At 43.5% G+C, this 1,153,433-nt stretch overlaps 3 protein-coding genes across 6 annotated transcripts in view; 1 reads left to right on the top strand and 2 right to left on the bottom strand.

Annotated features, from left to right (window-relative positions):
- The first annotated feature begins 201,669 nt into the window (after window positions 1-201,669).
- Window positions 201,670-733,285, top strand: OXR1 (oxidation resistance 1). 4 transcript variants are annotated; one of them, XM_075825829.1, is made up of 17 exons: window positions 201,670-201,846; window positions 324,440-324,514; window positions 486,420-486,607; window positions 672,768-672,850; window positions 679,830-679,937; window positions 681,273-681,386; window positions 681,578-681,730; window positions 686,015-686,199; window positions 688,660-689,426; window positions 694,616-694,787; window positions 698,031-698,193; window positions 714,641-714,721; window positions 722,608-722,733; window positions 724,009-724,161; window positions 725,308-725,403; window positions 729,740-729,813; window positions 732,526-733,285. In XM_075825829.1, the coding sequence occupies exons 2-17, from the start codon at window positions 324,498-324,500 to the stop codon at window positions 732,659-732,661; spliced, it is 2,616 nt and encodes an 871-aa protein (XP_075681944.1). In that variant the 5' UTR covers window positions 201,670-201,846; window positions 324,440-324,497; the 3' UTR covers window positions 732,662-733,285. The 4 variants fall into 4 exon arrangements, with proteins under 4 accessions (XP_075681944.1, XP_075681945.1, XP_075681946.1 ...); XM_075825830.1 differs by lacking the exon at window positions 714,641-714,721 and having other exon boundaries at window positions 201,671-201,846; XM_075825831.1 differs by lacking the exons at window positions 201,670-201,846; window positions 324,440-324,514; window positions 486,420-486,607 and adding an exon at window positions 649,651-649,981.
- Window positions 733,286-753,744: 20,459 nt separating this feature from the next.
- ABRA (actin binding Rho activating protein) lies at window positions 753,745-759,143 on the bottom strand. The gene is made up of 2 exons (XM_075827992.1): window positions 758,446-759,143; window positions 753,745-754,225 (listed from the first exon to the last, which is right to left on the bottom strand). The coding sequence occupies exons 1-2, from the start codon at window positions 759,141-759,143 to the stop codon at window positions 753,745-753,747; spliced, it is 1,179 nt and encodes a 392-aa protein (XP_075684107.1).
- Window positions 759,144-1,138,567: 379,424 nt separating this feature from the next.
- Window positions 1,138,568-1,153,433, bottom strand: part of ANGPT1 (angiopoietin 1) — a 284,383-nt gene continuing 269,517 nt past the window's right edge. Inside the window, exon 9 of the mRNA XM_075827991.1 lies at window positions 1,138,568-1,138,967. Within this exon, the coding sequence (XP_075684106.1) occupies window positions 1,138,807-1,138,967 (161 nt within the window). The 3' untranslated portion in view covers window positions 1,138,568-1,138,806. The remainder of the gene's footprint in view (window positions 1,138,968-1,153,433) is intronic.

Below are 1,153,433 nucleotides of genomic sequence, written 5' to 3'. Positions count from 1 at the left end.
AATTACGTCCATAATTGACGGACGTATTTCGGCCGCAAGTCCCGGACCGAACACAGTGCAGGGAGCCGGGCTCCTAGCATCATAGTTATGTACGATGCTAGGAGTCCCTGCCTCTCCGTGGAACTACCGTCACGTACTGAAAACATGATTACAGTACGGGACAGTTGTCCTGCAGCGAGGCAGGGACTCCTAGCATCGTACATAAGTATGATGCTAGGAGCCCGGCTCCCTGCACTGTGTTCGGTCCGGGACTTGCGGCCGATATACGTCCGTCAATTACGGACGTAATTAGTGTGTGTGCACATACCCTTAGAGGAATGGGATTTTCAAACTTTCATCTATATAATGATGCAAAAATTCTCGAAACACTAGTGGTCGACCTTCCATGACAAAGCGTGGAGCAGAATAAAACCTTCACCTAGATTAAAATCTTAGGGTATGTTCACACGGCCAAATTTGAGACGTATACGAGGCGTATTATGCCTCGTTTTACGTCTGAAAATACGGCTCCAATACGTCGGCAAACATCTGCCCATTCATTTGAATGGGTTTGCCGACGTACTGTGCAGACGACCTGTTATTTACGCATCGTCGTTTGACAGCTGTCAGGGTATGTTCACACGGCGGGGGTCCGTAACGGCTGAAATTACGGGGATGTTTCAGCCTGAAAACATCCCCGTAATTTCAGCCGTACCGACATGTGCAGGCGCTTGAACGCCGCGTCAATTACGGCCGTAATTAGCGCTGCTATTCATTGGAGTCAATGAATAGCGGCTCCAATTACGGCCAAAGAAGTGACAGGTCACTTCTTCTACGCGGGCGTCTATTTACGCGCCGTCATTTGACAGCGGCGCGTAAATATACGCCTCGTGTGAACAGACAAACGTCTGCCCATTGCTTTCAATGGGCAGATGTTTGTCAGCGCTATTGAGGCGCTATTTTCGGGCGTAATTCGGGGCAAAAACGCCCGATTTACGTCCGTAAATAGGCCGTGTGAACATACCCTTAAACGACGACGCGTAAAAATACAGCCTCGTCAAAAGAAGTGCAGGACACTTCTTTGGACGTTTTTGGAGCTGTTTTCTCATAGACTCCAATGAAAACAGCTCCAAAAACGGACGTAAAAAACGCCGCGAAAACACCGCGAAAACGCAGCGAAAAATGCGAGTTGGTAAAAAAACGTCTGAAAAGCAGGGTCTGTTTTCCCTTGAAAACAGCTCTGGATTTTCAGACGTTTTTGGTCACTTCGTGTGAACATACCCTGACAGCTGTTAAACGACGATGCGTAAATTACAGGTCGTCTGCACAGTACGTCGGCAAACCCATTCAAATGAATGGGCAGATGTTTGCCGACGTATTGGAGCCGTATTTTCAGACGTAAAACGAGGCATAATACGCCTCGTATACGTCTGAAATTTGGCCGTGTGAACATACCCTTACCCTGCTAGCAATTGACCTTGGACTTGGCCTACCTAGGACCATTGTCCCCACCACTGAACTCATTCTACCAGTATGAAGACATTTCAGGGTATGTTCACACGCAATGGTTTCAGACGTAATTCGGGCCGTTTATGCTTCGAATTACGCCTGAAAAAACAGCACCATTACGCCTCCAAACATCTGCCCATTGCTTGCAATGGGATTTACGGTGTTCTGTTCCCACGAGGCGTAAGTTTACGCGTAGTTTTTAAAATATGGCGCGTAAAAAGATGCTGCGTCAGAAGAAGTGCAGGTAATTTCTTGGGTAATTTTTTGAGCCGTTTTTAATTTACGCCATTGAAAAACAGCTCAAAAAACGGCCGTTTAATACGTCGCGAAAAACGCGAGTTGCTTCAAAAACGTCTTAAAATCAGGAGCTGCTTTCGCTTGAAAACAGCTTCGTATTTTCAGACTTTTTTGAGTTTGCGTGTGAACATACCCTTAGGGTATGTTCACACGAGGTCATTACGTCCGTAATCAACGGACGTATTTCGGCCGCAAGTACCGGACCGAACACAGTGCAGGGAGCCGGGCTCCTAGCATCATAGATATGTACGACGCTAGGAATCCCTGCCTCGCTGCAGGACAACTTACCAGTACTGTAATCATGTTTTCAGTACGGGACAGTTGTCCCGCAGCGAGGCAGGGACTCCTAGCGTCGTACATAACTATGATGCTAGGAGCCCGGCTCCCTGCAGTGTGTTCGGTCCGGTACTTGCGGCCGAAATACGTCCGTCGATTACGGACGTAATGACCTCGTGTGAACATACCCTTACTCTTAACGTGTTGTATATCCTATGTGGAAAGCATGCCTTAACAATGGCTCTGTGCTCCACCACCAACAACATATCTGTAGCTTCACAGATCAGGTTACCTTACGTTGTCCAATTTTTTAAAATATCTCCAGACATAGAGCGTACCTGTAGGTATTTATAGAAATTGGACAATGTAAGGTTAAAGAAAGTAACTTTCTCACTGATTTCAGATGTTTCTACTAATGTATGATGGTGCCTCATCCTTCATTCAAATGACTGGCATGTAGGGGGAATGTACTGTATGGTTTGAACGCTGGGGGTAAGATGAACTGGATCCACAGTAATCAGCTGATTTCCCGACCATCTTCTCTTTAGGGTATGTTCGCACGCACTAATTACGGACGTAATTCGGGCGTAAATAGACGCCCGCGTCAAAGAAGTGACCTGTCACTTCTTTGGGCGTAATTGGAGCCGTTATTCATTGACTCCAATGAATAGCAGCGCCAATTACGTCCGTAATTGACGCGGCGTTCAAGCGCCTGCACATGCCGTTACGGCTGAAATTACGGGGATGTTTTCAGGCGGAAACATCCCCGTAATTTCAGCCGTTACAGACGCCCTCGTGTGAACATACCCTTAGGGTATGTGCACACGTAGTGACCAAAAAGGGAAAACAGCCCCTGATTTTCAGAAGTTTTTTGAGCAACTCGCGTTTTTCGCTGCGTTTTTCGCTGCGTTTTTAACATCCATTTTTGGAGCTGTTTTCATTGGAGTCTATGAGAAAACGGCTCCAAAACGGCTCCAAAAACGTCCAAAGAAGTGTCCTGCACTTCTTTGACGAGGCAGTCATTTTACGCGTCGTCGTTTGACAGCTGTCAAACGACGACGCGTAAATTACAGGTCGTCTGCACAGTACGTCGGCAAACCCATTCAAATGAATGGGCAGATGTTTGCCGACATATTGTAGCTGTATTTTCAGACGTAAAACGAGGCATAATACGCCTCGTTTACGTCTGAAAATAGGTCATGTGAACCCAGCCTTAGGAAAATGGTCTTGTATTGAAGTAGTTAGTTTATGACCAGGCACAGTGAGGGTACGTGCACACACAAACTCAAAAACGTCTGAAAACACGGAGCTGTTTTCAAGGAAAAACAGCTCCTGATTTTCAGACGTTTTTTAAGGAACTCGCGTTTTTCGTGGCGTTTTTTTACAGCCGTTTTTGGAGCTGTTGTACTATAGAGTCAATGAAAAATGACTCCAAAAATGGCTCAAAAAGTGACATGCACTTCTTTTTCGCGGGTGTCTTTTTACCCGCCGTTTTCCAAAAATGAGGCATAAAAAAATGCCCTGTCGGAACAGAACTCCATATTTCCCATTAAAATCAATGGGCAGATGTTTATAGGTGTTCTGCTACCGTTTTTTTCAGGCGTTTTTTGAGGTGTAAACGCCCCGAAATACGCCTGAAAACACTGCGTGTGCACATACCCTAGGGCTGGGTTACCACGTAGCGTAAATGCTGCGGAATTTCCACAACAGAATTCAAAGTGAATGAGATTTAGAAAATCTCATGCCAACGCTGCGTAAAAAAACGCACAAAGTTTGTGCGGAAAGTGTTCTGCGGTGCGTTTTTCAATTCGGCAGCATGTAAATTTATGCTGTGGGTTCTGTGCGGAGACGCTGCGTGTTTGGCCCATAGACTTCAATGGGGAGCAGAAATTCTGCAACAGATTTATGTTATTGCAGTTTTTACAACGGAAACGCAGTAAAAACCGCTGGAAATCCGCAGGTGCACATATATTTTTAACACTAAATCCGCAGGTAAAACCACTGCGGAGAAAAACCCTAAGGGCACATTCAGACGTGGCAGAATTGCTGATGAATTCCGCTGTGGATAGTCCACATTTTACATTTTTACATTTGTTTCCATTTAGTTCAGACGATGCGGAAAACTCCGCTGCGGACCATAGGCTGCGGTGCGGAATTTTCCCTCCGCAGCATGCACTGTCTGTTGCGGAGAAGAAGCGGAATTTCACTGCGGATTTCAGCCTTTGCAATGCAAAAACTGAAATCTGTGGCAAGTCCGCTGTGTTTTCTGCAACGTCTGAATTACCTGTCAAATATGCAAATGTTGGTGCAGATTCGTTGCGTAATTGCCCCAAATCTGCACCAACATTTGCAGCGGAAAAATTCCGCCACGTCTGAACATGGCCTAAGGCTGGGTTCACACAGTGCAGATTTGCGGTAGATTTTGCATGCGTTTTTTAAGCCAAAACTCGGAACGGAACCTAAACAGAAGAAATATATAAAGCAAGGTCTTTTAGGTCTCCTCCCCTGGATCCAATTCTGGTTTTGGCTTACAAAATGCAGGCAAAATCTGCAGCAAATCTTCACTGTGGGAACCCACCCTAAGGCTATGTTCTCACACACAGAATATGCTGCAGATTTTCTGCAATATAAAATCTGCAGCAGAATCTCTAGAAAAAGGCCGGGTTCCCACGCTGCATAAATGCTGCAGAATTTCCGCAACGGAATTGTGTGCGGAAATTCCACAGCGTTTACAGTATCAGCACAGTGAATGATTTAGAAAATCTCACGCCTTCGCTGCGGAAAAAAAACGCGTTCTTGTTGATTTTCCGTTGCGGGTTTTCCCCATTGAATTCAATGGGGATCAAAACCCGCAACAGAAAGCCAGGCGTTGCGACTTTTGCAGCATAATCGCAGCGTTTGCGCCACAAAAATCGCAAGGCTGGAAGAAGAATAAAATCATACTTACCCTCTTCCCTGCATTTCGGCCTCCTGGGATGACGTTGTATCCCATGTGATATCCCAGTGTCATATGGCCTACATCGTCATCCAGGGAGGCCGGAGCAGACGTCAGAGGATGGAGGGGGTAAGTATGAACGTCCTTCCTCCGCAGTGGAATTTCCGTCCGAAAATTCGCACCACAATGTGGTACAATTTTTCAAACGGAAAGTATTGCGGGTTTCAGGTCAGACACGCTGCGTGATTTTTATGCAGTGTATTTCTCCAGTGGGAACCCGGCCAAACGCTGGTAAATCTATCACAGAAATCCGCACCAAATAGTGCGTTTTTCCTGCTCATGTTGCTGCGGAAACGCTGCGCTTTTTCCGCAGCAGTTTTACCTGCGGAATTAGTGTTAAACATTGGTTATAGCAAAGTACATGTGCACCAGTGGATTTGCAGCATCTCCGCACGGAACACGCAGCATAAATTGACATGCTGCGGAATTGAAAAAGGCACCGTAGAACGCTTTCCGCAAGACTTTTGTGGGTTTTTTTCCGCAGCGCGGGCATTTGAGAGATTTTCTAATTCTCATTGACTTTGCTGCTACTGTAAATGCTGCGGAATTTCCGCACAGAATTCTGTTGCAGATATTCCGCAGCATTTACGCTATGTGGGAACCCGGCCGTAAGCTTTTTTTTGTACATGCAGGTTTGAAGGCTATAAGTTTTTTATCGGTTATTTAAATATTTTTTTAATTTTTTGGGTGATAATGTGGGCCATTTTTAGATTATATATTTTTTTACATGAGCAAAAAAGCGTGTCTATTTTTTTTCTATTTTTATTTTACTAGCATAAAGTGCCTCTAAAATACATTTTCAAATTGTGTCCCCCTTTTTGTTACAGTAATCTATATATAGGGTATGTATCACCTTCCATACCATGATCTGGGTCTGCTAAGACCCAGCAGCTCCTGCAGCTATCCAGCGTTATGTGGCGTGTATTCAGCGATCAGGAAGGTAGAGACCGTAAAAAAACTGTCTCTGCCTTTACTATGGGGAGTATGGCTGTCTTCAACAGGCTGCTTTCCTCTCTAGTGAGCAGAGGAACATTAACCAGCACATGCAAGTTTTATTTGATAGTTTACAATACACAAAATCTTCCATTGGCAATATTTGTATAAACATCGTATTTTGATGTCGGAATCTGACGATTATATAGAGATAAGCGGCGTTACATAGGCACCGCTTATCCCTTCTTTTAGAAGCAGGCTGTCACAGATTACTTTTTGCAGGAACTTACTTCTACTGAGTCAACCACCGATGAACTGACATATAATAGTGCGTCAGGTTCTTCAGCAGCCGCGGTGTGTATTATACGGTCCTAATTTATGTCCCTGGCGCTGTAAATCTTTTTGAAAGTGATGTGGGAGTTTAAGATGTATCAATGGTGGACAAGAATCTCCCACTTACTCTTCAAAAAGAGGTTCTGCAAAAGCTGAGGTGTGTATTATAAGGAATAATATACTCCGTACTGTAAATAATAAAGAATATTAGGAGCCACAGTTTTGGGATCACTCAGCCAACTGCTTTTACGAGGTCAGTGAAATCTTTGGTGACTTCTAATTTTCTTATAATGTACAGTAGGGGACACTTCACCCTATATATCTTCTATAGGTATAAATTGTACTCCTGCTCCACGTCGAAACTTTGTAACTCATAATAGAAATAAACTAAATCAACTAGAAACAATTACAGTGAACGCTGAAATAGAAAACACATTCAATGTTTATTTTGGGTATTTTTGGATTTCTCCAGTGATTTATTGTACAATCTTATCAATCACTTTCATATGGCACAACGGTAGATTCCAAAAAATAATAAGTTAGGATGAATCATGACGGCATATACGAATAATTACCCACTTATCATAACTAGGGTGGCCGCCATTGCTTGCGTTATACTGTCACCCGGTGGTGGAAAGCAAGACATATTTCTACATTTATAAGATACTTTGTGTATTATATATATATATATTATAATTCTATGTGAAAGTGAGTGGGTTGAACCTTCATTAGGTACTAGTAAAATGTAATCTATATATCTTAACAGAAAAGACACAAAAATTAAGAAAAAATATATTTCCCAGAAACGGTTGTTTCCCTGCTACGGGCTTTATGGAATATCTAATGAAAGGTTCTGGTTGTGCCAAGAGCTATTTTAGCATATCGGTGGGCCCAGTGCAAAGATGCCATTAGTAAGCCCCCCTAGCTACAGTAAAATAAAGTGGGCGTGCAAAAATGCATCCTAGCACATTATGTAGCATGTTGTGCAAATATTTGTTTTCTACCCAAATAATTCCTGTACAATATGTGCCAGTCACAGATGCCCCATAAGTGCTTTAGCTTGAGATGACCTCCCCAATTAACTGCCCCTAGAAATTGCCACCTAAGTGCCAGCCAGAGGTGCCCCTATGTAGAGGCGTAGCTAGGTTCTCCTGCACCCGGGGCAAAGATTCAGATTGGCGCCCCCCCCCCCCCCCCCAACTTATTTCCCAGAATCTCATTCCCCCTCGCCATGTTTGCTTTCTCTACCAATCAATGAGGTGTAATTGTTTTTCACAATTTTTTTTAATGTAACTCGAGTATAAAAGCATTTCTACATTTTACAAGCGATATAGTTCTATAATGTAATTAACATAAAAATAAATCAAAAGAAAATAAATTAAAGAGCCCACACACAGCCCCCTGTAGATAGCGCCAAACACAACCCCTCTCTTGTAGATAGTTCCACACACAGCCCGCTGCCCCTTTGTAAATAGCGCCACACTCCCCCCCCCCTTGTACTTAGCGCCACACTGTGAACAGACCGGTGAGCGGTAGCCTACCGCTACCACTCTCCGCTCTGCCCGGTGTGACTTACCGGAGGAGCCGAGGAGGTCATGCGGTGCAGGCAGCGGCGGAGTTCCTTCAGACTAGGGTTGGTTACCGCCAGGTTGGATGGCGCCCTGTGCGCCCCCTACACAAACCAAAAATGAACCACATATATGGACATGCTGGAACATATATACTGTACATACATAAAGACAGATATTTAGACATACAGGCAAATATACATACACATATTCTGGAATATATACATACAGGTAAGTATATAGACATACAGACACATATACACACACACACACCGGCAGATAAATACACAGACAGAGACAAATACAGAGACATATACAAATACATAAAAGGCACAAATATACAAGCACAAAGACACATTCACAAACAGACCTATATATACACGCACACAGGAACATATGTACACAGCACAGATAATGTAGTAGATGTTACCTGCAGTCCTATGTAACACCACAGATAATACCACAGTGATAACTCTCTGGGTACAGATAATGTAGCAGATGTTACCTGCAGTCCTATGTAACACCACAGATAACACAGTGATAACTCTGAGTACAGATAATGTAGTAGTGTTACCTGCAGTCCTATGTAACACCACGGATAACACAGTGATAACTCTCTGAATACAGATTGTAGTGTTACCTGCAGTCCCATGTAACACAACAGATAACACAGTGATAACTCTCTGAGTACAGATAATGTAGTAGTGTTACCTGCAGTCCTATGTAACACCACAGATGACATAGTGATAACTCTCTGAGTACAGATAATGTAGTAGTGTTACCTGCAGTTCTATGTAACACCACAGATGACACAGTGATAACTCTCTGAGTACAGATAATGTAGTAGATGTAAGAGACAAACACATGCAGAGACACAGACAGACACACACACACACACACACCACACACACCACACACACACACACACACACACACTGTAACATATACACATACTAAGACAGAGACACACACTGTATTCACACTACACACATATACACACAGACACTCACCATGTCTCCTTGCTGACAGGTCAGGACGGGCTGTGTGTGGGCGGAGCTTCCTCTTCTGCTCGTCGGCTATAACAGCAGAGCACAGAGTAGAGGCAGATGCAGGGAGGCTGCAGCACGGGAGTGGACCTGTCCCTTGACCTGAGTCTGGTCCACTCCCTGGCCGTCACAGAACCCAGTCAGAACGCCACTATGTAAACATACGGGGCGCCTATCAGCAGCGATCAGCTGCTCTTCGGCGCCCCCCCTTCCCTTGCGCCCGGGGCACATGCCCCGCCTGCCCCCCCCTAGCTATGCCCCTGCCCTATGTAGTGCCTCAGATACCACCAGAGTGCCTGCCGCTGAGAAGTCCCCTAGAACCTAGAATGAATGCCACATAGTTGCACCCCAGAGTGCCGGGCACCCTATGACACAGATGCCACCAGTGTTCACTCTATACACTCTGGAAAGGAATGAGTTAAAACAAAATTCCAATCCCTTTGGGCCCACTCAGCCACCAGGACCCAGGTTAGACTGCTACCGCTGCACCCCCTATATTTACACCCCTGCTCCCGGCCACGCACTGAGCAGGGAACTGCAACAAAGGCCCATTCATTTGAATAGGATATTATTGCAATTCTGCCATAGGTCGATATCCCATAGCATTCTATAATGATAATACCTCCTCAATTTCGTTTTACACCGAGGAGGGTGAGTAGCAGTACCAGACTATACCATATGTACGAGAGCGGTGATGTGTCAAGTATTGCCGTGAAAGGGCCACAGGGCTCCATTGAGTTTCACTGACCCTTCTTTCTGTTGATTATGAGGGTACTGGGGTCCCACTGGTCACACTATTCTAAGGATTTGCAGCAGGTCTACACAAAATTAGGGATTTACATTCTAATTCTGCCAGTGATAGCAGCTAATAAAGGGGGGGGGGTAACGCTCGTTTGCCTGATAATTGACCGGTGTAAATGGACCTTAAAGAGGCTCTGTCACCAGATTTTCAAACCCCTATCTCACACACAATACACACCCACTTGTACTTAACTTTAAACACGTCCAGTTGTACTTAAGAAAGGCTAATTTGCATAAATATAAAAATGCTCATAACTTGGCCAAAAATGCTCGTTTTTGAAAAAAACAAAAAACCTTACTGTAATCTACATTGCAGCGCCGATCTGCTGCAATACGAGATAGGGGTTTGAAAATCTGGTGACAGAGCCTCTTTAAGAGTGGAATTTAAGCAATAAGATGCCCACTTCCCAATTATCTTGTCTCTTTGGACCCTGCAAGGGTTTGTTCAAACCAGACAACCCCTTTAAGGGTTTATTATGTAAGAGTTGCTCTATGTTATCCCAGAGTTTACTTTACTGATATCATGGCACTGTTAACATGGTGTCTCGAATCTTCCCATGGTACAGTAATTACACTGAGACTGTTGATGCAGAAAAGTAATTTCAGACGAGTGCAGAGCTGGTAAATATTGAATAAGAATCACTTTCTTTTAAAATCAGGCCTAGCAAGTGAGAATACATAGACGTAACATGCGATTTTAGACTTTCTACAATCTCACGGTGTTCCAAAATTATGTTAATATATGAGCGGCATTGTATCTTAGCCTAATGCCGGTAAATATGTTTTTGGAACTCTGTGAATGCAATTATACCTAGGCTGAATAATACATAATGTTCTAATAGAAATAATCATGACAATTGGTGACGACGACGGATTGCGTAACTCATTCATTTCAGAAAAAATGTAAACCTATATCTACCTATAGAAAAGCTTATATTTATTACAATAAGTAATGGTCCAAAATATTTTTTAATTTATTTATTTCCTATTGCTTATATAGCCTAACATATTCACCCAGTGGCTCTTATTGTCTTATTTTCCTTTCTCGGACACATTAGGGCCAATTTTATAAAAAGCAAATGAATCTATCAGGATGTTTTTGGAGTGTGGAAGGGGATCGGAGAACATGGAGGAAACCCACACAAGCATCAGGTGCACATAGAAACTCCGTGCAGATCTTGCCCTTGGTCATATTTGAACCCAGAACCCCAGAAATATCATGGCCAAGGCAGAATGAATTGTTGGCACCGGTTTGGCGGCAATCATCCAGGGCATATGAACCCCAGCCCTTTTGTTTAAGATGCCTATAATAAAAAAAAAAAATAAGCAATGGGCAGAAAAACCATTCCAGAAGTTTCATTTTTTTAATCTTTTTTTTACATTTCTTCAGTTTTCTCACTCAGAACTATGAAAGGGCGATCCATCTTCACCTCAACAACTAGCGAAACACACAATACAAATCCATGAAAATTAATGTAGTTTAAAAATACAGATTCAGATCTGTGCATCATAGAGAAAACCAAGTGATATAAATGGGCACTGTGTAATGCTTAATTTCCCTTGTGGTGGCCCTGCAGGAAAATGGAACACTTACGGGCCGATTCTCTCACAGGTTAGAGCTGATCGCTGGCATCTCAGCATGGAGATACTTTTTGATCTACTTATTGTCAAGGGACCCTTCTACAAGAAGTCTACAGGATCTTCCTCTAATTAGACATGTTCCTGGGCACCCATCTGTCCCTTCCTCAGTAGCAAAGTTTTTCAAAAATGTGTTCAACATTTAAAACTTTAATGTATATTATGTTTTCTGCTTAACAGTTTCTTTTCATCGTTTTGGTTTAAAAACCTTTTTTAAAGGGTAAGTTCAGCTTCACATATTATGACCACATTTTAGGGTCCGTATTATAGCGCAATGCTTAGACCTCTCATGGTCCTAGAACCATAAAACCCTATGGTGATTTAAGTTCAGTTCAGTAGAACTGTGGTGGGACCAGGTGGTGTGTCTGCATTGCGGCCATTTGAAACCTGCCTAAGGGCTCATTCACATCTGCGTTCCGGGTTTCGTTGTTCTGCTCCATCATAGAAGCAGAACCGCGAGAATACCAGAAACTCTGGGTCCGTTGCATGACGGAACGCAACAGCGTCTGACGGAACCCGTTGACTTTATGGGTTCCATGGGGTCTCTGTCATGGTTTCCATCACTTTGCAGGACATAATAGCGCAGCATGCTCTGCTTTTTTGTCCGGAAACTACCAACGCAACTGTGAACAGTCCTTAATGAAACTTTTACCACAAATACATAGTATAAATGTAAATATTTTGAGCTAATTATATATTTTTTTCCATTTATATACATAAATATAACAGGTTTCAAAATTCTGCAGGTTGCCCTTGGAAACAGACTTCGCTGTATCTTCAATCTGATGTCAGATGTGAACTAAAAGGTTAGTTCTAATTGTTAAACTGTCATCTGAGCGCCCACAATACATTGCTCTCTGGTAACAGGAAAAAAGTAGAAATCTAAATGTAGCTTTAGACGTGAAAATAGAAGAAACGTCATGTAATTGGAAAAGTATTTACAATATTACTCAACATTTTACTTAGATTTGACTTCAGAAATGTTAGAAAAATGTTGTTCCTGTGCAGTTTTCCTGTAAGATGTAGAGGAATGAGCAGAATCAATATAAAGTTGACCTGTAAAAAAAGTTTAAAATCGAACGCAAGGAATATAAATACCCCAATAGAAAGAAGCCCAGTGGAGAAAGTTTCTGCAGTCAGGAGTGGTCATTGATACATCTAGACATCTGTTTGCTATCAGTGTTTCCATCTATCAGGTACCAATTGCTCGGAGTAGAGGGTGTTGTGATATATGTCGCAATAACAAAGAGGTAAAAATCTTATCTTCTATTGATTTAAAGGGTTTTCTTTAGAAAAAGTAGATGTCATTCCAATCCTATTGTATCCCAGACAATCAAGACACCTCAAAGAAGAGCAAGTCTCCTGGCTTTATAACAATGTGGCGGGGAGACAGTTTCCTTACAACTATATACGTTTTGGCCTATAAATGAGGCATTTCTTAACCCCTTTAGGGCCGAGACAATTTTGGGTATTAAAGGGAATGTGAAATGTATTTCACATTAGCTTTCTGGTTTTCCTCAATCATAGGAGCAGAACAACGAAAAAATAAAAGCGCCAGATCCATTGCATGACAGACATCAACGGCACCCGATGGAACCCATTGACTTTAATGGGTACCATCGGGTTTCTGCCATGGTGTACGTCAATTTGTCCGGCATTTCTCACCGGATCTACGATGGAGGTTCCTAACGGAGCCTACAAAGCAGATGTTGAAAAAGCATGAGTCTGTAGAAGAGAAATAATAGGGCAGATTTACTTATAGCGTCTTAAATTTAGACTGTAAATGCAACAAATTTGTCTCAGTTGCTTAACCCCTTAATGACATGTCACGTACTGGTACGCGGCAGCCGTTAAGGGGAAGTATGGAGCGCGCTCACGAGCTGAGCTCGCTTCATACAGAGCGGGTGACACTCTGTTACACAGCCGACAACTCACTGCAACGGGCGGAATCAAAGATCACTTTGATTCCGCCCATTCAACACCTGAAATGCCGCGGTCAATCGCGACTGAGGCATTTAAATTGTTAGAATCAGGGAGTGCCCCCTCAAACACGCCATCACCCCCCCCGGCGCGGCACGATCGGCCGTTTACAGTGGTTGTTACGGCAGCCTGGGGGCCTAATAATGGCCCCCAGGTCTGCCATCATTGTATTCCTTTGAAGCCCTGACAGGAGACTGTCAGAATCATGATATACTGCAATACATTAGTATTGCATTATATCATGCAAGTGATCCAACGATCGAAGCTTCAAGTCCCTTAGGGTATGTTCACACGGCCTATTTTCGGCCGTTTTTCGAGCCGTAAACGCCCGAAAAACGGCCGAAAAATCGGAAGCAGAACGCCTCCAAACATCTGCCCATTGATTTCAATGGGAAAACGGCGTTCTGTTCCGACGGAGCGTCTTTCGTGGCGTTTTTTTACGCGTAAAAAAACGGCCGTGAAAAAGTAGTGCAGGACACATCTTGGGACAATTTTGGAGCCGTTTTCCATAGACTCTATTGAAAAAAGCTCCAAAAACGGCCATAAAAACCGGCGCCAAAAATGCTGCGAAAATCGTGAGTGGCACAGAAAACGGCTGAAAATCAGGAGCTGTTTTCTCTTGAAAACAGCTCCGTATTTTGAGACGTTTTTGACTCTGCGTGTGAACATACCCTCAGGGGGACTAAAAGAAGAAGTAAAAAAAACTGTTAAATAAAGATTTTTATAATGTTCCAAAAAAAAATAGTATTAAAGGTTCAAAAACTCTGTAGAATAAGAACCTGTAGAATAAGGTGAAAATGTAGTTTTTACCGCCTGATGGACGTCGTAAAAACACCCCACATATAACTTTTTTTCAGATTCCCAGTACATTATGTGGTACAATAAATGGTGCCATAAAAAAAACTACAACTGGACCCGCACAAAACAAGCCCTCATACGGCTAAGTCGACGAAGAAATATAAAAGTTATGGATTTTGGAAGGCGGGGAGGAAAAAACGAAAATTAAAAACTCAACTTGGCCTAGTCTTTAAGGGGTTAAGCTGGATGTTAAATTTGGCTCATCTTTAGACACTTTTGTCTAATTTTAGACCACCTCTTGGTTGGCTAACTTTAGACCATTTGTTTTTTTTCTTTTGCAGTTTAGCACAGTCAAGCACATTTTAAGCCACACCCCTTTTGGCTAAAACACGCACTTGGCGTTGGTGTTACAAAAAGTGTCTAAAACACTTTAGAAATATGGCACACGGCATATGCGCCAGAATTCTGTCTCAAACTTGTTTGGTTTGTTCTATTTTTTAAACGTTGTACCTGTTTTTTTTTTCTTTATAAAACCTTCCCTGGAGGTGGCTAAATTGGAAACACACAAAGCGCATGAGAACTGGACCATGTAGCAAAGGAAGAAGGTGTTCTGGTGTGATAAATCACCTTTTCTTTTTTTATCATAGATGTGTCCTTCCTTCCCATTTCTCTCATCTCAACATATCATGAGTTGTGTGGCGCGAGATGACCAGCTTTTCACGAAATCCCTAGCCGACAGCTTCTCCTCTTTCATTTTATTTTCTTTTTCTTCCTACATATTTTTTTGGGCAGGATGTTTTTTGGACTGTCTTCTTTTCTGGGATTTAGGAAGGTTTATGGCGTTTTAATATTCTTTGAAGTTATTCTAGATGCATCCTTACGAGGAACACTCTGTTTTCAATGGTCCTCCCAGGCTTCCGTTGAGTCTGGACGGATAACCCCCGTTCTAGGTTGGCTGTTTGCCAAAATTAGCCGTTTATATTATAGGAATATTGAAGGGAGCATTTTTATCCAAATGAGGCTTTTTCGTGAGTAATCAGCTATTTGATTATTAAGAGTAATGCCAATGAACTTCAATTTTATCTGTATCCATACCTATTCTATATATATTTATTTATGGTTTTATTAGAATCCCTACATTGTAAGTTAATTTATATTTATTCTATTGTACATACCGGTGTGCTGACGGCAAGAATGACTATGTCGCCTTATACCTGTGTGTATCGTGTCTATACCGAACAGGAGAATTGTTTTTCATTTCCCAATGTTTATACAACCACTTGTGAACTTTGACCCCAGTGCCTGTATATGGATTCGTGGCTACAAAAACAACTGTCAGGGCGGGTGACCATCATTGTGTTTTTTTCAGCCTGATGAAGAGACCGGTCCGGTCTCGAAACGTGTAGCTTTCCACATTTTAACCTTTTAAATACACAGCATTAGGCCTCATGCACACGACCGTATTTTTTCCCATCTGTAAATACTGGCGTAAATACGGGTCCGGTGTCACACGTATTCGACCCGTTTTGCACCAGTATTTACGAACCCGTGCCCGTAAATATGGGTCTGGTGTCACCCGTATTCCACCCGTATTTACGGGCACGTTTTTGGCGGCAAAATAGCACTGCACTAATCGGCAGCCCCTTCTCTCTATCAGTGCAGGATAGAGAGAAGGGACAGCCCTTTCTGTAATAAAAGTTAAAGAAATTCATACTTACCCGGCCGTTGTCTTGGTGACGCGTCCCTCTCTTCACATCCAGCCCGACATCCCTGGATGACGCGGCAGTCCATGTGACCGCTGCAGCCTGTGATTGACCTGTGATTGGCTGCAGCGGTCACATGGCCTGAAACGTCATCCAGGACGTCGGGCCGGATGTCGAGAGGGACGCGTCACCAAGGCAACGGGCGGGAGACCGGACTGGAGGAAGCAGGAAGTTCTCGGTAAGTATGAACGTCTTTTATTTTTATTTTTTACAGGTTTATACTGATCGGTAGTCACTGTCCAGGGTGCTGAAAGAGTTACTGCCGATCAGTTAACTCTTTCAGCTCCCTGGACAGTGACTATTTACTGACGTCGCTTAGCAACGCTGCTGTAATGACGGGTGCACACATGTAGCCACCCGTCATTACGAGAGCTCCATAGACTTCTATGGACTGTCCGTGCCGTTATTACGGCCTGAAATAGGACATGTTCTATCTTTTTCAATGGCACGGGCACCTTCCCGTGAGAAAACGGGAAGGCACCCGTCGCCAATAGAAGTCTATAAAGCCCGTTATTACGGGTCGTAATTACGACCCGTAATAACGGGAGTTTTTACGGTCGTGTGCATGAGGCCTTAAACAGACAATAAATCCACTTTGTGGTTGTAGACCTGAGTCTATACGGATTATCGCCAGTGATTACTCACCAGTGAAACTTGCCAAGTACATATCACTGGGAGGAACAGCGCCGATAAGTGGGATTTCCTTTTTCTCAAACTCTACATGATCTGCCTAACGGAACCCTACGGGTCACCGAATGAATCCCGGGCTGCGAACCTCCAGATATATATCTACATTCAAGGACGTTGTGCCCCCAGCACAACGCCATCAGGTGAGCACCATTCATCTTTCCTGATACCACATTTCCAAAAACCTTGGGATGATGCACCATGTGCACCATTTATTTTTTATATCTTTTTTTATATACAGTGAAGGAAATAAGTATTTGATCCCTTGCTGATTTTGTAAGTTTGCCCACTGTCAAAGACATGAACAGTCTAGAATTTTTAGGCTAGGTTAATTTTACCAGTGAGAGATAGATTATATTTAAAAAAAAATGAAAATCACATAGTCAAAATTATATATATTTATTTGCATTGTGCACAGAGAAATAAGTATTTGATCCCTTTGGCAAACAAGACTTAATACTTGGTGGCAAAACCCTTGTTAGCAAGCACAGCAGTCAGACGTTTTTTGTAGTTGATGATGAGGTTTGCACACATGTTAGATGGAATTTTGGCCCACTCCTCTTTGCAGATCATCTGTAAATCATTAAGATTTCGAGGCTGTCGCTTGGCAACTCGGATATTCAGCTCCCTCCAGAAGTTTTCGATGGGATTAAGGTCTGGAGACTGGCTAGGCCACTCCATGACCTTAATGTGCTTCTTTTTGAGCCGCTCCTTTGTTGCCTTGGCTGTATGATTCGGGTCATTGTCGTGCTGGAAGAACCAGCCACGAGCCATTTTTAATGTCCTGGTGGAGGGAAGGAGGTTGTCACTCAGGATTTGACGGTACATGGCTCCATCCATTCTCCCATTGATGTGGTGAAGTAGTCCTGTGCCCTTAGCAGAGAAACACTCCGAAAACATAATGTTTCCACCTCCATGCTTGACAGTGGGGACGGTGTTCTTTGGGTCATAGGCAGCATTTCTCTTCCTCCAAACACGGCGAGTTGAGTTAATGCCAAAGAACTCAATTTTAGTCTCATCTGACCACAGCACCTTCTCCCAATCACTCTCAGAATCATCCAGATGTTCATTTGCAAACTTGAGACGGGCCTGTACATGTGCCTTCTTGAGCAGGGGGACCTTGCGGCACTGCAGGATTTTAATCCATTACGGCGTAATGTGTTACCAATGGTTTTCTTGGTGACTATGGTCCCAACTGCCTTGAGATCATTAACAAGTTCCCCCCGTGTAGTTTTCGGCTGAGCTCCCACCTTCCTCAGGATCAAGGATACCCCACGAGGTGAGATTTTGCATGGAGCCCCAGATCGATGTCGATTGACAGTCATTTTGTATGTCTTCCATTTTCTTACTATTGCACCAACAGTTGTCTCCTTCTCACCCAGCGTCTTACTTATGGTTTTGTAGCCCATTCCAGCCTTGTGCAGGTCTATGATCTTGTCCCTGACATCCTTAGAAAGCTCTTTGGTCTTGCCCATGTTGTAGAGGTTAGAGTCAGACTGATTAATTGAGTCTGTGGACAGGAGTCTTTTATACAGGTGACCATTTAAGACAGCTGTCTTTAATGCAGGCACCAAGTTGATTTGGAGCGTGTAACTGGTCTGGAGGAGGCTAAACTCTTAATGGTTGGTAGGGGATCAAATACTTATTTCTCTGTGCACAATGCAAATAAATATATATAATTTTCACTATGTGATTTTCAGTTTTTTTTTAAATATAATCTATCTCTCACTGGTAAAATTAACGTAGCCTAAAAATTCTAGACTGTTCATGTCTTTGACAGTGGGCAAACTTACAAAATCAGCAAGGGATCAAATACTCATTTCCTTCACTGTAGTTATCAGCTTTGGAAAACAACAGATTTTGTCACGGGATGGCTATGCTATATTTGTCTGTGTGTGGACACCCAGTGATTCTAATGTGAATTATTTTTGCAATATTATATTGATTTCATGAGAAATTGGAGTCCTTAACCAAATTCAACCAAAAGGTAATGGTGGACACATTTTATCGCGTGGATAGCTGTGGGTGTCTCCTAGTGTTTTCCAGTTCCAGTGTTCTCTGTTCCTGTATCCCATCTCCTGTATCCCATGCTATTCTGTTCTAGTGCCGTGCTGTGCTGTAGTCGAGCTGTGCTGTACCTACGCCTGTCCTGCTGCTCCACACCTGACGTCTACCTGTTGCCTAGTCCCAGCCGAGCCTGCCTTGCTACTGTCCGAGCAGCCACAGGTACCTTATACGAACTGTGAACTGTGACCTGCACCCTGTTGGCCAGCTGCCATACCGCCAAGGCGGTACGGCCCAGTGGGTCCACGAACCCAACGTGACAGTTACTTTAACACGTACCACCTACATAAACATTGCTGCCAACCTAGTACAACATTTTATGACAATGTTATTCCCTAATAGTAGTGGCCTCTTTCACTAGGATAATGCGCCCTGCCACACTCTAAAAACTGTCCAGCAATGGTTTGAGGAACATGGTGTTGAACAAAGTGTTCAAGGTGTTGACTTGGCCTCCAAATTTCACAGATCTCAATCCGATCAATCATCTGTGGGATGCACTGGAAAAACAAGTACGATCAATGGATGTCCAACCTTGCAACAGGACTCAAAACAGGACTAATGTTTTAGTTCCAGATGCCATGGGACACCTACAGAGGTCTTTTGAAGACCATGGTTTGAGGAACATGGTGTTGAACAAAGTGTCCAAGGTGTTGACTTGGCCTCCAAATTTCACAGATCTCAATCTGATCAATCATCTGTGGGATGCACTGGAAAAACAAGTACAATCAATGGATGTCCAACCTTGCAACAGGACTCAAAACAGGACTAATGTTTTAGTTCCAGATGCCATGGGACACCTACAGAGGTCTTTTGAAGACCATGGTTTGAGGAACATGGTGTTGAACAAAGTGTTCAAGGTGTTGACTTGGCCTCCAAATTTCACAGATCTCAATCCGATCAATCATCTGTGGGATGCACTGGAAAAACAAGTACGATCAATGGATGTCCAACCTTGCAACAGGACTCAAAACAGGACTAATATTTTAGTTCCAGATGCCATGGGACACCTGCAGAGGTCTTTTGAAGACGATGGTTTGAGGAACATGGTGTTGAAAAAAGTGTTCAAGGTGTTGACTTGGCCTCCAAATTTCACAGATCTCAATCTGATCAATAATCTGTGGGATACACTGGAAAAACAAGTACGATCAATGGATGTCAAACCTTGCAACAGGACTCAAAACAGGACTAATGTTTTAGTTCCAGATGCCATGGGACACCTACAGAGGTCTTTTGAAGACCATGGTTTGAGGATCATGTTGTTGAACAAAGTGTTCAAGGTGTTGACTTGGCCTCCAAATTTCACAGATCTCAATCTGATCAATCATCTGTGGGATGCACTGGAAAAACAAGTACGATCAATGGATGTCCAACCTTGCAACAGGACTCAAAACAGGACTGTTTTAGTTCCAGATGCCATGGGACACCTACAGAGGTCTTTTGAAGACCATGGTTTGAGGAACATGGTGTTGAAAAAAGTGTTCAAGGTGTTGACTTGGCCTCCAAATTTTACAGATCTCAATCTGATCAATAATCTGTGGGATGCACTGGAAAAACAAGTACGATCAATGGATGTCCAACCTTGCAACAGGACTCAAAACAGGACTAATGTTTTAGTTCCAGATGCCATGGGACACCTTCAGAGGTCTTTTGAAGACCATGCCTCAATGGGTCATCGCTGTTTTAGTGGCATGAGGGATAACTACCAATATTAGGCAGGTGGTTTTATTAGGTCTGTATTTAGCTGTATTTAGTCGTCAGCTCCAACAATCACAATGTAAAGGCTGACGGCACAGGACAAAAGGAGCTGTGTTGGCTCGTTCATCTGGTGATCGTTGCCCGGTTTACACAGGACAATTGTCAGGAATTATATAGAACGTCGTTTGCCCGATAATTGGCCAGTGCAAAAAGGTCCTTACTTCAGTTGTTGGTCACACAATCACAATGACATCCATGTTTGGCATTGTGCAGAAATTACATCCTGATGATGGTCATTTTGCGGAGAGGCTATTTAATGATATGTTCTCCATATACGAAAATCAAAACCTGTAGGTTACGCCATTTAGGATTTATACCATTTTATAGGTTTTAGAGGAGGAGAGTGCAGAGGAACCTGGTAGGAGGAAGGGGAGGAACCTTACTTTCTCTCATAAGCTGCTGCATCTGGAGACCCCACCAGGTGCTTAAAACATCATATCCAGGAGGGCAAGACAATTAAAATATATCTTTTAATATGGATATTACTACTTCCCACCGTGGCCAGTTTAGTTTTTTCATTTTTATTTTTTCCTCCCTGCTTTTCTTATTTTTCCATGGAAATGGCTGTATAAAGGCTCTTGTGGGACAAGGTGTAAATTTTCTGGCACTATTTAATACACCATATTATGTACTGAGAAACTTTTAAAAATTGCTTTATGAGATTGAATGGAAAAAAAATGAAATTCCTCCCATTGTTTTTTGGGTTTTGCTTTTATGGCATTCACCGTGTTTTAAAAATGACATGTTAACTTTTTGCTGGTTAATACAGTAACAGTAATACCAAATTTATATAGGTTTTTTTATATTTTAGTATTTTTACAAACCAAAAACAATAGGGCAGACTTACTAATGCTGTCTAATTTTAAGATATGGTAAACTTAGACCAGGCAGTCAGAAGATATGCCAAATTTATCAAAGTGTAGTTTTGCTTTTAGACACTTTTTTTTCTTCTTTATACCATCTCTTGTTCAACTTAGTTTATGCCAGTATTTTGTGCCAAAATTTAGGCGCAAATTTGGTGCACAATGGCGCATTTTAAGCCATGGCCATTTCCTCTAAGCCACACTTTCTTTTAGAGATACTTTTTTTTTTAAAGTGCCTAGTGAGGTTCAAACGTGTCCTTTTTGGCACAAATCAATAAATTTGTATAAACTGATTTGCAATAAAAAGAAAGGTGCAACTTAAGCCAGAATTCTGGTGCAACAACAATAGTAAATCTGACCTATTTTGTGCAAAAAGAAGAGTTTATTGCTGCCATATACTGAGACTCATAACTTTTTATTTTTTGATCAATGGAGCTGTGTGAGGGCCTTTGCTTTGTGCAGCAAAACTGTAGTTTGTATTGATACCATTTTAAGGTACATAAGACTTTTTAATCACATTTTATTCAATTTTTTGGGGAAGTGGTTGGTGACCAAAAATACAGCAAATCTTGTACTTTTTTATTTTTAACTGTGCAGGATAAAAAAAAAAACATTATATTGTAATAGTTCAGATCATTATGGACGCGACTATACCAATTATATATACTTAGTTACATAGGTTGAAAAAAGACACAGGTCCATGAAGTTCAACCTTTCTCAATAAATTACCCGTCATTCATTGCTTGATTAGTTATGACCCTCAATGCAATTTGTCAGTAAATAATCATCTAGCCTTTTTTTTTTATACTAAAAGGGAAAGATTCTACAGCACTGGACCAAAAGTGGGTGCGCGCCTCAACAGGACCTGATCCGCAGTCCCTTAGAGTAGGCAAAAATAACAGACAGAGAGGCAGCACTTCCAAAATGAATAGCAGCTTTATTCACCCATGCAACGTTTCAGTCCAGCAGGACCTTTCTCAAGCACGATTGAGAAAGGTCCTGCTGGACTGAAACGTTGCACGGGTGAATAAGCTGCTATTAATTTTGGAAGTGCTGCCTCTCTGTTGTTTTTTTAAATACTGACATAGTATCTGCCATCACTACCTCTTGGGATAGGACATTTCATAGTTTGACTACTCTATCTGTTACATAGTTAAATACACTGTGTTCCAAATTATTATGCAAATGTTATTTTTAGCTGTTTTTCCAAAATAGTCGATGCAAATGACAGTCAGTATAATCTTCAAGCCATCAACCGTTGGAGTATAATGTGAATTTTATTGAACAAATCTCCTAATGATAACAGATTATTTTTTAGAAGTAAAAAACTCAAAATGCACAGTTTCTAATTATTATGCGCAACAGAGATCAAAACATTTTAAAGGTTGTAAAGAGAACTAAAATGGTAATTTGTTGAATTTGCAGCATCAGGGGGTCATATTTACAGAAATCAAAAGCTCTTTCAATCAAAAAAAACTTAACAGGCCAAGTTACATGTTAACATAGGACCCTTCTTAGATATCACCTTCACAATTCTTGCATCCATTGAATTTGTGAGTATTTGGACAGTTTCTGCTTGAATATCTTTACAGGATGTCAGAATAACCTCCCAGAGCTTCTGTTTTGATGTGAACGGCCTCCCACCCTCATAGATATTTTGCTTGAGGATGCTCCAAAGGTTCTCAATAGGGTTGAGGTCAGGGGAACATGGGGGCCACACCATGAGTTTCTCTCCTTTTATGCCCATAGCAGCCAATGACACAGAGGTATTCTTTGCAGCATGAGATGGTGCATTGTCATGCATGAAGATAATTTTGCTACGGAAGGCATGGTTCTTCTTTTTGTACCACGGAAGAAAGTGGTCAGTCATAAACTCTACGTACTTTGCAGAGGTCATTTTCACACCGTCAGGAACCCTAAAGGGGCCTACCAGCTCTCTCCCCATGATTCCAGCCCAAAACATGACTCTGCCACCTCCTTGCTGACGTCGCAGCCTTGTTAGGACATGGTGGCCATTCACCATCCATCCACTACTCCATCCATCTGGACCATCCAGGGTTGCACGGCACTCATCAGTAAACAACACAGTTTGAAAATTAGTCTTCATGTATTTCTGAGCCCACTGCAACCGTTTCTGCTTGTGAGCATTGTTTGGGGGTGGCCGAATAATAGCTTTATGCACACTTGCAAACCTCTGGAGGATCCTACACCTTGAGGTTCGCGGGACACCAGAGATAACAGCGGCTTCAAATACCTGTTTGCTGCTTTGCAATGGCATTTTAGCAGCTGCTCTCCTAATCCTATTAATTTGCCTGGCAGAAACCTTCTTCATTATGCCTTTATCTGAACGAACCCGTCTGTTCTCTGAATCAGCCACAAATCTTTTAAGGCTGGGTTCACACAACCTATTTTCAGACGTAAACGAGGCGTATTATGCCTCGTTTTACGTCTGAAAATACGGCTACAATACGTCGGCAAACATCTGCCCATTCATTTGAATGGGTTTGCCGATGTACTGTGCAGACGACCTGTCATTTACGCGTCGTCGTTTGACAGCTGTCAAACGACGACGCGTAAAATGACTGCCTCGGCAAAGAAGTGCAGGACACTTCTTTGCAACGTAATTTGAGCCGTTCTTCATTGAAGTCAATGAAGAGCAGCTCAAGATTTATGAGCGTCAAAGATGCCTCGCATAATGCGAGGAGGAGCTTTTACGTCTGAAACGACGCAGCTGTTTTCTCCTGAAAACAGTCTGTCTTTTCAGATGTAAAAGGTAGCTAGCGTGTGCACATACCCTTACAGTACAATGATCACGCTTAAGTTTTCTTGAAATATCCAATGTTTTCATACCTTGTCCAAGTTATTGCACTATTTCACGCTTTTCGGCAGCAGAGAGATCCTTTTTCTTTCCCATATTGCTTGAAACCTGTGGCTGCTTAATAGTGTGGAACGTCCTTCTTAAGTAGTTTTCCTTTGATTGGGCACACCTGGCAAACTATTTATCACAGGTGTCTGAGATTGATTACAATGATCCAAAGAGCCCTAAGACACAATACCATCCATGAGTTTAATTGAAAAACTAATAATTAAATGTTTATGACACTTAAATACAATGTGCATAATAATTTGAAACACGGTGTAGTTAGTACACTTGAAAAAAGACACATATCCATCAAGTTCAACCAAGGGATGGGAAAAGGGAAGGTAAAAATGTCTAGGAAATGATCTAACCCCTTTTTAAAGCCATCTACTGTCCCTGCTGTGACGGCTCCTGCGGTGACTATTCCATAGATTCACAGTTCTCACAGTAAAGAAGGCTTGTCGTCTCTGCAGATTTAACCTTTTTTTCTCCAGACGGAGGGAGTGCCCCCTTGTTTTTTGAGGGGGTTTTACATGAATCAGGATTTCACCATATTGTTTGTATGTGCCATTCATATATTTATATAAATGAATCATGTCCCCCTTAGTCGTCTTTTTTCAAGGCTAAATAGGTGTAATTCTTTTAATCTTTCCTCATAACTTAGATTCTCCATGCCCCTTATTAGCTTTGTTGCTCTTCTTTGTATTTTTTCCAACTCCAGGGCATCCTTTCTATGAACTGGAGCCCAGAACTGAACTGCATATTCTAGATGAGGCCTCACTAATGCTTTGTAAAGTGGTAATATTACATCCCTGTTCCGCGAGTCCATGCCTCTTTTAATACACGACAATATCCTGCTGGCCTTTGAAGCAGCTGATTGACACTGCATGCTGTTATTTAGTTTATGATTTACAAGTACACCCAGATCCTTCTCAACAAGTGACTCCCCCAGTGTAGCTCCCCCTAGGACATATGATGCATGCAGGTTGTTGGTACCCAGATGCATAACTTTACATTTATCTACATTAAACTTCATTTGCCAAGTGGATGCCCAAACACTTAGTTTGTTTAAATCAGCTTGTAATTTACGAACATCTTCCATAGACTGAACAATAGTACATAGATTGGTGTCATCTTCAAAAATAGAAATAGTCCTATTAATCCCATCCTCTATATTAATAATAAATAAGTTGAATAATAGTGGTCCCAGCACTGAACCCTGGGGTCTACCACTTATAACCGCGGACCATTCAGAGTAGGAATCATTGACCACAACTCTCTGGATACGGTCCTTGACCAATTCTCAATCTAATTACAAACTATACTTTCTAAACCTGTAGTCCTTATTTTACCCATTAGACGTCTATGAGGGACAGTGTCAAATGCCTTTGCAAAGTCCAAAAACACTATCTCCACAGCGGACCCTCTGTCTAGGCTTCTGCTCACCTCTTCATAAAAATAAATCAGGTTGGTTTGACAACTTCTGTCCTTAGTAAAACCGTGCTGGCTGTCACTTTTCCCCACGATGGATGTTAAGCTTACTGGTCTATAATTACCCTGGGAAGACCTAGAGCCATTTTTGAAAATAGGCACAACATTTGCCCCGCGCCAGTCCCTTGGCACTATACCAGTCACTAGAGAATCTCTGAATATTATGAAGAGTGGAACAGAAATATCTGAACTAAGCTCTATAAGAACTTTAGGGTGTAACCCATCTGGTCCTGAGGCCTTGTGTACAATTATTTTATTTAACTTGGCTTGGACCATATATACATTCAGCCAATTCAGTATATCAACTGATATATTAACAGCACTGGCAGCGGCTACATCAGCTGCTTTCTTCTGTTGTATATACAGAGCTGAAAAACCCATTTAGTAACTCTGCCTTCTCTTGATCCCCTGTTACCAACTCCCCATTACCACTATCTAGGGGTCCTACATGTTCAGAATTTTTGGGGATTTGTATTACTATCCTTGGCCACCTGCCTTTCGTTTTGTATTTTTGCTGATTTGGTTACCTTTTTACAGATTGTATTAAGCTCTTTATAATTACCAAAGACTACAGCTGTACCCTCAGATTTGTATTTCTCAAATGCCCCTTTTTTGCCATATATTGCCCTTTTTACAGAAGGTGTAAGCCATGTGGGGTTGACTTCAGCCCATTTTGAGTAAGTACTATTTTTATCATAATTTAGATTTTTATTGTAAAGTTTACAAACACACGAGAACAAGAATAAAGTGCAAGAATACTTTCGTAATCGGTCAGAACAGAACATATCAAATCAAAACAAATCCTATCATATAGATAGATAGAAGTAAACGCTTATGTACATCAATATCCTTGTTACTCCGGGGCAGTTGTCACCTGCATTTAGAAAAATATACAGTCGGGCACATGGCACATGAGGAAGAGAATGCCTCTCTATATTTGCAAGGCACATATTTCCTGACTTGACACACATTATGAAAAGTGACCCACCCCCCCCCCCCCCAAACAGGTAAGAAAAGAAAAGATTGAGACAAACCAAAAGAAGACAAAAAGAAAGGGAAGAGAAGACGGACAAAAGAAGAGCAAGGGAAAGAAAAAGAGGAATCTTAATGAGTGCTGGGAGCAGAGACATTACCACAAGAGGAATATTGAACCGCCTCTATTTATGATGAAGCCCAATCAGGACCTAACTATATAGGCCTCCATATGGAATACTCTAGCTCAACCAGTCTGCGAAATGAGGACCGGATTTGAAGGATGACCATGCGTTCCACAGATAAAGAACCGCGTCATAGCTGCCTCTGTCTTCTGCAAGAAGAGACTCCATTCTACACAGTAGGTCCATTTCCACAACCCATTCACCAATCGTAGGCACCGCGGAAGTCTTCCAGTGTCTAGGAATTACTGTCCGTGCTGCTGTCAGGAAATGTCTGAGCAGGCCCTTTTTTATGCCTGACAGAGGACCCGGAATCAAGGATAACAGAGCCATCTGAGGAGTGGGTATGATAGGAGCACACTCCATCAATGCATAGATGTCGAACACCGCTTTCCAAAAAGTCTGCAACACTGGGCATGACCACCACATGTGTAACATCGTGCCAGTCTCGTTGCTACACCGCCAACAGACATCTGATACTTCTGGGTACATTTTATGTAGAATCTGTGGGCAACGGTACCATCTGGTCAGTATTTTAAAAAAAAAATCCTGAGCGTGGCAAGCCATTGGCATTTTATGGGTCAGGAGGAAAACCCTGTCCCAATCAAGCAAAGATATGGAGAAACCTAGGTCCTCTTCCCATGCGCTGACATATGCAGGGGGCTGATTGACAGAAGTCTCCAATAGGATGGCATACATCTTGGAGATCACACGAGTAGGTGGCTCTTGTAAGAGCAACAATGATTCAAAGGACGTGGTCACTGAGATGCCGATACCATCCGGCAGGGCCGAGTGTAAAAAGGTCGACAATTGTGCGTATTCCAACCATGAAAGAGTCCTCTCCGGACAGGTCTCTCTCAACATATGTAGCGGAGGGAGGCGACCCCCATCCGACATCACCTGACAGAGCCTAGTATCTTCTGAAGCGGTCCAACTTAAAAAGGTAGCTTTGTGAACAGCTGGTGGAAACTCGGAGTTATCAAACAGAGGGCTAAGAAGTCCTGGTCTATGGGAAAGCCCCTTTCGAACCATCAATCTGTCCCAGAGAGTGAGAAAATGATGGGTAAGCATAGGAAGGGTCGAAAGGGCTGGTCGATGATCCGGCAGAATCCACGGCAGCGATCTCAGAGAGAGCGTCACCAAGGACCTTTCAATCCCCACCCATTGTTTATTGGTGTCATTATGAAACCAATCTATCACTCTAGAAAGCACTACAGCTTGGTGGTACAACCCCAAATCTGGGAGTCCCGCTCCCCCTTTCAGTTTAGGGCGAGACAATGAGCTCATACTAATGCGAGGCCTCAGAGTGCCCCAGACGAACTTACGGAACACTGCCTCCAATGTCTTAAAATACGCCCTAGGGACCATAACAGGGATTGCCTGAAATAGGTACAAGAATCTAGGGAGGATATCCATTTTGATGGCATTAATACGTCCAAACCATGACAATTGTGCTCTGTCATAGGATTGGATGTCTTTCAGCGTACATTGCATTAAGTGAGGATAATTAAGGGAGTACAGATCCGTTAACGTGCCAGAAATCTGAACCCCCCAGGTATTTGATAGATGTCGCTTGCCATTTGAAAGAGAAGGATGATCTAAGAAGATCAACCGACTCCTGTGGAAGCGATACATTTAGCGCTTCCGTCTTTGTGTAATTGACCTTGAAATTAATGACCCTTCCAAACTCTTCAAATTCTCGAATAAGCACCGGGAAGGAAATAACAGGATTAGTAATGAACAATAAGAGGTCGTCTGCATATAACGCCAACTTATGGTAATCACCACCTACACTAATCCCAGAAATATCTGGAGATGTACGGATCGCCACTGCCAAATGTTCCATTGTGATCACATATAGCAATGGGGACAGCGGGCACCCCTGTCTGGTTCCGTTAGCAATCTGTAGAGCTGGGGAGTAAATGCCATTGGCCCTGACTCTAGCCGTGGGTTTCTGATATAGAGCAAAGATCCTTTCTATCATTACCGGGCCAATTCCCATTTGTTGTAAGGCCGATCTCAAGAAAACCCAGTGGACTCGGTCGAAAGCTTTCTCTGCATCGACTGAGATCAGACAAGTGGGTATCTACTTTTTCTTCGTGTGGGACATTAGGAGAAGAGTTTTATTGGTATTGTCCCTCGCTTCCCTCCGGAGGACAAACCCCGCTTGATCAGTATGGATGATTCTCGGGAGCAAAGGTGCCAATCTATTTGCAATTGCCTTGGAATAATGCTTAACATCAACATTTATTAGCGAGATCGGGCGGTAATTGGCACAGATAGAATGGTCTTTCCCTGGTTTAGGAATAACCGTAATGGTAGCTTCTAACGTTTGCGGCGTGAAGGGCATTGACGACGTGACCGAATTGAATACCTTAGTCATAAAGGGAAGGAGCTGCGGAAGAAAAGCCTTGTAGAAGGACGTCGGGAAACCATCCGGGCCTGGACTTTTACCCGACGGAGCGGACTTGATAACGCCCTGGATTTCTTCATCAAAAAAATCCGCGCTCAACTCCTCGGTCTCAGCCCCTTCCAGCTCTGGCAGTGCTGTTTTAGCCACATACTGGTCAATTTTCTTTTGCAGAGCAGCAGAGGACATATCTTGTAAAGGTCCCCTGAGATTATACAAGGAGTGGTCATACTCCCGAAAGGTTTGCACTATCTCTTCTGGCTTATGTTTAATGTCACCCGAGCATGACTTAATCATTGGAATATAAGAGGTGGGGACCCGTGGCTTGAGTGCTCTAGCTAGTGCTCTGCCACACTTATTAGAGTGTTGATAAAAGAAACCCCTAGCACGATCGCTGAAAGAGGCCTGAGCCTGATCCAGCAGCTCTCTCAAGGAATTCCTGGCCTCTGATAATTCCGCTAACGTTTGAGGCTGTCTCGACTGTTTATGTGCAGACTCTAGGGACTGAATACAAGACAGTAACTTCTTTATTTTTAAAAAGCTCTCTCTTTTTTAAGCCTGGAGCCCTGTTGGATAAAGATACCTCTCACGACACTTTTCAGCGCTTCCCACTGTATCGGTAGGGGGGTGGGATCTAGGTTGTGATGATCTAAGAACTCGGAGATCGAACGGGTGACAGCCGCTCTACACACCGAATCCTTCAAAAGAAGAGGATTTAGCTTCCAATGCCATTCCCTCGCCTCCCCCCCCAGGGAACCGTAGTGAGAGGAAAACTGGTGCATGATCTGTCCAGATCATCGAACCAATCCGAGACGTCGGGGCCCAGGACAATAAGTGATGACTCACAAAGAACATGTCTATCCTGCTGTACATGTCATGGACCGCAGAATAGAAGGTATAATCCCTTGTTTGAGGGTTAAGTATCCTCCAAACATCCACCAGCTGCATTGCAAAAAGTTTAGCCTTAAGAGCAGATAGCTGTGTTGCTGCTACCGAGGACCTGCCCGAAGACGAGTCCATAGCTCGGTCTAAGACAAAGTTAAAGTCACCAGCAGTGATCAAGAGGCCCTCTGTGAAGTTGGCAAGTTCTGTCAAGTAGCTCCTGCAAGTGCGCACCTGATTATGATTAGGGAGGTACAGATTAGCCACTGTGAACATTTTCCCACAGACCTAAAGTTTTACAAACAAAAAGCGCCCATGAGCATCAGATCGGGTTTCTACAATAGACACCGGCAGAGATCTATGTATCGCAATACTCACTCCTCTTGACTTAGCTTCCGGGTTGGTACTATGGAACCACTGTGTATAGTACCTATGAGTCAAAGTAGGCACATGTTCACTCCTAAAATGCGTCTCCTGTAGAAACAAAATCTGGACACGCTGCTTGTGCATATTATACAAAATCTGAGAGCGTTTCTGCGGCGTGTTAAATCCACGCACATTTAACGAGCAGCAATTGAGAGACTCCATCAGGAATGAGGACGGCGACAAGTGGGGAAGGGAATGGGACGGAGAGGGAGAAAAGAAGAAACAATTAACAAAGAGAGACAGAAAACAATTAAGACACTATGGAAAACACCACAGCCGGTGTTCCAGCCCCAAAACCACTAAGTTGAGGGGAAAGAGGTATATGTAAAGTGTTCACTGCGTAGCAGAACACCACCTACGTACGGAGTTGACTGAACTATGGAAGAAGGATGATCCCAACCAACTTCTGTTAACCCGATATCATTGATATAAACAACCACCATATTAAGAGAAAACAGAGAAACTGCGGCGGGATAACGATATGTTTAGCCCTTAAAGGGAATGTGTTGCCAGAAAAACATGTTTGTTTTTTTTTAATTAAACATTTAGTGTGTAGGTGATTAAACATTGTTCAAATTTTTTTAATTTTTTTCACGAGTCAGGAAATATTATAAATTAGATTCTAATTTATAATATTTCCCATTGCTGGTCACTAGATGGAGCTATTCCCAAAATTGCAGCATTGCAAAATTGGGTAAAAAGCCCTCGCTCTAGTGAGCTCTCAGCATCCCCCCCTCCTTTATCCTGGCTAGTGCCGGGATAAACGAGGGGTTTGAACGGTGTATCCTCCTACACTGTGTGTCGCCATTTTTTGAGCTAACACACAGTGTAGTAGGTTTACATACAGTAGTAAACGTACACAAACACGAACATACATTGAAATCTATTACCTGCTCCTGCCGCCGCGGCTCCCTCCGGCCCGTCCGCTCCGTCTGCTGCCGCTGGTCCAAGTGCACAAGTCCGGAAGCCGCGACCGGAAGTAGTAATCTTACTGTCCGGCCGCGACTTCCGGTCCACAGGAAAATGGCGCCGACGGCGCCAATTTCAAATTGGACTGTGTGGGAGCGGCGCATGCGCAGTTCCCACACAGACGGCGTACACAGAAGTGGATGGGACGGGAGCCGTTCGCAGTCCCTATGGGACTGTGGCTGCCGTATTCCATGTCTGTATGTGTCGTTAATCGACACATACAGAAATGGAACAAAAAATGGCAGCCCCCATAGTGAAGAAAAAGTGTAAAAATAAGAAAAAGTAAAACACAAAACACACAAATAAATATAAACGTTTTTAATAAAGCACTAACATCTTTAACATATGAAAAAAAAAATTGTGATGACACTGTTCCTTTAAAGGGCACCTGTAAAAGAACCACACAAATGCATGACATCATCACATTCAAGGGAAGGAGCCAGAACATAAAGCAATATAATATGTACTATAATATATCGGGCCCCGCTAGAAAGGTGGAGGGAACAGCTATAAATAGACATTCCCCAGAAAGCATCAGAGGGATTAAGAACTTCGAGGGATTAAGAAATTCGAGGCTATGAGCCATTACAACCCGGGCTTCTCCCACCTACTGTTTCCCCTTAGGGCCTGGCTACCAGTAAGAGCAAGTCATGCTCGCGCCCCAGCTATACCTTCCCGCTCCCTCTCCGGGCCTGTAAAACCATGCTGTAACATGACCAGTAACATTTTTGTAACTCAAAATCTGGGGAAAAGTAGGAAAGCAGTAACATAGTAAATCCCAAGTTTAGGACAGGACCATGTCCGCACATTACCCCTAGCCTCAAAAAACAGCATCTCGTTCAAGGAAGTCCTGCGAGGCTATGAGAGAAGCTAATGTCGCATCATGATTCCAACCGATTTGATTCCGGGACCATCGGCGCCTGTAGTCGTCTACGGCGGGCCGGAGCTGAGTAATTTTCCACCCTGGAGTTACGCCGTGGCGGGCGCTGTGGTAATGGCGGGAAGAGCGGCCAATCAGAAATAACAATAGCAGGCAGGTCCAGAGCTGCTGTGAACTCGGGGATGTCATCTGGGGAGTACACCGAGTATGTAGCCGAACCTCTTCGAACTTGCAATTGAAACGGGTATCCCCACGAATACGGAATATCTTTCTCCCGAAGTACCATTAGTAGCGGCCTCAAGGCTCTCCGCTTTGCCAGCGTAGAGCGGGAAAGATCTGCCAGCAATTGCAACGGAGCACCATCAAAGTCCAAAACACCTTTGTTACGCGCTTGACGCATAATGGACTCTTTAATTTGGAAAAAATGTATCCTGCACACTACATCACGTGGTCTCGCCAGATCTGTGCTTTTCGGACCCAGGGTACGATGCGCTCTATCTATTTCCAACCGGGAGTCAATCGGTTTTTCCAATAGCGTGTTAAAAATCCCAATCAGTGTAGGAATGAGATCTTGGGGTCCTGTAGCTTCAGGGATACCTCTAACTCTGATGTTATTCCTTCTATTGCGATTTTCAGCGTCATCAGCCATATAAAATAATAATTGAATGTGGGCAGAATGCTGATCTAATAAACTTTGTTGGGAAACCTGTTGCTGTTGGAGTGTCTGCGTGGTTACTTCAATGGCCGCCACAGCAGTATTAATATGGTGAATGTCCTCTTTCAGAGAACGTATCTTTGTTTTACACACCGCTTCAAGGCGGGAGATATATCCCTCCATGTCTGTTTTAGTGGGAATGGCCGCCATCTGTGACGTGAGTGCCTGCAAATCGGGACCCCGCTCAGTGCCCTGTGTTGGGACCGTGGAAGACTCACCCCGGACCAGGAGAGCTGGAAAGTCCTGTGTCAGCTCCGAGGACGACCTCGCTCCTAAAGGCGCTGCAGATGCGGCCGCACCCCGACCCGCTATGTTGGTTTGCTGAGGCGAGGAAGCAGGCGACCCGGGATCTGTAAAGTAGTGAGGAATGCCGCTTCTCGTTCTCCCTTGATCTCTTCTTGCCGGTGTGGTAGCTTTACCGCGTGTTCCCCTTCGCATTAGTGTGATGTAAAGTGCTGTCAGACGCTATTAATCGGGCTGGAAGTCAGTCGGGACGCCGGAGCTCTCACACCACACGTCTCACCAGCGCCATGTCCAGGCCACGCCGTCGAGTAAGTACTATTTTTAATGACTCTTGGTTTTCTGTCCCTTAACCCCTTAAGGACGCAGCTTAGTTTTGGCCTTAAAGAGGCTCTGTCACCAGATTATAAGTGCCCTGTTCCGAAAGGGCGTTTTTTACATGGTAGTTTTCCAAAAACAGCACGTAAAAAGACGCCCGACCAAAATGAAGTGCACATCACTTCTTGGGACGTTTTTGGAGCCGTTTTTCATTGACTTTATAGAAAAAAGCTCCAAAAACGGCCGTTAAAAAACGCGAGTTTGATTAAAAAATGGCTGAAAATCAGGAGCGGTTTTTCCTTTGTTTAGTAAGCGTGTGAACATACACTTAGCCTTTTGGTGTGTCCTAGAACACACCCAAAATGGCTGCCGGACACTGCTTAGCAATTTGAAGACACCTTTACCTGGCTTGTGAGAGGGGGGGTGAGGTTCCCTCCCACATTTACAGCAGCTGTGAGTCAGGTTGCTTTGCCTTATTCACCTTGCTGTAATTCTGGGAAGTGCTCCCCCTGTTGGCCAACATTGGAAAACATGTCAAATTATTATTTAATTTTGAATACTTTCCACCATACGGAAAAAATAAATAAATACAGCAAAAAACTTAAAAAATATAATAGAAATAAGTAACGACATCTAAAAAAAAAGGTTTCATTTGCGACACATTCCCTTTAAGGACACAGCCTATTTTTTCAAATCTGACATGTGTCACTTTATGTGGTAATAACTCCGGAATGCTTTTACCTATCCAAGCGATTCTGAGATTGTTTTCTCGTGACACATTGGACTTTATGTTACTGCCAAAATTTGCTCGATACATTAAGTATTTAATTGTGAAAAACACCAAAATGTAGCGAAAAATTGCAAAAATTTGCATTTTTCTAAATTTATATGTATCTGCTTGTAAGACAGATAGTAATACCACACAAAATTGTTGCTAATTAACATCACCCATATGTCTACTTTAGATTGGCATCGTTTTTTGAACATTCTTTTATTTTTCTATGACGTCACAAGGCTTAGAACTTTAGCAGCAATTTCTCACATTTTCAAGAAAATTTCAAAAGGCTATTTTTACAGGGGCCAGTTCAGTTGTGAAGTGTATTTTAGGGCCTTATATATTAGAAACCCTCGATAAGTCACCCCATTTTAAAAACTTCACCCCTCAAAGTATTCAAAACAGAAAGTTAGAAAGTTTCTTAACCCTTTAGATGTTTCACAGAAATTAAGGCAAATTAGATGTGAAATGTTCAAATTTCTTTTTTTTTTGCAGAAATTCATTTTTCATCTATTTTTTTTGTAACACAGAAAGTTTTACCAGAGAAACGCAACTCAATATCTATTGCCCAGATTCTGCAGTTTTTAGAAATACCCCACATGCAGCCCTAGTGCACTTATTGACTGAAGCACAGACCTCAGGAGCAAAGGAACACCTAGAGGATTTTGGGGCCTCCTTTTTAATAGAAAATATTTTAGGCTCCATGTCGGGTCTGAAAGGCTCTTGCGGCGCCAAAACAGTGGAAATCCCCCAAAAGTGACCCCATTTTGGAAACTATACCCCTTGAGGAAATTATCTAGGGGTATAGTTAGCATTTTGACCCCGCAGGTTTATTGCAGAAATTATGGGAAGTAGGCCGTGAAAATGAAAATCTACATTCTTTCAAAGAAAATGTAGGTTTAGCTAATTTTTTCTAATTTCCACAAGGACTAAAAGGAGAAAATGCACCACAAATTTTGTAAAGCAATTTCTCCCGAGTAAAACAATACCCCGCATGTGGTCATAAACGGCTGTTTGGACACTCGGCGGAGCTTAGAAGGGAAAGAGCGCCATTTGTCTTTTGGAGCTCAAATTTAGCAGGAATGGTTTGCGGAGACCACAACACATTTGCAAAGCCCCTAAGGGACCAAAACAGTGAAAACACCAAAAAAGTCACTCCATTTAGGAAACTACACCCCTTGAAGAATCCATCTAGGGGTGTAGTGAGCATTTTGAACCCACAGGGGTTTCATAGATTTTATTAGAATTGGGCAGTGAAGATAAAAAAAAAATCGTTTTTTTCCAATAAGACGTAGCTTTAGCTCAAAATTTTTCATTTTCTCAACAAATAAAGGAATAAAAGAACCCCAACATTTGTAAAGCAACTTCTCTGGAGTACGGCAATACCCCATTTGTGGTCATAAACGGCTGTTTGGGCATACGGCAAGGATCAGAAGAGAAGGAGTGCCATTTGGTTTTTGGAGCACAGATTTTCCTGGATTGGTTTCTTGACACCATGTCACTTTTGCAAAGCTCCTAAGGTACCAGTACAGTGGAAACTCCCCAAAAGGGACTCTGTTCAAGAAACTACACCCCTTGAGGAATTCATCTAGGGGTGTAGTGAGTATTTTGACCCCACAGGTGTTTCATAGATTTTATTAGAATTGGGCAGTGAAAATAAAAAAAATCCTTTTTCTTCAATAAGACGTAGTTTTAGCTGAAAATGTTTCATATTCTCAACAAATAAATGAGTAAAAGCACCACAACACTTGTAAAGCAACTTCTCCTGTGTATGGCAATACCACATATGTGGTCATAAACTGCTGTTTGGGCACAGAGTAGGGCTCAGAAGGGAAGGAGCGCCATTTGGCTTTTGGAGTACAGATTTTACTGGATTGGTTTCTGGGCGCTATGTCGCATTTGCAAAGTCCCTGTGGGACCAAAACAGTGGAAACCCCCCAGAAGTGACCCCATTTTGGAAACTACACCCCTCAAGGTATTCACCTAGGGGTGTAGTGAGCATATTAACCCCACAGGTGATTGGCAGAAATTGGTGTGCACTCGATGTTGCAGAGTGAAAATGGTTTTTCAATAGATATGCCAATATGTGGCGCCCAGCTTGTGCCACTGGAGACACACACCCCAAAAAATGTTAAAAGGGTTCTCCCGGGTATGGCGATGCCATATATGTGGAAGTAAACTGCTGTTTGGGCACACTGTAGGGTTCAGAAGGGAGGTAGCGCCATTTGGCTTTTGGAGCGTGGATTTTGCTTGTAGTAGTTTTGTTTTGAGTCTTACTGGTGTTTCAGTTTATAATGTGGGGGTACATGTAAGGCGGGCGGAGTATATAAGGGGCATAGTCAGGTGGTATAGTGGGGTAAAAAAATTAAAATAAAATAATCCATAGATGTGTGTTACGCTGTGACACAATCCTTTCTGCACAGGCCGGTTTCGCACTAATAAATGGTCTTTACTTATTCCCCTTTTGGTCCACACTCGGCACCTTTGAAGTTTGGGGAATTTTGCTGGGAAAGTGTTGTCCTGGTATAATACTTGCGCCCTCACTTCCAGCAGATATGTTTGGGCCCTCCCCTTCCTGGTTCCCTAATTTTAGGGGCCTTGATAATTCGCCACTTGAAACAGAAGAAACGTTCCCCTCGGGCCGGCACAACTGCATATTTTTATTTCCTGGCTTATTGGAGCCATAACTAATTTTATTTTTCATAGACGTAGCGGTATGAGGGCTGATTTGTTGTGGGACGAGCTGTAGTTTTTATTGGTACCATTTTGGGGTACATGCAACTTTTTGATCACTTGTTATACTTTTTTTTTTGGGAGGCAAGGTGACCAAAAAACAGCAATTCTGGCATATTTTTTAAGTTTTTTTTATACAGCGTTCACCAAATATAAATTACATGTTCGCTTTATTCTGTGGGTCAGTCCGATTCCGGTAATACCTAATTTATAGCACTTTTTATGTTTTACAACTTTTTGCACAATAAAATAACTTTTGTAAAGAGAATGGATTTTTTCTGTCTCCAAGTTGTGAGAGCCATAACGGTTTTACATTTTTCGTCGACGGAGCTGTATAAGGGCTTGTTTTTAGCGAGACGAGTTATAGTTTTTATACGTACCATTTTTAGGTACATGCGACTTTTTGATCACTTTTTATTTCAATTTTTGGAAGACAAAGTGACCAAAAAATAGCAATTATGTCAGTATTTTTTAGTTTGTTTTTTTACGGCGTTCACTGTGCGGAATAAATAACATAATATTTTTATAGTTAAGGTCGTTACGGTCGCAGCGATACCAAATATGTATGGCTTTATTATTTTTTTTCAATAATAAATGACTTTATAAGGGAAATAGGGCGATTATTGTTATTATTTGAAACTTTTATTGTATTTTTTACAACTTTTATTTTTACACTTTTCTTTAGTCCCACTAGGGGACTTGAAGGTCCAACTGTTTGTTTGATGTTCTAATACATTGCACTACCTATGTAGTGCAATGTATTAGGACTGTCAGTTGTTCACTGACAGCAAGCCGATCAGGCTCCGCCTCCGGGCGGGGCCTAATCGGCTAACGTAATGGCAGATAGGAAGCCATTGTTAGGCATCCTGTTGCCATAGTAGCAGTCGCCAGCCTTGCCATCGCATGGCAAGGCTGCCGATTGCATACAAACCACTTTGATGCAGCGATTGCATTGAATCGCTGCATTGAAGGGGTTAATGGCAGGAATCGGAGCTAGCTCCGGTTCCTCCCGATAGATCTGGGTGTCCGCTGTAACATACAGCGGACACCCACTGCTGATGATGCCGGCTCAGCTTCTGAGCCAGAAGCTGAGCCGGCGCTATCTTGCCGATGGTACCGGAAAGCCTCTTGGGCCCCGCCGACGACGGGGCATAGGAGGATTCCGTTACTGGCGGACCGGGAGGTAAGTATTAGCCCTCCGATCGCCTTTGCAGCCACCGGCAACCCAGCGATCACGTTGCTGGGGTGCCAGTGGCTATAAACTCCTCACATGCTGCGATCTCTATTGAACGCAGCATGTGAGGGGTTAATCGGTCGGATCGGAGGCTAGCTCCGGTCCTGGCTGATACCTCAGGGTGCCAGCTGTAACATACAGCTGTCACCCGGCGGTGATGTCGCTGGCTCAGCTCCTGAGCCAACTTCATCTCCTTCACGTACAGTTACGTGGAGATGCGCGAAAAGGCCATCTCCCATGACGTAACTGTACGTGAAATGGCGCGAAGGGGTTAAGGCTCAGAGCCCATTTTTCAAATCTGACATATTTCACTTTATGTGGTAATAACGTCGAAATGCTTAAATCTATCCAAGCGATTCTGAGATTGTTTTCTCGTGACACATTGGGCTTCATGTTCGTGGTAAAATTTGGTCGATATATTCAGTGTTTATTGGTGAAAAATTGCAAAATTTAGAGAAAATGTTGAAAAAAATAGCATTTTTCAGAATTTAAATGCATCTGCTTGTAAAACAGACGGTTATACCACCAAAAATAGTTACTAGTTCACATTTTCCATATGTCTACTTTAGATTGGCATAATTTTTTGAACATTCTTTTATTTTCCTTGGACGTTACAAGGCTTAGAACATAAACAGCAATTTCTGATATTTTTAAGAAAATTTAAAAAGCCTTTTTTTAAGGTACCTGTTCAGTTCTGAAGTGGATTTGAGGGGCCTATGTATTAGAAACCCCCATAAAACACCCCATGTTGAAAACTAGACCCCTCAAAGTATTCAAAACAGCATTTAGAACGTTTATTTAACCCTTCAGGCGTTTCACAGGAATTAAAGCAAAGTAAAGCAATTTTTTACTGTAACACAAGGTTTTACCAGAGAAACACTACTAAATATGTATTGTCCAGATTCTGCAGTTTTTAGAAATGTCCCACATGTAGCTCTAGTGTGCTCGTGGACTAAAACACAAGCCCTAGAATCAAAGAAGCACCTAGTGCATTTTGAGGCCTCTTTTCTTATTAGAATATATTTAAGACAACATGCCAGGTTTGAAGAGGTGTTGAGGAATCAAAGCAATGGAAACCCACCAGAAGTTACCCCATTTTGGAAACTACACCCCTCAAGGAATTGATTTATGGTTGTTGTTATCATTTTGACTACACAGTTTTTTCACAGCACCTATTTCAATTGGGCTGTGAAATTTAAAAAATGAAATGTTTTCCAATAAGATGTCATTTTTGATCAAAATTTCTTATTTTCACAGGGAATAAAATACCCCATTTTGTTGCCCAATTTGTCCTTAGTGCGGTAACACCCCATTTGTGGTGATAAACTGCCGTTTGGGCCAATGGGAGGTCTCAGAAGGAAAGGAGCGCCATGTGTTTGTTGGAGTCCAGATTTTGCTGGATTGGTTTTCGGGTGCCATGTCGCATTCGCAAAGCCCCAGAGGTATCAAAGCAATGGAAACCCACCAGAAGTGACCCCATTTTGGAAACTACACCCCTCAAGGAATTTATTTATGGTTGTTGTTATCATTTTGACCGCACAGGTTTTTCACAGCACCTATTTGAATTGGGCTGTGAAATTTAAAAAATGACATTTTTTACAATAAGATGTAATTTTTTATCTAAATTTCTTATTGTCACAGGGAACAAAATACCCAATTTTTCTGCAAAATTTGTCCTTAGTGCGGCAATACCCCATTTGGGGTGATAAATTGCCGTTTGGGCACACGGCAGGGCTCAGAAGGAAAGGACAACCATTTGGCCTACTGGAGCTTTTCTGGTGCTAAGTCATGTATGCAGAAGCCCCTGAGGTACCAGTACAGTTGAAACCCACGAGAAGTGACCCCATTTTAAAAACTACACCCCTTAAGACATTCATCTAGAGGTGTAGTGAGCATTTTGACCCCACAGGTATTATGTAAAAGATAATGCACAGCAGATGGTGCAGAGTGAGATTTGCAATTTTCTATGTATATATGCCATGTCAGTGTCCGATATAGTGTGTCCAACATGTGCTACCGGAGATATACACCCCATAAGCTGTAAAGTGGGTTCTCCCGGGTACGGAAATACTCTACATGTGGCTGTTATCAGCTGCCTGGGCACACGGCAGGGCTCAGAAGGGAAAGATGAGGGGGATAAGCTGTGCGGAGTGCATCAGGGTAAATTAAAAATTAAGGGATGTATGATAAATTCGAAAACAATCTTTCATACAGAGCCCTAGTTTTTCGGGACACATGTCGCATTGGTATGTTGTGTCCTTCCTTATCCCCCTCTTTGAGCAGACTCTGCACCTCTTTTGACTTTTTCCCTTCTTGCCAGTTTGGGGAACTTCTCCTGGAAAGTGTTGCCCTGGTACGATGCGTGTGGCCTCGCTTCCAGAAGTACTGGGTGCTCCCTCTTCTTGGTCCCTAAAGATTATGTTCTTGATAACCACCTCTTGAAATTCCAGGAAAGTTCCCCTCTGGCCTGCACATCGACGTAGCATGTACGCATTGTACAATGCCATCTGTATGATGTGCACGGCCAGCTTCTTATACCACACCTTCGATATCCGCATGGCACTGTAGGGCTTCAGGACTTGATCTGACATGTACACCCCTCCCATGTACCTATTGTAGTCCAGGATGCAGTCTGGTTTGGGGGTCTCTGTACTGGTACCTCGTACAGGTACATGGGTACTGGTGTGACCATGTATTGTTGTCAATACAAGGACATCTCTCTTGTCTTGTACTTGACACACAATATGTTGTTGCTAGAATGTGCCCTGCTCTCACCCCTTCTGAGTGTTTGCCCAAGCAGAGTCTTAGGGAGGCCTCTCAGATTTCTTCTAGCAGTGCCGCATGCCGCAGGACTTCTGGAAGCGAGGCACTTGAAGAGTGGGACGCTGGTATAAAAATTATCCAGGTAGAGGTGGTAACCCTGGTCCAGCAGTGGGTGCACCAAATCCCACACAATTTTTGCATTAATTCCCAGTAAGGAGGGGGGGGGGCATTCTGGGGGCTGAATACTGCTGTCCTTCCCTTCATATATCCTAAATTTGTAGGTATACCCTGATGCACTCTCACACAGCTTATACAGTTTCACGCCATACTTTGCCCTCTTACTCGGCAGGTACTGGCGGAATTGAAGCCTCCCTTTAAAATGTACCAGGGACTCATCAATAGAAATACACTTCTCAGGGGGGGAATGTTTGGGCAAACCAGGCACTGAAATGGTCTAATAGGGGTCTCAGTTTGTACAAACGGTCAAAACTGGGGTCATCTCGGGGTGGGCACTGCTCATTATCCGTATAATGTAAGAAGCGAAGTATTGCCTCATAACGCATCCTGGACATGGCCATACGGTACATCGGTGTGTGGTATAAGATGTCTGTGCTTCAGTAGGTCCTAATGGACGGCTTTTTCAGAAGCCCCATGTTCAAGTGAAGTCCCCAGAACTTGCCCAACTCTGCTGCATCTACAGGGGTCTACCTGTGGGATTGGGCATAAAATGATTTGGGGTTCTTAGTAATATACTGTTGGGCATATAAATTAGTCTGGGAGACCATAAGATCTATAAAGTCATCAGTGAAAAAGAACTTGAAAAAGTCAATTTCACTGAGCCCTGCCATATTACATTTTATCCCTGAGCTGCCCGTGTACTCTGGGATTTGGGGCTCCCAAATGTCTGGTGTGGGGGTCCAAATGGGGTCACTTCGCTCGGGGGCTTGAACTGCGGCGGGGTCATCTTGCTCGGGGACTTCAACTGTGGTGGTGGTCCTGGGGCGTCTACTAGGGGGTTCCTCTTCTTCATCACTGGATGAGGAGGTGGATAAATAAAACAGAGTCTCAGCATCCGACGACTCTGTGTCGGAGGAAAGAAATGAATATGCATCTTCGGCACTAAATGTCCGTTGGGACATGTTTGATTGCTTCCCTAACTAGGAGCAATAGGCTGCTACCTAAACTAGCCAAAAAATTTGGTGTTTTTATAAAACGAGTGGGCTTCCCTGAGACTAAACCTAACTAGGGCGAGGGTTCCTAACACTAAACCTAACTAGATTTTATTTGAACTTCCCTGAGACTAACTCTAACTACGGCGACTATTCCCTGACACTAAACCTAACTAGAATATTCCGAGCTTCCCTGACGCTAAACCTAACTACGGTGATGGACCCCTAACGCTAGATCTAACTACGGTGATGGATTCCTGACGCTAAATTCCCTGACGCTATACCTAACTACGCTTTTTGATGGTTCCCTGACACTAACCCTAATACTAAACTAACCAGTTAAATTGTCTAAATGAACTGTTTTTTTATTTTTATATATTTTATTGTTTTATATGTTTTATAAAGAAAGAAAAGAAAAAAATAATCCCCAGGGACCAATAAATTGGTCCTGAAGACTAAGAAGTGGTCAGTGATAGGAGATCACTGACCAGAAACGTGAGGGGAACACAAGGAGGAAGGGTACAGGACTGGGTAGTGGATGGGAGAGGTGGGATGCCGAAAAAAGTTGTTTTTTAGACTTTTTTTTAACTTTTCTCTAACTTTCTCTTCTCTCTCTCTTTCTCACAACCGCTCTGAACGCCTCGCTATCTCCAACAGAGGCGTTCAGGGCGGGATGTGATGTCAGGGAGAGGAAGTGAAGAGACCGCTTACCACTATTGGACAGTTACTCACTAACTGAACAATAGTGGCGATCGTGGAGGCGGGACCATCGCGACAGGTCCCGGCGTATTGAGCTGTGATAGCCTGCTGTCGGAAACAGCAGCTGCTACAGCTCGTACACGCGCCGGTGGAAAATACCGATGCATTTTCCCTGCGACGTACTATTCCGTTGCTGAGCGCGAACGTGTCGGTTAGCACGACGGAATAGTACGTCGCTGAGCGTTAAGGGGTTAACCAACCGTGCATACATGGTCCCCCAGTCCCTGCGTCTGTAGCTTCAAAACACGACTGTTGTGTGGAACAGTAACAAATGCTTTTACAAAATCCAAATATATGACATCAGCCGCATGACCGACATCCAGATTTGCTCTTACGTTAATCAAGCATGTTAGTTAGGCACGACCTGTTCTTCATGAATCCATGCTGGTTATCAGTTAATAGACTATTTACCGCTATATACTGTTGCAGTTCATCTCTTAGAATACCCTCAAATATTTTACACTACTGGACGGTAGTTACTCGTAGTTACTCGGTTCCACCTTCTTAAAGGGGTTTACCCATCAGGAACATTTATGGCATATCCACAGGATATGCCATAAATGTCAGATAGTTGCAGGTCCCACATAGCTATGTAGCGCGCGCCACGTTTCCCGCTGCTGCTTCGTAATAAAGCCCAGTGATCAGCTGAACTGCAACACCTGAGTTACAGAGAAAAATCTGTACTGGCCAGGAAGAGAATGATAGGCCCCACTACTAAGCGGCCTATCATTCCATAAAACTCTGGGCCCGAATTTGTGAATTACCAGTCCTTAGCAAAACTACTCCTTGCTAAGGATACTCCGCTTTCCTGGATTCCTTCCATCTCATCCAGTTCTCCCTGAATGAGACATCAACTTCCTGGAGCCTCGTACACATGAGAGGAATCTCGGGGAAATACAGCAATCTCCTACCACTTTTCCTGTCAGTGTCTCACATACCCTCCCCTTTGTTCGAACCTGTGGGGAGGGACATTTTTAGCCATCAAGCATCATAATTTTGTAATGTGATAACCCACCTTGTGACTATCGCGTTTCACTCTTTGGCCTCTTTTGGAGTGTGGTCTTTAACCAACCTGAACTTTTGGCCCAACAGGTAATCTCAGGGATTTTAGGGCCCTCTTGATTGCCAAAGATTCTTGTCCAACCATACTGTAATTTTTTCCAGAGAGTATAAGCTTTCTTCTCAAATATGCGACACGGTTTTCTTCCCCAATCTCTTGTGAAAGGACTGCTCCTAACCCTACACCGGAGGCGTCCGTCCAGACTATGAAAAACTTGCTAAAATCAGGGGTAATCGAAACTGGTTGTCTACAGAGGACAGGCTTCAACTCTTGCAACACACCTTTAGCCTCTGCATTCCACTTAACCATGACCAATTTACTACCCCTGGTAAGATCTGTCAAGGGCATGGCTATGCAAGCAAAATTTGGTATGAACCTGCAGTAATAACCCACAATTCCCAAAAAAGCTCCCACTTGTTTTTTGTTTAACCCCTTCATGACTGAGCCTGTTTTGGCCTTCAGGACGAAGCCGATTTTTCAAATCTGACATGTGTCACTTTATGTGGTAATAACTCCGGAATGCTTTTACCTAGCCAAGCGATTCTGAGATTGTTTTCTCGTGACATATTGTACTTTATGTTAGTGAAAAAATTTGGTCAATATTTATTTGTAAAAAACACCAAGATTTTGAGAAAATTTGCAAAAATTTGCATTTTTCTAAATTTTAATGTATCTGCTTGTAAAACAGATAGTAATACCACACAAAATAGTTACTAGTTAACATTTCCCATATGTCTACTTTAGTTTGGCATCGTTTTTTGAACATTCTTTTATTTTTCTAGGACGTTACAAGACTTAGAACTTTAGCAGCGATTTCTCATATTTTCAAGAAAATTTCAAAAGGCGATTTTTACAAGGACCAGTTCAGTTCTGAAGTGGCTTTGAGGGCCTTATATATTAGAAAGTCCCCATAAATCACCCCATTTTGAAAACTGCACCCCTCAAAGTATTCAAAACAGCATTCAGAAAGTGTATTAACCCTTTAGGCGTTTCACAGGAATTAAAGCAAAGTAGAGGTGAAAGTTACAAATTTCATTTTTTTTTTACAAAATTCATTTGTAATACATTTTTTTCTATACCGCAGAAGGTTTTACCCGAGAAATGTAACTTATTATTTATTGCCCAGATTCTGCAGTTTTTAGAAATACCCCACATGTGGCCCTAGTGCGGTCATGGACTGAAACACAGGCCTCAGAAGCAAAGGAGCACCTAGTGGATTTTGGGACCTCCTTTTTTTTAGCATATATTTTAGGTACCATGTCAGGTTTGAAGAGGTATTGTGGGGCCAAAACAATAAAGACCCCAAAAGTGACCTCATTTTGGAAACTAAACCCCTCAGGGAAATTATCTAGGGGTATAGTTAGCATTTTGAACCCACAGTTTTTTTGCTAAATTTATTTGAATTAGTTTGTGAAGATGAAAATCTACTTTTTTTCTGAAAAAACGTAGAAATTTTTAATTTTTTCAAGGAATAAAAGAGAAAAAACACCCCAACATATGTAAAGCAATTTCTCCTGATTATAGCAATACCCCATATGTGGTAATAAACTGCTGTTTGGACCCACAGCAGGACTCAGAAGGGAAGGAGCACCATTTGGATTTTGAAATTCTGATTTTGCTGGAATAGTTTTCAGTGCCATGTCGCGTTTGAAATGCACTGGAGGGAACAAAATAGTGGAAACCCCCGGAAAGTGACCCCATTTTGGAAACTACCAAGGAATTTTTCTAGGGGTAAAGTTAGCATTTTGACCCCACGGTTGTTTTGCTGAATTCATTGGAATTATTCTGTAAAGGTAAAAATCGACTTTTTTTCTGAAAAAAGGTAGCCATTTTAAATTTTTACAAGGAATAAAGGAGAAAAAGCACCCCAACATTTGTAAAACAATTTCTCCCGATTACGGAAATATGCCATATGTGGTAATAAACTGCTGTTTGGACCCACAGCAAGGCTTAGAAGGGAAGGAGCGCTATTTGGCTTTTGGAGCTCAAATTTAGCTGAAATGGTTTTTGGGTGCCATGTCGCATTTGCAAAGCCCCTGAGAGGCCAAAACAGTGGAAACCCCCCAAAAGTGGAAATTACACCACTTAAAGAATCTATCTAGGGATATAGTGGGCATTTAGACCCCACAAGTCTTTTGCAGGATTTATTAGAATTAGGCCGTGAAAATAAATATCAACATTTCTTCCACTAAAATGTTGAATTTTTTTCAATTTCACAAAGGATAAAGGGGGAAAAAGCTGCCCAACATTTGTAAAGCAATTTCTCCCGAGTACGGCAATACCCCACGTGTGGGCATAAATGGTTTTTCATTAGAAAGTAATTAACCCTTTCTGGCCTGATCCATTTTTTTCTTTTCCTTTTTAGTTTTTTCCTCCCCGCATTCCAAGAGACACAACTTTTTTATTTTTCAGTCAATAGAGCGGTGTGAGGGCTTATTTATTGAGGGACGAGCGTTCGTTTTTATTGGTACCATTTTTTGGTACATACAACTTTTTGAACACTTTTTATTACATTTTTAGGTAGAGCCAAGGTGACCAAAAAAACAGCGTTTTTGCGGTTTTAAATTCTTTATTTTTCACGTGAGACGCTCCATACATCAACCCCCACACTAAGACATGCTATGTTGTGGTGCGCGAAGGGGTTAATGTGCAGCGGAAGGTGCGGAGTGAAAATTTAAATTTTCCACTCATATGCCATTTTAGTGCACTACATGTTATGCCCAGTTTGTGCCACTGAAGACAAATACCTCATAAAATATTAACCGGGTTCTCCCGGGTATGGCGATGCCAATTTCTGTGGACGTAAATTGGTGTTTAGGCACACTGCAGGGCTCAGAAGGGAGGGACGCCATTTGGCTTTTGGGGCGCAGATGTAGCTTGGTAGTTGTTCTGTTTGGGGTTTTACTGGTGTTTCAATTTATAATGTGGGGGCATATGTTATCTGTGCGGAGTACATCAGGGTATAATAAGAGGGTATAATAATGCAGTAAATAAATAATAATCCGCAGATATGTGGCCGGTATCGAACTTATAAATGGCGCCCGATCCTATCCACTTTTGGAACACTGCACATTTTGCAGCGCCATATTCTGGGAGCCAGAACTTTTTTATTTTTTCACCACCGGAGCTGTGTGAGGGTTTATTCTTTGCGGGACAATCTGTAGGTTTTCATTGGTACCATTTTGGGGTACCAGAAATTTTTTTGATCACGTTTTATTCCATTTTTTGGCAAGCAAGGTGACCAAAAACCATCAATTCTGACAATGTTTGTTATTCGTTTTTTTATGGCCTTCACCCTGGGCTATAAATGACCATTATACTTTATTCTGCGGGTCGGTACGATTACAGCGATACCATATGTATATAATATTTTTATGTTTTGCAGCGTTTGTGCAATAAAATCACTTATTTATAAAATAAATACATTTTTATGTCACCATATTCTGAGAGCCATAACGTTTTTATTTTTCAGTCAAAAAAGCGGTGTAAGGGCTTGTTTTTTGAGGGACGGGATGTAGTTTGTATTGGTACCATTTTGGCGTACATGCGACTTTTTGATCACTTTTTATTGTATATTTTGGGAGGGTTGGTAACCAAAAAATTGTGATTCGGGCACGGTTTTTTGTTTATTTTTTTAGCGGTGTTCACCGTGCGGGAAAAATAATATTACAGTTTTATAGTTGGGGTCGTTACGAACGTGGCGATACCAAATATGTGTACTTTTTTTAACGTGTTAATTTTTTTCCTATAATAAAATACTTATTATAGGAAAAAAAGCATTCTTGTTTATGTCACTTAGAACTATTATTTTGACACTTTTTAAAAACATTTTTATTATCTTTTTTTTACTTTTTTTACTTGTCCCACTAGGGGGACACTTAGACTTGCAGCTCTGATCGCTGCTGGAACACATTACACTACACACGTAGTGTAATGTGTTCTAACTGTCATTGTGACGTGACAGTCACACTGACAGGAAGCATCGGAGGACCGCCAGAGGCTGATCCTCCAAGGCTTCCGTACATGGCAACCCGGAGGTCATTGTCTGGCCTCTGGTTGCCATGATAAGGATTGGCAGCCCCCGCAAATACATCTGGGAGGCTGCCGATCCGCTGTAAACCTCTTCGATGTGGTGATCGCAATCGACCACCGCACCGAAGGGGTTAATTACCGATTTCAGTGGCGACAGGCCGCTGATCGGCAACGGGGAGAGCAGGGCTGACACCCTGCACAGTTAACCGCCGCTGCGGTGTAGCGCCGCGCGACGGTTAACTGTAAAAGCGCGGACGTAACTGCACGCCCAGGTGCGCGAAGTTACTGCTCACCTGGACGTGCATTTACGCCAAGGAGGGGGAAGGGGTTAAGGGACTTTCAAAAATTTGCTGTTAACCCTTTTATAGACCAGTGTGATCCTGGGCAAATTGATGATTATTTCATGTGACACAGCAGAATGGAGTGGAAGTGCGCGCTGGTGTCTCCTGGGCAGGAGATGCAGGCCAGCGCTCACAGATCCATGGCTGCGGCCGTCGGAGGGTCAGTAATCCCGACAGTCCGCGGCCGTGGACGCTACACCCTCTAGTGTTTTATTGAACCTTTCAACCAGACCATCCATTTGTGGATGATATACTGGTGTACACAAGTGTTTAATTTTCAAGAGCCTACACATTTGTTTAGTGACCCTAGCCATAAAAGGAGTCCGATGGTCAGTAATAATCCCCATGGATATGCCTGTATGAGAGATCATGCAAAAGAGCTTCTTGCAGGAAGTGCTTCTCAAAGGCACTGTCTCAGGATAACGTGTGGAGTAGTCTAAAACAGCCAGGATATACTGATGTTCCCTAGCGGACTAAATCCTTTGTCACCCTTTCAAATGATACCTCTGTAATAGGCAATGGAACTAAGGGACTCCTAAAATGTGACAAAGAAGCGGTTAGTTGACACTATGGGCAGGACTCATAGTACCTCTGCATTTCAACAACAACCCCTGGCCAAAAGAAATGCTGCAAGGTGCGCTCCCGGGAACTCACACACCCCTTATTTCCCATTAGAACATGCTTGTGTGACAGATCTAAAACCACTCTGCGATGGCGTTGTGGCACCACCAGTTGCTCAACACTTTCCCCACGTATATATTGTCTACCCGATACAGTAGATCCTGGTTAACAGCCTTTTGGGGAAACACCTTGTCAGTGCTAGGGAGTTGTGGCACACCATTTAACATTTTTACATTTTCTCTAGTTTTTAACATTGTGGGAGCTCTGAGTTGAGCAGTCCCAAAATTTTCAAATGACACCTCTAACTCATAACAGAAACTGCCTCCTGCTCTTCCCATCTCCAGCTAGCATGCTAGGGGAAAATTTGCCTGTTCATTAATGGTCACCCCGACTGCCGGTACCTTACTATCTGGGTCAAAAGGTTTGGGGCTAACCTCAGGGCACACGGCACCAGTAACATTTTCAGTATAGGTTACATTTCTTCATAAGTCCCAGAATAGGGGAAAGTCTCTTCCCAGTATCACGCTGTGCATTAGTGACTTCACCACTCCCTTTGTGACAAGCTGTATCACAGGTTGTCTCTATTGGAACCACAGTAGTAGTGTACTTGCAACAGCCCGATGGGCATGAGGGAAAGTGCGGAGACCAATGTTGGGAGTTGTAGTACTCACGGTGGCTGTAGTCCTCTCACACTCCTGCGGAGCTGGCACAGTGAAGGAGGGGGATCTGCATATGTATGGGTGGTAGTTGTTGATTCCCCCTGGGGCACACCCTGTGGTGCTGTCTCCTGGTGGATGGGATATGGGGTGCCCTTGTTGTTAGTGGGTGCAGTGCAGATTAACACGCAGGAGACGGTGATGTAACTTGGTATAATAATAACTCACAGTTTCTTTACTGGAAGATTGCAGGCTGCAGCTTGGTTCCACATAGAAGTTATTATCCAGCTAGGGCAGGCGGGATGAGTCAGGCTGGGACAGTTTCCTATCTGCAAGCAGCAAAATGAACTTTCTTCTCTCTTGCTTTCCTTCTCTTTAAGCAGGTTTGTTTCCCTGTATTAATTTCTAGTTCAGGCCAGAAGCTTTCTGAATTAAATATGCTGTGAGGCCCAGTATTATTTCAGCTCTCCTCACAGGCTGTCTTCCCTCGTTCCTCTCCTGGAACCGACTCCTCTACAAATTTCTGCTGCAAAGACTCATGGGAACTGCCTCAGACCCTCCTCTCCAGCCACACCCTTTACAGGCTGGAAAAATAGATTGTAATGACAATTCTGCATCACTAGGTGGCAGCATAACACAACATATAACATTATGTTCAATGCATTACAATGTAAACAATACTCCTCTATGGTATTGTCAGGACACTACATACACCCCTGCTTTAACAAAAGCCGTCCTCGGCGTCTGCAACGATGGAGGAACTGCAACCCTAGGAATGGAAAAGTCAGGCACATATCAAGCATATATTAAAACATTGCAATATATTACTTTCACGAAGAGTCTCATCAGTCCTTTAAGGCACTAGAATAAGGAATATGGGCGACGACTCTTGTTCAATGTAAAGTTCCTGTATCAACTGTTGGGGAACAGGGATGTGGATTCCTCATATAAACTTGTGGGGTACAAGAGTTCTTAACCCAACCGGGACAGTGTCCAAAAGTTCGGCACAGAATAACTTGGGTAAATATAGCAAAGTCATTCAATGTTCAAGTAAAAAATATGAGGTAGAGAAAATGTTCAATACTATGATGAAACAGTTAGTCGAGATACCTGGCGGGTAATTTACCCCTGGTGCTCCTCTCTGGTCTTCTAATAGGTTCTTCCTCGAAGAAAGCTGGTTCTGGGTTCATCTGTTGCTCTGGGCTGGCTGAAGACCCTGGCTGTGATGTTATCGGAGTCTCAACTTGATCCGGAACACTTTTGTCAGGGACAATGAAGGAAATTAAAGGCCCAAAGAACCAATCCAAAGGAGAAAAATCAGGCATCTGTGTCTCTGGTGACGGTAAAAGTTTCTCAACAACAGGAGGTTTCTCAACGATTTCAGCCTCTGCATGAACAAACTCTTTTTGACACAATTTAAGTCTGTTACGATGGACTACTTGAGGTGCTCGGCCTTCTTTCACTATTTCGTACACGGCTGTGTCAGGATATGGGATGGCTTTGATGGTGTACGGTTCTGTTTCCCACTTTGTGTCCAGTTTGCTCGTTCTGTGATTATTCTTGAGCCAAACATGATCACCAATCTTAAAAGGCTCGGCTCTAGCATGCAACTCAAAGTCCGTTTGTTGCTTCTTGCGGGCTTCCTCCATTCGACTTTCAACAATTTTGTTGGCATCAGCCAGACGTCTCTGGTGGTCACTCACCCAATCGGTTCGTGGCAACGGGTTGATGGCATCAGGCACTGACACATCCAGGTCTCAGTCAGCTGGTAATTTGCCCTGACGACCAAACATGAGGTAGTAGGGAGTGTACCCAGTGGAACAGTGTACAGTGTTGTTGTACATGTAAACTAACTCTGGTAGCAGGGTTGGCCAATTAGTCCTCCTGTGAGATGGCACAGTTCTCAGCATTTCTATAAGCGTCTGGTTCATCTTTTCACAGAGGCCATTGCCTTGTGGGTGGTAAGCTGTTGAACGGAGCTTCTGACAACTGTAGAGAGAACACAGTACTTGGAATAGCTGAGATTCAAATGCTGACCCTCTGTCAGTCAGGATCTTCTCAGGACATCCATAGGGTAGCATGAAGTTTTTCCAGAAAACAGCGGCAGTGGTTTTGGCTGTCAAGTCTCGGACAGGTACTGCAACCGCAAACTTGGTGTAGTGATCGATGATGGTCATTGCATATGTGTATCCAGATCTGCTAGGCTCAAATTTGACATGATCTATGGCCACGATCTCCAAAGGTCGGTGACTTACGATGGGATGTAATGGAGCCTTCTGATCATGTTTTTCACCTCTGCTTAGAGCACAAGCTTGACACTCTCTGCACCAATTCTCAATATCTTCACGCATTCCTATCCAATAGAAGCGTCTGCGGATTGTGGCTTCTGTTTTTTGTACACCGAAGTGTCCCGATCTGTCATGGTAGGCTTCTACTACTGTTCTTGCATCTCGACGGGGTACTACTACTTGATGTAGACGGTCACCAGTGATGGGATCCAGAGTGCTGCGTAGCATCAGACCTTTTTTTATGAAGAGTCGTCTCCTCTGTCTCCAGAGACGGATTAATTCAGGGTCTACATTGCCACGACGAAGTCTCTCAGGTACTCTTCTACTGACGAGAAAATCTTGCAGCTCTCCCATCACCCGACTCTCTGCTTGAAGTTTAATCCATTGCTCCTTCTCTTTGAGTGATTCTGAACTCTGTTGCTGGGAGCAAAGTCCTTTCTCCATGATGGTGATTGTGTTCTGCTGGGTGAAGCGGGTGTAGAAGGATGGCATTTCTACTTCTTCCCAGTCTTCTTCATTCTGAGCAGGTACTTCATCGGTTGGCAGGCGGGATAATGCGTCCGAATTCTCATTGGATTTGCTGGTTCTGTACTTGACCACGAAGTCGTAGTTTGCAAGACGAGATGCCCACCTTTGCTCTAGGGCTCCCAGCCTGGCTGTGTTCAGATGTGCAAGGGGGTTGTTGTCTGTGTAGACTACGAATGGTGTTGCCGCGAGGTAGTCTTTGTACTTCTCGGTTACAGCCCACACTAACGCGAGGAACTCCAATTTGAACGAGCTGTAATTTTGGTCATTTCGTTCAGTCCCTTTAAGCCCTCGGCTGCCAAAGGCTATTACCCGTTCTCTTCCCTCTTGCATTTGGGTCAGGATGGCTCCAGGACCTTTCTTGCTGGCATCCGTGTAGAGGCAGAAAGGTTGACTGTAGTCTGGATAACCAAGGATGGGTGGCTCAATCAGCTTCTGTTTCAGCAGCTAGAAGGCAATCTCTTGATCCTCAGTCCATTCAATAGGAATTGGTCTTTTCAGATGTTCCTTTGAGTGTCCTCTAAGAAGCTCTTGTAGAGGCTCTGCAATCTGGGCGAAATAGGGTATAAAGCGCCTGTAATAACCTGCGAATCCCAGGAAACTTCTCACCTCTTTTACTGTGGTGGGAGTAGGCCAATCCTTCACAACAGCAATCTTTTCTGGGTCAGGCATCACACCCTCAGAGCTAACAACGTGTCCCAAGTAGTTGACTTGTGGCTTCAGCAGATAGCACTTGGAGGGTTTCACCTTGAGACCATGCTTAATGAGAACCTGGAAGACCTCAGCCAGATGTTGTAGGTGGTCTTCATAGGACTTAGAGTAGATGATCACGTCATCCAAATACAGCAGAACAGTCTCAAAGTTCTTGTGGCCCAGACAGCGCTCCATCAACCTCTGAAAAGTTCCAGGTGCGTTACAGAGTCCAAAGGGCATGCAATTGAATTCAAATAGGCCCATGGGAGTGGTAAATGCTGTCTTCTCAATGTCTTCTGGGGCCATAGGTACCCCACTTGTCAAATCCAGGGTGGAGAAATAAGCAGCTTTTCTCAAAGCAGTCAAGGACTCTTCTATGCGTGGTAGAGGATAGGCATCTTTGTGGGTTATATTGTTAATTTTACGGTAGTCTACGCAGAATCGCATCTTGCCATCTTTCTTTTTGACTAAGACAATAGGTGCAGCCCAAGGGCTGTGACTGTCCCGAATCACCTTGGCATCCTTCATTTCTTTTATCATCTTCTTAACAGGTTGGTACATAGTGGGTGGTATGGGCCGGTATCTCTCTTTAATTGGAGGATGAGAGCCAGTTGGGATATTGTGCTTCATTATGCTTGTCTTCCCGAAGTCCAGGGGATGTTTACTGAAGGCCTGATGGTATTCTCTTGAGACTTCCAATACTCCTTCAATTTGTTCAGCAGGCGTGGCAATATCCCCAACACAAATTTCTGACCACCATGGTGTAGAGGAATTCTCTTCTTGTGTACTCTGTATTTGAGTGGACTGTTGGGCAGCAACTGTTGAAACTTCCACAATGTCTTGGAATGTGACCTGTAATAACTGGGCAACAGAGTAGTATTTCTTTAATTCCACAGGGATGTCACTCAGATTCAAGAGGCGGATGGGTACCTTTCCGTGGGAAACGGTCACTAGACTTCTTGCAGCAAGCACCATAGGATGTTCTTCAAGATGGAGGGGTTCTACTAAGGCTTGGTAGTCTTGGCCTCGTATCCCTGGGCGAGCATGGCACCACAGCAGGGTTTCGGTACCGGGTTTCAGGATCACTGGACGGACATCTCTAATGCGGGCACGGCAGATCTCTCCTCTGACGTTGGCAAACTTCTGCTGAGCGCACAGCACACGAATAGTCTGTTGGATTACTTTCTGCGCAGAGTGTGAAGCTGTTGGCAGGGATCGGTGTAGGGCATCTAGCATTTCCCCATAACAATTCCTTAGGATGTTCATTCCGAGCACCACTGGAGGCATGTCTTCATCATGGACCTTTACTACGATCACACCTTGCTGTGTTAGGTTAGTCTCTCCCACTTGAACGGTGGGTTCCCAGTAACATTGCAGGGGTACTGTCTGACCATTGCTTGCAATAATATTCAGCCAAACTTCTGGTGGCTGCATCAATAGGCCGCTGCTCCAGTATTTCTCAAACATGGCTTTCTCTATGGTGGTGACTTGCGAACCAGTGTCCAGCAGAGCTGTAAGGGGTACCCCATTAATGTGGATGGTGACTAATGGATGGGGCCCGACATACCTGGTCAGCCAATTTGGATCTTCTGGACCTAGTGTTCTTCCACCCGAGGGATGTTCTTTCGACCGCCAGCACTCTCTTTCCACATGACCACTTTTGTGGCAGTGTCTGCAGATGGGCCTTCCATGAGTATCAAACCTGTCTGTAGGCAATCTTCCAGATCTCCTGTAGTATCCCTTGCTCGCACTGTCAGTAGGACGACTCCTATGCTGTGGGGACTCACACTCTGGCTGAGGACACATCTCTAACTGTTCAAGCTTATGACACACCTTCTCCAAGCTCTTAGTCAGGATTGCGACTTGGTCCTTTAAATCAGCCACTGCATCTGGAATCTGTACTTGTGCACCCTGGGCAGCAAGGAGAGTATTTCCTGGAGACACAGGACACATGAGCTTAGCATCTCCATAACTGTCAGCAGGACACACAGCAAATTTGGTTGATTCTTGGTTGAGTTCTACCCCCAGGATTCTGATGGACAATTCTTTAAAATCCAGGAACGTACTTTCAGGATGTTGAGCAGACAGCATCTTTAGTTGACTTTTCAGAGACTTTGTTTCAGCTCCTTCAATAAACTTCTCCCGTAGTGTGTTATCTGCATTCTGTGCTTCACGTGGGTCCACTTCTATAACGGCCCTCAGTGCCTCCTGTAGGGATAAAGCATAGTCTCTAAGGGACTCACCGGGCTGTTGTTTCTTGCTAAAGAAGCGCATTTTTAATTCTGATACCGTCCTGGTTTCAAAGGTGACCAGTAGTCTTTCAAGAATCTGTTCTACTGTCTTTCGTTCTGCATGAGGCCATGACTTTACCTCTCTCAATGCAGCGCCCCCTAGCTGGCCAATGAGAATTTCCACCTTCTGTTCTGTTGACACTGGATATAACCGGAACATAGCAAGCATTTTCCCTTTAAATTCTCTCAGGGTATGTGATTCACCTTTGTAGCGGGGGAGCCAGGGTGCTCCAAAATAATACGGCATGGTCAGCGGCATCATATGCCTGGTTGTGGGTGATCCACCCCGGCTGGGGGAGCCGTTATCGCTGTCGTCAGACATTTCTAATATAAATTCCTATCGTTGCCCCTAGCAACGAGATGCTCAGTAGCAGAATGTGTAGTAAGTCTCTTATTTGTGCTCACTGATGCGATAAGTTCATCTTTACTTGGACTGAATTGTAAAAACTTTCAGCGGTACTCACTGTTTTGGAGCTGGAACCTCTTTCTCTGTCTTTTTGGAATATAAGCGGCCGCTGTGACTCAGATTCTGTACTTTTCAAGATGGCGGCGCCCATCTACTTCCGGTGGTTCCGGCTGGTTTCTCCTTCCCCACTGCAACAGTAGGTAGGAACTTTGGTTCCACTGTAGTGGTCTGTAACATGAGGTTCCTTGCTGTTGCTGGGCAGATTCTCTGCTTTCCCGCCTTCAAGTGAGCGGGGGTGGAACAAAGAGCAGTTGTGATGCAGCAAACAATTTAATGCTAACAGTCTCTAATTTCACTTTTGTTCAGCTAAACAATGATCAATTCAATGTAAAAGTCTCTAATCACATTCACTGTCAGTACAGCAATTTCTATCACAAGTTCCATAAGTAACACACAGTCTTTCCAAGATGGCTGCTTAACCCCACATGTGCTGGTGATAATTTCTTGCAACAATAAAGTCTCTTTAGCAGGCACAGAGGTGTATTAATCCTGTTCGTGACGCCAATTTATGTGCAACAGCCCGATGGGGATGAGGGAAAGTGCGGAGACCAATGTTGGGAGTTGTAGTACTCACGGTGGCTGTAGTCCTCTCACACTCCTGCGGAGCTGGCACAGTGAAGGAGGGGGATCTGCATATGTATGGGTGGTAGTTGTTGATTCCCCCTGGGGCACACCCTGTGGTGCTGTCTCCTGGTGGATGGGATATGGGGTGCCCTTGTTGTTAGTGGGTGCAGTGCAGATTAACACGCAGGAGACGGTGATGTAACTTGGTATAATAATAACTCACAGTTTCTTTACTGGAAGATTGCAGGCTGCAGCTTGGTTCCACATAGAAGTTATTATCCAGCTAGGGCAGGCGGGATGAGTCAGGCTGGGACAGTTTCCTATCTGCAAGCAGCAAAATGAACTTTCTGCTCTCTTGCTTTCCTTCTCTTTAAGCAGGTTTGTTTCCCTGTATTAATTTCTAGTTCAGGCCAGAAGCTTTCTGAACTAAATATGCTGTGAGGCCCAGTATTATCTCAGCTCTCCTCACAGGCTGTCTTCCCTCGTTCCTCTCCTGGAACCGACTCCTCTACAAATTTCTGCTGCAAAGACTCATGGGAACTGCCTCAGACCCTCCTCTCCAGCCACACCCTTTACAGGCTGGAAAAATAGATTGTAATGACAATTCTGCATCACTAGATGGCAGCATAACACAACATATAACATTATGTTCAATGCATTACAATGTAAACAATACTCCTCTATGGTATTGTCAGGACACTACATACTCTCTAGTTTCTCTGTGTATGCACAGTACCCCAATAGTATATCCACTGTAGGACCCCGGGTCTACCAGAGAGTCATGCACTAAGGTTGCTAAACACCCAGTGTCCAGCAATGGAACAACTGCACAATCTCCTATTGACACAGTACATATTGGAGGTTCTGACTCATGCTCAGTCGAATAAACGGGTCATGCGATCAGAGAAACCCGTCTGAAGGCGTTTCAGTCCATTGGCTCAGTCGGGAGGGGACAGTTGGCAGCAACAATCCCAGGTTCCTGGCACCGCCAACACCGTATGCAACCCTGGTCTCCATCTTGAGACCCTGGTCTGGACCTCAAAGTTCCACTGGCACTAGGCCTTGCTGTTGCTCCGCCTCCGAGCCACCCCCTTCCAAGACACCTCTTACCTCTCTCCCAGTTGGCACAGTCCTACCAGTCATCCTGGATGATTTGCTGTCCCTAAGGCTGGTGCATCCGAGAGATGCCTGGAGTAGCTCCTCTGTTGCACTGTACCTCTCCATGAGGATCACCATCTGGTCGTCATTTGTAGGTCCTGCTTGTACTACGGTCGGTGCGGACAGTATCACTTCTTGGGTCCCTTGTAGGCTGGTGCTTTCCCCTGTGCTTTGCTGGTCCGACATTGCCTTTTCCAACAGTAGGCAAAGCACCTCCCAATCCTGGGCCTGGACTTGTTGATGCAACAACAATTGCTGTTGATGAAGGATAACCATCCAAACAGCTTAACCAAGTCCTCCGCACCCTCTTTATGCAGCCCTACTGCGGCTTTTACCCAGGACATAAAACAGAGACTCCTCGCAAAAAGTCCTTTAAACGTGTGTGCGTGTGCGTGTGTGTGTGTGTGTGTGTGTCTCTTTAAGACTACCCACATTTGAAATATGATATATGGGAATTCGCTCTGTAGCGGGAGGCAAAATGCAGTCAGAGACAGTGAAAAAGAAGTTCTTTTTCAAACAGGTTCTTTGCCTGTCCTTTATTTTGTGGCAGAATACAAAATAAGCATACAGTTTTTACAACCAGGCAACAAAACAACCAGGCAACAAAGTAAACTCGGCTCGACGGAGCGCTAACTAAACTCAGTGATGAACCCCTGTGAGATACAGAGAAAAACCCACCCTGGCCAGGAGGAGAATGGTAGACCCTACTACTAACCTGCCTATCATTCCATAAAAATCTTAATTTAGGAATTACCAAAGTCCTTAGCAAAATGACTCCTTACTAAGGATACTCAGCTTTCCTGGATTTCTTCCATCTCATCCAGCTTTCCCTGGATGAGACAGATACTTCCTGGAGCCTGTTACACATATTAGAGGAATCTCAGGGAAATATAGCAACCCCCCTACCACTTTTTCTGTCACTGTGTCGTAATATAGACAATGTATAACCCCAAACACTTTTAGAAAACTGTAGCATGTTTCCTCTTGTAGTACCCAATGATGCCCTCTAGAGTGCAATGTTTCTCCAGTGTTATCACATTGATGAACATGAATTTTTACTAAACTTTAAAATACACTTTAATATGTTTTGCCCACATCACTTGCTGTGCACAGCTATTACTGAGGCATATTGGACATTAAATTGACATTTTATTATTGTAGCATTAATTACAGGTCACTAATACATTATTAGGACGCACAAGGGACAAGATCTAGGTCTGCTGTATAACAGTGGATATACGGATGCTTACTATTTACAAATGTCATCTTTTTCAGTTCAATCTTTTTGGCTGCATTTATACTTTTTTATAATTCTGAGTTAAAGGGGTATTCCCAACATAAACATTTATGGCATATCCACGGGATGTAACAGGCAGGCTCGGCTGTTTTCATAACTCCCATGGACATGAATGGAGGGATGCAGTGGCTGGCGGCCTCTTCACTAAATGGGATGGGTGTCTGGTGAACCCCTGTTCTGAAGATAGATGCAGTCCCCAGAGCTCCCTGCATCTATCAGACATTTGTGCCATATCCCATGGATATGTCCTAAATGATTAAGTTGGTAATACCCCTTTAAGCTAAAGCTATATGTTTATCTGCAGCCCTTTGGAAAACCACGGATAACATGAAATAACCATTAATTATGCCTAATTAAAAATACAACAATTCTGCATTGACAAATTCAACACTGACATGTATTTGCACTATTTTGTACAAACACTAGATCTCCTAAATACAGATCCCAGACCCCCTTAAATGAATCCATCCCCTTATAATTACATAGCAGCTCATAGTCTTCTCTATGGAGTCTTGCTGCTCTACTAGGACCTTCGGTCATATGACCTGCAGGTCTCTCAACAGTTACAAGAAATGCAAACATAAGATCATCTGACCTTATGTCTGCAGGTCCTTTTGCAGGACATACACAATGCAGTATTGTTGTGGTTTTTGCCGCAATTCGCACCCATGATGTTGCGCCACTGATTATATGAGAGTGGCACTGATAAGCATCTGATATATTCCATGTCAGTATCATTGCACAGAGTGCTGAGCTAACAAGCAGCCACCACACATGAAATATATAAATTTTTTTTTAAATTATTGATCATAAAAAATAGAACTGGACCTGTTTTCTATTGTCCATGATTAGAAAAGCATTGCTCCTTTCTTCCAAAAGCAGTGCCACACCTGTCCGTGGGATGTGTCTGGTATTGCAAGTCAGCTCTATTGTAGTGAAGCTGCAATACCACACACAATATGGGGGCAGGTATGTGCTGTTTTTGGAAGAAAGTAGCCATGTTTTTCTAATCATGGACAACCTGTTAGACAGGCATACCTCCCAACTTTTGAATTCGGAAAAGAGGGACATTTTTAAGCCACGCCCCCAACCACGCCCAATATTCCGCATAAACACATCAAATCACAGCCAGATCCTTCTGCAAATAACGCGCGCACATTCTCACTGCGGATCTCTGGACTGTCTGGATATCACAGATATTATGGATCCGGTTATATCGTCTTTATGTTACTTTTCCTATCTTGGGTATAACATTCGCCAGATACAGCCCCCTGTACATAGCATCAGATACAGCCCCCCTGTAGATAGTGCCACACACAGTCCCCTGTAGATAGCGCCACACACAGCCCCCTGTAGATAGCGCCACACACAGCCCCCTGTAGATAGCGCCACACAGAGCCCCCTGTACATAGTACCACACACAGCACCCCTGTACATAGCACCACACACAGCACCCCTGTAGATAGCGCCACACAGTCCCCCTGTAGATAGCGCCACACACAGCACCCCTGTAGATAGCGCCACACAGAGCCCCCTGTACATAGTACCACACACAGCACCCCTGTACATAGCACCACACACAGCACCCCTGTACATAGCACCACACACAGCACCCCTGTAGATAGCGCCACACAGTCCCCCTGTAGGTGCCACATTGCCGCCAGAGCGGAGAGCAGTAGAGGTAGGCTTTATTCACACGACAGGGTCCGAGTGTCGGCCGATAAAAACTGCCATTTTGGGCCGTTTTTCCCGGCTGTTTTGCATCCGTTCCGATTCTGTTCTGGGCCGTGTTGCCGTTTTTAACGGCCGATTTTGACCCGTTTTGCATCCGTTTTTTTCCCTGTCCGTTTTAAAATCGGATGAATTTCATTTAAATTTGTTGCCACACACAGCCCTCTGTAGATAATGCCACAGCCCCCCTGGTAGGTAATACCACCCAGCCCCCTGTAGGTAATGCCACCCAGCCCCCTGTAGGTAATGCTACACAGCCCCTTGTAGGTTGCACCCATCCGCCCCCCTTCCAGGAGAAATCACTGACTTCAATGTCCATATATGGACAGTGTAGTCACTGACTTCTCCTGGAGAGGAATCCCCGGCCACAGGGTCGGGGATTCCGCTTCAGAAGTGAGTGACGTCACTGTGTCCATATATGTACAGTGTGGTCACTCACTTCTTCTGTAGCGGAATCCCCAACCACAGGGTCGGGGATTTCGCTTCACAAGTGAGTGACGTCACTGTGTCCATATATGGACAGTGTAGTCACTCACTTCTCCTGTAGCGGAATCCACGGCCACAGGGTCGGGGATTCCGCTTCAGAAGTGAGTGACGTCGCTGTGTCCATATATGGACAGTGTAGTCACTCACTTCTCCTGTAGCGGAATCCCCAATCCCCGGCCAGGGATTGGAGATTCCGACTCCTACAGGAAGCAAAATAAGACCCTCCTCCTCACATGAATTCTGCACTGTGAGGAGGAGTAGGAGAGAGAGCGCGAGCGACGGAAGACACGGCCGTCACTCGGGACACATCCGGTGATGGCCGTGTATTACCCGGCCCCATAGACTTCTATGGGAGCCAGGCGGCCGAAAATAGGATATGTCCCATTTTTGACGGCCAGGTTTCCCGGGCCGTCAAAAAAGCAGTCTTGTGAATAGCCCCATCACTCACCGTCAGAAGAAGGCAGGAGTCTTGCAGCGGCGTTCTCACTGGTGTCAAAGACCGGTGAGGTCAGATGACAGGTCAGATGACAGGTCAGATGGCAGGTCAGGTGACTGGACTGGTCCACTCTTGGGCCGGCATCGATCCCAGTGAGAACACCGCCGCAAGACTCCTGCCTTCTTCTGATCGCTTCTGCAGTCAGCAGCGATCAGCTGTTCTGATGCAGCGCCCAGCGAGACATTTACAGACCGCCCGCGACAGCGGTGAGAAATGGTTGGGAGGTATGGACAGGTATACCTGGAAAGTGAAACCTTGAGGCTGCAACTGGTAGAGGGCTGCTGACACAAAGTCCATAACATCCTATCTCCAATGGAGCCACCAGTAGTATCTTGCAAGGAGATGCATGGTGTGTAACCTGCCTGTATGACCAGACAACATGGAAAAATGTGCCCAGTGTAGAACCTCCCGGCGTAATTCAGGCAGGTTCAAAGGAGAAACTACTGCATGGGCTAAAATACATTAAAGAAAAACTGGACACGAGTCCGTCACATCAAAGGAGCATGATGGAGGATGGGCCCCACGATTCTTGTTAGCTGGCTTGTACATAAGAATGAAGTTGAAGCATGTGAAGAACGGATACCATGCCGGCAGTTCCATCTCCAATGAAAAATGTATGTTCTGCTGGAAAAAAAATTTGGGATAAGAAGGAACAAAGACGCAGTCTCCCGTGATTTCGGAGATAAAATGACTCCTACACTCAGTGTGTACATGCCAAACAAGGGAAGAAAGGACTTTGGAGAAGAAGAGGATATCTTCCAGGTATACAAGGACACTGTGATAGAGAAGGTCAAGGAACACCTCATAAATGAAATGTTGGAAGACCGAAGCATTAGAAAGACCAAAGCGCCTGACCGCATAGTCATAATGTTCATCGCGAGTGTTGATATGGACCAGGTTATAAGCTCTGAAAATATCCAATTTGATGAGAATTGTAGCTCCCCTCAACTGGTCAAACAGCTCAGAGATGAGAGGAACTTTTCTTCACTGTGATCTTGCTTAGATCCCCATAGGTCTATACAAGGCCTCAAACATCCAACTTTTTCTTCATAAACTGGCATGTTGTCGGACCACAAGTCATGACCATAGAGGAACGACCAGAAAGTCTATGCAAAGCAGTTGAAGGGCCTCCAGTAAGGTTTTCAACCACTTAGCCCACAGCAATAATTCTTGCTCGTTTGACAGGAGTTGTTAGCTTTCTGCAGCCTTTCGGGACCCAAAATCCTTTGGTAAAATGTCCCAGCCGGTCGCACTTCCAGCAGCGGCGTTGCCAAACTGTGCCATCCTTGGATCTATGTAACCATTATCTATTTTGGCCACTTTCAGCCAAATATTATTTGCCGTGTCCTCTTAATAAGTCCACGATTTCCTTAGCTATTTCCAGCAACACCATGTTCGGGTCATCGGCAACTGGTTGCTGCGGCATCTTTCTCTGTGATCCTGTCGACTACGAAAAACTAAATTCATAAAGATTAAGCGCGAATGTACAGAATATGTACCCCAACATTGAACTAATACAGTAGGAAATATGACTTGTCATTCCCCCCCACCCACCCAAATAAAGAAAAAAACAAAACAATAAAGCTGTGCCAATTGAAAAAATAAAAAACTATAAATTTTGGACTGCTACGGTATGATAAAAAAAATTAAACTGCAGAGGACTGCGTGTGCCATCTTACATCCTCCTGCACGCAGCTCTGGAGTGAGGCCTAACTGAGAAGCCAGACGGTATATTTTGGACATTTTTGGCCAGTATTACTCTGAATATGCTCAGTAGTGACAGTCCTAAAGCGACACCAGTCCTGATACAAGTGTAACACCTGCAGAGAAAGCATTGTGTATAGTGGATGCTGCAGTTAATGCCAAGCAGGGACTCGCATGAACAGACATTAGCACTTCTTCTGAAGTGCAGTGGACTACATGTCCCAGCAACACTTGCTTCTCTATACCCCTGCAGCCTAGGAGAGGAGCAGCAGAGGGGTATATTGATTGTGGGACAAAGCTGAGCAGGGAGGAGAGACAGTGGCCATCTTTGGGAGAGACACATGGTCAGGAGATAGGGAGACTGTGAGTGCATTGCAGAGAGAAGGGAGTGCTGCACTGGGGCACACAGCACAGAGACCCAGAGACAGTCCTGACAGCCCAGCAGCTCACTGTATGAGAGGAAGAAATGCTGCAGCAGCATCACCTCTGCAAAACAGCCTGATTCCAGGGAGGTTCCCTGCTCTGCATCACAGGAGGATTTTGCCCCCCACTCCATTGTCGTCAACGCGTCTGAACGCTGCGGCCCCGAGCTGGATCCCGGGGGAATATCATCTTTGCTGCAAGAAGTAGTGAGTACACATTGCTGGAACTTATTGTGCTGATATTGAGGACTTAGTGAGAGAACTGTACTTGAGAGGAATTTCAGTATTTAAGTGCACCAACGCTTTCTGGAAAGCGCGCCAACGTCCGCGGCAACAGGGCCCCAACGTTTGGACTGTGTTCATTGCATTACTGCAGCCATTAGTAACAGTATAAGTGTGTGCCGGCTATTACCAGCAGTATAAGTGTGTGCCAGCTATTACCAGCCCTATAAGTGTGTGTGAGTGATCATTATCCTGTGTGGGTCACTGATATACTGTATATGTTTGGTGAAGACAGTTTCTTAACCCTTTGTTATCCCCATAACATTTCAGGGAATATTGATAAGTGTTGTACCAGCCAGGCCTGGCATATAGCCCATGCCCACCACTAGGGGGTCAATCACACAGAACTGTAACTCTTATGTCATTTCTGCTTTATTTCTTTATTTGCATCATTCTTATTCAGATCGCCCGTGTTTACCTTTCCCTGAATAAAACTGTTGAGTAGTTTCACCATAACCGCTTGTGAGTGTGTACTAATCTCAGGTGGGGGTTTCCCGAGTCGACCCCTGGCAGAAGAGGAAGACCCTCCAGCTTTCCTATAGAGCTCCTAGCATGTTTCTGGTGAACTACACTACACAGAACTACACTACACCCTGCCTACATAGGTCGGCCCAAAGGTGTGTTACACAATCATCTCCTCATACACTAACCTGCTGTACAGTAACATAGTAAATTACCTCTGAGAAGATTCCATGGAGGATCTGGGCTGTTTTCGGGAAGAAAAATTCTGCAGATAAACTCTCCCTGAAGTCAGGAGGATCTGTGATCACCGGGGTCTTCACATGGTCATTAATTTGTCTTCCTTCTATTTGGAGGTATTCCATTAAAGTGTAACTAAACGTTCAACAAACTTCTGATATGTCATAGTGATATGTCAGAAGTTTTGATTGGTGGGGGTCCGAGCACTGAGACCTCCACCAATCGCTAAAACAGAGCTGTGTGAGCGATTAGCCGCTTAGTTTCTGTTTGGCTTTTTCCGGAAAGCCTATGTAGCGGTGTGCGTGCTCATAGACTTTCTATTGAGCCCATACATCACTCAATCGTTTTCTGGAAAAAGCTGAAAAAAAACTATCGAATTCTGCCGCTTCGTTTTAGCGATTGGTGTCCGAAGTTTGTTAAACGTTTAGTTACCCTTTAATTGCTTCTCAAAGGTTCAAAAAATTTTATAAAATCTTACTGGTCCTTTTTTGTTTTTTAAATAAAAATGTCTGTCAGTGTGTTTGGTGCCACTTTCAAAATACTTTTTATTAAAAACTATTTTTACTTTTTTTAATACAGCTGCATTGTACCCTGTATACAGAGCAGCTGTATCTAGCGCTGAGACCTGAATCCATCAGGTCAGCGGCACTGAAGGCAGGTCCTTTGTGTCTCTGACACGCAGGATCCACTTGTAATCGTTTGCATCTAAGTTATCAACTTATATGTGATCAATTGCAGCTCGGTGTCAGAGACACACAGGACCCGCTGTCACTGAACCCGTCAGTGCCGCTGAGCTGACGGATACAGGTTTCAGCACTAGATACAGCTGCTCTGTATACAGGATACAAAGCGGCTGTATCTCAAAAAGTACTAATAGTTTTCAATAAAAAAGCATTTTGAAAGTGGCACCAAACACATTTTAATAATAAAAAAAAAAAAACTATTTCAAAGGTGTACAAAGGTTCAAATTAGGTATTAAATTCTCAATCTACAATCAAAAAAGGGATATTTTAGGGGGGGGGGGATCCAATCTTAATGTGAATATTTGAGATTTCATACCCAATACCTTTGGTGGTCAAAGGTGAAGTAGTGGTACAAAGTCCGGGGCTCTTATTTTTTCAATGAGGGTATGTTCACACGAGGGCGTCCGTAACGGATGAAATTACGGGGATGTTTCAGCCTGAAAACATCCCCGTAATTTCAGCCGTAACGGCATGTGCAGGCGCTTGAACGCCGCGTCCATTACGGACGTAATTGGCGCTGCTATTCATTGGAGTCAATGAATAACGGCTCCAATTACGGGCAAAGATGTGACAGGTCACTTCTTTGACGCGGGCGTCTATTTACGCGCCATCATTTGACAGCGGCGCGTATATTACGCCTCGTGTGAACAGACAAACGTCTGCCCATTGCTTTCAATGGGCAGATGTTTGTCAGCGCTATTGAGGCGCTATTTTCGGTCGTAATTCGGGGCAAAAACGCCCGAATTACGTCCGTAAATAGGCCGTGTGAACATACCCTGAAGAGCTCCCTTTATACATCCATAGTTTGACATGCTAAAATTCTGTCCTCCTGCAACCGCCATTAGGGGGAACTACATTGGAAATTTTACAGCTCTCAATGGATGCAATAATAAATTCACATGCAGTGAACGTCCCCTTGCGGTGGCAGAAAAAATGTCACCCTTTAACCCCTTCCCACTTTCCAACAGCTGCAACTTTTTTATGTTTCCGTCAATAAAGCCATAAGAGAGCTTGTTTTTTTTGAGGGATGAGTCGTTTTTCACTGCATTATGTATTGCACCATATAATGTAGTGGAAAACTGGAAAAAATGTCTTTGTGTGGTAGAATGGGAAAAAAACAGCGATTCCTCCATTGTTCTTTGGGTTTATTTTCTACGGTGTTCACCATGCGGTATAAACAACATGTTAACTTTATTCTGCAGGTCAGACGATTATGGTTTTGACAAATGTATATGTTTTTTTGTTTTACTACTTTTACAAGGTAAAAATGAGTTGTTAAAGTAAAATTAGTTTTGTGTCGCCATAACTGAGAGCCATAACTTTGTGAGGGCTTTGGTTTTGTGGGGCTAGCTGTAGTTTTTACTTTGTAGTTTTACCATTTTGGTGTACATAAGACTTTTTGATAACTTTTTATTCCATTTTTTTGTGGGAGACTATTTGACCAAAAAATAGCGATTCTGGCGTCTTACATTGTTTTTATTTTTACGGCCCTCATCATGCAGGTTAAATAATATCATGTTTTAATAATTCAGACGATTGTAGACCCAGTGATACCAGTTATGTTTATTCATCTTTTTTACATAGAGTCTCAAAGATTGCGATCCTGTCTTTTCACAAAGGATTAAGGCACTATTCACATAGCGTTAGAGCCCTACGTCCGTTGCATGCAACTGGAAGGCTCCTGGCACAAATGCTGTTTTTAGAAGAAAGCAGAATCTTTTTTCTAATCCTGTACAACCCCTTTGGATTTTCTTATGTCCATGTGGCTGTTGTAAAGAAAATATCTGGGCCTGATGTTCACAGCTCAGAGCAGCAGCTCAGCCAACATGGCCTCCTTTAAAATCATGCACAGAAAATGAAAAAAAAAAATTAAGATTACGTTTCAGTATATATATATATATATATATATATATATATATATATATATATATATATATATATATATATATATACATATACATATATATGATGAGTACATTCCCTTTTAAGTGTGTATTCCATATTGTCTTCTTCCGGGGTATTACGTGACTATGTCAATGCATTTTCCAATATTCTGCTACACAACGTAAGGATAATACTAACAAGGCGCTGGTTTTCTAATACTTTTCAGCATTGTCTCAGGTAACATTCAAAAAGAAATCAGTCATGCTACAACAATATTAAGAGACTTCACTGCAGCGGAAAGAACACTAATTAAAATGACAAGTTGTCATGTATTGGATTGAGAAAATCAATTGTTTTATCAAATTAAGATGTTTTGCTTGGCTGAACACTTTGCCAAGGCCACAAAAGCTGCATGAACTTCCATTCGTTATATATTTACCTGGTACTTTATTATGGATGAGGCATAATTTGTATTTCCGTCTGTCCTGACAAGGCGCGATCATGTTTTATATAATCACGAACGTATTAATTCTCGGACGTGTTAACATTTCAATACCCTAAGGAGTAATAGAGAGAACCTTCCACTTCCAAGTAATTAGACAAAGTTTAAAATAGATGGTTAGACTCCAGTACATACAGATGTGTCCACCGTTATCTTTGCTTGAATTTGGTTAAGTGCTCTATTTTCTCATGATATCAATTCAATGCAATATCGCGACATGCTAGAAAAAACCTTGATAGGCTGCAATTTACATCACAACCACTGGGTGACCGCACAATGACAAATATAGCATAGACATCTCGTGGCAGAGTCTCGCAAAATCATGTTTTTTTCCAAAGTTGGTCATCTCGTGCAACACATCTCAGGATATGTTGAGATAAGAGGAAAGGTAAGGAAGGACAAATCTGGATTCACATCTATAAGATATCAAAGGTTCTGTACTAATTCTCTTTGCTGTTCCTTTAAAAGGTAGGGAGTCTTTAGGGCAATGCTCCCTAGGAAGAAGTATTAAAAATAGATTTACTCCAGAAGGAAAAAAAACTGTTTTTCCAGTGCCACCTATAGGTAGTTACCTAGTAGGTTAATTTCCGACCCATTAAAGGGTCTTCCCATCTAATAATGTTATGGCATATTACTAGGATATGCCTTAACATTATAATCACGTAGGATCCCCACCAATTATGAGAACAAGAGGACCAGGGTTTAATGCTCCCAGCCACCTGCAGTGCAGAAAACTGCAACACAACCTGCATTCAAGTTAATGGGACTGCGTTGTAGTTGGCCAGTAGTGTCGCCTTGCAGGGACAATCTAAGGATTGGTGGGACTCATACCAATCCTAATTTTAAACCGACACGAATCATAATGTCATGGCATATCCTAGTGATAAGTCATCACAGTATTGTTGGAAAACCCCTATAAAGGGGAATGAATCACATTTTTAATATAGATTGTGACATGGAAAATGTCAAATAAAATCATAAAAATTCTTAAAAAATATGTTGAAAATAAAAACTTGATTTAAACAATACAATATGGCATTTTCTGATGACATGTTCCCTTTTAAAGAGCCTTGAAATATGACTTGGGTTATCAGTCAAACCAGGGACACCCATCTGTAGACAGTTTCAGAGTTTTTGCTCCTCATCAGTAAGAGTAGGGTACAAGTTGGCTTCACGGCATTTCACACAGTCAAACAGAGCCCTACTCTGTTCTGATGAGGAGCAACAATTTGAAAACTGTCTACATATGAGTCTCCATAATTTTTCAAGACTCTTTAAGGGGGGTTTCCCATAATCAATATTAATCACCTATCCTGTGGATAGATGATTATTTATCTGATAGGTGGGAGTCCAACACGCCGATCACGATAACGGGGTTACCTTGCTTTTTCTGGGAGCCCCATAGGAATAGTGCAGTAGTGTGCATGCTCAGCCACCGCTCCATACATTTCTATGGGGCTGCCAAAGATAGATGAACTACCGCTCCACCCCTATGGGGCTCCCTGGAACGGCAGGGTAAGCCCATTCTCGTGATCTGTGGGGGTCCCAGTGGATAGGTGATAAATAATGATTATGTAGAAACAACTTTATAAGGTCGGACCAGAGTCGTACCTAGGGGTTTAGCACAGGGTGGGGGCAAAACACATCTGAGTGGGCCCCACCCCAGTTGCCTCCCCACATAGTATAATCACCCCTTAGTGGCCCCCACAGAGTATAATGCCGCTATGGTTGCCCCTACACAAAATAATACTCCTATATGTGCCCTCACAGTATAATAACCCCTTAGTGTCCCCCACATAGTATAATGACCCCTCAGTGCCCCCACATAATATAATGACCCTTTAGTGCCACCCACACAGTATAATGACCCGTTATTGACCCCATACAGTATAATGCCCATATATCTGCCCCACACAGTATAATGCCTCTCCACACAGTATAATGCCCTTAAAGCTGCTCTCACACAGAATAATGCCCCCATAACTTCCCTAACACAGTTTAATGACCCATTAGTGCCCCCACACAGTATAATACCCCCATAGGTGTCCCCACATGGTATAATGCCCCTTAGCTGCCCCTACACAGTATAATGCCCCATAGCTGCCCCATACAGTATAATGCCCCATAGCTGCCCTTACATAGTATAATCCCCCATAGCTGCCCCCATACAGTATAACACCCCATAGCTTCCGACATTCAGTATTATGCCCCATAGCTGCCCTTATACAGTATAATGTGCCCATAGCTGCCCCATACGTATAATGCCCCCATAGCTTCCCTCATACAGTATAATGCCTCCATATTTGTCCCTACACAGTATAATGCACCCAAAGCTGCCCCCATACAGTATATTTCCCCATTGCGCCCCCCCCCATTACTGTACCATACATAATAATGCCCCCATATCTTCCCTAACAGTATAATGCCCCTAAAGCTGCCCCCACAGAATAATGCCCCCATAACTTCCCTAACACAGTATAATGACCCATTAGTGCCTCCCACACAGTATAATGCCCTCATTGCTGCCCCATACAGTATAATTCCCCATAGCTGCCCCCATACCGTATAATGCCCTATAGCTTCCCACATTCAGTATAATGCCCCATAGCTGCCCTCATACAGTACAATGCCCCCAGAGCTGCCTGATACTGTATAATGCCCCCATAACTTCCCTCATACTGTATAATGCCCCCTTAACTGCCACCACACAGTATGCCCCATAGTGCTTAATAAAAAATAATAAAATAATTATAAAATAAATATTTACCTATCTCCGTTACCCACGATGAGTGGAGGATATCCCTCTGCTCCTCAGCTCTGTGCTGTGTGTGGCTCTGCGCAGACAGGTGCGATGACGTCACTACATTGCGCCTGTCTGCGTCGAGCCGCTCACAACTAGCATTACATAGTGAAAGCTGGAGCATGGAGCAGTCAGTTGAAACAAGGACATGCCACCGCTTGGGACCAGCCCTGGGCCCCACCATCTCAGTGGGTCCAAGGCCACCGCCCCCTCGACCCCTCCCCCTCTGCCCCCCACCTCGCTGGCTATGTTTCTAGGTCGATATTGCTCCTTTAAAGAGCCTGGTGTCTTCTTATGTAATAAAGTGGTCTTTGGGCCCTGCAACCTCTGCATCCCCTACAGCTCTGCTCTGTTCTGGCCCAGAATGGTCAGAATTTCCAGGTAATTTAAGGATATAATATATGTGAACCATATAAACCATCTAAAACGCAGTACACGAAATGAAGTATAAAACTATTTCCTAACACGTACATTATAGAGATCCAACAATTATTAAATATACTCTTCGTTTTAACTTATTTAGTGTTCTTCACTATTATTAAGTGCACTTTTTATCTACTACGACAGGAATGAAATAGTAAATCAGACACTCTCTTATTATGTAACTGATGAGAAAAGCACTTTGTGGCTATTTATTCTCAAAATAATCAGCAAGTACCAGCAAGTTCTATATTTCAAGTGAGAAAATGAACGATTTCTAAGAGTATCGTCCAAAAACATATTTTAAGTCATTAGAAAAAGGGGGGGGTAAAGCCCAATGGTCAATTGATTCACACATTTCCAGGGGGAATAAGAGGGGAACGGGACAATGCAGAGTTCAAAGAACAGATTCATCAGATTTGTTACTTAAAGTGGAATACAAGTATTTACTAATACTAATAACATTTTAAACAAACTTTAATTCATATATTTTGTATTTTATTTGTTCACAAGAACAATTGTGAAATCTTATTAGAAAATATTTCCTTCCAGTCATGTATAATGTATCTACTGTATATCTTAAAACTCTTATGTCTCATGCACACGACCATATTGGTGGGCACGGGCCGTGACTTGCGGCTCGGACGGCCGCGGAGTGTCACCTGTGGCCGCCTTAGGCCCCGTGCACACAACCATAAAAACTGTCTGTAATTGCAGACCGCAATTGTGGTCCGCAATTACGGACCCATTCACTTCTATTTCCACAGACACCATCCCATTTATTTACGGGAAGGTGTCCAGGCAGTAGAAGTGTACCACAAAGGATAGAACATGTCCTATATTTTGCATTTTACGGGCCGTGGTCCCATACTTTGTATGGGAGCAGGTGCCGAGAATGCGGGTGGCCGTCGGCCATGCCTGCAATCGCAGCCGGGGTTACGGGCACAGCCGTGTAAATGGGGCCTTAGGCCCCATTCACACGACCACATTTTTCATACGTAATTACGGACCCATTTCTATGGGCTACGGCCACCTTTCCGTATTTTTATATAGAACATGTCCTATTCTTGTCCGGAATTATGGCACGGACTCCCATAGAAGTCTATGGGGGCTTCCGTAATTCCGGACGGCTACAGATTTGCACCCGTAGCGGTCCGTAATTACGGAAGCGTTGCTAGGAGAGGCAAGGTTTTCAGATGTTGCATATCATTTGTAGTTTTCTTCTTTTTGTGGATCTGTAAATACAGATGACTGTGGATCTGTATTTATGGACAGTATTTACGGAGGGATGAAACCTATGGTCATGTGCATGGGGCCTTTGGCCTCATGCACATTGCCGTAGCCGTGTGCATGGTCCGTGATTACGGCACGGACGGCCGTGGAGTGTCGTCCGCGGGCTATCCGCAATCACGGACCGTGCCCGGACTGCAAATGTGGCCTGTAAAATGACTTGGCCTATTCTTTTGTGGTCCGGGGTCCTGGCCAATGCACGGACCGTGGAAACCATGGTCGAGTGCAGGGGCCCAAAGAAATGAATGGATCCACATTTTTGCGGATGAATTGCGGACGCAAAAATACGTTCATGTGCATGAGGCCTTAGTCTTTGTCAGGAGGCAAATTAAAACTATTATATAATACCGTGGCAAAGGTATGAGACGTTTGATAAAATACACAGACCTCTTCATATTTTACCTCATTACATTGAGCCAGAAATCATAGCAGCCAAAATAATCCTACAGCAAAGTTCAATTTGGGGAAATATATTAGTTTCTCTGAAACTAATTTAAACTCAAGAGGCTCTGTCACCAGATTTTCAAACCCCTATCTCGTATTGCAGCAGATCGGTGCTGCAATGTAGATTACAGTAACATGTTTTTTTTTCAAAAACGAGCATTTTTGGCCAAGTTATGACCATTTTTATATTTATGCAAATGAGCCTTTCTTAAGTACAACTGGGCGTGTGTAAAGTTATGTCCAAGTTGGAGTGTATTGTGTGTCTACATCTGGGTGTTTTTACTTGTTTTACTAGCTGGGCGTTGTGAATGGAAGTGTATGATGCTGACGAATCAGCATCATACGCCAGGTGCCTATGTGTCCTCGCTCGTCCGACACGATGCAGGACCTGGGGCAGGAAGTGACGTCACAGCGTGATCTCGCGAGAACACGCTGTGTGTCTGTGCACTGCCAGAAGCTGGGTGTTGACGAAGAAAAGTGGGTGATGCTGATTTGTCAGCATCATACACTTCCATTCACAACGCCCAACAATACACGCCCACTTGGACTTAACTTTAAACACGCCCAGTTGTACTTAAAGGGAATGTGTTGCCAGCAAAACATGTTTTTTTTTTTTTAGTTAAACAATTAGTGTGTAGGTGATTAAACATTGTTCTAATTTTTTTTATTTTTTTCACGAGTCAGGAAATATTATAAATTGGATTCAATTTATAATATTTCCCAGCACTGGTCACTAGATGGAGCAATTCCCAAAATTGCAGCATTGCATTTGGTAAAGCAACCACATTGCTTTATGCTGCAAAATTGGGAAAAAATCCCTCGCTCTAGTGAGCTCTGAGAATCCCCCCCTCCTTTATCCTGGCTAGTGCCGGGAGAAATGAGGGGATTGAACGGTCAAACCTCCTACACTGTGTCGCCATTTTTTGAGCTAACACACAGTGTAGTAGGTTTACATACACTAGTAAACACACAGTAAAACACGAACATACATAGAAATCACTTACCTGCTCCAGTCGCCGCCGCTCCCTCGGGTCCGTCCGCTCCGTCTGCTGCCGCTGCTCCATGTGCACAAGTCCGGAAGCCGCGACCGGAAGTAGTAATCTTACTGTCCGGCCGCGACTTCCGGTCCACAGAAAAATGGCGCCGGACGGCGCGCATTTCAAATTGGACTGTGTGGTAGCGGCGCATGCGCCGTTCCCACACGCACGGCGTACACCAAAGTGGATGGAACGGGCCCCGTTCGCATTTCCTATGGGACTGGGGCTGCCGTATTCCATGTCTGTATGTGTCGTTAATCGACACATACAGAAATGGAAAAAAAAATGGCAGCCCCCATAGGGAAGAAAAAGTGTAAAAATAGTGTAAAAATAGAAAAAAGTAACACACAAACACACAAATAAATATAAACGTTTTTAATAAAACCCTAACATAAAACTGATATAAAAAAAAATAATTTGGTGACACTGTTCCTTTAAGAAAGGCTCATTTGCATAAATATAAAAATGCTCATAACGTGGCCAAAAATGCTCGTTTTTGAAAAAAACAAAACGTTACTGTAATCTACATTGCAGCGCCGATCTGCTGCAATATGAGATAGGGGTTTGAAAATCTGGTGACAGAGCCTCTTCAGTTTAAGGGACAAGTCTTCAATCTGTGCAACTGAAAGGGTGAGCAGGTGCTTTAAATAATAATAGCCACTCCCACTAGTCTTGAGGGGAGTGGTGTGTGGTGCATGGGATGTGTAGTAAGAAATAATAAATGAATAGTGTGTGTGCAAGTGTAATACTATAAGTGAAATATAGGGGGCAGTAATGAGTGAAGTGCCTCAATGGGAATAAATGGATAATGGGGTGCAAGTGAGTGAAACATGGAGGGATAGTGTGTACGTCATGAGGCACAACGTGTATAGCCAGGTAGAAGCCTATTTGTGACGCCTTGATAATTCATAGAGCGGGCTACCCTGCTTGCTATGCCAAACAACAACACACCATGCTCTCCCAGCATCAAAGACCTGGCTGTGTCCAAGAGAAGCGAATATACATAATAATGAAAAATACCTGGGGTATTGGTAATCATTTTGGCCAAAAGGACGCAAGCTCGCAATCCACGACAAGGATCCCCAGACTTGCGAGTCCCTAACTCCTAAACTGGAACAGAACGTTCCTGATGCATAAACAGAACCGATAAAAACACAGGGACATATACAAAAACACCGAAAAAGGCCATACTTACAAATGGACACAGCCAGGTCAGAAATGTCTGTATGTGTCGTTAATCGACACATACAGAAATGGAAAAAAAAATGGCAGCCCCCATAGGGAAGAAAAAGTGTAAAAATAGAAAAAAGTAACACACAAACACACAAATAAATATAAACGTTTTTAATAAAACCCTAACATAAAACTGATATAAAAAAAAAAAAATTTGGTGACACTGTTCCTTTAAGAAAGGCTCATTTGCATAAATATAAAAATGCTCATAACGTGGCCAAAAATGCTCGTTTTTGAAAAAAATAAAACGTTACTGTAATCTACATTGCAGCGCCGATCTGCTGCAATATGAGATAGGGGTTTGAAAATCTGGTGACAGAGCCTCTTCAGTTTAAGGGACAAGTCTTCAATCTGTGCAACTGAAACGAGCAGCAGCAAGGTATTTGTAGATGTCTGTGGTAATACAATGGCTCGCGTGAACCACAAAGGTTCATGTGTGATAATTATACACTTCCATACATGCTATATAGTGTATACAAAATCATAATATTAAAAAGGTTGACTTAGAGCCCATGGACATCATAAAGAGGGGTCTCTCTATGATCCAACGGCAGCCTTATGAAAGCAGTAAGCTCTGATGAAACAGCCCCTATAAGAAAGTTTATATAACACTGTTGGGCTATGTTCACACGCTAGACTAAAAACGGCTGTAAAATACGGAGCTGTTTTCTAGGGAAAGCAGCCTCTTATTTACAGCTGTTTTCATGCATCAAGCGTTTTTTTATGCGTTTTTTACGACCGTTTTTGGAGCTGTTTTTCTATAGACCTAATGAAAAATGGCTCCAAAAACGGCTCATGAAGTGACATACACTTCTTTTTTACGGGGCGTTTTTTTTACGTGCCATTTTTAAAAACGGCCGTGTAAAAAATGCCCCATGGGAATGCAACGCCGTTTCATGTTGGGGGCGTTGCTAGAACTTCATTGTTTACTTCCAGGACATTTCCTTTACATGACCAGAACAGATTTTTATACTCTAAGAATAAACAATGAAAGTTTATATCAAATGACAGCAAGCAGAGATCTTAAAAAAGAGGAATTAGTACAGAAAGTATATTGGAAAATTATATAACTTTTACTGTATTTGCTAAAACAGGAATACCCCTTTATTTGATCTAAAGGGGTTGTCTCATCAGGACAACCACTGTTCATATGCCCTATATGCTGTGTTGGATTCTTCATCATGGAATTCCAGAGGGTCAGGGTTCTGCTACATTACAGTTATCAGAGCACCTGTGTGATCATCACATGACCAGGACAGATTTTTATTCTTTAGGCTGGGTTCACACGACCATGTTAGGTCCGTAATGTACGGAACGTATTTCGGCCGGAAGACCCGGACCGAACACAGTGCAGGGAGCCGGGCTCCTAGCATCATAGTGATGTACGACGCTAGGAGTCCCTGCCTCTGCGTGGAACTACCGTCCCGTACTGAAAACATGATTACAGTACGGGACAGTTGTCCTGCAGCGAGGCAGGGACTCCTAGCATCGTACATAACTATGACGCTAGGAGCCCGGCTCCCTGCAGTGTGTTCAGTCCGGGTCTTCCGGCCGAAATACGTTCCGTACATTACGAACGTAACATGGTCGTGTGAACCCAGCCTTAGAATGAAACAATGAAGGTTTCAATTGAATGTCAGGATAGATCTTGAAAACGTACATCTTGAAAACGGTAAGGAACCAATGTATAATGTATTAGAAAAGTGGACAACTTTTCATAGTACAGTGATTAACAGGAAAGTTCACCTTTGCAACCATTTTTTTATTATTGCATCTAAAAGAAAGCAGCTTCGCAAATAGTCTTGATTGAAAAACCTCCTATAACTTTGTGTCTACAGCTCCTATTCACACCTATGTGTCTGCATGGTAACAGACTTTAAAAAAACTCTTGCCATCCAAGCGTCCCCTACTTCTTGCTAACCGACCTAATGCTTGTTATCAAGAAATACAGTAGGTGACATATGGAAGGGAATATAACTGCAGGATCAGACTACACGGGGTTTATTTGTAGTCTGTTACCATGGAGATGCATAGGTCTGCATAGGAGCTGTAGACAGAAAATGATGGGAGATTTTTAATTAAGACTATTTACAAAGTTGCTTCCTTTTCTTATGGTATGATACATAGAAACAATCAAAAAAAATTGGTCATATAAAGTGGACCTTCCCTTTAAGCTTTAAGTTCCATGCACACGACCGTAGAATTTGTCCGTAATTGCGGACCGTAATTATGGTATGCAATTATGAACCCATTACGAACCCATTCATTTCTATTGACCACGGACACCTTCCTGTATATTTACTGGACGGTGTCCGGGCCGTAGAAGGCCTCCGTAAAAGATAGGACATGTTCTATCTTTTTCTTTTGCTTTTTACGGACCGTGCCCCAATACTTTATATAGGAGCATGGGCCAAAAATGCGGCTGGCCGTGCCCATGATTGCGGACTGTGATTACGGGCACGTCCGTGTGCATGAGGCCTCACTTACTGAAACCGGAATACCCCTTTAAGAAAGATGAATGCCAAAAAAAGGGGCAATTTCCAATTCTTATGATGTTCCCTATTCTAAAATAAAACTTGAACTATTACAAATTATACCTTTATGAAGCACTAGGACTGTCGTTCTCCTTGTTTCCCAGGTTACATAGAGCCCTAATGCATTTTATCCAGCTCATTTGTTCTTGTGAAATTTTTATAATGGTTTGGCTATTATATGTACAATCTTCACAAAATTGGCCATTATTTCCATTATCCGTTTTGCTCATTTCTATCATCTCTGTTGAACTATTGTTCTCTACCGCAGATATCAGATAAAAATGCCACCCGGATTGTTCAGCCTTTAATCGCTTCGCTGTGCTAATTTAGTTGGATGGTCTCTTTTATCGGAGACAGGAGGAAACATTTGTCTTAAATTCGAACTTTTTGACATCAATGTTTCCAACTTCTCCAATTAAATTGAACCGTTCGTTATTGAGCTCCTAAACCAAAGGAAGACGTAGCCCATTAATTAGACTGGCTGGTTTTAATTCCATCCTATTTTTCATCTCTGTCGTATATATGAAGTTTCAGCTCTGTAGGCGGGAATCAAACAACAGTTTCTAGAGAACTTTTACCAAGTTTTATTTGTAGCCATCAAGGGAAAAGACACCATTAAAATGTGATTATTTTGTGTTCTTATGACTGCAGAGCAACACAATAAAATCTGTCTACAGTTTGTGTTTATGTCCCTTCTACAAATCAGTAACCTGGATATATATTAAATACTAATGACTATTTTTTTTATTAGAAACTCTGCAAACAAACCCAATAGGTGGTTGGACAAAGTTGCCTCCAAACGTAGACAGTTACATAACAAATAGAAAGCAATGAAAATAAATATATTTTTATATTGCTGTAGTTTACTGGATCTTTCAGAGGATACTTCATTGGACCCAGTCTCTGACACAATAATGGACACCAAAGGTCCAGCAGAGGACATCCTATTTTGTCAGTGCCTTTGGGTGTATTTCTCATGCGTTGATTAACTAATAACTTATTAGACCTTATTGATGATACCAGACATTATATTGCTAAAAGTTTGTGAACACCCCTTCTAATTATTGAGCTCAGTTGTTTCAGCCAAACCCATTGCAAACAGGTGCATAAAATCAAGCACACAGTCATGCAATCTCTATCAACAAACATTTGTATGGGTCGCACTAAAGAGTTTAATGTGCCACTGTCATAGGATGCCACAAGTCAGTTAGCTAAATATCTGATCTGCTAGATCTGCCCTGATCACCCGTAAGTCCTATTATTTTGTAGTGGTAGCGTCTAGGCATAACAACAGCTTGAAGTGATAGACAACGCAAACTCAGAGAGTGGGGCCGCCAAGTGTTGAATCCCGTGGCATGTAATAATCTCCTATCCTCTGTTGCATCACTCACATTCCCAACTGCCTTTGGAAATGGCGTCAGCATAAGGACTGTGCAAGGGGGGGGGGTTCATGAAACGGGTTTCTCAGCCACAAAGTGGTAGGCAATGCAAACTCATAGATCGAAGAAGGTCTTAGCCTGTTCCAGCATGACTATGCCCCTGCACACACAACAAGGTCCATAAAGTCATGTTTTAATAAGTTTTGTTGGGAGGAACCTGGAGGCCCTAATCTTAACCCCATCCAACAACTTTTGGAAGAATTGGAACACCAATTGTGAGTCAGACCTTCTTATCCAACATCAGTGTCTGACCTCATTAATGCTCTTCTGGATGAATGGGCACAAATTCCCACAGACACTCCAAAATCTTTGAATAGCCTTCCCAGAAAAGTGTCGTTTGTTATAGCCACAAAAATAAGCCCAACTTCTATTTATTTGCAGGAAGAAAAAAAATGGTGGACCATATACGGCGCTGCTGGTAATAAAGAAAGAAGCAGTTCCACTGTTTTGAAATACAGAAATAAATAATTTATTGTAAAAGACTACACGTTTCAACGCTGAACCAGCGTCTTCATCAGGCCAAGTGTCACCAGTAAAATTATTTCTACTGGTGGACCCAAGGAATATTCATCTGATGCTGGTTGCTTTTGTATTGATTAAAAAAAATGACTTGTTGAACGATGTAGAAATTTGGTACAATATGCAGTAATTACATAGCCATCCTGGTGGTTCTGTAGGTACCACTTGTTGCCCACTTGTTTTGAAGTCTTAGTGATTACAGTATGTTTCTTGGTTGCCTAATAATTTGGAAAGCATTCTTGGTAACTCAATGGATTTTTCTGATAGTCCAGTAGATTTGTAGCCATCCATGTGGTCCAGCTGCCTTCCCTGGTTATATAGTGTTTTGAAGCCATCTCAGGTAAAGCAGTGAATATTCCTAGTAGTCCCGTCCTGTGAACAGTCTAAGGCTATGTCCATCACAGGAGGAAAGCAACGAAAATACCGGACACACCAGTTCCGTTGCACCATGAACACCACCAGCGGACAATGAAACCCATTGATTTTAATGGGTTTCTAATGGGGTGTCCGTGGTTTTACCGGAAACAATAGCGCAGCATGCTGTGCAATTGTTTCCAGTAATTTCGGCCTGATCTGCAAAGGAGTCCCTTAACGAAGTCTCCAAATCAGATGTGAATGAGGACTAAGAGGTTCACTGACAATCTATGGTGGTCAGGTTCTATCTGTCTTTTTATGTGGCCAAGCCTTGCCAGAAGTTAATTCTGCTGGTCCAGTGGTTTTATTACTACCTCCTACGAATCCGTACAAGACGGGCCTGTTGAGGCCTGTGATTTTGTGATCTGGCTCATTGAACATGAGTTATTGCTAACTGCCTTAAGCTGGCCATACATTAGTATTTTTTTTATCTGAACGACTTGTAGTTTATGGTTGGTTTGTGAAGATTGTTGTTTTAGACAAAAACACCATAAATTAAAACAACAAATCGCCGGTTCTGCTCTGCCTTAATCTGTAAACTGGTTTTCTATTAACGGGATGCAGATCTGTCGTTTTGTCATGAATGACTTTCCAAGGACTGCACATGACAACGATAAAATAAATACAACGAGGCAGATCAACAGATATCTGCCTGGGGTCCACATCTGTCATTCATGTTCGTATCAAGAAAAAGTGGCGAAAGTTGTCAGAAAAATAATCAAAATCAGACTTTTCTGCCGTTCAAAATCTCTAGTGTATGACCCGCTTTGTCACAGGTTTGTTTTAGTAACTTGGGGATCCAGGGACCAAAGCCCAGATGACAGGTTTTATGAAATCACAAAAGTATAAAACAAAAATGTTGACCAACTTTTAATAAGGATTTGTTATTGTCTTGTAGATATAACGTATAAAATACAAGTAATAGAAAACAATAACAAATCTTTGTTAAATACTTTTTGAAATATTTTGTTTTTGAAGAAACCCTTAGAACCCTTTCTTTTTATACTAAAATTTCCACTACACATGTAGAATAACACAATTCTTCTACTCTACTCTTATTGTATTGTAAAATTCTATAATATTGAAACACTACAACTGAGGACACACAGCTGGAGCAATGATCTAAACATTTATCCTGACAAAAAAGGATTTATAATCAATAGGCATCAGTACCAACCCCCCGGGAATTTTTGTGAACATTATTGAAACAGTGTCTCAGTGTTTTGTTGTTGTCAAAATAATTGTAACTATTCAGATTATCCGAGACTGAGTAGTTTCCACGAATTGTGTTCCCCGACTGGCGGCTCAGGAACCGCATGCAGCCCTCGATATTGAATTGACATGAGAGTTTCTGCACACTGAGTGCTCTGCCCATCCATAATGAACACTAGAGTTACTTTGTATATATGTATATACTGTATGTAAATCTTTGTATGGTCTTTTTATATGTCTGTGTTTTGTTTTCCCTCCATACTGTATGTGTTTTGACAAAAACAATGACAGATCTTAGAACTGTTTTGGGATCTTTGTTTTTTTTATCTTTTGTCTCTTTGTTTTTTAGCTAAATAACAGCTCTGGAGAAAAGACCAGTCACAAATACAGCTGTACTGTATATCTGTGTGCTTACTGCTTGACACAGCTGATTGTGATGTACGGCCCTTTGATGAACTCAATGGCCGCATTTGAGGCCCACCCAATGAGGCAGATTTACCATTGTCTTTGCGCCTCGGTTTTTTTGGGTGCATATTTTACTGACCAAATTTATTTATGCATGCACCAGAAAGAACATAGATTTGTCACATGCTCATCAGGTCAGGTCAGGTCCCATACTTAGAATATAGCCATGGATTTGTCGAGTCGTGAAATACACCATTTATCACAGTTTTGTGGTGTAAAATATTGGTCTAAAGTACACAACCCCAATAGTGGTGTAAAGAAAAAAAAGGAGTCTAATATGTTCCAAGATGCGTAAAATCTATCAGTGTGCGTGTCATTAAAAAATTTGGCGCATATTCAACCTAACCCCTTTAGCTTTAGTCTATCTCTCTGTAACGTGGACCAGTCACCTCTCCCGACATATCAGTTTTAGTAAATAATTGTATTCCCCATGGAATATAAATCTAGAAGCACTTTGCTTTAATACTCTTCGTTCTGCCATTCCTCTGTTATTCCTCCTAGAATTGTATGAATAAATTGATAACTGGGTGTTACCAGTTGGGGGTGTGTCCCCACACATTCTGAGAACATCCAATCAGTGCTGACAGAGTAGACTGTGTAGGGACACGCCCCTTTGACAAGGAAGACTGATAACAGCCAGTTGTTAATTTATTCATACATTTTTTAAGAGGAATAACAGAGGAACAACACAATTGGTATTTCATGGGGTTATACAAGTATTTACTGAAATAAAACTATGATTGCACCGGTATTATTAACAAAAAATTGTTTTCTATATTTTTTTATCTTTTTATCCTAAACAGTAAAAATCTTAACACGTATCATTTGTTATATTACAGTGGCCGGAAATAAAAATCTAAGCCTGCAAAAACAAAAGGTTAACACTGCCAAGGACCGAAATGCCACGTATAATCATCAACTCTGAGTGACCTAAGCGTTTAGCCTGACACACAGCTGACGTTTTGCTGCAGGGATACAAATTTATCACGGGAATTTACCGAGGTCTTTATGAGGAAAACATCAGAAAACATGTTCATTATTCTCACTTGGTAAATAATTTAAAACATATTGTAAACCGGTAAGATTACGGCAGTGGTTCACAGGGAATCTGCTGATTTATGTGTCAATAGTTTATGAAATATAGATAATAATCACGTTGCTGCGCCTGCATCTCATTAGATTTTGCAGTCGATAATGGCCAGGATTCAAATTATATCATCCGATTTTTGTTTTTTATAAAGTAAATTGGTGTATTGCAGATATCCTCTCATAATTTGTTTTTCCATTTTCATGTATTTTATAGTTATTATTGTCATTTATTGTTGCACTTTTCCAAAAATATGAAATTAAAAAAAATATGAAAAATGTGAAGAATTCCATGGGTTGTCTCATCATAGGTATCTTGCATATGAGCCTGGCTTTATTGGTTCCAGGCAAACTGCTGATTTTGTTGAAGCTGTGGTCAGACAGACATTTTCCTGCAGGGGTCGCTGCAGGATAAGTATGGTATTATATGTGGTCTATTTAGCCATGTAATACAGTATCGTTCCGGCTCACCATAGCAGAAGCCGCTTATTGTTGATATAAAAATAAATTAATTAGAAGAATTGAAAAAAAAAAGACAATATATTTTTTTATAATTTAAATTGGATATTTTTGTGTTGAAAAACTAATTTTATTCACCTTTTAATCCCCCATGTCATCCTCCTGCACCAACGGTTTTGTGGTCTCCCGCCTGCTCTGTTTACACATCGACCTTACTCACATCATTAGGCTATGTTCACACGGAGTATTTTGCCAAGTTTTTTGACGCGGAAAACTCGGCAAAAACGGCCCTAAAATGCCTCCCATTGATTTCAATGGGAGGCGTCGGCGTCTTTTTCCCGCGAGCAGTAAAACTGCCTCGCGGGAAAAAGAAGCGACATGCCCTATCTTCGGGCGTTTACGCCTCTGACCTCCCATTGACTTCAATGGGAGGCAGAGAAAGCGTATTTCGCTGTGTTTTATGCCTGCGGCGCTCAATGGCCGCGGGCGAAAAACGCCGCGAAAATCGGCGTGCAGGGAGAGGAAAATCTGCCTCAAACTTCCAAACGGAATTTTGAGGCAGATATTCCTCCTGCAAAATACTCCGTGTGAACATAGCCTTACTGTGGCCGTCATAACACAACATCGCTGCAGCTAAATAAACAGAGATCGGCAGTGGACCACATTAGGAGCAGCGTAGGATTTTAAACGTAAGAAAATTATTCCTGATATCTCTATTTAAGTAAATACTTGTATTACCGTGAAATAAAAATTATGGAGCATCTTCTCTTAGAACTCTGCGTTGTGACATTTCTGGACGTTACCATTCAGCTTCTCAAAAGGGTGTGTCCCTATAGAGTTTCACTCTGTCAGGCTGGATTCACACGACCATGTTACGTCCGTAATGGACGGAACGTATTTCGGCCGCAAGTCCCGGACCGAACACACTGCAGGGAGCCGGGCTCCTAGCATCATAGTTATGTACGACGCTAGGAGTCCCTGCCTCGCTGCGGGACAACTGTCCCGTACTGTAATCATGTTTTCAGTACAGGACAGTAGTTCCACGGAGAGGCAGGGACTCCTAGCGTCGTACATAACTATGATGCTAGAAGCCCGGCTCCCTGCAGTGTGTTCGGTTTGGGACTTGCGGCCGAAATACGTTCCGTCCATTACGGACGTAATGTGCTCGTGTGAATTCAGCCTTAGATCTGATTGGAGAGTGTCAGTGTGTAGGGACACGCCCCTTTGACAAGGAGAATGGTAACGCCCAGTTGTCAATTTATTCATTAATTTCCAGGAGGAGTAACAGAGAAATGAAACAATGCAGAGTTCTAACAAAAGATGCTCCCGGAATTATTATTTTTTATTATTATTATTATTATTATTACTAAGGATAGCTGGCAGGTCCTGCTTAATAGGTGGTAGAAGGTGATAGGAGACGGATTAGTAGTGTACATCATTGAGATGTGATAGATAGATAGATAGATAGATAGATAGATAGATAGATAGATAGATAGATAGATAGATAGATAGATAGATAGATAGATAGATAGATAGATAGATAGATAGAACGATAGATAGATAGAACGATAGATAGATATGAGATAGATAGATAGATAGATAGATAGATAGATAGATAGATAGATAGATAGATAGATAGATAGATAGATAGATACAGTGGATATAAAAAGTCTACACTCCCCTGTTAAAATGCCAGCGTTTTGTCATGTTACAAAATCAGTCCAAGATTAATAATTTTAGAACATTTTCCACCTTTTATGTCACCTATAATCTGTACAATTGTATTGAAAAACAAACTGAAATCTTTTAGGGTGGAAAAATAAAAATAAAGAACAAAAATAATGTGGTTGCATAAATATGCACACCCTTAAACTAATAAAATAATACTTTGTTGAATTACCCTTTGACTTTATGACGGCATTCAGTCTTTTTGGGTAGAAGTCTATCAGCATGGCACATCTTGACTTGGCAATTGTTTCCCCACTCCTCCTTGCAAAAGCGCTTCAAATCTGTCAGATTGCGTGGGCATCTCCTGTGTACGGCCCTCTTCAGGTCACCCCACAGATTTTCAATGGGATTCAGGTCTGGCCTCTGGCTGGGCCATTCCAAAACGTTGATCTTCTGGTGACGCCATTCTTTTGCTGATTTGCAGGTTCTGCTTCGGGTCGTTGTCGTGCTGAAAGGTGCAATTCCTCTTCATCTTCAGCTTTTTAGCAGAGGCTGCAGGTTTTGTGCCAATATTGACTGATATTTGAAACTGTTCATAATTCCCTTCACCTTGACTAAAGCCCCAGTTCCAGCTGCAGAAAAACAGCCACAAATTATAATGCTGCCTCCACCGTGCTCCATAATGCTGCCTCCACCGTGCTCCATAATGCTGCCTCCACCGTGCTCCATAATGCTGCCTCCACCGTGCTCCATAATGCTGCCTCCACCGTGCTCCATAATGCTGCCTCCACCGTGCTCCATAATGCTGCCTCCACCATGCTCCATAATGCTGCCTCCACCGTGCTCCATAATGCTGCCTCCACCGTGCTCCATAATGCTGCCTCCACCGTGCTCCATAATGGTGCCCCCACCATGCTCCATAATGCTGCCTCCACCATGCTCCATAATGCTGCCTCCACCGTGCTCCATAATGCTGCCTCCACCGTGCTCCATAATGCTGCCTCCACCATGCTCCATAATGCTGCCTCCACCGTGCTCCATAATGCTGCCTCCACCGTGCTCCACAATGCTGCCTCCACCGTGCTCCATAATGCTGCCTCCACCGTGCTCCATAATGCTGCCTCCACCATGCTCCATAATGCTGCCTCCACCATGCTTCACTGTGGGTATGGTCTTTTGGCGATGTGCGGTGTTGGCTTTGCGACAAACTACCTTTTGGAATTATGGCCAAAAAGTTCAACCTTGGTCTCATCAAACCATAACACGTTTCCCACATGCTTTTGGTAAGTCTTGATGTAGGTCTTTGTAAAACATAGCCGGGCTTGGATGTTTTTCTTTGTTAGAAAAGGCTTCCGTCTTGCCATCCTACCCCACAGACCAGACATATGAAGAATACGGGAGATTGTTGTCACATGCACTACACAACCAGTACCTGCCAGAAAGTCCTGCAGCTCCTTTAATCTTACAGTAGGCCTCTTGGTAGCCTCCTGGATACATTTTCGTCTTGTCTTTTCATCAAGTTTTGATGGACGTCCAGTTCTTGGTAAAGTCACTGTTGTGCCAAATATAATCCACTTCCTGATGACCGTCTTCCCAGTGTTCGATGGTATATCTAATGCCTTGGAAATTCTTTGATACCCTTCTCCTGACTGATGCCTTTCAAAAATCAGATCCCTTTGACGTGTTGTAAATTTTTTACGGACTATGACTTTTGCTGTGACATGCAACAAAGAAAATGTCAGGAAAATCCTAGTAGAACAGCTGAACTTTATATGGGGTTATTCAGAATCACTTTAAATAATGGCAGCTGTGTACTGACTACAATTTAACATGAGTGTAAATGTGATTGGCTAATTCTGAACACAACCCCATCCCCAATTATAAGAGGGTGTTCACACTTATGCAGCCACATTATTGTAGTTTTTTGTTATTTTTATTTTTCCCCTCTAAATGATTTCAGTTTGTTTTTCAATACAATTGTACAGGAAATGCCCCATAAAAAAATATAATGCCCCTTAGTGCCCCCCACACAGTATAGTGCCCATTTAGTGCCCCATACAGTATAATGCCCCAAAGCTGCACCATACAGTATAATTATTATAATTATATAATGCCCACTTAGTGCCCCCCCCCCACAGTATAATGTCCCCCCTCCCCTTCCCTGGTTGTCTCACCCCTTTGTAGATAGTGCCCCCTGTAGATTGTGCCATACAGCCCCCTTTGTAGATTCTGCCATACAGCCCCCCACCTCCCCCTTGCAGACAGTGCCTCGACCTCCCCTTGTAGGCAGTGCCGTACAGCCCTAACCTCCCCCTTGTAGACAGTGCCATACAGCCCCTCACCTCCCCATTGTAGACAGTGCCATACAACCCTGTCTGCCCCTTTTAGACAGCGCCATACAGCCCCGTAGCAGCCACTGAGAGCAGAGAAGGAGTGCCAAGGCGGAAAGGCAGCTGCAGAGTCGCCGGGCCCAGGCGCTTCAGAAACACAAGCAGGGGAAGAGAGCCTGCGCAGCGCCACCTTCCACCTGCTGGAGTGATGCACTCTGTGCGATGGCCGGCCCTGGATAAATAAATAGATAGATAGATAGATAGATAGATAGATAGATAGATAGATAGATAGATAGATAGATAGATAGATAGAACGATAGATAGATATGAGATGATAGATAGATAGATAGATAGATAGATAGATAGATAGATAGATAGATAGATAGATAGATAGATAGATAGATAGATAGATAGATACAGTGGATATAAAAAGTCTACACTCCCCTGTTAAAATGCCAGCGTTTTGTCATGTTACAAAATCAGTCCAAGATTAATAATTTTAGAACATTTTCCACCTTTTATGTCACCTATAATCTGTACAATTGTATTGAAAAACAAACTGAAATCTTTTAGGGTGGAAAAATAAAAATAAAGAACAAAAATAATGTGGTTGCATAAATATGCACACCCTTAAACTAATAAAATAATACTTTGTTGAATTACCCTTTGACTTTACGACGGCATTCAGTCTTTTTGGGTAGAAGTCTATCAGCATGGCACATCTTGACTTGGCAATTGTTTCCCCACTCCTCCTTGCAAAAGCGCTTCAAATCTGTCAGATTGCGTGGGCATCTCCTGTGTACGGCCCTCTTCAGGTCACCCCACAGATTTTCAATGGGATTCAGGTCTGGCCTCTGGCTGGGCCATTCCAAAACGTTGATCTTCTGGTGACGCCATTCTTTTGCTGATTTGCAGGTTCTGCTTTGGGTCGTTGTCGTGCTGAAAGGTGCAATTCCTCTTCATCTTCAGCTTTTTAGCAGAGGCTGCAGGTTTTGTGCCAATATTGACTGATATTTGAAACTGTTCATAATTCCCTTCACCTTGACTAAAGCCCCAGTTCCAGCTGCAGAAAAACAGCCACAAATTATAATGCTGCCTCCACCGTGCTCCATAATGCTGCCTCCACCGTGCTCCATAATGCTGCCTCCACCGTGCTCCATAATGCTGCCTCCACCGTGCTCCATAATGCTGCCTCCACCGTGCTCCATAATGCTGCCTCCACCGTGCTCCATAATGCTGCCTCCACCATGCTCCATAATGCTGCCTCCACCGTGCTCCATAATGCTGCCTCCACCGTGCTCCATAATGCTGCCTCCACCGTGCTCCATAATGCTGCCTCCACCGTGCTCCATAATGCTGCCTCCACCGTGCTCCACAATGCTGCCTCCACCGTGCTCCATAATGCTGCCTCCACCGTGCTCCATAATGCTGCCTCCACCATGCTCCATAATGCTGCCTCCACCATGCTTCACTGTGGGTATGGTCTTTTGGCGATGTGCGGTGTTGGCTTTGCGACAAACTACCTTTTGGAATTATGGCCAAAAAGTTCAACCTTGGTCTCATCAAACCATAACACGTTTCCCACATGCTTTTGGTAAGTCTTGATGTAGGTCTTTGTAAAACATAGCCGGGCTTGGATGTTTTTCTTTGTTAGAAAAGGCTTCCGTCTTGCCATCCTACCCCACAGACCAGACATATGAAGAATACGGGAGATTGTTGTCACATGCACTACACAACCAGTACCTGCCAGAAAGTCCTGCAGCTCCTTTAATCTTACAGTAGGCCTCTTGGTAGCCTCCTGGATACATTTTCGTCTTGTCTTTTCATCAAGTTTTGATGGACGTCCAGTTCTTGGTAAAGTCACTGTTGTGCCAAATATAATCCACTTCCTGATGACCGTCTTCCCAGTGTTCGATGGTATATCTAATGCCTTGGAAATTCTTTGATACCCTTCTCCTGACTGATGCCTTTCAAAAATCAGATCCCTTTGACGTGTTGTAAATTTTTTACGGACTATGACTTTTGCTGTGACATGCAACAAAGAAAATGTCAGGAAAATCCTAGTAGAACAGCTGAACTTTATATGGGGTTATTCAGAATCACTTTAAATAATGGCAGCTGTGTACTGACTACAATTTAACATGAGTGTAAATGTGATTGGCTAATTCTGAACACAACCCCATCCCCAATTATAAGAGGGTGTTCACACTTATGCAGCCACATTATTGTAGTTTTTTGTTATTTTTATTTTTCCCCTCTAAATGATTTCAGTTTGTTTTTCAATACAATTGTACAGAAAATGCCCCATAAAAAAATATAATGCCCCTTAGTGCCCCCCACACAGTATAGTGCCCATTTAGTGCCCCATACAGTATAATGCCCCAAAGCTGCACCATACAGTATAATTATTATAATTATATAATGCCCACTTAGTGCCCCCCCCCACAGTATAATGTCCCCCCTCCCCTTCCCTGGTTGTCTCACCCCTTTGTAGATAGTGCCCCCTGTAGATTGTGCCATACAGCCCCCTTTGTAGATTCTGCCATACAGCCCCCCACCTCCCCCTTGCAGACAGTGCCTCGACCTCCCCTTGTAGGCAGTGCCGTACAGCCCTAACCTCCCCCTTGTAGACAGTGCCATACAGCCCCTCACCTCCCCATTGTAGACAGTGCCATACAACCCTGTCTGCCCCTTTTAGACAGCGCCATACAGCCCCGTAGCAGCCACTGAGAGCAGAGAAGGAGTGCCAAGGCGGAAAGGCAGCTGCAGAGTCGCCGGGCCCAGGCGCTTCAGAAACACAAGCAGGGGAAGAGAGCCTGCGCAGCGCCACCTTCCACCTGCTGGAGTGATGCACTCTGTGCGATGGCCGGCCCTGGATAAATAAATAGATAGATAGATAGATAGATTGATAGATAGATAGATAGATAGATAGATAGATAGATAGATAGATAGATAGATAGATAGATAGATAGATAGATAGATAGATAGATAGAACGATAGATAGATATGAGATGATAGATAGATAGATAGATAGATAGATAGATAGATAGATAGATAGATAGATAGATAGATAGATAGATAGATAGATAGATAGATAGATAGATACAGTGGATATAAAAAGTCTACACTCCCCTGTTAAAATGCCAGCGTTTTGTCATGTTACAAAATCAGTCCAAGATTAATAATTTTAGAACATTTTCCACCTTTTATGTCACCTATAATCTGTACAATTGTATTGAAAAACAAACTGAAATCTTTTAGGGTGGAAAAATAAAAATAAAGAACAAAAATAATGTGGTTGCATAAATATGCACACCCTTAAACTAATAAAATAATACTTTGTTGAATTACCCTTTGACTTTATGACGGCATTCAGTCTTTTTGGGTAGAAGTCTATCAGCATGGCACATCTTGACTTGGCAATTGTTTCCCCACTCCTCCTTGCAAAAGCGCTTCAAATCTGTCAGATTGCGTGGGCATCTCCTGTGTACGGCCCTCTTCAGGTCACCCCACAGATTTTCAATGGGATTCAGGTCTGGCCTCTGGCTGGGCCATTCCAAAACGTTGATCTTCTGGTGACGCCATTCTTTTGCTGATTTGCAGGTTCTGCTTTGGGTCGTTGTCGTGCTGAAAGGTGCAATTCCTCTTCATCTTCAGCTTTTTAGCAGAGGCTGCAGGTTTTGTGCCAATATTGACTGATATTTGAAACTGTTCATAATTCCCTTCACCTTGACTAAAGCCCCAGTTCCAGCTGCAGAAAAACAGCCACAAATTATAATGCTGCCTCCACCGTGCTCCATAATGCTGCCTCCACCGTGCTCCATAATGCTGCCTCCACCGTGCTCCATAATGCTGCCTCCACCGTGCTCCATAATGCTGCCTCCACCGTGCTCCATAATGCTGCCTCCACCGTGCTCCATAATGCTGCCTCCACCATGCTCCATAATGCTGCCTCCACCGTGCTCCATAATGCTGCCTCCACCGTGCTCCATAATGCTGCCTCCACCGTGCTCCATAATGCTGCCTCCACCGTGCTCCATAATGCTGCCTCCACCGTGCTCCACAATGCTGCCTCCACCGTGCTCCATAATGCTGCCTCCACCGTGCTCCATAATGCTGCCTCCACCATGCTCCATAATGCTGCCTCCACCATGCTTCACTGTGGGTATGGTCTTTTGGCGATGTGCGGTGTTGGCTTTGCGACAAACTACCTTTTGGAATTATGGCCAAAAAGTTCAACCTTGGTCTCATCAAACCATAACACGTTTCCCACATGCTTTTGGTAAGTCTTGATGTAGGTCTTTGTAAAACATAGCCGGGCTTGGATGTTTTTCTTTGTTAGAAAAGGCTTCCGTCTTGCCATCCTACCCCACAGACCAGACATATGAAGAATACGGGAGATTGTTGTCACATGCACTACACAACCAGTACCTGCCAGAAAGTCCTGCAGCTCCTTTAATCTTACAGTAGGCCTCTTGGTAGCCTCCTGGATACATTTTCGTCTTGTCTTTTCATCAAGTTTTGATGGACGTCCAGTTCTTGGTAAAGTCACTGTTGTGCCAAATATAATCCACTTCCTGATGACCGTCTTCCCAGTGTTCGATGGTATATCTAATGCCTTGGAAATTCTTTGATACCCTTCTCCTGACTGATGCCTTTCAAAAATCAGATCCCTTTGACGTGTTGTAAATTTTTTACGGACTATGACTTTTGCTGTGACATGCAACAAAGAAAATGTCAGGAAAATCCTAGTAGAACAGCTGAACTTTATATGGGGTTATTCAGAATCACTTTAAATAATGGCAGCTGTGTACTGACTACAATTTAACATGAGTGTAAATGTGATTGGCTAATTCTGAACACAACCCCATCCCCAATTATAAGAGGGTGTTCACACTTATGCAGCCACATTATTGTAGTTTTTTGTTATTTTTATTTTTCCCCTCTAAATGATTTCAGTTTGTTTTTCAATACAATTGTACAGAAAATGCCCCATAAAAAAATATAATGCCCCTTAGTGCCCCCCACACAGTATAGTGCCCATTTAGTGCCCCATACAGTATAATGCCCCAAAGCTGCACCATACAGTATAATTATTATAATTATATAATGCCCACTTAGTGCCCCCCCCCCACAGTATAATGTCCCCCCTCCCCTTCCCTGGTTGTCTCACCCCTTTGTAGATAGTGCCCCCTGTAGATTGTGCCATACAGCCCCCGTTGTAGATTCTGCCATACAGCCCCCCACCTCCCCCTTGCAGACAGTGCCTCGACCTCCCCTTGTAGGCAGTGCCGTACAGCCCTAACCTCCCCCTTGTAGACAGTGCCATACAGCCCCTCACCTCCCCATTGTAGACAGTGCCATACAACCCTGTCTGCCCCTTTTAGACAGCGCCATACAGCCCCGTAGCAGCCACTGAGAGCAGAGAAGGAGTGCCAAGGCGGAAAGGCAGCTGCAGAGTCGCCGGGCCCAGGCGCTTCAGAAACACAAGCAGGGGAAGAGAGCCTGCGCAGCGCCACCTTCCACCTGCTGGAGTGATGCACTCTGTGCGATGGCCGGCCCTGGATAAATAAATAGATAGATAGATAGATTGATAGATAGATAGATAGATAGATAGATAGATAGATAGATAGATAGATAGATAGATAGATAGTCAACTGAAATAACATAAAATATTCGTGCACTGTGCTGATGAGGACGATATCCCTTAGGCCTTGTTCACATCTGCGTTGGAGGCTTCGTTAAGGTTTATTGTTTCTGGTATAACCACTGACACCTTGACGGAAAACCGACGCAACCCATTAAAGTCAATGGGTTCCGTTGGCCACCGGTGGTGTCTGTGGTGCAATGGGACCGTCGCTTTAGGTTTTCCCTTTTCTGCTCCTCTGATGGATCAGAAAAACGGAACACACCGACGCAGATGTGAACATAGCTGTAAACAGACCAGGCATGGGATAACTAATACTAGAGTCATGTTCTAAAACTTATTCCTGACACAAATATTGACTTAAGCTGGTATTAGAAAAGCAAGATGGGACGCGCTCCGAATTGTGAGAATTCTGGTGCTTGCAAGGTTCGGGTTGGGTAACCCCTAAATCATCATGTAGACAACCTCAGTACTCTGTATGAGATGTAATAAAGGGCCTGTTCGCTATAATGGAGTCTACCAAATGCTCCCTGTGGACCCTGTGCTCCACAGGGAGCGTCTGGCAGGCGTCAGTACAGCGAACAGGCCCTTTATTACATCTCATACAGGTTATGCTGGTATTACACGGCCCGACGTGGGCCGCATAAAAATGAGCGCTGATCAACGATAGAGCTCGTTCATCGGCGCTCGTTTGCTCCTTTTACAAGGAGCTGGGATGGGGACGAGTGCTCGTTACTACGATCGCTCGTCCCCATACATTATTATTCCACCATACATTTTTATCATGTCGGCAGCACATCTCCCTAGATGTAGTTATCTAATTGTGCAGGAAATAAAGTATACATATATCCTAGTGGCAGTGCTCATTGTTATTGTCAGCTTACTTTTGCAAACTTCAAAGCCAGTTTTTCTATCGTTTTGAAGTTCTACTGGTGGATTTCTAGATGTATCTTCTCATCAGGAAACCATACTAATGAGAGCACATGAGGTGGTTTAGAATTGCTTTAGAAAGAAACTCAAATACTTCGAAGGATTTGGAAATCACCAAGGACAAAACAGCATCAAGGAAATCTTTCTGCCTTATGTTATTACGCATGGTAATGACCACAGCTAGCCATAACTCACAGATAATAACTCAAGAGGGCGTCTTTGAGAGTCCTAGCAGATAACGGAAGTCAAGCGCAGGCCAGGAAGATTTTCCCAGAGCGATCACTTTGTTTCGACATGATAGGATTTTTTAGTGATCCAGATAAGCAGAAGATTCTTCTTTATGATACGGTTAATGACGTACAAACAAGCTACAAATGTCTTCATTCACAATGAGTGTTTTTAAGCAAAGCAGAATCTATCATGAAGAATATTGTGGGTGACGATATTACTGCACTAACCTAACATTAATCCTTTCCCTCCGCAGACATTTTCGGATTTTCATTTTTGCTTTTTCCTCCTCACCTTCCAAAAGCCATAGCTTTTTAATTTTCCCATCGATATAGTCATATGAGGACTCGTGGTTTGTGGGTTGTAGTTTTTCACAGCACCATTTAGGCTATGTTCACACGGAGTATTTTGGCGAGTTTTTTTACGCGGAAACCGCGTCGCAAAACTCGGCAAAAACGGCCCGAAAACGCCTCCCATTGATTTCAATGGGAGGCGTCGGCGTCTTTTTCCCGCGAGCAGTATTTCGCGGGGTTTTATGCCCGCGGCGCTCAATGGCCACGGGCGAAAAACGGCGCGAAAATCGGCGTGCAGGGAGAGGAAAATCTGCCTCAAACTTCCAAACGGAATTTTGAGGCAGATATTCCTCCTGCAAAATACTCCGTGTGAACATAGCCTTATTGTACCATATATTGTACTGGGAAACTGGAAAAGATTTCTTGCTGAATGGGAAAAAACTGTGATTCCTCCATTGTTTTTTGGGTTACGTTTTTACAGCTCTCACTATGTGGTAAAAAAGACATGTTAACTTTATTCTGCAGATCAATACGATTACGGTGATACCAAATTTATATATATATATGTATATATATTTATGTTTTACTGCTTTATGGGTTAAATAATGTGATATTTTCATAGTTTGGCTTTTGGGGGAAATGGGGAAAAGGGCTTTTTTTTAGCTTCTAATGTTTTTATTTTTTTTATATGTAAAAAAAAAAACCTTTATTTAACCCCTTAACGACATGTCATGTACATGTAAATGACAGCCGTTAAGGGAAAGTATGGAGCGGGCTCACGGGCAGAATCAAAGACCACTACGGCTTCAAATGAGACAGTCTCATGATATATGCAATACATTAGTATTGCAGTATATCATGCAAGCGATCCAACGATCGCTGCTTCAAGTCCCCTAGGGGGACTAATAAAAAATGAAAAAAACAGTTAAATAACGTTATTTATAATGTTCCAAAAAAATGTAATGTTAAAAAAAAAACCTTTTCCCATTTTTTCCCTAAAGCAATGTTAAGAAATATAAAAGTTAACATAACTGGTATCGCCGCATCCGCTAAAGTCCAAACTATCACAATATAGCATTGTTGAATATGTAGTTTTTACCGCCTGATGGGCACCGTAGAAACAAACCCCCCAAAAAATTGCATAATCGCTGTTTTTTGCCCATTTCACCCCACAAATATTTTTTTTTTTCAGTACATTATGCGGTACAATAAATGGTGCCATTAAAAACGACATCTTGTCCCGCAAAAAAAAAGTTATGGCTTTTGGAAGGCGGGGAGGAAAAAACAAAAATGAAAAAAAATGAAAATTGGCCTGGTCTTTAAGGGGTTAAACTTTTTTTACTTTGTTTTTACTTTGTTTTATTAGTCCTTAGACTTGAACAGAGCTTAGTAGAAGCACAAAGATGGCACACCAAGCTGGCAGGGGGCCAACCCCTGTTTCTGATGGCTTAGAAGTCGTGGTCACTATTGACCGCTGCATCTAAGGGGTAAACGTCGGATTTCCACTCAAGCGGGAACGGACTCGTTGCAGTGAAGTGTCGGCTATTCTATACAGCCCACCAGCTCAACTGATAGAGCAGGATCAGCTTGTGAGCCCGCTCTATACCTCCTCACCAACCTCCTCCATATATAGAGAGTTAAGTTCAATTATAATTGAACTGTAAAGGCATTGTCTCCTGACGACAATCCCTGTCCATTCGCCCTATTAGAACATGTAGATGTCATAGACGTGGTCCCCTGCTGCGGAACTCTCCAGAACAGACAGCCGGTCTGGTAGACTCAGCGCATCCATTTGTTACATGCACAGCCATTTATTTGAGTGGCTGGCATGCAAAGTTACATTTCCTCTGTAGCGGGCAATGCACAGAATGTTGGACTTGAAATGTTTTTTTTTAGAGGTAGACATTCATGTGACATAAAAACAATAACCTAAAAATCGGATTTAAACAGAAGAGACAAGACGGAGCATAGAAGCCATATATATATATATATAAAAAATAACAATCTGTATTGATCACATACATTTGGACAAACATCGTTTAAAAGAGGTACAAAAAGGACAAGGAGAATCTATAATGTTCCAGTTTAAACATGGGAGGCAGACTCCCTATATCATTTATGGGAATGTGTAATACATCCTAAGGAGTATGGGGGATGGGTGGTGGGAAAATCGGTGAGCACTGAATCATCATATAGTGTCTATTGGTTATAGACATAGTAGTCAGATAAATTTCAAACACTTGTAAAAGAGAGACAGTAGGTCACAGATAGATAGTTTACCCCCCCTCCCCTTCAAAAAACCTTACCCATATTAGTGCTCAGGGAAGTTTGGATACCATGCACAGGACCCCAACGCGCGTTTCGCGGTGTGCTTCCTCAAGGGGTGCATAGTGTCTAAATGCTGTCAAGCTTTAAATAGGATCAGACCCAGGTGTAATTACTCGTTTTCTCTGTCCAGTGAGATTCCGGCGCATGTCCGTTGCCGAAACCGGAAGTGAGGCATGCCCCACTTCCAGCCCCCAGCGCCGTAGCGCACATCCCGGGTCCCCGACGCGTACAGGGATCCCGGACATGCGCAGTGCGCTATAGGGGGCGGGAACGGGGCAGGCCAAACATCAGCAACACACAACCAGACTGCGCTCCTCATTGGACAGCCAAAACAGGGGAGGTAAAAGTAAGTATTTTGCCTATTTATGTCCCCATCATCACTTATAATGTAAGCGTAGCCGATTTCAAGAGATCACCCTTTAGTTAAAAGCATTATGAGAAATAAAAACAATAAAACCAAAGCAAATGTGTGAGCATGTGACAATTAGAGAACGTGTTGTATATATTCACATGTATAATGTGTGTAAGAAAAAAAACACCATATACACCAGAAGAGCAAAACTTTTGCTCTACAATTTAGATGGTGTATGATAGTGATTTTTGTTAGCATAATGTACAAAGCAACCTATAACCATTAGTGCAAGAAAAAGTTTGTCTCCCCTAAAGAAATCAGAGGATTAATACAGTGACGTTTGAAATACAAGGTTAGGAAGAAAATTATGAACATTGTGAACCATGTACTTAATAATTGAATTATAAGATTGCTGTGGGGCATAGGGCATGTACAACCCATGAAATTTATCTGACTACTATGTCTATAACCAATAGACACTATATGATGATTCAGTGCTCACCGATTTTCCCACCACCCATCCCCCATACTCCTTCTTAGGATGTATTACACATTCCCATAAATGATATAGGGAGTCTGCCTCCCATGTTTAACATTATAGATTCTCCTTGTCCTTTTTGTACCTCTTTTAAACGATGTTTGTCCAAATTTATGTGCTCAATAAAGATTGTTATTTTTTAAATATATGGCTTCTATGCTCCGTCTTGTCTCTTCTGTGTAAATACATACCTAGGAGATGCCTTTGCCGTAATCAAGGGAGAATGCTTTATTTATAATAGCATCTAGCCCGTTATTTGAATTGCATTAGGAGTTTTATGCAAATATAACCTAAAAATCGGAGTCTGACATACCAAAACTTTAAAAAGGTATAAATTTATTTTTCTCATCAGCGGATTTCTAAACCGTTGCCACCATGTACATTATGGGCCCATGTGCCCCTTCCCCCCAAAATGCTATATATTGATTACCTGGGTTTATTCTCATCATATGGATAAGGGGATTTTGGTTGTTCTCCAAATAGGTATAGTATTCATGTGAAATAAACAATTAGTACTGAAAAATTCACTATATCAATAATAATCTATCTAACAACTCCAATAATCCAGCATTCTTGGGATTTATGATATGCTGGATTATGAGACATTCTGGTGTATTAAAATTAGAAAATCAATATATTTACACACTACACATACCAAAGAAATACACTATTTCCATTAAAGATTGCAAGTTTTTTCTTCTCCGCCTGTAAAGGATCTGCCAGACACAGGTTCTGTGTCGACGCCCATGGGCAATCAGTCTGCACCTGCTCCTATGTCTGTGAGACTGACTCCATCTTCCACCACTCAGGATGGCAGGCTTAGGAGTGGGAGAGCCTATCACAGCCTGGCCAGACGGAGCTAGTTCCCGCCCACTGTCTATTTATACCTGCCTTTCCTGTTCCTCCTTTGCCTGTGATTCTTCTATGCTTGTTTCCTGGCTTGCTGCTGCTGCTTGTACTACTGATCCTCTGCTTGTTATTGACCTTGGCTTTCTGACCACTCTCCTGCTCAGCGTTTTGTACCGCGCTCTCTCCTGGTTTGACTCGGCTCGTTTACCAGTCCTGTTGCTCACGGTGTCTCCGTGGGCAGCTGCCCCATTTCCCTGCTTCTGTGTACCCCTGTCTGTTTTGTCTGTCTTGCACTTACTGAGCGTAGGGACCGTCGCCCAGTTGTACCCCGTCGCTTAGAGCGGGTCGTTGCAAGTAGGCAGGGACTGAGTGGCGGGTAGATTAGGGCTCACCTGTCTGTCTCCCTACCCTGTCATTACACCGCCTGCCTCTTTTTGCAATTTTTCTCGACGCTCACCAAATTTGGAAAGTGCCAAGAAAAGTTTATGTGGTCTCCGTAGAGATGTAGTTTAGGCCACATTTATTAAGAAGAAGAGGTAAAAATGGCACAAACGTCATCATAAAATCCACGCCTGCTCTATTTCCCGTTAGACAGTTCAAAATTTACATTTTAATACTTTGGTGCAATTCACCCCAACTACCTTCTTGACGCACTAGTCATGTTTCCATTCTATCAGGATTCCATTGCTCCTGATGGTCAGAATAGTCTAGTCTGCTGCACAATTCTGCTTGGTAAAATATGTGAAATATTATGATTCAATGAGATCAATTGGGATCCATTAGTATCCACCACAAAACAGATCCATGATAACCATCACTATACCATAAACATATGATCTTGATGTCGGTGTGTACAGAGCCTTACCTGATTCGTGGGTCTGTCTTAGAGATCCACCACCACTGTCATCTTTCTACAACCTTACCCGTTGCTTCTACCTAATGACATTCAGGACAGAAATTTGGGACGTGTGCCATGCCCTGCACATTCACACTCTGTGTTACAAATAAAACCATGAAGAGGGCAACACCTGGCAACCTCCACCAGGTACTGTATGACACCAGGTCAAGCAGCGGAAAGGAGACATCAGATTGCTTGAACTGGACCTCTGATCAGGTAAGTACAGCATTCCCGTTGCAGGAAAAATTCAAAACATTTTAGAGGTTGTCACTTTTTAGAAAATGTATGGATGAGGAATGCAGAGACAAAACCGAAAGGAGCAGCATGAATCAGTTATAGCCCACTAATTTATACAAAATGAAGAGTATATAAAGTCAAATAACACGGGCTGATCCAAGGGCGTTCACCCAAAAGCATCGCAATGGAATATATATAACCTAGAAGGGGAGGATGCTAAAAAAGAAACATGATGTACAAAAAGTAGAAAAATACTTTATTAACATATATGATATAAGACAGTAGACAATGTATAAAAAGAATCCATAGACCAACAATTTAAAAAGGGACACAAGGCTGGGTGACTATCAAATATACATAAATGGCAGATAAATATCTGTGATTGAACTTCCAGAAAAAGACATATGTAGTACAACAAGGCCAAAAAATGAAAGATGTATTTATATATAGTGTTGTGGGCAAAGAGTAAAACCCACAGTATAATAAAAAATGTATCACATGGCCATCATATATATAGAACTACACAAAAGCAAACAGGCCATGCAAATAGTTCAGCATAAATATACACAGCAATAATTATGTACATATATATATAGTCACCATGCGCATAGAAAAGTGAGTACTGGAAGAGAAGTCAATAGATATATAATAAGAATGGCGTATTTACATGGGATAAAATATACCCATATTGAGATGCCAGGAGAGACACACACAGCCACCCCAACGCGCATTTCGGCGCAAATGCCTTCGTCTGGGGGTCCTGAGGAATGCAGAGAGCTGAGATAATCTGCACTACTTTATTCTTCCATAAAGCTTTCAGGATGGTAGCCCTATATTATGTAAAATAGAATATTGTACTTGATACAGATGTAGCAATCTTTAACTTCACCCTGATAGCTTGCTGCAGTGTGACAACTTCTCACATAACACAACCAAAGCCATTGAAAAACTCAAGTCAAAGTTTGTGGCTACAGTGTATTTAATGCGATAAGAGTCAAGTTAAAGATTACTACATCTGTATGTATATGATTGGATAATAAAAATGCACTGATATAGAAAACAGCAGGATTTTTTTTATTTTACTTGAGAAGTTACGTTTGGAAACCATTGTGCAGGGGAGTTTTAATGGAGTATTTCTTGACACTTGACATGAAATTTCAGCTGGAAGAAGATCGGCTATTGCAACGTAAAGAAAAAATAAACAGTCGAATTTGACAGGACTGTTATGAACATGGATTTTCGTTGGAAGCATTTCTAACTATAGAAACAAGTTGTCATCTGCACTGATTTCTTCCATGGTCACAGCTCTGGGCATACTGTCACAGCTAATACATCCAACTAGACAGGCGACTTCTCTGAGATTACACCTGTCATTTCAGACAGATCTACTTCCACTGACAAGAGTTGGTGAACGGTAGGACCCAGCCTGATGGTTTATTAATTTCATTTTGTATGGTGACTTCATTGTCGTCAAAACTAAAAAAATATATTTTTCAAATTAGTTTTCTGAATACATTTTGGCACCTGGCCCTGGTAGTTGAGACGCCGTTTTTCAGATCCCTGCTATGTCTTCCGTCCCATCAAAGCATCCTCAGAGCCATAGCTAGACTTTTCATTTGGAGCAAAGATTCAGTTTGCTGCCAGCGGCGTAGCTATAGGGGTTGCAGCGATCGCAGCTGCGACTGGGCCCCTAAGCCTGAGGGGCCCCCACTGCCACACAGCGCGCTATTGATTAAATAAATTCTACGGCGCTTCCTGGTTACGGGCCGGTCTCCTTAGATGTCACGGACACATGGTAAACTGAGTGTACCATGTGACCGTGACGTCAAGTGAGGAAGAGCCGGTGCGGAAGATCCTGGAAGACTCCAAGTTTGTATTGTATTGGGCTGTCTGTGTTTGCGGTGGAGAGGGGGGCCATTAAATTACAACACCTCCCTCTCTCCACCGCAAACTGCAGAATACAATACGTTACAAACTGTGGGTCCCGACCTCCTGGAGTGTTGTGTGAAGACCTCCGGGTGGTCGCGAGTCACTCACCAAGGTCTCGGTTCTACTCAATGATGCAATTTTGGTTAGAATCAATTAGATACAATTCTACTTATTATTTGAATTTTTACCTTCACACAAATTATTTAAATGCTAAAGGAAAAAACATACCGAAATATTGCAGTTTTCTCCCTAATAAATGAACATATGCTGACATTTCCTGCTCTCTGTCTAATTTTCAGCTTTGCTGTGTAACCTGGGACTTGGTCAGCAGAGTTATCCCATTATAATTAGAGGGCAGGGGATGTAATAACACATGACAGCTTTATTGTACTGCTGCAAGCCTCGATAAGCCACGTGTAGTAAGAAAAAAGGGGGGGGGGGTGGATCTAGCGCTGTGGTTGTTACAAAGAAACTATTTCTAAGTTTTAATTATATCCATTAAAATTAGGATCAGTTGCAGGGTTATGATGATGTCCTAGAATGCTGAGAGTGTAAGATGAAGTTAGATAGCCATGTTGGTTTCCACATATAGTAAGCAGAAGATGCAGAATGGGGGCATGGGAGTCATCAAACACCAGACAAGACCCCAAAATAATTTCAAACCACTAAATCAATTCAGACCCCAGACCTTTAAATTAATTAAAACCCCAGACCCCTAAGTTAATTCAGCAGGAGACCCTAAATCAGACCCCAGACAAATCCCCAAAATTAATTCAGACCACAAACCAGACCCTTACATTAACCTAAACCACAGACCCCAAGTTAATTCAGACCCAGACCCCTAAATCTAACCCCGAACCGGACCTCTAAACTAATATGGCTATGAGTATGTATGTTCCTAATCTTAAATTAACAGATAAAAGAACAAGTTTTACTGTGAGGGAGTGCTGAATTTATCATTTTTTGTTTATCAAAGAACTAATCAGAAGCCAGACCAGACCCCTAAATTATTCAGGCCCCTTAAATTAGTTGAAACCCTAGATCAGACCCCTAAATCATACTCCAGATCAGACTCCTAATTTGATCCAGACCCCAGAACAGACTCTTAAATTTTTTTTCAGACCTCAGCCCAGACCCATAGATTTATTCAGACCCCAGACCAGACCCCTAAATCAGATTATAAAATTAATCAGACCCTGAATTTAATCAGACCCCAGATCAGCCTAAAAAAACTTATTGCACCCGGATTTTCTTGTCTTCAGAGCCCTGCACACAGGTCCTGATGCCAGTCAGTGTAAGGACATTTTGTACCTGAAGGTTCTGATGAGGCAGCGTCCGTTGCGACCCCTTTAATTATGCCACTGTATTAACTCCCAATCATTGCCGCTGCCAAAAAGCACATATACTCTGCTGCACTATCTATACAGACACTGCAAGAAGGAAGTGTCACCAATATGGTCGCCCCCATGGAATATTTTAAGACTTATATATAATTAATAAAACTAAACCTATATACTAGTAACTATTACTTATTTAGTAATTCAATTCAAAAAGTGACTCATATATTATATGGATTCATTACACACAGTGATTACACACAGTGATCTATTTCCAGCATTTTTTTCCTTTAATGTTGAAGATTATGATTATAACAGTTAATGAAAACCCAAAATTTAGCATCTCAGAAATTAGAATATTATCTAAGCCTAATTTCAAAAATGATTTTTAATACCGAAATGTTGGCCTACTGAAAAGTATATAAAGTATATGCCCTCAATACTTGGTCGGGGCTCCGACTCTGCATTATCTACTACATCAATGCGGCGTGGCATGGAGGCGATCAGCCTGTGGCACTGCTGAGGTGTTATCAATGTGGTGTGGCATGGAGGCGATCAGCCTGTGGCACTGCTGAGGTGTTATCAATGCGGCGTGGCATGGAGGCGATCAGCCTGTGGCACTGCTGAGGTGTTATGGAAGATCAGGTTTCTTTGATAGTGGCCTTCAGCTCGTCTGCGTTGTTGGGTCTGATGTCTCATCTTCCTCTTGACAATACCCTGTAGATTCTCTATGAGGTTTAGGTCAGGCAAGTTTGCTGGCCAATCAAGCGCAGTGATACTGTGGTTATTACACCAGGTATTGGTACTTTTGGCAGTGTGGGCAGGTGCCAAGTCCTGCTGGATAATGAAATCAGCATCTCCATAAAGCTTGTCAGCAGAGGGAAGCATGAAGTGCTGGAAATTTCCTGGTGGACGCTGCGCTGACTATGGACTTGATATAAAACAGTGGACCAACACCAGCAGATGACATGACCCCAAACCATCACCGACTGTGGAAACTTCACACTGGACCACAAACAACTTGGATTGATGCCTCTCCACTCTTCCTCCAGACTCTGGGACCGAGATTTCCAAATGAAATGCAAAATTGACTTTCATCTGAAAACAGGACTTTGGACCTCTGAGCAATAGTGTTGGTCCACTGTGTGATATATTGGGTTTTCATTAACTGTTTCCATAATCATCAACATTAAAAGAAAAAAAATGCTGGAAATAGATCACTCTGTGTATAATGAATCTACTGTATATAATACATTAGACGCGAAGTCTCACAGGGCATAGGTATAAAGGTGGGAGAAAAATCTCAACCACCCATTAACACAATTAGAGATAAAGACTCTAACAATACATAATAAACCAGAGAAAAAGAGTCCGTATATATCCACATGTGAAAAAATTACACATCTTTATTAATAATAAATACACACAATTACAAAAAACAGAGAATCTAAAAATGAATCCTTGACTAAGTCACAAGTACCAATATTAAACAGAATATTAAGTCACATCAGAGTATACAGTTTATATTAATGATCGAATTTACTCCTACACAGGGTACATCTATAAGAAATAAGATGCAAATACAAAAAGTACAGCAGACCGTTAGACCGTTTGCCTAAGGAGACTAGTGTTCCTAGGAAAATAGCAAGTGTCCCTATGAATCTAGTAAATGCACTTACCCATATTTTGAGGAGAATCGTGTGACCCAGAGTGTGGAAGTGCGCCCCGACGCGCGTTTCGCTTATAGCTTTCTTAAGGGGTGCCGGTATTATGGTTGTGCCTAGTTTAAATAGTGGTCTTCACTGTCCTTTAATCATTGTAAGCCAATCAGGCGCCGGTATAAGCGGCGCCTAACTGACAGTGGTGACGCCCAGGGATGACGCGCAGGGATATAATACATGAGTTTCACTTTTTTAATTGAATTACTGAAATAAATTAACTTTTTGATGATATTCTAATTCATTGAGAAAGTCTAGTACATGAAACTTTCCCGTCAGGTTCAATGGAGCTGTATCAGGCATTCATGATAGCACGTTAAAAATGGCCACTTTAGAACGCACTGCTAATAGTTTTAAAGAGTATTATTGGTACATTTTCTATTTTACATTATTTGCAGTTTGGCGCCGTTTTCCCAGGGCCATAAGCCCTGCCCCCTCATTATGACAGCTGTATCTTCATTATGGTTGTGTCTCCCGTCCATAATATGGTCGAGGATAGAGAAGCATGTGACTAGACACGTAACTCTGCATCCTGTGTAACACAAACAGAAAAAATGGGACATAGATATCATCCTGTGTAACACAGTACGTCTTAAAAAACGAACGCAGGGAGGATAATTAAAGTGGCCGACCTCTTTAATGAAAGGGCATTTCTGAAGAAGAGTTGTCTGGATTATTTTGAGTTAAGGCTTTTAGTGAGATTCCTGGGAGCTGCAGACTTTATGTTCTGGATATCAATGGGGATCTCAGATCTTCTTATATAGCTTAATAGTAAATACAAATCTGCAGACACACAAGCATCATGTGGCCCATGACATTTAGCCAAAATAAAGCGCAAAATCTTCATTTTTATTGAACACCCAAGCTGCAGTATTCTAAGTACATGGAGAGAATTGACAGAATTTCAGGTAACACCAAAGTAATTATTGTAACCACGAACCCTTGGAATCCTCTTCCTACTACAAATACAACGTGGGTAAGGGAAGTTTAATCATTAGTGGCTCAATATGAGAAACATAAAGTGACACGAAGAACATGTCAACCCAGAGGTATTATATCAAATCAGAACATTTCACATCAACGGAGTTAGACAAACCAGTCTGGAGAAACTGTTCTGCCCGGCACAGGCTTTAATCATTGCCCACGCACTCCGAGATGAGGTTCAGAAGACATCTTTGTTTAAATGACATTCATAAGACAAGAGTTATAGTAAATAAGGGTTGGTGAAATGTAAAGACCGATGTGACAGGTTTATTTATAGAGTACGCAAACTTTTCCAATAGAAATTTCAGCTACATTTTATTCTAGGCTCTCTGATGGTACATGGAAATGGGAACATTGTTCTAAAAGATGGAGCTATAAAGATAAATATTATATATTTTTTATTATTAATATTATTAGTAATATTATTATTATTATTATTATTATTATTATTATTATTATTATTATTATGATACTGTAGCTCATATAGTGTGATATACTGTAACTAATATATAATGTGATAGTGTACATAGAATTTATTCTCATCCATACATTTTTTACTCATACTAAAGATGACTTTAGAGATTCCCAGTCATACAGTACTAGCTACAACACAGGCAGGTAGCACCCTGGTTGCAGTCAGCTTAAGGCCCTGTTCAGATGGGGTGTGTTTGACGCATTTTTCGTTGCATTTCACGTGCTGACAAACGCGTCAATACGCTTGATTTAATTTTACCATTGACATCAATGGGAAAGCGTGCAGTTTGTGCATACGATGCATTATTTTACTCGTGTGTGTTTAAAAAACACGTCGCTTGAAAAAAGAAGCGTCAGGTCAATTCTTTGGCATGTAAAATGCAACAAAAATGCGCCTGATTCCCATAGTCAATGGGAGACCTAATTCAGCATCAAAAAAGGCGCCAAAAGCGCGCACAAAATGTGACAAAAATGCGTCAAAACACCTGTAGTTTAAAAAGCACTTTACAAAAACACTAGCGTTTTTGACTCGTTTACACGTCGTTTTTTTTAGCGCCGTGTGAACAAGGCCTTAAAGTAAAAGTAATTTTTATCATAAATGTTTTATCATGAATTTTTATTGGACTTTTATCACATACAGTGAAGGAAATAAGTATTTGATCCCTTGCTGATTTTGTAAGTTTGCACACTGTCAAAGTCATGAACAGTCTAGAATTTTTAGGCTAGGTTAATTTTACCAGTGAGAGATAGATTATATATTAAAAAAAAAAGAAAATCATATAGTCAAAATTATATATATTTATTTGCATTGTGCACAGAGAAATAAGTATTTGATCCCCTACCAACCATTAAGAGTTCAGCCTCCTCCAGACCAGTTACACGCTCCAAATCAACTTGGTGCCTGCATTAAAGACAGCTGTCTTACATGGTCACCTGTATAAAAGACTCCTGTCCACAGACTCCATTAATCAGTCTGACTCTAACCTCTACAACATGGGCAAGACCAAAGAGCTTTCTAAGGATGTCAGGGACAAGATCATAGTCCTGCACAAGGCTGGAATGGGCTACAAAACCATAAGTAAGACGCTGGGTGAGAAGGAGACAACTGTTGGTGCAATAGTAAGAAAATGGAAGACATACAAAATGACTGTCAATCGACATCGATCTGGGGCTCCATGCAAAATCTCACCTCGTGGGGTATCCTTGATCCTGAGGAAGGTGAGAGCTCAGCCGAAAACTACACGGGGGGAACTTGTTAATGATCTCAAGGCAGCTGGGACCACAGTCACCAAGAAAACCATTGGTAACACATTACGCCGTAATGGATTAAAATCCTGCAGTGCCCGCATGGTCCCCCTGCTCAAGAAGACACATGTACAGGCCCGTCTGAAGTTTGCAAATGAACATCTGGATGATTCTGAGAGTGATTGGGAGAAGGTGCTGTGGTCAGATGAGACTAAAATTGAGCTCTTTGGCATTAACTCAACTCGCCGTGTTTGGAGGAAGAGAAATGCTGCCTATGACCCAAAGAACACCGTCCCCACTGTCAAGCATGGAGGTGGAAACATTATGTTTTGGGGGTGTTTCTCTGCTAAGGGCACAGGACTACTTCACCGCATCAATGGGAGAATGGATGGAGCCATGTACCATCAAATCCTGAGTGACAACCTCCTTCCCTCCACCAGGACAATAAAAATGGCTCGTGGCTGGGTCTTCCAGCACGACAATGACCCGAAACACACAGCCAAGGCAACAAAGGAGTGGCTCAAAAAGAAGCACATTAAGGTCATGGAGTGGCCTAGCCAGTCTCGAGACCTTAATCCCATCGAAAACTTATGGAGGGAGCTGAAGATCCGAGTTGCCAAGCGACAGCCTCGAAATCTTAATGATTTACAGATGATCTGCAAAGAGGAGTGGGCCAAAATTCCATCTAACATGTGTGCAAACCTCCTCATCAACTACAAAAAACGTCTGACTGCTGTGCTTGCCAACAAGGGTTTTGCCACCAAGTATTAAGTCTTGTTTGCCAAAGGGATCAAATACTTATTTCTCTGTGCACAATGCAAATAAATATATATAATTTTGACAATGTGATTTTCTTTTTTTTTTTTTTTTTATATATATATTCTATCTCTCACTGGTAAAATTAACCTAGCCTAAAAATTCTAGACTGTTCATGACTTTGACAGTGGGCAAACTTACAAAATCAGAAGGGATCAAATACTTAGGCTGGGTTCACACGTGGCGGAATTTCACTTAAATTCCGCTGCGGACACTCCGCAGCGTTAATCCGCAGCGGAGCCGTTTCTGCATTGACTTCCACTTCTATTTAGAAGTGTTCGTTTAGACGATGCGTAACATTCCGCTGCGGAGCATAGGCTGCGGAGCGGAATTTGGTGTCCGCAGCATGCTCTGTCTGTTGCGGAGCAGTGGCGGACTCATGGCGGAATTTCTCCATTGACTTCAATGGAGATTCTAAGTTCCGCAGTGAAGTCCGCAGCTGTCATGCACATGTTATGTGTGCTGCGGATGCGTCTTGCTTTTTTGCCATGACATTTCTTCATTCTGGCTGGACCTATGTATTTCTAGGTCTACAGCCAGACTGAGGAAGTCAATGGGGCTCCCGTAATGACGGGAGCGTTGCTAGGAGACGTCTGTAAATAGTCACTGTCCAGGGTGCTGAAAGAGTTAAGCGATCGGCAGTAACTGTTTCTGCACCCTGGATAGTGACTACCGATCACAATATACAGCAACCTGTAAAAAAATATAAGTTCAAACTTACCGAGAACTCCCTGCTTCTGTCTCCAGTCCGGCCTCCCAGGATGACGTTTCAGTCTAAGTGACGGCTGCAGCCAATCACAGGCCAAGCACAGGCTGCAGCGGTCACATGGACTGGCGCGTCATCCATGGAGGTCGGGCTGGATGCCGAAGGAGGGACGCGTCACCAAGACAACGGCCGGTAAGTATGAACTTCGTTTACTTTCACTAGGTAAAGTGCTGTCCCTTCTCTCTATCCTGCACTGATAGGGAGAAGGGAAGCACTTTTCCCGCAGTCCGCAGCAGCTAGTCCGCATCAATTTACTGCACATTTTGTGCAGATCCGCAGCAGAATCTGCAACGCAGATTCTGTGCGGCATTGATGCGGACAGTTGCGGAGGAAATCCGCCACGTGTGGTCATGCCCTTATTTCCTTCACTGTAGGTCCCATGTTATGTGCTTATTAATTTCCTAATCTATCTTTATAGTGGTTGGAGTTCTATTTTCCAGATCTCCTGCATAGTAAAGAGTGAAGATAAAATTCTGTCTGTCTGCAGTCACCACTAGAGGGAGTATTGGAGTTTCCAGGTTTTATCATATGACTATGAAGGGGATTTGGAGAATTGTGCCTGCAAAATGGAGCTTGACCTCTATAAAATTATATTATTAAAGTCATCCACATAGAATATGGGACATATTAAGAAAAAAAAAATCAATGTTGAAGATTGGACATTTACTTTATCGAATGCACAAGAACAATGATAACTCTGACAGTAGGTAAAACATCAGGTTTTATGTTAAACCAGTACAATGCAGAAGATAGAGTGTATTGTTAATTAAGAAATATTGCAAAATGGATTTTAGATTAACTAGTTTGTGCAAATATGAGTACCATTATTTTCTACTTGCGGTCTTTTGACCGTAATAGGATGTAATAGTACACCTAGTGTATGGTATGGGCACAGGAGCTGAGCCCGCACTATCCACAGCAGGTGCCGGCTGTAATATACAGCCAACATCCCGCTGCAAAGGGTCTATTTAACCCCTTAGATGCTGCGATCAATGGCGGCCGCAACATCTAAATGGCTAAAGAGAGAGTGAGCTCCCTCTGTCACCTCATCGGTGCCCCGCAAAATGCTGATGTGTTGGCATGACAACCTTTGGCCTAACAAAGGCCCCATGTCTGCCATGGCTATATGCATATTAGGCATCCACTGACAGGCAATAATGCTTTAGCATACTGAGTGTACCAAAGTATTATAGAAGTGACCAGAAGATCGCATTATGTAGTCTCCTAGTGGGATGGACAAAAAAATTGAAACGCAGATTAATAAAGTTTATTAGGAAAAAGTGTTTTACAGTAAAGAAAACAAACTTTTTCCCATACAAACTGTTTTTTATTTAGGTAAAGTGTTAAACAAAATAGTAATAGAGATATATGGTATTGCCGTAATTGTAATGACCCGTACAAGAAAGTTAACGTGTTATTTAAATAAAACAGTGAACTGAGTAAAAAACACATAAAAAAACAATGACAGAATTGATTTTTTCCCCTTCAGCCCCCCAAAAATTCATGAAAGTTACTCGATAATTTATATTTACCGCAAAATGGTTCTTTAAAACAAGCTCATTGATGTAAAAATAAATTGACATTACATTGAAGTAAAAATAAAAAAGTTATGTCTGTTGAAATACGGCAACATAAAAACTATTTTTTTCCATGAAATGTGCTTTTATTGTGCAAAAGCAGTGAAATCTAAAGAAAACTGGGCATATTTGGTATCGTCATAATCGAACTGACTCACATAATAAAGGTATTATGTTATTAATGCAGCACAGGGGAACTGCGTAAATGTAAAACAAAAAATAATAATAATAATAATAATAATAATAGTAATAATAATAATAATAGTGGGGCTGTTCTTTTTTTTTCAATCCCCCCTCCAAAAGTTAATATAACTTAATCAAAAAGTTATATGTAACCCTAAAAGTTGCCATCCATTGAAAAATATCCTGCAAAAAACAAGCCCTCACAGAGGTTTTATTGTGGAAATTTAGTAAAACATGACAAAAATGATATCGATTTGATATCGCTGTAATCGTAACGACCCGTAAAAAAAATGCTTTCATGTCATTTTTACAGCACAGTGAACTCCGTAAAAATGAAACCCAAAAAACGATGGCAAAAGTGCTGTCTTTTTTTCCATTCCCTTTCCCGCCCCCAAAAATTCTAGAAGTTCTTTTTATACGTTATATGCACTCCATAATGCTGCCATTAATAAGGCCCATATAGAGAAAAATTAACCGAAAAATTAAAAAGTTATGGCCCTCAGAACGCAGTAATGGAAAAAAAAAAGATTGCTGCATCCTCAAGGCCTAAAATAGCTGTGACCTGATGGGATTAAATGTTGCAACAGCAGTTAAGATACTGACAAAACCGTGGACCACTGATGCGGGACTAAAGTGTCACCCTTTTTGTGCAGTAAGGCTGGGTTCACACGAGCATGTTACGTCCGTATTGGACGGAACGTATTTCGGCCGCAAGTCCCGGACCGAACACAATGCAGGGAGCCGGGCTCCTAGCATCATAGTTATGTACGACGCTAGGAGTCCCTGCTTCGCTGCAGGACAACTGTCCCGTACTGTAATCATGTTTACGGACCAAACATGCTCGTGTGAATCCAGCCTTACTGTGCAGGCTCCATTTCACTATATAACAAATAGTAATACAGTGACTTTAAGGCCCAGTTCACACAGAGTTTTTTTGCCACATTTTTCGCTGCTTTTTTGCAGCATTTTTTTCGGCTGCAGCCATTGAGTGCCGCTGGCAAAAAATGCAGCAAAAAAGCTTTCTCTGCCTCACATTGAAGTTAATGGGAGGTCAGATACGGAAATGCAAGAAAAGAGAGGGCATGTTTCTTCTGTGTCCCGTGAGAAATCAATGGGAGGTGTTTTCGGCTTTTTTTTGCTGCGGTTTCCGCGTCAAAAATCTCTGTGTGAACAGGGCCTTACATTTTGTACCTTTCTTGTGCCACCACATTGGCATTGGCAGCGCATTGACATGTCGTACATGGTCACATGGCCACACAACCAACCACTGGCTGCAATGCTCACGTGCCATCCAAGGCAACTTTTTGGAGTACATTACTATTCATTACTTTTTGCACTGTATTTTGGAGTGTGTCGGGAATCCCTTCTGATATAATACTGTCAGGAAATTCAATTGGCTGCAACTGGAGACGAAGATGAATCTGCTCCACTGACAGCTAGACTGTATGTAGAGTTCCTCAACTGGGTCCCATCATCTATATGGAGAAGAAGGACCCTGTGGGCCTCCTCAGATGTCAGGTACTCAGTGACTGTCCGATTATATCAACGTTTAGTCCATGCTGTTTTTTTTAATCAATTATAAACTCTGATTTGTCCCTAATAAGCAGATTTGTCCCAACAAGCATTTTCAGGACCAGAGATGTGAATCAGTGAAAATTTTCTTTGCTGGGGTTAAGCCAATAATTAAACAGTATTTCCTGCAAATAAGAAAATGGAGGCTGAAATGTTAAAATACAGATCCATATCTCAGCCTCCGTTGTCTTATATGAAAGAAATATGGCTTCATGACTGGAAATATACATAATTAATGATTGAGCCATACACATCCCACACGATATTGGGAGCATTGCAATATTTTTGACTATAAGATTGCCTGTTGTTGGGGGAGGGGGGGATACACAAACAGATATTTCCCACAATGTGAATGATTTCGCCTATGGAAATTTCTTTATATAATGGGAAAGGGTTGTCTATTTTCATTTCTCCACATGTATTTCTGTAGCGTTCACCTGTAACAACCAAGAACATTTTTGAAGAATTGACGCCCTATTACACAGGCCAATGATCTGGCAAACGAGCGCGCAGATAAACGCTTGTTTCCGATCATTGCCGTCTGTAGTCAGGACAACAATCAGCCGATCAACGAGCAAACGCTTGTTCATCGGCTGATCTGCCCTTTTATGCAGCATTAAAAATCATCGTTGACAGCAGCACATCTGCCGGTGTGAACAGGAATATGTGCTGCCGACATGGTGAAAATGTATGGGACGAGAGATCATAGTAACGATCGCTCGTCCCTATATATAAGCAATCATTGCTTCGTGTGAAAGGAGCAAACGGACGCCGATCAATGAGCTGTCTCGTTGATCTGTGCTCATTTCCACCGCCCTCATAGGACCTTAGTGTTTTGACCAGTAGAACAGATTTCCATTGGTTTAAACTGATTGTATTTAGTATCAAAGATATGATGAGTTTGATAACGAGTTGTTTGGCTTGTTAGTGTAAAGCCGGCCGTAGACGTTATGATTCTCACTGTGTGTTAATGTTTTCTGAAAAGAAAAGAATAAAGAAAACGGACAATACTCATAGGACTAATTAAATCATGCAGAGGAGATGACTGATTAAATAAGCAGAAGTTCTTTTGTTCCTCTTCATCCCATTTTAGAGGATATTAACAAGTAATGAAGGATCCATCAAGCTGGTGGTATAGATACTGCTAAATACTGTGTCATCCGTGGGTGACAATAATGATCATTATTACATGTTTTCCTATCATTATCTTTCTATCGTTTTAATAGGTTACAATATTATACATAGACTTTATCAATAGAATATGAATTTGAATATTCTAGCCTTTTAATAGTTTTCTTCATTAAGTACATAGGCTTCCATTTATTGATACATTATGTGATACTATAACTACCATCTATCCATATATAAAACATAAAACGCTCCATAAGCTTTATACAATGTGCTGGGAGACCTATTTGGTAGGGCAGAATAAAGGTTCATCTTCCTGTCACCTGGATAAAAGGAAAATTAAGAAACTATCCTGGTATTTGTCCATTAAAGACTAAGGGCTCATTCAGATGAGCGTAATACTTGTCCGTGTGCTGTGCGTTGAAACAGCACACACCACGCAGACCCATTGATTTCAATGAGACGATTCACACATGCGTGAGTTTGAAACTGACTGCATGTCCTATATTGGTGCGTTTTCATGCACCTAGTCGCCCATTGAAGTCAATAGGTGCGTGAAAACCACGGACAGCACGCGGACGCACCTCCGCGTGCTGTCCGTGTTTCACGCATCAATTACATTGTAGAAGAAAAAAAGTGATGTATAACGCAACGCACAAGGACAGATTTATGCACTTTTTTAAGCGCGTAAATCTGTCACGCTCGTGTGAATGCAGCCTAAATATAAAGTCAGAAGCAAGGACCGTGTGGCTGATATGGGGCCCTTGGAGAGCCCTGGTCGGTGAGAACCTCTTTCCAGCCTGAAATATCTAATCTCAGGTAATAAAAGATAACATTCAGCTGCACAGTAAATAGACATACCGTAGACAGAACGTGTAGTGCACCCTTAAGTCATACATTTGTATCTTCCCGCTAACCCATACACATGCATGTTATACACATATACCAATGAGTGTGCATGTTTATTTATAAAGGTGAGCGAATTCACCAAAATTAGTTTCAAGTCCGAATCGGCCATCCAATATTTGCCTATTAAGGTGAGAACAAATTTTTATGGCGGCTACTTCCTGGTTCTTCGGCATGTATGTCTGCGTCAGTCAAGTAGGGAACCTGTTAAAAATTGGAATCCCACTCCTTTACAATTTTGTACCTTGCTGTAGAACACTACTGGTATCTGCAAGCCATCAGTCAGTGGCATAGCTATAGGGGTCGCAATTGCGACAGGACCCCGTTGCCACACAGCGCTGATCACACTTCCAACTGTATTTGCGTCCTCAGGGCGCAAATACAGTTCAGTGCAATGCTGGAGCCTTGCTCCTGCATTCACTGTCCCGCGAGCAGCTCGGCACAGGCAGGCGCGATGTAGTGACATCATTGTGCCTGTCTGCTCCAAGTCACTCACAGCACAGACCGGAGGAGAAGGATTCTGCACTCGTCGTGGGAACGGGGATAGGTAAGTAATTATGTTATTATTTTTCTATTAGGTACGTACATATGGGGCATTATACTGGGTATGGGAGAGGTGGCTCATATGGTAACTGTTGAGGGGGCATTATACTATATGGGGGGAATTATACTGTATAGGACAGCCGAGAGGGGCATTATACTGTATGGTGGCATTATACTGTATGGGACAGCTATGGGGGGGGCATTATACTGTATGGGGTAGCTATAGGGGGCATTATACTGTATGGGGGCATTATGCTGTATGTGGCAGCTATGGAGGTTATTATACTGTATGGGGGCATGCATTATACTGTATGGGACAAGTATAGGGGCATTATACTGTATGGGGCATTATACTGTATGTGGCAGCTATAGGGGGCATTATACTGTATGGGACAGCTATGGAGGGCATTAGACTGTATGGGGGGCATTAGACTGTATGGGACATCTATGGGGGCATTATACTGTATGGGGCATTATACTGTATAGGGGAGCTATGGGGGCATTATACTGTATGGGGGCATTATACTGTATTGGACAGCTATGGGGGGCTTTATACTGTATAGGGGCATTATACTGTATGTGGCAGCTATGGGGGGCATTATACTGTATGCGACAGCTATGGTAGGCATTATACTGTGTGGGGCAATATACTGTATGGGACAGCTGTGGGGGCATTATACTGTATGGGGGTGTTATACTGTATGTGGCAGTTATGGGAGGCATTATACTGTATGGGACCTTATAGTGTATGGGGCAGCTGTGGGAGGCATTAGACTGTATGGGGTGCATTATACTGTATGGGACATTATAGTGTATGGTGCAGCTATGGGGGCATTATACTGTATGTGGCAGCTATGGGGGCATTATATTGTATGGAGTGCATTATACTGTATGGGGGCATTATACTGTATGGGGAAGCTATGGGTGGCAATATACTGTGGTGGCAGCTATGGGTGGCATTATACTGTGGGGGCAGCTATGGGGAGCATTATACCGTGGAGGCATTCATGGGGTCTGTCAGGCAAGGCGGCTGAGCATAGGTGTGCACAGGTGTCTGGTGCTGTTGGGAAGGGGTAGGGGGGGCCAAGCTGAATTCTTGCACCAGGACCCTTGAGCCTTTAGCTATGCCCCTGCCCTTATTGATTAATATCGGAAGCTGTAACAGGCATTTCCTGCACAAAGTCCATACCCACGTAAGGAATATTTTAAAGTGAAAAAGGGTAAACCCCTTAGACTCTGTTCCCTGGTTTAGACCTGAGCCAAATCTGATAGCATGTTCACTCGCAGTCCTGAGGTCAGTTTCTGATAACCAGACAGTGACTTAACAGCCAGGGTCTGGACGAGGGGCAGGTCGGTAGGCAGATGCCTAGGCGCCATGGCAGGGGCCACAATTTTTGGATTAAACGGCAATGCATTGTATTTACATTTCTTTAAAATATGTTCTGTGTCCAATAAGCTGATAATGCTGTAGGTATCAGGGACACTTCTCTTTAGTTAATAAGTGAGAGAATAGAGAATCCTGTGGAAAGAATGGCTAATGCGAGAGTGCAAGCATCGGGCGGTAGTGTATACAATAGAGGTAAAGGATGGAGCTGGGACAGAAGCTGGAGGACCCAATGGAGGACCCAATGGACCCTAAGTAAGATACATTGTAGGGTGACCAGCCGGCCATGCGTAGAGTGCTGCACATGTGATGTCCAGCAGTAGTAGTGGAATGTTGTGAGTTGTTGTAGCATTCCCCTTTCTACTCATGATCAAAATCATAATGTAGAAATAGAGCGAGAATACTGTACCCTAAGGCAGCATGTAACCGACATAATCTAATACTGATAAGTAGACCCAATACTGCAAATATGTTTTAAGCTCTATATTTCATTTTCTCTGAAGAGACGAAAGTTCCCGTAAATGTCTCACATCTTAATGAGGCTCCGGCAACACAATGACAAAACAGACTATTTGTTTTCTCTTTAGGCAAACAGTGTACGTGACATCTCTGCAAGAAATTAAATGTAGAAGGGAAAGCAAGGGTCATCGTTCAGAACTTTACTGATGTCAATTTGAAAGAGGTTAAGTGTTGATATTCTGAGGCTGGATAGTCAGTGAAGGAGGACAGTTTCCTTGGAGACAGTTCTCAGAGGACAATGGACTTTTTTGTCATTGATGGTAAAGTTTTCAAAGTTCACAGTCGACAAACTGAGCAAAAGGAACATGCTCTGATTTGCTGATTAACATGATAACCTCTTGTTTTCTAGAACTATAGCAGACGTTACCATAATTGTAATTCTATAGTGGTCTCCAACCTGTGACTCTTCAGTTTCGAGATCCCTGGTCTAAAGCATCTCTCTTTTTAATAGGAACGAAACAGTTTAGAAGACAATGGGGCAGAATAACTATTGCGTTTGCATCAAGAATGACATATTTCTGGCGCGCGTGTCAGGTTTTAGACCTATAAATTAAGCAAAGAACAGAACATTGTGCCTCACTAGACACTTTTAAAAGTGTCTCAAAAAGGGGGTGTTACTTAGGGAAAAGGTTGTGTGTCTTAAATTGTGCCAAAAATCTGGTACAAAAATCTGTCTCTATATAAGCCAAATGAAAGAAGGTATAAGGAAATGTGTCAGACAGGTAGAGCAAGCCTTGTCTAAGTTTACGCTGTCTAATTCTTAGACAGCATTAGTAAATCTACCCCATATCTCGTCAGAAAGTTCACTACTCTTCCGTCTACCCAACCATGGTGGACATAGTTAGCTCTCCTCTGAAGTGCAGAAGGCGAAAGCGCTGGTGGTGCTTACTTAATGACCGGTACTTCGATACTATAGTGGGGGTACTGCTGGATCTCTACAAAGGAACAGACAGAAGAAGTTGCTGAGGAATTGCATTGATATCCTATCCAACACAACGCTTGACAAAATCTGAATACTGTATAATGTAACAATTGTTTTTACCAAATAAACCGTGAAATTTTCCTTTTTTTTTTTTAACGTTTGAGTATTTGATCACATATTAGCTCATAATTAGAAATGTGTATTTCCTATCATGTATATAAAGCCAGCATATTATGTAGCGTTGTACAGAGATTGTGTTCACATCAATCCCTGTCTCTATTACAGCAATTTAAGACTTTGTTCACACCGTTCATAACGGAAGCCTCAACGCAGTGGCTTCGTTGTATGACAAATACTTGCAATAAGGTCCATTGGGATCTGGCGTGGTGTCTATCATTTGGACACTGCATGTAGCGCTATTTTGCCAGTCAAATTTGACTGAGACTGTGAAGAAGCCTCCACCACACAGAGATCTAAGAAAAGATGTCCCAACATTGTTATTTCATGGGGAACGCTATTTTTTTCTGAAAAGACATGTCAGGAAAGCTCTTATTTAGCAGCTCTATTGTCATGGCTGTGGGGTATGAGGACCCACTGGGCCGCTCCCCCGTGGCGAAGTAGCAGCTGGCCAAACAAAAGTCAATAACAGTCTCTAGGACAAGAGTACCTGGATAGATGATTTGGAAAACACGGCGTGTCAGACAGTAGGCGTAGCAGATATATCGTGTAGCAGACACTCGGCACAGATGACACTTGGCACAGACAACACTTGGCACAGATGACACTCTCGACTCCGACACTAGATAACGCATTAGATCAAACACAATTATTGAATACGGGATGCGGGATACAGGAAACGGGAACACTGGATACATGATACAACTAATGGACCATTTTCAAAGTCTAATATTGGCAGACACAACAATGCTCAGGCAAGGAGGAAGAGGGCAGAGTCCTTTATATACAGGGGGTGAGTAAGGATTGGATAGGGAGCTTAATTCTGGTGCGCGCGCTGGCACTTTAAGGATGGGAGCGACCCTATACACAGCAGCCAAGGACAGTCTTGTGTGCTGGCGTCTCAGAGGAGGGAGACGCCGGTAAGAGCTCAAAGGCGTGCGGTCGAAGCCGTCGGCGGGTAAATAATGACGACGCTCCGCGACCGCGGCCATTACATATACTCTACGCTTAGTTCTACACGAGTCAAATTCAGTCTTTATACCCCAAAAGTTTTGGATCCGTCAAAATCCCAAACTCTTGGGGTTCATGGTGCACGAATCATGAAAAAATGATGCACACTCGCGAGTTATGGCCCCCATTAGAAGAGTCAGACACCAGTTTTCAGGAAGAATTTTGAAACTTTTGGGGTTTGCAGCGAGCGATTCCAGTCATTTTACAGATTAGAAAAAGAATCACATGTCCTCTGGCAGGCTTCCCTATAATACCCTGCAGTCATCACTCCCTCTACACAAATATGTTGCTGTCAGTTTGGCTAATGGTGGCTTTGAGTTAAAGAGCTTGAAAGGGGTTGGAACAGTCCTTGAAAACATGAGAGAGTTAGACACAAATTTTGTAGGGAAATTGGGGCTCTAGCAATTTGCGGAAAATTTATTCGTACTGTATTAAATGGAATGGCTGATTCATCCGAATTGGACCCGAAACAAATTTTGGAAAATTCTCTCATCCTAGTGCTATCCTTCTTCTTGACCCGAGAATATAAAGCATATAATACTCACTTCTCCTTCGGTTGGGGTATGTTCTAGGGTACTGTACATCTTGAAGGTGTTTTTGAAGATTCAATTAACATGTCATGATGTAGTAAGTATTGCCTTATACTACAGTATGCGCAAACTAAAGTGCTTTGGATTGATAAATGATCCTTCAAGCATTCCCGGAAGTGTTTTTCAAAAACTGCTAGTATTGCATACCGACATTGTATTTGTTTACAAGGAGACATATGCAATGCAATTTTTCAAAAAGCAGGAGGTGAAGGATGAATAGGGATCTAATTTATAAGTAAGATGAGTGATAAAAAGGATTTATTGGGTAATGTTTGACTTTTGACTCATTGCACATTAAAGAAAATATGACATATTGAGAATCTTTCTTATGGAAAAAAATCACAAGTAGATAAAAATCCTTGAGTTGTCCTATTCAAAAATGTATTTTTATTTTCATTCAGCTCTTGGTTGGCAGCCAATATTTCTGCCATTACTCCACCAAGAATTGCAAATTTACTTAACTGATAGGTCATCACTTCCTATATGGCTTCAAAACTAGGATGATTTGCCATTGAGAGGTTGAAAAAGCCGAGTGATAAAACTTGCCCAATTGGTGATTATCTACAGCAGCTTTCCCAGACACAGGAATTAACTAAAGGTGCCTGTATACATTAGATGAAAGTCTGACAAACCCGTCGACTTTGGTGGCAACGACCAACTATCTAATGTGTATGGAGGTGTCCCAAGCCTCCCCTAATGGCAAATGTTGTGGGAAACATGGATCAACATGCTCGATCCTTTGTTACTGTGGGAGATAAGCCACTGACAGAAGAGTATAGATGATCTTTCAAGTTTTTTGTTTTTTTAATAAAAATGTCTATCATTGTGTTTTGTGCAGCTTTCTAAATATTTTTACTTTTTGAGATACAGCTGCTTTGTATCCTGTATAGAGAGGAAACCTGTATCCGTTATGAACTTAGATGTGATTGGTAACAGCTCGATCCTGTGTGTCAGAGACACGCAGGACTCGCTTTGACTGAACTCGTCAGTGCCGCTGACCTGACGGATACACGTTTCAGTGCTAGATACAGCTGCTCTGTATACAGGATACAAAGTAGCTATATCTCAAAAAGTAGAAATTATTTTTAATAAGTAGTTAGAAAGTTGCAAAATACACTGATACACCTCTTCATTAAAAAGTAAATAAATAAAAATAAACAAACAAACTAGTTCAAAGGTGTACATAGCCTTTAAGGCCCTATTCACATGACAGGGATTCCCGGCCGTATGACGGGCGTTTTTTGAATGGCCGTCTCACGGCTGTAGTAAGAACAATAGACCCTTAATCGGGCTATTCAAACGGCCGATTTTTTGATGGGCTGTCAAAAAATGGAGCATGCCCTATTTTCGTCCATTCTCCCCGCCGCACAGCTCCCATAGAAGTCTATGGGGCCGTGTAAAGCACGGCTGTCACTCGGATATGATCCGAGTGACGGCCGAGCATTCTGCCTCTCGTTCACTCTCCTATCCTTCTCACAGTGTGAAGTGCAGGAGGAGGGTATTTTTTTTGCTCCCTGTACGAGCGGAATGCCCAATCTCCGACCACAGCGTTGCCGAAGCAGTGGCCGGGGATTCCGCTCCAGGAAACGTCCCTAACTTCACTGTCTATATATGGACAGTCACATCAGGGACTTCTTCTGAGGCGGTCCCCTACTCCTGAAACGGAATCCCCGGCGCTGTGGCCGGTGTTTCCGCTCCAGAAGAAGTACCTGACTTCACTGTCCATATATGGACATTGAAGTCAGACTTCTCCTGGAACGGTCCCCTACAGTGGCGCTATCTATTAGAAGGTGGCATGGTGCCATCTATAGGGGGGGTGCTATGTAAAAGGGGGCTGTGTAGAACTACCTACAGGGGGCTGTGTGGCATTACCTACAGGGGGTTTTGTGGCATTACCTACAGGGGTCTGTGTGGCATTACCTACAGGGGGCTGTGTGGCATTTCCTGCAGGGGGGCTGTGTGGCACTACCTACAGGGGGGCTTTGTGGCACTACTTACAGTGGGGCTGTGTGGCATTACCTACAGGGGGCTGTGGTACACTACCTACAGGGGGCTGTGTGGCACTACAGGGGGGCTGTGTGGCATTACTTACAGGGGGCTGTGTGGCATTACCTATAAGGGGGGCTGTGTGGCACTACCTACATGGGGGCCATGTGGCACTACCTACAGGGGGTTGTGTGGCACTACTTACAGGGGGCTGTATGGCACTACCTACAGGGGGGCCGTGGCAGTATCAACAGAGGGCAGTGTAGCGTCCATGGCCACGGGCCGTCGGGTTTACTCACCTCCCGACGACCGCAGCCATGGATCCGTGAGCACTGGTCCCCATCTCCTTCCTAAGAGACGTCAGTTCTCACTTCCGCTCCGTTCTGCTGTGTCCTGTAGGGTGCGCGCGCACGCTCGTGCCCGGCCTTAAAGGGCCAGCGCACACACATCAGGAAATCATCATCACCAACGGCCCATGATTTCCTGGTCTATAAGAAGGCCCCAGCCCTTCTGATCCTTGCCTGAGCGTTGTTAGTTCCAGTTGTTACCCGTGCCTTGTTACCTGTTCCTGTTTCCCGTGCTGTTCTTGTTCCTGTGCCTATTATTGTCGGAGTCGTGTCATGTCCTGTGTCATCTGCCACGTCAGGGGAATTCGCCACGTCTGGCACAACCTGCGGCTTCTGTGCCATCCCCCACATTCTGTGTCATCTGCCACGACCTGTGTCATCTGCCACGTCTGGAGGAATTTGCCACGTCTGGCGCAACCTGCGGCACCTTGTCATCCGCCACGTTTGGCGTTACCTGCTGCACCCATCTCCATCTGTACCAGAGCTGCTGCCACTGTCTGGACTATCCAGGTACCCTTGTGCGGGACATTGTATTGCTGGGGTTCCCTGTTGTTTGGCCAGCTGCCTCCCCGCTATGGCGGTATGGCCTAGTGGGTCCACAAACCCGCCACGTGACAGGTAGTGTGTGGCATTATCTACAGAGGGAAGTGTGTGGCAAAATATTTACAAATTAAGTTCATCCGTTTTTAAAATGGACAGGGAAAAAACCTGGATGCAAAACGGGTCAAAATTGGCCGTTAAAAACGGAAACACGGCCCAGAACGGAAACAGAACAGATGCAAAACAGATGCAAAACGGCCAAGAAAAACGGACCAAAACGGCCGTTGTTTATCGGCCAGCACTCCGACCCTGTCGTGTGAATAGAGCCTTACAGTCAGGTCACATAAATGTAAAAAATTTAAAAAATGAATGTTAAATATGAATCTATCTGTAAAAAACAATACTATTAATTCATCACCATAAGACAGGATTTCACCTAACGACAAAGAACAGGCAATTCCGCCAGGAGGCATGATGTTTAACACCTGATTCCTTGTGATGAAATTTAAATCCTCACAGCAGCAGGTTTGCCAAGGAACAAAATCTAATATTCATCTGGAAAGATGCATAATAAAATTCACACAGCCGGTAATAAATCCTTTATCGGGCATCCGAGCCGTTCTGATTTATTACATCATTTTGTTTTATTTGTATTGCTGGACAAGATATTGTTACAAAGCAATTTACAGAGATTCTCACAACACACGACACATGGAAAGATGTCAGGAGGCAATGTTTTTTAAACTCTAGAGCACTTTTCCCCAACACCTTATTGGGCTCTCAGGCCCCCTGCATGTAGCTCCCCAGCTGTTGGCAGATGAGGATCCTATTGTGCCCTACTGGCACCAAGAGGTAATAACATTACTAAAACTTGGCACTAGGGTCAAAACAATAACTCTGACAGTTAAAGGGGTTGTCCAAGCTGTTTTTTTTTATACTGTTGATAGGTCATCAGTAGATAATCAGTGGGGGTCCAACACCCGGACCCCGCACCGATCAGCTGTTCCGGCTGCCTCTGGGTGCTGTAAGCTTTGCAGGGTCGACGCCAGTAGCAGATGGACCAACCACTGTATAGCGGCCGTGCTGGGTTACTATAACATGAATAGGAATAGAGCTGCAGTGTTGCAGCTCTGCCACTATACAGTGAGTGGTCAGAGCCATCTGCTTCCGGCATTAACCCTGCAAAGCTTCCAGCGCCCAGCAGCAGCCGGAACAGCTGATCGGTATGGGGCCGGTTGTCAGACCCCCACCGATCATATACTAATGACCTATCCTGTGGATAGGTTATCAGTATAAAAAACAGCCCCCAGCTTGGGCAACTCCTTTAACCCTACGTTAAGAGCCATATCACTTGGTCATAACTTGTATGTGCTTTTTTATTCTAATATTCGATGTGGCTAAAGCACATTTGTGGAATTTCACAGTGGTTCACAAGATAAAAAACGTTGTGGACCTCTGCTGTAGAGAAAGTGTGATTTTGTGGGCTATAGTCTGCAATGATCACCAAGTAGAGGTCAGCACTGTTCCTCTGTCATTACTTTGCCTCTAAACCTGCCTTAAAGGGGTTGTCTCAAGAAGACAGCCCCTGTACATACATATGTCCTATTAGGAAGTCATAGAGCATGATTTGTAGCTTGGGACTCTGACCTGTTAGGTATAATGGAGAGCTAAGAAAGAAGAGCTCCCATTCTGGACAACTCTAATGACCCTCATGTAATACTATATTTCGTCTGCCGCTATCTGGCCATACGCGGCTTTCTTGACGATGACAGCTAGTCGCCAGGGTTTAGAGAAGCCGTATCTGGCTTCCATTTAAAGAGTTATCGTCTTTATGATGCAACACCTTTAAAAGGGGTTGTCTTAAGTAGAACACCCCGGTACATGTGTCATTTTGGGGCATATAGACATCATAGAGGGAAGTCCACCTTAAGCCAAAAATAGTAGCCAGGCCAGGCATCACATGGTCACAAAATATTACACTTCCTTTGAAGCGATTGCTGCAGGGAAAATGTAGGGCCAACCGCAACTTCCCCCGGCAATATCAACAGATCACCAGAATTTATCAGCTACATAAAAAAAATTGAGTAACTATAAGCACATTACATACTTACAGAATTTAGTACTGATCCTGAATTACAGCCTGAATTATACTCCAGAATTCTTTTAATTGCCACCAGAAATAGTCACCAGGCACATCCTTAATAACGTAGCTGAGCTCCTATAAAGCAAGGCATTCTGCTTCTTCAGGGTGATATATTTTTTCCAATATCATAACTAGATCACTTCTGGTATAAAGACGACATTTCCAAGAATCACCGGGGCAAGTTTTTTTTTAAGACCGTGAACAAGCAGCGCAAACTGGGAGCAATAAACTTAAGATCAGCAAAAGTAAAATAATAATCTACTTCGCTTTGTATGTACGGTAGATTATATCTAGATGTAAACCGTGAATTGCTTATTGGAAGGTTTATCATAACATTGTTACATCCTTTTGACCTGAAATGCCACTAAAAGTTGAACATTTATCGTGGCATGCAAAGCGTGGACAGAAAAAGTAACTTTTTGGCTAACTACAGACGCAAGACTCAAATAATATATACGGTGCTGTTTTTGCTACTGTCTTATTAGTAAGATGTGAAGTCTTGAGTGCACGAGCAAGCAACACGATATTAATTGAAGTTACCAGTCCAGTCCAAAACTTGCAACTCTTTCACTCCAGTGTCCCCATGACAACACTGAACTTCCCTTTACTCTGTCAGTTCAGCCTCTTCCTAGAGATATTGTAAGGTTACAAATCCCTATACATATTAATGGCCACACACTAGCTAGTTTGACTAACAGTATTTAGCATGTGAACATTGACATGGAGGGTAATTTTAATGCAAAGGATGAACTTCCATAAATTAAGTTTTGTCTCAGGACATTGGAACAGAAAAGACGCAGGCTTCTAGTCCGTAACTTCAGTAAATGATACCGTGTTAAACTGAAGTTAATAGACCATAATATTGATAGGCCAATAGCTGTTATATTGATAGCCTGAAAGCCTAATATCTGATAGATGGAGGTCCAACTCCCAGCATTACTGACGATCAGCTGAATGATAGAGCAGCAATGCTCCACCAAGCTATGCGTCCCCTTCCTACAATTGGGTCTGTGTCTGGTACTGCAGGTCACAGCTGCTAAATTTCATTCAAGCGTAAAGTACCAGGCACAGCCACAAACACTGACAGGGATTAAGCTAATCATCGATGTCCCGGGAATCGGACCACCACAGATCAAATATGGATAGCTTATCCGAAGAATAGTTAATTAAAGGGGTTTTGCCATCAGGGACATTTATGGCATATCCATGGGAAAGCCATAAATACCAGATAGATGCGGGTCCCATCTATCTCTAGAACGGGGCCCCTGAACCCCGTTCTACCTCTCTGTGTTCCCGCTGCCACTTGTAATTTCCAACCATGTAAGTAGAAAACAGCGTAGCTCATTTAGCTACGCTGTTTTCGTAACTCCCATAGAAGTGAATGTCAGTTACAGAAACAGCGTACAGTAGCTCGCATGCAACATTGATTCCGTAACTGCCATTCAGTTCTATGGGAGTTACGAAAACAGCTACTCTGTTTTCTACTTACATGGATGGAAATCACAAGTTGCAGCGGGAACGCAGAGAGGTAGGACGGGGTTTAGGGTGGCCCCGTTCTAGAGATAGGTGCGGGTCCCAGAGGTGGGACCCGAATCTGACATTTATGGCATATCGTGTGGATTTGCCATAAATGTCCCTGATGGGAAACCCCTTTAATTTCACAGTCCTGGAAAACCCCTTTAATAATGCTTTGGGTAATACACCTTTAAAATGTGCCTATTTCCTTCCATTAGGGTATAATTTGATTTGGGGTAGGACTATAACCTGGATGTATATGCTGATACTACAAAGTTGCTTTCATTGAAACATGTAATAAGGAAATGATAATTTCACCAAGTGAGCACAAAACTGCTTTTCTATAGGTGTTATCTGGAATAGATGTAGTAGATGCAGGGGGGACATGATATGTGTCTTTTCTGTATTACATTATAGATGGGTCACTGGTAACCATGGCTTCCTTTTAACTCTTTAAATTGCTGTCACCTGCTCATGTGATTATGAGTTCAGGTTATTCAAATCATGTATGATATAGTACGCCTAAAAGATACATTATAATTATATCTAATGGTGAAACTCTATAGGGTAAACAATTTTGGGATAATTTACATATGGGTCCAAAAAAAAAATGACATAAGGCAACATAAAAGAGTAAATTAATGTAAAAAGTGGGCATATTTTATTAGATATTTTTATTGTATAGGACTTCACCTATATTAGCCGCTGTGTTTACTCACTGTCACTTTTATATCATTCTATTGTAGATGGTCCCTAGACATTGAGTGGCTGCATCATCGCTGCTATTCCTGACTGCTGTTCCTAAGCAACAAACTCTCTACGACAGCAAAAGTTCATTCACACCCTTCACTTTATTGATTTTATTGTAAACTGCCATAAGGAACGCAGCAAGTGGCTTATTTTTGCCTAAATATGATGACCCTCCTTATATCAGATACACCACAGTTTGTTTTCCTTGTCTCTTCATCCACTTTTATACCACTATAAAAGTAAAAACGAAATATTGTAATAAATGTGACTGTCGTTGGAAAAAAAATGAGTCATTCAGCACCGTCACGCTGATATGGTGCCACTGATGACAAAAATCACATATAATAAACCACATAGCAAGGACAAATCTACAATGTATAACATTTACATACTGTATACAAAAGATTCATCATACCCACGTATAGAAAATTTAGTTTTATGTTGTTTTATGTAAGTATTACTAACTAGGACAGTTTTATATCGCTTAAAGAGGACCTGTCAGCTCTCCGGTAAATACTTTTATTACCCATGAAATAACAAAGCTGGAGCCTCAATTCTTAGAACTCTACATTGTATGGGTTCCTCTTTTATTCCTCCTGAAAATGTATGAATTCGGGTGTATCTTTACAGAGTTTGACCCTGTCAGAAGTGATTGAACTGCGTCAGAGTGTGTACAGACAAACCCCATTGACACCCAGTTATCAATGATTTCATATATTTCCAGGAAGAATAACAGAGGAAGATTTTTATATTCTCCCAAATGAAAACTTGGATTGTTACTTACCTCACCCGACTCTAGTACCACTATGCTGCATGCCATGCAACCGATACTCATTGAGGATGCCATTCTGACAGTGGTTTAAAGTGCATTTTCTAAGACTTTGGCCCACATTATTTAATTCGTTTTAAGCAGTTTTTGGTGTAAACTGAGCCCAAAAATGAAGGTGCACATCATTTTTGCCCAAATATTTGCCACTTTTCTCGGCACTTGCCAGTTTCTTAAAGGTACAGAGAAAGGTGGGTGGGATTTATTGGATGTGGGCATGGCCTACAACGATGTTTTAATACTAAAGCCAGAAAATGACGTAAATTTGTAATAAATTTAGCTCAACTCACTACAATTATGTTTTTTTTAGACTAGTGTACTGTATGAACACCTAGACTTTATAAATGTTGGCACAGTCTTCCTTCATCACCACAAGATTCATTGTCATGTGACGGCCCCCCCCCCCCAGTACTCTATGTATTCGATGTAGCAGTAGTACACCGATTACATAGAGTACAGCAGAGCCGGTCACATGACAACGATCCGTGTCATCGTGAAGGAAGACTGTGTCACTAGACTTCCGGTCCCCCACCAGCACTATAAAAATCTATTCAAATTTAATCAGCGCGACAGGGAACCGGGATATATATTAGCGAGTGTACTCACATACTGCAGTAAGTACGCTGCTAATACTTTTCGGTCCCCACATGACCCCTTTAAGCCAAAGTTGAGATAGGTGACATAAACTATAGGCAGCCATTCTAGCTCCCAACCTACACACCCAATGCTCCTTTCTCTGGACCCTCCGTAGCACTGTCGGCCTAGATTTCTGCTTCCAGTTCGGGACCCCCTGTAATGTCCGTGGCTGCGGGCTGTCAGCTCCAACCTCCCCCTGACAGCCGCAGCCACGAGTCAGCAAGCGCTGGCCCCAGCCTCCTCCTCAGGAGACACCAGCGCTCGCGTCCACTCACCTCTGCCGGATCCCGTAGGGTGCGCGCGCACGCTCGTGCCCGCTCTTAAAGGGGTAGCGCGTGCACCGGACCTCATGGACGAACTTTGACCCGTGAGTACTCTGGACTATAAGAGGGGACCAGTCCCCTATTTCTATGCCTGAGCGTTGTTGTGTTTTCCTTAGTCTGTCTATGCAAATGGTCCCCTAGTGTTTCCTGCTCCCAGTGTTTCCTGTTCCTGTACCTGTATTCCGATCTAGTGCCGTGCTTGCTATAGTCGTGCTGTGCTGGATACCACGCTTGCCTGCTTCCCCACGTCTGACGTCCACCTGCTGCCTAGTTCCTGCCAAGCTACTGTCCGTGCTGCCACAGGTACCCTATATCCTATAGACTCTGACCTGCGCCCTGTTGGCTAGCTGCCTTACCGCCAAGGCGGTATGGCCCAATGGGTCCGGAGACCCTTCGTGACACCCCCTCATATTAGCCATAGAATAAAGCCACTAACAAACGGCAGGTCTTGCTCTGGCAAACTCAGACCGGCCACCTATTACATGGTCGGCCATTCCTTTGAGCAAGTAGCCACTGCAGGTAGAATCTATAGCTGGATGCAACCTCCTCCAACTACATCAACAGTTCCCCAGGGGTTACAGAACTGTCCCCAGGGTTTGCACAGTGATCAATGGATCATAGTGAAGTAGCGTTTTCTTGATGAGACAACCCCTTTAAGTGAAGTGAAGAGGACACCGAAGGGCCAAGTGTTTTGAGGATGTGTTTTTAAGGCCACGCACACGGTTTTGATGCAGGTTTTTGTGGCAGTTTTTGTCTCAGGGTTTTGAGCCAAACATAAAAGTGGATACAAAGGAAAGGAGATGCATCAATCTTTTATTTATTTTTTCATACCTTTTGTTCCTTTTGGACCCACCTGTGTCTTTGGCTCAAGAAACTGAGCCAAAAACGACACCAAAACGGCATCAAAAGTGTGTGTGTGTACGTTTGTGTGTGTCTATGTGTGTATGCGCGCACGTGTGTGTGTGTGTGTGTGTGTGTGTGTGTGATCCTGGCATTAAGGAGAAGAAGTTCTATGTCTTGATATACCACCACCGCTATGTGCAGACCGTGCACCATACTTTTAAGGTGTTTTAATATTTTTTTGCACATGCCTACACAGCTTAAACAGTCATCAAAATGCACCAGATTTGTTAATGGCGCAGACTTTTTGGCGCTAAATATTGATGTAAAATATGCCAACCAAGAGGTGGTGTAAGAAAGAGAGATGTGTCTAACATGTGCAGCTAGATGCGTCAATTCTATTGTAAATTTGGCGCAGTTTTGTCTGTCTGATCTAGTTTTGTACTGTCTATAAATCTCCCATCTCCCCCAGCTTCTTACAAGGAATGCAGTGTCAGTATGGGTAGGCAGTATGGTATAAATGGTGTGCCCATCCAACCCTTATCATTCACATTTTAAAAATCATAGTTTCACACGAGAGGTGTAACGTGAAGCTCCTCGGCTCCAATGCAAAATCTGTCACAGGGCCCCCTCCAACCACCTGTCATTTATAATATTGGTGTCTTTTTATGTAGAATATGGGCTCGCGGACTCTCTCAGGCTCATCTGCACCCCCTATAGTTACTCCCTTGTTGTACATGGTAAAGTTTGTATCCATAGTCATTCTAATTAATGTACTGTAGTTACGCACTGTATGTCTTTATGCTTCAATAGACCAGAATGTGCCAATTAACAAACAATTAGTGTTTATCTATTGTCAGTACACAATCATAAATATTAATTATTTTAACATATCAAACTACAGATTTTGCTAATTTCTCCCCCCACTTACTATGAATCCATGTTTCTACGAATAACACATATAACATTCCAGATTTCATTCAGTTGTCTTTTGTCAAGTTTATAAATGTTCTATGTTTGTTATGTGTATTTCTAGGTCATTTTAGTGACAACTCACAACCAATATGGCTCCCATAGAGCTCCAGCAAGGCTTCTTATTTGCCTTTTCTCTCCTCAATGGTAACCTCACCTACTGTAGTAAAACTGTGATTCATGTCCCCTTTTCACTGCATAACTAGTCAGATTTTATGTTTGAGGGTTTAGTTGACAAGAGTTGTGTAAAGGATCTGCCAGACACAGCTTCTGTGTCGACGCCCGTGGGTAATTAGTCTGCACCTGCTCCTATGTCTGTGAGACTGACTCCATCTTCCACCACTCAGGATGGCAGGCTTAGGAGTGGGAGAGCCTATCACAGCCTGGCCAGATGGAGCTAGCTCCCGCCCACTGTCTATTTATACCTGCCTTTCATGTTCCTCCTTTGCCTGTGATTCTGCTCTGCTTGTTTCCTGGCTCTGCTGCTGCGGCTTGAACTACTGATCCTCTGCTTGTTATTGACCTTGGCTTACTGACCACTCTCCTGCTCAGCGTTTTGTACCTCGTGCACTCCTGGTTTGACTCGGCTCGTTCACTACTCTCGTTGCTCACGTTGTCTCCGTGGGCAGCTGCCCCGTTTCCCTAGCTTCTGTGTACCCTTGTCTGTTTGTCTGTCGTGCACTTACTGAGCATAGGGATCATCGCCCAGTTGTACCCCGTCGCCTAGGACGGGTCGTTGTAAGTAGGCAGGAACTGAGTGGCGGGTAGATTAGGGCTCACTTGTCTGTCTCCCTACCCCGTCATTACAAGTTGAACATCATTTTCAACAACTTGACAGTAGCGGTCAAGTTAAGGACTTAAACCGTTATTCCCATCTCAGATAGAATTGGGTCCCATCTCTGGAACCCGCACCTATATTGACAACGGGGTCACCCACCGGCAGCCGTCTCACCAGGCGTGGACTATGTGGAGAGGTGGCCATTCATGTGAACAATTTTCTCCATTATGTTCTATAGAAGTTATAGAAATATCTGAGCAGTGCCTGCGTGAATGTTTCCATAACTCCTATGAACCCCCGCTGTAATTAGCGGCCATCTCACCGGGTGGGACGGGGGTTGGATGACCCTTGTTCCTGATTTAAGTGCAGGTCCCAGAGCCGTCTCTATCAGACATTACTGTCAAATCCCGTGAATATGCTACAAATGTATGAAATGGAAATAAGCCTTTGAATTTATACAAATCAGTGTATTTCCCCCATTACGGATCCCCAATCCTTTATTCTCTCAGACACTTGTGAAATAAAGTCCTTTAAACCCCTGCTGTAATCAGCGGCCATGTGTGATCCTGTCTGATGGGCCCTGTATCTAAGCCTAGCACATGGTAGGCTTAGATACAGGGCCCCAGCAGACAGTAATAGTATACTTAACCCTCCTCTTTGGCTACAGTCCGCAGCTGAGGTTTTGACCCGAGCTGCACCACTACGTTGTGTGCGGCGCACAGCGTCGTGACGTCATGACACAGGAACTCCGTTGCTCCCCAGAATGAGAAGGGTAAGCATACTGTCAGGTACTATAGTAACAGGGGCCCGTGTAGTTTATTACATAGGCCCCAGTTACTATAGTAACGTTTAATAGACGTGGTACGGGGGGCCGCGTGCCCCCCCGACTTCAAAGCCCGGTCGTAATTGCGACCGCTGCGACCCCAATAACTGCTCAACTGGATGTTAGGTACCTCACATGTTTGAAAATCTATGGCAGCCGCGGCTGGATACGCCTGCTCTATCGAATACTTCTCTGCTGAGAGATATAATAAAGAAAATAGATCCGGAGTACTAAAATATAACTTTTACTGATATGAATAAAAATAGGTATAAACAATTATGAAATGAACATGAGGAACCTGCTGAGAGATAGGATGTGTGATACACCCGTGCTACTGAACCTCCCGAGTTCGGGAACTAGATAGGGAATATAGATGTTTTCTGGGAAATGGGATTTATGCAAAATGGGTAACATATTGTCATGTGTATGTATTTGAAATGTGCAATTTTTTATTTTATTTCTGTCTGTGGAGCCTTCGGCTCACTACCCTGCGCGGTAACCACCTATTACATTTTAACATTGTTGGATGTATACAGTACAAATATACCTGGAAAGGGGAAGCGGGTGGGGGGGGAGTTTTAGGGGTTAACACCAATGTATGTTCTTTGATTTGTTGTAAATTCAATAAATATTATCTGATTTAAACAAAACAAAAAACTGGAACCCCAATTTCTGATTAAGTATGTAGACAAAAGTCTCAAATTGATTTACCTTGCCTCTTACAAAAAAATATTAAAATAATAATAAAATAATAATTATAATAAGAATTGAAGGTACACATTAAAATTCTAAAAGTGGCAGTATTTTTTACCTATATTTAGGCTCTGTTCACACTTGCATTACTTCTTTTCCACCGGGTTTCAGTTGCTTTTTGAAGGTCAGAATAGCATAACATGCTGTGCTATTCTATCCAGGAAAAAAAACCAAAAAAACAGATAGCTATCTGAAGCCCGACCTACCCAATATAAGTTAAAAGGAGTGAAAAAAACGGATGAAATCTGATCGTAAAGGATCTGTCAAATCCGTCATGTATCTCGTAAAAGCAGAAAATGACGCAAGTGTGAACAGAGCCTATTCTCTTCGACCAAGATAGGCACATAGTTGTTACAATATCTCCTCGCTTACTAAATCTAATGACTCAATAATAATTTATTTGCCATACAATAAATGACATATTTTTAGTTATTTTTGTCTAAAAATTGCGTTGATAAATATGACTCATAGTACAGCAACACCTGACATTTGGATCAACTAACATCTGATAATACCGCGCTCATTTATGGTTGAGATTTGGATATAATAACATTTACCCACAATGCTATTATTCTATGCTATTCAATGCTATTATTTACCCACAATGCTATTATTTACCCACAATGCTATTATTCTAGATAAAACTATTAAAAGATAACTAACATTTGTGTGAAAGTATCAGTGAAAAGAAATGCAGAGACCTGACTGTGAACTATTGTTGTGTTATTGTCGCCTTTGTGTGTTATCTTTTTATATACTACAGAAAGCTGAAGCATTGTGTGGATTAGACGCTTGATTAAAAAGTTTGTTTCATGATTAAATACATTTCTCTGTCAAACAAAACATAATTTTTCAATCGAATTATTATTATTTTTTTTTAATTGCTGATGTGTAGATATTGCTGTTACACACTTATTATGGCAGTGCCTGCTGTTCTTTTTATTCCCTTTCACACTGTCCACTTAAAGGGGTTCCTTAAAAGCACCTTTATTAGGGCAGTGAATGGTATAAAATAATAACCAATCAGGTACTCATAACCTGAAATGCCCCCGATCCAGCGTGGCGGCCCCATTCTCCAACTCTCCGGTCCCGAAACCTCCTGCAGCAGTCATGTGTATTCATCAGTCACAGACAAGGTAGCACAAGGTAGTACTGAGTCTACTGTGACAAGACGAGGTAGCACATTGTAGTACTGAGTCTACTGTGACACCCTGGCACCGAATGGTTTTCTTGAGGGTTCCTCCACAGCCTAAAAATGGCACTGCACTGAATTGTATAGCAGGTTGTGTCATCCCGCACACGATGTGACACAACTATTTTATTCCATTTTTTTTTATTGGAGAAGGAGCAATTTTAAACATGCAGCCTGCCTGCAACTGGAGCTGCGGTACCAAAATCGTAGTGTACTCCTGCTCTAGTGGCTGCTACATGGCCGGCAACTGGAGGGTGCATGGTGGCCCAGTAACTCCTAGAGTGTCGTGAGTGTAAGTGTACAGAGTTTACACTCTTTTCTCATGAACGAGGAGGGCCGAATTCCAAAGTTTGCAAGCGGACCCTTGATTATTTAGGGGAATTACGAGTAGACAGACCTTTAAAAATGCGTTTGGCTTTCAGTAGCTTCCGGTGTTAGGTAAAGAGGGAGTCAAAGACTAAATTTATATTTTGACTAGCATGAAAAAAGCTTTAAGGGTAACTAAACGTTCAGAAAACTTCTGACATGTCATAGTGACATGTCAGAAGTTTTGATCGGTGGAGGTTTGAGCACTGAGACCCTCACGGATCGCTAAAACGAAGCGGCAGAAGTGCTTTAGTGAGCGCTGAGCCACTGGGTTTCTGATCGTCCCTTCTGGGAAAGCCGAGCAATTGGTGTATAGGCTCAATAGAACGTCTATAAGCCTGTGCACCAACTGCTCGGCTTTCCGAAAAAAGCAGTTCAGGAACTAAGCGGCTCAGCGCTCACCTGAGCTCTTCTACCGCTTTGTTCGGTGGGGGTCTCAGTGTTAGAACTCCCACTGATCAAAACTTCTGACATGTCACTATGACATGTCAGAAGTTTTCTGAATGTTTAGTTACACTTTAAGGGGGTATTCCCAATGTAGACATTTAGGGCATGTCTACAGGATATACAATAAATGTGTGATAGATGCGTGATGACTGCTCGGTTGTTTCTAAAACTCCCAAAGAAGTGAATAGAGCCAGTCATGCACATGCACAGCCACCTCTCCATTTATTCTCTTTCTAGATGCAGTTGCAGTTGCCACTTTTGAACACCATTTTTTTCTATCTATATACAGTAGGTCCAAAGTTCTGTGCTGATTACATTCTTTATATATGTTTATAGTCATCTGAGCTTTGTTTTTCTGACACAGAAATCAAATCCCTTGCATAGACATAAAGTCAAATGATAAAATGTCAGCTCCCTGCAGCCACCACTGTCGCCAAGGACTTAACGCAATCCAATGTATGCTGGAGCATTAAGTGGTGTCACGATGCGGGGTGTGGACCCTCTGGGACATACCGCGTAGCGGAAAGGCAGCTAGCCAACCAGGTACAATACAATGTCTATAGTCCAGAAAGGGTACCTGTGACAATGTAGACAGGAGCTGTGATTCAGGCTTAAAATGAGGCTCCGGCAGCAGGCAGACACCCGGTGGGTGTAACACAGTAGATGCAGCGGAAGACACAACTCGACTTCAACTCTAGATGGTACAGAGGCACGGTAGCACTGGATACAGGGTACAGGCAGCAGGAACGGGTAACACTGGGAACTGGAAAACACTAGGAGACCATTTGCAAGACAAACTAAAGTAACACAACAACGCTCAGGCAATGATCAAGAGGGCAGAGCCCTTTTTATAGTCCAGCAGCATTCTGGGCTTATTGCAGATTCACTGCAACTGGACGCGTACTGGCCCTTTAAGGCCGTGCACGTGCAGGCGCAGGCACCCTGCAGGAGACAGTCACTGAATCAGAAAATGAGTGCAGGCGTCTCTAAGGAGGGAGATGCCACTGAGAACTCACACGTCCATGGTCGCGGCTGTCAGAGGGTAAGTCAGAATGACGGTCCGTTGCCATAGACGTTACAGTATCCCCCCTCTTATGCCCCCTCCTCTTGGGTCCAGAGCGGGAGAGAAACTTCTTCAAGAGGACAGGGGTATCGATGTTCTCCTCTGGCTCCCAAGACCTCTCTTCTGGACCAAATCCTCTCCAATCTACCCAATAAAACATCCTTCCTCTCTCTTTCTTGGTGGCCAGGATCTCCCTTACTTCGAAAGTCCATGATGAGCCGCCAGGAGCCACTGCGGAACTAGAAGTCCTGTAGTAGCGGTTCAGGACCATGGGCTTCAGCAGGGACACATGGAAGGAGTTAGGGATTTTGAGGGTAGGAGGCAGCCGAAGCTTATAAGACACATTAATTTGCAGCAGAATTTTGAAGGGTCCGATGAACCTGGGAGCAAATTTGCAAGACAGAACCCTCAGCTGGATATTCCTGGAAGACAGCCAGACCTTTGTACCTAGAAGAAACTGGGGAGGTTCTCGTCTTCTAGGGTCTGTCTTTCTCTTCATGCCGTCCACCGCCAACAGAATAGAAGATCGGGTCTGTTGCCATATCTGCAGAAAGTCCCTGAAGGTAGAGTCAGCTGCAGGCACCTGGGACATAGTAGAGACAGGAAGAGGTATTCGAGGATGTTGGCCGTAGACAATGAAGAATGGACTGGAGGTGGTAGACTCACTAGTATGGTTATTATAGGAGAACTCAGCCAACTGGACCAGCTGCACCCAGTCATCATGCCGCCTGGAGACAAAGTGCTGCAGATAGTTTTCCATAATCTGGTTAAACCTTTCGACTTGACCATTGGACTGAGGATGATAGACCGAGGAGAAGTCCAACTTTACACCGAGGAGACCGCAGAGTGCTCTCCAGAACTTCGAGGTGAACTGGACCCCTCTATCCGAGAAAATATGCAAAGGCCAGCCGTGCAGACGGAAGATGTGTTGAACAAAGAGATCAGCCTGTCGAGCAGCAGAAGGCAGACCAGTCAGAGGAACAATATGAGCCATTTTAGAAAATCGATCCACCACCACCCAGACCACACTGCATCCAGCATAGAGAGGCAGATCTGTGATAAAGTCCATTGCAATATGTCGCCAGTGGGCATCAGGCACAGGCAGTGGTTGGAGCAGACCAGCTGGTCTAGAGTGGGCAACTTTATTTGCTGCGCATACCGTACTGGAGGAGACAAATTCCGTGACATCTTTGGGCAGTGTGGGCCACCATAACTGACGGGCAATTAGGTCCCGGGTCTTACGGGCACCCGCGTAACCTGCCTGCTTGGAACTGTGACCCCAGCGAAGGATTCTTCCTCTGTCTGCCAGACGTACAAAAGTGCTTCACGGAGGAATATCTCTAACTAGCAGAGGGTTGACAGAGAAAATGCAAGAAGGGTCAATAATATTCTCTGGGGAGTCCACAGTGTCCTCTGTCTCAAATGACCTAGACATGGCATCGGCCCTCACATTCTTGTCGGCAGGTCGGTAGTGGAGCTCAAACTGGAACCGAGCAAAGAACAGCGACCACCTGGCTTGACGAGGATTCAGCCGTTGAGACATCTGGACATAGGTGAGGTTCTTGTGGTCCGTGAAGACCAGGATTGGATGAGCTGCGCCTTCTAGTAGGTGTCTCCATTCTTGCAGAGCCAGCTTGATGGCCAGTAACTCCCGATCCCCAAGTAGGTCGACATAGACTGGGTCTCCGGTAAGGAGACAGGGTATATTCTACTGTGAGGAGGGGACAAAACGGGAATCAAGTCGATAGGACAATCATACGCTCGATGTGGAGGCAACGTCTCTTCTTCCTTCTTGTTGAAGACATCTGCGAACTGAGAGTAACAAGGAGGCAACCCTGCCAATGACTGATGCGGAGGAGGCTGAAGCAGACGGATATTCCCCAGACAGCGGTTGAGACACTTGGGACCCCACTGGGGAACCTGTCCGGAATTCCAATCCAGGACTGGGGCGTGTAGACAGAGCCAAGGCAAACCCAGCAGCACGGGGTTGACGGCCTTGGGCAGGACAAACAGGGAGATGAGCTCGGAGTGAAGGGCTCCCACTTGAAGCCTCAGCGGCTTGGTCACGGACAAAATTGGATCAGGCAGCGGCAGTCCATCTACCGAGGCAACGGTCAACGGCCTTTCCAGCAGAACAGTGGACAAATGAAGCAGGCTCACAAGGTCTTGGCAAATGAAATTGGCTGCAGAGTCCAGGTAGGCAGAGACTGGATGCTCACAGGAATGAACAGTTTGGAGGAATGTTTTCTATTAAATGCTGTAGCGCCCAGGATTGTCTCCCCAACCAATCCTAGACGTTGGGGTTTTTTGGCTTCTGGGGACACAGACGCACGCATGGCCAGCGAGGCCGCAATATAGGCAGAGTCCAGAGGTGCACCTGTGCTGTTTCTCCTGGACTGACAGTTTAAGCCGGTCCACCCGCATAGAGACCTCGGGTGGAGCAGTAGCAGAAGGCAAGAGGGGTTGTTGGAAGTTGGGCGCCAGTCTAGGAACCCGTATTTCTTGTCTAACTTCTTGAGATCTTTCAGTGAGCCTTATGTCCACTCGAGTAGCAAGTATCATAAGGTTGTCCAAGGTAGATGGTAGATCCCGAGCAGTAAGTTTGTCCTTGATCTCGGGTCATAGGCCATGCCAGAACGAAGCTACTAACGCCTCGTTGTTCCAGGACAGTTCTTCTGCCAGGGTCCGGAACTGGATGGTGTATTCGCCCACAGAGGCTCAGCAGACAGCATCACACATGATATGATTAGATATTGGGCCCAGCTCGCTGACATTGCGGCTCCAGCGCTGGACTCAGGAAAGGTAAGAATAATAATTGTTTTGCTTCTTTATGTGTTACTACATTTTTTTGTGTGTTAGTGTTATTTTACAGTTTCGGTTGTTCAGATTCGAGGACTACTTCAATTACAGGGTTTTTTTATTCTCAATAAAATGGTTAATGAGGGTTGTGTGTTTTTTTTTATTTCAATAAAAAAAAAATTCTATGTCCTTGTATTTTTTAAACTTTATTATTACCACCTTAGTTATAGCTGCTGGCTGATTGACAGCGTCTATTACTAAGGCGGGACTTAATGTTATGCCGGTGCAGAGGCTAACACTAATCCCCCAATTATAACCCTGGTACCCACCACCACCAGGGGTACTGGGAAGAGCCGGGTACGAAGCAGTACCCGACCATCTGTAGTAATGGTCGTGCACTGGGGCCGCCGAAGGCTGGTAGTATTAGGCTGGGGAAGGCCAAAAACCGTGGCCCTCCCCACCCTGGTAATGCCAGGCTGCTGCTGTGTTGTATCTGGCTGGTTATGAAAATTGGGGGGACCCCACACCGTTCTTTCCAATTATTATTATTATTTTTTTTAAATGACGTTGGTTTCGGGACCGGTCGCAATTGCGACCGCTGCGACCCCTATAGCTACGCCCCTACATGGGTTGGTGATGCCACCTCCCTGATCGCTGCCATTGGTCGGTCTGTACAGACCGATCTACCACAGCAACGGCGGCCGTTTTAAAATAAATGTCATCGCTCTGCCTGCCTACGATCAGGAACGCCGAGCAGAGCGGTTGTATAGGTCATCTGTGCTGTGCTGACCTGCGAGTTCCAGTGATCTTTATTTCCAGCGTGATCTTTGAGCATCTATCTTCATTCATCTTCCCTGTGTACTGTTGCTGCCCCTCTCCTGTCCCTTTGCTGCCCATTTCCTGTCCCTGTGCATTGCCTGCTGGTGCAGATGTTATTTTTTATATATCCGGCATAACACTCACAAGTCCCTATTTCCCACACAGTTCTTTCAGTGAATTCTGCATACCAGAGTTTTACATTTTTAGCGTGAATTTATTGTAGTATAATTTAGACCAAGGGTCTCAAGCACGGTTCTCGTCTTCTAGGGTCTGTCTTTCTCTTCATGCCGTCCACCGCCAACAGAATAGAAGATCGGGTCTGTTGCCATATCTGCAGAAAGTCCCTGAAGGTAGAGTCAGCTGCAGGCACCTGGGACATAGTAGAGACAGGAAGAGGTATTCGAGGATGTTGGCCGTAGACAATGAAGAATGGACTGGAGGTGGTAGACTCACTAGTATGGTTATTATAGGAGAACTCAGCCAACTGGACCAGCTGCACCCAGTCATCATGCCGCCTGGAGACAAAGTGCTGCAGATAGTTTTCCATAATCTGGTTAAACCTTTCGACTTGACCATTGGACTGAGGATGATAGACCGAGGAGAAGTCCAACTTTACACCGAGGAGACCGCAGAGTGCTCTCCAGAACTTCGAGGTGAACTGGACCCCTCTATCCGAGAAAATATGCAAAGGCCAGCCGTGCAGACGGAAGATGTGTTGAACAAAGAGATCAGCCTGTCGAGCAGCAGAAGGCAGACCAGTCAGAGGAACAATATGAGCCATTTTAGAAAATCGATCCACCACCACCCAGACCACACTGCATCCAGCATAGAGAGGCAGATCTGTGATAAAGTCCATTGCAATATGTCGCCAGTGGGCATCAGGCACAGGCAGTGGTTGGAGCAGACCAGCTGGTCTAGAGTGGGCAACTTTATTTGCTGCGCATACCGTACTGGAGGAGACAAATTCCGTGACATCTTTGGGCAGTGTGGGCCACCATAACTGACGGGCAATTAGGTCCCGGGTCTTACGGGCACCCGCGTAACCTGCCTGCTTGGAACTGTGACCCCAGCGAAGGATTCTTCCTCTGTCTGCCAGACGTACAAAATTGCTTCACGGAGGAATATCTCTAACTAGCAGAGGGTTGACAGAGAAAATGCAAGAAGGGTCAATAATATTCTCTGGGGAGTCCACAGTGTCCTCTGTCTCAAATGACCTAGACATGGCATCGGCCCTCACATTCTTGTCGGCAGGTCGGTAGTGGAGCTCAAACTGGAACCGAGCAAAGAACAGCGACCACCTGGCTTGACGAGGATTCAGCCGTTGAGACATCTGGACATAGGTGAGGTTCTTGTGGTCCGTGAAGACCAGGATTGGATGAGCTGCGCCTTCTAGTAGGTGTCTCCATTCTTGCAGAGCCAGCTTGATGGCCAGTAACTCCCGATCCCCAAGTAGGTCGACATAGACTGGGTCTCCGGTAAGGAGACAGGGTATATTCTACTGTGAGGAGGGGACAAAACGGGAATCAAGTCGATAGGACAATCATACGCTCGATGTGGAGGCAACGTCTCTTCTTCCTTCTTGTTGAAGACATCTGCGAACTGAGAGTAACAAGGAGGCAACCCTGCCAATGACTGATGCGGAGGAGGCTGAAGCAGACGGATATTCCCCAGACAGCGGTTGAGACACTTGGGACCCCACTGGGGAACCTGTCCGGAATTCCAATCCAGGACTGGGGCGTGTAGACAGAGCCAAGGCAAACCCAGCAGCACGGGGTTGACGGCCTTGGGCAGGACAAACAGGGAGATGAGCTCGGAGTGAAGGGCTCCCACTTGAAGCCTCAGCGGCTTGGTCACGGACAAAATTGGATCAGGCAGCGGCAGTCCATCTACCGAGGCAACGGTCAACGGCCTTTCCAGCAGAACAGTGGACAAATGAAGCAGGCTCACAAGGTCTTGGCAAATGAAATTGGCTGCAGAGTCCAGGTAGGCAGAGACTGGATGCTCACAGGAATGAACAGTTTGGAGGAATGTTTTCTATTAAATGCTGTAGCGCCCAGGATTGTCTCCCCAACCAATCCTAGACGTTGGGGTTTTTTGGCTTCTGGGGACACAGACGCACGCATGGCCAGCGAGGCCGCAATATAGGCAGAGTCCAGAGGTGCACCTGTGCTGTTTCTCCTGGACTGACAGTTTAAGCCGGTCCACCCGCATAGAGACCTCGGGTGGAGCAGTAGCAGAAGGCAAGAGGGGTTGTTGGAAGTTGGGCGCCAGTCTAGGAACCCGTATTTCTTGTCTAACTTCTTGAGATCTTTCAGTGAGCCTTATGTCCACTCGAGTAGCAAGTATCATAAGGTTGTCCAAGGTAGATGGTAGATCCCGAGCAGTAAGTTTGTCCTTGATCTCGGGTCATAGGCCATGCCAGAACGAAGCTACTAACGCCTCGTTGTTCCAGGACAGTTCTTCTGCCAGGGTCCGGAACTGGATGGTGTATTCGCCCACAGAGGCTCAGCAGACAGCATCACACATGATATGATTAGATATTGGGCCCAGCTCGCTGACATTGCGGCTCCAGCGCTGGACTCAGGAAAGGTAAGAATAATAATTGTTTTGCTTCTTTATGTGTTACTACATTTTTTTGTGTGTTAGTGTTATTTTACAGTTTCGGTTGTTCAGATTCGAGGACTACTTCAATTACAGGGTTTTTTTATTCTCAATAAAATGGTTAATGAGGGTTGTGTGTTTTTTTTTATTTCAATAAAAAAAAAATTCTATGTCCTTGTATTTTTTAAACTTTATTATTACCACCTTAGTTATAGCTGCTGGCTGATTGACAGCGTCTATTACTAAGGCGGGACTTAATGTTATGCCGGTGCAGAGGCTAACACTAATCCCCCAATTATAACCCTGGTACCCACCACCACCAGGGGTACTGGGAAGAGCCGGGTACGAAGCAGTACCCGACCATCTGTAGTAATGGTCGTGCACTGGGGCCGCCGAAGGCTGGTAGTATTAGGCTGGGGAAGGCCAAAAACCGTGGCCCTCCCCACCCTGGTAATGCCAGGCTGCTGCTGTGTTGTATCTGGCTGGTTATGAAAATTGGGGGGACCCCACACCGTTCTTTCCAATTATTATTATTATTTTTTTTAAATGACGTGGGTTTCGGGACCGGTCGCAATTGCGACCGCTGCGACCCCTATAGCTACGCCCCTACATGGGTTGGTGATGCCACCTCCCTGATCGCTGCCATTGGTCGGTCTGTACAGACCGATCTACCACAGCAACGGCGGCCGTTTTAAAATAAATGTCATCGCTCTGCCTGCCTACGATCAGGAACGCCGAGCAGAGCGGTTGTATAGGTCATCTGTGCTGTGCTGACCTGCGAGTTCCAGTGATCTTTATTTCCAGCGTGATCTTTGAGCATCTATCTTCATTCATCTTCCCTGTGTACTGTTGCTGCCCCTCTCCTGTCCCTTTGCTGCCCATTTCCTGTCCCTGTGCATTGCCTGCTGGTGCAGATGTTATTTTTTATATATCCGGCATAACACTCACAAGTCCCTATTTCCCACACAGTTCTTTCAGTGAATTCTGCATACCAGAGTTTTACATTTTTAGCGTGAATTTATTGTAGTATAATTTAGACCAAGGGTCTCAAGCACGCGGCCCGCGGGCCGCATGCGGCCCCTGGGGCTGTCATCTGCAGCCCACGGGACACAGAGCCGCTAGTATCGGCTCTGCTCCGAGACTCTGGAATTCCCTGACATCGCTGTCCACATATGAACAGCGATGTCTGGGGCTTCCCCAGAGCCAGAGTCCCGAGCAGAGCGCTGGTGTCAGCTCTGCTCCGGGACTCTGTGGAATTCCCTGACATCGCTGTCCACATATGAACAGCGATGTCTGGGGCTTCCCCAGAGCCGGAGTCCCGGGCAGAGCGCTAGTACAGGCTCTGCTCCGGGACTCTGTGGAATTCCCTGACATCGCTGCCCATATATAGACAGTGTGTCAGGGTCTTGCCCAGAGCGGAGCAGAGCGCTGGTGTCGGCTCTGCTCCTGGACTCTGTAGAATTCCCTGACATCGCTGTCCACATATGAACAGCGATGTCTGGGGCTTCCCCAGAGCCGGAGTCCCCAGCAGAGCGCTGGTGTCGGCTCTGCTCCGGGACTCTGTGGAATTCCCTGACATCGCTGCCCATATATGGACAGTGTGTCAGGGTCTTGCCCAGAGCGGAGCAGAGCGCTGGTGTCGGCTCTGCTCCTGGACTCTGTGGAATTCCCTGACATCGCTGTCCACATATGAACAGCGATGTCTGGGGCTTCCCCAGAGCCGGAGTCCCGAGCAGAGCGCTGGTGTCGGCTCTGCTCCGGGACTCTGTGGAATTCCCTGACATCGCTGCCCATATATGGACAGTGTGTCTCGGTCTTCCCCAGAGCGGAGTACCGGGTGGAGCGCTATTATCGGCTCTGCTCCGGGACTATGGGGAAGCCTCTGACATCGCTGTCCATACATCGACAATGATGTCAGGGGCTTCCCCAGAGCAGGAGTCCCAGTGATGTCAGGAGCACAGCTGGAGTCCCAGGAAGAGCCTACTAGCACTCTGCCTGGGACTCCAGCTCTGGGCAAGCCCCTGACATCACTGGGGCAGCCTCTACAGAGGGCACTGGGGCAGCCTCTACAGAGGGCACTGGGGCAGCCTCTACAGAGGGCACTTTGGCAGCCTCTACAGAGGGCACTGTGGCAGCCTCTACAGAGGGCACTGTGGCAGCCTCTACAGAGGGCACTGTGGCAGCCTCTACAGAGGGCACTGTGGCGTTATCTACAAGTGGGTGTGTGACAGTATCTGAAGAGGACACTGGCATTATCTAGGGGTGTGTTGCATTATCTACAGAGGGCACTGTGGCCTTATCTACAGAGGGCACTGTGGCCTTATCTACAGAGGACACTGTGGCCTTATCTACAGAGGGCACTGTGGCCTTATCTAGGGGTGTGTTGCATTATCCACAGAGAGCACTGCGGCAGCATCCACAGAGGGCACTGCGGCAGCATCCACAGAGGGCACTGCGGCACTATCTAAAAAGGGGCTGCCCAATCTTGACATGTGTGCTAACTGAGCCGCTGGACTGCATTTAGCGACACTTAAACTGGAAAGCTGGATTGTTGAAATAAGCATGTGGAGAAATATCTCAAATATTAAACCTAGCGCTATTATTATAGTAATGTAGTATTATTATTCTAGTAATATAGTGTTATAGTAGTTCAAATAACTAATTGATTAACAATAATTTTGTATTGTATCAAATTTGAAAGTAATGCGGCCCGTCAACTTCCCATTTTTTCTATATGCGGCCCACTTACCCGGCCGAGTTTGAGACCCCTGATTTAGACTATAGTTTTTGTACTATTATATAGGGTTACAGTCAGCTTCCGTTAGTGACGGACGTTCAGTTTTTTATTTACTGAAGTTTGTTCAGTAAATTTTAGATACCGTAGCTTTACAGTTTTAGTCTAAATTTACTGTAGTAAATTTTTTTTACATTTCGTCTTTTTTCGTAATGTTTTGCGTTAAAACTTTAGTGTCACTTACGAACGTTCACTTTCTTTTTAATAAAGCTTATTGAGTTTTGTATTACAGTTGTAATTTAAATTGTAGTAAAAAAAAAATTATACTACAGCTTTTTCCCTAATATATAGCGCTAGGGATAATTTGCTTGTGTGTGGTAGTCAGGACGTTTTTTTTGCTTTTTGTTCTATAGTTTAACTCCTTAAAGAAGCACACCACTTTTTTTCTTTTATTGCCCCCTCAATTTGCACATTGGTGTGTCAGCGGGGTGCTGTGTGTAGAAATACTTACCGATCCCCGCATCGTGTCATATTCGGATCCAGCTCCGCTCACGTGGTCTTCACTTTGACCTCTCTGGAATCACTGTGCTATTCAGAAAACCAGAAGTCAGGCTCTCAATGCATTCCTATGGGAGCCAGAACGAGGCCTGAGCAGTGTGGGCTTATTTTTTGCGGGTCGAGCTGTAGTTTTTTTTTGGTACATACAACTTAGTGATCACTTTTTATTAAAAATTATTTGCGAGCTAAGGTGACCATAAAACAGCGATTTGGGCAGTTTAAATAGTTTTCATTTTATGGCGTTCATCGTACAAGTTAAATAATGGTATATTGTAATAGTTCAGACTTTTACGGACGCAGCGATATCAATTTTGTTTATTATTTTTAACGTTACTTTAGAGGAAAAATGGGAAAAGGTTTTTTTTTTAACTTTTTTTTCCACTACTAATAACTTTATTTGACTTTTTTTTACACATTTTATTAACCAGCAATCGTTAGATCGCTGTAACGATCGCTGGTACAAAATTCATTCTGGGGTCTGGGCTGAATTAATTTAGTGGTCTGGTCTGGTTCTCCCACTAACAAATAATGAAAAATCTTGATTTAAATAGTTCTATAAAGCCTGCGAAATGTTAACAAGTTTACATCCTCCATGTATGTGTTCAGCTTGGGCCACAGAACCAGGTAAGAGGACCTTTACTAAAAACTAGTTGAGTACCCCTGTCCTATACTGTGTCAGTATTTCAGATACAGAGATTCTTGGATAAAATTCAAATATCAATCTTCTAATCCTGCCAAATCTAATATATCATAGTATGATTAAAAACTACGAACATTTAGCTTAACCTTGATTTGGATGCAACAAGCTAAAGGCGCCGCTATTCCAATCTGGGAGTAGGAAGATGAAAATAGCAATAAAATATGTGTGACAGTGACATACATCTGTCAACACTGTCATGGTGGGCAGTAAATGTGATGTGTACTCTGAGCTTATTGTATACCTCTCATTATATAGCTTCAAGGCAAATCCCTGTCGTTATATTTGCAATGTGCAGCTCCCTAGAGACTTGTACACATGGATATGGGAGATGATTTCTACACAGCAATTAATAATTCTGCCTCATTTTGATGAGTTGTAACTAATTGGCTTATTTAAGGCCGTACAAAAGAAATCATACGCAAAAAATAAAAAAGAAGATCAGCACTCTTAAAAACGATGTAAACCTTTGAAAAATTTTTTTCTTTAAATAAAAATGTCTATCAGTGTGTTTGGTGAAAATCGGAAATTAGGTTTTATGAAAAAATTGTTTTACTTTTTTAAAGAGACTCTGTCACCACATTATAAGTGCCCTATCTCCTACATAAGGCGATGGGCGCTGTAATGTAGGTGACAGTAATGCTTTTTATTTTAAAAAAACGATCTTTTTTCACAACGTTAGGAGCGATTTAAGTTTATGCTAATGAGCTTTCTTAATGCCCAAGTGGGCGTACTTTTACTTTCGACCAAGTGGGCGTTGTACAGAGGAGTGCATGACGCTGACCAATCAGCATCATGCACTCCTCTCCATTCATTTACACTGCACTAGCGATATAGATATATCACTATGTGCAGCCTCATACACAAGCCCTAACATTACTACGTGCTTTTCGCGCAGCCGCCATCATTATGGCACTCTGTATGTTTGTAAACAGAAAAGCACGTGGTGCTTTTCTGTTTACATTCATAGTTTTACTGCTGTTGCGCGAATCACGAGCGTCACACGGAAGTGCTTCCGTGTGGTGTGCGTGATTTTCACGCACACATTGACTTCAATGGGTGCGTGATGCGTGAAAAACGCAGAAATACAGGACATGTCGTGAGTTTGACGTATATCATGTTCGTGTAAATCTGCCCTAAAGAAGACTTGTCGCATCTATGTGTAGAAATTTTTCCTTCCCTTTTCCCTTCCCTTGGTTGAACTTGATGGACATGTGTCTTTTTTCAGCCGTACTAACTATGTAACTATGTAACCTTTTTTCTCCAGACGGAGGGAGCGCCCCTTTGTTTTTTGAGGGGGTTTTACATGGAACAGGATTTCACCATATTTTTTGTATGTGCCATTAATATATTTATATAAGTAAATCATGTCCCCCCTTAGTTGTCTTTTTTTAAGGCTAAATAGGTTTAAATTGTTTTAATCTTTCCTCATAACTTAGATTCTCCATGCCCCTTATTAGCTTCGTTGCTCTTCTTTGTATTTTTTCCAACTCCAGGGCATCCTTTCTATGAACTGGAGCCCAGAACTGAACTGCATATTCTAGATGAGGCCTCACTAATGCTTTGTAAAGTGGTAATATTACATCCCTGTCCCGTGAGTCCATGCCTCTTTTAATACACGACAATATCTTGCTGGCCTTTGAAGCAGCTGATTGACATTGCATGCTGTTATTTAGTTTATGATTTCCAAATACACCCAGATCCTTCTCAACAAGTGACTCCCCCAGTGTAGCCCCCCTAGGACATATGATGCCTGCAGGTTGTTGGTACCCAGATGCATAACTTTACATTTATCTACATTAAACCTAATTTTTATTAGATACAAAATAAAATACAGAATATAAAATGGAACGACAAACCCATGATGCAAGGATCCCCACACATAAATACTAAAAACCATGAGGTTGGCCAAACACTCAGTGTGTCCAAATCCCCTTGCAATTCACGAACATCTTCCATAGACTGAACAATACTACATAACTTGGTGTCATCTGCAAAAATAGAAATAGTGCTATTAATCCCATCCTCTATATCATTAATAAATAAGTTGAATAATAGTGGTCCCAGCACTTATAACCGGGGACCATTCAGAGTAGGAATCATTGACCACAACTCTCTGGATACGGTCCTTGAGCCAATTCTCAATCCAAATACAAACTATACTATCTAACCTATAGTCCTTAATTTACCCATTAGACGTCTATGAGGGACAGTGTCAAATGCCTTTGCAAAGTCCAAAAACACTATATCCACAGCGGCCCCTCTGTCTAGGCTTCTGCTCACCTCTTCATATAAACAAATCAGGTTGGTTTGACAACTTCTGTCCTTAGTAAATCCGTGCTGGCTGTCACTTACAATACTATTTTTTTGTCACATAATCCTGTATATAGTCCCTCAATAGGCCCTCAAACATTTTTCCCACAATGAATGTTAAGCTTACTGGTCTATAATTACCCGGGCAAGACCTAGAGTCCTTTTTATAGACATCACATTATAGGCATGACATTTGCCCTACGCCAGTCCCTTGGCACTATACCAGTCACTAGAGAATCTCTTAATATTATGAAGAGGGGGACAGAAATGACTGAACTAAGCTCCTTAAGAATTCTAGGGTGTATCCCATCTGGTCCCGGGGCCTTGTGTACATTAATTTTATTTAACTTGGCTTGGACCATCTCTACATTCAGCCAATTCAGTATATCAACCGATATATTAACAGCACTGGCACCGGCTACATCAGCTGCTCTTTCTTCTGTTGTATATACAGAGCTGGAGAACCCATTGAGTAACTCTGCCTCCTCTTTATCCCGTGACCAACTCCCCATTACCATTATCTAGGGGTCCTACATGTTCAGACCTTGGTTTTTTTGCATTTATATACTTGAAGATTTTTTGGGATTTGTTTTACTATCCTTGGCCACCTGCATTTTATTTTGTATTTTTGCTGATTTTATTACTTTTTTTACAGATTTTATTAAGCTCTTTATAATTTACAAAGGCTACAGCTGTACCCTCAGATTTATATTTTTCAAATGCCCCTATTTTGTCATGTATTGCCCTTTTTACAGAATGTGTAAGCCATGTGATGTGGGATTTAATTTTAGTAGTTTAGTGGGTGGCAGTGATCAGGGGTTCCTTCTTTAACAGCTGAATCTAGGTCATATGGTTGTCTACTGCTGTCACATTGTTTTGAAAGGCAAATGGTCACATGCTAAATATTAGAACCAGCTGATGTTTCAAGAGTCAAAACCTAAGGAGATTAAATTAGACAGTTTGTAGACTGCGGTTGACCTGCAAACTCTTCTCTGAAGGTGCAGTACGGTTCAAGGCCTGCAGCATTACTAATGCCATTGAGAGTAAGCTCCTAATCGAGATGTCTCTGAATGTGTCAGACATCAGTCATTTAATGTAACTAGCATTTAAGATAGTGCTAGGCCTGTTTTAGTAAGGGTAACCTGCTGCCTTTTCACTGAAAGGGTCTATTGTTGGTCACTGAAAGACAGAAATTATCTTCACAAATTAAAATTTAATTTAACAACTTTAACTGATGTGCATTAAATTGCATAACTACATTGAATTATATTATGAACTAGGACATTAAAGGAAGTGCAAAATGGGAAGTTGCACCGGGGCCTCCACTGACTAAGGGCTCCCATCTGGAAAACATAGGAGTTGAAAACATTTTTCTCTTTCTTTAGAACTCTTATGTCCTGTTTGCCTGAAGAAATGCAGTGGCCAAGCATTCATGATTATAGTCTCAGACACAGCGGGAGAAGCGCCTGACAGACTTCGCCAGGTGCCTCTAGGGGAACAAGGATTTCGATCCTTGTTTTCTCTAATAGCTGTCATTGTGTTACAGTTGGCCTTCCCCATGCATATTACGTTTTTAATGGATCCATATGACATCATGGGGATATACAGATAAATATTACCCGTGTATGGCCAGTTCTAGTGAGCCACACATGATAAGTCACTGTTACTAGGGAGGAAACCTCCACCAAATTTCTTACCAAGGGGCCTCCACTAACCTGAAATCGGCCATATTGTGATAGTTTTTCTTAGAACAGAAACAAATTGTTGCTGAATCTGAACTGCACCTTTTTTTGCATAATATACTTCTGTAGACTGCTGTAATATGAATATGAAAACATTTTACAGCATTTATAGAAACTATAGAGACAGTTTAAAATAGGAATACATGAACGCAGTGTAGATAGGAACCCTGAGCCCGCTGGAAGAAATTATTGAGGGCCCAGACTCCAGTAGTAAGGAACAAGAACATTTCATACATTGTATATGATTACTGACTATTACAATATTTGTGATTGATTGTGGCACTATTAAAATTATTGTGACAGACGGCATAATCGGTAAATGCAATGACATTTACACTCACACAAGCCGTTGCTGCTTAGCGCATCGCTCTCGCAGGATCTGTTGCTGAGTGACAATGTCCTCCTCACCCAGCATGGATGGTCGTGATGGAAATTAAAATCAGATTCTCATAAATCAAACAACTTTTAGAGCGATTGATCATTTGGCGATGGTTTGAAAACTTCTGGTGCCTAAAGTTTTTAGCGGATCCTGATGACATCATCGGGATATACCGATAAAAATTACCTGTGTATGGCCAGTTCTAGTGAGCCACACATGATATGACACTAGGGAGGAGGCCTCCACCAAATTTCTTACCAAGGGGCCTCCACCAATCTTGTACCGGCCATGTTGTGATTGTTTTTCTTAGCACAGAAACAGCATTGCTGAATATGAACTGTCCCTTTAAATGAATAAACTTCGGAAAACCTTATTAAAAATAAATCTGTCTGCTTGCAGCTGCCACTAGTAGGTACTTACCGCAGCCCGCGTAATAGGAGTTGTTTAAATCTGCATTCAGTGAGCCCCCCCCCCCCTATTGGTGGCCGGAGGCAGCCAACATTTTACAAATCTATCTTATAAAAATATGCACGGGATTATGAGCAAAGCAGAGCTCTCACACGTCGTCCTCCTCCCCTCATAAAAATATATGGTGCAGTTTCTAGGTGGAGGGCTGTAGACCCCCTAATGCTCTGGATGTTCAAACAGTGCATAACGCCCATAAGGTTAGCTTACCTTTGTTTGAAAGGGAATTGAGTACTACATGCAAATCGCAGAACAAAGTATGGAGCAAAATAGGTAAATAATCAAGCACCACATTCATATGTTCTTGTTGAGCATCTCTTTTCACACCTATGGCCATATGATGGTGAATGTGGTTGAGGTATGAAATAGACCACCATATGTATAGACAGACGTCCTATTTTTAAAATAGCAGTAGGATCCCAAGGGGAGGGATAGACTGCTATTCGAAGTGATGGGGGCCAAAAGCTGGGGCTATACATGAGTAATAGGCTACAGAAAGACAATATACTTTGTAGAGACTCACTTTACAGCAGGGGTAGACAACCTTAGCTAGGCAGAGGTCTGCTGTTTTAACTTGGGAGCGTCATGTGGCGGTACTTGGTATCGAGTTGTGACTGATCCATGGGGGGGGGAAATGTGTAAGTTATCAGGGGCGTTGCTAGTGTCTTAAAAGACACGGTCTCTTGATAAATATTGCTTTTTACATACAGGAGAATCCAGCACTAATCAGACGCAGTCATAGGCAGAATATCAACAATTACATCAAGTGGTTCACAGGTGACGACTTCTTAGCACAGGCCTCCATGACACTTCTTCCAGCAACGACTCGTCTTGGCAGAGTTTGCTGCTCAAACATCTTAGGTTCCTCACTTTTTCATCATCTACCCCATCTTCTCAACACAAACTACCCATCCTGGCGCCCTAATAATGTCATCATGCTGCTACCCTTAATACTGTGCCTAATGTGCTGCCTCGTGCCCCAAAATACTATACTGCAGAAATATTAGTGCCACACAGATAGTCCCCTGAAAATATTTGTACCACACAGACAATGCCACCTACAGTATTTAGTGCCACACGTCGTGCCTCCAAAACAACTGTGCCAAGCTGATGGTAATAGTGAACGGACACAAAAAATAAGTTTGGCAAGTAGATGGTGCTCCTGACAGTAATAGTGCTCAAGCAATGCTTAAAAAAAAGTAAATAAAACATTAGTAATAGTGTTCTTCATAGTTCACCCAATAGTTATAGTGCTCCCCCACAATTCCCCCATAAGTAACAGCACCCGATTAAGTGCCCCATTATTAATAGTGCTCCCCACAGTTCTCCCTTTAGTAATAGTGCTCCCACACAGTGCTCCCATTAGTTACAGCTCCTAAACAGTGCCCCATTAATAAGTGCTCCCCCACAGTCCACACATTAGGAAGTGATCCCCCACAGTCCCCCTATTAGTAAGTGCTTCCCCACAGTGCCTTCATTAGTATAAGTGCTCTTCCACAATGGACCATTAGCAATAGTTCTCCTTCACAGTGCATCTATTAGTAATAGTGGTTCCCCACAGTGCCCCCATTAGTAATAGTGGTCCCCGACAGTGCCACCATTAGTAATAATGACATTCCACAGACATAATGACATTCCACTGTGCCCCCATTAGTAATAGCACCCCCACAAGTAATTGTTTCTGCCCACAGTGTCGTAATAGTACTTCCCAACAGTGCCCTCTTAGTAAAAGTACTTCCCCACATGGCCCTAATTAGTAAAATTGTTCCTCCAACAGGAATAGTGTTCTCCTCAATCTGACATCTTACTAATTGCCATGGAACTTCCTCTGCACGTGCTTTTGAGGATCTTGGGAAGAGTGGGTCTCTAGCATCAGTACACTAGTACTGTACATTAATAACAGTACTTCTCCTACAGTGCCCCATTAGTAATAGTACTCCCCCATTGTGCCCCCATTAGTAAGAGTGTTCCCCCACAGTGCCCCATTAGTAAAAGTGTTCCCCTCACAGTGCCTCCATTAGTAAAAGCTTCCCCACAGTACCCTATTAGGAACAGCACCCACCAAAGTGCCCCAATTATTAATAGTGTCCATTATAGTGCCCTTAATTGAAAAAAATGCTTGCCCAGAGTGACAATATTAGTGCCCTTATTAGCAGCGCCACCTGATCCTTATCCCGCCAACTTCTTTACATACATACAGGATGTATACAGCCAACCACAGTGCACATCAACCTACTACTAAACTGATCTATTAAACTGAGCTGGTCATGACATGTACTGAAACTGCCCCATTGCCAAGATCCTCTCAGCAACCAGTAAGACTGGGTCAGTATTGCAGATTGATTTATAAACTGCAGTACTGACTGAAGCCAGCGATCTAGTTGACACCACCAGCAGTGGCGTAACTACCGCCGTAGCAGCAGTAGCGGCTGCTACGGGGCCCGCGGCATGAGGGGGCCCGTGTCGCCCGCTAGCAGCCGCTATGGCTGCTACAGCGGGACGCCACTGAACACTACGGCAGAGCAGGGAGGTATCTCTCCGCTCTGCCATTAACTGGTTCCCGTCCGCTGGCTGTGTTTTTACGGCCAGCGGTCAGGGCCCTTAAAACCCGAGCCATAGACTTTCTACGGCTCGGGTTTTAACTTGCTGCCCGCGCGATCGGGCAGCTGAATGTCGGGTCTCCGGCAGTCAATGACTGCCGGGGACCCTGAGGAGAGGATAGAAGCAGCTTTCGCTGCTTCTGTCTTCTCTGATGACTTGTACACAGCGTTCAATGAACGCTGTGTACAGGAATAGAGACAGCAGCAGCGGCGCTGTCTCTATTCCTCCCGGTGATCATGTGACTGGTCACATGATCGCCGGGTGCCGTTAGTGGCAGGCTGCTGCTGAGTCTAACAAGACCCAGCACAGCCCTATTAGTGACAATCGTCACTATGAGAGGGCTGATTTCCCCTGTAACTGGGGCTGCTGTGCAGCTCCAGTTACAGTGGAAAGACATGGTGTAAAAGAAAGAAAAAAAATATTAAAAGTTCCCCAAAGGTCTTTTTTGACCTTTGGGGGACAGACCATAGTAATAAAAAAATAATAAAGTAAAGTGCAAAAAAAATTTAAATAATAAATACACATAAAATACCCACCCCCAAAAAAAAAAGTCGTTCCCCCCCGCCAATCATTGTTGTAACGCTAGCGCTGACCCAATTACCCTAATATAGACATGTAATATATAAAAATTTACGGTAGACAATGACGATCACAAATAAAAGGTCTATTTTAGGGTAAAACTATGTTATTACCAAAAAAAAAATTGCTGAAATGTAAAAAAGCTTATTTTTTTACTATTATTTTCAAAGTTTATGAATAAAAATTCTAAAATAGCAAAAAAGGTGTGTAGAAAAACGATAAAAAAAGAAACCTGCATTGTCTACGGAAAAAACGTCGCAAAAATCACGTCGTTAGCCCAACAAATAAAAAAGTTATAGCCATTTAACTAACACGTGCTAAAAAGGGCTAAACGGTGTCTGTTCCTGAAGGCGCAAAATAGAGCAAAAGACATGTATCCCCTCTCCACAGGACATGTATCCCCTCTCCACAGGACATGTATCCCCTCTCCACAGGACATGTATCCCCTCTCCACAGGACATGTATCCCCTCTCCACACGACATGTATCCCCTCTCCACACGACATGTATCCCCTCTCCACACGACATGTATCCCCTCTCCACACGACATGTATCCCCTCTCCACAGGACATGTATCCCCTCTCCACACGACATGTATCTCCTCTCCACACGACATGTATCCCCTCTCCACAGGACATGTATCCCCTCTCCACAGGATCTCCACAGGACATGTATCCCCTCTCCACAGGATCTCCACAGGACAGGGGATACATGTGTGATCGCTGGAATTGATAGGGAGAACGGGGGACTGAATGGAGCACCGGTCGTGCTTGTGCGCATGCGTGACCAGCGCTCCTTTCATTTTTATTGAGCTGCGCAGACGCCGGAAGTCCGAGGTTTGTGATGGAGAAGTTCAGGGGACTTTCAGTCCCCCGTTCTCCCTATCGCTGCCAGCGATCACTCATGTATCCCCTATCCTGTGGAGATCCTGTGGATAGGGGATACATGTATCTTGTGCGGCACACTGTAGGTCGCATTTATTTGGGAGGGGGGACGCTGTATGGCGTTCCCTACAGGGGGGGAACGCTGTATGGCGTTCCCTACAAGGGGGGGGGGTGACTGTATGGCATTCCCTACAGGGGGGGAGCTGTATGGCGTTCCCTACAGGGGGGGGCTGTATGGCGTTCTCTACAGGGGGTGGGCTGTATGGCGTTCCCTACAGGGGGGGCTGTATGGTGTTCTCTACAGGGGGGGGGCTGTATGGTGTTCTCTGCAGGGGGGCTGTATGGCGTTATCTGCAGGGGGCTGTATGGCGCTATCTACAGAGGGGGGGCTGTATGGCGTTATCTACAGGGGGGGCTGTAAAAAAGGCACTATCTACAAGGGGGGGTTGTGTGACACCCAGGGGAGGGGGGGCCCCAGTCAAAAGTTTGCTATGGGGCCCAGTCTTTCCTAGTTACGCCCCTGACCACCAGCGATGGACCAGTCAATTGAGATTGGCGGATTGCTGACCACTGCTATACGAAGTTGAAGGTTAGTTGGATTTACCAATATGTCAATAATTAGAAATAAATAAATCTCAAGTGGTTGGTAAAAAAATGAAAAAAATATTTGCCTACAACAAGCTTTGGGCTATTTCTTCTAAGGATTAATACGATGCTTCACAATGTGAAAGCATTTTGCTAACGTTGCACATCTCAGGAGGAAGTTTGTGATGAGCAGACAATAGAATAGAGCTGCATGGAAGGGAAGGGAAGAACTCAATTAATGTAAAGAACTGCAATATATTGTATTTTTGACAGAAGAAACGTGGCTGCTGCTCTGTACAGAACTAGTCTCGGGATTTCTAGCTACAAGTATGATCAAAGTGCAGAAGTTAGTAATAAATCACATCTCTGTGTTCTCCATATCTGTAATACATTGAGGAGATCTGCAGCTCAAACTAGCGATTTACAGCTAGGATTAATACAACTTAATCTCCTTTTTTGATGGAACTGAGACTTTTATATGAGGGTTTGCTAAAAACAGGTTTGCTCTGCTTTTTATGAGCAGTATTGGCAAAAAAAATGACAATACACTGCAATACATAAGTATTGCAGTGTATTGCAGCAGCGTTTGCTTATTCAAGTTTCCTGGTGGACTCAAAAAAAAATGTTAAAAACAGTTAAATAAAGCTTTTTGTAGAAGACAAAAAAAATGAACGTTAAAAACCCCCTTTTTCCCATTTTCTTCCCAAAGTAATATAAAAAAATAAAAATAATTGGTATTGCAGTGTTCGTAAAAGTCTGAACTATTCTAATATAACGTTAGTGCTGTTTTTTGGTCAACTTACCTAGAATAAAAAGTGATCAAAAAATTGTATGTACCAAGAAATGGTACCAATAAAAACTACAGAAAGACCCGAAAAACAAGCCCTCACTTTGCTCCATTGACGGAAAAGTTAAAACTTTCTATTCTTTGTAAAAGTGGTACATCATAAAAAACTATAGAAATTTAGTATAGCTGTAATGATGGGGGTAAGGAAATAGACAAGTGAGCCCTAATCTACCCGCCACTCAGTCCCTGCCTACTTGCAACGACCCGCCCTAGGCGACGGGGTACAACTGGGCGACGGTCCCTACGCTCAATAAGTGCACGACAGACAAACAGACAAGGGTACAAAGAAGCAAGGGAAAAGGGGCAGTTGCCCAAGGCAACACCGTGAGCAACAAGAGTGGTGAACGAGCCGAGTCAAACCAGGAGTGTAAGAAGTACCAAACGCAGAGCAGGAGAGTAGTCAATAAGCCAGGGTCAATATGGAGCAGGGTCAAATAGTTCAAGAAGCTGCAGCAGGGCCAGGAAACCAAACGAGAAGAATCACAAGCAAGGAGGAACAGGAAAGGCAGGTATAAATAGACAGAGGGTGGGAGCTAGCTCCGTCTGGCCAGGCTGTGATAGGCTCTCCCACTCCTAAGCCTGCCATCCTGAGTGGTGGAAGATGGAGTCAGTCTCACAGACATAGAAGCAGGTGCAGACTGATTACCTATGGGCGTAGATACAGAAGCTGTGCCTGGCAGATCCTTAACAATAGCCGTAATCGTATTGACCTGCTAATCAAAGTTAACACAACGTTTTTACCGGACGGTGAACGCTGAAAAAATAAAACCCGAAAAATAATGGAGGAATCACTGTTTTTTTCCCATTCCACCCCACAAAGATTTTTTTTTCACAGTTTCCTAGTACATTATATGGTACAAAAACGACAACTTTATAGCCAACTGTCCTGACCTAGTAGCCGACTATTTCAAACTAGTGGAGAAATGCCTCTATAAACACAAGGATAATCTCACCAAAAAAGAGAAAGAAGCAATGAGATCCCTGAAAGAGAACAAAGGAATTATTATTAGGACAGTAGACACGGGTGGAGGGACAGTAATCCAGAATATAGAGGACTATGAAAAAGAGGCCCTCAAAATCCTATCTGATCATGACTACTATACCCCTCTGACCTCCGATCCCACTGCCACAATCACCAAAGATTTACATTCTATCATCAATAAAGCATTCCACGTCTCATTAATTGATAAAAATGAAAGAAACTACTTAGTCCCACGTAACCCCAGCACCCCATTCTTTTACCATCTACCAAAAATTCATAAAAAATCTGACAGACCCACCGGTTAGACCTATAGTTTCTATAATTCATTCCCCCACTTGTCATCTGTCCCACTATCTTTGTTACGTACAAGACCTACCGAGCTATTCAAAGGATTCCACACAACTAATTTCAGAATTACAAGAAATCGAATGGTCCGATGATCTTTAAGTGTTCACTTTAGTTGTCACAGCCTTATATAGCAACATACAACATGACCTGGGCCTAAACAGCCTAGCCACGATACTGGACAGAGATCACACAAAAAAAGAAGAAACAAATCTTTTATTCTACAAGGGATAGATTTTATATTGAAGAACAATGTGTTCACTTTTAAAAATTATATTTTCCGCCAACAGAAAGGAACAGCGATGGGGGCAAGAGTGGCCCTAAGCTATGCTAACCTGCTCATCAGAAGTTTTTGAAGACACCCACATCTATATATAGTCCTATATAGGAGTTATATTGATTACCTGTTTTTCAATTGGAAAGGGGATACCCTCTCAGCAATTGAATTCACCAGCGAATTATACACAAACACCTAGGGTCTGACTTTCACCAACAAGATGAGCAATAATGAAATTGATTTCCTAGATCTTGTCATTTCCCACAACAACTCTCAACTTATCACCCGCACCTTCTTAAAGAAGGTAGACACCAATAGTTACCTCGATTACACCAGCGGCCACTACAAAAAATGTGACGTCTATCAAAAAACTAAAAGGCTGTAACAAATAGATTGCCTAATATCTACAAATAAATCAGGATCAAAGGGCGAACTTAACCAGTTCAGGACCGGGCTGTTTTGAGCCTTCAGGTCCAGACACCGTTTAACCCTTTTTAGCACGTGTTAGTTAAATGGCTATAACTTTTTTATTTGTTGGGCTGATGACGTGATTTTTGCAATGTTTTTTTCCGTAGACAATGCAGGTTTCTATTTTTTTATCGTTTTTATATACATCCTTTTTGCTATTTTAGAATTTTTATTCTTAACGTTTGAAAATAATAGTAAAAAAATAAGCTTTTTTACTTTTCAGCTATTTTTTTGGGTAATAACATAGTTTTACCCTAAAATAGACCTTTTATTTGTGATCGTCATTGTCTACCGTAAATTTTAATATATTACATGTCTATATTAGGGTAATTGGGTCAGCGCTAGCGTTACAACAATGATTGGCGGGGGGGAATTGTTTTTTTTGGGGTGGGTATTTTATGTGTATTTATTATTAATTTTTTTTGCACTTTACTTTAATTGTATTTTTTTATTACTATGGTCTGTCCCTCAAAGGTCAAAAAAGACCTTTGGGGAACTTTATATATATTTTTTCTTTCTTTTACACCATCTTTTTCCACTGTAACTGGAGCTGCACAACAGCCCCAGTTACAGGGGAAATCAGCCCTCTCATAGTGACGATTGTCACTAATAGGGCTGTGCTGGGTCTAGTAAGACCCAGCAGCAGCCTGCCACTAACGGCACCCGGCGATCATGTGAGCAGTCTCATGAACACCTGGACCAATAGGGACAGCGGCGCGGCTGCTGCCTCTATTCCTATACACAGCGTTCATTGAGCGCTGTGTACAAGTGATCAGAGAAGACAGGAGCAGCGAAAGCTGCTTCTATCCTCTCCTCAGAGTCCCGGCAGTCACTGACAGCCGGAGACCCGACATTCAGCTGCCCGATCGTTCAGGCAGCAAGTTAAAACCCAAACCGTAAAAAGCATATGGCGCGGGTTTTAAAATCCCTCTTACCAAGCAAGCCCAAATGCACATACCGTAGAGTTCCAAGAATATATTAGCCCCAAGCTGCGTCAAACATTGTGCAACCACAAGTAAAAAGAAAAACCCATCTTCACTACCCATGGGGAGTTTCAAACTCGTTGTCTTTGCTGCACGAGAATCCAGCATAAATGCATCTCTTTTTCTAGCAATAGTACTAAAGAAGTTTTTACCCTGAAACATAGGCTAACATGCCAATCCCAATTTGTCGTCAATCTTATCAACTGCATCTGTGGCGTCCAATATATGGGGCGCACCATCCAACCATTACACTGTCGCCTAAACAAACACTGCTCCAATTGTAACAAAAAAATATGGGTACACAGCATTTCCAAACACTGCAGCCTGGCACATGGAGGGGACTTCAAATGCTACGCGATCATGCCCATTGACTATATTGACGCACAACAAGCAAACAGATTCAAATCCCTCTGCCAGCGAGAGGTGTATTGTGTCTATAGGTTCAATACACTAGTGTCCTCTGGCCTGAATGAGATCTCTGAAACCATAATATGAAAATTGTGAACCTTAAATCAATTAGTCAAACAGCTATGCCACTTTTTAAGAACCGTCCCCCCCCCCTTCCCACAATTGTTGTATTTTACACAATTATATATATTATATATGTACATACTTTTCTATGTACTTTTAGTATTTCAGAATATATCTTTCATCAATATGAAACATTTTTTAATCCTAACAGTACCCCGACAATGTACAAAACTTTTCTTATTCCTATTTGGATGTTCATTTTTATTTTATTTCCTTTTTTATATATATTTATATATCTTTTTCTCTTCTCAGTCATTTTAATCATTGTTCCCAATAACATGATTGAGGTTTTAATGATATTGTTTATATTTTTGTGATTACACCAAACCTGTCAAACATATGCCATTCCACGTACTGTTGCAGTCACACAAGAAGTCTGTTACTGACGAAAATTATTCCAGCATGATTAAAGCTCTACAAAACAATGCTGAGAGACTAATTTTCTTAGTGATCGGCCAGACGACCTTAGACAGATATATTAAAAATAGCCAAGGTTGACCAGCAATAGGGTATATAAAGAGACGTGATCGTGTTTGAGTAAGTGAAGTGCACCTAGGCACTACTGTAACAGACCAGCGGCAGTCATACGTTGTGCCGCTAATTCAAACAATATCCTTGCTGGCCTAACTCTGAATTAAAATTAGCAGAGAAGCCCTCCCCCCCCGACATGTTTCGCTACGTAGCGCCAACAGGGGTATAATGGGACTAATGAGGGCGCTACGTTCGTAGCGAAACATGTCGGGGGGTCTTCTGTGCTAATTTTAATTCAGAGTTAGGCCAGCAATGATATTGTTTGAATCAGCGGCACAACGTATGACTGCCGCTGGTCTGTTACAGTAGTGCCTAGGTGCACTTCACTTACTCAAACACGATCACGTCTCTTTATATACCCTATTGCTGGTCAACCTTGGCTATTTTTAATTTATATGTTATATGTCCCACTTTGTTACCTTTTTAGTTATACTAAATAAAAGTTAATTATTAATCAATTACCAACACGCTATAATAGCTGGGAAAGCTGGGTATTGTGTGCATTCATGCACATTTGTTTTCCGTCACTACAAGACAACACCGGTTTGTTAAGGACGCCAAATCACTGACCAATCAGCACCGCACATCGGCGCTCACATAGGAGACTTCAGACCGCTAACGGCACTCGCAGTGTTGCTTCTATAAGACAACACTAGTTGCTAAGGCAGAGGCATAGCTAGGTTCTCCTGCACCCGGGGCAAAGATTCAAATTGGCAACCCCCCAACTTATTTCCCGACATCTCCTTTCCCCTCCCCATGTTTGCTTTCTCTACCAATCAATGAGGTGTAATTTTTTTTCCCACAATTTTTTTAATGTAACTCAAGCATAAAAGCATTTCTACATTTTACAAGCAATATAGTTCTATAATGTAATTAACATAAAAATAATTTAAAAGAAAATAAATTAAAGAGGCCCCCTGTAGATAGCGCAACACACAGCCTCTCTCTTGTAGACAGTGCCACACACATCCCCCCTTGTAGATAGCGCACACACAGCTCCCCTTGTAAATAGCGCCACACACAGACCGCTTCCTCCCTTGCAGAAAGCGGCACACTCCCCCCCTTGTAGATAGTGCCACACACAGCCCGCTGCCCCTTTGTAAATAGCGCCACACGCCCCCCTTGTAAATAGTGCCACATTTCCCCCCTTTTAAATAGCACCACACTCCCCCCTTGTACTTAGCACCACACTGTGAACAGAGCGGTGAGCGGTAGCCTACCGCTAACACTCTCCGCTCTGCCTGGTGTGACTTACCGGAGGAGCCGAGGAGGTCATGCGGTGCAGTCAGTGGCGGAGTTCCTTCTGACTAGGGTTGGTGACAGCCAGGGCCGGCCTTAGCTTGGATGGCGACCTGTGCGAGACTCTCTATTGCCGCCCCCTACACAAACCAAAAATTAACCACATATGTGGACACGCTGGAACATATATACTGTACATACATAAAGACAGATATTTAGACATACAGGCAAATATACATACACACATCTGGAATATACACATACAGGTAAATATATAGACGTACAGACACATATACACACACACACACACACACACACACACACACACACGCCGGCAGATAAATACACAGACAGGAATATATACAAATACATAAAAGGCACCTGTAATGGCAGGGGGTAGGGAGACGGACAAGTGAGCCCTAATCTACCCGCCACTCTGACCCTGCCTACTTGCAACGACCCGCCCTAGGCGACGGGGTACAACTGGGCGGCGGTCCCTGCGCTCAGTAAGTGCACGACAAACACGACAAACATACAAAGGAACACAAGCAAGGAAAAGGGGCCGTTGCCCACGGCAACACCGTGAGCAACCAGAGTGGTGAACGAGCCGAGTCAAGCCAGGAGTGTGCGAGGTACAAAACGAAAAGCAGAAGAGTAGTCGGTAAGCCAGGGTCTGTATGGAGCAGGATCAAAAATAGCAGGAGCTGTAGCTGGGCCAGGAAACCACAAGGAGGGAAACACAAGCAATAACAAGCACCGAGGGACAGGAAGTGCAGGCTTAAATAGACCGAGGGCGGGAGCTAGCTGAGTCTGGCCAGGTTACGATAGGCTCTCCCACTCCTAAGCCTGCCAGCCTGAATGGTGGAAGCAGGAGTCAGTCTCAGGGATGTATTCTCAGGTGCTGACTGATTAGTTCTGGGAGTTAACCCCGAAGCTGTGCCTGGCAGATCCTTTACAGTACCCCCCCTTTTATGAGGGGCCACCGGACCCTTTCTAAGTGGACCTGGCTTACTGGGGAAACGCAGGTGGAACCTCCTGACCAATACCCCAGCGTGAACATCCCGGGCGGGTACCCAAGTCCTCTCCTCGGGCCCGTATCCTCTCCAATGGACCAGGTACTGGAGGGAGCCTTGGACCATCTTGCTGTCCATAATCCTGGCCACCTCGAATTCCACCCCCTCCGGGGTGAGGATGGGAACAGGAGGTCTCCTCGAGGGAGCCAAGGACGGGGAGCAGCGTTTGAGGAGGGAGGCATGAAACACGTCGTGTATCCGAAAATACGGGGGTAACTCCAGCCGGAAGGAGACAGGATTGAGGACCTCAATGACCTTATATGGCCCAATAAACCGGGGAGCAAACTTCTTGGACGGAACCTTGAGACGCAAGTTCCTAGACGACAACCACACCAGATCCCCGACCATAAACAGGGGGTTAGCAGAACGTTTTTTATCAGCCTGAGTTTTTTGTACGCTCTGGGACACCTCTAGGTTTTTCTGAACCTGGGCCCAGACTGTGCACAGTTCCCGATGAACGACCTCTACCTCGGGATTGTTGGAACTACCAGGTGAAACGGAGGAGAACCGTGGATTAAACCCAAAATTACAAAAAAAAGGAGAGACCCCTGACGAGTTACTGACCCGGTTATTAAGGGAAAATTCGGCGAGGGGAATGAAAGAGACCCAATCAAATTGACAGTCAGAGACAAAACACCTTAAGTATTGTTCTAGAGATTGATTAGTCCTCTCCGTTTGGCCATTGGTTTCAGGATGGAAGGCAGAGGAGAAGGACAGATCAATCCCCAACTTCATACAGAAGGCTCTCCAAAACAATGAAACAAATTGTACCCCTCTGTCCGAAACAATATTGACAGGGACCCCATGGAGACGCAGGATGTGTTTGACAAACAAGGTAGCCAACGTTTTGGCGTTGGGTAGTTTCTTGAGGGGCACAAAGTGGCACATCTTACTGAAGCGGTCCACCACCACCCACACCACCGACTTGCCTTGGGATGGAGGCAAATCGGTGATAAAATCCATGGAGATATGTGTCCAAGGTCTCTGGGGAATGGGCAACGAACGCAGTAAGCCCGCTGGTCGGGACCTGGGAGTCTTGGACCTGGCACAAACCTCACAAGCGGCGACGTAGGCCTTAACGTCTTTAGGCAACCCAGGCCACCAATAATTTCTGGTAATGAGGTGTTTGGTACCCAGGGTGCCTGGATGGCCAGATAGTGCGGAGTCATGATTTTCCCTAAGTACCCTTAGCCGGAATTGCAGGGGAACAAACAGCTTGTTCTCAGGAAGGTTCCCGGGAGCTGCACCTTGATCAGCAGCAATATCAGAGACTAAATCAGAATCGATCGAGGAAATGATTATACCTGGAGGCAAAATACAAGCAGGATCTTCCTCCGAAGGAGGGCTGGCCATGAAGCTACGCAACAGTGCATCAGCCTTAATATTTTTAGACCCAGCCCTATAGGTAACCAAAAAATTGAATCTGGTAAAAAATAACGCCCATCGAGCTTGTCTCGGGTTTAGCCTCCGGGCAGATTCTAGGAAAACCAGATTCTTGTGGTCGGTAAGGACCGTTACCTGGTGCCTAGCCCCCTCCAGGAAGTGGCGCCACTCTTCAAATGCCCATTTAATGGCTAAGAGTTCGCGGTTGCCAATATCATAGTTACTTTCAGTTGGCGAAAACTTCCTGGAGAAGTAGGCACAGGGGCGGAGATGGGTGAGGGACCTGGTACCCTGGGACAAGACAGCCCCCACTCCCACCTCAGATGCGTCAACTTCCACGATAAATGGCTCCATTTGGTTGGGCTGAACCAGCACCGGGGCCGAGACAAAGCACTTCTTAAGGACCTCAAAAGCCTGGACAGCCTCAGGAGGCCAGTGGAGGAGATCAGCACCTTTGCGAGTGAGGTCCGTAAGGGGCTTAGCGATGACCGAGAAGTTAGCAATAAATCTCCTGTAATACTTAGCGAACCCCAAAAAACACTGTAACGCCTTCAGGGAGGCAGGTTGGACCCATTCCGCCACAGCCTGAACCTTGGCGGGGTCCATGCGAAATTCATGAGGAGTGAGGATTTGACCCAAAAATGGAATCTCCTGTACCCCAAACACACATTTTTCGGTTTTGGCAAACAGTTTATTTTCCCGAAGGACCTGGAGCACCTTCCTGACATGCTCAATGTGGGAGGACCAGTCCTTGGAAAACACCAGTATGTCATCAAGGTACACTACCAGAAAAATCCCCAGGTAATTTCTCAAAATCTCATTTATGAAATTCTGGAAGACCGCAGGGGCATTACACAACCCAAAGGGCATGACGAGGTATTCGAAATGGCCTTCGGGCGTGTTAAACGCAGTCTTCCACTCATCCCCCTCTTTGATGCGAATAAGGTTATACACCCCCCGTAGATCCAATTTAGAAAACCATTGGGCCCCCTGAACCTGATTAAAGAGATCAGGAATCAAAGGAAGGGGATACTGGTTCCTTACCGTGACCTTATTCAGGCTACGGTAGTCAATGCATGGCCTAAGACCACCATCCTTCTTCCCCACGAAGAAGAAGCCAGCACCTACCGGAGAAGAAGAGGGACGAATGTAACCGCTTGGCCAGGGATTCCTCGATATACACTCTCATAGCTTCACGTTCGGGACAAGAAAGATTAAATATCCTACCCTTAGGAAGCTTAGCTCCTGGTACCAATTCGATAGTGCAATCGTATTCTCTATGAGGAGGTAACACTTCGGAGGCCTCCCTAGAGAAAACATCAGCGAAGTCCTGAACGAACTCTGGTAGCGTATTCGCCTCCTTAGGGGGAGAAATAGAATTAACAGAAAAACATGACGTACAACATTCATTACCCCATTTGGTTAGCTCCCCAGTATTCCAGTCAAACGTAGGATTATGCAACTGCAACCAGGGAAGACCTAGAACCAAATCGTACGATAATCCCTGCATCAACGGTACAGAGCATTGCTCCAAATGCATGGAGCCAACAAGGAGTTCAAAAACAGGGGTATGCTGTGTAAAATAACCATTAGCAAGAGGAGTGGAGTCGATACCCACTACCGGGACAGGTTTAGGCAAATCAATCAGAGGCATAGCAAGGGACATAGCAAATTCCACAGACATGATATTAGTAGAGGACCCTGAATCCACGAAGGCACTGCCGGTAGCAGACCTACCACCAAAAGAGACCTGAAAGGGAAGCAAGATCTTAGTACGTTTCATATTTACGGGAAATACCTGTGCGCCCAAGTGACCTCCCCGATGATCACTTAGACGCGGAAGTTCTCTGGCTGCAATCTTACGCTTAGGACAGTTGTTCACTTGATGCTTGTCGTCCCCACAGTAGAAGCAGAGACCATTTTTCCTGCGGAATTCTCTACGTTGTTGGGGGGACACGGAGGCCCCGAGTTGCATAGGTATCTCTGAATCTTTCGGGGAGGAACGAAGCAACGGAGCTTCGAGAGGCATCATGGGGGAGTCGGAGGAGAAAACACATAAACGTTCACGTTGTCGTTCCCTGAGACGTCGGTCAAGTCATATCGCTAAAGCCATAACCTGGTCTAGGGAGTCAGAAGAGGGATAGCTAACTAGCAGGTCTTTCAGGGCATTCGACAGACCCAACCTAAACTGGCACCTTAAGGCAGGGTCATTCCACCGAGAAGCTACGCACCATTTCCGAAAGTCAGAGCAATACTCCTCAACAGGTCTCTTACCCTGACTTAAGGTCACCAGCTGACTCTCGGCAAAGGCAGTCCTGTCAGTCTCGTCATAAATAAGTCAGAGAGCAGAAAAGAAACAATCAACGGAGGAAAGTTCAGGGGCGTCAGGAGCCAAGGAGAAGGCCCACTCTTGGGGCCCTTCCTGGAGCCGGGACATAATTATACCCACCCGCTGGCTCTCAGAACCTGAGGAATGAGGCTTTAAACGAAAGTAAAGCCTACAACTCTCCTGAAAGGAGAGAAAAGCCCTCCGGTCCCCTGAGAACCGGTCGGGCAACTTGAGGTGGGGTTCAAGAGGTGCGGTGAGGGGAACTACCAGGGTAGCATCAGGCTGGTTGACCCTCTGAGCCAGGGCCTGGACCTGTAGGGAGAGACCCTGCATTTGCTGAGCCAGGGTCTTACGGGGATCCATAGTGGTGTCAGGGACCAGGGGTAGACTAGGTATGGGCTTGTTATTATGTAATGGCAGGGGGTAGGGAGGCGGACAAGTGAGCCCTAATCTACCCGCCACTCTGACCCTGCCTACTTGCATGACCCGCCCTAGGCGACGGGGTACAACTGGGCGGCGGTCCCTGCGCTCAGTAAGTGCACGACAAACACGACAAACATACAAAGGAACACAAGCAAGGAAAAGGGGCCGTTGCCCACGGCAACACTGTGAGCAACCAGAGTGGTGAACGAGCCGAGTCAAGCCAGGAGTGTGCGAGGTACAAATCGAAAAGCAGAAGAGTAGTCGGTAAGCCAGGGTCTGTATGGAGCAGGATCAAAAATAGCAGGAGCTGTAGCTGGGCCAGGAAACCACAAGGAGGGAAACACAAGCAATAACAAGCACCGAGGGACAGGAAGTGCAGGCTTAAATAGACCGAGGGCGGGAGCTAGCTGAGTCTGGCCAGGTTACGATAGGCTCTCCCACTCCTAAGCCTGCCAGCCTGAATGGTGGAAGCAGGAGTCAGTCTCAGGGATGTATTCTCAGGTGCTGACTGATTAGTTCTGGGAGTTAACCCCGAAGCTGTGCCTGGCAGATCCTTTACAGCACCTATGTACAAGCACAAAAACACATTCACAAACTGACCCATATATACGCACACAGGCACATATATACACAGTACAGATAATGTAGTAGCTGTTACCTGCAGTCCTGTGTAACACCACAGATAGAGTGATAACTACATTATCTGTACTCAGAGAGTTATGTCACTTGCAGTCCTATGTAACACCACAGATATCACAGTGATAACTCTCTGATTACAGATAATGTGGTAGATGTTGCCTGCAGTCCTATGTAACACCACAGGTAACACACAGTGATAACACTCTGAGTACAAATAATGTAGTAGATGTTACCTGCAGTCCTATGTAACACCACAGATAACAAAGTGATAACTACATTATCTGTACTCAGAGAGTTATGTAACATGCAGTCCTATGTTTCACCACAGATAACACACAGTGATAACTCTCTGAGTACAGATAATGTGGTAGATGTTGACTGCAGTCCTATGTAACACCACAGGTAACACACAGTGATAACTTTCTGTGTACAGATAATGTAGTAGATGTTACCTGCAATCCTATGTAACACCACAGATAACACAGTGATAACTCACTGAGTACAGATAATGTAGTAGATGTAACAGTCAAACACATGCAGAGACACACACAGACACACAGACACACACACTGTAACATATACACATACAAACACAGAGACACATACTGTATACACACTACACACACATATACACACAGACACTCAACATGTCTCCTTGCTGACAGCATCACAGGTCAGGACGGGCTGTGGGCGGAGCTTCCTCTCTGCTTCTCGGCATGTGTAACAGCAGAGCACAGAGTAGAGGCAGAGCTGGGAGGGCGCAGCACGGGAACGGACAGGTAAGGTGACTGGACTGGTCCACTCCCTGGCCGTCACAGACCCCAGTTAGAACGCCGCTGCTGTGATTTCCTGGCTCTTCCTAAAGCTGCTGCAGGTGTCTGACATACAGGGCGCCTATCAGCAGTGATCAGCACCTCTGCGGTGCCCCCCTTCCCTACCACCTAGTTGCGCCCGGGGCACATGCCCCGCCTGCCCCCCCCTAGCTACGCCCCTGGCTAAGGACGCCGAACCACCAGCCAACTAGCGTCGCTTGTATGATCACAATTAAAGAACTTTCTATTTGAATGGCCTCAGTGTTATTCTTGGAAATCCATCACTGAAAACAAATAAAAGTATTATACAGGAAGGGCTGTTTTTAGCCATATTTACCTAGCAATAGGTGTAATATTATAATACAAAAAATTACAATATTTTCTACAAAAAAAACAAGTCCTCATACAGCTATGTTGATGGAAAAATAAAAAAAGGTATGGCGGAGAGGAAAAAAATAAATAAAATAAAATGATTGCGGCAGCAAGGTGTTAAATACATGTAACATTCACTTTAATTTGGCTTCTTTGATACTGACTTAGTATTAAAGTCAAATCTCTGCAAAGTGATCTACATTCATTAAAAAATTGTCATCTGCATAAGTATTCAACTCCTTCAAGTGAGTATGTAAAAGAGGCATCTTAGGCAAACTTAAAGGGTATGTCTGCCTGTGAACACTGCTTTATATATATATATATATATATATATATATATATATATATATATATATATAATGGAAATACCACAACACCTAGGACACTGTGGTTCTGCTCGGCCCCTATGGTTATCTATGTCAGACTCAATAGAATTATAAGACAGTGACTTTTGTCATAGTACAGCAGAACTATATGTAGAAAAAAACTAGGGCAAAAGTGTTGACCATATCAACGCAGTGATGGGGTTCATTGTTATTCTTTACTAGAGCTACATATCAGGAGCCTATAGGCACAGAATGCTTGACTCCTTAGAATATGTCCTTTATTTAAAAAACGAAACAAAAAGCAAAACAGCCACAGCAGTTATCCCAAGAGCAGTCAGTGTCAGTCCTCCAAGTAATCAGTGTATTTTCCCATGTCCCTACAATAAAAACAGCAGTGTCACTTTCTCTTCCCTAGTAGTCACAGCAGTCCCCTCCTTTCCCAGAACTCAAAGCAGTGCCTTTCTCCAGTAGTCACAGCAGAACCTTTCCCCAAGTAGTCAAAGCGGTGCCTTTCCCACTTCACACAGTAGTCCAAAAAGTGTACACCATTCCCCCACTGGTCACAGCAGTCCTCCCTTCTCCAATTATCAAACCAGGGCTTCCTCTAGTAGGCACAGCAGTGACCCCTTCACTTGGTAGTACCAAATGTGCCCCTGTTCCCACAGTTATAATTGAAACTCACAACCAGGCTTGCACCCGCCTTTCCCCAGTAGTCACAGCAGGACCTCTCCTCATATATTTACCTTCACCATGCTCACACAATGCACTCTCTGCTGGCAGGAAGCTTCATGTAATCAGCCTATTTCCGACTTCTGCATGAAGCTACCTGCTTCTCTATTGATCTAAATGCAGAGATCGATGCAGGATGAGTACACAGCGGCTATTATTTGACAACCATTTGCGAGTGCTCTCTGCTTTGCAGGAACTTTGTGTGACCACTTTTACCGTGTGGCTCTGCAAGCACAGCCGCCACCTATAGGCACGTCGTACCTACCGTGCCTAATTGGGATATCAGGACATTTTGTCTGTTCTACTGTGGTTTTCAAAAAATAGGCCATATCCTTCTGGGAAGTTGGGGAACTTTTGTAACTAATTCCACTTCATAAAATCCCAACTATTGAGATCTTATGCATAACTTCATGAGATATCAATAATTTGAAAGGATTTTACTACCCTCGGCTTCATTTCTTTGTACCGTTCTTCATCTTTTTGGCAAAAGAAAGAAATGATTTATATTAGGATACTTTTCTTTCTTCCACCTTTTGCAGTTCTTTCAGTTTATGCCTTTAGATGGGATTAATTTTTATATGAGGCACAGTAACCCTCATTATCATATTAATTAGGCAAACTAAAGTGGAAAAAGAAGGGAGGGGGAATTAAATGTCAAACGCTTTGCTCCGAGTCGGCAAATTAGCATATATCACCGCTGAAATAATAAACAGCCTCTATTGAGTATTTAGCTCGGAAGGGCACTAACATACATATTTTAATGACAATGAACTAATGAACCTGCTCACGTTTCTATATAATGGTACAGTGAGAAACTCACATTTTCTAAATATCACTGTATCAAAGGGTGGACTATTCAGAGCAGAACATTAGCTGAAACAGTCTGAGATTGAAGAAGTCTTACGTGTAACTTCTTCTGTACATGCTGTTTCTTAAGATTGGTTGCCACATATTCCCCATTTATTAACTCATTTCTTTTCCTATATTTGCTTCTCATCCCCTAGACTGTTGCGTAAAATATGTAGCTAATCCGCTAAGGCCCCATTCACATGACCATATTTTTCATCCGTAATTACGGACCCATTTAATTCTATTGGCCACGGACACCTTTCAGTATTTTTACCGATGGGTGTCCGTGCTAAATTATAGAACCTGTCCTATTCTTGTCCGTAATTACGGCACGGACTCTCCCATAGAAGCCTATGGGTGCTTCCGTCATTACGGACGGCTACGGATGTGCATCCATAAACTGTCCGTATTTACAGAAGCGTTGTTTTGCAACATGTTGGTGACATCATTTGCAGCCTCCCTCTTTTCTTACGGATCCGTATATACGGATCAAATACGGATGCACTACAGACCATATTTGTGGATACCGTTCCGTATATACGCATATGTTACGGATTACTACGGATCCGTATTTACGGACAGTATTTACGGATAGATGAAAATGGGGCCTAAGTGTGAATATATCCTAACCTTCATGTTTTCATGCAGTTTATTAGGCACAGTAATATTTCTTTAAACTGCCATCCAATAGTCCAGAAATTCCAATACATCTGCATTTCTTTTAGGCCCTGAACTGCAAGATCATTTCATAGATCATAAAACCAGGAAAAGAAGGCAAATATTTGCAAAATATCTAATAATCCGGCATCTAGTAGATATGTTTTACTGCCAGATTAAAGGAATTCTACTGTATGATTTTTAGAATACTAGCCATATGTTATTGATGCTTTCACAGGTATATATTCCACAAAAGAGAGGTGTTTTTCTTATTTCTTATAATAAAATATAACATCCCAGATATAAATTTTACATGTAAATGAATCACTGATTTTTTTGTTCTTCCATTTCGAATGTGTCACCGTTGCCTCTTCTCCTGTTCCCGTGGTGAATCCTTTCATGAAAGCTGCTTGACATCGTGCTCAGAATGGCAGCGGCATGAAATGGACTTATGTAAATTCTTCAATCTCGAGCCCATTGGGTCTTTTAAAGTCACGACTATTCAGTCGTATAACCAGTGGAGGGATTAAACACGAACGCTGCATCAATAGAAAAAATCTGTCCTGACTAGAAACAAACGAAATTAACACTTTATAGTATTCATTACTTGTTTACTGAGATCAAATTAATTTTATCATGAGAGGATTGTTTAAAGGGGTTTTCAACTTTTAACAATCTATTTTTTTTTTTTTTTTAAATGGATTCTCCAATGAATATGCTTATCTCAGGATATTCCTGCTGGAACCCTCAGTGATCTGCTGTAACTTGTGTTCAATTTCCCTCCAGCGCCACCACAGGGGAAATAAAGTATTACAAGGTGCCCATTGAAATCAATGGTCTATTCGTGAAATGCATCGTGAGCTGGGACCTCCAGAGACAGACACTCTTTATAGCCATTCTCCACTACAGCTAATTGATGGAGGGACCAAATCAGGAACTCTTCTGTATTAACCTTTTAACGATCAGGGCTATTTTGGCATTAATAGCCAGGCATTCTTTAGCGTTTCGTCATAAGTTTTAAATTTTTTCATTGACATAGCCGTATGGGGTTTTGTTTTTTTTGGGAACGAGTTTAATTTCTCAATGTGCACTGAAAATATAATTAATGACTGTAGTATCTGTCTATTTTGCTAACGCTTTAATCTGCCTGACTGAGACGATTAAAAACAACTTTATTGATTCTTAATATTAAAAGGTGTGGGCTACTAGTCCATTTGGACTTTTTTGTACTTGGTACAGGTGGGGTGGTATTCAGGGTTACTGTTCTGTCTCTATTGACATTCCACCTCCCAGTTTTTCCCTAATACCATGTACACCTTATCAACTAGTATGTTTGAACCCTACGCATTTCAATAGTAGTATTATCAAGCTATATCCTCAGGGGTATCATCGAAATTGCCTGGTCATTTCGCCCATTTAAGTTTTGTTTGGCAGAGTGACGGTGTGGCGGCAGAACAGTAATTTTTGGGGGAATGGAAAAATACAATTCCACCATTGTTCTTTGCAGGTTTTTTTTTTTTTTTGTGTGGCGTTCATGATGCGGTTAAATAACGTGTTTACTTTTTTTATAGAAAAATATTTTATTTTATTTTAACTGTGCACTTTTTTCTTTTTATAAACTTTATTAACTATATTTAATTAGTTTTTTTTTAGTCCCACTAGGGACTTTACATGCGATCTTCTGATCGCTGATTTAATGCTTTGGTATACTCAGTATATCAAAGCATGACTGCCTGTCTGTGTAAAACTGACAGGCAGTCTATTAGCCTAATAGAAATACAGTCATGGCATGCTGGGGGCATTTGTTCATTGTGTTCACAAGCCGATGGATGACACAGGAAGCCCCTCCCTCTGGCAAACCACTCAAATGGCGAGCTCGCTACTAACCATGGTATTTAAGGGGTTAAATGGCTGGGAATGGAGGTTTCTCAAATCCTGGCCGTTGCAGCGGGAGCGTTGCTGTCAGCTGAGCTCCCGTGGTAATCATGTTGGCACCGCTTCTGTGCCCCTGTGATCACCATCACATACATGCATGTTCTTTTCCATGACGTACATGTATGTGAAAATGCGTTAAGGGGTTAAAAAGGTTTTCTGAGCGTAAACATTTTTTAAAAAAAACTATATCATGGAATCCCCGACCGATGATGCCAGCTTTGCTTAAAGTTGTTTGATTTTTGCAGCATATGTCACATTTATATCGGCACATTTGTTTTTACATGCGATCCGTGTCATCAGTTAGTCGAATCCACATTGTGGTGTAAAGTAAAAAAAACTACATGTCCCATAATTCCACTGTCTCTCTCTGTGTATTGAGCTTCCCGCCCTCCCACTGCTGCTGCGCTTTGTTTCCCTTTCCTTGTATTCAGCGTCAGTGCCCTACACACTGGTCCGATATGCAAATGTGAAGGCACTTATTGTCCATGCCTTCCTGTGCTGATAAATAGTGTTTAGCCATGAATTACCAATGTGCTTACATAAGTGACGCAGAGTACATAGGTCGAAAGTCATTCGATGCCATCATAGGGCCAAGTTACATGGTACAAGGGGGGGCAGGAAAAGAGAGTTTGTACACATGTTTACTAAAGTTTCATACGTTTGGGAGTGTAACAGAAGCTAATACCACGTGATAAATATGAATCGGTAAGCAAACAGCTAGACCGCCGTCACATGACCATGACAGCTTTCAAGAGCATTTAGGCATCATACAGCGTATTAGTAAGGCTTCGTTCACATCTGCGTCCGGGTTTTGTTCTGGCAATCTTTCTGAGTTTTCCGTCAGAATGGGATCCTGACTGAAACAAACGGAAAACCATAGGTTTCCGTTTGCATCACCATTGATTTCAATGGTGACAGATCCGGTGCAAATGGTTTCCGTTTGTCTCAGTTGTGCAAGGGTTCCGTCGTTTTGACGGAATGAATACAGCAGTTGACTACGGTATTCATTCTGTCAAAACTACAGAACCCTTGCACAACTGAGACAAACGGAAACCATTTGCCCCGGATCTGTCACCATTGAAATCAATGGTGATGCAAACGGAAACCTATGGTTTCCGTTTGTTTCAGTCAGGGTCCCGTTCTGACGGAAAGCTCAGACGGAACGTCAGAACGGAACCCTGACGCAGATGTGAACGAAACCTAAGTAATAACATTCAGTGTATTTAGACTGGAATACCCCTTTAGCTTAAAATGCTCTAAAAATGTGTTCCAAAATGTGTTTTCTATACCAGACATCCCGTTTAAGCATTGCTGACTTACTATACAGTGGCTAAGGGAAAAAAGGGATCACACAGAGCAAAAATAAAATCCCATGTTGCAGTTCAGAAGCATGAAAACTTCTGCCCTGAAAATTATTTTAACATAAATATATAGTCTCTCCCTCTGTCAATCACGGCGCAGCGTCCCTTCTGCACAGATCAGTAGTTGCTGGCGCCTCTGCAGTGTGTGGGAGGAGAAAACAGAGTCTGAGGGTGTTTACTAAGTGTGACAAAATACAGTGACAAGGTTGCTGATTGGCTGGATGGCCAAGACAGCTGATTGGTAAGGGAAATACTGGTAAAATTAATAGCTCAACCTGACAATCTTTGCATATGTACCCAGCAATGCCCCAAAACGGGTTAGAAAGTCCAATTTTATGCAATAAGCTCTGTCCTTTAATTAGTCAAGCTAGACTAAATACCATTTTTGATGCAGTGTTTTAATCCATTTTTAGCAAATGCCAGCAGAGGATCGGAAAATAAAGGAAAAGTGTACAGGAAAATCTTATACATCTTTTCTATTTGGTATCCACTCCTGTGTTTATCTGAAAAAAACTGCACCGAAATCAGCATGTGTGAATCCAGCCAAACAGCTTCCTCCTTCAGTATAGAGTGTTTAAGCCCATTCCGTAGATTTGTAATGGCCCTGAATTAAATATGACCTGTCACCTCACCCGTCATGTCTGTTTCAGTAAATACTTGTATACTCTATAAAGCAACAAGTCTGAAATATTCCTCCTTGAAATTTATGAATAAATTAACAACTGGGTGTTGCCATTTCCCTTTTTAAAAGGCCCTGTACTTACAGAGTCCCACTCTGTTAGCACTGATTGGACATTGTCAGTCTGTATAAGGACACACCCCCAAATGATAACGCCCAGTTGTTAATTTGTATATATATATATATACTGTATATATTTACATTTCTAGGAGGAATAACAGAGGAACGGCACAACGTAGCCTTCTAAGAAAGTATGTTCTAGAATTGTTTTTTTCATGGGGAATAAAATTATATACTAAAACAGACATTTCAGGAAAGGTGACAGGTTCGTTTTTAAGCCCAGGACCAAGAGCAATACATTTTAGGCAGGGACCTTAACAGGTTAATACCGATACTGCAGCATATTTCACCAATAGTAAATAGGGGAATGAATGAGGGGAATGATTCTCACATCCTGAAATCATAAAGAATGTTAGTACTATCTCATAAAATATATTTCCTGTAAATGACAAGCAAATACAGACACAAGAAAACATACACGATCCCCTGTCAGCCACTCCTATATCTCGTGGATCATTATATAATATTATTATAGGTGTTGTTTTTATTCTATTACTTTTAGTACGGTATACCTTAATCCATCAATATAAAGTTAAAATAAAAATGATTTTCTAATCTGTTTTAGCAGACAGTAAAACTAAAGAACGTCTCATCCCTGTTTGCGGCACAGTTCTATGCAACCTGTAGTTTTCTGTTATCGGCCATTACAAGCTTCAAGCTAAAAATTAGGAACTAGGAATTATCTGAAAATAATTATTTAAGAAAAACAAAACATCATCCACATAAAGCGATCAAATGATCATTCATCTTTACCCAATTAAATAAGTTCTTCCCGCCTCAAATTTTTTCCTATACCTTCCAATGGAATCTGCACTCCACCCAATCATAGGCTTAAGTTGTGTCCAAACATAGGAGACCCCCTACCCCATTTGTATGTTTTAGCGAAAACCTGACAGATTTTATCAGAAGCATTTCTACCTAGGATAAACCCATTTTGATCAATATTAACCAACGTTGGTATTATTTTGGCCAGTCCCATAGCCAACACTTTAGGCTTCGTTCACATCCTGTCGGAGCTTCCCGTCAGAACGGAACCCTGAGACAAACGGAAACCATAGGTTTCCATTTGCATCACTATTGATTTCAATGGTGACGGATCCGGTGCAAATGGTTTCCGTTTGTACCCGGCATAGTAAACTACAGTATTCATTCCGTCAAAATGACGGTACCCTTGCACAACTGAGACAAACGGAAAACATTTGCACCGGATCCGTCACCCTTCGGACGGAACATAAGAACGGAACCATGATGCAGATGTGAACGATGCCTTAGATAGCAATTGTTTATCCATATTTAGAGATGAAATAGTCCTATAGGACTCTATTTCAGATTTCTAATCCCTATTTCAGCCTCCATTGTATTATAAGAGGCAAATACAACTCTGTTTAGGAAATTCCCCCGTCGGTGAAACGCCTGGGAAATCTGTGAATTAAGGATCCGCTCTACTCACAAGCCCATAAGATGAGATTGTACTTTTTTCTTCATGTTCATTCTAGTGACCTGGGCTGATCAATGTTCTCTGTATGTTCCCTTTAAATGTGAATATCCCTTTAATACCTCATGTGTATGCCCTTAAATAATCTGTCATTTGGCTGTTTCTGTTTTTTCATTTAGTGATAAACTACAAAGTCTATCATAGTATTTTGTTGTACTTTATTACTACTCTTGTATAACATTATTTTGGTCGCCCTCATCTGCACCCACTCTAGGTCTGCAATGTCTTCTTAAAGCTTCATGTGCCTTTTAGCCCATAATATAGTGCACAAATCGGAAACATATTGTGCACGTATTGCGGACGCTTAATTCCGAGTGAGGTTTCTTCTAGAAGCACTAAATGTTGCCTTTTTTTATGCCCATAATTTCATTAGCCTTGGCAGCAGCTGCCTGGCACTGGTTACTAAAGTTAAGTTTACTGCCCGCCAATATCCCCAAGTCCTTTTCAGTGTCCAGTTGATTTTACCAAGTGTTTTATGATGTCTTCTCATCCCAAGTGCATAACCTTACAATAATCTACATTAAACTTTATTAATAATGGTCTCGTACACTCAGCGCAGGTCACTTGATACTCATGATTTTAATGGCTAAAAACAGTCCATCAGTATTAATATTTCAACAATGGTCCATTAAAGGGCAATGTTTAATAATCCTCTGACAAGGATTTTAAAGCTTTTTATTCTACTCTTAGGATGAGTAACATTACTGTGTCTGAGGGACAATGAAATTTAAGGAGCTTGCTCAGCACCAGAAAACAATGCGTACATTAGCTGTAGCGGATAAAATGGCAGAATATTAAATGAGTGCTCCGCTACAAAGCATTATGAATGTTTTTTCAAACTATTGAGTTTCAATGAGCTTGTTGCAAAACTCCATTTGACCTGTTAGACTAAAGGATTTTCTAAATTAAACTGTAAATGTAATTGAAGGCTCAGTATGTGTAACTACCTTGAACTGAGCTTATTTCAAGAGTGTTCTCCGCATCAAGAACAGCATAAATTACCTCAGGGGTTGCTAGGTTATGTTGAGCCTTAACAATATTATGGAATACGTTGAGTAAAATACGATGTCTCTGAGATACAAGTCATCACGGTATAATTAAATGACTCGGTTATATAAATGAAAAAATATGTGTATTTGCCATTTATCTGTTACATGGGTTTGAAAAAAAAAAAAAAAAGAACATGGACTATAATATGAGCAGTGCAAAATCTAAACAAGGCTTGAACACAAAAAGAAAAATGGTTGTGAGTATTGTAGGTTTTTGCAGTTTTCAGAATATGTATATTTTTCAATAATTTGTAGTAGGATAGACCTAAATAATGTTGTTCTATTTTCGACCACTCCCTAAATTTAGTACGAATGGTATTGGAATGTTCTAAGCAAGAATATAACAAGGTGAAATTGGATCTAGACAAAGCCTTAGGTGAATTGGCCACATGTTTAATTGAAATCCAATTTGTAGCATTCTAGAAGAAGATTGAAAAGCGATTGATCCCAATCCAAAATTAGATAAAAGAACGTAAAAGAGATACATTTTTGAGAGATAAGATGGACTTTGACATGAATCGCATTTTCTTGTGGAAAAATCTATCACGACAACGCCCAACGATGGGACCGAAACAGAGACGAGGAAGGAGACCAAGGAAACAACAGGCTGATTATTGGACCACTGATTCGGGATCTGACTTTAGTCCATCTGAAGACTATGGCAGTAGATTTGGAGACATTATGACAGGGGGCATTGCTATTCCAACACAGTCCATCCCTTTAGGCGCAGCACACGTACAGCGCGTGGAAAGAAACGATACCTATCAACCCCAATCTTGGGGGGGGTACAAAAAGGAAACAGGTCTCTTGGCGCAAGTAGATACCCCTGCTCCTCAAAGTACCATATGTACCACTGAATGCAAAAGTAATGTTGTCAATCTCTCTAAGGCAGTATTATCTACTGATTGTCTTTCGCTTTTGGCGAAAGGTCTAAATTTTTGTCTGTCCGATAAATATGATGACAGACAATTCACCATAGATTAAAGTAAATCGTAGAGGAATCTCAACTTACATAAGTTCTTTAAAAATAAAACTCCAATTGAACCAACAGAAGCTTCACAAGGTAATAGTCCAGCTAACATTGGTCCGCTAGGCTTCACACTTGGGGAAAACATAGAGGTAGCAGACAGACAAGATCTAGTAGATCTTTATGAACTTGTCAATGAGGGTTCACTAAACCCCGACTGTGAGGATTCATCATTTGAACCCTTTAGGGGAGGTGTTAGATCATCTGTGTTCCCTTGTCACCAGGCAGTTCCAGCTATAACTTTTCTAGGGCTGTGACACAGGATGTCAAGGCACTAATTTACCCACTAGTGCAGAACAATCTCACTAATCAAGAGATTGGAGCTTTGAGATGGTTGAAACAAAATTACCAATTGATTATCATACCTGCTGACAAGGGAGGGAATATAGTGATCATGGATCGGGAATTTTATGTATGGGAATACATGCGACAACTACGATACACTGAAACATATATAACACTGGGGGAAGACCCTACAAGTGCGTATACCGAGAAACTTCGCTCCCTATTAAGGAAAGGCATGATACTGAACGTTTTTTCTAGATGTCAGGCAGAACGATCACTACCAGATAAATCAGCTAAACTTTATTGGTATTTTCTGCCCAAAATTCATAAGATTTATGTTAATGTTCAATAACTGAGCCACTATCTTGCTACCTTGATTGGTACTTACGCCCCTTACACCGAAGTGTTCCATCATATTTGTTAGACAAAAAATCCCTGTTACAAAACCTTATTGGTTTTCATTGGGAGGTTGGTGACAGTCTTGCCACTTTTGATGTGATAAGTCTGCATACTAAGATCCGCCATAATGATGATCTAGGTGCCGTCAAATGATTCTTGGAGAGGACACGGAAAAGTGAGGAATGTGTCAATTTAATTTAGAAAGCACTGGATTTTGTGTTGACCCACAATGCCTTTCGTTTTGGGGACAAGTGGTTTGCACAGCGAACCGGTACAGCAATGGGGGCACCTGTTGCTCCAACGTATGCAAATTTATTTCTAGCAATCTGGGAAGAAATATACATATACAACATCAATAACCCATATATATATAACACACATAAGATATTGGTCTAGATTTATTGATGATGTCATAATAGTGTGGTCAGGTACTCAAATAGAGTTTGATCATTTTATTCAGTATATTAACACGAATGACCTAAATATGGAGTTCGCTGCTAACTTTGGCGGTGTTAGTATAGAGTTTTTAGATGTTAAAATTACAGTAGATGAGAGAGGTTTGCATACCAGTGGTTTCCACAAACCCACAGCTACTAATGCAGTTTTGCACCATAACAGCTTCCACCGACCACATGTCAAAAGGTCACTACCCTATGGCCAATTTCTTGGGTTGAAACAAATAAATAGGCATCATGATGTATTTTTGCAGCAATCTATGGAATTGATGGAGAGATTGGGAGCTAGAGGGCACGATGATGCAGTATTATCAGAATCATTTTCTAGAGCACTTCAATGTGACCGAAATACACTACTCTTTAAAAAGAGGAAAAAAGATAAGACTATGGGATTCGTGTTTTCTTTCCAATATAGTCCAGTAGCACGCCTTATTAATAGTGCCATTAGGAAACATTGGCACATCAGGGAGGCAGATGTGGATTTAGCAGAAACAGCTTGTCACCCTCCTAATGTCTCGTTCAGACGATGCAAAAAATTGCCGGCCGAATTAGTTAAGGGCTGTTTTTTGGACAAAAAAAGCAATTGGTTGCAAGATATAGCCCCAGTAGGCAACCACAAATGTGGAACTTGCAGGAAAGTAGGGGAACTTGAGGTAATACTCCCTTGGGAAAAAGAGATCTGAAGTGATATTTATATGTCTAACCTATAAACCAATGTCTTACTGATGATGAGATAAAAGTTTTGATGGACTGGTGCTCTGAGAATAGTTTGGAACAGAAAATAGAGAAAACAAAAGGGGTTATGGTTGATTTTAGGGAAAACTGTCAGAGTTGGGGGGGGGGGGGGAATGTAGCAGTATAGGTAGATGGCAATGTCCTTGAGGGTGTGCAGAGTTTAATATTTTTTCTCTGTAGGCTAGGATTATACTACTTCTTTTATAGTCTGTTACTGTTACCATGGAGACCCATAGGTCTGCATATGAGCTGTATGCACAAAATAGTAGGATATTTTATTCAATTACTTGCACAAATATGGCTTCTCTACTTGCATAATCCGGAAACAGATTTAACCCCTTCCCGCTCCTGGACATACTATTAGGTCATGGCAGATGTATCGTTCGCGCTTCATGACCTAATAGTACGTCTCTGAAGTAATGGCCGTTTTGGCCGTCCTCCCGACACATACAGGAGCTGTGACAGCTGCTGTATCGTAGAGCAGCTGTCACAGCTCCTACAGCGGGGACCGATCGCTGTGTCCCCGCTGATTAACCCCTGAAAAGCCGTGTTCAATAGCGATCACTGCTTTTTAGGGGTTAAGCTACAATCGCCAGCCTGCTACGCGATAGCGGCCGGCGATTGTAACTATGGCAACCGGACACCAAACAATGGTGTCCGGCTATGCCATCGGCGGAAGCCTAGTGGGTCCTGACGAAGTCAGGACCGACTATGCTTGCTGTCAGTGAGTAGCTGACAGCTCTAATACACTGCACTACGCATGTAGTGCAGTGTATTAGAATAGCGATCAGGGCCTCCTGCCCTCAAGTCCCCTAGTGGGACAAAGTAAAAAAGTTAAAAAAAAGTTAAAAAAAGATGTGTAAAAATAAGAAACTAAAAGTTTTAAGAGTAATAAAAGTAAAAAAATCCCCCCTTTTCCCTTATCAGTCCTTTATTATTAATAAAAATATATAAACAAACAAATAAACTATATATAATTGGTATCGCCGCGTCCGTAACGGCCTGAACTACAAAATTATTTCATTATTTATCCCGCACGGTGAACGCCGTAAAAGAAAATAATAATAAACCGTACCACAATCACAATTGTTTGGTCACTTCACCTCCCAAAAAATGGAATAAAAAGAGATCAAAAAGTCGCATGTACCTAAAAATGGTCCTGATCGAAGCTACAGTTCGTTACGCAAAAAATAAGTCCTCGCACGGCTTTATTGATGGAAAAATGAAAACGTTCTGGCGCTTAGAATAAGGTAACACAAAAAGTGAATGATTGTTTACAAAACGTATTTTATTGTGCAAACGCCATAAGACATAAAAAAAACTATAAACATCTGGTATCGCCGTAATCGTATCGCCCCGCAGAATAAAGTGAATATGTCATTTATAGCGCACGGTGAACGCTGTAAAAAAAAAAGAATAAAAAAACAATAGTAGAATTGCTGTTTTTTAGTCACCGCGCCACCTAAAAATAGAATAAAAACTGATCAAAAAGCCGCATGCACCCCAAGAAAATTACAATGGATTCCTCAAGGTGTCTAGTTTCCAAAATCGGGTCACTTTTGGGGGGTTTCCACTGTTTTGGCACCACAAGACCCAGGCCCGCCATCAGGAATTTGTGGGCCCCATACAGCCAAGATGTCTGGGGCCCCCCTCCATTACCGGGGGTGGGCAACGGAAATTGTGGCGCTCACGTTTGTACGTTATACGCATTAACTGATTTTGGTGCCGATGTCAATTACAGGGAAGGAACAACATACCATGAGGGAATCAAGAGACAACCAAACTCTGAAACACGTCCCAATACTAGACACGCCATGCGCACAAGTATAACATAATGCCAATAGGGTATACAAAATATATGTATATGAGGCTACATCTATAAAAGAAATGCTGCCCGTTGCAAAATGTGCATAGCAAGTGCCCGCTACAGATCACTGGCGCTGATACAGGCAAAAGTCACAGACATATGCCAAAAAAGGTAGTGTGAAAACGGATATACCTGTGGACATGATGGCAGCACGGGACGTGGAGAGACGGCACAGGAACGCCTCGACGCACGTTTTGCCTGCGACCGGCTTCGTCATCCTTCATCGTGTACGTCAGGAAATCTCCTACCTTACAATATAAACAACGTAGACGATAGTTCACAGGGCTCCTTTATGTCCTTTTAGCCTCCGTCGGGCTGGTAGACGTCGGATTACCTTATTTTTATAAGGTAAACCGACGTCTACCAGCCCGACGGAGGCTAAAAGGACATAATGGAGCCCTGTGAATTATCGTCTACGTTGTTTATATTGTTAGGTAGGAGATTTCCTGACGTACACGATAAACTTAGGGCAACAACACGATGTGAAGGGGGAAGGGAGGGGGAAGCGCTTGTGAGGAAGTAAGGAGCACTAATGCTCCGCTCTTACGTTGCCATTAAAGTTCAATGTGTTTTTCCACAGCAAAACTCGGAGGCTTTCCCTTTGATTCCTGGCGCAGATGCTACAAGCGTGTAGCAGATCCGCACGAGAATAAGGCCCTGTTCACACAGAGTTTTTTTGCCACATTTTTTTCAGCGGAAACTGCGGCAAAAAACGTCCGAAATCGCCTCCTATTGATTTCAACGGGAGGCGAAGGTGTTTTTTTCCCGTGAGAGAAAGAAGCGACATGCTCTTTCTTCTGGCATTTCCGTCTCTGACCTCCCATTGACATCAATGGGAGGCAGAGAAAGCCTGAAGGAATTTCAAGGCAGATTTTTCTGCCTGCAAAAAGCTGTGTGAACAAGGCCTAAGTCCCATTGTCATTCAAAGTTGCTCATCCTCGGCTTTTCCATGTAATATAAGTTGCATGCTACTTATTGCTGTGGTGGATTTCTTTTCATGGTGCGGACAAAAATACACGTGGAAAATTTTTCGCAGCATGTGAACTGGGTTGCGGAAACCTCATATGCATGGAATGCAGAATCATCGGCATGTCATCGGAATCCGTATCAAATCCAACATGTGTGAACGGGGCCTTAGTGGGAGTTAAAAAAAATCTCTGTTAGGCCAAATGCACACGATACTTATTACGTGCAAATTTGTCGCGGGTATTTTCGTGCAGCAAATCCGCAGTGTAATACAGGACCAGCAAAGTAAATGAGATCAAGAAATCTCATCTACATGTCGCATTTTCTGCACAAAAACTGACCTGCGGTGCGTATTTGAAAATATGATACATGTCACTTTATCTTGCGTTTCCGCTTGCGAATTTTTTCTGACTAGTTTAAAAAATAAAATATCTGCAGCTTAAAACCTGCACCTATTTCCGCATCAAAAAGTAAAAACCGCACCTAAAAACGTATAAAAAAAAACGCACTATTAGGTGCAGATTTTACCTGCAGAATTACCTGCGGTTTTGATACGGATTTTGTACACCAAATTCCTCAATGTGTGTGTTACAGAATTTGCTGGGGGTTTACAGTAAATTAACCCTTTACATTGTAAAGGATGAAATACGTTACAATTCTGCAACATTAGGGTATGTTCTCACAGCTTATTTTCTGCCGTTTTTCTGGCCGCAAACGTCTGAAATATCAGAAGCAGAACGCCTCCAAACATCTGCCCATTGATTCCAATGAGAAAAAAACGGCGTTGTGTTCCGACAGGCCGTTCTTTTTACAACGGCCGCATAAAAAAACGACCGCGAAAAAGAAGTGCAGGTCATTTCTTCAGACGTTTCTGGAGCCGTTTTTCATTGACTCTATAGAAAAACAGCTCCAAAAACGGCCGTAAAAAAACTTCTGAAAATCAGCTGTTTTCGCTTGAATATCTCCATATTTTCAGACTGTTTTTGCTAATTGTGTGAACATACCCTAATAGGCATGCAGCTTATTTAACCCCTTCCCTTCATTTTTTGGATTTTAACTTTTGTTTTTTTCCTCTCCACCTTCCAAAAGCTATCATTTTTTTTACTTGAGGGCTTGTTTTTTGCGGTACAAGTTGTAGTTTTTCATGGCACCATTTATTGTACCGCATAATGTACTGGGAAGCTGAAAATAAATTATTTGTGGGGTGAAATGCTGCACGTGCATGAGGTTTTGACAAACCCCATTCACATGAGTTAGGGCTTATTCAGACTAACGTGTTAATCGTCCGGGTGAAGGACGTTTTTTTTAATCGCCGACACACGGCTGCGTGTATTTCTATGGGGTTATTCACATGGTCATTGTTCTAACAGACCGTGTGAAGGGCCTGTAAAAAAATAGGACATGTCCTATTGTTGTGCGTTTTCACGGATCCCTCAATAGACTCAAGTCTGTGAAAACGGGTCCCACACGGCTGCAAATCGGTCGTTCTTCACGTCTGAGTTCACACACGTTGGTCTGAATATTGCCTTAGGCCTTATTCACACGAACGTGTCCGTTTTGCACACGCAAAAAACGCGTTTTGCGCAAGCAAAAGTTCGGTGTGGCATCAGCATATGGTGCGTGGCTGCGTGATTATGACACTCTGTTTTGATGTTACAACACAGTAAAGAAGGAGGGGCTTTTAGGTTTCCCTTCTCTTCTTTACCAGCTGTATCGCGAATCACGCGTGTCACCCGGAAGTGCTTCCGTGTGCCGTGCGCGATTTGCACGCACCCAATGACTTCAATGGGTGCGTGCTGCGCGAAACACGGGCAAAGTATAGGACATGTCGTGAGTTTTACGCAGCGCACACACGCTGCATGAAAATCACTGACTGTCTGAACGGCCCCATTCACTAACATAAGTCCGTGTGATGCCCGTGAAAATCACGCTAGTAGCACAGACGTATAACACGTTTGTGTGAATAAGGCCTTATATTGTAATTTGTAGTGAATTTTCAGTGCGCAATCCGCACCAAAAAGGCAAGTAAGTGGCCTTATTCAGACGTCCATGTTCGGTTTGTGATATACGGAGCGTGTATCGGCCATATTTCCCGAACCGACCACAGTTCAGGGAGCCGGGTTTCTAGCATCACAGTTATCTATGATCATAGTCCCTCCCTTCCCGTGGGAATACTGTCCCCGGTCCCATACTGAAAGCATCTTTACAATATGAAGCAGTATTCCCGCGGAGAGGCAGGGACTCCCAGCAACACTGATAACTATGATGCTAGGAGTCCGGCTCCCAGAATTATGGTCGGCCTGGGAAATACGGCCGATACACGCTTCATATGTCACGGACCGAACGCGGCCGTCTGAATAAGGCCTTAGTCTAGTTACACAGTGCGGTGAAATCCCATTTTTTTGCCACAATTTTAGCAAAATCGCGGCAAAAACTTGATTTGACCGCACTGTGAGAATATAGCCCAACAGCACTTTTCATGTCTTGAATCCTTTTTTTATATGCAATTTTCGTAATTGGGGCACAAATCACGCGGTTTTGCAACGATTTTTATATAATCGCGGCAAAACTGCGCCATTTTTGCCGCGATTACGAAAATCGCGGCAAAAAAAACGCTAGGAAAGCGAAAAAATTCCCAAAAACTTTTTAATCAACTTTATACATTCTACAAACGGGGTCAGGGGGATGGGAAGCAGGATGGAGAGGGGAAAATACTCACCAGCCTGCAGGTCCGTTCGGCAGAGTAGAGGAGCTGGGGGGCGGGATCTCCACACGGAGCTTCAGCACATGCTGCATCTTCAACAGGTATGCAGGGGGTGCCGCGAGCATTGCTAGGGGGGTGCCGCGGGCATTAGTAGGGGCGGGGCACGAGCGTTGCGAGGGGCGGCAACAGTCCGAGGGGGGGGGGGGCGACGGCAGCCCAGCGGGCCCCTTTTCTTCATCCATGTGGCCGGGCCTGACGGGAGTATCAGTAATACCCCCCTGATGGCGGCCCTGACAAGACCTCTTCAAACCGGACATGGTGCCTAATAAAAAGGAGGGCTCAAAATCCACTAGGTGCTCCTTTGCTTCGGAGGCCGGTACTTCAGTGCATTATCACACTAGGGCCACATGTAGGATATTTCTCAAAACTGCAGAATCTGGGCAATAAGTATTAAGTTGCGTTTCTCTGGTAAAACCTTTTGTGTTATAAAAAAAATGGTATAAAAAGGATTTTCTGACAAAAAAAAAATTTAAATGTCACCTCTACTTTGCTCTAAATTACTGTGAAACACATAAAGGGTTAATAAACTTTCTAAATGCTGTTGTGAATACTTTGAGGGGTCTAGTTTCTAAAATGGGGTGTTTCATAGGGGTTTCTAATATATGGGCCCCTCAAAGCAACTTCAGAACTGAACTGTAACCTAAAAAAATAAATAAATTAGGCAATACTTCGCTTCTTACATTATACTGATAATGAGCCGTGCCCACCCAGAGATGACCCCAGTTTTGACCGTTTGTATAAATGGAGACCCCTATTAGACTGTTTCAGCGCCCGGTTTTTCCCAAGCATACACCCCGAGAAGTGTATTTCTATTGATGAGTCCTTAGTAGATTTTAAAGGGAGGGTTCAATTCCGCCAGTACCTGCCGGGTAAGAGGGCAAGGTATGGCGTGAGGATGTATAAGCTGTGTGAGAGTGCATCAGGGAATACCTACAAATTTAGGATGTATGAAGGGACGGACACCAGTATTCAGCCCCCAGAATGCCCCCCCCCCCTTCTTACTGGGAGTTAATGCAAAAATTGTGTGGGATTTGGTGCACCCACTGCTGGACCAGGGTCACCACCTCTACCTGGATAATTCAACTGCCTTGCTTCCAGAAGTCCTGCGGCATGCGGCACTGCTAGAAAAAAATCTGAGAGGCCTCCCTAAGGCTCTGCTTGGGCAAACACGAAGGGGTGAGGGCAGGGCACATTCTAGCAGCAACATATTGTGTGTCACGTACAAGGACAAGAGAGATGCCACACCAGTACCCATGTACCAGTACAGAGACCCCCAAACCAGACTGCTACCTGGACTACAATAGGTAGATGGGAGGGGTGGACTTGTCAGATCAAGTCCTGAAGCCCTACAGCGCTATGCGGTGTGGTATAAGAAGCTGGCCGTGCACATCATACAGATGGCATTATACAATGTGTACGTGCTACATCGATGTACAGGCCAGACAGGAACTTTCCTGAAATTTAAAGAGGTGGTTATCAAGAACCTAATCTTTAGGGACCAAGAAGGGGGGGCACCCAGTACTTCTGGAAGCGAAGCCACACGCATCGTACCAGGGCAACATTTTACAGGAGAAGTTCCCCAAACTGGCAAGAAAGGAAAAAGTCAAAAGAGGTACAAAGTCTGCTATAAGAGTGGGATAAGGAAGGACACAATATAGCAATGTGACACGTGTCCAGAAAAACTAAGGCTCTGTATGAAAGAGTGCTTCAAAATGTATCATACATCCCTTGATTTTTAATCTACCCCAGTTTTACTTACCCTGATGTACTCCGCACAGCTTATCCCCCCTCGTCTTTCCCTTCTGAGCCCTGCTGTGTGCCCAGGCAGCTGATAACAGCCACATGTAGGGTATTGCCGTACCCGTGAGAACCCACATTACAGTTTATGGGGTGTATGTCTCGGGTCAAAATGCTCACTACACCTCTAGATGAATGCCTCAAGGGTGTAGTTTTTAAAACGGGGTCACTTCTTGGGGGTTTCAACTGTACTGGTACCTCAGGGGCTTCTGCATACATGACTTTGCACCAAAAAATCCCCAGTAGGCCAAATAGTGGTCCTTTCCTTCTGAGCCCTCCCATGGGCCCAAACGGCAATTTATCACCACAAATGGGGTACTGCCGCACTCAGGACAAATTGGGCAACAGAATGGGGTATTTTATTTCTTGTGAAAATAAGAAATTTTCAGCCAAAACTACATATTATTGGAAAAAAATAATTTTGTTTTAATTCCCAGCCCAATTCAAATAAGTTCTGTGAAAAAACTGTGCGGTCAAAATGGTCACAACACCCATAAATGAATTCCTTGAGGGGTGTAGTTTCCAAAATGGGGTAACTTCTGGTGGGTTTCCATTGCTTTGATACCTCTGAGGCTCTGCAAATGCGACATGGCACCGAAAACCAAACCAGCAAAATCTGGACTCCAAAGAACAAATAGCGCTCCTTTCTTTCTGAGCCCTCCCATGGGCCCAAACGACAGTTTATCACGACAAATTGGGTATTGCTGCACTCAGGACAAATTGGGCAACAAAATGGAGTATTTTATTTCTTCTGAAAATAAGAGATTTTGAGCTAAAACTACATATTATTGGAAAAAATATTTTTTTTTAAAATTCCCAGCCCAATTCAAATAAGTTCTGTGAAGAAACTATGGGGTCTAAATAGTCACATTATCCATAAATGAATTGTTTGAAGGGTGTAGTTTCCAAAATGGGGTCACTTCTGGTGGGTTTTCATTGCTTTGATACATCTGGGGCTCTGCAAATGCGACATGGCACCCGAAAACCAATCCAGCAAAATCTGGACTCCAACAAACACATAGCGCTCCTTTCCTTCTGAGCCCTCCCATGGGCCCAAACGGCAGTTTATCACCACATATGGGGTATTGCCGCACTCAGGACAAATTGGGCAACAAAATGGGGTATTTTGTTCCCTGTGAAAATAGGAAATTTTGATCACAAATTACATCTTATTGGAAAAAATTTCATTTTTTTTATTTCACAGCCCAATTAGAATAGGTGCTGTGAAAAAACTGTATTGTCAAAATTATAACCACAACCATAAATGAATTCATTGAGGGGTGTAGTTTCCAAAATGGGGTCACTATTGGGGTATTCCTACTGGTTTGGCACCTCAACACCTCTTCAAACCTGGCATGCTGCCTAAAATATATTATAATAAAAAAGAGGCCTCTAAATGCACTAGGTGCTTCTTTGCTCCTGGGGCTTGTGTTTTAGTCCACGAGCGCAGTAGAGCCACATGTGGGACATTTCTAAAAACTGCAGAATCTGGACAATTCATATTTAGTAGTGTTTCTCTGGTAAAACCTTCTGTGTTACAGAAAAAAAATTAATAAAATTGAAATTCAGCAAGAAAAATGAAATTTGCAAATTTCCCCTCCACTTTGCTTTAATTCCTATGAAATGCCTGAAGGGTTAAAAAACTTTCTAAATGCTGTTTTGAATACTTTGAGGGGTCTAGTTTTTAAAATGGTGTGTTTTATCAGGGTTTCTAATACATAGGCCCCTCAAAGCCACTTCAGAACAGAACAGGTACCTTAAAAAAAAGGCTTTTGAAATTTTCTTAAAAATATGAGAAATTGCTGTTTATGTCCTAAGTCTTGTAACGTCCAAGAAAAATAAAATAATGTTCAAAAAAATGATGCCAATCTGAAGTAGACATATGGGAAATGTGAACTAGTAACTATTTTGGGTGGTATAACCGTCTGTTTTACAAGCAGATGCATTTAAATTCTGAAAAATGCTAACTCTAAATGCTAACTCTAAATTTTGCAATTTTTCACCAATAAACACTGAATATATCGACCAAATTTTACGACGAACATGAAGCCCAAAGTGTCACGAGAAAATAATCTCAGAATCGCTTGGATAGGTTTAAGCATTCTGACGTTATTACCACATAAAGTGAAATAGGTCATATTTCAAAAATGGGCTCTGAGCCTTAAGGCCCAAACTAGGCTGCGTCCTTAAGGGGTTAATGCACAACTTTTTCAACAAAAATAACACTTTAGTTCAGATTCTGACTCAGCAATTGATTGAGATTAATATGAGACTGTACAGAATTGTGGAAACATACAAAAAGGTCAACTCGCATTTCGGATAATGAAAACATTATTGAATACATTATAACAACATGGTTGATTATTTCTCTTGTCAGTGATTGATACGAGTTAATACTTGAGAAGCACTGGTAGATTTTGTATTGTAAGCAAAGGCAACACAAAGACAAATGGAGATAATGATTATATTCAATATCTATAGTTTTGTTTTGGGAGAGAAGTGCATTAAGGTAAAGGAATATCTGGCAGTAAGGAATTTTAATCAATGCATGAGAAAGTATAATTTGTTTGGCTTGGAAATTATTTATCAATAATGTAGTAAGGAATTTCTATTCCTTATTAGAGATGAACAAAACTTTGAATGTTCACATGATGCTTAAACTTTTCCTATTTAAGACAATCAAGGCAAACTAATTAAAAAAAATCAGTGAAATAGCTAGAATTTGCGAATTCGCTCATGTCTTTTTCTTAAAGAGGATCTGTCACTAGTTTATTAATTCCCTATCTCCTAACTAATCTAATAGGCGCTATGATGCTGATAACTACAGTGTGATTTTTTTTTTCAAAAACTTTTATTATTTTAAATGCTCTGAGCATTTTTCTAAACATGTAAATGTGGCTCTAATAGCCAAATAGGATGTGACTCTTTCTTTTCACTCTGGGCGGTGTAATGTTTTCTGTATGACGCTGTCCAATCATCATACAGTCCTCTTCCGAGCCAGCCCAGCAACACAGTGTGATTATACTGTATAGTATACAGCTTCCATTCCCGACTGTGTATTCAACTGGCGATACCTCCAGTTGTTTCACAGCTAGAACTAGATTAGAATATGATCTTCCATATGCCACCAGAAGCACTGTTCTAGGTGGTCCATAGCCAGAGATATGGCTATTTGAAGTGATCCCCCTTCCCTCCAGCCTCAGTCTCTCACACTGTGTGAAGCAGCTTCATGCTGATAGGACAGTGTCAGAGGCTGTGAGGAGGCTCCACCTAAGGAGAATCGCTGGTGTTGACACCCATTTGTCTAGTATAGCCTCATTTGCATATTTAAAAAAAGCTCATAACTTTTAAAATAATAAACATTTTGGAACACAATTTTCACTAGTATTATCAGTGTGACAGCGCCTATTAGATTAGTTAGGAGATTGGGCATTACTAAACTAGTGACAGATCCTCTTTAAATACAACCTCGAACAGGCAACATTGTCATCACAGAGTTTAAAAAAATAATTACTCTAATACTCCCTGTGCAACACTCATCCGGAGAAATGAGCATCACTATTCGGATTATTATTGGATTATGTTATGAAGTTTAAGGGAATGCTAGTCCTCACCCTGAATGCTCTCCCAGGAGAACATACCCCACTGTGAGGCGTATTTCTCAGGTCATAGTCCCCAACGTAGTCTTAAATAAAAGGCAGTTGTCAGATGGAAAGAGACAAGAATAGCGCAATACTATAACAGCAGGTGAAAGTGTGGTCAACAAGCCAAAAGTCATCAATGTACTGTATATACTAACCTGGCAGAAGATACTCAAAAGTGGTAAGAAACGTGAGACAAAGCTAAAGAGTTAGCTGTGGAAGTTCAAGAACAGAAGATGCAGGGTGGAGGGTTCAAAGAAATACTCATAATCAACACTAACGAGAATTAGGAAAAGGAAATGGGACATGTCCACTTTTTGCGGCTATGTACAGTTTTGAATCTATTTATTTTTAATGAAATTAATGTTTTTACAACTTTTTAAATAAACTTTTGTTAAAAAGACGTTTTAACTTTTACGATACGGCTTCTGTGTATCCTGTATACATAGAAGCTGTATCGTTCGTTCTCTCTCAGTCAAATCTGTCAGTTCAGCTGAACTGACAGCTCAGCTGAGTACGGGTACTGCATGTCTCTGACACACAGGATCCACTAAATATCGATCACATCTAGGTACATGAACTTAGATATGATTGATATAAGCTGGATCCTGCGTGCCTGTTTGTCAGAGACACACAGGACATGTTGTTAGCCAAGCTGTCAGTTCAGGATCCATAGAAACTGTATCGTAAAAAGTACTTTTAAAAAAAAGTTAATTTCAAAAGTTCTTGAAAACATTGATTTAATAACATTGATTTAATAATGATTATTAATAATAATAATAATAATAAAAATAATAAATACATTTAAAAGTGTATATTATCCATCCCATTTCGAACTGACCAACAAAATTGGGGCAGAGAGGAAATTGTGACCCCAGTTGGCAGGTGTCACGGTCACAGGGTATGTGGACCCACTAGGCCGCTCCGCTGTAGTGGAGAGGCAGCTGACCAGGTCTCAGTCTATACAAAAGTCTACAGTTCGTAACACTCGGGTACCTGAACTAGTCCAGACAGTGGCTGTGGCTTCAGCATGGATGGAGGTCGGTGCAGCAGGTTGCGCCAGACGTGGTGGGCAGTACAAGATGTGGCAGAAGACACTGGATGTGGCAGAAGATACTGGACGTGGCAGAAGACACTGGACGTGGCAGAAGACATTGGAAGTGGCAAACGACAGCAGGTGCAGTAGGACATGACTCCAACACTAGTAGGCACAGGAACAAGAACACAGCACGGGATACAGCAATAGGTAACAGGGCATGATTAACAACTGGAACAGGAAAACACTAAGGGACCATTTGCAAGACAGACTTGGGATATACTAACAATGCTCAGGCAAGGATCAAAAGGGCTGGGGATTTCTTATAGACCAGGAAATCATGTTGGTTGATGATAATTATTTTCATGTGCGCACGCTGGCCCTTTAAGAGCGGGCACGAGCGTGCGCACGCACCCTACGGGACACAGCGGACCGGAGTGGAAGTGAGCGCTGGCGTCTCCTAGGAAGGAGATGAGGACAAGGGCTCACAGATCCATGGCTGCGTGCATTGGGAGGTGAGTAAACCCGACTTCCAGCGGCCATGAATGCTACAGTTTCCCCCCTTTTATGCCCCCTCTTCTTGGGGCCAGAGCGAGAGAGGAATTTCTTAATGAGAGCAGGAGCACTGAGATTCTCTTCCGGCTCCCAGGACCTCTCCTCAGGACCAAACCATCTCCAGTCTACCAAATAGAAAGTCCTTCCTCCTACCCTTTTGCAGTCCAGGATCTCCCTCACCTCGAACACATCAGAAGAACTGCTGGGAGCAACTGTGGAACTAGAAGTCTTGCTGTAGTGGTTCATGACCACTGGTTTCAGGAGGGACACAGGAAAGGAGTTGGGGATTCTGAGGGTAGGAGGAAGCCGCAGCTTATAGGAGATGGGGTTTATCTGTTGCAGAATTTCAAAAGGACCAAGGAACCTGGGAGCAAACTTGTATGAAGGCACCTTCAAACGAATGTTCCGAGAAGACAGCCAGACTTTGGTACCCGGAAGATACTGTGGCGGTTCTCTTCTCTTTGTATCCGCTTTTCGCTTCATGCGATCGACTGCCAGCAAAATAGAGAACCGGGTCTGGTGCCAGATTTGCAGAAAGTCATTAATGCAGAGTCAGCAGCGGGTACCTGAGATGTAGTCGACACAGGAAGTGGGACTCTAGGATGTTGACTGTACACAATGTAAAACGGAGTGGAAGTGGTGGACTCACTTGTGTGGTTGTTGTACGAGAACTCGGCCCATGGAAGAAGCTGTACCCAGCTATCATGCTGTAAAGAGATGAAGTGGCGGAGATAATTCTCCATGATCTGGTTGATCCTCTCGACTTGCCCATTGGACTGGTGGTGATAAGCTGAGGGAAAAGTCCAATCTCCCATCCAGGAGTTTACAGAGGGCTCTCCAGAACTTTGATTTAAATTGAACCCCCCGGTCGGACACAATGTGAAGGGGCAAGCCATGCAAGCGAAAGATGTGCTGAATGAAGAGACTCGCCAGTCGGGGAGCAGAAGGGAGGCCGGTCAGCGGGATAAAATGTGCCATCTTCGAGAACCAGTCCACCACCACCCAGACAGTGTTGCATCCTGCTGAGGGAGGAAGGTTTGTGACAAAGTCCATTGCAATGTGCTGCCAGGGGGCATTGGGTGCAGGCAGAGGTTGAAGAAAGCCGGCAGGCTTGGAGTGAGTAACTTTGTTAGAAGCACACACCGTGCAAGAAGAGACAATGTCCTGACATTTTTTAGGTAGCATGGGCCACCAGAAGTGAAGAGCAATAAGGTCTCAGGTTTTACGAACACCAGCGTGCCCAGCCAGTTTATAACTGTGTCCCCAGCGGAGAATTCTTCTCCTGTCTGCCAACCGAATAAAAGTCCTCCCCGGAGGGATGTCTCTAACCTGCAAAGGTTTAGCAGTGATAATGCAGGACGGGTCTATGATAGTTTGAAGGGACTCCACCGTGTCATCGGCCCTCACATTCTTGTCAGCGGAACTTTAGTGCAGCACAAATGGAAGACGGGTGAAGAACAGCGACAACCTGGCTTGACGGGGATTTAGTCGTTGAGCGGACTGAAGATAGGTAAGGTTCTTGTGGTCGGTGTAGACCAAGATGGGTGTGAGCTGCGCCCTCTAGAAGATGTCTCCACTCCTCCAGAGCCCATTTGATGGCCAGTAGATCCCAATCCCCAATAGAGTAATTGCGCTCTGCAGAAGAAAAAAGTCTCGAGTACTAGCCACATACTACTGCCTTTCCTTTGGAGCTCCTCTGGAACAGAAGTGCACCTGCACCAACAGAGGAAGCGTCCACCTCCAATGAGAACTGCCGAGATACGTCAGGATGATGGAGGATCGAGGCTGAAGTGAAGGCTTTCTTGAGGCTAATAAATGCGGACCCTGCCTCTGGAGTCCACACCTTGGCGTTCACACCCTTCTTGGTAAGGGTAGAGATGGGATCCATCAGAGATGAGAAGTTTGGAATAAACTGCCGAATCCCAGGCGAATCCCAGGAACCACTGTATGGCCCTCAGGCTTTGAGGACGTGGCCATTGCAGGACAAACTTTAGTTTCTCAGGATCCATCTTAAGACCATGATGCGAGATGATGTAGCCCAGAAAGGGCAAAGACCTCTTTTCAAAGACGCACTTCTCCAACTTGGCATATAAGCAATTCTCCCTTAGTCGCAGAAGAACCTGACGGACATGCCTCCAATGGGTCATCAGATCTGGGGAGAAAATCAAAATATCATCGAGATAAACTACAACACACATATAGAGGAGATCTCAGAAGATATCATTGATGAATTCCTGAAAGACTGTGGGAGTGTTGCACAGTCCGAAGGGCATCACTAGGTATTCGTAGTGCCCGTCACAGGTGTTAAATGCCATTTTCCATTCGTCAACCCGGCAAATCCAGATTAGGTAATAAGCCCCCCGCAGGTCTAGCTTAGAAAAAATGTTGGCTCCTCGTATGCAATCAAACAGCTCGGATATAAGTGGCAACGGGTATTTGTTCTTGACCTTGATCTGGTTGAGACCACGGTAGTCAATGTAGGGTCGAAGAGATCCATCTCTCTTCTTAATGAAGAAGAAGCCGGCCCCAGCTGGGGAGGGAGATTTTCGTATAAAACCCCTCTCCAAATTCTCCTTGATATAGCCTGACAGGGATAAAGTCTCTGGCAAGGAGAGAGGATATACCCGTCCACGGGGAAGAGAAGAATTTGGAACCAGTTGAATGGGACAATCATAATTCCGGTGTGGAGCAACGTCTCAGCCTCTCGCTTGCAGAAGAAATCCGCAAAACTGGCATACTGAGATGGAGTGAAGAGCTCCGACCCGTAGTGTTAACGGTTCCGTGATGAACACAATCAGATCGGGCAATGGTAGACCATTCACAGAGGCAACAGCCAGGGGTCTCTCCAGAAGAACTGTGGGTAGATGTAAACGATCCACTAGATCCTTGCTGGATGAAATTAGCAGCGGCTCTGGAGTCAAGATAGGCGGAGGAGGGATGTGACGTCTCTCTGGAGATGATGGCCACAGGAATCGATAATTTGGAAGAGGTTTTAACGTTTGGAGACGTCCCACCTAGAGTTGCCTCTCCAACCAACCCTAGGTACTGGAGTTTCCCGGTCTTTGTGGGTATTGGCACACAAAATTACCCTTAAGGCCATAAAACATACATAGTCCAGAGGAGTGTCTGCGCTGCTTCGCTTGTTCAGACAACCGGACTCTGTCTACCTGCATGGGTTCTTCAGGTAGCACACTAGGGGAAGGCAATAGTAGTCTCTGGACCGAGGGTGCTGGTCTGTGCAACCCGAGTGTCTAACAGGATGAGGGCATCCAAGGTAGAAGGAAGGTCGCGGACCACCAGTTCGTCCTTGATGTGAGAGGACAGTCCCTGCCAGAAGGTCGCCTCCAGTCCCTCATTGCTCCATGCTAGCTCAGCTGCCAGGGTACGGAAGGAGATAGCATACTCCTCTACTGTGGTACCCTCTTGCTTGAGGGTCAACAGAGTGGCTGCGGCAGAGGATGTTCGACCCGGCTCCTCCAACATGGCATGAAAGGACTGCAGGAACAAAGCTAGGTCCGAGGATACAGGTCCTTGTTGCTCCAGGATTGGGTTCGCCCATGCGAGGGCCTTGCCAGCAAGAAGGGAGATGATAAATGCTACTTTGGCCTCCTCGGAGGGGAAACGATGAGCCCGTAGCCTAAAATAAACCGAGCATTGGTTAATAAATCCTCTACATGCTCTGCGATCACCGTCATAGTGAGGAGGAAGAGGCAGAGGAACTGTGGATCCAGAACAAACAGGAGGAGCAACGGGCAGTGGCACAGCAACAGCCTCTGGAGGAAGAACCGGAGGTGGAACAGTGAGTTTATTCAGACGGACCATGATAGAATTTACAGCCTCAAGGAGTTGATCCTGATGTGTGCATAGGTCATGCATCTCCGACTGTATCTTCTGGACTCTAGTCTTGGGCTGGCCAGTGGGTTCCATGGCCTGAACGTACTGTCACGAACACAGGGTATGTGGACCCACTAGGTCGCTCCGCCGTAGCGGAGAGGCAGCTGAACAGGTCTCAGTCTATAAAAAAGTCTATAACAGTTCGTAACACTTGGGTACCTGAACTAGTCCAGACAGTGGCTGTGGCTTCAGCACGGATGGAAGTCGGTGCAGCAGGTTGCGCCAGACGTGGTTGGCAGTACAAGATGTGGCAGAAGACATTGGACGTGGCAGAAGACACTGGACATGGCAGAAGACATTGGACGTGGCAAATGACAGAAGGTGCAGTAGGAACACGACTCCAACACTAGTAGGCACGGGAACAGGAACACAGCACGGGATACAGGAACAAGTAACAGGGCACGTGTAACAACTGGAATGGGAAACACTAAGGGACCATTTGCAAGACAGACTTGGGATATACTAACAAAGCTCAGGCAAGGATCAGAAGGGCTGGGGCCTTCTTATAGACCAGGGAATCATGTGGGCTGATGATGATGATTGTTTTCATGTGCGCGCGCTGGCCCTTTAAGAGCGGGCACAAGCGTGCACGCGTACCCTACGGGACACAGCGGCCCGGAGCGGAAGTGAGTGCTGGCGTCTCCTAGGAAGGAGATGGGGACCAGCGTTCACAGATCCATGGCTGCAGGCGTCAGGCGGTGAGTAAACCTAACGGCCCGCGGACGCTACAGCAGGCAGAAGCAAGATGATGGTGGAAGGTGGGTGAAGGTTTCCCCTCCTGCCTGTTCTCCAGCACAGCTGCCTAAACTCACAGAGTAATTATGCCTCATGCACATGACCGTGTGTGCCGCCCGCTAAAGTGAATTGGTCCGTGACGACTATCGGGTGCCACTCGGATGCCGTCAAAAACAGCCCAAGTGGCACAACAGTCGTGTGCATGAGGCATTAACGAGTCAGAAGGACAATCCTGTCCTTATGAATAATTTGCAATGGAAATGCTTGGTTCTCCCCAGGGTTTCCCTCGTATTATGTTTTTAGTGTTTGGCATTCAGTAGCTCCAATAGCAGAATTGGATCTTGAGAACCTTACAGTATATTTGGCAGGTTCCTAATTCATAAACCAAAGATTGAACAATAGAGTAAAGATCTTAATACTTGGCTTCATATTATATTTTGTCCTGATTTAAAGAATGGGCTGAGAATCAGGCTGTGTAAATGATCAACTGACCCTGGAATCTCTCAGGATCACGCATCAAGATTTTTCTAAAAGTTTGAAAATTCTCTTGTCAGTTGAAAATCAATTATTTTTAGGAAAGGGTCAGACCTAGTTGTACTGATAGTTGGGGCAGGGGAAGACATCTTGTGCTTCAGAACAGTAGGGACCTGTTGCACTTGGGCTTCTTTCCCCATTCCTCACTTGCTACTATGGTGGTTGACGTGGAGAGAGAGTTCCCTAATTCTAATTTACTATATACAATTAACCATAAATGCCATTTGAGGCAAATGTTCACTACTAATCACCATTTCATAGTTTTAGTATATAATTATTTGTTTCTAAAAGGTTGAGTAATTTACAACATTAGATATCTTTTACTGATCCTCAGTATTATGGCTCAGAGCTGCATTCACAATTCTGAATGCTTCTGAGCTAAAATCTCCCAGCATTCCCTTCCAGTTGAATGTCTGCACAGAGCTTGTTTTGGTAATTTGCACCAGGTGTATAGTAACAGTATAGATGTTTATGACAATGTTGCTTCGACTTTACTTTATACAAGCAACTTACATGTACTACTTATAAATTATTACACCATATATTTACCCTCTTTGAATAAATATTATGTATTCACTCCCCCATCAATAAAAGAAGGCAACAATATCTAATACTTGTCTCTTAGGAGTGAGGACTAAGCTCGTCAAAGTGCATATTTTCTTGTTCAACATCTCATTCTTAAGCCATAGGACATTAATATGGTAGTAATGCCACCTTTGCATCCATTAAAATAATAGTGCATTAAAGGCGTATTTCAGGCATTTATCACTTATCAATGGGAAAGGTGATAAGTGTTAGATCTGAGATACACATTGATTGCCTAAATGGGAAACCCCATCCCTCCCCTCCCGGATATTCATGTTGAGGAGGAGGTGTATTGGAGCAGAGCATGCGTACTGCTGCTACATACTACTTTATGGGATGTAAGGAAACAGCTAGATGAGCACCTGTTGTCGGGGATGGGAGACCACCATACCCCGAGCTATTGTACCCCAACAAATTTAACTTTTTATCACCTATCCACAGGAGGTTCGGAAACAGCTGGATGAGCACCTGGTGGGGAGGGACTTATGGCCAGTGATAACTGTTAATGCCTGAAATATCCCTTATCCCGGGCAGTAGGAGAAAGGACAATACAGAGCACAGTGTGGGTGCAGGGTGCTGTTTCTACCTGCAAAGTAAAAATACAGCTTTCTGATTTGCCACTTTTTTTTTTATTACAGGAAAATATTTTTGGACATCTTTGCAAATAATCTCTGCAAAATTTCAAGACAAATTTTTCAGCAAAATAGTATATATTACTGCAGCCTATGCTATCCCAACTCGTGTTTTCCACTCCCCTTCACTTTATCTCCTCTGTCCATGTCTCCCTGTGGTTTGCCTTCCCGCTGCTTGAGTTCAAACCCCTGCTATTCCACTCCAATACATATATTATAATATTTATAACATTCCCAGATATTCAATACCGGGCTGGTTCCCGTTGGTTCCTTCCAATTTCACTTATAGTATAATATAGAAGAAGGATTTATTTATAAAACTTAGCTTTTATTAAGTTTGGTTAAAAACATGGAACATCACACATTTGTTATGAAACATACACTGATATACACACAACATATAGATGTCAATGGGGTATCGGTATAGGTTCCTGTGCTCTGTAGCCAGTGTTAGGTCATGGCATACTCTGTCATGTAGTGCAATTGTTCACTACCATTCGTGCCCTGTCCTATCTATTATCATGTCTGCATTCAAACCTGATAAACCTACTTAGAGCCGGAAATTCCCTAATATGCCTAAATATTTTCTGAGTGCAGCAAGCAACTCCTCCTCCTACGCGTTTCACCCTAAGTCAGGTTCATCAGGGAGACATTAGGAGTTTTTCTGATCTGACTCATTGGTGTTTGGCATTATAATATAATATATATAATGTAACATTGTGTATATACATAAAATGTAACAAGGTGTAAAAACAAGAAAAGAACACAGGAAAAGGAATAAAAAATAACAATATATCCAAATTATTTACGCTTACAATATATATCCATATCCGTAATGACCTGTACAATAAATTGTACCAGCTATGCCTGATGATCAGTCTATGACAGAAAAAACAGTAATATTATAAAAATAGGTCAACAATTATTGATCAAGGAAAGTTCAGTAACCAATATTATCTTGACACAATGTATCTTTATGATATAGTCAATCCTTCGCTGCAGGTCACACATGCTCTGAGCAGCACAATTTTTACATCTATCTGATGCTGATTTTTATTTTGTATTTTTTAAATTATTTTACAAAAAGTGTCAAAGGTTTCATCTAGCGGTATAGCTCTGCAATTCTTACCCTTCCACTAATGATTGGGCTACATGGCAACCAAAATACGTAGTAAAATACGCCTTCAATTATTCCTTATGGGCAAAAAATGTGGACGCAGCACGCAGTACTGCAACCGCCCGCTAATTTCTGCTAACATATATTCGATGACTTGGGTGTGATTGGAACGCTGTATTACGCAGTATTGCTTCTAGGGTTGACTGTAGTGCCTCATGGAGGTACCATACGGTGGCACACAAAGTGCCTACAGGTATTTAATATGGACCATAGGGGCTCTGTGTGCCACTGTATAGACCCTATTCTTGCAGCTTTGTCATGTGTGTCTACACCTAATACATGAATGATGTAAGAAGTCACAGAGATGCCCAATATGAACCCGATTTATGTCTGTGGCATAGAAAATATTGTACAAAAATCCATGATTCCTTCTATACAGCTGCAGAGAAGAACAAAACAACCACTACAAGTATCAATATCAACTGAATATCCAAACAAATGCCCGTCCACCTGACCATAATCCCGTTACAAATTCAATGCGTCATTGACCCAAAGTGCTTAATCGGAGAAGACCGACAAATTAATCAGGTCACCCAGGATACTCAGAGTTACAGACAGGTTACTGTTTCTTTAAGCCCCAGCTGTTCCTTTTGCAGGTGCTATTTTTAGAAGCACTCCATGGTAGAATCCAGATTACCCCTCCTTTCTGCCATAGTCTTGGTAGTTCCCAGTCTGAGAAGGTCAGAAAACTGAGCATGTCTAGATGTGCTCTGTGGAGCCGGGATGCACTTGCTGATGATACAATTCATCCAATGCAAAAGTCCTTGAGCAAGCTGTCAATGTGCAATGCAGAGCTGAGCAGGCTGGGACACGGTGACAAACCTTCTGCTTATTACCAGTAAGTTGCTTTATTATTGGGAATGTGTTGTGATGCTGCAGCACCAGAGCTGGTGTGTTGTATGGGACAGCTGCAATGTGTATGTCAGGGAGCTGTCCAGTCCCCTGGTGCTGATGTGTGGCAGGGGGAGGCTCTGTGTACAGTGCATCATCTATAGGGTTGCTGCTTATTAACATTTGTTATAATACATGTGCTGGAGTTTTTGTTGGTTTATGTGGCAAGTGTTATATATGTATCTAGTCAGAGTGTGGAAAGACCACTGCAAAGATAAACACAACAGCAGGAGGAGTAGGATGATCCTGCACCCAGGGGTGAGGGTGCCCATTATACAGTCCTGTGGCAAGAGATCAATTGTCTCCTATGATATTCTAGTGGATAAGAGTCACTTTTGCTCTGCGCTGGGTTATTCTTATTCAGATCAGACTACTGAAATATGTATATGTGTTGAGATGACTACACTGGTGCCATTGTTCTGTGCCCATTATCTGACAGCGCTTTGGATACCGTCTAGTAGTAGATGCTGATGCAGAATACAGCTGGCAGGAGAATGTGCCAGTGAGGGAGGTTAGTAAATACAGAATGTTCCCTGGTTGGCGGGAAAAGACCAGCAAATTAAAAAATCCACCCACAGATCTGTGTCCAGAGAGGATTTGTTTACTGTTTATAGAATATTGGATACAATGTCATTCATAGATATGTAGAGATAATGAGTTTGTGCCCAGATCAAAGAAGCTGGAAACTTTTTAATACATAAAGATCAATGTACAAGGACATAACAAAGTTGGTACAGGTAATGGTAATATGACAGGTGATATTTGTAGTTTTACATAGGACTGCAGCTGAACTTACTTCATTCTCTTAACTGGGAGAGTTGTCATGAAGCACAGATCCAAAAGTGCAATGGCAGATTCAGCGCCGCTATATACGTGTTTTCTTATTTCCATGTTAAAATGATAATGGTCGTCATTGTTTGCAAACAATTAAAAAATATATAATAGTGCAAACATATTATGGTAATAGTGGGGGTAGTAGTTGTTATTATTTTATTCACAGTTGAATTCCATAAAAATATGTGTTACTTTTTTTTTTTAAAAGTTAAAAATAAAGAATTATAGATGTTTTCAATGGATAAACTAGCAGAGCTGATTCAGTCAGATGTAGGAGTAGTAGGGTGTTGAACGAGAATTGGAGTTGTGAGAAAGCTTTTTATATTGGTTAACTAGTTAGACAGCTCAGGTCCCTTTGTTATGTACGTGTAGGAGAGCTGAGTTTGTGATTTAGTACAACTTATTGTGAAATAACAGTAAAAATTTACTATATTATCTTAACATAGAAATGTATGACACATGATGCAGACACAAAGAGTTAGAAAGTAACAAATTGAAATCTATGTATTGCATATATTCTATCTTTTCTATGATATTAAATATGATGGTGAACAACGTTTGCAGTCACCTATAAAAAGTAATGCAAACAATTATTATTATTATTATTATTATTATTATTATTATTATTATTATTATTATTATTATTATTATCATCATTTAAAAATTATATAATATTATCCCCTCCCAGAGGCAATGTTTTCCACAAATGCAAAAAACGAACAAACCTGCAGATGTAGCAGAGTTGAGTTTGTTTTCTCGACAAAACGCCTTGTTATATCACTATGGGGTATTTGTGGTTTTATATAGAACTTCACTCAAACAATTTTCATTAACTTATCCCAATGAGTTATCGCAATGCACATGCAAAAAAAGTAAACGAGCAAATTCAGCTCTGCTACATCAGTCTCATCTAGACATTTTATGGTAAGAGCTTTTTCATATTCAATATCCTCCAGTCTGGCATTACTTCTCCTGCCTTATAAATATTTCCCTTAGACTAATTCCAGTTCAGAAATCAATGTTTATGAATTGCTTAACCTTTCCAGTTCATTTTATAAATCAAGCCGCACCTGAAATCCTATTTATCACAGATTAGATTACTTACTGGCTTATTTTCTCCATTTTATTTTTAATTGGATTTTCTGGCCTAATCAAGGGGATAGAATTTACAGATCTACTATCTATCTATCTATCTATCTATCTATCTATCTATCTATCTATCTATCTATCTATCTATCTATCTATCTATCTATCTATCTATCTATCTATCTATCATCTATCTATCTATCTATCTATCTATCTATCTGTCTATCTATCTATCTATCTATCTATCTATCTATCTATCTATCTATCTATCTATCTATCTATCTATCTATCTATCTATCTATCTATCTATCTATCTATCTATCTATCTATCTATCTATCTATCTATCTATCTCTCTATCTATCCATCCATGCATCCATCTATCTATCTATTTCATATCTATCTATCTATCTATCTATCTATCTATCTATCTATCTATCTATCTATCTATCTATCTATCTATCTATCTATCTATCTATCTATCTATCTATCTATCATCTATCTATCTATCTATCTATCTATCTATCTATCTATCTATCTATCTATCTATCTATCTATCTATCTATCTATCTATCTATCTATCTACACTCCTAAACATTGAAATGGCAACGAATGCCAAGAAGGACAAGGTTATGCAAATCGAGGAAGTAGCAGGTGTCGCTAAGATCTTCAAATTATCAAATTTTTAAGCACGGAGCTCCAATCTGTAGCATGTAGAGGGGCATAAAAGCTGGATTGAAAGCAACGTTTTTTTTAACCACATGAAACCTCAAAAATCGGATGAGGTGGTGCGGAATGATTGTGCAATGTTTCCTGTTCGTAGGACGTGCCAGTTATCACCACTTGTCACAAACTGTTTGGGACAGAATCTTTGAACTGAGAGACCTTTGTTTATCACTCCGGCAGATCGCTACGTGCCTAGGCTGATATGTCAGCACTGTTCAGCGTTGCATATCCCGGAGTTTGGGAGAACAACAATGAATGGGAATAACAGCAAGAGTTGCACGGAGGTGAAACATTGCACGGACGGATAGATGGCAGAATGGCGCATGGTGATCCATTCTGTACTGCAAGTGAAATTAGATGTCACATCCCAAGCCTAGGGCGGCAACCAGTATTGACACAAACCATCAGAAGGCGTTTGCACGACATTGGGCTATGAGCCAGACGTCTAGCTACAGATTTTCCATTGATCATATGCCACTGCTCTCAAAGGCTATCATGGTGTACAGCAAGATGGCAATGGAGGCTGGAATGGAGGTCTATCCTCTTCAGCGATGAGTCTCTCTTTTTTTCTTGGATGCAATGACAGCCAGAAATTGGTCTGAAGACCACGTTGGCAATGCCATGAAGAGGCCTTCACAAGGGAACATGAAACCAGTCCTACTCCCGGGATTATGGTGTGGGGTGGCATAATGTATGGTAGCTGGACCCCTCTAGTCTTCATTTCAGGTACACTAACAGTTCAGCGTTATATTGATTTGGTCTTAGAACCAGTGGTACGGCCGTTTCTCCAAAGTGTCCGAGAAGCCATTTTTCAACAGGACAACTTCAGGTTGCATGTTGCTTGTGCTACTGTGAGCAGCTTGAGTGGCCTAAACGTGCTACCATGACCTGCAGCGTCTCCGAACTTGTCTCCCATTGAGCACATCTGGGACGTCATTGGTCGGCAATTGCAAAGGGAGCAGCCAGCAGTCAATCTTGATGATTTGTGTGTCCAAGTGCATTGAACACGGCATAACAAACATTCCTCAGACCATTAATAACCTCATTGATGGCATGCCAAGGCCTGTAAGTGCGTGTATTTCTGCGGGGTGGCGTTCATACTCGATACTGAATAAATCAAGATGTTTGGAATATTTTGTTTCCATTTTTTAATCATTTGCATATCATTAACATGTCTATCCATCCTGTGATTTCCACAATTCCAAAGCTTTTCTTTGTTGGTGTTGCAATTTCAATGTTGATGAGTATATCTATCTACAGTTAGGTCCAGAATTATTTGGAGAGTGACACAAGTTTTGGCATTTTAGCTGTTTACCAAAACATATTGAATATAGAGCTATATAATCAATATGGACTTAAAGTGCAGACTCTCAGTTTTAATTTGAGAGTATTCACATCCTAATTTGAGGAAGGATTTAGGAATTGCAGCTCTTTAACTTGTTGCTGCCTCTTTTTCAAGGGACCAAAGGTAATTGGACAATTATCTCAAAAGCTATTTAATGTGCTGCACGGGCTGTTCCCTTGTCCATCATCAATTAAGCAGTTAAAAGGTCTGGATTTAACTCCAGGTGTGGTATTTGCATTTGGAAGCTGTTGCTGTGAACCCACAACATGAGGTCAAAGGAGCTCTCAATGCAAGTGAAACAGACCATTGTTAGGCTGAAAAAAATTAAGAAATCCATCAGAGAGATGTCACAAATGTTAGGAGTGGCCAAATCAACAGTTTGGTACATCCTTTGAAAAAAACACACTGGTGGTCTCGTGATCTCCAAAAGGCCGGGACGTCCACAGAAGACAAAAGTGGGGAATAATCACAGAATCCTTTCCATGGTGTAGAAAAACCCCTTCACAACATCTACCCAAGTGAAGAACACTCTCCTGGAAGTAGGTGTATCAGTATCTAAGTCTACCATAAAGAGAAGACTTCATGAGAGCAAATACAGAGGGTTCACCACAAGGTGCAAACCATTAATCAACCTCAAAAATAGAAAGGCCAGATTAGACTTTGCCAAACAACATCTAAAGAAGCCGCCCAGTTCTGGAACAGAATCAGATGAAACTAAGATCAACCTGTTCCAGAATGATGGGAGGAAAAAAGTATGGAGAAGGCTTGGAATGGCTCATGATCCAAAGCCACCACATCCTCTGTAAAACATGGTGGGGGCAGTGTGATGGCATGGTGGGGGCAGTGTGATGGCATGGTGGAGGCAGTGTGATGACATGGCCATGCATGGCTGCCAAAGGCACTGGGTCACCAGTGTTTATTGATGATGTGACTGAAGACAGAAGCAGCCGGATAAATTCTGATGTGTTCAGGGATTTACTTTCTGCTCAGATTCAACCAAATGCAGCAAGGTTGATTAGACGTCGCTTCACAGTACAGATGGACAATGACCCAAAACATACTGCGAAAGCAACGCAGGAAATTTTTAAGGCAAAGAAGTGGAATATTCTGCAATGGCCAAGTCACCAGGTTTCAACCCGATCGAGCTGCATTTCACTTGCTTAAGACAAAACTTAAGGCAGAAAGACCCACAAACAAGAAACAACTGAAGACAGCTGCAGTAAAGGCCGGGCAAAGCATCACAAAGGAGAGAACCCAGCGTGTGGTGATGTCCATGGGTTCTAGACTTCAGGCAGTCATTGCCTGCAAAGGATTCTCTACAAAGTATTAAAAAAACATATTTTATTTATGGTAATGTTACTTTGTCCAATTACTTTTGAGCCCCTGAAATGAGGAGACTGTGTAGAAAAATGACTGCAATTCCTAAACATTTCACAGGATATTTTTGTTCAACCCCTTGAATTAAACCTGAAAGTCTAAACTTCAATTGCATCTCAGTTGTTTTCCAATGTGGTGGCAGCAGAGCCCAAATCATGAAGATTGTGTCACTGTCTAAATATTTCTGGACCTAACTCTATCTATCTATCTATCTATCTATCTATCTATCTATCTATCTATCTATCTATCTATCTATCTATCTATCTATCTATCTATCTATCTATCTATCTATCTATCTCTCTATCTCTCTATCTCATATCTATCTATCTATCTATCTATCTATCTATCTATCTATCTATCTATCTATCTATCTATCTATCTATCTATCTATCTATCTATCTATCTATCTATCTATCTATCTATCACACAAGAAAATTGTAACAGCACACTGCGAACACTAATGCCATCTGAGCCACTAAATATAAATAAATATGCATTACTGCTAAATCTACTTACAATAGGGAGGTTCTTAGCGCACATTTTGATCAAATTGTGTGAGCCCACCTGCCACGACAAGGCGACCTCTATGAGGTGGGAACCTACACTGCACATACAGCCAGAACTGGGACTATCTATCTATCTAGTAATCCAAAAAACAGGCAGCACACCATAGTTGAAGTGTAAAAAATGAGGGTACTTTAAAGTACCCTCATTTTTTACACTTCAACTACGATGTGCTGCCTGTTTTTTGGATTACTGTATAGCTGGGATCTTGGTCTGCTCCCCAGGGCTTGCACCCACATATTTTCCGGTGCTGCTGGACTTTCTGTTTTGCTGTATCTATCTATCTATCTATCTATCTATCTATCTATCTATCTATCTATCTATCTATCTATCTATCTATCTATCTATCTATCTATCTATCTATCTCATATCTATCTCATTATAACAGAATATTGTACATAGTGCTACTGTGGAGCTTTTTAGATACAATTTAGTGATTTCATTTGCTAACGTTTTCAAATATACTGAAGAAGTAATGAGAATTATTGGTCTTCTCTAAGCCACTTGTCAGTATTTATTATCTCATTTTACAATCTGACGGGTAGTGAAGTTTGTTATTGTTGAGATATGAACATAAATATTTTATTGGCAGCTTCCCTAATTGTCTTTGAAATTCTTTATAAGAAAAACAAAGCAGGAGATTTTTAGTTTTGCTCAGACAAATGGGGATATTTCTAAAATAGTCTAACCATTGTTTTCCTAACAACTCTTCAATTACATTAATATTCTGCCTGACGCTTCCATACATTATCTTTTTATTATATGTTCCTTTATATTGATGTGTCCATGTTATTCTTATGTTTGCTGCATGAATCACATGTAATGAAGACCATTAGATTCGCTAGTGAGAGGCTCCGTATAAGACTAATGAATGTGTTTGTTGTATTCAGTGTGATATGGACAATGTATTACTTGCAGTACTAGAGGGATGTTCACAGATCTCATTGCATCTCATTCAGTTTTATTGGGTATAATATTATTTTGCTTTATTTACATTTATTTATTGATAAAATTTATTGGTTGACATACACATTGTGATATCACCTCTTTATAAGCTCTTGATAACACATAATATCTGTGGTTTTAAATAGGACTGAAGGTAAACTCAGTAGGATGTAGATTTGGCTTTTCAACAATTCCATGCTGTCTATCTATTTATTTATCTATCTATCTATCTATCTATCTATCTATCTATCTATCTATCTATCTATCTATCTATCTATCTATCTATCTATCTATCTATCTATCTATCTATCTATCTATCTATCTATCTATCTATCTACCTATTGCATATCTATCCAGGGGCGTAACTAGGAAAGACTGGGCCCCATAGCAAACTTTTGACTGGGCCCCCCCCCCCGGGTGCCACACAACCCCCCCCCCCTTGTAGATAGTGCCTTTTTTACAAACCCCCCCCTGTAGATAACGCCATACAGCCCCCTTTGTAGATATCTACAGTGGGGTCTGTATGGCGCTATCTACAGAGGGGGCTGTATGGCGTTATCTACGGGGGGACTGTATGGCGTTATCTACGGGGGGACTCTATGGCGTTCCCTACAGGGGGGGTATATGGCGTTCCCTACAGGGGGGACTGTATGGCGTTCCCTACAGGGGGGACTGTATGGCGTTCCCTACAGGGGGGACTGTATGGCACTATCTACAGGGGGGGCTGTATGGCGCTATCTACAGGGGGGCTATATGGCGCTATCTACAGGGGTGCTGTATGGCGCTATCTACAAGGGGGCTGTATGGCGCTATCTACAGGGGGGACTGTATGGCGCTATCTACAGAGGGGGCTGTATGGCGTTATCTAGAGGGGGGCTGTATGGCGTTATCTACAGGGGGGCTGTATGGCGTTACCTACAGGGAGTCTGTATGGCGTTCCCTACAGGGGGGTCTGTAGGGAACGCCATACAGCCTCCCCCTGTAGGGAACGCCATACAGCCCCCCCATGTAGAGAACGCCATAAGCCCCCCCCTGTAGGGAACGCCATACAGCGTCCCCCCCTGTAGGGAACGCCATACAGCGTCGTCGTCCCTGTAGGGAACGCCATACAGCCCCCCCTGTAGGGAACGCCATACAGCCCCCCCTGTAGGGAACGCCATACAGCCCCCCCTGTAGGGAACGCTATACAGCCCCCCTGTAGGGAACGCCATACAGCGTCCCCCCTCCCAAAAAAATGCGACCTACAGTGTGTCCTAATAAAAGACATGTACAGTGGATACATGTGTGATCGCTGGCAGCGATAGGGAGAACGGGGGACTGAAAGTCCCCTGAAGTTCTCCATGACATACCTCTGACTTCCGGCGTCTGTGTCGGCAGCTCACTAAGAATGAAAGGAGCGCTGGTCACGCATCCGCACAAGCGGGACCGGCGCTCCATTCATTTCTCCGGAGCTGCCGACACAGACCCCGGAAGTCCGAGGTTTGTGTTGGAGAACTTCAGGGGACTTTCAGTCCCCCGTTCTCCCTATCGCTGCCAGCGATCACACATGTATCCCCTATCCTGTGGATAGGGGATACATGTCTTTTGTTTAATGGCAGAGCGGGGAGATACCTACCTGCTCTGCCGTAGTGTTCAGTGGCGTCCCGCTGTAGTAGCCATAGCGGCTGCTAGCGGAGCCTCCGGCCGGCGGGTGACACGGGCCCCCTCATGCCACGGGCCCCGTAGCAGCCGCTACTGCTGTTACGGCGGTAGTTACGCCACTGTATCTATCTATCTATCTATCTATCTATCTATCTATCTATCTGTCTTATATTTATCCATTGATCCATCTATTTTATAGAAAATCCATCATCCCATAATTGAGAAAGTTTGCTAATCTGGCATTTGTTTGCAGAGCAGACTAGCAATATAATGTATATTGTTTATGATAAAAGCAAAAGACTGAGCAGACAGAGCAAATTGGAAATTGACTTTGATTAAAAAAATTTACTTATAATGTCAGATTTTGTATTGCCAGTTTATTATGGGCTTTCCTACTCTAGTTTGTCTCTTACAAATGAGTTTGATATTCTTTTCTATGTCAGTCCAATAATCCAGAATATCTGATAATCTAGCACCTTCCAGATTCCAGATATCCTATAAAGAATCTAGGCACACATGCTCACCGGGTAGGTCTGGGCAGCTTTGTTATAGTAATAGAAGGACATATGTCTTTTGCTAGTGCTGGATTCTTTTTTGTTCTCAGTCGTATTTACCCTCCTCATTTTCTCCTTAAAATAATGGATGAGAAGCATTGGGAAATGTTGTACAAACATGTTGGGAGCACAATTTATAATTTATATTTACACGGAGTGCCTAGAGCAGCAGCAATTGTAAATATAGCTCTCTATACATTTATTCTCTTGTACTTCTGCAGAGTAAACTGCTTAGTAGGCACTATTGTAATAAAACATCAAACCAACACCAGCTTATAAATTGCTGTGCAGGGTAAACTTGCAACATTTCATTTGTTGTACATTTTTTTCAGAATGTTTAGTGTTCATATAAAATAATTTTAACAGATGTTATGTTCATCAGAAAATGAAATATGATTTAATCCGATTTTTATCACTTATTTATACATATTAAAGAGGCTCTGTCACCAGATTCTCAAATCCCTATCTCCTATTGCATGTGATCGGCGTTGCAATTTAGATAACAGTAACGTTTTTTTTTTTAAAAAACGTTCATTTTTGGCCAAGTTATGACCATTTTTATATTTATGCAAATGAGCTTTGAAATGGACAACTGGGCGTTTTTTTTTCGTTATGTCCAACTGGGCGTGTATTGTGCTTTTAACTGGGCGTGTTTATGTGTATGACGCTGACCAATCAGTGACCAGTCAGCGTCATACACTCATCTCCATTCATTTACAAGCAGCACAGCGTTCTTACTAAAACGATGTGCAGCCACATACACAAGTGTCCTGATAATGAATACACATGACCTCCAGCCTGGACGTCATGTGTACTCAGAATCCTGACACTTCTGACTCTTTTCTTTGAGATTGCAGCAAGCCACACGTAATCTCGCGAGATTACGGAGCTAAACGAGATTTTCGTTTTCTTAACCTCTTCTAAATCTGCCAGATCAGAGGTCAAGTTAAATATTTCAAATATATTTGGTATGTATGGAAGCCAATTAAACATTAAAGGGGTTTTACTATCAGGGACATTTTTGACATATCCACAGGTTATGTCATAAATGTCAGATAGGTGCGGGTCCCACCTCTGGGACCTGCACCTATCTCTAGAACGGGGCACCCTAAACCCCGCTTTACCTCTCTGTATTGTGGCTGAAGCGTGTGATATCCGACCTTGAAGAAAAAAACAGTGTAGCTTGCTGAGCAACGCTGTTTCTGTAACCGTCATAGTAGTGAATGGCAGTTACGGGAGCAGCGTAGCATGTGTATATGTCATAAATGTCCATGGTGAGAAAACCCCTTTATAACTTCCCACTAAAGCCAAATTCTGAATCCCACTGGTCAGAGCGCAATGCTTTATGGAAGCTCAAATAACAGTTACACAGTTAGAGAATGTATCCATCTCTAGACCTCACATCCAGGGCATTACTTGTGAGGGGGACTTTCAGGGAAGACGCTGTGGATGATGGGTGTCAGGGGAAGTGTCAACAAGCCACTTTGCCTTAGTCAGGATATTTGGGGACAGCAAGCTGAACCTTTTTCCCGGGTAAAGAAAAGCCTTGCTACGGTTCTGCCTCACATTGATTCCAATATAAGTTTGATAATTACCTCTCGTTCTCTGTAGTCGCTTTCAGGACTCCCATCTATTATCCAGAGCGGTGAGCAGCTACAAAATTTTCTCTCACTCTGGAGGGCCCAACATGTACAGGACGTGCATTTAAAGTATATACCAAAGATTGTGTAATGCTTCATTTCCCCTGTGGTGGCGCTGCAGGGGTCTCTCAGACCATGCACCTGCTGCAGGACTGTGGAAATGAATGTGTCTTGCTTCATCCTACTTTCCTTTGCAATAAAATATACATTCTACTGGTTCCACTAGACATTGTTAGACTCACTACAATCAGTATTTTGTTATTCAAGCTGCAGAGACGAGACAAGACACATTATTACTACACTTATGTAAGAGAAGCTATTAAGGAATTGGAGAAAAATAGAACTCCCTAAAACACAAATATGAATAATTTTTAATCATGTAATCAACCAGAAAAATTTTGAATTATTTCATTATAATAGCCTGCTCCAGTGTCCAGGGTCTACAACTAAATATATATATATATATATATATATATATATATATATATATATATATATATATATATATACTGAGCTTTGTTCTGGTGCTGTATATATGTACTGAGCTTTGTTCTGGTGCTGTATATATGTGCTGAGCTTTGTTCTGATGCTGTATATATGTACTGAGCTTTGTTCTGGTACTGTATATATGTGCTGAGCTTTGTTCTGATGCTGTATATATGTACTGAGCTTTGTTCTGGTACTGTATATATGTGCTGAGCTTTGTTCTGATGCTGTATATATGTACTGAGCTTTGTTCTGGTGCTGTATTTATGTACTGAGCTTTGTTCTTAGGTTGTATTTATGTACTGAGCTTGGTTTTGTGGCTGTATTTCTGTACTGAGCTTTGTTCTGGTGATGAAATATATGTACTGAGCTTTGTTCTGGTGCTGTATTTCTGTACTGAGCTTGGTTCTGGGGCTGTATTTATCCATTGAGCCTTGTTCTGGTGCTGTATTTATCTATTGAGCTTGGTTCTGTTGCTGTATATATGTACTGAGCTTGATTCTGTTGCTGTATATGTGTTCTGAGCTTGATTCTGGTGTTGTATTTATGTACTGAGCTTGGTTCTGGTGTTGTATTTATGTACTGAGCTTGGTTCTGGTTTTGTATTTATGTATTGTGCTTTGTTCTGTTATTGTATATATGTACTGAGCTTTGTTCTTGTGCTGTATTTATGTACTGAGCTTTGTTCCGGTGCTGTATCTATGTACTGAGCTTGGTTCTGATGTTGTATTTATATACTGATCTGTGTTCTGGTGCTGTATATATGTTCTGAGCTTGGTACTTTATTACCCTTGGTGCAACGTCTCAGCTCTTATCGCTGGAGCCTTTCTCAAGCCTTGAGAAATGCTCCAGCGATAGCAGCTGAAATGTTGCACCAAGTGTAATAAAGTACCCCACTTTTTTTCACTAAATTCTACGGAGTGCTGCTGGCATTTTTTGTCTTTACCTTTACCCTTGGCCTGTTTCCCAGGACTTTTGCACCCACACGTTGCTTGTGCTGCTAGACTTTGGATTTGCTATCTATCTATCTCTCTCTATCTATCTATCTATCTATCTATCTATCTATCTATCTATCTATCTATCTATCTATCTATCTATCTATCTATCTATCTATCTATCTATCTATCATCTATCTAGCACACAAGAAAATTGCGACAGCACACTGCGAACACTAATGCCACCTAAGCCGCTAAATATAAATAAATATGCATTACTGCTAAATCTACTTACAATAGGGAGGTTCTAAGTGCACATTTTGATCAAATTGTTTAAGCCCACCTATCTATCTATCTATCTATCTATCTATCTATCTATCTATCTATCTATCTATCTATCTATCTATCTATCTATCTATCTATCTATCTATCTATCTATCTATCGCATATCTATTTATTTGTTTATCTATTTATCTATGTTTGTCTTATATGTTTCTATTTATCTATCTGTTTGTCTTATATGTATCTATTTATGTGTTTGTCTTATATGTATCTATTTATCTATCTATTTATCTATCTGTTTGTCTTATATTTATTTATCTATCTGTCTTATATTTATCTATCTACAGATGTAGGAAACTTTAACTTGACTTTTATTGTGTTAAATAGAGAGTGGACATCTCCTATTAAATATGCAGACCCATGCATTTATATTTGTTAGGGTATGTTCACACGCAGCGTTTTCAGCCATTTTTTGGGCCGTAAATATCCCTAAAAACGTCAGAACTCCGCCAAACATCTGCCCATTGATTTCAATGGGAAAAACGGCATTCTGATCCGACGGGGCGTTTTGTTTTTTTTTGCATGTCACTTCTTCTTGGAGCCATTTTTCATAGACTCCATAGAAAAACAGCTCCAGAAATGGCCGTAAAAAACGCCATGAAAATCGCGAGTGTCTTAAAAACCGTCTGAAAATCAGGAGCTGTTTTCCCTTGAAAACAGCTCCGTATTTTCAGACGTTTTTTAGTTTGTGTGTGCACATACCCTTACAGTGCGTATGCGCTTACATTCAGTTTACACTCATTTGAACACATGTAACTATGTTTTTATTTTCTGGTCATGGATTTTAATTCAAACCTGACTCATTTCTCATATTAACTGGTTTCACTGTTTCCTTTGGATTAATTTTCTGCCGGATTTATTACTTATGGTTAATTCTGTGAGAAATTAATGGAACGGTGACAATTTGCTGCATCATCAGAACGGTTAGAGACGAGTTTACATAAATATCGTTATTTTATACATATATAAAAGCTTAGTTATTGCAGTGTTAGGTGGGAAGATTCCCTGTAATAAACTGATATCTGTGAATCACTTAAAATATTGTATTATTTGCCCATTTTACATTTACAGTATTCTCTTTTTACTTATACAATGTCACGCCAGTGGTCTAAAGCTGGTCTTGGCAATACTTAGAAAGTCATGGGTAGCAAGCAACAGATGTGCATCCCATCAACCCCCCCCCCCCCCTTAACTTATGGCTGTGGTACAGAACCACAACCTTCACGGACCGATAAGAAAGGACAAGTTGTTCAGAAAACGTTCATCTTAAATTTCTAGTGTATGGAAAGTTATTGTATATGGAAGTCTATCAGACACATTCACTGCTACACAACAACTATATACATAGTTCAAGCTAAGGTGCGGACAAGACTCAAGTTTCTAAAAAATGTTCACTTTGCGTCATACAGTACATTAATAGAACGTAATGTCATGCAGTATGTTTGTTCTCCACATTAACTAACTTATCCCTTCCTCTAGCACAGCCAATCATGAGGGGTTTAGGTGGATGACATGACTAATGTTGGCTTGGTGTTAAAGGGCTTGAAAGGGATTGGATACAGTCCTAGAAGACATCAGAGAGTCAGACACGCGTTTCAGACCAATCGGCGGAATTACAATTTCCTGCAAATTCTTTCGAACCTAATCAAATTGGACAGCCAATTTAGATCAAATTGGACCCGTAACTAATTTTGGTAAATTCACTTATCTCTACTGAACATTTAATAAACCGAGCCTCATTGTAGGAACAAATTCAACATGACTTAGAGTATATCCATTAATATGTTGCATATAACACTTCTGTGACTTCAATAGTATTGTAAAGTTGTCGACGCCCGTGGGTAATCATCTGCACCTGCTCCTAAGTCTGAGAGAGTGACCACTCCTTCTACCAGTCAGGCTGGGAGGCTGAAGAGTGGGAGAGCCTATCACAGCCTGGCTAGACGGAGCTAGCTCCCGCCCTCTGTCTATTTATACCTGCATTTCCTGCTCCTCCTTTGCCTGTGATTCTTTTCTGTTTCCTGGCTCTGCTGCTCCTGCTATCATTATTGACCTTGCTTCATTTTTGACCCTGGCTTTACTGACTATGCTCCTGCTCTGCGATTTGTACCTCGTACACTCCTGGTTTGACTCGACTCGTTCACTACTCTCCTGCTCTGTGTTTGGTACCTCGTACACTCCTGGTTTGACTCGGCTCGTTCACTACTCTTGTTGCTCACTGTGTTGCCGTGGACAACTGCCCCATTTCCCTTAGCTTCTGTGTACCCTTGTCTGTTTGTCTGTCATGCACTTATTGAGCGTAGGGACCGTCGCCCAGTTGTACGCCGTCGCCTAGGACGGGCCGTTGCAAGTAGGCAGGGACTGAGTGGCGGGTAGATTAGGGCTCACCTGTCTGTCTCCCTACCCCGTCATTACAAGTATATTAACAATGCACATCAAGTCAATGTGCAGCCCATTTATCTATTCTCAGGGTAAAATTGGATTGTATCTGTTGAATCTTACTGAGAAATTCCATGTGCCCCTGGGAGCTACTGACTCATTCCCAGCTCCTCGTGCCTTCTTGCAGGTTATCAATGGGGGGATTACTGCATACAATTGCAGGCTGAAAAGCGTTTCAACCAGCTATCGAATGAAGGTCCAATAAAGGCCCAGTAGGTCTGCCATATTGGTCCTCCTATTAAGCCCTGCCAGAATAAACATAATTAGTATCTCTGCTTCCATAAAAGTCGTTACTATAACAATACAACATTATTTAACATGCAGTGTGAATGCCATAATAGAAAAACAAACAAAAAACAAAAACATGCCAGATTTGTCATTTTTTTGTCACCTCACCTCCCCCCAAAAAATGGAATAAAAAGTGATGAAAAAGTTGCATGAACTCCAAAATGGTAACAATAAAAACTACACCTTGCTCCACAAAAAAAAACAAGCCCTCACACTGTTCAATGGATGGAAAAAGAAAAACGTTATGGATCTCAGAATATGGCGACCCTGAACAAATTAAAATTTTTTACATAGTTACATAGTTACATAGTTACATAGTTACATAGTTAGTACGGCTGAAAAAAGACACATGTCCATCAAGTCCAACCAAGGGAAGGGAAAAGGGAAGGAAAAATTTCTACACATAGGAGCTAATATTTTTTTGTTCTAGGAAATTATCTAACCCTTTTTTAAAGCCATCTACTGTCCCTGCTGTGACCAGCTCCTGCGGTAGGCTATTCCATAAATTCACCGTTCTTACTGTAAAGAAGCCTTGTCGCCTCTGCAGCTTGAACCTTTTTTTCTCCAGACGGAGGGAGTGCCCCCTTGTTTTTTGAGGGGGTTTTACAAGGAACAGGATATCACCATATTTTTTGTATGTGCCATTAATATATTTATATAAGTTAATCATGTCCCCCCTTAGTCGTCTTTTTTCAAGGCTAAATAGGTTTAATTCTTTCAATCTTTTCTCATAACTTAAATTCTCCATGCCCCTTATTAGCTTCGTTGCTCTTCTTTGTATTTTTTCCAACTCCAGGGCATCCTTTCTATGAACTGGAGCCCAGAACTGAACTGCATATTCTAGATGGGGCCTCACTAATGCTTTGTAAAGTGGCAATATTACATCTCTGTCCCGCGAGTCCATGCCTCTTTTAATACACGACAATATCTTGCTGGCCTTTGAAGCAGCTGATTGACACTGCATGCTGTTATTGAGTTTATGATTTACAAGAACACCCAGATCCTTCTCAACAAGTGAATCCGCCAGTGTAGCTCCCCCTAGGACATATGATGCATGCAGGTTGTTGGTACCCAGATGCATAACTTTACATTTATCTACATTAAACTTCATCTGCCAAGTGGACGCCCAAACACTTAGTTTGTTTAAATCTGCCTGTAATTCATGAACATCTTCCATAGTCTGAACTATATTACATAGCTTGGTGTCATCTGCAAAAATAGAAATAGTGCTATTAATCCCATCCTCTATATCATTAATAAATAAGTTGAATAATAGTGGTCCCAGCACTGAACCCTGGGGTACACCACTTATAACCGGTGACCATTCAGAGAAGGAATCATTGACCACAACTCTCTGGATACGGTCCTTGAGCCAATTCTCAATCCAATTACAAACTATATTTTCTAAACCTATAGTCTGTAATTTACCCATTAGGCGTCTATGGGGGACAGTGTCAAATGCCTTTGCAAAGTCCAAAAACACTAAATCCACAGCGGCCCCTCTGTCTAGACTTCTGCTTACCTCTTCATAAAAACAGATTAGGTTAGTTTGACAACTTCTGTCCTTAGTAAAACCATGCTGGCTGTCACTTATAATGCTATTTATTGTCACATAATCCTGTATATAGTCCCTCAATAGCCCCTCAAACATTTTCCCCACGATGGATGTTAAGCTTACTGGTCTATAATTACCCGGGGAAGACCTAGAGCCCTTTTTGAAAATAGGCACCACATTTGCCCTGCGCCAGTCCCTTGGCACTATACCAGTCACTAGAGATTCTCTGAATATTATGAAAAGGGGGACAGAAATAACTGAACTAAGCTCTTTAAGAATTCTAGGGTGTAACCCATCTGGTCCCGGAGCCTTGTGCACATTTATTTTATTTAATTTAGCTTGGACCATCTCTACATTCATCCAATTCAGTATATCAGCCGATATATTAACAGCACTGGCACCGGCTACATCAGCTGCTCTTTCTTCAGTTGTATATACAGAGCTAAAGAACCCATTTAGTAACTCTGCCTTCTCTTGATCCCCTGTGATCAACTCCCCATTACCATTATCTAGGGGTCCTACATGTTCAGACCTTGGCTTTTTTGCATTTATATGCTTGAAGAATTTTTTAGGATTTGTTTTACTATCCTTGGCCACCTGCCTTTCATTTTGTATTTTTGCTAATTTTATTACATTTTTACAGATTTTATTAAGCTCTTTATATTTTACAAAGGCTACAGCTGTACCCTCAGATTTGTATTTTTTAAATGCCCTTTTTTTGTCATGTATTGCCCCTTTCACAGAAGGTGTAAGCCATGTGGGGTTTAATTTGAGTCGTTTATACTTATTACCTGTAGGAATAAATTTTGCACTATAATAACTCAAAGTACAGATAGTTTTTATTTTGTAAAAGTAGTAAAACATAAAAAAATATATATAAATTTGGTATTGCCGTATTTGTATTTACCCACAAAATAAAGTTAGCATGTAGTTTTTACAGGTTTTTTTTTACCCCACAAAGTAGTTTTTAAAGTCACCCAGTACATTATGTGGTACAATCAATGTTGAAATTTAAAACTATAACTCGTCCCACAAAAAATAGCCTTCATAACGGAAAAATAAAAAAATTACTGCTTTTGGAAGTCGGGTAGGAAAAAGTAAATAAAAAAATGAAAAACGGCTGTGGCAGCAATGGGTTAAACAGTGGACGGAACAATCCAATCAATGAATGCATACTTTAGCGCTCATTTTTATTCAGATGCCTGTATGATCCTGGTTTACTTTTGCCCTTTTCTTTTTAGTTTCTGGCCATGCTTAATTTCTCAATCAATAAAGATTGCTCTTGACCACTTTTTCCTGTACTGCTGACCCTCTTCAGTCCCCTTTGACCAACCATACATGTCGTGCTGGGTTTACAGGCATCAGTTCAGGAATGATAGGGTCCAAGTGGTATAGAGCCAAAATACAGCACACGTGGCACTGTACCATTGTATGCCTCCGATTTCATACAGAGACATATGGAGGATTTTTCTTCAGATTATGTATGACGTGTTACATTGAATGACTCCTTCACATGACAATGATTCTAGGGGAAAATATCTCTGTAATATGTTGCTGTATGGATATACCATACAGTGGCTCATGGACTGTCTACAGCTTCGTAGTACGGATCCACAGGGACTCTGTGAGGCCCTGTACAGATATCATGCACATACTTAGTCTTAGGCCTTATTCACACGAATGTATAATACGTCCGTGCTACGCGCGTGGAAATCACGCGCGTCGCACGGACCTATGTTAGTGAATGGGGCCGTTCAGACTGTCAGTGAATTTAACGCAGCGTATGTGCGCTGCGTGAAACTCATGACATGTCCTATATTTGCCCGTGTTTCGAGCTGCACGCACCCATTGAAGGTAATGGGTGCGTGCAAATCGCACTAGGCACACAGAAGCATTTCCGGGTGCCGCCCGTGATTCGTGCAACAGTAGTACAAACAATGAATGGAAACAGAAAAGCACCACGTGCTTTTCTGTTTGTAAACATAAAAGCAGTGTCATCATGATGCCGGCTGCGTGAAAATCACGCAGCCGCGCACCATATGCTGCTGACACACGGACCGTGCGAATAAGGCCTTATACCCTTGGGCTTTTGTTTCCCCAAGAGTCATATAGCAACTAGGGGCTGTTAAAGGGGTTGTCCAGGATTAGAAAAACATGGCTGCTTTCTGCCAGAATAAGCGTCACGCCTGTCAATGGATTGCAGCTTAGTTGTGGACAAGTGTGGTGCTGTTTTTGGGAAAAAGCGGCCATGTTTTTATAATTCTGAAAACCCCATCCAAGTTTTTCTCTCTAAGATAAAGGCATTACTGCGTCAACCCCCGCATGCCACAACAAATAGTGGTATTATAATGCGCGGCTAAAAACTGCCATTGTTTTGCAATAAATTTTTTGGCTGTTCTGCTCGTGCAGGTGAAAGACACTGAAACAATGTGCTTCACCCGTAAAAGTCGCGTGGGCAAAAAACCGCATTGCAAAAATAAAGCAATTCACAATAAAACCATATGTTGTTTTGCCAAGCGGTTCTTGGCGGTGCGGCACCACTACCGCTACATGTATGCACAGCCTTTGGATTTTTACAAGACTATAGTATTGCTGGCCTATCTGTCGGCAAGATATAAGATCGGTGGGTGTCCGACTCCTGGCACCCCCGCCGACCAGCTGACATGTTTTGAATTCACATATTACAACATGAGGTGGGGAAAGTAGCTTATTGATTTTTGGTGTACTCTCAAAAAACTCATAAAAAATTATCAAGCGCCTTCAAGGACGTGATTTCTTAAATTGAACGCACGTGTAGAAAATTGTGATTGATATGTTTGGCGTTCGTTAATGACGCGTTACAGCTAATTTATGGTTTTTCTATTGACATATTTGGGATTGTTAGATACATATTGGTCGTTGTTATCATAGATAGCCGTCAAGCCGCGTCAATTTCCAGTCATCTTCTAGTGCGATTTTTTTTCACCTGAGTTTCACGCTGTTCTTTCAACACAAACAACAACTGGGTATAAGGAGTTTTCAGCACAGTTTTTTTCTGCAATGCAAACATCTTCAGTTCTGAGAGAGAAAATCCGAACAAAAGCTGACTCATGCATGGTGAATGCTAGGAGAAAATAGTCATTTTAATTCCCTTATTTGTAAACTACTTTGTCTCATTATGCTAAAGAATATACGATCACAAAAGATGTACCTACAGGAAAACTCCAGGTGAAAGTGATACACTGTGCTATGTCTAATGCCGGGCCTGAGGGGAGCGGAGCACTAAAGAGAAAATCCCTGTGTCAAGCCCCTCAGTGAATCACTTTTGCCTGGAGTACCCCTTTAACCATGTGGTTTATGAGGTAATATTCTTGTATGAAAAGATGTATAGATCATATTTGCCAACTTTGACAGCAGGAAAATCTCCAAAGCGCCAAATCATAGATACTTACCACTCCTCGTTCCTCGGGGGTAAGGCCCGGCGTTAGGATATTGTTAAGCAGTTCCCAGTCTGGCCTGGGGTCTGTGTTTATTTAAGGGGTCTGTTCTGGGATCCGTATTTATTTAAGGAGACTGGTCTGGGAGTCTCTATTTATTCAAAGGGTCTATTCTGGAGTCTGTATTTATTTAAGGGATCTGTTAGTTTAGGTGTTTGGTTTGGGGTCTCTATTTAGTTAGAGAGCTGTGTATTTAGGGGTCTGGTCGGGTCTGTATTAATTTAGGCGACTACATTAAGTGATACAAAGCTCACCTTTTATTTTTAGAATATAGTTCATTAGCCAATCCTTCTGCCCTTTGTAGATATTGCGCGAGGACTGACGTACAGGTGTAGCCATCTTTATCTTGTCTCTGATAACTTGGTGCAGCGTGATATCACACAACAAAAGCCATTGAAAAGTCATTGAAAAAGATCTAGCCACTTTGTATTTAATGCGTTAAAAGTCAAGATAAAGACGGCTACATCTGTACAAAGTGCAAAACATAAAGAAATGACGACTGAGCGTCCCATAACGAATAGGAAACTCACAACAGTCCATGCTGCAATATCTACAGAGGGCAGCAGAATATAAAGTAGACACGAATGTGACAGAAGACGTATAGTGGGTTATGCTTTCCTAGCTCCACTCCCACTTTATTCTAGAGAACGACGAGCGTCCCAGCCGTCGAAATCCCCCGATTGGACAATGATGGCATATCCGAACTATCTGTCATCAATGTCTCTACTGAGACAACTCTTTCAAACATGTAGATACTCAGTGGCGTAGTTATCAGGGGATCCAGCGGATGCAGCATCACTCGGGCTTTGCTGCCATATAAAAGGAGTACAGTACTTTGTACAGTACTTGATGGTGTTTGAGGGTACGAAGACCCTATTATGGATTATGCATTGGGCCCAGAAGCTGCAAGCTATACCTCTTTGGATAGTGGTGTTTGCTTGATAAAATTACTTTATAGGTAGTAGGTAAGTACTAAGTAGTATGAGAATTACGCTGGCTGGAGTTACCTTAAAGCACTGTAAGATCCTTCAACAAGGTAAATACCACTAATCTTACGTAATCTAACATTAGAAGTCTATTCTAAGCCAAAGCTTAACTTCAAGTGCATACATCATTACCGAGAATCTCCTGTACAATTGTGCCCCAGTCTTTCTCTAGAATAGGAAAAACTTTTTTTGTGGTGTTTTTTTCTTTCATTTCTTGCCCTGTTAGTTTTGTTTTTTTCAAAAAACACTGCGCCGTATTTTCCGTAAGTCAGTGGGCAAATATAAATTGCACTAGAAACAGCGCTTTTTTGGTGGCATTTTTTTTATTTTGTTTGCTTTGCATTTTTTGGGTCAATGCCGTTTTGTTTTTGCAATGGCAGCACCAGGTTGGTTAGGCATTTTACCAAAGGCTTCTCTATAGGAAAAAAAAACGCACGTCAAAAATGTGTGACTACAAAAAGCTTGTAAAATATGCACAAAATCCATGCCGTTTTTATACAAGCCCAAAAAAAGCAACAAAAAAGTTGTGTAAAGGAAGTCCAACTGAATATTGATATTATTTCGTATTTTTTCCCCCCCAAAATGTAGCAGCTGGTAACTTCTGTTGCACATGATGTTTCTGCCCTCAAAAACATCACGTGCAACAAACTTGAAAGGGTTTTCCCACTACAGACATTCATGACATAAAGATTGGAAATCTATGGGGAAGGGGGCATAAAAATGTTACACCACAGGTGTATTTCAGGATTCTGTTCTAAAAGTTCCCAAATACAATAGAATAGTCTCATGATATTAGGGACATATTTTTTTGGGGGGGTTGACTTTACCGAATGAGGTTTGAACAAGTAATTGCCATGCGCAATGGTTTGGAAGAAAGTCTCAGTGGCCCGCAATACAAACATTATGGTCATGCACAATACGGCCTCATTCACTTGGCCGTAATACGGCTCCATACAACCTTCAACTTAAAAAGTCACCTGTAGACTTCATCCATAATTAATTTTTTCCGTTGGATACCATAGGAATCCACAGAAGAAATATTGGGGCATGTTCTATTGGATGACGCAATATGGATGTATTCTCCCCTAGAAATGGGGAGAATTTCCCTGTTATAAGGCTGCTACTGTATTATGCTGCGGATTTTCCACAACAAAATACGTTGCGGAAAATCCACAGGATTCATGCCACTTGTGTACTAGCCCTTAGGCTGAGTTCACACGGGATGGATACGCTGCGTTAAAGCACACAATGTATCCGCCCTGTGCGCCGCAGTGAATTCCAGGTGAAAAAGCGCACCAAACTGTGGTGCAGTTTTTCACCCAGAATGTCCGCTGCGGAAAACTGCAGCACTTAGCCTGTCTGCTAGCATGCCGGCCTCTTAAGATGACGTTTCATCCCAGGAGACCATTGCATTCTGTGATTGGCTGCAGCGGTCACATGGGATAAACCGTCATGCCAGCAGGCTGCGCCAGAGGGAGGAACACAGACTTCTGGGTAAGTATTAGATTTTTTTTCTGAATTTCGTTTTTTGCGGCGGAAACCCACTGCAAAAAAATGCAACAACTGCTATTTGTTGTGGGCTTTACCTCCCCATTGAATTCAATAGGGAAAACTCGCGACAAATAGCCAACGTTTATGCAAAGACGATTGACATGCTACGGAATAAAATTCCGTACCGCAGGTCAATTTCTGAATGATTTTCGCTCAGTATTTATGCAGCGTGTGGATGAGATTTGTTTTATCTCATCCACTTCCAGCGAATTCCGTTATGGAAAATATGCAGTATTTAGGTAACCCGTGAACTAACAATAAGACACTTCATTGTACACCAGATATTGTGTGTGTCGCCAAACAGCCTCCTGCACATAGCTATCGTAGCGAGCCTTTCACACATTATTTTAAGAAAGTCTAGAAGCAGTCAGATCCCATCTTTCTACTCATCATCTAAGATTCTCATGTGATCTATTCAATAGTTTGTCAAGTGTAATAAAAGATGCGGATCACAGAGCATCGGAATTGACAGAGATACAGTCGTTTATGTGACGGTAATTAAAAACGTATCCAAGAAGGAGAAATTAAGAGGAAAATAAAGTATGAAAGTAATCCAGTAAAATTCCAGTAGAGTGGCACCAACAAAGCCCAAAAGATGACAAAGTCACAAGCAAATAGTAATAAAAATGTATGAAAAACTATAAGAGCATGACGTCCGTTACTTTCCCAGTCCAATCACTACAACCCAAATCTGTCTTAAAAGTCCCCAAACAAAAATCATAATACTGTAGACAAAAACTATTCAAAACTGCTGAACAATTTACATGGGAAAGGTTATAGAGGATGTCCAATGCAAACAAATGTGCAGCAAAAAAATTAAATCATTCCAAAAGATATACATGTGTTTACACCCCGTTCTCTGCTATGTAAGTACATAGAAGAATATGGAATTTAGTCTGAACGCTATAGAGGAGATTTATTAAAACTACTACATAGGAAAAGTTAAGCAGTTACCCATAGCAACCAATGAGAATGCTTCGTTCATTATCAAAGGGGTTCTAATTACTTAGACCTGGAATCTGGTTGCTGTGGGCAACTGCTCCACTTTTCCTTTGCACCAGTTTTGAATTTACCGCCATCTTTTTCTGATGCATCCAAATGTTTCGGGAAAAAGTGATGGAGGCTACAAAATTTAATTTCATGTGACCCTTTTATCAAGTTTTCCAGCCTGAGGTTGTATCTTCCCCATGACACTTTTATCAACAGGGCAGGCTAAATGTGGCACACGCTGAAACAGGCAAGATATACTGGCACAGTGCCTGCATGGTGCGCCAGTATTAATAAATTACCCAATAGGCCCCCATTGAAAAACTGGCCTTTAGGGCATGCCCAGACGTGGCGGAATTCTTCTGCTACTGTCCGCATCAATGCTGCACAGAATCTGCGTTGCAGATTCTGTTGCGGCTCTGCCCAAAATGGGCATTAAATTCATGCGGACTAGCCGTTGCGTATTGAGGTGAAAGTACTTCCCTTCTCTCTATCAGTGCAGGATAGAGAGAAGGGACAGCCCTTTCCCTAGTGAAAGTAAAATAAATTCATACTTACCCGGCCGTTGCCTTGGTGACGCGTCCCTCTTTCGCCATCCAGCGCGACCTCCATGGATGACGCGGCAGTCCATGTGTCCGCTGCAGCCTGTGATTGGCCTGTGATTGGCTGCAGCCGTCACTTGGAATGAAACGTCATCCCGGGAGGCCGGACTGGAGGAAGAAGCAGGGAGTTCTCGGTAAGTATGAACTTCTATTTTTTTTACAGGTTGATCTATATTGTGATCGGAAGTCACTGTCCAGGGTGCAGAAACAGTTACTGCCGATCGCTTAACTCTTTCAGCACCCTGGACAGTGACTATTTACTGACGTCGCCTAGCAACGCTCCCGTAATTATGGGTGCACACACGTAGTCACCCGTAATTACGGGAGCCCCATTGACTTCCTCAGTCTGGCTGTAGACCTAGAAATACATAGGTCCAGCCAGAATGAAGAAATGTCATGTTAGTAAAGCCAATACGCTCCGCAGCACACATAACATCTACATAACATCTGCGGACTTCATTGCGGAATTTTGACTCTCCATTGAAGTCAATGGAGAAATTCCACAATAAGTCCGCAACAAGTCCGCTACACGTCCGCAACAACCATTGTATGCTGCGGACACCAAATTCCGCTCCGCAGCCTATGCTACGCAGCGGAATTGTCTGCAACGTGTAAACGAACCCAACCACAAAGCTGTGGAAGGCAATGGAGAAACGTGTACGCTGCGGATTTCCGCTGCGCACTGTCCGCAGCAGAATTCCAGAGCAATTCCGCTACGTGTGGTCATGCCCACAGCAACCAGCCACAGTGCAGCTTTAATTTTTCTAGAGCAGTTTTAAAAAAATGAAAGATGCATTTTGATTGGTTGCTAGGGACAACAAGGCAGGTCAAACAGTTTTAAAAAATAAAGCCCAATGGGTGAGATTTATTAATATTGGTGCACCAATTAAAGCATAGAAAAGTGGTGAAAAATCTTTTTAAATGAGTTGCGCTCGGCAGGACTTTGAAGACCCATTCACTTTTTCTGACTCATTCATACGGTAAGTGGTGGAAAAAGGGGCGTAGGGGCCTCATAAATATGTTGTTCGACCCGCACGACATTTTTATCAATGTATGTATGCCAGAAAACCGGTGTAGATATTGATAAATCTACCTCAATAGCCCACAGTTATAAAGCAGTCTACACTAGTTTATGGCATAAATTGTGCTGTTAAATTGTCGCAAATGATGATGTGCAACATTTCAGGGGTAAAATGTGCACATTTTCTTGGTGGAAATGGCGCAAATTGTGTTGCAAATCTTTGTCTGCTCATAGAAGATGTAGATTTAATTTCCTGACTATCAGCCAGGTTGAAACACGCCAAAATTATTTAAAAAAATGTCATAGAATTGGCGCAAATCATTCCAACTATCTTCTTTAGACTGGCGTAAAAATTGCCAGTCTTAGGCTTCGTTCACATCTGCGTCAGGACTCTGATCATGGGTTCCGTCTAACCTTTCCGTCAGGGGAACCCATGAACGGAAACCAAATTGAAACAAACGGAAAGCATAGGTTTCCGTTTGCATCACTATTGATTTCAATGTGACGGATCTGGTTCAAATGGATTTTGTTGTCACCGTTGTGTAAGGGTTCAGTTATTTTGACAGAATCAATACCGTAGTCGACTACGATATTGAACCCATGAACGGAGCCCCGACGCAGAAGTGAATGAAGCCTGAGTAAACGTGGACCAATGTGTTTTGATCTTTTTGTTTTTTACTGCTACACAGTGTTTCTTTTTTTGGTCTTATGAGGATCTGGTTAACCGGCAGTTCTGTACCAACAAATGCCGGCTATCTAAGTGGTTGTACTATTGGATGTTAATTTCAATATATGTGACTCAATTAGTAATGAAATGAGAAGCTAAAAATTTTAACTTGACCTTGAAATTTTAATTTGAACTATTCTGTGTCCTACAGCAACTAACCCCACAATCCTAGGAATATGCGTGAATTCTGCTGGTTATTATGTATGGTATCTGTTAAATAATAATGGCATGTTGAGATTTTCAGTTTATGCTTATGAGAATTTCCGAGGTCATGTTTGTGAAGGAGCAGATGATGATGATTAATTGGGAAGGTAAATGGTTGTGACAGCGACATAGTGGATTGACTGAAGGGAGGACAATGAGGTTAAAAGGTGATCAACAAGATGAAGGTTATTGCAGTCATTAGGGAGAAGGCTGATCGATAGACCCATGCTTGTTTTTTACCCAAAACCCAATTTATTGTGCATCCCATATAATAAGGTATTATTTATGTGTATATATATATATAGTTCACGACAATTATTTTATACGATTTTATCATGCTGTTTTTATTCCTTTCCTATGGTGTGACCTCTATAAGGCCAGATTCACATGAACAAGTGCACACTCGGACAAGAAAAGTTGCACCCGTGCGGGTCCCGTTTTCACGGATGCGTCATAGACTTGAGTCTATCGAGGGATCCATCAAAACGGAAGAAATAGGACATGTTGTATTTTTCAAAGGACCCTTCACAAGGTCTGTTGAGACACCGGCCGTGTGAACGACCCCACTAAAATACATGCGTCCGTGTGGCAGCCGTTGTTCTAACGGCCGTCACACGGACATATACTACGTTCGTCTGAATTCGGCCTATAAATTAATGCAAATCCTAAGATCGGTAATGCTGGTTGGTTGTCATATGGACATGTCTTCCTCATTGCAAGAGTACTTAGACTTGTGTAATAATTCAAGTAAGGACAGAAGACTCAGGAGAATGTTTATAGGGCAAGAGATGTAGCAAAATATTCATAAACATACAGAGAGGAGAGTCTAAGGCCGGGTTCACACTGAGTTTTTTGCAGGCGGAAAATCTGCCTCAAAATTCCGTTTGGAAGTTTGAGGCAGATTTTCCTCTGCCTGCACACCGATTTTCACAGCGCTTTTCGCCCGCGACCATTGTGCGCCGTGGGCATAAAACGCCGCAAAATACGCTTTCTCTGCCTCCCATTGATGTCAATGGGAAGTCAGAGGCGTAATCACACGAAAATCGTGTGTAGATGGGGCATGTCCCTTCTTTCTCCCGCGAGCCGGTTTTACCGCTCGCGGGAGAAAACCGCCTCCGCATCCCATTGAAATCAATGGGAGGCATTTTCGGACGGTTTTTGGCGAGTTTTTCGGCGCGGTTTCCGTGTCAAAAAACTTGTCAATAAACTCTGTGTGAACATACCGTATGCCTGCCATAGATTTAATTCCGACCAAGGACAACATTTGCATTGAGTTTGTATGTTTATGTAAGGGGGATATGCTGTACATCAAATATAATCGCCCCCTTGTTTGCCTGCTGTCTGTGGTGACGTGCCGCTCATCTGTGTCCCCTCTGTGTCTTGTCTTTGTTTAACCCCTTAAAGACACGACCAATTTTGGCCTTGAGGACAGAACAATTTTTTTTATATTTCCCTCTTTGCATCCCGACGCTCATAACTTTTTCATTTTTTGTACGACGTAGTTGCATGAGACTTTGTATTTTGCGGGACGAGTTGTACTTTAAGGAGGTACCATTTTTTAGAACAAATACATTATTGTTTAATTTATATGAATTTTTATTTTGGCAAAAATACAGAAAATGTTAATTGTTTTTGTTTTTTTTACACCATACTGTACATTGATCATCACAAATAAAGTTATACATTTGTTGCACAGGTTGTTACGGTCGTGGCGATACCAAATATGCCTATATTATTTCATGTTTTGGGACTTATAATTTAAAAAGTTTATTTATTGTAAAAAATGTGTATTTCTGTGTATGTTTTTACAATTTTTTTTAAATGTAACATTCTTTTCTTTTAAAATTAATTTAACTTTTTTGCCAGTACATTAGCCTGTGTACTGGTTGTACACAGGCAGTTTTTAGGGCATACCTCAGTATGCCCTAACAACAGGAAATATGGTCAGACAGCCCTGGGGTCCTTCAATGGACCCTGGAATGTCTGGCCATACAAGTTATGGTCCTTGATCGCTGTCACAGGAATTTACTGATCAAAGAGCAGTCCCCCCTTCTCTTATTTACTTTGAATGCTTCGATCAGCTTTGATCGCAGCATTCAAGGGGTTAACGGCGGAGAGAAGAGGTTTCTCTTCTCTCCGACGTTAAAGCGGGGCTGCGGTTGTGTATTACAGCAGTTGCCCCACTCCTGATCGCACGCGGACACGGCTGTCACACAGTACAAGAATACTCGTCCTAATGCGCGAAGTACTCGCTGCTCAGTATTCTCATCCTGTGTCGGCAACTAGTTAATATTAGTGGTGTGGGTGGAATGAAAGGGGAGGAGTTATAGGAAGGCGGTCTCTGGAGCTAGTGGCAGTTGGTGAGGCGCCATTTTGGAGTGAGGTGTCCCTGGTAACACAGTGAGCGAGGAATCCCTGAGTGAATTTATTTTTTCCCTGGCAGCACCATTGATTTCTCGCTCCCTATAGAGTGTGGGAATCCATGAGACCTTGACAAGATATAGAGACAGATTTTGCTGTGACTACATAGGAGAAGTGTCCTTCATGATGGTGTTAAGAGATGCTATACTGTAAAGTCTCAGTAAGATTTTCTGTGGGGCCTACAAATAGGTCACCTGCCTTAATACCAGTGACCGCTGAGCGGATCTGATAAGAAGGTAGTGGTTAGACATTGCAAGAACCCATCGTGCCATATTTTGCCATAGTGACCCACAAAGGCACAAAGCAAAGGCACATACTCACATACCATACATAGATCAAGGTGGGACTCCGGTGAGGATGACGTCCCTGGCCTTAGTTGCATCCTCATTTGAAATGCCTGGAAAAGTGCATAAGTTGTCAAATAAACGAAAAGTTGAAGAAATAGCACGTGTCCATATCTGTATTTATAGCAGGCCCTTGTTACATTTACCCTATTATTTTGTGGGTTTTCTCTGGGTACTTCACTTTCTTTTCATATAAATAAGCTAGGTATAAGTCTAATGGTGCTTGAATTGTAGGGAACCATGAGTAGGCGTTATAACAGAGAATCAACTTATGAATGTGTAAAGTTTATGTAAGCAGACAGTAATGTTCCTACATTCAGGGCTGTTCCTGCCCATTCAGCGCTGTACTGTACGACGCTTGTAACATCTATTTCAACTCCTCTAGCAGAAGTTATGGTGCAAAAGTATAAGTAGCAATATATGAGATAATGTACCCGACTTCAGCCTGAGTGCGAGCCACAATTTTACCTTTATACTGTGCCAACCACAGTGTGGCCCTATACAGTGACAGCCACAATGTGCCCCTATGTAGAGAGCCAGCCACAGTGTGACCCCATACAATGCCAGCCACAGTCTGCTTCCAAAATTTGCTACAACAGTGTTACCTTCATACTTAGCCAAAAACAGTGTGCCCCTATGTAATACCAGCCACATTGTGCCCCTATAAAGAGAGCCACCCATGGTGTGACCCCATACAATGCCAGCCACAGTGTGCCTCTACACATTGCCAGGCACTGGGGGCTTCAATAAAGTTATAACCATAGAGCTCCTGTACAGTCCCTGTAACAGTGTGCCCCATATAGTGCTAGCAAAAGCTAACAACAATTCCACCCAGTAATAAACACAATTTGTCCCTGAAATCCAGCCACAATACACCTCACAGCCATAGCTACCAACCTACAATTAATCTTCACCTCTTTCACATTCTGCCAGCAATATTCTCTTCCTCTGGGTACGCCACTTTCCTTCCACACTTCAAAAACAGGTACTGATAGGTTTGACTACAAGATTTTGATCGTAAAACCCTATTGGGGACAGGGAGTGATGACTACCTCTGTACAGCGCTACAGAATATGTTGCCGACAGGAAATAAATAATTGAGTAAAATCAGGGTTATAATGCAACTTTAATTATTTCTTATGCGGATAATTTCTCAAGCGATTATCACAAATATTGAAAATATCAAGTCTTAAAAGGGAAGAAAGTGCAGAGAAGAGTTAGTGTATACTTGAAAATAAGTCGGTGACTGAGTGACTAAAATCAGCTTTCTGTAGCAGCTTTTAGTAGAACGAATTCTAGAGTTCTGGATGAACTCTGCAGATGCAAAATGAAATACTCTGCAGACTAAGGCTACATTCACACGAGCGTATCAGATTCACGCGCGTGAAATACGCACGTGAATCTGGTCCGTGTGTGTTGCGTTAGGCATCAGTGTGCTTTACGAGTGGTATCCGTTTTTCACGCACCCGCAAAGCACATCTTTTTTTCAATTATTATTTTCAATTGAATTAATGAGCAAATCACGCACCGCACATGGATGGCTTTCACGCACCCATTGACTTCAATGGGCGTGTAGGTGCGTGATAACACACCAATATAGGACATGCAGCGAGTTTCACGCAACAGGCGTGAAAACTCCTGCATGTGGGAACGGCCCCATGTGCAGCACACGGACGTTATTCACGTTCGTCTGAATGAGCCCTAAGAAAAGAAGAACATTCAATGCAAACACATTATCATCATTATTACAGAGCATATTCATTGTTTTTTTTTTTTCAAGAAATGAATATTCATTACTGCCCTGCATGCATTTGAATGTGAGTAGAGCTGCCTTATAGAACATTAATTTTTAATAGACAAAAATAGAAAATAGAGACCTCCAGCTCACCTTATATAGCAGATGTAAGTCATCCGGCACGGATCCTCGTGTCGGCACACGATAAGTAAACAGTAGTAGAAACAAGGGGATTTGGATCCAGCGTGGGTTTGTTGGATAAAATGGAACAAGGTTCCAAGTTTAATGAAAAAATTTTTGTTCGATTAAAAATGAAGAGAGACACCAGGAAACACAAAGGGAATTGTGAAAAAGTGTGCAATCCTGGTAGTGTAGGAGAAGATATCCGTATTGGAGTGAAGCCTACGCGTTTCAAACGCTACACGCGTCCTTAGTCATGGCTGATGACTAAGGACGCGTGTAGCGTTTGAAACGCGTAGGCTTCACTCCAATACGGATATCTTCTCCTACACTACCAGGATTGCACACTTTTTCACAATTCCCTTTGTGTTTCCTGGTGTCTCTCTTCATTTTTAATCGAACAAAAATTTTTTCATTAAACTTGGAACCTTGTTCCATTTTATCCAACAAACCCACGCTGGATCCAAATCCCCTTGTTTCTACTACTATTAATTTTTAATAATATAAATGTTAATTTTGTATTTTAATGAATTGCGCTCCAGGAGACAAAATTATTAGACTCACTTGTTGATAACGTCAAAGCAATTTTACAGCATCTATTTAAGAATATGTGGAAAAAAAAATTGTAGTTTAGTTATCAAGTTTACAATATGAGATGCCCCTTACAACTTTACAAACATCTCTTATATTAATATATTATTCGTACCAAGACAACCCCTTCTCTAATAAACAAGCAGCTGAAACCCCCAGCAATCAGCCAATATCACCTATTAGGGCCTACAGACGGGGTTGTCTTCATGATACAACTCCTTTCAATAAGCCAAAGACCTTTAAACGGTTGCCTCGGGACCCCCCCTATGAGCTAGAGCGAAGAGGCGGTAACAAACAGTGGTTACCTCTGGCGAATGTTTACTATTCAAGTATTAAATGTTGCAATGGCCCCCAATCCGTGCGTTATACTCCCGGCGTCCTGGTCGACGCCACTCCTCTCCTCCCTGCTCGGGGTCTGGGGGTCGATTTTGCCGCTGATGCTCTGTGCTGGGACTTAGTGCGATAACCCTTGCTTTCCTAAAGGCCCAGCGGGCGTCAAAATAATTTTTCACCCAGCTTGCCTGGATACTTTATGCTCTCCTTTTTCTCCTTACTTCTTGCCAGAGCAGTTTGGTTCTTCTAGTTTTTCCGGTGTTCCTAGAGTATCAGCTATACCATTTGTTGGATTTCCCCTGTATCTTGACCATTCGTGCCTGCTCTGAACTTTGGTCTTGTTACCCGCGACAAACTATTACCGTCCGCCCCAGCTACGTGACCTGTTTTGTACCTTGCAGCTTGCCCTGACCGTCTGCTACACCTGACCACGCTATCTGTCTCTACCCCTGTTACATTGGCCGTCACCAAGGGAGACTATTCTGGAGGTAGCAACCTGGGGTTCCCCTGCAGATGCCTGTACAGGGATTTAAAGGGAGAAGACCAGGGTTACCCTTAGTTTTTGCTCCCCAGTTTAGCCCCACACTAAATCTCTTGGTGACAAGGTAGGTTCACACTGCCCTCTGCTGGCCCCATGAAAAAAAAATTACGCCGTCACACATGGATGGCTATTCACTTGAATTACAGGCGTGTAATACTGCCTTTTACGCTGCAAGGTAAATATACTGTATAATGGAAATCCCCCTGGCAAAATTAGCTGTGTACCCGGGATATGCAAATTCATATTCCTAGCAATCAGCTTTTCGCCATGACTTGTCCACTTTAAAACATAATCTTACAATTTACAGCTAGATAAAATCTGCATACAAATTTACCAACTTTGCTAATTGTTTGATTTACTTATATTGTTACACAGGAAGTGAATTACTTCATTCTACTACCTCAACTAACCTGCTAGGGGCGTGTCTGTCAGCAAAGTGCTGACTGATTCTAGTAGCAACTAATCATAATTATAAAATTTATCTTTTGATTATAATAAATTTGCCTTTAGCATATGAGGCACCTCAGAATCATTACAATATAAGTAAAAAAAATTGAATATGCAAGTTTCCTCAGTTGTTTATATAAATTTTCTCTATATATATGTGGTGAACACAATGACAATTTATGTTCGGCCCAATATGAAACAACTCTTGAAGTGTGCTGGTGAATCCTTCTTTTTTTAATCACAGCAGTGGTTTTATTGCGTCTCTGCTCAGTCTTCTGCTTCAGGAGACTTATGAGATTTAGACCAGGCGATTGTCTATAGGGATTATATTTTTATTTTTAAAAAAAATTGCATTTTTTTTTTTCATTGATGTTCCCTTGTTGACACATATACTGCCTACATTGGGATGAACTGAGAATCGATCCAGCTTAGAATAGTATAGCCTGAAAAGGTACTTACCATAGACATAATATGTATTGCTCCAGTTAATCTCCATGTGCTTATAATGATCGCAGGCTCCATGGTGTGCATTTTAATGATTTTTTCTTACAATTCCACTTTTACATTTCTTTATTTCTAGCAAATGTGTCTGCCGAGAGCCTTGGTTAAGATAACTGAATAACCACTGATGTGATGTATTGCATGCACTCCTCTAAACCCAATAGATTTAGATTTTTTTTCCATATTATACATTTAGATCTATTCTAAGCTCAACCCAAAATAATCACAGGAAAGTTTTGTTATCACAGGGATTTATTGCATGTTACAAGCTAGGTATAAGTGTAATGGTGCTTGAATTGTAGGGAACCATGAGTAGGCGTCATAACAGAGAATAACATTATGAACGTGTGAAGTTTATGTAAGCAGACAGTAATTCTTCCTATATTCAGGGCTGTACCTGCCCATTCAGCGCTGTACTGTACGACGCTTGTAACATAACAGCTATTTCAACCCCTCTAGGAGAAGTTATGTTGCAAATGTATAAGTAGAAATAGATGAGATAATGTACCCGCTGTAAATTATAAAGGGGGTACATAGTCATTGAGCAGTAGTAACAATATAAAGATGCAAGACTGAGGCCACAATGTTACCAATATACAGTGGTGCCCCGGCCACCGGCTGTGCAGGGTGCTACAGCATAGGTCCATTGGAACAGTGTTGCAGTTCACTGCACTGTGGGTGGTCAGGAATACCAGGTGCACAAGTAATTTATTTTCAGGATTGGTGGGGGTACCGGCAGTTGAACACCCACCCATCAGAAAGAAATGGTATATCCATCCTAGTGATAGGCCTGTTATGGGAATAACCTTTTAAGGCCAGAACAAAGGGGTCATATGCACTGGGTAGAATTAGATGTCTATGTTTATTTCCATAATAGGAGCTCTATGTAACAAGTACATTGGCGCATTGGAGAGCAGCATTGAGTGCATCCAGTCCTTATCTCATAATTGACTAATATACACTATATAGACAATATTGTTGGGACACACCTCTCAATCATTGAATTTCAGGAGTTTCATTCAGTCCCATTGCCACAGGTGTATAAAATCCAGCACTCGCCATGCAGTCGCCTTTACAAACATTTGGGAAATAATGGGTCGTTCTAAAGAGATCATGGAATTCCAGCGTGGTCCTGTAATAGGACGTCACTATTGTAACAAGGCAGTTTTTGATATTTCTTCCCTCCTAGATATTCCACGATCAACTGTAAGTGATATTATTGCAAAGTAGAAGCGTTTAGGCACAACAGAGACTCAGCCATAAAGTGGAGACCACATAAATTTACAGAGCAGGATCGCTGAGTGCTGAGGCGTAGTGTGCATAAAATTCGCCAACTCTCTGCTGACTCAATAACTGTAGGGTTTCAGACCTCCTCTGGCATTAACATCTGCACAAAAACTGTGCCCCAGTAGCTTCATGGCATAAGTTTCCATGGCCGAGCAGCTGCATGCCAGCCCAGCCTTACATCATCAAGCACAATGACAAGCGTCAGATGGAGTGGTGCACAAAGCAAGGTCCATAAAGACATGGATGGTTGGATGGTTGGATGGTTCGTTCGTTCGTTCGTTCGTTCGTTCGTTCGTTCGTTCGTTCGTTCGTTCGTTCGTTGGTTGGTTGGTTGGTTGGGTGAGTTTGGTGAGTAAGAATTTGACTGGCCCGCACAGAGCCCTGACCTCAACACCATCGATCACCTTAGGGATGAACTAGAACGAAGGTTGCGAACCAGGCCCTCTCATCCAACATCAGTGTCTGACCTCACAAATGCTCTTCTGGCTGAATGGGCAAAAATTCCCACAGACACTCCAAAATCTTTTACCTATCCTTCTTAGAAGAATGGAAGCTGTTTTAGCTGACAATGGGGGATCAACTCCATATTAATGCCTATGGATTTAGGATGGGATGTTATAAAAGCTCCTGTAGGTTTCCCAATACTTTTGTATATAAATTGTATAAAAGATTATAAAGCGCTCTTTTAGACGACCTCTTTAGATATTGCATTTTTTACAGGACTTTTGCTGAACCTTTATCTGTGCAGAAGATAGAATCTCACTTTCTCTAATGATGACACTGTATCCCCTGCAGCACTCTAGACAAAAAGTTCTGAATAGATATATTTGTATTGAGATGGAATAAGGTGCCGCTATCTCAGCGTGATCTCCCTGAACGTGGTTATTGTTTTCTCGTAAATCAAATTCCCCAATTGCCTCCAGTAATTGTAGCATTCAGTTGTGTAGTCTTCTCATATTCACGCTGTGCTGTTCGTGACCTGCTGATCAAATAATGACTAGATTGTACAATACCTCTCTGTGTTTATATTCCTTTTATTAATATATGTTATTATAACATACGGATGTAGCCGACTTAATTTACTACTTGAAGGAATATTCCAGCCACTACTGTTTCAGTAACACCTATAAAGCTAAACCCTCGCTCCATTCAAACTCCTCCATACCGTGGTTTTCATTTAGTGGGGGTCCCGGTGGTCGGATGTAGCATCAATCGAAAAATGTTTACTTATTCAGTGTATAGGTTATGAATGTTTGAAGCTGGAATACCCCTTTAACTCTTTGGGTGTAAGCGTGGAAACTCTGAGTTAAAGGGAAACTCTGTTGGAATTTCCCATTGCAATTATTTATTTTTAGAGCTCCGCAGACATTATAATTAGTAGCAACCAAAATATGTCGCCTGGCGCCCTATCTCGATGATATTCAAAGTTGTCACTCATATTGTAGAGGGACTGGTGATGCAAATTCATGTATGTCGCCAACATTTCCACTCCTGTTTGCTAGAAAGGAAAAGATTTTTGAACATGGATCATTTGGCAATTATTTATTATGTTTTATTTTAATGGAGAGGCATCGAAAGACCTTGACGTATTATTCTTTATGAACATTTTGTATCTTTGCCTACAGTCAGTGGCAGACATAAAAAAGAGTTGGCCCATTAATAACAGAAGAATGAGGCCTCTGGTGCTGGTTCATGTCACCATGCCATCCTGGTAAGTGAATGTTCAAACTTGGTGGAATTGCCGCATATTTGTGGTGTGGATTCCGCAGCGATTTATCCAAACCTCATCCACATATAGCGGAAAAAAACCCACATAGAAATCAGGACATGCTGCAGATTTTCAAATCTGCAGCACACGCAGTCCGTCCCGAAAAAGCAGAGGATTTTTTTCTGCGACATCTGCTCACATGTTTTGGATTTGCCATAGACAAGTTCGAAGTAAATTTTCAAAAGAATCCGTGGCAGAGATCCGAAATTGCCACTCAGGGTTCTGCTACGTATGTGCCAGCGGATACATTGTAATTTAATGGCACTAATCTGCGGCTTTTCCTTGCCGCAGATCAGTGCCATTAAATTACAATGTTTGGATCTCCATAGCTTCTTCATTTTAGACAACGGAGCTTGGATCTTCACTGATCACTCAGTGATGGGATATTAGCCCAAAATGTTATTTGAAGTATTGTGGGTGTCAGTGGCTTATCCCCTCTACAGTAATAAAACACACTGAGAAGATCCGACCCTTGGGGATTTGGAGGAAATACATCAAGACTGAAAAAGCTATACTGTTATGTCCTTTACACCTATCAATACTTTCCAAAATGTACAATTTTATACATTCAGGAATCACGTAACGTCAACACCCTGAGTTTCATAGTGTTTAAAGAGTATCTATCACTAGGTCATATAAGTTGAACTGGTTTACTGATCTGAATAGCACTGTCTTCCGGATTCCAGCGCTGTTTTTCTTTTTTCCCTGAACCCCCCTATCCAGAGATATTGCACACTGTAGTATCGACTTCCTCCGTGCTAATTTACTGTAGTTAGCCAACAGGGCATGAACTACCCTCAAGCTGCCTCACTCTTATTGGTCAGCATCAGAGGCAAGGAAGCCAACAAAACAGTGTGTCATATCTCTGGAACGGGGGGTCCAGTAAAAAAACATAAAAAACAACTGGAATTAGGGAGATATTGCTATTCAGATGCGCTAACCAGTTCAACTTGTATGACCTGGTGACAGGTCCTCTGTTGGCTGAAGTGACGGAATCACATTGGTCATGAAGCATTTTTGAGACATCTTTAGTAGACATTTTGTAGATATTTTGGTCTTCAAATCTTTGTTAAGAAGACCCCAGAAGGTTTGGATGAAGCACAGCTAGAACAAGGTCTTTATCTTGAGGGAATGTGGGAGTCAATACAAAATCTTCTATTAAAGCCGGGAGAGGTTGCCACTAATGTTGACAAGTTAGACGCTGAGTGATGCTGGTGGGAGCAGTGGGACTTCCATGCCTTGTGGCACGAACAGACATTAGCTGATGGATTCTATAAAGAAGGATGATCTTACAGAAGATTGATATGCAACATTACTACACCAATGGGAAATGAGTGTCACCTTGAGGGTTACACTCCAGTGAAAAGATAAACTTGTGCAGAATGATAGGACAGGAGTAACATGCTAGTATGAGACAATTGAATCAATAGGTCAAGTTTAGTTCAAGGATATTGCATTATTTGTGAATATTTGCCTTCTATTCTAGTTTGCAATTGTATATATCTTGACATTTAGTACACGTATAAGGAGCCATTGTGGGCACACCGTAATAGCTTCAATCAAACTGAGAAACTCATCCTCAGCACATTAGTATTATTGATCTACGTAGTAAAAGAATAAAGAAGAACAATGACTGGTTCTTATTACTCATGGAGAAGAATAAAGAGAGAATGTGGACAGTGGCAGAAATAGCCTATATGCAGTCAGCACTAGAGATGAGCGAATTTCCCTAATTCATTGTAGGGCCAATTCTATCGAATCAGCTGTTGATTGGATCTGAATGAATGCTGTGAATCTCATGTACCTCGATTGACCTGTCTGACTCTGATGTCTTCTAGGACTATATCCAAGTTGGATGCAATCCTGGAAGACATCAGAGAGTTAAACAGGGCAATTAGGGCACTTGCAATTGCAACCCTAAATTAAAAAAAATACTACATTCACCTTCCCTGGTCTCCAGCAGAGAAGCATCCCTGATGGCCTCTTGAGATGACATTGGCTTGTCCCATGTGATCGCTGCTGCAACGTGTCCCTGGTGGACTCCTGAGATTATGTAGTTTTGTCCCATGTGATGGCTGCAGCCTGTGATTGGCTGATCACTTAAGCATGGTATTTTTTTAATTTCCTCTTCTCCACTCTTACTTATCCCAAACCTCAAAATAGCAGCCGCAAGCCTTCATTTTGCCATTTAATGCGCCGCGTACACCAAAAGTTTTCTTATTTTGGCAAATCCCAAACTTTTAGGAAATTCAGGCCGAATTTGATTCGATCCGCTCATCTCTAGTAAGAACTATATACTAAAAAGGGGTTATCTCAAGAAGAAATTCCCTATCCATATGCCCTATTAGGGTATAGGGATAATATAGCAGGAGGCTCCTTGCTCAGGACCCCCCTATTAGCCAGAACAGAGAGACTTTAATAAACAGCAGTAATTACAGTACGGGACAGTTGTCCCGCAGCGAGGCAGGGACTCCTAGCGTCGTACATAACTATGATGCTAGGAGCCCGGCTCCCTGCAGTGTGTTCAGTCCGGGACTTGCGGCCGAAATACGTTCCGTCCTTTACGGACCGAACATGGCCGCCAGATACATTGGTCTACCTTTCTTGGTTTGTGTAAGAAGTGTGGCTAATCTCTTGGTACATATAAAATAATTCTGTACATTTCCATAAAATGATCACAATTTTGTTGCAATATGAGACAGAATAGGAAAGAAGGGGAGCTTTTTTTTTTGTGCGTTTGCACTTTCTATATTTAATTATTGTTACTGATCCATAGAAACTGGTATCTTAGGTGGTATTATTGCGGCCTTACATGTGTTGGTTTCATATGTTCTGGATGAGCTGTCTATAAATTTCTTCTCACCTTTATTGCATTACCTGTTTAGTCTTTTATGGGAAATTTATCAGTATCATGAGTAATATAGATGGATAATTGTATGTTATTCTGAAATCTTCATGCTTTTAAACTAAGATATCACGATTTTGTTCCTTTATTCTGGATTAAGTAATTATAAATTAAGCAAACAGGAATATTCTTGCATCGTTCAGTTGGAGGTTTCGCTTCATCAGTCTAGTTGTTCACTCAATACGAGCACAGTATGCGGCTCTTCAGCCAGCTGGTCATTCCTGCTACAATCATTCTATCAATTGTTCTAATATGCAAAACAGTAGCATCAAGTCCCTGTTGTTCTCAATCCCTCTGTGCTTGGACCTCTGACAAATAACTGTTCAATCCCATAACGCTGTGCTTTAATTTGTTTAGACTCTGTGATGAATGTGTCTACCTTTCATTGCTGTTCCACAGCGTAACATGTGGCTTACTAAATATGCCAACATTTGGAAATGACAGCTTCGTGCATTTTTTTTTACTGGCCATGTCCTGAATTAAGTATTGTTTTTCATTCCCTTATGGTTGCAATGTTCTTTTTTTATAATGAAATCATCAGTCTTTCCCAACTTTCTCTAGTAATATATAAGCATTTGAGAAATGGTTGTTATTTTACTCAAACTCTCTAAGGAAGCCCTAAAAGATGGCCAGCAATAAACACCCTAGATCCCCTCATTAAAGGGCTTATCCCAGAATAATATTGTAATGTCGGGGTAGGGAAACAGACAAGTGAGCCCTAATCTACCCGCAACTCAGTCCCTGCCTACTTGCAACGACCCGCCCTAGGCGACGGGGTACAACTGGGCGACGGTCCCTACACTCAATAGGTGCACGACAGACAAACAGACAAGGGTACAAAGAAGCCAGGGAAATTGGGAAGTTGCCCACGGGAACACCGTGAGCAACAAGCGAGGTGAACGAGCCGAGTCAAAACAGGAGATGAGCGAGGTACAAAAACGCAGAGCAGAAGAATGGTCAGTAAAGCCAAGGTCAATCACAAGCAGAGGATCAGTAGTTCAAGAAGCTTCAGCAGGGCCAGGAAACCAACAGAGAAGGAGGAACAGGAAAGGCAGGTATAAATAGACAGAGGGCGGGAGCTAGCTCCGTCTGGCCAGGCTGTGATAGGCTCTCCCACTACTAAGCCTGCCATCCTGGGTGGTGGAAGATGGAGTCAGTCTCACAGACATAGAAGCAGGTGCAGACTGATTACCTATGGGCGTCGACACAGAAGTTGTGTCTGGCAGATCCTTTACTACCCCCCCTTTTATGAGGGGCCACCGGACCCTTTCTAGGTGGACCTGGTTTATTGGGGAAACGAAGATGGAACCTCCTGAGCAATACCCCAGCGTGAACATCCCGGGCGGGTATCCAAGTCCTCTCCTCAGGCCGGTATTCCCTCCAATGGACCAGGTACTGGAGGGAGCCTTGGACCATCCTGCTGTCCACAATCTTGGCCACCTCGAATTCTACCCCCTCAGGGGTGAGAACAGGGACCGGAGGTTTCCTCGAGGGAGCCAAGGACGGGGAGCAGCGTTTAAGGAGGGAGGCATGAAACACGTCGTGTACTCGAAAAGACGGGGGCAACTCCAGTCGGAAGGAGACAGGGTTAAGGACTTCAATGACCTTGTATGGCCCTATAAACCGGGGAGCAAACTTCTTGGACGGGACTTTAAGGCGCAAATTTTTTGACGATAGCCACACCAGATCCCCGACCACAAACAAGGGGTTAGCAGAACGTCTTCTATCTGCCTGAGTCTTTTGTATGCTCTGGGATGACTCTAGGTTCTTCTGAACTTGGGCCCAGACTGTGCACAGTTCCCGATGAATGACATCTACCTCGGGATTGTTAGAACTACCAGGTGAAACGGAGGAGAACCGTGGATTAAACCCAAAATTACAGAAAAAGGGGGAGACCCCTGAAGAGTTACTGACCCGGTTATTAAGGGAAAATTCAGCGAGGGCAATGAATGAGACCCAATCATATTGACAGTCAGAGATAAAACACCTTACATATTGTTCTAGAGACTGATTAGTCCTCTCAGTTTGGCCATTAGTTTCAGGATGGAAGGCAGAGGAGAAGGACAGATCAATCTCCAACTTTTTACAGAAGGCTCTCCAATACAATGAAACAAATTGTACCCCTCTGTAAGAAACAATATTGACAGGAACCCCATGGAGACGCAGGATGTGTTTGACAAACAAGGTAGCTAACGTCTTAGCATTGGGTAGTTTCTTGAGGGGCACAAAGTGGCACATCTTACTGAAGCGGTCTACTACAACCCACACCACCGACTTGCCTTGAGATGGAGGCAAATCGGTGATGAAATCCATGGAGATATGGGTCCAAGGTCTCTGGGGAATGGGCAAAGAACATAGTAAGCCCGCTGGTCGGTACCTGGGAGTCTTGGACGTAGCACAAACTTCACAAGCGGCGACGTAGGCCATAACGTCTTTGAGCAACCCAGGCCACCATTCGTTTCTGGCAATGAGGTGCTTGGTACCCAGGATGCCTGGATGGCCAGATAGTGCAGAGTCATGATTTTCCCTAAGTACCCTTAGCCGGAATTGCAGGGGAACAAACAGCTTGTTCTCAGGAAGGTTCCCGGGAGCTGAACCTTGATCAGCCGCAATTTCAGAGACTAAATCAGAATCAATAGAGGAAATGATTATACCTGGAGGCAAAACACAAGCAGGATCTTCCTCCGAAGGAGGGCTGGCCATGCAGCTACGCGACAGTGCATCAGCCTTAATATTTTTAGACCCAGCCCTATAGGTGACCAAAAAGTTGAATCTGGTAAAAAAAAAACGCCCATCGAGCTTGTCTCGGGTTTAGCCTCCGCGCAGATTCTAGGAAAAACAGATTATTGTGATCGGTAAGGACCGTTACCTGGTGCCTAGCCCCCTCCAGGAAGTGGCGCCACTCTTCAAATGCCCATTTAATGGCTAAGAGTTCGCGGTTGCCAATATCATAGTTACTCTCAGTGGGCGAAAACTTCCTGGAAAAGTAGGCACAGGGGCGGAGATGGGTGAGGGACCTGGTACCCTGGGACAAGACAGCCCCCACTCCCACCTCGGATGCGTCAACCTCCACGATAAATGGCTCCATTTGGTTGGGCTGAACCAGCACTGGGGCCAAGATAAAGCACTTCTTAAGGACCTCAAAAGCCTGGACAGCCTCAGGAGGCCAGTGGAGGAGATCAGCACCTTTGCGAGTAAGATCCGTAAGAGGCTTAGCGATGACCGAGAAGTTAGCAATAAATCTCCTGTAATAATTAGCAAACCCCAGGAAGCACTGTAATGCCTTCAGGGAGGCAGGTTGGACCCATTCCGCCACAGCCTGGACCTTGGCGGGGTCCATGCGGAATTCATGAGGAGTGAGGATTTGACCCAAAAACGGTATCTCCTGCACCGCAAACACACATTTTTCGGTCTTAGCAAACAGTTTGTTTTCCCGAAGGGCCTGGAGCACCTTCCTGACATGCTCAATGTGGGAGGACCAGTCCTTGGAAAACACAAGTATGTCATCAAGGTACACTACAAGAAATACCCCCAGGTAGTCTCTTAAAACCTCATTTATGAAATTCTGGAAGACCGCGGGAGCATTACACAACCCAAAGGGCATGACGAGGTATTCGAAATGACCTTCGGGCGTGTTAAACGCAGTCTTCCACTCATCCCCCTCTTTGATGCGGATAAGGTTATAAGCCCCCCGTAGATCAAACTTAGAGAACCATTGGGCCCCCTGAACCTGATTGAAGAGATCAGGAATCAAAGGAAGGGGATACTAGTTCCTTACAGTGACCTTATTCAAGTTTCGGTAGTCAATGCATGGCCTAAGACCACCATCCTTCTTCCCTACGAAGAAGAAGCCAGCACCTACCGGAGAAGTAGAGGGGCGAATGTAACCCTTGTCCAGGCATTCCTGGATATACTCTCTCATGGCTTCACGTTCGGGACAAGAGAGATTAAATATCCTACCCTTAGGGAGTTTAGCTCCTGGTACCAAATCAATTGCGCAATCGTATTCTCTATGAGGTGGTAACACTTCGGAGGCCTCTTTAGAGAAAACATCAGCGAAGTCCTGAACAAACTCAGGTAGAGTGTTCACCTACTCAGGGAGAGAAATAGAATTAACAGGAAAACATGACGTCATGCATTCATTACCCCATTTGGTAAGATCCCCAGTATTCCAGTCAAAAGTGGGATTATGCAACTGCAACCAGGGAAGGCCTAAAACGAATTCGGACGATAATCCCTGCATCACCAGTACAGAGTACTGCTCCAAATGCATGGAGCCCACAAGGAGTTCAAAAACAGGGGTATTCTGTGTAAAATAACCATTAGCAAGAGGAGTGGAGTCGATACCCACTACCGGGACAGGTTTAGGCAAATCAATCAATGGCATAGCTAGAGACATAGCAAATTCCACAGACATAATATTAGCAGAAGACCTACCACCAAAAGAGACCTGAAAGGGAAGCAAGATTTTATTATGTTTTATATTTACGGGAAATACCTGTGTGCCCAAGTGACCTCCCCGATGGTCACTTAGGCGCGGAAGTTCTTCCGGCTGCTTATTCTTAGGCCTAGGACAGGTGTTCACTTGATGCTTGTCATCCCCACAGTAGAAGCAGAGACCATTCTTCCTGCGGAACTCTCTACGTTGTTGGGGGGACACGGAGGCCCCGAGTTGCATAGGTACCTCTGAGTCTTCCGTGGAAGAACGAAGCAACGGAACCTCGGGAGGCATCATGGGGGAGTCAGAGGAGAAAACACAAACACGTTCAAGTCGTCGTTCCCTGAGACGTTGGTCAAGTCGTACCGCTAAAGGCATAACCTGATCTAGGGAGTCAGAAGAGGGATAGCTAACTAGCAGGTCTTTCACGGCGTTCGACAGACCCAATCTAAACTGGCACCTTAAGGCAGGGTCATTCCACCGAGAAGCTACTCACCACTTCCTAAAGTCAGAACAATACTCCTCAACAGGTCTCTTTTCCTGACGTAAGGTCACCAGCTGACTCTCAGCAAAGGCAGTCTTGTCAGTCTCGTCATAAATGAGCTCGAGAGCAGAAAAGAAAAGATCAACGGAGGAAAGTTCAGGGGCGTCAGGAGCCAAGGAGAAGGCCCATTCTTGGGGCCCGTCCTGGAGCCGGGACATAATTATACCCACCCGCTGGCTCTCAGAACCAGAGGAGTGGGGCTTTAAGTGAAAATAGAGCCTACAACTCTCCCGAAAGGAGAAAAAAGTCTTCCTGTCCCCTGAGAACCGGTCAGGCAACTTGAGGTGGGGTTCAAGAGGTGAAGTGAGGGGCACTACCAGGGTAGCATCAGGCTGGTTGTCCCTCTGAGCCAGGGCCTGGACCTGTAGGGAGAGGCCCTGCATTTGCTGAGCCAGGGTCTCAAGGGGGTCCATAGTAGTGTCAGGGACCAGGGTAGACTAGGTATATGGGCTTGTGATTATGTAATGTTGGGGTAGGGAAACAGACAAGTGAGCCCTAATCTACCCGCCACTCAGTCCCTGCCTACTTGCAACGACCCGCCCTAGGCGACGGGGTACAACTGGGCGACGGTCCCTACACTCAATAGGTGCATGACAGACAAACAGACAAGGGTACAAAGAAGCCAGGGAAATGGGGAAGTTGCCCACGGGAACACCGTGAGCAACAAGCGAGGTGAATGAGCCAAGTTAAACCAGGAGATGAGCGAGGTACAAAAACGCAGAGCAGAAGAATGGTCAGTAAAGCCAAGGTCAATCACAAGCAGAGGATCAGTAGTTCAAGAAGCTGCAGCAGGGCCAGGAAACCAACAGAGAAGAATGACAAGCAAAGGAGGAACAGGAAAGGCAGGTATAAATAGACAGAGGGCGGGAGCTAGCTCCGTCTGGCCAGGCTGTGATAGGCTCTCCCACTCCTAAGCCTGCCATCCTGGGTGGTGGAAGATGGAGTCAGTCTCACAGATATAGAAGCAGGTGCAGACTGATTACCTATGGGCGTCGACACAGAAGTTGTGTCTGGCAGATCCTTTACAAATATTATATTTAGTTTAATAAATCACCTAATTCTAAACATGTTATGTATTGACACTCAAATATCACTTTTATAAACTTATTATAGCGCCACCTAGTTTTTTTTACCACTACCTTCTATAGTGCATCTGTCTCATTTTTGGCTGTGCGGAGAGATCCCTGCGACTGTCCCATATACTTCAGTTTCGTCTCTGCTTGTCAGAGGAGGAGAAGCCATCTTCAGTGTCTTCTCTGCTTTTCAGAGGAGGAGGAGCCATCTTCAGTGTCTTCTCTGCTTCTCAGAGGAGGAGAAGCCATCTCAGTGTTTTCTTTGCTTGTCAGAGGAGGAGAAGCCAACTTCAGTGTCTTCTTCTTTTCAGAGGAGGAGAAGCCATCTTTAGTGTCTTCTCAATTGTCAGAGGAGGGGAAGCCATCTTCAGTGTCTTCTCTGCTTGTCAGAGGAGGAGAAGCCATCTTCAGTGTCTTTTCTGCTTGTCAGAAGAGGAGAAGCCATCTTTAGTGTCTTCTCTGCTTGTCAGAGGAGGAGAAGCCATCTTCAGTGTCTTCTCTGCTTTTCAGAGGAGGAGGAGCCATCTTCAGTGTCTTCTCTGAGGAGGAGAAGCCATCTCAGTGTTTTCTTTGCTTGTCAGAGGAGGAGAAGCCAACTTCAGTGTCTTCTTCTTTTCAGAGGAGGAGAAGCCATCTTTAGTGTCTTCTCAATTGTCAGAGGAGGGGAAGCCATCTTCAGTGTCTTCTCTGCTTGTCAGAGGAGGAGAAGCCATCTTCAGTGTCTTTTCTGCTTGTCAGAAGAGGAGAAGCCATCTTTAGTGTCTTCTCTGCTTGTCAGAGGAGGAGAAGCCATCCACACTGTCTTCTTCTTGTCAGAGAAGGAGAAACCATCTTCTGTGTACTCTCTGCTTATCAGAGAAGGAGAAGCCATCTTCAGTGTCTTCTCTGCTTGTTAGAGGAGAAGAAGCCATCTTCAGTGTCTTCTCTGCTTGTCAGAGGAGCAGGAGCCATCTTGAGTATCTTCTCTGCTTGTCAGAGGAGGAGGCCATCTTCAGTGTCTTCTCTGCTTGTCAGAGGAGGAGAAGCCCTCTGCAGTATCCTCTCTGCTTGTCAGATAAGGAGAAGCCATCTTTGGTGTCTTCTCTGCTTGTCAGAGGAGGAGAAGCCATCTTTAATGTCTAATCTGCTTGTCAGAGGAGAAAAAGCCATCTTCAGTGTCCTCTCTGCTTGTCAGAGAAGGAGAAGCCATCTTTAGTGTCTTCTCTGCTTGTCAGAGGAGGAGAAGCCATCTTGAGTGCCTTCTCTGATTGTCAGAGGAGGAGAAGCCATCTTCAATGTCTTCTCTGTTTGTCAGAGGAGGAGAAGCCATCATCAGTGTCTTCTCTGCTTGTCAGAGGAGTAGAAGCCATCTTCAGTGTCTTCTCTGCTTGTCAGAGAAGGAAAAGCCATTTTAGTGTCTTCTCTGCTTATCAGAGGAGGAGAAGCCATCTTCAGTGCCTTCTCTGATTGTCAGAGGAGGAGAAGCCATCTTCAATGTCTTCTCTGCTTGTCAGAGGAGGAGAAGCCATCTTCAGTGTCTTCTCTGCTAGTCAGAGGAGGAGAAGCCAAGTTCAGTGTCCTCTCTGCTTGTCAGAGGAGGAGAAACCATCTTCAGTGTCTTTTCTGCTTGTCACAGGAGATACTGAGCATGCTTGATGACATTTATGGAATAACCCCGTTAAAGGTATTGTATGAGATTTAAAAAAAAACATGTCTGCTTTATGCACCTCTCTTGCCATTGGGCCATGTGTAATATTGTGGCTCAATCCCATTTACTTGGATGGGGCTAAACCACAATCCGAGACACCACCCTTGGACAAGAGTGGAACTGGTTCTTGAAGAAAGTAGCAATATCTTTTAATCTCATACAACCCCTTTAATAAAGTATATAGGGGCTGTATGCCAATATAACATGCCGCTTTAGACAGAGGTGTAGCTTAAAGCTCTTGGGCACCAGTGCAAAATGTATAATCACCTACCAAGTGGCAGTTATAATATTGCAATTGCTACCTCTGCACCCGCTATAGCTGCACCCCTGGCTACCGAGGATGTAATTGGGAAAGGTAATACTTATCATCACTGTTCTGCCTTGCAAAAATAGCAGCTCTTACAGAGGCTAAAGTTATCGAATATGCTTTTTCATTTTCAGGGGAACATAAGAGGGTATGCAATATTCATGTTCTGTATGAACAAGTGGACACCCCTGGTGTTGTTTATCCTAGAAAGAGGATATTATAGATTTAATTGGCCAAAAAAAATTGGTTTCTAACTTCTATGTGTCATACAAATTATTATTTTTATATTGATGTCAATGGAAACTTGAGTTACTGTTCCATCAAATGCAATTTACTTCTCTGGGCCACAACCTCAGGTCGTCTGGAGTCGCAGATAGACTTTCCTTCTGCAAGGGCAAAGATTTTGTTTGCTGCAGTAGTCTTGTATCTAAATACTCTGATGCAAATCAAAGTGACTTCTTAGCGTTCCGTGGCACCCAACACCCGGGCTCATGCTCTGCCAGCCATTAGAAATTTTACTGTCCAACATAGTACTATCTAATTACCAAATTAGTGGATTTTATTTATTAAAGCGGAAATAGTACAAATACTAAAAATAACAAGATTTTTATCAGGAATTTCATGTTAGTCTGGATTAAATCTTAAATTGCATTGTACTTGTCAATTATTACCAGCTGTACAGCAACCTCCAGGTGGGTTACAATTTTGGGAGAGGGGTATATTTGTTTGGCAGAGTTGCTTGGTACCAGTTTCTCTTCAAGGTCAACAGAAACTTTATTCTCATGTAATACCCCATGAAACATTTGAAATGGTAAATCTTACATTTGCTGGTTGTAATATTTTACTGTACTATTTTAGAAATGGGAACAGAATAAAATGGAAAAGTTTGTCCCAAATAAATCACACAGTGACATTTCATTTAATTGTCTTATTGTTAAAACCTTTTGGGTACTATGTCCAAATTATGATTTTTATACACATGGACAGATGTTGCTTCAGGGCTTTCCAAATAAAGTCTCTGTTTGAGACTTGCAATTCTCTGTGGTGTAATTATTTATACAAGTGAGTCAGTTCTTATTTCTTACACATTTTCAAGTGTCCTCACTGATACCAAAAATGTAAGAATAAAAAGTAACAACATGTGTCAGAAGAACAGAACAAATGAAAATCTTTAACCCCTTAAGGACACGGCCAATTTGAGTTTTTTAATTTTCATTTTTTCCTCCCCACATTCAAAAATACATAAATTTTGTATTTTTTCATCGACATAGCCATATGAGGGCTTGTTTTGTGTAGGACAAGTTGTAGTTTTTCATGGCACTATTTATTGTACTGCATAATATACTGGGAAGCTGAAAAAATATATTTGTGGGGTGAAATGGGCAAAAACCAGCGATTGCACCATTTTTTGGGGGGTTTTGTCTCTACGGCGTCCATCAGGCAGTAAAAACTACATATTCATCTTATTCTACAGGTTTATACGATTACGGCAATACCAAATTTATATGTTTTGTTTTATGTTTTACCACTTTTAAAAAAATAAAACTATTTGCTTAAAAAAAGCCAGAACTTTTTTATTTTTCCATCAATTTAGTGGTGTAGGGGCTTAAAATTTGCATGGCGAGCTGCAGTTTTCACCAATACCATTTTGGGGTACATGCGACTTTTTGAACACTTTTTATTCTATTTTTTTTTGTTAGATCTAAGGTTACCAAATATTAGTAATTTGCATGTTTTATATATTTATTTATTTACGGCGTTAACCGAGCGGGTTAAACAACTCTATATTGTGATAGTTTGGAGGCAGGGCTTCAAAAGAGTACAAAGATGGCAGACCTGGGGGCCTTCATTAGGACAACAGGCTGCCATAACAGCCATTGTCACCGGCCGATCTGGTCGCAGGTGGGCGCGATGGTGTGTTTGAGGGGGCGCCTCCCTGATTCTAACAATTTAAATGCTGCGGTCGCGATTGACCACGGCATTAAAGATGTTAAATGGGTGGAAACAAAGTGATCTTTGATTCTGCCTGTTGCAGTGACGTGACATGTCGTTTAGGGGTTAAAGGAACATCAAACCGAAAAAGAATAATGATAGAGTACGCAGGAGATACTCGTCCACACTGTCAGTTTGCATTATTTTCTATACGTTTCTGAAAAAAACAGTCCAGTAGAAATCTTAAAGAGAATACAGAGGTTAATTTCCTTCTAAGGCTAAGTTCACACGCAAGATCAAAAACGTCTGAAAATTACAGAGCTGTTTTTAGAGAAAACAGCCTCTGATTTTCAGCCGTTTTTAAAGCTAAAAACGTTGTTTGATGCATTTTTTGCTAGACGTTTTAGGAGCTATCTTTCCATTGACACAATGAAAAACGGCTCAAGAAGTGACATGCTCCTTTTTACGGGGCATTTTTTTACACGCTGTTTTTTAAAACGGCGGCGTAAAAAAATGCCCCATCTGAAGGAAACGCTGTCTTTCCCATTAAATTCAATGGGCAGAAGTTTGTATGCGCTTAGCTACCGTTTTTTCAGGTGTACTTCGGGGCGTTTATGCCTCGTAATACGCCTGAAAACTCAGTGCGTGAACATACCCCAATTGCTTCCTTTTGGCTGTCAGACTGCTGACGAAGCAGGGCATAGCCAAATGTGCATTGCTTGATGTTCTTTATCTCCTATTGCAGACAGGGCAGTGTGGGAGGGCTTCTGCTGCAGCCAGGTGTCTTACAGCCAGACAGAGCTTTGTAAGAAGGGGGAAGGAAAATGTTTGATCTCCTAAGACACATGAAATATTTTTCACATATTTCTCACAGTTTTGATTGCAATATGAGACACAATAGGATCAAAGAAGAGGAGAAAATGACGGGAGGAATCACTAGGATTTTATTTTTTATTATTATTTCTTTTTAAAAAAAATATATTTAATGTTACTTTAAGTGCTTTATCAGCAACAATGTTCAAGGTTTGTGTTCCAAGGTGTACACTTATTGGTTTGTTTAAAAAAAAAACTTTTAATAGTGTTTTTATATATATATATATATATATATATATATATATATATATATATAGGGGTTTTAGTCAGTCTGATGCATTCCTGATGGAAAAATAAAAATTTTGTCATATTTAGCAATCTACAGGCATAGTGTGAAAGTGTAGAGAGAGGGGGTGGGAGGTAAATGTTTCACTGTCATTGACTGCCAGGATAATCTGAGAGATGGAGGGGACCCTTGGTTTGAGCATGTGACAAAAAGCACCATCCCAGGAGAGCAAATATGGTTGCCAGTAGTAGCCACACCTATTCCTGTTCTAGAAACTGAAGACATGGAGAGCTGGGAGCACAAACAGTTTCATCTACAAGAGAAAGACTGAATTCAGTTACTAAACCTAATTGTACTCAGAAACTCAGTTACAATGGATGTCCAGTCGGGTGTGAAAATGATTTGTAAGTCAGTACCTTCAGTATAGGTGACCATCATCATGGCTGCTGTATATAAATACCGCCACACGATCAGCCAAAAGTCAGTGCATGGAGAGATAATTTCCAGTACAGCAAGGGAAGAATAATTATAAAATACAAACCACTAAACCAGTTACCTCAGTTGACTGAGCCAAATAAACTTTAGTAGGCCGCAGAGCGACTTAGTTTCATGCCCAGTTAGGCTGGGCGGTGGGGACCTCCAAGTTGTCAATTTATTCCGAAGTTTGCATAGGACTGATTGCTGGGGGACTGGAGACTGATTGTCGAGGGAAACCGAGTCAGTTAGCAACATGAAAGAAACAGCTCTGGAATCAGGAACAAAGCAGCAGTACAGTCATAGAGGCAGATTATCTGTTCCGGGGACATGACAGGTCCTCTTTACTCATGCTGCCTAGAACTATTAATTGGAGCATTCTGGTCTGCAGTACGAGTGCACCCATACATGCAGTATTCATGGGGGTACTCTGGATGGTGCTTTTATTGGAGAACTCTCGTACTGTTATAGGACATTGTCATGATGTTGACATCATAAATGGCAGCACTCTGAGGCTATGTTTTATATTTATGCATACAAAGAATGGACAGAGGCAGCACTTCCAAAAAAAGCAAGAGCTATTTATTCACCCATGCGACGTTTCAGTCCAACTGGACTTTTTTCAAGCATAAAAACACACATCAAATCATAAGTATATAAAGGCTTGCAAAGCCCAATTACAATTAATGAGTGATTAAGACAAAATCCAATATAAAATTGATGATACAAAAACAGAATACAATGTTGAAAAATACATATGAATGCCAGTGCACATGTGAATATACAAAGTGATATATAAGGGACTAGTACAGAAAAAAGACAGTCCTAGGTACACTAAAGTGTTAATGACATAATGACTAACCCAGATGTATATAATAAAAACATTCAAAGTTGTCAATAGCAGAAAACCGGAAAAAGGGCTCGTTCCTCTAGGTCTCAGCTGTCCAGTGTGTGTACAAATGTGTTGCACACCTGTGTAATGGAACTATCATTACTGCTTGTAATGCATAGCAAAATCCCGCGAGATCGCGGGTGGCTATTCCCGCGCATGCGCACTCGATAGTACGGCGGCCATCTTGTTATTTTTTGACATCTTTCCAGGGATAGCTATTACAGCAGTGGGCTTATATCATATTTAGGGGAGTATCCAGATGTTTACACATATTATGACATTATTATATATTTTGTTTTATATTTTGAGGCGTTATACCTCCAATACTTATACATTTAGATGGATACATATTCATTGCATATATATAAATAATATCACACAGTAAAAGTACTTTTTTACACAATGTGTTTGCTGCGGATTAATTCCCCTATTCAAACATTTTCGGACTATTTATCCGGATGTACACCTATTAAATATATATAACTAAGAATCTATGGCCATATCATTAATCTTTTACTAAGTGCTCTTTGTCGATAAAATCCTCTGTTTGAAACATCTTTGACCTGTTGTTCTTTTTTTAAGTTACGTTTCTGGATGTGATTTCTTCTTCCAGTTAGTAAAATGGCCGCCGCCTACTGGAATTCACACTGCGCATGCGCGAAATTAAGATAGCAAATTTTGGCCAAGATGGCCGCCATACTATCGAGTGCGCATGCGCAGGAATAGCCACCCGCGATCTCGCGGGATTTCGCTATGCATTACAAGCAGTAATGATAGTTCCATTACACAGGTGTGCAACACATTTGTACACACACTGGACAGCTGAGACCTAGAGGAACGAGCCCTTTTTCCGGTTTTCTGCTATTGACAACTTTGAATGTTTTTATTATATACATCTGGGTGAGTCATTATGTCATTAACACTTTAGTGTACCTAGGACTGTCTTTTTTCTGTACTAGTCCCTTATATATCACTTTGTATATTCACATGTGCACTGGCATTCATATGTATTTTTCAACATTGTATTCTGTTTTTCTATCATCAATTTTATATTGGATTTTGTCTTAATCACTGTTTAATTGTAATTGGGCTTTGCAAGCCTTTATATACTTATGATTTGATGTGTGTTTTTATGCTTGAAAAAAGTCCAGTTGGACTGAAACGGCGCATGGGTGAATAAATAGCTCTTGCTCTTTTTGGAAGTGCTGCCTCTGTCCATTCTTTGTCTGCTTGATATCCAGGACCGCGGACCAGGTCTAATTGAGGCGTGCACCCACCTGCAGTCCAGTGCTGTGGAATCTTTTAGTTTTGTGGTATTGTGGTTACATCCACGTGGCACGGACAGCCCTAGCCTTTGAGTATAAGTAAGCTTTATTATGGCTACATCACCTGCAGTTTTCATGTATACAGGCGACGACATTGAACGGATCATGCATGGCATTTCTGGAGATGCATCTTTTCTCAGCGTTCCATCTGTTGACCACGTCAAAAGGAAATGGGAGATGGAATCCAAGCGAGCCATCACTGTATATTTACACCTAGTCACCTTGGGAGAATACTTCAAGGTGGACCGTATCCCACGTGGCATGAGATCAAGTTTAACACCTAACTTGTTTCCAAACAACTCAGAATTCTGTCAACGCTTTTGTCAAATTTCAAACAGGTACGCTCGTGATATCATTTTGTTGAATGTGGAATTCCTACAGGTTGAATTGCAGAGTGTGAACGCTCGCATACAGGATCTTGAGGGATCACTCATGGCCTTGTTACCTGTTGATGAGTTACAGAAATAAAAGGAAAGTGCCAAGGAGTCCTTTGACAAATTTAGGATACTGCTGGAGAATACCAAGCGTCAAAAATGGGTACGTGATGTCGAGGATTACATGGATGGCCGCATTTACAATTGGCAAAAAGAACCCCATATTGTCAAAGGAGTTGCACATGGCAAGGGTACAGTGAACAACAAGAGACGTCTGCAATCTACAGTGAATGTCCCCATAGATCTCTCTGATCCCGATTTTTGATCGGGGACTTTCGACGCCCTAGGCGTGGAGGCCGCAAGCACAGAAGGCGGTTTAAACCCAAAACCGGAGAGAACCAGACGACATTGGCAATCAACACGAGGCAAAGAGAGGAAAAACAACTAGAGCAATTGGCGGTAAATAAATCCTCACGTCCTTTATCCGACACCCAATTGAAATGACTGAATAAGGGACTTTCATTCTGTCCGGCCTCTAAAGTCAATTGGTTCCAACTAGAATAAGACCTACATTCCTTTTTTCGCAGGATAAAATGAAAAAAATTTTTTTGTGATCACATTGTGGGTCAAGATAATAGAGGGTCCTGTGAATTTGCTCTCAGCAAAGTAGGTCTTTTCAAAAAATCAGGGTGGCAGCCGCATATCAGTGACCCGATTATAGAGGCTTTCATCAGTATTGTTAAAGAAAAGGTATGTCGGCTAAGAGAAGAAATTGGGGATACATCTTTATTACATCCCAATTTGACTAGTGGGGAGTTGATTGCTCTAAAAGAGTTAGCTGGTGATGTGTCCCTGACGATCAAGCCAGCCGACAAAGGGGGAGCCTTGGTCGTCATGGACACATCGCTATATCTCGAGGAAATTAGTAGTCAAGTCAACGACACTAATGTCTATGTCAAAGTGTCTGGGGATCCTAAGTTTAGAATCCAGCGCAAGATTATTTGTATCCTTCAGAATGCGTTAGCTGGGGGTATCATTGATAAATATTTGTTTGATTTTCTCGTTGTTACACATCCAGTTACCCCTGTGATATACTGCCTCCCCAAGATACATAAATGTTTACATAGACCGCCGGGACGCCCTATTGTGTCTGGGAGGGACTCCATTTTTAATCCTATAGCAGTATTTCTTGACAAAACACTGAGGGAGCTTGCCATTTCTGCAACATCTTACATTCAAGACACCACAGATTTTCTGGTAAAATTAACACAAGTAACCTTGACTGGAGATATTATCTTAGCGTCTTTTGACGTTTGCAGTCTTTACACGTCCATCAATCACGATAGAGGACTTAATGTAGTGAGGGAAGCCTTGGACACGTCTGTATACTCTGAAGCTGGTACATTATTCCTTATGGATCTGTTGGAATTAATACTTACAGAGAATTATTTTCTGTTCGTTGACTCCTTCTACATTCAAAAAAGAGGAACGGCCATGGGCTCGAATGTGGCTCCCACTTACGCCAACATGTTCATGGCGGCCCTTGAAGAGCGTCACGTCTATGTATCCCACCACTTCAGGCATGTACTGAGGTTGTGGCGATACATAGATGATGTGTTTGTTGTTTGGACCTGCACTGGGTCACAGCTTGAGGAATTTTTTGAGTTCCTCAACTCTATTGATGAGGACATTAAATTCACAATGGAGTTCTCTACCACACATTTGAATTTTTTGGATACTATGGTATATAGGGTTGATGATAAACTAGTCACTGATCTATATCATAAAACTACAGATCGCAACAGTCTGTTGCGATTTGACAGTCAGCATCCCCGATGGATGATAGAATCTTTACCTTTCAGTCAAATGTTGAGGGTTAAACGCATTGTGACAGAACCTCAACATCTTACATCACGTCTGGATGACATGGGTGAGAAATTTGCCCAACGTAAATATCCCCGAACACTCCTACGTAAACAGAGAGATAGGGTTGAATCTGTCGCTAGGGATCAGCTATTGACATCACAAAGTAAAAATACACCAAACAGAGTAGCATTTGTCTCAACCTTTTGTGACATTAGCTATAGGATCTCTAATATTATACGTAAAGAATGGCATATCCTTGGTAATTTATGGGGTGAGGTTCCCGAATTTAGCAATCCCCCTATAATGGCTTTTAGGCGTCAAAAATTTTTTAGGGATCAATTGGTACACGCAGATGTGGGGTCTTCGCAATTGAGTCGCCAATTAACTTTGGCCCCCCAAAAATTGGGATGCTTCCCATGTTTGAATTGTGTGAATTGCAACATCATGGTGAAAGGCAATATATTTAGACACCCGACGAATGGGAAAATATTCCATATTAAACAATTTTTAACTTGTGCATCAACATTCGTTGTATATGTACTACAGTGTCCATGTAAGTTGCTATACGTGGGTGAAACCACACAGGAATGCCGCTTACGTATTAATAAGCATAGATCCACTGTTAAGACCAACAAACTGGATCTTCCAGTCCCAGCACACTTTTCTTCAGCGGGACACAGGGTCAGCGATCTGAGATTTTGGATCGTTAACCATGTGCCCTTACATAGGAGGGGCGGCGATAGAATTGCCAAATTAAAACGTAAAGAACTGGAGTGGATTCATAAATTGGATACTTTACATCCAAGGGGGCTGAATGTTGACTTTAAAGTTGGGGTGGTTCTCAACTAAATGGGTACAGTGATTGTGTTTTTTCTCTGTTGTGCTATGCATGGTCCCTGACTGTTGTCCACTATTGTACATGTATCTGTGAACACACTCAATATGACGACATTGTCATTGCAATATAAAATAATTAATTGTTTTTATTAATATATCCATAAATTTTCTAATTTTTGTCATTTTTTCAGATTCCGATATTGGGCTGGATTCTTTCCTCTGGGTTCTGGAGTCCTTATAGAACTGTTTTTATCATCCATATGCGGCCATTTACATCTGGTCAACTTGGTCCGTTTTTTGTTTCAATAAAAGGGACAGTATAATATGATATTTTCTGACATCTTTCCAGGGATAGCTATTACAGCAGTGGGCTTATATCATACTTAGGGGAGTATCCAGATGTTTACACATATTATGACATTATTATATATTTTGTTTTATATTTTGAGGCGTTATACCTCCAATACTTATACATTTAGATGGATACATATTCATTGCATATATATAAATAATATCACACAGTAAAAGTACTTTTTTACACAATGTGTTTGCTGCAGATTAATTCCCCTATTCAAACATTTTCGGACTATTTATCCGGATGTACACCTATTAAATATATATAACTAAGAATCTATGGCCATATCATTAATCTTATACTAAGTGCTCTTTGTCGATAAAATCCTCTGTTTGAAACATCTTTGACCTGTTGTTCTTTTTTTAAGTTACGTTTCTGGATGTGATTTCTTCTTCCAGTTAGTAAAATGGCCGCCGCGTACTGGAATTCACACTGCGCATGCGCGAAATTAAGATAGCAAATTTTGGCCAAGATGGCCGCCGTACTATCGAGTGCGCATGCGCAGGAATAGCCACCCGCGATCTCGCGGGATTTCGCTATGCATTACAAGCAGTAATGATAGTTCCATTACACAGGTGTGCAACACATTTGTACACACACTGGACAGCTGAGACCTAGAGGAACGAGCCCTTTTTCCGGTTTTCTGCTATTGACAACTTTGAATGTTTTTATTATATACATCTGGGTGAGTCATTATGTCATTAACACTTTAGTGTACCTAGGACTGTCTTTTTTCTGTACTAGTCCCTTATATATCACTTTGTATATTCACATGTGCACTGGCATTCATATGTATTTTTCAACATTGTATTCTGTTTTTCTATCATCAATTTTATATTGGATTTTGTCTTAATCACTGTTTAATTGTAATTGGGCTTTGCAAGCCTTTATATACTTATGATTTGATGTGTGTTTTTATGCTTGAAAAAAGTCCAGTTGGACTGAAACGGCGCATGGGTGAATAAATAGCTCTTGCTCTTTTTGGAAGTGCTGCCTCTGTCCATTCTTTGTCTGCTTGATATCCAGGACCGCGGACCAGGTCTAATTGAGGCGTGCACCCACCTGCAGTCCAGTGCTGTGGAATCTTTTCGTTTTGTGGTATTGTGGTCCCATCCACGTGGCACGGACAGCCCTAGCCTTTGAGCATAAGTAAGCTTTATTACGGCTACATCACCTGCAGTTTTCATGTATACAGACGACGACATTGAACGGATCATGCATGGCATTTCTGGAGATGCATCTTTTCTCAGCGTTCCATCTGTTGACCACGTCAAAAGGAAATGGGAGATGGAATCCAAGCGAGCCATCACTGTATATTTACACCTAGTCACCTTGGGAGAATACTTCAAGGTGGACCGTATCCCACGTGGCATGAGATCAAGTTTAACACCTAACTTGTTTCCAAACAACTCCGAATTCTGTCAACGCTTTTGTCAAATTTCAAACAGGTACGCTCGTGATATCATTTTGTTGAATGTGGAATTCCTACAGGTTGAATTGCAGAGTGTGAACGCTCGCATACAGGATCTTGAGGGATCACTCATGGCCTTGTTACCTGTTGATGAGTTACAGAAATAAAAGGAAAGTGCCAAGGAGTCCTTTGACAAATTTAGGATACTGCTGGAGAATACCAAGCGTCAAAAATGGGTACGGGATGTCGAGGATGACATGGATGGCCGCATTTACAATTGGCAAAAAGAACCCCATATTTTCAAAGGAGTTGCACATGGCAAGGGTACAGTGAACAACAAGAGACGTCTGCAATCTACAGTGAATGTCCCCATAGATCTCTCTGATCCCGATTTTTGAGGGGGGACTTTCGACGCCCTAGGCGTGGAGGCCGCAAGCACAGAAGGCGGTTTAAACCCAAAACCGGAGAGAACCAGACGACATTGGCAATCAACACGAGGCAAAGAGAGGAAAAACAACTAGAGCAATTGGCGGTAAATAAATCCTCGCGTCCTTTATCCGACACCCAATTGAAATTACTGAATAAGGGACTTTCATTCTGTCCGGCCTCTAAAGTCGATTGGTTCCAACTAGAATTAGACCTACATTCCTTTTTTCGCAGGATAAAATGAAAAAAAAAATTTTGTGATCACATTGTGGGTCAAGATAATAGAGGGTCCTGTGAATTTGCTCTCAGCAAAGTAGGTATTTTCAAAAAATCAGGGTGGCAGCCGCATATCAGTGACCCGATTATAGAGGCTTTCATCAGTATTGTTAAAGAAAAGGTATGTCGGCTAAGAGAAGAAATTGGGGATACATCTTTATTAAATCCCAATTTGACTAGTGGGGAGTTGATTGCTCTAAAAGAGTTAGCTGGTGATGTGTCCCTGACGATCAAGCCAGCCGACAAAGGGGGAGCCTTGGTCGCATTGGACACATCGCTATATCTCTAGGAAATTAGTAGTCAAGTCAACGACACTAATGTCTATGTCAAAGTGTCTGGGGATCCTAAGTTTAGAATCCAGCGCAAGATTATTTGTATCCTTCAGAATGCGTTAGCTGGGGGTATCATTGATAAAGATTTGTTTGATTTTCTCGTTGTTACACATCCAGGTACCCCTGTGATATACTGCCTCCCCAAGATACATAAATGTTTACATAGACCGCCGGGACGCCCTAATGTGTCTGGGAGGACTCCATTTTTAATCCTATAGCAGTATTTCGTGACAAAACACTGAGGGAGCTTGCCATTTCTGCAACATCTTACATTCAAGACACCACAGATTTTCTGGTAAAATTAACACAAGTAACCTTGACTGGAGATATTATCTTAGCGTCTTTTGACGTTTGCAGTCTTTACACGTCCATCAATCACGATAGAGGACTTAATGTAGTGAGGGAAGCCTTGGACACGTCTGTATACTCTGAAGCTGGTACATTATTCCTTATGGATCTGTTGGAATTAATACTTACAGAGAATTATTTTCTGTTCGTTGACTCCTTCTACATTCAAAAAAGAGGAACGGCCATGGGCTCGAATGTGGCTCCCACTTACGCCAACATGTTCATGGCGGCCCTTGAAGAGCGTCACGTCTATGTATCCCACCACTTCAGGCATGTACTGAGGTGGTGGCGATACATAGATGATGTGTTTGTTGTTTGGACCTGCACTGGGTCACAGCTTGAGGAATTTTTTGAGTTCCTCAACTCTATTGATGAGGACATTAAATTCACAATGGAGTTCTCTACCACACATTTGAATTTTTGGGATACTATGGTATATAGGGTTGATGATAAACTAGTCACTGATCTATATCACAAAACTACAGATCGCAACAGTCTGTTGCGATTTGACAGTCAGCATCCCTGACGGATGATAGAATCTTTACCTTTCAGTCAAATGTTGAGGGTTAAACGCATTGTGACAGAACCTCAACATCTTACATCACGCCTGGATGACATGGGTGAGAAATTTGCCCAACGTAAATATCCCCGAACACTCCTACGTAAACAGAGATATAGGGTTGAATCTGTTGCTAGGGATCAGCTATTGACATCACAAAATAAAAATACACCAAACAGAGTAGCATTTGTCTCAACCTTTTGTGACATTAGCTATAGGATCTCTAATATTATACGTAAAGAATGGCATATCCTTGGTAATTTATGGGGTGAGGTTCCCGAATTTAGCAATCCCCCTATGATGGCTTTTAGGCGTCCAAAAAATCTTAGGGATCAATTGGTACACGCGGATGTGGGGTCTTCACAATTGAGTCGCCAATTAACTTTGGCCCCCCAAAAATTGGGATGCTTCCCATGTTTGAATTGTGTGAATTGCAACATCATGGTAAAAGGCAATATATTTAGACACCCGACGAATGGGAAAATATTCCATATTAAACAATTTTTAACTTGTGCATCAACATTCGTTGTATATGTACTACAGTGTCCATGTAAGTTGCTATACGTGGGTGAAACCACACAGGAATGCCGCTTACGTATTAATAAGCATAGATCCACTATTAAGACCAACAAACTGGATCTTCCAGTCCCAGCACACTTTTCTTCAGCGGGACACAGGGTCAGCGATCTGAGATTTTGGATCGTTGACCATGTGCCCTTACATAGGAGGGGCGGCGGTAGAATTGCCAAATTAAAACATAAAGAACTGGAGTGGATTCATAAATTGGATACTTTACATCCAAGGGGGCTGAATGTTGACTTTAAAGTTGGGGTGGTTCTCAACTAAATGGGTACAGTGATTGTGTTTTTTCTCTGTTGTGCTATGCATGGTCCCTGACTGTTGTCCACTATTGTACATGTATCTGTGAACACACTCAATATGACGACATTGTCATTGCAATATAAAATAATTAATTGTTTTTATTAATATATCCATAAATTTTCTAATTTTTGTCATTTTTTCAGATTCCGATATTGGGCTGTATTCTTTCCTCTGGGTTCTGGAGTCCTTATAGAACTGTTTTTATCATCCATATGCGGCCATTTACATCTGGTCAACTTGGTCCGTTTTTTGTTTCAATAAAGGGGACAGTATAATATGATATTTTTTTACATCTTTCCAGGGATAGCTATTACAGCAGTGGGCTTATATCATATTTAGGGGAGTATCCACATGTTTATACATATTATGACATTATTATATATTTTGTTTTATATTTTGAGGCGTTATACCTCCAATACTTATACATTTAGATGGATACATATTCATTGCATATATATAAATAATATCACACAGTAAAAGTACTTTTTTACACAATGTGTTTGCTGCGGATTAATTCCCCTATTCAAACATTTTCGGACTATTTATCCGGATGTACACCTATTAAATATATATAACTAAGAATCTATGGCCATATCATTAATCTTATACTAAGTGCTCTTTGTCGATAAAATCCTCTGTTTGAAACATCTTTGACCTGTTGTTCTTTTTTTAAGTTACGTTTCTGGATGTGATTTCTTCTTCCAGTTAGTAAAATGGCCGCCGCGTACTGGAATTCACACTGCGCATGCGCGAAATTAAGATAGCAAATTTTGGCCAAGATGGCCGCCGTACTATCGAGTGTGCATGCGCGGGAATAGCCACCCGCGATCTCGCGGGATTTCGCTATGCTTTGCAAGCAGTAATGATAGTTCCATTACACAGGTGTGCAACACATTTGTACACACACTGGACAGCTGAGACCTAGAGGAACGAGCCCTTTTTCCGGTTTTCTGCTATTGACAACTTTGAATGTTTTTATTATATACATCTGGGTGAGTCATTATGTCATTAACACTTTAGTGTACCTAGGACTGTCTTTTTTCTGTACTAGTCCCTTATATATCACTTTGTATATGCACATGTGCACTGGCATTCATATGTATTTTTCAACATTGTATTCTGTTTTTGTATCATAAATTTTATATTGGATTTTGTCTTAATCACTGTTTAATTGTAATTGGGCTTTGCAAGCCTTTATATACTTATGATTTGATGTGTGTTTTTATGCTTGAAAAAAGTCCAGTTGGACTGAAACGTCGCATGGGTGAATAAATAGCTCTTGCTCTTTTTGGAAGTGCTGCCTCTGTCCATTCTTTGTCTGCTTGATATCCAGGACCGCGGACCAGGTCTAATTGAGGTGTGCACCCACCTGCAGTCCAGTGCTGTGGAATCTTTTTGTTTTGTTATATTTATGCATGACATATATTTTTCTGCACCCAGCATCTAGATCTGCCATGAATTCATTTCTTTAATATATTTTATACTTCTGTAAAGCAAGTTTTGCCTTTTATTGCTTTTCGTCAATGTTTGTTGACTTTAATTGGTGTTTTCACTTGTTTCCATGTGGTGTAATTGTGAATTCTTATATACAAGTGTTATCCCTGTCAATAGAATATAAATAGGAGCTGAGTGTACATGTAATGTTTATAATCTTTGTAATAGGGCTTAATGATATTTCAGGGATTTATTTACATTATAGTTGTCATTCATCCTTATCTACAATGTTATCAATTTTCAGTAAAGACCACGTGCATTATTAAAGGCTATGTAAACCTTTGAGGGGCATATATATACAGGTCAGTCAGTTTGCTTGGTGTAACTTTTTAATTAGTCCTGATTAAAAAGAAATCTGACACACCTGTTTATTAAAAAAAAAAAAAGCCTATCAAAGGTTTATATAGCCTATAAGTATATTATCTAGTGATAATGAAGATAAATTTGTCAGTTAGCTGTTTCCTTTGTGCATCTTTATAGTTCTTTGAGTTGTTTATGCACACTGCCGTATTATGGCTCTGTTTTGTATAGAGCTGTAATAGGGTGGCCTAGAGGTGCATTGGGCCTCTACTGTATCTCCTTATGCAGGTTTGAAGCTGCTGGTGCCTCTGGAGTCCCGCGAACCTCAAGGTGTAGGATCCTCCAGAGGTTTGCAAGTGTGCATAAAGCTATTATTCGGCCACCCCTAAACAATGCTTTCAAGCAGAAACGGTTGCAGTGGGCTCAGAAATACATGAAGACTAATTTTCAAACCGTGTTGTTTACTGATGAGTCCCGTGCAACCCTTGATGGTCCAGATGGATGGAGTAGTGGATGGTTGGTGAATGGCCACCATGTCCCAACAAGGCTGCGACATCAGCAAGGAGGTGGCGGAGTAATGTTTCGGGCTGGAATCATGAGGAGAGAGCTGGTAGGCCCCTTTAGGGTCCCTGACGGTGTGAAAATGACCTCTGCAAAGTACGTCGAGTTTATGACTGACCACTTTCTTCCGTGGTACAAAAAGAAGAACCGTGCCTTCAGTAGCAAAATTATCTTCATGCATGACAATGCACCATCTCATGCTGCAAAGAATACCTCTGTCTCATTGGCTGCTATGGGCACAAAAGGAGAGAAACTCATGGTGTGGCCCCCATGTTCCCCTGACCTCAACCCTATTGAGAACCTTTGGAGCATCCTCAAGCAAAATATCTATGAGGGTGGGAGGCAGTTCACATCAAAACAGAAGCTCTAGGAGGCTATTCTGACATCCTGCAAAGATATTCAAACAGAAACTGTCCAAATACTCACAAATTCAATGGATGCAAGAATTATGAAGGTGATATCAAAGAAGGGGTCCTATGTTAACATGTAACTTGGCCTGTTAAGTTTTTTTGGATTGAAAGAGCTTTTGATTTCTGTAAATATGACCTCCTGATGCTGCAAATTCAACAAATTACCATTTTAGTTCTCTTTACAAGCTTTAAAATGTTTTGATCTCTATTGTGCATTGTGATCGCAATTGAGTCACGTTACGCCTTGATCTCCATGCAGGTTCAAATCAGGTGGGGGGGGGTGCGAGCTCGGAGAAGCAACAGATACACTGAGACGTTTCTCAAAGTAAAAATCCTTCTGACTTTATTTAACCGTAGTGGTCGCTTTTATAGCATTAGAACAAAAAACATTCCATAACATATGAGTCATCTGTATATTCAATCCTTACATCCTTCTTTCCCATAAAACCCATTGGTGGAACACAAGGTATTCCCTTTTATGCTTAGGGGGGTTGGTCAAGTGATTGACCACCATCTGTTCGCAATTTCAATGGACAGCAGAGCAGCTGCAAACTATTTCCTCTCTTAACCTTTCTAAAATACCCATTCTATTGTAACACATGTTCTCCTCTATAACATTTCACTCCTTGGGGCCCCAGATACATTATACATATATTTATACCATAACAATCCCTCCTTTTGTGATTTTACCAACACCTAAATTCCAATGCTACTTCTATCTCCTGATAGCAAGGCTTCGATCCATTTCTTCACTTGATTCACACAGGTATGTAGGTGGGGTAATCTCACAACACTCTTTCATCATAATGTATAGGCCTCTGATTGAATACTTCCCTTATCTTGCAAAATTTATAACAATTAAAACATGTAAGCAATATAAACAATATTATGAAACATATCAAGGGTTGGAATAACACATGCAGTATCTTAGTGGCAGTGGGGGAAAATCCTGTAAAAACGTCATACCAGTGATGGGCACTGGCATCTTTTATTGCTGACGATAAATTTATTACTTCCTTAGCTGCTATTGTAGCCAATACTTTCACTTTACTTAGAGTTACATTATGGGCTGCTATCAATTTCTTTACATCTTTAGACTTTTGTAACACTTGTTTTAACTCTTCCAGTGGCAAACTAAAATTTCCATAGGGCAAAGGTTCAGGTACCCATACAGTGGACATTATTTCTTCTAAAGTAGGCAGGAACACTATAGTTTGGTTCCCCCAAGTCAAATGCGTCACATTGTATAGACATCCTGAAAATGGTCCTATGAGATTAAACTGGCTAAGGGTCTGCTTGTTGTTAGTTATTAAAGGCATGGTGTCGCCCCAAAAACATGTTTTTTTTTTTAAATTTAAACATTTAGTGTGTGGGTGATTAAACATTGTTCAAATTTTTTTTATTTTTTTCGCGAGTCAGGAAATATTATAAATTTTTTCAAATTTATAATACTACCCATTTTTGGTCACTAGATGGAGCTGTTTGGAGCTAGTTCCCAAAATTGCAGCATTGCAACATTGGGTTAAAAGCTATCGCTCTAGTGAGCTCTCAGCAATCCCCCCTCCTTTATCCTGGCTAGTGCCGGGATAAACGAGGGGTTTGAAAGGTTTAACCTCCTACACTGTGTGTCGCCATTTTTTGAGGTAACCCACAGTGTAGTAGGTTTACATGCAGTAGTAAACACACACAAACACTAACATACATTGAAATCGCTTACCTGCTCCTGCCGCCGCGGCCCGTCCGCTCCCTTTGCTGCCGCTGTTCCATGTGCACTTGTCCGGAAGCCGCGACCGGAAGTAGTAATATTACTGTCCAGCCGCGACTTCCGGTCCACGGGAAAATGGCGCCGGACGGCGCCAATTTCGAATAGGACTGTGTGGGAGCGGCGCATGCGCAGTTCCCACACAGACGCCGTACACGGCAGTCAATGGGACGGGAGCCGTTCGCAGTCCCTATGGGACTGTGGCTGCCGTATTCCATGTCTGTGTGTGTCGTTAATCGACACACACAGAAATGGAACAAAAAATGGCAGCCCCCATAGGGAAGAAAAAGTGTGAAAATAAGAAACAGTAAAACACAAACACACAAATGAAAATAAACGTTTATATTAAGGCACTAAAATCTTTAACATATAAACAAATTATTTGTGATGACACTGTTCCTTTAAGCATACATGCTGTGGACCTACTTCAATATAAACCTGTAGGTTAGCTTGTGGGATTCTAGTGAGTGCGCATACATTATCCTGGTGCTGCATTAGACAGGGTTCATATATCCCTGACTGTTCATTACATACATATCCTTGCTCTGTTAACTGGCACAAATCTATATTCCTTGTCTTATTTTGAGAATCTATGTGTGTTCCTTCCATTTCCGGCATCCAATATTGTCCTAATAATGTCACCGGATCAATCATTACCATTGGCATAACAATAAATTTGCATAATAGAGTAGGATTTTTCACATTGAATGCTATTAGTCTTCCTGCGCACCATTTAGGTGTACACTCAGTATACTCAGGCTGGAACAATAACCACGTATCATTTCTCTCTCCTACGGGCAGAATGTCTGTCCATTGCCTAACATGACTACTAAACAATTTATTCTTAAAATTATTCATCTGTTCTTGTTGCCACATCGTTTTAAGCGTACATACTGTCCAATTTACAAAAGTTGATACATTCTGTAATGTTCTATATTCGGTTAGCATACTTTCATTAAAAACATTTAAAAACAGTTCATCTATAGTTAACCCTTTCTGTTGTATGGCAAAGGTAGTCGGTAACCATGAGGCACCTATCCTTAATGCAGTAGATGTGTCGTCTCCCACTGAGTTTAATTTGTTCATAACTGTTTCTACCTGTATCCCATTCAATACTCCTAATCCCGTTCCTGCCCCTCCTAATAGCGTGTCATACCATTCTCTTCTTTGTCTATGACAGCTGGGGGATTCAGGGAAGGAAATATTGAAGTGTACATTCTTTTTCTGCTGTTGGGTTACAGCGCTCTTACAAGTGTGTGGGATTCTTTCCAGACTTTGTACTCTTATATGTGGCTTAAAACTATCTCTTCAAATTGTTATCAAGAATACAAAATACATTCTATTTCTTATTTGGCTATTATTCATACATAATATCATCCCATCAGTTTCTTTTATTACAATCGTAGAGTTGAGCCTCTCCTTGTTACATCTTTCATAAATCTTATTTATCATTTCATTTCTATTTTTACTGGTTGTATATTTCTATAGATACTGTAAATCTGGTTCATAACAACAAAACAACAGCCGTCTCTTCTTGTATGCTAATGTTGGCTGTTTTGTCTATGTGAAGGTACACAGTCCCTCCATGTGGTCCTTTTTTCCAAGTCCCTTCGGTTGTAGTCACATTTGTAGTATAACACGGGTCATTGGCCTTACAGGTGTAGTTACCCTGCTTTCTATCCACTGTGGCATTCGCCCACCCTGTCCTGAACTGTTCCAGTGATTCTGTACTGATTACGTGTACAGGAGTAGCAGTTCTGCCTTTTTGTATAAGAGCACACGCAACAACCGCCGCAACAACCGCAAAGATCTTCATTCTTCTGGCTGAAGAACCTTTTTACAATGACTGGCGTGAATCCAGCTTGCCTTTCCTTCGAGCTTCACTGAGGTGCTTGTAACGAGTAGGACTTGAAAAGGACCATCAAACCTTGGCTCAAGGCTCTTCCTCACGTGTCTTTTGACAACGACCCAATCTCCTGGTTCTAGCTTATACGTCAACTGAATCAGGACCTGGAATGGAAGCAAAGACTTGTGCATACACCTTGGTCAATTGTTTGTTCAGCGTTTATACATAATCTGTTAGTCTACCATACTGCATTTGGAGCACCTGTGGAAAATAACATCCTAATCTGGGAGCCGACCCAAATAAGATCTCATATGGGCTGAGACCTGTTCTTTTTGTGGGCGTGTATCTTACTGAGAACAAGGCTAATGGTAGACACTCGGTCCATGGTTTCCCGGTTTCTACCATTGCTTTTTGGATTTTCAATTTGAGAGTCCCATTTAGTCTCTCAACCTTCCCACTACTTTGTGGATGGTATGGTGTATGTAGGGCTTGACTTATGCCTAGAGCTGACAACACATGGTTCATGATTTCACCCGTAAAATGAGTTCCTCTGTCGCTCTTGATCACCTCTGGAACTCCATATCTGCACACCACCTCGTTGATCAGTTTCTTTGCTGTGGCTACCGCTGTAGCTTTGGTTACTGGAAAAGCTTCTGGCCATCCTGAAAAGAGATCAATACAAACAAGCACATACTCATAGGTACCGACTTTTGGTAATTGAATATAGTCTATCTGCAGTCTCTGGAACGGATATATAGGTCTGGGTGTGTGCTTCTGTGGTACTTTTACAGTTCTTCCAATATTATGTGTTGCACAGATCATGCATCCTTGTGTAAAACTGCTGGCCATCACACTAAACCCTGGAGCATACCAGGTTTTGTTAACCAAGTCCATCGTTGCCGTTTTTGACTGGTGTGTCTCTCCATGTGTTATCTGGGCCATCATTGGGAACATTGTCTTAGGCAGGCACAGTTTATTCTGGCACTGCCAGAGGCCATCTTTTCGTAGCGTTGCTCCTTGGGCCGTCCACTTGTCTTTTTCTTCTTTTGTTGCTTGTCCTTGAAGTTTTTGCAGTAGTTCCGGGCTTACAGCTGGTCTTGTTTCCTCTGGATCGTTTATCTGACATACGGCTGCTAACACGGGTAGCTTCTGTGCTGCTTGCTTTGCCGCTTCGTCTGCCGGGGCATTTCCCCTTTTGTCTCTGGTGAACTCACCTTAGTGTGAGCTTTAATTTTTACTACTGCTACTTCTGTGGGTAACATCAGGGTCTCCATCAAGTATTTTACAAAGTCTGCATTCTTTACAGGTGTACCTGCAGGGGTCAAAAATTGTCTTGCCTTCCATATGGGGCCATAATCGTGTGCAATCCCAAAAGCATATCGAGAGTCAGTGTATATATTTGCTGTCTTTCCTTCTGCATGTTGGCATGCTGCTGCCAGGGCCTTAAGCTCCGCTTCTTGTGCTGAGCGGGACGCTGGTAAGGAGGCTGCTTCTAGGACTACATCTTCGGTGGTTACTGCATATCCTGTAAGAAAAGATCCTTCTACAAAATACCTTGAACCATCCACAAACAGTATTAGGTCTGGGTTTTGGAGTGGGGTATCTCTTACATGTGCGGACCCCACTGTTTCCTGGGCCATAAGGGCCATACAATCATGTTCATCAGTTTCAGACAAAAATTGTGACCATACTTTACCTACGTCTTCTCCCCCTTGCTCCAAAGGCAGTAAGGTAGCTGGGTTCAATGTAGTACAGCGGTGTAAAGTAACCTGCTCAGGAAGAAGAAGAGCACAGGTTAATCTCAAATGTCTTGCAGTTGACAAATGCTTAGGTTGTACTTGAGTTAGAATAGCAGTAATATACAAGTTTTGTTTTGCCTTCTCCCTCATCTAAATCCATAAAAACTCGTGTGAGTGATGTCACATCGCCTCCTGTGTAACTTTGCTGGAGGGGGATGGTCTCTTACACATAAACCAAAATTGTACCTGATCAGTTCCTTCACCCTTCCCCCCTTTGTGGACTCTGCGAGAGTAATGTAGCAGAGTTCAAAACTACATCTCAACATAACACTAATTTAACCCCTTGTAATGTACAACAGCCTGAAACAAAAATGACTTTTTCCTGACAAACATTTGATCTTTACAATGACATAACTCATGTGTGAAATCAAAAACAAAACAATTGTAGTTAGTTATTCAATAAAACAGAAAATATTATCTCTGATAACATTAATTACTGCAAACCAATAAACAGTATAACGGTGGGGGCACATACATTTTCAAAACCCCCGTGTCTCACAGTATCTGTAGTTTAATACATCTGAATTATCAAAACACATGAAATCTGATCACATCATAACACATAAATATCGTAACTTTTATAACCAACAGCGCATGCGCAAAAGAGAAGAAATTTATTTCGGTTTGTAGACATTACTGATATATATATATCTCAGCAGTGCATATTGAGATCCCTTTGTCCCATCAGCCCTGCAGACTGCACCCAGTCAGCCCCCCTCCTCCTCCTCCCAAACACAGCACACTTTAGGGGGGAGGGAGGGGGGTCACACACTCAAAGCTTCTCACAACTTCTCACAACTTCTCACAACTTCTCACAACTTAACACTTTCAATGCCGGCAAAACAATATACGTATCTGCAATCATTCATCACACCATTGTATAGAAATTATCTACGTTAATGTTTAACCGTACAATCTGACGGCCACCATCTCTATCTTATAATTACGTGTTGTTTCATCAGTGAACTAGACTGGAACTTCTGTAAAATAGAAAAAAACACTACAAATAACAAAATTAACAAGGTGATTATTTCATACTGATTTGAATGGGCCGGGCGTGGCCACATCAGGGGCAGGGGGGGCAGCCTCTCCCATTGGAAACAGTGCGCAGGGGGTTTCCCACCAACAATGAGGACACACTCAACATGAGGTACGGACGCCATTACCGGGCGTCGGCTGGTCCTGTTTTCTAATACATACAATACCTTTCTTATTCCTAACTTCCTCTTCTGCAAATCCCTCTAAAGCGCTTTCTATCAACTTTCTACCTTCCAACTTCCCTTTGTTCTCCAGAATACCTTTTGCCCAATCTGCGGCTTGGAGCCGCCCTCCTCTTTTTCCCTCTGCCAGTTTACATGCCTTGATCAGGGCAAGCAACTCTGCACTCTGTGCAGAATGTATGCCAGGATCAAGGGTCTCATCATATAAGACAGAGGTGTCTGGTGGTTTGGCTGTGAAGGACTGCTTATACATTATTACATTTATCACTTTTCCTGATTCAATCTACAAAATGACACAAAGTCATACAAAATATCTATATCAGAATTTAATGTTGTGTCCATTCATTTCAAGAACAAGATTACATTTCTTATCTCACTAGCAGCTGTTCTTCACCTCCCCCTTCTCTTGTCACACTAGTTGATTCTAAATTATACCATATGGGAATTTACTATAAGGTCATTTGCAACATTAAAACAACTACTACTTCTATACCTCCCTTTGCTTTAAACTTTACTTTATAAAATATGAATTTCCTCTGACAACCTCCTCGTACTACTTCTTCTGACACTTTTCATCTTTCAGCCATCCACGTTTTGTGTCACAACATTCATTCCATTTTTCTGCGTCTAACCGTCCATGGGATTCTAGACCACATGCTTTCATTAATTTTTTTTATTTATTTTTTTATTTATTTATTTATTTATTTTTTGTTCCCTGCGTTGCCTTTTTACCTTCTCTTTCTGCTACTACCTGTTTGGCTGTCAGTCCTTGTGGGTGCTCATCTCGTAATAGGAACACCAAGTTCCCCATTGTTCACTAGTTATAAGTGGTCGCCTATGGGCAGACCCTAAGTTACGTAGGGGGTAATTTTCCTGATAGGTGAATTTCTTTCTCACCTATTTTAGACAGTTACTTATCCCCTCGAAACTTCTTAATAGGAACACCAAGTTCCTCATCTTGTGACTGTAAGTGGTGGCCTTTTTTGGCACACCCTAAGTAATTCAAGGGGTAAGTTTCCTGATAGGCAAATTTCTTTCTTGCCTATTTTCGACAGTTACTTATCCACTTGATACTTCTTATTTTGTTACAGATTTTAGCTACTGACAGATGAATTTCTTTCTCATCTATTTTAGACAGTTCTAGTTTCCGTACTTACTCTTCTACTCTGGCCAGAGGATCTTCCCCTTTCACAGTCCTTTTATAACTAGCTTACTTTCCTCGTCTGAGACACCACTCGAGTACGTGCCCTCCGCACCATAAGAATATTCCTAATCCAAATAACAAGGCAAACGTAAAATCAAGCTGTTCTTTTGACATGCCGGATTATCAGATTGCACAAAATTCTGGAATTTTGAGCTGAAAATCAGTGCATGATAATCTCCGCAAGTACCTCAATGCTGTACACACATTTTCGGCATTTTTCCGGATTATCAGATTGCACAAAATTTTCGATTTCCGGGCTTAAATTTAGCCTATCATAATCCCCGTAGTCACCTGAAGCATGTACACATGTTTCTGGTAATTTGCCGGATTATCGGAAGTTTTTTCCAAAAACAATTTCCTTATTCTAAAATGCATTTGTGACACAAAACTGGGTTTCTACAACATTCATACAAATACTGCCATGGAGATCAGGCACTTTATCCTGAGGGTAGGATTACATATAGACTTGACCAGATTTTTACACTAAAAATACCCTCATGTGGCCCCTCTATCCCTCAGGAGTACTACCGGGAAGGTGACCTACCAGACAGGAAGGTGCAGAGCAGAGTTTGTAAGAATTAAGTCTTCTTACCTTGCTGCAGCAGTGGTCTGCACGTTCCTTCGTCCGGGTGGTCGCCATTCAAGTCCCGGGAGATCCCCTAGGTGGGGTGCCGTCCTTCTGGTCAAGTCCCTGGTTCGGGCGCCAATTTCTGTGATCGCAATTGAGTCACGTTACGCCTTGATCTCCATGCAGGTTCAAATCAGGTGGGGGGGGGTGCGAGCTCGGAGAAGCAACAGATACACTGAGACGTTTCTCAAAGTAAAAATCCTTCTGACTTTATTTAACCGTAGTGGTCGCTTTTATAGCATTAGAACAAAAAACATTCCATAACATATGAGTCATCTGTATATTCAATCCTTACATCCTTCTTTCCCATAAAACCCATTGGTGGAACACAAGGTATTCCCTTTTATGCTTAGGGGGGTTGGTCAAGTGATTGACCACCATCTGTTCGCAATTTCAATGGACAGCAGAGCAGCTGCAAACTATTTCCTCTCTTAACCTTTCTAAAATACCCATTCTATTGTAACACATGTTCTCCTCTATAACATTTCACTCCTTGGGGCCCCAGATACATTATACATATATTTATACCATAACATGCATAATAATTTGAAACAGTGCATTTTGAGTTTTTTACTTCTAAAAAAAAATCTGTTATCATTAGGAGATTTGTACAATAAAATTTGCATTATCTTCCAACGGTTGATGGCTTGAAGATTATACTGACTGTCATTTGCATCGACTATTTAGGAAAATCAGCGAAAAATAACATTTGCATAATAATTTGGAATGCGGTGTAGTTTGCCTGAGATGATGAATTTTATGGTAACTGATGGATTATTAGGCTGGATTTACACGAGCATGTTCGGTACGTAGTGGAGGGAATGTATTTCGGCCGCATGTCCCGGACCAAACACACTGCAGGGAGCCGGGCTCCTAGCATCATAGTTATGTACGACGCTAGGAGTCCCTGCCTCTCCGTGGAACTACTGTCCCGTACTGAAAACATGATTACAGTTGCCACGCAGCGAGGCAGGGACTCCTAGCGTCGTACATAACTATGATGCTAGGAGCCCGGCTCTCTGCAGAGTGTTTGGCCGAAATACGTTCCGTCCTTTACAGACCGAACATGCTCGTGTGAATCCAGCCTTAGAGAGATGTAAGGAGGCGATCTATGATGAGATACTGGAGAGCGAGAGGCCCATATACTGTTCTTGCGCAGCAGTCTGTGTCCACCACTGGTGATAGCAGCTCATTGATAGCAGGTTTTTGCTTTATCCGCTTTGGTGTCCATGTGCCCTGATAGAGTCAACCCCTTGTGTAAGTTACCATACTGAAAATTATTCTACTGTTCATTGCATGAAGGGGTCATCCAAACTGGTCAACCCTTATACATACACAACCTACAAAAACAGGGTTCAAATAACACAGAGAATATAGAAAAATGCAAAGCATTCTTTATTTGGATACAAACAATTTAAAAGATGAGACATGCAAAGAATGAAAAAGGTGTCTTTCTATGCAGAGAGCGTGTACAAGCAATGATGCAATAGGGGTATGGAACACCAAGCAAATAGTGGCAGCAAAATGTATAAATGTCTGCACGTTTATGGGAAACACTATATAAAGGGTGACCTCACAAGTAAGGATGCAAATGTAGCATGTGAAGGACAGAAGAACGTAATCAACTGTACCATACAGAGAACTTGAACAGATCAACTTATAAACATGTAAACATACCCATTTTGCTGCTAATGCAAAGAGAGACGACAGACCCGACGCGCGTTTTGGCAGAATGCCTTCATCCGGGTCTTATACATATGCTACATCAGGGCATATGGACATTATAGATGTGGCCTCCGCTAGGAACTCGCACTCTATCAAACAGAGTGTAAACCCTCATTGCAAACAGTGGTTCTTACTCTGACGGCTTGGCATATATTACCTGTATACATTCATTTGTATGGCTGCCATATAATGCTACATTTGCTACAACTTCCCTTGCTGATTACCGGGGTTTTCAGAAGCCCGATATATGTGCCCTAATCCATAACCCTTTTTCATGCGCCTATGGGAACGAAGTCTTGTTTACAGGGAAGAGGAAACATCATGAGGACGTCTTAGACACAAAGTAAGCTGCTAATATTGTTCCCCAGCCGCTAGTTGTGGACATTGTATACCTTTATCAGGTCACAAGTATCTATCGAGCCCATTGTGTGGCAGGTATTACATTACTTACAGCTGATTAGATTACTCTTTTCTTCTAAGGCATAGACCAGAGTAATGTGAAACCATCTGTTGCTGGATGTTGGCGCTCAAGTTGTTATTTGTCCTTATGAAAAATATATCTATGCAGTAATATTTTACATTCCAATTATTCTAACTTGTTAAATCAGCATGCATTATACAGAAGTGATATGCCCTAAAATCCAAAACTTGGAAATAAATATTTGTCCTGCTCAGTTTGTAGAAAATTCTATTAAGCCAGCCCTTATATAAGTCTATTTCTAAGAGACCAGCATAAAGAATGGGACATAGATAACTTCAAAACCACAAAAAAGGCCATACTTACTAAGTGGGTGGGTGAAAACCCGTTCCCAGCAGGACGCAGACAGGTCAAGAAATGCTGCAGAAGGAGGGTGCATTTCTAAGAGAGTTGAATCAAAACCAATACGGGCATCATTACAGCTCTTTTCCAGGGTCCTGAACGGTAAACATAGTCTAGTTTTCAATTATATATATATCTCTCTCCTGTATTATTGCATAACTAGGAAAATTTGACATGCAAAAGTCTAGGAATGCTGACAATCTTGTAAAATAATGTTATGGTGGCCTGGAGATCCGCTTTGTTCAGCATACATAACATAATAGTGCCAGTAGTGGTCCTGCACTGCAGATATATGCAAGTGATGTCACATGTGTCTGCCTGTCCAATCCATTTATTAAAGTAAAACGGCTAGAAAAGCACTTGTACAACCATCTAGTCTGTCCAATGTTTATAGATAGATAGATAGATAGATAGATAGATAGATAGATAGATAGATAGATAGATAGATAGATAGATAGATAGATGGATGGATGGATAGATAGATGGATGGATAGATAGATAGATCCACAGATGCGGGTACCACCACTGGGACCGCCACCTATCTCTAGAACGGGCCCCCCTAAACGCTGTTCTGCTTTGCTTGTCTCCCGCTGGCTCCCGGCCACTTCCTGAAATGGTGGTCAGGAGTTAAGGAACCAGCTGAGGTCGCTGAACTATGATGTTTCCGTAACCCCATAGAACTTAAGAAAGTTACGGAAACAGCATAGCACAGCGAGCTATGCTGTTTTTGGAACTTGGGAGCTAAGGAAACAGCGTAATTCGCTGTGCTATGCTGTTTCCATAGCTCCTTTTCACTTCTACAGGGGTTACGGAAATAGTGTAGCTCAGTCAGCATGGCTGTTTCTGTAACTCCTGACTAATCAGGAAGTCGCAGGGATGCAGCAGGAGCTGAGCAAAGTAAAATGGGGATTAGGGTGCCCCATTCTAGACATATCTGCGCCCCGCCGAGGCGACACCTGCATATATCGAATATTTATGGCATAGCCTGTGGATATGCCATAAATGTCCAAGATCGGATAACGCTTTTAACTTCAATTGGTACAGTAGAATACTAAAATTTGCGCATTCCCCTCACTTCAGGTATTGCAGCTCATTACCATTCAAGTCACTGGGGCTAAACTGTAATACCAGACAGAACCCATGGACAAAAGTAGCGCTATTTTAATAAGTTGCAGACTCTTTTTTTCTAGTCCTGTGTAATGCTACTGCTATTTAATAGACTCTGACACTATTATGAACCAGAGTCTATGGAGGTGGCTAAGACGGCGTCTCTCTTTATGGGAAATGGGAGAAATATGTAATTCAAAGTCATAGAGTTATCAAACGCCATAATTCCTTATGTAATTGTGCTGCCAGATATTAGCTGCTAGTATGATATGCAAATTAAGTCAAGAATTGGCAGAGCTATTTGGAAAATATAGACACTGAAATTTTAACAGGAGAGGTAAGTGACAGAGGGCTTTTAGCCACAGGAAGGTAGTGCTCCTCCAAAGGTTTGGCTGAAGATCACATTACTTGTCTAATGCAACAAAAATCAGTGTAGCTGTGATATTTTTTGTCAAAGGCAAGAGATATGGATTAAAGGTCAAGGACATTTAAAGGTTCTGCAATCAAAACAGTACATGTACCATGTTACAGTGATCTGAGTGGACAGGCTTGAGTAATTGTCACAAGAATCTGGAATAGACACATTTTTTACACTCTTTACTGCAAAGGTAGATAATGCATAGTGAAAGCACTGGGGATAACATTGCGTACAGATCCCAAATCAATGCTTCTTACAGAGACTCCTATGGAAACTGAAATAGAAAAGCTTTCACCCACATGGGAAATATAAGAGAGTACTAGAACCAGGGTCACCATCAGAAATTTCTGGGCGCCATACAGTGAAGGCGTCTGGACCCCCCTATTACAGGGGGAAGGGGAAGGAGTGGCATCTGGGAATGACACCTTTCCTGCCCTAAAATACAAGACATGTTAACACACGTAAAAACTTTGGGTTGGTTTTGAGGACGTGGCTAGACACGTGGAGTTTCAAAGTATTTTTGGTAAAAGTAACCATCCACATTAAATTATTGTCCGCCAAATCCGGCACATAACATGCTCCTTGAATGCAATTTTCACGCACATACAGTGCCACATAAAAATAGCACCACACGCTGTGCCCCCTGAAAAAAGTGCCAAAGGCTTTGCCCCATACAGTCTCCCCTGTAGAAAGGGGCACACACAGTGCCCACTGTAGAAAATGTCACCAACAGTGCCGTCCAGTAGAAAGTGACTGTTGCATCCATGGCCGCGGACCGTCGGGATTACACACCCCTCGGCGGCCGCAACCTTGTACTTTTGAGCGCTAGTCCCCATCTCCTCCCCAGGAGACGCCAGCGCTCACTTCCGTTCCACTCTGCTGTGTCACGTAGTGTGCGCACGCACGCTCACGCCCGGCCTTAAAGGGCCATCAGTAATTAGCTGATGTAATGATCACCCCGGACTATAAAAAGGGCTCTGCCCTTTTACTCTTTGCCTGAGCTTTTGTTCGTATTCCTCTGTTAGTCTTACAAATCGTCTCTTATTGTTATCCTGTTCCTGTTGTTCCCGTGCCCTACTACCTGTATCCTGTATCCCGTGTTGTAGTTGTTCCTGTGCCCGCTATAGTGTTGGAGTCGGGTTCTTCCATCGGCCACGTCCGCTGTGTTACACCACGTCTGGTGTCATCTGTCTAATCTGCATCGCCTGCCGTCAAGATCCCATCGGTGCCTGCTGTTGCTACTATCTGGACTATCACAGGTACCCTTGTGCTTGGACTAGATATATATATGACTATATATATATTGACTTGGTACACTGTAGTTTAGCCAGCTGCCATCCCGCTACGGCGGTGCGGCCCAGTGGGTCCACACACCCACAGATCATGACAGTACACTCAGGCCATGGACCCCGCTGGCCAACCCAAGACCACGACGACGTCACAAGCAATGCAGGCAGACATACGAGACCTTCGGTCACGACAGGACCAACTCCTCCTGGCGGTGAATTTCATTGCACATCGGCTGGACGTGCAAGCTGCAGCCGCTACAGCACCTGCTCCTGTTGTTTCGGCTGTTCCTTCTGCTACACCTCCTGTCAGTACCAGTGCCGACTTCTGATTCTCGCTGCCACTACCTCCTCGCTAAGACGGAGACGCGAGGGCCTGCAGGGGATTTCTGAACCAGTGCAAGATCCCCTTCAGCCTACATGCCAGAGCATTTCCTTCCGTTGGTGCTAGGACCGCATTCATAGTCTCCTTCCTGGCTAGCAAAGCCCTGGCATGGGAGAATCCTATCTGAGAACGTCAGGGACCAGAGACCCATGACTTACAGCACTTCCTACAAACTTTCCGCACAGTATTTGAGAAACCTGGACGAGTCTCTTCAGCAGCTGATTTCCTGCTGACCCTGCGCCAAGGAGACACCTCTGTGGGTGAGTACGCCATTCGATTCCGTACCCTGGCAGCCGAGCTGACCTGGAACAACGACGACTTAGTGGCCACATTCTGGCAGGGTCTATCCTCTGAAATCAAAGATGAGCTTGCCGCTTGAGACCTGCCCTCTACCCTAGATGACCATATTCTTCTAGCCACCAGGATTGACATGCGGATTCAGGAACGGTCTCAAGAGGTACGCCGGTCCAGAAGACTTTCTAGGCTGGCTCCTATGCAATTACTCAAATTTCTCTTTTCAAGAAAAACAACGCAGACGCACTTTGGAATTATGTCTGTATTGCGGCCTCGGAGGCCATTTTGTGCGTCTGCCTCCCCAAAAACCCCAAAGCTCCGGTGCCTAGGTTTGGTTGGAGAGTCAACCCTAGGCGGAAGGGCACTAAATAAAAGACTCTCTCCCAAATTGTCCATCCCCGTGACCATAGTGTCCGGCGAAAAGACGCACCGGGTCTCTGCCTATCTGGACTCAGGATCCACGGCAAACTTCATCCAGCAAAATCTAGTGGATCGTCTCCAGTTGCCCACTGTTCCTCTGGAGACGTCTTTGGCTGTTGCCTCTGTGAATGGCCTTTCTCTGCCCGATCCGATTGTGTCTGAGACCAAGCCACTGAAGCTCCAAGTTGGAGCTCTTCATACTGAACTGATTACATTCTTTGTCTTGCCTAAAGCCGTCAATCTGGCTTTGCTGGGTCTGCCTTGGCTCCAGTTGCATGCTCCAGTCCTGGACTGGAATTCAGGAGAAGTTCTCCAATAGGGTCCCAAATGTCCCCACCGCTGTCTGTTACAGATCCGTCCCATCCAGCCTCCTTTGCCTCAGTCATTAGCGTGATTACCCACAAATTTTTCCCAGTTTGCGAACGTCTTCAGCAAAAAGGAGGCTGAGATGCTTCCTCCACACCGGTCTTAAAACTGTCCGATTGAACTGGTTCCTAACGCTTCTACTGCCCATGGACGGGTGTATCCTCTCTCCTTGCCAGAGACTCAGTCCATGTCGGCCAATATCAAGGAGAATCTGGAGAGGGGTTTCATATGAAGGTCTTCCTCCCGGGCTGGGGCCGGGGTTATTCTTTGTTAAAAAGAAGGACGGATCCCTTCGTCCCTGCATTGACTACCGTGGTCTCAACCAGATCACGGTCAAGAACAAATACCCGTTGCCACTAATATCCGAACTGTTTGACAGCATACGAGGAGCCAGGATTTTCTCTAAACTAGACTTGCGTGGGGCTTACAATTTGATCCGAATCCGTCAAGGTGACGAGTGAAAGACGGCATTCAACACTCGAGATGGGGACTATGAATACCTGGTGATGCCCATCGGTCTGTGTAATGCCCCCGCAGTTTTCCAGGAACTCATCCTTCGGAATTTCGTGCCCGGCCATTCAGTTCCTTACAATGACGCTGATTGGGAGAGCAAAATGACTTGCCCCAGCAATCAGCTCCTTTCAATGACACCATCGCGCTGTGTCCGTTGTTGAAAGGCACTGATTGACGGAGCAAGTCATTCTGCCCTGCCAATCAGCTCCTTTCAATTACCCTAGTGGCGTGATGACGTCTTCGCGCCGCTTGCATCGTTCAGCGACAGCAGACCTGCTCATAAGAGAGCAGGTCTGCATTGCCACCAGATGGCGCGGGAACGGGATCATGTAAGTATGTAAAGGTTTAGTTTAGTCTACAGGGGGGGTCTATATGTGAGGATGTGGAACACTATCTACAGGGGGAGCTCTATATAGGGCACTATCTACAGGGGTGGGCTATCTTTGGGATACTATATACAGGTGGGCTATATGTGGAGCACTATCTATAGGGGGAGCTATTTGTAGGGCACTATCTACAGGGGTGGGCTATATGTGGGACACTATATACAGGGGTGGATTACCTGTGGGGCACTATTTACAGGGGGGCTATATGTAGGGCACTGTCTACAGGGGTGGGCTATATGTGGGACACTATATACAGGGGGAGCTATATGTTAGGCACTATCTACAGAGGTGGGCTATAATATGGAGCACTAGCTATAAGGGGAGATATTTGTAGGGCACTATCTACAGGGGTGGGCAATATGTGGGACACTATATACAGGGGTGGGTTACCTGTGGGGCACTATGTACAGGGGGGCTATATGTAAGGTACTATCTACAGAGGTGGGCTATATGTTGAGCACTATCTATAGGGCGAGCTATATGTAGTGCAGCACAGTGGGTCAGTGGTTAGCATTATTGCCTTGCTGCTCTGGAGTCCATATGTGGGCACTATCTACAGGGGGCTGTATGTGGGGGCACTATCTATAGGGGCTTCTATGTAGGGCACTATCTACAGAAGCTCTATGAGGTCACTATCTACAGCAGGGCTATGGGGGCACTATGTACAGGGGGCACAGTGTGTGTGTGTGTGTGTGTGTGTGTGTGTGTGTGCGTGTGTGCGTGTGTGTGTGTGTGTGTGTGTGTGTGGGTGTGGGACACAGTGTATGGTACTATTATAATCAGGGACACAGTGTATGGCACGATTATAATCAGGGACACAGTGTATGGCGCTATTATAATTAGAGGAGCAGTGTATGACACTATTATATTTAGGTGCATTGAGAATTTTATCTTCGTTTATAGGTGCAGAAATGTTTGAAAAGTGAGAAGCTGAAGACATCTGAGCGGAAAACTGCAGAAATGGGTTGTGGCTGGGAGAAGTCATCATAGAGGTCTGGACCGGATGGAGAAGAAAAGAGAAAAATAACTAGAATCTGAGATGTCACCGGTGAGTCACTTAATGTAAATGTTTATTCTGCCTCTAATCAGTAATGTAGTCACTGTATGATCTGCAGCGAGATGATGGGTGGTTTGATTATGATATGATTTTTTTTTTGTAAAACAGCATCTTCCAGCATATCTTTACTGTTGTTCAGGCCATGCTGGTAGTTTTACGCCGTACAAACCTATACAGCAGGGGTTGCACTAAATTGAGCTGTATTTGTTCTGGTGCTGTATATATGTACTGAGCTTGGTTCTGGGTGCTGTATTTATGTACTGAGCTTGATTCTGGTGCTGTATATATGTAATGAGCTTTGTTCTGGTGCTGTATTTATGTACTGAGCTTTGTTATGGTGCTGTATATATGTACTGAGCTTGGTTCTGGAGTCGTATATGTCAGAGCTTGGTTCTGATGCTGTAATTATATAGGATATATTTATAATAACAAAATTGCAGGGCAGATAAAGTTGTTTTCCATTCATTGTATATTTAATGGGAACTTGTCTGGTAGTTTTAATCCCTTGAACCACCACCATGTTGTACTACATGACCTGACAATATTTCCAAATGTATGCTTTTTTCAGATGCAGAAAAATCGATAAAATCAACTTTTAAAACGGCGCAAGCTATATGCTAATTACTCATTAAAAGGTCATGGCGCTGTCCTGAATAGTCAAATACTCCTGCCACCAAACCCACCTTTCCATGTTTGATTGACATCCCCCACTCTGATACAACTTTCTTGGATGCGCCATTGCCTTGTACTACTTGGGCACACACTGTGCAGTGAGATGTACTCTGCCCAGGTTCATTGCTGCAACATGTATGCCAGGAGAGTACAAGGCAACAGCACATCCGCAAGAGTTTGAGGAGGCTGGTAGTGATGTAGAACAGCCAGGGGGATGTCAATCAAAATCTTGGGAGCGCAATTTCAATTTTCGCCTCAGGCAGCAGAAAAGCTAGCATCGGCCCTGAGGCTGCAGGCCTCTTTAGGCCTGCAGTTTATAAGGCACTGGGAAGACTCCCTGCGCAGGCCGGTCTGATGACATCACTGCATCACGCTGGTCTGCGCATGTGTCCCGGCCGGAGCCTGTGCAGCGCTCCGTCAGTAGCGGGAATGGGGCAAGGTAAGTGCAATATATATTTTTTTTTTGGGGGGGGGGCTGTGTGGCACTATATACAAGGTGGGAGGAGGGTGGCACTATATACAAGGGGGGAGAAGGGTGGCACTTTATACAAGGAGGGGGAGCAGGGAGGCACTATATATAAGGGGGAGTAGGGTAGCACTATATACAAGGGGGAGCAGGGTGGCACTATATACAAGGGGGAGCAGGCTGCCACTATATACAAGGAGGGGGAGCAGGGTGGCACTATATACAAGGGGGGGAGCAGCGTGGCATTATATACAAGGGGGGAGCAGGGTGGCACTACTTAGGGTGGGCTGTGTGGCACTATCTACTAGAGGGGCTGTATGGCACTATTTACAAGGGGAGGGCTGTGTGGCGCAATCTACAGGGGTTGTGTCTGGCCCTATCTACAGGGGTCTGTGTGTGGCACTATCTACAGGGGGCTGGGTAGCACTACATACAAGAGGAGGGCTGTGTGGCACTATATACTAGGGGGGGCTGTGTGACACTATATACAAGGGGCTGTGTGGCACTACTAAGGGGGCTGTGTGGCACTACTAAGGGGGGCTGTGTGGCACTATCTACTAGGGGGACTGTAGTGCACTATTTACAAGGGAGAGGACTGTGGCGCTATCTACAGGGGGCTGTGTGTGGCACAATCTACAGGGGTCTGCCTGTGGCACTATCTACAGGGGGCTGTGTGGCACTATCTACTAAGGGGGGCTGTGTGGCACTATATACAAGGGAGGGGGGCTGTGTGGCACTATATACAGAGGGAGCTGTATGGCGCTATCTACAGGGGGGCTTTATGGCGATATCTACAGGGGTGCTGTATGGCACTATCTACAAGGGGAAGCAGGATGGCACTATATACAAGGGAGTCTGTGTGGCACTATATACAATGGGGAGCAGGGTGGCACTATATAGAAGGGGGGCTGTGTGGCACTATACACAAGGGGGAGCTGTGTGGCACTACTTAGGGTGGGCTGTGTGGCACTATCTACTAGAGAGGCTGTATGGCACTATTTACAAGGTTACAAGGGGAGGGCTGTGTGGCGCAATCTACAGGGGTCTGTGTCTGGCCCTATCTACAGGGGTCTGTGTGTGGCACTATCTACAGGGGGCTGGGTAGCACTACATACAAGAGGAGGGCTGTGTGGCACTATAAACTAGGGGGGCTGTGTGGCACTATATACAAGGGGCTGTGTGGCACTACTAAGGGGGGGCTGTGTGGCACTACTAAGGGGGGCTGTGTGGTACTATCTACTAGGGGGACTGTAATGCACTATTTACAAGGGAGAGGGCTGTGGCGCTATCTACAGGGGGCTGTGTGTGGCGCAATCTACAGGGGTCTGCCTGTGGCACTATCTACAGGGGGCTGTGTGGCACTATCTACTAAGGGGGTACTGTGTGGCACTATATACAAGGGAGGGGGGCTGTGTGGCACTATATACAGAGGGAGGGGGGCTGTGTGGCACTATATACAGAGGGAGCTGTATGGCGCTATCTACAGGGGGGCTTTATGGCGATATCTACAGGGGTGCTGTATGGCACTATCTACAAGGGGAAGCAGGATGGCACTATATACAAGGGAGTCTGTGTGGCACTATATACAAGGGGGAGCAGGGTGGCACTATATAGAAGGGGGGCTGTGTGGCACTATACACAAGGGGGAGCTGTGTGGCACTACTTAGGGTGGGTTGTGTGGCACTATCTACTAGAGGGGCTGTATGGCACTATTTACAAGGTTACAAGGGGAGGGCTGTGTGGCGCAATCTACAGGGGTCTGTGTCTAGCCCTATCTACAGGGATCTGTGTGTGGCACTATCTACAGGGGGCTGGGTAGCACTACATACAAGAGGAGGGCTGTGTGGCACTATATACTAGGGGGGCTGTGTGGCACTATATACAAGGGGCTGTGTGGCACTACTAAGGGGGGGCTGTGTGGCACTACTAAGGGGGGCTGTGTGGTACTATCTACTAGGGGGACTGTTATGCACTATTTACAAGGGAGAGGGCTGTGGCGCTATCTACAGGGGGCTGTGTGTGGCGCAATCTACAGGGGTCTGCCTGTGGCACTATCTACAGGGGGTTGTGTGGCACTATCTACTAAGGGGGTACTGTGTGGCACTATATACAAGGGAGGGGGGCTGTGTGGCACTATATACAGAGGGAGCTGTATGGCGCTATCTACAGGGGAGCTTTATGGCGATATCTACAGGGGTGCTGTATGGCACTATCTACAAGGGGGAGGTGGGGGGCACTATCTACAAGTGGGTTGTGACACTGTCTACAGGGGGCTGTATAGCACTGCCTACAGGGGACTGTATGGCACAATCTACAGGTGGCATTATCTATAAGGGGGACTGGGTGTGGCACCTAGGGTGGGCTGTCAAATATTTGCTATGGGGCCCAGTCTTTCCTAGTTATGCCCCTAGCCAGGAAATTGTATGCACTGAAACACACAACATGCTGGTGCTGGCAAGCATCAGGACCTTGGAAAGCAAAGCCCCAGTGATCGTTTGGGGGAGGGAACGGTCCCCACAATATAATGGCTGTTCCTTTCTCCAAACTAATTACTGTTGGGGATTATTTTGATGGGCGTCAGCAGTTAACGGGACTTTTTATTTTATTTTCGTGGATGTGCCCCATGCGGCAGTACCACTAGTACAGCCCTAAAGGTGGCCCTGACTGTAACATAGGCAAGCATAACTGGTAGATATACATTTTGAAGTACTTGATGTATAACCTAGGCTCCTTCACCGGCGTCACGTGCACCCATATATGTTTATGAAGTCTCACGATAAATTATCTATATACATTGCAACTGAAGGGTTCTTGACTATAGTGGCTTTATGTGAAGTGAAACAATTGGGTCTTGAGTGGATAGTTTATGTATCTGTCTGTACCTTTTAATAAATTGAGAGACATGTCTGCCTTTGCAAAGGTTTGGGAGTACCTGCATGAAATATTTCCTAGAGAAATTCAAGTGTTTATATAGCTATGCTTCCAGAAACCTACAAAAGTGAAGAGCCCAGTAGACATATCCATTATGTTATAGATTGTCCACTTAGTATAAGTTCATACGTAGCGCAAATGCTCCGATATTTTCCGCAACATATTTCATTGCAGAAAATCTGCAGCGTAAAATCAAATAGCAGTAGAGTGAAGTAGCAGTAGAGTGGATGATATTTGAACAAATCTTATCCGTACGTTGCTTAAATATCAGCCGAAAAAGCGTTCACAAATTGACCTGCAGTGCGGTTTTTTAATCCGCAGCATGTCAATTTGTTGCGTATTTTTGTCTGGAATTCCCTGTGGGCTCCAGGGCGGACACACTGTGTACTTTTAGACAGCGTATCCGCCCTGTGTAAACATAGCCTTATAGTTTAAATAGGAACTTTGAAAGAGGAACTGTGGTCATTAATTTCATAATCTTCATATCTTTATAGCTCTGCTTTGCTGAGCATCAAATCTGCTGCATCAACATAAAATTAAATGATAAAATTCTGTCTGCCTTCAGCCACCACTAGGGGGAGCTTAGGAGCTTAATGCATGCTGTTTATACATTGGCCTCAAATTCCTCAATAACAAAACAGTATGCAAGCGGTTCCTACAATCCCCCAAGTGGCAGCTGAGGGTAGCCAGAATTTCATTATTTTACTCTATGACTATGCATGGGAATTTTAAGCTCTGTATCAGATGAACTGGGCTCGCACCACTATAAAGATATATTATGAAACAGATCAGCACAGAATAATGAACCTAATAAAAAACACAGTGTTATAAGGAGGTCATTCCCTTTAAATCTAATCTACATGGTTAATTTTTGCAAACTATTGTTGCCCTCATTTAGAATCATTGATTGACTATGGCACGATTAAACATTTGATTGCTAAGAAAAGTTTGAAGAGGTTTCCCCCATTACATATCTTATTCATTGTAAAGATCATTTAAAACGTGTTTTCCATTTACATGCTGTTAAAAAAACAGTCCAGTGAAGAGTTATAACATTTACTTACAGAGCATGGTGCCACCTTGTGTTCAAAGTGTATAGCAATGTGCACTTCCACCTACTGAGCTGAGCGCTGGTGGACAAGCATGTTCAGTCACTCACCCCACAGCCAGTTCTGCAGAGTGATCCTCTGTTCACTGGAGTGCAGCTAATAAATGTAGCTTCCTGCCCTGCTTGTCAGGGAAGGAGCAGAGCCTTTGCAATAGAATGGCAGTATAGATGATGACACTCCTTCTGCAGTGGTAGTAAAAAGGGACGATATCACCAGCTGCTGTAGGGGAAAATAGACTATTTTTCTCAGAGCCCCTCCCTTAGCAGCACAGATTAGCAGCAGCAGCAACAAGGGGGGCACATGGATGGAAAAAAATAGGAAAAAGGTGGTTTTTTTTTTGATGCTAGAAACACTGCAAATTACTTTAAAACAGCTAATAACAGCATTTCTAGACCTTAGGTAGGAATTATGGGATAACCCCTTCAATGTCCCAAATTGAGCAGTAGTTATAACAATTTTTCTGCCTACAGGTGGTAAAAAGGAGATAAAAAGAAATCGCCCATTTATCTCAGACCTTATTTTACTCTATTGACACTTAGAAATTACATTTACATAGAATACTTACAGGTTACCATAGAAAGGATAACAGTCGTGATGGTAATCTTACTATAATTTGCAGACCCAATTCGTAGCGGTATAAAGTGTATCATATATAAATATTTTAGTGGAAGGCAGCTGGTCTTCTCCTGCGTAACTGTCTGCTGGACTCAATCACCCATCTTTATGTCTATTATCAGAGTAAACCATCATGAAATCAAGTGATTAAAGTATAACCTTGAGCCAGGATCTAGGATATATCGATTATTTGTCATGTACTTTTTCCTGATGGTTCTGTGCAGTCGGAAATTAGATGATTTGCAATTCACAATGAATTACTGTATATAGACTGTGATCATTCCAATGAAGGTTCCTACCACGTGACCGCACAGCTGTGCTTACTGCCGCCCCGTGCAATTCTCTCTTCAGTTATAATACATTTGTAATGCACCTGGCATGTTCGTTTTATATAATGTTTTATTTATGGGGAAAATTTTATTCTATTCAGCATACCAGGAAGCAAATGCTATCGTGCAGCCACAGAAGAACCGCCAAGGATTCCATAATGATGTCCATTAGATTTTGAAACCTGTCAGTCTTTAGTACATGATTTGATTCGCTGCTGTTTACTGTTATTTACATTAAAAACAGGACACATTAAAGGGTAACTAAGCGTTCAACAAACTTCTGACATTTCATAGTGACATGTCAGAAGTTTTGATTGGTGGGGGTCCGAGCACTGAGACGCCCACCAATCGCTAAAATGAAGCGGCAGAAGCGCTCGTGTGAGCACTCATTTCTGTTTGGCTTTTTCCGGAAATCGATGTAGCGGTGTACAGAATCAATAGAAAGTCTATCAGCCTGCACACCACTACATCGGCTTTCCGGAAAAAGCCGAACAGAAACGAAGCGGCTAAACGCTCACACGAGAGCTTCTGCCGCTTAGTTTTAGCGATTGGTGGGGGTCTCAGTGTTCGGACCCCCACCAATCAAAACTTATGACATGTCACTATGACATGTCAGAAGTTTGTTGAACTTTTAGTTACCCTTTAATGAGATTTACTGAGATAAATGCACCGTAATTCTGGCTCATTTTGTAACAAAATGTACCAAAAACTGTCTAGAAAAGGGGTGTGGCTTAGAGAAAAAGGGATGTGTCTTAAATTGTGCCAAATTGCTCCAGAAATGCAGCAAAATGTTGGCGAAAAATATTAGTCTAAAGTAAGTCAACAAAAGAGGTGTAAGAAAGAGAAAAATTTCTAACATGTCTAGTGAGATGAACCAAATTTATAGACGAGGCTGGCCGGCAGCACGGAGGGCTTAAGGGAAAGCCTCCATGACTTCCATATGAGGGAACGATACCCAATAGGATAGGAGATGGGTAGTGGAGGTAGGGAGAAAGGAGGAGAGGGAGAGGGGAGGAGACAAGGGGGGAGGTACCTGTTCCTCCCGCTGTTTTCGGCAGTGAGCCGGAAGCAGCGGGAGGAACAACAGGTAGTGAACGGAGCTCTGACTGTTGTGCTCTTACCTCTTACCGCCCCGTAGATGACGTCTTCTCCGGCCGCGTTGCTCGAGCAGCTGCAGGCTGCAGCTGCGTTCCACGATCCGGGCTGGCCGGAAGAGACAGTTGCAGCGCTAGCACGGATCCCTCAGGCAGGCCCGTCGCGCTCTGTGTCGGTAGTTGGCACAGAGGCGCTCCCTTCCCCCGCCCTCCTCACAGGCCTTAGTGAAATCTCAGCGGGGAGAGAGATGATCCCTGCGGCCCCTGCTCCGATAATGCAGAGGGCGTCGTCGGGAGCGGTGGCTCAGGCCCGGTCACCCCGCCACTCCCGGCAGTCCCGTCCACCAGAGCGTCTGAGCCCAGACATGGCCCCGCGGGCCCGGCGTTGCAGGGGGAGCCCTTCTAAGGACGCTGCAGGCCAGGTTGCTGGGACGGGCGCCTCCTCCCAGGGCCTGCGTCCTGGCAGGAATCCCCAGCCGCAACGGGGCTCGGCGGTTAACAGGGAGTCACAGGCCGGGCTCCCTAACACAGTATGCCTTCAGCCGCAGTATGCCGGGTGCAGTCCACGGCCGCCCCGCATGGTGATGTGCCGGCCAGGGGGCAGGCTTCCTCGAGATCATCGGGGAGGACGCCAAGATCTACGATGACGTCGAGGCAACAGGTCCGGTCGGAGGTCTGGGTCCCTACGGTCGGGCGGCAGGTCGCCGGCCCCTCGGTCAGCGTATCGGGGTCCCCATGTCGGAGATGTCGGTGTGAGTACCAGTCGGCAGCGAGAGAGGATCTAGAAGATGGAGAGCTGGATGAGTCATAGCGCGGTAAGAATTTTCTGGCTGGCGGGAATACAGCGCCTGGGCAGCCTGGTGAGTGTGTAACTCCTGCTTTACCGTATCCAGCAATTTTCATGTCGGGTTTTGAGGGTAGGGCAGCAAGCGCGGAGGTTGCGGCTGTCGATAGCGGCGTTGTCGTGCGCGATGGCTTATCGGACTTGGTGGGTTGTTTGCGCGAGTTAGTCGGGCGCTTAGATAGGGCAGCTGCTCCTGTAGTTCCGGCGGTGTCCCCGGTGGTGGTATGGGGGAAGGGGTGTACTGCCGCGGTCCGTGGGTGGTGATGTTCCGGGGGTGTCTAAGGAAGCGGTAGCAGTGTTGGTTCAAACTTAGGCGCAGAAGGATGGGGATAGAATTAGGCTGGATGATCATGCTCTGGGCGAGGTTTATGTCTGTTTTGAGGGTCCGTTAGGGGCTCACCTTAAACAGGAGGTTAGGGACCGGATTTGGAAGGATTAAATTTTTTCTCTTCTGCCGCTTGCAAAGTTCAACTTGGATAAAGGCAAGCGGGATGAGAGTAAGAAAGAGGAAGAAGAACGTCGGCGGTATAGGCTTATCCCGCAGACGTTCGTTAATTGGTCGCAAGTTTTTGCTATTTTGGCGAGCGTGATCGGGGAAAAGGCGCCGGAAAATTGGTGTTGTTCTGTTATTTCGATTCCATCGGGGAGGCCTATCGGGCGTACGGGGGGCAGGCGTGGTTGCGGTATGATGAGCAATTTCACCAGCGAAAAGCGGTACAGCCGGCGTTTCGGTGGGATCAAAAAATATTGCGCGTGGTTGCGGGTTACGGCCCCGGTTAAGCAGTCCTTTCCCGGGAGCGTTGGCCAAGGAGGTCAGTCGGGTCAGTCCGGACAGGGTTCAGGGTCAAAACTTGGGTTCTGCTGGCAATTCAATGATGGTCAGTGTAAGTTCGGGGCCTCATGCAAATTTAAACATGTCTGTTCAGAGTGTAATGGCTCCTCTCATGGGGCTGCAAAATGTATGCGGAAAGGGAAGCGGTCAGGTCCTCAGTCCTCCTCCGTTGGCCAAGGGGCGGTCGCCGGTGAGGGTGGAAAGAATGGCACCGTATCTAATTGAATATCCGGATAGGTTTGCAGCCAAGTTAATTTGGGAGGGGTTTTTGTTTGGTTTTGTTATTCCCCCTCCTCCGTATGAGGTTCCGGTTACGCAGCGTAACCTTAAGTCGGCTTATTTGCACTCGGCGGTTGTTTCGAAAAAACTTTTGAAAGAAGTTTCATTGGGGCACATGGCCGGTCCTTTTGGAGAGCCGCCTATTTTGAATCTAGTTGTATCCCCCTTGGGAATTGTGCCGAAGCGGGAGCCCCATAAATTCCGTTTGATTCACCATTTGTCCTTTCCCAGGGGATCGTCTGTAAATGATGGGATAGATCACGATTTATGCTCGGTGGTTTACACGTCAGTTGATAAAGCGGTGGCGTTAGTGCGTGGGGCGGGACCCGGGGTGTTGTTGGCGAAGACAGACATTGAGGCGGCTTTTCGTTTGCTGCCGGTACATCCAGAGAGCCAACGGCTGTTGGGTTGCTTCTGGAACGGGGGGGTTTTATGTCGATAGGTGTCTTCCAATGGGGTGTTCTCTTTCGTGCGCAGACTTTGAGGCTTTTAGTAGTTTCGTGGAATGGGTGACGAAGGGTGTAGCTGGGGTGGACTCATTGATACATTATCTGGATGATTTTTTGTGTGTCGGCCCTAGCGGTTTCCCTGTTTGTGGTAACCTATTGTATTCATTGCAGAAGGTTGCGTCGGATTTTGGAATCCCTTTGGCGCCGGGTAAAACTGAGGGCCCAGTCTCTAGCATCTGTTTTTTAGGGATCGCAATTGATTCGGTCGCTATGGAGTGCAGGCTGCCTGAGGATAAATTACTACCCTTGCGGCATGAAGTGAGGCGGGCCTGCCGATTAAAGAAGATCAATTTGCGCGAGCTCCAGTCGCTGCTGGGGAAGTTGAATTTTGCCTGTAGGATTATGCCAATGGGTAGAATTTTTAGTAGGCGATTGGCGGCAGCGACGGCGGGTATCAGGGCATCCCATCATTTTGTGAGGCTTGGGCTGGAACACAGGGCAGATCTGCAGGTATGGGATGAGTTCCTCGGGCAATATAATGGTAAATCGTTGTGGATGTCCCCGGTGCAAGAAATAAGCGAGTTGGAGTTGTTTACTGACGCGGCGGGGTCCGGTGGTTTTGGTGCGTATGCGGGGGTCAATGGTGTGCGGTGAACTGGCCGGACAGCTGGGTGGTCAGTGGCCTTACGCGGAATCTGGCCCTGCTCGAGCTGTTCCCCATCGTGGTTGCGGCGACCATTTGGGGGGACAGGCTCAGGGATAAAAAGGTTTGTTTCCACTGCGATAACATGGGGGTGGTGTTAGCGATTAACAACTTATCAGCATCTTCCCCACCTGTGGTTCAGTTGTTGCGTCACCTAGTGTTGGTGTGCTTTTCGCTAAACGTGTGGGTAGTGGCGGTGCATGTGCCAGGGGTGTCCAACTGTATTGCTGATGCTCTTTCTCGCTCGCAGTGGGATCGTTTTCGTCAATTGGCACCGGGAGCGGATGCGTTCGGCTTGGCTTGCCCGGAGCATCTCTGGGAGCTGGTTTCGGTCCCGTGGACAGGTTGATTGAACGGTCGCTGGCTAGGGCGACTTGGAACGCTTATTCGGCTTGTTGGCAGCAATGGGAGGATTGGGTAAGAGTGTTGGGCAACGTCAGCACGGAACAAGACAGGTTGGTAGCATTGTTGTACTGGTTGGGTGATGCTTGGGAGGCGGGGTTTTCTCTGGCTAAGGTGAATCGTTTCGTTGCTGGTTTGGCATTTGGATTTAAATTACGGGGTTTCCAGGATGTGTCCAAGCATTTTCTAGTAAGGCAAGCTTTGAAAGGTTTGCACAGAGGCAGGGCTGAAGCAGATCAGAGGCGACCCGTGTCTTTCGCCCTCCTTGTTTTGCTGGGCGCAGCGCTGGGGGCTGTTTGTAATTCACCTTATAAGGTAGAGTTGTTTCGGTTGGCTTTTTCCCTCGCGTTTTTTGGAGCACTCCGAATTGGGGAGTTGGTCTCTCCTAGTAAGGCGAGGGCTGGGGGTTTGCGACAGGCGGACGTGGGTCTTTACGGGGATAGACTCGAGTTGTTGGTGCGGCGGTCCAAGACTGATCTGTTGGGACATGGTAAGCGGATAGTGTTGTTTGCTCTCCATGGGTCGACGATGTGTCCGGTCGCTTGCATGGTTGCGTTCAAGCCACGTGGTGAGGTGCCTGAGTCACCATTGCTCCGCCATGAGAATGGCGCGTTTCTGTCTAGGTATCAATTTCATGCAGTATTCAGAAAATGCTTGGCTATGGTTGGAGTTGGGGACGGGTGTTATTCGTCGCACTCGTTCAGGATCGGCGCGGCTAGGGAAGCTGGGTGTTGGGGGTTGGATGACGAGGGTGTGCGTCGCATTGGCCGCTGGGAGTCTAATAGGTTTAGGACTTACGTTCGCCCTCATTTGTTGTGAGTTGTACATTGTTTCTGATGGCCTTTCTGTGCGTTTGTTGTCCTTTCATCACAGATCATCGCCCATGTTTAGTTTGGCTGTTAGGACATTCTTTTGTGCACTGGGGGGCACTGCGGGCGGACGTTCGCATTCCGCGGCAAGATGCGGTTTTACATTGGCTGGGATTTCGAGGTATGTTATGGAGCCGGGTACTGGCCGAGTTTCAAACATATGCTCAGCTGGATAGAGTCCCGGAGGTTTTGGTGTCTCACGTTGGGGGGAACGATCTAGGCGTATGCCCCTTTCGTGAGCTAGTGCGGGATATAAAGCATGATTTGTTGTGTCTGTGGGCGTCTTATCCGTCCTTGGTGATTGTTTGGTCGGACATAGTTCCGAGGAAATTTTGGCGCTTGGCAAGGTCAGTGGAGAGGGTCAATAAGTCCCGCATTAAGGTGAACCGGGCGGTGTCACGTTTCGTTGCCAAGAACGGGGGCATTTGTGTTCGACACAGGGATCTGGAGTCTGGGGTTGGAAATTATTGGCGGAGTGATGGGGTACATTTGACCGAGGTTGGAATTGATCTGTGGAGTTTGGCCTTAGCAGAAGGAATTGAGAGGGCGGTGGTGGTGTGGAGGAACTCACAGGCTTAAGGTAGTCAAGGCCTGTTTCGCTGTGGCGGGGGGAGTCCTTGAGGTTGGTCAGTACAAAATGGTGGGGGGGTCGGATCGGGGGTATGCGTCCCCCAAAAAGGTATATCATTTGAAGACTTCATAGGGTGTTATTCCTTTGAAGTGGTCTTCTGGTGGTTGGAGCCATCTGCAGAGGTGAGCGGTGCCTCCGAGCTGGTTTACGGCTGGAGGTAAAGAGTTGGTGGTGGTTTGCAGATGGCTAACTTAAAGGAAATCCGGTTTAAATGGCTTCAAGGACTTCCCCTGCTCTGTTAAGTGTTAATAATGTTGACTGTTATTTCTGATTCTGACCCATGTTGGGTCATGTGAATTATGGGAGGAATTCTCTGGTCGAATTCCTAAAGGAGTTATCCGAATGTTTCGGATTTAAATTTCATTTAAAATAATGTAAATAAATAAACGGCTGCTGTGGCCATTTCATATCCAACCTCGGTTGTCACGTGTCGTTATTTGGTGGTGGGCAAGAAAAGGGGGAATAAGGTTAAATGGTTTAAATAACACATGACTCTACTTAGGCCAGTCATGTACAGTGTGCACAGCTTGGATAAACCTGACACATCTTCCGCCGGCCTGGTCTAGTTTTAAGCTGTCTCAGTTTAAAACAGTAATAATAAATCTGCCCCATTCTGTGCAACATTATAGGACAGTGATCTCCAACCTGTAGATTGGGACCCACATATGGGTCATGGGCCCATCCTTTGTGGCTTGCATAGTGGTTCACATATTTCTATTTATTCAAAGCCAGTGTTACTTTAGGTCTGTTCCTCCCCTGAAACATTTGTTGCCACTCCCAATGACTATGATCTATATATAGGGTTGATTGACCCTAAATTAAAGGAGCTTCCTGACTATATACTGATCATGACAGTCAACATTAAAATGCATAAAAGTTTGCAGTTCGGTTGTCGTTAATCACTTCCGTCGGGCTTACTGAACAATATGGCATTTTGCATGAAGAAATGGAGTTATATGTGGGAGGGGGCTTGTCACCAGAGAAAAAAACTTGAATCTTGAAATCACATTCGATCGCAGAAAATTATAGTGTGACTACTAATGGACCTCCAGATTTTAATGTGGACCAGTTATAGAGTATGTGGCTATATTAAAGAGAAGCTCGACCTCTGAAGCCACTTTTTGCATTAAGAAAATGCATTGTGAATGAGCAATTCCACGATGTGCTGCCGAAGATCATCCGAAAAGCCATTCTGTCCATTCACAGTCCTGTGAGGTTTATTAATCTATTCAGCAGTTTCTGAAATATCTTGGCCTAACATTGTATCTACTAGTGGCAGCCATCAGGGTTCCTACATGAACTGTCATCTTGCTTAGTGCCATTGTGACATTGTTAGGGCAAAGCATAGGACTATCTGTGCACTATCTACTGCATGCCTTACGTATTTGGGCAGGATGTGGCATTTTCTGGGCACTGCAAATATATACATTTAGGCATTATATGTAATATTTACCTTGGTACTGTATTTGTCTAGGAACTATGTGTACCATCTGGTACCATATGCGTTATAGATCGTATGGCACCATCTGGGCTGTGTATGCACTTTTCATTTGGGCAATTTGTACATGTTTTTTTTTAACACTGTATGTATTATTTGTCTGAGTGCTGTGTGATGCTATCTGGGTATTGATTCACTATTTATCTGGGCAATGTGTGGCTCTATTAATTGTTCACTATAAGGCCTTATTCAGACGAACGTTGTATACTTCCATGTGCTGTCTGCTAAAACAACGGACAGCACATGAATAAAAAAATAAATAAATGCACCAACACTGACATCAAAAACTGATGCCACACGGAACAAACACTGATGGCACACGGATCTGCAACACATGAAAATCACTGAGTTTTTTTACATGCCCAAAATGGACACGTGAATCAGGCCAAAGTCTGAAAAATTTGCCACTCTACGTTAATGGCATCGCACCTAGGCTGTCCCTCTTTTCTCACTCCGTAACTTGGAAGATATGGAAATATACAGATATGGCAGAGCTGAATTTATCATGTCCCTGTTTCTTTTTGCTACATGATAAGCTGCGGTTCTTTTTCTACTTAGATCTAAATTATAAATATGTCCTGTCCTGTCCTGTCCTGTCCATACTGATGATTACATTTATAATGGGCTGGAGAAAGGATTCTTGCTCTTCTTGCATTCCTAGAAAACTGTAAGAGTCTTCCTGTAATTTGTATTGATCAGGCTGATTGGCTGACAATAAATTCTTCTTTTGCTCGTCTATTTATAATATACTCCGCCATGCAAACAGGACTTGGAAAGCATTTGTGCCTCTGTGCAGTTATTTTCCCTATCAGTCTGGACAGAAATCAATGTCAAATCAAGGACATCAACTCACCTGGGGCCACTTACCTACCGCGCGCTACAGCAGCTCACAGCCTCAGTTTCCAAAGTAGGTGAACATTAGTGTATATCCTAAACGTGTATATATATATATATATATATATATATATATATATATATATATAAATACAGATTTGGTTTTAACTGGACTGTAGTGGCTGAATCCACAAAGTTTCATTAATATTCCGAATATTAGTAAAACAGATGTTTCTCTTCTTGCGGCCCCTGTCCCCTTAGTCTTCAGTATTGAACAGGGTGTGTGAGTTGAGTTCTCTGAACAGCCATTTAAATTTAGCCTTTATGACTAATAAGCACAAATTCGGTACAGGCATCTAGATGTACAGAATTGGTCACAGGAAGTTGTGCAAGCAATGGGCGTAACTATCCGAGGCGCGACACTTGCACCTGCTTTGGGGCCCGGTAGCCAAGGGGGCAATTGACACAGAGGTGAAACGCAAGAGTCAAACGCAGCATTGGAAAAATCTAATCTGGTTTTCAGGAACACCAAGTAATGGAGTATTATGGGACACAGTGGAGACAAAAATAATCATAAACTTTTAATGTCTTGAACTAATGTGTTGCTGATAGTGTTCATGGCGGACTGGAGCCCCATTCTAAGTTTTACTATGGGACCTTACAGTTACGTGTTATATTATATATTATACTTTGTTCCTCCATCTGTATCTTCAGAAAAAAGCATGGAAGAAAACAAACATGTAAGACAAGGGGGAAAAACTGCTGAAATAAGAGAGATTTCAAGCCGTAAGCTATCTGTGGACTTTTGATAAGATGCGGAAACACTGGTATAAAGCCCATAGCGGCCAGTCACATATTTCCTTATATTTCCCAATCTATCTTAGACAAAATTTAAGCTGTAGTGTGATTGGTTGTTATACAAATTCTTTATGTGCTAGTTGTACATCTCCCAACATCTCATAGTACCTTTAATGCCATATGATGAGCCATAGCCACCCTATGTGCCGCCATATGGTCCTTCTGTGCAGCACAGTAGAATACCTCCATAATAGGGCAGGAGGAACATGGCAAGCTTTTTCTTTCGCGCATTCCATGTCATTCCATGATAAAAAAAAACGTATGCCTCTGAATGAAATTGAAGGCTTATAGAGGTACAGTATGGGCCCAAAGTAGTCTGTGGGTGTTATATTATGGATCCAAACCCCATAGATCCATATTATGGCCATGCCATGGACTCTAATAATCGGAACAAAACAGTAGATTGTCAGGCCAGTGGCTGAATGGGCCTCAAATTGGGCTTAAAAAAGACAACTATTATTCTGGATAAGAAATATGCTCAGATTCGATGTCTATTTTTTTCCGTACATTCTCTTGGTTGCTTATATGAGGGGTATGGCTTGGCAAGGGGAAACAATGAGCACAGAGAAAAAGTCCACCCAAGAGAATATCAAATCTGCATGATGGGGGTTTAGCAGCAATCCTCCGGGATTGTCTGAACCACTGATTGACCGCTTCAGACAATTGCTTTTTGTTTGTAGGGTCCTGCTGTTGAGGCCCACAGCAATAAGCTGTAATCTGTACAAAAACCAAGTAGCAAGTGTTGCATTCCCCTATAACAACACCACAGGGAAAATCAATGGGCTGTCCATGTATTGTATTCAAGTGCCAGATCCTCCAGAGTGAGAGATGCTCCGTATAATAGGTGATGGTTCACCGTTAACTCAGAATTTCCTAATCGGGCATTTAAAAACGGATCTTTTTCTAAGCCAGACAATCCCTTTAGGCTAAGTTCAGAGGAGGCGGATACCCGTACACAGCGTATCCGCCCCAGTGGCCGCAGGGAATTCCGGACGAATAACCGCACCAATTTGTGGTTCAGTTTATCGCCCGGAATGTCCGCTGTGGAAAAGTGCAGCATTTAGCCAGCCGGTTGGTAGGTCCACCTCCTGGGATGACGTTTCATCCCAGGAGACCGCACAGGCTGTGATTGGTTGCAGCGGCGGTCACATGGGGTGGCGCCATCCAGTCCGGCCTCTTGGGATGACGTTTCATCCCATGTGACTGTCGCTACAGCCTCTGATTGGCTGCAGCAGTCACATAGGATGAAACGTGATCCCAGGAGGCAGGCCTGCAGAACCTCAGTGTGACGTCTATGGCCACGGCCCGTAGTTCTGACTTACCCCTCGACAGCCGTGGCCATGGACATCTGACTTGTGTGCAGCATCGTCCTCCTGTGAGGCACCCCCACTCACTTCCAGATACCGAGACTGTCTCCGGAGGGCGCGCGTGCACGGTCTTAAAGGGCCAGTGCGCGCATATTGCAGGAAGTCTGCAATCTAGCCCAGGATGCTCTGGGCTATAAAAGGGGATCTGCCCTCTTGTTCCTTGCCAGAGCGTTGTTTGTTTCCCGAAGTGATCGTGCTAATGGTCTCCTAGTGTCTTCCAGTACCCTGTTTCTGTATCCTGTATCCTGTTTCCGTGCTATCCTGTTCTAGTGCCGTGCTGAGCTGTTGCCGTATTGTGCTGTGTTCTGCTGCGCCACACCTGACGTCTACCCGCTGCCTGGTCCCAGACGTGTCTGCCTTGCTACTGTCTACGTTGCCTCAGGTATCCTCTCTGAACTATTGACTCTGTACTTTACCTGTTTGGCCAGCTGTCATCCTGCTAAGCGGTACAGCCCAGTTTGTCCACACCCCGCATCTGGCCATTGACTCCGCTGCTCAATTCAAAGGCATGTCACCTTCCCAAGCCATGCAGGCGGACCTGCTGAATCTCCGAGCTAGACAAGATCAACTTCTTGTGGCAGTGGACTCTATGGCACAGCAGCTAGGGACGCTAGCTGCTTCTCTTCCTGCCTCTATGCAAACTCCTCAGGTCGACCCTTCTGCTACACCTCCTGGCAGTTCCGGCCCTCGGTTCTCGCTGCCATTGCCCTCTCGATTCTATGGAGACGCCAGTATGTGTCGGGGTTTCTGAACCAATGCTTTATTCATTTTACCCAGCACGCCTGAGCATTTCTGTTGGACGGAACCAAGATCGCATTCAATACTTGTCAGCAAGGCCTGGCGTCGGCGAACCCTATCTGGGAACGTCAAGACCCGAGACCCAAGATTTCCAGGGGTTAGTGCGGTTATTTCGACTGTTTTCGAGGAGCCAGGGCGAGTCTCGTCGGCAGCCACTGCTATCTTCAACCTTCGCCAAGAGGACACCTCTGTGGGCGAATATACCATCCTGTTCCGGACCCTGGCAGTAGAGCTATCCTGGAACAATGAGGCCTTGGTGGCATCCTTTTGGCATGGTCTGTCGTCCGAGATCAAGGACGAACTGGCTGCTCGAGATCTGCCACCTGCCTTGGACGACTTGATTCTGCTTGCCACTCTGGTAGACATAAGGCTGAACGAGAGATCTCATGATGTTCGTCAGGAGAGACTGCTTCCTGGACTGGCGCCCAACTTCCAGCAACCCCTCTTGCCTGCTTCTATTGCTTTGCCCGAGGTTCCGATGCAAGTGGACCGGCTAAAATTATCGGTCCAGGAGAAACAGCGCAGGCTCACCTCTGGACTCTGTTTATATTGCGGCCTCGCTGGCCATGTTGTGCCTCTCTGTCCTCAGTAGCCAAAAAAATCCCAGCGCCTAGTTTTTGGTTGGAGAGTCAACCCTGGGCATCACTGCATTTAATCGTGAACTCTCTTCCAAACTATTCATTCCCGTAACCATCACTACTGGCGAGAGGTCCCATCCGGTCTCTGCCTACCTGGACTCTGGCTCCGCAGCCAACTTCATCTGCCAAGACCTTGTGGATCTCCTTCAGTTGCCTACTGTCCAGCTAGAAAGGCCGTTGATCGTTGCCTCGGTGGATGGACTGCCATTGCCTGACCCAGTTGTGTCTGTGACCAAGCCGTTGAGACTCCAAGTGGGAGCTCTTCATGCTGAGCTCATCTCTCTGTTTGCCCTGTCCAAGGCCGTCAACCCCGTGCTGCTGGGTTTGCCTTGGCTCCGTCTGCACGCCCCTGTCCTGAATTGGAACTCTGGAAAGGTTTTTCAGTGGGGCCCGAAGTGTCTTGACCGCTGTCTGGGTCATATCCAGTCACTACAGCCTTCTCCGCTTCAGTCATTGGCAGGGTTGCCTTCTTGTTTCTCCATGTTCTCCGATGTCTTCAATAAAAAAGAGGCTGAGACCTTGTCGCCACACTGGGCTTATGATTGTCCGAACGACCTGGTTCCTGAGTTGTATCCTCTTAGCGGTAGTGTGTACCCTCTCTCCTTGCTAGAGACCCAGTCTATGTCGGCCTACATTAAGGAGAATCTGGAGAGGGGCTTCATTCATAAATCCTCATCCCCGGCCGGAGTGGGGTTCTTCTTTGTCAAAAAGAAAGATGGATCGCTACGACCTTGCATTGACTACCGAGACCTGAATCAGATCACGGTGAAGAACACGTACCCTCTGCCTTTGATTTCTGAACGTTGCCTCCGGTATCCTCTCTGAACTATTGACTCTGTACTTTACCTGTTTGGCCAGCTGCCATCCCGCTACATGGTAGCGACAGTCAGAGGTAAGTTAGACAGTCAGAGGTAAGTATATGGTATTTTTTTTCTCTAAGTTGCGAATTTTACGGAGTAATCGCTGTGATTCCGCTGCGATTCCGCTGCGATTCCGCTGCAAAAGTCGCAACACCTGACTGTTTGTTGTAAGTTTTAGATTCCCACTGTTTTCAATGGGGAAAACCCGCAACAAACTACTGGCGATTCCGCAACCACAATTGACATGCTTACCAAAACCGCACCGCAGGTGAATTTGTGCACGGAATCTCCGCATATCACGTACGCAGTGTGTGGATGAGATTTCTTGAAATCTCAACCACTCCTCTGCTACTGTATTATGCTGCGGGTTTTCCGCAATGAAATACGTTGCGGAAAATCTGCAGTATTTACAGCACGTGTGGACTAGCCCTTATGTTTTTACCCTCCACCCTTTCATCCAGATAAAAGCCGCTGACCATTTTTCCAAAAATGACATTGAATTGCCACAAAGGGAAGAAAAACTTTCCTCTTATTTTCTTACTTCTGCTGGGATGTTTTCGGGACACATTATAATGAGGCAGTACAGGCCACTAATATGGTCTAAAGCCAGTGAATCACTATCATTGTGTTAGATTAGAATGATTTACTGACTAGATGAATAAATGTTTCGTGATATTGTGCAGTATCAGGCTGTCACATTAAATGAGGCCATTTTTGTGATGGACTGAGTCCTTGTACACTATATTACTATTTTTATACATAGGGCAGGCAAATGTGAATTCTAGACCATAGGAGAGCAGTGCGCTGTGCTTATGATTACGCATTAAAATGTAAATGCACATATTTAATTCAAATGCAATTATGTAAATGTAGACCTCTGAGGCACAATTTATTGAGTGAAAATATGTAAATGAGAACTAGAACCCCAAGGCATATTTTGATTTTGCATAGGAAATTTGCACTTCTTGGTATGAGGCACAAGATTGTAAAATTATGCAAAAAATCTTACACTTAAATTGTGATATTTGGGATGCAATTTTACAAACTGTATATTTAGATAAATATTGTGTTGATTCACAGCAATTATTAATACTTAGAGAAGACGCCACTCATAATGGAATATGTGGTGACCGCTCTTGGAAGGCTTCTCGAGCTCCTCCAGTTTAGAAAAGTCACTTTCATATCTTATCGTTATTTTCCTAATGATAGAAACTTCTTCAGTGGAAATCTCATTTATTGCTAAAATGGGCCATATTTATGTCTGCTGGTTTTCGACCATAACACAGCGGACACATTAACCCCTTAACGACCAAGCACGAAAATGAACGTCCTGGTCGGCTGCTAGTTCCCGCACCATGACGTTCATTTTCGTCCGCATTTCAAACTGTCACTCTGTGTAAACACAGAGTGACAGACCCGCGCTGACAGCTGTCCTAGACAGCTGAGACATCAGTCTCGCCGGACAGCGGACCATCGCCGCTGCTTTCGGAAGTTAACCCCTTAAGTGCGGCGACGGATTGCCGTCGCCGCATTTAAGTGGTTTGAAGCACATCAGCAGCCCCCACGAAGTGATCGTGGGGGCTACCGATGCTTGTCACAGCAATCGGAGGTCAGATAATGACCTCCGGGTTGCCATGTACGGAAGCCTCGGAGGAACCTGTCAGTGTGCCAGTCACGTCACAATGACAGTTAGAGTACATTACACTACGTGTGTAGTGTAATGTACTCTAGCAGCGATCAAAGCTGCAAGACTAAGTGTCCCCTAGTGGGACAAGTTAAAAAAGTAAAAAAAAGTAATAAAAATGTTTTAAAAAAAAGTGTAAAAATAAAAGTTATAAGTTATCTAAACACAAAATGCTTTTTTCCCTATAATAAGACTTTTATTATAGAAAAAAAATGAACACGTTAAAAAAGTACACACATCTGGTATCACCGCGTTCGTAACGAACCCAAGTATAAAACTGTAATGTTATTTTTCCCGCACGATGTACACCCCAAAAAAAATCAATAAAAAACTACGACAGAATCGCAATTTTTTTGGTCACCACCGCTCCCTAAATAAAGAATAAAAAGTGATCAAAAAGTCGCATGTACCCGAAAATAGTACCAATAAAAACTTCTATCCGTCCCGCAAAAAACAAGCCCTTACACAGCTTTTTTGACTAAAAAATTAAAAAATTACGGCTCTCAGAATATGGTGACACAGAATTTTTTTTTTTTATAAATAAGTCATTTTATTGTGCAAACGCTAAAAAAAAGGACCAAACCTATATACATCTGGTATCGCCGTAATCGTACCGACCTGCAGAATAAAGTAAAAATGTCATTTATAGCGTACGGTGAGCGCCGCAAAAAGAAAACCTAAAAAACGGTGTCAGAATTCCTGTTTTTTGCTCAGGATTGCAAAAAAATGGAATAAAAAGTGATCAAAAAAAATCGCATGTACCCCAAAATGGTACCAATGAAAACAACAGATTGTCCCGCAACAAATAAGCCCTCACACAGCTCCGGTGGTGAAAAAATAAAGAAGTTCTGGCTTTCAGAATATGGCGATTCAAAATGTGCAAAGTGTCCAAAAGCGGATAAGATCGGGCGCCATTCACTGGCGTAACTATAGGGGTCGCAGCGGTCGCAATTGCGACCGGGCCCCGAAGCCAGGGGGGCCCACGGCCCCCCGCACCACATCAATAAAAAGTTACTATAGTAACTCGGGCCACGGGCCCCTGTTACTATAGTAACATACTTTACTTACCTTCCTGGTTCCGGATGGCAGCGGAGGTCCTGACGTCAAGCGCTGTGCGCAGCGCATGACGTCATAGCGCTATGCCCCGTGCACAGCATCGAGACGACAGAACTCCCGCCGCGGCCGAAGAGGAAGGTAAGGTTATCCCTGACTGGCGGGGTCCGACTCCCGGGACCCGCCAATAAGCTGTTTTGAAGGGGCCGCAGCACTCCTACGAGAGCTGCTCCCCTTCATTCCTGTCACTTCATTCCGGTCACACTGTGAATCAGTGTCGGCGATTCACAGTGTGGGCGAGTAGTGAAATGAAGGGGAAGCAGCTCTTTTACGAGTGCTGAGGCCCCTTCAAAACAGCTGATTTGCGGGTCCCGGGAGACACATCAGCTATTGATGGCCTATCCTGTGGATAGGCCATCAATGTTTAGGGACTGAACAACCCCTAAGCCTACGATGTATCAGGCTTGGGGGGCCCATGAGACAGGATCACAGATTGTGTGATCCTGTCTGCTGGGCCCTGTATCTAAGCCAATCACATGGTAGGCTTAGATACATGGCCCATGTGTGATCCTGTCTGCTGGGCCCTGTATCTAAGCCAATCACATGGTAGGCTTAGATACATGGCCCATGTGTGATCCTGTCTGGTGGGCCCTGTATATAAGCCTACCACACTGTAGGCTTAGATACATGGCCCATGCGTGATCCTGTCTGCTGGGCCCTGTATCTAAACCAATCACATGGTAGGCTTAGATACATGGCCCATGTGTGATCCTGTCTGGTGGGCCCTGTATATAAGCCTACCACACTGTAGGCTTAGATACATGGCCCATGTGTGATCCTGTCTGATGGGCCCTGTATATAAGCCTACCACACTGTAGGTTTAGATACAGGGCCCCAGCACACAGTAATCTTATACTGTATAAGATTACGGTCTGCTGGACCCTGTATCTAAGCCTACGTTGTGGTAGGCTTAGATACAGGGTCCCACAGACAGTATCACACATGGGCCCTGTATCTAAGCCTAACACATGTGTCACTAATCATTTTTTGTGTGTTTTCTTACAGGTTCGGTCGTTGGACTGTGGCGGATTCCAGGACGACTTCGATGACAGCTTTTTTCTTATTATCAATAAAATGGTTAATGAGGGCTGTGTGGGTTTTTTTTTATTTCAATAAAATATTTTTTCTATGTCTTTGTGTTTGTTTTTAAACTATATTACTACCGCCTTAGTAATGGCCGCCGGCTGATTGACAGCCTCCATTGCTAAGGCGGGGCTTAGTGTTAGCCGATGCAGAGGCCAACACTAACCCCCTTTATTACCCCGGTACCCACCACCACCAGGGGTGCTGGGAAGAGCCGGGTACGATCTAGTACCTGACCATCTGTAGTGATGGTCGGCCACTGGGGTGGCCGCAGGCTGGTAGTATCAGGAGGGGAAAGGCCAAAAACAGTGGCCCTTCCCACCCTGGTAATGCTAGGCTGCTGCTGCGTTATTGTATCTGGCTGGTTATGAAAAATGGGGGGGACCCCACGTCATTTAAAAAAAAAAAAAAAAATAATTGGAAAGAACGATGTGGGGTCCCCCCCAATTTTCATAACCAGCCAGATACAACACAGCAGCAGCAGGCAGCATTACCAGGGTGGTAGGGGCCACAGTTTTTGGCCTTCCCCAGCCTAATACTACCAGCCTGCGGCCACCCCGGTGCCTGCCCGTCACTACAGATGGTCGGGTACTGGTTCGTACCCGGCTCTTCCCAGTACTCCTGGTGGCGGTGGGTACCGGGGTAATAATGGGGGTTAGTGTAGCCTCTGCACCGGCTAACATTAAGCCCCGCCTTAGTAATGGAGGTTGTCAATCAGCCAGCGGCCATTACTAAGGCGGTGATAATAAAGTTTAAATAGATACAAGCACATAGAAAAAATATTTTATTGAAATAAAAAAACACAACCCTCATTAACCATTTTATTGAGAATAAAAAAAACGCCGTCATTGAATCTGAAGTCCAACAACCGAACCTGTAAAAAACCACAAAAATAATCAGTAACACATAAAGAATCAAAATTATTATTCTTACCTGGCCTGGGTCCAGCTGGAGCCGCAATGTCAGCGAGCTGGCCCCTGTATCTAATCCAATCATGTGTGATACTGTCTGCTGAGCTGTGTATCTAATCCTATCATGTGTGATACTGCCTTCTGAGCCACTGTATCTAATCCTATCATGTGTGGTACTGTCTGCTGTGCCACTGTATCTAATCCAATCATGTGTGATACTGTCTGCTGAGCTGTGTATCTAATCCTATCATGTGTGATACTGCCTTCTGAGCCACTGTATCTAATCCTATCATGTGTGGTACTGTCTGCTCAGCCCCTGTATCTAATCCAATCATGTGTGATACTGTCTGCTGAGCTGTGTATCTAATCCTATCATGTGTGATACTGCTGCTGGGCCATGTACCTAATCCCATCATGTGTGATACTGTCTGCAGGGCCCTATATCTAATCTTATCATGTGTGATACTGTCTGCTGGGCCCTGTATCTAATCCTATCATGTGTGATACTGTCTGCTGAGCTGTGTATCTAATCCTATCATGTGTGATACTGCCTTCTGAGCCACTGTATCTAATCCTATCATGTGTGATACTGTCTGCTCAGCCACTGTATCTAATCCTATCATGTGTGATACTGTCTGCTCAGCCACTGTATCTAATCCTGTCATGTGTGATACTGTCTGCTGGGCCACTGTATCTAATCCTATCATGTGTGATACTGTCTGCTGAGTCTGTATCTAATCCTATCATGTGTGATACTGTCTGCTCAGCCACTGTATCTAATCCTATCCATAGTTTATAGGGTCGTAGTGCTATAGATATGCTATGCTGTCTCCTATACACACTTTTTTTTGGGCGGACACATATGTATTGGGGCTATTTCCCTGACATTTTAAGCCCTGAGGGTATGTTCACACGGCAGCGTCTGTTACGGCTGAAATTACGGAGCTGTTTTCAGGAGAAAACAGCACCGTAATTTCAGACGTAATGGCATGTGCAGGCGTCTTTCGCTGCGTCCATTATGGACGTAATTGGAGCTGTTTTTCTATGGAGTCCATGGAAAACGGCTCCATTTACGTCTGAAGAAGTGACAGGCACTTCTTTGACGCGGGCGTCTTTTTTACGCGCCGCCTTTTGACAGCGGCGCGTAAAAAAAAATGACCGTCGGCACAGAACATCGTAAGACCCATTCAAATGAATGGGCAGATGTTTGCCAACGCTTTTGAGCCGCATTTTCGGATGTAATTCAATGCTAAAACGCCCGAATTACGTCCGTAAATAGGGTGTGTGAACCCAGCCTTAGTGACGCCCCCGGCTGCTAGTGCTGCATTGTTGGGTCACTTAGGAGACCCAGCGATGCAACTGAAAGCTGCGGACCGCCGGGCATGAGAAGTTTGTGGGGGGGGGGGCCCAGTAAGAATTTTTGCATCGGGGCCCATGAGCCTTTAGCTACGCCCCTGGCGCCATTTATCAGTGCGACACCGGCCACATAGCTATGAATTATTATTTATTTACCCCATTATTATACCCTCTTATTATACCCAGATGTTCTCCGCACAGATTACATATGCCCCCACATTATAAACTGAAATACCAGCGAAACCCAAAACAGAAAAACTACCAAGCAAAATCTGCGCTCCAAAGGCAAAATGGCGTCCCTCCCTTCTGAGCCCTGCAGCGTGCCAAAGCAGCAGTTTGCGCCCACACATATGGCGTCGCCATACCTGAGAGAACCCGCTTAACGTTTTATGAGGTATTTGTCTTCTGTGGCACAAACCGGGCACAACATATTATGCACTAAAATGGCATATCAGTGGAAAATTGCAATTTTCACTTTGAACCATCCGCTGTGCATTAACCCCTTTGCGCACTATGACTTAATTGCCGGTCATGGTGCGGCGGTTGATGTATGGAGCCGGCTCACGTGCTGAGCCCGCTCCATACGCTGCGGGTGTCGGCTGTGTATTACAGCAGGTCCCCTCGGTACTAACGGACAGGTACAGCGATCGCTCTGTTACAGGAGCCTGTAAGAATAACAATATACTGCAATACATTAGTATTGCAGTATATTGTACCAGTGATCCAATGATCGCTGGATCAAGTCCCCTAAGGGGATTGATTAATAAAATGTGTAGAAGAATTATAGTTATTAGTAGTGAGAATTTTTTTTTTTAAAGAGGCTCTGTCACCAGATTTTGCAGCCCCTATCTGCTATTGCAGCAGATCGGCGCTGCAATGTAGATTACAGTAACGTTTTTATTTTTAAAAAACAAGCATTTTTGGCCAAGTTATGACCATTTTTGTAGTTATGCAAATGAGGCTTGCAAAAGTCCAAGTGGGCGTGTTTAAAAGTAAAAGTCCAAGTGGGCGTGTATTATGTGCGTACATCGGGGCGTTTTTAATACTTTTACTAGCTGGCCGTTCTGATGAGAAGTATCATCCACTTCTCTTCAGAACGCCCAGCTTCTGGCAGTGCAGACACAGCGTGTTCTCGAGAGATCACGCTGTGTCGTCACTCACAGGTCCTGCATCGTGTCAGACGAGCGAGGACACATCGGCACCAGAGGCTACAGATGATTCTGCAGCAGCATCGGCGTTTGCAGGTAAGTAGCTACATCGACTTACCTGCTAACGCCGATGCTGCTGCAGAATCAACTGAAGCCTCTGGTGCCGATGTGTCTGACACGATGCAGGACCTGTGAGTGACGTCACAGCGTGATCTGGCAGAAGCTGGGCGTTCTGAAGAGAAGTGGATAATACTTCTCTTCAGAGCGCCCAGCTAGTAAAAGTATTAAAAACGCCCCGATGTACGCACATAATACACGCCCACTTGGACTTTTACTTTTAAACACACCCACTTGGACTTTTGCAAGCCTCATTTGCATAACTACAAAAATGGTCATAACTTGGCCAAAAATGCTCGTTTTTTAAAAATAAAAACGTTACTGTAATCTACATTGCAGCGCCGATCTGCTGCAATAGCAGATAGGGGCTGCAAAATCTGGTGACAGAGCCTCTTTAAAGTTAAAAAAACAAAACACCTTTTCGCATTTTTCTTCTAAAGTAATGTAAAAAAAATGAACAAAATTGGTATCGCTACGTCCGTAAAAGTCCGAACTATTACAATATACCAATATTTAATTTGCACAGTGAACACCTTAAAAAAATGTCATAATTGAAACCGCCAAAATCGCTATGTTTTTTTTTTTGTCACCTTCGCTCTAAAAAAAAAATGTAATACAACTTTTGAATCACTTTTTATGTACCAAAAAATGGCACCAATAAAAACTGCAGCTCCTCCCGCAAGAAATAAGCCCTCACACCGCTCTATTGATGGAAAAATAAAAAAGTTATGGCTCTTGGAAGGCGGGGAGTGAAAATCTAAAATATGAAAGCAAAAAATGGATCAGTCCTGAAAGGGTTAATTCATTTCTAATGAAAAAACTTTTGACCACATATGGGGTATTTCCGTACTCGGAAGAAATTGCTTTATAAAAAATGGTTGTTTTTTTCCTCCTTTATCCCTTGTGAAAATGAGAAAATGCAACATTTTAGTGGAAAAAATGTTGATATTAATTTTCGCGCCCTAATTCCAATAAACTCTGCAAAAGACCCGTGGGGTGTAAATGCTCACTATACCCCTAGAAAAATTCCTTGAAGGTTTTTCCAAAATGGGGTCACTTTTGGTGGGTTTCCACAGTTTTGGTCCCTCCAGTGCATTGCAAATGCGACATGGCACCGAAAACCATTCCAGCAAAATCATAAATCCAAATGGCGCTCCTTCCCTTCTGAGCCCTGTTGTGGGTCCAAACAGCAGTTTATTACCACATATGGGGTATTGTCGTAATCGGGAGACATTGCTTTACAAATGTTGGGGTGCATTTTCTTCGTTATTCCTTGTAAATAATAAAAATGTCTATGTTGTTTCAGAAAAAAAGTACATTTTAATTTTTACAGACTAATTCCAATATATTTAGCGAAAAACCTGTGTGGTCAAAATGCTAACTATACCCCTAGATAAATACCTTAAAGAGGCTCTGTCACCAGATTTTGCAACCCCTATCTGCTATTGCAGCAGATAGGCGCTGCAATGTAGATTACAGTAACGTTTTTATTTTTAAAAAACGAGCATTTTTGGCCAAGTTATGACCATTTTTGTATTTATGCAAATGAGGCTTGCAAAAGTACAACTGGGCGTGTTGAAAAGTAAAAGTACAACTGGGCGTGTATTATGTGCGTACATCGGGGCGTGTTTACTACTTTTACGAGCTGGGCGTTGTGTATAGAAGTATCATCCACTTCTCTTCAGAACGCCCAGCTTCTGGCAGTGCAGATCTGTGACGTCACTCACAGGTCCTGCATCGTGTCGGCACCAGAGGCTACAGTTGATTCTGCAGCAGCATCAGCGTTTGCAGGTAAGTAGCTACATCGACTTACCTGCAAACGCTGATGCTGCTGCAGAATCAACTGTAGCATCTGGTGCCGATGTGGCCGACACGATGCAGGACCTGTGAGTGACGTCACAGATCTGCACTGCCAGAAGCTGGGCGTTCTGAAGAGAAGTGGATGATACTTCTATACACAACGCCCAGCTCGTAAAAGTAGTAAACACGCCCCGATGTACACACATAATACACGCCCAGTTGTACTTTTACTTTTCAACACGCCCAGTTGTACTTTTGCAAGCCTCATTTGCATAAATACAAAAATGGTCATAACTTGGCCAAAAATGCTCGTTTTTTAAAAATAAAAACGTTACTGTAATCTACATTGCAGCGCCGATCTGCTGCAATAGCAGATAGGGGTTGCAAAATCTGGTGACAGAGCCTCTTTAAGGGGTCTAGTTTTCGAAATGGGGTCGTTTATGGGGAGTTTCTATCGTTCTGGCAGCTCAAAGCCTCTCCAAATGTACAGTGGGGCCTAAAACATTTTCAAGCAAAATATGAGTCCTGAAAGCCTCCGGGTGTTCCCTTCCTTTGGGGCCCTGCCGTGTGTCCAAACAACGCATTAGGGCCACAATGTGGGTATTTTTGAAAACAGGAGAAAGAGGGTGATAGATTTTGGGGTGTGTTTCTTCATTTTCATGTTTGCTTTATAAAGATATCGGTCTTCAAACAAATACTTTTATGAAAAAAGTGAAATTATTATTTTTTTCACCTGATATGCATTAAATTTAGCAAAGAACTGTGGGGTCAAAATAATTACTATACCACTAAATAAATACCTTATGGGGTCTAGTTTTCTAAATGGGGTCGTTTATGGGGAGTTTCTATCGTTCCGGCAGCTCAAAGCCTCTCCAAATGTACAATGGGGCCTAAACATTTTCAAGCAAAATATGAGTCCTGAAAGCCTCCGGGTGTTCCCTTCCTTTTGGGTCCTGCCGTGTGTCCAGGCAGCGCATTAGGGCCACAATGTGGGTATTTTTGAAAACAGGAGAAAGAGGGTGATAGATTTTGGGGTGTGTTTCTTCATTTTCATGTTCGCTTTACAAAGAAATCGGTCTTCAAACTAATACTTTTATGAAAAAAGTGAAATTATTTTTTTTTTCACCTGATATGCATTAAATTTAGCAAAGAACTGTGGGGTCAAAACACTTACTATACACCTAAATAATTACGTTATGGGGTCTAGTTTTCTAAATGGGGTCGTTTATGGGGAGTTTCTATCGTTCTGGCAGCTCAAAGCCTCTCCAAATGTACAGTGGGGCCTAAAACATTTTCAAGCAAAATATGAGTCCTGAAAGCCTCCGGGTGCTCCCTTCCTTTTGGGTCCTGCCGTGTGTCCAGGCAGCGCATTAGGGCCACAATGTTGGTATTTTTGAAAACAGGAGAAACAGGGTGATAGATTTTGTGGTGTGTTTCTTCATTCTCATGGTCGCTTTACAAAGAAATTGGTCTTCAAACTGATACTTTTATGAAAAAAAGTGAAATTTTTTTTTTTTCACCTGCTATGTATTAAATTTAGCAAAAAACTGTGGGGTCAAAATACTTACTATACCCTTAGGTAAATACCTTAAGGGGCCTAGTTTTCTAAATGGGGTCATTTGTGGGGGTTTCCATCACTCTGAGACCTATGAGCCTCTGAAAACCTGGCTTGGTGCAGGAAAACAAAATGTACTTCAAAATGTATAAAATTATTATTCAATTTGTAAGTCCTATAAATTGCTGAAAATTTATTTTATTTTTTCAAAAGTGCTGCCAAAATAGAGTAAAGAGATAGAAATATATATTTAATTAAAAAAATTGTACAGTATGTGTGTACATATGTGACATATTGCAGTTAAAAATAGGGGGAAATGGTAATTTTTACAAAATTTGTTCCATTTTTCTATTTTTTTATTAATTTCTGCAAATCGTATCAGTCTACTTTTACCACTAAAATAAAGTACAACATGTGACGAAAAAACAATGTCAGAATTACTTGGATATTCAAAACTTTCACAGAGTTATTCTCTGATAAAGTCACACATACCAGATTTGACAAATCTGGCTTGGTCATTAAGGTACAAACATGCCCGGTCATTAAGGGGTTAACCCCTTCCACTGGTTGCATTCTGGGCCTTAATGACCTAGCAATTTTTTTTTTCTTCGGCACATTCCAAGACAAATAACTTTTTTCTTTTTCTATCGACATAGCTGTATGAGGGCTTGTTTTTTTTGGGACAAGTTGTATTTTGTTGATGGCACAATTTTGGGGCACGTTTAATGCATTGAATAACTTTAATACATATTTTGAGGGGGGGTAGAAAGAAAACAGCAAATCCGCAATTGTTTTAAGGGTTTTGTTTTTGCGGCATTCATATGTAGTATAAATAACGTTTATTCTCTGGGTTTATTGTTCGTGTAATTAAAGGGGTTAAATGGTTGTGATCAGAGGTTCCTAGAGCAGTCATAAAACAGCCGAGCCCCTGCTCGAGCCCGCATATAACACCCGTCGCAGCACTTAGACTAGAGCGTAAACCTAAAGCCCCTTAATGACCGCCATAAAAAGGATTAATGGTGGTTATTAAGTGGTTAAAGATGTTTCCCACAATAGACTTTTATGACAAGCAAAAATAATGGTGACCCAACAGCTGGGTCCTGGACTGATCTTAAAGAGGCTCTGTCACCAGATTTTGCAACCCCTATCTGCTATTGCAGCAGATAGGCGCTGCAATGTAGATTACAGTAACGTTTTTATTTTTAAAAAACGAGCATTTTTGGCCAAGTTATGACCATTTTTGTAGTTATGCAAATGAGGCTTGCAAAAGTCCAAGTGGGTGTGTTTAAAAGTAAAAGTCCAACTGGGCGTGTATTATGTGCGTACATCGGGGCGTTTTTAATACTTTTACTAGCTGGGCGCTCTGATGAGAAGTATCATCCACTTCTCTTCACAACGCCCAGCTTCTGGCAGTGCAGATCTGTGACGTCACTCACAGGTCCTGCATCGTGTCAGACACATCGGCACCAGAGGCTACAGTTGATTCTGCAGCAGCCTCGGCGTTAGCAGGTAAGTCAATGTAGCTACTTACCTGCAAACGCTGATGCTGCTGCAGAATCAACTGTAGCCTCTGGTGCCGATGTGTCCTCGCTCGTCTGACACGATGCAGGACCTGTGAGTGACGTCACAGCGTGATCTGGCAAAAGCTGGGCGTTCTGAAGAGAAGTGGATGATACTTCTCTTCAGAGCGCCCAGCTAGTAAAAGTATTAAAAACGCCCCGATGTACGCACATAATACACGCCCACTTGGACTTTTACTTTTAAACACGCCCACTTGGACTTTTGCAAGCCTCATTTGCATAACTACAAAAATGGTCATAACTTGGCCAAAAATGCTCGTTTTTTAAAAATAAAAACGTTACTGTAATCTACATTGCAGTGCCGATCTGCTGCAATAGCAGATAGGGGTTGCAGAATCTGGTGACAGAGCCTCTTTAAGAACTATAGGGTTTATATCCCCTTTTTCACTAGAGAGGACTCAGCGGTAATCAGCCAATCAGAGGGCTCAGTGGCATTATGCCAGAAATACAATTCGTCAGCGCTGAGTCCCAATGAGTCCTCTGCTTGGCTGCAGCGGTCACATACTGTATGCATATAAACAAATACCAGGAGTGCCGCCGAAGAGTCAGCACTGGATCGCCAGAGAAAGGATAGGTAAATACTGTTTATTTACCTAATTTTTAGCCATTACCAAAAAAAATTCAGGACCCAGTTCCACTCTTAAAAATACCTTGATATCGGTCAGAGCTCTGTATAAGTAACAGTGTTTAAATCCGCTGCATTGACATAGAGTTCAATGATAACAATTTGTTTGCCTGCAGCTACCACTAGGGGGAGCTTAAGAGCTTACTGCATACTGAATATACATTGAACACAATAATAAGAGTATAGTCGTTCTCTTCTGTGTTTGTATTTTTTAAATCTGTTCAGCCAATCCTTTACCACAGTCCATAACAACATTGATGAATTATGCTTTATTCTGTGTGATAACAATATGAGCTATGTTTTTACATTTATATTATTGGGCATAGGATCCAAATAAGGCAAAAAAAAAAAAAAAAAATTAAAAAAAATATTTCATCCATTCCAAAATGGCATGTGGAAAATAAAGTGGTGTCTAATTGAAAAGGTTTTTTTTTAGCAATGTTTTTTTATTTTGTAATGAAAAGTTATGCAACTCTCGAGATCTCTGCTTGTAGTCATTGAATGGGACATTAATTGCTGGTCATGTGTCCTGGTCATGTAACGATCACACAGGTACATAACTAGTTACAAGACAGAGCTCTGATAACTGTACTGTAATGAATCATGCACATGAGAGAATCAAATTACTAGGACAGATTTTCACCTCTGGTAGTAAACATTTCTGCTCGGAAATTTTACGCAGCGTGTGGATGAGATTTGTTCAATCTCAGCCACTTTGCTGCTACTGTATTCTGCTGCTGATCCACAATTCCGAATGGAAAATATGCTGCGATTCCGCTACGTGTGGACAAGCCCTAATGCTATATACCTTGTGGTAGGCTTAGATACAGGGCCCAGCAGACAGGATCACACATGGCCTCTGTAGCTAAGCCTACCACATGTGTTACGAATAGGGTTTTTTTTGTTTGTGCTTTTTACAGGTTTCGTCGTTGTATTATGTCGGATTTAAGGACTACTCTATTACTATTTTTTTATTTTCAATAAAATGGTTAACGAGGGTTGTGTGGGTTTTTTATTGGAATAAAATATTTTTCTGTGTATTTGTGTTTTTTTTTAAACATTACCACCTTAGTAATGGCCGCTGGCTGATTCACAGCATCCATTACTAAGGTCCGGCTTAGTGCTAGGTGGTGTAGAGGCTAACACTAACCCCCAAAATCCCAGTACCTACCGCCACCAGGGGTGCCAGGAAGAGACGGGTACGATCCAGTACCCGATCGTCTGTAGTGATGTCTGGGTACTGGGGTAGCTGCAGGCTGGTATTATTAGGCTGGGAAAGCCCAAAAACAGTGACCCTTCCCACCCTGGTAATGCTTGGCTGCTGCTGCTATGTTGTATCTGGCTGTTTATGAAAAATGGGGGGGAGCCCACGTCATGATTAAAAAAAATAAAAAAATTGTTGGAAAAAACGATGTGGGGTTCCCCCATTTTTCATAACCAGCCAGATACAACATAGCAGCAGGCTAGCATTACCAAGGTGGGAAGGGCCACTGTTTCTGGCATTACCCAGCCTAATAATACCAGCCTGTGGCCGCCCCTGTGCCCAACCATCGCTACAGTGGTGGGTACCGGGGTAATACTGGGGGGTTAGTGTTAACCTTTTCACTGGCTAACACTAAGCCCCGCCTTAGTAATGGACGCTGTCAATCAGCCAGCAGACATTACTAAAGCGGTAGTAATACAATTTTTAAAAAAAACAACGACATAAAAAAAATATTTTATTGAAATAAAAAAAAATTACACAACCATCGTTAACCATTTTATTGAGAATAAATAAATGCTGTTATCAAAGTAGTCCTCAAATCCAAAGAAGTCCAACAACCAAACCTGTAAAAAAACACAAACACAAAATAAATTAGTAACACATCAAAAACCAAAGCAATTCTTATACTTACCTTTCCTGGGTCCAGCGCTGTAGCCGCAACGTCAGCGAGCTGGGCCCTATATCTAATCCTATCATGTGTGATACTGTCTGCTGAGCCACTGTATCTAATCCTATCATGTGTGATACTGTCTGCTGAGCCACTGTATCTAATCCTATCATGTGTGATACTGTCTGCTGAGCCAATGTATCTAATCCTATCCATAGCTATAGGGTGCTAGTGCTATAGATATGCTGTCTAATATATACACATATACATACACGCGCAGACATTTGTTTGGGGGGGACATATGTATTGGGGCTATTGCCCATCATGTTTTAAGACCTTAATGACGCTCCTGGCTGCTAGTGCTGCATCATTGGGTCACTTAGGAGATCCAGTGATGCAGCTGAAAGCTACGGGACGTTGGCCATGAGAAGAATTTGGGGGGGCCCAAGAAGAACTTTGCACCGGGGCCCATGAGCCTTTAGCTACGGCGCTGCTCTGCCCCAATGATGCAGTGCGATGATTGCAGCTTCCCTCCCGATGGGCCAAGCAAGTCTCCTCTTGCATTCTCCGGTCTAGTGATGCGGTGGGCGTGCACCCGCGTTCAGATGATTTCCAGTGCATGTAAGTCCAATTTGTGGTCTTTTCAAAGGGGTTCCACCTGAAAAATTTGCTTAGAAAAGTGGTCTTTAGTTGGATTAGGTGGTGGTCTGATTATAGAGGGGCAGCTTCCATAGACTATAATGGTAGTGAAAATCGGTCACAGAAATGTCTGGTCTGGTTGTGGTTCTTCTCAAAGAGGAGGTCTTCTAGGGAGGTCTCACTGTATTTTATGACAGTCATTCAGATAAATGGCCATCCATGCAAAACATACATGGCTCGATTCTGCATGTACGGCTCATCGAAGGAGTCCCGAGCAGGTGACAACCTCTTTGACTTCCATATGTCCAAATATGGCATATGGACTGGAGTTGTCTCCATGAGATAACCCCTTTAATTATCCTGTCACCCACCTTCACCATCAATCTCTAGCGTTCTAATTCATAATACACAATCCCCATTGTAGAGCATTTTTTTCTTATTCATGAATCGCTCCCCCCTGAAGTGGTACTCTAGACCGTTATCTACTATGCCCACCCCTTGTCCCAGCAATACAGGCAGGTTTTGCGGAAGTTTATTTAGCACTATGACTTTGTTTTACCATCACATATATAAATCAATACTAAACAGCAGGGATGAAGGAAACTTAGCAGACAGGTCATTTAAACATTATAGTAATGTGTATCTGAGGGGGGACGTAGACAGCATTATACATTAGTGCTTCTTACTGAAGGAAAAATTCAATAGTTACCTAGCAGGATTTTCAATCATTTGAATCATTTATCTTGCTCCTCTTCCCAGTGTAATAGTCATTTGTCTTTGCTGGATTTAGGCCTTGTTCAGACTTGCAGTATAGTCACTTATGCCATTTTACTGTATTGATGTGAGTGCAGTAAAGTGCAGCAGAAATAAATATCTGAAGGGCCACATGCATGTGTATACAATGCAGCCGCTATCTGCTGTGACATCATGCTGCGGTCAAGTGACAATATAATCCTATATGTCAAGCTGTATTAACCGCACTACATGATATCACAGCAGAAGGAAAGTAATCCATAGAAATGTTTATGTATCTACTGAAATGTGTTTACATCCAGGACAATGCTTTTAAGTGGTTGTTGATTGGTTGGATATCTATCTATCTATCTATCTATCTATCTATCTATCTATCTATCTATCTATCTATCTATCTATCTATCTATCTATCTATCTATCTATCTATCTATCTATCTATCTATCTAACTATCTATCTATCTATCTATCATCTATCTATCTATCTATCTATCTATCTATCTATCTATCTATCTATCTATCTATCTATCTATCTATCTCATATCTATCTATCTATCTATCTATCTATCTATCTATCTATCTATCTATCTCATATCTATCTATCTATCTATCTATCTATCTATCTATCTATCTATCTATCTATCTATCTATCTATCTATCTATCTTATCTATCTATCTATCTATCTATCTATCTATCTATCTATCTATCTATCTATCTATCTATCTATCTCATATCTATCTATCTATCTATCTATCTATCTATCTATCTATCTATCTATCTATCTATCTATCTATCTATCTATCTATCTATCTATCTATCTATCTATCTATCTATCTATCTAATCATATCATATCTATCTCATGTCTGTCTATCTATCTCATATCTATCTATCTATCTATCTATCTATCTATCTATCTATCTATCTATCTATCTATCTATCTATCTATCTATCTATCATCTATCTATCTATCTATCTATCTATCTATCTATCTATCTATCTATCTATCTATCTATCTATCATCTATCTATCTATCTATCTATCTATCTATCTATCTATCTATCTATCTATCTATCTATCTATCTATCTATCTATCTATCTATCTATCTATCTATCATCTATCTCATATCTATCTATCTATCTATCTATCTATCTATCTATCTATCTATCTATCTATCTATCTATCTATCTATCTATCTATCTATCTATCTATCTATCTATCTATCTATTATCTATCTATCACAGTGGTTCTTAACCTGGGTTCGATCGAACCCCAAGGGTTCGGTGAGTCAGTCTCAGGGGTTCGGCGGAGGTCAAGACACATATCCGACTCATATGATTTGTGATGACACGCCCTGCTTGGCCATCATTGGCTGCAGGTGATCACGCTACATCGCTTGGCCTATCTGTGCTGCAGGGAATTTGGTACGCTCAGTAGTCGACTTGTGACTGTCATGATGGTACGTCGTGTGATTTCTTTCTTAAAATTTTAATCCCTTCATACTAACTATGTCAAGCACAAAAAGAAAGTGGTCGTACGAATATGTACAATATGGATTCAGATGTATAACGGAACGTGATGGGAGTCAGCGTCCTAACTGCATGATTTCCAATGCCAAGTTGAGCAATTCTAGTCTAGCACCGGCAAAACTAAGAGAACACTTCCTTAAGCTGCATGGAGATGGAAAATACAAGAATACAACACTCGCTGAATTCAAGGTGAAGAGAGCCAGAGTCGATGAAAAGGCTACTCTGCCTGTTCTTGGCTTCGTACCCATCAACAAACCGATCCTCACAGCATCGTACGAAGTTGCTTACCTGATTGCAAAGCAGGGCAAACCACACACCATTGGTGAAACACTCATAAAACCATGGCGCAGATGGCGAATATCATGCTGGGAAAAGATTCTGAAGTTACTTTTTCCCAAATTCCTCTTTCAAATGACATCATCAGCGACAGAATAGAGGACATGAGCAAAGACATCTTGACTCAAGTAGTTGCATATCTGATTTCAAGCCCGGCAAAATTCAGCCTTCAACTCGACGAGACCACAGACATTTCCAATCTAAGCCAGCTTGCTGTATTTGTCCGCTATGTGAAAGACGACGTGATAAAGGAAGATTTTTTATTTTGTAAGCCTCTTACAATAACAACTAAGGCAGCCGAAACTTGTGGATGACTTTTTCAAAGACAACAATCTTTCGTGGGATATGGTTTCTGCAGTTTGTTCGGACGGAGCTCCAGTCATGCTGGGAAGAAAGTCTGGTTTTGGTGCGCTAGTGAAAGCCGATGCACCACACATCATTGTTACGCATTGTATTCTGCACAGGCATGCGTTGGCAACAAAAACCTTGCCTCCAAAACTGGCTGAAGTATTAAAAATTGTAGTGGAATGCGTGAGCTATGTGCGAAATAGTGCTCTGAGGCACCGCATCTTCAGTGAGCTGTGTAAAGAAATGGGCTCTGAATTCGAGGTACTTCTGTACCATTCTAACGTTCGGTGGTAATCCCGGGGACAAGTGCTGAATCGTGTTTTTGCCGTGCGTGTGGAATTAGCCCTGTTTTTGCAAGAGCACCAATATTGTCATGCAGATTGCTTCAAAAATTCTGAGTTCATTCTCATTTTAGCGTACATGGCTGATATCTTCGCAGCTCTCAATCATCTCAATCAACAGATGCAGGGCGGTGGAATCAACATCATCGAAGCGGAAGAAAACCTGAAGGCTTTTAAAAAAAAAAAGCTACCGTTATGGAAACGACGAACAGAGAATGATAACTTCGCAAACTTTCCCCTGCTGGACGACTGTGTAAGTAAGATCGAAGATGTATCTGGAATCTGAGACATTTCTGTACCCGCGGAACTGAAGCAAGCAATAGCCACGCACTTAGATGAGCTTGCAAAGTCTCTCGACGGATACTTCCCTACAAGAGAGTCATATCCAGCATGGGTGAACAACAACGCTCCCAACATTTTGTCAACAAATGGTAACGTGCCCTGTTATTGCTAAGAAAGCTCTGGAGATTTTCATACCGTTTGTTACAACATATCTTTGCGAGCAATCCTTTTCGAGGATGCTGGACTTAAAAACGAAGAAAAGGAGCAGACTTTGTTTTTGCGAAAATGACATGACAGTGGCACTTGCCAAGGTGAAGCCGCGCATTTCTGAACTGGTCTCTGAATGGCAGCAGCAGAAGTCACACTGATTTGCAGTAAATATTCATTATTATGTTTTTGTGTGAAAATCATGTTTTGATGGTTTTGGTCTTTGAAGACAGTGATGTTGATGCACGGTTCATTTTGTGCACCAGTAAAATATATACCTATGTTTTGAATTTGAAAAAATCATATTTTATTTTTCCAATTAAGAAGGGTTCGGCGAATGCGCATATGAAACTGGTGGGGTTCAGTACCTCCAATAAGGTTAAGAACCACAGATCTATCATCTATCTCTCTTGCCACTTACTATTTGTTTTATTTCCTTTTTGTGTGAATATGTGATGGGAGTCAGCTTGTGAATACCTTCTATTTTAAGGACTGCCAAACTGTCTTGAGAAAGGGGACGTTTGGTACATTTAGGCCTCCTCATCAAATCTTGCTACCTGACTCGATATAGTGCTCCCCAAGTTCTGCATTCATATAGCCATGGTTTCCATATCTTGCACCAATGAAGGCTAATAAACCCAAAACAGCTGTATGCAAGGTGGAGTAAATAGCTCTGTACTGAGGATGCAGATACAGTTGAAACTGGAAAAAACCCCGAAATAAACGAAATGCGCTAGATGGCCTTGGTTATCTGCACTTAATTTCGTTTTTTTTTCCGATGAATTGCTCAGCCCTACTTCAGACACACTTTAGGACCTGAATGCGACTGCGATCCACACGCCCGTGGATCGTCCACACTTTATAGTGCTAGTACTTTTCCTTACCCACACAGATGGGATCCTATTGCTTTGCCGAACGTAAATATGAAAGTAATGTTATCAGCAGAAAAGTTCAGCAAGTCAGAGGTAAAATCCACCCTCAAATAATTTTTTGACAAATGACAGTGACATTTCAGAAGACGTTGTCAGTGGTGGTTCATGAGTTTCCACCCATGCCAAGACACAGCCATATTTCTATGATGCTCAATAGTAACTGTTCCCTTGACCTGGAAATATCAGACGACAGCCAAGATGGTTTCACGGTCTATTAGGCTCTCCAGCCCCTTCAATTTGAGTGTCACTGAGGGTCTGAGCTCACAGACATCTACTAATAACAATCACTGCGACCTGTCAGAAGATTCTCTAGTGTGGATTTGCCCTTTGAAATACGCTTTTTTGAGAATGGTCCCTTAAAGGGACCTGTCACTTCTCCTGACATTTCTGTTTTAGCAACTCCTTGCATTTCATATAAAATAACTTTGCTGGAACATCTTTTCTTAGAACTCTGTGACGTACTATTCTTCTGTTATTCCTCCTGGAAATGTATGAATAAATTGACAACTGGGCGTTACCATTCCCCTTGTCAAAAAGGTGTGTACCTAAACACATCGGCAAAGTCAACACTGATTGGATAGTGTCAGAGTGGGTAGGGACACAGCCCCCCAACCTGCAACACACAGTTGTGAATTTATTCATATGTTTCAAGAAGGAATAACACAAGAACGGCACAACGCAGTATTCTAAAAAAATATATATTCCAGCATTGTCATTTCTTGGGGAAGTATGTACTAGAATAGACATGTCACATGTTTATCAGTGAGCTCTATCTATCTATCTATCTATCTATCTATCTATCTATCTATCTATATACTCATATATAATATATTCTGATGTCAGATACAATCTTCCATTCCTAGTCGGAGTTATTTTTTTTTCTTTCTGTACAATAACACGGCTGTGTTGACACTCATCTCTGTCGATGCAAATTTTCTCTGTGATGACAGTGAATGTGACTCGCCTTTTAGATGATAAAAGTGTTCTGCATTACTTAGCAATAATATGTACTGGATGATAGGGATTTAATCAGATCCATCTTAGACAGAATTGAACTCTTAATTCTTCTTCCTGACATTATCCCAGCAAAGCAGCTTATATAACAACTCCTCTCACTCTTTCATTTTATCTTTGTATTTTTTATTTGGAGTTTCAGCTTAATAAATTGCTTTTTTCTCTAGATATAAGCATTGCCTCCGTCTCAGACTTTACATCATTTTACCTCCTGGGAGCAAACAATCTTTGTTCTTCTGGCAGCAAGTTACTGAATTGTCATTATTTCTTGTTTACTGAAGGCATTGAATTTCACAGCAACTTCCTCTAGCAAAAAATGACTTATTTTACAAAAAGAAGGATTAATTTGGGATGTGAAGCAAATACACTAAAGTAAAACCAGCTAGACTTTCATTCACATGGGGCAAATACCCTGACCAAGGCAGAGTGGCTGTTTGGCGCCCACCTGGCACCTGAGACACATTCCCCACCAGTACCCCCTAACTAGTCCCCTAAGAATCACATTACCCTCTATCATTTACTATATTCATTTATTATTTTATTCAAGAATTAATTTAAATTAAATCAACAGTGGTTTCAATAGAACTTCACGCAGAAGATTTTCTGATAATGTATTAATTCTATGCCCTGCTTGATTTTTTTGCCTTGAAGTTCTAGATTTTAATCCCTAGGGTGTCATACATCAGACACTGCATTAAATTCCATGTAAAATCTAAAAGGAAGAGCCACAGTGAACCAAAAATATGAGGAAGGGGGAAAAAGAAAGAGACCAGGGAAGATGCATTTCTTTGAAGCCTGGGTGACTCTGTGACTCAATGATAATTTAGGAAATTTATAATGGCTGCTATAAGTTAGCTACTTCCTGGTCCAAAGCAGAAAAGGCTGCATCCAAACTGACTCCACAAAAATTACTGATTCGAGGTTAATTAAAACTGTGCCCAGGGGAGTAACTATAGGGGGAGCGATTGCCTGTTTGGGGCCCTGTTACAGATTTTGCCTTGGGGATTCTGACTGTCCTAGTACATGTTTGTATAAGACAGTAAAATTGTTATCCCCACTGCAAACAGAAACTGAATGGGGACTGTTTGATGTATAGCGTTGTATAATATACAAAAAATATATATTAATATATCAATATAGGCAGTATGTATTCTATTCCAAAAACTAAAACAAAACCAGTTAGCATAAATCACACAAATAATTCCTTGTACAGTACTTCGTCTTTTATATGATTCAGTTCATAGTCTGCTATTATAAGATTCTTATACAATTCTTATGGAATTTTTATTCAACTGGAAATTGGGACATATCGAAAAGGGATATTCTATTAAAAAAGTGAAATAATGTATATACCGTATTCAGGACAGAATGTAATTGTGATGACGTTGCCGCTGCTGCGTGATCTTATTTAATTGAGAACTCAATGTCTTGTATTTTTCAGGTCTAGCAGACAAGCCAAAGACGATCAGTCGTGAATGTGAGAAGAAGAATTGATCAAAATGTTCAGCAGCAGAAGGTCAGGTTATGACTTTATTTTTCAATGTGTTTCCAAAATCTGGAAAAAGACTTTGTTTGCTCCTTTTTAGTAATTACTATATAGGCTGAGTTCATTTACGGTTTGGGCTGTGTTCAGTATCTCACATTAACTATCACTCACGCCAAAAGTTCGTTAGTGAATGGAAATGTATACATTTCTTGTAATTTTCATTAAAATAGGTGGCAGTACATTGTAGATTTGATCCCCTTCTGCTCTATCCCTAGAGTGTTTGCTGCAGATTATTACCATTGACTATAATGGGAAAAATTGTAGGGCCATTTTCTATACAGTTTTTCAATTCACTTATATTATAGATCAATAGCGCAGCCAGCTTGATCTTTGTGAAAATCAATCGAAAAAAATCTTCATTTGCTCTTGGGCTTTTATGCTTTGAGCATTATGTATTCTTTAGATGTACCTCAATATTGTATTAAAGGTCAATGAATTTCAATTGATCTACATATGTAAAGGCGTATTTCTGAAGAAAAATAAGAATAAAAAGTAAATCTGTGCTAGTTACTGCAGCTTCTTTGCGTGTTTTATGGGTATTCCAATTAATATTAGCCTGCTTTAAAGTAATTGTTTTGAGCCTTGGACTGGATTCACACGAGCATGTTCGGTCCGTAAAGAACGGAACGTATTTCGGCCGCAAGTCCCGGACTGAACACACTGCCGGGAGCCGGGCTCCTAGCATCATAGTTATGTACGACGCTAGGAGTCCCTGCCTCGCTGCCGGACAACTGTCCCGTACTGTAATCATGTTTTCAGTACGGGACGGTAGTTCCACGGAGAGGCAGGGACTCCTAGCGTCGTACATAACTATGATGCTAGGAGCCCGGTTCCCTGCACTGTGTTCGGTCCAGGACTTGCGCCCGAAATACGTTCCGTCCTTTACGGACCGAACATGCTCGTGTGAATCCAGCCTTGCTGTGTTTTAGGATATTTTGGCCACAGGGTGGCACTGTGCTTGATGGAAGTTCTTTCACTGTACCTATCCATTTGAATTTTTTCTATGTCATTTGGACATAATTTGATTGTGTCTGCTGGATTACTTACATGTTCTGTGTTTAATAAAAAATATTTAGTAAGAAATTATAGTTACACTATAACTGTAGTACTATAAATTTGCTTATATAAAGAGATGTATGGTTATGCATTTTACTAAAAAAATGTGGGGAATAATAACACCCAGGGTAAGAGCACATGCCAAATCCAATGACCCAGTACGGTGGCACACAGAGTCTCTATTGGCCCGTATTACCGACTTATTGCCACTCTGTGTGCTGACATGTGGTACTATACCTCAGTCCAAATAGTACCTCTGTTAAAAAAAAACATGCAATGGGGCATGCCCAAAAACTATGAATGCACAGCACAGGCCTATAGCAGGCTCCGGATCTGTCATATGGCCATGTGCATAGGCCCTAACTCTTGTAATACTGAGGCCTTTACTCCATCAACTCTGCCATGTGTATTTGCTTAGCAGGAGCTTTTAATATCCTAAGTCCGATGGTGTAGACAAGGTGGATAACATACTGGGTAATTCTTCTTTACATTGACTCCTGGGCAATAGATGACCCCCAACATGCATTTTTACAGGCCATCCATTTATTTTTTAGACCAAGTATACAGCTCCATAAGGCCTACGAGAGCAAGTTGATTATAATATAATGGCAGGGTTTTCGCAATGTCAAACATGTTGTCCCAGAGGTGTAGGTAGTCCTGCTGTCCCTTTGGGTAGCACTGGCTGCTGCCATATTGTCTATAGATGTTCCCCCGAAAGTTCTACACTTCCGCTCCTTACCGATACTTTTTTTGAATAATTTTCCAGAACTCAGTTTCTGCAAATGAAAACAACAGGAAATGAAATTATAATCCCAAAGAATCATAAATCAATTTGTTTTCATCTCTTAAAGTCCCTATTAATTTTTGCTTTAATTAGTCTGAATCTTTAAATTATGCCGTGCCAGAACACAGGAACGCTTTGCTGTGTCTTTCCAATTGCCGCTGGCACAGAATACTCCCTCTACATGTCTTATTATAACATTTTGTCAACAGTATTTTTTTTATCCTCTTGTACTACTTTATTATAAAAGTAGCTGCTTGTTATACATTAGAGGAGATTAGGGAGGTATTTATTGTACAGATACAATACTCAGACTCAGTCATTTAACTCTTTGAGTGCATTTTCCATTAAAAACTCTAAAACAATGCTGTAGATTTACCTGCAGTCCTAAGTAAAGCCGTAGAAAAAAACATTGTGATATCACAACAAATTGGACCACATGGCAAATTTAGTCCTGCTGCATCTTAAATCTGTGCAGATGTAGCAGAGCTGAGAATATATTTGGCACATCTTATCATGATATCTTGATGTAGTTAACTTCATTCTTTTACATGCGTTCCCATGTAAAAGCCACAGATAACACATTATCTTAACGCAAAAAAAAACTGTGCAACCTTTAAAGAATCAAATGACAAACTCAACTCACCTATTGATAAGAAAAATCGATACTATTTAAAGGCTATGGAAACCTTTAACCGCTTAACGACCCAGCCATTTTTTGTTTTTACGTTTTAGTTATTCACTCCCCGCCTTGCAAGAGCCATAAAGTTTTACATTTTCCGTCAATAGAGCAGGTGCGAGGGCTTATTTTTTGCAGGAGGAGTTGTAGTTTCTATTGGCACCATTTAAAGTACCATATAATGTACTGGGAAACGGCAAAAAAATATCTTTGTGGGGTGGAATTGGAAAAAAAACTAAATTCCTCCATATTTTGGGGGTTTTGTTTTTACAGTAAAAATGACAACTTAACTTTATTCTGCATCTCAATACGATTACGGTGATACCAAATTTATATCGTTTCTTTTATATTTGACTACTTTTACAAAGAAGAAACTATTTGTTGAAAAATAAAACAATTGTTCTGTTTTACCATATTCCGAGAGCCATAGCTTTTTAATTTTTCAGTGGATTGAGCGGTGTGAGGGGTCATTTTTTGCAGGACCAGCTACAGTTTTTATTGGTACAATTTTTTGCTACATATGATTTTTTTGATCACTTTTTATTTAATTTTCTTTAGCACTAAGGTGACCAAAAAACAAAGATTCGGGTGTTTTAGTTTTTTTTATGCCGTTCACTGTGCGAGTTAAATAATGGTAAATTGTAATAGTTCGGACATTTACGGACGGGGCGGTACTAATTTTGTTTTGTTTTTACATAGAAAAGTTGTGGGTATTTTTTAACTTCTAATATTTTTGTATTTTTTTTTGCACTTCTGAAAAACGTATTTAACTCTTTTTTACACGTTTTTTTAGTCCCCCTAGGGGACTTGAACCAATGATCGCTATCGCTGATACAATACACTGATATACAAATGTATTGCAGTATATTGTCATTTTACAGGCTCCTGCTAAGCCCTGCCGGAGGCTTAACAGAGCCAGACAGAAGGCAGACCTGGGGGCCTTCATTAAGCCCCCGGGCTGCCATGACAAACATCGGTGCCCACCGATGGCGCTGCGGGGTGGCCGTTGGGCTGTCAGGGGGGCCTCCCCCCTCCTTCTAATCGTTTAAATGCTGCGGTCACTATTGACCACGGCATATAACTAGTTAAACGGCCAGGAATAGCACGATCGCTGTTCCTGGCTGTTAGAGCAGTGTGTCAGCTGTAATACACAACTGACAGCTGCGGTGTACGGAGCGAGGTCAGCGCGTGAGTTAAAGACGTGAGTTGAAATCAATTTGAGGCAGAGAAAGCGTTTTTCACTGCGTTTTTTGCCCGCGGCGCTCAATGGCCGTAACCGAAAAATACAGCGAAAACCACGGCAAAATTTTGAGGCAGATTTTGACCAGCCTGCACTTTCTTTGTTGACACTTTTGCTGCGTTTTTCACAGCGTTTTTGGGTCACGGCCATTGAGCGCGGCAGGCAAAAAACGCAGTGAAAAACGCTTTCTCTGCCTCCCATTGACTTTAATGGTTAACTGGTTCCGATTTGGTTTCCATGTCAAAATCAGCATAACAAAACTCTGTGTGAAATGGGCCCTCCACTGATTTCAATGGGTGGTAGAGTTTTCTTTTCCTGGACAATTTTTGTCCACTCTCGGAAAAAAAAAAATGTCATGCCTCATTTTGCAGCAATACCGCTTCTGAACCTCAATTGAAATCAATGGTTTGCGGGGAAAAAAATGTGCCTTTCATTTGGAGCGGTGTTTGACCAAAATCCAACCGCGGCTTTTTTATTTGCTTAGTATAAAAAAATAATGTGAAATGCGTTAAAAAACGAATAAACATCATGTAAAAAAAATGCTTGCATTTCAAAATCTGCCTCAAAATTCCGGAAGGACAAAAAACCTCATATGTGAACATACCTTTGCATCGGACAAACTGTACTTTTCTACATCTGTGAAGATGCAGCAGAGTTACACCTGTCAGATATATCAAACCTAAGTCTGTCAATTGGCACAGTTTATTGTGATAAGATATAGCAGTATTTTATCTGTGCTTTTACATAGGGAATGCATGTCATGCCATATATATATATATATATATATATATATATATATGTATATATATATGTATATCGTACCTTGATACAATAATCCGCAAATCAATGCAGGTGCATATATTTATTTTTATATATATATATATATATATATATATATATATATATACATATATATGTGTACAGACATCAATAGTTTTGAAGGAAAGAGGCAATTAAAATACAGGTTGTGAGATTTTAATATCAGGTGACTCACTTGAGAGCGGGTTCGGAAGCTCAGAAGATCTATGTAATAAGAGATTGTTCTGCGCTGACATGTATTTAGTTTCTTACAAACCCTTGTGTGGCCAGTCTTTATGCTTGCGTTGCTTCTGCTAAGTACACTTATGGGAAAGCTGTAGAGTACTTTACGTGGCTTGAGATAAATATCATGAATACGTTGCTTGTCAGCGTAAATATTTCCCTCTATTCTAGATGCTCTAGTTACTAAGACGAACATTGGAAGGTAAATCATCTTATTAGCCAAGGCTGGTACATGTATAGACGGGGCGCTACAATGACCACAGTGATCTCTTCAAAGGGAGGCTCAGGCCAGGATCACACACGCAGTTTTAATGCAGTTTTTTACTCCATTTTTTTCAGCCATACATAGGAGTGGGCACTAAAGAAAGGAGATGCATCAGTCTTTTCCTTTTGGACTCCTTTCTCGCTTTGGTTAAAAAAAACTGAGCCAACAACTGCATGTAAACTGTGTGTGTGATACTGGCCTTACCGTCACAATGGATCTGAGGTTTTTTTTATTTTATTTCAGGGTGTTAGAATGCAACTTAGGGCATATTCACATCTAGTTTTTTCCTTCCCTTGGAGTTTATGACAGGCGGAATCCCGACTTAAACCTCCAACGAAAGGTAACCATGTATCTCTCTGTACACCGTGTTCCAAATTATTATGCACGTTGGATTTAAGTTAACATTTAATTATTAGTTTTTAAATTAAACTCATGGATGGTATTGTGTCTTAGGGCTCTTTGGATCATTGTAATCAATCTCAGACACCTGTGATAATTAGTTTGCCAGGTGTGCCCAATTAAAGGAAAACTACTTAAGAAGGACGTTCCACATTATTAAGCAGGCCACAGGTTTCAAGCAATATGGGAAAGAAAAAGGATCTCTCTGCTGCCGAAAAGCGTGAAATAGTGCAATACCTTGGACAAGGTATGAAAACATTGGATATTTCAAGAAAACGTCGGCGTGATCATCGTACTGTGAAAAGATTTGTGGCTGATTCAGAGCACAGACGGGTTCGTTCAGATAAAGGCATAATGAGGAAGGTTTCTGCCAGACAAATTAATAGGATTAGGAGAGCAGCTGCTAAAATGCCATTGCAAAGCAGCAAACAGGTATTTGAAGCCGCTGGTGCCTCTGGAGTCCCGCGAACCTCAAGGTGTAGGATCCTCCAGAGGTTTGCAAGCGTGCATAAAGCTATTATTCGGCCACCCCTAAACAATGCTCACAAGCAGAAACGTTTGCAGTGGGCTCAGAAATACATGAAGACAAATTTGCAAACCGTGTTGTTTACTGATGAGTGCCGTGCAACCCTGAATGGTCCAGATGGATGGAGTAGTGGATGGTTGGTGAATGGCCACCATGTCCCAACAAGGCTGGGACGTCAGCAAGGAGTTGGCGGAGTCATGTTTTGGGCTGGAATCATGGGGAGAGAGCTGGTAGGCCCCTTTACGGTCCCTGACGGTGTGAAAATTACCTCTGCAAAGTACGTAGAATTTATGACTGACCACTTTCTTCCGTGGTACAAAAAGAAGAACCGTGCCTTCCGTAGCAAAATTATCTTCATGCATGACAATGCACCATCTCATGCTGCAAAGAATACCTCTGTGTCATTGGCTGCTATGGGCATAAAAGGAGAGAAACTCATGGTGTGGCCCCCATGTTCCCCTGACCTCAACCCTATTGAGAACCTTTGGAGCATCCTCAAGTAAAATATCTATGAGGGTGGGAGGCAGTTCACATCAAAACAGAAGCTCTGGGAGGCTATTCTGACATCCTGCAAAGATATTCAAGCAGAAACTGTTCAAATACTCACAAATTCAATGGATGCAAGAATTGTAAAGGTGATATTAAAGAAGGGGTCCTATGTTAACATGTAACTTGGCCTGTTAAGTTTTTTTTGATTGAAAGAGCTTTTGATTTCTGTAAATATGACCTTCTGATGCTGCAAATTCAACAAATTACCATTTTAGTTCTCTTTACAACCTTTAAAATATTTTGATCTCTGTTGTGCATAATAATTTGAAACAGTGCATTTTGAGTTTTTTTACTTCTAAAAAAAAATCTGTTATCATTAGGAGATTTGTTCAATAAAATTTGCATTATACTCCAATGGTTGATGGCTTGAAGATTATACTGACTGTCATTTGCATCGACTATTTAGGAAAATCAGCGAAAAATAACATTTGCATAATAATTTGGAACGCGGTGTATAGGCATACAGTGGGATACATCGGCTGAACTCTCTGGGCACAGAGCTACTTGAAGTGCTGTGCCATGGGGAAGACCCTGGCCTTCCCCAGGAATCCCCAAGGTAGCACTCAGGCCGGGGATTCAGGCCCTGGAAAAAGACCCTGACATCACTGTCCATATATGTTAGGGGCTTTCATCTACAGAGTCCCTGGCCAGAGCATCGCAAGCACTCTTGCTTCGGACTCCTGTCCTGGGAAAGCCTTTGACATCACTGTCCATATATGGAAAGTGATATCAGGGGATTTAAACTATGGAGTCCTCGGTTAGAGCGCTCCCAATGCTCTGGCCAGGGACTCCGTAGTTGAATGCCCATGACATCACTGTCTATATATGGACAGTAACATCAGGGGCTACTCCAGTCCTGTAGACCCTAGCCAGAGCACTACTGATGCTCCGGGCAGGGACTCCATAGTTGTACGCCCCTGACATCACTCTCCATATATGGACAATGACGTCAGGGGCTTCCCCAGGGCCAGAATCCATGGCCTGAACGCTAGCTGATACTCTTGTTGGTGATTTCGGCCCTGGGGAAGCTCCCTGAGGTATATGTTTGAAGAGTTGGCACTTCAAATAGAGACAAACACCAGTAGGATTCTTGCTTGATCTGTATAGTTTACTGAGCGATCAGTGCATACTGTCACAGGGCGGGTTAGTGGAACCACTAGGCCGTACGCCGTAGCGGGGAGGCAGCTGGCAAAACAACAGGAAACCCCAGTAATACAATGTCCCGCACAAGGGAACCTGGATAGTCCAGACAGTGGCCGCAGCTCTGGCACTGATGGAGATGGGTGCAGCAGATAACGCCAAATGTGGCGGATGACACAGGAGCCGCATGTTGAGCCAGACGTGGCGGATTCCTCCGGACGTGGAAGATGACACAGGTTGTGACGGATTCCTCCGGACGTGGCAGATGACAGAGGACGTTGCAGATTCCACCGGTTGTGGCAGACTCAATACTAAAGGCACAGCACGGGAAACAGGAACAGGTAACAAGGCACAGGTAACAACTGGAACAGGAAACACTAAGGGACCATTTGCAAGACAGACTGGGAAAACTAACAACGCTCAGGCAAGGATCAGAAGGCCTGGGGCGTTCTTATAGACCAGGAAATCGTGGCAGTTGATAATGATGACGACTTCCTTTGTGCGCGCACTGGCCCTTTAAGGCCGGGCATGAGCGTGCGCGCGCACCCTACGGGATCCAGCAGTCCAGAGCGGAAGTGAGCGCTGGCATCTCCTAGGAGAGAGATGTGGGCCAGCGCTCACGGATTCAGGGCTGCGGGCGTCGGGAGGTGAGTAAACCCGACGGCCCGCGGCCATGGACGTTACACATTGACATGTTCACAGAGTAGGTTAATGCAGAATGACAACATTATGATACAACTTCATACTTGTTATACACTAAATTTTGGCTTTATCCCAATATTCTAAACCAAAACATAGAAAGTGAAAAAGGACATAAGTGGAAAGCTCCACAAAAATTGACAGAACATATCCTCATTATAAATGAATAATAGTTCCTGAAGTGAAGGTTATGATGACCGGTCAACGGAGTCAAACAAAGATCACAGATGTACAAGAAACATAATATCTCACCCAAAAATGTTGTAGCATAATTGTGGCAAAACTGCAATTACTTGATATAAAAAGTTGTATATTAACTCTTAATCTGTATCCTTATTTCTTACACTATAGAGGTTATAGAAAATACCAAATTACAAGGATATCTATATGATTATATAAAGGTTATATTAATTGTATTGAATACATATTATGTGAAGACACTTCTTTAAGGTTCTTCAACAATAATACCAATACTGTAATTCAGTGGAAACTTGAAAGACTTGAAGGCCTGGACACATCCAAAGATACAACTGCATTTTGTCTCTCTACTTATCAGTCCCTCCTGTTGTGTCAGGTTTGCCTTTAATCTCCAGGGAAGTCGCTACCATCTCGTAGATATTTGGTTCAATTGATGTTTGCAGTTGTTGCAATTCCACAGGCGCATAAGGCTTTGTTCACATCTGTGTCAGGGCTCTGTTCATGGGTTCTGTCTGAGCTTTCCGTCAGGGGAAACCATGAGCGAAACCCTGACTGAAACAAACAGAAACCATAGGTTTCCATTTGCATCACCATTGATTTCAATGGTGACGGATCCGGTGCAAATGGTTTCCATTTGTCACCGATGTGTAAGGGTTCCATCGTTTTGACGGAATGAATAGCGCAGTCGACTACGGTATTGATTCCATCAAAATGACGGAACCCTTGCACCTATGGTTTCCGTTTGTTTCAGTCAGGGTTCCGTTCATGGGTTCCCCTGACGGAAAGCTCCAAAGGAATCCATGAACGGGGCCCTGACCCAGATGTGAAAGAAGCCTAAGATGTATGACAAGAATAAAGATTAGGAAGGCATTTGATCAATAATACAAATCATACAGAGCAATAACAATGTGGAGGCATCTAGCGTAAACTCACCAGGGTAAAAAGTAAACCATATATCCTTTTTACACCTCACCACATATGACTATATATATATTTTGGGATTTTATTAACAGAAAATGTACCACTAGGGATATAACAGGTCGTGGGCAGCAGGTAATGTCACATAACATAACTTCAGGTTCTCATAGCTGCCATGTACTTCTTACTTATCAGTGACAACAACCAGTGACCTTAACATCATAACTCCACACTTTTGATAACTTTGTTGTTACACTTAGGGTATGTGCACACGATAACTGCATTTACGTCTGAAATTACGGAGCTGTTTTCAGGAGAAAACAGCTCCTACATTTCAGACGTAATTGCTCGTACTCGCGTTTGGCGAGGCGTCCATTACGGACGTAATTTGGAGCTGTTCTTCATTGAAGTCAATGAAAAACGGCTCAAATTACGTCCCAAGAAGTGTCCTGCACTTCTTTGACGAGGCTGTTATTTTACGCGCCGTCTTTTGACAGTGACGCGTAAAATTACAGGTCGTCGGCACAGTACATCGGCAAACCCATTGAAATCAATGGGCAGACGTATTGGAGCCGTGTTTTCAGGTATAATTCGAGGCGTAAAACGCTCCTCGTTTACGCCTGAAAATAGGTCATGTGAACCCAGCCTTAGGGTCACCCACTGAATTGTGGAGTCTGACTGTATGGTGGGGTCCAATTATATATTATTACCCACCTCCTGGTCACTTACTTGTCTCCCGCTGTGAACAATACTTGGATGCTGCTGACTGGTTCACCTTGGCTCCTCGCTCTTTTCACTCGGGTCTTCGTCCTTTTTGCAGTGTAAGATGTGGATCCAGGTGGATTTCTCTTTTACCTTGACACTGGTTGATGTCATCAGGACTTTGTATGGTCCTTCTCATCTGTCAGAGTGGCTTGTTAGTGTACGTCACAGGGCTGTATACAGCATCTCATACTATGAGCCCGGGGTGAGTTCCCTCGTAGGCTGCTACTTTTCTTGCTGTTCATGGCCCTATTTTCTCTAAAACTGGACCTGGCAGTGTGGTCAGCACTGGCAACGCTCTACATCTCTCTCTCTTTTGCATGGATGTTGGAAACTGGTCCGGCCCAGACATCACAATAGTTTGACTGGAAATGCCCCAGAAGTTGGCCACCACCTGCCATGTAAAATTGCTAATAATGGTGTCTCCCATGTCTCAGAGGGGCTTTCGGGCCTCTTACAGTACCAGAATCTGGGTGTGACTTCTCCTTCTGCCCCACTTAGTAACACCACCTGACCAAAAGAAAACATTTGAGAAGACCCGCTTTGTGGCAAGCACACCCTTGGTTAATTCCAATGTCCTTAGGACTGCACCTTATATCATATATATGTTACCTATATTAGAGCTGGCCGATTATGATCTAAATCAAAATCATGATTAATTGAACATGCAACCTGGATTACGATTAATGAACAATTATTTAGGCCACACCCCTTTCTGCATGTCACGCCCCCTATTTGCATGCTACGCCATTGAATTAATATTTATCCCCTGAGCCTGTTTTGCACCACTGTATATAATATACCCCGATACTGCCCCACACAGTATAATGCCCCCATAGTGCTCTCCACACAGTATAATACCCCATAGCTGCCCACACACTGTATAATGCCCCCATAGCTGCCCCCACACTGTATAATGCCCCTATAACTGCCCTCCACAAAGTATAATGCACCCATAGTGCTCCCAACACTTTATAATGCCCCATAGCAGCCCCCATACAGTATAATACCCCCTAAAACTGTCCTCCACAAAGTATAATACCCCCCATAGCTGCCCCAACACAGTATAATACCCAATAACTGCGCTATAGCTGCCCTCCATGGCTCCCTGCCCTACCATTGGATTCAACTGCATCCTCAGGATGCAGATACAGTTGAAACCGGGGGGAATCTAACGGAGATGACGCCAGTTAATTGCGCTGAATTTCGTTTTTTTTAAATTAATTTCCCAGCTCTAACCCATATATTGATGGGCATTCTGTGACTATAACTCAACTGCTGCACAAATTGCTGTGTAAACGACATCTACAGAATATGAGGACATTTTCTTCCAAACCGCTGACTGATCCATCAGAAGTATAGTCAATGTGGTGACCTCGGATACGTTGCAGCAGCATGTTATTTTCTACTAGAATTGTATGTCAAAATTATTGTATACTCCTTAGAGTTATATCCGTACGTCCTATGTTACTATGATAAACAGCTCCCTCCTATTATTCACTGAACTTGGCTTTCTCATTTCTTAAAAGAGCTCAAGACACATTGCGGTGCTCCTCGACAGACTGTAGTAAACAGATAAATCACAGCCCCGCGCTCTTACATTTCATTTCTCTTACTTATAAGCAGCAGGGCACAGAATGTAAATGGCAGATAATACAAAGCCATTTTTTTTTCCTATATAAAATATATTTGGATGTATTCGGGGTCCGACTGGCCCATCAGAGTACCAGAGGATTCCACAGTAGGCCCAGATTCTGACACGATAGTGGATCTCATAGGGCCAGCAGAAGATAATCCCATTTGGAGGTGAATTTGGAGCCGAACACTAGGGTCTATTTCTTATGGGATGATTGACAAATAACCTACTAGACATTATAGAGGACATGTCCTGTGTGTACACTGATAACAAAGATTATGAAGCAATATAAAGTGGATGTGGACATGTTCTGTATAGATGGAGGGTGAACCCTCAGAATAATTTCCTCTGGTGGGCCCAGTCCGACAATGGAAGTATTAATGGCATGTTTGCCAAGGTGGACAGACATTAAATCGCTGTGAGCAAGTTTTTATATAGCCCCATTAAATCAATTACCAGTTATTACCTGTGTTTTTTTTTTTTTTAACTGCAGCATACCCCTCTACATACCATAGAGGCAGATCATATGGCAGCCATAGGACCCTTAGAGAGGGAGTGCCCAGTCTAGTTGGTCCCATTTTTTTTATTATTGGGTGGTAAGGATCTCTGCAGGATTAAAAATATATTTTAGATATAAAATATCATTACAAAAAAAAGATACAAAAATTCAAGACTGTTACTGAAAAAACTGATTTGCGAAAAAAAATCACAAAAAATATAAAAAAAATGTATGTGTCCTGGGTGAGGAGTATGACCATACCAGGGGTGTATAACATTACCAAATCAGAATGGACAGAAAAATTGATTATTCAGCAACAAAAAAAAATAAAATAAAACACACCGCCTTCATACAACTTTGATCCAAGAAGTAATTCTTAAAAAAAAGTATAAATATATATTTTCCATGAAAATTCCGACATGTGACTGAATCTCCCAGCCATACAACAAGAAACAATACAGTACAAATAACATAACAGGAATCAGCATAGTGCAGGATATAAGGACTCTATCGTGGGAATATTAAGTGCCATCGGCGTCAGACCGCAACACTCAACCCACATTTAAATTCTAGAGAGTCAGCAGGACATATATTAAAATACAGGTAGAAGCCCCCCCGACATGTTTCGCCATGATGTAGCGTCTTCAGGGGTATCGGGGCCAATGTCAGCAATGGACTTTAACTTTTAACCTCTATGTAGTCTGTCTTTTGTTGCAAATCTAATAAAAACTTTGTTATTTTGCTGAATGATAGTTGGAAAACAGGGTTTTCCTTGTCGGCAGGCAATTTTTTTAATTTAACTGTTCTAGAGATAGGTACGGATCCCAGAGGTGGGGCCCGCATCTATCTGACATTTATGACATATCCTGTGGATATGTCAAAAATGTCCCTCATGGGAAAACCCCTTTAAATGGGAGCTGTATAATATCCTAGGCAGTGAGCTCCCCCTAGTGGTGACTGGAAACAGAATTTTATCATGTAAGTAAATGTCTGTGTAAAGGGAATTCTATATCATAAAAGCAGACCACTATAAAGAATTTGACCTATTTAGATTAAATAGAATTAAATTGTAGGCCCATTTTTCTTGCCTAACCAACCTCCATTCACCTCTACACCATCTTTAACCGCCAGGGGTCATTTTTCTGTCTGCAATGCGCTCAACAATGCACTTGGAAACCCCCCTTTAAATATTCTGTGTTTGCCCCTGCAACATCATTAAAAATTTATCTGCTTATTTTGAGCAAGAAAAACATTTAAAAGGAAACAAAAAAGACAAAATTATGGATTTGTTATTCTTTAATAAGAAAACTAAAATGATGACATACAAGAGTTTTAAAGAGGAATATAATTATAATAATCTGACCCTTTCCCCTGTAGTAAGGGTCTGTATAAAGAAACTGTTGGCGGAGGCTCTTCATTCTGTCTTATAAAGGAGCGGGTCACGTTTGTGCCAATCAGGGCAAATGAAGATGTTCAAAATGGGACACCCTTTTAAATAAATAAAACCTTTATCTACAATAAGTCACTTGATGAAAAAATTCAGCTTAAATGTAATTATTTTTTATGACCCTTCTCTGATTCCTCCCCCTGTTGGGTGAAAGCACATGTAAAATTTCTGACTGGCAAATAGAAAGTGGACCCAGAATAATGGTGAAATTACTGTTTCCTTTCAGGTTATCGTCAGATCAGTCCTGATGATAAAGGAGTTAATTCAGTAATAACATAATATGACAGAAAAGGCAATTTATATATATTCCTGATGAGGAGCTTGACTTTATCATTACTAGACACCAAAGTGGTTATTATATAGACACTATGCTTTTGCTCCCTCTAGTGGACACAATGATATCTGCAACCTTATTGGTCTCAGGGAGCTAACAAAGACCCATTGAGATTATTGGAAATAGTTTCACTCCAATTTTTTTAAAATAAATGTATAATCCCTGATTCCTGAAAGATAGGTAGATACCTGTGGAAACTGATATTCAATGCATTTGTCTTTTTAATTGCAAGTATAATAGTTAAAATAATGTATAAGAAAAGTCTGAAAGGTAATACGCTAATACCTCTTGGCAGAAAAAACGTACCTGCGCTGGAAATGGAGTAGTTATATTAATACACAAAGTGGCAGAACGTAAACTAGTCAAACAAGACAAAATGTGTGATGCAGAACACAAGAGCTTTATTCTATTCTATCAGAATCACAGTCGGAGGAGAGGTTTCCGGCTGGACTCTCAGCATTACATGTATTTGTATATAGAGCATGGGGTCTTTCTCATTGATATGGATGTACGATGTATTTATAAATGATGGCAGGTGCCAGACTTCAGAAAGTATGGAAATGTCTCTTCTATGAATGGTACCCTTCATGGATGGAGTTTAATGGTGGCGCCATCCGACAGACTACAGGGATGGACTATATCCAGGGGCGGACTGGCCCGCCAAAGGATCCTCCGATGTACTCAGGCTCTGACACAATAATGGGACCAGAAGGTCCAGCAGAAGACAACCCCATTTTAGGGCTGCCTTTGCTGCCGATCACTTGCCATTGGGGCCAATATTTAACGGGCTGATTCTCAAATACCTATTAGAATTTATTGAAGATATGTTCTGTGTGTGCAATGAAAACAACAAAGATTACGATGCAATTAACTAGTTGCCGACACATGGCGATCACACTTGTCCTGCTGACGGCACAGCAAGTGCGCCCATGTGATCAAGAGTAGGGCGACAGCTGTACTACACAGCCGCAGCAACGCTCTCTCTTCGGAGATCAGAGAAACCTATGATCGCATTGAGTAGTGGGGGGGGTCCCCCTTTTGATGGTGTCACAGGATATTCCTGTGATGCGATCGAGGCCCATACTTTATATGGATAGACAATATAGGGTCCATATTTCCTTTTGTTAGGATATACTTAGGTATGGCCTAACAACTGCCTGTGCACTATAAGTACACAGGCTAATGTGCTAACATATGGTTACATGCCAGCACATTATAGGTAAAAAATAAAAAGCAATCTTAAAAATTCCCCTATGGGATTAAGAAAACAGTAAAATTAATTTAAAAATGTCATGTTAAAAATAAAAAGTAAAAGACATAAATGTGCATTTTTTTCACAACAAATAAACTTTATTAAAAATCACGTCCAAAACATAAAATAATAAACACATATTAGGTATCGTCACGACTAACAATCTGCACATTACATTTTTCTAGCATCATTTATGATGATTGGTGTATGTTAGAAAAGAAAAGAAAAACTGCAGCGGAACTGCTGTTTTTTTGCACTTTTGTATATATATATATGTACCAAATGTCTATGTGACAAATAAGGGTACCTACATAAAGTACAACTCGTCCCATAAAAAACAGTCTCATATAGCTACGTTGAACAAAAAAGAAAAAAAGTTATGTCTGCCGGGATGCAAAGACGAAAAATAAAAAAAATTGGCCCAGTCCTCATGTTCTATATAAGAGATGCAGGTAAAACAAATGGATCTATATCGGCGCTGCTGCTTAATGTGGACGAGGTAAGTATCCAGAAGTCAGGTTTGAGTTTAGGTAAACTGTTTATTCGCAACGCGTTTCAGCGCCGAACTGGCGCTTTCATCAGGCATAGGGATACAGAGAAAAGACACATGTTTATATAGGGCCAGTTCAGATTAGACAATTAGGTAAAAAACTGCGAAAAAACATCGGCGGGTCAAAGTTCACATGGAGCGATAAATGGACACAGCCAGGCCAGAAATGCTGAAACGCGTTGCGAATAAACAGTTTACCTAAACTCAAACCTGACTTCTGGATACTTACCTCGTCCACATTAAGCAGCAGCGCCGATATAGATCCATTTGTTTTACCTGCATCTCTCGTACCCAAGCGGTCACCCCGGTGACCGGCCCGGATCTGGCAGCAGCTACCCCGTGGACCCCAGCGCTGAACTCTTCCAAACCTCACGGTGAGCATATATATCCCCTTCCCCTTCTCACCTCCAATTTCCTTGATCCACACCAAGTGGCGCCGTGGCGCTTTTTTTCTCCTTATCTTATCATGTTCTATATAAAGTTTGGGCTCGTTTCTTAGGCTGACTAAATCTGCCAAAATCCTACCCGTCACCTCTTCTTATGGAGACCCTTACACTTTGGCAGCAATCGTTCTGCACTGGTGTGAAATGAGGCATATATGGCGACCGAAGACGAAATTGTGCGGTGTCTTAAAGTGCAACGTGATTCAGTTCTTCTTAGTGAAACGCATCATGTGTATAAATAATTTTTACAGTATCCAGACAGTTCACGGACCTGGTGGCGTATGACCTCTAGACCGCCATTAGCAGACACCGTCCAATTAGAGTCTTAAGGGGATTTCAGCTGAAGTTAAGGTGACGAGTTCTTATGCAGTTTCTTGATCCTCTCAAGTGACGGCAACTAATGAAGGGCAATTATTTCATGGCTGTGTCCTCGGCGTCTAATCACCATGAACTGCAACTAATGGGGGTCATGTTCTTCATTCTCGATAATCCTTCTTGTCCCTCCATTATTTCGACCAACGTCATAACTCTGCCTTTCTCCAAGATAAATGTGTGTGACACATATGTAATAAATAAAATGGCCATCTAAATGGGGCAAATACTTTTTTTCATCACAGTAGACATATTCTCTAACATAGTCAGTGCTCAAATATCTTTGTTAAAATATTAACATATGAAGTATTTTTAAAAATACTCCATGTTATACTAAAACCTTATACCCATATATAACTGGTCAGGGGCGGAGATATAGGGGGTGCAGAGGTAGCAGTCACACCCGGAGCCCAAGGAGCCCCAATATCCCCTCAGCCGCATAAGAAGACACCAGTATTATAAATGATTTATGGTAGATGGGGACCCTGTTATAGATTCGGCATTGGGGCTCCGGAGCTTCAAGTTGCGTCTCTGTAACTTGTTATTCTGTATGTCTGTACCTTAAATACTAGGTTAACACCTGGCGTCCATTGCACGTCTGCAGACATCATGTAATAAATAGGTCATTTATGTAATACAAGCCTTTGTTGTATGTGATCCATTCCTAGCAGCACAGCTTACACCGGCAATCCATCTGCTGTACAAACATTACTCTTCTCACCTTGATTCCCAGGGACACGGGGTGCCGGGCTGAATCACATCTGGCGCCAATTCCAAGGTGAAAATGCTATCATTTGTGGGATGTGATTTCCAGTGCCTGCATTATCAGTGAGCTCTATCTATCTATCTATCTATCTATCTATCTATCTGTCTATCTATCTCATATCTATCTATCTATCTATCTATCTATCTATCTATCTATCTATCTATCTATCTATCTATCTATCTATCTATCTATCTATCTATCTATCTATCTATCTATCTATCTATCTATCTATCTATCTATCATCTATCCATCTATCCACCTATCATCTATCTATCTTGCCACTTACTATTTGTTTTATTTCCTTTTTGTGTGAATATGTGATGGGAGTCAGCTTGTGAATACCTTCTATTTTAAGGACTGCCAAACTGTCTTGAGAAAGGGGACGTTTGGTACATTTAGGCCTCCTCATCAAATCTTGCTACCTGACTCGATATAGTGCTCCCCAAGTTCTGCATTCATATAGCCATGGTTTCCATATCTTGCACCAATGAAGGCTAATAAACCCAAAACAGCTGTATGCAAGGTGGAGTAAATAGCTCTGTACTGAGGATGCAGATACAGTTGAAACTAGAAAAAACCCCGAAATAAACGAAATGCGCTAGATGGCCTTGGTTATCTGCACTTAATTTCGGGTTTTTTTCCGATGAATTGCTCAGCCCTACTTCAGACACACTTTAGGACCTGAATGCGACTGCGATCCACACGCCCGTGGATCGTCCACACTTTATAGTGCTAGTACTTTTCCTTACCCACACAGATGGGATCCTATTGCTTTGCAGAACGTAAATATGAAAGTAATGTTATCAGGAGAAAAGTTCAGCAAGTCAGAGGTAAAATCCACCCTCAAATAATTTTTTGACAAATGACAGTGACATTTTAGAAGACGTTGTCAGTGGTGGTTCATGAGTTTCCACCCATGCCAAGACACAGCCATATTTCTATGATGCTCAATAGTAACTGTTCCCTTGACCTGGAAATATCAGACGACAGCCAAGATGGTTTCACGGTCTATTAGGCTCTCCAGCCCCTTCAATTTGAGTGTCACTGAGTGTCTGAGCTCACAGACATCTACTAATAACAATCACTGCGACCTGTCAGAAGATTCTCTAGTGTGGATTTGCCCTTTGAAATACGCTTTTTTGAGAATGGTCCCTTAAAGGGACCTGTCACTTCTCCTGACATTTCTGTTTTAGCAACTCCTTGCATTTCATATAAAATAACTTTGCTGGAACATCTTTTCTTAGAACTCTGTGACGTACTATTCTTCTGTTATTCCTCCTGGAAATGTATGAATAAATTGACAACTGGGCGTTACCATTCCCCTTGTCAAAAAGGTGTGTACCTAAACACATCGGCAAAGTCAACAGTGATTGGATAGTGTCAGAGTGGGTAGGGACACAGCCCCCCCAACCTGCAACACCCAGATGTGAATTTATTCATATGTTTCAAGAAGGAATAACACAAGAACGGCACAACGCAGTATTCTAAAAAAATATATATTCCAGCATTGTCATTTCTTGGGGAAGTATTTACTAGAATAGACATGTCACATCTTTAGTGATATATTAATCACAGAATGTTCTGCTGCTGGGACTCCCAGTGATCAGCTATAATCCGTGGGGGCATCCTGCAGCAAGTGCTTAATTTCTCTTCAGCGCCCCCACAGGCGAAATGAAGCACTACATGGTGGCCAATAAAATCAATATGTAATACAAGACATAGAGCTGTAAACATTGATTTCAATGGTGATGGATCTGGTGCATTTGTCTCAGTTGTGCATGGGTTCTATCATTTTGACAGAATGAATAGCGCAGTAGACTACGGTATTCATTCCGTCAAAATGACGGAACCTTTGCCCAACTGAGACAAACGCCATTGATGCAAACAGAATCCTATGGTTTCCGTTTGTTTCAGTCAGGGTGCCGTTCTGACGGGAAGCTACGACGGCACATCAGAACAAAACCCTCATGTGAACGAAACCTTAATGTTCTTTGTTGGAACTTTAATTGGTGAACGGTGCTAAACGTCTTTCGCATAAATAAGGAGAATGGCCTCCTTGATACTATGTACGTTAACAAAAAGCAGCCTTCAGTTTGCAGAGACTAAAGCAATGGTGTACATCTCATAGATATATCCCATGCAACTAGTACGCGGCTCAGAAGAAGAGAGCGCCCTGCGCAGACTAGGCCTATTTCACTTTCTTATATACTGTTTGAACCTGCATAGGCCTCCTCTTCTTCAGAATCAGGCCGGATTCGAATTTACTAGACCAGACAGGCAAAAACTGCGCCAAACTTATCACAATGGCAAAAGCTGTTTGATAAAGTTGGCTCAACTCACAAGACATGTTAGATGGCTACGGTTTTCTAAATTTGTCAGTTGTGGTTTTTTTATGCATTTTATAAGGCATATTAAAATACCATTGAAGTCTATGTTCACACTGCCATTAGAGGCTCCATTTGGAGATTCTGTTGGTAGTCCCTGAAGATGTGACGGGAAGAATAGCGCTGCATTATTCTGCCCTTCAAGGAGACAAAAACCGCAACGGAACACAAAGCACCAGTGGTATCCATTGTGTGACTGACCCAGCTACGCGCCGTCGTGTCCGTTATAAACTGATTCATTTACATAATCCCTCCCCTTTTGAGATCCGTCTGACAATCCTGTGGTTAGTTAGGAGGTATGCCTTAGATGATGCAGTCAATTGCCACCGCAGCACCTGAGGAGTTTGGCAGAGGGACAAGGCTTCCACTATCAGGCCATCAGCACCCCTGTGACGTGATCACAAGATGCTTGTGGGTTACCATGGCAGCCGGGTAGCCTAACAAAGGTCACCAGGTCTGCCATTGGTATAATCCTATTATAAACCTCATAAATTGACTGTCACTGTAATACTGACAAACAATAATGCTTGGGAATACTAAGGCCTAATGCACACGACTGTGGTGATTTAGCGGTATGCAGAACCACGGATCCGGTGTCTGTATTTGCGGTCCATTTGTCTGCTAAAACCTTCCGTAGTGCATCCATGTGTCATCGGTATTCACGGATCGGCAAAAAAAAAAAAAAGGAAGGATAGAATTGATGTCAAATAGGGACTGTAAAATGACATGTCCTGAGTTTTTGTAGCCTGGACTCGCAGCCCTCACATGGATTAGTGAACTTCACGGTTGTGTGCATGGTGCCATATAAATAAATAGGTCCGTGTGCTATCCGCAAAATCGCAGAGAGCACACGGACAAAAAAACACGGTCGTGTGCATTAGTCCTAAGTATTCCAAATCATAATACAGGCGATCAAAAGATCGCAGCTTCAAGTTAAAAACGTCAAATAGAGTGTAATAGAAAAAAACTCTCTCTGGCAGCCCCATAGAAAATGAACAGAGCGGTCCCTGAGCATGCGCAGTAGCGCTCCATTCATATTGGGCACACAGGGACGGCCAGGTAAGCACATTCTCTGGATCGGTGGGGGTCCCAGCAGTTGGACTCCCACCGATCACATATATATATGACCTATCCTGTGGATAGATGACAAATTTCAACTATGAGAAAACTCCTTTAACTGTTTGGACGTGAATGTAGATAAATAGTAATTCCAGGTTAGACAATCTCCTTCCATAAGCACTATTAGAGACGGCCACACGGAGCAGCCCTGACACGGTCGCAACGCGGCCAACAACTGCACTGGCACTATGTGGGAGCGGCTGGCAAATACTTAGTTAAGAGGTATTTCGGTTACATGCGCATGCGCACTGCCGCTACATTCATTCTCTATGGGAGCGCCGCAGATAGCCGAGAGCAGTGTTCGGCTATTTCTGGCACTGCCATAGAGAATGAATAGGAGGTAAGTTTTTGTAATTTACAAAATCGTGCGGCCATAAAGGGTGTATTAATTCATGGCCACACGATTTTGCAGATATAGAGACGGTTTACCCATGTTAACATGCGGCCACTAACAGGCTGTTTGACGGCCACACCGAACATGGTGCCGGCGCGGTTGTTAGCTGCGTTGCGACCGTGTCAGGGCCGCTTCATGTGGCCCTACCCTTAGAGCATATGGACATCATAGAGGAGGGTTACCCCTCGAGTTCTCTCTCTGTGAGCCATAGTAGAAAGCCGCTGAAAACAGCAACTTCAGTGAGAAAAATTTCTGCAACAAAGCTGCTGTGTGTGAATATACCCAAAGAGTGAGTTTACACGTAGCGGAAATACAACGGATCTTTCACAACGGATTTTGTTGCGGAAAATTCAAAGCATCATACAGTAGCAGCTGAGTGGATGAGATGTGAACAAATCTCATCAACTTGCTGCGCAAATGATAACTGGAAAAACGGGAAAAGCTGTGATTACGCAGCAAAAATCGCAACTCAGAAAAAAATGAAAATCTTATACTTACCCAGAATTATGTGCTTCTTCGTCTCGGCCGGCCTCCTGGGATGACGTTTTATCTCATGTGACCACTGCAACCAATCACATACTGCAGCGGTCACATGGGATGAAACATCATCCCAGGAGGCCAATCTGCAGGACGTCAGAGGGTAAGTTTACTGTAATGGTACGGGGTGGGGAGACGACAGGTGAGCCCTAATCTACCCGCAACTCAGTCCCTGCCTACTTGCACTGCCCGTCCTAAATGACGGCGTACAACTGGGCGACGGTCCCTACGCTCAGTAAGTGCAAAGACAGACAACACAAGACAAGGGCACACAGAAGCAAAGGGGAGTAAGGGCAGTTGCCCACGGAAAACCATGAGCAACAGGCAGTGGTGAACAAGCCAAATCAAACCAGGAGAGTACGTAGTAGCAAAACAGAGCAGGAGAATAGTCAGGCAAGCCAGGGTCAAAAAGATACAGAGGTCAATCAGGTAAATAGCAGGAATAGCAGAGCCAGGAAACAAGAGAATCACAGGCAGGAGCTAGAACCGTCAGGCCAGGCGGTGATAGGTTCTTCTTCTCCTCAGTCTGCAAGCCTGAGTGGTAACAGATCGCGTCACTCTAGCAGACCTTGGAGCTGATGAAGGCTGATTAAGCCCGGGCGTTGACACAGAACCTGTGTCTGGCAAACCCTTTACATATACGCAGTTTTTTTCTTTCCTCTTCTGGAAAGCGTACATTCTGGCCGAAAAACGACACCACAATTTAGTGCGGCTGCCAGGGCGGATATACTGTGTACCATTCCGCAGCGCACCCGCCCTGTGTGAACATAGACTAATTATGACCATCAATACAATTATTCCAGGAATTTTTCATTACATTTTAGGTAGCCCATCCCCCTTTAAATGATAAAAGATTAAAAAAAATACAAAATTATACATAATCATGAAATCCAATTTATTTTTATCTTCTAGTTATACAAAACTTAAATTAATAAATAATTAGAAAAAAGACAGATAATGAAATAATGTACTGTATATTCATAACATGAGTTACATTAGGATCCAGTATTTGTTCTCCAATGACTATTTTATAGTTAGTGATAATTAATTTTACATTGTCATAATAATGATTTCCCAATCTTGGTGTACGATATTTTTATCCTTGTTTTTTAATCAATGAGATGCATAAAATAATAAAAAAAATCACATGTAGCAGAAAACATGCAAATGAGATGCAAATTCACAGTTTAAAGATGAATCATGATGCAAACTACAGAGGACACCCACACACCAGTCTGAGCACATGAAAAAAACGGGGAAAAAGTCCTAAGCACGTATGCCCAGCAGCCAGATGGCTTCAGTAGCGTCCAGGCTTTTTTGGACCTTCATACATTATCAGTAAGTCCACGTGTAGCGTAAATACTGAAGATTTTCCACAATGGATTTAATTTATGAAAATCTGCAGCATAATTCAGTAGCAGGAAAGTGGATGAGATTTCAACAAATCTCATCCACGCACTGTGTAAAAAAACCTGCCAAAAAAATGTTCATAAATTGACCGCGTTTTTTTAAATTATGCTGCGGAATCGCTGCTTTTCTGTTGCAGGTTTTCCCCATTGATTCAATGGGGAGGTAAAAGTTGCCCTGAAGGTTCAATCAGCAGAGTCGCTGTATCGGAACTGGTGGAATGAATAGAGTTTGGTGCCGCCCTGTGATTTAATCGTCAGTGACCTCTTTGGCGCATGTGCTGTGACATGTCCCTCTGGACCACGGGATGAGGCATAAGGTGACGCCGGCGCCTAACGGTACAATAAAGACAACCGACCCGAGGGCAGGAGGCAGCGTCCACCGCGCATGCGCACGACGCAGACATAACTAGAAGTGCCATAAAAGATGAACAACACCAGGGGGAGTACAGCGGAGCTAAGTTAGGGATGGGGGATGCATGAATAGACTTGTAACCACCGGGTTATATAAAGAACAGTTTGGCAATACATAATAAAAGTGTAATAAACGCTCTAAGGGCGGGTTCACACATGGCGGAATTTCACTTAAATTCCGCTGCGGACACTCCGCAGCGTTAATCCGCAGCGGAGCCGTTTCTCCATTGACTTTCACTTTAATTTAGCAGTGTTCGTTTACACGATGCGTACAATTCCGCTGCGGAGCATAGGCTGCGGAGCGGAATTTGGTGTCCGCAGCATGCTCTGTCTGTTGCGGAGCGGTGGCGGACTCATGGCGGAATTTCTCCATTGACTTCAATGGAGATTCAAAGTTCCGCAATGAAGTCCGCAGCTGTCATGCACATGTCATGTGTGCTGCGGATGCGTCTTGCTTTTTTAACTTGACATTTCTTCATTCTGGCTGGACCTATGTATTTCTAGGTCTACAGCCAGACTGAGGAAGTCAATGGGGCTCCCGTAATGACGGGAGCGTTGCTAGGAGACGTCAGTAAATAGTCACTGTCCAGGGTGCTGAAAGAGTTAAGCGATCGGCAGTAACTGTTTCTGCACCCGGGACAGTGACTACCGATCCCAATATACATGTATCTGTAAAAAAAAATGAAGTTCGTACTTACCGAGAACTCCCTGTTTCTGTCTCCAGTCCGGCCTCCCAGGATGACGTTTCAGTGTAAGTGACGGCTGCAGCCAATCACAGGCCAAGCACAGGCTGCAGCGGTCACATGGACTGGCGCGTCATCCAGGGAGGTCGGGCTGGATGCCGAAGGAGGGACGCGTCATAAAGACAACGGGCGGTAAGTATGAATTTCTTTTACTTTCACTAGGGAAAGTGCTGTCCCTTCTCTCTATCCTGCACTGATAGGGAGAAGGGAAGCACTTTTCCCGCAGTCCGCAGCAGCTAGTCCGCATCAATTTTCTGCACATTTTGTGCAGATCCGCAGCCGTAATCCGCAACCCGGATTAGGTGCGGCATTGATGCGGACAGTTGCGGAGGAATTCCGCCATGTGTGGTCATGCCCTTATGCAGTGGCGTAACTACCGCGGTAGCAGCAGTAGCGGCTGCTACGGGGCCCGGGGCTTGAGGGGGCCCGGTGGCGCCGCTAGCAGCCGTTATGGCTACTACAGCGGTAGCGTCGCTACTGTGGGGCCCGCGACGCCGAGCCTTACACAGGCCATCTCATGCCTGTAGGTGTCGCTAGCACCGGAGGGGGCCCCAGTGCTAGCGGCAGCCAAATACATGAATGGCCGGGCATGTTCCGTGCCTGACCATCCAGTGCCTTACAATGACACTGATTGGCTAGCGGCGCGATGACATCATCGCGCCGCTTCCATGCTTGGAAGGTGCTGATTGGCGGGGCAAGTCATTCTGCCCCGCCAATCAGCGTCATTGGAGGACGCTCGTTCAACTCCTGCAGACATGCTCAGAAGAGAGCATGTCTGCATCGCCAGTGAACAGCGTGGGAACCGGAGAATGTGAGTATGTCAAGTTTTTGTTTTTTTTCCCTCATAAAAATGTGAATGGCATTATCTATGGGGGGGGGGGTCATCTTTATGTGGGCTATTATATATAGGGGGTCTATATGTGGGGCAGTAGCTACAGGGGGGGTCTATATGTGGGGGTGTGGGCCATTATATACAGGGGGCTCTATATGTGGGCCATTATATACAGGGGGGTCTATATGTGGGGGTGTGGGCCACTATATACAGGGGGCTCTATATGTGGGCCATTATATACAGGGGGCTCTATATGTGGGCCACTATATACAGGGGGGTCCATATGTGGGCCACTATATACAGGGGGGGTCTATATGTGGGCCACTATATACAGGGGGGTCTATATGTGGGACACTATATACAGGGGTGGGTTACCTGTGGGGCACTAGCAACAGGGTGGCTATATGTAGTGCACAGTCTACAGGGGTCGGCTATATGTGGGACACTATATACAGGGGGAGCTATATGTGAGACACTATATACAGAGGTGGGCTATACGTGGAGCACTAACTATAGGGGAAGCTATATGTAGGGCAGCACGGTGGCTCAGTGGTTAGCACTATTGCCTTGCAGCTCTGGAGTCCATATGTGGGCACTATCTACAGGGGCTTCTATGTAGGTCACTATCTACAGGGGACATGTTGTGTGTTTGTGACAGTTATATTTAGATGTGTTGAGAATTTTAACTTCGTTTTATAGGTGCAGAAATGTTTTAAAAGTGAGAAGCTGAAGACATCTAAACGGAAAACTGCAGAAATGGGTCATGGCCGGGAGAAATCCATCATAGATGTCTGAACCGGAGGGAGAAGAAAAGAACTAGAATCTGAGACGTCACCGGTGAGTCACTTAATGTAAATGTTTATTCTGCCTCTAATCAGTATTGTAGTCACTGTATGATCTGCAGCGAGATGATGGTGATAGGATTTTTTTTGTGAAACCGCATCTCCCAGCATATCCTTACCATTGTTCCGGCCATGCTGGGAGCTGTAGTTTTACGCCGTACAAACTTATACGCAGTGGCGTAACTACCGCTATAGCAGCCGTAGCGACTTCTACAGGGCCTGCAGCATGAGGGGGCCCGTGCCACCCGCCGGCACGGCCCCCTCCCATGGCCGCAGGCTCCGCTAGCAGCCGCTATGGCTGCTACAGCGCGACGCCACTGAAGGGGTTGTTCCTACATAAGACATGTATCCCCTATCCACAGGATAGGGGATACATGTGTGATCGCTGGCAGCGATGAGGAGAACGGGGGACCGAAAGTCCCCCCTAAGTTCTCCATGACAAACCTCGGACTTCCGGGGTCTGTGTCGGCAGCTCCGTAGAAATGAATGGAGCGCCGGTCGCGCTTGTGCGCATGCGTGACCAGCGCTCCTTTCATTTTTATTGAACTGCGCAGACGCCGGAAGTCCGAGGTTAGTCATGGAGAACTTCGGGGGACTTTCGGTCCCCCGTTCTCCTTATCGCTGCCAGTGATCACACATGTATCCCCTATCCTGTGGATAGGGGATGCATGTCTTTTGTAGGACAAACTATAGGACGTTTTTTTTGGGGGGGGGGCTATATAGCGTTATCTACAGGGGGGGCTGTATGGCGTTATCTACAGGGGGGCTGTATGGCGTTATCTACAGGGGGGCTGTATGGCGTTATCTACAGAGGGAGTCTGTATGGCGTTATCTACAGGGGGGCTGTATGGCGTTATCTGCAGGGGCTGTGTATGGTGCTATCTATAGGGGGGCGCTGTGTGGTGGAATCTATAGGGAGGCACTATCTACAAGGGGGGGGGGTTGTGTGATACCCAGCAGAGGGGGGGCCCCAGTCAAAAGTTTGCTATGGGGCCCAGTCTTTCCTAGTTACGCCCCTGCCCTTATGCACAATCAATTACCAGTAATACAGAAATCATATCCAAAACCAAAATAGCCTATAATACAATAGTGATCAAAATATGCCCCAATAGGCAATAAGATAAATGAATAAATGTATGCAGAGAACGATATATATATTTGATGTAAAAATAAAGTGAGCAGTGAGTGCGTGATGCCAATGACAACAACATTGATACAAACCAAATTGTGTGAATTGAAAAACAGAATGAATGAAATGGAAAAATGTTGAAAATGTGAAACCCAAATACTATGTAATAGTATGAAAAAGGCATATATCAATCAATCATGTGGGCATGGACACGCAAATATATGCAAAAGGCTAAACAAGGGGTGTTTCTATTGTACAGGTCAACCACCCGTTAAAAAGAAATGATCAAAAAGGTGTATATAAATGATACACCTTAGGCCGGATTTACACGAGCGTGTGCGTTTTGCGCGCGCAAAAAACGCTGCGATTTGCGCACGCAAAAGACACTTAACAGCTCCGTGTGTCATCACAATATGATGCGCGGCTGCGTGATTTTCGCGCAGCCGCCATCATTATGACACGCTGTTTGTATGTTTGTAGCACGTGGTGCTTTTCTGTTTTCATTCATACTTCTTACTGCTGTTGCGAGAATCACGCGCGTCCCACGGAAGTGCTTCCGTGTGGTGCGCGTGATTTTCACGCACCCATTGACTTCAATGGGTGCGTGATGCGCGAAAAATGCAAAAATATAGGACATGTCGTGAGCTTTACGCAGCGGACACACGCTGCGCAAAAGTCACGGACTGTCTGCACGGCCCCATATGCTAACATAGGTCCGTGCGACGCGCGTGACGCGCGTGTATTACACGTTCGTGTAAATCCGCCCAAAGTTGTAACCATTGTTTACGAGTTGACCCAACACAAGTATGTGTAAAATGACGACAATAGCCAAGAATAAGGGTCTGCTCACACGTTGCGTAAATATTGCGGTTTTTGCCGCAGCAGAATTTGTTGTTGAACATCCGCAGCAAATACAATAGCAGCAAAATGGATGAGATAAAACAAATTTCATCCACACGCTGCATAACTTCTGAGCGGAAAAAACTTTATTCAGAACTTTATTCCGCAGCATGTCAATTGTATTTGTGTTAACGCTGCTTATTCGTTGCAGGTTTTCACATTGAATTCATTGGGGAGGTAAATCCTGCAACAAGTAGCAGTTGTTGCATTTTTGCTGTGGGTTTGCAGCGATCCCGCCGCAAAAAAACGCAATACAGAAAATAAAAAAATGTCATACTTACCCAGAAGCCTGTGTTCCTCCCTCCAGCGCGGCCTCCTGGGATGACGCTTCATCCCTTGTGACAGCCGCTGCAGCCAATCACAGGCTGCAGCAATCTCATAGGCTGAAACGTCATCCCGGGAGGCTAGCAGGCCGGTAAGTGCAGCGGACATTCCTGGTGAAAAACTGCACCACAGTTTGGTGCGCTTTTTAGCCCAGAATTCCACGCGGCGCACAGGGCGGATACTAAAATCTGGAGAAATATAGAAATGTGCAGCCATAATTAAAACAATGTCTCTACTTATTGACCAGATGCTCCTTGTCTGCTGTATGTGAGACGGCTCCCAAAATAGTTACTGTTAAAAATTGTTTAAAACTGTCTAAAATCCCTACTGCTGTATAATTCATAAACTGAACCTTACAAAATCAACACAAGACGAGGAGGGAATACAGATCACAATCCAGCGCAGACATGTAGTGTTGATTCTGAGAAGTGGATGGAATGAGTTATGTCTGAATATTGGGATTAGTGACGGAAAGGTAGACTTCTGCCCTGGGAGATTTTAAAAATATCACCGGTCTTGGAGGACGTCTTTTTGCCATACTGCAGTCTAATTATATTGCATTAAATGTTCTCCGTTGATCAAAACAGACTGTTATCTGCCAAATGACTTGAGCCGCTATTTTCTCCCGGTTACTGCTGCCAACTTTCAGAAAACACTTCAAGCAATACTGATCAAAACAAATTATTAAAGTCAGGAGTATAATAAAGAAGGGAGGTATTTGTGAAAGATAAAAATAATGTGATTACATTCACAGCCAGCAAATACCGGTCGATAGCCACTATAACTGGGACTATGTAAGCTGTGATAGCGGTCTAGAAAATTTTACGGTTTTGGGCAACTAAATGGTGACTGAGGCCTGATGCAAACGGCAGAGGGTACACGGATGCACACGGAGTCCACCATGGGGATCTGTATGGCGCCATGTTACAGAGTTATTCTCCCCTAGAAGCAATGCTCTGTTCATTATGAACACGACAATTTTTTTTTTGCCATGCACCTTCCAAAATTCTCTGGATAAACTTAGAGGCTTACGGACGTACAGTAGAGCCCCATAGAAGTCTCCTTGGAGGTTGTATGAAGGCTTAAACATGTTTTACCATCTTAGAATCAGCTGAGCTCGCTGAGCTATGCTGTTTCTGAAAACTGAAACTCGGAAGCTATGGAAACAGCTTAGTTCGCCATGCTACACTGTTTCCATAACTCCTATTCAGTTCTCTGGGAGTTACGGAAATAGCTTAGGTCAGCGAGCTCGACTGTTACCGTGACTCCTGACCATCTAATCAGGATGCAGCAGGAGCAGAGCAAGGTAAAACGGGGTTTAGGGGGCCCCATTCTAGACATGTATTCGGGTCCCAGATTTGGGACCAGCTTCTATCGGACATTTATGGCATATCCTATGGATATGCCATAAATGTCCAAGATGGGAAAACCCTTTTAATACACTTGTGTGCAAGAGGCCTTTTAAACTCCTATTAAACTCCCTTTTCATGGCCCCAACATTTCGGAAACAATTTGATCTGTGGACTGGGGTGTCAATGAAACATCTGCCTGCCCGGGCTGATATTCTGCAGCGGCATACATCTGAGGTACACGTTGAGAAATACTGCTAAACAAAGCCTATGAATAGACATGGGCAAACTCTTTTTTCTAATCCTGGACAATCCCTTTAAGGAGATAAAGATCCTGTTGGATGACGAAAAATGAGGTTTTACATCCAACGGTTAATAAAAATCCTATAATACTAGCAATGTGACATTTTACACTCTACCGAAGACACATAACTAGACCCATTGTTTCTGGTCACAATAACCTTACTGTGAGAGCAAGTACTGTATGTATCTGGACTATGATCCTTCTCTTTGTGCCAGCTCTACCCTCATACTTATATGACATTGAAGACAGTGTCATTAAATTAGAGCACATATTGGTTTCTAAAAATACGTTCATTGTTAGACCAGCTGCTGCATTGTGATACAGTAGCATTCAATATCGTGTCATACCGTCACTTTTTGAGCACTAGAGGTCTTTAGCTTAGAGAATATGATAATTTTGTTATTCGACTTTTGAAGTATTTGTTGGAGCACAGCAATTTCCCATCTGGGGAATCATTTAGCAGCAGCTATCGGTGGATGAAATTGGAGATGTTCGTGTCTAGAAGAGGCTGGACGCAGCTGCAGGCTTGAGGGAAGCCGACATGACCGTCCTGGTAGGGAAAGGGTTAATGTTAAGAGGTGAGGGAAAGGTGAAGAAGCTGAAGGAGGGACGGGGAGGAGCTAGGGGGGACGGGGGGGCCGTTACCGCGCTTCCCGCTGTTTCTCGGCATTGAGCCGGAAGCAGCGGGAGGAGTAGTACACAAGAAGCAAAGCTCCCCGTTGCCCGGCTTTTTAGTATGGCAGAGGCCCTGATTTTAGAGCGGCTGCGTGCCGCTGCTGTGCACCACGGTCCCGGATGGCTGGAGGAGACCGTGGCTGCATTAACGCGGATCCCGGACGCCGTTTCGCCACGTCGGGCACGGCGTTCGGGGTCTGTTGTAAGGGACAGGCTCCCCTCCCCCGGCCCCCCTACGAGCATGGCTATGGCGGCGGGGGGGGAGTCGGCAACAACCGCTCCTGCGCTGGGCAGGCAGAGAGCGGTAGCAGGGGTGACGGCGATGCAGGCTGTGTCGACCCGTCCCTCTCGGCGGTCCCGACCTCCAGAGCGCCTGAGTCCGGAGGTAGTCCCGCGGACACGGCGTCGCAGAGGGAGCCCGATCCCGGACGCTGCAGGCCAGGCAGCTGGGAGGACCGCCCCTTCCCAGGCCCTGCGTCCTGGCAGGAATCCCAGGCCGCGACGGGGTCCGGCGGTAAGCAGGGAGTCGCAGGCCGGGCTCCCTGTCACCCCTCCCCCATCAGATGGAAGATGTCAAGAGCAAGGTACGGCCGCCCCGCATGGTGATGTTCCGGCCAGGGGGCAGGCTTCGTCAGGATCGTCTAGACGGACGACTAGATCTGCAGCGACGTCGAGGCAACAGGTCCGGTCGGAAGTCTGGGTCCCGGCGGTCGGGCGGCAGGTTGCCGGCCCATCGGTCAGCGCGTCCTCATCCCCTTTCCGAAGAGGTCGTTGGGAGGGACAGTCGTCGGCGAGAGAAGAACTGGAGGAAGGTGAACTGGACGTCTATCGTCGAGGTCAGGATGGTCCGGCTGACGGGAACACAGCGCCTGTGCAGCCCGGTGAGTGTATAACTCCTTTATTGTCTTATCCAGCGATTTTTATGTCGGGTGTCGGCGGGGGGGCTGCTAGCATAGCATCGGGGGCCGGTAGTGGCGCGGGCGGACGCGACGGAGCGGGTTTGGCAGATTTAGTGGGTTGCTTACGGGAGCTGGTGGGGCGCCTGGATAGGGCCGCGGCGCCGGTAGTAACGGAAGTGTCCCCTGCGGTAGTTTGGGAAGGCCCCAGGGAAGTGGGATCGTTGCAGGCGCGTCCTGTGGTGGCGGTTAGAGAGGCGGTCGCGGTGTCGGTGCAGACTGAGGCACAGAAGGACGGCGATCGAGTGCGCATGGACGATCGTGCTCGGGGGGAGGTGTATGTTTGTTTTGAGGGTCCGTTGGGGGCGCATTTAAAGCAGGAGGTGCGTGATCGGATCTGGAAAGATGAATATGTTGAAATTTTTTCTCTCTTGCCGCTGGCTAAATTCAATTTGGATAAGAGCAAGCGGGATGAGAGTAAAAAGGACGAGGAGGAACGGCGGCGGTATAGGCTTATCCCGCAGACGTTCGTTAATTGGTCGCAGGCGTTCGCCATATTGGCTAGTGTGATAGGGGAAAAGGCGCCGGAAAATTGTTCGGCGTTATTTTGTTATTTTGATGCTATTGGGGAGGCTCATAGGGCGTATGGGGGTCAGGCGTGGCTGCGATATGATGAGCAATTCCGTCAGCGGAAGGCGGTTCGGCCGGCGATTCGGTGGGACCAGAAGGATATTGCTCTCTGGTTACGGGTTACGGTTCCGGTTAGGCAGCCCTTTCCCGGGAGCGGTGGCCAGGGAGGCCAGACTAGTCAGAGTGGACCAAGCGGCGGGGGAAAGGCGGGGTTTTGCTGGCAATTCAATGAAGGCCAGTGTAAGTTCGGGGCCACGTGCAAGTTCAAGCACGTGTGCTCCGAGTGTAATGGTGCATCACACGGGGCGGCAAAATGTCTGCGTAAAAAGAGGTCCGGGAACCAGCACGGGGCTGGTCAAGGGGGTGTCGCCGGTGAGGGTGGAAAGGATGGCCCCTTATCTAAATGAGTATCCGGATAGGGCGGCGGCTAAGTTGCTTTATGAAGGGTTTAGTGTTGGTTTTGTTATTCCTCCGCCTCCTTATGAGGTTCCGGTTACGCGGAGAAATTTAAAATCGGCTTACGTGCATGCGGAAGTCGTGTCGGAAAAGTTGTTAAAAGAAGTTTCGTTGGGGCGCATGTCGGGGCCATTTGTGGAGTCGCCGGTGAAAGATTTAGTTGTGTCCCCTTTGGGTATTGTCCCTAAACGCGAGCCCGGAAAGTTTCGTTTGATTCAACATTTATCGTATCCCAAAGGTTCGTCGGTAAACGACGGGATTGATCACGAGTTGTGTTCCGTAGTTTATACCTCATTTGATAAGGCGGTGGGGTTAGTGCGGGCTGCGGGTCCGGGGGCGCTGCTAGCAAAAACCGACATCGAGGCGGCGTTCAGGTTGTTGCCGGTGCATCCAGAAAGCCAACGGCTGTTGGGCTGTTTTTGGAATGGGGCCTTTTACGTGGATCGGTGCCTTCCGATGGGGTGTTCTCTTTCTTGTGCATACTTCGAGGCGTTTAGTAGCTTCGTGGAGTGGGTAACGAGGGGAGTATCCGGGGTCGATTCGTTGATCCATTACTTAGATGATTTTTTGTGCGTTGGCCCGGGGGGTTCGCCGGTTTGCGGTAACTTGCTTCATGCCCTGCAGAAGGTGGCGAGGGATTTTGGGATCCCTTTGGCGCCGGAAAAAACGGAGGGCCCGGTAGCGACGATTTGTTTCTTGGGAATCGAAATTGACTCGGTGGCAATGGAGTGTCGGCTCCCGGCGGATAAGCTGGGTGCTTTGAGGCTGGAGGTGCGACGGGCTTGTAGAAGGAAGAAAATGTCGCTGAGGGAGCTTCAGTCGCTGCTGGGGAAGTTGAATTTCGCCTGCCGGATTATGCCGATGGGGAGGGTGTTTGGTAGAAGGTTGGCGGCGGCAACGGCGGGAGTGCGGGCGCCGCATCATTTTGTGAGGCTCAAGGAGGAGCACCGAGCTGATCTTCAGGTTTGGGATGACTTCTTGGGCCAGTACAATGGTCGCTCGCTATGGATGGCCCCAGCGCAGGATACGAGTGATCTGAATATTTTCACGGATGCGGCTGGGGCGGGTGGCTTTGGAGCTTACGGGGGAGGTCCGTGGTGCGCAGGTCAATGGCCGGCTAGCTGGGTGTCCAGTGGATTGACGCGGAATCTGGCCCTGCTCGAGCTGTTTCCCATCGTGGTGGCGGCTACCATTTGGGGGGACAGGCTCAGGGATAAGAAGGTCCGTTTTTACTGCGACAACATGGGTGTGGTGCTTGCCATTAATAACATCACGGCGTCCTCTCCTCCGGTAGTTCAATTGTTGCGACATTTAGTGTTGGTGTGTTTGTCGCTGAACGCGTGGGTGGTGGCGGTGCATGTCCCGGGTGTACGGAATTGTGTTGCTGATGCTCTTTCTCGCTCGCAGTGGGACCGGTTTCGGCAATTGGCTCCGGGAGCGGAACGTATTGGTTTGGCGTGTCCGGATCATCTATGGGATCTGGTATCGGTCCCGTAGAGCAGCTGTTACAAAGGTCTTTGGCGGGCACGACGTGGAGGGCTTATGCTGCTTGTTGGAGGCAGTGGGAGGAGTGGGTAAGAGAGTTGGGTGATGTCAATACGGATAGAGACAGGTTGGTGGCACTTTTGTATTGGTTAGGGGATGCCTGGGAGGCGGGGTTTTCAGTAGCGAAGGTGAACCGGTTTGTATCCGCGGTGGCGTTTGGGCTTAAGTTGCGGGGCTTGCGGGATGTATCGAAGGAATTTCTGGTATCGCAGGCTTTGAAGGGGTTGCGCAGAGGTAGGGTGGAGGCGGATAGTAGAAGGCCGGTGTCGTTTGCTTTGCTGGGCTTGTTGGGTGGTTCATTGGCATCGGTATGTCGTTCTTCAGATGAAATGGGTTTGTTTCGGTTGGCTTTCTCGTTGGCGTTCTTCGGAGCATTTAGAATAGGTGAGTTGGTGTCGCCAAGTACTAAACAGGCAGGGGGGCTGAGATCTGGGGAGGTGAGCCTTTTTGCAGATCGGTTGGAGGTATGGTTGCGTAGATCAAAAACTGACCAATTAGGGAAGGGAAAACTGATAGTTTTGTTCGCTCTCCCGGGGTCGGTCATGTGCCCAGTAGAGTGCATGCGTGGTTTTACAAAAAACAGGGGGTCTCCAGATTTGCCTTTGTTATGTCATGTGGACGGGTCGTTCTTGTCCAGGTTTCAGTTTGGAGCTGTTTTTAAAAAATGTTTGACGGCGGTTGGGGTTGCGGCAGGCTCATATTCATCTCATTCCTTCCGGATTGGCGCAGCAACGGAAGCAGGGCGCTGGGGGTTGGATGATGAGGGGGTGAGGCGTATTGGTCGTTGGGAGTCTAAAAGGTTTAAGTCCTATGTCCGCCCCCATATGTTGTAATTTTGTTGTTTATGCTTGCAAATGTATATGGTGGTGCCTAACTGTGTTTTCCGTTTCAGATTCGCCTCCTTGTCTGGTGTGGTTGATGGGTCATTCGTACGTGCACTGGGGGGCTTTGAGGGCGGACGTCCGCCCGGATGGTCGCCAGTTGCGCATTCCGCGACAGGATGCGGTTGTGCATTGGCTGGGGTTTAGAGGTATGTCGTGGAACAGGGTGTTGGCGGAATTCCAGACATATGTGCGGCTTGATAGGGTTCCGGAGGTTTTAGTGTTGCACGTGGGTGGGAATGACTTAGGAGTCCGCCCTTTTCGTGAGTTGGTGCGGGATATCAAACATGATTTGTTGTGTTTGTGGGTATCTTATCCCAAGTTGGTGGTAGTGTGGTCGGACATAGTCCCAAGGAAGCATTGGCGGTTAGCTAGATCGGTGGAGAGAGTCAATAAGGCTCGGATAAAAGTTAACCGGGCGGTGTCCCGTTTTGTGGCAAAGAACGGGGGCATTTGCGTGAGGCATAGGGATTTGGAGTCAGGATTGGGGAATTTCTGGAGGAGTGACGGGGTTCATCTGACCGAGGTTGGCATTGATATTTGGAGCTTGGCTATAGCAGAAGGCATAGAAAGGGCGGTGGTGGTGTGGAGGAACTCACAGGCTTAAGGTGGTCAAGGCCTGTTTCGCGGTGGCGGGGGGAGTCCTTGAGGCCAGTCAGTACAAAATGGTGGGGGGGTCGCATCGGGGGTATGCGTCCCCCAAAAAAGGTACATGGTTGAAGACTTCATCGGGTGTTATCCCTTTGAAGTGGTCTTCTGGTAGAAGGTATGTCACTTGAAGGCTTCATCGGGTGTTATCCCTTTGAAGTGGACTTCTAGTGGTCGGTATATCACTTGAGGGCTTCAACGGGTGTTATCCCCTTGAAGTGGACTTCTAGTGGGTGGAGCCATCTGCAGAGGTGAACGGTGCTTCCGAGCTGGTTTACGGCTGGAGGTAATTAGTGGTTTGCAGATGGCTAATTCGGTGTGTTCTTGAAAGGAACATCTGAAGGGGCTTCAAGGACTTCCTCTGCTCGGGTTAATGTTAACGTTTAATGGTTATTTATGATTCTGACCCATGTTGGGTCATGTGAATTATTAGGAGGAATTCTCTGGTGGATTCCTAACTAGTTATCCGAATGTTTCGGATTTAAATTGTTTTTATAAAACTGTGAAATTAATAAACGGCTGCTGTGGCCATTTCACATCCAACCTCGGTGTCATGTGTCGTTACTAAATGGGGGTGGGGGATAGTATGGTTTAAGGTTAACACACGACTCTACCTAGGCAGGTCAAGAAGAGGCTGGACGCAGCTGCAGGCTTGAGGGAAGCCGACATGACCGTCCTGGTAGGGAAAGGGTTAATGTTAAGAGGTGAGGGAAAGGTGAAGAAGCTGAAGGAGGGACGGGGAGGAGCTAGGGGGGACGGGGGGGCCGTTACCGCGCTTCCCGCTGTTTCTCGGCATTGAGCCGGAAGCAGCGGGAGGAGTAGTACACAAGAAGCAAAGCTCCCACCCTCCCACCCTTGTTTTGTTACTCCTTAGGTCTTCTGTACGTCCGTATATGAGCGTTGTGTTTTATTTTGTGTGTTTATTTAACATGTTTTTCTTTTTTCCGGAGTAGGTTCTGTTGTCATGGCAGCTGGCGGGGGGAGTCCTTGAGGCCAGTCAGTACAAAATGGTGGGGGGGTCGCATCGGGGGTATGCGTCCCCCAAAAAAGGTACATGGTTGAAGACTTCATCGGGTGTTATCCCTTTGAAGTGGTCTTCTGGTAGAAGGTATGTCACTTGAAGGCTTCATCGGGTGTTATCCCTTTGAAGTGGACTTCTAGTGGTCGGTATATCACTTGAGGGCTTCAACGGGTGTTATCCCCTTGAAGTGGACTTCTAGTGGGTGGAGCCATCTGCAGAGGTGAACGGTGCTTCCGAGCTGGTTTACGGCTGGAGGTAATTAGTGGTTTGCAGATGGCTAATTCGGTGTGTTCTTGAAAGGAACATCTGAAGGGGCTTCAAGGACTTCCTCTGCTCGGGTTAATGTTAACGTTTAATGGTTATTTATGATTCTGACCCATGTTGGGTCATGTGAATTATTAGGAGGAATTCTCTGGTGGATTCCTAACTAGTTATCCGAATGTTTCGGATTTAAATTGTTTTTATAAAACTGTGAAATTAATAAACGGCTGCTGTGGCCATTTCACATCCAACCTCGGTGTCATGTGTCGTTACTAAATGGGGGTGGGGGATAGTATGGTTTAAGGTTAACACACGACTCTACCTAGGCAGGTCATGTTGATTGTCTACCTTTTCCTGGGGTGGTGGGAAGACTTACACAAAGACGAAATATGTCTTCAATGAGGAAGTGGCACTATGTGCTTCACAGTTTTTAGGAAGATATTTAATATATTTTAGGCTGTGTTCACACGACCACTTTAACGTCCGTAATCGACGGACGTATTTCGGGCGGAAGTCACGGACCGAACTCAGTGCAGGGAGCTGGGCTCCTAGCATCATAGTTATGTACGATGCTAGGAGTCCCTGCCTCTCCGTGGAACTACTGTCCCGTACTGAAAACATGATCACAGTACGGGACAGTTGTCCTGCAGAGAGGCAGGGACTCTTAGCATCGTACATAACACCTCTGCAATCATTTTTATTTTTATTTTTCCAATGCATCTAAAATGAAAAATGAAGCTGCTTTACAAAAAATCTTCATTAAAAATATCCAAGTCTTTTGTTTCTTTTACTCTTTTGCATATCTATGTATCTCCATGGTAACAGACAACACACAAACACTGTGTAGTCTGATCCTGCAATCATCTTTTCTTCCATCTGCCATCCACTTAATTCTCATCTACCAAATACATGTTACTAAGAAGAAGGCGAAAGATAGAAGGAGGTGTGAGGGTGTGATTCAGACTTCTTTAGAGTCTCTGTAGCTATTTAAGTCTAGTGAATTATAGGGAGAGGTCCGCTGTACTATTAACTTAAATGGCACAAAGACATTTTGTGCTCTTTGGTTTATAGAACCTAAGATAGAAGACAGCTGAGTCTGACTGATGGCTGCCATGTCTACAGGCAGACACAGCTTCTCCTGACATGTTCGCTTTATTAATTGCTTGTGTTCCTCATATAACAGCAATTCTGAGGAATCTTTTTTTTAGACCTCTACGTAAGCTATCCCTCTGTTATTCCTCCTGGAATTGTATAAATAAATTGACATCTGAATGTTACAATTTCCTGTGTGAATGGGGTGTGTCCCAACATACTTTAACACGTCCAATCAATGCTGACAGTGTCAGACTTTGTAGGGACACACCCTATTGACAAGAGAAATGGTAACACCCATAAATTTCTAAGAGTAATAATAGAGGAATAACACAACGCAGGTCTCCGTGAAAATATGCTCCAGGGTTATTATTTTATGGAGCATGCAAGTACTGTAGCTACTAATAGAGACATGTCAGGAGCAATGACAGGTCCTCTTTACGCTCACAACTGGACAGTCTCTTTAATTTCTAGATCTCAACATTATAGGAAGGCAACGACCACCAATAGGTGAGTATTATCATCCTTATGGCCACTATTATCGAGAAACTGGCCTCAGAAATATAATCCTATTGCAAATCATAAATGTTTATTACATGGCTTTGTCAGTTGCAAAAACAGAAGGTGTTGTCTATGTGTCATCATGTACTTTTTTATGCCTATATAATGGCAAAGAAGTTAGCCACACCAACACTGCATCATACATCTTAAGATATATAGCATAAGCACAATAAATATTGGGGCAGATTCACCTACAGTATTACACAACTTGTACAGTACATTTTATTTAAATGTGGATCTGAATGTCAGTTCAGTGGCTTTGAGATGTTGTAAAGTGGTCCTTTAAGTGCATTCCCCTTAAAAAATGGAAAAACAAGTTTCTTAAAGAGAATGTATCATGTATTTGAGTTTTATAAATTTTCTATTTTTTAAAAAAAACAACAACTGCATTGCCTGTGTATATATAGTGCAGCAGTAAATATGTTCTTTATGGCAGCGACAATAAGGGTATGTTCACACGAGGGCGTCCGTTACGGCTGAAATTACGGGGATGTTTCAGCCTGAAAACATCCCCGTAATTTCAGCCGTACCGGCATGTGCAGGCGCTTGAACGCCGCGTCAATTACGGCCGTAATTAGCGCTGCTATTCATTGGAGTCAATGAATAACGGCTCTAATTACGGCCAAAGAAGTGACAGGTCACTTCTTTGACGCGGGCGTCTATTTACGCGCCGTTATTTGACAGCGGCGCGTAAATTTACGCCTCGTGTGAACAGACAAACGTCTGCCCATTGCTTTCAATGGGCAGATGTTTGTCAGCGCTATTGAGGCGCTATTTTCGGGCGTAATTCGGGGCAAAAACGCCCGAATTACGTCCGTAAATAGGCCGTGTGAACATACCCTAAATGAGAGTTGGGGTATGTGCACACGTAGTGACCAAAAACGTCTGAAAATACGGAGCTGTTTTCAAGGGAAAACAGCCCCTGATTTTCAGACGTTTTTTGAGCAACTCACGTTTTTCGCTGCGTTTTTCGCGCCGTTTTCGCGGCGTTTTTTACATCCGTTTTTGGAGCTGTTTTCATTGGAGTCTATGAGAAAACGGCTCCAAAAACGTCCAAAGAAGTTTCCTGCACTTCTTTTGACGAGGCTGTATTTTTACGCATCGTAGTTTGACAGCTGTCAAACGACGACGGGTAAATGACAGGTTGTCTGCACAGTACGTCGGCAAACCCATTCAAATGAATGGGCAGATGTTTGCCGACGTATTGTAGCCTTATTTTCAGACGTAAAACGAGGCATAATACGCCTCGTTTACGTCTGAAAATAGGTCGTGTGAACCCAGCCTTAATGGACTGAAAAATGTCTTAGGGTATGTTCACACCTAGTCAACAAAAACGTCTGAAAATCCAGAGCTGTTTTCAAGGGAAAACAGACCCTGCTTTTCAGACGTTTTTTTACCAACTCGCATTTTTCGCGGCGTTTTTCAAGCCGTTTTCGCGGCGTTTTTTACGTCCGTTTTTGGAGCTGTTTTCATTGGAGTCTATGAGAAAACAGCTCCAAAAACGTCCAAAGAAGTGTCCTGCACTTCTTTTGACGAGGCTGTATTTTTACGCGTCGTCGTTTGACAGCTGTCAAACGACGACGCGTAAATAACAGGTCGTCTGCACAGTACGTCGGCAAACCCATTCAAATGAATGGGCAGATGTTTGCCGACGTATTGGAGCCGTATTTTCAGACGTAAAACGAGGCATAATACGCCTCGTATACGTCTGAAATTTGGCCGTGTGAACATACCCTAAAGGCTAATACTGTCTCCAGGAAAAAATGGAGTACTGCTACTCCACCAGAGACCTTAGAGTGGCAGAGGAACTGCATACAGAGCCTCATTGTGTATAGTGCCACTGTGTCTCTATTCTTCCTTACCTGAGCCTCAGCATTATGATAGAGCCGTCATCTGTCATTTCTAATAATGAGATCACTCTGCTGATCCTGTCCCAGTCTATGCAGAAAAGCTGAAAATTAGCTTAAGAAAACAGGAAATGTCAGCCTGTTGTGTCCTAGTTACTAATGTCATTTTTTTTGTTTTTTATATGGATAGTCACAAAATAAAAAATAAAATGATGTGTGTCTGTACGTGTGAGTATGTTGTATCTATGTACTCCCTTTTTTATCTCTTTTATCCTTTTTTTTTTAAGTCACACAACTGATATTGGATTACAGTACTGACTGCCCTATGAATATAGCTCTCCACTCCCTCCTCTCTTACCTTAATTCTAGCATTCTATTCATGAAACAGGAAGCTCAATATGAACAGAACTATAGGTCACTTTTAGATAGAGAAATTAGTGCACACATAGAATAGTAATAGGACAAAGATAAAAGTAAACCAAAGGCTATGTTGCCACTGTAACGTTTGGATGGCAACCTCAATGTTTCCTTATCGGGAAAAGCTGTGAAATAATTACAACAACTTTGTAACTTTTAGACACTAAAGTTGTCCGTGCGTCTTGCATGTGACTACGTTTTGTTGTGGAGTCCAAGCCTACGGTAAATGTTAGGAAGAATGAATTTTTGAAAATAAAATTTATCTGTAACTGGTAATCTATGAGGCTTCTCGGAAAAGCTGTTTAATTATAGCCAAATACTCTGATATCTTCTTTCAACATGTACAGAAATATCTCACAGTACAACCGTTGCAGATGTATCTATTCCATCGCTAAATATACCTCCATGTGATAAAGGATTTAACCTTTTATTGCTGGTTATGTCACAATTAGCCGTGTATATTTTTAGAAAACCAGGACACCCCCACCCCCTTTATATTTATATGTTTAACCGTTACAAAAACATAAAAGCACTTTGAGCTCGGCTGGCTTTCTTGCCCGAGATCATCTTTGAAAGCCTTGTGAGTTTAGCTAATGGCACCTTAATGAAGATTTTTAATTAAATGCATGTCTGTACATGCTGAGCAGAAATCAGCGGCTCACAAGGAACTAATTCATCGCACGCTGACTATAGGGACATTTGTAGGGCGTTATGCAGATTTCATCAACAAATACATGCTTCAAGTGTTGTTTCAAAAATGTTTGGCGCATGTTAAAGGAAGATATGTATGACAATAGATATTACTTAGTAATTATATTACTTGGTTGATTCGGCATTGGAGATTATTTTTTTCCTTTAGGGTATGTTCGCACTTAGCGCATTTTCTGCGGACTTTCCGCAACGGATTTCATTGCGGAAAATCTGTAGCGTATTACAGTACCATCAAAGTGGATAGGAATTTAACAAATATTATCCACACGCTGCGGAAAAAATCTGCTGAGAAAACATTCATAAATTGACCTGTTGTGCGTTTTTTTAATCCGCAGCATGTAAATTTATGCTGCGGAATTTTGTAGCGGGTTTTCCCTTAAATTCAATAGGGAGGTAAAACCTGCAACAAAAAGAAGCAACAAAGCGAAAAATGTTGCAATTTTTTGCAGCAGAAAAGCTGCAATTCCTCTGCAAAAATTGCAAATTAGAAAAAAATATTTGTTTAAAATTATTGTTTAACCCCTTCGGGGCGAAACCATTTTTTGATTTTTCATTCTTGTTTTTCACTCCCCGCATTCCAAGAGCGATAACTTTTTTATTTTTCCGTCAATAGAGCGGTGTGAGGGCTTATGTGGGAGGATTTGTAGTTCCTTTTGGTACCATTTATAGTTCCATATAATATACTGGGAAACGGCAAAGAAATTTAGTTTTGAAGAGTTTCGTTTTTATGGCTTTCACTGTGCGGTAAAAATGACAACTTATCTTTATTCTGTGGCTCAATACGATTACGCTGATACCAAATTTATATAGTTTTTTTTTTATATTTTACTACTTTTATTGATAATAAACTTTTTGTTAAAAAATAAATGTTTTGTGTTGCCACATTCTGAGAGCCGTAACTTTTTTTATTTTTTCACCCATTGAGCGGTCTGAGGCCTTATTATTTGTGGGACTAGCTGTGGTTTTTAAGGGTACCATTTTTTGGTATGTAGAACTTTTTGATCACTTTTTATGAATTTTTTTTTAGAGCTAATTTTACCAAAAAACTGCGATTTGGGAAAATGGGAAAAGGTTTTTTTTTTAAAACTTTTAATATATATTTTTTTCACTACTAAAAATGTTTTTTTCACTTTTTTTTTACACACTTTATTAGCCCCGTTAGTAATCATTAGATCGCTGTTACAATATACTTATTACTATACTATATCGTCATTTTTACAGGCTTCTGTTAAGTAGAGTGAAGGCAGTCCTGGGGGCCTTCATTAGGCCCATGGGCTGCCATAACAACCGTCGTCACCCCCCGATCTCACTGCGATGAGCTGTCAGAGGGGGCCGCCCCCCTCTTTTCAACGCCTCAGATGCTGCAGTCGTGATTGACTGCAGCATTTGAGAGGTTAAACAGCCAGGAACAGCACGATCGCTGCTCCCAGCTGTTAGTCCCGGGTGTCCGCAGCATATGGAGCGCGCTCAACGTGTGAGCTTGCTCCAAACATCACCCCCCAGATGTAATAGAAAGTCTGGGTCTGCGAAGGGGTTAAAAGCTAATACTTACCCCCGGGCATTGTCATAGCGAAGTGTCCCCCTGTTTTTCGTGCAGCCCAGACTCCTGTGATAATGATTTATCCCATGTGACTGCTTAAGCCAATCACGAAATGCAGCGGTCACATGGACTACAGCATCCTCCCAGGAGGCCGGGCTGCACAGAGAACAGAGGGACGCGTCACTATGACAACACCCGGGGGGTAAGTAATGGCTTTTTTTCTTACAGCAGTGTTCCGCAGCAGAGATTCCACTAAAAAATCTGCACCACAATTCGGTTCCGTTGTTCGGTTGGAAATCCCTGCGGGTCCTGGGTCAGATAAGCTGTGTACTTTTATGCAGCGTATCCGCCCGGTGTAAACATACTCTAATTTTGTTGTCAATTGTGTTTAGAGATATCTTTCTAAATAGTACAATACACAAGAGAAGTTCTAATGCTGTCCACAAGTTGCAACATCAGCAAGTCCCACGTCTCCTAATTACTGGCAAAGTTACAGAGTTGAAAAGATTGATAGAAATCACAGGTCCATAAAGTGCAACCTATAAGCTTACAGTGCTGATCCAGAGGAAGGCAAAAAATACCATATGAGGCAGTAGCCAATTGCATAATATTAGGGGGAAAAAATATTTGCAGACTCCAAATATCGTAATCAGAATAAATCCCTGGATAAGCGACCCATCTTCAGAAATCTAGTACATACTGTAGCGGCACAGTGGTGAAAACTGTAGCTTTATCTCAATGGGAGAATGGTTTCCAACAGAATGGGGTTAACATCCGCCAAGAGCTTGTACAGCAACTCCAGTACTCAAATTGCCTCACCATACAGCAACGTTGGTTGCCAAATGATTTAATGTACACCTTCCAAACCATTTTTTTTCTATCGCTTAAGGCATCTAAAAAAAAAAAAAAAAATGAAACAACTTTGCAAATACTCTTAACGCAAAAATAAAAACTTCTATCGTTTTGAGTCTGCAGCTCCTATGCAGACTGATGTGTCTCTGTGGTTACAGACTACAAACAAATCCTATGTAGTCTGACCATGCAGTCATACTCCTTCCATCTGCCCTCCTCTTCTTACGAACCTACTGAATATATGTTATCAAGGAGTAGAGAAGAGATGGTGTGTGACTGCAGAATCAGACTACATAGGCTTGTTTGTAGTCTGTAACCATAGAGACACTTATGTCTACATCTCCTATGCAGACCAATAAGAATAGATTTTTAATCAAAACTATATGCAAAGTTGCTTTTTTTTTATTTTATTTAGATGCATGTAAAAATGGTTACCCAGGTGTACAGTACATAAATCCTTAAAATCCTTGATCTTAACCAAGTTTTCTTATTTTTCTGAGACCTTACTTACCGTTTTTCTTCTGGTTCTGCACTTTGGTTCTGATTTCTTAGGGTATGTTCACACGCTAGACTAAAAACTTCTGAAAATACGGAGCTGTTTTCAGGCGAAAACAGCTCCTGATTTTCAGACGTTTTTGTAGCAACTCGCCTTTTTCGCGGGGTGTGTTACGGGCATTTTTGGAGCTGTTTTTCAATGGAGTCAATGAAAAACGCCTCCAAAAATGTCCCAAGAAGTGTCCTGCACTGCTTTTGATGAGCCGTCATTTTACGCGCTGTATTTTTACAGTGACGCGTAAAATTAAGCCTCGTGGGAACAAACAACCGTAAAACCCATTGCAAGCAATGGGCAGATGTTTGTAGGCGTAATGGAGCCGTTTTTTCAGGCGTAATTCTAGGCGTAAAACGCCCGAATTCCGTCAGAAGCCAATGCGTGTGAACATACCCTAACTCAAGTATGACTCTTGGCTTCCTTAACTGTGTCCAGGTTCTATATACCTTTATCTGCAGTAAAATTTAAACAGGTTCTATGGTGCAGTGACTGTGAACGCACAACGAACTACTCCTTTATCATGGTATAGTGTAAAAAGTGTGAGGTGTTACATTTAGGGTATGTTCACACGGCCTATTTACGGACGTAATTCGGGCGTTTTTGCCCCGAATTACGTCCGAAAATAGCGCCTCAATAGCGCTGACAAACATCTGCCCATTGAAAGCAATGGGCAGACGTTTGTCTGTTCACACCAGGCGTATATTTACGCGCCGCTGTCAAATGACGGCGCGTAAATAGACGCCCGCGTAGAAGATGTGACCTGTCACTTCTTTGGCCGTAATTAGAGCCGTTATTCATTGACTCCAATGAATAGCAGCGCTAATTACGGCCGTAATTGACGCGGCGTTCAAGCGCCTGCACATGCCGGTACGGCTGAAATTACGGGGATGTTTTCAGGCTGAAACATCCCCGTAATTTCAGCTGTTACGGAACCCCGCCGTGTGAACATACCCTTAGAGTGTTGATCTACTATGAGGAGTGCCTCTTTGTCTAGAAACCATGGCAAACATTATATTATAAGATCGATTGCATGTATTAATCTAATCTTAAATATAATTCCACTGAAACTGCAATGCCATAATAATATGTTGGTATAGGTCATCCTGATGTTGGAGAGCTGTTGGGGTGTCTCCTGGGACGAGGTCCAGACATGCATCTTCATTACTTTTTCTGATTGTTTTTTCATTGTAGTTTCATTATTCATCGGACAGCCAGCAAGCGCCCCGCTGAGTATTATTTATCATTAAATATGACATATGGCAGCGTGACATATGGTAGCTGAAATGAAAGATTATGTCTGTATCACCAGCAGATGAATATTTTTTAATTCTATTTTTATTAGAAGATTCAGGTTTTACAGAAAAGCAAACAACTACATAAGAAATATCCTGACAATAAAAAGTCCACTCAAGGGCACCGCTCATGGGCACATCTAACCACAATGCCACAATGAAAGGGGGCATATGATAGGGCAGTAATTAGGAAAGGGGGCATGGAAAATGAGAGGGGAAAGAATGAGATTAAGGGTCATTCCTGCTCGGGTTCGAGTGTCGATCGATGAGAACAGGAAGTTGATCGGCCTTCATTTGCTCCATTTACATGGAGCAATGATCTTGAGTATAGGAACAAACGGTGGTAAATACGATCGTACGACCCTATAGAGTTTGCATCTTATCAGCAGCACATCCTTGTTTACCCCAGGAGACGTGCTGCTGACAAATGATCATTTTCTTTGGCCGCATAATAGATGGGATTAGCTGACAAACTAGTGTTTTCTTGTTTTTTTGGCTGATTGCTACCATGTTTACACCGGGCAATGATTTGGAACAAGTGTTCGTACAAGCGGTCATTGAGTCAATCATCTGCTCGTGTAAAAGGTCCTCGGAAAAAGGGCCTATACAAGGAATATTTTAGCCGTTTGTCAGAGAAAATGCTGTACAAAAATGTATCACCTTTAATGAGAAGCTGTCAGGAGTTTGGAATAGCTATATACAGGGTGGAGTGTACAGCACAACCATACCTATGTTGTTGGTAATGTAAGATGCATGACCGAGAAATCGCAGTCGCACGTGCCACGCAGCGCTGCCAGCCCCTCTGCTCTGAGATATGGCTATAGCATCCATTCAGGAGACAGCTAGAACCGTCACTCAGAGCAGAGAGTGGCACTTACAACCGTGGGAAAAGAGACTTCAAAACAGAGAATTCATTGGTATGGTTATGCTGCACTCCCCACCCTGTATATAGCACTGTCAACAGTTTTGAGGACTCAAAATTGCTGACAAGTTCACTATAAATCCAATTGGGTGGAAAACTGGTCTACTGTATGCAAGATTTAAATTTTTGTGAGGGGATTATAAATATAACTAGTGAATAAAAACCCACTGTTCTATATTATTGTAGATATAACTCTGGGCTAATTCCTAAACCTTTCCCATCATTACAGAATACTTTTTATACATTGAAATCAATATTAAAGCAGTCTGCAGTAAGCTCCTCAGCTCCATCTTGTGGTGGCAGAAATCAGACAGAATTGTTTCAGTTAACTCTTTGTCTATGCAGGGGATTTGGAGCTCTGTATCAGAATATAGAGTTCTGATCGCTATAAAGATATATTAAGAAATTAATCAGCACAGAATTTTGGGCCTAAAACAACGTGATTATAAAAGGTGGAGGCTTACTTTAAGTTTTATGTAAATGAGATGGAGCTGGATTGTGGAGCAGCACTCTCTGAATACAGCTGTGAAATAGGTGTTTAAATATCTGAAAGCTTATATACTGTATAAGGGTATTACATTATATAAATATCCTTAATATGCCTTCTATATAGCAGAATTTCTAATAGCAGGGCAACCAGTCGGATGTAGAATTCTTATAAATTGGTGGCTAACCATGTAGCAAATGTATTTGTTTCCTTATTGTTCAGTGGCCTTTTGATAAAGCTCCTCTTTCTTGATTGATCATATAGTTGCATAGCTGTGAGGATGAAAATAGATATGTGACTAACATGTTAATCTGTCCTATTGGCAAACCCCAGATGAATTACCTGTCTACCTACTAGCATTTGGACACAGTCCTAGATCAACATTCGACATTGCTTTATAAATACCCATAAAGGTCTGTTTACACAGAGTAATTATTGTTCGGATCCTAATCATTATGAACATTCAGAATAATAATTGTCATGTGGAAATAAGCAAAATGATCAACAATGAACAATAAAAGTATCACTCGTCATTGCAATTAATCGTTCGTACATATTTGGAATCCTGTGCATGCAGAAGTTATAGTTACAATAATTAAGTGGAAACAGAAGTCTGGATGGAAATACAAAATTGCTACTTGGTGATCGCTTCAATAAAGGGGCCTCAAACCTGTCATTTTGGGTCTGTCAAGCATGCTGGGAGTTGTAGTTGTACAAAAACGGAAGATCCATGGGTTGGTGATCGCTGTCTTAAAGGAATCTTTCAGGCAAAACGGATTCACTGTGTTATACTTAGTGTAGGGCCTGAAGGGGCTTGCCAGAACACATACATTTTCTCTTTGGTGCATTAAATCTCTGTGTCATGCTCCGCCCCCTCAGGCCCTGCTGTACCACAGTGTTTTGCATGGAGTGTACCTTTAAGTCAAGATGTTGAAAATAATATTCCGCTGTTAGCTATACCTGGTTTTTACCAATGTTTTCCAACAGTGTAAACAGTATTAGTGGCCCCTGCAGGCGGATTTTTACATTCTGGAGTCCGGGAAACTGATATAATTGCAATATAGAAATTGTATTAATTTGATAGAAATAGTAAACTTTATTTTATTTTAAAGTGATATGTTCTTTAAGAGGACTGTCAGCTTTCCTGGGATGTCTGATTTGGTAAATACTTGCATTCCCCAAAAAAATAACAGTTCTCTGACATCTCTTCTTAGAACTCTATGTTGTGCCATTGCTCTGTTATTTCTCCTGGAAATATATGAATAAATTGACAACTGGTTGTTACCATTCCCCTTACCAATGGTGGGTGTCCCAGCATACTCTGTCACCGTCTAGTCAGTGTTAACACTGTTAGACCATGATGAAAAACCTCTGATTCCCAAGGGAAATGGCAATTCCGAGTTGTAAATTAAGTCATGCATTTCCAGGAGGAATAACAGAGGAACATTATAACAGATTATAAGAAGTTATGAGTTGCTCCAGAATTGCTATTTAAGAGGAATATAGGTATTTACTAAAACAGACATGTCAGGAGAGCTGACGGATCCTTTTTAGGGCCTTTTTAATGCACGCAAGGATATGTAGTGAACTACACTCCCCTAAAAGCATTATTTCTAGGGAAAAATATAGTGCCTCATGGAGTCATGTGGAGTACCTACAGCTCCTTTATATAGAACTATATGTAAAGTACAAGCTCATTGTACATTGGTTTGTCATGTTCTTAAAGGGGTTTTCTGAGTTAACACTTTTTTGAGTCAGTGCTTTTAACCTTGGAATGTGATTTCATTTGTAATGCACTTACTGCATCAAAATTGGCCCTGTTTCCTGAAGCTGCCATGGGGCACATGACATGTGACGTCACTCTTTTTGCCCGCTGTTTACCAGCCGTATACCTATCACGTGGTTAAAATGTTAAAAATTTCTGGTGTCAAAAACACAATAATAACCAATAGTACATAATACAGCACTATCCAGTATATTAAAATACTTTATTAGACAAAACTATAGAAAACATATAGGCCATCAAACATTTAAATAACACACAATAAAATGTGGTGGTGGTGAAGGGACCATAATGCATACAGTTACATACACAATCAACACTAGGGTACGGTATATCAAAATAGAATAACAATACATAAATATACACCTCAAAAATCACTAGTATGTAAATACATTTATCACTAGAGAAGGGGTATAAATATGCAAATAACAAGGATCAAAACCCAAACTCAGTCAAATACCAACCTGTGTTTTGCATATTGATCACCCAAAACACAAACCAGACACAATAAATGCCCCAACACGCATTTCGCCCTCAGCTTTTTTAAGGGGTAATGAGTAGTGAGAGAGCTTGGTCTTAAATAGGAAGACGATTTGCTGCTCTGGGATGGTGAGCTTGGTCTTAAATAGGAGAACGCCCCGCTGCTCCGGGACAGTGAGGTCAGGGCGACGTAGTTCACCATTACTGGTATTACCTGGAAGGTGCGTAGATAATTGGGGCTTTATTTATATAACACCTGCATGGAACAAGCATGAAATGCCCTGATTGGACTATTTGACCTTATCCCTCCTATTTAAGACCAAGCTCTCTCACCACTCATTACCCCTTGAAAACGCTGATGGCAAAACGCGCGTCAGGGAAATTAACTGTGCTCTGGTTTGTGTTTTGGGTGATAAATATGCAAAACATGGGTTGGTATTTGACTGAGGTTGGGTTTTGATCCTTGTTATTTGCACATTTATACCCCTTCTCTAGTGATAAAAGTATTTACATACTAGTGATTTTTGAGGTGTATTTTTGTGTATTATTATACTATTTTTATATACCACACCCTAGTGTTGATTGTGTATGTAACTGTATGCATTGTGTTCCCTTAACCACCACCACATTTTATTGTGTGTTAATTAAATTTTTGATGGCCTATATGTTTTTATAATATTCTCTAATAAAGTATTTTGATGTACTGGATAGTGCTTGATTGTGTACTATTAGTTATTTTTGTGTTTTGGACACCACTATGTCTGTATATATTTCTATAGGTACTCTATCTCTGGTGTTGATATATATATATATATATATATATATATATATACGCTCATTGTTGAAACTTTTTGTTTGCCTTGGACTTATATAGGTATTAATGTTAAAAGTTTCTGCCTGGTAGACGGCACGTCACTAGTGACGTTCCGATTATGAGCAGTTCTGTTATACAGCCAGGAACAAAGATGCGCGGTCCCTGCTGTTCTCTGGTTTGTCCGCATGTACATACCTGACTGTATAACAGAACAGCCCATACACGGCACGTCACTAGTGACATGTCGTCTACCAGGCAGAAACTTTTAATAGTTTGACCATGTGATAGGTATATGGCTGGTAAACAGAGCGGGCAAAGAGAGTGACGTCACCAGTCATGTGCCCATGGCAGCATCAGGAAATGGGGCCAATACAGTAAGTGCATTACAAATGTAATCCCATTCCAAGGTTAAAAGCACTGACACATAAAAGTGTTGACTCTGAAAACCCCTTTAAGGCCTTAGCATAGTATTTTCTAACTTTATTATCTAAAGGGAACCCCTGAAAATGTTTGTCACTCCCAGAGAACCCCTTCTTTCATTACTGTCTCAAAGAAGCGTGGTGTTGAGGAGAGTAAAATAATTATTGCCTAGCTGTATATAATGGCCCAGATTTGTTCACTGCTTAGCCAAGCATCTTTGAGCAGGATGAAATGAGTCCATCCCTAATATAACTGTTCTCTGGGGTACCCCTGACCACCTTCCAAGGAACCCTGGTTGGGAAACACTGCGGTACAGGTAGAATTCCCCAGTGTAAATGTTAGTATAGGAGCAGAAGGTAGAACATGATTATTATTTCTGCTCAGCTCGGAGCCGGCAGATGTAGCCCGCCAGGTTTATTTTCTGCATGTAAAACGCTATCTTCAAAGAAAAAGTTCAGAAGGCTTTGGCTGTGTAATGAAGCAGGGAGCAGTATATCGTTCACTGTCTTGTTTTGTCACAAGCAGTTGCTGCAGATCACTGATCATATGGCTCTGTGCTGCTGTTATAAGTCTTTTTATAGTATCACACAAGTCAGTGTTTGCTTCTAGGCTGCATTCGTTGTTGTTGCTGTGGCATATACCTGATTCTCTAATGAGGTCAGTGGAATAAATCATAGGACAAAGAGCATATGCGTTATAAATGACCAGCAATGCAGAGGTGTCTAGAGGACCCACCAAGTCTGTTTTTGCATTATCTTTTATATCCCTTATGTTACACTAGCCACATAAACATATTTAATACAATGTGATCTTATTAGTGTGAGGGTATGTTCACACGGCTGATTTACGGAAGTAATTCGGGCGTTTTTGCCCCGAATTTCGTCCGAAATAGCGGCTCAATAGCAAACATCTGCCCATTCATTAGAATGGGTCTTACGATGTTCTGTGCAGACGGTCATTTTTTTTACGCCCCGACGTCAAAAGGCGGGGCGTAAAAAAGACGCCCCCGTCAAAGAAGTGCCTATCACTTCTTCAGACGTAAATGGAGCCGTTTTCCATTGACTCCATGGAAAAACAGCTCCATTTACGTCCGTAATGGACGCAGCGAAATAGCGCCTCAACATGCCATTATGGCTGAAAACAGCCCCGTAATTTCAGCTGTTACGGACGCTGCCGTGTGAACATACCCTTAGGCTGGGTTCACACAACCTATTTTCAGGCGTAAACGAGGCGTATTATGCCTCGATTTACGCCTGAAAATAGGGCTACAATACGTCGGCAAACATCTGCCCATCCATTTGAATGGGTTTGCTGACGTACTGTGCCGACGACCTGTAATTTACGCGTCGTCGTTTGACAGCTGTCAAACGACGACGCGTAAATTGACTGCCTCGGCAAAGAAGTGCAGGGCACTTCTTTGCAACGTAATTTGAGCCGTTCTTCATTGCATTCAATGAAGAGCAGCTCAAGATTACGAGCGTCAAAGACGCCTCGCATAATGCGAGGAGGAGCTTTTACGTCTGAAACGACGCAGCTGTTTTCTCCTGAAAACAGTCTGTCTTTTCAGACGTAAAAGCCAGTTCTCATGTGCACATACCCAGGGGCGTAACTAGGAAAGACTGGGCCCCATAGCAAACTTTTGACTGGGGCCCCCCCCCTCCCCTGGGTGTCACACAACCCCCCCCCCTTGTAGATAGTGCCTTTTTTACAGCCCCCCCCCCCCGTAGATAACGCCATACAGCCCCCCCTGTAGATAACGCCATACAGCCCCCCTGTAGATAACGCCATACAGCCCCCCTGCAGAGAACGCCATACAGCTCCCCCCTGTAGGGAACGCCATACAGCTCCCCCCTGTAGGGAACGCCATACAGCTCCCCCCCTGTAGGGAACGCCATACAGCTCCCCCCTGTAGGGAACGCCATACAGCAACCCCCCTGCAGGGAACGCCATACAGCGTTCCCCCCCTGTAGGGAACGCCATACAGCGTCCCCCCTTCCAAAAAAATGCGACCTACAGTGTGTCCTACAAAATACATGTATCCCCTATCCACAGGATCTCCACAGGATTGGGGATACATGAGTGATCGCTGGCAGCGATAGGGAGAACGGGGGACTGAAAGTCCCCTGAACTTCTCCATGACTAACCTCTGACTTCCGGCGTCTGCGCAGCTCAATAAAAATGAAAGGAGCGCTGGTCACGCATACGCACAAGCGCGACCGGCGCTCCATTCATTTCTACGGAGCTGCCGACACAGACCCCGGAAGTCCGAGGTTTGTGATGGAGAACTTCAGGGGACTTTCAGTCCCCCGTTCTCCCTATCAATGCCAGCGATCACACATGTATCACCTGTCCTGTGGAGATCAAGTGGAGATCCTGTGGAGAGGGGATACATGTCCTGTGGAGAGGGGATACATGTCCTGTGGAGAGGGGATGCATGTATTTTGCTCTATTTTGCGCCTTCAGGACCAGACACCGTTTAGCCCTTTTTAGCACGTGTTAGTTAAATGGCTATAACTTTTTTATTTGTTGGGCTAACGACGTGATTTTTGCGACGTTTTTTCCGTAGACAATGCAGGTTTCATTTTTTATCGTTTTTATAAACACCTTTTTTGCTATTTTAGAATTTTTATTCATAAAGTTTGAAAATAATAGTAAAAAAATAAGCTTTTTTACGTTTCAGCTATTTTTTTTGGGTAATAACATAGTTTTACCCTAAAATAGACCTTTTATTTGTGATCGTCATTGTCTACCGTAAATTTTTATATATTACATGTCTATATTAGAGTAATTGGGTCAGCGCTAGCGTTACAACAATGATTGGCGGGGGGAATGTTTTTTTTTTGGGGTGGGTATTTTATGTGTATTTATAATTTAAATTTTTTTTGCACTTTACGTTACTATTTTTTTTATTACTATGGAACTTTATATATTTTTTTCCTCTCTTTTACACCATGTTTTTTCACTGTAACTGGAGCTGCACAGCAGCCCCAGTTACAGGGGAAATCAGCCCTCTCATAGTGACGATTGTCACTAATAGGGCTGTGCAGGGTCTAGTAAGACCCAGCAGCAGCCTGCCACTAACGGCACCCGGCGATCATGTGACCAGTCACATGATCACCGGGAGGAATAGAGACAGCGCCGCTGCTGCTGCTGTCGTCTCTATTCCTGTACACAGCGCGCATTCAGCGCTGTGTACAAGTGATCGGAGAAGACAGAAGCAGCAAAAGCTGCTTCTATCCTCTCCTCAGGGTCCCCGGCAGTCATTGACAGCCGGAGACCCGACATTCAGCTGCCCGATCGCGCGGGGAGCATGTTAAAACCCGAGCCGTAGAAAGTCTAGGGCTCGGGTTTTAAGGACCCGTCCCTGACCGCTGGCCGTAAAAATACAGCCAGCGGTCGGGAACCAGTTAATGGCAGAGCGGGGAGATACCTCCCTGCTCTGCCGTACTGTTCAGTGGCGTCCCGCTGTAGCAACCATAGCAGCTGCTAGCGGAGCCTCCGGCCATGGTGGGGGCCCGTGCCGGCGGGCGACACGGGCCCCCTCATGCCGCGGGCCCCGTAGCAGCCGCTACTGCTGCTACGGCGGTAGTTACGCCACTGCACATACCCTTATGGTTGCATCTTTAACCTGTCTGCTGAAGAGCTAACAGGAAAGCAGAATGCAATATTAGTCCTCTATGGCTTCTCACTTTGCCACAATCCAGCTTTCTTGCTCCTTACTGGCATCTCTACACTCCCTGTGGCATCTGTTTGTCATGTTCACCAATGCGACTCGATGACGTTACAAAAGATGTTACCAAAGGCGGTCTATACTAAATCTCCTGGCACTGCTATCAGTCGTCACATTAATATTCTGTTGTATTACGTGATTCCTGGTTATGACCGTTAACTATGTCTTGACCTTCACTCCTGCCTTGATTCTTCAGATTTACACCTGTTACCTTCCTTGCTGGTCTTCCTAAAATTAATCTTGGCTCCCTCTTCTGGTTGCATTTTAAATGTTCTCTTGTACTTCTCCCAGGCTCTGACCATCTTCCTGGTACTGATCCTTTGCTTCTTGTGACCACGGCATCTGTATCTATCTCCACCTCCTTCCTTCCTGACTTTTTTAGCAGTCCATTTGCGACTTATCAGTGACTACTCTGGGGGTTGTGGCCTGAGGATCCTATTAGTGAAGTCCTTAAAGGGGTTAAAGATAAAGAACGAGTGGATTCCTTAGACTGCAATGCCAAACTGACTGAGACACTAAAAGGTTGACTATTTTGGCAAGTACCGTAACATGCATCGTACAGCGCCCTACCTAGAATGTAATTTCCAGTGTAACCCTCACCACACACACACACACACACACACACACACACACACGTTAGAGCCATCTTGGTACAGTGTAATATTTAATCTGCAAGTATTTATGGACTTTTAGGGGAAACTTTGAATACCTGGATAACCCCCTGCCACCTGTTTTTGGGGGAGATTATTTTGCAATGAAAATTTTATGCACCTGTTCAGTTGAATGCAATCTCCATTGTTACAGGTATTTCAGTCATGTTATCAAACCACATGTGGCTGTCAGAACATACTGGGAGTTGTAGTTTTGCAATGAGCCGGAGAGCCACAGGTTGGAGACCACTGCTTTGAGGCACATTGACTAATTCTGGCGTACCACTCCTTAGTACTTCAGCCCTGTTGGCGCATGCTACTGAATAACTGAAAGCAAAGCCACATTATCCTCATACAAATTAGAATTGTCATACAGATGTAGCCATTTTTAATTAGACTTTTAACACATTAAATATACAAAGGGAAGAAACTTTAACATGACTTTTTAATGGTTTTCAATGGCTTAAGTGATGAGTTATCACACTGCAGCAAGATATCAGTCAAGATAAGGATTGCTACATCTGTAGGTTTCGGTAAAAGTTGCAGGGGAGGGGTTCTTCATGAATATGTGGGGGTTTTTTCAATGCAATTACACAAAAAAATTTGCATCGTTGCAATGATAAATCAAGAGTCGTCCAGTTCTATCATTAAATCAACTCGTTTCAGCCTTTTCAGGATGTGGGCTGTTCTCTTGTGACAGTCCATTATGCTTGAATGGTAACATTTGCTGTACATTACTTGTTCACAAATAAAAGCAATGGACCAAGAAATGCCTCTGGCTTGGGTTGACTTTTTCAGTATATGGCGGTAAGTGAGGAAGTGATTTTGTTTTTGGTATAGGAGCAATTAAGATGTTTGAAATATGAAATTCAAGGATTTTTTTGAGAGGACACAATAAGAATACTTAAATACCTTGCAAGATCTGCCCGGAGCCATGTCAATCATAATGGTAAGCTCTGAATAACCAACATTGTGTTCTTTTTCTGAGATCTCAGCTCTTCCTTTCTGGAGTTTATTTTATTACTTGTTATTTATATAGAACCTACAGTGCTAACATAGAATATATTTACATTCATCCAGTGTGCATAACTACCGCTATAGCAGCCGTAGCGGCTGTTATGGGGCACGTGACATGAGGGGGCCCGTGTCGCCCGCCGACACGGGCCCACACCATGGCCGGAGGCTCCGCTAGCAGCCGCTATGGCTGCTACAGCGCGACGCCACTGAACACTACGGCAGAGCAGGGAGGTATCTCCCCGCTCTGCCATTAAACAAAAGACATGTATCCCCTATCCACAGGATAGGGGATACATGTGTGATCGCTGGCAGCGATAGGGAGAACGGGGGACTGAAAGTCCCCTGAAGTTCTCCATCACAAACCTCGGACTTCCGGGGTCTGTGTCGGCAGCTCCGTAGAAATGAATGGAGCACCGGTCGCGCTTGTGCGCATGCGTGACCAGCGCTCCTTTCATTTTTATTGAGCTGCGCAGACGCCGGAAGTCAGAGGTTAGTCATAGAGAACTTGGGGGACTTTCGGTCCCCCGTTCTCCTTATCAATGCCAGCGATCACACATGTATCCCCTATCCTGTGGATAGGGGATACATGTCTTTTAGTAGGACACACTGTAGGTCAGACTTTTTTGGGAGGGGGGATGCTGTATAGCGTTCCCTACAGGGGGGGGCTGTATGGCATTCCCTACAGGGGGGCTGTATAGCGTTCCCTACAGGGGGGCTGTATGGAGCTATCCACAGGGGGGGGCTGTATGGCATTCCCTACAGGGGGGGCTGTAAGGCGTTCCCTACAGGGGGGGCTGTAAGGCGTTCCCTACAGGGGGGCTGTAAGGCGTTCCCTACAGGGGGGGCTGTATGGCGTTCCCTACAGGGGGGGCTGTATGGCGTTCCCTACAGACCCCCCTGTAGGGAACGCCATACAGACCCCCTGTAGGGAACGCCATACAGACCCCCTGTAGATAACACCATACAGACCCCCTGTAGATAACGCCATACAGACCCCCCTGTAGATAACACCATACAGACCCTCTGTAGATAGCGCCATACAGCCCCCACTGTAGAGAACGCCATACAGCCCCCACTGTAGAGAACGCCATACAGCCCCACTGTAGATAGCGCCATACAGCCCCCTCTGTAGATAACGCCATACAGCCCCCTCTGTAGATGGCGCCATACAGCCCCCCTGTAGATGGCGCCATACAGCCCCCCTGTAGATAACGCCATACAGCCCCCTTTGTATATATCTACAGAGGGGGCTGTATGGCGTTATCTACAGGGGGGGCTGTATGGTGTTATCTACAGAGGGGGCTGTATGGCGTTATCTACAGGGAGACTGTATGGCGCCATCTACAGAGGGGGCTGTATGGCGCTATCTACAGAGGGGGCTGTAAAAAAGGCACTATCTACAAGGGGGGGGGGGTTGTGTGACACCCAGCGGAGGGGGGCCCCAGTCAAAAGTTTGCTATGGGGCCCAGTCTTTCCTAGTTACGCCCCTGCATTCATCCCTTTCTCTAGAAGGATTCTAGAGACAATTTAGTCTCAAGCACAATGCCAATTTTTTGGGGAAGATTGTTAACCTAAGTGTGTTTTCTGGAGATTGGTAGAGAACCTTAGGAAAAACATGACCAATATACAAACTTAACATTGTCCTGATTGGTACCTAATATCTAAGTGCTGCAAAACACTACAATGTCTTATTTTGCTTAATATAGTGAAGATATACATGGTGCACACATACTTAGTGTAAGAAAGTTGGCCATAGTCACAAATGCAAATAACCAATAAGACCTATCTCTATAATAAAGATATCAATTGTCTAGTTAAAGGAGTTGGGTTAAAAAACATGGCTTCTTTTTTTCATAAACAGCGCCACTGTTGCCCAAAGGCTGTGTGTGGTACTGCAACTGAGCCCCATTCAAGTGAATGGGTAACTCTGTTCTTTTCCCTGTAATGCCACCTCTCTCTTCAGTTCTGCCACTTACTGCCCCCTCACACATAGAATCCAATAAAAATTATTTACTTTAACCTACAAAGCCCCATACAATTCTACTCCATCCTTCTCTAATCCACAGATACCACAGTACATGCAACCCCCGCTCTGCCAAAGACAACTTTCTCTTCACTAGTCTAATTACCTCCTCCTGTATACAAGACTTCTCTTGTGCCTCCCTTATGTTCTGGAACTCGATCCCCATTTCATCCAACATTCTCCAACTCTACAAACCTTCAAATGCTTTCTAAGACCTTACCTCTTCCCACAACTGTATAACGTGTCCCCAAGAGTCCTCCAACCAGTACTCCAACACTGCCTCCACCTGACATATCTAGAGCTGCTGACTATTTTCCCTAACCTCCTCCACCTATTCCATATCCCTTATAGACTGTAAGCATGTATGGGCGGTGTTCCTACCTAATGGATCCTGTAAACACTGTTTCATTTATTCGTACCTCACTGTCTTTTGTAATTGTTACAATGTCTTAGGCTTTGTTCACATCTGCGTCGGAGGCTCCGGTAAAAAATGCTGCACAAAACAGTGCTATTTTATCAGGTAAAATGACAGACACCATAACGGAAACCCAATAAAACTAATTAAAGTCAATTAATTCCGTCACGTCCCGTTGGTGTTCGTCATGCAACGGATCCGACCATTCCAATATGGTAAAACAACAGACACCATGCTGAAAACCTGATGGAACCCATCAAAGTCAATGGGTTCCATTGGGCCCATTGGCATCTGTCATGAGACGGAATTGGCCCTTCTGGTTTTTGGAAAACCAGAACGCAAATTTGAACAATGTCTTACCCCAATATTACGAAATGTAACATGCTAAAGAAGCTGATGGCACTATATAAATAACAATAATAATAATAATAATAACATGCAAACAGTCACGTTGATCCTGGAAAAAAATATCCATCTCATACAACCCCTTTAAAACCTACATACCTTGGAAAATGCTGCTGAAGTTGTGGGAAACTGCCTCATAGATCTTTTTCACCTGCACAGTGGGACATGTGGCTTTGATATCCACTTGGTTGACTAATAATTCACAATGAGGTTTATAGCCCATGTGAAGAATATTTATACATATTTCCGACATAGCTCAGTGGCCCAACCAGCAGATTCCTCACCGTGAGGAACATAATAGTAATTCTAGCGGCCCATTGTTTAATTAGAACTAGGAATGGCCTGGTCAAACTCGCGGAAACCTATCAATGGAAATGCTTTCTAAATCTTTTCAACTGTGTTCTCGCTCCTGCTGGGAAAGAAATGAATTTGTAATGGCCTGCAGATTATTCTTTAAGTGTAATCATCTTATTATGCATGTTGTTATACTTGCGTTTTCCGACCTCTCATGGGGATGTTCAAGGACTAATACACAAGAAGTATATGCAAGGGAAAAGGCAACAGAACCAACTCTACATAGTCATTCTGGTCGTTCTCCACTACCTGGTTTGTAGGTATGGGGTACAGCACCTTTTTCCTCAGCGCCAGTTTTCATAAATGTTATTCTTCTTCTGCATTTTCTCCCTGTCGCTGCTTAAATGCTCTTACCTTTCTTGAGAAGGTAATTGATCTCATCTGGGAGGAATTAAAGGTTCATCTCATTCTATTCTTACCATGATCTCTTTTCGATGACAAGGGCTTTAAAAGGTACTTTCTCCTACTTGTATCCAAGGAAGATTAAAGGCGATTAGAGGTGTGCTATATAAATGTAGATGGATGCGATCTCCAGCTTTAAATAGAAGCACAGAGAGAAGCTGCAACCCTAATGTCCAGCATTTAAATCCTTCCCAAATCAAATACAAAAATAGTAAGTGTGGAAAAGTCACAATGTGTATAATGTGATCTGCTATACTGATACTTGTGGTTCCGTGAGCCATAGGTTGCCCATAGAGAACTTCATTGTTAGTATGCGAGGAGCTGGTAAATGAAAAGCATGAGATTATACTGGAGTAAGCGGGCGCTCTCCGTGGTGCTGATTACTTAAATTCACTCTTCTTTCACACACTCAGTGCTTTTTAAATGGTTTGCAAGAACAGGACATGACACGAGAGCAATGAAAAAATGCTTAGAGTTCCTTCTAAAAGTATTCAACTTTTTGGAAATGTTATATTTATTTATGTAACAATATTTGATTTTGACACTGATCAGCAAAAAAAGACTCTTCAAAGAATTTTTCAGGAAAAGACATTGATTGCCTACCGTAGTACCGACCTGTCACACATTGATGGCCATCCATACAGATGTAGCCAAGTTTATCTTGACTCCGATAACTTGCTAAGGGTGATAGCACACCACAAAAGCCATTGAAAAAGTCAAGTTGCAGTTTCTTGCCATTGTGTATTTAATACGTTAAAAGTCAAGATACAGATGGCTACATCTGTATCTTTCCTCAGAAAATGTTTTCATTTAATGTGGCATTAAAAAGTCGGAAATTTGGGTTTACACCATATTTGCAATACAATTTGTGTTTTTTTTTTTTATTCCTCTCACCACTCTTCAAAAGCTTAAAGATTTTAACTTGTGAAGAACGGACAGCCGCAAATACACGAAATTTATTAAGAGACATGCACCTCATAAAAAACTTGGCGCGTTTGACTCAGACGAAGTTTGTTTTAAGATTGGCGTATGATAGGTAAATCTTGTATAAATGGACATTGTATCTATCCATATCCCAAAATTACTTAAAGTGAACATCCACCATGTCATTTTAGGTCCAACATTTAGGGCATGCCCAGACGTGGCGGAATTCTTCCACTACTGTCCGCATCAATGCCGCACAGACTCTGCGTTGCAGATTCTGTTGCGGCTCTGCCCAAAATGGGCATTAAATTGATGCGGACTAGCCGTTGCGTATTGAGGTGAAAGTACTTCCCTTCTCTCTATCAGTGCAGGATAGAGAGAAGGGACAGCACTTTCCCTAGTGAAAGTAAAAGAATTTCATACTTACCGGCCGTTGTCTTGGTGACGCGTCCTTCTTTCGGCATCCAGCCCGACCTCCCTGGATGATGCGGCAGTCCATGTGACCGCTGCAGCCTGTGATTGGCCTGTGATTGGCTGCAGCCGTCACTTGGACTGAAACGTCATCCTGTGAGGCCGGACTGGAGGAAGAAGCAGGGAGTTCTCGGTAAGTATGAACTTCTATTTTTTTTACAGGTTGCTGTATATTGTGATCGGTAGTCACTGTCCCGGGTGCTGAAACAGTTACTGCCGATCGCTTAACTCTTTCAGCACCCTGGACAGTGACTATTTACTGACGTCGCCTAGCAACGCTCCCGTAATTACGGGTGCACACACGTAGTCACCCGTAATTATGGGTGCACACACGTAGTCACCCGTAATTCCGGGAGCCCCATTGACTTCCTCAGTCTGGCTGTAGACCTAGAAATACATAGGTCCAGCCAGAATGAAGAAATGTCATGTTAGTAAAACCAATACGCTCCGCAGCACACATAACATCTACATAACATCTGCAGACTTCATTTTGACTCTCCATTGAAGTCAATGGAGAAATTCCGAAATGAGTCCGCAACAAGTCCGCTACACGTCCGCAACAACCATTGTATGCTGCAGACACCAAATTCCGCTCCGCAGCCTATGCTACGCAGTGGAATTGTCCGCAACGTGTAAACAAACCCGACCACAAAGCTGTGGAAGGCAATGGAGAAATGTGTACGCTGCGGATTTCCGCTGCGGACTGTCCGCAGCGGAATTCCAGAGCAATTCCGCTACGTGTGGTCATGCCCTTAGAGCTCAATTTTTCTGATACAAAAGCAAAAGACATCTAGTTAAATGATAAAATACTGGCAGCCTGCAGATGTCACTAGGGGGAGTATAAGAGCTGACCACATACTGTTTTATAATTAGATGTAAATGTTACACAGTAAGCTCCTCCCATTCACTGCTACAGCCACCCAGATTTTTATTATTTAAAGGGTTTGTCTGCATTGGAAAAACTCTTTTGTCCTGAAAGACTATCCTTTCCTCCATGTGCGGACATATTATATGTGCATTTATTCACGTGCTGCTGGACATGGGCCCAGCAAGTAGGGGGACTTTTGACAACCAATTCGTCTGCAAAAAGTGACTGCCACAGGAAGCCAATATTAAAAGAAACATAATTACCAAACTTTGGCTACTGCTCTAACTTCTGATATACTTGTAAATGGCCAATTTTACATTTTTGGGTGGAAATCAACCTTAAATAAGAATCTACGAGGTCCGTGTATGCATAATTTTAAAAAGTTGCAGAATATGAGTTGAGATAAAAATCCCCTTGGACAGTCCCCGTATCTTCTGAGAAATGATAAATGTGCTTCCTAAACAAGATTAAGCATCTGTTCTCATCTGAGACATCCGCTGACATAGAACGTTTGGCCACAACTGTTAATTACATCTGTAATTGGGATTTTAGAAAATGTCCAATCTCAGTTTGAGTTCATTATAATATGGATCAATGGCCCAGTACTAATGATAATCGTTAAAATTGATTGGTGACCGGATGGAAGAAAAGCGGTCGAAAGAAATTTGCAGACAATTCTTTTAGGAGAAATATTGAAGATACTTGGGCAGATTTACTAGTGTTTGGGGCAAGAAAGTTTCGAGAAACGTGGTCAATTTTTAAGCAAATTGGTGCAGTTTGGCGCAAATTTTATGTTTGCATCTCACTAGACACTTTTTAAACGTCTACCAAAGTGGGTGGGGCTAATCATGGAAGGGGTGTGGCTTAAAATTCACTAAAATTCTAGCACAAAATAAGCCATATCAAAAGTGGCATAAGGAAGAGAAAATTGTCTAACAGGTCATGCAAGTCGCGCCAAAATTATGCAGCATGCACCACTGCAATAAATTTGGCGCATTTTGTGCCTAGCTGGTCTAAGTTTATGTTGGCTAACTATTAGACAGCATGAGCAAATATTGGCCACTGTGTAGGCATCAAATTTAGCCGTGATTTTATTGCTGTTTTATTTTATTTGGGTAGTCATGTATGTAAACCATTCCCTTTGTAACGTTGCTGTGGTACATCTCTTGATTCTCTCCTGTTCTGTGGGATTGTAATGAGAGCGTCTGCATTATGTAACCATGTTCTTGTAAGATTAGGATTAAAGAAAATTAAAGGTAAATTAATAGTCAGAGACAGCAGTAAATGAGATCTTGTTTATCTGGTCTACCCGATGTGATGCCCCTTTTATTTACAGTCCATTCAGAAAGTCTTCAGACCTTTTCACTTTTTTCACATTTCGTTATGTTGAGGCCTTGTGCTAAAATAAAACAAATTCAAGTTTTTCCCCAGAATACCCCACAATGACGAAGTGAAAACAGAATTTTAGCATTTTGTTAAAAATGAAAAACTCACATTTTGCATGGACATAGTATTCAGACCCTTTGCTATGACACTTGAAATTTAGCTCTGGGGCCTGTCATTTCTCTAAATCATTTTTAAAATGTTTCTACACCTTAATTGGAGTACATCTGTGGTAAATTCATCTGATTGGAGATGATTTGGAAAGGCACACCCCTGTCTATATAAGGCTAGAGCTGGCCAGCTCACCAAACTAAGTAATCGGGGGAGAAGGGCCGTGGTAAGCGAGGTGACTAAAAACCCAATGGTCACTCTGGCTGAGCTTCAAAGATCCTGTGTGCAGATGAGAAAAACTTTTAGAAGGTCAACCATCACTGCAGCACTCCACCAATCTGGGGTTTATGGCAGAGTGGCCATAAATAAGCCTCTCCCCAGTAAAAGACACATGAAAGCCCACCCGGAGTTTACAAAAAAGCACCTAAAGGACTCTCAGACTGTGAGAAACAAGATTCTGTGGAATGATGAACAGGATTGAACTTTTTGGCCTCAATTCTAAGCGTCATGCCTGGAGGAAACCCGGCACTGCTCATCACCTGCCCAATACCATCCCTACAGTGAAGCGTGGTGGTGGCAGCATTATGCGTTGGGGGTGTTTTTTAGTGGCTGGGACATGGTAACTGGTCAGGGTTGAGGGAAAGGTGAATGGAGCAAAGTACAGAGATATTCTTAACGAAAACCTGATCCAGAGTGCTCTGGACCTCAGACTGGGCCGCAGGTTCACCTTCCAACAAGACAATGACCCTGAGCAAACAGCCAAGACAACACAGGAGAGGCGTAGGGACAACTCTATGAATGTCCTCGAGTGGCACAGCCAGAGCCCTGATTTGAACCCAATTGAACATCTTTGGAGAGACCTGAAGATGGCTGTCCACCGATGTTACCATCCAACCTGACAGGGCATGAGAGAATCTGCAGAGAAGAATGGCAGAAAATCCCCAAATCCAGGAGTGCAAACCTTGTGGCATCAAACCCAAGAAGACTGGAGGCCGTTATCACTGCCAATAGTGCTTTCCCTAAGTCCTGAGTAAAGGGTCTGAATACTTATGTCAATGCAATATTTTTTTTTTCCTTTTGAATAAATTTGCAAAGAACTAAGATTCTGTTTTCACTTTGTCATTATGGGGTATTGAGTGCAGAATTTTCGGGAAAAACTTGAATTTTTTCTATTTTAATACAAGGCCTCAACATAACAAAATGTGAAAAAATGTAAAGGGTCTGAAGACTTTCCGAATGCTTTGTATGTATTGAATTTCAGTTGCTATAAGCCAGTTTTGTGGGGTGACAGTTTAGCCATAGGGTTAAACTTTATTTTATTCCTTAAATCCTTAAATCTAAATATATGGAAAGGCTGATGAATACTCTGACAGATAGTCATAAGGTCTATCAAACTACAATATCAGCAGTTAGAAACAAAAAGTAATGTATCATCCAAAAAATAATGATATAAAAAATTGAACTTGACTTTTTCAATGGCTTTTGTTGTGTTAAGCGATAAGTTATTACGCTGCAGCAAGTTATCGGGGTCACGTTAAAGTCTGCTAGTTCGGTACTAAGGGAACTGATCATAGTATTCAGTTTCCTTAGTTCCCAAGCGAGCAAACTACGATAGAGAAAGTCTTCACAGAGAGATCATGCAGTCTCCAGGGAAAGGAACTGTTAGTTTAGTAGTTGGAATTCAGCTATGATCTATCTAAAGTTTCCCTAGGGAAATCTAAAGTGAAACGTACTGTTAGTAGTGAAGAGGATTCAGTAGTCTTTAACCCCTTGAAGTCCAAGCCATTTTTTGTTTTTTCATTTTATTACGCCTTCCAAGCCAATAGAAGTGTTTTGATTTTTCCGTTAATGGATTATTTTTAGCAGGAGGAGTTGTAGTTTCTACTGGCACTATTTAAAGTACCATATAATGTACTGGGAAACTGAACAAGAAATATTTGTGGGGGGAATTTGAAAAAACTATGACTCCTCCATAGTTATTTTTTTTTTTTTTCGTTATTACATCTTTCACCCTGCAGTAAAAACAATAACTGCAATAATACGATGACGGCAATACCAAAGTTGTATAGTTGTTTTTATTATGTTTTACTACTTTTACAAATAATTTTTTACAAATTCTTTTGGTGTTGCCATATTTTATTTTTTTGTCGCCAGAGTGGTGTGAGTTTTTTTGTTTTGCGGGACGAGTTGTCGTTTTTATTGGTACCACAATTTGGTGCATTCGACTTTGTGATAATTTTTTATGAAAAAAAAAAAGGAAGGGCGGGTTCACACATAGCGGAATTTCACTTAAATTCCGCTGCGGACACTCCGCAGCGTTAATCCGCAGCGGAGCCGTTTCTCCATTGACTTTCACTTTAATTTAGCAGTGTTCGTTTACACGATGCGTACAATTCCGCTGCGGAGCATAGGCTGCGGAGCGGAATTTGGTGTCCGCAGCATGCTCTGTCTGTTGCGGAGCAGTGGCGGACTGGTTGCGGACTCATGGCGGAATTTCTCCATTGACTTCAATGGAGAGTCAAAATTCCGCAATGAAGTCCGCAGATCTTATGTGTGCTGCGGAGCGTATTGGTTTTACTACCATGACATTTCTTCATTCTGGCTGGACCTATGTATTTCTAGGTCTACAGCCAGACTGAGGAAGTCAATGGGGCTCCCGTAATGACGGGAGCGTTGCTAGGAGACGTCTGTAAATAGTCACTGTCCAGGGTGCTGAAAGAGTTAAGCGATCGGCAGTAACTGTTTCTGCACCCGGGACAGTGACTACCGATCTCAATATACATGTATCTGTAAAAAAAAATATAAGTTCATACTTACCGAGAACTCCCTGCGTCTGTCTCCAGTCCGGCCTCCCAGGATGACGTTTCAGTGTAAGTGACGGCTGCAGCCAATCACAGGCCAAGCACAGGCTGCAGCGGTCACATGGACTGGAGCGTCATCCAGGGAGGTCGGGCTGGATGCCGAAAGAGGGACGCGTCACCAAGACAACGGGCGGTAAGTATGAATTTCTTTGACTTTCACTAGGGAAAGTGCTGTCCCTTCTCTCTATCCTGCACTGAATAGGGAGAAGAGAAGCACTTTTCCTGCAGTCCGCAGCGGCCAGTCCGCATCAATTTTCTGCACATTTTGTGCAGATCCGCTGCAGAATCTGCAACGCAGATTCTGTGCGGCATTGATGCGGACAGTTGCGGAGGAATTCCGCCATGTGTGGTCATGCCCTTAGCGCTAAGGTGACCAAAAAACAACAATTCTTGCATTTACATTTTTTTTTTTACAGCATTCACCGTGAGGAGTCCGGGTAAGGAGTCCAGCAGCATCGGATACATGCGTAATGTGCACATGAAACCAAGGACAGTACATCTTGCTTCACTGTGCATGCGCAGTATACTGACATTGGCTTAATGTGTGCAATGCAAATGCGCCCAAAGCCACTCTCGATCATGACACAGTAAAGTTCTAACTTATTTTACAAATTATTTCCTCAACATCTGGTTTTTGAGGCAGGCACGTTTGGAAAACGAAACCCTAGCTGCATAGTGGCAGGCTGGTAGTTTAGTGGCTCCATAAGTACTGACGGGTTCGCTCCAAATTAAATGCATGACACATTATAGAACACATAAATGTCACGTACTCCCTTCCTGCTGCTCCCTCGGTCCCCAGGACGTCGAGAGTTACTCGCTCCGGCGTCGCTCGCCCGGCCTGGCAGACTGAGGCAGTCTGCAGCCAATAGGAGCTCAGGAACGTCAGGCCAATCAAAGCCTGACTGATGTTTCTGAGCTCCCGCCCTCTCCTTATTTAGTTCAGCCTGGGGTAGTGGGTCTTTGCCTATAATTAGAGCTACCTAGCCTGGTGCTTTCCCTTGTTTCTGACTCCCCAGAGCGATTTGCATTTTGACTCCTTTGTGTACCCTGATCCCGGCTGGACTCCTGACTTTTCTTTGCCTTCTGACTCTGTTTTTCCGCAATCTCCCGGTTTGACCCTGCCTGCCCGACTCCGCCTTTTGCGCCCAGACTTGTCCGTGGCGCAATTGCCCTGCCTTTCCCTCCGTGTACTTCCCATGTGACCCTTTGTTATTTCGTACTGTCTCTGTCTTATCCGTTTGTCAGTTCCACTTGTACTAATATAGGGAACGCTGCCCAGTTGTGCACCGTCGTTTGGGTCGGGTTGTACAAGTAGGTAGGGACAGAGGTTTGGGAAGAACAGGGACCTCACAGTTTTCCGTGTGTTTGTTCGTGACAATAAAGTAGAAATTACACATAAAAAATGATATCCTCCGCCTCTCTTTTGATCTCCCTTCTTACAAACCTGTGTCTGACTGTAGGACAACTGGCTGCAGAAGGAGCCCTCCTCTATTGCTCTGTCTACAATACGAGACCAGAAAAACGAAAGGGGGTTTTCACATCTTACACATTTATGGCATATCCACAGGATATGTTATAAATGTCTGATAGATGTGAATTCCAGCTCTGGGACCCGCACCTATCTTCAGAACACTGGTCGTTACATTCAGGCTGCGGCATCCAGGCGAAGGCTCAGTAGCCGGGCCTACAGAAACAGAGGATCTCGCTGTGCTTCTCTGTTTCTATAACTTCCATTCACTTCTTTAGGAAAGTTACGGAACAGTGTATGTGAGAGAGCTTTGTTTTTTCCGTAATCCTGGCCACCTTGCTACTGAGTCCATGTCTAGATGCAGTGGTCAGCGGATGCCTCGCCAGGCAGGGACAGAGTCAGGGGATCCCATTCTGGACATCGGTGTGGGTCCTAGGGCTGGGACTCACACCTATCAGAAGTTTATTGCATATCCACAGGATATGCCGTAAATGTTTAAAATAGGAATACCCCTTTAAGACCAACCCACCAGGTTAAGTCTTTAATGGAGTAGGAGAAGGTTAACCTCTGGGTTCTCTGTAACATTTCTTCAAGACTGTTAGGAGCTGCAGAAAATTCTTCAAACAGACAACCACTATGTGTAAGTTTATTGGCTGTTTACATTTATCATTCATTTCTAGGTTTAGTGGGTTGTCTCAAGATTGACCCTGACCATAGGATAGGTGATAACATGCTGATTGGTGGGGTTCCGACCGCTGGAACGCCTACCGATCACGAGAACGGGGGTCCCATTCCTCCGAATGAATGGAGCAGCAGGTCCCGCATGCGTTTATGAGACTGCCGGAGATACGTAGCCGAGTATAGCGATCAGCTATCTCCGGCAGTGCCACAGAGAATGAATGGAGCAGCAGGGCACATGTGCAACCTGCCACTATATTCATTCGGAGGAACAGGACCCTCGTTCTCGGGATCAATGGGGGTCCCAGTGGTCGGAACCCGACGGATCAGCATGTTATCACCTATCCTGTGTTTAGGGGATAACATTTTATCTTGAGACAACCCCTTTAAATTTTAAATTATCACTATCTTCTTCCTAAGCTTAACAAGATCACTGTTTCTAGGGTCAACCAAAACTGATGCTTGTGTTAAACATTTTCTTCCATTTATGAAAATGTCCTTAAAACATTGCATCTATGCCGAGCTGTAACTTCGAGTTTCTGGGCCCCAATACAAAATCTGCAACAAGGCCCCCCTCCTACCATGTGCTATTTATAATACTGGTGTCTTCTTATGTGGCACCATTGTCAAAGGCAAATTAAAGTAGCGATATAAAGCAGCTATTCCATTTAAATGTCTTTTAAACATGGCTGTTACCGCATCATTGTATGAAATAAATGTCTTGTATTGTATGTATTGTATGAAATATTTTTTTTTTTAAATAACGTGATTTGTGACCAATGTTTTATGGTGTATAGTATTGTGTGTGTGGAGTTGCAACTCAACCCCATTCACTTTAGCTGCAATTCCAGACATAACCTACGAACAATTGTGGCGCTATTTCTGGAAGCAGCCATATTTTTCTAATCCTGTACAACTCCTAATATTCCATATGAATATGAATAAAGCATCATTTTTTTAATTTGACTGCAATTTATCTAATGTGTAAATTAAAATCACAGCCGTTCTTATAAATATAATTTCAGCAACATAAAATGTTTTTTTATAAAACCTGCCCATAAAATAAAAACTGTTAGGTCAAACTGCAGTCACACGTAACCCCATCACTGAGCTATTAATGCTCACATCCCCTGCATATTATGCATTGTTAGCACATAAATATTCATTATGCTAATTAAAGTGATTTTTCCATCTGAGTGCAACTTATTTTAAAGATGCAAAATAAACAAATGTGAAATAAAACGACGGGAATTAACTTAAAGAGCCTGGAATGGTGCTAGGGCTGTTCTACGAGGAGGCAGCCCGCATTTGGCTCAGTAAATGGAGCAGCAGAGTACACTCCAGGCCAGCTGAGAGGACGCCAGTAACTGCTATAGGATGTGCTCAGCCATTACTCAAAAAGATGCTGATGCCCAGCGCATCCTGAAATCTTCACTACGCTGCAAGTACGCCAGCCTCAAATTAAAATGTAGACCTAAGGTGGCGTATGACAACTTGCTTTAAAGATGAATTCTGTGATATGACAGTTCTCCAAGGCTAGAACTACAGCGCTGCAAATTATTTCTACTTCTTTTTATGCTAAATAAACAAAGGCAACATTATTCATATTGTGAGCAGTGAGGAAAATAAGAATTCTAAAAAAATATTTATAATAATAAAAATAATAATTGTAGTAGTAGTAGTAATTCACATACATATAAAAATATATACATGTCAAAGGGAATGTGTCATGTATTTAATTTTAGTTTCATTAAGTAGATCTAAGTAAATAGATGATAAATTATGTGTTTATTCTCTTCTTTTTTTTTTTTTTTTAAACATTGTAGCTCTTTATTTTTTATATATAAAGTCTTCCCTGGAGGCGGCCATATTGGAGAAACACTTCCTTCCTGTATTTCCTGTATAGCCGATACAGCAGGGTGTGGGTTTTATCGCAGCAAAAATGAATGGGAGTTAATTGACAGAGAAATGTTATAGATTATTACAATCTCCAGGAAGTGATGGAGTACAGCCCACCACAAAAAAGTAGGGAGTGACGGAGTAGCTGCAGACACAGCCTTATCGGTATGCATAGTGTATAATGTGGCTATCCTGCCTTATCAGTATGTATAGTGTATAATGTGGCTATCCTGCCTTATCATTATGTATAGTGTATAATGTGGCTATCCTGCCTTATCAGTATGTATAGTGTATAATGTGGCTATCCTGCCGTATCGGTATGTATAGTGTATAATGTGGCTGTCCTGCCTTATCAGTATGTATAGTGTATAATGTGGGTATCCTGCCGTATCGATATGTATATTGTATTGTATATGTATATTGTATAATGTGGTTATCCTGCCTTATAGGTATGTATAGTGTATAATGTGACTATTCTGGCTTATTGGTATGTATAGTGTATAATGTGGCTATCCTGCCTTATCGGTATGTATAGTGTATAATGTGGCTATCCTGCCGTATCGGTATGTATAGTGTATATTGTGGCTATCCTGCCGTATCGGTATGTATAGTGTATAATGTGGCTATCCTGCCTTATTCGTATGTATAGTGTATAATGTGGCTATCCTTCCTTATTTGTATGTATATTGTATTGTATATGTATATTTTATAATGTGGCTATCCTGCCGTATCTGTATGTATAGTGTATAATGTGGCTATCCTGCCTTATCAAACCTCCTGCAGTACAATAGAGCTGTTATCTGTCATAAAATCCACTGACCTCTTTTCCCAGTTTACATAGCAAAACTTCAAACGCGAGCTACAGAAAACAGAAAGTGTCAGCTTATTGTGTTTGCTTTAATTGCTTGTGTGAAAACTGGAATATTTCTGCATTTTTTTCTTATATGGATAGTCACATAAAAAAAAAAATATAATATTAAAAAACTATTTACGCTAAAAAAATGATTTAAACATTATCTCTGATGATACATTCCTTTTAAATGATGTGGCCCTCCAATAGTCACATTCCCATATGTTTTAACATCTTACTGGTAAAGTCACGAACACTAATATGAAATTGCTCCCTAGTTCTATAACAATTTCCCCCCATTTTGAAACATGGCTTTCAGATACAAGAGCAGAGCGAACTCCAGATGTATGTGGTCCTATCAGCAATAGTGATAGTGGGCCACCTGTCTGCTCAAGCCTCTACTTGATAAGCATAATGCATGTTTACCCAGATCACCACGGGCCTCCTAAGCCCACTGGGTCCTGGCATTGGCCCAGGTTGGCCAGCTGCTGGTTTTGACCCTGTGCAAGAGCAATAGTGAGGTCAGGCACTGACGTTGGGCAATAAGACCAGGCTTGCAGTTGGTGTTCCAACTTTTTGAGATATTTAATAGGTTTGAGGTCAGGGTTCCATGCTCCCCAGCCAAGTTCTTTCCACTAAACCATTTTTTATTGACCTTGCATTGTGCATTTGATTTTCTGTCAATGTAATGAACGGGCACAGCGCAAACTATGAAAGAAAGCTCTAGATCATTATTCCAAACGTTCTAGTTACCACTATACATTTGGACAAAAATAATTTGACTCCTGTCCATCAAAACTACTTATTCATTATATTATTAGAGAGATCATGTTTCCACTTCTCCGTTGTCAAAAGGCAACATGCTTTACTCCATTTTCCGATGCTTGGCATTGTCCATGGTGATCTCAGGATTGCGTGCAACTTCTTAGTCTTGCAAAGCCAATATAGAAAGTTCCCGAGCAACAGGTTTTGTGCTTATGTTGCTTGTAGAGACAGTCTAGAACGTAATTGTGGTTCCAGATAACGTGAGTGTCACAACAGATAGAGGGGAATGTCTATGCTCTCTATGCTTTAGCCCTTGGTGGTTCTGGGTTTGTAATGTATTGACTTCTCAGCAATAGGTGTGACTGAAATTACTGAACCCACTAATAAGAACGGATGTCCACAGATCTTTTGCCATGTAGTGTATAGTATATACAGTTGTAGCAGAGCAGATGCTGTAACGCCCAGTTCACACTGAGTTTTTTATGCTGATTTTGACGCGGAAACCGTGTCAGAATCAGCTGCAAAAGACAGCTGAAGCCGCCTCCCATTGATTTCAATGGGAGGCGGAGGCGTTTTTTTTGCGCAATGGTTTTTAGCCTCTCGCAGTAAAATACAGTGGCATGCTCTTTCTTGCTGCAGTTCCGCCTCTGGCCTCCCATTGAAATCAATGTTAAGGCAGATAAAGCGTTTTTCGCAGGACTTTTTGCCCGCGGCACTCAATGGCCCGCGGGGCTCTTCCGGCAAAAAAACCTCAGTGTGAACAGGGCCTATGTTGTTCATGTATCCTGATAATTCTGAGCACACATAATTCAACAGGCTACCTACAGTCCTGTGTAAAAGCACAGATTATTTTAAACCTGAGACATTTCCAGGAATTTAAAGTCAGTATTTTGTCTCAGGTTTAATATATTATATAATCCATGTCTTCTCAGTGACCGCATATTTTTTTTTTTACTTTGCATGATTCAAGAAACAATTTTTACTAGGATTTAATGTTCTCCAGGCTTCCTAATTTAATATTCATTAACTAGAAACAAAGAAGTATTTTATAATGAGATTCAGTAACCAATTAATTGCATGAGCTGGAGTAGAGAGCTGCTTCAGTTTTCTGAGAAAGTGATACTGGGTGTGATAGGCCGAAATATAACTAGTACTACTAAGGGTATGTTCACACGATTAACAAAATACGTCTGAAAATACGGAACCGTTTTTTGAGCAACTCGCGTTTTTTGCTGCGTTTTCACTGCGTTTTTTACGGCCGTTGTTGGAGCTGTTTTCAATAGAGTCTATGAGAAAACGGCTCCAAAAATGTCCGAAGAAGTATCCTGTACTTCTTTTGACGAGCCGTCATTTTACACGCCATATTTTGACAACGACGCGTAAAATGACAGCTCGTCTGCACAGAACATCGTAAGACCCATTGCAAGCAATGGGCAGATGTTTGCCGATGTAATGGAGCCGCCTTTTCAGGCGTAATTCGAGGTGTAAAACGCCTCAATTACGTTTGAAAAGAGGTCGTGTGCACATACCCTAACTGCTATCTTCACTTCTCATACTACTGCTTTCAAACCCTTTTAGACTTGGTTTGTGTTTCTGTCACAACCAAACACTTAAAGGGGTTGTCCAGGAATACATTTTATTTAGATTTTAACTTAATTGGACATATTTAATAACACTTCTAATATAGTGTCTGTTTACCTGTGCCAGCGTTACCCTGTTCTTATCTGCGGTCACGTGACTGCACCCAGGGTACATTTTTTATTTCCTGTGACGTATCGTGTCTTTGCTCAGCCAGCATTCCCGGTGGAACAAAAGCACGGCGCATCATCAACTACATTTACAGTGGGCCGGGCGGATGTTTCATGAGCTCTTCAGAGCTCTGCCTCCTCTGGTCCCGCCACCTGTAGACCTAGTTGATGACGCGCCGTGTCTCTACACAGTAGGAAGTTCTGGCTGAGCAAAGACACGGAGCGTCATCAATCATAGTACACGCCCCCTCCTGTCTTGTTGTCCACGCCTCCTCCTTCTGCACTCTTGGAGCACCCGCACTGAAGTGCATGTGAGAAGGAGGAGGAGCGGAAACCTTAGTCCCCGGCCACAGCGTTGCCGAAGCTGTGGCCGGGGATTACGTTCCTGGAGAAGTCCCTGACTTCACTGTCCATATATGGACACAGTGACGTCAGGGACTTCTGAAGCGGAATCCCCAGCGCTGTGGCCGTGGATTCTGCTCCAGGTGAAGTCCCTGCCTTCACTGTCCATATATGGACACAGTGACGTCAGCGAGTTCTGAAGCGGAATCCCCAGCGCTGTGGCTGGGGATTCCGATCCAGGAGAAGTCCCTCACTTCACTGTCCATATATGAACAGTGAAGTGAGGAACTTGATCCTGTGAGCATAGAGGGGCGTGGCATTATGCAAATAGCTGAGATGCTGTGGAGGGAGGAAGGGTGGGAAATGCAAGCTGTCTCCTCAGATGCAGCAGGGGATCATGGGTATGGTAGGTTACAAGACAGGAAACAGCCAGGACCAGAAGCAAGAGATGTAAACAAACAGGAAGAGCAGGAGTGACGATGGAGATCAAACAGAAACTGGTTAGGAGGTTAATACGGGGTATTAGGGAAGGCAAACCAAGGCTGGGGGATACTTTTCAGCAACAAAAAAAATTCCTGGACAACCCCTTTAAGTCTTCGCTCCATCTCCTTTTTGTTCTTATCGCTGACAATCTAGCTTAAAAAAATTACAAAAACAAATAAAAGTGGTGCTTCTGCAATGTACAGACAAAGTGCAGTGTACTAGTGCCACCACAGTAAGGGTATGTTAACACGGCCCGAAAAACGGCCGAAAAATCGGAAGCAGAATGCCTCCGAACATCTGCTGATCTGATTTCAATGGGAAAACGGCGTTCTGTTCCGACGGAGCGTTTTTTGCGGCGTTTTTTTTTTACTCGTAAAAAAACTGCAGCGAAAAAGAAGTTCAGGTCACTTCTTGGGATGTTTTTGGAGCCGTTTTTCATTGACTATCGAAAAAAGCTCCAAAAACGGTCGTAAAAAACGCAGCGAAAATCGCAAGTGGCTTAAAAAACGTCTGAAAATCAGGAGCTGTTTTCCCTTGAAAACAGCTCCGTATTTTGAGAAGTTTTTGCTCACTGCGTGTGAACATACCCTTAGAATCACAATCTCATAACTGTCCATATCATTGTGCCCACTCCACAGAATTACCCTAGATGTTGTGCTAGCCACATAACCATGTCCATAAAATAATTGAGATCACATAGCAATGCCCAAAGAGTAGTTACTGTTACAAAAGGGTTTAAAAAAGTGTGTTAACCATAGTAGTGCCCATACAGCTATGCCAGTCACAATGCCCCTACAATACAACATGCTTTTCTCCTTCATGAGAATGGTTTTCTTTCAACTCTTTTAACAGGAATTTACATGTAAGAAGCCAAACTGCATTAACTTAAAGTGAAGCTATATGCCAGTTTTAGGCTGGCACTGGAGAAGACAAGTCGGGCAGAATTATAAATGTAGACTGTCTCAATAAATTCTAGAAACTTGGGATAGAGTTGGGTAGCCAGAAGCCCTATAAAAGAGACCTGTAAGGTGTATGTGGCCCTGGGCTACCCTTCCTTTAATATCTAGAAGCCATAGTGGCATGCCGTGGTCAATAGCATTATGAACACTCCGGTAAAATGTTTTATCTTGGTCCCCGTCTGGAAAGAGAGGACGTAATCCTCTTACCGTGGCGCTTTATTTTTGAACCATCTCCTCTGTTTTGGGCTACCGTTGCGTCACATAACGCGCACTATGATTCTCCGAATGCCACAGCGTCTGGAAGTCACTTTCACAATGCATTCCTATAAGACGCTCAATGTGAGTCTTATGGGAATATATAGTGAGAGTGACTTCTGGTCCACATAGCAAACGCTGTAGGGTTCGAAACAGTCACAGTGCTCATCACATGACCTAATGGCGGCCTAAAATGAGGAACGTAGTCCAGCAAAAAAGCGCCCGGTCAGAGGATTACCTGCTCTATCTATTACTGGGTGTAATTTCCAAACGGTGGCCAAGAGAAAACCTTTTCCACTTTAAAACATGTGACCTTCCCATATTTAGAATCCGTTTTTAGAGCTCTATATAGCCTTCATCTGCTCATATACGTACATGAGAATTGTCATATGCCCACAGATTATTATTCATATCACTGCATATCTCAGACAGCAAACTATTTTTATTTTTTTTTGGTTGGGATTAAAGAATTAATTTGACACAATGTGAAACATGCAGTGTTCCCAGTAAATCTGAACGGTATAAGTAATGAGAGCAATAACAAAATGTACTATGTGAGGGAAGACGCTTGATGTATTAGAGATGGATTTGAAATGACACAGAGACATCTGTAGCGTTCTAGAGATTACATGATTGATTTCTCAAAGTGTTAGCTGCATTGGAAGAAAGTTGTTCATTGCTGAGCGTATGGCAAATGAGGTGCTGCAATCTCGGCAAATGTCACGTCCTTGGTGATTTGTTTTTTATATAACTAAAGAAATTGAAAAGAATATTTTTTTTATCCATCTTCTGCTGATCTGCTGGGGGGAGGGGGTTGTTACGGCAAACCGGGACACATGGCCGAATTTACAGACATTGTAACATCAGGATCACCCCAATAGACAGTCATTCACTTGAATAGCCTCATATAATACTACATTTCCCTAGTAGTGACTGGTGCAGAGAAAATGAGCAGCCAATTGGCAAAATCAGCAGTAAAACCGGGGATCTCAGGAGCCGTACTCGCAACGTACTGTGGATTACCGCAGAAGCTCTCATATTAAGGGGGTTGTCTGTGAGAAGAACGCCCCTTTAACCATTATTTCCAGAAAGCTACATTTTAAATGTACTCTTAGGGTATGTTCACACGGGCTATTTTCAGTCGTTTTTCGGGCCATAAACTTCCCGAAAAATGGCTGTAAAATCGGAAGCAGAACGCCTACAAACATCTGCCCATTGATTTCAATGGGAAATACGGTGTTCTGTTCCGACGGGGCATCTTTTTTTCCAAAAACGGCACGTAAAAAGACGCCCGCGAAAAAAAAAAATGCGTGTCACCTTTTGGGTCGTTTTTGGAGCCATTTTCCATTGACTCTATAGAAAAACAGCTCCATAAACAGCCGTAAAAAACGCAGAGAAAAACGCGAGTTGCTCAAAAGACGTCTGAAAATCAGGAGCTGTTTTCCCTTGAAAACTGCTCCGTATTTTCAGACGTTTTTGAGTTTGTGTGTGCACATAACCTTAGGCCTAATGCACACAACCGTGGTTTTTTGTCTGTATGTAATCGGCAATATTTGCGGATAGCACACGGACCCATTTATTTATATGGCCCCATGCACACGACCGTGATGTTTATGGATCCGTGGGGGGGGGGGGCCGCGAGTCCAGGCCTCAAAAACTCAGGACATGTAATTTTACTGTCCGTATTTGCGCCACAGACTCGCCCATAGATGTATATGGGACCATGAAAATTGTGCACGGCCTACAGGTTGCCGTCTGTGTTTCGTCCGTAATTGTGAATATGCTGCCAAGTGACGCCAGGGAATTCATGTGATTCAGTGATCATGTGACCTACTCAGGGGGTTGGGACAAACTGGGAATACTGATGACACACGGAGGCACTACGGAAGGTTTTTTGCAGACAAACGGACCACAAATACAGACAACAGATCTGTGGTTTTGTTGACTGCAAAATCATAACGGTCACGTGCATTAGGACATAATTGATGATGAGACATATTACACAGATGTAGTAGAGCTGTGTTCCCAATTTGTCATTTGGCACAATTTATTATGATATCACAATGATTTTAATATTACATCAGGTAAGCCCCTACATTATCTTATTTTATCACAAAGGACAAAAGAAACAAATGACAAATTCCTTTCTGCTGAATACTTGACCTAGTTTTTTAACTGGCTTCATTCTCTTGAATATTCTTTCAACATCACGGCTGCTCACTGTAGACAGATTTATATAGCTCCCATTGAGTTCAAATATATATAAATCCATATGCAGTTAGCGTCCCCTACTGGTGGCTGCATACATCCAGAAATATATTATCTATTAAAGATAATCTGTCACCTCTCCTGACATGTCTGTTTTAGTAAATACTTGTATTCCCCATAAAATAACAATTCTGGAGCATCTTTTTAGAACTCTGCGTTGTGCCGTTCCTCTGTTATTCCTCCTAGAAATGTATGAATAAATTGATAACTGGGTATTATAGTTGGGGTGACCCTACACAGGTCTTATGCAGATGACCGTGCAATATTTACAGTCAGTAAATACTGCATGTACGGGCTGCGGAGTGTCCTCCGCATTTGTGGACTGTGGTCACAGTAATAAGTATAGGAGCATGGCCCGTAAATGCAAAAAATAGGACGTGTCCTATTTTTTGCGGCTCATTTTATAAAAAAATTTCATATTCAAAATTTTTATTGATTTTAATACAAAAAATTACACACACAATCGGAAAAATGTGTCCCCATAATAAAAAGAACATGACGTTTTCCACCTACGAGGGATAACCGATTTGGCGGCTTGGAGGAGATGTCTAATTAACCAGTTCAGGACCGGGCTATTTTGAGCCTTCAGGACCAGACACCGTTTAGCCCTTTTTAGCACGTGTTAGTTAAATGGCTATAACTTTTTTATTTGTTGGGCTAACAACGTGATTTTTGCGAAGTTTTTTGCATAGACAATGCAGGTTTCTTTTTTTATCGTTTTTATACACACTTTTTTGCTATTTTAGAATTTTTATTCATAAAGTTTGAAAATAATAGTAAAAAAATAAGCTTTTTTTACGTTTCAGCTATTTTTTTTTGGGTAATAACATAGTTTTACCCTAAAATAGACCTTTTATTTGTGATCGTCATTGTCTACCATAAATTTTAATATATTACATGTCTATATTAGAGTAATTGGGTCAGTGCTAGCGTTACAACAATGATTGGCGGGGGGGAACGTTTTTTTTGGGGTGGGTATTCTATGTGTATTTATTATAAAAAAAAATTTGCACTTGACGTTACTATTTTTTTATTACTATGGTCTGTCCCTCAAAGGTCAAAAAAGACCTTTGGGTAACTTGATATTTTTTTTTTCTTTCTTTTACACCATGCACAGCAGCCCCAGTTACAGGGGAAATCAGCCCTCTCATAGTGACGATTGTCACCAACTGGGCTGTGCTGGGTCTAGTAAGACCCAGCAGTAGTCTGTCAGTAACGGCACCCAGCGATCATGTGACCAGTCACATGATCACCGGGAGGAATAGAGACAGCGCCGCTGCTGCTGTCTCTATTCCTATACACAGCGTTCATTGAGCGCTGTGTAAAAAGACATCAGAGAAGACAGAAGCAGCGAAAGCTGCTTCTATCCTCTCCTCAGGGTCCCCGGCAGTCACTAATAGCCGGAGACCTGACATTCAGCTGCCCGATCGCGCGGGCAGCAAGTTAAAACCCGAGCCGTAAAAAGTCTATGGCTCGGGTTTTAAGGACCCTGACCGCTGGCCGTAAAAACACAGCCAGCGGACGGGAACCAGTTAAAGAACATTTGTAAATGGGTAGCGTCATAGGGAACATTAATAAAAGGACCGCCTCAGGGGAATTAGGGACCGAAACCCCAGTAACTTCCAATATAATTTTAGGAACCGCCTCCCAAAAACCACATGGAAGCCCCCGACGCCCCACACCGAAAACACTCGTCAGGTACAGACGGGTACCATTTGTGCAGGGCAGCAGGAACTCGATAAAACCTAGAAATAATTTTGTAGCTAGTTTCCTAGGTTCGGATGGCTATTGAGGCCTTCTGGGAAAGGTAGAAACACTGTCTCCAATGAGCGTCAGAGAATGACGCGTCCAATTCTGTCTCCCAGGCCCTGCAGAAGGATGGGAGATGAGGGGATCGCTGGGATAGGAGTAGTTTATAGAGTGTGGAGATGGCGTGTGCAGGGGACCGGGTGGAAACACATAACCGCTCGAAGTCAGTAAGCGGCCGATTAAGATGAGTCCGACGCTTAGTGACACTATAAATATGTTTTAACTGGGAGTATGCAAATATGTTGCGTGGCGACGGTGTATCAGCGGGGCAGATCGTGGCCAGTGGGAGCAGAGATACATCAGTGAGAACCTGAGTGAAGTACTTGGGGTTGGTGGAAGACCTACCCAGGAAGGAGAGACGCACCTCCCCGGCCGGAAAGGCGGGGTTGTCAGTGACGGGGGTCAGAGGACCGAATGGGTCAACTAGTGAGCCCATCCTCCCAGAGGATCGCAGTGCCAAGAGGGTATGGAAAATGACAAAGGAGGCGGAAGTCGGTCTATTCCCAGGCAGGGTCCAAGGCAGAGTAGAAAGGGTACGAGTACACAGCTGTTTGGCTAAACAGACCCAGAGTTTAGAGTCATGATTGTGGAAAAAGTCTAGGACACGATCATGAGTTGACGCCAAATAGTAAAGGCAACAGTCCGGCAGAGCAACCCCACCTGCACCCATGGAACGAGTAGGAATCGTCCTACTCAAACGGGGACGACCCGCTTGCCATATGAAGGAACCAAAGCATTGTGGGATACGTAGCCAATAAGAGGATGGGATGGAGATTGGGATAGTCTGCAGGAGGCAGAGCAGTCTAGGGAGAAGTGACATCTTAATAATATTAATACGGCCAAACCAGGAAAATTCCTTTTTATTCCAAGAGGCGAGGTCTGTGAGAAATTTGGCTAGAAATTTGGCTAGTAAAGGGATAAAGTTATTGGGGAACAGTTGGGAGAGATCAGAGCTTATACGTGTACCCAAATATGTTATACCCCTAGCAGGTCAGGAGAAGGGGAAATTATTTTTGAAGAGCGATAGTGTAGAGGATGGAAGGGATACATTCAACGCCTCAGACTTGGAGAAATTAATCTTAAAATTTGACCATACTCCAAAGCGGGACAGCTCGGACATCAACGAGGGAAGCGATACTTGTGGGTCCGTGAGATAAACCAATAGGTCATCAGCAAAGGCAGAACACTTATATCCAGTCCCACCTATGACTACGCCCTTAATATCCGAGCTGTTCCGAATGGAGGCCATAAGATGTTCCATAACGAGGACATACAACAATGGGGATAGAGGACAACCCTGTGTGCTACCATTATGAATAGCAAATGGAGCAGAAAGGGAGCCGTTTACTTTTAGTTGGGCGGATGGAGAATGATAGAGGGCCATTATTTTACTCATAAGGGAAAGTCCCAGTCCTATATGTTGAAGAGTTTGGTGAAGGGCAAGCCAGGATATTCTGTCAAACGCCTTTTCGGCATCTAGGGACAGGATCATGAGGGGTATGTGGTGAGTCTGGGCATGGTGGACAATATCAAAGATTTTAAGAGTATTATCTCGCGCCTCCCGACCCGGCACAAACCCCACCTGATCCGGGTGGACTAATTCAGAGAGATGTTTATTCAGCCTGTTAGCTAACAACGTGGCATAAATTTTTAGGTCGACGTTGAGCAAGGAGATGGGGCGATAACTGGAGCAGAGCTGGGGATCTTTACCCGGTTTAGGGATAACCGTTACATGGGCCAAGGTGGAGCCAGGGGGGAACAAGACGTCAGGTGAGATCGAATTAAAGGCCTGGAGCAGAAGTGGCGTTAAACCGTCAGTCAATGATTTATAAAATTTGGCAATATATCCATCTGGCCTGGGACTCTTTCCCCCTGGGAGATCCTTTATAACAGCAAGGACCTCCGATGAGGTAAAGTCAGCCTCCTTTGCGGCTCATTTTTATGGGAAGGTGTCTGGCCGATATAAATTAATGTGTCCGTATTTTATCTGCAATTACAGATCCATAATTGCGGATAAAAAATATGGTCGTGTGCATGAGGCCTGACACTGTCCAATCAGTGGTAACAGATTGAGATTGTATAGGGAAACACCACTTTGACAAGGGCAATGGGAACACGTAGTTGTCAATTTGTTCATACATTGCTAGGAAGAATAAAAGTGGAACGACACATCATAGAGTTGTAAGAAAATATGTTCCAGAATTGTTATGTCATGGTGAATACAAGTATTTATTAAAATAGACATGTCAGGAAAGGTGACAGGTCCTAAATCAGAGAGTTCCTCTAAAAACATATATTATGAAATTAATTAGCACACAATTCTAGACCTAAAAATACAAGTAGGGACATTACCTTTTAGTACATTTGACAGAGCTCTCAGTGGCGCATATTCTATGTTTTGCTATCCTTTCTGTGTATACCCCTTGTCAGAGGCGTAGCTAGCTTCTCCTGAACCAGGGCAAAGATTCAGATTGGCGCTTCCCCCCAACTTCTTTCCCGACATCTCCTTCCCCCTCGCCATGTTTGTTTTCTTTACCAATCAATGAGATGTAATATTTTTTCACTTTTTGTTAATGTAACCATTTGTACATTTTACAAGCAGTATAGTTATATAAGGGAGTTACCATAACAATAAATTAAAATAAAATAAATTTAAGAGGTCACACACAGCCCCCTGTAGATAGCGCCACACACAGACCCCTGTAGATAGCGCCACACACAGCCCCCTGTAGATAGCGCCACATACAGCCCTCCTCTCGTATATAACACCACACAGCCCCCTGTAGATAGCTCCACACAAAGCCCCCCCTTTTCGATTTTGCCACACAGCCCCACTTGCAGATGGTGCCACACAGCCCCCCTGTAGATGGTGCCACACAGCCCCCCTTGTAGATGATGTCACACTGCCCACCTGTAGATGCCCCCTGAAAAATTACTTACCTAGCCCCGTTCCCTGCTCCGAGACCATTGCATAGGCCAGCGTGATACAGTGACGTCATCACAGCGGCCTGCACCTGGACTCGGTCCCAGCGTCTTATAGGCTGCAAGCCTAATATGGCCTGTAGCTTAGTAATGGTGGAGCAGGGAGCTGTCCACCATAGTATTAAATTTTATCTGCGTCCTGAGAAAACAGATACAATTGAATGTGGCAGTCGCTAGCAACGGTGCCCTCCCCGGTGCTGGCAACACCAGCGGGCATAAGGGGGCCCATGTGGCCCCGGCCCATAAATGTAATGCGCCGGCCGGTGCGGGCCCCGTAGTGGCAGGATGCCCTGAGAGGATGAGACCGCCGCTGAGCAGCCATTTTAAAATAGCTGATCGCTGCTGATAGGCGCCCTGTATGCCGGGCGGCTGCAGCGGCGATCAGCTAGCTAATCGCCTTCGCTGCCGCATGGCATACAGGGCACCTATAAGCAGCGATATATTTATTTTCTTCTTCTCCTTACTTTTATTGTTCTTGTGTACATTGTACCTAACTAACACAATTTGATACATGAAAAACAGAAAATGTGATTTACACCAACGGCTTTCAGTAAGAAAGGTCAAACACGAATGGTTACGTTTACTCATACTGGAAAATCTTCACGAGACCGAAGATCTGTGGCACACGCTATGTCCATGTGCACTGAAGGACACAACAAGCCTTTGGGCTGCGGCAGAAAGGTCACCGGTGTCCCTCAGAATCATATCGTTTTTCCGAATCAGTACACAAAATCCATCAAAGTGTATGATTGAATTTCACAATGCTGATAATCCTGTAATGTTATGTTCATGTTATACATTATGAATGGGTCCTTCCTTCTATATCCATCTTTCTGGAAATTGGAACATATCGGCATTAGATCATAATTTAACCCCTTCCCACAAAGTCATGTACAGATGTAGCCAAGTTTATCTAGACTCTGATAACTTGCTGGAGAGCGTGATATCACGCAAAACAAAAGCCATTGTAAAAGTATCGTTAAAGTTTCTTGCCTGACTTCCAGCTGCTTATTTTAACCTACGGTGACCACTTCAGGGGAAATGTAGTATTACATTTTATACATAGACCGGGTTAGTCAGAGCGAGAGCATTTATCTGCTATAGCTCATGGAGTGGACATATTGAAAGGGGTTGTCGAAATGAAGTATATGAGAAGGTCACTGTGGCCTGCTCGTATATTTTATATGAAGGAATTGTGGGTGCTTCCCTGTCACTGATCATTGATATGACTGCGTGAGTGGTTCCTGATTGTACATTATGCAGCTCAGGGATATTTATCAATGTGAGAATATTTTTCTTCACTTTTTACAATGACGTCTTTGTAATGTAGAGTACGCCTAGAATGAAGAACATTCACGTCAGAACAGATGGAGCTTCTATTCATTCTTGCAAAGACTACATTTATAAATCCAAAGAGGCTGTAATTATAGTTTCATATGCAAATTTCTTTCCAAACTATATATTTATTTTCACATATGAATCACTTGGTGGAAGCTGCACAATATAATGTTAATAAGCAGCGTTTTACGTCACGGTGCTTGACACTGAATACATGAGAATTCCGAAATTGTAATACGTAGGCTTTATAATCCATGCGAATGGCAGAGCCATTTGCAGGAGGTTTTACAGAGGCACAAAGGGTTTCTGCGGCTCCATACTACAAAGCCATAGGTACCCCGTGTGCCACCATATGGAACTCCACCCATTGCTGTATAACATTGTTATTGTATTGCGGCGTAATGCTTCTAGGCAGGTACACCTCCATAATCCGACGACCAATGTGACATGTCACGATTATACGGGATCTAACATAAAAACTTCAGTTTGACTCACGGACCCTGTGTACCTGACTAGGTGGCGTCTATATTTTCTTGGTGGGTGCTCCGAATAGGCAGGGTGAGAGTAGGGTGCACTAGGTTGTATGTTAGCCATATTTTCATTACTAACTATTCTGATTGAATGATTCTCGTGTAGTAACTTATCGGTTATTAAAAGTTACGTTGTATCTGTATATTATCCTAAAGACCAGTGCTGCTGTTTTCTGTGACTTCTGGGCTGTATTACTCCTGGCTTTGTACCTGGTTTCCCAATACCTGAAGTTATTGTATCTGTGATTATTTGAATCCACATAGACTCGGATTAGTGGAGATTAAACTATATTTTATCAATTGTAATCTCGGGACAACTCTCGTACTGTACATGTAGTAGAGCTGCTCATACCATAGTGCACTTTACATGAACTCAGTAATCACGTAAATCCCTTCAGACTCGTTAGGTGCATTTATTAAGATCAGTCTATATATTAATTCACATTCCTGCAGTTGAGCTGACAAAAGAATTGTTGGAAAAGATGATATTTGGCAATTTTCTATTTACTCCTTTATTTCCTATGATGTTACTGCAAATTGACGTATTATTACATCAAGGCATTGGTGCAGGCACAGCTGTACCCGTACCATTATAAGTGGGTACCGGTTGTAGCTAACAGCCAACATCCTTCTATGACGGCCGGGATCGGAGATAACTCCCATCCCAGCCGTTTAACCCCTTAGATACCATGGTCAAGAGTGACTGTGGCATCTAAACGGTTTGATGGAACGAGGGACTCCCTCTGTCACCCCCACCTAATCCTGCAAGTTATAGCGAGTGGCCAATGGTTAGACATAAAGGAGCCCAGGTCTGCCATCTTGGCACACATTTATAGGCGTAATGCTGACAGGCATAACACACTGCAATACAGACATGGCAGCAATAAATATGTTCATCTCATCCCGCAACTAACAAGCCCTCACACAGCTTTGTCGTTGGAAAACAAAAATGTAACAGGTCTCAGAATTTTGCAAAACTAAAACTAAAAGTACTGTACATATTGTCAAAAAAAATTGAACATATATATATATATTTGGTATTGCCATAACTATACTGACTAGAATAAAGTTAACATGTCAGTTATACCATACAGTGAACGGTGAACGGCGTAATAACGAGACCTAAAAGCAATGGTTGAATTGCTGCTTTTTTTCCACCCCCTGCAAAAAAGTTACAGTACAAAAAGTTCTTCACTACATTATATGTACACAAAAAAATACAACTCAACCCTCACAAAACAAGCTCTCATACAGCTACCTCAAAGAAAAAGAAATGAAAAACTTATGGTACTCAGAATGTGGGGATGAAAAAAAGGGGGAAAAAAATTATGTGTCCTGAATCCGTACGGGTCAATGCACACGATGCGTATTACGTGCGGTTTTGCAGTGCGTATTTACATGCGGCAAACCCGCAGAGTAATACAGTACCAGCATAGACAATGAGCTTCCAGGGAATCTAGTGTCCACGCTGCGGTATTTTTTGGGACCTAAATTGACCCCCGGTGCGTATTTTCGAAACCGCAGCATGTAAATTTATCCCACGATTCCGCATGTGAATTCTATCCCTGTAGTTCTACAGAAATACGCAGCAAAACCCGCAGCATGAAAACGCTGCGGTTTCCTGCGGTTTTTCTGCCTATTTCCTCAGCAAAATACGCAACATGTGCATGTAGCATAAGGGGTTAAGAAAGGTAATTGAACATAAATGATAACATTCAAATTCAGAATAGTAGAATTTACTTTCTTGATTTTGTATTGGCCAGTAGTAACATAGAAATAAATATTACATACATAACATGCACCTATATGTGGGAAGTTAAAGAATCCCATGTCTATGACAGCAAAATTTAATGAGGGGTTTTCACTTAAATGGTCACTAACTTTTCAACAAATTTTGCATAATTCACTAGTGAAAACAAAGGGTATGTTCACACGCAGTGAGCAAAAACGTCTCAAAATACAGAACTATTTTCAAGGGAAAACAGCTCCTGATTTTCAGACGTTTTTTGAGCAACTCGCGTTTTTCGCGGCGTCTTCGCAGCTTTTTTGGCCGTTTCTGGAGCGGTTTTCAATAGAGTCTATGAGAAAACATCTCCAAAAACATCCCAAGAAGTGTCTTGCACTTCTTTTGACGAGCAGTCATTTTACGCGCCGTATTTTGACAGCAACATCTGCACAGAACATCGTAACCCATTGCAGGCAATGTGCAGATGTTTGCCGACGTATTGGAGCCGTCTTTTCAGGCGTAATTCAAGGCATAAAACGCCTCCGTTAAGTCTGAAAAGAGGTCGTGTAAACCCAGCCTTAGGGTATGTTCACACGATATCGGCAAATAGGTCTGAAATTACGGAGCTGTTTTCAGGAGAAAACAGCTCCTGAATTTCAGACGTAATTGCTCGTACTTGTGTTTTTCGCGGCATCAATTACGGACGTAATTGGAGCTGTTTTTGAATGGAGTCAATGAAAAACGGCTCCAATTACGTCTCAAGAAGTGTCCTGCACTTCTTGTGACGAGCCGTCTTTTTTACACGTCGTCTTTTGACAGCGACGCGTAAAATGACAGGTCGTCGGCACAGTACATCGGCAAACCCATTGAAAGTAATGGGCAGATGTTTGCCGACGTATTGGAGCCGTTTTTTCAGACGTAATTCGGGGCGTAAAACGCACGAATTACGTCTTCAAATAGGTTGTGTGAACCCAGCCTTACTGTTCACTCACTGTGAATTTACTGCTAAATCCCTTTCCTTAAAGAGGCTCTGTCACCAGATTTTGCAACCCCTATCTGCTATTGCAGCAGATCGGCGCTGCAATGTAGATAAGAGTAAAGTTTTGTGTTTTTTTAAAACGAGGATTTTTTGTCAAGTTATAACCATTTTTATATTTATGCAAATGAGGCTTTCTAAAGTACAACTGGGCGTGTTTAAAGTTATGTCCAACTGGGCGTGTATTGTGTATGTACATCTGGGCGTGTTTACTTGTTTTACTAGCTGGGCGTTGTGAATAGAAGTGTATGATGCAGACGAATCAGCATCATCCACTTCTCTTCGTTACCACCCAGCTTCTGGCAGTGCACAGACACACAGCGTGTTCTCGAGAGATCACGCTGTGACGTCACTCACTTCCTGCTCCAGGTCCTGCTGCTGCAGAATCAACTGTAGCCTCTGGTGCCGATGTGTCCTCGCTCGTCCGACACGATGCAGGACCTGGAGCAGGAAGTGAGTGACGTCACAGCGTGATCTCTCGAGAACACGCTGTGTGTCTGTGCACTGCTAGAAGCTGGGTGGTAACGAAGAGAAGTGGATGATGCTGATTCGTCAGCATCATACACTTCTATTCACAACGCCCAGCTAGTAAAAGAAGTAAAAATGCCCAGATGTAACACACATAATACACGCCCAGATGTACTTTAACTTTAAACACGCCCAGTTGTACTTTAGAAAGCCTCATTTGCATAAATATAAAAATGGTCATAACTTGGCCAAAAATGATCGTTAAAAAAAAAAAACTTTACTCTTATCTACATTGCAGCGCCGATCTGCTGCAATAGGAGATAGGGGTTGCAAAATCTGGTGACAGAGCCTCTTTAAGACAAGACTGACTATCAGCTCACTGAGTGATCAGGTTACACCTGCCCATAAAGCTCTATGGAGGGGGGAGCAGGAGCAGAGTAAGGGCTTGTCCACATATAGCGGAATTGCGTACGGAAAATACGCAGCAGAATACAATAGCATCAAAGTGGGATGAGATTTAACAAATCTCATCCACACGCTGCGTAAAATTTCCGAGCAGAAATTGATAAAAGTCATATAATTGCCAGAAATCATGTACACACCTACCGTGTGACACCTTATTCTGAAAAGCCACTGGCAAGAGAGTAGCAAGAGAGTAGCAAGGATAGCACCAGTCATGGAACCCAACAGCTGAGACGACTCCTCTCTACTGTTTAAAAAGGTAAAGGGGAATTCATGGAACCGGGGAGGAATCTGGTTGGGGATGGAGAAAGGAAGATCTAATATGCAGGACAAGGTGTAGAAAGGCAGCAGATAATACAATGTATAGGAACGGTAATACGCTAGGAAGGCCAAGAAAGACACTGGGCTTAAGACCATAAAAATCCAAACTTTTCAGTCTTCTGAACTTACTGTTACCCTTAGCATAGGCCATTAATGTTTGATCAGTGGGGTCTGACCCCTGGGCCACCCCCCAGTCATCAGAATGAAGTGAATGAGACAGAGCTGCAGTACAGATAAGCTGCTGTACTGGGCAAACAATAAATGGGCCGCGGCACTTCATTTTTTTGTTCAGCGGGGTACCGAGGGTTGGGCCCCTACCAATCAAACATTGATGCCCCTACCAATCAAACACTTTGTCATTATCTATATTAAAAAAATAAACCTAAAAACTGGCAGTTTTCACGCTGACCACTTCCTGTTCTGTAGAGATCACTTCTCAGCAGTCATCTCATTTTTATCACAGGCAGGATTACAATGACAGGTAACAGCTAGATATAGATAACACAGGATCCACCATTGACAATAGGCGATAGACACAGCTCCCCTCCTATCCCTTCCTGCATAATGACCTCCGCACAGTTCATAGAGCATGCCCACAACACTCTCCCAAGAGGTCCCCTCCTGTTTACAGGTTCCTGTGGTCTATATGGTTGTTGTAAAGCATATCTCTAAAAACTGTCAACAGCAGCTCAGAAAACATGGCTGACCCCATAATAATGTACAGAAAATAGAATTAAACAAAATCTACAATTAAATAAAAACATATTTAGAAAAAGATTGTTTCACTTTCTGGTTTTATTAGGAAAACAATATAGGTGATACCTATAACTGTATAGTAGGATGACCAAATACTGTAGCTTCACATTTGACATTGATTTAAAGTCAATGGTAAGTGTTTAGAAATGAGGGGAAGATTAACAACTTTTACTTGCCTTTAATATGACTTGCCTGCTTAGGCTGGGTATCAATTTAGACCAAAAAAGTCTTATGTATGTAAAGTAGTCATTTGCGGAGTTGATACTGATTACAGCAGCTATAATTAAAAGACTTAATCAATGCATCGCTCTGTTTTATTCATTTGTCTTGTAAATAATACATGTGTGACTGGTTTTCACCATGATGGATGCACTGTGTAAGGTGAACTCATAAGATCAATGTGCCATTCTGTAAATACATATCTAAATGGAAAGATCTGGGATCTGCAGACGTCTACATTACTGGACACTGTTTCCAAAGAGAAATATTGGCTAAAGTATTTTTGCCGTTTGCAAAAATGGTGCAATTTCTAGTATGTGACACTGGGCCGGACGATGGCTGCCGTTTCAGGTGACTTTTCAGAATAAGCTGTTATGTGTGTGTACATGAGGGATAACGCTATATCTGACCATTTTATAACTTGTATTCTGCATTTATTACCAGTTGTCCCCTTTTTAGGCTCCATATCTAATCCTCCCTTTTCCCGGAACTGAGCTCCAGAGTGGGTGGAGACTAGACACTATGATGTCTCCCATACACAGAAAAAAGAGGAGGTCATGCTCCCCTATCCCTCTTTCACCCACAAGGAGAGGCAGCAACAGCATGAAGGACATTATACAGTAATAATGAAGCAGCAGCAGTTCAGTGTCTCTCTCTGTCTTTCTCCCTGCAGCTGCTCCCTCCTTCCCCTCCCCTCTGCGTAGACTTCTATGGGCAGCAACTGTAACCTGATCCCTTAGTGATCTTGTAAGGTCTGGGACGGTGTATGGCCCTTGCAAGTTAGTCGCTGAAGAGATGAAATGGAGGCCAGGAGCTAGTGGCAACAAAAATGTATGAGTAGCACAGACTTTTACCAGTAGTGGTTCAGGCTGGTGGTTGATAGCTGACTGGCTCACTCTTTCGCTGGAAAGAGTCAAGGGCACACCCACCTGATGCAAGGAATGTCATATAAATTCAGGTCTACTAGTCGCAACTTGCTGCATTAGCTGTGCTGCTCCACTGTCATTTTATCAGTGAAATGTGAGTGATCAGTGCTGCATGGTGGCTCAGTGGTTAGTATTTTTGCTTTGCAGCACTGGTGTCCTGGGTTTAAATCCAACCAGGCGCAACATCTTTATGGAGTTTGTATGTTCTTCGTGTGTTTGCGTGTGTTTCCTCCAAAAACATACAGATGGGGAAACTTAGATTGTGAGCCCCAATAGGGGCAGTAAGGACAAAATCTGTACAGTTCTGTGGAATATGTTGACGCTGTATAAGTAACAGAAATTAATAAATCAGTGTGGGGGAGGGGGAGAATAGAAGTCTGATAAGTGGAGAAAGAGGCATTTTTCTGTAATGAGATTTATCACAAAGTTTTTTATCACCGCTTGTACTATGGGAAAAAATTGAAACTACGGATATCCTTGAAGTACTGTTGTCTTGCAGCACTGGGTGAGAATGTGACCCGGGGCAACATCTGCATGGAGTTTGTATACTCTGCCTGTGTTTAGTTTCCCCCAGGTTCGGGTTGCCCTAAAAGAACCGTCTGAAGGGGTTTGGATGCTCTGTAGAATACTACAGTCTGTTTATTTTAGGAGTCTAAGATATTGACCCCTAGTGCCATGCCAATGTCATGGTTAGAAATGTCTATATGACAAGTCACATCTCTGTTGTGTTCTGGACGTCAGGCTGATAGTTCTTACCTACACTGACGCATTGTAACAAAATACAGCTGTGTTAAAATGGCTACGTCAGAAACTGATTTCAGTTGGAATTCCCATTGAAAGAGGTTCTCTGGGATGTGAGATTTGTAGCCTAGCCTTAGGATTTGTAAGTGAGGCTGAGTTGTGGCAGAGCTGCAGTACCAGACACAGCCTCAAAGATGAGAATGGTGCGGTGTCGGGTATTGCTGCTGCTGATTGGGCCCCATAGCAAAATTTATATGGGGCCCCACTTTAACATGAGCGTCAGCAGCAAGCGAGTATGGTTACCTGTTACTCTCCTTTATGTGAGGAATATGAAAAAGTGTTGGTCAGGTGATGAAAATTGAGCCCCATTCGTGAAACTCATGACATGTCCTATATTTGCCCGTGTTTCACGCAGCACGCACCCATTGAAGTCAATGGGTGCGTGCAAATCGTGCTCTGGAACACAGAAGCACTTCCGGGTGCCACGCGTGATGTAGTAAAAACTATGAATGAAAACAGAAAAGCACCACGTGCTTTTCTGTTTGTAAACATGAAAACAGAGTGTCATATTGATGCCGGCTGCGCGAAAATCACGCAGCCACGCATCATATGCTGAAGACACACGGACCTTTTGCGCGCGCAAAACGCATATACTGTATGGGGCACCTATGGGGGGCATTATACTGTATGGGCCAGCTATGGGGGCATAATACTTTATGGGGGCATTATACTGTATGGGGCAGCTATGGGGGTATTATATATTATGGGGGGGCATAATATGGTATGGGTGCATTATACTCTATGGGGCAGCTATGGGGGCTTTATAGTGTATGGAGCAGCTATGAGGGCATTATATTTTATGGGGGGCATTATATTGTATGGGGTGCATTATACTGTATGGAGGCATTATACTGTATGGAGGCATTATACTGTATGGGGCAGCTATGGGTGGCAATATACTGTGGGGGCAGCTATGGGGGCATTATACTGTATGTGGCAGCTATATGGGGCATTATACTGTGTGGTGGCATTATTTACTGTGGGGGCAGCTATGGGGAGGCATTATACTGTGTGGTCGCATTATACTGTGGGGGCAGCTATGGGTGGCAATATACTGTGGAGGCAGCTATAGGGGGGCATTATACTGTGTGGGGCAGCTATGGGGGCATTATACTGTATGGGGCAGCTATGGGGGCATTATACTGTGTGGGGGCAGCTGTGGGAGGCAATATATTGTGTGGTGGCATTATACTGTGGGGGCAGCTATGGGGGACATTATACTGTGTGGTGGCATTATATTGTGGGGGCAGCTATGGGGAGGCATTATACTGTGGGGGCAGCTATGAGTGGCAATATACTATGGGGCAGCTATGGGGAGCATTATACTGTGCGGGCAGCTAAGAGGGGCATTATAATGTGTTGGGCAGCTATGGGGAGCATTATACTGTGTGGGGGCAGCTACTGTCTGGAAAGCTATATGGGGCATTATACTGTGTGGGGGCAGTTACTGTCTGGGAAGCTATATGGGGCATTATACTGTGTGGGGGCAGCTATGGGGGGCATTATACTGTGTGGGGCAGCTACTGTGGGGGAAGCTATGGGGGGCATTATACTGTGTGGGGGCAGCTACTGTGGAGGAAGCTATGGGGGGCATTATACTGTGTGGGGGCAGCTATGGGGGGCATTATACTGTGTGGGGGCAGCTATGGGGGGCATTATACTGTGTGGGGGCAGCTATGGGGGGCATTATACTGTGTGGGGGAAGCTACTGTGGGGGAAGCTATGGGGGGCATTATACTGTGTGGGGGCAGCTATGGGGGGCATTATACTGTGTGGGGGCAGCTACTGTGGGGGAAGCTATGGGTGCATTATACTGTGTGGGGGCAGCTATGGGGGGCATTATACTGTGAGGGGGCAGCTATGCAGGGAATTATACTGTGTGGGGCAGCTATGGGAGGCAATATACTGTGAGGGGCAGCTATGGGAGGCAATATACTGTTTGGTGGCATTATACTGTTGGGGCAGCTATGGGGGGCATTATACTGTGTGGCGGCATTATACTGTGGGGGCAGCTATGGGGAGGCATTATACTGTGGGGGCAGCTATGAGTGGAAATATACTATGGGGGCAGCTATGGGGAGAATTATGCTGTGTGGGCAGCTATGGGGAGCATTATACTGTGTAGGGGCAGCTATGGCGAGCATTATACTGTGGGGGCAGCTATGGGGAGCATTATACTGTGTAGGGGCAGCTATGGCGAGCATTATACTGTGGGGGCATCCATGGGGTCTGTCGGGGAAGGTGGCTGGGCATTGGCGTGTGCAGGGGTCTGGTGGTGTTGGGGAGAGGTAGGGGGGCCCAAGCTGAATTTTTGCTCCAGGGCCCATGAGCCTTTAGCTACGCCCCTGATGCCCTATCTACCTCATGCCCCTCTCCATTGCTCTTACTATTGTACCACCTCTGCCTGTCACAAGGTGACATTTTGGCAACTACAGTATGCAATTATACCAAATCCTCCAAGTCTGCAAAATGAACACCGACATAAATGATCTAGGGTTATGAATAATTCAAGATAATTTCATTAGATTTTTTTTATAATTAAATTTGTTTTTCAAAATAAAGCAATTTTTCCCCAATTTCAATTTATCAGCTCAGTTGTTTGCAAACAGATTAGCCAGCTGAAATCCACTGATATGAATTGTAGGAATGTGCCAAGTCTTTCTTCTCCACCTTCAGTAAACTTGAAAACTGCACAACTACAAAATCCCAACTATATGTACAGTACAGGTTTATATTCACAAATTATCACAACCTACATAAGTCTGGAGGTAAACAGGGAGTCCAGAAAAATCCCTGCCCCCGTGATCGCCATCTTACATATCTACAGAGAAGCTCCAGAAACACATCTACTAGTATATGTGCACAGTCGTAGATAGGTTTTCCATCACTGGGGCAGAGACTCGGATCACTAGTCTAGTCATTTATCTAAATATGGTTATAGTAGAGTGGCTTGATGGCGCCCCCTGGTACTGAGCATCCAAGGCACATGCCCTGCCACCTTCTCATCCCCTTCATACTATATTAGGCTGTTTACTGTATGTTTAGTGCTCCAATTACCATGGAAAGTTCTGATATTCCATAAACGTGTGATAGTAGGGGCCTGACGATTGGGACCCCCACCGTTATTGAGAATGGGGCTGTATGGTCTCTAATTCCTGGCAGGGAAGTGAGCAAGCGAGCACAATCACTTAACATTAATATCTATAAGATACATCTCATAGACAATCATGAAGAGTGAATATGGATTAGCCGACTTTTCTCTGCCAGGGCACCCTCAGTCTATGGATGCGGAGGGTGTGGGTGGGGGGGTATAATTGTATATTTTACATTTCTATGGCAATATAATATAATTGTCTTTAATGGAAAATGCCTGTTACTGATCCGGATCCGTTTGACCACAATACTGATTAATCCAACCATCTGCAACCTGACTGTGTATTGGAGACTTTCCTGGGGGCTGCTGCATCCTGGGAATCCTATCTGCAAAGTCTATAACTCCTTGCGAGGGTTATGGGCGAAGAAAAAGGCGATCCCTTAGACACAGCAACCCAGTTTAGCTTGCGCATACTCAATAACGGTCTATGTCATTAATTTTCCTTGCCTGCTACTAAATTTCTCCTGCGCTGGAGCACAATTTAATGTCCGCCAAGTGTCACTGAAATCTGTTCCTGTTATTCTGTGCTACTCTTCATCTCTGCTTCTCAATCATCACCCAAGTTCTGCTTTACGCTTCCCGTGGACCACCATTCAGGCATGGTCTTGGGCTTATAGTCAAATACGGAGCGTTATAATATTAGTAGACAAAACAGCTCCCTCTAGTGGCTGACTAAAAAGACTAAAATATTCTTATCTAACTTTCTTTTAATGTCAAGTCACTTTCAATTTACATGAATAGTGTTTCTCCAGAATGTGTTGATAACATGTTTTCTGTTTCGCTTCTGTAAGCTTCTCATTGACATGTTCATGATTTATGTAATCACATTCATCCATCTGGTCATCCTCTTCGCATTGCAGGATTTGGTATACATTATCAGTGGGTTAACACAGGATTAAAGGGAATTCTATTAAAGTTATCTTTTACTTGTCACAATGCACTTACAAAATTCTTAAGCAGCACATTCAGCTCTGCTACATCTGTAACTGTGCTGTATGGTGTTCCTGCATTCAGTAAATACCAGGCATTTGTGGCGTATATTCTTCACTGCCAGGGTAATGATTGTAATAGAGGCATTGTGCTTTGGTATTCTGCTCACTATTGTGCCATCCGACAAGATCTGACATCTTCCCTACTGCAGGAAACATTCTGAGGAACTAAAGTGGCAAATATCTCAGAGAGGAAATTGAAATAGGTGCTGATGGTGGAATCACAGTCCCAGATCTGCCCAGACACACAGAGCAGGAAAGTCATTCCCTGACACCTGATTTATTTTTTAGTGATTATAGGATTTAGATGAGTGGATAAGGGAAATAAGAAAAATAAACAGAAGAAAATCTGAGCAATCAAAATTTGCCACTATATTTGGTGTATAGTCATATTATAATACTGCCCATAATAGGAACATGTCTGCACAAACTTTATACAGTAACACAATAAAATAAATAAATGAGTACAGTACCAGGAGTTATATATCACAGCAAAACTCAGAATAATCCCCTCCCCACGCCACTGACAGCTCTTAAAAAATGTTTTATGCCGAGTTAATGCAACCACCACTAGGGGGAGCTAGGGGCAGCTAGTATAGAAACCAATGGAAGCCGTATAAAGTGTCAGGCCCCTCCCACTATGCGCGGTGCCCTATGGTAGGTGTGCCACTGCCATTATGTACAATTATTCATATATTTTTATCAGCCATATAATTTCTACATGCAGAAATCTTTAAAATGAGCAACCAACATAGCCCAATGTGCCCTGGCTACGGCGGCAAGGGGTTAAATAAACAAGCCCTAATATGGCTATGTTGACGGGAAATGAAAAAAATTAAGGTTTTTGGAAGACGAGAGCAAAAAAACTAAATGAATAATGGCCTGGTCCGGAGATAATATGAGCTGGATATTACTTTCCCCTTATTACAGATGTGTACAGCGCCCCCTATATGTAAATTACACAAACATTTATGCTACTTGCATCTCTTCTGTGCATCTGTCTCGATAATCTTCTAGAAACCTTTGTAAAGTGGGTGATTATCCCTTTAAGAGGACATTATGCACAGTGGTGGACCTTACATTTTCAGTTCAGCAAGCTGCAATGAGCTAAGGAAACTCTAACATCGCATTTTGTGTTCTATATTTAGCACATAACCATTAAATGTAATGTATAATATATCCTGCAGATTTCTCTCGGCTAAGGCCGTAATGCTCGACTTCCACAATACGTTGTTTTACAAATGATGTTTTCCTCCAGCAACATAAATACATAAGATATCGCCGCACTGAGATCTCAGGCCGGGACTTACTTTTGGATGATTACAGACTCACATTGGACCTTCAGTGAGAAGAGAAGTTTATTCTATTTCCAGATTGAATACATTTTAATTGATGTGTTTTTTCTATAGCGGACACAATAATCTAACAATAAATATGCCTGCTATGTTTTCTTACGTAGGTTGTTAGTGAAAGTGTTCCTGTATGAGTGCTCCCACACGTGCCAAATAAACCGTCATTTTTTTAGCCAATTACTACTTGACAAAACCGCATGTGTTTTACTGCAAAATTGCTGCGTTTCTGTGATGCAGTTTTCGGCTGCACGGCTTCCAGGTGAAATAAGTTAAAAAGCGCACAGTTTTGCCGAGTAGTAAGGGTGCAGTCACACACGGCATAAATATGTGCTACAATATACCCAACAGTGACTCCGCAGCACATTCTGCAGCAGAATTACTGTTGGTTATTTTGTGGCGAGTTTGCTGCGTATTTGTGTTGCGTATTGCAGTGCAGAAGTTTACACAGCATTGAAGTCAATGATGAAATTCTGCATCCAAAATTGACAACACATACAGGAAACTCTGCGGATAGACAGCAGAAAAATTTCACGTATATACAAAAGTGGATACAAAAGAAAGAAGATGCATCAGTATTTTCTATGTATCTTTCGTTCCTTATGGATCCACTTCTGGCTTTGGCTCAAAATACTGAGCCAAAAACTGTACCAAAACTGTGAGGGTATGTTCACACGCTTAGTCAAAAACGTCTGAAAATACGCAACTGTTTTCAAAGGAAAACCGCTCCTGATTTTCTTCTGTTTGTAATCAAACTTTTACGTTTTTTTACGGCCGTTTTTGGAGCTGTTTTTCTATAGAGTCAATAAAAAACAGCTCCAAAAATGGCTCAACTAGTGACATGCACTTCTTTTTCGAGGGCATTTTTTTAAAGCGGTCATTTAAAAAAAATGGCCACATAAAAAAAGCCGCGTCGGGACAGAACACTGTTTTTCCCATTGCAATCAATAGGCAGTAGTTTGGAGGTGTTCTGCTCCCGATTTTTCTGCCGTTTTTCTGCCGTTTCCGGCCCTAAAAGCAGCCGAAAATAAGCTGTGTGAACATGCCCTGTGTGTGATTCTAGCCTTAAGGTGATTTACATATAGCGTTTTTGGAAACACTAGGAGGCCAATGCAGGTAAAAAATCTTTACTGGCAACAGCAAGTGCATAATCAGACAGGTTGAGGCCAGGGGCGTAACTAGGAAAGACTGGGCCCCATAGCAAACTTTTGACTGGGGCCCCCCCCTCCCCTGGGTGTCACACAACCCCCCCCCCTTGTAGATAGTGCCTTTTTTACAAACCCCCCTTTTGATAACGCCATACAGCCCCCCTGTAGACAACGCCATACAGCCCCCCTGTAGATAACGCCATACAGCCCCCCTGTAGATAACGCCATACAACCCCCCTGTAGATAACGCCATACAGCCCCCCCTGTAGATAACGCCATACAGCCCTTTGTAGATATCTACAGAGGGGGCTGTGTGGCGCTATCTACAGAGGGGGCTGTATGGCGTTATCTACGGGGGGACTGTATGGCGTTATCTACGGGGGGACTGTATGGCGTTATCTACGGGGGACTGTATGGCGTTATCTACGGGGGGACTGTATGGCGTTATCTACGGGGGGACTGTATGGCGTTCCCTACAGGGGGGACTGTATGGCGTTCCCTACAGGGGGGACTGTATGGCGTTCCCTACAGGGGGGCTGTATGGCGCTATCTACAGGGGGGCTGTATGGCGCTATCTACAGGGGGGGATGTATGGCGCTATCTACAGGGGGGGGCTGTATGGCGCTATCTACAGGGGGGCTGTATGGCGCTATCTACAGGGAGGCTGTATGGCGCTATCTACAGGGGGGCTGTATGGCGCTATCTACAGGGGGACTGAAAGGCGCTATCTACAGGGGGAACTGTATGGCGCTATCTACAGAGGGGGCTGTATGGCGTTATCTAGAGGGGGGACTGTATGGCGTTATCTACGGGGGGGGGCTGTATGTCGTTCCCTACAGAGGGGGCTGTCTGGCGTTATCTACAGGAGGGACTGTATGGCGTTACCTACAGGGAGTCTGTATGGCGTTCCCTACAGGGGGTCTGTAGGGAACGCCATACAGCCCCCCTGTAGGGAACGCCATACAGCCCCCCTGTAGGGAACGCCATACAGCCCCCCCTGTAGGGAACGCCATACAGCCCCCCCTGTAGGGAACGCCATACAGCGTCGTCCCCCCTGTAGGGAACGCCATACAGCGTCCCCCCCCTGTAGGGAACGCCATACAGCCCCCCCCCCTGTAGGGAACGCCATACAGCGTCCCCCCCCCTGTAGGGAACGCCATACAGCCCCCCCCCCTGTAGGGAACGCCATACAGCATCCCCCCTCCAAAAAAAATGCGACCTACAGTGTGTCCTAATAAAAGACATGTATCCCCTATCCACAGGATAGGGGAGACATGTGTGATCGCTGGCAGCGATAGGGAGAACGGGGGACCGAAAGTCCCCTGAAGTTCTCCATGACTAACCTCTGACTTCCGGCGTCTGCGCAGCTCTGTAGAAATTAATGGAGCGCTGGTCACGCATGCGCACAAGCGGGACCGGCGCTCCATTCATTTCTACGGAGCTGCCGACACAGACCCCGGATATCCGAGGTTTGTGATGGAGAACTTCAGGGGACTTTCAGTCCCCCGTTCTCCCTATCGCTGCCAGTGATCATACATGTATCCCCTATCTGTGGATAGGGGATACATGTCTTTTGCTTAATGGCAGAGCAGGGAGATACCTCCCTGCTCTGCCGTACTGTTCAGTGGCGTCCCGCTGTAGCAGCCATAGCGGCTGCTAGCGGAGCCTCCGGCCATGGTGGGGGCCCGTGCCGGCGGGCGACACGGGCCCCCTCATGCCGCGGGCCCCGTAGCAGCCGCTACTGCTGCTACGGCGGTAGCTACGCCACTGGTTGAGGCCCTATTACACAGCCCGACAAGACAGCTCGTTGATCGGCACTCGTTTGCTCTTTTCACAAATAGCTAGTATCGGGACGAGCACTCGTTACTCCGATTACTTGTCCCCATATATTTTGATCATGTCGGCAGCACATCTCCATGTTTACACAGAGAGATGTGCTGCCGATATTGATATTTCATGTTGCCTAAAAGATACAATCAGCTAATGAACGAGCATTTGCTCGTTCATCAGCTGATCGTTGCCCTGTTTACACAGGGAAATTATCGGGAATGAGCATTTTGTGCCAGATAACTGGCCAGTGTAAAAGGGCGCTAAGTCCCTATTTGCCAGGCCCACACATCCCTAGAGACGTCAATAGCATCAGGAGTAGGTCAAGTAGGAGTAGTGTTGGACTAGGATCGCATTGGGCAGAGAGCTGGAGACATTCACATTCAGCTGTCGGATATGTTCACACTGCTTGCACAGCCCCGAGAGTCAAGAGCGGAGCAGGAGGAAGATATGGAGCCATAGGGGAGGTTAATTAAGAGTGATGTAAGGTTCGCCTAATTCATTAGGAGACACGCGCCTCTTAAGAAATTAGGTGCCTCTCTGGCTGTGTGTGTGCGCCAGAGAGTTAAATCCACGCCAACAATGAGAAGGCGTAGATTTGCGCTATAATTGACACCAGCTTCTAGCGTAACTTATAGTAAATTTGTTGTGCCGTAGTAGCCCCGCTCCCTTCTTCTTAGCTCCATCCAGTATTTAGAAAAGTGGCGTGAGCGGAAAAAAACGACACAAAAGTCACAATTTTTCCCGCAAATTGCAACTTTTGTGCCGTTTGCAACTTCACTAAACCAGAAAACTGGCGTAGAAAAGTTAATTCATTCTCCCCATTGTCTGCCTGAGGCTCCCAGTCCTTACTTCACACACTTTTTACCATTGGTAAAAATTAGGAAAAGCGCCACAAAACTGGCACGTGTAAAAACACCCAAAACCCGGCCAGTATATTTGATTGCAAAAGGTGGCAATTCTACTATAGCTGTGTTATGTAGGTATTGTCCGATAAAAGCATTGCTTCTAGGGGAGAATACGGTGCTTCAAGAAGGCAGCATACAGGTGCACGCAGAGTGCCACGGCTGTGTAATGCAGACCCATTGCCACTCTGCGTGCCACCAAGAAAGTCCATACCTATAGCTTTGCTGAGTGCATGAGTTCTTCAGTTTATTTCAGAAGTGAAACTCCTGTTAGTACATTGCATTCTGCAGCAAGGTATGAGATCTCCAGAGGACCCGTCTTGTCTGTTACAAATAATTTTCACAAAGCAATCCTGGTAACTAGATGGCATCAGGGAGATGAACTGTCACCAGCGGCTGCCGAGTAGATGTCACTATCGATTCCAGGGCTCTAACATGTGACATGCAGTTGGGACTTAGTGGAAGAGCCTGGTAAATAAATAGACACTTCTCCGTTAATAATTCACTAAACCCTCATTATACAGGAAATTAGTAGATGATTTCAAATAATCTAGAAAAGGTCCGAAGCTGAAATAATCTCACTCTTACTTGGTATTTCTACTTTTGTAAAATGATACCTTAATTTTGCAGATCATTGCTATCTCAGTTGTTCTTTTGAATGCAGCTTGTACTAATAAAAAAACATAAAGATATGCCTATGGGCCTGCCAACCCTTTCATCCTCATTGACGGGACAGTTTTAAGCCCTATCCCGATCCACCCAGAAATGCCCATTAATCTTCTCAGAAACTCCTGCTTTTGGTCATATTTGCATATTCATCCATTTTAGGTTTATTTTTCTGAACATTCTCGCAAAAAAATGGGACAGTTGGGAGGTGTGCTTAACCGACAATATATATAGATGTTTTATTATAAAAGAGGTGGTCCCATAAAACAAAATCGGGACCTTCTCTACATAGTATTTATTTCAGGACAGAAGAAATTTTTGCTTATTTGCTCTACTTTTCCCATCCTTTGTAGGAACAATGGGTGGTCAGATGCTCAGATCCAAGGGTGTACAGTATGAACCATAAAGGCAGCCCATGCAGTAGCTATGAGGCCCATGGAGAGAGGGGGACCAGCCCAATTGCATTCTTCTCCACAGGCCCTATAATGTTGGCAAACAAGGATGTTGAGAATTAACCCAGGATCATGCAAAGTAGATGTGGACAAATAAGCTCTAAGTCCTCCTGTCTCAGGTGGTTAGGGGTATTGTGGTGCTAAGCAACACCAAAAATGGTAATATTTTTATCTCTACTATGAGGCTCTCTCAGCTCTATGTACATCCCTGCTCAGATGTACATAGGTTTACAAAGTCCAAAGATGTTGGACCAAATTGGGGTTACAGGTACAGGATTAGAAAAACATGGTTGCTTTCTTTCAAAAACAGCACAACACCTGTCTATGGGTTGTGTCTGGTATTGCAGGTAAGCTCCATTTAGGTACATAAGACTGAGCAGCAATCCCACACACAACCTGTGGACAGGTGTGGCACTGTTTTTGGTAGGAAGCAGCCATGTTTTTCTAATCCTATACAATCCCTTTAAGCACCCTGTAGCGTCCATGGCCACGGGCCGTCGGGTCCACTCACCTCCTGACGCCCCCGCATCCATGGATCTGTGAGCGCTGGTCCCCATCTCCTTCACAGGAGACGCCAGTGCTCACTTCCGCTCCGGTCCGCTGTGTCGCTCTTGCCCGCTCTTAAAGGGCCAGCGCACGCACATGTAGGAAATCATCATCATCAACACACATGATTTCCTGGACTATAAGAGGGCCCCAGCCCGTCTGATCCTTGCCTAAGCGTTGTTAGTAATTCCCAAGTCTGTCTTGCAAATGGTCCCTTAGTGTTTCCCGTTCCAGTTGTTACCCGTGCCGTTACCTGTTTCTGTATCCCGTGCTGTGTTCTTGCTCCTGTGCTTACTAGTAGGAGACGTGTCTACTGCCACGTCCTGTGTCATCTGACATGTCCAGAGGGATTCGCCACGTCTGGCGCAACCTGCGGCATCTGTGTCATCTGCCACGTCTGGCGTTACCTGCTGCATCCATCTCCATCAGTGCCAGAGCTGCGGCCACTGTCTGGACTATCCAGGTACCCTTGTGTGGGACTTTGTATTGCTGGGGTTCCCTGATCTTTGGCCAGCTGCCTCCCCGCTACGGCGGTACGGCCCAGTGGGTCCACAAACCGTGACACACCCTTTCTTTGAGTCCCATAGAAGTATGTATGCCTTTAGGATCTTCTAACACAAGCTTTCTTATAAGAAAATGTCATATTATGTAGGTAGCACAATGTATAAACATCATTTGAAGAACATCTAGACATTTTCAATTATTTCCAGTTGCTCCAAGGTACAACTGAAATGGATATTTTATAATGCATCAAAATGGCAAAATTATTCTTCAGACAAAAAAAACATTTATCATAAATCTTGCCGAAATTCTTGTCACTTTTTAGTATAGTGTTTAGCATTTCTGCCTTATACTACAATGTTTATGGGTTACTTCCAGTATGGAGTTTGTATGTCCTCTGCTTGCCCTTGAGCCTAAAATACTGGTAGGTTGTAATGAAATTGTTCATGTTCACGTTAGGTGAATTCGATTCTAAACTTCAATGGCAACAGGCTGATAAGGATGGATGCACATTGAGTTGTATGAATTTTCCTACTCATTCCTTGTATCATGTATTGAATATAATGTGGGTTGAATTATTTATTAATAAATGTATTATCTGCAGCATGTTACTGATCTCAACCCAGTTTATTGCAGACAGAATATACTGCCAGTATTGTTTTCATAGGATTAATTTTACAGATTATTTTATAGACTGGATATGCTTACCCCTTGAGGAAGCATACCGCGAAAGGCGCGTTGGGGTTCACCGCACGTTTGTCAGACTCTCCTACTAACTTCAAATGGGTAAGAGTTTCTGGAAGTAAGGGGGAAGGGTGGATTTATCAGTCCTTTGACTGATTGTTACTTGCTACTAGCACTTGACTCTAGTTCTGTCTATCCGTATGTACTACATGTATAAAGACAAGGTATGCTAACTAGAGTTCATTATTATCTTCACCACTTATACCCCATACTTATTTCCTAGATCGTTTGTTAAATTCCCTTATATGCCATAGGAAGTCTGCCATTCATGCTTACACTGGAATGTTACAGAGTCCTCTTGTCCTTTTTGTACCTTTTTAAACTTTTTTTTATGTGTGTAACTATGTGATCAATAAAGCTGTTTATTCTTACTATATGGCTTTCATGCTCCTTTTCTTCTCTTTTGTATAAATGTATATATAAGAGTTGCCTTTTCTGTTACCTTGGGATTATGCTCTACCTTAATAGCATCTAGCCCCTTAATTAATTTGCAATAGGAGTTATTTTGTATATATAAGACTGGATATGCTGTAGTTTTAGATCTTATGCACATGGGTGTATTACGGCTCCGTACAACCGCCAACCTGTACAGAGCCGTAATGTGGCATTCAAAGCAATCTATGGGGCCATAATGTACCACGAAAAATCATGATATGCTCCATCTGATGCCATTGTTTAGAAAGGAGAATATCTCCATAATTTAGTGCCCTATGGAGGCATCATTGGGTGGAAACCTGGGTGCCTATGGCTTCATACTGCACATTTGAGGGATGGCCTTGCCTAGGCAGTGCCTGAGCGACAGTGGCAGATTAAGTAGACTATAGGCGCTGTGTTGTTACCCAAACTTGGACCCCCCTTCTCTCCCGCCACGCAATAACACTACCTTTTTGTGAAAGCATTAACAAATGGGTGTTACGATTCCCCCTTGTCAAAGGGCTGTGGCCCTTCATACTGACAGTCTCCAACCATCGCTGACAGTATCACACTGTGCAGGGACACATCCTCCTGACAAGGGGAATGGTAACACGCATTTGTCTATCAGTCCTGGACTGCCCAAAGACTTATTGTGAAACACAAGGATTTCCTATAATAAACATGTCAGGAGAGGTGACAGATTCTCTATAAATCTAGTGACTCACAGGTGACGACTTCTTCGATTCTGGTAACTTTTTTCCTCTTTTCTTCTCCATCCAGTCCAGACTTCATGACGACTTCATGACCCATTTCTGCAGAATTTGTCACTTAGATGTCTTCTGTTTCTCACTTTTCCAACATTTCTACACCTATAAACGAAAATAAAATTATCATGGTGCCACACAGTGTGCCTCTAAATATAATAGCACCATACACTGCACCCCTGAATATAATTGTGTCAAACACTGTATAGTAAAGCACCACATGCACAAAGGCCACTGTAGATAGCGTCTAACACACATCCCTCTGTAGATAGCGTCACACACACAGCCCCTGTAGATAGCATCACACACACAGCCCCTGTTGATAGTGTCGCACACATCCCCCTGTAGATAGCGCCACACATATACCCTTGTAGATAGCGTCACACACGCAGCCCCCTGTAGATAGCGTCATACACATCCCCTGTAGATAGCGTCACACACACATCCCCCCTGTATATAGCGTCACACGCACAGCCTCTGTAGATAGTGCCACACACAGCCCCTGTAGATAGCACCACACACACAGCCCCTGTAGATAGCGTCACACACACAGCCCCTGTATGTAGCCCCACACACACGGCCCCTGTAGATAGCGTCACACACACAGCCCCTGTTGATAGCGTCACACACACAGCCCCTGTAGATAGTGCCACAAACACATCCCCCTGTAGATAGCGTTACACACACAGTCCCTGTAGATAGCGCCACACACATAGCCCCTGTAGATAGCGTCACACACACAGCCCCTGTAGGTAGCGCCACACACACAGCCCCTGTAGATAGCGTCACACAGCCCCTGTTGATAGTGTCACATACACAGCCCCTGTAGATAGCGTCACACACACAGCCCCTGTAGCTAGTCCCACACACACATCCCCCTGTAGATAGCGTTACACACACAGCCCCTCTAGATAGCATCACACACACAGCCCCTGTAGATAGCGCCACACACACATCCCCCTGTAGATAGTGTTACACACACACAGCCCCTGTAGATAGCGTCACACACACAGCCCTTGTAGATAGCGTCACACACACAGCCCCTGTAGATAGCGTCACACACACAGCCCCTGTAGGTAGTGCCACACACACATCCCCCTGTAGATAGCGTTAGACACATAGCCACTGTAGATAGTGTCACACACACAGCCCCTGTAGATAGTGTCACACACACAGCCCCTGTAGCTAGTCCCACACACACATCCCCCTGTAGATAGCGTTACACACACAGCCCCTCTAGATAGCATCACACACACAGCCCCTGTAGATAGCGCCACACACACATCCCCCTGTAGATAGTGTTACACACACACAGCCCCTGTATATAGCGTTACACAGACACAGCCCCTGTAGATAGCGTCACACACACAGCCCCTGTAGATAGCGTCACACACACAGCCCCTGTAGATAGCATCACACACACAGCCCCTGTAGGTAGTGCCACACACACATCCCCCTGTAGATAGCATTAGACACATAGCCACTGTAGATAGCGCCACACACACAGCCCCTGTAGATAGCATCACACACACAGCCCCTGTAGATAGTGCCACACACACACATCCCTCTGTAGATAGCATTACACACACACAGCCCCTGTAGATAGCATTACATACACAGCCCCTGTAGATAGCGTCACACACACAGCCCCCTGTAGATAGCGTTACACACACAGCCCCTCTAGATAGCATCACACACACAGCCCCTGTAGATAGCGCCACACACACATCCCCCTGTAGATAGTGTTACACACACACAGCCCCTGTATATAGCGTTACACAGACACAGCCCCTGTAGATAGCGTCACACACACAGCCCCTGTAGATAGCGTCACACACACAGCCCCTGTAGATAGCATCACACACACAGCCCCTGTAGGTAGTGCCACACACACATCCCCCTGTAGATAGCATTAGACACATAGCCACTGTAGATAGCGCCACACACACAGCCCCTGTAGATAGCATCACACACACAGCCCCTGTAGATAGTGCCACACACACACATCCCTCTGTAGATAGCATTACACACACACAGCCCCTGTAGATAGCATTACATACACAGCCCCTGTAGATAGCGTCACACACACAGCCCCCTGTAGATAGCGTCACACACACAGCCCCTGTAGATAGCATCACACACACAGCCCCTGTAGATAGCATCACACACACAGCCCCTGTAGATAGCGCCACAAACATATCCCCCTGTAGATAGCGTCACACACACAGCCCCTGTAGATAGCGTCACACACACAGCCCCTGTAGATCGCGCCACAAACACATCCCCCAGTAGATAGTGTCACATACACAGCCCCTGTAGGTAGTGCCACACACACATCCCCCTGTAGATAGTGTTACACACACAGCCACTGTAGATAGCGCCACACACACAGCCCCTGTAGATAGCATCACACACACAGCCCCTGTAGATAGCGTTACACACACAGCCCCTGTAGATAGCGTTACACACACAGCCCCTGTAGATAGCGTCACACACACAGCCCCTGTAGATAGCATCACACACACAGCCCCTGTAGATAGCGCCACAAACACATCCCCCTGTAGATAGCGTCACACACACAGCCCCTGTAGATAGCGTCACACACACAGCCCCTGTAGATAGCGTCACACACACAGCCCCCCTGTAGATAGCATCACACACAGCCCCTGTAGATAGTGCCACACACAGCCTCTGTAGATAGTGTCACACACACAGCCCCTGTAGATAGCGTTACACACACAGCCCCTGTAGATAGCGTCACACACACAGCCCCTGTAGATAGCGTCACACACACAGCCTCTGTAGATAGCGTCACAAACAGCCCCTGTAGATAGCATCACACACACAGCCCCTGTAGATAATGTCACACACACAGTCCAGTCCCTATAGATAGTGCCACACACAGCAGTGATGAAGGGAGGGAGGGAATGATGGAGGGATGAAGAGAGGGAGGGAGTGATGGAGGAATGAAGAGAGTGAGGGAGTGATGGAGGGATGAAGGGAGGGAGTGATGAAGAGAGGGGGTAATGGAGGGATGAATTGATGAAGAGATGGAGGGAGGGATGGATGAAGGGATGGGGGTTTGGAAAAGCACTCACCAGCCTGGAGCTCTGTGTAAAGACCTGACTGGTGGGCGGGCCTTCTCCCCTGCAGATATTCTGCTTCTTCACTGTGGTAGAAGGACCTGATTGGTGGGCGGGGTCAAATGGGCATGATGTCATCAAAGGTCCTTTAGCCTACTATTCGGAGCACATTTATGTAGAGAGGTGTAACTTGCACTATCCCGGCTAAGCCCGCCCCGAAGTGCTCTCCCTGCACCTTGTCCCCATCTCTGCAGCGACAGTTACCAGTTTGGACAGCCATGGGCCCCCTGGGTGCCTCGGGCCCCGGGCGGCCGCCCGAACCGCCCATATGATGATCCGCCATTGCTAAGCGGTATGTTTCAGCTTTCATTTCTTCACATTTGATCCAGCAGTGCTCTTTCGGATATCTAAATGCTTGGATATTACTTAGTAGCCTTTTCCTATCTTGTCCATGTGTATTATTTTATCTGTAATTTCCTTGTTTTTCTTTTAGAGCCTTTCCTTTAGATTCATAATTTGGCCAATGCGGGTCTTTTATTCAGAAAATATAACCTTTTTAATCATTTATAGGTAGAGACCAATTGTAAGCCAATTGTTACAGTATTATTTTTCATCTCTACAAACTTGGAGCTTCCACAGCACAGGGGTTGAACACTCATGCACTTATCATATTTTCATTTTAACAAATCTACTGACGATCTGTTAACAATTTAGTGATAGCAGAAATCTGGATACAGACTGATAATAGATAACTGCACGCAGGCTGGTAGCGGATAGCTGGATACAGACTTATAATAGATAGCAAGTGCGGACTGGAATCAGATGCAAACAGGAAACTTTGCAGGACAGAACTAGGTTGCTGTTAAAGGGCTGGTATAATGGTGGATTTCACTTGCTTGTGTCAACCACCATTACTACCTCCTTTATAATCAGGGTCACAAGGGTTATGTCTAGTTCCCCTACCTTTTCTTGTATTAACGTTAATCTACTTGCTTTGCTGCTACTCAAGGGAATAAGACCGTACAGTAAATACAATTGTATAGTAAATAAAGGGTAATATTTATTACTAACAATAATCACACTTACATATAAAATACACCAAACACAGAACACAGTAACTGATCATAGTATAGAATCAGTATACTCCAATACATATAACATATTAATATATATTGAGTATACTCACACTATACGTAGTACAGTATAAACAAGGTATCACAATCCTACATTATACCACCACCCACTTACCTAAACATACATAGAAGTTATGTTACAATACAATACACATATTCACTGTTTCTGTCGCACTTTCTCCTAACAATAAATAGCCCTGTACACTAAGGGTTAATCAGGTAGCAAGGATTACTAGGGACAGCAAGGGTTACTTAAGGACAGCAAGGGTTAACAGGGACAGCAAGGGAGTGGAGTCTGTTGGTGGAGCCGGGGAGCAGGAAACAAGAGAGGCTGAGTGTGGGACAGTTGACCTTCTTATACCTTGTCCGTGCACATCTGTGTGACATTACATGCTCATGCACGTGCAAGGGGGGCGGGCATGGGCTTATGGCTCCCTCATGGAATCTCATTACCTGGTGAGGGAGATGGAAGCAGTTGGAACTTCCTGCTTCCTCCCCAGAATCTCGAGGGGGAAGGGAGGTAAGTTAATCAGTGGGAATGTCCTGTGGTACATGAGTGTATCACAGGATACATCCCCAACTACCTCTCTGGCCCCCTGCTGAGTAAGGACACAGGAGATCAAAGGCAGCATCTCCCGTATCACTCTCTGCTAATCAAATCAGGACAATTACTAATTGTCATTGTCTTCTTTTGAGTAGATTCCTATGACCAATCCTGTGATTCTACAGACCTGGCTCCTGGGACATCAAGATATACATATTATATATATATATATATATATACATACATACACTACACATACCCCCCCCCCCCCCCGCTCCATCTCCATTGAAAGGGGACACTTCCCCTTATATTCCCCCTGTTGTCAGGAACACAACAATGAAATTTGTTGAAGTGTCTGCTCTGTATTACCCCCTTAACCTTGTTACTGGTAATGGTCGTAGATGGAATGAAGTGTAATTTTGGATATAGGTACTCCAGACATCACTTAGCGCCTCCAGGACACCTTCCTGCCAGTCCTCAAACTCAAAAGTCCATATAAACGCAAAGCCCATTGAACTAACCTCAATGTCCATAGACAGAACCTCAAAAAGTTTATAGAAACTCAAAGTTTATAAGAAAACTCAAAGTCCATAGAATGAAGCTGAAAATCCATAGAAACTCAAAGTCTATAACCAAACTCAAAGTCCTTGATCTTCTTTCTTGGATCTTGATCTTTCTTATGAATCTTTTCCTCTTTAGCGGCGTCAGCAGGTCTTTTTAGCGGCCGATCCCATTTTAGCATGCCGACCCATGTAAGGCTACTTGTGTCCTCACACGTTCAGCCTTAGAATGGCTTAGCCCGCCTTTCGACAACCTTTGTACGCAATCCGTTAACTTTCCAAATCTTTTCAGTATCTTAATTGAAGACGAAACAATTTTTGTGGGCCGATATCCATGTCTCTATCACGACAGGTTAACATCCCTGAGGAGAAGGAGGTGATGTCTTGGTACCTAGATATCTAATTGTGGGGCAGAACATCCTTCCATTTCCCCTCTACCTAAACATTCAATCCATCATCTTATGAAACATACCAGTTCTAAGGTTGAGGTGGCAATTACCTACAAGGTTGTGTGTGTATCTTACCTGTCCCTAAGGGTTCCTACACACTACCCAATCATACACACAAAATGTAAAATAATCAAACATACAAAAATATTCCCCCCAAACCATAGGTACATATAGAGATTAATTCTCAAACAGCATCTCTCACTACTCCTCCATAAACACATGCAAGGTACACATGCAAATGGGGCAACTACAGGCTGTAACTATATGCCCGCCTACACGTGCACACTCACTCACTGTGAGACAGGCATGTCCTCACTGAGTATGCCTATGTTGCGGACACATATTTACACCTAAAATGTCTATATGTACACCTAGAAAGTTTTTGTACGACACATTGATTCATATTACATTACACAAATATATATATATCATAAACCCGACGATTACAGGTCACAGGACAGTAGTGGTATTATGTCCTTAGTCCAAGTTCATTCTTTTACGCCTGACCTAGTTTACTTGGTCGGCAAGTCCTTTCACCCATCAGTACTGTCACAGGGTGGATGAGCAGGTTGAAGAACAATATTGCTTTGGGGTTGTACCCAAACAGAATGGGATGGAGGCTCGATTCTCAGACTCTTTAAGCTTCTCCACGATAACCTCTTCCACACTGAACTCAGGATCATCTGGAGTCTTATAGGAGCATCAGGGCGAATATCGAGCCTCTACTCAGGGGTGACTGGAGTTCTTCTGTTCTGCTACATCGATACCTGTGATAATACAAAAAGGTACAATGCTCCTTGTAGGAGTATTCCTCTTCTGGTGCAATTAGTCACACAGATGGTGTAGTAAACATATTGCACTCTGTACCAACTTCAATACCCTTGACCCATGTATCTTAAGCTTAAAGATAGTATTGGGTTGACCTTCATCTCATAGGTCCCTTCAGTATCTCAACACTGGTGTCTAAGAACCCGGTCCTAACTACCTTGGCAGAGGATCGCATCCTCCTCCTTTCAACATCCATCTGTACAGATATGGATGGCTGCCCTTATAGGTTAGGATATCTGAGGGGAGCTGTAGATGAAGTACCATTTTGTGGATCTTCACAATTCTCATGTTTGTGGAACTATATCCCCATCTTACCAAACCCATTATCTTAAAATCAAGATATGGGTGTGCTGCCAGGATTACCACCCCGTCAACCTTTCCTAAAGGACCACTCCAGTCAAACACAAAAGAATCAGCCATACTTTTATTCGCTGTTTTTAATTGCACTCGCAGTAGGCCTCAGATGGAATTGTGTTAAATAACAATTCCAAAGTTATTATCCCAAATAGAGAGCAATTAAAACATTTTGCGATTATAGATATAAATGCGTTACCATCCTGAACTTCAAGGTGTGGGTGCGCAGTATAACATAACACTACAAGTGAACTTATGAAACCTGTCCGCACGTCTATACCTAATATTAGTTCACAGAACAAGCAAATACATCACTATTCATTGGCTGATTCTCCAGTTGTTTTCCTGGAGTGGCTTTCTTATGTATTATAAATACAGGCAACACCCATATAGTATAACTACATAGCTACTGATAACCAGGGATACACTACAATAGAATATGTTAAGGAACCACAAAAGAAAACACAAATGACAACAAAAGAACTGGGAACAAACACAACAGACCATAAACACACAGTACAGACATCAAAGAGATAACACCTAACTGTGAATATGTAAATTATGGCCTACTTAAAATTCACAGCTGAATTCCACCCCAGTTGTGGCTCGTTATTCAGATCTTTGAACACTTGACTGGAAGAGCTTCTCATGCAGCCATTTTGTCCTTTCCTAAATCCACCATTTGATGTAATGTGGCCATTTTCTATTGCTTCATTACTATGCTTTCCACGGTTGCTTATACCATGGCAGTTCCTAGAAATATGTCCCATCTGACCACATTTAAAACATTTAAAATGACCACATTGCTTAGTACCCAAAGACTTGCAGTACTTCGCAATATGGCCTGAGCCGGCACATGCAAAACATTTAACAGTACATGCTCTGCTGGACTTAGGGTCGTCACACTGCATGATCTCTTAAAGTTCTGCATGGCTAGGAATGCACTTCTGATTATCGTACGCTTACATATGCGTAACAATTTGGTAACCTTGTTACCTTCAGGTTTCTGGATGTGATCACGATTTGGGGCCTCTGATCCATCCCTCATTCTACTCCCCCCTTTTTGCCCTGTAAAGGTCAAACTTACAGCAGAATCAGACCTTGAAAAAGACAAGGCCGGTAACATTTTTGAGAAATCTCTCATTCAAATTGGCAATGATCTCATTCGTAGATGCCGCCTTAACCTACCTTAAATGCATTGATCACAGCATAAGACCCTGTCAGATTTGCATTAATATCATCACCATGATTTTTCTAATCTATCAACTGCAATTCAACCATGCAAATTTGCTTATCTCTACATTGGGCATTCTCTACCAGTTGTGCCTGCAAATCACAAACCAGTTTCACATTGTTGACACAACACTGGCAGTGAAGATTTGGGGAATCACTCTTTATTTCTGAGTGATCAAGCTTCTACGCTTCCTCATATACACAGATTAGTTTAGCGAGCATCTGGAGAGGTTTGGAGGTTTTGTTAAGAACCCTCCTCTTGCTAATACACAACTTATCATGTGCATAAGCCTCATCCAACAGAGTGGACCACAGCATTCCTGCTGACTTGTATGTTGTACTGGATTAAATGTAGTGTTTTTAGCGAGGTGTTTAAGTATGGAGAAATCCATACTCACTCTATCAGAAGTCATCTCAGTCTGCAATGTCCTCCTTGTCCCCTGCTGCATGAAAAAGGTCCTTTACTCCGGAATGCCTTTTCCCGACCAGCTGGAATTCACCTGAAGAACATCGACATCGATATTTATCTATCAGAAATCATCTCAGTCTGCGTTGTCTTCCTTGTCCCTTGCTGCATGAAAAAGGTCCTTTTCTCCAGAACGCCTTTTCCCGACCAGCTGGACTTCACCTGAAGGACACCGACGTCGATACCTCTAAATCTCTTGTGTTGCTCGATCGCCCGACGATTCGTCGCTGTAGAACAGCACACCGCATGGCAAAACAAAACATGTTAATACCTCAGAAAAGAAAACAAATAAACAATAGGTTCGCTGATCTCAAGTGTATCCTGTATCAAGCCTTAAATAAAATTGTGTTACTCGTCCAAACTTCAAGGTCTGGGCGCACAGTATAACACGGCACTTCACGGCGTACGTATGTTATCTGTCCACGCCTCTCCTTCTATCTTAGTTCACATTTTAACACAATTTTATTGTACAAAACACAGAAATAAATTGACAACAGTTGGGCCTTGGCTCGCCATATGTAAAAGAAGTTGCATATATATATACATATACATATATATACACATATAACCTCCTGGCTGGCTCGCCATATGATAGAGGGCTGAAGTAATGGTGGATTTCACTTGCTTGTGTCAACCACCATTACTACCTCCTTTATTATCAGGGTCAGTAGGGTTATGCGTAGTTCACCTACCTTTTCTTGTATTAACGTTAATCTCCTTGTTGAGATATTTCAGTGAGTAAAGAGCTGAGTTGTATATTTGGTTATTAACGTTAATCTACTTGCTTTGCTGCTACTCAAGGGAATAAGACCGTACACTAAATACAATTGTATAGTAAATAAATGGTAATATTTATTACTAACAATAATCACACTTACATATAAAATACACCCACCACAGAACACAGTAACTGATCACAGTATAGTATCAGTATACCCCTATACATATAACACGTTAATATATATTGAGTATGCTCACACTATACGTAATACAGTATAAACAGGGTATCACAATCCTAATGTTATACCACCACCCACTTACCTAAACATACATAGAAGTTACGTTACAATACAATGCACATGCTCACTGTTTTTGTCCCACTCCCTCCAAGCAATAACTATCTCTGTACACTAAGGGTTAATCAGTAAGCAAGGGTTACTAGGGACAGTAAGGGTTACTTAGGGACAGCAAGGGTTAACAGGGACAGCAAGGGTTAACAGGGACTGCAAGGTTAACAGGGGTATGGGTATGTGCACGTAATGAGGGGGTTGGAGGAAAGGGTAACTTAGGGAACAAGGGGTATGGGAATGTGCAGGTAGGGTGCAGGTAATGTGGGGGTTGCAGGAAAGGGTTACTGGGGAGGTATTAGCTCGTTGTATAGGAGGAGAAGATACTTAGCGCTCATTGTCCAGGGGATCGTTGGTGGAGGGGAGTCCATTGGTGGAGACGGGTAACAGGAAACAAGAGAGGCTGAGTCTGGGACAGTTGACCCTCTTATACCTTGTCTGTGCATATCTGTGTGACATCAAATGCTCATGCACATGCAAGGGGGGGAGGGCATGGGCTTATGGCTCATGGAATCTCATTACCTGGTGAGGGGGATGGAAGCAGTTGGAACTTCCTGCTTCCTCCCCAGAATCTCGAGGGGGAAGGGAGGTAAGTTAATCAGTGGGGATGTCCTGTGGTACATGAGTAAATCACAAGATACATCCCCAATTACCTCTCTGGCCCCCTGCATAGTAAGGAGACAGGAGATCAAAGGCAGCATCTCCCGTATCACTCTCTGCTAATCAAATCAGGACAATTACTAATTGTCATTGTCTTCTTTTGAGTAGACTTCTACGACCAAGTCTGTGATTCTACAGACCTGGCTCCTGGGACATCAAGATATACATATTGTGTATATATATATATATATATATATATATATATATATATATATATATATACACATACACTACCGATCAAAAGTTTTCCATGAAAACTCACAATTATATTTATCAAATGAGTTGCAAAATTACTAGAAAATATAGTCAAGACATTGACAAGGTTAGAAATAATGATTTTTATTTGAAAAAATAATATTCACCTTCAAACTTTGCTTTCGTCAAAGAATGCTCCATTTGCAGCAATTACAGCATTGCAGACCTTTAGCATTCTAGCTGTTAATTTGCTGAGGTAATCGGGAGAAATTTCACCCCATGCTTCCAGAAGCCCTTCCCACAAGTTGGATTGGCTTCATGGGCACTTCTTGCGTACCATACGGTCAAGTTGCTCCCACAACAGCTCTATGGGGTTGAGTTCTGGTGACTGCGCTGGCCACTCCATTACAGATAGAATACCAGCTGCCTGCTTCTTCCCTAAATAGTTCTTGCATAATTTGGAGGTGTGCTTTGGGTCATTGTCCTGTTGTAGGATGAAATTGGCTCCAATCAAGCTCTGTCCACAGGGTATGGCATGGCGTTGCAAAATGGAGTGATAGCTTTCCTTATTCAAAATCCCTTTTACCTTGTACAAGTCTCCCACTTTACCAGCAACAAAGCAACCCCAGACCATCACATTACCTCCACCATGCTTGACAGATGGCGTCAGGCACTCTTCCAGCATCTTTTCAGTTGTTCTGCGTCTCACAAATGTTCTTCTGTGTGATCCAAACACCTCAAACTTCGATTCGTCTGTCCATAACACTTTTTTTTCCAATCTTCCTGTGTCCAATGTCTGTGTGCTTTTGCCCATATTAATCTTTTCCTTTTATTAGCCAGTCTCAGATATGGCTTTTTCTTTGCCACTCTGCCCTGAAGGCCAGCATCCCAGAGTCGCCTCCTCACTGTAGACGTTGACACTGGTGTTTTGCGGGTACTATTTAATGAAGCTGCCAGTTGAGGACCTGTGAGGCGTCTATTTCTCAAACTAGAGACTCTAATGTACTTGTCTTGTTGCTCAGTTGTGCAGCGGGGCCTCCCACTTCTCTTTCTACTCTCGTTAGAGCCTGTGTGTGCTGTCCTCTGAAGGGAGTAGTACACACCGTTGTAGGAAATCTTCAGTTTCTTGGCAATTTCTCGCATGGAATAGCCTTCATTTCTAAGAACAACAATAGACTGTCGAGTTTCACATGAAAGCTCTCTTTTTCTAGCCATTTTGAGAGTTTAATCGAACCCACATATGTAATGCTCCAGATTCTCAACTAGCTCAAGAGAAGGTCAGTTTTATAGCTCCTCTAAACAGCAAAACTGTTTACAGCGGTGCTAACATAATTGCACAAGGGTTTTCTAATCATCCATTAGCCTTCTAACACAGGAGGCAAACACAATGTGTTAGAACACTGGAGTGATGGTTGCTGGAAATGGGCCTTTATACACTTATGTAGATATTGCATTAAAAACCAGACGTTTGCAGCTAGAATAGTCATTTAGCACATTAACAATGTATAGAGTGTATTTCTGATTAATTTAATGTTATCTTCATTGAAAAAAACTGTGCTTTTCTTTAAAAAATAAGGACATTTCTAAGTGACCCTAAACCTTTGAACGGTAGTGTATATATATATATATATATATATATATATATATATATATATTCATACACTACACATGTCCCCCCCTCCATCTCCATTGAAAGGGGACACTTCCCTTTACAATTGCACCAATGTTGCTCAGGCACCAGATGAAAAGTGGAGGTGCCTTAAATAGTCCAGGAGCAAACAGAAATTGTTTTTAATTCCATGTGCACTGGCCCTTTAAGAGGCAGCCAGAGCGCGCACAGTAAGAACCATATGTCCACGACCAGCAGAAGACACGCACAGCAGACACTGGCAGCCAGGACAAGCAGCATGACCAGGTCACTGGCGGGAAAGGTTTGAAACCCGGCCATGGGGATCACCAGCCGGAGCAGCACCCGCCACCGTCATTACACAATCTGTGTAATCAGACAAAGCTACTGACTTTTTTAGGGGGTGAATACTTTTGCAAGGCACTGTACATGCATAGGTAAATTAGATCTTTTAAGGGAATATAAAAATATAGATTCACGGATCTTTGGATTTAGTTTTAATCTCAATTCTGTGCTGGTTACAGTCATACAAGACGCTAGAAACAGCTACAGGAACTAGGGTAGGAGAAAGCCCGGAGATATAGAATCTTCTCTGCAGGTTCTGAAAAAAAAGGCTCAGCGTTAAATCAGTTCTCTTCATATGTATTGATGTGTGTGTTTGCTGGAGGGAGGAGAGATGTGCGTCTTTCAAGATCAAGCATTACAGCCGCCTCAAACACACTGAAGTCAATGTCGTAGTCTTCGTAAAAATCTACAAATGGCAAATTGTCAAAGCAGACAAATATTACACAATCTATTATTCCCAGTTGCTTGTTTTTTCTGTTGACTGGATGCTGATGGTTTTTCTTCATTTTAAATATTTTATTCTCGAAAAACAGAATTTGTTATATTATACCGCTGCAGGCAAAATTTCATTTCGTTTTCCAGGTACGGATGTTTATTTTTTGTAGTTTGTTTTTGCTCTCTTTCAACTTTCACTCAATACATTTCTTTATTGTTTAGGCGGAAATTTGTGCATTTCAGGAACATGCTCAGAATCATAAATTTGGATGCCATTAGTCACAGCAAATAGGTGCTTGCTGGATATATGACAGGATATAGAGGACGCATTGCAGGACAGAGCTGCCCAACTGGTGAATTTCTAAACTACACTAAATGGCCAAATGTATGTAGACACCCCTCCTAATTATTGAGCTCAGGTGTTTCAACGACACCCATTGCAAAAAGTTGTATAAAATCAAGAACACAGCCATGTAATCTCCATAGACAAATATTGAGCAGTATGGGTGGTACAGAAAAGCTCAGTGACTTTAAACATATCACAAAAATTCAAAAGACGACCCCAGTTGAGTGCTTAGGCATATTGACTATTTCTATACAGCTTGCCCTAGGGCAAATGCAAGTGCCTATTATTGACCTCAATATGGAAGTGAAAACATAACTAATTTTATTAGGTCAGGTTAAAACTCAAATAAATTCCCTACACCACAATGGTAATTTTTAAAATTAGCTGTCCCCACCCTATCTCTCCTGATACAATTACTAGTGTTAATAAATTGAAATGATTTTCATTCTAAGTCTCAGGAGTACTGTGATATATATTGGATCACTATTAGGACTGCGTGTCTGCAGTACACGCCATCGCTTATAGATTAATTTGTTTGTGCATGAAGAGGGCAGGTTAAGATGCAGATCTAAAGAAATCAACAATAGCAAAGCCCCCCAACATTTTTCACCATTTTCCGGGGTTTTGGGGCTTATATCTGACCCCTAAAGATTCTGGTACAACCCCTTTGATAAAATTCCATCTATCTGTAGCCACCACTGGTGGGCGCTTAAAAGCTTACTGCATACTACCTATACATTGACTTCAATAATAAAACAGCATGCAGTAAGCTCCTAAGCTCCCCCTAGTGGTGGCTGAAAGTAGACAGAATTTTATCATTTAACTCTATGTCTTTGCAGGGAATGATCTCTGTGTCAGAAAAATGGCGCTCTGGGGGCTATTAGTATTATTATTTGTTTTAAAGCGCCATTAATTCACATGAGACAGTAAAAACAACAAGTACACTATACATGAGCTTAACCCCTTAAGGACACGGCCAATTTTGGCCTTGAGGACAGAACAATTTTTTTAGATTTCGCTCTTTGCATCCCGACGCTCATAACTCTTCTATTTTTTTGTACGACGTAGTTGTATGAGACTTTGTTTTTTGCGGGACGAGTTGTACTTTATGTAGGTACCATTTTTTGGTACAATTACATTATTGTTTAATTTCTATAAATTTTTATTTTGGCGAAAATGCAGAAAAAAAGCAGTTCCATAGCAGTTTTAATATCTTTTTTTTACACCATACACCGATCATCATAAATAATGTTATACATTTCTTGTACAGGTTGTTACGGTCGGGGCGATACCAAATATATCTATATTATTTCATGTTTTTGGACATATTTTAAAAAGTTTATCTATTATAAAATAAAATGTGTTTCTGTGTATTTTTTTACTTTTTATTTATTTATCTATCATTCATTTTTTTTACATTCATGTAACTTTTTTTTTTTTAATCCCATAAAGGGATTTATCATTTTTATTCTTATTTTGTAACTGCAATGTACTGGCATAGATCTATATGCCAGTACATTAGCCTGTTACTGATTGTACACAGGCAGTTGTTAGGGCATACCTTAGTATGCCCTAACAACAGGAAATATGATCAGACAGCCCTGGGGTCCTTCAATGGACCCTGGGCTGTCTGGCCATACAACTTGTGGGCTTTGATCGCGTCACAGTTATCTTCTGTGAAGCGATCAAAGTGAAGTCCCCCCTCCTTGAACGCCACGATCAGCTTTCATCGCGGCATTCAAAGGGTTAATAGTGGAGAGAAGATGTTTCTCTCCTCTCCGCTGTCAGAGCGGGGCCGTGGTTGTGTATTACAGCCGTTGCCCCGCTCTCGATCACGCGCACAGACGTCTGTCATACAGGACGAGAATGCTCAACCTAATGTGCCAAGTACTCGCCGCTCAGGACGAGCATTCTCGTCCTGTGCCGGCAACCAGTTAATGAATGATAGAATGGAACAAAACGAGGCAAAGTTATCAAATTGTAGTTGAAACTACATGATGATAAAAGCTGGACATTTAGAGGTTATTCACACGAACGACTTATTCAGCCGTGTTATGGGCGTTTTTTTAATGGCTGTCACATGGCTGAATTAAAATTGATGTATTTCTATAGGGCTATTCACATGGCCATCGTTTTAATCAATCGTGTGAACGGCCCATGAAAAATTAGAACATGTCCTATTTTTGCCAATTTTTACGGATCCCTGAAAAGTCTATGAGAGATCCGTGAAAACGGGTCCCACATGGATGCAAATCGGCTGTGAAAAATAGCTGTTTTTCATGGCCGATTTGACACACGTTCGTGTGAATATGCCCTTACTTTAAGGAACAGGGGGGCATAAAGGGAACGTTTCAATTTATGGCCATTGGAAGTACTACAGGCTAACACCTGATGGTAGAAAGGGTTAATAATTGTATTTATCATGATCAAGACAGGTCAATAATCAGTAAACTGCTGATAGCACAGATAATGTGTCTAATGTCCGCCCTTTATTCCCACTACAAGTTTAGAAGAGAGGAGAGGACTGGACATGCCTCCCTGAATTCACAGGTAAAACTGCTGAGAACGGCACAATACAGTACCATTACCTTTTATTCTGAGGTCTTACTGCTGCATATTACGGTGGGGGTTCTTGGCTCGTATAAGGGCTTATCAACCCCACCATACTAACTATTCTGTACAGAATGCAATACAGCAAAACATTTCTATATGAAAAGCATAATTAGCAATTTGTACCTGCAATGCGTTTCCATTTTCTGAGCAGGAAATAATTTTGTGATTCATGATGAGGCAGAATGGAAGCGAAAAAGAAAAGGAAAACGCTCTGTGATAGTGCCGAGAGGAAAACATTACTTCTCAGGGGAGCTGGAGGCTCCACAACATCAAAGACCCCAAGAATTCTCTAATCCTCATAGCAAAAAGCCATCAAATGGGACTTTACCGGAAAACAATCAGCACTCATGCAGCTCTAGAAGAAGCCAAACATTTCTAGTTGCTTGTGTGAAGTTTTGACAGGTTTTTCGTAAATTGGATGGCTGCCATTTTCTGGAAGTACAGATGAAATCTCAGGTTATGACATTTGCAGACGAGGATATTGTGGTGGTTTCATCAAAGAAAAATGACAAAGAAAACTTCATGTCTGAGAGTGGCTACAACATATGTAGGGCCTGGGATTCCTATGATCCATATTTTTGTGTTTCTCAGGTCCCTCTATTACAGTGGTCTTCAACCTGCGGCTTTCCAGCTATTACAGAACATAAACTCCCAGCATGTTCCAGCAGTTTGTGGCTGTCAGTACATGCTGGGAGTTGAAGTACAGCTGGACAGCCATAGGGTGAAGATCACTGCTCTTCCACATCATGATAATTGTGCACATTTTCCCTTGCAACACACACAACCTAAATAAATACAGACCTTAGACCCCCTAAATAAATACAGACCCCAGACCAGAACCCTCTAAATAAATACAGACCCCAGACCAGATCCATGACCCCTAAATAAATACAGACCCCAGACCAAACCTCCTAAACAAATAGAGACACAGACCCCCTAAATAAGTACAGATCGCAGCGCCTGGAAGTGAAGAATACTGCAGGAAAGTGGAGGAGTATGTTGTGAGGACGCAAGACACCTGGCTAATTTCCCTGCTCTTCCAGGAGTCTATAAGATTTCCTCTTTTTTTCTGGGAGTCTTCTGGTAATTCTGGGAGAGTTTACAACAATGTCCAAGCTATTATTCTGTTTGATTTGCGTTATAGGTTGTCTGCTTTTTACAGCTCCCTTATTTCTAGAAATGTCCTCCAAAAATAAGCTGATCACAGGCTGTTCTGCTGCTGGGACCTCAAGCGATCAGCTTCAATCTTCAGGGAGAACTGAGCACCAAGTGTTTAAAGGGGTTGTCCAGTTCCAAAAAATTAATGGTCTATCTCCAGGATAGGCCATCAATACTTGATCGGTTGGGATCCGACTCCAGGCACCCTGCGCCAATAAGCTCTTTCGAAGGGTCTCATATCAGCGCTGCTTACCCTTAATTTCCTTATCTACTCGTACTGTGAATCACCGACACACTTGTAGCGATGGTTCACAGTATTGCAACCTTCTCTCATTCACTTCAATGGAAGAAGACTGTAATACTGTGAACCGCCGCTACAATTGTGTTGGCAATTCACAGTGTGAGCAGTGACAGGAATGAAGGGGAAGCAGCGCTCGTGCAAGCACTGCGGCCCCTTCAAAACAGCTGATCGGCGGGGGTGCTGGGAGATGGACCCCCACCAATCAGATATTGATGTCCTATCCTGGGGATAGGCCATCAATTTTTGGGGATTAGACAACCTCTTTAAATCCACTGCAGTGCCATCACAGGGAAAATGAAGCATTACATGATGAATATTGAAATGCGTTGTAGTAGGGTGATGCATGGACATTCCAAGTCTAGTTCAGATGATTGGTGGAAGTTAAGGTAACCCCCTTTTTTTGTCTAAGAATGACATATTAGGGTATTTGTAGTCCCCATCTGTATGAGCAACTCAAAGTTCCTATTCCAACCATTAATAAAACACAATCTGCTTTGACAGCTCATAACCCAACTTGCTCCTGACTTCCAATTCTGTACTGCGCTGCCCGATTGGTGCGAAATTCTCTCTACTTGCCCGACTTAATTTCATTGCTTTCATTCTAACAACTATTCTTAACCCCTGGAACACAAACACACACCAAAGTCTTGGAGCCCAAACTGAAGAAGGGCGGGCGGTACTATATATGAATTGCATGCTCCGGTTGGGTTTTTTCTCTGGGTATGACTAGAACTGAGAACATTATAATATGTTTCCATTATACATGTTCCATTGCCATAATCAGAACTACAAAACATTCTTACAGTACTCTCTCTAGTAACTGTGACAAAGTCATAGGAAATGGCAACTAATAGCTCCCATTCTCTCACATAAACGCTGCGGTAGGGAAGTATTTATTTAGCTGTAATTGGCTTTTTTTGACACAGTCGTCTGAAATGTATCATGGAAAAGTCACCATGACTCATAACAGTATCTCTTGCAGGCGCGTGTTCGTTGCTGGTGCAGGCAGAGTCGATCACACACAACCGCCAGTTCCGTATGTTTTATGCCAAGTTTGATTATAATTGCACTCGATCTCTAAGTGCTTGTAACAGCGCTTCGGATCAGCAGTACTTAAAATGACACCACCTTCCTGGGAATAGTAGCTTTTAATTAATTTTTAATACAATACTATTCTTACCTCTCTAGGGAATGTCTCATATCTCCTTAGTTTTAAAGAGACTCTGTCACCACATTATAAGTGCCCTGTCTCCTATATAAGGAGATCGGCGCTATAATGTAGGTGACAGCAGTGCTTTTTATTTAAAAAAAACTATCTTTTTTCACAACATTTGGAGCGATTTTGGTTTATGCTAATGAGCTTTCTTAATGCCCAAGTGGGCGTACTTTTACTTTCGACCAAGTGGGCGTTGTACAGAGGAGTGTATGATGCTGACCAATCGGCATCATGCACTCCTCTCCATTCATTTACACTGCACTAGCGATATAGATATATCACTATGTGCAGCCTCATACACAAGCCCTAACATTACTACAGTGGCCTGATAATGAATACACATGACCATCCAGCCTGGATGTCATGTGTACTCAGAATCCTGACACTTCTGACTCTTTTTTTGTGAGATTCCGGCAAGTGAAACCAAATCTCGTTTAGCTCCGTGATCTCGCGAGATTTCGTATCCGTTGCTGGAATCTCACAAAAAATATTCAGAAGTGTCAGGATTCTGAGTACACATGACGTCCAGGCTGGATTTCATGTGTATTCATTATCAGGACACTAGTAATGTTAGGGCTTGTGTATGAGGCTGCACATAGCGATATAACTATATCGCTAGTGCAGTGTAAATGAATGGAGAGGAGTGCATGATGCCGATTGGTCAGCGTCATACACTCCTCTGTACAACGCCCACTTGGTCGAAAGTAAAAGTACGCCCACTTGGGCATTAAGAAAGCTCATTAGCATAAACCAAAATCGCTCCTAACTTTGTGAAAAAATATCGTTTTTTTTAATAAAAAGCATTACTGTCACCTACATTACAGCGCCGATCTCCTTATATAGGAGATAGGGCACTTATAATGTGGTGACAGAGTCTCTTTAAATACTTATCACTTAAAAGTCTGCAGTTGCCGAACCTGTAGCTTAAACAATGATTACAAAACATTTATGTTGGTACAGAAGGAGAAAATTCACTTTGTCACATGTATCATAACCGAGTTTGTTGGATGCAGCAGAGCTAAGCCTGTTAGATGTGTCAGGCATCATGACATTACAATGTGTTATCAGTGGTTTTACATGGGACTGTAGGTAAAACCTGCAGCTTTATTTTATGTGCCAATAAAAGGTATGATCCAGCACTTCATGAAGAAATCATGTCATTATGGCTATGACTAAGAACGCAGTTGGCGTTTGAAACGCGTAAGCGTACTGGTCCTTTGTCTTTATGTGCTGGGTGGATTTTTAATGTTTATACAATAAAGTCCTGAGATTTCTTCATGAAGTGCTGGATCATACCTTTTTTTGCTGCTGTGAAATACGCTTGGGCCAGGACGAGGTCCGTGAACTGGATCACTGAAGACGCTGGTCACCGGTGAGCTGGAAAAATCTTTTTATTTTATTATGTTATGTGCCGCCCCAAAAAGTTAATGCACTCAATTCGTCCTATTACATCTGTACCAGTAACACAGTTAATATATTGAAAGCTGGAATTCCTATTCAGGTTCTTTATACCAGTAAAATAATATATATATATATTTATTTAAAAATGTTCATTTATTTGTAGGGCCGGCCTTAGGGGTGTGCGACCTGTGCCATTCCTGTGCAACTCCTGAAGCGGAATTCCCCGTCCACAGCGTTACCGGCACGAAGGCCGGTGATCCGGCTCCAGGAGAAGCCCCTGACGTCACTGTCCATAAATGTACAGAGAGACGTCATGGGCTTCTCCTGGAGTGGAATACCCGGTCACAGCGTCAGCAACGCTGTGGACGGGGATTCCTCTTCAGGAGTTGCCCTTGATGTTACTGTCCATATATGGACAGTAGCGGAATCCGCGGCCACAGGAGGATTCGGCTCCTTCAGGGAGCTACAGTGGCACTATCTACAGGAAGGGGTGGGTGCTATCTACGGAGGTGGGGGTGCTATCTACATGCGGGCTTCAAAAAATCTCCTCCTCCTCATTGTAGTGCTTGTTTTTAGCCATTTTCTGTCTTTATCGAAACAATTTTTGGTAGGGGTGCCCTAAGGAAAAAAAAATGTCCAGGGGTATCTGGAGTTCGAAAAGGTTTGGAAACTCTATACTAGACTACAGGCCTATCAGGCACATGGACAGGATCCCTGTACAGGCCGGCATGATGACATCACTGGATCACGCCGGCCTATGCAAGGATTATACTGTGTGGGGCACTAAAAGGGCATTATACTGTGTGGGTATATAAATATGTTGGTGCCCAAAACAGAGACGGCAAAATTCCCCTCCTTCCCCCTTCAGCTCCTGATTATACTAACTTTCTCAACTTTCTACATGTATTACATCACACATTTTTACATAGAGTGGTTAAGTGGCTAGTGACAATATTATCTCTGGGGTCAATAGTGTCTCAACAGTTAATAAGTAATGTCTAGCGTGGTCAAGGGTGGCTAAGGGATTAATATTGATGTCCTTTATCCATGGTGGTCTAGGATGGTCATAGGTCAATATTTAATATTCTTTGAGGTCTAGGGTTGTTTGGTAATATATATTTAAAGGGGTTGTCCAGTCCCTAAAAATTGATGGCCTATCCTCAGGATAGGCCATCGATAGCTGATGGGTCGGGGTCCAAATCCCGGGACTCCCGTCGATCAGCTGTTTTGAAGGGGATGCAGCACACATACGAGTGCTGCTTCCTCTTCATTTCTACTTGCTCACTGTGAATCGTTGACACACGTAACGCCAATTCACAAGTATTGCAGCCTTTTCTCCAAATCACTTGCATAGAAGGCTGCAATACCTGTGAATCGCTGCTACAGTCGTGTCAATGCTGCATCCCTTCAAAACAGCTGATAAGCAGGGGGTCCCAGGAGTCGGACCCCGACCCATCAACTATTGATGGTCTATCCTGAGGACAGGCCATCAATTTGTAGGGACTGGACAACCCCTTTAAATCAATGATTTATTCCAAAAGGTGAAGTCAGTCTTGGAGTGGCCACGTCCTCAGCATCTCTGAGCTATACAGAGATTTCTTGGATTTGCTAATTTTTAACATTAGTTCATCCCAAATTTCTCGTCTCTTACTGCTCCCATCTTAGCTCCTACCAGAAAGGGAGCAAACGCTAAGGACTGGACCCCTGAGGCAAAGTCAGCATTCTCCAACCTCAAAAACGCCTTCACTTCTGCCTCTGTTTTTCGCCATCCTGATGTTACTCAACAGTTTTCCGTGGAGGTTGATGCCTCTTCCATTGATGCTGGGGTACCCCTGTTTCAAAAAAATTCCAAGGGTAAGGCAGTATCTTGTGTATTCTTCTCCAAATTCTTCTCTCTTGCTGAGCGCAATCACTCTATTGAGGATTGGGTATTGCTCACTCACCCCATCATTATCTACACCGATCACAAAAATCTTACATATCTGCAATCCGCACAGCGACTGAACTATCGTCAAGCTAAATGGTCACTATTCTCCGCCAGAGTTCGATTTCTTCTTCATTTCCCTGCAGATAAAATCATCAAGACTGATGCCCGGTCATTCAAAACTGACGACTCAGAAGAGAAACCTCAACATATTATTGAGCCTTCTAGGATTAATGCTGTAAATCCTCTGCAGATCAAGGACATTCCTCCTGGAAAGATTTTTGTCCGTTCTGCTGACAGGAGAAGAATCCTCCGCTGGAGGCATAATTCCAAGCTGGTTAGTCATTCTAGGGCCCGCAAGACTCGGGCCATTATTGTTCATCATTTTGGTGGCCCTCACTACCTAGAGATGTCTTGGACTTTGTTTCCTCCTGTGACAATTGTGCCCTAAACAAGTCCTCTCATGCTAAACCTACTCGTCTGCTCCAACCCCTACCGGTGCCTGATGCTCCCTGGCAACACATTGCTATGGACTTTATCACTAACCTCCCACTTCTGCTGAATGTACTGTGATCTGGGTAGTAATGGATCGTTTCTCAAAGATGGCACATTTTTTTTTCCATTAACAGGCCTTTCCCCAGCTCCTCGTCTGACAGATCTTCATGGACTACCTCTTCATATTGTGTCTGACCGCGGTGTACAGTTTACGTCTAAATTCTCGAAAGCCCTATGTAATCTTTTAGATGTGAAGCTGGACTTCTTTTCTGCCTATCACCCACAGTCTAACGGCCAAGTGGAAAGGATCAACCAAATTCTAGAGAATTATCTCTGTCATTATGTCTCTGTCCAACAAGACAATTGGGTACAGCTTCTGCCTTGGGCGGAATTCTCTTACAATAACCATACAAGTGAGTCTACTGCTTCCTCTCCGTTCTACATTGTATACAATCAGCACCAACGAGTTCCTCTTTCGGTGCCAACTATGTCAGTGCCTGCAGCCGATTCTTCATTCGGGACTTTTCTTCACATCTGGCAGCAGACCAAGTCCACGATTCTTCAGGCAGTTGATCGCATGAAAGCACATACCGATAAGAAGAGAAGGTTTTCTCCTCAATTTCTCCCCGGAGTCAAGGTCTGGCTTTCTTCAATTAACATCTGTCTGAATATCCCTTGCCACAAATTCACTCCCAGGTTCCCTGGTCCATTCGAGGTGTTACAACAAATAAAGCCTCTCTCTTATAATCTTCAGCTGCCTCCTACTCTCAAAATCCCCAACGCATTCCATGTGTCTCTCTTAAAGTCTGTGGTCCTGAACCGCTACAGCAAATCTCCTGGTTCTACACTTTCTCCTAGCGGTTCTTCTGATGTCTTTGAGGTGAAGACGTCAGAAGACGTCTTCGAGGTGAAGGAAATCCTGGACTACAAGAGGGTAGGAGGAAAGTCTTTCTATCTGGTAGACTGGAAAGGGTTTGGTCCTGAGCAGAGGTATTGGGAGCCAGAATAGAATATTAATGCCCCAGCTCTCATCAAGAAGTTCCTCTTACGCTCTGAACCTAAGAAGAGGGGGCGCACAACGTACTGTTGTGCCTATGGTCGCTGGCCGCCAGCACTTCCAGCTTACCGGCAGCCGCGACCGCAAGACACTTTCTTTATGCCGGCGTCTCCCTCCCCAGAGACGCTGGTACACGCGGCTGCAGCTCCCCTCTGTCTCCTGTAGGGTGCGCGCGCGTGCGTGCTCACTCCTGGCCTTAAAGGGCCAGAGCACACACCTTTGCAAAGTTACCCAGCCAATCCCTTTACAACCTGGACTTTAAAAAGGGCTCTGCCCTCTCTCTCCTTGCCTGATCGTTGTTGTGTCTTCCCATTTTTTTCAGCAAATGGTCCCTTAGTTGTATCCTGTTCCCACTGTTTTCTGTATCCCGTATCCAGTAATTGTGTTTGTTCCTGAGCAAAGTCTAGTGTTGGAGTCTACTTCATCCTTTGTGCCACGTGTCATCTGCCACGCCAAGCGTCATCTGCCACACCAAGCATCACCTGCCACACCAAGCGTCATCTGCCACGCCAAGTGTCATCTGTGTCGAGGAGTCTGCTTCGCCATAGTGTCTGCTACGCCATGTGTCTGTCAAAACTTCTATACTTTCTTCTATACATTCTTTTGTTTGGCCAGCAGCTATTCCGCTACGGCTGAGCGGTCTAGTGGGTCCCCATACCCCACAACAGTGGCAATAAGGTTCAGACACTCCAGATGTCTCTCTACTCAAACGCCTGCTAAACATCTTCACCATCAGAATGACTCGACAGGCAAAATTCAGTTTACCCAAAAAAGATTGAAGCTCTTGAAGCCTCACTTTTCTGAGCCCCAGAAGCCGAGATATCTAAGATCTGAGATGTTATGTGAAATGGCCGCATCCCTTACACTCCAGCGACCGAAAACCAATGAACTCCAGCTGGCTTCTCCCTCCCCGGAGACGCCAGCACATGTGGCCGCACTGCTCCACTGTCTTACCTAGGTGTTTTTCTGGGCCTTAAAGGGACAGCCGCGCACACTTGTAAAATTCTCCCTATCCAATCCAAACGCACCCCTGTATTATAAAAAGGACACTGCCCTCTTCCTCCTTGCCTGAGCGTTGTTGTGTCTGCCCATGTTCATTATTGCAAAAGGTCCCTTAGTTGTATCCTGTGTTATCCTATCCTGTATCCCGTATCCAGTAATTGTGTTTGTTCCAGTTTAAAGTCTAGTGTCGGAGTCAAGTTCATCATCTGTGCCAAGTGTCTGCCACGCCAAGTGTCTTGCGAAATCTTCTATCCAGGTACTCTTGTCCTAAAGACTATCATTGACTGGTGTTCGGCCAACTGCTACTCCGCTACGGCGGAGCGGCCTAGTGGGTCCACATACCCCATAGCCATGATATTCCAACTTATTTGGTTTGGTAAACGACAAATCCCCACCACCGAATCCATTTCCAGTCCCAAAAAAGTCAAACACGACATCGGGCCCACTGTCTTGGCTCCCACCACTGGAATATCAAATTCCCGGAAACCCCTCATCAGTGTATTTAAAATGTAGTTACAGATCCCAGACACAGCCGTACCCATGCACAAAAAGTCATCCAGGTAGTGAATGATGCTGTCAAAACGCGACGATTCCCGTACCACCTATTCCACAAAGCTACTGAAAGCCTCAAAGTATGAGCAAGATAGAGAACAGCCCATGCAAAACAAAGGTGTACAAAATAAGCTCCGTCGAAAAAAGAACCCAAAAGGTGATTACTATCCGGGTGTATCGAGAGACACCCTCAAATCCACAAAAGGAGGGATTGAGAAGGGACCCACCTTCCTACCCATGGACACCTCTGTGCCCAGTTTGGCTCTAACTACCTCAGAGAACTGAACCGCCGATTTTAGATTACCCGAACACCCTGAATCCATGCGTCCCCCACTACCAGGGATCCGAAAACCCGCCGAAAACCCGTCCCATAATAACTCTGCATGAAGCCTATTACCGTACCGACCTAACCACAGCAGCATTGCACCAAGGTTCACCATAGTCTTCCTCTTTTCCAACCTCCCCTGGGCGTTTTCGAGGGCGTTTGAAACACCTGGAGTAGGGGTGAGCGCCTCCACAACCAGAGCATTTGTGACGAAATTTGAATTAGTCTCCCGCCTTGCACTGACCGCCGTTAAACGTCCAGCACACTCCCTTCTTGTTAAGAGACGGTTGGCCGGAGGGCTGTCCTCCAGTACCCCCTTGAAAGGGTACCGGTCGCTGTGTCATCGTCAACCGCATCCACAATGGCAGGTCAAGTTGGTCCCATCTCATGGACATGAACGCGGCCAAACGTTGATGAAATTGTTCATCATTCCGCCACCATGCTAGACCCCCATAAGTCTTGCAAGCGTCCCATATGCCCTCAACGTAGCAAAACAAGGGCGCGCACCTATCTGGGAATTTTATCCCTCACACACTTGCGAAAATACAAAAGGCACATAACCAATTCCCGAACGTTTTTGGTATTTTTCTGTCCCTGCTTATTCGTCCCTCATCTTACCTTTTCTTCTTCTTTTCTACTGCCTCAATTTCCTTCATTTCAGGAAAATCATCCAAAGGCAACAGCGAAAACAGTTACATATAGATGTAGCCATCTTTATCTTGACTGCTTTCACCTGCTTATACATGTACAGCTGAGCGCAGCATGTAATAGACAGGGCTGTACAAACGCTCTCTCACTATAAAAAAATAATTCCTATCTTTCTCCGTTATTTAGATATCGGTGCTGTTATATTTGGTTCCCGATATTTAAATAACCCCCTGAACTGTCAATGGGGCGTGTAATTGGCAAGGGGGCATGTAACATCGCTGTGACACTGTCCAATCAGCTTCGGACAGTGTCACAGAAAGAGCTGGAGAGAGCAGAGCATGTGCGCATGCACGCTCTCACTCTTCAGCTCTCGACAGACAAGGACGACTAGACTGTGTGATCTCTGTCTTGTTGCCAAGTGCTAAAGAGTGGGTGAGAGTGTGTGTGCACACGCGCGGGCCCGCACGCATGCATGCGCGTACAGAACGCTGCACCGGTGATAAGGTCTCCCGACCGTAAACTGAGGTCCTCTGTCTTGAATCCGCTCTACCGGACAGTGCTGATCAGAGGAACCTCCGGCTATACCTATCTGACGGCCCAGAAAAACAACTCCTGAATTCCAAACGACTCCTCTTCCCGCCTACCGTCCATGTCCTGAACCTCCTAGACCTGACATCACCGAGCGACTGTCGTGACGATCCAGGTCCAACATCCATTCTGCGAGCAAATTAAATCCCATCACCAAGCGATCCACTTGCAAACAATGATACGTCCTACCAACATCTAACACCTCTAGTCCCCCAGAAGGGGCCCCGGTCATAGCTTCAGAGGCCCAACCCTAGTCATCTAGGGCCCTCACTAGCGGGCAAAGGAGAAATGCTTCAGACAGCCGACTGCCATCCCCACCTGTGTCCCTTGCTCTCGACTCCACACCACACACAACTGCAAGAGGCCCGGACAGGCCCTGCCCGGCAGTTCCAACAACCATTTGCCTGTCCCTGATGGGTGACGGACCCATTTGCCAGGCCCTCCCCGGCAGTTCCAACAACCATTTGCCTGTCCCTGATGGGGGACGTCCAGTTGACGTCACCGCTGCAGACTTGGCATCTCGTCCCGTCGCTCCTGAGGCCGGCCGCCTGACGCTCCGGGCTAGCGCTTCTGTGCCTCCTAGTAGGCCGCACCGGACTAGGACTCAAACACTCCAGCGGCCTAGAAGTCCTCACTGGCCGACCAGACGACAACGCCGCGGACCTCATCCATGACACTTGTGCCACCAGCCAGAAAGGACCACGTTCCACCACCAATACCCGCACACTCACCAGCAATTCCTCCTCAGAAATTTTTCTCAGCAGACACTCCAAATCCCTCTTTCTGCTTGGTTTGTTTGGCACTTCTGCCAAACTCCTCCTATTGACGCATTCGCAGCGTCTTCCTTCTTGGTCAAGCCTCTCCTCCCCCGACGTGCCGCGGCTCCCTACCTCCCAGGACTATGACCAATGGTGAGGCCCAGGCATTACAATGTTCTGGCTAATAAGGCCCCAGAAGATAAAGATTGGGAAGCCGTGCTGTAGGTTTACCTTCAACCTTGTGAAAAAAACATTGAAAACATATTGTGATATCACAATTTGTGTGAAGTGACACACTCAACCCTGCTGCGTCTATATGTTCATTTTTTTACTACTCCCTATTGGATAAAACTAAATGAAGGACAATGTACTTTAATCACATACAATGCACGATTCTAACAAGTAATACCGTTGATATGAAGACATTATCACACAGGACTCTTACAAAGGGTTGTGAGGTAGTCAAATGATCAGACGGAATAGCTGCACAAAGCCGCACATTATTAAATGGTTTAAACTGATTAAAAAAAGCAAATCAGCCTGTGCTTTGTATAAAATATTTTGTTACACTTGATTCTTGCTTCCTTTGAAGACACTGCACTGTACGTGTTTGATCTTAGAGGCATACAATCCACGGTAGAAGTCTGGTTCTAATTAAAAATAGAAGAAACAACTCCGAATTTTATAAATTGGAGAATTAGGGGCATTTATCCAAACTAGTGAGGAAAAAATGCTGTCAGTTTTGTCAGATTTTTTCACATTCTAGCTGTTTAGAAAATATAGGCAACATATATATGTATTACTTCAGAACTAGATTTATATACATTTTATAAATCACCATATAGATATAAATATTTTATTTATTTTATAAACATGGTTCACTTATTATTACTTTAAAAAATCGGATTGCTAGGGCAGCTTGAGATGGGAATGGCATGACTTGGCTGCAGGGGCATACACAGAAGTCTGGGAGCTCCGGAACAGCGGCACGTCAGAAGAGGTGCGGCTTGACCATGTGGGGAGACGTAGCACCTGACATCAGGGGGTGGAGTTTAGCAGAAGCGCCAAACGAGCTGAAGAAGGGGGATGTGTTTGGTGTAGGCTCGCGCTTTTTTCAAGATGGAGAACCCTTTTAAGTAGCATTCAGGCCTTAGCCACGGAGCGGGGAGTGGCCTGGTTGGTGGAGCAGGAGTTTGGGATGCAGGCAGCGATGGGGTCAAGTGCGCGGCGGGTACGCAATTCTAAGCCTCCGGCTCGGCTGAGCACCAGTCCTGTGTGGCCTGGTCGTAGATGGAGGAGCCCAAGCCCCGCTTGTCGAGTAAGTGGGAGCAAGAGGGGAGCACTCACACGAGATAGGAGTAGGACGCAGAGCCGCTCGAAGGTGTCGGATGGAGAGAGGATGGAACCAGGATCAGTGCCTGGCAGGCAAGTTGAAGGTAATCATACTATGAATCATGGTATTAATCCCAAAAATTTTCCCCACCAGTTATTAAAATCGCTAATACCCCATAAAATTTAATACCCCAGAAAAATAATCATTTTCAAGGGGAATCGTTGACACCGCTAAAAAGAAAATCAGACGAGGTAAAAGGACAAAGAATAGAAGGGGTGACGGTTCCCCCAAAAAAAGAGACGGAAATCTGAGTAAAAAAGGAGTATTCAATCTGAGTGATAAAACACTCACAGATGACCACTATAGAGTGCTAAGTAAAGGGATTAAATTTGCACCTTCGCAATCCATGAATAAATTTAAAACATACATTGATGTACACAAGTTCATTCGATCCCTCAACCTCCAGAAGCATTTCGCTATAAAAACAATAGTAGAGATAACGTCACACATAAAGAGACAGTCTCTGAAGGACATAAAGACCAATATAACCACACACAGTTACGTGATAAATCAGGGTTCATACACCTTATCAGCAACAACCATTGTGTTGAGGCTTTTAAAAAGGTTGTACTCAATCAATCGGATCTTATAAATGCGAAAAATACAAGAAAAAATGTAACCTCTGCAGAAGAAACAATGTTGAGAGATTTAGAAAAAGATCTTAAGGTGGTAATAAAACCTGCGGATAAAGGGGGGGATTGTTATTTTAAATAAATCTGATTATCACACTGAAATGAAGAGATTACTGTCAGATTGTATTACCTATAAAAAACTAAAGAATACTCTTACCGAAGTTTTCAAAAAACAACTGGAGAGTCTCCTTCTGGATGCAAAAAAGAGGGGGATTCTAAATGGAAACATCCCAAGATCCCAGTAATTTATTACTTACCTAAAGTTCATAAGAATAAGACCAATCCGCCGGGTCGGCCAATTGTAGCCTGAATAGATTCGCTAACTAGTCGCATCTCTGAGTATATTGATTGTTTCTTGCAAAAATATGTTGTTTCTGGTAGATCCTATGTGAGAGATTCTACACATGTAATCGAGGAGTTAAAAACCGTGAATGTCAATAGAGACACTATTTTATGCACATGCGATGTCTCATCATTGTATACCTGTATACCTCACGTATTAGGGATACAGGCTGTAGAACGTACTCTTAGTATGGATAAAAATATGACTCCTGAACAAGGTCGTTTTATTATAGACCTCATTCGATTTAGTTTAGAGAATAATTATTTCTGGTATAATTCAGACTATTACCTTCAGACTGCCGGTACTGCTATGGGTGCTAAATTTGCACCAAGTTATGCAAATCTGTACCTGGCAGTCTGGGAAGATTATTTTATTTACTCTAGTAATAATCCTTTCTGTGAAGTCATAAAGTTGTATAAACGTTACATAGATGATGTGGTTATCAGTTGGGAAGGAACAACAGAGAATTTATTAACTTTCATCGATTATATTAATAACAATAATTGTAATCTGACCTAATTGTAATCTAATCAGAGTATGATAAAAATAGAGTTAGCTTTCTGGATTTAGAAATTTTTATAGAAAACAATGTACTATACACCAAAAATGATTTAAAACCTACTGACTGTAATAGTTATATTGAATGTTCGAGTTGCCATTTCAAACCTTGGCTTCGGAATATCCCAAAAGGGCAGTTTAAAAGGATAAAGAAAAACTGTACAAAAATAGAGGACTTTGATGTACAGTCACAAGTTATTAAATCTCGTTTGATAGATAGGAATTATGAGGAACAGACGGTGTCGTTAGCATTGAAGGAGGTTAGAGAAGAAATCGCAGTCCATTCTGGCGATAACATCAAAAAAATTGATAATTATCATACAAAAATAATTGATGATAATGATAAAACATTAAGGGTTCCGTTCATTACCACATATTCCACAAGTTCTTCATTGATACGAAATATTATTAGAGAGAATTGGCATATTGTCAGGAACGATCCTGTTATACGGTCTAGGTTGCCAAAAAAATCCTAGTGTTGTACATCGTAGGGCACCAAAATAAAGAATAAAATGACTCATAGTTTTATAAAAGCTCCTAAAAAAACAATTATTGCTACAAAAGGATTTTCTTCCTGTAACAAGTGTAAAGCTTGTAAAGAAGTGGGGTATAATAAAAGAAAGGGGAATGTTACCTTTTTTTATGGATGCCGAAAATAAAAGAAAATATGAGATCAAACATTTTACAATGTGTAATACTAAAGGGGTAATATACTTACTGCAGTGTCCCTGTGGGCAGTTATATGTAAGACGTACAGCCTGCAAATTAAAACCTTGAATATCAGAACACTGTAATAACATCAGAAAAGGCAAGATGGACTTAGTGTGTCATTACACTACTGTAAATTCCATCATAAAGATCCCAAGGACATTAAATTCTTTGCTATTGAGACAATTAATAATCATTGGTGGGGGGAGGATTATATAAAAAAATTAGCAAGAAAGAAAGTTTTTGGATATATCAATTAAAAACGCTTCAGCCCTTAGGACTCAATTCAGACTTCGAATTGAAGTGTTTTTTTTTTTATAAAAATGATATAATAATGTATTTTTTTTTTTTTTTTTTGTTTATACAAGTACTTATTAATATTGGTGAGATATCATGGTATGTGTCTGATAGATATTCTGGTCCATATTGGTAGTTCTATGTTATGAAAATAATTATGCAAAAACTGCCCTATGTATAGTATTACTAAGGCCTCATGCACACGAACGTGCTTTTGCGGCCGCAATTCCCCCGAAAATCCATGGGAGAATTGCGGCCCCATTCATTCCTATGGGGCCATGCACACGACCAGGAGCCCGCACCGCAGAAAGAACGGGCAAGCCTTATTACGGCCGTGTTCTGTGGTCCGGGCTCATTGAAAATAATGGCCGCGGCCATGTGCACGGCCCGCGATTTGCGTGTGGCTTACGGCTGTCACTCCGTGGCCGGCCGACCCGAAAATCACGGCCGTGCACATGGCTACGGTCGTGTGCATGACGCCTAAGAGACTCGTTCACACATAGCAATTTGACCAAGGGATCTTGTCTCAGCAGAACTCAATTGTTCTGATTAGCTGCAGCTCACTGAAGCTCTGGAGGGTTTAGAGATTGGCCACAGATCTAACTAAGTGTAAAAATAGAGATAGAGAATATAAAACAACTGATAAAATATAAATAAAAATCAATATAATGGATATGGGATGATATGTGGAATCTAACCAATTATAAAGGTGGTGAATAGGCTGGTTTAGCATAATATGTTGTTATTCTACTACTTTTTAAAGAGAATATGTATTTAAATAAAAAGTATAATATTTAGAAGCACAGGGTGGGCCATTTATATGGATACACCTAAATAAAATGGGAATGGTTGGTGATATTAACTTCCTGTTTGTGGCACATTAGTATATGGGAAGGGGGAAACTTTTCACAACAGGAAGTTAATATCACCAACCATTCCCATTTTATTTAGGTGTATCCATATAAATGGCCCACCCTGTATATATATGTACACGATTATGATGATAAGATCAGATTATCTCTATATACTGAAGAGATCATTGGTTGTATATGTATTTTTAACCATTTTTGACATGTATGTAAATTTATATGAATTTAAATGTTTTGCGGCTATATAAACTCGTCAATTAAACACGTCACACATGCCCCAGAGGAAGCCGGAAGGGCGAAACCCAGGGTCGGGCGAGAGTGTTTGGCGTGCCACCTAGAAATTGTAAAGATTTTTACTTACCTTGATGCTTTTATTTCTTGTTACTTCTGTGAGTATGGATTAAACTTGGTGTGGAGCAATCTTTTTTCAGAGAGTGTTGCACTATGTGTCTTCCTTTTTCCATCTATTAGAGACATTAGATCCTTTTTCTACCAGGAGTTCTTTTAACATCGAGAGATGATACAGAGCTCTGTGGGACTACAGGGATAAGAATTACCATCCACACCCTCATTGGATTGCGGATTGTCCACTGCATTTTTCTGGGAGAAAGTGTCCATACGGAATGATATTGGACTGTTACCAGTGCCGTCTAAGCGGTAAACTCAACTTTACTTTATATATGTAATTTAGGGTATCTGTTGGATCATACCCAATTTAGTTTTACCTGCTCCGGTCTGAGAGATATATTGTGGGTATTTGAGCCAGGACAAACTACCATTATATTTTTAAGTCGAATGTAACGCTGGGGTGAACACCTCAGAGCTGCATACGGCGCTTCCTGGTGTGGGTCGGCTTGCGGGTTTATCGGGAGAGTACAGCCTCCCGGATGGCGCCTTGTCTCACGAGTCTGGCCGAAGAGGTGCGGTGGAAGATGAAAGTTGGGACCTGAAGCTATGGCCGGGGCCCCCCGGTAGGGGTTTAGCAGTGGAGGAGAGGAGTATGCAGTTAGTTCCTGTGGACCATGATCGTTTGCTTGATGTGGTGTCCTTTTCTCACAGGATCCGAGGACGGTGGGAGCCGTCGCGTCACTCGCCGGTGGAAAGTGGTTTCCGGCGATCTAGGACACTGACTCTGAGTCAGGATCGGAAGCCAGCTATCGATGGAAGACGAGGGTTCGGATATCAGGAGACTTCCATTCCGGAATGCTGCTACGATCCGAGGTATATCGTGGTTGATTGGATGGTGGTAGAAGAGCAGACGAAGACGGAGAAGCCCAAGCCCCGCTCGTCGAGTGAGTGGGCATTAGAGGGGAGCACTCACACGAGATAGGAGGAGGAAGCAGAGCTGCTCGAAGGTGTCGGATGGAGAGAGGATGGTACCGGGATCAGTGCCTGGCAAGCAAGTTGAAGGTAACGCTGAAGTGAACGCCTCAGAGCAGCTTACGGCGCTTCCTGGTGTGGGTCGGTTTGCGGGTGTATAGGGGCAGTACAGCCTCCCGGCTGGCGCCTTATCTCACGAGTCTGGCCGGAGGGGTGCAGTGGAAGATGAAAGTTGGGCCCTGAAGCTACACCCAGGGCCCCCCCTGGTGGGGGGTTAGCAGTGGAGGAGAGGATTATGCAGTTAGTTCCTGTGGACCGTGATCGTTTGGTTGATGTCGTGTCCTTTTCTCACAGTATCCGAGGATGGTGGGAGCCGTCGCGTCACACGCCGGTGGGAAGTGGTTTCCGGCGATCTAGGACACTGACTCTGAGTCGGGATCGGAGGCCAGCTATTGATGGAAGACGAGGGTCCAGATATTGGGAGACTTCCATTCCGGAACGCTGCTACGATCTGAGGTATATCGTGGTTGTTTGGATGGCGGTAGAGGAGCGGTTAGGAGGGACTTGGAGGCCTTGTCACCTGTACGTAGTGCGAGACGATCCTCATGGATGGAGGGGGCAACCGTGGTCTTGCCCTTGAACCATGGTGCTATCGAATATGCCGGGCGGGACCGCCCCGTTTTGCAGTGGAGCAGAGCCGCGGCCGGGGCGTCTTCAATATCGAGAGGTGAGTCTGGTTTTTCTGCGGGTGATTTGTTACAGGTTTTGGTGGATGTTAGGGAGTTGTTTTCTGCGAAAGTGGGCCGGGAGGAGTAGTCGGTCGATGTCAGGGTAGCGGGGGCTTGGAGGGAAGTTCGGGAATCAGTAGGATCTTCCCCTCCGGGGAGTATGGCGAGAGTGGAAGAGGCAGCGGGATCAGCGGTGGTCAGATCCCAGGTGGGGACTCAGAAGCCCCCTATTGCGGGTTTGGGACCCGTGCCAGATGTTGCTCACAGGGGCTCTTATTTAGCCTTTTCGGGCCCTCGGTGCGCATTTGAAGGAGGAGGCCTGGAAGAAAACTGTAAATGGTGAGTATGTGGAACTTTTTTACCTGCTGCCGCTTGAAGATTTTCCCGAAATGAAGGAAACGGATACAGGCGAAAAGTTGAAGAAATGGGAAGAAAAAGAACGCAAATGTAGGTACAGAAGGATTCTGAAGACATTTGGAAATTGTTTGAGGGCTTTTTGTATTTCTGCGAGCGTTTGGGGGGCGAAATTCCCTGAACGTTGTGCGTCTTTGTTTTGTTTCATTGAGGGTATTTATGATGCATGTAAGACCTCTGGCGGTCTGGCGTGGTGGCGTTATAATGAGCAATTTTGTCAGCGCCTGGCGGCGTGCCCTTCTATACGATGGGATCAATTGGAGCTGTCGTTGTGGATGAGGCTGATGATGTCTCAGCGCTCTGTGCCCTTTCACGGTGGGGCCAGGGGGCAGGGTTCTGCCCAACCGGCCCTTAATAATAGAAAAGGTGTGTGTTGGCACTTTAATGCAAAGCGGGTCTGTCGTGTCAATTCCGGCATGAGTGCTTCGGATGTGGGGGTTCGCACCCTCACTCCCGCTGTTTCAAACGTCCTGGAAAGCCCGTGGGGATGCTGCTGGCAAAGGGGAAGACCCCGGTGAAGCTAGGCGTGATGCTGCCGTGGCTCGAGCGTTACTGCAATAAGGCTCACGCACGCTTATTGGGGACGGTTTTAAGAACGGTTTTCTTTTTCCGGTTTCCTGTTGTGGGGGTAGTTCCGGTGAATTTGAAATCGGCAGTTCAATTCTCGGAGGTGGTTCGGATTACACTGAGGGCGGAAGTGGAGCAGGGCAAGATGACGGGCCCCTTTTCGTTCCCACCCCTTTCGGACTTTCATGTTTCTTTGTTGGGGGTGGTTCCGAAGAATGAGCCAGGAAAGTTTCAGATGATACATCATCTGTCCTTTCCAAAAGTGAATGACATTATAGAAAAGGTGAATGACAGTGAATGACAGTATAGTCAAGGAACTTTGTTCTGTGTCGTATGCTTCTTTCGATAGGGCGGTGGATCTGTGGAGAGAAGTGGGTCCGGGTGCCTTGTTGGCAAAAGCAGATGTGGAGACAGCTTTCAGGCTGCTCCTATTCACCCGGATAGTCATCATCTTCTAGGCTGCTTCTTTGACGGATATTATTTTGTAGACCTTTGTTTACCCATAGGTGTGTCTCTGTCATGTTCTTACTTTGAGGCTTTTAGCTGTTTTGTGGAGTGGGTAGTTGAGGAATCGTCTGGCTTTGTCAGTATCATTCACTACCTGGACGACTCACTGTGTGTGGGCTCAGCTGGGTCTCCTATTTGCCGGCACATACTGAACACTTTGTTGAAGGTGGTGAAGGAGTTTGGTATTCCTATGGCGACGGACAAAACGGTGGGCCCTGTGCCTTGCTTCACGTTTCTAGGTTTAGAAATTGATTAAATCAAGGGGGTTTGTAGTTTACCAGCAGGGAATTTGGAGGACCTGCAGTCGGGGATTGGTTGTCTTGGAAGTTTTGAGAAAGTCAGGCTTCAGGAATTGCAATCAGTGTTAGGGAAGTAAAATTTTGCATGCAGGGTCATTCCTATGGGGAGGATCTTCAACAGGCGCCTGTGCAGTGCCACAGTGGGTATTTCCGAACCTCACCATTTTATTAGGGTGACAAGGGAGCATCGGGAGGATCTGGGGTGTGGGGCTCGTTCCTGGCTTCCTTTAATCTTGTTTCAGTTTTTCAGTCGGGTGTGGTTGATTCCGTGGAGTTGGGTCTCCAGACGGATTTGGCTTCTAGCGTGAGATTTGGATCATTGCTTGGCAGGAGATGGTGCGCCGCCAGGTGGCCGTTTTCATGGGCTCCTTGTTACTGTGGAATTTGACGTTTCCGGAGTTGTTCCCCATATTGGTGGCGGTTCACATTTGTGGGGAGGAATTCTGCAACCGTAGGGTGTTTTTTCTGTCAGATAATATGGAAGTGGTTAACGAGTCTGCTGGGTCGGACTCGGTAATCAGGCTTCTGAGGGTTCTGGTGCTGCAATGTCTTTGTTTGAATCTACTGTTTCGGACAAAACATGTGCCCGGGGTATTGAATGTTGCTGCCGATGCTCTCTCACGTTTTCAGTGGGCGCGTTTTTGGAAGGAGGCTACGGAAGCCATGGAGACGTGGGATGCCTGCCCTACTCATCTGTGGACCATTGTCAAGCCGTGATCTGTAATTTGGTCCGGAGATCATTGGCACCGTCTACCGTTGCTCAAGGCCTACGTTGTTCGATTGGTGGACCTGGGATTGTCGGCGGCAGCCGTTGGAAAGCGGTTGGCTGTTTTGGCTTTTTATTTTAAGTTGTCTGGGAGGCCGGATGTGTCCAAGGACTTTAAAATTCGGCAGGCCCTGAAAGGGTTGAAGAGGTCAGTGGATTCGAGACGGCCGATTACAGTGTCACTGCTTACAAGTTTCATGGGGGTATTGAACGAGGTCTGTTCGTCCAGTTACGAATCTTTGATGTTTTCGTTGTTTTTTTCTTGGGCCTTCTTCGGGGCTTTTAGAGTGGGGGAACTGGTGAGCTTGAAAAAGATTCGGCCTGGGGGTGTGTTGTTTGAGGATGTGAATTGGGATATTGTTTCTGTGAACATTTGGCTTCAGGTATCCAAGACGGATCAAGAGCGGAAGGGAGTGTCTGCCATTGCGGATAAATGGATCTGTCTGGTTTTTTTTTTCATTCCTTCCGTAAGTTCAGGATTCCTGTCAGTTTGGGCCCAGTTTTTGTTCATTCTGATGAGTCCTTTCTGTCCCGCTTTCAATTTTTGGCAATTCTTCGGAAGGCCATTAGTCTTCTAGGAGGTGCGGCAGGGGAGTTCATCACCTATTAGTTTCGAGTGGGTGCCGCCACCGAAGCATCCCGTTTTGGTTTAGGTGTGGATAGAGTGAAGGAAATTGGTCATTGGAAGTTGGGTGCCTACAAGAGGTATGTACACCCAGGGCGAGTGTGGGTGCCTGAAGTGTGAATGGGGTCTGAGTCTGAGGGAGTGTAGGGGTATGGGGTTTTTCTTCGGGGCTAATGGTTTGGTGTTGTCTCTCCACAGCCTCATGTCCAATAGTGGCATGTATTGTTGGACACTCGTACATTTACTGGGCACATTCAAGGGCTGGAGTGAGGAGGTATGGCGAACAGCTTGGTTTCTCGAGGGACCTGTTGGAGCTGCGGTGGTTTGGCTACAGAGGTCTTCGGTGGGGCACTCTGGTGTCGGAAGTGGTCCGCCTGTCCCGGTTGATTGGAGCCCCGAAGATACTGGTGCTACACGTGGGCGGTAACGACTTCAGAAAATGGTCTCAGAGAAACTTGATAAAGGCAATGAAGAGGTATGTCATTCATTTACTGCGTCTCTTGCCTGGTGTCCGGTTGGTCTGGTCAGAGATGGTGCCGAGGCTGGTGTGGCTATATGCCAGGGGTCCAATAGCATTGGCTAGGTTCCGGCAAAGTCAACAAGTAGATGGCGGCCTTTATTAGTCTCCTCGGGGGTGTGGTAACGCGTCACCGCCTGTTGGAAGGTGTGGCGACCGGTTTGTTCCATCCAGATGGGGTTCATCTGAAATTGCGTTGGATATTTTCAATGTGGGGCTGCAAGACGGCCTAGAAGAGGCCTTGGCTGTCGGTGGGGGAGCGCAGTCGGCATGACATGTCACACGACTGGCTCTTGGTGGAGAAGTCAGCGAGGGGGGGTGCTTTTAGGCTAAAAATGGGGAGTCTGAGCGAATGCTCACTCACTTGGTAAAAACTGGGTGGGGCATGATGACGAACTTCTTCCGTTATGTTATTAATCTACATGTTTATTTATGTTAACAAATTTTATATGGTTGATATGGCTGGCTAACGTTTTTTATACGCAGGTACAATTGGTTTACAATTAATAAATAGTCTTGGCCGAAGTTTTATACCACATTCAGGTGTCTGTGTAATTATTAATAAAGTGGTTATTAGATGTTATGTATTGAGCAAGGTAGCCTGTACATTGGTCAGTGTAACACCCCCCTTGTAGATAGTGCCCCCCTAGCAGAAAGTGCCATACAGCCCCCCTGTAGATAGCGCCCTCCACCTTACCTTTGTAGATAGTGTCATATGGCCAACCCACTGTAGATACCACTAAACAGCCCCCCCTGTAGATAGCGCCATACAGCCCCCTTGTAGATAGTGCCATACAGCCATACAGCCCCCTGTAGATACTGCCATACAGCCTCCTGTAGATACTGTCATACAGCCCCCCTGTAGATACTGCCATACAGCCCCCCCTGTAGATACTGCCATACAGTCTCCCCCTGTAGATACTGCCATACAGCCCCTTGTAGATAGTGCCATACAACCCCCACTGTAGATAGTGCCATACAGTCCCCCCCCACTGTAGATAAAGCCATTCAGCACCCCCTGTAGTAGGTGCCATACAGACCCCCACTTTAAATAGTGCCATACAACCCCCCCTGTAGATACTTCCATACAGCCCCACTGTAGATACTACCATACAACCCCCCCCCCCCAGTGTAGATAGCGCCATACAGCCCCCTAGAGATAGTGTCATAAAGCCCCCCCTGTAGATACTGCCATACAAACCCCCGCCTGTAGATAGCTCCCCCCAAACAAATAAAACAAAAAAACTTTATACTCACATAGGTCCCGTTCCTGCGAGAAAAGGTGCTTCTACACAAGCCTCCTCAACGCTGACGGGATCCTTGAGTAGACCGGCATGATCTACTGATGCCGGCCTGTGAAGGGATTCCGTCCCTGCGCCTGATTGCCTGCAGGCCGAACAGCTTGTAGCCAATGGCAGAGCAGGGAGATACCTCCCAGCTCTGTCATAGTGTACAATAGTATCTCCGTCATAAGGACGCAGATACTATTGAATGTGGCGTCGCTATCGCTGGAGCAGCCATAGCGGATGCTAGCGGCGCCGCGGGGCATGGGGGTCCCCGTGCCGGTGGGCGACACGGGCCCCCTCATGTCGCGGGCCCGGTAGCAGCCGCTATGTCTGCTACAGCGATATTTATGCCACTGGTTTCTGACATTGTCATTGTGGATCACAATGGATTACCATCCACACTGTTCACATTGCGTGGCTGTGCATTTCCACAAACACTTCCATATTGCTTACATCTACCTGCACTATGTGGTGTCGGACTGGAGTACATTGGGCCCACCAATTAACTATACAGAGTTTGTGTCATTTATTTCTTACATTGCTATTTTTGCACACAGGTCTTATCACCTGGAAGGGCTTATATCTTACATGTGGAAAAACCTATAAGGTTACACGGCCTATTTACGGACGTAAATCGGGCGTTTTTGCCCCGAATTACGCCCACAAATAGCGCCTCAATAGCGCTGACAAACATCTGCCCATTGAAAGCAATGGGCAGACGTTTGTCTGTTCACACGAGGCGTATATTTACGCGCCGCTGTCAAATGACGGCGCGTAAATAGACGCCCGCGTCAAAGAAGTGACCTGTCACTTCTTTGGCCGTAATTGGAGCCGTTATTCATTGACTCCAATGAATAGCAGCGCCAATTACGGCCGTAATGGACGCGGCGTTCAAGCGCCTGCACATGCCGTTACGGCTGAAATTACGGGGATGTTTTCAGGCTGAAACATCCCCGTAATTTCAGCCGTAACGGACGCCCTCGTGTGAACATACCCTAAATGTGATAGACCCTGTTAACAAGTGATTTTCCTATGAGGTTGCCTATTTTAAACTTTATGGTCCCTATTGGGGCTGGGCCTAGTTATTGTGTCAGAACCTGGGCCCAAAGAAGGATCCTCCTCCTGGGGGCAGTCCAGTCCTGACAGAGAACACCGCAGTAACACTACCCCCAAGGGGCGGCACCAAATTTTAATTCCCGTTTCAGGATTGCAAATTGTCCCATAGGTGAAGGCACTATCTGCTCTTGGTTGTATATAATATTTACCAATAGTTTTCCTGTAGAAATCTACAGTGTGTCATGTTTAAGGGGTTGTTACTTAAGAAGTGAGCAGCATAAAGTGACAAGTAATCCAATTTAGCAGGTCCCTTCCCGACTATGAACGCACAATACTACTGCCTTAGCAGGTCAAAACTTTAGACATGGTAAAGTGTTTGAAATTTATATTTATCATACTGTAGCATCTGTGCGGAACGCCCAGTGGAATCACTGAGCATGAGTATGCATAAAATCTCACCTTATTTTGGATGCACAACTTCTGTTCCTGTTAAAAGCAGAAGTCTAAGAGCAAAAATAGTTCTGCAAAAAGTGTAGAAATAGATACAATTTACATAATTTTAAAATGTGTTGTCAGATGAAATGTTATGCCGGTATCTGCGAGACAATAAATCTGTGCAGGGACAAAGTAAACATGGATTCATCTCAGAAGCAAAAATTCTCCTTATTCAATCAGTACATACAACAGACAAAAATAATTTAGACATATAATTGCATCTTCAGTATATGACGTTTTTAAAAATGTCTGTGTAAAAAAACGCCCGCGAAAAAGTAGTGCATGTCACTTCTTGAGACGTTTTTGGAGCCGTTTTTCATTAACTCTATACAAAAACAGCTCCAAAAACGGCCGTAAAAAGCGCAGCGAAAAACGCGAGTGGCTTAAAAAAACGTCTGAAAATCAGGAGCTGTTTTCCCTTGAAAACAGCTCCGTATTTTCAAACGTTTTTTTTCTAAGCGTGAGAGCATACCTTTACAGATTCTGCATTAGTGCCCAGGAGCTTCAAGTTAAGCCTCTGTTTGCATGCAGGTGTAGTATTTACATGCTTCCCAACCACCCTGTTTTTCACAAGGTTGTCCCAGTATTGGAGAAAGCCTCAAAGGGGGTGGAGCTTATGCACATCTACCCAAAAATTGGTGTTTCAGGGAGGCTTTCAGGCCATTCCCAGGCAGAACACAGCAGATTTCTAAAAGTTCCACGAATAGGCTTTGAAATGTTGGGCGGTATGTAAACCATTGAAAGGCAAATTTGTTATTTTTTTTAATCCAAAGATATATTAGTGTGTTTTGTGTAACTTTGTAAATACTTTTTATTAAAAATTATTTTTTACTTTTTTAGATACAGCTGCTCTGTATTCTCTATACAGAGCAGCTGTATCTAGCACTATTCACCGAATCCGTCAGTCCCATGGATCTGACGGCTCCAGTGACAGCAGGTCCTGCATGTCTCTGACACGCAGGATCCACCTGTAAACTATCACATATAAGATTAAAAAAAAGAATAACGCAACCCAAAATATACAGTATATATATACTGTATATGAAAAAATACTACATTTCATGATCTGCAATCTCTTTAAAATATTGCAATACTTTTCATTAATTGTACTGTTATGTATTGCATTTGAAGAATTACTGAGCAGAGAGATTCATTACTTTCCCTGAGGCCTTTTCTTCTTCAACAGCTCAATTTTGTAATTTTTCAGATTCTCCAATCACTAGCAGCTAGGGAAAGAGGAGATAGTAATAATTGACAATATATGTCAGCCTGTCTGATCATCCCAGTGATATATAATGCTTGCTCGGCTGTCTACAAACACTGATATACCATACTGTACGTTACCTTTGTGCAAATGAGCATTAGAATTGGAATTATTTCCTGAAGGCTCCCTGATTATCAGTCATGTTCCAGATTATCAGATGTAATTACACAGTTACAATCACAAAGAAGAGAGGGAAGGGTAACGAGATAAATTGTACCGTTCTACCTATATACTGCAGGTTACAGCTGCGCTCCAGCAGGTACACTACAAATGAAGGACAGTTGAGAAATCCCTTTATGTGGAATATTTCACCAGTAATATTGGACACCACGTACGCCAGTAATATTGTGCCTGTGTGGAAAGACAAGCGTCCTTGATTAAATGTTGTTCTGTTGTCCTGGATGATAAATCTTCTGTCCCTGTGGAAACAATCAGTTAGATATTTCTGTAGGGCAAATGTCCTCCTGAGTGCAAATCAGTCTTATTGACTTCATCATGGCTTTAGCTGACACTGTATGGAGGCTCTGCTGCTGTCACTGTATGGAGGCTCCATGGCTGTCACTGTATGGAGGCTCTGCTGCTGTCACTGTATGGAGGCTCTGTGGCTGTCACTGTATGGAGGCTCTGCTGCTGTCACTGTATGGGGGCTCCGTGGCTGTCACTGTATGGGAGCTCTGTGGCTGACACTGTATGGGGGCTCTGTGGCTGTCACTGTATGGAGGCTCTGTGACTAACACTGTATGGAGGCTCTGTGACTGACACTGTATGGAGTCTCTGTGACTGACACTGTATGGAGGCTCTGTGACTGACACTGTATGGAGGCTGTGTGACTGACACTGTATGGAGGCTGTGTGACTGACACTGTATGGAGGCTCTGTGACTGACACTGTATGGAGGCTCTGTAACTGACACTGTATGGAGGCTGTGTGACTGACACTGTATGGAGGCTCTTTGACTGACACTGTATGGAGGCTCTGTGACTGACACTGTATGGAGGCTCTGTGGCTGACACTGTATGGAGGCTCTGTGACTGACACTGTATGGAGGCTGTGTGACTGACATTGTATGGAGGCTCTTTGACTGACACTGTATGGAGGCTCTGCGACTAACACTGTATGGAGGCTTTAGCTGACACTGTATGGAGGCTCTGGGGCTGGTACTGTATGGAGAATCTGTGTCTGTCACTGTACGGAGGCTCTGGCTGATACTGTATAGAGAATCTGTGGCTGTCACTGTATGGAGGTACTGTGGCTGTCACTCTATGGGGGCTCTGTGGCTGACACTGTATGGGGGCTCTTTGGCTGACACTGTATGGGGGCTCTGGTTGGCACTCTATAGGGGTTTTGCCATTATATGGAGGTGATCTCTGACACTAAATGGAACTTCTTTGATAGGCACTGTATGGAGGCTTAAAAGCGTTGGTGGGGTTTGGGACTGGCCCTATTGTGATGACACTGTAATTTGCACTGCTATAAAGGCACTGTATTTTTATTGGTGTCCGTTATTCTGTTATGAGGGCACTGTGTCTGGTGATGTTATGGGGACACTGAATGTGTCTGAAAACTGCAAAATTTAGTGGGGTACAAAGATTGTAATCCCATCCAATCCCAGGGTTAACAAGTCAGTTCATTACTAAAAGATTTTTGACCGGCAGCTATGTCATATTTAGTGCTTGCATAATATCAGGGCCGGCTCCAGGTTTATGTGGGCCCTTGGGGGAGATAAAGACTTAGTGGGCCCCTTTGAGGGGGAACTCATGACGTCAGTAAAACGGCAGAAAATTGCAGTTTTGCCCCCACATAGAAGTTAGGCCTCCAATTTGTGCCCCCATATAGAAGTTACACCCTGTTTATGCCCACATATACAAGTTAGGCCCCCAGTTTGTGTCCCTATATAAAAGTTAGGCCCCTTTGTGTCCCCAAATAGAAGTTAGGCCCCCAGTTTGTGCCCCCATATATACAGTGCCCTCTGTAGATAACGCCACATTGTCCTTTGTAGATAATACCACAGTGCCCTCTGTGGATATTGCAATAGTGCCCTCTGTAGATAGTGCCACAGTGCCCTCTGTAGATAGTGCCACAGTGCCCTCTGTAGATAGTGCCACAGTGCCCTCTGTAGATAGTGCCACAGTGCCCTCTGTAGATAGTGCCACAGTGCCCTCTGTAGATAGCGCCAATGTCCTCTGTGGATAGTGCTACACACACACCCCTGTAGATATTGCCACAGTGCCCTCTGTAGATAGTGCCACACAGCCCCTGTAGATAGTGCCACACATACCCCCTTGTAGATAGTGCCACACCCCCCCTTTCCTGTAGATACCGCCATTGTGGCTCCGTCTAGGAGTGAAATCTCCAGCCAGAGCATTGCCAACGCTCTGGTCGAGTATTTCTCTCCTAGAGGAGCCCCTGACTTCATTGTTCATATATGAATAGTGACGTCAGGGGTTCCTTCAGGAGAGGAATCCCCAGCCAGAGCGTCGGTAACACTCTGGCTGGAGATTCCACTCTGAGGGGGAGCCCCAATGGCGCTATCTACAGGGCGGGGGTGTAGCGCTATCTACAAGGGAGTGTGTGCGGCACTATCTACAATGGGGTGTGTGTGGCACAATCTACAATGGGTATGTGTGTCACTATCTACAAGGGGGATGTGCAGCACTATCTACAGGGGGCTGTGTGTCACACTATCTACAGGGGCTGTGTGTGTAATCAATCCTGTGTCATACAAGCTACGTTTGCCTCCTACTATCAAAATTCCAAATTCCTTTCATGTATCCCTTCTGAAACCTGTGGTCCTCAACCATTACAGCAAGCCCTCTGATTCTAATACTCCTCCTGGAGGTTCGGCTGATGTCTTTGAAGTTAAAGAGATTCTGGATTTCAAGAAGGTTGGAGGGGGGACGGTTTATCTTGTGCACTGGAAAGGTTTTGGTCCTGAGGAGAGATCCTGGGAACCTAAAGAGAACATTGATGTTCCCGCTCTCATCAAAAAATTCCTCTTACACTGGACCTAAAAGGAGGGGGTGTAAGGAGAGGGGGTACTGTAGCGCCGATGACCGCCTGCTTTCTCATCGTTAGCATCTACCTTCCCAGGGATGCCAGTGTGCTCGCTCTCTCCTCCTCCCTGGCCTGTGTCCGTAGGGTGCGCGCACGCTCCTACCAGTTCTTAAAGGGCCAGCGCATGCACCAGGAATATTTCCCCCAGCCTACCCCAGTATACCCTGGACTACTTAAGAAACTCTGCCCAAATCCTGAGTGCCTGAGCAATGTTGTTTCTAACCCAGTGTTAGTCTGTGAAGGTTCCGTATCCTGTCCCTGAAACCTGTGTCTTTGACTATCTTGTATCCGTGTCCAGTCCTGTATTCTGTGTCCAGTGTTCATGACCAGTCTTGCTTCCAATATCCAGCACAAGTCAGCTGCTAGCTATCTGGCACAAGCTGCTTCCAGCTATCCAGCACCAGCCTGCTTCCAGTAATACAGCACAAGCCTGCTCCCAGCTATCCAGCACAAACCTGCATCCAGTAATCCAGCACCAGCCTGCTTCCAGTAATACAACACAAGCCTGCTTCCAGTAATCTGGCACCAGCCTGCTTCCAGTAATCTGGCACAAACCTGCTCCCAGCTATTCCGCACAAGCTGGCTTCCAGTAATCTGGCACCAGCCTGCTCTCAATGTACCATCTACCATTGACTGTCCTATACCTGTCTGGCCAGCAGCTACTTCATTATGGCAGAGTAGCCGAGTGGGTCCACATACCCAGTGGATGTTACAAGGTGGCACTGTAGCAATATCTACAGGTAGCAGTGTGTGGCACGATCTACTGGGGGGCAGTGTGGAGCACCATCTACAAGGGTCACTGAATGTGGCACTATCTCTGCTGGTTTTTAAGCTACCAGTAGTGGTCAGCACATATAACCTAGCCCTAGTGATAAAGTGAGACATCACCTGTCTCTAAACAACCGAACAACCAGAGAGAGATACTGGCCACCATAGTAGTTGTCAGACAAATTAGTGCAGAAATATTTGTTTGTTTATTCATGTGCAGAAATTCTGGGAAGAAAGCCATGCCTAATTTGCCACACCCACCAGATAAGCTACGCCCTATAGTGTTCCTGGAAAAAAAATCTAATTTTGCCAACTATGTAGCCTATGGGACTCTCAAAGCGTGGGCTCCACAGATGACATCCTTCCTATTACATGCCAGAAGTTGTTTAAATGATAACTGTAGCTCCAATGTGTGCGGTAACAACCTGACATTATAGAGGTGGACATACCATACATGTAACCTGTATGAAAAACCCCTTGAAAAAGCTACACGCGAAACGCGCGTCGGGGCGCTACCTTATCTTCTGGGTCACACCACTACACTATGGAAATATGGGTAAGCATACCATGGAGGTTCTGTCAGGCTCTTTATATACCCACTACATTGATCATGCTTATTGGGTGTAAGCTCTTACTCTATCTTCTACTTCACATGACATATGCCTTTCATTTTGAATATCTCCCTGGCTTGGGATATAACATAGATGTGTTTTTTTGTATACTATTTACTGTTTATATATATATTTCTGATAAAGTGTATTATACTTTGATCCAGTTATAAAGACTTGTTTTAGATTCTCATGTTTTGACTTATAATAAAGATTTTCTACTTTTTCAAACCTTTTTGATATCTATGGACTTCTTTTTCTCTTGTTTATATATGTAACCTGTGCAGCAAGCAGTCCGATGGCTATTTTAAACAACTAACAATGACTCCTACTGTCTATTACATAAAAGGGGCTACGCTCCTTCCTATCAATGTCTCACAATTACTGATGGATTGGTACAGTGGTGAGGGATTCCAGAAACCATGAATATGGCGGTCTATGGCTAGCACCTGCTATACTTAAAGACTATGTAAACCTTTAATGGGGATATTTTATTTTTTATTTTTTTAATAAACAGCTCAATCTGTTTGTTTGGTGTAACTTTTTAATTCGTTTTTATTAAAAATTAGTTTAACTTTTTTAGATACAGCTGCTCTGCATTCTCTATACAGAGCAGCTGTATGTAGCGCTAAATCTTGCCCCCACCAGGTCAGCGGGACTGACGGGTTTAGTGTCAGTGGGTCCTGTTTGTCTCTAACACGCAGGATCCACCTGTAATCTATCACATCTATGTTCATAACTTAGATGTGATAATTTACAGGCGGATCCTGTGTGTTATAGACACACAGGACCCGCTGACACTGAACCTGTCAGGTCCACGGGACTGACGGATTCAGGTCAAAACAAAAGATACAGCTGCTCTGTATAGAGAATACAAAGCAGCTGTATCTCTGTAAAACAATTTTTTTTTTTTTTTAAATAAAGACTAGTTATAACTAGTTACACCAAACACACTGACTGACCTGGGTTGTTTTTTTTTTCTTGTTTTCTGTTTTTTTAAATGCCCCTCTAAGGTGTACATAGCATTTGAATTAGCAGTTTCAAATCAAGGAGTCATAATCAGTTCTTGCACAAGGACCCTTTGTTGTTGATATCTGCACCTGGCAAAGCTAATGTGATGTCACAAGAGTGTTTCAGCCAGGTAAGCTGCTGTGACATCACAAGTGTGTTTTAGTCAGGTCAGCTGCTGTGATATTACAAGTGTGTGTCTGTCAGGTCAGCTGCTGTGACATCTCAAGTCTGTTACCGTCAGTTAGGCTACTGTGACATCACAAGTGGGTTTAAGTTAGTTAAGCTGTTGTGACATCACAACTGTGTTTCTTTTCTGCCAGATAACTGCTGTGACATCACAACTTTTTCAGTCAGGTAAGCTGCTGTGACATCACACGTGTGATTCAGTCAGGTCAGCTAGTGTGACATCACAAGTGTGTGTCTGTCAGGGAAGCTGCTGACACATCTCAAGTCTGTTACCATCAGTTATGCTGCTGTGACATCACAAGATGGTTTGAGTTAGTTAAGCTGCTGTGACATCACAAGATGGTTTGAGTTAGTTAAGCTGCTGTGACATCACAACTGTGTTTCTGCCAGGTAACTGCTGTGGTGACGTCACAAGTGGTTTTCAGGTAGGTAACATGATATGATATCACATCCAGTTTTAGTCAGGTAAGTAGCTGTGACATCACAACTCTCTAAGCTGCTGTGACATCAAAGGTGGATTGCAGTCAGGAAAGCTGCTGTGATATAACTGTGTATCTGTCAGGTAAAATACTATGACATTACAAGGGGTCCTCAGCTGTTGTTGTCTGTCCCTTGTATCATTAGCCATTTGTGACAGGACCTCTGGAATTAATAACTATATTTTTTGCACACTTTACACTATTTGCTTTTACACATATGTTAGCTTTGAAGAATTACTGCACGTTTTCTGACTACTATCACTCTTGTCTTATGTCTGCCAGTCAACAGAGAGAAAATGTTTAAATGAAGGAATAACTTTCTAACCTTAGCAGGTGTTTATAGGTGTGAAAATAGGACTTTCTTGATCTGAAGGCTTCAGAGATGATACTGTACAGATGCTTGGAGCTGACAGTTTAGTAATCATAGCCAGGATTTCAGCCGCTTCCTCTTATTCCTGGCAGATTTATGTTTTGTCATCTGTAATTTGTGCCGATTTATTTCTTTTTGTACAAGAGTTGATAGATCACTTCTAATAGTGGGAAAACTCCTTTAAAGGGGACAAAATATTATTAGCAGTGTAGTCACTGCAGTATGTGAGTGCACTCACTAATATACATTCCGGTACCCCGTCATACTGATTCTGAGATTTTCATAGATTTTTATCTAGTTGCACAGCCTTCTTTAAAGAGTATACGACTCTTCGTCATGTGACCGGGCCAGCTGTACTCTATGTAATCGCTGTGCTACTGGTACTGTTTGTACATAGAGTACAGCAGGGTCAGTCACGTGTCCTCAGCAAAGAAGCCTGTGCAACTAGACTTCCGGTCCCCCAGCAGCACTATAAAAATCTTTGAAAATCTCTTAATCAGCGCGAAGGGGGACCAGAATGTATATTAGCGAGTGTACTGGCATACTGCAGAGAGTACTCTGCTAATAATTTTTGGTCCACACATCACCCCTTTAAGGAACTATAAATAAATATGAACTTCCATTTTCTCATCAGGGGCGGCTAGCAATATTTTGAGGACCTAAATATACCCGGAAAGTCATGAACAGGGTGATTTACAATGTATGTGAATGCTCTTGACTATGTTGGTGGAATTCATTAATCTGTGATGATGCAGGTGCGTTCTGACAGTATGTGATAATTGTACGCTTCCGAGGCGACCTTATGCTTGTGGTTAAAGACAGGAGTCTATACATAACCATACTTACTGAATGATTTATAGGCCACATCTCCGTGACTTTAGGGTGCACAGTTCGTATTAAGTACTGTGAAGATGAGCATTATGTTATGAAGAATACAGCAAACTGACATTTCCCTGCAGCACAACAAGAAAGGTCACATCTGTACGGCATTCTGGATAAAAGCCTGTTAACTGTATTATGTGAATAATTTGGAGTTTTATCTTTTCTAAGTGTACAGAAGATAAAGGCTGTATATGTGGATGGTACTTGAGACATTCATGAATGAAGGAAAACAATTTGTTTATATACTTAAAGTGCTATTGCAACAAATAGGAGGGAATTGCATTATTAGCAATTCCCAGATATACTGTCAGTAGCCGACATAGAAGAAAGGTTAGCAAATTTCAAAATGGGCCCCCGTTTTCCACCAAGGATGTGAAGGTCCTTGTATCTGTTTCCTGTCTATGCCTTTTTCATGACTCTTTGGCTAATTCCCCACCCTTTTGCTCGCTAACAATGCAATTCCCCTGAAAACGGGGTGCTGCACATGTTCTCCCCAGTCAGTTAAGGGATGGGACCAACCAAGGCTCAGGCCCAGCCTATAGCAGGTGCATGGTCTGCCTGGATGGTATGTACCCGGTATATTGTTGTTATACAACGAGCCCTCCAGAATAAGAGTCCCCCTCTATGAAGGCTATATATCTTTTAGTGTATATGGACAGTGGATGTTTTGATACGACAAACCCTCTAACTGTAGCATTGTGCAGTAAATGACACCGGCACTTTGGTAACAGTACCTGCCATGATGTGACAGGGATTTTGATTTTCATCCACGCTTCTCACTTATTTATGGGGATTGTGCTTAGTGACATATTTTTTTAAATATATATGTTTTTTTTATTTTATTGTCCAATGCAAAAGGGGTGTAGTCTAATGGAGTGCAGTAGCCTGATCATGGGGGCAAGGTAGGGGGCCCGGCATGAGCCTCTACCTAGCTATGCCCCACAGAGTAAAAGCTATGCCAGCTAGTAGCTGTGGCAGATTTCTGCTGTAATTCATACCACTTTTGATATTGAGTTATTGTAAATCTATTGGACCGCGGGTGTACACACCCCTTTTGTTTAGCCACACCCCCTTTTAGTTTGTCCTTTTGACTTTTGGGCCTTTTGCGACTTTTCTATGCCAGAAAACTGGTGTAGAATGGTTAATAAATTCCCCCCACAGTGCTTAGGCATCCACTTGGCAAGTGAAGTTCAATGTGGATAAATGTAAAGTTATGCATCTGGGAACTTATTATCTGCATTCACCATATGTCCTAGGGGGAGCTACACTGGGGGAGTCACTTGTTGAGAAGGATCTGGGTGCACTTGTAAAACATAAACTAAATAACAGCATGCAATGTCAATCAGCTGCTTCTAAAGCCAGTATGATCTTGTCATGTTTTAAAAGAGGCATGGACTCGCGGGACAGGGATGTAATATTACCACTTTACAAAGCTTTAATGTGGTCTCATCTACAATATCCAGTCCAGTTCTGGGCTCCAGATCATAGAAAGGATGCCCTGGAGTTGAAAAAGGCACAAAGAAGAGCAACGAAGCTAATAAGGGGCATGAAGAATCTTAGTTATGATGAAAGATTAAAAGAATTACATTTATTTAGTCTGGAGAAGACACTTCTAAGGGAGGACAAAATTATGGTGAAAATCTGCTCCATTTTAAATCCCCTCAAAAGACACGAAGCACTCCCTCCCTATAAAACAGACATCATAGCATTGTTTTTGCCTGTTACAATACCGTCCTAAATGTTAATCTATCTTTGTAAAACTGTAGTTTGCATGAAAAACATCGTAATAATAAATCCTTATTTAAATTAGCATAGTAAACTTCCCACACATACTGTGTCTAGACTGGGTGAAATCCTGCAGATTACTAATCATTTATCTAGAAAAATAAGAACTTTCATCCTGTGAAATAAACAGTATTTAAAAATAATATATTATGTGGCATATGTGAATAAATAAGGATATTAAAGTATTAGGAAAGTCGGGGACAAAATATTGAACAAAATGTAAAAAATATCTAAATTTAAAGCAATAGCTTCCATCTTCCCCAAGAAATAGTATTGGGAGCTCAGAAGCCGGATATACTCTCTGCGTAGGTGCGCCTTGAGGGGCAGGGAGCAGGAGTGACGGGGGACATACAGATTCAGTGTGTCCCACTAGAGAGTAGAGGGAGGGAGACATAACATTCTCTCACCGATCCTTCAGAGGTTGGGGGCGTGCTAAGTAGAGTTCATGTGGTTGGATTGTAAAGATATCTCCTGTAAATAAAAGGTTGGGGGGCCTGTTTTTGAGGGGATCATATCTATATGGGTCACAGATTATAAAAATAAAACATACTCACTGTTATGTGGATATTTGGTTATGATATAGATATATAGATATAGAAAAATATAGATACATAAAATTATAACTAACAGATAGTACTGATGTCTGTGATCATGACTAGTGACTGTACTTTGATGATATGTGGGGGCTGTTTGATAGAGGTGGGTGTGGGTGTTTTGTTGGGGGGCTATGGATCTGTTCTTGTCAAAGTGGGGGGGTGGGCTAGGCAGCCGTGTAATGTTTGTCAGGTTTGAGGGAGAGTTCGAGAGCACGCTCAACCAGTCGTGAGACCGAGTGGGGCATTAAGTCGACTCCTTGTTGGATTGTTGATTGGAAAGTTAACTGGTTTAAAGGAGTCAGTCAGCAGACAGAGCGATATAGGGAAGGGGGAGGGCATTGTCAACGTACCTTTTGTCTTTGTCATGCAAGTTGCATGACTGAGAAACTGACGTTTGAGTCTCCCAGTGCGGTGGTCGCAACTGCCACTCTCTGATTGAGTGACAGCTCTAGCGGCCAATTAGGAGACTGCTAGTGCCGTCCCTTAGACCAGACGGGCAGCCTGAATTATTACAGTTTTCACATTGCCCAATAATCCCTCTCAATAGGCTCACACTTCATGTTTTAGGGAGATCACTTTTCAGCTTGTGCTGTGCACACTGGGAGCAGTGTCAGTTTCATCTCATTAGGATTAAAGGCAGAATTACAATGTAAGTCAACACTTTTATTATAAATCAGGAGGCAGCTAACACAGGATGCACTTAGCTCCTCCTTCTTCCACTTCCCTGAAAAGTGACCTCCGCACATGTCACAGAGCATGCCCACAACATTCCAATATAAGCCAATCTAACTAAGATGGCCTAGATACCTGCTGTAAAGAAAATCAAACAGAATATAAAAATAAAATAGGAAAATATTTTCAGTATAAAATTGTTGAAATTACATTACACTTTTTTTCTAGTGTTATATTGTACACAAAATCTAAATAAAGCAAATAAGAGCAATTAGATGTTTTCACCTAAATCCTTTGATTAATTGGCAAAAATAAATCCCGCGAGCAATCTACCTTTCGATAGGGATCAATGGTTTTGGTCTGAAAAATGAACGGGGAGTAAGATGCATCCCCTAACATTTATTTATCACACAGAAACAGCCTCTAATCACGTTCCATCCTATAAAAGTCACACAATAGCATAAATCTTGCTTTTCAGAACCTCTATAAATCGTCTCGGGCTGCTGCCATTTTGAATAATGTCGTTTTCTAATTCTCCTTCCTTACAAATTCTCTGCTAGATATTACCAGTCACGTCAGAGATCCGCAGGAAAATGTATTAGAGTAAGTAGAAGGATCATGAATAATGCTACAGGAGGAAAATACATTATGAATCTGGAGATATTATTCACAGGGAAATCAAAATCGAAATAAGAAAATTCCCTTCTACCATTATTTAATGGCTTGTTTTACTTTTTTTTAGCGCAGTTATAGTTTATGCTTCTATCAAAGTTCTTTTTAGGAAAGTGAGAAATTAATCTTAAGGAATTGATAGAATAGTTGATGACTTAAGATTTAGCAGCAATTCATATTTATATATAGAGCAGTCACTGAATAAATAAGGAATTTCAGCAAATTATAGGAGAATATGACTCAGCAGGACCTGTTCTGAGCTCAGAGCAAAGTTGTAACGAGTAAAATCTGTAAAAACAGATTTTTCCATAAGGAAATATTGGAGTTTCATTTCAGTTGCCGTAATCCTGTGATTTTACTGTGATTTGCACATGACCAAAAGTGTTTTTTGTCAATGAGATGCTGAAAACATGTCCTGAAACCCCTCACAGCGGACAGTTTGTTACAATTACATCCAGTGTTGACGTGAATCTGTCAGCAAAATATGTTGCCCCACGTAAGGGCAGATATTACAGCTACAGGTTCATTCTCCTAGTAGCCAAAACAGCGCCAAAAAATTGTCTGTTTCCGTCAGCCCCATAGACTCTGAATTGAACGTGACCGCGTATCCCCGTCCTTTGCTCATTCAGACGCCTCCTTTGCTGTCTTGCGGCTTGGGGAAACAGGGGACCGGGATCCCCATTCTAGCGATCAGTGTGGGTCCCAGAGGTTGGACCACCACCAATGTTGGAATTTTCACCTATCCAGTACGTAGGTGATAAATGCGGGAGGCTGCACCATAAAGGGCCCAAGTCATACAATCATACAGTGCTGATTACCACCACTATACACTCCAAATAATGTTCTCATATGTGCCCAAATAGCACTACCCAATCCCAGCTGTCTTACTATAGGTGGGATTCGGGATGCAAGTTCTGGGTGTACAGGCTTTCAGGACCGCTGGCACCCCCTGCAGTATTGACTGGCGCTGCATCCTGTGCAACTACACACCCCTAAAGCTGGGCCTACTATCGTTACATAAAATCTGTCGTTTTTTAAGTATACAGTCATATGTTAGAGATTTGCCTTCAGCTAAGGGCCTGTTCACATCACAGTTAATTTCTGTTCCGGAACCGATATACTGAAAAACGAGCGCAGATGTGAGCAGAGCTTTACCCTACAGCTTCGTATTTGTCCTCACTTACCTAATAAGAGAGCTTCCCTCCAAACACAGGTCCACATATTCCACATATTTTGGTCATGGTCAATTATTATTCCATATTGGTACAATGTAATCAAATTAATCACATTTCAGGAGACAACCAGCCAAATGAATATTGTACATTTTGTCAGCAGCCAGATGCTGCCTCTCAGCTGCTTGTAAACAGGAGGCTACTCATCACCCCTCCGCTGAGATTAAATACACTTAAAAATGGAATTAACTAGGTAATATTGATGAATCCGCATGTAAGGACGCACAGGAGAAGAGAGGTAATTACACATGGAAATGCAGGGTCAGAGCGTTACCTAGGTTATGTTTGTTTCGGTGCACATTTATTAGCTATTATATAACTCACGTCCCATGCATGTAATGTACAATGAGCTCTACTCTAGTATATAATTGCCTCCTACAATCTTACTTCATTGTATATACAGTAGCTGGTCATTAGTATTCCTTCCCAGGGGCAGACTAAGAATCGTGTATACTCAAAGCCGGATTGGGGTTGATGGGGGCCCCCATTCCACCTCTGTACCTCGGACCCCACCTAACTCCCTATCATAGCCACATATAGGAGAGGTGACCACGGATGCACGCATGTGTCTCCACCTCTTTTTGTAGTTGGACAAGATTGCCAAAAAAACATCAGGGGATCCCCTTTTTCCTGAGAGGTGGGGGTCCCAGAGGGGAGCAGTGGATGCACTACCCATATAAATAGTGACTGTAAGAAGCGTAAATCAAAAATACTGGGCCTGATGGCAAACGTCTTCTCTTTTAAATGTTGATGTTTTCCTCCCAAGATCATATATAAATACTCAAAGACTCATTCAATTTAAAGCGGAGCTGTCACCTCTCCAATGTCTATTTTTGTAAATAATTGTATTCCTCATATAATAATTCCAGAGTATATTTTCCTGGAACTCTACATTGTACCGTTCCTCTGTTATTCCTTCCAGAAATGTATGAATAAATTGACAACTGGGTGTAACCATTTGGGGGTGTGCCCCTGCACAGACTGACACTATCCAATCAGTGCTGACAGGGTCAGACTGTGTAGTGACACACCCCTTTGACAAGGGTAATAATAGCACCAGTTGTCAATTTATTCATACATTTCTAGGAGGAATAGGAGACGAATGGCACAATGTAGAGTTCTAAAAAAAAATATGGTTTAGAATTGTTATTTCTGAAGAAATACAAGTATTTACTTAAACAGACATGTCAGGAGAAGAGAAACAGAGGAAGCTAGAGAGAGAGATAGACACATGGGGGAGGCCTTGTGCCCTTTATCTTTTCCGACCATGTATGTACTTACCACCTAAATTCCTTGCTGGTACCCCATCACAAGTTTTCCTAGCAGCAAGCAATGGGCATCAATCAGCTTCAAATAAGGTTGTCTTCGGGGGCACATTGTTGTGTCAGAATCTAGGCCCACCAGAGCGGGTTACTCCAGTGGGCAAGTTCGACCCTAAAAGTATTTTACAAAAAAAAAAATGTTCAAGATCCATTACTAAACCACAAGGGACCCGTTGTTAGGGATCTGCCAGGTACTTCATCTAGCTATACTCCTGGGATTAATCAATCCACACCTGAGGCCAGACCTGCTCGACTGACACCATCTCCCACCAACCAGGGTGGCAGGCTCAGGAGTGGGAGAGCCTATCGCGGCCTGGTCTCTCGGAGTTAGCTCCGCCCCCTGCCCTTTATTACCTGCCCTGTGCTCTCCCTCAGTGCTTGTAATTCTTTTGGATTCCTGGCCCCACTGCTGCTTGCTCCAGCCTGCTTTTGCCGTGCTTCTGCCTTGCTGCAGTTCTGCTTGACCTGCTTGCTTGCCCTGGCTTGCTTCTGTCTCCGTGCCTGCTCGGGTGTACTCACTTCGTCCTGGTCCTGACTGTTCGTTCGCCGCCCCGTTTCCTCGTGGCGTTCCGTACTGCCCCTTCCCTTGCGTGTTCCCTGTTTGTCTTCCTGTGCACTTAGCCAGCGTAGGGACCGCCGCCCAGTTGTACCTCGTCGCCTAGGGCGGGTCGTTGCAAGTAGGCAGGGACAGGGCGGTGGGTAGATTAGGGCTCACTTTCCCTTCACCTCCTTCCTGCCATTACACCCGTATTGACAAAAGTTAGTAGACTGGATAGTCGCTTTAACTTTATTATTATGTATATTATGTAGATACTAATATAATAAATTTACTCAGTTTTAACCTTTGTTACAATGATTAACCCTTTAAAAGACCCAGGTGTATAAAGTCAAGTATTTGAGATGTTTGGACATTATATGGGATTTCCAAAATCTTTTCTGTTTTTGCTTACCATCACTTTTTAGCTTCTGTTCGTTGTAATAACCTGTTTGCCTATAATTGCTGTTTAAAACATAAAACTTTGTATGAAATTAATAAACAAACAATCTTTCTTTTCAACAGGTTGAAAAGAAAGTCCCAGTCTGTGGACATTGCCTCACCGGGATATAATCCGCTGACAGATACACCACCGCAAGCAAGTAAACCACCAATGGTTGGTAAGGCCAACTCTGAAGAGGAGCACAACAACACTGCAAATACTCAGAAACGCCACCCAAGAAGAGGAGAGCTAAAGAGAGGCTATACTATTGGTGAGTCCTTCCAAAAATGTCAAAAAACACATTTAGTTAACGTTAGGGTGTCATAGTGTTGTGGAGAACTTGGAACATCAGGCTTCAGTTGGCTTTTGGCTGGTTTTGACAAGTCTTGGACTGATGAGTCCCAAAAGAGAATAACAGTCTATAAGTGAGTTCCTTTTTGAAATATTCCTGGATCCCTAGTGGTATTTGCCCAGGCAGTATAAGATATGTGCTTTAGATAAACCAATGTTGCTAAAATTTGGACCTTAATCCTAAAAACAGCACCTGTGTTTACTTTTGTTTTTGTTTTTTTTACGTTTTTGTTATATTGGTGTTCTTCCTATTTATTGCACTAGGGCCACTATACCTTTTCTTTATGAAAACTTCCTATATATATACATATATATATATATATATATATATATATATATATACATATATATATATATATATATATATATATGTATATATATATATATATATATATATATATATATATAAAAACAAAGAAAAATCAGTACCGTTCCTTCTGTATAGGGTGCAAAAAAATTCTCGTTCAGACACTCGACCAGTGTCCCAAAATAACCAGCACACTCCTGAGGCCCCATGGACTGATTTTATACACTCCAATGACTGAGGCCCCATGGAGTAGGGCTGAAACGTCATAAAGGGTGATTAAAGTGATCCCATATATATGTGTTAACTTTGAAGTAACTAGACTTGGAGTACTCACACAGCTTGGAGTATAGGTGGAAATGATTGGACTTAGTGACAATGTTTGCTGGCACACTTATTATAGCCTGTCCAACTCCAAAATATGTGTTAAGTGTGTTCATACCTTGCATTTTCTTCTACCGGTTCTGAGTGTATTGAGTAGACCAGATTACTATATTCCCATGCAGCAAGGATTAGCAGCAGCTGTCTCTCTTATCTCTACATACACGATGCCAGCCTTGTAACTGATGTCTGCACAGGTGATATAGGAGAAAGTATTTCTGTTAAATTTGTGTGTTATTTACCTGGCTCTAAAGTTGAGCGAATTTCCCGAAATCAAATCGGCTCCAAAATTTGATGTGGTCCGAATAAATTAGATTTAGTGCAAATAAATTCACCACGAGTCGCCAGCGCCCTGGTGGCCCTTTCAGACTCTCTGATGTCTTCTAAGACTGTATCCAAGTTGGATACAGTTCTAGAAGACATCAGAGAGTCGAACAGGGCAATCGGGGCACTTGCAATACCACCCATAAAATAAACAAAATACCATACTCAACTCCCCTGGTCTTTCGTAGTGACGCCTGTGATTGGCTGCAATGGTCACATGGGACAAAACGACATTATCTCATCTGCCGGGCCTCCTGAGATTACGTAGTTTTGTCCCATATGGCTCCAGCCATCACATGGTACAAAACAACATCATCTCTGTAGGCCGTCCGGGACACGTTGATACGGGAGACCAGGAGAGTTGGTGAGTATGTTGCTTTTTTCTTACCTCCTCTTTTTCCCTCTTTTCTTATATAATCTTTAAAATGAGGCCGGCTCTCGCCAGCGGCCACCATTTTGCCAATTCCTGCTTTGAACTCCAAAAGTTGGGATCGCAGCTAATCCAAAGCTTTTGGAAACTTTGGACCAAATTAGATTTGTGCCGAATTGATTCGCTCAACTCTACCTGGTTCCAATGTTGCTTCCCTATGGGTTACTTGGGTTACTGTGTTTTTATATAGACTAGTATATATAATTTACATGTACATCATTTCCTATAATGTACCATCATTTAAAGAGACACATTTTGCCTGAGTAGTAGGATGCAGGATGCGCCAAACTAACATGTGGCATTAACTGCCATCTTAATGACATTGGGTTGTGTTAGTGTGTTATTTCGGAGCACTGCAGCATGAGTCAATCATGTTCATTGTATGGCCAGGTCCGAGTTATAGTCATAGCGCTCTAGCGGTCCATTCTTTATAATGTAGACAGCTACTACATCTAGGCCTATCTTGACAGATAAAGTAAATTTCCCATCATTCCACAGTTTTTCAGAATTTAATTAAAAGGTTCAATGCACACAGCCATATTATGGCTCCATACAAGCTTCAAACTGTTAAGAGGCGTAATAGGCTACCCGTAGAAGTCTTAGGGGCCATATTATATCGCTGTATATCTGTGATATCATTTATTTTATAGAGTTGTTTTTCTGTTGCATTCATCTAGAAAAAAAATATATGACATGCTCAATCAGGTGCCATATTACGGAGGCATTCACCTTGGAGCCACGTGGAGGGCCTACGGCGGTGTGCATGAGGTCTAACACCCTGTGATGAATATTTCAGTTTTATAAATTCAATTTGACATATGTCAAAGACTGATATTTGGCAGAGGTATTTAATTGCTGGTGTGTTAAATTCCAACAGCCATAACTTAAAAAAAAATAAAAATTGGACGTAGCTGAATGCGTTAGATAGGTTGTATTTTCCATGGCATCATTTTGGGTACATACAGTATATCATCTCGTCTAACTTTTATAAAAACATTTTATCGGGTGAATGCAAAAAAAGCATTTCAATCATTGTATTTTTTATTTACACCAATTACCGCGCAATATACATATAAGGTTACGTTTATTCTGTGGGACGTTTTGGTTGTGGCTATACCAAATTGTTTTCATTATTTTAATTTTTTATCCCACTGGGGACTATTTGTGCTTAATTATGATTTTCTCCTATAATGCATTGAAAAACCTTTGTAAACCAATGCCTTGTAGCCTGTAAGGCCATGTTAAGACGTGGCGGAATTGTTCAGCTTCAAATGTTGGTGCAGATTCGGGGCAATTACAGAACGAATCTGTACCAACATTTGCATATTTGACAGGTAATTCAGACGCTGCAGAAAACACAGCGGACTAGCCACAGACTTTAGTTTTTGCATTGAAAAATCTGCACCGCAGCCTAATTTCCGCACAGTTATTTTCTGCAACGTCTCAACTAAGTTTCCTGAAAATTTATAGAAAGAAATGTAAAAAAACGGCTGCTGCAGAATTCCACTGCGGACTGTCCGCAGCGGAATTCAACAGCAATTCAGCCACGTCTGAATGTGCCATAAGGGTATGTTCACACAAGCTATTTTCGGACATTTTTCAGGCTGTAAACGGCCAAAAAAATTGCTAAAAATCAGAAGCAGAACGCCTCCAAACATCTGCCCATTGATTTCAATGGGAAATACAGCGTTCTGTTCCGAGTTGCTAAAAAAAAGTCTGAAAATCAGGAGCTGTTTTCCCTTGAAAACAGCTCCGTATTTTCAGACGTTTTTAATTTTGTGTGTGCACATACCCTAAATGTAAAAATGACAGTCACCTATTAGATTATATCTAATGCATGTAGGACACTTGGCTTCCCAAAAAAAAAAAAAAAAGTGCACCAGTAAATATTAGTCCTTGACTTTTTGCCTTTTGTTCAATTCTGAAAGTTTCACCAAGGCATCTCCTAGTTATACCTGTATCCCAGTGAATAAGGTGGCAACCAATATGACCACCAATACAGCTCTCACTGGGGTTGTCCCCCACTTTTTTCCAGACAAATCCATCACATTGTGCAGGGATATCTCTCCTGCTAAGGCCTTATTCAGACAAGCGTATTATACGTCCGTGTGCTGTCCGTTAAAAAAATGGACAGCACACGGATCTATGCAATGCAATGGGACTATTCACACGTCCGTGGTTTTTCACGCAGCATGTGTCCGTTGCGTGAAACTCACTGCATGTTCTATTTTGGTCCGTATTTGCGGACCACGTCGGCCATTGAAGTCAATGGGTGTGTGAAAAACATGGATAGCACACCGATTACATCTGTGTGCTGTCTGTATTTTTCACGCACCAGTTGCTAAAGAAATGATGCGGGGAAAAAAAACAGGAACACTGATGCCACATGGAAAGCACACTGATACCACACGGAACTGAAACGCATGAAATACGCTCTGTTTTTCTTCGGACGCAAAATGGACATGATCGTCTAAATAAGGCCTAATGCTGCATAACTAGACTGCTTTACCACTCAGAGGTCTTTTTGTAATTAAGATTTCGGGTTCCTTTAATTTTTTTCTCATACGAATAGAATTTTGTAGCTGAAATCTATACCTGTAAAATTCCCCCAAAACGTTAATTTCCATTTTTTTACATTTTGTAACCTAAAATATTTCCTGTCAGAACAAATCCTTGTAAAAGGAGAATAAAAAGAAGCCCTTGCCATGGCCGTTTGATAAACATCCATTATGGACACCGCATGAGAGTCTGTAATGACTTTGCCTATTAGGAGAATGTCTGGGGAGTTCTGATGTGAGTGAAGTATGTCTGAGCCCCCGTACTGAGCAGGGAATTAGGTTCTGCTTGTTAAATAGTTTAATCAGAAAGGGCGAAGGTATTTTGGATGTTAGCGTTTCAATTCCTCGCTCAAAGCATATGGCAGAACGCTCAACCAACAGGTGTGATCATTTAGGAAGATTACAAGGCAAATGTCACTCGAATCCACTGCAAATTACGAAGTCAAAATTTAGCAGAGAAACTTTTAATGCACCATTTGCATCAAGCACATCGAATATATTTTATTTATACTATAGGAACAAATTATAGCTATCTTTTTCTCACAATGATGATAGTTTTTTTTTGGTGTCGGGCAAACCAAAAGGCAAAAAAGACGAGTTTCATACAAATTTGGCTTTAAGATGGGCATTTCTCTAATTTTAAGGGGTTTTCTTAGATGACCAGGGATGCAATGTGGGATTAAAATGTTGGTCAGTATAAATGATATTTAATAAAATGAAGAGATATGATCATACTACAAGCAATATAGTTATATAAAGTAGTTAACATAAAAATAAATGACAAGAAAATAAATTAAAGAGGTCAGTGCCGGACTAAAACAGATTGTATAACTGAGGCTAATGAGACTATATGGTGACATAATAAACTATCTCCTCTTGTAGATAGTGCCACACACACCCCTTGTAGATAGTGCCACACACACCCCTTGTAGATAGTGCCACACACACCCCTTGTAGATAGTGTCACACACACCCCTTGTAGATGCACTATGGGCCCCCTCATTCCCCGTAGCAGCCCTTATGGCTGCTATAGTGGTAGATCCGCCACTGGCGGCAGCTGTACCCTTCCTTCCCCCCTAGTTGCACCTGGGGCACATACCCCTCCTGACCCCCTAACTACGGCCCATTGTTATATGCATCGTTGCGTGAAGTGTATTCTTTCTCCCTGCTGTAGGTACTGTGCATACTCCGCTTTCTTATTGACAGGCAGTGAAACATCTGATTCAGAAATAATAAGCAGAGAGCACCCAATGGCTTCATCCTCTGCTAGGTTCTCTATAGATCTGACCGCACAGAGAAACACACTGCTAAAACGTTTCTTCCCACTACAGTTTCACTGGAAGAAATTGCAGAGAGAAAAGGCGCTATTCTAAGCAAGAAAAGATAATTATGAGATTGACTCCTGGTAAAATATATAAAAATATAAAAATTTATATATAAAAATATATTTAAAAAAATAAAATAACTAAAAGTAACGAAGAATAAACTTTTTCACCGTTTTTACAAAAAAATTATGTAAGCAAAAAAAAAGTTAACAAAATTGCAATCACCACGTTTGTAAAAATCCAAACGAATAAAATATTACGTTATTTAACCGGCTGGATAAAAGTTGTAGGAAAAAGAACATTCACAATTCCATAATAGATGTTTTTTGGTCACCTCGCTTCCCAAAATCAATGAAATAAAAAGTGATCAAGAAGTCTTATGTACGCCAAACACTCACAACAATTAATCAGTGCAAGTACTTGTTTTCGGTGTTTGGAGTACATACGACTTTTTGATCACTTTTTATTTCATATTTTTGGCATTGTGAATCAATTATGGCATTGTGAATTTTCTTCCTACGGCTTTCACCCAGCTTAAATGGAGCCGTGTTCGAGCAAGTGCTCCACGCTCCATTCAATGTCTATGAGAATGACGGAAACAGACACATTTTTTTGCACTTTTTACACACTTTACTTATCATTAGATCGCGGGTGCAATACACTGCAATACTGCACACTTTTTGGAGGTCAAATCCAGAAGTGGAACATGGAGACATATGATGGAAAGACATACATTTCCTTGTTTTGGATCCATTTCCAGTTCTGAAGCGATTTATCACTGTATTTACACCAATTTTCTGACCAAACACCATATATATGAAGATCCAACACCACTTTTCGGACTGATATGAATGGACTGGGCGGGAATTCTGAACGCAACTGATTTCTGAACGAATTTCGACACTGGTCTGTTGTGGTGCAGCCTGTTGATGAGTCTGTTGCACACTGCACTGGGGGAGGGACCAGCAGGCTGTTCAAATAGTGCGCCAGTATTCATAAATCCTGCTGTGTGAACAAGGCATTGTACTCGGCTGCTTCAAAAATCCCTATAGACTATGAATGGAGCGGCAGTGTGCATGCTCGACCAACGCTACATTCAATATCCTCCTCACTGCGGGGTTTGCAGTGAGGTGGAATGGAGTTTTGGTAACCCTGTTCCCACGATCAATGGAAGTCCCAAAATTATCACCTATCCTGTGGATAGTTGATCATTTATGTTTCTGGTAAAAACCGCTTTTAGGGACTAAAGGTGATGTAATTGAACAAACAAAGAAAAATAATCAATACAAACTTTGCAATAACTTTGATGGAATTTATTTATTTATTTTCAAATTCACAGATATCCCACTAACTTCTGTGGAAGTAAATGCATGTGGCTTGTGTCGCTACATTCTTATATCTTTTCTGATCTGGAGCTTTATAGACACTCAAAAAATAAAAATACAAAAGAGGTGGAAATACTGTACCAACTATCGAAAAATGGCATGCAGTAAAAATACACATTTCCATGGATAAGGTTTTGAGAGGTGGAGCCTGTCCATGTAAAGAACATGCTGTATAGACAGCAATCCGAATTTTTGTTCTAAACGTTCCTTATGTGGTCAATTCCTCCAAACATTGGCCTCCTCTTTGTATTCTCCTTAATGCCTCGCAGTCTGCCAGCACGTTTCCCAGCTTATCATAGGTGACATGTTTCTTTAAAGCAAGTTCATGGAATACAAAGTAAGAAATGATCACAGAAATGTGACTTAACAGCCAGAAGCTCTGCATCTGATCGTTCCCAGAAGTGTAATAAAATCCTATATACTTCAAGCCTAACAACCACATTTATACATTTCATTCCCTAAGTCCCCACACGACGCTGCATTTGTTGTCGTGTTCACACAATCTTTACGTAGAATAAACACATTTGTGCTAGGGGGGAATATATATTTTCTTGGGGTCACAATTCAACAAGCCATAAAGAAATGGTTTTACTTATCCCAGTAAATTGCAACTTTCCTGTCACAGGATTTATGAACAGCTAAAAAGGGCGCAAACTCTTGCAAAATTGATCAAAATCATAAATCTGGTGAAGCTATTAAGGCAGTCACAGTGTCTATTATGGCAGCCTCAATGCCCCATGATAGCAACAATGCCCTTATGACAGCCACAATGTCTCCTATGACAGCCACAATGTCCCCTATGACAGCCACAATGTCCCCTATGACAGCCACAAGGCCCTTATGACAGCCACAATGTCTCCTATGACAGTCAAAATGTCCCCTATGACAGCCACAAGGCCCTTATGCCAGTTACAGGACCCCCATGACATTCAGAGTGCCCTCTATGCAAGCCACAATGCCCCCATGACAACCATAATACCCTCGATCAGACCGCGAAGCCTCTTTTGCCAATTATAAAGCCCCCATGGCAGACACAATAGCAACATGACATCCTCAGGGCCCCTTATGCCAGCCAGATTGCCCTCCATGATAGCAACAAGGCCCATTATGCCAGCTAAAAGGCCCCAATGAAAGCTACAATGCCGCCTTGCCAGATGCAATGCCCCCATAATAGTCACAATGCCCACTCTTTATATAAGCCTAGCCTGTGCTTAGCCTCCACGCTGGCCACGCTACTTCTAAGGTTGGATTCACACGAGCACATTACGTCCGTAATGGACGGAATGTATTTTGACCGCAAGTCCCAAACCGAACACACTGCAGGAAGCCGGGCTCCTAGCATCATTGTTATGTACGATGCTAGGAGTCCCTGCCTCGCTGCCGGACAACTGTCCCGTACTGTAATCATGTTTTCAGTACGGGACAGTAGTTCCATGGAGAGGCAGGGACTCCTAGCATCATACATAACTATGATGCTAGGAGCCCGGCTCCCTGCAGTGTGTTCGGTCTGGGACTTGTGGCCGAAATACGTTCCGTCTATTACGGACGTAATGTGCTCGTGTGAATCCAGCCTTATACAACATATTATACTCACATCCGGACATTAGAAGGAGTAACATTTGTCATCCTGATGCCCATGTCTAACGACACAATTGGCCTCCACTGAGCTTACCTGGGTTCAGTGAAACTCCTTTCCTCCTGGTCCTGGCAGGCAAGCTTGTGTGCAATCATATATTTGTGCGCTTGCATGAAAACACTGCTTTGCAGTGACCAGCTGAGATCACAATTCAATGAAGAAAATAAAGATGAATCTTAATATTTTGTGGTTCAAAAATGGCATTTTACACTCCATGGAGAGGTGAGGTAACTGAGTATGGTCGGTCCATATACTTTCTATAGCCTGTACACTAGAAGAATAAAAATGCCAAATTGTGTTAAAAATTAACAGTGCTCAACCAAACCCTTCTGCCCTATTGTTGTAGCGAGCAGTGGGGGTCTCAGAATATGAACAGCTTCTAATCAAAACTTCTGACATGTCTCTATAACGTCAGAAGTTATTTAATGACAAATGCACTAAAGGCTATGTTCACCTATATAGGATTTTTTTTAAATTATAATTAAAATTGCTCAAATGTGTCTAAAATGAAAAATGGAGCAACTTTTCAATTAGTCCTGATAAAAAATTTCCAGCATTTTCATTCTGCAGCTGCTATGCAGACCTATGTGTCTCCATGGTAACAAACAATAAATAAATTCTGTGTAGTCTGATCCTGCAGTCCTACTTCATATCATCTGTCCTCTACAAACAGTACATTCAGTAATTTAGCAAGAGGTAGGGTACAGATAAAATCAGAGTATCACTGTCGATCAGACTAAAGTTTGTTTGTTGTCTATTACCATGGAGACACATACAGGGACGGCCCTAGGGGTGTGCGACCTGTGTCATTGCACAGGGCGCATCACTCCAGGAGTTGGAAGGGGGTGCTGCGCTGGCTCCCTTCCCCTGCTTCTTTCAGAAGCGCCCGGACCCGGCGACTCAGCTGCCGCCTTTCCACTTGGGCGCTTCTTCACTCAGTGACGTCGCTACCACTACCGCAGCGGCTACCAGCAGCGACACCGGGGATGAGGGTGCCCGTGACGCCACTATAGCAGAGCAGGGACGTATCTTCCTGCTCTTCTATCTACTAGCGCCACTGTAGCCCCCTGAATGAGCAGAATCCCCCTGTGGCCAGGGATTCCACTCCTTTATGGAGCGCTTGATGTCCCTGTCCATATATGGACAGTGAAATCAGGGGCAACTCCTGAAGCGGAATCCCCATCCACAGCGTTGCCGACTCTGTGACTGGGGATTCCACTCCAGGAGTAGCCCTTGACGTCACTGTCCATAAATGGCAACGCTGTGGATGCGGATACCGCTTCAGGAGTTGCCCCTGATGTCACTGTCCATATATGGACAGGGATATCAAGTGGAGCGCTCCAGGAGCAGAATCCCCGGCCACAGGGGGATTCCGCTCCTTCAGGGAGCTACAGTGGAGCTATCTACAGGAAGGGGGGTGCTATCTACAAGTGGGCTGTGTGGCACTACCTACAAGGGGGCTGTGTGGCACTACCTACAAGGGGCTGTGTGGCACTATCTACAGGGGGAATCTGTGAGTGGCGAGCTGATGGTCATTTTACTGTGAGTGGCGGGCTGATGGTCATTTTACTGTGAGTGGCAGGCTGATGTTATTTTACTGTGAGTGGGGGGGTGATGGTTATTTTACTGTGAGTGGGGGGCTGATGGTTTTCAAGTGGTTTCCACCTCTGAGCTCCAATTGAAATTAATAGGAGTGAGAAAATACCTGTGGCGCTCGTTTGGTGCTGCGTCTTTTGCATTAGCTTCAACGGCTTAAAAAAACACAAAAAAAAAAGGTCAAACAACGCTGTCAATTCAAAATCTGCTTCAAAATTCCTGAAGGAATTTCGAGGCAGGCTTTTTTTGCCTTATAAAAAAAGGTGTGTGAACATACCCTAAGAGTGGAGTGCTTGTTTTTAGCCATTTTCTGTCTTTCTCGAAACAATTTTTGGTAGGGGTACCCTGAGGAAATGTTATTTTTCCAGTGGTGCCTCGAGTCCGAAAAGGTTGGGAAACTCTGTACTAGGCTACAGGATCACGCCGGCCTACGCAAGGATCCCGTCGTGGAGCAGCTCAGCTCATCGTGGGAATGGGGCCTAGGTGAGTAAAAAATTTTTGTTTGGGAACACTGTCTACAAGGGAGAGGTGGGGGCTGTATGGCATGATCTACAAGGGGGAGGTGGGGGGATGTATGGCACTGTCTACAGGCAGGCTGTGTGGCACAATCTACAGGGGGGCACTATCTACAGGGGGGCTGTGTGTGGCAGCCAGGGGAGGGGGGCATTATAATGTGTGGGGGCCACTAAGCGGACATTATACTGTGTATACTGTGTGTGGCATTTAGGGGGCATAATACTGTGTGGGCACAATTAGAGGACAAAATACTGTGTCCTTGAAGGGGTTATTTTATATTATTAAGTATTATTATTATACTGTATGGGGGCAGTAAAGGGGCATTATACTGTGGGGGGCATTATACTGTGGGGGGCATTATACTTTTTTTATGGGGCATTTTTTTATGATGGGAGTGGGGTGCCTAAAGATTATTTCGCACAGGGCGCCATCTATCCTATGGCCGGCCCTGGACACATAGGTCTGCTTAGGAGCTATAGAAACAAAATTAAAGGAATTTTTTAACTAAAAGATGGACATAACCTTTAAATATACCCATATACACAGTAATCTATGCATTTAACAACTTGACAGAAGAGGGTGACCTTTAAAGGGGTTGTCTCATCACAGACAATCGTGGCATATCGCTAGGATATGCCAACAATATTTGATCGTCAGGGGTCCGACTGCTTTGACCCCTGTCAATAGTAAGAAGGTTTTTACAGCGTTGCTAAAGCCCTGTGCTACTTTGTCTCCTGTCAGTTCAACTCAGCCTTTCCGGGTGGCCGAAAGTAAATCTAGCAAGATTGAAGGACTAAAATACCTAAAAGAGAGTTATTAAGTAAAGCTCGGAGGCAGGAAATTATCTCCTATGCTTGAAGTATTATTTCAGTTATATTCACTTGGATTCTCATAATCAGTTAATTAGCAATGAACCCAAAAACTTCACCCAATTGATATTTCTCTTCATTAAAAGCTACGGCTGACTATATCCATCACTACAGTAGAGTTTTTTGATGCGGGAGTTAAATCGTTGGCCTTAATTTGCTTAGTTTGATACGACCTTGTTCAGTTTCTTCCTTCCTGCCAGGAGCAATAACTGATAACTTCCCGCTATGTAGGGTAATCATTGCAGAGATAAATGAATTAAGAAATTGCATTAGAAAAACGAGACTCCCTCTAGTTCAGTTAACTGGATTTATGTTATTCTATTTTTGCAAGGATTGGCGCACTGCACTAGTAAGAAACCACTGACTTCAGAAGACGTCTTCCCAAATAACTGGGGCATATTGCAACAGCAAATGTAATAAAATTAAAAGAAATCATTTTACCTCTGCAGACCTTTCCTAGGATGAGGCGAGAAAATATATCTCTATATTAATCGAAGGAAAATGTTGTGACCAGTACGGGCAGCGCCAGACAAGATATCACACAGGTGTAGGCTGCCGAGAGATGCACTGATTGAATTGTCATCGCTTAGGCAGCATATAACTTACAGTCACTGAACCGCATGTGCACAGCAGAGTCAAATAAGTCGAGGAAGAGTACTCAAAACTTAACCCCTTAGGCTAGATTCAAACGAACGTGACAGATTTACACGCGTAAAATACACGTGTAAATCTGTCCGTGTGCGTTGCTTTATTGCATCAGTGTGCTTTGCGAGTGGCATGTGTTTTTCATGCACTCGCAAAGCACTTTTTTTTTTACAATCAAATTAATGCGCAAATCACGCACCCATTGACTTGGTTTTCACGCACCCATTGACTTCGATGGACGTGTAGGTGTGTGAAAACGCACCAATATAGGACATGCAGTGAGTTTCACGCAACGCAAGCACGCTGCGTGAAAAACACTGCATGTCTGAATGGCCCCATTGAATTGCATAGGTCCGTGTGACGGCCGTTGTTTTAATGTTCGTGTGAATTAGGCCTTATTCTGATATATACGCACACACATGGCTCCCCAGAATATTAGCCTATAAGGCACAGGTGGATAAGTGATATTTGTCGATTCTGTGACTAGCCCTTTAATGTATAGTGAGAGAATGGCTGGAATCACACATGCGGTTTTCGATGCAGTTTTTGGTGCAGTTTTTGAAGCCAAAGCTAGAAATGAATCCAAAAGGAAGGAAATGTAAAAAGAAAAAACTTTTGTATCCACTTTTTTGTTTGGCTCTAAAAACTGTGTTCAAAACTGTACTAACAGCTGCCCGTGTATTTCCAGTCCTAGGGTACTTGTTGGTACGTACGGTTTTGGTGCAGTTTTTTATTGCAGTTTTTAAAGCCTCATGTAGGAGTATAATTTTTTCTGAATACTTCCCCTCCCTTTACGATCCACTCCTGGTTGTGGCATAAAAATCTGTATTTAAAAAAACTGCAACAAAACTGCACTGTGTGAACATACACTTAAGAGAAATATGGAAGACAGATGTCAAACTATGGAAACCATAAAGTAGTAATTATTAATTGGGGGCAAGAGTTGGCAACCTGATTAATTCTTTTTTTAGGACAATTTATCAAAAAACCACGGACTGACAACATTTTTTACGAGCAAATTGGAAAACCATAATGAGTCATAAATATTATAAATAGTATATGTCTATAGCTTGGAATAATGATATGAACTCTCCAGTTGTTTACGGATGGTTGGCAACCCTAATGCCTCATGCACACGACCGTGTATGCCGGCCGGGTCCCGTCCATGATCCGTGTAAAGATAGGACATGTTCTATCTTTCCACGGATTGGAAACTTGGGTCCGTTTTCACTGACCTGAATTATCCGCTAGAGTGAATGGGTCCGTAAAAAAACTTTCGGGTGCAACTCGGATGCCATGAAAAATGGCCTGAGTGGCACTCGGTCGTTTGCAACGGGAATAATTGGGGCACTTGGGCGATGCAAAGTGTAGTCCAGACTGTGCAGCAGATTGTGATTGGCTGACTGGGTCACTTAGTTGTCCCTGTGAAAGACTTATCATTATGCCGGACCAGTACACCGAGGAGTGCTGGGGAGCGGACATGGACCGAACATCGGCAGCCGGGCTGGAGCATAATTGTAAAGGTAAGTATAGTGAAAATCCTATTTTATTTTCATTTCAGCTGCCGGGCATCCATTCTATACACCAGAATGATGATTCTCACTGCTGCAAAAGCCTTCATGGCGCTGTATGTTAGTTTAATACAAAGTAACCAATGTCTCCACAAATTCTTAATACAGGTCCCCCTAGAGAGGAGTCTGCAGCCATCCTGCCAGGAAAATGTGTAACAAGTCAGCCACCTAGTGGCTGTATAATTTGTATCTAACATAAAATATAAAAGCTGGTGTTAATACAAGCAATTATTTACTACATAGACCTGTATAGCACTAGGCCCAGAATTAAATATATTTGGCAGATAAAATATACGTAAACAGGGGTGGAAAAGTTTATAACCCGGCACTGTGATAAATCTCCATGCAGCTTTATCACAGGACTCGTGTATGGCAATTCCCACCACTGCTGGATAGTTAGAAAGACATGGTCGTGCTCTATCATGGGCTATTAGACAGCACACGGCCCTACATTTTTCCTTCACAGGGTCCCACTTCTGTCACCATCTGCTCCTGACCTGGCACTTGGATAGCAGTTTTTTGCTGCTAGCCACCAAAGACCTACAGGAGGCGACAACACAATACTAAAGTGTCCTACAAATTACAATGTATTGAAAATGCGTCCGTTGTTGATTCTACGCGTTTTGGACAAAAGTTGGTCAAAAATGAGGTTTTACGTCAGGCCACCTCACATATCATTTATGAATGTGATTTATAGCATGATGAGGGAGATTTATTAATACTGATGCACTGGGCAATGCTTCAGTATCTCTACCCCATGCAGTGTGTTCCAGATCTATCGACAGAACGCATCTCCTGTTCATGAATCTGGCTTAGGCTAGATATAACCGCGGGTCAGACCAGGCCTTGTTTTTTGCCAAGTAGTAAAATGTTAATAAATAAGTTGTGCTTGGCGCAAATCTGAAATCCCGCCCATCTTTACTGACACATTCGGATGTGTCGGAAAATGTGGCACAGGAACTTTAGAAGTATGATGCCCAGCCCAATGCCATATTTTCAAATTTTTTTAAGATACAAAACTGATTCAAATACATAGGTAAATCTGCTCCGCTATGAATATTTTCCATACAGTCCTAGTAGATCACAGATGAACATTAAATGGACACTAACTTTTTAAACAATTTATACTAATCTAATAGTATACTTCATATAGATCAAATTTGTAATTTACTTACTGTTATAATTTAGTTGTTTTATACATGCAAATTTTGTGTAAAATTAATGCCACTAGGTGTCTCCCTTCATTTGATCTGCTGTCCACCCCTGTTGTCAAGCAAAGTCCATCCCTGGTTACAGACATGCTGCAGAAGGTGGGGGGGTGTCTCTTCACTGCCTGCCTATACAAGTCAATAGAGAGGAGAGGTGGAGCAGGAAGAGGGAGAAGAGAGAGTGAGTCAGCAACAGACACGCTGTATACAAGTCTATGGTGAGCAGGGAGAAGAAGCAGGAGCAGAGTGAGAAAGACACAGGATGCTGGTAAGATTTCTATGTCACCCCAGTGCTGGATTCTGAGCTACACTACTCATTATTGCTGTATAATCTCCTCCATACTGCTGCAGCTTCTATATATACTGTATATATGTGATAGATAGAGATAGGAGAGCAGGATTCTCCTCTCCTATGCGTGCAGTGTATAGAAGATATGATAGCAGTTAGGCTCCGCCTGCTACCTCAGAGTAAACTAAGAATTAGAGATAGAGCCTGCAGAGGGGAAAATTGCTAAAAAATACCACAAACATAATGACCAGAAATAGTTGTATTCCTCATGTACACACATATGACAGCTTGTTCTGAAAAGTCACCTGCAACGTTAGGTACTCTTTAAGTGGGGTTCACTAGGGGTAGCTACTTTGACACAATAATTGCAGGGCAATGTACATGACACAGTCAATCCTTGTGTTATGCTCCGCCCCCTCAGGCCCTGCACTACGTATATCATAATGTATCAGTTTTACCTGGAATGTTCTCCCCTTAAGGACACAGCTAATTTCAGTTTTTTCATTTTTGTTTTTTCCTCCCCGCCTTCCAAAACCCATAACTTTTTTATTTCTTCCTTGACATGACGGCTTGTTTTTTGCGGGACAAGTTGTAGTTTTTCATGGCACCATTTATTGTACCGCATAATGCACTGGGAAGCTGAAAAGCAATATTTGTGGGGTAAAATGGGCAAAAATCAGCGATTACGCCATATTTTGGGCAGTTTTGTTTTTACGGCGTCCATGAGGCGGTAAAAACGACATATTCACCTTGTTCTACAGGTTGATACGATTACGGCGATACCAAATTTATGTTTTGTTTTATATTTTACCACTTTTAAAGAATAAAACTATTTGTTTAAAAAAACAACTTATTTTTTGTGTCGCCATGTTCTGAGAGCCATAACTTTTTTATTTTTCCATCAATTTAGTGATGTGAGGGTTTGGATTTTGCGGGGCGAGCTGTTTTGGGTACATGTGACTTTTTGATTACTTTTTATTCCTTTTTTTTTTTAGACCTAAGATGATCAAAAAACAGCAGTTTGCATGTTTTATACATATTATTTTTACGGCGTTCGCCGAGCAGGTTAAATAACGCTATATTGTGATAGTTCTGACTTTTACGGCCGTTGAGATACCAGTTAAATTAACTTTTATTGCTTTAGGTAAAAAAGGGGGGTTTTTTGAACTTTAAATTTTTTTTCTGGGAACATTATAAAAAACTTGAACTGTTTTTTACTTTTTATCTTAGTCCCATTAGGGGGCTTGAGCCAGCGATCGTTGGATCGCTTGCATGATATACTGCAATACTAATGTATTGCAGTATATCGTGATACTGACAGTCTCCTTTGAAGCCCCGACAGAGGCAGGGATTCAAAGGAGTACAAAGATGGCAGGCCTGGGGGCCTTCATTAGGCCCCCAGGCTTCCATGACAACCATAGTCACCGGCCGATCCCGTCGCGGGGGGCGCGATGGAGTGTTTGAGGGGGCGCCCACCTGATTCTTATAATTTATATGCCGCAGTCGCGATTGACTGCAGCATTTAAGGTGTTAAACAGGCGGAATTAAAGTGATCTTTGATTCCGCCCATTGCAGTGAGGTGGCGGCTGTGTGTAACACAGCCGTCACCCGCTGAGTATGGAGCGAGCTCAGCCCGTGAGCCCGCTCCATACTTCCCCATAACATCCATCCCGTACATGTACGTGCTATGTCGTTAAGGGATTAAATGGCATCAATTTAGTTTTGACTACAGAGAACCATTTGAAGTCTTTCTCCAGAATGATCCATCTTTCATATATGACTCTTGACTATTCAGGATTTCTGCAATTATCTTCGTCCACCTTGCTGCTGGTCGTCTTATACCTCTTGATTATTTTCTCCAATGAGCTGTGCTCATAAATACGTTCAAAATAAATTCATACTTCAGTTTGGTCATTTGAGCTTGTAGTGGAAGTAATTCTCAAAAGTCCAAAAATATCAAAATATTAAAATTACCTCCTGCATAGTCAGAGAGCAACAATTGCCCAACGTGAGCCATGAAAATAAAGTGCTTTTATTCCTCTGGGCGCCGTATGCAACTAAGCACTAAAGAGTCCTGCATTTGCAGTGGGCAGACTTAGGCAACATGGGTATGTTTGAAAAACTATCATCCTTCCTTATATAGCGGTATTAGCGGTTTGGAAGGCGAAAATGCGATGACAGACAGGCTCCCATAGCTCCCATAGGAAAGCATTGAGCACCTGAGTTCCGGTTTACTGAAAAGCACAGTGATTCCAGACAGGTCAGAGTGAAGATCACGTGGCCGGCACTGGACCTGAAAACGACACGATGCAGGGATAGGTAAGTATTTCTGCACACAGCACCCCGCTGACACACCAATGTATAAATGGAGGGGGCAATAAGATAAAAAAGTGGAGTGCTTCTTTAACTTCCAATGCTTCACACAAGAGTTTTGAATGGTGACTGTGATAAGACAATTTTTATATCAATCTCATTATTTGAGATATATAGACCTGCTCTAATAATAATCACCAGGGAGATAAATCAAGGTGTAAATATGAATTGCATTACTTTAAAAAAAATAAAAATAAAGAGACCATGATTATTAACATTATGAGCGTTATACAGAATATATTGAAGATATTTCTTTAATGTGTAGAACACGTGAAGGGAGGACTGGTTACACCACCGAGGCGATGCTTTGTTTATTTGGTCTGGTATATTATCAGATTTCTTAGGAAAATGATCACAGCTTCGTTCTTGTTGATTATATGAACATTAAAAGGTTTGATGCGCAATTACAGCGGTGAAAATGGGTCTATTTATTCCATCAGTCGTCTTGTATTGTCCCACAAGTTTAAGTTAACTACAACCCCTAGTAGAACATGTTACTGATATGTGGCCTGGCCTTATTGGGAGACCATAAAAAAAGGCCAAAACACTTGATCTAAGAAGAGCCCCTTTAGCAGTTATTCGGGCAACCATTGGTTGTCATATCACAATGGCAACTGCTAATTCACAGCTGGTTAGTACACATAGCCTATAAATGAAAAAATTCTGTCTGCCTGCAGCCGTGACTAGGAGGACATCATAGCGTATGTTTTTATATTGCTACCATTTATTTCAATGGGACCTATAGAAATCTGTATGCAGTAGACCCCCCATTGTGGTAGCTAAAAGCAGTCAGAATTTATCATTTAGCTATATGGCTTTGTGATGGAAAACAAGGGTTTTAAATCCCCTAAACAGGTGCGCCAACCCCTATAAAGATATGATATAAATGAGGTCCTATCGAGTTTCCATTGTGAGACATCTATTCTTCATCCCAGCCCTATAGAGCGGTCCGGAGTCCCCCTCTTTGAGACTCTGGTTGCAGATAGTAGAGGATTTAGGTTGCATCTAACTTCTCTAGTCTATAGTTGCCAAGAAGCGTTTTACAAGTCCTGGCACTATTGGCAAGTGTTCCAAAACACAGCTGAATACAAAACGATTCTGACCCAGTGTGGGCCTGGTTCTCATGGTCCATTCCTGTCCGCCGGGGGGAGGGGTGGGGACGGGTGGTTTGCGACAGGTGAATCCCACCCTCCCTCTCTTCCCTCTTCTTTTCCCCAAATTTTTTTTTTTCTCTCTCGCGCACTCTCTCACTCTGTCTCTTTCTCATTTTCTACACCCCACCCCTCCTTTTATGCATCTTCCAAATTGTGTGAGATTACACTTGTATGTAACACATATGTTGAGTCTGCGAGCCCATAAAATGCTTTGTATTTGTGATGCCGTCCCCCTTTTTTCAGGGTCCACTTCCCTCCGTCCCCCCTCCCTTATTGATTTCTTAACTTATTTTTCACTATGTTTTTGAAAATGCTAAATAAAGAATAAAAAAAAAGATAAGATATGAAATTAAACAACACATAATTTTTGACTTATTTATAGTAAATAATGGAGTGTATGAGTAACTGGCACTGTATATCATGGGGCATTCTGCTGAGACTGTATATCATGGGGCATTCTGCTGAGACTGTATATCAGGGGGCATTCTGCTGAGACTGTATATCAGGGGGCATTCTGCGGAGACTGTATATCAGGGGGCATTCTGCGGAGACTGTATATCATGGGGCATTCTGCTGAGACTGTATATCAGGGGGCATTCTGCGGAGACTGTATATCAGGGAGCATTCTGCGGAGACTGTATATCATGGGGCATTCTGCTGAGACTGTATATCAGGGGGCATTCTGCTGAGACTGTATATCAGGGGGCATTCTGCTGAGACTGCATATCAGGGGGCATTCTGCTGAGACTGTATATCAGGGGGCATTCTGCTGAGACTGTATATCAGGGGGCATTCTGCGGAGACTATATCAGGGGGCATTCTGCTGAGACTGTATATTAGGGGGTATTCTGCTGAGACTGTATATCAGGGGGCATTCTGTGGAGACTGTATATCAGGGGGCATTCTGCTGAGACTGTATATTAGGGGGCATTCTGCTGAGACTGCATATCAGGGGGCATTCTGCTGAGACTGTATATCAGGGGGCATTCTGCGGAGACTGTATATCAGGGGGCATTCTGCTGAGACTGTATATCAGGGGGCATTCTGCTGAGACTGTATATCAGGGGGCATTCTGCTGAGACTGCATATCAGGGGGCATTCTGCTGAGACTGTATATCAGGGGGCATTCTGCTGAGACTGTATATCAGGGGGCATTCTGTGGAGACTGTATATCAGGGGGCATTCTGCTGAGACTGTATATCAGGGGGCATTCTGCTGAGACTGTATATCAGGGGGCATTCTGCGGAGACTGTATATTAGGGGGCATTCTGCTGAGACTGTATATCAGGGGGCATTCTGCTGAGACTGTATATCAGGGGGCATTCTGCTGAGACTGCATATCAGGGGGCATTCTGCTGAGACTGCATATCAGGGGGCATTCTGCTGAGACTGCATATCAGGGGGCATTCTGCTGAGACTGCATATCAGGGGGCATTCTGCTGAGACTGTATATCAGGGGGCATTCTGTGGAGACTGTATATCAGGGGGCATTCTGCGGAGACTGTATATCAGGGGGCATTCTGTGGAGACTGTATATCAGGGGGCATTCTGCGGAGACTGTATATCAGGGGGCATTCTGCGGAGACTATATCAGGGGGCATTCTGCTGAGACTGTAAATCAGGGGGCATTCTGCTGAGACTGTATATCAGGGGGCATTCTGCTGAGACTGCATATCAGGGGGCATTCTGCTGAGACTGTATATCAGGAGGCATTATGCGGAGACTGTATATCAGGGAGCATTCTGCGGAGACTGTATATTAGGGGGCATTCTGCTGAGACTGTATATCATGGGGCATTCTGCTGAGACTGCATATCAGGGGGCATTCTGCTGAGACTGTATATCAGGGGGCATTCTGCTGAGACTGTATATCATGGGGCATTCTGCTGAGACTGCATATCAGGGGGCATTCTGCTGAGACTGTATATCAGGGGGCATTCTGCTGAGACTGTATATCAGGGGGCATTCTGCGGAGACTGTATATCATGGGGCATTCTGCTGACACTGTATATCAGGGGGCATTCTGCTGAGACTGTATATCAGGGGGCATTCTGTGGAAACTGTATATCAGGGGGCATTCTGCGGAGACTGTATATCATGGGGCATTCTGCTGAGACTGTATATCAGGGGGCATTCTGCTGAGACTGTATATCAGGGGGCATTCTGCTGAGACTGTATATCAGGGGGCATTCTGCGGAGACTGTATATCATGGGGCATTCTGCTGACACTGTATATCAGGGGGCATTCTGTGGAGACTGTATATCAGGGGGCATTCTGCGGAGACTGTATATCATGGGGCATTCTGCTGACACTGTATATCAGGGGGCATTCTGCTGAGACTGTATATCAGGGGGCATTCTGTGGAGACTGTATATCAGGGGGCATTCTGCGGAGACTGTATATCAGGGGGCATTCTGCTGAGACTGTATATCAGGGGGCATTCTGCTGAGACTGTATATCAGGGGACATTCTGCTGAGACTGTATATCAGGGGGCATTCTGCTGAGACTGTATATCATGGGGCATTCTGCTGAGACTGCATATCAGGGGGCATTCTGCTGAGACTGTATATCAGGGGGCATTCTGCTGAGACTGTATATCAGGGGGCATTCTGCGGAGACTGTATATCATGGGGCATTCTGCTGAGACTGTATATCAGGGGGCATTCTGCGGAGACTGTATATCAGGGGGCATTCTGCTGAGACTGCATATCAGGGGCATTCTGCGGAGACTGTATATCGGGGGCATTCCACGGAGACTGTATATCAGGGGGCATTCTGCTGAGACTGTATATCAGGGAGCATTCTGCTGAGACTGTATATCAGGGGGCATTCTGCTGAGACTGCATATCAGGGGGCATTCTGCTGAGACTGCATATCAGGGGGCATTCTGCGGAGACTGTATATCAGGGGGCATTCTGCTGAGACTGTATATCAGGGGGCATTCTGCTGAGACTGTATATCAGGGGGCATTCTGCGGAGACTGTATATCATGGGGCATTCTGCTGACACTGTATATCAGGGGGCATTCTGTGGATACTGTATATCAGGGGGCATTCTGCGGAGACTGTATATCATGGGGCATTCTGCTGAGACTGTATATCAGGGGGCATTCTGCTGAGACTGTATATCAGGGGGCATTCTGCTGAGACTGTATATCAGGGGGCATTCTGTGGAGACTGTATATCAGGGGGCATTCTGCTGAGACTGTATATCAGGGGGCATTCTGCTGAGACTGTATATCAGGGGGCATTCTGCTGAGACTGTATATCAGGGGGCATTCTGCTGAGACTGCATATCAGGGGGCATTCTGCTGAGACTGCATATCAGGGGGCATTCTGCTGAGACTGCATATCAGGGGGCATTCTGCTGAGACTGCATATCAGGGGGCATTCTGCTGAGACTGCATATCAGGGGGCATTCTGCTGAGACTGCATATCAGGGGGCATTCTGCTGAGACTGTATATCAGGGGGCATTCTGCGGAGACTGTATATCAGGGGGCATTCTGTGGAGACTGTATATCAGGGGGCATTCTGCGGAGACTGTATATCAGGGGGCATTCTGTGGAGACTGTATATCAGGGGGCATTCTGTGGAGACTGTATATCAGGGGGCATTCTGCTGAGACTGTATATCAGGGGGCATTCTGCTGAGACTGTATATCAGGGGGCATTCTGCGGAGACTGTATATCATGGGGCATTCTGCTGACACTGTATATCAGGGGGCATTCTGTGGAGACTGTATATCAGGGGGCATTCTGCGGAGACTGTATATCATGGGGCATTCTGCTGACACTGTATATCAGGGGGCATTCTGCTGAGACTGTATATCAGGGGGCATTCTGCTGAGACCGTATATCAGGGGGCATTCTGCGGAGACTGTATATCAGGGGGCATTCTGCTGAGACTGTATATCAGGGGACATTCTGCTGAGACTGTATATCAGGGGGCATTCTGCGGAGACTGTATATCAGGGGGCATTCTGCTGAGACTGCATATCAGGGGCATTCTGCGGAGACTGTATATCAGGGGGCATTCTGCTGAGACCGTATATCAGGGGGCATTCTGCGGAGACTGTATATCAGGGGGCATTCTGCTGAGACAGTATATCAGGGGACATTCTGCTGAGACTGTATATCAGGGGGCATTCTGCGGAGACTGTATATCAGGGGGCATTCTGCTGAGACTGCATATCAGGGGGCATTCTGCTGAGACTGCATATCAGGGGGCATTCTGCTGAGACTGTATATCAGGAGGCATTATGCGGAGACTGTATATCAGGGAGCATTCTGCGGAGACTGTATATCATGGGGCATTCTGCTGAGACTGTATATCAGGGGGCATTCTGCTGAGACTGTATATCAGGGGGCATTCTGTGGAGACTGTATATCAGGGGGCATTCTGTGGAGACTGTATATCAGGGGGCATTCTGCTGAGACTGTATATCATGGGGCATTCTGCTGAGACTGCATATCAGGGGGCATTCTGCTAAGACTGTATATCAGGGAGAATTCTGCGGAGACTGTATATCAGGGGGCATTCTGCAGAGACTGTATATCATGGGGCATTCTGCTGACACTGTATATCAGGGGGCATTCTGCTGAGACTGTATATCAGGGGGCATTCTGCTGAGACTGTATATCAGGGGGCATTCTGCGGAGACTGTATATCAGGGGGCATTCTGCTGAGACTGTATATCAGGGGGCATTCTGCTGAGACTGTATATCAGGGGCATTCTGCGGAGACTGTACATCAGGGGGCATTCTGCTGAGACTGTATATTAGGGGGCATTCTGCTGAGAATGTATATCAGGGGGCATTCTGCGGAGACTGTATATCAGGGGGCATTCTGCTGAGACTGTATATCAGGGGGCATTCTGCTGAGACTGTATATCAGGGGACATTCTGCTGAGACTGTATATCAGGGGGCATTCTGCGGAGACTGTATATCAGGGGGCATTCTGCTGAGACTGCATATCAGGGGCATTCTGCGGAGACTGTATATCGGGGGCATTCCGCGGAGACTGTATATCAGGGGGCATTCTGCTGAGACTGTATATCAGGGGGCATTCTGCTGAGACTGCATATCAGGGGGCATTCTGCTGAGACTGTATATCAGGGGGCATTCTGCTGAGACTGTATATCAGGGGGCATTCTGCTGAGACTGTATATCAGGGGGCATTCTGCTGAGATTGTATATCAGGGGGCATTCTGCTGAGACTGTATATCAGGGGGCATTCTGCTGAGACTGTATATCAGGGGGCATTCTGCTGAGACTGTATATCAGGGGGCATTCTGCTGAGACTGTATATCAGGGGGCATTCTGTGGAGACTGTATATCAGGGGGCATTCTGCTGAGACTGTATATCAGGGGGCATTCTGCTGAGACTGTATATCAGGGGGCATTCTGCGGAGACTGTATATCAGGGGGCATTCTGCGGAGACTATATCAGGGGGCATTCTGCTGAGACTGTATATCAGGGGGCATTCTGCTGAGACTGTATATCAGGAGGCATTATGCGGAGACTGTATATCAGGGAGCATTCTGCGGAGACTGTATATCAGGGGGTATTCTGCTGAGACTGTATATCATGGGGCATTCTGCTGAGACTGCATATCAGGGGGCATTCTGCTGAGACTGTATATCAGGGGGCATTCTGCTGAGACTGTATATCATGGGGCATTCTGCTGAGACTGCATATCAGGGGGCATTCTGCTGAGACTGTATATCAGGGGGCATTCTGCTGAGACTGTATATCAGGGGGCATTCTGCTGAGACTGTATATCAGGGGGCATTCTGCTGAGACTGTATATCAGGGGGCATTCTGTGGAGACTGTATATCAGGGGGCATTCTGCGGAGACTGTATATCATGGGGCATTCTGCTGAGACTGTATATCAGGGGGCATTCTGCTGAGACTGTATATCAGGGGGCATTCTGCTGAGACTGTATATCAGGGGGCATTCTGCGGAGACTGTATATCATGGGGCATTCTGCTGACACTGTATATCAGGGGGCATTCTGTGGAGACTGTATATCAGGGGGCATTCTGCGGAGACTGTATATCATGGGGCATTCTGCTGAGACTGTATATCAGGGGGCATTCTGCTGAGACTGCATATCAGGGGGCATTCTGCTGAGACTGCATATCAGGGGGCATTCTGCTGAGACTGCATATCAGGGGGCATTCTGCTGAGACTGCATATCAGGGGGCATTCTGCTGAGACTGCATATCAGGGGGCATTCTGCTGAGACTGTATATCAGGGGGCATTCTGCGGAGACTGTATATCAGGGGGCATTCTGCTGAGACTGTATATCAGGGGGCATTCTGCTGAGACTGTATATCAGGGGGCATTCTGCGGAGACTGTATATCATGGGGCATTCTGCTGACACTGTATATCAGGGGGCATTCTGTGGAGACTGTATATCAGGGGGCATTCTGCGGAGACTGTATATCATGGGGCATTCTGCTGACACTGTATATCAGGGGGCATTCTGCTGAGACTGTATATCAGGGGGCATTCTGTGGAGACTGTATATCAGGGGGCATTCTGCGGAGACTGTATATCAGGGGGCATTCTGCTGAGACTGTATATCAGGGGGCATTCTGCTGAGACTGTATATCAGGGGCATTCTGCGGAGACTGTACATCAGGGGGCATTCTGCTGAGACTGTATATTAGGGGGCATTCTGCTGAGAATGTATATCAGGGGGCATTCTGCGGAGACTGTATATCAGGGGGCATTCTGCTGAGACTGTATATCAGGGGGCATTCTGCTGAGACTGTATATCAGGGGACATTCTGCTGAGACTGTATATCAGGGGGCATTCTGCGGAGACTGTATATCAGGGGGCATTCTGCTGAGACTGCATATCAGGGGCATTCTGCGGAGACTGTATATCGGGGGCATTCCGCGGAGACTGTATATCAGGGGGCATTCTGCTGAGACTGTATATCAGGGGGCATTCTGCTGAGACTGCATATCAGGGGGCATTCTGCTGAGACTGTATATCAGGGGGCATTCTGCTGAGACTGTATATCAGGGGGCATTCTGCTGAGACTGTATATCAGGGGGCATTCTGCTGAGATTGTATATCAGGGGGCATTCTGCTGAGACTGTATATCAGGGGGCATTCTGCTGAGACTGTATATCAGGGGGCATTCTGCTGAGACTGTATATCAGGGGGCATTCTGCTGAGACTGTATATCAGGGGGCATTCTGTGGAGACTGTATATCAGGGGGCATTCTGCTGAGACTGTATATCAGGGGGCATTCTGCTGAGACTGTATATCAGGGGGCATTCTGCGGAGACTGTATATCAGGGGGCATTCTGCGGAGACTATATCAGGGGGCATTCTGCTGAGACTGTATATCAGGGGGCATTCTGCTGAGACTGTATATCAGGAGGCATTATGCGGAGACTGTATATCAGGGAGCATTCTGCGGAGACTGTATATCAGGGGGTATTCTGCTGAGACTGTATATCAGGGGGCATTCTGCGGAGACTGTATATCAGGGGGCATTCTGCTGAGACTGCATATCAGGGGCATTCTGCGGAGACTGTATATCGGGGGCATTCCGCGGAGACTGTATATCAGGGGGCATTCTGCTGAGACTGTATATCAGGGGGCATTCTGCTGAGACTGCATATCAGGGGGCATTCTGCTGAGACTGTATATCAGGGGGCATTCTGCTGAGACTGTATATCAGGGGGCATTCTGCTGAGACTGTATATCAGGGGGCATTCTGCTGAGATTGTATATCAGGGGGCATTCTGCTGAGACTGTATATCAGGGGGCATTCTGCTGAGACTGTATATCAGGGGGCATTCTGCTGAGACTGTATATCAGGGGGCATTCTGTGGAGACTGTATATCAGGGGGCATTCTGCTGAGACTGTATATCAGGGGGCATTCTGCTGAGACTGTATATCATGGGGCATTCTGCTGAGACTGCATATCAGGGGGCATTCTGCTGAGACTGTATATCAGGGGGCATTCTGCTGAGACTGTATATCAGGGGGCATTCTGCTGAGACTGTATATCAGGGGGCATTCTGCTGAGACTGTATATCAGGGGGCATTCTGTGGAGACTGTATATCAGGGGGCATTCTGCGGAGACTGTATATCATGGGGCATTCTGCTGAGACTGTATATCAGGGGGCATTCTGCTGAGACTGTATATCAGGGGGCATTCTGCTGAGACTGTATATCAGGGGGCATTCTGCGGAGACTGTATATCATGGGGCATTCTGCTGACACTGTATATCAGGGGGCATTCTGTGGAGACTGTATATCAGGGGGCATTCTGCGGAGACTGTATATCATGGGGCATTCTGCTGAGACTGTATATCAGGGGGCATTCTGCTGAGACTGCATATCAGGGGGCATTCTGCTGAGACTGCATATCAGGGGGCATTCTGCTGAGACTGCATATCAGGGGGCATTCTGCTGAGACTGCATATCAGGGGGCATTCTGCTGAGACTGCATATCAGGGGGCATTCTGCTGAGACTGTATATCAGGGGGCATTCTGCGGAGACTGTATATCAGGGGGCATTCTGCTGAGACTGTATATCAGGGGGCATTCTGCTGAGACTGTATATCAGGGGGCATTCTGCGGAGACTGTATATCATGGGGCATTCTGCTGACACTGTATATCAGGGGGCATTCTGTGGAGACTGTATATCAGGGGGCATTCTGCGGAGACTGTATATCATGGGGCATTCTGCTGACACTGTATATCAGGGGGCATTCTGCTGAGACTGTATATCAGGGGGCATTCTGTGGAGACTGTATATCAGGGGGCATTCTGCGGAGACTGTATATCAGGGGGCATTCTGCTGAGACTGTATATCAGGGGGCATTCTGCTGAGACTGTATATCAGGGGCATTCTGCGGAGACTGTACATCAGGGGGCATTCTGCTGAGACTGTATATTAGGGGGCATTCTGCTGAGAATGTATATCAGGGGGCATTCTGCGGAGACTGTATATCAGGGGGCATTCTGCTGAGACTGTATATCAGGGGGCATTCTGCTGAGACTGTATATCAGGGGACATTCTGCTGAGACTGTATATCAGGGGGCATTCTGCGGAGACTGTATATCAGGGGGCATTCTGCTGAGACTGCATATCAGGGGCATTCTGCGGAGACTGTATATCGGGGGCATTCCGCGGAGACTGTATATCAGGGGGCATTCTGCTGAGACTGTATATCAGGGGGCATTCTGCTGAGACTGCATATCAGGGGGCATTCTGCTGAGACTGTATATCAGGGGGCATTCTGCTGAGACTGTATATCAGGGGGCATTCTGCTGAGACTGTATATCAGGGGGCATTCTGCTGAGATTGTATATCAGGGGGCATTCTGCTGAGACTGTATATCAGGGGGCATTCTGCTGAGACTGTATATCAGGGGGCATTCTGCTGAGACTGTATATCAGGGGGCATTCTGCTGAGACTGTATATCAGGGGGCATTCTGTGGAGACTGTATATCAGGGGGCATTCTGCTGAGACTGTATATCAGGGGGCATTCTGCTGAGACTGTATATCAGGGGGCATTCTGCGGAGACTGTATATCAGGGGGCATTCTGCGGAGACTATATCAGGGGGCATTCTGCTGAGACTGTATATCAGGGGGCATTCTGCTGAGACTGTATATCAGGAGGCATTATGCGGAGACTGTATATCAGGGAGCATTCTGCGGAGACTGTATATCAGGGGGTATTCTGCTGAGACTGTATATCATGGGGCATTCTGCTGAGACTGCATATCAGGGGGCATTCTGCTGAGACTGTATATCAGGGGGCATTCTGCTGAGACTGTATATCATGGGGCATTCTGCTGAGACTGCATATCAGGGGGCATTCTGCTGAGACTGTATATCAGGGGGCATTCTGCTGAGACTGTATATCAGGGGGCATTCTGCTGAGACTGTATATCAGGGGGCATTCTGCTGAGACTGTATATCAGGGGGCATTCTGTGGAGACTGTATATCAGGGGGCATTCTGCGGAGACTGTATATCATGGGGCATTCTGCTGAGACTGTATATCAGGGGGCATTCTGCTGAGACTGTATATCAGGGGGCATTCTGCTGAGACTGTATATCAGGGGGCATTCTGCGGAGACTGTATATCATGGGGCATTCTGCTGACACTGTATATCAGGGGGCATTCTGTGGAGACTGTATATCAGGGGGCATTCTGCGGAGACTGTATATCATGGGGCATTCTGCTGAGACTGTATATCAGGGGGCATTCTGCTGAGACTGCATATCAGGGGGCATTCTGCTGAGACTGCATATCAGGGGGCATTCTGCTGAGACTGCATATCAGGGGGCATTCTGCTGAGACTGCATATCAGGGGGCATTCTGCTGAGACTGCATATCAGGGGGCATTCTGCTGAGACTGTATATCAGGGGGCATTCTGCGGAGACTGTATATCAGGGGGCATTCTGCTGAGACTGTATATCAGGGGGCATTCTGCTGAGACTGTATATCAGGGGGCATTCTGCGGAGACTGTATATCATGGGGCATTCTGCTGACACTGTATATCAGGGGGCATTCTGTGGAGACTGTATATCAGGGGGCATTCTGCGGAGACTGTATATCATGGGGCATTCTGCTGACACTGTATATCAGGGGGCATTCTGCTGAGACTGTATATCAGGGGGCATTCTGTGGAGACTGTATATCAGGGGGCATTCTGCGGAGACTGTATATCAGGGGGCATTCTGCTGAGACTGTATATCAGGGGGCATTCTGCTGAGACTGTATATCAGGGGACATTCTGCTGAGACTGTATATCAGGGGGCATTCTGCGGAGACTGTATATCAGGGGGCATTCTGCTGAGACTGCATATCAGGGGCATTCTGCGGAGACTGTATATCGGGGGCATTCCGCGGAGACTGTATATCAGGGGGCATTCTGCTGAGACTGTATATCAGGGGGCATTCTGCTGAGACTGTATATCAGGGGGCATTCTGCTGAGACTGCATATCAGGGGGCATTCTGCTGAGACTGTATATCAGGGGGCATTCTGCGGAGACTGTATATCAGGGGGCATTCTGCTGAGACTGTATATCAGGGGGCATTCTGCTGAGACTGTATATCAGGGGGCATTCTGCTGAGACTGCATATCAGGGGGCATTCTGCTGAGACTGTATATCAGGGGGCATTCTGCTGAGACTGTATATCAGGGGGCATTCTGTGGAAACTGTATATCAGGGGGCATTCTGCTGAGACTGTATATCAGGGGGCATTCTGCTGAGACTGTATATCAGGGGGCATTCTGCGGAGACTGTATATCAGGGGGCATTCTGCGGAGACTATATCAGGGGGCATTCTGCTGAGACTGTATATCAGGGGGCATTCTGCTGAGACTGTATATCAGGGGGCATTCTGCTGAGACTGCATATCAGGGGGCATTCGGCTGAGACTGTATATCAGGGGGCATTCTGCTGAGACTGTATATCAGGAGGCATTATGCGGAGACTGTATATCAGGGGGCATTCTGCGGAGACTGTATATCATGGGGCATTCTGCTGAGACTGTATATCATGGGGCATTCTGCTGAGACTGCATATCAGGGGGCATTCTGCTGAGACTGTATATCAGGGAGCATTCTGCGGAGACTGTATATCAGGGGCATTCTGCAGAGACTGTATATCATGGGGCATTCTGCTGACACTGTATATCAGGGGGCATTCTGCTGAGACTGTATATCAGGGGGCATTCTGTGGAGACTGTATATCAGGGGGCATTCTGCGGAGACTGTATATCATGGGGCATTCTGCTGAGACTGTATATCAGGGGGCATTCTGCTGAGACTGTATATCAGGGGGCATTCTGCTGAGACTGTATATCAGGGGGCATTCTGCGGAGACTGTATATCAGGGGGCATTCTGCTGAGACTGTATATCAGGGGGCATTCTGCTGAGACTGTATATCAGGGGCATTCTGCGGAGACTGTATATCAGGGGGCATTCTGCTGAGACTGCATATCAGGGGGCATTCTGCGTAGACTGTATATCGGGGGCATTCCGCGGAGACTGTATATCAGGGGGCATTCTGCTGAGACTGTATATTAGGGGGCATTCTGCTGAGACTGTGTATCAGGGGGCATTCTGCGGAGACTGTATATCAGGGGGCATTCTGCTGAGACTGTATATCAGGGGGCATTCTGCTGAGACTGTATATCAGGGGACATTCTGCTGAGACTGTATATCAGGGGGCATTCTGCGGAGACTGTATATCAGGGGGCATTCTGCTGAGACTGCATATCAGGGGCATTCTGCGGAGACTGTATATCGGGGGCATTCCGCGGAGACTGTATATCAGGGGGCATTCTGCTGAGACTGTATATCAGGGGGCATTCTGCTGAGACTGCATATCAGGGGGCATTCTGCTGAGACTGTATATCAGGGGGCATTCTGCGGAGACTGTATATCAGGGGGCATTCTGCTGAGATTGTATATCAGGGGGCATTCTGCTGAGACTGTATATCAGGGGGCATTCTGCTGAGACTGTATATCAGGGGACATTCTGCTGAGACTGTATATCAGGGGGCATTCTGCGGAGACTGTATATCAGGGGGCATTCTGCTGAGACTGCATATCAGGGGCATTCTGCGGAGACTGTATATCGGGGGCATTCCGCGGAGACTGTATATCAGGGGGCATTCTGCTGAGACTGTATATCAGGGGGCATTCTGCTGAGACTGCATATCAGGGGGCATTCTGCTGAGACTGTATATCAGGGGGCATTCTGCGGAGACTGTATATCAGGGGGCATTCTGCTGAGATTGTATATCAGGGGGCATTCTGCTGAGACTGTATATCAGGGGGCATTCTGCTGAGACTGTATATCAGGGGGCATTCTGCTGAGACTGTATATCAGGGGGCATTCTGCTGAGACTGTATATCAGGGGGCATTCTGTGGAGACTGTATATCAGGGGGCATTCTGCTGAGACTGTATATCAGGGGGCATTCTGCTGAGACTGTATATCAGGGGGCATTCTGCGGAGACTGTATATCAGGGGGCATTCTGCGGAGACTATATCAGGGGGCATTCTGCTGAGACTGTATATCAGGGGGCATTCTGCTGAGACTGTAAATCAGGAGGCATTATGCGGAGACTGTATATCAGGGAGCATTCTGCGGAGACTGTATATCAGGGGGCATTCTGCTGAGACTGTATATCATGGGGCATTCTGCTGAGACTGTTTATCAGGGGGCATTCTGTGGAGACTGTATATCAGGGGGCATTCTTCGGAGACTGTATATCAGGGGGCATTCTGCTGAGACTGTATATCAGGGGGCATTCTGCTGAGACTGTATATCAGGGGACATTCTGCTGAGACTGTATATCAGGGGGCATTCTGCGGAGACTGTATATCATGGGGCATTCTGCTGAGACTGTATATCAGGGGGCATTCTGCTGAGACTGCATATCAGGGGGCATTCTGCTGAGACTGCATATCAGGGGGCATTCTGCTGAGACTGTATATCAGGGGGCATTCTGCGGAGACTGTATATCAGGGGGCATTCTGCGGAGACTATATCAGGGGGCATTCTGCTGAGACTGTATATCAGGGGGCATTCTGCTGAGACTGTAAATCAGGAGGCATTATGCGGAGACTGTATATCAGGGAGCATTCTGCGGAGACTGTATATCAGGGGGCATTCTGCTGAGACTGTATATCATGGGGCATTCTGCTGAGACTGCATATCAGGGGGCATTCTGCTGAGACTGTATATCAGGGGGCATTCTGCTGAGACTGTATATCATGGGTCATTCTGCTGAGACTGCATATCAGGAGGCATTCTGCTGAGACTGTATATCAGGGGGCATTCTGCTGAGACTGTATATCAGGGGGCATTCTGCTGAGACTGTATATCAGGGGGCATTCTGCTGAGACTGTATATCAGGGGGCATTCTGTGGAGACTGTATATCAGGGGGCATTCTGCGGAGACTGTATATCATGGGGCATTCTGCTGAGACTGTATATCAGGGGGCATTCTGCTGAGACTGTATATCAGGGGGCATTCTGCTGAGACTGTATATCAGGGGCATTCTGCGGAGACTGTATATCATGGGGCATTCTGCTGACACTGTATATCAGGGGGCATTCTGTGGAGACTGTATATCAGGGGGCATTCTGCGGAGACTGTATATCATGGGGCATTCTGCTGACACTGTATATCAGGGGGCATTCTGCTGAGACTGTTTATCAGGGGGCATTCTGTGGAGACTGTATATCAGGGGGCATTCTTCGGAGACTGTATATCAGGGGGCATTCTGCTGAGACTGTATATCAGGGGGCATTCTGCTGAGACTGTATATCAGGGGACATTCTGCTGAGACTGTATATCAGGGGGCATTCTGCGGAGACTGTATATCATGGGGCATTCTGCTGAGACTGTATATCAGGGGGCATTCTGCTGAGACTGTATATCAGGGGGCATTCTGCTGAGACTGTATATCAGGGGGCATTCTGCTGAGACTGTATATCAGGGGGCATTCTGCTATGACTGTATATCAGGGGGCATTCTGCTGAGACTGTATATCAGGGAGCATTCTGCGGAGACTGTATATCAGGGGGCATTCTGCTGAGACTGTATATCAGGGGGCATTCTGCTGAGACTGTATATCAGGGGGCATTCGGCTGAGACTGTATATCAGGGGGCATTCTGCGGAGACTGTATATCAGGGGGCATTCTGCTGAGACTGTATATCAGGGGCATTCTGCAGAGACTGTATATCGGGGGCATTCCGCGGAGACTGTATATCAGGGGGCATTCCGCTGAGACTGTATATCAGGGGGCATTCTGCTGAGACTGTATATCAGGGGGCATTCTGCGGAGACTGTATATCAGGAGGAATTCTGCGGAGACTGTATATCATGGGGCATTCTGCTGAGACTGTATATCAGGGGGCATTCTGCTGAGACTGTATATCAGGGGGCATTCTGCTGAGACTGTATATCAGGGGGCATTCTGAGGAGACTGTATATCAGGGGGCATTCTGCTGAGACTGTATATCAGGGGGCATTCTGCTGAGACTGTTTATCAGGGGGCATTCTGCTGAGACTGTATATCAGGGGGCATTCTGCTGAGACTGCATATCAGGGGGCATTCTGCTGAGACTGCATATCAGGGAGCATTCTGCTGAGACTGCATATCAGGGGGCATTCTGCTGAGACTGTATATCAGGGGGCATTCTGCTGAGACTGCATATCAGGGGGCATTCTGTGGAGACTGTATATCAGGGGGCATTCTGCGGAGACTGTATATCAGGGGGCATTCTGCTGAGACTGTATATCAGGGGGCATTCTGCGGAGACTGTATATCATGGGGCATTCTGCTGACACTGTATATCAGGGGCATTCTGCGGAGACTGTATATCATGGGGCATTCTGCTGACACTGTATATCAGGGGGCATTCTGCTGAGACTATATCAGGGGGCATTCTGCTGAGACTGTATATCAGGGGACATTCTGCTGAGACTGTATATCAGGGGGCATTCTGCGGAGACTGTATATCATGGGGCATTCTGCTGAGACTGTATATCAGGGGGCATTCTGCTGAGACTGTATATCAGGGGGCATTCTGCTGAGACTGTATATCAGGGGGCATTCTGCTGAGACTGTATATCAGGGGGCATTCTGCTGAGACTGTATATCATGGGGCATTCTGCGGAGACTGTATATCATGGGGCATTCTGCTGACACTGTATATCAGGGGGCATTCTGCTGAGACTGTATATCAGGGGGCATTCTGCTGAGACTGTATATCAGGGGGCATTCTGCTGAGACTGTATATCAGGGGGCATTCTGCTGAGACTGCATATCAGGGGGCATTCTGCTGAGACTGCATATCAGGGGGCATTCTGCTGAGACTGCATATCAGGGGGCATTCTGCTGAGACTGTATATCAGGGGGCATTCTGCTGAGACTGCATATCAGGGGGCATTCTGTGGAGACTGTATATCAGGGGGCATTCTGCGGAGACTGTATATCAGGGGGCATTCTGCGGAGACTGCATATCAGGGGGCATTCTGCTGAGACTGCATATCAGGGGGCATTTTGTGGAGACTGTATATCTGGGGGCATTCTGCTGAGACTGTATATTAGGGGGCATTCTGCTGAGACTGTATATCAAGAGGCATTCTGCTGAGACTGTATATCAGGGGGCATTCTGCTGAGACTGTATATCAGGTGTCATTTTGCTAACACTGTTTATTAGGGGGAATTCTGCTGACACTGTTTATTAGGGGGAATTCTTCTGACACTGTTTATTAGGGGGGATTCTGCTGGCAATGTTTATTAGGGGGGATTCTGCTGGCACTGTTTATTAGGGGGCATGCTGCTGGCACTGTAAATATTGGACACTTTGCTTTGCTGGCACAGGGGTAATTCAGCTGGCATCATCCACTACAAAGTACAGTGCAATGCATGTAACTCCGAGGTTATGCTGCAGATTTTCATATCTGCACATTGCTCTGTTCTTCTTTGGTTTCCCTGTGCAAAAGGTATTCAGATCACTTTATAACTTCCGTAAGGCTTTGTTCACATCACGCCTGAGCCTCCAGTCAGATGTATGCAACATATACCTATGAAAGAAGGCTCTGACATATGGCACTGTATAGGCTTACAGTGGCATACGTTTCGCTTAGGCTCCCATGTTTAAACAAAACATGCACCGCGTGGTTAGCTTTTTTTTGTGGGATGCCTCGACTACACTTTTTCATCCAGAAAAAAATACCAACATTTACCAGTCTGACAGAGGCCAAAAATACACTCTCTTGGCCTCTGTCTATGCATACAATTGCCACATACGCAAGGAACGTATATGCCAAACATAGGGCTCAAACGTGATGTAAACAGCCTAACTGTTAACCGAAGAGTCTTCATGCTTTAGTAAAGAAACAGCCGCAAGGTTGACATTCACACTGTACAATTTGAAACAACTCATGATAAAGTTTGGCCAATGCTATCTTTTGTAAGAGGATTCCAATGGTAATCTGCATAATGACTTCAGCCATATACATCCAGCATTAAAGCAGTTGTCTCACTATAAAAAAAAAACAAAAAAAAAACACCCGGATGAGCAGTGGATTACAGTAGATCTGGCTCCTGGGAACTTTCAGCAATTAGCTGATAATGCTGGGGGGAAGCTTTCTCCACCACATATTGCCCCTGCACCGATAAGGGGTTCCCCATATTTGACGTCCATATTTTCCCTAATTGGGTACATGGACAGGGGTTGTCTTCCTGAGACAAACCCTTTAAAGAGGTTGTCTTATCAGTACAAACCCTGTCCATATACCCAATTAGGCATATGGATGTCGTAGAGGAGGTTCCTCTGTCCACAACACCTCCCTATTAGTCAGAGAGGAGAGCTGCTACAAACAGCGGCTGCTACTTTTGAGGACTCGACACGACTATGTATTGCATGGTTGTCCATTCATTTGACTGGAAAGCATGTAATACCACATATCTCCTGCAGTGGCCACTGCAGAAGAGGTTTAAAGCCACCCACAGCTTCTCCCTGGCAATAGTAACTGGCCACCGGGTGTTTCAGCTGCCAGACCCATGTCGATCAGTAGATCGCCGGACGGGTCCGCAGTAAAAGAAGGAGTTATCTGGATTAGACATCCCTATTCATGTGTATACTCGGATGATAATTCATATGATTTTAACTTCCCTGAATACACATCGACATTGCTCTATTTCTCTTTGCTCTTTGAACACTTTGTAGCCTAGAGTGACTATACAACAATAACAACCTAACATTGAAAGCTCGATATCTTGCCCTGTATTTCTTAGCCAATAAATGTATTACTTCAAGTCATTTATTTTGCTACCATTCTAGTTAAACGCTACTAAAACATGAAATATTCACTATGATATCCGAGAATATAATCCTGATTTGTGGCCTTATTCTCCCTGTTTAGAAAGATTGGTATTATAGTCATTTATTGTGCGCTTTATTCCGGACAGAGAAGACATTTCAGTCTCCAAGTGGTTTATTTTGTCATTAAAATGTCTCTGCATCCTGGAAGGAACATGAAGATTTTCTGTTGCAGGAATTAAACATGACAACCTGCCGGCTAGTCATTCAATCCAAACTAATGAATGTCATTTATTTACTGGGAATAGAACTGTCAGGCAATGTTACAACCAAGATCCCTGGCTTTCTTTTAGACACAATGTAACGTCTTACAAATATCATGATTTTTACCGGCTCATTGTCATGCGAACTTTAATTTTATTATGGATCACTTCCTTCTAAAGCCAACAAATTACCAGTAAATAAAATTGACCTGACTATTTTTTTGGCTGTGTTTATTTCTAGTAAAGTTGGATTACAACTATTACAGCTTCTACATCTGCTTTCCAAAAGATCTGAATGGTCAACCTGCCAAGTTACACCCCATTTAACACATAACTAGACAAATTTGCTGTTGAGGAGCTTGAGGAAGCTGTAATGGCAGCCATATGGGTTGCCGCCCAGTTCTAAGGAAGATATAGTTTCAAGAAAAAGTAAGTGAACCATTTGGAATTAGGCCTAATTCACATTACGTTATTTTCCTTCCGTCTGTGGTATATGACGGGAGGAGTCTCGACGTATACCTCCGAGGGAAGGTAGGAACATATCTCACTGTATAGGCAAGTTGAAGCGCTGTGTTCAGGGAAGCCCTAGATGTCACTATCCATATATGGATAGTGGCGTTAAAAAATTTGCAATGCTGGAATCCACGTGGGGCCAGAGCATTGGCAACGCTCAGGCTGGGGATTCCGCTTTTGGAGGGAGCCCTAGACATTACTGTCCATATAAGGACATCCAGTCCCGGAGTCCCCAGCCATAGCGCTACCGATATTCTGGCCAGGGACTCCATAGTTAAAAGCACCTGACATCACTGTCCTTATAAGGACAGTGATTTTATGGGCTTCCCTAAGGCCGGAATCCCTGGGCCGAGTGCACCTGATGCTCCCATGTTAAAAAAAAAAAGTATACTGCACAGGATAGTTTTTTTTTAGCGGCATCCTTCAGGATGGAATAGCGTAGTCTACTATGTTATTCCATGCTGCATAAAAAAGGTATACAGATGAATATCAGCCAGACAGAGGCCAATAGGACACTTTTTTGGCCTTCATCGTGGACATGTTTATCGTGCACGTCTGGAGCTTTTCCAAGGTACACGCTAAACAAAGGGTAAAAACGTGATGTGAATCAGGCCTCACTTGGATTTCTGCATTGATTACTAATAAAATGTGGTCTGATTGTTACGTCACATTATAAACAAACACAATCTAAACTGAACTAATAACACACAAACCATTGTACTGTTCATGTCTTTTATTGAGCACATTGAGTATACATCCACAATGCACGGAGAAAAAATATGTGAACTCTTGTATATAATAACCTGTGGATCCCCCTTTGTAAGTAATCACCTCCACTAAATGTTTCCTGTAGCTGTAAATAAGATTTGCACAGCGTTGAAGAAGAATTTGGACCATTCCTCCCTATAAGGCCGCATTCAGACGACCGTAGTATATGTCCGTGTGACGGCTGTTAAAACAATGATCATCACATGGACGCATGTATTTCAGTGGGGCCGTCCACACGGCCATTGTTTCAACAGACCGTATGAAGGGTCTGTTGAAAAATAGAACATGTCCTATTTTCTTCCGTTTTCACGGATCCCTTGATAGACTCAAGTCTATGGGGATCTGTGAAAACGGGACCCACACAGGTGCAACTCTGAGTTTGCACTCGTTCGTGTCAATCTGGCCTAAATGTGTTTCAGTTCATCAATATTTCAGGGATTTCTTGCGTGCTCAGCCCTCAATAGGTCAGGTCACAGTTTTTCCATAGGGTTAATTTCAGGACTCTGACTTGGCCCTTCTAAAACACAAATCTTTTTTAACCGTTCTTTAGTTGATTTACTTGTGTGCTTTGGGTCACTATCTTGTTACATCTCCTCAGCTTGAGGTCATGGACTGCTGTCCTTACATTCTCCTGTAAAAAAAAATGATATACCTTTCAATTCATTGTTTCTTTAATGATGACAAGGCTTTCTGGCCCTGAGGCAGCCAAGCAACCCAAACCCTTCATACTCCCTCCACCACGTTTCTCAGTTGGGATGAGGTTTTGGTGTTGGTGTGCAGTGTTGTGTATTTGTGCTAAAAAGTTCCACTTTTGTCTCATCTGTCCATAGAACATTTTCCAATAATTGTGGCACATTCAGGAGGTCCTGGGCAGACAGCAGCCGCTTCCTTTGTGGTGTCTTTCCATGACCACCTTTCTATTTCAGTATTTTTCTGGGGGTAAGTTCTCACGTACAAAAAGAAGTGGCTGAATATTACAAGGCTGTTTAAAAAGAAAACAGACTCTGATTTCAAGGCGTTTTTGAAGCTGAAAATGAAGTTTTTTTTATAACTTGAAGCTTATTTTGAGGCTTTCTTTGAGCCGCGTTTTGAGGCGATTTTCAGTGTCAATGGAAAATCAATTCCAAAAACGACTCAAGAGGTGACATGCTGCTTCTTTTTACTAGGCTTACTTTTATGAGGCGTTTTTTAATTTGGAGGCGTAAAAATACACCTCATGTGAACAGCACAGTGTATTTCCCATTTCCCATGTATTTCCCATATGTACCGGCTTATTTTGGAGTGTGAGGCGCAGCTTTTATGCTCCAAAATAAGCCTGAAAATAAGCCGTGTGAACATACCCTAAGGCTTTATTCAGATGACCGGGTGTCAAATCGGCCATGAAAAACTGATGTTTTTTCACGACCGATTTGCACTTGTGCAGACCCGTTTTCATGGATCCCTCATAGATTTGAGTCAATTGAGGGATCCGGGAAAATGGGCAAAAATAGTACATGTCAGGGGTCGTTCTGTTCACACGGTCCGTAAAAAGAACGTCCGTCACACGGCTGAGTTTCCCTGTCGTCTGAATAGGGCCTAAGAGTGCACACATGAACAGACGTTTTTGCAGTTTGTAGGTCTTTTGTTAAAGGGAATGTGTCGCTAGAAAATTATTATTATTTTTTTTTTTTAAACAGTTAGTGTATAAGTGATTAAACATTGTTCTAATTTTTTTAATTTTTTCACGAGTCAGGAAATATTATAAATTAGATTCTAATTTATAACATTTCCCAGTGCTGGTCACTAGATGGAGCAATTCCCAAAATTGCAGCATTGGCATGTGGTAAAGCAACCACATTGCTTTATGCTGCAAAATTTGAGAATAATCACTCGCTCTAGTGAGCTCACAGAATCCCCCCTCCTTTATCCTGGCTAGTGCCGGGAGAAACGAGGGGTTTGAACGGTCTAACCTCCTACACTGTGTGTCGCCATTTTTTGAGCTAACACACAGTGTAGTAGGTTAACATACAGTAGTAAACACACACTAAAACACGTACATACACAGACCTAACTTACCTGCTCCTGCCGGTCCGCTCCGTCTGCTACCTCTGCTCCAAGTGCACAAGTCCGGAAGCCGCGAGCGGAAGTAGTAATCTTACTGTCCGGCCGCGGCTTCCAGTCCACAATAAAATGGCGCCGGATGTCGCTCGGCCGAAGACCTTCAATTTGGACTGTGTGGGAGCGGCGCATGCGCCGTTCCCACACAGACGGCGTACAGCATAGTGGATGGAACGGGGCCCGTTCGCATTCACTATGGGACTGTATGTGCCGTATTCCATGTCTGTATGTGTCATGTGTCGTTAATCGACACATACAGAGATGGAAAAAAAAATGGCAGCCCCCATGGACATGAAAAAGTTAAAAAATAAAAAAAAGTAAAACACAACCACACAAATAAATTAAAAATTTTTAATAAAACACTAAAAGCAAATTGATATAAAAAAAATGTTTTTTCGCGACACTCGTCCTTTAAGTGAAAAGAGCACTTTTTGAAAGGGTGCAGAAGAAGCAGTCACATTCAAGCACTTGTGCCTGAGGGGGTCCCCCTGCTACAAAAAGAAGACACCAGTATTATAAATGGCCCAGGGAAGGAGGGGGGGCCCTGTTACAGATTTGCATTGGGCCCAGAAACACCTCTGAATATACCTCAGGTATCTGTAAATGACATATGTATTTTTGCGGATTCGCAAACTAATTGGCAATACGGTACATGTTCATGAAAGCAACAATGTGTAGATCCAGATAGCCTCATTATCATGCCAAGGAAATGACTCTAATCCTTTTTAATTAGTGATAGACACAGAGCGCATCCTGTCTTACTAAAATATGTGTTAAACCGATAAGGCTTAGCTTCTGTTTTGCTTGTCAATGATGCAGGGATTTCAATACACAACTTAAAGGGAACCTGTAACGTTTAGATTTAAAGTGGATATCCTCCTTGTCTGAGGGCAGCATAAAGAAGTGACAGACACAGCGGTATGTCACCTATTAGGTAATGTGCCATCGTGTCTGTGACTTTAGTAGTTATACTTGGAGTGTGCGGCCAGTGCTGCCAGATTGTGTCCAAGTACATTTATATATTCATGCTCCTCCTGCCCTCTAGACGCTGATTTTATTTAGAAAAAATAATAATTTTGAGATACATCTTTTATGATTGATTGTGGTGCAGAAGGTATAGCTGGGATAATGACTGCTATGGGTCACATTGTTAGAGGGGACCCAGCACTGAACTTCTTTCCCTTGATTGCACCGACACTGTGATAGTGGCTATCCTCAGCTGCCACCAGAGGGAGCTCTCTGCATACAGATTTCTACAGCTTTTATTAAGTTCAATATTAGCTGTATAAATCCATATGCAGTTAGCACCCCCTAGTGGTAGCTGCATGCAGCCAGAATTATATAGTTTATACAGGTATATTATGAAATTAATCAACACCAAAAACAGAATGGTGGACTTTAACTTTAATAAAGGTGAAGTACATTTGGCGGATCTCTCAGCTGAGCTTTGCTATGACTATTGTGTATGTCCTTGGGTATAACAAGTGCTTAAAAAAAAATGTGTGTCCTGGACACTGGAAATATATGCAGGAGAAGAATAAGATATAGGAAAGGAAGTCTGTCATATAGAGTTTCAATAAATACATTTAATTAAATAACTCTTTAGATAATATCAATTTACATTTTAAGGTAAGTAAAAATGCCACTTTTTGTGGTCCTGGTGTTATTAGTATGAAGAATCTTCTGTGATGTTGGGTGGCCTAAGAAAGTCCCTCCAGTTGTTTACGAAGTGCTCACCAGAAGAAAAAAAACAATATTGTAAAAGACAATATTCATTACATCCAAAATGGACACAAAAGTTATTCAGTTTAGGCTCTGTTCACACTGCCATCAGTAGTTCAGAGCCTCTGTGAGCAGTTCCGGTCAGATTTGATGGGAGGAATAGCGAAGGATGCAGCACAATTTTTCCAATTAAAACAAAAGACACCATAACCTAACCCAACGAACCCCATTTTAAGTCAATAGAGACCATTGGGCACTGTTGATGTCTTTCATATGATGGATCTGGAAATACGTTATGGTTTCCATTATAAACACAATTAACACAAGAGTTGAAACAGCGGCCGTCTCACGGACCTATGTAATTCAATTTGGCCGTTCCCACAGCCGTTGTTTCAACCGTGTGAAGGGAAAATAGGACATGTATCTTTTAACCCATCACTCATCCCTCCAAAGACTCTCAACTATGGTGGATGCGTGACATCGCGTCCCGCAGCGCTGAGCACGGATGCACCTCGGACGTGAAAAACTGCAGTTTTTCACATCCCAGATGTGCAGCGCTCGTGTGAATAAGGCGTAAAACACAGATTTTGTGACATACATGGGCACCCCATTTCTCAAATACTTTTGTTATTGAAATTACTTTTTGTCTTGCAAGAAAATATTACAAATTATTACAGAAAATATTTATTGATCCTTTGACACGTGTAATCTGCCCACAAGGCAATGTTTTGTGCAGGTTGAACATTTTGCAAATGATTTCCAGCATCTGTAAGATGTTTCAAATTTGGAATAGGGCTCAAAACGGCTAAGATCAGGTCAATGGTGGCTGCAACTTTAGGACTCATGCACATGGCCGTATTATGGATCCATGCTGTACGGATCAGTATTACGGCACCCATAGACTGCTATTGGTCCATACTATACTTCCGTGTGTCTCCCATTATTTGTTATTATTTTATTATTTATTTAGGCGCAGGAAGTTTTTTTACATGGATTTATGTGAATCCATAAGAAAAAATGGTGGCATTCTTCATTGCATTCTGTATTACAGAGGAACATTACTTCTAGGAGAGAATATGGTGCTTCACGGAGGCATACTGGGTCACATGGAGCGCCATCAGGTTTGTAATATGGACTCTGTATACTGCCATACAGGGCCCATTCCTGAGGCAATTTGATGTGCATAGACACTTAGACCGGGTTCACATGTTGCAGATTTTTTGGCTTTGATTCTGAACCGAAAAGTTGTACAAAAATATAGTAAATGCTAAGAGTTTTTTCTAAACCCCTTGTGCTGTGGAATGTTTCCGTGGTAGTTACAGCAGAGCAAGCATAATCCCACGAGATTACACTGTAAATGACAGGTTACAACGAGATTACGCTTGCTCTGCTGTAACTACCACAGAAATATTAACAAAGTGCTGGGATGGTGAATAGACATCCCGTGGAATGTCTATTCACTGTCTAAACACTTCAGTATCATTAATGTGTTTGTATAAGACAGCACATACTGATCTAAAAGGATCCCTATGAGCTGACTAAATGAATGGAGAGAAGTTTATGACGCTGATTGGTCACTGATTGGTCAGCGTCATACACTCCTCTGTACAACGCCCACTTGGCCTAAAGTAAAAACACGCCCACTTGTCCATTGAGAAACTCATTAGCATAAATCTAAAATCGCTAATAAAGTGGTGAAAATAGATTGTTTTTTTTAAATAAAAAGCACTGCTGTCACCTGCATTACAGCGCCGATCTCCTTATGTAGGAGACAGGACACTTATAATGTGGTGACAAAGCCTCTTTAAAGACTGAGACACACTAAAGGGGATCATAGCAATGTCTTTTAGCACAGATTCAATACATTGTACAAAAACATGTCCATTTCATTGTTGAATTGCCTCTTTTATAGATCTTGTAACCTAGCAATAAGGTCACTTGCAGAACTTAAGCCCAGGCTAAATATTAATGCTTCTAAAGCACATAAATATAAAATGTAAAGAGCGAATATACCATTCTAAATAGCCTATAATAGACCAGAATAGAACACACACAATGGCTTCAGAAGCTCAAGCACAAGCGGTGTCTTTGAAGAAATACTCAGATCCCGGCATTAAATGGAAGTGCCACTGCAGGAAGAGTAATCGTAAATGGAAGTCAAGAGGAATGATTTCACAGATAGGTATGAATGGAGAATTGCTGCCTGCCTATTATACAGCAGTAAAGGGAATGCAAGCAGGAAAGAGAATTGTAATACCAAAGACAGGGTGCAGTTTATACTGGTGCAGCTGACGTGCCTCTCTTCTTTTCGCCATCACCTTTATCAGTAGTACAAGTCTGGTAACCTCTCTGGGACAAAACCAAATGGGCTTCAGGCATAGAACAATTCAATAAAAGGAAAATACTTATAGGTTCTGTTAGTAGATGGGATGTCCAATCTAAATTACTACTACTACTACTACTACTACTACCATCACTTCTACTACTACTACTACTACTACTACTACTACTACTACTACTACTACTACTACTACTACTACTTCTACTACTACCACTTCTACTACTACCACTTCTACTACTACTACCACTTCTAATACTACTACTACTACTACCACTTCTACTACTACCACTTCTACTACTACCACTTCTACGTCTACTACTATTATTAGTACTACTTCTACTACTAACACTACTTCTACTACTACTACCACCACCACTTCTACTACTACTTCTACTACTACTACTACTACCATCGCTTCTACTACTACCACTTCTACTACTACTACTACTTCTACTACTACCACTTCTACTTCTACTTCTATTACTAGTAGTACTTCTACTACTAACACTACTTCTACTACTACTACTACTACTACTACTACCACCACTTCTACTACTACTACTACTACTACTACTACTACTACTACTTCTACTTCTACTACTACTACTAGTAGTACTACTTCTACTACTAACACTTCTACAACTACTACTACTAATACTACTACTACTACTACTACTACTACAACCACTTCTTCTACTACCACTTCTACTACTACTACTACTACCACTTCTACTTCTACTACTACTTCTACTACTACCACCACTTCTACTACCATTACTACTACTTCTACTACTACCACCACTTCTACTACTTCTACTACTACTACTACTACCACTTCTACTACTACGACCACTTCTACTACTACTACCACTTCTACTACTACTACTACTACTACTACTACTACTACTACTTCTACTACTTCTAGTACTACTACCACTTCTACTACTACCACTTCTACTACTACCACTTCTACTACTATCTGTCATGTCCGTGGCTGCGGGCTGTCAGGTTCACTCTTCCCCTAACGGCCGCAGCCATGGGTATGCGAGCGCTGGCCCCAGTCTCCTCCTCAGGAGACGCCAGCGCTCATTTCCAGTCACCTCGGCCGGGTCACGCAGGGTGCGTGCGCACGCTCGTTCCCGCTCTTAAAGGGGCAGCGCGCACACCAGACTTTAATGATTAGTCAGCCAATTAGTGCCCTGGACGATAAGATTTGTCTATGCAAATGGTCTCCCAGTGTTTTCCAGTTCCCAGTGTTTCCTGTATACTGTATCCTGTATCCCGTGCTATCCTGGTCAAGTGCTGCGCTGTGCTGTAGTCGTGATGTGCTGTATTCTACGCCTGTCCTGCTACTCCACGCCTGACGTCTACCCGCTGCCTAGTCCCAGCCAAGCCTGCCTTGCTACTGTCCAAGCTGCCACGGGTACCCTATACAAACTATAGACTTTGACCTGTGCCCTGTTGGCCAGCTGCGATACCGCCAAGGCGGTACGGCCTAGTGGGTCCACGAACCCAATGTGACTCTATCACTTCTACTACTACTACTACTACTACTACTACCACTTCTACAACTAGTATTATTTCTACTACTACTACTACTACTACTACTACTACTACTACTACTTCTACATCTACTACTTCTACTACTACTATAACTTCTACTACTATTACCACTTCTACTACCACTACTACCACTTCTACTTGTACTATTACCACTTCTACTTCTACTACTACTATTTCTACTACTACTACTACTTCTACTACTATTAATAATAATAATAATAATAATAATAATAATAATAATAATAATAATAATACTGTGGGTCCCCTTTGGGACAACCGATTGATGTGGGAGTAATTTTGCTTGTACTGACAGTACATGGGAAAATAAGTATTGCCAGGTTGTCTATTGATTTCTATAAACACCTGTAAAAATATATTCACAAGTAGCACATTTTATGACTGCCCCATACATCTGAATGTTTTTGCAGAAGTCCCTGAACCCCATTTAGATAAAAATAACTGATATTCAGTTCCACAAATTTCTGCAAAAAATATTCCGCATGTAAATATATCCAAATACTCCAGAGCCTGGACATGGCTCTAGGTAATAGAGGAAGGTCAGATTACGGCAGTGTATAAATTATAATAATGTTTTGGATCCATTCTTATCCCTTGACCAAGCACTTATCAAGTATCTATTATAAGACTGTGGGGTTATGCAATGTTTTACTGAGGTACTTTAGAAACACCATAGGAAATGGTTATAAGGATCCACCCTCCATCTACAGAACATGCACAAGTCCACTTGTAATTACATTGTAATCTTTGTTGTTAGCATTGTGCACACAGGACATGTCATCTATAGGGTCGAATAGGTTATTTGTGAATCATCCCATAAGAAGTAGTGGAAAGTGATTGACTCCTAATGGGGTTGTCTTCTGCTGGATCTTTGGAGCCCATTATGTTGTCAGATCCTGGACCAACCGGAACGTCCTCTGGTACTCTGGTGGCCAGTCCAGCCCTGAGCCTTCATACTAAATACACAGAGCTTAGAGTTTTCCTTCTGTCACAACAAATAAATGAGCAAGAATAGATTATAGCTTAGAGCAATAAATCCTTTTCACACAGCTATATACAGAGTAGCATGTTATTCATTTTCTTGCCTAGACTGCAAGAAAAACAACAAAACAGTTGCTCTAGAAATCCCAGGAAGGAGCCTTGTTCTGATATATTTTCATTAAAAAGCATTCTAAATTAAAATGGAAATGAAATTCATAGCCGGAGCAATTTGTCCTAAACATATTCCACGGTCTGACACACATCCCACAGATCACTCAGCTATAGAAAATGACACTGTGGCTTTAAATATATTTTATCACTTTAGGGGGGGCTGTCTCCTTTGAGTTTTTGTTTAGCTATTTTTACATGTTGTAATATTTATTATTTGCATATAAAGAAATAAACATTTGAAAATAATATAATTTAATTTTACTTCTTACGGAAAATATCCCATCAATCTGTTACTTATACTGCTACAATTTTATATTTGAAGGATAGGGTTAAGTTTGGTGAACCTAAATTTATTTTATAGGGAATCGCATTATAAGCAATTGCCTAAAATGTGTCTATTATCGAAATCGCATTCTTAAAAATAGAACAGAATGGTGCCAGGAAAATCAAACTTTCATTGCTGCCTGTGCCATCAGCATACTGGCATTGTGACAACCTCTTTACTTCCTCCATATACACTACCGTTCAAAAGTTTGGGGTCACCCAGACAATTTTGTGTTTTACATGAAAACTCACACTTATATTTATCAAATGAGTTGCAAAATGACTAGAAAATATAGTCAAGACATTGACAAGGTTAGAAACAATGATTTTTATTTGAAATAATAATTTTCTCCTTCAAACTTTGCTTTCGTCAAAGAATGCTCCATTTGCAGCAATTACAGCATTGCAGACCTTTGGCATTCTAGCTGTTAATTTGCTGAGGTAATCGGGAGAAATTTCCCCCCATGCTTCCAGAAGCCCCTCCCACAAGTTGGATTGGCTTGATGGGCACGTCTTGCGTATCATACGGTCAAGCTGCTCCCACAACAGCTCTATGGGGTTGAGATCTGGTGACTGCGCTGGCCACTCCATTACAGATAGAATACCAGCTGCCGGCTTCTTCCCTAAATAGTTCTTGCATAATTTGGAGGTGTGCTTTGGGTCATTGTCCTGTTGTAGGATGAAATTGGCTCCAATCAAGCGCTGTCCACAGGGTATGGCGTTGCAAAATGGAGTGATAGCCTTCCTTATTCAAAATCCGTTTTACCTTGTACAAATCTCCCACTTTACCAGCACCAAAGCAACCCCAGACCATCACATTACCTCCACCATGCTTGACAGATGGCGTCAGGCACTCTTCCAGCATCTTTTCAGTTGTTCTGCGTCTCACAAATGTTCTTCTGTGTGAATCAAACACCTCAAACTTCGATTCGTCTGTCCATAACACTTTTTTCCAATCTTCCTTTCCACAATGTCTGTGTGCTTTTGCCCATATTAATCTTTTCCTTTTATTAGCCAGTCTCAGATATGGCTTTTTCTTTGCCACTCTGCCCTGAAGGCCAGCATCCTGGAGTCGCCTCTTCACTGTAGACGTGGACACTGGCGTTTTGCGGGTACTATTTAATGAAGCTGCCAGTTGAGCACCTGTGAGGCGTCTATTTCTCAAACTAGAGACTCTAATGTACTTGTCTTGTTGCTCAGTTGTGCAGCGGGGCCTCCCACTTCTCTTTCTACTCTGGTTAGAGCCTGTTTGTGCTGTCCTCTGAAGGGAGTAGTACAGTTTCTTGGCAATTTCTCGCATGAAATAGCCTTCATTTCTAAGAACAAGAATAGACTGTCGAGTTTCACATGAAAGCTCTCTTTTTCTAGCCATTTTGAGAGTTTAATCGAACCCACAAATGTAATGCTCCAGATTCTCAACTAGCTCAAAGGAAGGTCAGTTTTATAGCTCCTCTAAACAGCAAAACTGTTTACAGCGGTGCTAACATAATTGCACAAGGGTTTTCAAGTGTTTTCTAATCATCCATTAGCCTTCTAACACAGTTAGCAAACACAATGTACCATTAGAACACTGGAGTGATGGTTGCTGGAAATGGGCCTCTATACATCTATGTAGATATTGCATTAAAAACCAGACGTTTGCAGCTAGAATAGTCATTTAGCACATTAACAATGTATAGAGTGTAGTTCTGATTAATTTAATGTTATCTTCATTGAAATAAACTGTGCTTTTCTTGCAAAAATAAGGAAATTTCTAAGTGACCCCAAACTTTTGAACGGTAGTGTATATTATTTAAAGTGTCTCCTATGTACACCTTTGATCGTGTGTGTGTATATATATATATATATATATATATATATATATATATATATATACACATATATATGTAAATGTGTACCAGTGTGTTTGGTGCAACTTCCTAAATTCTCTTTATTAAACATAATTTTTACTTTTTGAGATTCAGCTGCTTTGTATCCTGCATATAGAGCAGCTTTATCTAGAGCTGAAACCTGTGCCTGTCAGGTCAGCGGCACTGACGGGTTCAGTGACAGTGGGTCATGCGTGTCTCTTAACATGCAGAATCCAGCTGTTACCGATTACATCTAAGTTCATAACTTATATGTGATCGATAACAGGTGGATCCTCCTGCATGTCAGATACATGTCAGGAGAACCCGTTAGTCCGAGTGACCTGACAGATACATGTTTCAGCACTAGATACAGCTGCTCTATATGCAGGATACAAAGCAGCTGAATCTCAAAAAGTAAAAATTATGTTTAATAAAGAGTATTTAGGAAGTTGCCCCAAACACACTAAAAACACAATTTTATATATATATAGAAATGTACATAGCCTTTAAGGCCCAACTTTGCATTGATTAGATCATTGCCTCTTTACTACTGCAAGTTGCTGGGGTTATACTGTTGGTAAGGTAAGATTTTGCGTGGCCGTATGCTGCTCTATATGGCGCCTTATGCAAAGCATTACACCTAAGGTAGCATAGCTCTGTAATACGGCAGTCAATGGAGCATACTACAATTTTCTTCTGTTGGGTTTATATGGAATACAACAGAAAAATCCTCTTTTTGCCTCCGTATGAAATCAGAGCATTAAGGCCAGGTCAATATGGGACGGATTTGCTAACAGGTTTTTCTCTTTTTCAGAAAATAAAAGTATACTCTCCTTACCAATCCCCTGTTGCTCCCGTGGTGATGCTTCCCAGATCCCCTGCCAGACTCTGTCCAGCTGCCTCCAGCGATGACGTGTCGACACGTGAGATGACATGTCATCGATGGATGCCGGTAAACAGAGACCGGCGGGGGATCTGGGAAGCATCACCATAGGAGCGGTAGGGGATTGGTAAGGTGAGTATATTGTTTTACTTTCTAATTATAAACAAAACTCGCACTTGCACATTTTGGTGCCGATCCGCTTATAAGCCGCAGCAAAATCTGCGTCACCAGGGTATGATTGCAGATTTTAAAACCCACAACAAATCCGTGCTCACTCCGCGACAGGAATTGACATGCTTCTGATTTTAAGGAACGTACCGCAGGTCAATATGCGAGCTGAAACTATCCGCAGTGTGTGGATGAAATTTGTTAATATCTCTGTACAATTCTGAGGTTGTATGGAGTCAATAATTTTCCTATAAAATCTAAAAAAATGTAAAAAGTGCAATATCCTTTTAAGTATCAGACTGAAAAGGTTGGATATTGATGCCTTACAGTCATTTAGAAAATTGTAATGAAGGTTTTTGCCTGTGCACCAAAGTACATAACAAAACACCTACAACAGGTCACTAGACACAAAATCCAATATAATAGCAAGTGTGAGTCACGAAGGTACAGCCAGGGCTCATCAGAAGAGGCAGCTGCTCTGGTCCAGGGTTCCTGGCAGCCCGGCTCTAAATCTGGTTATATGCTCATTCTGCAGGAGAACCAGTGATGCTCATTTGGAGACATTTGTCTTCCTTTTTAATTTGGCGCTGATTAGGAGCCATTTTTACTAATTGTTTTTAGGCGTTTGTTTCTTTTACTTTAAAGTGGAAATTCAGTAAACACGATCTTCTGATCTGTCATAGATACATGTGAGAAGATCACAGCAGGGGCGTAACTAGGAAAGACTGGGCCCCATAGCAAACTTTTGACTGGGGCCCCCGCTCCCCTGGGTGTCACACAACCCCCCCTTGTAGATAGTGCCTTTTTTACAGCCTCCCCCTGTAGATAACGCCATACAGCCCCCCCTGTAGATAACACCATACAGCCCCCTCTGTAGATAACGCCATACACCCCCTCTGTAGATAACGCCATACAGCCCCCTGTAGATAACGCCATACAGACCCCCTGTAGATAACGCCATACAGAACCCCCCTGTAGATAACACCATACAGAACCCCCCCTGTAGATAACGCCATACAGAAACCCTCTGTAGATAACGCCATACAGCCCCCCTGTAGATAACGCCATACAGAACCCCCCTGTAGATAACACCATACAGAACCCCCCCTGTAGATAACGCCATACAGAAACCCTCTGTAGATAACGCCATACAGCCCCCCCTGTAGATAACGCTATACAGCCCCCGCTGTAGGTAACGCCATACAGCCCCCCTTGTAGGTAACGCTATACAGCCCCCCTGTAGATAACGCCATAAAGACCCCCCTGTAGGTAACGCTATACAGCCCCCCCTGTAGGTAACGCTATACAGCCCCCCTGTAGGTAACGCCATACAGAACCCCCCCTGTAGGTAACGCTATACAGACCCCCCTGCAGCCTCCAGCCATGGTGGGGGCCCGTGCCGGCGGAGACACGGGCCCCCTCATGCCGCGGGCCCCATAGCAGCCGCTACGGCTGCTACAGCGGTAGTTACGCCACTGGATCACAGTGGTGAAGTTTGTGAACTCAGACCGTTACTGAGAAATCCTTTCATTCTAGAAATCAGTGATGGTCTGAGATGAGAGACTTCATGTATGTGATCCTCTAGCATGGGTCTATGACTGCGTTTACACTATACTAAAACTTTTGCTGTTCAGTACGCACAGCAGTGAGGACTGAACTCTTCACAGACCTTAAGGAGGCTCTGTCACCACATTATAAGTGCCCTATCTCCTACATAATGTGATTGGCGCTGTAATGTAGATAACAACAGTGGTTTTTATCTATAAAAACTATAAATTTTGACCAAGTTATGACCTATTTTGGATTTATTTTAATGACTTTCTTAATGCCCAACTGGGCATTTTTTAGCTTTTGACCAAGTGGGCGTTGTAAAGAGAAGTGTATGACGCTGACCAATCAGCATCATACAATTCTCTCCATCCATGTACTCAGCACATAGTGATCTTGCGAGATCACGATGTGCTGTCACTTACTCACGCATTAACTTTACTGAAGTGTCTTGACAGTGAATAGACATCGCTTCCAGCCAGGACGCTATGTCTATTCACAATCCCAACACTTCGGTAACGTTTGTGTGTCACTTACTCACACAGCACATCGAGATCACGCTGTGCTGTCATTTACAGTGTGATCTCGCGAGATCACACTTGCTGTCATTAAGTCCCACACAAACGTTACCAAAGTGTCAGGATTGTGCAGAAAAAGGGGAGTTGAAACCAGCGCTGAGAGTGCAAAATCTGTTAAAAACGGGAATCTTCTTCCAAGTTTTAATGTATCTTTGTTAAAAACAAAACAATGAACTATGAAAAAATAGTGGTGACGGGCAGGTAATGTCCAAGGTACAGAGAGTGATGAGGAGATAGGCGGTAGCCTACGCGTTTCAGACCCCTGCTGGGTCCTTAGTCATGGCCATTTTCATAGTTCATTGTTTTGTTTTTAACAAAGATACATTAAAACTTGGAAGAAGATTCCCGTTTTTAACAGATTTTGCACTCTCAGCGCTGGTTTCAACTCCCCTTTTTCTGCTGTTTCCCTTGCGTGTGCCGACACGAGGATCCGTGCGCTGACTACCATACCCTACTTGTGACAAGGTGAGCTGGAGGATATTCCCCATTTTTTCTGTCAGGATTGTGAATAGACATCCCGTCCTGGCTTGAAGCAATGTCTATTCACTGTCAAGACACTTCAGTAAAGTTAATGTGTGAGTAAGTGACAGCACATCGTGATCTCGCAAGATCACTATGTGCTGAGTACATGAATGGAGAGAAGTGTATGACACTGATTGGTCACTGATTGGTCAGTGTCATAGACTTCTCTATACAACGCACACTTGGTCAAAAGCTAAAAAATGCCCAGTTGGGCATTAAGAAAGTCATTAGCATAAATCTAAAATTGCTCATAACTTGGTCAAAATTGATTGTTTTTCTAAATAAAAAAACACTGCTGTTATCTACATTACAGCACCGATCACATTATGTAGAAGATAGGCCACTTATAATGTGGTGACAGAGCCTCTTTAAAGGGGTAACCCCACCACATCAACTCATGACCTATCTACAGGATAGGTATTAAGTGTTTGATCGCTGGGACCTCCACCTATCAAGATAACGGGTGTCCTGAGCCTACTGAACAAACAGAGCAGTGGATGAGCATGTGTGCGACTTCCAGTAATCAATGTGCGACCGCTGCTCCATTCATTCAGGGGACTCGGGACCACCATTCTCTTGATTGGAGGGGGTCCCAGCGATCAAACAAATATTACCTATCCTGTGGACAGGTGATAAGTTGATGTGGTGGGATAACCCCTTTAAAAGGGAATTGTCTCAAGAATTTGATTTTAGTTCAATTAGGGCTTGTCCACACACAACGTAATTGCTGCAGAAAATTTCTGCAGTAATTCCGTTGAAAAATGCAGACATTAAGCTGTGGCAAAAACGCACCATTTCCTGCAATTTTTACGGCAGAAAATGGTGCGTATTTTGCTGCGTTTTTCACAATGCTGGAAGATGGAGACATCTCCTCTGAAAAACGCAACAATTCTGGCCACTTTACGCAGCAGGAATTGACATGCTGCGGTCCGAAAAATACGCACCGCAGCACCGAGCATGGAGTAACAGGGGAGCTGCATATGAGCCTGATCTGTCTGTATAATGTTACTATCCTGCCTTATCTAGGCCTCCAGAAATAAAATGACATACTTCCCAACATTTAAATCCCCATTTGTGGGAAATTTGAAGCCACTGCTCTGTGGCTTGAATAACAAGTGGTTTGTATATTAAGTGGAGTTCCAAAAACCGGAGTTCAAAAGAGGAGTTAAAGCCCAAGTAAGTGCTCTTCTACTTCTTTATCTTTTTGATTAACACCTGTTCGCTGTTTTTTTGTAACTGGGATAATGGACAGCAAGATTGGAGGTTTTCTTCAGTGCACAGTTTGCCATATGTATGCACGACTGGAGCCGGAGTTCCAGGGTGAATATCTCTGTGGCAGATGTGAGCATATTGTTCACCTGGAAGCTCGTATTAGAGATCTGGAGGAGCAGAATGCAACACTGAGGAGGATAGACAATTTTGAACGGAGCTTGCTGCTCACAGAGCATGCAGTTAGTGGGTTACAACTGGAGGGTGAAGACATGGGTGAGCAGGATCAGGTAAGTAGCTGGGTTAATGTAGTTAGGGGCAGTAGAAAGGGGTCAAAGACAAGGAAGGCCGATCCGGTTTCTGACATTCCAGGCAAAATTGCCAAGTTGGGTGATGATGCGAGGGTGTCAGTCTCAGAAATGGCAGCCCTAGTGGATACTGATCTCCCTAACAGCCGGGAGAACAGCCCAGCTAGTAGTCGGCGGGATGGTAATGCAGGTAAGCCAAGACAATTGATAGTCGTAGGGGATTCTATAATCAGGAAGACGGATAGAATTATTTGTCGCCAAGACCACCTCAACCGAATGGTTTGCTGTCTCCCTGGTGCCAGGGTTCGGCATGTGGTGGAACGGGTGGACAAATTGCTGGGAGGGGCTGGTGATGATCCAGCTGTCGTGGTCCATGTCGGTACCAACGACAGAATAAATGGTAGGTGGAGGAGCCTTAAGAATAATTTTAAAGAACTAGGCTACAAGCTGAAGGTAAGGACCTCCAAGGTTGTATTCTAAGGAATACTGCCTGTGCCATGCGCATCACAGGAAAGACAGCGGGAGCTTAGGGAGTTAAATGCATGGCTGAAGTCTTGGTGTAGAGGAGAAGGATTTGTGTTCCTAGAGCACTGGGCTGACTTTTCATTGGGGTACAAACTGTATTCTGCAGATGATTTGCACCTAAATGGAAGGGGGTCCGCTGTGCTGGGGGAGAGAATTCTAGCTGGGGTGGCGGAGTATTTAAACTAGGGCTGAGGAGGGAGGTCAATGTAGAAAAAAAAGGGGTAGCCAGGTTAGAGAGGGGTCAGACTATTTTGGTGGGGGGAGAAACAGAATGTGGGGAGAGGACTAGACAACAAGATAAGGAGATCCTTTCGTTACAAAACATCAGTGTAAATAAAAAGGACCGATTAATGTCAAATCACATTTCTGATAATAAAAGTGAAAAACTGACAGGCAAGTTAAAGTGTATGTTCACAAATGCCAGAAGTCTAGCAAGCAAAATGGGGGAGCTGGAGGCCTTGATACTGGAAGAAAATATAGATATAGTTGGTGTTGCTGAAACATGGCTGGACTCTTCACATGACTGGGCTGTAAATCTACAAGGTTTTACACTTTTTCGTAAAGACAGGACAAATAGGAAAGGTGGTGGTGTATGTCTGTATGTGAGAAGTGATATGAAGGCGAGTGTGAAAGAGACAATAGTGGGTGAAGACTGTGAGGAGGTTGAAACCTTGTGGGTGGAACTAGAAAGGGAGGTAAACACTGAAAAAATTACTTTTGGTGTAATCTATAGACCCCCCAATATAACTGAGGAGATGGAAGGTCAGCTATATAAACAGATGGAGCGGGCTGCACAGGCGGGTACTGTAGTGATAATGGGAGATTTTAATTTCCGGGATATTAATTGGTGTCATGGTTCGGCTTCAACTGCAAAGGGGAGACATTTCCTCAACCTGTTGCAGGAAAATTTTATGGGCCAGTTTGTGGAAGACCCGACTAGAGGTGAAGCTCTGTTGGATCTGGTCATTTCTAATAATGCAGATCTTGTTGGGAATGTCAATGTTCGTGAAAACCTCGGTAACAGTGATCACAATATAGTTACATTTTACCTATACTGTAAAAAACAAACGCAGGCTGGGAGGGCAAAAACATTTAATTTTAAGAAAGCCAATTTCCCCAGGATGAGGGCTGCAATTCAGGATATAGACTGGGAAGAACTAATGTCAAATAATGGAACAAATGATAAATGGGAGATTTTCAAATCTACTTTGAGTTATTATAGTGCAAAATTTATTCCTACAGGTAATAAGTATAAACGACTCAAATTAAACCCCACATGGCTTACACCTTCTGTGAAAGGGGCAATACATGACAAAAAAAGGGCATTTAAAAAATACAAATCTGAGGGTACAGCTGTAGCCTTTGTAAAATATAAAGAGCTTAATAAAATCTGTAAAAATGTAATAAAATTAGCAAAAATACAAAATGAAAGGCAGGTGGCCAGGGATAGTAAAACAAATCCCAAAAAATTCTTCAAGCATATAAATGCAAAAAAGCCAAGGTCTGAACATGTAGGACCCCTAGATAATGGTAATGGGGAGTTGATCACAGGGGATCAAGAGAAGGCAGAGTTACTAAATGGGTTCTTTAGCTCTGTATATACAACAGAAGAAAGAGCAGCTGAGTGCTGTTAATATATCAGTTGATATACTGAATTGGATGAATGTAGAGATGGTCCAAGCTAAATTAAATAAAATAAATGTGCACAAGGCCCCGGGACCAGATGGGTTACACCCTAGAGTTCTTAAAGAGCTTAGTTCAGTTATTTCTGTCCCCCTTTTCATAATATTCAGAGAATCTCTAGTGACTGGTATAGTGCCAAGGGACTGGCGCAGGGCAAATGTGGTGCCTATTTTCAAAAAGGGCTCTAGGTCTTCCCCGGGTAATTATAGACCAGTAAGCTTAACATCCATCGTGGGGAAAATGTTTGAGGGGCTATTGAGGGACTATATACAGGATTATGTGACAATAAATAGCATTATAAGTGACAGCCAGCACGGTTTTACTAAGGACAGAAGTTGTCAAACTAACCTAATCTGTTTTTATGAAGAGGTGAGCAGAAGTCTAGACAGAGGGGCCGCTGTGGATTTAGAGTTTTTGGACTTTGCAAAGGCATTTGACACTGTCCCCCATAGACGCCTAATGGGTAAATTAAGGACTCTATAGGTTTAGAAAATATAGTTTGTAATTGGATTGAGAATTGGCTCAAGGACCGTATCCAGAGAGTTGTGGTCAATGATTCCTTCTCTGAATGGTCACCGGTTATAAGTGGTGTACCCCAGGGTTCAGTGCTGGGACCACTATTATTCAACTTATTTATTAATGATATAGAGGAAGGGATTAATAGCACTATTTCTATTTTTGCAGATGACACCAAGCTATGTAATATAGTTCAGACTATGGAAGATGTTCATGAATTACAGGCAGATTTAAACAAACTAAGTGTTTGGGCGTCCACTTGGCAGATGAAGTTTAATGTAGATAAATGTAAAGTTATGCATCTGGGTACCAACAACCTGCATGCATCATATGTCCTAGGGGGCGCTACACTGGCGGATTCACTTGTTGAGAAGGATCTGGGTGTACTTGTAAATCATAAACTCAATAACAGCATGCAGTGTCAATCAGCTGCTTCAAAGGCCAGCAGGATATTGTCGTGTATTAAAAGAGGCATGGACTCACGGGACAGGGATGTAATAATGCCACTTTACAAAGCATTAGTGAGGCCTCATCTAGAATATGCAGTTCAGTTCTGGGCTCCAGTTCATAGAAAGGATGCCCTGGAGTTGGAAAAAATACAAAGAAGAGCAACGAAGATAATAAGGGGCAAGGAGAATCTAAGTTATGAGGAAAGATTAAAAGAATGAAACCTATTTAGCCTTGAAAAAAGACGACTAAGGGGGGACATGATTAACATATATAAATATATTAATGGCACATACAAAAAATATGGTGAAATCCTGTTCCTTGTAAAACCCCCTCAAAAAAAAAGGGGGCACTCCCTCCGTCTGGAGAAAAAAAGGTTCAAGCTGCAGAGGCGACAAGCCTTCTTTACAGTAAGAACGGTGAATTTATGGAATAGTCACCGCAGGAGCTGGTCACAGCAGGGACAGTAGATGGCTTTAAAAAAGGGTTAGATAATTTCCTAGAACAAAAAAATATTAGCTCCTATGTGTAGAAATTTTTCCTTCCCTTTTCCCTTCCCTTGGTTGAACTTGATGGACATGTGTCTTTTTTCAGCCGTACTAACTATGTAACTATGTAACTATGTAACACATGCTTAATCCACCAGGGAATGCCCCCGTAAAAAAATCCCCAAAAATTACACTTTTTGAGCCCACATGCATATACCCTGCACCCTTAGAGGTCTGTTTCACTGGACCATCCCAAGATAAACAGGACAGTAGGGTGGTATACAATCGAGAATTTATCATTTAATCCCATGTCCTCTAATGACAATGAGATGACTCTGCTTTTTTCTTCCATTCTATACAGCAAAGGTGATAAGTGAGCTACATAGAATAGAAATAGTCAGCTGCTCTTGTGGCCGTGTGAAAACTGGAACTGTTAAAAGAACAGTAGGAATTGAAAAGTGCTTTTTTAGCTTAAAGTTATTTGTTTAAAGTAGATATCCCCTTCAAATGTAACAAACATTTATATGCCCCATACCAAAGATTAAAATGGGCCAACCTTCTGGTGCTGGTAAACACCACCACACCCAAAGCCACCAGGGAATGGATCATATGTCCTGTGCAGAGGGCTCTCACCACTTCTTAAAATACGGGATGCAGCTAACCTGTACTGTGCTCCTTTTCCCCAGGGGCCACATAGTAGTCTCATGGGCAACTGTACTTGTGCCCCTGCATTCATGTACATCAGTGAGCACCAGACATCAATGAATTTTTTATGGCCCAAAATTTGTGATCATAATGTTAGGCATTGGGGAGCCAGATTAAAACTACAGGTCCTTCTACACTATGACAATCACTCATGACCGAAATTGTGTCTTTTTCAGACCCATGACGATATGGGTCATGGTTCGGGTCTTGCATTAATCATTAGGGCAGTGGATATCTCTTTAAAAATTCATATATCTTTGATAAAGAAATGGAAGATTGTATTACTAAATGACTTGACAGTAAAATATATAGACATCTATGTATTTTACTAAATTCAGACTTGGTATTAATTATTGAGGGAGAGCCGACAGCTGGAGACTAGGTATGGAGCTGTGTGCTCAGAATATGTAATGTACCAAATCAAATAACCTGCACTCCTGCCCCATCTGTGATCGATGGCACATGGAACATATCTTACACGGACACATTGTGGAGAAATGCTTCCAATGTTAGACAGGAATAGTATGTATATTATTCTTTTATTATTATTATTATTATTATTATTATTATTATTATTATTAATGTTGTTTTCCTTCTTTTTTATATATTTTATTTTTCTTTATAATTCTTTGTCAAAGATTGTGGAAGACAGAAAGAAAAAAGAATATATCTTAGATTCATTATGTCGGTTTTATATCTATCTTTCTTATGTCTTTCTACAAACTTACTACCTGTCTACTGATCTCTCTATCCCGTTATCATTGACAGTATCTATCTATCTATCTATCTATCTATCTATCTATCTATCAATCTATCTCATATCTATCTATCTATCTATCTATCTATCTATCTATCTATCAATCTATCTCATATCTATCTATCTATCTATCTATCTATCTAATAAAATCCAAAAATGTTATGTTATTTAAATGATTTTATTGAATTTGGAGCGTGTTCTGTTCCTGAGGAGTTGCACCCACCGTATACTGGTGCTGCTGGATATGTTTGTTTAACTATCTATCTATCTATCTATCTATCTATCTATCTATCTATCTCATATCTATCTATCGCATATCTATCTATCTATCTATCTATCTATCTATCTATCTATCTATCTATCTATCTATCTATCTATCTATCTCATATCTATCTATCACATATCTATCTATCTATCTCATATCTATCTATCTATCTATCTAGCTATCTATCTATCTATCTATCTATCTATCTATCTATCTATCTATCTATCTCATATCTATCTCATATCTATCTATCTATCGCATATCTATCGCATATCTATCTATCTATCTATCTATCTATCTATCTATCTATCTATCTAATATCTATCTATCTCATATCTATCTATCTCATATCTATCTATCTCATATCTATCTATCTATCTATCAATCTATCTATCTCATATATATCTATCTATCTATCTATCTATCTATCTATCTATCTATCTAATATCTATCTAATATCTATCTATCTATCTATCTATCTATCTATCTATCTATCTATCTATCTATCTATCTATCTATCTATCTATCTATCTAATATCTATCTATCTAATATCTATCTATCTATCTATCTATCTATCTATCTATCTATCTATCTATCTATCTATCTATCTATCTATCTATCTATCTATCTATCTATCTATCTATCTAACTATTGTAGTTGAGGCTGAACATTTTGTAAGAACTGAAGTACGCTGAGGCATGGCTAGCTGAAACTTTTATTGCTTGCTATTACAGAACACACATGGGACAGCTTACACTGCACTAAACTGATGGGTTTTTTTCTATGGCAATAAAAAGCTCAATTCCTGCAGAGGTTTTAGTCTAGTACAAATATATTCATCAATAATAAGTGCATCGGGAAAAGGTGTTGCCTAGTTTTGCTTTTTGTCACGTAGTGATTAAGTGCCTTGTATTCGGATGTGAATAGTCGTCCTCAATGCAAAGCGGAATTTTAATTTGTTTATTTTATGCTGTTTGCTGGTTGGAATTAAAAGTAATGACTCGCTCTCCTTAGCAAATTACAATTAAATAAAATGTGGGTTTTCTTTTCTTGTCTTGGGATTAAATTGTGAATTATATGTTGCAAACATGTAATTAGTATTATTGACAGCAAATTTTTGCTATGTCTGTTAGGTTCAAATTAACGAAGTAATAATAATATGGTTGTACAGATGTAGCCATCTTGATCTTGACATTTAACGCATTAAATACACGGTGTCGAGAAACTAACTTTTATTTTTTCAATGGCTATTTTTGTCTGATATCACACTGCAGCAAGTTATCAGAGTCAAGATAAACTTGTCTACATCTGTACATAAAGATGATGGGCCCCATAGCAAACATTAAAATGGGTCCCCCTTCTGGTGCTGAAACTACCGCACTCCTAACCCGCTGAGACAGGAAGACTTGATGATTGCTTGTCCCTTATCTCCTTCTATGATGTTTGGATTGAGTCCCCAAACTCTTGTTTGCTACTAGGGTATAAAGAGAGGTTCTCACCATACATTAAAGTAACGCATGAGACCAACCTGGGCTGAGCCCCCTCCCCTCAGGGGCCCAATAGCAGCAGAGACTGCCTCTATGGTGGGTACAGCCTAGTAATGGTGAAGGTATAGGACAAAATGTGTGTAACGTTGACCAAATACCAAAAATTCAGGCTCCGCTCCCAATACCAACTCTGGGACATGGCTGCTGAGCACTATCCAGCAAAGGGATTACTTTCTACGTATACGTCTCCTGATAATAGTCAAGCCATGGAGAAAGTCTGGCTGAAGAATACAGGAGCTCTACATAACTTAGAACTTCAGCTGATGCAGAGCTGGCCATACACATTAGACGTATGTCGGATGAACACGGTTGAGCTGAACATGCGTGTGTATCGAGGAGTCGGGAGGATTAGCTGTCGGCCGAATAATAGTTCAACCAACATCTATATACAGTATATGGCCAGCTTAATACTTTGGGAGGTGTTGAGGAAAGAATTAAAGTGTAGCTAAACGTTTTACAAACTTCTGACATGTCATAGTGACTTGTCAGAAGTTTTGATTGGTGGGGGTCCGAGCATTGAGACCCCCACCAATCGCTAGAACGAAGAAGCTGAAGAGTTCGTGTGAGTGCTCAGCTGCTTTGTGTTTGTTCGGCTTTTTCCGGAAATAAATGTATCGGAGTACGGGCTCAATAGAAAGTGTATGAGCCCGTATTCCGGTATATCGGCTTTCCGGAAAAAGCCGAACAGACACGAAGCGGCTGAGCGCTCATACGAGCGATTCAGCTGCTTCATTCTAGCGATTGGTGGGGGTCTCAGTGCTCGGACCCCCACCAATCCAAACTTTTGACATGTCACTATGACATGTTAGAAGTTTGTCAAACGTTTAGCTACACTTTAACTCCATGCAGAAGCTGAATTCATAGTGTTTGTCAAGCTCTGCACTGGTGATTATACATGATCTCCAAACTGATATAGTCACTGTTATACAAGCCGTTATAGATTGCAGGATATCAAAGGCAAATGATCAAAGGATTTTTGAAGAGTGGTTTCCAAATCTGTTACTGCCCACGGATGTGATGGCGTAGAGCCTCTACCTCACCACCCTGCATTATACTCACTATGCCAACTTTCTACATGTAATACTGTACATCACTTGTCTCTACATAGGATGGTTAAAGGGTTAGTGATCACATGCCTTTTAATATCCCTCATGGTCTAGAGTGGTTTAGAAGTTAATATCTAAAATCTCTGGTGCTCTGGCGTGGTATTAGGTTTAGTGGTAATATCGCTGTTAGTGTAGGGTGGTTATGGGTTATCCTTAGAGGTATAGAGTGGGTTAAATATGAAAAAAAACAGTAAATGGGTTAAGGGTATTATCTGTGGTGGTATTGGACAGTAAAGAGCCACAGTGTACATATCATTTCATTTTATTTGCTCTAAATAGGTGAAACCGTGAGTTATTTCATGAAATATCTTTGGAGGGATGCGTTTTATGTACTTTTTTAAATACAGAGCTCCAAATCACCTTTCACCTCTTCACACCTATAGCATTATAAAATGATAAAATAATTTGTACCTTCAACTACCACTAGAGGGAGCCCACTGCTTATGTATTTATACTTCTATCATTGCACTCAATACTAGCTGCAGACATCCAAATGCAGTGTACGGAACTCCCTCTAGTGGCAGCTGCGGGAAGAAAGAATTTTATGGTGCTAGGAACCCCTTTTGTGCCCTTTTATTTATTTTTACCATAATAATGATTAAAGAGTTTGTCTCCCTAGAATAAATCACCTGCAAACAAACGTCCTTAAATTGTCACCTTCTGTTCAGTAGTTAAAAACTATTTTCTTAGTTATATCTCTTTCTAGGAAAGCTGGGTGACAATTATGACCATTATGGCAGCCATTGCAGCTCTCACCGGGGTTGTCATTCAGCTTATCCAGAGTCCTAAATAGCAAATCTACCTATTTGAGCAGATACTAGGCACATTTCACGTTCCGGGGTCTGGTAAAGCTGGGTGATGAGACCATGACAGTTGTAATGACCTTAGTGGCTATTATATATTAACATAAATGATAGTTTTGGATAGTAATAACGTATAATTTATGCTAAAAATATCACAGTACATTTTTTAGATTGATTGTAATCACCCTGATAGATGTACGGGCTATTGAACCGCGTTATAATTTATTGCTTTTCTAATATTAGATGTTTCAATCCCACGTTTAGCCGTTTTCCCTGCCCGCCATGTGTGCTGATGTATACAGTTTAAGCTACATATTTTATAATCTAATTCGCTGAGACAACTTCACAATTTTTTCAGATTTTCAGCGCACTAACAAATCACCAGACACGAGGCATGAACCCGTATGACTGTACAGTGTGGGACTCATTTATGTGTATAGTCATTATTTTATCGCCTGCCATAAAAGATGTACAGTTAACCATAAAACCGTTTTATTTTATGACTTACTTATAGTATTCTCCCTCCAAATCTTGGCATCTGAGACGGAGATTTTACTTTGATTCCCTTTTTATTAACAGCCAAGACCCATATCTGCAAAATCCTCCTGTATTATATATTGCATTAGGGTGGGGGGGTTGACACTTTGCTGCTTTTTTATTAGTATATTTTTTTATTAGGTCCACACTTCCGTTTTTAATGTAGGACGATTCATAGTAGTTGAACAATGTGTTACCTTGCATAGGACTGCAGGTAAAGAACATTCTCTCAAAAGTGGTTGTCGACCTAAGGATAGGCCATCAATTTTAAAGAACTGGATAACACCTTTAAATGATAAAATCATGGTTGTCTGCAGCTTCCACTAGAGGGAGCTTAGAAGCTTAATGTATACTGTTTTATTATGGAGTTGAATAAATAAATAGTATACATTTAGCACCTAAGCTCTCCGTAGTGGTGGCTGCAGGGAGGTAGAATTTTATGATGGTTTATGTCTATGTAGGGGATTTATACTTCACTTATATGGACACTAACTTTTCATATAACTTATGCTAATCTAATAATATACCTGATTTATATCAACTTTCTAATTTACTTACTGTTAAAATATTGTTGTTTTATCCATGTAAATTTTTGTGGAGTTACTGCCACTGGGTGTCTCCCTTCCTTTAAGCAAAATCTATCTTTAGTTACAGATCAGAAGAGATGGCCAGTGAAAAGTGTGGGTGTGTCTCTTCACTGCCTGTCCATAGAAGTCTAAGGAGAGAGGAGGGGGAGCAGAGAGAGGAGACATAGACACATTGACCATACAAGTCTATGGAGAGGGGAGGGGGAGCAGGAAGAGGGAGCAGAAAGAGCGGTAGTCAGACCCAGACACACTGCCCATACAAGTCTATGAAGAGGGGAGAAGTAAACAGGAGCAGGGTGAGAAAAAAAAATACACAGACATGAGATGCAGCTTCCTGGTAAGTATTTTATCTCACGCCAGTGCTGGATTTTCAGCTGCACTTGTCTGAACTGTTGTATAATCTCCTCCATGCTGTAGCAGCAGATATGTTTGTGTGTGTGATAGAGATAGGAGAGCAGGATTCTCCTCTATGTGTCCTGTGTATAGAAGTCACGATAGCAGTTAGGCTCCACCCACTAACTCAGAGACAACTGAGAATTAAAGATAGAGACTGCAGAAGGGAAAACTGCTAAATAATACAGAATACAAGTCATATAATGGCCAAACATTGTGTTATTCCTTATGTACACACATATGGCATCTTCTTCTGAAAAGTCACCTGAAAAGCTAGGTATGCTTTAAACTAAGTAAGTTATCATGATAAAAAAAAAATTTGAAACTAGATCACAATTTTAGCTCTGCTACACTAGTATATTGGGTAATCACATTTTCAGCACATAGAGTGAAATCAAATTCCTTCACCCTATCAACAGACATAGGATGTTTTATACCAGACTATAACTGTTGAACAAATCAGGATTATACAGACCATTATAAGCAGTGGTAGCCTGTACTCTGCTCATGGTCCTTCAGGGCATCAGTGAGAATGGGATTTCCCTATGAAATATACCTGTAGCCATTTTAGACCCTATGCACGGGATCATTTTTGGGCTTCATGTAACAAGGATCCTGTATATGGTGGTCATGCATTTCAATGAAGCCATGGATACTGCTGTAGAAACATATGCTGGATATGGGGACCAAGTTTTTTTCTAGAAGGACCGTGATACAGAATCCTGAATTACGAGGTTTGTGAGGCCTTAGATTGAGCCTGGTCAGATCACGTAGTGTATTGGAAAGCTGTAGCATTTCTATGCTTTACTGATACAACTGCACTATGCGCATTTTAATAGGCTCCACTGTGATCCTTTTGGATGAAAGTTCCAACTTAATTAGTCAATCGGTCAATATGGATGTTCACATTTGATGTCAGCCACTCTCATCAATTCTCCGGCAGTTCAATAAAATAGACTAATAGAGTGAGTGATTGACTTGTTACCGGTGGGAAGTGTAGAGTAAGACTGGAGGGGTCGGACAAGGTAAAGTGACAATGCACCTACGCCATTTATAGGTTAGAGACATCAATGGAAAGTGCAATCAGTCTAGATGGGGCAATTGTTACCACAGAAATCGTTAAACTTTACAAATGCAATAAAGAGTAGGAATATAGCACTTTGGGAATGGTGAGAGAGAGAGAGAGAGAGAGAGAGAGAGGTGTATGGGGTTAAAGGAAGACTAAAGGAGCGAATGGTTCACTGAGCATCTAAGGCAGTTCTTACCTGATGCTTGTGCTTAAAGGGGTTTTCCAGCTAGTAAAAACTGATGGCCTATCCACAGGAAAGGCCATCATTAGCTGATGGGTCAGGGTCCGACTCTCGGGACCCCCGCCGATCAGCTGTTTTGAAGGGGGTGCAGCGCTCGTATGAGCGCTGCTTCCCCTTAAAAAATTTTTTGCTCACTGTGAATATTCGACACGCATTTAAGGGTTATTCACAGGTATTGTAGCCTTTTCTCCAATTCACTTCAATAGAAGAAGGCTGCAATACCTGTGAATCGCCGCTAAATGCATGTTAATCAGTTATCAGTTCGATTTTATACATTGATCTCAATAATAAAACAATATGCAGTAGGCTCTGAAGCGCTCTCTAGTGGTGGTAGGCAGACAGAACTTAACTCTATTGGAAAGATTTATTAAGATCGGCGATTCCTAATTAATGTGTTGCATCTTACTTCAACGAATCATTTATTAAGAGGTGAATGCCTCTTAATAAATGTGACGGAAATTTTTGCCGCCCGTGCACTACAATTGTGGCGCAACTATTCCCCCCTTCTCATTGTACAGAAAATAACAAATAAGTATTCTCACCTCACCGCTCCTCTTCTTCCCTTCGGGTCCCCGCAGGCTCCCTTACGATGCCAAGGCTCATACACGGTCCTGATGCTTCCCGGCGTCAGTTCTTTCTTTGAGGAGGGTGTGGAAAGCATTCTATTTTTTATTGACCAATGGGGATAGGGGGTTGTCTGATGGGGAAAAAAGTCAAATCTGAGGGGACAAGGGGTGCGAATTTTCTACGCCAGAAAACTGTTGAATAGACGTTGATAAATTCCCCCATTGTTTTTCCAGGTGATTTGGAGCTTTGTAAAAAGAAAAATTGAGCTGTGACCGTTATAAAAATATATAACTAAAAAATTAGCACCAAATTTTCGACCAAAAAATAACATGATGATAAAATGTGAAGATGTCCTTTAAAGGGGTTATGTGGGGACCGAGACGTATTAGCATTATGTGAGTACACACTGCAGTATGTGAGTGCACACGCTAGTATACATTTCGGTCCCCCTGTCACGCTGATTGTGAGATTTTCATAGATTTTTATAGCGCTGCCGGGGTACCGGAAATCTAGTTGCACAGCCTTCCTTCATGACGACACGACTCTTCATCATGTGACCGGCCCCGCTGTACTCCATGTAATCGATGTACTACTGCTACATTAAATACATAGAGTAGAGCGGGGCCGGTCACATGACGACGAGTCGTGTCGTTATAAAAGAAGACTGCGCAACTAGACTTCCGGTCCCCTGCCAGCGCTATAAAAATCTATGAAAATCTCACAATCAACGTGACGAGGGACCGGAATGTATATTAGTGAGTGTACTCACATACTGCAGTGACTACACTGCTAATAATATTCGGTCCCACATGACCCCTTTAAGTTTAGTACAGAATACTGCACATTGCCTGTTTTTAAAACAATTACTTCCCAGAATGCAAAACCCAAGAGCAAGGAGTGTGGAGAAATTTAAGTTCACGAGTCAGTAGACTTATAGACAGGGGGTCATGGCTCTATTTTTCTGTTACAAATTCTCGTTATAGTCATAGAGCTAGATGATAAAATTCTGCCTACCTGCAGCAACCACAAGGGGGAGCTCACTACATACATAATTATTAATGAATTCAATGGGAGCTGTATACGTTGCCTCTGAGTCCTCATCTATTAGGAGAGGGCGCTGCTGTTTACATAACCTCTCATACATATCCATTAAGCGATCTGGACACATGTGCGGCCATTATCTCCACTTCATCTCCTCCTGTGGATATGCTATACATCTATCTCTATTTTTGGATATGCTATACATGTCTGAAGTTAGTAAATGTGCCTTTAAGTCCTCATTTACACGACCATAGTCGTGTGCACGGTCCGTGATTACAGCACGGACAGCCCGAGAAGTGTCATCCACGGGTTGTAATGATGGGGGTAAGGAAACAGACAAGTGAGCCCTAATCTACCCGCCACTCAGTCCCTGCCTAATTGCAACGACCCGCCCTAGGCGACGGGGTACAACTGGGCGACGGTCCCTACGCTCAATAAGTGCACGACAGACAAACAGACAAGGGTACACAGTAGCAAGGGAAAAGGGGCAGTTGCCCACGGCAACACCGTGAGCAACAAGAGTGGTGAACAAGCCGAGTCAAACCAGGAGTGTACGAGATACCAAATGCAGAGAAGGAGAGAAGTGAACAAGCCGAGTCAAACCAGGAGTGTACGAGGTACCAAACGCAGAGCAGGAGAGTAGTCAGTAAGCCAGGGTCAATATGAAGCAGGGTCAAATGGATCAAGAAGCTGCAGCAGGGCCAGGAAACAAAACGAGAAGAATCACAAGCAAGGAGGAACAGGAAAGGCAGTTATAAATAGACAGAGGGCGGGAGCTAGCTCCGTCTGGCCAGGCTATGATAGGCTCTCCCACTCCTAAGCCTGCCATCCTGAGTGGTGGAAGATGGAGTCAGTCTCACAGACATAGAAGCAGGTGCGGACTGATTACCTATGGGCGTTGATACAGAAGCTGTGCCTGGCAGATCCTTAACACGGGTCATCTACAATCACGGAACGTGCAAATGCGGCCCGTAATATTACTTGTCCTATTTTTTTGTGGTCCAGGCTCCCAGACAATGCACGGACCGTGGAAACCGCGGTCATGTGCATTGGCCTATAGGATAGAATGTGTTCTATACTATCCAAAAACATACCAATTTAGATTGTGAGCCCCAATGGGGACAGTAAAAAAGAGGACCACTGTACAGCGCTGCGTAATATGTTGGCGCTATATAAGTAACTGAAATAAATAAATAAATAAAATATCCGCACTTGGGGCTATGCAATTGTGGATAGTATGCGGCCACAAAACTACGGTCGTGTGCATGAGGCCTAATGCTATGGCTGTACAGTGAACATCGGAGCTCTAACCCCTATAAAGGTTTGTTATGAAATTACTTAACACAGAATTCTGTATATTTTAAAGGTGGACTTTTAGGGCATGACCACACATGGCGGAATTCCTCCGCAACTGTCCGCATCAATGCCGCACCTAATCCGGGTTGCGGATTACGGCTGCGGATCTGCACAAAATGTGCAGAAAATTGATGCGGACTAGATGCTGCGGACTGCGGGAAAAGTGCTTCCCTTCTCCCTATCAGTGCAGGATAGAGAGAAGGGACAGCACTTTCCCTAGTGAAAGTAAAAGAAATTCATACTTACCGCCCGTTGTCTTTATGACGCGTCCCTCCTTCGGCATCCAGCCCGACCTCCCTGGATGACGCGCCAGTCCATGTGACCGCTGCAGCCTGTGCTTGGCCTGTGATTGGCTGCAGCCGTCACTTACACTGAAACGTCATCCTGGGAGGCCGGACTGGAGACAGAAACAGGGAGTTCTCGGTAAGTACGAACTTCATTTTTTTTTACAGATACATGTATATTGGGATCGGTAGTCACTGTCCCGGGTGCAGAAACAGTTACTGCCGATCGCTTAACTCTTTCAGCACCCTGGACAGTGACTATTTACTGACGTCTCCTAGCAACGCTCCCGTCATTACGGGAGCCCCATTGACTTCCTCAGTCTGGCTGTAGACCTAGAAATACATAGGTCCAGCCAGAATGAAGAAATGTCAAGTTAAAAAAGCAAGACGCATCCGCAGCACACATGACATGTGCATGACAGCTGCGGACTTCATTGCGGAACTTTGAATCTCCATTGAAGTCAATGGAGAAATTCCGCCATGAGTCCGCCACTGCTCCGCAACAGACAGAGCATGCTGCGGACACCAAATTCCGCTCCGCAGCCTATGCTCCGCAGCGGAATTGTACGCATCGTGTAAACGAACACTGCTAAATTAAAGTGAAAGTCAATGGAGAAACGGCTCCGCTGCGGATTAACGCTGCGGAGTGTCCGCAGCGGAATTTAAGTGAAATTCCGCCATGTGTGAACCCGCCCTTAATTTAATTTAATGAAGGTGTGTAGTGGAAATACAACTTTATTTAATTATGAAGTATGATTTTTCATGATATGCGGGTGCCAACTCCCACGACATTTACCAGTGCCGTTCCGTTCTAGAAAATAATGTATGGACCCTTTTTTCACTTGGCAGATGGCTGAGTTTAGGGATGGATTGATCATTTGGGCATTGGGGCAATGCATGGAGTCCCACGGCCAGTGGGGGCCGACTGCCAAAAACAAATACAAAGGTGATGTTAGTGATAAGCGCTCTTTATATTCAATTTGTTAACCCATCCCCAGTGCTGCATGGATCCATAACTTCATTGTTAAACAAAGTTGTTCTCCTATGTGTGATCCGATATTTTCTCTTTGTCGTCTGCCTTGTTGTGTAAATACTGTGCTCCTTCTACCATAATCAGCAGTGTTGTGTGTGTTGCAGAACAATTTATCATAAAGTTTGTAATGGAAATATATAAATAGTTTTGGTATAACAGAGAGAGGGACTAAAACATGGTTTTCCAACCTGTGGCTCTCCAGCTGTTGCGGAACTACAACTTTCAGCATACCCTTAAAGGGAATGTGTCGCGAATTAAACCTTTTTTTTTTTAAGTAAGTTACTTATTTCAATTGTATTTTTTAAGTTTTTTGCTGTATTTTTTTTTTTTCTTCCGTATGGTGGAAAGTATTAAAAATTAAATAATAATTTGATATGTTTTCCTATGTTGGCCACCAGAGGGAGCACTTCCCAGAATTACAGCAAGGTGAATAAGGCAAAGCAACCTGACTCACAGCTGCTGTAAATGTGGAAGGGAATCTCACCCCCCCCCCCCCCCTACAAGCCAGGAAGTGGTGTCTTCTAATTGCTAAGCAGTGTTCCGGCTGCCATTTTGGGTGTGATTGTACAAATGGCAGCTGGAAGAAGTTATAGGACACACCAAAATGCTAAGCGTATGTTCACACGCTTACTAAACAAAGGGAAAACAGCTCCTGATTTTCAGCCATTTTTTAATCAAACTAATTTTTTACGGCCGTTTTTGGAGCTATTTTTCTATAGAGTCAATGAAAAACAGCTCCAAAAACGTCCCAAGAAGTGATATGCATTTCTTTTTGGCGGGCGTCTTTTTACGTGCCGTTTTTGGAAATCGGCCACATAAAAAACGCCCCGTCGGAACAAAACGCCGTATTTCCTATTGAAACCAATCGGCAGATGTTTGTAGGCGTTCTGCTTCCGATTTTTCAGCCGTTTTTTGGGACGTTCACGGCCCGAAAAATGGCTGAAAACACTGCGTGTGAACATACCCTTAGAATGATGAAAGTGAAGTGAATAACTTTTTACACGGCGTGTATTTGACAAGTTTTTTTTGCGCATTTTACGTGCCAAAAACCGCATCAAAACACGCTTGATTACGCTTGATTTTGCATGTTTGGGGGGATTTGTGTACTCGCCGCTGATTCTTCAAAACAGCTGATAAGCGGCTTTGAAGGATCAGCGGCGCCTGTGCATACTCTGCTGCACAAAAATAGGACACAGCTCTGCTGCGCACACTACACACACAGCTTTGCTGCGCGAGCGCACACACACACTCAGCACTGCTACACACACACACACTCAGCTCTGCTGCACAGACACACACACAACACTGCTACACACAGACACACACTCAGCACTGCTACATACAGACAGAAAAACCTATAGAGGAAGAGGTCAAGTACACTCACATAATGTGTAATAGAAAAAAACTTCTTTATTGACAAAATAGAGACACAAACAATTAAAAATGAGTCATACAATGTAAAAAAGGCGTCAGCCCATACAGGATACATGAAATGGTATTGGGACATAAACATATATCATAGAGACCCAGGATTTGATGCTAGTATCAGTGGCAAGCTGAATATATATATCATATAAGGAACAGTATTCTTGTAAAGTGCTAATGTGCAAAGATAAAGCGCTTCCGGTATGGACAGCACCATTTACTGGTATCAGAAGGTATAATCAGTAAAATAGATTACAAAGCAGGACAATACAGACAAGACTGGTGTATGCAATGTACAGCCTAAATCCAATGACCAAGCAGCCACAAGATCCCAGACCACAGATGATGGTACGTACCCAGATTCATGTAACCGTATGGAGGAGACGCCAGACCTGACGCGCGTTTCGGCGAAGGCATTCGATTATACTGATTATACCTTCTGATACCAGTAAATGGTGCTGTCCATACCGGAAGCGCTTTATCTTTGCACATTAGCACTTTACAAGAATACTGTTCCTTACATGATATATATATTCAGCTTGCCACTGATACTAGCATCAAATCCTGGGTCTCTATGATATATGTTTATGTCCCAATACCATTTCATGTATCCTGTATGGGCTGACGCCTTTTTTACATTGTATGACTCTTTTTTAATTGTTTGTGTCTCTATTTTGTCAATAAAGAAGTTTTTTTCTATTCCACATTATGTGAGTGTACTTGACCTCTTCCTCTATAGGTTTTTCAGTATATTTATGGTCAGAGTACCAGGTTATATTGGGGTTATGTGTATGATTTTCCATTTCTATATAGCTGTGGTTACCTATGTCATTTTGACTGCTATCGATATTTTCATACAAAAAAGATATCTATATTGTTTTCATCAAATTGGAATTCGTACTATTTATGCATGTGTACAAATTGGTTATCTATACATACAGACACACACACACACACACACACACACACAGCACTGAAACATACAGACACACACTCAGCTCTGCTGCACACAGACACACACACAGCACTGCTACATACAGACACACACACACACACACACACACACACACTCAGCACTGCTATAGACAAACACAGCACTGCTACACACAGACGCACACAGCACTGCTATACACAGACACACACACTCAGCACTGCTACATACAGACACACTCAGCTCTGCTGCACACAGACACAAAGGCACTGCTACACACACACACACTCAGCACTGCTACATACAGACACACTCAGCTCTGCTGCACACAGACGCACACAGCACTGCTGCACAGACACACACACACACAGCACTGCTCTACACACACACACACACACACACACACACTCAACACTGCTACACACAGACACACACACTCAGCACTGCTACACACAGACACACACACACTCAGCACGGCTACATACAGACACACATTCAGCTTTGCTGCACACAGACACACACACAGCACTGCTACACACACACACACACACACACACACACTCAGCACTGCTCCATACAGACGCATAATCAGCTCTGCTGCACACAGACACACAATGCACTGCTACACACACACACTCAGCACTACTACACGCAGACACACACTCAGCTCTGCTGCACACAGAAACACACAGCACTACTACACACACACACTACATACAGACACACACACAGTTACAGCAGGTGTGTGGGGAGGCCACCGTGGGGGGCTACCACGGGGGTTCGCGGGGGGGGGTCACGAGAGCGGGGGTCTGTGAGAGAGAGAGAGAGAGGGACAGACAGCGCTTGTTAGAGCATGCTGGGAGTTGTAGTTTCCTAAAATAATAAGTCTACAGATATTGATTGCTCAAGGTAAGCCTAGAATATTAGACTACAGAATCTCGCGCTAATGCTCAAGTATAAATAAGGGTATGTTACCACAGGTCGGATATGTTGCATCCAACCTACCGTAGAACCCACAGGGAATTTTGGCTGAAAAACCGCACCAAATTGTGGTGTCGATTTTAGGACGGAATTGGCGCTGCGGAAAACAGGTCAGAAAAAAAAAACGAATACTTACCGCACTAGCGTACCACGGAGGCATAAATGTAACCTCATTCTGAGTCACCCTCTTCTCACCAATTGCGGGTATAAATATTCTCGTGTTAAGAAGCAGTTATTCTATAACTAGCTGCATCTACACACAGAAAGTTCTTTCCAGATTAGACATTCAGGACATGAATTTATTCAGCTCTACAGATGTCCCCCAAAATACTTGCAATTCATGCAAAGAGGTAGAACTGGGATGGGGTGTAGATTAGAAAGTTGCCCCTATCCTGACTCTAAGCTTTGGCACTACATTATTTTAGTTGAGTTATCTGTTTTAGTAAATACTTGTATTGCCTATGAAATAACAATGCTGGTGCATCATTCCTTAAAACTTTTCATTGTGTCGTTCCTCTGCTATTCTTCCTGTAAATGTATGATTGGACAATGTCAGAATGTGTTGGAATAAGCCTTATTAACAACACCCATATTCATACATTTCCAGGAGGAATAGCAGAATAAATAGGTACAAATAAAAATGGCATATCTCAATTTGGCACTTCTCGATACACATGTTAGACACATTTCACTTCCTTACGTCGCCTCATTGCATTTTATGACTTCTATTAGCTGTGCCCCTTTTCTGGACACTTTCATTAGGTGTAAAAGAGTGACTAAAACACATTGTAAAATTGGAAGAAATTCTGACAGATCTGGCACATTTTGCTTAGTAAATCTCCCGTCTTATTTATAATGTGCTTTTTAGATTTATCCACCTTTGATCAAATGTTTTTTGCTCCGCATGAATTCTGCTTTACTAGATTTGATTTCTTCAGTATATTGATGTAATTATACTAATTTACTCAATATGCCTGAAAAGTAATTAGTGCAAAGCAAAGGAGGAATGTAAGAAGAGCCGCGGTGCCAAACAAAACAAAAACAAAATTACATGTTGTGTATGTAAACAATCAGAATACCCACGAGATGTTATGACACATTGTAACAGCTTTAAAAACTCAACTCCACATAACTTATCATAAGGAAACTATTTCTTCTGGAAGACTGGAAGTTACGTTTATTGAATCTTAGGCCATACAACAACAGAAAGTCACGGTCAAGGTGGTCACTACGATTGTTTCCCACTCCACTTCTTCAATTGTTTCCCATTTCTCCATTCCAATTGTTTCCTTTCCTCTTCTCAAATTGTTTCCGACTCCTCCACTCCAATTGTTTCCCACTTCTCCACTCCAATTGTTTCCCACTTCTCCACTCCAATTGTTTCCCACTTCTCCACTCCAATTGTTTCCCACTTCTCCACTCCAATTGTTTCCCACTTCTCCACTCCAATTGTTTCCCACTTCTCCACTCCAATTCTTTGCCACTCCTCCACTCCAATTCTTTGCCACTCCTCCACTCCAATTCTTTGCCACTTCTCCACTCCAATTCTTTCCCACTTTTCCACTCCAATTCTTTCCCACTTCTCCACTCCAATTCTTTCCCACTTCTCCACTCCAATTCTTTCCCACTTCTCCACTCCAATTCTTTCCCACTTCTCCACTCCAATTCTTTCCCACTTCTCCACTCCAATTCTTTCCCACTCCTCCACTCCAATTCTTTCCCACTTCTCCACTCCAATTCTTTCCCACTTCTCCACTCCAATTCTTTCCCACTTCTCCACTCCAATTCTTTCCCACTTCTCCACTCCAATTCTTTCCCACTTCTCCACTCCAATTCTTTCCCACTTCTCCACTCCAATTCTTTCCCACTCCTCCGCTCCAATTGTTTCCATAAGTCCCATAGTAGTGAATGTCAGTTACAGAAGCAGCGTACCATGCGACCTATGCTGTTTCAGTAACTGCCATTCAGTTCTATGGGACTTATGGAAACAATGTAGCTCAGCGAGCCATGTTGTTTCCTTTTTCATGGTCGGGAATCACACGCATCAGCCACAACACAGAGCAGTAGAGCGGGGTTTAGGGGTCCCCGTTCTAGAGATAGGTGCGACCTGCATCTGTAGGTGTGGGATAGGTGCGACCCGCATCTATCTGACATTTATGACATATCTTGTCGATATGTCATAAATGTCTCTAATGGGAAACCCCTATTAACTGCTTCAAAAAAAACGCTTATAAAAACGTTACTGTTTTTTTAAATCCTATAGAAAACTTTATGGAAACAAACACCAGAAAAAAAAACATACCCAGACTTATTGGCATGACCACCACAAAAGCATGGCTTTTATGAAATAGCGGTAAAACCTCAGTACAAATATGTCTACAGTAGTTGTAGTTCCACTTTGAGATTTGAAAGATTTTACAGAGTAAGATAAATATATGTATTTGATACTTCACATAGGCAGTCATTGTAAATCAATATTGTCAGATGGAGCTGTATTCATAGCCAGAGCGCCATGACCGTCAATGAGAAAGCAATAAATTATATAGGACATTATTTTTCTACAGCAAGGTCATTTTAAACATAACGTAATGAATAAATGGCGCTGCAAACAAGTGAAGTGAGCATGACTAAGAAGCAAATATTATCAAGGGTAAATTTAAAAATGAAATAACATCTTTATCATCTTTTTTTATGCCATTTTATTGTAGTTGTTTAACGCATAAAATACTAAAATATGAATTAAACAAGTTAAAGAGCTTTTCCACTAACAAAAAATACATTGCCCTGGCCACTTTTCTGGAAAGGAGGCGTGGCTTCAGATAAGGGTGTGGCCACAGCAGGCCGAAAAAGGGCCAATTGAAACATTAAATAAATTTAAAAAAAAATTATTCTCACCTCACCACTTCACTTCGCCGGATCGCCTAAATATTACACGGGTCATACAACGTATTGACCCTGGGCAGTGTCAGGATGTTTGCGCCACAACACTGATGACATTTAAGTGCTGCGTCGCATATAAGGTCCTGACGCTGCTCCATGTCAGGACCTTGTATGAGCCTTGCTGAAATAATGAGGGGACCCGGAGGGGAAAAGGGCATCGATGAGTATGTGGTTTTTTTGGCCAATGTTGGGGGAATGGATGGAGCATAGCCGCGATCGTTGCACTACATTTGTGACGCACGGCCCGGCCGAAAGATGCTACACATTTATTAACAGACTTTTGCCTTTTAATAAATGTGTTGCATCTTACGCCAACTTTTCCTTCTAATAAGACTTGTATATGAAATGATAGTATTAAATGGTAACTAAACCTATAAAATCTTTTAACATGTCATAGTGACATTACAGAAGTTTTGATCAGTGGTGGTCCGAGTCCCCCAGGGGTCACTAAAACAAAGCGGCTAAAGTGCATGGGGGAGCAATGTGCCGCTTCATTTCTGATCTGCTTTTCTCAGACAGCCGAGCGAGCATGTATGGGCTCAATAGAAAGTCTATTAGTCCGTACACCGGACCCCCACTGATCAAAACTTCTGGCATGTCCCTATGACATGTCAAAAGTTTTTAAAAGTTTAGTTATAAAGACATATTGTTAAATTAAATAGCAGAATGTTTTAGACCTACACAGGTATGCTGGCACGGTTTATGAGAGGGGTATCTGAAGGCAGAATAATGGGTACAGTCCTGGCACTGGTTATCAAGGTCACTCATCCCTTTGCTGCACTATTGTTGACGGAGGGCTCATTCCACTGTTAATGGGGACACTTGGCACAGTTAAAGGTAGCACTTTGGCTGTCATTATGGGTGTGGCCTGTACTTGTGGGTGGGGTTTATAAAGAAAAAAATTCCTGCAACATACAAACTGTGCCACATCTCAAGTCTTCTTAAAATTTCATCTTAAATGTGGGCAAATGTGGGATTTCTTAGACTCACAAATGGCTTAGCAGTGATAAGTCAGTTCATCGCTAGGTACCCTTTCATGCAGTCTGGGAAAGCTGAGGACACTCCTTACGTGAACTGGAATGGCGACTAATTCGGTTGTCACTTAGAATTCTCTGACCCAGATATTGTCAGCCAATGGCTAAGAGTACGATTACATTATATTTATTCCGCATTTGCTTTTGTGTTTTTTGACGTGATTTTTACATGAAATACGTTTTTTACATAAATGGTGAGAAAAAAACAACTTTTTACAACCCGAGAACTGTTGATTTTCTTTTATTTGCGAGGGAAATGCTATTTAATGTGTATTTTATACTATAAGCTTCAATGCTGGGAGTGAAGATGCTACGTATGCGTATAATGGCATATACTGAGTATCACAATAGATTACTTCTTCCACTGCCATTAAACTTTGGATAGCTTGTCGTTCCTCCGCAGAACTCTTGTCAGCACCTACAATCTATAATAATTCAGCATTTACACAAAGCTTTTTTTTTTTTTTTTTTTTCTTAAACAGGATCTACTGGTTTTATTTGGCACAGAAAATTTTATTATGTAGAAATATTAGATTTAAAAGTCAAACAAGCATTGGACCATTTTCATCAGTTATATAAAGTCAATGACAAGTGAAATACAAGAGCAAACTAAAAATACAACACAGGCAGCAGATCTACTGACATTGTGCAGTCAATATAGACACGCGGCAAAACCTCCCCCAATATGCTCATTAGGCTGGATTCACACACAGCATTTTGCTATGTTTTTGTGTGTTTTTTGCTGTGTTTTCTTTGCGTTTTTTTAGTGCGGCCAGATGTTACATTAAATTCTATGGTAAAATATAAAATGCACTGCACACAACTGAGGTTTTTTTGTGGCGTTCTTCTCCAAGACATGCTCTGGGCATGGCAGTTTTTTTTCCTATAAATTTCTCGACAGGATTGCAAAAACACCAGAAAAAATGACAGTAAATGGAAACCGCGACCAAAAAAACTTTATAAAATTGCATGTTACATTTTATTAACGCTGGCGTTTTTTAGTAGTGTTTTTTTTATGTAATTTAAATTGATTCAAAAATTCTGCGTGTGTGAAGGAAGTCTCAGGGTCCAGGATCCTGAGATCTGTGGTGCCATTTGACGGTCCTCATATTTCCCTCTATGTTGAGTCATATCTATTTTTACTGTCAGTTATCTCTGTGTCTCTTCTATGTCAGTTTTATTACATATAAGTCAGGGATGTAGCGTAAGGAACCTGTAAACGGCAGCATATAGCTCAGCTTCCTGGACCCCTGTGAGTATAGAGGAAGGGTCTCTAGGCCTCTTTATAGAGGCTCATTTATCTTGTAGTTTATAATCATTCTGTCCCTGCTGTAATAAAAATCCCCCCCCCCCACCAACCAGCGCATTGCTTTCCTATTGATCTTGTGGTGGGCTTGTGCTTATACACAGCAACCAATCTGAACAAACAGAGCTGCAGTGTAACATTATCATGTCCGCATCCGCTTCCCCTGTTGCGCCATATGCTTACTTTGACCCGGCGTCTCCTCTCCCCAGGACAACGCTGCGCCGCTCCTTCATGCAGCCCGGTCTCTCCTGCCACCACCTTCCTCCAGGGTTTAAGCCCTCCTATAGTGCACATGTGAACTGATCCCTCCTCCCTTAAGGGGTCATTGTGCGCCAAACCACCCAGCTTTTGAGAGTTTATTAAGTACCTACCCCCTTTGCTCTGGACTTGAGCAATTAGTGTATTACTTTCCTGTTATACCCATTATTGACCCGGCTGGTTCCTGACTACGTATTTTGCCCACTGCCTGCCCTGACCTCTGCCCACCTATTGACTATGATTTTACACTGCCTGGTCTGACCTCTGTCTGACTACCAGTCACGACAGAACTCTGTTTGACTTGACCTTTCGGTTGTCTAACTATGTACTCTGCCTGCTGACTTGGCCCCGTCATCTCCTCTAATGCAAAGTCAGCTGTTGGCGACTACTCCTGAGCTGGGAATTACTCGCAGCGAACTCCAAATTTCTGTACTGGGGTTAAAGGGTGAACACCAGGGATTTTTCTTAGACTCTGCTCCTGGGTTTAGTTCAATTAACAACAAAGTTGTCTCACAGGTATGGTAATTGTTTAGGGTCACCCATTTGGTTATGTAAGAACACCTCCAAAAACATCACTACAGAGTAGCAAAACTCCAAAATAGCATAACAGAACATGAGAATAAGGAGTCATTACGCCACAAAAACATAGAAAAATATAATTTTTATTACATCCAATAATCAAGACACAAACTATAAAAAAACACAACGAGGTTCTAAAAATTGAAGGTCAATTAGTGGATCAGTCATATAACCCTGCAAACACATTCATGGTATTAATGCTAAACACTGCAAATTCTCACTATTAGCTGGTCAACAGAAACATAGAGTATATACTGTCTCATACAAATGGTACTGAGTAACTTATGCCATCATTCTGTTCAATATCACCATGCATATCCATGGGGTAACTGACATATGTTAATCCCGTCTAAAGAATTATATCTAACTGCTCTGTTGCATGGTCCAGGACATAAATCAGGGGAAAAGGTATCCTGAAATGGCCTGACGTAGAAAAAACCTAAGTCCACCTGGTAAAACCAGGGGAGTCAGTGTAGCAAATCTTACCCATGGAGGTTGAAAGTGAAGTGATCCACCCGGTAATGAGGCACCCCGACGCGCGTTTCGCATGTATCGCTTCCACACCCCCTGCCCACCATTGTAACGAATTATTCTTATTGCTCCAATACATCTAAAATAAAAAATAAATACTAATTGACTTTGCAAATAATGTGCTTACTTGTAAGGCTTTATTCACACGACAGGGTGTCGGCCGATGAAACCAGCCGTTTTGGCCCGTTTTTCTCGGCCGTTCTGCATTCGTTTTGCATCCATTCCGATTCCGTTCCGTGTTGCCGTTTTTAACGGCCGATTTTGACCCATTTTGCATCCATTTTTTTCCGTCTGTTTTAAAATCTTCCCTCTGTAGATAATGCCACAGCCCCCCTGTAGCTAGTGCCACACAGCCCCCTTGTAGGCAATGCCACACAGACCCCCTTGTAGGTGTTGGCACACAGACACCCTTGTAGCTAGTGCCACACAGCCCCCTGTAGGTAATGCTACACAGCCCTCCTGTAAGCAATGCCCCACAGTCCCCCTTGTAGGTAGTGCCACACAGATCCCCTTGTAGGTAGTGCCACACAGCCCCCTGTAGGTAATGCCACACAGCCCCCTGTAGGTAATGCCACACAGCCCTCCTGTAAGCAATGCCACACAGCTCCCTGTAGGTAATGCCACACAGCCCCCCTGTAGGTAGTGCTACACAGCCCTTATAGAAGACATGGCCGTCACTTGGAGCACATTCAAGTGATGGCCGTGTATTATCCGGCCCCATAGACTTCTGGGAGCCGGGCGGCTGAGTGAACGGCCGAATATGGGGCATGTCCCATTTTTTGACGGCCGGGTTTCCCGGGCCGTCAAAAAATCGGTCGTGTGAATAGCCCCATTAGGGGTCTATTGTTCCTATTGCGGCCGTGAGACGGACGTTTTATGAAGGGCCGTTACACGGCCGGGAAACCCTGTCGTGTGAATAAGGTCTAAGTGTATCAGTCCTTTGCTGACTCCTAGTATCATGGAAATAGAGTTCTGAAGACCGGCTTACACTGTCTTATGACCCCTGCCATAGTTTGATAAAAAAGCATGTCGGGTGCACAAATCTTGAAAACTATTAGGTATTGATGCAAAAAGTATACTGGAAAACTTTATAACTTTTCATTATACAAAGAATAACTTTTATTAGCTGAACTTGGAATATCCCTTTAAGCAAAGCTCCTTCTCTTTGTTTGCTGCTGGCTCCATTTCCAGCAATTATTAAAAGGTCTTTGCTTCAATAGTTTCGGTTCTTAGATCAGGATGTTCCAGCCATTCACATGACATCCAGAGCTTCATTGTTAGATCTCACTGTGCCAGTTTATTCCCATCTCAGACATTTACCTGCACCTATATCAAAAAAGGAGGTCACCCAAAGGGTGGGATTAAAATTTTTAACAACAGGTTCCTTTTTTGGCTGACAAAGATATAGTTGTGGGGGGGGGGGGGGGGAGCATAGTTTTTTGCTGTGTAGTGCGCCATAGAAGATTATCCCCACTCTAAGAATCAACCAAACCTATTAAAATATTTCACATACACTATATAGTAATGTAGAATCAAGATAAATCTTTGTGTATTTATCAGTAATATCTTACATTTTCCAAACTTGCATGGCTCCCTGTCCAGAATGTTTACTGGATTAATACACTATGTATATAATGTATATAATCTGTGACTCACAGATGACATATTTTTTGCCTGGAGTAGTTCTCTTTTTTTTTCTTCTATTCGGCCCAGACCTCCATGATGATTTCTTCCAGCTGCACCTTTTTTCCTGCGAATTTCTTGCGGTTTCCTGAGGTTTTGCTGCATATTTTCCAGAGCAAAATATGCAGCGTGTGCAAGTAGTCTTACGGTGAAGTTCCTAGTTAGAACCGAGGTGGTTGTCTGGAAAATGTATTTTTGCTAGAAGGGTCCCCTGACAATAGGCTAATCATAGGGGGTCCTACTATTGAGACCTCCAGCAGCTGTAGACTGTGGGGGAAGCAAGCAGAAAGTGTTCAATTCCAATGTAGCACCTCCACAGGAGAAATAAAGCATTACATGGTGCCTATTGAAATCAATCAGCTGTCGATGTAATGCATTAGAGAATTGCAGTACAAGCCATAGAGATCCAAATCGCTTTAATTTCCAATAATAAATTTGCAGTGCTGCAGGGAATACAAAGCGACAGTGAGCAGTCCATTCACAGCATATGGCAAAGGACACTTGTATTCCGGTGACGCTGCCGGCTGAGCAGTAGAAAGATTTTATATTTCTTACAGGTTATTATATATCAAGTACAACTCAGTTTTTGTACGGCAATTTATAGTAACATTTTGCATAAAATGTTGACTAACTTTGCTTTACTTTAATTATCAGATTAAAGCTACGTTTACACAGGGCGGATACGCTGCGTAATTTGGTACACACCATATCCGCCCTGGCGGCGGCAGGGAATTTCGGCTGAAAACACTGCACCAAATAGTGCTGCAGTTTTCCGGCTGGAATGTCCGCTGCAGAAAACTGCACGTAAAAAAAAAAAAAAACAACAAAACACATACCCTCTGACCTCCTGCAGGCCATCCTCCTGGATGATGTTACATCCCATGTGACCGCTGCAGCCTGTGATTGGCTGCAGCGATCACATGGGATGAAACATCATCCCAGGAGGTCGGTCTGGACGAAAATTCTGGGTAATCGCTGCTTTCCCGCTACAAATAACACATCTGCTATTTGTTGCGTGTTTTACCTCCCTGTTGAATTCAATGTGGAAAACACGCAACACAAAATCAGCGTTTACGCAAATTTAATTCACATGCTGCGGATTTAAAAAAAAGGCACCACAGGTCAATTTGTTAGCGTTTTTTCCGCTCATCATTTACGCAAATCTCATCCACTTTGCTGCTACTGTATAAGGCCGGATTTACACGAGCGTGTGCGTTTTGCGTGCGCAAAAAACGCGGCGTTTTGCACGCGCAAAAGGTACTTCACAGCTCCGTGTGTCAGCCGCGTATGATGCGTGGCTGCGTGCTTTTCGCGCAGCCGCCATCATTATGACACTCTGTTTGTATGTTTGTAAACAGAAAAGCACGTAGTGCTTTTCTGTTTTCATTCATAGTTTTTACTGCTGTTGCGCGAATCACGCGCGTCCCAAGGAAGTGCGTCCGTGTGCTGCGCGGCATTTTCACGCACCCATTGGCTTCAATGGGTGTGTGATGCGCGAACAACGCACAAATATCGGACATGTCGTGAGTTTTACGCAGCGGACGCACGCTGCGTGAAAATCACGGACATAGAGTAACATAGGTCCATGCGAGGCGCGTGAAAATCACGCGTGCTGCACGGACGTATTACACATTCGTCTAAATAAGCCCTTATGCTGCGGATTTTCCGCAATGAAATCCGTTACGAAAAATCTGCAGTATTTACACCACGTGTGAACTTACACTTCGGGTCAGTTCACACGTTGTATAAATACTGAGGTTTTTCCGCAACAGAATTTGTTGCAGAAAATCCACAGCAAATACAGTAGCAGCAAAGTGGATGAGATAAAACAAATCTTATCCACACGCTGCGTAAATCATGAGTGGAAAACCGCTGAGAAACTGACCTGATGTGCAGAGCTTTGTTCCGCGGCATGTCAATTGTATTTGCGTAAACGCTGCTTATTTGTTGCGGGTTTTCCCCCTTGAATTCATTGGGGAGGTAAATCCTGCAACAAATAGCAGTTGTCGCGTTTTTTTGCGACGGGTTCGCAGTGATTCTGATGAAAAAACGCAACTCAGAAAAAAAACAACTCATACTTACCCAGAAGTCTGTGTTCCTCCCTCCAGCGCGACCCCCTGGGATGACGTTTCATCCCAAGTGACCGCGGCAGCCAATCACAGGCTGTACCGGCGGTCACATGAGATAAAACATCATCCCAGGATGCCGGCCAGGATGACGGCAGCCAATCACATTCTGCAGCAGTCTCCTGGCATGGCACCTCATCCCAGGAGGCCAGCCTGCTCGCAGGCTGTCTAAGTGCTGCAGTTTTCTGCAACGTACATTCCGGGCGAAAAACTGCACCACAGTTTGGTGCGCTTTTTCGCCGAGAATTCCCTGCAGCGCACAGGGCGGATACGCTGTGTGCTATTACGCAGCGTATTCGCCCTGGTGTGAACACAGCCTTAGTGTTATGTGTGGTCATGCCTAAAAATATATTAACACCGGTCGTTTTATTGCGCTTTTTGTTGTTGGTTTTTTGATGGGGTTAAAATTTATCCTAAAGCTCAGAATTCTGCTGAGCAGAGAGCAGTGCATTATGGAACCTCAGAAGACAGATAGAGAGAGCTGAGCTGTTAGGTCACATGTCTGACAGCATGTTGGAGCTAAACTGCTGTCTGTTTCCAAGGGCAACCATCAAAATTTTAAAAGCAGCAATGTATCTGAATACAAAAACAGAAAAGCAGTGTATTTGCAGTTATTCCACTTTTTAGGTCATTTTTCTTCCATATTTATGTTGTATAATATACTTTGTAGCTAACATCTATACAATGCTTTATTATTTGATTAGACTTTATTGTTTCGGAGACAAGCTACATTTTTGCACAGTACAACATTTTATGCCCATTATTACAGTATATATATATATATATATATATATATATATATATATATATATATATATATATATATATATATATACACATCTGTTTAAAAGTAACAAATAATAACCAACTTATTTTAGAATCATAAAAGATATTGTAGAGAAATAAATAGAGGCATGAAACTCCAGCCAGTTAGTGCTATGTAACATCCATAAACCTGTAACTATCATTTCATCAAGTGCATAATCTTGGCTTGGAGCAAAATATAGCAATATGCTTGTATGATATGAACATTTTTGGATTTTATGGAAGTAAATAACATTTTAATACCCAGATTCTAGGTTAAGTGAAACAAGTGTTCTGTAACATACTGGAGGCACCGCGGCTGGAGACAGAAATTTCAAATATCTTTGTCGTATTATTTAACCCTTCCAGGACCAGACTCATTTTCATTTTTATGCTTTTGTTTTTTCCTCCCCTCTTTCAAAAAGTACTAACTTTTTTATTTTTCCGTTGACACAGCCATATGAGGGCTTAATTTTTACGGGACAAGTTGTACTTTCTGATGGTTCTATTTAATATTATGTGTGATGTACCGGAGAAGCTAGGAAAAAAATCAGAATAGGGTGGAATTGGAAAAAAACAGCAGTTCCGCCATTTTCTTATGAGTTTTGTATTTATGGTGTTCACTGTACGCTGAAAATGACATATTACCTTTATTCTGCGGTCAGTGGCGTAACTACCATCGGCACGGGCTTTCCACCCCACCCCATGGCCGGAGGCTCTGCTAGCAGCTGCTATGGCTGGTACAGCGCGACGCCACTGAAGGGGTTGTTCCTACAAAAGACATGCATCCCCTATCCACAGGATAGGGGATACATGTGTGATCGCTGGGACGCCCAGCGATAAGGAGAATGGGGGAACGAAAGTCCCCCGAAGTTCTCCATGACAAACCTCGGACTTCCTGGGTCTGTCTGCAGCTCCATAGAAATGACTTGCGCACCAGTCGCGCTTGTGCGCATGCGTGACCAGCGCTCCTTTCATTTTTATTGAGCTGCGCAGACGCCGGAGGTTCGAGGTTTATCATGGAGAACTTCGGGGGTCTTTCGGTCCCCCGTTCTCCTTATCGCTGCCAGCGATCACACATGTATCCCCTATCCTGTGGATAGGGGATACATCTCTTTTGTAGGACAAACTATAGGCCGTTTTTTTTGGGGGGGGCTATATGGCGTTATCTACAGGGGGGGTCTGTATGGCATTAACTACAGGGGGGTCTGTATGGCGTTGTCTACAGGGGGGTCTGTATGGCATTATCTACAGGGGGGTCTGTATGGCGTTATCTACAGGGGGGTTCTGTATGGCGTAATCTACAGTGGGAGTCTGTATGGCGTTATCTACAGGGGGGTCTGTATGGTGTTATCTACAGGGAGGTCTGTATGGCGTTATCTACAGGGGGGGGTCTGTATGGCATTATCTACAGGGGGTATGTATGGCATTATCTACAGGGGGGCTGTATGGCGTTATCTACAGGGGGCTGTATGGCATTATCTACAGGGGGGATTTGGGGCTGTAAGACGTTATCTACAGGGGGGCTGTATGGCGTCATCTACAGGGGGCTGTATGGCGTTATCTACAGGGGGATTTGGGGCTGTAAGACGTTATCTACAGGGGGCTGTATGGCGTTATCTACAAGGGGCTGTATGGCGTTATCTACAGGGGGCTGTATGGCGTTATCTACAGGAGGGCTGTATGGCGTTATCTACAGGGGGGATTTGGGGCTGTAAGACGTTATCTACAGGGGGGCTGTATGGCGTTATCTACAGGGGGCTGTATGGCGTTATCTACAGGGGGATTTGGGGCTGTAAGACGTTATCTACAGGGGGGGCTGTATGGCGCTATCTACAGGGGGGCTGTGTATGGCGCTATCTATAGGGGGGAGCTGTGTGGTGGAATCTATAGGGAGGCACAATCTACAAGGGGGGGTTGTGTGATACCCAGCGGAGGGGGGGCCCCAGTCAAAAGTTTGGTATGGGGCCCAGTCTTTCCTAGTTACACCCCTGTCTGCGGTTCAGTGCGATCAGGGTAATACCAAATTGATATAGTTTTTGCTATGTTTTAGTACTTTAAAAAAAAAGTAAATGTTTGAAAGAAACAAAAAAAATAATTTATATCGCTATATTGTGACCCCCGTAACTTTTTTCTATTTCTGTGTACAGAGCTGTGTAAGGCGTCTTTTTGTACGTGGAGAGATGTAGTTTTTTTTTAATACCATTTGGGGGAATGTCTGGCATTTCAATCACTTTTTATGAAAATTTTTTGCGGGGTTGAAGTGGCAAAAAAACTGCGATTCAGCTATTTTTACCTTTTTTCCCGCTACAACATTCACCTTATTGGATAAATATTTTTATAGTTTGAGCATTTGTGGATGCGGGTATATCTAATGTGTTTATGGTTATTTATTTTTATATGTGATCTAGGGAAAGGGGGTTAATTTCAAAAACTTTATTTTACATTTTTTTATTACTATTTCTTAGTCCCCCTAGGGAGCTTGAACCTGCGATCATTAGATCGCTTAGGCCATATACTGCAATATCACGATATTGCAGTCTATGGCAAAAATCAGTGTATTACTATTTAAAGCTGCCACAGGCAGGTCTCAATCTTCCTATATCAGGGCTTCCAGCTGCTATAGGAACACACTGGCTATAAACTGAAAGTGAAAACCCCTCAGATGCCGGTGGTCACATCTGACACCGGCATCTGAGTGGTTAAATGCTTGCGATCAGAGATGTTTCTGATCGCAAGCATTGCCACTGGGCGGGCCTCATATTTAAATACTCTTTCCCGACGTAAATAGCTGGTGGAGCGATGGGAAAGGGTTAAAGGGAAGGTCCACTTCAGGAGGCCGCGCTGGAGGGACAAATATAGACTTCGGGATAAGTATGAGTTGTTGTTTTTTTTCTGATTTGCGTTTTTTGCGGCAGGATCGCTGCGAACCCACTGCAAAAAACACAACTGCTATATTTTTGCGGGATTTACCTCCTATTGAATTCAATGGGGGAAACCCGCAACAAATAAGCAGTGTTTACGCAAATACAATTGACTTGCTACGGAACAGAATTCCGCACCGCAGGTCAATTTCTGAGCGTTTTCTCCCATCCACTTTGCTGCTACTGTATTTGCTGTGGATTTTCCCCAACGAATTCGCAATGAGAGCCACAGTGTTTACGCTAAGTGTGAACCAGGCCTTGGTGTAGCCCTAGTCTTAGCGTGTATAGCAGCAGGGGTGGACATACCATGGGGCCCATTCACAGGGGCAAAGTAAGGAAGGGGGCTTACTGCCTCCAGTGTCTTCCTACTTGATACGGTAGCTCAGAATTAGCAGACAACACATCTACTGCACCTTGCAATAAATAGGAACAACTTTCAATTTGATTCAGCACAGCAGTCAAAGATCGGGGTTAGGGGTGTCGATCATGGGCAAGTTCCATAAGAATTTGTGAACCTGGTTCCCACTTTACACTATTACTATGGGTAACGGCTACACCTCCACAGGTCTCAGCGGGGGCTACCCCCTACTGTGTGGAGTCCCCATAGCTTAGATCTATGCCCTTGCGTCTTTGCTGCGTCATGGGATTAGTGTAAAAATAGGAACTTCACGCACCACCACGGTTCACATTGGCAGCAAATTGCTACCCTAAAGTACCACTCTCACCTTTACAAGGTGGAAGGGTGCCTGTGTAATGCAACTTGAAAGGGTAGATGTGGCAACTCACAAGAACAGTTCCTTGCTTAGTCTCTGAGAAAGCCATTATGGGTCCTTAGACCCCCATACAATCCATTCTCTCCTCAACATCTGCAGAGCTTTCCCATACCCCTTTGGCTGCAGAATGTGACACCCGGTTTTCCCTAGAGCTCGGGAGCACCCATTCCCCTGCCGCAGCCACTGTTCCCCTCCTGGTACTGCTATCAGGATGAGAGCGAACACAGGACACTGCAAGGAATCAAATAGAGGGGAAACAGACAAAGGAAGGACAAGGGGACACAGGACACACATGGACAACAAACAGAAGAGGGGGACACAAGAAGGAAACCATGGGGCTCATATATTGTTCTTGCACAGGGGCTCACTCTTGTGTGTTCCCCTGTACAGCAGATTGCCGTTTTGACATTGTTTGCCCTTGAAATAATCCCTTTACTTTCCATTGTCAATCAGATTTCAACATTGCATTAAAATGAAACCTCCTTTATGTCTAATCATTAATGTATGCGTCCCCTAAGAATAAAAAAAAGTATCAAGTGGCTCAGAGGTAAAACCACAAATGTGCTTTCCAGAATTTTCCAGAATTTTCCAGTAAATGGAGAAATAAATAAATGTGTGATAGGAAACAGGAACTATACGGGTGGTATCATAAATCATAAGCAAATATTTTATAATAAAATATCATAAAAGGCTTTGCTGAACCCTGAGCTTTATCTCCAGGACATACAGTACATGCCATGCTGTATGCCACATAGATTACATATGGTGTAAAGTGAAGCTGATGCCTGTTAGGTGGTGGGCCTTAAGTAAAGCATTTGTACTGGGGCCAATGAGGTACAATCTACACCTCATGAGAGGGGTATATTGCTTTAGAGCCTGCTAATCACAAAAAAATTGAGTTTTGGCTGATGAGGTGATATTTCTTCAAGCCTCTTACCACTAAAAGAAACCTACAGCTAAGGCCCCATGCACACGAACGTATTTTCATCTATCCCAAAATACTGTCCGTTAATACGGCCCATATTCCATCCGTATATACGGATCCTTACAAAAAGAGGGAGGCTGCAAATGATGTCATCAACATGTTGCCTAGCAATGCTTCTGTAAATACGGACGGTTTACGGATGCACATCAGTAGCCGTCCGTATTTACGGAAGCTCCCATAGATTTCTATGGGAGAGTCCTTGCTGTAATTACTGACAAGAATAGGACAGGTTCTATAATTTTTTCAGCACGGACACCCATCAGTAAAAATACGGAAAGGTGTTCGTGGCCAATAGAAATGAATGGGTCCGTAATTACTAATGAAAAATACTGTCGTGTGCACGGGGCCTAAGATAGCTTATACAATATTTAAATTCCAACAAACAGACATTTATGATGGAAGAACTAGGGTCATATCACCTCTAGTATAGACGAAGTCAGGCAGCAGCGGCCGCAAAGGGGAAGTGAAGCCAGTTCTACAGTTTCCATAACTCCCAAAAGCTATAATATAAAGTTACACTCATGTGCAGTCAGCTCCACCATGCTTGTCCTCCCCTGTGCGGCCACTGCTACCACTCGGGATCCCCTTCTATTAGCCAGAGTGAAGGGCCTGTGCAAAGAGTAACTCTCCCTCGGAAGGATTTTGCACTCGAGGTCATGCTTCAAGTAAATTTATTAGCAATCTCAAACCTAACATTTTGGCCCACATTGGACCTTTTTTAACCACTAGATATACAAAGAAATTGATAACATTATCAGTCATATTTGACCACACAGGGTTATGTTATAATTCACATACGTCTTTCCATGTATATAGTCCCTTCAATCTAATTATAAGAGATGTAAGGGTATGTTCACACAACAACGCCAAATACGTCTGAAATTACGGAGCTGTTTTCAGGAGAAAACAGCTCCTGAATTTCAGACGTTTTTACAAGTGAAAGCGTTTTTCGCAGCGTCTTTTACGGACGTAATTGAAGCTGTTCTTCATTGGAGTCAATGAAAAACGGCTCCAATTATGTCCCAAGAAGTGTCCTGCACTTCTTTGATGCGGCCGTAATTTTATGCGCCGTCTTGACAGTGACGCGTAAAATGACAGGTCGTCTGCAAAGAACATCGTAAGACCCAATGCAAGCAATGGGCAGATGTTTGCCGACGTATTGGAGCCGTCTTTTCAGGCGTAATTCGAGGCGTAAAATGCCTCCATTACGTCTGAAAAGAGGTCGTGTGCTCATACCCTTCATATAGATTTTAAGAGATGTTTTGATTCTTGAGGCACTGATTCTCTTATTATATTGTATCCAATTCTGTAGGTTTAGTACATTACATCTTTTATAATTATGATTGTGACGTGACTATATACATGGAAAGACATTTGAATTACAAATTACCGTACTCAATTTTGAGAAATATGACTAATAATATTATCAATCTCTTTGTGTCATGAACAAATACACGGTAAACAGTGAGGTCCCTGTTCTTCCCAAACCTTTGTCCCTACCTACTTAACAAAAACCTATTGGTACAGACAGGAAGTGATCTCGCTAATATGGGTAGCAAAAGAACATGTATATGAACTAAGTAAGAGACGAGATCTAAAGTGAAACCAAGTATTCCTTGGTGCATTGACCCTCAACATCTAATATGAAGCCTATAGAGTGTGGGGTACAATTAACACAACATATGTAGCAAAGAGAGAATAACAAACTATATTGAAAAAAATCACAAATATTAAAAGAGGAGTCATGCAAAGCATGAATAAAAACGTTCATCTAGTGCCAGAGATATGTACAAAAATGGGTAAGATTACACATGTAAACAGTGTTGACTGCTATATTGGAGCAAACAGACTGGTCGATTTATATACAGGTCAATTTATATACTCAGAGACAACAATGCAAGGAGATAGCATGTAAAATGTCGTAACCAACATAACAATGCAGGCTTATTGATAAAGTCTCTATTAAAGCAGATACTGACAGTCTTATGCCAAAAACTTTATAGTTGACATAACACTCTAAGGCTGGGTTCACACGTGGCGGAATTTCACTAAAATTCCGCTGCGGACACTCCGCAGCGTTAATCCGCAGCGGTGCCGTTTGTCCATTGACTTACACTTTAATTTAGCAGTGTTCGTTTAGACGAGGCGTAAAATTCCGCTGCGGAGCATAGGCTGCGGAGCGGAATTTGGTGTCCGCAGCATGCTCTGTCTGTTGCGGAGCAGTGGCGGACTCATGGCGGAATTTCTCCATTGACTTCAATGGAGAGTCAAAATTCCGCAATGAAGTCCGCAGATCTTATGTGTGCTGCGGAGCGTATTGGTTTTACTACCATGACATTTCTTCATTCTGGCTGGACATATGTATTTCTAGGTCTACAGCCAGACTGAAGAAGTCAATGGGGCTCCCGTAATGACGGGAGCGTTGCTAGGAGACGTCTGTAAATAGTCACTGTCCAGGGTGCTGAAAGAGTTAAGCGATCGGCAGTAACTGTTTCTGCACCCGGGACAGTGACTACCGATCTCAATATACATGTATCTGTAAAAAAACATATAAGTTCATACTTACCGAGAACTCCCTGCGTCTGTCTCCAGTCCGGCCTCCCAGGATGACGTTTCAGTCTAAGTGACGGCTGCAGCCAATCACAGGCCAAGCACAGGCTGCAGCGGTCACATGGACTGGCGCGTCATCCAGGGAGGTCGGGCTGGATGCCGAAAGAGGGACGCGTCACCAAGACAACGGCCGGTAAGTATGAAAATCGTTTACTTTCACTAGGGAAAGTGCTGTCCCTTCTCTCTATCCTGCACTGATAGGGAGAAGGGAAGCACTTTTCCCGCAGTCCGCAGCAGCTAGTCCGCATCAATGTACTGCACATTTTGTGCAGATCCGCAGCAGAATCTGCAACGCAGATTCTGTGCGGCATTGATGCGGACAGTTGCGGAGGAAATCCGCCACATGTGGTCATGCCCTAAGTGAGTATAAAACAAAGCAGCACAGGGAGAGAAGTACAGCTAGTCACAAACCCATAGTGATATCTCGGCCAAGAGAGATCGTCAGACCCGACGCGCGTTTCGGCGGGATGCCTTCGTCCGGGGGTGGCGTCTCTCCAGCTGAGGTCACCCTTTTAACCCCTTAGTGACCAGCTTATTTTAGGCCCTAATGACCAAGCTATTTTATTCGTTTTTCTATAGTCGCATTCAAAAAGCTATACCTTTTTTATTTTTTCGTCTACATAGCTGTATGAGGACTTGTTTTTTGCGGAATTAGTTGTGCTTTTTAATGGCACCATTTTTGGGTACATATAATTTTTATATTAACTTTTATTAACCTTTTTGGGGGGGATTATAAAAAAAAACTGAAATTCCGCCATTGTTCTATGCGTTTTTAAATTGACGCCGTTCACTATGCGACGTAAATAACATGTTACCTTTATTCTATGGGTCGGTACGATTACGGTGATACCACATATGTAGAGGTTTTTTAATGTTTTACGACTTTTGCACAATAAAAACACTTTTGAACTAAAATTATTTGTTTTTGCATCGTCGCTTTCCAAGAGCCGTAATTTTTTTATTTTTCCATCAATGTAGTGATTTTTTGGGCTTGTTTTCTGCGGGACAAGACGTAGTTTTGAATGGTACTGTTTTGGGGTGCATGGGACTTATTGATTCATTTTTATTATGACTTTTTTGGGGGGCAATGGAAAAAAATTGCAATTTTGCCACGTTTTTTTTCGTTTTTTTTTTACGGTGTTCACTTTGCGGTTTAAATTACATATTAACTTTATTAATGGAGTCATTACGGTCGCGGCGATACCACATATGTGTACTTTTTTTTTTTTTTTTTTTTACACTTTTACTAAATAAAACCACTTTTTATGGAAAAAAATGGATTTATTTTTTTACTGTACTTTTTATTAATAATCTTGATTTCACTTTGATTACTTATTTTATTAGTCCCACTAGGGGACTTTACTGTGCGATGTTCCGATCGCTGCTATAATGCTCTGGTATACTTCGTATACCAGAGCATTATTGCCTGTCAGTGTAAATCTGACAGGCAATCTGTTAGGACGTGCCTCCGGCGCGTCCTAACAGGAATATGTCCAGGGCAGACCTGGGGGCTTTTATCAAGCCCCCGGCTGCCATGACACCCCATCGGTGTCATGTTAAATGCCGCGGTCGCTATTGACGGCGGCATTTAACGGGTTAAACGGCCGCGATCGAAGTAAACTTCGATCGCGGGCGTTGGAGCAGGAGCTCAGCTGTCAGACAGGAGACCCGTGCAGGACTTAGACTAGGCTGACGTGAAAAGGCGTCAGCCTAGCCTAAAGCCCATTAGTGACCGACGTAAAAAGGCGTATTAGTGGTCACTAAGGGGTTAAAGAGTCCTCAGTACAATCGTGTGTACAAAACACAGGTGGTATGTATGAGGGAGATTGTGGCGTCGGCGTCATGTGCCAGGTATGGAGATGGCCGCTAAGACACTTCCGGTCACGCGTCATCAGAGAGGGAGCAGGTCGACAGCGGCTGACGCCGACGAGCCACGCCCACTCCGATATAGACACGCCAATCAGAAGGAAGCGGAACCCCTCCTCCTGACACAAGCGCACAGAAACAGTCTCCAGTACGTCAGAGGTAATTTGAATATATGAATAAAGCACACGAGTGGACTGATTCATCGGGAGATACTGAGGCAATATTGACATGTTGTATACTGAGACAACATTGAGGAATCTATTCATATATTAGACATCAATCCTCAAATACATGGCAAGAACTAAAGTATATATCTAATGTATAATGAATAGTGCATCTATACATACATATTAAAAATATTTTAATATAAAAGAGCGCATCAATACAAGCAGTACAAAGAAACAAGACAGCCACAGACATGTGGTTGAATATAATAAATTAATTAAAGTGCAGTAAAATTGAAATTAAAAAAGTGAAAATAATTATTAATTAATATATGCATATCGTGTACAATATGTGAGAAGTAATAATATTAACCCGTTAGTGACCGGCCCATCGTGTTTCTACGTCGGTCACTAACGGGCCTTATTCCGATGCCAAAGACTTTTTACGTCGCGGCATCGGAATAAGTTTACAGAGCAGGAAACTGTCAGATCTCCCTGCTAGAGGCAGCTGAGGGCTGGGAGCGTCCCTGCTCTGCCGTGTGAGATCGATATTAGTATAGATCTCACACGTTTAACCCCTCAGATGCGGTGCTCAATAGCGAGCACCGCATCTGAGTGGTTTTGGAGAGAGGGAGGGAGCTCCCTCTCTCTCCCACCGACACCCGGCGATACGATCGCCGAGTGTCTGTGTCTGTAATGGCAGCCGGGGGTCTAATAAAGGCCCCCAGGCTGCCTGGAGTGAATGCCTGCTAGGTCATGCCGCAGGCATGACCTAGCAGATGCCTGTCCGTTTTAAACGGCCAGGCAGTAATACACTGCAATACAGAAGTATTGCAGTGTATTATAATAGCGATCGCAGAATCGCATATTATAGTCCCCTAATGGGACTAGTAAAAAAGTGAAAAAAAAGTTTAATAAAGTTAATTTAAAAATTGTTTTGAAAAAAATGAAAAACCCAGCTTTTCCCCTTACAAAATGCTTTACTATTAAAAAAACAAAATAAAGTTAAAAAGTTACACATATTTGGTATCGCCGCGTCCGTAACGACCCCGACTATAAATCTATTACATTATTTAACCCGCACGGTGAACGGCGTAAAAAAAAATAATAAAAAACTATGGAAAAATTGCTGTTTTCTGTAAATACTGACTTTAAAAAAATTTAATAAAAAGTGATCAAAAAGTCGCATCTACTCCAAAATGGTACCAATAAAAACTACAAGTCGTCCCGCAAAAAAAAAGCCCTCATACGACCGCATCGGCGAAAAAATAAAAACGTTACGGCTCTTCAAATATGGAGACCCAAAAACAAATAATTTTGAAAAAAAAAGCGTGTTTACTGTGTAAAAGTAGTAAAACATACAAAAACTATACAAATTTGGTATCGTTGCAATCGTAACAACCCGCTCAATAAAGTTATTGTGTTATTTATACCACATGGTAAACGGCGTCGATTTAGGACGCAAAAAAAGAGTGGTGAAATTTCAGATTTTTTTCTATTCCCCCCCAAAAAAAAGTTTATAAAAGTTAATCAATAAATAATATGTACCTAAAAATGGTGCTATTAAAAAATACAACTTGTCCCGCAAAAAACAAGACCTTATAAAGCTATGTCGACGCAAAAATAAGAAGGTTATAGCTCTTGGAATGCGACGATTGAAAAACGTAAAAAATAGCTTTGTCATTAAGGTCCAAAATAGGCCGGTCATTAAGGGGTTAAACTCATGAATATAGGATATAATTTCCAGTGTAAACAAATAAACCGTATATATGTTATACGTATATATACATATATTTTGTGTAAAAGTGTATATATGAGAAATGATGCATAGAAAATAAATCTATATATATATATTAAATATGATAAGTAAGAAAATATACTGACCAATAAATAAAAGTGAAATGTGAGAAAGTGCAAATGTGCTTATACATAAATAGTGCAAAATACTGCATCGAACACACACTCAAATGTTTAAAACAATAAAAATGATAAAAAGTACATATATAGAAAATATATATAATGTTATATACAAATTCAGGATTATACAAAAATATACAGCATATCTCTAGAAAGCTCGATTAAAGTTTCTCAGTTTTTTCATAGTAATTCTCATGACTCAATTCTCTCCAATGTGGACAAGTTGATTAATTCTATAATCGAAAAAGGGAAAAATAGTTAGATACATGTAAAAGAGAAATGAATAAAACATACTTAAAAAAGACCCGCTGGAGGTCAACGGTCAGAGAAACGGAGCGAAATTCAGGTTTTCATTGAGTCCCATAGGTCGTATTGTTCCCAAAGTCCAGATCCCTACCTACTTGTACGACCCGACCTAAATGACGGCGCACAACTGGGCGGCGTTCCCTATACTAATACAAGTGAAACTGACAAACGGAGACTGTACGAAATAACAAAGGGTCATCTGGGAAGTACACGGAGGGAGAGGGAGGGTAATTGTGCCACGGACAAGTCCGGTCGCAAAAGGCGGAGTCAGGCAGGGTCAAAACCGGGAGAGTGCGGAAAAACAAAAAGTCAGAAGGCAAAGAAAAGTCAGGAGTCCAGCCGGGGTCAGGGGTCACAAAAGAGTCAAAATGCAAGTCGCTCAGGGGAGTCTGAAACAAGGGAAAGCACCAGGCAAGGAAACACTAATTACAGGCAAAGGCCAACTACCCCAGGCTGAATTAAATAAGGAGAGGGCGGGAGCTCAGGAACATCAGCCAAGCTTTGATTGGCCTGACGCTCCTGAGCTCCTATTGGCTGCAGACTGCCTCAGTCTGCCAGGCCGGGCGACTCCCGAGCGAGTAACTCTCGACGTCCTGGAGACCGAGTGAGCCGCAGGAAAGGAGTACGTGACACTTTGTGTATATAGTGTTTCAAAAAGGCCCAGTGTGAACCGAAACGTTGAGTTTGGGATTTCTAATAAATTTACTTGAAGAATAACCTTTTATATATATAATATATATTAGGGGTTGTGGACCCTACTAAACACACTGAACGGGTTGCCGTTGACTTTTGCCACTACATTATTGGAGGACCTGGCTAAGACAGATGGCCAACTGGTTTCAATTGGCAGCGTGTAAAGCATTCTATTCCCTGCAAAGATGTCATCAATCATTATAGCTGCCACCTATCCAGAATAAAACAGACAACACTAAAAGAGATATAAAACATTGGCAATCATAGAGGTAAATTTGCTTAGAGCAATCAATTATATCTCTTGCTACATCTTTCAATCTTCCTTTAAAGTTTGAGCTCTCAAATTCCATTCTTCACTTATTATATTTGTTTTATAACTCTTCACACTATTCATATCAGTCAGAACAGGAGATCCTTCTTTTCCGCTGCTTGATGCATGATTATCCCGGCTAATAACACTGTATGACTAGGACCACAGAGGGTTGACCTCCTGCTTTGGGCCGTGGACATAGTTGAGTCATCTCTTTATATAAATTTTTGGAGCTTATGTCTTAGGCCTGGTTTACATGAGTGTGTGCGTTTTGCGCACGCAAAAAACTTGGCGTTTTGCGTGCGCAAAAGGCACTTAACAGCTGCGTGTGTCATCAGCGTATGATGCGCGGCTGCGAGTTTTTCACGCAGCCGCCATCATTATGACACTCCGTTTGGATGTTTGTAAACAGAAAAGCACGTGGTGCTTTTCTGTTTACATTCAGAGTTTGACAGCTGTTGCGCGAATCACGCTGTTCGCACGGAAGTGCTTCCGTGTGAGCTGCGTGATTTTCACGCACCCATTGACTTCAATGGGTGCGTGATGCGCGAACAGCGCTCAAATATAGGACATGTCGTGAGTTTTTTTCAGCGGACTCACGCTGAGCAAAACTCACGGACTGTCTGCACGGCCCCATAAACTTACATAGGTCCGTACGACACGCGTGTAAAGCACGCGCGTCGCACGGACGTATATCACACTCGTGTAAACGAGGCCTTAAACTGCCTATACACTTGAGATGGCTGTCGGTCAAACTCTCGCTCAGCCGACACCTATTCCTCCCAACTCCCACATACACATGTACACTCGGCTTGGCATGTGTTTTCAATGAGGAGAGGGGAATAAGCCGCTGTCAGACACTGTTTATCTCCTAGGGAACAAAGGATCAGGCATCTTGAAATCCAACATGCCCGATCCTTCTTTTCCCCAAGATTTGCCTTTGTGGAAGATTTGGGACCCCCTCCCCCATACACATCATATAGTTAGCCTGTCCTGCCAAATTTGGGGGTTCAACCGTCTGCCACCTGATGGGTCATCTCTGCTCACAGTAGCGTCGTAGCCTCCGTACTCAAAGGAGCCATGACAGATTCAACGCAACCACATCTGTTGATGCCCTGAATTTTCTGAGGTCAAAACCACTATAACCCCAATATAATGGTACCCCAGCTCCAATGTGAACAGAGCCTAAAATAGTTCAATTCGTATTTCAGTAGATCTTACGGTTTCATGACAATATTTGGCTTGGAAACAGACACAAAACTCAAATGCAAACTTATGGTACTTGCAAAAAGGATAAGATGTTCAGTGGCATCAATATAGGGGGTACAGAAGTAGCAGTCGTGTCTGGGCCTTGGTGCCCAAAGGCCCCTCTACCACATAAGAAGACAGCAGCATTATGAGTCACACATTGGGGGGGGGGGGGGGGGGAGGTCTGTTACAAATCTTGCATTGGGTCCCAGCATGTGCAATACTCCGGCAGTGTCTACCGGCAGCATAGTTGCTTCTCGCTCTACATTATATGTAGCCACAATGTTTTAGCAATGCCAAATAGTAGCAACTGCTTTCTAAGTTCTTTAGTGGTGACTACAGGAAGGTGAGGCTTGTAACAAAACATCAATCTGTACATTTTAGTACTTCATACAGTCTAGTGAAATGCATAAACACAGATGTAGCGGAGCTATATATGTCCATGTGGCGGAATTATGTGTGTATAATGATAACAAAGTAGGATTACATACACAACTGCAAGAGATTTATCAAAACTGATGCAAAGGAAAAAGCGGAACAGTTGCCCACAGTAGCCAATCAGATTCGAGCTCTTATCTTCAGAAGCTCTTTTTTAAAATGAGAGCTGCAAGCCAATTGGTTGCTATAGGCAACTGCTCCACTTTTACCTTTGCACCAGTTTTAATAAAGCTGCCTCATTGTGATATCATCATCAGGTGTCTAATGACAAAATTCACTCTAAGGATTTCTAACTTTATAAAATCATCAGATTATCGATTATGAATCAGAAAAAAAAAGCCGAAATCTCGATTGAGAATTCTTTCGGACTCTGTAATTAATAGTTTTGTAATGAAGCTGTTTGTTAACCCCTTAGTGACCAAGCCTGAAAAGGCCTTAATAATCAGCTACATTTTTTCATTTTTGCCTCCCTGCCTTTCAGCAGCCATAACGTTTGTATTTTTTCAATGACGTGGCTACAATTTATGTGGGGAAATTTATTTAACGTTTGTATTTTTTCAATGACGTGGCTACAATTTATGTGGGGAAAAAAATGTATATTTTTTCCTGCACAGTTTGGGGGTACAAATAAATGACTTCACGTTTTACACTAAATAACTTAAATTAAATTTAGTGTGCTCTAACAGCAGGCTGGCTGAACAGAAAGCCCTGGGGTCCTTTTTAGGTTGCCTGAGCTGACTGCAGAGGGTTTCCACAATTTCTGATCATGTCGGTTTTCAGTGACGTGATCGAAGAGGGGAGTCCCCATTAATTATGTCGTGGTCACGAACCGCAGTGATCAAAGGGTTAAACAGCTAGTGTCTGAGTTTTCTCAGATCCCAGCTGAATTTACTAGGTTTCTCTAAGTACAGGAGCTGTTAGGCCTCATTCACACGACAGGGTCCGAGTGTCGGCCGATAAAATCGGCCGTTTTGGCCCGTTTTTCCCGGCCGGTTTGCATCCGTTTTGCATCCGTTCCGATTCCGTTGCGGGCCATGTTGCCGTTTTTAACTGCCGATTTTGACCCGTTTTGCATCCGTTTTTTTCCCTGTCCGTTTTAAAATCGGATGAATTTCATTTAAATTTGTTGCCACAGACAGTCCTTTGTAGATAATGCCACCCTGTTGGTAATGCCACCCAGAACCCTGCAGGTAATGCCACCCAGCCCCCTGCAGGTAATGCCACCCAGCACCCTGCAGGTAATGCCACCAAGTCCCCTGTAGGTAATGCCACACAGCCTCCTGTAGGTTATGCCACACAGCCCCCTGTAGGTGATGCCACCCAGCCCCCTGTAGGTGATGCCACCCAGCCCCCTGTAGGTTGCACCCATCCCCCCCCCTTCCAGGAGAAGTCACTGACTTCAATGTCCATATATGGACAGTGTAGTCACTGACTTCTCCTGGAGAGGAATTCCCTGCCACAGGTCGGAAATTCCGCTTCAGAAGTGAGTGACGTCACTGTGTCCATATATGGACAGTTTGGTCACTCACTAATTCTGTAGCGGAATCCCCTGCCACAGGGTCGGTGATTCCGCTTCAGAAGTGAGTGACGTCGCTGTGTCCATATATGGACAGTGTAGTCACTTACTTCTCCTGTAGCGGCATCCCCGGCCATAGAGTCGGGGATTCCGCTGCAGAAGTGAGTGACTTCGCTGTGTCCATATATGGACAGTGTAGTCACTCACTTCTCCTGTAGCGGAATCCCCGGCCATAGAGTCGGGGATTCCACTGCAGAAGTGAGTGACTTCGCTGTGTCCATATATGGACAGTGTAGTCACTCACTTCTCCTGTAGCGGAATCTCCTGCCATAGAGTCGGGGATTCCGCTGCAGAAGTGAGTGACTTCGCAGTGTCCATATATGGACAGTGTAGTCACTCACTTCTCCTGTAGCGGAATCCCCGGCCATAGAGTTGGGGATTCCGCTGCAGAAGTGAGTGACTTCACTGTGTCCATATATGGACAGTGTAGTCACTCACTTCTCCTGTAGCGGAATCTCCGGCCATAGAGTCGGGGATTCCGCTGCAGAAGTGAGTGACTTCGCTGTGTGCATATATGGACAGTGTAGTCACTCACTTCTCCTGTAGCGGAATCCCCAATCCCCGGCCGGGGATTGGGGATTCCGACTCCTACAGGGAGCAAAAAAAGACCCTCCTCCTCCTCACATGTACTCTAAACTGTGAGGAGGAGAGAGATCACTCGGGACACATTCCGGTGATGGACGTTTATTACCCGGCCCCACAGACTTCTATGGGAGCCGGGCGGCCGGGCACCCGGCCGAAAATAGGGCATGTCCCATTTTTTGACGGCCGGTTTTCCCGGGCCGTCAAAAAATCGGTCGTGTGAATAGCCCCATTAGGGGTCTATTGTTCCTAATGCACCGGGTGACGGCCGATTTATGAACGGCCGTTACCCGGCCGGGAAACCCTGTTGTGTGAATTCCGCCTTAGTAACATCTCCTGCTTAGGCCTTATTCACACGAACGTGTATTACGTTTGTGCTACTCGCGTGGAAATCACGCGCGTCGCACGGACTTATGTAAGTCAATGGGTCCATTCTGACAGGTCGTGATTTTAACTCAGCGTATGTCCGTTGCGTAAAACTCACGACATGTCCTATACTTGCCCGTGTTTTGCGCAGCACGCACCCATTGAAGTCAATGGGTGCGTGCAAATCTGCACGGCACACGGAAGCACTTCTGGGTGACGCGCGTGATTCGCACTACAGTTGTTAAAGAAGTGAAGGAAAACATAAAAGCCCCTCCTTCTTTACTGTTTCGTAAACTAAAAACAGAGTGTCATAATGATGCCGGCTGCGCGAAAATCACGCAGCCACGCACCATATACAGATGCCACACTGAACTTTTGCGCGCAAAACGCTGCGTTTTTTGCACGCGCAAAACGCACACGCTCGTGTGAATCCGGCCTTAGAGAAAGAGCACTCTCTGGTGTGCTAATAAGCATTTTCTACAGCGATGCTAAAAGACGTCGCTTTAGAATCTGAATCCGCGCCACCTGCCGTCAAAAGACAGAAAGGAGTTAAAGGGCTTTTCACACCAATTATGGTATATTTCTCAAATATTGCCAACCGCTGGGACCCTCATCGAACCCTAGATGAAGGGGAATGCGTCCCATACAGTCACACCTAACCGCTTCTAGTGATAGTCCATTATTTACAGTGTATTGGAGGTAAGACCCATTTGAACGTCAGTGTGAATATGTTTGTGTTGCTGCTTAACAACTGGAGCTGTGGCTGGTGGGGGGGGGGGTGACACTACCAGATCTTATGGATCTCATTCACTAAAGGACTTCCAGTGGGTAGTGGTTGCCAGCTGGCACCCAGCACTAGATAATGGATGTCTTTACTTTTTGGAGGGGTCCAGATGGGGGGAAATTGCAGGGTATCTTCTACTGTTGGAGTATTCTTTAAATTTGTCCTGATGGCAAGCAAATTTCGACTAAAATAGAGATCGCTGCTTGTATATTACAGTCCCATTATTTTCAATAGGAATCCCTTCAGCATAACTCAGATATGAAAACCTTATAGTTGAGCTGAAGGAACACAACACTCGGCAGGGAACCTTGGCCACCTAATTTTTGTGATCGATGAGGTTCCATCAGTTGAATACTGAAAAAGACTCAAGGGGATAAGACGTTCTTCACCAGTTCTTAGTCTTCCACAATATCAAGAATAAGGAAAAAAAAATTATAATAATAATCTACCCAGTTCTCGGAAGTGGTGGGCCATCTTCCTCTTTTGCCCTTGGGGCACATCAATATGTGTCATCGCTCTTACACTAAGAAAATTACACAGCAAAAGAGACTCCATTGGTGGAAATCCGCTGGTGTCCTTTCATTTCGCCATCACCCAACAAGCACTTTCTCTGGAGATTATTGCTGATTGTGGAGGTCCCAGCCATCAGCTAGTAGAGTGAGGACCACTCAACGAAAAGGGGGTCCCCACATATGATATGTGGGTTAATATATGATGTATTGTTTAAAATTGAGTATACTTACCCAACTCCAAACAACTGAGCTACTTCTGAATGAATTGGTGATTGCTGAATCGGAAACACTTATTTCACAATGAAGGAAGAACTTGTACAACTCATTTCCTTTTCCAACAGTAACAAAGGTTTTGAAAGAAGATCCTTGTGATCTGTCCAGAAATATACTGTGTGGTAACATTCAGCACAAGTTCATCTTTACCCAAGTTGGGGCCAATAGCTATAAAATCTAAAAATCTACCACTTTGTGATATATTATAAACACCTATATGGCAGTCCTGCTTTGGTCCGCTCTGTAACTATCTGTCAATCACTAGTAAAGGGGACTGGTATTGGGGTTTTAACTGTGTAAGGGGGAGTTCACACTGAGTTTTTTTACAATTTTTTTGACACGGAAACCGCGTCGCAAAAGTCGCCAAGAAATACTGCCTCGTGGGAAAAAGAAGGGACATTCCCTATCTTCGGGCGTTTACGCCTCTGACCTCCCATTGACATCAATGGGAGGCAGAGAAAGCGTATTTCGCGTGCAGGCAGAGGAAAATCTACCTCAAAATTCCAAACGGAATTTCTTCCTGCAAAAATCTCTGTGTGAACCCGGCCTAAAAGTAATAACATTTTAACAAAAAGTAAAACGATTTGTTATCACAATAATCGTAACGAGCCACAGAATAAATATAACATATTATTTATATAACACGATGAACGCCATAAAAATAAATCCCAAAAATCAATGGCAAAATTGCAGGGTTTTCTTTCTTCATCCTACCACCAAAAATTAATAGAAATTATTTAATACATTATAGAAGACCTAGAACTTGTCCTGCAAAATACAAGGTGGCAAACAACTACATTGAAAAAAAATACCAAAATTATGACCGCGGGAAAACAGAGGAGGAACATTTTTTACTAGTCCTTAAGGCCGGGTTCCCATGGGTTGGAGACACTGCATAAAAAAATCACACAGCGTATCCGACCTAGACCCTGCTGTACATTCCGTCCGAAAAATCGCCCCACATTGTGGTGCGGTTTTTCAAACGGAATTTTCGCTGAGGAAAGCAGTGCTGTGAAAAAAAAAAAGGCGTTCATACTTACACCCTCCCGCCTCTCTGCACATAGTCTGGCCTCCCAAGATGACGTTGCAGGCAATGTGATCCTGCAGCCTGTGATTGGCTGTAGCGGTCACATGGGATGAAACGTCATCCCAAGAGGCTGGACTGCAGGAAGAAGGAGTGTGTTCTGGATAAGTATGATTTTTTTGTTATTTTCCGGAGTTGCGATTTTTGCGGCATAATCGCTGCGATTCCGCCGCAAAAGTCACAACACTGGGCTTTCTGTTGTGGGTTTTGCATCCCCATTGAATTCAATGGGAAAAACCAGCAACAGAAAGTCAACGAAAACGCAGCATAAATTGACATGCATCGGATTTAAATTCCACACCGCAGGTCAATTTATTAACGTTTACGATACGTTTTCTTTACGCTACGTGGGAACCCGGCCTAAGGCTAAAATTAGTCTATTTTACATAAAATCTAAATCTAGAATTAAAAAGTAACATTTTAGGAAGAGTTTTTCGAATTTTAGTGTGAAGGATAGGGGGTTAAGTATTTATTGTTTTTTTTATGAGGACGAGTGTGATTGGTAAGGCCTTATTTACATGAGCGTAGTTCACGTCCGTGATACGCGCGTGAAAATCACGCACGTCACACGGACCTATGTTAGTCAATGGGGCCGTTCAGACATTCCGTGTTTTTCATGCAGCGTGTGTCCGATGCGTGAAACTCACAGCATGTCCTATACTTTAGCGTTTTTCGCGCAAAACCGTGAAAACCGCGCACGGCACATGGACGCACTTCCGTGTGCCGCGCGTGATTCGCGCTACATTTGTTGAAGAAATGAAATGAAGGGAATAATAAAACCACCTCCTTCATTTCTGTTTATAAATAAAAATCACAACGTGTCATAACGATGCCATATACGCAGCCACGCACCAAACACTGATGCCACACGGAACTGCAACACGTTCGTGTGAATTTCGCCTTATTGCGTCTTTGCACAATTCTGCAAAACCCACATCTAGTGCTGCTATTTAGCAAATAAGCAGTGGGAACCTATGAGGCCCCCAGAGAATGTTACACATAGGTCGGACATTCTGGTATTTTTTTGTTCAGCGCTATTCTTGCTATCAAAAATACTGTCAGGATCCGCTATATAAAGACATGAGGCAAGTGTGAACTGAGCCATATATAGCTGAAATAAGTCAATATTTTCCTTCTATACAATCATAAGATGTTTTTCACAGACAGAAATAAAAATTTTCGATCACCAGCCTGCTTTAGGCATCAAATATTATGTTCCTCACCTATGACATTTGCTGAATGAGTGCTTCAGTTGTCAATTACTCTTCAGGGAAGGAAACAAGCCCTGTACAATATGAGGGCCCCCGCTAAACCAAGCTGACACTTTAGTAAAGAAAAGTTTCTATTGTTGGCAACATATTATTTACAACAGCAGGACATGCCCTAATTTCAGTAGAATAACCACAGGGTATATAGACTGCACATACAGTACATAGTCCTCTGGCTGTAAATTGGGAGTGCAGCACATGCATAGATAATCACATGCTGCTCGCCTTCTCTGAGCTGCACCGCACTTAATTCAGCTGGAGGGAAATGAAACGGTGAACCTATTTCTGTGTATTGCAAAGATTTGATCAAATACATAAGAGGTTCTCACTTATCACGGTTTCCAGCTGCAGAACCTGGACACACAAATTACACATATCTGCCACATGTAGCAATGTCCTGATGGTTTTCTAGTTGAGATGGAGTTCTTTAATGAGTAACTATACAGTGGAGTGTTGACATTTGGCTTATTGAATCATTTTCCGACTGCACACAAACACACACACGTATGTGTATATACTGTATATTGTGGCCTCGTCAGCATCAGACAGTTAGACCGGGATTTGATCTAACGGTACAGGGTTTTATTCACAGCACGTTAAACAGGGTTTTTTTTCTAGTAACAAATAAAGTCCAAAGGAAAAAAAACAATAGGTATTCTTTCTTCACCAAAACAGAAATTCTTAAAAGTCTTTTTTTTAGAAAGCAAAACCCAGTTCGTTGCTAACCCACGAACTGTTCCGTTTCTGGCAATCGTTTTCCAGTTCAGAAGAGCCCACCAGACTCAGCCCTTCACCTTCATGCTGCTCACACCTGGACTCCAAGTCAGACAGGCAGAAATCCTGGAGTGGACATTTTTCTTACCCTACAGCCACTCCCAAATCCAGACCCCAAAATCCATTTTTTAAACATTTATTTTGAAACAATCTGCGTGGTAATCTACATGTTGCTCAGTGCCATTTGCGCTGGGATTCATGCCCCTGAGAGTAGCAATCTCGGTGGCATGTACCTGCCATCCGGTAGTTTGCCTGCTCACTGCTTACAATATATAAATAAATATATACATACTAGTCCTTCTCAATGAATTAGAATATCCTCAAAAGGTTAATTTATTTCAGTAATTCAATTCAAAAAGTGAAACTCATATATTCTATAGATTCATTACACACAGAGTGATCTATTTCCAGCATTTTTTTTTTCTTTATATTGATGATTATGGCGAACAGTTAACAATAACCCCAAAATTTGTCTCTCAGAAAATTAGAATATTGGGTAAAAGTTGAAGATTGTAGATGCATGGTCTCTTGCTCAGCGTCCAAAGTCCTGTTTTCAGATGAAAGTAAATTTTGCATTTCATTGGGAAATCTCGTTCCCAGAGTCTGGAGGAAGAGTGGAGAGGCATCAATCCCAGTGTCTTGCGGTCCAGTGTGAAGTTTCCACAGTCAGTGATGGTTTGGGGGCCATGTCATCTGCTGGTGTTGGTCCACTGTGTTATATCAAGTCCAGAGTCAGAGCAGTCGTCTACCAGGACATTTCCCAGCACTTCATGCTTCCCTCTGCTGACAAGCTTTATGGAGATGCTGATTTCATTTTCCAGCAGGACTTGGCACCTGTCTACACTGCCAAAAGTACCAACACCTGGTGTAATAACCACAGTATCACTGCGCTTGATTGGCCAGCAGACTTTTGCCAGTATTCTCAAGAGGAAGATGAGACATTAAACCCAACAATGCAGACGAGCTGAAGGCCACTATCAAAGCAACCTGGGCTTCATAACACCTCAGCAGTGTCACAGGCTGATCGCCTCCATGCCACGCCACATTGATAACACCTCAGCAGTGCCACTGGCTGATCGCCTCCATGCCACGCCACATTGATAACACCTCAGCAGTGCCACAGGCTGATCGCCTCCATGCCACGCCACATTGATGCAGTAATTCATGCAAAAGGAACCCCGACCAAGTATTGAAGGCATATACTGTACATACTTTTCTGTAGGACAACATTTCGGTATTAAAATCATTTTTTAAATTGGGCTTATATAATATTCTAATTTTCTGAGGCACTAAATTTTGGGTTTTCAATAACTGTTACCATAATTATCAACATTAAAAGAAAAAAATGCTGGAAATAGATCACTCGGTGTGTAATGAATCTATATAATATATGAGTTTCACTTTTTTAATTGACTTACGAAATAAATGAACTTTTTAATGATATTCTAATTCATCGAAAAGGACTAATATATATATATAGCTACACTGAATGGCCATAACATTAAAACCACTGACAGGTGAAGGGAATAACATTGATTATCTTGTTACAATGGCGCCTGTTAAGGGGTGAGAAATATTGGGCAGCAAGTAAACAGTCAGTTCTTGAAGTTGATGTGTTGGAAGCAAGAAAAGTGGGCAAGTGTAAGAATCTGAGCCACTTTGACAAGGGCCAAATTGTGATAAATAGACGACTGGGTCAGAGCATCTCCAAAATGGCGGGGTGTACCTGGTATGAAGTGGTTAGTACCTACCAAAAGTGGTCTAGAGAAGGACAGCCGATAACAGGGTTATACGCACCTAACGCTCATTGATACCCGTGGGGAGCAAATGCTAACCCCCCTGGTCCATTCCCATAAAAGAGCTAATGAGCGAAAATTTCTGAAAACGTTAATGCTGGCTGTGATAGAAAAGTGTCAGAACACACAAAGCATCGCAGCTCGCTGCGTTTGGGGCTGTGTAGCCAGAGACCAGTCAGAGTGCCCATGCTGACCTCTCTTTACCACTGAAAGCGACTACAATGGGCACGGGAACATCAGAACTGGACCATGGAAGGATTGAAGGAGATGGCCTAGTCTTATGAATCACATTGTCTTTCACATCAGGTGTGTGTGTGTCGCTCACCTGTGGAAGAGATGGAGCCAGGATGCATTATGGGAAGAAGATAAGCCGGCGGAGGCAGCGTGATGCTCTGGGCAGAGTTCTGTTGGGAAACCTTGGGTCCTGGCGTTCATGTGGATGTTAATTTGACATGTACCACCTACCTAAACATTGTTGCAGACCCAGTGCACCCCTTAATGGCAGCAGTATTCTCTAATAGCAGCGGCCTCTTTCAGCAGTATAATGCGCCCTGCCATACTGCAACAATTTTACAGGAATGGTTTGAGGAACATGACAAATAGTTCAAGGTCATGACTTGGCCTCCAAATTCCTCAGATCTCAATCTGATCGAGCACCTGCGGGATGTGCTCGAAAAACAAGTCCTATCCATGGAGGCCGCACCTCAAAACTTCCAGGACTTAAAGGATCTGCTGCTATTGTCATGATGCCACATACCACAGGGCACCTTCAGAGGTCTTGTGAAGTCTATGCCTCGAAGGTTCCTCTGATAGGCCTGGTGTCTGACACAATAATGCGCTCCAAAGGTCTCACAGAAGACACCCCCATTTGGAGCTGACTTTATAGTCAATCACTTGTCCCTGCGGTCTATTACTAATGATATGATTCACAAATAACATATTAGACCTTATTGATTATGTATCCCTTGTGTACAATGATAAAAACAAAGATTACAATGCAATTATTACTGAGTGTGCACATGTTCTGTATAGATGGAGGGTGGCTCTTTAGAGTCGTGTCCTTGAGTAGGCCCAAGGAACCCCAGTCCGACGCTGCCTATCAGTGGTTCTTATGATATGGCTGAACGGTCTAAGTCACAGGGGCTGGTGATAAGGAGCATAAACCATGGCCTGTGTTCTGTTGTTGAACTACAGGGGTGTTAGCAATGATACTGTCTTTCTGCATCTCTCCCAATAGTGCAATTTTGATAAAATAAATAAATAGACCCTATTGGCAAGTGATTGGCTCCAAAGTCAATTCCAAATGGTTTTATCTTCTGCTGGATCTTCTGGGCCAATTCTTATGTCAGACCCTGGGCATAACAGATAGTCCTCTGGTGGTTCAGTGCCATTATAGCGCTAGGGTCCTCTTATGTAGAAGTCAGGCTATATTGTCACCTAAAACACCAGGGCCCAGCTTCCACTCTGCCCCCTCCCACATTTTGTTGCATCCTAGGAATTGTTGTTTATGCAGTTCCGTAACATAGAAATGTAGATTCACCAAAGGTGTGCCCACGCTTTAGAAATTATTTTCAGGATGAATAATACTTTTTGGACCAATTTTCTAATCCTATGTTTTTTTTAAGTGTAGAAAAAAATATTACCTGGCCGGAGAACAAAATCACATTTTAACACTTTGTTTTGTACTCCACAGGTAAATATTTAAATAGCCATTAGTCAATGCGTTATGGATCAGAACGTGTTGGAGATTTGCCTTTATTTGCTTTCCCAGTAATCTTAGAATGCGGATAAAAAGGCGGCAGAATGGCACTTTTAATCTACTGGAAGCCTTGTAAAAAAGAAAGAAACGGATGCTCGGAGGTCTGAGATAAATAGTCTCTTTCTATTACATACAGAAAACAAGTACTATGCACACCGGATGAGGGTACTTTTTCAAAATAGATAATTTAATTGTAGCCAGTATCAGTGCAACGTTTCGGTCATTACCATGACCTTCCTCAGGCACTGTATTGTGCTGGATCCTGCGAAATGGCGCAATAGTAAGGTGGCTGACCGTCACAGGTCAGTGTAACAGTGCCTATTAGTTTAGGAGATAGGGCATTACTAAACTAGTGACAGAGCCTCTTTAAAGAAAACCTCTAGAAAGGAAATGAAGCATCTCCTGCTGGCTCCACTTGTCCCTACATGAAAACCATCCACATAAAAGTAAAAAAATAGATTTAGCTCGTATTCCTCTTTCCACTGCAGGTGACCACCTTGCACAGAAGGTAGAGATGGTTACACATTTCTTCAGTCTGAATAATCACCATTGTACTGCACCTCATCCAAAAGGACATTTAAAGGGCACTTTTTTTTTTTTTCCCATTAACTGAACCTTGTAGCCAATAAGCATTCACTAAAGGGCAGAAAACGAAATGTCAATCAGCCAATCACATATTGTGCCCTGCTCAGAATCCATTGTTTAAGACCAGTACTAAAAAAAAGTACATAGCGGCATTCAGTTGCCTGCAGTTTTCCTGTTGCCTGTCATCCACTTTGCTATGTCAAACCAAAGGTTGCATCAGTAGAAGGGAATCCACCGCATGCACCGTTGTTGATGTTCTATTTAGATAAAAAACAAGATTGGTGGATACGTAACCCCCATAATTAAAATAATGAACTACTGTTGCTGGTGCATCCTCAACCTCCCTCTGATGATCTTGATTATGGGGGTGGCATGTCCACCAAAAAAAGAAAAAGCACAACGTCAAGCATTAAAGTTATCGTGTGTTGTGGATTACCTTCTACAGATAGAACATGTTTTCTCATTGTGCACCTTTTCGTGCTATCAGAGTGCTGTTCCTATTATGATAATTATTTAGGAAGTCCTTCACACGGTTCTTGTTAAAGAGGCTCTGTCACCACATTATAAGTGGCCTATCTTGTACATGATGTTATCGGCGCTGTAATGTAGATTACAACAGTGTTTTTTATTTAGAAAAACTATCATTTTTGACGGAGTTATTACCTATTTTAGCTTTATGCTAATGAGTTTCTCAATGGACAACTGGGCGTGTTTTACTTTTTGACCAAGTGGGTGTTGTGGAGAGAAGTGTATGACGCTGACCAATCGGTGACCAAGCAGCGTCATACACTTCTCCCCATTCATTTTTACACTGCAGATAGCGATATATCTATATCGCTATGTGCAGCCACATACACAAACACTAACATTATTGCAGTGTCCTGACAATGAATATACATTACCTCCAGCCAGGACGTGATGTGTATTCAGAATCCTGACCACTTCTCTGCACTTCTCGCTGTAAACTGTCATTTACAGCGAGATCTCGCTGTGCTGTGCTGTAAATCACAGAGACGTGCAGAGAAGTGGTCAGGATTCTGAATACACATCAAGTCCTGGCTGGGGGTAATGTATATTCATTGTCAGGACACTGCAGTAACGTTATAGTGTGTTTATGTGGCTGCACATAACGATATAGCTATATCGCCATTTCAAGTAAATGAATGGAGAGAAGTGTATGACGCTGATTGATCACTGATTGGTCATACACTCCTCTGTACAACTCCCACTTGGTCAAAAAGTAAAACAAGCCCAGTTGTCCATTGAGAAACTCATTAGCATAAAGCTAATATAGGTCATAACTCCGTCAAAAATGATAGTTTTTCTAAATAAAAAACACTGCTGTAATCTACATTACAGCGCCGATCACATTATGTACAATATAGGCCACTTAGAATGTGGTGACAGAGCCTCTTTAAGTAGCTCCTACCTAGGTGCAGGCTGCAGCCAAGCAAAAGTGGCTCCTGGACATGGATGACAAGGACAAATCTCCAAGCTCCTGTGGGGTTGTGGTAGTGTCATTCACTTGGGCCAGGAGACCACCAGCACTTCTTCTCCCCCCCCCCCCTAACTCACAGTCAGACTTGGGTTCCTTGGGGATGATTCTGAGGGTGCACCCGCTCTCTACAGAACATGTGCATGTCCACTTTTAATTACATCATAAACTTTGTTGTTATCATACAGAACATGTCATCGGTAAGGTCAAATGATTCCACCCATGAGAAACAGATCCTAATGGAAAGTGATTGTTTCCAAATAAGTCATTCCAATTTGGATTGTCTTCTGATGGACTTTTGTGGTATTGTTATTTTGGAGGCCCATTATTTTATCTGGGCCCAGCAGAGGATCCTCTGGTGGGCCAGTCAGACCCTACCTGCATTACACAGGGTCAAGATCACCATTGATCGGCACCCATGAATGTGGATAGTTAGGTTTTCATTTTTGTTTAATTTTTAAATACTGCTGCTTTCGTGAGGCTGCTGAGAGGGATGGGCAGGAGAGACATTACTACCCACCGGAGAGTTTCTTTAAATTCTCCCAGTTTGGAAAATCCCATCTAAGATTTTGGGTCCTGTAAAATTTAGGGGGTAGGGTCACTGGACTGATTCCCAGCGACTCCCATTATTGGCATCCCAACAGACCCTTTTAATGTAACATGTTGGCAGCTTTTGATAGGATGCTGAAGTGCTTGTATATGTGGGACTGGAAGATGGGCACAAGGCAGTTATTGTCTGTGTCGTCATAGAGCTGTCATTTCTATGGTGGTTTTCTTTTCTTTTTATCTAATGCAATATTTTTTTTTGCTGAAGATACTTTTATTATGAATATATGCAAAAATAGTTTCTTTTTGGTTGAATGGAAGATGTTGTCCCAGACAAGATTCATCAGATTTTCCTAGAAGTAATATATGATGAATAGACATATTCCTATATACACTGTTGGATATGTAATGACGATTAAGTTCAAAACCTTCCCTTTTTCTGCTACCGAGATGCACCAAGAACTCATCATTACATCAAGAAAAGGTATGTGGTGGGGCATCTTACAGGGCAATTTTATAATAGAACATGGAACTAATTTCATGTACGTAATTCATCTACACAACCTAAAGAAGAACTCATCCAGTCACATGTCACAGTGACATGCAAGATGTTATTGCCGGGTCCGAAAGCTTGGACCCACTGGCTGCTGATTCCTTATCTGAATGAACCATGTAACTAAAAATGTATTACACAATTTTTGCCCCATTTAAATCAGTCGTAGATGATCTCCTGTCATTGATACATATCTCTAACTTTGTCAGAGTGCTACAGGCGCTCAATAGAGTGCTGCCGCTTTATTATAAGGGAATCAGGGGGTTCACGGCATCATGACAGAATATGATATTAAGCTACTGTAGATTTCTCCTGTAGGCTATCCATAGCTGACCATAGAGGCATCTCATGCAGCTTCTATGGGACCCTCTAGTAAAAGGGGCCTAGGTCAGGCTCGCCCTATCTCCCTTTCCTAAAGGCTGTGTGAACCTGCACAGGCCAGTGAGGGTAAACCGAAAGTCATGCCATAAAATTCTTTCCTATAAGGGTTAAGAAGAGGGTGGGTGCGGGGTTCATATTATCCCGGGATCATGAGATGTGATGGCATGAACAAGCATCAGCAATGGGCCCAGTTTTAATTTTACACTATTACATTATATTGAAAAATATCGTAAGTATTCGCTGACTGTTGATAAGTAGAGATGAGGAAATCTGTGAACATTTTCTTTGTCTTTAAAGAAGGCATAAGGGGGTGGGGCCTGACAAATGGATTTAAAGAATACCAAAGAGAGAATTCCTGTGTCATGCTCCGCCCCCTAAGGCCCTGCACTAGGTATAACACAGTTTATCAGTTTTACCCATAGTGTTCCTTTAATTATTTGTGGGTCAATTATATTGCTTCCCTTTCTATTTAATATTAGATATACATCTATTTCACTTTTTGTACATTGGCCCTGGAGTCATACAAACAGTGTAACAAAGTAGAGCGCTCTAAGTGCTAGTATTAATAATAACATTTCTACTAAGGATGAACATGGGAAATCACTCACAGTGCCAGGACTGAGAACAATTACAGGGCAAATAAAACACAGAGAAAATCAATAAATGCTCCATTCTCTTTTTAATTGTCAAAGTCTCAGTAGACTCCGATATCAAGTGAAGATTAATTAAGACATACAGCCGATTGTCTCCGGTACAGAAGGCAGCCAGTGCATACAAGCGTAGCCTAATTTATAGAAAGATTCCTTTGGCATCTAGTAGTCCATAAATTTTCATAGTCTGGTATCTGTTTGTGGCACAGTACTACAAAATAAATTTGTATCTGAGGAGACCAGAAGACTAAAGCTCCTTTTATACTGGCCCATTTTGGCCGGTACAACGAGCGCCGATCAACGATACAACTCGTTGATCGGCACTTGTTTGCTCCTTCCACAAGGAGCTAGTATGGGGACGAGCGGTTGTTACCCAATTGCTCGTCCCCATACATTTCTACACATGAAGATGTGCTGTTGACAACGATAATATTTTGGCCATTTAAAACTATACAATCAGCCGTTCATCAGCTGATCGTTGCCCTATTTACACTGGGCAATTATTGTGAACGAGCGTTCTCTGAACGCTCGTTTGCCCGATAATTGTCCGGTGTAAAAGGGCCCTTAGGCTCTTTTCCAGTGGTTATGCTAAATGTGTCTAAAGGTCTCCATTCACCTAATGGATGCCAAAAGTGTGTCATTCCGGCATCTGTAAGTTCGGCATACGTTGGTATACCTTTTTTTAATTGTATAACACAGACATCCCGCAGAAAAAAGTATACTGCATTATATGTTTTTTTTTACATTTGAGTTTATTAGCGACGTACGTATTCCACTATATGCCTATAGAGTGGCATAAGTCGTAGAGGTAAATCCTCTTGATGTATACCTTCAATAGAAGGCTCAAGCGCAATGGGAATAGAGCCTAATGCCCACGAACGTGTGCGCCACCCAAGTCCCGTCAGTGATCCGAGGAAAGATAGAACATGTCCTATCTTTCCTCGAATCAGAGAATCGGGTCCGTAAAAAGGTAATTCACCCGCTAATGTGAATGGGTTTGTGAAGACTATCGGGTGCCACTTGGATGCCGTTAAAAACGGCCCGAGTGGCACAACAGTTGTGTGCATGAGGGGCAGGAAATAACGATGGCTAGTTTCACATGAGCACATTTGTAAATGTGCATAATACGGATCATATTGGATCAGTATGTCATCACTATTACAGATCTGTTTAGGGAGGATATTGAATTAGGCCTCATTCACACTTGCGTATAAAGGTCAGAATTTTGTATCAGTGTTTGTAAGCCAAAATCATGAGTGGGTCCAAAATATGTTTTTCTATGTAGAAAAGAAAAAAGCATCCTGACATAAACATGTGAGACATATGCCCAGATGACACTTTTTGGCATATACTGTATTTGGCTTAGAGAAGTCTACAGTAGGAAGGTTATAAACTTGTGGTGGTGAGAAAGGGGCCTATGGGTAAGGCCACATGGAGCTGCACTGACCTGGCCGCGATGCGGCTAACAACCGCACCGCCTCCTTGTTCGGTGCGGATGTCAAATAGCCTGTTAAAGACCAAGCGTAGTTGCGGGTAAAACGGCCCTTTACCTGCAAAATCGTGCGGACATAAAGAGTATATTCATTAATGGTCGCATGATTTTGCAGGTAAAAGACCGTTTCACCCGCAACAACACACAGCCATTAACAGGATTTTTGAAAACCGGTGCGGTTGTTGACTGCATCGCGGCTGGGTCAGTGCAGCTCTGTGTGGCCTTGTCTAAACTATGAGAATCTATTACTTTTCTATGGCCGTCCAATAATACAGAATACTTGGATAATACTGGATAACTTGCTGCTGGGAACTGTTATTTCAGCCTGCCCTTTTTCTTTTAGTAGAATACATGATAATTTACTTTCTTTCAGTAGAGATGGCCTTGGTATGATGGCCGCTCTCCACCGTTACCGCTCCACCATGCTCATCACTCCCCGGCGTCCCACACGTCTTCTGTGTCCGGGCCAGCGCCCTCCCTTCCTCCCAGGCCACTCTGCGTGCAGTCTTCCACGACATCGGTGCTTTCCTCGTGGGTCTCCTGCTGCTGCTCACGCGCTGATTCTTCTCCTCTTAAAGGGTACAGCGTGAGCCAAATTCCACCTAGCTTTCCTGGGTATCTAAGGGTACTTTTTAACATCGCTCCGTGCCTGAGCAATTAGGTTTGTTTGTCTAGTTTGCTAGTTCAGCTCTGCTGTTTTTTTTATTGAATTTACTGTTGCTGACCCTGCTTGAATTTGAACATCCCTTTCTGCTTCCTGTACAGAACTTTTGCCTGTTAACCGTACTGAACATCTGCCTGCTGACCTCTCACTTTGCTAACCATAAGTGAACGTCTGCCACCTGCCCTGTCCTATGCATCTAGTCTGTTGTTATTGTACGTGTCAGCTGTTGTCAATGGAGACCACTCTGGGGGCAGCGATTCGGGGATACTTAGGTTCCGCTCCCCAGTTTAGCCCCACACCATCCTCTGTAGGCCCCATGGCAGCTACTGATTCTAAGGGCCATGTGACACTATAGTTGAATACAGCACTTTCTAATGGCACCTCCCTTTCTGGTGCACTATATAGTGTACAAATAATACTGTCATAGAGTGTACAGGTAACTATACCATACAGTGCCCAAGTAACACCTGCCAATAGTCCAGTTTTTTGTAAGATTTTCCCAGAAAATGAATCACAAAAGCAGGTGTGGCTTTAATGTATGATTTGCCATTTGTGAGATGTGTAACAGTGTCAAAAAAGCCAATAACAGAGCCATACTGCTGAACTAAAAAAAGAAGATGCTACTCTACCTTTCCATAAGTCCAGGCACTCAGTGTGGAATTCATGGGAGGGGTCCTGGTTGCCCCTTTCAGTTCTCTGCTCCGCCATAGTAAGCGGGCCAGGCCCCTCTTCCCCTCTGGTCGCGGTTGCACCTTGTGGCTTGTGTCGGGCAGGACGGGTAGCACAGGCCCCGTAGCATTTTCACACAACAGGGATTTGTCATAGGAAAATCTGCCATTTACTATTTGAAAATCTGCATCAGAAACTCATATTTCTAATGTGAATTGGCCAGAAGATCAGAATGTGGATTAGCCCCATTGTAGTTCAATTGAGCCAAACCGCAGGTTTTCAGTGCAGAACTAGGATCAATAATGAGCATATAAAACAATAAGTGGCTATTAGGATTTAGACTCTGTTCACATCACATCTAGTCTCAGTTCCGTCGGGTTGCCGTTTATTTTTAAGATCAGATTAGCATAGTCTGCAGAGCTATCAGGTAATTGGCGCACATACAGGCTGCATCCACACGAAGTGGACAAATCCACAGCAAATCCACAATGAAAATCAGCCTTTTTTTTTTCAATCAAATAATTTTTATTGAGCATTTTTCAACAATAATACACATATGAAATGGACCACCTACCCCCACCCCAGCCCCTACCCCAACTGACCAAACAAAGAGAGAGTAGCAAAATAAACAAAAGAAAATAAAAAATTATATACACATATTTCGCCACACAGGGCATATAGAGATATACATCCACCAAGACCACAGTAATATGCCACTTATACATCAGCATGTACCTTATCATACATAGTCACAGAGGTATATGCATTTCACAGAACAAGGACAGGTCGGATATTAATTATAAGTACATATACCAGGTCCCGTCCCCCCCTCCTCCCTAGCAGCATTTACACAGACCCTGGAAACTAATTAAGAAGAGGGTATAAGTATCGGATTCCCCACCATCCTATCCCTTATTAATCTGGGATTGGCCAAACCATCAGTATCTAACCATGGAGCCCACAGTTTATTAAAATGGGTAAGTTCCTCCCTTCTAAGGAAGACAGCCTTTTTGTTAATGAGCATCATATTCACTTTAGCAATAAATTCCTGTTCAGTTGGAGGAGAAGGCTGTATCCAGTGCTGCGCAATCAGTTTCCGGGCCACATGTCACAGCTGGCCAGAAGAGAGCAAGCCTGCATTGACACATGACGACGCAGGGTCGGGATCAAGGTATGTAAAGTTTTTTTTTTCCACTTAAAAGTGTGAGTGGCATTATCTACGGGGGGACCTATATATGGGGCACAATCTACAGGGGATGCTATATGTGGGATACTATCTACAGGGCGGGTATATGTAGGGCACTATTTAAAGGTGGGGCTATAAGTTGGGCACTATATGCAGGGGGGCTATATGTAAAGCGCTATCTACAGGGGGGCTATATGAGAGGTACTATCTACAGGGGGGGATTTTTGTAGAGCGCTATCTACAGGGGGGCTATATGTGGGGCACTATCTACAGGAGGGCTCTATGTGGTGCATTATTTACAGGGGGCTATATGTGGGGCACTATCTACAGGGAGGGCTATATGTAGAGTGCTATCTACAGAGGGGCTATATGTGGGGCACTATCTACAGTGGGATATATGTAAGGCACTATCTACAGGGGGCACTATCTACAGGGGGCACTATCTACAGGGGGCACTGTGTGTGTGGGACACAGTGTATGGTGCTATTATAATCAAGGACACAGTGTATGGTGCTATTATAATCAGGGACACAGTTTATTGTGCCATAATATTTAGGGGCGTAGTGTGTGGCACCATGAGTAGTTTATCTTCGTTTATAGGTGCAGAAATGTTTGACAAGTGAGAAGCTGAACTCATCTGAGCGGCAAACTGCAGAAATTGGCTGTGGCCAGGAGAAGTCATTATATAGAGGTTTGGACCGGATGGAGAAGAAAAGAGAAAAAGAACAACTAGAATCTGAAAAGACGTCACTGGTGAGTCACTTAATGTAAATGTTTATTTTGCCTCTAGTCAGCACTGTAGTCACTGTAGGATCTGCAGCGAGATGATGGGTGGTATGTTGTTTTTTTTGTGAAGCAGTAACTCCCAGCGTATCCTTACCATTGTTCGGGTCATGCTGGGAGCTGTAGTTTTACGCCGTACAAACCTATGCAGCAGGGATTGCACTAAATTGAGCTGTAATTGTGCTGGTGTTGTATTTATGGGCTGTACTGTATATATGTTCTAAGCTCTGTTCTAGTGCTGTATATATGTACTGTGCTTTGTTCTGGTACTGTATATATGTACTAAGCTTTGTTCTAGTGCTGTATATATGTACTGAGCTTGGTTATGGAGCTGTATATATGTACTGAGCTTTGTTCTGGAGCTGTATATATGTACTGAGCTTTGTTCTGGTGCTGTATATATGTACTGAGGTTTGTTCTGGTGCTGTATATATGTACTGAGCTTTGTTCTGGTGCTGTATGTATATATTGAGCTTTGTTCTGGTGCTGTATATATGTACTGAGGTTAGTTCTGGTGCTGTATGTATGTATTGAGCTTTGATCTGGTGCTGTATTTATGTACTGAGCTTTGTTCTGGTGCTGTATATATGTACTGAGCTTTGTTCTGGGGCTGTATATATGTACTGAGGTTGGTTCTGGAGCTGTATGTACGTATTGAGCAAGGTTCTGGAGCCGTATATGTCAGAGCTTGGTTCTGATGCTTTAATTATGTAGGATATATTTATAATAACAAAATGCAGGGCAGATGGACTTATTTTCAATTTATTGTATATTTAATGGGAACTCATCAGGTAGTTTTAACCCCTTGTACCGCCAGCATGCGGCAATACATGACCTGTCAATATTTACAAACATTCCCCAGATGCAGCAAAATCTATAAAATCAACTTTTAAAACGGCGCACACTGTATGCTAATTTATCATTAAAGGGTCATGGGGCGGAGCCGCTATCCTGAAGAGTCACATCGTCCTGCCTCCAAACCCACCTTTCCATGCTTGATTGACATCCCCTGGCTGTTATACATCACTACCAATCTCCTTCAACTTTCTCGGATGCGCCATTGCTTTGTACTACTCGGGCACGCACTGTGCAGCGAGGTGTACTTTGCCCGGCTTCACCGCTGCACCGTGCATGCCGGGGGAGTACAAGGCAACGGCGCATCTGCAAGAGTTGGAGGAGGCTGCTAGTGATGTATAACAGCCAGGGGAATGTCAATCAAAATCTGGGGCGCGCCATTTAAATTTTCGTCTTAGGCAGCAGAAAAGATAGAATCGGCCCTGGGGGAGGGACAGTATTTGCAGGGCGGGATAGGGCTAGCAGACGTGCATCACGATAGGCACGTCTGCTAGTGGTAGAAATATAATCCCATCCATACAGCCCTCAGTAGTTATTTTACTACAAGGGGAGGGGTGTCTGACTACTTAAAGGGGTTTTCGAATGAGGGACATTTATGACATATCCACAGAATATGTCATAAATGTCAGATAGATGCGGGTCGCATTTCTAGAACAGGGCCCCCTAAACCCTGTTCTACCTCTTTCTGCTCTCGCTTCCTCCCGGCCATTTCATGGTCGGGAGTTACGAAAACAGCGTAGCGCGCTGAGCTACGCTGTTTCTGTAAGTCCCATAGAACTGAATGCTAGTTACGGAAATGCTACTTTCTAAATACTTTTTATTAAAAATAATTTTTACTTTTTGAGATACAGCTGCTTTGTATTCTGTATTCAGAGCAGCTATATCTAATGCTAAAACCTGTATCCGTCAGCTCAGTGGCACTGACGGGTACAGTGTCAGTGGGTTGGGGGCGTTGAATTGCGTGTGAGGGGGAAGAAGGGGGCCCAAGTTGTGTCAACAGCCCAGGGCTCATGGTACACTTAATCCGCCACTGCATCCGCATTCAAAGTTAAACAATTAACAAATCCTAGCAAACAGACTTTAGGGTCTCTGGGCATATATGTGGAGAATCGTTTTTCCAGTGTTTCCAAAACAGCAGACCAAAATATATTCAGTTGTGGACAGACCCACGTCATATGAATGAGGTTGGCAGGCTCCAAGCAGCACATCGGACACCTAGTGTCAGTCCGCACACCAATATTGTGTAACACTACAGGTGTCGTATACACGTGATGCAGTATATACAACCGCGAGAACCTGCCGGAAACATAGTACGATTACCAGAAAATCCCCCACCCTCAACAGAAACGAACAAAGTCTCACTTTTTGGATGGTCTTGTAATAACAATTCTGAGGCCCCCTCAGCAGTGTTCATCCCCCATCCCTTAAAATGTTGGCATTGCACAGCCAAGAAGTATATACAGGGGTTCGGAAGGGCAAAGCCCCCCCCCCCCCCCGGAGTCCTTGGATCTTTGCAAAATCTCCAGCCTAAATCTAGGGTGTTCCCTTTGCCAAATGAGATCTCGGAAGTGGGCATTAATCCTATGAATTCTATTTAGCGGGATCCACACCGGTACACTGTGTAACAGGTAGAGCAGTTGTGGCATTAGTATAATTTTAATAAGGTTTAACCGGCCTATGACAGAAAGAGACAGCTTGCACCTCGCAGCAACCTTGCGCTTCAACTTCTGCAATAGAGGGGATAAGTTGAGTTCTTAAAAGTCAGATGTCCTATTACTAATCTCTATGCCTAGATAACGTATCTGCCCAACACATTGGACAGGGGTCCCAACATATTCCAGAGGTCTATCTAAGGGATCAATTGGAAGCAATGCCGACTTATGCCAATTAATGGGGAGCCCAGAGAGACGTCCAAACTCATCGCCACCGCTAGGGATGTCATAGCCACCGCTAGGGAAGGACCGGTATCCAAAAATAACAACGCGTCATATAAATCGATTTTGTTTTCATAGCTACCATATTTAAATGCTTTAATGGATGGGGGTAGCCTAACTGCAGGTGCCAAGGGTACTATAGCAATGGCGAACAAAAGAGGCAAAAGCGGGCATCCCTGCCGTGTAACCCTGAAGATTTGGAATCCCTCTGATAAGCCACCATTTGCTCCAATCCTTGCTTTGGGATTGGAGTATAAGACTTTAACCCCCGATATGAACACAGGGCCGATCCCCACACTATCAAGTGCATGCCAAAGATATCGCCATTCTACGCTGTCAAACGCCTTGGCAGCGACAGAAAATCTGCTCTTTAAACATTAATTGCTTAATAAAATGTTATCCTAATTTTCAACTCCCTGTGACTTCTATTCAGATCTTTTAGAGCTTGGAATTATAGACATCTTTAGTAAAGTCTGTCGCTGCAGAATTTAGTATGTCCGTTAACGTTGGACATTATCTGCATTTGTCTATGAGCTCCAAATTAGTGAATGCTCTCTCAATGGTGGATCTGAGAGAGGCCGGCCGGAGAGAGACCATGACACGCAGCTTCAGTGTTCAAACGATCTCTGCCCTAGGGGGCGGATCCATCTTTATTTATAGGAAAATGAGAGTAGGTGGTAACATTCTAAACATTCTATATATGGTAATATCCCAAAACTCCACATATGGTATAATGACAGGAAAGGTGTAGGCTTTGGTTTCAGCCAATCATCTACAATATGATAATGACTCTGATTCAGCCAATGAGAATTATTATTTCAATGCATTATAATAATTCTTCACCCTCCAAGCCCCAGGTGGCCTGAACCTTGTCCCATGGGAAGGACACACATCTCAGATACACAAGTTAATTTGTCTCTACTTCTTATCTCACTAGAGAATGGAGACTGCAGAGAAGTGTAAATTAATTAAACAGAGGCCTGAATCCAAGGCTGACTTATGGTAAACAGTCATTGTCCATTCGGCCAAGGCTATTTGATCTGCTCCTTAAAAGAGTAATAAAACATTCAATTCAAGAACACTTAACATAGAATTGCTTCAGGACATCTGCTGATATTTACTTTTTACTTATTAACCTCAAGATGGCTCCTTCAGGTCAAAAGATAGATTCCAATGATCCAAAATGGATGCCTACCATAAAAGATGGAGTCCATGCCAAATGTTATCTTTGAAACCCATTCTAATCACCTTCACAAAAGCAATATATGTTCACACATATAAAGATAATTAAAAATATTTTTGACAATTCCCTTCTTTTGAACATAAATTTGCTTAGCCATGTATTAGAATATTCGTCCGAGATTACGTTCTGATTAGCTCCCCTAAACCAGGGCACCTCGTCGTGCCATTCACCTCGAGATGAATACTCAGGATACGTGTCTAGCAATAGGTGAGTGTACAGCGTTACATACAGTACACAGCTGAAGATTTAGGGAATTACAGGTTTCACAATTCGGGCAATACCATCTATCTTGGTGGTTTTCTACGACTTGACAGATAACTTTATCAGGTATGGAAGCATTTAGTGTCACATAAACAGGTGGCTCTGAATGTTTCCTCCCACCTCGGTTCTTAGGGTGGTGGGTGGTCTGGACCTCATGCACTTTTATATCCTGCGCTGTTTTCTTAACTGCTGATACTTTTGCAATAAAACATGTTACAAGTTTAAACATAAAATATCTCTATCTAAGTAGCTGATTGTGGTCTGGCTCGGGTACGTACTCCTGGTCTCCTGGGTGGCAACCACTTATATGCCTCGTACCCACATATATGACATACATGTTGGGCTGAAGCACATCCCTGGAGTGATTTAACACTCCTGCAATCCAGGAGAACAAGATCATGTCCCGTCCGGTGGCATTCATCGATGCCACCCCCTTTATCAGTTAAATTACCTCGTGTTACACCCTCTAGACCCTGCGTCATCCATTTTCTAGCTGTCTCAGAGCACTGGGAGCCGCCAGTTGCTTTTACCCCCACACAAGATACATATATTGTGTCTCTTCCCTCACAGCCGGTGAGGTTTACAGCATCAAACAACATGTCATTTTTATTAACCTGTCCTATGTTTACACATCACACGGTGTCATTGGGGTAACATCTAATCATGGACGGCGGTATTCCTGGCCTGAGATCTGTTTTCCGGAGCGCTTCCCTCTTTGAATATCCTACACGATAAAACAGCCAGGGAACCAATGCCCACGCTGCTATTACAAGAGAAACAACTCCAGGAGAGTTAGGGTTAAGCGTTAGAGAAAAGAGATGGGACTGCAAGGCCAAGGCAATAACTTCATCTATCTTCACATATGGCATCGTCTTTGAATGGAGACATATACAATAGTCCAGCAATGTAGTCAATGCTGATATCACTTGATGTTTGATAAACTTGTCATTAAACTCTTCTTCCAGCTCATCATTTAGACAATAGGTAATGTAGAGATCACAGAGAAGATTAAGGTCAGCCGGAGCTTGACGAGACCCACAGTTCAGCCTCGTGATTGAGGACCTTCCAGCAGTGACTGGCGCGTGTCCACTTTCTTTCCCTCCAATGTAACGGATGTGGAAGTTGTGAGTTGGACTTGGTACGGACCTCACAGTGTGGCTGTGGTGCTTTACGGTGTCTTTTTAAACACGTCCAGTCCCCGGCTGTAAACAATGTCCTCCTTTCACTGAGGATCTGGAATGGAATCATAAACATATTTATACATCTGCGTGATCTGTTTCTCCAGAGCTCCCACCTAACTGGCCAGGTCAGAGGGCAATAGGCAGGCACTCAGTCCAGGGTTTATGGGTTTCAGCCATGACCTTCTGGATCTTTAACTTCAAGGTCCCATTCAAACTTTCTACCTTCCCACTGCTCTTGGGATACGGGGTGTGAAAAGCTGCTATATACCCAGGACCTGCAAGATTTGTTGGAGCACCTCTCCAGTAAAGTGAGTTCCTCTATCACTTTCTATTGTCTCAGGGACCCCATATCTACATACCACTTCTGAGAGCCATCTTTTACTTTTGCTGTGGCCCTCGTTACTGGCCACGTCTCAGGCCACCCGGAGAACAGATCTACACAGACCGGTACATGTTATACTGTCCCACCTTTGGTAACTGAGTCAATCTGCAATCGCTGATACGGGTATTCTGCCTTTACCATATGCCTTTTTGCAACCTGCACAGTTTTGCCTATGTTATGGCAGACACATCATGCACCTCTGGACAAATCTGGCAGCAGCACTTGCTGAAACCCCGGGGGTACCCACCATTTGGTCACCATTGCACTCATTCCTTCTCTTGACACCTGCGTTGGTCCGTGCATTAGTTGGGTTATCATGGGGAAGAGGACACTGGGTAGGCACATCCTGTTACCCACCTTCCATATTCCATCCTCCCCTTCACTGGCACCTTTTGTCTGCCAATGTCCTTTTTCCTCTTTTGTGGCTAGACTTTGTAATCTACTTAATATTATCATGTCTATGGGACCAGATACTATGCTGGTCAAGAATACTACGTCCTCCTCTATGAGGGACATGAGAGCCGCAGCTTTTGCAGCCTTGTCTACTAGTCTATTTCCCCTTGCTTCGGGGGCAGCTTGCACTTTAGTAAGAGCTGGCACTTTGATCATACCTACATGCTTTGGCAGTGTCAGAGCCTGAAACAGTTCTCTCACTCTCACAACATTATGGGTTTACCCGTGGATCCAGCAAAATCTCTGCTCCTCCAGATTAGGCCATAATCATGTGCAATACCAAAAGCATATCTAGAGTCAGTATATATATATTTGCGGTTTTACCTTCAGTCAGTCTACACACCTCAGCGAGTACCTTCACCTCCACCTCCTGTGCGGACACGGAGGATGGGAGTGGTTGTTACTTTATTACCTCTGTTTCGGTAGTAACAGTATATACCGAGTCTTGTAGCATCCTTCATGGTGGTACCTGGAACCATCTACAAAAGAAAAACTCAAAAGCTGGATTAGATATTGGATCCCCTGTTACATTTTCTAATGTTTTCATCTCTATTTTCATTAATTCAATACAATTATGTTGGTGACCTGTGTACTGGGGAATCAAATGTGCTGGGAAACTAACTTCCCACCAGGCTGGAAATTCACTGTCTACTGTTTCCTGTGACTTATCCCATTCCCTCTCAAGTCTCCCATTGACCATATAACCTATCCATTTCTTCCTCCTCTGTTGAACCCTGCGGAAGCAATGTAGTAGGGTTTAACACTGTAACACTGTACATCAATGTATGGTTCGGTTATCAATACTTTTCAACTGCGGGAGGCTCAGAGGGCACTGCTTCAACTGGGGTTTGGGGCTGGTTGCAAACAATTATAACAGTCACAGGGGCCACAGACATGCGTCCTACATCTGTTTACCCTGTGCCCAGAAGAAGGACAGGACCGCTCTCAATATTTCCTGAGGTGTGAGGTCTTCCTCTCAGTGCAATCTCCATAGAGTGCAGCGCACACAGAATTTTGCATATCATCAGTAACTTCAATTTGTCCATCAGACTTATATCGAATGACAACCTGAATTGCTGCAAGGATCTCAGAAACTATAAGATTGACTGGACAGGAATCTGACACCATAACCGCGACAACAGCTCCTGTGAATGCTGTCATCTTATTTTGCATTTTCATTTCATAAAATATATTCCCATTATGTTTCTGTGTGTGTGTGTGTGTGTGTGTGTGTGTGCGTGCGCGTGCGTGCGTGCGTGCGTGCGTGCGTGCGTGCATATACCATCATTACACAGAAAGGATACTCTTATAAATCATTAAGAGGTTTGCAAAATATTTCTTTCCTTCATTAGTTTATGTCAATTATTAAATAAACCAATCTATTAAGACAAATGATGAAACATATTGTGCACTATATGTGTCATCATATGCCAATAGAAACTTTTCAATATCAAATAATAATAACCTAAAATGTAACAATGACATAAAAAAATCTTTCTCGTTGAATCACTTATCATGTGGTGATTTCAAATAAACCATTTCCCTTTAAAAATAGTTCAGCACACAGACCAGTCACACAATACCAGCTGTTCCCAGACACTCTCAGTACTGAGAATCCAATCTCACACCTGTAAACCTTTTGTGTGTGACCTGATGTAAAACAAGTATATAACTAGAATGACTGTGTATAAACTCCTAATTTTGGATTATTCATCCAATGAACTATAATCTTCATTTAGTAATGCGCATCATATTAAATTTAAATATGAATGAAGTTTTTCATTGTGGTCGACACATAAAACACATATAACGTAACATATAACATATAAACATAAAACATATAATACTCAATCCTGTGTTCTTATTAGGCTTTTTTTTCCTCTTAATCTTTAAGTTACAATTCTTATTTTGCACTACATGTGCACTTTCTGCAGACACAGCTAAACTACAGATAACAGAGAATGTAGCATTAACCCCTTACTAGCCAAAACTTATGAGCTACAAGGTCAAAATGTCACCATGTGCTCCTGTCAATCAATGACCAAACATCTTCACATTAACACACGCTATTCTCTTATCATTAGTTCTATTAGTCTAAGGCCAGATTCACACGAACGTTGCGTTTTTGCGCGCGCAAACAACGCAGCGTTTTGCGAGCGCAAAAACCATTTGACAGCTGCGTGTGTCATGCGTGTCTGATGCGCGGCTGCGTGATTTTCGCGCAGCCGGCATCATAGAGATGAGGCTTGTCAACGCCCGTCACTGTCCAAGGTGCTGAAAGAGCTAAATCTTTCAGCACCCTCGACAGTGAATGCCGAACACAACAGCGAAAAACCTGTAAAAAAAAAAGATAAAGTTCCTACTTACCGAGAACTTCCCGGCCGTTGCCTTGGTGACGCGTCCTTGGTGACGCGTCCTTGGTGACGCGCCTCTCTTGACATCGGGCCCCACCTCCCTGGATGACGCAGCAGTCCAAGTGACCGCTGCAGCCTGTGATTGGCTGCAGCCTGTGCTTGGCCTGTGATTGGCTGGAGCTGTCACTTGAACTGAAGTGTCATCCCGGGAGGTCGGACTGCAGGAAGGAGACAGGAGTAATCGGTAAGTTAGAACTTCGTTTTTTTTTTACAGGTTAATGTATTTTGGGATCGCAAGTCACTGTCCATGGTGCTGAAACAGTTTAACTCTTTCAGCACCATGGACAGTGACTATCTCCTGACGTCGCGTACCGATAATTTTTTTGCCGGGATCGGCCAAAACGAGTTTGGCCGAACCCGGTGAAGTTCGGTACGCTTGTCCGGCTTCGCTCATCGCAAAGACACTCCGTTTGGATGTTCGGAAACAGAAAAGCACGTGGTGCTTTTCGGTTTTCATTCATCCTTTTCACTGCTGTTGCGCGAATCACGCTCGTCCCACGGAAGTGCTTCCGTGTGGTGCGCGTGATTTTCACGCACCCATTGACTTCAATGGGTGCGTGATGCGCGAAATACGCAGAGTTATTGAACCTGTCGCGCTTTTTGCGCAGCAGACAAACGCTGCGCAAAAAGCACGGACTGTCTGTACTGCCCCATAGACTTGTATTGGTCCATGCGTGCCGCGTGAAAACCACGCGGCCCGCACGGACCGAATACACGCTCGTGTGAATCCCCCCTAACACTGTTACTACAGATTAACAATATCTTGTTAGACATTCCATGCAATCATTAAAATGACTGTTAAATAAACCAAAAAGGAAAAAGATTTACAGTAAAGTTTAAAACGTCTTGGAAAACTCCTATAACGAGAGGAAATTTCATTAGTGACAATTTAGAACAGATGATATACAGTATATTCCAACGAGCAGATCTGGCTAGAAATACATAAGAATCTTCACTTTATCAATCTCACTTCTTCTACAATCCATGTTTATTATACTTATAATTATCCTATTGGCTTTAACTCTATTTCTAGCCAATACCTAATCCACGTCTATCTATCTCTCTATCAATAATCCCTGAACATTTCACCCAATGTTCCCTTTTTAGGAAGTGAAGAGTTAATTGATTCCTTTATGAATTCAGATGATGCCTTTCTCTCTATGTATGGCTAATAACTGATCACATGTCACCCCTGGAAACCTCCTGTTTCTGTAAACCTTTGGTTTATAAAGCTGTACATAGAATAATTATATGTTGGCACATTCTTTTCTACTGGAACGTCACTATCTATAGAATTAGACGCTGGTTAATTCTTACTGATAACTGACAACTGTGTTTCCTAATCTTTTTTGTTTTTTTCTGGTACATTCAATCACTTCTATCTGTTCTCTGCAACTCTGTCTATTAATCCAGGGCCCATCATCTCTCAAGAAATCATCCCATCTGGTATAACTGAGGATTCCACTACATGGACATTCCCGCCTTTTTTGTTATTTTCTCCAGGTTCTTTACTGCACCGTCCCTGCATCGTTTCCTAACAATATCTGCTGCTGTTTTTCCACACCCTGTACCTTGGGTGTTATGCCCCCATTCCCGGCTGGCCAGCACTTTACCTTGGGCATACTTTGAATCAGAAGTCCCCATGCCCTCTGCTAGAATTTCGGCTTTCTTAGTCTGTCAATGAGAATTCCCTAGGCACTCTGCTAACTCCTGTGTTTAGTCTGTCCGTAGGGCTCCTCAAAGCACTCTGCTAAATCCTGGGCCTATTTCTAGTCTGTCATGGTGGTTTCCCCCAACGCGCTCTGCTAAATATTTTAGACTGTCATGGAGTTTACCCCCACGCGCTCTGCTAATATTTTAGACTGTCATTGGGCAACCACGTCTCTGATCCTGTCTCCTAAACAGCAGCCAAATAACTATTGTCAACAAGATCACAATTATTGCAAGTCCCTCGGTGCAGTGTACATTAACCTACTTTATGTTGTATTTAAAAGGGATGGGTGTGATTTATAACTATCTTACTGTCTCAGGCGCCCATGGATATTCCATAAACTTTCTAGTTACAGAGATGTTACTTAATGATCAGCAACTCATTCAGATTGGGCGTCGGAGGATTAGCCCACATACATACTCTTACTTCCGGCCAGGTGCGCCTCCTATGGGTCACAGTCTGGATACGCGAAAGTCCTAACAATCACTTGGGCGGGGATGGTTACCCGTCACTTCTGCAAGGATCAATTTGCAACCAGATCTTAATACGTACAAAACCCAGGGGCCGGAGGGAACACTTCGGACAGGCCGTTTAGTGTTTTCTCGGTATTTGGTTGTTTTTGTATGTTTTGGGATCAGAAAACAAACGCTCCCTTATCTCAGCCGCTCACAGATACACTCACAGATTCATTTCTACTCACACGCCTATTCCTATAATTCATACATACAACTCATAGACAAATGGTGTTCATGGTTCCCAAATAGTCAAAAGAGACAATACCTGGACGGCAGCTAAAACAAGAGAGAAGTGCACAGTAAGAATAACAGTTCTTACTCACCGGTTTTGTGTGCAGTTCTCCGTTATCTTAGCCGTCATCCACCTTCGATTGTCGCCTTCGATCTGTGTTGAGAATCCCGGACAAGAGCCCCCAAGTAATGTCGCTGCAGAATTTAGTATGTCCGTTAACGTTGGACATTATCTGCATTTGTCTATGAGCTCCAAATTAGTGAATGCTCTCTCAATGGTGGATCTGAGAGAGGCCGGCCGGAGAGAGACCATGACACGCAGCTTCAGTGTTCAAACGATCTCTGCCCTAGGGGGCGGATCCATCTTTATTTATAGGAAAATGAGAGTAGGTGGTAACCTTATACTTGCAAATATAAACATTCTATATATGGTAATATCCCAAAACTCCACATATGGTATAATGACAGGAAAGGTGTAGGCTTTGGTTTCAGCCAATCATCTACAATATGATAATGACTCTGATTCAGCCAATGAGAATTATTATTTCAATGCATTATAATAATTCTTCACCCTCCAAGCCCCAGGTGGCCTGAACCTTGTCCCATGGGAAGGACACACATCTCAGATACACAAGTTAATTTGTCTCTACTTCTTATCTCACTAGAGAATGGAGACTGCAGAGAAGTGTAAATTAATTAAACAGAGGCCTGAATCCAAGGCTGACTTATGGTAAACAGCCATTGTCCATTCGGCCAAGGCTATTTGATCTGCTCCTTAAAAGAGTAATAAAACATTCAATTCAAGAACACTTAACATAGAATTGCTTCAGGACATCTGCTGATATTTACTTTTTACTTATTAACCTCAAGATGGCTCCTTCAGGTCAAAAGATAGATTCCAATGATCCAAAATGGATGCCTACCATATAAGATGGAGTCCATGCCAAATGTTATCTTTGAAACCCATTCTAATCACCTTCACAAAAGCAATATATGTTCACACATATAAAGATAATTAAAAATATTTTTGACAATTCAAACAATAAAACTAGGTCTCAGTAATGAATTTTATGCTAAAATAAAGTTTTCTTTTCTATTTTTCTGTTCAAATATTTTCTTGGAGGAATTACACCTGTCCTTCAATTACTTCCAATCTTTTCGAAGCATGTCAGTGCTCTCTACCGTCTTCTCTTCTTGCTGCATCAGCAGGTATAATATGAACTAACTTGAAACTGAAGATGGCCGTGAGTCTGGTTGTCACTCTCATCCATAGTCAATTCTCCTGGGGTTTCAGTAAATTGCGAAGTTGCTTCCTACATCCTTTCTCAAGTACATGCACATGGAGGAGATAAAGCAGCTGAGTAGAGGACTTAGCAGAGTTTGGCCTTGCTCTATTTTACTTGAATGACTTCTTATGCAATTAGAGACCCCTATATAAAGTTAAACCTCTTTCATCTAATATTGTACAAATAAAAAGTATAAAAAAGTATACAGAATGCTGGTTAGTGTTTAAGGCAGTGAGCAAACATGTACAGTACACCCAAAATGATGAAACACCCCAAAATCCCATTATCAATGACACAGTTTACATATAGCATACAGTACCGTATTATGAAATGGTCTACTAGTTCCCTATGGCAGCATGGTGGCTTGTTGGGCAGTACTGCTGCCTTGCAGCACTGGAGTCCAAAAATCTACAAATAGGGAATTTAGATTGTGAGCACCACTGGAGACAGTGAGTGATTATAATGTCTGTACAGCATTGCAGAATATGTTGGCACCGTATAAGCTACAGAAATAAATCCCAGCATCTTGGAAGTACTGTCCTGCCCTGTACCTGGTCTTGTAACCTATGTGTAACATGTAAACGCAATATCTAAAGAGTATACTGTAGTGATCTTCTACTTGTGGCTTCCGAGTTTATCCCATCAAAGAATTTTAGCGCACGATGGGAGTTTTAGTTAAATAACAGCTAGACATCCACAGATTGAAGAAAACGGCATGGCTCCACTCTCTTTTTCAGACCCCAGAATAGCTCCACTCTCCTTCTCAGTCCCCAGGATGTCTCTACTCATCTTCTCAGTCCCCAGCATGGCTCTACTCAACTTCTCAGTCCCCAGCATGGTTCTACTTATCTTCTCAGTCCCCAGCATGGCTCTACTCATCTTCTCAGTCCCCAGCATGGCTCCACTCTCCTTCTCAGACCCAGAGAGGCTCCACTCTTCTCAGTCCCAAGCATGGCACCACTCTCCTCAGTCCCCAGCCTAGCTCCACTGTCCTTCGTAGTCCCAAGCATATTTCCACTCTCCTTCTTAATCCCCAGCATGGCTTCATTCTCCTTCTCAGTTCCCAGCATGTCTCCACTCTTCTTATCAGACACCAGAATGGCTCCACTTTCATTATCAATCCCCAACATGACTCCACTCTCTTTCAGTCCCTAGCATAGCTGTCACGGGCACAGGGTATGTGGACCCACTAGGCCGCTCCGCCGTAGCGGGGATGCAGCTGACCAGGTCACAGTCTAAGCAGAAGTAAATGGTAGACAGTATGCTTGGGTACCTGAAATAGTCCGGGCGGTGGTTGTGGCTTCAGCACGGATGGAGGCAGGTGTGGCAAGTGGCGCCAGACGTGGCGGGCAGTATCCGATGACACTTGACGTGGCAGATGGCACTTGACGTGGCAGAAGACACTTGACGTGGCAGATGGCACTGACGTGGCAGATGGCACTTGACGTGGCAGAAGACACTTGACGTGGCAGATGGCACTTGACGTGGCAGATGGCACTTGACGTGGCAGATGACACTTGACATGGCAGATGGCACTTGACGTGGCAGAAGACACTTGAACGCGGGTAGGCACAGGAACAATACAGAATACAGGAACGGTAACAGGGCACGGGTAACAGCTGGAACGGAAGATACTAAGGAACCATTTGCGAGACAGACTGGGAAAGACTAACAACGCTCAGGCAAGGATTAGAAGGCCAGGGGCCTTCTTATAGACCAGGAAATCGTGGCAGTTGATGGTGATGACGATTTCCTAATTGCACGCACTGGCCCTTTAAGGCCGGGCGCGAGCGTGCGCGCGCACCCTACGGGATCCAGCCGAACGGAGCGGAAGTGAGCACTGGCATCTCCTAGGAGGGAGACGGAGGCCAGCGCTCACAGATCCATGGCTGCGGGCGTCGGGAGGTGAGTAAACCCGACGGCCCGCCGCCATGGGCGCTACAGTATCCCCCCTCTTACGCCCCCTCTTCTTGGGGCCAGAGTGAGAGAGGAACTTTTTAATAAGAGCAGGAGCACTGAGGTTCTCTTCTGGCTCCCAGGACCTCTCCTCAGGACCAAACCCTCTCCAGTCCACCAAATAGAAAGTCCTTCCTCCTACTCTCTTGCGGTCCAGGATCTCCTTTACCTCAAATACATCAGAAGGGCCGCTGGGAGCAACTGTGGGACTAGAGGTCTTGCTGTAGCAGTTCAGGACCACTGGTTTCAGGAGGGACACATGGAAGGAGTTAGGGATTCTGAGGGTAGGAGGCAGCCGCAGCTTATAGGAGACAGGGTTAATTTGTTGCAGGAACTCGAAAGGACCAAGGAACCTGGGAGCGAACTTGTATGAGGGCACCCTCAAGCGAATGTTCCGAGAGGACAGCCAGACTTTAGTCCCCGGAAGATACTGAGGCGGCTCTCTTCTCCTAGTATCTGCCTTTCGCTTCATGCGTTCGACCGCCAGCAAAATAGAGGACCGGGTCTGTTGCCAGATTTGCAGGAAGTCCCCATATGCAGAGTCAGCAGCAGGTACCTGAGATGAAGTCGACACAGGAAGAGGGACTCTGGGATGTTGACTGTACACGATGTGTGGTTGTTGTATGAAAACTCCGCCCATGGAAGAAGCTGTACCCAGTTATCGTGCTGTGAAGAGATGAAGTGGCGGAGGTAATTTTCCATGATCTGGTTGATCCTCTCAACTTGCCCATTGGACTGGGGGTGATAGGCAGAGGAAAAGTCCAATCTCACATCCAGGAGTTTACAGAGGGCTCTCCAGAACTTGGAGGTAAATTGAACCCCCCGGTCGGACACAATGTGAAGAGGCAAGCCATGCAAGCGGAAGATGTGCAGAATGAAGAGACTTGCCAGTCGAGGAGCAGAGGGTAGGCCGGTCAGCGGGATAAAATGTGCCATCTTAGAGAACCGGTCCACCACCACCCAGATGGTGTTGCATCCTGCTGAGAGAGGAAGGTCCGTGACGAAGTCCATAGCAATGTGCTGCCAGGGGGCACTGGGTACAGGCAGGGGTTGAAGCAGGCCGGCAGGCTTGCTGTGAGTCACTTTGTTGGAGGCACACACCGTGCAAGCAGAGACAAAGTCCAGAACATCCTTAGGTAGCGTGGGCCACCAGAAGTGATGAGCGACCAGGTCTTGGGTTTTACGGACACCGGCGTACCCAGCCAGTTTAGAACTGTGTCCCCAGCGGAGAATTCTTTTTCTGTCTGCCAACCGAACAAAAGTTCTCCCCGGAGGGATATTTCTAAGCTGCAGAGGATTGGCGGTGACAACGCAGGATGGGTCTATGATCGTCTGAAGGGTCTCCACCGTGTCTTCCGTTTCAAATGATCTGGACAGGGCATCGGCCCTCACATTTTTGTCAGCGGGACGGTAGTGGAGGAGAAATTGTAAACGGGTGAAGAACAGTGACCACCTGGCTTGACGAGGATTCAGTCGTTGTGCAGACTGAAGGTAAGTGAGATTCTTGTGGTCGGTGAAGATCAGGATGGGTTGAGCAGCGCCCTCCAGAAGATGTCTCCACTCCTCCAGGGCCAATTTGATAGCCAGTAGCTCCCGATCTCCAATGGAATAATTGCGCTCAGCAGAGGAAAACAGTCTTTAGTAGTAGCCACATACTACTGCCTTTCCTTTGGAGCTCCTCTGGAACAGAAGTGCGCCTGCACCAACAGAGGAAGCGTCCACTTCCAGTGAAAACTGCCGAGATACGTCAGGGTGATGGAGGATTGAAGCTGAAGTGAAGGCTTTCTTGAGGCTAATATATGCGGACTCTGCCTCTGGAGTCCACACCTTGGCGTTCACACCCTTCTTGGTAAGGGTAGAGATGGGGGCCGTCAGAGAAGAAAAGTTCGGAATAAACTGCCGGTAGAAATTGGCGAAACCCAGGAATTGCTGTATGGCCCTTAGGCCTTGAGGACGTGGCCATTCCAGGACAGACTTTAACTTCTCAGGGTCCATCTTAAGGCCTTGATCCGAGATGACATAGCCCAGGAAGGGCAAAGACCTCTTTTCAAAGGTGCATTTCTCTAACTTGGCATACAAGCGATTCTCTCTTAGTCGCAGAAGAACTTGACGAACATGCCTCCGATGGGTCATCAGATCTGGGGAGAAAATTAGAATATCATCGAGATAAACTACAATGCACATATAGAGGAGATCTCGGAAGATGTCATTAACGAACTCCTGAAATACTGCAGGAGCGTTACACAGTCCGAAGGGCATCACTAGGTATTCGTAGTGCCCATCGTGGGTGTTAAATGCCGTCTTCCATTCGTCACCCCGGCGAAACCGGATTAGATTATAGGCCCCCCGCAGATCTAGCTTGGAAAAAATTTTGTCTCCTCGTATGCGATCAAACAGCTCGGAAATGAGTGGCAAAGGGTATTTGTTCTTGACCGTGATCTGATTGAGACCACGGTAATCAATGCAGGGTCGGAGAGATCCATCTCTCTTTTTAACGAAGAAGAATCCTGCCCTGGCCGGGGAGGAATATTTTCGAATAAAACCCCTCTCCAAGTTCTCCTTGATATAGGCTGACATCGATAAAGTCTCTGGCAAGGAGAGAGGATATACTCGTCCACGGGGAAGAGAAGCATTGGGAACCAGTTCAATGGGACAGTCATAATTCCGATGTGGAGGCAACGTCTCAGCCTCTCGTTTGCAAAAGACATCCGCAAAACTGGCATACTGAGAAGGTAGATCGGAGAGTGACTGAGGCAGAGGGGGCACAACAGGACGGACTTGTGACAGGCAATGGCTATGGCATCTGGAACCCCATTGAAGAACTTCTCCAGAACTCCAGTCGAGTGTCGGGGCGTGTAGACGGAGCCATGGCAGACCCAGCAGGATAGGATTGATAGCCTTGGGTAGTACCAGGAAGGAGATCTGTTCCGAGTGAAGAGCTCCGACCCGTAATGTCAACGGCTCAGTGATGAGCATGATCGGATCAGGCAACGGTAGACCATTCACAGAAGCAACTGCCAGGGGTCTCTCCAGACGGACTGTGGGTAGTTGAAACCGATCCACTAGATCCTGGTGGATAAAATTAGCAGCCGCTCCAGAGTCAAGATAGGCGGAAGAAGGATGTGATGTCTGTCCGGTGACGATGGCCACAGGTATCGACAATTTGGAAGAGGTTTAAACGTTTGGAGACGTTCCACCTAGAGTTGCCTCTCCAACCAACCCTAGGTACGGGAGTTTCCCGGTTTCTGTGGGCATTGATGCACAAAATGACCCTTGAGGCCACAATACATACAAAGTCCAGAGGAGCGTCTGCGCTGCTTCTCCTGTTCAGATAACCGGACTCTGTCTACCTGCATGGGTTCCTCAGGTAGCGCACTAGGAGTGGACAATAGTGGTCTCTGGGCAGAGGGTGCTGGTCTGTGGGCCCGGCTCTCTTGACGAACCTCTAGAGAGCACTCCCGGATTCTCATATCAACCCGGGTGGCTAACAGGATGAGGGTATCCAAGGTAGAAGGAAGGTCGCGGGCTGCCAGTTCGTCCTTGATGTGAGAGGACAGTCCCTGCCAGAAGGTCGCCACCAGTGCCTCATTGTTCCATGCCAGCTCGGCTGATAGGGTACGGAAGGAGATAGCATACTCCCCTACTGTGGAGCCCTCTTGCTTGAGGGTCAACAGAGTGGCTGCGGCATAGGATATTCGACCCGGCTCCTCGAACACGGCACGAAAGGACTGCAGGAACAAGGCTAGGTCCGCGGATACAGGTCCTTGTTGCTCCAAGATTGGGTTCGCCCATGCGAGGGCCTTGCCAGCGAGGAGGGAGATAATAAATGCCACTTTGGCCTCCTCGGAGGGGAAGAGATGAGGCCGTAGCCTAAAATGCACCGTGCATTGATTGAGAAATCCTCTACATGCTCTGGGGTCACCGTCATAGCGAGGAGGAAGAGGCAGAGGAACTGAGGATCCGGAACAAACAGGGGGAGCAACAGGCAGTGGCACGGCAACAGCTTCAGGGGGAAGAACCGGGGGTGGAACAGCGAGTAGATCCAGGCGGACCAGGATAGAATTCACCGCCTCAAGGAGTTGATCCTGACGTGTGCGTAGGTCCTGCATCTCTGTCTGAATCTTCTGTACTGGGGTCTTGGGCTGGCCAGCGGGTTCCATGGCCTGAGCGTACTGTCACGGACACAGGGTATGTGGACCCACTAGGCCGCTCCGCCGTAGCGGGGAGGCAGCTGACCAGGTCACAGTCTAAGCAGAAGTAAATCGTAGACAGTATGCTTGGGTACCTGAAATAGTCCGGGCGGTGGTTGTGGCTTCAGCACGGATGGAGGCAGGTGCGGCAAGTGGCGCCAGACGTGGCGGGCAGTATCCGATGACACTTGACGTGGCAGATGGCACTTGACGTGGCAGAAGACACTTGATGTGGCAGATGGCACTTGACGTGGCAGAAGACACTTGACGTGGCAGAAGACACTTGACGTGGCAGATGGCACTTGATGTGGCAGATGGCACTTGACGTGGCAGATGGCACTTGACGTGGCAGAAGACACTTGACGTGGCAGATGGCACTTGACGTGGCAGATGGCACTTGACGTGGCAGAAGACACTTGACGAGGCAGATGGCACTTGACGTGGCAGAAGACACTTGACGTGGCAGATGGCACTTGACGTGGCAGATGGCACTTAACGTGGCAGACTGCACTTGAACGCGGGTAGGCACAGGAACAATACGGAATACAGGAACGGTAACAGGGCACGGGTAACAGCTGGAACGGGAGACACTAAGGAACCATTTGCGAGACAGACTGGGAAAGACTAACAACGCTCAGGCAAGGATTAGAAGGCCAGGTGCCTTCTTATAGACCAGGAAATCGTGGCAGTTGATGGTGACGACAATTTCCTAATTGCGCGCGCTGGCCCTTTAAGGGCGCGAGCGTGCGCGCGCACCCTACGGGATCCAGCCGAACGGAGCGGAAGTGAGCGCTGGCATCTCCTAGGAGGGAGACGGAGGCCAGCGCTCACAGATCCATGGCTGCGGGCGTCGGGAGGTGAGTAAACCCGACGGCCCGCGGCCATGGGCGCTACAATAGCTCCACTCTACTTCTCAATCCCAGGTTAAACCCCTTCTTTCTGTCAGTCTCCAGGATGACTCAACTAGCATCTTAATCACCAAGTTGGCTCCCCTATCATTCTCAGCCTCTTTCCTATAAAAACCTACCCTCTCATTCGATCCAGCATGGCTAACTTAAATATCCTTCAATTTATGGTCCCTTCCTCACTCATCAAGCATGGGCAGGCTGTCCTGCAGCAAGCTTTTCATGTGCACACAGAGCTTGTCTTCTCCCCTTCTCTGGCTCCCTCTTGTCTTCTACTTAGCGGCACCTAGTTGGGCCGCGCTCCAGTTCATTTCATGGGACACAGCAGCACAGAGGAGAGTCAAGTAAGTAACACATCTGGTCTTTACAAAGGGGTTCCCAGCAAAAAAAACTGTCGGTCACCGGTCAGATTAAGAGCTATTTTTTTTTAAATCAAGGCCACTGTACAGAAACTATAATGTAATAGCAAATCTGTCACAGAAAAATCTGGTCTTTATGGAGGATGGTACTCTTAAAGAGGTGATCTTCTGGGGAGGTTTCACTGTATAAAAAGTTTTAATGGGGGCGTTTTAAGGAAAAAAAAAATAAAAAAATATATATACAGTCTAGTTTTTTAACCCCTTTACATCTACACCACGTAAATTAACAGACTAGGGTACTTATCCTTCTTCTTACAGTCCGTTAACTTACGACCTCAGTGTGATGGCACCGTACAGTCCTGCAAATTGTATTAAAAAAAAAATCAGTGACAACTTTGTGATAAGGATGGTAAACAAAAAACAAACACTGGGGATATCCAGCCTAAAGGTCCCATGCATAGCACATAATAGCATCCATACAGGGTCAATTCTATCTTTTTTGCTGCCTGAGGCAAAAATTGAAATGCCACCCCCCCCCCCCCTCCCAGGCTGTTCTACATCACTAGCAGCCTCACAAAAAAAAAAAAATCATACCACCCATCATCTCGATGCAGATCATACAGTGACTACATTACTGACTAGAGGAAGAATAACATTTACATTAAGTAACTCACCGGTAACGTATCAGATTCGAGTTGTTCTTTTTCTCTTTTTACTCCATCCAGTCGGGACCTCTATGATGACTTCTCCCGCCCATGGCCCTTTTCAGCAGTTTTCCGCTCAGATGTCTTCAGCTTCTCACTTTTCAAACATTACTATGCCTATAAACGAAGATACAATTCTTATGGTGCCACACACTACATCCCTAAATATAATAGCGCCATGCACTGCACCTCTACTTATAATAACACTGTGTCCCTGATTATAATAGCACCATAAACTGTGTCCCATACACACAAATACACAGTGCCCCCTGTAGATAGTGCCCCCCATAGAGCCCCCTGTAGACAGTGCCCCACATATAGCCCCTGTAGACAGTGCCCCACATAGAGCCCCCTGTGGATACTGCCCCCATAGAGCCCCTGTAGATAGCCCCCTGTAGATAGTGCTCCACATATAGCCTGACATATAGCCCCTACCCACTGTAGATAGTGCTCCACATATAGCCCCCACCCCCTGTAGATAGTGCTCCACATATAGCCCCCATCCCCTGCAGATAGGGCTCCACATATAGCCCCCACACCCTGTAGATAGTGCTCCACATAAAGACCCCACATACAGCCCTACCCTCTGTAGATAGTGCTGCACATATAGCCCCCAAATACAGCCCTACCCCCCTGAAGATAGTGCTGCACATGTAGCCCCCACATACAGCCCTACCCCCTGTAGATAGTGCTGCACATATAGCCCCCCACATACAGCCCTACACTTCTGTAGATAGTACTGCACATATAGCCCCCCACATACAGCCCTACCCCCTATAGATAGTCCTACACATATAGCCCCCCACATACAGCCCTACCCCCTGTAGATAGTGCTGCACATATAACCCCCATATGCAGCCCTACCCCCTGTAGATAGTGCTGCACATATAGCCCCCACATACAGCCCTACTCCCTGTAGATAGTACTGCACATGTCGCCCCCACATACAGCCCTACCCACAGTAGATAGTGCTGCACATATAGCCCCCCACATACAGCCATACCCCTGTAGCTAGTGCTGCACATATAGCCCCCCACATACAGCCCTACCCCTGTAGATAGTGCTGCATATATAGCCCCACATACAGCCCTAACCCCCTGTAGGTACTGCTGCACATATAGCCCCCCCCCACAGCCCTACCCCCAGTAGATAGTGCTGCACATATAGCCCCCCACATACAGCCCTACCCCCTGTAGATAGTCCTACACATATAGCCCCCCACATACAGCCCTACCCCCTGTAGATAGTGCTGCACATATTGCCCCCCCACATACAGCCCTACCCCCCTGTAGATAGTACTGCACATATAGCCCCCCACATACAGCTCTAGCCCCCTGTAGATAGTGCTGCACATATAGCCCCCCACATACAGCCCTACCCCCTTGTAGATAGTGCTGCACATATAGCCCCCCACACAGCCCTAACCCCTGTAGATAGTGCTGCACATATAGCCCAACCACGTACACCCCAACCCCCTTTAGATAGTGCTGAACATATAGCCCCTCACACTTTTAGCAAAAAAAAAACGACAACTTTACATACTCAACTAAGCCCATTCCCGTGCCGTCCTCTTGCAATGCAGGTCTGCTGGGGCTGATCGACGCGGGGCTGAGTGGCAGGGCAAGTCATTTTGCCCGGTCAATTAGCGCCTTTCAATGTTGCATCTTTGAAAGGCGCTGATTGGTAGGCTGTCTTGCCCAATCATTCAACGACGCAAGCGGCACGATGATGTCATCGCGCCGCTTGCGTCGTCAAGAGGTATTGAGTGGCAGGGCAAGTTACTCTGCCCGGCCAATCAGCGCCTTTCAACATTGCATCGTTGAAAGGCGCTGATTGGCAGGCTGCCTTGCCCTGTCATTCAACTACGCAAGCTGCGCGACATTACGCAGCTTACCTCAGTGAAAGGCGCTTAATAGAGGGGCACGGAACTTGTCCCGCCATTCAGCACTTATGAATGTAATTGTACCTGTGTCCTATAGACGTAGGTAAAATTATAGTGCAGGAGGGGGTGGCTGCGGCTGGTTTCAGTGGCGCAGCTGCCCACTCAGAGAGGCAGCAGGGAGCCGCCTGAGGCGAGATGCTCATCTCGCCTCATGAACGGTGTGGCCCTACATCCATATATCCTACTACGTTCATCTGTCTATATCTTTTATGTAATTTGGGAAACTTTTTAAAGTATAATAATAATAGGAATATTTTAATAATTACATAGCCTTTTCCCTTCTCATTTCCCCCTTCCTATTTAGAATATAGATTACTTATAGGTGGTGCACACCCGATAGCAACAAAAAACATCCCCAATGTGTAAGGCTCTGTTCACATCTGTGTCGTAGGCTCCGTTAGGGGCCTCTGCCACAGATCCGGCAGGGTATACCGGAGACAGTAACGGTGCATGCTGTGCTTTTCTTTCTGGTAAAATCATGGACATCCCGACGGAACCTATTAAAGTCACTGGGTTCCGTCGGCAATTGCCGGTGTCCGTTGTGTAACTGAACCGTTGATTCTGTTATTCCCTTGTTCTGCTCCTCTGATGGAGCAGAACAACGGAATGGTTCAACGCAGGTGTGAACACAGCCTAACATATTTCCCGATCAAATGACTATTGGCACTGGACTGATTGCCTACATCCAGAGAGGAGGTATCTGTATACATTCATAGACAGACTCACAGCACACGTAGCAGATTTGTTGCAGAGATTTCTGCTCCATATATGTGAATAGGGTTGTTTCTGCAGCAGGTGCATAGAGTTCTGCAAGCCCCATTAAGATGATTGGGACAAAACACAAAAACTTCTGCAACAAATCCTGCTGCGTGTTAACATTTCCCTAATAGGTTGTATGAAATGAGACAAAAAGAATCATTCAGTTTTGTGAATGAGTCTGAGCTGCAATACGAGACACAGCCAACAGACAATAGTGGCGCTGTTTCTAGAAAAAATACTTTTAACCCTTTAAACTTTTTAACAAATACAAAAGTGCCTATAGTTGGACTGCTATATAACATTTAACTTCCTTGGCATTACCTTAGAGTTCCCCTTTAAAAGATAAAATAAACATTTCATATAACCACACCTCAGGGAGGATGTCATCTGTAAGTCAAGTATGAGCATGAGGGGAATTTGGAGGGAATGTGTGACATGTAAGCGATGCTAGAGCAGGAAAGAAGCCGCAGTGTTCTCCGCTTTCCTCAGGACTGCTGACCGTCTTGTTGTCATGAGGCCTTAGGAATTCTTATTATGGTTCATTGATAAGTTTATGGCGCATGACTAATCACATTCCCGTTACACAGTTTTTATTTCACATCACTGTTAATTTCTTACTTACATTCATATTACCATGCTTCATTGTTTGTCCTTGGAGAATGAGTGAGCCGGACGATGGTCGTCACTTCAGTCTGTTTTGTCCAAACAATAAACTTCCTGATACCTTGTTTACACCTAACAAACCACATTCTCAATCACGCGACCCACAAATATACCGCCTCATATCTATCTATCTATCTATCTATCTATCTATCTATCTATCTATCTATCTATCTATCTATCTATCTATCTATCTATCTATCTCATATCTATCTATCTATCTATCTATCTATCTATCTATCTATCTATCTATCTATCTATCTATCTATCTATCTATCTATCTATCTATCTATCTATCTATCTATCTATCTATCTATCTCATATCTATCTATCTATCTATCTATCTATCTATCTATCTATCTATCTATCTATCTCATATCTATCTATCTATCTATCTATCTATCTATCTATCTATCTATCTATCTATCTATCTATCTATCTATCTATCTATCTATCTATCTATCTCATATCTATCTATCTATCTATCTATCTATCTATCTATCTATCTATCTATCTATCTATCTATCTATCTATCTATCTATCTCATATCTATCTATCTATCTATCTATCTATCTATCTATCTATCTATCTATCTATCTATCTATCTATCTATCTATCTATCTATCTATCTCTCTATCTATCTATCTATCTATCTATCTATCTATCTATCTATCTATCTATCTATCTATCTATCTATCTATCTATCTATCTATCTATCTATCTATCTATCTATCCATCTATCTATCAGAAAGGATCTGCCAGGCACAGCTTCTGTGTCAACGCCCATAGGTAATCAGTCTGCACCTGCTTCTATGTCTGTGAGACTGACTCCATCTTCCACCACTCAGGATGGCAGGCTTAGGAGTGGGAGAGCCTATCACAGTCTGGCCAGACGGAGCTAGCTCCCGCCCTCTGTCTATTTATACCTGCCTTTCCTGTTCCTCCTGCTTGTGATTCTTTTCATTTGGTTTCCTGGCCCTGCTGCAGCTTCTGAACTATTTGACCCTGCTTCATACTGACCCTGGCTTACTGACTACTCTCCTGCTCTGCGTTTGGTACCTCGTACACTCCTGGTTTGACTCGGCTTGTTCACTACTCTCCTGCTCTGCGTTTGGTACCTCGTACACTCCTGGTTTGACTCGGCTCGTTTTCCACTCTTGTTGCTCACGGTGTTGCCGTGGGCAACTGCCCCATTTCCCTTAGCTTCTGTGTACCCTTGTCTGTTTGTCTGTCGTGCACTTACTGAGCGTAGGGACCGTCGTCCAGTTGTACCCAGTCGCCTAGGGCGGGTCGTTGCAAGTAGGCGGGGACTGAGTGGCGTGTAGATTAGGGCTCACTTGTCTGTTTCCCTACCCCGCCATTACATCTATCTCATATCTATCTATCTATCTATCTATCTATCTATCTATCTATCTATCTATCTATCTATCTATCTATCTATCTATCTATCTATCTATCTATCTATCTATCTTTTATTATACTTCATATTAAAGTGGTATTCCCAAAATCATAAATTATCACCATTTCACAGGATAGGTGATAATTTTCTGATTGCTGGGACGCCCACCGATCATGAGAACGGGGGTCCCGGATCCTAGATCCCCCTCACTGCAGACAGTCAGTAAGGAGGACATTCAAATGAGCAGCAGTCGAGTATGCGTGTTTCCACTCTAGTCATAATCTATGGAAATTACGGAAACAGTGGAGTATATTGCTCTGCGGTTTCCATCATTCTCATAGACAGTGAATGGAGTTGCAGGTGCATGACGACTACCGCTCTATTCAAGCTCCTTTTCACTGCTGGGAGTGCAGCAAGGAAGATCTGGGATTTGGGACTGCCATTCTCACAATCGATGGGGGTCCCAGCGATCAGAGAATTATCACCTATCCTGTGGATCCACCTGTAATCGATCACATCTTACGTGGGACTGACGGATTCAGTGTAAAACTAGAGATACAGCTGTTCTGTATAGAGAATATAGATCAGCTGTATCTCCAAAAGTAAAACAATTTTTTTAAATAAAGAATAATTACAAAGTTACACTAAACACACTGACTAATCTGTTTATTTACATTTTTAAAAAAATGCCCTTAAAGGTGTCCATAGCCTTTAACCCCTTCAGGACCAAGTTTATTTTGGCCTTCAGGACCAGACCCATTTTTTCAAATCTGACTTTATGTGGTAATAACTCCGGAATGCTTTTGCCTATCCAATTGATTCTGAGATTGTTTTCTCGTGACATATTGTACTTTACGGTAATGAAGAAATGTGGTCGATAAATTCATTGCTTATTTGTGAAAAACACCAAAATTTTGAGCAAATTATGATTTTTCTAAATTTTAATGTATCTGCTTGTAAAACAGATGGTAATACCACACAAAATAGTGGCTAGTTAACACTTCCCATATGTCTACTTTATATTTGCATTGTTTTTTGAACATTCTTTTATTTTTCTAGGACGTTACAAGACTTAGAACTTTAGCAGCAATTTCTCACATTTTTAAGAAAATTTCAAAAGGCTATTTTATCAAGGACCAGTTCAGTTCTGAAGTGGTTTTGAGGTCCTTATATATTAGAAGCCGCCATAAAACACCCCATTTTGAAAACTGCACCCCTGAAAGTATTCAAAACAGCATTCATAAAGTGTTTTAACCCTTTAGGCGTTTTACAGGAATTGAAGGAATGTAGAGGTGACATTTTCAAATGTCATTTTTTTTTTCAAAAATTCATTTGTAATAAAAAAAATTCTGTAACAGAAGGTTTTACCCGAGAAACGCAACTCAATATTTATTGCCCAGATTCTGCAGATTTTAGAAATATCCCACATGTGGCCCTAGTGTGATAATGGACTGAAACACCGGCCTCAGAAGCAAAGGAACATCTAGAGGATTTTGGGCCTTCCTTTTTTTAGATTATATTTTAGGCACCATGTCAGGTTTGAAGAGGTTTGAAGCTGGTACCAAAACAGCGGAAATCCCCTAAAAGTGACCCCATTTTGAAACTACACCCCAAGGAATTTATCTAGGGGTATAGTTTAGATTTTGGCGCCATTTGGATTTTGGAGCGCTGATTTTACTGGAATGGTTTTCGGTGCCGTGTCGCGTTTGCAATGCCCTGGAGGGACCTAAACAGGGGAAACCCCCAAAAAGTGACCCCATTTTGGAAACCGTACCCCTCAATTTTTCTAGTGGTATAGTTAGCATTTTGACCCCAAAGTTTTTTTCCCTGAATTTATTGGAATTAGGGCTTATTCAGACGAACGTGTAATACGTCCGTGCAACGCGCGTGATTTTCACGCGCCTCGCACAGACCTATGTTAGTCTATGGGGCCGTTCAGACAGTCCTATATTTGTGCGTTGTTCAAGCATTACGCACCCATTGAAGTCAATGCGTGCGTGAAACTCACGCGCAGCACACGGAAGCACTTCCGTGTGACGCGCTTGATTCGCGCAACAGCAGTAAAAAGTATGAATGAAAACAGAAAAGCATTGTGTGCTTTTCTTTTTACAAACATACAAACGGAGTGTCATAATGATGGCGGCTGCGCGAAAAGCACGCAGCCACGTATCATATTAGGGTGACACACGGAGCTCTTAAGTACCTTTTACACGAGCAAAACGCACACGCTCGTGTAAATCCGGCCTTAGTCTGTGAAGATGAAAATATACTTTTTTTCGGAAATAAAACAGAATTTTCTAATTTTTATAAGGAATAAAGGAGAAGCAGCACCCCAACATTTGTAAAGGAATTTCTCCTGATTACGACAATACCCCATATGTGGTAATAAACTGCTGTTTGGACCCATGGCAGGGCTCAGAAGGGACGGAGCACCATTTGGATTTTGCAGCTCAGATTTTGCTGAATTGGTTTCTGGGGGCCATGTTGCATTTGCAGAGTCCCTGAAGTACCAGTACAGTAGAAATTCCCCAGATGTGATCCCAATTTGGAGACTATACCCCTCAAAGAATTAAATTAGAGGTGTAGTGAGCATTTTGAGCCCTCAGGTGTTTTATACATTTTATTAGAATTGGGCCGTGAAAATGAAAAAATATTTTTTTCCAATAACTTGTAGTTTTAGCTCATAATTTTTCATTTCCACAAGTAATACCAGAGAAAAGACACCCCAAAATGTGTTACACAATTTCTCCTGAGTAGGGAAATATCCCATATGTGGTTGTAAACAACTATTTGGACATACGGCAAGGGTCTAAAAGGAAAAAGCGCAATTTCGTTTTTGGAGCGGAGATTTTACAAAATTAGTTTTTGGCGCCATGTTGCATTGCACTGAGGTACCAGTACAGTGAAAAGCCCAGAGAAGTGACCCCATTTGGGAAACTACACCCCTCAAGGAATTCATCTAGAAGTGTAGTGAGCATTTTGACCCCCAAATGTTTTGCAGAAATTAGTGCACATTGGATGTTGCAGATTGAAAATTGCAATTTTCCACAGATATGCTATTTCAGTGTCCAATGTGTTGGGCCCAGCTTGTACCACTGGAGACATACGCCCCATAAACTGCTGTTTGGGCACACTGCCAGGCCCAGAAGGAGCACCATTTGGCTTTTAGAGAGCAGATTTTTCTTGGTAGTAGTTTTGTTTAGTGTTTTACTGGTGTTTCAGTTTATAATGTGGGGGCATATGTAAGCTGGGCGGAGTACATCAGGGTATATGTAATATATGTGGAGTACATCAGGGTATATGTAAGCTGTGCGGAGTACATCAGGGTATATGTAAGCTGGGCGGAGTGCATCAGGGTATATGTAAACTGTGAGGAGTACATCAGGGTATATGTAATCTGTGAGGAGTACATCAGGGTATATGTAATATGTGAGGAGTACATCAGGGTATATGTAATCTGTGCGGAGTACATCAGGGTAAATGTAATCTGGGCGGAGTGCATCAGGGTATATGTAAACTGTGAGGAGTACATCAGGGTATATGTAATCTGTGAGGAGTACATCAGGGTATATGTAAGCTGTGCGGAGTACATCAGGGTATATGTAAGCTGTGAGGAGTACATCAGGGTATATGTAAGCTGTGCGGAGTACATCAGGGTATATGTAAGCTGGGCGGAGTACATCAGGGTATATGTAAGCTGTGCGGAGTACATCAGGGTATATGTAAGCTGTGCAGAGTACATCAGGGTATATGTAAACTGGGCGGAGTACATCAGGGTATATGTAAGCTATGCGGAGTACATCAGGGTATATGTAAGCTGGGCGGAGTACATCAGGGTATATGTAAGCTGGGCGGAGTACATCAGGGTATATGTAAACTGTGCGGAGTACATCAGGGTATATGTAAGCTGTGCGGAGTACATCAGGGTATATGTAAGCTATGTGGAGTACATCAGGGTATATGTAAGCTGGGCGGAGTACATCAGGGTATATGTAAGCTGTGCGGAGTACATCAGGGTATATGTAAACTGGGCGGAGTATATCCGCGTATATGTAAGCTGGGCGGAGTACATCAGGGTATATGTAAGCTGTGCGGAGTACATCAGGGTATATGTAAGCTGTGAGGAGTACATCAGGGTATATGTAAGCTGTGTGGAGTACATCAGGGTATATGTAAGCTATGTGGAGTACATCAGGGTATATGTAAACTGTGCGGAGTACATCAGGGTATATGTAAGCTGTGCGGAGTACATCAGGGTATATGTAAGCTGGGCGGAGTACATCAGGGTATATGTAAACTGGGCGGAGTACATCCGCGTATATGTAAGCTGGGCGGAGTACATCAGAGTATATGTAAGCTGGGCGGAGTACATCAGGGTATATGTAAACTGGGCGGAGTACATCAGGGTATACGTGAGCTGTGCGGAGTACATCAGGGTATATGTAAACTGTGCGGAGTACATCAGGGTATATGTAAGCTGTGTGGAGTACATCAGGGTATATGTAAGCTATGTGGAGTACATCAGGGTATATGTAAGCTGTGCGGAGTACATCAGGGTATATGTAAGCTGTGCGGAGTACATCAGGGTATATGTAAACTATGTGGAGTACATCAGGGTATATGTAAGCTATGTGGAGTACATCCGCGTATATGTAAGCTGGGCGGAGTACATCAGGGTATATGTAAGCTGTGCGGAGTAGATCAGGGTATATGTAATCTGTGCGGAGTACATCAGGGTATATGTAAACTGTGTGGAGTACATCAGGGTATATGTAAGCTATGTGGAGTACATCCGCGTATATGTAAGCTGGGCGGAGTACATCAGGGTATATGTAAGCTGTGCAGAGTAGATCAGGGTATATGTAATCTGTGCGGAGTACATCAGGGTATATGTAAACTGTGCGGAGTACATCAGGGTATATGTAAGCTATGTGGAGTACATCAGGGTATATGTAAGCTGTGCAGAGTACATCAGGGTATATGTAATCTGTGCGGAGTACATCAGGATACGTGTAACCTGTGCAGAGTACATCAGGGTATATGTAAACTGGGCGGAGTACATCCGCGTATATGTAAGCTATGTGGAGTACATCAGGGTATATGTAAACTGGGCGGAGTACATCCGCGTATATGTAAGCTATGTGGAGTACATCAGGGTATATGTAAACTGGGCGGAGTACATCAGGGCATATGTAAGCTGGGCGGAGTGTATCAGGGTATATGTAAACTGTGTGGAGTACATCAGGGTATATGTAAGCTATGTGGAGTACATCAGGGTATATCTAAGCTGGGCGGAGTGCATCAGGGTATATGTAAGCTGTGCGGAGTACATCAGGGTATATGTAAGCTATGTGGAGTACATCAGGGTATATGTAAGCTATGTGGAGTACATCAGGATATATGTAAGCTATGTGGAGTACATCAGAGTATATGTAAGCTGGGCGGAGAACATCAGGGTATATGTAAGCTGTGAGGAGTACATCAGGGTATATGTAAGCTGGGCGGAGTACATCAGGGTATATGTAAGCTGTGTGGAGTACATCAGGGTATATGTAAGCTGGGCGGAGTACATCAGGATATATGTAAGCTGGGCGGAGTACATCAGGGTATATGTAAGCTGTGAGGAGTACATCAGGGTATATGTAAGCTGTGAGGAGTACATCAGGGTATATGTAAGCTATGTGGAGTACATCAGGATATATGTAAGCTATGTGGAGTACATCAGAGTATATGTAAGCTGGGCGGAGTACATCAGGGTATATGTAAGCTGGGCGGAGTGCATCAGGTCATAATAGGATGATGTAATAATGGGGTGAATGAATAATAAAATTAATTATCCCTGGATAGTGACGTACGCTTTGAACCAATCCTTCATGCACAGGCCGGATTATTGGGTGCAGGAGTCGCACTTCTAAAGGGTGTCTGTGGTGTTGTACAAAACATCCGCACTCCAGCATTGCCTAATCTTTGACTTCTTCACTAGCCCCATATGTAGCACAGAGCCCAAAATGTCATAGTTTCCGCTGCATTTACAGGGTCTACCAGTGGGGGCTGCAAATTATGACGTGGGGTTTTAGGTGAAGAACTGCTGCACACATAAATTAGTGCGTTCCGGGAGTTATAACTTTTTATTTTTCCGTTGACGAGCTGTGCGAGTGTTTGATTTTCATGGGACTAGCTGTAGTTTTCATTAGTATCATTTTGGGGTACATGCGATAATTTGATCAGTTTTTATTAAATTTTTTGTGAGGTGAGGAGAGCAAAAAACAGAAATTCTCTCACTGTTTTTTTTATACATTTTTTACGGCGTTCTCTGTGCAGCATAAACAACATGTTTACTTTATTCTGCGGTTCGATACGATTATAGCAATACCAAATTTATATCATTTTACTACTTTTACACAATAAAAACACTTTTTTCTAAATAAAATGTTTTAGTGTCACCATATCCTGAGAGCCATAACTTTTTTATTTGTTTGTTGACAGAGCCGTGTGAGGGCTTGTTTTTTGCGTTACAAACCGTAGTTTTTATTGGTACCATGTTTGGGTACGTGCGACTTTTTGATCACTTTTTATTCCATTTTTTTTTAAACAACATGACTAAAAAAGGAAATTCTGCCATTGTTATTCATTGTATTTTATTTACGGTCTTTACTGTGCGGGATAAATAATATGATAGTTTTATAGGTCAGGCCGATACAAACGCGGCGATACCTATTATGTCTGTTATATTCCGCTAAAAAGGACGTACAGTAACGCCCATTTGCGGCAAGGGGTTAAAGGCTATGTACAGCTTTGAAGTGAAAGATTTTTGGGTTTTTCTAAGTAAATGAATATTTTATGCAATTTGAAACAACTTTTAAATTGACTTTTATTAAATTTTTATACTTTTTAAGATACAGCTTCTATAGATAGATAGATAGATAGATAGATAGATAGATAGATAGATAGATAGATAGATAGATAGATAGATAGATAGATAGATAGATAGATAGATAGATAGACAGACAGATATATTACTGGGATCTTGGTCTGCTCCCACGGGCTTGCACCCACATCTCTAAACCGGTGCTGCTGGATCTTCCGTTTTTCTTTCTAGATAGAAAGATAGATAGATGGATAGATAGATAGATAGATAGATAGATAGATAGATAGATGGATGGATGGATGGATGGATGGATGGATGGATGGATAGATAGATAGATAGATATGAGATAGATGATCGACAGACAGACAGACAGATAGATATATAGATCAGGGGTCTCAAGCACGCGGCCCGTGGGCCGCATGCGGCCCCTGGGGCAGTCATCTGCGGCTCGCGGAACACAGAGCCGCTAGACTCTGGAATTCCCTGACATCGCTGTTCATATATGAACGGCGATGTCTGGGGCTTCCCCAGAGCCGGAGTCCCGTGCAGAGCGCTAGTATCGGCTCTGCTCCGGGACTCTGTGGAATTCCCTGACATCGCTGTCCATATATGGACAGTGTGTCAGGGTCTTCCCCAGAGCGGAGTCCCGAGCAGAGCGCTAGTATCGGCTCTGCTCCGGGACTCTGTGGAATTCCCTGACATCGCTGTCCATATATGGACAGTGTGTCAGGGTCTTCCCCAGAGAGGAGTCCCGAGCAGAGCGCTAGTACAGGCTCTGCTCCGGGACTCTGTGGAATTCCCCAGAGCAGGAGTCCCAGTGATGTCAGGACCACAGCTGGAGTCCCAGGAAGAGCCTACTAGCACTCTGCCCGGGACTCCAGATCTGGGGTTGCCCCTGACATCTCTGTCCATATATGGACAGTGATGTCAGGAGCAGAGCTGGAATCCCAGGCAGAGTGCTAGAAGCAGCTCTGCTCCGGGACTCGAGCTCTGGGCAAGCCCCTGACATCACTGTGGCAGCATCTGCAGAGGGCACTGTGGCGGCATCTGCGGAGGGCACTGTGGCGGCATCTACGGAGGGCAATGAGACGGAATCTACGGAGGGCACTACGGCGGCATCTACGGAGGGCACTGCGGCGGCATCTACGGAGGGCACTGCGGCGGCATCTACGGAGGGCACTGCGGCGGCATCTACGGAGGGCACTGCGGCAGCATCTACGGAGGGCACTGCGGCAGCATCTACGGAGGGCACTGCGGCAGCATCCACGGAGGGCACTGCGGTAGCATCTATGGAGGGCACTGCGGCAGCATCTACGGAGGGCACTGCGGCAGCATCTACGGAGGGCACTGCGGCAGCATCTACAGAGGGCACTGCGGCAGCATCTACAGAGGGCACTGCGGCAGCATCTACAGAGGGCACTGCGGCAGCATCTACAGAAGACTCTGCGGCAGCATCCACAGAAGACTCTGCGGCAGCATCCACAGAGGGCACTGCGGCAACATCTACAGAGGGCACAGTGGCACTAAAAAGGGGCTGCCCAATCTTGACATGTGTGTCTGCCAAACGCTGCTAACTGAGCCGCCGGACTGCATTTAGCGACACTTAAACTGGAAAACTGGATTGTTGAAATAAGCACATGGAGAAATATCTCAAATTTTAAACCTAGCGGTATTATTATAGAAGAGGCTGGACGCAGCCTGCAGGGCTTAAGGGGAAGCCTCCATGACCTCCCTGGTAGGGAAAGGGTTAATAGGTAAGGGAGAGTTGGAGGGAGAGTGAGGAGGAGGTGGAGGAGGGATAAGGAGGAGTCAGGGGGCCGTTGCTGGGCTTCCCGCTGTTTTTCGGCATTGAGCCGGAAGCAGCGGGAGAAGTAACACAGGGAGAGACAAGCTCCCAGTTGCCCGCGCTCACTCAGTATGGCAGAGGCAGGGTTGTCAGAGCAGCTGCGTGCTGCTGCTGTGCACCACGGTCCCGGATGGCTGGAGGAGACCGTGGCTGCATTAGCAAGGATCCCGGACGCCGTGTTGCCACGTCAGGCACGGCGTTCGGGGTCTGTTGCAGGAGACAGGCTCCCCTCCCCCGGCCCCCTTCCTTGCATGGCGGCGGGGGGGGAGTCGACAACAACTGCTCCTGTCCGGAGCAGGCAGAGAGCGTTGCCGGGGGTGACGGCGATGCAGGCCGGGTCGACTCGTCCCTCCCGGCGGTCTCGACCTCCAGAGCGCCTCAGTCCTGAGGCAGTCCCGCGGACACGGCGTCGCAGGGGGAGCCCGATCACGGACGCTGCAGGCCAGGCAGCTGGGAGGACCGCCTCTTCCCAGGCCCTGCGTCCTGGCAGGAATCCCAAGCCGCGACGGGGTCCGTCGGTATGCAGGGAGTCGCAGGCCGGGCTCCCTGTCACCCCTCCCCCATCGGATGGAAGATTCGGAGGACAAGGTACGGCCGCCCCGCCTGGTGATGTTCCGGCCAGGGGGCAGGCTTCTTCAGGATCATCGAGACGGACGCCTAGATCTACAGCGACGTCGAGGCAGCAGGTCCGGTCGGAAGTCTGGGTTCCAGCGGTCGGGTGGCAGGTTGCCGGCCCATCGGTCAGCGCTTCATCATCTCCGTTCCGAAGATGTCGGTGGGATGGCCAGTCGTCTGCGAGAGAGGAGCTGGAGGAAGGTGAACTGGACGCGTATCGTCGAGGTCAGGATGGTCCGGCTGACAGGAACACAGCGCCTGTGCAGCCCGGTGAGTGTATAACTCCATCATTGTCATATCCAGCGATTTTTATGTCGGGTGTCGGCGGGGGGGTTGCTAGCGTCGCATCGGTGGCCGGTAGTGGCGCGGGCGGGCGTGATGGCGCGGGTCTGGGAGATTTAGTGGGTTGCTTGAGAGAGCTGGTCGGGCGCCTAGATAGGGCGGTGGCGCCGGTAGTCACGGAAGTGTCCCCGGCGGTAGTTTGGGAGGGTCCCAGGGACGTGGGATTGTTACAAGCGCGGCCCGTGACGGCGGATAGAGAGGCGGTCGCAGTGTCGGTACAGACCGAGGCGCAAAAAGATGGCGATCGGGTGCGTATTGATGATCGTGCTCGTGGGGAGGTGTATGTTTGTTTCGAAGGTCCGTTGGGGGCGCATTTAAAGCAGGAGGTGTGTGAGCGCATCTGGAAGGACGAATATGTTGAGATTTTTTCTCTCTTGCCGCTCGCTAAATTTAATTTAGATAAGAGCAAGCGGGACGAGGGTAATAAGGACGAGGAGGAACGGCGGCGGTATAGGCTTATCCCGCAGACGTTCGTCAATTGGTCGCAGGCGTTCGCCATATTAGCCAGTGTGATAGGGGAAAAGGCGCCGGAAAATTGTTCGGCGTTGTTTTGTTATTTTGATGCCATTGGGGAGGCTCATAGGGCGTATGGGGGTCAGGCGTGGCTGCGATACGATGAGCAATTCCGTCAGCGGAAAGCGGTTCGGCCGGCGATTCGGTGGGACCAGAAGGATATTGCTCTCTGGTTACGGGTTACGGCTCCGGTTAGGCAGTCCTTTCCCGGGAGCGTCGGCCAAGGAGGCCAGTCTAGTCAGGTTGGACAAGGCGGCGGGGGAAAGGCGGGGTTTTGCTGGCAATTTAATGAAGGCCAGTGTAAGTTCGGGGCCACGTGCAAGTTCAAGCACGTGTGTTCCGAGTGTAATGGTGCATCACACGGGGCGGCAAAATGTATGCGTAAAAAGAGGTCAGGGAACCAGTCCTCCGCGGCTGGTCAAGGGGGTGTCACCGGTGAGGGTGGAAAAGATGGCCCCTTATCTAAATGAGTATCCGGATAGGGCGGCGGCTAAATTGCTTTACGAGGGGTTTTTGTGTTGGTTTTGTTATTCCTCCGCCTCCTTATGAGGTGCCGGTTACGCGGAGGAATTTAAAATCGGCTTACTTGCATGCCAAGGTCGTGTCGGACAAATTGTTAAAAGAAGTTTTGTTGGGTCGCATGTCGGGGCCTTCTGTTGATTCGCCAGTAAAAGATTTAGTTGTGTCCCCGTTGGGTATTGTTCCTAAGCGCGAGCCCGGAAAATTTCGTTTAATTCAACACTTATCGTATCCCAAGGGTTCGTCGGTAAAGGACGGGATAGATCACGAGTTGTGCTCCGTAGTTTATACCTCATTCGATAAGGCGGTGGGTTTAGTGCGGGCTGCGGGTCCGGGCGCGCTGCTAGCAAAAACCGACATCGAGGCGGCGTTCAGGTTGTTGCCAGTTCATCCAGAAAGCCAACGGCTGTTGGGCTGTTTTTGGGAATGGGGCTTTTTACGTGGATCGGTGCCTTCCGATGGGGTGTTCCCTTTCTTGTGCATACTTCGAGGCGTTTAGTAGCTTCGTGGAGTGGGTAACGAGGGGAGTATCCGGGGTCGACTCGTTGATCCATTACTTAGATGATTTCTTGTGCGTGGGGCCGGGGGGTTCGCCGGTTTGCGGTAATTTGCTTTATGCACTACAGAAGGTGGCAAGGGATTTTGGGATCCCTTTGGCGCCAGAAAAAACGGAGGGCCCGGTAGCGACGATTTGTTTTTTTGGGAATTGAAATAGATTCGGTGGCAATGGAGTGTCGTCTCCCTGCGGATAAGCTGGGTGCTTTGAGGCTGGAGGTACGGCGGGCTTGTAGACTGAAGAAATTGACGCTGCGGGAGCTTCAGTCGCTGCTGGGGAAGTTGAATTTCGCCTGCCGGATTATGCCAATGGGGAGGGTGTTTGGTAGACGGTTGGCGGCGGCAACGGCGGGAGTGCGTGCGCCGCATCATTTTGTGCGGCTCAAGGAGGAGCACCGAGCTGATCTTCAGGTTTGGGATGACTTCTTGGGCCAGTACAATGGTCGCTCGCTGTTGATGGCCCCAGCGCAGGATACGAGTGATTTGAATATTTTTACGGATGCGGCTGGGGCGGGCGGTTTTGGGGCTTACGGCGGAGGTCCGTGGTGCGCAGGTCAATGGCCGGCTAGTTGGCTGTCCAGTGGACTCACGCGGAATCTGGCCCTGCTCGAGCTGTTCCCCATCGTGGTGGCGGCGACCATTTGGGGGGACAGGCTCAGGGATAAGAAGGTTCGTTTTTACTGCGACAACATGGGGGTGGTGCTGGCCATTAATAACATCACGGCGTCCTCTCCTCCGGTAGTTCAATTGTTGCGACATTTAGTGTTGGTGTGTTTGTCGTTGAACGCGTGGGTGGTGGCGGTGCAGGTGCCGGGAGTACGGAATTGTATCGCTGATGCTCTTTCTCGCTCGCGGTGGGACCGGTTTCGGCAATTGGCACCGGGAGCGGAACGGCTCGGTTTGGCTTGTCCGGAACATCTTTGGGATCTGGTCTCGGTCCCGTAGAACAACTGGTAAAAAGGTCTTTGGCGCGCACGACGTGGAGTGCTTATTCTGCTTGTTGGAGGCAGTGGGAGGAGTGGGTAAGAGAGTTGGGTGACGTCAATACGGATAGAGACAGGTTGGTGGCACTTTTGTACTGGTTAGGGGACGCCTGGGAGGCGGGGTTTTTCTCAAAAACTGACCAATTAGGGAAGGGTAAGCTGATAGTTTTGTTCGCCCTCCCGGGGTCGGTTATGTGCACAGTAGAGTGCATGCAGGGTTTTAAGCCGCGAGCGGGGCCTCCAGATTTGCCTTTGTTACGTCATGTGGACGGGTCGTTTTGTCCAGGTTTCAGTTTGGAGCTGTATTTAAAAAATGTCTGACGGCGGATGGTGTCGCGGCGGGCTCATATTCATCTCATTCCTTCAGGATTGGCGCAGCAACAGAAGCGGGGCGCTGGGGGTTGGATGATGAAGGGGTTCGGCGCATTGGTCGTTGGGAGTCCAACAGATTTAAGTCCTATGTCCGCCCCCATTTGTTATGAGGTTTGTTGTTAACGCTTAAAGAAATGTTTTATATGGTGGTGTCTAATTGTTTTCTGTTTCAGATTCGCCTCCGTGTTTGGTGTGGTTGCTGGGTCATTCTTACGTGCACTGGGGGGCTTTGAGGGCGGACGTCCGCCCGGACGGTCGCCAATTGCGCATTCCGCGACAGGATGCGGTTGTGCATTGGCTGGGATTTAGAGGTATGTCATGGAGCAGGGTGTTGGTGGAATTCCAGACATATGCCCGGCTTGATAGGGTTCCGGAGGTCTTAGTGTTGCACGTGGGTGGGAATGACTTAGGAGTCCGCCCCTTTCGTGAGTTGGTGCGGGACATCAAACACGATATGTTGTGTTTGTGGGTTTCTTATCCCAAGTTGGTGATAGTGTGGTCGGACATAGTCCCGAGGAAACATTGGCGGTTGGCTAGGTCAGTGGAGAGAGTCAATAAGGCTCGCATTAAAGTTAATCGGGCGGTGTCCCGTTTTGTAGCAAAAAACGGGGGCATTTGCGTGCGGCATAGGGATTTGGAGTCAGGAGTGGGGAACTTCTGGAGGAGTGATGGGGTTCATCTGACCGAGGTTGGCATTGATCTTTGGAGCTTGGCGATAGCAGAGGGAATAGAAAGGGCGGTGGTGGTGTGGCGGAACTCACAGGCTTAAGGTGGTCAAGGCCTGTTTCGCTGTGCCTGGGGGAGTCCTTGAGGCCAGTCAGTACAAAATGGTGGGGGGGTCGCATCGGGGGTATGCGTCCCCCAAAAAAGGTACATGGTTGAAGACTTCATCGGGTGTTATCCCTTTGAAGTGGTCTTCTGGTGGAAGGTATATCACTTGAAGGCTTCATCGGGTGTTATCCCTTTGAAGTGGACTTCTAGTGGTCGGTATATCACTTGAGGGCTTCATCGGGTGTTATCCCTTTGAAGTGGACTTCTAGTGGTTGGAGCCATCTGCAGAGGTGAACGGTGCTTCCGAGCTGGTTTACGGCTGGAGGTAATTACTGGTTTGCAGATGGCTAACTCGGTGTGTTCTTAAAAAAGGAATATCTGAAAGGGCTTCAAGGACTTCCTCTGCTCGGGTTAATGTTAACGTTAAAATTGTTATTTACGATTCTGACCCATGTTGGGTCATGTGAATTATTAGGAGGAATTCTCTGGTGGATTCCTAACTAGTTATCCGAATGTTTCGGATTTAAATTGTTTTTATAAAACTGTGAAATTAATAAACGGCTGCTGTGGCCATTTCACATCCAACCTCGGTGTCACGTGTCTTTCCTAAAGGTGGGGGTGGAGGGATAGGATGGGTAAGGGAAGGTTCATTAACACACGACTCTACTTAGGCAGGTCAAGAAGAGGCTGGGCGCAGCCTGCAGGGCTTAAGGGGAAGCCTCCATGACCTCCCTGGTAGGGAAAGGGTTAATAGGTAAGGGAGAGTTGGAGGGAGAGTGAGGAGGAGGTGGAGGAGGGATAAGGAGGAGTCAGGGGGCCGTTGCTGGGCTTCCCGCTGTTTTTCGGCATTGAGCCGGAAGCAGCGGGAGAAGTAACACAGGGAGAGACAAGCTCCCACCCTCCCGCCCTTGGTTTGTTACCCCTGTGGGTCTTTATGTACGTCTGTCTATGAGTGTTGTGTTTGATTTGTGTGCTTATTTAACATGTTTTTTCCTTTTTCCGGAGTAGGTTCTGTTGTCATGGCAGCTGGCGGGGGGAGTCCTTGAGGCCAGTCAGTACAAAATGGTGGGGGGGTCGCATCGGGGGTATGCGTCCCCCAAAAAAGGTACATGGTTGAAGACTTCATCGGGTGTTATCCCTTTGAAGTGGTCTTCTGGTAGAAGGTATATCACTTGAAGGCTTCATCGGGTGTTATCCCTTTGAAGTGGACTTCTAGTGGTTGGAGCCATCTGCAGAGGTGAACGGTGCTTCCGAGCTGGTTTACGGCTGGAGGTAATTACTGGTTTGCAGATGGCTAACTCGGTGTGTTCTTAAAAAAGGAATATCTGAAAGGGCTTCAAGGACTTCCTCTGCTCGGGTTAATGTTAACGTTAAAATTGTTATTTACGATTCTGACCCATGTTGGGTCATGTGAATTATTAGGAGGAATTCTCTGGTGGATTCCTAACTAGTTATCCGAATGTTTCGGATTTAAATTGTTTTTATAAAACTGTGAAATTAATAAACGGCTGCTGTGGCCATTTCACATCCAACCTCGGTGTCACGTGTCTTTCCTAAAGGTGGGGGTGGAGGGATAGGATGGGTAAGGGAAGGTTCATTAACACACGACTCTACTTAGGCAGGTCAAGAAGAGGCTGGACGCAGCCTGCAGGGCTTAAGGGGAAGCCTCCATGACCTCCCTGGTAGGGAAAGGGTTAATAGGTAAGGGAGAGTTGGAGGGAGAGTGAGGAGGAGGTGGAGGAGGGATAAGGAGGAGTCAGGGGGCCGTTGCTGGGCTTCCCGCTGTTTTTCGGCATTGAGCCGGAAGCAGCGGGAGAAGTAACACAGGGAGAGACAAGCTCCCACCCTCCCGCCCTTGGTTTGTTACCCCTGTGGGTCTTTATGTACGTCTGTCTATGAGTGTTGTGTTTGATTTGTGTGCTTATTTAACATGTTTTTTCCTTTTTCCGGAGTAGGTTCTGTTGTCATGGCAGCTGGCGGGGGGAGTCCTTGAGGCCAGTCAGTACAAAATGGTGGGGGGGTCGCATCGGGGGTATGCGTCCCCCAAAAAAGGTACATGGTTGAAGACTTCATCGGGTGTTATCCCTTTGAAGTGGTCTTCTGGTAGAAGGTATATCACTTGAAGGCTTCATCGGGTGTTATCCCTTTGAAGTGGACTTCTAGTGGTTGGAGCCATCTGCAGAGGTGAACGGTGCTTCCGAGCTGGTTTACGGCTGGAGGTAATTACTGGTTTGCAGATGGCTAACTCGGTGTGTTCTTAAAAAAGGAATATCTGAAAGGGCTTCAAGGACTTCCTCTGCTCGGGTTAATGTTAACGTTAAATTGTTATTTACGATTCTGACCCATGTTGGGTCATGTGAATTATTAGGAGGAATTCTCTGGTGGATTCCTAACTAGTTATCCGAAGGTTTCGGATTTAAATTGTTTTTATAAAACTGTGAAATTAATAAACGGCTGCTGTGGCCATTTCACATCCAACCTCGGTGTCACGTGTCTTTCCTAAAGGTGGGGGTGGAGGGATAGGATGGGTAAGGGAAGGTTCATTAACACACGACTCTACTTAGGCAGGTCAAGTAAAGTACTGTTATAGTAGTTCAAATAAGTAATTTATTAACAATAATTTTGTGTTGTATCAAATTTGAAAGTAATGCGGCCCGTCAACTTCCCATTTTTTCTATATGCGGCCCATTTACCCGGCCGAGTTTGAGACCCGATAGATAGATAGATAGATAGATAGATAGATAGATAGATAGATAGATAGATAGATAGATAGATAGATAGATAGATAGATAGATAGATAGATGATAGGTAGATAGATATGAGATAGATAGATAGATAGATAGATAGATAGATAGATAGATAGATAGATAGATAGATAGATAGATAGATAGATAGATAGATAGATAGATAGATAGATAGATAGATAGATAGATAGATAGATATGAGATAGATAGATATGAGATAGATAGATAGATAGATATGAGATAGATAGATAGATAGATAGATAGATAGATAGATAGATAGATAGATAGATAGATAGATAGATAGATAGATAGATAGATAGATAGATAGATAGATAGATAGATAGATAGATATGAGATAGATAGATATTAGATAGATAGATAGATAGATAGATAGATAGATAGATAGATAGATAGATAGATTTGAGATAGATAGATAGATAGATAGATAGATAGATAGATAGATAGATAGATAGATAGATAGATAGATAGATAGATAGATAGATAGATAGATAGATATGAGATAGATAGATAGATAGATAGATAGATAGATAGATAGATAGATAGATAGATAGATAGATAGATAGATAGATAGATAGATAGATAGATAGGTAAGTAGATAGATAGATAGATAGATAGATAGATAGATAGATAGATAGATAGATAGATAGATAGATAGATAGATAGATAGATAGATAGATAGATAGACAATATGAGATAGATAGATAGATAGATAGATAGGTAGATAGATAGATAGATAGATAGATAGATAGATAGATAGATAGATAGATAGATAGATAGATAGATATGAGATAGATAGATAGATAGATAGATAGATAGATAGATAGATAGATAGATAGATAGATAGATAGATAGATATGAGATAGATAGATAGATAGATAGATAGATAGATAGATAGATAGATAGATAGATAGATAGATAGATAGATAGATATGAGATGAAACGTTACCTCTATAGACCCTACTTGTAGACAATAGTAAATACAGTAAACAATAAGCTACTGGGTGTTTTATAAGAAAGGTGACAAGTAGCCAGTCATGTGATCCCTCCCGGCCAATCAGTGTATTAGCATACAATCTCTCTCTCTATATATAAAGGAGACATGTATAAATTTATCATAGTGGCAAATGCCTCTAAAAATGTGCACAGTTTACGGCACTTTACATAAAAGTGCGCTGGATTTAACAGAAGAGGCGGGGCATTCAGCACAACAAATTTACTATAATTTACACCAAAAACTGTCGTGAAGTGTAGCGCAAATCTCCAGTTTGTATATAGAGTAGATTTGACTTTCTGGCACATGGACGGCCAGTGATGAGCTTAATTTATCAATAAATTAGGATTTTTTCTTTAGCGCGGTTTCGATTATGGGCCTCATTAGACTGACAAGTGTCTAAGAGTAAAACTGTACTTGTTACCCATAGCAACCAATCAGAGCCCTGCTTTAATTTCTTAAACTGCTTTGAAAAATGAAAGCTTAGCTCTGATTGGTTGCTATTGACAACAAGGACAGTATTTATATTAGACAGTTGTGATTAATGAGGCCCTAAAGGTGGCTATACATATTAGATATATATCGGCCGAACCCACCAATGTCAGTGGAATCGGCTAACCATCTAATGTATATGGCGGTGGTAAACTCTCGGGGGAGAGACGGGTCAGGCAGCAGTTTTACTCCTTTTCCCTGTTGAGAACGTATGCACGCTCAGCCGTGCATGTGTATAAGGGGTTTGGGAAGAATAGGTGTCGGCCAAACGAACATTCATCCGACAGCTATCCAAAATGTATGTCCAGCTTTACACTGGTGTCTGCCACTTTTCAATAATAAACTAGTCACCTTTTACTCCAGCGCTCTTTATATGAAACGCCAGTCTTAATAAATCCCCCCTCCTTTGTTTCAATTCCTCAACATTTTTAAGATCTCTGCTTGCTGTCAGTGAATTATAATATTATGACCTATTTAGCTTTTAGGCCATCTCTGAAAGCTCAGCAGCGCAAGTCTCTGTCCTGTCCTGATAGTTTCTTACAATGTATCAGTGGAGTCCCACATTTTTTTAGATTCCAAATATTCTTGGGAAATAACAGAATTTATACGAGGGACCTATAAACTCTACAGACTGCCAGCAGTCACAGGGCTTGAGGCCTATTTTAATATTTGCTTGCAATGTTTTCTTTAATGTGACGCCGCAGCTACACCCAGCCTTGTACTGGCAGCACACAGCATGTGAACTTCCATGATGTTTAGGTTTGTTTTTCTTAACACGTCAAATCTTCCTACCCCCACCTGTTTATAATAGTATCTTCCTTATATCAAAATCATCGCTAAAGGATTTCTTCAGTTTTAAAAATAGGGGTGGTGAATATAGATGACTATGGAAGGCATTGCAGGGGTATACGGGTCTGCCTTCCTCCCATGCGTACTGTGGTGGTATCATCCATGTATAAAAATCAACGCGAGTGGACTTTTTCATTTATAGAAATAGGGGTGGTAAATATAGATGACTAAGGAACGCATTACAGGGGTTATAATTCTCCCCCATACGTACTGCGGTGGTATCTTCTGTGTATCAAAATAAATACAAGTGGGATTCCCACTTTAGAAAATAGGGGTGGCGCAATGATGATCAGGGGGTTTGTTTGTGGGGGTTCCGTCATTATTGGGGGTATGTACACACACAGCGGCTGAGGGTTGGCGGTCTGTGACAGGACATCCCACGGGTGGGTGGGGTGTTGTGTGGGGCGGGAGCGATTTGCAGAAAAAGTTTGTGATAAGTTTACCTCAGAAAGTTTTAGCAGTGACAGACGCAGGCCGAGGGCAGTATGGACTACCTGACTGGCGTCAGCGGGAAGAGCGGCCGCGTCCTGAGGGGCACTGCCAACCGGCTATGGCTGGGGCTGCGGGAGGTGCACTTCCAGGACTACCTGAAAGAAGGAATCGGGCGAGGGGACACCCCGCCGTCCAGTCCGGATCAGGAGCTTAGTCCTCCGCTCTCAGGTCAGGGGGAGTCCTGACAGCTGGGGGAGGGTCTCTTCCAGGGGTTACTATGTATTCTACTGAGCTATGGTCATTCCTAAATCCCTAGTCTACACGGTTGGATGAAGTGACACATGCTGGGATTTGTAGTTCTACAACTTCTTGGATTGGTGGATGGTTTGTCTATGGTATTATGTCACTAGGAACACATAATGTAATGCTCATCGCCTGCTCTGGTCACCTGTATGCCTATAATTTTATATAAAGGTGATACAAGACATGGGGCGTTATCCGCAACCATATGGCGGCATACAGAGAGAGGTATAAAGGAAACGTTTAGTTGTTGCCCATGGCAACCAATCCGGTCACTGCTTTTCTTTTCCAAACAGCCTTTGAAAATGAAAGATGGAATCTGATTGGTTGCCATGGGCAACTACCAATTTCCTTTGCCTGGCAATGTGCCTATGGCTCTGTAATAGGGATCTGTGTGCCGCTATACATACACGTGGCAATGCCATGTCTACTCGTGGTTGCCTTCACATGAGTAAGTACTCTTTATGGACCCCCACCAATCAAAACTTCTGATATGTCACAAGTTTTTTAAAAGTTTAGTTACCCTTTAAGTGTTTAATGAAAGTTCTGAAACATAATATATGTCCAAATCATCACTATTTAGGATTTGTTTACTGTCTGTGAAGAACATCCTCCTTCACTGGATGGTCCAGTGCGCGGCACCACCGATTCGATATGACCCACTAACCGGGCTCTTCTCAACGCTCGCCCGCACACCCTTTTTCACAGGGACTGGCGATCAGCACCCCACTATCCTACCTGCTCATAGGTATAATTTTATAGATGTGAATAAAGGGCCACTCTAACTTTCCAATAAACTTGTTTCCTGGGCAGTGGGTGGCAGTGAACGCTCAGAGGTCGGACCCCCACCGATGTTCTGCTGTAACATTCCAAGATGGGACTATCTTTAATCTGCTAGCTGTCAGTGAATGGGGATATGTTAATTTACATCCAGATGCTTAAAATCTAGCCCTGCTCACCGCTGATGGTTTGTTACAGTGTATCATTGCAGGGAATGATCTATGATAAAGCACAACAGCAGTATACAGTATTTCTCTTGTATTGGACTCCAGCAGCGTTTTTAGGATCGAAATCACAGTCCTGCGCACGGCCTTACACTGATGCGTATCCTCAGCTGTGAAAAAGACAAGGTGAAGACCGGTTTTCAGCATCTGTTTGTGAAGGAGGATGTTCTTCACTGACCGTAAACAAATCCTAATTAGTGATGATTTGGACATATATTATGTTCCAGAACTTTCATTAACCACTTAAAGGGTAACGAAACTTTTAAAAAACTTGGGACGTATCAGAAGTTTTGATCGGTGGGGGTCCGAGCACTGAGACCCTGACCATTCGGTAAAACTAAGCATCAGAGGAGCTCGGGTGAGCGCTGTGCCGCTCCTTTTTTGACCGGCTTTCTTCAGAGCGGTTTACAGGCTCAAAAGAAAGTCTATGAGCGCGTACACCGATCCGAGGAAAGCCGATCAGAAACTAAGCAGCGCGTCCGAGCGCTTCTACCGCTTCGTTTTGGCGATCAGTAGGGGCTCTCAGTGGTTGAACCCCCACCGATCAAAACTTCTGACATATCACTGTCAAAAGTAAAAAAAAGAAAAATTAATAAAAAAAAAAAAAAAGTTTACTTACCCTTCAAAGGGATCCTGTTCTGGTAAAAGACTCTAAAAAAAAAAACAGGGGGGGGGGGCAATGTTGAATTGTAATTTTTTTTTTTTTTTTTTTTACTAACCGAAATTGTGACTGCATGAAGACATGCAATTTCTTTTGCCCCCATCCCTCTCCGTGAAACCCTAGCAGCGATAGCAGATTGTGACATACTAGTAACCTGATCCTGTCCTGTTTGCCTATTGTCTCTACAGAAAATCAAAACTTGCTGATGTGCCGGGTCATAAGTTCTGTGTTATCTACACAATGGTGTGAACGTGGGTTCAGTGTGTGTGTATAAACATCACCAACTATCCTGACACGTTGCATTCCTTGCTCCGCTTGGGATCGGTCACTGCAGCGCTGCGGAGAGTTGTGCTATGACCTGTTCACACTGTCTTCTGTTATGTGCAGGGATTTCTTGCTGTGGTAAAACTAGTGTCCAGGTGCTGCCAGTAGGTGCATGAGGCTGGGTTCACACATTACAATTTTTTTTTTTTCACGGTTGTCTTGAAGAACGGCCGCAAAAAAGAAGTGCATGTCACTTCTTCAGCTGTTTTTGGAGCCGTTTTTCATTGCTTCTGTAGAAAACCGCTCCAAAAACGCGAGTTGCTAAAAATCAGGAGCTGTTTTCCCTTGAAAACCGCTCCGTATTTTCAGGCATTTTGAGTTTGTGTGTGCACGTACCCTAAAATTGTCTCCCATTAACTTCAAGGGTGGTTGTGTTCTAAGGGTATGTTCACACGCAGAGTCAAAAACGTCTCAAAATACGGAGCTGTTTTCAAGAGAAAACAAGCTCTTGATTTTCAGACGTTTTTTTGTGCCACTTGCGTTTTTCGCTGCGTTTTCTACGGCCGTTTTCTGAGCTTTTTTTTTTAATAGTCTATGGAAAATGGCTCCAAAAATGTCCCAAGAAGTGTCCTGCACTTCTTTTTCGCAGCCGTTTTTTTTTTTTTTTTTTTACACGGAAAAAACGCAGCAAAAAATGCTCCGGCGGAACAGAACGCCGTTTTCCCATTCAATCAATGGGCAGATGTTTGGAGGCGTTCTTTCTTCCGATTTTTTTTCGGGTGTTTACGGCCCGAAAAACGGCCGAAAATAGGCCGTGTGAACAATACCCTCAGGGTATGTTCACACAACCAAGTTTCAGACGTAATTCGGGCGTTTTACGCCCCGAATTACGTCTGAAAAAACGTCTCCATTACGCCGACAAACATCTGCCCATTACTTTCAATGAGTCTTACGATGTTCTGTGCAGACGACCTGTCATTTTACGCGTCGCTGTCAAAAGACGGCTCGTAAAATAACAGCCTCGTCAAAAGAAGTGCAGGACACTTCTTGGGACGTAATTGGAGCCGTTTTGCATTGACTCCATTAAAAAACAGCTCCAATTACGTCCGTAATGGACACCGCAAAAAACGTGAGTACGAGCAATTACGTCTGAAAATCAAGAGCTGTTTTCGCCTGAAAACAGCTCCGTCATTTCAGACGTATTTTGCGCTGTCGTGTGAACATACCCTAAGGGTATGTTCACACGTGGGCGTCCGTAACGGCTGAAATTACGGGGATGTTTCAGCCTGAAAACATCCCCGTAATTTCAGCGGTACCGGCATGTGCAGGCGCTTGAACGCCGCGTCAATTACGGGCGTAATTAGCGCTGCTATTCATTGGAGTCAATGAATAACGGCTCTAATTACGGCCAAAGAAGTGACAGGTCACTTCTTTGGCGCGGGCGTCTAGTTACGCGCCGTCTTTTGACAGCGGCGCGTAAATATACGCCTCGTGTGAACAGACAAACGTCTGCCCATTGCTTTCAATGGGCAGATGTTTGTCAGCGCTATTGAGGCACTATTTTCGGGCGTAATTCGGGGCAAAAACGCCCGATTTACGTCCGTAAATAGGCCGTGTGAACATACCCTTAGGGTATGATACTTGACCTGGGATAGCTGCCGGCTAACCATATATGAGATCTCGATGGGGAGAGGGGAATCCGCTGCTGACAGACTCTCTGGTGGCCGCTTGTCTCCCCTCGGCATGTTGAAATCCAACATGCCCGCTCTTTCTTTCTTGTGGTATTTGGGGGTGGGGTCGTGATGTCTCCGTACACGTTACATTGCTGGACTGGCCTGAAATTGTTGGTTCGGCTGAATTTCGCAAGTTTTCACTGATTTTCATGTGTATGGGAACCTCTTTCTTTATTTACAATAAAAAAAAACATTTCCTAACCCCTCTTGCACACGACCGAGATCGGGCGTTGAAAAACGGTCCGAGTATTGGCTGGATTTCCTGGCCTGACCCCGGTGCAGGTGAACGGGACTCCTGGCATTGTAGACATTTATGTTGCTAGGAGTCTCTGCCTCCCCCCAGAACTGCTGTTCCGTACTGTATCATTTTGTTCAGTATGAAACCGCAGTTCCGTGGGGACGCGGGGAGTCCTAGCACCATAAAAGATCTATGATGCCAGGAGTCCCGTTCACCTGTACCATGGTCGGGCCTGGAATTCCGTCCGATATACAGACCGTTTTACACGGCCCGATCTCGGTTGTGTGCAAGAGCTGCACACATCCCTTAGGGTATTTTCACACGGCAGCCTCCATTACGGCTGAAATTACGGACCTTTTTTCAGGAGAAAACCGCTCCGGAATTTCAGACGTAATGGCATGTTGCAGGCGCTTTTCGCTGCGTCCATTACGGACGTAATTGGAGATGTTTTTCCATGGAGTCAATGGAAAACGGCTCCAATTACGTCTCAAGAAGTGACAGGCACTTCTTTGACGCGGACGTCTTTTTACACGCCGTCTTTGACAGCGACGTGTAAAATTACACCTCGTGGGAACAGAAAATCATAAAACCCATTAAAAGCAATGGACAGATGTTTGTAACCGTAATTCGAGGCATAAAACGCCCGAATTTCGTCTGAAAACCGTGCGTGTGAACATACCCTTATATTTGCAGCAGTGGCCACGCTGAAGTTGTTTTGTATAACTTTATCTGTATAGAGCGGTTGAAGATCTGTCAATGCTGATAAAGCCCGTGTGACAGCGGATGGTGGAGAGAGGACTTGTGCCCCCGCCCTGGTGCCCCTGTGTTGTGACATGCAGCGCTTTACACCATTTAGGTGCTGGTAAATTCGGTCACTGCGTCCAGAGGGCCACAAAGTGGAAGTGAAGGCTATACCTGAGGATCTAGTGTATCCTAGCTGTCATAAGGGGGGGGGGGGGGGAGTAACAGTAGTCCATTTTTGGTCTGGTTGCTATGGGTAACAATGGTCTTTTTCCTCCTGGCACTAATATATGAGAAGTAAACCGCTCTTATCCATACAGACTGTGATCTGTGTATTCTGGAGCTGCTCTGTTCACACATGGACTATGAACCAGGGGTTGTGATCTATTCCTGTGCGGTCATAGTGTGCACACATTAACATTCAGTGGGTTTTGTAGAGTACGCTGAATTCTAAAGGCGGGTTCCGGTATTTTAATATTGATGGCCTATCTTTCAGATCAACACTTAATCGGTTGGGGTCTGACTTCTGAGACACCTGCCAATCAACTGCACTTATGTGAGCGCGGTGTCCCCTGTATTGTTTACTCAGACACAGTGCCATACATACATACTGCACCTTGGTCTTATTCACTTGAACTGAGCTGCCGTCCTTTTAGATTTGTGTCGTCTTGACCACTATTGATGTAAGGGCCCATTCAGACGAATGTGAATGACGTCCGTGTGCTGCGCATGGAAATAACGCACAGCACACGGACCCATTTATTTCACTGGGGCCGTTCACACAAGCGAGAGTCCGTTGCGTGAAACTCACTGCATGTCCTATATTGGTGCGTTCTCACACACCTAGCCGCCCATTGAGGTCAATGGGTGCGTGTGCGTGTGCGGTGTGTGATTTGCGCATCAATTCGATTGAAAAAAAGAAATAAAAATGTGCTTTGTGAGTGCGGGAATAACGCATGCCCCTCGCAAAGCACACTGATGCATAACGCAACACACACGGACCAGATTCACATGCGTGATTCTGATACGCTCGTATGAATGAGGCCTAAGAGTGCATTTACATGAGTCTTTTTGGCCGCACGGTGAAAACGACATTAAAAATTGAGGCAGAAATGAATGCGGTTTTACCGTGAATTTCAGTGGTATTTGCCTGTGCGTTTTTTACAGGTGAAACCTCTAGCATAAATGTGTTTCACCTGTGAAAACTGCATAGAAAACCGCCACAATTTGTGGTAAATCTGTGTTTTTGCAGCAGGTTTTGATGCAGATTTTACCACTTGGCCAAAAAAATCTCTTCATATAAATGCACCCTAAGGGCATGTTCACACGGCAACGCCAATTACGTCTGAAATTACGGAGCTGTTTTCAGGCGAAAACCGCTCCTGAATTTCAGACGTTTTGACAAGTGCACGCTTTTTTCGCTGCATCTTTTACGGATGTAATTGGAGCTGGTTTTCATTGGAGTCAATGAAAAACGACTCCAATTACGTCCCAAGAAGTGACTTGCACTTCTTTGAGGCGGGCGTCTTTTTACGTGCTGTCTTTTTACACGCCGTCTTTTGACAGCGGCGTGTAAAAAAAAAAAAAAGCCTGTCTGCACCGAACACCGTAAGACCCATTGAATTCAATGGGCAGATGTTTGGAGCCGTTTTTTCGGCCGTAACTCGAGGCGTAAAACTCCTGAATTACGTCCGTAAATAGGGCGTGTGCACATACCCAATACTCAATTGAGCGCGACAGTGTGCTGCTCCTTTTTATAGCTTACCTTTTTTTTAAAGATATATATATATATTTTTTTTTTTTATCTGTGGGAAAGTTGTGTGCCAGCCGCAGCTGTTGGTAAAGTGCAGCCGCATGGGCGCGGGCACTTTATCACTACATGTCTGTGCTGTTCTCTCCACTCCTGGTTGCTATAATACAATTCTCATCTGCGTGACCGAGTTTGACGACTCAAGGATTTTAGGGCATATAGTTCAGGGATATGTTGTTGTTGTTTTTTTTATTTTTTTATTTTATCCCTAAGGGAAAAAAAAAGGGATGCTGAACTGCATGAAAAAATGCCATACAGCTGTAACTTTCCCTGTATAAGGGCTTATTCAGACGAATGTGGGGAAACTCGGACGTGCCCCCGTGCGGTTCCCATTTTCATGGATTCCCCAATAGACTTGAGTCTATGGAGGGATCCGTGAAAACGGAAGAAAATAGGACATGTTCTATTTTTTAACGGACCCTACACACCGTCCATTGAAACAACGGCCATAATGAACGGCTCCATAGAAATACATGCGTCCGTGCGAGTAAGTTGGTCCTTTTTAAGCCACACCCCCTGTCACATCACCTTCGCGGAACGTGACGCGGGTGCGACTGTAAGGAATTATCTTTATCCACTCATGCAATTTCGCACTTTCCTTGAATAATGTAGCCACCTTCAGAAAAAAAAAATACCCATTTTAGTCAAATTTTAATAGGGTCTTTGAAAGTCTTTTTTTTTTTTTATTGAAAACCAGACAAGCCCTTTAAACTATTTACAATCAAATTCGTAAACCATCACCCACTGAATCCGCCATTCAGTAACGTTGTTAGGACTGCTGCTTATATATTTCTTGGCACGTTGTTTATCTTTTTTTTTATTTATAATCTTCATTGACTTCAAAGCACATTTTTTAATTACTGAGTATTCTGTTATTTCCTGGTAAGATCTATATTTTCTTTTCCAAATGTAGTTGTTCTTCTTGAGTGAGTAGGTGGCACGGCTGTGAGCCTAGTACAGATGGCTCCGGATTTGATCTGAAGAATATGTATATGTGGGATATTAGAGAATCGGAGGAATTCACTTTTTCAATAGTTATTTACCAAAAAGGATGCAGAGTTTAGTTAAAGTGCAGCATGTCAGAAGTTTTGATCGGTGGGGGTCCGAACACTGAGACCCCCACCAATTGCTTAAACTGAAGCTGCAGAAGGACTCGAGTGATCGCTGTGCCGCTTTAGTTTCTGTTCGGCTTTCAGAGAAAAGCCGAGCGGGTGGTGTACGGGCTTATAGGCTTTCTATTGAGCCTGTGCACCGCTCCGAGGAAAGCCGATCAGGAAGAAAAGCGGCACCGCGATCACCTGAGCGCTTCTGCCGCTTTGTTTAATCAATCGGTGGGGGTCTCAGTGCTCGGACCCCCACCGGTCAAAACTTCTGACATGTCAAAAGTTTTTTAAAACTTTTTAGTTGTTCTTTAAGAAACGTAAATATGTAGAAGTGAGATCTGTTGTGTAGTTTTAATAGATAGGACTGTGGTAAGATGGTACATATTGAGGTTCCATGGCTGCTGGGGTTGGAATAGTTCTTTGCGTACTTCTTGTAATTAGACTGGGGGAAACTGTACATAGTATTTGGGTGTGTGCGCAATAACTTGTCCTTATTGTTAGGACTTCTATAAAACAACTAGCGGTCTTATCCCTCAGATCACTTCTTGGGTTCAGAGCACATATTGCGAATGATAGAATCCCTATAAAGGTACGTCCATACCCTGCATACCGGATATTCCGGGCTGAAATTCTGCAGCCTATTCCAGTAGCAGCAGGAAAATTTCTCTTGCAAAAACGCTGCAGAATTTCCACAAGGAAAATTCGGATGGAAATCCTGCAGTGTTTATTCTGTGTGTGGACGTGTCCTATTGCCACGTAGCGTAAGCGCTGCAGATTTTCCGCAACGAAATTGTGTCCGGCTAAAACCCGCAGCATAAACATTAATTAATTGACCTGCGGTGTGAAATTTCATTCCGCAGCATGTCAATTTATGCTGCGCTTTCATGGATTTTCTGTTGCGGGAAGGCAACAGGAAGCCATGTGTTGTGACTTTTGCAGTGTTTACGACGCAAAAATCGCAACGCCGGACAAAACAAACTAACATACTTGCCCAGAATGCTCTCCTTCTTCATGCAGTCCGGCCTCCTGGGATGACGTATCCCATGTGACCGCTGCAGCCAGTCACAGGCTGCAGCGTCACATGGCTTGAAATAATGTTGTGGTGAGATTTTTTATTTTTTTTTCTCTGACAAAGTCCTGCGGGTTCCAGGTCTGATGTGTTGCGTGTTTTTTACGCAGCGTATCCGTCCCGTGGGAACCTGGCTAAAGCTGGTTTTACATGGGACGGAAATGCTGCAGATTAACCCCTTAAGGACACTGCCAATTTCAGGTTTTTTATTGGCGTTTGCAGCCTGAAAAATTTTCAGCCGTTTTTCGGGCCGCAAATGCCCAAAAAACGGCTGAAAATATGGGGCTGAACGCATCCAAACATTCCCACGGGGCAGTTTTTATGCGCGGTTTGTAAAAACGGTGTGTAAAAAAAACACCCTGTAAAAAAGTGCATGTCACTTCTTGAGCCGTTTTTGGAGCCGTTTTTCATTGTCTCAATAGAAAAACTGCTCAAAACACATCAAAAAACGCTTGATGCATTTACAGCTGTTATTTGTTTGCCGTGTGTACATACCCTTAGGGAAGAAATGGGTTAGTGTTTTTTGGAGTACAAAAAAAATTATTATTAGCCTCCCTAGGGGACTTGCACCAGCGGTCGCTTGCATTATATACTACAATACTAATGTATATCGTGATACTGACCGTCTCTTTCAAGCCCTGCCGTGAGAGTACAAAAATGGCAGCCTGGGGGCCTTCATCAGGCTAACATGACCACAATATTCGCCAGCCGGTCATGTCGCTGGGGGGCACGATGGCGTGTTTGAGGGGGCGCCTCCTAATTCTAACAATTTAAATGTCACGGTCGCGACTGACCGCGGCATTTAAGGTGTTAAATGCTCGGAATCAAAGTGTTCTTTGATTCCGCACGTTGCAGTTAGGTGGCAGGTGTATAACACACCCGTCACCAGCTGTGTATGGAACGAGCTCAGCCCTTGAGCCCGCTCTATACTTCCACCTTAACGGCTGTCACGTACTAGTACGTGACATGTCGTTAAGGGGTTAAAGTCCCAGCCATGTGGGTGAGATTTAAACAATCCATTGTCCACATCTGCAACAAGCTCGTTCTGTTCTGGATGTTCACCCTTTTCAATAAACAGTAGGAGGGGTGAAAACCACAGCGAAATGCGTATGTAACATGTGTGAATTTTGCTGTAGAAAATCTGCAGCGTTTCTGTCCGGTGTGAATCCAGCCTTATAATCGTGACCGCTACAAAGTTGTTTATAGTATTGTTATTGTATCTGGGATTATTTCCACGGACAACCGTTTGACATCACAGGGCGCTCATGTGTCGTCTTTGTAAGGTTCAGAATCGCACCACAATTGGTCAGGCTTTTGGTCCACGTGATTTCTTTTAGTTCTGCAATTTTCATTTATTTATTTTTCTCTTATGTCTGATAGATTTAGTTTTGGACAGAATTTGTATTTTAATAAGAATAAATTGGGACATCTTTACTAAACGGTTCACCCTCAAAGTGGTTCTCCTGTATGTAATCTGAATGCAGCGTTCACTGGATACGCCGTTTGAGATTTGCAGCACAACTACAAGCGGTCCTCCCTCCGTGGTTTGTTTTTGGAAGTTTTGTGAGCCATTGATCCAGAGCTCGATAAACAGACTTGACTGCTCTCCTGGAATGTCCGACAGACCCCCAAATACAGACCAGGAGAGGAGGCTTTCTTCCCGGATTCACTCTGGTTCATTGATGTCCCTGCCTGCACTGTAATTTGTGCGTACTTCCGCTACGGTGCAGCAGCAGGGACAAATGCCGGCCTTGCTACTATTACTCCACTACCAACGGTGTCGTGCTCCAGGTGAGAGAAGGGGGCGCTGTGGCTGTTATTCTGTAGGCATCATGGCTGGCACGCTGCACACGTTAGGCAATGTTCACATCATGTGTTTTGCTTCTTGATACATAAATTAAAGGGGTTGTACCAATATTAAATGTTGCCCCCCCCCCTAACCACAGGATAGGTGATAACATGCTGATTGGTGGGGATCCGTCCGCTGGGACCCCCCACTTATCACGAGAACGGGGGTTCCCGGTCCTCCAAATAAATGGAGCGGCATTACATTTAAAAAAAAATATTTTTTTAAAGGTTTATTTTTCCAAAACTTTTACAATTTGTTACAGTACAAACAAGTACATTAAATAAAACAATAGAAACAAGACCAATGACATGGCATCTGAATATTTTCAGAAGCGATGTAGCACATATAGAATATACCTCCCAATGAATTAGGAATAGTGAAGTGTGCCCTTGCAATGCCTCACAAGAAAACAACATTCACACCACATTCATCCCGTGCCCCATTCTTCCCAACCAACTCCCCCCCCACCCAAATCCTTTCAGAATTGTTTCCACCTCTAAACCGCAGATTCACCTGGACCTGGACCAGATCTTCTCAAATTTATCAGGACACTTTCTGTTTAATTATTATTTAAGATACATGGGTACGTATTTATTCACCATTTGCTTCCAGTGAGCCAAACTAGGGCCCTCCGTGGCCTTCCACGCCATATTCTCCATTTTTCTAGCGCAGAATAGAACAAAACGAAAAAACATTTTTTTTCATAATTCTGTACGACGTCATTAATGATACCCAAAAGGCACACCTGAGGGGCAAGGAGCCTCGGAAATTCAAAGTGGGTATGAAGAAATTCTACCTCCGACCAAAAAGGGTGAATCCTGGGTCACAGCCATACACAGTGTATATATGTACCTACTTCCGACTGGCATCTAAAACCGCTATCCGAAGACAGCGTCCCAATCCCCTGGAGTCTAACAGGTGTATAGTAAATCCGATGCAGAAACCGAGATTGTATCAGAAAATCTCTCGCACTAGTAACCGAAGCAAAAAATGTCAGTTCTACCTCCCTCCACTCCTCCTCTTCCAGATCAGGGATATCCCCCTTCCATGCTTTATCAAAAGGTCGTTGGCCAAAGGACAGCAATAATGCGTATATTTGAGCAAGGACCTTTTGAAAGGGTTACATTTAACATTTTAATCTTGGGACAAACCCTTTAAACGTAGGCTATGACCGATTCCTAACAGCGGCATCCGTCACCATAGATTTAATGGTATCGTCAGGAGCCGGGGTCATGACCGTTCGTGATGTATCCGTTAAACGGATCCCAATCTAGTCTATGTGACGCATGCCGCTACTAGGCGTCCATTTAACAGATCTGTCGTGAAAGGCGATTGGCAAGCCCATGACGTATGTGTTAAACGGATGCCTGTGACAGATGCCATACAGTAGCATGCGTCACCCAAAAATAAAGATTTTTTTTTTTTTTTATACCACTCTGGATTTTTTTTTTTTTTTATGGGACACGGTGGGATGGAATAGCGTATTATACTATTCTTGTATATCCTTAACAGCAGAAAAGTATACCAGTTCGACAGAGGCCAAAAGGACAGTCTTGTGGCCTCTGTCGGACCCTATGGACAGGTTTATCAGGTACGACGTGACGTGAACAGGGCCTTATCTGCCTGAAAAGTTGGTAATTCTGGTGATGCGTACATAAAATTGTCATGCTATGTAAATGCTAGGATTGGGTTCAGTGAAGTGCTGCCTGGTAGTATAATAATAATAATACGACATATTTTTTGTGGGTAATAATGTGATGGACAGTAAAGCCGCTTTACAGGACAGAACAGATTTGAAGTCTGTAAAGTGAAGACTGATTGTTTTTATTTCCATCCGGCATTAGCGCAGTGTCTGAAGTTATCCGACTTTTCCTCCGCTTAAGCAGATTACATGGATTTAATTGCTGCTGACGTGAACACTTTGTGAAATTTGTGCTCTGTCAGTGTTATTGGCAGCCTTTGTCTGAGGTTTATTGTCCCACGTGTTTACAGTGCTAGAAAACTTACTGCATTGTCATCAAAGCGGTGGTCTCCCCGCAACAACCCCTGTTCATATACCCTGTTTGGGCATATGGACATCATAGAGAGGGATCCCCATATGTGCCAGAACAGAGAGCCGCACAGGCAGCCTCGGCCAGCATGTAATACCACGTTAACCCTGCAGCGGCCGGCCGTGGCTTCCCCCGATCATGATCGCAAAAAGGGGGTTTGTGTTTATGACTTAAGGAATATTAACTGCTGGGAAGATGTTCCTTGTGGCACTGCTGGATAGCTGCTTTCTTCCCTCTTGGTATTTTCGGACAGTCCGTTCTGGCATATCGGTAGAATATCTTATTTGTTATTGTTTGTTGGTAATCCCACTACTGGGACTGCGCCAATACGGAGTACATAGACGTGGCGTCCATAAAGTACAGAGGCCCATTGGGATGTTTTCGCTGCACTGCGCCACTCTGGACTTCCGAGATTCTTGCACCAGACAACGATGTCTATTGTAAATGGCGCTACCAGGATCGATGATAAAAGATACCGTTCTCATTGATCCTCTCTTCTATTTCTCATCTATGTATGAACACAATCATTCTTGCGCTGTCCTATTCAGCATTATTCTGGTCTGCGGGTGAACCGTTCACTGGTCCTTCGTTGTCCTTACTACATAAGACTCTGGACTGTCACTTGGGGGACTATTTCTACTTCATACTGTTACCTCCTGTATGATTTGGATGTTGCTGCCTAGAAATGTCTAACTCCCCGATTTTTTATTTAGGTTCACATCTGCGTTTGGTCTTTCCGTAACTGCTCCGACATAGGAGCAGAGCAACGAAAATACTGGGCACTGCTCTGTTGGACCACAGACACCGCCAACAACCGACTGAACTCCTTTACTTTAATGGGTTTCTGTTGGGGTGTCTGTTTTACCGGAAATGGTAGCGCAGCACGCTGCGCTATGGTTTCCAGTATTTTCGGCGGAATCTGCAATGGAGGCCCCTAATGGAGCCATCGACGCAGATGTGAACTAGGCCTTCGCTGTATCTAAAGATCTTACGATTATTAATTGGTATATTAAATATTAACCGCATAGAATATATCCATGAATGCATTGGAGCCCCTCTTGACAAATTCCCATGATCCTCACATACCCACATGTATTGTAACTTGGTGGCATTAGATGTATGTGGGATGGGGGGCATGGGTATTGAGGATAGATCATAAGAGAGATCTCTGTACTGACCTTTCATATATTTATGAATATTCCTTAGATCACCCTTCAGCCATCTATTTTTCCTAAACTGAATGACCCCAAGTTTGATCATCTTTCTGGGTACTGTAGTCCATTTATTAATTCAGTTGCCCGTCCTCCAGCTCTACTATGTCTTTCTTGTGCATTGGTGCCCCAAACTCTGCACAATATTCCGTGTGCTATCTGACTAGTGATCCATAAATTGGTAGGCAGCGGGGGGAGATTTACTAAGCTGTGAGATTTAGACCGCGGAAACGAAGACTAGGCAGTCAGACTATGCGCCAAATTTATCACCGTGGTGCACGCTGTTTGATAAATTTGGCGCATTTTGCTAGACACTTTTTTTCCCTTTATACCAACTCTTTGTTGGCTTAGCGCATTTTAACCCCTTCCCGCTGCAGCCATTTTTTGGATTTGCACTTTGGTTTTTTCCTCCCCAGCTTCCAAAAGCCATAGCTTTGTAGATTTTTATGGCATAATTTATTGTACCAGATAATGTAGTGGGAAATTGTAAAAAAAATATTTGGAGTGGAATAGAAAAAAAAACGGCAATTCAAGCGACCTTTTTCTTTTTTTTTTTTTTTTTTTGGCCTGAGGAAGACACTAGTTCAGTGTTGAAACGCGTAGCCACCTATTGTTCAAATAAATAATTGTTATATATCTTCTATTTTTCATTGACTTTCCACCACAACCACGCAGCAGCACCCTATAGGATCCTCCTTTTTACTTCCTTCGTATGCTTTTTTTTTTTTTTTTTTGTGAGAGATGACGGACCTGGGGACCTTCATCAGGCAAGAAAATGACAACTAACGGCGCCCCTCGATCTTGTCGCCGGGAGGTTGTTGGAACGTTACAGGGGGCCACCCGCTGTTTCTAGAAATCTTAATGCCACGGTCGCTATTGACCGCGCCATTTAATGGGTTAAACGAGCAGGATGGCACTCTGGCAGGGTCCAGCTTGTTACCCTGAAGTGCTGGCTGGGGTTGTCACGATACCAGAATTTGGACTTTGATACCGATACTTCGTGTAGTATTGCGATACTCTATACCAAAATTATACTTTGCCAACAATAATAATTAAAAAAAAAAGTTCTTCCATTTTCCATGTGAGGCGCGAGGTGTGATGAATTTTGAACCTCCATATGCCTCACATTAATAGGAATTAACCCCATCATGTTCCTCAGTCATAATGGACAACATTGGGCTAATCACTATTAATGTGAGGCACATGGAGGTTCAAAATTCATAATACCTCCGTGCCTCACGTTAAGTGAAAGAAAGCCGTTTTTATTTTATAACCGCATATACATCATAAATTACGCTATAAATTTGTTACGGTCGCGACGATACAGCCGACACACTCGCTCTATGGAGCGGACTTAGCTCATGAGCCCGCTCTATACTCCAGCCCCCCCCACCCCTCCCCCACTGTCGGGAAGGGGTTAAAGAGTAACTAAACCTCCAACAAACTTCTGACATGTTATAGTGACCTGTCAGAAGTTTTGGTCGGTGGGGGACCAAGCACTGAGACCTCTACCGATCGCTAAAACTAAGCTGCAGAAGCGCTCGGGTGAGCGCTGTGCCACTTGGTTTATGATCGGCTTTTTTCGGAAAGCCGATGTAGCGATGTACTGGCCCATACTTTATTTTGAGCCCGTACACCGGCTTTCCAAGAAAAACCGATCAGAAACCAAACGGGTCAGCGCTCACTGCCGCTTTGTTCTATACTGAAAACATGATCACAGTACGGGACAGTTGTCCCGCAGCGAGGCAGGGACTCCTAGCGTCGTACATAACTATGATGCTAGGAGCCCGGCTCCCTGCAGTGTGTTCGGTCCGGGACTTGCGGCCGAAATACGTCCGTCAATTACGGACGTAATGACCTCGTGTGAACATACCCTTAGCATTCCTAACATGTCTGTTTTAGTAAATGTATTACCCATGGAATAATGCTGGAGCATTTTTTTTTGGAACTCTGTGTTGTGACATTCCTCTGTTGGGCCCAGTTCACACAGAGTTGGTTTTTTTTACGCGGAAACCGAGTCGGAATCCGAGGCAAAAAATATCCGAAACTGGCTCCCATCTACAGTGGATATAAAAAGTTTACACTCCCCTGTTAAAATGCCAGGTTTTTGTCATGTTACAAAATCAGTCCAAGATGAATCATTTCAGACCTTTTTCCACCTTTAATGTGACCTATAATCTGTACAATTGTATCGACAAACAAACTAAAGTCTTTTAGGGTGGGAAAATAAAAATAAACAACAAAAATAATGTGGTTGCATATATATATGCACATCCTTAACCCCTTAATGACCAAGCCATTTTTTACGTTTTTCCATCGTCGCATTCCAAGAGCTATAACCTTTTTATTTTTTTTTGCGGGACGACTTGTAGTTTTTATTGGTACCATTTTGGAGTAAATGCGACTTTTTGATCACTTTTTATCACATTTTTTTTAAGTCAGGATTCACAGAAAACAGCAATTTTTCCATAGTTTTTTTTTTATTAAATTTTTTACGGCGTTCACCGTGCGGGTTAAATAATGTAATAGATTTATAGTCTGGGTCGTTACAGACGCGGCGATACCAAATATGTGTAACTTTTTTATTTTATTTTTTTTAATAGTAAAGCATTTTGTAAGGGGAAAAGCTGGGGTTTTCATTTTTTTTTTTCGCATTTTTTTTTAAAATTAACTTTACTAGTCCCACTAGGGGACTATAATATGCGATTCTGCGATCGCTATTATAATACACTGCAATACTTTTGTATTGCAGTGTATTACTACCTGTCCGTTTAAAACAGACAGGCATCTGCTAGGACATGCCTCCAGTCACTCCAGGCAGACCTGGGGGCCTTTATTAGCCCCCCGGCTGCCATTGGAGACACAGACACTCGGCGATCGTATCGCTGGGTGTCGGTGGGATGAGAGGGAGCTCCCTCCCTCTCTCCAAAACCACTCAGATGCGGTGCTCACTATTGTGCACCGCATCTGAGGGGTTAAATGGGTGAGATCGATACTAATATCGCAACACTTATATTGCCCCCTCTTCCTTGCAAAAGCGCTTCAAACCTGTCAGATTGCGAGGGCATCTCCTGTGTACAGTCCTCTTCAGGTCACCCCCACAGATTTTCAATGGGATTCAGGTTTGGCCTCTGGCTGGGCCATTCCAAAACGTTGATCTTCTTCTGGTGACGCCATTCTTTTGCTGATTTGGAGGTTCCGCTTTGGGTCGTTGTCGTGCTGAAAGGTGAAATTCCTCTTCATCTTCAGCTTTTTAGCAGAGGCTGCAGGTTTTGTGCCAATATTGACTGATATTTGGAACTGTTCATAATTCCCTCCATCTTGACTAAAGCCCCAGTTCCAGCAGCAGAAAAAGTGCTCCATAACGCTGCCTCCGCCGTGCTCCATAACGCTGCCTCCGCCGTGCTCCATAACGCTGCCTCCGCCGTGCTCCATAACGCTGCCTCCGCCGTGCTCCATAACGCTGCCTCCGCCGTGCTTCACCATTGCGGCCCCATTCATCTCTATGGGGCCATGCACACGACCGTAGTTTTTACGGTCCGTGCATGGCCCAGGAGCCCGCACCGCAGAAAGAACGGACCTGTCTTATTACGGCCGTCTTCTGCAGTCCGGGCTCATTGAAAATAATGTCCGCGGCCATGTGCATGTCCCGCGATTTGCGGGCGGCTCGCGGCTGACGGTCCGCAGCCGGCCGACCCGAAAATCACAGCCGTGCACATGGCTACGGTCATGTGCATGAGGCCTAAGGGTAGGAACGCACGGAACAGATTAATTGTGGAAAATCCACAGCCTATTACAGTAGCAGCTGTGTGGGTGAGATTTCAACAAATATCCGTCGAAAAAAAACCGCACATAAATTGACCTGCGGTGCGTTTACTTCAACCACATCATGACCATTAATTCTGCGGATACGCAACTCTTCTGTTGCGGGTTTACCCATTAAATTCAATGGGGTGCATAAACCCGCAACAAAGCAGTGTGTGTTGCGATATTTTTGGCGGAATCACAGTGATGCGTCGCAAAAATAGCAAGTAAGAAAAAAAATATATATATATATATATATATATATTTATTTAAGTTATACTTACCCAGATTTCCCTGCTTCTTCTCCTGTCCGGAGATTTATTTTTTTTTTGTCTGCAAAAAAACTCTGTGTGAACAGGGCCTTATTCCTACTGGAAAAATATGAAAATATTGAAGCAGGATGTTACATTTATGTCAATATGGATTGTCCCTACATAGTTGGACACGGTCAGCACTGATTGGAGAGTATTAAAGGGACAGCATGTGAACTCTAATCTAGTACTGTAAAATAAAGCAATTCCTTCGTGGCTGCTTCCATGATCTTCTGTCTGTGGCCTAACCTTAGAACAGGCCATCAGTATGGTCGGTAGGGATCTTGCCCCGCAATGGACACGAGTTATTAAAAACAAAGAGACCATGGCGCTCACTGAGTGGGGCTTAACCGCAGTACCAGGCACCACCACACTCATATGTACGTCACTGTGCCGGTATAAACAATGAAGGGGTTGGAACCCCACCAATCCTGTATTGATCGCCTGTCCTAAGGATCGGCCATCAATTAAAAAACCCTCTTACATTGTGAGGTATTTACAATTGGCACAGGCGGGTATAATGTGATGCTACAAGGTAATGATCTTCCAGGTAACTTGAGCTGTGTCTTGGCTCTGTTTGGCGTGGACCAGCCATGTGTTTCTGGGCCGGTTTACTTTTGGCCTGCGTTGTACCTATAGGTTGATCAGTGATCCTTAGTTGTTGGGGTTTGTGGCTTCTTCTCGGAATGTGAACTGATGATTTTCCGTGACTGTACAGGGTCTAACATGCTCTGATCCTCCTTCTGTACAGTTAAGTAGACCCATTAAATGGAATTGCTCGTCATCCCACACTGAAGTTTTTCTTCAAAGTTGCTGACCCATAAGTGTTGTGCGCTCCTTAACCGCCTCGTGCTTCCCGTCTCCCCTGATAATAATTGTACTTCATTATCGTCTGATCTCCTTGAAACCCAAACTGCTCCTTCAGGAAGAATCAGACGAACACTACGCCAACTAATATTAAAAATGCATGACGTGCAGAAAGATGTTCTAAGAGGACTTCTGTCTGATTTCCTGAAAGTGCTGCTCATTGTCTTATGGGGTTGGGAAAGAAAACCCTGTGCGCCGCGTATTAAATACATATGTAGAATTGAGATTGTCTAGATTTATTTAATATGTGATATATATATAAAATTATTATTTTATTTTTATTTTAAAGGGCTATTCCATAATCCCATGATCACGAGAATGAAGGTCCTTGGGCTTTTGGTATTTTTTTTTTTTCTGCCCAGCACCACTTCAAGTGAATGGGGCTGAAAATTCAGAAGGAGCCGCGGGGCTCCCCAGAGAACCACAGCCTTTTCTTTCTAGTGATCTCGGAAGTCGGACCCCCACTGACCAGCAAGTGACGACATATCCTAACAATATGGCATCACTTGCCGCGGCTGGAATACCCCTTGGATGGTGTTTCCACTTAAGTTCAATGATTTCCTTGAATTCTCCTCTTCATAATATGTTATAAATATCCATTACGACTCCAATAGAGAGTTGTCACCCATCTTTTCTAGACCCCTGAATGGCTTTTTAATGAAGCAATGAGGCGCAGGGACTGCATCTCTGCATAAGATACATCGCTGTTTTTCCTGTGAAAATGACCGAAACTGATGGACCCCATTATAAGTCAACGGGGTCAGTCAGGCGCCGGTGGTTTCTGTCATATGATGGATTCGGCATTGCATCGCGGTTCTTGTGGTAGGGAATGTGGGCAGGCATTGTCCTAAAGGGGCAAACCCTTTATTAAAAGGAAATTAAAAAAAGTGACTGACTTTTGGCCTTTACGACCTGCAGGTTCTCTACCTTTACTGCTAAATTTTATATACTTTTATTATAGGAGTTCTATGATTTATTATTAATTATTGATCATCATTTATATAGCGCTTACATATTCTGCAGCGCTGTACAGAGATGATCACCAGCCACATCATTCTCTGTCCCTAATGAGGCTCATCTATCTCAGACACACATACAAGGGTTAATTTCATAGAAATGTTCTATTCCTATGTTCTTGGAACGTGGGAGGAAACCCATGTCCACACGGGGAGAACCTACAAACTTAAGATGTTGACCTTGGCCGCATCAGTACCCAAAACTCTATCTTCAAGTCACCGAGCCACCCCAATATACATGATATTTAATAGCCTGTCGGGTCCTGGTAATGCCTTTGGTAGCCCTACTACTAGTAATTCACATGACACTATAGGCATCGCCGGCCGGAGTGATCTGCAGAAGGGAAATTACTTACTGTGGGAGAATGGGTGTTTTATTTCTTCCCCTGATTTTTCTTTAAAACTGATCTGACGAGGAGGGGAGAAGGCAGCTGCACAGACAATGACTAGGGACGGTTTGCTATGGCAGTTCCGATGACATTCCCAACCAAGAGTGACGCGTCTACAAAGCAGCTGAGATTCGCTCACATGTTAAATGCTCTTGGACGCCCCATTATGTGAGACTTTCAGGCTTAAAGGGGTTTTTCTATTTTTATGTAAATGTAAGTTTAAAGTGGCATTGTCATGAGATGGTGCCACTGTAAATATAGGCATCTATAAAAAGTGTATGAGCAGAGAGTAGCCGGCAGAGAAGGCTTCACTGTACAGAGGTCCCGGGGCAGTCCGCTGCCTCTACAGTCCCTGTGATAAGGACATGTGGCTGGTGCTGAGGATTCTCTGGGGGGGGGGGGGGCGGACTATAATCTATGTGTAATCAAAGTCTTTTCAAGATAATTTATTTTGTTGCGATTTTTTTATTTATTTTATTTTAAATCTGTTTGCTGTCAGTGAATGGAAACATTCTTGTTTCCAGAGGCCAAAAGTCTATACACACCTATTTACATAGCTGAAAACTTGTAACGATTGTGTAGGAAATCCTCTGAGCTAAACTGTCTGGACCTCCGACTGCTACAGTGTATTGATGTAGGGAACATGAGAGATTTGTGCTGCTGCTTCTGGGTCTGTGCCGGTTTCAGCATTTTGGGAGCCCTCCAGAATGATGAGGAATTTAAAAACCAAAGTATATTAAAAAGTTGCAGAATTTAGACTCCCTTTGATCTCCCTCTTGCTGGTCTCTACTCCTTTTTCTTCTGCTTCGTTCACATCTGCGTTCAGTATTTTCACCGATATCACGGAGCAGAATAACGGAAATACCGAAAGCACCGGATCCATTGCATGATGGACACAATCGGCGCCTGATGGAACCATTCTGCCATGGTGTCTGTCATTTTACCAGACAAAATAGCGCAGCATGTATTTTGTCCAGCATTTTTTACCCTAGCGGAGCCTCAAACACAGATGTGAATGGAGCCTAACCAGTTAAACCTGAGATTCTCCTGTAAGGCCCCGTGCACACAACCATGTTTTTCATTCGTAATTACGGACCCATTCATTTCTATTGGCCACGGGCACCTTTCCGTATTTTTAGGGCTGGTGTTCGTGCTGAAAAAATGATAGAACCTGTCTTAGTCTTGTCCGTAATCACGTTACGGACTCTCCCATAGAAGCCTCTGGGCGCTTCCGTAAATACGGACGGCTACGGATGTGTATCCGTATTGCTATGCAATATGTTAGTGACATAATTTACAGCCTCCCTCCCTTTTTATTTTTTTACGGATGCATTGCGACCATATTTGCGGATACCGTATCATATATAGGATGACTACGGATCCCTATTTACAGGCAGTATTTACAGATAGATGAAAATACGGTCGTGTGCACGGGGCCTCCTTATACAGCATCTGATGGAGCGGGCTACAGTTCAACCGAAAAATCCCTCCGTGTTACGACTGAGGCATACGGAGGTACAGTAGGGCCCTATAGAGGTCTATGGTTGTATAGTGCCATAATATGGCAGTGTGCATGAGCCCTAAGAGCTATATTCCTAGGCTGCCTTTCTCTTAAAGGGAAATGCCCCCTTCAACCTAGAATGGGCAGTTTTGAAAAGTTTCCCGTCGATGATCGGTGTGTTTACACGTGGCAAATTTCTTGCAGAAATTTCTGCAACTGAAAAATCCATTCCATGCGTGTCTTTGGGGTTGTTTTTGCAGCATGTGCATGGATTTACCAATCAGATGCATGGAACAGTTGCAGAAATGTCTGCAACAAATCTGCCTCGTGTGAACATGCTCTGAGTGTAGTCTGCGACATGTTCTGATTGTGAAGCTGTAGAACAAGTATTGATCACAGGCGAGACAAACTGATGCAGACTTAGGCTCTGGTAGGGGCCTCCATCGAGATTACCGGAAACCATAATGCAGCATGCTGCGCTATTTCCGGTAAAAAAAAAAAGTTGCTTCCGGGTTTTCCTTTGTTCTCCTCCTCTGACGCAGCAGAATGACCCAACGCAGATGTGAACAGGGTCTAACACTTATGCAGAAGAAAACAAACCCCAAAACAAGGCAAACTTTAGCTTCATTGGTTGTAATCCATCCACATGGAACATAACACAGCATGTAACTATGATAAACTGGGAGATGGATGGGGTGAAGCTACGGCCGCAGATCTGTTCTTGAATGAATTCATTACAAATGACTTCTTTTTCTTCTCTTACTTCTGGTGCTTGGTGTATGGATGATCCCTCAGGGCTGTAGTGAGAATCCATCTGCTGATCACACATTGCACATTCCCTTCTTGGTTCTGTAAAGTGTTTATTTCGTGTGTTGTAATGGGCATTTTCACTGGATAACAGGACGCACGGCCGCAGCTAATGTATTACACTTGTCACAGTACTTTTTATATCGGTGAAAAAAAACCACGCAGGCAGCTGGATCTCTGAGACTGAACCTCCAGTTACAGAGTGAAATAGATGTCTGCCTGCCGCTCTCTACCCAACCGCCTGTGACATGAATGTAACACGTAGCTACCCTCTCTATCCTCCAGATACCGGCCAGAAAAAGAGCTTTGAGAAGAAAGATGGGCGACGGATGTCCTTCCAGAGACCAAAGGGAACCATGGAATACACGGTGAGCTTTGTCTGTGCACTTTGAATGTCCCCCCCCGCCCCTTCCCCTGTGCAGTGTGAATTCTGCCAGTGCTCGGTCTGTTATGGGATTTTTGTTCTTGCACCGGGTACTTACAAGCGCAGGTTGCTTTTAGTGCCCGAGCTACATTAGCAGCAAATTATGGAAATCTACCTTGACCTTGCCTGGGATAAATAACCTTGCATCCTCCTGGGCGTCTTAAAGATTTTAGCACCTTTTTTTTTTTTTCCTCCGGAGCTGAATATGGAGCCTTTCTGACTGCTATGTTCTTGAAATGACCCTCAAACCCCTGCTGCAGGCAGCTTCTTCTCCTGTTACTATGGGAAACCGAATGTGAAATGCTGAGGCTTGGAGAAACGCGCTTTTTATTTCATCAATCTCTGACTTTCACTGAAGAGGAAATAGAAGATTGACTTCCAATAATAATCTCTCACCCTTCTGTACGGTAGATTGTTATTGCTTCTGCTACGTCTTATGATTTGCACGTGCCTGTGCTTTTTAGCCTGTCACCTCTCTATTATATAGATCACCTATATTCCAATATTTCTCCCTAGAATTCACTATGTTCATTCAATGGCTTACTCGATTGGCTCCTATTTATAAAAAAAAATCGCCTCCTTGTAACAAGATAAATGATATAATCCAGAACCCGAAAACAGTTGTGCGATGGTCATGTAGGACGGGACACATTGTTTGTTTGATTTTCTTTATCAGATTAGCGTTTTGATAATGTTGAGGTTTCTCCTTTAAGAAGAATGTTCAAAGAGTTGCCGTTTAATCCACATTTGTTTTTTTTTTTGTTTTTTTTCTCCCGTGCAAAACTTTAAAAAAAAACTTCTGTCTTTGATCAGTTCTTTTTTTATTCATGGAGCAAATGAAAATAATTACCAAGGTATTGAGACCAACCACTGTTATGGGACCCGAAGGCTGAGGGGGGGAGGGGGGGGCGCAACTCTACTGCTAAAAGAGCCTCGGGGGCAGGAGGAAGGGGGGGATGGTATGTAGAGAACTCAGAGGTCATTAAAGGGAGGGAAAGATACAGGGGACGACGGATCGATGACCTTTGTGTTTCATGAACACGCTCAATGCTCTGGGCTCTAATCCACTAAGAATAGAACAAGTATTTTCTGGCTTTTATCGTTTGCCAAGAGAATTTACACTTTATTGTCCAGTAAGCCTGGTAATCCAGCAAGTATACAAAAATAGTAGTGTGCCAGATTAACAAGGACTTGCTGGATAGCCTGGTGTTTAACTGATCGGCACCAGGTCTTCAGCAGATCACTTCATGTTATCATCACCATCCAATACTCCAGCGGTCCTGAGGATGCTGGATCATTGTGCCTAATTTTAAAAAAAACTTTTGGTTTGTATTGTTCTCTCTTAGGGTATGTTCACACGCAGTGACCAAAAACGTCTGACAGTACGGAGCTGGTTTCAGGCGAAAACCGCTCCTGATTTTCAGACGTTTTTGTAGCAACTCGCGTATTTTACGCACGTTATTGGAGCTGTTTTTCAATGGAGTCACTGAAAAACGGCTCCAAAAACGTCCCAAGAAGTGACATGCACTTCTTTTTCACAGGCGTCTTTTTACGCGCCGTACTTTGACAGTGACGCGTAAAATTACAACTCGGAAAACAGAACACCATAAAACCGATTGCAAGCAATGGGCAGATGTTGTAGTCGTATTAGGGACATTTTTCAGGCGTAATTCGAGTCGTAAAATGCCCGAATTACGTCTGAAAACACTGCGTGTGAACATACCCTAAGAGTTGCCCCCCCCCTCACCCATATTCATTAAAAAAAAAAAGAAAAAATCCCAATTGGATATATTTTTCATGTGGGTTGTCACTCTACTTTCTGCTAATCTCCCTAGTTGTTCAATGATACATCCCATTCACGTCGTATTGTAGATTTGTCATTCAGAACCCTTGGAAAGCTGAATGACAACCCACATGGCTGCAAATCCTGTGTCAGCTGTAAACACGTTAGTGATCACCCAGCTTTTCCAGTAACCTCATATATTGGAGAACTGAAGGACTTGTATTTATTCTCACTTGACCATTTCTGTAACTTCTATTCATTTTAATAGAGAATGTCCGCACATGTGCAGCAACTTCTCCAGGAATAGCTGGGACCGAAGCTGCCAATATCTGCTGTATGGGCAGTGTGTGATTTTATTATACTGATTGCTGCACGGATGAGGTACATACATACATATATAATGTATGTGGCTGCTATAGAACAACTTACTCGCCAGACTTGACTTGAGGAATGACTTTTCTAAACATCCTAAACTACAGTGAAATTCCTTTAACCTGGCTATTGATGATACACAACATCTGTTAATCCGGCACATGTTTCTGGCACAAAACCGCAATATAATGTTGACTTTTTACCAGAATAGAAGCAGATGACTGAACAGAGTTACAGAGTTGGGCCTTATTCACACGACAGGGTCCCAACAGGTCCGAATGTCGGCCGATAAAATCGGCCGGTTTGCATCCGTTCTGATTCCGTTCCGGGCCGGGCATATCTGGACAGTGACATCAGGGGCAACTCCTGAAGTGGAATCCCCATGTGGCCGGTGATTCCACTTCAGGAAAAGCCCCTGTCGTCTGTGTCCATTTATAGACACTGAACGTTACTGGCTTCTCCTGGTGTGGAATCCCCGGTCAGAGTGTTCGGGGATTCCGCTTCAGGAGTTTCCCCTGATGTCACTGTCCATATATGGACAGAGACATTAAGCGATCTGTCCAGGAGCGGAATCCCCGAACACATGGGTATTCCGCTCCTTCAGGGAGCTAAAGTGAGGCTAGCACATAGCAGAGCAGGGAGATACCTCCCTGCTCTTCTATAGTGGCGTCACTAGAGTAGTAGCGGCGCCATCGGCCATGGAGGTGTCGCCGGGCCAGGGCGCTTTTAAAACAAGCAGGGGAAGGGAGCCAGCGCAGCGCCCCCTTCTACCTGCTGTACACCCCGGCCCTGCCACAGAGTACCCCTGTATACAGCACCCCCACATTGTAGAAACTTACCTGCAGCATACAGCGATTCGTTAGAATGGCATAAACTCCTCCTCCTCCTCGCATGCACTCTGCGCTGTAAGGAGAGAGTGAGAGACGGTAGACACAGATATGGGGGCCGGGTGAACGGCTGAAAATAGGGCATGTCCCATTTTTTGATGGCCGGTTTTCCCAAAAGAGTTGCTGCTTCACCAAAAAAAGTCATACTGCCCATCATCTCGCTACAGTATTGATTAGAGGCAGAATAAACATTTACATTAAGTGACGCACCGGTGACATCTTTTCAGATTCTAGTCGTTCTTTTTCTCTTTTCTTCTCCATACAGTCCAAACCTCTATGATGATGTCTCCTATTTCTGCAGTTTGCTGCTCAGATGTCTTCAGCTTCTCACTTCAAACATTTCTGCACCTATAAACGAAGACAAAATTCTCATGGTGCCACAAACCACGCCCCTAAATATAATAGTTCCAAACATTGCACCTCTAATTATAATAGCACAATACAAAGTATACGTTGCTATTATAATCAGGGACACAGTGTCCCACACACACACACCAGTGCTCCCTGTAGATAGGTCCCCCTGTAGATGGTACCCACATACAGCCACCTGTAGATAGCGCTCTACATATAGCCCCACATGCAGATAGTGTCCCACATATAGCCTCCCCTGTAGCTGGTATCCCACATATAGCCTCCCCCGTAGATAATGCCACTCACACTTTTAAGTGAAAAAAATAAACTTTACATACTTGCCTTGATCCCGTCCCCGCATCGTCCTGTGTCAATGCAGGCCTGCTCTCTTCTGAGCAGGTCTTGCGGGGCTGAACGACGCAAGCGGTGCGATGACCTCCTCCCGCCGCTTGCGTCGTTGAAAGGCGCTGATTGGCGGGGCAAGTAATTCTGCCCTGCCAATCGGCGTCATTGATACGCGCTGAATGATGTGGCACGGAACGTGCCCGGCCATTCAGCACTTATGCATGTAATTGTATCTGCGTCCTATAGACGCAGGTACAATTAGTGCAGGAGGGGGTGGCGGAGGCTGGTTTCAGTTGCGCCCGAACGGCGGTCATGGCGTCGACTGTCGCGCTCGGCCCCACCAACTCAGTGGGCCGCCGCCCCCCCCCTTGCTAGCTACGCTACTGCTTTGAACCCTTTTTAATTTTTTCACATTTGTTATGTTGATGTCTTGTGCTAAAATAAAAAATTCACGTTCTTCCCCATCGTTCTGCACTCAATACCCCATAATGACAAAGTGAAAACAGAATGTTAGTTCTTTGCTAATTTTATTGAAAAGAAGAAACAAAAATCTTGCATTGACAGAAGTGATCAGACCCTTTACTCAGGACTTAGGTCAAGCACTTTTGGCAGCAATAACGGCTTCCAGTCTTCTTGGATATGATGCCACAAGGTTGTCACTCCTGGATTTGGGGATTTTCTGCCATTCTTCTCTGCAGATTCTCTCAGGCTGTCAGGTTGGATGGTGACATCGGTGGACAGCCACCTTCAGGTCTCTCCAGAAATGTTTGATTAGGTTCAAATCAGGGCTCTCGCTGGGCCACTCAAGGACATTCACAGAGTTGTCCCTAAGCCTCTCCTGTGTGGTCTTGGCTGTGTGCTTAGGGTCATTGTCTTGTTGGAAGGTGAACCTGCGGCCCAGTCTGAGGTCCAGAGCACTATGGATCAGGTTTTTATTAAGAATATCTCTGTACTTTGCTCCAATTATATTTCCCTCAACCCTGACCAGTCTCCCTGTCCCAGCCGCTGAGAAACACCCCCAACACATGATGCCGCCACCACCATGCTTCACTGTAGAAATGGTATTGGGCAGGTGATGAGCAGTGCCGGGTTTCCTCCGGACATGACGCTTAGAATTGAGGCCAAAAAGTTCAATCCTGTTCATCATTCCACAGAATCTTGTTTCTCACAGTCTGAGACTCCTCTAGGTGCTTTTTTTGGAAACTCCAGGTGGGCGCTTTGTCTCTTACTGAGGAGAGGCTTATTTACGGCCACTCTGCCATAAACCCCAGATTGGTGGAGTGCTGCAGTGATGGTATTTTAGCACAAGACCTCAACAAAACAAAATGTGAAAGGGTATGAAGACTTTCCAAATGCACTGTATCTCTTCTCTAGTGGCCAGCGTGTGAACTGGAATATTCCAACATAAAAGGAATTGCAAAAAACGAAAGAAAAATCTGTTCATGATAAAGCCTAGCTGGGGTTGTGTTCTTAGGAGTGATGATGTTGTTTTGGTGACTTGCTGCTTTAGAGGTGTTAGTCGCTGTACACCATGACTCTTTTTTTATTTTTTATTTCTGCATGATTGATTGTTTTTCTGTTGTCTTTTTGTTTGTTTTTTACCTCCCGGCAGCATAGAAGAGGTTATACATGAATAGTGTGTGCCCTGCACAGTGCATTGCCCTCAGCAGTATGTAATAAAAGGACACACTTTGTAATGGTCTTGTTTCTTTTAGTTCATTGCTTCAGGAAATAAAACAAAATGACGGCATGGAGCAAAGAGTATCACATTTTTCAGTCTCTTGTTTATATCGGGGAGGGACTCCGTAGCTGGAAATGGAAATGTTACACTACTTACTGTCAGAACACCTGGACGTACACGTGTGGTCCATTGTATGTTACCGCAAACGGGTGCATAAACTTAGGTGCTGTTATTGTGGAAGCATTTAGAAATAACAACCGCATGTCAAATTCCTGAAGTGTATAAAATTTCCTTCTGTTGTATCACTCACTGCGAAATGTCCTAAACTGTCTCTGGAAGTGACATCAGCACAAGAATTGTACGTCAGGAGCTTCATGAAATGGGTTTCTGTGGTCGAGCAGCTGCACACGAGCCTATGATCACCATGCACAACGCCAAGCTGGAGTGGTTAAAGCACGTCGTCACTGGACTATGGAGCAGCGTGTTCTCTGGGGGGACAATCACGTTTCGCTATCTAACAGTGATGGATGACTCTGTTTTGCGCATAGCCAGGAGAACCTTACCTGCTGGCATACCTGTGTCCGTGGATAATGGTTTTGGGGCTGTTGTTCAGGGTTTGGCCCCTTATTTCCAGTGTAGGGTAATGGTAAAGCTACAACACGCAAAGACATTCTACACAATTGTAGCTTTAAAGTTTGGTGTTCGACCCTTTACCGTTCCACCATGACTGTGTCCACTGCTATCTCCATAAAGACCTGGGGTGATGAGTTTGGTGTCGAGGAACTCTAATGGCTGCCCAGAGCTCGGGATGAATTGTGAGCCAGACCTTATCCAACGTCACTGTCTAACCTCACAAGTGTTCTATTGGCTAATTGGGCACAAATTCTCACAGATACACTCCAAAATATTGTGTAAATCCTTCCCAGAAGAGTGGAGGCTGTTGTAGCTGCAAAATGGGGCTCAACATTATCGTCCATGATGTTGGAATAGGACGTCCAACAAGTTCATGTACGTAGGTGTGATGGTCAGGTGTCCACATACTTTTGGCCAGTTAGTGTGGATTCCATCCTTGTTATAGGTATTAAGAAATGACATGCAATTTTACTTCCACACTTTCTATATTCAGGATCACACTTTTGCCTTCTAAAGACCATTACTATAGGTGTTACATCATTAGTAGTGATCCCGGTGAATACACACCCGTAAATGTACGGGAAGGTGTCCATGGTCGATAGAAATGAATGTGTCAGTATTTTATTTGCAATTACGGATTCGAAATTGCAGATAAAAACTACGGACATGTGCATGAGGCCTAATGCATTTTATCTGCACTGATGCATTAGTTTGACAACTTGACCCCCTAAAATCCCACGTAATGTTTGCTGTGAACGATCATTGTGATTCGTCTTTCTGTAGCGTTGTGGTCGTGGATTTTCTATCTTTTTGTTTTATTCTCCGTCTACCTAAAGTTGCCGATTTATTGGTTTTATTTGTCTTTTTACAGGTTGAATCCCGGGATTCTTTAAATAGCATCGCTCTGAAGTTTGATACGACACCAAATGAACTAGTGCAGCTAAATAAACTCTTCTCCAGAGCAGTTGTACCTGGACAGGTATGTTCTATGTTGTTGTGTGTGTCTATTGTATTTTATTACTTGGATCAGGTTTGCTGTATATTATACTTACTTTTAATCTTTAGGCCCTGTTCACATTGAGGTTTTTTTTTGTTTTCCATTTTTTTTGCCGGCAGAAAAATCTGCTGGAGTTTTGAGGCAAATTTCGACCTGTCTGCAATTTCTTGCTGCGTTTTCCACCTGTGGCCATTGAGCGCCGCGGGCAAAAAACGCTTTCTCTGCCTCACATTGATTTTAATGGGAGGTCAGAGGCGGAACCGCAGCAAGGATAAGCATGGCACTTTATTTTATTTTTTTTACCGCGAGCAGCTAAAAGCTTCCGCATGAAAAAAAAAACTCCTCCGCCTCCCACAGAAATCAATGGGAGGCGGTTTCGGCTGTTTTTTGGAGCGGATTCCAACGTGGTTTCCGCATCAGAATCCACATAAAAAACCTCTGTGTGAACTTGGCCTTTATAGTGTCTACTATAACAATTGTATCATGGTGTTAATCACTAAACATAAGAACTGCAAAATAAAACTGATCTCTATTTTAAAGGAGTTGTCTGCTTTGAGTAATGGTCTTACTGGATCGCAGGGTCCCTGCCCATAAGCTGCTTACAGGGTGTCCTACCATGACCCTCTGCAATCGGCTGTATTCTATCGGAGATCCCTATAGCAAGTGTTTGTTTCTCCTGCAGCGCCACTACAGGGAAAATAGAGCATTACGCCATTCCCATTAAAATCAATGAGTTGTCCATGTAAAGTACAGACGTAAGTCCTCCAGCGCAAGAGATACTTTTTGTCGCTGTTCTCCACACTGACTACCAGCTGGTTGTCCTGAGCTGGGGACCCCCAGCTGGTAGCCACACTACACTACTATATATATATATATATATATATATATATATATATATATATATATATATAGGAATTCTATCAAATTAGATTTCCCTATTGGGGATTTAAAAAAAAAAAAAAAAAAGTTTTCTAAACTAGACAACCCCTTTTAAAGTTCTTGTGTATTCATTTCTAAGCACAAAACATAAAAGTGTGGTACATTTGCTTGAAATTCCCCTTCAATCCTCATTTCAGCGTTGTTATCTTCTGTTAAAACTAAAGTGAATTCTGTAGTCTCCTCATTGCTCCAACTTCCATGGTCAACAGCAGTTTAACTTTTTGTATGGGATCCTAATCTATACTGTGTATAAAACATGGCCGCACTTAGTAATCCATAATATATAAAAATCATTTGATAAAATTGTATGGTGGTTTGTTTGTTTTTTTTACATTTATTTATTATTATAATATATATCATTTTTTTTTTCTCTCAAAGCTTTTATATGTACCGGATCCGGATTACATTTCCAGTGTGGAAAGCTCGCCATCGCTCAGTCCCATAAGTCCGCTCTCTCCAACCTCATCCGAAGTTGAATTTGAGAAAAGTGCAGTAAGTATAGACGTGTAGGATTATTTTTTTTTTGCCTTATATAAATTGTCAAGAATGGCGCCTTCCATTGATATTTCTTGGTAACACAGGATGATTGTACCTTTTCAGAATGCTTTTAGGTTCGTGTTGCAGGTCCCCGTTTCTGATTAAGCGCAGTAGTGTGACCTTTAATGTATGAAATGTTATTGTAGGACCATAATCCCAGTCGCCACAAAGAGTCAACATCCTCCCCAGCCTATCCTTCAATCCGTCCATCTAGAGTGGTATCTTCTACATCGGAAGAAGAAGAAGCCTTCACCGAGAAGTTTTTGAAAATTAACTGCAAGTACATAACTGATGGAAAGGTAAGGTCTTCATCATTACTCCCCATCTCTTACCTCTCCACAATCCACTAAGGGTGTGTGTGTGTGTGTGCGTGTGCGTGTGTGCGTGTGTGCGTGTGCGTGTGTGTGCGTGTGTGTGCGTGTGCGTGTGTGTGCGTGTGTGTGCGTGTGCGCGTGTGTGTGCGCGTGTGTGTGCGTGTGTGTGTGTGCGTGTGCGTGTTAGAGTTCATAGATAGACATTAAACCCAAAAATGTAATTTTCTTTGTATTCGGTTTGTGTTCCCATTCCACAGGTGTTTTTGTTTTTAACTTTTTTAGCCTCTTTGCAGATCATAGCTTTCCTCCTATAAAGTTTCTCATAGATGCTTTAACATCATCCCCATTCTCCGGATCAGTGGTGATCCCATCAGTCAGACGCTTACCTTTTTTTTTTTTTTTTTTTTTTTTTTATTCATTGATCACATCCAATCGATATGCCGTAAATTCGTATGGTATGAAATCTCCTTAAAGGGGTTTTCCCACCAGGGACATTTATGGCATATCCACAGGATATGCCTTAAATGTCAGATAGATGTGGGTCTCTAACTTTAGAATGGTGCCCCATAAACCCCGTTTTATCTTTCTCTGTTTCCGCTACGACTTGTAATTTCCGACCACGTAAGTAGAAAGCGGCGTTGCTCACCTGAGCTGCGCTATTTCCGTAACTGCCATTTACTTCTATGGGAGTTACAGAAACAGCTGTTTTCTACTTACATGGTCGGAAATTACAATTTGCAGCGGGAACAGAGAGAATGGGGTTTAGGGGGCTCCGTTCTAGAGATAGGTGGGACCTGGATCTATCTGACATTTTATGGCATAGCCTGTGGATATGCCATAAATGTCCCTGATGGAAAAACCCCTTTAAATGGGTGTCCAATCTCGTGATTTCTTTGTTTTAAAGGGTAAATAAACTTTAAAAAAACTTTTGATATGCCATAGTGACATGTCAAATTTTGATCGGTGGGGGTCCGAGCACAACCGCGCTATGCTGCTTTTTGTTTCTGATCGCTTTCCTCGGAAAGACGAGCAAGCGGTTTATGGACTCAGACATTTTATTGAGCCTGTACTCTGCTTCGAGTAAAGCTGATCGCAAACAAAGCACACAGCGCTCACATGCGCGTTTCCACATCCAGCCTGGTACACTCTCTGCTTAACCCGTTAACTCCTGAATTTACTATCCCCATATTCGCGCACTTCTCACCCACCAACCAAGTAGGTGAAGGTCATTTCTTCCAGAAGCTAATGTCCCTGCTCCTTTCTAAAGGGGAACTCACTTTTACAATGCCCAGAGACGACATGGCGAAATTAAACTGCCAACCTAACTACAAAGGTCTTCCGCTCTGCAAGCTAAAATTACCTCTGCGACTAGGGATGCTGGCTCTCTCCAAACTACTGTGCTTCCCCATTCTAATACCTAGTAGATAAAGAAATATAGTTTTTACAATTTTTGCGTTTTACGTGACTCAAAATAAAAGGTATCGCCTGGACAAGAACATTTAAAACATATATTAACTCTTTAAAATGGGCTGCTCAAGCCAATAATTCCTATAGATACCAGACTAACCAGGTAGGTAAGACTAGATCAGGGTGCCAATATATTGGTTTCAATTATTATCTAACTACTCCAAATATCCTGTTAAAACATATAAATTCTGTCCCAGTTAAAAGAAATTGATGACCGATCCTCAGGATAGGCCATCAATATCTGATTGGTGAGAGAGACTCTCAGCACCCCCACTGATCATCTGTTCTGAAGGGAAGGTTTCCCCTTCATTTATGTCACTTCTCATACTGTGAATCGCTGACACACTCGTAGTGGTGGTTCACAGTATTACTACCTTCTCTCATTCACGGGAGAAGGCTGTAATACTGTGAACCTCCACTACAAGTGTGTCGGCGATTTTCCAGTACAGAGCAGGTAAAGAATGGAGTAGAAGCACTCGCAGCCCCTTCAAAATAGCTGATCAGTGCGGGTCCCACTCTCGGCACCGCCACCGATCAGGTATTGATGGTCTATCCAAGCTATAAGAGAAGGGAGTCCCATATAAAGGGGGTTCCCTATTCTCCCTCTCTGTAACATACCAAAACAGGCTGCTGGTCCTTCTCAATCCATCTCGCTTTTACATGGCCTTATTGCTCTATTGAATTTACTTGCCTGGTGTACCTTAATGGATGGCCTTGCTTCCTCCAAGTCACTCCCCTGCTACTTATCAGGCCTCTCTTCTGAGAAGACGTCTGTCAGGATCCCAACTCATTGTCCTGAGGTCCTAGCTCCTTTGTCCAGATTGAATTTATGATCACTGAGATCTGTTGATGTTTTGGTTTCCTCTATTTTTTTCCTTGTGTCTTCTGGCCTTATGATTTTAGCTTCGCTGTGAATAAGCCTTTGGCTTATTGTACTGTAGCTCGTAGGTGCGTCTTCAGCTATTGAGCTTCTAGACTGCCCTCTTCCACTCTTCAGTTAGGACCGGAAAAAGTCTCTCCCTAATGGTCTAATACCATCTTTTTAGTATATTTTCCTTTATTTCCAGGGGTGGATTATGTAGCTTATTATGTCCAGCTAGACTCCGTACTAGTTTTATTCACAGTTTACTTTGAGGATATTCCCCTAGAATCAGTCCTTGTTTTTGTATAGAATTTTGTGTATATCCTGCTTTTGTCTTTCTCCTACTTCTAGATTTGACTGTTGGGAATTGACCTATTTCATTGTCAGTCTGTTTTTTGTTTGTTTTTTGTGCATAGTTTTGTTTGTATTCTTACATATTATATAAAACTGATATTATATGGTATACTGCCTAATGTGCTGTTAAGCACAAGAAACTTTTGTTTAAAGAAAGAAAAAGGATCTGTGGTCAAAAACTAATGTTTTAAAACTTGTTGGTAATGGGAATTCTTCGTGTGCTTATATTTCTATTACGTTCATGTATCAGGCAGTTATGCTCCAGCTTTTTCTTCCTCTCGTAGTTGGGTTCAGGAAGTAGCTACATAAGCCATTTTTGGCAGATATGAAGATATAATCTTGTCCGTGTCATACACAGTCGAGTGACATTATTATGACCACCTCCTACTTTCGACGTCGGCAGCGCATTGCCCATCAAGGAAGTGATGTGTCGTGGGCAGGCTTGGTGGGTTGATAAGGTGTGCGATAGGCTGTCTGAACACATATCACTCCTTGATGATTATTGGCTGTTGGGCCAGGGGTGGCAGTATTTCTCAAACAGCGCAGTTTGTGAACGGTTTGCGTGCTGCTGTGGTGAAAGTGTATGGACAAAGGTACCAGTAGACAAATGGCACCATTGGGAATAACCGAGGTGGAAACTGCGGAGCACCACGTGATATTGATGTGAGATGTGAACGTTGGCTATGAAGGTGCGTGAGGACCGAACGACACACTACAGTGGAGCAGCTCGCCGTGAAAATCAATCAGCGGGCTACTAGACGTGTGTCTAAAACAGTTCAGCGAACCCTACTGCGTATGGGGCTCCGAAGCAGACGGATGGTCACTGCTCCTATGCTAACAAAGGTGCATCGGGAAAAAAAATTCGATTTGCACGCCAGTATCTGAATTGGACCACCGGTGATTGGCAAAGGGTTGCCCACTCCGATGAGCTACGTTTTCTGCTTCATGGAACAGATGTACGTTGGCGTGTCAGACGAGAAACAACAGAGAACGAACACCCTGCAACCATTGCTGGAAGAACACGATCTGGTGGCGGCAGCGTTATGGTTTGGGGAATTTTTACATGGCATTCTCTGGGCCACTCGTCCATGTGGAAGGCACTCTGAACCGATTTGGGTATGAATCCATCGTTGCAGATGCTGTTTGTCTTCCCCGGGGCTGATGGAATCTTCCAGCAATACAATGCTACATGTGACATGGATAGAAATGTCCGACAGCGGTTGGAAGAGCACGACCAAGACTTCCAAGTACTTCCCTGTCCCCCTAATTCCTCAGACTGGAATCCAATTGAGCATCTGTGGGACCACCTTGATCGTCTTGTTCGCTGTATGGATCCTCCCCCCACGCACCCTGCGGCAAATGTGCGATGCTCTGCTGTCAGCAGCTTCAGATACCTGAGACAACCGACCAGCACCTTATTGAGTCACTCCCCTCCCGTCCAGCTGCTGTCCGTGCTGCACACGGCGGTTACTCTGGATCTTAGCTGGTGGTCATAACAATGGGACTCGACTGTGGATCCTGCTCATACAATTGAGTAGATTATTCTCTCCCCTCACAGTGCCAACTTTTTTTTTTTTCTTTTTTAGGGAACAGTCAGCGGTGTTCTCCTGGTGACGCCAAATAATATAATGTTTGACCCTCACAAGACCGATCCGCTGGTTCAAGAGAATGGCTGCGAAGAGTATGGCATCATGTGCCCAATGGAGGAGGTGACCTCAGCGGCTATGTACAAAGAAATAGTTAATAGTAAATTGAAGGATTCTATTCCTGTGTAAGAAACGTTACATATTGGACATATTTAATGTGTGAATTTTGATTATATTTCATCCATCCTCTTGCCTTGGAGTTTGATTTAAAAAAAAAAAAAAAAAGTCCAGTCTATAGACGTTGGATTTAGCATCCGTGTATATTTACATCTGTGTACAATGTGTATTAGACTGTTTATATTATTGTATTTTTAGCATCGCGAGGGAGAATTTTACTCATCCTATTTTTTTTTGTTTTGTGTATCGAAGGGGTTTTCTGAATTTTTTTCAACAAAAAGTGGCCAAGGAAGAAGGAATGCAATAAAAACAAAAAACATTACTCGCCTCTCAGATCTCCCCCCCCCCCCCAGCGATTTAGGACCATCGCAACTGTCCTCCTTGCCACTGTTTACTGACATAGCTGCAGTGATTAAATGCCCGCTTACCCATGTGATCGCTGCAGCCAATCACTGCCCACCGGTCCTGTGCTGTATACCTACTGAGACCAGTGATTGGCTGCAGTGATCACTTGGGTATATGGTCATCGCTCGGAACAGCGAAGCTGGAACTCCATAGATCAGCTTCGGGTAGTGGATGCTCCGCCTTTAGCGATGGTATATCCATCATTTGCTTATCAGTGGGGGTCTGTCTCCTGATTGGGGGGGGGTTAGTATTATTTTTTACTAGATAGGGATCCGTCAAGGCTCCAGCGGTTCAACGCCTACAATCAGTAAGTGGTGGCATATTTCAGCAACATGCAGGCTATGTTTTTCTTCTTGACAAAACAAAGGCTAGCGGTCTCTACATGTGTCTGTAAATGGAACAATGTAGACGAATGTTAGCACGCACAGACACGAAGGCATTAGTAATAGTGAGTTCTTAATATACGCCGATTATAAAAAAAATTCTGCATGCAGGCCGCCCTATAAAGGGTTAGATTTGCTGCTACAAAGGAAACGTCTGTTCTGCTGATCAATTTATTTGGCCACGGATCTGAATTTCCCTGATTTCAAAGCGAGGTATGCTAATAATAGGTATGCATTGGGCAATTGCTTTGTTTGTGATCCCCTAATATATAGGTGGAGGTTCCCCTAAGGTTTAATTAAGTAGCGATATCCTATAATTATGCTCATACTGTTACAAATCGGAACGTTCTGGTTCTTGTTACAGTTCAGGGGTATTTATATATGGATAACCAACTCAGCTCTTCATCTTTAGAGATAAGTGATCTCTCTGGACAGACTGATGTCCTCTGCATTGGCTAAATTAAAATATCTTTTACTTTTTGTATTTTGAGAGAAGAAAACCGATAATGATGCAAGGAACGCGAGTATGACGCAGGACGCTCCTGAATAATAGATTACTTGCCTGTTCTGTGACCCAGGCGGGAATGTTTGAGAGCTGTCGGCTGCTAATAATCTCTTGTCTATGGCCAGTATTGGCTTCCTCTTAGTACACAAGAGAATGCAGTTCCACGTCCGGCCTCTATAGTTTATACTTCTGTTGTATATCCAGTATGTCACAATTAGGGGGTGTGATTTTGGTAAGAGCAGTGAAAATATGGACTTCTGCACCAAGATGTTGTGATGGTTGATTTGTTGGATTATTTTAAAAAGGGTGTGAATGCCCTCAGAATAAATCCCCGGTACCCATGCCAGTAATCTAATTCAGACACTGGAATTGGCAAGTGGTCACTACCTACTTACAGGGTTGAACTAGATGAACTTGTGTCTTCATCTTCTTCTTCTTCTTTTTAAAAAAAAAAAAAAAAAAAAAAGGGACCTGAAATGTCTGTTAGAAAATACTTAAATTCCCTATAAAATAACAAATCTAGGGTATCTTTCCTTAGAAGTCTGACTATAAATTCCACTGTTATTCCTCCTGGAAATGTATGACTGAATGGACAACTGGAAATTACCATTGTCAAAACAATCATTGCTGATTGGACAGTGTCACTGTGTAGGGAGACTCCCCTTTGACCAGGGGAATGGTGTCCTTTTATTCATACATTTCCAAGAGGAATAACAGAGTAATGGCACAAGAGACTTCTAAGAAAAGATGCTCCAGAGTTGCTATTTCACGGGTTGCACAATTCTTTACTAAATCACACACGTCCGTAGCGGTTATGGCTCCTTTAAGCTTTACTATGTTTGGGCAGGTTGAACACTTGCGTTTGGTCTTTCCGTTGTTCTGCTTTGTCAGAGGAGCAGAACAACAAAAATACCAAACGTGCCGGCTACGTTGTACGACTGACACCACCGGCGCCTGACGAAACCCATTGACTTTAATGGGTTCCATCGGGTGTGTGTGTGGTTTTACCGGAAACAATAGTACAGCATGCTGCGCTATGGTCACCGCCATTTTTGGGCGGATCTGTGACAGAGGCCCCTAATGGAGCTTCCAACGCAGATGTGAACAGGGCCTTATTTTTTGCTTATTTTGTCTCATATTATTACTTTTAAGAGGCTCTATATTTTATTTTCCAGAGACCTAGAGCAGTTGTCATGTATGCGAGATTTCTGCCAATTTAAGAAGATTTCACAAGGTAATACAAATGAATTAGATACCAAAATGTGGGATACAGGAAATGACAGTGCCAGCACAGCCCCTCGCAGCACAGAGGAATCCCTTTCTGAGGATGTGTTCACAGAATCCGAGCTTTCTCCAATACGTGAGGAACTACACTCCTCCGATGAGCTGCAGCAAGACAAATCTTCAGGAGCGTCCTCTGAATCCGTAAAGACAGTCAACCAAACCGTTGACGAATGTTGCTCGACCAATATTTCGGACTATACAGATGCTGCACCTGATTCAAAAGGCAGCGCTGATCCTTCTGCCAACGACAGTGGAATTGTTAGCAATGCCAACGATTTAGAAAAGAGTGATGCTTCTCTAAAGGTAGGGGAAGATTCGGATAAAAGTCACGCAGAATCTGCAGAAAGCAGTGATGAGCCAGATGATCAGGAAAGCCTGCATGTCCGATGCAAAGATGGCGAGCGGCCACTAGACAATGAGCAGAAAAACGGGGACCGATGTGTTGAGGGTCATGAAAATGTGACCGAGACTAATGACACAAGCCTGGGTGCTCCTGTAAAACAGGCATCCGGCGAATCTGAAACTGAAGTGGAGGAACTCCGAAAACTCTGGAAGAACCTAACTATGCAACAAGCCAAGCAGCAGAGGGAAGACTTGCAGCTCGCCACACACAAAGAGGTCCAGCCGACAGTGGGCAGCACAGAATCTGCAGCAGAAGGTAATGATTACTTTACTAATAGACAAACTGCATATACTCCGGGTCTTGTGCAGTTCTTGTCATAACACTAGAAATAAAAGATTAAAAATGTGTAAAAAAATAGTCATGAAAATGTGTGACTGGATTGAGCCGTGAAATTCATTTATCCACAGGGTAGGTGATAACTTAGCGCTGTGGGTTCGACCACTGGGACCCCCATAGATCATGAGAACGAGGGCCCGTGTCTTCTGTTTTGAATGGAGCGATTGATACGTGTGCACTACCGTTCCATTTACGCTCTATAGCACTGTTGGTGATAGTCGAGAACGGGACCCTTGTGATCGCTGCAGGTCCCAACAGCCGGACCCTCAGCGATACTATTTTATCACCTATCTTTTCCATAGGCAATAAATTATTTTCGTTTAAATGTTTTTGTTTCGACCCATTTAAATGTAGACATCGATGTACACCAAACTAAAAAAGTTATTACCGCTGGAATACAGAAGCGGTTTCAGTTTTAGTAGTCTTCCGAAGACCTCATTAGAAGCAACTGATCGCTGCAGGTCCAGCTTCTCCAAGGGCGTATTCACACAGGTAGGTAGTCTGCCGCACGGTCAAATATTGGACATGTTTTACCGCTAGTTGCCTCCGATTCTTCATCTGTCCAAACCGTGCGGTAAACAAAATGCTGTAAAACGTGCTGTATTTGTCTCGGCAGCGCACTACTCACCCATGTGAATACACCATGATCCCCACGATTAGCTGTTCTCGACAGGGGCAGCTGCATCGAGTTGTGCATTTCACCTGCAGAGGCTACACATTTCTTCTGAATGGAGGTTCCCCTTCTATCCCGTCCATATGCCCCAATTAGGCCAACCCAAAATTATTTGTGTCCCTGTGCTCATGGGTAGATGTGAGTGGGGAGAGCATGGGTTGTTTCGCAAGCCCATTACCTTAGCTGTCCTGACGAGAGTGCAATCATATGCTAAATACGGGGGACCGCAATGGAGAGTGGGATCTAAGGCTGCCCATGTGAGACCCCACCAATTGCTGAAACAAGGGTGCAGAAGTGCTCAGCTGCACGCTGTGCCCTTTCGGCTGTGTTCGACCCTCCTTAGAAACACAATTAGAGCCGTGTACAGTATGGTCGCCTACTTTCTATGAGCCAAAAACACTTCTAACCACTTTATTTGTGAGACCTGGCGAGTTATTATGTGATCTCCCTGGTGAGTAAAAGGATGTGATTATTGAATGTGCTGTTAGGAGACAGAGCAGCTTCAAAAATCGGAAGCAGAATGCCTCCAAACATTTGCCCATTAAAAAAACGGCCACGAAAAATAAGTGCATGTCACTTAGGACATTTTTGAAGCCGTTTTTTATTCTCTATGGAAAACTGCTCCAAAAACGGCCGTAAAAAACGCAGCGAGAATCGCGAGTGGCTTAAAAAACGTCTCAAAATCAGGAGCGGTTTTCCCTTCAAAAGATCTCCGTATTTTCAAACGTTTTTGAGTTTGTGTGTGCACATGCCCTAAGAGTGTATAGTCCTTCCCCAGCAGATCAGACTCCTCATCCGCTTTATAATAAAGGTCAGTATGTGATCCAGGCATGCTGGAAGTTGTAGTTATGTAAAAGCTGGTGAGCCAGACGTTGGGGAATAATGCTGTATACAGTCTGTTGGTTTCACACATGATTTGCTTAGATACACCGGCTTAGCAGCACAGCACCACGTGTGATAGACTTATGTGCACACTAGCTTAGTAGCACACTGTCCATTATGATCAGATTAGATACACTGGCTCATTACAGCATCGCACATTGTAGGCTGAGATATACTGGCTAAATAGTACTGTCTGAGATTCGATAAACCGGCTCAGTAGCACAATATCACATATGATAGGTCAGAGCCCCAGTCACATGACATTTTTGCTAAATGTTTAGCGTATTCACAGGAAAAGAGAGATATAGATATATATATATATATACACACACGTACGTTAAACTGAGGCTGTGACTGGTGCCGAACAGCGGCATCCGTCAAATGTATACATCGTGAGCTTTTCAAGACTTCTACGTTAAACGGATTCCATAACCGCTCATGGGTGACAGACACCACTGTATGGCTTCCATCACCCATATACATCATGAAAAGCTCATGACCTATACGTTTAACGGATGCCGTATAGTTGCATACATCTCCCATAAACACCATGTTTAAAAAAGTATGCTGCGCTGTATACTTTTGTGTATAGAATAGTGTTGTTGTTTTTTGCGATTATACTAGCCAGACAGACTCCAAACGGACACTCCCTTTTGGCCTCTGTCGGGCTAATAGTGCCCTATAGACATGTTTAATGTGTACGCGGGGAGTTTTCCTGATACATATACATGCGAAACATACGCAAGGCCTAAGATATAGCGAATAAGTAGCGCTATCTGAATTGTTGTTAGTACGTGACACTGCTGATAAGATTCTGTGACTGTAAAGCATACAAGCCTGAGGATATCCAGGGCGGGTTTTAATTGCACCTCATAAACGGTTTACACGATGACGTCTCGTAACATAATGACTGTTTACAGTTCTGCTTCCAAATGTTGTTTCTTGCATATTTGGCCATATTTACTCCCTCCCTACTGTAATATACAGTAACTTGGTATGCTCGATGCTAATCCGTCCTCTTTAAACACCATGGCTAATGTATCAGCGCTGCCATTCCGCTAGAGCACCATCATGTCCGTATTGGCTGGAGCATAGGAAGGTGCGTCAACACTTTGCCGTCTTTACCCAGTGACTAAATGTCAGATGGCTCAGAATTTTCTGGTAATGGGCACCTACATTCTGGATGATCAGTATTTTATCATATGTAGAGTGTATTTATAAGGCTCTGTTCACACTGGCATTTTTTTTTTTTTTTGTGGCAAGAATAACAGTTTATACAGTTTTTGGCTTTTTTTTTTTTTTTTTTTTTTTTTATATCTGGTCTAGGCTATGTTCATACTTTGCGTTGTGGCTTCCCATGATGCAGCGCCGGATTCGTCGTACTATGGGTACCACGGCGCCTGATGGACCCCATTGACTTATGTCCATTGTTTTAATGGGAAGTACATTCCTGCATACGGCGCTATTCTTCCAGTCAAATCTGACCGCATTTGCCCTGGAGACCCCGATGCAAATGTGAACAGAGCCTTAAAAGTAGCAGTTCATTTTTGTGTTTGCCTTTACCATTGTTACAACATACGTGGACGTGACTGAACATGTCCGTCGTGTCTCTCTTGGGAAGTCGTTGATTATGATGCAGGTAGAATTTTGAAGTTTCCAAAGCACAGGCCAGGATATATAGATGTCGATGCCCGGCGTGCCTCGATGGTTCTTCCAGTGGAGTTGGCTTAAGGGCAGGGCCATATTTATGTCAAGGCACCAGTGGGGGGTGATCAATGGCGGCAACATTTAGGCGGTGGCACTTTACTGCTTTTTTTTGTTTAGTGCGATGAGGGAGCGAGGGGACTTAATAGCTTGCAGGGTTTTATACTCTGTCCCTTTTTAGTGATCATTCGGGTCCATTCTATGTAGGTTGAATAATGGCAGTTGTGTAATATACAAGAATTATGATCTTATTGTATTGGGATTTGCATCACTTTCTCTCCTAATTTGCCCAGATGTTGTTTATTCTTTGTCGAGACACCAGGCTTTTCTTATTTCACGTAGTTTTGTTAGTGAACACCTCCTTTGAGGCTGGGTGGTGTTAACTCACATCTTCCAGAACAGTCAAACTGACTCCAGGTAGAATTGTAGGGTTTAGTCCAGGTTCTGCGTAGCATTGCAAGTAATGACAATCTCCTCTCTACTGTGCTGTCGAGCATAGCTCATTGTGTCATGAGTTTACAGGGTGACCGACCAGTGGAGCGTTCCCACAGCGTCCATACAATGCAGTCTGAAAGGGTTAAATGACACTCCGCAGAATTTATACATTACCTTCATTAAATATCTGCAGGGCGCGCCGTCCTGGTCTCCCAGAAAGCGCGTTCCACCCATGGATCTCATTTGCAAAAGTAAACAACAATTTTGTTAAACATTAAGGTTTTGCATGTCTTTAGATCCATGTTCCAGCCAGCGAATATCAATGCGCACACCACGTTCCATGTCTGTAGTCTGCCATACATCCAAATGTCGGCTTACAAATAGTGGCATCCTGTTGAGTAAGGCCAGAATTAGGTAAGCAGCGCAATGAAACTCTCATTTATATAGAAAAACTGCAAACGCGTGGTTTTTAAAGGTTCAGGCTGAAATTCGACTCCTCTCGTGTCATCATAACCACAGGGGTCCGGAGGCTGAGATATGAGGAGATACGAGAAGCACGTCCTCAGGCATTCGGCTTCGTTCACATATCCGTTAGGGCTCTATTCTCACGTTGTGTTGGAGCTTTCCGTCAGAAAAGAGCCCTGACTGACACATAGGTTTTCGTCGTCATTCAATGGTGACGGATCCGGTCCCAATGTTTTCCGTTTGTCTCCGTTGTGAAAGGGTTCCGTCGTTTTGATGGAATCAATAGCGTAGTCAACTACTGTATTCACTCCGCCAAAACGACGGAACCCTTTCACAACAGAGACAAACGGGAACCATTGGGACCGTATCCGTCACCATTGAAATCAATTTCCATTTGTATCAGTCAGAGCTCTATTCTGACGGAAACCTCAGACGGAACGTCAGAAGAGAGCCCTAACGGATATGTGAACGCAGCCTTATTCACATGAGCGTGTTTCTCGTCCGTGTTCCATCTGTTTAAACCACTGACAGCACACTGACCAGTGCAATTCAATGGGACTATTCACACCGAGCGTAAGTCCGTTGCGTGACACTCACAGCTTGTTCTATTCTGGTCCACTTTTGCGGATCAGACTCGCGCATTGAACTCTATGGGTGCGTCAAAAGACACGGAGAGCACACGGATGACATCCGTGTGCTGTCTGCATTTCATTAGCAACTGATGCATGAAAACAGAGGGAAAAAAGTAAAACCAGGAAATGCTCGCAGAGGGAATAACACGGACGAGAGAAACGGATGTCACACGGAAACCACACTGACGCAACACACATAGATGCAAATCAGGCACGGTCGTGTGAATAAGGCATTAGAGGTTGTATAGAAAACGCTTACTAATACTTGTGTATTGCAAACAATATAAAGCTGAGTTTATAATATATGTTTTTAACAGGTGTATATTCCGCTATTGCCAAAGAAAAGCGACGGCACAGATCTCACAAGTATTTGTGTCTAAGAGTTGGAAAGCCAATGAGAAAAACCTTTGTGTCTCAAGCCAGCGCTTCAATGCAGCAGTACGCACAGAGAGACAAGCTCGAATACTGGTTTGCTGTCCCTCATGAAAGGTATCTAGCCTCGTGTATGTCCGCATTATTTTATATGGGCTATTTAAGGTGGTAATGATAACAAGTATTGAGTCGTTTTATGTCATGATGCAGGTCTTTAACATATTATTTTTAATATGATCGCTCGTCCCCATACATTTCTATCATGTCGGCAGCGCGGCTCCATGTTTACACAGCGAGATGTGCTGCCGACAACTCTAATTCTTTGGCGTTTAAAATGATGCGTTCATCGGCTGATCGCTGCCCTGATTACACTGTCCATTATCGTGAACGAGCGTCCTGTGAACATTCGTTTGTCTGATAATTGGCCGGTGTAAAAGCGCCTTAAGAAGACATTGAAATACTATATTTATTATCACACGAGTTTACTAGAGGTTGTCTGCTTCTGACATTCCCCTCTTATTAGAAGGGCTTCCCAAAAAATATTCTGATGTTACAATGTTCAGAATCCTTTCGAAAACCATCATCTATTTGCAGTTTTATGTCCCCCGAGATTCTACAAAACTATTTTCTGGGCCTGATCGAAACGCCTCCGTGACAGGCACCAGCCAACGACAGGCATTGTTAAATGAGAGAATTTACAAACCTGTACGGCTCTGGGGCATACAGTTGTGGTATATGCCATCCAATGGTGTGCCACATGTGTGGATCTGTCTGCCCATTGACTACTATTATATATATATATATATATATATATATATATATATATATATATATATATATATATATAAAATCCCATTTAGGGATGCTACAGTATGTGGTTTTTTTTCTTGGTATACAGTAATATACGTCAGGCATATGACCCAAAGATCAGGTGAAAAGTAAGAGTCTCTGTTTTAGCAGCATTTGCATAGCACGTCTTCTACGGCAGCATTCTCCAGCCAGCTGCAAACCGATATCCCAGACAGACAGATGCTTGGGGTTGTAGTTTTGTAATGGTGAAGTTTTCGGGTATGTTCACACGGCTTATTTTCGGGCCGTACACAGCCGAAAAATCAGAAGCAGAACGCCTCCAAAACGTCTGCCCATTGATTTCAATGGGAAAAACTGCGTTCTTTTCCAACAGGCTGCTTTTTTACGCAGCCGTAAAAAAACGGCTGAGAAAAAGAAGTGCATGTCAGTTCTTGAGCCGTTTTTCATTGACTCTATAGAAAAACCGCTCCAAAAACGTCCGTAAAAAACGCCAGTTTGCTTAATAAAACGGCTGAAAATCAGGAGCTGTTTTAACTTGAAAACCGCTCTGTATTTTCAGACCTTTTTTTATTAAGCGTGTGAATTTACCCTTAGAATTACATCACGATCACACCAAAAAATTGCAGAAAAAGTTCTGACTAGAGGAATTGTTGAAATGTTGCAAGAACTGTGTATATAGATAGATAGAAAAATTGTAAAGTACACATTTTTACATGTGTGGGTCGGTTTGTCTATTTATTATTTATTATTATTATTATTAATAAAGTGTGTGTGTGTGTATATATATAAATTTGTGTGTTTTGTTTTGTTTTTTTTAAAACCTTTTGGCTTTCTTGTATTTTAGAGGATGTGTAAGTAAGGCCTAATTCACGCCGTTTTCTGCCAGCAGAAAAACAATCTGCCTCGATATTCGTTCAGGAATTTTAAGGCAGATTGTGAATTGCCCTCGTTGTTTTCACGCGTTTTTTGCAACTTTTTCTGCCTGCGGCCGTTAAATCGAATGCAACAAAAGCCTCAAAATTTCTGTCTCCCATTGAATTCAATGGGAGGTCAGAGGCCAAATCTGCTATAAGGGCTTATTCACATGAACGCGGGGGAACTCTGACATAAAAAACTGCAGTTTTTCATGTCCGAGCTTCACCCGCGCGGGTCCCGCTTTCACGGATCCCCATAGACTTGAGTGTATGGAGGGATCCGTGAAAATAGACATGTTCTATTTTTCAACGGACCCTTCACACGGGTCGTTGAAACAACAGCCATGTGAGCGGCGCCATTGAAATACATGCGTCCGTGTGACGGCTGTTTTAACGGCCGTCTTGCGGACTTATTCAATGTTTGTGTAAATAAGCCCTAACAGAGCATTCTGCTTTTTTGCGAACTACGAAAAGCCGCCAGAGAGAGAAAAAAAACGCTTCTACCTCCCATTGAAATCAATGGGGGTGATTTTCTGACATTTTTTGGTGCTGATTCCAGAGTGGTTTTGCGCTTCAAAATCAGTGCCAGAAAATTCTGTATTTAGCTGAATGATAGGCCTGCACTTTAGGGGCAGTTCAGACAAACAGAAGAAATCCACATAAAAAGTTGAGTATATTAAATCTTGTACTGATCCGATCCACAGCTGCATTAACAATTATGCAGGCTTCAGAGCTGGAATCTCCCAGCATCCCTTGCTGACTCCATGTCCGCTCACTCCTGTGATTTTTACATTTTGGCAAATGTTGTCTTTACAGCTACACCGAGCGCTGGACAGTAATCTGATGTAAGAAAAACAAACTGTCCCCCTGCATTATAGGAACTCTGCTAAATTCTTCGTGGCATGTCTGTGTGCATGCTTGCCGACTGTTCACACTACTGACTGCCAGATTTGTGAATGCAGCCTCGGAGTATAATACAGGCTGTAACTTGTTATTGGGGAAAACTATTTCTGCAGTAAACCAGATCTGTTTGTTATAGGAAATCTCTCTTGACGTGAATAATCCCAAGTGTCACCTCTAAATGACAGATTAGCAGATGAGATTTTTTGTTGTTGTTGCAAACAAAAGTGCATGTCTTTATGCTAGAAGGACAAGACAGGCGTTCATTGCCGAGTCATTGCATCCATTAGGCCTAGTTCGCGCAGAGTTGTTGTTTTTTTCAGCCAGAAGAAATGTGCCTCAAATTTCCTTCAGATTTTTGAGGCAGATTGTTTTAAATGCTCCAAGAAAGGGCATGCCGCTTTTTTTTTTTTTTTTTTTTTTTTTTTTTGCAAGTGGTCAAAAGCCGTCCGCGAGACCATCCAAAATAAAATGTGAACTCAAAGTTTGCTACTATAATTTTTTTTATTTATTTTTCCCTGCACATTATATTGAATTACAGTGCTGGTTGTTGGATTTTCTGATGTATCACATGCCAGATTAAAAGAATTCCACCATATTAAACTGGAATGGTACATTGTTGCTTCAGGATGTGTGGAAGTTTAGTGTTGATGCCAGACAAACGTCATTGCCTTCTGGGTGAGCACTGCCGGTCTGTCTTGTACGTTAACCTTTCTATTGTAATTTTTCCTAACAGAACAGACCACCTTTACTCCTTTTTCATTCAGTGGAGCCCGTCCATCTATGCTGAAGAAATCGGAGAATCCTTGAGAGAACCAGGATTTGTGGTGGTGAAAAGGAACGAGGATCCAGAGAGCTCTGAAGGGTCCACCAATGACTCCACTACAAGATTATGGGAGGTAGGGAAGGTCCATATAGATCTTTACCCTTTACCTTAGTTCACCATATAAAACCACAATGGTCCTATATAAAATCCTAGCAGGGTTCTGTTTATCATAAGAAACCAATCCAATCGTAAAATCTCAAACTCCACCTTGATGGCATTTTGCCAATAGACGGTTTTTCTATTATGGAGCTGTATTTGCAGTATAGAAGTCGGTGAAGGCTGAAATGCTGGAATATGGATCTTTATCTCGACCTCCATTTAAGCAGCAAATACGGCTCCATAATAGAGAATCCATCCTTGGCGAATGCGATCATCTGTAGTCAAAGTGACTATTATCAAATGATCACTAATATCTTGTTAGTTGTTATGATTTCTGTATATGACCCCTTCGGGTATGTTCACACGGACTATTTTCAGGGAAATACGGGGGCTGAACGCACTCCAAACATCTGCCCATTGATTTCAATGGGGAAAACTGCTTTTCGTTCCCCGTAAAAAAGTAGTGCATGTCACTTCTTGAGCCATTTTTGGAGCAGTTTTTCATTGTCTCAATAGAAAAACCGCTCCAAAAACAACCGTAAAAAACGCTCCGTATTTTACAGCCATTTTTTGTTAAGCGTGTGAACATAGCCTTAGGCTGGATTCACACGGACGTGTTCGGTCTTCGTGTTTAAAGACCGTACAGATGTAGCCAAGTTTATCTTGACTCTAAAAACTTGCTGCAGCGTGATATCCCACCACAAAAGCCATGGAAAAAGTCAAGTTAAAGTTACTTGACACTGTGTGTATTTAATGCGTTAAAAGTTCAGATAAAAACGGCTACATCTGTATGTCGGTCACATTTCCCGGAACTGAACACCGTTCCTGAGCCAGACTCCTACCATCGTAGTCCTCCATGACGCTGTGAGTCCCTGCCTCCTCGCAGGACTACTGTCCCGTACTGAAAAGATGATTACGGTATGAGACTGTATTCCCACTGCGAGGTAGGGTCTCCTGGTATCCTATGTAACTATGGTGCTAGGATTCCGGCTCCCTGAACTGTGTTTAGTCCGGGAAATACGGCCGATCTGCAGTCCGTATGTCATGGACTGAACACGGCCGTATGAATCCTGCCTTATACTGTTTGTTTGTACCTGCTTTTTGTTTTAGCTTTTTTTTTTTTTTTAAGTTACGTTGTTTTGTAGATCACCTTCTAGTCATGTCCTCAACTCATAAGTCACATGTGTCTCATGTCCAAAACAAAATTCTAAATTTTTATTCCACTGGAAAATTATACATTAAATATTCACAATATAATAAGAATAATCAGCCTGTGTGTTTTATTAACTACGTTTACTGAAATCTATGGGCTGCACCTATTCTACTTTTTGCGTGTGGACAGTATCAGGTATGCAAAGCGCAGAGGTGTGTGTGAGATGATACTGATACTCTTGTACTTTGACTCTGCTGTATGTGTGAACCTTTGGTCGCCAATATACGTCAATTGCGTCACTTATTTAATCAACCTTCTGTTCACCTATGTGTGATCAATAATAATGTGGCGGTATTGTGTTTCCCAGCAGTAAAGGGTTGACTGGTGAAGAAACTTCATTTTATAGCAATTCTGAGCGATCAGAGAATGTTCAGGATCCTCATCTATTGGCTGGAGAGGGGCTACAAACAGTGTCTATTGCTTTGAAGGGCCCGCCACGAACATGCGTTGCACGAACAGCCCATTAAATTACAAAGAGAATTGTGTAATGCTTCACTTCACCTGCGGTGGCGCTATATAAGAATTCTATACTTTCTGCTAGAGTCTAGCTGGGGATCCCAGCTGCAGGATACCCTGTGATCAGCTCATCATCTTGGGACCTCCGTCAAAAGTGGAAAACCCATTTTTAAGGCCGAATTTTGAGATCTGTCTGTATGCAATATTTTGCATAGATGCTGGAGGCACACTGATGTTGTGATAACCCACTCGCACGGTGGCGGGCGGTGCAGGTCCCCATTCTTTGGCGTCGCTGTAGAAAAGGCATATGAGCGCTCCTTGGAGTGCTCATTAACTAACAGCTCCTGAACTTCGAGAAGTTTTCAGAATACACTTGGGATCGGAAAAAATTCCGACCCCAGCAGTTTAAACTTTCGATCGCCGTGGTCTATAACCGCGGCATGATCAAAGGGGACTCCCCTCTTCAATCTGGGAGACTGGGGCAACCCTGTGCAGTCAGCCCTGGGGTCCTAGAAAGTGCCCCAGGGCTGTCTGTTCAGTTTGCCTGCTGTTAGGGCAACACATAGTGTGCCCTAACAGCAGCCTGTGTCATAGTGACGAGGTATCAGGTGTTCGCCTACAGGAGTAGATATACGTACTGTAGTCGACTGCACTATTGTTTCAGCTAAAAAAGCGGAAACCTTACGGAGAGGTGACAAACGGAAACCATTGGCAACGGAAGCATTACCATTGAAATCAACGGTAATGCAAACAGAATCTATGGTGTGTCGACGATCATTGCATTGTGTAAACAGGGAGACGTGCTGTCGACATGATGGAAATGCCTGGGGACGAGTGGTCATAGTAAGGCCTTATTCACACGAAGGTGTAATACGTCCGTGTGAAGGCTCTGTTAAAAATAGAACATGTCCTATTTTATTTTTTTGGTGCTTCACGCCTCCCTTCGTAGACTCTAGACTAAGGGGGATGCGTGATAACGCGTACAGCACGGATGCACGCCGGACGTGGTAAACGGTAGTTTTTTACGTCCGAGGTTTCATACGCCCCTGTGAATGTAGCCTAAGAAGCGCTCGTCCCCATACATTGCTCCTTTTCACAAGGAGATAACGAGTGCCGATCAATGAGACAACTCACTTGATTAGTCGAATAAACAACCATGCTTGGACGATCACGCCATACATGCCTAGCTTTAGCCAACAACTGTCAAAAACCTCACCGATCCACGGTTTCTTGCAGACAGTAGTCGACCATCATTTGTTGCGAATGATCGTATCGTTTTACTCGTTTCAGACGGCTTCCATCATATGTGCATGCCCAACTTTAGCCATTAAGGGTGCGGTCACACAGTGCGGTGACGGTGCTTTTATGCTGCATCTTTAAACTGCACCTACCTAGTGAGTATGGCCTTTTTTGTGGTTTTGATATTTATGTCCCATTTTTTCTGTTTGTATCTTTAAACTGCAGCAAGTCATTTTTCAATAGAAGTCAATGGGGAATTTGTTATTATGGACAGACGGCTGCTATTATATTACAATGTGCTTTTTGTGCAGTTATCTGCATCTTCATAATGTCGGACTGCATGCGGTTAATGACCGCGTTCCCAAAATTGTTGCTGAACTGCTTGCGTTTTTGTTAAATGTCCATCAATAATTTCCTTTAAAACGCAACAGAACTGCAGCATTAGGGCTTATTTAGACGAACGTGATATACGTCCGTGCAACGTGCCGACCTTTATTAGTCTATGGGGCCGTTCAGACAGTCCATGATTTTCATGCAGCGTGTGTCCGCTGCGTAAAACTCACGACATGTCCTATATTTGTGCGTTGTTCGCGCATCACGCACCCATTGAAGTCAATGGGTGCGTGAAAATCACGCGCACCACACGGAAGCACTTCCATGTGACGCACGTGATTCGTGCTACAGCAGTGAAAAGGATGAATGAAAACAGAAAAGCGCCACGTGCTTTTCTGTTTAGAAACATACAGAGTGTCATAATGATGGCGGCTGCGCGAAAATCACGCAGCCACGCATCATATGGTGATGACACACGGAGCTGTTATGGACCTTTTGCATGCGCAAAACGCAGCGTTTTTTGCGCGCGCAAAAGGCACACGCTCGTGTAAATCCAGCCTTAGTGACAATAAACACATACAGTTGACCGCATACGGTTTTTCGAAGCAACAAAACCGCATCTACGACGCACCGTTTGGCCTTCTCGATTTCTACCTCCCCAGTAAACACTATAGTCGGCCTCTCCTGGGCTGATAACCGAGAACAAAAGATTGCAATCAACTACATGTTGGACAGATGGACTGCGGGTTTAGTGTCCCATTACACTGTGGAAATGAGGTTTTACTGGCCCTTTAAATCGGTTTGTGTATTTAGTTGTCATCTCAAACTAGAATTAAATTTGCCAGGCAGCTCAGATTTTATTAAAATAAATGAGGCTTTCTTTCCAGACAAAAGGGACGTTGTAGCTTTCAAGGGGACTGTGGTCTTTCTGGATGAGTGTGGGAATAGCCGTGTAATCTGATTTTGTTTAAGTGCTTGTGATTTATCCATTTCTTCACCGAGAGACATATGAAGACTTCTGGAGCAGACTTTAGTGTACTGCAGATCTCCCCAATGTATAGCAGACTGCTCTGCCTTAGGAAATCAAGGCGATTTAGCCCCTCCTCATTTAACCCTTTGCAATTGACAAACTTTGCATCAGAATTGTAATATTGCACTGGTTATGACTATTGCATTCGGCAGCAGTTTCCTGTGATTTATTTTGAGGTTAAGCAGATTTGGATTGAAAATGCCTTTTGTTATGAGGTCAATGCACACACTGCATCTTCCAGCTTTAATGGTGCGCTGTCCCTTTAAATAGCACTCTCTTTTTACTGAGTCATCTGCACTCCAACCAAACTCTGATTTAGACCCAGCCCTTTAAGCCCAGACTGGTTTCTTACTAGCTGCTGGGCCTGTCAATCACATGAATGCAGCTGTGTGGTTAGTGTGTCACAGCAGAGCAGTGTGTGGATATACTGGGAACTGATGGAGCAGCATGTGTGGCCACAGCGCTCATGTCAATAATTAACCTGCAATCACTGGAAGGGAGATGTCTCGGTTTTGGTATGGCAAGAAATCAAAAAAGCACCAGGCAGCGAATCACAAGTACTCTCTGGTAAATGTGCCCGCAGGGTCCGCTGCTCCAGTCACCCTTTGTGGCTTTGTTTGGATATCTGCAGGTTTTGGCATTTAAAAGTTTTTGCTGTATTTGTCTCCTACTTGGACACATTGTATATAAAGTGCGGTCAGTGACGGCGGCAAAATCTGGGTGAGCTGCACGGTTCAGCCTGTTCAAGGGAACTGGTGACTTGTGGGTTTGTGTGTCATGGCAGTGCCAGTCAGGCCATGGTAATTGCATTGTTGTAGTGTTTGCAGTTTTTACGTATTAACGCTTGTCCGAACACTTCAGTTACGGTATTCGCATGGCGGTCTGGCAGCAATATTACTGCCCTATGGTTTGTTACCTGATTTTTGAGATTAGGGCTCATACATGGCATCCAGTTGGGCAATTTTGTAATGAATATTATATACTTAGACCGTTAAAAAATTGGGTTCTGGTTGTAAAAATGTAATTGTCTGCATGTCTTTTTGTCAGAACAATATAAAATATAAATCAAAGTTTGTTTTTAACTTTTTTTTTTTTTTTTAATGCAGTCGGCAAATGTATTATCATATTGGGGTTATGGGCCTTTATGAAAGCGTTTTTTTTATGACCGACCCCCCCAATGTTATGTTTTACAGGATCTTAAAATAGACATACCCTTAAATTTTGTGCCGCTGCGGCCAGTCAGGACCCCGTGCCTCTTCTTGTTGGTTGTCATTGCGGTGTGGTGACGGGTTGTCCAGTGCTACGTCATGTGACCGCGCTGGATAGGAGGCACATCAGTAATAAAAGTTGCCAGTACAGAATCTGTTAGTTCCTGGCTGGGCTAAAGACCGTGACACAAACTTGTTACAATTTGCGGCCAAAAAAATTTAATCATCCGTTTGCACCAAATGTAATGACTTTTTGGCACTTTTTATGACTACGACGTAAAGTGTCAAGATAAAGGGGAGTAACTCTGAAGAGTCCAGCAATGAGGTGGCGTAAGGAAAAGGGCCTGACCTGACTAGTAAGTGGTGCCAGGTATATTATGCCATTCGTGCCTGTTTGATACATTTGGCATAGTTTGGGCAATTTAATGCACATTTGTCTCCTTTTTATTGTGTCATTTTGAAATGTTCAAAATGGACAAAAGATAATTGTCAGTGACGTGTGCGACTTCTAGGTCACGAGGTGTCTGACGGCGAGCGGCCCATTTCTGAATGTGTGGTAGGACTTCTGCGGGTCTGTCGGATCTCTAATCGCTCGATCATCTGTTTCGGCTGACATTTACCTCCTGCCTCTGTAACACCGGGTCTAGAACTATCCATGTGGTTTCTCCCACGTCCATGCTGAGTAAGAACGTAAACGTGATCCTTTCCCCTGCATGTTTGGTCTCTGAGATCCCAGCTCAGACCAGTGGGTTTTCGAGCCTTGAAGGGGAATTGCAGTTTCAGCAAATAAATTTAATTCTTTGTATAGTTCTTCATGAAACAATTTTGCAATATACTTTCTGTATCAATTCCTCTGTTTTCAAGATCTCTGGTTGCTGTTATTCAATAGATTCCTTCCCTGTTTACTTCCAGGGTATAAAAAAAATCAATCCTGGTCATGTGATATCACCCGCAGGAATAAAAAAAATCGGGCATGTTGAAATGTCAGTCGCTTCTTTCCTGTACGGACACTTCAAACAATAAAGGATCCTAATGAATAACTGCAAGCAGAGATCTTGAAAGTATATTGGAAAAATTTGTGATTATATATATATATATATATATATATATATATATATATATATATATATAAACAAAAAATAACTTTTGTCTCAAGCTTCATGTGAGGGTTGGGGACATTTGATCGCACGTGAGTGGCACTGAAGTGGCAGGCTTGCTGTGACCGCTACACGACACAAATGTGTAAAACCTGTCTGAACCAAAATACTGTACGATGTCCTGCACCTGCAAATCATGTATTTTATGTGACATTCCAGCAGTGTAGAAATGGCACTTTAAAGCTAGGGGTGGTTAATACACACACATGAATGTATACAAAACTTGGACCTTCCCTACTTCTATTGACTACTCATGGAAAATGTATGTTTGTAGAGAGACCGAGGTGGAAGAAGAAAATGCAGTATGACTATAAGCCCGAATTCAGACGGTCGTAGTAATATACGTCCATGTGACGGCAGTTAAAACAATGGCCGTCACACGGACGCATGTAATTCAATGGGGCATGTCCTGTTTTTTCCCGTTCTCACGCATCCCTCCATAGACTCAAGTCTATGGGGATCCGTGAAAATGAGACCTGCATGGGGGCACCTCGGATGTGGATCTTGCCTAAAGTACACATGCTGCAGACTATTTCTGCGCAAGGAAAAGCTGCAGCGATTCCGCAGCGTGTGATGGTTTGGGTGAATTCAGAGTAGAGATGTGAGGCATCATTCACGGTCTAGTGATGCAGTAGAATGGGAACAGGGATGTATCTATGTATGAGTAGTACAGGAGCCAGGGAAAGCTGGGTGAAGGCTCCTGTGGGATCTGTAAATATGAGCACTGGCCAGGGGTGATAGACGCTATAACTGTAAGATGTCTAAAGTGATAGAAGACGACGACCCCAGGATTTATGTTTACTGAGATTTTTATTTTTTTATTTTATTGCGTGGAAACATTTTTATTGATCAGTGACTGATGGATCTCCGGAAGGTTACACAAGACTCCACCATTGATATTCTTCCTGATCTGTGACCCATGTCCTAATTCATCCCTCTGATTCCTGGGACCGGAGATGTTGAGCCTGGGAGTTGGTAATTGTTGTAGTCCCCAAAGAGTGAAGGAGAGGATCTGATTGTAGCTTCATATAATACACGCTCCCCTAATTCTCTGGACCAGTTTGTGCTCTCCGCTTAAAGGCTATGTACACCTTCGACGTTGTGGGTTTTTATTTTTTTTAATAAAAAGGTGTATCAGTGTGTTTGGTGCAATTTCCTAAATACGTTTATATTAAAAATGTATCTTTACTTTTTGAGATACAGCTGCTTTGTATCCTGTATACAGAGCAGCTGTATCTTGCACTGAATCCTGTATCTGTCAGGTCCGCGGGACTGACTGGTTCAGTGACCGCAGGTCCTGCGTGTCTGACACACAAGATCCACCTGTAATTGATCGCATCTGAGTTATGAACTTAGATGTGATCGGTAACCGCTTAATCCTGCGTGTCCGAGACACACGGGACCCGCTGACACTGAATCCGTCAGTCCTGCGGACCTGACTGATAAAGGATTTAGTGCAACATACAGCTGCTCTGTATACAGGATACAAAGCAGCTGTATCTGAAAAAGTAAAAATAGTTTTTAATAAAATGTATTTAGGAAGTTGTGGCAATCGCAATTTTATTTAAAAAAAAGTTGTCAAAGGTGTACATAGCCTTTAAGACTGAATCGGTGTACCCCAGGTGAGACTAGTCATCAAATCCCTTATAGGAAAAACGAGTACGATTTCTGTGTTCACATAATAGTATAAGTAGTATTTATAAAAGTTGTTATAGTCCAGGATAGGACTAAGCACTATAGACCCTGTGAGCCCAAAAGATCCTCAGGTGTTAAAGAAGTTGTCCCACCTTCGAGGTCCTCTGATGATGAGCGTATTGTGGGGGTTGTGATCAGCTATTGCTGCCACATTTCCCTTCAGAGGAAGTGAAGCATTACATGGCGCAGATTGAAATCCTACAACCCAGTCCTCCAGAAGTAGAGCCGCTCTCTGCCGCAGGTCTCCACTGTGGCTAATATTGGGGGTTACCAAATGGTAACCTGCTCTATTATCTTCATATGTCGTTCGGTCGTATGGATAGGTGTTGTCTCAAGCTCACACCACGTTATATGCCATAGTCGCGAGCTCTGCATCCCTTTTGTAATAAAGATACGCTGGACGGTACACATTTTTTTTGCAGGATCTCCTTGTATTGAAATGCGTCGTTTACAACTCTTTTTTTTTTTTAATACAGTGAGAAAAAGCTACGCTGACGCAACCGCCTGGACCTATGCCACTAGGATGCTCTCCTGGCATGCGTCGGCTCATTATATCCTATAGACATGTCCTTTTTGAAGTTGTATATGGCAAGGCTGGTCTCGCTGCCTCTCATTGTGTTCATTATGAATTGACATCGTGTGTGTGTGTGTGTGTGTGTCTGACTGACTGTGGACACTTGGTTTGGGAATCTAGACCTTTATCTGTAGTAAATAAACACGTATGCGCATGGACGTCTGTCTCCCTAAATTCATGGCGTGTGCCCTCTGATGCCATGAACCTACGTAGAGGAGGTATTTTTAATATTTGTTATGAAGCTTCCCTTCTAGTGTTTGACTCCCAGTTTCCAGTACTTGATCAGCATGCCACTCACCCATGATGCTTGTGGATAGGAGGGCACCACCCATGAGGATTGGGCATCCTTCTACATTATGCCCCCTGGGAGCTGCATGTATATGGTATATAAACACCTCTTGCTCATAAATGTGAGGAGTTAATGCAATAGTAAATAGTAAGCCATGCGCGTTCAGTAAGGAGAGTCTACGACACGTCCTGTACATGAAGGTCCGGATATCCCCGTGCCCATCAGTCCGGCCCAGGCAACTACAAGGTCATTACAAAGACGATTATTATTATTATTCAGAGAGGCCGAGATTGGGTGACTTTTTTTATATTAGTCGTCTGGATTTCGGATCGTATCTGTAAGGATATATAGAGATCTTCTAGCTGTACAGTGTGTATAGATGAAATAGAGCGTGTAACTGGAAGATGGTATTACTGTATTTCCGTTTTGGAGTTGCGTTAAGGGGATTCCTTAGGTTTACCGAGCTGTAAAGGAGAAGTTCTTCTCAGGAATCTTGACATACTATTAGTAAATACTGGCATTCCCCATAAAAGAACAATTCTGAAGCATTTTTTCTTAGAACTTTTGTGATACCATTCCTCTTGTTAGGCCCTGTTCACACAGTTTTTTCCCGCGGAAACCTTGGCAAAAACTGTGGCAAAAAACAACCGAAATTGATTTCAATGGGAGGTGGAGGTGTTTTTTTTTTTTTGTTTTTTTTTTTACTACCACGAGTAGAAAAAAATGCTCTCGGTAAAAAGAAGCGACATGCCCTATCTTGAGGCGTTTCCCGCCTCAAAAACCCCATTGAAATCAATGGGAGATGTTTTTTTTGACGCAATTTGACAAAACGCTCGCGGTTACTCAATCTTTCTGTTGAAGAGATAGCTATGAAAAAAAAAAGCCTAAAAAAATTGTGGCAAAAAACACACGTGTGGTGAAAAACCACTTAAAAAAACTGGACCTGATTTTTCCAGGCGAAATTTTCTGCCTGCAAAAAACTCAGTGTGAACATACCCTAAGAGGCTTATTTCCATGCACGCTTTCGTTAGTGTTGACAGTGTCCGACTGTGTAGGGATTCACCATATTGATTAGGGAATAGTGACATCACATTGTCATTTTACTGATACATTTCCAGGAGGAATAACCACGTATAGTTCTAAGAAAAGATTATTCTAATTTATGGGCAATACAAATATTTAAAAAAATGGACAAGTTAGGAGCACTTCCAAAACTTACTAGAGAGCTGGACCGTATGGGAAGACTTAAGTGGCGTCCATCTTTGCTGCATGGTCTGCTCTGAACATTGCTCAAGCAGTGGGCAGTGTTGGACCTGCAAGACCCTTAGGGTCAGTTCACACAGTTTTTTTTAACGTTTTTTGACGCGGAAACCACGCCAAAAAAACGTCTGAAATTGCCTCTTAATGATTTCAATGGGAGGCGGAGGCATTTTTTTCCCGTAAGCGGAAACAACGGCATACGGGACAACGAAGCAACATGCCCTATCTTCGGGCGTTTACGTCTCTGACCTCCCATTGACATCAATAGGAGGCAGAGAAAGCGTATTTCACAGCGTTTTTGCCCATCGGCGCTCAATGGCCTGCGGGCAAAAAACGCCGTGCAGGCAGAGCAAAATCTGCCTCAAAATTCCAAACGGAATTTTGAGGCAGATTTTCTGCCTGCAAAAACTCTGTGTAAACCCGGCCTAGAAAGAACGGTGAAAACCTGGGTGAGTGCTTTTTTTCCTTAGGACTTATTCACACTGTGTAGTCAAATCGAGTCAAAAACGCTATTTCACTGCTCCATGTGAATAGACCCTTACTGATACTCACCAGGGATTTTCTATTGCTACAGTAAATAAACTTACACTGGGGGATATTTCTCTGCACTGGAGCAAGGGAAGAAGTTGCCCATGGCAACCAATAAAATTGCTGCTTAAAGTTTAAGGGTTGAGCGCAGAGATTGGTTGTGATGGGCAACAGCTACACTGCACTACATCTGATTAGTGCCCACAATGATTGTGCCTCATGGAGAATATTGCTCCATTTTTTTAACAGTTTTAGGCTTTATTCTCGCGTCACGGATTTGTTGCAGCTTTTTGTCGCGGATTTGACTCAGATAACATGCTTTTGCATTGCAAAGGGTAAAATCCGCGATGTGTGAACGCAGCCTTAGGGTTTGTCCACACGTAACGAAAATCCGCACCCTTTCCTGCGGTTTTTACTGTCCTCTTTCCGCAGCAGGAATTGACATGCTGCGGTACAAAAAATACGCACCACAGGTGAGTTTCTGCTCTGAAGATTTCCGCAGCGTGTGGATGAGATTTGTTAGATTTCACCCACTTTGCTGATACTGTGTTCTGCGTATTTTCCGTCCACAATTCTAGACAGAAAATACGCAGCGATTCTGTTACATGTCGACAAGGCCTCGATGTCAGCAACGTTCGGCACTCCAAATCTTGCGAAACTACAATTCCCAACATGCCCCAACAGCCTTTGGATAAAATAATAAAGCCTTTGGCTGCCAGGGCATGCTGGGAGTTGTTGTCTCAGAACATCTGGAGTGCCGAAGGTGGCTGACCCCTGCTAGGGTCAATAATCAAATCTGTCTAACTGTAAAACTGTTGCCCATAGCAACCAATCAGCTCAGTTGTTTTGTTTTTTTTGTGCAGTTTATGAAATGAAAGCTGAACTCTGATTGGTTGCCATGGGAAACCAGGACAGTTTTACTGTTCGTGATGATAAATGAGGCCCATAGTGTTTGTTTGACTGAAAAACATTCGAAAACTTTTAAAATTACAAACACTAAGGGCCTCCATTTATCAACGCTGTCTCACAGTAAAACAGTCCTGGTTGCCCATGGCAACCAATCAGAGCTCGACTTTCATTTCATAAACTGCAGTAGATAAATGAAAGCTGAGCTCTGGTTGCTATGGACAACAGACCGTTTTACTGTAAGACCGCGTTGATAAATGAGGCAATACTTTAACCCACATTGTAAATTGTACCCATTTTCTACTGTGGAACTTGCTGCCAGTCACCAGAGCAGGGGTTCTGAGCGTACGGCATATCTTGTGTTTCCTAAGATGTCTCTCGGGAGTCTCCAGTATTATATTCTATATTCTAATGGTTGATGGTTTGTTAGATGGCGTGCCCAGTTCTCCAGCCCTGTCTGCCCCCGCTGCCTGGAACGATTGTTCATCTACTGTAAATAGGAAGCTCTGTGGGCAGAGGCCTCTTTCCTGTCATGTCTGTTGCTTCTTAGAACAGTTCGCACCTCTGTACGTGTCGAGCAGTGACAGATGTGTCCGCACGCTGTATATACGATTGTGAATGCCGGCTTGTCGTGCCAAAACTGCTGATTTGTTTTTTCATAATTTGATTAGAAAGTTGAAAAAAAACAAAACATTAGGCCTCATTTATCTAAACTGTCTGATGCAAAAACTGACCTGGTTGCCCATAGCAACCAATCCTTTCTTAAATCGCTATCGAAAAATTAAGGTTGCTATGGGCAACAAGGTGTGTGTGTTTTTTTTGTTTTTTTTTAATCTCTCATCGACAACTTGCCAAGTGCACACATGAGTACAATTAAACCTCAGGTTGACATGGGACACATTTGACAGCATGTAGAGTATTCGCTATACGCTACATGCCTGACCAATCATTACAGAACTTCTATGTTACAGCAGAATTCCAATAGTGCATTTCTTCTAGACTGGAATCTTGGATCTGTATCTACACTAGGGCCCCATGCACACATGTATGTTTTTGTCCATAGACTCATGTAAACTATATATAATATATATATAAAATCTCCTGGTAAAGCATCCCGCTTAGTAATCATGACAAGCAGTCTTTAAGGCCCTGTTTACACAGGGCAATTATCGAGCAGACAAGCGTTCATAGAAGGGCAGCGATCAGCAGATGAACGAACGCTGGTTCATGATTTAAAAAAAACCTGAAATATGGTTGTCGGCAGCACATCTCCCTCTGTAAACAGGGAGACGCGCTGCTGACATGATGATAATGTAAGGGGACGAGCGATCGGGGTAACGACTGCTTGTCCCCCATACATGGCTCATTGTGACAGCAGCCAACGAGCTCGTTGCACCAGACAAAATTGGCCGGTGTAATAGGGCCATAACTAAAGCGAATTGGCCGTTGGTCTTAAATCCTGGACAACCCCTATGATACCAATTACTTCCATGGAGCTGTGTCTCCCAGTTTACCCTGTCCCCTCCCTGCCGGTTATTAATAGCTGTTGATGAATCCACCCTGTAGCATGAGATTGTGATGTTTTAGTCCAGAACCAGTGTTCACTGTCGGCTGTGTTCACATTTGGCATTAGTAATGCCACTAGAGCTCCGAAAAAAGCCTGCCAGTGTGCAATCACACCCGCCCGAGATGTTAACCTTGGATCATCTAATCGCTCAGTGAGGGAATCATTAACCTTATCTGAAGTCCTCAGTGCCGCAGATTACATTCATTGTCGCATGTCCCCTCTATGCAAAACAGAAGTGGCGGCACGTGCTCTGTCACTCCAATATACTTAGTGAAAGATCTGGGAACGGCTGAATTAGCGGTTTCTGGATTTCTTGGTCACACTGTATCGTTGAAGTTCCCTTTTTTGTTCAGACTCACAAATCAAACTTTTATGGCAGATCTTATGGATGTGTCATAAATGTGTGTTGTGGGGAAACCCCTTTAGTAGTTCTGATGTCCAGCAGAGCGTTAGTACCTGGTATGCACTGCTTTGTGATGCACATGTATGTATAGAGGATGTGAACTGCACTCCCTGTATAGTACACAGAGGGTTAGGGGGACAAACGTGGAGTGCCTAAGGTCTGCCAGTTACCTGCCGCAAGAAGGATTTGTCAACGTGGCGTTTCCTTTTAGGGAGAGGTCACCAAGAAGCTGGAAACCTAGCTTTGATTGCTTTTCTGGGGATCTCCAAATCCCTGTTTAAGAACTACCGTGGTGATCGCAGTTTTTAATAGTGAAAACTATAGTAATAGTAGTTACGGATGAAATTGCGGACCCATTCATTTCTATTGGCCACGGACACCTTTCCGTATATTTACCGGATTTGTGTCCAGGCCCTAGAGATGATCTGCAAATTATAGAACATCTCCTGTTCTTGTCCACAATTGCGGCACGGACTCTCCCATAGAAGTCTGTGGGCACATCCGCATGTGCGGACAGATGTGTATCTGCAGACAGTAAAAACTATTACGGTTGTGTGCAGAAGGCCTCACGAACGTGCTTTTGCGGCCGCAATTCCCCCAAAAATCCACTGGAGAATTGCAGCCCTATTCATTTCTATGGGGCCATGCACACGACCGTAGTTTTTACGGTCCGTGCACGGCCCGGCAGCCCGCACCGCAGAAAGAACGGACTTGTCTTATTACGGCCGTCTTCTGCAGTCCGGGCTCATTGAAAATAATGGCCGCGGCCATGTGCATTGTCCGCGATTTGCGGCTGACAATCCACTGCCAGCCGACCCGAAAATCACGGCCGTTCACATGGCTACGGTCATGTGCAGGAGACCTTACTCATATATTTTGTTTTAAAATAATGCCCTGGTCAAATGTTCACAAAAATTTAAAGGGGTTTTCCAGGGACACAACATTTTTTGGGGCGGGCAGCGCATGAGCACTGAGTAATAGCATGAATGCAAAGAAAATGGGGCGGGCATTGAGGCCGAAGCAAAGAAATGAACGGGGCGGGCATTGAGGAGGCTGTGGACCAATAGGATACCTCAAACCTGAGACTTCTGACATATACCCGGGGTTGAGGCATCCTATTGGTCCACAGCCTCTTCAATGCCCCGTTCATTCTCTGCTTATGCTTCGATGCCAGCACCATTTTCTGCGCGTTCATGTTATTCCTCAGTGCTGGGGGTTATAAAATACAGGGATGATGGGGATTGCATATATAAAGGGATGATGGGGATTGCATATATAAAGGGATGATGGGGATTGCATATATAAAGGGATGATGGGGATTACATTAGCGAGCTGTGGTCACATGATTCTGTGATCGCACGCAGAGAAAGCTGGTGGGCGGGATAAAGCACTAAAGGGGAAGGGACAACTAGTGAATAGACCAATAGAAGGGGGAGGAATTAAAGAGCAGCCCTGTGTTACGTACGTGACTGAGGTATCGCGACACAGGTCTGTGTGTATACTAACTCTCGTACGCGAGCCTGTGTCGAGAGAAAAAAAAGACACGGATGAAAATCAGAACTTCCGGCCGGGCAGAGGTAGGGAGACCAGGAAGAAATGCGTTCAGATTTAATACAGACTCTAATCTATAATATATCCCCCGACCGTTATCTGACTCAGTAATTATTAAAGGCTTATGCACACCTTCTGAAATCCTCATATTTTATTTATTTTTTTTAATTTTGTGCAACTTTCTAAATATTTTATTATAAATAATTTTACTTTTTGAGCTACAGCTGCTTTGTATCCTGTATACAGAGCAGCTGTATCTAGCGCTGAACCAGCGGCACTGATGGGTTCGGTGTCAGCGGGTCCTGCGTGTCGGGCTGTTACCGATCACATCTAAGTCCGTTACTTCCATGAGATCAATAGCAGCTGTATCAAAAAGTTAAAATATCTTTTACTAAAAAGTATTTCGAAAGTTGCACCAAACACACTGATGGACATTTGTATTTAAAAGAAAAGAAATAAAATGATTACAAAGGTGTAGGCTTTAAACTTTTTTTTATTTTTTTATTAGTGGCCGACTTAGAAGGGGGAAGATCGAGTAGAGGAGAAAACAAGAAAGTGTTTTTTATCTATATTTTAAAATCTATTGAGCGGAATAAAAAAAAAGGCCATACCCCTCTAAAAGTCTGTATCCTATACGGTCAAATGAGTGTCACAGAGATGATAATACTACACCATATATACAGTATGCGATATCATGGCTAGATACAATTATTTGATGGACGGCTCTTTCTTGCAGTACTACATCGCCCATCCTCCTCTGAATCTCTGAATGTCTTTAGAGACCTCACACACAGCAGATTTTGTGGAAACTTCACTGATACGGGTCACCGGATACTTGCTTTGCATGGTTGATGAAATATCCATGTGTTTTACAGAATAATAAATGTTAACCATCCCTCACACTTTTTTTTTCTGCTGTTTGTTTGTGTCTTGCTTCTGTTGCTTTTTCTAACTCTTGTGCCCTTTCCCTGTGCTATCAGTAGAATTATTTTCTTCCTGTCTCCATATTCAGGTAGTATCAGTGGCTGAGTACCACCGCAGGATCGATGCACTAAATACTGAAGAACTGCGTACTCTCTGCAGACGTCTCAAGGTGCCCTCTTCAGTAGTTTCCCCATTTCCAGGAATCCCAAATTTCTTGATTTTGTAGTCCGACATAGAAACACATTCCCTGCTATTGTTTAGATTTACTGAGCAGATTTCATCCTGTAAACCTTATCTTGAAGAGGAACATAGTTAGATTTTAAAAAAATAAATTTTTAGTTTTTTTTTAGGGGACTGGAATTGCAAAACTTTTTTTCTTAAGGAAATGACTGGAACAGAATTATTATTTATTATTATTTATATATTTTTTTACACTTAGAACTAACCGATCAGGTTTATGTTGCTAGTTTAAAGGTCAGAGTAGGGCAACATACTGCCCAGTATAAGTCAATAGGGGGTAAAGAAAATTATTCTACGGCTGGGTTCCCATGTGGCGTAAACTCTGCAAATTCTGAGCGGAAATTCCGCAGCATTTACAATAGCAGCGAAGTCAATGAGATTTAGAAAATCTCATCGCCACGCGGCGGAAAAAAAAATGCAGAAAAGTCGTGCGGAAATTGTTCTGCAGTGTGACTTTCAATTCGGCAGCATGTCAATTTATGCTGCATGTTCTGTGCGGAGATGCTGCGTGTTTGGCCCAGAGACTTCAATGGGGAGCAGAAATTCCGCAAAGGATTTTTGTTGTGATTTTTTTTATTTTTTACAGTTTACGCAACGGAAACGCAGTAAAAACCGCTGGAAATATATACTTTGCTATAATCGGTGTTTAACACTAAATCCACAGGTAAAACCGCTGCGGGAAAAAACGCAGCGTTTCCAGAGCAATTTGAGCAGGAACAACGCACTATTTGGTGCGGATTTTTGTGACTGATTTACCAGCGTTTTTCTTGAGATTCTGCTGCAGAATTCCAGTTGCAGAAAATCTGCAGCGTATCCTGTGTGTGGGAACATATCCTAAGGCCATGTTCCCACGGGCTGGATACACTGCGTTTAAACTGCGCAGCGTATCCAACCTATAACCCGCAGCACCTCCTTTCTGAAAAACCGCATGGAATGCCGCTCTGGGGGAAAAAGAAACTTTTGATACTTACCCCCTCCCTCTTCTCTGCACGTAGTCTGGTCTCCTAAGATGACGTTGCAGGCCATGTGACGCTGCAGCCTGTGATTGGCTGCAGCTGTCACATGGGATGAAACGTCAACCCAGGAGGCCGGATTGCAGGAAGTTCTTGGTAAGTATGATTTTATTTATTTTTTGCTGCGGAATCGCTGCGATTCTGCCGCATAAGTCGCAGCACTGGGCTTTGTGTTGTGGGTTTTCCGTCCCCATTGAATTCAATGGGAAAAACCTGCAACAGAAAATCAACAAAAACGCAGCATAAATTGACATGCTGTGGATTTAAATGCAGGTCAATTTATTAATGTTTACGCTACGTTTTCTTTCCGCAGCGTGGGCATGACATTTTTAAAATCTCATCAACTTTGCTGCGGAATTTCCAAACAGAATTCCCTTGTGGAAATTCTGCAGCGTTTACGCTACGTGGGAACCCGGCCTGAAAGATCATGACAAATCCGTCAAGTGGATTCTGTAAAAATGAAAACCATGGGACCAGTGTGAGTCTTAATGGGGTATTCCAGTGAATAACCTTTATCACCTATTGACTGGATACTGTAGATGATAAATGTTAGATCAGTGTGGTTCCCCCCAGCACGACTGCAGAACCAAAGGTCGAGTATATGCGATGGGAGTTGCAAAACTCCTGCTTCACCAGTTCAACATGGTTGTGCTGGTGAAAGGGGACTGGGGTGCCTCATTCTACCAACGGATGGACCCCGGCAGATGGGGGTTATTTGTTGGCGCGCTTCCCTAAGAATAGCACTATGCAGCATAAAGCGCTAGCACTTCTGTTTTAAGGGGGTAAAAAAACAAAAAACGTTCCCCTTACGATAAACCACTTCCAGTGCGGTACACTTACAGTGCTTGCGGGAGGTAGTAAGGCTGGGTTCACACGAGCATGTTACGTCCGTAATGGACGGACGTATTTCGGCCACAAGTCCCGGACCGAACACACTGCAGGGAGCCGGGCTCCTAGCATCATAGTTATGTACGATGCTAGGAGTCCCTGCCTCGCTTCAGGACAACTGTCCCGTACTGTAATCATGTTTTCAGTACGGGACAGTAGTTCCACGGAGAGGCAGGGACTCCTAGCGTCGTACATAACTATGATGCTAGGAGCCCGGCTCCCTGCACTGTGTTCGGTCCAGGACTTGCGGCCGAAATACGTTCCGTCCATTACGGACCGAACATGCTCGTGTGAACCCAGCCTAAATGTACAGTGTGAGCTCAGGTGCTAAGCTGCAGCGTTCAATGTTGTTTTACTACACCATAAACGCTGCAATCTCAAAACATTAGCAAGGCGCCCGGTCTCCGTTAGTTTGAAGCGCCCCGTCTCGACCACCGCTCAATTCAAACTCCTCACCTCGATTTGTGCGGTGAGGAGGAATTAGGACTTCGGACCTGGGTTCTAGTGATTGGTGGGGCCCCCACCTATCCTGTGGATAGACCCAAAATAGCTGTGTCCTTAAGGGGTTAATACCTACGGAGACTTCATCACAAATTAAAAATCAGTTCTGCAATTCCGCTCCTCTATATCTGCATGTGCTGTTTTAGCGCTGGTGTAAAGGGAGCTTAAATCTTCTCTCTTTTTTGCTCTTTCTGTTCATGGTTTGCTTTTGCAGTGTTTTATTTGTTTTTTTTACGTTGTGTGCTGATTTGTCGATGGTGTGCCTCTGTTTTATGTGTCCTGTACCAAACATAACGTCTTAATGTCTCTCAATTGTCATGATTATGACTGGTACATCAGTCCTACAGTGTGAAATGATGATAGGCCAACTGATAAAAGTTTATATTATATACACATGTATAAATAATCTTACACAAAGTCATACTGTAGGTTGGGAATTAATGCTGTTGTGTTGCAGCCGGTCATCACTTTGAGTTCTTACAAAACAATACACGTGAAAAACTGCAGTTTTTCACGTCCGAGGTGCATCCGTGCTCAGCGCTGCGGGACGCGAAGTAACGTATCCCCCATAGTTGAGTCTATGGAGGGATGCGTGATGCGCGAAAAGAACGGACATGTCCTATTTTCGCATGGACCGTTGAAACAACGGCTGTGTGAACGGCCACATTGAATTACATAGGTCCACGGGACGGCCGCTGTTTCATCGGCCATCCCACGGACGGTTAACACGTTCGTGTAAATAAGGCCTTAGGCCGAATTCAGATGAACGTGGGGAAACTCGGACATGAAAAAGTCAGTCTTTCACGTCCGAGTTGCACCCATGCGGGTCCCGGTTTCACGGATCCCCATAGACTTGAGTCTATAATGGAAACGATCCGTGAAAACAGGACAAAATAGGACATGTTGTAGCTTTCAATGGACCCTTCACACGGTCCGCTCAAACAGCCGTGTGAATGGCCCCATTGAAATACATGCGTCCGTGAGACGGCCGTTGCTTTAACGGCCGTCATATGGACGTATTCTACGTTCGTCTGACAGCCTTCTAATGATATAAAAGTAGCTATGTGACATCAGATTTGCGTATAACCCCCCCCCCCACACACACACACACCCCGCCTATCCATAAGTCAACCATCTGTCTCCTCAAAAAACAGCTTACCTTGTGTTTCTGATAACCATATTACATGTCACCCAGCGAGGCCGGCCTGGCCTCTTCTAGCTGGGCCTGCTCCTGCAAAAACGACGTCATCACCGGCCTGCATCAAAGAAAAAGGGCCAAATAAGGAACTCCTGGCTCCCAGCGCTAGTTACGGCTTTTCAATTGTATCTGCATTTTTTAGATGCAGATACAATTGGAGTGCAAGCCCAGTCGCAACTGCGAACAATATAGCTACCTCCTGGTGCGCAGGAATGCGACAGTCACAGACTTTTACTTTCCGGGACACTTGCAGTCCGGGATGGGATCCCCTCTGGACTACGGACATATTGTCCGACTACCGGAGTAATCCCGGACGGGTGGTAACCCTAGCAGTGTGGGTTCAAAGAGGTCTCTCTGATCTACTGGTTGATGAGACCTATATGTATCTACCTGTGTCTATATGAGTGCTAACAGACATACAGTGGTTGAGTGTATTGATGTTGTTAGGAACGTTTGGACCCCATTTATCAAAACTGTCAGTAAAACTGTCCCTGCTGCCGTAGCAACCAATCAGAGCGCAGCTTTCGTTTATTCAACTGCTCTGGAAAACGTGAAGGTGCGCGCGGATTGGTTGCAAAGGGCAATATGGACCGTTTTACTGACAGAAAGTTTTTGATAAATGCCCATGTCAATATTTGACACTGCATCCATTTTTTTATTCAGCACCTGTAAATGTTCTTCAGCCAAATATATATGTAATAAAGTGGAAAATAGAATAATAGACATAGGAATCCTCATTTACTGTTTAGAATTTGTAACCTGAATTCACCATTTTCTACTTGCAGTTTAATGCCAAGTTATTTTCCCAATTGAAGACCATAGAAAAACCTGCGGCATAACCGCAAACAATAGGGTCTGCTGCGGTTTATTGTGTTTTAAAAAAAAATAAAAAAAAAAAAAATGCAGCATGCCCTGAATACCAGGGGATTTGCAGACACAGTGAGGATGGGATTTCATCAAATATAAGGTCTGTTACCGTAGTGGAAGAAAATGGCCACACAGCGTGTACAAATAAGCTGAGGGCTCATGGCAGTATTACGGCTTTGTACAGCCTCTTGAGTTGTATGCAGCTGTAATGCGGCACCCAAAGACGTCTAAATTTTATCGCAAGAAACTGACAAAAAAAAAAAAAGTTTCCGTTGAATCCTGTAGTGGTCACATTCATTCTGATCCATGGAGCGGTTAGTCGTAGTCTATTTAGATTTGCCATCTAGTAGTAAGTTTCATGCACAGAAAAAATGCCCCTTTAGGCTCCGTTCACATTCGTGTGCGAGATCCATCACACGACCTATACCAGCAGTGCCTAATGGACCCCATGGTCCAAGTTCTGCTGACGTGTCCACAGCAGTTCTGCAGCAGTATTTTTTTTTTTCCATTAAAGAAGACTTCCATGGAAACACAACTTTCCATTTCTGCATTCCCCACCTCACTATATACTATACTTTTATGTATACTGCACTTACTTTATGAACTGCTGCCTTGTCTTCTTAGATTTCCCCAGCTTTCTCTTCCTCTCTGCTTTGCTATCAATCCCATGATGCTTCAGCACAGCATCACATGACTAGCTAGAGACCATACCATTTCTGCATGCTGGGGGACAATGTGATTATAATTCTCTCTATATTCTCCTAAATAAGCTGAGAAACCATAAGTATACAGACAGGGAGGCTGCACTATATTCATCTACATTTTACCTGGGTGACCGGACCCTGTCTAAGTATCAGTGGTAGCTGATGATAGAAGTTTCTGCCCCCCCCCCCCTGTGTAATACTAGTGGGGAACTGCTGAAGTCTGTGATGGGTGACACATAGATCTCCATAGACTCAAGTAGAGCAAGCGTGTCACCGAGCCCGATTCACACTACTGCTAAGCAACCATCCCAGTCCGATATATAGAGAAAAATAACCAGTGAGAGACTGACACATGGAATACCATAATGGTACTCATGGGAAAGTTTCGTTTTGGCCAGTATCCCTTTAAATTTGCCAACCTGCAATGGAGGCTCCAATGCAGATGTGAACAGAACCTTAGTTGTTAGAGAGCTCATTCTACTTCCAGGCAGTAAAGTCTCCACAAATCAACTCTTTTATTGCAGCCTTTCTTATTGATCATCGTTGGCACGTTCTGTATATAAAGATATGTTGCGTGAATGCAAGATTTAATTCTATATACTCAAGGACACTAGATTTCCTCACTATAACTGATAGGAGTGGTAACTCCTTCCGTTTTACCCTTTACTTCCTATGTTTGTGGCAGGAGCCGTGTGCCAGCTTCTATGTCTGGTTTGTGTTCGCTGGCAGGCAGATTCCTCTTAATTCTGAAGCTGTTAACTCTTTAAATAACATCGCCTTGTCAGGAAAGCGAAGTGGCCTCTTACTATTCCCCCCTCCTCAGTCCGTATTATCGTGCGGGGGTGAAAGTTGTGCTCGGACTTGCAGATGTGCGGGAAGCAGGCAGCTGCTGAACTAATATCGCTCCACCTGCCCAGCTGACGCAGAGCAAACGGCTTGGCCAAAAATGAAGTCCAGCAGAAGAACTGTGACCTAGGACTGACGTGGCTGCGCTGACCGCAGGACTGGGGGCTGAAGTGTTGTATTATTGGACACCCTGTTAGCGGGCTCTAATGGTCATCAGTTACCACCCGCTAACATGAAAATTATTTCTTAGATTTGTATTTTTAATAGATTTTACTGACCAATAGGTTTAACCGATTTCTTGAGTCTTGATCTTTTAGGTCTGGGGAAGGTCAGTGGTCACATAAGAGATCTGCACTGATTTTACAACTTGCAGCGATGGTTGTTGGGTCTTCATGACATTGTATGTGGTGTTTGTTTTTGGTTTTTTTTTCTTGTTATTTTGACTTGTTCCCCCTTGGTCTATATGATAATGTCACTGTAAGTATAGCTCTTGCATGTCACACACTGAGTTTAATGTGATTTATGTATAGTTTGCTGTGATTTGAACCTTTTGCATGTGGAGTGAAAACCTGTGTTCTGTAATTGCTGTATCCCCATGTACTGTATTACACAGGAGCACTCGCACACCACTATACCGCATGTATACAAGCTCTTTCTTACAAAAATTTGCACCTCAAAGCAGGTTATGATGATAAGATCTTGATAGGCTTCAACAGAATCTCAAAAAGTTAGGTGCATCGTTATATAGGGGAACCCTTAGCCTGGGGCCCCCATCGATGAGTCCGAGTGAAGAGCCGCTAGAAAAATGGGATGACTTGTCATCACCATGGACCGGTTTCAAACAAATGGCCACATAGAGCTTTCTTTGGTAATACCGCTTCAGAGGGGGTTAGAGAGGCCAGACCTGTTGTGAATAGGGACTTCATTCTTAGGAGGAATTATCCAGTTTGGACAACCCCTTTCAAGCAGATCTGTCATCGTACTGTGCTTCCCTATTACACGGCTGCATAGCATAGGGACAAGTTCGTTATACTAATCGCCTAAACGGCATAAAAAATATTGTGGCGTTTTGCTAATGGAGCCTAATACAGCGGACTTCATAGTTCTAAGTTCACTGTATTCATGAGAGGAGCTCTCCCACCCCCCACCTCTCAGCAGTGACTGTGGCCACAGTGATTACATGCAGATAAATGGCAGTCACTGGGGAGAGGGGCAGAGGGTGGGGTCCCCTCGTGTATACAGTAGACCTAACTAGGAGTCCGCTGTATTCTTTATTAGGCTCTATTAGCCAAACGGTACAATATATTTGTCGTGCCATTTGATCTAATCGTACAGCAGCCTGTCCCCCATATTATGCTGCTCTTTAACGGGGCACCATACTATGACGAAAAAAAAATTTGTATCCTTCTGTCCTGTTCTTTTCTGGAAGGTGGACAGGAGAGAAATATATAGTTCTCCGGAGGTTATTGAACATTGACAGATGCAGAAACCTAATTGACTAATGAAGTGACTGAGATGGGCACAGGGGGAAACAGGACTGGCATTGTACCTGCATGTATAGCTGTGGTACTTCTTGAGTCTTCTGTGGCCGGTGTCAATTAGCATTTTACTTCAGTCTCCACTGGGTAGGACAGCTGTATATTATATTCTGGAGAGTAAGACACAAAATATACACAGAATAATGGCAACTCCTCTGAAATGCACGTCACGGACTCCTTTACAATTCCCCCCCCCCCCCTTTTCGTGAATTGTTTTTGAGGGTTTCATGAACTCGTTTCTTAATCTCTCTCTTCTAAAGATTACAACAAGAGAGGACGTAAACTCCAAGCAGACTGCAAGCATCAAGACGGACCTGGAACCAGAGGCGTTCCGACCCAACCTCAGCGACCCCAGTCAGCTGCTGCAAGTGGACCAGATAGAAAAGGTGCTAATGATTTCTACAAACTGTGGATTGAGCTGTATGGAGTGCGCTGCCATCTGTATTACCAGTACTAAAAAATAGGAGCAATTTGCATTATGGTTTACAGTGACCCGGCAATGCTTACCATCCAGCCTGGCACGCTGAAGGTCTTGTGTTTGCCATTTTCTCCTGTGCATGAAGTTTCATGGGCCTTACAATTATTCGAGCAATCCAAGTAATGCTTTGTGTTCAGTGCAGCTGTCCTCCAAAATCCCTTACGCCGAAAATGAATGACTGCGACTAGTTGGTAGCAATGAAAGGCATCTGACTAGATGAGCACATGCTCTCACCCCACCGTTTCTAAAAATGATCATTATTGGTGATAAAAGAGACCGTTCATCTATAAGACGGGAAATAATAATGTTCAACGGGCAGCAATATTATCGGGAATAACCATTTAAAAAGGGGTTATTCCTCCATCATAGAATTTACTGGGTCTGGTCTCTGGGACTTCCACCCATCCGGGGAATGGGGCATGTGTTGCGGTTTTCTGCACATCGGGTGGCTGGGAGCGTAAGGCTGTATTCACACGAGCATGTTCGGTCCGTAAAGATCCGTATTTCGGCCGCAAGTCCCAGACAGAACACAGTGCAGGGAGCCGGGCTCCTAGCATCATACTTATGTACGACGCTAGGAGTCCCTGCCTCTCCGTGGAACTGCTGTCCCGTACGGAAAACATGATTACAGTACGGGACAGTTGTCCCGCAGCGAGGCAGGGACTCCTAGCGTCATACATAACTATGATGCTAGGAGCCCGGCTCCGTGGAGTGTGTTCAGTCCGGGACTTGCGGCCGAAATACGTTCCGTCCTTTACGGACCGAACGTGTTCGTGTGAATCCAGCCTTACTGTGAAGGAACAGCAATGCTTGGCTAGCGCTGTGTACCCTTCGTTCTAAGGACCGCACGGGTGCTGTCAGTTAGTAAGGGATGGCAGACCTTCGTGATATGCCATAACTTACTATGGTGGGAAAACCTCTTTTATTAGGGGCCATGCAGCCATTTGTTTCAGCTCAGAATGTGAAGACCCTTTCTAATATGTTGTCTGGTAATGTCACGCTCGAGCCACGGTCTTGAAAGTTTTTCTGTATTCTGCTCCACATTCGTACAGAGTCTATCATCAAGCTATGCTAAGCCGAGTCCTTCTAACAAATGACAGGCGTATCTTGGTTTCCCCTGTCAATGTGCCGTTCTGTATGTTTACTTATTTCTAATCCGGAATCTGTATTCAACTCTTAACAGCTGACTAAACACCTCCCACCTCGGACGATCGGCTATCCATGGACGCTTGTGTATAGTACTGAAAAACATGGAATGAGTTTGAAGACCCTCTACAGGACAATGCTGGGGCTGGACACTCCAGTGCTCCTGGTGATTAAAGATAGTGACACCCAGGTGAGTCTTATGTCACAATGTTTATTGAGGCTGCATTCACACGCAGCACAGGGCCACACCATTACTGCTCCCCAAAAACATGTGGTTTTCCTGCATTTGCCCCAATTTTATTCAAATTGCGATTGTGTGAAAGCTGCAACAAATACGCATGTAAAAATACACCATTTCGCAGTGAGGTTATAGTGCGGCTTTCTGATGTACAATTACTGATATGTGGGAATATAACCTTAAAGGGCTTGTCCGGGCACGGGGCGGTTTTTCATACTGATAACCTATCCACAGGATAGGCCCTCAGTATAAGTGGGGTTCTGACACCCGGGTACCATGTTATGCAGCGGTCGGTGTCACTGTATAGCGGCTGTGTTGCAATACTGCTGCTCTGCTCCTATTCGAGTGCATAGGAGCAGAGCTGCATTAATATAACACAGCCGCTATATAGTGTATAGAGCCGCCTGTTTTCGGCACCGAACACTGCATAATGCCTGTTGCCCGGAGGCAGCCGGAACAGCTGATCGGTGCATGGTCCGGGTGTCAGACACCCACCGATGATATACGATGATCTATCTTGTGGATAGGTCATCAGTATGAAAAACCACCCCGTGTCCAGACATGCCCTTTAAACTGTCTGCTCATATTATTAGGCTTTTTGCTTCAGATTAATGAAAAGGTTGCATATGAAAAAACTTCTCTCGATTGGGTGCCCCTGTCATGTGATAGATTCGCTATAACCCACCAAACTCCTAGTATTTGTAAAGTCCTTAAAGTTCATAAATGCTGAAGAGGATTAGGTCATCTTATAGAGAGGACACTGACTAGATACAAATAAAATTCCTGTAATTATGAAGGCAATTCACAACCCACCAGAAGGACATAGAAAATCTAATGATTGATGAATAAATCTGAGGGCTCTTGTATTTGGCGATTTGCCTGAATGGTGGGATTCATCGTCCAGAACGCCGAGCAGAGTTTTGACTGAATTGCAAAGGTTAAATGACAGATTATCAGGTTCTGGATTCAAGGACTTTTACCCAGTATAGATCTGTTTAACGCTTAATAGTCGAAGTACTTACCAAGGAAAGGGTGCAGAAAAAAAATTCATAAGCCATTTTTGGAGAAAACAATTGAAACCATTCCGTTCCATTACAGATTTTTGGGGCGTTGGCATCTGAACCATTTAAAGTAAGCGATTGTTTTTATGGCACTGGGGAAACCTTCCTGTTTACTTTCTGTCCTGATTTTCAGGTGAGTCTATTACTGCCTCTTTTATAAGGTTATTCGTACTATTGAAGTTTTGTTTATATTCCTGCAAAGCTGTATGAAGATCGTGTCCAATCATTGTCCGATGCTGTGTAGGGTGTTGGCTACTACCGCGAACTTGGCGGTATCCATGGTGACGTGTCGCAGTGATTTTTATATTACCCCTTCCCTCCAGTGGCCATATGGGGAAGTGGTAACTGCAACTGTGCTAACACCTGTAATACGCCGTCCATTCACATAGTCTATGTGAATGGACCTGCTAAGTAGATGGTCGGCACTCTGTCTTTCAGTAGTGCGGTGCACCTGGATAGAGAAGGTAGATGCGTTTCTGCCCGTTCGGAGCCCCTCTCAACTGTCCGGGATTTCGCCTTATGTGATTGGTCCACAGCTGGTGATGTCACTCACAAGTGCCTGTCTGCCTGCTCCGTTTTGAAGCCTGGAGCTGCGGGGGAAAAGAGAGGGTAGTGCAAAATAGTTTAGCCCCTATTGTCCTTGATCATTATGGGCCCTCGTGGGATTTACTGTCCAGTCAAGAGACTAAAGTCACATTGTTAGAGTCTATAACAAAGGAAGTCATAAAAGTACATTATAGTTAGAACTTGCAGGGTAAGCCTGTCGCATAAAAAGGTTTATATGGAAAATCTGACCAATAAAATAGCGACGGGAGGAGAGCAGCCATCTTTAAAGGGCCATTCCGTTATATAGTCACATTCACTGCTAAATGTTACATTGAGAATGGAAAATATTTCCAAGTGTCTTGGCCCATGGAATAAATCGGTGTCCACACTCCTGCAGATGTGGACGGTGATCATGTCCTCAAAATAATTCCTATATTAATCGCATTTCTATGGGACCCAAACTGATCCAAAAGTGCATCGCTTCCATTCTAATCACACCTGCGTGACCGATGCTGGAAATACGGAATTTGCCGTCACTTATTCCACCTCGTGCTGTGTTTTCTGCAGAAGTCTAGACACTTTTTGGCATCTAATGTATTCAGGCTACTAGATTTATTTGTGAACTTGTGATCTAAGCGCAGAGGTGAGTCACATCCCACAGCCATGGAAACTGTCTCTGACTACGTTTCTCAGAACAAGTCGAGGGCCTCAAATAAACACTTGATGCAAAAAACTTGACATAAGGTAAGTCATCGTCAGGAGATGAAAGGATAATTTGCGCATATTGGTCTTTGTGTCTTTGCTCCTTAGTTTCTGAGGTTTACTGTACTAAATCCGAGATGTAGCAGACTACCTGCTGCTGATTTAACCCCGTTAAGGCACCTGGATGCACATTTACTTCATGGCTATCCTTAACTCCATAATGAAATTCATGGTGAACACGCAAGTTCAGGAGCCGGACTCTGAAACCTCTGATCCAGGCCGTTTAGCCCTTAGGGTATGTGCACACGATTAACAAAATACGTCTGAAAATACAGAGCTGTTTTCAAGGGAAAACCGCTCCTGATTTTCAGGCGTTTTTTACGGCCGTTTTTGCAGCTGTTTTCAATAGTCTGAGAAAACGGCTCCAAAAACGTTCCAAGAAGTATCCTGTACTTCTTTTGACGAGCCGTCATTTTACGCGCCGTATTTTGACAGTGACGCGTAAAATGACAGCTCGTCTGCACAGAACATCGTAAGACCCATTGCAAGCAATGGGCAGATGTTTGCCAATGTATTGGTGCCATCTTTTCAAGCTTAATTCGAGGCGTGAAACGCCTCCATTACGCCTGAAAAGAGGTCGTGTGAACATACCCTCACGTGTCACGGTCAATAGTGACCATGGCGTCTAAGGAGCTTAATAGAGAGAAGGGCCTCTCTGTCTGCCCATCGAGCGCGACACCATCACTAGGTACCAATGGGTTACCATGGCAACTGGAGGCCTAACAAAGGTCTCCTGGTCTGCAATACGTACGTAACTGTGTGACCGGCACCTTTTATAGAAGCCTTGTCTGTGTGCAATGATAAACACTAAGCAGCCACCCTCTCATAAATGTTAGATGTGAGAGGGCTGTTCATCAGTATCTTGCACCTGGGCAATTTCCCTTCCCATATAGCGTTGTGACTTGTCTGCATCCTGCTGGGATCTGGTGTGTTACCGGTTATTGTGTCCGTATGTATGGCTTTTTTTTCTGTGATTCTATATAAATGGGTTGTGTTGCGAACAATGCAAACTGTATGACGGACAGGTGATCGATGTTGATCGCCCCATACCGTACAATGATTGCTCTGTGTAAAAGGAGCAAAACTAACGCCGATCGTCCTGTTATTTGGTTGATCGGTGCTCGTTACCGGCAGAAATCAGCCGGTGTAAAACCACCTTTAGGCGACACTTTGCTGAATTTGATGTGGAAAATCTGCATCAAAACTCGCAGGTAAATTCTGCACCTAATAATAATATTACCCTTTGAGATGCATTTTTAATTGTGGATGTTACATGGTGCAGATTTTTTTGGTGCAGGTTTTGTTTTTTTAATAAACTTGTCGGATGCAATTCCGAGAAGCAAACTCAACATAAATTGACGTGCTATGAATTTTAAAATGTGCACTGCAGGTTTTTGTGCGCACAAATTCTGCAACTATTTATTTTAAATCTCCTTTACTTTTATTACGCTGCAGATTTGACGCAGGAAATCTGCACGTAATACGCATCGTGTGCATGTGGTCAGCAATTTTAGGAAAAACGCCGCTTTGTGTTTGTGTGTGTGTGTGTGTGTGTGTGTGTGTTTTTTTTCTTTGTTTTTTTTTTTTTATGGAGTTTTTGGTGGTTTAAAAAAAAACCCCATGTGTTTTAAATAAGGAATCTTTGCATCTCATGATCTATTGAATCACGAGATTTGCGATGTGAAAAACGCCACCTAAAATAAATGCAGGGAGTAAAACTCATTATCCAAAAAACAAAGGCCAACTAAATAATCAAACACCATGCAATCAGTGTTTTTAAGAAAAATAATAATTTGTGATGCGGTTTTGTAAAAAAACAAAGCCACACAACGTGTGTGTGTGTGGAGGCTTATGGGTGGTCTTACACGGCCCACTGTAGGCTGTGTAAACTAGCACCGATCAACAAGACAGCTCCTTGATCGGCGCTCGTTTGCTCCTTTCCACAAGCAGCAGTTATATCGCTCGTTACTCTGATCGCTCGTCCCCATACATTATTATCATGTCGGCAGCGCGTCTCCGTTTACACGGGGTGATGAGCTGCCGACAACGATAATATTTAAGGCATTTAAAACTATACAATCAGCCGATGAACGAGCGTTTGCCCTATAATTGGCCGGTGTAAAAGGGCCCTAAGTCTATACTGTCTGCTAGATACACAACCATTAACTTTGTCACAAGCTGTACAGAACGTCTTCATCAAGATAATCGGCCACGACTGCCCTCGGGATTAAGGCGTAATAATCACTGACTCGTTTAGATTCACTAATTTACAGTCGCTAGTCAGTAGAGGGAAAACCCCATCTATGTAAATGTTCAGTCTTTACTCCCCATCTATGTAAATGATACAGATCCTCTCTGGTGCTCTATTGCAGTAAAAGTCTGAAAATCGAGAACCTTAAAGAGGTCGTCCTACCATAGTAAGTGATGGTATCGCTAGGATCAGCTGCCGGAAACCCCCCACTCTTTAGAATGAAGTGGCCGCAGCGTTTGACAAGCACTTGTGACTCTCTGCTAGCGTTTACCTGCGCAGCGACGCTGCCGACCACTTAAATGGAGCGGTGTTTCAGTTCCCTGCATAGCGGGTAGACAGGAGCGCTGCTGTGAAGGAGAAAAGCTGAAGGGACCTCGGTCCTTCTTTCTCTGCATCGACGTGAGGTCAAACCTCCACCGATCCTAATGTTATGGCATATCCTAGTGATGCTTTCAATCTTACTTATTTCTGAACATGAACTACCGGTGTCCATGTATGAAATGGTGGTCACTCAAACAGGAAGATGTGGCTGCAAAGTAACCGTAACTGCCACAGTTTACAGAATACACCGCACAGTGTGAGGGGAAGGGGGGGGGGGTGAATAAATAAATTTAGATTCCACAATGTACATATATATTCTACTAAGCGCGCTCTGTTACTGCAGTGACGTCCGTGTTTGAATGAAAGAATACCTCTGTGGTGGTGTCTCATGTTTGGTTCTATAATCATGAGTTCGTCTTCCCGATCTGTACTTAATAAAAGCTGAAAGGACTATAATCTACAAAGTAATGCTATAGTCACGTTCATAGAACAACGATCACATGACATTGTACGTACGACTGGATATCGCTGGGGTCGGAGGCCTCTTTTATTAACAAGCCTTTCCTCCCTTTTGTCTCTTTCTACCTAGGTCTTTAAATGGACGGGTGATAACATGTTCTTCATCAAAGGAGATATGGACTCGCTAGCATTTGGTGGTGGAGGGTAAATGACTTTTCATTTATCAGTAGGCAATAATGGTTTTCACTTGGGGTAGTAGGAGTGATGACTAATGTCTATGGACACTTTTAAAGGTAAACTGTAATGATGACAGGCCCCTTTAACTATAAAAGTAAGATTCTCGAAGTAAAAAATCTAGGCAGGAGCTGCTGCACCTGCTGGATGACTCCCAAACCCCTGCTCGGGGCTCTCCTGCATCGCTTGTGCTGAAGGTAAATCAACTTAAAGGGGTCTGTCATCTACAAGACTTTGGGTATGTGGACACAGGTCGGATACATAGTAAGTACACAGTGTATCTGACCTAGAACTCGCAGGGAATTCCATCCAAAAAAACACCCCAAGCTTCGGCTGGAAAAAGCAGATACTTACCGTCACTGGCGTTGCCATATTGACGCGTCCCTCTGGTCTTCGTGCAGACCAGATTCCTGTGATGACTGTGACCACTGCAGCAGCCACATGGGGTAAAACGTAATCGAGGGAACAAGGAGCCATCACTATGACAACGCCAGGGGTAAGTATAGCTTTTTATTTTTTCTTTAAATAAAATGTAAACAAAAAAAGGTTGTTTTTCTTCAGGTTTGCAATTTTTGTAGTGGAATCGCAGCTTTTGTGTTTGCTATATTTTTGCAGCTTTTAACTCCCGTTTGAATTTAATGGCAAAAATCGCAACAAAAGTGCAACGATTCCACGGCAGAAATTGACCTGCTGCAGATTTAAAAAAAACGCACTGCAGGTCAATTTATAAACTATTTCTCTGTGGATTTTTTTTCTGCAGCATGTGGATGAGATTTGTTACAATTTCATCCACTTTGCTCCTACTGTAATACGCTGTGGGTTTTCCGCAATGGAATCGTTTGTGGAAAATACGCAGCTAATCCGCCCTGTGTGAACATACCCTTAAAGGGGTTTTGCTGGACTTTGTGGGGGGGGGGGTCTGTCTATCTCCCAGCACCCCTTACAGTCAGCTGGTTGAAGGGCCCACAATGCTCCAGCAAGCACTGCGTCCCCTTCATTGTTTACCAGGCACAGCTCCATACATTTCGTAGCAGCCTGTTCTACTTGTATGGACCTGTGCGTGGTAGACCATGAAGGGGATGCAGTTCTCACCACAGCAAGGCTGTCCCTTCAATCGGCTGATTGGTTAGGGTAACAGGAGTCCAACCCCCAAGGATCTGATATTGTTGACCTATCCCAAAGATAGGCCATCAATATAATAGTAAGCCCCTTTTACATACTGTATGATGAATTGGCTGTAGTACCTTTTATTGCCTACAGATGGAGTTGTGTGGCATACAAGTGAAATGTGATTGGAAAAAAAGGTTTTAGGCCTCATACACACGACCATAGCCATGTGCACGGCCGTGATTTTCAGGTCGGCCGGCCACGGAGTCAGCCGCGAGCCGCCCTGTGCACATGGCCGCGGCCATTATTTTCAATGAGCCCGGACCTCAGAACACGGCTGTAATAAGGATTTTCGGGGGAATTGCGGCCGCAAAAGCACGCTCGTGTGCATGGGGCCTTATTGTCTGTATTTTTCATTTATGTTTCAACTGTTACTATATTGCGTTCAGATTTCTGTAATGCGATACATACAGAAACGCTACTAATTTAATCCAATTTCCTTTTACTGCCTTTATAAGTCCTTGTTTTGCTTCCGTACATTTTTGCCCTACAATCTAAAAAATAACGAAAGATATAAAAAATGTTGGCGTCTTTAAAACGATTATTCCGCTGGGAGCGAGGATGCATCGCTAGATGGATGTGTAATTCAAGATACTGGGAAATCTAAGAAATGCAGGTGACAAACCCAGGAGCAGCGATAACCTGGACTTGGCAACTCAAGGACTATTTATATTGGTATTTTTATTTTAGTTGGAAATGCCCTCACATACAACATATCAGATGAGGAGCAGAGGCACGGTATCAAATACGTGGTGGAGGAGGGGTTCATACGTACATGATCGCTCAAATCTGTACCTACAAGAAGTTCATCATAATTGCATTAGACACAATTCGCACAACAATGTAGCAAAATTATGTCTTGCCAATGTTTTATAAAATTAGCATTTCTGATGCCAGTACATTGCAGAAAATCTCCAAGGCTACTAAGAAGGGCGCAAATCGACATGTATATGAAGATTGAATCCCCTCCAAAATATTGTCAACCCCCTCTAGCAGAAGATTGGTCTTATTTTACTTCAACATTTCTGTTTTATTCATTGACCTGGATGTTGCAGAGCTAAAGTTATACAATTTTCCTATATACTTTCTGTATCTAATTCTCGCTGTTTTCAATATCTCTGCTTGCAGTTATTCATTTCGAAGTTTCATTGTTTGCAGCCTGGTCATGTGATGATCAGACAAGTACGTGGCTGTGTACAGATATTAGAGCTCTATTCTCTAATGAGCCGTGTACCTGTGTGATCGTCATGTCACCAGGAATTTCCTCCTCTCTGGCTCCCAATAATCACTGCAAGCAGAGTTCCTGAAAACTGCCAGGAATTTCAACTTTAACATAAAATATATTAGAAAATGTAATAACCTTGTCGTACAGTAAATTAGCTGAAACTAGAAAACCCTTTTTAACTCTTTGGGCCATGAGGTGTGCCATATGACAAACTCTGCTCTGCTGTGTCTGTATGTTCTTTATCTAGATACCACTATGCCACTTAGTGACTTGTTTCCTTCCTTCTGCAGAGGAGAATTTGCCTTGTGGCTGGACGGAGATCTTTACCACGGGAGAAGTCACTCATGTAAAACATTTGGAAACTCTACCCTTTCTAAGAAAGAAGATTTCATTATTCAAGACATTGAAATTTGGGCATTTGAGTAAATATGTACATAAACCTAGCGACTAATATCTCTTTACCCCCCCCCCCCCTGTACAGAAGAGAGAGACTCTGTGTACCGCAGCTTACTAATATATACCCTTTTAATATATTTGTATTTTTGTTAATATTTAACCATAGTTACTTTTTATTTTCGGTAGCTAGATCTATTTTCAGACGTCAATATTGGGTGAAGCGATTACTGTACGTTTTGATGAATGTTGTAATTTTCCATCGCTCCCTCCGTCACCAACTCAAATTTAATAGAAGGGCACATATCACAAGCAAACTTCAGTATCGTCATGGAATAGACGCAGGTATCGAAGGAGAGATCTCGTAAACCATCAACTTGAAAGATTATAAAGAGAAGTTACTCTTTTGTAACCAATTTTTTTTTGTGTTTTCCCCAATTCATCTAAAATGAGAAATTACGCAACTTTGGAGTAGGTGTTGATTAAAAATTTCCCATTGTTTTGTGTTTTCAGCTCCTATGTAGAACGGTGTCTCCATGGTAACCTCCTGCTCACCTACCTAAATAGAAAGTTGATAGGAAGTAGAGGACAGATGGATGGCAATACGACTACAGGATCAGACTACACAGGGTTTGTTTGTAGTCTGTTACCATGGAGACACATAGGTCTGCAAAGGTGCTGTAGAAACAAAACGGTAGGAAATTTGTAATCAAGACCTACAGCAAAGTTGCTTCATTTCTCATTCTAGATGCATTGGAGCAATAAAAATTGGTTGCAAAGATGGACATGGCCTTTTTAAGGCTTTTCTTTTTGTATGGACGGTGAACACAGACAGAGTCTCAAAGAAGAAAACCATTTCAGGTTAATTTACTAAACTACAATAGTGTATACATAATAATAATAATAATAATAATAAAAATACAGGGGGGAATTCACAGGAAAGTCTCATGTAGCTTTGTACTAAGTGCATATATGTTGTACATTTCTAGTACCCGATCTGACAAATTGTATGACGATAAATAGACAATATTGTAACTTGTATTATTTGTGGAATATGCAAATTGTCATGTGACCTCAGAGGAAAAACCACCAGTCTAGACTACGAGTAGCTGTTCTGTAGAGAAATCAGCCTTTTGTGCAAGAACTGCTCCGCAAAACACGTTCAATGACAAAGCTTTTTATTCTGTGTTCTGCGAGTAAATTGCCGTTCTCAATGTGACCGTTGGTTCTATATAATATAATATTTTTTTCGTGCTGAAGACTCAGCTGTTTGATAAGCATTGTATATTATCTTGTAAATTTAATGTTGAAAAGTAGCGTTGTTATCGAAATGTGTTCATTTGACGGGTTTTCTTCTAGCACTTTAACTTATTTTTTGAAACCGTTAAAAAGCCAAAAGAAAACGGCTAATAGGCCTTCCAACTAGGCAATCAATTTTAGTTTTTTTTCCCCCCTTCATCCATTGAAGTTATAATGCCCGCCATATGCTGCCAGTCTTTTTCATTAGGAAAAGCTGTAAATTGTATTTGGACGGCGGGACCAAGGATCACTACTAGTCTAGTTAAGAGTTACGTTAGAATCTGAATTTCCACCCTTGAATACCGTTTTTGTTTTTTTTTTTGTTTTTTTATGATCTGAATAGGTTAAAAATTCTGTGTTGATTCACTTCCAAATATATATTTTAGAGGCCAGAGCTTTGTTTTTTTTTTTATACAGTGCTCCAAATCCCCTTCATAAATGTAAAAGATAAAAGCGTGGCTGCCTTCAACCACCACTAGAGGGAACTTTTTGCATCCTGTCATGCGGTGAACACAATAATAACACTGTATGCAGTTTGCTCCTTAGCTCCCTCTAGTGGCGGCTGCAGGTAGCCACCATCTTTTCTTTTTAAATGTATGTCTATACAGGGGATTTGGAGCTCTGTTTCAGAAAAAATGAGCTCCAACCGCTATAAAGATATATTTAAGAAATTATTCAGCACAGAATATTTGACCTAAAAGCAACATGATTATAAAAGGTGGACATTCGCTTTAAGGATTGGGCTCCATGGTGTCACAGGGTGGCGAGTCATGGTAAAATGGAGGCATTACTGCAACTTAATTGTTTATCTATGGAGAGTAAAATGCGACTATCGCGCAAATTACGTGTTTATACTTCCTGTGGTTGTCACAAATTTGACACTTCACTCATAGGAAAACATTAAGGTGGCAGTAATGCTGCTATTGAAATGTATCGCCATGGAGCCTTAGCCTAAAGGCTTATGGGCTTATGAGCCAGAAGTTTGCGCCTAAATATAAACTAGATAAGTGGAGTATACACACAGCTGTATGACCGACCCATGCTGTACAGATCCGTAATAAGAAATCTATGAAACCCTACTGCACCTTTCAGACAGTCTTGGGTTTTTTTCTCACGCGTTCATGGATTCCAATACATGCCATATTACACAGGTATTCTCCTGTAAAAGCATCGCTACTTGGGAAGAATCTGCAGCCATAAGGAGGCACCGTGCGGCAGCACAGTCTCTACTGCTCTTAAATATTGAACCATAACGGCTCCATGTTCTGTCATACAGTCATCATACACTTGACTTTAGTGTGCATAAGGACTACTACTCTTTGTAAGATCCCGAGTTCCTGTCTTTTTATAACCCTATTACTACTAGAGCTGCATTTAGAATTCTACACGTCCCTACTGAAAGTCATCTTACAACATAACAGCTTAGGCCCGATCACATAGTGTTTTGGCCTTCCGTTGGAAGTCTACGTCAGGTAGACTCTCGTAATGTACCTCCGATGAAAGGCCAATACATATCCCACTGTATGGCATACAGTGGGATATGTTGCCCGGGGGCTTCACCTGGAACAACGCCTAAAGTAACTCAATTATATGGGCAGTAATGTCAGGAGCTTTGCCAGAGTCCCAGGACAGAGTATCTACTAGTGCTCTGCCCGGGGACTGCGGCACTCCTCCTGATGTCACTGTCCTTATATGGACAGTGACCTCAGAAGCTTTGCAAAGCCAGAGTCCCCGGCCAGAGTGTCGGCAAGAGTCCCATGTTAAAAAAATAAATAAACCAAAATGTTGGTACATCTTATTTGTGTATTCCCTTCAGGATGGAATAGCGTAGTTGGCCAAGCTATTCCGTAAAAAAAAAAAAAAAAAAGAACCAGCGACACTATTTTGGTCTCCGTCGGGATAACGGAGCCCTATAAGCTTTCCAGACGTACACCTAGAATGTAGGGCAATAACGTGATGTGAGTGGGGCCTTGGTTGATATCCTATAATGCAGTGCTCTTTACTGCACTGCATTTTGGGAGAGTAGGTTTTTACCTACATTTACAATATAAAAGACTGTCTAGAATTCAAATCGCCAGAGCAGACACTGAACAAGCAGGGGAGTCCTGAGAGATTTGAGCTCAAAATTGTAAATGGTGGGGAGTTTACACCATATTATAAGACCAGCATTATAGTTGCATGGATATAAAAACCGTTAAGCAACTTTTACGTAAACTGGTAGACAAAGGTGAACATACGATTTCAGTTATCTGGAAGAAGGGGGAAAAACCTTCCAAATCAAAGATACTACTACTGCTAACAAAGGGAAGCCGTTGTAACTATACGTTGCTAATGCTGAATGTGAATAGGAATACAGGGCATCACTTTCTTCTCTTTGTATATAGTGCTTTCCTCCTGCTAGGTCTGATGTAGAATACATGTAAATATATCAGCATTTCCCCCTCTGGTCTTCCACGGCACTATTCTTTTTGTGGATTTAAGACTATTACTAATCCTGTAATGGATTTTAAGTACTATAAGGTCATAGTGATATAATTATAAATATATGTATAAATATATATAGTAAATAAATACATGTATATTACATGACTGTCACGCCTCTTGTTTTTATGCATGAGTGTCTATGTATGTACAAGAGATCTTTATATTGGTGCATTACATACTGACGTATTGAGGGTTGTGGACGAAGAACACCTTTTTTTTTTTTTTTTTTTTTTTTTTGGTTTACACCTCATTCACAGGAAATGTTCCTGCTCTATACACAGAACATATGTATAGCCTGTAATGGACTGGACACATGCCATGTCTTGTCAGCATCTTGGGCACTACGCTTTTCTTTTTACAATTGGCGGTGTCTGCGACGGTATGGCATACCTTTGCTATATGTTTGGAATGTGTTCGTCAGCAGATTTTCCCTGTGTTGGGCTTTGTTTTTTTACTACACTTGAGCTGTCTGCGATTACGGGCACAGTCCCCGATTACGGGCACGTCCGGCCGCTGGCGGACAGCCACCCTCATTTCGGGCCCATGCTCCCATATAAAGTATAAGATAGGACATGTCCTATCTTTTGCCGGGGCTTTCTACGGCTCGGACACCTTCCCGCAAATATACCGGAAGGTGTCTGTGGTCGATAGACATTAATGGGTCCTTAATTGCAGTCTACAATTACGGACTATATATCTACGGTCGTGTGCATGGGGCCGAAGACTCTCTTCACACTGGCGTTTTCGTCAGACGTTCCCACGTGTCTGATACGCTGCATAAAACTACGAAGCGTGTCAGACCTAGAACCCACCGCACATTACGTCTGAAAAAGCGCACCACATTGTGATGGGGTTCTTCAAGTGGAATTTCCGCTGCGGAATGCAGCGCTAGACAAAAAAATACTGACCCCAAGCCGTAGTCATGGGGACGCATCCCTCCGTCGTTGTGCAATCCGGCCTCTTGGGAAGACACTACAGCCCATGTGCAGTCACATGAGATCAAACGTCATCTCAGGAGGCCAGCCTGGAAGAATAGAAGAAAACATCGCTATGACAATGCTCGGATGGTGAGTATAAGCTTTTGAAGTCCTTTTTTTACGGAGTTGCGATTTTTTGCCGCTGAATCACATAGTTTACGCCGCAAAACTCGCAACACTTGGCTGGTTTTTGCAGGTTTTACATCCCCATTGAGTTCAATGAGAGAAACCCGCAACAGGAAAGAAACGAAAACACAGCATCAATTGATTGCGGATTTCATATTCGCACCGCAGGTCAATTTATTAACATTTTCGCAGTGGGTTTTTTTTTCAGTGTGGGCATGACATTTTCTGAATCTCTTCCACTTTGCTGTTACTGTAAGGGTAAGGCCACACGGTGCGGTCACGGTGCTTTTATGTTGCGTTTTAGACTGCAGCAAGTCATTTTTCAATAGAAGTCAATGGTGAAATGTTTGTTATGGACAGACTGCTGCTATCCTGTTACAATGTGTTTTTTTGTGCAGTTAACTGTATCTTCATAATGTCCGACTGCATGCAGTTAACAGCTTCCCGACCGCCCACAGTAAATTCACAGAATTCTAGAGAAACCTGTAAGCACTCTAGAGACAAATGATTTCATTGATTCCAAGGAAAGCTAATTTATTTTTCATTCAATCCAAATGATTCAAAATATGTACAGAACAGAAAAGATTTTTATATTAAATGCAAGCGATAAAGACGTTTCGGCCTAACCAAGGCCTTTCTCACATTCGCTGTAAGATAGAAACAAAAAATACAAAACATATATCAATTAATATTGGACTAAGCACAGAACCAATATATACATAAATACAAACATTCAAAATATAAAAGAAGTCCTAAAAGAAGAATTAATGCTCTATATGGTACTCAGCATAAGTAGTAAGGTATATGCCATAAAAGTGACCATTGAAATGATAATCTAATAAATGTAGAAATATGGCTCCTTCACATAGAAAATATATACATGGATAAACGACCGGGATATGACCCAAATAACATGCAACTATATGAGTTATAATGCATAACATAGATATGATAAAGGCATCAAATAGGAGGGGTATTGTAGAGATACCTCTCTAGACCATACCATAAAATACCGGTATGGAAATAGATAGTGGATAGGGATACAGTAGATAGATGAAAAAAGATAGATGATGGGTAGTAAAATAAGAGAATGTATTGAATTAAATTGGTGTCATACCTGCGTATAGGTAAGGTGCGAAGATATATGAAAATCTATCACCCCTGTAGGTAAATTTCGTCTAGTATAAAGAAAACATGTAAAAAAATAGTAAATAAAGGATTAGGATGTTGGCGTTGTATCCAGCTAAGAGATGACGTACCTGCATATAATTTTGTAGAGGTATGATGTGTTGCTGGCGTCTGCCAGACGCTCACGAGTGTAAGTGATCACTCAGTGGCGTCTACCTTTAAGGGGCCCGTCCCGAAACCGGATATCCGGTGAATGGCACACATAGAAGTGCCGGCGCATGTGTAGTGAGGGGAATAAACATCCAGACGCTCATGAGCGTCTCGAAACCGGATCTCCGGTGAATGACACGCACGAAGGTGTCGGCGCATGCGCAGTGGGGGGGAAAGTCCCTAGGTGGAACGCAAGCTAATCCTGTTGCGATGACGCTAAAAGCGGGTATAAGCAGCGGTATGAAAGGATCTAACGCTACTTAATATGGATATGTCATAGAAATATATTGTAACAGTACAGATGGTCATGGTAGTAGATATGGGTGAGTCCTGAACTTAATGCGATAGAGGAACCCGGGCCAGAAAGTTTACAGGAAAATATAATCTATATAAATGTATGTTTTAATATATTCAAATTGAAAATATAAATTATAAATATAAATACTATGGAATAAAGATGAGATATATATATATATTATTTTAAATTATACATTTTAGTATTTTTTATTATTACTTTTATTTTATTCATTGTATATATGCATTTCAATATAGAAAAGATAATAAAAGTGTGATGTATAGTATAATGAGGCTCTATACTAAATAATGTCAGTAGACAATATCAGAAAATAGGCTAGAAAACATAGAAAAATGTATAGAACATAATAAAAAAATAATAAAATAAAAAAATATAAAGAAATAAAGAATAGAGTAGTAGTCTAAGGTCAAGAAAAAGTAGGTGAACCGGTTTTATGGTACCTGTATCTGGTCGTCAGCTCTTTCTAGCGTGCCTAAGAAAGAAATAAATAGATAAATAAATGTATGACATTAATAGCATTAATCGCTGTAATCAACAGAAGACAAAGGTATTATTAGCACAATAAATCGAACTCTCTGTTTAAACCTTTGGGTGTCAAAGTATCTAATGTGTGAATCCAATAAGACTCCCGTTTCAGTAAGTGTATGTGATTGCCACCCCTCCTAGGTCGTAAGACCTGTTCAATGATTTGAAATCGCAGTTGAGAGATATTGTGATTGGATTTGATAAAATGATCGGGGAGTGGTAACCACGTTTTCTTGCATCTTATTGTGGATTTATGGCTCGATATTCGATCTCTAATATGTTGGGTTGTTTCACCAACATAAGTCAAGCCACATGGGCATTTGATCAAGTAAACAACAAAGTTTGAGTCGCATGTGAAAAAACCTCTAGCTGGGAAGGTTTTATTAGTGTGGGGGTGTTGGAACGTATCCCCCTTAATAATGTTAGAGCAGCACGAGCAGTGTAAGCACGGAAATGTGCCGTTACGTCTTGTCTGCAGGAAGGTTTGTCTCGGTACTTTCGAAAAACTGCCAATGTCAGCTCTAATGACACGGTCACGAACATTGGGGGGCCTTTTCGAGCACATCCTAACTGGATTCCCAAACTCTTCAATCCCAGGGTAGGCGGTATGTAGTACCGACCAATGTCTACGTACGCTTTGTAATAGCTTCGGTATTAGGGGATGATATGTCAATATTAATGGTAGCCTAGCTTTTTTTGGTCTACTCACTATAGTCTCACAATTGGTCCCTGTAAATCTATCGAGTTCCTTAGATAGAAGTAATTTAGGATAACCCCTCTGTTCAAATTTGGTGGACATATTCTGTAATCTCATTTTTTTAATGTCAGCATCTGACACGATCCTAGATACTCGCATGAATTGAGAACGTGGTAAGGAACAAAGTGTGTTCCTAGGATGGTTACTGCTATAGTGTAATAAGCTGTTTCTATCTGTAGGTTTAGAATAGAGGTCTGAAGTGAGAGATCCCTCCTCGTCTAGTACAATGATGGTATCTAGGAATGAGATTCTTTCCTTACTGAAGTTGAGAGTAAATTTAAGTTCATCTCTTACTTGATTTGTTGGACAAAATCGTTAAGTGATCCCTCGGGGCCATCCCAGATGCAGAATATATCATCTATGTATCTGAACCAGCACTGTGCATGCTGTATAAAGAGAAGATTATTATAGATGTATTCCTCTTCAAATAGAGCCATATATGCATTAGCATAGGGTGGGGCTACGTTCGAACCCATGGCTGTTCCGCATGTTTGAACATAGAATACGTCTCCAAATAGAAAAAAAATTATTGTGCAAAATCACTGTGAGTAGCTCAAGACATAACGATATTGAATCAGGAGACATAGTGGTAGATTCAAGAAGACGAGTAACGGCTTGAATACCCTTATGATGAGTAATAGAGGTATATAGACTAGTGACGTCGAGGGTAACCAAGATACAATTATGTCTAATTTTAGGGAGATCACTAATTTTTTTAAGAAAATGTCCTGTGTCCAAAATAAAAGGTGTAGTCTTGATCAAAGGGGTAAGAATCTTTTCTAAGAAAATAGAGAGGGGAGAAAGGATAGAATCCGTCGAGGCTACTATGGGTCTACCAGGTGGATGATGTAAAGATTTATGAATCTTAGGTAGAATATAAAACACAGGAGTGCTTACAGGTTTCTCTAGAATTCTATAAGTGGGGTACAACCCGAACCTCTATAGCACCAACGATTTGGAGTGCATCCTTACTATTTTGTTTAATATCACAGTAAATTCACGTCGGCACTTGCTGGGCTCTGTGCAGCGCCAACGTGAATTCACGGTGGGTGTTAAAAGCGCGATCTGGGTTTCTCAGAGTAGGGCTGACACCCGGATCGCGCTGTTATCCCCTACCTCTGGTCCCAGAGACATGATCGGGACCTAATTGGTTCAGGTCCTGGTCATGTGATCGCAGGGAAAGTTTGTTACTATAACAAACTGGAAAGTTTGTTGCTACAACAAACTTTCCCGGGGACCGATTGCGGGTGCTGCAGTCGGTTATAAGGCAAAACCGGAGGCCATACGACAGCCCCCGTGTCTGCCATGCACGGCAGCCTATGAGAACCAGCCGGAGGCCGGGCCTCATAAGCTTCCTGTCAGTGTGACTCTCAGCGTCACACTGACAGTTTATAATACGTTACACTACCTAGGTAGTGTAACGTATTACAGCAGCCATCAATGCTGCAGGTTTTCAAGTAAAAAGTAAAAAAAAAAGGAATAAAAATGTGCCTGCTCCATATTCTCTGTATTACAGCTGACATCCGGGACTAACGGACAGGAACAGCGATTGCGCTGTTACAGGAGCCTGTAAAAATGATATTCTACTGCAATACATTAGTATTGCAGTGTATTGTACCAGCGACCTAATGATCGCTCGTTTCAGTCCCCCAAAGGGACTTTTGGGAGGTTTCCACTGTTTTGGTACCTAAGGGGCTTTGCAAATGCGACATCACACCCGAAATGCATTCCAGCTAAATTTGAGCTCCAAAAGCCAAATATTGTTCCTTCCCTTCTGAGTCCTGCCGTGGGTCCAAACAGCAGTTTATTACCATATATGGGTATTGCTGTAATCAGGAGAAATTGCTTTACAAATTTACAGTGATTTTTTTTTCTCCATTCATTGTAAAAATTAAACAAACCTTTCTATGTTTTTTTCAGAAAAAGTAGATTTTCATTTTCACGGGCTAATTCCACTAAATTCACCAAAAAAACTGGGGTCAAAATGCTAACTATACCCCTAGAAAAATTCCTTATGGGGTGTTATCTTCAAAATGGGGTCACTTTCGGGGGGTTTCCACTGTTTTGCTCCCTCCAGGGCGTTGCAAACGCGACATGGCACTGAAAACCAATCCAGCAGAATCTGCGCTTCAAAATCCAAATGGCGCTCCTTCCCTTCTTTTTATTCTTTATGCCTTGCAAATATTTTTTTTATAGTTTTTCAGAAAAAAAGTCTATTTTCACTTTCACAGGCAAACGACAATAAATATAGCAAAAGACCTGTGGGGTCAAGATTCTAACTGTACCCCTAGATAAATTCCTTGAGGTGTGTAGTTTCCAAACCAGTGTCACTTTTGGGGGATTTCCACTGTTTTGGCACTACAAGACCTCTTCAAACCTGACATGGTGCTTAAAATATAATCTAAAAAAAGGAGGCCCCAAAATCCACTAGGTGCTCTTTTGATAATGGACTGAAACACCGGCCTCAGAAGCATACTAGAGCCACATGTGGGATATTTCTAAAAATTGCAGAATCCGGGCAATAAATATTAAGTTGCATTTCTCTGGTAAAACCTTCTGTTACAGGAAAAAATGTATTACAAATGAATTTCAGCAAAAAAAATTACAATTTGTCAATTTCCTCTCTACTTTGCTTTAATTCCTGTGAAGCGCCTAAAGGGTTAAGAAACTTTCTGAATGCTGTTTTGAATACTTTGAGGGGTGAAGTTTTTAATATGGGGTGATTTATGGGGTCTATCTAGTACATAAGACCCTCAAAGCCGCTTCAGAACTGAACTGGTCCCTGTAAAAATAGCCTTTTGAGATTTTCTTGAAAATGTGAGAAATTGCTGCTAAAGTACTAAGCCTTGTAACGTCCTAGAAAAATAAAATAATGTTCAAAAAACGATGCAAATATAAAGTAGACAAGCAGATACGTTTAACCCCTTAAGGACGCAGCCTAGTTTTGGCCTTAAGGCTCAGAGCCCATTTTTCAAATCTGACATATTTCACTTTATGTGGTAATAACGTCGGAATGCTTAAACCTATCCAAGCGATTCTGAGTTTGTTTTCTCGTGACACATTGGGCTTCATGTTTGTGGTAAAATTTGGTCGATATATTCAGTGTTTATTGGTGAAAAATTGCAAAATTTAAAGAGAATTTTGAAAAAATAGAATTTTTCAGAATTTAAATGCATCTGCTTGTAAAACAGACGGTTATACCACCCAAAATAGATACTAGTTCGCATTTCCCATATGTCTACTTTAGATTGGCATCGTTTTTTGAACATTCTTTTATTTTTCTTGGACGTATTTTTAAGAGAATTTCAAAGGCCTTTTTTTTAAGGTACCTCTTCAGTTCTCCAGGTAGAGGTGGTGACCCTGGTCCAGCAGTGGGTGCACCAAATCCCACACAATTTTTGCATTAACTCCCAGTAAGGGGGGGCATTCTGGGGGCTGAATACTGGTGTCCTTCCCTCCATATATCCTAAATTTGTAGGTATACCCTGATGCACTCTCGCACAGCTTATACATCTTCACGCCATACCTTGTCCTCTTACCCCGGCAGGTACTTGCGGAATTGAAGCCTCCCTTTAAAATGTACCAAGGACTCATCAATAGAAATACACTTCTCGGAGGTGTATGCTTGGGAAAACCGGGCACTGAAACGGTCTAATAGGGGTCTCCATTTATACAAACGGTCAAAACTGGGGTAATCTCGGGGTGGGCACGGCTCATTATCAGTATAATGTAAGAAGCAAAGTATTGCCCAATTTATTAATTTTTTTAGGTTACAGATCAGTTCTGAAGTGGCTTTGAGGGGCCTATGTATTAGAAACCCTGATTAAAACACACCATTTTAAAAACTAGACCCCCTCAAAGTATTCACAACAGCATTTAGAAAGTGTTTTAACCCTTCAGGCATTTCACAGGAATTAAAGCAAAGTGGAGGTGAAATTTGCAAATTTAATTTTTCTTGCTGAATGCCAATTTTATTTTAAAAAAAAATCTGTAACACAGAAGGTTTTACCAGAGAAACACTACTAAATATGTATTGTCCAGATTCTGCAGTTTTTAGAAATGTCCCACATGTGGCTCTACTGCGCTCGTGAAATAAAACACAAGCCCTAGAAGCAAAGAAGCACCTAGTGCATTTTGAGGCCTCTTTTTTATTAAAATATATTTTAGGCAGCATGCCAGGTTTGAAAAGGTGTTGAGATGCCAAAATAGTAGGAATCCCCCAATAGTGACCCCATTTTGGAAACTGCACCCCTCAAGGAATTCAAATATGGTTGTTGTTACCATTTTGACCGCACAGTTTTTTCACAGCACGTATTTGAATTGGGGTGTGAAATGAAAAAAATGTCATTTTTTCCAATAAGATGTAATTTTTTTTATCAAAATTTCTTATTTTCCTCAGGGAACAAAATACCCCATTTTGTTGCCCAATTTCTCCTGAGTGTGGCAATACCCCATTTGTGGCGATAAACTGCCGTTTGGGCCCATGGGAGGGCTCAGAAGGAAAGGAGCGCTATTTGTTCTTTGGAGTCCAGATTTTGCTGGATTGGTTTTCGGGTGCCATGTCGCATTTGCAGAGCCCCAGAGGTATCAAAGCAATGGAAACCCACCAGAAGTGACCCCATTTTGGAAACTATACCCCTCAAGGAATTCATTTATGGGTGTGTTGACCATTTAGACCCCATAGTTTCTTCACAACTTATTTGAAGTGGGCTGGGAATTGAAACAAAATTAATTTTTTCCAATAATATGTAGTTTTGGCTGTAAATTTCTTATTTTCACAAGAAACAAAATACCCCATTCTGTTGCGCAATTTGTTCTGAGTGCAGCAATACCCCATTTGTGGTGATAAACTGCGGTTTGGACCTATGGGGGGGGGGCTCAGAAGGAAAGGACCACCATTTGGCCTACTGGGGATTTTCTGGTGCGAAGTCATGTCCAGTACAGTTGAAACCCGCAAGAAGTTACCCTGTTTTAAAAACTACACCCTTAAGGCATTCATCTAGAGGTGTAGTGAGCATTTTGACCGGAGACATACACCCCATAAACTGTAATGTGGGTTCTACTGGGTACGGCAATACCCTACATGTGGCTGTTATCAGCTGCCTGGGCACATAGCAGGGCCCAGAGGGGAAAGACGAGGGGGGATAAGCTGTGCGGAGTACATCAGGGTAAGTAAAATTGGGGTAAATGATAAACCAAGGGATGTATGATAAATTTTAAAACGCTCTTTCATACAGAGCTCTGGTTTTTTGGGACACGTGTCACATTGATATATTGTGTCCTTCCTTATCCCCCTCTTATAGCAGACTTTGCACCTCTTTTGACATTTTCCCTTCTTGCCAGTTTGGGGAACTTCTCCTGGAAAGTGTTGCCCTGGTACGATGCGTGTGGCCCCGCTTCCAGAAGTACTGGGTGCCCCCCCTTCTTGGTCCCTAAAGATTAGGTTCTTGATAATCACCTCTTGAAATTCCAGGAACGTTCCCCTCTGGCCTGCACATCGACGTAGCACGTACACATTGTACAAAGCCATCTGTATGATGTGCCCAGCAAGCTTCTTATACCACACCGCATGGCCCTGTAGGGCTTCAGGACTTGATCTGACAAGGCCACCCCTCCCATGTACCTATTGTAGTCCAGGATGCAGTCTGGTTTGGGGGTCTCTGTACTGGTACCTCGTACTGGTACATGGGTATTGGTGTGGCCATGTATTGTTGTCAATACAAGAACATCTCTCTTGTACTTGACACACATAATATGTTGCTGCTAGAATGTGCCCTGCTCTCACCCCTTCTTGTTTGCCCAAGCAGAGTCTTAGGGACGCCTCTTAGATTTCTTCTAGCAGTGCCACATGCCGCAGGACTTCTGGAATCGAGGCACTTGAAGAGTGGGACGCTGGTATAAAAATTATCCAGGTAGAGGTGGTGACCCTGGTCCAGCAGTGGGTGCACCAAATCCCACACAATTTTTGCATGAACTCCCAGTAAGGGGGGGCATTCTGGGGGCTGAATACTGGTGTCCTTCCCTCCCATATATCCTAAATTTGTAGGTATACCCTGATGCACTCTCGCACAGCTTATACATCTTCACACCATACCTTGCCCTCTTACCCGGCAGGTACTCGCGGAATTGAACCCTCCCTTTAAAATGTACCAAGGACTCATCAATAGAAATATACTTCTTGGGGTGTATGATTGGGAAAACCGGGCACTGAAACGGTCTAATAGGGGTCTCCGTTTATACAAACTGTCAAAACTGGGGTCACCTCGGGGTGGGCACGGCTCATTATCAGTATAATGTAAGAAGCGAAGTATTGCCTCATTTATTTATTTTTTTAGGTTCCAGTTCAGTTCTGAAGTTGCTTTGAGGGGCCCATATATTAGAAACCCCTATCTAATACCCCATTCTAGAAACTAGACCCCCTCAAAGTATTCACAACAGCATTTAGAAAGTTTATGAACCCTTTAGGTGTTTCACAGAAATTTAGAGCAAAGTAGAGGTGAAATTTACATATTTGTTTTTTTTGTCAGAAAATCCTCGATACAATTTTTTTTTTATAACACAAAGTTTTATCAGAGAAACGCAACTTAATACTTATTACCCAGACTCTGCAGTTTTGAAAAGTATCCTACATGTGGCCCTAGTGCGGTAATGGACTGAAGCGCCGGCCTCCGAAGCAAAGGAGCACCTAGTGGATTTTGAGGCCTCCTTTTTATTAGGCACCATGTCCGGTTTGAAGAGGTCTTGTGGTGCCAAAACAGTGGAAATCCCCCAATAGTGACCCCATTTTGGAAACGAGACCCCTTGAGGAATCCATTGTAGTTTTCTTGGGGTGCATGCGGCTTTTTGATCAGTTTTTATTCTATTTTTAGGTGGCGCGGTGACTAATAAACAGCAATTCTACTATTGTTTTTTTATTCTATTTTTTTTTTACAGCGTTCACCGTGCGCTATAAATGACATATTCACTTTATTCTGCGGGGCGATACGATTACGGCGATACCAGATGTTTATAGTTTTTTTTTATGTCTTATGGCGTTTGCACAATAAAATACGTTTTGTAAACAATCATTTACTTTTTGTGTTACCTTATTCTAAGAGCCAGAACTTTTTTTATTTTTCCATCAAAAAGCCGTGCGAGGACTTATTTTTTGCGTAACGAACTGTAGTTTCGATCAGGACCATTTTTAGGTACATGCGACTTTTTGATCTCTTTTTATTCCATTTTTTGGGAGGTGAAGTGACCAAACAATTGTGATTGTGGTTCGGTTTATTATTATTTTATTTTACGGCGTTCACCGTGCGGGATAAATAACGAAATAATTTTGTAGTTCAGGCCGTTACGGACGCGGCGATACCAATTATGTATAGTTTATTTGTTTGTTTATATATTTTTATTAATAATAAAGGACTGATAAGGGAAAAAGGGGGATTTTTACTTTTAAAACTTTTATTTTCTTATTTTTACACATCTTTCTTCTTTTTTTTTTTACTTTATTACTTTGTCCCACTAGGGGACTTGAGGGCAGGAGGCCCTGATCGCTATTCTAATACACTGCACTACATGCGTAGTGCAGTGTATTAGAACTGTCAGCTACTCACTGACAGCAAGCATAGTGAGTCCTGACTTCGTCAGGACCCACTAGGCTTCCGTCGATGGCATAGCCGGATGCCATTGTTTGGTGTCCGGTTGCCATAGTCACCATCGCCGGCCGCTATTGTGTAGCAGGCCGGCGATGGCAGCTTAACCCCTAAAAAGCTGCGATCTCTATTGATCGCGGCTTTTGAGGGGTTAATCAGCGGGGACACAGCGAGCGGTAGGAGCTGCGGCAGCTGCTCTACGAGACAGCAGCTGTCACAGCTCCTGTATGTGTCGGGAGGACGGCTGAAACAGCCGTTACTCCCGAGACGTACTATTAGGTCATGGAGCGCAAACAGTACAGCTACCATGACCTAATAGTACGTCCAGGAGCGGGAAGGGGTTAAAATTCAAAAAAATCATAATTTTTGCAAATTTTCTCTGCTTATTTGTGAAAAACACCAAAATGTTATGAATTTATTGACCAAATTTTTCCACTAACATAAATTACAATATGTCATGAGAAAACAATCTCAGAATCGCTTGGATAGGCAAAAGCATTCCAGAGTTATTACCACATAAATTGACACATGTCAGATTTGAAAAAAATGGGGCTTGTCCTGAAGGCCAAAATGAGCTCGGTCCTGAAAGGGTTAATGAAGTTGTTGCTGAACTGCTTGTGTTTTTGGTAACAGTTTTGCAATGTATTGTAATGAACTATATACAGGAAGCATCTAACAAACCTCAACACGGGTGAAAACTATGTCCATCAATTATTTCCTTTAAAAACTTAAAGGCGTTTTCCGACCTGAATTTAAATTTTTTAAAAAGGTCTGGGCACACTTAGTATCTTCCAATACCTTCTTCTTGTTTCTGATGTTTTCCTCACGATTCCTCTTCTTGCTAATTTTGCCGATTGTTTACATGCAGGAGTTCCGGTCCACGTTAGTTTCCGGTCCCGCCTAGACTACATTTACCACAATGCATAGAGCTGGTATTTCAGCCAGCTCCTTACCACACCTCCTCTGTTTTCAGAAAGATTGCACTGAGCATGCGTGGAGGAAAGAGTTGGGGTATGTTCACACGATGAGAGGCATTTACGTATGAAAAGACAGACTGTTTACAGCTGCCTCGTTTCACACGTAAATGCTCCTCGTAATTTACGAGGCGTCTGAGACGCTCGTAAATCTTGAGCTGTGCTTCATTGAGTTCAATGAAGAACAGCTCAAATTACGTTGCAAAGAAGTGTCCTGCACTTCTTTGCCGAGGCAGTCAATTTACGCGTCGTCATTTGACAGCTGTCAAACGACGACGCGTAAATTACAGGTCGTCGGCACAGTACGTCGGCAAACCCATTCAAATGAATGGGCAGATGTTTGCCGACGTATTGTAGCCCTATTTTCAGATGTAAAACGAGGCATAATACGCCTCGTTTACGTCTGAAAATAGGTCGTGTGAACCCAGCCTTAGTTCGAACCCTGCATGCTCTGTGAATTATTGAACCTATCAGGCCCCCACCCTTGTACATGACGTCATTAATGACGCTCCGTACATCGAGCAGGCCGGAAGGAAGTTGGACAGTGAACGGACGGGAATTCACCGGAAGAGTGAATTTCAGATGGGGTTGGCGTCATGTGACCCGCGATGCGATTGGGAAAACCGTGCAGATTCTCCAGCGTGAGTAAATTGAAAAGTCACTTGTATTGCCAGTTGTAGGGGATTGACCATCACAGGTCAGGTTCTGGAAAACCCCTTTAACAGAACCTGCAGCATTAGAGGCAAAAAAACCTCATGCAGTTGACCCCATGCGGTTTTAAAACACAACAAAACCGTGTCAACGACGCACCTTGTGGCCTTACCCTAAATGCTGCGGAATTTATGCACCGAATTCTGTTGCGGAAATTCTGGAGTGTTTACGCCACGCGTGTATTTTTTATGCCAATTATACCGCAGTCTGCAGTTCTATTCTTGCTGTCAAACATACTGGAACACAAATAGAAACCTGAAAGATCCTATCATAAGTCAATGTTATTCGTCAGGATTTCTTGGTATCCGCTTGCAAACTGATCTGACATAGCGGTCATTGTTCTCCCATAAACGGAATGCCATGATGATAACGTGGACAGAGACATGTAGCAGTCCCCGTGCGCCCAAAAAAATGTACTGACATACGGTCTTACTGCAAAACGGCATGGTTTTCTAATAATTATATATTATGTGGTTTTGCAAGTAATACTGCCGTTTTAACAATCATTTAAATACTGCTTGCGGTAAGGCCTTGTTCACACAGTGCAGATTTTGCATGCATTTTTTAAGCCAGAACTGGATCCAGGAGAGCAGACCTATCAGGCTTTCCTTTTTATATATTTCTTTTGTTTAGGTTCAATTCCTGGTTTTGGCTTAAAAAATACATGCAAAATCTGCACTGTGTGAACAAGGCATAAAATTGCAATGTGGTGCAGGTGTCATCGGCATTGCAGCTGTACTGGGCACACTACATGGGTCTGTACCCTTACACTGAAATATAAAAAGAACCCCCTCTAGACCACGCACCTGTCCGGGCAGTGGTTCAGGTTGCGCGCTATGAATAAACTCTGCTCTATATTTTTGTAACGGACAAGGGGCTAAAAAGGTTCACAACCGCAACACAAGAAGCCGAATACAGGTCGACCTTTACTTAAGCCCAGGTGGACGACCCTCATAGATAGAAGCAGAAAGCCTTGTATATGGGGTTTCATTCACAGTTTATATATTAGTAGCAATTCATACGTGTACAGATGTAGCAGAGCTTAACCGTCATTTAATGGTCGCTCTTGTTCGGTGGGAAAACTCTGAGGTAAGATGTGCTATAGGTTTACCTGCAGTCCTATGTAAACTACAGGCAATGTATCATATGCAGACAGATGCCCTGATTCCATTAAACTATTTAATGCAAGTTGTCGGCTGGGTCGCTTCTCCTGGCACTTAAAGGGGTCGTCCGGGCACCGGACGTTTTCCTGCTGAATAGGAGCAGTTCTGCAGTACGGCCACTATGCAGTGTTCGGAGCCATCTGCTTTCTGCACTCAGCACTGAAAACTGCAAAACCTGTGGTGCCCGGAGTGCAGCTGAGGGGTGCGGGGTCCGGGTGTCAGACCCCACATTCATATACTGATGTCCTATCTTGTGGTAGGTCATCAGTATGAAAAACAGCTCCGTGCCCGGACAACCACTTTTAGGGTATGTGCACACGCTAGCTGTCATTTACGGCTGAAATGACAGACTGTTTTCAGAAGAAAACAGCTGCGTAGTTTCAGCCGTAAATGCTCCTCCTCGTAATATACGAGGCGTCTGTGACGCTCGTATATCTTGAGCTGCTCTTCATTGAGTTCAATGAAGAACAGCTCAAATTACGTTGCAAAGAAGTGCCCTGCATATAATTTATATAAGTGTCCTGCACTTCTTTGACGAGGCAGTCATTTTACGCGTCGTCGTTTGACAGCTGTCAAACAACGACGCGTAAATTACAGGTCGTCTGCACAGTACGTCGGCAAACCCATTCAAATGAATGGGCAGATGTTTGCCGACGTATTGGAGCCCTATTTTCAGACGTAAAACGAGGCATAATACGTCTCGTTTACGCCTGAAAATAGGTCGTGTGAACCCAGCCTTATGCTATCACAACTGTCATTTTTCTAAACCGCTTTGAAGTTAAATGTAGTTCAATTACAATCAGGACCCCTGTACTTAAATCATGCTGCCCGCTGTCAACATGAACATGCTGACTGGTTCCCTTTAATGGAAAACCCCACCTTGGCAGATGCACCTTTTTGCTCCTGGGTCAAAGCCATTATTTTGCCTGCGATGTATTAGGGTATGTGCACCCGACCTCTTTTCAGATGTAATGGAGGCGTTTTACGCCTCGAATTATGCCTGAAAAGACGGCTCCAATACGTTGGCAAACATCTGCCCATTACTTGCAATGGGTCTTCCGATGTTCTGTGCAGACGAGCTGTCATTTTACGCGTCTCTGTCAAAAGACGGCGCGTAAAATTACGGCCGCGTCAAAGAAGTGCATGTCACTTCTTGGAACGTAATTGGAGCCGTTTTTCATTGACTCCATTGAAAAACAGCTCCAATTACGTCCGTAATGGATGCCGCAAAAAACGCGTGCACTTGTAAAAACGTCTGAAATTGAGGAGCTGTTTTCTCCTTAAACCAGCTCCGTAATTTCAGACGTATTTGGCGTTGTCGTGTGCACATACCCTTAATATGCCCCATCAGCTTTTCTACTAACTTCTGCCACAGGATCTTCACATTCTCACAATCTATATGTGGCAAACTTTCCACACACTGTTGTTTTTTTTTGCCTCAGAATTTTTATAAAAATGTAAGTGTGGGAGGAAATCGACACAAACACGGGGAGAACATATAAACTACGTGCAGAGTTTGGCCTCGGTTGGATTTTCGGTGGTGGTGGTTCCGTCGTTCAGTCGGCTACGGAACCCTTGCACAACTCAGACAAACGGAAACCATTGGCACTGGATCCGTCACCATTGAAATCAATTGTGATGCAAGCCTATGGTTTCCGTATGTTTCAGTCAGGGTCCCGTTCCGATGGGAAGCTCCGTCAGAACGAGACCCTGACACAGATGTGAACGAAGCCTTAGCGAAAGCTGCTGCTTCCTCGATTTGCACAACCTTACGGCTTGTCCTTCGTGGTGCAGCAATTTCAATGTTGAGGAGTATATGTTCTATAATACCTAAGTGGCCGGATTGGACTGCTGCCACTATTCACCTTTTTTCTTAAAGGGACCAGCTACTGGGGATCTAATATGGGGGCTCCACTAGCACTGCCCTTCAAGGAATAAATAGCAGTTGTTTTTTTTGTTAAGAAAATAAATGCTTTATTTTTATTTTGGTAAATTGTCCCAACTTTCAAGCATAAGAAAATAATGCAATGACACAAACTGCATGGATGAAATAAATAAACAAGGTAAAAAAAAAAAAAACTAGTTAAAGACATTAATAAATAATACAAACAAAATCATTTCTTTATAATCGACATCACTGTATATGGAGGACGTAATAACAGATGATATAAATGAAGCAAACCGCAATCAAATGACATTAAAATATATATTTTGCCTTCCTATGATACATTGTCTTTACAGACTGTGTCTGGTATTACAACTTGGCTTCATTCAAGGGGCTAAGCTCCAATACATGACCCTGCCCATGGACAAAAGGGGCACTGTTTCTGGAAAAGGAGAGAATTTATTTGTCTCCTAATCTTCAGTTTAAACTATTGTTAGGAAATGTGGTCTGAATTTCATTCAACTTTTTTTCCTTTCTCCTTTTTGTTGTTTAACAGTGACATAAAAATCTTATGAAAGTTGCAGGTACAAATGACTCAATATGTTCCCATACTGACACCCTACCAAAAGTCTGTGCAGCCCCAGTCTATAAAAAATTGGTCACAACAGTTATGCAAAAATTTGCCTTCACATAAGTCGTAGGCTTTAGCGTTAGACCTGTACTCCAACCTATGGCTTGTCAGCCGTTGCAAAACTACAACTCCCATCATGCACTGGGAGTTGAAGTTTCAGAAAATCTGGCGAGTAACAGGCCTCTAAATGAATAGGCAAATCTGATACTGTAATTCTTAGTGCAGAACCTGAGGGGGCAGTGTACGACACGAATTCAATCAGACCTAAGGCCGGGTCCGAAATCCTAACCTGGCTACAATAAGGTTATTATCACATAATCATCTCTCCCCTGCCACAACATTTCCCCTGGGAAATCCACCATTATGTGCTTCCTGGCTCTCAGCAGGATTCCCACCACCTTATCCGAAATCCGTACATATCTGTCAAAAAGTTCTCCAAAGGTGACACGGACCTTCCCGTCTTTCCCAGGTTTGGCCATTGTTGAAATGATGAAGCAGAGGTCTTTCATCTCCCGGTGTATGTGTGCCTCCGCCCTCATGGCCCTCTCTGCCGTCTTGGTTCCTTCCTTTGGACGCCCATACCCCTGCTCACCCTTCTGCAATCGTTTGGACATTGCAAATTCATGGTCGAAGTCATCACTGAAGGGATTCAGCTTCTGGTTTAGGACATGTTCCCCAGACCACTTCTCCCATTTCCCCTTGATGTTATTAACAGGGCCGTGTCTCTTGTAGGCTTTGTTGATGTTCTGAAGTTCTCCTACAGCCTTGTTGCTCCTGGAGATTTGAGAAAAATATTTTTTCATTTATTACAATAACATTTTTCTTTTTTGATATTTAGTGGATTATTTTATGGAATATATATATATTGCTGGCAGTTTTTCTCCACCACACACATTGTACAGTACTGCTCAATACCTTACCATAGGATTTAAGGGGGTTCCCCCAGGCATTTTTTATTGATGACCTATCCTACCAATCGGTGGGGATCCGACTCCCGGGAACCCTGCCAATCAGCTGCCTGAAGGGATCATGGCGTTCGTTGTTTCAGCTGCTTGAGTGTTTACCAGGCACAGCACCATATACTTCTATAGTGGCTGTGCTTGGGGTTGCAGCTCAGTCCCATTCACTTGAATGGGACCGGAACTGTAATCCCAGGCTCTGCTGCTATGGATGTACACTGTGCTGTGCCGGGAAACTTGGAAAAGGCTGCGCTGACAAATTACCTGATCGTGGTGGGTGACGGGAGTCGGACCCCCACCAATCTGATGTTGATGGCCTATCCTAAGGATAGGGCATCAATAAAAAATGGGAACCCCTTTAAGGTTTTTGGTCAGGCCTTTGAGTCAAGATCCATTGCAGAAATGTTAGATGCAAAGCTGCAGTGTTGTGTTGGCATGCAATAGATTAGTTGGGTATTAAACATAAAACAGAGTCCCAGAGAATTTATTGGACTTTTCAACTAACTGGATCACAAAAGGGTTGAGTTTTATGTAACTTTGGGGTGTTCAAGTGCAGAACAGGGACTGAGTTTAAAATGGGCCACTATTTAGGATTGAAAAGCTAGGAGTTTAGGTCGGATTTAGGCCTCATGCACACGGCAGTGCCTGACTGCCGTGGGCCACAGCCCGCATTTTCGGGCCGTGCTCCCATACAAAGTATGGGAGCACGACCCATAAAATACAACAAGAGGGACATGCTCCATAATTCACGGCACAGTTCTACGGCATGGACACCCTTCCGTAGCGATATGGAAAGGTGTCCGCAGCCAATAGAACTGAACGGGTCCGTAAATGCGGACCGTATTGTGGTCCGCAATTGCGGAGATTTTTTACGGTCGTGTGCATGGGGCCTTACACAAGAGGGAAATGCTGAGGATTTTCCACTGCATTTTGCTGCACATTTCACCTTTTCTACATTAAAAAGGATAAAGTCTGCAATGAACATCAAGAACAGAATTTGCGTACTACAGATTTAAAAATCTGCAGCATGATCTGATTTCTGTGTGGAAAATGTTCAGCATCATCTACATGAAACTTTTTCAAATCTCATCCATGGCTGGGGCTGTAATCCGCTGTGGATCTTCTGCAAGGAAAATCCGCATCATTTAAGTCCCATGTGAATCTCCAGCCTTTCATGGTGTCGGGAACCTCCATTCCCCCAATAGTTGATGGTCTAAGACATTTATGGCATATCCTTTTGCTGCTCTATCTCTATGGTGGAAAACCACTTTAAGACAGAACCATAGGGAATTCTACGGCTTCTCTGATTACACGAGACTGAACCTCATCCCTTATTTGGCTCTAAATATACAACTGCCTGACAGGTACCTATCACTGAGACACTTTGTAACAACTACAGCAACTAGAATAGCGCCCCCAGTGGCCAAACTCAAAGTGCAATGCATTCCTTATCACACAGTATTATAAACTGCACAATTTATTATTTTATGTATTTTTTTTAGTTGAAATCAAACGATAAAGATTAATCTGGAATTAAACACTGATGCAAATGGGATTATTTCCTGTAAACAATCGGTTTAAGCAAAGCAAATCTAGACGAGCACGATTAAATGTTTACACAGAAGTAACTTATGAGCAAATTCATTTTTTGCTTTATTTTACACCACTAACTGTAGATATATAAATGTGTTTTTTTTAACCCTTTCAAGGATCACTGTCCTGCTTTCATTATGGAATCCTAGTACACTACAGTCTGCTCTATCTGTGGTCCTGACCTTCATCATCATATTACTGCAGGCTATATTAAGAGTATAAGTGTTCATGGTCCACACCTGCTGAGGACCTTCTTTGGCTTAGTATTTATAATAGATCTTATGAATAGTTTAGCTATAAATAAGAAAAGGTAGAATGGTGTTCACAGAAGGCATGCGGAGTCCCTGCGCAGGGCAGTACTATTATGGCTGAAAAAAAGGGACCCGCCCAGCCCTTGCGGCCCCCCCGCCTACCCCCTCGCGGACTCTCCTTGCATGCCCACCTCTCTTGGCCCCCTCGTCTTCGGCGCCCTGCTTTAACTTCTTCCTTTCCTAGCATGCTGTCAGGGAGGGAGAACAGTAATAGTAGTAATAAAACACACTTTTCATTTTCTATGTATCTATCTATGTCATATATATTGATATATATAGCATAGTTTTAGGCTGGAGCTACACAGCGACTTTGGCCAGGACATAGGTCGCACGTCCAAAGATTAATATGTTCCGTAGCCTACACGGAAAGCAATGACAGTGAATGTGGTCGCAGTCATTTAACTTGCGATGTAGGCTACTGGACAAAGCAATTTTTGGCTATAGGACCTGTGTCGTGGCCAAAGTCGTCTTGTAGCCCCAGCCTAGAACTATACTATATATCAATAGATATGAGATAGATAGATATGAGATAGATAGATGGATAGATAGATAGATAGATAGATAGATTTCCAAATGAGTAGGCAGCACTACACAAGACTCCAATTCAAGCAACTTGAGAAAGGCCCATGTGGGCTGAAACGTTGCACTGACGTATGGGTGAATAAACCTTTTTTCACTGAATTGGAACCTGTGTTGTGCTGCCTATTCGTTTGGAAATATATATGTGGGACTGGAGTCTGAGGTCCTAAGGCTTGTGCACACACAACTACGCTTATTTTGTATTTATATGTGCTGCTCTTTCTTTTTCTATTAGATAGATAGATATGAGATAGATAGATAGAATAGATAGATTATAGTTATAGGCCTGGGCTACAAGGCGACTTTGGCCGTGACACTGGTCGCATGCACAGAGATCGCTATGGAATCTGTTTTGGAAAATTTTCTCTCCAAAAGCCAGTTTGCGCACCATTCATTGTAAGCTCCGTTTTGCGTCCAGCGTGTAAGAAATCCACACACATTTAATATTGATGAAGTCGGCAGAAGTTGCCAAATATGTATTCAGGTGTGTTTACCCAGTGGCATGCACCAGATGCCAAGAAACATCACCTCATCGATTATTTTTTTACACAATATGGAAGCCCAACATGTTCTGGGAAAAACAAGATCAAATCCATGTAGGTTGAACGAGTAATAGAAGAACAATTTGCTTTTAAATTGTCAAATAGCTAAAACTCTGATATTTTCGGTAAGAATTGCGCACTGAAAATTTAGTACAAGTTACAATATAACTCATGTGAATGGGGTTTAACTTTTTTTGACGGATGGAATAGCATAGTAGACTCTACTATTCCATCCTGAGAGATCCCGCAAAAAAAAACGTATGCTGCTCCTGACAACACTATATCGACAGTAATGTTAGGTGCTTCCCAATGCCAGAGTCCCCAGGCAGAGCATCACAATCGCTGTGCCCTTTGACTTTGGACAGGAACAGCGCCGGAGTCCATGGGCAGAGCATCACAATCGCTGTGTCTTTGGACTTTGGCCCTTGGAAAGCTTCTGGTATCACTGTCCAAATATGGACAACCGGAACAGCGCCGGGGTCCCTGGGCAGAGCTCTAGTAGTGTCCATTTATGGACAGTAACTTCAGGAGTTTCCCCAGGGCCATTCCCCAGGCTATGTATCCCACTGTATACCATACAGTGGGATACATTTTGGCTGAATTGAACAAAACCGGAGCATTAACGGTTATTAAAACCAGGCCATTTACCGGTCATGTGCCTGACCCATGGTTTCGTTCACTGTAATTGACATCATTACCAAAATCAGTTAACACGCATAACGTACAAATGTGAGTGCCGCACTTTCGGTTGCCCAACCCTCGGAAACGGAGGGGGGCCCAGACTCCTTGGCTTTATGGGGCCCAGAAATTCCTTATGGCGGCCCTGTCCCTGCGGCTCTATGTTTCCCTGTATGTTGCTCCGTATTACAGAGGTATTCTCCTCTGGAAACATTGCTTCTAGGGGAGAATGAATCTGTAATATGGCATCCTATGAAAGATGACACTTTTTTCAGATCAAAAAGAAAAAAAATTCATAAGACATCAATAAAGCTGAATGCGCCATTACTTACAATGAAGAAGTTGCCCGTTTAATCCTGGTGGTGTCTTTATTCTCTTCTGTAAGGTCTGTCTTCTTTTCCAGTTCTGGCTTCGTATCTCTCTCATTTTCTCCATATCCACTGTCTTCAGTTTCCAGGCTTTCACTTCGACACTCAGCAAGTTTTGGTAAAGATCTTGTAGCTTCCTCTTGTTCTTCACCATCATTTTCCATTTGGTTCCAGCCTTTTTTGAGTTGCGAGACCAGATTGGAGCATTTCCTTCTCCTTGTTGGAGACACTTGGCCTTGCAGTAACTTGTCAACCATAAAGTCATCATATTTACTGTGTATCTGCGTGCAGGGGTCTTTCTCGTACTTTTCAGTTAATGAGCCAATGTCCATTCCTCTTTCTTGAGCTTTGCTTGAAAAACTTTTGGTCACGGCTTTGGTTTTTATGTGTGTCTCTGCACCATCTTCTGAGCCACATGTGGTCTCCTTTTTAGGTTCGATTACAATGGTAGGACTAGTTTTCTCCTCCAAGGTTGATTTGAGATTTTCAGAAACCTCTCCATCACCTGGAGCCCAACCTGAAGGTTCTTGAGCTTGCTTGGTTGAGTGCTCTGATGCCCATTGCTGCCAACCTCTGGTTAAGCTGGAAACCAAAGTTGCTGTTTTAATCTTTCTGACGACTCTTTGAACAGGTTTCATGGTATTGGTTTCGTCAAGAGCCATTATATTGTCCTAAAGTCTTTCCTTTTAATGAGTTAAGGAAGCAAATCATGAATCCACACTCTTGGTTCAGTTCTAATAATGAATTGAAGAGCGGCCGGGCTTTTAAATAGGTTGGATGCCTTATGGTCTTGGAAAATATGCCAAGAATTCATGACCAAGTGATGGCAGCTATGACACTGTTACTTTTTACAGAGTGAAGGATTACGTTTCATCACAGTCGCAGATGGAAATTACAGATGGTAAACAAGGCATACAAGATACATGTTAGACACTGGTATTGTGTATTCGGTAGCAATGTCCTTTAAGAGTAGCAATATTGAATAAAATCTCAATGTTTTTCTGGATGTTTTAATAAGATCATTCATTTGTGAACAAAATAATAGAATTGGTTTTCTGCAGTATTTCATGTTTTACTCTCTACTCTATTGTAGGTGGGAAGGTAAATAATTGTATTAATGCACATTTATTCTTTACGGGACATGACCGTACTCTTGAACCCCCTCTATCAACTTAAATGAAAAGGGTTATGAGAGAGCTGTCACATATCGCATAATCAACACAGAAGATGATAAATTGAGGCCTGATACATTTTTATAACATGACAAGACGTAGATAAAGGTGCGGGTGCCGTATGCAGCATGCGCTCACCGTCAAGAAAAGATCCTTTAGAACTTTGTTCATCAACCTTTGGCTTGGGAGCCACAGTCGGCGGCTCCTCAGCTGTTCAAGAGGCACCAGCGAGCTCAAAGCATTACGTTGATATCTAGGTCCAAACCATATCACTGGCCGTTAACACTGGGTTAATATCACGTGGTCATATATTTAATAAAAATGTTTACTCATGTAGTATTCAGTGCAACTCAAAGCCACCCGTTATATAACAAAGCGGCTCATGACTTACAAAAGGTTGGGTACCACCGGTGTAGAATAACCATCAGTTCATCTTGGGAAACGGTTCATTTTTCTTTTGATCACAAGACGGCAGCCCCGTATTACCAGCATGAGTCACGCAAGTAAGTGTGTTCATTTCCCAGAGAGCAAGTGCATAATGTCCGTGTCCAGTGATGCTACACATTTATCAAGAGCCTATTGGGTTTTAGCAGTTGTGTTTCGTCTTCTACTGACATGAAACTACATACACGTAGCGAGACCTGGCATGGAGAGAACAAAATAACATCTCTTCAGGATCAGTAGAATATATTTTTAACTCCTCGACCCTGCAGAGCCATTAGAAAATAAAGACGTAACTTGAAGCTCCTGGGCCCTAATGCAAAATCTGTAACAGGGCCCTCCAACTAACATGTGCTATTGATTATACTGGTGTCTTCCTATGTGGCAGAGAGGCCATTGGGTACCAAGATCCATGGGTGACTGCTACCTCTGCACCTCTTATAGCTATGCCCCTGCCAGCAAGACATAGCTAGAATGGGGCAAAGATCCATTCATTGCGCCCCACCAACAAAAAACGTAACTTTACAAACTTTTATATTAGGAAAATGGAATGTTTTCCAATGTAACTCTTCCCTAGTTACGTATCTAAATACCCTTGCAAAGGTAGAGTAATAGGGGCCATTATTTCATCATATATGTCAGTATACTGGGGAAAAACCTCAGTCACACCTGAGTCACGTAACAGTTGCAGAACAGTACAATGTTAGTGAATGGGGTCTTTACAAATTCCATTCTGCATAAAGAATCCGCCACCTATTCTACGCATGCTGCAGATTTTAAAATGTGTAACACGCCCTATCTGTTGCGGAAATGCCAGAAATTTTCTCTGCGTATTTCATTCATTGCAATGCAGAGAGTGAAATTCACAGCTACTTACGCACTAAAATTCACAACAAAATCCGCATGTAACACATGCAGATTTTGTTATGGATTTTTAGGCCGGTTCCACAACGTAATTTTTATCTGATTAATGAAACTAGCCTTAAGTTTTAAACGTAGGGTTTAATTTGTTTATTTACCTTCTAGAAAACCTTTGCTACAATTTTCTCTCCTCTAGACTGAAGTTTGCAAGTACTAACAATGGTAATTAAAGGGGTTATGTGGAGAGTGAAAAGTATTAGCAGTATACTCACTGCAGTATGTGAGTACACTCGCTAATATACATTACGGTCCCCCGACCCGCTGATTATGAGATTTTAATAAATTTTTATAGTGTTAGCGGGGTACCGGAAGTCTAGTTGCACAGTCTTCCTTTATGGCGACATGACTCTTCATCATGTGACCGGTCCCGCTGTACCCTGTGTAAAGCAGTAGCAGTAGTTACTGCTTATACATAGATTACAGCAGGCTCGGTCACGTGACTAAGAGTCGTGTCGTCATGAAGGAAGACTGTGCAACTAGACTTCCGGTACCCCGCTAACACTATAAAAATCTGTTAAAATCTCATAATCATCGTGACTTGGGACCAGAATATATATTAGTGAGTGTACTCACATACCTCAGTGACTACACTGCTAATACTTTTCGGTCCCCACATAACCCCTTTTAAAAAAGTAATTGAATGCCCACTTATTGAAACGCCCAATATAATTAAATGCTACATATTGTCCATAAGGGACAAATTCCCCAGTTATTAACAAATCAATTTCAACATTTAAAGAGCTTGTGAGGACAGAAGTAAGGAATGCTTACTACGTCTTGTACAATGAGCTGGCGCTCTTATTTTAGTCCATTGCACACAGTAAAGTGAAGACATTTTCCTAAGATAAAATGGGAATAAGTTTTGTCATTCTTGGTAGACTACGGCTCGCTCTCCACTTTCTGTGATTGAGTTGACAGAACATGCAGTACTGTCTGTGGAGTGAAACCAGACATCGTCATATGAGCTATAAGGGGTCGCTGACACCACAGATGACTGGACATCCAGCGTCACTAATTTTCCAGAGCGTGCCAGCGGACACATACATTTCTGCATTTAATACATTAAAATGTTGTGCTTGGGTAGTGAGGGAATAAAGACTTTTTCATATGGGGCATCCCCACTATAAATTCTACTACTGGGGTGTATCAAGGACTGGTTTTATATAATATGGGGGTCATTTGTTTGCCATTTTTTGACATCTTTTCTCAATTTCAAAATTTTCATATAAAAAAATAATACAATGCCCAAATAATACCTCTATACTGTGGACTGACTGGCGGCAGCATTTATATTAGACTGTAGACTGACCTGCTACACCGTTTACACTAGACTGGACTGACCATCGGCAGTATTTACATTAGACTGTGGACTGACCATCGGCAGTATTTACATTAGACTGTGGTCTGACCGGCGGCAGTGTTTACATTAGACTGTGGTCTGACCGACGGCAGTGTTTACACTAGATTGTGGACTGACCAGCGGCAGTATTTACATTAGACTGTGGTCTGACCAGCGGCAGTATTTACATTAGACTGTGGTCTGACCAGCGGCAGTATTTACATTAGACTGTGGTCTGACCGGCGGCAGTGTTTACATTAGACTGTGGTCTGACTGGCGGCAGTATTTACATTAGACTGTGGTCTGACCGGCAGCAGTGTTTACACTAGATTATGGACTGACCAGCGGCAGTATTTACATTAGACTATGGTCTGACCGGCGGCAGTGTTTACATTAGACTGTGGTCTGACCGGCGGCAGTGTTTACATTAGACTGTGGTCTGACCGGCGGCAGTGTTTACATTAGACTGTGGTCTGACCGGCAGCAGTGTTTACACTAGATTATGGACTGACCAGCGGCAGTATTTACATTAGACTATGGTCTGACCGGCGGCAGTGTTTACATTAGACTGTGGTCTGACCGGCGGCAGTGTTTACATTAGACTGTGGTCTGACCGGCGGCAGTGTTTACATTAGACTGTGGTCTGACTGGCGGCAGTATTTACATTAGACTATGGTCTGACCGGCAGCAGCATATACATTAGACTGTGGTCTGACCAGCGGCAGTATTTACATTAGTCTGTGGTCTGACCAGCGGCAGTATTTACACTAGATTGTGGTCTGACCAGCGGCAGCATATACACTAGACTAAACCAAAAACCAAACACATTAGGAGCTTGAAACCAGAAATGATAACCATATAATTTAAAATTGTATAAATACACAAAATAAAATTGTGAAAATAAACATTTACTACAGAATATTTCAAAGAACAATGATATCAACAATTGGCAACGCTTATTATATTATACTGGACTAAGAAAATTATGTATGATAATGTCTATATAACATGTGACAAGCTTTATAGTGATAGTATAGATCTGTGTCAGAATGCTAGCAAGTTTTTAGGAGTTACTCAACACCTGGCGGGGCACGATGGGAACAACCAACCATGTTTTTTACTTATGAAAAAGCAGAGTCCCTGCATATATAAAGAAAGGAACATTCAGGGATGAATATATCACTTTTACAATGGTATGTCCTCGTGCATTATACATAGTCTGCTGATTAAATGTTTTTTATATACTATAAGTATAACAGCATCCATATGAAATAACTTACTTGTCCTTAGATGATATTAGTTTTAAGCGTGTGCTGCGCCTCGACACACGTTTCTCTTAGTAATCCTCAGGAGGCGCCTGTTTATTTTCATGATATGTAAACATTTAATTTTTAACATGAGAATTTAATAAAGTATTTATACAATTTTAAATGATATGGTTATCATTTCTGGTTTCAAACGCCTAATGTGTTTGGTTTTTGGTTTACTATATCTGAGGAGTATAAACCACCGTAACAAGTGGTATGGACGTTAAATGAGTATAAGAATATACACTAGACTGTAGACTGACCAGCGGCAGCATTCACATTAGACTGTGGACTGACAAGCAACAACTTTCATATTACACTGTGGACTGGCCGGCGACAGCGTTAACACTAGACTGTGGACTGACTGGCGGCAGCGATTACACTAGACTGTGAACTGACCAGCGACAGCATTTACACTAAACCGTGGACTGACTGGTGGCAGCATTTACACTAGACTGTGGACTGACCAGCGACAGCGTTTACACTAAACCGTGGACTGACAGGCGGCAGCATTTACACTAGACTGTGGACTGACCAGCGACAGCGTTTACACTAAACCGTTGACTGACTGGCGACAGCATTTACACTAGACTGTGGACTGACCAGCGACAGCGTTTACTCTAAAATGTGGACTGACTGGCGACAGAGTTTACACTAGTCTGGACTAGATTTGCGGGAGTGTTTACACTAGTCTGGACTGACTGCATTTGTGACTATTTTAGCTGCCACCTGGAGATCTGTATCTATAGTACATCTATACTTTTATCTTACATAATATTAGTAGCTGTATCTAAAGGTTTTTATCTGAGTATAATTTTCTAGAAGGAATCAGAGCGCAGAGAATCTTTACATATTACTGTATATTGCAGCTCATATTAAACAAAGTGTCACACAAGTGACCCATGTGGTCAGAAATAGACCATAAGCCGTGATTGCTCAGCTGAGCCGCACGGTGAACGATACATTTTATTGCAGTAATAACACAAGTATAATGTCTTTTTACCTCATTATAATGAACATTTTGCCGTCCTCTGACCCCATAGAGACGTGAACCTATTTCTTTAACTCTCCACAATTCTCTATTGCTGCCTAATTTGCATATCACACAGATTGTAATATTATGGTGCATGCTGCCAAATCACAAACTTAGCTCTGTTACTCATATAGCTGCCATATACCCCTCAGGCATCAAAACATTTATCAGAGGTTTGCCAATTATTAGAGATGAAAAAGAAAGAAAGATATATGTATTTTTTCATACATCAAAGTACCCCCATAACAATGCAAGTTTCCATATTGCCCAGGTTCACTCCACAAAATTTTCCTCAGTAAGTGGTAACACAAATCACGTGTAATCTGAAATAGATCAGCCTTGGTTGCCCGTGTATATGAAAGACGTAGCAAAGCTGGAGTGCCGTAAGACCCTGGCGACCGAGTAATTAAGGGAATGGGTGGATTACGGTATTTTGAAAGATTAACGAGGCTCTGTCACCAGATTATCAAATCCCTATCTCCTATTGCATGTGGTCGGCGCTGCAATGTAGAGAACAGTAACGTTTTGTTTTTTTTGAAAAAAGCTAATTTTTGGCCAAGTTATGAGCAATTTTATATTTATGCAAATGAGCCTTTCTAATGGACAACTGGGTGTGTTTTCTCTTATTTCCAACTGGGCGTGTCTTGTGTGTTTACATCTGGGTGTGTTTGCTTGTTTTACTAGCTGGGCGTTGTGAATAGAAGTGTTTGTCAGCATCATATGTCAGCATCATATGTCAGCATCATATGTCAGCATCATACACTTCTATTCACAACGCCCAGCTAGTAAAACAAGTAAACACGCCCAGATGTTACAAACACAAGACACGCCCAGTTGGAAATAAGAGAAAACACACGCCCAGTTGTCCATTAGAAAGACTCATTTGCATAAATATAAAATAGCTCATAACTTGGCCAAAAATGAACGTTTTAAAAAAAACAAAAAACTTTACTATTCTCTACATTGCAGCGCCGATCACATGCAATAGGAGATAGGGATTTGATAATCTGGTGACAGAGCCTCTTTAAGGGCGCATGCCCACTTCAGTGAAATTCTTCAGTGTGCTATCCGTTTTTTTAATGGATAGCACACTGACCCAATCATTTCTATGGGGCCATGCATACATCCATTATTTTTTGCGGGTCCGTTCCACAAATTATAGAGCAGGTCCTATTCCTGTCCGTTTTTGCGGATCAGTCTTGGCCATTCTATTCATTGGTCCGTTTAAAATACGGACCGCACACGGAGGCCGCAATGAAGGCCTCATGCACATGGCAGAGCTGTGTGCAGGAGACTGTACTGCAGCACACGGAGAACTAATGCATCTTATAATTCCTCTGTAATGCAGCATCCATGGAGCATGCCATTATTTTCTTGTTGTAGGATGCCGTATGCATCCGTATGAAATTAAAGATACAGTAGGGCCCGAGCATCTCTATAGGTGATCTTTTATGGCTCCATACAACTCAGAGGTTGCTTGGATCTGTAATATGACCATATGCATGAAGGTTGAGAAAATACGGTTGAAGAGAAACTTAATCTCTATGTATATTGGCTTCTGTCTCATAGGGTTCGATTTGCCTTCCTTTGGACTAACACGGTAGGATCATAGGTTGAACTAGACAGACTTGGTGTTTTGGTGCAACTATGTTGGGTGATGACCACCACAGACAATCATTTCCATAATTTTTTTTTATACCACCATTGGTCAAAGTTGGCTATTTTGGATGAGTTCTTCATTATCTATGGTATATGGGCAGCTCGGAGCAACTATAGCTATAACGACCCTGCAAAGAGGCTCAGAATGCTCAGCCCATTCCAGTAGCGTGCATCTACGGACTGATAATCCGGTGCTGACGGAGTTTGCATTTTAATAGGGGTTTTAGGTGTTTGGCAGCACAGAATCCTCCTGTTCTACTCCTTGCAGTCTCTAGTTCAAACTATTTTTATATTTTGAAACATGAAGCTTTAAAGAAACCCTGAGCGTCCTCACACCTTCTGACACTGACACAAGGCACATTCCACTGCTTTACATTTGACATTTAAACCATCCTCCTATTTATTTGGAGCTGTCAGCACAAGATTTAGTAAATTTCCATTTACAAATCAGGCAAAAATAAGTCCCCATTCCTTCAGCAACCCACGAACCAGCAAATGCTTCTAATTAATTAAAAAAATACAATACTTATAATTCATGATGCAATTTATTCACAAAGAAGCACAGGAAATTTAAGAGGTACTCCTAGATGACCTATCCTTAGACTATTTCCAACCTCCGGGACCCCTGCCGATCAACACAATTTAGGGGCCACAGCGTTCCTTTAAAGGCTATGTACAACTTTGAAAGGCAAATTATATATATTTTTTTTAAATAAAAAGGTATATGAGTGTGTTTTGTGTAACTTTGTAAATACTTTTTATTAAAAATAATTTTTACTTTTTTTAGATACAGCTGCTCTGTATTCTGTATACAGAGCAGCTGTACCCAGGGCCGCACCGTCCATGAGGCGAGATGAGCATCCTTCTCCACCACCCCCTCCTGCACTATAATTGTACCTGCGTCTATAGGACGCAGATACATTTACATGCATAAGCTCTGAATGGCTGGGCACGATGCCGTCATCGCGCCGCTTGCATCATTAAAAGATGCTGATCGCGCCGCTTGAAAGACACTGATTAGCTGGGCAGAATGGCTTGCCCTGCCACTCAGCGCCTTTTACGATGACATCATCGTGCCGCTTGAGTCATTAAAAGGCGCTGAGTGGCTGGGCAAGTCATTCTGCCCTGCCAATCAGCATCTTTCAACGATGCAAGCGGCACGATGACGTCATCACTCCACTTGCGTCGTTCAGCCCCAGCAGACCTGCTCAGAAGAGAGCAGGCCTGCATTGCAAGAGGATGGCGCGGGTACGGGATAAGGTGAGTATGCTCTCTCTGTGATAGACTGCCAGGAAGACCAGAAATAGGGAGGGCTCTCTCTGTAATTGACTGACAGGGAGACCAGAGAGAGGGAGGGCTCTCTCTGTGATTGACTGCAAGGGAGACCAGAGAGATGAAGGGCTCTCTCTGTGATTTATTGCCAGGGAGACCATAGAGGGGGAGGGTACTCTCTGTGATTGACCTCCAGGGAGACCAGAGGGAGGAGGGGCTCTCTCTGTGATTGATTGCCAGGGAGACCAGTGGGAGGGCTCTCTCTGTAATTGACTGCCAGGGAAACCGGAGAGAGGAAGGGCTCTCTCCCTGTGATTGACTGCCAGGGAGACCGGAGAGCAGGAGGACCCTTCGATTGACCGGGTAACTGAAAAAGCAACCACTTGTGAGCTAATATTGCTGACAATCCTGACAGCTTCTTCCTGTCCACAACCAGAAGGCAGAAGACATTTGGAGCTTACAAGAGAACGATTGCACAAATTTACTACACAAGGACTCAGCAGTACAGTCACAATTTTTTTTTTTTTAACCATAGTGCAACACAACCCAAAATGCAATGCCTAAAAACCTATTTGCAGCTTTAGTGTATAATATACAAATAATGTGACTGTTACGTCTAATATGTTGAATTCCCTGCCATTTCTAACACATGATAACATGTGGCGCTGTACCAGTGATCCTCTGTATGTATTATATTGTGTTTCCATCTTGATAAATGTCACCTAAATAATGAGTATTTCTTCTTATAACCCTATTAACCAATGAGCCCGACTGTGCTTTTCTTCCGTCAGTGAAATTAATTAACCCCTTACTTCCCTGCGGCAAAATATAACGTCAGGGTAAGTGGCTCATTCCCTCAAACTGCCATACTGTTATAGCACAGGTACAAGCATGGTTGCTGTGCCATCACTAACGGGTTTTCGACTGTAATATAGAATAATTATTGCCAGAGTTAATTCCCCCCCCCAAAAAACAGACTTAATAAAAGCTATACAATTCATCGTATGAATCTCAAAATGGTGCTGCAAAAAACAAGCCATCATATAGCATTTTTTTAACATATGGAAAAATAAAAAAGTTATGACTCCTGAAATGCAGTAATGAAAAAACAACAAAAAAAAGGCAGACAAAAAAAATAATTTGTTCTTAAATGGGTAAACCAGTTTAGAAAACTTATTTTCTAATAACCTATCAGAAAATTCTGAGTTAAAGGGGTTTTCCAGATTAGGGGCTGTTTTTTATATTGATGACCTACTCACAGGATAGGTCACAAGTATATGATCGGTGGGGGGTCCACCACCCAGACCTCGCACCTTTCGGCTGCCTCTGGGTGCCGGATGCTATGCAGGGGTCAGTGCTGGAAGTAGATGGCTCCAACCATTGTATAGCGGCCGTGCTGCAGTACTGCAGCTTTGCTCCTATTCAAGTCAACCCCTTTAATAGAGGGGAGTCCTCTGTTCAGGATCCTCATCTCTTACCCAGAGTGGAAAACGACTACAAATATCGTCTCTCGCTTTGGAGGACCTGTCCTGTTCTGCATTTCACAGATAGCTCATTGATTTGAAATGTGTAATGCTTAATTTCCCCTGTAGTGGCGCTGCAGTGATATTGAAAACTTACTTCCAGGTTTCCCTACAGATTACAGCTGATCGCTGGAGGTTCCCAGCAGGGAGACACTTTGTGATCGGCTTATTGTCAAGAGGGCCTTCTAACCAGTAGGAAGTGTCCAAAGCAGAGAACCCCTTTAAGGGGTAAAATAAAATAAAGAAAAAATAAAACTTTAAATTGGCAAGAGATGGTATGGGGTCTTTATTATTTCTCTGATGACATGTTATGTAGTATTTGTGTACATAAGAAGCAATACAGTAACATTGATTACAAGGATAAAGTAAAGAGTAGGTAACTGTTGGCCTAGAAACTAGGAAGAGAAATCTGAATGTATGTTTACAATAATGTAAGATTATGGGAAGAAATCTTGCGGTATAATGGACTCTACGTGATAATTACCAGTATACAATGCTGCTTTTGTGGCTGCATCCCTAGGGGGGCTTCCAGGAATAGCACATCAATACAAGAACCTGCAAAAATAGTTGAAGTTGCAATGTTGTGATTCCTGCTTCGGCATTTTAGACATTATGCATTGCTTTTAGGGCCAGTGTGCCCTTTTTCTTCTGTATGGCTGATGTCATTTTTGATTCAATAAAAACAGATTTGAGGAAAAAAAAATAGTTGAAGCTTTCCGTATCTATGACTCAGAGAGGAAAGATTCTCTCCTTCATGAATGGAGTCTGCGTTCCACAAAGGACAATCTGCTCCTTCCATTAAAGATCATTCCACATATGCTTTCATACATTGCCAATAATGGATTATCATAGCTGGGGCTTTAAATGGCAGCGTCTCATAGACACCATTACTAAGCTCCTCTGTGGTCATATGGAATTTGGGGAAGGGAATAAGAAGCGAAATTCATGCCTGATGTTACTGCACAGGGCTGTTTAGGACATGACGTGCGTTGTGAGGGCATTCATCTCCGTATGAATGATGATATGTGTTATTTAAGGAAGCATCGGTTATTCTGCAAAAAGGAATGGAATTTGAGTTCACTTAGTAATTTCATGAGGGAAATGTACAAATAACTCCGGCATACACTGCTCCGTAATAGGAAATGTGCAAAATACCAGCACAGCAAATGTACAAACTTTGACTCATATCTACTAACAATATATTAAGTACCAGTAATCCAATCATGACTATAAGAAGAGAAAGAGTGAAAAATGTGCAAACGGGCATCCTTAAATGGCAGCAGATCGTGAAAGGTTTTGCAATCATACGGGTTGCCAAGTATATGTAAGTTCATGGACAGCCATAGATAGAGAGAACTTTTGGCCGGCGTAATAAAAAATAAGCATGAGCGATATTTTTTGTAACTTGGAGGAGGCGATGCTGGTGCAGGATATGATGTGATTGCATGTAGCATCATAAGTTGTCTAGGATAAAAAGAGAAGGTTAGCAAAATACCTATTTGCATGAATATGGCGTGTGTGTGTCCCCATATTATTACAGTGTCCTCTATTTATTTTATGGCCCTTTCTGGTGCCTCCCTCCCTTTTTCCCTCCTTTTTTGGGAGGTCCTTACTTAGGTCAAATCCATGTTAATAGTGCCGGTGTAGCACATGAATAATCCATGCCTTTTTTTTTTTTCTGCTGTCTTAAGCTCTTCTTCTGGCTGTTGATGGCTAAAGATTCTTCAATAGCCAAAATTGTTGTTATAAACAGCAACTTTATGGATGGGCTCCTTCCCGCCTCAAACGACCCATCACATGAGTATTACCCCAAATCCCTAAGTTGCGGTCCTTATTAGTGTGTTTTTAATTGCCCAGCTTATGCTATGTTTGTTTTATTATTATGAGAATCATGGATGGAGACAGGAGGCAGAGGACCCCGTGCAAGAACAGTTTATGGTCCCATTGCTCTTTAATCCCTTAAGGACGCAGCCTAGTTTTGGCCTTAAGGCTCAGAGCCCATTTTTCAAATCTGACATATTTCACTTTATGTGGTAATAACGTCGGAATGCTTAAACCTATCCAAGCGATTCTGAGATTGTTTTCTCGTGACACATTGGGCTTCATGTTCGTGGTAAAATTTGGTCGATATATTCAGTGTTTATTGGTGAAAAATTGCAAAATTGAGAGAAAATTTTGAGAAAATAGCATTTTTCAGAATTTAAATGCATCTGCTTGTAAAACAGATGGTTATACCACCCAAAATAGTTACTAGTTCACATTTCCCATATGTCTACCTTAGATTGGCATCGTTTTTTGAACATTATTTTATTTTTTATTAGAATATATTTTAGGCAGCATGCCAGGTTTGAAAAGGTGTTGAGGTGCCAAAACAGTAGGAATCCCCCAATAGTGACCCCATTTTGGAAACTACACCCCTCAAGGAATTCATTTATGGTTGTTGTTACCATTTTGACCGCACAGTTTTTTCACAGCACCTATTTGAATTGGGGTGTGAAATGAAATTTTTTTTATTTTTTCCAATAAGATGTCATTTTTTATCAAAATTTCTTATTTTCACAGGGAACAAAATACCCCATTTTGTTGCCAAATTTCTCCTGAGTGCAGCAATACCCCATTTGTGGCGATAAACTGCCGTTTGGGCCCATGGGAGGCCTCCGAAGGGAAGGAGCGCTGTGTGTTCTTTGGAGTGCAGATTTTGCTGGTTTGGTTTTCGGGTGCCGTGTCACATTTGCAGAGCCCCAGAGGTATCAAAGCAATGGAAACCCACCAGAAGTGACCCTATTTTGGAAACTACACCTCTCAAGGAATTCATTTATGGGTAATGTGACCATTTAGACCCCATAGTTTCTTCACAGAACTTATTTGAATTGGGCTGGGAATTTAAAAAAAATAATTTTTTCCAATAATATGTAGTTTTAGCTCAAAAATTCTTATTTTCACAAGAAATAAAATACTCCATTTTGTTGCCCAATTTGTCCTGAGTGGGGCAATACCCCATTTGTGGTGATAAACTGCTGGTTGGGCCCATGGGAGGGCTCAGAAGGAAAGGAGCGCTATTTGTTCTTTGGAGTCCAGATTTTGCTGGATTGGTTTTCGGGTGCCATGTCGCATTTGCAGAGCCCCAGAGGTATCAAAGCAATGGAAACCCACCAGAAGTGACCCCATTTTGGAAACTACACCCCTCAAGGAATTCATTTATGGGTGTTGTGACCATTTTGACCCCATAGTTTTTTCACAGAACTTATTTGAATTGGGCTGGGAATTAAAACAAAATTATTTTTTTCAAATAATATGTAGTTTTGGCTGAAAATTTCTTATTTTCACAAGAAACAAAATACCCTATTCTGTTGCGCAATTTGTTCTGAGTGTGGCAATACCCCATTTGTGGTGATAAACTGCCGTTTGGGCCCATGGGAGGGCTCAGAAGGAAAGGACCACCATTTGGCCTACTGGGGATTTTCTAGTGCGAAGTCATGTATGCAGAAGCCCCTGAGGTACCAGTACAGTTGAAACCCGCAAGAAGTGACCCCGTTTTAAAAACTACACCCTTGAGGCATTCATCTAGAGGTATAGTGAGCATTTTGACCGGAGACATACACCCCATAAACTGTAATGTGGGTTCTCCCGGGTATGGCAATACCTTACATGTGGCTGTTATCAGCTGTCTGGGCACACAGCAGGGCCCAGAGGGGAAAGACGAGGGGGGATAAGCTGTGCGGAGTGCATCAGGGTAAGTAAAATTGGGGTAAATTATAAACCAAGGGATGTATGATAAATTTTAAAACACTCTTTCATACAGAGCTCTGGTTATTCGGGACACGCGTTACATTGATATATTGTGTCATCCCTTATCGCCCTCTTATAGCAGACTTTGCACCTCTTTTGACTTTTTCCCTTCTTGCCAGTTTGGGGAACTTTTCCTGGAAAGTGTTGCCGCCCTGGTACTATGCGTGTGGCCCCGCTTCCAGAAGTACTGGGTGCCCCCCCTTCTTGGTCCCTAAAGATTAGGTTCTTGAGAATCACCTCTTGAAATTCCAGGAAAGTTCCCCTCTGGCCTGTACATCGATGTAGCACGTACGCATTGTACAATGCCATCTGTATGATGTGCACGGCCAGCTTCTTATACCACACCGCATGGCGCTGTAGGGCTTCAGGACTTGATCTGACAAGTCCATCCCTCCCATGTACCTATTGTAGTCCAGGATGCAGTCTGGTTTGGGGGTGGCCTTTCCTTCATATATCCTAAATTTGTAGGTATACCCTGATGCACTCTCGCACAGCTTATACATCTTCACGCCATACCTTGCCCTCTTACCCGGCAGGTACTCGCGGAATTGAACCCTCCCTATAAAATTTACCAGGGACTCATCAATAGAAATACACTTCTCTGGGGTGTATGCTTGGGAAAACCGGGCACTGAAACGGTCTAATAGGGGTCTCCGTTTATACAAACGGTCAAAACTGGGGTAATCTCGGGGTGGGCACGGCTCATTATCAGTATAATGTAAGAAGCGAAGTATTGCCTAATTTATTTATTTTTTTAGGTTACAGTTCAGTTCTGATGTTGCTTTGAGGGGCCCATATATTAGAAACCCCTATCAAACACTCCATTTTAGAAACTAGACCCCTCAAAGTATTCACAACAGCATTTAGAAAGTTTATGAACCCTTTAGGTGTTTCACAGAAATTTAGAGCAAAGTAGAGGGGAAATGAGCTTGGAGTAGTAGCCACATACTACCGTCTTGCCTTTCGAACCTCTCTGGAACAAAAGTGCACCAGCACCAACAGAGGATGCGTCCACCTCTAACAAAAACTGTAGGGATACATCAGGATGATGAAGAATAGAGGCTGACGTGAAGACCTTTTTTATGGGTCTAAATGTGACTTCAGCTTCTGGAGTCCATACCTTGGTATTCATACCCTTTTTAGTGAGGGTTGAGATGGGAGCTGTCAAAGAAGAGAAGTTGGGTATAAACAGTCGGTAGAAGTTGGCGAATCCCAGGAAGCGTTGTATGGCCCTTAAACCTTGGGGGCGTGGCCACTCCAGGACAGCCTTGACCTTCTCAGGGTCCATTTTGAGATCTAGCCATGATTAAGCCATGATTAAGAGCACAGCTAGTGCTTGAAACGCGTAGGCTTTTCTACTGCCATAATTTACCACCTTGTCATTTCTCCTGGTGTTTTTCAAAAAGCTTTGTTTGCTTGCATCTGAATAAAGTGGAAATTCAGTTTTTCCGATTTATACCACACATCGCTGGATCTTCTCTGTTTTTTCTTCCATTTTGAGACCCTGATCAGAGATGATATAGCCCAGGAGAGGTAGAGACTTCTCTTTTCAAACACGCACTTCTCCAACTTGGCGTAAAGATGATTCTCCATTAATCGAAGCAACACCTGGTGAACATGATCCTGATGAGTCACAAGATCTGGGAAAAAAAATAAAAATGTCATCGAGGTACACCACAACACAGAGGAGATCACGAAAAATGTCATTTAAAAATTCTTGAAACACCGCAGGAGCGTTACACAGGCCGAAAGGCATGACCAGATATTCGTAGTGTCCATCACGTGTATTAAATGCAGTCTTCCACTCGTCACCCTGACGAATCCATATTAGATTGTAAGCCCCCCGCAAGTCTAGCTTGGAAAAAAATTTTGCCCCCCGTATGCGATCAAAGAGTTTCGAAATCAAAGGCAATGGGTACCTGTTCTTCACCGTGATCTGGTTGAGGCCTCGGAAGTCAATACTGTGTCGGAGGGATCCATCCATCTTCTTGACAAAGAAAAACCTGGCTCCGGCCGGGGATGAGGACTTTCGTATGAATCCCCTCTCCAGATTCTCCTTAATGCACCTCTGCGAACTGAGAGTTACAAGGAGGCAACCCTGCCAGTGACTGATGCGGAGAAGACTGAGGCGGATGGACATGTACCAGACAGCGGTCGAGACACTTGGGACCCACTGGAGAACCTCTCCAGAGTTCCAATCCAGGACTACGACATGTAGACAGAGCCAAGTCAAACCCAGCAGCACAGGGTTGACGGCCTTGGGCAGAACAAACAGGCAGCTGAGTTCAGAGTGAAGAACTCCTACTTGGAGCCTTAACGGCTTGGTCACAGACAAAACTGGGTCAGGCAAAGGCAGCCCATCTACCGAGGCAACAATCAACGTCCTTTCCAGCAGAACAGTGGACAACTGAAGAAGATCCACAAGGTCTTGGCAGATGAAATTGGCTGCGGAGCCAGAGTCCAGGTAGGCAGAGACTGGATGAGGTCTCTTGCCAGCAACGATGGTCACAGGAATAAACAGTTTGGAGGAGAGTTCTCTAGTAAATGCTGCGCCGTTGCCTTGTACTCCCCTGGAATGCACAGTACAGCGATGAAGCCGGGCAGAGAACACCTCGCTGCACAGTGCGTGTCCAAATAGTACAAGGCAATGGCGCATCCGTGAAAGTTGTATCAGCCAGGGGGATGTCAATCAAACATGGAAAGGTGGGTTTGGAGGCAGGACTATGTGACTCTTCAGGATAGCGGCACCGCCCCATGACCATTTAATGAGTAATTAGCATATAGCGTTCGCCATTTTAAAAGTGGATTTTATAGATTTTGCTACAACTGAAATAAACATACATTTGGAAATATTGTCAGGTCATGTATTACCGCATGGTGGTGGTTCAAGGGATTAAAACTACCTGACAGGTTCCCATTAAATATACAATGAATTGAAAATAATTCCATCTGCCCTGCAATTTTGTTATTATAAATATATCCTACATAATTACAGCATCAGAACCAAGTTCTGACATATACGGCTACAGAACCAAGCTCATACATATATACAGAACCAGTACAAATACAGCTCAATTTAGTGCAACCCCTGCCGTATAGGTTTGTACCGCGTAAAACGACCAGCATGGCCTGAACAACGGTAAGGATATGCTGGGAGATGCTGTTTAAAAAAAATAAAAAAATCATATCTTAATCATACCACCAATCATCTCGCTGCAGATCATACAGTGACTACAGTGCTGATTAGAGGCAGAATAAACATTTACATTAAGTGACTCAGATTCTAGTTCTTTTTCTCTTTTCTTTTCCATCCGGTCCAGACCTCTATGATGACTTCTCCCGGCCAAAACCCATTTCTGCAGTTTTCCGCTCAGATGTCTTCAGCTTCTCACTTTTAAAATTTTTCTGCACTTATAAACGAAGATAAAATTCTCAACACCCCTAAATATAATAGCACCATACACTGCACTCTAATTATAATAGTGCCATACGCTGTGTCCCTGATTATCATAGCTCCATACACTGTGTCCTTGTTTATAATAGTACCATACACCGTGTCACACACACACACAAACACACACACACACACACACACACACACACACACACACACACACACACACACACACACACACACACACACACACACACTGTGACCCCTGTAGTGACCCCCTATAGATAGAGCCTCTGTAGATAGTGCCCTAAATAGAAGCCCCTGTAGATAGTGCCCCACATACAACCCCCTGTAGATAGTGCCCACATATAGACACCAGAGCTGCAAGGCAATAGTGCTAACCATTGAGCCACCGTGCTGCCCTACATATAACTCCCCCTATAGATAGTGCTCCACATGTAGTCCACCTCTGTAGATAGTGCCTCACATATAGCTCCCCCTGTATATAGTGTCCCACATATAGCCTACCCTTGTAGACAGTGCCCTATCTATAGCTCCCCTGTAGATAGTGCCCCACATGTAACCTATCACTGTATATAGTGCCCTACATATAGATAGCTCCCCCTGTATATAGTGCCCTACATTTAGCTCCCCCTGTTGATAGTGCTCCACATCCACACATATAGACCCCACTGTAGATAGAGCCCCCACTATAGATAATGCCACTCACAGTTTTATTAGAAAAAAAAAAGAACTTACATACTCACATGATCCCGTTCCCGCACCGTCCTGTGGCAATGCAGGCCTGCTCTCTTGTTAACAGGTCTGCTGGGGTGAATGATGCAAGAGGCGCGATGTTACAAGTCATTTTGCCCTGCCAATCAGCGTATTTGTAGGGCGCTGAACAGTGGGGCATTCAACGCTTATGCATGTAATTGTATCTGCGTGCTATAGACGCAGGTAAAATGAGTGCATGAAGGGGTGGCGGCGGCTGGTTTCAGTGGCACCGCCACCCCCTCGGAGAGGCAGCAGACCGCCACCTGAGGTGAGAAGCTCATCTCCCCTCATGGACGGTCCGGCCCTGATTGTGCATGTGAAATGTTAAAGGAAATTGCCTCTCCAAGAAAAGTTCAGCTACAGTAAAGTTTGAATTTAAATCACCCGTGTCTGCGACATTCTTGAACCGTTATTTAGGGGGCCGGGCCGTACAGTTCTCCTAACGTTCACAATTTGGTCGTAATTTACACCTGACTGGTAAGCCGCGTGCGGCAAGGGGCCTGTATAGAAGAACCTCCCCCACCACCACCTTCCCAACATAGTGATATTTATCCCCGGCGCCCCCTCACCCCCAGTCCTGCCTGCAACATAGCGATATATAGGCTGTGATAAGCACTGCAGTCAGTCCACAATCTAGTGTAAAAGTTGCAGTCAGCAGCCCGCGGTCTCCATTCGCTTTCCTGCACACTCCCTGTGCCACCATACAGTATCTCCGTATGGTGCTGTATTATTAGGATATTCTCCTCTAGAAACAAAGATTCTTGGGAAGGGTGGGAATAACTCCCTGATACGGCATCTGATGGAAAATGAAAATTTCCTGACATACATTTCTCATTTCAATTTCTCCCCTTTGTGGCTGCTGCATTGTAATGTATATATTCATGAAACTGATTACCGGAGGGGATTTATCAATACTGACGTGAATGTATCAGGTGGCAAAAAAATAGCTGCCATACATGTATGCCAGGGTTTTGTGCAGAAAATGGCACATGCATTCGGCAAATTTTACAAAGCCTCTTATTCTCGAAAAACATTTTATGTTAGAACATGATTTCTGGTAATCTCTACAGGACACAAACCTTTCCCAAAGTGTAAAGATTTGCAACCATCTTTAGCTCTGCCATGATCACTTTTTTACTACTGAGGTCAATTTGTAATGAATTGAAAACTTATGCAGATTTGGAATGTTTCACATCGCTGAATTCAGTATACAGCACTGTTCACATTGTACACATGGCTTAGCATGGATCATTCCTTATACAACACTGACATCTAGTGTCTATTTTTGAGTATTGCAAGGATTAAAAGCAACAATTACAAGCAGCACAAAATGTGTTTCATTTATTGTAGTTTTCTGCCAATTTTATCGTCAGAATAGTGTCAGTGAGCCTAAGTCAGGCTGTATTTGGTGTTGCTCAGTAGTTGCACTAATTTCTCCATCAAGCATATTTACAGCTCATGTTTCAATATAATTTGCTGCTGGTGTACCAAGACGCTATGCGGCAATGGTAATGAGTCTACCTGAGCAAAAAAAAGTTTATCTAAAGTGCTGTGAAATGCTCTGCTCTATAGCACCACCTAGTGTCATTTCTTATCCTGAAAAACATTCAAGCATAGTCTTCAGGGAGTAAGTAGAGAAGCTAATGTTTTATATAAATTTTTGCTCCACTCTGAAATACATAATTTCTGTCAAAACATATTAGACAATACTTTGTTGAGTGTCAGCTAGAGAATGCCTTGAATTAGGCCATTAGTTGCCCCACATAGTAAAATTGCTCTTATAGTAGAGATTAATGGTGTCCAAATCATGTAAATTCTTTTGTTAATTCAAGAATCTCCAACACATTCAGTTAAAGTAGACAAGTAACGATTAACTCTTAACTTGCCCGGTGATCAACTGGTGACAGCTACGGCTGGCCATACATTCCCCCTGCAGCAGCCAAGAGAAACTTAGTATTACATGTCGGCCATTGAGATGAATGGCCAACCATATAATCCATGAACAGGACAGGTCTGCAAAAGCTACTCTCTGAAGATGGTCTGGGTCGGGGACCCCACTCTATGATATCCATATGTCCTAATGGGGCATATGGACAGGACTTGTCTTGATTACACAACCCATTTAATGGAATTCCACCACAGTGCACCATAATGATAACATGATATCCCCATGACAGTGACAGCCACATTTCCTTATAACAGCAAACACGCTGTTCAGGGGCAAAATAGTGGCATCCAAACTTTCTTATCCTTAATTTCGCAGGTGGCAGCACTGGGGTATGGGTCTGTTAACCCTATAGACATAAAATTACTAAAAGATGGCAAACACTAATCTATATGGGAAACTTTAGAATATGCAATGACCAAATTACTGTAAGTCTTTAGATGTCTACCTCATATCAGTGATGACAATATAATTGCCTTTCCAGTATTCTTGTAATGATGGGGGTAGGGAAACAGACAAGTGAGCCCTAATCTACCCGCCACTCAGTCCCTGCCTACTTGCAACGACCCGCCGTAGGCGACGGGGTAGAACTGGGCGACGGTCCGTACGCTCAGTAAGTGCACGACAGACAAACAGACAAGGGTACACAAAGCTAAGGGAAATGGGGCAGTTGCCCACGGCAACACCGTGAGCAACAAGAGTGGTAAACGAGCCGAGTCAAACCAGGAGTGTACGAGGTACCAAACGCAGAGCAGGAGAGTAGTGAACAAGTCAAGTCAAACCAGGAGTGTACGAGGTACCAAACGCAGAGCAGGAGAGTAGTCAGTAAGCCAGGGTCAGAATGAAGCAGGGTCAAATAGTCCAGAAGCTGCAGCAGGGCCAGGAAACCACACGAGAAGAATCACAAGCAAGGATGAGCAGGAAAGGCAGGTATAAATAGACAGAGGGCGGAAGCTAGCTCCGTCTGGCCAGGCTGTGATAGGCTCTCCCACTCCTAAGCTTACCACCCTGAGTGGTGGAAGATGGAGTCAGTCTCACAGACATAGAAGCAGGTGCAGACTGATTACCTATGGGCATATACACAGAAGCTGTGCCTGGCAGATCCTTTACAGTACCCCCCCTTTTATGAGGGGCCACCGGACCCTTTCTAGGTGGACCTGGTTTATTGGGGAAACGAAGGTGGAACTTCCTGACCAATACCCCAGCGTGAACATCCCGGGCGGGTACCCAAGTTCTCTCCTCAGGCCCGTATCCTCTCCAATGGACCAGGTACTGGAGGGATCCTTGGACCATCTTCCTGTCCACAATCTTGGCCACCTCTAATTCCACCCCCTCAGGGGTGAGAACGGGAACAGGAGGTTTCCTCGAGGGAGCCAAGGACGGGGAGCAGCGTTTAAGGAGGGAGGCATGAAACACGTTGTGTATTCGAAAAGATGGGGGCAACTCCAGTCGGAAGGAGACAGGATTGAGGACTTCAATGACCTTATATGGCCCTATAAACCGGGGAGCAAACTTCTTGGACGGGACCTTAAGGCGCAAGTTCTTAGACGATAGCCACACCAGATCCCCGACCATAAACAAGGGGTTAGCAGAACGTCTTCTATCTGCCTGAGTTTTTTGTATGCTCTGGGACGCTTCTAGGTTCTTCTGAACCTGGGCCCAGACTGTCCACAGTTCCCGATGAACGACCTCTACCTCGGGATTGTTGGAACTACCAGGTGAAACGGAGGAGAACCGGGGATTAAACCCAAAATTACAGAAAAAGGGGGAGACCCCTGACGAGTTACTGACCCGGTTATCAAGGGAAAATTCGGTGAGGGGAATGAATGAGACCCAATCATATTGACAGTCAGAGATAAAACACCTTAAATATTGTTCTAGAGACTGATTAGTCCTCTCGGTTTGGCCATTAGTTTCAGGATGGAAGGCAGACGAGAAGGACAGATCAATCTCCAACTTTTTACAGAAGGCTCTCCAAAACAATAAAACAAATTGTACCCCTCTGTCCGAAACAATATTGACAGGGACCTCATGGAGACGCAGGATGTGTTTGACAAACAAGGTAGCTAACGTCTTAGCATTGGGTAGTTTTTTGAGGGGCACAAAGTGGCACATCTTACTGAAGCGGTCTACTACAACCCACACCACCGACTTGCCTTGAGATGGAGGCAAATCGGTGATAAAATCCATGGAGATATGGGTCCAAGGTCTCTGGGGAATGGGCAAAGAACGTAGTAAGCCCGCTGGTCGGGACCTGGGAGTCTTGGACCTAGCACAAACCTCACAAGCGGCGACGTAGGCCTTAACGTCTTTAGGCAACCTAGCGACCAATAGTTTCTGACAATGAGGTGCTTGGTACCCAGGATGCCTGGATGACCAGATTGTGCGGAGTCATGATTTTCCCTAAGTACCCTTAGCCGGAATTGCAGCGGAACAAACAACTTGTTCTCAGGAAGGTTCCCGGGAGCTGAACCTTGATCAGCCGCAATTTCAGAGACTAAATCAGAATCAATAGAAGAAATGATTATACCTGGAGGCAAAATACAAGCAGGATCTTCCTCCGAAGGAGGGCTGGCCATGAAGCTATGCGACAGTGCATCAGCCTTAATATTTTTAGACCCAGCCCTATAGGTAACCAAAAAGTTGAATCTGGTAAAAAATAGCGCCCATCGAGCTTGTCTCGGGTTAAGCCTCCGGGCAGATTCTAGGAAAACCAGATTCTTGTGGTCGGTAAGGACCGTTACCTGGTGCCTAGCCCCCTCCAGGAAGTGGCGCCACTCTTCAAATGCCCATTTAATGGCTAAGAGTTCGCGGTTGCCAATATCATAGTTACTCTCAGTGGGCGAAAACGTCCTGGAGAAGTAGGCACAGGGACGGAGATGGGTGAGGGACCTGGTACCCTGGGACAAGACAGCCCCCACTCCCACCTCGGATGCGTCAACCTCCACGATAAATGGCTCCATTTGGTTGGGCTGAACAAGCACCGGGGCCGAGATAAAGCACTTCTTAAGGACCTCAAAAGCCTGGACAGCCTCAGGAGGCCAGTGGAGGAGATCAGCACCTTTGCGAGTGAGGTCCGTAAGAGGCTTAGCGATGACCGAGAAGTTAGCAATAAATCTCCTGTAATAATTAGCGAACCCCAAGAAACACTGTAACGCCTTCAGGGATGCAGGTTGGACCCATTCCGCCACAGCCTGGACCTTGGCGGGGTCCATGCAGAATTCATGAGGAGTGAGGATTTGACCCAAAAATGGTATCTCCTGCACCCCAAACACACATTTTTTGGTCTTCGCAAACAGTTTGTTTTCCCGAAGGACCTGGAGCACCTTCCTGACATGCTCAATGTGGGAGGACCAGTCCTTGGAAAACACAAGTATGTCATCAAGGTACACTACAAGAAATACCCCCAGGTAATCTCTTAAAATCTCATTTATGAAATTCTGGAAGACCGCGGGAGCATTACACAACCCAAAGGGCATGACGAGGTATTCGAAATGACCTTCGGGCGTGTTAAACGCAGTCTTCCACTCATCCCCCTCTTTGATGCGAATAAGGTTATACGCCCCCCGTAGATCAAACTTAGAGAACCATTGGGCCCCCTGAACCTGATTAAAGAGATCAGGAATCAAAGGAAGGGGATACTGGTTCCTTACAGTGACCTTATTCAAGTTACGGTAGTCAATGCATGGCCTAAGACCACCATCCTTCTTCCCTACGAAGAAGAAGCCAGCACCTACCGGAGAAGTAGAGGGGCGAATGTAACCCTTGGCCAGGCGTTCCTGGAAATACTCTCTCATGGCTTCACGTTCGGGACAAGAGAGATTAAATATCCTACCTGTAAAGGATCTGCCAGGCACAGCTTCGGGGTTAACGCCCATAGATAATCAGTCTGCACCTGCTTCTATGTCTGTGAGACTGACTCCATCTTCCACCACTCAGGGTGGCAGGCTTAGGAGTGGGAGAACCTATCACAGCCTGGCCAGACGGAGCTAGCTCCCGCCCTCTGTCTATTTATACCTGCCTTTCCTGTTCCTCCTTTGCTTGTGATTCTTCTCGTTTGGTTTCCTGGCCCTGCTGCAGCTTCTTGTACCATTGTCCTTGCTTCTTATTGACCCCGGCTTGCTACTACTCTCCTGCTCTGCGTTTGGTACCTCGTACACTCCTGGTTTGACTCGGCTTGTTTACTACTCTTCTGCTCTGCGTTTGGCACCTCATACTCTCCTGGTTTGACTCGGCTTGTTCACTTCTCTTGTTGCTCACAGTGTTGCCGTGGGCAACTGCCCTTTCTCCCCTTAGCTCTGTGTACCCTTGTCTGTTTGTCTGTCATGCACTTATTGAGCGTAGGGACCGTCGCCCAGTTGTACCCCGTCGCCTAGGGCGGGTCGTTGCAAGTAGGCAGGGACTGAGTGGTGGGTAGATTAGGGCTCACTTGTCTGTCTCCCCACCCCCGTCATTACATAATCACAAGCCCATATACCTAGTCTACCCTGGTCCCTCTCACTACTATGGACCACCTTGAGACCCTGGCTCAGCAAATGCAGGGTCTCTCCCTACAGGTCCAGGCCCTGGCTCAGAGGGTCAACCAGCCTGATGCTACCATGGTAGTCCCCCTCACCTCACCTCTTGAACCCCACCTCAAGTTGCCCGACCGGTTCTCAGGGGACCGGAAGACTTTTCTCTCCTTTCGGGAGAGTTGTAGGCTCTATTTTCGTCTAAAGCCCCACTCCTCAGGTTCTGAGAGCCAGCGGGTGGGTATAATTATGTCCCGGCTCCAGGAAGGGCCCCAAGAATGGGCCTTCTCCTTGGCTCCTGACGCCCCTGAACTTTCCTCCGTTGATCTTTTCTTTTCTGCTCTCGGACTCATCTATGACGAGACTGACAAGACTGCTTTTGCCGAGAGTCAGCTGGTGACCTTACGTCAGGGTAAGAGACCTGTTGATGAGTATTGCTCTGACTTTAGGAAGTGGTGCGTAGCTTCTCGGTGGAATGACCCTGCCTTAAGGTGCCAGTTTAGGTTGGGTCTGTCGAACGCCCTGAAAGATCTGCTAGTTAGTTATCCATTTAAATAGGTATTACCCTCTTACAATTTTATATATAATATGCTAGAGTAATTCACACTAGGTGTACACCACCAATTGTCGATATATGAAAAAGGAACGGGGAGTGGGAAAAGTAGTGTGTTTTGTAATTGCAAAAAAATAAAAAATACTTTATTATTAAATTTATATTAAAACAATGTTAGATGAAAAATGATGTGATCTAAAGTATCTGTAAAATTCCTATCAGGCAGTATAATCACTGATTATACTGCCTGATAGGAATTTTACAGATACTTTAGATCACTACCAAGGCAATTCAGCGGACCAGCCACCCGTTACAGACTGTGGCCCAGTCTATTCCCTTCTCCTGTTCAGTTCCTAGTATGCAGCAGTTGCAACTCTGCTGTGCTGTGTCTATTCATATAAGACACATGTACATGTAACCCATTACAGTCACATTAATACATGGGTTTCTCCACCGCTGGGCTTCACTTACAGCCCGTTGAAGGAACCTCTGGGTTCATGTGCAATCAGACTGTCTCATCATTGACACTGAGGGGGACAGTTATTTGCAATTATTTAACAACCCAATTTCTGGTTTAGGGACTATTATAGTTTCCTCTCTATTACTAAATAAGGGGGAGGTTAGACACATATATATCCTTTACAATCCGGAGCAATCTAAATTAGACATAATTTGTCATAGTGCGCCAATTTAGGGGACTTTGGCGCAACATCATTTTTCATCTAACATTGTTTTAATATAAATTTAATAATAAAGTATTTTTTATTTTTTTGCAATTACAAAACACACTACTTTTCCCACTCCCCGTTCCTTTTTCATATAGTTAGTTATCCCTCTTCTGACTCCCTAGACCAGGTTATGGCTTTAGCGGTATGACTTGACCGACGTCTCAGGGAACGACGACTTGAACATCTTGATGTTTTCTCCTCTGACTCCCCCATGATGCCTCCCGAGGTTCCGTTGCTTCGTTCCTCCCCGGAAGACTCGGAGGTACCTATGCAACTCGGGGCCTCCGTGTCCCCCCAACAACGTAGAGATTTCCGCAGGAAGAATGGTCTCTGCTTCTACTGTGGGGATGACAAGATTCAAGTGAACAACTGTCCTAAGCGTAAGAATGCAGCCGGAGAACTTCCGCGCCTAAGTGATCATCGGGGAGGTCACTTGGGCGCACAGGTATTTCCCGTAAATATGAAACGTAATAAAATCTTGCTTCCCTTTCAGGTCTCTTTTGGTGGTAGGTGTGCTACCGGCAGTGCCTTCGTGGATTCAGGGTCTTCTGCTAATATCATGTCTATGGAATTGGCTATGTCTCTAGCTATGCCTTTGATTGATTTGCCTAAACCTGTCCCGGTAGTGGGTATCGACTCCACTCCTCTTGCTAATGGTTATTTTACACAGCATACCCCTGTTTTTGAACTCATTGTTGGCTCCATGCATTTGGAGCAGTGCTCTGTACTGTTAATGCAGGGATTATAGTCCAATTTGGTTTTAGGCCTTCCCTGGTTGCAGTTGCATAATCCCACGTTTGACTGGAATTCTGGGGACCTTACCAAGTGGGGTAATGAATGCTTGACGTCATGTTTTTCTGTTAATTCTATTTCTCCCCCTGAGGTGGTGAACACGCTACCTGAGTTTGTTCAGGACTTCGCCAATGTTTTCTCTAAGGAGGCCTCCGAAGTGTTACCTCCTCATAGAGAATATGATTGCGCAATCAATTTGGTACCAGGAGCTAAGCTCCCTAAGGGTAGGATATTTAATCTCTCTTGTCCCGAACGTGAAGCCATGAGAGAGTATATCCAGGAATGCCTGGCCAAGGGTTACACTCGCCCCTCTACTTCTCCGGTAGGTGCTGGCTTCTTCTTCGTAGGGAAGAAGGATGGTGGTCTTAGGCCATGCATTGACTACCGAAGCTTGAATAAGGTCACTGTAAGGAACCAGTATCCCCTTCCTCTCATTCCTGATCTCTTTAATCAGGTTCAGGGGGCCCAATGGTTCTCTAAGTTTGATCTACGGGGGGCGTATAACCATATCCGCATCAAAGAGTGGGATGAGTGGAAGACTGCGTTTAACACGCCCGAAGGTCATTTCGAATACCTCGTCATGCCCTTTGGGTTGTGTAATGCTCCCGCGGTCTTCCAGAATTTCATAAATGAGATTTTAAGAGACTACCTGGGGTTATTTCTTGTAGTGTACCTTGATGACATACTTGTGTTTTCCAAGGACTGGTTCTCACCCATTGAGCATGTCAGGAAGGTGCTCCAGGTCCTTCAAGAAAACAAACTGTTTGCAAAGACCGAAAAATGTGTGTTTGGGGTGCAGGAGATACCATTTTTGGGCCAAATCCTCACTCCTCATGAATTCCGCATGGACCCCGCCAAGGTCCAGGGTGTGGCGGAATGGGTCCTACCTGCCTCCCTGAAGGCATTACAGTGCTTCCTGGGATTCGCTAATTATTACAGGAGATTTATTGCTAACTTCTCGGTCATCGCTAAGCCTCTTACGGATCTCACTCGCAAAGGTGCTGATCTCCTCCACTGGCCTCCTGAGGCTGTCCAGGCTTTTGAGGTCCTTAAGAAGTGCTTTATCTCGGCCCCGGTGCTGGTTCAGCCCAACCAAATGGAGCCATTTATCGTGGAGGTTTACGCATTCGAGGTGGGAGTGGGGGCTGTCTTGTCCCAGGGTACCAGGTCCCTCACCCATCTCCGTCCCTGTGCCTACTTCTCCAGGAAGTTTTCACCTACTGAGAGTAACTATGATATTGGCAACCGCAAACTAAGATCCTGCTTGTATTTTGCCTCCAGGTATAATCATTTCCGCTATTGATTCTGATTTAGTCTCTAAAATTGTGGCTGATCAAGGTTCAGCTCCCGGGAGCCTTCCTGAGAACAAGCTGTTTGTTCCCCTGCAATTCCGGCTAAGGGTACTTAGGGAAAATCATGACTCTGCACTATCTGGCCATCCAGGCATCCTGGGTACCAAGCACCTCATTGTCAGAAACTATTGGTGGCCTGGGTTGCCTAAAGACGTTAAGGCCTACGTTGCCGCTTGTGAAGTTTGTGCTAGGTCCAAGACTCCCACGTCCCGACCAGCGAGCTTACTATGTTCTTTGCCCATTCCCCAGAGACCTTGGACCCATATCTCCATGGATTTTATCACCGATTTGCCTCCATCTCAAGGCAAGTCGGTGGTGTGGGTTGTAGTAGACCGCTTCAGTAAGATGTGCCACTTTGTGCCCCTCAAAAAACTACCCAATGCTAAGACGTTAGCTACCTTGTTTGTCAAACACATCCTGCGTCTCCATGGGGTCCCTGTCAATATTGTTTCTGATAGAGGGGTACAATTTGTTTCATTGTTTTGGAGAGCCTTCTGTAAAAAGTTGGAGATTGATCTGTCCTTCTCCTCTGCCTTCCATCCTGAAACTAATGGCCAAACTGAGAGGACTAATCAGTCTCTAGAACAATATTTAAGGTGTTTTATCTCTGACTGTCAATATGATTGGGTCCCATTCATTCCCCTCGCTGAATTTTCCCTTAATAACCGGGTCAGTAACTCGTCAGGGGTCTCCCCCTTTTTCTGTAATTTTGGGTTTAATCCACGGTTCTCTTCTGTTTCACCTGGTAGTTCCAACAATCCCGAGGTAGAGGTCGTTCATCGAGAACTGTTCACAGTCTGGGCTCAGGTTCAGAAGAACCTAGAGGCGTCCCAGAGCATACAAAAAACTCAGGCAGATAGAAAACGTTCTGCTAACCCCTTGTTTATGGTCGGGGATCTGGTGTGGCTTTCGTCTAAAAATTTGCGTCTTAAGGTCCCGTCCAAGAAGTTTGCTCCCCGGTTTACAGGGCCGTACAAGGTCATTGAAGTCCTCAATCCTGTCTCCTTCCAACTGGAGTTGCCCCCATCTTTTCGAGTACACGACGTGTTCCATGCCTCCCTCCTTAAACGCTGCTTCCCGTCCTTGGCTCCCTCGAGGAAACCTCCGGTCCCTGTTCTCACCCCTGAGGGGGCAGAATTCGAGGTGGCCAAGATTGTGGACAGCAGGATGGTCCAAGACTCCCTCCAGTACCTGGTCCATTGGAGAGGATACGGGCCTGAGGAGAGGACTTGGGTACCCGCTCGGGATGTTCACGCTGGGATATTGGTCAGGAGGTTTCACCTTAGTTTCCCCAGTAAACCAGGTCCACTTAGAAAGGGTCCGGTGGCCCCTCATAAAAGGGGTGGTACTGTAAAGGATCTGCCATGCACAGCTTCGGGGTTAACGCCCATAGATAATCTGTCTGCACCTGCTTCTATGTCTGTGAGACTGACTCCATCTTCCACCACTCAGGGTGGCAGGCTTAGGAGTGGGAGAACCTATCACAGCCTGGCCAGACGGAGCTAGCTCCCGCCCTCTGTCTATTTATACCTGCCTTTCCTGTTCCTCCTTTGCTTGTGATTCTTCTTGTTTGGTTTCCTGGCCCTGCTACAGCTTCTTTTACCATTGTCCTTGCTTCTTATTGACCCCGGCTTGCTACTACTCTCCTGCTCTGCGTTTGGTACCTCGTACACTCCTGGTTTGACTCGGCTTGTTTACTACTCTTCTGCTCTGCGTTTGGCACCTCGTACTCTCCTGGTTTGACTCGGCTTGTTCACTTCTCTTGTTGCTCACGGTGTTGCCGTGGGCAACTGCCCTTTCTCCCCCTAGCTCTGTGTACCCTTGTCTGTTTGTCTGTCGTGCACTTATTGAGCGTAGGGACCGTCGCCCAGTTGTACCCCGTTGCCTAGGGCAGGTCGTTGCAAGTAGGCAGGGACTGAGTGGTGGGTAGATTAGGGCTCACTTGTCTGTCTCCCCACCCCCGTCATTACACTATCCTTAGGAAGCTTAGCTCCTGGTACCAATTCGATAGCGCAATCGTATTCTCTATGAGGAGGTAACACTTCGGAGGTCTCCTTAGAGAAAACATCAGCGAAGTCCTGAACAAACTCAGGTAGCGTGTTCACCTCCTCAGGGGGAGAAATAGAATTAACAGAAAAACATGACGTCAAGCATTCATTACCCCATTTGGTAAGCTCCCCAGTATTCCAGTCAAACGTGGGATTATGCAACTGCAACCAGGGAAGGCCTAAAACCAAATCGGATGATAATCCCTGCATCAACAGTACAGAGCACTGCTCCAAATGCATGGAGCCAACAAGGAGTTCAAAAACAGGGGTATGCTGTGTAAAATAACCATTAGCAAGAGGAGTGGAGTCGATACCCACTACCGGCACAGGTTTAGGCAAATCAATCAAAGGCATAGCTAGAGACATAGCAAATTCCACAGACATGATATTAGCAGAAGACCCTGAATCCACGAAGGCACTGCCGGTAGCAGACCTACCACCAAAAGAGACCTGAAAGGGAAGCAAGATTTCATTACGTTTCATATTTACGGGAAATACCTGTGCGGCCAAGTGACCTCCCCGATGATCACTTAGGCGCGGAAGTTTAACTGCTGCTTATTCTTATGCCTAGGACTGGTGTTCACTTGATACTTGTCATCCCCACAATAGAAGCAGAGACCATTCTTCCTGTGGAACTCTCTTCCTTGTCGGGGGGACACGGAGGCCCCGAGTTGCATAGGTACCTCCGAGTCTTCCGTGGAAGAGCGAAGCAACGGGACCTCGGGAGGCATCATGGGGGAGTCAGAGGGGAAAACACAAAAACATTCAAGTTGTCGTTCCCTGAGACGTCGGTCAAGTCGTACCGCTAAAGCCATAACCTGGTCTAGGGAGTCAGAAGAGGGATAGCTAACTAGCAGGTCTTTCAGGGCGTTCGACAGACCCAACCTAAACTGGCACCTTAAGGCAGGGTCATTCCACCGAGAAGCTACGCACCACTTCCTAAAGTCAGAACAATACTCCTCTACAGGTCTCTTACCCTGACGTAAGGTCACCAGCTGACTCTCGGCAAAGGCAGTCCTGTCAGTCTCGTCATAAATGAGTCCGAGAGCAGAAAAGAAAAGATCAACGGAGGAAAGTTCAGGGGCGTCAGGAGCCAAGGAGAAGGCCCATTCTTGGGGCCCTTCCTGGAGCCGGGACATAATTATACCCACCCGCTGGCTCTCAGAACCTGAGGAGTGAGGCTTTAAGCGAAAGTAGAGCCTACAACTCTCCCGAAAGGAGAGAAAAGTCCTCTGGTCCACTGAGAACCGGTCAGGCAACTTGAGGTGGGGTTCAAGAGGTGAGGTGAGGGGCACTACCATGGTAGCGTCAGGCTGGTTGACCCTCTGAGCCAGGGCCTGGACCTGTAGGGAGAGACCCTGCATTTGCTGAGCCAGGGTCTCAAGGGGGTCCATAGTAGTGTGAGGGACCAGGGTAGCCTAGGTATATGGGCTTGTGATTGGGCTTGTGATTATGTAATGATGGGTGTAGGGAAACAGACAAGTGAGCCCTTATCTACCCGCCACTCAGTCCCTGCCTACTTGCAACGACCCGCCCTAGGCGACGGGGTACAACTGGGCGACGGTCCCTACGCTCAGTAAGTGCACGACAGACAAACAGACAAGGGTTCACAAAGCTAAGGGAAATGGGGCAGTTGCCCACGGCAACACCGTGAGCAACAAGAGTGGTGAACGAGCCGAGTCAAACCAGGAGTGTACGAGGTACCAAACGCAGAGCAGGAGAGTAGTCAGTAAGCCAGGGTCAGAATGAAGCAGGGTCAAATAGTTCAGAAGCTGCAGCAGGGCCAGGAAACCACACGAGAAGAATCACAAGCAAGGAGGAACAGGAAAGGCAGGTATAAATAGACAGAGGGCGGGAGCTAGCTCCGTCTGGCCAGGCTGTGATAGGCTCTCCCACTCCTAAGCCTGCCATCCTGAGTGGTGGAAGATGGAGTCAGTCTCACAGACATAGAAGCAGGTGCAGACTGATTACCTATGGGCGTATACACAGAAGCTGTGCCTGGCAGATCCTTTACAATTCTCTTATTATACGGCACTTCAGAATATTATCCGCTTGAAGTAATGAATGAATGTTTCTACTGAATAACAACAAGCAGAGATCTTGAAAACCGTAAAGAACTATTACAGAAAGTATATAGAAGAGGCCACACTGCAGACAAAGAAGGAAATAAGGAGAGGCCTCCATGACTAAAATAGATGGGAGGGAAAGTGAGTAGGTTGGCCTATGGGAGTATAGGACAGGGATAGTAGGAGGGCTAGTCGGATAAGGGGTGGAGTGTTGAACATGTCCTCCCTCTCCTCCTCACCGATGGCGTCCGAGGAAGATCTTCTGCAGCAGTTGAGGGCCGCTGCTGCATCCAGGGGCCCTGGATGGCTCAGTTGTCCAGGTAGCAGCGCTGATTGGGGGCCAGTCGTCCAGCCAGGAGCCGGAGCGCTCTTCGCTACGCCGGCTCCCTCACTACTAGAGCCGACGGAAGTGCAGGGCAAAGAGAGCCTGTCCCCCCCGGTTACGCCAGATGAGGCCTGCACTTCCATTGCAATGCGTAGCATGAGGCTCTCGCACCCGCCCGTCTGGCTGAGTCCGGAAGTGATCCCACGGGCACGGTGCCGCAGGAGGAGCCCCTCTGTGGACCCTCCAGGTCGGGCTACCGCTGCTCTTCGGTCCGGTCCTGGGAGGAATCTCAGAACGCGGCGGCGCCCCCTACTACAAGGATTCAGCCTTCACTTCCTGCCACCCCCCCTCCCTCTTCTATTCGTGGCGGAAGTGGTACGGCGGCCCTGCATGGCGAAGATGCTGCCAGTGGGCCGGATGGGATGCCATATAGCGACGCTGGGATGTCGTATAGTGACGGCAAAGCTGGAGGACACAGGATGCGGTCAGTGGTGTGGGTGCCAGGTACCGAACAACGGATAGCTGGTTCCTCTAGCCAGCGGATGAGAGACCTGGAGATTTGCCATCAGGAGGCTGAGATGACTTCTTCCCGATTCCCGTCCAGGAGCTGGAATTCCCCGTGCCCACATTGCCAACGTGGACAGCGCCAGGCCGGGAGCGGAGCATTGGATGATGGTGAGCTGAGGGCCTCTACACGCGGACATGCTGGTCTGGCTGACGGGATCACAGCCCCTGGGCAGCCTGATGAGTTGACTCCTACTTTACCTTTTCCTGCTTTATTGATGTCGGGTATCGGTTCGGAACTAGTCGCGTCGGGGGTCCGTGGTATCCGTGTTGCAAGGGAACGTGAGTCAGGATGACCTGGCAGAATTAGTGGGTTGCTTAAAGGAGTTAGTGGGGCGGCTGGGGCTGCCCCCCTCACAAGGGCATGCGGTCACGTCACCGTTAGCGGTTTGGGCGGGCTCCCCTTTCAGCTCCCCAGTTATTGCTACCAGGGTGGTGACACACTGCGGGTCGGCAGACGCCGTGTCGGTATCGGTGCAGACGGAGTCGCCGGCGGAGGCAGATAGGGTGCGCTTGGATGATCGCGCGGGGAGGTTTACACGTGTTTCGAGGGCCCATTAGGGGCCCATTTGAAGCAGGATGTTAGGGAGCACATTTGGAAGGATGAATACGTTGACTTTTTTCCCTCCTGCCACTGGAGAAGTTCAATTTAGATAAAGTTAAGCGTGATGAAACCAAGAAAGATGAGGAAGAAAAACAGAGGTACAGATTGATCCCAAAAACATTCGTTAATTGGTTGCAGGCTTTTGTTATATTGGCGAGTGTTATTGGAGAAAAGGCGCCGGACAATTGCTCAGCTCCATTTTGTTATTTGGATGCGGTGGGGGAAGCGCACAGGGTTTATGGCGATCAGGCTTGGCTCCGGTATGACGAGCAATTTCGTCAGCGGAAAGCTGTTTGGCCGAACATCCGGTGGGACCATAAGGATATAGCATTGTGGTTGAAGGTGACTGTGCCGCTTAAACCTGGTGAGTCCTTTCCTGGGAGCGGGAACGCTGCGTGAACTTCCAGTAATGCAGGTCAGGCCTCGGGCTCCAAGCTTGGAATGTGTTGGCAGTTTAACGAGGGGCAACGTAAATTTGGAGCCACGTGTAAATTTAAGCATGTGTGTTCACACTGCAACGGTCAGTCTCATGGAACTTCCAAATGTTTTAAGAAAGGGAGACGGCAAGGTGGAGCCAGTGGCCGATTGGCGGGTTCGGCTGACATACATCTAATGTGTATGGCCAACCTCATGCTGTCTATACACATTAGATTCATGTTGACAGATCCTGCTGACAATCTAACGTGTATGGAGGGCCCTCGACAGCAGATATTTGGGAAAACCGGGATCTGGCATGTTGGATCTCGACATTCCCAATCCTTTGTCTTGCGGGGAGATAAGCCTCTGCCAGTATGCTCATCTTAAGAAGATATGGTACTACTGCATGTCAGTTGAATGAGCAGGGGCGGATTATAATGAGGGCAATCTGGGCAAGTGCCCGGGGCCAGAGGCTGGAAGGTGGCCCAGTTCGCTCCGGTTCTCCCTTACCGGCTGTTAAAATTACAGCCGGTTCAGAGAACCGGAGTGAAGCGGGACCTCTCATCCAAACAGTGGCGTATGCTATAGGGGCCGCACTACATCAATAAAAAGTTACTATAGTAACTGGAGCCGCGTGCCCGTTACTATAGTAACTACAGTATTTACCTTCCTGTTTAAGGTGCGCAGCGCATGACGTCACAACGTTGTGCGCCGCGCACAGCATCCTCGTCCTGGATAGAGTCAGGACATCCGCCGCGGCTGAAGGGGAGGGTAAGTTTAATATCCCTGTCTGCTTGAAGTTGATTGGCCGGGTCCGACTCCCAGGACCCCCGCCAATCACCTGTTTTGAAGGGGCCGCAGCGCTCGTACAAGAGCTGGTGCTTCCCCTTCATTCCGGTCACTTGCTCACATTGTGAATCCGTGTCGGCGATTCACAGTGTGAGCCAGTAAGGGAAATTAAGGGGAAGCAGCTGTCGTACAAGTGCTGCGACCCCTTCAAATCAGGTGATTGGTGGGTCCCGGAAGACGGACCCCGACACATCAGCTATTGATGGCCTATCCTGAGGATAGGCCATCAATGTTTAGGGACTGGACAATCCCTTTAAGCCTACGATCTTGCAGGCTTAGAGGGCCCATGAGACAGGACCACAGATTGTGTGATGCTGTCTGCTGGGCCCTGTATCTAAGCATCTTACATAAGCACATGGTAGGCTTAGATACATGGCCCATGTGTGATCCTGTCTGCTGGGCCCTGTATCTCAGCATCTTACATAAGCACATGGTGGGCTTAGATACATGGCCCATGTGTGATCCTGTCTGCTGGGCCCTGTATCTAAGCATCTTACATAAGCACATGGTAGGCTTAGATACATGGCCCATGTGTGATCCTGTCTGATGGGCCCTGTATATAAGCCTACCACATGTACTGTATAAGATTACTGTCTGCTGGACCCTGTATCTAAGCCTGCCTTGACAGACAGTATCACACATGGCCCCTGTACTTAAGCCTACCTCATGTGTTACTAATCGTTTTTGTTGTGTTTGTGTTTTTTTACAGGTTCGGTCATTGGACTATGTCGGATTCGAGGACTACTTCGATGACGCAGTTTCTATTATCAATAAAATGGTCAATAAGGGTTGTCTGGGTGGTTTTTATTTCAATAACATATTTTTTCTATGTCATTGTTTGTCCACATTATTACCTCGGTACCCACCGCCACCAGGGGTGTTGGGAAAAGCCGGGTACGATCCAGTACCTGACCATCTGTAGTGATGGTCGGGCAAAAGGGCGGCCGCAGGCTGGTATCATTAGGCTGGGAAAGGCCAAAAACTGTGGCCCTTCCCCCCTGGTAATGTTAACCTGCTGCTGCTTTCTTGTATCTAGCTGGTTATGAAAAATGGGGGGGAACCTGCCAGATACAACAGCAGCAGACTAGCATTACCAGGGGGGGAAGGGTCACTGTTTTTGGCCTTTCCCAGGCTGATATTACCAGCCTGTGGCTGACCCAGTACCCGACCATCACTACAGATGGTCAGGTACTGGTTCTGACCCGGCACTTCCCAGTACCACTACTGGCGGTGGGTACCGGGGTAATAATGGGGGTTAGCCTCTGCGCCTGCTAACATTAAGCCCCGCCTTAGTAATGGATGTTGTCAATCAGCCAGCAGCTATTAATAAGGCAGTAATAATAAAGTTTAAAAAAATACAAGGACATAGAAAAAATATTTCATTGAAATAGAAAACAAACACAATCCTCATTAACCATTTTATTGAGAATAAAAAAAACGCTGTCATTGAAGTAGTCCCCGAATCCGACGTAGTCCAACAACCGAACCTGTAAAATAACACAAACACACAAAAACTAATTAGTAACACATAAAAAAGCAAAATAATTCTTATACTTACCTTTTCTGGGTCCAGCGCTGGAACCGCAATGTCAGCAAGCTGGTCCCTATATCTAATCCTATCATGTGTGATAATGTCTGCTGAGCCACTGTATCTAATCCTATCATGTGTGATACTGTCTGTTGAGCTACTGTATCTAATCCTATCATGTGTGATACTGTGCCGAGCTACTGTATCTAATCCTATCCATAGTTTATAGGGTCGTAGTGCTATAGATATGCTGTCTCCTACACACACACACACACACACACACACACACACACACACACACACGCACACACACATATATTCAGGGGCGCAGTGTATAGTACTATTATATTCAGGAGCACAGTGTATAGTACTATTATATTCAGGAGCACAGTCTATAGTACTATTACATTCAGGAGCGCTGTGTATAGTGCTATTATATTCAGTGGTGCAGTGTATAGTACTATTATATGCAGGAGCACAGTGTATAATACTATTATATTCAGGAGTACAGTGCATAGTACTATTATATTCAGGAGTACAATGTATAGTACTATTATATTCAGGAGCACAGTGTATAGTACTATTATATTCAGGAGCACAGTGTATAGTACTATTATATTCAGGAGTACAGTGTATAGTACTATTATATTCAGGAGTACAGTGTATAGCACTATTATATTCAGGAGCACAGTATATAGTGCTATTATATTCAGCACAGTGTATAGTGCTATTATATTCAGGAGCGCTGTGTATAGTACTATTATATTCAGGGGTACAGTGTATAGTACTATTATATTCAGGAGTGCAGTGTATAGTACTATTGTATTCAGGAGTGCAGTGTATAGTACCATTATATGCAGGAGCACAGTGTATAATACTATTATATTCAGGAGTACAGTGTATAGTACTATTATATTCATTGTATGATACTATTATATTTAGAAGCATAGAGTGTGGCATTATGAGAATTTTATCTTCGTTTACAGGTGCGGAAATGTTGGAAAAGTGAGGAGCCGAAAACATCTGAGCTGTGAACTGCATAAATGGGCCATGCCGGAGAGAAGTCATCATAGAGGTCTGGACCGGATGGAGAAGAAAAGAGAAAAAGAACGAAAAATAATCTGAGACATCATCTGTGAGTCACTCAATGTAAATGTTTATTCTCCCTGTGACTGATCACTACTGTAGTCACTGTATGATCTGCAGTGAGATGACGGATGGTAGCATTCTTTTTTGTTAAACAGCAATCCTAACCATTGTTCAGGCTATACTGGGAGTTGTTGTTTTATGTCGTACAAATTTATACAGCAGGGGTTAATATATATATACTGAGCTTGGTTCTGGAGTTATATACTGTATATGTACTGAGCTTGGTTCTGCCATTATATATATGTACTGAGCTTGGTTCTGGGGATGTATATATGTATGTACTGAGCTTTGTTCTAGTGCTGTATATATGTACTGAGCTTTGTTCTGGTGCTGTATTTATGTACTGAGCTTGGTTCTGGGGCTGTATTTATGTACTGAGCTTGGTTCTAGCGCTGTATATATGTACTGAGCTTGGTTCTGGTGTTGTATATATGTGCTGAGCTTGGTTCTTGGTCTGTATATATTTACCTTCTCTTAAGGTAAAAGTATATGTTTAATCTACTTTTACCTTAAGAGAAGGTAAATATATACAGTAAAAACTAAACCCAAAAAAACATGGAGGAATCTCAGTTTTTTCCAATTCACCCATTATATGCTACTTTACATGGTGCCAATAAAAACTATAACTCCTCCCGCAAAAAATAATCCTTCACACACCACTCCATTGACGTAAAAATAAAAAAGTTATAAAGCTCCTGACCACTTCAGTGTCTCAAAGTATTTTGCTTTCTCTCTTCTGTATGGTTCATTCTTCTTTTACAGCTAATTTAAAACCGTGCCAGGTCTGTGGCCGCCTAAACCTAAATCTGCAAATATATACGGTACAGCGTCTTCGGAGATGGGGGGGGGGGCCCAGACCTGAAATAGTGCCCGGGGCCCATGGTACCCTTAATCCGCCCCTGCAAATGAGGGTTTGGTTTACAGCAGTGGTGGCCAAATAGTTGATCATGATCTACTGGTAAACTGCCAATCAGCGGTCAGTAGCTTGTGATAACCAGCAGCCATTCCGTCAGAGGCATAACTTGAAGCTCCTAGGTCCAAAAGCAAAATCTGTAACATGGCCCACATCTATCATGTGCCATCTATAATAACGGCAAACTTTTCATAAGACAGAGGGGCCTTCGGGCCAGGGGGGATATGCATCCTGACAGGGGCTCTGGCTCTTTGGAGGGGCATGTGGGGGAGACAGATGGGCAGGGGCTCTGTGGGAGGCCAAGGTGGAGGGGTAGCATAAATAAAATAATTGCACTGAAGCTGCTGCTTTTACAGAGAAGAGTCACTCATCCGTGTTTCAGTGCTGGCTGCTGCTTCTATCTCCTGTCTTCACCTCCTCCTCACACGTCACAGACATGTCACCTGCGTAGATGTCACCTGCATAGATGTTGATGACATGTCACCAAACCAAATGCCAAAATGAATTCATACCCCTGCATAGACCCTTTAATTAATTCAGACTCCCAGCTAGAATTCTGAACTGATTCAGACCCCTAAATTCATTATGCCTCAATCAGACCCCTATAGTAATTCAGTTTCCCGACCAGACCCATAAATTAATCCAGACCCCCGACGAGACCCCTAAATTAATTCAGACCACTGGCCAGAACCTTACATTACTTCAGACCCCCGACCAGACCCCTAAATTATTTCAGATCCCCTACCAGACCGCAAAATTAATTCAAACCCCAGACCAGACCCCTAAATTAATTTACACTCCTAATCAGACCCCTACATTAATTCAGACTTCAGACTAGACCCCTAAATTAATTCAGTATCACAACCTGATCCCTAAATTTAGACTCCAGACCCCTAATCTAATGTACACCCCCAATCAGACCCATAAATTAATTTACACCTAAGACGAGACTCCCAAATAAAATTAATCGTACGTACTTGTTTCCGGGTCCTCTTTCCTCCCATTCCATCTGTGCGCCTTCTCATCTTCGGGTGCCTCTTCTTCCCATGCACCTTTTTTCTTTGGGCGCTGGGGGCCTGCTTCACAGGCCCTGAACAAAAAAAGAAAGTACAGAGGAGTTCCAGGTGGGCGGTCCAGCTGACGAGCTGGCGGTTAAGCCGGCAGACGGGCCCACGAGCTCACGGGCCCCTGTACTTTCTTTTTTTGGCCAGGACCCTGACGGGAGAACAAGGGATGCTGCCCTAATGACAGCCCTGAAATTGTAAATAATAAGCTCTTAACCCCCGCAGCCACCATGTTATGTTTTACATCTACGATATGTATATACAGGAGAATTGGAGCTTTGTATCAGAAAAACAAGGCTTCAACCACTATTAAGATGTATTAAGAAATAGATCTGTGCAGAATTTTCAACCTATATAGATAAAAAAACAAATAGTGTTCAATGGAGGACAACATCATTTAGAGATATGCTTTACAGTAGTCACATGGACCATAGGAAACAATAATCTGGAGCTAACACATTGACTTCTATAGGAGAGTGTTGTGGGTATGCTCTGTGACAAGTAAAGAGGTAATTGTGCAGGGGGGAGGGGAGCTGTGTCTGTCACCTATTGTCAATAGCGGATCCTGTGTTATCGATATAGAGGTGTTACCTGTCATTGTAATCCTGACTGTGATGATAATGAGATGACTTCTGAGAAGCGATCTCTACAGAACAGGAAGGGTCAGTCTATTGTACGGTTCAGTGGTAAGAGTGAAAACTGCAAGATTTTAGGATTATTTTTTAGTATGGATAATGACAAAAAATATGTTTAACATACAAACTTGATTTAAACATTAGGTCATTTTCAAATTACACATTCCCTTTTAAGACATTGACTGATATTACATGACTCCATATATCTGTTTTTATTACCATGACTCTGGATGCTAAAACTCTGACTTCTGGCTGGTTGACATTTTCTTATTGGTTCCATTATAGACAAAATTAAACAGATTTTTGACTCTCAATGTGAAACAGAATGTTGCTTGTTTGCCAACTACAGACTTTTTCTGTGTTTAATAGATGTAGTAATTCAATCTGCCTTCCGAGGAGCGTGTCTAATCACAGATTTTCATCGCTGAAATAAAATTGGATTGATTTTCCACTTTTCTGCTAGATTTCTGTAGTTGATTTCCCTGTAATCTTTTAATTTTAGACAGAAAAGCCTTTGATATCTCAGTTGTCCTGTGTTAATGGAGGGAAGAAATTTAGTTACAGATGTAGCCATCTTTATCTTGATGTTTAACAAATTAAATACACTGTTGCAAGAAACTTTAACTTGACTTTTTCAATGATTTTCCAATGGCTTTTATGTGATATCACGCTGCAGAAAGTTATCAAATTCAAGATAAATTTGGCTACATACATAATAAAAATAACATTAGGACAATATGATCAATAAGCTGAAGATATTTTCAAATCACTGCTTAAACAGAACCGTATATTCTGATTTGGTATCATGTTAAACCTCCAGGGAAATTTTTTTTATTACAACTATGAAATTGTAAAAATATATATATTCATCCTTAGAATATATCGTTCTAAAAATTAAAATTTAAGAAATTCTAAGGTCTCAGTCATCAAAAGGCTTAGTGTGGTCATTGTGCTCAGAGGTAAACTTAGTTAGGCTAGAAAAAGATATTCTACTATGTATGGCCATTTAAATAATTAAAATCAGTATCAACATCAATGAAAGACCACGCCTTATTGTTATTCTATTAGAAAACCACACTTCACTACATTGGGCCAATTTTCTTTGTGTATAGAATCAGCCGTAACCACGGACTAATCTTACGATAATAATCTGAAGGGTGTGGGTAATGGGTCACTTCTTTGCATTCCACAACACACGTTTCGATATGAACAATATTTTGGAAATTCTGCCTATTACACTAATATTTGTCTTTGCAATTTTGTTCTACTGTACATTAAATCAGCATGGAGTTTTTTTTCATTAAAACCACAGTGATAATATAAAGCAGGTTATTGTAAAATCAGCATTTTATTGAATTATTCACAAAATATCAGGCAAATCGTAATGTGTTTGGATGGGTTCCCGCTGGTTTAGATTCACTTGTAACACAGTAAGTGTTCATAACATCTATATTAAGGGAAATATATTAAAAGAATCTTGTCGAAAAGTACAAATGAAAGAAGAAATGATCATCTGTAATCTGTATGTAACGTCTGTGGCTGCGGCCCGTCGTTCTGACTTACCCCTCGATGGCCGCGGCCATGGACATGTGAGTTCCCTGCAGCATCGTCCCCCTGGGAGACACCGTCACTCACTTCCTGGTATTGAGACTGTCTCTCGGAGGGCCCGCGGGCCCGCGCGTGCACGGTCTTAAAGGGCCAGTGCGCGCATAATTGCAGGAAGTCTGCAATCAAGCCCGGAATGCTACTGGACTATAAAAGGGGCTCTGCCCTCTTGTTCTTTGCCTGAGCGTTGTTCGTTACCCAAAGTTTGTCTTGCAAATGGTCTCCTAGTGTCTTCCAGTTCCCAAGTGTTCCCTGTTCCTGTATCCTGTTTGCCGTGCTGTACTGGTCAAGTGCCGTGCTGAGCTGTTGTCGTGTTGTGCTGTATTCCACGCCTGTTCTGCTACTCCACGCCTGACGTCTACCTGCTGCCTGGTCCCAGCCGAGCCTGCCGTGCTACTGTCCGAGTTGCCACAGGTACTCTTTCTGGACTATAGACTCTGTACTATACCTGTTTGGCCAGCTGCCATCCCGCTACGCGGTACGGCCCAGTGGGTCCACACCCCGCATCGTGACACCGTAAAAGAACATGGCTAAAAGTGTTAAGTTATCAGTTATCCTGCAGCGCCACCACAGGAAAAATGAAGCATTACATGGTGCCTTTATTGTGGGTGGAATATTTGTTCTGTTCTCATAATTAGTAATTAGAACAGTTTCCTGGAAAAATCACCATATACCAAATTCTAGTATACATGGTTACAGATAATGTTTCCATTGTGGATGACGTCCAATCTAGTTTCAAATCTAAGTAGAGTTTTGACCATCAACTCTTCTACTGTCAGAAAATCTTATAGACTGACTATATTTACAGTAATAAATCTATTTGTATAATGACAGGAAACTTATTTTGTTCCATATGCCATGTGTCCATTTGTATAATTTTGGAGAAGCCAAGATTCTTTTTGTTTTTTTTGTGCTCTGTTCTGAGATATATGGAATTAAAGCACTGTGAATAAACTATATTAGGCTTCCCCTCTCCATTGTGTAGGATTATTTGTAGTTATATTGTGTTTTTCTAGGGGTATTTACATCACATAACTTAATGGCATATCACAAGGATATGCCATAACATTACGATAAGGGTCAGGCCTCTGACACCCACCAAACCCTAAAATGAAAGGGAGAGTGACGTCAGGGGATCCTCCTGGAGCGAAATCCCCAGCCAGAGCGTTGGCATCCGCTCCTGGAGAAGCCCCTGGCATCACTATTCATGTATGGACAGTGACGTCAGCAAAATCCCCGGCCAGAGTGTCGGCAACGCTCTGGCTGGGGATTCCACTCCTAGAGGGAGCCCCAATGGAGGGGTGTGTGTGTGCCTGGCGCTATCTACAGGGTGGGGGTGTCTGGGGTTATCTGCAGGGGGGTGTCGGGCACTATCTACTGGGGGGGTGTCTGGTGCTATTTACTGGGGGGTGTCTGGCGCTATCTGCAGGGGGGGTGTCGTTTTTCAGGAATCAAAAATATTGTGATGGCCGTTAAAAACTGATCCTGGCCCAGGGAACTCCCAGGGCACAGTGCTACTTTAAGCGCTGAGCCTGGGGAAGTTCTTGACGTCACTGCCAGAGAATTTTCAACACTCTCCCCGGGAATTTCGCTCCTATAGGCAGACTCTCACATCGCTGTCCCTATATGAGCAGTGACATCAGGGGATCCTCCTGGAGCGGAATCCCCATTCAGAGTGTTGTCGATGCTATGGCCGGGGATTCCTCTCCTTGAAGATCCCCTGTCATTACTATCCATATATGAACAGTGACGTCTGTGGATTCTCATTTAGCGGAATCCCCGGAACGTCCTATTTTTTCACGGACCCTTCACACGCTCTGTTGAAGCAACGGTCATGTGAACAGCCCCATTAAAATACATGAGTCCTAGTGACGGCCGTTGTTTTAACGTCCGTCCCACGGACGTGATACACGCTCGTCTGAATGAGCCCTAACTATGTAACTATTTTATGGTCACCACTATATGGTAATTTTAGTGGTAATTTTTTTGGTAACTGTTACAGGAGAATATTGTTCCCATCCAGACACTCTGTCTTATGACTACATAAAATATACCTGGTAAATAGATATAGTATATACTGATATTATTCAGTGGTGTTCACCCTTTGAGGTGGCAGTATGCTCAGAAGCCATTTGGTCATAGATTCTTATCTACTGCCTTATTAGCATTACAATGGACCTCAGTACAGGAAGGAGCCATTGTAAACTGGATGTAGAGACAGCTGAGCATACTGGGAATAGATTTACCTATACTGTACAGATGCACATTGGAAGGTGTATGGGTGGTCATAAGGCGGAGTCAATGGAATGAGTGGGTTCAACCCAGGGATAGGAACATATAGGTCATGGGAAGCTCTTGGTGCAGGCTCTTTCCTGCCAGCCCTGGACGCTCAGCACTTAACATCAGGAGCAAGCTAAGTTCTATTATATGTGTGCTTTCTGTGTATGTATATAAGTATAATTATATTACAGCAGACTTTATATGTGTACATAGAGATATTCTAGGAATCTTATGTGGATTATAGATGAGTAGATATATATATGCTGTTTATGCATGAGTCTCTATATGTACATGTACTAATGGTCAGGCGCTGTATGTGGCTTTGGTTATAGTTGTAGTACCAGGAGACCGTATAAGGTTGGTACCTGGATTTATATTATATATACATACACATTACTAGTCACATGTGCAAAGTGTCCAGGGAAGGTAGGAACAGAGGCAGCTGTGTGTGGTTGTGTTGTCTATGTAATGTATTGTATCTTGATGTAGTGTATATTGGTTTGTCACGTCTATGTTATGAGTAAAGTATTTTTATATATTTAAGTATCTGCGAGGGTTGTATGTTACTCCTGTGGTGTGTGAAGGACTGGAGTGTGTGCACATTGTGAACAATACAAAGTAAGCGGACTATATGAGAAACAAAGGTAACGGACTAGGAACGGAGAAAAGGGAGATAATACAGATAGTCAGTAGCCCCCCTTAACAATGGCGCCCGAACGTGGACTGTTTTAATTACTCTTTATTAGGATATAAGGTAGAAATCTTTGTTATACTGTGAACTTAGGTTATTATCCCTGAGAGGTTTGGACAGGTAGCACAGTTTCTTCTGAGGCCTAGTGTGAGCGATTAATTACAGCGAATCTAGTTAAGTTGAGTTCCTAGAATATTGGTTACTTCCTGTTTTCTTTTTTTTTTGGTTTTTGTGTTTCTTTGTTTTGTATTTTCAGTCCTTTGGAAGAATCTTGCTGGTCGGGGAAAGAAGTTCAAAAGAGGATCTTTCCCATGCAGCAACAAGTAGACACCACTCATAGGAGTAGCACGGATCGCAGGGTAACAATGAGTGACAAAGCAGGACATGTAACTTTTGAAAAGTTAAGTAAATGCAGTACGTTTAACCCTGTAATACTGAACACGTATGAATCTACTAAGATTTTATGGGAATCACTGTTAGAACAGGCTGGTTCCTATGATAAGTTGCATATTGCCAAGCGTAGTGTGTTGAACCAAACCTCTAAACACCTTCACATGCTTGCTAAGCTGGTGTGCGTTTTTGAGGACAGCATTTGTAAGCTGGAGGAGGTTGACCAGCACAATAGGTCAGAGACAGTTATCTCTGGAAATTTACATTGCTATTGTTGTACAGAACGGGTTAAACAGGTTTGCAGTTTAGAGACACAACTAAAAGAAAACAGTGCGGTAACCGTAGAGAAAGACAGCCAAATAATCAAGCTACAGTCTCAACTAGCTGAAAGAGAGAAATATTATGCAGATGTTGACAAGGTTTTTATACAGTTATATATGGACATAACTGAATATAAGGAAAAAGCAGCGTCTACTGATGTGACTATTGCTGACCTGAAAAGCGAGCTAGGTAAAAGGGATGAGACTATCAGTGATCTGAAAAAGACCATAGGTCAGTTATCACGTCAACAATATTTGCCCACAAAACAAATTTGTGTTTTGAGTGCAAACAGGGGGACTGAGGAGACTGCACCTATGACTACTGCAGACTATACAAGGTCTGACCCAAAGGGGACTGCTTGTAATGCTGCCACAAGTATTGCTGGTGACACAGTTAGTGGATTGGGGGGGGACGTGGAGAATTTTCAGGCCACCTCCAACTCACAAATGTGCCACAGTAGTACTGGAGAATTGCAATCTTTCCATAACATGGAGAGGATGCAATTTCTGATGAAGATATACAAACTGATTCCTAGATATGATCCAAACGTAGATCCCTTCACTTCCTGTGACATTTTTGAGGGACATTGTAAGAAATTTTCTGTCCCTCAGGAATATCGCATGGAACTGTTTAAACTATGGTTACCTACGCATCTTCATCAAAGATATGAGGTCATAGGGAAAACTTCTCCCAGGAATGGCCTATTTCATGATGAGGAAGACAGACTTTCCATCCTCATGAAATTGGTAACAGGGCATTTAGACGTCACCCCGGAAGTCCTAAGTAATTTCAGGCCTACCATCCATGATGAGCCCTTGTCTCTATGTGGGAGGTTTGAAGCTATGTATAGGAAAGTGACTAAGGATCATAGTATGGGAGTCCCACAAGGAATGGTACGCATGTTTGTGGAAAAGTTTCCATATCTTGACATCGCAATTCGTTTGGATGCAGCTAAAACGCCATCACTCATTGAAGCAGCATTAGTGATAGAGCAGTTCAGGCAGGATTTGCTGAAGAATAGAAAGTCCATAAATATCAGGAGACAGGTAGCAGCTAATAGCAAACTGCAAGATGACCATGTGCTACAGGATAAGGCTTCTAGCCAAATACCTGTGTATCCTAATGCATCCAAATTTGGGAAGTGGGGGAATGTCCGATGCTTCCATTGCCTACAATTTGGGCACATAAAGCGATTCTGTCCACGAAGAGTTCACAAGAATCATGTGAGCTTAGATAATAATGGTTTCACAATTAAATCTAATTATGTTAGGTGGGCAGGTACTCCAACACAGACACAGAGAGAACATCTGAGCACACAAGCTACAGATAAATTTGGGCTGGCACAAGACACTGGTACAACAGATGCCCATATTGGGATACTGGTACAGTAAGACTTGTGGTTGGGGATCCCTAAACATCTGGCCCTAATATGTAATCTTCAGGGATACCCCATATAATAATGCCCACAATTTAATATTATTCATGTAAACCTAAATAACTCTTAGTTTGTGGTGATAAGACATGATCACCAACAAGGGGAGGGATTTGGTTTACTGTTACAGAACCTCTTTGTTGTATTGTTTTTCTTAGCAGAATGTAAATGTATTACAGTCCTGTTGTTTGCCCAGTGGATGGGGGTTGTCTACACAAGAGATATCTAGAGTTGCCTTGGTTTTTATGGCGTTTTTACTGTAGAAGCCATTCTATTCACAGGTGTACCCCTCAGGGGGTAAAGCCATGCAGCTTTCACAGACATTGTGACTCTTGATTTCCCAGATACAACAGCAGTGGCAATGCACATTTTAACTTTGTGAGTTAAAGAAGGAACTACTGGCCTAACTAGTTTATGCACATTCATTGTAGTACAATTTTGTTATACTGGAAAACATAGCATGAAAACCCTTACTTTACACACACATTTGGTGTTTTCTGTGAAAGGTATGCTCACGAATACCAATCTTTGACTTGTTAAAATGCAAAGTATTTTTATTATTTTGTTTGTCTCTTGGCATCTAATGGCAATAGTGGTGTTGATGGTTCTCAAACTATTGTAGTGCACAGAACTCCAAGCACTATAAGTTCTTGTAGAATTGGGCTGTTCAGTTCATGCTGGGAGTGCTAAAATGTTAATAACACCCCCAGATCATTGAAGAATGGTAAGGCAGATGCATAATGTACCTAAAAGACAAGAGTATGATGCAGAACACACCTAGCAGCAGAACTGCATGTGATACAGGCTGCGGTCTTGAAGATGGTGGTGTTGGGTCTTGATACGCGTTTTCCAAGGCCTATTGCTTATTCTCCTGTGTCTCTTACTAAATTAAACCCTGTATGTAGGCGGTTGGTCAGGCCGACAATTGCCGATCAATTGTCTAACCGGTCCAAAGAAATGTAGCGGATAGCTTCCACTAGGACCCATGGGGGCGTATGGTGCGATTTTGGCGTAAGCCTACAAAGTCTGCGGCGCAGCCAATAGGCCGTGGAGCATAGCTCTCGCTATTGGGGATTCTGTGAGGGAGTGGATAGTCCCACTGTGAATCACAGAGGCGCATTGAAGGAACAACGACCGCCCGGTCGGACGCAGGTCTTTGCCGCAGCCGGTCCAAGGGGGAACTCCAGAGAAGTCATGATCCCAAGCCTCTGTTCATACTGTAACTACTGAGGGTGCCAAGTGTTGTAGTCTGTTATAGATACCGTCCACAGGGGGAGCATCAAATCTCCTGATGGTTTCTAATCATGTAAATGACAGATAACTGAGAAAACAATGACAGGTGAAGGAAAGCATGGACAACATGCAGAGATGAAATGTCTTGAACCTTGTGTTTGGTACTAACTGCAGCTATTGAGGAGACCTCCTCCGAGGAGCATACTGTTCTCTTAATATCATTTCAGGTACAGAAATGCACAAAGAAACAATAAATGCCTTGGACGGTAAAAGTGACCTAACATCTGCCCAAACAACCCATTTCTGATAGACTTCAAGATGGAGTGACAACCAGAACTGATGATGCCCAAGAAGATGAACCAACAGATTGGCCAGAGATGCAAAATGAATAAACTTATTCTATGTCTTATGTGCTTGCAAGAACATATGGACTGCCTCTAAGATACATGTTCTTGTGGACAATCTTCTCTCTCACATCCAAGGGAGAAGAAGTGATTTTTATTTTTCCACTGTGGACTTCCTAGGTGTTTTTCCTGCTGTGTGCCAATTACACAGATGTTTTTTTATACCTCCTCCACAGTGGTTGACAGAAGCTCTCACCTTTACTTGTTTTTGCAATGAAATGTAAGCACCCCACACACAAAAGACCAGACTTCCAACATATTGTGTCGGTATACCGACAACAGGGGGAATGTTACAGGAGAATATTGTTCCCATCCAGACACTCTGTCTTATGACTACATAAAATATACCTGGTAAATAGATATAGTATATACTGATATTATTCAGTGGTGTTCACCCTTTGAGGTGGCAGTATGCTCAGAAGCCATTTGGTCATAGATTCTTATCTACTGCCTTATTAGCATTACAATGGACCTCAGTACAGGAAGGAGCCATTGTAAACTGGATGTAGAGACAGCTGAGCATACTGGGAATAGATTTACCTATACTGTACAGATGCACATTGGAAGGTGTATGGGTGGTCATAAGGCGGAGTCAATGGAATGAGTGGGTTCAACCCAGGGATAGGAACATATAGGTCATGGGAAGCTCTTGGTGCGGGCTCTTTCCTGCCAGCCCTGGACGCTCAGCACTTAACATCAGGAGCAAGCTAAGTTCTATTATATGTGTGCTTTCTGTGTATGTATATAAGTATAATTATATTACAGCAGACTTTATATGTGTACATAGAGATATTCTAGGAATCTTATGTGGATTATAGATGAGTAGATATATATATGCTGTTTATGCATGAGTCTCTATATGTACATGTACTAATGGTCAGGCGCTGTATGTGGCTTTGGTTATAGTTGTAGTACCAGGAGACCGTATAAGGTTGGTACCTGGATTTATATTATATATACATACACATTACTAGTCACATGTGCAAAGTGTCCAGGGAAGGTAGGAACAGAGGCAGCTGTGTGTGGTTGTGTTGTCTATGTAATGTATTGTATCTTGATGTAGTGTATATTGGTTTGTCACGTCTATGTTATGAGTAAAGTATTTTTATATATTTAAGTATCTGCGAGGGTTGTATGTTACTCCTGTGGTGTGTGAAGGACTGGAGTGTGTGCACATTGTGAACAATACAAAGTAAGCGGACTATATGAGAAACAAAGGTAACGGACTAGGAACGGAGAAAAGGGAGATAATACAGATAGTCAGTAGCCCCCTTTAACAGTAACCAACCATCATGAAATTCCTGGACAGTTTGTAAAAATTAGGGACTTTTTTTCTAGTGTACATAAAAAAACTGATGTGTCAGTGCTTTTTTTTCAATTGGGTGAGCTTGTACACATTTTTGGGATTGTAATTACCATCATTTTAGAAGGTCACAGTACATGCTGGTAATGTCTTTCTATCAGAATTATAAGCTAAGAGCATACATTACTTATAATATTTAACCCCTTCCCGCACCTGGACGTAACTGTACGTCCAGGTGAGCAGTAACTTCGCACACCTGGGCGTACAGTTACGTCCGCGCTTTAACAGTTAACCGCCGCGCGGCGCTACACCGCAGCGGCGGTTAACTGTGCAGGGTGTTAGCCCTGCTCTCCCCGTTGCCGATCAGCGGCCTGTCGCCGCTGAAATCGGCAATTAACCCCTTCGATGCGGTGGTCGATTGCGATCACCACATCGAAGAGGTTTACAGCGGATCGGCAGCCCCCCACATGTATTTGCGGGGGCTGGCGATCCTTATCATGGCAACCAGAGGCCAGACAATGACCTCCGGGTTGCCATGTACGGAAGCCTCGGAGGATCAGCCTCCGGCCGGTCCTCCGATGCTTCCTGTCAGTGTGACTGTCACGTCACAATGACAGTTAGAGTACATTACACTATGTGTGTAGTGTAATGTATTCCAGCAGCGATCAGAGCTGCAAGTCTAAGTGTCCCCTAGTGGGACAAGTAAAAAAAGTTTAAAAAAAGATAATAAAAATGTTTTTAAAAAGTGTAAAAATAAAAGTTATAAGTGACATAAACAAAGAATGCTTTTTTTCCTATAATAAGTCTTTTATTATAGGAAAAAAATTAACACGTTAAAAAAAGTACACATATTTGATATCGCCGCGTTCGTAACGACCCCAACTATAAAACTGTAATATTATTTTTCCCGCACGGTGAACACCGCAAAAAAAATAAACAAAAAACAGTGCCCGAATCACAATTTTTTGGTTACCAACCCTCCCAAAATATACAATAAAAAGTGATCAAAAAGTCGCACGTACGCCAAAATGGTACCAATACAAACTACATCCCGTCCCGCAAAAAACAAGCCCTTACAGCGCTTTTTTGACTGAAAAATAAAAACGTTATGGCTCTCAGATTAGGGTGACACAAAAATGTATTTATTTTATAAATAAGTGATTTTATTGCACAAACGCTGCAAAACAGAACAAAATTATATACATCTGGTATCGCTGTAATCGTATCGACCCGCAGAATAAAGTATAATGGTCATTTATAGCCCAGGGCGAAGGCCATAAAAAAACGAATAAAAAACATTGTCAGAACTGATGGTTTTTGGTCACCTTGCTTGCCAAAAAATGGAATAAAACGTGATCAAAAAAATTTCTGGTACCCCAAAATGGTACCAATGAAAACTTCAGATTGTCCCGCAAAGAATAAACCCTCACACGGCTCCGGTGGTGAAAAAATAAAAAAGTTCTGGCTCTCAGAATATGGCGATGCAAAATGTGCAGAGTGTTCCAAAAGCGGATAAGATTGGGCGCCATTTACCAGTGCGACACCCGCCACATATCTGCGGATTATTATTTATTTACTGCATTATTATACCCCCTTATTATACCCTGATGTACCCCGCACAGATAACATGTACCCTGATGTACCCCGCACAGATAACATGTACCCTGATGTACCCTGCACAGATAACATGTACCCTGATGTACTCCGCACAGATAACATATGCCCTCACATTACAAACTGAAACACCAGTAAAACCCCAAACAGAACAACTACCAAGCTACATCTGCGCCCGAAAAGCCAAATGGCGCTCCCTCCCTTCTGAGCCCTGCAGCGTGCCTAAACACCAGTTTACGTCCACAGATATGGCATCGCCATACCCGGGAGAACCCGGTTAATATTTTATGAGGTATTTGTCTTCAGTGGCACAAACTGGGCATAACATGTAGTGCACTAAAATGGCATATGAGTGGAAAATTGTAATTTTCACTCCGCACCATGCGCTGCGCATTAACCCCTTCGCACACCACAACATAGCATGTCTTAGTGTGGGGGGTGATGTATGGAGCGTCTCACGTGAAAAATAAAGAATTTAAAACAGCAAAATAGATGTTTTTTTGGTCACCTTGGCTCCAGCTAAAAATGTAATAAAAAGTGCTCAAAATGTTGTATGTACCAAAAAATGGTACCAATAAAAACGACCGCTCGTCCCTCAATAAATAAGCCCTCATACCGTTCTATTGACTGAAAAATAAAAAAGTTGTGGCTCTTGGAACGTGGGGAGGAAAAAACTAAAAAGGAAAAGAAAAAAATGGATCAGTCCAGAAAGGGTTAATTACTTTCTAATGAAAAACCATTTATGACCACACGTGGGGTATTGCCGTACTTGGGAGAAATTGCTTTACAAATGTTGGGCAGCTTTTTCTCCTTTATAAAATTGAAAAAAATGCAACATTTTAGTGGAAGAAATGTTGATATTCATTTTCATGGCCTAATTCTAATAAATCCTGCAAAAGACTTGTGGGGTCTAAATGCCCACTATATCCCTAGATAGATTCTTTAAGTGATGTAATTTCCACTTTTGGGGGGTTTCCACTGTTTTGGCCTCTCAGGGGCTTTGCAAATGCGACATGGCACCCAAAAACCATTTCAGCTAAATTTGAGCTCCAAAAGCCAAATAGCGTTCCTTGCCTTCTAAGCCTTGCTGTGGGTCCAAACAGCACTTTATTACCACATATGGTGTATTTACGTAATCGGGAGAAATGGTTTTACAAATGTTGGGGTGCTTTTTCACCTTTATTCCTTGTAAAAATTAAAAATGGCTACCTTTTTTCAGAAAAAAAGTTGATTTTTACCTTTACAGAATAATTCCAATGAATTCAGCAAAACAACCGTGGGGTCAAAATGCTAACTTTACCCCTAGAAAAATTCCTTGATGAGTGTAGTTTCCAAAATGGGGTCACTTTCCGGGGGATTCCACTATTTTGTTCCCTCCAGTGCATTTCAAACGCGACACGGCACTGAAAACTATATCAGCAAAATCAGAATTTCAAAATCCAAATGGTGCTCCTTGCCTTCTGAGTCCTGCTGTGGGTCCAAACAGCAGTTTATTACCACATATGGCATATTGCTATAATCAGGAGAAATTGCTTTACATATGTTGGGGTGTTTTTTCTCTTTTATTCCTTGAAAAAATTACAAATTTCTAAGTTTTTTCAGAAAAAAAGTAGATTTTCACCTTCACAAACTAATTCAAATAAATTTAGCAAAAAAACTGTGGGTTCAAAATGCTAATTATACCCCTAGATAAATTCCCTGAGGGGTGTAGTTTCCAAAATGAGGTCACTTTTGGGGGTCTTTATTGTTTTGGCCCCACAAGACCTCTTCAAACCTGACATGGTACCTAAAATATATGCTAAAAAAAGGAGGCCCCAAAATCCACTAGGTGCTCCTTTGCTTCTGAGGCCGGTGTTTCAGTCCATGACCGCACTAGGGCCACATGTGGGGTATTTCTAAAAACTGAAGAATCTGGGCAATAAATAATAAGTTACATTTCTTGGGTAAAACCTCCTGTGGTGCAGAAAAAAATGTATTACAAATGAATTTTGTAAAAAAAAAATGAAATTTGTAACTTTCACCTCTACTTTGCTTTAATTCCTGTGAAACGCCTAAAGGGTTAATACACTTTCTGAATGCTGTTTTGAATACTTTGAGGGGTGCAGTTTTCAAAATGGGGTGATTTATGGGGACTTTCTAATATATAAGGCCCTCAAAGCCACTTCAGAACTGAATTGGTCCTTGTAAAAATCGCCTTTTGAAATTTTCTTGAAAATATGAGAAATCGCTGCTAAAGTTCTAAGTCTTGTGACGTCCTAGAAAAATAAAAGAATGTTCAAAAAACGATGCAAACATAAAGTAGACATATGGGTGATGTTAACTAGTAACTATTTTGTGTGGTATTACTATCTGTTTTACAAGCAGATACATTTAAATTGAGAAAAATGCACATTTTTGCAAATTTTCTCCAAATCTTGGTGTTTTTTACAAATAAATATTGAATTTATCAACCAAATTTTTTCACTAACATAAAGTACAATATGTCACGAGAAAAAAATCTCAGAATCGCTTGGATAGGTAAAAGCATTCCGGAGTTATCACCACATAAAGTGACACATGTCAGATTTGAAAAATCGGCTTCGTCCTGAAGGCCAAAACAGGCTCAGTCCTGAAGGGGTTAAGATTCATTATGGTTTTCCAATTTGTCCATAAAAACATTGTCTGTCTGGGATTTGTGGATTCATTTTCCTGAAAAAAATAAGAAAATTTGGTTGACAACACTGTCATGAACACTGGTATGGGCAAATTTGGATGGATTTATGGATGATATCACTGTGCTGACACTACAATTTGGCCTATGTATGGCACTGCAGGTGGAAATACTGAGATCGTTTCACCACTGCTTAGGTAGCTAAAAAGTATTTGCAGCCCAATTTGGAACAAATTCAGTGGCATCACTTAGTCTGGGAATTCCAGGAACACAGTAGTGTCATGATATCAGGGTAGGCTTTGTAGATTGGGGAAGGACAATAGATGTGTTTCAGCATGTGTATTAGGATTCTAACACAGAAACTCCTGTGTCCCAGGCAGTAGCGCTTCCTAAGGTATGTTCACACGCTAAACTAAAAACGGCTGCAAAATACGGAGCTGTTTTCAAGGGAAAACAGACTATGATTTTCAGCCGTTTTTAAGGAATCAACCGTTTTTTGATGCGTTTTTTGGAGCTGTTTTTGGCCCCACAATTGACCCAATGAAAAATGGCTCCAAAAACGTCTCAAGAAGTGATATGCACTTCTTTTTACGGGGCGTTTTTTTACGCTCCATTTTCTCAAAGGACTGCATAAAAAAATGCCCCATCTGAACGAAACGCCTTTTTTCCCATTGAAATCAATGGGCAGATGTTTGGAGGCGTTTAGCGTCCGTTTTTTCAGGCATTTTTCAAGGCGTTCCGCCCCGAAAAGCACCTGAAAACACTGTGTGTGAACATACCCTTAGGCCCTATTCACACGACAGGGTTTCCCAACCGTGTGACGGCCATTGAAAAAAACGCTGTCATACGGCTGCAGTAGGAACAATAGACTCCAAATGGGGCTATTCACACGCCCGATTTTTTGACGACCCGGGAAACCCGGCTGTCAAAAAATGGGACATGCCCTATTATTCCGAAGTCTATGGGGCCGGGTAATACATGGCCATCACTGGAATGTGTTCCGAGTGACGGCCGTGTCTTCCGTCGCTCGTGCTCTCCTCCTCTTCCCCACTGTGCGATGTGCATGTGAGGAGGAGGAGGGTATTTTTTGCTCCCCGTAGGAGCGGAATCCCCAATGCTGTGGTAGGGGAATGGGGATTCCGCTCCAGGAGAAGTCCCTGACTTCAATGTCCATATATGGACACAGTGACGTCAGGGACTTCTGAAGCAGAGTCCCCGGCGCTGCAGCCGGTGTTTCCGCTCCAGGAGAAGTCCCTAACTTCACTGTGTCCATATAAGGACGCAGTGACGTCAGGGACTTCTGAAGCAGAATCCCTGGTACTGCGGCCGGTGTTTCCGCTCCAGGAGAAGTCCGTGACTTCACTGTCCTTATACGAACATCGAAGTCAGGAACTTCTCCTGGAACGCTGGTGCTGGCTACAGAAAGGTAGAGGGTGTCACCGATGGGGGGTGCTGTGTAGAACTACCTACAGTGGGCTGTGTGGCATTACCTACAGTGGGCTGTGTGGCATTACCTACGGAGGGGCTGTGTGGCATTACCTATGGGGGGCTGTGTGGCATTACCTACGGGGGGCTGTGTGGCACTATCTAAGGGGGGCTGTGTGGCACTACCTATGGGGCGCTGTGTGGCATTACCTACAGGGGGCTGTCTGGCATTAGCTATGGGACGCTGTGTGGCACTACCTACAAGGGGCTGTGTGGCATTACCTACAGGGGGCTGTGTGTCACTACCTACAGGGGGCTGTGTGGCATTACCTACAAGGGAGACTGTGTGGCACTACCTACACGGGTCTTTGGCAGTATCTCAAGAGGGAAGTATGTGGCTAAAAATTCAGAAATGAAATTCATCTGTTTTTAAAACGGACAGGGAAAAAAACGGATGCAAAATGGGTTGAAATTGGCCATTAAAAACGGAAACACGGCCGGAACGGAAACGGAACAGATGCAAAATAGAAGCAAAACGGTAGAGAAAAACGGACCAAAACGCCCGTTTTTATCGGCCGACACTCGGACCCTGTCATGTGAATAGAGCCTTATTGATCTACTGGTGATGCTGGACAGTGCTACTGCAAAATCTATTGTCTAGGTTCTATTGATTCTTGCCTCAACATTCATTGTCTTGATTACCTATTTAGTTTCACCAACAAAAATAAGCAAATATTACTTTATGAGCCAAAGCAATCAGTCACCTGGCTAAAAAAACCTGGCCCTTGTACTTCTTCTTTGCCAGATTATTAACCCCTTAGTGACCAGCCTATTTTAGTTTGTTTTTCCATCGTCACATTTAAAGAGCTATAACTTTCTCTCTCTCTCTCTCTCTCTCTCTCTCTCTCTCTCTCGCGGTTCATGGGACATATTGATTAACTTTTATCATTACTTTTTTGAGGGGCAATGGAAAAAAATAGCAATTCCGCCATAGTTTTTTGCAGGTTTTTTTAATGACATTCAACTTGCAGTTTAAATTACATGTTAACTTTATTGTTTGAGTCCTTACGGTTGCGGCGATACCATATATGTGTACTTTTGTTTCTTTTTTACACTTTTACTAAATAAGAGCACATTTTAATGGAATTTTTTTTAACTGTAATCTTTATTCATTTTTATTTAACATTTATGACTTTTTTAATTCCACTAGGGAACTTCACTAAGCGATCTTTAGATCGCAGATATAATGCTTTGGTATACTTAGTATACCAAAGCATTATTGCCTGTCAGTGTCAAACTGGCAGGCAATCTTTTAGGCTATTTCTCTGGCACGGCCTAATAGGTAAATAGCCGGGGCAGGCCAAGGGGCCTTTGTTAGGCCCTCTGTAAATGACTTAAAAGCTGCGATCGCTATTGACCGCACCATTTAAGGGGTTAAACGGCCGCAATCGAAGTAAACTTTGATCGCTACCATTGGAGCAGGAGCCCGGCTGTCATCAGACAGCTGAGCACCGGCTCCAGCCTGCACGGGACACCCGTACAGGACTTAGATTAGGCTGCAGTGAAAAGGCGGTGGCCTAGCCTAAGGCCCCTTTGTGACCGCCAGGAGAAGGCGTATTGGTGGTAACTAAGGGGTTAAACTTCCTGAGTCTAGTTCATTGCTGCTTTATGCTACAAACTGTCAATGCTTATCTGTGTACCGAACTTAGATTGTTTCCTGACCACATCTCTGCCTTAAGCTACAAACTGTTGCAACTTATCGGCGTACTGAACTTGGATTGTTTCCTGACCACGTCTCTTCCTTATGCTACAAACTGTTGCTGCTTACAGTATTTGTGTACCGAACCTGGACTGTAACTTGACTACTCTTGCTATTATGACCAGCTTCCAGATTGTTTCATCCACTGAACTCTAAATCTCCTTCCATACCATGACAATGTGCTTCTATTCTTTCATGATTGAGGCTCTTGGCAGCAAGCCATTAGTGGCTCCCAAAATACAGTTAGCTGGCCATCGCTGATATAGAGGCACCAACACCTACTAACTTATAAATACAAAAGGAAGAGTTAGGTGATGTAGCAAGCTGCAATGTTTTTACACTAAATGCTATTGTAATTACAGTATGTTTTACTGAAGTCTCAACTGTCAACTGGAGGTAAGCATTAATCTCCTATGGACTAGAGATCTTCCTGTTTCCTACATATTTATGGTCTTGGACCACACACAACAGTTAGCTATGATATTATATGATATTATAACTCTCACGCCTTTTGTTCCCCCCAAGATGGAGTCACACACCACAATTTCATCTTCTTTTGTAATCCTTTAATTCCTTCACAAACCTCATAGTTTATATGCTGTCGTCCATTGTGATGTGAGGTCTACTTGTGAAGAATTCCGGTATTAAAGGATTTCCATATATCTCATGATATACATAAGAGGCCAAGTTTCTCATAAGCCATTAGCCCTTTTATGTTTATTCCCCCCAGTTTATTGAACAGAGAAGTGGATAAGTAATCACAGCTTACGGCAAGACACATTTTGAATTTCCTTTTGCTGTTTTATAATTTATTATTCTCCGTCCCTGCTTTGCTATCTTTAGATTTTGCATGGTTTGTGTATGTCTTAGCTGTGTTGTTTTGCCAGGCAACTGATTGCTTTGGCACATAAAGTAATATTTGCTTATTTTTGTACTTTTGTTGGTCTTTCCAATGTCCATTAATTCTTGGACATAATATTTTGTGTTGATGAACCATTATGAAATTAACTTCTTGGGTTTCTGAATTTGTAAATGCTGGCACAGAGTTGTTAGCTGAAGATGATGAAGCTAGATTGTGTTAGTGAGATATAGAAAGAGAAAAAATGTTGACTAAAGAAGCAGTGAATGGTCATATGAAAACTCAGAAACTTTGGAATCGGAGGTTGGAGGAAGGAGGAAAGAGTGCGAACTTTCAGGAGTTATTTGATTTGGACAATCCTTTTTTTATTAGAGGGGACCCCGTGATAAGCTGATCACAGGGTGTCCGACTACTGGGACCCCAGCAATTAGTTGTAATCTGTGAAGGAACCCAGCAGTAAGTGTTAAATTTCCTGCAGCTCTGCCATAGTTCCATCTGAAAGTAATGACCTGTCCATTTAATGCATGAATGTGCCAGGTCCCACAGAGCAAAATACGCTCTTTGTAGCCATTCTCTACCCTGGCCAGGATCATATGTGGCCCTAGGCAATGGAGGTCCAGTGCCTAGGGCGGTTTCTAATCCTGGGGTCTGTGCAAGTAAAATTATATATATTTTTTGTTCCGCTTCAACCTCTCACTCGAATCTGGTGATTTTTTTTCTAGAGCGCGAGCTCTATGATAGAAGGTGCAAGGAACCTGCTTGCTACCTTGTCTCCATTCACTCCATAGGCCATTGGCCTTTCTCTGCAATATACGCGTGCTAACTGGCGTGATGGGATGAGGTCATCATATCAGTGCATGTGAGGCTGCAGATTGCCCGGACCAGAAGCGAGAAGAGGCGCTGGACTCCTAGTGGGAATGAGCATAAGTGATTATAATTTAAATTGTACCCTATTTATTGGGTGGCACTCTCTATATGGCACAGGTTTAAACGGGACACTATTTTTGGCACTATTTTATTTGGAACACGTAGGTAGGCACCATCTATATGTTACAATTTTATATGGGGCGCTTAGGGAGCACTATCTATATGTTACAATTTTTTGGGCACTTTGCAGTCACAATCTGTGGGACACTATCTATATTATGGAACTATTTAGCTAACGAGAAGGTAGAGTTAGCTGCCGCACCTGGGCCCTGGCGTCTGCATATAAAAAGACACCGGTATTATATTATGGCACATGGTAGATGGGGGGTCCTCTTACACATTAAGCATTTGGGTCCAGGAGCTTCAAGTTACATCTCTGATCATCTGCTCTATTTCATGTTCTTTGTATATATAGGGTTTTATATTCTCTTTATGTTTCCTCTGTTCAATGTGGGATCCTACATAATCTGTAATGTCCGCGGTCGCAGACCGCAGACTCCTATCATCCCTCAGACGTCTTCCTCCCAGAGATGCCAGCACATGGGGCCATCCTGTCCTGCAGTGACCACTAGGGTGCATGCTCGAGCTCATTCCCGGCCTTAAAGGGCCAGCGCACACACATGTTTAAGATTTGACTGATTACTCCCCGATCACCCTGGACTATAAGAAGGGCCCTGCTCCTTCACTCATTGCCTTTTCGTTGTTGTGTTTTCCCGTGTCAGTCTAGCAAATGGTCCCTTGGTGTTTCCTGTTCCAAGTGTTCCCGTTCCTGCTACCTGTATCCTGTATCCTGTGCTGCCTTGTTCCTGTGCCTTAAAGAGTTGGAGTCGTGTTGTGTTACACCACGCCTGGTGTCTGCTGCCAAGGTCCCATCTGAGCCTAGCTATCGGTACTGTCTAGACTATCACAGGTACACTTGCTCAGACTATAGACTTTATTTGGTACCCTGTTTGGCCAGCTGCTATCCCGCTACAGCGGTACGGCCCAGTGGGTCCACGTACCCATAGATCGTGACATAATCTAATAAAGATAGGGCCCTGTTTAATTGTTTACTGCTTTTAGTGGTGTGAAGCTTTCTGTATGTAAAGTAAAATATTCATAGCACAGTACTCTGATCAATGACCACACATGAAATTAGGAGGAACAGTCTATGGTTAGAGTTGGATATAATTACTTTTTAAAGGCTGTTATTGTTATTATTTCTTTGTGAATGTTGTAAATTATAATCAGGTGGTTTATTATAATTAATACAGACGAATTTGACGTCAACTAAATATGTCAATTTGTTGAGTATACATCTGATTAGCTTATAATGGATTAATTTTCCATTGATGATGTTAATCATGTGGATAGGAACAGCTGTTAGAAATAATATTCGAATGGTTGTCTAGGGTGTGTTTAGGGAAAGTCTTTCCTGCCCCACCCTGTAATCTTGTGGTTATACATAATCATCATTGAAAAAACTTAACGTGATAGATGCAAAAGCTCATGGACGATAAGTCGAAACACAAGTTGTAATAAATTCTCTTTGTTCCTTCATATACTATTTCAAAAGAAAATAAGAAATACAGTAGAGCATAAATTATTACTTTTATATGTATACCAATAACACTGTACATACCAGTACTATAGATAGAAATGTAGCTGAGCTGTGCCTGTCATTGGGCACAACTCTCTGTGATATTTCAAGGTGTTATCTGTCAATGTTAATAGTTAGCCCACTGGATCATCCTATTACGAAGGTTTTTTTTATCATTTTTCTTAATTTATTAAATAATTAAACATTTCCATTTCAAATAAGAATACTTTTTAAATAATAGTGATAATAATAATAATAATAATAATAATAATAATAATAATAATAATAATAATAATAATCTAATAAAAGTTGTGTATTTGAAATTGCAATATAATAGTTACAAGTTCACAGCCTGTCCCGCAATAGGAATGTCAGTAAATGTCAGTAATAAAATATAGAGTTGGACTTGGAGATCTCAATGTAAGAATATCAAGGCCGTTCCATCAGAGAATATTGCCTTTGCTGTAACTACAGGGATACTAGGGGGTCCAATCCGTAACACAAGTCATACAAGGTCTTTAGCTAGAACGCAGATGGTGTAGCTTCAAACATATCCCACTCCTCCTGCAATACCTCAAGCAGCTGTATTTGAAGATTGTCGTGATAAAAACAATGTAATAGCTGTTGTGTTGTTACTGCTGTCTTCTTATTCCTTCCAATAGGTGTCACTTGTGCAGTGGTGAAACCAGCCATTGTCCGGTAATGTTTGGGAGGAGATATGCTGCGATATGCTGCATTGGGGAAGAGGATGGTTAGTCCGGCCACCGAAGATGTCGTGTACATAATGCATCGTATTGCTTTTATAAGTTAAGGCAAGGTGCTCGGCTTGTTCATAACCTAAATTTAGGTCACCAGAATGTACAGCTGGGCAACATTTTAATGGCTGCATTTGCAGTTCTGTAACAGGATGATGGTGGAAGCATAATCGTGCATCCGTGACTACGCCCGAGGGTGGCACTTAGGGTATGTTCATACGCAGAGTTTTAAGGGGTATTTCTGGGGCGTTTACGCCTTAAAAAACACCTGAAAAAACGGAAGCTGAACGCCTACAAACATCTGCCCATTGAAATAAATTGGAAAAACAGCATTTAGTTCATATGGGGTGTCTTTTTACGCCTCTGTTTTAAAAAACGGAGAGTAAAAAGACGCTCCGTAAAAAGAAGTAGCATGTTACTTCTTGAGGCGTTTTTTTGGAGCTGATTTTCCATTGAACACTATGAAAAATGCCTCAAAAAAACGCCTCAAAAGAGGCCCAAAAAGAAGCCTCAAAAGGAGCTCCAAATGAAAAGAAACTTAATTTTCAGCTTCAAAAACGTCTGAAAATAAGGAGCTGTTTTCCCTTGAAAACAGCTCCGTATTTTCAGAAGTTTTTGAGTTTGCGTGTGAACATACCCTTAGGGTATGTGCACACACACTAATTACGTCCGTAATTGACGGACGTATTTCGGCCGCAAGTAGTGGACCGAACACAGTGCAGGGAGCCGGGCTCCTAGCATCATAGTTATGTACGACTCTAGGAGTCCCTGCCTCTCCGTGGAACTACTGTCCCGTACTGAAAACATGATTACAGTACGGGACAGTTGTCCTGCAGAGAGGCAGGGACTCCTAGCATCGTACATAACTATGATGCTAGGAGCCCGGCTCCCTGCACTGTGTTCGGTCCGGTACTTGCAGCCAAAATACGTCCGTCAATTACGGACGTAATTAGTGTGTGTGCACATACCCTTACAGTATAAAATGGTGGCGAGCTTGCCAAGTACTGTTCAGTGTTGGGAGCAAGATAGCGTGACCTAAGCTCTGTGTACTATACAGAAAAGGTGTTGCTGCAAGGAGGGGAAAGTCGTAAATGCTGCTGTGGAGGTAAAGAAAAAGAGAGACACAATGCTTCGGAGATGGAACTGAGGAGCCTGAGTTACACTGGTGAGGAGCGACCTAGTCAGTATCCATCGTTGGTCCTTGGGTGTCGACAGGTCCTGAAGAGCGTGCAGGGGGTGGTGTGAACCCACTTTGTGACCAAGTGATTTGACGTAAGGCTAAATCGGGAAGCAGAGTCTAAGGGAACCCCTGGTATTCACCAATTAACCCCTATACAGAGATCTGGACTTCGCTGTTGGGGAACCCCAGGTCACTACCCCAAGAGTAGTTGGCCAATATTTCAGATGAAGCGCAACTCAAGCACAGTAAGCGGAGTCACGTATAGCAAAAGATCGGGTCAGATGGCAAGGTTTGTCATGGGTGACTAGCAAGAGCAGTGTCGGACTGGAGTTCAAAAACTCACCATTTATAGTGTCCTAGACAAAAACTAATACCGCTTCTTGGTGCCCCACACTATAATAGTAGCCACCTTTAGATCCCACATAGTAATAGTTCCCCTCTTAGTACCCTCCATAGTAATAGCGCCCCCAAACAGAAATAGTGCCCCCTTTAGGCCTCACACAGTATTAGTGACCCTTTGTACTCCCTACAAAGTAATGCCTCTGTATATGCTCCCACGCAGTATCAATGTCCCCCCCCTTTTGCCCATGTACAGTAGTTAGGTCCCCTTTGTGCCCCCATAAAGTAGTTAGGTCCCCTTTGTGCCCCCATGTTAGTTAGTTAGGTCCCCTTTGTGCCACCATATAGCAGTTAGGACCCCTTTATGCCCCCATATAGTAGAAAGGACCACTTTGTGCCCATATATAGTACTTAGGAGCCCTTTGTGCCCCCATATAGTAGTTAGGCCCCCTTTGTACCCCTATATGGGAGTTAGTCCGCCTTTGCACCTCTATATAGTAGTTAGGCCCCCTTTATGTCCCCATATAGTAGTGAGGCCCCGTTGTGTCCCCATATAGTAGTTAGACCCCTTTGTGTCCCAATATAGTAGTTAAGCCTCCTTTGTGCCCCCATATAGTAGTTAGGCCACCTTTGTGACCCCTATAGAGTAGTTAGGTATCTCCTGTTCCCCCATATAGTATTAAGTACACACTTTTGGGCCCCCATATAGTAGAAAGGACCACTTTGTGCCCACATATAGTAGTTAGTACCCCTTTGTGCCCCATGTAGTAGTTAGCACACCCCTTTGTGCCTCCATATAGTAGTTAGCACATCTTTTTGGGCCCCCTTATAGAAGTTAGTCCCCCTTTGTACCCCCATATAGTAGTTAGGCCCCCTTTGTGCCATCATACAGTAACTAGGCCCCTTTTATGCCCTTATATAGTAGTTAAACCACCTTTTTGCCTCCAAATAGTAGTTAGGTAACCTTTAAGCTCCCATGTTAGTTAGGTTCCCTTTGTGCCCCCATACAGTAGTTAGGTCTACTTTGTGCCCTATATAGTAGTGAGGTCTACTTTGTGCCCCCATATAGTAGCTAGGTCCCCTTTGTGCTCCTAAATAGTAGTTAGGTCCTTCATACAGTGGTTAGGCCACCATTGTGCTTCTATGTATTAGGTAGGCCCCCTTTGTGCCCCCCATAAAGTAATTAGGATGGTTTGTGCCCCCAATTTAGCAGTCAGGTCCCCTATATGTCCTTATATAGTATTTAAGTCACCTTTGTGCCCCCATATAGTAGTTAGGCCACCTTTGTGACCCCTATATAGTAGTTAGGTATCTCCTGTTCCCCCATATAGTATTAAGTACACACTTTTGGGCCCCCATATAGTAGAAAGGACCACTTTGTGCCCACATATAATAGTTAGTACCCCTTTGTGCCCCATGTAGTAGTTAGCACACCCCTTTGTGCCTCCATATAGTAGTTAGCACATCTTTTTGGGCCCCCTTATAGAAGTTAGTCCCCCTTTGTACCCCCATATATTAGTTAGGCCCCCTTTGTGCCCTCATACAGTAGCTAGGCCCCTTTTATGCCCTTATATAGTAGTTAAACCACCTTTTTGCCCCCAAATAGTAGTTAGGTAACCTTTAAGCTCCAATGTTAGTTAGGTTCCCTTTGTGCCCCCATACAGTAGTTAGGTCTACTTTGTGCCCTATATAGTAGTGAGGTCTACTTTGTGCTCCTAAATAGTAGTTAGGTCCTTCATACAGTAGTTAGGCCACCATTGTGCTTCTATGTATTAGGTAGGCCCCCTTTGTGCCCCCCATAAAGTAATTAGGATGGTTTGTGCCCCCAATTTAGCAGTCAGGTCCCCTATATGTCCTTATATAGTATTTAGGTCACCTTTGTGCCCCCATATAATAGTTAGGCCCCCTATGTGATCCCCCATGTAGTAGTTAGGGCCCCTTTATGCCACTATATTGTAGTTAGGTCCCCCTTTGTGTCGCCCCTATAGTAGTTAGGCTTCCATTGTGACGCCGATGTGATTGTTAGGCCCCCTTTGTGACGCTGATATAGTTGTTAGGCCCCCTTTCTGTCACTGATGTAGTTGTTAAGCCCCCGTTGTGCCGCCAATGTAGTTGCTAGATTCCCTTTGTGCAGTTAATGTAGATGTTAGGCCCCTTTTTCCCATCATAAAGTTAGGTTCCCATTTGTGCCAATTAAAAGAAATAACTCACCTGACCCTGTTCCCACGACGAGCAGGTAGGTCCTCTGCTGTTGTCCGTGGCTTGATGCAGTGACGTTATTACGTCAACTGTGCCGGACCGCTTACGCCCTCTACATACTCCGTCATACTCTGCGTCCTTTGGTAGGCCGCAGGCCTTAAATAGCCTGTGGCCTATGAGAGTAAGTGGTGGGGCAGGTCTGATACTGAACAAGAGGCCAAGCAGCAGGCAAGGATTTTCAAAGGATACATGCAGAGGTAAAACACAGAAATTCCAACAACGATAAAGCAAATAAACACAAGACAATGGTGAACCAAATTGCTCTGGAAATTATAGCCAGAGACAGCTCAATGGAATATTTAGGCACACTAAAACCCAGAGCAAAGCATCGGCGACATGGGAGGCCACCAGACGCCTACCTCGGAGGAGAAGACGCTGGGAGCGGGTAAGTATAGAACAGTGGCGGAAATGAACAGCCATTACATACAGATTGCTGGGCTGGGTGTTGAAGGGTATGTTGAAGGGTACGTAGAAGAGACATCCACTCTGCATTACTGCACTACCGGCAGTGGCCAGCAGTAGTGCAAGACTAGGGGGCGTGTCGGTCGGTCCATGTGGAGGCTAAATAGGGCCTAATTACAAAGCAGCCACCATCAAAAGGTGGCACTATGCCTAAGGTACGCAGTGTCCGCCACCATCTTAAGGCCTGCTGGGCCCAAGCAGAGAGCCTTGTATCAAAAAGGGGTGCCTTTGGCACTGTGTCTGCCAATCTCCAGAACAAGCCAGTCATCTTTCCAGCCTGAGCCATAACTAAGTCTGTGCCTCCCAGAGTGGGTAGCACTGTATATATTGTCTGTGACTTTGTGATCTATCAGCACTGGTCGAAATTGTATATATTTAAAAGCGCAAGTAAAGATTACAAGTTTGGTACTCTAACTCCTGCTACCTTTTATCTTTCTCCGCAACATCTCTGCAGGATATTTTCACCATCTTGCCCCACTCTTCACCACCTTACACATGATATGACTATGAGACTGTTAATAGGACAAAGAATATTCTATGGTATTGCATTCTATAAGGGGATATATTGGACAAACTTCATAGTCTCCTTCAGAACTGAGATATTCTTACACACTGCTGAGTTTCCCCTACATTTTCCCATTGATGTGATGTAATGTTTTCTTCTTATTTATCATTATTTATACAGCATGTAAATATTATTTCACCCCCTTAACGACATACAACATACAGTTAAGTCATTGGCTGCAACAACATACCGCAACACCATGTAACTGTATACTGCAGTGATGGCGCGGGCTCAGCCGATGAGCCTGCGCCATCACCACCGTGCGCCAGCTGTATATTACAGCTGACACTCTGCTGTAATGGCAAGGACCGATTTGTAGATGATTGACACCCCTGCGACACGATCGTAGGGTTGCTGATGGTTTCTATGACAACTTGAGGCGTAACAATGGCCTCCTGGTCTGCCAAGCACGGAAGACGGAGGCGGGGCCTAATAGGCATGCTGACAGTGTGACACTGACAGCGGTTTTTATTTTAATTAATACATTTATTATATGAAATTTCCAATACAAAAAAGTTACAAACCTTATAAACCCTCCTGACAAGCCATTCCTCTCCCCTCCTCCCCTGGAGCAAAAGATAAAATAAAAAATATTATATAATCTCCTTTACAAATTACCATCATACGTTAACATTTTTCTCTGTCACACTTTTTCAGGTATCTAAATAACCACATTACCTCCCCATTAAGGGGTTTGAGCAGCCATGTTTCCCACCTCAATTTACATCTCCACAGCCCTCTATTGCCTGGCGAGAAGGTTACCTCTACATATTATCCTTATGATTATACTTTAACATTTAGCTCTCACTTTCTCAAGCATCTTGTTGGCAGCAATACTTCCCCTTCAGGAAGTTTGCCCAACCATGGTTCCCACATCTTTCATACCTTATAATATTCAGAATAATTCTCTTCCACTATATCAACTGAGGTCTAACCCCTGCCATCCATTTCCTCACTATTATTAAACGTGCTAAGAAGAGTACTTTGGCCACTAAGTACCTTATTCTCGATAGAGTTTGAATGCGGTCACAAGTACCCAGCAGCCATATAGCTGAGGAATTTGGGATTTCTAACTCGAGAACTGACTCCGTATGACTTATTACCTCAGACCAGAAAAATTTCACCTGAGGGCACTAATAATATAAATGCATGAATCCCGCCTCTGCCCTTTTGCATCTTGGGCAATTAATGTGTCACCGTTTCTATTATATTTTCCCAATTGCTTTGCGGTATAATACAGTCTATTGACTATCAAAAACTGTGTGATCTTATGGTTATTATTGTAGGACAGTCTTGTGGCTCTCTTATCTACTTCTTCCCACCCTTTCTTTAGAATTAGCCCCAACTCCTTTTCCTATTTTTTTCTGCTTAACTGGCGTACAAAAATTGAGTAGCATAATGTGTGGTGCTTTTTTCTCCTATTAACCCTTGTGAAAAATAAAAATTGAGAGCTAAAACTACATATTTTTTGAAAAATGTTTTTTTTTTCATTTTTACTGCTTAATTCTTATACAATCTATGAAACACATGTGGGGTTAAAATGCTCACTACACCTCTTTATAAATGCCCTGAGGAGTGTAGTTTCTAAAATGGAGTCAATTTTAAGTGGTTTCCACTGTACTGGGGCTCTGCAAATGCGACATGGCGCCCAAAAAACAATCCAGCAAAATCTACATGCCAAATAGTGTACCTGCTTTCTAAGCCCTGCCATGTGTCCAAGCAGCAGTTTATGATCACATATGGGGTATTTTCGTACTCAAGAGAAATTGCTTGACAAATGTTGGGGTGCTCTTTTATCCCTTGTGAAAATGAAAAAAAATATACATGGGAAAAGTGTAGATTTTAATTTTCACGGCCCAATTCAAATGAATTCAGCAAAAAACCTGTGGGGTCAAAATGTTCACTATAACCCTAGGGTATAGTTTCCTAAATGGAATCACTTTTTTGTGGGGTTTCTACTGTTTTGGTCCCTCAGGGGCTTTGCAAATGCATCATGGCACCCCAAAATGATTTCAGCAAAATTTGAGCTCCAAAAGTCAAATTGTGCTCCTTCCTTTCTAAGCTCTGCCTTGTGTCCAGACAGCAGTTTATGACCACATATGGAGCAGGGGCATTGCCATACTCAGAGAATTTACTTTACAAATGTTATGGTGCTTTTTTCTCCTCTTTGCCTGAACATTTTAAAATGTTAACTACTTCATTTTATGAGAAAAAAAATGTAGATGTTCATTTTAGGGCCTAAATAAAGGGTTACATACCATGATGCAGCAAACTTTAACTTAACACCAGAAAGTGTCATGTTAAAGTTAGCTGCATCACGGTATTTAAAGGGTTTAATATCAATTTAGTTTGCTACATCTGTACAGTACGTTTGGAGGATTTACCAACATCTACCTCCGACTGAAGGCTGCGACATATTTCACTATATAGGCATACAGAGGAATATGTCACTCACAAGACCCCATTTTTTTTACTCTATATCTTTGTATGTAATAGCATAGTCTACTGCGCCGCTCCATGCCTTAAAAAACAAGGTATGCCGATGCATACGCAGAGGTATGCCAAGGACACACTTTTGACATACACCTATATCTAAGTTTGGCAAATGTAGGGCTCTGACGTGATGTGAATAGAGCCTAATATACTAAGGATTGAATGTGAACAGACGTTTGAAGGACGCAGGCAATTATGCTGAGCAAGTATGAGCCTGTTTCTCCACATAAGGCATGAAGTTGATATGGCTCAATGTTAATGGACATGGTTTATTTTCCCAAAAAAATGCAGTGACTCCCTCAAGCACAGACACAACAACAGTCACATAAAATCATAACTCTCTACACGGGCTCCGTTCTAAATAACGTTGAGTTGAAATGGTAAATCTTTCTGTTACAGTCTGCATTGAGAATAGAACATGAACAGCCCACTTTCAAGCAAGCATTAGGATCCACTATGCCAAAAAACGCTCATCAACCAGAAGAATGTAGCACAATCGCCGTACTTTGGAAGTATAATATCCAAATTCTCCTAAAGTGCTGAACGCGTTGCATGGTTAGAGTCCAATTACTCACCTCCCCTCCCGACCCACCCTTCAGCCGCTGATTGAAATTTTTTCCATATTACTGTGCAATGGGAGAAAAGTATCAATCAGCGACTGGAGGGCATCATAAATATATGGCAGATCCGCTTTAGCCCCCTTAGCGCTCCCCCAATATGGCCATACACAGTGGATCTCGGCCGTTTAACCTTTCAGATGCCACAGTCAATATCGACTCCGGCATCTGAGTGGTTAGACAGAGTGGGAGGGCTGCCTCTGTCCACCGAATCGCCCACCGCAATGAAATCAAGGAGTGCCGATCGGTTGCCATCCATCCGAGCTATATTATTAAGCCTTACCAGAAGTGGGGCTTAATAGTAGAATATTGATATAGACTAAAACACTGCAATACATACGTATTGCATGAGCAATCTAACGATTGTATGGTAAAGTCCCCTAGGGGGGGCTAAAGTATGTACTACATTTTTTTTATACAGTTTAAAAAATTATAAAAACTATATATAAAAAATAAATATAAAAGTTCAGAAAACCCCTCTTTCCCATGTTTCGCAAAAAAATAATGAAAGCAATAAAAAAGTAAACATAATTGGTATTATCGTGTCCGTAAAATTGGGAACTTTTTAAAATATCACATCAATGCCAATGCTGTTTTTAGGTCACCTTGCTTTCCAAAAAAATAAAAAAGAGAACAAAGAGTGATCAAAAAGTTATATGTAACCTAAAATGGTACCAATAAAAACTACATCTCGCCCCGCAAAAAAAACAAGCCCACACACCGCTCCATCGACAGAAAAGTAAAAAAAGTTATGACTTTCAGAAAATGGTGACACAAAATTTATATATTTTTTTTAACAAAGTGTTTTCACTTTGTAAAAGTAGAAAAAGCTATAAAAAAACTATATACATTTGGTTTCGTCGTAATCATATTGACCCGCAGAATAAGGTTAACATGTATTTTTTATCGCACAGTAAACACCGTAAATAAGAAAGCCCAAAAATTATGGCGGAATTACTTTTTTTTTTTCAATTCCATCGTACATAATAAATTTTACGTTTCTCATAAAATTATACCATGAAAAAATAAAACTCAACAAAAAATATCATGTCTCTTGAAATGCAACGATGGAAAAACAAAATTAAAAAAACTAAAATTGGCTTTGTCTCCAAGAGATTAAACAGGTCTTTATGTATTTTTTCTGAGACCACACCCCAGCTGTATTACATTAATCAAATCTCTGCCATTTCCTAGCTTCCTGCCCCTTTTTGTCTAGGCATCTGTGCTCTCTAGCGACTCTTTCTACACCCTTCTGGCCTTTGATGCGCAGGTCTACTCTATCTAGTAGTTTCTGTACCACCCCTCAGTTACCAAACCCCACACAGGTCTCCTTACAGACACCTTCAGCACTCACACATCCAGGTAGCCAACTCACCCGGGCACTAGTTTCAAGGGACACCTACCCAATGACAACCTAGTAGCCTTTCCCCAGTAAATAGTGCCATAAACATAGTGCCCACCACAGTAATAGCATCACACAAATAGTGCCCCACAATAAAAAGCGTTATACCGATAGTGCCCCCTAGTAAATAGTGTCATAATACAAATAGTGCCTTATATAAAGTTGTGCCATATAGATAGTGCTCCCTAAGTGACTAATATAAATTTTTGCCATAAATAATGCCCCATGTAAATCTGTGCCATAAAGAAGGTGCCCTAATAAATAGTGATCAGTTAACTTAGCCTCCTTCCCACGAGGAGTTCAGTGCCACCTCTATTCACCCCCAACCTTGCAGTCAGCGCCTCACACTGGCTGGTATGATGACAGTAATATGAGGCGATGAATAGGCTGCCCCTCCCAAACCAGACCCCTAAATTAATTCAGCACCCCTACTAGACCCTTAAATTAATTTATACCCCTACATTTTTTTAGTCTCCCGAACAGACACCCTAAATTAATTCAGACTCCAGACTCCTTATTTCATTTACATCCCCAATCAGACCACTAAATGAATTTACACGCCAGACCAGACCTCCCCAAAGAGAAAACTCAGACACATGTACTTACCACTCTCGGTTCTTCTTGCCTCCACTTCCAGCCAGGCACCACTTCTCCTTTGTGTGCCTTATTTCCTTGGGGGCTAGGGCCTTGCTTCACAAGACTGACAGCGTCAGGATGTTGTGTGTGGCAGCGCTTACAACATCATGATGCCAGCGTCAGGACGTATGTGCCTTCCAACATAACATCACCACCTGTAATTAGCTTATCGTTGGGGGATCCTTCCAACAAAAATAGAGTGTTCGAAGTGGACAATCCCTTTGATAAACTCTATAATAGTCGAGCTTCAATTTAATGGCATCCTTGCACTACTTGTAAATAATTTAACCCCCAAATACATCTGGAAAATAATATACAGCCACAGTAATTATCTAAAGTATGGAGATTAATGGTTGATGTAATGTTAATTTATAATACTACATGAACTAGTAACTTATTGCAACAATATATCAAAAGTGAGAATGTAGATATTTACAAAATAAGGGGCAATTAACCTTAACAACATTTTATGGGTGTTACTTCTCCGTATTTCTGAATGTTTAATTTGACAGGCTCCAAAAACAAATAAATGTAAGAGCAATCACTACTGACTGGTGGGGGGAGGGGTATCACTGAGTCTGGCATGTCAGTTTACAATCTAGGGGGGCAGGCAGATCTCGTCACTCACAAGCCTATTGTTCAGACAATGAACGTGTTTGTTTATCCTGCCCACATCTTGTATGTATTTTTAGTGTACGGATGACAGGCATATTAGCCCAGATCAGAGCCTGATGCCTTTGTATGGCTGCTTTCTTCTTTTATATGGTTTATTTTTTTAAACATTATTAAAGATAATTGTAATTGAAGCAAGATGTATCTCAGCAGTAATGGCACTTACGTTAACAACTATCATTGTTTGGAGCTGCAAACAATAGATCCCACTTATTTTATTGGCAATAAAAATGAGCATGGTGTGCTATAAATATGAATGTCTCAATGCACATGGAGAACAGTCTGAGAGGCCTGTTACATAAAGTATACAATAGGAACATAAAGCCTAATACTGATCTGATTCCCTGCTGGCCATGACACTGGAAGCCACATCTTCTGCACAGCAAAGTCTGCTTTACTGTACACAGCAAGCCCTGACAATCCTAGCGTTACTGTGCCGAGCGACAACACTTGCTAGTAGTAGTAGCAACGCCGTTGCTGGGGTCCTAAAAGATCACGTGCACAAGCCCCAAGACATGCAGTATATGCCCTCCTTTAAAGATAGATAGATAGATAGATAGATAGATAGATAGCCAAGACAAATTTGATAACACATAGTAGGCTGACAAAAACAATGGCTCAGCAGTAAACTGTCCCTGGATATTACACTGATGAAGTAAAATAATTTCTTTGGTGCCTGAAACATGTATTCATAGTAGACCAAAATAATTTGCCCTGTCATAAAAACGAATCCACATATTACCACCACATAGTGACTAAATAATACCACCATACTGTAACTTAACCCCTTGAGTACCCAGCTCATTTTGGCCTTGAGGACCAGACCCATTTTTTCAAATCTGACATGTATCACTTTATGTGGTAATAACTCCGGAATGCTTTTACCTATCCAATTGATTCTGAGATTGTTTTCTCGTGACATATTGTACTTTAGTTTAGTGCAAAAATTTGGTCGATAAATTCATTGCTTATTTGTGAAAAACACCAACATTTAGCGAAAATATGAAGAAATTATGATTTTTCCAATTTTAAATGCATCTGCTTGTAAAACAGATGGTAATACCACACAAAATAGTTACCAATTAACATCTCCCATATGTCTACTTTATGTTTGCATCGTTTTTTGAACATCCTTTTATTTTTCTATGACCTCACAAGGCTTAGAACTTTAGCAGCAATTTCTCATATTTTTTTAAAAAATTCAAAAAGCGATTTTTTCATGGACCAGTTCAGTTCTGAAGTGGTTTTGAGGGCCCTATATATTAGAAACCCCCATAAAACACCCCATTTTGAAAACTGCACCCCTCAAAGTATCCAAAACAGCATTCAGAAAGTGTTTCAACCCTTTAGGCGTTTTACAGGAATTGAAGGAAAGTAGAGCTGAAATTTTCAAATTTCATTTTTTTTTACAAAATTCATATGTAATACATTTTCTTCTGTACCACAGAAGGTTTTACCTGAGAAACGCAACTCAATATTTATTGCCCAGATTCTGCAGCTTTTAGAAATATCCCACACGTGGCCCTAGTGCGCTAATGGACTGAAACACAGGCCTCAGAAGCAAAGGAGCACCTCTTGGATTTTGGGGCCTCCTTTTTTGAGAATATATTTTAGGCACCATGTCAGGTTTGAAGAGGTCTTGTGGTGCCAAAACAGTGGAAACCCCCAAAAGTGACCCCCATTTTTTAAACTACACCCCTCAGGGAATTTATCTAGGGGTATAGTTAGCATTTTGACCCCACAGGTATTTTGCTATATTTTCTGGAGTTAGTCTGTGAAAATGAAAATCTACTTTTTTTCTGGAAAAACGTAAAAAATTCTAATTTTTGCAAGAAATAAAGGAGAGAAAGCACCCCAACATTTGTAAAGCAATTTCTCGCGATTACGGAAATACCCCATATGTGGTAATAAACTGCTGTTTGGACCCACAGCAGGGCTCAGAAGGGAAGGACCCCCATTTGAATTTTGGAGCTCTGATTTTACTGGAATGGTTTTCAGTGCCGTGTCACGTTTGCAACGCCCTGGAGGGACCTAAACAGTGGAATCCCCCCAAAAGTGACCCCATTTTGGAAACTATACCCCTCAAGGAATTTTTCTAGTGGTATAGTTATCATTTTGACCCCACAGGTTTTTGGGTGAATTTATTGGAATTAGTCTGTGAAGATGAAAAGAGACTTTTTTTTGGAAAAAACACAGAATTTTCTAATTTTTATAAGGAATAAAGGAGAAAAAGCACCTCAAAATTTGTAAAGCAATTTCTCCTGATTACGGAAATACCCCATATGTGGTAATAAACTGCTGTTTGGACCCATGGCAGGGCTCAGAAGGGACGGAGCACCATTTGGATTTTGCAGCTCAGATTTTGCTGAATTGGTTTCTGGGGGCCATGTCGCATTTGCAGAGTCCCTGAAGTACCAGTACAGTAGAAATTCCCCAGATGTGATCCCAATTTGGAGACTATACCCCTGAAAGAATTAAATTAGAGGTGTAGTGAGCATTTTGAGCCCTCAGTTGTTTCATAGATTTTATTAGAATTGGTCCGTCAAAATGAAAAAAATTTTTTTTTTCAATAACCTGTAGCTTTAGCTCAGAATTTTTCATTTCCACAAGGAATACAGGAGAAAAGACACCCCAAAATGTGTTACACAATTTCTCCTGATTACGGAAATACCCCATATGTGGTTGTAAATGGCTATTTGGACATACGGCAAGGGTCTAAACGGAAAAAGTGCAATTTCGTTTTTGGAGTGGAGATTTTACAAAATTTGTTTTTGACGCCATGTTGCATTGCGCTGAGGTACCAGTACAGTGAAAACTCCCGAGAAGTGACCCCATTTAGGAAACTACACCCCTCAAGGAATTCATCTAGAAGTGTAGTGGGCATTTTGACCCCCAAAGGTTAAGCGGTTCTCCAGAGTACGGTAATACCCCATATGTGGTCATAAACCGCTGTTTGGGCACATTGCCAGGCCCAGAAGAACCGCCATTTGGCTTTTGGAGCGCAGATTTTGCTTGGTAGTAGTTTTGTTTAGTGTGTTACTGGCGTTTCAGTTTATAATGTGGGGGCATATGTAATCTGTGCGGAGTACATACATTTTTTGCGTGACACACTGTCGTTTTTATTGGTACCATGTTTGGCTACGCGTGACTTTTTGATCACTTTTTATTCAATTTTTTTGGAAACAACGTGACCAAAAAAGGAAATTCTGCCATTGTTTTTTATGGTATTTTTTTTACGGTGTTCACCGTGCGGGATAAATAATATGATATTTTTTTAGGTCAGGCCGATACGAACGCGGCGATACCTATTATGTCTAGTTTTTGTCTTTTTTTTCATTTTTTTTCTAATTATAAAGGGCTTGATCAGGGAAACAAGGCGATTATTGTTTTTATTACGTAAAACTTGTATTCATTTATTTATCTAAAACTTTTTTTTTACTTTTTTTTCACTTTTTATTTTACACATACTAGGGGACTGGAAGATCTGATCTTCTGATCCCCTGCACAATACACTGCACTACTTCTGTATGTACTGATGTAGTGCAGTGTATTGTAACTGTCACTTTACAACTGACAGTTGAGCCTATTATGTCCTGCCTTGGGCAGGACCTAATAGGCTCCCGTACCTGGCAACCAGGAAGCCGTTGCTAGGCTTCCTGGTTGCCATTGCAACCATCAGAACCCCGCGATTTTTCGCGGGGGGGGGGCAATGGGGTGCAGAGGGAGCCCCCTCCCTCTGTATCAATCACTTAAATGCCGCTGTCGCTATTGACAGCGGCATTTAAGGGGTTAAACTACAGCGATCGGTGAGGACAGTGATCGCTGTAGTTGCAGTGGGATGTCGGCTGTATATTACAGCCGACATCCGATGAAGATGGAGCGAGCACAGCTCCTGTGCCCGCTTCATCCTCAGGGCGTTACTATACGCCCATTTTCGGGAAGGGGTTAATAAAAATAGTGTTTGTTTTTTTTACACCGCTTTCTCTGATCTCCTCACGTATCTCACAGAAGTGAGGAGATCAGAGAAAGTGACAGGAGCTTTCTCCTGCAGAAAACGTCACAGACGGCTGTGATTGGTCAGTCTTCAGAGACTGACCAATCACAGCAATCGCCGGCATTGGGGACTGCTAATTGGTCCCCAGGCCGGTAGCAGAGACGGTTAGCTGTCAATGACAGCTGCCGCCGCTGTTCTGTCACTATGTGATTTCACATAGTGACAGTTTATTCCTGCGCCGTAATAGTACGTCGAAGGTACGCTGGAATAAGCGGCTAGCGACGTACTATTACGTCGAAGGTACGCAAGGGGTTAATAATACCTCCGCACCTTGATCACATATTACCACCACATATGGACTGAATACTACTACCATACGGTTACTGAATAAAACACACTATACAATATTACAACCACATAGTGATTGAATAATACCTTCACATCATGACCACATATTAAGACAACATAGTGACTAAATAATACCACCATACTGTTACTGAATAATACCACCACACCATAGCCACATAGTGACTGGATAATACCTCCATACTTCTCCATCCGGCCCAGACAACTGTGACGACTTATTCCAGCCACCACTCGTCTCTGCAGAATACGATACACAGACATGTTGGTTTCTCGCTTTAACAGCATCCTTGTCACGGTTTGTGGGTATGTGGACCCACTAGGCCGCACTGCCATAGCAGGGAGGCAGCTGGCCAAACAACAGGGAACCCCAGCAATACAAAGTCCCGCACAAGGGTACCTGGATAGTCCAGACAGTGGCCGCAGCTCTGGCACGGATGGAGGTGTAACGCCAGACGTGGCGGATGACAGCAGGTGCCGCAGGTTTGCGCCAGACATTGCGAATCCCTCTGAACGTGGCGGATGACACAGGACGTGGCAAACAACGGCAGGTGCAGTAGACACGACTCCAACTAGTAGGCACAGGAACAAGAACACAGCACGGGATACAGGAACAGGTAACAGGGCACGGGTAACAACTGGAACAGGAAACACTAAGGGACCATTTGCAAGACAGACTTGGGATATACTAACAACGCTCAGGCAAGGATCAGAGGGGCTGGGGCCTTCTTATAGTCCAGGAAATCATGTGAGTAGATGATGATGATTTTCTTCATGTGCGCGCGCTGGCCCTTTAAGAGCGGGCACGAGCGTGTGTGCACATCTTACGGGACACAGCGGACCGGAGCGGAAGGGAGCGCTGGCGTCTCCTAGGAAGGAGATGGGGACCAGCGCTCACAGATCCATGGCTGCGGGCGTCAGAAGGTGGGTAGACCCGATGGCCCACAGCCATGGACGCTACAATCCATCCCACTTATACCTCATCCTCTAAACAAACTCGTAATCCACAGTGTGCCATATGGTAATAATGATCCCTCAGTGCTTAACACAATAAAAGTGCCCCATCAGTACCCGTGCCCCCTTTATGCCCCCACAAAGTAATAATGTCCATTTGTGCTCCCTGTAGATAGCGCTACAGCGTCCCCTGTAGATAGCGCAACACACATAGCCCCCTGTAGATAGCGCCACACACACAGCCTCCCCGTGTAGATAGCGCCACACTCACAGCCCCACTTGTAAATAGCATCTCACACAGCCCCCCCTTGTAGATAGCGCCACACACTGCCTCCCTTTTAGATAGCGCCACACATAGTACACTCTTGTAGATAGCGACACACACAGGCCTCCTTGTATATAGCGCCACACAGCCCCCCTTGTAGGTAGCACCACACATAGCCCCCTTTGTAGATAGCGCCACACAAAGCCTCCACTTGTAGATAGCGCCACAAACAGCCTCCCCTTGTAGGTAGCGTACACAGCCACCCCCCCCCCCGTTTTCGATGCACAGCCCCCCCAAAATAAATTGTACTTACCTGGCCCCATTCCTGTGACGGACGGAGCGCTCCGCCGCCTCTAGATGGGACCCTTGCGTAGGCCAGTGTGATACAGTGACGTAATCACGGCGACCTGCGCAGGGACTCTGTCCCAGCGTCGTATAGGCTGTGGGTCTAACGTTGCCTGTAGCCTATAGTATTTTATTGTATCTGTGTCCTGAAAACGCAGATACAATTGATTGTGGCTGTCGCTAGCATCGGGGCCTCCCCCTGGTGCTAGTGATGACACCGGGCATGTGGGGGCTCGTGCCGCCTGGCCCATTAATGTTATGTGCCAGGTGTTGCGGGCCCTGTAGCAGCCTGAAGATCCGGGGCACTAGGCAAAAAAATCTGGAGCATGAGCCCGGCGTGCCTTGTGCTAACGACGCCCCTGAGTAGTAGTACTTAGTAAGTGTTCTCTACAAGTGGCCCCACACACTAATAGTATCCCTTTAGTACCCTCCACACAGTAATAGTGCCCTTTTCCTGCCCCTACACAGTGATAGTCCCCCTGTTAGGGCCCCCACAGTAAAAGTGCATCTGAAAAATGATTATAAAATGAATACTCCCCTAACTCTATTTTCAAAATGAATAGAGCAGCTCAGGCTACAGTCCACTACTTGCCTGTGATCTGCACTGTCAGTGGTATGGCTCAGGTGGGCGTGAAGACGTCACTGCATCGCACCGGCTGAGTTGAGTTTTCGCCTCGTAGACCGAAGACTACCTTCTTAGCCATAGTATTCAACTGCATCCGGATCCTTAGGAAGCGGATACAGTTAATAGTGGTGTAAGGGGGCAGTTTTAATCATGTAATCCCCCTTTGCTTAGGTTCCTGGCTGTTCGGGCAGCCTAAGGGCATCACATTACATTTCAATATATCTGATCTGTTGATATTCACCAAATTTTATAGTCTTTCATCTATATATGTTTCCAATTCTTTCAACCACTCTTTTGATTGACCACTATATTTTCAATAAAACCCTGGGATCCTCTGGTCAAAAATTTATTATTAACATGGAGAACACAACAGACTAGATTATCAGTGTTTATTCAAAGAAACAGCGGTCGTCGCATTACAGCAGGATATGAATAGATACACATGACCTTTATTTTTTTTGTTTAGTCTACACAATTTTTGGCTACAGTTTTTTTTATGGCATTTTCTATGTGTAGTTCGCATAATAATAAATTGAATTTTTTGTTTCCTTACGATATTCGTAGACTTGTCTGGAGGCTTTTGTTAGGAGTTTTCTTCATGTTAGAATTGTATTAAGGGTAGAGGCAAGCTTTGAAGTTCTGGTAAGCGGAAATAACGCTGTTGACTTTTTCTTACACCTCGGGGTATGTTCACATGCAGTTTTTTGCAGGCAAAAAACGCAGCGAATTACGCTTTCTTTGCCTCCCATTGATGTCAATGGGAGGTCAGAGTCGTTAACGCCCAAAGATAGAGCATGTCGCTTCTTTTTCCTGCGAGACGGTTTTTCCGCTCGTGGGAAAAAACGCCTCCGCCTTCCAATGGGAGGCATTTTCGGACGTTTTTTGTCATGTTTTCTGACGCGGTTTCCGCGTAAAAAAACATGTTAAAAAAACTCAGTGTGAACTGGCCCTTGAAGTGTCATTATGGATGACTGAGGTAAACCACAATGTATTATCTAGACCAGGGCTTCTCTTTATTATTATTATTAATATTTATTTTAAAGCGCTGTACATAAGTAAGAGTTTAAGTACATGACATGAGAAAACGACAAGTACAATAAACATGAGCCTACTGAATGACAGACTGGTACAGAAGGAGAAACTACGCTGCGTTGAGGAAGCAAGGTTATTGCAGGTTCTATGCTTTTATATAGAGGTGGGCTTCCAAATTGCTTTTGAAAGTTTAGATGGTAGAACAGAGTCTGATGTATTGGGGTAGAGAGTTCCAGAATATGGGGGATGCATGGAAGAAATCTTGGGGACGATGATGTGGGGAGCAGATAAGATGAGAGCAAAGTAGAAGGTCTTGTAAAGATCGTAGATTACGTGTGCGGAGATATTGTGAGATGATGACGGAGATGTATGGAGGGGACAGGTTATAGACAGCCTTGTATGTCATTGTTAATGTTTTGAACAGATTTCGCTCGGGAATTGGTAGCCAGTGAAGGGATTGGCAGTCGGGAGAGGAAGAGATGGAGCGAGGGAGAGGTAAAAAAAAAAACGGCAGCAGAGTTGAGTGTAGATTGGAGTGTTGCAAGATCTCAAGCTTTTTTTCCTGCAGCCTAAGGCCTCATGCACACGAACGTAAAAACGCCCGTAATTACGGCCCGTAACAACGGGCCATAATTACGGGCCCATAGACATCTATTGGCCAAGGGTACCTCCCCGTATGCTTACGGGAAGGTGCCTGTGCCGTTGAAAAATATAGAACATGTCCTATTTCAGGCCATAATAATGGCACGGGCAGGCCCATAGAAGTCTATGGGGCTCCCGTAATTACAGGTGGCTACGTGTGTGCACCCGTAATTACGGGAGTGTTGCTAGGCGATGTCAGGGGATAGTCACTGTCCAGGGTGCTGAAAGAGTTAAACGATCGGCAGTAACTCATTCAGCACCAGTGACAGTGACTACCGATCACAATATAGATCAACCTGTAAAAAAAAAGACGTTCATACTTACCCAGAATTCCCTGCTTCTTCCTCCAGTCCGACCTCCTGGGATCACGTTTCAGCCCATGTGACGGCTGCAGCCAATCACAGGCTGCAGCGGTTACATGGACTGCCGCGTCATCCAGGGAGGTAGGGCTGGATGTCGAAAGAGGGACGCGTCACCAAGACAACGGCCCGGTAAGTATGGATTTCTTTTACTTTTACTGTGGAAAGGGCTGTCCCTTCTCTCTATCCTGCACTGATAGAGAGAAGGGGCTGCCGGTTAGTGCAGTGCAATTTTGCAGCTAAAACGTGCCCATAAATACAGGTGGAATACTGGTGACACCGGACCCGTATTTACGGGAACGTGTCCGTAAATACTGGTGCAATACGAGTCGAATACGTGTGACCAAGGACCCGTATTTACGCCATTATTTACGGGAGGGAAAAAATACGTTCGTGTGCATGAGACCTTAACCAGAATTTTTTAACCCCTTCATGCTGCGGCCATTTCTGACCTTCCTGACAGCCTCATTTTTCAAATCTGACATGTGACACTTTATGTGGTAATAACTGTGGAATGCTTTTACCTATCCAAGCGATTCTGAGTGTTTTCTCGTGACTCATTGGCCTTTATGTTAGTGGTAAAATGTGGTCGTTACATTCAGTATTTAATGCCAAAATGTAGCGAAAAATTGAAAAAATTTGCATTTCTCTAAATTTAAATGTGTCTGCTTGTAAGACAGATAATAATATCACACAAAATAGTTGCTAATTTAGATTTCCCATATGTCTGCTTTATGTTGGCCTCGTTTCTGAACATCCTTTTATTTTTATAGGACGTTACAAGGCCTGTTACTCACAGTTTCAAGAAAATTTCAAAACGCTATTTTTTTCAGGGACTAGTTCAGTTCTGAAGTGGCTTTGAGGGGCCTATACTTTACAAACCCCCATAAAACACCCCATTTTAAAAACTGCACCCCTCAAAGTTTTCAAAACAGCATTTTGAAAGTTTCTTAACCCTTTAGGCGTTTCACAGGAATTAAAGCAAAGTGGAGGAGAAATTTACAAATTTCTTTTTTTAGAAATTCATCCATTTTTTTTTCTGTAACACAGAAGGTTTTACCAGAGAAACACAACTAAACATGTATTACCCAGATTCTGCAGTTTTAATAAATATCCCACATGTGGCCCCAGTGTGGTAATGGACTGAAGCACAGGCCTCAGAAGCAAAGGAGCACCAAGTGGATTTTGGGGACTCTTTTTATTAGATTATATTTTAGGCAACATGTCGGGTTTGAAGAGGTCTTGTGATGCCTAAACAGTCGAAACCCCCCCCCCCAAAAATACCCCATTTTGGAAACTACACCCCACGTGGAATTTATCTAGCTGTGTAGTGAGCATTTTGACCCCACAGGTGTTTCATAGATTTTATCAGACCCAGGCTGTGAAAATAAAAATAAATTTTTTTTTCAAATAAAACGTAGAATTTTTTCATTTCCACAAAGACTAAAGGAGAAAAAGCACCAGTACATTTGTAAAACAATTTCTCCCAAAACTGCCAAAACAGTGGAAAAATCGGAAAAGTCACCCTATTTGGGAAACTACACCCTTCAATGAATTTATCTAGTTGTATACTGGGCATTTTGACCCCACAGGTGTTTTTGCAGTAGACAGTGAAAATAAAAATCTACATTTTTTCCAATAAAATGTAGGTTTAACAATTTTTTTTTCATTACCACAAAACTAAAAGAAAAAAAAATCCTCCCAAGATTTGTAAAACAATTTCTCAGAGTACAGCAATACCCCATATCTGGTCATAAACGGCCGTTTGGACACACGACAGGGCTCAGAAAGGAAGGAGCGCCATTTGACATTTGGAGCTCAAATTTAGCTGGAATGGTTTGCAGAGGCCATGTTGTATTTGCAAAACCCCTGAGGGGCCAAAACACTGGAGACTCCCCCCAAATTACCCTATTTGGGAAACAACATCCTTCAAGGAACTTATCTAGGGGGTATAGTGAGCATTTTGACCCCACAGGTTTTTTGCAGAAATTATTGTACGTAGGCTGTGAAAATGAAAATCTCAGTTTTTTTCCTATAAAATGTAGGTTTAACTATTTGTATTTAATTTCCACAAGAACAAAAGGAGAAAAAGCACCCCAACATTTGTAAAGCAATTTGGCCCGAGTATGGCAATACCTGATATGTGGTCATAAACTGCTGTTTGGACACACGGTAGGGCTCAGAAGGGAAGGGGCGTCATTTGGCTTTTGGAATTGGTTTCTGGGCGACTTGTTACATTTGCTGTGCCCCTGTAGTACTAGTACAGTGGAAACACCCCAAAAGTGACTCTATTTTGTAAACTACACCCCTTGAGGAATCATGAGAATTTTGACCCCAAACGTTTTGTAGCTGAATTAGTTTGAATTAAGCCGTAAAAATTAATTATTTTTTTTCAAATAAGATAATAGTTTTAAATCAAAATTTTTATTTCCACAAGGAATAAAGAAGAAAAAGCCCCTCAACATTTGTAAAGCAATGTCTCCCGAGTATGGTAATACCCCATATGTGGTTATTAACTGCTGTTTGGACATACAGGAGGGTTCAGAAGAAATGAAGTGGTATCTTACTTTTGGAGCGTAGATTTTTCAGTGGTTGTATGCGGACGCATTTGCAGAACCCCTGATATACCAAAGAAAAAGTGACACCATTTTAGAAACTACACCCCTAAACGCACTTATCAAGGGGTGTAGTGAGCATTTAGACCCCACAGGTGTTTTTCAGAAATTAATACGCAGTGGATGATGCAAAGTGAAAATTGAAATTTTCCACTGATCTGCCATTTCACTGCTCAATATGTTGTGCCCAGCTTGTGCTACTGGAGAATCTAACCCCATAAATTGTTAAGCGGGTTCTCCCGGGTATGGCAGTGCCATACATATAAACTGCTGTTTGGGCACACTGTGGGGCTTAGAAGGGAAGGAGTGCCATTTGGAGCATGGATTTTACTTGACAGTAGTTTTGTTTTTAGTATTACTGGTATTTCAGTTTATAATGTGGGGGCATATGTAAGCTGTGCGGTGTACATCAGGGCATAATAAGAGGGTATAATAATGGAGTAAATAATGAAACGATCCATAGATGTGTGATATGCTGTGAAGCAATCAGTTATGCGCAGGCCAGTGTCGCACTGATAAACAGTATTCTTTCTTATCCCCCTTTCATAACACTCTGCACCTTTTGGGGGCTTTTCCTCCTTTGTAGTTTGAGACATATTGCTGGGAAGGTGTTGCTTTGGTATAATACGGGAGCCCTCGCTTCCTGCAGATGTGCTATTTCCCTTCTCTTCCTAGTTCCTAAAACTGTGCCCTGAAACTGAATTTCGCCTGCACATCGGGATATTTTTTCATCACCGCATTACTAGTGCTATAACTTTTAAATTTTTCCCTTGGCTTGTTTTTTGCAAGACAAGCTGTAGTTTTTATTGGTACCATTATGAGACACATACAACTTTTTGATCACTTTTTATTTCATTTTTTGGAAGAGGAAATGACCAAAAACAATAAATTCTGGAATTGTTTTTTATTGGAGTTTTTTTTTCAGCATTCATCGTGCTCCATAAAATACATGTTAACTTTATTCTGCGGGTTGATGCGATTATGGTGATACCAAATTGATATAGTTATTTTCATGTATTGCAGCTTTTGCACAATAAAATGACTTTTTAAAAAAAAAAAAAAATCTGTTGTATTCTATGTTGCCATATTCTATGACCCATAACTTTTAAATTATTGCGTGGACAAAGCTGTGGCAAGGATTTTTTTTTGTGGGGCGGTTTTTATTGGTATTTTGGCGTATATGTGACTTTTTGATCACTTTTTATTACATTTTTTGGGAGGAGATGTGCCTAAAAACAGTGATTTTTCATTTTATTTTGTTACGGCGTTCACCGTATGGGATAAATTACATAATAGTTTTATAGTTTTGGTCGTTACGGATGCGGTGCTGGGGTTCCGGTGGGGAAAAAACCCCTTAGATGCTGCGATCTGTATCGGGCGCAGCATCTGAGGGGTTAATTGGCCGGATCGGAGACTAGCTCCGGTTCTGCCCGTTAGAGCAGGGTGTCCGCTGTAACATACGGCTGACACCTGGCGGTGCTGGTGCGGGCTCTGCTTCTGAGCCCGCACTATCACTGGGACGTAATGGCACTGCGCATTGCGGGAACCCCTTCCCGACAGAGACGAGTATATATACGGCGGATGGGGTTAAAGGTGGGTTTCCAAGTATGTTGGTGAAAACGACATGGCAAATTCTCCTTTGTCCATCTCTACACCCAATTATACTTCCTTTGCAAATTTTCTACATTACTTCATCATATGTCTTAACATAGTGTGTTTTTTTTTTATAGGGGGTGAGGGAATACATATGCTGTAGGTCTAGGAGCTTTGCTTTTCTGATACAGAGCTCAGAATCCCCTGCCTCCCTTTACACCACCATCCAGTTAAAAGATCCAATTCTGCCGGTCTGTAGCCACTATTTAGGATTTATACAGCCTCTATTAGGCTATGTTCACACGGGGTATTTTGCCGAATTTTTTGACGCGGGAACCGCATCGCAAAACTCTGCAAAAACGGCCCGAAAATGCCTCCCATTGATTTCAATGGGAGGCGTCGGCGTCTTTTTCCCGCGAGCAGTAAAACTGCCTCGCGTGAAAAAGAAGCGACATGCCCTATCTTCTGGCGCTTCCGCCTCTGACCTCCCATTGACTTCAATGGGAGGCAGAGAAAGCATATTTTGCGCTGTTTTATGCCCGCGGCGCTCAATGGCCGTGGGCGAAAAACGGCGCGAAAAACTCAGCGAAAATCGGCGTGCAGGGAGAGGAATATCTGCCTCAAACTTCCAAATGGAATTTTGAGGCAGATATTCCTCCTGCAAAATACCCCGTGTGAACATAGCCTTAAACTCAATAAATCAGTATGCAGTGAGCTCCTTCTAGTAGCAACATATTTTTTGGTTTATGTAAATATTTTCGCTTAAACCTCCCAGAACATGGTTTCTTGGTACTAAGAAACCTCCCCACAGTTTGTCTATGTGAGGCACAGAGTTTTTTGCAGGCAGAATTCCGTTTGGAATTTTGAGGCAGATTTTGAAATGCCTGCATGCCGTTTGCCGTGTTTTTCGCTGCGTTTTTCACGGTGTTTTTCGCTCGCGCCCATTGAGAGCCACGGGCAAAAATGCCACGAAATACGCTTTCTCTGTCTCCCATTGATGACAATGGGAGGTTAGAGGCGTAAACACTCGAAGATAGGGAAAAGAATGCCTTTGCCTCCTATTCAAATCAATGGGAGGCATTTTCAGACGTTTTTTGGCGCTTTTTCCAACGAGGTTTCCGCGTCAAAAAATGTGTCAAAAAACTGTGTGAACAGGGCCTTACTATACAGATCATGATGACACCTGAGCCTTGCCAGTGGTTGTAGTCCATGCCAAAATTAAAAAATATTACTCAAGTTCTATTATTTTTCTCCTGAACGCAGTGTAACATTAAAATGAGCACAAAATGAGACAATTATGAGACTGCTAAAGCCAGGCCTGTGCATAAAAAACTAGTGCATGACCATTTCATTTGATAAAAGTTTTTGTGCTGTTCTACTCATCAAATTTTGACATCTAATGAAGAATCCAGACTTTATTTTTGATTTTTGATCGGCTATCACTTGACTACGGCTATACACACTTATTATTTTTTGGGGCTTAGCAACAAAGAGTTCAACATTCTGCTCTCATTCACCACTGCAGGTAAGATAACTTAGATCAAAGTAAAGCTTTGATCTATGCCTTGTTATGGACAACCTATTTTAAAATCTCCTCTTAACCAGTAGAGGTGGTGCCCCACTTAACCAGCTCCTTACACTGTAGGACCTCTAATATTAACAATTTTGTCTAGAGGGGCGCTACTGAAAATGAGCTTATTCCTCACTCTTCTCATTCTTTTCTGCAGATAGCTCATCGGGATACTCCTACTCTGAAAGATCTGTTTGTCAGAGGGGAACCTTCAGTATAATAGGCTTCTAAAACCAGATGAATGTCATAGAGGAATATTCTGTGTCAGAAATAACAAAATCTGTAAAATAAGAGAAAAAAAAAGATTGATTTATAACATATACTCCAAAATTCATAGGAAGGACAATATAGGGACCTATCTGGACTACTTGGGCTAGAATTTGTGATGCTGCTGGTACCAGCATGTTGATATTACTTAATTGAGGAGCTTAAATGACAAGCTTTTACACTGGCATCTTTAGGCAGGGATATTATACTTGGATCCTCATCCTCCCTTCTTAATAGAGCGATATGGAGGCCTCCTATTTAAGTAGTCTCCCTGGTCTTCACCTATTAACCCCTATACACTGTGGGGGAGGCTACCAGGTGGTTCCGGCAGAGTAGCTGCTGCCCCAGCAGATCAGGAACAGGTCCTGGCAGATAGTACCTTGATGGTTGGAAGTTTCAAGCTTTTCACTTAAAATAGGAGGCAGACTAGCAGTGGGCAGCTGGATGGAAGATGATAGCAGATTGCTGGACACAGGTGGATAGCAGATAGCTGGAAACAGGCAAGTAGCAGATAGCTGGGCCCATACAGAAAGCAGATGGCTGACAACAAACAGCAATAGCGGACTGGATACAGGCTAGTAGCGAATAACTGGATATAGACTGACAACAGATAGCAATAGTGGACTGGAATCAGATGCACATAGGAACCCTTACAGGATACAACTCGGTTCCAAAGTTGCTCAGGCACCAGGTGGATAGTGGAGTTGCCTTAAATAGTCCTGGGGGGCAACAGAGATTGGATAAGTGAATTCAGAATTTTGTGCACGCAGGCCCTCAAAGGGGTTGTCCACTACGGCAGGGCCGCACCGTCCATGAGGCGAGATGAGCTTCTCGCCTTAGGCCGCAGCCTGCTGCCTCTCTGAGGGGGCGGCGGTGCCACGGAAACCAGCTGCCACCTCCCCTCCTGCACTAATTGTACCTGCGTCTATAGGGTGCAGATACAATTACATGCATAAGCGGTGAATGGCCAGGCACATTCTGTGGCCGACCATTCAGCACCTTACAATGATGCTGATTGGCAGGGCAAAATTACTTGCCCCCCCAATCAGCGCCTTTCAACGACGCTAGCGGCGTGATGACGCTTTCGTTGTTGAAAGGCGCTGATTGGTGGGGCAAGTCATTCTACCCTGCCAATCAGCGCATTTCAATGATGCTAGAGGCACGATGACGTCATTGTGCCGATTGCGTCATTCAGCCCCAGCAGACCTGCTCAGAAGAGAGCAGGTCTGCATTGCCACCGGACGGCACGGGAACGGGTTCATGTGAGTATGAATTTTATAGGTAGGACACTATCTACAAGGGTGGGCTATATGTGGTATACTAGGTACAGGGGGAGCTACTTGTGAGGGTTTATCTACAGGGATGGATATTTGTGGAGCACTATCTATAGGGGGAGCTATTTGTAGGGCACTGTCTACAGAGGTGGGCTATATGTGGGACACTATATACAGGGGTGGGTTACCTGTGGGGCACTATCTACAGGGGGGCTATATGTAGGGCACTGTCTACAGGGGTGGGCTATATGTGGGACACTTTATACAGGGGGAGCTATATGTGAGGCACTATCTACAGAGGTGGAGTATATGTGGAGCACTGTCTATAGGGAGAGCTATATGTAGAGCAGCACGGTGGCTCAGTGGTTAGCACTATTGCCTTGCAACGCTCGAGTCCATGTGTGGGCACTATCTACAGGGGGCTCTATGGGGGTCACTATCTACAGGGGGGCTATGGGGGCACTATCTACAGGGGGCACCATGTGTGTGTGTGTGGGACACAGTGTATGGCACTATTATAATCAGAGACACAGTGTATCGCGCTATTATAATTAGCGGTGCAATGTATGGTGCTATTATATTTAGGGGCGTTGAGATTTGTAACTTCGTTTATAGGTACAGAAATGTTTTAAAAGTGAGAAGCTGAAGACATCTGAGTGGCAAACTGCAGAAATTGGTTGTGGCCAGGAGAAGTCATCATAGAAGTCTGGACCGGATGGAGAAGAAAAGAGAAAAAGAACTAGAATCTAGAGACGTCACCAGTGAGTCACTCAATTTAAATGTTTATTCTGCCTCTAATCAGCACTGTAGTCACTTTATGATCTGCAGCGAGATGATAGGTGGTTTGATTATGATATGATTTTTTTTTTTGTGAAACAGCATCTCCCAGCATATCCTTACCATTGTTCGGGCCATGCTGGGAGCTGCAATTTTACGTTGTACAAACCTATACGGCAGGGGTTGTGCTAATTTGAGCTGCATTTGTTCTTGTGCTGTGTATATGTACTGAGCTTTATTCTGCTGCTGTATATATGTAATGAGCTTGGTTCTGGGGCTACATATATGTACTGAGCTTGGTTCTGGTGTTGTATTTGTGTACTGAGCTTAGTTCTGGAGTTCTATATATGTACTGAGCTTTGTTCTGCGGCTGTATTTATGTACTGAGCTTGGTGCTGGAGCTGTATATATGTACTAAGCTTCATTCTGGTGCTGTATAAATGTACTGAGCTTTGTTCTGGTGCTGTATATATGTGCTGAGCTTGGTTCTGGTGCTGTATATATGTACTGAGATTTGTTCTGGTGTTGTATATATGTACTGAGCTTGGTTTTGGTGTTGTATATATGTATGAGCTTGTTCTGGTGCTGTATATATGCAGTGAGCTTTTTCTGGTGCTGTATGTATGTACTGAGCTTAGTTCTGGTGTTGTATATATGTATGAGCTTTGTTCTGGTGCTGTATATATGTAGTGAGCTTTGTTCTGGTGCTGTATGTATGTATTGAGCTTTGCTCTGGTGCTGTATATATGTACTTATCTTTGTTCTGGTGCTGTATTTATGTACTGAGTTTGGTTCTGGTGCTGTGTTTATGTACTAAGTTTGGTTTTGGTGTTGTATATATGTGCTGAGCTTTGTTCTGGTGCTGTATATATGTACTGAGCTTTGTTCTGGTGCTGTATATATGTACAGAGCCTTGTTCTGGTACTGTATTTATGTACTGGGCTTGGTTCTAGAGCCATATATGTCAGAGCTTGGTTCTGATGCTGCAATCATATAGGTTATATTTATAATAACAAAATTGCCGGGCAGATGGAATTGTTTTCAATTCATTGTATATTTAATGGGAACCTGTCTGGTAGTTTTAACCCCGTGAACCGCTACCATGTGGTAATACATGGCCTGACAATATTTCCAAATGTATGTTTTTTTTTCAGATGCAGCAAAATCTATAAAAACAACTTTTAAAACAGCGCACACTATATGCTAATTACTCATTAAAGTAATAGCGGTGCCGCTATCCTGAAGAGTCACATAGCCCTGCCTCCAAACCCATCTTTCCATGTTTTATTAACATCCCCCTGGCTGATGCATCTTTCTCGGATGCGCCATTGCCTTGTACTACTTGGGCACGCACCGTAAAGTGAGGAGTACTCTGCCCGGCTTCATTGGTAGGGATGTAGAACAGCCAGGGTCATGTCAATCAAAATCTGGGGGGTGCCATTTCAATTTTCGCCTCAGGCAGCAGAAAAGCTAGAATCGGCTTTGCACTACTGGACAACTATGACCTATCCACCGGATAGGTCATCAGTACATGATCTGTGGGGGTCCGACACCCGGACCCTGCACTGATCAGCTGCTCCGACTGCCTCCGAGCACCGGACATACATGCTGGAAGCAGTTGGCTCCGGCCCCTGAATAGCGGCGGGCTGTCGTACTGCAGCTCTGCTCCTATTCAAGTGAATAGGAACAGAGCTGCAGTTCGGCAGCACGGCCGCTATGCTATGTACGGAGCCAACTGCTTCCTGCTCCGTACATATTATTGTATGCCATAACATCCGGTTCCCGGAGATAGCAAGAGCGGCTTAACCGGTGGATAGGTCATCATTTGTTAAGTAGTGGACAACCCCTTTAAGAGGCGTACGAAGGAAGGCAAACGGCGGCCTGGAATGTACGTGACCTGCCGGCAGGAACAGTGCCTACTGCCGGCGTTACAAACGTGTTCACATCTGCTTCAGAGGCTCCGTCGAAAATGTCGGAAAACAGCGCAGCATGCTGCACTATTTAAAAAAATAAAATAAAATGAAATTAAAGTCAATGGGTAAGAATTAGCGCCATTAGTGATCCAGCATTTTGCTTTTTTTTTCTCTTCTTGTTTTTCTGTTTTGTGACGGAAAAGAAAAACTGAAAAACAAACCTACATGTGAACAGAGCCTTTGTATGTACTTGTTTGTTTTCATTTGCAGAGAGGAAAATGCTTCTTCTGACCTTTTGTTGCCCATAGTCACAGACTTATCGTATCTGATGATATGGAACATACAGTGCACAAAATATTTCACTCAAATAATTTCTCAGCAACATGAAGTCCAACTTGGAATCTTCAAAGAACCTCTGTGTTTAGCATTGCATTTGACTTATTGTGTGCCAGCTCCTTCCATAATCCCAATTAACTACAAAATCATTTCCTCCTTCTATAAATAAGCAACTAAATAGAGAAGTGCACTCCAGTATGTGCTGCTGAATACCTCCTCCTATTCCACATATTTCAGCTCATGTATACACAGGCAGAAAGGGAATAAAATAACAAATAATTAATCCGAGTGTTATCTAGAAAACAACAGTAACAGGAAAGTACGTGTCAGAAGCCAGAAATAAGGAGGGTACCAACTTTAAAATATTTTACTATAAAGGCATGTTCACAAGGGCAGGATTGACCCTACAATTTTTTTTTTAGATAATACACGGCAGAAATACACTAGCGAATCTGGGATGTCTGCCTCGGATTGGCATGCAACTTCACTCACAGATTGTACTTTAATGGAGCTAATCTGCAGCTTTTTGGCGCGAGATTTGCACCACTATTAAATGCGCTGCAGATTTAGAAATCCGTTACATTTCATTATTCCACGCAAATTTTTTCTGGATCATGTGGATCAAGAAATACCACTTCTAAATACCAATTTATAACACTTCATTGAAAGAGCCTTTCCTTCTAAAATGAAAGAAAAAAGAAACCTCATATAAAGTAGACAACGAAATGATTATAAATTGCCCAATCAGTACAGTACTAAAGGGATAATATATTAACCGATGAAAATGGTAAGAAAAATAATTAGAAAAGCGCAGTGGGCCACTAATTTAAATAATAATTCCTCTTTGGTAATGTTTTTCTTTATCTTGTATTTCTGCCTCCATTAATCATCATTAATATAATGTAATATTTTCTTTAAATATTATTGAAAAATACAGATTTTATATATTTTTTTCCGGTTGGTAATAGATCTTAGTTTTCCCCTAATAATTAGTAGTTTAGTCGAATGTTTTTACTCCGACAAAATCGTCACTGTATCTTCATTAATCTGTTCCTGAGCAGCTGAATTACCAGGAGTGCACTCCGAAAAGAAGGTCCCTCAGGGAAGGTCACGGCAAATATTTCCTCTTCTACACAAACGCTGAGTGTCACAGTAGTATGAACTTACTTTAAATACATTTAATGAAGAAGGTTGGGTGTTTTTTTTTTTTTTCACCGGGCTGTCACTCAGTTTTGCCGTTCAGAGGTTCAACATATACATTATATCAAATGACCGTCACATAATAACAGCTGCCTTTCTTACACTTGCAGCTGGTGAAATGGAAAAGATTGACTGATGGAAGAAAGTAAGATGTCTTGTAGTCTTTAGGATTTACAGCTATATTAAAGAGCTCATGTGGGATCTTTAGGAAATAGAAGAGCAGAGATGTGGCTTGAAACTCCTGGGCACTAAAGTCAATTGCTTTACCTTGCCCGTCCACCTGACCACTAATGATCTGGGACTTGTAGTTCTTCGCTTGACAGCTTCTGGTTACCACTTCGACTCTGTTTCTGGTTGAGCTCCTGGTTTATCCCCGTTTACGACGTATGGTTAACTTTTTGACTCCTTGTCTTCATTTATGGACTCCGACTACTACCTGATCCTCCAGTACTCTTCCTTTTTGCTCTCCCGGTTAAGACCCTTTTCCTCATCCAGACTACATCTTCAGCCTGCTCCAATTTCTGCTTCCAATACCGATTCCTATACGGCTGCCGCCTACTGCTTCGGGGACTGTGAACTTGAGACCTCCATCCAGCAAAGTCCAAAACCTCTTTGTGGGTTACAAGAGTTAAGACAAGGGGGGTCCCTTAGACTCCGCACCTCTGTTTAGTCAGTGCGTCAGTATGATTGTGGTTTATAGGGTCCACTTCTCTAGTATCTGGGGGAACTTATTTGATTACGGAATACTGGTTTTACATTAGATTCAATGATAAAACAGTATACAGTCATTTCCTGAGCTCCCCCTAGTGGTAGCTGCTGGCAGCCAGAACATTATCTTATAACACAATGAGGGCAATTTATTAAGTTTCATACGCCAGTTTTAACGGAAGGAAAGTTCTACTTACTGCAAATAAATGTGCTAAATCTTTTGGTCAATTGTGTCGCAACAACCGCAGGCCATGCATTCCCCCATGTCACCCATAAAATAAAATAAAACATACACTCACCTCACCGCTATTCTTCTCTTCTCACCTCCAGGTCCCTTCATTCTTCTAACTTAGGTCATACACGATTCTAACGTTAAGCAGCATCAGGGCCTTATATGCGACGCAGCACCTCAACGTCATCAGTCCTGCATCACATACAATACCCTGGCACTGCCCAGCATCATTATGTTGTATGAGCGGCGCTGGAGTGATGAGGGAGCTGGAGAAGTGGTCAGGTAAGTATAATTTTTATTTTTTCAATATTTTTTTTACATTTTTGTAAACTGTTTAATATGGGTCGGGTATTAGTGTGATAGGTGGGCAAAGTAAGAGGCCCAGTGTGGGCCTGTACCGTTGCTTTGCCCCACAGAGTGAAATCTACCTATGCCAGCTGGTAAATCTACGCCACAGGCGAGGGTGGCGCAAAAAGGCCAAAGGCCAATGTGTATGCATTTTGGAGTTATGTATGATATGCTATAATTAAAGGTTTCATATAAGGGACACTGACACATGTTAAAAACCTGCGTGTGTATATATACAGTAAATTGTGGTGTGACTACTTTTTGTGTTTGTGATGGCTCTTATGGTAATGTATAGTATTAGACTGATACAATGATTCGCAACTATATAATGAATTAGTCCTATAAAATACATTAAAATTGGCTCATGGCGGGCTGCAGGCACTTTTAGACAATCCTGTGATGCTTTAAGCCTGATTCTTTAATGACTTTCTTTAAACATGGCTGAAAAATACTGTTCTGTCTTTGTGGGCCCGGAATGTAAGCAAAAGATCAAGTATCTAGACGCATAGCAGAGTGGATGTCGCTGTTTCAATATGAACCGACTTATCTAAAAGTCAAAGGATTATTGGATGTTGAAAACTGCGAGACTTGGATCAGTTTTGTTTTGGGTGATCCTGATGATAAGGCTGAAATGACACACTTATAAAGTAAAGCACACAAAATACAACACCAAGAATGTGAGCAGTATATTTTCTGAGGCAGATATAGCAGCGCAAAAGCCAGGCTTACAACAATAGGCCATTGTTTAGGCTGCAGCTATGAACACCTGCAGATTCTGCAGCCAATATCATTGTATTCGGTTACAACTTTGGTTTATTCGCTGTTTATGATAGTATTCGCTATGTATTTTATACAGACATATGCGAAGGTTATGGAATTCACAAAGGTGTACAGTACTGCTGGTAATACGACGTACCTGCATATCTAAGACAGCGGCATGATATCGTATTTGCTACCTACTGCAAATATATTAGCTTCACTGCCATAATATATAGAGACCTTCTGGCAAAACAGGCAAAATAAGTAATTTTATCCCCTATACCCCAAAGGACATATTTTATTAGTTTTGTGTCTTTAAGAGTATCACGCGATGCAATTGCTTTTAAGTGATAAAAATGTTGTATTAACAACAGATGTAGCAGAGCTAAGTTTGTCAAAGACACAGAAGATTTAACACAATCGACCCTGATAGTCCAAATATCTTAACCCCTAGAGAACACAGCCAATTGTGTTTTTTAATATTTGTTTTCCCATCGTCACATTCTAAGAGTCATAAATTGTATATTTTTCCGACAATATAGCCAGGTGAGGGTTTTTTTTTTGGTTTTGCGGGACGAGTTGTATTCTTTTAATGGTACCATTTAATGTACTGAGTAATTTTTACAAATTATTTTATAGGTGGAATTGGAAAAAAATACACAATTCTTATATAGTTTTTTGGGGTTTTGTTTTTACGGCATTCACCGTGCGGTAAAAATGACATCTTAACTTTATATAGTTTTACTACTATAAAAAAAACAACATTTGTTTTGTGTCCATATTTTGAGGGAAATAACGTTTTTATTTTTCGATGGAGCGGTGTGAAAGCTTGTTTCTTGCACGGCATGCTGTAACTTATATTGGTATAGTTTTGGGAAACATTTTATCACTTTTGATTTCATTTTTTTTAGAATCGAGGTGACTAAAAAACAGCAATTCTGGTATTGTGAATGTTTTTTCAACGGCAATCATGTAGCAGGTTAAATAACATGATGTTTTTATAGTTCAGACTTTTACAGATGCGGAAATACCAATTTTCTTTTTTTATTGCTTACATTATTTTTTGTGAAAAATGGGATAAGGTTTTCTTTTACTTTTTGTTATTTGTTTTTTTATTTTAACTTTTATTTTAAACTTTTTTTTTTGTTTTCTTTGAGTTCCCCTAGGGGTCTTTAGCATGCGATCTATAATTCGCTCATACAATACACTGCAAAACTTTTTGTATTGCAGTGTATTGCCTTTATCTGGCAAAGCTCAATAATAGAGCACTTATGGCAGGTCTGGAGACCTTCAATTGGCCTTCAGCTGCCATGGTAAATGAGCGGCATCCCAAAATGTAAACATATGGAGGTTGTGAATGCAGGGGCGTAGCTAGGGGGGGCAGGCGGGGCATGTGCCCCGGGCGCAACTTAGAGGGGGGCGCCAGCGCCATCTCAACCTGCAATATAAATGTACCTATGTCTATAGGACACAGGTACAATTAGAAGCAATGAATAGCCGGGTAACTTCAGTTCCCGGCTATTCAGCTCTTTTGTACCAGAGAAGCGCTATTGCGCTTCCGTCGCTGAAAGGCGCTGAGTGACAGGCAAAGTCATCCTGCCCAGCCAATCAGCACCTTTCATAGAAGCTTCGTTCAACCCCCAGGAGACCTGCGCAGAAGAGAGCAGGTCTCCATGGCTGCCGGACGGCGTGGGAGCGGGATTAAGGTGAGTTTGAACACTTTTTTTTTTTTTTTTATTGTAATCAAAAAGTGTGTGGCTGTATCTACAGGGGGGGGGGGGCTTTATATACAGGGGGGGGGACTTTATCTACGGGGGGGACTTTATCCACATGGGGGGTCTTTATCTACGGGGGGGACTTTATCTACGGGGGGACTTCATCTACGGGGGGGCTTTATCTACAAGGGGGGGCTTTATCTATGGGGGTGTCTATCTACAGGGGGGGGGGGCTATATACTGGGGTGGGCTATCTATGGAGCACCAGATGCAGGGGTGGGCTGTATCTACAGGGGGGCTATATACAGGGGTGTGCTATATCTACAGGGGGGCTATATACAGGGGTGGGCGATCTATGGAGCACTATATACAGGGGTGGGCTATATCTACAGGGGGGCTAAATACAGGGGTGGGCATTCTATGGAGCACTATATACAGGGGTGGGCTATATCTACAGAGGGGCTATATACAGGGGTGAGCTATCTGTGGAACACTATATACAGGGGTGGACTATATGTGGAGCACTATATACAGGGGTGGGCTATATCTATAGGGGGGCTATATACAGGGGTGGGCTATCTGTGGAGCACTATATACAGGGGTGGGCGATCTATGGAGCACTATATACAGTTGTGGGCTATATCTACAAGGGGGCTAAATACAGGGGTGGGCGATCTATGGAGCACTATATACAGGGGTGGGCTATATCTACAGGGGGGCTATATACAGGGGTGAGCTATCTGTGGAGCACTATATACAGGGGTGGACTATATGTGGAGCACTATATACAGGGGTGGGCTATATCTACAGGGGGGCTACATACATGGTTGGGCTATCTGTAGAGCTCTATATACAGGGGTGGGCTATATCTACAGGGGGGCTATATACAGGGGTGGGCTATCTGTAGAGCACTATAGGGGGAGCTATTTGTGGGACACTATATACAGGGGTGGGCTATATGGGGGCACTATCTACAGGGGGCTCTATGGGGGCACTATCTACAGGGGGCTCCATGGCAGACACTATCTACAGGGGGCTATATGGGGGCACTATCTACAGGGGGCTCTATGGCAGACACTATCTACAGGGGGCATAGTGTGTGTGTGGGACACGGTGATTGGTGCTATTATAATTAGAGGTGCAGTGTATGGCGCTATTATATTTAGGGGTGTATTGTGTGGTATAATGAAAATGTTATCTTTATTTATAGGTGTAGAAATGTTGGAAAACTGAGAAGCTGAAGACATCTGAGCGGCAAACTGCAGAAATGGGCTGTGACCGGGAGAAGTCATCATAGAGGTCTAGACCGGATGGAGAAAAAGAACTAGAATCTGAGATCGTCACTGGTTAGTCACTTAATGTAAATGTTCATTCTGCCTCTAATCAGCACTGTAGTCACTGTATGATCTGCAGCGAGATGATTATGATATGATTTATTTTTTTGTGAAACAGCATCTCCCAGCATATCCTTACCATTGTTCGGGCCATGCTGGGAGCTGGAAACGATTTAGTGTGAACCTATATGTCAGGGGTTGCACTAAATTGAGCTGCATTTGGGCTGGTGCTATATATATGTATTGAGCTTGGTTCTGGAGCTGTATATATGTATTGAGCTTGGTTCTGGAGCTTGGTTCTGGAGCTTGGAGTTGTATATATGTACTGAGCTTGGTTCTGGTGTTGTGTATAGAACTATATTGCTTGTAAAATGTACAAATGTTTTTATGCTCGAGTTACATAAAAAGAAATGTGGAAAAGAAATGACACGTCGATTGGTAGAGAAAACAAACACGGCGAGGGGAAAGGAGCTGTCGGGAAAGAGGTTGGGGGGGCGCCAAACTGAATCTTTGCCCCGGGTGCTGGAGAACCTAGCTACGCCTCTGGTGAATGTGATCAGGAGACAGAAGGAGCTCCCTCCCACTGGCTAACCACTCAGACACTGCAGATGCTATTGACAGCATGTATAACTCCGATCCCAGCTGTTGCAGGCCGGCATTATATTGGTGGTAGCGCATATGTACTGTACATGTATGGCGGATGTTGATAAGTATTTAAGGGCTCATGCACATGATTGTATCACTGATCTGTGTTGTACGTAGACCGCTATTGATCCTTAATGTTGCTCCATGTGCCTAAGACTTTATATGGAGACACAGAGGCTTTTTCTCATGGATTTTGTACAGAATCCGAGATAAAAAAAACGTTGTTGTATTGCTTCTAGGTAAAAATACAGTGCTTTAGAGAGGCACAGTTCGACGGCATATAGAGATCCTATAGCGCTGTACTATTGACCTGAAGGGACTCCGTTTGTTGCTGTACATAAACCATGATGTTTCTGCTGTCTCTGACCTCCCACCAATACCCCAAATAATGGAGCACAACCTGAATTGGTGTAAAGGCCACAGCAGCCATTTTTAAATACACAAAATATTTAAATGTAGAGTCTGCAGCGGGTACCTGAGATGTAGCCGACATAGGAGGAGGGATTCTAGGATGTTGACCATACACAATGTAGAATGTTGTGGAAGTGGTGGACTCGCTTATGTGATTGTTGTAAGAGAACTTGGCCTATGGAAGAAACTGTACCCAGTCATCATGCTGCATGGAGATGAAGTGGCAGAGATAATTCTCCATGATCTGGTTAATCCTCTCGACTTGACCATTGGACTGGGGATGGTAGGCTGAGGAAAAGTCGAATTTCACATCCAGGAGTTTACAGAGGGCTCTCCAGAATTTTGAGGTGAACTGAACCCCCCAAATCAGACACGATATGAAGCGGCAAGTCATGCAAGCGGAAAATGTGCTGAATAAAGAGATGAGCCAGTCGAGGAGCAGAAGGTAGGCTAGTCAGTGGAACAAAATGAGCCATCTTGGAGAACTAATCCACCACTACCCAGACCATATTGCTTTCCGCTGAAGGAGGAAGGTCAGTGACAAAGTCCATTGCAATATGCTGCCAGGGGGCGTTGGGCACAGGCAGAGGTTGGATCAGACTGGAAGGCTTGGTGTGAGCAACCATGTTAGAAGCACACACAGTGCAGGAAGAGACAAATCCACAACATCCTTGGGCATTGTGGGCCACCAGAAATGACAAGTTATCAGGTCTTGAGTCTTACGAACGCCAGCGTGTCAAGCCAGTTTGGAGCAGTGTCCCCAGCAAAGGATTCTCCTCCTGCCTACCTACCGCACAAAAGTCCTCCCCAGAGGGATGTCTCGAACTTGCAGAGGATTAGTGTAAAGGATCTGCCAGACACAGCTTCTGTGTCGACGCCCGTGGTTAATCAGTCTGCACCTGCTCCTAAGTCTGATAGAGTGACTCGATCATCTACCACTCGAGTTGGGAGGCTGAGAAGTGGGAGAGCCTATCACAGCCTGGCCAGACGGAGCTAGCTCCCGCCCTCTGTCTATTTATACCTTCATTTCCTGCTCCTCCTTTGCCTGTGATTCTGCCTGTTTCCTGGCTCTGCTGCTGCTGCTGCTTGTACTATTGACCTCTGCTTCATATTGACCCTGGCTTTACTGACTACTCTCCTGCTCTGCGTTTGGTACCTTGTACACTCCTGGTTTGACTCGGCTTGTTCACTACTCTTGTTGCTCATGGTGTTGCCGTGGACAACTGCCCCATTTCCCTTAGCTTCTGTGTACCCTTGTCTGTTTGTCTGTCGTGCACATATTGAGCGTAGGGACCGTCGCCCAGTTGTACGCCGTCGCCTAGGACGGGCCGTGCATGTAGGCAGGGACTCAGTGGCGGGTAGATTAGGGCTCACCTGTCTGTCTCCCTACCCCGTCATTACATAATCACAGGCCCATATACCTTTTCTACCCTGGTCCCTGACACAACTGTGGACCCCCTTGAGACCCTGGCTCAGCAAATGCAGGGCCTCTCACTACAGGTCCAAGCCCTGGCTCAGAGGGATAACCAGCATGTTGCTACCCTGGTAGTGCCCCCCACCTCACCTCTTGAACCCCACCTCAAGTTGCCTGACTGGTTCTCAGGGGACCGGAAGACTTTTTTCTCCTTTCGGGAGAGTTGTAGGCTCTATTTCCGTCAAAGGCCCCACTCCTCAGGTTCTGAGAGCCAGCGAGTGGGTATAATTATGCCCCGGCTCCAGGACGGGTCCCAAGAATGGGCCTTCTCCTTGGCTCCTGACGCCCCTGAACTTTCCTCTGTTGATCTTTTTTTTTCTGCTCTTGGGCTCATATATGATGAGACTGACAAGACTGCCTTTGCCGAGAGTCAGCTGGTGACCTTACGTCAGGGTAAGAGACACGTTGAGGAGTACTGTTCTGACTTTAGGAAGTGGTGTGTAGCTTCTCGGTGGAATGACCCTGCCTTGAGGTGCCAGTTTAGATTGGGTCTGTCGAACGGCCTGAAAGACCTGTTAGTTAGCTATCCCTCTTCTGACTCTCTAGATCAGGTTATGGCTTTAGCGGTACGTCTTGACCGACGTCTCAGGGAACGACGGCTTGAACGTTTTTGTGCTTTCTCCTCTGGCTCCCCCATGATGGCTCAAGAGGTTCCGTTGCTTCGTTCTTCCACGGAAAACTCAGGTTTCTTTTGAGGGTAGGTCTGCTACCGGCAGTGCCTTCGTGGATTCAGGCTCTTCTACTAATATTATGTCTGTGGAATTTGCTATGTCTCTAGCTATGCCATTGATTGATTTGCCTAAACCTGTCCCGGTAGTGGGTATCGACTCCACTCCACTTGCTAATGGTTATTTTACGCAGCATACCCCTGTTTTTAAACTCCTTGTTGGCTCCATGCATTTGGAGCAGTGCTCTGTACTGGTGATGCAGGGATTATCGTCCGATTTGATTTTAGGCCTTCCCTGGTTGCAGACGCATAATCCCACGTTTAGCTGGAATACTGGGGATCTTACCAAATGGGGTAATGAATGCATGACGTCATGTTTTTCTGTTAATTTTATTTCTCTCCCTGAGGAGGTGAACACTCTACCTGAGTTTATTCAGGACTTCGCTGATGTTTTTTCTAAAAAGGCCTCCGAAGTGTTACCTCCTCATAGAAAATACGATTGCGCAATCGATTTGGTACCAGGAGCTAAGCTCCCTAAGGGTAGGATATTTAATCTCTCTTGTCCCGAACGTGAAGCCATGAGAGAGTATATCCTGGAATGCCTGGCCAAGGGTTACATTCGCCCCTCTACTTCTCCGGTAGGTGCTGGCTTCTTCTTTGTAGGGAAGAAGGATGGTGGTCTTAGGCCGTGCATCGATTACCGAAACTTAAATAAGGTCACTGTAAGGAACCAGTATCCCCTTCCTTTGATTCCTGATCTCTTCAATCAGGTTCAGGGGGCCCAATGGTTCTCTAAGTTTGATCTACGAGGGGCTTATAACCTTATCCGCATCAGAGAGGGGGATCAGTGGAAGACTGCGGTTTTTTTTTAAACTCATTTTATTGAACTCCAAGCTTGCAGTACAAGAAAAAAAATAACTTTACATTGGTACTATATATCTTATAACATTGAACACAGAAGTATTACATGTTATTCCAGACAGTACATACATCACAGAATAAAATTCAAACATTGTATCATCCCATATATGGGTAGGTGGTTATGATATAGGTCAAGTTAACACCATATATACATACATTGATAATAAAGGTACAAACGTAGAATTGTTCACCACATTAGCTCACTATACCGCCCTCCTCACTCTCCTCACCTCCTCGACGATCAATGTAATAAAGAATGCATATTGTTTTCCACACCCAGGGTCCCTGATGATGCAAGCCAACCATCCCAGATCCTCCCAAATTTATTAACACATTTCCTATTTCTGTACACCACTCTCTCAAATGGGATAACATTATCAACCAGGGATTTCCATTGCGTAACCGTGGGAGGTCTATCCGCCATCCATCTCAGGGCTATGGCTTTACGAGCCAAGAATAGTGTTTCCCTAAGCAATATCCGAGTATGAAATGGCCACTCCTCCTCCCGCAACAATCCCAACAGGCACAGTTCCGGCGTCTTGGGTATGGGCACCGACACAATATCGTTCAGAACCTCAAGTACCCCCTCCCAGAAGGAACTGATGCATGAGCACTCCCAAATGAGGTGTATAAAGTTTTCCCCTGAAGAGTGGCACCTGTGGCATTCTGAGTTCGGCATCTGACCCATTTGATGTAGAAGTGTTGGTGTAAGGTAACACTGGTGTATTATGTACAGTTGGGTCAGCCTATTATTGACAGAGGGAGATACCAACGTATGAGATTCCAGGGCCTCTGACCAGTCCTCCTCGGACAAGCCGGGGATAACTGCCTTCCAATGCCGATTGCACCGGAAGCTTATGCGACTCAGTTCGTACATTCAGGAGATGAGTGTACAGTGCCGAAATAATGCCCTTGGGTCCCTGTGTCTTTAGAACTCCAATCAATGGGAACTTCGAAAGAGACGGGGACTGCGTGTCAAATTGAGCGTTCAACGCATTTCGTAGTTGCAAATATCTGAAGAACTGGGACGGTGTAAACCATATTCTTCCATCATCTGAGTAAATGATAGCAACACATTTTCTCTATAAACGCCCCCCAGACACAGCACCCCATTCACCTTCCAATACTCCGAACCCTCCATCATTTGTAAATGTGTGAACATGGAATTTCCCCACATCGGTGTCCCCTCCTCCAAGGCCCCGAAGCCATATATCAACTTAGCTGCTTTCCACACCTGATGAGCTAGTCTGTGAAGTAGGATTAGTCTCCCTCTAAACAAATTGGGATTCTCCAACACCGGCCACATGACTGATATCCCCAGCACCTGTCCCAAAGCATAGTCGGGAAAGGATTCCGTGCCTTGTCCTATCCATTCTTTCAAATAGCGTAGTTGACCACTCAAAAAATAAATATAGAAATCAGGCAGTGCCATTCCTCCCCTATCCCGTGGACATTGTAGTTTGACCAATGCAAGCTTCCTTCGAGATTTCCCCCAGACAAAGCTAGCCGTCAATGAGTGTAGCTTATTGAAAAAATGTCTCGGAATGGGACCATTTGCATGCCCCAGTAAATATAATCCCTTAGGTAAAAGAATCATCTTCACCAAGTTTACCCGACCTGCCACAGACAGCGGCAACGTTTTCCATGTCTTAAATTTCTCGATAAACAGGGCCTCCAGGGGATATTTTTGTCATGAGACTCTGCAGGCAACTTTGTGATGTATATACCTAGATATTTAAAAGTAGTGACCACTGGAAGGTCATAGTATACATCCGGCCAGTCTACTTCCCATAGCGGCATCAGGGCTGACTTGGCCCAATTTATCAGCAGTCCAGAATATCGGCCAAACCGATTCACAATAACAATTGCCCTTGGGAGAGTATCATGTACCTCGGACATGTAAAGGATCAGGTCGTCCGCATATAGACCCACTCTACTTTCTCTGTCCCCAATTTTTACCCCCTGAAATATATGATCCTGTCGTATATGGATGGCCAGAGGTTCTATGGCTAATGCAAAGAGAAGAGGGGATAATGGACATCCCTGCCTAGTGCCCCTACTCAAATAAAAAAAAGAAGTACCTCTACCATTAATCAATAGATTGGCTCTGGGATGTTTATATAGAATGGATATCCATTTGGAGAATCCCGATCCAATTCCAAATTTAGACAATACCGCTTGCAGATAATTCCACTCCACTGAATCAAAGGCCTTGGCCGCATCAAGCGAAGCCATCGCCCATTGTTTGTTTAACTTCCCCCCTACCTGTGAAACCGCCTGAGCCCTCCGAATATTTCCCGAAGTGGATCTCCCGGGAAAAAAAACAGATTGATCCTCATGTATGAGTAAGGTGACAATATGATTAAGTCGGTTTGCCAGAATTTTAGTTAGGATCTTATAATCTAAATTGAGCAGGGAGATAGGTCTATATGATCCACACTCCACGGGGTCTTTGTCAGGTTTCAGCAAAATGATAATGGTAGCTTCATATAAAGAAGTGGGCAAAACTCCCTTTTCAAAGGCTGTTGCATACATCTGAAGTAGCTCAGGACCAATAATCTCTAAATATCGGGAGTATACCTCCAGCGGGATTCCAACAGGCCCAGGCGATTTCCCATTATTTAAATCCTGCACGGCCGTCTGCAATTCTTCCAATGTAATAGCCTCATCTAAGCGTTCTCTATTCTCCTCTGCTAGCTGCGGGAATGTAATCCCCTCCAAATATTCCATCAATGAATCTTCTAAGTAATCACATTGGGATGTATATAGATCAGTATAAAATCCACGGAACCTATCCCCTATTTGTTCAGCATCATTAAGAGATCGTTTCCCCTCATCCATGATCTCCAAAATGGCCGGAGATGATTGGTTAGAGTGTACTATTTGTGATAATAATCTACCAGACTGATTACATAGTTCAAAGGCGTTTTGTTTAAAAAAAAACAGCTTCCTATCCCCCTTCTCCCTGAGATGTATCTGATACAATCTGCCCGCCTGTTGCCATTGCAGTCTGTTGTCCTCAGTCGGCTCCTCGATATATGCCTGCTCCAAGTCCCTGCACGTCCCTGCCAATCTATCTTCCTCTACCCATGATGTCTTTTTGATAAATGAGATAGTGGACCGCAAACAACCCCTCAAATATGCTTTAAACGTGTCCCACCTTAGGAATATATCAGTCTCTTCTTCGTGGATTTCAAAGAATTGGTTTAACTGATCAGGAATACGGTCATTAGTCCCTATCAGAGATAGCCAGAATGGGTGAACCCTCCAGTTTAATTTGCTAGCTTGTCTATTGTATAAACAAAATGTCGCCTGCAAGGGCGCATGATCCGAAGCACTGGGAGGGGCGTATTCAATATCATTTACCCTAGGACCCAAGGAGGCCGATCCAAACATATAATCTATTCTAGAAAACGCCCCCCTAGCAGGAGTAAAGCATGAGAACTCAAGAGATTGGGGATGTCTCAGTCTCCACAACTCCACCCATCCCATCTCATCTATCAGTCGCTGCAAGTTTGAAGGTGAGTGCAGCTCCCTAGCCTCGTTCTGAGGTATAAATGTATCAATATGCGGGTTCAGTAAAAGGTTAAAATCTCCCATACATATGACCTTGGCTTCAGGGTAGTTAGCTACAAAAGTAACTGCTGTCTGTAATATTGACAGGTTTGCTGGAGGTGGCGCATATATCCCTATGACAACAAATGGCACACAGTTAATATATGCATGGACAAATACATATCTACCCTCTGTATCTTTCACCGTCTTGGTTGCATTCCACCGCACCGATCTATGAACCAGTATAGAAACCCCTCGAGAATGTGACGTGTGCCACGAGTGCTCTGCCCATTGAACCCAAGATTTTTTTAGACGGTGAATTGTATCAGCCATGAGATGGGTCTCCTGGAGGCATAGAATGTGCGGTCCAAATTCCCTCACGTGTGCAAACACAGTAATTCTCTTGCGAGGGGTGCCCATGCCTCTAATATTCCATGACATTACTTTCAGATCAGCCATACAAGCAATCCCTTACATGTTTGCAGAGGGTTTCCCCCCTTATCCCCTGTATATAATACAAGTTATATACCAATATCGTAAATTTCGTACATTGCGTAGATTGTGTAGCAAGCTGTGTAACTGTTATCCAACAAAACAAAACTTCCCCCTGTGGGGACTTCCATGAGAGTATAACCCTCCCATGGGCAAACTTATCAGTAACCTGTAAAGGTATAAGTGTAGCTGTTATACCGTGGCTAATGGTTACGGGGTGTCTGTGCATACAATTAAAGATGGTAATTAGAGATGAGCGAACCGGGACAACCGAACCCGGTTTCGGTCCGAACTTCAGGAAAAGTTCGGTTCGAAGCGAATCCGAACTTTACCGGGTTCGGCCGAACCCGTTTTGACCGAACCCGGCTACATTTTGGCGCCTGCCACATGTTACATCTAAAATGGAGGATTACAGAAGATCACCTGACATCAGGCTACCCCATAATGCCTTGCAAACGGCTCTCCCAGCCAATCGGGAGGCAGCATAGGGGCGGGCTCAAGCCTGCAATAAAAGTCTATGCACGGAGCTCAGCGGCCATTTTACAGACAGGAGCTATAGGGATAGCATCTCTGTGCAGTAAGGGAAAGCTTTAGGAATCTAAAAGGCAGGAATTCAGAAATCGAAGGGGCTCATCCACTACTCACTACTCAGCCAGTGTGTGAATACACTTTTATAAGGGGCTCATCCCCATTGCATCCAACTTGCAATACAGGCAGCCTTTGTAGTAGTGGTAGTAGTAGTACTACAAGGCCCAGCATTCCCTGAGTGCACTGCAGCGAGGCTGATTGAAATTCTCATTCATTGCCATTTGCCAAGCCAGTGTCCGTGTGTGAATACGCTTTTAAAAGGGGCTCATCCCTGGCCGTTATTAACAGGATAACAATCCAACTTGCCATACAGGCAGCCTAGTAGTACTACAAGGCCCAGCATTCCCTGAGTGCACTGCCGCGAGGCTGATTGAAATTCTCATTCATTGCCATTTGCCAAGCCAGTGTCCGTGTGTGAATACGCTTTTAAAAGGGGCTCATCCCTGGCCGTTATTAACAGGAATAACAATCCAACTTGCCATACAGGCAGCCTAGTAGTACTACAAGGCCCAGCATTCCCTGAGTGCACTGCAGCGAGGCTGATTGAAATTCTCATTCATTGCCATTTGCCAAGCCAGTGTCCGTGTGTGAATACGCTTCTAAAAGGGGCTCATCCCTGGCCGTTATTAACAGGAATAACAATCCAACTTGCCATACAGGCAGCCTAGTAGTACTACAAGGCCCAGCATTCCCTGAGTGCACTGCAGCGAGGCTGATTGAAATTCTCATTCATTGCCATTTGCCAAGCCAGTGTCAGTGTGTGAATACGCTTTTAGAAGGGGCTCTGAAATGTCTGGGAAAAAAAAGGTTGTGAAAGGACGGGGTAGAGGAAGAAACACCCATGCCGTCTCCTCTTCCAGTCCAAATGTTGGATCTGTTGGTGCCAGACCCAGTAGCAGCATTTGTGGCACAAGACATGTGCCCAGTTCCACTAGTAGCAGCTGCCATGTGCCTGCTCGTAGTAGTATCAGCAAGCCAGACTTGTCCATCTCCTCCGGTGGGCGGGTTACTTTAGACAATACGCCCATTGTGGACTGGTTGGCTGGCTCGCGGTCATCTCAGCAGGAAGACTCTGACGATCTGGCTTCAAGCCAGGTTTCGTTGGATTCCAGATCCTCTACAGCTCCTTGGCACGGTGACAGTAGTAATATAGGTATTTCTAGAGTTTCCATTCCATCATCTATGTCTTCGCTCCCCCTTCCTAGCGGGAAGCCATCTTTCCTGAGAGTCCTAAGAGACATCTCCTCGGGTGCGAAGGAAGATACTGAACAACATAGTGATGATGATTTGTTTTCCGCGAGTCAGCCAACGGAGTGTGTTGCGGCGGTGGTGGAGGTGGAAGCGGTGACCGAGACGCATAGCTGCGGTAGTGGGGGTGTTGGTGGTGGTAGCCGTGGTGGCAGACGCAGTAATGAGGGGGGGCATGGAGCCCGCCATGATGTCACATCACATTCACAACACAGTGACAGAAGTGGCGGGGATGATGAGGAAGGCTATGATGATGATGTTGTTTTAGACAGGACGTGGGAACCAGGTGACGAGGTGATGACGGCGTCAGAGGAGGAGGGTAGTAGTGGCGGCACTGGATGTGATAAACAGCCAAGCCGAGGTAGGGGCAGAAGTCAATCTGCAAAACGTTGCAGCGGTAGGGTCAGCTCAGGAGCCGGTGACGGCGACACAGATGCTGGTGTAGGCTCCCGAAAAAAGCCTGCCAGACAAGGGGCAAGCTCGGGTGGTTGTGGTGGTGGTGGTGGTGGTGGTGGACGTGGTACTACCTCTTTACGGTACTCTGCCGTGTGGCAATTTTTCTGTACCTTCCCGGAGGAGGAAAACATGGCACAGTGCCGTATCTGCAAGCAGAAAGTAAGGCGTGGGCAGGGCAGCAATGTAGGAACTACTGCTCTACGTAAACACATGGAACGGCATCACAAGGCCATGTGGGACAATCAACATGCCCCACCATCATGTACATCTAATGAAGACCCCTCTTCCGCTGCTGCTGCTGCTCCGAGTCCCTGTCATCTAAGTAGTAGCCAGGCCTTATCCACCATGTCGTTGTCATCATCATCATCACTGTCATCTAGTGCTCCTCCTATGTCCCGTCAGTTATCCATTACGGAATCGTTGTCCAATAAGCAACAATATATACCCAGTCATCCACTTGTCGTGCGGCTTAATTCACACCTGGCTAAGTTGTTGGTGGTGCAGTCGCTGCCGTACCACCTGGTCGACTCCGCCGGCTTCAAGCAATTGATGGCGTGCGCTCAGCCTAGGTGGCGAATACCTAGCCGACATTACTTCTCCAAAACAGCTGTCCCTGCCTTGCACAAGCATGTGGAGGAAAAGGTGTCCAAGTCCTTGCAATTATCCGTGTGCAGCAGGGTACATGCCACCGTCGACACGTGGAGCAGCAACTATGGGCAGGGACAGTACATGTCTTTCACGGCCCACTGGGTCAATATTTTGCAGTCCGATGCACCACCGCAGCAATGCCAGGCATTACCACCTCCACGCTTGTATGTTTCTAGTTCAACTCCGGACACCAGGCGCCTACCATCCTTCTCCTCCTACTCCTCCTCCTCCTCCTTGCCTTCCTCCTTGGAGGTCTTCCCGTCCCCGACAGGACACAGCGTATCTTCCACTCCTCCTCCCTCCTCTTTTCATAGGTGCAAGGTGAAGCGCCACAACGCTGTCTTACACCTGCTGAGCCTGGGCGAGAAAAGCCACACAGGGCAGGAGCTGCTGCTGTGCATCAAGGAGGAAATCGCACGCTGGCTGTCTCCTCTGAAACTCACACTGGGCAATGTTGTCTCTGATAACGGCAAGAACGTTGTGGCTGCACTGCGTCTAGGTCACCTGACACACGCTCCTTGCATGGCACATGTGATCAATCTGGTCATAACACGCTTCTTATAGTCATATGTTGGTTTGAAGGGTGTGCTGGCCATGTCCAGGAGGGTTTGCGTTCGCTTTAGACGTTCGTATGCATTTAAGCACGCCCTCCTGGACTTGCAGCGTCAAAACAATCTCCCAGAACACAGCCTGATTTGCGACATTCCAACACGATGGAATTCCACCCTGGACATGTTGGACCGTCTGTACGAACAGCGGAAAGCCGTGAATGATTTCCTGATGCAGCAGACGGGCAGCGTTTGGAGCCAGTGTAATTTCGAGCTCAGGCACTGGCAGCTGGTTAGAGACGCATGTCGCGTTTTGAGGCCCTTCGAAGAGGCCACACGATTTGTGAGCCGTGACGCTAGCGGAATGAACGATGTTATGCCGCTGATATTCATTATGGAGCAAACGCTCACAGCGATGATTCAGCAAAGGATGGAGGAAGGATCACATCTGGCTATGGATGTTGAGGAGGAGGAGGAGGAGGAGGATGAGGAAACAGGACCTGAAGAGGAGCTAGATTTGGAGATGGAATCACAGGAAGGGATAGGGGACGAGGCAGCCGCATAACATGACAGTGATGGTGGTGATGACGAGTCTGACGACGACCTTGATGATGGACAACCATGGCAGTATGGGGCGGAGATGGAACCAACCGGGCCCTCTGAAACGCTGGCCAGGATGGCGAGCTGTATGCTTCGTTACTTGCGCGCTGACTGTCGTATTGTTAGCATGAAGCAAAGAGATGACTACTGGATAGCCACACTTTTAGACCCTCGGTATAAAGCCAGAATGGGGGAGTTTTTTGCGCCTTCCGAGAGGGAGGCAAAATTGGCTTATTATAGAGAGAAGCTATGCAGCCAGCTTGTCATGGCTTTCAAACGGCAGACACCCGCTGCAAGCATGTCTGACCGGGGGGCCACTCTCCGCTCCCCACTGTCTCATCGTTCCACCGCCTCTGGCAGAGCTACCTCTGCAATAGGCGGCAGCCGTGGCAGCAGCGGCAGCAGCAGCAGCCAATTCAGTTTGGAAAATATGATGACAACATTTTTACATCCAATACCCCGACCTGACACACATCGTAGCACTAGTCACCAAAGGGATGTTCACCATCTCCACGTGCAGCACCTAAACAACCAGGTTCACTCGTACTTGGACTGTGCCCTTTCTCCGTCAGAAATGCTGATCCCAGACCCCATGGACTTCTGGGTCAGCAGATTGGATCATTGCCAAGAACTGGCCCAGTTTGCCATGGGTGTACTGTCTTGTCCACCCTCCAGTGTAGCGTCAGAGAGGGTATTCAGCGCAGCAGGGGGCTTCGTCACCCCTAAGCGAACAAGATTGTCCGCCAACAGCTTGGAAAATCTCACGTTTCTGAAAATGAATCAAGCGTGGATCGGTGAGGATTTTAAAACCCCTGTGCCTGATGCCACTGATTAGATCTGACATTGCTGCTGCTGCTGCCGCTGCCGCCTGCTACTGCCGCCTGCTACTATGGGATTCTGTCCTGTCCACTCTTTTTTTAATGTGCCGCTGTTGGTGCTGCAGCTGCTACTACTTCTACCACCAATCCACCCCAGTGCCGTCTGGTACAAGCAGGCCTGCCCCACCAGAGGGCTTTGTCCTGTGACTCTCCAGTCTCTTTTTTTAATGTGCTGCTACTACTGCTACTACTGCTTGCACCCTTGCTGTCTGTGTTGGCTAGTACCTCTACTACCACCAATACACCTACACTGCCATCTGCTACAAGCAGGCCTGAGGCCTGCCCCACTACAGGGCTTTGTCCTCCTGTGACTGTCCAGTCTCTTTTTTTTAATGTGCTGCTACTACTGCTACTACTGCTTGCACCCTTGCTGTCTGTGTTGGCTACCTCGACTACTACCACCAATACACCTCCACTGCCGCCCGTCTGCTACAAGCAGGCCTACCCCACCACAGGGCTTTGTCCTGTGACTGTCGTCCAGTCTCTTTTTTTAATGTGCTGCTGCTACTACCAGTCTACCACCCTTGCTGTCTGTGTTGGCTAGTCTACCTCTACTACCACCAATACACCTCCACTGCCGTCTGCTACAAGCAGGCCTGAGGCCTGCCCCACTACAGGGCTTTGTCCTCCTGTGACTGTCCAGTCTCTTTTTTTTAATGTGCTGCTACTACTGCTACTACTGCTTGCACCCTTGCTGTCTGTGTTGGCTACCTCGACTACTACCACCAATACACCTCCACTGCCGCCCGTCTGCTACAAGCAGGCCTGCCCCACCACAGGGCTTTGTCCTGTGACTGTCGTCCAGTATCTTTTAATGTGCTGCTACTACTGCTACTACTGCTTGCACCCTTGCTGTCTGTGTTGGCTACCTCGACTACTACCACCAATACACCTCCACTGCCGCCCGTCTGCTACAAGCAGGCCTGAGGCCTGCCCCACCACAGGGCTTTGTCCTCCTGTGACTGTCCAGTCTCTTTTTTTAATGTGCTGCTACTACTGCTACTACTGCTTGCACCCTTGCTGTCTGTGTTGGCTACCTCGACTACTACCACCAATACACCTCCACTGCCGCCCGTCTGCTACAAGCAGGCCTGAGGCCTGCCCCACCACAGGGCTTTGTCCTCCTCTGACTGTCCAGTCTCTTTTTTTAATGTGCTGCTACTACTGCTACTACTGCTTGCATCCTTGCTGTCTGTGTTGGCTACCTCGACTACTACCACCAATACACCTCCACTGCCGCCCGTCTGCTACAAGCAGGCCTGAGGCCTGCCCCACCACAGGGCTTTGTCCTCCTCTGACTGTCCAGTCTCTTTTTTTAATGTGCTGCTACTACTGCTACTACTGCTTGCACCCTTGCTGTCTGTGTTGGCTACCTCGACTACTACCACCAATACACCTCCACTGCCGCCCGTCTGCTACAAGCAGGCCTGAGGCCTGCCCCACCACAGGGCTTTGTCCTCCTGTGACTGTCCAGTCTCTTTTTTTAATGTGCTACTACTACTACTACTACTACCACCCTTGCTGTCTGTGTTGGCTACCTCTACTACCACCAATACACCTCCACTGCCGCCCGTCTGCTACAAGCAGGCCTACCCCACCACAGGGCTTTGTCCTGTGACTGTCATCCAGTCTCTTTTTTTAATGTGCTGCTGCTACTACCAGTCTACCACCCTTGCTGTCTGTGTTGGCTAGTCTACCTCTACTACCACCAATACACCTCCACTGCCGTCTGCTACAAGCAGGCCTGAGGCCTGCCCCACTACAGGGCTTTGTCCTCCTGTGACTGTCCAGTCTCTTTTTTTTAATGTGCTGCTACTACTGCTACTACTGCTTGCACCCTTGCTGTCTGTGTTGGCTAGTACCTCTACTACCACCAATACACCTACACTGCCGCCCGTCTGCTACAAGCAGGCCTACCCCACCACAGGGCTATGTCCTGTGACTGTCGTCCAGTCTCTTTTTTTAATGTGCTGCTGCTACTACCAGTCTACCACCCTTGCTGTCTGTGTTGGCTAGTCTACCTCTACTACCACCAATACACCTCCACTGCCGTCTGCTACAAGCAGGCCTGAGGCCTGCCCCACCACAGGGCTATGTCCTCCTGTGACTGTCCAGTCTCTTTTTTTAATGTGCTGCTACTACTGCTTGCACCCTTGCTGTCTGTGTTGGCTACCTCGACTACTACCACCAATACACCTCCACTGCCGCCCGTCTGCTACAAGCAGGCCTGCCCCACCACAGGGCTTTGTCCTGTGACTGTCGTCCAGTGTCTTTTAATGTGCTGCTACTACTCACCCTTGCCAATAAAAAGGGTCAATTTTTGGAGGGCTTGTGAAAAGCCATTGCTTGTTGCTTTAATGCTTTTACATCCATGTATGGAAGAACCCCGGCAGGCATCTGCCAATAAAAAGGGTCAATTTTTGGAGGGCTTGTGAAAAGCCATTGCTTGTTGCTTTTACATCCATGTATGGAAGAACCCCGGCAGGCATCTGCCAATAAAAAGGGTCAATTTTTGGAGGGCTTGTCAAAAGCCATTGCTTGTTGCTTTAATGCTTTTACATCCATGTATGGAAGAACCCCGGCAGGCATCTGCCAATAAAAAGGGTCAATTTTTGGAGGGCTTGTGAAAAGCCATTGCTTGTTGCTTTAATGCTTTTACATCCATGTATGGAAGAACCCCGGCAGGCATCTGCCAATAAAAAGGGTCAATTTTTGGAGGGCTTGTGAAAAGCCATTGCTTGTTGCTTTTACATCCATGTATGGAAGAACCCCGGCAGGCATCTGCCAATAAAAAGGGTCAATTTTTGGAGGGCTTGTCAAAAGCCATTGCTTGTTGCTTTAATGCTTTTACATCCATGTATGGAAGAACCCCGGCAGGCATCTGCCAATAAAAAGGGTCAATTTTTGGAGGGCTTGTCAAAAGCCATTGCTTCTTCTTTTACCACCTTATATGTATGAACCCTGGCAGGCATCAGCCGCCTAAAATGGTTAATTTTTGTACCTTTTTTAACAATGCATTAAGCATACAACATGCACAAGTGCAGTGGTTTCTGTTAGTTATCTCCGTGTCCCATCCGTTTTCCTAGAGCCATACATGTTGGCGTAACTTTGACACCAACTTTGCATTAAAGACAGCTCAAAAGTACTTGGATACACTCATGGGTGACCTAAGAGTGTTATACAGGGCTTCTAGGGCTTTAAAACAGTGTTATACACGATTTTTAGGGGCTTTCTTGTATTACAGGTTCGGTCAGAACTAGTTCGGTCCGAATCGAACTTTTGCACGAAATTCGGCGAACTTGCCGAACCGAACTTTTCATAAGTTCGCTCATCTCTAATGGTAATGTTAACCTACCCAGAGATAAAACAACTGTAGCAACCCAAATTTCCCCGCTATCTCCCATCAGACCTCTTCACATTATCAACAAGAAATACCGGACAGTCCAGAAGGTTAACGGATGTATCGACTTCCCTGCGGCATGGCTTCCGGTATTCAAAATGGAGTATCCAGTTCCAGCTTCCCAATCTGCCAGTCCTTTCACCATGAGGGAAATTCGTGCTGCATATCTGGACATCCGGCATCTCAACAAGCATAGCAAGTCCCGTGTGGCCCGACTCAAGCCCTCTGGTCACCTGGTCGTAAGGATAGCCATTCTTCAGCTTCCCTCGGATCTCCAAAAAAGATCGCTTTCCCTCCATCAGTGATACGTAAACGAGCCGGATAGGCCATTGAGTAGGATATATTCAGATCCTGCATCTTTCTCTTTACAGCAATAAATGTAGCACGCTTCTTTTGTAATTCCACCGAGAAATCTGGAAACAAGAGCACTCGGGAATTCTCATGCTGGACGAGCCATCTGTAAGATCTGATCCTGATCTTTCCAATTAAGTAAACGTGCCAATAAGGGCCTTGGCGGTATGCCTGGCAGAGGAGGTCGTGCTGGCACTCTGTGTGCGCGTTCCACCGCGAATGCTGCTGAAAAATGTGCCTCAGGAAAGGTGGCACGGAACCACTGCTCAATAAAAGCGCCTGGCGTTGTTCCTTCTACTCACTCCGGCAAACCAATAATTGGTTTTCCAGATCATCACATTTTTGCTGCCATATCTCCACTTTGGCCTCCATTGCCAACAATCTCGCAGGAATGCGTAAATTAGCATCTTCAATGGCCGAGATTCTGTGTTCCATGTCCTTTACCCTTTTCCATTGCTTCTGCACATCATGGCGTACCAGGCCCAGATCCACCCTCACCTCCTCTATCTTCCCCGTCAGCAACGTAGTGGACAGAGTGATAGCCTGCAGCAGTTGTTCGTATACCTGCTGCAGGGTCAGTTCTGGCTCAGGCTCCGTCTCCTCCTGCTGAGTTGTGCTGGTGCTCTGACCTCGTGGTGGCCTGGAGCGCTGTGCCGGAGACTCTGCGGCGCCATTTTGAGCGCTGTCCCGGGCAAAGTTCTTCAATTTCTCCGCCGCCGACGTTCCTTTTGTGGGACCCATCGGTGCCATGACTCAGTGCCACTCCGGGAGGCTATAAAGGGGTCTGTCTGTCTCAGGATACTATGCAGGATCACAGGTATTGCGGGTTACCGGACGGAGCTCTCACTCAACACGTCCTCTCATGTTGCCTGCTGGCCACGCCCCCCGGAAGACTGCGTTTAACACGCCCGAAGGTCATTTCGAATACCTCGTCATGCCCTTTGGGTTGTGTAATGCTCCCGCGGTCTTCTAGAATTGCATAAATGAGATTTTAAGAGACTACCTGGGGGTATTTCTTGTAGTGTACCTTGATGACATACTTGTGTTTTCCAAGGACTGGTCCTCCCACATTGAGCATGTCAGGAAGGTGCTCCAGGCCCTTCGGGAAAACAAACTGTTTGCTAAAACCGAAAAATGTGTGTTTGGGGTGCAGGAGATACCATTTTTGGGTCAAATCCTCACTCCTCATGAATTCCGCATGGACCCTGCCAAGGTTCAGGCTGTGGCTGAATATGTCCAACCTGCCTCCCTGAAGGCGTTACAGTGCTTCCTGGGGTTTGCTAATTATTACAGGAGATTTATTGCTAACTTCTCGGACATCGCTAAGCCTCTTACGGATCTTAATCGCAAAGGTCTCCTCCACTGGCCTCCAGAGGCGGTCCAGGCTTTTGAGGTCCTTAAGAAGTACTTTATCTCGTCCTGATTCAGCCTAACCAAATGGAGCCATTCATCGTGGAGGTTGACGCCTCCGAGGTGGGAGTGGGTGCTGTCTTGTCCCAGGGTACCAGGTCCCTCACCCATCTCCGTCCCTGTGCCTACTTCTCCAGGAAGTTCTCGCCCACTGAGAGTAACTATGACATTGGCAACCGCGAACCTTTAGCAATTAAATGGGCATTTGAAGAGTGGCGCCACTTCTTGGAGGGGGCTAGGCACCAGGTAACGGTCCTTACCGACCACAAGAATCTGGTTTTCCTAGAATCTGCCCGGAAGCTAAACCCGAGACAAGCTCGATGGGTGTTGTTTTTTACTAGATTCAACTTTTTGGTCACCTATAGGGCTGGGTCTAAAAATATTAAAGCTGATGCACTGTCGCGTAGTTTCATGGCCAGCCCTACTTCGGAGGAAGATCCTGCTTGTGTTTTGCCCCCAGGTATAATAATTTCCTCTGTTGATTCTGACTTAGTCTCCGAAATTGCGGCTGATCAAGGTTCAGCTCCCGGGAACCTTCCTGAGAACAAACTGTTTGTTCCCTGCAATTCCGGCTAAGGGTACTCAGGGAAAATCATGACTCTGGTCATCCATGCATCCTGGGTACCAAGCACCTCATTGCCAGAAACTATTGGTGGCCTGGGTTGCCTAAAGACGTTAAGGCCTACGTCGCCGCTTGTGAAATTTGTGCTAGGTCCAAGACTCCCAGGTCCCGACCAGCGGGCTTACTATGTTCTTTGCCCATTCCCCAGAGAACTTGGACCCATATCTCCATGGATTTTATCACCGATCTGCCTCCATCTCAAGGCAAGTCGGTGGTGTGTGTTGTAGTAGACCGCTTCCGTAAGATGTGCCACTTTGTGCCCCTCAAGAAACTACCCAATGCTAAGACGTTAGCTACCTTGTTTGTCAAACACATCCTGCGTCTCCATGGGGTTCCTGTCAATATAATTTCTGACAGAGGGGTACAATTTGTTTCATTGTTTTGGAGAGCTTTCTGTAAAAAGTTGGAGATTGATCCGTCCTTCTCCTCGGCCTTCCATCCTGAAACTAATGGCCAAACTGAGAGGACTAATCGGTCTCTAGAACAATATTTAAGGTGTTTTATCTCTGACTGTCAATATGATTGGGTCTCCTTCATTTCCCTCGCCGAATTTTCCCTTAATAACCGGGTCAGTAGCTCGTCAGGGGTCTCCCCCTTTTTCTGTAATTTTGGATTTAATCCACGGTTCTCCTCCGTTTCACCTGGTAGTTCCAACAATCCCGAGGTAGATGTCGTTCATCGGGAACTGTGCACAGTCTGGGCCCAGGTTCAGAAGAACCTAGAGGTGTCCCAGAGCATACAAAAGACTCAGGCTAACCCCTTGTTTATGGTCAAGGATCTGGTGTGGCTGTCTTCAAAAAATTTGCGCCTTAAAGTCCCGTCCAAAAAATTTGCTCCCCGGTATATAGGGCCGTACAAGGTCATTGAAGTCCTTAACCCTGTCTCCTTCCCACTGGAGTTACCCCCGTCTTTTCGAATACACGACGTGTTTCGTGCCTCCCTCCTGAAACGCTGCTCCCCGTCCTTGTCTACCTCGAGGAAACCTCCGGTCCCTGTTCTCACCCCTGAATTCGAGGTGGCCAAGATTGTGGACAGCAGGATGGTCCAAGGCTCCCTCCAGTACCTGGTCCATTGGAGAGGATACGGGCCTGAGGAGAGGACTTGGGTATCCGCCCGGGATGTTCACGCTGGGGTATTGCTCAGGAGGTTCCATCTTCGGTTCCCCAATAAGCCAGGTCCACCTAGAAAGGGTCCAGTGGCCCCTCATAAAAGAGGGGGTACTGTAAAGGATCTGCCAGACACAGCTTCTGTGTCGACGCCCGTGGTTAATCAGTTTGCACCTGCTCCTAAGTCTGATAGAGTGACTCGATCATCTACCACTCGGGTTGGGAGGCTGAGAAGTGGGAGAGCCTATCACAGCCTGGCCAGACGGAGCTAGCTCCCGCCCTCTGTCTATTTATACCTTCATTTCCTGCTCCTCCTTTGCCTGTGATTCTGCCTGTTTCCTGGCTCTGCTGCTGCTTGTACTATTGACCTCTGCTTCATATTGACCCTGGCTTTACTGACTACTCTCCTGGTCTGCGATTGGTACCTCATACACTCCTGGTTTGACTCGGCTTGTTCACTACTCTTGTTGCTCACGGTGTTGCCGTGGGGGACTGCCCCATTTCCATTAGCTTCTGTGTACCCTTGTCTGTTTGTCTGTCGTGCACATATTGAGCGTAGGGACCGTCGCCCAGTTGTACGCCGTCGCCTAGGATGGGCCGTGCAAGTAGGCAGGGACTGAGTGGCGGGTAGATTAGGGCTCACCTGTCTGTCTCCCTACCCCGTCATTACAATTAGCCATAATAATGCAGGACGGGTCTATGATACATTGTAGGGACTCCACACTGTCCTCTGTTTCAAACGACCTGTATATGGCGCTTCGGCCCTCACATTTTTGTCAGCAGGATGGTAGTGGAGCACAAATTGGAATCGGCTGAAGAACAGCGACCACCTGGCTTGAGATAGGTGAGGTTTTTGTGGTCGGTGTAAATTAGGATGGGATGAGCCGTGCCCTCTAGCAGATGTCTCCACTCCTCCACAGCCAATTTGATGGCCAATAACTCGCGATCCCCAATAGAGTAATTGTGCTCAGCGGAAGAGAAAAGATTTGAGTAATAGCCACACACTGCCACTGCCTTTCCATTGAATCTTCTCTGGAACAGAAGTGCACCTGTACCAACAGAGGAAGCGTCCACCTCCAACGAGAACGGTCGAGAGACGTCAGAATGTTGGTGGATTGAGGCTGAGGTAAAGACACTCTTGAGGCTATTAAATGCAGATTCTGTCTCTGGAGTTCACCCTTGGCATTCACTCCCTTTTTGGTAAGGGTAGAGATGGGAGCCGTCAGTGATGAGAAGTTTGGGATAAACTGCCGGTAGAAGTTGGCGATTCCCAAAAAATGCTGTATGGACCGCAGGCCCTGAGGACGTGGCCATTCCAGGACGGACCTTACTTTCTCAGGATCCATCTTGAGACCTTGATCCGAGATGATGCAGCCCAGGAAGGGCAGAGAATCTTTTTAAAAGATGCACTTCTCCAGTTTGGCATATAGACGATTCTCCCTTAATCATAGTAGAACTTGACGGACATGCCTCCGATGAGTCGTCAGATCTGGAGAGAAAATCAAAATGTCATCGAGATAGACCACAACACAGACATAGAGGAGATCTCGGAAGATATCATTGATGAATTCCAGGAAGACCGCGGGAGCGTTACATAGACCGAAGGGCATCACCAGGTATTCGTAGTGCCCGTCTCGACTGTTGAATGCTGACTTCCACTCGTCACCTTGACCGATTTGGATCAGATTGTAAGCCCCACGCAAGTCTAGTTTTGAGAAAATCCTGGCTCCTCATATACGGCTCTGCTGCCCTTATATATATGCCTCTTTGTGTGTCTGTGTGTGTGTGTGTGTGTGTGTGTGTGTGTTTGTGTGTGTTTATTTATATGTGTCTGTGGGTATATTTATCATCTACGAAATTATCTGTACTCAGAGAGTTATCACTGTGTTATCAGCGGTGTTATATAGGACTTCAGGTAACATTTACTGCATTATCTGTATTCAGAAAGTTATCACTGTGTGTTATATGTGGTGTTACATAGGACTGCAGGTAACATCTCCGACATTATCTGTACTCAGAGAGTTATCACTGTGTTATCAGTGGTGTTACATAGGACTGCAGGTAACGTCTATTACATTAGCTGTGGTGTTACATAGGGCTGCACTTGAAATCTACGACATTCTCTGTACTGGGAATATATAGGTCTGTTTGTGAATGTGTATTTATGCTTGTATATTTGTGCCTTTTATGTATTTGTATATGTCCCTGTCTGTGTATTTATCTGCCGCTGTGTGTGTGTGTGTGTGTGTGTGTGTGTGTGTGTGTGTGTATGTGTCTGTACGTCTGTATATTTACCTGTATGTATATATTCCAGATGTGTGTATGTACTGTATATTTGCATGTATGTCTAAATATCTGTCTTTATGTATGTACAGTATATATATGCTCCAGTTTGATGTGCGTGACTATATATGTGGTTAATTTTTGGTTTGTGTAGGGGGCGGCAATAGAGAGTCCTGCACAGGGCGCCATCCAACCTAAGGCCGGCCCTGGATCTGGCACAGATTCAGAAATCCCCTGCAGGACTTTGTGTCTTCGTGTCTCCGTCATAGCATGGAACAAGTGGCAGGAAGCATAGGGAGTCGGCACTGGTACTGACAGTACGTGTAGCAGTAGGAACAGCAGGAACAGGTGCGGTGACGACTGCGACTTGCGCATCCAGCCGATGTGCAATGGTGTTTACCGTCAGGAGGAGTTGGTCTTGTCGTGACTGAAGGTCTCGCATGTCTGCCTGCATGGCTTGTGACGTCTTCAAGGTCTTGGGTTGACCAGCGGGGTCCATGGCCTGAGCGTACAGTCACGATCCGTGGGTGTGTTGACCCACTAGGCCTCACCGCCGTAGCGGAGAGGCAGTTGGCCAAACAACAGAGTACCCAATAAATACAAAGTCCAGCACAAGGTTACCTGAATAGTCCAGACAGTCGCAGTGGCTAAGCACAGATGGAACTTCAGACGGCAGAGCATGCCTCACGTGGCGGAAGGCATCAGGCATGGCTGATGACACCAGACGTGGTGTATGACAGCAGGCATGACCGATGACAGAACACGACTCCAACACTTGATAGGGCTCAGAAACCAATACAGCACGAGATACAGGAACAGTTAGTAAAGCACGAGAACACTTGGGAACAGAAAAACACTGAGGGACCATTTGCTAAGACTAACATGGGAATTACAAACAACGTTCACGTGGGGAGTGAAAGGGCAGGGCCCCTTTTATAGACCAGAGGGATTCGGGCTAAATTGTAATATAATTCATGTGCACGCTGGCCCTTCAAGGCCGGGCAGGTGCGTGCGCGGGCACCCTACATAACAAAGCCAAGCGAAGCGGAAGTGAGATGCCGGCCAGCTCTCAGAGATCCATGGCCGCGGCCAGCCGAGGGGTGAGTAGGAACGGCGGTCCGCAGCTGTGGACGCTACAACTACACTACCTACAGATACTTTCTTCTCCTATTGTCCGGCGGGAAAGAGGGCTGCCTCTATCCCACCCGTGCTTATATGCCCAATACTCATCTCCTACCTTAAAGATCCACCCCTTAACCAAAGCCATTTTACTTAAAGAGGCTCTGTCACCAGTTTATAGGTGCCTCCGTATTATCTCCTACCTAATCTGATTTTATTTTGAAAAACGATCATTTTTGAGCAAATTATGAACAATTTTAGATTTATGATAATTAGTTTCTTAATGACCAATTGGGCATTTTTTTACTTTTTACCAAGTGGGCGTTGTAAAGAGAAGTGTATGACGCTGACCAATCAGCTTCATACACTGCTCTTCATTCCAGCCCAGCTTGTTTCACTGCACAGCATGATCTTGCGAGATCACGCTGTGACGTGACTTCCTCCCACAGGTCCTTCACCAGAGCGATGGAAGAGTCAACAGACATTGCCTCCAGCCGTGCCAGGACGTTTATCTGAATCTGCAGCGGCTGGACGCGATGTCTGTTCAGTCTTCCATGGCTCCGATAAAGAACCTGTGGGAGGAAGTCCCGTCACAGTGTGATCACGCTGTGCAGTGAAACAAGCTGGGCATGAATGAAGATAAGTGTATGACGCTGATTGGTCACTGATTGGTCAGCCTCATACACTTCTCTTAAAATTGTTCATAACTTGCTCAAAAATGATCATTTTTCAAAATAAAAACCACTGTTGTTATCTACAATACAGCACCTATCAGATTAGGTAGAAGATAGGGCACTTATAAACTCGGGACAGAGCCTCCTTAACCATTTAAACCCCATTTGTAGCAAACTAACCACTAAAGCTCTACCCAAACCACCTTGTTATGCGCTCTTTTCATTACGTCTGCGCCTTCATTACGTTGGACTTACTTACACATGGCAATGCAAAGTGTATGGACCGTTACTTAGTGATTTATCATGGTGCACAAAATAAATAGTTAAAGAGGCTCTGTCACCAGATTTTGCAACCCCTATCTGCTATTGCAGCAGATAGGCGCTGCAATGTAGATTACAGTAACGTTTTTATTTTTAAAAAACGAGCATTTTTGGCCAAGTTATGACCATTTTCGTATTTATGCAAATGAGGCTTGCAAAAGTACAACTGGGCGTGTTGAAAAGTAAAAGTACAACTGGGCGTGTATTATGTGCGTACATCGGGGCGTGTTTACTACTTTTACTAGCTGGGCGCTCTGATGAGAAGTATCATCCACTTCTCTTCAGAACGCCCAGCTTCTGGCAGTGCAGATCTGTGACGTCACTCACAGGTCCTGCATCGTGTCGGCACCAGAGGCTACAGATGATTCTGCAGCAGCATCGGCGTTTGCAGGTAAGTCCATGTAGCTACTTACCTGCAAATGCTGATGCTGCTGCAGAATCATCTGTAGCCTCTGGTGCCGATGTGGCCGACACGATGCAGGACCTGTGAGTGACGTCACAGATCTGCACTGCCAGAAGCTGGGCGTTCTGAAGAGAAGTGGATGATACTTCTCATCAGAAAGCCCAGCTAGTAAAAGTAGTAAACGCGCCCCGATGTACACACATAATACACGCCCAGTTGTACTTTTACTTTTCAACACGCCCAGTTGTACTTTTGCAAGCCTCATTTGCATAAATACGAAAATGGTCATAACTTGGCCAAAAATGCTCGTTTTTTAAAAATAAAAACGTTACTGTAATCTACATTGCAGCGCCTATCTGCTGCAATAGCAGATAGGGGTTGCAAAATCTGGTAACAGAGCCTCTTTAAGTGCAGCTCTGCTACATCTGTATAGATGTTCACATGTACTAAAACGATGAGCTGTGTTTGTCAGTTGGCACCACTCACATTATATTTGTACAACTTTGCAGAACTGGAAGCCCTCAGGCGTATTAGCCGCTGGGCTCATGACTGTGCGGCACAGCGGGGGTTAAAAGGGGGCTAACAGGCAGGACAGGGCGGGTAGAGCAGGGAGCAGCGTAGCGTGTGTAAGGAATCGTAATGGCATAAGGACCCGCCCCTATGGGCGTTCCGGAGGCGGGCTGTGGTCGGGGGACCCTCCCTGCATGGCAAAGGTTTCTTAAGGCAGCGGAGGGCGGCCATCTTCCTCTTCTGGCCGTTTGCGTGTCCACGGTGGTGAGTAAAACTTACCTCGGGAACATGAACCGGCAAGAGTTAGAGGAACTTATCCGCTTTCGCCTGCATAATGAGGGTTCGGTATGGCTGCGGTCTCTGTTAGACGAGACTGGGGCACCCGAACTTCCTGGAAGCAGTCAGCTCCCCGCGAGGCGTTCTGGGCGTCGCTCTAGGCCGCCGGTGCGGTTGTCTCCCTCGGGTACCCAGCGAGTTCGGGCAGAGGCCCCTAATCGGGTGGCGCAGGCACAGTTAGGTCCCGCGCAGCAGCTATCGCAAGACCGGCAGGAGGACGTGATCCCCCCGTCTCCAGGCCCGGCTACTTCCACTGGACTAGGAAGGGCTCGGCCTAGGGCAGCAGTACGGCCACCGCTGGGGTGTACACAGGCTAATCCGGCAGCGACTCTCCTTCCAACAGGTCGTGGGATGGGAACTAGAAGCAGCACCAGAGGGTCAGTCCCGCAGCACATCCCACCGAGCGCTGCTACGGGAGGGTGGCATGAAACGTCACCCCCCCCATTGGATGTGGCGGACAGCGATTCAGTAGGTGACAGTGAGGAGGATTTCTTTCACTGCGGACAGGATCCGCCAGGAGTGACGCAACCGGCACCACTACCGCCGCCTCTTCCCACGACTGCTGTGGATGCACTGGTCGTTCCTACTGCCGGGGGTCCTAGTCTTGCGGCTACGGATGTTATTGAGCGGGCGTCGTCAGTCAGCTCAAGGGGCACCAAAAGGACTCGGCGATCCCGCTCACGGCGGTCTTCTAGACGCCGCTCCTCCAGGCGCAGCAGGCAGCGATCGCGACGTAGACGCACTCCTTCATCCTCAAGTTCTGGATCATCGAGCTCTTGCACTGGGTCGTCCCATCACGGCAGGCGCCGCAGCCATGACGGGCGTCACCATAGCACACGGGCGTCCGGTCGCCGAAGGTCCGCGAGCGCAAGGATGGGAGAGGTGCCAGTAGCATCCTCTGCACCTGCTCCTCCCCCACCGCCGCCTTCAACGGCTCTGGTCCCAGCGCCAGCTTCTGGACGCAGTGAGTATGATTGCCTTCGGGCTTGGGGTTCGGGGGCCACATCTGATGTTGAAATTTTGAATGTATTACGATCCCTGTTGGCGGGTGGGGTGACTGCCCTCCCCACCCCGGCACCGCTGGAGGTACCAAAAACGCTAGTGGAAGCGTCTACGTCTATGACCGGCCCTTCCTTACCCGCCTTCAGGGATACGTATTTTTGCGGGATTCCCCCCCTTGGAGCTCATTTATCGGATGATACCCGGGAAAAAATAGCGCGTAATGAGTACGTGGATATTTGGTCCTTGGTGTCTGTGGACTCGGCTACCGTCGACAGGGAACGTCGTTTTGAAAGAGGGGTCCCGACCAAGCCCAAAGTAGCGAGAACTTTTAATAATTGGGTACAGGCGTTTGCGGTGTTAGGATGTGTAGTTTCCCAGAGTAACCCGGAAAAATCATTCCAACTTTTTGTGTATTTAGATACGGTTTTTAGTGCTTATAAGTCTCATGGGGGTACGGCCTGGTGGTGTTATGATGAGGAGTTTCGCAGGCGCATGTCACAAAAACCGGAGGTGGGTTGGGACACTAAGGCAACGGATGTGTGGCTCAGACTTATGATGTCACAACGCCCCTTTCAGCCCGGGGCCCCTTCCCCACCAGCATTTCCAGCCGCGGGGGCTGGGGCCCTCAACAGTAAGCGCAACGGGTCCTGCTGGCTTTTCAATGAGGGACACTGTAAATTTTACGCTTCCTGCAAATTCAAGCACGAATGCTCATCCTGTGGCGCCGCCCACCCAGCCGTGCGGTGCAGTCGGCGGAGTGCCCAAGGCCCCCGTCCCAATAGTACGGGTAGGATCGAGGACCCCAATTCGCGTGTTAGAGATGTTGCCATGGCTAGACCGGTACCCCAAGATGGGGGAAGCCGCCTTGCTTAGGACGGGCTTTTCATTCGGTTTCTTTATCCCTTTCGTTTTCAACTCGGCGCCCCTTTTTTCGGGAAATTTAAAATCGGCGTCTGAGTTCCCGGAGGTCGTCAGGGCCAAGGTGGACAAAGAGGTGGAGTTGGGCCGGATGGCTGGCCCCTTATCGGTCTTACCGTTCCCTAACTTACGGGTGTCCCCTTTAGGCGTAGTTCCCAAGAAGGAGCCAGGAAAATTTCGTTAATACACCACTTGTCATACCCCAAGGGGCGTTCGGTGAACGACGGTATAGATAAGGACCTGGCGGCGGTCTCCTATGTATCTTTTGATAGGGCAGTTGAATTAGTATGCCAGGCGGGCCAGGGTGCTCTCATGGCTAAATCCGATGTGGAATCCGCGTTCAGATTGCTGCCGGTCCACCCTGATTGTTATCACTTACTCGGCTGCCAGTTGCAAGGGCAAGTGTTTTATGATATGTGCCTACCTATGGGATGCTCCATTTCCTGTTATTATTTCGAGGTTTTTAGTTCTTTCCTAGAGTGGGTTCTGAGAGACGTTACGGGTTGTAAGTACACTACACACTACTTAGACGATTTTCTTTTCGTAGGCCCCGCCAGTTCGACACGTTGCCAATCGTTGCTTGATTCGTTTCGCAGTATAGCGGGGCGATTCGGCGTTCCCCTTTCGGAAGAAAAAACTGAGGGACCTACTACGGTTTTGTCTTTTCTAGGAATCGAGATTGATTCGGTGCAGATGGTGTTCCGTTTGCCGGCGGACAAGGTCTCGAAATTGAGGTCTCACATGTCCGCGGCCATAGCGGCCAAAAAGTTGCAGCTAAGGCAGGTTCAGTCATTATTGGGTTTGTTGGTGTTTGCAAGCAGGGTCATGCCCATGGGCCGTATTTTCTCGCGTCGGTTGTCGTTAGCCACGGTTGGGGCTCGGTCCCCTACACACCATGTGCGCATTACTGCAGGGCTGAGGAGTGACTTACAGGTGTGGGTTAATTTCATAGCTGATTATAACGGGCGTACGTGCTGGCGTACCCCCCCGGTATCCAGCTACGAGATTCAGTTGTTTACTGACGCCGCTGGGTGTGCTGGTTTTGGCGCTATTCTCGGTTCATCTTGGTGTGCTTCTCCCTGGCCTCCAGTGTGGCGTGATCGGGGCTGGTGCAGAAATTTGACGCTCCTCGAATTATTTCCTATCATAGTTGCGGTTGAGCTGTGGGGAGGGAGAATGTCTAATTCATCAGTGGTATTCTGGTCAGATAATGCTAGTGTTGTTCATGCTGTAAATCACTTAACCTCTTCTTCTCCCCCGGTGGTTGTGTTGCTCAGGCGTCTTGTTTTAAGATGCCTCCAACACAACATCAATTTCAGGTCCAGGCATATTCCCGGTGTTTGTAATAAGGTTGCTGATGCTTTGTCGCGTTTTAATTGGCAGGCGTTCCGTTCACTTTGCCCACAGGCGGACTCGGCAGGGGCCACCTGCCCGGACTCGTTGTGGAAGATGATGGACTTCAGTTGACCCCCCTTGTGAGAGCATCGCTCGCACCATCCACTTGGGCGGCATATGGTAAGGCGTGGAACGAGTGGCTGGAGGTGGTGGGGGAGCGCCCCTTGGGGCCGGACGCGGCTAATCTTAAGTCTTATGTGTTGTCGTACTTGGATAAATTATTTCAGCAAGGGGTTTCGGGTGCGATAGCGCAGCGGCGACTCTCGGGTTTGGCCTTCTTTTTTTTAAATTGCGCGCGTGGCCGGATGTTACCAAGTTCTTTTTCATAACACAGGCGTTAAAGGGATGGAAGAAGTCCGCGGTCAGGCGCGAGTCGAGGCGCCCGGTCTCTTACCCAATCCTAATAAAACTGTTACAGGAGTTGCCTGTCGTTTGTTCTTCTCCCTTTGAAGTTAAGTTGCTCACTGCGGCGTTTGTATTGGCCTTTTTCGGTGCCCTACGCATTTCCGAATTGGTAGCCATGGCGGCCACCCGCTCAGGGGGCCTGCTGGCTGACGACGTGGTGGTGGCTAGTGCCGGCGTCCGTTTTCGCATACGTAGGTCCAAGACAGATACGTTTGGGAAGGGTTGTTGGATTTCTCTGCGGCTGGTACCTGGGCCGGCTTGCCCGGTTCAAGCCATTTCACAATACGCGCGGGCCAGGGTGCCCGGGGCCCAGTTCCTAGCCCATGCAGATGGCAAACCTCTTACCAGGTTCCAGTTCACGGCGGTGTTCAGGTCCGCCTTATCCAGGGCTGGGTTTCCCCCTAAGGAGTTTGGTACTCACTCATTCCGGATAGGTGCTGCTACTACGGCCAGCGAGTTGCGTTTGCCCGATGGGGAGGTGCGGCGCATAGGGCGCTGGCGTTCTGAGTGTTTTGCTGGTTATATTCGCCCGGATTTGATTTTACATTAATACTATGTTTATTGCAGGTCCTCGTCCGGTTATTTGGATTATCGGCCATTCCTATGTTTTTTGGGCTGAACGGCGGGCTTCTATACGGCCAGGAGGTCTTTCGTTGGGGATCCTGGGAGCTGATGTGCACTGGAGAGGAGTTCGGGGACTAAGATGGCTGGAGGTCTTACCGGAAGTGGTGGCGATTAGTAGGCAGCGGGCGGCTCCTACTGTGTTGGTGATACATGTTGGAGGGAATGACCTGTGTTCGGTGCGGTTGGGCGAGCTGATAGCGTTGATTCAGTCTGATTTAGAAAGGTTTACGTCATTCTTCTCCCAGTTGGTTTTAGTATGGTCTGAGGTGATTCCGCGGGCGGAATGGGCGGGAGCACGTGACCTTAACGCTATCGAAAGGGGGAGGCGCCTGTTGAACACCAGGGTCTCGAGGTATGTCAGAGCTGGTGGGGGGGTGGTTATTCGGCATAGGCAGTTGGAAGGGGATAATAGATGTTTACTGTTGCCGGATGGGGTGCACCTCACGGATATTGGGCTGGACATCTTTTTGTCCGGTATCCAGGATGGCATGGAGGAGGCTTTGTTCAGGTTGACCGGGGGTCGTGGGGGAGGAGGGGTGCGCAGTTGAGAATGCGCATACTCCTCGTGGTGTTATTTTGTTATAAGAAAAGTGACCTACATGCCCTGCCCTAGGCAGGCTGGCATACGGGTATGAAACGGTTAATAAGTTATGTGGAAATTGGATAATAAAGAAATAATAAATAAAGCTGTGGCCGACCCTCGAGTCAACCCACGTTAAAAGGAAATTGGTGTCGGTCTAATTATTTAAGGGTTATAGATAAACCCCCCCCCCCCCCTGGCCTTTGCAGGATGGTGGCATGCGCACAGTCTTTGCTAGTTCTATAGAAATTAACAAAATAAAGATATAATAATGTTTAACCTGTTTAAGTCTCTAGGTAAACATACTGCATTATCCTACCTATGAATTTGGAAAAATTAAAATCTTTAACTGAAATATTCAACTCTACTACCTCTGTAGCTAGCAGACAATGAAACAGACATGTGCCAAGTGAGCATGATTGACCTTGTTATTGTGGTCATCCAGGGTAAAAAAACATATGGGGCATAGGTGGAAAGCATAGCGGGAACTTTTAGGAGTTCTATCCGTTATGGGCATCTCATCGATTCCCATATTTAAAGGATAACTAAACATTCAAAAAACTTTTGACCTGTCACAGTGACATGTCAAAAGTTTTGATCGGTGGGGATCCGAGCACTGAAACCCCCACCGATCACTAAAACTAGGGTGAGCACTGTGTTGCTTTGTTTGCGATTGGCTTTTCCTGGAAAGCTGAGCAAGTGATATACGAGCTTATAGACTATCTATTCAGCCTGTACACCACTTGCTTGGTTTTCCGAAAAGAAGAAACGAGGCGGCACAGCGCTCACACGAGCGCTTCGGTAGGTTCGTTTTAGCGATCGGTGGGGTCTGAGTGCTCGGACGTCCACTGTTCAAAAGTTTTGACATGTCACTAGGACATGTCAAAAGTTTTTTGAAAGTTTAGTTACACTTTAAAGTGCCTTGGTCTCATAACAGAGTCTTTTTAAGATAGTTGTCAGCTGTGACTCTGGCCCAGATGTATTATTACAGTAGAATATTTAGATCCTGGTTATCATCGTGACTAACAATGTCTCAGTAACAAATGGTCTGACCTGTCTTCTGCTGATTTGGTACGAAGCATTAGTGTCCCCTGTTGCTGTTACGAGCATCATTTCCTTTTGCATATGTACATAGTTGACCCCTTGACCACATCACATACATGACCAGGCAGGAACAAAGCTGTGGAGAGTAAATGAAAAGAAGCTGAGGAAGATCTGACTGGAAGCAGCTGTTACACAAGGTCACATTCCTGTCTTGTTAAATGACTGCTGCATACTGTATATCAGAGGAGAGCAGAAGGTCATACAAATATATATGATTGTTTACAATGTATGGCTCTGGATTGTAGCTTTAAATATATGACAGTGGACGAATGTTGGAGACATTTCTTCAATGACAGATCAAACAGGACTGTTTTGTGATTTGGTAAGATTGTGTAATGTGGACCCTAAGGACCTGTTCACACAGAGTTTTTGAAGGCAGAAAAAAATGTGGTGGCTATTTTATACTACAGTATATGTTTTTTAATATATTTACTATATTTTATTGAAAAAAATGTTTTCTGTGTATTTATTATATTACACAAAACTTTTGCAGCGTTTTTCGCCCGGGGCCATTGAAGCTAATGCAAGGACCGCGTGCAAAGAACTCCACGAAAAACACTCAGAAATGAGCGCCGCAGGTGTTCTTTGCCTCCCATTGATTTCAATGGGAGACGAGAGGTGGAAGAGCATCAAGAAACTTAATGCCGCTTTTTTTTCTCACAAACGGCCAAAAGATGATTGGGAAAACAAACGCCTCTGCCTTCTATTCAAATCAATGGGAGGGCGATTTTAGCCGTTTTTTGGTGCTTATTCCGATGTGGCCTCCGCATCAAAATCAGCACCAAAAAACTCAGTGTGAACTGACCCTATCTCTCTGCCAATTTTTACCCCAATATTATCCTGTTGTTAAAAAGGGTTTCCACCCCAGATTCTGTTTTGTAGGCTTGGCAGTGAATGTATTATGACTGATACTTGGCTCTAGGTTGATTGACCAAGACTTAGATTTGTGGAAAGTTCATAGACTAGGTCAAGGGAAAGTAGAGTTCCATGAAAAACCTTGGCATCTATTTGTATTATTTTACTGCGCCAAGATGGGCTAGATTTTAGCACAATTTACAACACACATTCGAGCTGCAAACACAATAGAACATCTGCCACATTGTATTCCCCTTTTCAAGAGCTTCTTCAGTTGCTGCTGTGTTTATTATACAGTACTGTGCTGCAGAACAACAAAATACCCACCTCAGCTGCTGCAGAACACCAGAATGCCCACCTCAGCTGCTGCAGAACACCATAATGCACACCTCAGATGCTACACACATAAATTACCACCGCGACTATGTTTTTTTTCCATTCATTAATTCTTTTTTATAGTCACACATTCTTGCTGGCCATGAAATCCTATAAGAAGCCCACCCATGAAACGCTATGGATCAGCTGTATCTAGGAAAATCCATACTTTAGGGCCCTCAGTGCTCCTATGTGTGACCTAATGAATATTATTTGTAATGTGACTTGAAAGAACACCCAATATCTGAAGGAAACATCTGGAAAAGTTAGTTAGACCTCTCACATCGTGGACAGTGAAATCATGGGACATTACAGATCCTGCCAGTGTAGGTTCAAGTATGTTCTTATCTATGTATACTGTGCTAGATCAAATATCTGTACACATAGACTGAAAGGGGAGTCATCTATGCTGTGAAAACTAACACTCCATAAATAAACTACTAAAAGAGATCGCTATAATGACAGCCAAAAAATGTAATACGGGATGCACACATAAATATTACATGTATGAATTGTACTGGTTATAGATTAGAGCATGAAATACTTGTTATTGTGTTTGTAACAAGATGTTGAAGCTGTACATAAAAGGTTTTTCCATCTTTAAAAATTGTGTGCAGATGGTTTTACTGCAGTAAGATTAGTCATATACTAATGTGCTCTCTGTAGCTAAAATGCCTCTGTAAGCCAGTCTCACACGCAATCATAACACCATGCTCCTGGTGTTTATCTCCTGCTTGTGTGACTCCCCGTACACTGAACACGTGATTATCTTCCCTCTTCCTCCTCCCTGTAGTGCAGAACATCACAAATCAATGTCTCTTATCTGCACTGCTCCCTGCTCTCCCTCCCTGTCACTGGAGAGATTGTGTTTTAAGGGGGTTTTACACATGATGATTATTGGGCAGATGAGTGTTCATATAACGCTCGTTGCCGATAATTACCCTGTGTAAACATCGTATCGTTTTAAAAAACTGAACTATTATCGTTGTCGGCAGCACATCTCCCTAGGTAAACAGAGACATGATAATAACGTATGGGGACGTGCGATCGGAGTAACGACCGCTCATCCCCATGCATAGCTCCTTGTGACAGGAGCAAACAAGCTGCCTCGCTGATCGGCGCTTGTTGCATAGGCAGCAGATAGTGAGTAATTACAGCATTACCTGAACCTTATAATAAATGGGAGTGCAGGCAGCTGTAAATAGAGGCATATTTCTATGCACAGGAACAATATGCCAGAATACAGAAATATGCCAAAATATTGTTAATTAAAAAAAATAATAATTAAAGTCTAAAAATGGGATAAAACATTTTTTTTTTTTTAATTAAATCAAGTTTTGTGTAAATCAATAAATACACAGAACACAGTTTTTTTTCAATAAAATATAGTAAATATATTAAAAAAACATATACTGTAGCATAAAATAGCCACCACAAATTTGGTATCCCCATGTGGATTGAAACCTGTACTTTAAATGTATATACACTTCATTTTGGTAAGCGAAAGAATACGGTAAAATATATATATATATATATATATATATATATATAGCAGATATAAAAAAATGGCGACAGCACCCTGCAACACTAATGCCACCTAAACCACTAAATATAAATAGATATGCACTAAAGATAAATCTACCTACAAATAGGGAGGTTCTTAGTGCACATTTTGATCAAAAAGTGTTAGCCCACCTGCCACGACAAGGCGACCTCTGTAAGGTGGGAACCTACGCTGCACATACACCCAGAACTGGGACTAAGCCTACATATATACCAGGGGATGGTAGGATCCAGCATTGAACTGATTAAAATCACCCAGGGCAGAGTGGGAGGAGTGCAAGAACAACAAGTGGAGGCAGTCACTAACCCCACATATATGGATCCCATAAACACAACAAAAATTGAACAGCACATTCCAACTAAATGATACAAAATACAAAGGGGCAAGAACGCCTATGACTGCAGATATACAGCAGATATAAAAAAATGGCGACAGCACCCTGCAACACTAATGCCACCTAAACCACTAAATATAAATAGATATATATACACTACCGTTCAAAAGTTTGGGGTCACCCAGACAATTTTGTGTTTTCCATGAAAACTCACACTTATATTTATCAAATGAGTTGCAAAATGACTAGAAAATATAGTCAAGACATTGACAAGGTAAGAAATAATGATTTTTATTTCAAATAATTATTTTCTCCTTCAAACTTTGCTTTCGTCAAAGAATGCTCCATTTGCAGCAATTACAGCATTGCAGACCTTTGGCATTCTAGCTGTTAATTTGCTGAGGTAATCGGGAGAAATTTCACCCCATGCTTCCAGAAGCCCCTCCCACAAGTTGGATTGGCTTGATGGGCACTTCTTGCGTACCATATGGTCAAGCTGCTCCCACAACAGCTCTATGGGGTTGAGATCTGGTGACTGCGCTGGCCACTCCATTACAGATAGAATACCAGCTGCCTGCTTCTTCCCTAAATAGTTCTTGCATAATTTGGAGGTGTGCTTTGGGTCATTGTCCTGTTGAAGGATGAAATTGGCCCCAATCAAGCACTGTCCACAGGCTATGGCATGGCGTTGCAAAATGGAGTGATAGCCTTCCTTATTCAAAATCCCTTTTACCTTGTACAAATCTCCCACTTTACCAGCACCAAAGCAACCCCGGACCATCACATTACCTCCACCATGCTTGACAGATGGCGTCAGACACTCTTCCAGGATCTTTTCAGTTGTTCTGCGTCTCACAAATGTTCTTCTGTGTGATCCAAACACCTCAAACTTCGATTCGTCTGTCCATAACACTTTTTTACAATCTTCCTCTGTCCAATGTCTGTGTGCTTTTGCCCATATTAATCTTTTCCTTTTATTAGCCAGTCTCAGATATGGCTTTTTCTTTGCCACTCTGCCCTGAAGGCCAGCATCCCGGAGTTGCCTCTTCACTGTAGACGTTGACACTGGCGTTTTGCGGGTACTATTTAATGAAGCTGCCAGTTGAGGACCTGTGAGGCGTCTATTTCTCAAACTAGAGACTCTAATGTACTTGTCTTGTTGCTCAGTTGTGCAGTGGAGCCTCCCACTTCTCTTACTACTCTGGTTAGAGCCTGTTTGTGCTGTCCTCTGAAGGGAGTAGTACACACCGTTGTAGAAAATCTTCAGTTTCTTGGCAATTTCTCGCATGGAATAGCCTTCATTTCTAAGAACAAGAATAGACTGTCGAGTTTCACATGAAAGCTCTCTTTTTCGAGCCATTTGGAGAGTTTAATCGAACCCACGAATGTAATGCTCCAGATTCTCAACTAGCTCAAAGGAAGGTCGGTTTTATAGCTCCTCTAAACAGCAAAACTGACAGCGGTGCTAACATAATTGCACAAGGGTTTTCAAGTGTTTTCTAATTATCCATTAGCCTTCTAACAGTTAGCAAACACAATGTACTATTAGAACACTGGAGTGATGGTTGCTGGAAATGGGCCTCTATACACCTATGTAGATATTGTATTAAAAACCAGATGTTTGCAGCTAGAATAGTCATTTACCACATTAACAATGTATAGAGTGTATTTCTGATTAATTTAATGTTATCTTCATTGAAAAAAACTGTGCTTTTCTTTCAAAAATAAGGAAATTTCTAAGTGAACCTAAACTTTTGAACGGTAGTGTCAGTGGCGGATTATCATATGGGCGCACATCGTCTTACAAAATTATTCAGCGAGCTAGCGCTGCTAACTGCCGCTACGAGGATGGGGAGGAGCAGGGAATTGGCCTTAGGACACGCCTCCCTGACAAGTGCGGGCGCTGCCATTGAGTAACAGAACAGCGACGGACGGCTGTTCTGTTACTCCAAAGCTGGAATAGAAGAGCCGGGCGGGCGGTCACCGTTGCTGAGGTTAGTACAGGCTTATCCTCCTGCCCAACTGGTTCCCGACCGCTGGCTGTATTTTTACGGCCAGCGGTCAAGGACGGGTCCTTAAAACCCGAGCCAAAGACTTTCTACGGCTCGGGTTTTAACTTGCTGCCCGCGCGATCGGGCAGCTGAATGTCGGGTCTCCGGCTGTCAGTGACTGCCGGGGACCCTGAGGAGAAGACAGAAGCAGCTTTCGCTGCTTCTGTCTTCTCTGATGATTTGTACACAGCGCTCAATGAACGCTGTGTAAAGGAATAGAGGCAGCAGCAGCGGTGCTGTCTCTATTGGTCCCGGTGATTATGTGACTGGTCACATGATCGCCGGGTGTCGTTAGTGGCAGACTGCTGCTGGGTCTTACTAGACCCAGCACAGCCCTATTAGTGACAATCGTCACTGAGAGGGCTGATTTCCCCTGTAAACTGGGGCTGCTGTGCAGCTCCAGATACAGTGGAAAAACATGGTGTAAAAGAAAGAAAAAAAATATATAAAGTTCCCCAAAGGTCTTTTTTGACCTTTGAGGAACAGACCATAGTAATAAAAAAATAGTAAAGTACAAAAAAAAATTAAATAATAAATACACATAAAATACCCACCCCAAAAAAAAAAGTTCCCCCTGCCAATCATTGTTGTAACGCTAGCGCTGACCCAATTACCCTAATATAGACATGTATTATATTAAAATTTATGGTAAAGAATGACGATCACAAATAAAAGGTCTATTTTAGGGTAAAACTATGTTATTACCCAAAAAAATAGCTGAAACATAAATAAGCTTATTTTTTTACTATTATTTTCAAACTTTATGAATAAAAATTCTAAAATAGCAAAAAAGGTGTGTATAAAAACGATAGAAAACGAAACCTGCATTGTCTACGGAAAAAACGTCGCAAAAATCATGTCGGTTCTATTTTTTTTTAATAAAAATGTGTGTTTGGTGCAACTTTGTAATTACGTTTTATTAAAAAATATTTTCACTTTTTGAGATACAGCTGCTTTGTATCCTGTATCCGTCAGGTCAGCAGGACTGACGGGATCAGTGAAACGGGCCCTGCGCTAAATTATAATCTTGAATGTGATCGATTTGAGGTGGATCCTGCGTGTCACTGATCTTGTCAGTCCTGCTGACCTGACGGATACAGGATACAAAGCAGCTGTATCTCAAAAAGTAAAAATATTTTTTAATAAAATCAATCAATCACACTGATACACACACATACTATATATATATATATATATATATATATATATATATATATATATATATATATATAAATATATATATATATATATATAATTATAATATAAAGTTTTTAAATGTGTACATAACCTTGTGGCACTATATACAAGGGGGAGCGCTGTGAGGCACTATATACAAGGGGGAGCGCTGTGAGGCACTATATACAAGGGGGAGCGCTGTGAGGCACTATATACAAGGGGGAGCGCTGTGTGGTACTATATACAAGGGGGAGCGCTGTGTGGCACTATATACAAAGGGGGAGGGCTGTGTGGCACTATATACAAGGGGGGCTGTGTAGTGCTATCCACAGTGGTATGTGTGTGGCGCTCTTTATAGGGGGGGTTTTTTGGTGCTATTTACAAGAGGGGGAGGGCTGTGTGGCGCTCTCTACAGGGGGGCTGGATGGCACTATATATAGGGAGCTGTGTGTAACGCTCTCAATGGGGGGATGTGTGATTTATAGAGGGGGCTGTGTATGGCTATCTATGGGGGTGTGTAATATCTACAGGGGCTGTGCGTGGCACTATGTACAGGGGGCTGTGTGTATGTGGTGTTTTACAGTGTGTGGTATTATTATATTCAGGCGCGCAGTGTTTGGTGCTATTATATTTAGGGGTACAGTATGTGGCACCATGATAACTTTATTTTCGTTTAAAGGTGTGGAAATATTGGAAAAGTGAGGAGACGTCTGAGTGGCAAATTCTGCAGAAATGAGTCATGGCCGGGAGAAGTAGTCATGAGCGCTGGATCGGATGGAGAAGAAAAGAGGAAAAAAACTACTAGAATCGGAGACGTCGTCACCTGTGAGTCACTAGATTTATAGAGAATCTGTCACCTTTCCTGACATGTTTATTATAGGAAATCCTTGTATTTCACAAAAAGTCTTTCTGCAGTCCAGGACTGATAGACAATTCCTCTTGTCAGGAGGTTGTGTCCCTGCACAGTGTGATACTGTCAGTATGTAGGGACACCGCGCTGTGACAAGGGAAATCGTAACACTGTTAATGCTTGCCCAAAAAGGTAGTGTTAAAAATAGTTACGGCGCGGCAGGGCGGCGGTGAGGAAGGGGGGCCCAAGTTTGGGTAACAGCCCAGGGCCCATGGTCTACTTAATCCGCCACTGGGTAGTATATATATATATATATATATACAGAGAAGGAAATAAGTATTTGATCCCTTGCTGATTTTGTAAGTTTGCCCACTGTCAAAGACATGAACAGTCTAAAATTTTTAGGCTAGGTTAATTTTACCAGTGAGAGATAGATTATATTAAAAAAAAAAAAGAAAATCACATTGTCAAAATTATATATATTTATTTGCATTTTGCACAGATAAATAAGTATTTGATCCCTTTGGCAAACAAGACTTTAATACTTGGTGGCAAAACCCTTGTTGGCAAGCACAGCAGTCAGACGTTTTTTGTAGTTGATGATGAGGTTTGCACACATGTTAGATGGAATTTTGGCCCACTCCTCTTTGCAGATCATCTGTAAATCATTAAGATTTTGAGGCTGTCGCTTGGCAACTCGGATCTTCAGCTCCCTCCATAAGTTTTCGATGGGATTAAGGTCTGGAGACTGGCTAGGCCACTCCATGACCTTAATGTGCTTCTTTTTGAGCCACTCCTTTGTTGCCTTGGCTGTATGTTTTGGGTCATTGTCGTGCTGGAAGACCCAGCCACGAGCCATTTTTAATGTCCTGGTGGAGGGAAGGAGGTTGTCACTCAGGATTTGATGGTACATAGCTCCATCCATTCTCCCATTGATGCGGTGAAGTAGTCTTTTGCCCTTAGCAAAGAAACACCCCCAAAACATAATGTTTCCACCTCCATGCTTGACAGTGGGGACGGTATTCTTTGGGTCATAGGCAGCATTTCTCTTCCTCCAAACACGGCGAGTTGAGTTAATGCCAAAGAGCTCAATTTTAGTCTCATCTGACCACAGCACCTTCTCCCAATCACTCTCAGAATCATCCAGATGTTCATTTGCAAACTTCAGACGGGCCTGTACATGTGCCTTCTTGAGCAGGGGGACCTTGCGGGCACTGCAGGATTTTAATCCATTACGGCGTAATGTGTTACCAATGGTTTTCTTGGTGACTGTGGTCCCAGCTGCCTTGAGATCATTAACAAGTTCCCCCCGTGTAGTTTTCGGCTGAGCTCTCACCTTCCTCAGGATCAAGGATACCCCACGAGCTGAGATTTTGCACGGAGCCCCAGATCGATGTCGATTGACAGTCATTTTGTATGTCTTCCATTTTCTTACTATTGCACCAACAGTTGTCTCCTTCTCACCCAGCGTCTTACTTATGGTTTTGTAGCCCATTCCAGCCTTGTGCAGGTCTATGATCTTGTCCCTGACATCCTTAGAAAGCTCTTTGGTCTTGCCCATGTTGTAGAGCTTAGAGTCAGACTGATTAATTGAGTCTGTGGACAGGAGTCTTTTATACAGGTGACCATGTAAGACAGCTGTCTTTAATGCAGGCACCAAGTTGATTTGGAACGTGTAACTGGTCTGGAGGAGGCTGAACTCTTAATGGTTGGTAGGGGATCAAATACTTATTTCTCTGTGCACAATGCAAATAAATGTATATAATTTTGACAATGTGATTTTCGTTTTTTTTTTTTTATATAATCTATCTCTCACTGATAAAATTAACCTAGCCTAAAAATTCTAGACTGTTCATGTCTTTGACAGTGGGCAAACTTACAAAATCAGCAAGGGATCAAATACTTATTTCCTTCACTGTATATATATATATATATATATATATATATATATATATATATATATATATATATACCGTGTTTCCCCGATAGTAAGACACCCCCGATTGTAAGACGTATCGGGGGTTTCAGGGGGGTCGGCTAATATAAGCCGTACCCCGAAAGTAAGACATATGTCTTACTTTCGGGGAAACACGGGGGTATTGCCGCCTCCTGCCCACTTCCGCGCCGCCCCCCTCTCCATACGTCACCGCGCCGTCCCCTGCACTTGTCAATGCCGCCTCCTGCTTAAAATACGGTAATGCACACAGTATTAACTCCTTAACGCCGAAGGACGGATATATCCGTCCTCAGCAGCTGCTAGTTCGCGCAGGAGGACGGATATATCCGTCCTGTGATGGCGCGGGTACTGAGACTGTACCCACGCGATCAGCGGCAGGAGCACGGCTGTTATACACAGCCTGGCTCCTGCTGCAACTGCCGGAATCGAAGCGCGCGCCGATTCCGGCAGTTTAACCCATTAAATGCCGCTGTCAATAGTGACAGCGGCATTTAATGTGTTTGACAGAGGGGGGAGCTCCCTCTGTCACCCGATCGGCGCCCCCGCAAACAAATCGCGGGTCGCCGTCGGGTTTCCATGACAGCCGGGGGTCTAACAAAGACCCCCAGGTCTGCCTTCAGCATCTGCCTGTTAGGCGATGCCGGAGGCATGACCTAATAGGTTGCCTGTCAGTTTTACACTGACAGGCAATAATGCTTTGGTATACTAAGTATACCAAAGCATTATATATGCGATCGGCACATCGCATAGTGAAGTCCCCTGGTGGGACTAAAAAAAAAAAATGTAAAACAGTTAAATAAAGTTTGTGAAAAAAAAATAAATAATAATTCGACAATTTTTTTCCAATATAAGACATACCCCGAAAGTAAGACATAGTGGGGCTTTTGGGGATAAAAAGAAAGTAAGACACTGTCTTACTTTCGGGGAAACACGGTATATATATATATATATATATATATATATATATATGTATGTATATATATAAAAATGAATTTCTGTTGTCTGTTCTTTATTCACGGCCAAACGACTGAACCAATCTGCACCAAATTTAGCAGTTAAGTAAATCACGTGCTTCCGAAGGTATAGAACGGGTTTTAGCTCTCTAGGACCTAACATTCTTGACATATTCACAAAAGCATAAATGGCACCACTGGCTTCCACATCAAGGACCTTCCGCCTTATCACATCAGGTATTAGCCAATATAATCTCGCAGTTCCTTCATTCTTAGCCTCACTCAAATAAACAAAGTTTTAGACCAGGTTTCCATAACAACCAAGCCATATTTTTTTTTTACTCGATGCATTACTCGCCGTAAACTAACTGCACCTATATTAGATTTGAGCTTTCTCATGAATTGAAACCCTTTCATACCAGCAGGGCCGGCCTTAGGGTAGATAGCGCCCCGTGCGAAATTATCTTTTGGCGCCCCACGCTATTATAAAAAATTCCCCATAAAAAAGCATAATTCCTCCCCACAGTATAATGCCCTATATAGTGCCCCCACACAGTGTAATGCCCCTTTAGTTCCCCACACACAGTATAATAATAATAATATTTAATAATGTAATATATTATAACGCCTTCAAGGACACAGTATTTTGTCCTCTAATTGTGCCCACACAGTGTTATGCCCCCTAAGTGCCACATACATTATATTGCCCCCTGTAGTGCCCCTACACAGTATGATGTCCTCCACAGAGTATAATGCCCCCACAACCTCCCTAGTAGAAAGTGCCCCCTGTAGATTGTGCCGTACAGCCTCCTTGTAGACAGTACCATAATCCCCCACCCCCTGCTCTCCCTCCCTGTCACTGGAGAGATTGTGTTTTAAGGGGGTTTTACACATGATGATTATTGGGCAGATGAGTGTTCATATAACGCTCGTTGCCGATAATTACCCTGTGTAAACATCGTATCGTTTTAAAAAACTGAACTATTATCGTTGTCGGCAGCACATCTCCCTAGGTAAACAGAGACATGATAATAACGTATGGGGACGTGCGATCGGAGTAACGACCGCTCATCCCCATGCATAGCTCCTTGTGACAGGAGCAAACAAGCTGCCTCGCTGATCGGCGCTTGTTGCATAGGCAGCAGATAGTGAGTAATTACAGCATTACCTGAACCTTATAATAAATGGGAGTGCAGGCAGCTGTAAATAGAGGCATATTTCTATGCACAGGAACAATATGCCAGAATACAGAAATATGCCAAAATATTGTTAATTAAAAAAAATAATAATTAAAGTCTAAAAATGGGATAAAACATTTTTTTTTTTTTAATTAAATCAAGTTTTGTGTAAATCAATAAATACACAGAACACAGTTTTTTTTCAATAAAATATAGTAAATATATTAAAAAAACATATACTGTAGCATAAAATAGCCACCACAAATTTGGTATCCCCATGTGGATTGAAACCTGTACTTTAAATGTATATACACTTCATTTTGGTAAGCGAAAGAATACGGTAAAATATATATATATATATATATATATATATATATATATAGCAGATATAAAAAAATGGCGACAGCACCCTGCAACACTAATGCCACCTAAACCACTAAATATAAATAGATATGCACTAAAGATAAATCTACCTACAAATAGGGAGGTTCTTAGTGCACATTTTGATCAAAAAGTGTTAGCCCACCTGCCACGACAAGGCGACCTCTGTAAGGTGGGAACCTACGCTGCACATACACCCAGAACTGGGACTAAGCCTACATATATACCAGGGGATGGTAGGATCCAGCATTGAACTGATTAAAATCACCCAGGGCAGAGTGGGAGGAGTGCAAGAACAACAAGTGGAGGCAGTCACTAACCCCACATATATGGATCCCATAAACACAACAAAAATTGAACAGCACATTCCAACTAAATGATACAAAATACAAAGGGGCAAGAACGCCTATGACTGCAGATATACAGCAGATATAAAAAAATGGCGACAGCACCCTGCAACACTAATGCCACCTAAACCACTAAATATAAATAGATATATATACACTACCGTTCAAAAGTTTGGGGTCACCCAGACAATTTTGTGTTTTCCATGAAAACTCACACTTATATTTATCAAATGAGTTGCAAAATGACTAGAAAATATAGTCAAGACATTGACAAGGTAAGAAATAATGATTTTTATTTCAAATAATTATTTTCTCCTTCAAACTTTGCTTTCGTCAAAGAATGCTCCATTTGCAGCAATTACAGCATTGCAGACCTTTGGCATTCTAGCTGTTAATTTGCTGAGGTAATCGGGAGAAATTTCACCCCATGCTTCCAGAAGCCCCTCCCACAAGTTGGATTGGCTTGATGGGCACTTCTTGCGTACCATATGGTCAAGCTGCTCCCACAACAGCTCTATGGGGTTGAGATCTGGTGACTGCGCTGGCCACTCCATTACAGATAGAATACCAGCTGCCTGCTTCTTCCCTAAATAGTTCTTGCATAATTTGGAGGTGTGCTTTGGGTCATTGTCCTGTTGAAGGATGAAATTGGCCCCAATCAAGCACTGTCCACAGGCTATGGCATGGCGTTGCAAAATGGAGTGATAGCCTTCCTTATTCAAAATCCCTTTTACCTTGTACAAATCTCCCACTTTACCAGCACCAAAGCAACCCCGGACCATCACATTACCTCCACCATGCTTGACAGATGGCGTCAGACACTCTTCCAGGATCTTTTCAGTTGTTCTGCGTCTCACAAATGTTCTTCTGTGTGATCCAAACACCTCAAACTTCGATTCGTCTGTCCATAACACTTTTTTACAATCTTCCTCTGTCCAATGTCTGTGTGCTTTTGCCCATATTAATCTTTTCCTTTTATTAGCCAGTCTCAGATATGGCTTTTTCTTTGCCACTCTGCCCTGAAGGCCAGCATCCCGGAGTTGCCTCTTCACTGTAGACGTTGACACTGGCGTTTTGCGGGTACTATTTAATGAAGCTGCCAGTTGAGGACCTGTGAGGCGTCTATTTCTCAAACTAGAGACTCTAATGTACTTGTCTTGTTGCTCAGTTGTGCAGTGGAGCCTCCCACTTCTCTTACTACTCTGGTTAGAGCCTGTTTGTGCTGTCCTCTGAAGGGAGTAGTACACACCGTTGTAGAAAATCTTCAGTTTCTTGGCAATTTCTCGCATGGAATAGCCTTCATTTCTAAGAACAAGAATAGACTGTCGAGTTTCACATGAAAGCTCTCTTTTTCGAGCCATTTGGAGAGTTTAATCGAACCCACGAATGTAATGCTCCAGATTCTCAACTAGCTCAAAGGAAGGTCGGTTTTATAGCTCCTCTAAACAGCAAAACTGACAGCGGTGCTAACATAATTGCACAAGGGTTTTCAAGTGTTTTCTAATTATCCATTAGCCTTCTAACAGTTAGCAAACACAATGTACTATTAGAACACTGGAGTGATGGTTGCTGGAAATGGGCCTCTATACACCTATGTAGATATTGTATTAAAAACCAGATGTTTGCAGCTAGAATAGTCATTTACCACATTAACAATGTATAGAGTGTATTTCTGATTAATTTAATGTTATCTTCATTGAAAAAAACTGTGCTTTTCTTTCAAAAATAAGGAAATTTCTAAGTGAACCTAAACTTTTGAACGGTAGTGTCAGTGGCGGATTATCATATGGGCGCACATCGTCTTACAAAATTATTCAGCGAGCTAGCGCTGCTAACTGCCGCTACGAGGATGGGGAGGAGCAGGGAATTGGCCTTAGGACACGCCTCCCTGACAAGTGCGGGCGCTGCCATTGAGTAACAGAACAGCGACGGACGGCTGTTCTGTTACTCCAAAGCTGGAATAGAAGAGCCGGGCGGGCGGTCACCGTTGCTGAGGTTAGTACAGGCTTATCCTCCTGCCCAACTGGTTCCCGACCGCTGGCTGTATTTTTACGGCCAGCGGTCAAGGACGGGTCCTTAAAACCCGAGCCAAAGACTTTCTACGGCTCGGGTTTTAACTTGCTGCCCGCGCGATCGGGCAGCTGAATGTCGGGTCTCCGGCTGTCAGTGACTGCCGGGGACCCTGAGGAGAAGACAGAAGCAGCTTTCGCTGCTTCTGTCTTCTCTGATGATTTGTACACAGCGCTCAATGAACGCTGTGTAAAGGAATAGAGGCAGCAGCAGCGGTGCTGTCTCTATTGGTCCCGGTGATTATGTGACTGGTCACATGATCGCCGGGTGTCGTTAGTGGCAGACTGCTGCTGGGTCTTACTAGACCCAGCACAGCCCTATTAGTGACAATCGTCACTGAGAGGGCTGATTTCCCCTGTAAACTGGGGCTGCTGTGCAGCTCCAGATACAGTGGAAAAACATGGTGTAAAAGAAAGAAAAAAAATATATAAAGTTCCCCAAAGGTCTTTTTTGACCTTTGAGGAACAGACCATAGTAATAAAAAAATAGTAAAGTACAAAAAAAAATTAAATAATAAATACACATAAAATACCCACCCCAAAAAAAAAAGTTCCCCCTGCCAATCATTGTTGTAACGCTAGCGCTGACCCAATTACCCTAATATAGACATGTATTATATTAAAATTTATGGTAAAGAATGACGATCACAAATAAAAGGTCTATTTTAGGGTAAAACTATGTTATTACCCAAAAAAATAGCTGAAACATAAATAAGCTTATTTTTTTACTATTATTTTCAAACTTTATGAATAAAAATTCTAAAATAGCAAAAAAGGTGTGTATAAAAACGATAGAAAACGAAACCTGCATTGTCTACGGAAAAAACGTCGCAAAAATCATGTCGGTTCTATTTTTTTTTAATAAAAATGTGTGTTTGGTGCAACTTTGTAATTACGTTTTATTAAAAAATATTTTCACTTTTTGAGATACAGCTGCTTTGTATCCTGTATCCGTCAGGTCAGCAGGACTGACGGGATCAGTGAAACGGGCCCTGCGCTAAATTATAATCTTGAATGTGATCGATTTGAGGTGGATCCTGCGTGTCACTGATCTTGTCAGTCCTGCTGACCTGACGGATACAGGATACAAAGCAGCTGTATCTCAAAAAGTAAAAATATTTTTTAATAAAATCAATCAATCACACTGATACACACACATACTATATATATATATATATATATATATATATATATATATATAAATATATATATATATATATATATAATTATAATATAAAGTTTTTAAATGTGTACATAACCTTGTGGCACTATATACAAGGGGGAGCGCTGTGAGGCACTATATACAAGGGGGAGCGCTGTGAGGCACTATATACAAGGGGGAGCGCTGTGAGGCACTATATACAAGGGGGAGCGCTGTGTGGTACTATATACAAGGGGGAGCGCTGTGTGGCACTATATACAAAGGGGGAGGGCTGTGTGGCACTATATACAAGGGGGGCTGTGTAGTGCTATCCACAGTGGTATGTGTGTGGCGCTCTTTATAGGGGGGGTTTTTTGGTGCTATTTACAAGAGGGGGAGGGCTGTGTGGCGCTCTCTACAGGGGGGCTGTATGGCACTATATATAGGGAGCTGTGTGTAACGCTCTCAATGGGGGGATGTGTGATTTATAGAGGGGGCTGTGTATGGCTATCTATGGGGGTGTGTAATATCTACAGGGGCTGTGCGTGGCACTATGTACAGGGGGCTGTGTGTATGTGGTGTTTTACAGTGTGTGGTATTATTATATTCAGGCGCGCAGTGTTTGGTGCTATTATATTTAGGGGTACAGTATGTGGCACCATGATAACTTTATTTTCGTTTAAAGGTGTGGAAATATTGGAAAAGTGAGGAGACGTCTGAGTGGCAAATTCTGCAGAAATGAGTCATGGCCGGGAGAAGTAGTCATGAGCGCTGGATCGGATGGAGAAGAAAAGAGGAAAAAAACTACTAGAATCGGAGACGTCGTCACCTGTGAGTCACTAGATTTATAGAGAATCTGTCACCTTTCCTGACATGTTTATTATAGGAAATCCTTGTATTTCACAAAAAGTCTTTCTGCAGTCCAGGACTGATAGACAATTCCTCTTGTCAGGAGGTTGTGTCCCTGCACAGTGTGATACTGTCAGTATGTAGGGACACCGCGCTGTGACAAGGGAAATCGTAACACTGTTAATGCTTGCCCAAAAAGGTAGTGTTAAAAATAGTTACGGCGCGGCAGGGCGGCGGTGAGGAAGGGGGGCCCAAGTTTGGGTAACAGCCCAGGGCCCATGGTCTACTTAATCCGCCACTGGGTAGTATATATATATATATATATATACAGAGAAGGAAATAAGTATTTGATCCCTTGCTGATTTTGTAAGTTTGCCCACTGTCAAAGACATGAACAGTCTAAAATTTTTAGGCTAGGTTAATTTTACCAGTGAGAGATAGATTATATTAAAAAAAAAAAAGAAAATCACATTGTCAAAATTATATATATTTATTTGCATTTTGCACAGATAAATAAGTATTTGATCCCTTTGGCAAACAAGACTTTAATACTTGGTGGCAAAACCCTTGTTGGCAAGCACAGCAGTCAGACGTTTTTTGTAGTTGATGATGAGGTTTGCACACATGTTAGATGGAATTTTGGCCCACTCCTCTTTGCAGATCATCTGTAAATCATTAAGATTTTGAGGCTGTCGCTTGGCAACTCGGATCTTCAGCTCCCTCCATAAGTTTTCGATGGGATTAAGGTCTGGAGACTGGCTAGGCCACTCCATGACCTTAATGTGCTTCTTTTTGAGCCACTCCTTTGTTGCCTTGGCTGTATGTTTTGGGTCATTGTCGTGCTGGAAGACCCAGCCACGAGCCATTTTTAATGTCCTGGTGGAGGGAAGGAGGTTGTCACTCAGGATTTGATGGTACATGGCTCCATCCATTCTCCCATTGATGCGGTGAAGTAGTCTTTTGCCCTTAGCAAAGAAACACCCCCAAAACATAATGTTTCCACCTCCATGCTTGACAGTGGGGACGGTATTCTTTGGGTCATAGGCAGCATTTCTCTTCCTCCAAACACGGCGAGTTGAGTTAATGCCAAAGAGCTCAATTTTAGTCTCATCTGACCACAGCACCTTCTCCCAATCACTCTCAGAATCATCCAGATGTTCATTTGCAAACTTCAGACGGGCCTGTACATGTGCCTTCTTGAGCAGGGGGACCTTGCGGGCACTGCAGGATTTTAATCCATTACGGCGTAATGTGTTACCAATGGTTTTCTTGGTGACTGTGGTCCCAGCTGCCTTGAGATCATTAACAAGTTCCCCCCGTGTAGTTTTCGGCTGAGCTCTCACCTTCCTCAGGATCAAGGATACCCCACGAGCTGAGATTTTGCACGGAGCCCCAGATCGATGTCGATTGACAGTCATTTTGTATGTCTTCCATTTTCTTACTATTGCACCAACAGTTGTCTCCTTCTCACCCAGCGTCTTACTTATGGTTTTGTAGCCCATTCCAGCCTTGTGCAGGTCTATGATCTTGTCCCTGACATCCTTAGAAAGCTCTTTGGTCTTGCCCATGTTGTAGAGCTTAGAGTCAGACTGATTAATTGAGTCTGTGGACAGGAGTCTTTTATACAGGTGACCATGTAAGACAGCTGTCTTTAATGCAGGCACCAAGTTGATTTGGAACGTGTAACTGGTCTGGAGGAGGCTGAACTCTTAATGGTTGGTAGGGGATCAAATACTTATTTCTCTGTGCACAATGCAAATAAATGTATATAATTTTGACAATGTGATTTTCGTTTTTTTTTTTTTATATAATCTATCTCTCACTGATAAAATTAACCTAGCCTAAAAATTCTAGACTGTTCATGTCTTTGACAGTGGGCAAACTTACAAAATCAGCAAGGGATCAAATACTTATTTCCTTCACTGTATATATATATATATATATATATATATATATATATATATACCGTGTTTCCCCGATAGTAAGACACCCCCGATTGTAAGACGTATCGGGGGTTTCAGGGGGGTCGGCTAATATAAGCCGTACCCCGAAAGTAAGACATATGTCTTACTTTCGGGGAAACACGGGGGTATTGCCGCCTCCTGCCCACTTCCGCGCCGCCCCCCTCTCCATACGTCACCGCGCCGTCCCCTGCACTTGTCAATGCCGCCTCCTGCTTAAAATACGGTAATGCACACAGTATTAACTCCTTAACGCCGAAGGACGGATATATCCGTCCTCAGCAGCTGCTAGTTCGCGCAGGAGGACGGATATATCCGTCCTGTGATGGCGCGGGTACTGAGACTGTACCCACGCGATCAGCGGCAGGAGCACGGCTGTTATACACAGCCTGGCTCCTGCTGCAACTGCCGGAATCGAAGCGCGCGCCGATTCCGGCAGTTTAACCCATTAAATGCCGCTGTCAATAGTGACAGCGGCATTTAATGTGTTTGACAGAGGGGGGAGCTCCCTCTGTCACCCGATCGGCGCCCCCGCAAACAAATCGCGGGTCGCCGTCGGGTTTCCATGACAGCCGGGGGTCTAACAAAGACCCCCAGGTCTGCCTTCAGCATCTGCCTGTTAGGCGATGCCGGAGGCATGACCTAATAGGTTGCCTGTCAGTTTTACACTGACAGGCAATAATGCTTTGGTATACTAAGTATACCAAAGCATTATATATGCGATCGGCACATCGCATAGTGAAGTCCCCTGGTGGGACTAAAAAAAAAAAATGTAAAACAGTTAAATAAAGTTTGTGAAAAAAAAATAAATAATAATTCGACAATTTTTTTCCAATATAAGACATACCCCGAAAGTAAGACATAGTGGGGCTTTTGGGGATAAAAAGAAAGTAAGACACTGTCTTACTTTCGGGGAAACACGGTATATATATATATATATATATATATATATATGTATGTATATATATAAAAATGAATTTCTGTTGTCTGTTCTTTATTCACGGCCAAACGACTGAACCAATCTGCACCAAATTTAGCAGTTAAGTAAATCACGTGCTTCCGAAGGTATAGAACGGGTTTTAGCTCTCTAGGACCTAACATTCTTGACATATTCACAAAAGCATAAATGGCACCACTGGCTTCCACATCAAGGACCTTCCGCCTTATCACATCAGGTATTAGCCAATATAATCTCGCAGTTCCTTCATTCTTAGCCTCACTCAAATAAACAAAGTTTTAGACCAGGTTTCCATAACAACCAAGCCATATTTTTTTTTTACTCGATGCATTACTCGCCGTAAACTAACTGCACCTATATTAGATTTGAGCTTTCTCATGAATTGAAACCCTTTCATACCAGCAGGGCCGGCCTTAGGGTAGATGGCGCCCCGTGCGAAATTATCTTTTGGCGCCCCACGCTATTATAAAAAATTCCCCATAAAAAAGCATAATTCCTCCCCACAGTATAATGCCCTATATAGTGCCCCCACACAGTGTAATGCCCCTTTAGTTCCCCACACACAGTATAATAATAATAATATTTAATAATGTAATATATTATAACGCCTTCAAGGACACAGTATTTTGTCCTCTAATTGTGCCCACACAGTGTTATGCCCCCTAAGTGCCACATACATTATATTGCCCCCTGTAGTGCCCCTACACAGTATGATGTCCTCCACAGAGTATAATGCCCCCACAACCTCCCTAGTAGAAAGTGCCCCCTGTAGATTGTGCCGTACAGCCTCCTTGTAGACAGTACCATAATCCCCCACCTCCTCCTTGTAGACAGTGCCATGCAGCCCCCATATGCCCCTTGTAGTGTCATACAGCCCCACCTCCCTCTTGTACACAGTGCCCCCCACCGCCCCCTTGTAGACAGTGTCATACAGCACCAACCTCCCCATTGTAGAAAGTGACATACAGCCCCCACATCCCCCTTGTAGACAGTGCCATACTGCCCTCCACCTGACAGGATCCTTGCGTAGGCTGGCTTTATCCAGAGATGTCATCACGCCGACTGCGCAGGGATCCTGTCCCGGCGCCTCATAGGCTGCAGGCGCCGCTGTAGCCTGCTACAGAGTTTCCCAACCTTTTCGGACTTGAGCCACCCCTGGAAAAAAAAAAATCCTCAGGGCCCCCCTACCAAAAATTGTTTAGAGAAAGACAGAAAATTGCTAAAAATAAGCACTACTTTCTGAGGGTATGTTCACACAGCGTTTTTTGTAAGGCAGAAAAAAATCTGCTTTTGAATTGACAGCGTTATTTGATGGGGTTTGCGGTTTTTTTTAAGCCGTTGAAGCAAATGCAAAAGACGCAGCAAAAAAAGCTCCAAACGAGCGCCGCAGGTATTTTCTTCCTACTATTAATTTCAATTGGAGGTCAGAGGTGGAAACCACTTGAAGACCATCAGCCACCCCCCCCCACTCACAGTGAAATAACCATCAGTCCCTCCACTCATAGTAAAATGACCATCAGCCCACCACTCACAGTAAAATGACCATCAGCCCCTCCACTCACAGTAAAATGACCATCAGCCCCTCCACTCACAGTAAGGCTGGGTTCACACACACTATTTACGGACGTAATTCGGGCGTTTTAGACCCGAATTACGTCCAAAAATGCGTCTCAAAAGCGTTGGCAAACATCTGCCCATTCATTTGAATGGGTCTTACGATGTTCTGTGCCGAGGGTCATTTTTTTTATGCGCCGCTGTCAAAAGACGGCGCGTAAAAGAGACGCCCGCGTCAAAGAAAAGCCTGTCACTTCTTGAGACGTAATTGGAGCCGTTTTCCCTTGACTCCATGGAAAAACAGCTCCAATTACGTCCGTAATGGACGCAGCGAAAAGCGCCTGCACTTGCCATTACGGCTGAAATTCCGGAGCTGTTTTCTCCTGAAAACAGCTCCGTAATTTCAGTCGTAACGGAGGCTGCCGTGTGAACATACCCTAAAATGACCATCAGCCTGTCCACTCACAGTAAAACGACCATTAGCTCCCCACTCACAGTAAAACAACCATCAGCCCCCCACTCACAGTAAAATGACCATCAGCCCCCCACTCACAGTAAAATGACTCACAGATGCCCCCTGTAGATAGTACCACACAGCCCCCTGTAGATAGTGTCACACAGCCCCCTTGTAGGCCGTGCCACACAGCCCCCTTGTAGGTCGTGCCACACAGCCCCCTTGTAGGTCGTGCCACACAGCCCCCTTGTAGGTCGTGCCACACAGCCCCCTTGTAGGTCGTGCCACACAGCCCCCTTGTAGGTCGTGCCACACAGCCCCCTTGTAGGTCGTGCCACACAGCCCCTTGTAGGTCGTGCCACACAGCCCCCTTGTAGGTAGTGCCACAAATGCCCCCTTGCTGCACAGCTCCCTTGTAGGTAGTGCCACACAGCCCCCTGTAGGTAGTGCCACACAGCCCTCTTGTAGGTAGTGCCACAAGGCCCCCTGTAGGTCGTGCAACACAGCCCCTTTGTAGGTAGTAGGGATGTCACGATACCTGAATTTGGACTTCGATACCGATACTTCGTGTAGTATTGCGATTTCGATACCAAAACGATACTTTGCCAACAGTAATAAAAAAAAGTTCTTCCATTTTCTTATGTGAGGCGCGAGGTGTGATGCTGAATTTAACCTCCATTTGCCTCACATTAATAGTAATTAACCCTATCATGTTTCTCAGTCATAATGGGTTAATGTGTGAGGTACATGATGGGGTTAATTACTATTAATTTGAGGCACATGGAGGTTAAATTCAGCATCACACCACGCGCCTCACATTAATAAGTGAAAGAAGTTTTTTTTAATGTATTTTTTAAAGCGTACACATCATAAATGACGCAAAAAAATTGTTGTGCAGGTTATTACGGCCGCGCCAATACCGAATGTGTGTATATTTTATGTATTGAGACTTATTTTAATGTTTATTGTAAAAAAAAGGTGTATGTGTATTTTTTTAAATTTAACATTAATTTATGTTTTTATTTTATTTTTAAACTTTAATGTACTGGCATATATCAGATATATGTCAGTACATTAGCCTGTGTATGTATAGTACACAGGCAGTTGTTAGGACATACCTAAGTATGCCCTAACAACAGGAAATATGGTAAGACAGCCCTGGGGTCCTTCAATAGACCCTGGGCTGTCTGCCCATATATGGTATGGCCCTCAATCGCGTCACAGGAATTCCCTGTGACGCGATCCAGGGGCATCCCCCCTCCTCACTTTCCCCTGAATGCTGCAGTCAGCTGTGATCGCAGAATTCAGGAGAATAGCGGCGGAGATGAGCGGTTTCTCTGATCTCTGCCGTTATAGAGTGGGGCTGCGGCTGTGTAATACAGTCATTGCCCCGTTGCTGACAGGAAGTGCGTGCGCGGTCAGCATGAGGTAATGCGGCCGGCGCTGCACTAATGAGCGGCGGCGCAGACACCGAAGACAGAACACTGGGGTGTTTTGCAGTGCGGCCGCCATGTTCTGTCTTCAGTGCCGCCGCTCATTAGTGCAGCGCTGGCCGCATCGCATCATCCTCGCGGCGCGCACTTGTCAGGACTCAGGAGCGGGGCAATGGCTGTATTACACAGCCGCAGCCCCGCTCTCATTCATCATGTATTACTATACTTACTGGTGTGGCTCGAACTATTTGTGGATGCACAGTATCTAAACAGTATCGAAGTTTCGATGCATTGTGCATCCCTAGTAAGTAGTGCCACAAATCCCCCCCTTGCCGCACAGCCCCCTTGTAGGTAGTGCCACACAGATCCCTTGTAGTGCCACACACACCCTTGTAGGTAGTGCCACACAGCCCCCATGTATGTGTAACCCAGCAAAAGGATTGTATGGCATTGAGAAATGGGAGGTTGTGGCCGGCCACTAGAGGGCGCTGTGAGGTTAGTACATCGACAGTGTTTAGTGTGTGGAGTGATATACAAGAGAGGTCTAGTGAGGAAGTGTCTGGGGAGAGGTCTGAGAAGCGCTGGACAGGAAGAGACAGAGACTGGACTGAGAGAGCTGTAGCAAGTAAGGAAGACATTGTGACTCAGATAACTGTAAAAGATAAAGAGCATTCTGGCCAGCAGCAGAGCATAAGTAATGTGAAGTATCAGACACGCATTTACTGGAGTTCCAAGTTAAGGAGATCCGGCTGAAGTTAAGAAGAGAGTGTTTAGAGCAAGAAGCTGAAGACGCCATTTTGAGCATAAGGTAACATAGCGCCATTAAGTGCCGGATCATCAGAGAGTGCATTGTATTACATTGCCGGACCTCAAAGATCACATTACACTAAACCTGGAAGCTAAGAGACTTTATTATCCTAAGGCACCGGATAAAGAGAACATATTTTAATCATTACGGATTATAAGAGACTGTGTTATATTGAAGTGCCGGATAAAAGCAGAGACTGTATTGTTTACCGAGCACCAGTTATATTTTGCCTAGAGCTCAAGTTTTTGGCTGTTGTCATATTTTCTGCATGTTCAGTAAAGACAAAACGAATATAATCCCGGTGTCAGTAATTATTGTCCTTATAGTCATATTACAACTTGGCGTAGTCGGCAGGATGGATGCAGATACAATGGACGAGACAACATTATCATCCAGTGTGACCCATCCAATGATACCGGTGGGAGCCCTCTTAAATCATTTGCCAAAGTTTAATGGATCTGATCTATTGTTGGAAGATTGGAGTGAACGGCTGGAAGGAGCGGCACGGCTCTGTAATGTCGCTCCACATTTAAAAGTAGAATTGGCGCTAAGTACCTTAGAAGGAGAAGTTAGGAAAACCGTTTTGTTACAGCCAGCACGACACCGACAAACCTTCGAACAAATTCGGCAGCTATTAGATGATGTGTATGGGGATACGTCCTCTGAGGGCATGATAAGGAAGCGATTCTTTGCCCGCCAGCAGAAAGAAGAAGAGACACTGGCGCAGTTTGCAAATGGATTACAGGAAATAATGGCAATGTTGCAACGTAAAGAAGAACAATCAGCCGGGTCCTTTACCAATGTACACGTAGTATTGCGGGATCAGTTTGTAATAGGTCTCAAGAATCCACCGTTAAGGAGAACTCTGAAGGAAAAGTTAAAGAAAGAACCAGATATGACGATTCATCAATTATTGACGGAAGCTATCGCATTGGAAAAAGAGGAATCGGCCAGCACTGATACGGTGGTCAGGCAAGCAGAAATTGTAACCAAGAAGAACCCCGACATGGAGGCAAGGATGGAGTCATTGGAAGGTGCCATGAGAGAGTTGAAAGCCGCTATTACTAATAAGCCTGACCCTGGAACTCCAGTTCGATACTCACAAGAGAGACAGTCGTTTGCAGATAGGAGGAATCAAGGTAGGAATGCTCCAGACCCTACCATCTGCTATAATTGTGGCCGAGCCGGACACATTGCTAGAAATTGCATGCGTTCTCACTATCAGAGCAATCGCAGGAATTTAAACTAGAACGACCTGTAGTTGAGGGGCAAACTACAGGGGAGTCCACGGATACATGCCCTGCGTTAGATGCTACAGATATAGTGGGGGAATGTCCCGTCGTCGTAGCAAAATTCAATGGCGTTGAGTTGTCATGTTTAATCGATACTGGATCTCAAGTGACCACTATGGATAAAGTTGTGTTTGAAACTTATTTCCCTTCCTTGTTATGTGAGAAGAGTGACACTTGGATAAGACTCAAGGCAGCTAATAGTTTACCTATCCCTATCCTGGGAGTTATACAAATGGACATTTCAATATGGAATCGTGATTTGAACAAAAAGGGGGTTATCATAGTAGAAAAAGCTATGGACTCTGAAATTCCCGTGATTCTAGGAATGAATATATTGCGGGACTTAGATGGAGTAATGTCACAAGAGCTGGGCCCAAAATACTGGAAACAAATACCCACTCAACGACCTTCTCAAATGGCTTTACAGCGCACTTTAAAACATTGTCGCATTAATGGAGAACTGTTAAATTGGCCTGGAAGGGTAGGACTGGTTAAGATACCAGCCTCTCGAAGTATACAAGTACCAGCAGGCCATGAAATGTTGTTACCCTTGCCAGTGGGTACTAATAAAGTGTTAACCCCTTCCCGCTCCTTGACGTACTATTACGTCATGGCAGCTGTATCGTTCGCGCTCCATGCCGTAATAGTACGTCTCGGGAGTAACGGCCGTTTCGGCCGTCCTCCCGACACATACAGGAGCTGTGACGCTGCTGTCTTGTTCAGCAGCTGTCACAGCTCCTACAGCGGGGACCGATCGCTGTGTCCCCGCTGATTAACCCCTTAAAAGCCGCGTTCTATAGAGATCGCGGCTTTTTAGGGGTTAAGCTGCCATCGCCGGCCTGCTACGCGATAGCGGCCGGCGATGGTGACTATGGCAACCGGACACCAAACAATGGCGTCCGGCTATGCCATAGACGGAAGCCTAGTGGGTCCTGACAACGTCAGGACCCACTATGCTTGCTGTCAGTGACTAGCTGACAGTTCTAATACACTGCACTACGCATGTAGTGCAGTGTATTAGAATAGCGATCAGGGCCTCCTGCCCTCATGTCCCCTAGTGGGACAAAGTAATAAAGTAAAAAAAAAGTTAAAAAAAGATGTGTAAAAATAAGAAAATAAAAGTTTTAAAAGTAATAAAAGTAAAAGTCCCACTTTTTCCCTTATCAGGCCTTTATTATTAATAAAAATATATAAACAAACAAATAAACTATACATAATTGGTATCGCCGCGTCCGTAACGGCCTGAACTACAAAATTATTTTGTTATTTATCCCGCACGGTGAACGCCGTAAAAAAAAATATTAATAAACCGTACCACAATCACAATTGTTTGGTCACTTCACCTCCCAAAAAATGGAATAAAAAGAGATCAAAAAGTCGCATGTACCTAAAAATGGTACTGATCGAAACTACAGTTCGTTACGCAAAAAATAAGTCCTCGCACGGCTTTATTGATTGAAAAATAAAAACGTTATGGCTCTTAGAATAAGGTAACACAAAAAGTGAATGATTGTTTACAAAACGTATTTTATTGTGCAAACGCCATAAGACATAAAAAAAAACTATAAACATCTGGTATCGCCGTGATCGTATCGCCCCGCAGAATAAAGTTAATATATCATTTATAGCGCACGGTGAACGCTGTAAAAAAAAAAGTATACAAAAACAATAGTAGAATTGCTGTTTATTAGTCACCACGCCACCTAAAAATGGAATAAAAACTGATCAAAAAGCCGCATGCACCCCATGAAAACTACAATGGATTCCTCAAGGGGTCTAGTTTCCAAATTGGGGTCACTTTTGGGGGGTTTCCAATGTTTTGGCACCACAAGACCTCTTCAAACCGGACATGGTGCCTAATAAAAAAGAGGGCTCAAAATCCGCTAGGTGCTCCTTTGCTTCGGAGGCCGGTGCTTCAGTCCATTACCGCCCGAGGGCCACATGTGGGATATTTCTCTAAACTGCAGAATCTGGGCAATAAGTATTGAGTTGCGTTTCTCTGATAAATCCTTTTGTGTTATAAAAAAAATGGTATAAAAAGAGTAAATTTCACCTCTACTTTGCTCTAAATTTCTGTGAAACACCTAAAGGGTTCATAAACTTTCTAAATGCTGTTGTGAATACTTTGAGGGGTCTAGTTTCTAAAATGGGGTGTTTGATAGGGGTTTCTAATATATGGGCCCCTCAAAGCAACTTCAGAAATGAACTGGAACCTAAAAAAATAAATAAATGAGGCAATACTTCGCTTCTTACATTATACTGATAATGAGCCGTGCCCACTCCGAGATGACCCCAGTTTTGACCGTTTGTATAAACGGAGACCCCTATTAGACCGTTCCAGTGCCCGGTTTTCCCAAGCATACACCCCCGAGAAGTGTTTTTCTATTGATGAGTCCCTGGTACATTTTAAAGGGAGGGTTCAATTCCGCCAGTACCTGCCAGGTAAGAGGGCAAGGTATGGCGTGAAGATGTATAAGCTGCGAGAGTGCATCAGGGTATACCTACAGGTTTAGGATATATGAAGGAAAGGCCACCCCCAAACCAGACTGCATCCTGGACTACAATAGGTACATGGGAGGGATGGACTTGTCAAATCAAGTCCTGAAGCCCTACAGCGCCATGCGGTGAGGTATAAGAAGCTGGCCGGGCACATCATACAGATGGCTTTGTACAATGCGTATGTGCTACGTCGATGTGCAGGCCAGAGGGGAACTTTCCTGGAATTTCAAGATCTAATCTTTAGGGACCAGGAAGGGGGGGCGCATCGTACCAGGGCAACACTTTCCAGGAGAAGGTCCCCAAACCGGTGGAAAGGGAAAGAGTCAAAAGAGGTGCAGAGTCTGCTATAAGAGGGGGATAAGGAAGAACACAATATACCAATGTGACACGTGTCCCGAAAAACCAGGGCTCTGTATAAAAGATTGTTTTAAAATGTATCATACATCCCTTGATTTTCAATTTACCCTGATGCACTCCGCACAGCTTACCCCCCTCATCTTTCCCTTCTGAGCCCTGCCGTATGCCCAGGCAGCTGATAACAGCCACATGTAGGGTATTGTCGTACCCAGGAGAACCCACATTACAATTTAAGGGGTGTATATCTCCGGTGGCGCATGCTGGGCACACTATATTGGACACTGAAATGGCATATACATATATAAAATTGCAAATCTCACACTGCACCATCTGCTGCGCATTATCTTTTACACAGTACCTGTGGGGTCAAAATGCTCACTACACCTCTAGATGAATGTCTTAAGGGGTGTAGTTTTTAAAATGGGGTCACTTCTCGGGGGTTTCAACTGTACTGGTACCTCAGGGGCTTCTGCACACATGACTTAGCACCAGAAAAGCTCCAGTAGGCCAAATGGTGGTCCTTTCCTTCTGAGCCCTCCCATGGGCCCAAAGGGCAGTTTATCACCACAAATGGGGTATTGCCGCACTAAGGACAAATTGGGCAACAAAATGGGGTATGTTGTTCCTTGTGAAAATAAGAAATTTTGATCAAAAATGACATCTTATTGGAAAAAATATCATTTTTTTCATTTCACAGCCCAATTCAAATAGGTGCTGTGAAAAACCTGTGCGGTCAAAATGATAACAAAAACCATAAATGAATTCCTTGAGGGGTGTAGTTTCCAAAATGGGGTCACTTCTGGTGGGTTTCCATTGCTTTGATACCTCTGGGGCTCTGCAAATGCGACATGGCACCCGAAAACCAATCCAGCAAAATCTGGACTCCAACAAACACATAGCGCTCCTTTCCTTCTGAGCCCTCCCATGGGCCCAAACGGCAGTTTATCACCACAAATGGGGTATTGCCGCACTAAGGACAAATTGGGCAACAAAATGGGGTATGTTGTTCCCTGTGAAAATAAGAAAATTTGATCAAAAATGACATTTTATTGGAAAAAATATCATTTTTTTCATTTCACAGCCCAATTCAAATAGGTGCTGTGAAAAAACTGTGCGGTCAAAATGATAACAAAAACCATAAATGAATTCCTTGAGGGGTGTAATTTCCAAAATGGGGTCACTTCTGGTGGGTTTCCATTGTTTTGATACCTCAACGCCTCTTCAAACCTGGCATGCTGCCTAAAATATATTCTAATAAAAAAGAGGCCTCAAAATGCACTAGGTGCTTCTTTGCTTCTAGGGCTTGTGTTTTAGTCCACGAGCGCAGTAGGGCCACATGTGGGACATTTCTAAAAACTGCAGAATCTGGACAATACATATTTAGTAGTGTTTCTCTGGTAAAACCTTCTCTGTTACTAAAAAAAAATTGAATAAAATTGAAATTCAGCAGAAAAAATGAAATTTGCAAATTTAATTTCCACTTTGCTTTAATTCCTGTGAAATGCCTGAAGGGTTAAAAAACTTTCTATATGCTGTTTTGAATACTTTGAGGGGTCTAGTTTTTAAAATGGGGTGTTTTATGGGGGTTTCTAACACATAGTCCCCTCAAATCCACTTCAGAACTGAACTGGCACCTTCAAAAAAAGGCTTTTGAAATTTTCTTAAGAATATGAGAAATTGCTGTTTATGTTCTAAGCCTTGTAACGTCCAAGAAAAATAAAAGAATGTTCAAAAAACGATGCCAATCAAAAGTAGACATATGGGAAATGTGAACTAGTAACTATTTTGGGTGGTATAACCGTCTGTTTTTCAAGCAGATGCATTTAAATTCTGAAAAATGCTATTTTTTGTAAATTTTCTCTAAATTTTGCAATTTTTCACAAATAAAGACTGAATATATCGACCAAATTTTACCACGAACATGAAGCCCAAAGTGTCACGAGAAAACAATCTCAGAATCGCTTGGATAGGTTTAAGCATTCCGACGTTATTACCACATAAAGTGAAATATGTCAGATTTGAAAAATGGGCTCTGAGCCTTAAGGCCCAAACTAGGCTGCGTCCTTAAGGGGTTAAAGGGCACCACTGTGTTAATTGAATCAGCTCTGCAGAAAGAAGGAGTAGCCGTGGCCCGGTCGATATGCAAGGTGCAGGCTGGACAAGTATTATTACGAGTGGTTAATATCACGAAACAAAATGTAACCTTATTTCCCCGGGAACTAGTAGCTGAAGTGTTTCCGGTGAGGGAGGAACAAGTGGAAAGCCGTTCAGATTGGCAAGTGAGTTATCCTTGTGAAAGTGTAGCTGTGGTTACAGTGTGTCGAGCCACCACTCAAGCTAATGACACCATTGGGAGGCGATTACTGGAGCAAATACCTTTAGAAGGAACGGATTTGACTACCAGACAAATAGATGAAGTGGCGGGAGTGTTAGGAGAGCACTCCAAGGCTTTTTCCAAGAATGAAGCAGACTTTGGGTTGACAACAACTTTAGAACATGAAATACATACGGGAAATGCTCACCCGGTACGAGAACGATACCGTACCATTCCGCCCGCTTTTTATCAAGAAGCCAAAGTGTTGCTAAAACGCATGCTAGACAGTCATGTTATCCGACCCAGTAAAAGTCCATGGGCTTCTCCCATAGTATTAGTAAAGAAGAAAGATGGAAGCTTGCGGTTCTGTGTAGATTACCGGCGATTGAATGCCTGCACCGTCAGAGATGCATACCCTTTACCACGAATAGAAGACTCTTTGCTGGCTTTGGGTAAGGCCAAATACTTCTCTACCCTGGATTTGGCCAGTGGGTACTGGCAAGTACTAGTTGCAGAAGAAGATCGAGAAAAGACTGCATTCATCACCCCTATGGGGTTATACGAATTTTTGAGAATGCCGTTCGGTCTAACCAATGCACCAGCTACATTTCAGCGCTTGATGGAAGTTTGTTTGGGAGATTTAAACTTTGAATGTTTGCTCATCTACCTAGATGACATCATTATCTTCTCAGCCACTTTCACAGAACATTTGGAAAGATTGAAAGTGGTACTTACGCGTATCGAAGAACATGGTCTAAAACTAAAACCGGGCAAATGTCACTTGTTTAAAGAAAGAATTGAGTACCTGGGACACGTGGTTACTAGAGACGGTGTACAACCAATGGATGCCAAAGTACGAGCCGTGCAACAATGGCCGGTACCAAAGACAGTAACAGAGCTTAGAAGTTTCCTAGGACTGATTGGATATTACAGACGGTTCATACAGAATTTTGCTAAGGTGGCTGCTCCCCTATATGTGTTACTGAATGGAACCAAACCGGGGGTCGATCATAAGAGAAGTATCACTTGGGGAATAGAGGCTGAACAAGCCTTCCAAGAGTTAAAAAGACGACTAACTGGTGCTCCTGTCTTGGCGTATGCAGATTACTCTCTACCATTTGTTTTGTGTACCGATGGAAGTTTAAAAGGATTAGGAGCTGTTCTTTCTCAAGTGCAGAATGGACGGGAACGTGTCATTGCTTATGCCAGTCGGACGCTGAGAGATGGGGAAAAGAATCCGGACAACTATAGCTCATTCCGGTTGGAACTTTTGGCAGTCGTATGGGCGGTGACCGAGCGATTTGCAGATATCTTGCTGGGCGCAGAGTGTGTGTTATGGACTGACAATAATCCATTGGTTCATTTAGACTCGGCCAAATTGGGTGCTATGGAGCAACGTTGGCGAGCACGACTTAGCAAATTTAAATTTACTGTGAAGTACCGCCCAGGACGAGCTAATGGGAATGCAGATGCCCTGTCCCGTAATCCAGTAGATTTGCCTGAAGGACTGACTGAAGAGGAGTTAGAGGAAACAGAGACTCCTAATTTCCTTGCCAATGAAGTACATGATCAGATGCCAGGTGAGAATATTCAAAGTGCTCCGGTGCATACTGTGGAGCCCCTAAGAGAAACCATCGATCAATGGACTGCTGAAGAATGGAAGAAACAGCAGTTGCAAGATATTCAAATTCGGACTGTAAGAAGATGGGTGCTAGAGAGATACCGACCCAATCAACGAGAGCGATTGCGATTGTCTGGAGTGGGACAGAGAATATATCGCCAACGAGATAGATTGGCAGTAAAACAAGGGATATTGTACCGCCGAGTATTCCTACCGACCATGGAAGGACCCGTCTGGCAAGCTGTGTTGCCGGAGCGAGAGTTAGAAAGTACGGTTAAGTGGATGCATGAGAAAAAGGGGCATTATGGTCCTGAAAAGACTTTCCGTTGGTTGCAACAATTCTACTATCATCCTTTGCTGTTTGCAGTGGCACAGAAAGTGTGTCAGAACTGTAGAAATTGCACCCTGGCCAGAGCGGCTGAACAACAAGCTCCGGTGGGGCATATACAGACGCATTATCCATTACAGTTGGTCATGATGGACTATTTGACAGTAGATGAGTCTTTACAAGGGTACAGATATTTACTGGTTGTGATAGACCACTTCACCAAATTCACAGTGGCCGTACCTACCAGAGATCAAACGGCTGAATCTGCGGCACAGGGATTGTGGACTCATTTCATCTTACCCTATGGATGTCCTTCACAGCTTCACTCTGATCAAGGAGCTTGTTTTGAGGGGCGAGTAATAGAAGAATTATGCAGATTGTACCAGATTAAAAAGACCCGCACGACCCCGTATCACCCTCAAGGGAACGGGGCCTGTGAAAGGGTGAATCGGACCATATTGCAGTTGTTGCGAACACTGGAGAAACAAAAAAAAGAGAGATGGCCTGACTACATTGCAGAATTAATCTGGATCTATAATAACACTGTACATGCCACTACTGGATATTCTCCTTTTCTGTTAATGTTCGGAAGAAATGGACGATGTCCCCTAAATTTAATGATGCCTATCCCGGAAGAACAAGAAGAGTGGATTCCGCAGACCTGGATGTGGGGTCATCGACGCAAGGTACAAGAAATGTATAATTTAGTGGCGCAGAGACTGGGGCCTCATGATCTTACAGTAAATCAGAAATTGAAGGAACTACCTTTGCAAGTGGGTGATAGAGTAATCGTGCGAAACCAGGGTGCAAGAAGAGCAGGAAAGCTGCAATGGAAGTGGGAAACCTTGGCGTATGAGGTGGTGCGTCAGCCCAATCCATATATTCCTGTATTTGTGATCAAGCCGGAGGGTAGTAGTGGCCCTTTGAAAACCGTACACAGAAATATGCTGAGACCCTGCACATTTATAAGTCGTGAACCAGAAGCAAACACTAGAGATCCTCCTGTTGCAACACCCGTTCCCGTAGATGAAGGTTGGTGGAGTCCGCCGGTTCAAGTACCAGAGAGACAAGAAAGTACCAGTGAAGTACAAGAAGAGAATGTTACTCCTGTGGAAGAAGAGTTGTCACAGGTACGTCATTCTCAGCGATCCAATTTTGGAAGACTTCCTTCTAGGTTTGAAGGATTTGTGACGCCACAGCAAGTTGCCGGGACGGCAACTGATAAACCTGGGGGAAAAGATGTAACCCAGCAAAAGGATTGTATGGCATTGAGAAATGGGAGGTTGTGGCCGGCCACTAGAGGGCGCTGTGAGGTTAGTACATCGACAGTGTTTAGTGTGTGGAGTGATATACAAGAGAGGTCTAGTGAGGAAGTGTCTGGGGAGAGGTCTGAGAAGCGCTGGACAGGAAGAGACAGAGACTGGACTGAGAGAGCTGTAGCAAGTAAGGAAGACATTGTGACTCAGATAACTGTAAAAGATAAAGAGCATTCTGGCCAGCAGCAGAGCATAAGTAATGTGAAGTATCAGACACGCATTTACTGGAGTTCCAAGTTAAGGAGATCCGGCTGAAGTTAAGAGAGTGTTTAGAGCAAGAAGCTGAAGACGCCATTTTGAGCATAAGGTAACATAGCGCCATTAAGTGCTGGATCATCAGAGAGTGCATTGTATTACATTGCCGGACCTCAAAGATCACATTACACTAAACCTGGAAGCTAAGAGACTTTATTATCCTAAGGCACCGGATAAAGAGAACATATTTTAATCATTACGGATTATAAGAGACTGTGTTATATTGAAGTGCCGGATAAAAGCAGAGACTGTATTGTTTACCGAGCACCAGTTATATTTTGCCTAGAGCTCAAGTTTTTGGCTGTTGTCATATTTTCTGCATGTTCAGTAAAGACAAAACGAATATAATCCCGGTGTCAGTAATTATTGTCCTTAAAGTCATATTACAACTGTAGCACTCCCTTCCTGTAGATAGCGCCACTGTATCTCCCTGTGGCTGGGGATTCCGCTCCTTGACGGAGTGCTTGATGTCTCTGTCCATATATGAACATTGACATCGGGCAACTAACTCCTGAAGCGGAATCCCTGTCCTCAGCATTGCAGACGCTGTGACCGTGGATTCCACTCCAGGAGAAGCCCCTGACGTCTCTGTCCATTTAGTCGGGGGGGGTGCTATCTACAGGGGTTCTGCAAAAAAATCTCCTCCTCCTCCTCACATCTACTTCGCGCTATGAGGAGGAGGAGAGAAAGCAGGTCCGTGGCAGTTGTTCAGAGGAGTGTCGCGACACCCCTGGAGGGTTCTCATGGGAGCCTCATGTTGGGAACCACCAGCCTAGTAGATCACAGAGCAGTGAGATACCTCCCTGCTCTGCTATAGTGTTCAATAGTATCTGCATCTTTAGCAGGGCCGTATTTACAGCTCACGCTGCCCTAGGCACCAAGCCTGAATATACCCCCATTAAAGGCCTATTTAGTTTAGCCAATTATCATCATGATTCGCTCGTTCGGACCAATTATAATGATATTTGGTCCGTGTTAACAAAGGGGAAAATCAATGATAAAAACTTTGCTTATCGTTGATCTCAAATGAGAAAAAAAAAGGTAATAAACCCGGCCGTAGTCATAGCGATGCGTATTCTGTTCTGAGCGTAGCCCGGCCTCCAGGGATGACGATTCATCCCATGTGACAGCTGCAGCCAATCAAAGGCTGCAGCGGTCACATGGACTACAGCGTCATCGCAGGAGGCAGGGCTACGCTCAGAGAGAGAGAGGGACTACGGCCGGGAGTATTAGCTTTTTTAAAAATTTATTTCTGCAGTCTTTCCGCCCAAAAAACTGCAACAAAATTTGGTGCTGTTTTTCAGGTGAAATTCCCTGCGGTTCTTAGGACGTATACACTGTGTAGTTTTACGTATCCGCCCTGTGTGTTCCTACCCTTATAATCAAGTTGCTCTCCCCCACAAATATTAGCTCTAAGGGCTTATTCAGACGAATGGGATATACGTCCGTGCAACGCGCGTGATTTTCACGCGCGTGGCACGGACCTATAATAGTCTATGGGGCCGTGCAGACATGTGCGTGATTTTTATGCAACGTTGGTCCGCTGCGTAAAAGTCACGACATGTCCGTTCTTTGAGCGTTTTTCGCGCATCACGCACCCATTGAAGTCAATGGGTGCGTGAAAACCACGCATGTCACACGGAAGCACTTCCGTGCGAACAGCGTGATTCGCGCAACAGCAGTGAAAAGGATGAATGAAAACAGAAAAGCACCACGGAGCTGTCAAGTGCATTTTGCGCAGGCAAAACACTGCGTTTTTTGTGTGCGCAAAAGGCACACGCTCGTGTGAATCCAGCCTAAGGGTAAGGCCACACGGAGTGGCCCTGACACGGTCGCAACGCAGCTAACAACCACGCCGGCACCATGTTCGGTGCGGCTGTCAAACAGCCTGTTAGTGGCCGCACGTATTCCGGTTACATTCGCATGCGCACTGCCGCTCCATTCATTCTCTATGGGAGCGCCGGAGAAAGCCGAGTGCAGTGTTCGTCTTTTTCCGGCGCTCCCATAGAGAATGGATAGGGGGTAAGCTGTTGTAATTTGCAAAATCGTGCGGCCATAAAGGGTATATTAATTCATGGCCGCACGATTTTGCAGATAAAGGGACGGTTTACCCGCGTTAACGTGCGGCCATGAATTAATACACCCTTTATGGCCACACGATTTTGCAAATTACAACAACTTACCTCCTATTCATTCTCTATGGGAGCGCCGGAAAAAGCAGAACACTGCACTCGGCTATCTCCGGCGCTCCCATAGAAAATGAATGGAGCGGCAGTGCGCATGCGAATGTAACCGGAATAACCCTTAACGAGGTATTTGACAGCCGCTCCTACATAGTGCCAGCGCGGTTGTTGGCCGCGTTGCGACAGTGTGAGGGCCACTCCGTGTGGCCGTACCCTAAAGAATCCTTTCTCCCCATACTTAACGCTAAGTTCCCCTCCCCCATGATTCATAATACGCTCCTACACCACAAAACAAACTATACAGAAGTCCCCCTCCCCACAAAATACATTTATAAAGAATCCCCCCACACTCCTATAGCATTTAGGGCAATGTCCCCTCACCTTCAAAATCGATCTGTAAAAAATACACACAAAGCACCTATAACCTAGTCTCCCCTCCCCCACAAAATCGATATTTTTTAAAAAAAAACATCCTGTTACACATCACCGAAAGCCCCCTATTTCCTCCTCCCTCACACAGCACAAAAATAAACATAGATTAATCTAAAGCTGCTGCTCTTACCTGACACTGGAGCTCCGTGGAGGAGTCTTCACTGGGGCAGCAGCACAGCAGGAAGGAGCTGCGTGAGGTTCTGAGTCTGTGTGACACTGCAGTACAGGCTGTGCCGATTGATGGAGCAGACAGAAGCACCTGCTGCTCCTCCAATCAGCGCTCACTTCACGCAGCAGTGCAGCGGAAGGAACATTTCTCCTCTCTTCGGCTCGTACCCACTGGCGCCCCCCTTACAGCATGGCGGCCGGCGCCCTGTGCGACCGCACGTGCCGCACATAGCTAAGGCCGGCCATGCATACCAGTCATGCCTCCATAAAGGAACCTGCACTTAGACAAAAGACTCCTGTGGCAAAGCGCATGGCTGCTGCCTGAGCTGCTGAAATCTCTCAACAGAACCAAGCCCGTGGATTTCAGAATTCTCATAAATTGAACCCTTTTCAGACCAATCATTCCTCTAAAAAGGAACCTGCACTTGGACTTTAATGGGTATGTCGGCTTCATATCAGTAGGAAATTAACTTTTTAACCACATACACAAACAACAAACAAATAGACCAGTGTGAAGCTGGGTAACTCTGCCATTCTATATTATAAAAGTCAATGTCTGTTTGTCTGTCCTCTATAGGCATTCAAACACCTGAATAATATGACCCAAAATTTGGCACATAGGTACATCGGGTGCCCGGGACGGTTTTCATAAATGTTCCTACCTTGCCGTTGTTCTCTCTTATCAGCCATTATAGCGAATGTCTCGTTGTCGTCCTCGATAAGCATCCAAACGCCTGAACTATTTGACCCCAAATTTGGCACATAGGTACATCGGGTGTTCAGGAAGGTTTTCGTAAAGGTCCCGACCTTGCTGTTGTTCTCTGTTATCAGTCATTATCACATAAACACGATCCAATACTATAAAAGCTAATACAGACATTCACTTTTATAGTAAAGATGTTTATATCTGGCAGTAGCAGGTAGTGCACTTTACAAGATAATCCTAGATGGGAAGGTACAGGAGAGCGGTTACCCATAGCAACCAATCAAATTATGGATGGCCAGGAGGAAAGCTGCATTACTAGCTGCAGAGACTCCTCTTGCCCAACTGCAAGCAGATAAAAGCATCATACTGCTACTCGAACTGCTGAAACTCCTCAGCAAACTTGGGCTTTCTCATCAACAGATCAGACAGGCGGCTCTCAGAAGCGCAGAGACTCCTGCCAGAACTCAGTCCAGAAAGCAAACTGATAGAGAGCATCATGATGTTCAGTGTGCTAATGAGTGGACTTTCATGCATGATGCGGTTTTCAATTATGATCTAGCCATAGTCTATGGCCAACTGGTAATAAAACTGCCAATGTTGTTAATCAACAGGCTCTGTCACAGTCTTTCCTCCATTACCAGTTTAACTGTTAGGTACTTAGGAAGTTAAAATTGAAATAAATAGTATTTAAATGCCGGGGTATATAGGGCTACTGACGATTTCCCCGTAAATCAAGAAAATACGAGGGCATGGATTGGCCTCATGGGCACCCTTGGAACAAATCCAATGAACACACAAACAGACAGACATGTTATACCCAGTCAGTGCCGGGTACTTTTCTAGTACGGTATATAAAAATGAATTTATTTTGTCTGTTTTTTATGCACGGCCAAACGACTGCACCAAATTTGGCACATTAGTAAATCAGGTGCTTTTTTGAAGGTTTCAGACCAGGCATCTGCTCTCTAGGACCTACCGTTCGACATATTCACAAAAATTGCAAAAGAAAATATGGTACCACTGTGGTTCTCATAGTCATAGATATATATATCTGTTTTAAATAAATAAATATAATGTAAAGCCATAACTGTTTTATTTTTTTCGTCAACATAGCCGTATGAGGGCTTGTTTTTTTGCGAGACAAGTTGTAGTTTTTCAAGGCACCATATATTGTACGGCATAATGCACTGGGAAGCTGAAAAAAACTTATATGTGGGGTAAAATGGGCAAAGAACAGTGATTTTGTGGGGGGGGGGGAGTTATTTTTACGGCGTCCATTAGGCGGTAAAAACAACATGTTGACCTTATTCTATGGGTTGGTACGATTAAGGAAATAACAAATTTGTGTCGCCTAATTCTGAGAGCCATAATTTTTTTTATTTTTCTGTCAATTGAGCGATGTGATGACTTATTTTTTGCAGATATGATTTTGGGGTACATGTGACTTTTTGGTCACTTTTTATTCCATTTTTTTCTGGAGAGCTAAGGTGATCAAAAAACAGCAATTTCCGTGTTTTATGTATTTTTTCTTTTTTACGGTGTTCACCGAGTTTGTTAAATAACGATATATTGTGATAGTTCGGACTATTACCGATGCGGCAATACCAGTTATGTTAACTTTTCGTTTTTTAACATTGCTTTAGGGAAAAATGGGAAAAGGTTTTTTTTTTTTTAAACTTTTAATATATATGTTTTTTTGGAACATTAGGCGCCCCAGGATGCAACTGTACATCCAGGAGGGAAGTTTCTTTGCACACCAGGATGTACAGTTACTGAGTGGTTCCCGGTACACACTGTCGGTGTACACCTGGAACCGGGAGGTCAGCTGTCTCCAACAGCTGACACTCCACTCTTGATGACCAGCGGTCCATCACCGCTGATTTTGGCAATTAAGCCCTAAAATGCAGTGATTGATTGCGATCCACGCATTTAAGGGGTTTGTAGCAGATCGGCAGCCCCCATGATGCGAGCGCGGAGGTTGTCGATAGTTGTCATGGCAACCAGAGGCCAGACAATAGCCTCCGGGTCTGCCATGTATGGAAGCCTGTTAGAACCAGCCTCCGTCTGATCCTGTTAGGCTTCCTGCCAGAGTGATAGGAAGTCACTGAGTCGTTCCCAGTGCACACTGTTGGTGACATATGCTGTGTGTCAGCTGTGTATTACAGCAGACAGCTGGGACTAATGGACAGGAACAGCGATAGCGCTGATACAGAAACCTGTAAAAATGACAATATACTGCAATACATTAGTATTGCAGGGTATTGTATCAGCGATTTAACAATCGCAGGTTCAAGTCCCCTAGGTGAACTAATAAAATGTGTAAAAAAAAGTTAAATAAAGTTATGAGTAGTGAAGGAAAAAATATATAAAAAGTTAAAAAAAATAATAATTTTCTTCTAAAATAATGTAAAAAATAAAAAAATTAACAAAATTCTTATCGCTGCGTCCATAAAAGTCTGAACTATTACAATACCACATTATTTAACTCACACGGTGAATGGCGTAAATAATAAAGAATTGAAAAGGCCCAAATCGCTGTATTTTGGTCACATTAGTTCTAAATATTTTTTAATAAAAAGTGATCAAAAAGTTGTAAGGTACGAATAAAAACTACAGTTTGTCTCACAAAAAATAAGCCCTCACACCGCACAATCGAACATCCTTTTATTTTTCTAGGACGTTACAAGACTTAGAACTTTAGCAGCAATTTCTCACTTTTTCAAGAAAATTTCAAAAGGCTATTTTTACAGGGGGCAGTTCAGTTCTGAAGTGGCTTTGAGGGCCTTATATATTAGAAAACTCCCAATAAGTCACCCCATTTTAAAAACTGCACCCCTCAAAGAATTCAAAACAGCATTTAGAAAGTTTCTTAAAGAGGCTCTGTCACCAGATTTTGCAACCCCTATCTGCTATTGCAGCAGATCGGCGCTGCAATGTAGATTACAGTAACGTTTTTATTTTTAAAAAACGAGCATTTTTGGCCAAGTTATGACCATTTTTGTATTTTATGTAAATAAATTATCCAATTAAAAATCCATGGATGTGTGATAAACTTTGAAGCACTTCTTTATACACAGGCCAGGTTTTTCGGGGCAGGTGTCGCACTGATAAATGGTGTCTCATCTTCTCCCCCTTTTGTAACAGACTTTGCACCTTTTTTGGGTCCTTCCCTTTTTACCAGTGGAGGGGATTTCGCTGGGAAAGTGTTGTCCTGCTACAATACGTGGACCATCGCTTCTAGAAGTACTGGTGTCCTCCCCTTCCTGGTTCCCAAATACAAGGGCCTTGATAACTACCTCTTGAAAATTAAGGAATGTCCCTGTCAAGCCTGCACATTGGTATAGCACGTAAGTGTTATACAATGCCATCTGCACCATGTGCACGGCCATCTTTTTATACCACACCTTTGTTTTCCGCATGGCACTGTGTGGCTTTAGTACTTGATCAGAGAGATCAACCCCTCCCATGTATTTATTGTAGCCGAGGATGCAATCTGGCTTGGGGGTCATTGTAGTGCTACCTCGGATAGGTACAGGGGTGCTGCCGCTACAGTGTATTGTGGTCAACATAAGGACATTCCTCTTGTCCTTATATTTGGCCAGCAACAAGTTATCGCTGTGTAGTGCCCTGCTTTCTCCCTTTCTTATTGGTTGCCCAATCAGATTTTTAGAGAGGCCTCTCTGGTTTTTGTGCACGGTGCCGCATGCTGAAGTATTTCTGGTGGAGAGGCATTTAAATAGTGGGATGCTGGTGTAGAAGTTATCCACGTAAAGGTGATAACCCTGGTCCAGCAGTGGGTGCATCAAATCCCACACTATTTTCCCACTAACTCCCAGGACAGGGGGGCATTCTGGGGGTTCTATCCTGGTGTCCTTCCCTTCATAAACCCTGAGCTGCTCTCGCACATCTTGTACATTTTAATTCCGTACCTCGCCCTCTTGCTTGGCAAGTATTGGCGGAATTTTAGTCTCCCCTTAAAATGTACAAGGGACTCGTCTATTGCTATGTTCTTTTCGGGAGTGTACACTTCTTGAAATTTGGTGCAGAAATGATCAATGACTGGCCTGATTTTGAATAGGCGGTCGTATGTGGGGTCATCACGGGGTGGGCACTGTGCATTATCACTATAATGCAAAAATTTTAGAATCTTTTCAAAACGTGCCTGGATCATTGCCATGCGATTAAATGGGGTGCTATATAAAATGTCCGTACTCCAGTATTGCCTAATTTCTGGCTTTTTTACTAGGCCCATATGTAGGACAAGGCCCCAAAATGTCATAATCTCTGCTGCCTCTATGGGGTTCCACCTAGCAAATGATGAAGTGGGGTTTTGGGCTAAAAATTGCTGGGCGTATAAATTTGTCTGGGCCACCATTAAATTAACAAAATCCTCAGAGAAAAATACCTTGAAAAAGTCAATTTCTGTGAGGCCTGCAGTCTCTAACCGAATTCCTGGGCTCCCTGTGAAATCCGGAATGTGAGGCTCATAATTATCAGGGGGTGGGTTCCACACGATATCACTAATTTGGGGGGTTGCCTGAGCTGATGTCCTGGGGCGCCTTTGTGGGGGTTCCTCATCACTGGATGTGGATGATGAGGAGGAGCTCAAGAGGAATGGGGCAATTTCCTCTTCTCCCTCGCTGGCCGATTCAGTGTCAGAGGCCAGGATGGCATATGCCTCCTCGGCTGAGTAGACCCTTTGGGATAATTGGGACATTTTTATTAGGGGGGTATGTAGTGCTTCAACACGTGTAATAATTTATTTTTATAGAGGTGGTTGTGTGTGTTGTGCTTTTACACGTGTAAGATGCTAACTATAAGATATAAATTTATACTAAAACTGTCGCTACGCTATCAAAAATTTAGTGAACGAACTTCAGTTAAAAAAACTGAATGTCCGTCACTAACTGACGCTAACTATAACGCAGTAAATAGACTCTAAAACTGTCGCTACGCTATAAAAAATATAGTGAACGGACTTCAGTTTAAAAAAAACTGAATGTCCGTCACTAACTGACGCTAAATATAAGATATAAATTTATACTAAAACTGTCGCTACGCTATCAAAAATTTAGTGAACGAACTTCAGTTAAAAAAACTGAATGTCCGTCACTAACTGACGCTAACTATAAGCTGTAAATGTACTCTAAAGCCTGATTTACATGAGCGTGTGCGCTTTGCGCACGCAAAAAACCGCAGCTCGACAGCTCCGTGTGTCATCAGTGTATGATGCGCGGCTGCGTGATTTTCGCGCAGCCGCCATCATAGAGATGAGGCTAGTCGACATCAGTCACTGTCCAGGGTGCTAAAAGAGTTAACTGATCGGCAGTAACTCTTTCAGCACCCTCGACAGTGAATTCCGATCACCATATCGATTAACCTGTTTAAAAAAAAAAAGAGGTTCGTACTTACCGAGAACTTCCCGGCCGTTGCCTTGGTGACGCGTCCTTGGTGACGCGTCCTTGGTGACGCGCCTCTCTTGACATCTGGCCCCACCTCCCTGGATGACGCGGCAGTCCATGTGACCGCTGCAGCCTGTGCTTGGCTTGTGATTGGCTGCAAATGTCACTTGGACTGAATTGTCATCCTGGGAGGTCAGACTGGAGGAAGAAGCCGGGAGTTATCGGTAAGTCAGAACTTTTTTTTTTTTTACACGTTCACGTATATTGGGATCGGAAGTCACTGTCCAGGGTGCTGAACCAGTTTAACTCTTTCAGCACCCTGGACAGTGACTGTCTCCTGCCGGGTTCGGTCAAAACGAGTTCGGCCGAACCCGGTGAAGTTCGGTTCGCTCATCTCTAAGACACTCTGTTCGGATGTTTGTAAACAGAAAAGCACGTGGTGCTTTTTTGTTTACATTCAGTTTGACAGCTCTTGCGCGAATCACGCAGACCTTCGTGGTTTTCACGCACCCATTGACTTCAATGGGTGCGTGATGCGCGGAAAACGCACGATTATAGAACATGTCGTGAGTTTTACGCAACGCACTCGCGCTGCGCAAAATTCACGCATTGTCTGCACTGCCCCATAGAGTAATATAGGTGCGTACGACACGCGTGGAAAGCATGTGCGTCGCACGCGCGTATATTACGCTCGTGTAAATGAGGCCTAAAAGTGTAGAAAAAATAGATAGCTAAAACTTCTGCTATATATTTTTTTTACAAAACGAACGTCAGTAAACGTCCGCTACTCTAACGCCCTAAACTTACTCTTTTTTACAATTATATTAAAAAAAAATTAAAAAAAAGAGGCCCAAAAAAAAACTGCGTCAACAAATTACCACTGACGCTGATTATAGACTCAGGACTCAGTAGCCGCAGGGCGCACACAAAAGATGGTGTAGTAAAAAAAAAACCTGTGCCAAAAACTAAGCACAAATGCTGATCAGTGACGGCGGTCACTGATCAGTGCTCAGCGGTCGCAGGATGCACACACTAAAATTTGTGAACAACGGGTACAAAAAAAAAAAAACGCGTAAAAAAAATTACCATAGATGCTGATCAGTGATGGCGGTCACTGATCGGCACTCAGTGGCCGCAGGGCGCACACTTGGAGACGGTGCAGAAAACAGAAAAAAAAAGTCCTGTGCCAAAAATTGAGAGCACAGAGCGATCAGTATTGGCGGTCACTGATCCGCACTCAGCGGCCGCAGGACGTAAAAAGGGGGAGAGGGTACAGGGATAAGAAGTTTAGGAAAAAACAAGTGCTGCTGCTGAAAAAAAAAAAAAATCAGCAGCAGCACAGATGATGATAATGACGGTTCACTCTTCTGCAGGAAGCAGTCGGATGAAGACGTGACAGCAGGATCGCAGCACAGAAGGCCTCAGATTCGGTAAGATGGCTTCACAGACGGTCACACCAGCTCTGATCACCGTTCCTAACCGGAATGAGGTGGGCAGGGCTGGTGGAGGGTGTTTCAAACACCCGCCATGGCTGCGATTGGTCGGTCGGTGCAGACCGACCAACCGTAGCGAACGGGGGGCTGGCATCACCGCCATTTTTTACATGGAACATGGTAGTGATTGGTGCTGTCCTAGAAAGCACCAATCACCACCATATCACTGTGCCCTGTGGCACAGTAATTGGCTAAAGCCGCAAACGGCCACAATTGGCCGGTCTGAATTGACCGGCCAATGGCGGCGATCGCCGTTGCGGGGGGGAGGCGACACCCCCCTGGGCATCGTGTACAGATGGCCTGCTGTTATGAACAGCAGCCATCTTTACTTTAAAACTTTCTAATTTTTTTCTGTAACTGTTTTCCCGTTTGTCGTAAGTATACGACATATTGCGGGAAGCACTGGCTTTCTATGACGTATACTTACGACAAATGTCGGGAAGGGGTTAAACAAATAGTCTTGTTTGTAAAAGTAGTCAAATATGAAAAAAAGAATATAAATTTGGTATCACCACGATTACGGTGATCGCATCGAGACGCAGACTAAACTTAAGTTGTCGTTTTTACTGCACAGTGAAAGCCATAAAAACTAAACCTAAAAAACAATGGTGGAATCACAGTTTTTTCCAATTTCAGCCCGCAACATTTTCTTTTCACTCTCCCAGTAAATTATATGGTATTTTAAGTGATGTCAATACAAACTACAACTCCTCCCGCAAAAAAATAAGCCCTCACATCACCCTATTGATGGAAAAATAAAAATGTTATGGCTCTTGGAAGGCGGGGAGTGAAAAACTAAAATGAAAAAGCAAGAAATGTCAGTCCAGAAAGGGTTAATTAATTTCTAATGAAAAAACTTTATGCCAACATGTGAGATATTGCCGTATTCGGCAGAAATTGCTTTACAAATGTTGGGGTGCTATTTCTCCTTTATACCTTGTGAAAATGAAAAAAATCAATATTTTACTGGAAAAATGTTGATATTCATTTTCACTGCCTAATTCTAATACATTCTGCAAAAGACCTGTGAGGTCTAAATGCTCACTATACCCCTAGATAGATTCCTTTAGGGGTGTAGTATCCCAAAAGGGGTCATTTTTGGGGGGTTTCCACTGTTTTGGTCCCTCAGCAAAATTTGAGCTCCAAAAGCCAAATAGCGTTCCTTCCCTTCTAAGCCCTGCTGTGGATCCAAACAGCAGTTTATTATCACATATTGGGCTTGCCCTAATTGGAAGAAATTGCTTTACAAATGTGCTTTTTCTCCTTTATTCCTTGTAAAAATTTAAACTAGATTTTCATTTTCACTGCCTAATTCCACAAAATTCTGCAAAAAATCTGTGGGGTCAAAATGCTAACTATACCCATGGAAAAATTACTTGTGGACTGTAGTTTCCAAAATGGGGTCACTATTGGGGGGTTTGCACTGTTTTGGTCCGTTCAGGGCGTTGCAAACACGATATGGCACTGAAAACCATTCCAGCAAAATCTGCGCTCCAAAATCCAAATGGCGCTCCTTCATTTCTGAGCCCTGCTGTGGGTCCAATCAGCAGTTTATTACCACATATTGCCGTAATTTTGAGAAATTGCTTTACAAATGGCTGTTTCTCCTTTATTCCTTGTAAAAATGAAACATTTCTTTGTTTTTTCATAAAAAAAGCAGATTTTCATTTTTACAGACTAATTCCAAGGACTTTAGCAAAAAACTGCGAGGCAAAATGCTAAGTATAACCTTAGATAAATTCCTTGAGGGGTGTCACTTTTGGTGGGTTTCCACTGTTTTGACTCCACAAGACCTCTTTAAACCTGACATGGTGCCTAAAATATACTCAAAAAAAAAATCCCCAAAATCCACTGGGTGCTCCTTTGATCCTCAGGCATGCAATTCATTCCATTAGCACACTAAGGGCAGATTCAGACAAACGTTGCGTTTTTGCGCGTGCAAACAACGCGGCGTTTTGCGCGCGCAAAAACCACTTGACAGCTGCGTGTGTCATCCGTGTATGATGCGCGGCTGCGTGATTTTCGCGCAGCCGCCATCATAGAGATGAGGCTAGTCGACGCCCGTCACTGTCCAAGGTGCTGAAAGAGCTAACTGATCGGCAGTAACTCTTTCAGCACCCTCGACAGTGAATGCCGAACACAATATCGAGAAACCTGTTAAAAAAAAAGAAAAAGTTCGTACTTACTGAGAACTTCCCTCCCGGCCGTTGCCTTGGTGACGCGTCCTTGGTGACGCGCCTCTCTTGACATCGGGCCCCACCTCCCTGGATGACGCGGCAGTCCATGTGACCGCTGCAGCCTGTGCTTGGCCTGTGATTGGCTGGAGCTGTCACTTGGACTGAATTGTCATCCCGGGAGGTCAGATTGGAGGAAGAAGCCCGGAGTTATCGGTAAGTCAGAACTTCGTTTTTTTTTTTACACGTTCATGTATATTGGGATCGGAAGTCACTGTCCATGGTGCTGAAACAGTTTAACTCTTTCAGCACCCTGGACAGTGACTATCTCCTGACGTTGCGTACCGGAAATTTTTTTGCCGGGTTCGGCCAAAACGAGTTCGGCCGAACCCGGTGAAGTTTTTTTCGGTTGTCTGGGTTCGCTCATCTCAAAAGACACTCCGTTTGGATGTTTGGAAACAGAAAAGCACGTGGTGCTTTTCTATTTACATTCATCCTTTTGACAGCTGGTGCGCTGTTTCAGTCGGTTCGCCCGGAAGTGCTTCCGTGCGACCTGCGTGGTTTTCACGCACCCATTGACTTCAATGGGTGCGTGATGCGCGAAATACGCGGAGATATTGAGCATGTCGCGCTTTTTGCGCAGCTGACAAACGCTGCGCAAAAAGCACGGACTGTCTGTACTGCCCCATAGACTTGTATTGGTCTGTGCGTGGCGCGTGAAAACCACGCAGCCCGCACGGACCCAATACATGTTCGTGTGAATCCCCCCTAAGGCCATATGTGGGATATTTCTAAAAACTGCAGGATCTGGGCAATAAATATTGAGTTGTGTTTTTCTGGTAAAACCTTCTGTGCTACAGAAAAAAATTATTACAAATGAATTTCTGAAAAAAATATTGTCGTGCAGAGAGGCAGGGACTCCTAGCATCGTACATAACGAAATACGTCCGTCCATTACGGACGTTAGTGTGCTTGTGTGAACCCAGCCTTCTGTATGTATGTATGTATGTATGTATGTATGTATGTATGTATTTTTTGTAAGTATGTATGTGTGTATTTGTGATGTCTGAGAGTTCAGAAATTGACAGTCCCAAGGCTGCCAGATTATCTGAATTTAACTTTATTTTTATAATAATAATACATTATTATTAATATTATAATAATAAAAGTATTAATAGCTATTATAAAAAGTACAATAAAATTTGTACAGTTTAAAGTACAATATTTGTCATGTAGTCCCCATCATCACATTTATAATAAATATAATCAAATTTGGAGTCTCCCAAACAAATCATTTAAACATGAAATAAAAATCAATAATTGTATAAGATATAGCATAATAGGCAGATAACCCAGGATCTGTCAGATATGTTACATGAAAAGATACCTCCAAGCTGTATAATGGCAAATCACTGGTGACAGCATCAAATTTAGAAATTCCACAAGGGAGACTGTCACATAATATTTTCCAGGCCTGGATATGGGTAATGAATCTGTCAGTGACAGACCTAGTGACACAACTTTTTAGTAAGTGGATGTAAAACGTGTATATTTACAGTTCGGTGTGGGAGAATATTATATGCTGTAAACAATAAAATGCTCATAATGTAAAAAAATGTAAAATTCTATTTTTTTTATAATTATTCAAAATTGTTAATACATTGCAAAAAAAAAAACCTACTGTGATGTCAGATCTGCCACTGCCTCAAATTGTATGGTTTCAGTTACGGAATATCTGGATATACATGATTTACAGTTCTGACATCTGCTGCTTGACTGGAGACTTTTAAGGCCAATGCTAAAAAAAAAATGCTAAAAAGAAAAAAAAGAAAAGTAAAAAAAAAGCAACAATCTGTTTCTTTTATGACAGCTGAACTCTTAGCATTATCCAGTGGAACCTTGGTGTTTTTCCAGGGGAGCTTCTCTAGGGTCTTGTAGTTACTCTTTGCTGCACTCTCGACATATGTAGTTCTCTCTCTTCTTGGCCCCAGTTTCTACATAACCATCAAGAAATGTATTGAGAATTATGATATCTATCAAATATGTTTAGTTTATAGAAAAGGATTATGAGAATCAATGCTTTATTCCTTGTTTTATTGTACCTAAAGAAGATGGACATGGAGGAACAAAAACTATCACAGAACTCATGAGATCATCAAACTTTTTTGTTTTAGATTTTTTTTTTTTAGCTCTCTGGGTAGTTTTGTTAATTTAGACCAGGGGTCTCAAACTCGGCCGGGTAAGTGGGCCGCATATAGAAAAAATGGGAAGTTGACGGGCCACATCCAGCTTTCCAGTTTAAGTGTCGCTAAATGCAGTCCGGCGGCTCAGTTGGCAGCATTTGGCAGACACACGTCATGATTGGGCAGCCCCTTTTTAGATAGTGCCGCAGTGCCCTCTGTGGATGCTGCCACAGTGCCCTCCGGAGATGCTGCCACAGTGCCCTCCAGAGATGCTGCCACAGTGCGCTCCGGAGATGCTGCCACAGTGCCCTCCGGAGATGCTGCCACAGTGCCCTCCGGAGATGCTGCCACAGTGCCCTCCGGAGATGCTGCCACAGTGCCCCCCACAGATGCTGCCACAGTGCCCCCCGCAGATGCTGCCACAGTGTCCACCGCAGATGCTGCCACAGTGCCCACTGCAGATGCTACCACAGTGATGTCAGGGGCTTGCCCAGAGCTGGAGTGGAGTCCCGGAGCAGAGCCGCTTCTGGCACTCTGCCTGGGATTCCAGCACTGCTCCTGACATCACTGTCCATATATGGACAGAGATGTCAGGGGCAACCCCAGAGCTGGAGTCCCGGGCAGAGCGCTAGTAGGCTCTTCCTGGGACTCCAGCTGTGCTCCTGACATCACTGGGACTCCTGCTCTGGGGAAGCCCCTGACATCATTGTGGGTGTATGGACAGCGATGTCAGAGGCCTCCCCAGAGTCCCGGAGCAGAGCCGATAATAGCGCTCTGCCCGGGACTCCGCTCTGGGGAAGACCCTGACACACTGTCCATATGTTGACAGCGATGTCAGGGAATTCCACAGAGTCCCGGAGCAGAGCCTGTACTAGCGCTCTGCCCGGGACTCCGCTCTGGTGAAGCCCCAGACATCGCTGTTCATATGTGGACAGCGATGTCAGGGCATTCCGCAGCGTCCCGGAACAGAGCCGATACTAGCGCTCTGCTCGGGACTCCGCTCTGGGGAAGACCCTGACACACTGTCCATATATGGGCAGCGATGTCAGGGAATTCCACAGAGTCCCGAAGCAGAGCCTGTACTAGCGCTCTGCCCGGGACTCCGGCTCTGGGGAAGCCCCAGACATCGCTGTTCATATGTGGACAGTGTGTCAGGCCGCGTGCTTGAGACCCCTGATTTAAACAATTGTCCCATCTAAAAAGCCAAATATTCTTAAGATAATTTTGATTGACTGGGGGTAAGGCCCCATGCATACAACCTTAGAATTCGTACGTAATTGCGGACTGTAATTACGGTCCGCAATTACGGACCCATTCATTTTTTTTCACCACGGACACCTTCCCGTATATTTACGGGAAGGTGTCCGGGCTGTGCAAAGCCTCCGCAAAAGATAGGACATGTTCTATCTTTTGCTTTTTATGGGTTGCGCTCCCATACTTTGTATGTGAGCACGGGTGAAAAATGCGGGTGGCTGTCCACGGCCGCCAGCAGCCGGCCATGCCCATAATTGCGGAGTGTGATTACGGGCACCGCCGTGTGCATTGGGTCTAACATCTGAGCATACTGGATTTATTAGATGGTATTTTAAAATCTCAATACTCAATCATCACTATTAACTTACCCTACTGTAATAAGGATGGAAACCACAAACTATACTGTAACCAGTGGTGTACATAGTAAAGAGGGGTACCAAAGCAAAGGTCAAAATCTGCCACCATGGTGGTGGCGAGTTTTGCTACCCAAAACAGAAGAGCTTGGCAAGGCTGGCCTTATGTTGGATGCTGCCCTGTGCAGCCCCCTCCTCCATATGGTGTTTTGTCATGCAGTTTACAAATTACCATAACTAACAGTGCCTAATTATAAGTATCATATAGAGCCATAGGTTGGCCAAATAACACTTCTATACAGTTGACTAAATAACAATACTATACAGTGCCGCTACTACCATACGCTGCTAAATAATATACTGTGCAAGTAATATAGGGAGAATTTCTCCAGCTCACCTTGTAGAAGTTAGTCTGGTTATTTGTAATGGGTAATCCTGGTGCACGGATCCTCGTGGTGGCTCACGAAAAAAGGTATGCTTAGAAGAAAAGGAAGGTTGGATCCAGCATTCGTGAAAATAAAAGGAATCTTTTTCCAAGTTTTAATTGTTCTTGTTTAAAAAATAAGAGGGTCGATAGCATGTATAATATCTTGCAATGATAGAAGTAATGGTAGGTAGCCTACGCGTTTCAGACGGTGTCTCCGTGCGCACATGTAAAAGTCCCCTAACCAATTCCCAGATCACCCTGGCTCTGCCCTTCAATTCCTTGCCTGAGTGTTGTTGTTGTTGTTGTCTAACCATGTTTGTATTGCAAATGGTCCTTTAGTTGTTTCCTGCTCCCAGTGTTCCCGTATCCTGCTTCCTGTATCCTGTTGCTGTGTTTGTTTCTGAGCCTAAGCCTTTAGTTGGAGGCAAGTGTGTCATCTGCCACGTCTGATATCATCTGCTACGTCTGGTGTCATCTGCCACATCTGATAGCATCTGCCACGTCTGGTATAATCTGCCACGTCTGGTGTCATCTGCCAAATCAAGTTCCATCTGTGCCAAAGCTTCTGCTACACCTGGTGTCTGTCTGGACTCCTACAGGTACTCTTCTGCTAAAGACTTTGCATTTGACTTTGCATAAACTCTTGTTCGGCCAGTTGCCACACCGATATGGCAGAGTGGTCTAGTGTATCCACATACCCCAGGATCGTGACGATATCGGGTCCTATCACCGTTCACAGCTGGGCCAATGATGTGGATGCGATTATGTTCTAGAGCCAATGAGCAGATGTATATGTGCATTAGTTTTGCAGTCTGCACTTGAGGAGCTTACTTAGATTTTTTTTAATTTTTTCAGACTCGTACTTCCATGGTAAAGTCTGAAGTAGGAGATTTCTTTAAAGAGGCTCTGTCACCAGATTTTGCAACCCCTATCTGCTATTGCAGCAGATAGGCGCTGCAATGTAGATTACAGTAACGTTTTTATTTTTAAAAAACGAGCATTTTTGGCCAAGTTATGACCATTTTCGTATTTATGCAAATGAGGCTTGCAAAAGTACAACTGGGCGTGTTGAAAAGTAAAAGTACAACTGGGCGTGTATTATGTGCGTACATCGGGGCGTGTTTACTACTTTTACTAGCTGGGCGTTGTGAATAGAAGTATCATCCACTTCTCTTCAGAACGCCCAGCTTCTGGCAGTGCAGACACAGCCGTGTTCTCCAGAGATCACGCTGTGTCGTCACTCACAGGTCCTGCATCGTGTCAGACGAGCGAGGACACCGGCACCAGAGGCTACAGATGATTCTGCAGCAGCATCGGCGTTTGCAGGTAAGTCGATGTAGCTACTTACCTGCAAATGCTGATGCTGCTGCAGAATCAACTGTAGCCTCTGGTGCCGACACGATGCAGGACCTATGAGTGACGTCACAGCGTGATCTCTCGAGAACACGCTCTGTGTCTGCACTGCCAGAAGCTGGGCGTTCTGAAGAGAAGTGGATGATACTTCTCATCAGAACGCCCAGCTAGTAAAAGTAGTAAACACGCCCCGATGTACGCACATAATACACGCCCAGTTGTACTTTTACTTTTCAACACGCCCAGTTGGACTTTTGCAAGCCTCATTTGCATAAATACGAAAATGGTCATAACTTGGCCAAAAATGCTCATTTTTTAAAAATAAAAACGTTACTGTAATCTACATTGCAGCGCCTATCTGCTGCAATAGCAGATAGGGGTTGCAAAATCTTGTGACAGAGCCTCTTTAATTATCCTGCAATAAACACAACAACTGGTATTTGTTGCAGGTTTTACCTGCCATTGAATTCAATGGGGAAGACCCGCAACAAATAAGCAGCGTTTACGCAAATACAATTGACATGCTGTGGAATAAAACTCTGCACCACAGGTAAATTTATTTTTTTTTTATTTCGGCTCACTATTTACGCAGCGTGTGGATGAGATTTATTTTATCTCATCCACTTTGCTGCTGCTGTATCATACGGTGCATTTTCCACAACTAGTTCCGTTGTGGAAAATCTGCAGTATTTACGCAACGTGTGAACTGACCCTAGAAGATTTTAAATTTTTATATTTTATTTCCATTCATCTGCTGTCTGCAGGGTGTTTTGTAATTCGCGTGATTCCCCCCCCCCCCCCTCCACCACACCATGCGTGGAAAAATTGTCTTGCATGAAACTGGTCTTTGATGTAAAAAAAGTTTGGAGACCACTAGTTTGGAGGATCCCCATATATTGTCAGCCTAAGACTGCTAGACCCAGCCTGTATCACACAACCAAGTTACGTATTCATACTTACCAAAATTTGAATTCCAAATAGCCGGATATTTTGAGTTCTTCTCAAATCACAGCTAGAACGCCCCTAATACTGTCCAGGAATACTTCTTTTGATGCAAATTATCATAATCTTGTCAACGTTTGAGGTCCGGTTCATAGGACTATCCCATGAATATCTGAACTGTTGACAAGGATGCTTATTGCTACACGATGGCCATGTCATACCAGAATAGTCTGGAATAGAGTTGGAAGCTGTATGGAGAACATGTAATGCATTCTGTATTACTAAAAATGAGAATACGGTCGGATACCAGGGCATTGATTTATTCCACATCTTGTTTAGAGAAGTGATAAAGCAAAATTGTAGGAATGTCGTTATGATAACATTACTGGTCCGATGGAAATATTTGTATAAAGCTGTTTTATATTAAGCACCCCAGGAAGGCACCGATCTGCCAATCTTATAAGCATACACACATGTAAGTAACCCAGACAATCATTAAAAGGCAATAAGTAAAAACTGACGAATGCAAGCCAGACAATTGATTCATTAATTTTAATGAGTCTTATTGTCTAATTTTAATTCGTTTTACCCTAATTTTGCATCATGAAAAAATAAATTTTACCAGCAAAAGTATATAATACAGTCATGTGCTAAATAATACCACTATATCATGACCAAATATTATCATTACATAGTGAGTTAATAATAGAATTCTCTTTGGATATCTAATATATATTTTGGAAAGTTTGTTTGAAGCCCGATTTTTCATTGGTTAAAAAGCAGTCCATGTGACCGCTGCAGCCTGTGATTGGCTTGTGATTGGCTGCAGCGGTCACATGGGATGAAACGTCATCCCGGGAGGCCGGACTGGAGGAAGAAGCAGGAGTTCTGGGTAAGTTATATATATGAGGGAAGGGAAAGAAGAAAAAAGTATGTGATCTAATAATAATTAACTTTTATTAATATGCATTAAAATAGACAATTTCACTAAAAGTCCAATGGTGCAATCTGGTATGTGTGAGTGACCCCCAAACTCACATACCTATATAATGTATGGTATAATGATGTATTAAATTATGGATTGTTATACTATCAGTTGTGTTCAAGTGGAGAACACATGAGCTTCTATGCTGCCAGGGTAGCAAGCTAAGCTGTCAGTCAAATCAAATCAATCATATTAGTAAAGTCGGTCATTTGTAAGTTAAAACTGACAGTATGAATTGCTCTGTGGGCAACAAAGAGCAATACACAGTTAAACAGACAAGGAGGACCATATACGCTGTCTGTGTAATTGAACAGCGCAATTGAAATGACTTTGACTTGCCGTGCCGTGGGATGTAATAGGTTGTGACAGTGCAGAAAATCAGGGCAATAATAGCCAATTGCACTGCCATGCGGCTGTACTACGGCACAATGTGAGCATGAGCCTACCAACTACGCCCTCACGTTGAGGTCTCTGTGGGCCAGAGCAACAGCGTGGGGAGCAGCCTATGGCTGCACTGCTGTCAATTATATTACAATGGAAACCATCAATTCCTGTGCTGTAAGATAAAGGGCTGTATAGTGGTTCAATTGAGGTTATTTATAAGCAGAGTCAGTAGGTTGAGGTTATAAAGTTGACAGCAGCATTGATCTGTGAATGCACAAGTTGGAGTGATTATGACTTCTCATGCCATGTGATACAACTGCAGATCGTGACAGTGCAATGAGTCAGGGCAAGTTGCCTACCGCACCGTCACACATCGTTGCCATGGCACAGTGTAAACAGTTAGCTAACAGCTGCACTCTCACGCCGCTGTCCCTGTGTACCAGAGCAGCAGCGTGGGGAACAGCCGTGACCACCTTGCTGTGGCCGCGCTCAGCCGTCAGCTGAGAAGCGGTGTCACGACACCGTTCCAGAGTACGACTCCGCTGTGAGCAGAGTCAGACCCAGCATGTGCACTGAATCTCAGAGCGGAGCGAAAGCCTCCGGCGCTGAGATGTCAGAATGACCCCGCAGGACAAGCAGTCCTACAAGGCAATAGCCCTACTCCCGTAGATAAACGGGGTAGGCAGCAGTGAGAAGACCGCACGGCGAGTTCACCGGCGGTCGAATTGGAGCGTAGCGGCTAGATGAAAATACACATCCAGCTGCTAGTAATGACAGCAGGGTGCGCTGCGCTGAAAACACAGCCGTGCTGTAAGCTAGACAGCTGACGGCTGTCAGCCGTGCAGTAGAAGTAGGTGGTAGGTTAACAATCGATTGGCCTAAGTATGGCAGCTAAGGCCATGTGTTGCACCAAGGAGACATTAAAAGTACTGAGCACCCGACGCGCGTTTCGCCAGCATTCTGGCTTCTTCTAGGGGTGGGGGACCGCCATTGAACTGCCCTATAAATAGGGCAGGAAATGATTGACATCCAGGCCAGCCAATCCTAGGCCTGGAAGAGAATGCAATAGTCAGATTGAATAAATAACCACTTGAATAAAGAGCATTGAGTTGTAAGTACTCATAATTAGTTAGACATTGGTAATAGTATCAGGTATCTTAATAAGAATTATCTGAACTTTGAAAAGGCCAGAAGGATTGCACAAAGAGAACAAAAGGGGAAATAAATAAATAAATAAATGAATGAATAAAGAAATTTTTAATTTCCCAAAGAGTTATATCACAAAACTTCACGAAAATGTATATCTCAAATTGTCAGGAGGTCCCAAGTGGAACTCGCATGTTCAGGACAAGATCCAATATTAGAGAAAGCTACCGAACCCAAAGTTCTCATTCAGTCCAGATGGATTGACTGTATTAAAATTAAAGATCCACTCACTTTCTTTTTTGATTAGTGCCAGATCTAAATCTCCCCTTCTAATGCCCAATCGTATTTGGCATATAGCCCAGCCTTTAAGAGTAGTCCAGTTCAAATTATGTTTAATTTTAAAGTGTCTGGCTATTGGGGTAGGGCAGAATGGTTTATTTTTGGACTGACAATCACTTAGATTTTTATCGTAATTGATGATGGAGTTGATATGTTCTCTGATACGGATGCGTAATTCTCTCACTGTTTTGCCAATATATCTAAGGCCACAAGGGCATTCAAGACAATAAATCACACCAGGTGTATCACACCTGATGTGATCCCTGATGCTATGCCTGATTCCATATGCATCTGTAAAGTGTCTTTTTTGTACCAAGATTCTACAAGCCCTGCACATTTTGCATGGATAAAATCCAGGGTTCAAAGTGGTCTTAGTTCTATTTACTCTTGAGAAATGGCTCTGTACTAGCATGTTCGAAATAGTCTTGCCCTTTCTATAACCCAGAGATACTCTGTTTCCCAAAAGGTTCCTTAGTGTAGGGTCACTGAGCAGAATGTTCCAATGACGATTAAGGACGTTATTCATTTCATCCCAGTTTTCATGAAAATCTGTAATGAAACGTGGTTGTTCTCGTCCCGCATCTACTTTCACCTTTGGGACTAGCAGCGTTTGACGCTCAGTTCTCAATGCCCAATTATATGCCTTTTTAATACTTTTTTTAGAATAATTTCTCACTGACAGTCTATTCTTCAATTCAACTGCCCTTGTTTTAAAAAGCTGAAAAGTTGAGCAGTTCCGTCTAAGACGCAAAAATTCCCCCTTAGGGATCCCTTTGATAGTATTTATAGAATGAGCACTAGTGGCATCTAGAAGGCTGTTTGTGGCCGTATCCTTGCGAAACAGATCAGTCTCAATGATTCCATGTTCATTTACAAAGATCCTCACATCCAAGAAGGGGATTGAGTGTTGATCGTATATCGTGGTCAATTTTAGATTAAAATTGTTGGTGTTTAGGATTTTTATGAAATTTTCCAAGTCACTGGCGGGACCGTTCCAAATAAACATAATGTCATCAATATAACACGCCAAATATTGATGTTAACTGTAAATTGATCCATTGAGGGGCAGAAGACAAATGTTTCCTCCCACCAACCAAGATAGAGATTCGCAAAGGTTGGTGCTACTGCTGCTCCCATCGCCGTTCTGCGTACTTGTAAGTAGAACCGTCCATGAAATACAAAATAATTGTGCTTGAGGATAAATCTAAGTGCACTTAAAACAAAAGTCCTGCGGGTAGGACTGTAGTCCTCCTTCCTTAATAAAAAGAATTCAACTGCACTGCAACCTGTGTCGTGGTCAATACTGGTATATAAGGACTCTACGTCACAGGTAGCTAGCCATTCATTCACCTCCAGGGAGCTACCATCCAGATCCTTTAGGATTTGCATAGTGTCCCTGGTGTGGGAAGGTAACTGGTAGACAAATTCACGTAACTCTTGATCCATCCAGTGATTGCAATTTTCGGTCAAATTTCCCACACCAGAGACAATAGGCCTCCCTGGGGGGTTAGTCGAATTCTTATGGATCTTAGGCAGGAGGTAGAATGTTGCAATCCTAGGATCTTGTACTTTGAGAAAGTCCCTCTCAGTAGCAGTAATTTCCCCTCTTTCGAAACCTTCTAGAACCATGTTGTTATATTCGATGACAAACTGTGATGTGGGGTCACCCCATAATGGGCGATAGCATGCCTTATCCATCAATTGTCTCTTCGCCTCATGTAGGTACTGATCCTTAGACCATATAACTACATTGCCCCCTTTATCAGAGTTTTTAAAAACCACATCCTCCCATTTTTTCATTTCTTGTAAAGCCCTTTCTTCATTTGGGCTAATATTATTAAATGGGCATATGGCGGGCAGTGATAGTAGATCATGTGTTACTGAATCTATAAAAACTCTGATCGCCGGGCAGCTGTCAAGTGGGGGCATTACGCGGTTTTTGGATTGGAGTTTCTTTTTATATTTATTGGAAATTGAAGAACCCATCTCATTCCCTTCCAATGTTGTTGAGTTCTCAGCAAGTAATTCTTCCAGGTCCCTGAGAGTATTCTGTTCTACATCCGATAGAGATTCCATATTCCCTGTACTGGATTTTGTTTTACCCCAGTCATAGATCTCGCCTCTAGAGTAATCCGCCTTATCACGTGAATATTTCTTCCTCTTTCTATTCTTGATCTTGGTCTCTACCTGATCAATATGATCCATTGTTCTCTTGAATGCTTCCGTGAATTGTGCAGAACTCTCATGGCTTTCCAAATTGGGTGTTAGGGCTTCAAGGTCCTTCTCCACAGTATTGAGTATATGTGTCTCATCCTCAATCAGAATGCCCATGAGTGTTCTAGAGCATTCTGACAGTGCTGATTCCCATCTCTCCTTTAGCCCAGGTTTAGACAATTCGTATGAGGGAAAGAGTGGGATACGGAGACCCCTAGATATTAGACCTTGCTCCAGATACTGTTCGAGCGTTGATTTAGTCCATGTTGATTGGACCTGCCTGATTTGTAAATTTTTTGAGAAGATCATCTATATGCAATTCGGCCGGTAGTGTCCCCTGACTATAATCCTGGTTGCCTGAAAAAACACTTGTGACGTCTTCCTTCTGACGTTGCATTCTATGTTTCAACTGGTACATAATTTTGGCCATGATCAAATGTATAAAAAATATTTTGTGGACTTAATGGTCAGAGTATGTCCAAGCAGGACACAAGATATATAAGGTAATGTGTGAAGGACCACCTATCACACAATATTATGAACAGATCACATTGGTGTACACCACCCAATAAAGCTATATATATGAGGGAAGGGAAAGAAGAAAAAAGTATGTGATCTAATAATAATTAACTTTTATTAATATGCATTAAAATAGACAATTTCACTAAAAGTCCAATGGTGCAATCTGGTATGTGTGAGTGACCCCCAAACTCACATACCTATATAATGTATGGTATAATGATGTATTAAATTATGGATTGTTATACTATCAGTTGTGTTCAAGTGGAGAACGCATGATCAATGTACACCAATGTGATCTGTTCATAATATTATGTGATAGGTGGTCCTCCACACATTACGTTCTGGGTAATTAAACTTTTAATACTTTTAACTCCAGCGGTAGTCACTGTCCCGTTTGCTGAAAGAGTTACTGCTGATCAGTTAACTCTTTCAGCACCCTGGACAGTGACTATCCCCTGACGTCGCCTAGCAACGCTCCCGTAATTACGGGTGCACACACGTAGCCACCCGTAATTACGGAGCCCCATAGACTTAGGCCTCATGCACACTTCCATCACCGCTTTCACGGCCGTTTTTCACGGATCCGTGTGTCCGTGCTTGGAACCGTGTGCTTCCCGTGTGTACTCCGTGTACACTTCCGTGTTTCAGTTTCCGAGAGGAAACTGAAACCCGTTCACACTATGTACACGATATTGTGAGTGCCGCACATGCTATTCCCTGTCCAGCGGTACTCACTGTCCAGGGTGCTGAAAGAGTTAATGCCAATCAGTGCAGCCCCTCAACTCTTTAAGCACCCTGGACAGAGACTACCGCTGGACAGGGAATACCATGCGCGGCGCTCACAATATAGATTAACGGTTCATTAAAAAAAACCTGCAACAAAAAAAAAGTTACTACTTACCCAGAACTCCCTGCTTGCCTGCTTCTTCCTCAAGTCCGGCCTCCTGAGATGATGTTTCAGACCATGTGACCGCTGCAGCCAATCACAGGCTGCAGCGGTCACATGGACTGCCGCGTCATCCAGGGAGGTCGGACTGGATGTCAGAAGGGGGACGCCGGGGTACGTATGAACTTATTTTTCTTAATATCGCTGCATTCCAGCACTGATCAGCAGCCTCTTCTCTCTATCAGTGCTGACAGAGAGAAGGGGCTGCCGATTAGTGCAGTGCAGTATCTGTCTGTATGTGTACCTCTGCCCGCCCGGCCGTTGCTTGGCAACGGCTCCGTTACACACGGACAGCACACGGATACCTTCCTATTGTCTTCAGTTTTTTTCACGGCCCCATTGACTTGCATGGGCCTCACGGGCACGGAATCTCGGACCAAAGTAGGACATGCTCTACTTTTGTCGGACTGGAGCAACGGGACCGTCAAAAAAACTGAAGTGTGCATGGCCCCATTGAAATGAATGGGTCAGGGGGCTAGCTGTCTGAAAAACGGCTAGCACCCTGAAGAAAAAGATGAAGTGGGCATGAAGCCTTATATGGGCCTGCCCGTGCCGTAATTACGGCCTGAAATAGGACATGTAAGCAAACGGGAAGGTACCCGTGGCCAATAGAAGTCTATGGGCCCGTAATTACAGGCCGTAATTACGGCCCGTGATTACGGGCGTTTTTACGTTCGTGTGCATGAGGCCTAAATCTGTAATGAATATATTGCTTCATTTCATTTCTTTTATGCTTCCAATAACATTATTTACACTCTCTAGCAATTCAATTCAAACTGAGAGGTATTTAAATAGTGAGCTTTTACTCTATCTACACCGTAAGTCAACCTCCCGAGAAACGGCGGGTATAAAAGCTAGTTCTATATATGCCTGAAATATAATACTTAATAGTAACTTTAGTTTTAGCGCCTGCCGCATTTCTGGGCTTGTGCAAAACAACGCCCCTAGTGGATGTACGACAGAGTGACATACAGGCTATTAGATTATGTGCTGTTTACATGCCCAGTAGCTCACTTAAGAACATTGTGGAAACATGCACGTTTTCAATCGTCCGCAGTTTTCAGGTACTACGTATCTTAAAAAAGACTTTGTGTATGTCAATTATTACACTAATATTTAACACACTTATATCATTTTATTATAAGACTATGCTAGTTATCATTGATGTCTGTACAAAATGTTGAAAGTTATTATTATAATGATTGCACTATATGCACATTTATTGGATGCTCCACCCACTATGTTGTACGGATGTCGCCATATTTATCTTGTCTATAATAACTTGCTGCAGCGTGATATCACACAACAAAAGCCATTGCAAAGTCATTGAAAAAGTCAAGTTAAAGTTTCTTGCCACTGTGTATTTAATGTAACAACAGTCAAGATAAAGATGGCTACATCTGTATATTGGTTCTATAGATACCTCGTTCACTTGTGTATTGGCTGTGCTTGAGAAAGTCTGTTAGTGGAAATGTTGCTGATTAAAAATTTATATTTTTTTCACTAAGACATGAGGTCTGTCCAGAAATAAAACATTTTTAGTGAATATCTGAGTTTGTCATGTGACATTGGCTATGGGTAAACTATATGATCCTAACTTAATCAGGTGCCACATACAGTTCTAAAATGTTAAAGGCTAATTTTGCTGGTTCAGGATTTGCCTATTTTATAAAAAAATTTGCAGCAAAAATCTGAGACTGGTTCAGATCTCTGCCACGGATGTGCCGGCAGATCCGCACGTGGATTATCCCCGTTGTCATACAATGGGGCTAATCCACAAGTTTTCTGCACAGAAGCTGCAGAAATAATGAGCATGTCACTTCTTTTTATGCAACACACACAAAAATCTGTGCAGATTTTTTCCGCTGCAAGCGAATGGGGCATAAAATATTAATTTCACCTGCATTGGATGCAAAATGTGAGCAAATTTGATGAGGATTTAGTTGCGGAATCCGAGCCCAAATCCTTATCAAATTCTGAACGTGTGAATATGGTTTTAGTAGATTTTCCAGAATATACATTGATGGGCTCAGAAGAGACCCACAATGTGTGATTGGTGGTGGTCCGACCTCCATCAATTAACAGAATGAAGGGGCCACGTTCGTAAATGGGACTGTGTCTGGTATTTAAGTGAATGGGGCTGAGCTGTAGTAAAAGGTGGGTACCGTTTTATTGGTTGCTGGGAGACCCCCACAGATTGCACATTGATGTCTGATCCCAAGGTAAGGCCATCAGTGTATATGCCTGGTACAGCACTTTAATATCAAATTCTTCTCTGATACGTCTGTATATTTATATCACTTGTGTCATATAATGATTGCCAAATATACCACATATGATTTTAATAGTGAATGTAACAAAAAGCACACGAGACGAAAGTCCTCAACGGCCTTTTAGGATTGATTTATCCAATAGCACAATCTTTATTTAAACAAGCAATAATATGCAATATTTAATATACATATAAAACACAGATCAAAGTCGTATATAGTTCTAGTTCAAATCCGGGCTATAAAGAATCCTTTTAATCAGTTTGCATTGTGGAACTTTTGTACTGGGAAACACCAAATATGTTTCATATTTCGATACATGTCAAACATTTAATTAAAGAATCCCTCGATTGTTGGATACATGTGTTATTTATCTCTTTATGTGCCCTTGTGTTCATTTCTTCATCCCTTAGAGAGTCCTCTATGAGTAAATGTAAGTCTGTTACAAGATATTTAGTGAAGACTATTGGCACTGGTAGAATGGAAGAAGGTCCAAGGGAAGGTCATATTTATCACACATTCTCCCTTGTGAATCTTAAATTTACAGAGTTTAAAAGCATCCAAATGATGATGTACCCCGCTGTGAACTCACTGGCAATGGTAAAGTAAGGCCTTATTCACACAAAAGTTATTTACGTCAATATGATGGCCGTTAAAACAACGGCCGTCACACGGACCTACGAAATTCAATGGGGCCGTTCACAGGGCCATTGTTTCATTGGACCGTGTGAAGGGTCCGATAAAAAATAAGACATGTCCTATTTTTTTGTGCTTCACGCATCCCTCCATAGACTCTAGTCTATGGGGGATGTGTGATAACGTGTCCCGCAGGGAAAAGCACGGCTGTACCTCTGAGGTTCGCAACGTTCGTGTGAATCTAGCCTAAGGGATACGGTGAGGAGATTCATAATGGTAGATATTCATCTTATTTGTTCTTTGCAATGAGCAGCGTTCGGTTATTTGTTCTTTGCAATGGCAGTATAATTTGGGCACGGTATGACGCATAATGTAGAAACTGAATTGATATAATATTTGGACCAATAGTGAAAATTAACCCTTTCACTGCCAAGGACATATGTAATACATTATGTCTTTAAATGCTTGCTGCGATAAGTAAGGAGTAGGGCTTAGATCTTGTTAAAGCCCAGATCCTTAACTTTCAAATGGTACACTATATGGACAAAAGCATTGGGACCACTACACATTACACCTACAGGAGCTTTTATGACATCCCATTCTAAATCTATAGACATTAATATGGAGTTGGTTCCCCCCTTTGCAGATAAAACAGCTTCCACTCTTCTGGGAAAACTTTCTTCAAGATTTTGACGCTTGTCTGTTGGAAATTTTGCCCATTCATCTAGACGAGCATTTGTGAGGTCAGACACTGATGTTATGGGAGGGGGCCTGGCTCACAGTTTCAGTTCTAGTTCTTCCCAAAGGTGTTGGATGGGGTTGAAGTCATGGCTCTGTGCGGCAGGTCAAGTTCTTCCACATGGAACTCACCCAACCATGTCTTTATGGCCTTTGTGCACTGGGGCCCAGTCATCCTGGAACAGAAAAGGGACGAACCCCAAACTGCTCCCACAAAGTTGGAAGCATAAGATTGTGCAAAATGTCTTGGTTTGCTGAAGTATTAAGATTTCCCTTCACTGGAGCTAAGGGGCCTAGGCCAACCCCTGAAAGACAACCCCATAGCGTTATATCTCCTCCATCAAACGTAACAGTTGGCACAATGCAGTCAGGCAGGTAACGCTCTCCTGGCATTCACTAAACCGAGACTCATCCATCACACCGCCAGATAGAGAAGCGTGATTCATCCCTCCACAGAACACATTTCCACTGCTCCAGAGTCCAGTGGTGGCGGCTTTACACCACTCCATCTTTGTATTGTGCTGGGTGATGTAAGACTTGCATGCAGATGCTCGACCATGGAAACCCATGCTAAAAAAAAACTCCCAGGTACAGTTTTTGTGCTGATGTTAATTCCAGAGGATGTTTGTACTCTGCAGTTATTGAGTCAACATTTAGTGTAGTCATTTTTTTTTGTACAAGTAGAGAGAGAAGATTAGCAGATGTACATCTAACCCCTCTCCCTCTGCAGCATAAGCAGATAAATTGTCGAGATTCGGATGTTTACCTTTATATGGATCATGGATAGTTTTGGTCTATTCGGTTATGGTATGTGAAGATGTGAGTATGTAAACATAGAAATGTGACATATATGAACTGTGCACATCTTGAACTTTTATTTTTAGAAGATGTTGTGCATCTTAGGCTTTGCTTTGAACAGACTTTAAGACTCAAACATGACTTAGTATGCATTTTTTACGCAACATACGCTTTGATACAAAATTGCATGAAGGTGCCCATGAGTGTAATGTGTCTACTTTCAGAAGATATATAGCTATGGGGGCATAGTATGATTTTTTATTTTCATAATGCACGTTACATTTGTGTATATCAAAGATTACCACATAATTTGCACCAGTTTTCTAAAGTAAATTATAATAAATTTATTGGGCTGCTTTGGCCATGCCCCCTTCTTGGAAGCCGCCGCCCCTAGTCACAAAAAGTGGCACCACAAATAGCGACTTTTAGGTTCTTTTGCAACTTTTCTACGTAGAAAGGTTGATAAATCCCCCCCCCCCCCCAGTCGTTGTGTCTACAGGCAGACAAAAAACTTCAGCTCATCCAGCCTCTATGCTCGTACACAACTCTGCTTGTAACTAATTTGAAGAAACCAGATGATCGGAACTGGAGATGATTAAAACTTTACCTTTATTAGATCCACATAAAATCAGTAAAATTGTAGCAACAAAAAGTCTACAATAGTCAGCAAACAAATTCTGCATAATAGTGGCATACAGTTCTCAAATGATTGACACTTTTTCGCTGCCGCAATAATTTTCATGCTTTTTGTGACTAGGCTGCACATCGCTGCTGTGTAAATAAATGTAGAGGAGTGTATGATGCTGACTGGTCACTGATTGGTCAGCGTCATACACGTAAACACGCCCAGTTAAAAACACAATACACACCCAGTTGGGCATAACGAAAAAAAAAACGCCCAGTTGTCCATTTCAAACCTCATTTGCATATATATATATATAAAATAGCTCATAACTTGGCCAAAAATGAACGTTTTTAAAAAAAAACAAAAACGTTACTGTTATCTACATTGCAGCGCCGATCACATGCAATAGGAGATAGGGGTTTGAGAATCTGGTGACAGAGCCTCTTTAAGGGTAAAGTCTTTAAGGGTATGTTCACACGCAGTGTTTTCAGACGTAATTCGGGCATTTTACGCCTCAAATTACACCTGAAAAAACGCCCCTAATACGCCTACAAACATCTGCCCATTGCTGGCAATGGGTTTTACGATGTTCTGTTCCCACGAGCCTTTATTTTACGCGTCGCTGTCAAAATATGGCGCGTAAAATGACGGCTTGTCAAAAGAAGTCCAGGACACTTCTTGGGACGTTTTTGGAGTCGTTTTTCATTGACTCCATTGAAAAACAGCTCCAAAAACGGCCGTAAAATACGCAGCGAAAAACGCGAGTTGTTACAAAAACGTCTGAAAATCAGGAGCTGTTTTTGCCTGAAAACAGCTCCGTATTTTCAGCCGTTTTTGGTCACTGCGTGTGAACATACCCTAAAGCTTAAACAGGCCTTGTCTTTTAGGGGGTTAAAGAAAGATAATTTAGGGAAGGTAGATGTGGGGACTTATTGACATTCATGGCAGAATTTTTCTCTGCTAATATTTATCTTCATACATAAAGAATGTAATAATTTATTGTGGGATATAATGGGACAATATGGTTACGCCACCGCTCAAAAATAAGAAATACTCAGGAATACTATTCTAATTTTATATTGTTATTATTATTATTATTATTATTATTATTATTGTACCCCTTAATATTTTGATAGGTATTTATTTTATTTGCAGAATTAATGTCATAATTAAATTGCAAAAAATATCTTACTATTGACATAATGTTCGTGAGGATCTGAGTGTTTCATGTATTTCAACAAAGCAGCTGCCTTTTATAATTGTGTCTCATTGTTTGAGTTTATAACATTGGTTCTGTGTAACTTCAAACACAATTAGATAATAATAATTGAATTTATTTAGTTAATTTTTCAAAATTGTTGAATCTCTGTAATGGCTGTGTAAATCTGAAGGTATTTGTCCTTAGCTCACTTACAGATGAGAATATAGAAAGTAAATAATTATATTCAGAAGAGGATCAAATGGTCCAAGAATGTTCTTTAGAACAAGTCAAACAAATGAGCAAAGCAACTGGCTCTTCCATCTGTGGTGGTTATTATTATATGACACTGTAATCAATCTTTTGGGAAAGTATATCATTATATTCATTTGTATCATAACAGATTTTATGTTATATAATTAAGGGTTAGTTTAAATTTAACAGATATAAAAAAAAACACCTATATTTTCTACATTAACCACTGCAACTAACCATAGAGGAAGCCCATGCGGCTACTATCAGGTCCCTGGGGATAGAGGCCTCAGTCATGGTAGGTCCTGTGAAAGCAAAAATATTTTCCAAAGTGTTTTAGAGTTACTGTATATCTTATATACTTATATCCTTATATGCTTGTACAAGTTAGTTATATTAGAAGGTAGATGCCCTGGGACTTTAAGGAGTAGTGCCGTGTGCAAAGCACTACGCAGCAATAATTGGGAAGATGAGGGAACGGCCCCCCTAAGAGCCAATTAAGTTGTGGAACTTTATCTAAACTTTCTGACTCATTTGTTGTTGAAATTTTGTTATAAATATCCGTGCTGATAAGAATAAAGGAGAAGCATTTTCATACAGTAACGTGTCTGTGTGTTTTTGCTACTCCGAGCTGCTCGTACTCATAAATTGATTTTTAAAAGCTAATTTGGAGCTGGATGGAACTCAAGGCGTAGTGGGATGTAAATTGCACTCACAGTTTTGGCGCCCGAACAGGGACTGCGGCACTAGGACCCAGAGACCACCCGAACCAGGCAGAGGAGACCGGACGGGAACGTGTAGACCAAGAGCTGCAGCATAATGTAAGAAGATTTGATTCTCACATTTTGCTCTGCATCTCCCCGTCTGGCCCCCCCTATTTTCGGATGACTAAGGCTCCACCTTAGGGAGTAAGGTATAAAGCCGCAGTTCCAGAACCCTGTACTCCCTTAGAAAGTAAGTGCCTGACTTCCATCTCAGTTTGTGTGAAAGAGAAACGGTATTGACCGTATTACAGGGGGATTGCTTTGTGCAGGGATAATTGGTATACTACTAATCTATTTTGTGTGTGTGTGCGTGTTGGAAAGTGCTGCTCAAAGAGGAAACTCCTGTTAGAAGTCAGTTTAGTTACTTTTAGGGTTGAAAGGATACCCAGTTACTTTTAGGGTTGAAAGGATACCCAGTTACTTTTAGGGTTGAAAGGATACCCAGTTACTTTTAGGGTTGAAAGGATACCCAGTTACTTTTAGGGTTGAAAGGATACCCAGTTACTTTTAGGGTTGAAAGGATACCCAGTTACTTTTAGGGTTGAAAGGATACCCAGTTACTTTTAGGGTTGAAAGGATACCCAGTTACTTTTAGGGTTGAAAGGATACCCAGTTACTTTTAGGGTTGAAAGGATACCCAGTTACTTTTAGGGTTGAAAGGATACCCAGTTACTTTTAGGGTTGAAAGGATACCCAGTTACTTTTAGGGTTGAAAGGATACCCAGTTACTTTTAGGGTTGAAAGGATACCCAGTTACTTTTAGGGTTGAAAGGATACCCAGTTACTTTTAGGGTTGAAAGGATACCCAGTTAATTTTAGGGTTGAAAAGATACCCAGTTTAGTTGTTTGATTTTTAGGGTTAAAAAGAGACCCAGAAGAGTAGTATTAGAAGTTGTCTGCATGAGCGTGCGTGTCTGTTGGACTTGTCTAAATTTCAGTATAATAAAATAAAAGATAAAGAAACCCGAGAGTTTGCTGGTCTGATGGAGAGGTCTGGCTTTGCATCTGTGAATTACAAAAAAACCGCGGTAGGTAAGGAGCTTATTCTTACACCATTCACACATGTATTGCGTAAGCCTCAAAATTTAGCTGGCACTTTATCCAGCAGTGGTATGAAAGATGAATCCAAAAAGGTATGTTGAAACTTTTTGTGTAATGAAAGGTTGTAGAGGTGCGTACGTGATTTTGAACTGTTGATATGAAATACATGAGAGAATTTTTGCCAGCAATTATATTGTTAACCAGGGAGGAATGCAGTGACGTAGCGCATGGCGGAGAGAAGTCGTAACTCACATGTGAAGTATTTGAAATGAAAGGATTGTAGTACCAGAAGCTATACCCCGGCAGTGAGGGGTTTGTAGATGTTTGAAATGAATGTGACCAACTCCTGTTTGATTCAATGGAGGTTTGTAAAGTATGTGAAGGCAAAAGAACACACTGTAAGGAAAAAGATTGTTGAAGAGGCTGGCAGCCGTACGATGGGATGTTTGCATGTGATAAATAGAATGGTTTGTGGAATGTTGAAAAATGGAGTGGAGTGGCCAGGAGAAGGCATAAGTTAAAATGACAAAGCAGGTGATTACAGGTGGTGACAAGAGAGTTGATGTGAGAAAGAACAATTTGAAAAAAAGGTGTAAATTTTGATAGGAGGAGTGAAGAAAACGGAGCAGCCGGGTACATTGCAGTGACTAACGTGGGTCAGAACGGGGGGAGTGTAACATGTGTGATGTATGAGACATCTGTGTGATGTGTGATGTGTGTAATGTAACATGTGTGATGTATGAGACATTTGTGTGATCTGTGATGTGTGCAATGTGACATGTGTGATGTATGAGACATCTGTGTGATCTGTGATGTGTGTAATGCAACATGTCTGAAGTTTGAAACTAATGGCCACACTATAAAGCAGAACTATATTGTATGTTCTTATCTTGAACAGCAGTAATGTCTAAAATTCCTAGTGTTTTGTGTATGGGGTTAAAAATCCGAATGGAATGTTTCTTATCTTCGCGCATGCGCAGTCGTCTGTAACTACACCAAGCGAGAAAAATATAACAGCCGGCTGGATCTGTCTATAAAAAGATAAAATTTACACTGCAGATTTATGTGTTATGATATAAGATTTCATGTTGGAATGTTTTGATGTTGATTCAAATTAATTAAAACACAGATATTGTGAGACACGGGGTCTTGAAAATGTATGTGCCCCCTCTGTTCCCTATTCTTATGTATAGGTTATTGATTTGCAGTAATTAATATTACCAGATATATAATTTTCTGTATTATTGGATAACTAATTACATTTGTCTTGTTTTTGTTTTCACACATGAGGCACGTGCTATAGTGCTGCCTAAATGTTATTTTTGAAAATGTGAGATGTTTTACAGGTAAATGGTTGCAGGTCATTTTAAAGATAAAATGTATTTTTGTCAGGAGAAAGTCATTTTTTTTTTTTTTGTTCCAGGCTGTTGTGTATTACAGGGGGCTAAATTAGTGCCACCCCGATAGAGTGCCTAATCTCATTATGTTAATATGTAGTTTTGAACCCTGCTACATTACTTTCGCTGAGTCCAAATAGGAGGGAATGTTGAAGGGACTGATCAGGTAGTTTTGTTTTGTGTTTTATTTTGTTTTGAATTAATTAAATTGGTTCTAGGAGATCTACAAAATGTGTATGAGATTCAAGGACCATCCCCCTCCAGCAAATTTACACAGGAGGCAGAGGTGACGTCACTCACAGATGAGTCTTTACAGATTTAGATGGGGAGAAGGAAAAATAAAAAATAAAAATAAAATTTTTGTCGGAACATTGTTTATTTTATGCCAGATTTCAGTAACATATTTTGTTTGTTTTTGTATTAATCAGGTATTTACAGGACCTGGTGGGTGGGATTTACAAGTGTTCTGCATTATCAGATGAATGTGGAACAATAAAACTCCATCCTTTTGAAATGTTCTATCTATATGTGACGTGGGTTTCCAATGTAAATTTGTAATAAAGAGATATTTTATCATACAGTATGTGTAGAACAGGATACGAGGCACAAGGTAAATTACCCAGAAACCACTCTCACCTTCTTGTTCATCTCAAGGAGCAGAGCTGGAGGTGCTTGCTGAGGCTTGTAACCTGGCAGAAGGTAAGACGGCCGACATTTACACTGACTCTAGGTACGCTTTTGGCATCGCCCACAATTATGTGCCCATTGGTAGTAGGAACTTTATTGGATCATCGGGTAAGCCAATTGACAGAGCAAGAGAAGACAGACATGACAACAAGAGAATGTGCAGCCAGGTGTCAGTAAATTGGCTTGTCCCTGGATACAATAATGCCACCACTAGGTTTGTAGCAGCCGGCATGATGTGCGCACGGCATGACATAGGTAAAACAGCAAAGGTACCTGCGAAAAGTGCAGCCCGGCCAGATTACCCGTCCCAGCGACTGCAGAACATACAACTACCCGAGGTAGAAGTGTATGACAATGTGCTCGTGTGTGTAGACCTGTTCTCAGGGGGGGTCTGAAGCCCGGCCGGTATCTTTCCCACTGCAGACGTTGTGTGTAAGTGACGGGGGAACAGTGTTATCCCAAGTATTGATCTGATGTTTGTACAATAAGATATCAGCAGTTCTCGAGATGTTATCCCAAAGTTAGTTTGTTTAATAATTGTATTTAAGTAGTGTTGTGGGAATATTAAATACTGAAGTTAAGTTTTATGTAAAGTTCTGGACCAGCCTTAACATTGGACTATTAGAGTCATGTGTCAGATAAAAGGTACAGAAGTGGAATATTCCCATTTGAAAACATTTTTAGTTATTTGTTTTTTTTTGTCGTTGTTATAAATGTGAAAGGAAAATTCTGTGCAGTGTTTGTGTGTGTGTGTATATATATATAAAGAAGAAAAATGAGTTTGCATGTATCACTTCTAGTTATTGCTCAATGTGAACGTTTGATGTAAAGATGTTATTTGTTAATGTTTTTCTTCAAATTAATTATTTGATTAAGATCAATTAATGTTTATACAATGAAAAAGTTTGTTCTCCACAGGAAGAGTCCAACTGGGAGCGGAAGGCGTGAGAACCAGATTCTAACAGAATGTGGACGGATAAGGGAACGTGAACCGGTAAGACCCAAGGCACTCTTGATGGCTTTTGCATTGATGGTGTATGACCTCACATATGCCCCAAGACTGCAAGGATCGATTTGGTAAGATCTAATTGGTATGTCCCAGGCTTTACAGCTGTTGCTGCTAAATTCTGTTAGAGCTGTTTGATTTGCCTACAGAACAGTCCTGGCAGACCGGTGCCAACCTTATAATACCCGCCTCCCACGAAGAGAACAGACCTTGAGAGGCCTTCCCATGCAATACAAGTTAGAGTAAGAAAAATTGGTTTGCGACATTTGTCAGATAAACATGTGGAATCTGTGTATATTTTGGTGAGCTGGAAATGTTCCAGGCAATCAGCTCAGATCAAGGTACAAATCCTGCTGAAAAGAGTGACACCAAGTGCAAATGAAATGTACCCAATAATTACACATCTTCTAGGTGCCCTGTCCATTGGAGCAGAGAAGTTTTTCATATATAAAAGGTGTTTGTTTGTTTGTTTGATTTAGTTTAAGGGCCTGACATTGTTATTGTATGTACTTAGAACAACTTTTATAGTACGTAGATGTTATCACCAGATTAGTAACAATTGACAAGGGTTGGGGTTCCCCAGCAAGTGCCAGTAAACATGAACTAAAAGATTTTTAATACAATGAACTCCATTACTGAGATGCGGCAAACGCAGCCGGAGCCAGTACAACGCGTTTGTCATGAACTGACGGCAGTGTCACAATTCCAAGCAGCCGCCCAGACAAGTAAGAAGACAGCTGAGCGGAGGGTTTGTGGGGACACAATAACACCCCACTAATCCGCCTACGTGGGATCTCACACCAGGCTCACAGCATGAGGTGTTGTGTATAGCCCGGTGACGTATACTAAGAGAGACGGTGTCTGACAGACGAGAAGGACCAAACCAAGTCCTGATGACATCAGCAAAGATCAAAGTAAAGACCAAAGATTTGAGTGAATCTGTCAGCAGTATCAAGCGTTTTAATAAGTAAGTGACTAGGAGGGGGTAATCATAAATCCCCCATTGGACACCACTGTGCAGTCTGACTCCACAATTGTATGGGTTACCCTGAGGCCGACAGTCAGTGAAGAACAGAAGATAGAAGAGGATGATGATGATAATGATGATGTACAAGACTTGTCAATACACTAGTGGGACCCCATACGCAAACTGGACATTGGTGATGGCATCATATAAGTTGTGGCCCTATTGACATATTGTTTGAGTATTATAATCATAATATATAATTTCTATAATTAAAATATGAGAAAAGGGAGGGTTTGTAACGGACGGTTTATTTGCTTATATTCTCTGTATGAAATTACATTGTGAATTATCAAGCAGGATGCCGAATTACAAAGATATGTATGATGTGAAAGTGATGATAATGTTTAAATGATTTAGTTTTGTGCAGCAGCCATTTTGTCTGGAGTTCCCATCTTGGTTCTTTTGTAGTGAATAAGAAAGTCATTTCCTTTAACACAAGTTATGTTGATTTCATATGTTTTGTCTTTGATTTGGGCTCCCATATGAAGCCTGCAGAGAAGGCACAGGGAGTGAGAAGGGAGAGTGTCCAATATGCGTGTGGGAGAGCCTGCCTCCCCCATCTTACAGGAAAAAAATAATAATTTGTATATAGAGATAAAACCACAGAGTGTATGTATGGTTACGGATGACCCAGCACATTAAAACCTTTATATTACAGGTACCCTTTTCTGGAGATATATTCAATGTTAGTTATATAGAATGGAAGAACCAGACTATTGTATTTTCCCCGGATTTGGATGAGATTGTAAGCACAATATGGGTACCGGATCCATTGCCAACACTTAATATCAGTCTCCCCTTAGATGAGTTGAATAAAGTTCTAAAAGACTCAGAAGAGGTAAAAGAGATGGTTAGGAGACATAATGTTACACTACAAACAGTCAAAATGAATGCTGTTATAAGTGGGAAGACATTTAGGATCCCAGATTAAGGATGACACGGCTCATCACTGGTATGATATATATTTACTGTACACAGGGTTTTTGCCGACTGCCAGTTCAGTGTTAAGCTATTTATTCCAACCACTAATATGTATTATGATTGTTTTTGTTATTATGACTTGTTTTAATTGTTATGTGTTTTATAAGATACGGAGAGCTCTCACAGCGAGGTCTCTAGAAATAAGTGACAGGTTGTTGTGAAATTAGAGGCAGGTAAAGATTACCAGTCCTATAAAGTCACAAAAGGGGGGAAATGTGAAAGCAAAAATATTTTCCAAAGTGTTTTAGAGTTACTGTATATCTTATATACTTATATCCTTATATGCTTGTACAAGTGAGTTATATTAGAAGGTAGATGCCCTGGGACTTTAGGGAGTAGTGCCGTGTGCAAAGCACTACGCAGCAATAATTGGGAAGATGAGGGAACGGCCCCCCTAAGAGCCAATTAAGTTGTGGAACTTTATCTAAACTTTCTGACTCATTTGTTGTTGAAATTTTGTTATAAATATCCGTGCTGATAAGAATAAAGGAGAAGCATTTTCATACAGTAACGTGTCTGTGTGTTTTTGCTACTCCGAGCTGCTCGTACTCATAAATTGATTTTTAAAAGCTAATTTGGAGCTGGATGGAACTCAAGGCGTAGTGGGATGTAAATTGCACTCACAGTCCCAACCCATTTTTTATTGGGTACTCCCTTCTCCATAGGCACCGCAAGATTAGCGAACGGTGAAAAGCAAGCAAGACCTAGATCCTTCTGTCCTAGTTGGCATCATCCAACACCAAACTTAGGAAGACCCATTTTGATTCCTGCTATGATACTCCCTTTCTCTATGAATAACCTTGGCTGTGCGCGTCCATTGTTTTTATTGTCAAGTAGCCCACTGTGGCTTTTAGTGAATTGCTTTGAAAGAACAGATTCACCCTTGTTTCTTCACTTACAGATGATACTGCTATGTATTGTGTTCAAGTTGTGATTTGCAAGCATGTGTATGTGTGTGTGCTATGCCATCAGCATCAATGATAAAACCAGGGTGGACCGTTCAATTGGGCATTACAGCAGTGTGTTTGGGCCCGTAGCTATAAGGAGCCCAACCAACAGCCCCTGAGTCAGATGTAGACCATTATTGTCCAATTGTCCAGATCACTCTATGTCCAACCGTGAAGCAGACAAATATATATACATATGTATAGTATACTGTGTGCATATTATATATATATATATATATATATATATATATATATATATATATACGGCTTGAGAAAGGTTCCTGTTGAACCGAAACGTTGCTGTGTTGAGGTGAAATAAATCCACTTTTGCTTTCATCCACCTTGAAGTCCTGGTGCCGTTACTAGGCTCTACATTTTTCTCTATTTGGATATTGGGGAATTGATTCACCCCCAGGTAACGAGCACATGGCCTGATTTGTTGCATTTGGAGTGCTGTGTTCATCCACCCTGGACTGTATATATATATATATATATATATATATATATATATATATATATATTTATACACACACACACACACACACAGATATAGCCGTCCCTATCCTGACTTTTGACGCATTGAATACACAGTGTCAAGAAGCTTTAACTTGACTTGTTAAATGGGCTTTGTTGTGTGATATCACGCTGCAGAAAGTTATCAGAGCCAAGATAAAGATGGCTACATCTGTATATATACATACTGGGAATATATATCTGTGAATCATAAAAAGCTTAATAACAGATATTTGTGAATGGCAATCAGCAGCAATATGATTTTTTTTTAACTCCACCCAAAAGATACTCTAAAGTAAAATAAAAGTTTTATAGACTTGGCCTTATGTTTCCTATATAGGAAAAGTAATACTTTTAAGCAAAACAAATGTGTTTTGAGCTGAAATATTTGAATTAGGAAAGATGATGTCATCAGTTATAATGGACAAGGGATCAAATATTTTCAAATGGGGAATAAGTTAAGGCAGGCAAGGGGACGAGATAATACAAAACATAAAAGTACATCTCTAAATCCCTGATAAACTAAACTGAGTCATAATATTTGGGATTGCTGAATGAATAATTTGTTTCCCGGCAGTTCATCAGTACAGTTAGATCGGATTATGAATGACATTGTGTTGAACAAGCGATGGACAAGATTGACTCAACCACATATACATAGGAGACATCATGTTTTTGTAATACTTTCCAAATGGTCATAACATGTAAATTGTCAAGTTTCATTCTGGATATCTTCTTATCCATTTCAGTGGAAAGACACAAAAGGGGTCAACATATAATAGATCTATTATCTGTAACCTATATAGCACTAACATATTCTGCAGTGTTGTTCAGATATACACTACCGTTCAAAAGTTTGGGGTCACCCAGACAATTTTGTGTTTTCCATGAAAACTCACACTTATATTTATCAAATGAGTTGCAAAATGACTAGAAAATATAGTCAAGACATTGACAATGTTAGAAATAATGATTTTTATTTGAAATAATAATTTTCTCCTTCAAACTTTGCTTTCGTCAAAGAATGCTCCATTTGCAGCAATTACAGCATTGCAGACCTTTGGCATTCTAGTTGTTAATTTGCTGAGGTAATCGGGAGAAATTTCCCCCCATGCTTCCAGAAGCCCCTCCCACAAGTTGGATTGGCTTGATGGGCACTTCTTGCGTACCATACGGTCAAGCTGCTCCCACAACAGCTCTATGGGGTTGAGATCTGGTGACTGCGCTGGCCACTCCATTACAGATAGAATACCAGCTGCCGGCTTCTTCCCTAAATAGTTCTTGCATAATTTGGAGGTGTGCTTTGGGTCATTGTCCTGTTGTAGGATGAAATTGGCTCCAATCAAGCGCTGTCCACAGGGTATGGCATGGCTTTGCAAAATGGAGTGATAGCCTTCCTTCTTCAAAATCCCTTTTACCTTGTACAAATCTCCCACTTTACCAGCACCAAAGCAACCCCAGACCATCACATTACCTCCACCATGCTTGACAAATGGCGTCAGGCACTCTTCCAGCATCTTTTCAGTTGTTCTGCGTCTCACAAATGTTCTTCTGTGTGATCCAAACACCTCAAACTTCGATTCGTCTGTCCATAACACTTTTTCCAATCTTCCTCTGTCCAATGTCTGTGTGCTTTTGCCCACATTAATCTTTTCCTTTTATTAGCCAATCTCAGATATGGCTTTTTCTTTGCCACCCTGCCCTGAAGGCCAGCATCCCGGAGTCGTCTCTTCACTGTAGACGTTGACACTGGCATTTTGCGGGTACTATTTAATGAAGCTGCCAGTTGAGGACCTGTGAGGCGTCTATTTCTCAAACTAGAGACTCTAATGTACTTGTCTTGTTGCTCAGTTGTTCAGCGGGGCCTCCCACTTCTCTTTCTACTCTGGTTAGAGCCTGTGTGTGCTGTCCTCTGAAGGGAGTAGTACACACCGTTGTAGGAAATCTTCAGTTTCTTGGCAATTTCTCGCATGGAATAGCCTTCATTTCTAAGAACAAGAATAGACTGTCGAGTTTCACATGAAAGCTCACTTTTTCTAGCCATTTTGAGAGTTTAATCGAACCCACAAATGTAATGCTCCAGATTCTCAACTAGCTCAAAGGAAGGTCAGTTTTATAGCTCCTCTAAACAGCAAAACTGGTTACAGCGGTGCTAACATAATTGCACAAGGGTTTTCAAGTGTTTTCTAATCATCCATTAGCCTTCTAACACAGTTAGGAAACACAGTGTACCATTAGAACACTGGAGTGATGGTTGCTGGAAATGGGCCTCTATACACCAATGTAGATATTGCATTAAAAACCAGATGTTTGCAGCTAGAATAGTCATTTAGCACATTAACAATGTATGGAGTGTATTTCTGATTAATTTAATGTTATCTTCATTGAAAAAAAACTGTACTTTTCTTTAAAAAATAAGGAAATTTCTAAGTGACCCTAAACTTTTGAATGGTAGTGTAAGGTATAAATTGAATCTCTTGGGCTTTGGTAAAAAAGTTATACTTGGGTCCACCAACCATTCATCACAACATAATTTGATGACATCATACAATGTAGGATGAATGAAAGTAATGTCTTCATTTAATTTGTATTCTAATTTTGTACGTTTTTGGCAATAGTACTATACGAACCACCATTAATATTGCCACTATTTCTTTTGTTGCAGGATTCCCGCATTCTAATTCTCAAACTCTGAACCAATATTTCTACAGCAATGGAACAGAGAAGAAATCACATATATTGGTTCCTGTCCAGTGGTGCACAAATGTCCCCATCTGAAACTCATACACAAACATAAATGATGGAGTATTTACTTATATAGAAATTCAGTAAACTAAGTTAGAAATGTTACGTAGAAGAGAGGGGTCCCCAGTGTTTGTTTTCTGCCGCCTGTACCTTTCCATGACCCTTGGGTCAAATCCCTACCCTGTTGCTTGCCAGCAATTTAGTTCCTCTTAAAGAGGGAGACCGGCACAGGTTGTCACCACCCAATAAAAAAATGGGATGGGACCTCTCTTCAAGGGCCCCAAAGCAGACATATGGGCTGCCTTCATGATATGTACACCCATGACTTGAGCACATATACATACAAACTTCATGCAGCTACTGTATTGCCTGGACTGGATTTCACAATGCTCAACAAATCCCCAGGGCAGCAAAGCATCAGGGCTAATAGCTAAGCCATTGAGCTGTAGTTTCTTAATGATTTATTTATTATTTATTTCTAATACTTATATAGCGCCAGCATACTCAGCAGCGCTGTACAGAAGTTTGTGCTCATTCACTGAAAATGGGATGAACAAGTACTTCTGTGGATTTGTAAGTCAATGTTGGCAAGTTTGTGAAAATGTAGGGCCCTGTTCACACTGCATGTATTCGACGCGTGTTTTGGTGGGTTTTATGCACCAAAATACGTGTTAAAAAATGATTGATTAAGCTTCCTATTGACATCAATAGGAAAGCGCGCCGTTAGTACATACAACACGCTTTTTTACGCGAGCATAGTTAAATTAAGCGTCATGTCCATTATCGGCACATAAAGCGCGCCGAAAACGTGGCAAATGTTCTCATAGTCAATGGGATTCCTTATTAAACGGCAAACATTTTTCAAAAAGCACGCACAATACTCATCAAAAATGCGTAAAACATAGCTTAACAAAAACGCTATGGTATTTGACATCTTTACACATCTCCTTATTTTTTAGCGCCGTGTGAACATGCCCTAAGTATCTCAGCCGGACAGTAAGTTCTGTCCTGGGCAGAAGTCGAGCGTCTATAAAAGCATTGGTCAATCCTAGGCCTGCTAAGTGATCAATATATATTGCTCTTAGTTGGGAGAGTGGGCTCAGCAGGTACCGTTGTTTTGGCATCATGTAATATAAAATGTAGTTGGGGACCTGCTGACAAGTTCCCGTTAGTATTATGCGATGTTGTCAGGGTCAGGCTTTCATGGCTTTAAGTTATTGTATTTAAAATGACTAGAACTTGGGACCAACAGGGAACACGTTACCTTTCTGCCGGATATTTTTGTTTCCATAACTCTATGGCACTGCTTTACTTGTACATTGTAATGACTATGCACGTTTATTTGCAGTCCTATGTAAAACTACACACAAATACATTGTACCATCACCATGTTTAGTGCCAAACTCCCCTTTGCTACATCTGTAAGTTTTATAAATAGTACAAAATACTGTAGTGTGGCAAATATAAACAGTACAGCACTGATCATCTTAAAGGAACAATCTTTTATTAATCTGAACTTACAATAATTCTATTTGTGTCCTGGAGTTGTACATTTTGCTTACCCCTCCTTTTAGACCTCAGATGTGACCAATGTATGGCTGGTATGCCGCCTGCAGCAGGAGCCTCCCTCACTGGTGTGCCTGCAATAAGTCCAGGGAAGCTAAGCCACGCTCCTTTAACTAAGCCCCACCCCCGACCTGAAAAGGATTGTATTAAGAGTAAAAGTAAAGCTGTTTTCTCTCCCAGGTTTCTAAAAGACTTGTTGTTGTAGATTGAAAAATCTGTAGATAGATTTTTTTTTCTTCTGTTTTTCCTTTTTAGCGTCCCTTTTAAGGGGTAGTCCACTTTGGATAATCCTTTTCTGTTAGTAGGCTGATAAATTAATCACAGGTTGTCCCACTGCTGGGATTCCAGATATCAGCTATAATCTGAGAGAGAACCTGGCAGCAACTATTCAATTTCCCTGCAGTGCCACCACAGGAAAAATGAAGCATTACACAGTCCCCATTGAAAGCAATGAAACTGTCCATGTCCAGCATGGACATTCTGGGTTTGCTAGAGTAAGAGACTCTCTGCAACTGCTTTGGCTAAAAGATGGGGGATCCGGAACAGGGGACTCCCCTCTTTTAACTCAAGATTCCCTAATAGGGTATTTGAAAATGTGATTTTAAAACAAGTAGAAATTAAATTCATGTTTTGAATCTTCATTTGATTATATCTGAAGTGCAAAGGCAACTTATAGCCAAGAAAGAAAAATGTTAGACATGCTGAAAATAAGGAAAAGAACCGTCCTGAACGGGAATATAAAATAACATAATAGGGTCCAAATGCTTCTAATGTAGTGTTTATACATAAAATAAAGTGCTCAGTGTTAAAGTACATCCAGATGCAATGCTACCAATTGATTATGTGTACTTCTACTACATCAGATTACAATACAATCTCTGCCACATGTTTAATTAATTTATCTTCAACGCCATTTGTTACATTGCTGCATATCAAAGTGGACATTTTTCTTGTTGGCAGAATATTGATTTATATTATGCAGTCGCTCAGAATACAGAAATGACAAAATACTAATCTTTCATGTAGATCCAGAGTCGTAGCTAGCGTTTACTTTATCAGGCGAATCCGATAATTTAATGAGCTGCACTTGCTCGATATCTAAATACTCTGGCTAATGCACAGTGGCTTTATGGTGCCATAGTTTCCCACCCACCCTATAGATAATTTTTAGTTGGTGGTATTGGTCGTTGTGGTCTATAGCTGTCACAGCAGTAGTTGGCGGTAGTAGGAGAGTTCTTTAAAGGCATGGAGTGGGAAAGAAGCAGAACAACAAAAAATATATGTTGTGGGAGTAAGAACTTGGGCGTTTAACCCTGGGTTTATTGGCCGGGGGTGTTTACCCAGCCTGAATTATACATCCCTAATCGGCAGGGTCCCCAGGAAGGGTAAGGTCTTGGAGATGTATTGGTGCTTTTGGGTCAAGTGCAGCATGGCTGAGGGCAAATTACCAGACCGGTCAAGAAAATGAAGGATTCTAAAAATATTGTTTGTTGGGGTGCCTTCAAGGATCCTTAACCAGGACAATGTTTTGCAAATTACTGTAGGGTTATTTATTTACATTAATGTCTTTTTGCGCTAATAATCTCGGGTACATCTTATATGTGTTATACATGAAACAGTCAACCTACACTACCGTTCAAAAGTTTGGGGTCACCCAGACAATTTTGTGTTTTCCATGAAAACTCACACTTATATTTATCAAATGAGTTGCAAAATGACTAGAAAATACAGTCAAGACTTTGACAAGGTTAGAAATAATGATTTTTATTTGAAATAATAATTTTCTCCTTCAAACTTTGCTTTCGTCAAAGAATGCTCCATTTGCAGCAATTACAGCATTGCAGACCTTTGGCATTCTAGCTGTTAATTTGCTGAGGTAATCGGGAGAAATTTCACCCCATGCTTCCAGAAGGCACTCCCACAAGTTGGATTGGCTTGATGGGCACTTCTTGCGTACCATACGGTCAAGCTGCTCCCACAACAGCTCTATGGGGTTGAGATCTGGTGACTGCACTGGCCACTCCATTACAGATAGAATACCAGCTGCCTGCTTCTTCCCTAAATAGTTCTTGCATAATTTGGAGGTGTGCTTTGTGTCATTGTCCTGTTGTAGGATGAAATTGTCTCCAATCAAGCGCTGTCCACAGGGTATGGCATGGCGTTGCAAAATGGAGTGATAGCCTTCCTTATTCAAAATCCCTTTTACCTTGTACAAATCTCCCACTTTACCAGCACCAAAGCAACCCCAGACCATCACATTACCTCCACCATGCTTGACAGATGGCGTCAGGCACTCTTCCAGCATCTTTTCAGTTGTTCTGTGTCTTACAAATGTTCTGTGTGATCCAAACACCTCAAACTTCGAATCGTCTGTCCATAACACTTTTTTCCAATCTTCCTCTGTCCAATGTCTGTGTGCTTTTGCCCATATTAATCTTTTCCTTTTATTAGCCAGTCTCAGATATGGCTTTTTCTTTGCCACTCTGCCCTGAAGGCCGCATCCCGGAGTCGCCTCTTCACTGTAGACGTTGACACTGGCGTTATGTGGGTACTATTTAATGAAGCTGCCAGTTGAGGACCTGTGAGGCATCTATTTCTCAAACTAGAGACTCTATTGTACTTGTCTTGTTGCTCAGTTGTGCAGCGGGGCCTCCCACTTCTCTTTCTACTCTGGTTAGAGCCTGTGTGTGCTGTCCTCTGAAGGGAGTAGTACACACCATTGTAGGAAATCTTCAGTTTCTTGGCAATTTCTCGCATGGAATAGCCTTCACTTCTAAGAACAAGAATAGACTGTCGAGTTTCACATGAAAGTTCTCTTTTTCTAGCCATTTTGAGAGTTAAATCGAACCCATAAATGTAATGCTCCAGATTCTCAACTAGCTCAAAGGAAGGTCAGTTGTATAGCTCCTCTAAACAGCAAAACTGTTTACAGCTAACAAAATTACACAAGGGTTTTCAAGTGTTTTCTAATCATCCATTAGCCTTCTAACACAGTTAGCAAACACAATGTACCATTAGAACACTGGAGTGATGGTTGCTGGAAATGGGCCTCCTTACAGCTATGTAGATATTGCATTAAAAACCAGACGTTTGCAGCTAGAATAGTCATTTAGCACATTAACAATGTATAGAGTGTATTTCTGATTAATTTAATTTTATCTTTTATCTTATTTTAACTGTGTTTTTCTTTCAAAAATAAGGAAATTTCTAAGTGACACTAAACTTTTGAACGGTAGTGTATATCCAGTGATCATACGGTGCGTGTGTTCCTTGTGGTCACATAATAAAGTTTAAGAGGACTACAGGCATCTTTACATGCTTCTAAGTAGAATAAGTAGTAGATCCTTTTATTACAGGGGCGGACATACCATGGGTGCAATCTGACGGTGTTGTAAGGACGGTGTTGAAGACCGCTGCTCATCCGGGATGAAACCCCCTTTAATAAATGCAGAAAATGGATAGTTAGGCGGGATTCATAAAGTTTTGCATCCGTTCCGGGCCGGGCAGATCTGGACAGTGACCTCAGCGACAACTCCTGAAGGGGAATCCCCATGTGTTCGGGGATTCCGCTTCAGGAGTTTCCCCTGATGTCACTGCCCAGATATGGACAGAGACATCAAGCGCTCTGACCAGGAGCGGATTCCCCGAAAACACGGGGATTCCGCTCCTTCAAGGAGCTAAAGTGGGGCTAGCACATAGCAGAGCGGGGAGATACCTCCCTGCTCTGCTATAGTGGCGTCGCTACAGTAGTAGCAGCCGCAGCAGCAGCAGCTACTAGCGGCGCCATGGAAGGTGTTGCCGGGCCAGGGCGCTTTTTAAAACAAGCAGGGGAAGGGAGCCAGCGCAGCGCTCCCTCCACCTGCTGTACACCCCGGCCCTGCCACACAGTGTAAAGCGTACAGCCATTCGTCCGAATGGCATCAACTTCTCCTCCTGACATGCACTCTGCGCTGTGAGGAGGAGATAGAGCGCAAGCGACGGAAAACCCGGGCATCACTCGGGACACATTCCGGTGATGGCCGTGTATTACCCGACCCCATAGACTTCTATGGGAGCCGGGCGGCCGGGCATCCGGCCGAAAATAGAGCATGTCCTATTCTTTGACGGCCAGTTTTCCCGGCCGTCAAAAATTCGGTCGTGTGAATAGCCCCATTAGGGGTCTATTATTCCTAATGCAGCCGGGTGCCGGCCGATTTATGAACGGCCGGCACCCGGCCGGGAAAAACTGTCGTGTGAATGAGGCCTTACTGTATGTGCAGTTTATGTAAAGAAAAACACATGCAGTATGTTAAGCTGGTTCAGAAGAAAAAGCGTGAATTATCTCAATGACCTTGGACTTGATGGTGACCACATATCAGCAGTCATCTCTTCATTAATATCGATCTGGGACAGGATAATTGTGGACATCTGTTCAGGGTTCTCCCAGTTCACAAAACTCTACCAGTGTAACCCCTGGATTGACGTTTTGGATGTTGGTGTAATAAAAGAGAACATTTATTTGTGTGTAACATTGTTATTTAACTAATGAAATCCATCCAGAAATTATTTTCTATTATAGATCTTAAAAGGATCAATCCGTAGAGTCTGTGAGGTTGGTCCACCAATGACATCCAGAATGAAGGTGATGTGATGCTCCACATATTACCCCAAAATCTGGGGTACCACTATTTTTTTAGAATATTTTTGAATGGCAGGGACTTTTTATTTTTTTAAGGTATTTGTTATCTGGGTTGTTTTAAAATCAGTAGTAGGGCAGAAGATGAGGTAAAATAATAATCTAGCACATACTTCCTGAAGTGCCCCCAGCTCCAGCGCTGAAGCGCAGATTTCATGGCTCCGGTCCTGGAAGCTCCTACAGTGGTCACATGGCAGCTTCACCGCTGAGACCAGCAATTGAATGTATCAGCTTGTAACCAATGAATAACGCGTGACCGCTTCACGAGCTTCCGAGACAAGAGGTGTGGAGAACGGGGTCTCAGCACTGCAGCGGTGGTCACTTCAGAGAGTGAGTATCTGCTAGTGTATTATTTTACACCACCCCCTGCCCTGCTGCCGGTTTTGAAAGACCCTGATAACTACTGTAAGTACATGTATGACATGTAAGAAGATCACTTTTGGGTGGATTTCTCCTGTCCAAAATAAAGTCTATTTTTTTCCAGAAACAGCGCCACTCTTGTCAATGAGCTCTGTCTGGTATTGCTGCTCATTCTACTTAAGTAAATGAGGCTCAGCTGTAACACCACACACAGCCCATGGACAAAAGTGGTACTGTTTCTGAGAAGGTTTTCCACAAGATTTTGGAGTGTGTCTGAGGGAATATGTGCCCATTCATCTAAAAGAGCATTTGAGAGGTCAGACACTGATGTTGGATGAGTAAATGTGTCGGGCCCCTGATGGCCCTGCCTCTTGTACTAAGCCCCACCTGCTTTTTGCTACAGTAACTTGAGCGGTAAAAAGTAAATTTTTTGTGCAAATTGCGACTTTTGATGCAATTGATTTTTTTTTCTATGCTTAAAAGCTGGTGTAGAACATTTAATAAATTTCCCCTTATTTCTTTATTATCCTTACCCAGTCATGCTGGAAATGGAAAGGGCCTTACCCAAAATGTTGCCACAAAGTTGGAAGCATACAATAGTCTAACATGCTTTACAGTAGCCACTATACATTTCGGTAGGTAGCGTTCTCCTTCCATCCACCAAACCCAGATTCCTCCATCAGACTGCCAGATAGAGAAGCGTGATTCATCACTCCAGAGAACATATTTCCACTGCTCCAGAGCCCAGTGGCGGCGGCTGTACACCACTATGACTGACGCTTGGCATTGTGCTTGGTAATTTTAGACTTGCGTATAGCTTCTCCGTCATGGAAACCCATTTCATGAAGCTTTGAACGCACAGTTCGTGTGATGATGTCATTTCCAAAGGGAGTTTAGAACTTTGTAGTCAGTGATACAACAGAGGATTTGTGATCTTTGGGCTTTACGTGCTTCACCACTCGGCGGCCCTGCTATGTGTGTGTTTTTATATCGCTCCATTACTGAGCCTTTGTTACATGCTTCCACTTAACAATAATAGCACTTATAGGTGATCTAGGCAATCTAGCAAATCAGAAATTTTACAAACTGACGTGTGTCAATGGTGGCACCCTTTGACTGAGCTCTTCAGTTCGACCCATACTACTACCAATCTTTACCTATGGAGATTACATGGCTATGGGCTTGATTTAATGCATCTGTTTGCAATGGGTGTGACTGAAACACCTGAACACAACAATTAGGAGATAAGTCTACGTATAGTGTATTTTGTGTGATCTTCCCTAATTGCTCTATTGTTGGCAGATTACCAGGGTAAAGGTTTCAGCTACTGTTTATAATGTATTAATGACATATTAAATTACAATGAAAATATCCCGTAATAATTATTTTGACAGGCGTCCTACACAAAAAAATCTTGTGTTTCTGTAATATTTCATGGTTTTCGAGTACTTGACTCTGAACTGCTTTGAACTCTACTGCGTCAGGAAACGTGTGAGATATAGCACATTGACCTAAACTACTGATATAAATATAGGTTTTCTCTGAAAGGAGTGCAAGGATAGATTAGAAATAATTTAGGAACATCCAGAGAAAGGCTTTGCTGTTGTTTTAGCCTAATTTCAATATAATAAATCTGTACTGGGTCAGAAGATACAATTATAAGAAGGACAGTCTATTACTAAAACTGAAACGAAGTACAGCAAAAAATAGTGTAGTCGGGACCGTATTTAGAGTTTGTGCTGCCCTAGGCACTTTTAGGGCTGACGCCCCGATAACGCAGCTTTTCCGCCGCAAAAATCGCAACATGTGCTAATTGTTGCGGGTATACCTCCCTATTGAATTCAATAGGGAAAACCTGTAACAGAAAAGTAGCGATTCCACAACATAAATTGACATGCTGCAGATTAAAAAAATCGCACCGCAGGTCAATTTATGAATGGCTTTTCGGTGGGTTATTTACGCAGCGTATGGATGAGATTTGTTCAAATATCATCCATTCTACTGCTACTGTATTATGCTGTGGATCTTTCGCAATGAAATCTGTTGTGTAAAATCTGCAGTGTTTACGCTACGTGTGGACATACCCTAAAAGGAATGCTCAGTGCTACCACATTAAAATTCCCTCCCTTGCCCCCCACATGCACACTGGGGCCCATTTCCCCTATTATTGATCAGGTCACAGTTTACTATTTTTTAGAAAAAAAAAACACTCCTGCAGCGGCCCCCCCTTCCCGACTGGAGCAAAAAACGCCCAGCCGGTTACCTCAGTACATCTAATACTTTTTAAAAGTAGGCCAATGAACGGAGGTAACCTGGGACCATGTGATGTAAACTAACCAATGACAGCTTAGAGATGTCACTGCTTAGTTTACAGTCACAGACCCAGGAAGGTAAGTATAATAATCATTTTGCTTTATTAGTGTTACTAATGTGTTTTTTTTTGTGTGTTTTTTTACAGGTTGGTTGTTGGACTACGTCGGATTCGAGAATTACTTTGATGATGGCGTTTTTATTTTAAAATTTTAACAAGGTTTGTGTGGGGGCTTTTATTTCTGAATTTTTTTTTCTGTTTAGATGTTTTTTTTAACTTCATTACTACTGCCTTAGTAATGGCAGCTGTATGAAAGACAACGTTCATTACTAAGGCGGGGCTTAGTGTTAGCTTGTGAAGAGGCTAGCAATAACCCCCCACATTATTACCCCGGTATCCACCTCCACCAGGGGTGCAGGAAGAGCAGGGTACAATCCAGTACCCGACCATCTGAAGTATTGGTTGGGTACTGGGGTGGATGCAGGATGGTATTATTAGCCTGGGAAAGCACAAAAACAATGACCCTTCCCACTCTGGTAATGCTAGGCTGCAGCTGCTTTATTGTATCTGGCTGTTTATGAAAAATAGGGGAACCCCAAGTTGTTTTTTCAATTATTTATTTAAAAAAAACGACATGGGGTCCCCCCATTTTTCATAATTAACCAGATACAACATAACAGCAGCAGCCTAGCATTACCAGAGTGGGAAAGGCCATTGTTTTTGGGCTTTCCCAGCCTAATAATACCAGCCTGTGGCCGCCCCAGTGCCCGGCCATCACTTCAGATGGTCAGGTACTGCATCGTACCTGGCTCTTCCCGACACCCCTGGGGGCGGTGGGTACCTGGGGTAATAATGAGGGGGTTAGTGTTAGCTTCGGCACCAACTAACAATAAGCCCCGCCTTAGTAATGGACGCTGTGTATCAGACAGCCACCACTACTAAGGCAGTAGTAATATGGTTAAAAAAAAAAGCCAGACACAGAAAAAATATTTTATTGGATTAAAACCCCCTACACAACCCTCGTTAACCAATTTATTGAAAATAAAAACGCCGTCATCGAAGTAGTCCTCGAATCCGACGTAGTCCAACGACCGAACCTGTAAAAAAACAAAACACAAAAATAACATTAGTAACAATTATAAGTAAAAAAAGCAAAACCATTATCATAGTTGCCTTCCTTGGTCTGTGACAGTTAACTAAGCAGTGACAGCTCTTAGCTGTCATTGCTTCATTTACATCACGTGGTCCCAGGTTACCTCAGTTCATTGGCCTACTTCTAAAAGTAGCCCAATGAACTTAGGTAACTGGCCACCACGTGATGTAAACTAACCAATGACAGCTAAGAGCTGTCACTGCTTAGTTTACTAAGCCTTGTAAGTGACACAGGATCACCTGTGATGCGCCAGAATTTTGGCGCATCTCGGGTGCGTGTGCCACTATAAACCTAACGTAGGGACTCCCTCAGATACAAAGGAATCGCCGCACTAGGAGTTACTAGCGTCGGCAGGCTTCAGCAATAAAGGTTCCGTTGATGCAGGCCTGGTATTTTCTGACCAGGCCTGCTGAAGCGGAATGTCAGCAGGCGGCGCGATGACATCATCACACCGCCTGCGCCACCAGAAAGTGTTGAATGATGAGGAAGGGAACCAATGGTTCCCTTGCTTCACCTGCGCTTTCAATTGTATCCACTTCCTAAGGACGCGGACACAATTGAAGACAGTGCATTACATTAGGGTTGTCACAATACCAGAATTTGGACTTCCATACCGATACTTTGTGTAGTATTGCAATTCTCGATACCAAAACGATACTTTGCCAACAATGATAAAAATGTTCTTAAATTTTCTGATGTGAGGCACGTGGTGTGATTAATTTTGAACCTCCGTGTGCCTCACATTAATAGTAATTAACCCCATCATGTGCCTCACATTAATAGTAATTATCCCCATCGGGTTTCTCAGTCATAATGGACAACATTGGGTTAATATGTGAGGTACATGATGGGGTTACTTCAATAGACCCTGGGCTGTCTGCCCATATATGGTATGTCCCTAAGTCGCTTCACTGGGAATCCCTGTGACGCGATCCAAAGGGCATCCCCCTTTGCATTGTCCCCTTGAATGCTGCAGTCAGCTTTCATCGCAGCATTCAGGAGAATAGCGGCGGAGATGAGAGGTTTCTCTGATCTCCGCCATTAGAGCGGGGCTGCGGCTGAGTAATACAGCCATTGCCCCGCTCCTGACAAGTGTGTGTGGGCATACACTACCGTTCAAAAGTTTAGGGTCACTTAGAAATTTCCTTATTTTTTTTAAAAAAAAGCACAGTTTTTTTCAATGAAGATAACATTAAATTAATCAGAAATACACTCTATACATTGTTAATGTGCTAAATGACTATTCTAGCTGCAAACGTCTGGTTTTTAATGCAATATCTACATATGTGTATAGAGGCCCATTTCCAGCAACCATCACTCCAGTGTTCTAATGGTACATTGTGTTTGCTAACTGTGTTAGAAGGCTAATGGATGATTAGAAAACACTTGAAAATCCTTGTGCAATTATGTTAGCAGCGCTGTAAACAGTTTTGCTGTTTAGAGGAGCTATAAAACTGACCTTCCTTTGAGCTAATTGAGAATCTGGAGCATTACATTTGTGGGTTCGATTAAACTCTCAAAATGGCTAGAAAAAGAGAGCTTTTATGTGAAACTCGACAGTCTATTCTTGTTCTTAGAAATGAAGGCGATTCCATGCGAGAAATTGCCAAGAAACTGAAGATTTCCTACAACGATGAGTACTACTCCCTTCAGAGAACTGCACAAACAGGCTCTAACCAGAGTAGAAAGAGAAGTGGGAGGCTCCGCTGCACAACTGAGCAACAAGACAAGTACATTAGAGTCTCTAGTTTGATAAATAGACGCCTCACAGGTCCTCAACTGGCAGCTTCATTAAATAGTACCCGCAAAACGCCAGTGTCAACGTCTACAGTGAAGAGGCGACTCCGGGATGCTAGCCTTCAGGGCAGAGTGGCAAAGAAAAAGCCATATCTGAGACTGGCTAATAAAAGGAAAAGATTAATATGGGCAAAAGCACACAGACATTGGACAGAGGAAGATTGGAAAAAAGTGTTATGGACGGACGAATCGAAGTTTGAGGTGTTTGGATCACACAGAAGAACATTTGTGAGACGCAGAACAACTGAAAAGATGCTGGAAGAGTGCCTGACGCCATCTGTCAAGCATGGTGGAGGTAATGTGATGGTCTGGGGTTGCTTTGGTGCTGGTAAAGTGGGAGATTTGTACAAGGTAAAAGGGATTTTGAATAAGGAAGGCTATCACTCCATTTTGCAACGCCATGCCATACCCTGTGGACAGCGCTTGATTGGAGCCAATTTCATCCTACAACAGGACAATGACCCAAAGCACACCTCTAAATTATGCAAGAACTATTTAGGGAAGAAGCAGGCAGCTGGTATTCTATCTGTAATGCAGTGGCCAGCGCAGTCGCCAGATCTCAACCCCATAGAGCTGTTGTGGGAGCAGCTTGACCGTATGGTACGCAAGAAGTGTCCATCAAGCCAATCCAACTTGTGGGAGGGCCTTCTGGAAGCATTGGGTGAAATTTCTCCTGATTACCTCAGCAAATTAACAGCTAGAATGACAAAGGTCTGCAATGCTGTAATTGCTGCAAATGGAGCATTCTTTGACGAAAGCAAAGTTATAAGGAGAAAATTATTATTTGAAATAAAAATCATTATTTCTAACCTTGTCAATCTCTTGACTATATTTTCTAGTCATTTTGCAACTCATTTGATAAATATAAGTGTGAGTTTTAATGGAAAACACAAAATTGTCTGGGTGACCCCAAACTTTTGAACGGTAGTGTAAGTTGAGGTCACCAGCGCTGCAGCAATGAGCGGTGGCGCCGGCCCTAAAGACAGAGAACATGGGGGTTTTTCAGTGCGCCCACCATGTTCTCTGTCTTCAGTGTCGCCACTTATTAGTGTAGCGCCAGCCGCATCACCTCATGCTGAATGAGCGCACACTTGTCAGGAGTGGGGCAATGACTGTATTACACAGCCGCAGCTCCGCTCACTACATTCATGTATAACAATACTAACCTGTGCGGCCGCTTAGTATAGCAATACATTAATTGACGGTATTGAACTGTTCAACCCAACACTACACTACATTACATTACAGTAAACATGTAGCAATACTTACCCAACCTGCTGCGCTGCTGTCCACTCCCCCTACACTATTCTCGGAATGGCCACAACTGCTCTGGCCAATCCATTAACAGTGGACATGTCTTACAGACTAAGGAGCGCTGGTGAAGAGCAACCCCCCCCCCTGCCCTGTGAGTGACCTGACCGCTGGCCGGTCAGGTCACGAGTCAAGTTTTTAATAAAATAAAATACGATTATCAAGCCGCCCCCCCCCTGCTCAACGCCCTAGACACTACACCCCCAGTGCCTAGTGGTAAATATGGCCCTGAGTGTAGTACCGGGTTAGCCATAATACTTTTTGTCTTCTTTTAAACAAAAGTATTAAACATTGCACTAAAACCGAAGGAAATATTTCATAAGGGATACAAGTGGTTCGCTCCCTCCAAGAATGGAACAATGTTTTTTTTACCAAATTTTCATTGTGAAATATACATTTCACCATCACTCCAGCATCTTCTCTTTGCTTCAGTAGGTAGCCCACATTGGCACAATGCTCTATGTATGGCAGAGGTGTCCGAAGGCTACCATGTTCTGGGCCAGGGATTGTCTCTTATAGGGGTTTTCACATAATCAATAGAAAGTGAATGGAGCTGTGGCCGAGCATGCGCAGTAACTTTCCGTAGTAACATTCATATGGGGTGCACAGGGACGGCCAAGTAAGCCCATTCTCTGGATCGGTGCGGGTCCCAGCAGTTGGACCCCCCCCCCCACTGATCATATATTCATCAAGTATCCTGTTGATAGGTGATAAATATTGATTGTGGGGAAACCCTTTTAATCTATTTTGTTACCCAGCACAATCTTTACTAAATAAACTCTGTGTAGGACCCCCAAAGGCCCCAATATGTCTGATTTCTTTCTTTTTTGTTTCAGCTAGTATATCTTTAGCCAAATTATTGAAGCTGTTGTGTACAAGGACAAATTATTCCAGATCGTGGTAAATAATAAATTGTAACTAACGGATAAAGATAATATATTGTCATCAAGAGACCCTCACCTCTTTGGATATGAAGTATTCTTTAAGGCTAGATGGTCCCCCAGACAATAAGCTAATCAGGGGTTGCCCTACTGCTGGGACCCCGTAGCTTTCCTATAATCTATAGGAGAACCTGACAAAAGGTGTTCAATTTCCCTGCAACACCACCATGGGGGAAATAAAGTATTACATAAATCCCATTGAAATCTGTGAGCTCTATGTGTAATGCATAGACATGCCTGGTCCTCCAGAGTGAGTGACACTCTTCCAGTGGCGGATTAAGTAGACAATGGGCCCTGGCCTGTTACCCAAACTTGGGCCCCCCTTGCGCACCGCCGCCCTGCCGTGCCGTAACTATTTTTAACACTACCTTTTTGGGCAAGCATTAACAAATGGGTGTTATGGATTCCCCTTGTCACAGGGCTGTGTCCCTACATACTGACAGTATCACACTGTGCAAGGACACATCCTCCTGACAAGAGGAATTGTCTATCAGTCCTGGACTGCAGAAAGACTTTTTGTGAAATACAAGGATTTCCTATAATAAAAATGTCAGGAGAGGTGACAGATTCTCTATAAATCTAGTGACACACATGTGACGACGTCTCAGATTCTAGTAGTTTTTTTCCTCTTTTCTTCTCCATCCGGTCCAGAGCTCATGACGACGTCTCCCGGCCATGACTGATTTCTGCCGAATTTGCCACTCAGATGTCTTCGACTCCTCACTTTTCCAACATTTCCACACCTATAAATGAAAATAAAGTTATCACATACTGTGCCCCTAAATATAATAGCACAAAAGACTGCGCGCCTGAATATAATAATACCACACACTGTAAAACACCACATACACACAGCCCCCTGTACATATTACCACACACAGCCCCCTGTACATAGTGCCACACACAGCCCCCTGCACATAGTGCCACACACAGTCCCCTGCACATAGTGACACCCACAGTCCCCTGTACATAGTGCCACACACAGTCCCCTGTACATAGTGCCACACACAGCCCCTGCACATAGTGCCACACACAGGCCCTGTGGATATTACACAGCCCCCGTACATAGCGCCACACACAGCCCCCTGTACATAGCGCCACACACAGTCCCCTGTACATAGCGCCACACACAGCCCCCTGTACATAGTGCCACGCACAGCCCCCTGTACATAGTGCCACACACAGCCCCTGTACATAGTGCCACACACAGCCCCCTGTACATAGTGCCACACACAGCCCCCTGTACATAGTGCCACACACAGCCCTCCTGTACAAAGTGCCACACACAGCCCCCTGTACATAGTGTCACACACAGCCCCTGTGGATATTACACCCCCCATACATAGCACCACACACAGCCCCCTGTAGATAACACACATCCCCCCATAGAGAGCGTTACACACAGCCCCCTATAGATACAAATGAATATCCCGCCCAAACGGAAATCTTTAGCAAAGTTTCCATCACCATTGAGATCAATGGTGATGCAAACGGTAGCTAAGGTTTCCATTTGCCTTTCCGTTGAGGGGTTAACCAGATGAAAACCCTCAACGGAAGGGCGGTGGTGATGTGAACAGGGCCTTAGATACAGGGCCTTAGATGCAGGGCCCATGTGCATGTTTTATACTGTTTGTTGGACCCTGTATCTAAGCCTAATGTAGGCTTAGATACAGGGTTCAGCAGACAGTATTCTTATGCAGTATAAGCTTGGTCCTGTATCTAAGCCTAACACACTTTAAGCTTAGATACAGGCTTTAAAGGTTTAAACATTGATGGCCTACCTTCAGTATAGGCCATCAATAGCTGATGGGTTGGGGTCAGACACACGGGACCCCCACCAATTAGCTGTTTTGAAGGGGTTGCAGCCGCTCGTACGAGCGCTACTTCCCCTTCATTTCCCTCACTTGCTCACACTGTGAATCGCTGACACGTCCGTGTCAGCGATTCAGTGTGAGAAAGTGACCGGAATGAAGGGGAAGTAGCGCTCGTACGAGCGGCTGCAACCCCTTCAAAACAGCTAATTTGCGGGGTCCCGGGTGTCTGACCCCAACTCATCAGCAAAACAATAAAACTAAACGTACCTCCTCTTCGGCCGCAGGTCCTCACTGCATCAACTGTCGGGAAGCTGTGCGCGGCGCATAGCATCGTGATGTTATGCGCTGCGCACAGCGCTGTGATGTCACAACATCCGATGCGCTCCAGGAAGAGGAGGGGTAAGTACTGTCAGTTACTATAGTAACAGGGGCCCGTAAAGTTTATTACATAGGCCCCAGTTACTATAGTAACTTTTCATTGATGTGTGAATGTGGCTGCCGCTAGCTCTGGGGCCCCCTCCGGTGCTAGCGACGCCACACCGGGCATGAGGGGGGCCGTTCGGTCATGGGTGGTTCGGACGGCCATGGGCCCCCCGGGAGCCTTGGGCCCCGGGCGGCCGCCCGAACCACGCTAATGATAATCCGCCACTGCGCTCTTCGTATCCATTCTCTTCTCTGGCTGGTGGATGAAGGTGCTTTTTTGTCCCATACTTCATTCATGTATAATTTGGAAAATTGAAATCAGTTGTTATGTAACTACTTTTGGACTTGATACCTTGACAACCGAAATAAAAATTAGTGAAAACAAAAGGCAACGCAGGTGATGTCAGTAACCTCCATTTTAATCGTTATAGAATCATTATAGATCCTTTGTGATCTGGGGTACTTGGGACTTGTAGCCTCATTTTTGAACAATATTATTCTCAAAGCATTCTTTGTTTTCTTGTACTTCTTAATATATTCACTATTTTCAAATGGTCAGCAAGATACCCTGGAAAAAATGATTGGCAGCGAATGCTGCCTTTATTGAACCCGTGACTCGGTGATCATGTAACCAATAACATGATTGTCATTTTCCCTCTGCCTAGTAAAGTTGCTAGGACTTGACAGACTTAAAGACCCAGACCAACTCTGCCTGTGATGTGATTCACCACAGAAGGGTATTGTCTTCTGTAAGGGCACATTCACACGTGGCGGAATTGCTGTTGAATTCCGCTGCAGACATTTGTCTCTATACATTTGTAGGAAACTTAGTTCAGACATTGCGTAAAATAACTGTGCGGAATTTAGGCTGCGGTGTAGAATTTCCCCTCCGCAGCATGCACATTATGTTGTGGAGAAGCAGAATTTCACTGCGGATTTCAGCATTTGCATTTCAAATGCTGAAATCCGCAGCAACATTTTCAGCGGAAATATTCCGTCACGTATGAACATGTCCTAACTGAGACTGCACTGTAAAAAGTAAATACAAATATAAAACAAACCGTTTTGTATTTTTTGCACAATTTATCCCTATAAAACCTAAGAATAATAATAATATACATATATATATATGTAAATTATTATTCTTCTTAGGTTTTATAGGGATAAATTGTGCAAAAAATACAAAACGGTTTGTTTTATATATAGAAACACAAAAAAATATCAGCCGCTCAGTCAAAATGAATGGAAGGATGCCTGCCAAGGTCACGACCAAAGTCACCCAAATGTATAGGTCCAGAAATCAGGCTGCACTCCGGAGATATGTAGCAAAAACGGGAAGGTGCTTTATTAAACCATCAGTCAGGTGCAACATTTCAGCAACATTGTAGAGCTGAGCTGAACAATTAATATATGATTTTTGGATATATGTATATATATATATATATATATATATATATATATAAATATAAAAAAATATATATTAACTCTAAAATGTTTAAAAAAACTAGTCTTTTAACTCATGATATGTGCAAAATCACAAACCACCAAGGGCCAAAACCCCCTGGTTGTTAAAGGGTTATCCTTTCCTCTTGTTTTTCTGTGGCCTCTTTTCTTGAAGTTTGAGCAGTTAAGCTTGTTTTAGGAAGAACATTTCTCATAGATGATTGTACTACTTAGACTTCAAAGCCCTCGCGTAATCCGGGAGCATCATTCACTAACACAATCAGACTTGCTAATAAACAAATAGTAACTTGTCATCTTTTCCGATTATGTTATTTTTTTTTTTCATACTTTTAGAACATTTTGGCATCCTTTAACCAGAGTACTGATCTCTATTTGTCTATCTTCTTAAGGATGGCACAACTGTCATTTTGTGTGAATGAGAACTTTTGCCAGGGCATTACAGGCAGGGCCGCCATCAGGAATTTCAGGGCCCCTTACAACTTAATTTTCTGGGCCCCCCTACCGTGGCACCGCCTGTTAACGGTACTCCGTCCAGCACTATATCATGTTACCCCTTCATTTCTACTTGCTCTCTGAGAATCGTCGACACAGATGTAGTGCAAATCAGAGTATTGCAGCCTTCTCACATTCACTTCATTGTGAGAAGGCTGCAATACTGTGAATCACCGCTACATCCGTGACGACGATTCACAGTGAGCAAGTAGAAATGAAGAGGAAGCAGCGCTCGGACCGACCCATCAGCTATTGATGGCCTATCCTGAGGATGTAACTACATTGTACTGCGACACACGCCACACGAACGTATTTCGGCCGCAAGTCCCGGACCGAACACACTGCAGGGAGCCGGGCTCCTAGCATCATAGTTATGTACGACGCTAGGAGTCCCTGCCTCGCTGCCAGACAACTGTCCCGTACTGAAAACATGTTTTCAGTATGGGACAGTAGTTCCACGGAGAGGCTGGGACTCCTAGCATCGTACATAACTATGATGCTAGGAGCCCGGCTCCCTGCAGTTTGTTCGGTCCGGGACTGGCGGCCGAAATACGTTCCGTCCTTTATGGACCGAACATGCTCGTGTGAATCCAGCAGCCTCACACAAAAGTTTTGTATTTTTTTAAGCTGGTTCACAGAAAAAAATAATTGCAAATTCTACTGGACCAACTGCCTATTTAGAGACAAGCAGAAGCTCCAGGAGCGACATCATAAGGGTAGGAACACACTAGGCAGATACGCTGAGTAAAACTACACAGCTTATCCGCCCCGGTAGCCGCATTGAATTCCGCCAGCAAAACCGCACAAAATAGTGGCGCAGGTTTCGTGAGGCATGTCCGCTGCGCGAATCCTGCAGGGAAAAAAAAGTTTAGACTTACCCCGGCCGTAGTTTAGGTGACGCATCTCTCTCTTCTGAACGAAGCCCCGCCTCCTGGGATGACGCTGTAGACCATGTGACCGCTGCAGCAGTCACATGGGATGAAACGTCATGACAGGATGCCGGGCTGCGCTAAGAATAGAGGATCGCGTTGCCAGGACTACGGCCGGGGTAAGTCTAAACTTTTTTATAAATTTCAAAAAATACCTTTTTTTTTCTCATTTGTGATTTTTGCGGCAGAAGCGCAGCATTTCCGTAACAGAGGAGCAGCGATTCTGCAGCATAAATTGACTTAAAAAACCACACCGCAGGTCAATTTTTTTTGCAGCGTGTGGATGAGATTTGTTCAAATCTCATCCACTCTGCTGCGACTGTTATACGCTGCCGATTTTCCGCAATAAAACGTGTTGCATAAAATCTGCAGTGTTCACGCCTAGTGTGTTCCTACCCTAACAATAAGGCCCAGTTCACAGAGTTTTTGGGCCTTGATATTGACTCGGACACTGCGTCGCAATCAGGGCCACAAAACATCCAAAACCGCCTCCCATTGATTTAATCTGAAATCAATGGGAGCCAGTCGCGGAAAAAATAAAAAGCAGCACGTCCTTTCTTGCCGCGGTTCCGCCTCTGACCTCCCATCGAAATCAATGGGAGGCAGAAAATGCATTTTTCGCTGCGTTTTTTGTCTGCTGTCCTCAATCGCCGCAGGCAAAAAACGCGGCAAAAAAAACGTGGCAAGATAGTGTGGGCAGGTCAAAATCTGCCTCAACATTCTTTAAGGAATATTGAGGCAGACTTTTTCTGCCTCCAAAATACTCTGTGTGAACAGGGCCATACATAATCAGCACTTTGAGACACTTTACTCACTGTGTCAGAAGAGCTGCTGTCTCCCACTCCAGTCCTCATTGTCAGGCGATGTCTTCCAGGCGATGTCTTTGGTCCAGACGTCCAGTCCTTCACTGCCAGCGAGGCTCCAGAAATGGTGGGGATCGTAGAACGCCTGCCGCCGCGCTACATTTGGACTCCTCCCCCTCTCCTTACGCAGCTACGTGGAGGAGGAGGAGGAGGAGGATGCGGAGGAGGACGAGGCGGAGGAGGAGGAGGCGGAGGAGGACGAGGCGGAGGAGGAGAAGGACGAAGAGGACGAGGCGGACGAGGAGGAGGAGGACGAGGCGGCGGAGGAGGACGAGGCTTAGGAGGCAGAGGAGGAAGAGGACGAGGCGGCGGAGGAGGACAAGGCGGCGGAGGCAGAGGAGGAAGAGGACGAGGCTTAGGAGGCGGAGGAGGAAGAGGCGGAGGAGGACGAGGCTTAGGAGGAGGAGGAGGTTTAGGAGGACGAGGCGGAGGAGGACGAGGCTTAGGAGGCGGAGGAGGACGACGAGGCTTAGGAGGACGAGGCTTAGGAGGACGAGGCGGAGGAGGAGGACAAGGCTTAGGAGGCGGAGGAAGACGAGGCGGAGGAGGTCGACAAGGCTTAGGAGGAGGAGGCGGAGGAGGACGAGGCTTAGGAGGCGGCTTAGGAGGACGAGGCGGATTTTTACGCAGCGTATCCGGCCCGTGGGAACCCCTGCCTTACAGAGAAAAATGAATAGTTGATGAGCAACACACCCATATCATACATACACATATACACACACCCATACAAACGCACCAACATTTACATACATACATACACATACAAAAACATATGCTTACGTACAAATATATACTCACACATACAAACATAAATACATACACATATACACACACATACACTCACCCATACAAACGCACCGACATATACATACATACATACATACACACACACACAAAAACACACATAAGTACAAATATACTCAAAAATACACAAAAATATACATGCACACGCTCGTACAAAGATACTGTATACACACATACATATACACACATACAAACATACACGCACAAACAAATACACACTCACATACGCATACACACATAAACATACATACATACACACACACTACATATAATTGTATATAAATACTTGCAAATGTACACATAAACATGCCAACAAACACGCACATATACAAATATACACACATAAACATATACACACACACACACACCACATATATTCTATAGAAAAACACATGCAGACAAATACACATATACATAAAAACATACAAATATACACACACACACACACACACACACACACACACACACTTATACACACTTATACACACATAAATACACACACACACACACACACACACACACACACTACATATATTGTATATAGACACATGCAGACGTACACATCTGGACATATATAAGTAGCTCTGTGTTATATATTCATTTGCAGAATTGACAGGTCCTCTCAAAGAAACAGGAAGTCTGTGGTGCATTGAAAAAATATGTTCATCATAAACCACAAACTTACCTAAAATATCCTAGTTTATAACAAACTCCTGATCTATTTCATAATGTTTCTTATTAGCCACTTTCTCATAAAATGTATCACTTCTTATAGATGTAAAGACCAAATGAGTCACATTGAATCAATAATAGCCAGCTGAACAGCCATATAAGTCAGAATGTAGATAAAATTACTGACAGAAAAAGGGGTTAATCTCATTTAAATCCAGGCATCTAATTAATACAATATGGAGAATAGAGAAAGGATACAAAGAACAGAACACTGCTGATAAACAGGCTACATTTCATAAAATAACCAACGTCATAACCAGAAGAAAATCGAGTACAAAAATATCTTGAAAATATCAAACAAGTGAGGTCGGGTACAGAGTATATATAATCACCATGCCTGAGTGAAAAGCTACGCTATATAGCAATAAATAAAATTTTATGATCATATTTTTATGTATCCCGTCGGCCATACATAAAACAGGGTCATCTAATGTAGATTCCTAGGCTTAACATTTCAATTGAAAACTAACTATTGATGATGATCACCAGACTTCCTTGAATTAGGTTACCCCAGTACGAGATTGTCACTTGTTAGTCAATGCAAAACAGAGAGTTATGGTAAAATACAGCAAGGAAGACTATAAATTGTTATTTCATCAAGCTTAAAGGGGAGGTCCACCTTTAAACATTTGACATGTCACATCAGAGGGGGTCTGTGTCCTAGGACCCCCCTTTCGTTATAGCGAAGGGGCCACAGTGCATCTAGAAGCACTGGCAGCATGGTTTTCTAACTTGGAGATCTGAGATATTTGAGTCTGTGGTGGGAATCCTAAATGAGACTGTAATGGGCATGCCTTGAACGGGTTTTTACAGTTTACATATCTACTAAGATATCTATTAAGTTATGTTTACAGGGCAGATTTTTTAAAATAAGACGTGGAATTGGCTGAGAATCTGAGGCAGAAATCCGAGACTGACCTATGGACTTCTGCTGCGATTTTGCACTAAAAACTTCTGCGTTTCGGCATTCAATGGGGCTAATCTGTCTGTGGCTTCCCGCCGCTGATTTTTCTGCAAAATTTGCAGTGAGAACCGCATCAAGAGGTAACATATCATGTCTTTTATTTTTAGCGATGCAGTATTCAATTCTGTTAGCTGAAAATTCCTTCCTATATAAAAGGGCGGTTTTGTATTTATTACAATCAAAATTGTAAATTGTGCCTATCTCTGAAATCTATAGGTCTCAGTGGAACCAGGTGTGCAACTATAGGGTTTGCAAAGGCTGCATTCGCACCCAGTCCTTGGAGCCTGAGGTGGCCAAAAAGGTCCTACTGCCCCATATACTATACACTAACCAGGGATAGGCAACCTTTATGATACGCTGTGCTAATAAAAAAATAAAAAATCAATGAAAAAGTACTCTGTGTGCCGTGCAAACATGAAAGTCATATAGGACAAACTGTTACGACGTATGTGACATGAACCAATTAATTAGTTAATTGATCTTACATTTGAGTGTGACTCTTGGCTCTGACTTTCTTCACAAAGATGATGCAAGACGTGCATAAGAGGAGACTGAACACAAGCTGGGGGATGCACATAGGAGAGACCGCAGCTACTAAACACCAGCTGGGCGGAGAGAACATGGCTATTGAACAGCTTGGGGGGTGCACATAGGAGAGACCACGGCTACTGTACACTAGCTAGTGCGAACTGCACCTTGGAGAGATCGTGGCTACTGAACACCAGCTTGTGGGGTGCACATAGGAGAGACCTCGGCTGAACACCAGATTTTGGGGGTGCACATAGGAGAGCTTCAAACGGTTTCAAACGTTCTATTTTACAGAGCGGTAACTGAACTTTGTACTTGCGACGCTGATCGCCAGGATAGAGAGCAGTGCTGCATTGTGTGCTTGTCAAGTGTTCAGCAGCGACAAACACAATGAAGCACCGCTAAGCACATAATGAAGCGCCGCTCTATGTGTTAGGCGCCGCCAAGCACACAACGGCATTGGCCACTGGGAGAGGGAAATGTGCCAGCAAACCATGCCCCAAGTGCCGGCTGTGGCACTAGTGCCACAGGTTGCTGACCCCTGCACTATACTATACTATATAGTACAATACATTACACATAATAATATATATAATTTTGTAAGAAAAGATTCAGTATAACTTTTCATTTATTGATGTAAACCTCTGCTCATTTTGGGCCTATGAGTCCAGTGGGTGGTCCTACTCAGTGATTGACAGCTATCTCTGTATGCACACTTACACAGTAAAGGCTGTCAATCATTAAATAGGACCGCCCAATGGACTCCTGAGCATAAAAAGATCAATTAACAGGTTCCCGACCGCTGGCTGTATTTTTATAGCCAGCGGTCAGTGTCTCTGAAGTGATATAGACTAATTACGGCGGCACTTCAGAGAGTGTGCATGCGCGATTGCGTGCACACAGCCCTGTACCCTGGCAGGTAGGGAATATATAATTATATATATATACACATATATATATATATAATATATATATATATATATCTCAATAGCCGTTTATTTTTTTGTTAGTAGTAGTGTAGATATATATATATATATATATATATATATATATAAATGACGCAGAGCGCTTCTTATCTCTACCTATATATATATATATATATATATACACATACCGGTTAGTTTGTGTGTGTGTATATATATATGTATATATATATATTTGTAACGTCTAGGGCCGGGGGTCGCCGTCCTGGCTTACCTCTTGACGATCCCGGCCATGGACATCCCTCTTCACGGCGTCAGCTCCCTCCAGGGAGATGCCGGCACTGTCCTCCGGGTCCTCGGACTGATTCCCGTGCAGGGCGCGCGTGCCCGCGCGTGCACGGCCTTAAAGGGCCAGTACACGTCCAGCTGTCACCTATCAATTATCAGCCCAAATGGCTGCTGAACTATAATTAGGGGCTCTGTCCACTGGTTCCTTGCCTGAGCGTTGTTGTATACCCTAGTTTGTCTTGCTAAAGGTCTCCCAGTGTTTTCCAGTTCCCAGTGTTACCCGTTCCTGCTGCCTGTACCCTGTATCCCGTGCTATCGTATCTACAGTGAGAGTCAAGTCGTCACTTGCTGTGAAAGTCAAGTCGTGTCTTTCCACTACATCCGCAGCGTCACCTGCTGTGAAAGTCACGTCGTGTCTTCCCGCTGCATCCGCGGCGTCACCAGCTGTGAAAGTCAAATCGTGCTCCCGCTACTGTCTACTTTGCCTCAGGTACCAGTTCAGAACTATAGACATTGTTTTGTACCTTGTTGGCCAGCTGCTACCTCGCTACACGGTACGGCCCAGTGGGTCCACACCCCGCGCCATGACAATATTTAGATGCATCTATATATATAATCTGTTATAAAAATAAATAAATAATTGTTTGTTTAGTTAGTGTTAGTGACATTATGACGAGGAAGTTATTAAGTGCTGAGGAGGCATACGCCATGCTGTGGTCCGAGTGTGAGACAGCATCAGAGATGGCGTCAGAGATGGAACCTGTTTTAGGCAGTGACCAGTGGCATAACTACCGCCGTAGCAGCCGTAGCGGCTGCTACGGGGCCCGTGGCATGAGGGGGCCCGTGTCGCCATACAGCCCCCTCTGTAGATAGTGCCATACAGACCCCTCTGTAGGTAGCGCCATACAGCCCCCTCTGTAGATAGCGCCATACAACCCCCTCTGTAGATAACGCCATACAGCCCCCTCTGTAGAAAACGCCATACAGCCCCCCTGTGGATAGCGCCATACAGCCCCCTATGTAGATAACGCCATACAGCTCCACCTGTAGATAACGCCATACAGCCCCCTTTGTAGATATCTACAGAGGGGGCTGTATGGCGTTATCTACAGGGGGGACTGTATGGCGCTATCTACAGAGGGGGCTGTATGGCGTTATCTACAGGGGGCTGTATGGCGCTATCCACAGGGGGACTGTATGGCGCTATCTACAGAGGGGGCTGTATGGCGCTATCTACAGGGGGTCTGTATGGCGTTCTCTACAGAGGGGGCTGTATGGCGTTATCTACAGAGGGGGCTGTATGGCGCTATCTACAGAGGGGGCTGTATGGTGCTATGTACAGAGGGGGCTGTATGGCGCTATCCACAGGGGGACTATATGGCGTTATCTACAGAGGGGGCTGTATGGCGCTATCTACAGAGGGGGCTGTATAGCGTTATCTACAGGGGGGGCTGTAAAAAAGGCACTATCTACACCCAGGGGAGGGGGCCCCAGTCAAAAGTTTGCTATGGGGCCCAGTCTTTCCTAGTTACGCCCCTGGCAGTGACGATGATAGTGTCACTTCAGGTTCATCTTCAGGGACGTTATCCCTGACGCAGTTGAAACAGCGGAACATGAAAGCGCAGAGCCTAGTAGCGCTGTAGCATGGGACAGCATGGTCCCTCCAGTTCAGGCTCTTGTATGGGCACCTGCTCCATCTTTTGGGCCTAGAATCCACGGATTTACTGCCACTCCTGGCATAACTGTGGACAATACAAATTTTGACCAAATGGATTACTTCCATTTATTTATTACAGACGACCTCCTAAATATCATTGTGCACAAAACTAATTTATATGCCGCTCAGTATATAGGGCAGAAACCTTCATCCACCTATGCCAGAGATTGGACGCCTGTAAGGGGGTGATACTGCCCTTTTAAATTGAATTGTACTGTCTTCCCTGTGCATCTTTCATGTTTAGTGTCACTTTTATTCTGTGTTCCCTCTTGTCTGGAGTGATGACTGCTCCTGTTTTATCTGCACCTACTATATGTGTTATCCTGTGTATGCCTGCCATGTTATTAGCAGCCACAAGGTGTCACTGAAGGACTAGTGACTGAAGAGACAGAGCTTTCTGGCAGGAAGTGGAAGTCAGTGGTTGCCATGTGACACGGTGGAGAAAGAGAGAAGAGGCAGAGAGAAGCCAGGAGAGAGAAGAGGGAGAGAAAAGTTAGATGCAGGGATCGTTGAGTCGGAGAACGGAAGGCTGCATGGCTGCACAGCCTGAGACAGCTACCCCCTGAAGCTGTGGATCTCGTGTAGTCAGTTAAGCACTCACTTGGATGCATCTTCCCTCACTCGGTGTGGCTACGTATGGCTAATGTCCCTGGGCTGCAGATAAGTGATACAAACTTGTGACTGTGCTAGTGTATGTGATGTGATTTCAGAGAATTATTGCAATTGTTAATTACAAAGAAAAGTTGGGTAGTGTGTGAAGCAGACAGTGCAAATCGACAAAAGACTAAACTGTGATTATACTAATGTATGGCTTAAAGAAGGTGTCATATTGAGATTCAAGTATATTGTCGTTACTGGACTGGCTGCGCTTTCATGTGTGGCTATAGCAAGCTCCCACCGGCTGAGGGATACTGTGAAAGGAAGTGGTTAGCACCGTAATGACCCGCGTTTAGTCCATCTGACACTCACGGTGTAAACAGCAGCCGAGAGTGTGACTCTTACTGCTGGTATTCTGCTCAGTAGTGGGTAGCTTCCACGGTGACTGGCGGAGACACTTCCATCGCCACCTTCGGGCAACGTGAGTTCAGGCGCGACCTCTCCAAGGGGGAACTCCAGCGGGATCGATGTCCCCACCCTTAGTTCTACTGTCTGTTTCACACTGAAGAGTTGTATTACAGTAAACGGTTATTGCAAGTATCTGTGGTGACTCTTCTCTCTTCAACCCAAGCAATTGTACTCTTGCAACATTTGGCGTAGTTGGCTGGATCAACCGCACCTCAGAGATGGAACTGTCAAGCAGCGGAGGCTCGCCAGCACCCGCGACAGTAGTGATCCCTATGGGGGCTGCCCTAATGAACATTCCCAAGTTTGTTGGAAAGAGAGTACCAATCACCGACTGGACGGAGCGGGTTCGCACCGCTGTCCGATTATTCCAGGTACCAGTGACCCACCAGGCCGATTTATCTTTCAAATCTTTTGAAGGGGATGCCAGACAAACTGTTCTGGTCTTGCCACCAGATCAACGCAGTACGCTCCAGGTGATCATCAGCCGGTTAGACTCTCTATATGGGGATGTCACCTCCGCAGCCGATCTCCGTAAGAAGTTCTATACGAGAGTACAGAAGAATGGAGAGTCATTGCAGCAGTTTGCAGTCGACTACATGGTATGTGGAGTTGTCTAGTGAAGAAGGACCCAGCAGGTTCTGCAGCACTGCTAGAGCCGGATCGGATCGTAAGAAATCAATTTATATTGGGTCTGGATAGTCGTACACTGAGAAGGGCCCTACGACACTTTGTGAGGTCCACACCTACAGCCACAATGAGCAAGGTCTTGAGAGAAACTCTGGAAGTACATCAAGAGGAGTCAGGGAAGGTCAGTGTGGCAATGCAGTGTGCGGGCCCTCTAGAACCTATCCAGAGTGTGAGCGAACGACCTGTAACAGCATTTCAGGATTTCACTTGAGTTGTCAAGGAAGCCATTCGAGAGTTGAAGACAGACATAGCACATCTGAGGGTCATGGCTGATAGGTCAGAGCGGCAGCATCCACTGTCCCGACTAACTCAAGGAGGTCCACGACGCTGTTGGCGGTGTGACCAGCCAGGCCATTTTGCAAGAGCATGCAGTGTGGTGTGTTATCCAAGACGCGAACAGCCAACTTTAAATTAGAAGGACCCGCTGCTGAGGGCCGAGTGGAGGAAGTTCATTGTAGAGGCCCTCGATCTTCCACGCAGAGAGCTATTGGGCGCTGCACAAGCATACCAGCAGTTCAGCACAAGGTGTTGAATCTTAGCCAAGTGGGAGAGACGTTTAATGCTACTCAAGTAAAAGGGACGGCGAAGTGGTTTCATGTCCGAAGGGGCTACGGTATTATTTGCCGAAGTGACCATAAAGGGCACTGAAGCTGCCAATGTCACAGGCCCCGGTGGTGATCCAATTAAGGGAAGCAAATTTGCCCCTGACAGGCGGCGACCCCGTCGGCCCTTTCATCAGCTAAGGTCAGAGAGTTTAGAAGAATCGAGAGACCCGGCAATAGGTCAAGTGTCAAGCCAAACGTCTCGTGACCAGCCATCCCTCCTTTCTCCTGCAGTGGCGGAATTCACACCAGCAGTCTTTCAACGTCCAAAGTTCGTAGCAGCCAACAGCTCAAGACCAGGATTGATTACTAAAGAACCACCGTTTCAACAGCATTTAGTCTGTTCAACTGACTAGCCCAAAGATCAGCGGGACCTGTCGACAGTAACAGAAGCGGATACAGTGGGATTCCAAGAGGTCGACAAAAAAGGAAAACACAGCTCTACAAGGATGGGGAACTGTAACCGCTACAGCAATGAATGCCTGGCTCGCCTCTGTGAGTGCAAGGGACTGCACTCTAAAAGGACGGGGGAAGTGTAAGCGGGTGATACTGCCCTTTTAAATTGAACTGTCTTCCATGTGCATCTTTCATGTTTAGTGGTACTTTTATTCTGTGTTCTCTCTTGTCTGGAGTGATGACTGCTCCTGTTTTATCTGCACCTACTATATGTGTTATCCTGTGTATGCCTGCCATGTTATTAGCAGCCACAAGCTGTCAATGAAGGACCAGTGACTGAAGAGACAGAGTTGTCTGGTAGGAAGTGGAAGTCAGTGGTTGCCATGTGACACGGTGGAGAAAGAGAGAAGAGCCAGAGAGAAGCCAGGAGAGAGAAGAGGTAGAGAAAAGTTAGATGCAGGGATCGTTGAGCCGGAGAACGGAAGGCTGCATGGCTGCACAGCCTGAGACAGCTACCCCTTGAAGCTGTGGATCTCGTGTAGTCAGTTAAGCACTAACTTGGATGCATCTTCCCTCACTCGGTGTGGCTACGTATGGCCAATGTTCCTGGGCTGCAGATAAGGGATACAAACTTGTGACTGTGCTAGCGTATGTGATTTGATTTCAGAGAATTATTGCAATTGTTAATTACAAAGAAAAGTTGGGTAGTGTGTGAAGCAGACAGTGCAAATCAACAAAGGACTAAACTGTGATTATACTAATGTATGGCTTGAAGAAGGTGTCATATTGAGATTCAAGTATATTGTTGTTACTGTACTGGCTGCGCTTTCAGTTGAAGCTATAGCAAGGGCCCACCGGCTGAGGGATACCGTGAAAGGTAGTGGTTAGCACCGTAATGACCCAAGGTGGCGCCCGGAGGTCCGGTTAGTCCATCTGACACTCACGGTGTAACCAGCAGCCGAGAGTGCTGGTATTCCGCTCAGTAGTGGGTAGCTACCACGGTGACTGGCGGAAACGCTTCCATCGCCACCTTCGGGCAATGTGAGTTCAGGCGCGACCTCTCCCAGGGGGGACTCCAGCGGGGTCGATGTCCCCACCCTTAGTTCTACTGTCTGTTTCACACTGAAGAGGATTATTGTCGTTGTATTCCAGTAAACGGTTATTGCAAGAATCTGTGTCGACTCTTCTCACTTCAATCCAAGCAATTGTACCCTTGCAAGACGCCCGCCAATTTGCAGGAATTAAAACTATTTTTTGGGCTCACCCTAAATATGGGTATTGTAAAAATGCCCTCCATTGGGTCTTACTTGTCAACAAGACCCGCCCAAGCCACCTCAGTGTATTCTGCAGTAATGTCCAGGTCTCGTTATGAAACAATAATGAGGTTGCTCAACTTCAACGACAACACACAGGCCCCTCCAAGTACCGATGCAAACCATGATCGGTTGTTCAAAATAAGACCACTAATAAATTCCCTCAATAATTTATTTCTGCAACTCTACACCCCTGAGCAGAATGTGAGTGTGGACGAATCCCTCCTCTACTTCCATGGAAGACTTAGCTTTCGCCAATATCTACTACCGCCTTCAGACTTTATGAAGGGCGGGACCGCTCAATAAATGTTCCTGGATGCCCCCCTGATCTTTCCACCAGCAGTAAGATCGTGTGGGAGATAATGCAGCCTCTGCTTCACCAGGGGTCCCACCTGTACTGCGACCATTTTTATTCGAGTGTGCCCCTGTTTAGGCATTTGCATGCTGTAAGGATCGGGGCATGTGGTACCATGCACTAAAACCAAATTGGTTTTCCGCAACAATTAGTGGGGAAGCGCATGGTAAAGGGGGACTCCTGTGCTTATGCATCCGAAGAATTGCTGCCGGTCAAGTATAGGGATCGCAAAGACGTGTATGTGCTAAGCACAATACATACCGCAGGAACAGTGGCAGTGAAGGAAAGAGGGGCAACATCGAACAAGCACAAACCAGTGAGCGTGTCCAAATATAACAAGTACATGGGGGGGGTGGATTTAAGCGACCAGGTTTTACAGCCCTATTTAGTGAAATGCAAAACAAAAGCCTGGTACAAAAATGTGGCCATTTATCTTCTACAGATGGCAATCCACAATTCATTTGTGCTCTATAAAAAAAACAGAGGCAGAGACACATACCTGGATTTCCAGGAGAAACTTATTGAAGGCCTCATATTTGACGTTCAGGACACCAGAGAATGCCCCCAGTCTGAGGACGTCACGCGACTGACTGAAAGACATTTTATCACTCGCATTCCCCCAAAACCAACTATAAGCAACCCTCAGAAAAAGTGCTGCGTCTGGAGAAAAGACGGGCACCGCAAAGATTCCCGATATTTCTGTCCCTCATGTCCCTCACAACCAGGCCTGTGCATTGAGCCATGTTTTAAAAAATACCATACTGTTCTGAATTATTAGATTTTAGTTAATTAGTTGAAAATATATTTGCCCTACATTACATTATTTTTCCAATGATTTTACTCCAAGGGTGAGGGAGGGAATGGTTGGGGGTGGATGTCATGTTTGCTTTTTTTCTAAAGTTCATCCGCTGGAGAGCTCAATTTGCATAAACCTGCAATTTCTTATTTTAGGAAACCCCAAAAATAAATTCCCATTATACCCCTAGATGAATATTTTGGGATTTCTGCTTCAAGAGCAGATATTTTGGAAGTGTTATAGAAACTCTGTTGAGTTTTGTAAAACCAGCTTTGAAAAAAGACGATTTGTGAAATAAGCTTCTTCTATCGTCCGCCCTCCTACATCTCTATGTGATACATATTTGGTATCCCCATGCACAGGAGAAGGGGCAGAATGTCAAAGGAGATTAATTTTGTCCATGGTCTATACTATGTGTGAAAAATGCTCATGAAAACGAACGCATTTGCAAAAAAAAAATCCTAATTTTATTTTGTTCCATCTTATACAAGAAACTTTCAAAAGAAAACTGGACTTTCTAAAAATATGATAAACCCCTTGAAGAAAACCTTGTGGGGTCTACTTGTGTGAATGAAGTAATTTATTGGGTGATTCTAATCTTTCAGCAGCATTAGGCCCCCCAGAAAACAGTATGCTGCTATAAAATCAAGTGCAGAATTCCTGGACCGAAAAGGCCAAAAAGCCTCCTTTTATGCCAAGCCCTGGCACATGCCCGCACAGTGAATAAAGCACACATATTTGCTATCCCCATGCACCGGAGAAGTGGAAGAATCTGAAAGGAGATTAATTTTGTCCATGGTCCATACTGTGTGTGAAAAATGCTGGCATAAACTGACGCAATTGCTAAATTCTTGCATTTTTTTTCCAATTTTGCCCACTTTTAATAAAAATGATGTATATTGACAAATGCCATTAAAACAAAGCCCTATCTGTCCTTTAAAAAGAGTGTAAAATTCAAAGATGAACTTTATTCATCTGCAGAATTATAATCATTTAAAGAAGCGCATAGCAAAATTGTTAACATTTTCTCTGGTCATTTAGCTGTAAAACAGCCTAGTCCTTAACCGGTTAATTACTAGTTGCACTAAATCTTTTCAGACAGAACTACATATCAATCGGCTCAGCTCCTCCTGCTCTATAATATGCTGCCTGTAGATCGGACTGCGTGATCTAGGTGATATGTTCCCTTTAAAGCTTCAATAGGATCCCAGCTACCAGACTCCAGCCAATGTTATTCTCTAAGTGACATTGGTCTTCTTCTTATGGCATGTCAATCAAATATGTAAAAAAAAAAGTGTGATTGGTGAGGGTCATTGAAGAGTTGTCCGCACAAGAAATTTCGAATTCGCAGAACTTTGTATTGTAAGTCCTGCCTTATAACATAATACCACTATATGCGAACAAATAATATCGCAGTGACTGAATGTTACCTCCATACCATGGGACTGGATAATACCACAAGGTTTCTGGACTCTCACACACCACTTCCTCCAGCCCTCCTCCACACGCTTCAAACAGTTTTCATGACCCGTGGACTTGGAAACCCTGGACAAAAGACCTGGGGCAAGTGCATGGCACTACAGGTGGTACTGCTCTCAGGGCCCCAGAAAAATGAGTGGATAAAGGGGAGCCTACACTTTCCTGTAATTTGCCACTAACCGTACACTATGCACTGCTTTGTTGAATAGGGCCCCACTAAATATATTAAAAGAAAATATATCATTCTTTCTATGCCAGTTTTGTGGAGTAGAAAAGTCACAAATGCAGCACAACTTTTGCAGCCTTTATGACGCTCACGTCACCTCACCAAAAAGTGGGTGGGGCTGTACAGAAAGGGGGCAGGACCACCCTCGGCCCAACAAATTGACTATAATTTACAAAGTAAATGATATCGCAAATCTATGCCAGCATATAACTGGCGCAGATTTACATTTTTGGTGCTTAGACAGCCAGAGATGCACCTAATTGAAAAAAAAGGAGAGAAGAAATAAAAAGGATAATCTAAGAAAAGGAGACCCGGCGTGGCGCCCAGCTACACAACATAAATTATTTAGCGCTACTGTATCTCCCAATTTTCACCAGGCCCCCAGCATATTAAAGGAAATGTGTCACCGGAAAATGACCTATTGTTTAAATCAAGTTGTTTTTTTAAAGAGGTATTACAGCCTACAGCATTTTTCCCCTATCCACTGGATAGATTATAAAGGCTAGATGGGTGGGGGTCTGATCTCTTGGATCCCCACCGATCACAAGATGGTGGCTAGGAGTAGTTTGAATTTAGAGGTCGGGCATGTACGTTGCTGTTCCATTCAAAGTCTATGTGGCTGACAGAACAGGCGAGAGGCCGTTTCTGTCAGCCCCATAGACTTTGTAAGGATCGGCACCACCCATGCTGGCCCCCATTCAAACTCCTCCTAGCAGCTGGCTTGCAGCTAGAGTGGGGACTGGGGATTCCGTTATGGTGATCAGCGGGGGTCCAAGTGGTCGAATCCCCACCGATCTAGCATTTATCACCTATCCAGTGAATATGTGAAATATGTAGTCTGGAATACACCTTTAGACATATTCTTTTTTATTTAATTTTATTTTGTATGTCACTATGTTAAAAAAAAAATAATCATATAATCTTGCAGTTTTCACTTTGGCCACTGAGCCTAACAATAGACTGACACTTTCTGTTCTGTAGAGATCACTTCTCAGCAGTCATCTCATTATCATCTTACAATTACAATGAAAGATAGCCCCCCTTCCTGCACAATGACCTCTGTGCAGGTCACAGAGCACTCCTAGAAAACTCTCCCGTAGAAGTCAATTGTTCCCCTCCTGTTCACCGGTTCCTATGGTGCTCTAAAGCATATCTCTAAAGGCTGTTAACAGAAAATAGAATACAAAAATCTACAATCAAAAAATAAAAATAGGCCAGCAAAAAAAGATTATGAAAAAGTATCTAATTTTAATTAGTAAAAAGAAAAAATATAGGTGATACAATACCTTTACACTCCGAATCACCCGACAAAGACGACGACGCCTCAATCCCGCTTTCTTCAGCGGTGCTTGAGATGTGCCGAACGACTGTGGAGAAAATCGCATTTGGCTGCAGATTTCCTCCATTACAAATTTATGCTCAAAACGTACAACTCTGCCCTTCACCGAGCCAAACAAGTCTATTTCACTTCTCTCATCTCCACACTATCTAATAATCCAAAACGCCTCTTTGATACTTTTCACTCCCTCCTTAGTCCTAAAGTGCAGACTCCAATCACAGATCTCAGTGCTGAAGACATGGCCACTTATTTTAAAGTTAAAATTGACAACATCCGGCATAATATTATCTCCCAGTCCCCTAGTAACATCGATCCCCTTCCCTCCCGCACTCCCTCTTCTTCACTTTCAGCATTTGACCCAATAACAGAAGAAGAAGTCTCTAGGCTCTTTTCTTCTCATCCTACTACCTGTCCCAGTCATCCTATCCCCTCACACATCCTCCAGTCCCTCTCCCCAGCTGTCACTAGTCACCTGACTAAAATATTTAACCTCTCCCATTCCTCTGGTATCTTTCCCTCCTCTTTTAAACATGCCATTATAAACCCATTACTGAAAAAAACAACTCTTGACCCATCCAGTGCTGCTAACTACCGACCAGTCTCTAATCTCCTCTTCATCTCCAAACTCCTGAAACGCTTCGTCTACTCTCGCCTTATCCGCTATCTCTCTGCTAACTCCATTCTAGACCCCTTACAATCTGGTTTCCGCACTCTACACTCCACAGAAACTGCACTTACTAAAGTCTCAAATGATCTCTTGGCGGCTAAATCTAACAGCAAATACTCTCTATTGATTCTTCTGGATCTCTCTGCTGCCTTTGACACTGTAGACCACAAACTCCTACTTAACATGCTCCACTCTATTGGCCTCAAGGACGCTGCTCTCTTGGTTTTCCTCCTATCTCTCTGACCGCTCGTTCAGTGTGTCATTTGCTGGTTCTATTTCTTCCCCTCTTCCACTTGCTATCGGGGTTCCTCAGGGATCAGTCCTAGGTTCGCTCCTCTTTTATCTCTACACAGCCCCTATTGGACAAACCATCAGCAGATTTGGCTTCCAGTACCATCTCTATGCTGATGACACACAATTATATGCCTCTTCCTGTGACATCACCCCTGCTCTAATACAAAACACCAGTGATTGTCTGTCCGCTGTCTCTAACATCATGTCCTCTCTCTATCTGAAACTGAGCTCCTTGTGTTCCCACCATCTACTAACCTCCGTAAACCTGATGTCTCCATCTCTGTGTGTGGCACTATCATAACTCCTAAGCAGCACGCCCGCTGTTTCGGGGTTATTTTTGACTCAGATCTTTCCTTTACTCCTCACATTCAATCACTTTCACGCTCCTGTCATCTTCACCTCAAAAACATCTTCAGAATCCGCCCTTTTCTTACGGAGGAAACAGCCGAAACTCTCATTTTTGCTCTGATTCACTCTCGTCTTGACTACTGTAACTCATTACTAGTCGGTCTTCCCCTCACTAAACTCTCCCCTCTCCAATCTATCCTCAATGCAGCAGCCAGGCTCATCTTTATGACCAACTGCTACACCAACTCCTCCAATCTGTGCCAGTCACTGCACTGGTTGCCCATCCCCTTCAGAATAAAATTCAAACTTATTACTCTCACCCACAAAGCTCTCCACAGTGCTGCACCTCCTTACATCTCCTCCCTCATCTCTGTCCACCACCCTACTCGGGCTCTACGTTCTGCCAACGACCTTAGATTAAAATCCTCCATAATCCGAACCTCCCACTCCCGTCTCCAAACTTTTCTCGTGCTGCACCCGTCCTCTGGAATGTGCTACCCCAGACAATCAGATTAATTCCCAATATCCACAGTTTTAAACGTGCCCTGAAAACACATCTATTTAGACAGGCCTATAACATCTCCTAATCTGACTCCTTTCCATGGCCCCCCTTTTAGATTAGTCATCCGAATAAGATTCCCTCACACGCCTTCTCTTCATGTCCGTCATACACGGATACTGGCTGGTGACCGGCTCATGCAGCTTTATGTTACCACCCCATATGTATAAAAAAAATGGCTGTACAGAACAAACACTGTTACACTTTGTGTCTCCCTTATTTCCTCATAGATTGTAAGCTCTTGCGAGCAGGGTCCTCACTCCTCTGGTTTGAATTGTAAATCAGCTTTGTCACTATGTAATGTCTGATATTGTTTGTTTCATGTTCCCTCTAAATTGTAAAGTGCTGCGTAATATGTTGGCGCTATATAAATAAAGATTATTATTATTATTATTAAGTAACTTTAAATATAACTTTTCTTATGTTTAGAATTAAAGAAGATTTCCACTTCTTTGCCCTGTACATGTTGAGTGTTGTAGGTATCAGAAAAGCAAAAGGAAGACCCCTAGTGGCTGGCAGGGATGAATAAACAATGAGAAAAAAATGTGCCGAGGCACAGAGGTCCCAATTTCCCAGCCACCATAGAAATGGTGTCAATGGTAGCAGTTAAAATATAACTTTTATTAATGGATCAAACAGACAGACAGCAACACAAAGTTAAAATTGTATCAAAAGACGGCTCATGTGTATCATAAAGATCAATGTGCACGCACCCAGCACATCGCTGGACGCAATGAGTGAGACTGATTCGGCAGCTGCAGACTGCCGTTCGTAGGATCAGTCCCACACAATTAGAGAAAGTGACTAAGCCGTCAGTGATTATTAAGATGGCGATAGCCCCCCCGACATGTTTCGTTACAGAAGTAACGTCCTCAGGGGATAACACGGGGCTAATGAGCGCGCGTGTGAAATCCTGCTCCTTATATAAACTCGTATGTCTGACGTATGTGTGACGTGTGTGGCAACGGCTCTACTATCTGCCAATCAGGCAGTCATAAATGACGAGCCCCCATGCCGAGGAGAGTGACAAGGCTGGGAGCCAATAGAAAACCGTGACAATGTGTCAAATCATAACGGGAGCTGCGCGCATGCGCACAGCAGCCGAAACGGGTAATTGTTATCCGAGGAGCTCTATATGCAGAAAGAGTGACAGAACGGGCAGCCAATAAAGAGTTCAGAACGGCACTCAAATGAGGCAAACGAATCAAACGAGTAGATGACGCCGGGATCCTCAATAAGTGGTGGCAATAAATGCCACACAAAAATAGCGTATAAATTACGCATCAATTACAATACGAACGTCACAATATCCGCAGAGAGAGCTCAGATACAATCACGAGTGTCACACATAAGATAAGTGTACACAGGTGCATAATAAGAAATATTCCCAAAAGGGTCTAATAGGTATAACCAGATAGTAGGGAAGAGCAAGGAGCAAATGGAGTTGTCTGTTATGACAATGACAACAATCAATAGTAATATCTACCGAACATTAGTGTAGTGAAACTAGATATGCATCAGGACTATATGAGTAGTAATCAGTGTGTCTCATAAACTGTCAGATCGACAGAGGTATCACACAAGAGAAAGAGTGATATTCAGCAAGAATGGTATATACAGCAAAAAAGGTTTACTACGAGGGAAGAAGATAGTTTAATATTCTCTACAGGAAGGCCATAAAGGTAAAACCCTCATTGAGGCCATTGGGGCTCAGAGAGCCGAGCCTATGTATCCATCGAGCCTCCTCCTGTAATAGTCTCTTATCTAGGTTGCCAGCCCTAGGGCCAAGTTTTAATTGCGTAATGCCCCAAAATTGAAGGACCTTAGAGTCGCCCCCATGAACAGATCTCACATGTCTCGAAATGGAGGTATCCTCTTTCATATTAACACTGCTGACATGTCTGGAGATCCTTCTCCTGAGTTGCTGAGTGGTTTTGCCAACATACAATTTGGGGCACGGGCATCTGGCAACATATACAACGTCAGTGGTTTGGCAATTGATAAAGTGTCTGATGGTAAATTGACAACCGTTTAGATGGTTAGTAAAGCACTTGGTCTTGGGCATGTATATACAGAAGGAACATCTGCCACAGGGGAAGGATCCCACTGCGGGAGATGAAAGCCATGTATCACGAGGGATGAGTGGTCTGGAGTAATGACTCCGCGTTAAGAATTCTCGAAGATTTCTTCCACGTCTGAAGGTCACATTCGGAATGTCGGAAATAGCGTCCGCTAAATCCGGATCAGACCGTAAAATGGCCCAATGCTTCTTCAAAATCTCAGAGACCTGAGTTGAACAGGTGTCAAAATTACCAATACACCTGATGTTGGAGGTTTCAGATCTTTCCTCTGTTTTAGTTCTGCCATAGAGCAGTTCCTCTCTAGGGGTGGCCTTAGCTCTCGCATAAGCTCGATGTAGAGTTTTTTTGGGGTAACCTCTTGCCAAAAATTTATGGAAGAGGGTGTCACATTCTAATTTAAAGGTGTGTTCCTCGGAACAGTTCCTTCTGGCCCTGAGGTACTGACCAATGGGTATTCCCCTCTTAAGTGCTGGTGGATGAAAGCTGCCATATTGTAGAAAGCTATTGGTAGCGGTCTTTTTTCTAAAGACATTAGTGTGGACACCGCCACCAGAATCCAGAGAGATCTGAAGATCAAGGAAATCAATGGTGTTTTTATTTATGTGGTGAGTGAATTTCATGCCAATGTCATTGTGATTAAGTATATCCATAAAATCAAGAAAAAGTGTAGTGTCACCATCCCAGAAGATCAGTATATCATCAATATACCTCCCCCAGAATAGTATGTGACATGTGAAAAAAAGTAAATCTTCGTTAAAAATTAAAGTGTCTTCCCACCACCCTAGAAATAAATTTGCATATGTGGGTGCGCAAACTGTGCCCATAGCTGTGCCTTTTACCTGATGGTAGAATTTGCCATCAAATAAAAAATAATTGTGGGTGAGTAAGAATTTGAGAAGAGAAAGTATCAAAGTGTTGTGTGCCTGAAATTGTATACCCTTGGTGTTCAAAAAATACTGTACCGCCTGTAGACCCAAATCATGCTTAATATTAGTGTAGAGTGATTCTACATCCACAGTGGCAATAAAAGTGGTGTCAGTGACATTGATCCCCTGGATTCTGGTGAGGGTGTCCTTAGTATCCCTCAAAAAAGAGGGTAAAGCTTTAACAAAAGGTGCCAACATTTCATCAACATATGTGCTGATGCCCTGTGTCAGGTTGTCATTTCCAGAGACAATAGGTCTCCCAGGAACTGGTCTAGTCTCCTTATGAATCTTTGGGAGTGCATAGAAAGTTGAAATAGTCGGAGTGGAATTGTACAAGAATTTGAATTCGTCCGGAGTGATAAGTTGCCTAGATTTAGCATCGTCCAATAGAGAGCGTAACTCAGATGTAAAAAGATTCGTAGGGTTCCTTTCCAAGATGACATATGTGGATCTGTCATCAAGTAATCTGTGTACCATGGATGCATAAAAATTGCGATCCATGATAACAATATTACCACCCTTATCTGAGGATTTTATAATAATTTCATTGTTATTACACAGAGTATCTAAAGCATCTTGTTCCATTTTATTCAAATTATTGGTGCCATGTTTGTTGGCTTTTAGTTTCCCCAATTCAGAGCTCACTAGTTTGACAAAAACGTCGATGTGTGCATATTGTGCAAAAGGAGGAGTCATCCTTGATCGAGGTTTTAACGAAGAAAAAGGGCCGGTGGCTGAACTAATGCGATGTTCGTTTTCATCAGACAGGTCCTCAAGGACCTGTAATGTCCTACGTTCATCAAGGTCCATGGGATGTTCATCACTGGTCTTGGTCTTAAAATATTTATGCAATGCCAATTTTCTGGCAAAAAGATGAACATCCTTAACCCAGGAGCTCCCAGGAAATTTAGTTTTCCTTTTATACAACACTTCGCTGGATCCTACCTTCCTTTTTTCCCAAATATAGGAATACCTCTTCCCAAAAGGGAGTAGTCACTTTACAAGACCACCGAAAATGCAACAAGGTTTCCTTCTCCCCACAATATCGCCAACTTAGATTACTGTTATTGGAATTCATATTTTTGATTTATACTACTGGAAGGTCGGTACCTTCTTGACTGTATCTTCCTGAGGGTTTGTAAATGTTCTACACAACTTGTATCTTTGCTTAAAGAATCAATTGATTTTAACCAATCATCTATCGTGACCAGTGGCGTAACTACCGCAGTAGCAGCCGTAGCGGCTGCTACGGGGCCCGCAGCATGAGGGGGCCCGCTTCGCCCGGCAGCACTGGGGTCCCCCCTGCCATGGCCAGAGGCTCCGCTAGCAGCCGCTATGGCTGCTACAGCGCGACGCCACTGAAGGGGTTGTTTCTACAAAAGACATGCTGGCAGCGATAAGGAGAACGGGGGACCGAAAGTCCCCCGAAGTTCTCCATGACAAACCTCGGACTTCCGGGGTCTGTCTGCAGCTCCATAGAAATGACTTGCGCACCGGTCGTGTTTGTGCGCATGCGTGACCAGCGCGCCTTTCATTTTTATTGAAGTGCGCAGACGCCGGAAGTCCAAGGTTTGTCATGGAGAACTTCGGGGGACTTTCGGTCCCCCGTTCTCCTTATCGCTGCCAGCGATCACACATGTATCCCCTATCCTGTAGGGGATGCATGTCTTTTGTAGGGCAAACTATAGGCCGTTTTTTGTTGGGGGCTGTATGGCGTTACCTACAGGGGGGGTTTAGGGCTGTATGGTGTTATCTACAGGGGGGGCTGTCTGGCGTTATCTACAGGGGGGCTGTCTGGTATTATCTACAGGGGGAGGGGACTGTCTGGCGTTATCTACAGGGGGGCTGTCTGGCGTTATCTACAGGGGGCTGTATGGTGCTATCTATAGGGGGCGCTGTGTGGCGGAATCTATAAGGAGGCACTATCTACAAGAGGGGGTTGAGAGATACCCAGGGGATGGGGGGACGCCAGTCAAAAGTTTGCTATGGGGCTCAGTCTTTCCTAGTTACGCCCCTGATTGTGACCTCTCAGCCTTTATCCTCCCCCTACTTTCACAGGTATAATAATTTCCCTATCTCAGTCGTAAGTGATTTATATGCAGCCGACAACTCTTAGGCCTAATTCATACGACCGTGTTCGGTCCGTTGGCAGTATTTTCCGTAACTAAAACGGTGCAGGGCGGAATGCTACTAGCATCATAGTTATGTACGATGCCAGGAGTCCCTGCCCTGCTGCAGGAAAACTGTCCCATACTGAAATTATGTTTTCAGCATGGGACAGTAGTTCCGCAGGGAGGCAGGGACACGGCATCGAACATAACTATGATGCTAGGAGCTCGGCTTCCTGCACTGTGTTCGGTCCAGGAAATGCGGCCGACATGCGGACCGTATATCACGGACCGAACACGGTAGTGTGAATTAGGCCTTATACTAAGGTATTAAGGCCCTTTTACACGGGCCAATGATCGGACAAACAAGCGTTTACATGCACGCTCATTCCCAATCATTGCCCTAAACAGGGCAACGACCAGCCGATGAACGATCAAGCGCTTATTCATCATCTATGGAACAATAAATATTATTGTTGCCGACTGCTGACATGATGGAAATGTATGGGGACAGACGATGATAGTAACGATCTCTCATCCCCTATACATAACCAAACGTTGCTCCTTGTGAAAGGAGCAAATGAGCACCGATCAAAGGGCTGACTCGTTGATCAGTGCTCGTTTTCAAGGCTCATATCGGGACGTGTAATTGGACCCTTAGAAGAAGTCAGGTAACATTGAAATAACAATGTTTTTGCTACTGTTGTGGTAAGTACATTTTTTTTTCCTCATTCATACTTTACCTGCGTTTTCCATTTCACAATTTCACAGGGGGATGTTATTTCTTTATTTTCCCTGTTTTTTTCAATATTGCAAAATCTTTCAGACTGTTTCACTCTACATGATATAAGGGACGAGAGAATGAACTGAAAATCCATATTGATAAATAGCGCAGGCAATGTTATGATTTGTTAATCTTCCTAGATTTAATGTCGTCACATTCTTTGTGTCTTCTTGTTTGATTAACTTTGTTATTTTGTTGCAGAAAAGTTTTTAAATCCCCATTTGCGAACCATATCAACACAACGCACGGGAGGTCAAAGGCAAAGCCAAAATTATTATGCAAGTCCCTTTCCTTAGAGGTTGTTGAGGTTGTTGAGGTTCCTGTCTTGAGTAACGACAAAAAAGTGCAGATGTGCTTTGTAAGATGAGACAATTTATGACTGTATGTCTAAGTTTTGGGGAAAAGTGCTGAAATGATTTCTGCATTTCTTAAAAAAAATAAAAAAACAAAAAAAGGCTCCCCGACCCCAGTGTATCCAGAAATCGGTCTAATGGATGTATAATAATGGTTAGTAAAATATTTGGCAACAATCTATTATGTGGAATGTATAAATATCTAGCGAGATGAGGCTGGATGAAAACTCATATATTCTATTGGTACAGATGTAGCTGAGCTGAATTTGCCATTAACTGTTTCTACTGTTTAATGTAATGTAGTAGGTTTATAGGGAGGGGAGCACAGAGGGCACCTGTGCAACAAAACTATTTGGGTTTATGCTTTACAACTGCTAATTTGTTGAGTGAAACGAGCTAGTCATAGACCAATGCTTTAGCACTCCAAAAAACAGCATTATCAGGGTAAGGTCTTATTCAGATTCGGTACGTGATAAACGGACTGTGTGTTGGCCATATTTCACCGTGCAGGGAGCCGGGCTCCTAACATCATAGTTATCTATGACGATAGGAGTCCCTGCCTCCCCGTAGGAATACTGTGCAGTACTGTAATCATGTTTTCAGTATAGGACAGTATTCCCGCAAGGAGGCAGTGACTCCTAGCATTATAGATAACTATGATGCTAGGAGCCCGTCTCCCTGAACTGTGGTCGGTCCGGCAAATATGGCAGACACACGGTCCATTTTTCACGTACCGACCATGGCCGTCTGAGTGAGGCCAAATGTAGTAGATTTGCAGTATAGAATCCGCAACACAAATCTGCAGCAATTTTCAGTACAATACAAGTGGAGGGGGTTCATTCAAACATAGTCCATATATATTGCAGAAAAAATTCACATGAAGTTTTCTATTCTGCAGCATGCTTATTCTTGTGTGGAAAAAACTATGGATTTTCACTGTGGATTTCACCGTTTGCAATGAGGACTTTGCAGGTGATTCATCATCTAGCCTTACATAACAGGTCTTCCAATCCACTATTATTTGAAATCTTTAGCTTATTTTCTTAAATGCTATAAAAACCTTTGTAATGTATGTGTTTTGGCATACTAAACATTTTTCTAATATAGTTTTATTCAAAAATGTATTTCGTTTTAGCGCTGCAGCTTCTATGTTTTCACTGTACATAGAAGGTGCATAATGCCGCTGTGAGCTGGACTGATTGCTCATCTGACAGAGGCTCCTCTATGCCGCTGACAAACAATCTAACCCGGATTTAGTTGCGGAAAATCCGCAGCATAATACAGTAGCAGCAGAGTGGATGAGATTTGAACAAATCTTATCCACACGCTGCGTAAATGATAAGCAGGAAAAACGCTCAGAAATTGACCTGCGGTGCGTTTTCTTAATCCGCAGGATGTCAATTATATTTGCGTAATCGCTGCTTTTTTGTTGTGGGTTTTTCTCATTGCATTCAATGGGAAGGTAAAAGCTGCAACTAATAGCAGATGATGCAACTCCGCTGCAAAATCTTATACTGTGGCCTTCTTCACACGAGCATGGTGAATCTCGGACGTGAAAAACTGCTGTTTTTCATGTCCGAGGTGCATCCGTGCTCTGCGCTGCGGTACGCAATGTCTCGCATCCCCCATAGATGAGAGTCTATGGAGGGATGCGTGACGTGTGACATGTCCTATTTTCTCACGGACCCTTCACACGGTCCATTGAAACAATGGCTGTGTGAACGGCCACATTGAATTACTAAGGACGTATCACGGACGTTTAACACGCTCGTGTAAATAAGGCCTTACCCAGAAATCTTTGCTTCTTTTTCAAGGCTGGCCTCCGGGGATGACGTTTTTGAATGTTTTTTTACGGGAAGTTTTCCGCAGCGGACATTCCGACTAAAAAACTGCACCACAATTTGGTGCGATTTTTCGGACGGAAATTTCCTGTGGCACCCAGGGCGGATACGCTTTGTGCTTTTATGCAGCGTATCCACCCTGTGTGAACATAACCTCTTACTGATCAAATCTACACTAAACTGATCAACAATTCAGCTTATAGTGGTGTTATGCAGCTTCTATGTGTAATGACAGGGGGGTAGGGAATCAGACAGTGAGCCCTAATCTACCCACCACTCAGTCCCTGCCTACTTGCAACGACCCGCCCTAGGCGACGGGGTACAACTGGGCGACGACAGTAGGTGCACGACAGACAAACAGACAAGGGTACACAGAAGCAAGGGAAAAGGGGCAGTTGCCCACGGCAACTCCGTGAGCAACAAGAGTGGTGAACGAGCCGAGTCAAACCAGGAGTGTATGAGGTACCAAACGCAGAGCAGGAGAGTAGTGAACAAGCCGAGTCAAACCAGGAGTGTACGAGGTACCAAATGCAGAGCAGGAGAGTAGTCAGTAAGCCAGGGTCAATATGAAGCAGGGTCAAATGTTTCAAGAAGCTGCAGCAGGGCCAGGAAAAAAAACGAGAAGAATCACAAGCAAGGAGGAACAGGAAAGGCAGGTATAAATAGACAGAGGGCGGGAGCTAGCTCCGTCTGGCCAGGCTGCGATAGGCTCTCCCACTCCTAAGCCTGCCATCCTGAGTGGTGGAAGATGGAGTCAGTCTCAGAGACATAGAACCAGGTGCAGACTGATTAACCATGGGCGTATACACAGAAGTTGTGCCTGGCAGATCCTTTACACTATGTTTAGAGAATATATGCTGCAGCACTAAAATAAAATACAATTTTTAATGAAGCTATAATATAAAAATATTTACAATTCCAAAACACATACATTCCATAAAAAAAATTGCATGAAAAGTTTTCATAGCCTCAAGTGAAATATAATAGACTATAGGAAGCACTATTATTTTTCTGTGAAGGAGGCAATGGTACAGATACAGTAACACATTGAAGAAGATCTATCAAATCAAAACTTGTACAAAGGAAAAATTGGAGGAATTGCCCATAGCGACCAATCAGATTCAGGCCCATATATGGGCAGCGATGTCAGGGAATTCCACAGAGTCCCGGAGCAGAGCCTGTATTAGCGTTCTGCCCGGAACTCTGCTCTGGGGAAGACCCTGACACACTGTCCATATATGGGCAGCGATGTCAGGGAATTCCACAGAGTCCCGAAGCAGAGCCGATACTAGCGCTCTGCCCGGGACTCCGCTCTGGGGAAGACCCTGACACACTGTCCATATATGGGCAGCGATGTCAGGGAATTTCGCAGCGTCCCGGAGCAGAGCCGATACTAGCGCTCTGCCCGGGACTCCGCTCTGGGGAAGACCCTGACACACTGTCCATATGTTGACAGCGATGTCAGGGAATTCCACAGAGTCCCGGAGCAGAGCCTGTACTAGAGCTCTGCCCGGGACTCCGGCTCTGGGGAAGCCCCAGACATCGCTGTTCATATGTGGACTGCGATGTCAGGGAATTCCAGAGTCTCGGAGCAGAGCCGATACTAGCGGCTCTGTGTCCCGTGGGCCGCAGATGACAGCCCCAGGGGCCGCATGCGGCCCTCGGGCCGCGTGCTTGAGACCCCTGGGTTAAGGTATTGAACAAAACATATGCCAAAATAACACATCTTGGTTTACATCGGACCTATAGAAAATAATGGTAAACTTTAACTGGTTGACATCCGTCACTGTGATTGCATGAGCGCTGCCCTCGTGCTTATGCGACAACTAGTGGGACAACGGCTGTAACACTAAGCTGCGATTTTGCTCTAACGGCAGAGATCAGAGAAACCTCTCAACCCCGGCGCTTGATCTCTTGCATGACATGATTAATGCTGATTACAGCGTACAAGAGCAAAATACAGGGGGAAGAACCCCATTAAAGGACCCCAGGGCTGTCTAGCCATATTGTCTGTTGTTAGGGCATATTTAGGTGTTTTATTAGCTGAAGTGCTGGCATATACCCTGATCAGTCATAACATTAAAACCAGTGACAAGTGAAGTCAATAACACTGATTATCTGGTTACAATGGCGCCTGTTAAGGGTGGGATATATTAGGCAGCAAGAGAGCAGTTATTTCTTGAAGTTGATGTTGGGGAAGCAGGAAAAATGGGCAAGAGTGACTTCGACAATGACCAAATTGTGATGGTTTGACAACAGGGTAAGAGCATCTTCAAAATGGCAGGTCTTGTGGGGTATTTCCGGTATGTTGTGGTCACTACTTACCAAAAGTGGTCCAAGAAAGGACAACCAGCGATCCGGCGACAGGGTCTTAGCCACCCAAGGCTCATTGATACGTGTGGGAACCAAAGGCTAACCTGTCCGGTCCAAATCAACAGAAGAGCTTCTGTAGCACAAATTGATAAAAGAGTTGCTGCTGACTAAGATAGAAAAGTGTCAGAATACACAGTCTATCACAGCTTGCAGCATTTGGGGATGCATGGCCATACACCAGGTTATGCTGTACCCCGTCCACCGCGGAAGCTCCTACAACGGGCACGTGAGTGTCAGAACTGGACCATGGAGCAATGGAAGACCTTGCGGTCTGATGAATAACGTTTTCTTTCACACCATTAGGGAGGTCGGGTGCATGTGCATCGTTTACCTGGGGAAGAGATTGCACCAGGATGCATTATGGGAATAGGGCAAGCCAGCGGAGGCAGCGTGATGTCCTGGGCAATGTTCTACTGGGAAACTGTGGCTCCTGGAATTCATGTGGATGTTACATAGTTACATAGTTACATAGTTACATAGTTAGTACGGCTGAAAAAAGACACATGTCCATCAAGTCCAACCAAGGGAAGGGAAAAGGGAAGGAAAAATTTCTACACATAGGAGCTAATATTTTTTTGTTCTAGGAAATTATCTAACCCTTTTTTAAAGCCATCTACTGTCCCTGCTGTGACCAGCTCCTGCGGTAGGCTATTCCATAGATTCACAGTTCTTACTGTAAAGAAGCCTTGTCGCCTCTGCAGCTTGAACCTTTTTTTCTCCAGACGGAGGGAGTGCCCCCTTGTTTTTTGAGGGGGTTTTACAAGGAACAGGATATCACCATATTTTTTGTATGTGCCATTAATATATTTATATAAGTTAATCATGTCCCCCCTTAGTCGTCTTTTTTCAAGGCTAAATAGGTTTAATTCTTTCAATCTTTCCTCATAACTTAAATTCTCCATGCCCCTTATTAGCTTCGTTGCTCTTCTTTGTATTTTTTCCAACTCCAGGGCATCCTTTCTATGAACTGGAGCCCAGAACTGAACTGCATATTCTAGATGGGGCCTCACTAATGCTTTGTAAAGTGGCAATATTACATCTCTGTCCCGCGAGTCCATGCCTCTTTTAATACACGACAATATCTTGCTGGCCTTTGAAGCAGCTGATTGACACTGCATGCTGTTATTGAGTTTATGATTTACAAGAACACCCAGATCCTTCTCAACAAGTGAATCCGCCAGTGTAGCTCCCCCTAGGACATATGATGCATGCAGGTTGTTGGTACCCAGATGCATAACTTTACATTTATCTACATTAAACTTCATTTGCCAAGTGGACGCCCAAACACTTAGTTTGTTTAAATCTGCCTGCAATTCACAAACATCTTCCATAGTCTGAACTATATTACATAGCTTGGTGTCATCTGCAAAAATAGAAATAGTGCTATTAATCCCATCCTCTATATCATTAATAAATAAGTTGAATAATAGTGGTCCCAGCACTGAACCCTGGGGTACACCACTTATAACCGGTGACCATGCAGAGTAGGAATCATTGACCACAACTCTCTGGATACGGTCCTTGAGCCAATTCTCAATCCAATTACAAACTATATTTTCTAAACCTATAGTCCGTAATTTACCCATTAGGCGTCTATGGGGGACAGTGTCAAATGCCTTTGCAAAGTCCAAAAACACTAAATCCACAGCGGCCCCTCTGTCTAGACTTCTGCTTACCTCTTCATAAAAACAGATTAGGTTAGTTTGACAACTTCTGTCCTTAGTAAAACCATGCTGGCTGTCACTTATAATGCTATTTATTGTCACATAATCCTGTATATAGTCCCTCAATAGCCCCTCAAACATTTTCCCCACGATGGATGTTAAGCTTACTGGTCTATAATTACCCGGGGAAGACCTAGAGCCCTTTTTGAAAATAGGCACCACATTTGCCCTGCGCCAGTCCCTTGGCACTATACCAGTCACTAGAGATTCTCTGAATATTATGAAAAGGGGGACAGAAATAACTGAACTAAGCTCTTTAAGAATTCTAGGGTGTAACCCATCTGGTCCCGGAGCCTTGTGCACATTTATTTTATTTAATTTAGCTTGGACCATCTCTACATTCATCCAATTCAGTATATCAACTGATATATTAACAGCACTGGCACCGGCTACATCAGCTGCTCTTTCTTCTGTTGTATATACAGAGCTAAAGAACCCATTTAGTAACTCTGCCTTCTCTTGATCCCCTGTGATCAACTCCCCATTACCGTTATCTAGGGGTCCTACATGTTCAGACCTTGGCTTTTTTGCATTTATATGCTTGAAGAATTTTTTGGGATTTGTTTTACTATCCTTGGCCACCTGCCTTTCATTTTGTATTTTTGCTAATTTTATTACATTTTTACAGATTTTATTAAGCTCTTTATATTTTACAAAGGCTACAGCTGTACGCTCAGATTTGTATTTTTTAAATGCCCTTTTTTTGTCATGTATTGCCCCTTTCACAGAAGGTGTAAGCCATGTGGGGTTTAATTTGAGTCGTTTATACTTATTACCTGTAGGAATAAATTTTGCACTATAATAACTCAAAGTAGATTTGAAAATCTCCCATTTATCATTTGTTCCATTATTTGACATTAGTTCTTCCCAGTCCATATCCTGAATTGCCGCCCTCATCCTGGGGAAATTGGCTTTCTTAAAATTAAATGTTTTTGCCCTCCCAGCCTGCGTTTGTTTTTTACAGTATAGGTAAAATGTAACTATATTATGATCACTGTTACCGAGGTTTTCACGAACATTGACATTCCCAACAAGATCTGCATTATTAGAAATGACCAGATCCAACAGAGCTTCACCTCTAGTCGGGTCTTCCACAAACTGGCCCATAAAATTTTCCTGCAACAGGTTGAGGAAATGTCTCCCCTTTGCAGTTGAAGCCGAACCATGACACCAATTAATATCCCGGAAATTAAAATCTCCCATTATCACTACAGTACCCGCCTGTGCAGCCCGCTCCATCTGTTTATATAGCTGAACTTCCATCTCCTCAGTTATATTGGGTGGTCTATAGATTACACCAAAAGTAATTTTTTCAGTGTTTACCTCCCTTTCTAGTTCCACCCACAAGGTTTCAACCTCCTCACAGTCTTCACCCACTATTGTCTCTTTCACACTCGCCTTCATATCACTTCTCACATACAGACATACACCACCACCTTTCCTTTTTGTCCTGTCTTTACGAAAAAGTGTAAAACCCTGTAGATTTACAGCCCAGTCATGTGAAGAGTCCAGCCATGTTTCAGCAACACCAACTATATCTATATTTTCTTCCAGTATGTTACTTTGACATGTACCACCTGACTAAACATTGCTGCCAACTATGTACACCCCTTTATTGACTATGGTATTCTCTAAAAACAGTGGCCTTTTTCGGCAGGATAATGCTCCTGCCACACTTCAAAAATTGTTCAGGAATGGTTTGAGGAACATGACAAAGAGTTCAAGGTGTTGACTTGTCCTCTAGAATCCCCAGATCTCAATCCAGTCGAGAAACTGTGCTGAAAATAAAAAGTCCAAGCTATGGAGGCCGCACCTCACAACTTACAGGACTTAAAAGATCTGCTGTTAATGTCTTGTAGCTAGATGTCACCGGACACCTTTAGGCGCTATTCACAAAGAGTTTTTTTGCAAGCAGAAAAAATCTGCCTCAGAATTTCTTCAGGAATTTTGAGGCAGATTTTGAACTGCCTGCATGAATTATTTTCTACGTTTATTTTGCATGCGGCCATTCAAGCTAATGCAAGGCCCACGGGCAAAGAAACGCAGTGGAAAAACATTCAGAAACAAGCGCCGCAGGTTTTTTCTGCCTCCCATTGATTTCAATGTGAGGTCAGACGCGGGAAACGCAGCAAGAAAGGACATGCCACTTTTTTTTCCGCAGGTGTCCAAAAGTGCCCGGGAAAAAAGACAACTCTGCTTTGCATTGAAAACAATTTGAGAAGTTTTTCGGTGCTGATTCCGTCGTGGTTTCTGCGTCAAAATCAATGCTAAGAAGCTCTGTGTGAACTGACTCTTAGGGCACATTCAGAGGTGGCAGAATTGCTGATGAATTCCACTGCGGACAGTCACAAAGTGGAAATCTGCAGCAGACGTTTTTTACATTTGTTTCTATACATTTTTAGGTAACTTAGTTCAGACGTTGCGGAAAATAACTGTGCGGAATTTAAGCTGCGGTCCAGAATTTTCACTCCGCAGCATGCACATTATATTGCGGAGAAGAAGCTGAATTTCACTGCGGATTTCAGCGTTTGCAATGCAAAATGCAAAAATGCAAAAATTGTGATAACTGCAACGTCTGAATTCCCTGTCAAATATTCATATGTTGGTGCAGATTCGTTGCGCAATTGCACCGAATCTGCAGCAACATTTTCAGTGGAAAAATTCTGCCACGACTAAACATGGCCTAAGAGGTCTTGTGGAGTCCATGCCTCGACGGGTCAGCGCTGTTTGGGCGAGGGGGATTTACAGACTATTACGCAGGGGGTTTTAATGTTATGGCCGATCGTTGTAGATATACCGTATGCCAGAACATTGTTGTAAAAAAATATCATAATTTAACCCCTTCCCCCTGCTTGCATTCTGGGCACTAATGATCAAGCCATTTTTTACATTTTTCCATTGTCACATTCCAAGAGCTATAACTTTTTTATTTTTGCATCTACATAGCTGTATAAGGTCTTGTTTTTTGCGGGACAAGTTGTACTTTTTAATGGCACCATTTTGGGGTACATATAATTTATTCATTAACTTTTATTAACTTTTTTTGGGGGGGATAGAAGAAAACCTGAAATTTCACCACTCTTTTTGCGCCCTAAATCTACGTCGTTTACCGTGTGGTATAAATAACACAATAACTTTATTCAATGGGTTGTTACGATTTCAAAGATACCAAATTTGTATAGATGTTGTATGTTTTACTACTTACACAGTAAAAACACTTTTTTTTCAAAATTATTTGTTCTTGCGTCTCCATATTTGAAGAGTCATAACTATTTTATTGTTCCGCCGATGCAGCTGTATGAGGGCTTTTGTTTTGCGGGACGACTTGTAGTTTTTATTGGTACCATTTGAGAGTAGATTCGACTTCTTTATCACTTTTTATCACATTTTTTTTAAGTCAGGATTAACAGAAAACAGCAATTTTTCCATTGTTTTTCATTTTATTTTACGGCGTTCACCGTGCGGGTTAAATAATGTAACAGCTTTATAGTCTGAGTCGTTACGGACGCGGCGACACCAAATATGTGTAACTTTTTTGCTTTATTGTGTTTTTTTTAATAGTAAAGCTTTTTGTAAGGGGAAAAAGTGGGGTTTTCATTTTTTTTTTTTCAATTTTTTTTTATTAACTTTTTTCAACTTTTTTTTACTTTTATACTAATCCCACTCCTGGACTTTAATATGTGATCATTCGATCGCTATTATAATACACTGCAATACTTTTGTATTGCAGCGTATTATGCCTGTCTGTGTAAAACGGACAGGCATCTGCTAGGTCATGCGAGAGGCATGACCTAGCAGGCATTCACTTCAGGCAGACCTGGGGGCCTTTATTAGGCCCCCGGCTGCCATCGGAGATGCAGACACTCTGCGATCTTATTGCCGGGTGCCGGTGGGATGAGAGGAAGCTCCCTCCCTCTCTCCAAAACATCTCAGATGCGGTGCACGCAGTGGCGGATTACGTGTACCATGGGCCCTGGGCTGTTGATACAACTTGGGCCCCCCTCACACAGAGTTCACAGCAGCACAGAATCTGCACGCTCCTCTCCTGAAATACTCTGTGCTGCTGTGAACTCTGCTCTTACCATTACGTGGTGACTTGCCAATCATTTGAAGGTGTTATTGAGGACAGGAGTGGAGGAGTGGTAACAGACTGAGCTACGTAATGGTAAGAGCAGAGTTTACAGCAGCACTGAATCTGCACGCTCATCTCCTGAAATACTCTGTGCTGCCTTAAACTCTGTGGACAGGTCAGGATCCTGTTTTTTTTTAAATGCTGCACTGTAGCGCAGCCTTATATAATGGATCGAGCGGGTTCCCCAGCAGCATTTAAAAGAAACAGGATCCTGACCTGTCCACAGAGTTTAAGGCAGCACAGAGTATTTCAGGAGAGGAGCCTGTGATTGGCTGCAGAGGCCGCTGCAGCCTGTGATTGGTTGCAGAGGCCGCTGCAGCCTGTGATTGGTTGCAGAGGCCGCTGCAGCCTGTGATTGGTTGCAGAGGCCGCTGCAGCCTGTGATTGGCTGCAGAGGCCGTCACGTGGGATGAAGCGTCATCCCTGGAGGCCGGCCTTCTGACGTCATCCTGACGTGCGTGACCGCCACTACAGCCTGTGATTGGCTGCAGCGGCGACATGGATGACACGTCACCGCTGGAGGCCGGACAGGAGGAATGTAAGTATGAACGTATTTTTTATTTTTTTTTATTACATTAAAATTTTATTTTCCGTGCGCCGAGCATGTACTGTCAAGGTTGTTGAAAGAGTTAGTGCAGCCCATTAACTCTATCAGCACCCTGGACAGTACCATGCTCGGCGCACGGAAATTACAGGTTCGGTCCGAAACAAACTTTTTCGTGAAATTCGGCGAACTAGCCGAACCAAACTTTTCAGAAGTTCGCTCATCTCTAGTCATAATGATGGCGGCTGCGCGAAAATCTCGCAGCCGCGCATCATACACTGATGACACATGGAGCCGTTAAGTGCCTTTTGCGCACGGAAAACGCCGCAGTTTTTGCGTGAGCAAAACGCACACGCTCGTGTAAATGAGGCCTAAAGGGTAAGTCAATTTTTAACAAACTTCTAACATGTCATAGTGACATGTCAGAACTTTTGATGGGTGGGGGTCCGGGTGCGGAGACAATGCGGCAGAAGCGCTCATGTGAGCAAAGAGCCACTTCATTTCTGTTTGGCTTTTTCCGGAAAGCCAAAGTAGCGGTGTACGGGCTCATTGACTTTCTATGAGCCCGTACATAAGCTGCTCAGCTTTCCGGAAACAGAAACCAAGTGGCTCAGCGCTCACACGAGTGCTTCCGACTCTTAGTTTTAGTGATCAGAGGGAGTCGGCGAGAGACACTGCTTCCGTAACCATCATTCAGTTTTATGGGACTTACGGATGGTGGATATGTCATACATTTTTCTTATGGGAAAACTGAGGGCTGTATGGGGGGATTATATTGCAAGGGGAGGTGAGTTTGTCTGACTTCTGGGGGCTCTATAGGGAGGTCTGAGTGTCTGATTCTGACATCTCTGTGGGGGAGGGGGGGTAGCCCCCCCCATAGAGCCCGTCGCTCAGACCCCCCTATACAGCCCCCAGAAGTCAGACAATTTGACTTACCCTTCTAATATATTAGTAACTAGTGAGGGCTCTATGGGAAGGGGGGATTATACTGAATGGGGGAGGGGGGTTCTAACCATCTAAGTGACTCCAGAGGACTCCATGAAGGGGGAATAACCCCCCATCCCATCCCCCATAGAGCTCGCAGTATTTCAGTATTTATTATACAGCAGGGAGATTTGAGCGTGTAACTCACTGCTGAGTGTCTATGGAGGGAAATTATTGTCCCCCCATAGAGTCCTCTGCAGTGAGTTACACCGCTCAAACCCCCCCTGCTGTATAATAAATACTGAAATCCTGAGAGCTCTATGGGGGATGGGATGGGGGGTTATTCCCCCTTCATGGAGTCCTCTGGAGTCACTTAGATGTAAATTAAGATGGAGACGAACATGAACACTAACCTCCTCGTTGCTCGACCACCGCCCTTCTCGTCTGTTCCTCACTGGCGGTACGTGAAGCGTCAGAGGGGCGTGTTCTACCACGGCTAGCAGACGCACGTCTGCTAGTCCTATCCAGCAATTGATATCCATCCCCCTCCTCCTCATCAGCACTGCGCTGCCCTCTGCTGCAGTCCGCCCGCCCCTCCCTCTCAACGGCCATTAGCGGCGCTTCTTGTGAACGGCCATTAGTGAGTCCGACCGGATTTAAAATGATGTGCGTTTCGGGTTGCGATGGGCCCCCTAAAAGCTTGGGCCCCGGGCGGCCGCCCGAAACGCCTATATTATAATCCTCCACTGGGTGCACGCTATTGAGGACCGCATCTGAAGGGTTAAACGGGTGAGATCGATACTTATATCGATCTCACCCGGTCGAGCAGGGACGCCCCCAGCCCTCAGCTACATCTGGCAGCTGAGAGCAGGGAGATTTGACAGCTCCCTGCTCTGGTTACTTTATTCTAATGCAGCGCCTTGGAATGACTTATCGGCGGTCATTAAGGGGTTAAAATCCACTCATGGAAATGAAAAATATGTAAACTAGACAAAGAAAAGTAAGGTTAAAAAAATTTGCAGTATAAAAAAAAAAAACACACAAACACACATTTTTTACATAAAATAAAAGTTCCAAGATATAGACATGTTCAAAAAGACATTTAAGGGCTTATGCACATAAATATCTATGTATGTCTACGTAGGCGCACAAATGTTTTTCTGCAGGATCATATAGAATCATATCCACGGGCATTTTATAGAAAATATTTATGACTTGTTGAATGCAAGGAAGCAAAATAAAAGTGAGCCAAATCCCCTGCGTAGACCTACAATGGATCCTGTACCGCTATAAAGATATATTAAAAAAAATTAATCAGCACAACATTTTGAACCTATTTAGATAACAAAAGAAAATGGTATTCAAGGGTCGATATTCACTTTAAGGCCACATTCTTATTTTATTTTTTAGTGTGTCTTTCTCTTTACTGGTCCAGATATTGGGCTAGTAACAAATATATTAAAAATTGTAACTACATAAACACTACATGCGGCTGAGCCTGCAGTCGGCTTCAAAGAATACATTACATGTGCCAAAATAAAAGTGGTTTGGCTCAGTGATCGGTTCATGTTTTCAACCTCCACTTTAAGTGGGCGTACTGTATATTATGAGGGATTATATTTTTGTTTGCTAAACGGCAATACTGACTCTGGCCCTGCCCGCAATCCATGTATGGATCTGTCATCTGCAAATCTAAAAATATAAATTCTCAGAAACTATAAAATCCATGCTATAAAAAGATACCAAACACATCATTTACAGCTTAAAACATGGTTAGAATATTGATGTTATGGTTATTGATATGTAATGTCTGGGCATTGTCTTTATTATGTTGGTTTGTAAATAAAAATGACTATAAAATTTTACAAAAAAATACACATTTTAAACCTAGTTCCCTTTGTGGAGATTCAGCAAAAGTAGAGACTTTAACCCTTTAAAGGAAGGGTGTCGCGAAAAAAAAAAAAATTTAGATCAATTTGCTTTTAGTGTTTTATTAAAAAAAAAAATATTTATTTGTGTGTTTGTGTTTTACTTTTTTTTTTTCAAGCTTTTTCTTCTCTATGGGGGCTGCCATTTTTTTTTCATCTCTGTATGTGTCGATTAACGACACATACAGACATGGAATACGGCACATACAGTCCCATAGAGAATGCGAATGGGAGCCGTTCCATTCACTATGCTGTACGCCGTCTGTGTGGGAACGGCGCATGCGCCGCTCCCACACAGTCCAAATGGAAGGTCTTCGGCCGAGCGACATTCAGCGCCATTTTCTTGTGGACCGGAAGCCGCGGCCGGACTGTAAGATTACTACTTCCGGTCGCGGCTTCCGGACATGTGTTCTAAAGCAAACACTAGGAGCAGAGGGAGCAGACGGAGCGGACGGACCGGAGGGAGCGGCGGCGGCAGGAGCAGGTAAGTTATGTCTGTGTATGTTCGTGTTTTAGTGTGTGATTACCACTGTATGTAAGCCTACTACACTGTGTATTCGCTCAAAAAATGGCGGCACACAGTGTAGGAGGCTTGAACATTCAATCCCCTCCTTTCTCCTGGCACTAGCCAGGATAAGGGAGGGGGGATTCTGTGAGCTCACTAGAGCGTGTGTGTTTACACCAAATTTGCATCATAAAGCAATGTGGTTGCTTTACCACATGCCAATGCTGCAATTTTGGGAATTGCTCCCTCTAGTGACCAGCACTGGGAAATGTTATAAATTAGAATCAAATTTATAATATTTCCTGACTTGTGAAAAAATTAAAAAAAATTATAACAATGACTAATCATGTATACACTAACTGTTTAACTAAAAAAAACAAAAACATTTTTTCTAGCGACACATTCCCTTTAAAGAGTCTCTGCATATTCTGCAAACTTTTAATATGTCAAAGAGACATGTCAAAAGTTTGGATCGGACCGGGTGCTCAGATCACCACTGTCGCTGAAGCAAAGGTGCAGAACTGCTCAGCTGAGCGCCCTGCACCTTCGGCTGTGATATGTGTTCTTTGTTACGCTGAAGACGACTTAAATAGACGTTCTATGTAAGTCTTCTTCAGCCTAACAAAGAACACATATCACAGCCGAATGTGCAGGGTGCTCAGCTGAGCGCTCCTGCACCTTTGCTTTAGCGACGGTGGGGATCTCACCATCGGGACCCCGACCAATCAGTAGCGTAGCTAGCGGGGGGGATGGTGGCCCCGGGCCCACTGAGATGGTGAGGCCAACCGCGGCTGCCCCCGCCATGACCGCCGCTCCCCCCGCCATTGCCACGCATGCTGCCTGCCTGAAGGGGCGGCGGCTCAACAGAAACCAGCCATCCGCACCCCCTTCTGCACTAATTGTACCTGCGTCTATAAGACACAAGTACAATTACCTGCATGAGCGCTGAATTGGTCAGGCATTACCCGATTATTCAGTGCCTAACAATGATGCTGATTGGCAGGGTAGAATGATTTGCCCCGCCAATCAAAGCCTTTCAACGACGGTAGCGCTTCCGTTGTTGAAAGGTGCTGATTGACGGGGAAAGTCATTCTGTCCTGCCGATCAGCTCCCTTCAACGACGCAAGCGTCGTTCAGCCCAAGCAGAGCAGACCTGTTCAGAAGAGAGCAGACCTGCATTGACACAGGATGGTGCAGGGATCGGATCAGGGTGAGAATGTAATTGTTTTTTTTTCACTTAAAAGTGTGAGTGGCATTATCTACGGGAGGGGGGGGGGCTATATGTGGGGCACAATCTATGGAGAGGCTATAAGTTGGGCACTATCTACAAGGGGTGCCATATGTCGGGCACGATCTACAGGGGTGCTATGGATGTAGCCATCTTTAACTTGATTATGATACTTGCTGCAGCATGATATCACACAACAAAAGCCATTCAAAAGTCATTGAAAAAGTCAAGATAAGAGCTCTAGCCATTGTTTATTTCATGCGTTAAAAGTCAAGGCAAAGACGGCTACATCTGTCACTATATACAGGGGGTGCTACATGTGGGGTACTATCTACAGGGGGGCTATATGTAGAGCGCTATCTACAGGGGGGGCTATATATAGAATGCTATCTACTGGGTGCTATATGTGGGGCACTATCTACAGGGGGGTTATGTGGGGGGCACTATCTACAAGGAGCACTATGTGTGTGTGGGACACAGTGTATGCTGCTATTATAATCAGGGGCACACTGTATGGTGATATTATAATCATGGACACAGTGTATTTAGCTATTATAATTAGGGGCACAGTGTATGGCGCTATTATATTTAGGTGCGTAGTGTGTGGCACCATGAGAATTTTATCTTCGTTTATAGGTGCAAAAATGTTTGAAAAGTGAGAAGCTGAAGACATCTGAGCAGCAAACTGCAGAAAAAGGGCCGTGGCCGGGAGAAGTCATCGTAGAGGTCTGGACCGGATGGAGAAGAAAAGAGAAAAAGAACAAATAGAATCTGAAAATACGTTAACGGTGAGTCACTTAATGGAAATGTTTATTCTGCCTCTAATCAGTACTGTAGTCACTGTATGATCTGCAGCGAGATGATGGTTGATATGAATTTTCTTTTGTGAAACAGCAACTCATATCATATCCTTACCATTGTTCGGGTCATGCTGGGAACGGTAGTTTTACGCCGTATAGACCTATACGGCAGGGGTAGCTTGGCTGGTATATACAGAGATGATGGAGTTTATATACAGGAATGATGGGTTTATATACAGGAATGATGGTTTTATATACAGGGATTATGGTTGTTATATACAGGGATGATTGTTGTTATATACATGGATTATGGTTGTTATATACAGGGATGATTGGTAGTCCAGCCATCATCACTGCATTAACCCCCTTCATCCCTGTGTATACCAGCCATCATCCCCTCATATAACCCCCATCATGCCTGTATATAACCCCGATCATCCCTGTATATACCAGCCATCATCATCCCTGTTTATAACCCCCATCTTACCTGTATATACTAACCAGGCTGGTATATATACAGAGATGATAGGGGTTATATACAGGGATGATGGCTGGTATATACAGGGATGATGGGAGTTATATACAGGGATGATGGCTGGTATATTCAGGGATGATGAGGGTTATATACAGAGATAATGGGGGTTATATACAGGGATGATGGCTGATATATAATTAGAATGCGCCTCTTCAGTTGTAAACATGTGTTAGGGGCGGCCCACTCGGTTGGGGCCCACTCAGATATGTTTTGCCCACCCCATGAGCTAAACCCCTAGCTACGCCTCTGCCACCGATCCAAACTTTTGATATGTCTCTATGACATACCAAAATTTTGCAGAAAGTGCAGTTACTCTTCAATGACCGCCAATAGACCTTTTCATGGCGCTACATCATAAGCCCAGCACAGGCGTCCCGTGTTGGGTAGAACATGTGCCGAGCTGTCTAATTAGCGATTTTGCTTCTAGCAGCAGCACAGACTGTGCAAAGTCTGTGCTTCTGGCTGCTCATACTTTTGTAGTTATGCCCGTTGCACACGACCGAGTTTAGCAGGGGAATTGGGTCTGTGAAAACGGACCAAACTTTCCGATCCGTGTAAACATAGGACATGTCCTATCTTTCCACGGATCACGGACGGGACCCGGCCGGCACACACGGTTGTGTGCATGAGGCATTAGAGATAGAGCGTCCTGCACGTCTCAATGGCTCCTGTATGCAGAATGGCCGCTAGCACTATATGATTCTATAGATCTGGCAGCTATTCTGCATATGGGAGCCATGGAGAAGAGCAGGGCGACCTCTCACTAATTGCAGAGTTATGAGCAGCCAGCAGCAAAGACTTTACATAGTTCATGCTGGTGCTAGAGCAAAACCACAAATTTAAGGGTGATTAAACGTTAGACAAACTTCTGACATGTCATAGTGACATGTTAGAAGTTTTGATTGGTGGGGGTCCGAGCACTGGGACTACCACCAATCGCTAAAATGAAGCGGCAGAAGCGCTCGGGTGAGCCTTCAGCCGCTTTGTTTCTGTTTGGCTTTTTCCGTAAAACATGGGCTCGGGCACGTAAAGTAGAGTACGGGGTCATAGACTTTCTATTGAGTCCGTACTCCAATACATTGATTTCCGGGAAAAGCCGAACAGAAACTAAGCAGCTGAGCGCTCACTCGAGTGATTCCTCCGTGATTCCTTTTGGAAATATGTTAATAAATTGACAACTGGGTGTTACCATTTTGGAAACAGCGCTGCAGAGGAATTTAATTGTGACATGTACAGATTCTATAAAAATGGAGTTTCTCCGGGGTGTTGAGCTTGCATTGCAAACTAAATATAGACCAGTAATAAACTTTCAAATTAAATAAAGGCCATTAGTGTAAGTGCCATATAGTGACGAGTAGAGAAATATTGTGTCTCCATATAAAATGATGTACACAACAGAGGGAGCCCTCAAACATCAGTCATTCAACCATAGCAAAATGAAATGTGCTTCAAGTTACCTAAATGTGTCACCCTACAACCCAAATTTCCTGAAGGAATTAATGAAAAGTAATCTATAAAACAATTTTATTCCAGGATTTCCAGCACTGGTTGGACAGTGTCAGACTCTGTCCTGAACCCCTGAACATGACCTCACAATTTACATAGGGCTGCCATATAACCAGGAAATAAATATTAATAATAACCACTGTACTATCGCCACGAATGGGCCCCACGTAGTTAATTCAGATTTGAAGATGGTCCTTAACATTTGTCTCTTAATTTGTAATATTTTAGGTCTGGGTTGTCAATAAGGAGGCAAATGTAATGTCACAAGAGTCACATTGACCCTACAAACCTTAGTGGAAAAACTATGTATAATAAAAATCCAAGAAACCATAGCAAACTATGAAATAATGCAGGATTCATACTCACCTTGAGCGTTGTATGGAATATTTACCGTGTATCACTGGGAATGACAGGGTTAATAAAAACTGGTTGTTTTTTATAGTATGTTCTGCAGACACGGAATGCAGGGCTAAAATACCCAAATTATAACGTCTGTGTTTATTTCTGGGGGAAAACATGCATCTTAAACAGGAACAAATGTTTCCAGCTACAATGCTGATTTAATCAGCAGTTTATGGGGTGTTAATGGACTGTTTCATGTGACATGTCCCTATTTTCAGGCTTCCTTAACTCAATTTCATTTAGTCCACATGTAAATGACTGTATATACTATGCGAGAATTAAAGGGGTATTCCTATCTTATAAAGTGATGGCTGATCGCTAGGTAATGCCATCACTTTCTGATCGGTGGAGGGTCGACCTCTGGACCACCACCGATCCTGAGAATTAAAGGGTTCGCGGGGCTGATTTAGTGTTGCATCCCTTCTAAATGTTTCCTTCACAGTGATGCTCCTTGGTGACCCGGCTGTGCAGGGAACTGCAGTTGGCCCCATTTACTTGAATAAGGCTGCAGTTTTCTTCTCAGAGGCTGGCCGGGGTGCAGAGAAAACAGTAGGGGCCCCTTCATTGTCATTATTGGTGAAGGTCCCAGAGGTCGGACCCTCATAAAGTGATGGCCAGGCCTATCCTAGCGATATGCCATCTCTTTATACAATTGAAAGATTTTTTTTTTTTTACATTTAGCTTCAGTTCACAGTTGTTTGGCGTTGATTTCGAAACTGGCTCAAATCGCTCCCTATTGATTTCAATGGGAGGCAGAGGCGTTCTTTTCCCGGGCAGCTCGTGGGAAAAAAAATACGACATTATCTTTATTCGAGTAGTTACTGAATCTTATCTCCCATTGAAATCAATGGAAGGCAGAAAAAACCCATGGCGCTCGTTTTGAGCATTTTTTGCGGCGTTTTTTGCCTGCATTTTTTTTTAATTAGATACGACAGCCACAGGCAAAAAAAGGCTGAAACAAAGCAGACAAAAAAGTGTCAAAACAACGCTGGCAATTCAAAATCTGCCTCAAAATTCCTGAACGATTTTTGAGGCCGATTTTTATTCTGCCTGCAAAAAACTGTGTTAAATAGGCCTTGTTGTGCAGCTAAGAAAACCACAATAGCGCCACAGGCAGCTGCAGATGTGTATTAGATGTGTGTAACGTGCAGTTTTGGGTCTTTTTTCTCTACTGGTGCCTCTCTCCGTACTTTCAAAGTGGACTTCCTTGTACTATGTCAGAACTGTTCTGTGTGCCCTGAGCTAATCAGTGGTCTCCTCCCTGCTACTCCCCTTCCCAGTCATGCAGTTTCACAGAAATACTAAGGCTGGGTTCACACGACCTATTTTCAGACGTATTGGAGGCATTTTACGCCTCGAATTACGTCTGAAAAAACGGCTCCAATACGTCGGCAAACATCTGCCCATTACTTTCAATGGGTCTTACGATGTTCTGTGCCGACGACCTGACATTTTACGCGTCGCTGTCAAAAGACGGCTCGTAAAATTACAGCCCCGTCAAAAGAAGTGCAGGACACTTCTTGGGACGTTTTTGGAGCCGTTTTCTCATAGACTCCAATGAAAACAGCTCCAAAAGCGGCCGTAAAAAATGCTGCGAGAATGCAGCGGAAAAACGCAGCAAAAAACGCGAGTTGCTCAAAAAACGTCTGAAAATCAGGGGCTGTTTTCCCTTGAAAACAGCTCCGTATTTTCAGACGTTTTTGTTAAGCGTGTGAACATACCCTAAGGGTTCATTCAGACGAGTCTGTTCCTCCCCTGTCTGCGTTGAAACAACGCACAGCACACGGAGCCATTCATTTCAATGGGCTATTCAGACATGCGTGAGTTTTTACGCAGCGTGTGTCTGTTGCGTAAAACTCACTGCATGTCCTATATTGGTGCATTTTTGCCCACCTAGTCACCCATTGAAGTCTATGGGTGCGAGAAAACCACAGACAGCACACAGAGGACATCTGTGTGCTGTCCGTGTTTCACGGATCAGTTACTAAAGAAATTCGGAGATATAAAAATAAAAGAAGTGCTTGCACGGACGTAAAAAACGCATGCCACACGCAAAGCACACGGACAAGAAATGTAGGAAAAACGTTGCCTTTTTTACGTGCGCAAATCGGACACGATCATCTGAATGTAGCCTAAGGGCTAGTCCACGCTCTGCGGAATTGCTACGTTTTTTCTGGCCGGAATTTCTGCCGGAAAAAACGCAACAGAATACAGTAGCGGCATAGTGGATGAGATTTAACAAATCTCATCCACATGCTGCATAAAAATTCAAACCAAAAATTGACCCGCGGTGCGTATTTTTCCGACCGCAGCATGTCAGTTCCTGCTGCGGAAAACGGACTGAATTCCTGCGTTTTTCCTTCATTCGAATGGAAAAATCCATAAAAAATTTAAATTTGTACACAAGCACGGGCTGTTATATTCTTGCCATTACTCTTCCGGTACACGCGATGGGAGAACATGCCGTGGAAATGAATCTTGGAACTTCTTTCTAAGTATTTAACTTGTCAGAACACAATTTGTGGGCTGCTATGTGGGGCACTCACTATATCAATTTATTTTCTCAGTTTGCTTCATGAAAACATTTCTCTTATTTTATTTCACCAGCATGCTTCAGTGGATACCCACGTTTTTTTTGGGATTTTATGGCTTAATGTTCTTCCACTAGTAACCTTGAAGACCAATGAATCTCCTCATTGGCTGGATGTCCGACTTTGTAAAACTTGTAAAATATTCTCATTCTGCTTTTACAACGCTCAAGTGGAAAACTAAACAGAACATTGTTGGCTCTCCCTGCAGTAATTGTCTTTTTTCCATTTCATTTTTCTCTTAGTATTATTATTTTCGCCACTAAAACATTTTAACTGCAACGAGTTAATTATCTTAATGTTTCATGCTTCTGGCTGGTGTTCTTTAATAGTTTCTTATCTGGTGGAATCAGATGCAGGTGTAGCAGGTACCAGCCTGTCGAGTGTTACCTCCTATGGCTGGGTTCACACGACCTATTTTCAGGCGTAAACGAGGCGTATTATGCCTCGTTTTACGTCTGAAAATACGGCTACAATACGTCGGCAAACATCTGGCCATTCATTTGAATGGGTTTGCCGACGTACTGTGCAGCCGACCTGTCATTTACGCGTCGTCGTTTGACAGCTGTCAAACGACGACGCGTAAATTGACTGCCTCGGCAAAGAAGTGCAGGACACTTCTTTGCATCGTAATTTGAGCCGTTCTTCATTGAAGTCAATGAAGAGCAGCTCAAGATTTACGAGCGTCACAGACGCCTCGCATAATGCGAGGAGGAGCTTTTACGTCTGAAACGAGGCAGCTGTTTTCTCCTGAAAACAGTCTGTCTTTTCAGACGTAAAAGCCACTTCTCGTGTGCACATACCCTATGTCTTCTTATAGCTACCATCTTATCTATTGCCATTAGAAACACATTGGCATCTGCTGATCACTATGATCATGTTGATTAAACTGGCTTAGTCAGGTCTCCTATCTGAGGATGACAAATGATAGACGAGGGGGCGCTGGGCTCGGCCATATATGTTTTTTTTATCATTTGATTCAGTGTACAAGGACTCATAGAGAAAGCCTGTGATTTATTCTTTCCCCGCCCATACACAATGATTGATAGCTTTTCATGATGAGTTTGTGTGCAGGAAGAGCTGTCAATCACTGTCTGCGGGCAGGGGAAGCAGGGGTTCTGGAAGTAGTTATACAGCTTTTACCTGAAAATACTGAATCAAATTAGAGATTTTTTTTTATTATTACCTTGTCAAGTTATATACTGTTGTACAGAACAGGAAAAAATTGCTATAGCTGTGTTTGTAGCGGCCCGAACTTTAAAACTATCACGTTATTTGTCCCGCATGGGGAACGCCGTTAAAATAAACAAACTAAAATTAAAATAATGTCAGAACATCTGAATTACAAAAATTGCATGTGCCCCAAAATGGTACAAATAAAAACTACAGCTCTCAAATAGCTCAGTCGATGGGAAAATGTAAAAGTTATGGCTCTTAGAATATGGCGACACAAAAAAAACAAATGATTTTTACAAAAAATATTTTTATTGCTACAGTGCCCCCAGTGCCACACACAGCCTATGTAGATAGTGCCACACACAGTCCATGTAGATAGTGCAACTGTGCCCCCAGTAGATCGTGCCACACACTGCTCGCTGTAGATATTGCAACACACTGCTTCCTGTAGATAATGCCACAGTGCCCTCTGTAGCATGTGCCACACACAGCCCCTTGTAAATAGTGCCACATGGCCCCCTTTAGATAGTGGCACAGTGCCCCCTGTAGATAGTGCCACACACACAATTTGTAGATAGTGGCCACAGGCCCCTGTAGATAGTGCCACACTGCCCCTTGTAGATAGTGATACACACACAGCCCCCTGTAGATTGTGCCACACTGCCCTGTAGATAGTGCCCCTCACAACCCTTGTAGATAGTGCCAGATCCCCCCTTGTAGAAAATGCCACATACCCTCTGTAGATAGGGCCACACACAACCCTTGTAGATAGTGCCACACACCCCTGTAGATAGTGCCATACTCCCCAATTGTATGAGGCGGCAAAACCAGTATGATTGCATAGGCCGGCGCTATCCAGTGACGTCATTGTGCCAGCATGCGCAGGGATCCTGTCCCAACTTCTTATGCCTAATGAATGGCATAGCAGGAAGCATGCCCAGTGCTAGCAATGCCACTAGTATGTAAGAGTCTTTAAGGCCCTGGTCACAGGTGTGGGGGTTTACGGCAACTGGAATACCCCCCTGCATGTGCCCCTGACATGGAGGGTGTTTCTAAAACCAGGAAACACTGCATAATAATTAGAGAGCTATATTTTCACAGTGGCAAAAAGCTGGGCACAAAATATTAGTCACTAAAATGGCATATCTATGAAAAAATTGCCATTTTCACTCGGCAACATCCACTGCATACTTATGTCTGAAAAAGACCTGTGCAGCCCCTACACCTCTAGGTAAATGGCCTGTGGGAAGTGGTACCTCAGAGGCTCTGCAAATGCAACGTGGCGCACAAAAATCAATCGAGTTTCCCTTCTGAGCCCTGCTGTGTGCCCAAATTACTGAACTCAGTATAAATTGCATAACAAATTGTAGGGTGCTTTAACTCCTATTACCCCTTGTGAAAAAACATTTTTTTTAAATTAAAATGACATATTAGACAAAAATAAATTTTTAATTTTCACGGCCCAATTCTAATAAAATATTTTAAAAACATATGTGGGGTCGAAATACTTACTACCCCCTTACATCAGTGCCTTGAGGGATGTACTTTGCAAAATGAGGTAACTTCTAAGGGCACGCTCAGATGTGGCGGAATTTTTCCGCTGCAAATGTTGGTGCAGATTTGGGGAAATGACGCAACGAATCTGCACCAACATTTGCATATTTGACAGATAATTCAGACGTTGCAGATATCACAACGGACATGCCACAGATTTCAGTTTTTGCATTGCAAAGGCTGAAATCCGCAGTGAAATTCCACATCTTCTCCACAACGTCATGAGCATGCTGCGGAGGGAAACATCTGCACCGCAGCCTGATTTCCGCACAGTTATTTTCTGCAACGTCTGAACTAACTTTCCTAAAAATGTATAGAAACAAATGTAAAAAAACGGCTGCTGCAGAATTCCACTGCGGACTGTCTGCAGCGGAATTCAACAGCAATTCCGCCACGTGTAAATGTGTCCTAAGGGGTTTCCACTGTACTGGTGCCTCAGGGGCTCTGAAAATGAAATATGGCATCTGAAAACCAACCAAGCAAAATATGCGCTCTATTAGCCAAATAGCGCTTCTTCCCTTCTGAGACCTACCGAGTGCCCAAATAAAAGTTTACGACAGCATATATGGTGTTGCCGTACAAATGCGTAACAAATTACCCCTTGTGAAAATTACAAATATTTAACTAAATCTACATATTTTTGGAATGAAATATAATTTTTTATTTTCACGGGCCAATTCTAATAAAATCTATGAAACACCTGTGGGGTCATAATGCTCACTACACCCCTAGCTAAATTCCCTGAGGGGTGTGGTTTCCTAAATGAGGTCACTTTTCGGTAATTTCCACTGTGCTGGTACCTCAGGGGCTCAACAAATGCAACATGGTGCCCAGAAACCAATCCACTACTTCTCTTCTGAGCCCAGCCGTTTGCCCAAACAGCAGTTTAACAACTACATTTGGGGTATTGCCATATTCGGGAGAAATTGTGTAACAAATTGAGTGGTACTTTATTTCCAATACTCCTTTTGAAAAAATGTAAACATTTTGAGATAACACTACATATTATTGGAGAAAATTTAATTTCTCGTTTTCATGGCCCAATTCTAATAAATTCTATGAAACACTTGTGGGATCAAAATGCTCACTATACCCCTAGATAAATACCTTGAGTAGTGTAGTTTCCACAATGGGGTCTTTTTTGGGGTGTTTTTTTATGTTTTAGTAACTCAAAATCCCTGCAAACCTACAATGGTGCCTGGAAAACATCCTTATAAAAAGGAGGCCCCAAAATCCAAAAGGTGCTCCTTCATTTCTGAGGCCTGTGTTTTAGTTCATTACCACACTAGGGTAACATGTGGGATATTTCTAAAAACTGCAGAATCTGGGTAATAAACAGTGTGTAGAATTTCTCTGTTTACACGCATTCATGTAGATGTTACTATGACACGTACCACTTACCTAAACATTCATGGCAACTGTATTCCCAAATGGCAGTGGACTCGTTCAGCAGGATAATGTATCCTGCCAGATTGCAAAAATTGTTCAGGAATGGTTTAACCCTTTCGGGATGAAGACATTTTTTGATTTTTTATTTTCGTCTTTCACTCCTCGCATTCCAAGAGCCATACCTTTTTTTATTTTTCTATCAATAGAGTGGTGTGAGGGCTTATTTTTTTCCAGTAGGAGTTGTAGTTTTTTTTGGTACCAGTTATAGTTCCATATAATGTACTGGGAAACTGAAAAAAAAAATTGTTTGCTGGCTGAAAATGGAAAACTGCGATTCCTCAATAGTTTTTTTAGTTTGTACTTACGGCTTTCACCGTGCGGTAAAAACGACAACTTATCTTTGTTCTGTGGCTCAATACGATTACGGTGATACCAAATTTATATATTTTACTACTTTTATTGATAAACTTTTTGTTAAAAAAAAAAAATGTTTTGTGTCGCCACATTCTGAGAGCTATAATTTTTTTATTTTTTCACAGATTGAGCGATGCGTGGGCTTATTTTTTGCGGGACGAGCTGTATTTTTTATCGTACCATTTTGTGGTACGTAGAACTTTTTGATCACTTTTTATTAAAATATTTTTAAAGCTAGGTTGACCAAAAAAACAGAGATTTTGGTGTTTTACATTTTATTTTTTTACGGCGTTCACCGTGCGCGTTAAATAACACTATATTATAATAGTTCAGACTTTTAAGGACGCAGCTATACCAATTTTGTTTACTTTTTTTTATTTTTTACATTACTTTAGGGGGAAAATGGGAAAAGGTTTTTTTTTTTAACTTTTAATATATTTTTCTTTTTTTCTTTCACTACTAAAAACTTTTTTTAACTTTTTTTCACACACTTTATTAGCCCCCCCCCCCTAGGGGACTTGAACCAACAATCCTTAGATCGCTGGTACAATATACAGCAATACTAACGCCACAGGCAGGACTTAACAGAGAAAGAGTGAAGGCAGCCCTGGAGGCCTTCATTAAGCCCCTGGGCTGCCATAACAACCGTCGTCACCCCCGATCTCACTCTGGGGACGGGCGATGAGCTGTCGGAGGGGACGGACCTCCTCTTTTCAATGCCTCAGATGCTGCGGTCGCGATTGACCGCAGCATTTGAGGGATTAAACAGCCAGGAGCAGCGCGATCGCTGCTGCCGACTGTTAGTCCCGGGTGTCCGCTGTAAAATACAGCCGACACCTGCAGCGTATGGAGCGTGCTCAGCACGTGAGCGTGCTCCAAACATCACCCCCTGCACCCGGACGTAATGGCACATCTGGATGCGCGAAGGGGTTAAGGAACAAGACGATGAGTTCAAAGTGTTGACTTGGCCTCCAACTTCCCCAGATCTCAATCTTATCTACACGACAAGGAATCTGCTGCTAATGTCTGGGTGACAGGGGTTGTATGACAATGTAAAAGGCCATATTCATTTAGGTAATCCTGAAATTCTTTGGAAGTAAACTGTGAGCCATTATCACTTACAATCAATTTAGGTAAACCATGGGAAGCACAGATATGCTCCAACCCGTCAATTACAGTTGATGAAGTTGCTTTAGTCAAAATTATTACTTCTTGCCAGCGTGAATAAGAATCCACAACTACTAAAAGGTGGTGTCCAGATGGGATATCACATAGATCAATAGCCACCTCTTCCCATTGGCCATTAAGTGAAACTCTATGTGTGACTGGTTCTGGTTTGCTGCCCACCAGCTGACAGAAAAAAATCCACTGTAATGAACGATACATATGATTTGCGCTCCCACAAAATATGAAAAAATTGTAAATTCACTGAAGTGATATATGAGTAAAATATATAACTTTATTTCATAACTCTCTAAAAACAGGGGTACCATCACCACTGTGAAAAGCCCCACCGTGTGTATTAAAAACGTATTAAACAATTACTCCAAGTCCTGATTCAGTTGCGAACCCTCTATGACTGGGTGTACTACAAAGATACCAATCTGGAATCAGCGTTTAAAAATTGGTGTAACAGTGGTATAGACCCTCGAACACACCGGAGCCCGCGATAACCGCACCAAAAACTCCTAATGCTCAGGTACACAACAATGCCACTGACAGGCTCGTCATGAGGAGACCATACATTTCACATCCATATCCATTCCTGGCCACCAAACCTTCTCACATACCCATTGTTTGGTGCGCACAATACCTTGATGTCCCTCATGGGCTAATTGTAGGGTTTTTCTTCGTAAATTTTAAGGCGTAAGGATACGGTTTCCTCGCAAAATTAATTATCTTGCAAAACTAAGCTCATGTTTATCCCTTGATAGACTTGATCACAATATCTTCATGTATCTTGCCTTATACATTTTCTCAACTGTGAAATTTCAGGGTCTACTTCTGAACATTTTCGACCTCACGTGGTGTCAATGCATGGGGAATGGCCTTGACAGCAACAAAGCAAATAAACTCCTCTGCTAAGTTATGAGAACGTGCTGAAGTTTGGGACAATTTTAAAGGGAATCTGCTGCATTTGTAGGCCCCGGTCAGTGTCTCACTTTGAAGCGATACGGTAAAAGGCGAAGAACTCATCTTTCAATTCTGGCTGATGGTTTTGATCGAGGAGAATATATCACCTCTAACGGCTTGTGATCTGTTACAATTTCAAATTCAAAGCCATAAAGATATGTGTGAAACCTTTCACTTCCCCAAATGACAGCTACAGCTTTTTTTTTTATGTCTGAGAATAACGTCTCTCAACATCAGTAGGGGATCTACTTGCATACTGAACAGATCTGTAGTCACTGCACTTCGCCTCTGAACTAGAAGGGGACCTAACGACAATAATATGAGTTGGTGCAACAGGATCAAAATAAGCTAGATTTGTGGCACAGGTAAGCCGTCTCTTTAATTCATTAATTGCGCCTTGTTCAGCAGGACCCCATTTCCATCAAACTACTTTACGAGTTAGTTGTCTAAGAGGTTCACTGACAGTTGCCATATCCAGAATAAATTTTGCACAGTAATTTACTAACCCAAGGAAACTGCGGACTTCTGCTGGGGTCAGTGCCGGTTTTAGACAAAGTGTGGCCCTGGGCAAAGTTAAAAGTGGGGCCCCAAATCAATGCTGAATTAGGGCCTGTTCAAATCTGTGTCTGAGTTCCATTGATGAATTCTGTTAGACCTTTCTATCAGTGGAAGCCATGTTTTCAAACCAAAACCGAAACCATAGCTTGTTTTCTTTTTAGGTGAACTTATCCAAAAATTACAAACAATCAACAGTTTTTTACAGGCAAATTGGAAAACCATAAAATATTATAATGATTATTTGTGATATGTATCTATAGCTTAGAATTCTGGTATGAACACATTAGCAGCTTGTACTGTGACCTCTAAAATGATGATAATTTTAATCCTAAAAATCTGTACCCTCTGGCACTCAGCATGCAGGAAACATGTCACTGTAGTCCCCCTAACTACGCCCCTTGGCAGGAAGTTGACAAAATAGAATAGAGAGTCACCAAGGAATGAAATAAAATAAAAAAACAATAACTAAGAGGTTAAAGGGTAACATTCAACAAACTTCTGACTTCAATGTAGCAGTGTATGGGTTAAATAGAAAGTCTATGAGCCCTTTCTCCGCTACATCAGCTTTCTGGAAAAGCCGAATAGAAACAAAGAGGCTCAGCGCTCACACGAGTGCTTCTGCCGCTTCGTTTTAGCGATTGGTGGGGGTCTCAGTGCACAGACCCCCACCAATCAAAACTTCTGACATGTCACTATGACATGTCAGAAGTTTATTGAACGTTAAGTTGCCCTTTAAGGGCCAAAGGGTCAGTCGTACCAAGAGAGTGATAGCACAGTAACTGATCATTCCCTTTAAATAGAGTAAACTGCCTGGAAGGGATGACAGTGCCTACTGTACATGCAGTGGCGGATTAAGTAGACCATAGGCCTTGGGCTGTTACTCAAAGTTGGGCCCCCCTTCTCCACTGCCGCCCTGTTGCGCTGTAACTATTGTTAACACTTCCTTTTTGTCCAGGCATTAACAAATAGGTGTTACGATTCCCCTTTTCAAAATGCTGTGTCCCTACATACTGACAATCTCCAACCATCGCTTACAGTATCGCACTGTGTAGGGACACATCCTCCTTACAAGGGGAATGGTAACACCCATTTGTCTATTAGTCCGGGACTGCACAAAGACTTTTTGTGAAATACAAGGATTTCCTATAATAAACACGTCAGGAGAGATGACAGATTCTCTATAAATCTTGTGACTCACAGGTGACGACGTAGTTTATTTCCTCTTTTCTTCCCCATCCGGTCCAGAACTCATGATGATTTCTCTCGGCCATGACCAATTTCTGCACAATTTGCCACTCAGATTTCTTCGGCTCCTCACTTTTCCAACATTTCCACACCTATAAACGAAGATAAAATTATCATGGTGCCACACACTGTGCCCCTAAATATAATAGCACCAAACACTGCGCCCCTGAATAAAATAGTGCCAAACATTGTGCCCCTAAATATAATAGCAATATAGACTGCGCCCCTGAATATAATTGCGTCAAACACTGTAAAATAAAGCATCACATTCACACAGCTTCCTGTCGATAGCGCCACACACAGCCCCCTGTAGATAAAGCCACACACAGCCCCTGTAGATAGCATCACACACATCCCCCTGTAGATCGCACCACACACACCCCCCCCTATAGATAGCACCCCCCCTGTAAAGAGCGCCACACACATCCATCCCCCTGTAGATTGCATTACACACAGCCCTACCTATAGATAGCGCCACACACAACCCCTGTAGATAGCGCCACACACAGACCCCTGTAAATAGCGCTACACAGCCCTCCCCCTCTTGCAAATAGCGCCACACAGCCCCCCTTGTATATAGTGCCACGCAGCCGCCCCTTGTATATAGTGCTACACAGCGCCTCCCCCCTTGGACCTGCAGCTCTTGTAATTGCTAAGTATAATGTCCCCCATAGCTGCCCCCTCAGTATAATGTCCCCCATAGCTGCCCCCACAGTATAATGCCACGAATAGCTGCCCCATACACTATAATGCCCCCCATACAATATAATGCCCAACATAGCTGCCACATACAGTATAATGCCCCCCATAGCTGTCCCATACTGTATAATGCCCCACATACAGTATAATGCCCCCATAGCTGCCACATACAATATAATGCCCCCCATAGCTGCCACATACTGTATAATGCCCCCATACAGTAAAATGTCCCCCATAGCTGCCACATACAGTATAATGCCCCCATAGCTGCCACATACAGTATAATGCCCACATAGCTGCCCCATACAATATAATGCCCCATACACTATAATGCCCTCGATAGCTGCCACATACAGTATAATGCCCCATAGCTGTCTCATACAGTATAATGCCCCATACAGTATAAAGCCCCCATAGCTGTCCCATACAGTACAAATGCCCCCAGACAGTATAATGCCCCATAGCTGCTCCATACAGTATAATGCCCCCTATAGCTGCCCCATATAGTATAATGCCCCCATAGCTGCCCCAAACCGTATAATGCCCCCCATAGCTGCCCCATACAGTATAATGCTCTCCATAGCTGCCACATAGTATAATGCCCCCATACAATATAGTGCCCCCCATACTTGCCCCATACAGTATAATGCCCGCCATAGATGTCCCATACAGTATAATGCCCCCTATAGCTGCTCCATACAGTAGAATGCCCTCCTTAGGTGCCCCATACAGTATAATGCCCCCTTAGCTGCCACATACAGTATAATTCCCCCATACAGTATAATGCCCCCATTCAGTATAATGCCCCCATAGCAGCCACATTAGTATAATACACGCCATATTTGCCCCATACAATATAATGTTCCACTTAGCTGTCCTATACAGTATAATGTCCCCATACGTATGTAGCTAATAGAAAAATAATAACATAATTACTTACCTATTCCCGTTCCCACGACGGGTGGAGGATCCTTCTCCTCCGGTCTGTGCTATGGGTGACTCGGTGCAGACAGGCGCGATGATGTCATTACATCGCGCCTCCCTGCGCCGAGAAGCTCACGGCAGAGTGAATGCTGGAGCAAGGTTCCAGCATTCAACCCAACTGAATCTGCATCCTGCGGACACAGGTTCAGTTGGAAGTGGGACCAGCGCGGTCAGCTTAGGGGTCCGGTCCCAACCGTGACCGTTGTGACCCCTATAGCTACCCCACTCTCACCATCTCCACAACGGCAGTTAGCAGCGCTAGAGCGCTGCATAGTTTTTTAAGATTATGTGCGGTGCGGGCCGAAACACCCATATCATGATCCGCCATTGTGTACATGGCACTATACTTTGAAAGTGTGGGGTCAATGTGGGACAAATAACTATGGATAGAAAAAATTGCTTTCTCCTCCCGCTGGTGCCCTAGATTCAGATTTGCTACATCACTGTGTAAGCATGGGAAAACAAGCAATGATAGAGAAAACCGAACATGTTGTCGTGTAACTGTAAGCTTTCCAATTTCTTGGCCATCAAATTTTAAAAAGTCAGCAGAACTGCAGTTGTATCTTTCTGGCTCCTTGTTTTATATTAACATTTTTCATAGATTTACATTGCATTCCAATAAACATTTAGATATCCATTAATCCTTCCCCCGCACTTCATTTGCTGCTTCTAAATCCTGAATGTGACTATAATTGAGCTAAATCCCACATGGTCTCCCATGAACAGAGTTCCCTTATGAACGTGTCAGCATTTGTAACTCCGAGGATATGGGAACGATGAAATAACAGACAGATACACGACAGTAATTGAAATGGATGGCTTGGAACTCTTAATCCTGATACTAAACAGTGTCATAAAGTGTAATTACATTTATTAGATATATTTGCACAGCTCATGAGAAAGGGTCTCTTTAAAATGATTGTTGCCCATTCGGGGAGGTGTTTGGAGTTACTCAAAGTAAAAGGCTTTGTCTGCAGGAGAAAGGAAAACAATGATTACGATTAAAAATAGTCATCTCGTCGTAGAGTCGGGAAATATGGACTATAAATCAATATGAGACACCCCATAAGCATGCTCGGACATTGGATGCCATAAAACGTCTCTGTGCTGTAAAATAAATGTGGTGCTAACTCCATACAGATCGACTGTCCTTTCTAATTGTTATTCTTATGTTAAACATGTTAATATCATTTCATTTTGCTATTACTCTAATATATTCTGCAGTAAACATTAACAGGGTCGGACGGACCCATCAGAGTACCACTGGACTGGCCAGGCTCTCACACAATAATTGACCCAAAAGTTCTACCGTGTTTCCCCGATAGTAAGACACCCCCGATTGTAAGACGTATCGGGGGTTTCAGGGGGGTCGGCTAATATAAGCCGTACCCCGAAAGTAAGACATATGTCTTACTTTCGGGGAAACACGGGGGTATTGCCGCCTCCTGCCCACTTCCGCGCCGCCCCCCTCTCCATACGTCACCGCGCCGGATATATCCGTCCTCAGCAGCTGCTAGTTCGCGCAGGAGGACGGATATATCCGTCCTGTGATGGCGCGGGTACTGAGACTGTACCCACGCGATCAGCGGCAGGAGCACGGCTGTTATACACAGCCTGGCTCCTGCTGCAACTGCCGGAATCGAAGCGCGCGCCGATTCCGGCAGTTTAACCCATTAAATGCCGCTGTCAATAGTGACAGCGGCATTTAATGTGTTTGACAGAGGGAGGGAGCTCCCTCTGTCACCCGATCGGCGCCCCCGCAAACAAATCGCGGGTCGCCGTCGTGTTTCCATGACAGCCGGGGGTCTAACAAAGACCCCCAGGTCTGCCTTCAGCATCTGCCTGTTAGGCGATGCCGGAGGCATGACCTAATAGGTTGCCTGTCAGTTTTACACTGACAGGCAATAATGCTTCGGTATACTAAGTATACCAAAGCATTATATATGCGATCGGCACATCACATAGTGAAGTCCCCTGGTGGGACTAAAAAAAAAAATGTAAAACAGTTAAATAAAGTTTGTGAAAAAAAAATAAAATAATAATTCGACAATTTTTTCCCAATATAAGACATACCCCGAAAGTAAGACATAGTGGGGCTTTTGGGGATAAAAAGAAAGTAAGACACTGTCTTACTTTCGGGGAAACACGGTAGCAGAGGACAACCCCATTTGGAGCAGATTTTGGAGCCAATCATTTACCACTAGGGTCTATTTCTTATGGGATAATTCACAAATAACCTACTAGATCAGGGGTCTCAAACTCGGCCAGGTAAGTGGGCCACATATAGAAAAAATGGGAAGTTGACGGGCCGCATTACTTTCAAATTTGATACAATAAAAAATTATTGTTAATCAATTAGTTATTTGAACTACTATAACACTATATTACTATAATAATAATACTACATTACTATAATAATACCACTAGGTTTAAAATTTGAGATATTTCTCCACGTGCTTATTTCAACAATCCAGTTTTCCAGTTTAAGTGTCGCTAAATGCAGTCCGGCGGCTCAGTTAGCACACATGTCAAGATTGGGCAGCCCCTTTTTAGATAGTGCCACAGTGCCCTCGGTGGATGCTGCCGCAGTGCCCTCGGTGGATGCTGCCGCAGTACCCTCTGTGGATGCTGCCGCAGTGCCCTCTGTGGATGCTGCCGCAGTGCCCTCTGTAGATGCTGCCGCAGTGGCTTCTGTAGATGCTGCCGCAGTTCCCTCTGTAGATGCTGCCACAGAGTCCTCTGTAGATGCTGCCACAGAGTCCTCTGTAGATGCTGCCACAGAGTCCTCTGTAGATGCTGCCACAGAGTCCTCTGTAGATGCTGCCACAGAGTCCTCTGTAGATGCTGCCACAGAGTCCTCTGTAGATGCTGCCACAGAGTCCTCTGTAGATGCTGCCACAGAGTCCTCTGTAGATGCTGCCACAGAGTCCTCTGTAGATGCTGCCACAGAGTCCTCTGTAGATGCTGCCACAGAGTCCTCTGTAGATGCTGCCACAGAGTCCTCTGTAAATGCTGCCACAGAGTCCTCTGTAGATGCTGCCACAGAGTCCTCTGTAGATGCTGCCACAGAGTCCTCTGTAGATGCTGCCACAATGTCCTCTGTAGATTCTGCTACAGTGCCCCCTGTAGATAATGCAACACACCCCTAGATAAGGCCACAGTGCCCTCTGTAGATAATGCAACACACCCCTAGATAAGGCCACAGTGCCCTCTGTAGATAAGGCCACAGTGCCCTCTGTAGATAATGCAACACACCCCTAGATAATGCCACAGTGTCCTCTGCAGATACTGCCACACACCCACTTGTAGATGCTGCCACAGTGCCCTCTGTGGATGCTGCCGCATTGCCCTCTGTAGATGCTGCCACAGTGCCCTCTGTAGATGCTGCCACAGTGCCCTCTGTAGATGCTGCCACAGTGCCCTCTGTAGATGCTGTCACAGTGCCCTCTGTAGATAATGCCACAGTGCCCTCTGTAGATAATGCAAGACACCCCTAGATAATGCCACAGTGTTCTCTGTAGATGCTGCCACAGTGCCCTCTGTAGATGCTGCCACAGTGCACTCTGTAGATGCTGCCACAGTGCACTCTGTAGATAATGCCACAGTGCCCTCTGTGGATGCTGCCGCAGTGCCCTCTTTTGATGCTGCCACAGTGCCCTCTGTTGATGCTGCCACAGTGCCCTCCGCAGATGCTCCTCAGTGCCCTCTGCAGATGCTGCCACAGTGCCCTCCGCAGATGCTGCGACAGTGCCCTCCGCAGATACTGCCACAGTGCCCTTCGCAGATGCTGCCACAGTGATGTCAGGGGTTTGCCCAGAGCTGGAGTCCCGGAGCAGAGCCGTTTCTGGCACTCTGCCTGAGATTCCAGCTCTGTTCCTGACATCACTGTCCATATATGGACAGAGATGTCAGAGGCAACCCCAGAGCTGGAGTCCCGGGCAGAGCGCTAGTAGGCTCTTGCTGGGACTCCAGCTGTGCTCCTGACATCACTGGGACTCCTGCTCTGGGGAAGCCCCTGACATCATTGTCGATGTATGGACAGCGATGTCAGAGGCTTCCCCAGAGTCCCGGAGCAGAGCCGATACTAGCGCTTTGCCGGGACTCCGCTCTGGGTAAGACCTTGAAACACTGTCCATATATGGGCAGCGATGTCAGGGAATTCCACAGAGTCCCGGAGCAGAGCCGATACTAGCGCTCTACCTGGGACTCAGGCTCTGGGGAAGCCCCAGACATCGCGTGTCCAAACATGGACAGCGATGTCAGGGAATTCCACAGAGTCCCGGAGCAGAGCCTGTACTAGTGCTCTGCCCGGGACTCCGCTTGGGGAAGACCCTGACACACTGTCCATATATGGGCAGCGATGTCAGGGAATTCCACAGAGTCCCGGAGCAGAGCCGATACTAGCGCTTTGCCCGGGACTCCGCTCTGGGGAAGACTCTGACACATTGTCCATATATGGGCAGCGATGTCAGGGAATTCCACAGAGTCCTGGAGCAGAGCCGATACTAGCGCTCTGCCCGGGACTCCGCTCTAGGGAAGACCCTGACACACTGTCCATATTTGGGCAGCGATGTCAGGGAATTCCACAGCGTCCCGGAGCAGAGCCAATACTAGCGCTCTGCCCCGGACTCCGCTCTGGGGAAGACCCTGACACACTGTCCATATATGGGCATCAATGTCAGGGAATTCCACAGCGTCCCGGAGCAGAGCCGATACTAGCGCTCAGCCCGGGACTCCGCTCTGGGGAAGACCCTGACACATTGTCCATATATGGGCAGCGATGTCAGGGAATTACACAAAGTCCCGGTGCAGAGCGGATACTAGCGCTCTGCACGGGACTCGGCTCTGGGGAAGACCCTGACACACTGTCCATATGTTGACAGTGATATCAGGGAATTCCACAGAGTCCCGGAGCAGGGCCTGTACTAGCGCTCTACCTGGGACTCCGGCTCTGGGGAAGCCCCAGACATGGCTGTTCATATGTGGACAGCGATGTCAGGGAATTCCAGAGTCTCGGAGCAGAGCCGATACTAGCGGCTCTGTGTCCCGCGGGCCGCAGATGACAGCCCCAGGGGCCGCATGCGGCCCGCGTGCTTGAGACCCCTGTACTAGACATTATAAATGATAACTCCTGTGTGTACAATGATAAAAACACAGTATACAACACAATAACATGCACATGTTCTGTATTGATGGAGTAGTCTGACACTGAGCATTAGTTATATTAAATTTTTGAAACATATGGCCATGAAACAATGAGAAAAGACCCTAACCTTAAGAGCTTACAATCTAGGTGTGACACAAAAGTACTGTTTTTCTTTCCAGTGAACCATCTATATTAGGACTCTGTTCACATTACCATTATAACTTCTGTTCTTAACACGACTGATATAATGGAACCAATCTCTTTAACTATTCTATCAGATTTTCGTGTGGGTTTTTAACAGAAAGAATAGCTATGCAGAGTGCGTTAATATTGCCTTTAAAAACACTAGAACACTGGAAAAAATATATAATGTGAACTAAGTCTAACAGTTTCAGATTTGAATATGCTCTGGGCTATTGGATCTTAATATTTAAGGTCATCCTAGTCAATTCATACCTAAAGTTAACAATGACAATGGTGGATCTACTATTCTGACACTCTTACCACTCCTCTGATCAGTGATTCTTAACTATATTACCATGTGGAAACCCTTGAACAAATATTGCATTCCTAGGGACCACTTATGTATGACTAAATTTACAACTGGATGTTACCAGTTTAAAAAAAAACAAAAAAAACATTTCCTGCACAAATTTGTTATTGAAAAAAAATACAATAAACATAATCAAAAAATATGCATAATTAGTTTCACCGCATCTGTAATGACCCGTATGATAAAATGAACACATTTGTTCCACACGATGAACACTGTACAAAAAAAACTAAAAAAACACTACTAAAATTGCTGCTTTTTGTTTATACCGCCTCCCACAAAATGTAACAAAAAGGGATCGAAAAGTCATATGCACCTAAAATGTAAGCAATGAAAGTACCCAAATTTATGCTGGTGCCATTGCAAAAAGCAACTCGTCCCGCATAAAACAAGTTCTCATATGGCTACGTTGATAGAAAAATAAAAAGATTATGCGTCCTTAAAGCGAACCTCCAGTCCCAGGACAGCATTTCAAATATGATAGGGTATATGGAGTAATATTACTTGGTGCCCCCAAATTGTGTCCCTCTGCTGTGGATCTGCCGTTCTAGGGTTCCCTCTTTGCTGTCCCAAAATGGCTGCAGTGCTTCTTAGACTATGAGTCTAAGACACTCCCACTGTTCTTGAATTGGCCAGTGCTGCAGTCGTGAGCAATTTTGTCCAATCGTGAACAGATGGAGTGTCCTAGACTCCACGGCGTGGGGGGACTAGAACTGGAGGGCATTAGGTAAAACTATTTCATATACTCCATCACATGTATAATTTTGTCCGAGACCGGAGGGTCGCATTAAGGACCAAACTAGGCTGCGTCCTTGAGATTTATCTTTAATATTAAAGGAACGTAAGTGACCACAACCCCTATTCTTCCCAGCATTGCCCCAAAGTTTAAGTAATTTTAATCCATGCAACCCTGGATTAAAATAGTTTTGTAGATTACTTTTCATGAATTCCATTAGGGAATTTGGGTTGTAGGGTGGCACATTGAAGTAACTTGAAGCACATTTCATTTTGCTATGGCTCAATGACTGTGATGTTTGAGGGCTCTGTCTGTTGTGTACATCCGATTATATGGAGACGCAGTATTAAGATAGACAGTTTGTTTAAACATCTGACTCATTATATGGCACTTACAATAATGGCCTTTATTTCATTAGAAAGTTGATCTATATTTAATTTGGCAACCAAGTTCAACACTCTGGATAAACTCCATTTTTATAGAATTTGTACCTCTCACAATTAAATTCCTCTGCAGCCCTGTTTCCGTAATCTCCAGTGTAAACTGAAACTGCAAAGCGGCTTTTTCTACAAGCAATAAAGCCAACTTGTCTGTTTTCACCTGTTAACTCCCATTGACAGCCATGGGAATTAACTGAGCCGGCAGATCTTCTTAGCTCCTCTCACAGGCAAAAGTCCCAAATTACTTGGACCAAATACGGGTAGTGCTCACTCTCATCCTCTTTAATATGAGAAGTCTCTGAGGATTAGAGACTATGGAAGAGTAATGTTACATTTTAAAGAGCAGAAATGCTATTGTGTTCCTCACCCAGAGAGTTTATCAGAAACCATTTGTCTTTAAGGAACACTATCTATTTATTACTTAAAAAATTTAAATCATATGTTTACAAGTTCCATCCAGTTGGTAAGACCGGCATTTCCGGTCCAGTAACCATTAGCGTTGCAAAGAACTGTAATTCAATAAGCGATTATCACCTAGAACTTGTAAAGATTAGTTTGAAAATGTAATAAAAATGGTAGATCTGGGTATGAGGGATCAGCAGCCAAACTCATTCTCGACTGTCAGTTGTCTCTTCCTTAGATTTCAGAAGGTTGATGATCTTCAAAGAGAAAGGTTAAAGGGATTTTCTGGGACATAATCAGTAATTGTCTATTCTTAGGATAGGCCATAAATGCTTGATTGGTGAGGATCTAAGCTCTACCAATCAGTGATAAGCGAGCGCTGCGTACTTCTCTATGTTTACATAGGCACTGCGGCTGGTTCATACGCACGGATCTCCTTAGTACTGCGGCTCAGACCAATTCAAAGAAATTAACTTTAGCAGCAGGAACAGTCACACTTGTATGTATGGAACTGTGTCTGTGTGAACAATGAAGAGTATGCAGCGCTGATCGGTGGGGACCCAGGGTTCGGATCCCCACTAATCGAACATTGACGGCCTATCCTAAGTGTATGTCATCAATGTTAAAGACTCTGAAAAATTCCTTTTATTAGTCAATATTTTCAATAACCTCAGTGTAGCTGAAGTGCCTTTTCTAGACAAGGTAAAAAATCAGTTAAGGGGGATTGAAGTAAGGTAAATCAGGGGTACTCCTCTGCATTGGTGTAGTGTAAGGGTCCTCTTACATAGCCTGGCATGGGTCGTGTAAACGAGCGCCGATCAAAGAGACAGCTCATTGATCGGCGCTTGTTTGCTCCTTTCACAATGAGCTATGCATGGGGACAAGCGATCGTTATTACGATTGCCCGTCCCAATACATTTTTATCATATCGGCAGCACATCTCCCTGTTTACACAGGGCGATGTGCTGCCAACAATGATAATATTTCATGTTGCCTAAACAATACGATCAGCCGATGAACGAGCGTTTGCTTGTTTATCGGCTGATCGTTGCTCTATTTACACAGGGAAATTATCGGGAATGAGCGTCTATATGAATGCTCATTGCCCGAATTGGCTCGTCTAAAGGGGCCTTAACATTCAGTCCAAGTCAAACAAACTAGTAGAGGGCACAGCAGGAGGTTGAAAATCTGCCCGCTGACTAAAGGCTTGCTGATCATAAGTGTTCTCTAGATTGCCTTTCGAAGACTGCAACACTCTTGTGTGAAGGGGAGACCGGAGGAGGATTCATGGCCCATGTTGGTGACTTGCCATAGTAGGCTGCATCCACGTCATCCTCTATGTGATACCAACCACAAGTGATTTTCAAGGCACGAGTCAAGACCCCGTTTGAGGGTCTACTGGTATGATGGGGCTTTAGATGGACCACTGAATGATCAGTTGCTACAACACAGTGTGGGGAATTTATTAAGACTGGCGTTTCATATGCCAGTTTAATTAAAATGAAAAGCTGGAGTATAATGTGATACATTTATTAACCCCTTAATGACCGGGCCATTTTGCACGTTAATGACCAAGGATTATTTTTTGTTTTTCCACGGTCGCATTCCAAGAGTCGTAACTCTTTTTTTATTCCGTCGACGTAGCCGTATAAGGGCTTGTTTTTTCCGGGACGAGTTGTATTTTGTAATTGTACCATTTTTAGATGCTTATAACATATTGATTAACTTTTATTAACTTTATTTTAGGAGAGAATTGAAAATAAGCAGCTATTCCAGCATTAATTTTCACGTTATAAATTTACGCCGTTTACTATGCAGCTTAAATAACATGTTAACTTTATTCTATGGGTCGGCACGATTACAGGGATACCAAATGTGTAAAGGTTTTATATGTTTTTTCTACGTTTGCACAATAAAAACCCTTTTAGAAAAAAATTACTTGTTTTTGCATCGCCGCGTTCCAAGAGGCGTAATTTTTTTATTTTTCCGTCGATGTGGCCGTACGTGGGATTGATTTTTGCGGGCCAATGTGTAGTTTTCATTAGTACTATTTTGGGGTACATAGGACTTATAGATGAACTTTTATTTTATTTTTTATGGGGGGAATGGGAGAAAAGAGAGAATTTTGCCGTTGTTTTTTGCGTTTTCTTTGGACGCCGTTCATCCGGCGGTTTAATTAATGTGTTCATTTTATTGGTCAAGTTGTTACGATCGCGGGGATACCATATATGTGTATGTGTGATTTGTTTTGACCGTTTTATTAAATAAAACCACTTTTTGGGGCAAAAAAGTAGTTTTATTTGACTTTGACTGTAATTTTTTTTATTTTTTTTTCACAAACTTTATTTAACGGTTTTACTTTTTTTTTTTTAGTCCCACCAGGGGACTTCACTATGCGATATGCCGATCGCATATATAATGCTTTGGTATACTTCGTATACCAAAGCATTATTGCCTGTCAGTGTAAAACTGACAGGCAACCTGTTAGGTCATGCCTCTGGCATCGCCTAACAGGCAGATGCTGAAGACAGACCTGGGGGTCTTTGTTAGACCCCCGGCTGTCATGGAAACCCGACGGCGACCCGCGATTTGTTTGCGGGGGCGCCGATCGGGAGACAGAGGGAGTTCCCCCCTCTGTCAAACACATTAAATGCCGCTGTCACTGTTGACAGCGGCATTTAATGGGTTAAACTGCCGGAATCGGCGCGTGCTTCGATTCCGACAGTTGCAGCAGGAGCCAGGCTGTGTATAACAGCCGTGCTCCTGCCGCTGATCGCGTGGGTAAACTGTCAGTACCCGCGCGATCACAGGACGGATATATCCGTCCTCCTGCGCGAACTAGCAGCTGCTGAGGACGGATATATCCGTCCTTCGGCGTTAAGGGGTTAAAAGATGAAATCCTCTTAATAAATGTGTCCCATCTTTCAGCAGTACTGTGCCAAATATATTTTTCCCTTATTGGCCATAAAAAGAACCCCCAAAAAAACATACTCACCTCAACTCTCCTCTACTACCCCTACGGGTCCCCTTATCATTCCAGCGCAGCACATATAAGGTCCTGACGCCAAGCAGCATTAGAGCCTTATATGTGAAGCTGCACTCAATGTCATCAGTGCAACGTCCCGATGCTGCCTGGCTGAGGGGACCCGGAGGGGACCTGGAGGGAAGAAGAGCAGTGGGATAAGCAGATTATTATTTATTTTTTCTTAATTTAATGGTCAAATTGAGTTGTCTGATTGGGCAGGGGGTAAGGTAGAGGCCCAGCATGGTCCTCTGCTTTGCTACACCCCATATAATGATATTTTTATATAAAAAGAATGAGAGTACAAAGTTTCATAAATTACCCTCAGTGTCTTATCAACTGTAAAAATAAATTGCGCCCCCCTATGGCAGCTTCAATGACCGGCTACTCTGCTTACTCCACATTCCGGCACTAAGTGCAATGTCTTATAGAGCAAGCAGATAAGAAACCTCTTTTTGAGTTGTTAACCCTGCAAAATGTGGATTTTTTAAAAGTACCTGTATTGAGAGATACGTAGATCTTTAAACTCAGAAAATTCCAAGTTCGCTCCAAGTCAGATTCTTACGCCTTCATCAGATCTGTCAGATAGAAATTAAGATTAATACACTGATTGACACTGATAATACTTCTATTGTGCTAAGATATTTTAGTCCTATATCAGTATTAAGAACCTGAAACCCAACAACTCAATAGACAAAAAAAGTGTCAGCTCTGCCAGGCTCCGGTAGTGGAACATTCATGTTACATGTTTTACATTCCGTTCTTCAATGGATTTAAAATGAATTGGGCTGCAATAATCTTGTTGATCTTCTATGTGGGTTTTCTGTGGAATGTTAATGATCAATTGTTACTGCCCTAGTCTATAGGTTGGAAAGTTTAGAATTTGGGGGATTTGGTACAAAGTCTGTAGTATGTAGTGAGCATGGCAAGAATGATATAATACTTCATGTTATTGTAGGAAAAAAGTTGACTGTGTAGTGCTTATGCCAAATTTTTTAAATATTTTTGACACTTTTTATGGATAGAAGGATTCTTAAAAAGCACCACATTTATTAAAGACACGCTCCCCATCTTGGTGTATATTATTAGTGCATATATACCCCAATGTAGATATGCATCATCTTATCTTTTGAAGGGTGTTTTGCATTTTCTGGGGTTTTGTTTTGGTCGCCATTACATTTTATAAATTAGAAAAGAAAATGTAAAATAAAACAGGCAATCCTTTTCAGTTGACGTCAAAGTCTTAAAGAGGCTCTGTCACCACATTATAAGTGCCCTATCTCCTACATAAGGAGATGGGCGCTATAATGTAGGTGACAGCAATGCTTTTTATTTAAAAAACGATCTATTTTTACCACTTTATTAGCGTTTTTAGATTTATGCTAATGAGTTGCTTAATGCCCAAGTGGGCGTACTTTCACTTTAGACCAAGTGGGCGTTGTACAGGGGAGTGTATGACGCTGACCAATCAGCATCATGCACTCCTCTCCATTCATTTACACAGCGCATAGGGATCCTGTTAGACCCTTATGTGCTGTCTTATACTAACACATTAACAATACTGAAGTGTTTAGACAGTGAATAGACATTCCACGGGATGTCTTTTCACAATCTCTGCACTTCGTTACTCTGTCTGTGGTAGTTACAGCAGATTACGCGGTAAATGACAGGTTACGACGAGATCACGCTTCTTCTGCTGTAACTACCATAGAAACAGTAACGAAGTGCCGGGATTGTGAATAGACATCCCGTGGAATGTCTATTCACTGTCTAAACACTTCAGTATTGTTAATGTGTAAGTATAAGACAGCACATAAGGATCTAACAGGATCCCTATGCGCTGTGTAAATGAATGGAGGGAAGTGCATGAGGCTGATTGGTCACTGCTTGGTCAGCGTCATACACTCCTCTGTACAACGCCCACTTGGTCTAAAGTGAAAGTACGCCCACTTGGGCATTAAGCAACTCATTAGCATAAATCTAAAAACGCTAATAAAGTGGTAAAACTAGATCGTTTTTTAAATAAAAAGCATTGCTGTCACCTACATTATAGCGCCCATCTCCTTATGTAGGAGATAGGGCACTTATAATGTGGTGACAGAGCCTCTTTAAGCAATTATTATGTCCTAAATCATTGTCTCCAACACCATCAAGGCAGATCACAGGTAGAGTGCCATTATATCCTCAGATTGTTCAGTTTTCAAATTCTTTTTTCATGCTGTTTTACCAGCCACATCATGACCTCCACCATGACCATTACTTGCGTGTGACATTTATTTATTACAGCTTCAGTTTCCATCTTAAAGGAGTATTCCAGTGGAAAACATTAAAAGAATAGGTGAGAAATGTTAGATCAGTGAAAGTCCGACCACTGGAACCCCCACCAATCGCTAAAGTGCTCTCATTCAACTGTTTCCATGTCTCCAATAGAGTTGTATGGAGTGGCAGAATGCATTCTTGACCGCTGCACCATACAAACTTCTCACCGTGGTCGTGCTGCTGGTGGTGGTGGGACTAGGGCACCCCATTCTAATAATCGATTCAGCCCAATCTGACATTTGTAACCTATCCATATGGATGTCATAGAAGTCAATGCCTTAGCCAGAATCAAAGTAACTGCAAAGAGCACCTACTATGGTTAGACTTGGCATTATCATGTATTACATGGTTGTCTATTCATTTCAATTGGCGTGATGTGATATTAATGTTGACCTGCCAAATATTGTTGTTTCCCTTGGTGATAACAGCTAGTTGCTGAAGGTCACCAGTTGGACCCATTTACATCAGTGGGGAGATTTGCTTTAGAAGAGGGGTTGTCTAGTTGGGACAATTCCTTTAAGAGAGTCTTGGGTTGAGGACCACAGTTTTAATTAGATAAAACTCTTACTATCTGACATTATCTAATATCTTCAGTTTTCACTATCATTGGAATAAACATAATCCTGGCTGAAATTCTTGCAGGGGTGCCAAATATTAGATCAATCTAAGACATATTTACTGATATCTGATATAATAGAAATTCCCAGCAGAGCGGACCCCAATTAGAATCCCATTATTACTGAATGCTAAACATGCAATGTCATTATTTAAGTTACTCCTTACAAATAATTATTACAATTGTATTTTGATTAATACGTATTGATTTCTATCTCTCAATGGATTGGGTGGAATTAAATGTCAGATAAGATTTGTATGAAAGAAGACAGAGCCCTAAATACATACTAAATACTCTTCATGAGTCTCTTGATGCAACCTTAATTACTTATTAAATAGCGATTCAATTATCTATTTATTGGAAAGGAAGTTTTAAGATACTCACTTTACCCCAGTTATTTGTCAGAGGTTCAATTTTACATTAATTTTATCTCCAAAATGTGCAAGTACTTGGTAAGAAAATGATCCTCAAATAATGAAGCCTTTAAGGCCTCATACGCACACCTGGGCCTTATACAGACGTTTGTATAGCAGCATGGCAGTTGAGTGCCGTGTGTACAGAGATATTCTCTGTACATACGGCATTGGATGGAGCATGCCATGATTTTTTTTCTATTGGATTCATACAGATGAAATTATATAAAATTGGAGGCATATGGGGTCACGGTAGAGGCCCATGTACCTTTTTGGGAGTCCTATTATGGCTTAATTTTGTACCATTTGTGCCCTTTGGCCTCAAGCACATGACCATATTATGGTTCAGTACAATTGAGCTGCATAGATCCATAATGTGGCACCTACAAAGATAGATGGGCCAATACTGTACCTATGTATATCTCCAATTTTAAATGGAAGCATATTGAAGTACAATATGGATGTATGGGTGCCATATTGCAGGAAAATTATCTGGCCATATTCAATAAGATGCCATATTACAGAAGTATTCTCCCGTAGACGCATCCATAATATGGTGCAGGGACACTGTGTGCCTATGTAAAGACTCTGCGTGCATGACTTTTACATTTGCATGAGCAGACGGAGTGCCTATGGCTCTGTAGTACGGCATTATAGGGACTCTGTGTGTCTCCTGCACCCAGCTCTGCCTGGCTCTATTGAGCTGTGGAAGTGAACAATCTGTGATATTGGAGATTAAATAATACATTCCCTTATCAGCATTTTGACAAGTGAACTTCATGAAAAATGTCACGCCAAGATAGGCTTATATCCTGGCCACCGACGGCTTTTCAGTTGTTACACATATGAAACACACATGACCCTCATATTTCGAGAACATCATCAGAGGAGACAGAAATCAAACAAGTAACAGATGAATCTTCTACAGATGTTTGCTTTGGGGATTTACTGAATGCTTCTCATTGCATTTAATCCTTCAGGAGAGTAAATCAAATGTTTTAGGTGTGATATACAAAGTGTTATCGGATCTGCCGGCTGTCTGTACCAGACAGGCCTGAGAACTCAGAAAGACATGTCAAGACGTTTTAACAATTCACAAGAAAACTGAGTATGGCTTTCATTTATTTGCAATGTGACATTGTCATTGAATAAATACCATAGTCCAAAGATTTATGTATCACAATGAGGTGTACTGAACATGTCAGGAGGTTTTATTTTGTTTGTTTATTTGTTATTTGTATTTAATGAGTTAAAAATCAATAAACACAAAAAATATATAATAAAAAAAAAGTGATAATTCTAATGTCATCCTCTGTATTCAATGGTTGCAGCATGTTCAGTATAATATACTGAAAAGTAAAATAGACATTTGATTAAAAAAAACATGATTCATATGCCAACAACTTAGGGCTCACGCTCATGCCGTTTTGTGTTTACTGCTCCTTTACAGACCTACGTGTCTACATGGTTAAAGACTACCAACAACCCCTGTATAGTCTGATTCTGCAGTCAGACTACCTTCCATCTGTCCCCTACTTCTTGCTAATGTACATCCAGAAGGTAAGCAAAATGTAAGGGACAGGAACAAGGGATTATGACTGCAGAATCAGACTACACAGAGTTTGTTGGTAGTCTGTTACCATGGAGACACGCAGGTCTGCATAAGAGCTGCAGAAACAAAATGGTAGGGTATTTTTTTAGTCAAGACTATTTGCAAACTTGCTTCATTTTCATTGGAGCAACGAAAGAATAATAAGAAATAAACAGTTGCAAAGGTGAAATAAAAACATAAAATGAAAAATGACGGTAAAACACGAGTAAAGTCAAATTTAATTTTCAGTAGTGATGACACATTATTTTTGGTAGATATAACACATGTACAACATAAACAATACATGAGCAATATGGAGAATACTAAAAACCCCTACCACCACTTTCGGTCCTAGTACCCCTAACAAATAGCTGATTGTGTCAAGGTAAGTAACGAGCAGCGAGAAATCTAGTATAACATGGCTGGCCATTCATTTGGATTTTTCAGATTGGCTATCTGTTCTGGCTCATGGAAAGGGGTTCTGAGCAGCCTACGGACAGGGGTTGCCTTCATGAGACAACTCCTTTAAAGAATATGTCCATCTCTACAACTATTTTTTTTGTTGCTTCAATGCATAGAATATTAAAAAAATTATCAAATTTGTAAATATTGTTAATTAAAAATCATGCAGACCGATGTGTCTCCATGGCTACATGGCTACAAACTCTGTGTAGTTTGATTTGTGCAGTAATATTTAAACTACATAGGTCAGACCCTAAATTGATGGACTGATCCTCATTTCCGGAAAACTATGAGACAGTCAATTTCAGCCTTGAGGATTAACGTTTAACTTTTATAAATTTGTTTTGGGGGATAATCCAAAAAAAGTTATTCCGTCATTGTTTTTATTTACCATGTGGTATAAATAATGTCTTAACTTTATTCTGCGAGTCGTTTCAATTATGGGGATACAAAATATGAATAGTTTTTTTTTTATGTTTGATCACTTTTATTCAATAAATGCTATTTTTATGGGAATAATGTGTTTATTCTCTTTTTATGTGTCTGTTTTTTTAAACAACTTTATTTAAACTTATTTAACTTTTTGGTCATGCTTGGGGACTACTAATTCAGAATTTTACTTTTAACAAATAATGACAGTCATGGGGTCCCTCCTTATGCCACTGGTTGCCATATTTATTCTTATATTCCTTTGTTTTAAATTATCTCTGATCTTAACCGTTGCCGTGGGAGGCCAGCTGTCAATTACAACTGTCCTCCTGCTGGAAATGGCGTGGGCACGGTGATCCCTAAGCGCAGGCTTTCAGTGCCATAAATATATGGTGCGTGGCACCAATGGGTTTAAAGGGTAGTACACTGTTAGTAAAATATTTTTCCAGAAATAGCCCCACAGATGTCCAACGCTTGGTGTCTAGTATTGCAGCTCAGCTCCATTGAAATGAGTGTGAATGAGATGCAATACCACACACAACCTGTGGACGTGTGGTTCTGTTTTTGAAAGAAAGCAGCCATTTTCTAATATTTTAAAGGGATATTCCCAACTCAGTCATTTATGCCATATCCACAGGATATGCCATAATCGTCTGATAGATGATGCAGAACGAGATCTACAGACCCCTGTCCCGTGGCTGTAACTTTTAGGTGAAGAATTAAGGGAAGGTGACTGCACGTGTGCGCAACTCTCTCCATTCATTACTATGGGGGTTTTAGAAACATCTGAGCCCGCTTACTTGGCTGTTTTCATAGCACATGTGACCCCACTTCTCCATTCATTCGCTGCTTTGCTCATTAGGTGGGTCGAGGGACCCTTGTTTTGGAAATAGGTGCGGATCCCAGAACTGGGACCCACATCTATCAGATTTTTCTGGCATATCCTGTGGATATGCCATAAATGTCTGAGTTGGGAATAACCATTTAACTCTGATTCTCTCCACATCTGTAGCAAACGCATTACTTGGATGACTTTCCTTTAGACCCCCATCTCCTTTCTCTTTCTCCAATCCATAAACCACTATCCATTATGCTTTACAACATAGACATCTGCCCGTGGGATTTTTGAAGATCATTCAGAAATGATATCCTGCAAACATTTCAATGATTTATAAAAAGGAACTATTGATAATTAATTTCAAGAAAAAGATCAGAGCAGATGGTTGCCATCAAGTAAGGGTTAATCAATCAACTTTATATACTCTGCTGTATCCAACTATCTTGTGCCAGACACCTACCTTACTATAGAAAACCCTTCACTCTATATCTTTTATGTGTATTCTAACCTATATTTTCCACCATTTACATATATATTATTGTACTTTTGAGTATTTGTTTTAGAATGCAGCCAAACTGCTCCGCTTGAGTTATATGTTTTATATCTTGGAATATATTATAAGGATCTAGTGACCTATTCCTTCTAATATTTTATGATATGCTTATCTGTCTGCACATTAACAGTAACGGAAATAATAAAATTGTTCTCCAACAACAATAAGATAACAATAAACGGAGAATAGAAGTATTTCTAGGAACCTTTCCTACGTGCCTGTTATAGAGTTAAGCAAGGCCAGCTTATTTTATTCTTGATCCAAAAGGTGTTTGTGGTTCTCGGCATTCTTAGGTGGTCTCCATACTTCACATGTGTTGTATATCTCCCAGAAATAATGTGTCACCTCTAATAAAATGTTATTATACTTTACTCTTGCTTTACCTACGTTTTACTGTATCTGGATCATTTTATGTTTTATGTTCTTTTCACAAATACTAGTATGGAAAGGAACACTTAATGAAAAACTGATACACCGTGTTATTCCTAGTGCAGGGCTTGAAGGGGGGGGGGTGTTTAACCTCTATCTTAGGCGTTCATTGAGTCATGCACCGCCCGTTAGGCCCTGCACAAGGCATAAAGCAGTGTATCAGTTTTTTCTGGAACGTTCCTTTAACCCTTTCACTGCCAAGGATGTATTTAATACATCATGACTTTAAACTATTGCCATTACTATAATATAAAGAGTAGAGCTTAGATCTTGGCATCTTATAAAATTATGTGTCTGTGTAAGGGAGGGGTGGAAGGGGAGATGCTGCAAATAAGAAAGATCAAAGAGAAAGATCACAGCCTGTTAGGCCCTGTTCACACGGTGGAATTTTTGCCGCAGATTCCTTTCCAAAATTCTGCCTCCCATTGATTTCAATGGGAGTCGGATGCTTCTTTTTCCCGCTAGCTGATTTCTTCAGCTAGCGGGAAAAAGAAGCGTCCTGCTCGATCTTTGGGCAGATTCCAGCCAAACCTTCCATTGAAGGTCCGACTGCAGGAATAATTCCACAGCGGATTTTGCGGTGGGACCCGCCACGCAAAATCCACCGTGTGAACATGGCTTTACTGTCATCTTTCCCCCTGTATAGCCTTCTAGTATCCCCAGAGCTGTAATACTTGGACTTTTCTACATGTTATCACGCCCTTACCAATGAGAGAGTCATTTCTTTGTACAGGAGTGAGAAAATGAGCAGCTGCACATATAATCGCCCCCTGCGCCTAATCAGGATATTTTTCGACTCTTTGACTCTCGGATGTTGACATAGTAAAAGTGCCATGTATGAACTCTGCACATCTTGAACTTTTAGGATGCGTTTTGCATCTTAGGCTTTGCTTCGGTCAGAGTTTTAGCCATAAACTTGATTTTTTTATGCATTTTTATTTTTTTGCAAAACATTACACTTTAAATCAAAATTGCATGATGGTGTCCATTAGTGAACAGTGCAGAGTGTCAATTTCACAATGTATCAGGTGTGTATCTGTAGAAAAAATATTGTTATGGGGGTATAATATGTTTTTTTTTATTCCATAGTCCAGGCTTTAATTGTGTTATTTATAGACACTTTGCAACAAACATCAACTCCACACCTTTCTCTTAAAGTGGATTTCCACCAAAATTCTTCAAATTGTCCATCTATTAGTAAACTAGTTCTCAGCATTCTTAGGTGGTCACCATATTTCACGTGTTGTATATCTCCCAAAAATAATTCTTAATCTCTTTTACAATGTTCTATTATCTTACTCTCATTTTACAATAGTTTTACTGTATCGAGGTCATTAGGCATTTTACATATACGAGTTCCGGTATGAAAACTTAAAGGAACACTGCATGAAAAATTGAGACACCGTGTTATACAGTACCTAGTGCAGGGCTTGAAGGGGTGGTACATGACTTCTGTCTTTGGTGTTCTTTCCGCTGTTCACCGCTCTATTAGGTTCTCCACTAGGGATAACACGGATTATCAGTTTTGCCTGGAGTGTTCCTTTAAATCCGATAGAGGTGTTTTTTTTAGATTTGATGTTTACAACAAACATGAACCCAACACTCTCCTCTTAAAGTGGAATGCCACCCAAATTCTTACAATTGACCATATATCCGCAAAACAGTTCTCAGCATTCTTAGGTAGTCTCCATGCTTTACATGTGTTGTCTATGTACCGGAAATAATGTGTAATTTTTACTAAAACATTATTGTACTTATAAAATTAGAAATATATACCGTATGTAAGTTAAAAATAAAAATGTATAATCTTATTTTATTGTTTTGACTACCGATTTACTAATATATGGGCGCTTTTATGTCTTGGGTGGAAATGATCCTTTGTTCCTAAGGTCACAGCTTTCTGTTACTAGAAGAGTGATGGTGGGAATTCAGAGTTTGGTTAAGAAGTCATTTAATATTGTATAAATATGGTGTAACGTACATGCCATATACTGTCTCAGCATATATGTACAAAAGGCACCGATTCTAGTTACTGCTATTAAGACGTGGAACTGTGTCATAAAATGTTGAGCATTTACGGCAAATTTTTGTCCCCCTTTAAAGTAGGGCTTATTCAAACTTTTTATTTTTCCCATTGAAGTGAATAAGAGAAGGCTGTAATACTGTGAACCCACAGCTACAAGTGTGTCGATGATTCACAGTACGAGCAGTGGAGATGAAGGGAAAGCAGCGTTCGGCGGGAGTCGATCAATATGAGACCGATCATATATTGATGGCATATCACATGGATAGGCCATCAATTTAATAGGACTGGAAAACCCCTTTAACTTTGATTGGTCGGTATGGGTAACAGAACAAGTTTTAATATATTAGGCCCAATACATTGCTACACCTCTCAAATATGAAATACCACTCTGTACCCCCCCCCCCCTGGAGAGCACTGGTCATAGTTACATAGTTACATAGTTACATAGTTAGTACGGCTGAAAAAAGACACATGTCCATCAAGTTCAACCAAGGGAAGGGAAAAGGGAAGGAAAAATTTCTACACATAGGAGCTAATATTTTTTTGTTCTAGGAAATTATCTAACCCTTTTTTAAAGCCATCTACTGTCCCTGCTGTGACCAGCTCCTGCGGTAGGCTATTCCATAAATTCACAGTTCTCACTGTAAAGAAGCCTTGTCGCCTCTGCAGCTTGAACCTTTTTTTCTCCAGACGGAGGGAGTGCCCCCTTGTTTTTTGAGGGGGTTTTACAAGGAACAGGATTTCACCATATTTTTTGTATGTGCCATTAATATATTTATATAAGTTAATCATGTCCCCCCTTAGTCTTCTTTTTTCAAGGCTAAATAGGTTTAATTCTTTCAATCTTTCCTCATAACTTAAATTCTCCATGCCCCTTATTAGCTTCGTTGCTCTTCTTTGTATTTTTTCCAACTCCAGGGCATCCTTTCTATGAACTGGAGCCCAGAACTGAACTGCATATTCTAGATGAGGCCTCACTAATGCTTTGTAAAGTGGCATTATTACATCCCTGTCCCGCGAGTCCATGCCTCTTTTAATACACGACAATATCCTGCTGGCCTTTGAAGCAGCTGATTGACACTGCATGCTGTTATTGAGTTTATGATTTACAAGTACACCCAGATCCTTCTCAACAAGTGAATCCGCCAGTGTAGCGCCCCCTAGGACATATGATGCATGCAGGTTGTTGGTACCAAGATGCATAACTTTACATTTATCTACATTAAACTTCATTTGCCAAGTGGACGCCCAAACACTTAGTTTGTTTAAATCTGCCTGTAATTCATGAACATCTTCCATAGTCTGAACTATATTACATAGCTTGGTGTCATCTGCAAAAATAGAAATAGTGCTATTAATCCCTTCCTCTATATCATTAATAAATAAGTTGAATAATAGTGGTCCCAGCACTGAACCCTGGGGTACACCACTTATAACCGGGGACCATTCAGAGAAGGAATCATTGACCACAACCCTCTGGATACGGTCCTTGAGCCAATTCTCAATCCAATTACAAACTATATTTTCTAAACCTATAGTCCTTAATTTACCCATTAGGCGTCTATGGGGGACAGTGTCAAATGCCTTTGCAAAGTCTAAAAACACTAAATCCACAGCGGCCCCTCTGTCTAGACTTCTGCTCACCTCTTCATAAAAACAGATTAGGTTAGTTTGACAACTTCTGTCCTTAGTAAAACCGTGCTGGCTGTCACTTATAATGCAATTTATTGTCACATAATCCTGTATATAGTCCCTCAATAGCCCCTCAAACATTTTCCCCACAATGGATGTTAAGCTTACTGGTCTATAATTACCCGGGGAAGACCTAGAGCCCTTTTTGAAAATAGGCACCACATTTGCCCTGCGCCAGTCCCTTGGCACTATACCAGTCACTAGAGATTCTCTGAATATTATGAAAAGGGGGACAGAAATAACTGAACTAAGCTCTTTAAGAATTCTAGGGTGTAACCCATCTGGTCCCGGAGCCTTGTGCACATTTATTTTATTTAATTTAGCTTGGACCATATCTACATTCATCCAATTCAGTATATCAACTGATAGATTAACAGCACTGGCACCGGCTACATCAGCTGCTCTTTCTTCTGTTGTATATACAGAGCTAAAGAACCCATTTAGTAACTCTGCCTTCTCTTGATCCCCTGTGATCAACTCCCCATTACCATTATCTAGGGGTCCTACATGTTCAGACCTTGGCTTTTTTGCATTTATATGCTTGAAGAATTTTTTAGGATTTGTTTTACTATCCTTGGCCACCTGCCTTTCATTTTGTATTTTTGCTAATTTTATTACATTTTTACAGATTTTATTAAGCTCTTTATATTTTACAAAGGCTACAGCTGTACCCTCAGATTTGTATTTTTTAAATGCCCTTTTTTTGTCATGTATTGCCCCTTTCACAGCTACTTATAATTTCTTCTGATAGCATGCATGAATAAAGAATGCAGACATGCCTAAAAAAGCACTATCCTCTCTATCTTTTATTACCTGAAGGTGCGTTGTTGGTTCTTTTTTTTATTTTTCTTTCCGCTTCTACCTCTTTAACATATTTTGTTAGTCACGTTCCTCATATAAATATTTTTTTTTTACATAATTACTCTCATTTCATGTGTCTGGATGTAAGACTTCTTTATTACACTTGTGGACACGCATGCCCTCTTTTCCTACTCTTTGGTACCTTCAAGCCTCTTTGGTACTCTTTGTTCAAAATTAAAAAAAAGTTGTTTGCCCTATCTTGCTAATAATCCTTGGTGTACTGCCATGTAATGATCAGAAGTAGAGCATAACATTCTTTTTTAATGGATTGAATGCGACAGCAGAGCAAGTTATTCTTAAACCAGCAGTCATCTTAAACAGTCATCCCAATGTTCAATGAGCTAATCTGTGGGAAAACCTGGTAGTAAGTGATCAGTTTCCCCGCAGTGCCACCACAGGGGAAATAAAATATTACACAGTGTCCATTCAAATCAATGAGTTGTCTATGTAATGAAGGACAGGACAGGTCCTCCAGAGCAAGAGATGATCTTTGTAACCGGTCTGAAATCAGACAAAGGGATGAGGATCCTAAACACAGGACCCCCTCTTTTAACTCCCTAATGGGGTATATGAAAACAGCTATTCCAAACTGGACAAACCCTTTAAAGGGGAAACCTGTTATCGATCACATCTAAGTTCACTACTCAGAGACACGCAGTACCGGCACTCACTGAAACCATCAGTCCTTCTGACTTGACGGATTTGGCTTTGAGCGCAAGATACAGCTTCTATGTATTCATGTAATCTCAAAAAGTTATAATTATTTTGAAAATAAAATAAAATAAAAAACAATTAAAAAGTTGTTTAAAATCCCATAACAGTGTGAAAGGTGTACATAGTCTTTAACTTTGAGAGCGGCATAAAAAGGGGTCTATGTTCTTTATAGAGCCCTTTCATTCATGATCTCAAAGAGTTGGTTCGAGACCACAGACTTGATTGATGACTTTGCATATCAGAAGATCATTTACACTGGATGTCTCCTTCTACAACAGACCTATGCTAAAAAAAAAGTTGCACTTCATAGTTGCTCAACTTGCCAATCTGTGTAAAAACCACATCACATTTTGCTGTTATTTATCTCATAATTCAACTTTAATGTTCATAGCCGTTGCTATGCTATTACTGCCACCCGTTTATATAGCTGCATAGAGTTTGATGCCCACTATCTGCAGGCCACCCAATCTAATTCTTTGTAGCTGTGCGGTTCTACGTAAACTGAAGAAGCAGTGAATGCAGGTGCTCACCAGACATAAACATACATTTGCCAGATGCTATTCCGCTGACGGGCTTTGATCACTTAGCTGTAAATAAATAAACACATTTAGAATTTGTCTCAAAAGCAGCGATTGAACATTTCTGGAGTCCACGTGTTTATTGAATTCTTAGCATTGACTGCCGTTTTTTGGCATTGACTGCAGATCCTGCTGATTTCGTCTTCAACACAGGCTGTATGACCTGACTTCATCCCCTTGTAAGGTTTATTCTATTGGTTTTTATCTAATATAAACTCGTGTGATTTACGGAATTGCTAAAGATCACTGGAAAAAATGTCCTTGGTTTAGAATTTCTCCCCTTGCTGCTACAATCGAATCTGATCTAATTTTGGAAATGAAGAGAATAATCACAGACAACTGAACATAATAATAATAATAATAATAGTAATGATGATAATAATAATAATAATAATAATTTGCAGTTCTGTGGTGATCTATGTTGGGTTCAGTAGAATTGCTGAACATCGGAGCAGGTGTAGGAAAGGAATAGATTCCTCAATTGTTTCCTTGAAGCTATATAGACAAAATGCACCTCACCGCTCAGACAATGTTAGTATAGACGAAGTTCATATGAAAACTTACTAACCAATGTCCTTTTCAAGGGGTGCCACTGCACATACGAGATCAACTCAATCAATTATTTCCTCACGCCGCCATGCTAGCCTGTTCTGCTCTGCTGATCTCTCTAGTTCTCCAAGACAAAAGCAACGGCAAATCTAAGGACCTTCCGCTTTATGGATGCTAGACAGGGGCGGATTGGCAATGTAACCTACTGGGAAGATTCCCGGTGGGCCGGTCAGTCAGTGGGCCGTCCCCATGCCTCCAGCTTCCGGCTCCACTGCACGCAGCATACTGTGTCACTTGGAATTGCTGATTGGATGAGAGCCTGTCAGTCTCCCTAGCTGACATGCATTTATCCAATCAGCAGGTCCTCTTGCATCTATGGGAGAACCAATGGATTGACAGTGGGTGGAGTCATGACAAGAGGGCGGCCCTGCAAGTTAATGCAGTCGAATTACAGGAGAGAAAACTGTGCCGTTTGGAAGCGATTTTCAAAAAACACGGCAAAATGGTGCGGTAAAAAATGCATTTTGACTACGGCATGTGTACCCAGCCTAATGAAAATGCGCCGCTCCTGTCCCCTGTGGTATAACAGTTGTATAACTCTGGGTTCACACGTCACAGTCAAAATGTGTCTTGACTGCACCAGGAAAACCCAGCCTCAGGCTCTATTTTGAAGCTATTTGCACACGTTGCATATTTTGCTGCAGAAAATACGCACCAAAGCCGCAGCAATACTCAGGAAATTCGCAGATAATAACCGCACCTAATCGGGCATTTTTTTTATGCGTATTTCGGTCCGTTTATTTTCGTTTTGATGCGTTTTTCGGCGTGTTTTCATGCTGCAGATTTTGGCTCTGCACTAGGCATAAACAATTCGCAAGCGGAAACACAAGATAAATTGACATGCTGCGGATTTTAAAATCTTAAAATTTTGCAAACACAAGGACTGATGGAGAAAAAGCACCGCAAAATTTGTAAAGCAATTTCTCCCGAGTAAAACAATACCCCACATGTGGTAATAACAGGCTGTTTGTACATACGGCAGGTCTTAGAAGGGAAAGAGCGCTATTTGGCATTTAGGAGGAATGGTTTGCGGAGGCCAGGTCGCATTTGCAGAGCCCCTGAGGGGAAAAAACAATGAAAACGCCAAAAAAAAGTGACTCTATTTAGGAAACTACACCTCTTGAGGAATTCATCTAGGGGTGTAGTAAGCATTTTGACCCCACAGATGTTTCATAGAATTTATTAGAATTGGGCAGTGAAAATAAAAACAATCCTTTTTCTTCAATAAGACGTAGCTTTAGCACAACATTTTTCATCTTCTCAATAAATAAAGAAAAAAAAGAACCCAACATTTGTAAAGCAATTTCTTCCAAGTACGGCAATACCCCATATGTGGTCATAAACTGCTGTTTGGGCACACGGCAGGGCTCAGAAGGGAAGGAGCACTATTTGGAGTGCAGATGTTGCTGGATTGGTTTATGGGCGCCTGTGGGCCCAAAACAGTGGAAACCCCCCAGAAGTGACCCAATTTTGGAAACTACATCCCTTAAAGCATTTACCTAGGGATGTAGTGAGCATTTTAACCCTGCAGATGTTTTGTAGAAATTAGTGTTCACTCGATGTTGCAGAGTGAAAATGGGATTTTTTCCATAGATATGTGGTGCCCAGCTTGTGCCACCATAACAAGACAGCTCTCTAATTATTATGCAGTGTTTCCCGGTTTTAGAAACACCCTACATGGGGCACTAATCTTTTGCCTGGACATTCGACCAGGCTCAGGAGTGAAAGCGTACCATGTAAAATTGAGGCCTAATTTGGCGATTTACAAAGTATTGGTTCACAACTGCAGAGGCTCAGATGTGAAATAATAAAAAGAAACCCCTGAGAAGTAACCCCATTTGGAAACTACACCCCTCAAGGCATTTATTAAGGGGTGTAGTGAGCATTTTCACCCCACAGGTCTTTTCCATAAATAATTGCACTGCGGATGGTGCAAATTAAACATTTATATTTTTCCCTAGATATGCCATTTCAGTGACAAATATGTCATGCCCAGCTTATGCCACTGGATACACACACCCCAAAAATTGTTAAAAGGGTTCTCCCGGGTATGACGATGCCATATATGTTGAAGGAAACTGCTGTTTGGGCACGCTGTAGGGTTCAGAGCGGAGGGAGCGCCATTTGCCTTTTGGAGAGCGGATTTTGCTTGGTAGTAGATTTGTTTGATTATTGCTGGTGTTTCCATTTATAATGTGGAGGTACATGTAAGCCAGGCGGAGTATATAAGGGGCATAGTCAGATGGTATAATAATGGGGTAAAAAAACAATAAAATGATCCATAGATGTGTGTTACGCTGATCCTTTCTGCACAGGCCGGTGTCGCACTGATAAACGGTGTCCTTTCTTATGCCCCTTTTGGTCCACACTCCGCACCTTTGCTGTTTGGGGAATTTTGCTGGAAAAGTGTTGTCCTAGTATAATACGAGCACCGGCGCTTCCAGCGGATATGTTTGGGCCCTCCCCTTCCTGGTTCCCTAATTTTAGGGCCTTGATAATTCGCCTCTTGAAACAGAAGAAATGTTCCCCTCAGGCCGGCACAACTGCATATTTTTTATTTCCTGACTAATTGGAGCCTTAACTAATTTTTTCATAGACGTAGGGTTATGAGGGTTTTTTTTTGCGGGATGAGCTGTAGTTATTATTGGTACCATTTTGGGGTACATGCGACTTTTTGATCACCTTATCCAATTTTTTGGGAGGCCAGGTAAACAAAAAACCGCAATTCTGCCATAGTTTTTTTCGTTTTTTTTTATACAGCGTTCACCATGCGTTATAAACTACATGTTCACGTTATTCTGCGGGTCAGTACGATTCCGGCGATACCAAATTTATAGAACTTTTTTATGTTTTACAACTTTTTGCACAATAAAATTACTTTTGGAAAAAGAATGTATTTTTTCTGTCGCCAAGTTGTGAGAACCATAACTTTTTATTTCTTTGTCGACGGAGCTGTATGAGGGCTTGTTTTTTGCGAGACAAGCTATAGTTTTTATAGGTACCATTTTTGGATACGTGCGACGTTTTGATCACTTTTTATTCCAATATTTGTAGGGCAAAGTGACCAAAAAACAGAAACTCTGGTTTAGTTTTTTACGGGTTTTTTTACGCTGTTCACCGCGTGCAATAAATAATATAATATTTTGATACCTCAGGTCGTTATGGTCGCGGCGATACCAAATACGTATGGTTTATTATTTTTTTTCAATAATAAAGGACTTGATAAGAGAAAAAGGGCGATTGTGTTTTTATTTTATTACTTATCAAACTTATTGTTATCAAACTTTTATTTTTTTCACTTTTTTATACACTTTTTTATATATTTTTTTTACACTTTTTTCAAGTCCTTCTAGGAGACTTGAAGTTCCAACTGTCTGATGTTTTTTTTCTAATACATTGCACTACCTACGTAGTGCAATGTATTAGATCTGTCAGTTATTCACTGACAGCAAGCCGATTAGGCTTCGCCTCCCGGCGGGGCCTAATCGGCTTCCGTAGTGGCAGAGCAGGAGGCCATTGTGTCTCCTGTTGCCATAGCAGCAGTCGCCAGTCCTGATTGCCAGTCAGGGCTGGCGATCTGCTAGTAACCGCTACGATGCAGCAATCGTTTCGATTGCTGCATCGAAGGGGTTAATGGCAGGGATCGGAGCTAGCTCCGGTTCCTGACATTACAGGTGGGTGTCAGCTGTAACATACAGCAGACTTCCACCACTGATGACGCCGGATCAGCTCCTGAGCCGGCACCATCTTGCCGGCGGCTACGGAAGCCGATCAGGCTCCGCCGCCGGGCGGATCTTGACCGGCTTCCGTGCTAGGCAGACTGGGAGGCCAGTATTAGGCCTCCGGTTGCCATTGCAGCCACCGGAACCCCGGCAATTTCAGTGCTGGGGTTCCGATGAGCTGCAAACAGCTTAAATGTAGCGATCACGTTTGAACGCTGCATTGAAGGGGTTAATGGCGGGGATCGAAGCTAATTTCGGTCCCTGCCATTACGCCGGATCTCAGCTGTAAGATACAGCTGAGATCTGGCGATGATAGCACCGGCTCAGCTTCTGAGCCAGTGCCAAACATTTGGCGTAAGTATACGACATTTTGCGGGAAGCACTGGCTTTCCATGTCGTATACTTACGACAAATGTCGGGAAGGGGTTAATACAGAAAGTATATTAGAAAATTGTATTTCCATTAATTATACAAAAAAAATAAATTAATTTGCTGCAACCGCTTTCATTTATCACTAAGGGCACGTTCAGACGTGGCGGAATTGTTGTGGAATTCTGCAGCGGACGTTTTTTTTTCATTTCTTTCTATACATTTTTAGGAAAGTTAGTTCAGTCATTGCAGAAAATTACTTCGCGGGAAATTAGGGTGCGGTGCAGAATTTTCCCTCGGCAGCATGCTCTTTCCATTGCGGAGAAGAAGTGGAATTTCAATGCGGATTTCAGCCTTTGCCATGCAAAAACTGAAATCTGTGGCTAGTCCGCTGTGATATCTGCAACGTCTGAATTACCTGTGAAATATGCAAATGTTGGTGCAGATTCGTTGCGTAATTGCCCCAAATCTGCACCAACATTTCCAGCGGAAAAATTCGGCCACATCTGAACGTGCCCTAAGGGTATGTGCACACGCTTACTAAAAAAACGTCTGATAATACAGAGCTGTTTTTAAGGGAAAACAGCTCCTGATTTTCAGCTGTTTTTTTAACCAGTTCAGGACCAGGCTATTTTGAGCCTTCAGGACCAGACACCGTTTAGGGTATATTCACACGCACTATTTATGGACGTAATTCAGGCGTTTTACGCCTAGAATTACGGCCGAAAATACTGCTAGAAAGCGTCGGCAAACATTTTTTTACGTGCCGCTGTCGAAAGACGGCGCGTAAAAAAGACGCCCGCGTCAAAGAAGTGCCTGTCAGTTCTTGGGACGTAATTGGAGCCATTTTCCATTGACTCCATAGAAAAACAGCTCCAATTACGCTGCGAAATTGGACGCTGCGAAAAACGCCTGCATTTTCCATTACGTCTGAAATTCAGGAGCTGTTTTCTCTTGGGGAACTTTATATATATTTTTTCTCTCTTTTACACCATGTTTTCCACTGTAACTGGAGCTGCAAAGCAGCCCCAGTTACAGGGGAAATCAGCCCTCTCATGGTGATTATTGTCACTAATAGGCCTGTGCTGGGTCTAGTAAGACCCAGCAGCAGTCTGTCACTAACGGCACCCGGTGATCATGTGACAAGTCACATGAACACCGGGAGCAATAGAGACAGCGATGCGGCTGCTGCCTCTATTCCTATACACCACGTTCCAAATTATTATGCAAATGTTATTTTTCGCTGATTTTCCTAAATAGTCGATGCAAATGACAGTCAGTATAATCTTCAAGCCATCAACCGTTGGAGTATAAGGGGGGATTCACACGAGTGTGTATTCAGTCCGTGCGGGCCGCGTGGTTTTCACGCGGCACGCATGGACCAATACAAGTCTATGGGGCAGTACAGACAGTCCGTGCTTTTTGCGCAGCGTTTGTCTGCTGCGCAAAAAGCGCGACAGGTTCAATAACTCTGCGTATTTCGCGCATCACGCACCCATTGAAGTCAATGGGTGCGTGAAAACCACGCAGGTTGCACGGAAGCACTTCCGTGCGAACCGACTGAAACAGCGCACCAGCTGTCAAAAGGATGAATGTAAACAGAAAAGCACCATGTGCTTTTCTGTTTCCGAACATCCAAACGGAGTGTCTTTGCGATGAGCGAAGCCGGACAAGCGAACCGAACTTCACCGGGTTCGGCCAAACTCGTTTTGGCCGAACCCGGCAAAAAAATTATCCGTACGCGACGTCAGGAGATAGTCACTGTCCATGGTGCTGAAAGAGTTAAACTGTTTCAGCACCATGGACAGTGACTACCGATCCCAATAAACATGTAAAAAAAAACGAAGTTCTGACTTACCGATAACTCCTGGCGTCTTCCTCCAGTCTGACCTCCCGGGATGACAATTCAGTCCAAGTGACAACTCCAGCCAATCACAGGCCAAGCACAGGCTGCAGCGGTCACATGGACTGGCGCGTCATCCAGGGAGGTGGGGCCCGATGTCGAGATGTGTGATGAGTGTGATGAGTGTGATGAGTGATGATGTGTGATGTGTGATGAGCTATATAATAAATTCACGGCACGTGGCTACCCAAAAAAATGGCTACATAGGGCTTATGCTAGGGCTAAGGCAACTAATAGACAGCACTTAATTCAGGACACAAGTAAAAACCGCATTGCTACTGAGTCATCCAATGCCATTCGTTGCATTGGTACATATGATGTCTGTTCCTCCCAGGTTATGGATATCCTTAGAAAACACTGGTCAATACTTACCACCGATCCAGACCTTGGAAGCGTAATTTCATCAGCTCCGAGTATTACTTACCGCCGTGGTAAGAATTTACGAGAACTCTTGGTACACAGCCATTATTCCATAAAAGATAATTCCCAACAGACTTGGCTAAGGTCATCAGTTAGAGGCTCCCACCCTTGTGGCCGCTGCTCCTTCTGTCCTCTCATGCCCACGACAAAGACTTTTGCTAATCCACCCGATGGTAAGACCTACACTATCAAGCAGTTTATTAACTGTCAGAGTAGCGGAGTGATATATATAGCGAAATGTCCTTGTCCTAAACTATATGTGGGTAAGACCATACAGCAATTAAGAAGGAGAATCTCTAAGCATCTGAGTACAATTAATCAGAAAGAGGACACTACGTTGTCCAGACATATGCACCAACTACATGGTGGCGACACCAAGTTACTTCAATTCTGGGGTGTCACCCAGATTAAATTAGGACCCAGAGCTGGAAACCTAGATCAGATTTTATTACAGGAGGAAGCACGATGGATTCATCGTTTGTGCTCCCTCAGCCCCTCTGGTCTGAATGAAGGATTTACATTCGCAGCTTTTCTTTGATATTCATGTATCAGTTTCAGTGTCACCTTAATCGTGTCAATGCTCCATAATCTAATCTATATTCGTATACGTTTTACCTTTACGTAAATAGGACATAGTATCTACAGACATTGTCCAACTTTGAGTTCTGATGGCCCCATATTCTGTCTGTTCTATCTAGGGTATATATATCCTCTCGTACCTATATCCTCTTGTGACTCTCAATAGATATTGCTCCTGATGAATGCATGGATGTGTCATAGTAATCTACTGTCAGCATCTGTTATATACGACTACCTACCTGTCCATCACTATGTTCATTTAAAATAAACCCTACAACCTAATATATGATGTCACCCTTATTATTAATTCAGCCTATAGCTGACATACTAGTGTGCACATACATCTAATAACTAGATCTATCCTTTTGAACTTCACTGGCATCTCATTGGCAAACGATACTTGTTGACATATCACTTACTTCATGCACATAGATATATTTTTATATTTAATATTCTATTTCAACACCAGTGATCTAGGTTCGATTCAATTATAAACACAATATTTTTAATATGACTGCGAAGTGTCCAATGTACAGCTATTGAACTAGCCCTAGAGCGCGAGCGTGAGCCTTCTTGCTCGGCTGCCCGGGCTCTTTACTGCCTCATTGGCAGGTTCACCTGTCATTCTAACTGGCATCGTATTAACATCGACAATGTTGTCATATCATCGATCTTTCCTCATACTCCATAAATTGCTCACATCATGCTCTCTCATTTACTAGAGTATATATCCTGGATTTGTTTCTTAACATCAGTGACTTTCGGTTGCCTTATTGATCTAAATATAGATACAACACCCACCGATTATGAATGGTTCCGAGTACAAGTATTGATTGTGCCCTAGAGCGCATGCGTGAGCTTTCCTGCTCAGCTGCCCGGGCCTCCTACTGTTTTATTGGCAGCTCATCTGTCACTCAAACTTGGGCCGGAGCCTCCCGCCCACCCCTAATACTATTGGCTATACTCGCACACACACCCCCTAGTACGTCACTGAGGATTCCCATAACAGCCAGAACTCTTCGGCGAGCCGTCAGTAGCCCCGTGAACCCCTGAGGACGCTACATTCGTAGCGAAACATGTCGGGGGGGGGGCTCTCTTTTCAATTTTAATACATGCTGGATACCAGGGTTTAGCAATCTAACAATTCAACAATTTAACTGTTAGGAGTCCATCGGTACAAACCACGCTCTCCGGACCCTGCCGGTCTATAGGATATAGACAGCAAATACATGTGCTCACTGACACAATTATTAATGATTGCTGACCCGTTCCTCGCATAGAGAATTTTAACATTTATGTTGGTCTGTCTGTTTGTCTGTTTGTTTGCTGAAATAGCATAATAAAGATCACTTTATATAATTTAACAATTTCTATGGTAGCTGGGAAACAGGGCTTCCCTGCCTCTGGCATTTGTTTTTTCATTGTTGTATCTGGCCTGCCAGTTACCAAGGGTCCAACCACATTTCCTTGCAATCAGTGACATACACTTCTCATTGTTCCAGCCCAGCTTCTTTCACTGCACAATCTCACTGGGCTGTGGATCATGCTGGGCTGGAACAATGAGAAGTGTATGTCACTGATTGGTCACTGATTGGTCAGCCTCATACACTTCTTTACAACACCCACTTGGTCAAAAGTAAAAACACGCCCAGTTGGGCATTAAGAAACTAATTAGCATAAATCTAAAATTGCTCATAACTTGCTAAAAAAATGATCGTTTTTCAAAATAAAAACCACTGCTGTTATCTACATTCCAGCGCCGATCAGATTATGTTGGAGATAGAGCACTTATAATGTGGTGACAGAGCCTCTTTAAATCCAATGTGCATAATAATTTGGAACACGGTGTACACAGCGTTCATTGAGCGCTGTGTAAAAGAGATCAGAGAAGACAGAAGCAACGAAAGCTGCTTCTATCTTCTCCTCATGGTCCGATATTCAGCTGCCTGATCGCTCGGGCAGCGAGTTAAAACTCACGCAATAAAAAGTCTATGGCGCGAGTTTTAAGGACCTCTCTATAGAGTCAATGAAAAACGGCTCCAAAAACATCTCAAGAAGTGACATGCACTTGTTTTTACAACATAAAACCAGTGTCATAATAATGCCGGCTGCGCGAAAATCACGCAGCCACGCACCATATGCTGATGCCACACGGACCTCTTGCGCTCGCTAAACGCAGCGTTTTTTGCATGCGCAAAACGGACATGTCCATGTGAATAAGGCCTTACAGTTACAGTACATTGTCAGAGCACTGGCTTTTAACAATCTGAGCACCTGTGTGACCATCATAAAGCCAGGACAGATTTTTATTTTTTTCTGTGGAAGTAAACAATGAAGGTTTTTATTGAATGACAGCAAGCAGAAATGTTGAAAAACTTGAAAAATGTATACAGAAAATACATTCTAAAATTGCTTAATTTATATAAGCAACAACATGTATTTGCTGAAACCATAATACCCTAATGGAAATAACACTTGATTTAGATATGTCTTTTGTAGATGATCCCATGGGATTATTTATACATTATTTTACGTGCCACTAGATGTAATTGTAAAGCGTTAATTTGCAGTTTAACTTTTGGCCTATTATATACAAGATTATAAAACTAAAGACACAGGTGGGTTGAATAAAACAGTTCAGCTTTAATAAAGATTGAATTTTAAGCACATTATCCATTGTACGGGCAGCAGACGGAGGGATGGGGCTACGAGAGGGAGGAAAGCGACCACTTACTTAACAACCGGGCAGCAGCTTTGTGTGTGAACAGCAGGAAGTCAATCCGTGAAAATTTAACATATAAAGAACTTTGCTTCGGTGCAGGTGTGGGACAACAAAAGCACTAAACGCATTGCCGAACCCTCTGGGGCAATCACCTGCCTAATCCTTTCTACATGGCTGAAGCTCCGAGTGATAATGTAATAATGACTGGTATCTCATAGAGCATTCATATCCCACGATAAAGCGAGATTATTTCCATAGAGCATACAGTAATATACCGTATTCAAACTCCGCCAAACAGGCGCATTGCTTTATTTATTATGTAACTTCATTTTACAAAAGTGACTGTCAGGGGGAAGAAAAGACTGAACTGCAAAATACGTGTCATGTACTAAACGGTAAGGGTATGTTTACACACTTAACCAAAAACTTCTGAAAATACGGAGCTGTTTTCAAGGGAAAACAGCTCCTGATTTTCAGAAGGTTTTTAAGCCACTCGCGATTTTCGCTGCGTTTTTCACTGCGTTTTTTATGGCCGATTTTGGAGCTGTTTTCTACAGTCAATGAAAAACGGCTCCAAAAACGTTGCAAGAAGTGACCTGCACTTCTTTTACGTGGCCGTTTTGAAAAACAGTCAGTCATGTTGTTAGGTAGGACTAAACGTGGACACCACAACACTACTCAGTTCTTTTCAAATCAACGGTTTACTGAAAATCACAATTTCAAACAGGCCAAATAACAACAATACAGTATTCAAATCAAGTCACTCAGTAGCTGAGGCACTCGCCCTCGTGCGAGTCCCACCCGCTCTTGGGTGGCTGCGCCTTGCACTCACTGACCCGGCCCAGCGGGTCTCAAGAAGGAAATGGGCTGTCTCCGCGGATCACTGTGGTGCTACCACTCACACTGCGGAATCCCCAAAGGTGGAAGCTATGTCCCTCGCCCTTTGGCTACGGCGTGAGTCCGGCAGATATATTACCGCGTGCGCCTCCGCGGGTCAGAGCGAGAGCTACTCACTACCACGCGGCATACCACCCTTACCTCTGCTTTCTGCTCCTCTTTTGATGAAGATGACGTCTTTTCCCTTGTGTCTCCTGACACCGCTGAGCTGTAGTGAATGTCCAGCTAGTCCTCCTCCAGGAACGTTGAGCCAAGGATCCTTCTCCTAAAAATCGCGGCAGCCTGGACACTGTGCTCCCTCTCTGTCACACCGCAAGTCTTTTTTTGTCCCCACCCAGCTCTGCATCTCATCTCCCGCCGAAGTCTCCTCCCACCCTTTTTCCTCCCCTTCCCTTACTCCTTCCTCTTGGACACCTAAGGCTCGTGGAGATGGTGGGGACCGGAACCCTTATAACCTCCGCGGGAGGCGAGGGGGCTGCGACTCCTATCATATCATGAGGGTGCAGGAGGCTTGTACCCCCATTACACATCTCCCTTGAGGAAATAGTGCAGTCCCCGGCACTATAGTCAAAATCCCTGTAACGGGACGGTAAGGTCCCTCTGTTCTCCCGACGTGGGTGACGTACCGTCCCTTCTTCTTGGTCCCCTTCACCTATTGTTGAGGATGGGACATCTGCGACCGGGACCATTACCCACCGTTCGCCACTAGGTTCAGCGGGGGTAGTGTCAGGTGCCGTAGTTGGTGTCAGCTCCCTCATCTGCTCAGCTGGAAACGAACAGGGTCTCAGCAAGTTTCGGTGTAGTTTCCGTACCCTGCCGTTTCTGTCTTCTCGCTGTACTTCGTACACTGAGAGTTGTGGACTCGCTCTTCGGATAACGACATAGGGCACTCGCTCACAACGTGGTTCCAACTTACTGGCTCATTGCGCTTGTTTGTTGCGGACCAATACCCTGTCCCCAGAGTGGAATGGTTCTATGGGCCGGCTGGGTCCGGCCGTTATCAAGGGTTGTTCATGTCTCCTTGCTGCTTGTACTCGATCTCGAGCTCGCTAAATCCTGTGCTGGTGCTCTACTATCCACTGAGACGGGGTTCACACACTATTTTCTTCAGGTTGCTCCATGAGTAGGGCTATTGGTAGGCGTCCCATTCGGCCAAACATGAGCTGATAAGGAGTGTATCCAGTAGTACTGTGTACGGTATTATTATATGCCCATACTACGTCCTCCACATAATTAGGCCATCGCTCTTGGTGATCGTCGCCCAAAGTTCTCAGCATCCCCAACAGAGTCCGGTTAAAGCGTTCACATGCCCCGTTGCCCTGAGGGTGATAGGGCGTCGTTCGCGACTTCCGTATGCCGTGTAGTACACACAGCTCTTGAATCAGCTGTGATTCGAAGTTTGGACCCTGGTCAGTTAACAGTCTCTGTGGACACCCATAGGGCCGTATAACGTGAGTCCATATTAGTTTGGCTGTGGTGGGTGCTGTCTGGTCCCTGGTGGGGATGACGATCGCATATTTGGAGAAATGATCTACACACACCAATGCGTATTTGTGTCCGGAGGTCACTTCATGGACGGTAAGGAAATCCATTGTTAACAGTTCAAAGGGTTCCCCCGTGTGTATGGCCTGCGGCACGGTAGTCTGCACTGGTCCTTTGTGGATAGCACAGTTGGCGCATGTCCGGCATATCCGCTCCACCGTCTCACTCAGTTGTGGGCTGTAGAAATAACCTCGGACCAGGGCCTCCGTTTTTACAGCGCAAAAGTGTCCTCCGACCTCATGTAGGGTCCGGCAGACTGAGTCTACTTCTTTGATCGGCGACACCAATTGCCACACGACTCGTTGCTCTTTCGCCATCCAGAGCCGGCGGTAAATGACTCCACCTCAAAGGAGCAGCCGCTCCTGTTGCCTTGCAATTTGGCATCCCCTTCGTGTCAGCGGAGCACGTTCGGAACCTGACGGCCGCCGTCTGGCCAGAAGCCACCCATGTAAATGTTGTAGGTCCTTGTCAGACCTCTGTTTCTCCTGCCACTCTAGACGACTGTACAGTTCACACACTTCGGGCCCTCCATTCCTGGCCACCCAGTTGCGTGACCCTGCTTGCCACCCGCAATGGCGGGATCTCCACCTCTTCCACTTTTTTATCCTGATCCCCAACAGGGTTCGTTGACGGGTTCCTGGACAAGGCATCCGCATTGCCGTTGTTGCGCCCAGGCTTATAGCAAATTATATAATCGAACCGGGCGAGGCGTGCCACCCAGCGCTGCTCTAGTTCACCCAGTTTGGCGGTGTGTAGATAAGCAAGCGGGTTATTGTCAGTATAGATCTCTATCCGGCTTCCCGTCAAGTACTCCGCAAATCTTTCCTTAACGGCCCAGACTACAGCTAGGAGTTCAAGGCGAAAGAAACTGTAATTCAGGGGGTTCCGCTCGGCGGGCCTCAGACTCCGGCTACCGTACGCGATCACCCTTTCCACTCCATCTCTCTTCTGTGACAGCACCGCTCCCAAACTGTGCAGGCTAGCATCAGTATAGAGTTGAAACGGCTGTGAATAGTCGGCGAATGCCAAGATGGGCGCAGTCGTTAATCGCTCCTTTAACTATTGGAAGGCCTGTTCCTGAGTCGGGCCCCATCGGTTGGCCACTGATGTACTCTGTTTCCCCCACCGTTCTGCCGGCTGCCCCCGTAACAGTTCGTGGAGTGGACCGGCAATCTTGGCAAAATCTTGGCTGTATCGCCGGTAGTATCCTATCAGCCCCAGGAAGGCTCTCACTTCGGTAGACGTGCTGGGTGGTGGCCAGTCCATGACGGCTTGAATCTTGCTAGGATCAGGTGCCACTCCCTCTGGGCTGACTACATGTCCCAAGTAGTTGATCTTCTGTCTCGCAATCCGACATTTAGTCGGTTTTAGTTTCAGCCCGAACCTCGTCAACCGGCTCAGTATGGCCTCCAGGTGACCCAGGTGCTCTGGAAAGGTGCTGGAGTACACTACGATATCATCTAGGTAAATCATGATGGACTCGAAGTTCATGTCTCCTAGGCAGTGTTCCATCAACCGTTGAAATATACTTGGGGCGTTATTCAACCCGAATGGCATCCGGTTACACTCAAATAGCCCCATTGGTGTGATGAATGCCGTCTTCTCTTTGTCTTCCTCTCGAACGGGAACTTGCCAGTACCCACTGGCTAGATCGAGGGTAGTGAAATACTGAGCCTGACCGAGTACTGTGAGTGACTCTTCCACTCTCGGGAGGGGATAAGCGTCCCTATGTGTGCATGCGTTCAGCCGATGATAATCGATACAGAATCGTAGGGTGCCATTCTTCTTCCGCACTAGCACAATTGGCGCAGCCCACGGGCTTGTACTTTCCCGGATCACTTGGTCCTCCAACATCTTCTGGATTAGGTCTTTGACCTCCTGGTACAATGCAGGTGGTATGCTTCTGTATCTTTCCTGCACTGGGACTGCACCCCTAGTGTGAATGGCGTGTTCTATAGCGTCGGTACAGCCATAGTCTTCCTCGTGAGAAGCAAAAGCATTCAAGTAGCGTTGTAGGAGCGCCCATAGTGCTTGTTCAGACTCCAGGTTGGGGGCCACCCCCTGCAATTTTAGTTGTTGCCACAGCCAGGTCAGTGTCCCTCCGGCCTCCTCGGGCTCTGGCTCGTTGAACGGCCCGTGGGGTTCCGGCTGAGTTACATCTTGAGGTCGTATAACATGTACTGCCGCTAGAGCTGTGGCGGGAGGGATGACGGTCACCACATCATCCAGATTCATCAGCCGAACGGTGGCGCAGCCCCACGCTATTCGGCACACGGTCCTTCCCACCATCCAGTTGGCGGCTGGAGAGGCGTCGCTAAGTGGTTCTACTATCACAGTAGCATTCCTCAACCGTAGATGTGTCTTCACCTCCAACGGTAGCGTTAACTCTTGTCTAGCTGGCAGTTGAAGGGGTTTTCCTCGGGGTGACCTAATGGTACCCACTTGTCCTTCCTCTTGGGCTACTCTTTCTTTTTGTCGGCAGATTCTCTGTAACTGTTGAAGAGACTGTTGCACTCGGGTGTTCCCGCCGACTCTTTCCCAGTAGACGGTTCCCATCTCCCGCAACAGGAGTCCGTCTAACTCTCATAGTATGTTCATGCCGATGATTACGGGAACACCCGGCCGGGCATAGTTAGGCACGACCAACACAGCCTGTCTAGGGTTTGATCTAACCAGGTCATTCCAACCATTGGGATGGGGAGGTTGTTGGCAGCTGTCAAGGTGAGCCAAGGGTTCTCCAACTCATCAGACCCCGCAAAGTGTCTCTCATACACTTCCTTTGCCATCGTCGTAACTTCAGAGCCCGTGTCTAACAAGCAGCTTACGTCTATCCCCTTTATCCGGGCCTGTAAGATGGGCGATCTGCCTGCGATACAGTGATATTGATCGTTCGGGCAGATGGAATTGGAGGTCCCCTCCGCTTGGCCCTAAGCCGCGGGTGATTCTAGTTTAAAGGTGGCCGTTCCATCCTAGGGGCCTGACAGTCTCTTGCCAGGTGTCCTGGTCGGCCACATTCCCAACACCGGCGAATTTCGGCCGGATCAAATCTTCTTTGCCGAGGACGGTCCTCCCGGGTAGAACTTGCCGCCTTCAGCTGGTTGATCTCTTCTCTCATCTCCCTCATGGACTCCCTCACATCCCTGGCAAAGTCTCGGAGGAAAGCACTCTCTGGTGTGGGGTCCATTTTCGGAGGCGATCCCCTTTCGGTAGAGTTGTGTACACTAACGTGAGCACCATCCTCTCCCTCGCGCTGCCACTCTATGGCCTCTCGAACTAGGTCCACTAAGGCGGTATGCGGCTCCGTCCGTATATAGTCTCTGAGGCTCCTTCTTAGCGCTCTATTCTTCAACCCAGACACGTATTGGTCCCGCAGCACCCTGTCCGGGTCGGGGACAGCCGCGCACCCCTCTTGATCTTTCTTGCTAAGTCGGTTCCACAATCGTTGGAGTGAGACCGAGTACTGTTGGACGGATTCATCTTCCCATTGACTACGGGTATAGAACTTTTTCCGTAAGTCGGTAACTTAGGTAGTGTCTCCGTATAAGGTTTCGAGCCTGGCGATGATGTCTTCCAGGGTCGCTCTTTGACTGACTGGGAGGACTACTACTGCTGCACGAGCATCTATTTCTAGCAAGCTTAACGCGAGATCCTCTTGGTGTGGGGGAGGTACTTGGTAGAGTCGGGCCGCTGCTCTTAGCCTCTCGGCCCAATCCATCAGCGTCACACTCTTTCCGTCATATTTGGGCACATTTAACATGGCTGACCCCATAGGGAACAGAATTGGGGGTGGGGCTGGGGCACTGATGGCAGGCTCCGCTGAAGTTCCTGGTTGGCTCATCCTGTTCGTGACGCCATGTGTTAGGTAGGACTAAACGTGGACACCACAACACTACTCAGTTCTTTTCAAATCAACGGTTTACTGAAAATCACAATTTCAAACAGGCCAAATAACAACAATACAGTATTCAAATCAAGTCTCTCAGTAGCTGAGGCACTCGCCCTCGTGGGAGTCCCACCCGCTCTTGGGTGGCTGCGCCTGCCGCTCACTGACTCGGCCCGGCGGGTCTCAAGAAGGAAATGAGCCGTCTCCGCGGATCACTGTGGTGCTACCACTCACACTGCGGAATCCCCAAAGGTGGAAGCTATGCCCCTCGCCCTTTGGTTACGGTGTGAGTCCGGCAGATATATTACCACGTGCGCCTACGCGGATCAGAGCGAGAGCTACTCACTACCACGCGGCATACCACCCTTACCTCTGATTTCTGCTCCTCTGTTGATGAAGATGATGTCTTTTCCTTTGTGTCTCCTGACACCGCTGAGCTGTAGTGAATGTCCAGCTAGTCCTCCTCCAGGAACGTTGAGCCAAGGATCCTTCTCCTAAAAATGGCGGCAGCCTGGACACTGTGCTCCCTCTCTGTCACACCGCAAGTCTTTTTTTGTCCCCACCCAGCTCTGCATCTCATCTCCCGCCGAAGTCTCCTCCCACCCTTTTTCCTCCCCTTCCCTTACTCCTTCCTCTTCCTGGGGTGCCGCCAATTCCCCCTTCCCTCTCTCTCCGTCCGTTCTTTAGTTCCTCCCCTTTTTCTGTCCTAATGGCCTGTCTGTTTTCTCACTCCTGCTGTGTTCCACTGCCCCCCAGTGGTCATTGTTAACTTTACGGTGTCAACACATTGTTTCTAAGACATATGTCTAACCTTTGCTGCAAGCGGCCTGACATCACACAAACGAGGGAAAACACGAGGCCCAGAAGGGGCTGAGAGCACAAATGGACACCTAAGGCTCGTGGAGATGGTGGGGATCGAAACCCTTATAACCTCCGCGGGAGGCGAGGGGGCTGCGACCCCTATCATATCATGAGGGTGCAGGAGGCTGGTACCCCCATTACAATGTAAGTTGTATGACCAAGGAGTAAATGTTTTAATGCCCCTGAAGCCGCATCCACAAATGCTCCATAATCGGTTCCTTGATGTTTAACCCCTTCCCGAAATTTGTCGTAAGTATACGTCGTGGAAAGCCAGTGCTTCCCGCAAAATATATACTTACAACAAATGGATGGCAGCGGCTCATCATCCCCGGATGTCAGCTATATCTTACAGCTGACACCCTGCTGTAATGGTGGGGACCGAAGTAAGCTTCGATCCCCACCATTAACCCCTTAAATGCAGCGGTCAAAAGCAATCACTGCATTTAAGGTGTTTGCAGCTCATCGGCACCTCAGCAATGAAATCGCCGGGGTGTCGTAGGCTGCAATGGCAACCGGAGGCCTAATAGTGGCCTCCCGGTCTGCATAGTACGGAAGAGTTCCAACCCCCGCCCGGAGGCGAGGCCTTAAAGGCTTCCTTAGCCGTCGGCAAGATGGCACCGGCTCAGGAGATGAGCTGGTGTCATTAGAGGTGGATGTCAGCGGTATGTTACAGCTGACTTCCACCTGTAACGGCAGGAACCGGAGCTAGCTCAAAAGCAATCGCTGCATCTTTGTGGTTGTCAGCAGATCGGCAGCTCTGCCCTGCAATCGCAGGGCTGCCGACTGCTACTATGGCAACAGGAGACCAAACAAACCATACATATTTGGTATCGCCGCGACCATAACAGCATAAACTATAAAAATATTATGTTATTTATTCAACGCAGTGAACGGCATAAAAAAAAACCCCGTAAAAAACCAAGACAGAATTTCTGTTTTCTGGTCACTTTGCCCTACAAAAATTTAAATAAAAAGCGATCAAAAAGTAAAAATGCATCCAATAATGGTACCTATAAAAACTATAGCTCATCTCGCAAAAAACAAGCCCTCATACAGCTCCGTCGACGAAAAAATTAAACAGCTATGGTTGTCACAACATGGTGACAGAAAAAATACATTATTTTTACAAAAGTAATTTTATTGTGCAAAAAAGTTGTAAAACATAAAAAAGTGCTATAAATTTGGTATCGCCGGAATCGTACTGACCCGCAAAATAAAGTTCACATGTAATTTATAATGCATGGTGAATGCTGTATAAAAAAAACTATGCCAGAATTGCTTTTTTTGGTCACCTTGCCCTACAAAAATTGAAAAAAATGTGATCAAAAAGTCGCATGTACCCCAAAATGGTACTAATAATAACTACAGCTCATCCTGCAAAATAAACAGCCCTCATACCACTACGTCTATGAAAAAATAAAATTAGTTACAGCTCCAATAAGTCAGGAAATAAAAATCTGCGGTTGTGCAGACCCCAAAGGAATATTTCTTCTGTTTCAAGAGGTGTTTTATCAAGGCCCTAAAATTAGAGAACTAGGAAGGGTAGGACCCAAACATATCTGCTGGAAGCAAGGGTTCCCGCATTATACCAGGACAACACTTCCCAGCAAAATTCCCTAAAATGCAAAGCTGCGGAGTGTGTACCAAAAGGGGGATAAGTGAGGTGTCACGGCGCGGGGTGTGGACCCACTGGGCCGTATAGTGTAGCGGGATAGCAGCTGGCCAAACAGGTACAATGCAATGTCTATAGTTCAGAAAGGATTCCTGAGGCAATGTAGACAGTAGCGGTGGATTCAGGCTGAGACAGGTGCCAGAACGAGCTTGATCTCTGAGGAGAGAGGAGTGTTTTGGGTGTGGTGCACTGTGCTTGGAGCAACTACCGTCCCGGGGACTCTGCCTTTTTCACCTGCCCAGGTTTATTACACCTGCCTGGGCTAGCAGAGTGCCCCGAGGGGGGCTCCATCTGGAGATGGAGTCCCGGTCCTCCACCCTCCGGAGAAGGCCAGTGGGGGCTGGAGGGACATCCCAGCCGGCTGGGAAAGTGGAGCCAGCCCTGGGGGAGAGAAGGACATCTCGAGGCAGTAACAGCGTGGCCTCGTCCTCTCCCAGGGTTGGGGCATCGCAGCATGCCGTGAGGAGAGGAGGAGAAGGAAAACTGGGAATGGATTAGCAAGGCTGCAGGGACCCTATCCGAGTGGGGGTCAATGAGGCCAGGAGAAGACGCCGCCACGTTTGGCTCCCGCCTGGTGGCCCACATGGAGGAGTATAAAGACCTGGGGAGGTCCCTGCAGGGAATCCGCGGTGACCTGACCGTGGCCCGGCAGAGGGCGGCCAAGTCATCGGGTAGCAAGCGGGCGAAATTCGCTGCACAGGTCCATGCCCTGCTAAAGGAAGTGAAGGAGGTGGAGGAGCGGAGGGGAACGATAATGACCGGAGGGGGAGTCTTCGCCGAAAAACGAAGACAGATTCCAGGCAATGGCTGATGCAAGCCAGAGAGGGGGGAAGCAGCAAGAGGAGGCAGCTGAGACCAGCATGGAGATCGCCGTGGGAGAAACCCCTGACATGCCGGTGCCGTTCCCTGACAGTGAGTCAGACTCTGGGGCACCGCGTGAGTCAGGGGAGCTCATGGTGAGGGAGGAGATCTCTCCCAACATGGCACGCCTGCCAGAGTCCTGTTCCGGGTCGGAGGGAGAGCATCCCCCCGGGATACTAACACAGATCCGGGATCAGGAGTCTTTGGAGAGTTTCAGCTTTGGCTCGGATCTGCCCCCGGAGGAGGAAGCACGGAGTGCAGCAGCAGAGAAGCACAGAAGGAAGAAGCTGAGACAGAAGCAGAGGGAGGAGAGACGGCTAAAACAAGAGGTGAGGCTCGTATATGTTCATGGGTCTCCCCTGCACTCCGGGTCAGAAGAGATTCTGGTCCAGAGTGTAGGTCCCGCAAGCGCCCCAGCCCCGGCTTCTGCAGTGGAGTCGGGGCGGGAAAGCGGGAAGATTGAAACGAGGACGGGCAAAATGGCGCCGGACGCTGCTTACTGTGAAGTGGGCGGCGCTGGCAGCCGGAGCGCAGCAGGAGGCGTGGTCCCTGACCCGGCTGACGGCGAGCACCGGAGACCAGTGAGCGGTGTGAGCCGTGCATCGGAGGAGGGGGCGGACCAGAAGTCGGCTGCAGCGCGGTCCCGTGGGTCAGGTGCCTGTAACGTGGCCGGTCCTGTCACACCGGGACCGACCAGCGTGATAGGTCTGCAGGCACCCGAAGCCTCGGATAAGGGCGGAGTCAGAGCCTCTGTGAGGGGCGGAGCCAGCCACTCCGGAGCGGAGGAGGGGAGTGGCCTGGCAAGAATAAGCGCAGAACAGCCACTGCAAAGCAGCCCTGAAAAAGGAAAAATCGCTGATAATGTTAATGAAGAAAGTAAAAGTAAAAAAAAAGATATGGAAAAAAATGTTGATGCAGATAAAGGAGTGTCTTTTCCTGCCCTGGCAAGTGATATGGACACCGATGACGCGGAGGGTCGCGTGGAGGTGCCGCTTATGTCAGCTGGCGGCCCCTCCATAGCTGCACCTGATGATGCAGAGGTGGGGGTTGGGGTCAGGGCAGGAAAGGTAACAAAAAAGAAAAAAAAGAAAGAACCTGGCTTGGCCAAGAGAACTGTAGGATCGCGGGTGAATGTATCAGCCGGTGATGTGGGGGGGCCTGATGCTCCTCTTCCCAGTGCCCCAAGCAGGACTTATGCTGGGGTAGTGGGGGGAGGACCACCAGCCTACCCATTCTCGTCCTCTGGCCCTAGGGAAGGTCACTTGCAACAGCGCCTCTTGCAGGCCTTAAGGGAGGGGAAGCAGTCCCTAACTGTAGAGGGTGTGCAGAGGGACCTATCTTTCTGGATAGATAGGTACGGGCTGGAGGCCTTCCGAGAGAAAAGAGGGGATCAGTGGTCACTCCCGACAACCGGGCAGGCTGTGGTCAGGAGGAATGTGGTCCGTCTCCGGTGGCGCGGCAATGAGATCTGTCCCCCCAGAAAGACAGCGGTGGAGCTGTTGCTGGGGATGGGCTTCAGGGCACGTGACATCTTTGCCCTGATACACCCTCATGGCTCAGCTGAGTTTGACATCAGCTTTGTTCAACCAGGAGGCCTGGAGGTCTTCTGGGGGAATTATGAGCTGGTGAAGGACGAGCCCGGCTGGCGGTATTTTGCTGCACAAGCAATATCCCGCCAGAATGGTCTCAAGAAGGTGACCGTTCTCACCCGTAACGAGTCACTTTCTTGTGTTGACATCATGACCTGGTTAAGTTGGTTTGGAGAGGTAGCGGAGATGCCCAGGAAAAATCTGGATGAGTTTGGCATCTGGTCGGGGGCCTGGACGTTTGTGGTGAAACTTAAGCGTCTGGGGCAAACTGTGTCCCACATTCCATCCTCTGCTTTCCTTGGGAGGGATCGCATTCTGGTCTTCTACCAGGGACAGCCGAGGCTGTGTCACCGGTGTGGCGACCCCTCGCACTTGAGCGCGGCCTGCATGGTGCAGAAATGCGCTCATTGTGGGGGGGTAGGTCATCTAGCTACATCTAGTGGCCAGATTAGGTGTCATCTGTGTGGTGACTTAGGTCACCCATTCAGTAGGTGTCCTCGCTCCGTGGTCAATGCTGTCTCCAAGCCTGCAGGAGAAGAGAGTGGGGTGGCTCCTGTGGGTGAGGAGGCATGCAGAGATGGCGGGGCAAAAGGGCAAGTGAAGACATCAAGGAAAGGGCTCCAGCCTTCCTACCATCGAAGGCTGGAGAAGAGGCAAAAGGAGAGGGAGCTGAGGGAAGCCCAGGTAACTGGGGGGACCTCTGGCCTGAACCCGGAGCCTGCCCTGGAGACGGATGCCCTTGGGGACGCTGATCTGGATGAGGAGGTCAGGAGGATCCAGAGGGAGCAAGCGGCTGAGGACTTTCAATCCTCCCAATATGAAAGTGTTGGTGAGGAAGAGAGGTTACAGCCTAAAAAAACATCTGGGACACAGGATAAGATCTTGAGGGGGCCAAAGTCATCTGGCCAAGCCCCGGCCACGGAAGGAAAAATCTGCACCCCTCTGGCTCTCCCCCAACCGCTACCAAGCCCTCATGGATCTTCCAGCTCCTCAGCAAAGTGAGGAGGAGGGTGAGGTAGGGGTCTCAGGGGGTGCTGGGCCCCTTCCCCCAAGAGGTACAAAGGCCTCTGGGGCAGGGGTCAACCTGGGACAAGGGGAAGAGAATGGGAGTGTGAGTGAGGGGGGGGAGGTCCGCCAGCAGGAGATGGACTCCACTACCTCCAAAAAAAGAACTAAAGAGAAAGGGTCTGGAGGGTCCTCTTCAGATCACGACAGGGGAGGGAAGAAGAAAGTTGTCTAATTTTATCATCCAGGATGGCGGTACCCGCACCGTTGACGCTGGCTTCCATTAATGTCGCCAGCATTAAGTCAGATATGGCTAAATTTGCAGCCTTTGATTTTCTCAGCCGAGTTGAAGCTGACGTTTTGTTTTTGCAAGAGACCAGACTGTCACTTTTGGCAGATGTCGTAAAAGCCAGGAGGGATTGGCGACGTGGACCCTCCTACTGGTCTCTTGCGGCTGAGCCATATAGCGGTGTGGCGGTTCTTTTCACCGCATCGGTAAAATGCCGACGGATGATAGAATTAGAAATGGGGAGGTGCCTGATTTTAGATGTTCTCATGAAGGGACAAGAATTAAGGCTAATTAACATCTATGGTCCCCAAACAAAGTGGGACCGAAAAAGGTCTCTTTATGAGGATTAAGCCTTTTCTTTTTTCCAGTCGGCAGGTCATCTTTGGAGGGGATTTTAACACTGTCGTTAGACCCCGTGATAGAGGAGGTTCCAAAGATAGACTGGGCTATGATAGCGTGGCCTTAAATAGCATAGCTAGCGAGTCTCGCCTGGTGGATGTCCACATTAGGCATACCCCAGGTCACCCCGGGTTCACCTATCAAAGAGGTAGTTGTAGGTCTAGGATAGACAGGTTTTTTTTGAAGGAGGAAGCCATCTCTTCACCAGTGTCCGTTGTTGAGGTGGAATTCTCCGACCACTGTATGATTTTGTTTTCTCTGGACATTGCAGAATCCCTCCGGATGGGACGAGGTATATAGAGGCTGAATTCCACTCTCCTGGAAGAAGCAGAGATAAGACAGGCCTTTGAGGATTTTCTTCAGGACCAGGTACCTTTGTTGGATCTAGGTGTCACTAAGTCAGAGTGGTGGGAGTTGTTCAAATATAGGGTGGCAGGATTTTTCCGCCGGCTTTCAGGCCTCAGGTCCATGAGCAGGTACCGCCTGTATCAGGAACAGAGGAGGAAACTCGAACATCTGGTTTCGGCCGGAGGTAGCCAGGTGGAGATCTCCGGGGTGAAAGCGTTGCTCAAGAGGTGTCAGTATGATAGGCACGCATCTTTGGTTCTTGAGAGGGATTTCGGGAGGTACCGCTCGCCCGACCCCTACAGGAACTGTAAGATGTCAGTGAGTCGTAAAATAGTGACTGGACTAATAGACAGTACAGAGTCCCTGAGGAGATCCAAGTCAGGGATTCTGGAGATCGTTAGATCCTTCTACTCTCACCTTTTGGGTAAGCAGGATCCAGACCGAGAGGAGATGTCGGCTTTCCTGGCTGAAACTTTTCCCGAGCCAGGAGAGGATTCCTCTCTTAATGTTTTGATAGATCCAATCAAAGAAGAGGAAGTAATGCTGGCGATTGATCAGCTAGGTCTTAAAAAATCGCCAGGGCCTGATGGCTTAACATCCGAATTCTATAAGACCTTTAAAGGAACCCTAGTTCCCCTCTTGACATCGGTGTTTAATGAGTGTCTATCCTCGGGAACTCTGCCGAGGACAATGAGGAGGTCAGCTTTGATTGTTCTATCAAAGGGTAAGGATTTGACTCGTATTGAGAATTGGCGTCCCATAGCGCTCCTCAATACGGACAGAAAGGTTCTTGCCAAGGTGCTGTTTAATCGGTTGGTGAAATTTGCACCCCGGCTCCTTTCACCTGTCCAGCATTGTTCCGTTCCAGGCCGCAGCACATTTAGTGCTGTCCTCAGTGTCAGAGAGGCAGTGGAGCGGGGAAATTCTGGCCAGTGGAAGGGGTACGTCCTGTCCTTGGACCAGGCCAAAGCCTTTGACCGGGTGAATCATGAGTATCTATGGTCGGTTCTTCTGAGGTATGGCCTGCCGGGTGGGTTTGTCAATTGGCTCCAGACCTTATATGCTGGGGCAGAGACTTTTGCACTGGTTAACGGTTGGGTTGGAACCCCCTTTGAGGTTGGGTCCGGTGTTCGCCAGGGCTGTCCTCTGAGTCCCTTGCTATATGTGTTCGCGATTGACCCTTTTCTTAGAAGGGTTGACCGTGGACCATTGGCGGGGATCGGGATCGGCTTGGAAGGGCCAGAAGCCACTCAGAGGGTGGTTGCATACGCGGATGACGTCTCCATCTTCGTCTCCTCGCAAGGGGAGGCAGAGTGGGTGATGTCAGACGTGGAATGTTACTCGCGGGCATCTGGGTCCAAGATTAACCGTGACAAGTGTGAGAGTCTCTGGCTGGGAGGAGGAGATCCTAGTTTTGGTCTCCTGGACACCCTTCCTGAGCCTCAGGGGTCTGCAAAGATCTTAGGAGTGGAATTTGGCCCGGGTGATTATCCCAAGAAAAACTGGGATGGCAGGCTAAACTTAGTTGCCCAGAAGGTCGGCCAATGGAAGGGTTGGTCCTTAACCCTTAGAGAAAGGGTTCATTTGGCCAAAGCTTACCTGATGCCCATGTTGCTCTACCTTGGCAGTGTGTGCATCTTGCCAGAACCTCTCTGGGCTCGGGTCTATAGCCTGTTCTTCCAACTGTTGTGGGGGAGCAGGCTTAACCTAATTAAGAGAGAAGTCACGTATCTACCAATGAGACTAGGAGGGTTAGGTATGGTTAACCCAGTAGTGTTCCTAGTGAACACTTTTATTAAGATTAATCTAGCAAACCTCGGACAAGAGAGGGCTCCTTGGTGGATTCTCTCCTGCAGGGAGTGGTTTTAGCCCTTCTTCCAGGAATTGGAGAGAGGAGGCCAAGTGAAAGACCTGCGTACACCCCACGGGCATCTCCCGGCTTATGCCGCCCTGGTTTTGAAGATGGTGCGCCGGTGGGGTCTGGAGGTGTGGGAGATCGGGACCATGGCGAGAAAATTTCTCGACAGAAGGGTTCTGATGACCCACTTCCAGAAGCCCCTGGCACTCAAAGACTGCCCAAGTAGTGACCTCGGGGATGGATTAAAACTTTTAAATTCAGTGAGGATTCCCCAGAAGTTTTGGGATCTGGCTTGGCGCTGCTTCCACAGGAGACTGTATGTAAGGGGCAATCTGAAGTACAGAAACACTGATGACAGAGGATGTCCTCGAGAGGAGTGTAGCGATACACTGGAGAGTATGGAGCATTTCCTGCTTCATTGCCCCTTTAATGCAGAGGTATATAAAAGTGTGGGTACCTCCATCGGCTGGCCCGGGTTAGCCAACCTCTCCTATGCCGGGTGGGCTTATGGGATGTTCAGAGACCTAGGTGGTAGGGACCGTAACACTTCCTTTTTAGTTAGCATAGTGGTTAGGCACTTTACTTGGAATGCACAGTGTTTAGTATCTACGCAGAGCAAAATCCTCCGGGTTGATGAGGTCGTAGGGAATATCATCGGTGACCTGGTGAAGGTGCGTTCTTTGGAGGTCGATAGACTGGGAGCACCCAAAGCCTCTCGCTTATGGAGGGGCTTTTCATTTAGGGTGCCTTAGGGTATCGGCTTTCAGGGGGGGGGGGGCTCATCCGGCTCGTCTGGGGGGGTACGCCCTCGTTCCGGCACATAAAATGAAGTGATAGGGAGAATAATAGGGAAAGGAGGGTAAGTTTAGGGCTAGATTAAACATAGGGTAAGAGAAGGGACAGCAATAGGGGAAAGCGATAGGGGAAGCGATAGGGAAAGTGTCGGCGTGGGTGGGACCTGGCCTTGGGGGGGTCGGGTTGGTCTCTTTTCTCCTTCCTTCTGGTGGTAGGCTGGTTTAGTGCACTTCAGGTTTTTGTTTTTTGATACGTAAAGGCAGTATAAAGGCTTACAGGAACCGAACTTGGTGCTTTCGGGTTGTGGTTTTGTTGTTTCGTTGCTATGAATATGTGAGGGATAGTGAAAGGGGTTTAGATAGGTTGGGTGGGGGAATTGGGGGAGTGGGGAGGGGTGTGGTTAAAGTTTATTTTCCCGCTCAGGCCCGGACTATGCAGAACATGAGAAGACATGGGGTGAGGGTCTGAGTGGGAGGTTTAGGGTGAGGTGGTGGAGGCCAACGCCAGGACTAAGCGGACATGAGAGGACATGGGGCGGGGTGTTGGCCTGGTTTGGTGATGGGTTAGTCTAGATAGAGTTAGGGTTAGTATATTAATATAAAAAATAAAAAAAAAGATATAAAAATATATATATATATATATATATAATATATATATATATATATATATATATATATATATATATATATATATATATATATATATATATAAAAATAAATAAATAAATAAAAAAAATAAAATGTAAGGGTGTATATAATGTGTGCGGTGTATTGTGTTTCACCATGTATATAGGTATGTATGCCGGGGGTTTGACACATTTCCGGCTGATTGTTTCAAATTAGTACGGAAGGGAGTGAGTGAGGGTGAGTGGATTCTGGTGGGAGGAGGGGGGAATATGATAAAGGTTGAATGTGGATGAGTGCAAATGGATGAGGGAATTGGCCAAGACCAGGGATGGGAAAAAAATGCAGTAATGTATTTTGTGTATATATTGTATATATTGTTGTGATTTATGTTATGTATTAGTTATGTTGTTATGTTTTTCTATTTTTCTAATAAAACAAAGAGTTTCAGGCTAAGATGAGGCTCCAACAATAGAAGAACACCCGGCGGGTGCCACACAATAGATGCAGCGGAGGGCGCAACATGACTTCCACTCTTGAATACACATGGGCACGGTAGCACTGGATACAGGGTACAGGCAGCAGGAACGGGTAACACTGGGAACTGGAAAACACTAGGAGACCATTTGCAATAACAAACTAAAGGTAACACAACAACGCTCATGCAAGGAGAGGGCAGAGCCCCTTTTATAGTCCGGCAGCCTACTGGGCTAATTGCAGTATTCTGCAACTGTGCGCGTACTGGCCCTTTAAGGCCATGCATGCGCGGGCGTGGGCGCCCTGCTAAAGAGACAGTGTACAGACCAGGAAGTGAGTGGCGGCGTCTCACAGGAGGAAGATGCCGCCGGGAACGCACTCGTCCATGGCCGTCAGAGGGTAAGTCAGGACGACGGGCCGCCGCCATAGACGTTATAGTATCCCCCCTCTTACGCCCCCTCTTCTTGGGACCAGAGCGGTAGAGAAACTTCTTCACGAGGGCAGGAGCACTGATGTTCTCCTCTGGCTCCCAAGACTTCTCCTCTAGACCAAATCCCCTCCAATCCACCAAATAAAATGTCCTTCCTCCTACTTTCTTGGTGGCCAGAATCTCCCTTACCTCGATAGTCCCTGACGAGTCACCAGGAGCCACTGCGGAACTAGGAGTCCAGGAGTAGCGGTTCAGGACCACAGTCTTCAGCAGGGAGGCATGGAAGGAGTTTGGAATCTTGAGCTTGTAAGAGACAGGATTTATTTGCAGCAGAATCTCGAAGGGTCTGAGGAACCTGGTTGGCAAACTTGCAAGATGGCACCTTCAGCCAGGTATTCTTGGAAGACAGCAAGACCTTAGTACCTGGAAGAAACTGGGGAGGTTCTCGTCTTCTAGTGTCTGCCTTTTTCTTCATGTGGTTGACCACCGGCAGAATAGAAGATCGGGTCCACTGCCATATCTGCAGAATGTCCCTGAATGTAGAGTCAGCTGCAGGTACTTGGGACATAGCGGAAACAGGAAGAGGTATTCGTGGATGTTGGCCGTAGACTATGAAGAACGGACTGGAGGTGGTGGACTCACTAGTATGGTTGTTATAAGAGAACTCAGCCCAGGGAAGCAGCTGCACCCAGTCATCATGCTGCCTGGAGATAAAGTGCCACAGATAGTTCTCCATAATCTGATTAATCCTCTCGACTTGACCATTCGACTGGGGATGGTAGGCCGAGGATAGGTCCAACTTTACACCGAGTAGACCGCAGAGTGCTCTCCAGAACTTAGAGGTGAACTGGACTCCTCGATCCAAGACAATATGCAGAGGCCAGCCGTGCAGACGGAAGATGTGTTGGACAAAGAGACCGGCCAGTCAGGAAGCAGAAGGCAGGCCAGTCAGTGGAACAAAATGAGCCATCTTGGAAAATCGATCCACCACCACCCAGACCACACTGCATCCAGCAGAGAGAGGCAGATCTGTGGCAAAGTCCATTGCAATATGTCGCCAGGGGGCATCAGGCACAGGCAGTGGTTGGAGCAGACCAGCTGGTCTGGATTGGGCAACTTTATTTGCTGCGCACACTGTACAGGAGGAGACAAAGTCTGTTACGTCTTTGGGCAGCGTGGGCCCCCAGAACTGACATGCAATTAGATCTCGGGTCTTACAGGCACCAGCATGACCTGCCAGCTTGGAACTGTGTCCCCAACGAAAGATTCTTCCTCTGTCTGCCAGATATACAAAAGTCCTTCCCGGAGGAATGTCTCTAACTTGCAGAGGGTTGAAAGAGATGATGCAGGAAGGGTCAATGATATTCTGTGTGGACTCCACAGAGTTCTCTGTCTCAAACGACCTAGACAAGGCATCAGCCCTCAAATTCTTGTCGGCAGGTCGGTAGTGGAGCTCAAACTGGAACCTAGCGAAGAACAGCGACCACCTGGCTTGACGAGGATTGAGCCATCTGAAGATGGGTGAGGTTCTTGTGGTCTGTGAAGAGCAGGATTGGATGAGCTACGCCTTCTAGAAGGTGTCTCCACCTCTGCAGGGCCAGTTTGATGGCCAGTAACTCCCGATCCCCAATTGAGTAGTTGCGCTCTGTGGGAGAAAAAAGCTTAGAGTAGTAGCCACATACCACAGTCTTGCTGTAATGATGGGGGTAAGGAAACAGACAAGTGAGCCCTAATCTACCCGCCACTCAGTCCCTGCCTACTTGCAATAACCCGCCCTAGGCGACGGGGTACAACTGGGCGACGGTCCCTACGCTCAATAAGTGCACGACAGACAAACAGACAAGGGTACACAGAAGCAAGGGAAAAGGGGCAGTTGCCCACGGCAACACCGTGAGCAACAAGAGTGGTGAACGAGCCGAGTCAAACCAGGAGTGTACGAGGTACCAAACGCAGAGCAGGAGAGTAGTGAACAAGCCGAGTCAAACCAGGAGTGTACGAGGTACCAAACGCAGAGCAGTAGAGTAGTCAGTAAGCCAGGGTCAATATGAAGCAGGGTCAAATGGTTCAAGAAGCTGCAGCAGGGCCAGGAAACAAAACGAGAAGAATCACAAGCAAGGAGGAACAGGAAAGGCAGTTATAAATAGACAGAGGGCGGGAGCTAGCTCCGTCTGGCCAGGCTGTGATAGGCTCTCCCACTCCTAAGCCTGCCATCCTGAGTGGTGGAAGATGGAGTCAGTCTCACAGACATAGAAGCAGGTGCAGACTGATTACCTATGGGCGTGGATACAGAAGCTGTGCCTGGCAGATCCTTAACAGTACCCCCCCTTTTTTGAGGGGCCACCGGAACCTTTCTAGATGGACCTGGTTTATTGGGGAAACGAAGGTGGAACCTCCTGACCAATACCCCAGCGTGAACATCCCGGGCGGGTACCCAAGTCCTCTCCTCAGGCCCGTATCCTCTCCAATGGACCAGGTACTGGAGGGAGCCTTGGACCATCTTGCTGTCCACAATCTTGGCCATTTCGAATTATACCCCCTCAGGGGTGAGAACGGGGACAGGAGGTTTCTTCGAGGGAGCCAAGGACGGGGAGCAGCATTTAAGGAGGGAGGCATGAAACACGTTGTGTACTCGAAAAGATGGGGGCAACTCCAGTCGGAAGGAGACAGGATTGAGGACTTCAATGACCTTGTACGGCCCTATAAACCGGGGAGCAAACTTCTTGGACGGGACTTTAAGGCGCAAGTTCTTTGACGATAGCCACACCAGATCCCCGACCATAAACAAGGGGTTAGCAGAACGTCTTCTATCTGCCTGAGTTTTTTGTATGCTCTGGGATGCCTCTAGGTCAGGGGTGGGCAAACTTTTTGACTCGCGGGCCACAATGGGTTCTAAAATTTGACAGAGGGGCCGGGCCAGGAGCATTTGGAGGGAGTGTTTGGGCCGGATATACTAAAGCATTAAATGTAGTGTGTGCAAACCTCATAGCACAGTAAGAACACTACAACCCAATTTATTAACTGTCTTTCAAATGTGAAAAATAGCCCTTATCAGTTAATAAATTTGTCTCAAGGAATATGCAAGATATGGCATTTACATACTATTTCGCAGATACTGGGAGAAGGAAATGTAAATAGATTAAAATAACATACGCACTGTGATTTATCAAGAAAAAAGTTCTGTTGACTCTGTAAATTAGCTGCCAACCTCTGAGCAGTAGCCGCCCGTTCTTGTGTTGACTGCTTGCTAGCATAGTTTGCATGCTTCGTGGCAAAGTGACGGCTGATATTGTACTCTTTGAAAACCGAAGGGCTTAATGGTGACGTGAAACGAAGTGAAAATTAAAGTGAAATAAAGAGAAATACGCGCCACATTAACCCCTTAATGACCGGGCCATTTTGCACGTTAATGACCAAGGATTATTTTTTGTTTTTCCACGGTCGCATTCCAAGAGTCGTAACTCTTTTTTTATTCCGTCGACATAGCCGTATAAGAGCTTGTTTTTTCCGGGACGAGTTGTATTTTGTAATTGTACCATTTTTAGATGCTTATAACATATTGATTAACTTTTATTAACTTTATTTTAGGAGAGAATTGAAAATAAGCAGCTATTCCAGCATTAATTTTCACGTTATAAATTTACGCCGTTTACTATGCAGCGTAAATAACATGTTAACTTTATTCTATGGGTCGGCACGATTACAGGGATACCAAATGTGTAAAGGTTTTATATGTTTTTTCTACGTTTGCACAATAAAAATCCTTTTAGAAAAAAATTACTTGTTTTTGTATCGCCGCGTTCCAAGAGGCGTAATTTTTTTATTTTTCAGTCGATGTGGCCGTACGTGGGATTGATTTTTGCGGGACAATGTGTAGTTTTCATTAGTACTATTTTGGGGTACATAGGACTTATAGATGAACTTTTATTTTATTTTTTATGGGGGGAATGGGAGAAAAGAGAGAATTTTGCGGTTGTTTTTTGCGTTTTCTTTGGACGCCGTTCATCCGGCGGTTTAATTAATGTGTTCATTTTATTGGTCAAGTTGTTACGATCGCGGGGATACCATATATGTGTATGTGTGATTTGTTTTGACCGTTTTATTAAATAAAACCACTTTTTGGGGCAAAAAAGTAGTTTTATTTGACTTTGACTGTAATTTTTTTTATTTTTTTTTTCACAAACTTTATTTAACGGTTTTACTTTTTTTTTTTTAGTCCCACCAGGGGACTTCACTATGCGATGTGCCGATCGCATATATAATGCTTTGGTATACTTCGTATACCAAAGCATTATTGCCTGTCAGTGTAAAACTGACAGGCAACCTGTTAGGTCATGCCTCTGGCATCGCCTAACAGGCAGATGCTGAAGACAGACCTGGGGGTCTTTGTTAGACCCCCGGCTGTCATGGAAACCTGACGGAGACCCGCGATTTGTTTGCGGGGGCGCCGATCGGGAGACAGAGGGAGTTCCCCCCTCTGTCAAACACATTAAATGCCGCTGTCACTGTTGACAGCGGTATTTAATGGGTTAAACTGCCGGAATCGGCGCGTGCTTCGATTCCGGCAGTTGCAGCAGGAGCCAGGCTGTGTATAACAGCCGTGCTCCTGCCGCTGATCGCGTGGGTAAACTGTCAGTACCCGCGCGATCACAGGACGGATATATCCGTCCTCCTGCGCGAACTAGCAGCTGCTGAGGACGGATATATCCGTCCTTCGGCGTTAAGGGGTTAACAACGGTCAATGTGTTTTGAGTGCGCCATCTATTGGGAAAACGTGGGCATTGCAGGGAAAGGGGGAAAAAAAGGAGGTTTTTACTATTATTTGGACAAGTTCGGCGGGCCGGATTAAAAAGCCTAACGGGCCGTATGTGGCCCGCGGGCCGTAGTTTGCCCATGTCTGCTCTAGGTTCTTCTGAACCTGGGCCCAGACTGTGCACAGTTCCCGATGAACGACCTCTACCTCGGGATTGTTGGAACTACCAGGTGAAACGGAGGAGAACTGTGGATTAAACCCAAAATTACAGAAAAAGGGGGATACCCCTGACGAGTTACTGACCCAGTTATTAAGGGAAAATTCGGCGAGGGGAATGAATGAGACCCAATCACATTGACAGTCAGAGATAAAACACCTTAAATATTGTTCTAGAGACTGATTAGTCCTCTCGGTTTGGTCATTAGTTTCCGGTTGGAAGGCAGAGGAGAATGACAGATCAATCTCCAACTTTTTACAGAAGGCTCTCCAAAACAAAGAAACAAATTGTAACCCTCTGTCAGAAACAATATTGACAGGGACCCCATGGAGACGCAGGATGTGTTTGACAAACAAGTTAGCTAACGTCTTAGCATTGGGTCGTTTTTTGAGGGGCACAAAGTGGCACATCTTACTGAAGCGGTCTACTACAACCCACACCACCGACTTGCCTTGAGATGGAGGCAAATTGGTGATAAAATCCATGGAGATATGGGTCCAAGGTCTCTGGGGAATGGGCAAAGAACGTAGTAAGCCCGCTGGTCGGGACCTGGGAGTCTTAGAGAGGGAGACCTAGCACAAACCTCACAAGCGGCGACGTAGGCCTTAACGTCTTTAGGCAACCCAGGCCACCAATAGTTTCTGGCAATGAGGTGCTTGGTACCCAGGATGCCTGGATGACCAGATAGTGCGGAGTCATGATTTTCCCTAAGTACCCTTAGCCGGAATTACAGGGGAACAAACAGTTTGTTCTCAGGAAGGTTCCCGGGAGCTGAACCTTGATCAGCAGCAATTTCAGAGACTAAATCAGAATCAATAGAGGAAATGATTATACCTGGAGGCAAAATACAAGCAGGATCTTCCTCCGAAGGAGGGCTGGCCATGAAGCTACGCGACAGTGTATCAGCCTTAATATTTTTAGACCCAGCCCTATAGGTAACCAAAAAATTGAATCTGGTAAAAAAAATAACGCCCATCGAGCTTGTCTCGGGTTTAGCCTCCGGGCAAATTCTAGGAAAACCAGATTCTTGTGGTCGGTAAGGACCGTTACCTGGTGCCTAGCCCCCTCCAGGAAGTGGTGCCACTCTTCAAATGCCCATTTAATGGCTAAGAGTTCGCGGTTGCCAATATCATAGTTACTCTCAGTGGGCGAAAACTTCCTGGAGAAGTAGGCACAGGGACGGAGATGGGTGAGGGACCTGGTACCCTGGGACAAGACAGCCCCCACTCCCACCTCGGACACGTCAACCTCCACGATAAATGGCTCCATTTGGTTGGGCTGAACCAACACCGGGGCCGAGATAAAGCACTTCTTAAGGACCTCAAAAGCTTGGACAGCCTCAGGAGGCCAGCGGAGATCAGCACCCTTGCGAGTGAGGTCCGTAAGAGGCTTAGCGATGACCGAGAAGTTAGCAATAAATCTCCTGTAATAATTAGCGAACCCCAAGAAGCACTGTAACGCCTTCAGGGAGGCAGGTTGGACCCATTCCGCCACAGCCTGGACCTTGGCGGGGTCCATGCGGAATTCATGAGGAGTGAGGATTTGACCCAAAAATAGTATCTCCTGCACCCCAAACACACATTTTTCGGTCTTCGCAAACAGTTTGTTTTCCCGAAGGACCTGGAGCACCTTCCTGACATGCTCAATGTGGGAAGACCAGTCCTTGGAAAACACAAGTATGTCATCAAGGTACACTACAAGAAATACCCCCAGGCAATCTCTTAAAATCTCATTTATGAAATTCTAGAAGACCGCGGGAGCATTACACAACCCAAAGGGCATGACGAGGTATTCGAAATGACCTTCAGGCGTGTTAAACGCAGTCTTCCACTCATCCCCCTCTTTGATGCGGATAAGGTTATACGCCCCCGTAGATCAAACTTCGAGAACCATTGGGCCCCCTGAACCTGATTAAAGAGATCAGGAATCAAAGGAAGGGGATACTGGTTCCTTACAGTGACCTTATTCAAGTTACGGTAGTCAATGCATGGCCTAAGACCACCATCCTTCTTCCCTACGAAGAAGAAGTCAGCACCTACCGGAGAAGTAGAGGGGCGAATGTAACCCTTGGCCAGGCATTCCTGGATATACTCTCTCATGGTTTCACGTTCGGGACAAGAGAGATTAAATATCCTACCCTTAGGGAGCTTAGCTCCTGGTACCAAATCGATAGCGCAATCGTATTCTCTATGAGAAGGCAACACTTCGGAGGCCTCCTTAGAGAAAACATCAGCGAAGTCCTGAACAAACTCAGGTAGCGTGTTCACCTCCTCAGGGGGAGAAATAGAATTAACAGAAAAACATGACGTCAAGCATTCATTACCCCATTTGTTAAGATCCCCAGTATTCCAGTCAAACGTGGGATTATGCAACTGCAACCAGGGAAGGCCTAAAACCAAATCGGACGATAATCCCTGCATCAACAGTACAGAGCACTGCTCCAAATGCATGGAGCCAACAATGAGTTCAAAAACAGGGGTATGCTGTGTAAAATAACCATTAGCAAGAGGAGTGGAGTCAATACCCACTACCGGGACAGGTTTAGGCAAATCAATCAAAGGCATAGCTAGAGACATAGCAAATTCCACAGACATGATATTAGCAGACGACCCTGAATCCACGAAGGCACTGCCGGTAGCAGACCTACCACCAAAAGAGACCTGAAAGGGAAGCAAGATTTTATTACGTTTCATATTTACGGGAAATACCTGTGCGCCCAAGTGACCTCCCCGATGATCACTTAGGCGCGGGATTTTTCCGGCTGCTTATTCTTATGCCTAGGACAGGTGTTCACTTGATGCTTGTCATCCCCACAATAGAAGCAGAGACCATTCTTCCTGCGGAACTCTCTACATTGTTGGGGGGACACGGAGGCCCCGAGTTGCATACGTACCTCTGAGTCTTCCGTGGAAGAACGAAGCAGCGGAACCTCGGGAGGCATCATGGGGGAGTCAGAGGAGAAAACACAAAAACGTTCACGTTGTCGTTCCCTGAGACGTCGGTCAAGTCGTACCGCTAAAGCCATAACCTGATCTAGGGAGTCAGAAGAGGGATAGCTAACTAGCAGGTCTTTCAAGGTGTTCGACAGACCCAACCTAAACTGGCACCTTAAGGCAGGGTCATTCCACCGAGAAGCTACGCACCACTTCCTAAAGTCAGAGCAATACTCCTCAACAGGTCTCTTACCCTGACGTAAGGTCACCAGCTGACTCTCGGCAAAGGCAGTCCTGTCAGTCTCGTCATAAATGAGTCCGAGAGCAGAAAAGATCAACGGAGGAAAGTTCATGGGCGTCAGGAGCCAAGGAGAAGGCCCTTTCTTGGGGCCCTTCCAGGAGCCGGGACATAATTATACCCACCCGCTGGCTCTCAGAACCTGAGGAGTGGGGCTTTAAACGAAAATAGAGCCTACAACTCTCCCGAAAGGAGAGAAAAGTCTTCCAGTCCCCTGAGAACCGGTCAGGCAACTTGAGGTGGGGTTCAACAGGTGAGGTGAGGGGCACTACCATGGTAGCATCAGGCTGGTTGACCCTCTGAGCCAGGGCCTGGACCTGTAGGGAGAGACCATGCATTTGCTGAACCAGGGTCTCAAGGGGGTCCATAGTAGTGTGAGGGACAGGGTAGAGTAGGTATATGGGCTTGTGATTATGTAATGATGGGGGTAAGGAAACAGACAAGTGAGCCCTAATCTACCCGCCACTCAGTCCCTGCCTACTTGCAACGACCCGCCCTAGGCGACGGGGTACAACTGGGCGATGGTCCCTATGCTCAATAAGTGCACGACAGACAAACAGACAAGGGTACACAGAAGCAAGGGAAAAGGGGCAGTTGCCCACGGCAACTCCGTGAGCAACAAGAGTGGTGAACGAGCCGAGTCAAACCAGGAGTGTACGAGGTACCAAACGCAGAGCAGGAGAGTAGTGAACAAGCCGAGTCAAACCAGGAGTGTACAAGGTACCAAACGCAGAGCAGGAGAGTAGTCAGTAAGCCAGGGTCAATATGAAGCAGGGTCAAATGGTTCAAGAAGCTGCAGCAGGGCCAGGAAAAAAAACGAGAAGAATCACAAGCAAGGAGGAACAGGAAAGGCAGGTATAAATAGACAGAGGGCGGGAGCTAGCTCCGTCTGGCCAGGCTGTGATAGGCTCTCCCACTCCTAAGCCTGCCATCCTGAGTGGTGGAAGATGGAGTCAGTCTCACAGACATAGAAGCAGGTGCAGACTGATTACCTATGGGCGTGGATACAGAAGCTGTGCCTGGCAGAACCTTAACACTTGCCTTTGGAACCTCTCTGGAACAGAATTGCGCCAGCACCAACAGAGGAGGCGTCCACCTCCAACGAAAACTGTAGGGACACATCAGGATGATAAAGGATTGAGGCTGACGTGAAGGCTTCCTTTAAGATACACCAAAACACGAGAGGCTTCGAAATACACCACAACATGGACATATAGGAGATCACTTAAAATGTCATTGACAAATTCTTGAAAAACCACGGGAGCGTTACAGAGGCCGAAGGGCATAACCAGGTATTCGTAATGCAGTCTTCCACTCGGCATCCTGACGAATCCAGATTAGATTGTGGGCCCCCCGCAGGTCTAGTCTGGAAAAAAATGTTGCCCCTTGTATGCGATCAAACAGTTCAGAGATTAAAGGCAATTGGTTTCTGTTCTTTACCGTGATCTGGTTGAGACACCGGTATTCAATGCAGGGTCGGAGGCATCCGTCTTTCTTTTTCACAAAGAAAAACCTAGCCCCGGCCGGGGATGAGGATTTACGTATAAAAGCCCCTCTCTAAATCTTCCTTAATATAGGCAGACATTGACTGGGTTTCATGTACGGAGAGAGGATATACTCTACCGCGAGGAGGGGGCGAATCAGGAACCAAGTCAATAGGACAATCATGGGCTCGATGTGGAGGCAACGTCTCTGCTTCCTTCTTGTCGAAGATATCTGAGAACTGAGAGTAGCAAGAGGGCAACCCTGCCAATGACTGATGCGGAGGCGGCTGAGGGGAATGGATATGCCCCAATCAGCGGTTAAGACACTTGGGACCCCACTGGAGAACCTCTACGGAGTTCCAATCCAGGACTGGGGTGTGTAGACTGAGCCAAGTCAAACCCAGCAGCACCGGGTTGACGGTCTTGGGTAGAACAAAGAGGGAGATGAGCTCCAAATGAAGGGCTCCCACTTGAAGCCTAAGCGGTTTGGTTACGAACAATATTGGGTCGGGCAGCGACAGTCCATCTACTGAGGCAGCGATCAACAGCTTCTCCAGAAGGGTAGTGGGCAAGTGAAGAAGATCCACAAGGTCCTTGCGTATAAAATTGTCTGCTGCAGAGCCAGAGTACAGATACGCAGAGACCGTTTTTTCGACGGACATTATGGTCATGGGAATGGACAATTTAGATGAACGTCCCTCTTTGTCCAAGATTGTCTCTCCTACCAACCCTAGGCTTTGGGGCTTTTGGGGACACAGACGCACAAGATGGCCTCCGAGGCCACAATATAGACAGAGTCCCGAGGTGCGCCTGTGTTGTCTCTCCTGTGTAGATAGCTTAAACTGGTCCATCCTCACAGATTCCTTAGGAGAGTCGGCATCTGAGGACAGCAGAGGTTGCTGCAAAGTAGGGACCGGAGTGGGAGACCTCCCTCCCGATGAGCTTATTGGAGCCGTTCTCGGATCCTTATATCAATCCGGGTGGCCAGAAGGATGAGGTCATCCAAGGTAGATGGTAGATCTCGAGCGGCAAGCTCGTCCTTAATATTAGAGGACAGGCCCTGCCAGAATGTAGCCACCAGGGCCTCATTGTTCCGCAACAGTTCTCCCACTAGGATGCGGAAGTGGATGGCATACTCGCCCACAGAGGTGTCTCCCTGGCGTAGGTTCAGAAAGGAGGCGGCTGCAGACGAGACTCGTCCAGGCTCCTCAAATACTGTGCGAAATGTCCAGAGGAACCCCTGGAAGTCATGGGTCTCTGGTCCTTGTCTCTCCCAGATAGGATTCGCCCATGCAAGTGCCCTGCCAGTGAGAAGAGAGATGATGAAAGCGACCCTAGCACCATCAGACGAGAATGCCCTAAGATACAGGCTGAAGTGGATTTGGCATTGGTTCAAAGATCAACGGCAGGTCCCTGCGTCTCCGTTATAGCGATCAGGAAGTGGCAAAGAAAATCGGGAATCAACACTGCCAGGAGGTGTAGTCAGAGGATAAACACTGCCAGGAGGTGTAGTAGGAGGAACGACAGCTCGCACCTCCTGGCGACGTGCGAGAATGTTCAAGTCCTGGAGGAGTTGGTCCTGTCGAGACTGGAGGTCTAGCATATCCGACCTCGTCTCCTGTGACGACATCTTAGTTTTGGATCGGCCAGCGGGGTCCATGGGCTGAGCGTACTGTCACGGCGCGGGGTGTGGACCCACTGGGCCGTACCGCGTAGGGGGATAGCAGCTGACCAAACAGGTACAATGCAATGTCTATAGTTTAGAAAGGGTACCTGAGACAATGTAGTCAGTAGCGGTGGATTCAGGCTAAGATGAGGATCCAACAGTAGACGGACACCCGGCGGGGTGCGACACAATAGATGCAGCGGAGGGCACAAGACGACTTCCACTCTTGAATGCACAGGGGCACGGTAGCACCGGATACAGGGTACAGGCAGCAGGAACGGATAACACTGGGAACTGAAAAACATTTGCAATAACAAACTAAAGGTAACATAACAACGCTCAGGCAAGGGTCGAGAGGGTAGAGCCCCTTTTATAGTCCAGCAGCATTCTGGGCTAATTGCAGTATTCTGCAACTGTGCGCGTACTGGCCCTTTAAGGTCGTGCACACGCTGGCGCGCGTTCCCTGTGGGAGACAGTGTCCGGACGGCATCTCACAGGATGATGCCGCCGGGCACTCACCCGTCCATGGCCGCGGCCGTCAGAGGGTAAGTAAGGTCGACGGTCCGCGGCCATAGACGTTACATAAGGTCACCATTAATCAGTGCAACACTGGCAAGTGTATAAAGGATTGCTTCACAGCGTAACACACATCTATGGATTATTTTATTGTTTTTTTTTACCCCATTATTATAACACCTGACTTTGCCCCTGATGTACTCTGCCCAGGTAACATATGCCCCACATTATGAACTGAAATACCAGTAAAACTACAAACAAAACTACTACCAAGTCCTTTGCCTGATGAAGACACATGTCCTGTGTTGAAACGCATAGCCATGTATTAAAATCAATAAGAAATTACCTTACTGCTATATATTTCTTAGTAGCGCTTTCCATGACATCCAAATATTTTACTTTTATATTACCAAAAGCCAAATGGCGCTCCTTCTCTTCTGATCCTTGCCGTGTGCCCAAACAGCAGTTTATGACCACATATGGGGTATTTCCGTAGTCCAGAGAAGTTGTTTTACAAATGTTGTGGTGCTTTTTCTCCTTTAGTCCTTGTGGAAATGAGAAAAAATTAGCTAAACCTACATTTTCTCTGAAAGAATGAAGATTTTCCTTTTCAGGGCCTACTTCCAATAATTTCTGCAAAAAAATCTGTGGGGTCAAAATGCTCACTATACCCCTAGATAATTTCCTAAACGGGTGTAGTTTCCAAAATGGTGTCACTTGTGGGGGGTTTCCACTGTTTTGGTCCCTCAGGTGCTTTGCAAATGTGACATGGCCTCCGCAAACCATTCCTGCTAAATTTGAGCTCCAAAAGCCAAATGGCGCTATTTCCCTTCTGTGTCCAAACAGTCTTTATGACCACATGTGGGGTACTGTTTTACTCGGGAGAAATTGCTCTACAAATGTTGTGGTGCTTTTTCTCCTTAAAGGAACAGTGTCATCGCAAATAATTTTTTTATATGTTAAAGATGTTAGTGCTTTAATAAAAACGTTTATATTCATTTGTGTGTTTGTGTTTTACTGTTTCTTATTTTTACACTTTTTCTTCCCTATGGGGGCTGCCATTTTTTGTTCCATTTCTGTGTGTGTCGATTAACGACACACACAGACATGGAATACGGCAGCCACAGTCCCATAGGGACTGCGAACGGCTCCCGTCCCATTGACTGCCGTGTACGGCGTCTGTGTGGGAACTGCGCATGCGCCGCTCCCACACAGTCCTATTCGAAATTGGCGCCATCCGGCGCCATTTTCCTGTGGACCGGAAGTCGCGGCCGGACAGTAATATTACTACTTCCGGTCGCGGCTTCCGGACTTGTGCACATGGAACAGCGGCAGCAAACGGAGCGGACGGGCCGGAGGGAGCCGCGGCGGCAGGAGCAGGTAAGAGATTTCAATGTATGTTAGTGTTTGTGTGTGTTTACTACTGTATGTAAACCTACTACACTGTGGGTTACCTCAAAAAATGGCGACACACAGTGTAGGAGGTTAAACCTTTCAAACCCCTCGTTTATCCCGGCACTAGCCAGGATAAAGGAGGGGTGGATGCTGAGAGCTCACTAGAGCGAGGGCTTTTAACCCAATGTTGCAATGCTGCAATTTGGGAACAGCCCCATCTAGTGGCCAAAAATGGGTAGTATTATAAATTAGAAATAATTTATAATATTTCCTGGCTCGTGCCAAAAAAAAAAAAAAAATTTGAACAATGTTTAATCACCCACGCACTAAATGTTTAAATTTTAAAAAAAAAACATGTTTTTCTGGCAACACATTCCCTTTAAGTCCTTGTGGAAATGAGAAAAAAATAGCTATACCTACATTTTCTTTGAAAGAATGTAGATTTCCATTTTCACAGCCCACTTCCAATAATTTCTGCAATAAACCTGTAGGGTCAAAATGCTCACTATACCCCTAGATAATTTCCTTGACGGGCGTAGGTCACTTTTGGGGGATTTCCACTGTTTTGGCACCTCAAGAGCCCTTCAAACCTAACATGATGCCTAAAATATATTCTAATAAAAAGGAGGCCCCAAAATCTCCTAGGTGCTCCTTTGCACGAGGCCTGTGCTTCAGTCCATTAGCACACTAGGGCCACATGTGGGATATTTCCTAAAACTGCAGAACCTGGGAAATAAATATTGAGTTGCGTTTCTCTGGTAAAACTTTGTGTTACAAAAAAAATGGATTAAAAACGAATTTCTGCAAAAAATAAATGAAATTTGTACATTTCACCTCTACATTGCTTTAATTCCTGTGAAACGTCTAAGGGGTTAAAAAACCTTCTAAATGCTGTTTTGAATACTTTGAGGGGTGATGTTTTTTAAATGGGGTGATTTATTGGGGGTTTCTAATATATAAAGCCCTCAAATCTCCTTCACAACTGAACTGTTCCCTGAAAAAAATAGCCTTTTTAAATTTTCTTGAAAATGTGAGAAATTGCTGCTAAAGTTCTATGCCTTGTAACGTCCTAGAAAAAATTAAAGTCCTAGAATAATTAAAGGATGTTCAAGAAACAATGCAAACATGATGTAAACATATGGGGGATGTTAATTAGTAACATTTTTGTGTGGTATAACTGCCCAATTTACAAGCAGATGCATTTAAATTGAGAAAAATGCAAATTTTTGCAATTTTTCACAAAATGTTGGTGTTTTACACAATTAAATACTAAATGTACTGAGTAAATTTTAACAGTAATATAAAGTCTAATGTGTTACGAGAAAACAATCTCAGAATCGCTCGGATAGGTAAAAGCATTCTGAAGTTATTACCACATAAAGTAACACATGTCAGATTTGAAAAATGAGGCTCTGTCTGGATGGTCAAAAGTGGCCGAAGCGGGAATGGGTTGAGTGTCCAGGCTTTCCACACAGAACGCTGCCAGATACTTCCTTGTGAGGGCTCTAGCATCCAATCAGAAGACTGCTAGAGCTGTGATTCAGAGCAGAGTGGCTGGCAGCATTCAAACAGGAGAACCTGAAGCACTTAAATGGCCGCCTCCTTGTATACACACCACCAGTATAGTTACACTACACTCCCCACCCTGTATATAGTGCAGTCAAGAGGTTTGAGGACTCAAGACTGCTAACATATTCCCTTTAAATTCTTGCTGTCTGCAGCCGCCCCTGCGGTAACCTCCGTGAGCTCCCTCTAATGGTGGCTAAAGGCATGGCTGGCCTTAGGGCTTCAACTGCTATAAGGATATATACTAAGAAATTAATAAGCACAGAATTTGAGACACAGTATTTTTTATTTTTTTTCAATGGTGTACAATGGTTGACATTCACTTTCAGGTACAAATTCCTTTTATCATTACTCACGTACCACCCAAAGTGCCAAGTAGATGTGAGGATAAGCCTGCTTCCATAGAACTCTCGTACAGAACTCAATTGTACGTATGATTCTAGCCTTAGGCCATATTTAACCACTGATGGTCTTTTATGGTAAAAACTGCATAAAACACCTAAAACAATTTCTGCACTTTTCTAAAATTGTAAGTATTTTGTGACATTTCACGGGCTTTATTAAATTATGTTTTGGGTTTTTTTGTGGGTTTTTTAAACAGATTATAAAAGTTTATTAAAAGACTTTGGTGAAAAGCCCCATGTAAAATTTAACTGACCACAAAAACAGCAGGAAAAAAGTCATAAACCAGAATGCTCTATGTGTAGAGATATTCCCAAATTCCTAGAGATTAAAAGCAAACATCTGGTCGCAGAGTTTTTGTCTTTGTTTTTTCCCAACTAATTTTTATTGAAAATTGAAATTGCAAAACAGGCAAGTTGTACATTCCTTTTATCCCTCGCCCCACTCTCTTTTGTCTGTGATGACTCATAGGGCCTCATTTATCAAAACTGTCTAACAGTAAAATTGTCTTTGTTGCCATAGCAACCAATCAGAACACAGCTTTTTTTTTTTCTTAAACTGCTCTGGAAAAACTAAAGCTGTATTCTGATTGGTTGCTATGGGCAACAAAGACAATTTTACTGTTAGACAGTTTTGATAAATGAGGATTATGTCTAGATGGCTTATAGTAATAAATAAATAAATAAATAAATAAATTAAAAAGCACAAAAAATACAGCGAAAAACACGCCTAAGCTATGTAATTTAATCCAACCTGGGGGTTCGATCCTATCAAGCTGTGGCCCAAACCACGGCCGCATGTGGTGGGCGGTGGTTTGAAATAGAGTGTTAACCCTTTGGTGACCAGCCTATTTTAGGCCTTAATGACCATTTGTATTTTTTACGTTTTTACATCGTCTCATTCAAAGAGCTATAACTTTTTTATTTTTGCGTCGACATAGCTGTATGAAGGTCTTGTTTTTTGCGGGACAAGTTGTATTTTTTTATAGCACCATTTTAGGGTACATGTAATCTATTGATTAACTTTTATTAGAATTTTTTTTTGGAGGGAATAGAAAAAAAACAAATTTTGCCAAACGTTTTTGCGTCCTAAATTGACGCCATTTACCGTGTGGTATGAATATCACAATAAATTTATTCAGCGCGTTGTTACGATTGTAACGATACCAAATTTATATGGATCTCTTATGTTTTACTACTTTTACACAGGAAAAACTTTTTTTTCAAAATTATTTGTTTTTGTGTCTCCGTATTTGAAGAGCATTAACTTTTTTATTTTTCCACCAATACAGCTGTTTGAGGACTTTTGTTTTGCGGGACGACTTGTAGTTTCTATTGGTACCATTTTGGAGAACATGCGACTTTTTGATCACTTTTTATCACATTTTTTTCAAAGGCAGGATGCACAGAAAACAGCAATTCCAGCAATGGTTTTTATTTTTTATTTTTAAGGTATTCGCCAAGCGAGTTAAATAACGTCATAGCTTTATAGTTGGGGTGGTTACGGACGCAGCGATAACAAATATGTGTACTTTTTTTTGTTTTTTCATAATAAAGCATTAAGTAAGGGAAAAAAGTGGGTTTTTCATTTTTTTTTTACTTTGAATTTATATTTATTTATTACAAACTTTTATTAAACATTTTTTTTACTTTCTTATTAGTCCCACTAGGGGACTTCACTATGCGATCATCCGATCACTTTTATAATACACCGCAATACTTCTGTATTGTAGTGTATTACTGCCTGTACGTGTAAAACGGACAGGAATCTGTTAGGACATGCCTCTGGCATGGCCTGGCAGGCATTAACTAAAGGCATCATACTTGGGACCCTTCTTTTAGGGCCCCGGCTGCCATAGAAGACACCAGCACCCTGCGATCGTATAGCAGGGTGCGGGTGAACTCCCTCCCTCTCTTTAAAACCACTCAGATGCAGCGCTCGCTATTGATCTATCTATATCTCCTATCTATCTATCTATCTATCTATCTATCTATCTATCTATCTATCTATCTATCTATCTATCTATCTATCTACAAGGTACAAAAAAGCAGCACTTCAAGCGTACACATTAAACGGTGCTATGCGTCCTTGACCGTCATCCACACGATCCTTTAGATACAGCAACAAAGAAATGATCGCAGCACTCCAAAAGTAGTTGCAAAAAGAATTGTGGTTTATTATACCCATGAGGAAATTGCTCCGTTTCAGTCCTCTCAGCAGGACCTTTCTCAAGCAATAGTGATATGTGTCAACCAGGGTTTTATACCCTTCGCTTGTAATTACATCATCAGTGGTCATTAGTACAAAAAACATAAAAAAACAAACAATGGTGTATATACATAACATTGTATATACATGTTATACATAAATCAGATAAAGTGCACAGTGAAAATACACTGTATACATAATTTAAAATAGTCAATTCTCAAAACTCTATACATATTCATAAGGAGGAGATATGAGCCACTCACCAATCCCACAGTCTTGGACACATATTGGGAATAACATCCCTAATGATCCACTAATTCAACGGCGTCTACCAGAGTCAGCAGCGCATGCGTAAAGGCCGATTATGCAATTTTATAAAGTATAGAACATATATTTATTGTCAATGCCCAAATATATTATTATGCTATATTATTCGCATGTATCATGTAGCATATCAAGCAAGCTCCATGTAATTCAAGGTATACAATCCACACCTCCGTGTGGAGGTAACCATAACTAAACATAACGGTCTGTTATACATCATATGAAGGTTTTTTTTAAGTGTTAATCAAAGTGGGATGTCTATATAGAAGTTACCTATATACCTAAATATGTTTGGGCATTGACAATAAATATATGTTCTATACTTTATAAAATGTGTGGGTTCTTGCCTCCATTTGAAGCCTACATACACTTCGCCGAAGTGTGAGATGCGCCGCTACAAAGGGACAGAGTTGCCTTGACACCGATATATGCTAGGCTGTGATTGGCCGATATGTGTTAACACTATAGTAACTAACGAGTGAAGCTGGATTGGCTCTCTGATATCCATTGCATGATCGGCCTTTACGCATGCGCTGCTGACTCTGGTAGACGCCGTTGAATTAGTGGATCATTAGGGATGTTATTCCTAATATGTGTCCAAGACTGTGGGATTGGTGAGTGGCTCATATCTCCTCCTTATGAATATGTATAGAGTTTTGAGAATTGACTATTTTAAATTATGTATACAGTGTATTTTCACTTTGCACTTTATCTGATTTATGTATAACATGTATATACAATGAATATATATTTTTATTGTATTTAAACTACACTATTGTTTGTTTTTTGATGTTTTTTGTACTAATGACTACTGATGATGTAATTACAAGCATAGGGTATAAAACCCTGGTTGACACATATCACTATTGCTTAAGAAAGGTCCTGCTGAGAGGACTGAAACGTAGCAATTTCCTGATGGGTTAAATAAACCACAATTCTTTTTAAAACTACTTTTGGAGTGCTGCGATCATTTCTTTGTTGCTCTATCTATCTATCTATCTATCTATCTATCTATCTATCTATCTATCTATCTATCTATCTATCTATCTATCTATCTATCATCTATCTATCTATCTATCTATCTATCTATCTATCTATCTATCTATCTATCTATCTATCTATCTATTTATCTATCTATCTATCTATCTATCTATCTATCTATCTATCTATCTATCTATCTATCTATCTATCTATCTATCTATCTATCTATCTATAATAGTCCAAAGAAAGCAGCACCATATAGTTGCGGTTGCATGGGTGCAAGCTTCAGAGCCTAGACATACAGCCCTTTCAATGTAGATAAAAAAAGTATAGTAGGCAGCACTTCAGAATTAAAAATAGCGAAAAGAAATGTGTCTTTTATTCACCCATTAGTATACGACGTTTCAGCCCCCAACAAGAGCCTTTCAAAAGCTCTATCCATGGCCGATTCTAGCTTTTCAGCTGCCTGAGACGAAAATTTAAATGGCGCCCCCCCCCCAGATCTTGATTGACATCCCACTGGCTGTTCTACATCACAGGCAGCTTCACAAAAAAAAAACTCATACCACCCATCATCTCGCTGCAGATCATACAGTGACTATAGTACTGATTAGAGGCAGAATAAACACTTACATTAAGTGACTCACAGGTGACGATTTCTCGGATTCTACTTGTTCTTTTACTCTTTTTTTTCCCCCATCCGGTCCAGACTTCTATAATGACTTCTCCCAGCCACAGCCCATTTTTGCAGTTTGCCACCCAGATGTCTTCAGCTTTACAATTTTCAAACATTTCTGCACCTATAAGCAAAGATACAATTCTCATGGTGCCACACACTACGCCCCTAAATATAATAGCGCTATACACTACACCTCTAATTATAATAGCGCCATACACTGTGTCCCTGATTAGAATAGCACCACACACTATTTCGCCCCACACACACACAGTGCCCCCTGTAGATAGTGCCACCCATAGAACACCCTGTTGATAGTGCCCCCCATACAGCTTCCCATATATAGTGACCCCCATAGAGCCCCCTGTAGACAGTGCCCCACATACATAGTGCCTTCTAGAGAGCTTCCTGTAGATACTGCCCCCATAGAGCCCCTGTAGATTGTTTCCCCCATAGATAGTGTCCTACATAGATCCCCCTGCAGATAATAGCCCTTGTTCATAGTGCCCCACATACAGCCCCCTGTAGATAGTGCCATACATAGATCCCCCTGTAGATAGTGGCCCCCATGGATTCCCCCTGTAGATAGTAGCCCCTGAAGATAGTGTCCCACATACAGCCCCTGTAGATAGTGCCCCACATATAGTCCCCGGTAGATAGTGCTCCACATAAAGCCCCTCCCTGTAGATAGAGCCCCACATATATCCCCCCTGTAGATAGTGCCCTACATATAGCCCACCTTTAGATAGTGCCCCACATATAGCCCCACTGTACATAATGCCCCACATATGGCCCCCTTTAGATAGTACTTGACATATAGCCACCACATATAGCCCCCTGTAGATGGTGCCCACATATAGCCCTCTGTAGATAGTGGCCCACACATAGCCCTCCTTTAGATAGTACTCAACATATAGCCCCCAGATATACCCTCCCTGTAGTTAGTGCCCTACATATAGCCACCACATATAGGCCACCCCTCTAGATAGTGCTCCACATATAGCCACCCCATATAGCCCCTGTAGATAGTTCTCCGCACATATCACCCTCATGTAGATAGTGCCCCACATATAGCCTCCACCTGTAGATAGAACTCCACATATATAACCCACATATAGCCCCCTGTAGATAGTGCTCCATATATAGCCCCCCTGTTGATAGTGCTCCACATATAGCCCCTCCTGTAGATAGGGCCCCACATATAGCCCACCCCTGTAGATAGTGCTCCACATATAGCCCCCCTGTAGATTGTGCTCCACATATAGCCCCCACATACAGACCCCCCTGTAGATAGTGCTCCAGATATAGCCTTACCTGTAGATAGTGCTCCACATATAGCCCCCTGTAGATGGTGCTCCACATATAGCCCACCCCTGTAGATAGTGCTCTACATATAGCCCCCCTGAAGATAGTGCTCCACATATAGCCCCCACATATAGTCCCCCTGTAGATAGTGCTCCACATATAGCCTTACCTGTAGATAGTGCTCCACATATAGCACCCCTGTAGATAGTGCTCCACATATTACACCTCACACTTTGGCGCTTATGCATGTAATTGTATCTGCGTCCTATAGACTCAGGTACAATTATAGTGCAGGAGGGGGTGGCGGCGGCTGGTTTCAGTAGTGCCACTGCCCCCTCAGAGAGGCAGCTGGCCGCGGGCTGAGGCGAAATGCTTATCTCACCTCATGGATGGTGCGGCACTGTATCTATCTATCTATCTATCTATCTATCTATCTATCTATCTATCTATCTATCTATCTATCTATCTATCTATCTATCTATCCATCTATCTGTAGTACTACAAAAAGTCTAGGTGCCGCCCTGACCTAAAGGCTCATAATCAACTTGCAAAACTATTTCAATTGCAAAATATACTTCAGCTGCATTGAATTATGAACAAAATAGAAGACTATTTAACCAGATAGCATTATCTCTTATTGCCGTGCAATTTATGTGCTATAAAACTCCCCAGAAAACAGTCAGGGCTGCTGAAATTTTAGCATTTCCGAGCACAATAGGATGATTTAATTGCAGATTCTGACCGTCTTGCTGAGCTTTAGATGTAAAACACAAGTTAAACTGAATGTAATTTTTTTTCTTACCTTTATTGTATTTTAATGTCAGAATAATGTAGACGCTTTCATTTTGTTAGCTTATTACTGCTACAATTCAATAATTCAATGAGCGTCAGTGTTTAGGGAGAAGGTAGAAACGACATGGGTTGTAGGAAAGCAGAACCCTGCTGCATGCAATCATATAGGTATAGAAGGAAATGCACAGATAAGAACATCTCTTGTTCTGTGCTATCTATTTAGTGTTAGTATCACTTTAAGTAACTTACATTCCACTATGAATGCACGTAGCTTTTCAGTTCACTGGAGCCCTGCTTCCTCTCTTTCAGAGCTCACTGAACCGTGAATAATTTTGCAGAATGGCTGGTAATTCTAGTTATTGAACTTTTGCTTCAGTAATATGTGCAAACATTCGCATTCTCTGCAACAGTGAAAATTATGTTGTTGTTGCTCGCCTTGTATTCTCCGGGGTCTTCGCTGATGCTCTGGGTCAGGGAGTAAATCTAAATAATCATCTGAGAAAGTCAAGCTACAAAACAGATTCACTAGTCACTCCAAAGTCCTTACGCACCCTCCTAATATAACACTTTCATCCGTGTTTTTACTTATTTTGCAGGTAAGATATAACACATGTTTGTAGGGGGGGGGGGGTAAATGTTACACAAACCTTCAGGAAAAAAATTGTCTTTTAAAGATAAAGATTTTATTATATTTCATCGCATTTGTAATGACGGGGGTGGGGAGACAGACAAGTGAGCCCTAATCTACCCACCACTCAGTCCCTGCCTACTTGCAACGACCCGCCCTAGGCGACGGGGTACAACTGGGCGACGGTCCCTACGCTCAATAAGTGCACGACAGACAAACAGACAAGGGTACACAGAGCTAGGGGGAGAAAGGGGCAGTTGCCCACGGCAACACCGTGAGCAACAAGAGAAGTGAACAAGCCGAGTCAAACCAGGAGAGTACGAGGTGCCAAACGCACAGCAGAAGAGTAGTAAACAAGCCGAGTCAAACCAGGAGTGTACGAGGTACCAAACGCAGAGCAGGAGAGTAGTCAGCAAGCCGGGGTCAATATGAAGCAAGGACAATGGTACAAGAAGCTGCAGCAGGGCCAGGAAACCAAACGAGAAGAATCACAAGCAAAGGAGGAACAGGAAAGGCAGGTATAAATAGACAGAGGGCGGGAGCTAGCTCCGTCTGGCCAGGCTGTGATAGGTTCTCCCACTCCTAAGCCTGCCACCCTGAGTGGTGGAAGATGGAGTCAGTCTCACAGACATAGAAAGTAAAAAGCAGAAAAACGGACCAACGGCGCTGCAATTGAGGTCGGGAAATGAGGACCTTTAGACGGACATCACGGCAAATATTTTAATGACAAGGCTACGCGTTTCGACACCGGACTGGTGTCTTCATCAGGCCGACATAACATGTGTGGTTCAAGCACATTTATATACAAGTGAATATATAAATATATTGTATATAAATGTGCTTGAACCACACATGTTATGTTGGCCTGATGAAGACACCAGTCCGGTGTCGAAATGCGTAGCCTTGTCATTAAAATATTTGCCGTGATGTCCGTCTAAAGGTCCTCATTTCCCGACCTCAATTGCAGCGCCGTTGGTCCGTTTTTCTGCTTTTTACTTCCTTTTTGGACAACAAACTCTGTTTTGTTTGTGTTTTTGGACCTGGCAGCAGCTCTTATGCTTGTGTGTCACCTCATCAGTGTCCACTCTCCAAGGTGAGCTTATATCTAACCAGTTTTGCTCCTTCACTTAATCCCACTTTTACTTTGCACGATGTGGTGCCGTGTTTCTTTTTCTTCTCCGTTTTAGTCACAGACATAGAAGCAGGTGCAGACTGATTATCTATGGGCGTTAACCCCGAAGCTGTGCCTGGCAGATCCTTTACAGCATTATAGGGAATGTATTATCAGAAAATCAGATAATTAAAATTAGGTTTAAAAAAATATATTTTGGGGTGATTTTTTTTTATGTGACATGTTCCAGCATTCAGCTTTCAGATCCTTTAAATTAGGTTTAAAAAAAAATATTTTGGTGTGATTTTTTTTATGTGACATGTTCCAGCATTCAGTTTTCATACTGGCCACTAGAGCAGACACAATAGGCAGACACTTTCTGTTTTCTGTAGCTTACTTTAAGCTTTGCAGTATAGACTGGAACAGAATGAGCAGAGACATCTTTTTATCATTAGAAGGTAGGTGAGTTAATGACAGCTTTATTGTTTGGCTGGAGGCCTAGATAAGGCAGGATTGCAACACTATACCCTGTACACACACATATACGGCTCTATATGCAGCTACCCTAACACTCCTTGGTTCCTAGGGTCAGGGACTGCACACCATCATTTCCTGAATACTTTAATAATCAAAGGAAATGACATTTAGCTGTCAATCGACTTCCATTCAGTTCCATAAAGTGTACACACCCTGCTGCGCTGTCTTTGCAAACAATATAGAAAGGAAGTTTGTGCCTCCAATATGGTTGCCACCTGGGAAGTTTATAAAAATAAAAAATAAACAGCTTGAAGAAGCACTCCACTTTAATTTTTTATTGCACCCTCCATTTGTACATTGGTGTTTCAGTGGGGTGCTGTGTGCAAAAATACTTACCGATCCCCGCATCTTGTCTTTTTTGGGTCCAGTGCCGCTTACATGATCTTCCCTCGGACTTGTCTGGATTCACTGTGCTTTTGAATAAAACGGAACTCAGGCTCTCAATGCATTCCTATGGGAGCCAGAACGAGGCCAGATCGAGACTCCATAGGAATGCATTAGGAGCCTTTCTTCCGGTTTTCTGAAAAGCATCGATTCCAGACCAGGTCAGAATGAAGATCACGTGGGCGGCGCTGGACCTGATAAACGACAATAAGCGGGGATCGGTAAGATTTTTTTGCACACAGCACCCCACTGAAACACCAATGTACAAATGGAGTGTGCAATAAAAAAAATTAAGTGTAGTGCTTCTTTAAACATTTTAAAAAAAAATACATGTTTTATCATCTACAGACATATCTAATAATGAAGTTAAAATTAAATACATTAAACTTTCCCTTTAAAGTAAAACTTCTTCGGGGTTATTAAAGAGTAAATGTCTACTAACATTACAAAAAGGAAAAAAATAAATTGAATTTCATAAATAAATCTCATTGACATTACGGTGTCATTACAGGTCTGTGTTATGGACCATTAGGCACGGTGCGAACATAGGATGCCTTCTCTATATTTATTTACATATTTATTTTTAATTTTACTAAAAAGGTAGAAAACGATTTTTTTTATAAATGCCACCAAAAGGGATTCTACCCTTTTTTTATTGGTTTGGCTAAGGCTCTATACATTTCTTAATTTTTTCCCTATGATTGGCATTTACATCTGGAAATACTCCTGGAGTATACGCCAAACCTATGGTCATGCCATACAGTTGCTTACATCTCCTATTTACTTAGGCCTCATGCACATGACCGTAGCCATGTGCACGGCCGTGATTTTTGGGTCAGACGGCAGCGGAGTGTCACCCGCGGGCCGCCCGCAAATCGCCGGCCGTGCAATTTCTATGAGCCTGGACCGTAAAATTTTCTACGACTGAAAATTTGTTGCATTCATCTGAATGAGGTTGTTTCTGCAGCAAGCACATGGATATCTGCAAGTTCCATTCAGATGAATGGAACTGATTTTCAGTTGCAGAAATTTCTGCAACAAAAATTGTTGTGTAAAAAATACCTATTCAAGTATAGACCATGGACATACGCCAAAATAATTATCATGCGTCCTCACAGATCAAAAACTACAAAATTCAAATACCTATCACAGATAGGAAATAGAAAACACAGCGCCACATAGTGTAGATTACCCAGGTAAAATGAGGTGCAATATACAATTTACTGCTCACCTTGGGTAAGAGGATGATGAACAATTGAGAGAACAGTTGCTGCTGCTGCCAGGACTCAGGACCGGTGTTCCAGGGAAAACCGCAGAGGATGTGCTGATTATGCAGGAAAAAAAAAGAGTCTCCAAGGGCGCTGCTGCACTAAGAACGCATTAGGCATGAAGGGTGAATGACATCAAAGACACATTTATTGAAAACAAGAGGCTACGCGTTTTAATGCCGCACCGGCATCTTCATCAGGCCATAAAAAAAGCATGTGAACTGCACTGTTTGAATGCAAACTGAACACTGAAAAAACCTGCCAATGTGACCGGGGTCAAAGTGCTCAAATGACGTCACAAGTCAAGGTTTGAAATAAAATGCAACTATAAACACAAAGCAGTAAATGGTTAATGCAATCAGCGGTTAGTCCTTGCACAGCAATATAGTGGAACATACACAAGTTATATAAAATAAATCACATTAGCCAAAAACATTACGAATAAAAGTGACAGATTGTACAAAAAAATGCAAAGGGATATCAAATGCTGAAATTCTCACGTATGCAGAAACAGCATCCATCAGAAAACTGAAAAGATCCAAATATCAAAGGGAATAGAAGAATACGGCCAGAGAAAATACCTAAAAATAGAAACATCCATTCGGATAATGCTTACACTCAGACATAACAATCTGGCATCGTGCCATTCTTTAAGATGGCGCAGGTCTCCTCGTGTCCGCCGGACCTGGACAGTGTGACTTCCCCTCTGGTGTTCGGCCGTTGTTTTGATGCGCACGCGCAATACACACACTTTGAGAGACTGTCATCATACGCTATTACTTTGATGCCCGGATGAGCACCATTGCGAATGCGCGGTCCGGACTATCATGGCGTCTCCCAATGTGAATCCAGCCCTGTGCACAGCTGAAACTCTCCGTTCCTGAGATATAGTAGGCGTATGTATAATGTTAATTACAAATGCTTACAATCTGTGTATGCTCCCTGTTCATTTGATACTGACACAGTCCACTCCCAGTGTAACCCTTACTTAAGATGACTGCTATTCCATTATTTAGTACCCCTTGAGAAAGCTGATGGCAAAACATGTGTCGGGGGCGTCTAGTGTGGTGATATTTTCTGTGGGACATATCATGCAATCTACAGGTTCGTATAGCCTTTTGAGCCTGTGATTTTGGGCTCTCCTCTACATTTGTTAAGCAGTGTTAACATATTGTTCGTTATTATATCTTTGAACTTATGCTATATACCTTGGTTAGATGTATATGACCATTACGTTGGTGTGTACTTTTCTTGCTATACCCTTTGGTTTGGACTGAGAAACCTGTACCATACCATATCACATGATGTTTGTAGCTTACTAGCATGCTATGTGTATGTGTCCCTGTTGTATCTCCACGCTATTCTTTTACTACTTCTATCATTGATTTTATCGTCTGATGGCCAATATATTGTTATGTGTATTTCAATAAAGTTTTTTATATTTTCATGGTACAAATTGTGTGCTGTATGTTATTTATCCAGGCATGGATATGTTATATATGTCTTCAGATTTCGTGATAGGTATTTAAAAATTGTTGTGTGACTGCACCCTAATACTTTAAACATCACTTCGGCTTAGACATCATGGGTGCATTCTCCAGAGTTCAACATTAACAACATGGACTGGTTAAGGTCTAGAATGTATGACATGAAAGATACTCATCCGTATTGATGGATTAGTCAGCAAAGTGTTGAGGAATTTGTACCCTTCAAGCTGTGAATTGTGTGGCCAATAATTAATTCAGAGCCCATTTAGATGAAGATCCTGGGAAAGAAAAATGGCAATTAATTGCAAGAAAAGCCTATCATGGATTCGCCCGCTACAGACATGAATGAAGTGAAAGGCATTAACAAGACAGAGAGTAGAAGAGTCACCGGGCACCCTCATCAATGCAAAATAGCTTATTGCCATGGTGAAGACAACAATAAGACTTACAAATCTTTCGCATAAGTAGGTTAAAATTATAAAGGCTTTGAAAGGAAGCACATCATTTTATAGAAGTAATAGACAGCAACAAAGTAAAGAGGTTAACGTGTGACAGAGTCAATGTTTCTATCATAGACTGTCTCCAAGATAAGTCTTACCTTCATTAGTTTTGATTGACACCTCAGATTTATACTTAAAGATGCCGATTAAAGAGTTAAAAAACTTAAGGAAGCCTATATACAAGCAAAGCTTAAAAATGGTCACTATGCCCAGCACAGGATGATCTATGAGCTAAACCTTATTACTGATGTCATGTGAGTAACGTAAGTGACAACAGGAAGTGCGGCCATATTGGTTGCTGAGAAGCTAATTCACAATTGATATCCCAAACGGTTGCACTTTCTGTTGTCACTTAAGGGTTTTTTACCATAATCAATATTTATCACCTATAAACAGGATAGGTGATAAATATCCCAAGTACGGGCTTACCTTGCCGTCACTGGGAGCCCCATATGAATAGAGCAGCACTGCATATGCTCGATCACCGCTTCATTCCTTTCTATGGGGCTGCGGAAGACTATCTTAAGCAGCCCCATAGAAATGAATGGAGACATGGCCGAGCACAGGCAATACCGCTCCATTTATATAGGGCTCACTGGGTCGGTAGGTGAGCCCATTCTCAGGATCGGTAGAGGGCCCAGTGGCTGGATCTCCACTGATAGGATGTTTAACACTTATCCTATGGATTGGTGCTAAATATTGAATGTGGTAAATACCCTTTTTGAGTAAAAATGTCCATTATAAATAAAAATAAACTTGGCAATATCTCAAGAAACATAATTACCATACTTTGTTTCTTGTGCTAACTTCTGATTTACAAATTTATAGTCGAATAAATGATTTGGGTTTAAATTCACCTGTGAGAGACTTCTAATGCTGACTAACACTGCTCTTCCCACTCTTAGATACTGCATTCATTCAGAGAGGATTATCACACATCAAAAAGACCAGCAGCAACTTGTTTTATGAGCAAACATCCTAGAAAAGTTTAGTATTTTGGAGGAATATAATCTAAAGTACTAAATCTTAGAGGGGATGGCTGGTTCAGAAAACACAATACACTTTATGTTATAAATTTATAAATGTATCTTCTGTAGATGTGTTTTTGTATTTCTACAAAAGCCTGTGAGTCCTGCTTCTGCCCATACACAGAAGAACTGACAACTTTCTTGTCAATCACTGTGTGTGGGCAGTGCAAACAGGACTCACAGGCTTTCTCCATGAGTCCTGGCAGCATGTACAAAGTTTTATATATGAATATAATGAAACAAGTCATAGATTACTATGCCCAAGATCAACGTCTCCATCTCTATTTGATGCTGCCCTCAGGTGGAGTAGCAAAGGAGACCTGACAGATTTTTTTAGTGTTTTCAATAAAATATCAATATTCAACATTAAAAAATGCAATAGATTGTTTTCTTTTAGAATGAATATATGTTATACTACAATGGCTGGAAAATTTCTATAGGATTTGCTAACAATTATATTTAAAGGGATTGACTCAAGATTAACATCTATCACCTATCCACAGGATAGGTGATAAATGTCTGATCAACGGGACTCCCACCGATCACTAGAACAGGGGTCCCAAACCCGCCGTTCCTCTTCACTACACCCCTGTAGTGAGGAGGAGCCTGAATGGAGCGGAGAACGAGTAGGCTCCAGAAACAGCCGAGCACTCTGCTATTGTTTTCAATGGAGTGGTGGTGAAACATGGGCTATAAAATAAGTGCTGGGATCTGTTCTTTCAAGTAGGGGTTCAAGGAGCTTAACCCTCACTGATTTGACTTCTATGTTCAAAAAATCAATGGTCGCATCTATTCGTATTATTGTAACCCAAGAAAAGAATCATAACCAAGAAATACGCATTTGTATCTACTACTTTAAAATTGTGAAATGAAAGAGATGAAATGTGATACATGTTTTCTACAAAGTTGTTGTACATCACTTGGCTATATCTACATATCTGGATGTGGGCCAGGCTGACTGATATATTATGTTCTGATATAAACATTAAACATTCCAAAAATTCCAGTAAAATCTGGATTTGTTTGAAATAAAAAATATATATGTTTAAAGGGAACCTGTCACCAGCATTTTAGCTATAAAGCCAGCAATACCTGGTGAAAGTGGGTGAAAAATCATTGTCCTCTAAGCTATAAATATGTTCTAAGTAAGCTCTGTACCTTTAGTATTCCGTTTTTCAGTGGTCCCACGCCGTATGCAAATGAGCAGAAAAGAGTCAAATCTTCATCTGAAAAGAGTCAGGTTTTCATTCCTCCAGCATCTCAGAGTGGACTCCACCTCCTCCTTTTCGATTGACAGCTCCTTAGCCAGTCAGGGCCGGACAGGTGGTGGCAGTGGGCGTGGTTAAGAAGCTGCATTCCAGAGGGAAAAATAATTACCATAAAAGGCGGGAAAAGTTTAAACGACTATATTTACTGACAGAGGAGGACTTCAGGAAAGAAGAGAACAGGAACGCACTCTGGACAGCTGCGACCATTGAGGGGTCAGGCGAGTTTAACAGGTAAGATGTTGATGACAGGATCCCTTTAAGTAAAATAGCTAACAATAACACAAAAAATAAATGGGGATTATTTCAAAAGTTCATCATAAACAGGAAACAGAAACATATTACTGATTTTTGAATGTTGGAAAAAAATTCTCTCAATCATGAGGCATATGCATAAAAAAGATCATTGAAAAAGTCACAAAATATTTAGGCAGATAAATGACCAATTTGCTAAAACAACCAAAGAAATGTCACAGATCACTTCCTCCATATAAAGTCTGCACCATTTATACGACACATCAAAACTGTCTAATATTAACACTTGTTGCCTATAGCAACCAATCAGAGTTCATCTTTCATTTCTTAAGCTACTGTGGAAAAATGAAAGCTGCACTGTGATTGGTTGCTATTGGCAACAATACATGTTTTCCTGTTTTTATACACTACCGTTCAAAAGTTTAGGGTCACTTAGAAATTTCCTTATTTTTGCAAGAAAAGCACAGTTTTTTTCAATGAAGATAACATTAAATTAATCAGAAATACACTCTATACATTGTTAATGTGCTAAATAACTATTCTAGCTGCAATAGTCTGGTTTTTAATGCAATATCTACATAGGTGTATAGAGGCCCATTTCCAGCAACCATCACTCCAGTGTTCTAATGGTACATTGTGTTTGATAACTGTGTTAGAAGGCTAATGGATGATTAGAAAACACTTGAAAACCTTTGTGCAATTATGTTAGCAGCGCTGTAAACAGTTTTGCTGTTTAGAGGAGCTATAAAACTGACCTTCCTTTGAGCTAGTTGAGAATCTGGAGCATTACATTTGTGGGTTCGATTAAACTCTCAAAATGGCTAGAAAAAGAGAGCTTTCATGAGAAACTCGACAGTCTATTCTTGTTCTTAGAAATGAAGGCTATTCCATGCAAGAAATTGCCAAGAAACTGAAGATTTCCTACAACGGTGTGTACTACTCCCTTCAGAGGACAGCACACACAGGCTCTAACCAGAGTAGAAAGAGAAGTGGGAGGCCCCGCTGCACAACTGAGCAACAAGACAAGTACATTAGAGTCTCTAGTTTGAGAAATAGACGCCTCACAGGTCCTCAACTGGCAGCTTCATTAAATAGTACCCGCAAAACGCCAGTGTCAACGTCTACAGTGAAGAGGAGACTCCGGGATGCTGGCCTTCAGGGCAGAGTGGCAAAGAAAAAGCCATATCTGAGACTGGCTAATAAAAGGAAAAGATTAATATGGGCAAAAGCACACAGGCATTGGACAGAGGAAGATTGGAAAAAAGTGTTATGGACAGACGAATTGAAGTTTGAGGTGTTTGGATCACACAGAAGAACATTTGTGAGGCGCAGAACAACTGAAAAGATGCTGGAAGAGTGCCTGACACCATCTGTCAATCATGGTGGAGGTAATGTGATGGTCTGGGGTTGCTTTGGTGCTGGTAAAGTGGCAGATTTGTACAGCGCTGTGGACAGCGCTTGATTGGAGCCAATTTCATCCTACAACAGGACAATGACCCAAAGCACACCTCCAAATTATGAAAGAACTATTTAGGGAAGAAGCCGGCAGCTGGTATTCTATCTGTAATGGAGTGGCCAGCGCAGTCACCAGATCTCAACCCCATAGAGCTGTTGTGTGAGGAGCTTGACCATATGGTACGCAAGAAGTGCCCAACAAGCCAATCCAACTTGTGGGAGGGGCTTCTGGAAGCATGGGGTGAAATTTCTCCCGATTATATCAGCAAATTAACAGCTAGAATGCCAAAGGTCTGCAATGCTGTAATTGCTGCAAATGGAGCATTCTTTGACGAAAGCAAAGTTTGAAGGAGAAAACTATTATTTCAAATAAAAATCATTATTTCTAACCTTGTCAATGTCTTGACTATATTTTCTAGTCATTTTGCAACTCATTTGATAAATATAAGTGTGAGTTTTCATGGAAAACACAAAATTGTCTGGGTGACCCCAAACATTTGAACGGTAGTGTAAGTGAGGCCCATTGTTTATACATGAGCCCCATCATGTTTCTTCCCTTCCCTGTTTATTACTAAAGTTTTATTTGACAACATATCATTGCTTTAATATCTGATAATAATACAATTATTTAACTCCTTCCCAACATTTGATGTACCTCATAGTCAGGAGGGGAATGTATGGAGCATTCTCAGGAGCTGAGCCCGCTTCATACACAGTGGGTTTCAGTTGTATATTACAGCTGACACCCTGCTCTAACCTCCAGGATCAAAGTGAACTCAGATCAGTTAACCACTTATATCCTATGTTTAATAGCAACCTAGGCCATTAGATAGAAGGGTGCACCCCCCTGTCACTCCATAGTCCAAATGACGCGATCGCAGGGTGCCAAATAAAGACACCCAGATGTACTGTTTGATCTCCTATTAAGCCCTGCCTTTTATAGGAGAACGCAAAAAAATACAATACCTTTGTTAAGATCTGAACTATTAAAATATAACTTTATTTATCCCACATGGTGAACGCCAAAAATTAATAAATAAAAAAAATTACAGAATTGCTGTTTTTTAGTCGCCTCGTCTCCACAAAAAGTTGAATAAAAAGTGATAAAAAAAATGTGTATGTACCCCAAAACAGGACATATTATACCGACTGTGGTCAATCAACCATTCCCCGCGCTGCAAATAGGAACAGACCCCTTCACGGTTTCTGCCATTTTGTTGTACTGAAACCGTTAAGCTTTTTGCCTCTTTGTGAAAATATCCGTCAAGCTTGTATACTGAGAGACTGTAACCACTAACACATCATGCACACGACCATGTGCGCCGTCCGAGTCCCGTCAGTGATTCGAGGAAAGATAAGACAGGTCCTATCTTTCCTCGGATCAGAGATTCAAATCATTTTTCACAGACCCAATTCACCCTCTAAAGTGAATGGGTCCATGAAGACTATCGGGTGCCACTTGGACGCCGTCAAAAACGGCCTGAGTGGCACAACGGTCGTGTGCATGAGTTGCACCCATTAGTGAAACAAGAAGGTAAAAGTTGGTTCTGCAGTTACCATTGGCTGTCGACTCTTCTAATTTCTGCGCCACTCCTCTGTGGGATGGTAACCACAAAACCCCTCACCTTTTCACCTCTGTCTTGACCTGACAACTGTGCTCAGCGGGGTCAGCAAAGAGAATGGCTCAGCAGTGGTTATGGGGAGACAAGGTGGACCTTGAGCAGCCAGGGGAGATTGTGGCCTGGCAACAACAAGGAGTGGGACTGGGCTCCAATGATTTTGTCATGGATGTAGCCCTTGAGGAAAGATACCAACAGGGACAGGGTGTAAGAGAATGTCAGTGGCCTTCAGGTAGTAGTAGAGACAGAGACCTTGTTACGAGCAGGTTTTCAATCCTAATATCAAAATTTTATTCCTTTTTGCTTAAAAATCGAACTCCCCGGTTGTATCTAAATCTGTATCATTTTGGGCCATAATACAAAACTCAATACAGAATACTATTGCACACTGTATTGTGGGCCACATAGTTCTGGGTGCAGTGTCAGACCGGGGTGCCTAACGCCCACAGTAGAATTGGCTCAAGAGACCTGCCCTTCAGTTACATTCAAGTACTGTGTTACCTGTTCATTTTTAGGTGTTCAGGACGCAACAATGGTATTAGTTTTTGCATCGCAGCATTAGCAAGAGCCAGAGCTATTTTATTTTCCCATTGACGTAGCCATATTACACAAAAAGGTTACCTTGCATTCAAAGATTTGTGCCCTAGAGGGAGTCATCGCCACCTATACAAACAGAAACACATATAATTACATGAACATAAATCAAATAGTGATTCAAAAAGTGTTGACCCATCTAACAGGTAACCCCTCTTCTGGATTCTTCTGGACCTCTCTTTCCAGCATTTCCTTTTATGCGCTGCCTCCACTTCTCCTCTGCGCTCCAGCTGTGTCCCTTCCGTATGCCTCCTCCTGCTAACATGGTAAGGTCGCTTCCGCTCCTCTCATGGCATCATTTTCTGCCATCTTGGCACTGGCAGGATGTAGCGTGCGTTGCTTGGGGGTGGGGGGCGTTAATGGTTGGTGGCGATTTTGACAAGGCACTTTCATAAAAAAGAGGGGCACACTTTTTGGTTCAGGGGCCCACCTGGGGATTTACTGGCTCCCCAGTGGGCCAGTCTGATCCTGGCTGGATGGAATACCGTAGATTAGACTTGAACTGAGCTTTTTCCACAGATGAACATATCTAGGGCTAGTGCTTTTAGGGCACAACATAGAGATGCTGCATTTGTTTTCATGTGCAGACAATAAATGGATGTATTTTTATACATAGGTATGTACGGTCCCACTAAAATGTATTACCGCTATATTCATACATAACCCAAATATGTGTGCATAACGCCTCACTGAGATATAATCAAGCACTAAATCTCCTACTGGTCCTACTACTTTATGGTTAAATGGGAAAAGAAAAAAGAACAAAGCGCACATAGTGCTTCAACCAGTAAAAAAATAATTGTGAAGAAGGATGGTCAAATATGCTGACCTGGTGTGGATATGCTAGCAGCACAACATCCAATGGAGCATACTCCAGTAGTCAACCGAAGAGAATAGTTTTGATGGGGTTGCAGCCCAAGTTCCGATCCGAGAGCAGTGGCAGTCTCGATATATACTGGAGGTCAAGAAAGAACAGCAGAATATTCAAGGGCGCAGCCATGAGGTATTTACTCCGTTGCCAAGTAGGTACGGTGTTAAATGATGAAAAGCAAAATCAGATAAGCTTCAAAGGTAATTTATTTGCACAGGTAAAACTACACGTTTCAAGGCCGAACCGGCCTCTTAATCAGGTTAGTTACAAATGTAAATTAAAATAAATTACCTTTGAACGTTATCTGATTTCGCTTTTCATCGTTTAACACTGTACCTACACGGCAATGGAGTAAATACCTCATGGCTGCGCCCTTGAATATTCCGCTGTTCTTTCTTGACCTCCTACTACTATATGGTCACACTGGTGAATCTTCTCCAGAATGTGCAGATCTTGGGGTGTCATCTGCTATCCATGATCTCTGTTGCTAAGCAGTGGTCTAAACATACTTAAAAAACAGCAGAGCTAACGAATTACCCATTAGGGGTCTAAAAATCTCTTTGATAAGTTATTATTGTGTTTGGCATTTCCCTTTAAGATAACTCAGTAGGGTTATCTTCAGTCTTATGGATGTCATATTGGTGGAAGTATTGCAGCTGAAACCCACAAAATTGGTAAAAACCAATGGATCCCAGAGAAAATTTCAATAAAGAGGTAACCATGTATGCACTGACACTTTAAAATCAATAGGGTTACGAAAACCTAATTAGACCAAATTATATGCATGAGCACATCTGCATTAAATATAGGCCCTGTTTCTATTGGACTGAGTCCCAGTTTCCAGCCCCTCAATGATGATGTTCATATAACATCCCTGATTAACATCATTACATTTTGTTACAGTTTACATAAAGAATTAATTTACATAAACAATTGAATATTTACATTACATTACTTATCCTGTACTGATTCTTATTTACAGCCTATATTATACTGCAGAGCTGCATTCACAATTCTGCGGGTTTCAGAGCTGAAGTGTCGAAGCACTCCTTGCTGGCTCAATGTCTGCACAATTTGCTCTGAAGATTTTTATTGTATGAAGGGTCAAGAATACACCAGGTAATGCCCAGTAATCTGATATAAAGAAAACCAGAAGGCTATGTTCACACAGGGTGGATACGCTGCGTAAAAGAACAGCATATCCACCCTATGTGCCGCAGGGAATTCCGTCCGAAAACTGCACCAAATTGTGGTGCAGTTTTCCGGTCGCAATGTCCGCTGCGGAAAACTGCACAGAAAAAGAAAAAAAAGATTCATACTTGCCATGGTGACACGTCCCTCCGACGTCCTGACGTCATGACGCCCTGCAGCCCTGGGATGATATTTCATCCCATGTGACCACTGCAGCCTGTGATTGGCACTGCAGCGGACACATGGGATGACACATCATTCCTGGAGGCCAGCCTGGACGAAGAAACACAGACTTCCCGGTAAGTATAAGATATATATATTTTTTTTAAGTTGCGTTTTTGGCGGCAGAATCGCAGTGATTCCGTTGCAAAAAAACACAACGTCTGCTATTCGTTGAGGGTTTTACCTTCCTAGTGCATTCAATGGGGAAATCCGGCAACAGATAAGCAGTGATTATGCAAATACAATTGACATACTGTGAATTAAAAAAAAAAACGCACCACAAGTCAATTTCTGAGCGTTTTTTTCAGTTTATCATTTACGCAGCGTGTGGGTGAGGTTTGTTCAAATCTCATCCACTCTGCTGCTACCGTATTATGCTGTAGATTTTCAACAACGAAGTCAGTTGCGGAAAATCCGCAGTATTTACGTTACGTGTGAACTGACACTAAGAGCTCCCCTAAACTGGAGATTGTCCAACGACAACTTGGAGTATAATACAGGCTGTAACTCAGTAGCAGTACAAGATATCTAATATAATATATAGTATTTACATAGTTACTCAACTTTTGATGTAGATTCATTCTACAGTATATGGAAACTGTAAAAGGTTGTTCATTCGAGAATGCTGTGTACCCATTAAATGTCTTACACTAGTTACATAAGACGTGCTATGAATAAGATTCAGATTATTTAGTTCAGCAGAAACACAAATAACTGAAAGATGAATTAAGATGTATTTTAGTAAACAGAAAAGGACTACAGTCCTATGGCATTACGTTCTTTGTCCATGTAAGCCATGTCTTGCTTTCTCTTCAGCGGCAAATGCAATAAAAAGTTCTACGTGTTTGATCTCGCCGGTACAGTTAATCCAGATGATTATAGAGTCTGATTTCTGAGGATACAGTCATTTCTTATATAATAATTTATAATGGCAAAAGCCATGAAGAGAATCTAGACATATTTCAATGATGTATGATGTTGGCGTAACATCCAGAATCTGGGCATTGTGATTGGATTATGCAGGGGCGTAGCTAGGGGGGGGGGGGCAGGCGGGGCATGTGCCCCGGGCGCAGCTTAGAGGGGGGCGCCAGCGCCACCTCCTCCTGCACTATAATTGAACCTGTGTCGCAAGGACACAGGTATAATTAGAAGCAATGAATGCCATTCAGCGCCTTTCCACGAATGAAGCGACTGGTACCTTTTGTACCAGTGACGCTTCCGTCAATGAAAGGCGCTGACTGACAGGGAAAGTCATCCTGCCCAGCCAATCAGCACCTTTCATAGACGCTGCGTTCAACCCCCAGGAGACCAGTGCAGAAGAGAGCAGGTCTCCATGGCTGCCGGCCGGCGTGGGAGCGGGAATAAGGTGAGTTTGAATTGTTTTTTTTTTATATTTTTTTTAATTGTAATAAAAGTGTGCGGCTGTATCTACAGGGGGGACGACTTTGTCTACGGGGGGACTTTATCTACGGGGCGGGGGACTTTTCCTTCACGGGGGGGCCTTCATCTACAAGGGGGACTTTATCTACGGGGGGGGGGGGGGCTTTATCTACACGCGGGGGGCTTTATCTACGGGGGGTGTCTATCTACAGGGGGGGCTATATACTGGGGTGGGCTATCTATGGAGCACCATATACAGGGGTGGGCTATAGCTACAGGGGGGGCTATATAGTATATAACCCAACCCTGTAGATATAACCCACCCCTGTAGATATAGCCCCCCTGTAGATATAGCCCCCCTGTAGATATAGTCCCCCTGTATATAGCCCACCCCTGTAGATATAGTCCCCCTGTAGATATAGTCCCCCTGTAGATATAGTCCCCCTGTAGATATAGCTCACCCCTGTATATAGTATCCCACAAATATCTCCCCCTATAGTGCTCCACAGAAAGCCCACCCCTGTATATAGCCCCCTTGTACATATAGTCCACCCCTGTATATAGTGCTCCACAGATAGCCCACCCCTGTATATAGTATATACAGGGGTGGGCTATCTGTGGAGCACTATATACAGGGGTGGACTATCTAGTGGAGCACTATATACAGGGGTGGACTATATGTACAGGGGGGCTATATACAGGGGTGGGCTATATGTGGAGCACTATATACAGGGGTGGGCTATATGTGGAGAACTATATACAGGGGTGGGCTATCTGTGAAACACTATATACAGGGGTGAACTATATGTGGAGCATTATATACAGGGGTGGGCTATATCTACAGGGGGGCTACATACATGGTTGGGCTATCTGTGGAGCACTATATACAGGGGTGGGCTATATCTACAGGGGGCTATATACAGGGTTGGGCTATATGTGGAGCACTATATACAGGGCTGGGCTATATCTACAGGGGGCTATATACAGGGGTGGGCTATCTGTAGAGCACTATAGGGGGAGTTATTTGTGGGACACTATACAGGGGTGGGCTATATGGGGGCACTATCTACAGGGGGCTCTATGGCAGGCACTATCTACAGGGGGCACAGTGTGTGTGTGGGACACGGTGTATGGTGCTATTATAATTAGAGGTGCAGTGTATGGCACTATTATATTTAGGGGTGTAGTGTGTGGTATAATGATAACTTTATATTTATTTATAGGTGCAGAAATGTTGGTAAAGTGAGAAGCTGAAGACATCTGAGTGGCAAACTGCAGAATTGGACTGGGAGAAGTCATCATAGAGGTCTGGACCGGATGGAGAAAAAGAACTAGAATCTGAGACGTCACCGGTGAGTCACTTAATGTAAATGTTTATTCTGCCTCTAATCAGTTAGGTAGTCACTGTATGATCTGCAGCGAGATGATTATGATATGATTTATTTTTGTGAAACAGCATCTCCCAGCATATCCTCACCATTGTTCGGGCCATGCTGAGTGCTATAGTTTTACGCTGTACACACCTATACGGCAGGGGTTGCACTAAATTGAGCTGTATTTGTGCTGGTGTTGTATTTATGTACTGAGCTTGGTTCTGGTGTTGTATATAGAACCATATTGCTTGTAAGATGTACAAATGTGTTACATAAAATGCAATGACACGTCGATTGGTAGAGGGGGAAGGAGATGTCGGGAAAGAGGTTGGGGGGGGGGGCCAAACTGAATCTTTGCCCCGGGTGCTGGAGAACCTAGCTACGCCTCTGGATTATGTATTGCAGGACTCATCAATTAATTTCTATAATGAAGTTATTATTTTAAAACTAACTGTACAACCCCTCCTCTTATGACTGCCCAGAGACCAACTTACACTCTGGGGTATTCGGTGCAGCCATCAACTACACACCTGTTTATTTACATGGGGGCAATGCATCACTATATTTCCTCTGCTGCTGTTATTGGAGAATAAATTATATGCAACTGTTGGCAGCTTGCTCTCAAGAATCAGTTGTTCAGTTTGCCTGACAGTCCCTATCCATATGCTCTATTTTGACATAAAGATGTAATAGACGGTCCCCTTTAGGACCCACTAGTCTGTGTATTAAAGGGTCAGTTCATTCTTTTCAAGGGTTTCATGGAATGCTTCATTTTGTCTGCAATGTTGCTACTGGGGGAAATAAAAACTTGCCTGAGGCAAACCCCAAACAGCTGATCATGGGGGGCTGGGCAAAGAGACTCGTGCTAATCAGTTCATTATCAAGACAGCAAACCATTTGTTAGCAGGTGTAAACGTGGTGGCATAATGTGCCTAATATTCCAAGCAAGTTGCGCCAAATATATTATTTCATGTGCACCATCTTAAAAATGTGGCTAAATTTGCATTATATTCACCAATCTGTTAATTCATGCATCTCCCGATTTTATTGACAAATCTGTATTTGAACAATGTCAGGCTGCCTGACAATCTTAAAAATGTATATTTCTTTTAATGATTTCTTGTTAAAAAAAAAAAGGTGCTAACATGTGGCATGCCTTATGGCACCCAAAGAAATACTCTATTCTTTATCTGGTGATCCAGCTGAGATTAAAAACTGCTCGGGTACTGTGCTCTAATCCAGGCCCTGGAAAACGGTTGGCAAGAATTAGAAAGTAGGGGTTTGGGGTTGGTTGTGTGGAGACTGTCTAGCTGTAAAAGTCCTTTTTCTCACCTTTGGTCCAATTAACTCTTTCCTTCAATTGTAACCGAGTCATCATGAATGTGATTTCATATCTGTATTATCTGCCTCAGTCTCTATAATGAATGATACAGGGAAAGCAGTGCCAGACTGAGGTTTCTTGGGCCCATCACAGGAATTTATTCTAGGGGGCCCTCCTCCATCTATACAGTACATGTGCATGACCACAAATCAAATTCGTCATAAATTTCACAAAAATTTTAGACAGAAAAGAAGGATAACATGACCTAGGCGGCATCTGGCAGGCTTCTCCATAATGCCTTGCAGGCAGCCCTCCCTCTAGCACAACCAATCATGAGAGTCATAGGGAGTGAGTCACTGATGACTCTGGATGACAGTCATATGAGTCATAGCCACTATAAACAGCCCAAACAGGAAATGCTGCTGCTTTGTGGGGATACAGAGGAGAGAGAGGATGTCAGACAGAGAGTGACACAAAGTAAAACACAGAATACAGATAGATAGTGGATTAGTGTCAGTGCGTCTGTTTCATAGTGAGGAGTAGGAAATAGTAAGATTTACAATAATTTAATAGATATAGATTTTAGAGAGAGATAGAAGTCAGTCAGTGTCAGTGTGTTAGATAGGCAGGCACAGGCAGCCATTGTTGTGAGTGAGTGCTGCTGCAGCTATACAATTCTTACATTAATTTGTAAATCACCAATCCTCATCACATCATCCACAAATCTTCTTCAATAATATTCACCTTGGTGCTGATAGCGTGCCGCTGCCTTCTGAAACAGACATCACAGATGCGAGATCACTAATTATTTTGCATATATATAATAGTGCCTCCAAAAATTGGTGTATTATTCTGCGTCAAGCAATTATAAAGCCTCGTTATATATCACTCTGTGTCCAAGTGACAATTTTTTTCAAGTAAATATAGTAAAAAGCCATTGCTTCTTCACTTTCCAGGATGATCAGGCATACTGGCACCTGTAGTTGTGGTGGTGTAAGTGGTGGAAATTATATATACAGTCTATATATCTATATATATATTTTATATATTTTTTTTAGATAACACCAAACCTGTTGCTATTCTCAAAAAAAAAAATATAATTTTGGACCACTTGTTGAAATGCCATTGCTTCTTCCGATACCACTGTGTGTGTATAAATAGCAGCAGGCATCTGCCTCCAAAAAGGGATATTTTTTGGACTGTTCTTTAATTTTAAAAAGCATTAAAAAAAAATCGGACAATGTAGTGTGTTTTTAAACAATCAGTTTGTTACCACCAGATACCATCTGTTTGCCCATAGCCACATATGTTGCTGTCACTCTGACATTACTAACACTGTCTTGGTGTCCCTTAGTGACCACCAATACGCCTTTTTACGTCGGTCACTAATGGGCTTTAGGCTAGGCTGACGCCTTTTCACGTCAGCCTAGTCTAAGTCCTGCATGGGTCTCCCGTGCAGGCAGGAGCCGGGGCTCTGCTGTCTGATGACAGCTGAGCTCCTGCTCCAACGCCCGCGATCGAAGTTTACTTCGATCGCGGCCGTTTAACCCGTTAAATGCAGCCGTCAATAGCGACCGCGGCATTTAACTTTGTTTACAGAGGGAGTGCGCTCCCTCTGTCACCCATCGGCGGCCCGCGAATGCAATCGCGGGTCTCCGATGGGGTGTCATGGCAGCCGGGGGCCTGATAAAAGCCCCCAGGTCTGCCCTGGACATATGCCTGTTAGGACGCGCCGGAGGCACGTCCTAACAGATTGCCTGTCAGATTTACACTGACAGGCAATAATGCTCTGGTATACGAAGTATACCAGAGCATTATAGCAGCGATCGGAAGATCGCACAGTAAAGTCCCCGAGTGGAACTAATAAAATAAGTCATCAAAGTGAAATAAAGATTATTAATAAAAAGTACAGTAAAAAAATAAATAAAACCATTTTTTTCCATAAAAAGTGTTTTTATTTAGTAAAAGTGTAAAAAAAAAAAAAAAGTACACATATGTGGTATCGCCGCGACCGTAATGACTCCATTAATAAAGTTAATATGTAATTTAAACCGCAAAGTGAACACCGTAAAAAAAAACACAAAAAACCATGGCGAAATTGCAATTTTTTTCCATTGCCCCCCAAAAAAGTCATAATAAAAATGAATCAATAAGTCCCATGCACCCCAAAACAGTACCATTCAAAACTACGTCTTGTCCCGCAGAAAACAAGCCCAAAAAATCACTACATTGATGGAAAAATAAAAAAATTATGGCTCTTGGAAAGCAACGATGCAAAAACAAATAATTTTAGTTCAAAAGTGATTTTATTGTGCAAAAGTCGTAAAACATAAAAAACCTCTACATATGTGGTATCGCCGTAATCGTACCGACCCATAGAATAAAGGTAACATGTTATTTACGTCACATAGTGAACGGCGTCAATTTAAAAACGCATAGAACAATGGCGGAATTTCAGGTTTTTTTTATAATCCCCCCCAAAAAGGTTAATAAAAGTGAATCTAAAAATTATATGTACCCAAAAATGGTGCCATTAAAAAGCACAACTAATCCCGCAAAACAAGTCCTCATACAGCTATGTAGACGGAAAAATAAAAACGTTATAGCTCTTTGAATGCGACTATAGAAAAACGAATAAAATAGCTTGGTCATTAGGGCCTAAAATGGGCTGGCCACTAAGGGGTTAAGAGCTTGAAAGAGGTTGAATACATCCCTAGTAGACTTCGGACTGTCATACACGACTTTCAATCAGGGCACTTTCAATTTGTAGCAAATTTCTTTGGACCGAATCTAATCTGATGGATGGTTCCATAGAATCGGAGCCTAAACAGATTTCGGGAAATTCGCTGATCCTTAATTGTAATCTTTGTTATTACCATTGTACATACAGGACATATAAATAAGAAGTAATAGGTTATTTATGAATCTATAAGGTAGAGACCCTAGTGGCAAGTGATCTGCCTCAGTCTACTCCAAATAGAGCTTCTGCGCCACTGTTGCATTAGGGTCCATTATTGTGCCAGAGCGTTGGATCCTCTGTTACTCTGGTGGGCCAGTCCGACCCTGACTGAAGCGGATTACATTCTGTGATACTTAATACAATCAACCAAATGCTAATGTCTGTTCTACAGATGCAATACATTGCTATATCAAAAGAGGCTTTTCCTTAACTTCTTTCCGCAAAATGATGTATATGTACTTCAGGGTGATCGCATAGGTACAGTAGCTCTAACAGCCTCTAAGGTGTTTGATAGAGAGAGGGGGCTCCCTCTGTCAGCCCGTCAGCGCCCTGCAGCTCAAAAGCGCGGCGTCGATGGTTTGCCATGGCAGTTAGGGGTTTAACAATGGCGTCTACTCCTGCCATAGCTATCTGCCTATTAGCCTAATGGATTGCCTGTCAGTTTGTTACTGACAAGTGATTATACCACAGCATTATATAAGTGATCAAAGGATTGCATTGTGGAGTCCCCTAGTGGTCAAGTTTAATAAAATGTATTGGAATACGTTTTCATAAAAAGTGATTTTATTTTGCAAAATGTTAAAAAAACACATTTATGGTGTGTCCGCAATTAGATCGACCCAAATTAATAATAAGGTTAACACGTTATTTGAACTGCATGGTGAATGTAGTAAAACAAAATTAAAAACCTGCAAAACCCGGTGGGGGAATTACTTTTTTTTCATTCCCAACCCAAAAAAATAACTTTTAGAATGAGGATTCTGAGAGAAGCCAGCAATGTTGCCATGGATAGAAGTGTTTTGTCTGTTCATTGGTCTAGGGCTATGATTCTTTCTTCGGGTGCAAGAGATCCCGGATTCAAATCTGGATGAGACCTGACAGGTATACTTTTGGATTCCCTTGCCATCCTCATCGGTAGGAAAGCATTTTACCGGGTCTTTACCAGGGCAGGTGACCTTTTTTTTTACTGGCAGAGGTATTTCTCAAAAAGCATCGGTCTAGAGAACATTTAATCAACTTGCAGTGGTTAAGAAATAGGAATCCGAGAAAAAACTGCAACGTTGTCTTAGACAGAACTCGTCCTTGGTATAGGGGTATGACTATATTTATATGTATATGCAAGTATTACTTTAATTGGGAATTTTGGGTAAATGTCTGGCCGATCTTAATTGAGAAATTATGTAGGCATTAGTTGAAAATGATATTCAAGCATTAATTGACGAGTGTGGCAGCCTGCGGTGAACACTGAATGTGAGCATCAACTGATCCCTGGTGACATTGACCGAGAATAGTATAGCATTATAGGGGTGTATCGACTGTACATGGTTTGGCGGTATTAATTGAGCACTGTATGGGGGCTGGGATTGAGTACGGTATTGGGTTACTAGATGGACTGCATTGTAGTAATGGCTGTTTTGCAGTGTAATGAAATGTCAGAGAAACAATTTTGGAAATAGTAATAAATTCCCGCGGCATGCTTTGCACACCCCAAGCATACCACTGTCGGAAATCTGTTGTTAGAAATCTGAATCCCACCGCTGCATAGAGCGCCATTGTCTGTTGGAGTAAACAGCTGATTGAACATCATCAGGACCATATGTCAACGTCATGAGTGATCTGACGCATACAATGTCCTAGCGCTGCCCAGTGTCAGTAGCCGCGTCATGCTGAATGGACCTCGAGGGGAGAAGTGGAGCAGTAATGTGAAAATTATTTCTTTTTCTTTTCTTCTTTTAATTTATTTATTTAATTGTCTGAAGGGAGAGGGGGGGGTGGTCCAATCTGGGTGGGTATGGTACGGGCCACGATACGGGCCTCTACCTTGCCAGACCCCACAAAGTGAAATCTGCGCCAGCTAGGAGTTAGCGTAGTTTTTCACTATGGTTTACATCAGTTTTCTGGCGTAAATTATAATGAATTTGTCGGGCCGCTGTGGCCTGCCCTCTTTAGGAAGCCACGCCCATTTCTACATTAGAGGTGAGGGCGGCATAAAAAGACCAATAGCCGCAATTTGCAGGTCCTTTTTGGTTCCATTGCGACTTTTCTACGCCAGAAAACTATTGTAGAAAGGTTGATACATTCCCCCCTCTGTTTATGCAGGGAGTTTGGATCTCTGTTTCAGGAAAACAGATCTCTGACCACTATAAAGATATATTTAGAAATAATTCAGTGCAAAATTTTGAATCTATTTGAATTATAAAAAAAACAAACTGGAATTTAAGGATAGGCATTCACTTTTTTTTTTTTGCACACATATCCACAGTATTTGCCTTCTCTGCCCAGATGGGCACAACACACGTTGAACATACATTATAATAATTGTTGCTATAAGGATCATTCATTCCTGTTGCCACCATGCATCTTTCTTCACCTGCAGAAGATGCTAGGCACCATAAATAGAACATAAGGAACAATGTATGTATCTTCAGTCCACAATACACAGTTGTAGACATGACACATTTTTGGATTTTCAAAAAAAAAAAATATACATTTAAAAAGAAGAAAAAAAAACAAAGAAGAAAAAGAAAAATATTATGTAGAGGTCACATTTTACCACAATTTGCCAATAAAATGTCCATACAAACCATTTCAGTTATTGACCATATACAGATGTGTTTAGCAAAATACATCACATTTGGGTTTTCTCAAAAACATTTTACCCCTGTTAGCATCTTGTCTAAAATAAACTACATATTTTTTTAAATGACAATGAATATCTTTAACACCATAACATTTTTAAGTCCAGCATTCTGTAAGATATACATTTTTCTAAATATATCATTATAGCAGTGAAAGCTCTGGTTTCCTGGTACAGAGGTCCAAATCCCCTACATAGACACAGTTAAATGATATAATTCAGGCTGCCTGCAGCCACCACTAAGGGGAGCTTATTGCATACTGTTTATACATTGAACTCAATAATAAAGCAGTATGAAATTAGCTCCTAGGCTAGATATCCATTATTCTAATACAAAGCTCCAAATCCACTGCATAGACATAGAATTAAATGATAAAATGTTGGTTGCCTGCAGCTACCACTAGAGGGCGCTTATTGTATTTTATTATTGAGTTCAATGTATAAACAGTATGCAGTAAACTCTTCTGCTCCCTCTGGTGGTGGCTTAATAAAAATGGTATGGATATTCTCTTTATGGGTGGACATTCTCTCTAAAGGAAATCTTTCATCAGAAAGACGCCTTTAATAAAGAACATCTACAAGTTCTCATAGATATAGGACCCATTAGCACCTCAAGCTCCCCTTTGGGGCACCATTCAAAAGAATTAACCTGACTGGCCCAAGAAGCACAGCAATCATGTGATGCCCTTCAGCCAATCATGCCGGGAGGTGTCATAATTAAAATACTGCTACCTGAACGAGAAGCTAGACACTTTGAGCTATAGATGTTCTTTATTGTGTGGTGACTAGAAATGAACACATTTCCTGAAATTCACTTTAGGGTAATTTTATCAAATCGGCTGTCCAATTCTATTTGGTCTGAATAAATTTGCTGCCACTTTTAAGTTCCCCAATTGCCCTGTCTGACTCTTTGATGTCTACTAGGATTGTATCCAAGTCTTAGACATCAGAGAGTCAAACAAGCCAACCAAGGCACTTGCGATTCCACCCCTAAAATAAAAAAAATACCATACTCACCTCACCTAGTCTCCTGTAGAGACGCATCCCTGCCGGTCTCCTGAGACAACTCCTGAGTCATTTTGTCCCAGGTGACCGCTGCAGCCTGTGATTGGTTGCAGCGGTTACATGGGATGAAAAAAAAGTCATTTCAGGAGGTGGCCAGGGACACGCTGCTATGGGAGGCCAGGTGAGTATGGTAATTTGTTTTTATCTCCTCTCTTCCCTTCCTCCTTTTTCTATTCTGTAAAATGGTGGGTGGCGGTCACCATTTTGCCGATTCTTGTGCCACAAATCCCAAAAGTTTTGGTTCCTGCCGAATCCAAAACTTTTAAAACTTTTTAACCTAGTGGTGACAGAGTAAGTTTACGGTACTCCATCTTATTAAATACTCATGTCTGCTGATCCCAGCAACCGCATTACGAGGCCCAATAGTCATGTATAAGGGTATGTGCACACACACTAATTACGTCCGTAATTGACGGACGTATTTCGGCCGCAAGTACCGGACCGAACACACTGCAGGGAGCCGGGCTCCTAGCATCATAGTTATATACGATGCTAGGAGTCCCTGCCTCTCTGCAGGACAACTGTCCCGTACTGTAATCATGTTTTCAGTACGGGACAGTAGTTCCACGGAGAGGCAGGGACTCCTAGCATCGTACATAAGTATGATGCTAGGAGCCCGGCTCCCTGCACTGTGTTCGGTCCGGGACTTGCGGCCGAAATACGTCCGTCAATTACGGACGTAATTAGTGTGTGTGCACATACCCTCATAGTCAAGGAAGACTTGTTTCCCTTAATAGTGGACTACGCACAGTTTTAGGTCTACATGGATATACACTGGAATCTACTACACATGATATTTAGATAGAAATGATACTATACGTAACTGAGAAAAAAGTAATGGACGTCTCTTAAACATAAAAAAAACATCCCTGTAGCAAAAACATTTCTTAATTTATTGTGTAGATTCAGAAAATAAGAACCCTTCAGAATACATAGTTAATTTAGAAAATGTATACTTTGAGCAAATATTTTTAAATGTCACATTTTTTTGTATCTGTACCTAAAATATGCATAAAATACATCATACACCCATACTTCATATATAGATACTAAGGCGTAATAATAGCAAACAAAGCTATGCAAACACTAGAGGATAAAGGATGTCTTTATATTGAGTTTACTTTGCAAACCATTATAACCTTTGCCAGTACCATAATACTGCTGGTTTGTTGAAAGTGAAATGACATTATTGTTTCAGCTTAATATTTGTGCTAAGAAAATTGTGTAACTAAATTTTGTGCTGTAAAAATGTATGTAAACTATAGAAATATTAGGATGTTTTGGTTGTTATTTATTATATAAAATGCAAGATGGTGAGGTTTCCCTTAGGCCTGATTCACACAAGCGTATTTTACGTCCGTGTTACAGACGCTAAAACAACGGCCGTCACACGGACCTATGTAATTCAATGGGGCTATTCAGACATGCATTGTTTTTGTGCACCACCCAGCCCATTGAAGTCAATGGGTGCGTGAAAACAACGGACAGCACACGAACGTCATCAGTGTTCTGTCCGTGATTCACACACCAGTTGCTAAAGAAATTATGCGGAAAAAAACAAAACACCTCCTTCAGGTTTTTTTTTTCAGACGTAAAAAACGCATGACATACAGACGATTTAAGCATAAAAAACTCAGATGCGCACCTTGCACGGATGCCGCACGTAGCTGCAATGCAGAAAAAACGCTGTGTTTTTTGCGGATGCTAAACCGAAACACTCGTGTGAATCTAGCCTTAGAGTATGAGTTTTACACAATCAGTGAGGGACGATACATTTCAGGTATCATTGTAAACTAGGGAGATGTAGTAGAGGCGAGATTGCTATTTTTGCACAACATGTTGTGATATGACATTGTGTTATCTGTGGTTTTTCACAGGACTTTAAGTAAACCTACTACATTTTTTTTAATACATTATTGAAATGCTTATTGGATCAATACCACCTTTGGGATGTTTTTGAGCCATCATGAAACAATAGTGAAAAATGCCACATTTTAGGTTAAAATTATATTAAACCTCATGTACAGGTACATTTCCTGATTATATCGATGATTCACTGTAGAAATCCATAGAAAAATCTAGAATGTTCTTATGTGCATTCTTTTTTTCTACTCCACATCTTTTTGTCTATAGGGATAGTTGAGTCTTTAAAACCATGAAATCGTCTTTAAATCTTATTGTCCATGCAATATACTTAATACGTAACTTCTTATGCCAAGTTCTTGAATATATTGATGACAATGATGCCGATTATGATCCTGAAGAACACGTCCATAATGGATCAGCCAATTTTCGAGCCATTTGCTGAAATCACAGCACCTCCAGTGGTGAAGTCCTGCAACAACATGAGATCAGCACTCCATACTAAACAGCTCTGAGTTGTGGATATACTGTAAGTCACATATTACTTCAGTAACTCAACTGAAAAGAGAAACTTCCCATAAGGATCTCTATATCATTGTCCTACTCTTCTGAATTAGAAGTCCAATGGTCGAATCCTCATCGTTGTTGAACGTAAGGAGTAACTTGGACCTTTGAAATAATGCCACTTTATGCCATTCAATTTTCCGTGATTTTGACCAGCGGTGTAATGCATTCCATTAAGATTAGAAGGACCACATGCATCAAACCACCAACCTAAGTGAACAAATAGAATAGTCACGTAAGTCAATGCATTTTAGATTTAAATGAGCATTTACATAACTTAAAATGAATGTCCACCCTAAACAGATTCAATATTCTTTGCTGATTAATTTAATAATATACTTTTTTACCCGATACAGAGCTCCAAATCCTTGGATAAACATTGAGTTTAATAGTAAAATATTGTCTGCCTGCAGTCGCCACTAGGGGGAGTTTAAGAGCTTCCTGCATACTGTTTGTACATTTAACTCATTGATAAAAACAGAATGCAATAAACTCCTTAGCTCCCCCTAGTGGTGGCTGGAAGCAACTAGGATTTTATCATTTGACACTATGTTTATACATGGATTTTAAGCTCTAATGTCAGAAAACAGCTTTCAGAAACAGAAATCACTGAACATGGCAAGAGGTTTGATATTTTCATATACCCCTTCAATACTGAAAATCAGTGGTGGTCCGAGATCTTCTCATATGTCTATATTACATTTGAGAAAATCATCTTGACGGTATATCCTCTTACACAAACAAGTACAAAGCTACATAAAGCTTAGACAAATAAAAACGAATCTCATTCACAAATAGGTATGTAAATGATACTGGATGATCCAAACAGTAAAAATACAGATGTAGTAGAGCTGAATTTGTTATATAACTGTTTCTTTTCTACATCCCAACACTGTTAAAATTATTTAGTATCCCTAACAAAAGCCCCAAATAAAAAAAACACAAATAAGACATGATTTCACCATGCCGAATGAGAAACTCAACACTGCTATGTTGTAATGAGATCATATAGGGAACATGGAGATAGACAGTTTTATCGATTTTGTTCTGAAAAATTCTACTTTACTAAGCTTCATGGCCTGATTGGCTTATTAATAAAGGAACAGATTGCATATTAAGGGATGTTCCAAGTTATATTGTTTTTAAAATAAACTGGATTTTTCTGGACGCATGATTTAAAATAATAATGTAAACTGAATATGGGTAGAAATATCAAAATAATTTGTATAGTACTGGCTCTCCTTGCGGTGATCCAGCTTGTGTAGGGAGTCTTACATGCAATGCTCCTTGGGAAAAAAATATGCAAATTAGCTTTCCTCCAGATAGAAGAGAACTGTCTCTCTAGTGCCACCTATAGGTAGCTAACCTTTAAAGAAGTTTTCCCACAAGGGACATTTATGACATAGCCACAGGATGTCATAATTGTCAGATAGATGGGGTCCCACCTCTGGGACCCGCACCTATCTCTAGAATGGGGCACCTAAACCCTGTTCTACCTTTTTGTGTTCCAACTGATTTCCGACCATGAAGGAGAAAACAGTGTGGCTCACTGAGCTACGCTGTTTCCGTAAGCCCCATAGAACTGAATAGAGGTTATGGAAATAGCGTAGCTCGCAGGCTAGGCTGCTTCTGTAACTGCCATTCACTACTATGGAGTTACGGAAACAGCGTAGCTCAGCGAGTTACGCTGTTTCCGTAACTCCCGACCATGTAATCAGGAAGTGGCCGGGAGTCAGCGTGAGCACAGAAAGCTAGAATGGGTTTAGGGGGCCCCGTTCTAGAGATAGGTGCGGGTCCCAGAGGTGGGATCCGCATCTATCTGACATTTATGACATATCTTGTGGATATGTCATAAATGTCCCTCATGGGAAAACCCCTTTAAGTCAATTACCAATCTATTAAAGAACCTTTAAACATGACTAGAACCCTGCTTTTGCACTGACAAGAGACCTAATTTGCATAAAATACATTGTATTTGCGGTACCTTTCCAATCCCATGCCGATAATTCCCTGTACCCTGCCAGTTACAAACTTACTGTCATTACCATCGTGGCCGCTATGTGGCTGCCGAGGTCACGCATTTAGACATCCATTTCTACAGTAGACTACAGAAAGACTGGCAGGGGAATTGGGAACCATCCAAGTGGGGGACTGGAAGACCCCTTTTATTTACAGTGTTTTAACTCAAATTCTACAGTAGTATTTTTTCTGAACTTTTTCAAAATTAAGTAAAATTAAAAAAATGATGCTTCATGCTTTTTAATGTTTTTACTTTCCTGTTTGTTCCTGAACGTCCAAGCTAGATATACGTAACAATGATAAAAAAAATAGTTCCCTGATACAAAGACAACACATGGTGGTTCGCTGTTTCTACTAAATCCAAAAGTCCTTGATGGGAGCCCCAAGATCCAGCTCCCCTTCTCTACTTCTTAATGTGAAATTTTATTTGGAGGTAATTAATCTAATTTGACAGCATATTATTTATCTCCTTGGCAATGACAAAGGGCTGGCTGCCATAGAAGATCATTTATGTGTGCACTGTATCTGAGCACTGCCCATTCTGTTAGAAAAATATCATTCGGACATGTCGGCTCAGATCTCTTGGATAATTCACTTTGAATTCCATGTTCTAAGGTAACACTTCACAATAAAGTCCATGGCGAAAGATTTCTATCACATTATTTGGTATCTTTTTGTTTCTTATAGTTCAATGTGTTTTACTTTTACAATAATGGCAATTGGACCGACGGCAAGAAAAATAATACTTAATCCTCGGTTGATGTGAATAAATCCATTTACAACTTCCCATAGTGAAGATATTTTAAAAGCTTAAGAAATATTCATGGATATTAGTTATTTCTTGGCTTCAATGTCTTGATCGGCCTCCATGTCATGTCTATGGGATTGTCAGACCATCCCTCAAAAGGATTACAATTAATTGTGTATTGGACAGGTTGTTATTTTTTTTTTTGCTTTTAAATTTTTTATATCCCGAGGAACAAGTGGTGCCAGCGGCGCGTCAGAGCTGCTAATATTCCCCTGTCTAGAGATTAAAGCAAAAGTCATCAGGAGGATTTCTCCTGCAGGTAAACCCTTCCACTCTCCCCATTAAGGGTATGGTCACACGCTGAGTCAAAAGGTCTGAAAATACGGAGCTGTTTTCAAGGGAAAACAGCTCCTGATTTTCAGACGTTTTTTAAGCCAATCGTGATTTTCGCAGCGTTTTTCGCTGCGTTTTTGACGGCCGTTTTTGGAGCTTTTTTCAATAGAGTCTATGAAAAACAGATCCAAAAACGTCCCAAGAAGTGTCCTGCACTTCTTTTTCGCGGCCGTTTTTTTACGCGGGCGTTTAAAAATGTCCATGTAAAAAAACGGCCCATTGGAAAAGAACACCGTTTTTCTCATTGAAATCAATGGGCAGATGTTTGGAGGCGTTCTGCTTGCTATTTTTCGGCCGTTTACGGCCCGAAAATGGTCTAAAATAAGCTGTGTGAACATACCCTAATACTATTTTTTTTTTAACTATGACAAATTTATACAATTTATTTAAACAAATAATAGGAATAAATATAATAATGATAATATTATTAATAATAATAATAGATTTTCCATTTCTGCCTATTACTTTTTTTTAATTAGGTCAATTTAAAATATGTTTATTTGTTTTTTTTTCAAATAACAATATTAGTATCAATAGAAGTAAGGCCGGGTTCACACAGAGTTTTTTGCAGGCGGAAAATCTGCCTCAAAATTCCGATTTTCGCAGCGTTTTTCGCCCGCAGCATAAAACGCCGCAAAATACGCTTTCTCAGCCTCCCATTGATGTCAATGGGAGGTCAGAGGCGTAATCGCACAAAGTTAGGGCATGTCCCTTCTTTCTCCCGCGAGACGTTTTTACCACTCACGGGAAAAAACCGCTCCCGCCTCCCATTGCAATCAATGGGAGGCATTTTCGGCCGTTTTTGGTGAGTATTCCAGAGCGGTTTCCGCGCCAAAAAACTTGTAAAAAAAATCAGTGTGAACCCAGCCTAATAGTAATTCTACCTACTACTTTTATTATTTTTAATTCTGATAATATAAAAAGGGTTTTCCACATTCTGACAACTGAAGACCTATCCACCGGATAGGCCATCGGTATATGATCTTTGCGTGTCCGACACCCGGACCCTGCACCAATCCGCCACTCCGACTGCCTCCGGACCCCAGACAATATTACCAGAAACAGATGGCTCTGGTCAAAGAATAGTGGCCGAGCTGCAGTACTGCAGATCTGCTAATAATAATAATAATAATAATAATCTTTATTTATATAGCGCCAACATATTACGCAGCACTTTACAATTTAGAGGGAACATGAAACAAACAATATCAGACATTACATAGTGACAAAGTTCATTTACAATTCAAACCTGGGGAGTGAGGACCCTGCTCGCAAGAGCTTACAATCTATGAGGACATAAGGGAGACACAAAGTGTAACAGTGTTTGTTCTGTACAATAGTCCGGCCATTTTTATACACATGCGGTGGTAACATAAAGCTGCATGAGCCGGTCACCAGCCAGTATCCGTGTATGACGGACATGAAGAGAAGGAGTGTGAGGGAATCTTATTCTGATGACTAATCTAGAAGGAGGGCCATGGAAAGGAGTCAGATTAGGGAATGTTCTAGGCCTGTCTAAATAGATGTGTTTTCAGGGCACGTTTAAAACTGTGGATATTGGGAATTAATCTGATTGTCTGGGGTAGCACATTCCAGAGGACGGGTGCAGCACGAGAGAAATCCTGGAGACGGTAGTGGGAGGTTCGGATTATGGAGGATTTTAATCTAAGGTCGTTGGCAGAACGTAGAGCCCGAGTAGGGTGGTAGACAGAGATGAGGGAGGAGATGTAAGGAGGTGCAGCACTGTGGAGAGCTTTGTGGGTGAGAGTAATAAGTTTGAATTTTATTCGGAAGGGGATGGGCAACCAGTGCAGTGACTGGCACAGATTAGAGGCGTTGGTGTAGCGGTTGGTCATAAAGATGAGCCTGGCTGCTGCATTGAGGATAGATTGGAGAGGGGAGAGTTTAGTGAGGGGAAGACCGACTAGTAATGAGTTACAGTAGTCAAGACGAGAGTGAATCAGAGCAACAATGAGAGTTTTGGCAGTTTCCTCCGTAAGAAAAGAGCAGATTCTGGAGATGTTTTTGAGGTGAAAATGACAGGAGCGTGAAAGTGATTGTATGTGAGGAGTAAAGGAAAGATCTGAGTCAAAAATAACCCCGAGACAGCGGGCATGCTGCTTAGGAGTTATGATAGTGCCACACACAGAGATGGAGACATCAGGTTTAGGGAGGTTAGTAGATGGTGGGAACACAAGGAGCTCAGTTTTAGAAAGATTCAGTTTCAGATAGAGAGAGGACATGATGTTAGAGACAGCGGACAGACAATCACTGGTGTTCTGTATTAGAGCAGGGGTGATGTCATGGGAAGAGGTATATAATTGGGTGTCATCAGCGTAGAGATGGTACTGGAAGCCAAATCTGCTGATGGTTTGTCCAATAGGAGCTGTGTAGAGAGAAAAGAGGAGCGGACCTAGGACTGATCCCTGAGGAACCCCGATATCAAGGGGAAGAGGAGAAGAAGTGGAACCAGCAAATGACACACTGAATGAGCGGTCAGAGAGATAGGAGGAAAACCAAGAGAGAGCCGCGTCCTTGAGGCCAATAGAGTGGAGCATGTTAAGTAGGAGTTTGTGGTCTACAGTGTCAAAGGCTGCAGAGAGATCCAAAAGAATCAGGAGAGAGGATTTACCGTCCGATTTAGCCGCCAAGAGATCATTTGAGACTTTAGTAAGGGCAGTTTCTGTGGAGTGTAGAGTGCGGAAACCAGATTGTAAGGGGTCAAGAATGGAGTTAGCAGAGAGATAGCGGATAAGGCGAGAGTAGACCAAGCGTTCCAGGAGTTTGGAGATGAAGGGCAGATTAGAGACTGGTCGGTAGTTGGCAGCGCTGGATGGGTCAAGAGTTGGTTTTTTCAATAATGGGTTTATAATGGCATGTTTAAAAGCGGAGGGAAAGATACCAGAGGAAAGAGAGAGGTTAAATATTTTAGTGAGGTGACTAGTGACAGCTGGGGAGAGGGACTGGAGGAGGTGTGAGGGGACAGGATCACTAGGGCAGGTAGTAGGACGAGAAGAAGAGAGGAGCCTTGAGACTTCTTCTTCAGTTATTGGGTCAAATGCTGAGAGTGAAGAAGAGGGAGTGCGGGGGGGAAGGGGATCGATGTTACTAGGGGACTGGGAGATAATATCATGTCGGATGTTGTCAATTTTAACTTTAAAATAATTGGCCAGGTCTTCAGCACTGAGATCTGTGATTGGCGTCTGCACTTTAGGACTAAGGAGGGAGTGAAAAGTATCAAAGAGGCGTTTTGGATTATTAGATAGTGTGGAGATGAGAGAAGTGAAGTAGACTTGTTTGGCGCGGTGAAGGGCAGAGTTGTAAGTTTTGAGCATAAATTTGTAATGGAGGAAATCTGCATCCAAATGCGATTTTCTCCACAGTCGTTCGGCACATCTCAAGCACCGCTGAAGAAAGCGGGATTGAGGCGTGTGCCAGGGTTGTCGTCGTCTTTGTCGGGTGGTTCGGAGTGTAGTGGGGGCTGCTTCATCCAATGCATTTTTGAGAGTGTTATTATAAAGTTTGGCAGCCAGATTGGGACAGGAGAGGGAAGAGATAGGGGACAATGAGGACTGTAGACTGTCTATGAGTTTCACAGTGTTAATGGCATGTAGATTTCTGTATGTCTGATATGTAGGGATGACCTGAGGAGGCAGAGAATATTTGATAGTAAAGCAGAGAAGATTGTGGTCAGAAAGCGGGAGAGGAGAGTTAATAAAGTCAGAAACTGAGCAGAGCCGGAAGAAGACCAGGTCAAGTGAATGCCCGTCTTCATGTGTAGGAGAGTTAGTAAGTTGTGACAGACCGAGGGACGAGGTTAAAGATAGAAACTGGGAGGCAGATGAGGAGATTGGGTTATCAATGGGGATGTTGAAGTCACCCATGATGAGAGTGGGTGTTTCAGAGGATAGAAATTGTGGAAGCCAGGCAGCAAAATGATCCAGGAATTGGCGGGGTGAGCCCGGGGGGCGGTAGACAACTGCCACTCGGAGGGGAAAAGGGTGAAAGAGTCTGAGGGTGTGGACTTCAAAAGAGGGAAATGTGAGTGAGGGAACCGGGGGAATGACCTGGAAAGTGCAGTGTGGGGAAAGAAGTATACCTTACTCCTCCACCCTGCCTGTTCTCAGGTCTGGGGGCATGAGAGAACTGGAGACCACCATAAGATAGAGCAGCAGGGGAAGCAGTGTCAGACAGGTGTAGCCATGTTTCTGTAAGAGCCAGAAGGTTGAGAGAGTTAGAAAGGAATAAGTCATGAATAAAGGTGAGTTTGTTGCACACGGACCGAGAGTTCCAGAGAGCACAGTTAAAAGAGACAGGAGAAGACCTACAAGGAATGGCAAGAAGATTTGCAGGGTTTCTATGTGTGGCAGGTAACTGGTTGAGCTTGGCAGAAGAAAAGGGAGGCCCAGGGTTGGGAGAGATGTCCCCTGCAGCTAGTAGCAGGAGAATGGAGAGAGACAGCAGATGGTTCTGTGATTTATGTGAGTGTTTTTTATGTTGGGCAGTGGGATGAGATGGGTTAAGTTGACTGAGGAAAGTGAATAGTGAATGGGAGCTGTACATGGGTGAGGCCAGGAGAGAAGGACTGATGCGGACTGTTTTTGGGCAATTCTTAAATGGGCGATAGGATTGCAAACCAAGAGCAGCTATAATGATGAGAGCGGTGGCAAACATGTTTGTTTACAGAAAGTTAGAAATCTAATATTGAGAGCGTGGGCTAGTTTGTCTGGTTTGGTAATGCAGCTTACCTGTCACTGACCCTGTGCAACTGCCATGTATAACTGCCATGTATAACTGCCATGTATAACTGCCATGTATAACTGCCATGTATAACTGCCATGTATAACTGCCATGTATAACTGCCATGTATAACTGCCATGTATAACTGCCATGTATAACTGCCATGTATAACTGCCTGGACACTTTGACAGTATGACACTTAGACAGCGATGACTTCTGCCGTCGTGCCCCCCTGCACGAGTGCCTTCCCCATATGCTACATCTAAATTTATAGGGGAGTAGATGCTCAGATCTAGGCCTAATTAAGCTCGTTCAGCTATTAATCAAATCAACTAGACACATGAGGTGAAAAGCTATGCAGAGATAAACAAACAAACTAGCAGGTCTGGATGATCATAAAACTTAACGACGATCAAACACTTTGACAAAACTTTGAGATAACATTAGACTATATAGCAAGACAGGAAAGCAGAGTACCATAAAATACAAGTTTCAGCTTTTTGAAATGCAGCTACAGCAGGGATGAGGTTCATGCAGGAATGAAATGGATTATATACCTGTATGAAGAGAAGAGAGATGGATGTTAGATCTGTGCCATGTATAACTGCCAGGACACTTTGACAGTATGACACTTAGACAGAGATGACTTCTGCCGTCGTGAATAGGTGCAGACCTGTAGTTCTGCCGAACGGCCGCTATGCAGTGGTCGGAGCCATCTGCTTCTGGCCCCAACTACTGCATACCGTTCAAAACATCCACTACCCAGAGGCGGCCGGAGTGCCGGATTGGTGCGGGGTCCGGGTGTCAGACACTCACTGATCATATACCGATGACCTATCCGGTGGATAGGTTATCAGTTGTCAGTAAGTGGAAAACCCCTTTCAATATGTTATGTGTTATTTTTCTAATTTGACTAATATTATATATTTCAATTATTGTTGAAATAATAATAATAGTAATAATAAAAATAATAGAAGTAGTAGTAGAAGTAGGAGCAGTTTTAGCAGTAGTACTACTTCTACCAAACACTATTATTATGTTTATACATTATGGCAATTTAAATTATATGACACTGTTTTTTTTTTCAAATTAGATTTTTTTTTTTTTGTCATCTATCCTACTTCTATAAAATTAGCTTACACATCCTTAATTCAGGAATGCTACAATAGCTTCATAATCCTCCATTGTGCTAGTGCATTAACAAAAGCCAATCTACCGAGACCTAGAATCCATGTTCCGTAAAATAATATCCTGGCACACATGTTACGTGTTGTGCGGGTTTGTGTACATAATAACAATATTTATACAATGGCTCCTGATGACATAATTGCTCTGATTATAATACACCCGGTGATGTCATATTATTAATATAATGTACGGTTATCCATACTGCTCCGCTAAAATAACACAATACATCAGTCTAAACAACTTGATGGAATACATTGATTCTTTGGGTTTAGCATACAGTACATCAAAGAGTTTTCTGGCGAGTGTCACAATATGTGTAAGTAGCTGTGACACGGCCCTGCTCTCCGTCCATCAATACCCACAGTTATTTCTCTGCAGGGAACAAGCAGTGCGTTTGTTATTCGGTAAGTGTATGCTATTCCTCGCTGTGCATCCAGAACAGCTCACTCATTACACAATTGAACACTTTTTTGTAGAATTGCACATGCTAATTGTTCTCTTGATTTCCATGGAAGGACCCGGTGCCATAACATACTTTAAATCAGGCATATGGACAACTTCATGTCTATGAGAGTCGAGTGGTACAGGCAAATCAAAGGCCTTCTCAAGTGCAGGACATTCATTTTTATTTCATATGCAGGATCTGAATTTTCAAAATAATCACATTTACATCGTTTTGAGTATATAATACATACAGTGCATTCCGAAAGTCTTCAGACCCTTTCACTTTTTTCACATTTTGTTGAGGCCTTTTGCGAAAATAAAAAGAAAATCACGTTTTTCCCCATCATTCTGCCCTCAATACCTCAGAATGACAGACTGGTCAGGGTTAAGGGAAAGATGAATGGAGCAAAGTACAGAGATATTCTTAAGCACTCTGGACCTCAGACTGGGCTGCAGGTTCACCTTCCCAACAAGACAATGACCCTAAGCAGACAGCCAAGACAACACAGGAGGGGCGTAGGGACAACTCTGTGAATGTCCTTAAGTGGCCCAGGCAGAGCCCTGACTTTAACCCAATTGAACATCTCTGGAGAGACCTGAAGATGGATGTCCACTGACGTCACCATCCAACCTGACAGAGCTTGAGAGATCTGCAGAGAAGAATGGCAGAAAATCCTCAAATCCAGGTGTGGAAACCTTGTGGCATCAAACCAAAGAAGAGGCTGTTATCAATGCCAAAGGTGCTTTAACTAAGTCCTGAGTAAGGCCCCATGCACATGAACGTGCTTTTGCGGCCGCAATTCCCCTGAAAATCCACGGGAGAATTGCGGCCCCATAGGATGAATCCTATGGGGCCATGCACACGACCGTGGTTTAAACGGTCCGTGCATGGCCCAGGAGCCCGCACCGCAGAAAGAACTGGTAAGCCTTATTATGGCCGTGTTCATTGAAAATAATGGCCACCAAACTGGAGATCGATGCAAGTTCCCACGCTCTTTCAATGGATAAACAAAGTGGAGCAAATTTACTATATAGAAGAAACAGCGGCATTCTCTAACCGCTCTTACACTAAATTTTCAGAGATCTGGAGACCATGGACAACATTCCGGTCCTCAGCTCAATTCTTGGATGTAGCCTTGGGTACCCACTAGTCAGATTTGATGGGACACATTGTAGGAACGGTTAGTTCGCGATTAAAGTTGTTAAACTGTAACCGACACTCCTTGTCTCAGATAAAATTATCCTGTCAATCTCTCTCAACTCCTCCCCCTCACTCCTTTTTCCCCCTATCCTCTCCCCTCCTGCTCCCCCTTATATTTGTGTACTTTTATTATATCTCTCTAATGTATTGTTCCAATTTGGGTGTTTTAACCTGAATGTTAAGTCATTGCTGCATATGTGAAGTTACAGTGTATCTAACGACACTTCTCATCTGTTTGGTTGTACCTTCATATGCTGTCAAAACACCTTTATGCAATTCAGTTGTACGATTTAATTTTGTTTAAAACAATAAAAAGAAAATTGAAAAGAAAAAGAAAATAATGGCCGCGGCCATGTGCATGGCCCACGATATGTGGGCGGCTCAAGGCTGACAGTCCGCTGCCGGCCGACCCGAAAATCACAGCCGTGCACATGGCTACGGTCGTGTGCTTAAGTCCTAAAGGGTCAGAATACTTACGTCAATGCAAGATTTTAGTTTTTGCTTTTCAATGAATTAGCAACATTTCCTAAAGTTCTGTTTTCACTTTGTCATTATGGGGTATTGAGTGCAGAATGATGGGGGAAAACGTGATATTTTTCTTAATTTAGCACAAGACCTCAACATAACAAAATGTGAAAAAATGGAAAGGGTCTGAAGACTTTCCAAATGCACTGTATAGTTCTCAAGTAAATATAATTTTTCTGAAGGGCCAGTAGGACTAGAGCAAGACAGATACTTATAATGTGTAATGCCAGATACAAGAATGTCACACTGCTGTAAAGCGTTATTATCAATATCCATTGACTCTTACAGTGTGTGATTGTCATAAGATTTTATGCAAAATGTTGTAGATATTCTAAAACAGTGTTAGGTTCCGTTGATGGGTTCTGTCAAACCTTCCCGTCGGAGGAACCCATCAATAGAAAGGCAAACGGAAACCATAGCTTTCCGTTAGCCTTTCCATTGATTTCAATGGTAATGCTTCCGTTGCTAATAGTTTCCAGTTGTCTCCGTTCCGTAAGGTTTCCGTTTTTTGACGGAATCAATAGCGCAGTGGCTTAATGCATTATTATTAAATATGGATGTCATGTAACTGCTCCTGTTTTGTAATTGTACTGAGCTCAAGACTAACACACAACAATTTACAGATAGCTCAAAAAAAATCATGAACTGTGGATTTTAAAATATGCAGCGTGTTTATTATTCTGAGTGGAATTTTTTGGCTGCATGTGAATTAAGTTACTAAAACCCGGTTAGGTACTATTAGAGAAAGATTATATAAGGTGTTGACGTGCTCCAAAAACATTAATGTCGTTTTAAATGGCGCTACTATTATTCTTTTCCTTCTGCTTTGGGTTTTCATTTGTATTACAAGCCGTGTATATTTGTTCACATATTTCACTTACTACATCACCATTATGTCAGATAGAAGGACTAACAGAGGATCAAGGGAATTATTGCCCATCGGAAACACTTGAAAAATGATTTTGGTGGAAGCGAGTGAGTCCGTGTCACTGGCAAATGAGTGAAAATGACCATTTCACTGTGATAATATTAAAGCCAATCTACTCTTCAAAGCAAATTCTGGGGAATGAATAATACAATAAGTAATAATGTAAATGTTTATTCTCTCTTTCCAAAGACATTTCTCAAAGTACTTCTTCCAGATGAACGATAGGAACTGTTAATGGCACATGACAGCGGCCAATAAAAACACAAGTCTATAAGAAACAAAAGGACTGTTGTATTACTGACTTGTAGAACGCAATCAAGTGCCTTCTATGTATAGAAATAGCTGAGAACTAGATAGTAATAATTTACCTGCAGCTTAATAACAGTCTATAGGTGATTAGTACAATGCCGGTATTGAGTTGTCCTCAGCGTGACTGTATAGTCGGAAATGAATGTGCATTACTAGATCATTGTCTAGCTTACATATTGGAACAACTATTTAAAGGGATTGTCCACTTTGAACAATGCCCTTTTGTTAGAACTGTTCCCTGACATTGATATGATCACAGGGAGTCCCGCTGCTGGGAACCCCCTAAATGTTATGTCACATTGGACAACACATCACCCGCGGCCGCTCTGTTTACCAGCTGGATTTTATGAATGGAGATGGCAGGGGTCTGATGAAAAGTTTTTTATTAGTTTGTTTTGGAAAGTGCTTTATTTTTTGTTGTTCAATTATATACTGTACATAACAATAACAAAAGAAAAACTTTATTCCTGGGAAATTATTTTAACCCCTTCCCCCTGCTTGCATTCTGGGCCCTAATGTCCAAGCCATTTTTTACATTTTTCCATTGTCACATTCGAAGAGCTGTAACTTTTTTATTTTTGCGTCGGCATAGCTGTATAGGGTCTTGTTTTTTTGCGGGACGACTTGCAGTTTTTATTGGTACCATTTTGGAGTCGATGCGACTTTTTGATCACTTTTTATCACATTTTTTTAAGTCAGGATTAACAGAAAACAGCAATTTTTCCATTGTTTTTTATTTTATTTTTTTACGGTGTTCACAGTGTGGGTTAAATAATGTAATAGATTTATAGTCGGGGTCGTTACGGACGCGGCGATACCAAATATGTGTAACTTTTTTGCTTTATTGTAGTTTTTTTTAATAGTAAAGCATTTTGTAAGGGGAAAAAGTGGGTTTTTCATTTTTTTTGTTTCACTTTTTTTTTTAAATTAACTTTATTAAACTTTTTTACTTTTTTACTAGTCCCACTAGGGGACTTCACTATCCTCCGATCGCTATTATAATACACTGCAATACTTTTGTATTGCAGTGTATTACTGCCTGTCCGTTTAAAACGGACAGGCATCTGCTAGGTCATGCCTGTGGCATGATCTAGCAGGCATTCGCTCAAGGCAGACCTGGGGGTCTTTATTAGACCCCCGGCTGCCATAGAAGACACAGACACTCGGCGATTTTATCGCCGGGTGTCAGTGAGATGAGAGGGAGCTCCCTCCCTCTCTCCAAAACCATTCAGATGCGGTGCTCGCTATTGTGCACCGCATCTGAAGGGTTAAACGGGTGAGATCGATACTAATATCGATCTCACCCGGCAGAGCAGGGACGCCCCCAGCCCTCAGCTGCCTCTGGCAGCTGAGAGCAGGGAGATTTCACGGCTCCCTGCTCTGTTTACTTTATTCTACAGCAGCGACGTAGAATAGCGGCGCTCTAGAATAAAGCCCACTAATGACCGAGGTAAAAAGGCGTATCGGCGGTCATTAAGGGGTTAAACCCTTAATGACCTGGCCTTTTTTGGCCTTAATGACTAAGGAATATTTTTTTGCCGCATTCCGAGAGTCATAATTTTTTTATTTTTTTTATTCCGTCGTCATAGCCGAATATAGGCTTGTTATTTGCAGGACGAGTTGTATTTTTCAGTTGCACCATTTTTGGATGTACAGAATATATCGATTAACTTTTATTGACTTTATTTTAGGAGAGAATTTAAGATAAACAGCTATTCCAGCATTGTTTTTCGCGTTATAAATTTACACTGTTCACTAGGCAGCATAAATAACATGTTACCTTTATTGTATTACGGGGACACCAAATATAAAGGTTTTATATGTTTCCCTACGTTAGCACAATAAAAACCCTTTTAAAGAAAAATTACTTGTTTGGCATGGCCAAATAGGCAGTTGCTGAAGGCAGTGCTGAAAGTGGGTCATTACACGATTAGGATCCAATGGTAAGTATAGTGTCTAATATTCTACTGATATCACCAATGAAAAGTCTGATATAAAGTAACTTTATCACCAATGTTAGTGAACCCCTATATGAAGGATATTGCAGATAATAAACAGAAATTGTGGGCTCTGGAGTGTGAACACAGCATGCTTTTGCCATCTTACCTGTGATTCGTGCCACGTGAATTACAAAAGATTCAAATTAAAAAACTTTTGGGAAATTCATGTAGAATCAATTTG

Source organism: Rhinoderma darwinii, chromosome 5 (genome assembly GCF_050947455.1).
Source record: "Rhinoderma darwinii isolate aRhiDar2 chromosome 5, aRhiDar2.hap1, whole genome shotgun sequence".
NCBI classification, from domain to species: Eukaryota; Metazoa; Chordata; class Amphibia; order Anura; family Rhinodermatidae; genus Rhinoderma; species Rhinoderma darwinii.
Note: the sequence above shows the minus strand (reverse complement) of the source record. Positions and strands in the feature narration are given on the sequence as shown.

Bases quoted from the DNA above. Each gene is read 5' to 3' on its own strand.
- OXR1 (XM_075825829.1), top strand. The intron at 681,731-686,014 runs GTAAGGTCTTCA...TTTCTTTTTTAG, and splicing joins AGTACATAACTGATGGAAAG to GGAACAGTCAGCGGTGTTCT. The intron at 724,162-725,307 runs GTGAGTCTTATG...GTTCCATTACAG, and splicing joins TTAAAGATAGTGACACCCAG to ATTTTTGGGGCGTTGGCATC.
- ABRA (XM_075827992.1), bottom strand. From the start codon at position 759,143: ATGGCTCTTGACGAAACCAATACCATGAAACCTGTTCAAAGAGTCGTC. The intron at 754,226-758,445 runs GTAAGTAATGGC...TCAAATCTCCAG, and splicing joins AAACGGGCAACTTCTTCATT to GAGCAACAAGGCTGTAGGAG.